Source organism: Aotus nancymaae, unplaced genomic scaffold (genome assembly GCF_030222135.1).
Source record: "Aotus nancymaae isolate 86718 unplaced genomic scaffold, 86718_ANA_hifiasm-v0.15.2.pri h1tg000010l, whole genome shotgun sequence".
NCBI classification, from domain to species: domain Eukaryota; kingdom Metazoa; phylum Chordata; class Mammalia; order Primates; family Aotidae; genus Aotus; species Aotus nancymaae.
Window position 1 is genome coordinate 68,256,014 of NW_026988421.1, and position 1,073,112 is coordinate 69,329,125.

The 1,073,112-nt window shown below is 42.7% G+C and overlaps 1 protein-coding gene across 23 annotated transcripts; it reads right to left on the reverse strand.

Annotated features, from left to right (window-relative positions):
- Positions 1-191,095: 191,095 nt before the first annotated feature.
- On the reverse strand, positions 191,096-952,950 carry KCNMA1 (potassium calcium-activated channel subfamily M alpha 1). Of its 23 annotated transcripts, XM_064374350.1 has the most exons (31): positions 952,419-952,950; positions 720,882-721,043; positions 567,837-567,898; positions 497,445-497,538; positions 496,210-496,321; positions 433,491-433,566; positions 424,812-424,887; positions 422,671-422,841; positions 420,997-421,088; positions 402,601-402,711; positions 398,622-398,727; positions 396,773-396,855; positions 391,045-391,114; positions 384,685-384,840; positions 352,641-352,750; positions 341,289-341,357; positions 331,871-331,957; positions 326,063-326,139; positions 291,623-291,718; positions 288,474-288,560; positions 283,957-284,050; positions 268,717-268,840; positions 264,450-264,674; positions 260,464-260,656; positions 231,077-231,190; positions 230,200-230,280; positions 226,124-226,254; positions 209,330-209,524; positions 207,297-207,415; positions 205,175-205,399; positions 195,672-195,786 (listed from the first exon to the last, which is right to left on the reverse strand). In XM_064374350.1, the coding sequence occupies exons 1-31, from the start codon at positions 952,785-952,787 to the stop codon at positions 195,762-195,764; spliced, it is 3,792 nt and encodes a 1,263-aa protein (XP_064230420.1). In that variant the 5' UTR covers positions 952,788-952,950; the 3' UTR covers positions 195,672-195,761. The 23 variants fall into 23 exon arrangements, with proteins under 23 accessions (XP_064230437.1, XP_064230438.1, XP_064230439.1 ...); XM_064374367.1 differs by lacking the exons at positions 288,474-288,560; positions 291,623-291,718 and adding an exon at positions 202,886-202,914 and having other exon boundaries at positions 191,096-195,783; XM_064374368.1 differs by lacking the exons at positions 230,200-230,280; positions 288,474-288,560; positions 291,623-291,718 and adding exons at positions 202,886-202,914; positions 315,614-315,787 and having other exon boundaries at positions 191,096-195,783.
- Between the last annotated feature and the right edge of the window lie 120,162 nt (positions 952,951-1,073,112).

Consider the following 1,073,112-nt stretch of genomic DNA (forward strand, 5'->3'; position numbering starts at 1 on the left):
TAGCTGGGACTACAGGCACGTGCCACCACGCGCAGCTAATTTTTTATATTTTGGTAGAGACGAGGTTTCACTATGTTGGCCAGAATAGTCTTGATCTCTCAACCTTGTGATCCGCCCGCCTCGGCCTCCCAAAGTGCTGGGATTACAGGCGTGAGCCATGGCACCCGGCCTCAACAAGCTGTTTTAATGGACATAGGCACAACTTTACATTCAACTATTAGATAATACCCATTCATCTTAAGTTCACAGAGACAATTACAGAAACTAATCACATACTTTGCCACAAATCAGATACCCACACATTTTCAAGAATGATAATATGTATATAATGTTTTCTGAGGATAATAAAATTATAGTAGAAATTAATACCAAAAATTGTTAAAAGTTCATATTTCTGGAAATTAAAAATATATACGTCTAACTATTGGATGGGGCGAAGAGGAAATTATGATGGAGATTTAAATATACTTAAAACTGAGGATTGTCTCAAAACTCATGGGATATAGCAGAAATAGAACTTTAAGGGAAATGTAGAGCCATTAATGTTTAAAGGAAGAAATTTATATAATTCGTGTTATAAACATTCTGGTTAAGATTTAGAAAACTATAGTTGTAATTATTCAACTTAAGAAGAAAAATAAGCTTGGCTGAGTGCAATGGCTCACACCTGTAATTCCAGTAGTTTGGGAGGCCAAGGCCAGCAGATCACTAGGTCAAGAGATTGAGACAATCCTGGCCAACATGGTAAAACCCTGTCTCTATTAAAAATACAAAAATTAGCTGGGTGTGGTGGTGTGCACCTGTAATCCCAGATACTTGGGAGGCTGAGGCAGGAGAATTGCTTGAACCCAGGAGGCAGAGGTTGCAGTGAGCTGAGATGCACCACTGCACTCAAGCCTGGAGGCAGAGCAAGACTCTGTCTCAAAAAAAAAAAAAAGAAAATAAGCTCAAATACAGTAGACGTAGGGAAATAAAGATAAAAGTAAAAATCTATGAAGTAGAAAAAAAGACCTGATACAGAATGAATAAAGCCAAAAGTTGGTGCTTTGAAAAGAGTAACAAAATAATCAAACTTTCAATGATTAGAACAAAAAGGGAATATAATTATAGATTCAGCATGTGATAAAACCTGACTACTGTGAACAAGCATATGCCAATTTAAAAAATTAGATGAAACAGATAAATTGTTTGAAAATATAATGTAACAAAGCCGACTCAAAAATGAAAATACTCATAGCCATTAAGATAGTTAATCAATCACCAAAAGAAAGTAAGACCCAAATGAGTATTACTAAATTTTCAAAAAATAGTTTTTTCCAGCACACAACACCTTCTTGAGAATAGAGAAAGATGTCAACATAAACTTGGAGTAAAACAGGATAAGGAAAATATAAGATAATTTGTAGGCAATTTTTAAATATTCTAAACAAAACTCTAATTTGAAGCCAGCAGTTTATAAAAAAGATAAATATCATGGTAAATTTTGGCTTATGGAAAGATGAAATAGAAGAATTGTTTAAAACCAAAGTACCTAAAATGTAATACCAAACATTAAGAAGATTAAATACACAATTATAAAAGGAAAAATTCATCTCAATAGTTACAGAAAAAATAATTTGATAAAACTCAACAACTATTAACCTAAAGGAAACAAAACATGACAAAATAAACAAAAAAATCTTAGGTATAGCAGTGTCCCTCCTTAACTTTCCAAAAGTTATTTAAGAAAAAACTACAGCAAATATACCACTTAATAGTAAAGTTAGTATTATTCCCTTATATGTCAGGGAGGAAAGAAGAGTCCCAGTATCACCACTTTTATTAAACATTGTAATTGAGAGTCTAGCTGGTACAACAGGAAAAGGGTAAAAAGTAAAAACTATTTTAAGTATGGCATGGAAGAAATCATAGACACAAATGGCATAATTACCTACATTGAAAACTCAAAAGGATCTAAATATAAATAAAAAAAATTAATGTGAGCTCTCCAAGGTGGCTGGATACAAGGTCAATACACAATAGTCAATTGCATCTCACTATATCAATAATAAATATTTAGAAGATCTAACTTAAATTAAAAGATATCTTTTATAATAACAAAAAATACTTGGGAATAATTTAACAAATGTGCAATTCCTTCATGGAGAACTGTCAACAACATGTATTGAAGATGTTAAAGAGATTTAAATAAATTAAGAGCATTTCTCAATAATAAGTTGAAAGACTCAAACTCTTAAAGACCAGTTCTCCTGAAACTGAATTGTAAATTCAATGCAATTCCAATTAAGTTTTTATGGAACTTGATAAACGAATTTTAAAATGTATCTATGAAAGAGCAAATGTCCCTAGTTAGCCAAGACACTCTTAAAGAAGATAAATAGGATGAGGGAACATTCCCTACTGGATAGCAAGACTTAATTTAAAGCCAAATCATTAAAATAATATCCCTCTTCTGCAGAAAAAGTTAATATGAACAAAATAAAAGTTCCAGACAGAATCCCGTACATTTATAAACACCTTATATGTGCCAGAGAAGAGTATGTAACATCATTGGAGTAAGTAAATGACAGGACAGTGGTTCTACTTATTAAATAAGTAAATAAATAAATTATATTAAATACCTACCACATACCACATATTTAATTTCAGATGAAGTAGTTAAATGTAAACATTAAATAATTGAAATGAGGAAGTATATATTAGAGAATACTTTGATTAAATTGAGCTAGAAAATTATAGCTTAAAACTAAAAAATTGCCAATTAAAAGAGCTAAATTCAAGTACATTAAAATAAGCATTTGCATCCCTCCAAGGACACCATAAAGTAAATGAAAGATAAGCCATATTATGTGAAAAGTTTTTGTGTTACATGCCACCAATAAAGAATTAGCAACTGAAAAATGTAATAAACTTCTCCAAAACAAGAAAAATATATAAATTTTTTAGAAGATGTAAAAGAAACCCTAAATATTAGCCTTGTACACACACACAGAGAAACTTGCTAGAACTAATGGACAAATTAAGCAAAGTTGCAGAATATAACATTTTTGTTCACTAACAATTCAAAAAGAAAATGAAGAAATTGATTCCATTTACAATAATATATAAAAAAATGAATACCTCAGAATAAACTTAACCAAGGAAGCAAAAGACTTGTACACTGAAAATTTCAACAACTTGATGAAAGCAATTAAAGAAGACACAAACAAATGTAAAGGTATCCTGTGTTCATGGATTAAATGGCTGAATATTTTGAGATGCAAATATTACCCATGATACATATTACCCATTAAATCCATAATTTAATGGTAAATATTTTCAGTAAATCCACAGATTTAATGCAATCCCAATCGAAACCCCAATGGCAGTTTTTGAAGAAACAAAAACATTCATGTTAAAATCTATACAGAATCTCAAGGGATCCCAAATGGCCAAAGCAATCCTGAAAAAAGAACAAAGTTGGAGTTCTCACAGTTTCTAATTTCAAAACTTGCAACAAAGCTACGGTAATCAAAACAGCATAGCACTAGCATAACGACAAATGTGTAGACCAATTAAACAGAATAGACAAGTCAGAAATAAATCTTCACTTAAAAGGTCAAATGGTTTTGTACAAGGATGCCAATACCAGTAAATGGAGAAAGAATAATCTCTTCAACAAATATTGGGAAAATTGGATATCCACATGTAAAAGAATGAATTTGTACCCTAACCTTATACCATGTACAAAATTAATTCAAAACAGGTCAAAAAAGACCTAAACATAAGACCTAAACTTATGCAACTTTGAGAAGAAAACTTCATGACATTGAACAATTTAGTGACAATGACACCAAAAGAATAGGCAACAAAAGTTAAAATAGATAAATTTGCATCAAAATTAAAAATTTCTGTGTGTCAAAGGACACAATTAAGTGAAAAGGCAACTTACAGAATGGGATATTTGCAAATCATGCATCTAATAAGGGGTTAATATTCAGCATATATAAACAACAACAAATAACCTGATTAAAAAATAAACAAAGGACTTATTGAATAGACATTTCTCTAAAGAATATATGCAGGTGGCCAACAGGCATATGAGAAGGTACTTAACATCACTAATCATTAGGTAAATCAAAGCACAATGAGATACAAACTCATACCCCTAGGATGGCTACTATCAAAAAACAAAAATAACAAGCGTTGGTGAGGATGTGGCACAATTGGAACCCTTGTCCCCTGTGGGCGGGAATACAAAATGGTGTAGCTACTACAGAAAGCAGTATTGTGAATCCACAAAAAATTCAAAGTAGAATTATCATATGATCTAGCATTTCCACTTTTGGTTATATATGCAAAGAATTAAAAGTAGAGTCTTAAAGAGATATTTGCTATTTGCATACCTATGTTTATAACAGCATTATTCACAATAGTCAAAATGTGGAGGCAACCCTATTGTCCATCAAAAAAGTAATGGACAAATAAACCATATTATTTTATATATATAATAAACCATTATATATGTTATATATATATATATAATGGTTTAATATTCAGCATTAAAAAGGAAGGAAATTCTGACACATGCTATAACATGGATGAACCATGAGAATATTATGTTAAAGTCAGTCACTAAGACAAATACTGTAAAATTCCACTTATATGACATACCTAGAGTAGCCAATTTCATAGAAATCATAGAATAATGGCTCTCAGAAGCTGGGAGGAAGGAAAAATGGGGAGTCATTATTTAATGGGTATAGAGTTTGAGTTTTGCAAGAAGAAAATGTTCTGGAGATGTGTTGCACAACAATGTGAATATACTTAATACTACTGTACTATATGGTTAAGATGGTAAATTTTATGCTATGTGTATTTTACCATGATTTTAAACAATGGTACAAGGACTTGAAAAGCATTTCACGGAAACATTATCATAATGGCAAATAAAAATATGAAAATAATTATCAAAGCAGGGTTATGCAAATTACTACTACAATAAGAAGTGATTTCAAGGCCGGGCGCGGTGGCTCACGCCTGTAATCCCAGCACGTTGGGAGGCCAAGACGGGTGGATCATGAGGTCAAGAGATTGAGACCATCCTGGTCAACATGGTGAAACCCCGTCTCTACTGAAAATACAAAAAATTAGCTGGGCACAGTGGCGCGTGCCTGTAATCCCAGCTACTCAGGAGGCTGAGGCAGGAGAATTGCTTGAACCCAGGAGGCGGAGGTTGCAGTGAGCCGAGTTCGCACCATTGCACTCCAGCCTGGGTAACAAGAGTGAAACTCCATCTCAAAAAAAAAAAAAAAAAAGTGAATTCATACCCAGTAGGTTGCAAACTTTAAGTCTGACAGTACTATACAGTGACGGCACTGTGGAATACTGGAAACTCATACATATGGTCACTGTGCAGGCCTCTCAGCAAATGCATTTTTCAGGGACTCTGTCCATAGAAACAATTAGAGCCACCCTACATAGCTTCTCAGCACTATTCTGGCAGCCCTATAACATGAAATCCTGCAAAAGGGATATTGCATCAGCCGGCAAGAACAATCTGTTAGCCAGTCCAATCTTGGGAACAGGGACCCCACGTTGGGGCCCCAGGACAACTCTGTAAGTGAGAGTGTGGGAGCTCCTCAGGACATTTGCTAAACCTGTGTGTGTGGTGAGGGGTAAAGGAGTTGGGAAGGGATTAAAGGATCAGAGAGTACCCCAAAGAGGAGAAATAAGGCCTAAAATGCCCTGTCCAGACAGTACTGGTCCCAGCCCATCTTAGGCTTAGGTAGAAGTCCTCTTGCCTGGGTCTAACAATAATACTGTTCTTATGTAATGCTGGCAGAGAATGTATCAATATAACCACCTCGTAAAACAACTTGCCTTTATTAATCACTTTGTAAAACAATTTGCCTTTATCTTGTAAATTTAAATATGCACATTACTGCTTATGATCCAGCATTTCTACTCCTAGATGTAAATGTTAGAGAATCTCTGGCATATTTGTCTTAGAGTCATTTATAAGACTATTTGCTCTAGCATTATTCACAATAGATAAAAATGGGAAACAGCTAAATGTCCATCAACAAATAGTACAGCTATAAATGTTAGGTTATTACACCATGGAACAGTAACAGTTCCATGATCTATAGTTATGTACAACATAGATAAATCTTGGACATATAATAATATGGAAAAAACAAGTTATTGGAGACTACTTAGAGTATAATTCAATTACTATAAAATTACAAAAAGCAAAATAATGTAGTTAATACATACATACATACATACATATAGTATGTGTGCATATATATGTATATATGTGGCAGTTGAGAGAAGGAAATGTTTACAAGCAGATTCAGAGATTACGAGTAATGTTCTCCCTTTTAAGTTAATTGGGGTTAGTGGATATTTTACTATGAAACTTCATAACTTATATGCCATATACTTTTTTTCTGTATCAAATAATACATATTTTACATAAGTTTTAAAAGCAAATAAATAACCTTTAAAATTTTTTCTTTAATGGAGAATTTCCCAAGCATGTTTGAAGACAGAACATTCTTTCTGTTGTACCTTTATTAACATGCAGAAATAGTGCCTTTGGAATGCTTTAAGTGCCTAATTTGGGAGTAAGCTGAGCTTTATTGATGTGGTTTCCCAACAGTATGGTCCAGGATGATGTGTGGCTTTCTGTCTTTTCATTTCAAAAGCAGTACCACCCAGAAGGGGACGATATTCAATCTCTCACCTCTCCTAAAATGGGAGAGAATAATATTTGAGATTCTGACAATTAATAATCCAAGTTTGATAGTTCTTAATAGTTAATTCCTTTGCTTTACCTTCCTGGAGAGTGTATATTATTTTTTATTCAGAGAAATATTAGTTCCTTAGTGGCTGTCTGCCTAAATATAATCCATGATGTTCTCACTCACAGGCTATCTCTTCTCTTAGAGCTAAACTGTGAGTGAGAAATTATCTGTGAATTGCCCACTATGCCTTCATGATGAGCAGTGCTAGAGTTTGAAGATCCAGTGATGTCAACCTAGTGCTCAGTAAGGAACTGTTTTGGCCCTTTGATCATAAATGAAACTTAAGAAACTAGTTACGCACAATCATTCTTTTCCCCCACATGCAGGAAGATGACCTCCAGGGAATGTGGATCTTGGCTAAACAGACTTTGAAATCTGGTTCTTGGCTGTGTAACCAATGCTTACTCATTCCTAATTCAAGTCAACAAATATTTATTGAGATTTACTGAGCGTTGGTTACAATTCTTGGACTGTATGGCTGAAGACAAAAGAGATACATTTGAAAGTATCCCCTATCTTCAAGGAGGAGGACCCATGAGAGACAGCATTGACAAGGAAAGAGGCCCAGATTCCCATGTCAGCTCTGCTGTTGACTTGCTGGGTGGGCCGAGACAAATCACTTTATCTGTCTGGGGCTCTGTTTTCTCTTTCACAAATTAAAGTGTTGGGGATGAATTGTTTTCAAAATTCCTTCCAAAGTAAAAAAAAAAAAAAGAAAAGTTATGTTTATATAAATCTGGATAAGCAGGTAAGACTCATCAGGGAATTTTATAACGATAAGCCATAAAGGCCATCTAGTGATCCAGTTCCTTAGGTTTGCAAACAAGGAAACCGAGGCCCAGAAAGATTATGAGTCTTACTCAAGGTCATACAGTTCCAATACAAGATAGTGCTGGGAGTTGAGTGTGGAAGGAGGGAGGATGTGTAACTGGGTGTTTTAGATACATTAGGTTGGAATGTAGACTATGGGATATATCAAATGCCCTGTAGGCAATGGAAAATTGACCTGACCCTTCTCCCTCAAGTATTTCTGCCATAGAAGCAGAAGGAAAATTGAACCCATAGGTGAGGGAGTTAATATGATGAATTGTGTCCAAAGAACCATGTTGCCAGAGGGAGTTAGCTTTTAATACACTGAAGAGTCCTAAGGAGAATTAATACATGGATAGGTAGACATCAAAGCATTTACTTTCTCATTAACCATAGGCTATGCTTCTGCCTCTCTTTTTGGCCTCAGTAACTCAATAGTACCTATACTCTATTATCTTCTCGCTTTCACCCTACTAATGTCCTCTCTTGATATTAACCTTAGTTAATAGAAGGCTTTATGTCTCATGAATCCTGTCTACAGTCATGTGTGAACAGTAGTTACTGGACATGGGGCAAAGTATGTCAGATGAGCTCACTATAAGTCACTGAGAGAACAATTCTGGAAGAAGGATTTATGTAAGATTTATGCACAGGGGACAGACATAGAAAAAGGTTGTCAAAGATTGGACTTGAGGACATGTCTGTAAGTAAATTTCCAGAGATTTCAGACCAGCTCAGGAATCTTTCTTCAAGAATTGGGATTTGGATCAGTTAGCCATTGCTGTGTAACAAGTGATCTCAAATTCAGTGGCTTAAAACAACAGTTATTTATTGTTATAGCGTGCATATCTGTGGATCAGCTTGGGAAAAAGTTGTCAAAGATTGGACTTGAGGACATGTCTGCAAGCAAATTTCCAGAGATTTTAGAACAGTTCAGGAATCTTTCTTCAAGAATTGGGATTTGGATCAGTTGTCTATAGCCGTGTAACAAGTTATCTTAAACTCAGTGGCTTAAAACAACATTTATTATTATAGTGTACATATATGTGGAACAGCTTGGCATTCCTAATAAAGATTGGTTTGATTGATTTCCATTGAGTTTACTCTTGTGTCTAAGGGTTGTGTCAGGGCTCCGCTCTGAGATGGGTTTAGTTGAGATATCTTGGTTGTAACAGCTCAGGATTCTCATCCTCCTGTTGATATCAGTATCTTAGCTTAGGCACATCTTTCCTATAGTGATGGCAAGAGCTAAAGAGACCAAGCAGAAACACATGACATCTCTCAAGGCCTAAGCTTGCAGCTGACATACTAAACCTCTTCCTCATTCAGTTAGAGTCACAGGGCCTATCCCAAATTCAAGGAGTTGGAACATAGACTCTGCTTCTTTAGCAGCATAAACCCCAAAATCAGGTGATGAAAGTGTGAATAGAAGGAAAGCTGAGGAATTTGAACCATTCATGTAATCTACTATAGGAGCTTAGAAAGACCAGTGGTTTTTAAACATTTAAAAATCAATAGACCATTTTGTGAGTTAAGTAAAAAAGAATGCAAACTCTTCTCACACAAATCCATGGTGTGAAAAACACTGTATATGTCTCTGGGGTTTACTAATTCTTTGAGATTTATCCATGGACCTCAAATTTTAAAATCTTGACTGAGAGGGTCAAGTTGGTGGACTAAGGAGTGACATTATATTTCCATATAGAGGGAGGGAAACCCTGAGAGCCCAGTTGGTCTTTTTGGTATGAGATGTGCTAATCTATTGAGAACAGAAATTTTTCTACCATGGAGTTAAAAGTATTGAGACTCTACAGTGTAAGATCCAGTACCAAAGTGTTTACAGAAAGAAGAGCTCTGCGAGGGTGGGTATTCTAGAAGGAACCACTTAAATCCTTTCTTGGCAGTATTTTCATTAAATACAATACTTTATAAATTCTAACTTTATTGCTTCATTAGCATAGTGACAGGAAGTTATATTTCAGTTTTCCAAATAAGATTATTTGTCTCTCTTTAATGGCCTACTGCTTCTGAAGAGGACTTAAGCAGTGAGAGGCAGCTGAGCCTGCAGAACAGATGGCAGAAGCTAGTTCTTAAGCAAATGGACTTCCCTAGGCAGAGGGTCACACACTCCCTCTTCTCCCTAAGTCCTACACCTCCACCTCATGCTGACCAGCCGAGGAAACCTTGTGTGGGTCCAGAGATCTGCCAGTGAGGGGCTACTGTTTACTTGACAAAGAAAACTTGAGCAAGTCCAGTGAAGCTGTAAGGATACCTGATAGATGAATAGCTCTCCATAAACACATTAGTTTGTCTACTTTCAGTGAATTGACCGCAAATTATATTCATTTGCTTTATGTACCTTCTTTCGGTTAAATTAAAACAGATGAATTGTTTATGAAGATGTCAGATTAAAAGGCAGAGAACCTCAATAAACTGACTTGGAAAAACAAAGTAGGGGTGGTTCAGTGACAATACTCAGTCATTTACCATCTGATATGGGAATTGCCTTATCTACAGAACCATAACTCAAGGTAGAAGCATTTGCTTCTTCCAGTGCTTGTTGTTTGCAATTCTTTCACGTCCGTGTTCTTCCCTAGATCATCTGTAGCACAGAGGGTTGAAACTGAAGCAGCTTTGATTTCCTGTAGTATTTCTAGCACCTAGAGCTCACAGTGGGTGCTCAATAAGTTTGTCAGATGAACAAAAAAAATTCTTTAAAAGCACTTGGGACAGTCCCTTCCCTGTACTAAGAATCTTATTGCATATAATCAATTTAAAACACTAATGAACTGGTATTTATATCTAAGATCACTCTCCCTGGCTTTTGCTGTATTTTCAGGATTCCTTGGGGAGGTATAGAAACTTAAAAATGGTGATAATTATGATAGCATAATTCCAAGTCAAAAATTTTATAATGAAACTGAATCTAACCAAGGATTTAAAATGTGAAATTTGAAAGCTGTTCTCCCACAGAAGCTTTATATGGTGAAAATATTTTTAAGTAACTTTATTCTTTTGACTCAGTGTTTAACCAGGAAATTCTAACATGTTCTACTTTACATAAAAAGTTGAGCTTACTATTAACAATAGGAATATTAATTGCTAGTCACTGTGAACTATAATGCTGTCTAGCCTTTGGGATGTACAATTAATTATCATCACTTTTTTGTTTTTATTTTAATTAAGCACTTATGCAGCACTTTACATATTTGATGTATTTTATAACCATTAACCACAGAATTAATGCACAAACATAAATTATACATGTTCAGAAAAAAAGAATCATCCTTAAATTATGAATAAAGAAGCCGTTAAGTTTGTGGAGTTTTTCTCTTTGGAGAGAAAACTTTGTTCCTATACAATAGGAGGCTCAAAAAATATTTCCCTGTTGAGAATGGCAGATCTGGTAAATGTTAACTAATAGTTTTATAAGAACTTGTGACAGATATTTAAAAATGGATATACATTTTTTAAAATTATACTTTAAGTTCTGGGGTACATGTGCAGATATTGCAGGATTGTTGCATAGGTACACACATGCCATGGTGGTCTACTGTCTCCATTCCCCTGTCACCTACATCAGGCATTTCTCTCAATGTTATCCCTTCCCAGCCTCCCCACCCCCTGCTGTCCCTCCCCTAACCCATGACCACCTAACAGACCCCAGTGTGTGAGGTTCCCATCCCTGTGCCTATGTGTTCTTATTGTTCAACACCCGCCTATGAGTGAGAACATGTGGTGTTTGATTTTCTGTTCTGGTGTCAGTTTGCTGAGAATGATGGTTTCCAGATTAATCAATGTCCCTACAAAGGACACAAACTCATCCTGTTTTATGGCTGCATAACATTCCATTGTGTATATGTGCCACATTTTCTTTGTCTAATCTATCATTGATGGGCATTTGGGTTGGTTCCAGGTCTTTGTTATTGTAAACAGTGCCACAATGCACATACATGTGCATGTGTCTTTATAATAGTTTATAATCATTTGGGTATATGGGATTGCTGGGTCAAATGGAATTTCTATTTCTAGGTCCTTGAGGAATCGCCATTCTGTCTTCCACAATGGTTGAACTAATTTACTTTCCCACCAACAGTGTAAAAGTGTTCCTATTTCTCCACATCCGCTCTAGCATCTGTTGTCTCCAGATTTTTTTAATGATTGCCATTCTAACTGGCATGAGATTGTATCTCAATGTGGTTTTGATTTGCATTTCTCTAATGACCAGTGAGGATGAGCATTTTTTCATATGTTTGTTGGCCTCGTAAATGTCTTCTTTTGAAAAGTGTCTGTTCATATCTTTCTCCCACTTTTGAATGGGTTAGTTTGTTTATTTTTCTTGTACATCTGCTTTAGTTCTTTGTTGATTCTGGATATTAGTCCTTTGTCAGATGAGTAGCTTGCAAAAATTTTTTCCCATTCTGTTGGTTGCCAGTTCACTCTGATGATTGTTTCTTTTGCTGTGCAGAAATTCTAAGTTTAATTAGAACTCATTTTTCTATTTTGGCTTTTGTTGCCAACGCTTTTGTTATTTTAGTCAAGAAGTCCTTGCCTATTCCTATGTCCTGAATGGTTTTGCCTAGGTTTTCTTCTAGTGTTTTTATGGTTTTAGGTCTTATGTTTAAATCTTTAATCCATCTGGAGTTAATTTTAGTGTAAGGTGTCAGGAAGGGGTCCAGTTTCAGCTTTTTGCACATGGCTAGCCAGTTTTCCCAACACCATTTATTAAACAGGGAATCCTTTTCCTATTTTTTGTTTTTGTCAGGTTCGTCAAAGATCAGATGGTTGTAGATGTATGGCATTGCCTCCAAGGCCTCTGTTCTGTTCCATTGGTCTATATCTCTGTTTTGGTACCAGTACCATGCTGTCTTGATTACTGTAGCCTTGTAGTATAATTTGAAGTCAGGTACTGTGATGCCTCTAGCTTTGTTCTTTTTGCTTAGGATTGTCTTGGCTATGCAAGCTCTCTTTTGGTTCCATATGAAGTTTAAAGTGTTTTTTTTCCAGTTCTGTGAAAAAGGTCAATGGTAGCTTGATGGGGATAGCATTGAATCTATAAATTACTTTGGGCAATATGGCCATTTTCACAATATTGATTCTTCCTAACCATGAGCATGGAATGTTTTTGTGTCCCTTTTTTTTTTTTTTTTTTTTTTGAGATGGAGTTTTGCTCTTGTTACCCAGGCTGGAGTGCAATGGCGTGATCTCGGGTCACCACAACCTCTGCCTCCTGGGTTCAAGCAATTCTCCTGCCTCAGCCTCCCGAGTAGCTGGGACTACAGGCATGCGACACCATGCTCGGCTAATTTTTTGTATGTTTAGTAGAGACGGAGTTTCATCATGTTGACCAGGATGGTCTGGATCTCTTGATGTCATGATCCACCTGCCTCGGCCTCCCAAAGTGCTGGGATTATAAGCGTGAACCACCACGCCCGGCCTTGTTTGTGTCCTTTCTTATTTACTTGAGCAGTGGTTTGTAGTTCTCCTTGAAGAGGTCCTTCACATCCTTTGTTAGTTGTATTCCTAGGTATTTTATTCTCTTTGTAGCTATTGTGAATGGGAGTTTGCTCATGATTTGGCTCTCTGTCTGCTATTGGTATATAGGAATGCTTGTGATTTCTGCATATTGATTTTGTATCCTGAGACTTTGCTGAAGTTGCTTATCATCTTAAGGAGATTTTGAGCTCAGACAATGGAGTCTTCTAAATATACAATCATGTCATCTGCAAATAGAGACAATTTGGCTACCTCTTTTCCTAATTGAAAACTCTTATTTCTTTTTCTTGCCTGATTGCTCTGGCTAAAATATCTGCTATTTTAAGGGACACAGGTTTTCAAAGTCTAAATGGTTCATAAATGGCTCAGCTCCCCTTGTAAAACAGAGGAACAACTGGATGTAGGATGCAGAGATGGGCTTTATAAGGGTTTTGAGTGTGAAACCCAGAGAGGCAGAGCTCAGGGTTACTGAGCTCTGAGCCCAGGCTGCCTGCTCTGTGGACTCGAGAAGGAAAAGCAAGTTCTCCAAAGCAACTGTGCTGTTAAAGTGGCTTTGTTGTCTGGGGCAAATACCCGGAATTCATTATCTTGTGCCAAGAAGATTTTGGACAAGGACACACATGAGGAGTGGGTTTAGAAGCAGAGGTTTAATGGGCAAAAGACAGAGAAAGGAGAACTGCTCTCTCTCTCTTGTGAGATAGAGGGGCATCTGAAAGGGAAAAGCTGACCTGTGGTGGACCCCAGCAGATTGTATAGGCAGGCTTGAGGAGGCAGTGTCTGATTTACTAGGGCCCACAGATTGGTTCAACCAGGTGTCACCTTTACATAGTAGGAAGGCTGGTGACCACACCCTAATCTTATTATGTAAATGGGCTTTCCACTTGGCCAGTGACATCTTATCTTCTCCTTAATGTAATCGTGGCTGTCAAAGAGAAGGGAAGATGGAGCCACCATTTTGATTATGCCTAGTCCCAGGTAGCCTTTTCCTATTGGCACAGCAGCCGGCATTCACCCGTGTAAGCTTCCAGCTTGTCTATGTCTGCAGCTCGATTTTACAGTCTGCTCTTTATTAGAAAAGAGAATGATTTGGGGCTGCTTTTCATTAAAAGGAAAACCTTACCAAGCACTTCCTTACCCTCAGTATCTGCCTAAATAATTTCTTTTTAACTCCTCTAACCCTGTGGGGGGACTGGCCTTGACTGGCTGACAACAGTTCTTGGAGCTACCTTCCTAAGCTAATAGAAACCATTGTGAGAGGTAAAATGTGGCCTTTGGAATCCAGGCCTGCCTGGGTTCAGTTATCTGAATGATGAAATAAGCTTATTAGCCTCTCAGAACCTCAGTTTCCTCATTTGTAAATTGGGAGTAATAGTTGTACATGCTTCATAGGGTTGATGTGAAGATGAAATGAATTAATTCATGTGACGCACTTTAAACAGTAGCCGATATATAGTAAATCATCAGTCAATGATAGTCTTAATTGTCACTGTTTCTGGCAAAACTAGGACATCATTTGGAGAGGATTGCATCTGAGGTTTCTGCCATTGGGGGCTTCCTTGAGGAGGAAGATGGTCCTGCTCTAGCACGGATCAGAGGCAGGTACCGAGTTAGTCTGCTGCAAACATGAAGTGTATGCGGAAGAGGAGACTCAATACAAGTAAAGCAATGGAAATGACCTCAATGAAAAGCTTTGAAGGAACTGGGGACATTGTGATCAGAGAATAACAAACTTCACAGGTTCATCTGGGCTGCCTCTAGAGATCTGAAGAAAATGGAGTTGTCACATGACCCCAGGAAGCCAAGAAGACTTATGCATATGGAATCATGCAGCCTGGTACTTGGGGCAGAGCACCCAATATATTTTTGTTGAAGGAGGAATTAATATATGAGTAAATAAATATGGATGAAAAAGAAATTCCCCACAGCACCAATGAAAAGTGTGAAGTTTGTCATGGACATGTGTCATATCATTTTTTGGTCATGGGCAAAATATAGTATAGGAGAGAGAGAACAGTGAGTAAGATTTGAACACTTTGAAGTCAGGCAAAGCTGGGTTAAAATTTGGCCACTTCCACTTAAAAGCTACTTGACCTTGGGAATCGCACCTAACCCTTCTCATGTAGAGCTTTCTACTCTCAAATGTTTATGTTAACTGTGCCAATCTATTTCTTTTCCTTCCTTCCTTCCTTCCTTTCCCTGCCTTCCTGCCATCCTCCTCTTTCTTTCTCCTTTCTCTTTTCTTTCTTTCCTTTCTTTCTTTTCTTTCTCTCTTTCTCTTTCTTTTTTCTTTCTTCTTTGTTTTTTGACAGTCTCACTCTGTTGCCAGGCTGGAGTGCAGTGGCACAGTCTTAGCTCACTGCAACCTCTGCCTCCTGGGTTCCAGCAATTCTCCTGCCTTAGCCTCCTGAGTAGCTGGGACTACAGGCACTCACCACCATGCCCAGCTAATTTTTGTATATTTAGTAGAGATAGGGTTTCACCATGTTGGCCAGGATGGTCTCGGTCTCTTGACCTCGTGATCCACCTGCCTTGGCTTACCCAAGTGCTGAGATTACAGGAGTGAGCCACTGCAACCAGCCAATCTGTGCCAATCTCATAGGGTGGCTGTGAAGATTACATGAGATAATGTATGCACCATATGAGTCAATACATGATCATTGTGAGAGCGGTGCCATCATTAGGTGGAGAAAATGCAGGTCAAAGATAATATAGATGCAGCATGGGAATCACACAAGAGACGGCACTGGAGAGCTTTCGTATTTCCTTTCAAATTATAAGTTCTGTGCTTCTATTCACCGTTAATTCTAAATTCTTTCTAAGAAACTTTTGAAAGTAGTATGTGTCTGTGTATTAAAGGAAGAGAGAATATCTTTTTGTTAATTAGGAATGCAGCCCTGGTCAGAAAAAAGAATGACAATCATAAGTGTGCCTAAGGAGGGATTATGTCTGAGACCTTGGTTTTATTGGCACTGTACTCTAACCACCAAGATAACCAGCCACAGACCCAACCAGTAGACACCAGAAGTTAAAAAGAAGTAAGCAAAGAGCAGTTTCATAGCATCCATGAGCTTACCTGGCAAGCTCTGGGGCACTCTAAACATGGTGGTTCTCCATGGTTTCCCTGTTTCTATCCCAGGTTCAATTTTCTAAAAGAAACCCCTGGCTGGGCACAGTGGCTCATGCCTGTAGTCTCAGCAATTTGGAAGGCTGAGATTGGTGGATCACTTGAGGTCAGGAGTTTGAGACCAGCCTGGGCAACATGGTGAAACCCCATCTCTACTAAAAATACAAAAACAAACAAACAAAAAATTAGCTGAGTGGTGGTGCATGCCTGTAATCTTAGCTACTCGGAAGGCTGAGGCATAAAAATTGCTTGAGCTTGGGAGGCAGAGGTTGCAGGGAGCCAAGACTGTACCACTGTACTTCAGCCTAGGTGACAGAGTGAGACTCTGTCTCAATAAAAAAAAAAAAGAAAGAAAGAAACTCTATTTTCTTATTGCTTTGCTGCCTCAGTTCTCCATGGTGCTAGGCTTCAAGCTGAAGCTTTTTATACTGCTTCCAATATTCCTAAGAAAAGAAATTCAACCTGTTCTAAGTTGTCCTAGCATGCAGGTCCAGCATGGCAGGGTACCAAGAGGCAGTGGAAGAAGAAACTTTCTCTTAGCCATGTCTGGGCCACCATGTTGCATAATTCTGGAGAGTGCCATTGCCATTGTCATTATTGCTGCAGCAGCCCTGGCCAGCAAGAATGCCTCCCAAGTAATTATATACCTTGTCGCCAGAGATGGCCCACTGGAGACTGGGCAACCTCCAAGGTAATGTGGCCTTGTTAATCATCATGATCAGTTATGATGATTACATAGATTGTTGGCTCTCCTCAAGCCAGAACTTTTATGGATGCTAAAACATTTTAAGACATAGCTTTTTCCTTCCTTCTGGGAACTTACATTCTCTCTAGGGAGAGGACTCAGTTAAGATGCAGTTATACAGGGAGTACATTAAGTATTATCTCAGGAAGTAAAGTGTACTTTCTTAATCTATCCAAGACAGAAAAGAGTATACCTATGATATTCAGCATATGTGAATAAATCTTATTCACGAAGAGCATCTTTTAACACAGTTGATAAGTCTTGAGCAAGTGCAGCCTGGTACACATAACTTCTTTGCAGAAGATAAGATGGCGAGTAAAACATGAGAGGTGAGTCAAGATGGATTTGTTCACTTTCACATGTTTTAACCTAGTGAGGTAGATTTGGGAGCCGACCCCCAATATTCAAGTGGGGAATTACTTGTAACACAGTGAAGTTATTTTGGGGGATACTTTGAGGATCTCAGTAAACTACAGACTCTTCTCCCCAGAAAAAAAAGTTACATGTGCATATGTTTGTGTATAAGTAATTATCTCACATGTACCTGTACATGCACATACAAGCGTTATTACACACAAAATCCTATTTCTAGACCCTGGGTTTCCAGGGATTTCACATACAGAGTCCATGTGCTATGTGTCCTTCATTACTTGGAAGTTAGTCGTCCTGCTGAGTTTTGGGTAAAGATTTTGCATCTGCAACTTGTTTGGAAGCTTCCCAAGAGTAGGAACCTCATTTTCCTTTCTAGCACATTGGCACCTGGTACAGTGCCGAATACAGGGGTGTTTAATAACTTTAAGCCAAATGAGTAAATGTCGTAAGGCTGAGTCACAAGTCACACCCAGAATAGCATTAATAAAAAATATGTTTTGATATGCTTTTCTCTTCTCATAGAAGGCACTCACTGGATGAGCAAGACCTTTCAGCAACTCTGCTTAAGGGAGGACAGAAATTTCCTCACTCTAAAAAAATCTAAAACCTGACTCAAAAAGCGATTTTCAAACCAGGGAGAAATAGTTCCAAACATTCAAACCAATGTCACGAAACATCAAGACAGAATGACTTTAAAGGACACAAGTGCCAAGAATGTTAAGCAGTTTGAGAAAGCCACCTCGGGAAGACCTTTGGGGGTCTCTCCCACTGAGGTCCCTGCAGTGCCCTGGTCACAGGGGCTGGACTTGGGCAATGTGTCTGCCTCCTTGTTCTTGGCCAATTATCCCCTCAGCCAAAACTAACTGGGACACAAAGAATGTGTTCTAAGGGAGGTGAATGTTATAACTGGCCCCTTTATGAGACTTCCTGGAAGCCTGGTGGTGCTCCAGTCCTAGGGCTGGGATACACAGGCTGGACAAGCCTTTGACATGAACCTGTAGGCTCTTCCAGGCTGTGGCTCAGCCCAGGGAAGTGGAAAATGCCTTTGAGACCATTAGGCACAGCTCCAAGAAGACAGGGTGGGAGTGCCGCAGAGGCTATATCCTTCTGATGAAGAACAGGCTTAGGGTCACTGATCTGGCATGAAATAAGAGAAAAGATGCCTACTGACTAGTTTAACCAAACAAAAATAGGCCTCTTGTGGTGGAGAGAAATGAGGAGAATTCAGCTTTCCAGCTGCCCAGATCTGCCCTTTTGGGTCTGGGCTGGGGAGGATTTAGCCACCCGGGGCAGAGATGCTGACTTACGTATCTGCATGTCTGCCAACACTGGGCTTTCAGTCAAACCCCTTGTAAGGCATAATTGTGATGATTTGACTTCTCAGAGTCTGGAAGACCAGAATTGTGTGGCTCATATTAAGTGTGAAGTCTTGGGCAAAGAATCTACTTCAGCAATATGGTTTATTCCCCATTTATGAATTCAATCATCATGTATTGAACATTGACTCTGAACAAAAGTGAATAAAATTCAGTTCTTTCCCTTTAGGCATGTACACTCTGGAGTAAGCATATGATCATGGGTCCAAGCAGCTGCAACTGGAGAACACGATGATGCTTCCATAAATGACAACGGAGGACACAGAGGAAAGGATGCACATTTTCATTATAAAAATCAGAAAGGCTTCATAGAGGAGGAGGTATTTGAACTAAAATTCAAATAGAAAAGTTTACAGGAAAACTGAAAGCATGTGCTCTACTCAACTTTCAGCAGCTCCAAGAATGAATATACAGGTGATTATGCAGTTACAGTCCTAAGATCTACTTGGAAGTAAAAAAAAAAAATTGCATTTAAGACCTCTGCCTTTGATATTGATTTAGTGTAATGGCAACATACTGATCAGAGTGCTTGTCTGATGCATCCTAATCATCTTGTGTTAGCCATTCATAAGGAGCCAACCAAGGCCTACAAACACTGTATTGTCCCCTTGAAGGGCAGGTATGAAGTGAGAGTTAAGGGGGTGACACTGTTTTGCCAACAGAAGTCTCCCACGGCCTTGCATCAAACTAATGTCTTCATCTTCAAGGCATAGTATTTTGCAGTGGCTGATCTGAGTTTGAATTCTGGTTCTGCCAATGCTACCTGTGTGAGCTGGGACAGGCTATTTAGATTCCCTGAATCAGTATTTGTTTAAGTAGGAGATGATAGCAGTGTTACCCACAACACAGAAGGCTGTGAGGAGTAAAAGCAGTGATGCTTGTAAAACCTCAGGCACTATGAAGCCCTTAGTACAGGTTAGCACTGCTCCTAATGCATTATAGAATTGTGACTACTGATAGACCTAATTCAAGATGTTCTTTGGCATCCCCAAACTATGATAATATTCTCTTACTTCCTACTTTGACTTCCATTTGTATAAACTGTAAACCAAACTTCATGAGCTTGCATAAGTTTCATGTAAATCTTAGCTTTATACCTAATTGAGTTACAAATGACCATGTGGAGGCTGCAGTGCCTGAGACCCTTAGCCTACTCCTCATTCTCTCCCCTGCCAATTTCCCACTGGGGTCTCTCCAAGTATTCTCTCCTGAAAAAGCTCTCATTTAGTCAATATAATACATTTTTACCACCCCTAGTCACCAGAATTTGGAAGTAAAGAGAGCCAGCTGTGGCCAAAGTTTTGATATTTATAGGACTAGATCAAGCTGTGGGACAGACAAGAATTTGTATGGTATCGGGAGAGGCTACTCCCTGAAAGTTGATCCCATTTTCAGAGTGACTGCATTTCCTGGCATCATCCTATTAATAAATTGGCTAGTGCAGACACTGCTTCCAGGAACGGGAACCTGCTGGAGATGCCCTGATAACGGGCATCCTTGATCCCTGAGCATCTTTTTATCTAGTATGAAGAATCTCTTGTGCTACTTGATAAAAAGCAGATTCATGAGCCTCGGTGCAGATGGAATGGACAGAGTGGGGGATTGGCATGCATGATTCTTCTCCAGGTGATTCTGGTTCCCAATTATTCTGGAATATACTCTTTAGATGGGTAAATAGGAATCATCCACCAGCATCAGGTAGTGGCCATCAATAGGGTGGTAACTGTGGAGTGAAGCCGTGGCTAGGAGAGCAGAGATTAGGGTGGAGAGCAGCTGAGGCCATGGGTAAGGAGAAGCCAGACTTATCGAAAAGGTGAGGAGTCTGGAGTGGGTTATGTTTGATGTCTAGGGGATGGCATACACCTAAGGTCAAAATGAGACAAGAGGTCGCAGTCATGCTGAGTAGATACAGTAAGGAAACAAAGAGCCAGAGCAAGCAGTGGTAAGAAGATAGGTGGCCAGACAAGAGCAAGGTACACACATGGTCATTTCTAGAGATGTCACGGCCCTAGGGGCATTCTCAAAGCAGCTTACCCCAGCTGCTGGAGGAGAGGAAAGCAAGCTAGCAGGTGCCTAGCCCGTGAAGAATAAGACCAGCCTTGGCACTTGTTTACAAAATTCTCCAAGCCATCCTGAATCCCATGGTCTAGCTCCTGACTGTCACCGCTGTCTGACTGTGGGACATTAAACAACCCCCACCTGTCACAATAGTGTGAGGAGCAGAGTCATGCACCAGAGTGTCCAGAACATTTTAGATATTAATCCTGACAGAAAAATCTTTAGCGTTGTATGGATTAGTCAATGTAAATTCATTAACTACTTGTCATGACTGTAATATAATCTGCCTTGACCGTAAAGACTCGACAGCACAGTGTTAACCAAATCGACACAGAAAACAACGCATTTTTGTTTAGACTCAACAACTGCTTTTCTTGCCAGATCAGAGGCTGCAGCTTCAAGGGGAAAAAACAAAGTGCTCTTTTGAGCATCCTTGGGAGGGGCCCTCCTGTCTTCAGAAGGGCATCCCAAGTCTCCAGCAGTGACAATTTGAAGATACCTTCCCTTTCCTGCAAATCACACACCCTCCACGTAATGGAAGCCCGTCAATCTCTAGTCTCCATCCGCGAGAAGGTCACAGATAATAAAGCAGAATGTATTCTGCAGGATTGAACATTTCCTCCCAGAATGAGTAATTACCAGGTTTTAATCATGCCCATTAGCCAGCCATTAGAGTGCTGTCCAGCTTTTCACCGCCAGACACAAGACTGGAGAATGATTGTGGTCGGGGGCTGCACCCGACCTGGTGAAATACTCAACCATCTGTTCCAAGTTGTAACCCACTCTGTGAAGCACCTTGGTTTATGGCCACAGCAGCCTTAGATCTCCAGCACTGCATCTACTTATGTGTCTAGGTCGAGCCAGGCCTGAGCCCACCAGAACTTGGAACAGTAAGAATTTAGCATTCACTAAAATCAGAGGTAAGCCAGCACCAACTTAGTAATCGTGAGTTCTCCACTTTAGCAGAAACATGCATTTTTTTTCTCCATAGCTTGGTATACTTAGAAGCCAGTAAAACCTGGCTTTGAAACAGATAAGTACAATGCAAATTACTATGAACTTGTTTCTTTTCTGTTCTCAAAGCAACTGCCATTGGCTAAAACAACATGGTTCTTGGGAATGCAGAAAGAGTGAATGTTTAAGATTTCAACATCATACCATTTGCTTGCCATTCTCTATCTATTCAGAATTGTACTTTATTTGTCTCTGATTGGGCTGTCCTGTGTTGTTTTCATACAAATCTAAGTCTTCTTTGAGAATAACTGACAGAGAGCTTCATATACAGTAGGTGTTTTATAATGTTTTGTTGAATAATGGAATGCCACACATGTATTTTCTTAGCTAAAAATTATAAATACAAGGTGATTTCATGTATTACCAACATGTAAGTTTTTCTTATTGTGCCTAGGTCTAGTGCCCCCAGATACTCTGCCTGTAGTGACCTATTACCTTACCTTAGACTTTTTATTTATAACCTGCTCATTTAGAGTTTATCCTGTACTGCAGAAGAGCCAAAACAACAACAATAATACTATTAATAATAACGCTTTCACTTTTCTTCCTTGTTGCAGTAGCCATTAAATCTCTCTTCTCACTTTTGTCTCTTATGTAGACCCAGATTCTGGTTCATTCTAATTTCAATGATGAGTTTTCCTACTGTTCCTTTTTGCTCTTCCCTTAAGGAATCTTCCGTGGTGCTCAACAAAGTACTATGGGGCAGCTGCATAAGCCCTTGACCTCTAACTTGATACCTTCATTTCAAATGTGCAAAGTCCAGGGAGGTGGTGAAACTGAGCATCCCAAACATCACGGTAATGGCATCAGAGGCGGTCCTGAGGAAAGCATGTATATTCCCATAGGTGAACAAGTGGAGGATGCTAATTGCAAGTAAAGGAAGGGTTAATCAATGAACCAGGTAAGTAGACACCCTGAGTGGCAAGTAGCCACAGGAATCTGTATCCTACACACAAGGCTGGGTGAATCCCAGAAAAACTAGGACATAGCTGCTGCTGTGGACTAAATTGTGTCCTGCAACATTCATAGTTGAAGAATAACCTACAATGTGACTACATTTGGAGATGATGTGTTTAAGTAATCAGAGATACATGAAGTTACAAGTGTGGGGCCCTAATCGGATACAATTGATGGCCCTTTGAAAAGAAAGAAAAGAGATCTCTGTCTGCAAGCACACATTGAGGAAAGACCATGTGAGGACCCAGCAAGATGGCATCAGGAAGAGAGTCCTCACTAGACACCAGCCATGCTGGCACATTGATTGTGGACTTCCAGCCTCCAGAATTGTGAGAAAATAAATTTCTGTTGTTTAAGCTAACTCGATGTATTTTGTTATGGCAGCCTGAGCCGACTAATACAGCTTCGCCAAAGTTCTAAAAGAGCATGGTACTAAAGCAAGATCCAGTCATTGGAACTAAGCATGTAGCCTCAGGAGAGAGGTAACTGGAAACAAAGGCCATACTCAGAGCCAGCATGTTCTCTGGGGACCAAATCTGGGCTACTTAATGACCTCCTGATCTGGGACAAGAGTGGGCTAAAGCCCAAGGTGGTAAGCAAATGGCCCCAACAGTGGAAAGAACCTAGCTGTGGCATCAAGCAGCAGGCAGGGTGGGGCAGGGCAGGATGACCCTGGCTGCTCATAACCCATTAACTGACTTACAACAAACTCAGCTGAGAAGGGCCAAGAGATTTGCCAATTGTGCTCTGTGAATGTGGGCTGCTTGGCCTTGGCCCGACAATTTCCCCCAGAGAATCATATTAGTGTTGAGATTCAAAATTGGATTACAAACAGCACTGGATTATAAGAGAGGAGCAATAATGCATTATAAATCAGCATTTAACTTCTATCTGTCAAGGAAGTGCCAATTATAAAGGACATTAAATGTGATTTACTCAAAAATGAATGTTGTGGGTCCCATTTGATTTAAATACTTCTCACCAAGGCGTTTGCTGCCGGCAGAATGATGATAGGACCTTCTACTACAGCCACCCTGCTCTACCCATGTATCAATCAGTAGGATTACTCTGCCCATTTCTACCCATTCTAACCCCCCAATCCACCCCACTTCTGATTGGTAGATACTGTCAAGGAGACCAAAGGAAGTGGCTTTTTTTATATGAGGCTGGGAAGGTCCCACAAACTCATACCTCCCCTAAGTTACCACCAAAGCACAAAGGTGGGCTGGGCCCTTAGCGTTTTTCACAGGCCCCTCAGGCCTGCTGGCTGGGGACTCCTTTATGCCTCCATATCTGATCTTAACATTCATTACAGGGTCAAGAGACCACAGGAAATGAGCCAATAAAGAGCTTCCACTCTGCGCCAGCTAGTGTGTTAGATATTTTATACCATGCAGCCACATTTAATTTTTCCATAAATTTCATGGTGTGTTATTAGGCTCATTTTACAGATGAGGAAACTGAGACTCAAATATGTTATATAAGTTGCCTTATGTCACACAGTTAATAAATGGCTGCCCTGAGATTTGAACCTAGCATTCTGGGGTTCCAAAACTAACAATATTTCCCTTTGGAAAAGCTGTAGTCCAGAAACAATATGCCAGGATATAAATATTAAAGGAGAGGCCATACCAATGTCCCCCTAATATGGCCATGATTGCTGTGAGTTCAGTGGGGTTACTTATTATTGGCACATAAATGTCCTCATTCCTACTTTTGGCCAAGATTTGCCCCATCCATAATTAACCCTATTTTTATCAGGAACAAAGTTCTTCCATATCTGCTTTTTCCCAATGCCTAAGAACTGGTAGACTGCTATGAGTGGCACAAAGTTTTGTTTTGCTTCAAAGATGGTGCTGTAATTTCCCGGGTAATTCTGGGTGCTCCATTAGTAGGAAAGACAGACAAGTAATTTCTTAAATAAGAGAAGCAATAGTCAAACCCCTCATCCCTACTTTTTCTCTCCCCTGACCCAGCAACCCAACAGCACTAAGAGAAAGAAGCCACAGGGGAAGGTTGTTCAAACCACTGGAGCATGGTAGATGTGATGGTTAATTTTAGGTGTCACCTTGACAGGATTAAGCAATACCTAGAGAACTGGTGCTTTATCAGCATTATTTCTGATGTGTCTGTGAGGGTTTTTGCCAAGGAAGTGGGCGTGTGAGCCAGTGGACTGAGTGGTGTGAACAGGTACCATCCAATTGACTGAGGCTTGGTTAGAAGAAACACGCTCCCTGGCCTTTGGACTCTAGGACTTACATCAGTGGCCCCCTGAGTCCTCAGGCCTTTAGTAATGGACTGAGAGTTACACCATTGGGTTCCTGGGTTCTGAGGTCTTTGGACTTGGACTGGGTCACATTATTGGTATCCTACTATCTCCAGCTTGCAGACAACACTAACATGGAACTTCTCGGGCTCCACAATCACATGAGCCATTTCCCTTAATAAATCTCCTCTCATCTATCTATCTATCTATCTATCTATCTATCTGTCTACATGTCTGTCTCTCTGTCTGTCTGTCTAATTGATCTCTCAGGTTGGTGCAAAATAATTGCAGTTTTCCCATTACTTTAATGCAAAAGTAATTGTGGTTTTGCCAATAAAGTGATGGTTGACACAACTACTTTTGCACCAACCTAATATCTACTTGTCTGTCTCTTATTTGTTGTGTCTCTTTGGAGAGCCCTAATACAGTGGACAAGAGAGAGGATATTCTGGCAATTCCAGATGGCACCTCTATGGTTTGGGGAGCTCTTGAGTCAGACCACGATGGGTTGGATCCTGTCTCTTTATTCACCAACTGGGTGACTTTTGTACATTCCTCCATAGTTTTAGGTCTCAGTTTTCCTATCTATAAAATGGGGGATAATAACAACAGTGTTGTTATGAGGATTAATGAAGTGATGAATGTAATGCATTCAGTCTAAAAACAGAACATAATTAGTCCTCAATTATTCTTAGCTCTCATTAGGATTATTATTTCTGTGATTCCTATATTAAAATCATTTATCTTTCCTTTGTTTAGTGGGAGGTGGAGAAGTGGCATATTGGAAAGGGATGAGCTCTTTTGGTATCAACAGGACTGGCAGCGGAGTCTTAGATTATTTTGGAAGCTATTGAGAGACATGGGGAGAAGCTATGGGGGATCATCCAATTTAGATATTGAATTCCTTAAGTGATATATGTATACATTTGCTGATGCTTCATTCACATTAGTGATGGAATTTCAGTGTTATTGAATGCTGAGCCCTTCCTTTTGCTCATAAGGAAACCAAGGCACAAAAAGAAGGGCCTTCTTGGAATTGTACAGAAAGTGAGAGATGGGATTAACACTGGAACTTGGCTCTTCTGGTTCCTGCTCTGAGCCCCTTCCGCAACTTTTTTGTAAGGTTTGCAGGCCTCAAGGGCAGTCCCAGGGAGGCACCTTATCTGAAGGGCCTAAAACAGCTCTGGGCCCTCAAAGACACTAGGTAAGAACCTGTCGGTGAATTGGATGTTTGACTGGGGCCTCTACAATTATGCTTTCCCATTTATCCTTCCTTCCTGTCCTAGACCAGGCAGCTCAAGAGGCCTACTCATCTCAGCTATGTAGCTTCCAATTCTGCAAAATCCTTGCTGCCATTGTAGACCTGGTCTCTCTTTGGGTGACTGCTTTCTCAAGCCTGTCATCCCCCCTTCACTAATTTCTGGGGTGTGGAAGCATCAGGTGGTGGCTAAGAGCTAGGACTTCAGATTAAGCCCACCTGGATTCAAATTCCATGCTCTAAGTCTGGGACCTCAGGCAAGTTATTAAACTGCTCCCAGTCTTGGTTTCCTCATCTGTAAAATGGGGATAATTTTAACAATCTGTTCATGGGGCAGTGGTGAGAATTGAGTTAGATGAAGTATTAAATTAAATACAAGTATCACCTGAATCATAATTCATGCACAAAATCCAAAGCTGTTAATTATATACTGCATCCACGTTAGAGGTGGAGATGGTAGGTGTCAGGATTCAGTGCCAAGAAGCTATAAGATGTGCCACTCTTTTTCTAATCATATTTTCTAAAATCTAGTACTCTACAATTTCTATCATATTTTCTAAAATTATTTTGAGCTCAGAGGTGGAAATTCAGCACTATCCTTCATTGAATCCACATTTGTTGAGCACCTGGCATATACATCAAACTGACAGACTAGACACCTACCACCAGCCTGCATCCTTTTCAAAGCTGGGGTTGCTGGATTGAGAGTAGTTGACTGATTCTATGACCTGTGTGTTTTAGGGGTGAGATATGACTTTTGTCAGTTATTTGGGAGGTACAGCCTCCAAGGACGGTCTCTGAAGACCTGCCCCCATGACCCCTTTAGGCTCCCTTTGTCTAGCTCTGGAAGGACCCTCAGTCCAAACAGCAATGTTTTCACACCTTAGTTACAGAGACTCTACACTCATAGCAAGAGTGAGGGAGGGACTTTTGTGGCAGAAGAGGAAAGCCCTCTAACTGCTGACCCTGCATTGCCATGGCAATATTCCCGTCCTTCCGTGGGTCATCTATGGCTTAGCCTTTTGAGCATCACTCCCATGCTCCATCTCGTCAGGCTGTAGGGCTGGGGTCTCTGTTTGCTGAAGAGCCTCAGTTGTCATGACAGAGCTAATCAGAATAGTTGAGAAGCATCACTTGGAAGAAAACAACATCACCAAACCCAGGAAATAAACTCATTCCAAACAATAGCAACTTTTGCCCATTCTGTAATTTTGCATTTTCACTAATAAAAAATGTGTACTCCAGGAGAACAGGGATGACCCCTGACTCGTATTGCATTCACATCTCCAGTGCCTCATAGTGTCTGGTAAAGTAGGCACTCAGTAAATATTTCTTGATTGAATGATTCTCATTGCCTAGAGGTAATCTTCCAAAAATAAAAGACATCCTAATGCTAGGTACTCCCCTACACACCTTGTACAAGTTAATCACTCTGTGCCTCAGCTTCCTTGTCTGTAAAGTGGACTTATTATTAGGAATAATAGTTAATGCCAGGTGATGAGTTCAGTAATTTGTCCAAACAAATGATGAATCCAAGGTTTGATCCCAGGCAATGTGGATCTTCAGTCTAGGGTCTTGTCTAGCAAGGTTGTAGAGGCATCTGAGTGAAGACGTGGGGTCTGGGCCAACTGCTCTCTTGGTGCGCATGTCTCCCAACTGTCACACAATGTGTTCAGATAAAATGACATTAAAGTAACTATTTTTGGTGGCTTGATGAACAAAAAATGCACACCAAATTGCAGGCTTGAATAAGGAAGTTAGTGCTAGCCTCTGCCATGTGGCAGTCCTATGGAATATTCTGGATTGAAGTATTCCAAGCTTCTTTCCTTTTCTCTCATTATCCCTATCACAAATGCAAGTCATGAGCTAGCCATGAGTTTTATGAAGACAAGGAAATGTTTGTGTCATTCATTCTGTAGCTTTGTTGCCTAGCACAGTGCATGACAATAGTAGGTGCTAAAAACAAACTCCTTGAATGAAAGAATGAATGAAGAGAGCACTGTGTGATGGGTGGAGATATTTTTAAAAGAAGAGCATTGAGGGTAACTGTCCAGGGTTCAGGAAGAAAAAGCCAATAGACATAGTTTTCTTTTTTGAGTATTCAAGTTTTGAATTAAATCCCAGAAAACAGATTCCAGAACAGACGACAAGAATAATTATTTTTAAAATTCATGCCGTGTGGTGTGACTTTTCTTTGGAAAATTTCAATACATAATTTTGAGGATGCCAGTTGGAAGGGAGAATTTTTTTTTTTTTCCTAATAAAATGGTACAGACCACTTCAATCATTCCTGGGAAAACGGACATTTTCTTTTTTCTCCTCCAGGCTTTCCCTGAACTCTGCCACCTGAGGAACTATGGGAAAGAACAAGATGTGCCTACCTCTTTTTTTTTGTCTCTAATAAAGTCTGTCATTTACTGAAAACTCAAATGCCACCCTCTTCCCCACATTATGAATGCCCAGCCAGCCTTTCCAAGCTCTAAACCACGGAGCCACCAGTGAGATATGGAACCCCCTCCCTTTCCTCCCCTAAGGGCATGCCACACACAGTCCATGTGCAACCAGGCACACACAATGTACTACATGTGTGCAAGTGCATGCATGCACACAAGACCACACACACATGCCCACACCCATCTGCTCTGTGCTTCTGTCAGCCTCAGTTAACACACTTAGGAGCATCTTTACTTCTTTGTCTCTTACAGGACCTGGGAGGTGGTGTTCTTGCTCTCTGCACATAGCAACAGCTGCAATCAAAGTTAGCTTTTCTCTTCTAGGGGGAGTCTGGAAACAGATAGAAGATGTCAGAGCTAGCTGTCTTGGCTGAAGTGGGCATGGACTTGCCTGAAGGAACATGGGATGGATGTTCTGTCTTCTTGCTGAAGCATGGGCAGTAGCCCTAGCATGCTATGAGCACATTGACTCCACAAAGGCAGGGTTCCATGTCTGTTTTATTCAGTGATGTGCTGTAAGTTTCCACAAGTATGCCTGGCACATAGTATGTGCTCAATAAATACATTTTTGAAAGAATAAATAACTCCGAATAGTTTTTATAAAAATACGTGGTCTTTCCTTGCATATACTGCCTGGAATACCCATCCCTTTCTTTCTCTTTCCCAAGGCAAATGTCCCATTTGTATTTTAAGGACCAGCATATTGTCACCTCCTTTTTGGTGCTTTAAAGTATGTATATATCACAGTTGTACATATTTGGGGGTAGATGTGATATTATGATACATGTACACATGTGTAATGATCAAATCAGGGTAATTGGAATGTCCATTACCCCAAACATTTGTGTTTTCTTGGTGTTGGGAACATTATAATTCTTCTAGCTACTTTGAAATATTCACTAAATTATTGTTAACTATAATTTCCCTACTGTGCTGTCTCAGGTATAATTTCTTCCTGTCCTGAGCTCTCATAACATTTTATGTGCTCTGTTTTTCTTAAAGAAATGGACATGCTGATACTGAAAAATGTAACGTGAAATTACTTTTTGATAAAGTCAGTCAGAATTAGATTTTCTATGACTGGTCACAGAAAGAATCCTAAAAAAGTTGATAAGCCTTTGTTGAATAAATGAATTAATTGTTGACAATGCCTCATGTTAGTTTATGGAGTTTTTAATTTTTTCCTTTAATCAAATAATAACTTTTATTACCTTTTGTGTGCTCTATATTTTGTTCTAGAAGAAAAAAATTTCTCATTGCAGGGGAGCCTACAAAACGGTGGCATATTGTAGAGAGAGTCATTCACCTAGTTAGTTTTACCAATAAGGTAGGCTCACTTTTGTGGGCATTCAGCAACATGGAACCTGAGATGTATTTGTACAGACATTCTAAGCATCTCAAAACACTTTCCTACCAGGAATATTTTAGCTCATTCAGTCAGAAGGGGCAGGTGTTTTAAACTTGGAGTTGCATAATATCTAGAGAGGAAATGATTAACATTACTACTTACAAGACTGTAATGAGTTTAAATGATGTTCCAAATTAAATGGTTATATGCTCATATATATATACATTAGAGGGAAGTTGAAGTATACCAGAATGAAACAAATATATGTTTTGTTTTTTATTCTAGGACTTTCAAAGTCCTTGATATGTCATTTCCAATAGGGGTTATAGAGAACAGATGATTATGAGCTAATTCTGAGATAACTTTTGTTTTCTCAGATTCTCACTAAATTCTGGCATTCCAAGGAACACAGTTTATGAAATAATGGGATTCTTAAGACAGATCTTGGAGGCAACTATAAACCTTTATTACATTTTTTCATACTTGCCTTTTTGAAAATCTCTTTTGTTTGTTTATTATTTTCTCCAGCCCATTAAGTTAAATTTCATAGTTTTCTTTGTTTTTTTATACATATTCTGCTTATGTAAAATTTCATAGTTTTCATATAAACACTCCACAAATGGTATCCATATGAGTTTGACCTCCCCAGATTCATTTGGAGGGAATAACTAGTATCTTCCTGGGTGGGATAATGTCTTTCATCTGCAGAATGTGAGACTCTATGATGTGTGGTCATATTGACATGCATTGAGCAAGATAAGTTCCTGCCACCAGAAGAAGTGCCTTTTCCTAATTCAGAGGGGCTCTAATTCTTTTTGACAGCCTCACAAGTGTTCTGTGTCTGGTATATATTTCCAAACTCTGGAAACTAGATCCAATCCTTCAGACTAGGGCATCCTTTTAAAGGCAACCTCATGAGCCAAAAAACAAATGATGGATATTTTCTCTACTTTGGTAACAATGTCGCTTTGCTAACACTCATTTGTTTTATTTCCTTAGTTATAGTGTGTTTGGATCTTGGACATTTTGTAATTGGTTATTCTAAGCAGAAAGGGGACCGAGGCAGCTCTAGAAATCCTGGCTTTCTCTCAGCTCTCTTCATTTCCCAATTAAGTGTCCTGAGACTTGCTACCCTTAAGCATTCTTCTCAAGAGGCTCCTCTATAATGTTGCAGTATATTGGAGTGCCTGTTGTAGAATATTTACTGTCTTCCAGAACTCAATACATTACAAATAACAGAACCATGCTAGACTGAGCATCTGCCCACTAATTTATAATTCTTTTGGTTCTGGGTTTCTGATGAAGGGAATATCACAAACACCAAGGAGAAATATTACCCATAAGAGAGATAACACAGAATGGCCACTATTCCAAATATCTCAATTTCAAAAGAAATTCATCCCAATAATACAGAGACCATTGGAAAAGAGAGATTTAAATACTTAGATTGTGTGTGCAATGGTAAAAGGACAAGGGGGTAAATAATGGGAGCAGAGAGGATTGATGTTTGGGCTCCAGCATTGCTTAAAGTATTTTTCAATTAATATGCATTCTGCAAAATATTAATAGTTATTACTTGACAGAGAGAGACTGTGTCAGCAGATGAATTTAGAAAACCTGTGGTTAAGAACTTTTTTTATTACAGGACTTATCAGAGCCCTTAATACATAAATGTGTTTTGTGTATCTCTGAAAGGGGGTAGAATTTGCTAATGTTTTGACCAATAAATTTTCTTTTCAAGAAGCACACCTTAGGACTGATGATTCCAATATTAAATATTAAATTCTAGAATAACATTTCCTAAAAGTGTTTTCTGAGATTCTGGCTTCAAGATGAAGAGTATTATACAAAAAGAAGGATAAGAAGATAGTTTAGCAAAGCAGTCAGATCACAGACTGGTGCTGAGAGTTACTAATGACATTTGGGCAAGAGGATAAGCTCAATGGTATGTGCCAGATAATGTTAGAGACATCTTACATGAATTACCTGATTGTGATAGTCACAGTTATTACCCACATTTTACAAATGAGAAAGTCAAGGCACAAAGATGAGATACTTCTTGTCCAGGGTCACTCAGCAAATAGGTGATGGAAACAGAAATAAACTCAGGCCACCTGACTGCATAACTTTTGCACTTACTATACTTCATCGACTTAAAAAAATATCAAGGAAAATGTGAATAGACCGTGGAATTCATTTCAGGGCAGTGGAATGGCAGTGCCCATAAAGTGGTTTTGCAACATGTTTACCATAGAGATTCTCCAATGTTAAGACTTTTATGCCACTTTATATGACAATCTTGTTCCTGACTCTTTCTAAATAACACCAGCTTTTCCCATTTTGTATTACACACTGAACGTGCCATGAATCACATACTGGAGGGTTCTTCAAAACATGGGGCCATGTCAGGTGGCTCTTCCATGACCTTGCAAATGCATATATTAGAAAAGAAGAAATATCAAACCAATAACCAAAGCTTCCACCTTAGCAAGTTATAAAAAGACAAATAAATTAAATCCAAAAAAAGCAGAATAAAAGAAATAATAAAAATTAGAGCAGAAATCAGTGAAATTAAAAATAGGAAATCTGTAGGGAAAATCAACAAAATCAAATGCTGGTTCTTCAAAAAAGTCAATATAATTAATAATCCTCTAGCTAGGCCTACTAAGAAAAAAAAGAATAAAAAAGAGAAGACCCAAATTGCTAATATTTCATTTCAGAAATAAAAGAGGTTGCCAACAGCACTAATCCCATGGATATTAAAAGAATAACAAAAGAATATTATTAACAACTCAGTGCCCATATATTTTATAACTTAGAAGAATGGACCAATTCCTTGAATAATAAAAATCTATCAAAACTCATACAAGGAAAAACAGATAACTCAAATAAGCCTATACTCATTAAAAAATTGAATCAATAATGAATAATCTCCTGAAACAGAAAGCATCTGACCCATATGGTTTTACTGATGAATTATATCAAACATTTGAGAACAAAATTATGCCAATTATTTACAATCTTGTTCAGAAATTAAAAGTAGAGGGAACACTTCCTATCACATTGTATGCAGCTAGCGTTACTCTAATACCAAAAGCAGGCACAGACATTATAAGAAAACTACAACCCAATATCTCTCATCAATAAAGATGTGAAAATATTCAATAGGCTATTAGCATACTGATTCCAACAATGTGGACAATTCCAACAATTCCAAAAGAATGATACACCATGACCAAGTGAGATTTATCCCAAATATTCAAGGATGTTTCAACATTCAGAAACCTAGTAATGAAACATGCTGTATCAACAGGCTAAAGAAGAAAACTTATTATAAATATGTGAGCGTATCAATAGATCTAGAAAATACATTTGACAAAATCTAACGTTCATCCATGATAGTTCAAATGTTTTAAAATTTATCTTGAGATATCTTCTCTGACTCATGTTATTTAGAAATGTGTTATTTAATCTCCAAGTATTTGGGGATTTTCCAGCTGTCTTTTTGTTATTGATGTCTAGTTAAATTCCACTGTGGTATGGAAAGAGATGTTATATAACATATTCTTTTCAATTTGTTATAGAATGTTGTATCTCACAAAATATTGTTTATCTTGGTGAATATTCCATGTGAGCTTCAGAAGAATATGTATCCTACTGGTTGTTAGATGAGGTATTATGTAAATGTCAACTACATTCAGTTGACTGATGATGCTGTTCTGTTCAACTATATATCCTTATATAGTTGACTGTTGGATCTGTCAATTGCTATTAGTGTCAAAATCTCAAATATAATAGCATATTTGTAGATTTCTCCTTGTTTTTCAATCTTTGCCTCCTCTCTTTTGAAGCCCTGTTGTTAGGCACATTCACATTAAGGGTTGTTAATCTTCTTGGAGAATTGACCCTTTTGTCATTATGTAATGCTTTTCTTGATCCCTGATAATTTTTCTTATTCCAAAGTCTGTTTTATCTGAAATTAGTGTAGCTTCTCCAGGTTTCTTTTGAATAGCGTTAGCATGGTATGCCTTTCTTCATTCTTTCATTTTCAATCTACCTATGTCTTTAAATTTAAAGTAGATTTCTTGTAGACAACATGTAGCTGGGTCTTGTTTTTTGTTTTTGTTTTTCAGTATACTCTGGCCATCTCTGTCTTTTGATCAGTGTATTTAAATGATTCATATTTAAAGTGGTTATTGATATAACTGGCCTAATATCTATCTTATTTGTAACTGTTTTCTATTTATTATTCTTGTTCTTTGTTTCTTTTTCTGTTTTCCACTCTTTTTCTGCCTTCTCTGCTTTAAACATTTTATATAATTCCATTTTTTTTCATCTCTTACCATATCAATTATACTTTTTAAAAAAAGATTATCAGTGGGTTTACTGGAGTTTGCAATGTACATTTACAACTAATGTAACCCACTTTCAAATAACATGTACTGCTTCCCAGATAGTAAAATCAACTTATGAAAACAGTTTTCCTGATTCCTCCTTTTTATCCCCTATAACATGGTTGTCACTCATTTCACATATCCATAAGCAATAATCACGGAATACACTGTTTCTATTGTTTTTAATTTAATGTATGTTAAATCAACTATAATTAGGAAAAATAAAAAGTTTATTTAATTTTGCCCTTATTTATTCCTTCTCTTAATGATCTTTACTTCTTTATGTAGATTTGAGTTTTTCATCTATATTTTTTCTCTAAATAATTTTTAAAACATTTCTTTCAAGGCAGACCTACTGAGAGAGTTTCCTCAATTTTTGTTTATCTTAGGAAAGTAAAGACTAAGAGAGTATTTTTCCTTCATTTTTGAAGGGTAATTATGCAGGATACAGAGTTTTAGGTTATTGTGATTTATATTTTCTCAACATTTTAAATATTTTACTCCCCTCCTTTTTTTTTTTTTTTTTTTTTTTTTGCTTGTGTAGTTTATAAAGAAAGATGCCATATAATTCTTAACTTTGTTCTCTTATGGGTCAGGTACTCTCCCCAACCCTTCTTTCAACATTTTCTCTATATCATTCATTGTCTGTAGTTTGAATGTGATATATCTAGATATAGGTTTCTTGATATTTACCCTGTCTGATTTTCTTTGAATTTTCTGGAACTGAGCATTGTTGTTTGTCACTAATTTTGGAAATCTATCAGTAATTATTACTTCAAATATTTCTTCTGCTCCTTTTTCACTTCCCTTCCTCCTAATATTTCCACTGTGTGCCTGTTTATACCTCTTGTAATTGTCCCATAGTTCTTGGATATTCTGCCAAGAATTTTTTTTTAATCTTAATTCCCTTTTCTCCTTGCTTTTCAGTTTTATAAATTTCTATAGAGTTATCTTCGGGATTCTTTCCTCAACTGTGTTCAATCTACTGACTTCCAAGTCTCAGGATGGAGTTAGCTGCACTCAAACTACTTGAGTTGTTTGGGTTCCAAAGAAAACTGGGGAGCTCCCTAAAGGGGAAATAAGTGCAAAACAGATAATAATGAGAGAAATCAACTGCAGATGCCTTAGAAAACCAGGAAAAGGACAGTTTATGAGGTAGGCATCAGAAAATGATAACTAGACTTCAGTGGAAGGAATTTAAAACAACATGGAGGAGTGCAAGATGGACAGAAACATGCAGGAAAGTCTGAAGCACGGAGTCAGGTAGCCCTTAGCAACATAGCTCAACACCAGTACTCTGAGAGCACGGTAAAATTCAGTGACTTGGCATTTATTGTAGTTTCTTATCTGTGCTTTCCATCACAGTAGTCACAGCCACTTGTGGCCATTTAAATTTAAATTCATTTTAATTAAATAAAATTAAAAATTTAGTTCCTCAGTTGCACTAGCCACATTTCAAGTACTCAGTAACCTTAACGTGTGGCTAACCGCTACTGTATTGCATAGCACAGAATAGAACAAAAGTTTCTTCACTGCAGAAAGTTCTATTAGGTAGCACTGGATTAAACTATCATTTTCATCATTTCAGTTATTTTTCCCAAGAAACATATATGTTCAGACATCATACTTTTATTTTGCTGGCCAATTTAAAATAATGAGGAAAAGAGGAGAGAATACTTTTGCTAAAAACAGATCTAATAAAGAATCTCCAATGAGAGGCTTAAGCTCAAACATGAAATTCAATTAAAAAACTTGACTATTTATCCATGACTACACCAATTCCCCTGTGTGCTCCCTTTTTCTCTTCCTCTAATTGTGTCCTATCGAATTGGAAAATAAGTTGTCATTCTTGGAAGCTGGTCAGGTTGAGTAACAGACACCAATTAAGTATCTACTGAAAGAAGAGAACATGATGCTGGTTAATCCTTGCTTTTGGACTCCATGACCCCCAGTTGGTGTTATACAAACCTCCCACAGGGATGTAGGAAACTGTTCTTCAATTGCTCTGTCAGCCACCCACTGGGTACCCTGGATGGTCCTGACAGCATCAAGGGGAGCCTGGAGCTCCAGGACTGCATATTCTTGTAATTGATGAAAAATATTTACAATTGCCACATCCCCAAATTGTAATAGATGTTTCCTATGTTAAGGGAAATGTCATGCTGCACAGATGCTATCCTTTGGGTTTTATGCACGTAGTAGATATGAATTTGGAGTCTGTTTGAACATCGGTTGTCAGAGAAAATGAGCAGAATGGATGGCAAACAATGTTTACTTAGCCACTGCTATGGCCAGACTCTGCCAGACATGACAACAAGGCATTTCATCTATATTTCACAAGAAACCTATGTGGTGTAGGGATTATACCTACTTTAATTAGTCAGAAAACTGAGGCTTACAAGGTCAAGCAAGTCTCTAAACATTTCAAATGTTGTCACTAAGTTAAGTGGCAGAGCTGGGATATAAATCCAGTTTTGTCTGATACCACTTTTGAGTTCTTTATCACCTGGTATTGCTGTAGTGTTTGATGAATGGATAGGGGAGTTTGGCCTTTGGTTGGGATCACTTCCTCTGCTTCATCAGAAATTTGTACTGACTTCAGTTACAAAGTCCTAAGACTTTGGGCAGTATAAAATTTAGAGGGTTTTTTGGTTGTTTGTTTGTTTGTTTGTTTTACCTTTGTCAGGGGTATATATGCAGGAATCCCAGCCACTTACTGAATGCATAAGTTCTAAATAATTGTAGACATTACTGTTGAGTTTTAATAACATATACATAAGCAGGAAATTAGTACATTTTTGTTATATGTTCTTTAAGAAACATTTTATTCTACACAGAAGTTAATCCAGAGAACTCCTAGTTATCCTGTCAGTCCTCCTCCTCCCATGCCTCCCACCACAAAAAAGACGACAGGGCTAAAGTTACTTTATGCTATTGTGACCAATATTTGTGTTCAAAATAAAAAACAGGGAAACAGTACCAACTACAAGTTGTAATTGTTTTGTAACAGATAAGGACAAATTTAATTCAAATATGACATATTTTGCAGATTTGAATAATACACTCCAAATTGACATTATTCTTCTTTTAAAATTGTGAATTATCCGTTTTCAAGCTAGTAAACAAATTAGGAAAATAATGTGTTATTAATTATTATGTGATTTCAACTGAAAATTGTTTCATCTTAGAGAGGAAGGTTAAAACAATCTTCTCTGGATGTCCAATGCACTAGGCCCAACACTGGCACTATGGGCTCAAAGCAAGGGGTCCCTGACACCTGTGAGCTTGGGAGAGCCTGATACATTCAAAGCACTCAGGATAGTGGTAACACACGGTATGGGTTAGAGAGTCCCGAGATAGCAAGAGCCAGGTAAGGAGGTCCAGGCATTTAGAAGATTTTGAAAAGGAGAGAGTCATGGTTAGGTTTGTGGATCACGAGGTCAAGAGATCAAGACCATCCTGGTCAACATGGTGAAACCCCGTCTCTACTAAAAATACAAAAAATTACCTGGGCATGGTGGCACATGCCTGTAATCCCAGCTACTCAGGAGACTGAGGCAGGAGAATTGCCTGAACCCAGGAGGCGGAGGTTGCAGTGAGCCGAGATCGCGCCATTGCACTCCAGCCTGGGTAACAAGAGCGAAACTCCATCTCAAAAATAAAAATAAAAAAAAAAAAAGAAAGTACATAGACAAGAAATATGACCTTGGCAGCAGGCTGTTGTCTTATGTTACCATTTTTTTTCAACTTTAAAATTTTTAACAATTTGTATCAGTTATGCTCCACATAACAATGTTTTGCTGTTTTGCTCAGTGACTGACTGAATTTATAAAGCTGATCCCATGAGACTATAATACTAAAATTTTACTCTACCTGTTTTAATTTTTAGACATGTTTATTAAGAAAATACCTGCCATTGTGTAACAATTGCCTACAGTATTCAGTATAGTAACATGCTGTCCAGATTTGCAGCCTAGGAGCAATAGACTGTCCCATATAGCCTTGGGGTGTAACAGGCTATACCATCTAGGTTTGTGTAAGGATTCTCTAAGATGTTCACATAGTGGTAAAATCACCTAACAATGCATTTTGCAGAACGTATCCCCATTGTTAAGTGAGGCAAGACTATATTTGAAAATAATTTCAGGTTTCAAAAAAATGCAAAAATAGTACTAACTGTTCTGTATCTTTCACCCAGAGTTGCCAAAGGTTAAATCTTAATATGATTGAAACAATATTATTGATATGCTACCATTATCTAATCTATAGACTTTATTCAAAGTTCTCCAATTGTCACACTAATGCTCATTTTGATCCAGGATTTAATACAGGTTATGATGCTGCATTTGGTTATTATGCATTTAGTTAATATATTTTCCAATCTGAAAAGTTTCTTAGTTTGTCCTTGTTTTTCATAACCTCAGTAGCTTTAAAGAATATCAGACATTTACTTTATAGACTGGCCCTCAATTTGAGTTTGTCTAATGTTTCCCTATGATTAAATTCTGTTTTACATTTTTGGCAAAAATACTGCAAAATTGATCTTGTGTTCCTCTCAAAATATATATCAAGAGGCACATGCTAATTTGTGCTATTACTGGTGACATTTATATCACTTAGTTAAGGGGATATATGGTAGGTGTCTTATTATGGTTATTTTTCTGTTTGTAATTAAGAAATAGTTTATGTAGAGTTATTTTGAAAACATATGAGTATCCTGTTTCTCACACTTTTGCCCACTAATTTTAGCATCCACTGATGATTCTTGTTTGAAACAATTAGTACTGTGATGTTTCTCAATAGTAATTTTCTATTTCTATTATTCCTTCTACATGCATTAGTTGAAGGACAAGCTGTCTCATTTACTCACTTATTCTTTCATTAATTCATTCACTGGTTATATCAGCATTGATCCATCATTTTTAGTTTTAATCTCTGACTTAATTTTTCCTATTATTTATTTTATTCCTTAAAAATTCCCAGACTTGGCCAATGGGAGCTTCTCATGTTGGCATATGTGTCTTTTTAACATGTCCTCAATTTTTCTTGCTCAAAAAAAAAAAAAAACTAATTTCAGTTTTATGTATATTTTGTTTTTCAAAAACAGAATTTTAAAATATTTTTTTCTTATTCTTGACATCATTAGATCATTTGGTATTGTTTCACAGCTCTAGGATGCTCCATTTTGTGCCATCCCTTAATCAGCTCCCACTCAGTTTTTTCCTTAGGCTTCAGTTGGGTAATTGCTATTGACCTATCTTCAAGTTCACTGATACTTTTTCCTCAGCTCTGTCGACTCTACTGATAAGCTCATCAAGGGAACACTTCATATTTGTTACTATGTATTTTTATTTTTAGTATTTCTGTATGGATTTTTTCTTAGAGCATCTTTCTTCCAAAACTTTCCATCTCTTTGTTGTTTATGAATGTCGTCCACTGTTTTCACTGGAACCTTTAACATATTAGTCATAGTTATGTTTAATTTCCTGTATGGTTCTAACATTTGGATCACCTCTGGGTCTGATTCTGCTGATTGCTTTGCCTCTTGACAGTGGATTGCATTTTCTTGCTTTTGAGTATCCTGTCATTTTTTATTGAGTGCCAGACATTCTATATAAACCAGTAGTGGCTGAGGTTAATAGCATTTATGCCTAAAAATAGGCATATATTTTCTGTTGGGTAATCAGTCAATCAAGTTAGGTATTAAGCTGGGTTTGGGTTTTACTGTTTCTATTACCTGCAGTTCACTCTAATTTTAAATTTCTTATCATTATCTTATTTTTAGATTGGGAGCCCTGGTACAGGAAAAGGCTTCTCGATGCTCATGGTCCACCCTCAGCTGTAAACTTTCCTGTACCTGTGTCACAAGAGCACTGTTTCTTACCTATTGTGTACATGAATATTATCGTTTTTTCAATTATCATTTTCTTCTTTAAGCATTTACAAAGTTTACTTTCTTCCATCTTTCTAAGACTTTTATTGAGCTGAATATTTAATTTTCTTTTATTTTTTCATCATATTTGCAAAAGTATTTATGGCCATTCTGTTTTCTTCAATTATTGTTTTAATGTATCCATATATATATATCCAAGTCTTACAACTTGGATATAAGTTCAGAATGGGTAAGAGAATAGAAAAACAGTGCTCTTGTGACACAGGTACAGTAGTATTACCATTATTATTATTATTATTTTTACAAATTCTATATTTTATATTTGTATTTTCATTTTACATGAAGTTGTATATAAATTCTAGCAAAAAGACATTTTGTGGTTTTAAAATGTTTTTCCTGATTACATCTGAGTGTTCTTGCATAGTGATCAGACTGTTGTTTTTAATATTTCTATTCTACAAAAGTTACTGCTGATTTCTTCGTTACCTAACTCATCTTAATATAGAATCAATGTTATGAAGGTCTCATGAGTGATCTGAAGATGGTATTTTCTGTTATCAGTGTATAGTCTGTACTGTGTGTATGTGTGTGCATGAATCTTGCTTTGTAAATTAAATTAAAAGTCTTTTTCAAATTTTGAGATACGTGTGATCTCATTAGCATAACAATATTTTGTAATTATGTGTATTATATTACCTTTGTTACTTTCTGTACCTGATGCATATTCTTTGATCTTTTATTTTTTTTTTTTTTAATATTTTGGGGTGTGGAGGAGAAGCAAGATGGTCAAATAGAGGTCTTCACTGATTGTTGTCCCTGCAGGAACACCAAATTGAACAACTATCTGCACAAAAAAGTACCTTCATAAGAATCAAAAATCAGGTGAGTGGTCACAGCATCTCATTTTAACTTCATATCACTGAAGGAGGCACTGAAGAGGGTAGGAAAGACATTCTTAAGTCGCCAGTGCCACCTCTCCCCAATCTCCCAGCAGCAGCCACATGGCAAAGAGTGCGAATCTGTGTGCTTGCTTCGGAGAAGGAGAGTTCAGTGATCATGAGATTTTTGCATTGGAGCTCAGTACTTCCCTGTCACAGCAGATAATAACACTGAGCAGAACTCAGCCAGTGTCTGTGGAGAGTACATTTAGATTAGCCCTAGCCAGAGGAAAATCACTTAACCCAGTGATCAGAACTTGAGTTTTTGCAACCCTTTCCACCATGAGCTAAAGGAGTCTGGGGTCCTAAATAAATTTAAAAGGCAGTCTAGACCACAATGACTGAAATTTCTGGGCAAGTCCTAGTGTTGTGCTTGGATCAGAGCCAGTGAACTTTAGGGGCAAACGACCCAGGGAGACACCAGCTTAGAGGACTAAGAAAGTGCTTGCACCACCCCTCCCCCAACTTCAGGTAGTACATCTAGCAGTTCCAGGAGAGACTCCATCCCTTCGCTTGAGGAGAGAAGAAGGAAGAGTAAAGACGACATTCTCTTGCAACTTGGATATCAGTTCGGCCACATCACTCATATAGCCTACCAGGCAGAATTGTGAGGTCCCCATTCCAGGCTCTAGCTCCTGGACAACATTTCTAGACACACACAGGGCCAGAAGAAAACCCACTACCTTGAAGGAAAGGATGCAGTCCTGAAAGAATTCATCATCTGATGACTAAAGAGCCCTTGGGCTCTGAATAATCAGTAGCAACAGCCAAGCAGTACTGACTGTGGGCCTTGGGTGAGACTCAGGGTTGTGCTGGCATCAGGCAAGACCCAGCACATTCTCAGCTAAGGTGACTACAGGGAGAGACTCTTGCTTGGGAAAAGAAGAAGAAAGAGTAAAGGGAACTTTTTTTGACAACTTAGATAGCAGCTCTAAGTGGGGCAGAGTACCAAGCAGGCTTTGTGGGTTCTTGATTCCAAAGTATTTTTGAACCTGCCCTGGGCCAAAGGGGAGTCCAATGCCCTGAGAGTCCCAGGCCTGGCAGGATTTACCACAAGCTGACTGAAGAGTCCTTGGGCCTCTAGCGAACATGGGCAATAGCTAAGCAGTACTTGCCTGGGCAGTGGCAGCCATGGGGAGAAATTCCTCTGCTTGTGGAAAGGGGAGGGAAGAGTGGAAAGGACTTTGTCTTGTAGCTTAATACCAGCTCAGTTGCAGTAGAATAGAGTACCAAGTAGATTCCTAAGGTTCCCAATTCCAGGCCCTGGCTTCTGGAAAGCATCTCTAGATCTGCCTGGAACTTGGAAGGGGGAGGAGGGTGTGTCTTGCTGCCCTGAAGGGAATGACACAATCCTGGCAGGCTATGCCAACCGCTGATTTTCAAATCCCAGGGCCTTGACTGAACATAGGTGGTAGCAAGGAGGTGGTTACCACAGGCCTTGGGTGAGAACCAGTGCTGTGTTGGCTTCAGCTCTAACCCAGTGCAATCATAATGGTAGTGGTCACAGGGTGCTTATATGACCCCTCCACAAGATTCAGGAAATTCAGAAAAGAGAGAGACTTTGTTCGTTTTGAAGAAAGTAAGAAAATAGAACAAGTGTCTCTGCCTGGTAATCCTAAGAATTATTCTGGATCTTATCTAAGATCATCAAGGCAGTATCTTTATGAGTCTGCAAGAGCCATAGCATCACTGGGCATGGGGTAGCCCCAAAAGCAGATACAGCTACTGTGACTAAAAACTTAGATCACAACATCCAAGTCCCTACAAATACCTGGAAAGCCTTTCTGAAAAGGATGGGTACAACAGGCCCAGACTGCAAAAACTACAATAAATACATCTTCAATGCCCAGACACTGAAGAACACCCACAAGCATCAAAACCATCCAGGAAAACATGACCTCAATAAATGATCTAAAAAAGGTACCAGGGACCAATCCTGAAGAGATAGAAATATGTGACCTTTTAGACAGAGGTTGCAAAATTACTGCTTTGAGGAAACTCAATAAAATTCAAGAAAACACATAAAAGAATGTAGAATTCTATAATATAAATTTAACAAAGTGATTGAAATAATTTTTCAAAATCAAGCAGAAATTCTGGAGTTAAAGAATGTGGTTGGCATACTGAAGAATGCATCAGAGTCTCTTACCAGCAGATTTGATGAAGCAGAGGAAATAGTTTAAACACAGGCTATTTGAAAATACACAGTCAGAGGGGAGAAGATAAAGAATTAAGCATATCCACAAGATTTAGAAAATAGCCTCAAAAGGCCAAATCTAAGAGTTATTGGCCTTAAAGAGGAGATAGAAAGGGATAGGAGTAGAAAATTTATTCAAAGGGATAACAGCATATAAATTCCCAAATCCAGAGAAATATATTAATATTTCCTGCTTATATCCTACAGAATGATTTCAAAACAGAAACTACAAACAGAGACAATAAAGTCATTTTATAATGATAAAGGGTCAATTTAGCATGATGCTATAACAATTTTCGATAAGTATGCACCCAATGTTGGAGCACACAGATATATAAAACAAATATCATTAGAGCTAAAGAGAGAGGTAGACCTCAATACAATTATAGCTGGAGATGTCAACTCCTCATTCTAAGCATTAGAGAGATCATTTAGAGAGAAAAATCAACAAAGAAGCCTTAATCTGTAACTATAGACCCAAGGGACCTAATATATATTTAAAGAACATTTCATCTAATAAATATACAATACACATTCTTTTCCATAACACATGGATTATTCTCAATAATAGATCATATGTTAGGTCACAAAACATATCATACAAACATTTAAAAATGAAACTTTATCAACTGTCTTCTCGACCACAATTAAATAAGACTAAAAATCAATAACACGAGGAATTTTGGAAACTATACAAACACATGAAAACTAAACGTTATGTTTCTGAATGACCAGTGGGACAATGAAGACATTAAGAAAATAATTATAAAATTTCTTGAAACAAATGACAATGGCAACATAACATACCAAAATCTGTGAGCGATAATGAAAGCAGTACTAAGAGGAAAGTTTAAAGCTAAAGCTACATCACAAAAGTAGAAAAACTTCAAATACACAACCTAATGATACATCTTAAAGAACTAGAAAATCAAGAGCACAACAAACCCAAAATTAATAGAAGAACAGATAGTATAAAAATCAGAGCAGAGATAAATAAAATTGAAACTAAGAAAACAACACAAAAGATCAATAAAAGAAAAAGTTGAGTTTTGAAAAGATAAGCAAAATAGACAAACTTTTAGCCAGACTAAGAGGAAAAGAGAGAAGACCTAAATAATTAAAATCAAAGATGGAGAAAGAATTTCCGATGCCACAGAAATTCAAAGGATCATTAGAACCTACTATGAGCAACTATATGCAATGATACTAGCAAACCTAGAAGAAATGGATAAATTCCGAAATATATACAACCTGCCAAGATTGAACCATAAGGAAATCCAAAACCTGAACAGACCAATAACAAGTTACAAGATCAAAGCTGTAATAAAATGTCTCCCAGCAAAGAAAAGCATGGGATTCAATGTCTTTATTGCTAAATTCTTCCAAATATTAAAAAAACTAATACCAACCCTACTAAAACTATTCCAAAAAATAGGAGGAGGAGGAGGAAATACTTTCAAACTCATGCTATGAGACCAGTATTACTGATACCAAACCCAGTTGAAGACACATCATAAAAAAAGAGAGAGAGAGAGAGAAAGAGAGAGAAAAGGAAAGAAAGAAAACTATAGGCCAATATCTCTGATAAATACTGACGCAAAAATCTTCAACAAAACATTAGCAAACCAAATTCAACAATACAGTAAAAAGATCATTCATTATGACCTAGTGGGATTTCTCCCAGGGATACAAGGATGGTTCAACATATGCAAATCAATCAATGTAATACATATATCAACAGAATGGAGGACAAAAACCATATGATCATTTCAACTGATACTTAAAAAGCACTTGATATAATTCAACCTCCCTTCATCATAAAAACCTAAAAAACCTGGGTATAGAAAGAACACACTGATCAAGATGGTGAAACCCAGTCTCCACCGAAAATACAAAAATTAAAGCTGGGCACAGTGGTAGGTGACTGTAATCCCAGCTATTAAGAAGGCTGAGGCAGGAGAATCACTTGAACCTGGGTGTTAGAGGTGGCAGTGAGCCAAGATCACACCACTGCACTCCAGCCTGGGCAACAGAGTGAGATTCTGCCTCAAAGTAAAAAAAACCTCAACACAGTAACAGACCCACAGCTATATTATATTGAGTGAGTCTGGAAGTCTTAGCTAGAGCAATCTGAAAATAGAAATAAAAGCTATGCAACCACAAAAGGACAAAGTCAAAATATCCTTGTTTGCAAGTGATATAATCTTATATTCAAAAAAAAAAAAAAAAACTAAAGACTTCACAAAGAACTATCAGGACTGATAAACAAATTCAATACAGTTGTAGGATACAATGTCATTGTACAAAAATCAGTAGCATTTCTATATGCTAACAGAAAACAATCTGAAAAAGAAATTGAGAAAGTAATCTCATTTACAATAGCTACAAATAAAATATCTAGGATTTAATTTAACCAAATAAGTGAAAGATCTCTACAATAAAAAACTACAAAATATTGGTGAAAAGAAGAGGACGCACACACACATACACAGAAAGATATTCCATGTTCATGGATTGGAAGAATCAATATTATTAAAATTTCCATATTAACTAAAGCAATCTACAGATTCAATGCACTTTCTATCAAAATATCAACAACAATCTTCACAGAAAGCAGAAAAAAATGATTCAAAAATTATATGGATCCCCAAAAGACACAGAATAGCCAAAGCTATCCTAAGGGAAAAAAAAACCCTAGAGGAATCACATTATTTGACTTCAAATTATACTACATAGCTATAGTAACCAAAATAGCATGGTTCTGGCATAAAAAGAGACACATAGACCAATGGAAGACAACAGACAACCCAGAAACAAATCCATACATCTACAGTAAACTCATTTTTGACAAAGTTGCCAATAGTATACTTTAGAGAAAGGACAATCTCTTAAATAAATGGTGCTTAGAAAACTAGATATCTATATGTAGAAGAATAAAGGTAGACCCATATTTCTCACCAGGTACAAAAATTAAATCAAAATGGACTAAAGACTTAAATCTAAGACCTCAAACTATGAAACTACTAAAACATTAGAGAAGCTCTCCAGCAAATTGGAGTTGGCAAAGATTTCTTGAGTAATACCCCACAAGCACAGGTAACCAAAACAAAAATGAACAAATGAGATCACATCAAGTTAAAAAACTTATGCACAGCAGCACACCTATTGGGACAGGCAGAGCAGTTTGTGGAGACTTGCATCATGAACTTTTGCTCCAGAACTACTGCAGAAATGAACCAGGAAAGCTGAGAGAATTCTTGAACCCTTTGAAGGAAACAGATTGCTCCTGCAGGACCTGGTAGACAGCCCAAATACTGTGAGTGCTCAAGCTGTGAAAGTGAGAAAGGGGGAGTGTCCACTGACAAACACATATTCACAATGGGGAACCTGAAGGTCTAGATCATGGGAAAAGGATCTGACCTTACCTGGAGCTGAGTCTATTTAGAAAGTCTAGTGAAATATAGGGGTAGAGGAATCAGAGGGAAAAGATCTATGGGCTCTGGGTCCCCTGGGAAGCTATTTCAGACTTGTCTCACACGGGTCCTTGAGGGAGAGCTGCCACAGGTACTGGGAAAAGGCCACAGGGAGAAGGAAGGCTCCAGCTGAACTTTGTAACAATTCCAACCAAATGCAAAGCCACCTAGCCAAAACTTGGGAGAGGGCGTGAATCCAGTTTGCAGAGACTCCACAGGTGGGTAGACACAAAAGCCCTGCTTGCTTTTGCAGCTGAGAGGCTGGTAGACTGGGACAAGTTCTTAGCCCTATTTGCCCACCACCTGGAAACAGAATCCGAGCTGTTAAGGGGGACATAGTGGGAGTGAGACTGGCCTTTTGGATAGTCTCACAGGAGACTCCTTTTGCATAGGAGCTGGGTGATGCCTGTGACTGCTGGGTTTCTTTCACTTTCCTGACAACCTGCTTGACACAGCAGAGGCAGTCATAATCCTCCTGGGAACATACCTCCATTGACCTGGAAACCACACTCCCATCCCCCATGGCAGCCACAGCAAGCCCTACCCAAGGCGAGTCTGAGCTCAGATATCCCTATCCCTACCCCACCTGATGTTTCTTCTCTATTCACCATGGTAACAGAAGACAAAGGGCATATACTCTTGGGAGTTCTATGGTCCACCTACCACCTGATCCTCCCTATACTACCACAGCTGATACTCTCTTGAAAGTGCCACCTCCTGAAAGGAGGCTATCCAGCACAAAAATAGTAAATTAAACAACCAAAACTAAGGACCTTCACAGAATCCATTTCCCCTCCATCACCTCCACGAGAGCAGGTGTTGGAATCTCTGAGAGACCTGCAGACAGCTCCCATCACAGGACTCTGCAGATGACCCCCAGCACCAGCCTGAAACCTGGTAGACCTGCTGGGTGGCTAGATCCAGAAGAGACATAACAATCACTATAGTTCGCCTCTCAGGAAGTAACATTCCCAAGAAAAGAGAGAGAGTAAAATCAAACACCGCATGTTCTCACTCATAGGCGGGTGTTGAACAATGGGAACACATGGACACAGGGAGGGGAGCACTACACACTGGGGTCTGTTGGAGGGAAATAGGGGAGGGACAGCAGGGGGTGGGAGGTTGGTGAGGGATAACATGGGGAGAAATGCCACATATAGGTGAAGGGGAGGAAGGCAGCAAATCACACTGCCATGTGTGCACCTATGCAACAATCTTGCATGTTCTTCATATGTACCCCAAAACCTAAAATGCAATAAAAAAAAAAGAGAGAGAGAGAGAGTATTACATCAAGGGAACACCCCATGGAACAAAAGAATCTGAACAGCAGCCATGAGACCTATTTCTTTCCAGTGATACAGCTTACCTAAATGAGAAGGAACCAGAAAAACAATTCTGGTAATATGACAAAACAAGGTTCTTTAACACCCTCCCAAAATCATACTAGCTTACTAGCAGTGGATCCAAACCAAGAAGCAATCTCTGATACCTGAAAAATAATTCAGAAGGTCAGTTATTAAGCTAATCAAGGAGGCACCAGAGAAAGGTGAAGTTCAATTTAAGGAAATTGAAAAAAATCATACAAGAAATGAAAGGAGAAATCTTCAGTGAAATAGATGGCATAAATAAAAAACAATTGCAACTTCAGGATATAAAGAATGCACTAAGAGAAATTCAAGCTGTTCTAGAAAGTCTCAGCAATAGGATCAAACAAGCAGAAGAAATTCACAGCTCAAAGATAAGGTTTCTGAATTAACACAATCCAACAAAGATAAAGAAAAAATAATAAGAAAAAAATGAACACAACCTCCAAGAAATTTGGGAATGTGTTAAGCAATCAAACCTAAGAATAATTTATGTTTCTGAGGAAGAAGAGAAATCTAAAAGTTTGGAAATCATATTTGGGAGAATAATCAAGGAAAACTTCCCTGGCCATGCTAGAAACCTAGACATCTAAATATAAGAAACTCAAAGAACATCTGGGAAATTCATCACAAAAAGATCGTCACCTAGGCACATTGTTATCAAGTTATCTAAAGTCAAGACAAAGGAAAAAAAGTCTTGAGAGCTGTGAGGCAAAAGCACCAAGTAATTTATAAAGGAAAACCTATCTGATTAACAGCAGATTTCTCTACAAGCTAGACGGGATTAAAGCCATATCTTCAGCCTACTTAAACAAAACAATTATCAATTAGGAATTTTATATCAGGCAAAACTAAGCTTCATGCATAAAGAAAAGATACTGTCTTTTTCAGATGAAGAAATGCTGAGAGAATTGCCACTATCAAGCCAGTACTATAAGAACTGCTAAAAGGAGTTCTAAATCTTGAGACAAATCCTGGAAACACATCAAAATATAAACTCTTTAAAGCATAAATATCATAGGACCTATAACACAAGACTACAATTAAAGGAACAAAGATATACAGGCAACAAATAGCACAATGAATGGAATAGTACCTCACATCTCAATACTAACATTGAATGCAAATACTTCAATACTTCACTAATAGCACTAGATAGGTCATCAAGACAGAAAGTCAACAAAGAAACAATGGACTTAAACTACACCTTTGAACAAATGGACTTAGCAGGTATTTACAGAACATTCTACTCAATAACTGTAGAGTATACATTTTATTCATCAACACATAGAACTTTCTTTAAGATAGACCATATGAGAGGCCACAAAACAAGTCTCAATAAATTTAAGAAAATTGAAATTATATCATGTACTCTCTCAGACCATAGTGGAATAAACTGGAAGTCAACTCCAAAAGTAACTTTCAAAACCATGCAAATACATGGAAATTAACTAACTTGCACCTGAATGATCATTGGGCCAACAATGAAATCAAGATGGAAATTAAAAAATTCTTTGAACTGGAGTAACAAAACCTATCAAAACCTCTGGGATGCAATAAGGGTGGTACTAAGAGGAAAGTTCATAGCCCTAAATGCCTGCATCAAAAAGTCTGAAAGAGTACAAATAGACAATCTACAGTTGCACCTCAAGGAACTAGAGAAACAGGAACGAACCACACGCAAACCCAGCAGAAGAAAGGAAATAACCAAGATCAGAGCAGAACTAAATGAAATGGAAACAAACAAACAAAAAAGATACAAAAGATAAATGAAACAAAAAGCTGGTTCTTTGAAAAGATCAATAAAATCGAAAGGCCATTAGCAAGATTAACTAAAAAAGAAGGGAGAAAATCCAAATAAGGTCAATTAGAAATGAAACGGGAGATATTACAACTGACACCATCATTTAAAGCTACTATGAACACCCTTACATGCATACCCAAAAAATCCTAGAGGAGATGGATAAATTCCTGGAAAGATACAACCCTCTTAGCTTAAATCAGGAAGAATTAGATACCCTGAGCAGACCAATAACCAGCAGTGAGATTGAAATGGTAATAAAATAATTCCAACAATAAAAAAAAGTCCAGGACCAGTCAGATTCACAGCTGAATTCTACTAGACAGACATTCAAAGAAGAATTGGTACAAACCCTATTGACACTATACCACAAGACAGAGAAAGACCGAATCCTTCCTAAATTATTCTATGAAGCCAGTATCACCAGACATAACAACAACAACAACAACAAATCTACAGGCCAATATCCCCGATGAACATAGATGCAAAAATTCTTAACAAAATACTAGCTAACAATCCAACAACATATCAAAAAGATAATCCATGATGATCAAGTGGGTTTCACAGCAGGGATGCAGGGATGGTTTAACATATGCAAGTTAATAAACACCACATAAACAAAATTAAAAACAAAAGTAATATGATTATCTCAACAGACTCGAAAAGGATTTGACAAAATTCAGCATCTCTTTATGATTAAAACCCTCAGCAGAACTGGCATATAAGGAACATACCTCAATGTAATAAAAACTATCTATGACAAACCTGCAGGCAATATAATACGAATGGGGAAAAGTTGAAAGCATTCTCTCTGACAGCTGGAACAAGACAAGGATGCTCACTCTCACCACTTCTATTAAACAAAGTACTGGAAGTCCTAGCCACAGCAATCAAACAAGAGAAAGAAATAAGGGCACCCAAACTGGTAAAGAGAAAGTCATACTGTCTCTGTTTGCTGATGATATGATTCTATCATATCATCAAAGAAAACCCTGAAGACTCCTCTAAAAAGTTCCTAGAACTGACAAATGAATTCAGCAGTTTCCAGATACAAAATTAATGTACACAAATCAGTAGCTCTTCTATACACAAAAAGCAGTCAAGCTGAGAATCAAATCAAGAACTCAAACGCTTTTACAATAGCTGCAAAAAAATAAAATTCTTAGGAATATACCTAACTAAGGAGATGAAAGACCTCTACAAGGAAAACTACAAAACACTGCTGAAAGAAATCATAGAGTACTATTTTAAAAAATGGAAACACATCACATGCTCATGGATGGGTAGAATCAATATTGTGAAAATAACTATACCACCAAAAGCAATCTACAATTCAATACCATTCCCATCAAAATACCACCATGATTCTTCACAGAACTAGAAAAAACCATCCTAAAATTCATATGGAATCAAAACAGAGCCCACACATCTAAAGCAAGACTAAGCAAAAAGAACAAATCTGGAGGCATCACGTTATCTGATTTCAAACCATACTCTAAAGCCATAGTCACAAAAACATCATGGTACTGGTATAAAAATAGGCACATAGATCAAAAGAACAGAATAGGGAACCCAGAAGTGAACGCAAATACTTACAGCCAACTGATCTTCAACAAAGCAAACAACAACATAAAGCAGAGGAAAGGATGCCCTATTCAACAAATGGTGCTGGGACAATTGGCAAGCCACATGTAGGAGAAAAAAACTGAATCCTCATATTTCACGTTATACAAAAATCAACTCAAGACAGATCAAGGATTAAATCTAAGATCTGAAACTGTAAACATTTTAGAAGATAACATTGGATAAACTCTTCTAGACATTGGCTTAGGCAAGGATTTCATGACCAAGAACCCAAAAGCAAATGCAATGAAAACAGATAAATAGGTGGGACTTAATTAAACTAAAAAGCTTTTGTGCAGTGAAAGGAACAGTCAGCAGAATTAACAGACAATCCACAGAGTGGAAGAAAATTTTCCCGATCTATACATCTGACAAAGGACTAATATCCAGAATCTACAACAAACTCAAACAAATTATCAGGAAAAAAGCAAACAATCCCATCAAAAAGTGGGCTAAGGATATGAATAGACAATTCTCAAAAGAAGATATACAAAATGGCCAACAAACATATGAAAAAATGCTCAATATCACTAATTATCATGAAAATGCAAACCAAAACCACAATGCAACACTATCTTACTCCTACAAGAAAGGCCATAATAAAAAATAAAAATAAAAAACTAACAGATGTTGGTGTGGACATGGTGAAAAGGGAACACTTCTACACTACTGGTGGGAATTTAAACCAGTACAAGCACTATGGAAAACAGTATGGAGATTCCTTAAATAACTGAAAGTAGAACCACAATTTGATCCAGCAATCCCACTACTGGTTATTTACCCAGAGGGAAAAAAGGCATTATAAAAAAGACACTTGCACACACGTTTATAGCAGCACATTTCACAATTGCAAAAATGTGGAACCAACCCAAATGCCCATCAATCAACTAGTGTATAAAGAAACTGTGGAATATATATATAATAGAATACTACTCAGCCATAAGAAGGAATGAATTAATGGGATTGGAGACTCTTATTTTAAGTGAAGTAACTCAAGAATGGAAAAGCAAGCACTGCTTGTTGTTCTCACTTCTAAGTGGGAGCTAAGCTATGAGGATGCAAAGGCAAAAGAATGACATAATGGACTTTGGGGACTCTGGGGGAAGGGTGGAAGTGGGATGAGGGATAAAATACTACAAATTGGGTTCAGTGTATACTGCTTGGGTGATGGATGTGCCAAAATCTCATAAATCACCACTAAAGAAATTACTCAAAGAACCAAATACCACCTCTTTGCCAAAAACCTATGGAAATTTAAGTCTATAAATGTAATTCACCACATAAGCAGAACCAAAGACAAAAACCACATGATTATCTCAATTGATGCAGAGAAGGCCTTCAACAAAATTCAACAGCGCTTTATGCTAAAAAACCCTCAATAAACTAGGTATTGACAGAACGTATCTCAAAATAATAAAAGCTACTTATGACAAAACAACAGCCAATATCATACTGAATGGGCAAAAACTGGAAGCATTCCCTTTGAAATCTGGCACTAGACAAGGATGCCCTGTCTTACCACTCCTATTCAATATAGTACTGGAAGTTCTAGCCAGAGCAACCAAGCAAGAAAGAGAAATAAAGGGTATTCAAATAGGAAAGGAGGAAGTCAAATTGTCTCTATTTGCAGAGGACATGATTATATATCTAGAAGACCCCATTGGTCTCAGCCCAAAATCTCCTGAAACTGATTGGCAACTTCAGCAAAGTTTCAGGATACAAAATCAATGTGCAAAAATCACAAGCATTCCTATATACCAATGACAGACTTAAGGAGAGCCAAATCAAGAATGAACTGCCATTCACAATTGCTACAAAGGGAATAAAATACCTGGGAATACAACTAATAAAGCATGTAAAGGACCTCTTCAAGAAGAACTACAAACCACTGCTTGATGAAATAAGAGATGGAGAACCATTCCATGTTTATGGTTAGGAAGTATCAATAACAGATGAAGAAACATTCCATGTTCATGATTAGGAAGTATCAATATTGTGAAAATGGCCATACTGCCCTAAGTAATTTACAGATTCGATGCTATCCCCATCAAGCTACCAATGACCTTCTTCACAGAACTGGAAAAAACCACCTTAAACTTCATATGGAACCAAAAGAGAGCCCGAATAGCCAAGTCAATTCTAAGCAAAAAAAACAAAGTGGGAGGCATCACACTACCAGACTTCAAACAATACTACAAGCCTACAGTAATCAAAACAGCATGGTACTGGTACCAAAACAGAGATATAGACCAATGGAACAGAACAGAGGCCTCAGAGACAACACCACACATCTACAACCATCTGATCTTTGACAAACCTGACAAAAACAAGAAATAGGAAAAGGAGTCCTTCTGTAATAGTGTTGGGAAAACTGGCTAGCCATGTGCAGAAAGCAGACACTGGACCCCTCCCTGACACTTTACACTAAAATTAACTCCAGATGGATTAAAGACTTAAACATAAGACGTAACACCATAAAAACCCTAGAAGAAGACCTAGACAATACCATTCAGGACATAGGCATAGGCAAGGACTTCATGACCAAAACACCAAAAGCATTGGCAACAAAAGCCAAAATAGACAAATGGGACCTAATCAAAGTCCACAGCTTCTGCACAGCAAAAGAAACAGTCATTAGAGTGAATTGGCAACCAACAGAATGGGAAAAAAAAATTGCTATCTACCCATCTGACAAAGGGCTGATATCCAGAATCTACAAAGAACTAAAACAGATTTACAAGAAAAAAAAAAAAACAAGCCCATTCAAAAGTGGGCAAAGGACATGAGCAGATACTTTACAAAAGAAGACATACATGAGGCCAACAAACATATGAAAAAATGCTCATCATCACTGGTCATTAGAGAAATGCAAATCAAAACTACATTGAGATACCATCTCACACCAGTTAGAATGGCAATCATTAAAAAATCTGGAGATAACAGATGCTGGAGAGGAGGTGAAGAAATAGGAACACTTTTACACTGTTGGTGTGAGTGTGAATTAGTTCAACCATTGTGGAAGACAGTGTGGCAATTCCTCAAGGACCTAGAAATAGAAATTCCATTTGACCCAGCAATCCCATTACTGGGTATATATCCAAAGGATTATAAATCGTTCTACTATAAGGACACATGCACACGAATGTTCATTGCAGCACTGTTTACAATAGCAAAGACCTGGAACCAACTCAAATGCCCATGGATGATAGACTAGACAGGGAAAATGTGGCACATATACACCATGGAATACTATGCAGCCATAAAAAATGATGAGTTCGTGTCCTTTGTAGGGACATGGATGAACCTGGAAACCATCATTCTCAGCAAACTGACACAAGAACAGGAAATCAAACACTGCATATTCTCACTCATAGATGGGTGTTGAGCAATGAGAACACATGGACACAGGGAAGGGAGCATCACACACTGGGGTCTGTCAGGGGGAAATAGGGGTGGGACAGTGGGGGATGGGGAGTTGTGGAGAGATAGCATGGAGAGAAATGCCAGACATAGGTGATGGGGAGGAAGGCAGCACATCACACTGCCATGTGTGTATCTATGCAACTTTTTTTTAATTTAATCTTGCATGTTCTTCACATGTACCCCAAAACCTAAAATGCAATAAAAATAAAAAATTAAATTAAAGTAGAAAAAAAATATTGACCTTGTTTAAAAAAAAAAAAAAATGAGCACATCAAAGTAAACAATGAACAAAGTGAAGAGACAACCCACAAAATGGGAGAAAATATTTGCAAACTACTCATTTGACAATGAATTAATAACCAGAATATAAAAGGAGCTCAAACAACTCTATAGGAAAAAATATATAATAATCCTACTTAAAAATGGGCAAAAGATATGACTAGACATTTCTCAAAAGAAGACATGCAGATCTCTTTAAAACTTAGGGTTGACTGAGCATGGTGGCTCATGCCTGTAATCCCAGCACTTTGGGAGGCCAAGGTGGGAGAATTGTTTGAGGCCAGGAGTTCGAAACCAGCCAGGACAACATAGTGAGACCACATTTCTACAAAAATTTTTAAAAATTAGCCAGGGAGAGACGATCCAAGATGGCCGCTTAGGAGGAAGTTGGGATTGCAGCTCCGAGAGAAGGTGCAGAGGGTGAGTGGACACCGCATTTCCAGACGGATTTTTACTGCCCACAGACCAAGAGATTCACAGGAGGAGAAGCCCCAGCGGCGTGGCCACTCAGCCTACGCCCTGGGGCGGGGGGCAGTGGCTTCTTATGCAGAGCGAGAGAGACAGAGTTCCCTCTGAGCCAGCAAGGGGAGCTGAAGCAGGGAGTCAAGCCAGGAGACCCCCGGGCAAGGGCGCGCCACGAATCTCAGAGCTGCTGCTTCGGCTGACGCAGCGGCACACAGGGCAGCAGATTTTAACTGCCCACAGACCAGGAGATTCACAGGCGGAGAAGCTCCACGGGTTCCGAGCGCCGCTGGTTGGACCGGAGCAGCCACTCGGCCTGCACTGGGGTCAGGGAGCAGTGACTCCTTGAGCAAAGTGAACGAGACTGTGTCCCCTCTGGGCCAGCAAGGGGAGCTGAGGCAAGGAGGCAAGCCAAGAGATTCCCGGGCAAAGAGGGCGCCACTGGAAACACGGCTGAACTCGGGAAGGTCCAGCACTGTGGGGGAGGGGCGTCCTCCATCAGGAAACACTTTGCAGTTCCTGGGGCAATTTGCTGTAACCAAGACAACCCGCCACTACAGAGACTCCGTCACTACAGGGGCGGGCCAGCATAGCGGAAGCAGTTCTAACTACACTCATATAAACAGGACTGCAGGGAAGCTCACACGGAAGCTGGGTGGAGCCCACAGCAGCTCAGCGAAGCCTCTGCAGGCTGAGTGTGACTAGACTGCCACCTTGTGGGCAGGGAAAACGGTAGCAACACAGCTGAAAAGCATAAAGCCCTAACTCCCTGGGCCAGAATACCTGGGGGGAAGAAAAGGGGGTTTATGAGTTCAGCTGCTGCAGACTTAAAATTACCAAAATCAGAAAGACAGCAACTACAAAGTCAATAGGCGGATAAATCCACAAAGATGGGAAGAAACCAGCGCAAAAAGGATGAAAACACCCAAAACCAGAACACCTCTCCTCCTACAAGGGAGCATAACTCCTCACCAGCACGGGAACAAGACTGGACGGAGAATTAGTGTGATGAAATGACAGAATCAGCTTTCAGAAAATGGATAATAAGAAACTTCCGTGAGCTAAAAGAACATGTTCTAACCCAATGCAAAGAAACTAAGAACCTTGAAAAAAGACTTGATGAAATGCTAACGAGAATGGACAACTTAGAGAGGAATATGAGTGAATTGATGGATCTGAAAAACACAACACGAGAACTTCACGAAGCATGCACAAGTTTCAACAGCCGAATTGACCAAGCAGAAGAAAGGATATCAGAAGTCGAAGATCAACTCAATGAAATAAAATGAGAAGGGAAGATTAGAGAAAACAAGGTAAAAAGGAATGAACAGAGTCAACAAGAAATATGGGACTACGTGAAAAGACCTAATCTACATTTGATAGGTGTACCTGAATGTGACAGAGAGAATGAATCCAAGCTGGAAAATACTCTTCAGGATATTATCCAGGAAAACTTCCCCAACCTAGCAAGGCAGGCCAATATTCAAGTCCAGGAAATACAGAAACACCACAAAGATATTCCTCTAGAAGAGCAACCCCAAGGCACATAATCATCAGATTCACCAGGGTTGAACTGAAGGAGAAAATACTAAGGGCAGGCAGAGAGAAAGGTCAGGTTACCCGCAAAGGGAAACCCATCAGACTCACAGCAGATCTCTCAGCAGAAACCCTACAGGCCAGAAGAGAGTGGGGGCTAATATTCAACATCCTTAAAGAAAAGAACTTTCAACCCAGAATTTCATATCCAGCCAAACTAAGCTTCATAAGTGAAGGAAAAATAAAATCCTTTGTGAACAAGCAAGTACTCACAGATTTCATCACCACCAGACCAACTTTACAAGAGCTCCTGAAGGAGACACTACACATAGAAAAAAACAACCAGCACCAGCCACTCCAAAAAAGCACAAAATGGTAAAGAGCAGCAACACAATGAAGACTCTGCATCAACCAATGGGCAAAACAGCCAGCTAGCATCAAAATGACAGGATCAAATTCACACATAACAATATTAACCCTAAATGTAAACGGACTAAATGCCCCAATCAAAAGACACGGACTGGCAAATTGGATAAAAAGCCAAAACCCATCAGTGTGCTGTGTCCAGGAAACCCACCTCACAAGCAAGGATACACAAAGGCTCAAAATAAAGGGATGGAGGAAGATTTACCAAGCAAATGGAGAGCAAAAAAAAGCAGGAGTTGCAATTCTCATCTCTGATAAAATAGACTTTAAAGCAACAAAGATCAAAAGAGACAAAGAAGGACATTACATAATGGTAAAAGGATCAATGCAACAAGAAGAGCTAACGATTCTAAATATATATGCACCTAATACAGGAGCACCCAGATACATAAGGCAAGTTCTTAAAGACTTGCAAAGAGACTTAGACTCCCACACATTAATAGTGGGAGACTTCAACACACCATTGTCAATATTAGACAGATCGACGAGACAGAAAATTAATAAGGATATCCAGGACTTGAACTCGGACCTGGAACAAGCAAACCTAATAGACATTTACAGAACTCTTCAGCCCAAATCCACAGGATATACATTCTTCTCAGCACCACATCACACCTACTCTAAAATTGACCACATAATTGGAAGTAAATCACTCCTCAGCAAACACAAAAGAACGGAAACCATAACAAACAGTCTCTCAGACCACAGTGCAATCAAGTTAGAACTCAGAATTCAGAAGCCAACCCAGAACCGCACAGCCTCATGGAAATTGAACAACTTTCTCCTGAATGTTGACTGGATAAACACTGAAATGAAGGCAGAAATAAAGATGTTCTTCGAAACCAACGAGAACAAAGACACCACATACCAGAATCTCTGGGACACATTTAAAGCAGTCTCTAGAGGAAAATATATAGCAATAAGTGCCCACATGAGAAGAAAGGAGAGAACTAAAATTGACACCCTATCATCAAAATTGAAAGAGCTAGAGGAGCAAGATCAAAAAAACTCAAAACCTAGCAGAAGACAAGAAATAACTAAGATCAAAGCAGAATTGAAGGAGATAGAGACACAAAAAACCCTACAAAAAATCAATAAATCCAGGAGCTGGTTTTTGGAAAGATCAACAAAATAGACTGACCACTATCCAGACTAATAAAAAAGAAAAGAGAGAATAACCAAATAGATGCAATAAAAAATGATAAAGGGGATATCACCACAGATGCCACAGAAACTCAAACCATCTTCAGAGATTATTACAAACAACTCTATGCACATAAATTAGAAAACCTGGAAGAAATGGATAAATTCCTGGACAGTAGCCTCCTCCCATGCCTAAACCAGGAAGAAGTCGAAACCCTGAATAGACCAATAACAAGGTCTGAAGTCGAGGCAGCAATTAAAAGCCTACCACCCAAAAAAAAGCCCAGGCCCAGATGGTTTCACAGCCGAATTCTACCAGACATACAAAGAGGAACTGGTACCATTCCTACTGAAACTATTCCAAATAATCCAAAAAGAGGGAATCCTTCCCAAATCATTTTATGAGACCAACATCATCCTGATACCAAAACCCGGCAGAGACTCAACAAGAAAAGAAAACTACAGGCCAATATCCATGATGAACATAGATGCAAAAATCTTCAATAAAATACTGGCAAGACGATTACAACAGCACATCAAAAAGCTTATCCACCATGATCAAGTAGGATTCATCCCGGGGATGCAAGTCTGGTTCAATATACACAAGTCTATAAATGTAATTCACCACATAAACAGAACCAAAAAACAAAAACCACATGATTATCTCAATTGATGCAGAGAAGGCCTTCAACAAAATTCAACAGCCCTTTATGCTAAAAACTCTCAATAAACTAGGTATCGATGGAACGTATCTCAAAATAATAAAAGCTATTTATGACAAACCGACAGCCAATATCATACTGAATGGGCAAAAACTGGAAGCATTCCCTTTGAAATCTGGCACTAGACAAGGATGTCCTCTCTCACCACTCCTATTCAATATAGTACTGGAAGTTCTAGCCAGAGCAATCAGGCAAGAAAAAGAAATAAAGGGTATTCAATTAGGAAAGGAGGAAGTCAAATTGTCTCTATTTGCAGACGACATGATTGTATATCTAGAAGACCCTATCACCTCAGCCCAAAATCTCCTGAAACTGATAAGCAACTTCAGCAAAGTTTCAGGATACAAAATCAATGTGCAAAAATCACAAGCATTCCTATACACCAATAACAGACTTAAAGAGAGCCAAATCAAGAATGAACTGCCATTCACAATTGCTACAAAGAGAATAAAATACCTAGGAATACAACTAACAAGGAACGTAAAAGACCTCTTCAAGGAGAACTACAAATCACTGCTCAACGAAGTAAGAGAGGACATAAACAGATGGAGAAACATTCCATGTTCATGGTTAGGAAGAATTAATATCGTGAAAATGGCCATACTGCCCAAAGTAATTTACAGATTCAACGCTACCCCCTTCAAGCTACCAATGACCTTCCTCACAGAACTGGAAAAAACCACCTTAAACTTCATATGGAACCAAAAGAGAGCCCGCATAGCCAAGTCAATTCTAAGCAAAAAGAACAAAGCGGGAGGCATCACACTACCGGACATCAAACTCTACTACAAGGCTACAGTAATCAAAACAGCATGGTACTGGTACCAAAACAGAGATATAGACCAATGGAACAGAATAGAGGCCTCGGAGGCAACACAACATATCTACAACCACCCGATCTTTGACAAACCTGAGAAAAACAAGCAATAGGGAAAGGATTCCCTGTTCAATAAGTGGTGTTGGGAAAACTGGCTAGCCATATGCAGAAAGCAGAAACTCGACCCCTTCCTGACACCTTACACTAAAATTGACTCCAGATGGATTAAAGACTTAAACATAAGATGTAACACCATAAAAACACCAGAAGGAAACCTAGGCAAAACCATTCAGGACATAGGCGTAGGCAAGGACTTTATGACCAAAACACCAAAAGCATTGGCAACAAAAGCCAAAATAGACAAATGGGACCTAATCAAACTTCACAGCTTCTGCACAGCAAAAGAAACAGTCAATAGAGTGAATTGGCAACCAACAGAATGGGAAAAAATTTTTGCAGCCTACCCGTCTGACAAAGGGCTGATATCCAGAATTTACAATGAGCTAAAAAAGATTTACAAGAAAAAAACAAACAAGCCCATTCAAAAATGGGCGAAGGATATGAACAGATACTTTACAAAAGAAGACATACATGAGGCCAACAAACATATGAAAAAATGCTCATCATCACTGGTCATTAGAGAAATGCAAATCAAAACTACATTGAGATACCATCTCACACCAGTTAGAATGGCAATCATTAAAAAATCTGGAGATAACAGATGCTGGAGAGGAGGTGAAGAAATAGGAACACTTTTACACTGTTGGTGGGAGTATAAATTAGTTCAACCACTGTGGAAAACAGTGTGGCGATTCCTCAAGGACCTAGAAATAGAAATTCCATTTGACCCAGCAATCCCATTACTGGGCATATATCCAAAGGATTATAAATCGTTCTACTATAAGGACACATGCACACGAATGTTCATTGCAGCACAGTTTACAATAGCAAAGACCTGGAACCAGCCCAAATGCCCATCGATGATAGACTGGACAGGAAAAATGTGGCACATGTACACCATGGAATATTATGCAGCCATTAAAAACGAGGAGTTCACGTCCTTTGTAGGGACATGGATGAACGTGGAAAACATCATTCTCAGCAAACTGACACAAGAACACAAAATCAAACACCACATGTTCTCACTCATAGGTGGGTGTTGAACAAGGAGAACACATGGACACAGGGAGGGGAGCACTATACACGGGGGTCTGTTGGGGGGGGAGGGGGGGACAGCAGGGGTTGGGGAGTTGGGGAGGGATAGCATGGGGAGAAATGCCAGATATAGGTGAAGGGGAGGGAGGCAGCAAATCATACTGCCACGTATGCACCTATGCAACAACCTTGCATGTTTTTCACATGTACCCCAAAACCTAAAATGCAATAAAAAAAAAAAAAATTAGCCAGGCATGGTGGTGCATGCTTGTGGTCCCAGCTGCTTGAGAGGCTGAGGAAGGAGGATCATATGAGCTCGGGTTTCAGGCTGCGGTGAGCTATGACCGTGCCATTGTACTCCAGCCCCTGTGACAGAGTGAGATCCTGTTTCTAAAAAACAAACAAAACAGAAAATTCAAGAAGTAACAATTTAAGCATGTTATTTAGAGACATAGAGATAAAAATCAAAGTATTAGCTAAAAGAAGAGAATGTGACTACCTTTAGAGTTAGAGATAGGGGTGGGGGTGGTCAGGGGACTCATATTTTTAGGAATAAAGCTTGAACTATTCAATTATTTAAATGATACATACATATAATTTCAATAAGGTTTTTATTTATTTATTTTTGAGACAAGAGTCATGCTCTATCACCCAGACTGGAGTTCAGTGGTGCAATCTCGGTTCACTGCAACTGCAACCTCCACTTCCTGGGTTCAAGTGATTCTTGTGCCTTGGCCTCCAGAGTAACTGGGATTGCAGGCAGGCACCACCAAACCCAGCTGATTTTTGTATTTTCAGTAGAGACAGGGTTATGCCAGTCTGGTTTTGAACTCCTGGCCTCAAGTGATCCACCCACCTCGGCCTCCCAAAGTGTTGGGATTACAGGCATGAGCCACTGCACCTGGCCAGTGGAAGTTTTTAAAATATATATATATTAGCACTATTTTCGTATCTCTCTCTTTTTTTATTTTTTTTTTTGAGACGGAGTTTCGCTCTTGTTACCCAGGCTGGAGTGCAATGGCGCGATCTCGGCTCACCGCAACCTCCGCCTCCTGGGTTCAGGCAATTCTCCTGCCTCAGCCTCCTGAGTAGCTGGGATTACAGGCACGTGCCACCATGCCCAGCTAATTTTTTGTATTTTTAGTAGAGACGGGGTTTCACCATGTTGACCAGGGTGGTCTCGATCTCTTGACCTTGTGATTCACCCACCTCGGCCTCCCAAAGTGCTGGGATTATAGGCATGAGCCACTGCACCTGGCTCGTATCTCTCTTTTTAAAAAAAAATTACTTCAGTTACTTTAGCATCCTTATTGCTGAGACTCGACTTCCTCATTTTCAATTACTTTTTTCTCCTTTTCATCTTAGTCACTCAACCACTTTGTTATACCCTATTTCTTGGCATTACCAATAATTGCACTAACTCCAAAATCTCACTTTAAAATATCCTATTGATTCATGTAACACATATATATTGAACCCTGAATATGGCCAGGCATTACAGAGATACAGCAATGAATAAAACAAACAAACAAACAAAAAAGAAGACATGCAAATGGCAAACAGATGTATGAAAAGATGCTCAACATCACTAATCATCAGAGAAATGCAAATCTAAGCTATAATGAGATATCATCTCATTTGTGCCTGTTACATAAAGAAAGGATAAATGCTTGAGGTAATGGATACCCCATTTATCCTGATGTGACTACTACACATTTTAATCCTATATCAAAGTATCTTATGAACCCCATAAATTCATACACCTACTATGTATCCATGAAAATCTAAAAAAAATAATAAGTTTTGGTATTTAAAGATGTATTTAGTTTTCATTTGTGACTATCTTTCCACTTATGTGTTTTTAATTCCCTTGATCACTAATTTTCTCATTTAATCTTTTAGCATTCTTATTTGTCATTTTTCTTATTTGTCAAAGTCCTTTAGCAAATACAATCTATGAAAAATTGAGTTTTATTCTACTTATTTCCCTCTCAGTTTTTTATCCTTTTCTTTAGGTATTATAATAGATATTTGAACATTTACCTTCTGTCCTCATCCACCTTTGCTGAAATCTTATATGTATAACTGCACTCTCTGTCTCTCTCATATAGTTACCAGCAGTCTTTTTTCACAAGTTTTTCAAGTTTCTCTTGGTCACATGAATATTTTCCTCTAGTAGATTTCTGAAGAGTGCTAATGGTTACAGAATTCACCAAGTTCTGGTATGTTTAAAATTGTCTTTTTAGAGTCCTTTACTTTTAAAAGATTGCTTGATTAGGAATAAAATACTTGGTCCACATTTCCCTTCATGAATTCTTTCTTCATTTAAAAAAATACTTATTCATTGTTGCATTGCTTCATATATTGTTTTGAGAAGCATAATGCCAGTCAATAGTTTTGCCCTTGTAAGTTGTTTATTTATTTATTTGCGTGGAGGCATGGAGGATTTTCCTTTTGTCTTTGAAGTCTAAGAGTTTTATAAGCTATGACTCAGTGTTGGTCATCCTGGGCTAATTTCTCAAGAACTGCCTAGGTCCTTTCAATATAAAAATTCATGTTTTCTTTTGTTTTTGGAAAATGGTATTTAATTACAGTTTTAAATATTAAATGTGTTTCATTATTTTACATTCTTTGGTCAAGAACTCCAATTATATGTATGCTATTTCTTCTCTGCCTGATTTTGTTGACACATTTTCTCTGACTTTTTTTCTTTATCTAATTTTCATTCTCTTTGTTGTTACTTTAATTATAAAATGGGAGAGTGCTGTTCTATGCTTCTTATTAAATTTGTTTGAATCCACTGTCCCCTGAACATCTTGTAATTTAGTCTTCATTTCTAAAACAATTTTGATTTTTAAATTTTTTCCTTTTTCTTTCCCTGGTTCAATCAACTCTTTACTTTTTTTATACTTTTTATCTATTTCTATTATTGTTTTTTAGATCTCTCATTCAAGGTGATTTTCCATATTCCAAATGCTAGCTTCAGTATATTTAATTAACGTCGCAGTTTTGTCTTTCAGGGTTTTTTCTGCCACATGGTTATTATTTGAGGGAGAATTTTTATCAGCCTGAAATGCATTGACTCTTGTTTTCTGATTTTTAAAATAACTTTAAGCATACTTTTTAGTTGTCTTCCATTTAAAGATTTGCTGCTATTTAGAATATTTCTATTGCTTGATATTGTGTCATTCAAAAAAGAATAAAATACATTCAATGTTGCCCTCTTCTGCCAGTGTAGAAAAGTCCAATTTCTTTAGTGGATTTTAAGTGTGTATGTGCACGTGTACATATGTAGGGGAGATGTCCTGTGTCCCCTATTTTTTGTTTTTGCTTGTTTGTTGTCTTGTGATACTCTAAAAGATTCCTCTTCACTTCTTTCCCTCATAACCACTCAGCTATCAATTGGCTCCTTCCCTTTCTTCTTTGCCTCTTTCTGTTCCTGAAACCATCTTTCAAAGACTGCCATTTCAAATCATATCTACCTTTAGAACTTTTCTTGTCATCAGTAATTAGATCTATCAATAGAAATTTCTAACAGTTTCACACTTAAGATAGACTCTCTCTTCCTGACTGTGGTTTCAGACAAGTTTATGTCCACCTTTGGTTCCCATCTTCTCCTTTTCTTCTAGTTTTTCTCAAGCTGTCCTTGCTCCTTCGAAAAGCTTATAGTGGGATCATGAATGACAGCTCACTGAGATTTGGCAATTTTTCTTTCTACAATTATTTTAAAGTTTGGTAATTCTGTCTTCTAGTTAGGTTGAGAGTATGGGGTTTGTGCAGTTGTTTTTGTTGTTATCGTACTTTATTGTTTTAAAAGAATATTTAGGAAGATGTACACTTAGATTCCTGCCATTTCTGCTATTACTTTTAGCTACCCAGAAGTCCCCACATATCATTTTAGAACAATCCTCTCTCATTTTATAGCATGAATAAGAGCTAGTATTAAAGATAAAAACTTTGATGCTCACGTACAAAGCAAGCACCTAGTCAGTGGTAGATGCTAAGAATAGCATATGTAGTGACTAAGATTTCAGACCATAGGATAAGATAAATCTGTTTCAAATATTGGTTTTCTAGCTATTATCATGGATAACTTAACTACTTTAACCCCTCATTATCTTTGTTTAACAAATAGTAATTATACTCATCTCATGATTCTTTTGTGACAATTAAATGAAATAAACTACAAGAAGTCTGTAATATATCCTCTAACATCATATATCTCAACAAATAGGAACCACTCTTCTCCAAAAATATATCCTTAAAGCTTTTTTACAGAATTATTTCCACAATATCCTGCTGCCTATGTAGTCAGAGCGTTGACCAACCCCGTCTTGGGTTACTACAAGGAAGAATAAAGGTTATCTTAGAATGTGAGTATCACACATAGCCATAGTTTGTTTTTTTTTTTTTAAGACATCAAAAGAAATATCTCAGCATCCAAAGAAAACTTGAGAATCTACTATCCTTTTGGAATGTTAAACCCCTCCACAATTTTCTAAGAAGTTGGTCATTTATCTCATTTAGTGGGTCTGTAATTACAAACAAACAAAGAAAAAAATCTCTGTTTACCAAGAAGCCTATGTTTTTACCTGTGGTATCTCTGGCTGTACAAATGCCCTTTCTTATGTAGACCTGACATCTCCCACCCTTCAACTTCCATCCATTGTTTCCAGTCCTGCCAATGAAAAGCCACTGCACTATGTCCCAGTGGTCTGATGGTCCCCCTGGAGTTATTTAAAACCAAGTGTTCCATTAAACCTTTCTTCCCAAACTGTGAAGCCTTCATTGTTTTGGAGATTGTTTCTGCTCTGTTTGTAGAAATAACTAGGCTTTCTGCATGATTGACCCTAAGATAGAGGTTAGAATATTTTTCCCTAACTGCAAAGTCTACCAGATCCCTCTCAGCAATGCTGCATTTTGATCTTCTCAAGAGTCCAGACCTTTCACACAGCAGAGCATCTGTGGTAATAATCTCTTCTTCTATATACTAAAGTGCATTGTCTAGTTATAGGAGTTAGATATGTGCCCAGTAGGGTTCAGAACCTTTAATAAAGGTTTTTATTTCTGATTTTATCTCATTCTTCCTCTTATTTTGTGATGGATTCTCTCACTCTTCCTCTCCCCTCCCCCATTCCTGCCAGCATTTTGTCATATTGGATTGAATAGGTCAGTAACATAAACTGAGGAGCTGCATAGAAACATGATGTAGATATAAAGGCATTCATCAAGTTTAGAATTGCCTCAAGTTTAAAAAATAATTATAAATAGACTTGTCATGAAACTCCATTTTAGCAGAGAGCATGACAACAAAATAGTCAGAATACTGTCTAATAGACTTAGGTTGCTGGCATAGCTACCATACCCTGTCTTTGATTTCAAATATAGTATTTTCTCCACTCCTGGACACATATCATATATTCTTTATTTATTCAACACAGTTACCAAATTCTTAAAGCAAATAGTATTCCTATTTCCCAGCCAAGTGATTATGACTAGCAAAATTGTGGTATTGTGAACAGTAGTAGAAGTAATAAAAGATAGCTTTTCTTGGGTAGAAAAGTGTCTACCTGGTTGAATGGTTTAATGTGAATGACATCACAACAGTCCTATAATAATCACTACAGTTCTAAAAGTCTTAAACGGCTATGCCTTTGCAAAAATATACTACAAAATAGCTCTTTTCATGAAACTCTACTTCATGACCTTCCTTTGTAGCCCCTTGTAATCTGGCTCCTGCTTCAACACTGTTGATATTCATCACCAATAGCCATCTTATTAATCAATTCCAAAGCTTCTCTTGTTTTCTTATCCTGTTGGGTCTTTTCTCCAGCATTTTATTTTACATTGTTGACTATTATCTCATTTATTAACTTTCCTATAATTATTACAACCCTTGTTTTATAGATGAAAAAGTTGAGTCTTTCATGGGTTAAATAACTTGTCCAGGGTTACACAGCTAGTAAGTGTAAAAGCCAAGTTTGACAACTCTAGTGTTCAGGTTTTTACCCCACTAAGCAGTCCCAAATCCCAAAACTCAAACTTCACAGTTGTTTAACCAACTCTACTCCAATGATATTCACCTCTACTTCACCTGGGCAAAGTCATCCCTGTGGCCATATTTTGTGGACTTGAAGTTCCAAGATCATAAACTAAAATTGTGATTTACTAATCACAACAGTTCACCTGTAATTATGTCTCCTTTTTATCATTTATTTTTGTTGTGTATATTTAAGGTGTATAACATGATGTTTTGATATACATATGCTCAGTGAAATAATTGCTACACTCAAGCAAATTAACTTATCCATTACTTACAGTTATTTTTAAATGCTAAGACCTTTCACACAGCAGAGCATCTGTGGTAATAATCTGAATTATTTGCCCCAACCAGCAGTTCATTCTTACCTCCATCTACAATCTACTCTCAGCAATTTTTCAGTATATAATACAATATCATTAACAGTAGTCCTCACGCTGTACATTAGATCTCTAGATTTATTCATCTTACTTAACTATAAATTTGTATCCTTTGCCATACATCTTATTCTGTCCCATTCCTGCCACCCAAGGTAATTACCATTTTGATCTCTGTTTCTATGTATTAGCCTCTATTTAGATTTAACATATAAGTGGGGTCAAACAGTATTTTTCTGTTTCTGACTTTATACTTAGAATAAGGATCTCTAAGTGATCTTTAGAATAAGGATCTCCAACTTTGTCCATATTATCATAAATGGCAGAATTAATTTCCTTATTTCCTTTTATTTAAGGCCGAATAGTATCCATATCTTGATCATTGTGACTAATGCTACAGTCAAAGTGGGAGTACTGACATCTTTATGAGGTGCTAATTTCATTTTTTTGACTATGTCCCCAGATGAAGAATTGCTAGATTATATGGTAAGTTCCATTTTTAATTTTTTTGAGCACCTCCATACTGTTTTAATTAACAGCTATATCAATTTATATTCCCACCATGTCTTCTTAAATGATTTTAGTACAACTCTATTCCATTTCAAGTCTCCTCTCACTGGGTAAACTGCTGCATTTGCCCTGCCAACCTGGCACTACATTCACCTACCTACTTTGTTTGTGAATAGATAGATGCTCGGTTGAAAAAAAGATATTGTGTCATGACATCCTTAGAGCTATTAAACCCCATATTCCTGTCCACTCCCTTTGCTCCTTTCCCTAAACCCACCACTCCACTGACGTCACTTTACTCCCAACAGGTGATTGTCTTTTCTCTCCAGCATAATAGAGGTCATGGAAGCATGGAACCACCATATTTTCCTCTCTTCTTCCTCCAAGCTTATTTTAACTCATCTTCATCTTCTCACATCTACATTTCAAACTTGGCTGTGCATTAGAATCCCCCATGAAAATGATACGATTCCCTACTCTCAGGCAGAACCCCAGTCCAATTAAATCAACATCTATGGGGCACAGGCACTGATACATTTTAAAGCTTCTCAGTTGATTTCAATGGGCAGTCAAGTTTGTGGACCACTGTTCTAATCTCAAACATCCCGAGAGCAATCTTTTAAACCTGCCTGATTATAAGAATCACCAGGTGTGCTTATTAAATGTTCAGATCCCCAGGGTGCTCTAGTGGAAACGTTAATTTGAAAGGTCTGGATTGGGGTCCAAGAATGTAGTTAACAAGTAGCTGCAGGTGATCATTGTTTTCCGGCTAATGTGCGAAGCACTATCCTAGACTTTCCTGTATCTCCTAATACTTTCACACTGTACTGGCTTTTCTTCTGACCTCAAATATTTCTAAATATTTCTCATTCTTAAATCATTTTCCTTCTGTTGTACATTTTCCTACAGTTAACACCATCTCTCTCTTCTCTTTTTATTATCAAAAGTCTTGACAATGCCTTCCATCCAGTCATTAACTCAGCTTGTTCTGGGTTTTATCCACACTACTCTTTTAACGCAAGATTTTCAACAAATAGCCAAAAGCCTTTTATGTTCTATTCTTTTTTCTGAATTCACTTCCCTGTAGCATTTGACCTCAACCATCTGCCCACTCTGAAAACATTATTCTCCCTTGGCTTTCTTCCTACTTCTCCAACCAACCTTTCTCTTTTAGTGAGTCAGCTCTTTCTACCTTCTCCTTAAGTGTTTTTCACAAGAATCTATCTTTCTCACTGTTCTCCACAGCCACATTCTTTTGTTATTCTCATCCAGTATTGTGGCTTCAACTAAAGCTACATACTCTCAGTCTCAACATTTTATCTCCAAATTTAAGCTCTACAGCTTTACATGCAACAAGTGCCATTAGCATGTAGGTGCTTCTGATTCATCACGCCCAAAAGTAAACTTATTATTGTTATGCCTACATCATTTTCTGTCTCAGCTACTTATGTTAAAATCACACTGCTTTGAATTGCTCAGGTAGAATTCCTGAAATAATTCCTAGTGCTACTGCTTGCATCTGAGTTTATATGAGCCCGTATATCATCAGATCTTTCCATGCTAGCACCACTTCAGAGTGAGGGATTATCTCCTGCTCATCTCAGTCCTGAATTATTTGCCCCAAACAGCAGTTCATTCTTACCTCCACCAAATCTCATGAGCTTCTTACTGCAGTGACCTGGGACCCCTCTTTTATCTTTGGATCATCTGCTATGCTTGGCTCCTGGAGACTGTTTCCATGGTGAGATTCTTGGCTCTCCTCTTAGACTACATTTCTCCCTCTACTGTGTTGCCTTAGTTAGCCTGCGCAGTTCTTAAAGTCCCACACGCCCCCAAGACCAGCTTTCTTGGAACACATGCTGTGGCAATCCGCCAGCTGTATTTGCCCTAACCCTATGAGCAAGCACTTGACAGATTTTATTTATAAAACATTTCTTGTATCTTTGTCCTTCTCTCTAGTCCCTGACCAACCCTAATCCAGGATTTTATTCTGTTTGCCTGGAACTATTATAGTAGTCTCTGCCTAGTCTCTTTCCTTGTCTCCACACAGCCCTCTGATTGCATAATTCCCCAGCTGAAAGTCATTAATTGCTCTTTATTGCCAATAGACTAACGAATTGGAATTTTCTTTGGCTTACCATACAGATTCCTTCAACTGACCCTAAAGTGCTGTCTAGTCTCTCCTCCAGCCACTTTGTCTCCCAAAGTTATCTGCCCTACTCCTTCTCTTTCTCATTTTACCCATCTTGTTTTTCTCTCTCAAACTATTGGGTTGTTTGGATAAAATTGCTGTGGAATTGTGGGCTTGGAAGATTTAAAAGAAAATAAAATATTTATTCAGGGAAATATATTAAAACTCAATGTATTTATGACTTTCCCCAGCCCAGATTCATAAGTCTAAAGCGAACAGCCAGTGCCACCAGGAAGAGTAGACTTCCCGACTGATGCAGGAGACATGTTCAGTGAATGCCTTCCATTCTCACACGCTGGTTCAGCAGGGTGTTAATGGGATTACCCACGCTTCATTTGGAGAAGGCTTAGCCCAGAATATATATCTGGATCCTACCTGAATATCCAAAGAGAGCTTTCTACATCATAAACATTTCTGAGCTCTTGCATAGATGTTAAAACCTTGGGTGCCTTTGTTGTGGTCCTTAATTCTGTTAATCGCCCTAGGTAAAGATTAGCTGCTCTTGTCAATTTAATTCAGCTTCAAACAAAGCAACAAGGTCACTATTTTTTTCCATTCTCTCTCTCCCTCTCCCTCTCTCTCTTTGCCAGCAAGCAGGATTGAGTTGTCATGTAGCTCTAATAGGCAGCGCGGGGAATCGTTAGTCCACCTCAACGCCCTGACTGATGGGCACTTCACTTCAATCATCTGCCTGAGCAGTGGTGGCCCAGTGCTATTGACACTGTGTCAGCTGCAAGAGAAGATGCCTTAATCGGCCCGGACACCCTCTGCATTGATTTGACAAGTTGCTGTAATGACCTTCTTGTTTTTCTGAAGGATTACCGTTTACTTGGAAGGTGCTGCTGACTAAATGTACTGCATTGTCATGGAAACGCTGCCTCCCCACCAGGCAGGGGTGGAGGGTGACATTGGGAGACTCTGAATATTTCAATAAACTGGTCTGTCCCAGGAGTACTAATTCCAGCCCATTAATCAGACCTACTCTGAAGAGCTAACCAGAATTAGAAACCAGCCTTGTCAGGTCCCTGTAAAAAGACAGTTTGCTACAAAACTCATTATATTTCCAAAATCCACGTTGGGGTTTCCTTATAGTAAGAAAGTGCTATTCCTGTGGCCACCTCCTGTGTGCACCTGGAACTGATTGCCATTTATCTATTATTGAAAGAGGCTGGCTCTTCCCGTGCAGTCAGGCCCTAGCATTAGAAAGACGGATACCAATGAAAGACAGAACACAACACTTTGAGTACCTGCCATGTAACTGATGAGTTGGGCACCATTACATATGTGAGTAAGAACTGCTCTATAAATATTAGCTATGATTATTATCCTATTTCATTGATTTTAAGATAAATGATTTCCCCATCCTAACATTTCAGAAATCTGGTACATCTTATAAATCAATCCCAGTTTGCATTTGTTGTCAGCCAGGTGGCAGCTGTGACATACCTGAGAGAAAAACTTCCATTGGCACTGTCTAGTACGAGTGAAAAAAAAAAAGGAAACACCATCGAAGTGTTTTAGATTCAGTATTGCACATTTTGCAGTAAATGTTTTAAATGGATCACTTTTTTAAATCCTTAAAAAACTTTATACAATTGCATATTGCATTTTTTTCTTACATAACAAGAAGTCCAGAAGGAAAAGTTTGCTGGGCATTATTTCAATTGCTTAAGGATGTCACAGCCAAAGTCTCAGCAATTTTCTTTGTCTGTTCCTCCTATATCCAAGATAGCTGCTGAGGATGAAGACATCACATCCTAATTACAGACAGAAAGATGAATAAAGGTCAAAGACTGTGGCTCTCAGCAATATCAGACCCCTTTAAAAGGATTCCTCTAGTTCATGCTTAACAATTTCCACCTGTATCTCATTAACCACTCCTATCTGTAAGGCAAGGTGGGCTTCAAAATATCATGGCATATTGCTGCCCCTACTAAAACTGGGATTATATTATTGAGAAGAACATAATGAATATTGAGTAGGCAACTTTAGTCTCTGCCTTACCCTAGGAGGAAGGCATTACTATATACATACTGTACGGATCATAAAATTGAAGCTTAAAGAGGCTAAAGATGACCCTTGCAACTGTCCCACAAAATAAATATTCTTATCCTTACACTACAGATAAAAGGTAAAGCAAGCCCACAGAGATTAGGTCACTTGCCCTCATTGTCACAAGTCTATCTTATCCTGGAATTCAAGCACCATGTACCATACCACAAGTCATTTTAGGAAGGGCTTATTTTCCATGGTTATAGATGAGATAATTTGGAGATGAAAGCAGGGAAACACCACTGACGTTATGGTTCTCTTCTTCCAGGGATCCATCCAGTGGTCATGAGCAGAACTCATCTTCGTGGGTGTCTGTTATTTGTTTGATGTTTATTAAGCATGTACAGAATGTCTGACTGCTTTTCCAAAACTCTTGAATAGAAACCACGTGCTCATCTTTTACTGCCTATTTTAAGGCTTACTGGCCATGCAAGAATTTTATTTCTTGGTCTCTTCTTGACTCATGATCTTCCTAGCAAAGTCCTAAGCAACTTCAGCTGTAATTTAGAGGATGCTTAGATATAAAAAGTTGACATGTGAGTGGTCCAGTAAGGAATTGGAGGACCCCAAGTGTGATAAAATAGGTACAGATGATTATCTGCATTATGGCACCTGGATAGGTAGGGTGGAGAAATGTTTTCTACTTCAAAATAGGGACAGTCGATTATCTGCATTATGGCAACTGGATAGGTAAAGTGGAGAAGTGATTTCTGCTTCTAGTCCCCTTTTCTATAGGCACTTCTTTCCCCACCCCACCCGCACAATGCAGACACCCCTGTAGTTCTGGTGGGGCTTTTATTCATGGATGCCCATTTAATCGTCTGACTCTAAGCTGGGCTCATGGCTCTATGGTAAACCCAAGCTGTAAAGAGGTCCAGTGATGATTCCAGGGTGGAGGGGTGTGACTCAAGTAGGGCCAGTTAGAAACCTGCCTTGAGATTCTACATACGGGCACTGAAAGGAGGAATGTTTCTCTCCCTAATTTTAGATCATAAACCACTAAGAGGAAGGCCTGGGGTTGCTAGTAGCCATCTTTTCCACACCCTGGAAAGAGCTTTTCTGAGAATGATGCAATTATACAGAGGAAGGAAGAATCCCCGGATGGCAAGGTAGCCAAAGTCCTGACAACACCATTTGAGCACCTGGATCCAGCAATGCCTAAAGCTGTATATCTCTTCATCCATTCAAATTAGGTTGAAAGACACCAACAGCAAGAAAACAACAGCAACAAAGAAATTCATTGTCTGATGTAACCATTCTCTATCACTTTCAATAAAAATTATTGTAATACTCTAGGAAAAAAAGCATTATTGCTAAATAAAGCCAAGACACAGCCAACTGAAAAGTGTAAAGGAATGTAAATGAGGTTGTTATCTTAGACTGTGATATGGTGTGGATCTGTGTTCCCACCAAAATCTCATGTTCATTTGTAATCCCCAGTGTTAGAGGTGGGGCCTGGTGGGAGGTGATTGGATCAAGGGCGGAGTGGGGTTCTAATGGTTTAGCACCATCTACCTAGTGCTGTTCTCATGATAAGTTCTCAGGAGCTCTGATTGTTTCAAAGTGTGTAGCACCTTTTCCCTCTCTCTCTTCCTCCTGCTCCAGCCACATAATACAAGCCTGCTCTCTCTTTGCTTTCTGCCATGATTATAAGTTTTCTGAGGCCTCCAGAGAAGCTGAGCAGATAGCCAGCATCATGCTTCCTATACAGCCTACAGAACCGTGAGCCAGTTAAACCTCTTCTCTTTATAAACTACCTGGTCTCAGGTTTCTTAGTAGTGATGTGAGAACAGACTAATAGAAACTGTTTGAAGGACAAGTATAAAATGAATTGAGAAGAATGATTCAAAACCAACATTGAGAACATGGAGAATGAGATGTAGGTTTCCTTCCCATAGTGTGTGTGTGTGTGTGTGTGTGTGTGTGTGTGTGTGTAGTGTGTGTGTACAGAAATCAACAGTATGTATACATGATCCTGGATATTTATGATGCATACACTTTATTTCATATATGTTTTTGTGCATGTGTGTATATTATATAGTTATTTTTAAATCTATGTAAGTGGTGTTCTGATCAATTTAGTAGTGCTTTTGGACAAATTTGAATTTTCTCAAAGGTTCTTTTTGTCATTTTCTCAAGTACCAAATTAAAAAATGTATATACTACCACAATCACTTAAATGTCAATGAAGTTTTTTTTTTTTTTTACCACCCACCCTGCCCTACCGTGGTCTAATAGCAAACTGAAAATTCTCTCCATCTTTTTCTTCCAGAAAGAGCTTCAGAAACACAAAAGCTAATGTAGTAATATCTTTCATTCTTAAAGCCACTTATTCAGACTGTTTCCTTTAATGAGTTTAAAAGTGCCATAACTGTGCATATTAGAACAAAATCAATTGTATTATCATTGTTCAATTTTTTTACTATTAACATCACATATTTATAAATATTTTCATGTGGCAGATGCATGCATGTTTCATATACTTTGCTAGATGTGTACACAGGATGTCAGGAAGCAAAACAGCGGCATGTATGTGATGTTCAACTAGACCACATGAGTCTCAGTTGAATGAATACTAAGATGACAGACTCTAACAGTGATTCATGGTAAAATTGCTAATAGACTTTACATTGTCTGTTATTCCCATATTCTGTTGCCACTGAGTCAAATTAAAGAATGAGAAAAGTTAGATTTGTGTGTCACTTTAAATTGAAGCATGCTTCAATGTGCTACTTGAGCATAATAGAAGAATACCTATATATGCTCATATGTTGGCATGGTGATGGATTAAGCCAAGATAAATGGGGCAGTCAGCTGAAGCAGCAACTAATGATGGCCAAATCAGCAGTTAACAAGCTGGGGGCCTGACATATATCAGGTTTTGAGGGAGAGAAAATATTAACAGTACTCCTATCAACATCCGATGAGGGTAAAAAGAAGTTCATTGGGTCTTACTAGCCCAAACCTTAAAAGACAAGTCTCTTTTTGTACTAGCAATTGTTGCAATGATCAGGATCATTAGAATGCTTTCTCCCCATCTCTCCTCATGCCCCTCCCACTATGTAATTCCAGATTAATTGCTGGATACCTTAGGGTACTCAATGAAGCATCCTCTTGCAGAAGAAAAGAAAAAAATCAAACTGTAAGTCATATTTCAGTACTTAAAAATAATTTTTTTCTTAATATTTTCATTTGATTTTTAGTTTCTATCTAGAAAAATTTGTGTTATGGCACCATCCTAACACAGAATGCTAGCTCATGAAGAGAGCAGGTTAAATCATGCCTCTGCTGGGCCCATGACTAAGCATGCAGATCTGTATAGATCAGCCCACCCCTTACCCACATAATCTTGGAACCACCATGCAACTGGTGGGAAGGAGTTTTGCATTTGGTACCCCAGTATTATTCTGCATTTATTCTCTTCTCTATCCCTTTTGTCCCATTTCACTCGATGTATACTCCACCCCTCTCTTTTTCCTTATTCTGTATTTACTTATTCCTACTGACCATCCATTTGGATATCCACTCTCACCTTCTACCCCTAAGATACATTTCCTAAAAATTTGTTGTTCCCTAGTGATTGGGGCCATAAAGCAATTCCAGAGGGAATGCACATGTCTGCCTATCTAAACTCCCAGGCAACTATCATATGAGCTGGAATAAACTGAACAATGGATATAAAATTGGATGTGTGTGCAGATGATCCTGGAAACAGTTGTATATGCACATCCATCACTGTTTAGTGGTCAGAAGGGCAGTAGCCTCTATGTGAGTGGAGCTACCCATCAAGAAATGCTGATACAGGTTCTCTGCTCCCTCAACTGTAGTCCAGGCCATGGATAACAACTAGACAATCTGATAAAATCCTAAAACTGTATTCATGAGGATTACAGTAGTAATAAATTACTTATCCCATTACACATTTGCATATTAATAGGAGTCCTATAGTGATTCACTAGCTTAATGTAAATGAATGCCTTCAATAGTGGAAACTGGGATCTCTTGAGCAGGCAGTAGAATGTTCCAGTTGTCAAAGTCCTCTGCAGAGAGAGCCATGCCTGTGATCTCCATAAAGAGCCGACTTGTAGACAAAGCCATGTCATCTACTTGTGTTTGTTTGATAGCCTCATGCAGCAACAGAAACATGAGATCACTCTAGCCTGAAGCAGATCTTCCAAGAGAAACCGGGGAAAGGACAGACAAGTGATTAGAAATCTGACTTGGCTTTTGTATCAAAAGGTGACTCCACATTTTGGGAACAGCAAACCCTGTGTAGTACCTCAGCAGGGTTTCAAGAGAGGGGTGACCCTCTCCTGGATGAGGTAAGAGCTCTGTTCAATTTATCAACCCCAGTGGCCTCTTCAGTACCATATCCTTTCACTCATTAGCTTTAAACTTGGTGTTCCAGCCTCTCAACATTATGTTCATTTCCCAAAGTGCCATCTCCTTGTCCCCTCCAGGCCTGGAGACATTCTTTTCTGCTGCCTCTTCTCCTGGAAACTTTTCAATCATAGTCTATCTCACTTTTTTTTTTGTTTTGTTTTTATTTTGTTTTTGTTTTTGTTTTGCTTAGAGCAATATCTCTAACACAGCAATCCTCAAAATATGATCCATCCTTAGACCAGCAACATTGGCATCATGTGTGAGTTTGTTAGAAATGTCTATCCTTATACCCTTGGCTTGCTTACCCCTCTCAGAAAAATGGAGAGAAATAACCAAGGAATTACCATCCACTGTTCCATCTCACCCATCGTAACAGTTGTCCAGAGCAGACAGTGTGCTCATTCCTGCTTGCATCCTTTTTGTCCAGATGGTGTTACTACGGGAAGCTTTGAGTTTGACTGACATGTAGTGAGGCCTCAATAAATACCAATTAAATAAATGAATGATTCCAAAGGAAATGAGAGGAAGAATTGTATGGTGGTCAAACACGCAGGCTCTAGATCCAGACTGCCTGAGAACAAATCCTAGCTCCTTGATATGATTTAGCTGTGTCCCCACCCAAATCTAACCTTGAGTTGTAGTCCCCATAATCCCCATGTGTGGTGGAAGGGATCTGGTGAGAGATAATTGAATCATGAGGGCAGTTTCCCCCATGCTATTTCCATGATAGTAAGTTCTCATGAGATCTTATGGCTTTATAAGTCACTTCCCCCTTTGCTTAGCTCTCATTCTTCTCTCTCCTGTTGCTATATGAAGAAGGACATGCTTGCTTCCCCTTTTGCCATGACTATAAGATTCCTGAGGCCTCCCCAGCCATGCAGAACTGTGAGTCAATTAAACTCTTTCCTTTATAATTTACCTACTCTTGGGTATGTCCTTATAGCAGCATGAGAATGGACTAAGTACACACTGACACTCCTGATCATGTGGCTGTAAACAGTCATTGAGCCTCTATGCTTCCTGGTAAAACAGATGGTAATGGCCTCAATTTTGTAGGCTTGTCATGTGGATTTGATACCTTCATACTGGTAAGGTACTTCAAACAACGCACAGACTCTAGTAAGTATCCAATATTAGTAGTATAGACAAGGGCTTTAATTCTTACATAAACATCTCTTTATTTCAGAGAGATTTCACTGGATTTCCCCAAATGATACTTGGAATCTGAATCTGAAATAAATATACATATATGTCCAGATTCAATTTCTTGGCACTTTTCAATAGTTCTAAAGAAGAGCTTCTTTTGGTGATGTTTTCCATCCAATTAACAGTGTTTATAAATTGGAAGCAGAGTTGATGAAAGCAGGGATTTTCTAAAGTCTCTCACTTCTCCCCTTCTCACCTTTCTTTTCTCCCAGCCCCCTTCTGTTTCCTCTCTCTCTCCATTTTTCCATTTTCTTCTTTCTCTTCTTTTCTTTTGTCTTTCTATCTATCTCTTTTATGTGCCCACCATTATTCTCCACTCCTGCCCTAATGACTTCCTTCCTTCTTTTTCTCTCTTCCCCAAATACCTCTGGAGCTATTACAGTTGGTTTCTGCCAAAACTTTTAAATACCACAAAGAGTCTGAGATATCCAAGAGTTATAAATCACTCTCAACCACCCACCGTTTTTAGCCCAAATGAACATGCTAGGAAAATGTCAAGGAAAAGAGAATTAATGCAAATGAAGCCCTCAAAGTTGTTTTGCTTGCCAAACCTAAAACTGAGTTTCCTTGCTGGTCTTTTGGCTGAGGCATCTTCTTACATAGCTGTGCATAAACTGAAGTCAGGATTGGGGGCTGCTTGTGGTCAGAGTGGGCGAAATGCCCATCTCACAAGGCACACAAAATGGACAGATTATGGTTAACTGAGCTCCTGACTCATGTCACTTGCTTCATCCACCCAGGTGGCATGGAGGGGTCTCTGCTGGAAAGAGCTGTCTTCAGAGATAGGGATTGTACTGAAGAATATGGCTGTGCCTAGATACGGGGACAACCTCCTCATGTGTGCTCAAGAGATGATCTGATGTTTGGTGAGAGGTTGAACAAGATGACTTCAGAATTTCCTTCAAAGTGGAGATTCTGTGATTGTGTGACTTCTTGATTCCAAACTCTTGTTGGAGGGACTGGAATCGTGCTGTGCACTGGGTGACCTCCTTACCCCTACCCAACCCCTATGACCAAGGGGGTCTTGCTTAATGGTCATCACCCTCTCAACCATCTGGCAAACAAAAAAATGCCTCCTTTAGGTTCCACCTTAGCCCTGGACTATTTCTAAAGTATAAACAATAAGCAAATACCTCCCTCAGAGGTGGCCAAGAAGATAGGGCCATGACCCACCTGAGCCAGGTGATGGCAGCTTACAAGCTCAGATGGAGGTATTGTGCTACAGAGAAGGGAAGTTATGGTGGCAATGGATCATGCCCTTCTTTGCCTCTCCTCCCAGCAGAGGACCCCTCTGCCACTCTCAGGAATGTGCCTTTCTTCTTTCTTAAAAGCTAAATAAAATTGCTGTCCCTATCCCCTGCCAGCCAAATAGGTGACACCTACCAGGGCAGACAGAGAAAAAAGGGCATTATCTGCTTCTACCTCTGGTTCCCCTTCATTTCATTGAGCTCACGCTTTCCCTCTTCATGTCACTGAAAATGTTATTTATTGATCCTGCTGACAGCAGCAGTAAATAGAGCCTGGGCTGTTTTACATCGCTGATGAGAAGGCAGGCTCCATAACTCATCAGGCCCAATCTGACTCCACATCAGTCCTCTTCCTCTTTTTCTCTTCTGTATCTCATTACAGAAACAGGAATTAATACACACGGACAGAAGAGAAATGAGTTCAGCTGCTTGCTGCTCTTAGAAGGCAAGCATCCTCAGCAGTTCTTTAAGAAAATTTGACGGATGGGCCAGGTTGCCATCTGTCAGCATGCGCTGGTGCAGGCCCCTTAGCTGTGCCCTAATGATAATCGACTGGGGGTCATCACACACTTGGGCTTGAGCTGAGGTTTGGGGAGTACCACAGAGAAAGAGAGTCCCTCTAACCATTCTTCCTAGTCTGAACTGCACAGCTATGGGCCATGGATATCCTGAACTGTAGGATAAACATAGTAGTTTCTTGGCATACCTATTTTACTTCCAGATTCAAGGGGCAAATATGCATTAAAATAAACATACATATACCTTGACATTGAATGTAAATGAACATGAAATTTAATGGGAAACCACAAAGAAATTTCGCTCTTGTGATGGGCCTCTAGGGTTATGCTTCACTCCTTCAGTGACAGACATTACTTCATTCCTGCTTTGGAACATTTTCAGATTAAATACTCAGCAACTAACCAAGCTATTCATCCCACTTTTTTGAAGGCACCATCCTAAATAGTGACCTTGCTTTGTGGAGTTTGACCTAAAACAATAGACGATGAGTCTAATTGAGAAAAAGAATGTTGAATGGAATACGTGCTAGACGTAAGATGGATGGCCTGAGATTATTTTCCAGCCTCAGTTAATTGCCAGTGACTTCAAGCCCATCACTTTATTTCCTCAAACACTCACTCTCCTCTCTATTTACTGGAGATGGTGGTACCTGTCTGCCTGGGTCCAGTGGGTATGGTATTATATCAACTGAAATAAAGTGGGGACCTTTGCTTGTCAACATTCTTACAAATGGGATTTACCTGCGATATTAAATCCCAGATCCTCACCAGTTTCCCAAGGCAGGTACATCATCATCAGTAGGGACATACAAAAAGACTGCACATCATAAATGGCTCCACCATGTAAAACACAATTTGAATCCTTACTAAGCACCTACTAGTTGAATTATGGCCAGGTGCTGGAGAACACAAAGTAGGACTAAAAGATGACTCGGATCTGAGGAAGTCAATGTCGCATGGAGAAGTTAGCCAAATGTCCCCAGTGTGCCACACCCAGAAAGCAATGGCAAGAATATCCAGGTGGGTTGTGTGTTCAGATGGTACAATAAACAAGAAAACCATAGCACTCTTTTATGTGGGTCTAGAATATGCCAGGCACTATTCTGAGATAACATATACTTAACACCTCTAAACCTTGTAACAAATGTGTACAATGTAGCTTTATTTTTTAAATGAAGAAGTTAAAAAGATAAAGAAATTATCTTCATATTATAATTGAAGAATTGAGGCTTAATGAGATAAAGAAGCTTGCCATCCACACCATCCTATAGTGTTGGGACCCATATTTGGTTGACTTCAAAGCCCGTGGCTACAGAATTTTCCTGGGGAGCAGTGGCCATGTGTGTGTGTGGAAGGCTGTTTATGGAAGGTACCCATTTTTCTTCATCTCTAATCCATTGACACACTGATCATGTTGGATCCCTCATTGTGCCACAGTTTCTTCATTTGCAAAATAAAGAAATTGATTTAGATCATATTAATTTTAAGATGCTGGATATACTTGTGAAAAAGGAAGCTAGGAAGAATTCAACCTTAAATCTGCAAAAGCTTCCGATAGGTTTTAAAATCTATTCTAACTAAAATGAAGAAGGGTACCATACAACCCTAAACTAGGCTTAATTTATCTCGCAGGGGATGTCTTTTATTTTGGAAAAATGAAGGTATGAAAAGAAACTTCACTATGCCTCCAGTTCTTTGAAATAAATTGTGAGGCTATATATATCTACATATATAAAATATATATATCTACATATATAAAACATATACATATTCATATAGTGTATCTAGTATACACATACATAAGCATATTTATAGTTATACAAATATTTCTCATTATTATTATTATTCTCACTATCATTATTATTATCAACCTGTTTGAATTTGAGGCTGACTCTTCCTCTCCTATACTCAGAGCTTGAAAATTCCCAGTTCTTACTCCTTTCTTTTCCGTCTTTAGAAGTTGCTGCTGCTTGTTTCCCAGCTATTTCTTGGTTCCTAACTTTGTTTAAAAGCATTTCTAATTCCACACATTGAAAAGTGGATTGCAAATGAAGTTTAATACAAAATGTTTTGTACCAAGAAAACTAATGCCCATTTTTCCCCCCTAATGAATGCCAAAGTCATCACAGACTCAAGGCTCATGAATAATGTATATCTTCCAATTAAGCTCAAATGCTGTTCAGTTCTTGCAACTGATATGTAATGCCTGCTCTGGCCTTAGAATGGGCACTGAGGCTTGGAGTAGAAGGAGGGGTTGGGGAGGGGTGTGTGTGTGTGTGTGTGTGTGTGTGTGCGTGCACGCATGCATGTATGTGTGTGTGTATCTGACAGCTAAGAAGCTCCCACAACCTGTAGCATGCTCATTACCTCCTGGGAGTTAAACTTCCCATGCTTGAGTCTCCAGAGACATGTGAGTTTTTTCAACCATAAATAAAATTTATTTTAAATTTCTAAATCTCCAAACCTGTTCCTTAATAGCCTGGAGTTCTTGCCGGTCACCCTACTGTCTGTTTCCAAACCATCAAGTCTAATTGGCTAGCAGGTACCCACCTCCCCTACTTTTCAGAAAGCTGGATGGTTTCAGAAGGGAAGCCTCTGGAGCCCTCCTCTCCAAGAAAGCTACAGTGGTGACTCTGTGAGTAGCTCATTTGCTTCCTTGAGCTTCTGATTGAGATGCCCTTCTTTACCAAGAGAGCCACACAAGACTTTTGAGACTGCTGAATTGGGTATGTTCCACTATCAAAACCACAGAGCCAGGAAGACCTGATTTCAAGTCATGACACACCTAGGAAGGGCGATCATTTCACATCTTTGAGCCTCAGTCCTCTCATTAGAAACAGAAGATGTTAAACAACAATTGTGCTACCCGGAGAGGGTTCATAGACCAAAAGCAATATTTTCTATACATGATGAAGCCCCTTGCAAACGTTAGGAATTACCCTCTTTGCTCTGAGTGTATAGACATCCTCACTTACAGCTTCATGACTGTACATGACAAAGCCCCAGGGCTTGGGCTGCTCTGAGCCTGATTAATGTTGTTCATAAAAATATTCATCCATCAGGCTTTCCATTTGTAGCATTCAGTTGTGCCAAATAACAGAGCCAGCCTGTGGTTTCTTAGAATTACGCCATCTAATAATAAATGCTAGAGACAGATTTTTTTTTTTTCAGCCTGAAATCTCTTCTTATAACTCAGGGCTGATGAGTGCTGCCCTACATTTCTCGATGGATCCAATTTAACACCAGACGAAGCAGTGACTCAGACTAACTAAAATATCTCAAGACGAGTTTCACCTTTTCCTCTGAGGCCGTATCAGTTCAATTGCATAAGTGCAAATTTATTGAAAGTGGTTTGGTGCTTAGCTTTTCTCTATTGGCAGTAATGGAGTTTAAATTTATAGCAGGCTGATGAATTTCAGATAAGAGAACCATTACCTTACAACAACATTAAGGAAAAATATATAACTCCGATTGCTGAACCTTGAATGTGTATTGTTTGAATGAGGGGAGATGGATGAGGTAGGCTGACATTTGCAAATGCAGTTCCTTTCCACCCTCTTGGTGCTAACCCAGGAGCCTGAAAGTAAGGCATAGTCCAGAAATGACCTGGGATAGCTATGCATTACAAGTCATTACAACCAAATAGCAGGAGTAGGCTACGATCTAAAGGAGAGAATTTTTCTTTCTCTTTAGTAATATAACTGGAAGTGTCTTTTGGCAATGTACCAAGGCTGTTAGAGGGCTTAGGCTGTTCCTTTGGTACTTGTCGTGTTCCTCTCCCATAGGTTATTTTCCTTTTACTACAAGGCTTTGTCTTCGCACAGGGTGGAACTCTGGCATTGCAGAGATTAAAATGAAGGATGCACGGTGCAAATGTGCAAGGCCTCAGAGAGGATGGAAGGGGCCTGGGCTTCTCCATTATCTTGAGCCTCCTGGTATATAGGAAAAAAAGGAGAAGAAATACTAAAACGGTGTTATAAAAATTGTGTTATTTTTAAGACAGTTACACTGAACAAATTAACTCTTTAAGTTAAAAATAATGTAGTATCAATATGCTGTGCATAAGATAATCACAGAACTGCTAAAATAGGAGTTATGGACAGTATTTTTCCATGGTGGAACACCAGTTTTGGGCTGTGTGATTAACTTTATTTTTCCCCCCGCATCTGTCATGCCTCTCAGCAATTGTGTGAATAACCTCATTTAAAGATAAAGTTGAAGTCTAAATGTGAGGTCCTCTGTGGGTTTGTGTGTCGAATACCCTTTCTGGGTCTTGTTCTCCTCATTCACAAAGTGCATATGTGTGTGAGGCAGGGGTGGAGTTGGGGGGTCTCAGAGCTTCAGGGGTGCAAGATGGGATCACAGTTCCAAAGGCAAGAGTCCATTCTCTCAGCATACAAGGAGTCATTCTTGCTGCTGTCAACACAGAAGACAGCTCCACTCAGGCCTCCAGAGCCCTGTGCTTGGAGTATTTTCCCTGTGGTCCTCTCTCTGTCCCAGGCCCCTTCTCTGTAGTTTGCGCTGTGGCGGGGGTGAACCAGCCACAACTCAACCTGAAGATGAGAAGAAATGGGAGGAAAGCATAGTTCGTTTCTATTCGTTCTCCTGAGCTTCCTGAGAAAGGATAGCTAAAGGATGAAACACTGAAACTCCCTCTGTCATTTTAGACGCCAGGACCCTTGGCGTTTCTCCCGGCACTGTGGACAGGGGTGGGAAGGACAGGATTTACCAAAGCCTCATGGATGGCCACTCTAACGGCACATGTGGGTCATTTCTGCATGACTTACACGCTCCTTTCTAGAGCACCAGAGGAAGCCAGGCACTGAAAATGCAGTTAACTTTAAGAGAGAAACCTCTGTTTTCTATTAATAACAACAGAGGGATTTGTGCTGAATGAGACATTCATTTTGTGTGTGTACACAAAGCAAATTTGAAAGAAAAGAGGCTACATTTGGTTGGCTAGTTATTTATTTGAAAATAATTGGCTATTAACTGAACTCAGCAAAGTGTGAGTGAGATTAAATAGGCACACAACTTGATGTTTTGCCAGCAATTTTCTTAGCCAGCAAATGGCTTTCGGTGTGGCCCAATCTTGGAACGGTTGATCCTGTCATTCTGGGCTGAAGCAATTGACCATGGATTCTTGTTATAATAGCCCAATAGAAGAGACCCAGACTGATGTGGCCTTTACTGGAAAGGAGTATTTCAAACACAAATTGCAGAACAGTGGTTAGTGCTGGTTTAAAGATGTCAATTACAATTTTAATATGGAGTCTGTGAGGCTCTATCAATAACCAGGAGTTTGGTTGTTTTAATGTGAAGACAGTTGGGCATACATCAAACTTATAAAAGTAAAAATAACATATTACTGTTTTTCATGGACTAACAATTTTTAAGGTAAAGGAAAAAGATTATTTAGTTTAATTATTAATTCAGTTTTCTTATTTTACAGATGAAGAAACTGAAGCCTGCAGAAATGAGTCTAATGTCTTTCCTGGGATACAGATATGAGCCCCATCTCCTCTTTTTAGTGTCTTGAGTTACAGAAATTGATATTGTGGAGCTTCTGAATTAAGAAGGACAGATTACTTTCTCTGGTCCCATTTTAATTTTTCTCAAAACTCATAAAATATGATTAGAGTGCTTTTTAATTTTTTCCGAAAAGCAGGAAATCGTAAGATTGATAAATAGTTTAATGTGAACCTGATGGCTTGATTAATTAATCACTAAGCTGAGGGACCACTACAATTCATATGTCAATTCAGACTATTTTCGGGAAATGATTTGAATCAATTGCTAATGAAATTGAGAAATTTAGGAGCCGCTTTCTGACTTCCAAATGACAGGGCTCATATTTAACTCAAGAGATGTGACAGTTAATGACAACATAAAAATGCCATGAATTATTTTCCAGATCATGGGAAAAATTACAGCACCTCTTCATTGAAACAGCTCTTAGCTCATCAGCATGAAAATAAACAGCCTTAATCACATGCTAAGAAATCTATGATGCTGTTTAAAAGCTAGGTTCTTTTTGAAATAAACAAAGGCCGTAATCCTCAGGAATAATTGTAATATTTCATAACCTCTTCCTTAATACAGAGTGATAGATGAACTTAGTGTGGCTGCTTTCACAACTGACATCTTATGGGGAAAAAACTGAATCATTATTCTTCTATCTAATTACTTTAAATCCTTAAAATAGGGAGAATTTAACTTCTATTTTCTGCTTCAATTCATAGGTGTGAGTTTTCTAGCCCCTTTTATGTTTAAAAGGGCTAGCTTTGCATATCTTTCCATAACTTCTCATTTCCAGCAGTACTTTTTAATTAATTTAAAGTTACATCTAGATATAACAAGACAGTTATTGTGTGTTAATGAAATACCAATGGAGAGTGCACTGATCAATATTTAATCTCATTAAGGTGTATACAACACAATATTACTATGTAATTAACTCAAAACAGTGTAAGTAATCTGTGCGTGTTTAAATTTTTATTAATATATTTGTTAAAAAATTTTAGATCATGCTGTTTTATGGGCTTACTTGAGAGATATAAAATTAAAATGTTTGTCAAGATGCGACTGCAGCAACTATTAAATGTGGCTCTTAATCATCTTAACAGTCCTTAAGGTTCCCATGTAGTTCTAATTGTCTCACTAAGGATGAAAGACGATTTTGCCACAAACAAGAGTCCATATGTAAAACCTTCCTGGAATGATTGTCTTTTGATTATTCTATTTTTAGTTCCCCTGTGGCTTTGCCCAGATATGACAGGGATGATGCATGCAAGACAATGTGAAATACATTTAATATTTTAGGAACATCCTTTAAAGAGCTACCTATTCCTGGAAGAAAAAATATATATATATTTGGAGTTAATATCACTGGATTACTCTAACCTGTCTAATGGGATTTTAACACCACAGCTTCACAAATTCCCTTGAAATTATAACTTGGGGGGTAAATTTTGGTGGGGTAGCTCTTATCTTAAACAAGGACCAGAATCTGTTGTCATTATCTCCAGAGGCTCAGATATACAGCATTACAACATGAGAAAACATTTGAATGAAGGTCCTATACTCAAATCCAGGAACAGGCCATTGTACAGAGAGTAACTTGGGTGGTGCCACAGAATTTGTGCTAAGTTAATATGAAGAATGTGAGCTCACAGGTACAAAGCCAAAGCTCTTTTATAGAGCTGTATTATATTTAGTAATATAAAACATAGTAATATTACTAATTTAATAGTAATATTAATTACTTTTACCAACTGATAGTTGCTCCAGTAGCATCTTGACATTTTAATTTTATATCTCTCAAGTAAGCCCATAAAACAGCATGATCTAAATATTTTTAACAAATATGTTAATAAAAATTTAAGCATGCATGGATTACTTATGCTGTTTTGAGTTAATTACATAGTAATACTGCCTTGTATATACGTTAATTAGGTTAAATATAAAGCTCTTTCGTAGAGCAGGGCTCAGAAAGTTTGCAATGTCTCACATTTCCCTAAATCCCTCAGGCAAATTCAGCTCTTGAACCAGGGAACAATTACTTGAATCGGCCCATTCCACGTGCAAGTAGATGTGTTTAGAGACTCTCTCTGTGCTCCCTAAGGCTGTTAGAACACACAACACATTGGGAAACTATTGTATACATGTAAATATGAAGATTGAAGTTGGTAGGATGGTGATTTTGTCCCAAAGGTTCGTGTTGCTTCCCTCAAGTCTACCATTTTATTGTAGAAAGAATATAGGAGTTACTGGGACAATTTATTGTTCTTCACCATTCTTGGTATGTATATCTTGCTTAAATGTTGGGATGGCAATTCTATGTTTTTATCTCCATGAATGAGGCGGTAAGGGATAACTCATGCCTTGTGATTCCCCGTCTCACCCATGAATGATGATGACAGCAGGGTTCAGTCATCATATATGATATATGCAGCATATTTCTCTTCCTCTCTCTTGAGATGGTCTGCAAATGCTGAAAATGACAGTTATAGAAGGTAAAATAAATAAATAAATAAAAGGTGTGGGATAACAATGTTCCAACAGAAGTAAACTTTTGAATACTTCTGTGTGCCTGTGTTGCTGACGAAGCCATTGAGACATGCATGAGCTAACACGAATGGCTGAAAAATGGTTACCTTCACCTCTGCTTTTCCATCCTGGCACTATCATAGTTAGAAATATCTTGAGTCCACAATTCCATTAATTCCACAGTTATAAATCTTTAGTAGCTAGATAGATTTCAGGTCTAAGTAAGCTGTGAAGACAAGTCAGGGAAAGATGCACAAAGTCCTTCATTCCTTGGGTTCATGTCTAAATTCAGTCAGGTAGATGTTTCTACAGTCAGTCCTGGAGTCCCAGGTAGCAGGCAGCTGTGTGGTGCAGGGGAAGGAGGACTTCACCACCATAGCCACAAACTGCCCCCATATACTGTCTCCTCATAGAGATGGAAAAATGAGAATACTAGAATTTGTTTATATGAAAACTGAGATTTCAAAGGTCCTTTGCCAATAAAGAAAAATTCTTTTTTTTTTTTTTTTTTTTGTTTTTTAGAGACAGGGTCTTACTATGTTGCCCAGGCTGGAATGCAGTGATACAATCGTAACTCACTGCAGCCTTGAACCCCTGCAATCCTCCCACTTCAGCCTCCTCAGTAGCTGGGACTATGGGCATGCACCACCATTCCCAGATATTTTATTATTTTTATTTTTAGAGATGGGGTCTTGATATATTTCCCAGGCTCATCTAGAACTCCTGGCTTCAGGTGATCCTTCTGCTTTGACCTCTCAAAACACTGGGATTACAGGGATTAACCACTGCACCTGGCCAAAAAATTAATTTTTAACCTCAAGAAAAAGGTAACCAAAGAAACCAGAAAATATATGAGTACTTTGGTCTGGAGCAAAGAACACAGCTAGACTATTCAGAAGAGTCTCCTAGTAGAGTGACTTCTGATTTTAATGTAACGAAATTATTTTAATTGATTTATTATATTACTTTTAGCTTTCTCCTCCAAAAAAAATGGCCTTGTATTTCTTTGCAGTCAACTCCACCCTCTCTATCCCGTTCCAGCCATGAGCAACCACTGAATTGCTTGCTGTCGTTACAGTTTTGCCTTTCTTGGAATCTGATTTCGATGGAATCATACAATATGTAATCTTTTGAATCAAGCTTCTTTTACTTAGCACAATGCTTTCAAGATTTGTCATGTCATTAATTACTTCAGTAGTTTGGGCTTTCATACTTCTGAGTAGTATCTTGTAAACTGATACGCTCTATGTGTTTATAAACTAACCAATTGATATATATCTGTTTTATCCAGTTTTTAGCTATTATAATAAAATGTATGTGAACATTTGGGCACAAGTCTTTTGACAGATATGTTTTCATTTCCCTTGAATACTCAGAGTGTAAACGCTGGATAGATGATGGTAAAAGTATGCTTCACTTTATTAGAAACTGTCATGTGTTTTGTAAAGTGGTTACATAACTTTTTGTTCATACCAGAAATTGTGTGAGAGGTCTGGCAACTTCACAACCTTGCCAATGCTTAGATTCTTGGTCTTTTTCTTTCAGCTGTTCTACTGGATATGTAATAGTATTTTACTCTGGTTTTAATTTGCATTTCTATTTTGTAGAAATGTTTAGCATCTTTTCATGTTCTTATTTAGCCATAAACACTCTTTGGTGAAGTAACTGTTCAAATCATTTGCCCTTTAAAAAAAATTTTTTACTTAATATTTTAAGAGCCCTTTTTTCTGAATACAAGTCCTTTATCTGATGTGTTTCACAAATTATTTCCCAGGGTATGATTTGCCTTTTCATTTTCAAAACACTCTATTCCTTAATTTTTATGAAGTCTACTTATAATTTTCTTCCTTATATGATTCATCCTTTTTTATGTGCTATAAAGAAAACTTGACAACACACAAAGATATCAAGGTCACAAAAATTATCTCCATTAAATTTTTCTATAAGTTTTACTGCTTCAGCTTGTAATTTTATTTCTATGATCCGTGATGATCTATGTATTATATATAGTGTGAGATAAGGATTGAGGTTCATTTTTTCCATAGGGATGTCCAGTTGTTTCAGCACCTTTTGTTGAAAAGAATTTTCTTTCCCTTATGGAATTACCTTGTCACACTTGTTGAAAATCAGTTAGCCATGTAGGTGTGAGACTGTATCTGGACTTTCTATTCTACCACATTAAACTATATGTCTATCACACTGTTTTAACTACTGTAGCTGAAAAGTAAATCTTGCCAACAGGTTATGTATTCCAATGACCATTATTTCCAAAATAGTCTTGATCAATCTGGCCTTCAAATTTCTATAAAATTTAGAATCAATTTGTCAATATCTTTTTTTTCCCTGCTGGTATTTTGATTGAGATTGAGATTGCATTATATCTATAAATTAATTTTGGAAAATTTGACATTACAATGCCATTCAGTCTCCAGATGCAATTCTCTCATAATATTTTGTAGTTTTCAATATGCAGCTCTTGTACAAATTGTCTTATATTTATTGATAAATAATTAATATTTATGATATTGCAAATGGTACCTTTATTTATTTATTTATTTTGAAACAGAGTCTCACTCTGTTGCCCAGACTGGAGTGCTGTGACATGATCTTGGTTCACTGCAACCTCCACCTCCTGGGTTCAAGTGATTCTTGTGCCTCAGCCTCCTGAGCAGCTGGGATTACAGGCATACACCACTATGCCAGGCTCATTTTTGTAGAGACAGGGTTTCACCATGTTAGCCAGGCTGGTCTCCAACTCCTGGCCTCAAGCAATCTGACTGCCTCAGCCTCTCAAAGTGCTGGGATTACAGGTGTGAGCCACTGCATCTGGCCAGTGCAATTATTTTTTTATATTGAGGTAATATTCTGCTATCTTATCAAAATCAATTATTAGTTCATATTAGCTTTTTGTAGATTTCTTGGATTTTCTACTTAGATGATCATGTTGTCTGCAAATAAATTCAGTCTTTCTTATTACTTTTCCATCTGTTCACTTCTACTTCTTCTCACTTTATCATACAATGTTAAAAATGGCAAAAGCAACATCCATGCATTCAGTCTTTCACCATTTTGGATGAAGTCACCTATAGGTTTTTCATCATGTTGAGGAATTTTCCTTCCTAAATTTGAGAGACATTTAAAGACAGAAGTAAATGAGGGCCGGGCACGGTGGCTCAAGCCTGTAATCCCAGCACTTTGGGAGGCCGAGGTGGGTGGATCACGAGGTCAAGAAATCGAGACCATCCTGGTCAACATGGTGAAACCCTGTCTCTACTAAAAATACAAAAAATTAGCTGGGCATGGTGGCGCCTGCCTGTAATCCCAGCTACTCAGGAGGCTGAGGCAGGAGAATTGCCTGAACCCAGGAGGCGGAGGTTGCGGTGAGCCGAGATCGCGCCATTGTACTCCAGCCTGGGTAACAAGAGTAAAACTCCGTCTCAAAAAAAAAAAAAAGACAGAAGTAAATGAAGAGGTGTACTTTACTCAGGGATCTGAAGACTCAATATCATTGGGATGTCAATTCTCCCCAAATTTAACTATATATTCTATGTAATTCCAATCAAATTTCCAGAAGTCTTTTTAGTAGAAATGGAAAGGCTATTTCTTTGCATTTCATAGAAATGCAAAGGACTTAGAATTGCTAAAACAACTTTGAAAAAAACAAAGTTGAAAAACTGTACAACTTGACTTCAAGATTTATTATAAAACTACAGAAATCAAAAAAGTTTGACATTGGAGTTAAAATAGTTGATTAACAGAATAGATAAACAAGAAATGGACTCCTATATATGTAATTAGTTGACTTTCAAAAAAGAAGAAAAAGCTATTTTGTGAGGGATAAACAGTCACTTCAACAAATGGTGCTAAAAAACAACTTTAACAAATGGTGCTAGAAAAAAGTATCAATATATTAAAAATGAATTTTGATTCATATCTTTCAAAAATTAACCCACAGTGAATTATAGTCCTAAATACAATGCCCAAACTATAAAATTCCTTGATAAAAATGTTGGAGAAAGGCTTTCTTTGATACAACAGTAAGGGGAGAAACCATTTAGAAATTGCTAAATTGGGCTTCATCACAATTAAGAACTCCTGCTCATTGGATAATTTTCTTAAAGCAAAAAAGAAAAAGCCCTAAAAATAAATAATGCTGTTAAGACAATGAAGAAAGAAGCCACAGACTGCAAATAACATATCTAATAAATGACTTGCATCCAGCATGCATCAAGATATCAAATATTTCATAAGAAAATAACCCAATTTTAAATATGCACAAACTATTATGAAGATAGAACCGCAGTCCCAACATATAGCTTTGAAAGAGAAAATAGAGAGGATGAAGAAAAAGTAATATTCCAAAAAAAGAAAGACTGATAATTCTAAGTACTAAAGAAATCCACACATCCTTAAATAGCAAGAGATGACAAAGCAGGACTAAATACACACAATAACACCATCAATGCTATATTGACATATTATAGATACACAGCATATCAACCAGAAAGAGAAAATTGTAACACATACCAAGAGGGGAAAAGGTAATATACTTTAGCAATTGTCATCAATTCTCTGCCATACTTGGTAGCCTTAAATGCAATGATTAGAAAACAACAATTGATGCCTCCCTAGAAGAAATCCTAAATCAATGGGTGAAAAAGAGTTGGAATGTAAACATTTCAGCTTCCTTATGTTTAGAGTGGAATAATTCTGAGGCAAAAATTCTACCTTGTTTCCTAGACCTGTTCAGGAGACTAAGTCCCATTTGCCCCAGTGGTAACCAGCTTGATCATTCACACCTTCTTGGGCCTCCTCCTCTTCCTTTCCTATCTTGATTTCTTATAAGGGTTTCCTGAGATCAGCTCCCAGATGAACTATTTATTCTCACATTTTTGCCTGAGAACCTGCTTCAAGAATTCAGATAGTGCTAGATTCATTATCATGAATCTAAGGGCAAAGCTGAGAAAAAGGAAAATGTGCTGTGATTTTTACATTGCTCTGGAAGAAATATAGTTAAAAATTAACAGATTCCAGACATTAAAAGAAATATAAACTATAACTAATTACAGAATTACCTCACATAGGCATTGCTTAGTTAATGATGTTTTGCCATAAAAGCTCTTGAAAACCCATACCATTTTCTGGACACAACTACTTTTCTTTTTTGGTATAATGACTTTTTTCACCTAAAAGAACACTAAGTTAATGTACTTTAAGATGTGGTATTTCTACATTACAGTTTCAAGCCAGAATACAGTCGCCAATTTGCTAGACATACTTTCTAGTCAGTGTATACCATATGGAACAACTTTAAATGCAGGTTATAGTTCCACAAACAAAAACATCTTATTTGTGAAAATATGCCAAGTAAGAAGGATAAAGAGGAGTTGCTTCTTCAACTCTTTAGCCTGTAGCGTGTCTACTCTTTCACTATGTGTTTCAAAGTGCTTTTGGAATTAGCACTAATTCTTTTAATATATATTTTTCTGTTCTTTGATTTTATTTGTAAGAGTTTGACCAACAAACACATGAGAAAATGCTCAACATGTGGAATATCCATCAAAATAGATAATATTCTGGGTCATAAAATATACCATACATTTTAAAAATAATGTAAATCATATAAAATATGTTCTCAGACTACAACAAAATTAAACTAGAAATCAGTAACAAAAAGATAGCTGGAAAATGCCAAAATACTTGGAGATTAAGCAACATGCTTCTAAATAATGGCTTGATCAAAAAGAAATATCAAAAGAAATTTTTAAATACTTTAAGTAAAAATAAAACTTATCAAAATGTGTGGGATGTAGCAAAAGCAGTGATTAGAGGGAAAGTTACAGCTTTAAATACATTTATTAAAAAAGAGAAAGATTTCGTTACCCACCTAAGGAAACTATAGGAAGAAGAACAAATTAAAGCAGAAGAAAGGAAATTATATTAAAAAAAAAAAAAAAAGAACAGAAATCAACAAGTTAAACCAGAAAAACAATAGAGAAAATAAAACCAAAAAGTGCTTCTTTGAAAAGATCAGTAAAAATTGGTAAGTCTCTAGACAGGCTAAACCTGAAAAAGAGAAAGATTCAAATTACCACTGTCAGGAGTAAGAAAGGGGTCATCACTGCTGCTCCCAAGGACATTAAAAGGATAACAAGGAAATACTGTTAACAACCCTATGCCCACTAATTTTATATAGATGAAATGAACCAATGTCTCAAATGACATGAACTATCATAACTCACTCAACAAGAAATAGATTATCTGATTAGTACCATAACTAGTAACAAAATTAAGTTCATAGTTTACAACATTCCAATAATAAACCACCAAATCCAGGTAGTTTTACTGGTGAATTCTACCAAATATTTAAGAAATAAATTATACAATTTATCCACAATCTCTTTAATAAAATAGACAAAAAGAACACGTCCCAACTCATTTTATCAAGCCAGTACAATCCTAATATAAAAATCAGATAAAGACATAATAAGAAAGAAAACTATAAGTGAATGTATCTCATAAGTTAGCCAAAAAATTTCTTTTACCAAAATCTTAAAAACAAATTTTTACCAAAATGTCCTGTACCCATTAAGCAGTAACAGCCAATTCCTTTCTTCCTCCAGCCACTGGTAACCACTGTCCTATTCTCTGTTTCTATGAATCTCACTTCTCTAGGTACCTCATATAAGTGGAATCATATAGTATTTGTTCTTTTGTGATTGGCTTATTTTACTTAGCATAATATCTTCAAGCTTCATTACGTTGTAGAATGTGCCAGAATATCCTTCTTTGTAAGACTAGATAATAGTCCATTAACAGACTGAATAAGAAAAATAACATTTTCATATCAATAGTGGAGAAACATATCAAATTTAACATTAATTTATGATTTACAAATAAAACCAGAATAAAGAGACTTCCTTATCCTAGTAAAAGATATGTTTTTAAAACAAAACAAAACAACAACAAAAAAAAACACCCTGTAGCTAAAGAAACTGAATACTTTCTTCATAAGTCTGGAAACATAGCAAGGATATACTCTCTCCAGATTTTTTTTCAAAATTACAATGGAAATCCTAGAGAGCAAAATAAGGCAAGAGTAGAAAAGTCATGCACATTGGAAAGAAAGAAATGGAAGAAATTCACAGATGACATGGTGTCTATGTAGAAAACCCTAAAGATTCTACAAAAAAAAACATACAAACAACAATGAAAAAAACCTCTTGTAACTAATTGGTGAGTAAAGCAAGGTCACAGGATACAAGTTCAACATACAAAAATAAGGTGCTTTCCTATATATCAGCAAATGAACAATTGAAATTTAAAATTTTACAAATAACATTTACAATATTACAAAAAACTGAAATATTTAGATATAAATCAACAAAGTATGTTCAGGATCCATATGCAGAACACTACAAGCACTGATAAAAGACATTTCTAAGAGATCTAAATAAATAGAAAGATATTATGTATTCATGCATTGGAAGAATTGTAATTGTTAATCATTTCTTCTCAACTTGATCTATAGAATCAACTCAACCCCAATCAAATTCCCAGCTAGCTTTTTTTTTGGTAACTGATTCTAAAATTCATACAAAAAGCAAAAGACCTAAACAGGCACACAATATGGAAAATCCAGAAGAAAAAAGTTGGAGGGTGCACATTATTCAATTTCAAAACATATTGTGCCTTACACTTCCATTAGAGAGCATGGTACTGGTGAAATAGACACAATGGAAAGGACAAAGATACCACATAAATATAGTCAGCTTATTTTTGACAAAGGTGCAAACATAATTCGATAGAGAAAAGGATAGTCTTTTCAACAAATGGTGCTGGAAAAATTGGGCATCCATATGCCAGTGTGTGTGTGTGTGTGTGTGTGTGTGTGTGTGTACATGTGTGTGTATACACAGACCTCACAACTTACACAAAAAATAACTCCAAATGAACATAGAACTAAATGCAAAATGCAAAATTTAAACTTCCAGAAGAAAATCTATCTAACACTGGTTTAGTGATGAATCGTTAGATACAAAACTGAAAGCATGATCCATGAAAGAAAAAATAGAGAAGTGTATGTTACTAAAATAAACAATTCTACTCTGAAATACACTATTACCAGAATTAAATGAAAAGCCACAAAGGAGAGGAAATATTTGCAAATCAAGTATCTGACAAAGGACTTGTATCCAGACTGTACAAAGAAATTTAAAACTCTGCAAGAAGAAAACAGCCTAACTGAAAAATGAGCAAAATATCTGTCAAACACATGACCAGTGGGGATGTACACATGGAAAATAAGCACATGAAATCATACTCAATGTCATATGCTATTAGAAAAATGCAAATTAAAACAACAATGCACTATAACTGCACACCTACCGGGATAGCTAAAACAACAACAAACTCACAATATCAAATGTGGTGAGGATATAGATCAACAGGAACCCTCATTCATGGCGGGTGGGAACACAAAATGGTACATCACTCTGGAGGACAACTTGGCAGCTTTTCAGTTTTTATTTTTTAGATGAGATATTTTTCAATTGTGTTAAAATCTACATAAAATAACACCATTTTTACTGTGTTTAAGAGTGCGTTTTAGTGACATTAAGAACATGTACATTATTGTGCAACCATCAACGCCGTCCACCTCTGAAACTTTTTTCATCTTCCTAATAATAAGTTCAAGCTTCATTTATGTTGTAGAATGTGTCAGAATGTCCTTTCTTTTAAAGACTAGATAATATTCCATTGAATGCATATATTAATACCACATTTTTAAAATGTATCTGCTGATGGACACTTAGGTTGTTTCCACTTTTCGGCTTCTGCTATTAATGCTGGTGTATGAGTTTTTGTTCAAGTTCTTGCTTTTCATTCCTTCATCATGGCTCTTTTTTACAAAGCTAAACATAGTCTGGCTATACAAACCATCAGTTGTTTTCCTATGTATCTATCCAGCTGATCTGAAAATTTATGTCCACACAAAACCCAGCCCACAGATGCTTATAGAAACTCTATTCAGAATTACTAAAACTGGAAGCAACCAAGATGTCCTTCAGAAAGTGAATGGTTAATGTTATATAAGTAATGTAAAATGTAATATGTCTATATAATAGAATACTACTCAGTGGTATATAAAGGAATGAATTTTCAATCCAAGAAAATACATAGATGAATCTTAAATGTGTATTGCTAAGTAAAAGAACCAGACTAAAAACAACACATATTATATGATTTCACTTACATAGTATTCTGGGAAAAGCAAAAATATAGAGACAGAAAACAGATCAGTGGTTGCTAGAGAACTGCAAGGTAGGTGGGTAGAATAAAATATGTGAAGTATGTGAGATTTCTTAGGGCGTTGAAACTATTCTCCATGATACTACTATGATGGATACATGGCACTATGAATTCGTCAAAACTCATGAAACATTACAGTACAAAAAGTGAACCTTAATGTATGTTTTATATGTACAAATTTCAAAAAATCAATTAGGAGGTTTGGAGATCCCAAAATTGGCACAGACTGTGTCAAATGAGTCTAACTGTATTACAAATATATGACATACCTCACTAAAGAAGAGGAAAAAAAGTACTGACCTAAGTAATTTTGAAAATGAATGGAGATTATAAGACTAAAGACAAGAGAAACTGTCTGTAAGCACTGTACTCTTGTTGGTAAAGTTATTTCTCATAGGAATACAGGTTGACAATTCAACACACTATGCATACATGATGAGACTGAATAAATAAGTAAATTGATGACAGCTCTTGGGAGCTAGGTTTCTTACTGTTGGATTTGGAGGTTACAAATGAGGAAAGAGAGAAAGAAGGCTAGAATGAATCATAGAATAGTAAATTAGAGTTGAAAATATCAGTGTGAACTTATCTTTAGATTAACTTAGATACAGATGGATTAATGTAAAAATAATTATAGATATGTCTGTCTACGCAGTTAATATATACATATATTTCTAACCTCATTCCACTGAAAGGGCCTAGAATCAATGATACTCCTTAGCAAAGAGCATGCCTAGCACCCAAACTTTGGTTTCAAATACCATCCTTGGATAAAAGAAACCAGGACTCCTGGGAGAAATGGCAGATTATAAGGCTGGAGCAAAAAATATACAAGATAATCCTAGAGCATCTTAGAAGGTCAGAAAGTAAGGAAGGACTAAAGAAAAAAACAAACAATGGGGTTATGTCAGAGCACACGGAAGCCAACAGAGCTCCCAATGGCCAAAGCTGGAACATTCTGAACAATAAAATAAATAAAATGTATTGAAATATAACCCAAAGCACAAAATAAACATATGTGAGTTCTTATTAATATAAACAATTTGTTAAACAAAATAAAAAATGAGAATAGACAATTCTGCCATAAAGAATTTCAAACAATATGTGTAGTTACTGTCTCCTCAAGAAGATGGAGCATAACTCCTCAGTCCCTTAAATGTGGGTTGCTCATGGCTTTCTTCCAAATAGTATAGTATAAAACATGGGCAGGGGAGGGGAGAGGAGAAGGGCAACTCTGTAGCGCAGAGACCTGACACTACCTCAGCCATGGGATCAAGTGATAAACATCAATGATATATCATATTGACAGTAGTACACTTGATATAATGTGATAAATATGACACATTACAAACTCTATGGTTTTCCAAGATCCCATACTTACCCATCTAATAATGAGAAAAAATATCAGAAAAACTCAAATTAAGAAACATGTTACCCAATAACTGACCAATATTCTTCTAAAGTGTCAAGGTCATAAAAGATAAGGAATATCAGCAAATGTCACAGTCAAGAGGGCTCTAAAGAGTCATGATGACCAAATGTAGCATTTCTTTTCATGTGGGATCTTGGAACAGAAAGAGAACATTAGGTAAAAACTGAGTAAATCCAAATGAAGTGTAGATTTTAGTTAACAATAACAAATTAATATTAATTAATTAGTTTTGACAAGTGTATCATACTGATTTAAGATGACTCTGTTTATCTCTGCTCTAGAACATGCATTATTTATTAATGTCCATAAAATCTATTAACATGAAGTCCCCATTTATAACCCCTCTGATATTTAATATATATAGTAAGCTATCAAAAATATGACCACTTTCTTATTTCAGAGTCCCATCTCTCATTTCCTTGTGGTCTAATTCTCATAGCCAGGAACATTCAAGGACATCCCAAACCTATAGTTATTTCTATTGTGACCTGGTTAAGCAGAACTATTGGTTCCTGGACAAATTCCTTATGCAGATCTTTTTGGAAGCTTGAGCAACAGGCTTTGTAGTATAGCTTCAATCCTTCACTATCTGTGTACCTTGCTCAATGAAGGAGATCCAGTCCTGGAGCCGATTCTTGAATTCATTTGAAATAGAAAGAAGAAAGTTTTTCAAACAGAGAGAAAATTACTCTAAGCAAAATGGCCCTGAGATTTCTTCAGGGCAAGCTCCTTAAAGAGGGGAAGGAAAGCTCATTCTCAAGAAGATATTTTTATCAAAGAAAGGAATCAGAGTTAATTGGAGTTGGAAAAAGCCATGGAGAAGATATTTGGATAAGGTGTGGAGAAGAAGCCTCAGAGAGATTAAATGACTCACCCATAGTCATAGTCTAGTTTGTTAGTATCAGAGAGGAAATAATGCATGGTTCTAAAGTAGCATGCCTGTCACATTTTAGCCTTTTACCTCTTTAGCAAATTTAACCTTTTCCATACAGCTGTTGAGATAACCTGCTGATCATACAAGCTAAATCAACATAAGGGACATATCTCAGAAAATGATCCCAAACTGCCCCCCTTTTCATTATTGAAAACCACGAGATGAAAGTCTTTAATAACTCACTGCACAAGAGGACCATTACTGTCAGCATATACCACTCAGACATATATTATAGCTTTTTACTTCTCCACACAAAATTGCTTTGAAATTTACATTTGCTATAAAGGATTCAAGTCCATCACTATTAATTTTCTTCTACAAATTATGTTTAATTATCACCTCTCTCCACCTAGGAAGAACCCCCTCTTGTATTCCTGTCTCTGTACAGCTCTCAAGAAGAGTTTCCCCAGCATGAATCTGTGATGGTGATTTTATATCCCTGACTTGCCCTTCCTCGTCAATCTCACCCAGGCTGCTTGGAAATATGGAAATGAATGGTTAGCTTGGCTCCACATTTCCTGCATACATATGAAATCTGGTCTCCCTGAGCAAGAGGAAAAAAGACAACATTTTCCAGCCTTAGCCTATGGACAATTAGGCTAGAAATATTCCACTTTAAGATTCAAAGCAGCTTTGAAAGCCCACCCATGATTGATTGTTTAACAGCTCATACACTATACTACATCTACTAATGAAACTTCTTGGAGATTCGCTTCAAGAATCATCTTTATTCTCTCAGTTTTGGAATTCTAGAGGAAACTAAAAGAAATGGAGATATCAATAAAGTATATTTTATTATTTTTAAATCTAGTTTCTATGTTTTCTTACTGCATGGAATAATATAAATTGCATGGTCTTTGAAGTCAGGTACATCAGTGGTCAAATTATAACTACTGGAAATGTATGCAACTTCAGGCAAGTTACTTATCTCTGAGCCCCAGATCGCTCAACCTTAAACATAAAGCTATTTTAACTTTAATTGTGATTGGCATGTATTATGCTTGGCAACTTCAAGGAATTCAAATGTTAATTTTCTTCCACTTCCAAATTCAATGAGGCAATATTTTTGTCTATAATTTTTGTTTGCAACTGATCAAATTTCAACTCAAACTAGCTTAAGCAAAGAGGAAGTTTACTGACTGACTCACGTAACCAGCAAGTTCAATATGTCTCTGACTTTAGACATAGCCAGATTAAAGTTTTCAAGCAATGTTGCCATGGCTTTTGATTCTGTTTATCTCTGCTTGGTGCTGTTCAGAACATAAGTACTGACCAGATGCCTGGCAAAATAACCCACGTAAGTTACATATCTTTAGCCTCAGTACATATTTTTAATACATATTTAACAGCATCACCATCCACTAAATTCACTCAACCTCCAAATTTAGAAGCCATCTTTGTTTCCTCCATTTTCTTTTCTTTTCTTTTCTTTTTTTTTTTTTTTTTTTTTGAGACAGAGTCTTGCTTTGTTGCCCAGGCTGGAGTGTAGTGGCACTGCAACCTCCCCTCCCAAGTTCAAGCAATTCTCCTACCTCACCCTCCCAGGGGATGAGATTACAGGTAGCTGGGATTACAGGCACGCACCACCATGTCTAACTTAATTTTCTGTGTGTGTGTATTTTTAGTAGAGGTGGAGTTTCACTATGTTGGCCAGGCTGGATTTCTTCCATTTTCTTGATACTTCACTTCATCTATAGTTTATCGAGTCTTCTTAGCTCTACCTTCAAAATATATCCTGAAAGACCCCTCTTTGTCTTTTAGCTTTTTCCCTAGTGCAAGCAAACATCATTCTTGCCTGGACTAACACAGTAGTTTTCTAACTCACATTCCTGCTTCCATGCTTACTCATATACATGCCATGATATCTTCAACAGCCAAGAGGTACCTTTTAAAAACAAGTGAGGTAATATTGCTCCTTCACCTAAAAGCTTCCAATGGCTTGTCAATTTTGCTTAGACTAAAATACGTCTTGTCATTGGGCTGCAGTCACCAGATGAACTGGTCCTTTCCTACCCTTCAATCACAATCAGATTCATTCTAACACTTTCATAACACTCCAGCTATGAAACTCTTCTTCGATTCGTAGAACGCACCATGCCCATGCTCATTCTCACTCACTCCAGGGCTTTTCCTCTCCCTCTCCGTGCCTGGAACTTTCTGCTCTCATCACCACATGGCTGGCTGATTTTGCCTGATGATTCAGGAATCAAGTCATAGGGTACCTCTTCATTGACTCAAAGTAAAGTATCCCCTTACCATCTATGCAATCTCTCGTACATCACTCTGCTTTATTACATTTATTGAATCTATTGTTCCCCATTCATTTCCTTTTTTTCATGTGTCTTGTTCTTTACTATATCCATGGTACATGATGCATGTTGGGACCACACGAGAGAATATATAAATACCTGCTATTGAATAAATACTTGCTATTGAATAAATTTTATAATTATTTATTCAATAAAGCATTAAATTTATTGAATAATAATTGAATTATTCAAATATTGAATTATTGAATAAATAATTATAAAATATATTTTCCCATAACTTTTGTAGATTATATGATGTTGTGGAATTGCACAGGACATTTTATTTTCTATCTGGCTATCCCACGCATTATGAGATTTACATATCTGTAAGTACTAAGTAATTGATATCTATAACCTTATTATTTATGAATTATCATCTACTCATTAATAGCCAGACATCTTAACATGGTCCAGGTGGTTACTGGAATTATATGATCACAATTATATGTGCCAGGTGAATGACTCTTTTAATGAGATGCAGCAATATAATATTCGTATCTTTCTTGTTTTTATAATCTTTGACTAATTTTTTTAGAATTAGTTTCAGCTCATCTACTTACTTCAATTACTGAAGAGTTCTTTGATATTGAGCCTTGTTTTTCCATTGATTGAAGTTAACAATGATTGGTTAAAGTAAATTTGAAACCAATATGTAATATGAGAATAAGAACCTATATGCTCTGTTTAAATAACTCAACAAAACTGTACATTTTGACCCAGAAGCTGTTTACTCAGGTAACCCAAATGAAAGTAACATCATTATCAACAGCATCATCATTAAAACATCAAATCCACCATCATTAAAACAGCAAGTCTCATGAGTTTTGAAAAGATTGTGAGAAAGGAGACATTCAGTGATTTTCTATTGCAGAACCTATGACATTTTAATTGACCCCGAATATAACTTTGGTGTATTGGGGTGTTAGTACTACTTAATATTAAGATTATATTTTTTATGAAGAATCTTTGCTGGTTCAGAGTTACTCTGAATATGCGTAAGTAGAAATCTTGCAGATTGAAACTATTACATTAATCCATACCTTTGAGTACAATCCTTCATCTAGGTACTTGTCACCTTACTGAGGGAGTGTCCCTCCTCAATATTTGTCCACAAAGAGATTTTGAAAACTTGGTCAAATGCCATGGGAAAATCCAGGTACAACATGTGCAAATTCTTAATCTACAAACAATACCAAGAACAGTAAATAGGGCTTGTCAGGCATGATTTTTTTCCTAATGACTCTATCTTGGGTCCTGGTGGGACTTGATTTTCCTCCTTGGTACTCATAAAATAGCTTGTATTATTCCACAGTGTAACACTGATAAAAAAGACAAAAAAAATCTTAGATGTATAGTTTGTCATACTTTTCCCTTTTGGAAAAACAAACGTGGTCCTGCTCTATTTATCATATGGCAATTTGCCTAATCTTAGGGATTTTATTTGGAAACTGTCTTGGGATATAAGTCCAGCCATTAAGGAGCTATTCCCTATTAGAACCACAACTTACTCTCTTACAATATTGCCAACCATCTAGGGTCTCAGTTGCCACACATTCAGTGCCACAGATTTCAGCCCAAAAAAAAAAATTACCTTTGACAAAAAAGACCAGAGGAAATGAGTGTATTTTGCACATTGTATCCATTGTTATGATAAAGAAGAGTCAGAGAAAGAGCTCTAGATATTCAGAAAAAATCTTAGCCTTGGCACCACATGGAATTTGCAGCATTTTTCTCCACCCTAGAATCTCACAAGGAGATTGCTATTCTGACATGAGCTGAGATCGACATGTCTACCATTCACTTATTGACTGTAGTCACAGCTTTAATTGTATGCTTTTCTGGAGCTTGACTTATCTGTGTGTGTTTCTTAGAAACACGTGACCAGGCTTGAGCAGAGAAGATGAGAAACCCTCAATAGATATTGAACATGGCTTCCACAAGTGGATCAAAAGCAAAATTGAGAATTTCTTGACAACTTTTTCATTTCACTTCCGCTTTTCCCTCCTTAAGCCCTCCCAAGGAGAGAAAAGCCCTTCTTTTCTCCCAAGGACTGAGTCATCTTGCTTCTCAGTGGTGGCCCTAATTTCCCACAGACACACTTCCAAACATCCCAAAACTTTGTATGTCTGATTTTTTTTTAATGATAGACTCTTAGAAAGGAACTACTCAGATATATTATAAAAACATTTTTAATATTTTTTCATCTGAAAACAGACCTCCTGCTGTCACAAAGTTGAATTCTCAGGACTGAGAATTGAAGCCAGCTATATCAATATAATTTTACTCTTTCTTCCAGGAAATTGTCACCCATTAAGATAAGGCTGTAAACCAATAAATAATTTCACTGGTAGCTTCAGAAAATTTCTAAGAACTAAGTGATACAAATAATTAATTTGTGCATATGGACAAACAGATCCCTTGTCAAAACAGTAGATTGAATTTGTGTGCAAATAGCTCGTGAATCAAACTACTTTTACTTGCCAAGACTTGCTTAAAGATCCTTGTCTCACTGTTTTATTTATTATCACCTATTTTAAACTATTACATCATAAGATTTAGTCACTCACTGTGAAATCCTTATACTGAAATACCTCCCTTAAATCACTGGAGCCCAGATCTCCACACCCTAAAGATGTCTACCCATGACCACTCTCTCTGAGACATAACTAAGACTTTGTTAAGTTGGCATTCTCCATTATGGCAGTAGGTTTAGTAAACTTAGCTTTGCTTAGGGGCAGTTTATTCCAGTGGCTTTTTGGAAAGTCAGCTGTCAGGATATCAACAAACATATATCAACTTACTTCCTGGTGCCTTGCTAGATACTGGGGATTCAGCAGTGGCTAAAAATGACATAGATCATGTAATCCTATGAGTGAGAAAAATGACAATCAAATAATTGTAAATACATAAGTTCCAATTGTGATTTGTGTTTCAAGAAAAAGTTACAAGGTGTTACAAGAGTAAATAACCAGATAATGTGACCTTTTTCAATTAAGGAGGCTATACTAAGTAGGTGATGTTTGATTTGCGATTCCAAGGGTAAGGCTTAACTAAGTGGCCTGCAGGAAATGACATGGAGGAAAGGGAAGAGGAGGAGGAAAAATAGAAGGGAGAAGAGGTATAAACATGGAGGAAGGGAAGGAGAAAGGAAATAGAAAAGGAGGAGAGAGGGGAAAGAGAAGAGGGGAGGTAAAAGAAAGAAATGAAAAGAAGGAGGATAAAGTCAGAGGGAGAGCAGAGGGGGAAGTCTGAGAGCTTTCAAGGAATATGGAAAATCTATATGACACCAACTTAAAAAATATTTCCTTACCCTGGAACAAAGAGCAAAGGAGAAAGCAATTCGAGATAAGACCAGAGAAAACCGTAGGAGCAACATGACATATAGACCAGAAAAGTTGTACAATTTAACCTTCGTCCATAAGTGTATGGGAGTGTCTGTTTTATCATATAATTGCTAACATTAAGTATTATCATATGTTCATCTTTGCTAATTTGGTAGATAAAAAATGGCCTCCCATTATCTCAATTTTTAGTCCTTTGTTTACTGGTGAACTTAAAAAGAAAAGTTAATTTAACATTTTTATTTCTTCCATTATAACTTATCTCTTCCTATCCTTGGCTTCAATTTATCCATTGAGCCTCCTGTTCCTCTTATCTATTTTAACAAGATTTTATATATTAAGTTAGATTAACCCTTAAGTATCTTTGTTGCAAATATTTCTTCTAGTCCGTGGTTGGCTTTTAATCTTTCTATTGTTTTGTACGTATAGAGAATTAACATAAATTCACGAATATTTTTATTTGTTCATTTTTCTTTGTGCTTCTTCTTAGAACCCTTTCTAATTCAAAGACTTAAATAATCAACTAAATGTTTTGAAAACTTTTTTTTTTTGAGACTGAGTTTTGCTCTTGTCTCCCAGGCTGGATTGCAGTGGCATCATCTCAGCTCACTGCAACCTCTGCCTCCTGGGTTCAAGCAATTCTTATGCCTCAGCCTCCCAAGTAGCTGGGCTTATAGGCATGCATGACCATGCCCAGCTACTTTTTGTATTTTTAGTAGAGAGGGGGTTTCACCATGTTGGTCAGACTGGTCTTGAACTCCTGACCTCAGGTGATCGACCCGCCTCAGCCTCCCAAAGTGCTGGGATTGCAGGCATGAGCCACTGCACCCGGCCTTGAAAACTTTTATAATTTGGATTTCTAACTGAAAACTTGAAATATTTGGTATTTATCTTGGAATCTGGCATCTGTTAAGGATCTAAATGTACTTTTTCTGCCTTAAGAATTATCCAATTGCCCCAGAGCCATTTGTTGATTAATCTTTCCCATCCTATCTCCTCAGGTTTTTCTTGCCTCCTTTATCATATTTTGTTTTCTCATATCCTGTAGTTTGTTACAAAGCCACCACCTATTCCACTTAATTTTTCAGCTTGCTTATCCCTGGGGCCACATTGATTTAATTATTGGAGCTTTACACTAAGTTTTAATATCTGGATACAGCCTGTCTCAGCTCTTACCTGGTTCCTCCACTGGAAGCACCTAAGAATAATAGTATAAAGTTCTAAAGAAATGACTCCTGAAGTGGAAATTTTCAGTGTAACAGATTCACCTTCTAACATGGAAATGCCATTCCAGACAACTCATAAAGTTCATATATAATATCTGGCCTGCTACTTCAGTCTTCCAGAGCAGTAACTGAAAATGCTAACATGCAAAGACCAGCATTGGAAGTCAGGTTTCACAGCTTTCAGAATCTATATGAGGGTGCCCTTTAATTTGTACTTTTTCATATATAAAATGGCAGTCCCTGTGCCTCTCACTAAGCTAAGGTGAGGATAAGATAATGTTTTACAAACCGTTGTTAGGACATACCAACTGGATGCAAGAGGCCAGAATTTGTTCAGAGTCTACAGCTAGACCAGGTCTTTCTGCTGGTGGCCTTGACTGGGCCAAGGTCACACCAGCTCCTCCAAGGAAAGTTACCATCCTTGCTCTCCACATTGAACCTGGCCTCTTCAGCCTATAACATCATAATTTTCAGGATCAAGTTTTGCAATTACTATTATAAAAGCAAATATTTGAATGCTGAAAGGGTATTGCAATTTAATCCTGTTATAAAAGGAGATGGGGTCTCAATCTGTCACCCAGGCTGGAGTGCAGAGGCGCGATCTAGCTCACTGCAACCTCTGCCTCCTGGGTGTTCGAGCAATTCTCCCACCTCAGCCTCCTGAGTAGCTGGGATTACAGGCATCTGCCACCATGCCCTGCTAATTTTTGTATTTTTAGTAGAGACAGGTTTTCACCATGTTGGACAGGCTGGTCTCAAACTCCTGACCTCAAGTAATCTACCTGTCTTGGCCTCCCAAAGAGCTGGGATTACAGGTGTCAGTCACTGCACCTGTCCGGATTTGGTGATATTGAATTCTCTTCAAGAGCAGAGGGAAGAAAGAAGAGGTTGGTTCCCTCCATGTTCATCTTATGTGAAGAAAGGAAGGGAGGAAGGGAAACATCTGTTACAAGATCAAACAAATGGCTAAGAGAAAAAGGAAAAGAGGAACAGAAGCATGGACCCTTTGAAATTTGTCCGGTCCCCTCACTTCTTGCAAGGTGGATTTCAGTGAGGAAAAATCCTGGAGTCTTCCAGGAGATCTCTTGCTCCAACCAGACAGCTGTTTGGCCAGGTCCAGCCTGATAGGAAAGGCAGATCCCAGTGAGGCCTCAGGAAGCCACAGACACCCTCCCATCCTCCGAGGCTGGCCCCAAGTTGTCACACACCCCAGCAAACCCGAACAAGTTAATTTGTAATCTTAGGGAGAAAATGATGGTCCGCGCTGTGTCTGTCACTGAGCGCTCTCCCTGCCAGTTTAAACAGCTGATTAGTTAGCGCCACTGGAATCGATCCACATCAGTTCCACCTGCATGCACCCACCAGGAACCACTTTATTGTAAATCAATCATTCTGAAAACATCTCACAAAGGGGCCAGGCTTTACTAACAAGCCGTCAATTCCTGCTGCCTGTTGGCAGAGTCCAGCAAATGAGGAGTGCAACCAACATTTATTCAAAAATGATCTCTTCAGGTTCTTTGGAGCCCGGGGAGGTGGTGGAGATTCGGAGATGAATTAGGGCTTCTTAACGCCTGCACATGCACACACACTCCCAAATCTATCTCCGCGGACAGCGAGCCAAGGTTTAACCGGGCTCTCGCTTTAAAACACGGTGGGGAGAGGGAGGAGGCAAAATATTTGAAGAGAAACTTTATAAAAGAAGATATATGGATGTCCATCAGCACATGAAAAAGTGCTCAACATCATTAGTACTCTTGGAAATGAAAATTAACACCTCCACGAGGTTCCTATACCACCACCAGAATTATTAAAAAGACTGAACATCCAAGAACCGTGAGGATGTGGAGCAAACTGAACTTTCAAACATTGTGCAAAATGATATCCCTTCTTTGACAAAAAGGTCTAGGAATTTCTTATAAACATGAACCTACCCTGTCATTAGTAATTCTACTCTTATGTGCTTACCCAAGGGAAATTACTTGCACATGAATATTCATAATAGCTTTATGCACAATACCCAAAATCTGGAAGCAGCCCAGGTGTTCATCAACAGGTAATGAATAAACGAATTGTGGTACATCCACACAAGCAAAGATACTACCCAGCAATCAAAAGGGATCAATGACTGATACACATAATGGCATGGATAAATCTCAAAATCATTGCACAGAGAGAGGAAACCTCATAGAAAAGAGTACCAACTGTATGTTTCCACTTATATGACACTCCAGAGCAAACAAAACTAATCTACGGGGCAGGGGGTAGGGGTGAAATAGTGGTTTCCCCTAGGGAGGTGGGATTGAAGACAGATTGGGAATTTACTGGACTGATAGTGGTGTTCGATGTCTTGAGAGGTTTTTGGATTACACAGATGTATGCATGTGTTAGAACTCAGTGAAGAGTCCACCTAACATTTCTATCTTATACTGTATGCAAATTTTGTCTCCAAACTAAAAAGTGAGAGAGAAGTACTTTTAAATACAGATAAATATCAATTTAATTAATAGTTTGTGTTTGGGGAAAAGTATCAAAGTCTGCAATTTATTTTATTTTATGTATTTATTTTTATTTTGAGACAGGGTCTTGTTTTGTTACCCAGACTATGGCAAGATCTCAGCTCACTGAAACTTCTGCCTCCCAGGCCCAGGCTGTCCTCTTGCTTCTGCTTTCCAAGTAGCTGGGACTATAGGCACTCCCCACCACACCTGGCTAATTTTGGATTTTTTATAGAAGCAGGGTCTCACTATGTTGCTCAGACTGGTCTTGAACTCCTGGACACAAGCAATCCTCCTACCTCTGCCTCCCAAAATGCTGGGATTACAGACATGAGCCACCACACCCAGCTGGAATTTATTTTAAAATGAGATGTGACAGAGGAGTGGACAGATGGATAGATATGACATAAAGCAAGTATAGTAAAACTTAAGTAGGGTGGGGTTGAATATGGATGTTCTCCGTAAAATCCTTTCAGCTTTTTTGTATATTGGTAATTTTTCATAATACAATGGTAGGGGGAAGAATTTTTCATAATGCAATGAGTTGGATGGTCTTTCCTTACCTACTCAGCATTCATAGGACACAAGGGCTTTGTGCCCTAATGATCCTATGGGTCTCTAAATCAATCTTTCCCTTATTCATTGACTAGAAGAAATGACTACATTTTAGCTTTGCAGAAGATACACTTGCCAGATAACACTAAGAATACACTCCTTGGTGAAAAGATGTGCAGATAACATTTTAATTGGTTTCCAAGAGCCTTCGACAAGACATACTCAACTCTCTTTAGTTAAAGAAATGGGACAAAGGCATTTTGTCTTGAGATGTTTTTTCCCTTCATTTGTGGCTTCTCTCTGAATCTCAGTATGTGAACAGGAAAGACTGAGAAAGCTCTGCTTCCATTCTGGGTAATGGAGAGCTCTACTGTCCTCTTTGGTTCGAAGGCATGATAGCACCAACATGATTTTGCCTAGTATGGTTCAGACAGCCCCATGCAGGAGCCACTTAGGTCTTTTGCTGACAGATAATTGCATTGTCAGCATGGCATGCCGGAGGGTAATTGTGTGATTATGATGCCCTTGTAAACCTTGCATCAGAAAGCAAAACTCTGGGAGTAGTTTGAGCAGTGGGGAGGAGTAAAACTGGACTGCAAGGGGGAGCAGCTGAATGCCTGTGGCCTATAACTTCAGTGGGGGTTTGTGGAGGCACAGATGGGAGAACCAGCTTAAAGCCACTTGGGAGACAGTTATGGTAATGAAACATCACAAGGTAATAATGGTTATGACATAACATAGTTAGAAGAAACCTTGGATTTATTGGGACTTGGCAGCTGAGGAGGAACAGGACTTAAAGAGGCATTAGACGTGTTGAAATTACTGGTACTGGTGCAGGAGTTAAGCAATCGGATTGCTAAATCTAGTTTGCCTGGGTCCAAATCCCAGCTGGCCACTTACTACCTGTGACCATGGGCAAATTACTCCAACTCTCTAGGCCTCTGTTTTGCCTTATCTGTAAAATGATTTAAATAATTATAGCCCTCATATGGATGCTGTGAGCATGGGTTGAGTGAAGTAAAAAAGCTGAAAATAATGCTGGGCATATGATCAGCATCATAGAAATATTCATTATGACTTTAGGCAAACTGCCCCTTCCTCTGGGTCTTGGATGGTCTCAAGTTACAGATATACAGTGTGAGGCTCCACATATTACTCTCTGTTGCTTGGCTACTCTCTGCCCTCCGTTCAGGTTGAATTTTTTTGTTCTGGGCATGGGCCATAACTCACCACAGTAAGCAGGATAAATGCAATGTGTGAGCAAGTCTGTTTTAAGCTGAGTAGATATTTTCAGGATTCCTTCAGAGAATTAAAGCACAGAGTCCCAACACTTCTGGGTGGTTATCTAACATCTCTAGGCCTTGATTTCTCTTCTTAAAATGGGGATACTCATGCCAGTTTTGCAGGTTATTATGAGGATGAGAATAATAAGGTAAAGCACTGATCACCACAAATAGCACATAATAGGTGCTCAATAAAAGACATATTGCCATATGTGTGTATACATATATACATAAATATACAACACAGATATACACACACATTTAGTTGTAGTAATAATGGTTATATATATGATTATAATAATAATTATTATTACTACAACCAAAAACTACAACCAGATAAATGAGGGTTGTAATTGAATATTTATTTAGACATATGAGCACTATTTTTTTTAGGCATAGGCTACTTGGAAAGCAAGAATTCAGCAAATGATCCATTCCACTGTGTTTTATACCTGATTCTATAGTCAAGCACTGTGGAACAATGTTTCAGTCAATGACGGACCACATGTGCAACAGTAGTTTCATAAGATTATAATGGAGCTGAAAAATTCCTGTTGCCTACTGATGGAACAGTGGTAACATAAAACAATGCATTACTCATGTAATTGTGGTGACTCTGGTATAAACAAACCTCCTGCAGTGCACGTTGTTTAAATGTATAGCACATACATTTATGTATAGTACATAAATAATTTTGAGACAAGGTCTCACTCTGTTAGCCAGGCTGGAGTGAAGTGGTGCAATCTCAGCTCACTGCAATCTCTGCCTCTGGGGTCAAGTGATCCTCTTACCTCAGTTCCCCGAAGTAACTGGGACCACAGGCGTGTGCCACCATGCCTGGCTAATTTTTTGTATTTTTAGTAGAGATGTGGTTTTGCCATGTTGCCCAGGCTGGTCTTGAACTCCTGAGTTCAAGAGATCCGCCCACCTTGGCCTCCCAAAGTGCAAGGATTATAGGCATGAGCCACTGCATCTGTCCCATAACACTTGATGATGATAATAAACCACTATGTTACTGGTTTATATATTTACTATACTATACTTTTTATTATTATATTATACTCCTAATACTACATTTTTAAAAAATTTAACTGCATAACAGCCTCAGACAGGTCCTTCAGGAGGTATCCCAGAAGAAAGCATTAGTATCATAGGAGAAGACAGCTCCATGTGTATTATTGATCCCAAAGACCTTTCAGTGCAAGATACGGAGTGGAAGTAGTGATATTGATGATCCTAACCCTGTGAAGGCCTAGTCTAATGTGTGTGTTTGTCTTCGTTTTTAAGAAAAATATTTCAGAAGCTTTTTAAAAAGTCAATAGAAAAAAGCTTATCAAATAAGGATATGAAGAAAGAAAATATATTTGCACAGCTGTGAGATCTATTTCCGTCTTAAGCTAAGCATTACTACACAACAGTCACAAAGTTTAAAAAAATTAAAAGTTTATAAAGTAAAAAGGTTACAGTAAATTAAGGTTAATTTATTATAAAAGAAAGAAAAATATTTTTTTTTGTAAATTTAGTATAACCTAAGTATACATGTTATAAAGTCTACAGTAGTGTATGGTAATGTCCTAGGCCTTCACATTCACCCATAGCTTCACCCAGAGCAACTTCCAGTCCTGCAAGCTCCATTCATGGTAAGTGTCCTGTATGGATGTACCATTTTCTATCTTTTACACTGTATTTTTACTCTTTCTTTTCTACCTTTAGATACACAAATAACATTGTGTTATCATCACCTACAGTTTTCAGTGCAGTGATATGCTGTGGAGGTCTGTAGCCTAGGAGCAATAGGCCATACCATATAACCTGGGTGTGTAGTAGGTTACACCATCCTGGTTTGTGTACATGCACTGTGCAATGTTTGCAACACCACATGATGGCCTAACATCACATTTCTTAGAACATATGCCAGTCTAAAACTATACTTATATATATATACTTACATATATATAAGTAAGAAAATGTAGGGGCTATATTTAATAGTGCCTTATAGAGCAAGGATTAGAAGAACTAATTCGCCATGGATCACTTATTAGTAGTAATAGAATGATAGTGGTAGTAGTGATGTTGATGGCAACACAAACTACATCCAGTGATTTCCACTTTATCAGGTTATGTTCATCCTAATACTCCTCCTTTCCAACACTTTAAAACCACCAAGCAAAATAACATTTAATCTTATGTCTAAGTATCATAGATGAGAAAATTGAGAATTTGAAAAAATACATAACTTGACTCTTTCTTTCATTAAATATATTTTCTAACTTGTCATGTACTCAGCGTAGCGCCATATGTTTTGACCACAGAGAAGACTAAGACATAACTGTGTACAGGGGATTCAAATGAGATAAAGCAATATTTTTCAAGGGGCCACCTGCTATCCTCTAACAATAGAAGTTTCTGGGTCAAAAATGTGTTAATTTCTACTTCCCACCTATTACCCTGATGGAGATCCACAATGCACATAGGCATATTCAATGCACTATGCAGTCCTAGAGAGACCTCACTATTTTACTCTGCATTTCAACGATTATTTGACCACAGACTTTCTTTGTTGGAAAGACATTTATTTATATCATTTGGGAAATCTGTAGTAGAAGGAAATGAACATATAAACATGTACACTGACCTGCGAAAAAGGCTGAGGCAGCTTGGTGGACTGAACAGCCAGGGAGCAAAGAGGGTAAAATGGTCTGATCTGCCTCTGCATGAACCAAGGCACCCGCCTTTGAGCCAAGGGAAGGCATCTTGGGATCATCCCAGAATGTTTTGACCTAAACTGCAGTGCTCCTAGCAAGAAGAGACAGACTTTCTGTGTTTACCCTTCCCACTCAACAGAGATGCTCCAAGGAGGGTGATGTCCTCAGGTTCTTGTTCTCTTTGGGAAGCTCAGCATTGGTTTTTCAATATGTGAAACAAGGAGATTGAATTTGGTAATTTCTAATAATATGCTGGTGTTCCATGATTTGCTCTTTAAGTACAGAGTCTGCACAACTCAATTAAGGGTTGATGTCATATAGGCCAACACAGCAGGCATTTCTGTTGGGGTATAAGGATGGCCCCAAATCCAGAGCCCATAAGCAAAGCACTTTATTAAGATGCTTATCTCATTAATGGTGAAATACACTGTTTTGGACCATTGAGGATCCAGGCCATATCATAACAGATGCCTTGAGAAAGAAGCTTCCAGGTTAGACTTGACTGGAACAGCAAGTTTTGGGGTGAAATCTCCACTTTTGAGGAACTTTATCACACCTACAGGTAGTTCTAGGTTCTGTCCAACAGAAATACAAAAAGAGGTGCACGTATGAACGAGTATCTGAAAATAAGGTAAGAAGGGTGGTAACCCCACATTTCTGTAAGTAGCCCTCCTATGCAACACCCCTCTTATTTTGTCTTCTTTGTGATTATAAACATGTATGAAACACGATGTTACTCAAACTAGGGACTCTAACCCCATGGGTCAGAATATATATGTTCTCAGGGGTTTGTACATTTGCCAGGGGAATATTTTTATTGAGGTAAAATGAACACAATATAAAATTTACTCTTTTAACATTTTTTAAGTACACATGTCAGTGGCATTGAGTACATTCACATTGCTGTGTCACCATTGCCACCATTTATCTTAAGAACTTTCCACACTGCCCAATTGAAACTCCATGCCCACTAAACAATAACTCCCCATGCCCCTTCTCCCCAGCTCATGGAGACCAACATTCTAACTTTGCTAACTTTGTTTCTATGATTTTGACTACTTTAGTTACCACATATGAGTGGAATCATACAGTATTTGTTTTGTAACTGGCTTATTTCACTTGGCATAATGTCCTCAAGGTTTATTCCTGTTGAAGAGGAAGGAGAATTTTTAAACATTGTGGTTTCATTACACACCCATATATTTATATACAGACATCCCATGCCATCTGGATGACCACATGGTAAGGATATCCACTTGCTTTTAGGGTCCATTTTATACAGTGTGTTTATGATATAATTTCAGGATAATGAAAACATATAGCATACCTGAGAACTGAAGGTTTTATAATCACTTAAGTAGAAAATAATGCTGAGAGAGTTGAGTTATCTCCAGAATCTGTGAATGTTACTTACGTGACAAAGGGACCTTACAGATGTAATTGAAGTCATAGACCTTGAGAAAAAGATATCCTGAATTTATTCTAGTGGGCCTGATTTAATCATGTAATCTCCTTAAAAGTGGAGAATTCAGTAACAAGAGCGAAACTCTGTCTCAAAAAAAAAAAAAGGTGGAGAATCCTTCTTGGCTGAAGTCACAAGGAGATACATGGCCAAATAAGGGTAAGAGAGAGGCACTGTAAGAGGCATTCAACTCACCATTGCTGTCTTTGAAGATGAAGGCATGAGGCCATGAGCCAAGAATGTGGGCAGCCTCTGGAAGCTAAAAAGTCAACGAAATTGAGTTTCCCTAGAGCCTCCAGAAAAGATTGCAGCCCTACTGACATCTTGATTTTACCTCAGTGAGACTCATGTTACATTTATGAATGACAGAACTGTAGGAGAATAAAGTTTGGTTGTTGTAACCTGCTAAATTTGTGATGATTTGATTCAGCAACCACATAAAACTAATACAATGTGTCAAAACAAAAAAACTGGCACCATGGCCCTAGATTCTGTATTCACATTTCAAAAAGATGTATTACCCAAACCCTATCTATATGGACCACTTGCAGAAGTACATTTTGGAGTTAATGCAGTTATAAATATATGATGAACTCTTCCGATCTGAATTCCATCAATAATGGATTTAGATTAAACATCTGTTAATCAAATATTCTAAAGTGCCTACTGTGTGCCAGGTATTGTGCTAGGTATTAGGTACTCATAGGTACATTAATCCACCCTGATGGCTGGGCTTAGGTTGCTGACATTCTCACAAAGGGAATGAAAAGTAAATAAGCAAATAAATAAGCCTATTGAAGCAGGAACTTTTCCTAACCCCTTCGTGGGCAGGAACATGGAATGCAGGGGCAAGCTCCGCTCACTCACTGCTCTACCCCTCATGGGATGGGGAGCACAGATAAGTGAGTGCAGGAGCTGGGGTGAGTGCAGGAGCTGGGGTGAGTGGGCACCAGCAAGAGCAAACTCTATACCAGCCCCTCAGTAGCATCTAGGGAAGGGTGCCCACAATCCCTGAAGCCCAGAGGAAGTGTTACAGTGCCCTTTAGTCATGCCATCTCTGGATGGCTTAAGTGTCAACAGCTCAGTGGAGGGTCAGTGTGAGAGAGAACCTTTTGCATCCACACTTGTGGCACCCAAGTTCTTGTCCAGCATCCAAGAGGAATGAAATCACATGAACAAATTAAAGGTGCTAAAGGCAGGGGACTTTATTGGTGACGAAAGTGGCTGTCAGATGGAAGAGGAGATAAAACAAAGACAGATTGGGAAGGTAATCTTCCCCTGGAGTTTGGCCTTCCCTGGCTGGTCTCCTCTCAGAAGTTATGCCATCAAACTGTCCTTCTGAAGTCAAGCCAATTTTCTCTGACATCTAACCGTAATTTCCAACATCCAGCTGCATCTCCTCTCTCTGCTGGCTGAGCCTGGGGTTTTTATGGGCATAGGATGGGGCAAGTGGAGCAGGAACATGAGAGGTTTTGGAAAAGGCAACACTTGAGTGGGAAAACAAGGATGTAAGTTCTCATTCTGGGCTGTGATATTAGGTCCTTTGGCTTGAGGGTGGTGCCCTTGCCAGGAATCCTCCCTCATTTGCCCAGAATTTTCCTGCCTCCTGTCCCTATCACTATGATTATAAATTGTGACACATGCTATAAAGGAAATGGATGTGGCATGATAGAGAGTAATGAACTGGGATCAGGGATAATGTCATTAGAAAGGCTTGAGAAGACCTCTCTGAGGAGATAGCTTTTACACTGACATCTGAAGGAGGAGAAAAAAACAGCCATGTGGAATGAACATTCCACAGAGAGAAGGACCATGGATCATGGATCAAAGCCCTCAAGGCCTGAAAAGTCTTGACTAGATGGGAAGGAAATTAATGCAAACCGTCATGGCTGGGGTAGTGAATGAGGGGGGATGGCTTCAGACAGGTTGGAGAGATGGGACATTACCAATAATGCTGGGCCCTGGAGGTAATCAGAGTTGAGTTTGGTCAGCAGAGTAACAGGATAATACTTATATTTTTAAAGTTAATGTAAACTTCTGTAAGGAAAAAAATTGGGTGCATGGGGGTAGAGGGGGAGGGTAGTTGGGAGGCTGGGCAGAAACCCAAAGAAATGATTGTTCAGCCTTTGATGGCAAAGTAGATAAGAAAAAGACAGAGTCACAAAATACTTGTCAAGATTTGCTTAGTTTAAGAATGGGAATAGAGAGGTCGAAATCATGAATGGCCTCCAAAGTTCTGACTTGAGCAACTTTGTGATTTAAAGAACAATTTCATGCAGGGTTCACTAATAGTGTAATGACAACATTTAATTAAAATTGGCATTCCAGGACTGCTCACTATCTGAGTGCTGATAAAGAATGAGGTCTGATTGTTCTGAAATAGTAAACAAGGTATTAAAGGTATTTGTAGCATTCTAAAAAGCTTACTATGCATGCACACAGACTTCCTCTACATTATTATTACTAGAGTCAAAATACAGAAGCAAATTCACTGTAGAACTAGATCTGAGTCTAAATCTTTATATAAACTAATGGCAACTTCTGTGATTTTTGTTTAAACAAAAACATGATTTGTCACATTGAATTAACACTGTAAATTTGAATTTTACTTGTTTCCTAGTTTTATTTTGCCTTAATTTTCAAATTATCTTGCCTTATAGCCAAGTAGTTTTCAAATTGTTTTTACAGCCAATTAAGAGCTATATGCATAAAGATTTCATTCCTAGTGTTACCTTATACATTTATAGAAAATCTTATTTAACACATATAGAACACCAATAAGATATCAGGAACCTGTTTTAAGTGCTTTGCAAATAATAACACATTTAATTTTCATAACGGTATTATAAATATAAGTATTGTTGTTATCCCCATTTTACAAATGAGGAGACTGAGGCAAAGAGAGATTTAATAATTTGACCAATGTCATAGAACTAGTAAATGGCAGATATGACATTCGAATCCAGGCAGTGTGGCTCTTAAGTCTATGCTCTTAAGTAATGTCAATCATTTAAGCCAACATAGGGGAGATCTGTGAATTTTTTTTTTTAATAAGTTCAAGAAGCCCTGTCATAGCCCATTTGATCCTTGAGTGGAAGATTCAGTCTAATAATCCTCTTTTTATCCAGGAGAAAACACATACCTGAAGGGGAGGAAGTGAGTAGTTTTGGGAATTATCCATTTGTTGACTTGTAATGTTATTCCACTTATTTCAGCTGTTTGATCTTCCTATCTAGATTGCAAAGAGACAGGGTTCGTGTCTCATCTATCTTCCAGGGACCCTCGGACAGCACTGCACACAAAATAAAGACCTACAAAATTCACCATGGCTCAGATAGGCTCAAGTGAGATTTAGGCCAGTTAGGGGCCTAATTGGCTGAGGATGTCTGGGACACATTTGTCTCCTCCCAAGTATCACAAAAGGTTCTTACTGTGAGATAGCACTGGCCTACACAGCCCACTGCGTTGACGTTTAAATATCTACCCTTATAAAATGCCCTGCCACTTCCTCATGCTTTCCCTTCCATTTTCTCAGTCTTCCCCTAGAAAATTCCTATTAAGACTGCAAGACCCAGTGCAAATACTGTCTCCCTTTTGATATTTTCTTTGACCCTGTCAAGCTGACTTGCTGATTTCACTTCCAAACCCTCAGTCTACCCAGTCACTGTCTGCCTCTATTGCTGCTCTTCTTACACTGCAGTCTAATTAACTTCATTTGTCTCAATGACTGCCTTTTGCCTCATTTAGTTTGTAGCCCTAGCACCTAATGTTACTGGGTGAACTATGTCCATCCAAAATTCATATGTTAAAGTCCTAACCCCAATACCTCAGAATAGAACTGCATTTGGAGATAAGGTCTTCAAAGAGATAATCAAGTTAAACTAAAGCCATTATCAGAAGAGGAAGAGACATCTAAGACCCGTGTGTACAGAGAAAAGGCAGCCATCATCATGGTACAGTGCAAAAGTGGCCATTAACAAGCCAAGGAGAAGAGCCTCAGAAGAAATCAAATCCAAAGATACCTTAATCGTGAACTTTCAGCCTCCAGAACGGGGAGAAAATATATGTCTATTGTTTAAGACACCTAGTCTGTAATATTTTGTTATGGCAGCCCTAGCAAATGAATACTCCTGGTTTTCACATATAGTTGGTGTTAAAGTTATAGATAGAAACCTATATGTATTTATAATTTTCTTTATGCATATGTTTACATTTTAAAATAAAAGTGACTTGCAAGGCCACAGAGCAAATTGGTGAAAGACTGTGATTAGAATAACAGCCCTCTATTTATTGAGACCTCAGTCCTGCTCTCTTCCCTAAATTTCTGTAGTTCAGGCTTCTTTATGTGACAACAGTCTAAGAGGTACAATGTGTTGGCTTTGACATCATAAACCACACCGCATAATCAAATTCTTACACTTTGGGAAGAGATATTGATTGCTTTAATTATATTAGGATCAACTGAAATAAAGAATAATACAACTAAAGTAATGTGTATGTGTGTGTGCACGTGCGCTTATGTGTGCACATTTATACACGTGTATTTTTATGCATACACACAATGCTACAGTTCTTTTTAGAACCATAATCTCATTTATATTTTTAGTATATCTCCCAAATAAATACCTGCACTTTAAGCAGCAACTGTAGATAGGAGGTGGACAACTATACCGTGATTTTTTTTTTTTTGAGACAGCCTCGGTCTGTAACCAGGCACCTGGCTGGAGTGCAGTGGCACGATCTCGGCTCACTGTACAGTGATTCTTTAGTGAGAGAATTAGAGATGGAAAAACATCAAAGACAGGCACATGAGTTCCCAGCTGGAGGCTAGAACAAGGACAACCAAATACCTGAGACTGGACTCATGAGGCAGACATGCAGAGAAGTATGTCAAGCATTATTGTGGAGCCTTCAAGGTGCCCTTAGGAATCTTCTCTAAGTGCCCATACATAGGTTCTCTGCTGCCCTTTCTCATGCTTCAAATGCATTCTGAGTCCTACTCTGCAAACACTGGAGGCTTCGTGTTTGTTGAATGGATGAATGAATCAAAGGGGCTGATTTAACTGGGAACACACTTCAATGTTGATCATAGAAAAGGGAGGTGGGTTCCCATACTAGCTCACAGTGAAGAAAGCAATTCAGTTACCAACACTAACAGACAATAAACTTGGGCTAAAACATGGCAATTTTATGAGAGACTTGGCTGCAGCAACTTTGCCTTTCTTTTCTTGGTTTCTCCTTTCCCTTTCCACCCCCTATTGACTATTTGTAAGCACCACAGCGTGGTATCCAGGCTTTTTATTTTTTCTCGTATATTCTCATCACTGTGTGGGCGATGGGAGGTCTAAGTTGGCTGTTTAGTCATTTGTGTTTCTTTTTTTCTTCTCATAGAGTTGAATAACTCATATGGTCTAAAGGCTGAGGAATTTGGCATATGCAAACACCACACACACAATGAATGGGAACCTTATTTGTTTCGAACTGGGAAATAGAGTTAAGAGAGGTTTTCGGCACTGAAAGAAAGGCACAGAATTTTGTCCTGACTCCCTGGTGGTGAAGTAGGTCAGGGAATAAAACGTAACCTTGAGATTTCTGGGTCCCTGAAAACTGGGAAAGGTATTCAGACCAGGGGATTAGCCAGTCGGTTAGTTAACACATGAAAATGCCCTCGCAGTTTTCCCGGCAGGAGGTTGTAGAAGGGGTAGGGAAGAGGGATTATAAGGAGGAAAAAGAACCATGAGGAAGGAAGGATGATGATTTTTGAAAGCAAAAAGAGAGGACAAAGTCAGACGCTCATTGGAACCTGTTTCTTGGATGACTGAGTATAGGATGGGGCTTTGATCTATATTTAGGCCCCAAAGCGCAGAGCTGCACAACAACCTTTGGGGATGCCAGAGAGACTCATGTTGGACATCAGAACAAGGGCAAGAGAGGACGGTGGGAGAGAAGAATTACAGAAGAGGAATGAGGGCGCATGAGGAGGGGTGCAGTGGGGGAAGGGAAGCGCTCTCTTCCCCTCCTTTGTGAATACACAGACAAGTCCATCAAAGCTGTGGCAGGCTGCAGTGATGAGAAAGATACATAATATGATAAAGCTTGGTAGCAGGCATGTGTGATTGAACAGACCAATGAAGAGATAACATTTGAAAGCTTTACTGCTTGGAAAGCTGTTAGCAAGCTGGTGTCCCCTTCATCATGTTTAATTTTACTTTTAGTACCCTTCATTTGCTTTGACGGGTTGATGTTGCCATGGTGCGGTTGGAATTCTCATAAAAGTGCTGTTACCCTTTCAAGATGACCATTTTTTTCTAGGGTTTATACCACATTTTATAGTTATGTCAGAAGGTTTACTTGGTTTATGAATTCTCCAAGCTCTAAGATTGCTCTCAAAAAACTCCAGGTTGCCTTCGGTTCTTGCCATTTAATTTGTGATCTTTTAACAGCAGTTGCATTATTGGATGATGTCCCCACATAATTAGAAATGCATCTTTGGGTCATTGCAAGTAAACAAAGGGCACACAGAGAAACAGAGCTTCTTTTTCCTAGGTTATAAGCCCCTGGATACATATGACTGCCTATATGCATTTAAATATTGTATTTTATGCAGATAATGGTAATAAATAAAATAACTATGACCAACTATGAAATCTAATGATTAATATATAAGGTGATGACTCTTTTATTTCCTCTCTAACAATTCAAGTCTGGTAAATTGTATAAGAGGAAAACACTGTTTATTAAATATCTACTGAAAATGTCCAGAATATAGGTTATGAATAAGCATTTAAATAAATCTTCAACTTCATCAATTATTACAGTGTGTTCACTGAACGAGACATTTAATTAATCACCATATCTATGTCTAATAATTTTCACTTTTAAGGACCCCTGTGATTACATTGAGCCCATGCAGATAATACAAGAAAATCTCTCTTTTAACATCAGTTGATTAGCAACCTTAATCTCATCTGCAGATTTAATTCATCTTTGCCATGTAAAATAACATATTTACTGCACTCCAGGATTAGAATGAAGATATCTTTGGAGTACCTTATTCTGTCTATCACACTGTCCACTGGAAGTAGCAGGCATATTGAAAGATGACTTTCATCAAAAGATGAAAGGGCAATATGGAGAAGGCTCTCACATTAAATTAGAGTTGAACTAAATGACCAGAGGTCACTTTTCAAGCTTAGAGATTATGACACTTTCACATTGTACAAGGAACCAAATTTCTCTGATTTTAGCTTTCTCACTGGTAAAATGGGCATAGTAACATTTTACTACCAACAAGCAAGAGTTTTAAAGCTGCAGACAACTTAAGTATATATACCTAAAGTGCTTATTTAACTTTTTTGCAACTATTTTACATTTTAATTGCTTTGAATTTTGCTATTAAAAATAACACCAGAGTATACGTCCCTGTATATCTCTGGTTGTTTTCCTATAGCAATTTCCAGCTTGTAGCTGCACTAGGTCCAACAGTGTGAATGTCTTTAGGGATCTTGTACTTTTCAAAAAAGCAGCATGGTGTGAGTGTATGTCCTGGAAGAAGCACAAAATAGGGCAGATAAGTCTGTTTCTGTTCAGTTCCACTCAGTTCCTGAGACCTGTCATAAAATGTTTAAAGATGCACATTTTTATACATCCTGGCCACTAAATGCAAAAGAAGTACATTTTATGGTGCTCAACCAAAGAAAGTTCAAAAGGAATCCTGTTGAAGTTATATTTTTAAAATGCTCTAAAATATCAGGATTAGTGTGACATACAAAGTTCTCTATGATATTTGTTACGTGGTAAATTTTGACACACGGCTCCCTGTTACAAATTGGCCCCATCATCTCAGCCTCAAAGCTTAAGCTGATAAGCAAGAACAGCAAAGTCTCAGAATACAAAACCAATGTGCAAAAATCACTAGCATTCCTGTACATCTGGAACAGTTAAGCCAAGAGCCAAAATACAAGCAAACTCCCATTCACGACTGGCACAAAAATAATAAAATACTAGGGATACAGCTAACTAGGGAGGTATAGATTTCTACAAGGAGAACTACAAACCACTGCTCAAAGAAATCAGAGATGACACAAGCAAATGGAAAAACATTCCATCCTCATGGATAGGAAGAATCAATATCATTAAAGTGACCATACTGCCCAAAGCAATTTGTAGATTCAGTGCTATTCCTGTTAAACTACCACTGACATTCTTACAGAACTAGAAAAAAAACTATTTTAAAATTCATATGGAATCAAAAAAGAGCCTGAATAGCTAAGGCAATCCTAATAAAAAAGAACAAAGCTAGAGGCATCGTGCTACCCAACTTAAAACCATACTACAGTGCTATAGTAACCAAAACAGCATGGTACTGGTACATAAACAGATGCATAAATAGAACAGAATAGAAAACCCAGAAATAAGACTGCACACCTCCAACTATCTGATCATCAGCAAAGGATTCCCTATTCAATATATGGTGCCTTATAACTGGCTGGCCATATGCAGAATATTGAAACTGGATCCTTTCTTACACCATATACAAAAATTAATTCAAGATGGATTAAAGACTTTAATGTAAAACCCAAAACTATAACAACCAGGAAGACAACCTAGGGAATACCATTCAGGAAAGAAAATTTATATCCAAAATAGGAAAGTAACTTGCCCATTTGCCACAAGGTTTTATTGGTCAATTTAAAACAGTTGTGTATGTGTAGGTTACATCAAAAGAAACTAAACTATAAGAGTTACTCTTGTAAATTATGTGAGAAATAATACAGCAGTCTAGTTTAGCTACCATAAAAGAAAAGATTCTATGTCTAAGTAGTAGCTGTGATGATCACACATGTGTAGGTCCTATTGGAAGTGGGAGGAAGGCACCTGTAACTGAAAAGTGTATTTTTCCTAGAATGATGATATTGCTATAAAAATTGGGCAGGAGGCTAATCTAATTGATTAGATCTTGGCCTCTATCATTTGGGGATGATCACTCTATTTGCTCTTGTGGTAGATGCCTTCTAAGACAACTCCCAATAGTCCCTACCTCCTGGTGTTCACATCCTTGTGAAATCTGCTCCCCTTGAGTGTCATCAGCTGACTGAACTAGTAACACTTCAAATCAAGAGAATATATAAAGTGATGTGATGTCAATTCTATGATTAGTTTACAAAAGATTGCAAGCAGACTCTTGTCTTCTTGGCCTTGATGAAAGAAGCTGCTATGAGGCCACATGGCAAGGAAATGGGGGTGGCCTCTAACCAGCAACCAGCAAGAATCTGAGACTCTTAGTGCAACTGGACCCCAGGCACTAAAGTTTGACAACAACCGCTGCATGAGCTAGTTAGCAAATACTACTTCAGTTGAACCTACTTGATTGCAACCTTGTGAGAGACCCTCAAGTCAATGGTCCAGGTAAGTCATGCCCCAATTCCTGACCACAAGTGAGATAATAATTATATATGGTCTTCATTAAGTCACTAAGTTCTATAGTATTTTTAATGTAATGATATATTGCTATTACACTCCTTGATGGGGCATATTTTGCCTTCTTGGAAGATTAAGGCTTTCTTATCATGGTTACATAAGAAGGTAATGTGGGCCATGGGTTTTGAACACGTTCAGGCTAATGGGCCCCGTGCAAAGCAGAAGGTCATGCATTTAATCCCTTAGGGCCAACCACCTCTAGAGTAGCTGAGAGTTGTGAAATGGGAAATCAGGAAGTACAACCTTTCCATTGCCCACATGCAGGGTTTATTACAGTGTAGCAGAAACTCCTGCAAGAAAGTAAAGTAAGAAACAAGTGGCACTAGTGGGAAAGAGAGTTTTCTGAGATATAGCTGGTCTCACTGGTGTCCCTTAATTGCACATTTTTATTTAGTTTTAGCCAGCTGGCAGTTATACACCATTTTAATTATGCTAGAACTGGAAAAAGAAGAGTATTTAGTTTGGGTTTCTTGTTCCAAGTTCCTTTCTTAATTGCCTTTTCATTCAAGCTGGAGACTTATGGTGGCAGCCACAGCACTGTCGAAAAACAATTCATTGTATCAGTGACTGGGACTCATAACAGAGCACCTTAATAAGACCAAGTTCTGTACTTCTTGACTCCTCAAGATGGATGATGCTCATAGTCCATTATTTGAACGAGGGTATCTGACTTATGGCAAATCTATCTGAAACAGCATTGTAGAATTGTATTTTATCTTTAAGAAATGTATTTTTATAAAAGTAAGATATTTACTTCTGTTGTAGGAAGGAACTTAAGCAGAAAAATTTCTCTCTAATGTTTGTTGACTCATACAAGAATGATGAGGGAGAACAGGATGATCCATCCACCAACTAACTTGAAAATCTCAGTTGTATTTTTATTTCAGAAAGAAAGGCTGAGCTAAAGGTGCCCTATGGTATTACACGAAATGCTTTTCTTCCTTTTCCAAGTCATGCATATCACCCAGGAATTCACAAGGGTAGCATCTCTGTTCTCTATTGCTTAAATTTGCACAAGCATGTGATCAATTTTTCTTTCCTTTCCTTCCTCTTTAGGGCCTGTAAAAAGGGTGAAAATTTACAGTCTTCAAGGATGGCTATCTTTGTTTGGAATCATAGTATATAAGAACCAGAAGGGACCTCTGAAATTACCTGGTTCGACCCTCTCATTTTACAAGTGAGGGAACCAAGGCCCTTTAGGGAAAGATCTTTTCTGCACTGGATGCTTTTAATGACACCTGGAGTCCTGAACCAGAAAAGGCCAAGCTCAGGATTCACAAAGAGCAAGGAAATCAGGCACATGGGTAAGGCATTTTCACTTGATGGTAGTTTATTGTTTTCTTATTATTTGAAGGAAGTTACATAAACAGTAGAAGGTCAAAGGTACCGTGGTGGCAGAACCCTGGTTTCAGCCTAGCTCTCTGATTCTCTGACTCTGTGATGTTGGAAAAGTTATTTAATCTCTTAATTTCCACTTTTGTAAACATGTAGAAAAATAATAGGACCAACCTCTCAGGTTAAAGTGAGGATGACATGAAAGACTGAATGTAAAGCTCTCTGCACAGGTCCTGACTTTTAGCAAGCGTTCATGAAATGTTGTGAACATTATTACTAGCTCCTGCTAATATGATATCTTCCCGACGCTCCCAATCTCTGCTAATAGCAACCTTTTGGGCTTCAGATTGGCCTATGCAAAATTAAGGCATCTTGCCTTTAGGACTACCTTGGTCTTAGGTCCCATACTCCTGCAATCTCAGTTTGGAAGGTATCTTCTTGAATGGCCTCCTTAGCTTTCCTCTGGCTGTCTCTGCGCTGCTGGACTGAAAGTACCTTGGGAGGGAAGCTCACAGTTGACCCTTCTTGCTATTCCCTGGAACCTATTAGACTTTGACTAATAGGTCTCCATATTAAATCAGTATTTTCCTATTGAATTTCCATTGCTCCTAGACACAAGGCAAGCTTGAAGCGTTCATGCAGAAGTAGAAGAGACGATCCTAGCTAAATAACAGCTGAGGATAATGTAGCATAAAGTTCTCCAGAGAGCTTGCGATGGGTGCTAGCAGCTCAGGGTGTACTGGCTATCAGTGCACATGAAGCTCTGGGAAAGCTGGCAGGAGGAATACAAAGCAAGCATTGGACAAAGACATCAAGGGAAGAGTGGGGGTTGAATTGGGAAATCAATTTTAATGGAAGGGGAGTCTAACTTGGGAGGTTAGGGTAGGTACAGTGGTAAAGAGAGATTCACAAATATTTATGAGTTATTTTTAGTCACTTATCCCTGAGGCAAAAGAAAGAAATGGAGCCTTCATTGATCTTTAAAACAAACTGGAATTGCAGTTTAAAGCATGAAACTCCTTAGTTACCAAGCATGGCGTGCTCTGGGGAGTGGCGCTTGTGATATTTTTCATCCTTCCCTTCTTTTCTGCCTTCCATGGAGCTTCAATGACAAGCAAAGGCTTTAGAAAAAGCAATGTGCAGCGCTTTGTCCACTCAAATGCACCATCCCCCTGTTGTCAAGGCTCACATTTTAAATCATTCTGGCTGCTCAGTGTGGAACCCAGCGAAGAACCTTTGTCACAGAAAGGTCATGTGCAGTTATTCACACAGAGTGACAACTGTACTTCAGAAAACAATTGCCCTCTCCCGTCGTCCCTGCCACCTCCACAGAAGTCCTTGCTGACAATCTCTTCATTTCTATTCTTTGTCAGCGAAATATTTTAACAATGCCTTGTCATCCATCTTGGCTCTCCCCGAAGTGTGACTGGGAGAATGCAGTACAGCTTGGGGACAAACAAGGAAAGAACGTTTCATCTCTGGCTGGGTCAATTCAATGCCACTTCAGTGAACATTTCACTTTTTTGTGGCTGGCAAGATGAGGTGACTCTGAGCCAACAATCATGGAATTTTAGAGCTGGAAAGAGTTCACCCACCCCTCCGGAGCCCCAGAGGATTCTAGGATTCTTCGGCTCTGTGGCCAGCATTGTGCTCTATTTGTGGTCCATTCATCATCATTTGATCTGCCTGAGGCCTCTGTCACTATAGGCAGCTCTTGGTTTCTGGTGACCTTGGGCCAGGTCAACCCATGTGCTGCTGTGATTTCTCGACACTTTGCATGATGCCATCACTGCTTGGTGTTCTCTACCGTCACAAGGGTCAGTTGCACCGATTCTGAGTGGATACATGAATGCATTTCTCCGGACTTGCAGAAATGGGTCAAAATGAGCAAAGCTGAGAGGAGATTTTGTTTTACAGATGATGTGGAAGTGACAGAGTTAACCTCACTTGAACAATCTAAGAGAAAGGCAATAATGCAAAATCCTGCAGCCTTCTACAATTGTAAGAGTTATCTATCTGGATCTAGCTAAGCAGGAATTTCAAAAACAGACTGGCAAACTGTATTGACACTCTTCCTTCTAAGTATATGTCCGTGTGTGTGTGTGTGTGTGTGTGTGTTGGTGGTGGTGGTGTATGCACACATGTGTAAGAGCACACTCATGGTTCCAAAGCCTGTCATAGCTATGTGTACAGATGGATGAACAAGACAGCAAACAGTATAAGGAACATGGGCTGCAGGCAGCCCATATTGTTTTGCCCAAGTACTCAAGACAGGTAGTCATCATGAATTCTCAATTGTTGGTCTACATGCTGGTGTGTTTCTCTCTGTTTTCATAGTAGTAGCACTGTGCTGCTACTATGGACTGCTGTGCCAAGACAGTCTTATCCTAGATAGATTTTGCTACAGCGCTCCTTCCCCAGAATGGCGATGCCTGTGGATGGAGGGGAAGCTGCTCTGGAGAGCATGTTGACTGAGAGAAGCCGTGACATGTGATGAAAAGATGAGCTCCCTGGGGAAATCTCCACAGCTTGGCACTGGCTCTGTGATTAGTCTTGTACTCATTGGGGGATGCATGGTGCTTTTTTCCAACCTCTTGGAAGAAATAATATACGATTCGGATATCGCTTTGCTATTGACATACTGGCATTTCTGCTTTAACAATTTTAAAGAAACAAGTAGGAGTTTACAGTCCTGGGTACTTAATAATCCTGGAAGACAGCTGAAAGTGGCTTGCATGAATGCTTATTACATTTTGTTCTGGGCTTCTTTAAGTCATTAGACATAACCCAAGTACCAAGTGGGGAAATGTGCACCCAACTGATGCTCAGAAAATAATTGCTGATTATGTGGATTTTCAATAGACAGGGTTACAAATTTTAAAATTCCTAAAATCCTTCCTCTCCAATTTCCTCCTAAAGATTAGGACTTTATAATTTCTTGAGTTTGTACTCAGTGGTTCAGTGTCAAGGATCATAATTTAAGCTGAGTTTTCTCTAGATCTGTACAATCATAATTTTTACAAAAAGTGGGTTCACTCTAATGTAACAATTTGAGTTTAGACACAGACACCACAGATAAAGCAAATAGTTTTTAAATTACATTTTGGAGATGGCTTCGGTTCTCACCTCTAATAATGTGCTCTTTCTTTGACTGAGTCTGTATCCCTTCGGGTCACATGACATGAATTAGTTTTTTTAATTACCCATAAGGGGGAAAGGAGGTGATCAGTGGAAAAGGAAAACACTAAATCAAAAGAGAATAGAAAAATTCACAGTTAGATGCAAAGAAAGATTTTCTTTTTTACAGCATTTTAGGTACGATGAGATCATTTTTAATTTGATTCTTTAAAAAACACTTATCCATGTTTATAGATTCTTTCTTCCTGCACACTAATTATTATTTGTTTGCTTTTTAAAGGCAGAAATACTGCAATGAAAGAAAACCTAACAAGAAAAACCACATAAGATAGAAAACATGGAGCAAGCCAACAGTATGATCCATGTGTACATGTGGCATAGTTGCTTTTTGTGGGGCTCAGTTTGAGGTGATATAAAATTGTTGTTTCAAAGGAAAAGTGTTCTCAAATTCCTAGGGGGTACCCACTCATGGGACAGAGGTGTTTGGAGTAGCACAGGTGGAGAAAGGGATGAGATGCTCACAGGTGATGCCCATGTGTATGTGATTTAACTTTCCAGGAGAAAGACACAGGACAAGGTTGAGCTGATAAATTTGCATCAAGGCTGAGACCCTGTAAGGGAAAGGAGAAGATGAGAAGATGGAAAAATACTGTGTACACACACGCACACACACACACACACACAGTTTTTTTTCAACTTTTATTTTAAGTTCTGGGGTACATATACAAGATGTGCAGGTTTGTTACATAGATAAATGTGTGCCTTGCTGGTTTGCTGCACAGATGAACCCATCACCTAGGTATTAAGCCCAACCTCCATTAGCTATTCCCCCTGATGCTCTCCTTCCCTTCCAACCCCAAGCAGGCCCCAGTGTGTGTTGTTCCCCCTCCATGTGTCTGTGTGTTCTCATTGTTCAGCTCCCACTTATAAGTGAGAACATGCAGTGTTTGGTTTTCTGTTCCTGTGTTAGTTTGCTGAGGATAACAGCTTCCAGTTCCATCCATGTTCCTGCAAAGGACATGATCTCATTTCTTTTTATGGCTGTATAGTATTCCACAATCTATATATACCAGATTTTCTTTATCTACTCTATCATTGATGGGCATTTGGATTGACTCCATGACTTTGCTATTTTGAATAGTGCTGCAATGAACACACATGTGTGTGTATCTTTATAATAGAATGATTTATATTCCTTTGGGTATATACTCAGTAATGAGATTGCTGGGTCAAAGGGTATTTCTGGTTCTAGAGCCTTGAGGAAGCACCACATTGTCTTCCACAATAGTTGAACTAATTTACACTCCCACCAACAGTATAAAAGTGTTCCTATTTCTCCACATCCTCTCCAGCATCTGTTGTCTCCAGATTTTTTAATGATCACCATTCTAACTGGCATGAGAAGGTATCTGAATGTAGTTTTGATTTGTATTTCTCTAATGACCAGTGATGATGAGCATTTTTTCATATGTTTATTGGCCCCATATATGTCTTCTTTTGTAAAGTGTCTGTTCATATCCTTCACCCACTTTTGAATGGGCTTGTCTGTTTTTTTCTTGTAAATCTTTTTTAGTTCTTTGTAGATTCTGGATATCAGCCCTTTGTCAGATGGGAAGATTGCAAAATTTTTTTCCCATTCTGTCGGTTGCTGATTCACTCTAATGATTGTTTCTTTTGCTGTGCAGAAGCTCTGGAGTTTAATTAGGTCCCATTTGTCTATTTTGACTTTTGTTGCCAATGCTTTTGGTGTTTTAGTAATGAAATCCTTGCCTATGCCTATGTCCTGAATGCTTTTGCCTAGATTTTCTTCTAGGGTTTTTATGGTGTTAGGTCTTATGTTTAAGTCTTTAATCCATCTGGAGTCAATTTTAGTGTAAGGTGTCAGGAAGGGGCCCAGTTTCTGCTTTCTGTACATGGCTAGCCAGTTTTCCCAACATCATTTATTAAACAGAGAATTCTTTCCCCATTGCTTGTTTTGTCAGGTTTGTGAAAGATCAGATGGTTGTAGATGTGAGGCGTTGCCTCTGAGGCCTCTGTTCTGTTCCATTGGTCTATATCTCTGTTTTGATACCAGTACTATGCTGTTTTGATTACTGTAGCCTTGTAGTAGAGTTTGAAGTCAGTTAGTGTGATGCCTCCAGCTTTGTTCTTTTTGCTTAGAATTGACTTGGCTATGCAGGCTCTCTTTTGGTTCCATATGAAGTTTAAGGTGGTTTTTTCCAGTTCTGTGAAGAAGGTCATTGGTAGCTTGATGGGGATAGTGTTAAATCTATAAATTACTTTGGGCAGTATGGCCATTTTCATAATATTGATTCTTCCTAACCATGAGCATGGAATGTTTCTCCATCTGTTTGTGTCCTCTCTTATTTCACTGAGCAGTGGTTTGTAGTTCTCCTTGAAGAGGTCCTTTATATCCTTTGTTAGTTGTATTGCTAGGTATTTTAGTCTCTTTATAGCAATTGTGAATGGCTGTTCATTCTTGATTTGGCTCTCTTTAAGTCTGTTATTGGTATATAGAAATGCTTGTGATTTTTGTACATTGATTTTGTATCCTGAGACTTTGCTGAAGTTGCCTATCAGTTTCAGGAGATTTTGGGCTAAGATGATGGAGTCATCTAAATATACAATCATGTCATCTGCAAATAGAGACAATTTGACTTCCTCCTTTCCTATTTGAATACCCTTTATTTCCTTTTCTTGCCTGATTGCTCTGGCTAGAACTTCCAATACTATATTGCATAGGAGTGGTGAGAGAAGGCATCCTTGTCTAGTGCCAGATTTCAAAGGGAATGCTTCCAGTTTTTGCCCATTCAGTATGATATTGGCTATTGTTTTGTCGTAAATAGCTTTTATTATTTTGAGATACGTTCCGTCAACACCTAGTTTATTGAGAGTTGTTAGCATAAAGGGCTGTTGAATTTTGTTGAAGGCCTTCTCTGCATCTATGTGTGGCTAGCAGCACATCCTCAATGTGACTATCACTAACCCAGTAGCTCTGAGAAAGTGCACAGTTGTGGGTGCTGTCAAATCTGAAAAATATTAAACTCTTGCTGCATCACCATTGCTTTATACCTGGGGATGTTACTGTAACCACAGAACCAGTTGTAACTGGCCCTCCCCTTTCTTGTAACTGGGGGCACAATTCTAACTAGCTCTACTCTGTTGATAACAGGATGCCAGATTACTTAACAGACACAGAGTCAAGAAGTTGCAAGTCTTGCAGCTGGAGCACATGCAGGATGAAGACCAACCTCAAATAACAACCAGAACTAGAGTCTCAGCCACCACCCCATGGAACCAAAAGATGAAGACATGCCAAGAATGCAAACACTGGAATAGTTTCAAAAGAGAGGGGTTAGACCCCTTTCCACGCCTTACCATAAATTTTCTTGTTTGAAGTCCTTTCAATCAAAGCCTGACTTGTCAATGCTTCCACATACCAATCTGTCCCCCCAACCCACAAAACTTGGCCAAACCCCAACTTAGGAAGACAGATTTGAACAGTGTCTCCTGTCTCCCTTATCATTGGACCTCCCAATAAAGCCTTTGTTTTCTATAAAACAAACAAAACAGTGCCATAGTTTTGGCTTCTATGCACATTGGGAAGGAAGCCCATTGCTTGGTGGTAACATTTTCACATGTCATGAAAATTCGATGCTTCTTTCCAGAAAAGTGTTTGTAAAAACTGGTCTATTTTTGTACTTGAAAATAAATTTACAGCAAGCATTCTTGATTATTTTATTTGCTATCTGTTTTCCAGAATCAATGGGAGTTCTTTTTCCTCACACATGATCAAGGAAACTACATGTAATAGATACATAAATTTAGAGAAAAAGAAAAAGTTAAGGATATTGAAACTTTTCATCAATATGCATGTTTCTACTTATTTAGACTTTTTTTTTTACATTTACCACTAAAATTTATTTTATTCGTGATATTTTAAGAGCTCTTTTGTTGTGGAAAATTAAATTTTTTAAATTACATTTTGAATTGTTATTGTTAGCATATAGAAATATTGCAAATTTTTGTATGCTGATCTTCTATCTAGTAATCTTATTGTTTCTAACACTTTGCAGATTCTCTTGGATTTCTTAATATACAAAATAACATTCTTACAAAAGAGTTTGGCTCCTTTCTTTCCAACACTTGTTGTTTTTATTTTTGTTTCCTTACGGCATTCGTTAGGAGCTCCAATAAAATGTTAAATAGAAGCAGTATAGCAGGAATATTCATTGTGCGCCAAACTTTAAAGGTTTCAAAAGTCTCTTAAATTTCACCACTAAGTATGCTGTATTCAGTCAGGTTTTGAGAAATACTATTTTATCAGGTTAAGGAAAGTTTCCTTCATTTTTATTTTTATTTAATTTTATTTTATTGAGACAGTGTCTTGCTCTTTGCCCAGGCTGGAGTGCAGTGGCATGATCATGGCTCACTACAACCTTAAACTCCTGGACCCAAGTGATTCTCCCACCACAGCCTTGTAAGGAGCTGGAACTATAGGTACATGACAACATAGCCAGCTTTTTTCTTTTTTTAATTTTTTTGTAGAGATGAGGACACACTTTGTTGCTTAGGCTAGTCTAGAACTCTTGGCCTCAAGCAATCCTCCCACCTCAGCCTCCCAAAGTGTGGGATTACAGGTCTGAGCCACTGAGCCCAACTCCTTCATTTGGCAAAGATCTTTGATAAGATCTTTACCTTTTGTAAATTCCACAGTGAGTGTTACATTGCATTAAATTCCTTTTCTATGTTTATTAAAATGCCCATATTTCCTTCTTTACTCCTCTATTCTCATGGTTTATATAAGTGGATTTTCTGATATTAAATCATCCTTGCTTGGTTTAATACACATATAGAATAAATACATATTAATCAACATTTTAATATTTAACATATTTATAGATATTATTTAACATATATTAAAATATATATTAAATATGTAATCCATAAATATAACATTTATCTAATATATTCCATAGTAATACAATGTTACCATATTAGCATATGTGAAATACATAATTTTGTTTCATAATAAACTATGCTAGCACAGTTTTCACAAGTAAATAAGCATATAAACCATATGCATCTACATGTATAGATTTTCTATATATAGATTCATACTATTACATTTACTATTTTAGTAAGTACTTAATACAGTGCTGACCTACAATTAATAATATTATATATAGAATTCTTGAATCTATGTTTACAGGTAAAAGTGATCTATAATTTTATTTACTTGTTAGAGTATATTGTCAAAGTTATACTAATTTAAGACAGTGAGCTGGACAGTGTTCCAACTTCTCTGAAACAATTTGTAACATATATATTTCTGGAAGCAGAACAAACTTTCCTATAAAATTATTTTGTTGTTTTTTGGAAAAGAGAGACTTTTACAACTGATTTTTAATGGTTTGTTTACCCAAGTCTTCAAGTTGTTTTGTAAGCAATCAGTAGTTTTCTAAACTATTGTCCACTTCATCTAATTCTTCCAAATTTGTCATCATAACTATTCATAGCCTTTTAAACAATTTTTTACTTGCAGAGTGTCTATATATTTGTCTTCTTTTCCATTACTAATATTGTTTATTTAATTTCTGTCTTCCTGATCTATGTAATGTAAGACACAAATATATTTTATCGATCTTTTTTCCCTTAAAAAGCTTTTCAATTTATTGTATGCATTGTCATCCTTTTGTTTTTTCACTTGTTTTTTGTTTTTTTGTTTTCATTTTCTGCTTCTGGTTTTATTTTGCCCTTCATTTAACTTACTTCAATGTACACCTGTATTTTGTTTTGTTTTGTCTTTCCTTACATAATTGTAAGAATAAATCTTTTATTTTCAGTTATCATTTTAAATATGTTTATAAAAGATAAATTGGACATAAATTTACCCTGAGTAATACATTAGCTACATCTTAGAAGCTTTTACAATATTACCATTGCAATACTGTTCTACTTTTGTGTATATTTTATTGTAGCTTTTCCTCTAATCCAAGTATTAAAGGCCTGAGTGCTCATTTTCAAATTTGTATTTGTTCTTTACTGTCTTTAATTTTTTATTTCCAATTTTATTTTATGGTTGTTAGAAAAGTTAGTCTGCATAACATATTAATAAATAATTTTAAGTCTGTTGGGTTTTCTTTTGTGTGTTTTAAGTTAGATTAGATCAAACTAAGGGCTTGAAAAGAGGTGGTTAGGTAAATAAATGTGTTATTGGTAGTTAAAGCATGATTATTAATTTCTATATTCAGGAAATAATATAAAAATAATTTTAGAATTATATTTCCACTCCTAAAATGTTAAAAAATATACTTAATTATAATTCTTCAGTAGTGCATTATTTTCAGTAAGGAAAGAGGGACTGACAGAGGGCAGGGAAAAAGGTAAACAAGGCAAAACGAAGAAAGATCAAAAAAAGAAAGGCAAAATAAGATAGCAAAAAAGTCCTAACACCTCAGGAGTCAAAATAAGTACAGACAGATTAAGCGTATTTAATAAAAACAGGTACTATCTAACTGAATGGAGGGGGGACCTAATCCAATTATAAGCTGACACAAAAAAAGATACCAAAAACTTAAATATAACAATTTTGGGGAAAAAAAAGACAGGCAAATATTACCAGAAGGAAACTAGTGTGGCCTTGTAAACATCAATGACATAAAATTTGATACAGAAATTACAGATAGAAATATAAAGGACTACAGATAAAAGCAGAATTTTATCAAGAACGTATAAAAATCATGAACTAATATGTATCCAACTACAGCAACACACTCTATCATAGTGATAGATTTTACACAATTTTCTCAGAAATAATCAGAAATCATTGGTTTTTAAGCCAGTAGAAGTTCTTCTAGGCTCCTGTGTGCACCATTCCCAAACCTGCCTCTACTGTACCTCTTTTCATTGAAGACCATGGGTCTGGGGCTTGACTGAGGACAAGGAGATGCAGGAGGGAAGACAGGTATCTGTGGGACAGGCATAACAATGACCTCTCCCACCATGTTCCTAATCCCAGGACTCTGTGAATATGTTACATTACACAGCAAAAGGAAATCAAAGCAGCAGACAGGATAAGGAATGATAATAAACTGATGTTATGATAGAGTTTATCCTTGCAGTAGAGTTAATGTAGAAAGAGGGACACTGAAGGTAGGGAAGGGAGCGTTAAAGTAGTAAGATGGAATAAGAACTTGACACACGACCGCTGACGCACAAGCCAAGAACATGGGCAGCCTCTAGAAGCTGGAAAAGGCAAGGAAACAGAATTTCCCAGGGCCTCCAGAAACAAACACAGACCTGCTGACTGCTTGATTTTGACCCACCGAGACCCATTTCAAACTTCTGACCTCCAGAACAGCAAGATAACAAATTTGTGTTGTTTTAAGCTACTAAAGTTGGGGTAATTTGTTAGAGCAGGAATGGGAAAGCAATACACTATGTATGGTAAGGTAACATAATCCCTGAGATGCCCCTGCGCACTGAATCTGCCAGTAAACAAGCCTCCAGGCCAAGACTAGATCCCCACGGGGAACATGGATGGGTTGTTCTGCCTCTTCTCTGATACAGGAGGAAGTAAGTTGTCTATCTCTGATGACCCTATTTATAAGAATTACCCATTCAGATCCAGAAAGTGAGCTCAAGCACTAACCACCCTAACCTGTCTTCAGCAACAGGCAATAGGGGAGGAGGCCTGGACTCAGGGTGTTAGAGGTTGTCCCCATGAGCTGTTGTCACATCAGGTCTCCATCTGTCATTGACTGATCTCTTAAGGACTTGTAGTTGAGACGTAGGCCGGCTTGCATGTAATAGACAACACTCAGGGCTCATATGCATATGAGGTTCCAAATAAATTAAACTCTAATTATGTTTGTTAAAAGAAAAAAGAAAAAAAATTATTGCTTTTTAAAGGAAACAAAAAAATGTAAGGTACCATGAACATTTTCTTATGTCATTTAGGTCTTCAATTTTATTTTTAAGGTCTTTATAGGTTTTTTCTTGAATACATGTATGATAAAATTAAATGACAAAACAGGTGGGCATTTAGCATGTTTCCAATATTTTGCTTTTTCAAAGAGCACTACAATAGATATACATATTGTGTTACTTTTTAAATTTAAAACAAGGATTTTAAATAAAAAACTAGTTATTTCTTATAGATCCCTCTAAGTGTGAGATTCTATCTGGTAACACTTTTCTTTAGTCTGAAGAACATCCTTCAGCATTTCTTACAGTGAATATTTGCTATTGACAAATTCTTTTAGATTTTGTTTAACCAACAATTTAATCCTCAATTTAAAGTGTATTTTCATTAGACATATACTTTATTCTAATATCTTCTGGTTTTCACTGAAATTAATATTGTATTTCTCCTGTTTACAAAGTATGTTTTTCTCTGGATGCTTTCAATGCTTTCTCTTGAAAATCTTTGGTTTTCAGCTATCATACTGCATTGTAAGGGATTTGTATGTGTTTATCCTGTTTTGGGTTTTCCGAGCTTCTTGAATCTGTAAATGTGTGGGGTTTTTTTAAACGATCAAATTTGGGACATTTGGGCTATTAACCCTTCAAAACCTTTTCCTGTCTCATCATCACTCTTTCCTATTCCTGAGATTTGTATTATACCCATTTTGGGCGGTTTAAGACTGTCCCACAGGTACCTGATGCACTGCTTACAGTTCCCCCATTTTTGTCTCTGTTTTTAAGTTTGGATAATTTCTATCTATCTATATGCATTGTTGCTTTCTTCTAATACCTCCCTTTTGCTGCCAGACACATCTGTTGTTCCTTCCATTTCAGTATTCTTTTTCAGATCTAAAATTTTTGTTTTTTTCCTTACGGCTTCCATTTCTCTGACTAGTATTCTTATCTGTTCATTTACCAAGAGTGTATTTTTAAATTTTATTTCCTTGAGCATATATTATTTTAGATCTTTGAATTTATTTTTAATAACTGCTTTGTAGTTTCTGTGTGTTAAATCTAACATCTGGGGCAATATGGGTCTGCATCCATTGACTAGTTTTCCTTGATTATGCGTCACAGTTTTTTTACGTTTTTCAAATTCTAGTGTGTTTTTATTCTCTAGTGAATAGTTGATGATACATTGTAGAGATTGTAGATTTTATTATATTCTTCTGAGGATAGTTTATTTTTGTTCAAGTAAATGGTTCAATTATGAATTAATCAACTTAAATTTATATAGGCTTATTTTCCCACTTGGTGGACCAGACCTGTGAAAATTCTGAAATTTTTTCTAAACTTTCTTTTTAACTTGGAAATACTTCTCTTCCAAACTGTCCTTTCTATGAATTTTGTCAGATTTTGGTTTTAGACTGTATTAGGGAGGTTCTAGAATAGACTTTCTAGAGTAGGTCCTTATTCTTAAGATATAGCCTTTTTAGTATCTTACCTGGATGCTTAGGATGACAATAAGGAGTTACTGGGACCTCTTCATTACAGCTGGGCAAGACTTACACTGTTCTCTGTCACTGCTTGACCTCTACTTTCTCTGTTCTGCTCTCATATCTGTAGAGCTTGCTCTTTGGAAATCTCAGATGATCTTGTCCTGTACAAGTAATGCCCAGCCTGTAGTCACAGACTTCCAGAGAACTGTGACCTCATGTACTTCCACATGTGCTTCTGGATCTCCTCTTTGCATAACTTCTTCCTTTCTCATGTCCCATCCTCAGACTCCAGACTCCTACCTGCCCCACACTCTGATCTCTGCCTTCTCAGTTCAGCAAGAGTGCTCAACTCTGCTTGCACTTCACCATAATCTGAAAATTATCTCTCAGCAGAGATCTAGGACAATCATTATTGAATGGGGTCCTTCAGTTTCTCTTCTTCAGAGACCACAGACCTGTGTTCCCTGCTGTCTAAGGCTTGATAAACTCTTGTGTTTTATATTTATTAATAATGGCAGGTCTAGTTCAGTACGTTTCTTCATCATAGCTAATAATTGAATCCAGATATTGCATTATTTAATTCTAGAAATTGTATTTGATTTTTAAAACATATTCTATTTATCTAGCAAAATTCTGTATCTAATTTATTTCATCCATCTTTATCTCTGTTGTCCTGACTAAATTAATCACAGTTATCTTAAAGCCTTTGTCAGCCAAATCACAATATATCTATTTTCTGTGTGATTTTAATCTTAGTTTTTGGCTGTGTAGTCCTGTCTTCTTGTGTGAATAGTATTTTTAAAATCAAGATTTAACACATACAATGAAATGCAAACATCTGAAGTTTACAGTCTGATGAATTATAACATATGTATGATGACTGTGTGACAACCTCCTAGATCAAAGATACAGAATATTTCAGAATCCCAGCAGGCTTGCTTCCAGTCCTTTTCAGTCACTAGACCCCTAGGGAGAGCCACTATTCAGATTATCTATCTCTACAGATGTTTTTAAATATCATATAAATGAAATAACATTTTATATGCTCTTGTGTCTAACTTCATTCATTTTACAATGTCTTTAAATATATCCATGTTGTCCTGTGTATCAGTAATCCATGAGAATATTTTTTCCATTGTGTGCATTATTCCATTGTCTAAATTTACTGCCTTTTATTTACTATTCTACTTTTCTTGGACACAGAAATTGCTTCCAGTTTGAAGGTATTATCAATATAGCTGCTATAATCACGTTTGATATGAATTTCCATAGATATTAGCTTTCATTTCTATTGGGTATATATCAAAGAGTGGAATTACTAGCTTATAGTGTGTATGCATATTTAGCTGTAGTGGATATTTCCAAATATTTTTTCAAATGTTCTGTTCTCCTCTCCATAGAACCTACTTTTTGGAACTCCTCAAATAATCTTTTCCTGTGCAAGCATAGCCCAAACCTTAGTCAAAGACTTTCAAGGAAGCCCCAGATATAAGATATTTCAGTTGTTTTATATCCTCTCCAACATCTGATCAGGTCAGCTCTTTTTTTTTAAATTTTAGCCATTCTCAGTATCTCAAGATGGCTTTATTTTGGATCTCTCCGATGACAAAGTTTGAGTACCTATTTATACATTCTTTGGTTTTAACAATATATTTTATTTTATAAATATATAATAAAAACATAGAGATGCAAGTTAATGCTAACTTCTGCAGAAGAATTCCTCTCCCTTTGCAGAGAAAATGGAGTGAAAGCTGATCCCCGTGATCTAATCCATGTCCTGAGTCTAAGATGGGTGGAAGCCCTGGTAAGACACAGACTATATCTGGTTCGCTCCTGAGGTTTCATTGTTTTCAACCAAGAGCCTACGTTCTTCCCACTGGTATATCCTGAACTCTGATCATTGTCTCACAATAGTGCTAAGAATTATCTTCTCCCTTTCAAAGAGTTGTCACTTAAGCTTTTAGCCTCTACCCTGCACAGCTCCAAGATTCAGCAAATGTCCTGAGAGGAAACCAGTTGAGGTCTTGAGACTCCCTCCCTTCCTTCTACCTAACCTATTTTCCTGTCCAAAGCCCTGCAGTTGTCTCTGTCCCTCCATTGTTGCTCTGCTCAGCTTTGCCCCAGTATTTGCACTGGTTTCTCAGTCTCCCACTCTGAGCTGCACTGGTAAATGCCTTCCCTCCTCCTCCTCACCACTCCCAATGTAAAATCAGCTGCCTTTTTCCTTAATTTATTAAACAAGGCAAAATTTTCCCTGCCACTAGATAAAATACAACAGCCTTCTCTGCTTTTAGGTCATTGAAGAATGTATGGTCACTGTAGCTTTCAAATACAGTCTCTATTAGATAATTATATCTCCTCAGCTTCACTGGGCAGCCAGAGGACAGAAAACTCACTGGGAAGGCAGTTGTGGTTGACATGTTCACTCTTTTCTGTTTACTTCCTCTCCTACTCACTAGTTCCATTTCAGGTGGAAGCAGGAAAGGGAAAAGAGAGGACTGTTGTTTGAAGGGCACTATTATAATATGTGTTGTATCTGTCTCGCTAGTGTTTAAAGTGATGGTTAAAATGTTTGAGGTGTTTTTGGGGCTCCTCTGACTGTAATCCTGTGTATGAGAAGTGCAACTTTTCCTTCAGGCCTCTCTTGGGCCCTAATTTGTTGGAGGACTGCTCCTTACAAGTGTCTCTCTGTTGGAGTCCCATTGCCCCTCCAGGTAATACTCAGTGGTAGACTTAACGGCCCAAGGCTCACCCTCTTTTTCCACTATGGTCTAGCATAGACCATAGGAAATACCCAATGTTCTTTTCAAATGCAAACCTCTTCCTTTGGCTGTGATGCTGATGCCAGTAGCCATAGCCCTTTGCTCTGAGATTCCTTGGATACGGTCCTCATGGTGGCCAAACTCCAGGGGACATATGTCAGTTCCCCAAGTGGTTCCCCGAAAGACATAAAGTGAGGTGATTGGTACTTCCTCTCCTTTCTCCTGGAGAAGAGCTCATAACCCAGTTTTTACCAAAGAATTCCTCCTCCCAAAATCCACTCAACCATTTTATGCCCTCACTGTGGATGAGGGATTTCAAGAGTCATGAAATTGGGCTGGGCTATTTATTTTGAAAATTTCCATTTTGGTGTGTCAACTCACTTGGAAATTTTATACCTGTGGTATTGGGGCTGGTTGAATGTTGTGCTGCAAATATGTCCACATCCTAGTTCCAGGAATTTGTATATACATGATCTCACATAATAAAAGGGCCTCTGCCAATGTGATTAAGGATCTTGAGATGGGGAGATGATCCTGGATTATCTGGGTGTGCCCAGTGTAACCACCAGGGTCCTTACAAGAAGGAGCCAGAATGATCAGAGACAGAAGTAGAAGTGAGATAGAAGCAAGAAACTAGAGTGATGCGAGGAAGAAGCCATGAGCCAAGAAATGCAGGTGGCCTCTGGAAACTGAAAAAGGCAAGGAAACAGATTCTCTCCTGGGGCCACCTGTTGGCAGGGTTGTCAGCCCTGCCAGCACCTTCACTGCAGCCCAGTGAGGCAGACTGTGGATCTCTCATCTCCAAAATTGTACCATAATAAATGTGATGTTGTAGGCCACACATTTTGTGGCAATTTGTTATCATAGTAACAGGAAACTAATATGAGCAGCATGGGCCTCAGGCAAATTTTTAAATTTTGTTTCTAGTAACCTTGCCACAAAATCCTCTTCAGTAAGTGAGTTATTTTAATAGCTGGGATAATAGCGCATGATGCCTCTAACTACAGGACAGACTTAAAATACTAGAGAGGCCTCCTAAGGTCTGTTCCCCATGAATGGTGCTGAAACATTGCATAATGATTCAGTATCACTTTCATGTCATTCATAGCTGCAAATACTGGCTCTCCCATTTGTATTATTACAGCTAAGTGACTTTGGGGAACTTGCCCTACCTATTTTTACTTGTTTATCTACAAAATGGGATAATATTATCTACTTTTGAGATTTGTCTGAGGGTTAAATGAAATCACCTAAAATTGGCAAACCCTTTATTCAGTACCTACCATGTAACAAGTGATTGAAAATGTATAGTCATCAGAAAATGAATGGTTAAATACTTGATAAAAATGGTGACATGTAGATTCGTAGTGAAACCAATTTGTAAATGTTTACTGATGTTTAACTCAGTGTTCAAGCAATCTTAGGTGCTGTGGTGGGTTAAAAATATTTGCCCTTGAGAAGGGTATAGAGGTACTGTCTTACAGTTTCCATGATAAGCACAGGATTGGTCAGTTCCAGCTCAGTCCGGTGAGATGCCTCCCTGATTTCAGGAGGCAGAGTGTCCTGATGGAAGGTAGTTAGCTTTGAAATGTCAGTTTCTCTGCCTGGTGGAAATAAGTGTTTGCAGCATATAAAACATATTTAGTAGTGCTATTGATGGATAAATCATGAAAGATACACACATGAAAGGTTAATATTGACATCCTGTAAGACATAACTTTATATGCAGCACAACTATTGATCAAACTGTGGTGATGGGCTAGAAAATGCTAGTGTGGATCATTTACAGGAGGAGCAATGTGAGTGCTCAGAAGGGCTCAAAAAATATTGTACAAAAATAAGACTTTCTTTAAACACATTTTACAATTTCCAATCCAGCCCATGAGCTGATACCAGTTTATCCCTTGCAACAACAACAAAAAATAACACCCTGAATCCAAGAAGAAACATTTTCTGATCATATACATTTGGTTAATTATGATTTTTCCATCTGCCCAAATCAAGGGGTCAACAGGAATTTCCCAGGTACCTGAACAACATTTTTGAAGGGAACTATGTGTTTGCCTTGGTCAATTCACACACACACACATACACACACACCCCCCACAAAGAAAATCTTTTGGTGATATCTTGAGCCCTTACTAATTTATTCTAGCTAATGAACAATAATGAGTGTACTATTTAAGGAAAAGAAAAAAAGATTCTCCAGTTAAAAAAAGTTTTTACTTCATATTTAAATTGGGAATGGGGAAAAAATCCTGGGATTTCAGTAGCATTTTTAATAACCATTAATGTGAAACAGTTCCTCAGTCTTTGTCTGTCTTGACTTGACAGATTTAAAGAGTACTGGCCAACTATTTTATAAAATATCTCTCAATTTGAGTTTACCTAATATTTCTTTCTGACTAAACTAGTGTTTTACATTTTCTATTAAGAATATAGCAAAAGTGATACTGTCTCTTTCTCAGTACATAATTCAGAAGTTTTACTTCTTCCTTGCCCATTCTTATTGGCCAGTTTGTCCCATGACTGGCAATGCCAACTTCAATCATTTTGTTAAGGTAACTTTGCCAGTTATCTAGACTTGTTCTTTCCCTTTGCACCTTATGAAAAGTTACTTTGAGACTACCTGAGAATCCTGTTTCTCATCACACTTTTGTTCCCCCTCCAGTTGTAGAATTCATTGATGATAAATACCTGAAGTAAGAATTACTGTGGTGGTTTTTTATTTCTATCATTCCTTCTACGTTTACTTCTTGACATTCAACTATAAGACAGCATTTCTTTCTTCCTTGTTTTTAAATTTATTCAATTAATTATTTATAATAGTATGAGTTCATGAATTCCTACTTTATTCTTCAAGTTATAAACCAGTTTCTGGTTTCCTTCTACAGCTTCCTGTGTCTAACATGTATATTTTGTTATTTTCTCTATTTCACATGCAAAAAATAGAATATAGAAATTCTTTAGATCCAAATCTTTGACACATATAAACTCTTTAGAGTTTGTTCTTGTGTGTGGTGTGAGGTGGGGCTCTGAGTTGATTTTTTTTTTAATTGGCTGCTCAGTTGTGCTAGAACCATTTATTAAAAAGTCCATCTTGACCCGTAAGCCCCTTGGTTTGAAATATCTTTATCGTATACTAAATGTCTCTATGTTCTTGGTCTATTTTTAGATTTTCTATTCTAGTTCACTGGTCTGTTTGCCTATTCATGAGCCTACCTAGCACTCTTAGTTATAAAGCTGTTATGGCATGTTTTAACGGCTGGTAGAAAAGTTACCACCTATATTCCACATACATATTTTATACTTGTTTTCTTGACTCTTTTATCGGCTGATTTTTCAAATAAATATTAGAATGAACTGGTCTAGCTTCATGTAAAACTTGTGCTGTTAACTGGGATTGAAGTAAACATACAAGTTAGTTTGGGGTACTGACATATGTATCAAGTTGGGTCTTCTATCCAAGAGGAAGGAATGTCTTTCCATTTGTTCAAGTTTACTTTATGTCTTCAGAAGTTTTTAAAAAAGTCTTTTTTCATAGAGATGTGGCACATTTCTTGTTAAGCTTATTCTTAACTATTTAATTTTCTTTGTTGCTATTATAAATGGAGTTTCTCTACCATTATGGCTTCTAACTGGTTGTTGTTCATGCATATAAAGGCTATTGATTTCTAGATATTAATTTTATATCCTGTTACCCTGCTGAATTCTTTTGTTTCTTAAGTTAGTTTTATCATTGATTGCCTGGGGCTTTACCCTTTCTTTACCATCATTGTATCTAATTGATTTATCTTGTTTTATGGCACTAGCAAATACCTGTAATAAAATATTGAAGTAGTAGAGATAGATTCCTTCCCTTGTTCCAATGGTGTCATATTATCTGCAGATAGAGAAACTTTACCCTTTCTTTATCATTATTATTCCTCCAATTGATTGATGTTATTGTAAATGCCTCGTGTGTTTCCCAATAAGAAGGATGCTAGCTTTATGATGAGGGTTTATATATTTTTTCTGATAAGAAAGTATCAATCAGTTTGTATGTTCTTAACTGATTTATTAAAGAATAAGTGATGAATTTTCCCAAAGGATTTTTCTGCATTTATGGAGGTTTGGTGCATTTCTGAGATGTATTAATATAGTTTGTTACATGAATACAATTCCTAATATTGTCAACTTTGCACACCTAGAATAAATGATACTTGTTTATGGTCTTTATTTTCATAATGCAATAAAGTGTTGGAGTATATTTGCTAATATTTAGTTTAATTATTTTGCATCAACGTTTAAAAGTGGTATTGGTCTATAGTTTTATTGTACTCTCTATCATGTTTAGGCAACAATGTTACACTTGCATCATGTAAGTAATTAACAAGTTTTTCTTCCTTTTCAATGCTCTGGAACAATATATGGAGCATTGGAACTATCCAGTCTTTGAAGGTTTTATGAAGTTTGCCTGTGATAGCATCTGTCACACTATTAATATCTATGACACCATCTGGGTCTAATTCTGTCTTATGGGATAGTTTCTTCACGACTTGTTTCTATTTCTTTTATGGAAGTTGGTTTGTTTAAGTGTTCTATCCCTAATGGTGTTGATTTTATTAACTTTATTTCCCTAGGAAATTTTCCATTTCACCTATGTTTTCAAAGTTATTTATTTAGAGATTTTTCTTTCTTTCCTTTTCTTGATTAAGTTAGCTTGCAGTTTGTCTATTCTGTTAATTTTTCAACAGAACAGGATTTTGATCTGTTAATTAGATTTACCATTTTTCTATTCTTAACATCATTTTTTTAAGTTCTTACTTTGAAATTATTTATTCATACTTTGGTTTTTTCTTTTTTTGAACTTAGAATTTAATTCATTTGTGTTCATTTTTTCCCATAATTCCTCTTTCAACCAAGAGGTTTTATAATGGAAGGTTTATAAAAGGTGGTGAGAGAACATACCAGGTACTTTATTAACCCACTTTTTTTGTTTGCATTTTATTAACATTTTTTTCTTTTTCCTTTTTTTGTTACTATATTGACATTTTCTTATTTAACTGTATTTTGATCAGACTGTTGCATGTAACACTGCTAATGTATGGGATTCACTGATGTTTCCTTTTGATGTGTGTGTGTGTGTGTGTGTGTGTGTGTGGTTATATGAGCCTTTGAAAAACTGTATTTTCTCTGAGTAGAGTGTGTATTCATTTTCTAATGCTGCTGTAACAAAGAACCACAAACTGGTTGCCTTAAAACAGTAGAAATGTATCGTTTCACAGTCCCAGAGAGGAGAAGTCAGACATCAAGATGTTAGCATGGCCATGCTCTTTCTGAGGTCCGTAAGGGAGACCTTTCTTGTCTTTTCTAGCTCTGGTGTTTGCTGACAATCCTTGGCAGTCCTGGGCTGGTAGGTACATCACACCAATCTCTGTCTTCATCATCACATAGCTATCTTCTCCCATGTGTCTCTGTCTCTATGTCTCTTCTCTTTTTCTTATAAAGATACCAGTCACATTTGATTTAGGTCTCACTCTACTCCAATGTAACTTCATCTGAACTAATTACATCCACAACAATCCTGTTTACAATAAGGTCACAGTCTACGGCACGAGGAGTCAGGACTTCAGTTTATCATTTTGGGAGACATAATTCAACTTATAATAATCTGTAAAATTCAATACAAGGCTGGGCGCAGTGGCTCATGCCTGTAATCCCAGCACTTTGGGAGGCCGAGGCAGGTGGATCACAAGGTCAAGAGATCGAGACCATCCTGTCTCTACTAAAAATACAAAAATTAGCTGGGCATGGTGGCGCATGCCTGTAGTCCCAGCTACTTGGGAGGCTGAGGCAGGAGAACTGCTTGAACCTAGAAGGTGGAGGTTGTGGTGAGCCGAGATCACGCCATTGCACTCCAGCCTGGGTAACAAGAGTGAAACTCCGTCTCAAAAAAAAAAAAAAAAAAAATCAATACATATTCATAAGATCTACCTTTTTCTGGTGTATTTTTAGGTCTTCCATATTCTTATGCATTTTTATCTACTTGATAATTCTTGTACTAAGACGAGTGCATTAAATTTCCCTGTTGTTAAAGTGTCTCCTATAAGTTTTGCTTATTAAAGGTGACAGCGGCCGGGTGCAGTGGCTCACGCCTGTAATCTCAGCACTTTAGGAGGCCAAGACAGGCAAATTACAAGGTCAGGAGTTCAAGACCAGCCTGGCCAACATGGTGAAACCCTGTCTCTACTAAAAATACAAAAAATTTGCTGGGCATAATGGCGAGTGCCTGTAATCCCAGCTACTCTGGAGGCTGAGGCAGGAGAATCACTTGAACCCAGGAGGCAGAGGTTGCAGTGAGCTGAGATCACGCCACTGCACTCCAGCCTTGGTAACAGAGTGAGACTCTGTCTCAAAAAAAAAAAAAAGGTGATTGCTACATTATTTGGTGCATAGACATCTATATATAGCTTTATTGTGAATCATGGCTTTTAGCCTTTAAAAATTTTCCACATTTCATGGAACCAACCCAAATGTCCATCAAAGATAGACTGGATAAAGAAAATGTGGCAGATATACACCATGGAAGACTATGCAGTCATAAAAAAGAATGAGTTCATGTCCTTTGCTGGGACATGGATGAATCTGGAAATTATCATTCTCAGCAAACTGACACAAGAACAGAAAACCAAACACTGCACGTTCTCACTCACAAGTGGGTGTTGAACAATGAGAACACATGGACACAGGGAGGGGAACATCACACACTGGGGTCTGTTGAGGGGTGGAGGGCTAGGGGAAGGATAGCAGGGAGTGGGGATATTAGAGAGGGATAACATTAGAAGAGGTGACGGGTGGATGGAAGCAGCAAAACACCATGGCATGTGTATACCTATGTAACAGTCCTTCAAGATCTGCGCATGTACCCCAGAACTTAAAGTAAAATAATACAAGAGAATACAACACATAAATAAACTGTCACATATATGGTTATATAAAGAGCTATTTGCATACCTAAAAAAATATGTATTTCATGTAATTTTTTGGTTTGAATTCTTTTTTGCCTATTATAAGGATATTTTCCTTTTATGTACTTTATTTTTAATTCGAATTATCTCAATTACTTAGTACAACCTTGTCCACCCATACCTTTTTTCCAAACATTTCAATCATTTTAACTTAGGTATATCTCTTATATACAACATATCCCTGGGTCTTATTTTGTGTGAATTTCAAATGTTTTTCTTTTATTAAGTGGGTAACGCCCATTCTAATTTATTGATGTGACTATGTATTTATTTCCAACTCTGGCAAAATAATTTTTAATTGCATTCTATTTGCTATTTTTTATTTGATGTGTATGTTTAATTTTTTCTTTTCTACTTTTATTTCTTAATATGTTAGAAGGCTTATATTATTGTTCTGTTGGTTACTTTTGCACTTATACTTTACTGAATACCCCTAGTCCAGTGTTTCCACATGTAACCTTTTGCCATGTGACTTGTCAGTTTTCATAGTACCTGTTAACTTCTAACCATTGCCTACACTATAAGCTGATTCTTCTCTTGAGGTTTTTTGACTGCCCCAGCTGACCTCAAATTCGGGAGTATAAAAGTTTGCTCAAACTGTATCACATAGCTAGAAAAACTTTTTTGAACTTTTCCTGACCTCATCAAAACTTCAGTCCAATTAATTAATCCAACCACTCTCCTACAAGCCTTCGTTTTCCCTGTCTTGCCATTTTCCCCGCATTCAGTTAAGAGTCCATCATCTATTACCACAATCCAATGCTTGCAATCTCACAAGCTTACGGGGCCAGGCAGGAAACATAAATGAATAAAGCAGGCAAGAGAGAACACAGCAAGAACTTGTCCAGTTGGGTTGAACTAAATTGATTGTGCTCTATCTAAAAACATTGAAATGCATAATTTTAATACAATGAGTGAGCCAAACAAAATCTGTCTCCAGGCTAAATTTTTCATGTCACCTCTTACCTTATTTCCATTCATTATTATCTTCTAAAACCTCACTTTTTATTGAACTCCCTGTTTTTCCCTATCTCTGCATCCATGTTGCTTCACATTGAAGCAGAGAAAAATCATACAATCAGGCTGATCAGCTTCATGTTCAACTCAGTATCATGCTGCACATGGCACTTGCCCTGAGCCACCATCCTCCCATACCTTCTAGGAAGCTTTCTGTCCTCTCTCAAGAGATGACAATTTACTTCTCCTTCCCAGATACCTTCTTATGAGAATGCTTTTAGCTGCAGTAATAGAGTTTTCAACTAAAATGACTTCTACTTATAAGAAACCCTCTCTGTAACCTCAGTTATCCTGTTTATTTCATTCATAGCAATCATTACACTCTACAATCATTCTGGGTTTTGCTTACTGCTTTAGTTTATTTTTTTTATTTTACACATTCTGTGAAGACAAAGATGGTTGTCTCTTATTTGCCAGGTAGCTTTTGGGTCTATAACTACTACTGCCACATATTAGGAACACAATAAGCACATGTTAAATAAAGGATTAATCATAACAAACATATCACATGTTTGAATTCCAAGAAACACGGGATAAAGAGTTCTCACTCCAGAAAAGGGATTGGCACATCTTTTTTGTAAAGGACCAGATAATAAATATTTTCAGCTTTGCAGGCCATATGATCTCTGTCATGAGTATTTAACTCTGCTATTGCAGCATGAAAGCAATCATGGATAATATATAACAAACGGGAGTGGCCGCATTTGGACTGCAGTCATATTTTGTGGACCTCTGGTCTAGATGAAGTCTTTGCAAAAAAAGAAACCCTGGACTCATGCTGCCACTTGCACATGCTCAATAAACGACATATGTATGTATATATTTACATCTACCCTGTGTGCTACAAAGCAGGGTATGGACTCTTGCACCATATTGCTCAGTCCAAGTCCTGGTCTGTCACTTATGTCCTTTGCGACCATGGACAATTAACTATCCTCTCTGCATTTCAGTTTCCTCCCCTAAAATAGGAATAATAGCAGTATCTATGCCATAAGGAAAAATGAGGATTAAATGAGACAATTTTTGGAAATGCTTAGAGCTGTTTAGCACATAGAAAGTGCTCCATGTATGTGTTAAATAAATATTGAAAGGGTCCTTGCTAGGCACTTTGCACCTCATTTTCTTCTTATGGAAGCCCAATGCCTCTGTGAGATATTAGTATTATCTCCATTTTGAAGACATGTAAACTTTGACTCAGGGAAACTAGGCACAATTTCTATGGTTATATGCCCAGCAAGTGATAGTTTTATGGCCAGATAAATGCATTTACAGATATTCTCTGGAAAGACAGTGGAATACATTTTTTCTTATCCAGTGCCCATTCAAGATAAAGGTAACCAACATAGATTGGCCCCTGCACTGGTTTTAAAACACGGCTGCACATTGTTTGGTACACCTCCTATTGAAAGGAATCCATTCCTCTTGAATCTAGGTGGACTTGAGACTGCTTCAACCAATAGAGTATGATAAAAGAGGCACTCTGTGACTGCCAAGGCTAGACCATAAAGGGTCATTCAGTTTTGCTTTCTTTGCTGGAATACATTATCTTCAAATTCTGGGCAGCCACGTAAAAAGTCCAATTAACCTGAGGTCACCATGTTGTGAGAAAGCCCAAGCCATGTGGAAAGGTCATGCATGAGTGCTTAAGTCAAGGGTTCCATCAGATCCCAGACTTGGAGTCATCCAAGACCGGGAGTCAGATGTGAGTGAAAGTCTTCAGATGATTCCAGCCCCCAGCTGGCAGCCCACAGCCATTTAACTCTTCCCAACTGAAGCCCCAGACATCACGGAGCAGACAAACTATCATCCCCACTGTGATGTGTCTGAGTTCCTGAACCACAGAACTTATAAGCATAATAAAACTGTTGGTGTTTTATACAATTAAGTTTTGGGGTACATTGTTGGCACATTACATAGCAGTTTCTTTCCAGATTTTCCTAAACTATAGTTATAGTTAAGCTTATCAATGCTGAACTTCATTTCCCAATCACCTTGCTTTCCTGCTACTTCTACAGTCTTTTTAGCTATTCAGCATTAGAAGGATCTGAGATTTGAACTCAAGAATTGTTTCTGACTCCCACATTCTATCTTTGCATCAGTTTTCTCTTCTAAAAGGATGAGCAAAGCCTATTTTACAAGATTCCTATGAGAATCAAATAATACCATGGATGCAAAACTACTTTAATGGAATTTAGACTCCAGATTTTTGGCAAGATCTGGGACAGAGGGCAGTTTTAATCTTCCTTGAGTTCCAGTCTTGCAAAAAACATGTTTGTCCAAACAAACCAATAGTGTTGATGCTGGAACCATCGGAAGAGCAAGCACACTTCTTACCATACACTAGGGGCTTCTAAAGGGGGGGTGTGTGTGTGTGTATGTGTGTGTGTGTGTGTGTTTATGTGTATGTGTATGTAATTTAATAGTGGGCCAGCCTCGTGATTTTGAAACAACTCAAGTGTCTGACATGAAAGCGAGTGACAGTACTTGGAACGAGGGCCATGAAATGCAAGTACATTGCAAATCACTCAGTCGTGCTGTCAAGGGAATCATAGTCACTATATATATATTCATAAATGTAGTTTCCCAGCAACCCTTTCATAAAATTCATAACTATGGCTGACCTCTGCTACATACTTGCCACCACAGCTTTCTCTTCCACTCTCAAATATAACCCATGCTTGTAAGGCACTTGTGGCAAACACTGTTGATTAGACAATCATTCCCAACCTGCTTCCCCCTTTCTGTCTCCTTCTATAGAATTTAGAAATTCTATAGAAAGCTGCCATCTCAGCTTCCTCTGCATCTAAGGGTGGTCAGAGTCCATGAGGAAGAAGCAAAAGCCTTCAGGAAGAGGATTTTTGTAAAATATTTCTCTTTCCTGATATAAGGGCACATAATGTTGACACAGTCTTTCCCACTTACTCTTTCTACTGCCTTGAAAGCATAAGGGATGGAGCTGCAGCAGCTATCTTGTGACAATGAGTAAAACTCCAAGGGTAGCATATGCTCTGATATCTTTGACCCAACTGCTTTTCACTCTGTATGAAAAAGTCTATTTGTGTAAACCACTGTAGTTGCATTTTCTAGTGCATATGCAGAATATTGTAACTGATATGAAATTGCAGAAAATGAGGTGTGTGATTGACAAGTGGACCCTTCTGTAAGTGAGCGGGTAAATGTTACTTCCCTGACCTTTATGAGGATGGCAGAAGCAAAAACCCTTGAGTATAAAATCATTTAGAGCTCGTGTATGTCACTCTCCCTCTAGATTACAAAAAAAAAGTGACTTCATAGAAACTCCCTTTGTTTCTCCCTGTAGCTTTGCCACTCTGCTGGCTCAGTGCATGATATTCTCCTGTCCCAACCACTGCCAGAGCCTCCCTAGTTACCTTCCTCTGCATTGTGGGGCCCTCCCAGTCATTCTCTACCCTGCAGCCATAGAGGTTTTCCTAGAAGCAAATGTTATCCATATTCTCTAGTATTCCAATGTGCCTTCATGAAAGCCTGCTCTCTGCTGGGAAGGCTTTTCAAGATTTGGCCTCTATAGTTCTCTTCAGCTTCTCCTCCAGCCAGTTCATTTGTCCTGACACCTCTCTATGATGTTTTCAAACTTCTTAAGCTCTCAGCTTCAGCCACCCTGAATTTTAAAATCCCCTCTCTCACCATTCTAACCCCTCTGCTTGTCTATTTTCCTCTCACATACCTCAAATTTTTCTGATGTACGTACACACATGCCCACATACGCACATGCACACACACGCACACATGCACGCACGCACACACACACACACACACACTGCTCTAGATTTTTTGCTCCTCACATGTGCCCTCCAGTATTTGAAGAAGAAAATAGACAATATAGACAGATACCTTTCTGACTAGGTGGTAAGCTACCTGAAGGTAGGGCTTGAGTATGTCTCGTTCACTGTTGTAATGCCAGTGCCCAGGGAAGTGCCTGGCATGCAGTATTAGAAGGAAAGAAGAAAGGAAGGAAAAAAGAGAGAAGTCACGGAAGTAACAACGAAAAGAAGAGAGGGAGAGAGGGAGATAGGAGAGTAGTCTGATCACTTTCTATTCACCTCTTTGTTGTGGGAGGGATCCTCTGCCCTAAATAATGTGAGATGGCTGAACACACATCTGACACCATACAGATGAGACAAACAGCAGCTTCTTAGTCATATATACTCACAGCCCAGAGGAGGAGAACACCACAAGCCCTGCAGGACCACTCAATAATTGCTTGGGAGCAGAGAGAACCAGCAGGAGTTGTAGCAGGCAGGCTTTGTAGTGACACGGGGGTGGGATGACGCTTCGTTCACTTAGGAAGGTGTGATTGGCTTGTTTGAATAATTTTGTGGTCTGGCAGGGAGGTGACTAGATTAAGCTCAGGTTGACTTTTCTGGTACCACTAGGCGTACTCAATATTCATTGGCTGATCCAGTCCCTGTTTCCAACCTCCTTATCCTTATCTACTTTCCATCCAGGCCCGATCATGTGTCATAGTGTTGGCCAATGGGACATAAACAGAATTGTCTGTGGAATTTCTGGAGAAATTCCAGAGAAAGCTTTTGCTTTCCTCATTAAGGCAATATTATCCTCTCCTTATTTTTCCCTCTTTGTTCCCACTGGAATGCACACCTGATGGCTAGAACTGCAGCCGGCATCTTGTAACCACTGGAGCTAGCCAAGACAGTCATAAAGATTTGGAACATCTGGAAAAATTTAACTCTTATTCACCACTTCTCAGGAAGCTATTGTGGAATTGAGTTTACTTTTTTAACATAGGATTTAATTATACATATTTTCATACAACATTAAATATTCTTTGTAAGTCTCAATTTACATCATCCACATACCATCACATTGAATGGCTATACCACAGTACATCTTTCTTACTATTTTCCTATTGTTGCGAATATGGTGGGTTTTTTTCATTTTCTGTATTATTCAAATTTGAGGGATTAAGAGTTAGTTACAGATAGCTGTGCACTGTGGTGGGCTGTCATTGGGGTTAGTCTTTGACTGGACACTGATTTGAATGCCCTCTGGATTTCAGAGGCCATGATGAGTGGGTCTGGGGCTTGAAAGGCGTGGAAGGCATCTATGTAGTGGTCATATATTCTAAAGCATGGTAGATACCCACATCTTTCCTGTAAAATCCAGGTCCCAGTAAGCACAGTGGACATGCCACCTATGTGCTGATCTAGCCCCAAGTGAGCTCAGTGGACATTCCACCTGTATGCTGGAGAGATCGGGGACTGCACTGAATTGGAAAAGTGTTGCCTTAGAGGCACTAAACTTAGTGTGGGGAAACAGAATCACCTTTGAAGAGAGACAAGGTAATTTTCAGAAAGTTATAAAATTCTATGGGCATAGCAAGAATGAAAATAAGAAAATGAGAAACGGCATCATAATGGGAAAATCCAGAAAATATGAAGTATGTCATGTGGTTGCAGTGAAGGGCTGAGGTCACTGACACCAGGTAGACAATGGGTGGCCTGTTACAAATGACTGGATGCTAGGGTGGAGGTGCATGCAAGGGCAAAAAGGAGCCATATCGGCCATGTAATTCTGCTCTTTATTTTTTCCTATTTTTCCAAATTTTTAAAAAGTAAAAACTTTTTTGAATATAAAAATAATTTTTTAAAATTTATTTATTTTACTTTAAGTTCTGGGGTGCATGTGCAGAACATGCAGGTTTGTTACATAGGTATACACATGCCATGGTAGTTTGCTGCAACCACCATCCCGTCATCTACATTAGGTATTTCTCCTAATGCTATCCCTCCCTAATCTCCCCATCCCCTGCTATCCCTCCCCTAGCCCTCCAGACCCCAAAAGACCCCAGTGTGTGATGTTCTCCTCCCTGTGTCCACGTGTTCTCATTGTTCAACACCCATTATGAGTGAGAACATGTGGTATTTGGTTTTCTTTTCTTGTGTCAGTTTTCTGAGAATGATGGTTTCCAGCTTTATCCATGTCCCAGCAAAGGACATGAACTCAACCTTTCTATGGCTGCATAGTATTCCATGGTATATATCTGCCACATTTTCTTTATCCAGTCTACTTTTGATGGGCATTTAGGTTGGTTCTAAGTCTTTGCTATTGTGAACAGTGCCACAATAAATATACGGTACATGAGTCTTTATAATAGAATGATTTATAATCCTTTGGGATTAATTCCAGTAATTGGATTGCTGGGTAAAATGGTATTTCTATTTCTAGATCCTTGAGGAATCACCACACTGTCTTCCACAATGGTTGAACTAATTTACAATCCCACCAACATTGTAAAAGCATTCCTGTTTCTCCACATCTTCTCCAGCATCTGATGTCTGGAGGTCCTGATCCTATATTCTCTGACCTCCTGTTCTACTACCCACTGTGTCAGCCTCTGGGAATGTTCAGTGGGTATCAAGGGACCATATACCATCCCATGACAGTCCTCTGAGCAAAGCAGGACAGGGACAATTTTCAGTTCTCTTTCAGAATATAATGAAATCTACTAAAAAACCTTAGGAAAAATTTCCATGTGCACACATATATAAAATGTTGCTCACAAAGTTAAGAACTCCACTTTATGAACAAGAAATCCAGGGGCCATAACTGCCCCTTTCTCACTTCTTTGCTATTTATCATTTCATTCTTTAGAATTATCTTCTTGAATCCCAGCCTGTGACCATACATTCAGATGTGCCAAAAGGCTCAGGAGGCACATAGGTAAAGTCACTATGGGAAACTCTCTTCTATGAAACTAAAGTTGCTTACACCCAACAAGAATTAAAGAGCAGAGATGAAGAAATAGGGTAAACACAACTGTTGATGATCCCCGAATGATACTGAGTGCTTCAAAATCCATGTGGAAAATCTTCTGTTCCTTCATCCAGGTGCTGTGAACCTCTATCCTCAACAACTTCTGCCACTAAATCCCTGTGCTCTAGGGGACTTCTCACATGACAGAATATGCCCCACTTTCTTTGAGATGACCACTAGGTACTTATCCATTATTCCCCTCCTTTCTTAGTTCGATCCCCTACAGGGACTCTATCCATCCTCCCTTAAGCTTCACTCTACCTTTAAGAAGGTGAACTTTTACCTGCCTTGATCCTCATCTTGACTCAGTACACTGCTTCTAATTTGCTCCTAACCTGGGCTTCTTAGCAATTGTGTTTGTCCATGGGAAAAACCAAAGCTTTGTCCACAGGTTTATTCATGGAATAATAGGCCAGAGAAGAAAGCCTACCAAATGAAGCAAAAAGTCAGGAACTAAACCTAAAGAACAAATAACAAACACTAACTGGGCTCAAGGAAGACAATTCACACGGGCTGTGAAAGCCAAGGGAGGCTTCACAGTCATGCCTGGATTTAGGCAGGGACTTGAGGCTACTACATTTATGAAGCTCACCATGTGCAGAGTTCTGTGCTAAGTATCTCACTATGCAAGCGCTCTTAGTCTTCACATTAACTCAAGGTAGGCATTATGATTATCTTCATTTTGCAGAGCAGAAACTGCAGCTCAAAGACATTAAGGAACTTAATAACATCAATATTATCAGAATTTGGACTCAGACCCATCCGATGCCAAAGCTTTTACCGGACTCCAAGCCACTGATTCACATAGTGCCCAGCACATAGCAACTGCTCGATCAATATTTGTTAAATGAATGAATGAAAGAAAAAATGCAGCAGTAATTTGAGAATGAGAGGGCTTATATATCTTGTGGATTATACATCCATGGTGGAGGGGAGAAGCTTAAATGGAGAAAGTGATTATGCAGCTACAGAATTATTGATGTTTATCTCTGCTAGGCTATGGGCTAAGTGCTTTAACACTTCAGGACAATCCTCTTGAAGCCAGTAGAAATATACAGAGTACTAGACCCTCTGGCTGGCCCTGTATTGGGCCCTCAGGATGGTGAATTACACTCAAGCATTCACAGCAGAAATACAGAAGAAAGACCTGTAATGTACTCACACAATGGACAGGGAAATCTAGGGGTTTAATTTACCTACTCTCCACTCACCCTCTACAACCATGATCAATCCATCACAACTTAGATTTCTTTGGCCCTGGGGATTTTGGAGTGATCGATGGGCTCTGGCTATGGTAAGAATCTACCGCCCCTCTTCCCAGTTCTCACGAACTCCCCATAATAGACTCCCATATAGTGTGAGCAATTTACAGTATAATGAATTTGTTTTATTCTGGTTCAGTCTGGGCATTGTGGTTCCTGCCTGCCTTCCTGTTGTTTTATTTACTCCTCAGCCATTCTCATTTTTGTAGCTATTCCCTTTAGCTCTCCTTTTCTGTAAGGTCATTCTAAGGACAGGATGTTGCAATGGCCAAGATGAATTGTGAACAAGTGCAAGCCAGGTGTGTGTTGGTGATTCTGCCTCTCTTGCTCTTCTTTGGACTCTCTGAAGTCTGGCCCATAAAGAAAAATATCCCACACTCAAGATTTAGAGCCCAAATTCCGATTTTGAGGTCAGTGTCATTCAGATGAATGCCCCTGAGCCAGGCACAACAGAGCAGTTACTGGGCGAGATAAGGTGATTCAGTGTCATACCTCCGAGAGTTGTAACTCACCAGAGGTGGGGGGAGACATTTTTGTAACCACTAAAATGTGTAAGGCCAGCCTCAGCCCTATATATTGCTGTTTTCCACAATGGCTGTTTCCTAGAAAATCCATCTCTTTCACCACGGGGTGCTAGGGGCATTGAAAATTAGTCAGTTTGCTATACTGGTCTTGTTAATACTTGTGGCAGGACATTAATACAGGATAATAGTAATCACATTGGTGCTAAATATTTACAGTGTTAGGGCAATAGCTTTGAATCTCAACCTACTACATTTGATTAATAGTGATGTTAATGGTGGCACTAAGGAAGATGGACTTCCCAGGCTTCTTCTCCAGACAGTATAAACGCTCTAGTGCTAAATGCTTCTTTTATATGTGAATACAATTAAGAGTAACTTCTAATTATTTCTGGCACACGCTCTTTAATGCCAGAGCCTTCAAGTCACAGTGGTCAAAGGGTAATGCATCATAACAGGTTACAACATCCCCATGGATTTCTTGATTGACATAAAAATGGTTTTCTCCCCCAATTGATTGACACTATGGCAGGTGGAAAGTAATGGCCAAGCTTCTAGCTGTCCATTAGAAGATCTTCAATCAAGAATGATATGGCTTTAATAATCAGCTTCCATATTTGGGGGTTGAGATCAGCTGGATTGTGGATGGCACTCTTTTGGGGACTGAGGCACCTTGGGGATAGTACAACTTTTCAGATGAGTCTCTCAGAACAAATAACTCTAGAAACTGGTGTCTAAAATTTCCAGAGTGTTGTTTTTTTCCCCTGAAGGGGCATAATTGAAACCAAAGGTTTACAGAGAAGCAACAGGGTGAACTCTAGCTATAGGCAGGAAATTTGCCAATGAGAAGTGTTTATTTTGCCTTTGCAGAAGACAGATGGGGACATGTATTTACCTTCAAAAATTGGATCATATGTTTCAACTTTCATTGGAAGAAATCGCGGGCATTGTCTTTCAAGAACTGCAGTATGCTGTAACCAAACGGGTACACCTGAAAAGAGCTGCAGAATGGGCATCGCACTATATGCTGAATAAAGCTCTGTGTGCCAGGAAGACAAGGTTTTTTTGGCCTTCCGTGACTAATCTCCCATTCTTCTGCTACTAGCTCTATATCTTGGCTCTGGTTTGGACAGAGGGTCTTCTATGCATGTTTGTTCACTGGAGTGTTGGAAGTTTGGGGGGTAAGAAATCCATGGATTTATGGTCTTCCATCCCCTGAGAAATCCCTGGACAACAAGGACCTGGATTTTCCCTGAGACTAGGACAAACAAACAAACAGAAGAAATAAAGTATATTTTAAGGTAAAGACAATTCTACCATCCCAGAAAGGTCATTTATCACGTTTCTGCTTAACAATAAGACCCAGACGTACCTCTTTCAATGTATGTGGCTGGGCTAACACTTCTTAGTTTTCTTGCCTTCAACTTGTCACCCAACTTAACCAGACAAAAATTCAGAGAGTGCCACTCTGAGTGCTGATACTAGGAACAAAAGAACAAGATAGGCTCTTCAAGGAACTCACTTTGTATCAGAATAATAAGATGTAATACATATACCAAATAACGATGTGTAGCTCTGAAGCACTTGGAAACTGTATTCCCCAAGTGGTATGGAAGTACAAACAAGGAAAAGATTAGTATCTTTGGGAAAGTAGGAATGATCTACAGTGTCAATGAAGGCTCAACAGAGGAGCTGATATTTCAGCTGAACTTGAAAAGTGAGTGTAGTTGTGCCAGGTGGACAACAGAGGCTTGTGTGTCAAAAGGACCTTCCCAGCAGTGTTGTACCTAAGAGCATGGTGTCATGTATTCATCACCCACCTTGGTGTCCCAGCAAGGTGGAGAGGATACAGCAGTAAAACCTCCAAGGGTGCATTCATTTACTCAGAGACTGTTTTTAAGTATCTTCTGTGTCCACTATGCAATAAACCTTATGATTATGTGGTTAGGGTATTGACACCTCACTTTTCTTTTTTTCTCCCTCCTTTTCTCGTGTTTTCTTTCCTCCATGAATGTGACATTATTAAAGGAGCTCACTTTATAAGCATACACATGTCCAAACCTGCAATTTTATAATAGTAACAAAGTTCTTGTGTCACATCACAGTTGACCATGCCCTCAAATTTATCTTTATAATACCACCGCTGTGCACTGCCTTGAGATGTGGGTGAAGGACAGAGGAGGAGAAGAAGAAAGAAAGAGAGATGGATTGGAATATTTGCACTAGAAAGCCAAGGTCTTTCAGTACCATTACCTGCAGGGAACAAAGAACCATAGCAAATACTTAAGTTGGGAAGGCAACATAACCACGTCTAAGTTTTAGAAAAAGCATAACGTTAGTAGATGACTAGAGAATTGCCAGAAATAGGAAGAACAGGGGATTAGTTAGGAGGATAAGATATGAAGTATGATGTGCTGAGAAACAGCTACATAAGTGGTTGTGAAAATAAACAGGAGGGGTCAGATTGAAGAAATATTCGCTGAGGACTCATTCACTGTGGGAGGTGATGGTGTGTAAGTCAGATATCAAGACTGATGTTGATGTTTCTCCTTTGAGCAAAGTTGTGAATGTTGTGTTATTTCTGACATAGAAAATCCCAAAAAGGAATAGATTTGGGGAATAGCATGGGTGCAGTTCTCGACAGGATGAATGTGAGGTGTCTGTGAGGTGTTCAGGAGGACTGTAAAAATGTTTTCAGAGATGAATGCTTAACACTTAAGGAACCACTAGATTTAAAGAGAAGGGAGGGAAAGGGTAAGAGAAGAAAAGTCATTGAGTAAAAGACAAAGCGGTCAGAAAGGTAGGAGAAACTAAAGGAAGGAGAATTATATTTACCTAGTATTTATTTAAAATCAAAGAACTTAACCTGGTCTATGCCATTTAATCTTCACAGTAAGCTTAAAAATGATTTTATCCCACTTTACACATGTGATTGGAAGGTTTCAAAATATTAACTGACATTTCCTTGCAATTTATTTGTACCCATAGCCCTTTTCCCATGCGGCATCCATTGGCTCATAGAACAGATGTTACAAGAGAAAGTAGGAGAAACAGACTTTTTATTTAAAGAGCCTAGGCTTTTAATGTTCAAAAATAAATAGATTTAGGAAATTTGAAAGGAGAGAGATTTGTGTCTCTGGTTCTTAGTGCTCTGAGAAGCAGAAAGGCCTGGGACCATGGTGTGTCCCAGGCTGATGGGTCATGGGCTGCCTTACAGGGTTTCTCATGTCCCAGCAAGTTACAAGAGGAGAAGGATTCAAGGCAAGAGGGTGTGGGAGTGAGGAAGGTCTTTAAAAACCCACTGAGCTTCTTACTGTGCTATAACGCTGTGTAGCAGTGGACTGCCTCTTGTACACTCAAGAAAGGCATGAACTAGCTCAGATGGGGTAAGCCTGAGGAGGCCTTGTGTTCAGGAATGAGCAACCTTCATAGACTGAAGCAACCTTCACGGACTGACAACAAAAGACCAGATGGGAATAGACATCTTGGCAAATGTCAGTGTGGGTGGATCCTGATTAACCCAGGATCAGAAATCCTCAACTCAAACCTTTGAACTGTCTGAGTCCCTGAGAACAAAGGAAGAGCCTTGGAGGGACAGTGGGGGAAAGGAAACCCTGAAAAGATTAAGGTTGTGTATTTGCCTGCCAATAGAATGGGAGCTTAAAATATTGAAGAAAAAAAGAAGGCAACCCCCTTTTTTGCACTGCTAAATTTACAGTCAAAGATTTGTGCCTGTAATCATCAATAAAACATGATTATCTCAGTTGATGCAGAGAAGGCCTTCAACAAAATTCAACAGCCCATTATGCTAAAAACCCTCAATAAACTAGGTATCGACGGAACATATCTCAAAATAATAAAAGCTATTTATGACAAACCGACAGCCAATATCATACTGAATGGGCAAAAACTGGAAGCATTCCCTTTGAAATCTGGCACTAGACAAGGATGCCCTCTCTCACCATTCCTATTCAATATAGTATTGGAAGTTCTAGCCAGAGCAATCAGGCAAGAAAAAGAAATAAAGGGTATTCAATTAGGAAAGGAGGAAGTCAAATTGTCTCTATCTGCAGACGACATGATTGTATATCTAGAAGACCCCATCATCTCAGCCCCAAATCTCCTGAAACTGATAGGCAACTTCAGCAAAGTCTCAGGATACAAAATCAATGTGCAAAAATCCGGCATTCCTATACACCAATAACAGACTTAAAGAGAGCCAAATCAAGAATGAACTGTCATTCACAATTGCTACAAAGAGAATAAAATACCTAGGAATACAACTAACAAGGAAAGTAAAGGACCTCTTCAAGGAGAACTACAAACCACTGCTCAACAAAATAAGAGAGGACACAAACGGATGGAGAAACATTCCATGTTCATGGTTAGGAAGAATCAGTATCATGAAAATGGCCATACTGCCCAAAGTAATTTACAGATTCAACGCTATCTCCATCAAGCTACAAATGACCTTCTTCACAGAACTGGAGAAACCCACCTTAAACTTCATATGTAACCAAAAGAGAGCCTGCATAGCCAAGTCAATTCTAAGCAAAAAGAACAAAGCGGGAGGCATCACACTACCGGACATCAAACTATACTACAAGGCTACAGTAATCAAAACAGCATGGTACTGGTACCAAAACAGAGATATAGACCAATGGAACAGAACAGAGGTGTCAGAGGCAACACAACATATCTACAACCATCTGATCTTTGACAAACCTGATAAAAACAAGCAATGGGGAAAGGATTCCCTGGTTAATAAGTGGTGTTGGGAAAACTGGCTAGCCATAAGCAGAAAGCAGAAACTGGACCGCTTTCTGACACCTTACACTAAAATTGACTCCAGATGGATTAAAGACTTAAACATAAGACCTAACACCATAAAAACCCTAGAAGAAAACCTAGGCAAAACCATTCAGGACATAGGCGTAGGCAAGGACTTCATGACCAAAACACCAAAAGCATTGGCAACAAAAGCCAAAATAGACAAATGGGACCTAATCAAACTCCACAGCTTCTGCACAGCAAAAGAAACAGTCAGTAGAGTGAATCGGCAACCAACAGAATTGGAAAAAATTTTTGCAGCCTACCCATCTGACAAAGGGCTGATATCCAGAATTTACAATGAACTAAAACAGATTTACAAGAGAAAAACAAACAAGCCCATTCAAAAATGGGCGAAGGATATGAACAGATACTTTACAAAAGAAGACATACATGAGGCCAACAAGCATATGAAAAAATGCTCATCATCACTGGTCATTAGAGAAATGCAAATCAAAACTACATTGAGATACCATCTCATGCCAGTTAGAACGGCAATCATTAAAAAATCTAGAGACAACAGATGCTGGAGAGGATGTGGAGAAATAGGAACACTTTTACACTGTTGGTGGGAGTGTAAATTAGTTCAACCATTGTGGAAGACAGTGTGACAATTCCTCAATGACCTAGAAATAGAAATTCCATTTGACCCAGCAATCCCATTACTGGGTATATATCCAAAGGATTATAAATCGTTCTACTATAAGGACACATGCACACGAATGTTCATTGCAGCACAGTTTACAATAGCAAAGACCTGGAACCAACCCAAATGCCCATCAATGATAGACTGGACAGGGAAAATGTGGCACATATACACCATGGAATATTATGCAGCCATCAAAAACGATGAGTTTGCATTCTTTGTAGGGACATGGATGAACCTGGAAACCATCATTCTCAGCAAACTGACACAAGAACACAAAATCAAACATCGCATGTTCTCACTCATAGATGGGTGTTGAGCAATTGGAACACATGGACACAGGGAGGGGAGCACTATACACTGGGGTCTGTTGTGGGGGAGTGGGGGTGACAGCGGGGGGTGGGGAGTTGGGGAGAGATAACATGGGGAGAAATGTCACATATAGGTGAAGGGAAGGAAGGCAGCAAATCACACTGCCACATAAGCACCTATGCAACAATCTTGCATGTTTTTCACATGTACCCCCAAACCTAAAATGTAATAAAAAAAAAAAAAAAAACTTCATCTAGGGGAGGTCATTAAGTGGATTTCCAAAGGCTGTGCAGCTGAACAGTGATGGGGCTTGTATATAAGCTTAGATCTTTCTGGGTCCAGAATCTTTGCTCATGCTGCTATTCCATTTGGATTGCACATTCCTGTTTTCTAGAGTCAAAGGAATGTGGTCAGCTGTGTCATGCTTTCAGGTCTGCCCAGGAGGGTGTTCCTAATCTTTCTTGCTTCTGTTTCTCTGCAGTGCTAAGGGCAGATGACAGAGTAAATCAGCTGAAGGCCTGTCCCAAGCCTTCCTCTAGAAACTCCACATTGCTCCCATCTTGATGTGGTTTGGATGTGTGTTGCCTCCAAATCTCATGTTGAGATATGATCTTCAATGATGGAGATGGGGTCTAGGGGAGGTATTGGATCATAGGTGTGGATCCCTCAAGAATGGCTTAGTGCCATCCCCTTGTTGATGAGTGAGTTCTTGCTTAGTTTGTTCATGTGAGATCTGTTTGTTTGAAAGTCTGAGACCTCTCCTTTCTCTCTCTTGCTTCCCCTCTCCCTGTGTGATATGTCAAGCCCTTCTTTACCTTCTGCCATGACTGTAAGCTTCCTGAGACCTCACCAGAAGCTGGGCAGATGCTGGTGCCATGCCTGTACATCTTGCAGAACCATAAGACAAATAAACCTCTATTTTAAATAAATTACCCAGCCTCAAGTGTTTCTTTATGTCAAAGCAAAACAAACTAACACACATTCCATGCTTTTAATAAGTAGCAGTCCAGTCATTACTTCTTCTGCCATAGGAAGAGAAAATTTAGGGATGGATAAAAACAAGTTGAAGGAGGAAAGAAGGTAAGTTTTAAAAGCTTATATTTTAAAGCAATTTTTTTGTCATTGCCAAGTAAAAGAGGTCTGTTGAAGTAGCAAAAAAAAAAGGATTAAAGTCTTTTAAAATAATTATTTAATATAAATTTACTATAAGCTGGGAGTTTAATATTAGTGCTACTGAAAGTGTGGCTCATGGACCAATATGGTTAATATCATTTGGAAGCTTGTTACAGATTCTTGCCTATGAATTCTTAGGCTCCATTCCAGACCTACAGAATCAGAATCTCTTGAAATGGGGCCCAGAAATGTGTGTTTTAATAAGCTTCTCAATTGGCTATTATGCACTTTAAACTTGCTGAAGTGATGCTATAGAGATATGAAAAGCAATTGACCAGAGATGACGAAATGGATTATGGAGAATTATGGGTCCAGGTGAAGTTGGAAATTATAACATGCAAAGTAGCTCATCATCATGGCCATAGGATTCTCAAAGTGAGCTCTTGGAAACAAGCTTAGAGATAGATGCCAAGATAAGTGAGGGGTATGCTGATCTAAGTTTCATGAAATCAGCAGGACACGTGAGCAAAAGGTCAAGAAGATGAAACTGAGGAGTTTGAGAAGCAACTGCTAAGAAAGTGTCCTTGATTTGATTAAACCATATTAACCACACAGGCATAGGGTAGAAACAATCCCAGGATGGAGGGAGGGGATGAGGAGCCTTATCTGAGGCTAAGAGACTTAAAGATACAATGATATCTAAGGGTCAGTTTCCCGCAGTGAATAACAGAAGAGGTGGAAGTTGAGAGGGTCAGGTAAAGATCTGATGGTACAAGTCGGTTCTTGAAGTGGCATGAGGGTGAGAGACAGCAGATGTCTCTTGCCTTCTTAATCACAATTGAATTCATATTTTTTCTGATATCACAAAGAGATGTGGTCACTGCCAATATGGGAACAAATTATTAGGAAACCCAGCAAGAGAATCCCATTTCTGTAATCTCTTTATTGGCATTACACTTCTCTGCCCCACCTCCTGCGCCCCTGCCCATCTCAGATTCTACTGTTTCCTGAAGGTGACTAAACCTAAAATCCACTTCCATCTCCCAACTTGCAAATTAAAGTCGAGTGTCAGGATCTGCACACAAACCTCACTTCTCCATGAGTTGTTTGTATTTTTTTTATTTTGTCTATCTAGAGAAATCACTTGACTTCTGTGTGTTGCACTAGGCCACTGTCATTAAGAACAGTGGTGTCATTTTGATGTGCTCTGTGAGGCAGTGGGCACTTTGAAGTTGAAGGATAGAGCAGACATGGATAAATGGTACTCCAAGCAGGCTGCTATTGCACCATTATTGCCAGCAATCATTTCACCAAGTGACACATCAGATAAAAAGTCAGCCACCTTCCTCCAGGAAGCCTCTTGGTAGCTACAACTAGACTTCTGTCTGATTTCTTTTCCTTAAATGGACAGAAGCTTGTTATTTCTCTCACTGGAGTCTTCTGCCTCCCTCTCCATTGTCTTCATTGTTGTAAGAAGAGTCGAGGTTTTAGATGCTGGCTTTATGGGAGCTTGCATGGGTTTGATGCTGACTGTTTCCTGGGATGAGCTATGCAGTAGCCTTTTCATTACTCCTTTCCGGGTTTCCTTTTTGCTCAATTCCTCTTCAGCCTGTCATTATCCTTGACAGTTTTCCTTTTCTGGCTTTGGGAATGCAGATTAGAAACTGAACAGCTATATCTCAAGAAGACAGCATTTGATGGGCTCTTATTTTGATCAACACACACACAGCACTATGTGCAAGGCATTGTCTTAAGCATAGCAACCAATATTAACTCACCCAATCTTCATAATAATTATTGTAGGTGCCATTATTATCATCCCCATTTTTTTCAAACAGGGAAACTGAAGAACAGGGGTAAAACAGAGGCTGCACAGCTAATAGTTAACACAACAGGATTCAAACAGGCAATTTGGCCAGAGAGATTACCTGACTGCCTTCCTGACTGTGCTGTGCTACAGGAAGGATGTGGCCAGGCATTAGCACTGGGAGGCAGAAGTGGGATATCTATAAGATCATTCTCCTTTTTCTATATTCTGGAATAACTTGCATTATACTGAAATAATTTATTCCTCAAATGTAGATACTCCCACAAAGAAAACTCTAAACGCGAATAGATTCACCAGAGAGTCTACTAGTTAAATTAATTGTTTTATCTCTATTTGACTTTCCTCTTATTTCTTAAACCAAGTTTCATATGCTTTATTTTTTATTACAATTTTAACTGAAGAGCCACAGAGGGGATGGAGCAAGGAAGTGGAATAGAAGGCTGAATCTTTCATCCCCCCAGGAGGAACACCAAACCTACAAACGTTTACACAAAAAAGCACCTTCTTAAGAAGCAAAAATCAGATGAGCACTTAAAGTACTTTGTTTTAATTTCATATTCCTGAAAGAGGCACTGGAAAGGGCATATAAAATGGTCTTGAATTGCCAATGCCATTCCCTCCTCCTGGCAGCTGCTGTGTGGCACAAAGAATCTGTGTCTTTAGCCAGGGAGAATGCAATTGCATTCAATTATTTCATTGAACTCAGTGCTGCCCTGGCAAAGCAGAAAGCAGAACTAGGCTGTACTCAGTTGATGCCCGCTCATGGAGGGAGCATTTGGACTGGCCCTAGCCAGGAAGAGAATAACCCATCCCAGCAGTTGTGGGTTCTAGCAAGCCTCACCACTGCAGGCTGGTGTGCTCTGGGACCCTAAATAAACTTGAAAAGCAGTTTAGGTTACAAGTACTGTAACTTCTAGGCAAGTCCTAGTGCTGAGCTGGGCTCAGAACCAGTGGACTAAATAGTGCTAAAATTTTAGCTCCAGGGTGGCTAAAATAGTGTTTGTGCCACCCATCCCTGAACCCCAGGCTGCACAGCTCATAGCTCCAAAAGAGGAGAGAAGAAAGAGTAATGAGGACTTTTGTCTTACATCTTGAATAGCAGCTTAGCCACAGGAGGATAGAGCACTGTTCAGAGTCTTGAGTACTCCATTGCAGTTCCTGCATCCTGGATGACATTTCTAGACATATCCCAGGCCATAAGAGAATCTACTGCCTCGAAAGGAAGGACTCAGTTATAGCAGGCCCCATTACCTGCAGTGACACCCATGAGGTATGTCATAACAAAAGCCCTATGTGACAGACACACAGTTGATATCATACTGAATGGGAAATACTGAGTGCCCTTTCTCTAAGATCTGGAAAACCACAAGGATGCCCACTACCACCACTGTTACTCAACATAGTACTGGAAGCCCTAGCTAGAGGGTGAGATTCTGAGATGTATTGGCTTCAGGTGAAACAGCACTATGTTCCCAGCTGTGGTGGCTATGGTTTGAGAAAAGCAGATGGAAAAGTAAAGGAGGCTTTGTCTTGCACCTTGGATGCCTGCTTGGCCACAGGGATTTAGAGCGCCAGGCATGCTCTTAGGTCCCTGATTCTACACATTGGCTTTTGGATTGCATTTCTGAACCTGCTCTGAGCTAGACAGGAGCCCATCGCCCTGAAGGGTGACTCCCAGGCCTAGCAACTTTCACCACAAGCTGACTGAAGAGCCCTTAGAACATTTGTGGAAGCCTGACAGTACTCCTTGTGGGACTGTGGTTGTGGTGGCCACGTGGTGAGGCTCCTCTGCCTGTGGAAAGGGGAGGGAAGAATAGGAAAGACTTTGTCTCGTGGTTTGAGAGCCAGCTCAGCAGCAGTACAATTGAACACTGGTAGATTTTTACCTCTTATCCCTGGTTTCTGTATGGCCTCTCTGGACCCACCCTGGGCCTGGGGGACTTCACACTCTGAAGGAAAGAACACAAGCCTGTCTGGCTTCACCACCTGCTGGTTGTCCAGCCCTAGGGTCTTGAGCAAACATAGACAGTAGATAGATAGAGGTTACAGCAAGCCTTGGGCAGGACCCAGTGGTCTGCTGATTTCAGGTCTGACCCAGCGCAGTCTCAGTGGTGGTGGTCACAGAGGTGCTTGTGTCATCCTACTTGAGCTCCAGGTAGTTCAACATGGAAAGAGAGAGAGACTGTTTGTTTTGGAGAAGTTAAGGAAATAGAATGAGAGTTTTTACTTGGTATTCCAGAGAATTCTTCTGGATTTTATTTAAGACCACTAAGGTGGTACCTCCATAAATCTGCAAGAACCACAGCATTACTGGGTCATAGGTCCCCTGATGCAGACACAGCTTAGATCATAACACCCAAGTTCTTTGAGTTCCTAGAAATCCTTCCCAAGCAGGATGGGTACGAATAAGCCCAGACTTGGAAGACTACAATAAATACCTAACTCTTCAATATCCAGACACTGATGAATATCTACAAGCATCAACACCATCCAGGAAAACATGAACTTAACAAAGTGAAGAAGGCACCAATTCTGGAGAGATGAAGACAGGTGACTTTTCAGGCAGATAATTCAAAATAACCACTTTGAGGAAACTCAAAGAAATTACAGATAACACCAAGAAGGAATTCAGAATTCTATCACATAATTTTAACAAAGAGATTGAAAAAATTTAAAAGAATCAAGCAGCAATTCTGGACTTGAAAAATACAATTGACATACTTAAGAATGCATTAGAGTCTTTTAATACCAGAATTAATCATGCAGAAGAAAGAACTGGTGAGCTTGAAGGCAGGTTTTTTGAAAATACACAGAGGAGACAAAAGAAAAAAAGAACTGAAAAGCATGACACTCACCTACAAGATCTACAAAATGGCCTCAAAAGGGGAAATATAAGAGTTATTGGCCCTAAAGAGGAGGTAAAGAAAGCGGTAAGTGTAGAAGGTTTATTCAAAGGGATAATAACAGAGAATGTTCCAAACCTAGAGAAAGATATCAATATCTAAGAATAAGAAGGTTATAGAACACTAGGGAGATTTAACCTAAAGAAGACTACCTCAAGGCAGTTAATAATCTAACTCCCAAAGGTCAAGGATAAAGAACTTAAAGTATAATTTAAAAAAAATTTTAAGGAAAGATACTAAAAACAGCCAGAGTAAAGAAACAAATAGTATACAATGGACCTCCAATATGTCTGGCAACAGATATATAAGGTTTTTAGTGGAAACCTTGTATGTCAGGAGAGAGTAGCATGACATATTTAAAGTGTTGAAGGAAAAAAAAAACTTTTGCCCTAGAATAGTATACCCAATAAAAATATTCTTCAAAGATGAAGGATAAATAAGCACTTTTCCAGACAAACAAAAGCTGAAGAACATAATCAACATGAGACCTGTCCTACAAAAAATGCTAAAGGGAGTATTTTGACCAGAAATAGGACATTAATGAGCAATAAGAAATCATCTGAAGGTACAGAACTTACTGGAATTAGTAGGTAAATAGAAAAACACAGTATTATAACATCATAACTGTTATGTAAAATACTCCTAAGTACAAAGAATAAAAGATGAGCCAATAAAAATAACAACTATGATAACTTTTCAAGACATGACAGTACAAGGTATAAACTGAAAAACAAAATTTAAAAAGTGGGGGATGAAATTAAGGTGTAGAGTTTTTATTATTAGTTTTCTTGTTATTTGTTTATGCAAACAATGTTATTATCAGCTTAAAATAATGAGTATAGGATAGTATTTGTAAGCTTCATGGTAACATGAAATCAAAAAACATACAACTGATACACAAATAACAAAAAACAAGAAATTAAATTATACCATCAGAGAAAATCACCTTCACTAAAACAAAGATAGGAAGGAAGGAAAGAAGGAAGAGAGAGCAACAAAACAACCAGAAAACAAATAACAATACGGCAGAACTAAGTCCTTACTTGTCAATAATAACACTGAATATAGATAGACTAAACTCTCTAATCAAAAGAAATAGAGCGGCTGAATGGATTTTTCAAAATAAGACCAAATGATATGCTGCCTACAAGAAACACACTTCACCTACACATAGATTGAAAACAAAGGGATAGAAAAAAATATTCCATACCCATGGGAACCAATAAAGAGAAGGAGTAGCTATACTTATATAAGACCAAATAGATTTCAAGACAAAAACCAGAAGGAGATAAAAAAAGGTTGCTATAATGATAAAGGGGTCAAAAGGGGTTATTATAAAAAGGCTATTAAAATGGGTTATTATAAAGGAGATGTATTAGTTAAAACTATAGTTGCACCCAACACTGGAGCATCCATATAAAGCAAACATTATTAGAGCTAAAGAGAGAGACAGACCTGAATACAATAATAGCTGTAGACTTCAACATCCCACTTTCAGCACTGGACAGACCTTCCAGGAAAAAAAAAAAAGATCATTCCAATCGACGAGGAAAAAACATCTGATAAAATTTAACATCATTTCATGATTAGAAAAATTCTTAAAAAGCTGAGTATAGAAGGAACATACCTCAACATAACAAAAGCCCTATGTGACAGACACACAGTTGATATCATACTGAATGGGAAAATACTGAGTGCCCTTTCTCTAAGATCTGGAAAACCACAAGGATGCCCACTGCCACCACTGTTACTCAACATAGTACTGGAAGCCCTAGCTAGACCAATCCAACAGGAGAAGAAGAATAAAGGTCATCCCAATTCTAAAGAGAAGAAGTTACATTATCCTTATTTGCAGATGATATAATCCTATATTTAAAAAAATGTAAAGACCTTTCTAAAAAACAATTATGACTGATAACAAGTTCATTAAAGTTGTAGTATATGAAATCAACATATAAAAATCAGTAGCATTTCTAGATGCCAACAGCAAACACTCTGGAAAATAAATCAAGAAAGCAATTCTATTTACAACAGTTACAAATAAAATAAACTATCTAGGAATTGACCAAAACAGTGAAATATTTCTACAATGAAAAGTATAAAACATTGGTGCAATACATTTAAAAGAATATACAAAAAATGACAAGACATTCAATATTCATAAATTAGAAGAATCAATACTAACCAAAGTAATCTACAGATTTAATGCAATACTACCAAAATATCAATGACATTCTTCACAGAAGTAGAAAAAACAACCCTAAAATTTATATAGACTTACAAAAGACCCAGAATAGCCAAAGCTATTCTAAAGAAAAACAACAAAACTGGGGGAAATCACATTACCTGACTTCAAATTATGATAGATTTACAGTAACCAAAACAGCATGTTACTGTCATAAAAAATATCAGACATGTAAGCCAGTGGAGGAGAGTCGAGAAATATTTCCATACATCTACAGTGAACTCATTGTTTACAAAGCTTCCAAGAATGTACATTGAGGAAAGGAAAGTCTGTTTAATAAATGGTGCTGGGAAAACTAGATATTCATATGCAGAAGAATGAAATTAGACCCCTGTACCTCACCATATACAAAATCAAATCAACATAGATTAAAGACTTAAATCTAAGACCTCAAGCAATGAAATTACCACAAGAAAACATTGGGGAAACTCTCCAAGACATTGTAGTGGGCAAAGAATTCTTGAGCAATACCCCATAAGCAGAGCAATAACCCACAAGCAGAGGTAACCATAGCAAAAATGGACAAATGGTATCACACGAAGTCAAAAGTTTCTAAACAAAAAGGAAATAATGAACAAAGTGAGAATGGGAGAAAATATTTGCAAACTACCCACCTGACAAAGGATTAACAACCAGAATATATATGAGACTCAAATAATTCTGCATAAAAAAGAATCCAGTAATCTCATTAAAAAATGGGCAAATAATTTGAATAGACATTTTTTTAAAAGAAGACATACAAATGACAGATATATGAGAAGGTGCTTAACATAACTGATCATCAGGAAAATACAAATCAAAACTACAATGAGATATCATTCGACTCCAGTTAAAATGACTTTTATTCAACAGGTAAGCAAAACAAATGCTAACAAGGATGTGGAGAAAAGGGAACCCTTGTACACTTTTTGTTGGCATGTAAGTTAATACAACTGCTATGGAGACCAGTTTGAAGATTCCTCAAAAAACTAAAAGTACAGCTATCATATGATCCAGCAATCCCACCCCTACGCATATTTGCAAAAGAAAATAAATCAGTATATTGAAAAGATATCTGCATTCCTGTGTTTATTGCAGCACTATTCACAATAGCCAAGATTTGGAAGCAACCTAAGCATCCATCAACAGATGAATGGAAACAGAAAAATGTCATACATATACACAGTGGAATACTATTCAGCCATAAAAAAGAGATCCTGTCACTCACAACATGGATAGAACAGGAGATCATCATGCTAAGTGAAATAAACAAGGCACAAAGAGATGAACATTGTGTTTTCTCACCTATCTGTGGGAGCTAAAAATTAAAATAATTGAACTCATGGAGATAGAGAGTAAAAGTATGGTTATCAGAAGCTAGGTAGGGTAGTGGATGGAGAGTGGGAAGTAGGGAATGTTAATGGGTACAAAAAATAGAATGTATAAGGCCTAGTATTTGCTAGTGCAACAGGGCGACTATAGTAAAAAGTAATTTAATTGTGCAATTTAAGATAATTAAAAGAATATAATCAGATTGTTTGAAACAGAAAGGATAAATGCTTGAGGAGATAGATACACCATTTATCCTGATGTGATTAGTAAATCTTTCATGTTTGTACCAAAATACTTCAAGTAACCCATAAATATATGTACCTACTATGTATCAAAGAAAATTTAAAAAATTTTAACTAAATAAAAATTAACTTTATTTTTTGTATAAATTTATTAGCATAAATGATTTATATTTATTTTTATTTTAGATCTATCTCTAGCTATGCCCATTCTACATATCTAATATAATTTTTTGTATCCTTTGTCATTATTATTTTACTTTTTACTAATCTTTGACTTCTCAAAGAAACAATTCTTAGCTTTAAAGCTTATGCATTCTATTATATCTTCATTTTTATAGGTTTCTATACTTTAATTATTTCCTTCTTTTTATTTTCTTAATATTAATTCTGTTGGCTTTCTCTTTTTTTAGTTTTTAACAGAAATGCTGAACTCATCAATTGAAGCCTTTTTCATCTCTAATTTAGGTATGTGTGGTTTTAAATTTCCCTTTAAGTACCACTTTATCTGCACCTCATAAATTTTCATGTGTAGACTATTCATTAATGTTCAGGTACAAAGATTTTCTAATTTCCCAAATGATTCGTTCTTTTATTTAAGACTATTTCTTTAAAGTTTACTGAGGCTTGCTTTACTGATTAGTTACATGGTTGTTTTTTCCTAAGTATTTCCTGTGTACTTAAGAATAATGAGTTCTTGGAATGTTGAACACAGTATTCTATATATGCCAGTTCAATAAACTTCTTAGTTTTTAAATACATACTTATTGGAAACTGTCTCTAATCTTATTTAATTTTTGTCTCATGATTTATTTTACATTGAAATAGAGTATTTTATTGATTATGGTGGTGTTTAATATTTCCTAGTTGTAAGAGTTACTACTTTAAAAAATATTTTGAGGTCAGATATCAAGTTATTGGGTGCCTATGAGTTTAGAATTGTATATGCTTTGGGCAAATTATCCACATTCACACTCAACATATCTATTGTAAAGCTGTTTTTTGTCATTCTCATATGTTTTCTCATATTAGTCTAGTTATTTTATTTATTTATTTGAGACAGAGTCTCACTCTGTCCCCCAGGCTAGAGTGGAGCAGCACAATCACAGCTCACTGCAACCTCTGCCTCCCTGGTTCAAGTGATTCTCCTGTCTCAACCTCTGAGTAGCTGGGGACTACAGGCACACGCCGCCACTCCTGGCTAACTTTTGTATTTTTTGGTGGAGACAGGGTTTTACCATGTTGCCCAGGCTGATCTCCTGACCTCAAGTGATCCACCCGACTAAGCCTCCAGAGTGCTGGGATTACAAACATGAACCACTGCATTATAATTATTATTTACATTTCAGACTCCCTCAGGGTCCATAAGTATTTGCTTTTGGTACTCAGACCAGATGTTTTAGAAATGAGTATCAATAATTTAGTAATCTCTAATCAGTCAGAAAGTAGCTATAGTGGTCCAACTTGCCCTTGGCTGTCTCTGGAAGTTTCACACTTGATCTTAGCCTTACGGCCAAGAAGTGATGGAAGTTCCATAAACAATGTTTTTACTAATTTTTAATTAAAGGATTTGGTTCACTCATGTCTATTTACATATCTTTTTATGTTTACTTCTACCACCTTAATTGCACTGATTGTTTGATGCTTCTTTTTAAAATTTTTGTGGCTTATTTTAGATGGATTTTTTGGTTGCATTTTCTCCTGTACTGATTTGGAAGTTTTAAACTCTATTTCTTCCTTTTGATGGTTACTTTTAAATTTTAACATTGCACAATAAACTTAATGATATATATTTTAAAAATAAACAAACAAACAACAACAACAACAACAAAAAAAAACAGTGGCCAGGCACAGTGGCTCACATCTGTGATCTCAGCACTTTGGGAGGCTGAGGTGGGTGGATCACCTGAGGTCCAGAGTTCAAGACTAGCCTGGTTGACAAGCTGAAACGCTGTCTCTGCTAAAAATACAAATATTAGCCTGGTGTGGTGGTGCCTGCCTATAATCCCAGCTACTCAAGAGGCTGAGGCAGGAGAATCGCTTGAACCCAGGAAGTGGAGGTTGCAGTGAGTTGAGATCCCACCACTTCACTCCAGCCTGAGTGACAGAGTGAGACTCTGTCTCAAACACACACACACACACACACACACACACACACACACACACACACAAAATAGCTCTGATCTTCTGAGCAATTCATAGAATATAGACTGTTTTAACTCTGATTATCACTGTATATCCACCCCTCTTATATTGTTAAATTGTTTTTCCTTAGCTCATATTTATTGCTTTTCATTTTGACAGTCATTGTGTTCTTGTTACCCACATGCTAACTAATTTATTTGCTCACTCTTCATTCTGGATGTCACACTTTACTTCTAGAACATTTTCCTTATTCCATTTTAAAAGTTGATTCTCTGAAAAACTAATAAACTAATAAGATTAATTTTTTAGAAAAAGAAAAGACGTCACAAATTATTAATAACGATTATAATAAAGAGGACATATCCATAGATTCTCCCAATATAAATGATGTTATGAACAACTTTATTCTAAAAATTTTGAAAATTTACATGAAATAGACAAGTTCTATTTCGTGAAGCCACAAAACAGCAAAGACTGCGAAAGTAACTTGTATATAGCCAGAAAGAAGAGAGAAATTAACTTAAAAGGAAAGATTATTATATGGACACTGCCTAAACTACACTAGAATTATATTTCCTTACTAAATTATCATTTAAGGGAGGTATATAACAAAGATACTTCCAGATAATCAAAAATAGTAAGAGAGTTCATCACAAATGTTCTGCCTAAAGGAAGTTAAAAGGAGATTTACATCAGAAAAATGAAAGGTACAAATTACCAATAACATAAAAAAGGACAGATGTTTCTGGTATTACAAAGATAATAAAAATATTTTATAAACAATATTATACTAAAATTTTTGAAAATTTACATGAAATAGACAAATCCTAAACAAACACAATTCATAAAAACCAATCAAAAAGGAGAAAGAAAATCTAAATAGTTCTACATCTATTGAGTATATTGAATCTGTAATGAATCTTGTGAGATTACTTCTCACAAAGTAATCTCCAAGTACAGACAGCTTCATCAGTGAATTTTTCCAAAGACTATGGGGAAAAAAGCACTAATTTTTTATAAACTCTCTCAGAGAATTGAAAAAGTGGAAACATTTTTTAGTTCATTGTATTAGGCCAGTATAATCTTGATGCCAACATTTCATGATGAATGAAAAACTTTTCCATACACTGAAAAACAAGCTCTCTCTATGACATGGATTTTAAAAATCTCTCAAAACTTAGCAAATCAAATGAAGAGCTATACATATTTTATTCTTTTTATATGAATACTTTTTAAATGATTTAGTTGTTTACAACAATGTTCCAGTTTTTAGCTTTTGAATATTGCATCATTGTTATAATACCTTTCCCAATCTAAGACTTACTTTTCATGTCTAGCATGTTTTCTTTTATCACTTTTTCTTTTTAATCTCCTCAGTTATTTATTTTTTGCATAAGGAGTTATTTTGGACTTATATTAGTTTCCTAAGCCATAACAAAGTACTACAACTGGAATGAATGAGTTAAAACAACATAAATGTGTTCTCTCACAGTTATTAAGGTGAGAAGTTCTAAATCTAGTTATCAGCAGAGCCATGCTGTCTCTGAGACCCTGTGATGGATTCTTCTTGCCTCTCCCTGGCTTCTGGTGGTAGCTAGCAATCCTTGGTGTTCTTTGGCTTATAAATGTATCACTCCAATCTCTTCCTCTATCATCACATGGCTAACTTTCATCTGTGTCCGTGTCTCCTCATAAGAATACCAGTCATATCAGATTATGGGCTCACTGAGTAAAGTGTGACCTTATCTTTACTAATTACATCTGCAATGACACTATTCCCAAATAAGGCCACATTCTGAGATACTGTCAGTTAAAACCTCAACGTATCTTTTTGGGTGACAGAATTCAACCCATAACAGGCATAAAATTTTACCTTTTATACATGACTACTCTATGTTGATATCATTTGAATTACCCACCTCTCCTTCACTACTAAGTAATGCCATCTTTCTCATATGCTAACTGATTAGATATATGGGAAAAAAAATCTTGTCTGTCTACTCTCTCTCTCTAATCTGTCAAGTCAAGCATCAGTGCTACAAAATTTTGATTATTGTCACTTTATAATTTGTCATTGTTTTTTTCAGGCAACTCTTTTGAGGTATAGTTTACATACAATGAAATGCAATGATTTTAACTGCACGTTTCATTAATTATGACAAATTTATACAGGCATATAACAACCATCCCAATAAAGATACAGAAAATTTCTATGACCCCTCCCAAATTTCAATCATATCATATCCTAATCAGTCTTCTCTTTTGCCTTTTCCCAAGCAACCACATATCTGCTTCCTCTCACTATAGAGGTTTCTCTAGAGTTTTGTATAAATGAAATCATACAGCATGTATCTCTTTTGTTTTGCTTATCTGGTCAACATAATATTTTTGAAATTTATTCATATTCTTGAACGGATCACTAATTCATTTCTTTTCTTTGTTGTATAGTATTTCATAGCATAAATATATTATAATTTGTTTATACATTCACCTGTTGATAAGCTTTGAATTGTTTCCACTTTAGGGTTATTATAAATAAATCTGCTGTGAATATCTGCTTTTTTACTATAAGTGGAATTGTCTCTTTTTAATGAAAAGTACATTTGTAACCTTTACTAGGCATTACTAAACTGTTTTCCAAAGTGGCATTACCACTAGCAATGTATGGGACTTTTAGTTGCTTCACATCCTCATGGCCCTTGGTATTGCCAGTCTTTTAAAATAGCCATCCTAGTGTACATGAAGTTGTTTCTCGTTGTAGTTTTAATTTATATTTCCATGATGACTAATAATATTGAGTATTTTTTCATTAAATATTTCTTTTCAAGCTCATTACTATTTCATTTTTAATTGTTTGATGCAAATTTATTCTTAATAGTTTTACATTATATTTTTATATTTCATAATTGGACTTAAGAAGACTATCTTCTTTTGTAGTTCAGTTTTTTTACCCAATTGACTTATTTGATTCTTGTATAATTTGTTAGTGATTTCCAGTTGATTTTCTTAGATTTTTCTTTTTTTGTTTCTGGTATGTGTTTATTAAATTTTTAAATTTTAAAGCTAGTTATTGGATCATCATTGGACTTACGAGAATGTATTAAAAACATGGTTACAAAATTCAATGACTATTTGATTTTGGGGGACCTGAATATTTAATAAACATTTGTACATCAAGTTTTAAAAGATTTGCCAATCATATCTACTTTATCTTATTGGTTAAAACTTACACAGATTATATTTTTTAAAAAGTTGAAATCTCTATAACTCATTTCAGTTTCTGAAAAAGAATCAGCTCTTGGGTCTCTAAAATCATTATTTTGGAGGCTCTTTTTAAAATTATTATTATTATACTTTAAGTTCTGGGATACATGTGCAGAACATATAGGTTCGTTACATAGGTATACATGTGTCATGGTGGTTTGCTGCATCCATCAAAACATCATCTGCATTAGAAATTTCTCCTAATACTATCCCTCTCCTAGCTCCCCACCTGTGACAGGTCCTGGTGTGTGATGTTCCTTTCCCTGTGTCCATGTGTTCCCATTGTTCAACTTCCACTGATGAGTGAGAACATGTGATGTTTGATTTTCTGTTCTTGTGTTAGTTTGCTGAAATGACAGTTAACAGCTTCATCCATGTCCCTGCAAAGGACATGAACTCATCCCTTATATGGCTGCATATTATTCCATGGTGTATATGTGCCACATTTTCTTTCTCTAGTTTATAATTGGTGGGCATTTGCGTTGGTTCCAAGTCTTTGCTATTATGAATGGTGCCACAAGAAACATATGTGTGCATGTGTCAAATGGTATTTCTGGTTCTAGATCCTTCAGGAATTGCCGCACTGTATTCCACAACGGTTGAACTAATTTACACTCCCACCAACAGTGTAAAAGTGTTTCTATGTCTCCACATCCTCTCCAGCATCTGTTGCTTCCCAACTTTTTAATGATCGCCATTCTAACTGGCATGAGATGGTATCTCATGGTGATTTTGATTTGCATTTCTCTAATGACCAGTGATGATGAGCTTTTTTTTCATATGTTGGTTGGCTGCATAAATGTCTTCTTTTGAGAAATGTCTGTTCATATTTTTTGCCCACTTTTTGATGTAGTTGTTTATTTTTTTCTTGGAAATTTGTTTAAGTTCTTTGTAGATTCTGGATATTAGCCCTGTGTCAGATGGATAGATTGCAAAAATGTTCTCCCATTCTGTAGATTGCCTGTTCACTCTGATGATAGTTTCTTTTGCTGAGCAGAAGCTCTTTAGTTTAATTAGATCCCATTTGTCAATTTTGGCTTTTGTTGCCATTGCTTTTTAGTCATGAAGGCTTTGCCCATGCCTATTTCCTGAATGGTATTGCCTAGGTTTTCTTCTAGGGTTTTAATGGTTTTAGGTCTTACGTTTAAGTTTTTAATTTATCTGCAAATAATAAAAAGTTTGCCTCCATTCCAATTTTTAAAGACATCTCACTTTTTATATTGTCTAATAGAATAAGCTAGACATAATAAACAAAGCTGAATTTCTTAAACTTTCTTTCTGGGATCATTATTGGAATGGGAAGAGTTCTGGAGTTCTTTCATTATATCTGATGCTTATTTTGAAATACAAATTGTTTATGATGTTATGAAAATTACCTACTTTATTATGATTTTTGATCAAGGTGTTAGATTTCATTAAATCACTTTCACCATATGGAAATTACAATATGATTTTCACCTCAGATCTATTAGTATGGTAAATTACACTGTAATAATTACTAATATTGAAACATGTATTTTATATACATGTTGCAAGCTGTTCTTTAAATTTTGGGTGGAACTCACCCATAAAATTATTAGGCCTAACACATGTTTTATTAGTGGTGTTTATGCTTCAACAATGGTTTCTGTTTTTTGCAGGACAACAGGCTAATTTCTGTTTATCTCTCTTCTAAGCACCAGTTTACATTTTCCTAAGATTTTCATTTCATTTAAATTTTTAAATTTACTTTTACAGAGTTAAACAGACTTGAGATTCATATTATTTGTTTTTATAGTTATTTACCATTTAAATTTTTGTAAATTTGCACTTTCTCCTATGCAGCCCTTAGAAAGATTAATGGATAGACAAAAGAAATCTACACATTATATTGTTTTAAAAAGATATAGAGAGTGTGTTTAGAGTGTTATAAAGTATATAGCATGCTACGTTTGGGTTATGATTGTATATGCAAAGACTTTCTGGAAGGAAGAAGAAGCAACTGTTAAACATAATTGTCTTAGGGAGGGGAGCTGGATGTCTAAGACTGAAATGGGAGGGAGATTTATTTTCATTGTTTATTGTATACCTTTAAAATATGTGCCAAAAGTATGCATAATCTATTATGCTTAATTTTGTTTTAATTAATTAATACACAAAAAATTCTTGGAGGGCATATCCTTTCTTGGGAAGATGCCTTGGTAAAAAAAGGACTGCACAAAATAGCATGAGGTTTGGGACCCAGTGCAGAGCTGTCAAGTTGAGCCCTGAGGATGAATGTAGCCAAAGCCTTGGAGTTAGGTAGCTCAGTCCTGCAGCCTCCTTCTGTAGGCAGGTAGAGTTCTCCTGCTACTGCATTGGTACTGGGGATGCAATTACGGAAGAACAGTTTGTTGGGGAATAAGACTCATGCTTGCTAGACTGGCAGGTCCAGAGCTCAACAACTGTGGCAAAGCAGCAAACTCAGAGTACTGGATAAACTGTCACTATGTCTCACACTTTCCTGCCATATACAGGCCACTTGGAAACAATTAGCTATGAGACGCAGAGCTCTGGAATGGTCTTTGGAGTCAGCAGAACTGTGTTCTCATCCTGGTAATGCCACTTACACCTAGGGTGACCTTAAGCTCTTATTTATTATATATGTATTTAATTAGTTAATTAAACTTATTAATTTTCCTAAAAGAATAATCTTTAAGGAGAGAGATCCAAGATGACCCATTAGGAGCAGCTCAGGATTGCACAGAGCTGCTCCCAGTGAAAGCACAGAGAGTGAGTGGACACCGCATTTCCAGACGGATTTTTGTTACTCACAGGCCAGGAGATTCCCAGGCGATTCCCAGGTGGAAGAGCCCCACGGGTCACCAGCGCGACTCTTTTGGCCAGCACGGCAGTTCTCAGTGCAGAATATATGGTACTGGGTGCCCTTTCAGTTGGCGTTTTGAGCTCCGGGAAGGCAGAGTCGCCCATTTAGCTGATTGAAGAGGGGACTGAAACAGGGAGCCAGGCCGGAAGATTCCCAGGCACAAAGCGCCAGGAATCTCAATGCCACTGTTTCAGCGAGCGCAGTGGGTTGCTGCATGGGAAATCACACAGATCCTGGTGCCTTTCCAACAGGATTCCTAACTAGGATTCCTGGGAGAGAATCGACTGACTAAAACAAAAAAAAAGGCTCTGAGGCAGGGAGCCAGGTGATCAGGCTCCGCTGGTACCACCCCCACAAAAAAACAGCAATTGGAAACGCTGTGGGTTGAGAGTTTCACAGTAAGCACAGCTGAACCAGGGAAGGTCCAGCTCTGTGGGGGAGGAGCGTCTGCCGAAGGAAAACTAAGAAACAGAAATAACTTCATCACCAACAAACTGGACGTCCACTCAGAGACCCAATCTGAAAGTCAGCAACTACAAAGACAACAGGTGGATAAATCCACAAAGATGGGAAGAAACCAACGCAAAAAGACTGAAAATACCCGAAATCAGAATGCCTCTCCATCTACAAGGGATCACAACTCCTCACCAGCAAGGGAACAAGGCCTGATGGAGAACAACTGTGATAAATTGACAGAATCAGGCTTCAGAAGGTGGATAATAAGAAACTTCTGTGAGCTAAAAGAACATATTCTAACCCAATGCAAAGAAACTAAGAACCTTGAAAAAAGATTTGACGAAATGCTAAAAAGAATAGACAATTTAGAGAGGAATATAAGTGAATTGATGGAGCTGAAAAATACAACACGAGAACTTCGCAAAGTATGTACAAGTTTTAACAGTCGAATTGACCAAGCAGAAGAAAGGATATCAGAGGTCGAAGATCAACTCAATGAAATAAAAGAAGAAGACAAGATTAGAGAAGAAAGGGTAAAAAGGAATGAGCAAAGTCTCCAAGAAATATGGGACTATGTGAAAAGACCTTATCTACGTTTGATAGGTGTACCTGAATGTGACGAAGAAAATGAATCCAAGTTGGAAAATACTCTTCAGGATATTATCCAGGAAAACTTTCCCAACCTAGCAAGGCAGGCCAATATTCAACTCCAGGTAATACAGAGAACACCACAAAGATACTCCTCAAGAAGAGCAACCCCAAGGCACATAATTGTCAGATTCACCAGGGTTGAAATGAAGGAGAAAATGCTGAGGGCAGCCAGAGAGAAAGGTCAGGTTACCCACAAAGGGAAGCCCATCAGACTCACAGCAGATCTCTCAGCAGAAACCCTACAAGCCAGAAGAGAGTGGGGGCCAATATTCAACATCCTTAAAGAAAATAACTTTGAACCCAGAATTTCATATCCAGCCAAACTAAGCTTCATAAGTGAAGGAAAAATAAAATCTTTTGTGAACAAGCAAGTACTCAGAGATTTCATTACCACCAGGCCTGCTTTACAAGAGCTTCTGAAAGAAGCATTACACATAGAAAGGAACAACCAATATCAGCCATTCCAAAAACATACCAAAAGGTAAACAGCATTACCATAATGAAGAATATACATCAACTAATGGGCAAAACAGTCAGCTAGTATTAAATGGCAGTATTAAATTCACACATATCAATATTAACCCTAAATTTAAATGGACTAAATGCCCCAATCAAAAGACACAGAGAGGCAAATTGGATAAAAAGTCAAAACCCATCGGTATGCTGTATCCAGACCCATCACACATGCAAGGATACACAAAGGCTCAAAATAAAGGGTTGGAGGAAGATTTACCAACCAAATGGAGAGCAAAAAAAAAGCAGGAGGTGCAATTCTCATCTCTGATAAAATAGACTTTAAAACAACAAAGATCAAAAGAGACATAGAAGAACATTACATAATGGTAAAAGGATCAATGCAACAAGAAGAGCTAATGATCCTAAATATATATGCACCCAATACAGGAGCACCCAGATACATAGGCAAGTTCTTAGTGACTTACAAAGAGACTTAGACTCCCACACAATAATAGTGGGAGACTTTAACACCCCATTGTCAATATTAGACAGATCAACGAGACAGAAAATTAACGAGGATATCCAGGACTTGAACTCAGACCTGGACCAAGCAAATCTAATAGACATTTACAGAACTCTCCACCCCAAATTGACAGAATATACATTCTTCTCACTACCACATCACACCTACTTTATAAGTGACCACATAATTGGAAGTAAATCACTCCTCAGTAAATGCACAGCATTTCACAGGTTTAAATGAAATATTGGTTGGTTGGTTGTTTATTTTCTTCCTCCCTTATTCCTTCCTGTCTCCATTGTCAAGCACAATTATTGGCATAAAAGAGGTTTTTAATACCCATTTTTAGAGTGCATTCTCGCCTGGGCAATAGAGCAAGACTCTCGTTCACTCTCCTTCTTTCTCTTCCTCTTTCATTCTCTCTTTCCTTTCTTTCTTTATTTCCTTCCTTCTTTCCTTTCTTTCTAAAAAAAAATAGGCATACTGTTTCATTTACACAAGCTGAACAAGTTCTATAGATCTGCTCTACAACATTGTGCCTATAGTTAACAATACTGCATTGTGCATTCAAAAATTTTGAGTGTATATCTCACATTAAGTGTTCTTACCACAAAAATCAGCCCAAGCACACAAATAAGCAAGCAAAATAGAACAAACAAAAAACTCACAAAAGCGCATGAGGAAACACTTGGAAGTGATATGTGTATTTATTACTTTAATTGTCATGATGGGTTCACAGGTATATGCATATGTCCAAACTCATCACAGTATATGCATTAAATATGCACAGTTTTTAAATGTATCAATTACACTTCAATAAAGCTGTTTTTTTAAAGGGAGAAAAAAAGAATTATCTTTAACATTTTTCAGATGGTAAAAATTATGCATGTTTGATCTACATAAACCTAAATAAAAACAGAAATGTATAAAGTGAAAAGCAGAATTCCTTCCTGTCTCTTAATTTTTCCCTTCTGTTTCCTTCTACTCTGATAATCACTGCTTATGACTTGACCTTATTTCCTTTCCAATTTTAATGAATGAATAAATAGACCTAATTGTTGAACACAAATGGGATTCTACTATACATTTTATTTTCTCCCATATGCAAAATAGACCAAGAATCAGCACATTTTTGTGTGTGAAAAGTAAGATGGTAAATATTTAAGCTTTGTGAACCTTATCCTTTGTCCCAGATACTGAACTCTGCTGTTGTATTAGAAAATCAGCTATAGATGTAAATGAGTGGGCATAGCCGTGTTTCAATAAAACTTTAGAAAACAAGTGGCAGGCTACATTTTCCTTCAAGACATAGTTCACCAACCCCTAATATATAATAATTAAGTCTACCTCACATCTTTTTTACTGGCACTCTATTGAGTGGATGAACAAATTCACTTCAATAGTCATCCATATATAGATATTAAAAGTCATTTCCCTTAAAAGCTCTCTTAAATAAGCACCAGCTATCCACTAGCTGGATTAGCTGACATCTGTCTCCTTTCTCCTGTGAACAAGTTAATGGCTTTCCGTGGTGTACTGAAATTGTGTGCCTTGCACAGAACTCTTTACCTATATCCTTGCGACTTCACCAGCTGAACTGACCAGCGATCTGAAGCTTATTTAAGCATCTGTACTTGTTACCATAGTATGCAATTGAATTAACTAGTATATTAACCAGAGAAATAGAAGTGAAAGAAGGAGATTGTTGACTCCAGAAAAATGAAGTTGATTATTTCTGGAAACACCTAATTAAAGTTCTTTTTCAAAAAAACTGCCAAATTAGGTATAGGTTGAGGTTATTACAATAGACCAAAAACCAGCAGGCATGTGGTGGGCTTTGAAAGACCCATAGCATCAGCTCCTTGAAAAAGAAGGCCAAGTAGCCAGGCTGAATCTGGGCTCAGGTTCAGCCCCGGTCCCTCTTTGATTTTCAGAAGTTTGACTGGGATGGGGAATCTGCCTTCTGCCTGATGAAGCCCCAGGCTCCCACCTTGTCCAGTCATCTTTTCTGGGTCTTGGGGGACCTCATGTCTCTGACTTTTAGCCTACGTTTTTATACTCTCTGAATGTGAGAGGTTAGTGGGCATGAGATTCTGTTTCTCCTCTCAAAGTCTGGTTCAGTAACATTTAAAATAACTTTAAGTCCATATTTACATTTTGATGTCACTCATGTTGTATTGCCTTAGCAGACTGTATTCTGTTCCACCCATGTTTTTCTCCCAAGCAGAATCTCTTATCTGACATTGCAAAGCACTTAACGTTGATTCTGGTGAGTGGTCTACTTTGATTTTTGCTACAGGGAGATTTTAGTACAAATTCACATATATTGTTTTCTCAACAAATGGAAAATTATATTTCACATTCATTGTGCTGGGTTTGTCGAGCCTGCTATTTTGTAACTCACTGTCTCATCTCTTTTATTTGCCTTCTCTGTCACTGTCGATGTTTTCCTAATACTTCATCCTTTATGCAGACTCCTTCCTTGGAGCTGAATTTGGCAGTGGAGTTTGCCTAACTAATGGGGACCATATGCTCTGCAATTACATTCCCCAACAATGTTCAGATTTGTTAGCAAATATTGGAGAAGGCAAGTTGAGAAACTGGAGTGCAAAGGACTGTCAGGAACTAGCATATTCTGACAGGTAAACCTGCATTTGCTGACCACTGGGAATAAGTTCCAGTTGAGGCTTATATTGGCTTAGGTAGAAGGGGAATTTGTTTTTTAAAATATCTGTCAATTGGTATACTCCTCTTCGAATAGCTAAGTGCCCCTCTGATGTGTTCCCAGTGGCATACTGTACTTTCCTCTAGAGATCAGTTTTTAATACATGACTATCACTTGCTTATTTGCTGATCCCATCCCTCCCCCAGACTGGAGAACTGGAATCATAGAATTCCTCACTGTTGTTTTCCCAGCTCCCAGCAGAGGACTGTTGACATAATAGCTCTTCGGTAAATATTTGGCTAATGAGCAAATGAGACAATCTCTAGAATACATTAAATCTCAAGACATTCTGCACGTTACATCTATATATACCTTGGATGGCTTTTTCCCATTCTCCAGATCCTTTCCTTTCTCTAGGCTGGACCAGCTTTGCCCTTGCAAGTCCAGGCCCCTAAAAAGAGTTCAAACTCTGAAGGCTCTGAAGAAAGTTTAAAGTATGGCCTAACATGGCACATGGCAGCATTAGTTTTTAAGGGCTTTTTTTTTTTTTTTTTTTTTTTTTGCTTTTAAAAGTTCCATCTGTTGCCCTCTTGGAGATGAGTGTGAAGTAGCATGAGTCAAACCTTTAGCAGATTGTCCTGGGTTTTGATAAGCTAAATGCAGGGGAAAAAACACCATTTCTCTGTGCAAATGGCAGGGAATGGTAACTAGCTTGAGAGTGGGTGGCTGAGCAAAGAAATGCTTTAGCTAGCTTTCCAAGGACCTATTGAATGCTGTGCATTTCTTTAGTGGCCTGCTTGCTGGAGCCTTCTGCAGGAGCACGTGTCCCTCTGGCACTGGCTGGAGAACTGGAATCATAGAATTCCTCACTGTTGTTTTCCCAGCTCCCAGTAGAGGACTGTTCAGCCCATAACAGCTATTCAGTAAACATAATCAGCCCATAGGGCTCTCAGGCACCACATTTAATGACAGCAGCTCTTCCCGTCCACCATGCCTATTGCAGTCTGGGGCAGCACCCACTGGCCAGCTCCTTGAAGACCGTGGAGGTGGGGATGTCTGTTTGCCCTCAAAGCTGCAAAGGGAAACCCATGGTTTCAATTAATCCACAACTTTGCCTTCATGGAGGAGGATGTAGGGAAGAAACAAAGCAGCCTAATTGGAACTCAGGGACCTCGCCACCCCCAGCCCACCTCTCATCTCCATGACATGTGACTGCTAAAAGACACAAGAAACACTCCTTGTTTTAGAACACAAATACATAAATTTTTAATCTGCGAAAAATACAAAATGAAACCATGTACAAGTTATGTACAAACCCTTTTTACAAGACAAGAGAGTTATCACTGGTTGTTACAGATGACAGAGTTGGGTAGATCATTTCAAAGCACCAGCATATATTCTCTTCTTCAATTCCTGTCAGGTCGGAGTAATTAATCATAATCATAATGCCAACAATCAAAAGATTGAAAGATGAATAAGCCACGCTCTTTTTCCTTAATGAACATGTAGGCTGAACTCTGCGTGTGTGTACTTTTTTTTTTCTTTGTCCCCCTAAAGAAACCTTGAAGTGCAGGTTTTGGTGTTAAGTAGAGGAAGGTTTCTTTTCAACATCTGGGTGGTGGGATGTGGGCCAGAAGTTTTAGGCAGGATGTGATTGTGCCACCTGGGAATGGAACGTTTTTAATTAGGATTTCCCAACAGATCTGGGTTTATGTTTGAAATGTTGCAGTTCTGGTCATAAGTGTGTCAGGCTGTTTTCAGCGGAAGGAAGGGGAGGAGAGTGAGCCACTCTGGGACGGACGGGACTCTGGTTTTGTATGGAACTGAGGTTCGGTCCACATCGTGGGCGGGGCTCCCATCCCTGCTAGCTGGCTTCCCATGCTGACCCTGAATCCCATGGGAGGGGAGTGCTGGGTTGCTCTGGCAGGTGTGTGTCAGTGCCTTGTGTACATTTCCAGCTAAGATTCTAATCAGTGGGGCCTGGTAGTGCTTCCCAAGGCAGGCATGGCGGAGAGCATTGGTGTCACTTTCGCCCCTGTTCTGTTGAATAGCAACACAGGAGTCCTCAAGGGATAAGCAAAGGAAACCTTTCTAAACTGAAAAACCTACCTAGGGATAAAGTACACTTTCACCTGGCCAAAACATCTCTACTTACACTGCCTGTTCAGAAAAGCCACCAAAGCAAGGTGGCTGTAACGTTTGTTTTCACACCCCTGAAACCAAGGCTGCAGTGCGTGTGCTGTTCAGGAAGGGAAGAAAAACAGTGCAGTGACATGGACAGGAAGGTGAAAGGAGATGCTCATCTCAAGACCCCTCCCTTGTGAGTCCTCCAGAAAGACTGCCAATCACCACATCAGCTTCCATCCACTGTGGCAGCCACAGTGACACTTAGTGGCTGAGTGACTGGGTCCACGTGCACCAGGCCTCAGGACAAGCTCTGGGAATATGGACAAAGAAGCAGCGTTCCTGCATTTCGAATGAGTCCTTTGACTTCTGCATCACCATCTCCAACATCTTTCATCTCTAACCTCACAGATGATTGGTCCTCTCTTTCTTAAAATTCCCCTCTTATTTCTCATTTTCCTGGTTCTGGTGTACTCTATATCTTCTGTCCCAAGAGGGTCTACTTATTTTGCTCCTTTTTAGTACCAAAAAACATGATTGTAGCCCACAAACACATCTGCCAGCTGACCTGAACCTACACTTTCTCCCTAAGAGAATTCATCCAGGATCCTCACTTGCTAAGTACCTCTGTGGGCCTGGCTTCCACATCTGCAGGGCCTGTTGTAACCCACTCATTCAGTCCCCTGTCCCACTCCTCTTGCCTGTGGGTCCTTCCCTCGCCTATAGCTCTCAGCTTTTTCTGCTCTGGATGAACCAATATAACATTTCTTAGCTGCTCCACTCACTGCCTCCCCTTCCTGCCTGCTTCTCTTGCTTTCCTATTCCTCCACATGGTTCTGTCCTTGAGGACAGATTAGGTGTATATTCACTGCACAAAGAACATCTTCTAGACCCACAGCCATTGCCCCACACCCAGCCCCTACAATCCCAAATAATTTTCTACAACTATTACAATCCATAATATTTATTTGCTATTCAGTGTTCACATGTATTCAAAAATTCTTTATTGAACACCTGTTTTGTACAACATAATCTTTCCAATATATGTGTGGCTTGTGTTCCATTTAGGCAGGCAGGCTGTCTTCCTCTAATGGTCTTACAGTCATGAGCACACAGCGGCTACTCAGTAAATACCCATTAGCAGTTACTGATTAACATCACCCACCCTGCCGCATGCCAGATAATCCTGCCTTCATACCTAGAATACTGACCCTCTACTTATCCAACTCCTAAAACCCCCTTTCTCTAGAAATCCTACCTTGCTGAATCACTTGAAACTACAGCATTTCTCCCTTGTTTCAACTCCTGCCATATTGAATGGCGAAACTATGTTGTTAGTGTTTACCCTTTCTCTAGTGGCGCTTTGGGCATATTTTCGTTCTTTAGTTATATTATAAACTAATTGATGTCAGGACCTAGATTGTGCTCATTTCTCCCCCACCTGCTCCTTTTACAAATATTTAATGAGTGCTAACTGGTTTCTAAGTAAGGGCTACCTGATTAGCTACAAGGATGTTTTCATAATGGGAATTCCTATTTGGCAGTTCTGAACTATTAATTATTCTCTACAATTTGTGAATGTCCTGCCGCATGTTCTTATTATATAACTGTCTAGAAAATAGTATGATTGGCAGGTTTTAAAAATTTACACGTCTATTCCTACCCTCTAATCTACTTTGTGAGTTTATTGCTGACATTTTAGTAATTCAGTAGAGTCAGGACGTTGTTTTTGATGATCCTGTGACAGAAAGCAAAGCAAAATGTGTGAGGAAGGGAGGTGTTGCACACGGTTAGTCACTCCACGCTGCTAGGAAAATGTTCAGTTTTGTGTGCATTCTCATGATATCCTCCGGGAAGAACTGGCATCTCACTACCTTCAACCTGAAAAATGCACAGCCATTGCTGCCCCATCACTCTTTGCTTAAAATTCTTACTGGCCTTCCATGACTTTCTAAATCAAGTTTCAAACTTTTATCTTGACCCTTAGACTGTACTCTGTAGCCCTTTCCATGAGGTCTCATCTCAGTTTTCCTCATTTCCCCTACACAAACTTATCACAGTAGACAAAATAGTCAATCTATTGAAATCACATTTCTACAAATATATCATGGCCCATTAAGTCCTGTCTCCCTGGAAAACCCTCATATTCCACATCTTTCCAGACCTGTCACTGATTTACTATTGAAATGCTTCCAAAGCCCATCCAGCATTAAATGCCTCTGCATTCTTGCAGCCCATGCAGTTCAATGCAACGTCTTCTTTCTTTCAACACAAAGAACTACTCTTTGTACCATATGCACGCCCATAACTCATGGTACTTTAAAATACTGCTTATTATATCTTTTTTCTTTTTTTCTTTCTTCCCAGATTCTTAATGTATACCATGAATTTGGCTTATCTTCAGATAAGGAGTCTCAGGTCCTTATTATGATAAAAAAAAAAAATGGCAAAAGGTCTGCTACAGGTGGTCTAAGTCAGAATTCTTTCTCCAGTCTATCCATGTGGGGCTGTGATATCAAGGAGCTTCCAGCTATTGTAGGGCTACAGGTGCCTCTGCCTTTGGGCACATAGGCTTCTTTTTATTTGTGTTTTAAGGAACCTTAACATAAAAATGGAAAATTAGGCTCTGTGGTCCCTTAAGAAATAAAATTTAAAATATTTTCCAAGTTGCCTTATTTTAATGGAAATCTTGAAATTATTCACAATAGACACTTTATGGAAAACAACCAATCAGAAGAGACTCCACTTAAACAACCAATATGATCAAACTAGTACAAACTGCTAGGAATCATTCCTAATTACTACTCTCTCATAAATAAATCCAAATAGCATCATCACCTCCTCAATTGATTATGGGATTTATATGCTAAATCATCCGCACTGAATACCAGAAAAAAAAATAAAAACGCCTTTTGGGAATAAGGAGAGTAGCAGAAAGGTAATTTACGAGAAGATTTTAAGTAAATTCTGTTTCTTTTGCTTTTTAAAGAGGATGAATCAAGTCCTAATTAATGAAGGTCCTTCCTTCAGTAAGGTTCTCTTTGCCAATAAAATTCAATAGATTAAAATTACATTTATGTATGTAAGTAGTTAAGAGATGGCTAATTTAGTAACGAAAGAAAACAACCAAATAAACAGAGAACAGGAAATGACGTGGGAAGTAAGACTGGTTACTTCCTGAAGGCCAGATGCACATGGGGAAAATGGCAGGAATTTGGGGTTTCTTGAACTCCTAATTACATACTAGGAATTGGAGACATGGAATAGAGATGAAGGAATTAACCGAAGCTGGGCCTTGAATAAAAAAAAAAAAAAAAAAAGTGAAGGTGGTGTTGAAATTGAGAAGAAAATCCTAGAAACAGACAGTGAAATTTGACCAACATGATTCAGGTGTGTCTGAATTGAGAAATTTGCATCTTGAACCTAAAGGGACTCTAACGTGAAAAGCACAGGAATGAACATAACTATTCTATGTCCAGAGCAGAAAATAAATGTTCACTACTCCTGAATAAGGCCAGGAGTTTTGCCTGGGTGATGCAGCAAAAAGGACCATTATTCCAGCCCTGGACACAATAGTCTCCAAGGCCTTCACCAAGGAGAGGCAGCCACTCCCATGTTCCCACTCCTAACTTACTTAGATCATGTCCCCTGGGACCTGAAAGGGACTTTAGAGTTATCTGAATGAGTCACTCTCATTTACAAATAAAGTCACCAAGACTCAGAGGGTTTTAAAAGCCTTTTCAAAGTTCATAGTTGTTTGTAAATGTGGCTCTTGCACCCTCATATTAAATGGTAACTAGGGAACTTGTGCCTTTTCTCCTTTCAACATGAAAATATCCCAAATTTCTTATGCTTTCTCACTTTTCCTTTATCCAACCCTAACAAACGCTTCTAATTTCCTATTTAAAGTCTTCAATTAATTTTTTTACAAAGTACATAATAAGGTGCCAGAACACTTGGGAGGAAAGAGTTTTGGAATGTTCTCCAATGTGCCTTAGTCACAGTCACTTTTATTTAAGGTGTTTTTTTAATAGTTCAAGATGATATTCTAAAATATAAATTTGCTTAGACAAAAATATAAGTTTTCTCAAGGAGAAGGGTGATGATGGTGATGACATTTTCTGCTTTTTAAACACCCTGTTGGTGAGTCTTTGATTCCCACAGCACCCAAGAATCATTAGTTTGGGAACATGGCTTTTCTGGAGCCCTAAACTGGGATGGGAAATCAGAGCCTCATAATATGGACTGTGCCAAGGAAGACCCTCCTTGGTCTCAGGTAGATGGAGGCCGCAAGACAGACTGTCGCAGTGGAGATGGAGGGGACTCAGGGCCAAAGTGCTCAACGAATAGGAACAAGTTAGGAAGAAGCTCTGGCATGTGCTTGAGCCCTCCAGTGATTTCACAAATCTTATTTATGTTTCCATTTCGATTTCTACTTACCAGGCATCAGCTTTTGTCAAAGGGCCCACCAACCAGTCATTTTCCTACCTCCTTAACAAAATGCCTCATTTTGCTTTCTAGTCCAGAACAATTTATTATTACAAAGGCAACACAGTATGAACTTATTGCTCTACTTAAAAGAAAATGAATTTCTACCAATTTTTTTGGGGGGGTGCTTATGAATCAAGGAGCCCTTTACTGTAGGAAATGATCCTACCTATTATGATTTAAAAAAATGTTTAAATTCAAATCTCTAGCCACAAATGCATTAATGGATGTGTGATGGGGTTGGAGTTTACATTTCTGCTTCCAGACTGCTTTGGTAGGGGAGACACAAGGAAGAGAGGATACTGGGAATGGGGCTTTGTGTCTTATGTCCCTCTAAGGGAAGATTCCTTATGTGGCCACCACAGCCTGCCAGAGGAGACCAAATCACTCAAACAAATTCAAAGGTGGTTATTAGGAACAGGAGTGAAGAGCCCATTATGGTTCATGAAGGAAAGAAGAGCGTGGATTGATGTGAATATACTAAGGTGATCCCAATGCAAAATCATTATGTAAAAGAAGGCCTAGCTTTCAGGAAAGTTGTCAAAATCCTAGCAAGAGGTTCTCCCCACAAACACATTTGACTTCTGTTGGAAACCAAGAAATGTTTATAAGCCCGAATATAGACTGTTGACGTCATTTTAGTCTGCTGAGTAGGCTAGTGATTAATTATAAGTAGTTTTTAAACAATCCAATTGGACTTACATTATATTCACAATACTTTTATAGAACTAATTCTACAAAATGTGACGACAGAGTAACCACAGTCCGACAAGTCACTGCAGGACAATGCCTACGAGGTGGAAGCACAACTATATTGGCTCTGCAGGGAGTGGACAGAGGTGGAAGCTCATTTTGCCTACCTTGGTAATTGGAGTACTTAGTGGACGTATGTCTTCATGATGATCTCATTGCTTTGCTCTGATCTGATTTGCACTACCTTAACTAGGTACCACAGGTCATGGCCCAAAGAGTTAATGGACTAGATATCATGAAACTTTCGGGGGATACTTTGGTTAGCTTGGATCCTTTAAGCGTCCACAGTTTACATTTTTGAAGAAAATAGAAATCACTATCACATCCATGCTTCTCCAGAGACCTTGATGATCATATCAAAGACTGAGAATTTTAAAGTTGAAAGACTTGCTAAGTTGATTGGAACAAAACAGTTGCCAGGAGACTGTACACCGAGCATGCAAGTGACAGCAGAGCTCTGAGACACAGTAATTGCATCGGATGGCTAGAAAAATCTTTTCACCCCAGTTTAAAGTGGCTGATATATTTGATTTCACTGCTGGTAATTTTCAAAGGCCTTTTCTAACAGTCTATATGAAGTGCATTCATTGCTTTCCTTTCGTTATTTTTTTTTTAATTGTTGTAACAAGTTCATGTGTTTGGCCCCAGCAATTAAATAAAGGAGAGCATGCAAATTAAAATCTGTCTCCATGAGTATAGAAATGTCCTGGCTTTTAAACGAAAACTCAGTGAGAAGAATGAATGCCCTCTCATATCCTATGGTAAAGTAAAAACTATGGATCCGTTTTATAAACTTCCAGGCTAAAAGCTCTGAGACTTGGGGAGTGGGGAGAAAGTCCACCAGACCCTCCTGAAGTTGACATTACTCACTCAGGTGGCTTGGAAATATGAAATGAGAAGCATAACAGCATGTAGAGTCCCCACCACTAGAACGGAAAACAGAGCAATGCCTTGTGTGCATCTGGTCCTCAGCTTCCACATCCCAGGTGCGCCCACAACCCTCCTGGTGTCCTTAGTTGGCCAAACAAGCCTGATCTGCCAATTGTAGAAAAGCAGCAAGAAGGACTTCCCTTTAAAACTATGAACAAAGGGGTGAGAACTACAGAATGAAAACTAAAACTACAAAAATATGACTTTCAACTGTGAAAATAAGTAAGTTTCCATTTATTAAGAGCTGGTGTAAATGTAGATCAAAATACACACCCATCCAGGCGAGGAGCAGGTATTCACCTGACCCCTTAGCCTTCCTTTCTGGATTTACTAAAATACATGTATACATCATTGGCCATTTTAAAATTGTCTTAATAATTCATTTCCTGTAATTACAATTAATTGTGGTGGTGACCATCATTCTCCTCAAAGAAAAAGAGAGAAAGAAGAGAAAAACGCATTAAGGAGTCTGGCCACTTACTCATTTAGATTTTGCATTGTTTAGATATAGGGAAGCTATTTGACAATGAAAAGAAAGGAAAAATATATTTTCTTTCTAATAAATAAAAATAATTTAAAATGCTAGAGGCTATACATGACTATTTTAGTATGTTCATTTATAAATGAAATCATTTTCTTTTCCAAAATACATGGAAGCAATATTCAAGGCAGACAAAGAGAAAGATCTGTCTACTTTATTTTCTGGCAATTCTTGCTTATCCTAACGTTTCCACCAGTGATTCAGCATGTAAGAAGAAAAGTCACGTCACCATTTATGAAGTTTGTCAGGCTTTAAAAAAATAGTTCTGGTCTCCTGGGAGTCAACATTCATCTTCAACTTCTCTGATTGGTGGAATCAAGCTGCTTGTGGATTTATATTGGTTGATCTGGTTAGCCATGTGGGTACTCATGGGCTTGATTTGAATGTTTCTGGGATAGGCATTATCCGGTTCATCTGTAAACCATTTCTTTTCTGCTAAAGGGCAAAATGGATAGAGAACAAGAAGGAGAAATGAGAAGTTTAATTAGTCCTAGGGTAAAGCCTTTGGAAAGTTCATTGAAAAATGCAAAAAGGTAATCGATAGAAACTGACAGTGAGTAATTGCTAAGAGAGACAGTGCAGTGTAAGGAGGACCCCAGAACCTGAAACATACCTCTGCTTCCTGTAGCAAAAGTGATGAACAAAATGTGCTGGGACTCAGAGGCACCATGGGTGGACCTCAGAGGCTAAGGAGGGATTGGAGAATGGACTCTGGCAATGTTCCTTGGAGTTAATTTCGTGGCCAGAAAAGGTTTGGTGGGGAGGGGATGTTGCATGTATCAGCTATTGGGTAGAGACATTGTACCTGAGGAGAGATGGGTTCGTCCATTGCTTTGAGTGGAACATGAAAGGGCATCACCACCCTTGCTGCAGAGGGAGTGATCTAGAATCTCATGCAGAATCACCACCTCCCAGCCTTTTCTTGGCTTTGCTTGTAACACACACACTTAAAGCCACGTCTCAACTATACCACGCTCCTGTTTCATTTGTAGCCACTTTAGGGGGTCTTAAACCCATAGATTTTGCTGGCCAAAAATCTATGAAAATCAGAATAGTGACCAAGACCAGTGTTTTAAAGAGGATTTTGAGGTGGCTTTTATTTCAAGAAAGAAAACTCTGTGTTGGTATAAAGTTATGAATAGAGTTCCAAGTGGCAATATCTTAACTGACTATAATAACTCAAGCTGTCGACAAGGGAGCTCAATGAAGTCTTGGCATTTCATTTTCACCCTAAATACAGAAATGGCTGAGAGAGAATGCTGAGTCAGGGCGTTCGGGGGCTGGGGCAAGAATGAGAATGGTCTAGCATCTTCTTAGCAGTGCAGAGCTATTTTACAAGACTCAACCCTCATCCCCGCCTCTTTCTAGGGATTGAAATTTTCTGGGAAATTGGCCATGTGTATAGATAGGAAAGGACTGGGCAAATAGGACATTCTAACTTGGGAACCATACACCTCACTTTAGTGGCTTAGGGAAAGAAAAGAAAAAGAAAAAGGGTAAAAGCTATCAAGCACGTCCACTGCTATAGAGACAATGGCCTCTCTAGCTGTTTTTTCTGCTCACCAGAACAATTCGTAATTGCCTTGTCAGTGGTCCTGGATGGACACATCAGTGAAGACTGCTCACCTGGTTTGATAGGGGGAACGGGGGGTTATGTGCATGTTTGGCTAATGATTTATAAATTAAGCATCTATGATCAGCTCATGACCACTCTGCTTGTTTCTCCTCAGTTCCTACTTCTGCCCTTTCAAGTGCTCTGAGCTGTCAGTGTCAAGGAGGGTTGTTGCTGGAGCTGGGATGTGACTGAGTCAAAGCCTCGCCCCCACCGTTTATACAGCAGCTCAGTTTACCCTACAGGAAACTTGCTACCTCTTGCCTCGTTCTCCCCACCCCCCTTCTGCTCTGGCTCGCTCACCTATTATAATTAAGTTCACTTTGATTTGAACAGATTGGACGATAGGAATTCATAATGCTACATCCTCACAGTGAAGCTAACTGATTAAGTGCTTTAAATTATTCCCCCTGACAGAATGATAAAGTTACAATCTGTTCTGAGATGATCTACAGCTTGCCAGACTCCTACAGCTTCTTTCTACATTCATTTATCTTTTTGTCAAGCAGAGTTTTTTTTTTCCCTAAGCTTCAATTCCATAGATCTTTTAAAGTCATCAGCACATCTGAATTATTAATGAGGCTTTAGAGGCAAGGTTCCTGATGGGCTGGTTAAAAAAGGTTGTATAGAAATCTGGGACTGTGTACACATCAAAATAATTTCAGCTCCATTTAAAAAACCATTTAGTTCAAGTGTGACATAGATGAACCATTATGCATTTGTGGAAACCAATTTTTTGTGATCTACGATTAAACTAACCTTTCAGAGAGGAGTAAAGTGTGATGGTTATCATGTTTTAAAAGCATTGCCAGGCCGCTGAAACAATTTCAAACTACTACTTTTTCCAGCGGTTTATGTGTAAAGATGATTTTCAGAGAGGTTGAGCCTGGTGTTTGTGCTCTGGTTGCCTGAGCTGCCCTCGGTTTTGGCCATGCTGTTATGCAGACCAATTTTGCAAAGGGATTTAGTGCTAGGTTGGACATGCCAGGTTGGAAGAGTGAACTCAGCTGATGGAAATGAGTAGGTCTTTTAGGTGAAAGACCTAAGACAGCTGCAATTTACTGAAATTTTTACAACTGCTGCAGAGAATAATTGTTCAGAATTTAGTCTTTACAGTTCAATTCAAAGTTGGCATTTTGACCTTTCACGGCAGAGAGAATATCAATTTCCTTCTGCTGTCTGTAAGAAAGAGAGCATTATTTCCCCATTTAAGCTCCTCTCTTTCCTTTTAAATTTCTTGCCATTAAAAAAAAGATCTAAGCAGAGTAGCCGTGTTTTGGCCACGCTGCTTCAACACAAGGAGCCAGCTGTGTTAAAACACACTGTGGTGAGGGGTTGAGGTCTTCCTTATGCCTGAGAAACAGCTGTTTGATTCGGGTGCCTCCTAAGATATAAATGTGTGTGTTCTTGGAGACTCGGTTACATAGGATGTTCAGGAAATGGAAATATACGAATGCTCTGGGTGTTTTACTAAAATGTCTGGTGGCAAAGGTATTTACAAAGAGATTCTCCCAACATGATTCCGAGGAAGACACGTTTCCATGATCACCAGCCATTTGGCATCCAAGGAGAGTGCTTCAAGCAGGACAATGACAATCTGATGTATTGAATCTTGCCTTTCAAGGAAGAAACAATGCCAATAGGTGGCTACAAAATTGACCACGAGGAAGAGGACTCAGGGAAGCAGTACTAATGAATGCTGCCTGGTCAAGGATAAATCCAAATCCCTGAGTTTATCTCCACTCCCTGTTTCATCTCACACGCCAGAAAGATTTCCAGGGGCTTTATTTTCATCTCTAAGATGAGAAGGGCAATTGATAGGGCTGGGAGGGCTTCCTCACTGCCAGAGAAAAATAGCCTCATTTGTTAATCAGCTTCTTAAGAATGAAATGCCTGTTGTCAGCAGTCTGAGTACAATGTGTGAAGTCCCAGGAGTTCGTGAAGTTAGGAAAGAAGAGGCATTTCAGTCTGTGGCTGGGAGGGGGCTAGTGGGACAAGATAAAAATCTGGGAAACAGCTGCAGAGAGATGCTAGTAGAACAACTGCCACTGCCACTGGGAGATGTCACCTATCAAGACCAGCCATGCTATGAGCTGTCCACCGGGAAGAGGCAAGGGGATGTGGGCTAAGGAGACAGTGCAGGGCAGGAGGTTAAAGTCAAGCAGACCTGGCTCACATACCAGTTGTGTGGCTCTGAACAAGTTATTACCGAATTTGTCTTAGCTTCATTCCTCTTCTGTAAAATACGGCTGATGATACAAACTTCCTAATAGTGTTGTTTAGATAGATGGAGCTAGTGTCCTTGAAACACACACGTCCAGATACATGGCAAGTAAATGTGAATAAATAAGGTTATTAGTATTATTAATAATATCAGCGGGCATTATACCATAGTAGCTAACTTCACAGACTAGTGTCTCTCAGATTCTGAATCTTTCAAATAGACACGCAGCATCTCCATCTGAAACACTTGTGAGGATTGAATTTGTATAGGTAACTAAAAAGTGCTCAGGAGAGTGCCTGGCCTAAGGCAGTTGCTGAAGTGTTAGCTTTTAGAATAAGTTTAGTACTAGCCTGAGTACTATCAGTACTAAAGGATGATGTACGCATGAGTGGTACCTCTTGAAAGTGATGATAAATGATGCCCTTCAGCAGAGATGCTGGGGGTAGAGAACAGGAATGTGGATATCAGGGTGTATCCTGAAGAGCACGGACTGTGGCAACAGAGGTGACAGAGAGGGATTTGGTTGGTCATCTTCATTTGGAAGGTAAAGGAGAAGAAGAGGTAACCCAGTGTTATGTCTGGGGAGCTGAGGGTTCCTCCCTTCCCAGGGTGCCTCTGTGTCTCTGAAATACTGGCTTTCTCTCACCAGGCATCTTATCCCATCTGAGAACCATCTGTTTCTTGCATTTCTAGTTTCATCACTGAGATCACAGAGTTTAAAATAAGGATCAAAACCTCCTGCAGCCACAGGGCTACAGGTCACCCTGGAGGAGTGGGCTCTTGCAGGGAAGGCCCCCAGAGCTGGGCTGACTGAGCTGCCACCAGCAGAAGAAGAAACAGGCCGCACTGTGAGAATTAAGCTTCTCTGTTGGCTCTGTGGGTTGTCAGTGCTGTGGGAATTAGCCTTTTCACAGAACTACTCCCTAGAGAAGATCGCAGAAAAGGGGAGACAATGATACAGCAAAAGCATTTGGATAATTGGCCCTCTTCTCGCTACACCACAAGCTGAGGTTGAGAGAGAAGGGGCTCAAAAGAAAAGATTCTGTTTCAAGAGAGACAACCATGGAGAACAGTAAGGGCTAACAGGGGGCTCCGACCTTCAAGGGTAATAGCTGTGTGGTTTCTTGTCCCACATTTCTGATAGGCAGCCTGGCATACTTCCTCTGCTGGGCAAACCCTGATGCCCCCACCATTCCCACCCACCACCCACACATACCACCTCCTTTACTGTGAGCAAAGTATGCCTATTTCTCAGAGAAAAAAATTATTTGTGCCAGAACAAAAGCAGTTTCTGTTTAAGAAAAATATTCTTACTTCTTTGCATGACTCCGTCTTTTAACTGAAAGTCTGATGCTGCTATTCTTGTAGCAGAACGAACTGCTCTCCCAGCTCTCCTCTGTGGCCCTTGGTCTAGCCAGCATCCTGAGGACAGACTCTTCACTAATCCTGGTGGCAGGGGATAATCCCTCTCACCTCCAGTGGTTGCAATGGGCATGCAATCTTGCATGGGAGACAGTCAGCCAGTGTAGTGACAGGTGCCCACAGCTACTTCTTTATCGTATTGTGACAAAGCAGGGATGGGCTGAAAGAAGCTGATTGAGAAATTGATTTTTACCCTGTCTTGACTTCCACAGGCCCTGGAGTTTCTGTACTCTCCTCTTTCTCCTTCAAGGAGTCTGTTGCTATAGGAACCTGGCAGGTTGATTTAATTGTCTCTATCGGGATGCAGACACCTTTAGGCTTTTGCCATGCTGCAGAAGAGCCAGGCAAAAGGTTTTTCTGGTCATCTGGGATCTTGACGATGCTGCGAAGAGGCACAGTCAGTCTCTCTACTCATTGAGCTTACAGGGCTATTCCCCTTTCTCGGAAGCTGTGTGACCAGCATGAGAAAGTGCCACCAGCACAGCAGCATCATGAGGCACGTAAAGGCACTCATCGTTTTAAAAAAATAAACCAAGGGAACAAGGGTAATATAGAAAATGATTAAAGGCATAAAAATATGTAAAGTCAATTCGTATCAAATACTTATTGAGCACCCATGGTAAGGTTCTGGGTCATAACCTTTAATATTCTGAACAGAATTTGAAACCTCTCCCAATTGCAGCAAAAGTTTAACTGTATATATAAAAGTCTAGCTTTCTCTATCCATTTGAACTGGCTTTGGGAAGAACCCTGGGTAGCAGTATTTAGGGACATTCATGAGTCCATGATCATCCTAGTGTTGAGACTGAGAAGGCTTCACTGTGCCTTCTGGTTTACCAGGCAACTTACTGTTCACCCCTTTCAAAGCCCAAAGTAAGCTAGACTAAATGGCTTACAAATGGCTTCTCTTCTAGAATGGTGCAGATAATGGAGTTCCTACCTTTTAAAATGCATATACTTTCTTTTCAAAGAACTCTTTCACTTTCCACCCTTACCTCCTTTTTTCTTTCTTTTTTTTTTTTTTTTTTTTTTTGGCAGGGGGCAGTGAAGGCGAAGAGATATAATAATGAGAAACTTCTATGACTCCTTTCTAAGCAAGCAGATGTTCTACCGAAAGAGGAAGGGAAAGCTTGGAGTCAAATAGAAAACAATGGAGGAGATTCTTCAATCTATTAAGGAAAGTATAATACAGCTGTTTTGGCAAATACAATCAAAGTAATGATGATCCTTCTCCATCATCAAATTTATCATTACTCAAGTATGGTCAATTCTCAATTATCTACCAGTGGGGCATAACTGTGTGCCAAAGTCCAGAAAACCTCAAAATTCCATCTCTTGTCATAGTCTGTTCCCATTCCATTCCCATCACAGTATCCTCATTGGAGTTGCAAACAGATTCTCTGTAAAGTGCACTTCTGATTTACTTCTCTCTATCTGCCCAATCTCTGGTTGGGATTTAACAAATGTCTGAAAGGCAAGTGGCAGGAGAGATTTGGGTAGTACAGTGACTAAACCATCAGCTCCCAGATAACTGGGTGTGGGCTACTGAGTTGATATACACAACAGAACAGTTTTAATTTGGGTCATACTGATCAAGCATAAAGAATACCAATGCTTTTGCCATTAAGAACCCTCCTGGTTTAAATAAAAGGAGGACAAAATATTGACAGAGAAGCAGGTTTGCCAAATGGAATTGCTGCAAATGTTTTCCAGAAAAGTTTATCAACTGGCATCATCACTTGATTGAGTAGATCTTGCCAAGATGAACACAGAGCTGTGAACAGACCGATGGGGGAACTGGGGTTGGGGGTGGCAATGGGGGAAGTGAAGGAAGCTGGGTTTCTTGATGGGAAAATGCTTTCGGACTTGGAGCAAGGTACCAGGGTGGGCAGCGAGGCCACGTGCAGATTAAAAGGCAAGCCAGATGGAGAGAAATTCCCCCCAAATTACCCAACCCCACACCCAAGAACACCAAAACAAACTCTAAGGAATCTAGCAATAGCAGCAGCACAGCCTCATTGCGCTGAGCAATTTAGAAAGTGGAAGAAGGAAGGAAGAGAAGAAGGAAGGGAAAAGGGAGGAAAAGGGGAGGAGGAAAAGCAAAACAAAATAAATAAAATCACAAACAGAACAATATAAATAAAAATAAACCAATAACAGAATAAAATTTGTAACTCCTTTTTTTTTTTAATTTCACAAAAGTTTTCACAAGGACAACGTTATAGAAGAAAACCCCCAGCAGTGGCTAGGTCATGCAGAACCATTAATTGTCATACCTTGGCCCATTCTATTCATCCTTGTTGCACTTTAGAGAGAGAAGTAAGCTATGTGAGTTTTACAATGCTTTTAAACTGTCATATTTCCTGTTGAGCACTTTAACTGGCACATTCTTATAGTTATAAATGTTCTGAGGGTGTAACTTTATAACCTCCTTTGCAAAGAATGCATGAAGAGCTCTTCATGATCCAATACTAGGGGATACATATATATAGTTATATATATATATATATAGTTATATATATATAGTTATATATATATAGTTTTATATAAAGAGATAGTTATACATAATATAAATCAATATATAGAGAGACAAAAATAATTTGAAAAAATTCTTCCACTCATAGGGCTTGTTAATTTACATTTATACAATTATTCCCCACCGCAATACTGGTTTGAAAACTACACTGCCCCTGTCTTTGGTGTGGGGGAGGGTGGAGGTTCTGACTGAGCCTCACCATTTTGTCAGTAAAAGTGCTTGTCAATTCACACAGCAAGCAAATCTCCAAAACTATCATGCTTGAGGGGATGGGGGATCCGAAATCTAAATCCAAAACATTCACCATAAAAACACCTTTTTAGAGATGGTACAGCTGTGACATGTTTTCCTCCTCCCTTTTACACCTATTCTATTCGATGGAATTCTTTAAACATTTCAAATATGTATATACCAGCCCAGTGCTAGTCCATCCATAAGAGAAATTGGTTATGGTGAATTGGCCAATTTTTAAGAACTATAGCACTGCCTAAAGCATGATTTGCATGCACAAAGCATCTGGCAACTATATGTTGAAAAAGGGGCATTTTTCTACCTCTCCTCTCATGCTTACTAACTGTTCAGAAAGAAAGAAAGAAAACAAAAGAAAAAAATAACTATACCAAAATGTGTTTGGCTCACTGTTGCACTCTTCTTATCCCACATCTCATAATGACAAGAAGCAGCTCTCTACTGTCGTCATTACTCTGCCTAAATTGACTATGTTAAAGAAAGTGATGATGAGGAATTCTTTCCCACCAGCTTTCTGCACTGGGACAGCCAGCATTGTGCAGCTGCGCCAGCAGTTGAAGGTGGTGGCTGGCTTTTGTCTTTGTTGAGTCAACTGTGGCTGATCCTCCTACATTCTAATTTATTTAGCATGTCAGCTCCCAGAAAAACATGATCTGCAGATGGGTTTGTCTTCCTCTGGCTCTACCATTGCCCCAGCCCTTCCTCCTACCTGGCATTGGGGCCCTAACTAATCAAACAAAGGGGAGTAAAAAGATCCCCTAGAATGCATGGAAAAATACTTGCTCTTTCCTGAGCATTATTTATTCTGTACATAAGGTAAGTAATTCACCTTTTAAAAGATGTAAAAGTCCCAGGAAGGCAGTTTTTAATGACTTACATCTGATATTTATGATACATATGGCTTTTCATCCCAAATGTCAAAAGTGAAAGAAAAAATAGCTATTCATATGGCAACATAAGGAGACAGAATAACAATTTAATATGCAATCAAACCTCTTTTCACTTAAACAAAATGACTAGAATTTGATACATCCATGAATTGAATACTATTCTTTCCTCTATATTAAGGTGAGAAATGTTCATATGAACTCCCAGAGGAAACTGGCTCTGGGACAAAAGGCCTTGGTGAGTAACTAAAAAAAAAAAAATCTCTGATGTTCGCTTGCAACTAGCAGGTCCTTCATAATCATCGACACAAATCGTGAAAGCCTTTCAAATGCTTCGCGATACTTCGGCCCAGAGAGTAGAAACAATCAGTATGTTTTCATTGCCATTTGGTTGCTCGTTTCAAATAAACGTGCCAACTTACTGTGTGTGTAAAAAAAAGAAAGGAAAACAACAACAAAAAAATCAAAACCCAAAGCACCCTGATAATTCTGATAAATCAGAATCAACTTTTCTTTTACATTAAATAAACTTGCTTTGCCTAACTGACATTGATCACAAGTGCTCCCTTCTAATCTGTGAACTCGTTCCTGCAGAGAGCTATTTATGTCTGGAGCATGCCTTTGGGTTATTTTTCCCCTAGAATCATAAATAACTTTTGGTCCTTCTGCTTATTTGCTGTTGTGCTCAAGGGTTTTATGGTGGTGAAATAAAAATGACAACCACATGCACACTATCATACATATGCAAATATGTGTAAAAAAAAAAGGGGGACTACAGGGGAAAACAGGGAAAGTTACTTTGTTGGAAACGCCAACTGGGGAAATGAGTGGCAGATACAGTTTCACACAGTGGCGGTGGATACACATATCAAAGCCGCTCTTCCTGCACGTACTTCTGTTTGTCCCGGGACTCCCTGGACTTGGGCCGGTTCTGTCTGTTTGCCGTGGACGGGATGGAGTGAACAGAGGAGCTCTTCTTGCTGGAGGACTGCGAGGAGTGGGAGGAATGGGACAGGCTGGCCCGGGACTGGCCGGCGTTGTGGTCAAACTGCATTAAGCAGAAGATCAGGTCCGTCGGCACGAGCTCAAACTCGTAGGGGGGGTTGGTGATTACATACCTAGACAGGGAAAGCAGAGATGTCAACGCCTGAAAATAACTAAGTGAAGAATTCAACACTCCCTGAACCAAAAGCCATGGCTTTTTGCTCAGCTCTTTCAGAGGATCTGAAAGAAGAACTTCTAGCTGGTCCAAGGCCTTAAACATTCTTTTCCTCGTTAAATGGAAACTTCCTCTGTTTAACTCAACAAAGAGAGCCAGCCAGGAGCCCAGGCAGAGATGCAGAATTAGTGCCAGTGATGGAAGAACCAATCTTCGCTTCTCCTGGTCTACATGTACCTTTCCATACAAGGTCAAAATCACTTCCAAGTAGCCCATCCACAGGAGTTTTCATGGACTGCGATGCAATTTTTATTCCAGAATTTTCTGACAATCCCAGATATACATTACAGGATCTTTGTTTACCATGACAGACTGTCCCCTTAGACTAACCTTGCTTTTAAAAATCCACTTTGGTGGGAGAATTTGGAATTTGGAATTCACCACATGGGAGAATCTAAAACTCTTCCCCGCACTACTTCATTGTTCTTCACAATTAGTTGGCGCTTTCTCTGGTCAACAGCAGATGTGACTAAGATAATCATCCTGTTTCACTTACAGCAGTGGAGTGCGGCTCTCTGCATCACCTACCTAGGAACTAGGAAATGCAACTTCTTAGGTAACCCCAGCCAGACCTACTGAATCAGAAGTGCTGAGGATATGGTCCACCAATCTGCAGTTGAACGAGCTCTGCAGGTGATTCTCATGCTGGCTAAATTTTGAGAACCTACTGTTCTACAGCAATTGTTCTCACTTCTGGCTATACACTATAATCCCTGGGTATTATATATAAAATTGTTACATATTTTAAAATATACATATATTATTTTTTCTTCCTTCCAGACCAATTAAATTACAGTAATCAGAATACTTTTTAAAAGCTCCCAGGTGATTCTACTATGCAAGCAGGGAGGAGAAACACTTGTCTCTGCAGCATTATTGCCTAGGGTATATTATGCAAACTCACTGATCTTGGTAATTCTAGGATGTACTTTTAATTTTTGCCTGCTATGAATTTATTTTAATGCATATGAGAAAAATATAATTAGCACATCTAAACTGTTATTTTTCTCCTTAAGGTGATAATATATAATTGCCTCAAAAATATATAAAAGTTAAAAAGTGAGTTGATTTAAAATATATGAAGTAAAAATACAGGACTGTAAAATATGGCAGAAAAACCACTTATTTTAGGGCTGGGTGTGGTGGCTCATGCCTGTAAGCCCAGCACTTTGGGAGGCTGAAGTGGGTGGATCACTTGAGGTCAGGAGTTCGAGACCAGCCTGGCCAACATGGTGAAATCTTGTCTCTACTAAAAATACAACAATTAGCTGGGCATGGTGGCACACACTTAGTAATCTCCACTACTAGAGAGGTCAAGGCACGAGAATCACTTGAACCCAGGAGGCAGAGGTTGCAGTGAGGCAAGGTTGTGCCACCACACTCCAGCCGCCTGGGCAACAGAGCAAGACTCCATCTAAAAAGAAACAAAAAAAACACAAAAACTTATCTTAAACACTAGCAATGTGAAATATCTCTATATTAGGTACCAACCGAAATTATCCCAGTAGCTGGAGTTTGGGAGAGATGCTTCTATTCAGACTTTTTTGTAATTGGGTGATGGCATTATTCTATTAACACAAAACTTGAATCCTTACCAAAATGTCTTTATATCTACTACTAGTAATTATAGAAAAAATGTTTCCCATCACCTCCAAAGTCAGTGTTGGATTTAATATGAGCAGGGTAATTTGTGTTGAAGGGACGTATACAGACCTTTGCCTTTACAGAAGGGGACAGGAGAGGACATTAATGTTTCTGTGGTTAGTTGGGAGGGCAGAGTTGGAACAAATACTCACCTCTTTGTGCACTGACTGGGAGTGCTGAGGTGGGCATCTCTCAGCCGGTAAATTCCAAAACAAAGCATATTATATGTTTTCAGAGCTTTGCAGAACAGATCACCATAACAACCACCATCCTGGGAGACAGCAAAAGAACAGAGAGAAACTTCCTTTTTATTTGCCTGAAAATCAAGGGCCAGCAGGGAAAAGGGTCTTTTCATCAAAGCTTGTCTTGCTGTCTCCCGAGCTGGAGAGTCCACGTGCCAAGGGATGACAGTGAAAGAAGTCAACATGGTTAATGGCCTACATGGGTGATTTTTAGGAATCGGGTAACGATGGGGTTTCCCTCTGGTGTCTCTCCAGTTTTCCACCTGTAGCAATGGGGTTTGAAAACTCTAAGGAGATTATGCTTCTCCCTCACTTTAAGTGAAGGTGTAAAGCTTGACGGTCTCAGATGTATGCTCAGCTGAGGAGACGAACCCTTTTCTGCAAAATGGTGATTATGTTCAGCTCCTGCTTAGCCGTAACTGCTGTGATAGGATCGTGTTGTCAAAACTGCCTGAGTGATAATGAAAACCACTGCAAAGAGGAGGACCCCACCAGGTCCTATGGTGACAGACTCTTTCAGGTAAGGACCGTGTGAAAAGCATAATTTACAGACCTCAGAGATGGCAAGGGTGGAAGAGAACGTGTTTCCCTAGGAGCCAGGGGTCTGCAGGCTGAATAACTGGGATTCGCAGTTCTAATCAGTTCACAGCCACCTTCCCAGGGACTGGGGCCTGATGCATAAAGTGAAAGCAAATGCATCCACTTGGAAATGCTGGCTTCAGCCGCCAGGTGGCTTCAGGTAGATGTTACCTGTATTATATGAAGGGCACTGGGCACAGTGGGACGGCTTCACTGGGAATAGAATGACTGTCTTTGTCCTTCCAATTGTTGGAATTCTCACATGGGCCTCAGATTAGAGAACAAAGACGGGGCCAAATCTTACCATTATCTAAAGTCTTTATCCTAATCAAGTGGATCAATAAGCAAATGATAGGTATAAAGAACCACGAGCTATGAAAATTCCCTTTCAAAAAAAGCCTAGTCTAACATAGGTTGCAGTCCATGATCGAACTAAAAAATGGGGCAAGTACACATCAGTGTTTCAGAAAAAAACAGAGACAGACCCTTTCCTTGGCTCCTTTTCCACTATTTAGTCTTTCTGGGCAACACTATCATTTGTGCAACAGATTTATCGGTTTCTATGACTTATGGCTGCACCTCTTGAATGCATCTGCGGGGTTGGGCTGGGAGTAAGGGCAAAGACTGCACACTTCTGTCACAGTGCCTACACCAGGCAGGTGCATGAAATCAGAAGGGAGATGCTGGTCACTTCTGTCACAGGGAGGGCCTGAGGGAACGTGACTTACAATCTCCAATCTCAGAAATTATAAGGTCTAGGTTTTGAATTACAGGCATTAAAGTATCCACATGAGATTCTATTTGACTGGTGGTTCTGGATACACCTGACTACTGACTACCCTGGTGCTTTGAAAACCACCAGTTCCTGGGTCATACTCACATATAAAAACTAAGAAACCTGCAGGCTGAGGCTGACCACTTCCATGTGTTATTAATGTATAGTTGGGTTGTGTAGCCCTAAGCTATGCTAAGAGCCTGTGGAAATAGTTCCCAACCTTGGCTGCATGCTGGCATCACCTTGTGCAGATGATATGTGAAGAAAATGCCAAGGAGTGAGAAAGCCCACAGGCTCTGAAGCCAGGATACCTTCCTGCAAATTCCCGATAGGTCCAGTCCTCATTCTCTCTGGGCCTCAGTTGACTTAGAAGTTGTGATACTAGAACTTTATATCAAAGAGTTGCCATGAAGATTAAAATGAATGACTATGCATAGAGCAAAGAGTAAACCATAAATATTACCTCTTCTAGTTATCTACAATAGGAAGGAGAAAAGACAGATGCCTAGATTGTCACATCTGACACCACGTTCTTTGTGATCAAGCTTTTCCCAAACAAACTCAGGTGACCTCGGTGCTGTGGACTCACCCCTAAATCCGCAAATGGCCCATCAAGCAGAGCTAACTGGGCCACACGGCAGCGGTCCCTATTGGCCAGTGTCTGCGGGGTGCTGTAGCCACCTCGAAGGGCATTCTCCTCAGCAATCAGAGCCTCTAGCTCCGGTGTGGCTCCTCCGGTCACTAGGGTCCGTATCAGGGTGAGGATATTGTCATTGAAGTATGTCTGCAGAAAGAGAGAAAGTGGGGAAAATGTCTTTTAAGCAAACACCCTAAAGTCATGACAGCCGACATCCAAATTACAACTTTTCTTGGTATCTCCTGTTTAAAGTTCTGGCCTGTCTCTTCAAATAATTTTATGTGGGAAGTGAAAAGACAGCAGCCTCCAATTATTCCATTATTTTCTCTCTTGCTTGGCTCTGCCATGAGAGCCTGACTTTGAAAAACCAGTTGAGGGGATTTTTATTAAAGGACTCAAATCTGAATAATGAGTATTTACCATAATTGGTGTTAGTTGGGATACAAATATTGCCTCCCCATCCTCAAGTCTACACGTCTACTATGAGACTCTGGACACATGTAAGAAAATGCTGCTAAATGCCCCACCTGCTAACCCAAGCAGCATTGTCTGTGAGGCCCTGTCACCCACGTGCCAGGAAGCTTCCTCCCCATGACAATGGCAAAACCTTTCATTAATGCCACACGCTCAACAATTTATCGCATGCGTTGATAACTGTCTAACCCAGAATTCTCAATCAATTAAACATGCCAGATAAATTTATGACAAGGTGAATGCCCTGGTTAAGTGTCCTTTGGCTTTTGTTTTCTAAAATAACCTCAGTAGTCTGAGGCAAATATCACTTATTAAAGAAGTTTTCCTCTAAGTGTACATTTGTGTCACATCTGAAACATAACAGATCTGTCAGGAACAAAACAATGGGAGTTTAAAAAAAATTAATAGGATGTCAAATAAAGGAGCTTTAAAAGGCATTTGTCACCAGCCTAATTTGAGAAATTCTCAGGTAAGGGTGTGCATTCTATTTTCCTATGTAAGTAGAAATCAAGCAGGTTAAAAAATTCAAATCAAAGTTTGCCTGAGGCTTTTGAAGATGTACTTTGGAAAGAGGTAAGGAACAGTAGCTTCTTTGAGAGTTTACCTGGCAAGGCACAATACGGAACAAACCAAGTAAGGGTGAGCTCAGGTTCTCATCCCAGCTTTCCTAACTAGTTCTATATCTTGGAGACATAGAACTTTTATTTTTCTCATCTGTAAAATAAGCATGGGTCATTAAGACCAAATTTATATTCAAAGAATTCCATGAGGACTTCTGAATTAAGATGACAGTTATTGAATTCACATTCCTCATTGAAATACTTACAAAAACACCTAATGTGATACAAAATTCCAACTGCAAAAGAAACTACGAATGTTGTCCATAGCCTGCCAGACTCTAAGGGAAATTTATGTTCAGAGTGAATATTTGCCTTGAGGCACAGAAGCAGAAAAAGGATACTTAAACTAGGTTAGATTGCTGGAGAGATTACAGGATCCAGGAACCCAGAGTAGGGCTAAAGGTTTAATGCTGACTTCACCTCTCAGAAGCTGTGTGACCTTGTAAAGTTGTTTAACATTTTTGTGCCTCTGTTTCATGATCTGTAAAATGTAATAATACAGTGCTGTGGGGCTCTATTCCCTACCTATGAAGCACTTAGAAACATGCTTAGTGCACAGAAAGCACTGATAAACAGTTTGGCCTTATATCAGAGACATGAGGCCTTTGCCAATGAGAGGAACGGTGAGCCCCATTCCCAACCTTCCTTTGAACTTTTAAGCTTTTTTTTTTTTGAGGGACGAGGAACTCAGGGTTTTAAAAGCCAAACAAGGGATTTTAAACTTGATGTGGTAGAAAATAGGAAGTCAGCCAAGTGTGGTGGTACACACCTGAAATCCCAGAACTTTGGGAGGCCAAGGTGGGTGGATTACTTGAGGTCAGGAGTTTGGGACCAGGCTGGCCAACATGGTGAAACCTAGTCTGTACTAAAAATACAAAACTTAGCTGGGCATGGTGGCGGGCACCTACAATTCCAGATCCTCAGGAGGCTGAGACAGAAGAATTGATTGAACCTGGGTGGCAGAGGTTGCAGTGAGCTGAGATCATGCCACTGCACCCAAGCCTGGGTGACAGAGTGAGATTCTGTCTCAGAAAAATAATGAATAAAATACTTAGAAATAAATATACCCAAGGAGGAATAAGACTGGCATACTGAAAACTACAAAACATTACTGAAAGAAATTAAAGAAGACCTAAATAAATGGAAAGACATCCCATGTTCATGGATTGGAAGATTTGATTTATTAAGATGGAATACTACCCCAATTTTCAGATTTTGTGTAATACCTATCAAAATCACAAAGTCCATGTTTTGATAAAAATGGAAAATTGACTCTAAAATTGCAACAGACTCAAAATAGCCAAAGGAATCTTACAGTCTTATAAAAGAAAGACAAAGATGGAAGTTTCAAACTTCCTGGTTTCAAAACATACTATAAGACTACAGTAATCAAGATAGATAGTCATGGCAATAGCATAGACATATAGACCAATGGAAAAGAATTTAAAATCCAGAAATAAACTCATTCAGTTATGGTCAATTAATTTTCAGTGAAGGTGCCAAGACCATTCAATGGAGAAATAATATAGTCTCTTAAACAAATGGCATAGCAACAACTGGGTATCCACATGCAGAAGAATAAAGTGGGACCTATACCTCATACCATATGCAAAAATTAACTCAAAGGAGGTCAAAGATCTAAATGTAAAAGTTAAAACTGAAAAATGCTTAGAAAAAAATATAGGAGTAAATCTTTATGAACTTTGATTTGGCAATAGTTTGTTAGACATGATACAAAAAGCATAAACTACAAAAAGAACAAAAATATTGAACTTCACAAAAATTCTAAAAATGTTTGTGCTTTGAAGGACACTATCCAAAAAGTGAAAAAAAAAAACCTACAAAATGAGAGAACATGTTTGAAAATCATATATCTGATAAGGGTCTAGTATTCAGTATTAAAAAGGCTTTTAAAATTCAACAAAAAAGATAACCCAATTTTTAAATGAGCAAATGACTTAAACATTTCTCCAAAAAGATATAAAAATGGTTAATAAACTTATGCGAAGAGGTTCAACAGCACTAGTAATCAGAGAAATGCAAATCGAAACCACAATGAGATATCATTTTACACCTACTACAATAGCTGTAATTAAAAAGACAGATGATGATAACAAGAATTGCTGAGAATAAGGAGAAACTGGAACTCTCACACAGTGCTGGTGGAAGTGTAAAGATGTAAAGTGGTGAAGTCACTTGGAAAACAGCTAGGCAGTTTGTAATAATGATTAGATTAGTGGTGGCTTAGGGCTGGTGGGGTGGTGGGTAGAGTTGTAGGAGAGGGGAGTATAGCTAAAATACAAAGTTACTTTTTGATGTCATGAAAATGTTCCAAAATTGACTGTGGTGATGGCTATATGTGTCCGTGAATATGCTATAAAAAAAACCCCACTGAATCATACACTTTAAATGGATGAGTTGCATGGTATGTTAGTTGTGTCTCATATTTTAAAAAGAAATAGTTAAAAGATAACTAAATTTGCAATGGCCAACGTTTAATCTAAGAAGCCATAGTATTAGAACTGAAAATCACACACACACATACACACACACACACACATACACACACACACACACACAGAATTAGTGATACGGAAGTAAAACTAGGAAGTTCTAAGCTAAACAGAGAAAGGTATACCGATTTTTGTTTGTTTAATAAGAATGCTTGTCGATATTGAGAAAAATACAACAGAGGTCAAGTGATAAATAGTAAGTATTCACAAATCAAAGTTGTAAACAACTTAGTCTAAAATGAGGCTAGCCTGAAGCTTCTCTAGAAAGTATAAGAGGAATAGCAGAGGAATTTTGACAGGATACATTTGTTCCAAGAATTCTACATACAGCTAAATCGCCAATAATTTGTGAAGGCAATTGAAATATTTTTTGACTCTTTGCATACATAACAGCTTATTGATAATTTTTTTAATTACTCAGAAACAAAAATTAGCTTCCTTAAAGATAATTTTAAACTTTCATTAACTAAAATATGAGCAAATTTGGTTTACTGGTAAAATATATTTAAAACAGAATTGTAAAAGATTGTTGTATATATTGTTACGAAATGGAATGCAAATTATGAAATGGAATGCAAATGTCAAAACTGATTATTAAAAAATACATGACAAAAACTAGCTATTAATATAGTACTGCTGAAATTATGCTTTAAAGTCAGAAATACAAGATGAGATAGAGATGATGATGGAACCAAAGGCATGGAAATTGCCTGATCTTATACAAAGAGGAATCAAGAGATACTAAATTTTTCTAGACAATAATACTTAGAAAATACATCTATAGAATGGCTGGTAACAACTAACTAGAGTTAAAAATAGAATGGAAAGTTTACACTAGAGAAATAAGCATACAAAATGTCCATATACTGAAAGATGGATTATAAAAGACATAATTATGATACAAGCATGTAAAAACATATTGCAAGACTATAGCATCTTATGTTATAAAACTAAATATAAATGAGCTAAATGATTCTATAAAATGGCAAAGGCTCTTAGACTTGCTCAAATGCCAAAATCAAAATCAAACTCTGATATCTTTATAAGTGACCAAGGGAAGAAAAAAAAGTATATTTCAAAGAAAAATTTTAAACTATTAAATTAGATAAGTTAATTTTATATTCATAGTTAACATTCCAACAAAGCTATAACTTTTTATAGGTAAAATATTATAACAAATATAGAAAGCAACACTAATTAGAATTATACGAAAATACATTTGGACTGAGGGTAATATGTGGAACATTCCCATTATCACTGTTTTTAGCTTTTACACGTCAAATACATTAAAATATAAGAAAATTGAGGATATAATCTAAACTTTGTAACAGCAATTAAAAAAAAAAAAAGATCAATGGCCAAAACCATCAAATCTAAATACACATAACAAAGTATAAGCTGCATAACCTACATTTAAAAAATTAAATACAATGTAATAGAGGCAAAAGTAAATATCCCAGAACTTCAAAACAAATTGTTAAGTATCCTATAACTGCTAGATCAAGATGAAAATCAAACTTATAATATCAAATATTTAAAAATTAAAGAATATTTGAGAAGGCCATATAAAAATATCATGGCTTGAGGCCAAAGCTATAGAGACAAATTCAGAGCCTTTAATGCTGTTATTAAATACAACAGAATTATAATAAGTAAAATTAAGTATTCAAAGAATCATTTTTTTAAAAAAAGCAGGATAAAATAATAAAGCAACAGTTAATGAAATAGCAAGAGGATATTCTGTGAATTGACAAATTCAAGAAATAATTCCTTAAAAGAATAAAAAAACCTATGACAAATATAACTGAGAAAACACAAATAAAGTTAGAAATAAGGAGAATAAAATGTCAGCTACATAAGAGAATTAACACTACTATTCCAGATACTCTCTTTAATATCAATCGCTGGACATGAATAAAAATAGCTATTGTTTTTAAGCAAAAAGCAAAGTAGTAATTATCTATGAAGAGACAGAGGAGAGTATTAGGGAAAAAAGGAAAAGTCCATGTTCCTTAACATGTAAATGGGCCATTTACTATCATTTCTTTCTAGTAAAATTGTTGTTTGACATCTGCCTAATTATAGATTTCAATTAGACTTTTTTAAACTTGATCAAATTATGCTAAATTGTCTCTGGAAAGCATCGTACAAAAATTGTCCTCTCAGGTAGTATAGTAAATTTTAAAGACTTCCTAACCAAATATTGTAGACAATTTGAAAAATTGGAAGATCAACCAGAATGGATTTATAAAAAACATAGCTTAGTAGTTATCAGACTTTAATACAGGAGTTGGCAAATCGGCCTCTTGGGCCAAATCTTGTTCTGTCATCCATTATTTTTTTAAATAAGGTTTTGTTGGGACCCAGCATGTCCATTTGTTTATGTATTGTCTAGGGCTGCTTTGGTGCTAAGAAACTCAGACTTGAGTAGTTGTGACAAAGACTATGTGGCCCTCAAAGGCTGAATATATTTACCATCTGGCTCTTTACAAGAAGTTTGCTGAACCGTTCCTTAGTATGATAAGGAAAGCATCACATACCATGGGAAAAGGATTTTACTCAATGAATGATTTGGGGTAAACTGACTCTCTGATAAAAATTTTTCAACAATATGATAATGATTAAGCAATGATTCCTTGACATGACTCACATAGTACAGACATGAATATCATGCTTTCAGATAATATTTAATGGCATGGTAATAATTATATAATATAAAAATGTTTTTTAAAAGTAGAATCCCCAAAAACCTTGATTCACAATTCATGTCAAAAAAATGCATACCTGCAAAACTATTGGATAGGGCAAGTAACTCTTCGTGTATTAAAAATTTAATTTTAAGAATACCCACTTTTAAATATTGAACCTTTATGGTACTGTGTTTTAAGATTTAATATTATTTTTAATTGGCTTTTTTGTACTAATGATTCCTTTTAATGTTTTCAATTATCAAATGTTTATAAAATATAGAGATCATTTTTATTATTAAACTTTATAATATACACTGTTTCATAACATAACAAATCATGCACTTATTACTTTTTTTTTTTTAGACAGTCTTGTTCTATCGCCAGGCACCAGGCTGGAGTGCAGTGGTGCAAGCTCACCTCACTGCAACCTTCGCCTCCTGGGTTCAAGCAATGCTCCTGCCTCAGCCTCCCAAGTAGGTGGAACTACAGGCATGCGCCACCATGCCCAGCTGATTTTTGTATTTTTTGGTAGAGACAGGGTTTCACCATGTTGGCCAGGATGGTCTCGATCTCTTGACCTCGTGATCTGCCCACCTCGGCCTCCCAAAGTGCTGGGATTACAGGCGTGAGCCACTGCGCCTGGCCATACTTATTACTTTTTAAATTGCAATTTTTTAAATATAATACTTCAACGTTTAATGGAAAACTATCGAAAAAATGATATCCTGTTTATTATGGTCACTCATTTTTATTTCTACTATGAAGTGTTATGAAAAGTACATAATGATCTGATTTGGCGAATTCCAGAGGGGAAAATAATAAATAATGCATACCTGAACTGATAGACATATTTATGTGAAAGTAACTGTAAGTAATACACAACAATTCTACTTAGTAGTTAACTCTTGGTGATGGAATTTTGGTGTTTTTTCCTGTAATTTTATTTTATATATTTTCTACTGTGAAAATATATTTATTTTAAATTTCTGTAAAAAAGAAAGTAAATGTTACAAAATAGTTAAAGGCAAAAAATGTAGCCACAGACAACTTCATAAAAATCTAGCAAAATGTTTAATCTCAAGATGCTTGATAGTTCTCATGTTCAGCATGTACTTTTTAAGCATAAAAACTATGAATTCACAATATAAAATATGCATTACATCATTGCATACAAATTAAAATCTGATATACTTCAAAACTATCATAAACACAATTAAAGGAAAAATGACAATCTGCATTTGTCATAGTGCATGAGATGGCACTTACACAGTAATAATGAGAGTGTGGATTGGTAAAATCGTTTCTTGGAGATTTCATGACAATATGTATAAAGAACTTTGAAAATGTCCATATTTGTTAAAAACTCAGTATGTTTGCCTCAATGCAATAAGTTGCTACTTGTTCAAAGATTTATGAACAATAATTTTTATTACAGTGTTAATTATTACTATAACAAAATTTTAAAAAATCTAAATAGCCAACAATTTGGTGATAGTTAAATAGATTCTGGAACATTCATAGAATGGAGTTTCATAAAGTCCTATGGAGGCTCTGCAAATCATAACACCTAAGAATATAAAAAAATACTCTGGATAAAGTATTAACTGAAAATGAAAAAAAAAAAACAACCTATAAAATGGGATAATTCTGTATTTATCTATCTATTTAGAAGGAAATACATAAAAAATATTAACCATGCTTATCCTTGGTGTTGGAAACATAGGTCATTTATATTTTCTTTTTTATATGTTTTCTTTTAACTTTTATATGTTTCTTCTTTACAAGTCTTCTTTTATATGTTTCTGTGCTTTCCACGTTTTCTTCAAGAAGCAGGAATAACTGTTCTAATGAAAACACAGTCAATGTTTTTTTAAACAAAGGACACTATAGGTTATCCATTGCAATGAGAAGTCTAGAAGCTCAACTTGGGAGGTTATTGTTTTGCCAGATCTGTGGGATTTGACCCTAACTTGGTCCCACTTCTGTGTTGAAATCCATTATGCTCAATTTTTTTTTTATCAGTCACTGACATTTATTGAGCACCTACTAATCCTTGGGCCTTGGTTTTGCCTGAAATTGTGTGCAAGTCAAAGAGTGCATCACTTTTAGAATTGCTCATCCACAGGTACAATTTCAAAGTCAGTCCCAGGGTTTCACATGTGCCTGAACAACTCTGGGACTGCTCACATCTCTGAGCTGGCACTGCATCCCAGATGGCTCTCCTTGATTTTTTCCTTGCAGGCATCCAGGAGCAGAGCTGTGGGGCAGCAGAATCTGGGATGACAGAGAAGAATGATGTATTTTTGCCAGCAGATGCTCTTGCTCCTGTTTTGATACCCCAATATTCAGATGCAGAGAAGGACTCAGCATTGCTGATGGGTGTACTCTGCACATGTATCTCTTTGGGATCTAAATAATTCTGTGGAAAGATAATGCCTTCCCGGGAAAAGGGTGTCAAGTCAGCCATATTGGAGGGTGCAAATTTTTTTACATGATGGGAGTGAGGGTTGGCGGAGGGCGCTTCACGGAGCATTCAGCAGTCTGCAATTAAGAGTCACTCCAAGGCTTTCTACAGAGGTGGTAGCTATTTCTGCATCATGGGGCAAACCAGGTATAGGACTTCAAATACCAATTACCAAAAGTGCTTCCTGTGGAGGAAGCCTCTCTACAACTCACCTGACCCAGAAGGCACATGTTTTTTTCTGGGTTAACATAAATGCTAGAATTGAAGAAATACAAAATTCTAAAGGCAGGATTGTAACATGTAAATGAGATCCTTTGCCTGCTAAGCTTTTGTCCTGCCAGACTTTTCTGTGCCTTACCATGATACCTGTGCTAGAAGCCTTCTGGGAAGCTCTTGTATAGAACCTCCAACTCTGGCAGGATTAGTCTTCAGGGATGTTTCAGGCAGAGACCTTCTCAATGGCTAACCCTGTGTCACATGGGCATTGGGGAGCATAAGAGAGCTGAGCTAGGGTCCTGTTCAGAGCCTGGGATCAGGCGACCTGTATAGTCTAAGGAATACGGGAGTCCCTCTTCCCACTGCCAAGGGCAAGGTTCCAAACCTGAGTGGCAAAGCCCTAAAACAACATGGCTTTCTGGTTATGAGTATAGACTTCCAAATCCAATTAGTGTGGCTTTTAATACCTGCTTTGCTATCCAATAGCCACAACAATGAGAAAGTTGCCTAACTTTTCTCTGCCTCAAATTCCTCATCCATATAACAGAGATGAAAAAACAAAACACAAAAAAACAATTTACAGACTAGTGTTAAATGAGAGTATGTGTGAAACTTCTGATAGAAAAAGCATACACAAAAAAATGGGAGTTTATAAAAAGAACCATCAACTAACAATGCAACCAATGTAGACAATTCCCTCTCCCCATGTTCTGATTCTAATCTCTGAGAGCTGGCTCAGAACACATGGGTGGTCCACTTGGCCTCTAAAAAAGTTTGATGATCCTCAGGTCCTATAAAAGAGACACTGAGGAAACCATCAAATGCCAGGGGAGGAACCCAGGCACGGCAACAGGGAACCCTGAGCCCACAGCGCCATCTAGCCCACTCTGCCCATGCCCCACTGCGCCTGCGTCTGCAACCCGCCAGAACATCGTCCTCTTTTTATTTTTTTAAAGTATAATTACCGGAGCTTATGTTTCACAGTTAATGCTGTCAAGCCTTTTAAACTAATTGGTCTTTTATAGAAAATTTAACTGAAAATTAACACATCTTTTAATAACATTGCCTTAACTTTAATGGCTCTCTGCCTTTCGTTTATAATTGCTCTAAAATTGTCATTTTCCATGTCATAGCTGCCATTTTTTATATTTGCTAGTTTTCATGGTGTAGATTTTTATTTTTAGTATTTTTCTTTCATGAGAGATGAAAATGATTGGATTTTTTTTTTTCCCTATCCCAGGGCTGCCTGGCCTGATGTGACAGCAATGGTCTGTTCTGAGTCTAGCAGGACATGTCACCATGTGGCCCATTGACACCACTGCTAGCTCCTCTGCCTCGGGACAGCCATGGGCCCTCTGTCTCCATGTGGACAGTCAAAATGGAGGCTCCTGAGTGGAGTGTAAGAAATAGGCTCATGGAGCAATAAATTATTTATGTACTTGAAATTACCTGGCACTAGGTTAGCTTGACTGATAGAGAACTCAGGCCTCTCCATAACACCAGGTTCAAGGGTTTGGCCCTTAGTGAAAGTACAGATAAGACAGTAAATCATGTGGACCCACATTCCAGATGGTCACACCCTCCAGTCTTACTAAGTTCATTTCTGGCAGAGGCCAGCTCTCTGATATGAAAGATGAGAACACTGAACCATATCTTCTGGGTACCCAGTGTTCATGAAAGAGAGAGAGAAAGAGACAGAGAGACAGCGAGGATAAGTACACACAAGTATATAGATATATATTTGTATATCTACATGATATATACCGAAAAGAATCTGCTTCTTTGTAATTACATGTGATCTTAAGAAATATGTATCTGCTCTGTGAAAGATTTTCATATGCCTTTGCTGTTCTCTGATTAGCCGAAAGTCATAAGGGATAACATCATTCCCATTTAACAGCTGGACCCAGCTGAGCCCCAGACACTAGAAAAGATGTGCAAGGGCTGCCAGTGAGCCAGGACCAGAAGCTACAAGTCCTAATTCAGGGCCCAGTTTCCCTCCTCCCAGTCACTGCCTTTGTTCTGAAAATATGAATGCACTGAACATGCAAACTCCTTTCCTGGGCATTGTGGTGCAGTGGGCAGAGCAAAGATACACTGAGCATAATTGGATCACGTTGAAATTTCTCTCTGGCTCCCGGGGGGATCCTGCAGCAGGGGTCTCTCCATAGGCTGCCATTCTCCATTGTTCCCCTACACTTTTCAGATGTACACTAGCAAAGGGAGCCTCTGCTTTTCCCTGCTCTTTCTCTTAACATTGTTAAAATATGCATTTTCTTTATTTTTCCAGATTAGGTAGGCCCTACAAACCTATAGCTTCATGAAATCTTACTTTCTATAAAAAATGACAACACTCCAAACTTGTGTGCATTGGAACTCACTAGCTCTTATAGTTGGGTTCCCCTTTTTCTCCTCAGAAGGGGGTGGCTCCTCACTGCTCCTTCAATAATGATGGTTCAGTGTGGTTGGTATCTGTTTAGAAAAGGTCCAAGGCTCAAGAAAAATGGACATCATGTGCACGATCTCCTAACTCAGAGGACAAGTGAATGGTCAGGAGGCCGAGGATGCTGTCTGACTGCAGACATTGTGATGCAGGCACATAAGATTAGAAGCAAAAGGCAGGAGGCTGGTAAGGGTGGGACAGTGGGATGAACCAAGCAGGGAAGGGACATGAATGAAACAGGCCTGGTGGAATGCAACAGAGGATAGTGTGGACTGTGGCTAAAGGAAGCAGCTCTCAGCTCAAGCCAATAGCTAGCTACTTTATGGGAATCTGGGACTCTGCCTTCTGACTCTAATCTAAAGAAGGCAGGAACCCAGATTGTATATAAAATCTTATAATTTTAAAATATTGGCAACAAATTCAATTTAAAAATAAAAACGAGAAATGCAGAAGTTGTCTGTGGGGTGGATGTAGTCTACAGCGTGCCATTTTGAGACTTCTATTTCTGAACTTTTATTAGAAACAAGATATCAAGCCAAGTACTATGCCAATATATTGTGCTATTTCTTCTTCCCAAATGAGTGCATGAAGATGGGCAAAAAATAATCAGGGGTTACACTTGGACAAAAAATATTTGTTGGACAAAAAATAAGCAGGGGTTCCACTTCAGAAATCACTTCAGGGCTCGCTGTCCTAGCCAGCATATCCAGAAACGGTGGCATTAGAAGGATGCTGGTGGTTTTCAGAAGAAGTTGCATCTTCTCACCAAGTCTGAACTGTCTCATCCCAGACTTAGAACTTGGCCAGATGTGGTCTATTGTACTCAGAACACTCAGTGTGGCCAGCAGCCTTGCCTTCGTGACTGCTCTCTCCTGTCTACCACATTCCAACCACAATGGCCTCCAACTGCTTCCTCTGACAAACCAAACCCAGCTTGTCACCACTTTACAGCTTTGGCCTTTGCGGTGTTCTCGCCTGGTTTTTCAATGGCAGCTTCAATGATACCTCCTAGGATAGTTTTACTCAGACCACTGAGGGTAAAACAGGTCTCCACACCCATTCAAGCTAGTTCATGCTCTTCAGATCGATTATCCTTATGCAACACTATTCGTTTATTCACTTACCTATTTACTCTTAACCCACTAGAATGAAAGTTTAAATAACATGAGGGCAAGGTCTTCATCTTTCTTTTTTAGGACTGAATCCCCAGCATGCGGAATCATGCCTGGCATCCAGTAAGTGCTCAGTAAATGTACTGATTATAAACACTATCAACAATAACTACATATAGAGCTTGTCATGTGCTAAGCACTGCTCTAATCCCTTTACAACCTTTACCCATTTACTCATCTCCACAACCCTGTGACATAGTACTATTATCAGACTCATTTTAAAGATGAGAAAACTGAGACACAGAGAGGTTAAGGTTACGCAGCCAGTAAATAGCAGTTCTGGAATCCAGATCCAAGCCATCTGGCTCTTGAGTCCAACGCCAGTGTTCACTTTCTAGGGTCCAAGTGGATGATCTTAAACTGGGGCTGGAGTTGGGAGGAAGTGACAGCTGGATGAAAAAGAAATCTGAATACTCATATGCGAGTTTCATCCCTAAAAACAGAGAAGATTCCTTTCATCTGGTGTGACTGTGTGCAGCAAGATGGAATCATTCTGAAAAATACATTTCTAAGTTGTAATCTTCTTAAAGACATATATCCATAAGCCCTAATTATTCCCTCTCATCCTGTGTTTCTGTTGTGCTGATTTGCGAGATAAAGCCACAGGGCCATGTCTGTAACATCCTGATCTGTTCCAGGAATGCCTGTGATGAATCAAAATATTATTCTTTTAACAAATGAAGCAGTAAGCAGCAGGAGTTGAGTTATGAAGGACAACATTCAGAGAATGTTTAGACACATGATTAAATGACAATTTGGGGAGGAGCGCTAGAAAAAGGAGATTGTCGACATCTGAAGAGATTTGTATGTGGAGGTTGTGATGTTGCTTGTGAGTGAATGCCTGTGATGGAAGTTTACCTCTGTCTCCTGCTGTTTGGAGGAGTCTCACTTTCTCAATTTATATTCCTGACAGCCCTTTTTGTTCCTTCTAGTTACTGCCTTGGCACTTGACTAATCTACTTTTTCATACATTAGGATTGCGGTAGAATGCAAAAAAATCACAGGTAACATTTTATCAAAATGTCTAGATCCAATTGGGTTTGTGGAATCAGATCCTATTCAAGATCTCCTTATGAAGCTTGTTCATCATAGACAATGAAAACAAGACCTGGAATAATTTGATCGGCATTTTGATTAATGACTTGAAAAGTCACTATCAGTGGTTTACTTAAATATGTCTCGCTTCAACACTTAAACCAGGAGTATTCATATTATTGTCCAAAAGATCAGATAGTGTGGCCAAAGTGCCTCACATAGTTCTGGGCCCTTAGTAACTGACACTGCTGATGATAAATACAACGACAGTTACCAGATTCTTAACACTCTTTTATCCCAGGTTAGAATGCAGAAGACATGCTGCTCTCATACTATTGCATCCAGATAGGCCTTAGCCCCACACTCTCCCAAACACTGTTTGCATTTCAAAGGAGATGGGAGATGGCTTGCTTAACAATTTTAAATCAATTCACTTTGAATTCTCCTTTGAATTTCCAAGAACTGACTACCTACTGATGATACAGATACTTGTGCAACTCAAATCCAGATGGGCCCCCACCTCCACCCATGGCTACCATATACCCCCTTGGCTGTGCTGAGAAGAAGTTCTCTGGTGCTCAAACCAATTTTATTCCCTGGAACCAGGGCTGGTTTCATGGGTGTTCAGCCTATGTAGTTGCACAGGGTCTGTACTCAAGACATGTCTCTGTTGTTTTATTTTATTTTATTTTTTGAGACAGGGTCTCACTCTATCACTCAGGCTGGAGTTCAGTGGTGCTATCTCAGTTCACTGCAACCTCCACCTCCCAGGCTCAAGTGATTCTCATGCCTCAGCCTCCCGAGTAGCTGGGATTACAGGGTGGGCATCACCACACCCAGCTAATTTTTTTGCATTTTTAGTCGATATGGGGTTTCACCATGTTGCCCAGGCTAGTCTCAAACTCCTGGGCTCAAGTGATCTGGCCACCTCAGCCTTCTAAAGTGCTGCGAATACCAGCATGAACCACCGCGCCCAGCCCCAAGTCTCTTTTATTTTAATACTCTGCTGTCACTACTTTGAAATTCTTAATAATTCATGAAAAATGACCTAGCAAATTATGTAGCCAGTCCTGCTAGAAACATACTGAATACCTGATATGTAGAAACATAAACAATTTTATAAATTTGGAATTTTTTAAATGTTATCAAAGTATTTTGTAGTTCTGAAAAAGCAAAGTTCCACTGTAAATAGTTTAACCAGCTCTTAGAACAGTCTTCTGAAATCTCTGTAATTAGCATCAGAACTAAAATAAAATTTCTAATGAGATGAATTACCAAAATCCATTTGAAACTTGATTTGCAGAAGATGAGGCCTATGACAGAGAATATGGTGTTCTTAGGAACACATCTTACAGCATCTATCATTCCTTCTGGCCTACTCGAGGAGTTTGCCCAAAAGGAGACAAACATCAATAGCAGAAAGAGAGGTTAGCTTTGGTATCATCAGGACATAAGAAAGATCACGAGCCCCAGAAAGCCAAGGGGGCCCTTCTCCAAAGACCATGATATTTCCTTGTTGGCTTAGAAAGCCATGGCATGGCATGAAGCCCAGTCAACCTTACTTCAGATGATTGTCATGTCATAATCATTTTTAAATCCGAAATTCTGATTTTTAAGTAAGATATGCTTGCAGTTAGACAATGTTCAGGCATACAGAATAACCCAAATTAGTCTTAAAAAGCTTTATGTTTTTTTCTTTCCTCAAATAGAGGTCCTCCTGGGATTAGCATTATTTAGTGAACAGATGAGAATGATGCACGATTAGCATATCCATTGTTTAGCACATTCAGGAGAATAACCTTAAGCACTTTAAGAAATATATGTGTGTAAAAACTCTCAGTTCTGTTTATGGTTTTAATGTGTTCAGAAAAGCTCTTTTTCATGGATTCTCCAAAGATCAGTTTTTGTTCAGCCTATGTCTGCATTTTCACAAATTGAGAATTTGAGAACTCCAAAATAAAGAGGCTTTTCTATATAATGAATAAAGATGCTCAGTGGGAAGACTTCATAATACCCAGGTTATAACTCATTCTAAATGTCTGCTTTTGCCTTTTGCAGTGAAAGATGGATCCATTAAGTTGGAACCTATTTTTTAATTATTTGTTTTTCGGTCGCAAAAGTGAAAAAACAAATGCCTGATTGTTAGATGCACATCAAGTTATAAAAGAAACCAAAGCTGTGTTTGATCCCTTGGCCAACCCATCAGCAGTTCTGAGACCTGCTGCTGATGGGTGCCCTCCTCTCTCTGCCACTAACTCTGTTCCTCCCTGCAGCAGATACCCAGCCAGGCCTTGCCCCCATGCCTGGTTCTCTCCCAAGGACTTCAGTCTCAGTGACAGGCCTGGAAGTCACCTTTGACCCACTGTCCTCTCCACCTTCTGTTCATGTCAATCTTTTCCCAAGTCCTATTAATTTTACTGCCCAATACCACTCCCCTGATCCCTACCAGCTCAGTCCTAGTCCAAGCCGTGACAACCTCTTACTCAGACCTCCTGCCACCATCTTGTACCTCTGAATCATCCTCCACACAATAGCCAAGGCAATTAAAACATGAACCTGATTGTGCCACTCTCCAACTAAAATCCTTCAGTGCTTCCTCTTCACTGTTAAGAAAAAGACCAAAACCATGTAAATGGGGTTCAAGGTCCTGCAGGTTGAACCTTGGCCATCCTCCTGCACCCTTGTCTCACCATGGACCAGCCTCACAGGGTTGCTTTGCCTTCTTTGAGAGCGTCAGGTCCCTGCCATCACCAGGTTTTGCATTTGCTCTCCCTTTTCAGAGAATGCTCTTCCCCCAAGATCTCCCCTTTATGACTCAAATCTTGGCATAAAATGCACTACTTCCTTGGAGAATCTTTCTAGGATTCCCAAGACCAGGCCAAGTGCTCACCCACATTTCCTCCCAGCCTGCCTGGCCTTCCTTGCACTTGAGGAATTTATAATCAAACATTTACTTGTGTGATGGTTTTATAATGTGGATCTCCCCTTCTAGAGTGTGAGCTTCCAGGACTCTTGCTCTCCACTGTGGCTCTAGTGCAGCCCAGGGCCTCAAAGGTTGAAGGTGCTCCATTGGCACATCCTCCACCCTTGAGTGAGGAGGAGGGAAAGGGATAACTCACCGCGCTCATGAGCGAGTCCAGGACACTGACGGCAAACGCTGTCCCACAGGCAAAGGGCTGCGTGAGGTACAGTTCTGTGTCGGGGTCATCATCATCGTCTTGGTCCAAAAACTGAACATTAGTATCGTTCACTAGAAAAAGCGTAAAATAAGAATTAGCTCTGAAGACCACACACAGGCAGCAAAGCCAGAGAAAGACCAGGCCACTGGTTTAGAAACACTGAAGTCACTGAGAAGGAAACAAAAGCATGGAAGAAGCTGTAGATGGATCTTTGGGTGAGGGGGGCAGTGGGACTCAATGGACTGTTCCTGTGTCACTGTTTAAGCGTCTGAGACCTGGAGAGCAATGAGTTCGAGCAGGCTTGCTCCACAGCAGGCCGCTGGAGGACCAGTAGACTGTGCTGGCCAGTCCTCTGGCATAGTTTTAGGACCATGACCCAAAAACACCTTCCAGTGTATTTTGGTAACCAAGTCCTTTGAGACATGGACATATTTCAATGATGAGCAGCCATGCTGGGATAATCATTTTAGCCACAAAGAAAAGAAAGCAGCTTATTGGGAGTAAAGAGCGCCGGAAGGGGAGCACAGCAAAGACAGAGAGCAAGGAATTCACCCGCAGGCATAACCCACAGCTTACCCATTGGGATTGGCCTGGGTAGTTCCCAGGGTCCCAGGCCCTGAATCTAGGTCCACACCCAACAGGCCCTGTTTAATACACAGGAAACCCCAGGTGGGACAGATGCCTGGCTGTCTTCTGCTGCTTGCTGACAAGGACTTGCTCTGACTTTTGAGTTGCATGGGGATGCCCACATTCTCCCTTTCCCCTTCTAAACAGCTCAGTCTTTAAGTGCTTGCATTCAAGCAGACGCAGGGTTAGATGCTGTATTTCATTTCCATCTGAGGATTCCTCAAGGACTCCTCCCGCACGCACGTGCAGACTGATTAGTTGTGTCACTCAGATGTCTTTAACTTATTAAAAATTAAATGACAAATTAATTTCCATTCCCATCTTGGCTTCGGAAATTATCAGTTTTGCAGAGCAAGTAATAGGAGAAAAGTCAGTGGGGGGATGGAACAAGAGGGGACTCACAGTTTCTGGAATAATTATTGGGCTTTTAGGAAGAGAACTGATGAGGTTTCCTTTCCCTGATTCCTTTCTAAATGTATCAGCAGCTAATTCTCTTTTCTAGAGTTATTGTTTTAATTTTTTAAGCAACTTTCTTGATAACTCTTCTTTTAAAAAAAAACTTTTGTTTATTGTATGAAGCAGAATAAATGATACTAGCATGAAAGGCTAGGCATGGAATTAGTATTTTTAAATGACACCATTTTGTTTCCCTAGACAAAGATTGTAATGGGGAAAATCTTTGCTCTGTTCTTCCAAAATTGGTCATATTTGGGCCCCCATTGTTTCAGCAGCAATTGAATTGTAGTCTGGTGGTGAAAGTCCAAAATCCAGGCTCTGACAACTGGGCTTCAGTCTAGCCACTGCTGCCAACTTCCTTGGGCAAAGCAATTTCATCATTCTACACCTTAATTTCTCTCTCTGTAAAATGGGGGAGTTATAGGAGCTCTCTCATGAAGCTGTCAGAAGGCTCATATGAACGGGATTGTGCCCAGTAAGCCTGGCCCAGCGCCTGGATCATGCCATGACTTGATAAATGCTAGCTGCTGTCATGACCTCCCTTCTGACATTAAATTTCTGTCCACCCATTATAACATGAAAATGCCCAGCTTCTCTCTGCCCCTCTTGGAAATACTGAATGTCTTGCTCAGGGGTCTTTCAAGAGGATTTTCAAGAGCTTTTCCTCACCTCCCTTCCCTTGTCCAAGGGGATTTTGTAGGCCACTATTTAGTCTTTCTGATTTGTGAATCAGAAAATGTAAACTGGAGACCACATATGGAAGAATGTGGTTTTAGTTACTTGTAATAGCCACCAATGGCGTGTAGAGCAATGCTCCAAAAAGCACATCGTCTGTTACCTCTTATCAGGAAGATGGGGAAGGGTTGGCACCAGACATGGAGGTGAAGCGACTCCAAGTAGAGAGAGGGGACTCCAGATTGTCAGTGAGCTAGACATTTGGGGCCATGGGAAATGCACTCCAAGAGACTAGCCAGGGTCCAGTGAATACCCTGTATATTGTTCTGAAATACCCAGTCTCAGAAGGAGAGCAAGCAGTGCTACCCAAAGTCTATTTCATAGAACAGTAATTATGTGGGTACTAGGAGGTACCCACATAATCACCCCAAGGCACATGTGGCCAAATACAATTGAAATAGTCAGGTGAAACAGCTTTAACACAGTCCTTTCTTGTGAGACTCTGAGGAGTCTTTGCTAACATCAACTGAGAGTCTCCAAGTAGAGAAGAGTGGAACATACTACATAGCCTCAAAAGCTTGTGTGGCCTTGGTGCCTTCTGTGTCTCTTAAAATTCATTTTACTGGTCTGGTATAATGCAGAACACATCTCAGAACATGTAGGTAAATAGTATTTGTGGGTGATGTGGGAGGTGAAGTGGTCAGAGGAGGGTGGTTCGGCAGCTAAAGAAGTAGGTCTCAGGGCAGAAGATAGGGTGGTGTGAGCACCTGCAAGATTCTCTGAACACAAGAAAGAAATCTGGTGTGGGACAAAGCCTTCAGGAGAGTCAATGATGCTAATCAAATGCCAGAATTCTTGCCTTAGATTTGGGGCACCAAGCTTCTCCTTTTCTCTTCTACTAATGACAAATTAAGATAACCTGGTTAGCAGCACGTGAATTCCAAATAGAAAACGAAATTCCTGGCAGTGATGACTCTGAAATGCTCCTGTAGGTTTGTGAGATGGAGATGTTTAGATTAATTTTCCAACCAGAGGTGTGGACCACATGAGCCCTGGGTCTCTTATGGTCTTCCAGTTCTGAGGAGAGCAATCCAGAAACCTAGGGTTTTTAAACAACTACACTGAACATGAAAAAGACACCCTTTCTATGGTTGGAAACAGAAGATAGTGTGATACTCCTTGACCTGAGTGAATTTGTCCTGATAAATAGCTATATCTACAATAATGCAGTGCTGAGTGGTGGACAATTTATTTCTTAGTTTCTAGACACCTCACAAGCAAGATTACTGTGTTGAAAGCCTGCTCCCTTATTTTGAAATATATTTTTGGGCCAAGAAAATGGAGTGTTCGTTTCATTTGTGAGTCATGTGAAGGCAGGTGCTCCCACCTCTCTATCTACTCCTTTGCTGAGCAGCACTTTTGCTGTCTCTATTTAGAAGATCAATCCCCAGTTCTGAGACCTGCTGCTGATGGGTGCCCTTCACGGAGTTATTAATCAAGTCATGGGGAAGCGGGGAGGAGCCTTACAAACACACTCATGACCACGGGCCTTTATCTTCCACATGAGTCCATTGTGAATCTCCCAGAGAGGGTTTTGAGATGGGAGTGGGAGCCAGAGTGCAGGGCTGCACTTGGGTGGCTGCTAACCTTATCCTCTGCACCCTTCTTAAAATCTGCCTTTAGGAAAAAAAGGTTCCCCAGGGACCAGGTGTTTTTATGGCTTCAGAACCAAAGCTTCTGAGAAAGGCCCCAGTAGGGGAAAAAAAGGCAAATAAAGTCAGAATAAAGGAAAATAAACAGCTGGAGGGAAGGCACCATCTTAGGTTTCTTATCTTAAAATTTTGATATTCTCCTTTGACTTCCTCTGAAAGCTGTGAAGACATGTCATTCAAACTGACAGCGTGTTGGAAGAGGAGTAGAAGGGAGAAGGCGGGAGAGCAGGGTGACAAAAAAGAAGTGGAGAAAAAAGACTCAGGCCAGAGAAAATGAATTAGAGCAAAGATGCTTTGGAAACAACTGCCAGGTCAGATGGGTGTGATCAAAGGTTTACTGATGCTGTGTGGGGAAAAAATCATTAAGAAAGGCCAGAACAAGACAGTCAATTCCAACCAGAGCCACAAATAAAACACATTCAAAGCAGTGCCATGGGGTAGCCTTTCTGTTACAGCCGGTGAAATAAAAACAAGCCGATGATAGTTGGAAACACCAACAGCAGAACAAAAGGAGATACTGATGTGAAGGAAAACAGTGCTTCTTACCCAGTTCAGTTATCATTAGAATGTGCGTCCCACTGTTTTTTTCCTGATTGACTGAAACCAAAGGCAACTTGCCCGGTTTAGCTAATTGGATACAGCATTTAAGGGTTGGGGAAAGGGAGTGGAGGAAAGTACAGAAAAAGAAGAGAGTGAGGGAATAACAGAGGAAACATTCTCAAGTCAAGGGACCCCGGACCATAGGTAGTTTGTATTTTTCTCAGGGGAAGAGGCCACTCTACAGTTTTGCAAACTCATTCATGGTAACAGGGAGTGCCATGGCCAGGTTAGAAGTTAGATTCTATCTTCCAACCAACATGGCCCTCAAAACCCCATCATCTGGGGGGCCAGAATGGCATTTGCTGAAAATGGCTTTTGGCTGAGATATTCAACTACGATAGGTTCAATGTGGAGTTATTACACATTGGCCCAGGGTGTCTACTTCATTCTCAAGATGGGTTTGGCTTAGATCCAAGGCTTTGCATATCAGTGGAGGGCTCAGATTGTAGGAGCTGTCCAGACAGAATGCTAGAAAGAGGTTCTTCCAGTAAAAATCACCAGAAAGAATCCATGAACTAAGCCATCCTCCTTTCCTCCCCATTCCCGACTGTATGTCCCAATCGCAAATCCATCATCTCATGCTCCTTTGAAAACAGTGACCAGCATGAAGGAAACTGTCTATTCATCTCAGAAGAAAGATAGATCAGTTTTCCCTTCCAGTAATCAGCCATATTTCTACTCATACCTTGCTCCCAGCTCCCTCAAAACAAACCCCATAGCACCTACAAGGTTGAAAGGGCTAAGAAAAAACCAACCTCCTCATATCCTGTATGGTTTGAAAGAGAGAACAAAAATTCCCTCCAAAGCTGACATTGACCCCTACCTAGTTCAGTGATGATGGGGATGTTGACCCCAGTTGTGATGGACGGTTGACGTAACATCCCGTGCACTGGGCTATTATCTGGAGAGGATCTATCCATTCCTGGAGGTGTGAACCCTAGTGGGAGGGAAGCAGAGGAAAAAGAAAAATCAAAGAAGTAGAACATTAGGAAATAATGAGAGTACAGTATATACACACAACCCCAAAAATGTAGCTTATGCATTATTCACAGGTCAGCAATTACTACTCCCAGGATAAACTCTAATGAGTTATTCTTTAAAAGGACAAGGTAGGATACCATTATAAATAATTGTAACTCACTTTATAGTTCCCTTAAAAAAATCCAGACTCCACACAAATTATTTATTCTGCTCAGATTTTGGCTCCCTTCTCTTTCCAGGGACACAGAAGAATTATCCCCTGTGCCCCCTTGACGTTACATATGGCTATGTGACACATGAAATGCTCTGTCCTATGAAAAGTGAGCAGACCGACGCATATCACTGCTGGTACAGGGATTGGACAGCCGTCTCTCTCTTCCCAGGCCATGGCAACTGTGAGGACACAGGTTACTATGGAAATGAAGGCTGGACAGCAGCCCTGGACAGTTGCCCAGACCCACAAAGCATTCTGAGTGAGTGAAAAGTAAAGCTGCGTTGCCTTAAGCCACTGAAATTTGTTTGTTTGTTTGTTGTTACCACAATATAACCTAACTCAGCCTGACTGTCACCATAAACCAATCAATTGCTTATCCTCTTGCTAGTGAGTGACTCAGGCCTCAGTTTTCACAGAGTTCTGGCCAATCAGAAGTGTTAGTAAATCTTCCCGGGGCTTTCAGGAAGTGTTTCCTTGCTCTTAAAAAGAAACATATAGGACGAGATTCTTTTTTAATTTACTATGCAGTGTTTTATATGCCTGTAGTGTCAGGAACTGAGGCACCAGCTGAGGGCGTAACTAACTAAACTGTTAGTAATATTGGCTGAATTGAATGACAGGAAGAACTGTCCTGGAGTTCTTAGGGAAAGCAGCCTGGAGCCATCTCACCTCAGGACTTCTCCCTACATGAGATTTTATTCACACACACACACACACACACACAGACACAAATGTATTTATACATATACATACACATAATATAATGAGATGTACATATTTTTTTATTTCTGTTTAAGCTAAATGGAGAAGGAGTTCACTTGCACCTAAATCCTCCTGACTGATGTATATGCCACCTGCTTATGGTTGATCCCTTGAACTTCCTAGGGTGCCCAGCACAGACCACATAAGGTATATGTGGGCATAGGAAAATTGGAAAGCAACCTGCTTGGTCTCTGATTTTGCAGTTTGGGCTTCTTTGGGTCTCAGGTCCAAGTCCAGAGTGCATACCGGGATGAGCTTGGACCAAACTGTAACTATCAGTTTACTCAGAGTGAGAAATATCCTGGCTAGGCATAATGACTGCCTCTTTAAGGTTTTGCATGGACACATATCAATATTAGAAACCTATTTACCTCCTACATTCATCTGGTGAAAATTACGTTTTCTAATGAACCATATGGCAACTCTATGCAAGTGGCAGGACCCAATGCGCTTACATTTAGATGACAGGCAAGCATTCACATTCACTTTGGTTTCTCATTTTTGCCCTAGGTGGAATGCTACATGGACTTATCAATGAATTAGAGACTTTTAGGAACAAAGTCACTTGCTAAATTTCCAAGGACAAAACTCCAAATAGATTACTCTGTGACCAGATTCCTGACTCACTCACTCCCCAGCAATGTGACAAGACTGTGTTGAGTCTGGCATTTTGGCTAGGTGTGAGTCAGGAATGAAATACAGGAGCTCAATAATTGCCTATTGTTTTGGAGGTGCATAATGCATAAAATGCCAGGGAAATATAAAAGGGTTTTCTTACTTTCTGCTCTCCTCTGTATACATTTCTTATCATTAAGTGCCATACTTTCAAAAAGAAAAACAAAGTTTTACTTAATACCCATTCCCTGACGGCACTTAATTTGATTCTTTATATTAATATACTGTGAAAAGGGGGAGTCATTTTGAATGACATTGTAGTGTCCATCTTTTCAAACTTTGGAATATGTGTTTTTCAGCCAACCACATAACCAAAAACATGCATTTTTAAATGCTAGCTGTTTTCTTCCTCTAGGATGGTGAAGGGGAAAACTAAACTGTTTTCATCAGAAGTTTCGATTCAAAAGCATGAAAAACTGCAAGTGACAGCTGTGCAGATTCAGTGGATGTGACGTTTTTGAATTTCTTCAACTTGACAAGTAAACACCTTAAATCGGTAATGCTATATGCATAATACATGGCCTGTATTTTGACATCCATCATCAAATGCTGACTTGAGAAAATACGGGTTTGTACGTCAAGGAATAGCACCCATAAAGCAGGGAGAAATGCAGGTCACACGGTATTAGGAAAACTGTATTTCATTACAGAACCCGCAACAAGCCACGGCATCCTTTTATTTTATCTTATTTAAAGATTCCATTTTCAGCTGTGAAAAGACTCAATTCCTTTGCATGAAACCTTCATTTAGAAATGACATGCTTGCTTCATAGGCTTCTTTCATTTTGCTTTCATATTCCATTTTCCCCTTCAGTCACCAGGCCTGGTTCCATTAGCATCTGCAACTGACAAACTATGGTGGGTGTCCAAAGACATCTCTCCGTTGAAGGCCTGACTCTCCCCGATGCATGACTCCCCAAAAAAGTGTGCTTTTCTTGGCAAGAAAACTTCATGCCTCTTTTTATTTCCCTACTCTTCTAGTCACACATTTTTAAAAGCAAAAGGCAGCAACAATGACAAAATTGGTTTCCTCTTTTTCCCTGGTGTAAAGTTATGCTAAAGATGAACATAATTTATTAGCATTGTTTCTTTCTTAGGGGTCCTGATATGGGACAATTATGGTCAGAAATGGCAGGGCTGCCCCAGATTCCCTAAATGGGCTTGGAGAGAAGTTCAGGCATCTTCTATAAAGGGATGAGGCAATCTGGCCCTTGATGCCACAGGATGGTGTCCACCCCATTCATCATAGCTACATTTGGTAAGAGGACAGGTCTAAATTGTGACCCAGTCTCTAACCGTCTTGCTCCCCTCCCCATTATTTCTTGCAGCCATGGCTGTATCATGGGTAGCAGCCAAAGTCTCTCCACATAAAACAGCGCCCTAGTTCTGCATGTGAAAGCACTGGCACATGGAATATACTACAGGGATCTAAGGCTAGGGAGCAGTGAAACTGGGAAACGCTCCCTTTATTAGTTAAACTAACACTTGGGAAATAAATTTTAGAAACAACCACTTATTTTGCCAGAAAAGATGACTAAGAATATCAGCATTAGAGACATTGAATGAGAAGTCCTCAATCAGGAAGACTCACGTTTAAATCATCCACAGCCGAAGCTACCACCAGATGGGCTCCTGATTCTTTAGCTATGTCTCCATAGCACTTTGTTGATCATGGCCATGAGAGGCAAGTTTTGTGCTAAAAATGACTTCCATATGTTTTTTGGCCATTTGTTTTAATATCACTAATGATCAGGGAAACGCAAATCAAAACCACAATGCAATACCACCTTACTCCTGCAAGAACTGCTATAATCAAAAAATCAAAAAACAGTCGATGTTGGCATGGATGCAGTGAACAGGGAACACTTCTACCCTGCTGGTGGAAATGTAAACTAGTACAGCCACTGTGAAAACAGTGCGGAGATTCCTTAAAGAACTAAAAGTAGAACTACCATTTGATCCAGCATTCTCACTACTGGATATCTACCCAGAAGAAAAGAAGTCATTATTCGAAAAGGATACTTGCACACACATGTTTATAGCAGCACAATTTGCAATTGCACACTTGTGGAACAAACCCAAATGCCCATTAATCAATAAGTGGATAAAGAAACTGTGATATATATATCATACATGTGATATATATCATATATATATATATGAGATGGAATACTACACAGTCATACAACCATACAAAGAAATGAATTAACAGCAATTTTCAGTGACCTGGATGAGACTGGAGACTATTATTCTAAGTGATATAACTCAGGAATGGAAAACCAAACATCACATGTTCTCACTGATATGTGGGAGCGAAGCTACGAAGATGCAAAGGCATAAGAATGATACAATGGAGATTAGAGACTATTATTCTAAGTGATGTAACTCAACAATGGAAAACCAAATATCATATGTTCTCACTGATATGTAGGAACGAAGCTATGAAGATGCAAAGGCATAAGAATGATACAATGGACTTTGGGGACTTGGGGAGAAGAGTAGGAGGGGGAAAAGGGATAAAAGACTATAAACATGGTGCAGTGTATACTGCTCAGGTGATGGGTGCACCAAAATCTCACAAATCACCACTAAATGTGGTATTTGGTTTACCACTAAGGTACAGGTGGTATTTGGTTTACTCATGCAACCAAATACCACCTGTACCTCAGTTACCCCAATAACTTATGAAAAAAATTAAAAGAAAAGAAATAACTTTGAGAGACCACCTGATCTCCTTACACTGAAGTTTTTTCCCCACTCCAATCTTCAGTGGCTGATGTGGCAGTCTTTTGTTATCTGTTTTATTCATTTGGCATGAGGCATAAATGCCTTGACCAACTTTATCTCATGACAGGTATTCCCATTCCATATACTGTATAAGAACTTTAGGTCAGAGACTGGATTTTCCTTTATTTGAACTTCCCAGATTATCTACACAATGTCCAGCACATAGAAAAGAAATAGAATGGAATCGCTAAGAGCATGGGCTGTGAAGTCAGGTGTCCTGGATTCAAATTCTGGCACCTCCACTTATGAGCCATGGCACTATAAGCATTGTGCAGACGCTCTCCAAGTCTCTTTCTTCATCCATAAACCAGAAATACCTCCTGCACAGGACCATTGTAAGGATAAAATAAAATAACGTATTCAAAACATTTAGGACAATACCTGGTATGAAGCAAGTACTCAAAAATGCTTGCTACCAATATTAATATTTTATTAGGTATACAATAAGTATTTGTGGATCACTTCCCTTTCCCTAGGGATAAAGAACTGAAGAAGTATTTAGTAGGTTCTTAAAAAAGAATTTTCACACAGAGAAAATCCTAGAAAATTAATGAGACGGCAATGAGCAGTGTGTGTGTGTGTGTGTGTGTGTGCGCGCGCGTGCGCGCGCGCGTATGGAAATAATCAGATCAGTCTTGTGATAGAAATACAGCCCAAAATAACTAAGAAAGAGGAATCTGAATATGGGGATAGCTGGGATTTTCTTTAGGTATGTCAATAAGCCATTGGCCAGTCTTCATCTAGGAAAGGTTCTTCATTTCTTATGCCAACTGCAGAATCTCTGGAGCCTTCCGTTTTCTATACCCAATCTCTCACTTTCCTTAATTATTTAGAGAACTTCGGAAATGGTTTTCACTACTCTCTATTCTTAACACTTGACCATAAGCACCCCTGTTGGGTTCAGCTGAACAAAATCAGCAGTGTCTGAGGTCCTTTTCATGATACTGTAATTCCAGGGTTTGGTAGCAATGGGCCTCTGCCAGGGAGGTTATGGGAAGAAGGTTAAGTGTTCTTTAGTGAAATGTTCAGACTACTTTCAGTGGATGGCTTTTAATTAAAGAATTTAACACAAACACTTTGCCTATTCCTAAAAAGTGCAAAGGATAACAAGGAGGTCACCAAAGTTTCCTTTCTTGAATTAATTGTTTCTGGATACTTGCTATATGCATGCATGCAGCATCTACAAAGCATCACGTGATTATAAAGAAAGAAGGGCTATGGCTCGGACAAGCTATACACAGGGAATGGGTAGAAAAGGGTTCCAGGACAACGTAAACCCAAGTGCATTAGAAAATGAGAAAGGCTCAGTGGCATCATTTTTATGAGACTCAAAGCAAAGGCAAGAACGCTCTAGATCTAAACTGGTTAATAACTGAGGATGAAGAAGAGAGGGGGGAAGGCTGAAATAGAGCCCCAAGAAGAAAAATAATAGCTAACTTTTATTGAGTGCTTACTATGCACTAAATTTTGCTCATGTAATAACTTCAGTTCTCAGAACCATCCTATGTAGATACTATTGTTTTTTAGAGGAGGAAACTAAAGCACAGAGAAGGTAAGCAACTTGCCCCAGGACATACATCTAGGAATTAGCAGATCTCAGAATGGAACCCAGCTAAACAAGTCCCAGTGTCTCCTCTAAGCCACCATGCCATATTGCTTCTTATATGACAGACTGGGCTAAGGGTTTTTTCATGGGCCACCTTGTTTATTCCTCATAACAGTCTCTGTGTGTTTAAGGACTGATAATATTTCTATCCTGTAAAAGAGGAAAATAAGATTCAGAGCAGTGGCGTAACTGGTTCAAGTATACCCCATTGGCAAGTGGATCTGGGAGCTGCAACCAGGCAGTCTGACCTCAGACTCCTGACACCTGTACGCTGTGCCGCATGCTTGACTTGTGTGCTGGCCTCTCCTACTCAGGTACTATCCCTGGCAGGCAAGTCTGAGACCTGAGTCAGTCTTACTTTTTATCGTTTTCACTTTTAAACAATAGCAGATAACAACTGGGACCCATTGCAGTTATGCTTAACTTGCTTTGGTATGGCAGCATGTGGTACTCAGTACATATAATAAATGCTTTATTACAGTACTTTTCCGTGGGGGAAACACAAAGTACTTTCTAAATCTTCCCTAGTTAAATCCCCAAGCCTTTCCAGGGAGAGAGGGAGATGGAAATTCTTATCAATCACCTCCCCTAGAATAGATGGAGAAATGAAGGTAAGTGCTTCCCCCACCCCCATAGACTTAACATAAAGGAATTGGTTCAAATGGTGGGCCAAATTATCTTTTATTGTGTGCATATAAATGATGGTTAGAAATCCATATGCTACGTTAAACTAGGGAAATAAATTAGGCCGAGTCATCTAGGTTTGCTGAGACAGGTATTCAATATGAAGTTGTAAAAGGGAAAGATCACCTTTAAAAATGATCTATAAAGACATGTTAAAATCAAGAGAAACATCTCATATTACATCATCTATGAGATGAATTAAATTTCTTGTTAATACCAGGAAGAAAAAATCTCAAAGGCAAATGTCAGATGAAGTGCAGATCAATAAAAATATTTTGATAAGTAAATGCAACAATGCTATTTAACACATGATTGGCAACTGCTGAAACATAAATTATCCAAATTTCTCATTGCTGCTTATGGGAAAATTATGCAGATTAGAACTTGATTAGGCTTATATCATGAGACTCAATTTGGACTTTTAATCTATTAAGCTCCAATAAATGAGGCATCTGAATAGCTCCCCTGAGCAACTACAGTAATAGCCACAGCAGTCATTTTTGCAGTATGTATTCCAACAAATTCTTCAGCAGCTGAAGTAAAGAAAATTCCATGTATAGAAGCACAATTGCTTTCTAACTTGTAGGGGAAGAAAATCCATGCACACAAGGTTGATTTGGGAAATAGATTTTTGGAAAAGACTGCAAGAAAAATTCAGTCAAAGGAGAAACCTCAGTTTAACCTTGTAATATTTTTTTCACAGTAGTTTTCAGTGGCTTCCCATGAAGCTAGAATCCAGAGTCAGGAAGGCCAGGCAGCTGACCATGTTTACTCAATCAAAAAAAGATTATTTACCAAGGCAGCAGTTTCTCCTGAAACTCCCCAAAGGCTACCCCAACAGGGTAGAGGTAGCCCCCACCAAGGTGCTGGAGGTCAATGTCAAGGAGGGAAGTGGGGAAATTCCCCTGCCAATGTGTGACTCCCCTGCACAAAACCTAATGACAGAGCTTGGAAACTGCCATATCAACAGACAGTTCTGTGAATCCTAAGCCACACTGTTAGGTGTCTTTTGCCTCTTCAGCAATCATTCTATGCTAGAGACACAAGAGCTCTGAAAATCCTCTAATCAGTTCCTCCATTCTACAGATGAAGAAACTGAGGCTTAGAGTGGAGAAGTTATTATATCCAACGTCGCAGAACCAGTTAGCAGCAGAACCAGGATAGCTGATATCTGGTGTTTTCTGTTTGTTTTTAACTCCTTCTATGCATAAGGAACCTATTCCACAGTGTTAGCTGAGAGTGCAGGGAAGCAACTCTGTCCCCACCCTGGAAACAGGAGTAGCAACCTGAGGCCAGGCATGTTGACTTCACAGGGCCACAGATGGTCCTGCATCATCCTGGCCCCATCATCGGTTTAGAAATGAGTCTGCCCCGCTCAAGCTAGGACCAGTCCATGTTCTCACCGGGACCTTATGTAAAAGAGAGTAAAGGTGCTGTGGTTGCAAAGTCAGGAGCCTGTAGGTGTGTGGCTGCTGGCAAGCAGTTAGCCCACCATAGGGTGAATGAAAACAGGGCAAATGAACCAAAAGGTGGAGAGACTGAGACAGAGCTCTGTCATTGTTCAAGTTCCTGCACCTAAATGTGCCTAAAGCCAGCGGCATCCCAGTTTGACTCTGTTTCTACTTAAGCTTTTTTGCATTGGCTTTCACTTGCACCAAAATGTTCCAACTAGTAAAATAACAGAAAAATCTCCATTCTCTTCATGGTGAAATGATTCATGCAGGCCTGATTTTCTACTGAAACAAATGATTGCATCCTAATTTAAGGTTTCCTGCTTGTTTCCAGTGACCAGTGACAAGACCTGGCTTAATACTCTTCTCATTTCTTTCTATTTACAGTAAGTAACAATGACATTTTTAGCGGCACATTTTTTTAGAGACTGTCTTTGATTAGCGCCTTTGGAAGCTGACTCCACCCACTGCATAAAGTGCCCGATCCTTTTAGCATTTGCATTTTGGGTCCAACTCAAACCAAAGCAAATTAAACCAACCAAATAAACAAAACCTCTCTATAGTTAGTTGCCCATTAAGCTTCATAAAATATATTCAGCTCTTAGACAAGTCTCACACACATGAAACAAATTCATGGAGTTGTCTCTCCAAGCAGACAATCTCTTTCCTTAGAATTAGCTTAAAAATCTTACTGTGTAAGGTGTTTCTCTAAAGGGTTGGTTAAGGAGAGAAAGGAAAAAAGGGAAGAAAAGGACAAAGCTAGCAACAACTTGAACACACCTAAATCTACAGATTTGGAGAGAAATCTAATATTCATCTGATATAATGTCTCCGTTTACCCAACAGCTCATGATGTCAGTGCATTTTCTACAACATCTCAACTTCTCAGTTTTGCCTTCTCCTAATTCATCTTACAATTTAAAACTAAGGCAGGCTAGGTGCAGTGGCTCATGCCTGTAATCCCAGCACTTTGGGAGGCCAATGTGAGTGGATTGCTTGAGCTCAGGAGTTCAAGACCAGCCTGACCAACATGGTAAAACCTCGTCTCTACTAAAAAAAAAAAACAAAAATTAGCTGGGTGTGGTGGAGTGTGCCTGTAGTCTCAACTACTTGGGAGGCTAAGATGAGAGGATTGCTTGAGCCAGAGAGGCAGAGGTTGCAGTGAGCCAAGATTATGACACTGTACTCCAGCCTGGGTGACAAACTGAGACTCTGTCTCAAAAAATAATATAAAAATAAGACATATTTACTTGGTCAGTATGGATCAAATTACTTAGAATTTTACCTATACGTTGGTCTAAGCAATTGTACTTCTAAAAATATGTGTACAGCTATAATTTCCTTATATTAAAAATTTGGCCACCATGGTCTTCATTCATAGGTATTAAGTGACAACATTTGAATGAAAACAACATGAATGTCCAATTTTAGGGGAATTGGTTAAGTCTGCATTCACTAAAAATAATGCAGGAAAACATTTCATGACATAGAAAAAATAGCCATGATAAAATCTTTGTGAAAAACCACAGATAACATACTAACATATATGATCCATTTTTTGAGGGCAAAAGTATTTAAATCTATAGAAATAAGACTAATATGTCAACTTTCTTATGTTTGAGCAGTAAAATTACAGGGAATGTGCATTTTTTGTTTCTATATTGCTAAATTTTCTAAAATAAACATGTTTATGCAATGAGAAAAAATTTGAAAATTATAAATTGATTTTAAAGACCTTGAAATCTCGAAACCTCACGTGATTCTCTATAGGCTGAGAGCAGCTGATTAACCTGATGGATGGACACGGCTGGTTCATCTGTAAGGGTCTGAAAGGGCTTTGAGCATCCTCTTAATTTGGCAGTTGAGGATACTGAAGTTCTAAGATGGAAGTGATCGGGCCAAGGTTACAGAGCAAAGGGGCTTTAGAAGAACAGGGCCCAGAGAGAGTTTTCAGGTTTTCTAGTTCTCTATTAGTTCATCCTTCCACCATCTTGTAAGAGTCACTCAATGTCAGAGCAGAGGCCACTTACATAAAGCGTACGTGGACTGTGAAGAGCCTGAGAAACCCACAATGCCCCATGCACACAGGGGAAGGGAGGAGCAGTCAGGGCTGGTTTCCAACACAGATGGAAAGTGGCACCTGCTGATTCTCATCCCTGCTTCCACCAGTCTTACTCACTTCAGAAACTGTTCCCCTTCTTCCCTCCCAACCCAGCTCCTGCCCCTTCTTCACCTCTTCCAGGAAGCCTGCCTTGACTAACTTCTCACATTTAGTTACTTTATGAAGATGCTTCCCTTTGCCTTTTTTCCATTCCCTTTATTCATTAATTTAAAATGTATGAATTACTACTAAATATGCACTAATTACTACATATTAATGTTTAAATGTTTTTAAGCATTTTTAATTCTCTGTTTTATCTTCATATACCCACAGGACTCCCCAATTTCAATATGGCATAGCTTATGCTAGCTTTTTCTTTATTATTATTATTTGTTCTTAATTCCTGTCCTGAGACTCTCCCTCTTTGCTTCCACCACAAGAGGACAAAGGCCATTTTGCCACTAACATGGGATCTCCTCTTTCATGATGGATCACATTTCTAGTAAACTAGAGGCTTACTATGCCAGGGAAAAGGCAGATATATATATTACAAGACAGTGATATCAAGGGGATACTAATAAAACACACAGACATCCCCTCCCATTCTGCCAAGACTGTATACCATTTTGTTTCCATTACATCAATTTTTTTCTCTTCTTTTGTGAGCATTAATCAAAGAAATTCAAAGAGCTCATTAAAGTGATAGATTGACTGAAAATGTAACCACCTTTTCATTATAAACAGTTTCTTTATGTTCTTGGTGCTGTGGGCTTTGTTTTTTAGCATTTGTCATGTAGTTCAAATGTCCTTTAACATTTAAAATACCAAATGCCAAATGGGCCCCAGTTGTTTGGTTTAGTATGAATCGAGGGCCAGCACAGCAGAAACCAGAACTCTAAAATCACAAGCAAAGTAAAGCATCCATATCATAAGCACATAGAAAATTAAGTAGCTGCAAAAGATGGGTGCGCCAAGTGATCCAAGGCGTTTGCCATGAAATTCAGGAAAGCAGAATTGCATCACCAACAACTTTCAGCCAGCTGTCTCTGCATGCTTCTAGAGACAAGACGCCTGGCCTGAGATAGCGCCAAGGTTCCAAACGTTTGATAGTTCTTTAAAAGAAAGAATTTTATTTTATTTTTCCTTAAGTGTTGAAGTGTTTCCTGTATATATTGTTTATGCTGGCAGGTGAATATGTAACCGAGATCTTGGATCTTGGGGTCAGACATTCCCACACACATACACACACGAATCTTCACTAGATGAGGGTTTGGCGCTGGTATGTCTCTGAGCATTTCCCTGTACAGTGGGGTCATTCATGGGATTGTCATTTTAAGGAACTGGAGGACAGGAGCCCTCTCTTCCAGTATCCTATCCCATGTCTTTATCAACAAGCATATCGAAATTTCATAGAAGACACACACACCAAATACATTAAACCCCAACAACTGTGCAGCTTGCACATCACAACTCCAGGAACGATGTCATATCCTCTCTCAGGAGTAGCCCCTAAGGCATGATCGTTCCCCCAGGAGCCCTGAACCCTCTCTGTTTGCTAACAGTCAAAACATTCATTTGCTGCTATGCGATCACAGTCTTGGCAATAGCTCTGGCCCTCAGTGTGTTCATCTGTAAAATGGGAATGACTCTAAAGCCCTCTCAGCTCTGAGGTTTATGTCTCTTTCATGACCCCAAATTTAAAAGTGACTTCCAACAGAATAAGCTAGCAAAGAGAATCCAGAGGATCTCCTTTCAGACTCCTTCACAAGCTCTCGCACAGATCCTGCCTTTTGATTCAGTTTTATACCTTTGCTCAGAGGATGAAACTTCACTTCCCAAACCAAGGAGAAGGATGTACTTTCTCCAAAGTTGCTCTAATGGCTGAGAAGGCCATAAATAACCATTTATTAAACAAACACTATGGGCTAAAGGAAGAGAAACCACCACAATTAGGCCCCTGAGGCCTGCAGGCGCAGTACATAAGGATGGGACTCTCATAATCCAGACAATATATAACCAGTTGTTCCATTTTCTTGAAGTTATCTTCATAATCAAGATGCTATCCCAGCCATTGTGGGCTTTAGAACTATTTTTAATTTTAATTTAAAGAGCAATTAAAGAAAGACAATGGATATGCAGGATAATAAAGTAAGTGATTAGCAGCATGCAAATGACAGAGGCTTAATGATAATATGGTTGTAGTCTCCAAATGGCTTGTCGAGAGAAAGCCCTTTCTACATGTGGTTGTTCAGCTAATGTGTCTCAACCCACAATTACAACATTGCTGACACCATTAACCAGTGAAACAACATCACTTGGTGAAATCCTTGTTGTCTCATTAAAAAGGAAAGGGTCAGGTAATTTACCAACGTTGTATGTCTAGTTTTGTTGTTGGTAATTAGCAAACATTACCCAGCATAGACTCCCACTGGGAACTGGGAAACTTTGTGAAATATTAAAGAGGAAAGCCTTTATATTTCACTGGAAAATTGAAAAGAGGTGCAGTAATATTCTCCCTGTTACCCTTTTGCATTTAGGAAAAGGAAGATGCAACTTGGAACTCTTTAATTTCAGGAGAAATATTCAAAATGTGTTGGGAAGTCACTATCCACTTTAAGACCCTGGATCACCGTCGTATACTGGTAAACTGGATCTGCATCCCTCTTCACAAAGGGAGTTGGAGATGGGAGGAAAACTGCAAACTTCATCTTTATTGTTCTTACTTATGTTTTTAAGATTAATCTCCTTGAAATAGAGGAAAGGGGCTATAAAATTTTTCTTTCTGAAATGCTGCAGGACTTAAATAAGCACCAGCATTGTTTATTCAAAAGATTACACACACACACACACACACACACACACACACACACGTATATATATTTAGACCTAAAGATAGAGGAAATATATTCCAGGGACAGGACTTCCTGCCTCCCTGCTTCCTAATGGAATCTTCCCCACATTGGAACTCAGACCCTGCCCCCCAACACCGGCTAATGCTTGGTGTATTGTCAGGGAGCAGAATGGTATCTTAGTCTTTAAATGGAACTTTTGGAACATAAAACACATTCCAATAAATGTGAGCAGAAAATTATGAATTCATTAAACTACTTTGGTATCTTGTGCTATATATAATATTTATATTCCGACTACTGTAAAATATGCTTTAATATCTTTAGGCAACTATAAGGACTTAAATATTTATAAAATGGCTAAAGATAAAGTATGGCCCTCTTATTCCTACATACAGATGATGTAAGGCATGCAATCAAAGACAATAACACTCTCTGCCCATTTGTCATCTTAAAGGAGCCGATCAACGCGCCATCCCTCGTGTACCATCTACATAAGAGTTGTTGCCAACACAGGCAACTCCAGAGGAGTTTGCGCCTTAAAAACTACCTAGAGTACTATACTTCATAGAAAACAGGGCTTTCTGAAAATGGAGACAAAACAATAAATTTGCAGGCAAAACAGCTCCAAGAGGGGCTTCAAAATACTGCTGTATTTATCTCTGGGACATATGGGAACAGGAAGCATTTTGATTTAATATTTCATAACATAGAGACAATTGCTTCCTTGCATGGTATATAATTAATGCTCATAGAAATGAGGGTTTTTTTAAAAAAAAATTTCAATATCTTAAATGCAAATAAATAAGGAGACACACCTGCGTAATAGGAAGGGCTTCCTTTAAAAATGTGGAATAGACCCATATAATCCCAATAAAGAGAAAGCCACCATGAATTTATAATCACCTAGGGGCCTATTAAAAGTAGTTTTATAGATTAAGTGTGAAACCTCAACCCTGATGTTCTTATTATTTACCTTCCTTGCTTGCCTTTAGGCCCATGGCCTGACTGATTTTCAAAATTCTTCCATTTCCTATGCCGATTAGGTATTCAAAGAATTGTTTGTGCCCACCTGCCTTGACCTCTCAAATGGACACCCCCTGGTTTATTTTCCCAGCTCCCACTAGCTCCCTGCTGGGAACCATGTGGAAGCTGGTGAATTTCTCATATATCCTGCACTTTATAATGTCCATTATATGCTCTCCAAACCTCCTAGCAATCATACCGTGGAAAATGATTTATTCTATATATAAATTTCTAAGATAAATTTCTATGGAAATGTAAGCTTTAGTAAATCAGCTGCCCGGATACAAGAATCAGAGATGGTTTCCTTGAGTAAGTAACGGACTAAACCTGTGTTTCTCAACTCGGGCTGCACGATGGAATCACTGATGCATACTTGCATCAGTGTCTAATTTAATTGCTCTGGAGTACGGCCTGAGCATTTCAAGAATGTTAGAAGTTCCCCAGGTGAGTGCAATGTGCAGCTAAGGTTGAAAACCAGTGGGCTAGTTCAGAAATAAATCCACCCATTTATGGTCAACTAATCATTGACAAAAATGCCAAGAACACACAGTGGGGAAAGGATAGTCTATTCAATAAATAATGTTCAGAAAACAATATTTACATGCAAAAGAATAAAACTGAACACTTCTCTTACACCAAAATCAAAAATCAAATGGACTAAAGACTTGAATGTAAAATCTGAAACTGTAAAATTCCTAGGAGAAAAAATAGGGGAAAAGCTCCTTGACAATGGTCTGGGCAATGATTTCTTGGATATGACACCAAAAGCACAGGCCAAAAAAGCAAAAATAAACAAGTGGGACTACATCAAACTAAAAATCTGCACAGCAAGGAAAACAATCCACAAAGTGAGAAGCCAACCTAAAAATGGGAGAAAATATTTTAAAACCACAAATCCAATAAAGGATTAATATCCCAACTATATAAAGAACTCATATACTCAATAGCAAGAAAGTAACCTGATTAAGAAATGGGCAAAGAAACCTAATAGACATTTTTATAAAGAAGATATACAAATGGCCAAGAAGTAGATATGAAAAGGTGCTCAATATCATTAGTCAGAAAAAGATGCAAATCAAACAAGATAAATTTCCCTGGAAATGTAAGCTTTAGTAAATCAGCTGCCTGGATACAAGGATCAGAGATGGTTTCCTTGGGTAAGTAAGGGGTAAACCTGTGTTACTCAACTCGGGCTGCACATTGGAATCACCAATGCATTCCTGCATCAGTGTCTAATTTAACTGTTCTGGAGTAATAAGATATCAATAAAATATCACCTCACACCTGTTAATATTGCTATTATTAAAAAGACAAGTGATAACATGTGTTGGTGAGGGTGTGGCGAAAAGAGAATCCTTGTACATTGCTGGTGGGAATGTAAATTGGTACAGCCCTATAGAAAACAGTATGAAGTTTCTATAAAAAATTAAAAATAGAACCATCACATGATTCAGCAATCCCACTTCTGGGTATATATCCAATGGAAATGAAATCGGTATCTCAAAGAGACATCTGCACCTCCATGTTTACTGCAGCACTATTTACAATAGCCAAGATATAGAAACCACTGGTGTCCATTGATGGATGAGTAGATAAAGAAAATATGATCTGTGTGTGTATGTACCTACACACACACACACATATATATATATATAGAAATATTATTCAGCCATAAATAAGACAGAAATCCTGCCATTCAACAACATAGATGAACTGGAGAACATAATGCTACGTGAAATAAGCCAGTTATAGAAGGACAAATACTGTATGAACTCACTTATATGTGGAATCTAAAAAGTTGAACTCAGAGAAGCAAAGAGTGAACAGTGATTGCCAGGGACTGGGGTGGGGTGGGGGGATGGGGAGATGTTGGTCAAAGGGTACAAACTTCCTGTTATAAGATGAATAAATTCTGGGGCTGTGATGTACAGTATGGTGGCTATAGTTGATAGTACTGTGTAATACACTTGAAGCTTGCGAAGAGAATAGATCTTAAGTGTCCTCACGACACACACCTGGGCGCACACACACACATACACACACATACACACAATACAATACAATAGTATCTATGTGAGATGATTGATGTCTTCATTAATTTGATTTTGGTAATCATCTCACAATGTATATGTTTATCAAATCATCATGTTGTAAACCTTAAATATATACAACTTTTATTTGTTAATTGTATGTCAATAAACCTGGAAGGGAAGAAAATCATTAGAGTAGTAAACCTCTTAAATTTGTACGTAAATATTTATGTGTCTGTGAGGAGGCAGAAGGAGGATCATAGAGAAGATCTGTCACTGTATTAGCTATTTAAAGGGGTACAAGACCGCTTCCCCAATTGAGAACTAATATGCTATAGGTTTCCTGGCTGAGAGCCAAAATTACTGTTTTCAAGGAAAAAAGAGGCAAAGAAGGGAAACTAAGTGCCACCTGTCTACTGGGTGGAGAAGCATGGGTCCTGCTCTGCCAGTAGCAGCTCTGCAATGGCGTCACTTCACGAACATCAGGGATCCTGCCATAAACAAACCCCTGAGATTGGAAGTGTATGAGGTTTTCTGTCAGCAAGCTGTCCCAACCTAGCCTCTGCTTCAGAGAGCAGCTCCACTGTTTGGTGCCATGCTAGCCTATCTACTGAGGGGAGGATCCCCAAGCTAGCTGTTCATCAGCCCTAGTTCTTCCTCAACTCCTCTCTAGGCTTTTATAAGTCTACCTTACCTGGGCTGCTCACCTTCCAAAGGTGACTTGGTTTCTGTCATCATCTATTTTCTATGCATATTTACAGACAAACAGATCAACAATAATTCTGGCTGCTAGACACAAGTGGATAACCCTAACTTGTTAGTATTTGTTAATCTGGGAGTAGGAGGAGATGAAATAAAATAGTAAAATTGTCCAGTAATAACAATAACAAAAATAGCTAACACTGCTTGATTTCTCCAATTTTCCTAGGTAGGAAGTGCTTTTATAACCATTCACTCAGGGCTGCCATGTATGGTTGTGAAGGTTGGGCACTGCACAGTAGCTAATCTAAGTGAGTACCACTCATATCAATGGGCACTGCATATTTGCATCTTTATGACAATATTTTTTCCTAGAAGATGGCAGAAAAGTGTATCATTCAAACATGTTAATACATTGTCACTATTTTTTTCAGATGAAAATAAGGTGTCTTGAGAAAAGAGTGACTTTTTCTGGCTTACTTAAAGTTACTGTATGGATGATAGAAAGCCCTGTAACTCACTGAATTTTCATAGCCATTTTATAAGCCAGGTGCATTTAGTATTCTTAGTGAGAAAACTGAGATACAAAGAGGTTAAGTAATTTTCCCAGGCCTAGTAAGTGGCAAATCTGGGATTCAAACTCAAGCTGTCATTCCAAACCCCACATATGCAAAGTGCTATTTCTACAGCCCTTGATGTTTTATAACACTTTTCTGCAGCCATCATGTCTTTGTATTCACACACTGATCCCTCGGTGTTTTGGGTAGATTCACTTTAACAAACTCATCTTCTTAGATGAGGAAATAAAATCTGGATCAGTGTATTCACATCCTGATGCCTCTGTGCCTTGGGGTGGGGTCACTTTAACAAAGTCATCTTATAGATGAGGAAATGAAATCTATTGTGTTTATCACGCCAAAGTGCACTTGATGGACAGAACCAGGATTTAAAACCTGTTCCTCAACCCTCCATGACTGCATCATTACTCTGACAGCCATGTTTGTGATTCACCATCATGAACTAGAACAACAAAACTCTTCTTCCAAATTCCTCCTGCTCCAGTCAACTGCTGAGAGGAATGTCCATTTCTACATGGCCAGAGAGGCTCCTAGGAAACATTCACGGCTCCCTGGAGCAGAAAGCAAAGATATTTTCTGCCCTTTGTTGAACTTAGGAGGTCTCAGTCCTATAGCCTCGGGCCTTGGACTGGTAGTGTGTAATAGTACATCCAGCAAGGCTAGTCAAAGGTTGAGGGCCAGAAGCTATTAGTAAAGGTTAAGGGAATAGGATAGTTTATACTAGAGACAACCTGGCCATCTGATAAAGGCTCCTACATACAAGTGCAACATCTTTGATCTCTGCAACCCTTGTCCAGTGCCCACTTGTCAACTGAAGGAAGGCTGAAGCCTGGAGGGAAAACGTAGGTTTCTAATACAGGTATTTGGCTGCTTTATCTCATTTGAGGCATGCTAAGAGAGAACAGGCTGCAAACAACAGATAGCAGGATTAAATCATTTATTCATGTATTCATCCCCTCCACAAACCTCTACTAAGTGTCTACTAGGTATGAGGTGCTGTGCTAAGCATTTAAAAAGATTTCTGGCAGTTGGTGAGCGTGAGGAGGTCAGGGGCACTTATTTGGAGGATCTATTCAGGTTAACAGTGGGCCCACCTACAAGCATTTCCTTTGACATAGTGAGCCCTTTAAGTCCCTTGGTGATACCATTAGTACACAAATAGCCACAGGTGACCCTCTGTGAAATGCTCTTGGCCTTTCCCGTTCCTGTGCCTTCTATTACTCAGCTTCAGCCCTTTCCACATGCCTGTTGGCACCTTTACTTGTGATAATCACACTTATTTTCAAATTTCAGTCCATTTACTCTGGAGTCTTTCCCAACTACCATAGTCCAAAGCCACCTCTGCCTTCTCATAACACATCACGTGGCAGCATTCATGGGGCACTGAAAACATCTGGTAGAAAATCTCTCCTGGAGATCTGTAACAAGATGCTCAGGACTATCCTGATTTTCTAGAATTCAGAAAATAATGTTCTTTCAGAACAGTCCATGAAATATAATTCAAGCATTTAAGGACTAGCTATATCCTTAAATGTTCAATAAATCCAGAACTAAAGTCATTTATAAATCAGTTGACTTCTTTGCAGGGCCACTTTTTTTGGTGGTTTGTTTTTGTTTTTGAGATGGAGTCTCACTTTGTCACCCAGGCTGGAGTGCAGTGGCACACTCTCAGCTCACTGCAATCTCCACCTCCCGGGTTCAAGTGATTCTCCTGCCTCAGCCTCCCGAGTAGCTGGGACTACAGATGTGTGTTGCACCACCACACCTGGCTTATTTTTGTACTTTTAATAGAAATGGGGTTTCACCATGTTGGCCAGGCTGGTCTTGAACTCCCAACCTCAGGTGATCTATCTGCCTTGGCCTCCCAAAGAGTTGGAATTACAGGCATGAGCCACTACGCCTGGCCTCAGGGCCACTTTTTTACCTTTTTTTTTTTTTTTTTTGAGATGGAGTTTCGCTCTTGTCGCTTTTAAGAAAAGAAATAAAATTTTTAAGACTGCACATGAGATTCTGCCTATAAAAGAGTGGGTGAAGACAAAAATGCGCTAAAAGGCTGGCTAGACTTATCTGACAGCTTGAGGCATGTGTGCTTGAATGAAATGGCCCACACTATGAACAAAGAATACAATGGAATGTTCCAAACCCTCTATCGTTAAGTATGCGTGTCAAAGTTGTTCCATACAACTTATTTTATGTTTCTCTCTTTTGCCTGTAGATCCCATTACCTCCACACCAGCATAAACCATGGGGAGAACAGGGGCACTAATCTCAGGCATAAGACGCAAACCAAACTGACACTCAGGATAGGGTAGTTACCTATCTTTATCCAGAATTTAACAAGGGGTCTGAGAGAGTCCATGGGATTACAAGATTTCCTTTACTTTTCTCTGATTGTACAGCTGTGCTTTCCCCCCATAAGACAATTTCTCTGGACCATTTTCTGAACCTCGGCTTTGGGCGATGCAGTGGTCTCTTCATTCTCATTTGCTGCCTACCATGGAAACTTCCACTTGAGCATGGAAGGAGTAAATAAAACCTGAAAATATTCTGTAAGTCTCTTCACAAAGAAAGTAACGGCTGGGTCTCAAATACTCCACCCTTTCCTGAAAACTCCAAAGTCCGATCTATATTAACAAGGAAAACAGAAAAGAAAGGCTCCAGCAGTCATACTGGCCACAGAGACAGGCTAAGCAGAATGCTTACCTTCCCCCCGTCCCTCCACCTCCCGATTTACACATTTGTCCAGTGGTTCTAGCAAGGAAGACTCAAGCCAACAGAATCCTAGTATCTCTCATTGTTGGAACAGCTAGGGTCAAGGACTCAAAAAATGGGGATTCATGGAGACAAGAACCATTGAAAACAAACTTCAGGCCCTTGGGTGCAAGGACCAGTTATAGGAGTGAGGCTGGCACACCTTGAGCACTTTAATTCCCTTGAATGTTTGTCCTGTGGGTGCCCCCGGGACCCTTGAAAGCATATGTATAGCTTCAGGCCCATTCTCATCAGGATAACACTTGCCTTTTATGAGACAGGCTGATGTGCTGGGAAAAGCATGGACTTTGAAATCAGACAGTTTGGAGATCAACTCCATGTGCCCTTGAGTAGCTAGGAGGCTATGGGAAAGGTGTCCAATTTTCCTGAGTCTCTGTTTTCTCATCTGTAAAACGGAGGTGGTAACTCTCCCTCAGCAGGTTGTCAGGGAGATTAAATAAGATATTATATAGGAACGTGCCTGGTGTATGGCTCACCTGAAAAAAACATTACAATTATTTTAAAAGAGGCATTCACCAGGCACACAAATTTTGAGGAGTAAACTGGCACGTGAGAGCCAGATGCTGAAACGGTAAGTTCAGTCCAACCCCAACACCACCCCACATCTGCTTTCTGTCTCTGAAGCTAAGATTTCCCTTCACTGAAGTTGTCCCAAGCTGGGCACAGCCTGAGTGGGGACGTGGATCTGCTCTGCATGCAGTTGCAAGGAAAAGATTATTTTGTCTGTTTTTACTTTTTCTTCTGCACATCCACTCCCCAAGGAAGTCCTTCATGTATGGAGGGCATAAAACCCTCCATAAAATGAGTTCAGAAAATAGTCCAAGTCTCTCAGTTTCCTGTTACAGCTGCTGCTGTTGTTTTTCCTTGTTTCTTTTGCTAGGAATACATTACCAGAATGGTAAATGGCAGGGTTAAAGAGTATCTCTCATGTGATGAAATATGCTGTATAGGAAAAATTCTCCTAAGTTGAAGTCATTTAGAAAACAGCTGCAATTGCTGCTTTGCTGAAATACATCTGCACCTGAGATTCTTGTGATGAGATTCATCTTGTGATGTCCACAGAAGAAATGTAACAGGGCAGGCCCCTTTCTGTACTTGAGACCTGCTCAGAGCCCTACGCCAGATTTTCTTTATTGTTTAGTAAGCTCTTTTAATGAAATGTACTACTCTTATTATAGAGGACTCAAAATAAGATCTAAATCACAAACCAATAAAAGAAAATTATTGGGTTGGGTATCTAAAGTTACTACCTAGAGGCTACTCCAGTGTGGTATTTATAAATCTCTAAACAGTTAAGTATAATTGTCTTTCTGGTTTTTGGGACGGAAGCCAAGAGCAGTTTCAGTTACAACGGAAGAAAAATATTTTAGCGCTGAGCTTTGTTCGTTCAGTGGGTATAAAGAGAAATGGCCTCTCCCCTACCACCATTTCAGAATTGAGAGAGAATATTGTGGTAATGAAATGTTATATGGGAGCAGCTGAAAAAAGGCTTCTCTGATTTCAAGGAGGGGGAATGTATGTGAGGACACATGTATAGGTGTGTCTGCAAGAAAGTGTGAGCAGCCCAGGGGGCGGGAAAGCCAGGCTTGTAGAAGTGGGAGAAGGCAGAGCCCTGAGAAAAAAAGGCAGGTGTGGAAGGGTGGCGTGGAAGTTGAAGATGGGGTGGTCTGTCCAATTAATGGAAAAGCCAGATGTGCAGCTGCTCACCCCAATGCCGTCCACTCCCCGTCTTTAAACACAAAGACAGTGCTGTTCAGGAAGGACATGAACACTTCTAGTAAAAGAGCCATGACCCCAATCCTGCCAAACACCATAGCTCTTCCTCTGGAGTTATAGATCATATAAAGCACAGATCCCTATGTAATAAAAATCAAGAACATGCTGGATACCCTTAGTTATAGAGGACCACAGAACTCATCTCTACCAATCTCCCTCCCTTCATAAAGAGCATGTCAGTAACTCTCCTTTGGCAAAGGGACAGTCAGGGACAGGAGGCTCACTGCCTTTTCAGGCGGTCCATTCTGCTCTGGAAATGTCTTCCTTATGTTAGGCTAAAATCCTGTCCTCCTTAATTATTAACCATTGGCCCTGGTTTTTGTCCAATGGAGCAGAAGATTAAATGGCCCTTTAAGCTGCTGGCCTCGTTCTCTTAACCACTTGGCAAGTGACGTGTTGTCCAGGCACTACCCCATTCTGGTTGTCCTCTTTACAACATTCTTTTATTTCTCAAATTTCTCCTTCAAATCTTCATAGCTCTTGACACATTCCCTCCTATCCCAACAAGGATGAAACAATCACTGCTCAAAAGAAATGGTGCTTTTATCACCAAGGTTTATCTTGTCTGTCTTTACTGATCATTTGAAAATTAACATGCAGAGGTCCTCAATGCATTCTATCCTGTGAATTGGATCCTAGAGTTCCACTTTAGGTAGATCCTTTTAGTTCTGCTTTTTGCCATCCAGTAATTTAGAGATACTAATCCACATTGTCTCACACAAAGATAAAAGAGAAATCGCATTTTCTTCTCTGGAACAGTAAAAGACATTTCAGACTTTAGGATAGGGAAGGTGTACCCTATGCCCCCAATTAATGCTATCTCTCCAAGGACGGCTGCCATACTTCCAAAGAAAAATGTCATTCGCTACTTCAGGCTCTTAACCTTTGCTGAAATGCAGAGAAGGGAGAGTGCCCGCTTATATGTGGATGTTCATTTAGTGTAACTATAGCTTCAGGTCAGGGAGGGCGGGAGGGAAGCTGTGTGTGTGTGTGTGCGCGCGTGTGTGCGTGTGTATGTGTGCATCTATAAAAAGGCACAGAACATGGAAAAAAGGCAAAAGGAATGAGGAAGTGGATATATGTCTTGGGTTTGACATCTTGGCTCCTCCTTCTCCTGGGACGTTTGAGATAGGCTCAGCTTCTGGTTCTCTGGCTTCTACCAAAGGTTCCATCTACCCTCTCTCTAAGATGGTCCTTATACTTCTGTCCTGCAATTCTCTTGCCTCCCTCCCTCTCCCTGAGGCTCTTCTTTGCTCCTAGAGCATGAACAATGGGCCAGATCTCTAGAAGCAAACTTTTCCTGAATTAAGGACTTCATTTCCACCCTTCAGCTTTTCATGCCCATCTGGACTTTCCAGTAAGTCCCCATGGAAATAAACCATGACTAAAACCTAATCCTCCCAGCACTGCTTTCCCCTGCAGTCTGTCCCTCCCCTCTACCATCTCTGACCCATGGAAGGAAGCATACATCCATACAGACTGTTTTCTATCTACAGTGACTCCTGCTAGAACCTCTCATTCTTTTTCCAGTCCAAGGTTCAGGCTTCCATCTGGATAGCCACTGTTCCTAACCAGAGTCCCTGCATCCTCTTCCTTTCCATCCCAAACAATGCTTCATGGGGCTCCCAGATCCATCTCCCTAAAGCTCAGGTCCAATACCATCACTCTCTTGCTTTGAAACCTTCTGTAGCTCCCCAGTGCCTACTGAATTATTTACAGCCTCCTAACTCATAAACACATAAAAAATTATTTATAGCTTCCTAACTCAAGAAAGAAAAGAAATTCCTCAATGCCCAACCCACATTTCAACCTCATCTCTCCCTGCTGCCTTACATGTACCCTGTATTGGAGACAAATTGTACTTGTCCCTGTCCCTCTAACACATCCCCAGGGACCTTCCCCCTCTCTTCCATTCACTGTGACTCAAGCCAGCTCGCTTTGCCTCCACCTGTTATCTTTTCCAAGCATGGACTTAATTAGCCTTTTCCCATAAATCTTTGACGACTCCCCCAAATGCAAACCCTTTGCAAGACAAGTCTACGCTCTAAGACTCCATCATCCAATATGGTAGCCACTGGCTACATGTCACTTTAAATTTTTATATTTCTTAAAATTAAATATAAGGAAAAATTTAATTTCTAAACACATTTCAAGTGCTCCATGGCCACATGTATTCAAGTCATCCACAGATGCTACCCCTGCTTGAAAGCCTTCTCTATTCCTCGAAATACATAAACCGAGGAGCCCTTTGTATTCCCCTATTTCTAGCCTCATCCTTGTCTCCTTGCACTGTCACTGTTTATGGGGATACCTCCTCCAGTCACCTGAGTCCTGCAAGCATTGTAAGTGGCTGAATCCAAGCAACCTTTGGTCACCTTTGTGTTCTGGGCCTTTAGAGAGCCTGATGCATGAAGAACAGCCATTTATTCCTTTTTCTTTTCCTTAGGAGTTACCCTTCCTGGAAGGGTAAGCAGGAAAAAACTACAAGATCCTCATTTCCAAATGATATGACAGCAGAATGGGAAATGCCATTGCATGCTCCCTCTTTTCAGGTATGAACGGAAGCAGCTTTGAGAGTGGACCCTGCTTCCCTCTGCTCACCCTTTCTTCCAAGATCAGACTCAGTTCTTGTCTTTTCGAACCACAGGGAAACAGTCTGGCAAGAGCCACTGTTGTACCAACTGATTTAAATTGAAATGTTTTCCCCAGATAAATGCGTGCTAAATAATACACCAGCTCTCCAGCCAAAGGGAAGTGACAGGCACTCTGTAAATAAAGGCACTTAGTTGCTGGTAAAGAGCTGTAAAGTGGTTCTGAGCTGATGTTTGCTGACCAGCAAGAAGCAGCTTCATCTGCTTTATGTAATTGTCACTGCAGTTTTGCCTGCTGTATATTAAAACTGCATCTCATAGACCCGACTGTCACATCGGATATACCATCCGGCTTGGGGTATGCCACCTTCTTCTGTAATTGTTTTTGACAACAAGCCATCACATCTTGGATCTTTTCAGAAAGTGCCTGGTCCAGAATCCCTAGGCTGGGTCAGTTCTGACACCATGTGGGCTAGAAAAGTGACATCAAAAGGGAATGTGAAAAGATAACAGAAGAGAAAAGAGAGGCTTTGTTAGTCTAGGAGCCCTAATAACATGCAGTGGCAGCTGTCCAAGGAAGGCTCTACTTTCTCAATGTGAGGGCACATTTTTCATGTTAAATTATATCATGTTAGGAAATCTTTCCATAAAGTTGCATGCATATTTTGACTCAAGAGCATGACATTTGTCCTGAGTCCACATTTCTACCCAGCTACATTTTAGAGACATGGAAACAGTTATCCAAACAAAGCCTAGCATGGGGTTCCATAAAGGACCACAGAACACTTAAGAATGAAAGCAAGGGTGTCAGTGGCCAAAAGTCTATGCAGTTATCACTCAGAGGAAGTTAGATTTGTTTCCCAAAATGGTAAGTGTAACATGAAATTCCCAGCACATTGGGAGGCCAAGGCGAGTGGATCACCTGAGGTCAGGAGTTTGAGACCAGACTGGCCAACATAGTGAAAGCTTGTCTCCACTAAAAATACAAAAATTAGCCAGGCGTGGTGGTGTGCACCTGTAATCCCAGCTACTCAGGAGGCTGAGGCAGGAGAATCACTTGAACCTGGGAGATGGAGGTTGCAGTGATCTGAGATCATGCCATGGCACTCCAGCCTGGGCAACAGAGTAAGACGCCACCAAAAAAAAAAAAAAAAAGAAAGAAGAGTAACATGAAATCCTTTTTGTTCCCCATAATTCCTATCCCCTTGGAGCTTGATCATGCTAAATACCCCGATGAAGAATGACAAACATATCTCAGGCCAGTAGGCACTCCAGTTAGTCAAAAGGGTCGCAGATACAGAGAGGCAGGGAAACTCAGCTCACAGACTCAGTTCACAGGCTGGGAGGAGCCCACGGAGCAGGGTGCTGGGTCTGTGGCCAGAGAAGTGAGCACTGGGGAAGGAGTGACTTCTCTGTGTTGATGGCTCCCACTGGACCACTGCCTTTGCAAGGCTAAAGTGTCACCGGAGAACAGTATCCAAAAATGAGAGGAGCAGACAGATAAGAAACCAATGGGACATAAGGGCTTAGTGGGCCTAGAGCTTTGACACTCTTTCCTAGGGAGCAGAACAGACTGCTAGCTAGTGAGAGACAGATGTTCTCTTCCACTGCTGACCAGGGGTCTATGAGAATCACTGCTAAGCATAGAAACACATCCTCTGCCTTCTGTTATGTGTGCAGTCTTAGTCAATTTGGACCACTGTAATGAACACCATAAACTGGGTGACTGATAGACAACAGAAATTTATTTCCCACAATGCTGGAGGATGGAAAGTGTAAGATCAAAGCCCTGACACATTCAGTCTGTGGTGAGGACTTTCTCACAGTGTCCTCACATGACTAAAGGGGTGAGGGGTCTTTCTCAGGCTTCTTTTCTTTTATTTATTTATTTTTTTAGATGGAGTCTTGCTCTGTTGCCCAGGCTGGAGTGCAGTGGCATGATCTCAACTCACTGCAACCTCTGCCTCCTGGGTTCAAGTGATTCTCCTGCCTCAGCCTCCCGAGTAGCTGGGATTATAGGCGCCTGCCACCACACCCAGCTAATTTCTTTGTATTTTTAGTAGAGATGGGGTTTTGCCATGTTGGCCAAGTGGTCTCAAACTCCTGACCTCAGGTGATCCACCTGCCTTGGACTCCCAAGGCATGAGCCACCATGCCCGGCCTCGCTTCTTTTATAAGACACCAGTCCCATTCATGAGGGCTCCACCCTCACTACCTAAACACCTCCCAAAGGTCCTACCACCTAATACCGTCACCTTAAGGATTAGGATTTCAGTGTATGCATTTGGCAGGGAGTAGGTGGAAGGGACAAAAACATTCAGACCATAGCTGTGTGCATGTGTGTGTACAAAAGAAAGAGTGCCTTTTGTTTTTTCTTTAGAGGAAAAATGAGCTCTCTTTCTTTTTCCTCCATATCTCCTGCCAAAACCTATTTTTCTTGCTTATCTTTTGCTAAAAGAATTGTTACCAGTTTGGCCTTTATATAGGATCTAAGAGGCTGGGATAAGGTTTAAGAGAGCTGGAAGGAACACCTACATCAGATGCATGTGTAACTAAATTATACACTGAGATTCTAATCTATGGCCCTGGAAAATCGTGATGATTGAGTTAGGAGGAAACAGGCATGCTGGGGAAAAGGAGAGTTTTTCTGCCTTCTCCTGCTGGCTTCTGTCTCTACTTAAAGGGAGAATCACTGCTTCTACTTTTTTCCATTCCCCTTGATGGTTCACTGCTCCCCAGGAAAGGAGCATCTAACAAGGGTTAGTCACGTCCTGTTCATGTGAAGGTTCACTGTGCTTTAGAGGGGTGCATTTGAGTTGCCTGGGGATCTTGTTGGAATGCAGATTCTGACCCAGCAGATCTGGGGTGAACCATGAGATTCTACAGTTTTAACAGGCTTCCCCAATAGATACCTGTACTGGCGCAGGGCAGAGAAGACACATATTGAAGGTCAAGGGTTTAAAGGCAGGAGCCAAATGCCAGCTTGCCTCTTTTACCTCCTAGAAGGTCAGCTTACTGTCTTCTCACTTCCTTTCTCACCTGTGCTGCCGGGGCAGGAGGGGGGCTCTGCCTCTGCAGGATGTAGCTGGGAGTAAGAGTGCAGGGCCTCTCTTAGGCCTTGACATGTTCTGTCCTGCGGGCACAGCTGAGCAGGTGGATACCAAGATTGAGATTTGGGTGTGGTAGGGAGGATGGTGGCATGGAGAGGTCAAAATCAGGCTTCAGGCTGTATTGGATGATGTCAGAAGGACAGAAGCCACTTCACATCCAACACAAAAGTAGAAGGTTCCCTTAAGCTTGACCAGAAGGTGCTGTGAACCTCAAGACTCCCAGAGAAGCCCCAACCCCTCTCTCAGTTCCCAGCAGTGAAGATACTTGCTCCCAGAAAGCTCCTCTGAGAGATGATTTGAACCTGGGTCTGCTAAGGTCTGGCTCCAGCTGCCTCCAAAGAATCAAAGCCTCTCTTTCTCCTCCACTTTCCAAATCTCATCCCAATGCCCCTCTCCCACCAGCTGACTCTAGCCCAGAGCCATGCAGGGAAGAGGATTCTAGGAATGATTGTTCCTGGATTTTCTGCAATGCTAAGCAAATGGTAGAAGGTGGTGGTGGTGATGTCAAGTTGACAAAAGATAATGTAGCTCACAGATCTTGGATGCATGATCCAGCTGAGCTTCTAGAAAGCCTGGCATGACGTGGAGGAGGTCAGACACTTGCCCAGCTATCAATAAGGTGGTGCTTCATATGCCAGTAGCCATAGTGCTCAAGGACTGTGCTCCTACAGCCTTCCATCCTGGACTGATAGGATTCAGGTCCTCATCAGGCAGCCCATTCCACCCGCTGGTAGCCCTTATGTAACAATGATCCTCCAGTTTATGGCAAGACTACACGGAGGTATCACTCAAAGGAAAATGCTCTGCATCCTATCCTGCCAGATGCTGATTATGGAGGTCGTTTGTTATGAAGGTTTTGCTGCGTTTCCTTTCTGAGACTCCTAGACATCTTTACTTGTAACCCCCTGCCCAGGATCCCAAAACAAATGACAGGAAAGAGTGGGGCCAGAGTAGGAAGGCAGATGTGTGTCACTTAAGGTTGCTTTGCCTCCTATAGGAAAATGTGTGGTCTGACAAGTGTCACCTCTTGCTAAATGACTTTTAGTGTCCATAGAGTTGCCACTCTCTGGAGAGCACCATCCTTCAGTCAGCAGAGTCCTAGAGGCAGCTCTAACAATAGCAAAGCTTAACACTCTCATCCCAGCTCAATGGCAAAAATATATACTGGAAGGAAACGGTCGGAATTGTGCAGCCAGCATCTTTTCAGTGCTCTGACATTTAGCTGACACTGCTCATGAAGACACTCTTTGGGAAAGCTGAGGGGGTGGCCATTTAAAGCCTTGTTTATCCTCTGGAAAGGCAACCTAGTCTGTGTGTGGGTGACCAGGTCTCAAGCCTGTACCCCAGAATGGAAAGAAGAGGCAGCAGATGCCCCTTTGAAAGCCATCCCGGCGACCGCAGGTTTCACTGCCAGGCAGGCTGATGTGAGCCTCTTTGAATTACTGAGTGAAGGATATCCCTCTTGCCAGCTGCTGTCCCCCGTAGGCACAGCAAAGAAGTATTACAGGCTGTCCTTACCTTGGGAATTAGCCTGCAAGACCCCGATGCTGTCATCAAACTGCATAGATTTGATGTTGAGTGACGCCAAGATGCATTCCTTGTCCTGCAGCGAAGTATCATCAATATTATTCTGATTGGCTGACAGGATAACGCACATGTCACAGAGGTTGATGTTGACAGCCCTTAAATCAGCCCGACTTAATGGCGTACCCTTTGGCATAGAGGAAAGAAAAAAAAAAAAAACAAAGAGAGAGAAAAGAACAAAAGTGAGAGGAGAGGGAAAGAGGAAAAAAATAAAAACAAATTAAAGATTGAGTCAGAGCTTTGGGAAATTATTTAACAAGTATCTTTTTTATGCCTTGACATTAAGCTGGCCTAACTACATTCAAGGGAATAGGAGCTGTGTGCTAATCTAAAGGGTAGTTGGTGCTGATGGCAGCATTTTAAGCTTGCTCTCAATACTCAATCAAGCTATTACTAACAAACGCAGGAGAGGAATAATGCCGGGGTTCAACATCTTCTTCCTGCCTGGAAATTGTCTTGATTTAAGTAACTGTCCTGTGGCAACCTCTGGCTTTCAGAATGTAACGAGGGAGTGGGTTTCAAGTGCCTGTTTATTTAATAGCAGGTCGCTTCTGTCTCAGGCAAAAGACAGCAGTTCCAACGCAGCCAAGAGGAAACGGCCAGTGAGTATGGAGTGATGAGGTGGGCCTGGACGTGCGGCTCAATTTGGAGGCTATGGATGGAGTGGAATTAATGTGTGCAATGCAAAAGGGATACGGAAAGGAGTTAAGCTCCAGGTCATATAATTTTATTGCATATTTCTGCAAGAAAAAAATACACAAGGTAGTGGCCTGATCGTCCAACAACATAGGAATGGTGAAATATACTTTTGGACATTCACACAGTGGAAATGTATGCAGGAGGTAAAGAGGCAGAGCTAGCTCTCCATGCAGGCATCAGCTTAGAAGGCTCTCTAAGATAGAGGGGAAGTGAAAAAAAAGTTCTAGGGTAATTAAAAATGTAGTTTCATTTATGTTAAAAAAAAAAAACCTGACAAAATAAAACTACATATATATAAATGTATGTAAGTTTGGAAAGAAAGTGCAGGAAAAAATATCCATTACACTAATAATGGTAATTCCCTCTGGGAAGGGAAATAGGATTGGTGGGGGTGAGGGGAAATTTTGCTTTTGACTTTATATACTTCTATATTGTTTGAATATTTTATAACAAGAACATATTTGTATATTATGGGTGCATTTAAAAATAAATAAGCCAGTAAACAGATTTTTAACATAAAAAATAATAAAAGACGGTGGAAAAATCCCAGATCCAGGAGCTAACAACAGAGTCCAGGAATACAAGCACAGGTAAAATGGAAGGGTTAGAATTGAAGGGCAGGACCGTGACCTCCATATGCTCTGTCTTCAGCTGGAGCCACAGCAAAATAATCAGGCCACCCCATGTCATAGCTCCCCAGTGGCCATGCAGCATCATTTTGGGGCTCCCGTCTGGCCACCAGCTTCACTGGTCCTCTAGCCTGACTCTAGCTTCCTCTTGGCCTGCCTGGTGACCTCAGTTACCTTCAACTCTCTGATTGTATAGAGCGAGGGTTTACCAACTTCCACATATCTGTGAATATCTTCCTCTCATCTGCCTTTCTGGAGAAGTGGCTTCAAGAAGAAGGAACTTGGCTGCAGAGATGAAGCCTATCTACCCTCTTTTATGATTCAGTGGTAGTCATGATTCTATTCTCAGCCCCTAATATATTGTTGCAAAGTGCAACTATGGAGGAAGGGGCATTTAGCACTGTGGGTGCTGCTAAGACATGACTAGTTCCAAGCCCTGAAGCAGCATCTCTTGAAAAAAGTAGAATGCCCCCTTCTCCTGTGACCTCTTGGTACAAAACAGGTCTGATCAACTTCCTGAGTCATTTTGCCAGTGCATAATCTTCAATTGCCTGCATCCATATTCTTTTAATTTTCACTTGTAGAGAAGCCAGCTGTAATTGTGATATAAGATGATCCCTGTGCAATTGTACACACATGATTCCAAACCACAAGAAATACAAATGACATACATAGAAATTGCTTATGTTTCCATGGGCTGGTCCTACAGGCAGAGTACTGCTTAAACAATAAACTCTGTGAAGACATAGATGAAGGCCCATTTTGTGAAAATCTATTGTGCTTCAGTAGTTTACATTTTGGAGGGTTTGAAAAGGACTTGCAAATATGAGAGCTCATTCATATACATGAAGACAGACAAGTGAACGTATACAAGGGCACACAGAAGGAAACACACACACACAAATACCAAATGTCACACATATACCCAACTCTACACACACATATACACGCAGACTCAGGTATCCTAGCAAAATAATAAACTCTTTACCAAGACACTTTTAGAGGTCAGGGGACTATGTGGAAGAACACATGTAGAAAGATAACTATGGGATCATGTGATTAAATCAACCATATTTCTGGGATTAGCAAAGTATTTATATGCTTATGCTCTCCTTTATGTATGACTGTTGGTCTATAGATGACTATTTTCAATCACCTGTGTTCACTAAGTCAGTGGGTTTTTGGCCTAGCATCCAAAGTATAACTGTCTGATATTTTTCTCACTCCTTTAAATATTTATTGAGCCCTATTTTGCCAGGCATTATGTAAAGACACATGGTGGCAACTGATGAGTAATGAGTACTACTTGTGGATAGATTCCTATGTGTTCTTTAATGAATTATATTACTTGGCTCTTTTTTTCCACATTTCTGAGGTTTGGGAAACTTGATAGAAATAACAGATTTTAGCTCTGTAAGTGGGGAAAAAACCAGACCTCTTGACATACAAAGAAATTCACGTTCCTCTGTTTTTGTCTTTGTTTTCTCTTTTGTTTGAGACAGGGTCTTGTTCTGTTGCCCAGGCTAGAGTGCAGTGGTGCTTACATAGCTCACTGTAGCCTTGACCTACCAGCCTCAAGTGATCCTCCCAACTCAGCCTCTCAAGTAGCTGGAACTACAGGCATGCGCCACCACATCTGACTAATTTTTTAAACTTTTTGTAGATGAGAGATCTCACCATGTTGCCCAGGCTGCTCTCAAACTCCTGAGCTCAAGCGGTCCTCCCGCCTTGGCCTCCCAAAGTGCAGGGATTACAGGGATTAGCCACCGTACCCGGCCGCTGTTTCTGTTTTAGAGACATGAGCTTATGAGAAAAATGTTGGAGGATAAATGAGGATAAATGTTTGCATGAATTTGTGATGTGGATAACTATATCAAATGTTGAAATGCATAATTCTTTGCAATTTTTGGAAAGTTTGTGGACTATGCATTGATTATGATTATGAAGTAGCTAATTGCGTGACTCCTAAATCCCATATTCTCACACTAAATTGTGGAGTCCCAGATTGTTTTTTCTGACTGGAGTCCTAATGTTTTGCAGTCAAGAATATCATGTGCACACACACACACAAACACAATCGTGAACATGTTTCTGTATTTCTAAATGAACAGGGTAGGGCTGAGCTACAGAAAGAGTTGGCCTTCTGTACAGCAGAAATAAAGAACTCTGTTATTTGCATTTATTTAGTTAAAAACAGAAGGTGGCACAGATCAGGTTTCTCCAAGCATTAAAAATGCCATAAGTATAATGCTATAGTTTTGTAAGCAAATAAACATCACAATGTAACAATGCTCTAGGTTTTGTATAGGCAGGAGCAAGAAAGTGTTTAGACACGGATATGGTTAATATACTTGATACAAGCTAAACTTCATCCCTGATGAGTGACCGAACTTGGCTGCAAATTCCTTTTAATAAGGTCTCCCAGGGTTTGGATTTTCCTTGACAGAGCATAGGGGAAGTGCTGAGTCCTCAGGCCCATACCCAGATGAAGAAGCACAGGCATGATCAAAGCTACAACTATTACATCCATCTGGGATTCTCTTTTGTGAATGAAAAGAAGAAAAGGCATCAATAATGTGACCTTGGACTTACAGGCAATATGGACACTTTGGGGAAGTTATGAAGCGTCTCCCATTCCCGCTTGAGGTACTCAATAGAGCCCACAAACACAATGTGCTTGAGCTCATGGTAATGAAAGTTGCTGGCACGGAGCGGCATCACCAGGTTCCGGAGGCCGATCAGGGCTGAGCTGACATCACCAAAGATACAGACCACGACATGGCCACTCAGGACAGTCATAGCAGCCTCACTTCGAGTCTGCAACAGGAAGATGTGTGTAAGTATCAGAGAGAAGACTGCATAGGGCTGTCGTGAGGAGTGAAAATCATTTGTGCAAAGAATCAAGTAAACATTTGCTGAGAGCTTACTATGTGCTATTATTTTTATTTCATCAATGTTATATACATGCCATACAGAGCTATAATTTGAGCATGTGTATATGTATTATATTTATGTAATAAATCTATCTAAATGTATATCCATACACATTGTTACTTTCTTTGGCAAAAGATTTTAAAAAGATATGCCATAAATATGTGTGAGCAGATCTTCATAATCATTTTCAGGAGGTAAAATAAGAGAGAAAACGAATATTTATGCTATTTGGAAAGAGAAGTCTTAGTTTCCATGAAACTGTTGATTAAATGAGTTGCCTTTTCTGGCTCACTTGCTGAGATGATGATAAAATGGTCAGATCCCTACATTGAGCTCAGTTTGAGAAATTCGAGTTTGGAATTCCAGATTTATCAGTGAGATGTCAGTGCATCATTGCATCAGCAGGTGGAACATGCTACCTAAAGCCAGGGGTGGAAAACTATGACCCACAGGCCAAATCTGGCCCATTATGTTCTTTTGTATGTCCAGTGAGCTAAAAATGGTTTCTGTGCTTCAAAATGGTTGGAAAAAAATCAAAAGAAGACTATGTCATAATCTGTGAAAATTGAAGTTCAAATTCCCATAAAGTTGTATTGGAACGCAGCCATGTTTATACATTTAGGTATTGCCTATGGCTGCTTTTATGCTACAACAGCAGAGCTGATCAGTAGCAACAGAGACCTTATACCCTGAAAAATCTAAATTATTCATTATATGACTTATTACAGAAAACATTTGCCCACCCCGTGTTCAATGCTGTCTTGGATTTTCCTAGGACATTTCTGGAGGGGCCTGCTTTGCTTAAGTCATTCGGAGAAAAGATCTTCCCAAATAATCATTACAAGGGGCAAGATAGAGGTCAATAAGAGCAACAGGCCAGTGTCTTCCTCCAACTCCAAACCTCTATCTATAAAGGAGACAAATGAAAGGAGAGGAGAACCCCAACTTCCCAGGAAATACAAATGCTTAGTCACTGCTGGTCCTTTGATTCACTAAGCTAGTGAAGGCAGGAGGCCAGCTGTGGACCTTTCTCTGCCTCTCCTTCTGGACTGATGCCTCCCATCCCTGTCTACCCACTTCACGCCTGGATGGCTCCATGTGGCTTACAATGCTTTCAGTGAGGCATATTAACGTCCACTGTACATATCAAACTCTGCTTGATTTAATCTCTAGAATTGATCACTGCATTGATTGTATAAATGCCAATATAGCAAATCACGACAATGTCAGGGTTATTACAATAACCCCCAAGGAGAGGAGGAAGCTAGCCTTCACTACTCGATCGTTAGAATAAAGCAGGGGCTGTCACCATTATTGGTTTCCCTCTGTAACAGTCCAAGGAAACCAGAGACACAAGCTGTAAGAAATGTCTTATAAACTGTGACCAAGGAAGACCCACTGGGGAGCTCACATCACATATTCCCACTTCCTGCAGAAGACCTGGAGTTAGTTTTCTGGGCCACATGAAAATGCGAGCGCCTGGGTGCCACCAGCGGACACCCAACCAATCTATAACGCACTGTTATGTGATGGGGCTCCTAATTATTTTTAATTGGCCAGGTCACCTGGGAGCCTAGCTCCCTTCAACAAACTGGAGGAATACAAACTGGGCCCAGGGTGGAAGTGAATTCTAGAATTGAGAGGTGGGGAAGGTACAGATAGCAGAGTGGCTGAGGCACAGATGCTGACCCCAGGAACTTCGATCTGTGGTCAAAACACCCATCTTCAGATTGGCCACAGCTACATCACCTGGAGAATCTTATAAAAGTCCTAATTCTAGAGCCTCACCTCTTGTGTGTCTGATTCTGCTAGGTTTAAGACACACTGGAGAAACTGATCATTTGTTTCTCTATGTATCTGGAATTCCTACGCATCCTTCCAGGCCCAACCCAAGCACAACCTGTGTTTATCTGATGGGCCTTGTCTGGCCATTTAAACATATACTAGTCCTTCTCCCCTACATTTCAATAGCACTTTGTGCCTCTTACCACTTAGCTTTAAATACACTATTTCATGGCTACATTTTATTCACAATTGAGACTATCTCTTATATTTTCGAATCCCCAAAGTAGTTAGTTTCCTATGTCCAGTAGATATACAGCCTCAAAGCATCCTCATGTAGCTGGCCTTACCTATCATTCTCATCTCTAGCCCAGTGTTACGTTAGAGAGGGCTTCTTGGATAAAACTTTCCAAACAGTACCTCCCAGTCTCTTTCTAGCCTATGACGCTGCTTTATTTTTTTTCAAAGCACCCTATAAATATCTGAAATGTTATTACATATTCATTTGTCTACCTGGAGATAACTCCTCTTCCCCCCGGCCACATCCCACTAGAATACGAGCTCTATGAGAGTGTTGTTGTCAAGCATTACATCTCCAGCAACTAGAACAGTGTGTGGCACATAGTAGGCCTCTTGTAGATGTTTTGTTAAACGATGTTATTTTTCATAGGATAGAAGTAGTAACTCACCTTCCTTAACTTTTTTGTGCTGGCAGGAGATCTTGATTGAGTATCAGTTGGCATGCATACTTCAGCAATATCTAGGCAAGTCATTAAAACCCTAGGTCCCAGATAGGGCATCCAGCCTATGACCTGCCACAAGTGGCCACATCAGGCAAAGTTTAGACCACCAGAGCAGAAGTGCCATGAATACATCAGAATGTACATACATGAAGCAGCTTTGTGGGTAGAACCATTTGTACTCCTAGTCAGTTGGATAATGGCTGTTTACTGAGAATTCTGACTTTCTGTGTTCTTCCCTGCAACTTTCCCCCTCTGAGACAGCCTCCAGCTTGATGCTTTATTGACTCTTAATGCTCGTTTATAATTAAATTGAGACCCCTCCTCTCCAACACACATAGATAAAGCATAGGAAAAAGTCCAGTATGTTAGAGTACAAAGCCATTCTGAGGATCCAGAACAGTCCTTGTTTAGGAAGGGTGGTCCTGACATCAGGAATGATAGGATTTTCCTGGCTGACAGAAAGGAACAGACCCAAACCAATCTGGGGATTAGAGGCCCAAGGGAGAAAGAACCCTTCCATCTGACTTTCCTGATTATTAATCCATTTTGCGTGGATTAGCAAGACAATAAACTGTAGGAAAGCCAATGTAGGCATTAAGACCCAAAGATGCTAATAGAACAAGGGCAGAGAGTAGAATGGATTGTTATCTACACTGACATCCCTGGGACAGACTGAGAGAGCCCACTGCTGCTATGAAGATATTCACAAGCCATCCACGAAATAGGGCTCTGAGCCCTAGCCTCCCCAAGGGGACTCAAGTTCATTATTGTCATCATTACATCATGCATCATCATGCATTTGCCTGCCTATGACATGTGCTAAGAAGAATCACAGATACACAAGGGTATCCTCTATAAGAATATAAAACACTGCGATAAACCAATAACAATACAGCAGCATTCAGCTTTCCTCACAGCATTTAATAAGAAGAATAAGAGGTAACTTTATTGGGTCATATGTTGGGTTTTAATCTTCACTACAGCCCCATGAATTAGGGTCATCCTCATCTCATCTTTCTACAGATAAGAAAACTGAAGTGCAAAAAGTCAAGGGAATTACCCAAGCTATGCAGCTAATAAATGGTACAAGCAGGCTCTGACACCAGTGCCAGGGCCACAGGAATTACGTTCATACCACCTCCCGCCATGCCTTTTTCCCACAGCACATGACCAACCACTCTTATGAGGAGCCAATATATTCAGAGATCGAAAATTCTGAATATTGTTCATGTTCTGATCAGAGTTGTAGCTGGTTCAATCTATGCTCAGGATTTCAATTATCAAAAATAATTAGGACCAAGGACTGTATTATCCTACTGTCCCATTAGAGAAACCCCATTCCTAGCAAATGTGGTTCGGGGCAGAAGCAGACGACATCAGATCCCCAGTCCCTCACTCACCAGGATGACTTTCTCTATATCCTTGGGCGCACACCAATGAAACATCCCAGTAGAGTCGTACTTCTTCACATTGGAGTCCATGTTGTCAATCTGATCATTGCCAGGAATTAACAAGGGGTCATGCCTGGGGAGAAAAGGACAAGAAAACCTAAGTGGAAAATGTGATAAATTATAAATGGAAAGTGCCCCCGAATTACATCTCAGAAGAGATGAAAGAGGCAGAGGAAGTGGTTGTCAGTGAAGGCCATTCTTCTGCTTACAGTATCCATCCTTTGAGACAACTACCCCAAACCACCACACCCCATTTGGAAGTGCAGCTGACCTTTGTCAGGGAGCATTTCTGCCTTTCCCCAGCTCCTCTTTTCCTAAATGGTCTTCCTACCATTATGTGGATTCAGCCTGCCTTCTTAAGGCTACCTCACTCCTCTTCCTCTCATTTTACCAGCTTTTCGATCTCCCCAGCGCGCACACACACACACACACACACACACCCCAAAAGGTTGCTATTAGCATCGGCAATGAAGAGGAAGGAATAGGAATAGAGCCTCATGCTGACTGACTGGCATGAGGATGGAAAGCCAATTACTCGCTCTTTCTGACTACAACTTCTGACGTGATGCTCTTCGCAGTAAAAGCTTTAACAGGCTGCACTTTAAATATTTTAGCAATTTGCCCAATCAGATTTTGCTCTCCCCGGCTGAAGCCCTTTAAAGATTCAGCAGCGTGTCACTTCAGAGCAGATTGACTACCAAATGCCCACATCTGGAATACATGATTTCAGTACTAAACAACACCCTTTCTCCTTGCCTTGACAACTGTATATGCACTAACCATCCAGTGATGCCCCCCTCCTTTACCTCCCAACTGCTGCATTCCTTAGATGAGAGCCTCAAGCTCAGATGCATCTTAATAAACTTGTTTCATATTCTCAGGGCAACATTCACCCTCTCTTGCCTTGTTTATAGGTGGAAAAGGAAGATGCTTCCATAAAGTCTAGTGGGTTGGCAGAGACTCACTGACAACCTTTAGAATTGCAATAGAATCAGGCAGGTCTAACAAGCTTACAGCACAACAAATAAGCTCCTGCACCTTGGGTCACAGTCACTGTCCATGATTTTATCTCTGATAGTGATTCAAACCTCAGGTTTGAGAAGTCATTGTTCCTTCCTGCAAAACTGGCCATACAATTAGGACACTGCCCCAGCTATACTTAACCATTCTTGCAATGGAGCTGTCTTTTCTGAGTAATATTGTTGACACAAGACAGAAAATATACATAGGGTCAAATTCCATAAATTTATTATAAAGTGATTTTACCTTTTTAAATTATATATTTTAACATCAGAGGGTATCTTTTATTTCGTTTCTACTATTTCTCCCTCTGAAATGTCTCTGATACTTCCCACTTATACATCAAGTGTACAGAGTGGGACAGCAATCTCTTTTCCATGGGCCAAAAAACTAGGATTAAGCTTTTGAATATCTACCATCTCCAACATGCTCCCCACTCCCACATAAGATGAGAAAACTCTCTCTCTGCACTTATTTATGCCTGGGAATTTGTTTTTAGACTACACCAAACGACAAATACCATGTGAAGCAAATTGCAAAGTTATCTTCAATGAATAGGCCAGATTACTAAAGGAACTGTCATATCTGATCTTAAAAGAAGAACAATCCCACTCCAAGTAGCCTCTCAGTATCTGGATTGTTGAGAGGTCTTGAGGTATGTAAACCACCATCTTCCAAATACTGAACTTAGTCAAAGATGTTAAAATAAAAAGGCAGTTGCTGATAAGAACTGTTTACAGATCAGGGTGAGAGCAAATTCTGAGGAATGTTTTTGTCCTTGAAGAATCTTTAACAGTTGCATAGATATCTATTAATATTTTCTGGAATAGGTTGGTAGACAAAAGCCATCATGGAGAAGAGGTTTGAGGAAATGAACAAAACAAACTCTTTCCAGCCCCTGAAGAACGTATTTCAGTTGTAAGAGGATCTTAATAGACTTTCCCCAAAGATATAGAGTCAGGTTCAAATTCCCTTGCCCTGGTTACTGGTTGGAGAGAAAGTGTTATCTCAGGATGACTGGAGTCCTGCCCCCAGTGCATTTAGGATTTAAAAGATACTTAGAACTATGTTCTCATAATATCAGCAAGCAAGCAAATGAAACAGCAAGCTGGCAAAAAACAAATACTTTTAGAAAATATGTGCCTTGGGGAAGAGGAGATACATTTTCGTTTGGTATATTTGATTCTTTCTGGAAAAGAGTAAGACGTTGGTAACAGTGGCCTGCAACTTTCATCCAGAAAAGTAAATAAGCAAACCTGATGATCAATTGCCCTTCAATAAACAGAAAAAAGACAGCTAATGTCAAGCTTCATTAACTGGGGTAGAGGTTTGCAGAAACCAGGCATAATTTGACACTAGAGCTACAAGCCATGATTTGCACTGGAACATCCAGAGGCATCCAGGAGGTCTTAGAGGTATGCCATGCTACACTTTACTCCCCACAAATCTCTCAGCGTGGCCTGGACTATTTAAATATTAAACATCTAGGATTTCCCCCAAACAGACTGACCAGAGGAACATCAAAAACCTCCTGGAACAAAGACACTTCCCTTTCTGACCAGCATGGTACCTGGAATTCTAACTTTAGTTTATTCAATCAGTAAAGCAACCAATTGAATCAGTAAAGCAACCAAATTAGAATCCCCTATTCTGAGCCTGGAATGGAGGATACAGTAATGATTAAGACAAAGTCCCTAGTCAAAGAGAGGTCCACAAGATAGCAGAAGAAAAGATATATATATAGATACAGATATAGATATAGATACACACACACACATACACACAGATATAGATATAGATACACACACACACACACATATATAAACCAATAGTTCGATAGGTACAGTACCTTTTGGAAAGTATTAAAGCAAAGTACAAGGTAGTATGAGAATACCAAGAAAAAAGCTGTTCATATCCTGGTATTTGGTTAGCAGTCAGGAAGGCTTTGCAAAGAAAGTAGCATCTGATCTGAGTCATGAAAAATGAAGAGGAATCCCAGCATGTAGCAGTGTTGATCCACTAATAGCCAGTAGGACCCACTCAGAGAATTGAGGCCCAAACAAAAAGGTCCAAATAACGGCACCTGAAACCCCGGTTGAAGATGTTGGGTACCATATTGCCTAATCTAAGGTACAGAAGACTCAGACCAGGCCTTCCAGCTGTCTCCAGATGTGCAATGGCAGTCAAGTAGGAGATGGTTTAAACTGAGTATGATCAACTGACAGCAGTCTAAGAATGATGCGTGAGATTTGGAGAGAACAAAAATCACATTTCCAAAAAAGGAAGAGTGTTATAAAAATTGGAAGTAATTCAAAAATGAAATGAGTTGTTGCCCAAGATAGCGGGTTTCCTATTATTGAGACATTCCAGAAGAGCAAGGGATACAGAGAGTATTTGTGAGCCTAGAGGATCTTGAAGGTTTGAAGCACTGTGCTGTCACTGGGGAGAGACACAGCCAGAAGAATTTTCAAAGTACTAGAGCATTGTTGGCTATCAGAAGGCTGGAGAGCCCTGAGTAGGTGAAGAAAGGTTGCTAGAGTGAAGATGAGAGGTAAGCAGCATGGGAGAGGGATTAATTCATGGCTCCATTAAGGACCAGTACCGTTACACACTCACTGGATTTCAGAGCCTGGGAGCAAGCTGGGAACACAATTCATTCCAGCAACAATAGTCTGTAACTGTTTCTGGCCAGATGGGATACATTTCTTTACCATGTCTGTTCCTGTACTAATTTCAAGTGCTTTAGGCTGGTTTATGCTGCAGAGAGATCTCTCTGGAATGGGTGGAGAGTAGACAGTCAGTTGTCCACAGGTACTTCTGCTTCTAAATCAAAGATTCTGAAGCTTCTATTACTAGAAGAAAGTCCAAGCATTTGCCATTGAGCACACCAACCAACACTGCTGTGATCCAGGGAGACCCAGAGGAATTGGGCAGTTTGTTGTATGGATAGGAGGATCATGAGAAATCTCCTCGAACAAGGGATCCCAACGTCTTCAGTTTGCAAGGTGATAGAGACGCACTTTCAAAGGCTCTCCTGCAACTCCTCAAAGCCCAGTTAGTTGGAAACAAGGACCAGGATTAGATATCGTCTTTCACATTATAATGACATTACCTAAGTCTTCCACTCACAAAGTAATTTTCGACTTCCCTAAAAGACACCGTAATTAATTCAAGGCTCACTTGTCACTTGCTACTTAGCCAATGAACGTGCCTTATTTTAGGATAATAGAAATTCTATGAGGTGAGGTATATCTGGAGTTTCATTTTTATAGGCTGAACTGTATTCTCCCTCAAATTTTTATGTGAAGTCTTAACCCCCGGTACCTCAGAATATGACTGTATTTTGACATATGGTCTTTAAATTAATTAATTAAGTTAATTAGTTAACTTAATTAAATTTTTAATTAAGTTAGAATTAGGACATTGGGGTAAGTTTTGAACCAATAGGACTGGTGTCCTTACAAGATGGGGAAATTTCAGCCAGCTTTTCTGCAGGAGGGAAGATCATGTGAAGACAGAGGGAAAACACAGAGACCGGCAAGCCAAGAAGAGAGGCCTGGAACAGATCCTTCCCTCAAGACCCTCGGGAGGAATCAACCCTCTGAGACTTTAGTCTCAGACTTCTAGCTTCCAGAACTGTGAGAAGCTCTGTTGTTTAAGACACTGTGTCTGTAATACTTGATTACAGCATTCCTAGAAAATCAACACAATAGTCCACCTTGAAGAAAAGCAGGCACAATATATCAGATATCCCTTAGCTGAAGGACCCCAGCTGCCCTTCTTGAATCTTAGGTTTTTCTTGTCCATTTAAGGGGGAAAAAAAAGCATCCTGCCATTATTTCAGGAATACATAGAAATACATATGTAATACCCAATATCTTCTCTAAAGGTTTTGGGCCAATATCCCTCCCCTCTCCAGCCACCTCCTCTACCCCATCACCAACATACAAGCATGTTAGATCTGCTTTGCCATAGTGGTAACTTCTCTCCATCTTTAACTTACACATGAACTCGAGGATCAATGCCAAAGATAGCCCAACCTAAAGCAAAGAGGAAGCCTGAACACTATCCAGCCAATTTGGTCAGCCTAATTTACAGAGTCCATCTCCAAATGAAGTGTTCAGGGGTTGATACCACTAAGGGCAGGAAACCACCTATTTCCTTAGTGACAACGTGCCCAAAGTCAAATAAGGAATATAGGCATGGCCAGGTATGGTGGTTCATGCCTGTAATCCCAGCAATCTGGAGGGCTGAGGTGGGTAGATCACCTGAGCTCAGGGGTCTGAGACCAGCCTGGGCAACATGGCAAAACACCATCTCTACAAAACAAACAAACAAACAAACAAACAAACAAAAATTAGCCAGGCAGGTGGTGCACACCTGTAGTCCCAGGTACTCAGGAGGCTGAGGCATGAGAATTGCTTGAATCCAGGGGGTCAAAGCTGCCAGTGAACCAAGATCATACCACTTCACTCCAGTCTGGCAATAGAGCCAGACCCTGCCTCAAATAAATAAAAAAGAAAAGAAAAAAGAAAAAATATAGGCATACTTCATTTTATTGCACTTTGCAGATATTATGTGTTTTTTTTTTTTTTTTAACAAATTAAAGGTTTATTTTTCCATCGCTAGAGCACAGGCAGAGTAGATTTCACATAATTCTTAAGGCCACTAGAATTTTCATAATTGTAAATGAGCTTTGACTTCAACTTAAAGTCACCAGCTGAATTAGCTCCAAACAAGAATCAGCCTGTCCTTTGAAGCTTTGAAGCCAGGCATTTACATCTGCCCACAGCATGATATATTGAATATTTTAATCCTGCTGTTGAGACCTACTCCTCAGTAGAAAAGATTTCTTTTGAGATATTACTGCTCATTGATAATGCACCTAATTATTCAAGAGCTCTGATGGAGATGTATAAGGAGATGAATGCTGTTTCCATATCTGCTAGAACAACCACCATTCTGCAGCCCATGGATCAAGGAGTAATTTTGACTCGCAAGACTTATTATTTAAGAAATATATTTAATAAGGCTATCACTGCCATAGTGATTCCTTTGATGAATCTGGGCAAAATAAATTGAAAACCTTCTGAAAAAGAATCGCCATTCTAGATGCTAATAAGAACATTCGTGACTTACGGGAGGAGGTCAAAATATCAACAGGAGTTTGGAAGAAGTGAATTCCAACCTGCATGGATGACTTTGAGGACTTTAAGACTTCAGTGGAGGAAGTAACAGCAGATGTGGCGGAAATAGCAAGAGAACTAGAATTAGAAGTAGAACCTGAACATGTGACTGAATTGCTGCAATCTCATAAAACTTGAATGGATGAGAAGTTGTTTCTTGCTGGTTAGCAAAGAAAATGGTCTCTTGAGGTGGAAGCTACTCCTGGTTAAAATTCTGTGAGCATTGCTGAAATGACAACAAAGGATTTAGAATAGTACATAAACTTATTTGATGAAACAGCAGCAGAGTATGAAAGGATTGATTCCAATTCCGAAAGAAGTTCTACTCTGGGTAAAATGCTATTCAACAGCATCACATGCTACAGAGGAATCTTTTGTCTTTTTTTTTTTTTTTGAGATGGAGTTTCACTCTTGTTACCCAGGCTGGAGTGCAATGGTGTAATCTCGGCTCACCGCAACCTCCACCTCCTGGATTCAAGCGATTCTCCTGCCTCAGCCTCCCGAGTAGCTGGGACTACAGGTGTGCGCCACCATGCCCAGCTAATTTTTGTATTTTTAGTAGAGGCGGGGTTTCACCTTGTTGACCAGGATGGTCTCGATCTCTTGACCTTGTGATCCACCTGCCTCAGCCTCCCAAAGTGCTGGGATTATAGGCATGAGCCACCGCGCCCGGCCAGAATCTTTTGTCAAAAGAAGAGTCAGTCAATACAGCAATATTCATTGTTGTCTTATTTTAAGAAATTGCCACAGTCATCACAATCTTCAGCTACCAGCACCCTGATCAGACAGCAGCCATCAATGCTGAGGCAAGACCCTCTACCAGCAAGAAGATTAAGACTCACTGATGGCTCAGGTGATTACTAGCATTTTTTAGGAATAAAGTATTTTAATTAAAGTAGGTACACACTTAATAGACTAGAGTGGAGTGTAAACCTAACTTTTATATGCCCTAGAAAAAAAAATGTGTGTTACCTACTTAATTGTGATATTCACTTTGTTGTGGTGGTCTGGAACTGAGCCTGCAATATCTCTGAGGTATGCCTGCAAAACATCTTGTTTTGAGGATTTGCAGAGCAAGAAATGCCACTTGCCATCAATTAATCTCAGGAAGTGAACTAAATGCCCCGCTACAACAGAAACACAAAAAGCTTGCCTTGAAGACAACAGCCTAAAGCAAAACCACAAATCCCTTTTCTAGCAAACCTGCTGTGAGGAAACTGGTATTATATTTTAAAGTGCACAATTTCCCTTACAGGCAAAGACAGCAAATCCCAGTTCGTTCTGTGGCACTGGGTTCAGTGCTAGACTTCAGAAATTTACATTAAAGTACAAATAACCAACCAAACAGACAAAAATGTTATGAAAAAGGAAAGTTACAAAATGGCTGGGAAATTGCATTCTTTTCTCTGTTTGATTTTCAAGAACTCATGTCCTATCATATGATAAGGCCTTTTCTGTCATTATGAGCATCCCATCTAAATTAAGGACACCCTACAGTGGTCTCCCTGGGAGATGGAAGGCTTGATTAAAAGGAGATGAATTTCTCATCTCTCTGCAGGCCTATTATCCAAGCTGCAAATACTGACTTTATTGAGCATCTATTATGTAAGGCACCATGATGGTGCTAACAGGACATTTCTCAGGCTTCACAGTTTGGCTCAAATGTTCCTCATACAGCCATCATCCTGAACAACCAGAAAGGCTGAAGTTATTTTCCCTTCCTAGAAACTTCTAGAGATGCTCCTTTGGTGATAATAATTTCCATGTCTGTTTTATTCATTAGATGGCGAACTCATTAGGGACAGGGATCTATTTTGCTCTTCCATTTATTTCCAGAATCCAGCAGAGGATGCAAGCAAACTAACAAAAGGAACTGATGAATCATCTCTAGTCCCTGAATACTCTTTAAGCAGTCAGCAGAGACTCAGCATACCTTTCGTATGCAGTGAGAACCCATTTACCTTTGATATCTTGCAACAATTTGTTTTTCAACAGTAAGGGTTCTTGTTTCATTTTTCACGTAAAGGGACTATGTATGAATTAGGACACGGATGATTTGCTATAAAAAGGGCATTGTGATGTGAAGGACAACTCTAAATTATGTCTCTAACCAGTCAAGGCTGCCTGGAGTTCGCCTGGAGCCAGCTGCTGTAACTAATCAGCAGGGAGGACTCTTGTGATGTCAACAGTGGTCGAGACAGATGTTCTTAATTAAGCAACTATTTAGTTCTCCAGTGCAATGTCTGAGCACTTCTAAGAGATGGGCCCCTATCACTTCAAGCTCCTCTCACTGCTCTGATTTGTAAAAAGAGTGGTTCTCAAACTGTGGCCCAGACCAGCCACATCAGCATCACCTGGAAGTTTGATAGAAATACAAATTTCCAATCCCCAGGCCAGATCTGCTGAATTAGACTGTTTAAGGCTGTGGCCCAGCAAGCTGTATTTTAATAAAGCCCTCCAGGTGATTCTGACACCTGCTAAAGTATGAGAACCACCGCTATAAAGTTTTGGCCAGGTGGAGAATCTATATGTCTTGTGTATATCCTACCCAAGGTAGCAGTTGTCAACACACAGATTATGAGGGCGTAGTTCTATTCAGCAAAACCGGGACTAGAGAGAGGCAAAGGAGGTACTTAGGGTGCAAAATTGAAGGATGCACCTCATATTCTGGGTGCCTACCCTGATTCTCTGCGACTCTGTGGAACTCGAGACATTATGTCAACACTTGATTCTTGACGGGGATTTACTGACTAGATGTTGCACTAATGACACTCTCTTGCTGACTTCTCTTCCCATGAGATAATCAGCAAATAAATTTCAACAAGCAAATTAAATACTAGTTCTTGCAAAGTGTGATACTTACAACTCAGTGTTCTACCCTTCTTTAACAACATGGTATCTAGTTGCTAAGAGGCTGAGCACAGTGTTGGAATGTCAGGCCACACAGGTGTGTTTCGGCTTGTATCAGACACAGGAGGCTGGATTAGGTCTCAGGTGGTCTCCTCAAAAGGGCTCATATTTGAGTGTTCAGGACCATAAATGGTTCCAGCTGGATCTGCCTCATTCTTGGGTGCCCTGGCTTCTAGGTGATTACTATTTCCTGATACTTTTCGAGAATCCTGACTTTTTGGACTCTGGCTCCAGCCTTAACTCATCCTTCAATAGGACTTCCATTCTCCTGATAAGGATCACCACCCCTGTGACACTACTGCCACCATCCTGCCCCCATCTCCTACCTGATGGCCATCCCTGGACCCACACTGACAAAACTCTCAGGCCAGGCTCTAGCCAACCTGGCAGAACTAGGGTCCTTTTCGATTTCTCTGCATCTGTCTACTTGCATTATTTTCCCTGCTGCCAGCTAAGATGTCATCTCATGTTAAGCAGCTATCATTCTGAGAAGGAGGAAATTTTTGCCTTTATGTTTGGGAGACAGCCTGGAGAACCAACATGTTTATCAGTCCTAGGGAAGGTTGTACAAGATATTCTTGAAACGAGAGGACAAGGTCATGACCATATGCTGAGCATGAACTTGTCCAGGGACGTGTGTGGTCCACCCAAGCCTCGGTACCATGACACCAACTATTTCTTTCTCCTCCAGTCCTGGGGGAAGCCTGTCATAGGCTATCAGTTCGTGCATTAAGAGGTGAATTTATGTAGCTAAGCGGTCCCTGCCTTCCTTCTTTCTTTTGCCCAGTGGAAGGAATTGTGAGGGTGGCATTCTGCCCCCATCTCTGACGTGGCTCAGGCCATTTTGCCATTTTCTATTACTAGAATCTTTCATACTGGCAGGCTCTGATGTGGGAAGTCCTACCAAAATGACCCCATGAAAGGTTTGAATCAAAAGAGAGGCGATGAGACTTAACAAGCATATGAGTTTATTTCACTTAATGACCAAGAGATGGCCAAGAGAATAATCTGTTTTCCTCAAATCATATTTTGCCTCCCATTCAGGAAACTAATGTCTAATATTTTCTGGGTCTCTTGACATGAAACTCTCCTCAAAATGTTCAATTTCTCTGTTTTGGGCATTGTCAATTATCCTTGCTAGCCCGGCTGGGCGCTATCTGTGTAAATTGTCCACCTGATATGATACAACCTACATAAATCCTCATGGTCTGTGCTACTCTATCTCACTCCAGGTCTCAGGACTGATATCAGAAATGATGTGTGTCCTTGGAAAAACTGTCTATTCCAGTCCTGATCTACTATTCTACTGCAAACCCTGAATGGCTTAGCACCCAAATGGCCTTGGCAGAGGCTGGGGTTGGATGGGCCTTCTATTTCACACCTCTGTGCTTATGTAGTATGTGTCTCAGAAATATCCTGATGGAGGACTCCAAACCCTCTCCTCTCCTGCCACCAATGATTCTCCCAAAATACAAGTTAGGTTATCACCTCCTAAAAAACCATAAAGGATTCCCCAATGCCTATGACAAGCAAAGCCTTCATGATTGGGTGACAGAATACTCTTACATTCTCCACTCCATCTAGGCCACTCCAAAGATCCCTGTCTTCAGCCACACCCAGGCATTTACTGTAGTCTGAGCACTGTCCCTATTTCCTCCATCTTCCTAATTAGGTAAAACTTACCTAGATTTACCAGACTTTACATCTCTGTGCCTCAATATCCTCACCTGTAAAATGGGGGCAAGAGCAATACCTACTTACAGAGTTGTAGTTAGGATTCAGTGAGTCACAGGCATACACAGTCTCAGAATAATGCCTGGCATCTGGTACACCTAAAGAGGTAATACTCTTAGTAGAGCATTCTCCTCATTGTATGGAACTAGGTTCAATAAGACCTCCTCCTAAACCAGGCTCAGCCTCCCAAAGCAGAGGTAATAACAGCTCTTTCTGTTCTCACGGCCCATGCCAGTGGAACCCCCAACTTGTTCTTACTCAGTTCTGTGTTGTATGTGCTTGTCTTCTCCTCTGCCGAACTATAAGCATTTTGAAGACAGGGATCTCGTCTAATCTATTAGACTGTGTGGAAGTTCTTTAAGGGATCTAAAGTGTACTAGACTTTAGATCCCTTAAAGAACTTCCACAACAACTTGCACATAGTAGGCTCTCACTGAATATTTGCTGGATGGGAATTAATTTGAGAAAAGGATTAAAAGCAGGCAGATGAAGTGCACAGACTATTTGGATTCCGTGTGAGCACTCAGTGTGAGAACGCAGGCATTTACTCTGTACCGCCTACCCACTGGAGAAATCTCATCACCCAAAACGCATTTGTAAATGCAACTACTTGAAGGTGGCTTTGGAATAAACTGAACGTGATTGTAACCAGGGATCTTGAATGGAGATTTCAGGAATCCATGAAAATCTGCTTAACTGTAGTCAAAACGGGATACAGTGTACTTTTATTTTTTTCCTTGAGAGACTTCCTAGAAAGTTTTCATTGAAGGTTCATAGGTTTGGGAAGTCCCCCAAATTAAGAACTCTTGACTTAGGCATTTAGAGACAAAGCGTGTGCCTCCCCTAAGGCTTTACAAATGAGGAATGATGTAGCTATCCTTACAAGGCACCACCCCACCAAGAAGGGAGAACTGGGCAATGGGTGCTTGATGATTTTAGAGGAATCTAGGGGAAGCTCCTTCAATAATTCCACATTAAGAGACCAGCAAGGAAAGGAAACAACAGGCAGAGGGAGTCGGGGACTCGGGAGCCTCCATGGCTCACTCCTCCTCGGCAGGTGTGGAGCCAACATTTATCCATCATTACATGCGTATCCTCAGCTTGGGGCCCAGACACTCACCATTCGGCTCTGTCTGGATGTGAAGGTTGTTTTCTGTCGAGGTGACTCAAAAACAAACTACCTCAGGATCCAGACATACAAACGAGGCTGTTCACCTAATGATCGTGCAGAGAGTTAAGTGACACTAAAACGCTAGCGGAAGCCTGATACCAGAGCAAAGGGGAGACAAAGTCCATTAGGGCAGAGTCCCCGTTGCATCTCCTGCTGGCAGATGATTTGGAAGGAGACTTCACACAGGAGCCTGTTTTATTTGCAGAAGCCACAGTGGTAAATTAAAGCCCATCCTAGCCCATTCTGGGCTCTCCAGTTCCTCTTGGAGCTATTCCTATTGCTGCCCAAAGGCCACTAAAACCCGCCCACATTCAGAATGATTGATTCACTCAAACTGCAAGTCACAAACTCATGTCGAAAAATCCACTTCAAATAAGTCATTAGCTTCCTTCATGGATTTTTCAGGTCATGAGGAATAGGACCTGAAAGTCCCATCTATCGGAGAGCAGAAAGCAGGTGGTGGAAGAGGTGGGGGCAACTGGAAAAGCCACAGGGAGCTGGGGGAGCCCTTGTTTTCTGCCAGTCGACAAAAGGGATTTAGTAAAAATGGACCCATGACTTCATTGCCAGTACCAGATATTCAAATGCAAACCAAAGGGCCCTGGGGTATTTCTGTACATTGGAAGTAAAGGGAAATGGAGAGAGGGCTCAGCAGGGGCCCATCTTTGCTCCCAGATCAGATAGAGGATGTGGAGCACCTGGGACATAAAGAGACATGGTAAAGGAGAGTGTCTAAGACTTTCTCACTTGTGATGGGTGCGAGGGAGACCATGGTGGGCTGGTGGGATAAGGCATCCCAGCAACAGGAACTGAGGCCTTAGCAGCAGCCCAAAGGCAACCAACATGAGAAGCCCGAGTTCTGTAGCTTGGCAAGTTTCCGCTCGCCATCTGACCCACGTTTAGCAATTCTGATGTACCATGAAGCAGACAGCTCCAGCCCAGGATGACTGCCTCCCTCAGCCCCTCTCCGGCAGGGAATGAAAGCAAGATCCACTTTGAAAATTCTCCCCCATCATGCAAACTGACATAGGCATGCTTTTCAAAAACCCACAGCCAATCTGTTGATCATTACTTATTTACAAAGGCCTTCGGGCAGAAAGTCCTGTAAAAACCATACTTGATACGATATACACTAGCTTTTTCTGCTTGTGGAAAAAAAGTCCCCCCAAGGCTACCTCAAACCATCACTTTCTATTGCACATAAAATGTAGCGTGTAACACTAAAGTATTTAATATATATGGTATAATACATCTACAGGAAAGGCATTTGTGTAGAAGTATGTTACCCTGGATTTGGTAATTTGATGTTTTGCTGAAGGCTACGACTTAAAAAAGCCTCCACCTTATACAGAAGACCTGTCATCTTGGTACCCAAGAGCCAACAGAATAAAGAAGTACCCTTAAGCAGCAAAACTTTGACACAGCTTTGAAGCATATGAAAACAGTATAACTCCTCAGAATTATTATTACTCAAGATCAAAGAAATGAGCCATACTTTACATAGCAAACAGGGACAGGGAATTTGGCTCCAAAGGTTTCAGATTTTTCAGACTTCTTTTTATTTATTTATTTGCTTCTCTAAATTTAGGCAAAGGAAAGTGCCTGGGCTTTTCTCTACTTGAAATGGGAATAACTATTAGCATTAGATAAGGTGATTACCTAAAGGTGAGTAAATAGGAAATGAATGCTGGCATGACAACTGGCATCATAAAAACAAAAAGCTTGGCAGTTGGCACATTTTATTCCTCCTCATAAACTGTAAACAAGCATGTAAATCAGCAACACCCAAGGAAGGCTGAGTGAACAGTGAACGGGGAGGCAGAGAACTTTTAAGGTAACATTTAACAGGAATAGATGGTGATGTGGAAAAGGAGATAGGCGGGGTGAGTCTTCCACTGAGAACCCACGCTTTCAACCACATGAACAAAGACTGTCCTTGCCTATTTTCCAGAAAGGTGGATGTGGAGGGCCAGTGACATGCAAACGTGATTGAAGTGGGGAATGGAAATCACTATCATATTTCAAAAATCAAAGGGAGGAGAGTGGCCAGTGGTCATGAAAAGAGAAAAGTAATGTCAAGATGGCAGGCATTTCCACGGCAGTAATCACATAGGGTGACGGTGCAAATCTGAAATCGCTCCTAGTTTATTTGGGTGGTAGAGAGTCAAGGATGTTGGAGGAAATAAATGCTGGGATTGGCAGATCAATTGAAGACAAAAAAGGGAGATAAAAGATGGATAGTCCAAGAACAGAAAAGTGAAGAACACTGGTAAAATCTGATTTCACTTGCTCTTTACTAGAGGAAGTCATAGTCAAGAAATAAGTAAGGAAGAAAGAGAGAGAAGAAAGGGAGGGAGGAAGAGGGGAAGAAGAGAAGGAGGGGGGAGGAGGGAGGGAGGGAAGGAAGGAAGGAAGGAAAGAAGGAAGGGAAGGGAGGAGGGAAAGAAGGAAGAAAGGAAGGAAGAAGGGAAGGGAGGAAGGAAAGAAGGAAAGAGGGAAGGGAAGGAAGGAAGGAATGGAGGGAACATGCACATGCATGCTGTATTTCATAATTAATATTGCTTTTAGCCTGAGCACAACTGGATTACTTTTGAACTTTGCTTTGGCAAGTCCACAGATTATTAGACTTTTTTTTTTTATCAGTCAAAATCAATTAACATAAATTTGATTTCAATCGACAGGATAAAAGGAAGGTAATCTTCAGGTTCATTTTTGATTGTGATGATACATCTCACATATGGCCTTAAGTACAGAAAACAGTCCTCGGAGGGACTCCGGCAGAAAGAGACTGCCGCAGGCAAACTAACCACATGAGTTCCTCTGATTGGTTACCGCCATCATTAGTGCCACTGCTGTTTAGGAACTACACACAGACAGGACATGGTGACAGCTAAGACTTTAAAGCCTATGTATTTTTCAAACAGCTTTTCAAACTGTTTTTCATGACAGAATTTTTTCAGCTCTATCATTAACTGCTGACAAGCTGACAGAATAAATACTCCAGCCTTTAAGAAGCCATCTAACGATCGCGCTCCCCTCCCCCCATCTGGGCTTGCTGGGGAGGGGAGGCTCTGGGCCTGGCAGGGTGAGGAGGGGGCGAGGGGAGGAAGAGAAGGGACTAAGAGGGAAACCGTGTGCAAACCATGTGCAACTAGCCCCTTTCCTTACCTCATCAGCTTAGGCGAGGTGTTGGGTGAGTTTCGCATGCCTCCGTTCCGTTGCTTTTTTTTTGGTGATAGTGTTGACGGCTGCTCATCTTCAACTGGAAATACAGGCAGCTCATGAGATTATGAACAGTTTGAGGGCAGACTGTGAAATACAGGCAAAATATCAAAGGACACACACTCAAGGCTCAGTCACTCACTAGAAATTCATGGCTGTCTTTTAGGACCCAATGACAAAGACCAAATGTGTTAGTCAAAGAGGCCGGCTTAGAGAAGGTGAAGGCATCACCTCTTTACACTCCAGCCTTTGAACATGCACTTTAAATAGACTAAAACAGTTTGTAAATACCCTGCCATAAGAAAAAAAGAAAAGAAAAAGAAATCATGATTTATCTGTATACCAAAAAAAAAAAAAAAACTTATCAACAATCATTATTCTTAGAGTTAATTTTGGTTACTTTGCTTTGCCCAGTAATCGAGTGCCATTTTGTTGTAACCAAAATCAGAAATAAAGTTGTATCTGAAATATCAGCATAACTGCCAGCCTGCTGCTTCTCCAGATGAACCAACTTAGCTGGTTCCTAATCCCTGCATGCCAGAGAAAGAGCACTGAAAAGAGGCAAGGATCCAAGGCCTTGACAACCAATGTTTCAGTCAGGTCAGGGCACATTGGCACATGCTGGCTCAAGAATCCCCAGCCCAACTCAGCTCTTATCCCTCCAACCGCCAGGAGTGAGGACTCGTGGGGCTGTGCCAATGGGGTCCTTTCTCAACCCATGAAGACAGGAGCACTGGGGCTGGTGAGGTTGGAGGAGAGCCCCAGAATGAAGGAGGAGGTTGCCATTGAATGAAATCTCTGATGATGCGGCAGGCAGCACAGGGGATTGGAAACCAAAAGCTGTTTTCCAAATGTCTAAACCACATAGATCGCTAAGCAATGTGAAGCTTCACTCAGAAACACCACAGCACACTCTACTGCTTTTGCCCAAAGACACCCACTAATAAGCTTTGCAGATGTATTAGCCTGCATCATGCTTCTTTTTAAGAGAACTGCTTGATAATTAGCAGATGCAAACCCAGCCCATCACCCAAGGGCATCAGCGGCAAAATTCTAGTCCTCCTCTCCCCACACCTACAATTCAGGCTAAAGCTGTAATTTCAAGAAGGAAAAATAAGATCTTCAGATTCTCATAGTTGACTGCAACACAGACTAGGAGGAAAGCACTACTGAAACGTGGAATGCACGGCAGTTACCTTAAAGCTAAGAAGAGAAATATTAGCAGTGATGACATCAAAAGAAGCTTGATATATGTTAATGGTGTAGGAGTCTTAGAAGGGGGAGAAAATGCCATGTCAGCTACTTGGTATTATCCAGGAAGACCCATATTAGAGCATGCATTATATAGTACTTCCCTGAAAACCCTAAATAAATTTAGTAGGTTATGATACATGGTTCTAAAGGGATTTTAATAATCCAACTACCCTCCAAACCTGCTTCAAAGTATTACACATTTTACACTCTCCTATTCTACTGTCAGTCTGGTCTTGTCTAAATTCTGGCTGACGCAGAAAAAGGGAATGACTATGGTGTGAGGTGAGAGTGAGACCAGAAGAAACGAAGGCAAGAAAGCACCTGCAAACGCCCACAGCCCACCCCCTGTACCACCTGCTCCCTCTGACACCCACCAGGGCCCACTCTCAGGCTGCGACCATATCAGTCACTTAGAGCTCCAGGCAGAGACTATGTGGCTGGGATTATATCGCATCTTATCAGAAATGAGTATCCAAAGCAAATCACACAGAGACTAAACAGCACTTAAAAGATTAAAGGAAATAAATACGAGCCACATAAATGGTATTGAAAAAAATCACTTAGAGTTGATATGCATCTCTCGGCAAGCAAACAGGCACTCTGAGCTTGACCTGAATTCATCTTCCTTTCACGGGATAGGGGACCAGGCATCCGAGGCAATAATGGGGTAGAAAGGGCGCTGTGTGTGTGTGTGTGTATGTGTGTGTGTACTTTCGTCCTTTCCCCATCTTAGAATGAAGTAGAAAGTCTTGCACTGCCTAGACCTATAAGACAAGGTCATCTTTTAATATGGGCCACTTGCAATTGGTGTATTGTGTTCAGGGTGACCTAGATTGGTTGTGTAGCATGCTAGACCAAATAGCATGTGTGTGTTTGTGTGTGTGCATGTGAGTTGCTCTAGTTAGAGTGCAAGTTCTGTTTTTCTCATCTTAAGGTTATAATTCAGTTAGCCTTCTTAAGGTTATAATCCCATATCCAAAGGTCTTTTATCTAACCTAGTCTATCATGGCTAGCTTTTTTCAAGGTCACCAGATGTTACCATGGTTGTGTCCAGTTACACAATGAATCTAGATGAGTTAAGACCTGAACAAAAGTCATCCTCCCTAGCTTGTCTGTGGGATTCTTTTGCTTAGCCTTTGCTTCCCTGTTTGCACTGGGCCTATAACAAATAATCCTCTTTGGTTAAGTGGCCATTATCTTTACACCTTGTTGCTAGCTGTTTACCTACACTGATCTTCAGATGGAAGAGTTGCAAGTTAATACCTGTTAGCCAGCTCCAGGGAGACACCTCATTCTGGTAGAAAAGTTGTGCCTCTTCTATGTAAAGAAACTATTTGTTTTCATTGCAACTCAGAAAGATCATCCATCATGATCATACTGCATTTAAACTGGGATTCGTTCTTCAAAATGAAACTTGTGTTTAAAGGTTTCCTCCTGCACTCACAGCCTGAAAATGCAGATCTGTTCCCTGAAGAGACGGGGGAAAACGTCTCCGGCTTAAATATATGAACGCTATGTAATGGAGACCATTACATATGGCTTAGGTCCTCAAGAGAAGCAGTGATAACTTCTTTCTCATAAGTAGGATATAAACTATATTTAATTATTAGCCTTTATGTGGATCCTATCAATTTCTGCATATTTAAAGAAAGCAGATCTAGGAAAACTTTTAGTTAAGCTATAAAATATAATTTTCATTTCATGGCTTCTGTGACTACATGAGAGGAATAAAAATGGAATTAAAAGGGAGACCTAAATTTACTCACTTTCATGAAAGACAAATGTGTTGAAGTAATGGGCCACTACTTCATGATAATGCGCATTTACAAGCTCTTATTTAACCCACATTTCGGATAATTACAATACACCTCCATCTCTGGCACTCTCACTTGCCTTCGTGCTGTGGAAGCCACATAAAGATACGATCCTTTAGAGAAACCTGACTTCTTTAGAACACAAACAAGTTCAGGAATCTAACGTGGAATTTTTATAGGAGCTGAACTCCATCCAGTCTCCAAGTACTCATAAAATTCAAGGGCTTGTTTTTGCACATCCCTAAGTATAACACTTAATGTGCTGTTGTAACTTCCCAGCGCTCCCTTGTCTAATAGGCACTGAATCTAACAGTTTTACAGTTTGGGAAGACTCAGTGCTAGAAAAATGTCAGGCAAGTCTAATGAGGCTTCAGATCCCCTGGTTTGTGCTAGAGTTTAATTTAAAGTTACAATGATGTTTTAACATGTTTGCTTATACTTGACTAAAGAGGATACGTTATTTCAATGACATAACCTCCAGACAATGTTCTGGGAATTGATTTAAGATGTGGTGGTAATTCCAACAGCCTTAATGCAGAGTTGAACATCTGTAACAACATTTTACTTGACTTTTCATCAGCTTTCTGTTTTCAAGCAAAAGCAAGGCAACGTCTTCCAGAAACCCTGGCCAGAACTCTGGGCTTACTTCAAAATGATCATATATTTTACTAGATTTTTTTTAAAGAAATATCTTCCTTTATCAGCCTCGCCAGATTGCAAACACTGCGTCAGGGTTTACCAAAGCCTCTTTATGATCCTTGGAGTGAAATGGGGCAATGATTGCAACTCCCAGTCTTCCCTAATTCAGTCTAATGCCTACATAAGATGGGCCTGATGCTCAGCTCTAGCCTGGGGCACATTCTCTCTTCCCTGTTTCCTCAGTGAGATTTAAGGGGATGATGCCCTTTAAGGCTTAAAGGTGAGTTTGTTGGCTGGAGTTAAACAGTTCAAAGCAAATAAACTTGGAAACGTAATAAAAGGCAAACAACTCATAAACATGAGTCAACCGCTATCTCCATTATGTTATTAATCACCACATCTGGAGAAAGCCACATCTGAACACACTTAGCAGGTCATTAGTAATGTCATATTCACACTGGAGTCACTCAGAGTAAGAGTCATGCAAAGTGGTTTGAACACAAAGGCATCTAGCTAACAGGGCTTCCGACTAATGTCTTGCGCAAGCTGCCAGTTTGGGGGTGGGGCCGTTTTAATTATCATTAATTGTTTTTATGGTTTTCCCTTTTGGTGTTTTGCTGCCCAGCAAGCTAAATGCAAGCTGAAATCCACAGGAGTGCATCTCTCTTCTTCAACTGAGCTTAGCACGGTAAAGTAAAACGTTATGGGGTACAGGGCAGTGATTAAAAATGGGGATGGTTCCCAGTCCTCCTTCACCTGGCTCGGTCACAAGCCGAGAATTGGGAGTTTCCTTCTTGAACTCAAATGGGTCTTTGGGATAGCGTGATCTAGCTGCAACCTTGACTGCCAAACAATAAGGAGAAAAGAAAACGGAAATTAATTCTTAGTGAAATTTTTTTAGAAAAGTTCCAAACCAATTTTAACATTGAATAGCTTTGAATCAAAATGGAAGTTTCTCCTTCACAGCTAAATTGCCTTTTTTTTTCTTTTCTTTTACCTGGATGACTTCCTGCAATTCTTTTTGCTTTTTTATTGTAATGGATGTCAGTAGGGATAATACTTCTGGAAATTCAGAAGACAATCTTCTTGGTATAACTTCCAAAAATATAGAGAGTTCCCCGTCAGCCCACAACATGCTCAGACACAGAAAACTCAGTTTAGCAGCAGGATCAGACTGATTCTCTCCTGAAGTCTGCTAAAAGCAATTCTTCTGAATAATCACTATATTCCAAGTCATCACTCCTAGGTGTTAAACTTTTGCTGTCTGTCTCAAACCGCTGGCATGGTCAGCCCCCTTGGTTGTGATATCAGTGCCTAACATTAAATGCTGTGAGTCTGCCACTCCTCAGAAAGAGTGATGCACAGCATTTCCTTCTGCCATCAGTGACACCAATGAAAAGTGGGTGTTTCAAATGTTGTTTTATGAAAATTAAGGGTAGGGAATGAGGGTAAAATTCCTGGAATTTTGCAATAGCCATGTTGCAAAATATAATTCACCATGGACAAAACTCCAAAGCTGACCTAACCTCTCTCTGATATGACTGTCTAAGACTTTCACCAGAAAGTCTGGGCAAGTTAACTCTCAAGGTCTTACCTTGTGGCCACAAGAGTGCAATCTTTGGATTGCAGGAGGAAATGGTGCCTGGCTGTTTCTCACACAAAGTAGACTAGTGAGAGGGTGTGGTGGTTTCCTTAAGCTATGATGGGAAAACAACAAAAATGATAACGCATTGGTGGTGAACAACCTATACTGGGAATTTGGTAGTGTGATTGCTGTAAAGGAGCACTTGACGGCTATTTCAGGATGAACCCCACAGTGGGAAATGCCACGTGTCCATCAGCGAGGCTGAGCTGCTAAGGACAGCTAGGATCAGGTAACCCAGGCAATGGAGCCAAGTTCTACTAGGCCTAGAGAGCAGTGGGCAGTACCCGGGTGCAGAGGAGTTAAAGTGGGTAATGTCCTTGGAATGAGAGCTTCTCGTCTGACAACCTTGGGATAGCATATATCACCAAGAAGTCTGATGAGCACTGAAGTATTCTTAATAAAAATCAACTATAAATCTATTTTTTGAAAGATCGTGACTAATATATATATTTTTTCTGAGACAAGGTCTTTGTTGCCTAGGCTGGTGTGCAGTGGCACTATCTTGGTTCACTGCAACCTCTGAGATCATGGTTAATATTAATCAACAGACTAGGAGAAAAGGAAAGATGCTGACCCTCAAAAGCAACCCCAACAATCATAAATATCTCAAACATATAAACCCCTCTAAAATTAAACAACCACATTATCATAGACATTATCCTGGCACGATAATTTCACAACTTCTAGCTGGGAAATAGGAAATACATTTACTTGAAAAACCTAATGGGTATCAGTTTTCTTTTTAAAAATAATCCTGTCATTATGAAGAATAAGAATTTTTAAAAATCCTAAGCAACGTGTACCACCCTAGGACAGGCATAGGGAGTGCCCACCTCATGGTAGGCTGCCAGGGCAGGAAAGGGGGGCTTGTTGGAGCTTCTGCATTTCTGGCTTTTGTGGAGCTAATAAGAGAATGGGGAGAGAGACTTTAAGGAACAATAGGTTATGTAGAAGTTAATCACAGGGTATATTTCTGGCTCTATTCACTGCCTAGGAAACCTGAATTATGTAAGTTTGAGTCCATCAACACAGAGTAATGAAAGAATTCAGCTCCTACATTGGAGAGAGAAAAAAACACTATATAAATATATTAACAGAATCCACAGGACCCTGAATGCAATGTTCTCTACAAAATACTATGGGCCTAATGGATCTCTAGAATCCAATTGGGTAAATTAGATGGTCCCCATGGTACCCACGCCATGGGCCCCCAACCCCAATCTCAAACTATGTTCTGTATGCATCCCGAGAGGAGCCCAGCATGCACCAAAGCCCCCATATCTAGAACTGCACCTCACATATGCACCAAAACCCCCCCATCTAGCATCGCACCTCATATATGCACCAAAACCCCCATAGCCAGAATCGCAGCTCATATATCTTCACTACAGACCTGACCTGTTAGAATCATTGCCCAGAACTCTGCCCTGCTCAGTATTCAGTAGAAAATACTTCTGGAATTTTCTGGTTGCCTTTAGCCCTTTTCTTTTTCCCTGGAATAGACTCTATTGCCTCAAGGGCAAAGAAAAGTCTCAAGCAAAGATCACTAGGTGTTAGTTTCCTAGAGATGAGACACAGAGATGAACAAGGGAATTCTAAGAGGAAACGCACAACGGAAAAGAGAAATGCAAGAACATCCCTGAATTTTTGCAATGGGAGTTTGGAGAACGGGAAGGTACTAGGAGATGGGAGATCATTTTTACTTTGCATCCAACTAGGAGGGGTGGGGCATGTAGAGAAGTCCAATACAAACAGCTCCTTTCCAACTTTCCTTTCCTTCTCTCCCTACTCCCTACTCCCAAGACCAACCAGATAGTAAAGGCTTTGGGACCAAAAGTTAAACCTGACTCCTTTAGGTTGCCCTAGTACGTGCAGTCCATGTTTGTGGGGGGCAACATTTAGAGTAGAGATATGACCAGCCATGTCCCCAGGCACCAACAGCTGCTTCCGTCTCATCTTTCTCAAGTTCAGGGGTCAGCAAACTGTAGCCTGCCACCTGTTTTTCTACATCCCATGAGCTAAGAGTGTATTTACATTTTTAAGTTATTGGGGAAAAAAATCCAGGAATAATAATATTTTATAACCCATTAAAATGATATGAAATTCAAATTTTGGTGACTATAAATAAAATTTTATCAGACCATGGCCACAGTTGTTGGTTTACCTGCAATCCCTGGCTGCTTCCATCTATAATGACAAAGTTGAGGACTTGCCATAGAGACCATATGGCTTGCAAAGACTAAGATATTAACTCGCTGACCTTTGACAGAGAAAGTTTGCTGACCCCTGCAGAGGTTTAATCTTCTCACGTTTCCCTTGCTTTCCGGTTTCCGCAAAGAACAATGTTCTTCCCAACCTGCCAAGACAGCCAAATAACAAAAGAAATACACATGGAGCTCACCTGAAGTGCACAGATCTGGGGATGTTGGAAGGAACAGAGGTAGTTTGGCGACTCTAATGTCCCTACCACCCAACCCACTATTAGCCCTGCTGGTCTCCTTGTGTTTGAGGTCATGAGTCAGGTGAGTTTCACATTTTCCAGCTCAAGCTAAGTTAGATTCATCCACCCAGTACTTTGGAAAGCAAAGCAAACCACATCTACTGTGAGCAATTCCTCGAAGCTGTCAGCGTGTGCTGCCAGTCCACCCTGCGAGAGCCCCATACAAGACAACAGATTAACCATTAGACTAGATATGTTGAAAATATACAGCTTCAACCTTTCCCCAGCTAGCTCAGAGCGATATATAGATGATTATTTCAACCGTCAGCTGCCGCATAGATTTAAACCCCTGCACAATAACTCCTGGATTCATCTGCCCCTTGTCAAACTTGCACAGCTTTAGTTGGAGGATACATGGTGTGGCAGTTTCACTGTGAATCCAGAATGATCCAGACGGCTGCTGTCTCTTTGTTAACAGGAAGCCAAACTGATGAGTTTGTAATGCATTTCTTATCAAAGGTAGTTTCAGAAAAGAAAATGTGCCCCATCAGTTTGGCTAGAATTTCATATATACTCGATTATGGGCTTAATCAGAACATCTCTGTTATTTTCTTGAAGAAATAGATCATTCCACATCCATTCCATTAAATCATTTTATGCCAATGAATTACATATTTATGAATTTATAATTATCGTTGATTTTTCTTCCCTTTTTGCAGTTTACTTAATAAAATCATTAGCTGGAGCCTACAAAGCAATGGTGCTTAATAGATACAAGCATGCTAATATATTTTTTAAGTGAATGCTGATCTCTTTGAGCTGTGTGTCTAAAATCATCATTGTGAATAAAAGAATTGTAATTTCCAACTCTTACATTTAACGAAGACGAAATGGACTGTAATGGAATTTATGGAGCCTGTAAAGGAACTCTTTTTCTAAGATGGTTTATAATCAAATAGATTTGGATTTACCGTAGGTCAAATCATGTCCCCCAGTGTGTACCAAGGGAAAATGCCTGTAAGATACCAAACACTGCTCCTGGCACCCTGGAAGGGCTCACACCCATGGCTGCAGCTGCTAGTTTCCTGGTGTCCTCACTGTTTCCACCCCTAGTGAATTCAGGACTTAAATGCCAGCTTTGAAATCAGTATTTATCCTGTCTTTACTTAAAATTATAACATTTTATTCATCCTGGATTTTTTTTATTTTGATATTTTAGAAAGATTTTATTGTGATATTTTGAAAATACTGCACAAAACTATCATTTATCTTGATTCCTGAGGTTTTGGGTCTCCTCTTACATTTGGTGCCCAAGGCAAAAGCTTCTCTCACCTCACCCTATTTCCAGCCCTGAACATCATTTCTCAAAGGTGTTCGAGGTACTGGCTCTGCCACCCCGCAGAACTGGACAAGGCAAATCTAAGACAAGAGTTATTTCTTGCGATCACTTCATGCTGTTTGCATGAGATTGTTAAGGAAGGCCCTTGCAACAAATGCTTCCTTGTGGATTTACAAATTGTCAGGCATCCAAAGGAGTGGAGAAAAGATCATGCTGCCTCAGGAATCTGAGATTTGCCACCTGCCCAGGGTGAGAAACAGAAAAGAGAGCTGGGGTCAAGTCTCTGGTGAACTTTCTTTCACATCCCACATCACATTCTCCTGGTTAACACAGTGTTGATTTACATTTTCGCTTTGGGGTGAAAGTTTTTATTTACCTACATATTTTGACACCAATGTTATTTTTTTCTTTTTTTGCTCCTCCCAAACAGCTTCAAATAACCACGACTGGCAGAAGATGTCAATCATATTTCATTTCTATTTTCACTTTGCTGTTTACATTTTTTAAATTAATGCTTGCCCCAATGATTCTGATATTTAAAGACCAGCCTAGAATCTAATTGTATATATGTGAAACTGTTTTCTGAACCATAAGATGTTATATAAATATGAGCCACTATTATTATTAACATTATTACTATTGGCTCATCCAGAAATACCATATCTTCCATTGAGCCGATGGTGTCAAGAGCCCCCTAGAATTCTAATATATATTCCAGATGGGGGCACTGATACTTTCTCTGAAACTCAGATAAAGGTAAAATGCATGGGTTTTTAGTGCAACCCGGGTGCCCGATGAAGAATGTTCTGCCAGAACACTTTAGAAATACAGTATGCTTTTAACCTTGGGAGGTACAGACCAGTCTGAATTGTGACTTTACACTAAACACAGCATTTAGTATATTTCATAAGGGCATAATCACCCTCTATGGCTGTTCCTGAACTATAAAATCATTATCTGTATGCTATTATAATTTATCCTCAGATACATCTTGTGCAACATTTTATAATGCTAGTGTATGGTGGGGCCTTTTCTGGTGAACACATTAGAGAACAAGGTGTGGAATGCAACAGAAGGGTTGGAAGGGGCTTGGGGATGCTCTTGCCTCACCCTCTTTTGCCTTAAAGCCGCACTCACACGCAGACCCCTGACCCAGGACCCAAGTCGGCTGACTTCTAATTCAGATCATTTGCCACCAGAATTCTGCCCGTGAGAACAGTGTGAGGATACGAGCTTCTAGAGTCAGGCTACCTGCACAAGTCGCAGCTCTGACCCTCTTGAGAATTCTGATCTCGGTTACTCCATACCTCGACATCCTATGATCTCCTGTGATCCCTATTGCACCAAGAAGGATGCCAAGTTTGGGAGATGCTTTGGGATTACACGACATAACCAGGGGCTGCAGGCTGACAGCCTGAGGACCAACTACTGTCCCCAGTGTGCTGAGCTTGGCAACACCCTGCTGATACACAGGGCTTCACATGTGCGATAATCTTTAAGTCTGAGGACTGTCCATAAAAACATGGATTTCTAACTTCTAATTAAAAATCTTGCAGAGGATTGAGTCTTTATTCCAAGAGGGTGCCTTTCTCCTGGGGCAGGAGCTTATCAGTTGCTCAAATGCCCACTGCTGACCACTGTACCCCCAGGTATATAAAGTAGGCACCCCATGTTTGCATTTCTAGTCCTGGAACTAGTGATACTCAAGTGTACCATCCCTGAGATAAAGATTTTAAGGCGTGGGATATCCCTCCACAAATGCCAACTCATATTGAGGGATAGAGGGGTAAGAGGTACACAGGTCTTGAAGTCACACTGCTGGGTCTGAACCTAGGTATTTGGCAAATTATCTAACTTTAGTTTTCTCACCAATAAAATGAGAATTGGAGTACCTATCTAATAGAGTTGTTGTGGGAATGGACTGAAAATATGAAAAGCACTTAAAAGAATTCCTGGTGAGCTCTTTCTAATGCTATCCATGACTATTGCCTTGGCTTTGAAGAGTCAGAGTAATGAGAGTTCTCTGCTGCCGGGTCCCAGTCCTACTCCACACCAGTCTGCCATCTTTGGACACGGTGTAACTCACATGGGTCCAAACTCTCTCTCCTGCCCTAAGCCATTGATCCAGTAACCAACACTTAGAATGGAGTGAGCATTCCCACCCCCACCTACCCCCCTCCTTGCATTGCATTCGACTATCACCTTTGTCCCATGTTTCATATGGCCCCAATGAACTGCTCAGGTCAAATAATTAGGTTTTGCCAAATGTCATAAAAACAAGAAAAACCAGAAAACGTTTAAACGGACCTCAATTGGAGAAGGCTGGAACTATTCAGGGCAAGAACAAATGAAAGACAGATGGGAACAGAAGAACCCCACTGTTCCCTCTAAATTACAGGAAATTCATGCCGCCTGATTGTGAGGGCCTCTTTCCCTTGAATTTCTGCTGGGAGGTCATGGGATTGATCGGCGTACGCACAAACATGGGAGACAGAAGAAGGGGTAGGGGCATGGTTGGGTAGGGAGGCAGTGACTCCTTCACCAGCCCTGCCCACCATGTCTTGCTGTCACCTGACTACTTGACCACCCTTGAAGGGACAGGCTAGGCTGCCTCCTCCAGGGGGCCTTCCCAGATGACTATGACAAGATCAATTCTCTGCTTTCTTTAAAAATCACCTGGCACTTCTGATCTCATGCCTTGTATTATTATAATTTATTTTCAATTCTTACGTGTTCTACTCCACCTACTAGACTTATAAGTTGGAGTTTATATATCTCTGAGTCTCTCACAATGCTGAGCCCTGAAAAGTTCCTAATAAATAGCTCCTAGCAGCTACAGAGGCAACGTTGCAAAGGGGAGAAGCACAGCTTAGTGATCAGGAGTCCTGGGTTCTAGGCCTGCCTTGAATCAACTGTGTAGCGTTGGCACCCTTTCCTGAGGGGGGATGAGCATTAGTTAAGTATGAGAACTTTCTGGCTCTGATTTGTAAAGACACTGGGTATTGCTTTTTCTTGTTCTTTTCTTTAAACTCTTTTTGAAGATGTACAATAAGAGAGAACCACAAGCCTAGCCAGAGAAATTAGATAATTGCATCAAATACAAATATACGAATTCACAAGTTATCTAAAAGCAACATTACAAAAGATGTTGCATGACAATGTCAACAGAGGGCTACATGAAACGTCTTAGACAATTAGTAAGTCCTAGAGAAAGAACTGTTCAGGGAAAAAAAAAAGAAAGAAAGAAAAAGAAGAAGACTTGAAGCAAGAACAGGATAAAGAAAGAGGTCAGCCTTATTTACTGCATATCCCCAGATCGGGCACAGGGCCTGGCACTCAGGGGGCACTTGACCCATGATGCTGAACAGATGAAGGAGTGACAATCGAGGGTGGGAAGGGCATGCCAGGTGGTGGACACAGCCTGAACCAAGGCAAGGAGGTTGGAAAATACTAAATGAGAGAACCCTAAGAAAGTCAGTTTGGCTAGAGCAGGAAAATGCATTTGAGGGCACAGCTGGAGGTATAAAGGGCAGAGAGTATAAGGCTTTACAATCCAAATGATAGAATTTGGACAATATTTGGTAACAATCTGAATCCTCTAGGAAAGTTATTTTTCCTTCGATTTAAATACTGAAGTTCAAAAAGGATAGTGGGTGGGGCTTGCATCTTGGAAAAGTCTGTCAAAAACTGCCTAGCTTGCTCAGCCCACTTTCTCTTCCAAGATAAGAAACACACATTCGTGCATAGAACTGAAGCAGGGAGGCCACTGGCAACAATCCAGTTCCATTGGAGGTCTCATTTTTTTTTTTCTTCTGGAAAGCTTATTCAACAGGAAAATAGTTATTTAATGCCTCAGAAAGGGGTCCCATGAAACTCACACAGCCTATTCCTCACAGCCCAGCCAAGTAAATCTTACCCTGATTTCAGGATGGCTATTTCCTGTCTTCAACTACTCCAGCTGATCCCATTCCCTCTAAAGAGAACTGGAAGGAAACCCATCAGGGTTTGACTTTTACATGAAAACTGACTGCAATCCATATTTTCAAGAAACATTTTCAACAAAACCAGTGCTTTAAAGTAGATTCACTGTGAAGGAAATGTTTCCCCAGTCCTCTCCTCCTTGGTTTTGTTGAATCGATAACACTCAGGATGTTCCCCGTGAAAATCACATGGGTGAATAAAATAAGAATGTACATTATATGATCTAGACCCTCAACTTGCAGCCCTTAGCCCAGCATGCCTGAGAAAAGTTTAAAACTCAAAAGAGAGAATTCCTATTAAAGGAGCAAAATACTGCCTATGCTTCCAAAGTTCTTTCTGAGCATGGTGGCTGACATCTGTAATCCCAGCATTTTGGGAGGCTGAGGCAGGTGGATCTCTTGAGGTCAGGAGTTCAAGACCAGCCTGGCCAATATGGCGAAACCCTGTCTCTAAAAATACAACAATTAGCTGGGCGTGGTGGCATATGCCTGTAGTCCCCGGCTACTTGGTAGGCTGAGGCAGGAGAATCACCTGAACCCGGGAGGCAGAGGTTGCAGTGAGCTGAGATCATGTAACTGCACTCCAGCCTGGATGACACAGTAAGACACTGTTTAAAAAAAAAAAAAGAAAATTCAATAATGAAGAAAATAAACAAATGAGTCATCCTGAGACATATTTCAATTCTCCTTTTCCATAACCTCAATAAATTCATTTTCTCCTACATAAGCTAATGTTTACATTCAAACATCTTGTACAAAGGACTACCACAGACTATTAAAAAAACAGTAAAAAGATATTGCTGTGTCTTTTTAAAAAGTGGTTGAAAAATTGGTTATGTGTGAACAAAATAATTTTTAAAAATAGTTTTGCTTGCACGTTCGATTTTTGTCTTCATTTATGATGCCCAAGTTGATGATCAACTTTTCTGTGAAAAGCCTTCTTAACAAACAAAACAGAGCATAACAAAAACTCTGATCTGGTTTGTCAACATTTAGTTCTGGCCCTGAGAGAAAAGCAACATTCTCTGGTTGACTTGGATTCTAGAGTAACTCTTTTTTATTATTATTTAGTTTTATTTTTTGAGGCTGAGTCTCACTCTGTCACCCAGGCTGGAGTGCAGTAGCACAATCTCAGCTCACTGCAACCTCTGCCTCTCAGGTTCAAGCAATTCTAGTGTCTCAGCCTCCAAAGGAGCTGAGATTACAGGTGCCTGGCTAATTTTTGTAATTTTCGTAGAGACGGGGTTTCACTATGTTGACCAGGCTGATCTCAAACTCGTGACCTCAAGTGATCCATCCGCCTCAGCCTCGAAAGTTCTGGGATTACAAGCATGAGCCACTGCACCCAGCCTGGATTCTAGAGTAACTCTTGATGAAAAGAGCACCATACTAAGGTGATTTTTACATAAAACATTAATTCAGTATATCAATCAGTCACTTTTGTAAAAATGCCCCTTGTTATCCTGGAGTGAATAGAAGCCTATGGGATTAATTTGTGTAAATAGATAGGAGATTGAAATGGGGACTTGCCACATAACAATAATCAGACAGCACAGGTAATCCAGTTTCACTGTTGAATCCTGTATTGTGTAGTTACCTTTTAAAAACAATAACACGTATTTAACTGGGACTTGCTTCAAGTAAGCACTGCATCAGGCAAGTTGGATTTCAAATAAACCTTAGCAATTGAGAGGCATTGTCTTAGTGGCAGTATGTCTCTTCAGACAACAACAACAGTCTTAGATATTTATTTTAGAGAAATAAAGGAGACAGTCTGCAAGAGAAAAGGCAGAAAGTGAAGAGGAGGAGGAGAGTACCTAGAATCCAGGTAGAGGGTTTCATTTCTAGAAAAGCAGCGCCACCTGCTGGTGGACCCACATGTCAGGCCCCTCTGCGGTTTGCAGGCCATATACCTTGCAATCTATGCATAAATATACAGCAGTATTTCTCAGCTGCTGTTATACATAAGAATTTTATTACCAGTAGGCAGATTTCTAACACACTGGTTACAGTTTAATAATCCTCTATTACCTGAAGTATGGGTTATATAAAAACCTAGAATGTTAATTGTTGACAAACCAATTCTAATATGTAAAACACTGTAAGTCACTCAATAAATATACAAATAAATCAAAAGGGATAGCTCTTTTTGCTCTAACAACGTGTTATTAAAAACCGTGACTTAATCATTTACATAAAAATAATGTTCATGCATTTCGATGTACTAAGAAATCAGGAAAATGCATTATAATCTTACCAACAGAGCCTTTCCTTCACTTACAATTTAGAGGAAACTATTTTGCAAGAGTAGTTTTCCCTTTCTTTAAAAAATGTACCTAAACCAACATGTCATTTAGGAAATTTGTTCATATAACAAAACCTAAGTTATAAACAACTAAGATTACATCTATAAAATGTTATATTTTTAAAATAGCAATAGAAAAGTCATGGGAAATATGTCACTGATACAGTGAGCAGAGAAACACTACCTGTCATTTTTCAGAAAAAGATCACACGGACGCGATAGCAAAGGAACACAATAAAAAGCAGAAACACGAATGTGATAGGTGACTCTGATTGTATCTGCAAAGGAAACTGTGAAATAAATTAACACCCAAGTACCCAAGAAAGGCATATTGTGGCTTCACTGAAAGTGATCATTATGCAACAGAGAAGGTTGGTGATTTTGTAAGAACAGAAATAAAGCGTAGCCTGTGAAATCTAGTGGTGATAACTAATAACCATACTACTTACAACTCTGATTTGATCTCTAATATCAAAAAACAAAATTAAAAAGTACCCTAACGAATAGATGTATGCAGTAGCGATTGTATTTTTCACTTGAAACAAATAAACCTCAAATGGGATCAAAGGGCCCCAGTAAATAAAAATTGACAGTTCCTATGTTGCCCTGATTTGATCTCAAGCAAAACTACCATGCTGACAACATTGAGGGGCTATGAGGAAGGCAGTGGAATTCTTGGATTGCTCTACAAAGGAGGTGAGTGTGTAGCCCATTCAGCTGATGGGAAGCCCACTCTAATTCCAAAAATTATTGAGATTTAATCTCTAACGAGAACAACAACAACAAAAATAACTCATGCGGCAACCAAAAGGGTATCCTTTAAAAACACACATACACAATTTTGTTATTTCCAATACACTCAGTAGAATCTCTTTACATTCAGTTCTTCCATCTGTCTAAGCTGGGTAAGGCACATGTGTGAAGACAACCAAATGTCACAATGCTTGTTTTGAGCCCAAAGTGTCTCCAGTTATCCAGACAGGGAGCTTGACTAGGAGGGTCTCAGGCATAGGCCACGGGCATCCCATCTCCCACCTCAGCTGGCTACCACTTGCTCTGGAGAGACAGGGTTTCCAGGAGCAATTTCAGACAGATGCGAAGGGTGAAGGGGAATCTGGTGGGGTTCAGGGCTGTCAAGATTTGAGTTGGGGACTTACCCTGCCTAGACATAACTCCTAGTGTTAGCTTGTGTATTAGTCCAGTGAGAGAAGGTCTAGACCACTGGCAAGAGTCTGAACGATTAAAGGTGCTTGTCCTGCCTTAAGAGCATTTGGGATAAATTCAAATCAATGAGGAATCATAGGTGGATGAGCAGAAGCAATGGGTTTGCCCTGGCTTCCTACCCGACTGAAATACACAATGACATATGGAAGGAGAAAACATCAGCACCCCCAGATCCACTATGGAGCTCAACAGGTGCTGTCAGCAGAAACAATAGAAGAAATGTGTTACCTTCAGAAGAAGCAGTAATCAATTCTAGATCAATCTATTCAAGAGTTGTCCAACAGTCAAAGGAATTGGCTGTTGGCTGTTCAGAAACAGAGGTTCTGTTCAAGAGAGTTTAAGGAACAAGAAGGAAGATCTCTAGCCTTGAGACCTTTTTTTTTTTGCCTGTGGTTCAAGTTCTCATGAAAGACCTTTTCTCTTGAGACACATGCCTAATAAACTATGGAAACGTATTCTCAACAGAATTTGTCAATCAGCAATTTGTTGAATTCTCACTGTGTGCCTTGGTTACTGTCTGCAATATGCTAAGAATTCAAAGACCAGTGAGATGTGGTATTTGTTGTTGAATTCTACAAAAAACTCAACACAAAAACTGCTCTAAAGGGGGTTTACATGAAATGTTACAGGCTTACAGAAAAGAGATTCACTTTTTCTAAATTGTGGTCAGGGTGGGCTAGTCAAGAAGGCTTCACAGAGATGGCAGCATTTGATCTGTACCTTCAAAGCAGAGGTTGGCCAACTTTTTCCCTAAAAGGCCAGATAGTAAACATTTGGGGCTTTCTGGGTCATACCCTCTTTGTTACAGTTACTCGGCTTTGCATCTGTAGCCTGAAAGCAGCCACAGATGCTGAGTAAAGGAATGGGTGTGACTATGTTACAAGGAAACTTTATTTACTACAACAGGCGGTAGGCTAGACCAGACCCATGGACAGTGTGCTGGCCCCTGCTTTGAAGGATGGGTAAGTTTCAATCTGCTGGAAGGGGAGAGGAAAAGAATCACGGTCTCAGGAAAAGGTTCCACAAATGTGTCAAGTAACAAGAATAAGACACTTTTAAAGAAGGCTTAGATGATGGATGCTTATGTGGAGAACAGAACAAGGAAAACTGGCTGAGGCAAACTGTGAAGGGCTTTGAATGCCATTTTAGTAGCAGAAAATTGGAAATTATCCTCTTAAAAATCAAGGAACCATCAAAAGGCCTCCTCTCCCTTTAAAATGGGATAACATAATAAAGTCTGTGCTTAGAATAGTAAAGTTAGTGGTGGTTTGGGGGCAAGAGGAACTAATTGAAAGGTGGAAGAGCAACAATGGCAGGCCAGCTGAAGAAGAAATGAGCATGTGAGCTTGGCAGTGCCACTGGGAATGGTGAGAAAAGGTTCAAAATGTAATCTGGAGGCCAAATCAGAGAAGTCAGCCATCAGTAGGAAGAAAGAGTGGCACAGTATAACACTTAGAATTTCCAATGTGTATATTGATACTCACTCCACCCATCCCCAGACCTGTCCATGCATCAGGTCTGCTCAGAGAAAGGGATAATGGTAAGGCATGTGCAAAAAACCTGGGCTTGGTCTTGGCTTTGCTCCAAGCACTCATGTAGTTAATGACAAAATCAACAAGAAGCAGAGCCCAGCTACTAATAAAGCAAGGTAGGAAAGGTGATGATGTGAAGTCTCAACACCAACCAGACCTCAAAGACAGGTTAAGAGCCTGACATGGTGGGGCCTGCCTGTAGTCACAGATGCTCGAGAGGCTGAGGTGAAAGGATTGCTTGAATCTAAAAGTTCAAGGCTGCAGTGAGCTATGATCACACCACTGCACTCCAGCCTGGGTGACAGAACGAGATCCCATCTCAAAAAACAGTAACAACAGAAAAAGATGAGTTGAGATCAAGACCATCATCAAAAAAAGAAATTTTGATGGAATTTGAAAGGACAGAAATGTCTTCTTTCCCCATCTGTTCTCCCTTTTTTTGTGTGTTCCAACTTTCCCTCCATCTCCCAAAAACACATTGAATTTGCTGACGATCTCCAGGCCTATTTTAGAAATGGACAAGTCATAAAGGAGGGGTTTCAGGAGGATGAAAAATGATGAGGCCCCAAGTCAGTTTTCTGAAGATCCCAGGACCTACGACCTCATAAGGATTCTGACAGCTGGGCTAAAATCTAAGACACACATTTGGTTTCATCCATCAAATCTGTAATATTCCAACTAGGAAGCCTCTTTTGCCTGGAGATGGTGTCCCCGTTTGGCCCTATATGCATCCTGCTACACAAGTTCATTCCTAGAGACCTGACAATAACAAAACAAGGTGGAACAAACATGACCAGGAGGCCCTTTGGGGAGGTCAACGGTTAGCATTCATTAGGGGAGGGCTGGGGCCCTTTGTAGAGACACTGCACATGAACTGGTCTGGGATAGCTTCTGTAGCTGACAATGCTCTGATTATTGATAATGTCCAAGTCACTGGAGCTTAGATAATACCAGGATCCCAGGTAGGGGAGAGGGCCTTTTTCTGTGCTTTCCTTGAGAAAAAAATAAAAGACAACTTGGAAGAAAACAAGCTGATAATACAGTAGAAACCTGTAAGAATCTTCTGGGCTCTTTCTATGTGTCCTTATGTGTCCAGTTGCTGCCCTAGAAGCTGCAAACTCACAGACAAAAGAATAACACTGATAAACTACAAGGTTTCTATACTCATAATTTTTCCTTGCAGGACCTACCACAGTGTTGGGTAATAGACATCAGTATTTTAGAAGGATTTATAACAGTAAGGGTTAAAACAAAAAGGACTTTTAGGCCTGTTTCAATCAAAAGAATGAAGATAATCATAGTCTCAGAGTTTAAAGGAAACTTAGAAAGATGACCTTCTAATTTCCTTATTTTACATGCAAATTTTGCAATGCCTGCTGGGTAGTCAAGATGGAAACCAATGTTCTGGGGAGATATTAGCTGTCTCTTGGTATTTTTGTTGGCTTATTTCTGTTGAGACTATTATTCCATAATCTAGAAATTAAACAAATTGACTCCATTTTAATTTTATAGTCTGTTAAACTAAGCTGTTCAACTCTCGGCCACTATCCATGGGCTTCTCTGCCTGTAGCTGATATGCCCTATTATAAGGTTAGCTTGATGACAGTCATTTGAAAAACAACAAAAAAAACACTGGTTATGGTTAAAGTGGCTTATCATTATTTTATCCATCAATACTATGGGAGATATCAGGCTTCTGACCTAGGAATCTACTCATCCGCTACGTGATCTTGGTCAAGTTCATCTCTGTTTTTGTGTTAATTTCATGTGTTAATGAATGATGATAATAATAATTCAACATGTGCCAGGCAATCTTTATATATATTCACTCACTGAATTCGTGCAACCACTCTGTGAAATAGGTCCTTATTATCTCCAGTTTATAGATGGCAAAGCTAAAAAATAGAGAAGTTCTGGAACTTACTCAAAGTCACATGGCAGTAAGACATGATGTCTATGCTGGGGACACACAGATGAAATGAGATGATGTTGGTGCCTTGAGAAGTACAAAGACTCAAACACACATAAGACATTACTCTTACTATGGACATGAACATCCATTTGGTGAACATGTCAAAGCATGATTTCACCAGGACTTACTTCCAAAGTTTCCAGGAAACTCACAGATCTCACCCTTGTATCTGCCTGCTCTGACGTTCCCTAGAATTTCAGGCTGTAATTGCCAACAAGATCTCTTAGTTCACTGTACAGTGAGGGGAACAGCTTCGGAATCCCCTCATATAGAGAGGAGAAAAGACAGGAGATGTCTGCCTGTTTCCCATCTTCATCTTAACAGAAGATATTTATGAAGGAGCAGTGCTTCTGGCAACCAGCCCCTTGCAAATTTCATATTCATGCCCCAACTTCCAGACCCTGTGACATGACCTGAGCCCCTTCTTCCCTGTCCTCATTCCTAGCACAGTTGTGGCTTGTATTTTCACCTAGCATCTCTCTTCTCTGTAGGTCACTGTGCCTCCTTTCTCAGTAACACCTGTTTAGGGCTTTGGTTTTAAAGCATCCCTGCTGGATGTGTTCTCTCAGTTGGATACGTTACAGGCCATATGTGGAAATTTACTCATCTGCACTGAAGAAATGGCCAGATCAACCTTGACAAAATGCCGAGAGGATTTCAGAACCATTCAAAGGTAAGGGAATGCTTCGTGCAGCCTGAGAGAGCTTTGAGAACAATCAGGAAAGCTCTTCCTTGGCTTGAGCAGAACAAACAGAATAATGGCTCTTGATAGGAAATAGCCAAGAGACATTCAGCTTTTTAACACCTACAAGTGGGAGGAATCATCATTTGGGTGCTGCTGTTGGATTGAAGCTGCCTACCTCGAGTCAGAGTCACTTACCCTGATGGTCATAAGGGACCTTGAATGTTTCTCTACCTTTGCACAAGCTGATGTGCCCACCTGCAGACGGTGACAACTCTCTACAACAGGCCACTTTCCTCACAGTGGCCCTGCCCAATGCACTGGTTTTATGCCACCCTGACTCACAGCAAAATAATCATGTTTGCTGAAATTAATAAAACTGAAAGTGAATGCCATAGGTCCTTGATTTTCTAGAGCAAATGCTCTACATGTGGCGGTACCCCTGCCTCTCATTTGAAGCATTGGTGGATTTTTGCCTGTTTTTTTTTTCAGTACTTTGTTTCCAGATCTTCTTCCCCATAATTCATTCTTCACAAAGAATATCAATTGCACCTACCAGCTGATCATTTTCTGGTTCCTTTAGTCATGTCCCCGTTTTCTCTTACTACATTTTTTCCCTCTTAATCTTCCTGTACATCCCAGTTTTTTTATGTTTACATACATATACTATACAGTAAGCTGCTGCTTCAAAAGTTTTGGGAAACTTCATGGATCTGGGGCGATCTGGCTTCTAGCACATCACCAATTCCTTTAAGGGTTGAGAACCCCTTCATTTATTCATTCTTTTACTCATCAAATATTTACTGAACTGGAATCCTTCAGGCCATTTCCTATTCAAGTATTCTTGCCAATACAGCAAGCCCAGCCAAGGATGTCAGCATGTTACATTTTTGACCTTGGAGGGAAGGAAGGCAGCCCCTGGGTCCTTTCTTGACTGAGTGTGATCCAACGGGCTCCAGCCCAGAAAGCTGACATTGGCCAAAATGAAGATCATTTTAATGCAAGCAGTCAGCTCCCTTCCCAGAAGATAGCCCATGCTCTATGGTGTGCAGATGCCCATCTATACACTGTCGATACATCTGGTGCAGTGTGAGCTCTGGGGCTGGACTCTTTCTCACTTCATTTATAAGTCTCTCAGTGCAGTTGATCATCCCTAATGCAGATCTGCCTCAAAAGATTCCACTTTCAGTTTGCATAAGGTTTTCTTCACAGCTCTAGGAACATTTGGTGAGACTTGCTGTATTGAAGGGGCTAGAATGAAAGCTTTCAGATTTACTAGAAAAGGCTGGGAAGTTTTTTCTTGCTGTTTCCCTTGAATATGAGAGACTAGCTCCTCCTGAGGATGACCAAATGAGATGGTCAGAGAAGAAAGGCCACTTTTGTTCGTCCTGCTCAACTGAGCTGGACATCAGAAGAATGTCTCCTCAGAAGAAAAATCTGTGGGCATGTGTAGTGATCCTTCTCCAAAGCAGGCACTATCTAGCAATTTACAGAAAGGTCTTTGCAATTCCCTCTGAGATTGCAAATGCAAGGGTCTGACAATGCTAGATTTAGCTCTGTCCATTTAGATTCCCTTTGGGAAAAAAGGTCAGCTGGGGAAGCAGAGCCCCTGTAAGCAGACGTGGCAATGGAGGGTCCCCTGACTATCCAGATAATTCAACACGCTGGTTTGGGAGAAAGCCCCAGAGAGAGAAGGACAACACACAGCTGGTTGGCTGGGTGCATTTTGCCACATTGTGCTTTCAGAAGTTGGCATTCTCAGCATGCACAACCTACCACCGTGAGGGAACCCAGGACTCAAGTGCTTTTCCATGCAGTTTTAATGACCCTCTGAGGTCCATGGTGTGCACAAATGCCACAGTCACGTTTGGTGACATAAGAAAGAACACAGACAAAGGTCTTATGCACAAAGCAGTAAAACCGAAAAGAAAATTGTGCACAGTACTTAGAAATGCCACAACTTCTTTAGGACTTTATGTGGCAGTACTTCACAGGAAATGCGTTTTGTATTTCCACTCAAGAAGGTTAAGTGGTTGAAAACTACAGTGGATTTTCAGTGAATGGGATGTGAAGCACTTCATTATTTTTTTTTTCTCCATCAATGTAAAGAGACCTGCTGACTTCCTGAGAAAGAAGGAGAAAAGTCTCCTTGCCACATACAGGTATTTAAAGAATAATTCCCATGAGCTCTAACTGAAGCTACCACCTACAGCAAGAACCGAGAGCCTCAGGGCTGGTCAGGTGGTCCCACTGGTGGCTCCCACTTGCTTTGTGTTTGCTGCTCTGCCTGAGCCAATACTTCACACCAGCAGGTGAGAGCTGCCTGTCACCTTCAACACACTCAAGATATGAGACATATTTGAACTGGGGAGGATGGTGAGAAAGGAGGAAGAAATACGGGTTAGGAAAAGGAAACAGAAGGAGTAGATCCCCAAGGCCGGGGTAGTGGATGCAGTCGGGTGGATCTCCTAGTCCTAGGCCAGAGGTCAGGAAATCCTCCTCCAATAAGAAGGAAATTCTAGTGAACCCAGCTAGGAATCACAATGGCTGCCAGATCAGCTGGGGAGAATTAGGCTCATGGAATTCAACTGCTCCAGAGCCACTAATTAAACTGTCTTTTAAAAGGCTGTAAGTTCTTGGATTCGCATTTGGGTAATGTGCTTCAGCTGCAGGGTCCTGTAGACTATAGATCACGCCTTCCTTCCGAAGGCTTCTCAGAGTAGCTGGGCGCCCGCCCTCCCACCACAGGCTCCTCTTTGTCTCCTCCCTGAGAGTGGGGCTTCCAGCTACCCCCTAGCCAGTCCCTTCCTCCTCTGCAGCCACAGCAGCCCCCCCAAAACAAAGCCTCTGTTGGGCCATTTCCCTGATCAAACACCAATATGATGGTGTCACATTGTCAAAGGACTTTTTATCATATTGCAGACTAAGAACAAAACCTTTGGCCTGGCCCCTGCCAGGAATGGGGCCCCATTTTACCCTTCAGGGGGCTCTACTCCCTGCACGCTGAGCAAGTCTTAAACTCCAGCCAAACTGGGTGACCAGCTGCTGCGCAGGAGGCCCCCTAGCACCCTCCACACTGTCCCAAGTTTGTATTACCGAAATCCTCACCTTTTTCTCCTCCCTTGGAGAATAAGTGACTTATCCATCTCATTCAACTGCAAGAGTAACTAAGCAATTCCACTGACTCCACACACTGTGGAGCCACAAGGCCTGTGTTCAAATCCCAGCTCCACCAATCACTGGCTATGAGACCCTTGGCAAGTCATGCAACCTCTGTGCCTTAGTTGCCTCATCTGTAAATGGGGCATGTTGCAGATGTCTCAGTTTACAGTTGCCTCAACTGTAAACAACAGGTACTTCATAAGGATTAAATTAATTAATATTTGTAGTAATAGTGTCTGTAATGTAGCAAATGCTATATAAGTGTTAAATTTAACAACAACAAAAACACACACACACATCCTCCCTGAGTTCTCAGAGTAGCTTGCACACAGTAGAGTAGATACTACACTGGCCAGGCACGGTGGCTCATGCCTGTAATCTCAGCACTTTGGGAGACCAGGGCGGGTGAATCATGAGGTCAGGAGTTCGAGACCAGCCTGGCCAACATGGTGAAACCCCATCTCTACTAAAAATACAAAAAAAAAAAAAAAAAAAATTAGCTGGGCGTGGTGGCGGGCACCTGTAATCTCAGCTACTTGGGAGGCTGAGGCAGGAGAATCACTTGAACCTGGGAGGCAGAGGTGAGCCAAGATCGCACCACTGCACTCCAGCCCAGGTGGCAGTGGGAGACTCTGTCTCAAACAAACAAACAAAAAAAGAGTAGAGACTACACTAAGCCTAGACTTAACATGAATCCAAGTCAACCAACTAGCCATTCCCTACTACTGCTGTGTCAACAAGCCTCACTCCCTCGGCGATGCAGTACACATAGAATACAGATCTCTATGCGTAGTGACCCCATGCTAAGACTAAAGCATGACCCTAGCCTCAAAAGAGAAATACAGTTTTTCAGCAAATATTGGTAGTATGCCTCCCTCTGTCTCTCCTCACCCATGATCATGACCTGCTTATAATTTCTACATCCATTCCATTCTGGTTTCCATTTTCAGCTGCTCTGTGCTTGTGGCTTCTAGGCTTCACTGAGAGTCAAAGATCCCAAATTTTAAGATCTTTCCGAGAAGCATGCTGGCAAATGTCCTAAATGTACTGGGCCAGATGACAAGCAACCATCTCCGATGGAGGAAATATCCAACCGAGATGATGGGCACCATATGAGAAGAAGACTCAGAAGGCATGACACAGACCAGAGGTGCTGTAGACCCACTGTCTGTTTCCATCCGGGTGGGAAAGGAAGGCAGGGTGCAGGGAAGCCTGTGCCACTGCCCCCCAAGCCTCTCTAGAGTGCCTTCACACCATTATTGGTCTGATACTAATTTGAGACAATGCCCAATCACATCACAACAAATTAGCCACAGACATGTGATAGCCATCAACTCAGGGGGCAATCCTGAATGTGGGCTGGGGGATTCCCCAGCTCCGTGCGCTGCATGCTCCCACAGATGTTTCTAAAAGCCTCTTCCCAGAGGCCCATTTAGAGAGAAATTAAATGCAACTTTGACTTAATTAACGTTTTAAATGATAATGAATACAATGTAGATTCATAGGAGGCATTTACATTGTGTTGTAAAATTGATAAAAATTTAATAACTCTTTGTTAATAAGTTATGTCTCCCCAGACCCATAAAGCCTAAGGCACTGCAAACTCCAGACTGGGTCTAATCGAGGCTCCTGGTGCAGGTGGAGGAAGGAGGCAGAGATGGACTTGACATTTGCTCCAAGCCCGCTCTAATTCAAACCTCTGCTTGTTCATCAGTACTTTATTTCATACAGTAAAGGTCAGGATTTGGGCTCAAGGCAGAGCCTTGACAAGAAAGCTCAAGTGGAAGGCTGGCTGGCCCTGGCATCTGTCGCCTGAGATAGCGGAGGAGGACGGAAGATGAAGAGCTAACTGGCCACATCTGCCCTCCACCATGGAGGTAAGAGGAAGCATCCACCGCCTGGTGGTAGAGGCTGTCAGGGTGAGTATTCTGACAACTGGCCACTGTCCTGAAGTAAAAAAGCAAACATAATTTCTATGTCACCTTGCATAAGGGCCTCTTCTGGGCTTACGTGTGGCATGCCAATGTCTTTTCTAGTTTGTCCTTAAAGAGCCGAGTCACTTATTACAGTGTGATGTCCCATGATGGGGTATACACAGAGGACCCTGTCATCTTCCCTCATTCTGACCTTTCTCCTTCTTGTTTCCCAATCCTGTTTCAAAGAATTTCTTTTGAGAAGTTGGCTGCCTTTTGCCTACTGTTCCTGTCTCCTTTCATTTACCTGCAGTACATCTTCATAGTGTATTCATCTTCAGGTATTCAATCATACTCTTTTTTTTTTTGAAGGTGGTAGAAGCACAACAAGGTCCCCAAATCCAAGCCAGTGACTTTACTAGACACTCAACTGAAACAACCAGCTATTTATTCGGGAGGAGAACCTGGTGTGTTGGGAGCTCTTGAGAGACAAGCGACGTAAAGGATCCTTCTCAAAGGCAATTTTGCCTGAGCATGATTTCTGCCTTACAACACTGATTGAAGAAGCTGCCTGCTGCACAGACTGAGCTAAGGTCCACAGGAAGGCATATTTCCAGTCAACCCGTGACTCAGTGTAGCTACCACAAAATCAAGCAAGAAGCACTAGCTTCTGTAGCCTTGCCTGCTACCAACAAGAGTGCCCTAAGAAGCCCCTTCCAGGCCCCTTCTAGGCAGCCACTGAGCCATCCCCTGTGACTAGGACCTCTTAGGCCGATCTGCCAGTCTGTTTTTACTTCTTGCAAAGAAGCACAAAGGGTCAAATCAGGACACATGGGCCGGAGTAGCTAAAGAGCCAGAGGAGTAGCTAAAGAGCCAGGGGAGAAGCCAAAGGCTCTGGTAGTGCTTGGTGTGCACATGTGTAATGGATAGTGAGAGAGAGAGACAGAGAGAGAAACAGAGAGCACTCACACCAGCATAGCAAGCATGGGAATACAGAAAAATGGAGGCCAGATGAACGAGCTTTAAAAAGAATACATGAAAAACTGTGATTAAATTGATTTCTGCTTAGTATCCTTGGCTCTCCTTTTTCTGTCTTTTTCTCACTGGTAGTGGTGGTGGAAAGAGGGGAGTCATTGATTTTAGGGCCCAGAAGTGAAATAAGCAAATAGAATTTAGGATTGGGGAGTTTGAGGAAGTCACCCAAAACTGCACATAAAGGGACTGAGATAATTATAGGCTGTTGATTTTTAAATGCAGCTTATTAAATTAACTCTCCCTTTAACAGGTGTGGGGGACTGTCAGGATAGGGTGTGTCCTATTACAGACATTTTCCTAGAGCTGTTTCCACCCCCTGCCCTTGTATCTGATTTTATGTACTTCAAAATGCCATTAGTTCACTCAAGTGACTTTAGTTCTATTGACAATGTTAATTCTCTGCCTGTACAAACCAAAGGCTACTCGGGATAAGCTGATTTTTGTTTATTATCTGACAAGACTTGAGATTACACTAAACTGATTTTGGTATGTCTCCCTTCAACCTAATCATATTGGACTTCTCTCAGCTTAATCATCGGAGTTGAATGCCTTCTTGTATTATATTTATACCCGAAATAAAAGTCATGTATAATTTAAAATTAGCTACAGTAGTTTGCAAAAGGATGCATGTAATTGTGCAGGTTTAAACTATTAGTAAATTGAAAGGTCAGTGTGAGTGATCACACATGTACTTTAGCTAAAGCTGGTTCCAAGTGCAAGTCTAAAGGTCTGCTTCTCTTCTACCACATGATTAATTTGTTTGTGCCAGAGTTACTGGTGCTTTGTGACCAGAATCATGTCAGGCAGGTCTCAGCAGGTTTGAATCAATATGGTCCTACGTTGTCACTGCATCATAATTTTAATTGTCCCTTTCTATTACACTTAGCAATCAGATAGCAGGCAAGACTGAAACACCAAGAAAAAACTTCTAAAGAGACAGAAAGGTTTATTTTACAAAATTATAGTGGGAAGAAATCGTCCTGATTGGAATCTACTACTAAATTCATGTGTGTGTGTGTATGTTGCTAGATACACATTTTTTACATTTAATAGTACTAGAACACAGCTACTTGTGAAAAAGCCTAGGCCCATACCATCCTGGTGTCTTTTGAGAGAGCTGGGACTCTTGCCCAGGACCATATGAAGTGGAACCAAAACCAAGATGATCAGCAAATGACATTCTATGCACTGATTCTAGACTACTATATCGAACACTTCAGTCTTGCCAGAAATAAAATCCCTTTGTGATGAATCCTTCTCAGTCTCAATTTGCCTTATTTTTCTGACACTTTTCTTTTTTTTTCTCTTTCCTAATCTAGTCCTTCCCCTCTGATGGTCTTTTTGTCAACAGTCTGGCCTTCCATCTCCTCCTGAGTTCAACAGGAGACAACTATCGTAATAGCACGTGACTTAACAACCAAACCACGGTAATAGGCCACACCTCCAAAGAGGGGTGCAGCCAGCAGGCAGCCCCTGCTGTTAGCAGGCAGGTTTTCAGAACTGTGTGAACACTTTTAATATATTACCATTCCTCTGGGAACCAGCTACTTCTCTTCCCACTTCAGAAAACACATAATGAGACTTTGTGTTTCAATTTAACGTCCCTTGAAAACGGAAATCTTTCCCCTTATAAGAAAAATAATATAGTAAAGAGGGAGACGAAAGGCAAGAGAGAAATGAATTAGGCAGTCTCCAAAGCACACTGGTTCAACTGGGAAACTGCGACCAAAGCAGCTCCGTAATAGTATAATGACCTTTAATGAGTGTCTTGGGAAACAATACAGCCCTCGCATAAAAGACAAAGGGCAAAACACATCATGGCTCTGCTGACACTAATTCAAAATGATTTTCAGAACAACTAAAGAATGTAAGAGAAGTAATCTGATCCGCCCATCTGACCTCACTTTGATTCAAGGGCCCTTCTCCTGCCATTTCTAATTGTCAAACCCTCTACATTTCACATCTGTTCATATTTAATGAAAAGCCCACTCTCACTGCTGCTCTTGAGTCAACTTGCTCTGTCAAATGGGCACCACCCAACTCCACCACCAGTGAGGGATGCCTGGGGATTGCTATTGGAGCGCTGCCAGTGGAATTCCACGTGGAGACAAACATTTTTTTAATTGGAGAAGAAGAGCTTATGTGGGCCCAAGAAGGGGCTCAAATTGGAAAGGATTTTTCTAACTTATTAATAATGGTCAAAGGTGAGTGGTCTCACACAGGGATGGATGAAATTTGCTTTTGTTTGATGGAGTGGTGACGGCAGGATGACTGATGAAACAGAGAAGGCAAACCGCCCCCTGAGCTGTCAATACCAGTTAAGGCCTCAACATGCAGCCCAAAGCTCTACGTGTTCCCTGGTGGGGGCTGATTTTGGAGGCACAGGAGGGACAACATGCCATTCAGAGAATGTTTCTTAGAGGATGGGACAATCCCACCCCAAGTTTTTCTTCTCCCTGGCCTCTGTCAATGCTTGGATTAAGTTGCACAGCTGAGAAATCCCTCTAATTATGGTTTCTCTTGGATATAATGAAAATTACACACTCTGGGCACCATGGGGTCTATGCGGGGGACATAGAGTTTGCTATGATTGGCATTGTTGGCCAGTGCCAGGACATGTCCACGGGGCCCTAGCTCAGAGCCAGAGTGGCTCCTTTCTTTTCTCCACTGAATCTAGGCCAAGGTTTTAGAGCCTCGTGTTTATTTAAGAACAGAAGTTGTGCATTAGGCAGAGGGTAACCCGGGTGGCTTATGGTTACTTTCACCACCATCAATCAAAAAGATGTGACCAAATTGTGCCACCTCAGGCCCTCCTCTGCTCTTCCTCCCCAGCACCTGTCTTTGAATTTGGTGTCTTACTGCACATAGTAGACAGATGAGTTCCCTGTAGTGGCATACAAACCACAAAGAGCTCTTGAGGGGTGAATAAAGTGATAAGGATTCATATGGCAGCATCCAAGGATTTTAACAGAAACCTTTCCAAGATTTTAGGCCCATGTGGCAGTCCATAATCCCTCTCAATGCAACCTCCTTTAGGTATTACTTTGAAGTGAATCCTGTCCCTTGGCACTGCTCTGGAGGAAAAGGAAATCGTGAATCGGAGAGGATGACTCTCCGGTCCTAGATCAAAGCTTTCCAAACGCCTCTAACACAGCTCGATGCACAGATCATGCTTCACACTTGAACTTCAGGCCCAAACATCAGCACCCGGCATGGCACACAGTGAAGTCCCAGCTCCCTCAGCCCTAGAGGCCTCATGGATCCCTGCCACACAGGCGCACTATACTGAAACCAGCCTCAACACCGGCACAGGGGAGTCAAGCCAGTTCATTTTCCATGGGAATAAATGCTTAAGAGGTCAATGCTCTTCTTTCTCCTGCTGGGGGGAACTTACTCAGTGTACACTTACTCCTGCTGGGGAAAGTTTAGCTCGACCAGCTCTGAGCACTTGGAAGGTGAGAGGACAGACAGCAAGAGGTTAGCAATCAATCTGTTGGGTGCTTTAAAGAGGAAAGGATGAAGTGCAGAAACGAGAACCATCTCCTACCTTCTATGCTACCAAAATGTAAAAACACAGTTACAGTTATACTTCAAGTAAAGCCCTGCAGTGGAACCACAGCCTCTTCTGCCCTTGGACCAAGACCCACAGTCCCAGGGTCTCAAACTGGCACTTCCAGGAACTTCACTGATGAACTGTATCAGCAAAACAGCAAAGTCTACAGTGAAGGCAAGGATAAGGGAGGTCTCAGGAAACTGGCACATCTCAGCCTTGCCAGCTACTAGCTGCATAACCTTGACAGGTTCTTTAACATCTCTGAGCTTGTGGATACAAAGAAGACCGACATCAGAGGCCTTTGCCATGGAAATCACAGAGGTTTCTGACTTACAGTTTTTGTTGGTATTTGGAATCACAATTGCTACAAGACACCTTAGTTATACAAGGACTATACTGTTGGACAAATAAAAGAGATTAATAAAACAGTCCTTTAAAATAGTCATCTTTCTGAGAAAAAACTCTGGAATCCACCAGCCCATGCAGGCTGACAGACACAGAATACTCTTTCCCAGAACAAAAGACAAAATCTGGCACTGGAGGAATGAGGCACAAGTTAGAGAGACACAGTAAAAAGAAAAAAAATTACATATATTAATATATATATAGCCATCTGCATCAAAACTCTGTTGCATTTTGGGAACGATCTAATAAACTATCTAAGCTCACTAAAAGCAATTTAATGCTAGAGCTGGCTTGTTCTCTCTACACCTTTTCCTTCCTCCCTTTGATACAATTCAATTTACAGCCATTCCCAAAATATTAAGATGTACACTTCCACATATCTCTGTATTAATACAGTAGGTGATATGCTGTCACTTTAATTTCCATTTATATTTATTTAAAGGAGAGAGAGGAAAGATATCACCAGACGGTAATATCACAGTCCTGTAGGCTATTACGAGAAGCACAAGTTAAGAAAATCAGAAGGGAGTCCTTCCTCAGCACGTCCACAGAGACACAGGCAGCTGGGGTAACATGTCACCACACAGGAATTCACACTGGGAGGAAGACATCAGCCCGACTAACTCACAACCACAGGGCACAGCACAAGACAGGGATGATACCACAGACAGCACAAACACGGAACGGCGTGTGTCGAGGTTAAACTTACAGGCACGGAAACTGGTGGAGCAATCATTAACAGAGACAGAAGAAAGTGGGAAGGCTCTCTCAAGGGTGTCCACGTTACCACGCACACGGCCTGACATGCACGAGCAGTCACGCTCAGAACGTCCGCAATCAAAACAACATGCCCGTCTCATTCTCTTGTAGATGGACATCTTGGCTATAAACCGTGGGGTTGGATGGAGGAGAGGAAGAGCGGCAGTTAATGGCAAGGTCACACACAGCAAGGCAGCTGGAAGGGAGCTGAAGGGATTTAACACAGGTCTTAGTTCACTTTAACAGTCTTGACCCAGAAAAAAATGCAGAGTGATTGTTGGTAACAGTTTGGTTGTACATCAAAAAAGCAGCGAAAATATAAATTGCCTTTATCATCCCCCAAGGCTGTTGTACATGATTTTTCTTCCCTAAGTAAAGCGGTGACCACAGGAAAAGGGCATGGCTGAATACACTCGGGTTCTTGAATGGAAAGAAGAGCAAATTACAGACAGCAAAAAATGTAACAACACTTTTCCCCTGATACGATTAATACAGGAGGATAAAATATACACACTGCCAATCAATTAAATTAATTGCTTATTTGGCACAATAAATGGTTTTTGCAAGATGCAAAAACATCTAATATGTAGGCTTTCTAATTTCCATCCATTTCTGGGCATTAGGCAGAGGCTGGGACAAGCTTTCATCAAATTAGATGGGAAACGATTACATGTTAATATAGAATCTGAGGATGCCTTTGCTGAACTTCCTGAGAGTGAGTTTACATGATGGCTACAGGAATTTAAATTTACTCTTGACAGAACAAATATCCAAATCTGTCCATATAAGAAATGCAGCTACTCAAGACTAATGTTGCAGATTTGACATTAAAGGCAGCCCACAAATAAGAAATCACCAAAAGCATATGAGATGTTGCTCTATTGGAATGCATTTAGCTACTCATGGGTGTATTTTTCTGCTTAAAGCTGAGAGGATCTGAAGATCGCATCTGCCTTTCTCTCCCCACCCAATAGAAATTCAGAAAGCAATCAGGCTAGTGGATGATCATATTCTTTTTTTTTACATATACAGAAAATATTGGCCAAAATCAATTAAAAATGACAGAAGATGAAATAAAAGAATAGGTTTCATGTGAAATATCTTAATACAATTTGCATGCAGCACTGATAGCTCTTCTAAAGTTGGTATGGTAGGTTCGCACTGCCTGGGGATCCAAACTGAGTGGTAACCTATAAAAGTTGCTGGGAGTCAGCATCGTAGTTTCCAATGCCCTTCCCCTTTGCCATTCAAGCCAATTTATATTTCAGTACAAGAGAAGGTTTTTGTACCTCATTTTGATGCTACAACAGGCAAACATGTTTGCTTATCACTTAGCATGAACTGGCCTGCTTCTCTCACAAGGTGGGAGAAGAATTCACATTTATTCTAAGCATGACCGCCAAACAGTGAAACTAAACTGAGGAGGTGTTTTTCCCTGCATCCACACCTTCCATTTTGAAAAGTCGTTTCCCCCCGCCTCTTTCTCTTTCTTTGTAGAGAATGGTTGCACTCTTATTTTAAAATATGGCTTGTGGTTTTGCCCTCTTTGAATGTTACAGTCACCAGGAAGAGGGGTTTTAAATCTCTCAAATGGGTCAAGTCCTGTTCTAAGACCTTTATGACTTGCCATACAGTATATTTGTCAAGCAAGGGTAACGTTATGATTGTGAAGAACAGGCACTGGGGGAGATGAATGAGAGATCTCTTCAGCAGCAACTCCGTTCTTGTAAACTTGGCTCACATTTTTAGTGACATGTTCTTTTAGTGTCCTAGCTAGTCTGTTGTTCAGATCATCATGCAGCCCCAGCCCTGTTCAATGGTGGTATATCATTCCTTTGAGCTTTAGCTTTTACCAAAAAAAAAAAAAAGTTCCACTATAGCATTTGAATCAGAGGAATTTAGAAGGCATGGTGTGAATGCCCAGACATCCCAAACAAATAGCAATGGCTAAAGTCAAGAAAGGGAAAAAAGTCTTCAATTAAAATCATGAACATAAATTTATCTTAAATGCATCCGGATCTGGTATACAACCTGCAGACATTCCCTTGTTTTCTCCTTCTTAGTTCTTTTACTGGAAATATTGATTTGTTATTTACACAGAAGAGGAAAACAAGAATGATTTTTTGTTTCGCCGCAGATAAATTGTTTTGAAAAACAATTTTTTTAATCAAATGCTGTAGCAGAAGAGAAGCCCATCAAACTCTGGAATGCTATGCTTCTCATTAGCAACAGTCCCTGGTTTTCATTTCCATAGTGCCATTTTGGGTTTATATACAATAATAGAATCTGACACATTTATGGGGAAAGAAAGATCTTATAAATATACCATCTATGAGGATAAGGGGAGGGATGATGGGGATGAAATAACTTTTGAAACTATTTTTTTCAGAGGCAAATGGATCAGAATAGGTGACGTAAACCTCCTACTTGAAAGTTCAGGAGGAAACACAGCGACAAACCAGTGGCTCTCAGGGACTGTTTGCAACTGTTATTTCTGGTGACCATGCATTGTTCTAAAATTTCTTATTGTTAACATGCAGGAACAGGCTGAAACTGGTCATCGAAGCAGCAAAAACCATTTGCTATAAGAAGATTAACTGTTAATTATAAACAGTCACATTCGAAAGCAGCATATGCATAAAAAAGAAAACATGCTATTACTTGTCATTCCTTCCCAGTCATTTTTACACTCACACCAAATGTAAAACATAAATCTCAAAAGGCAAACAAGTACCACCACACACAAAAAAAAATCAGCAAGAATGATCAATGAGAGGCTCAAAGACAAGACAGAAATAGCTAAAAACGAATAAGCCCCACACGTTGACAAACCTTCATGAATCAGAATGTCTAGATCAAGGTGCCACCAACCGGGAGGGTGGCTCTTTTTCGCTACTGCTGGCATAGTCCATTTCCATTGACTCCCTGTCAGGTGTCTTCACCTAGAGACTTCTGGGTCCACTTTCTTTAAAGGTAAGACCTCCCATCTGGTGGAATGATTGATTCATCAGGCTTGAAGGATATGAGTACTGGCCAGGAAGAGATCTCCTCTGGGCCATTATACAAATCATGAAAAAGCTCTTTAACTAAAAGCTGATCAGGAGTTGTCTCCCTCGTGGTTAGATGTTCCAGAAGAATTGAACACTCTCTGTGTAAAATTATACTCTCAAGTTGTAAAACTAAATTATATATAAATTAAGTTGTGGACCTCCTAATTTGGAAATTACCACCCCTCATCTCTCTCCAGCTTCCTAATCCTTCAGTTTTGTTTCAGAGAGTCATGGATATGCAGAACCACTGGTGTTTTGTTTCCATTTCTCAATGATTGTTTCCTTTTCTAGAACTGATTTAGGTTAGAAGGTTAATTTTAGATACAAAGAGTTCCACTTTAAGTTCCCAAGGTTAGGTCTCAAAGTGCGACTTTGAAAGTTTCAGGATTTATTTAAAACGGAAGTAAGTTTCTTATCTACTCCCTGGCCACACAAAACGTCCTCTCTTCTTTGGTGTTTGCTAATTTTCTTTCTTACATAGTCACCCATTGTTCCCTTCCCAAATTCCAATTCTCAAACAAGGTTTTCCCCAGGAAGTCAATGGTAATACAAAGTAGATCTATGAGGACATCTAGTGGATCGATGTGGAAGAGCAGCTAGTTCACAGACAATTGGAACTAGCCTTTCTCCAAAAGGAGCAGAAAGAGGGCCCTGCTGTCTCTAAGAATTGAAATATGTGCAGTGTCATTTCAATTCAATGGCTTCTCACGATCCACAGCAGATGATTAGGGGTAGGGGAAATGAAAGGGTGAGAGGTCCTAGGAGATGAGCCTAGGGTCTGCAGCCACAGCGAGCACAGTGGGACTATTTCAGTGGCAACAGACAGGGTCTCCTTAAAGCCCTGCTGCAGCTTTCTCAGACTGGGAGCAGACAAGAGTGTGTCTCTGGCAAGTGTGAACACCGAAGCTACTTGTCATTCCATCTTAGGGCTCTTGAAACTTCATGCTCAATTAATTGTCCCCATAAGCAAATTTAACTCTAGGAAAGCAGAAATACAAGGCTCTAGGGACTCAGTTTACCCTCTGGCCACATCATAAGGTTCTTGTTATTGGACCAGGGCACAGAGTCCATGAGGTTATGTGGTTGCTAAGAATTTGACCCTGGGTCTCACCTTCCCCAAAGACCTAGGTCCTAGAAGTTTCACAATTTGAGAAAAAGCTTTTATGTGCTTTTCTTCACCACAATGAAGTGGATATCCAACCAATATTTCCATTATGACTTACTAGTACTATTTACAGAGATAAAATAAAAGTATTTTCCTAATGGACATCATCAAAACTATGTTTACTCCTGAGTGTTTAAAACAAAAAGATTTCTCAGAGGTGTTCTTGGACAACTTTTCCTGTATTCTCAAAGGCTGCTGTGAGAATGAGACCAGAAACCTGTTGGAAAGGGGCTGCTGAAGATGCAGCTCAGTTACTGCTCTTTCCTTGAGTCAAATGGATAATTGGCTGTCAAACTCAGGTTCTCTGCTGGCTGGCCTTTCTGAGCCAAGCCTGGAATGGAAGGAAGAATTGGATTCCATCCTATCCTCAGCACCATCTGCCTCCTGCATCAGCAACCAAATTGTCAGCCAATTTCCAATTGCAGAATCTTAATTTCCAGGATGGATTGGAAGGGGCAGGAAAAAGCAGTGCTGGATTGAGGAGCCCAGGTGGAGTATTCCAACTGCTGGGGAAAAATATTTTAGATTTCAAATGGAGTAAATTCAAGGGAAGACTGGGATGGAAGAAAAAAACATCTGCCATTCAACTAATAGATACTTTTCAGGTCACAACCTCACTTTCAAAATCAGTCCAATGAAGGAGGGATTATTTCCAAGCACAAACCCTGGAGCTACTCTTCATGTGCTCTGAAGCAACTAACATTACTAATACAAAAATCCACGGAAGAAAAAGTCCACCAGGATTTAAGGTGAGGCCTTTGATGTGGCACGGGGAATCAGAGAATCTTCTTTCAAGTCCTATAAATGAGGATCGACATCTTCACTTAGCAAAATTCCTCCCATTACCTTCTGGAGTAAGAAGGAAGGTCTTCTAGGTGGTTTTCCAAAAACAGAGGAGAAAGAAAAAGCTAGTTAATGTTGGCAGCACAGAGCACACTGAGCTAGTTGATTCTGCCCCCAATGACCATATTGTGTCTGAGGAAGGCAGAAGTATTTGGCACTAGAGTTGTTGGTTGATTGACATCATGTTTTCTCTCCAATTCTGAAGGAATGTTCAATTTAGTAGGCAACTCTGCAGGTGTGAAAGTGGGCCATGCCCTCGAGACGTGTGTTAAAGGATTCTGTCAATGAAGAAAGCCACAGAGTCAATTTTGGCAAGATTGCGCATTGAATTGAAGAAGATCATCATTGTTGTGTTTTGTTTTTGAAGTGAGCAATCTATACCATGCAAACACTGATGATTAACCCAAATCAGATGATCAACTTGCCTCTTTTTCTGCAAAGGAATGAGAGGACTGAATTTGAAACATCTTCTCCAAATTCCAGAGTCATTGGACTGAACTGTGCCACAGACTGGGTCTCCTTTTCAGTAGAGTCTTACAAACATGAGTAAAGACCCAAAGCTCAATGCTGACCTTAAAAGCTCCTCCTCAATGGCCACATTTTGTTGAGTGAGAGGGCATCCTATTCCTTGAGTAACTTAGAGGCTCAGACACTTACATTGACTTGTTCAGACTTAGACATAGCTCATTGCTGAAATGGAATGTTCACCTCAGTCAGCTTTTCTGCCTTAAACAGGTAGATGTATCTTCCAAGATGTCTAACACTCATAAAGGAACTAGGTGTATCCTACTGAGTACTGACTAAAAGAAAAACTTTATTGTAAAGCAAGGGAACTTCATAGACTGCAGAAAATAATTACCACTGTGCAAATACTTGTCTCCAGTAAGACAACTGAGATACTTATGGTCCCAAAGTTGAGTAACCAATTAATTATCTAGCAAGCACTTCTCATACAGAGAGGCATATACTGCAATAAATACATCACTCTATGGGATCTCTCTACTCTTATATGTAAAAATATGCATTTTTACATCATGGTACATATTGTGTATACATATATGTATGACAACATGGGAATATATATGCGGCAAATGTGTTTCCTTTAGGAAAGGAATTCAAGCTTAATAGCAAAGGAGACCAAGTATAATTTATCAAAGGCAAGCATGACAATTACCCCAGCTGATGAAGCATCTAGAGCTACAGTGGTAATTACTTCAGTCTAATCAGTGTCCCTTAAAAGTCCTGAGACAAGGCCTTCAAGAGAAACACACTGTTGTCAAGGTCTTATTTTCAAATGGAAAAATAAGACAGTGCCCGAAGCTGACCAGAGCCTGGGGACTGGGGTAGATGGATGGAGAGCAGGCTCCCTGTGAACTCTCCGGCTCCAGGCTACTCTGTAGACTGCATTAGGAGATGAAGGAGTTGTGGCATGATATCACTACTACATGCAACATAAATACCAAAAGTAAAAAGGAAACTAAAACTGTACAGAAAATTAAAAGAGTATCTCTTCTAGAGAAAGACAGGGGGAACTGGACTCTGGGCTGCTGGGAACCCGTTTTACTCACAATATATCACTACCAGTGTGCAGTTAAAATAGAGTAGGGGCCGTATTCCAAGGCAGCAAAGAGAAAAGAAATAAATCAAAGATACGTCAATGATTTGAAGTCAAAGAAAATTCCTTCTAACACATCAAAGTAGACATGACTTGTCCCCTAGGAGTCCACACTTTGGCAAACTTTTAGAAGCTGGGGGAAAAAATGTAAATCATTAGAAGGTTTATTATACAGAAAAAGAAAATGGGTAAATAGTAGACCCTGAGAACGTTCTCCTTGGCCAGATAGCTGAATTTGACTCTTTTTCTTGATAGAGAGCTATGAAGAAATGGAAAGAAACGCAAACGTTAAGCTATATGATCACAGGATTTCCAGAAATGGAATGTCCGCACCTGATATTTCTCCGGATGAGATGATGTGAAATGTTGACGGTTACTGAATGAAAGTGAAATGGGGAGGTTGGGGTGGAAGTGAAAGGGGAAGACTGGGTTGGGGAAGAAGGGTTAGGAAGCTGTGGGGAAGGGCCAGTGATCGTCATGAGCTCTGCCCTCACAGAATCTATCATTCCAGGGTGAATTATTAATTCCTTCGACTAACAGGTTTGGACAGATGAGTATGTGGGTCAGCTGTCTTCTCCAACTTACACAGGCAAACAAGCAATGTCTGTTTGAAGACATGGGAGTCCCCCCAGTGTGTTATTAATAATCCTAGTTTCTTCTAATTAAAGTTCATTTGCAACCAAAACGTATCTTCTCCAATTTCCTCACTTGCCTGACTTACATGGGCAGGTTTATTTTCAATAATTCATTCTATTCTAATCACCCCCTCACCCCCCAACACACATCTACATCCTGCCCTCTGTTCTATGGCCTTTTAATTAAGAAGAACAATATTTGGGCAATTCTGATTGTCACATAGCCAAGAGCCTTTGTGAGATGAAGAAGCCGAGGTTGGGGGAAGAGGAAAGAGGATGTACAGAGAAGGAAGTGAGGCCTGTCACACTGGCGTGGCTTTGTAGAGGCAGGCCTTTTGCAGCAATTGGTGCAGTGCATATGGGAGATTACATACCATACTAGCTTCACCGACTTTAAGGGAAATAAAGAGAATAAAATTATTTCAAACAATTATGTGCCTCTCTCTCCAGGATGAAGCTAAGGTCTGCTGCTGTGTATTTGTCTGGAACCAAGGTGGAAAAATAGCCTAGAGGCCAAATCCTTATTTCTTGTTTCTAGGGACAATTTAGTCTGCTGTGTTCCGCTATGGTGTCCTATGAGGGACATTCCAATGTCAGAGCAAGAGCAAGAGTCAGAGAAGTTCTCACTCCATCCTTCCACTTCCACTCTTTCCTCCTGAGAATGCTCTCCATCCAAACACCACAGAACATCTTTTAAACTAAGAACTAATGATGACATTTCCCCACTTAAAATCTTCCAATGGCTTCCTAATATAGGACTAAAACCCACACTTCTTACCATGGCACCACCCTCCCTCTCTAATCTCATCTCATACTATTATCTTCCCAATGCCACTGGCCTTTCTTCCGTCCTTCAAACACTACAAACTCATTCCTGCCTCCTGATCTTGGCCTTTGCTCTTCTCCTTATCTGGATTGTGTCTTGGCCTTCCTGACATCACCCCCAACTGAGGCCTTCCTGACCTTCCAAGCTATAAATTAGCACCACTGCAGTATTCCTCAACCCTCGAGCAGTCTCTTCTCTCTTCGTAGCACTGGCTGTCTCCGAATTTATTTACATGATCATGGTTTGTCTCCATTCACTGGAGTGAAGGTTTCAGGAGGGCATGGAATTTACCTTGTTCACCACTCCATTCCTGGAACCAAAAATAGGACCTCATACAAAGAAGATACTCAAAAATATGTGAACAGTCAACCAATATGTGAATCACAGTCTTACTATCTCCTTGATATTCTGTGGGATGAGGGTCTGACAAATATTCTGTCATGGGTTATTGGCCTCACTTTCCTCCCTTTCCCAACCCCTCACTACTTTAGTATCTTTACAGAAGAGTTCACCTCTTGTATTTGTTGTTCTCTCTCATTTGCCTCAACCCTCAGACTGTTGTGTACCTTCTGATTGAAATGATCTAGGAGATGTCCAGTCAACTCTGCTGTGTTGCTGTGTCTGCAACCAACTGAGCATGGCTGGGATGGACTGCCTGGTGAAGAAAGTCTTCTGATTCATGGAGTCTATGGGGGTTGAATGGGGAGTGAGGTTTGTTCTATGCCTTGTTCTCTCTTAGATGCTCTCCTTGGTAGGTTGTCAGAATCAGAGAATTCTTAGGTCCCAAGAAATTAGAGGCTCTTGTTTTGAGACATCAATAAACACTCATCTTGGTAAGAGTCTGGGGAAAGGGGACCAGGTGTGTTAAGTCAGTGGAAAGCAGGGGAGAAAACCCATGGGCCTAAGCTGCCCCATCCTGAGGGGATTTCTGCAGAAATTTCTCTAGACCAACGGGGCACCCCAGTGGAATTTTCCTCGTGGATTGAGGAACTTCCTTATGCTCCAGCTGAGGGATATTTATAGATGACTGGTTCTACATTTTCTGAACCCCCCTCTAGGAATACAGTGAAAAAGGTCCTTCCTTCAGTGGCATACCTCTTCTGTCTGACTTCTGCTTATGAAAAAGTATTTTATGGGATGATCTTTCATAACTGTTCTTATTCATCAGACCTAAGACTGCCCATCTTGCCTCTCCCTCCTGAAAAAATTGTGAGAGCACCCAGAGAATCAAGAGAGCCCTTCGGGTGTGCCCAAATCCCTGTATGTTGGCTGTGTGACTGTCTGCAATCTCATCCTCTCAAACCTGGAAGCTTAGTTCCTTCTTTTTGTAAAATGGGATTAATACCTCCTGCCAATTACATGGGGTTTGGGTGAGAATCAAAGCAATGATCATACGAAGCTTTTAAAACACACTCACCATAGGAAGGATGGCACTAGTATCTTTTGTTGTTTTTCGAGGGTTGAGAACAATTTCTATTAGACAATACAGCATAATTACTGCAAAAGGCACAACCTTCTCAAAGCAAAGGCCACTTAAGTCATGGTATCTTAGGAGCTCACAATTCCATGTTCTGGACTTACCCTATTTTTCTCAAGAGGCCCCAGCAGCAAACTGCTTTAGAAGGGACTTGAGACAGGATATGCCAGAAACAACTGAGCTGGGTCCAGTCTACCCCAAAGAGCGATGGTGATCGAGGTCGACCTCTGGGACAATGGCAATATAAGCCCTTTGACAATGGAAAGTTCATTTCTTGGGGGCAGTCTGAGGATATCACAGTTGCAAACTTTAGCCTGTGGTATTAAAACTGGCAGGAATTCCAAATGGAAGGAGTCAACTCCCACTTTGGAGATCAAGGCCTCAGATTTAGTTTCTCTCTCAACCCTACATAGTCGGGGGTCCCCAATCCACTGGAAATCACTATACAAAAACACTTTGTTCTCTATGGCTTAATTCTCCTCCTTATTATCCACCGTGCTTGTCTCTGTTACACTAGACGCACCTACTGAGTCACCTCTAGGGTGAAGAAGCAGGGACTAGGCATGGGGTTCATTCCCAGGTGTTGACGGTGGTGATTTTTCATCCCCTGCTCTAACAAAGCGAGGACAGGTATTTATTTCCTATTTCTTTAAACCGCTGGGTGAAACATAAACATATTCAAGAAAACTCTTGATGTTTAGTTTTTCTCTAATAAGGAAAGGGAAGGAAAAGGAATTTGGGGAATAGGAATGAGAGAGGGAGGGGACCGGGAGAGAAGCATTACTTACGCCGTTTGCAGCCACATTTTTTTATTCTTTTGGGATCTGTGATGTCATCATGACAGGCCTTGCAGTAAAAAAATGCCCTGGAGAAAGAGAATGGAAAAACTGACACGTTTCATAATCCACCCAAATGAAATGAGTCCCACATTTCCTCCATGGTGGTGCCAAATTAATGAAACACGCCAGCATTAATTTCCTTTCATCTTTTGAAAGGTTTAGACATTTGCAGATGGAAATGTTTGTTGCAAGACCATTTATTTCAAACATAGGATTCTGTGATTTGAGTTAGTGCTCCTTTTCATAAACTTCCATTTGCAAAGGAACTGGGAAAAAAGTTGCTGATGTGACGCACTGCGTCTCCTCACTCGTCTTTCATTTTTGAAAACAGCCTTTGATGCTGCTCGTGGGAACATGTGGGCAATGAGTCCTGGGCCCTTGGTGGGGAAGTTAGATGTAACACCAAAAGTCCCACAGTTTGGTCAGATACATATTAGAGGGAGCAGAAGTGTGTTGTTTTCTCAGTCAAATAAAAATATCAACCTTGTCACTCTGAAAGCACCTTTTCTTGTCAGCCGAAGTGAGAGAGAGTTGAGGAGGGCAGGGAGGGAAAAACGAAAGACATGAGTCAGAGGGTTCCTCTGTCAAACCTCCTCCGGAGGTTCATAACTTATTTAACTCCAAAGCTCGCTGGACCAATTCCCATGCTATCCAGCCCTGAGAGCATGCACTAAATGAGGGTTTTCTTCTCACTGTTGGAGCAAAGCTCAGCTGACCACTGGAAGCGGGTGAGTAGAGGTTATTGAAGGAATAGGTGGGTAGAAGGAGAATGAGATGAAGCAATAAAAAGAAAATCCCCTAATCTGACTTAAATGTCTATGGGTGATTCCACAGTGCATTGGCTGTGTCAAAAATATTCTGGATAAGAAAAAAGATCATTCAAGCACTATTTGAAATCACAGTGCCTAGAACAGCACCAGAGGCCTGTGCCCTTTCAGTACCGGTAGGAGGTGATAAAATTCACTGGAACAACTGTACAACCTTCTGGATCCAAGAACTAACAAAATCCCTGGCTTGGTGCCTTTACCACTCCCAACAGGAGATTGAATGCCAGATATAAACATGACCTTTTCTTGACCAGGGCTGCAGAAATAAACACAATTCTTGACCATTTGATTCCTAGGTTCCTTTTTATGTTTTCACAGGACTTGGATTTATAATTGGCACCCACTGGAAACCAATGTTAAGACTTTTGGACCTCATAAGCCAAAATCTCTGGGACTCAGTGTCCTCATCTGTAAACTAAAGAGGTTGTCGTGGACTGCCCAGTCATTCCATGCTGGGGCTCAGCCAGCCCCAGGACTTCTGAATCCAAGTATAATGCTTGCTCTATCCTAGCAACCTCTCCACTATTTCTTTAAATGCCAGCTGTCATCTATGTCACAAAAAAATAAAGAGAAAAATAAATCCTAGCTGACTGTTGACCTTGAGAGGCAATGTGGCTAAGAACCCAATCAGTCTACCTTGGCACAGGAAGAATGGGAAAGGAGAAAGCGTCCAAGTTGGGGAAAGTAACCTGCCTCCACTTCCTTTGGCCATTTTCGCTCCCTCTTTGGTGCTCTTAACACATAATGATAATAATGGTAACAATCACATAGCTAACGTTTATACAGCACAGACTACAAGTCAGGTGCGGTATTTTATAAGCATTAAACGTATTTGATCCTCAAACAACCCTTTGAAGGAGATATCATTATTATTTCTGTTTTACAGGTAAGGAAACTGAAGCACAGAGAAGTTAAGTGACCTGCCCAAGGCCAGACCACTGAGAGTACCAAAGCCGAGATTGAATTCACATAGCCTGGCATCAGAGCCCAAGGTCTATACTACAGAGATGATGAAATGATGATGAGCCTGAATAGACTTGTGAAAAGATAAAGTGTGCTTACCTCATGAACGAAGGTTGGATTCTTTTTAACTGTTAGTTTTTAATTGACAAATAATAATTGGATATATGTGTAGTATTCAACGTGTTGAAATTTGTATACAATGTGGAATAGCTGAATCAAGCTAATTAACATTACTTGATATATACATTATTTCACATACTTTTCACCTTTTGTGGTACCAACACTTAAAATCTACTGTCTTGGTCGGGTGTGGTGTCTGACACATGTAATCCTAGCACTTTGGGAAGCCGAGGTGGATGGATCATGACGTCAGGAGTTCAAGACCAGCCTGGCCAAGATGGTGAAACCCTGTCTCTACTAAAAATACAAAAACTAGCAGGGCATGGTGGCGTGCACCTGTAATCCCAGCTACTCAGGAGGCTGAGGCACGAGAATCAGTTGAACCCAGGAGGCAGAGGTTGCAGTGAGCTGAGATTGTGCCATTGCACTACAGTCTGGGAGCCTGGGTGATAGAGCGAGATACTGTCTCAAAAACAAACAAAACAAAACAAAACAAAAAACCTGTCTTTGCAATTTTCAGGTATACAATTCATTTTTAACTATAGTCACCACATTGAACAATAGATTTCTTGAACTTATTCCAGCTGTCTAACTGAAATTTTATCTTTTTGGTGGACATTTCCCCAATCCCTCCGACTCCCAGCTCCTGGCAACCACCATTCCATTTTCTGCTTCTCTAAGTTTAACTTCTGTAGGTTCTACATGTAAATAAGACTATGTGATGTTTGCCTTTCCATGCTAGGCTTATTTAACTAAGCATAATGTCCTCCAGGGCCAGGTAAGTAAGGTTAATGAGTGAAATGAGGCCAGGGCCGGGGGGTGTCCATGGCGAGCCATCTATGACTTCCATTTTATAACAGATCCAACCTCTTTATAAAGTGCCTTAGGAGCCAGTCAGCCTCTGCCTCTCTCTAACCTCATCTCATACCACTCTCCCCACAACTATTCCCTAGCCACACTTTCCTTCTTGGGGTCCCTAGCCACACTTTCCTTCTTGGGGTCCCTAGCCACAATGAACTTCTTCCCAGCCCATCTTCTCTTCCCATCTGATTCCTGCCTGATGGATTCTTTCCCCTCATCTCAATCTCTGCTTAAATGCCATCCCCTCTGAGAAGCTTTCCCTTATAACCCAAATCAGTGACCCAGTTGCATTAATTCTTTTACCATTAATTTTAAAAATAGTGTAATTCTTTCCTGTCTTGAATGTGAGCCCTGTGAGAGTTGGGACTTCTCCCCATTTTTCACCACTGTTTCCCTGGCGCCTTGTATAGAGCCTTCTAAATGTAAATGACTTACAGACATTTGATGGGTGAATTAATGAGTGAGTTTGAGAATGCTTCCCAGTATTGTTGGGTCTGCCAATTTTTTCAAGAGAAACCAATAATAAGGATTTTTATATAAAAGCTCATAACTTTTTTTCACCTTGGCAACTCATTTATTTTTTAAAATTGTGACTCAAAAGAATCATATGTGCAAGCCAAATTGAGTCACTGAGCCACTGTTTTGTGACTCCTATATTAAAGGATATGTTCCAAGGTTATTTAAAAAGGAAAATATTTGGTGGCAAGGAGGAAAGAGCAAGTGCCCAAATGTCCATCCTCAAGTGACCTTCTTAAGACTGCAGTGGGATGGTTTCACTCATCATTGTCTAAAACACTGCATCTGAAAGTTTCTATGAGCTAGAATTCATTAACTTCTTTTGTTGCTTTTTTGCAGTGGAGGGTGCAAACTAAATACTAGATCATCATAATCCACTTTTCCATTTTTACAAAACTTGTTCAGTTTCATCCAAATCTCCAATGTCCTTTCTGTGGTTTTCTGCAGTCTTCATCTATTTGAAATCCCCTAACTGACAGCGTTTGCTCTGACACATCACACACCATGGAAAATTACAGGCTGGTGTTGTAGCTGATTGTGTCAGCATGTATTTGTGAATACCATAAAGCACTGAAATGAGACATATTGCACTCCCTAATATAGGAGGTAATTTGTTTTTTGGACGGCCTGGTATTTGTGACATTCATTAGTGAGAGATGCAATAGGAAATAGAATTACACAAATGGGAGTTTCACGTTATATTTGCTATCTGGGAGGTATACATGATATATAGTGCTCCTGTGCTCCCCAGCCTCCTGTACTTGGTGCTGAGATGCTGTTTCAAGCTTTTGTGTCTCACAGTCTGGACAAGGGCACAGGCTTCTTCTCCAGGAGACATGACTGGAGCAGGGAAAGAGGGAAGGTTCAGTCTAATTTCCCTTCTCAGGTACATCCAGTTCTCAGGACACACTTGGAGAACAGGGAGATTCCATGAACTGAGTAGGGAGATATTTTTCTCCAACTGAATCATGGCAATCTTTCCCCAATTTGCAGAAGTAAATTCAAGTTATTGGAGAGCTCAGTTTTAAGAATTCTTTTTTCTTTCATCAGCCCATATTTTCTTTTTCCTGAAAGCTTCTGTGGCCAGTATAGCTTAGTTTGCTAGAGCGGGTAGGGAGGAAGAGGACCGTAAGTATCTGTGGTCACATGTCATCATTCTGTGCTCAGCGTGTCAGGTTCACCCTAGGCAAATAATTAAGAGTGCAAGCTCTGGAATCAAACTTCCTGGCTTTATTACTCACTGGCAGCGTGGTCTTGGGCAAGTTAGTTAGTCAAGTTGTACCTCAGTTTCCTCATATGTAAAGTGGGAAATAGTAATGCTACCTATCTCATGGGGTTGCTGTGAGATTTTAATGAGTTTTAGATACAGAGAGCCTGGTACCTAGAATACTGCTGTCGTGTAATAAACCCTCCTATGTAAGAATGTGTTAGTATTATTAAATTTGTCAGAAAGAGAGTGGGTTTTAGAAAAGGAAAGACCAGTTCCAATCTGGGCTCTGCCACTTATTTCTGTACCTCATGGCCTTGGACAAATCACTTATTTCGATTTACAGATGAGGAAACCAAAGCTCTGTGTGTTTAAGAAGACTTACCTTCCAGGGTTATTTTAAAGAGCAGCAATAAAGAATGCAGCACACTTAGCACAGGCCTGGCTTTGACTAGGAACTCATTCAACGAAGACAATAGGCTTATATAAATAATGATAGACCTTCACAATTAATAATGTATTTAAAATATTTTATGGAATGTTATCGTTGAACTGAATGACCTGTCTGACCATTTGCATCACATTTTCTGCTAGAAAATTTCTTCAAGTTCATAGGATAGAACCAAATACAACAATAATCCATGTTGTGCTGCAAAGGACCCTGTGAATTTCTAGGCTGCTTAAACAGGTTTAAGGAGATGAATAAAAATGTCATGACACATGCAGGCCGATGAAATCCTGTGCTGCACCTACAGTGGCATGACAATTGAAGCTGACAACTTCGGCCACTTACCCAGGAGGCCACAGATAGAAATAGAGCCAGTTTCACATTCCATCTGAAATTAATCCAAACCTCTTGAAAGTCTATTTGGCAGGGACAGTAGAAAACTGATAATTCTCAAGTAAATTTCTCATATAATACAAAGAGCACTCAACAAGGAGCCAATTGTCTTGTTATGTTATTCTGGGTCATCAGAAATCAGGATGACCTTGAGCAGTCATTCAATTCTCTGAGCCCCCATTTTCTCCCCCATAAAATGAATGAGAAGATAACTAGGCTCCTTAGTTCTAAAATTTTATTATTCTCATTCAAAGATATGGAATTGACTACACGAACAGGAGTCCATGGAAGTTTTTGTTACACCAATCGATGCCCATAGACAATGTTAAGGAGTTTTGGGGTTATGGAAGTCTGCCTACTTCTGTGGGTCAAGGGGTCTATGGTTGGGCCAGAGAGAAAGCCAGATAAAAATAAATTCTTACCTTTTAACTTCTTTGGCATCACTTGCGATGAAAAATCCTAAAGTACCTTCTTGGATCTTAAGATGATTTCCAGGATTAATTAATATACTGCTCAGTAAAAAAAAAAAAAACAAACAAAACAAAAAAAAAAAAACAGAGAAGACACATTTGTGAGGTCATGTTCTGAATAAAAAATTTGAGGCTACACCATACTGTTGTGTTTATAGGGGGCCCACTAGTCTAGTGCTTTCCCCAAAGATTTTTGTCCAAAGCCCGATGTCCACTGCCCCCACACATTTAGTTGGATAATGCCATCATTAAGCACTACAGCTTAATTCCCAGGTTGGCATGCTCCCAGTTGAGGAAATCAAAGCAAATCAAGGTTTTAGGACCAGGTTTATATAATGGGGCAGTCTAGCTGACATCATGGGCATATGATTTATAGCAAAGTCCATCAGGATAAATTCCTTTTAAAACTACTACTGGTGATCAACACAGAAGCATTACTGGCCTGATGAAGCTACTGCTATACCAGTTTTCCATTAGATGACAGAGCATTAATGGGACCCCTATATGTATACATAAACATACATGTACACACACCACATATTACCCCAGGGAATGGTACAAGACACCCATAACCAGTGTGGAAGCAAACTGAACATCTTCATGACACTGATAAGGACATGGAAATTGATTCCATGTACAGCCTTTATAGGAAGAACTGAATTTACCCAAACGGTTTTTTTTTTTAAGTCAGCAGTTGGATATACTTTACGATTCCAGTCTGCTGTTTACAAAAACATACAGGGTGTTTGAATAAGATGTGTGTCTAGCATGTCCTAATTGAGGCAAATTGAGAAAACAAATGCAAACCGCCCCTAAAGAAAACTTGCCCTACAGAGAAGTGGGAACCTAAATATACATTGTCCTATTTCAAAGTGGCGTAAATAGATTCACTGACCACGTTGTGCTGGGACTCACAGAAGAGACAAATGTATCCTAATCTAATAAATGGATGAAACAAACAAGTTTACTTTTCTGCAGATCAAAAGCAGAATACAAGAACATCTTATGCAGAGACTGAGAAGAGAATTTAGGCTTAATGAATACTGAACTTAGGGACTCTGAGTGAAGCAACAGACACAACAGAGGTATTCCTTGTTCTGAAAAGATGTTGCTTAATAAGGTAATAGATATTTGGAATCAGTCTAAAGGAAGTTCTCAGCTACCCCAAACAATCAAAATATAAAGGATGGTAATTAACACCATGTAATCTTTTTTTTCTACTGGTAAACCATTCCAGAAAAGTGCTGTGATCAACAAAGTGACACGTCTGTAGTCATACAGGAAGGACCCAGGTGAACCTTTGTTCATCTGGTTGGGAGACCTCTGAGCAGACTATTATTGCAAAATAATTGTCTGTGGTCACAAGAACATCTACCATTACCTATAACAAGACCTGACAGGAGGAAACTGTATTTGTGTCATGGCTATTATTAACACTCAATAATAGCAAAAGGCTATGAAGACTTGACTGTTCTGCCCTACAACCACAGGGAGCAATGAGATTCCTCCCAAATCAGAGAGCAGCAGTCCACACTAATAGCATGGCCTGCACTGAGCAGCAGCTCTCCATAGGCACCTCCTAATCACCCCTCCGCCAACTCTTCACATGACTATAACGAGCTCTCTGACTTCATGCAATCAGGAGGGCGAAGTGTCAGAGCGCATACAGTTTAGATGAATCTATTTTTCAAAGCCAATTCAATATGATGTTTTAGAAAGGCAGCATTCTAAATTTTGCACATCTTCTTACCTCCTTTCCTGCAAGGCAGTTTTTACATGTCCTGGCTCTGCAATCAGAATTTGGGTCCAAATTCCAGCACTACCACTTAATAGCTGTTGGACTTTGGGCCGTTATTAAATCTCCCTAGAACTCAATTTTCTTACCTACAAGAGGTGGATAATGGTAATAACAGTCTTTGTTCGGAAAATTAAGTGAGATAATGTATAGAAGGCTCAATGCATGTGGGTTATTGTTCCTTTAATTCTTAATAAAAAAAATCCAAAGTGTATTTCATTTTCAACAAAGTTATCAGAAATTTTCTTTAGCTGACCCCATGGAATATAATACAGGCTCCTTATCAAATTACCTTGCTCATTAATGAGATGAAGTTATAGGGTAAAGAACTGTACACTCCAGAATAATGTATAAGGACATACACAAAAAATTCCATGCACTTCTGGAGCCTAAAGGAGCTAGTTTCTTAAAGCTATAAAAGCCTACATTTTGACATGCATTCATATAAAAATGCAAGAAAAATTTCTGAGTGGAAAAAAGTCCTATCGTGATTTGAACAACAGAATTCAAAAGGAAAAGTTTGACTCACATCAACATCTTGGTAACATATATGAAAAAAACAAGCATCATACAGAATGCTGTTTCCTTTTTTCACATTATATGCTACATTATTCTTTATCAACAATGAATAAGAATTGGAGAATAGGCCTACAGTGAACATTTAGAATTGGCATTATAGAGAGTGCAGGTTAAGATAATTTATTACAGATTTTGAGATTTGCTTTAGTCTGGTTAGTGAGGCAGAGAAGAAAGATTTGGGGCTCTGATGTAAAGCACATTGGTGTCCCAGGTTTGCTCCTGATGTTGGTTAAGTGCTCAGGCACGTGAATCAGGTCTCAGCTATTTGGGTCCTGGCTTTGTAAATGCAGGTAAGCCTTACACTTCTCATCTGTAAAATGGGTGAATAATTGCTAGCTTACAATGTCTCTAAGAGAGTTAAAGTATGCACTATGTGCTAAGTGACTGAGACACAGAAGGTCTTAAATTCATAGCTGCTACTCTGAGTGAGCTAGGTGATTATAAAACTGAGAGGTAAATAAATGCTCACAGCACCACCACTCTCCACTTTATCCCTGCCGCTAATAAATGACCCAGGAGGTGCCCGATTGGCATTGAAAGACCTTTCCACTGATGCAGAAAATCCAAAACATCATATCCCTGCACAATATCTGGTGATGGGCTAATTTAGACTGACTTTTGTCTACACAGTGAAGTATCGTCTGTTTCTTAAATCTATGGCTGATTGTGTAAGGAACCAAAAGCATCTCTAGTTACCTCACAGACCATGTGGATTCCAGGATGCCCTCTTGTTCCCTGTGTGGACAGGGGTGGTGAGGGGGTGTAAATCATCCCCATGTGACGTGTCAGGCAGCACCATTTGCAGATACTGAGCTAAGGCTAAGGCAGCCTTCTAGATGGGAATCTAAAGAATGGACCCAGCCCTTGAAATAAGGAAAGAAAGAAATCTAGATACATAAAGATGCTCTTGGTGCTGAAGCACCAGGAACTACATTACTGGTTGTTTTTGTTTTTATTTTTTTGATATTTTAGACATTAATTCTTCTATAAACATTCCAAATATAGAAAGGTTAAATAAAAAGCTATCACCCTCTTCTTCAAAATATAAAAAGACAAGCACTCTAGATAGCCATAACTTTCTCCCTTTTTGCCTACTATCTTTAGAATGTGTCATTGATCTCCTAATAGGAATACATATATTTTTCCAAGGATCTCTGATCTCTTTAGGAGAGTATCCAGTGTTAAGTTTGTTTTGTTCTAATGATTGCCAAAATTCTCCCTCCCTGTGCGCCGCTCTAAATCAGGTCTCTGGCTCCAACTTGATGTAATTCATTAGCTTATCAGAGATAAACTTCAACATGTGTCATGTGAAGAATCATGAAAATCTCCAAAAGAAAAAGCCCATATATCCCTTGACAGAATTCCAACAAGGACATCTTGGCAGAGGTGGACTTTCTCTCATTTCGAGGAACATATAAATTATCCTTTCTTCTTTGACCTTACTGGTTTCACCAGAAAACATCCAGTGACAGCCGAAAGCACAGGGCTGGTGTGGTCCCTTCTTCAAGGATACTTGCTCTCTCTGTTTCTTTTGCTCTCAGACTAGTTTTACATCTTGACTTATTCTTTGTTTACTCACTTCCTATATGGAGCAAATACGTTTTGTTTTTGTTTTTGTTTTTCCCGAGACGGAGTCGTGCTCTGTTGCCCAGGCTGGAGTGCGGTGGCGCGATCTCAGCTCACTGCAACCTTCGCCTCCCAGGTTGAAGCAATTCTCCTGCCTCAACCACGAGGTCAGGAGTTCAAGTACAGCCTGGCCAACATAGTGAAATACGTATTTTCTGTAAGGAACCCACGGTTAAGTAGAAGGGTATAAAACATGATTGTATTGTTTACTTTTGAATTTCTTGGAGTAGCTAAGAGCCTTGCATGCAACAGGCACATTTCAACTATTTGTTGAATAAATAAATTTTTTAAAAAAGATAAGTTTTTAAGCCTCAGTTCCAAGAATTTCCCATTTCTTCATAAATAAGTGGAAAGAAAGTCACAGTTTTCTTTCAAAGAACAAGCTGCAATTCTCATCAGTCAGGCCAATCAAAGGAGTGACCACACCTCTGCTAGGGCTAGGGGATCGGCCAATGAACTAGCAATCTCTCAGATGCGTTAAGTAGGAATATGTAAATATACCAATATGTAAACAGTGTGCCACTTGTGAAGTTGGAGCAATTGATTTCAACATTGAAAGCAAAACTTCAAAGAGAAATATGTGTTCCTAAACACAAAACACATCTACATAGAATTGGCTAGCAGGGCTCAGTCCCACAGGGAAATGTCTCTATCAGGTTCCTCCATGACAGGAGCACCACTTCTCAAGTTGTATCACATTTCATTGGGTATCTCTCAATCCCTCACTAAACACTGGTCAGGTTGGAAGACTGCAGCTTGGTGGAGGAAGGTGATGTATTCCTTTCTCCACCACTTGTGCATAATGGGAAGACATCTAGATTTGCCTTCAATCATTGTAAACTTGTTTCCTGTTTCTGGAGACAATCAATGATTGGTAATTCAATTGAAACAGATATTCCTTAAGGAAACTTCTATCCATTATGGGTAAATACGATGGATACATATTTCTCTTCTCTCCCTTCCATTTTTGGTAGGTGTAATGTACCATTCCTCAGGCAATTTTTAAAAAATAGCATGACTCATATGAGAACACAGTTTGTACTTAATAACATGGTAATTACATTTGTGCCTAGTAAGCTAATGGGACTTCATTAACTAAAGCAAGCAAATAAGAACCATTTAGGGTTTCCGTTCATGCTATGTCCAGATGAATCATGCCATTGAGAAGAGGCTTCTTTGATCACACAAGTTTGTATACAATGATTCTGAGTTGGAACTTTGTTTGAACCAATTGTGTCCCCTCTCAGGGAGTATGTAGTTTGTAGGCCATGTACAGGCACAGCTCGGAGAAACCCCACATCTCAAATCTTATCACTTTACTGGAACTTTTCATTTTTTCTGGGCTTTAAAATATAGGCTGCTGGAGTCCCACCCAACTAGACACACACACTTTTACTTTAGAATACCGTTGGAGACACAGTTGTGTATTTCATACATCAAGATACTTAAGCCCAGTTCACTTACACACAGACAGCATGATAAAGATTGCTCCCAGTTGCTCAGACTCAAATAACTGCCACTGTGGTCCACCAGAAATATTGGTGAGGACTTACTTAGCCTGTATCCATCTCAATAACTTTGGAAATGGCATTTTCAAATGTATTTTGCACATACAGAAAATATTACCCATATGGGATGGGGAAAAGAGAGGTAATGTAGAAAGGATAACACTGGATATTTGGTTCTGGGAGCAAGCCAAATCATTTTCTGATATATTTAGGACAAGTCATGCCTACATCACAACATGCCTTCACCACAAGATAAAAGGACTCAAAGGCCAAAAGCCAACAGCAGAGGTGCAAACACTGTGGACCTTTAAGATGCAAAGTGTTGCAGTAACTTCTTGCAGTTGGATCACATCATTAATACCAAACTGACAGGAAGTCACCTCTATTTGTTCACATGTACTCAAACAATCACAGAAGAATTGGACTTTGGAAAGAGATCCAGACAAATACACAGATACACACACACACACACAGAATTACAAACACAAACACATGATAGTGATTACAATCACAGAGAAAAGTAACTCTTGAAAAGATGAACAAGTAGGCATCTCAATAGTATGTTTTCAACAATATTGTCTTGGAGAACACATTATTGAAAAGCTATGCCAGAACTAATAACCCACAAGTTTTTTTAAAATGCCATTGATGATGATTTAGTCATGCTTCATGCAATGTAAAACAGCAGCACAACAGGGTGAAATCACATGGTGAAAATTGAGAAAGTTCATATTAAGAAATATGCCCAAAAATACACTATGATTATAAAAAAAAAAAAGCCATGAGTTTGTCTCAATAAACAATACTAACTCAGCAAATCAAGTGTGATAATCTGGCAATTTAATAGCAGTGTTCTAAAGTCTATACAGAGCACTGCCCAAGGAATAAAATATTCAAAATGTTATCACCAAAATAAATGTAAGGCAAAAATAGAAGTGTAAGGGCTTGGTCTCTGTTTTGTGGATAAAAGGACACGAACTCTGCTCTATAGACCAGAAACTCGACACAGGGAGGAGGAGGTCACTGGGAATGTGGATGTGGCATGTAGACAAAAATGGCACCAGAGTCCAATGGACACCAAGACACAACAGGACAATACAGAAACCGACACAAAGGGCTGGAGAGAAGCGTCCTCCTTTTCAGCTTTAATAGTATTTGTTCCCATTATTAGTGCCATGACTGAAAACAGGAGTGTGCCTTTCCTTTTTTTAGGTTTCCTGCAAAGAAGTTAGTGCGTCATCCAAAAGAACCAACAAATCATACAAGAACAGAAATAGGCTACTTCCAATTTATGCACTCTAGTTGGAGAGGGGTGTATATATATATATATATATATATACACACACACATATATATACACTCATATATATATAATATATATACACTGGACAAGGGAATGAGATTATATATACATATATATAATCTCTCTCTTCTTGAATTCTTGGCAAATGGTTAGTCCTGTGGTTAGGAGTGAAGATAGAGGGTGGAGGTTGGAAGAAAAGTTAACGAAGAGCATACCGCTTTCGGCTTCTGCAAAACGACAAGAAAAGAATTTAAAATCAAACAATTTGATAATAAATTGACTGACACCAGAAGGAAAGAAGGAATAAAACCTTTGTTTCAAATCACTTGAAGGATGCATGTGAAAACAAGGTTTTTCAGCAAAGCATGAAAACAGTATCATGGGGTGAAACCAACAACAAAGGAGGCTGTTAAACACAGGTTAAAGAAGGTGGGAAGGAGAAGCAGGTCCTTGGAATTTTCACACCCAGTCAGTTAGAAAACGTGAGCGGAAAAGAAGTGGGACATTTTTAAATAAAGAAAAAAATGAAAATTATTCTCAGGGAAGATAAAAAAATGTTTATCTTTAACGTGGATATTGTTTGTTAAGTCCTGTGTTTTCTCAGAGGCATGATCCACATTCCCTCAAACACACCTTTTTCCACAAGAACCAATGTGCTTCCACACTGAGACCAAGCCACATTTGAGAATTAAAGCTGGTGACTGCACATAGAAAGCCCAAACAAAGCCAAACAAGTCCTTTTTGCCCTGTTCTGAAAAAGAAAAATACTAAAAACTATATCTATAAACATGGCTTTGTTGAAAACCTCTCAGAATTGTGACTCAAATGAAAGATCTATTGAAGAAAAGTTTCATCTTCAGCTCTGAGTTTGCTTTCTTAGAATGGTGACATTGGGTTCACAATGCACCGTTAACAGCATTTTACTCTTTCTCTCTCCTTGGGATCAAAAGGAAATGAGTTAGAGACAAGTGCTCAAGGTTCAGGGTGCAACGTCCAGCAGTCAGATTATTCCAGAATGGTCAAAAAACACTATTCAGCATCAGCATCACCCACATCATGACATTTTTTTTGAAAAATACACAAAAGTAAATAGAGAACATTGAGGTACACAAAGATTTGCTGACTTGGCAACATGGAGAATATCATTTGCAAAAATCCAGAATACACACAGTTCCCCTACACAGGTACAAGTGAATATTGGCAAAAACATGGGCAAACAGTAATTCCAGAAAATTCTGCCTCATCTGCTGAACAGCAAATAACCAGGACTCTCAGTTTTTACAAACAATATTCTTCACTTTGCCAACATGAAAAAGAAAATATTTATCTATCTACATATTTGTTAACCGCTACAGCCATGTTCTACATAGGGCCACCAAATCTACCATTTTTTCTTCCTTTTGGTTGATTTGGATTTTCAAAATAGCTTAACATTTGATCAGATTGACTTTGTGAGCAATCTGATCTGGTAGTTAAGGTAACAGAAAACATTGGACTGATCTGCTGACAATCCAGTATTTTCTTTTCTTTTGTCTTGTCATAGATACAGGCTGTACATTTGAAAGTCTGGTTGTATTGGGTCATTCACCCAGATAAGGAAAACTTAAATGATGATAACAGGAAACTTCTAGTCTTGCCCTGTACTCTGCTCAGTTATTAAGGTGTTTGTTGGAGGGGATCTGCACTCTACATTTGAGCATCTGTAGGATCAAAAAAAAAAAAATGTACTACAGAAGAATAGACTATGGTATCATTTCAGAAAACAAAAGCTTGAGCATTTCTCAATGAGCTCTGTTTCTTCCAAAACTATTGACAAGAATTAAGGAACAAAAAAAATCATCTCTATTGTATCTGTAATGCATACAGTACTCTATCAGCAAAATTTCTTGTTAGCACGATGCTTCCCTCCTCCAGCGTAAACTCATATATTGACTGGGATGTTATCTATTTCAACCAGACCCAGTCCCTCATCAGTCTGATTTGCACATAATTAAGTGTAAAATAAATAAATAAAGAGAGCTCCTGCCTCTGAGCCCCACTCTCCTGGCTCATTTACATGAAGCTGATATTCTGCCACCTGGATTTTGGTTGCACCGGGAGAAGCACATATGGTACACAATAGGTTGCTTGTAATTTGGCTATCAAGAGAGCTGGTGTCTCCCCTCACAGCTCTATCTCAAGGCTGCTGTAAAGGAGGCCAGAGTCCACCTGCTTTTTTGCTCACCACAGTGAAAAGGGGTTTTAAGGTCTAGTTTAACACTTAGAAGGTGAAAAGTCCAGGTCGGCATGATCAGGTGGAGATATTTGGAGGACTCATCCTTCTCCCCTGGAGAAACACTCTCTTAATGCCCGGCAGGGCTTTGGATGCCAGGCTGGTCTGGCATAAAAGCTGCAGTGTCTGATGGGGCATCCCTCAAAATGTGCTCTAGGGTCAGAGAAGTGTTACATCTGGTTCCATGCAGATAAATAATGCACAAAAAAGCAGAAGTGAACCGACCGTTCTCAGAATGCACTCTCACCACCAAAAGTCAGCTGGCCACTGGGTTGCTGCAAACTTACCGGCTCTCTCGGTTGGCAGACTTGTATTCAATGGCTATCATTAGGAGCTTGAGCTTCACAAAACACAACCTGCAATGAGATGGAGAAGCCTCCCAATCAGTGCTTCTGAATGACCAGAGACACATAACAAACACTATTATGATTTTCCAGTCTCCTAATGCAGTCATTATGTGAGGGGATCCTCATTCCACCAGCTCTGTGCCAAAGGGAGGGGGTGGAAGCAACACCTCCCCATCTTCCCCATTAAACCCGATTTCTTGCAAGTGATAAGGTGCTGAATGCTCAAAGTGCAAATTGCACTCCAGTCTGGCTGTCTAGACACAGAGCCCAAGCAGGGATTTGTGCCTTGGGATTTTCACTGGACCAGATTCATTAGTTACTCAGTCGGGTAGTAAAATGTTAACTACAGGGGGAGGGAAAGATTTGGACCAGCTGGACCTGCTATTTGGATTCCATTTCGGTCTTTTGTACAAATGGCTTATATTGTTGTTCCGAGCAGACCCCTGTGTGCTTGGAATGATGATAATAATACTTCGCCTCTGTGTAAGTGCCCAGCACATGACGATGGCATTGTCACTCCTGGCTCCATCCAAGCTGTCTCACCTCATCTGCCCGATGCTCTCGACTGCAGGGCTGACTGCTTTGAGGCTGGCTTGTTCCTGTTTCCATCACTTCCCTTGTGCGTCCCCAACTCCCAATGCCTTCTCTCTTCCCAACCCATCCTCCCATGCCACATCAACTCTAATCTTCCAACTAGTAGGTCTTCTCCAGCAACTGCTACCCTGTGATTTTCTATGCTCAAAACTCTCCCAGCACCTTGTCTGCAACCAAATCACTGAGCTTTCAGTCAATGTTATACTGGCTATGGTCACTCCCTATTGTTTCATGTGTCTGAACTTTGTCTCCTCAACCAGGGAAACTTCCTTAAGACAGTTGGACTTATTTGGAATTCTCCTTAGCACATAGTGAATAGACCCACCAATACAGAGAAGTTAAACAAATGGTTTCCACTTACTGGGTTTCAGTTCTAAGAAAATAACAAAAGGTGCAGTAAAATATTTATGCTTAAAGATGTTCAGAGTAAGTATTATTTATACAGAGTAGAAAAATTGAAAGCAACCTAAATGTCCAATAATAAGGCAATAAAGTATAGTGCAATATGGTATTAGACAGCATTCCAAATGGCTTTTCAAAGAATATTTCAAGATATAAAATGAACAAATAATATTATATAAAGACATGAACATGTAAATAGAACAAATATATAAAAAGACATGAACATGTAAATAGTACAATACAATTAGTTGAAACTATACACTTACATACTTGTAGAAATGAAAGCTCACATAAACAAAATAATTATATACATAATGTATGACAAGTTTCTACAGTGAGCATTACCGTTTTTGAATAAAAAAACATTGATTAACTGATAGATTGAATAATGAATTGATGCTTGTTTAGCTCCAGCATTGTAAGTGGGATAAGGTGCTGGGTCACAGTGGGGACAGAACCTCCTGATGGTTCAATTTAACCCCCTCAATATCCCTAAGAGGAAGTTACCACCCCTATGATTCAGACTTCTATTGATAGCTCCATTTTACAGGTGATGAAACCAAGGGTCAGAAAGTCCATGTAACTTGCCTAAGGCCTCTGGCTAATACCTGGCAGGAGACACTACCTCTTGACCTCCAGTGAAGCCTATTTTGTATTGGGAGAGACAGAAAATAAGCAAATATACAAGTGAGTAAATAATAAATTTCTAGATGATGACAAGTTCTATCTGAAAATAAAACAACCTAAGAAGCTAAAGAGTAACTCAGAAGGGGTATATCATCTGTGGTGGTTCCGCTGGACCATTCTGAGGATGCAAGGAGCACAACAGCATGATGAAAAGATATGGGGAAAGAGCTTTCTAGGAAGTAGAAACAGCAGGCACAAAGGCCCTGAGGCAGGGAAGAGCTCTGGGTGTTTGAAGATCAGCAATAAATCCAGTAAGACTGCAGCTGAGTGAGCAAAGTCAAGCGTGACAGTGATTAGGTCAGGAAATGAGGTGGAAGCAAGATGGTAAGGTCTTTGCTCTCCAGAGCAAGGAGTCTGCAGCTTATTATAAGTGGAATGGGGGATTTCAGTTGGTTTAAAATAGAAAAGTGACATAACCAGATGTGCTGGATATGGGGATGTGTTGCTTTCAAGGAAAGTGCTGGCGAAGGCCTCATGCTCTCCAGAGAGTGAGACCAAATTGCTCATTCCTACATGTGAGGCTGTGGTCCCCAGCACTGCCTTCAGCAGACAGTCAGATGTCAAAGGACCACTTCTATCCAGGCATATCTGGGATCTCCTGGTGATTTGCAGGTTTTCTGATTCCTGCCAGCACTCTAATGACCTGGGCTTTGTGCTGATTATGCAGCTTGCTGAAACACCAACACACATATCCAACTACAGCTGGAAAATGCCCTCCTTAATTTATGTCCCAAAGAGCACTGCTAACACGAACCCTTTATGGGACTGTTACTTCTGGAGCTTACGTTGTTTAAAAAAAAAAATCAGATAGCTTATGCAATGTTTATTAAACCAAATTACCACCTTAAATAACCACTCTCTAATATAAATAGTAGCTAAATGCCAAAACATCAGGAGAAGGCTGATCTTAACTTGGTATGGATCATGCAAAGGTTAATTTGCTGATATCCTATGAGCAATGACCAGTCCAATTTGGGACTCTGGTAGTTCATAGGATCAAAGATCTTCAATGCTTTTATAAACCTAATCCCACTGGTAAGAAGGGAAGAAACAGTTCATAGTAATGGTGAATTATGTCTTCCTAGCTACTACTGCAGGAAAGTTCATAAAATCTATGTGGTGTTGTACTCATTCCTTAACCTTATAGGGGATGGACCTGCAGATCTAAGTCCTCCTCCAGTTTTAATTCCTTAAATTCAAATCCATACCTAAGATAATTCTACAATGCCTTATAGAAGCCCCTTTTTAAGAAGTCCTTTGACTCAAAACAAGCTGTTGCCCTTTGGCTAAAGGAAAGGAGAGGGTAGGATGATGTGAACAGAGAGAACATAGGCAAGCCACACCACAACACAGATTTGCAGATCAGCCCTTCATAACTGGCCGATCCTGCTCTTCCTATGCAGATGACAAACTGAGGTCCAAACAGGGGAAAGCAATTGGGTCAAGGTCAAATAACTTTTATGTAAAAAGCCGAAAGTGGAAATTGAGTCTTTGAGGCAGTGTGCTGCACAGATGCTTCTCATCAGAACAGAGGAAATGAAGTGGCAGTCACAAGCCCAACAGGCAGACACATTCTGTTTGGTGAGTACAGTGTTTTTTAAAAACTGTAAATAGATGTCAACAAGTGAATTCAAATAAAAACTGGCTTTTCAGCTTTCCTTGAGAAATCAGATATGGCTACATTGGCTCCACATTCCACATGGCTAAAACAGAGTGCAGCTACAAAGCACTTATCCCTCTGGATGAGATGTTTGTTCTCCAAGGTGCCACAGTCCCCACCACTCTCCATTGTCTCAGACCACCTGACTCTTCGTTCTTTGTTGGTAACTGCCTGACTCCTACAGGTATCTAAGTTTTTAATCCCTACTGTAATAGGTATCCTCTGGATATTGGCAAAATACAAATCATGCATAATCAACCATGATTTACACTGGAAACAGAGCTGTGGCTCCCTCTGTGAGTGTTCAAGTCACACTTTTTTGTTAAATCCTGCCACAGATAGTTGGCCAATATCAGGGTCCTGGGCTTAAGGACTCCATCCTGTTGCAGAGATGCAGCCTCTGTTGGAGATGTCCAGTGGGAAAAAGCAGAACAAAGTGAGTAAACAGGGGAGCTGGTGTGGTAATCACTTGTTTAATTATCTTTCCCCTCTAGACTGAGTTTTTCCTGTACAGAATGTATGCTTTGCCTCACTAGCATTTTGCAAAGTTCAAAGAGTAAGCTTCAGTAAAGGTTGGATAAATAAACGCACGTATGAAAGGGGAGAAGAATCTCATGATTGGCTGAAGTGATGGAGAAAAGACAAAGTGGCAAACTAGGAAAGTCTATGCGGAGAAAGCTTGGAAGTGAGTACAGCATCATGAAACAAGCTGCTTCTTAGCTTGTCTTATTTGTTAGAAGCAGACAGATGGGAAAGGAAAGATACAGAAGGAAAAAAAGCAGTGATATGCTCTGGGAATCTAATTTTTGCCTTCAATCCACAATGCCAAGATGCAAGTCCAATTCTAAAATACAACCATTTGTCCTTGGGACCTTCTATAGACCCTCCTATACCCTTACGTACCCCCTACGATCCCAAGAATATATATACTTTCAGTCTACCCAGAACTGATGTTCTCTGGTTAAACATTGACTTGCAACATTCAACACCATTTTTTGGTAAAGAAGAATGGGCATTAGGCATCTAATCCTTATTCTAATTCTGCCTTTACTCAGCCTACAGTGTTTCAATGTATACAGAACTGGTGTGGAATCAGGAAGCAGGATGAGGTGAGGTAAGGGGCAAAAAAGGAAGCAAGAATGCCTTCACAATGTGAAAAATGGGATCAAATCAGCCATAAGCTAGCAATAATTTAATTCTTGCTTTCTAAAATAAAATGCCCCAATATGTCCAAGGCAGGAAGTTGTTGCTGGTTGCAAAAATAATTACAGGGGAATAGAAATGACTTCTTTTTTGAGAAAAAAAATGCCACTTGTCACCAAAGGTCTTAAACCAGCAATCTGCAATAAAAATGTTATAATAACAAGTTAGATTGCTTTCTTGGTAATTATTAAGTAGAGGTCTACCAAATTTGACAACGACATTATACAAAGCCCTTTTTTTTTTTTTACTGCCAACATCATCTGTTAACTACAGTAGTTTCAACCCAGATGTTCCTGAACAAAGGCTCTTAAGAATTAGAGTCCAACTGTTTCTACCTACCCAGAGGGAAATAAATTGTTCTTGCCATTAAATCAGCCCCCTTGACTGGAAAGATTACTTGCTGGTGTGAATTAAACATGGAAACCTGTCATAGAGTTTGCACCTTCAGGAAGAGCATATAAAGAGGAGGTTTGGAGGAGCTCTGTTGAAGAGGACTCACTTGATGAATCAGGTGAGGGAGGACAAAAGAAGCAGCTGTCATCATCCCCCTAAACCCAGCCCCACCCAAAGCACCAATCCCTCTGCAGTGATCCAGAGGGCCCCTGGGAATATCAGGTTGGCACATGCAATTGGAGTAGATGCAGATACAAACACTGCATGTTGGGAAGCCAGGTCTTCTGGATCAATGGGCTACAACGGAAAAGATTCACATTCAGTAGCTTTAATTTAAAATGACAGGTCCTAGAAATCGAAATATCTAGGTAAAGAAACTGAAACATCAGGATTTCCAAGACTCAGCACCAAGAAAATAGAAGTGATTTAAAATGTTCATGGAAATGTTAAGACTCTATTGTTCTATGAAGCTTTGCTAGGAGTAGAGTGTAACAGTTTCAGAATATCTTCACCCTTTCTCCCACTCTCTTATTCTCTCTCTCTCTCTCTCTCTCTCTCACACACACACACACACACCCCATCTCCACTAGCACACCTAAGACACTAGAATTTAATAATAATTATATTACTTGATATAGGCAATAAAGTTTTGCCTAAAGTGTGAACAACTGCATTTTTAGAGAACCTTGCTATTATTATTAATGAGAAACATAAAATGAAAGGAAGAACTGTGTTTGCTACAAGAGCCCAGCATTGAGTCAAAGCCCAAGCATCCACCCCATTTACAACAGAACTGACCCCTCTGTACTCTGGACCCACCACTGCCTCAGTAGCCTGTTATTAAGGATTTTAATAGACTTTAGAGTCACCAGTTTATTCACTAGCACATAGAAGGTCACCTCTTGGGTCGCTGTAGTAGAAATAACCACCAGTACTGTATTCAGATCTGTATTCATATATGTTCAACCCTAATTACAATACTCCCCAAACAAGTGGATGAATAGGGCCAGTTCTATGAGGGGAAAAAAAAAAATTTTTTTAAATGAGATCTAAGCCTCTCCATAAATTCACTTAAGATGCCCATTTTTGCAGCCAGACTAAAGAAATCTATCATATAACAATTGGGTCTGCCTGGTTTCTTTCTGCTCCATGTTCAAATTTGGATGTCTTTCTCTAAAAATTAACGACTTCACAGAACTCAAGTTAAACTAGCTACAGTTTTCATTGGGCAAGAGGCCCAGCTTTTCTCTGGGCGGTCTTAAATTTTGAATTTCCCCAAGCGGCTTCTTTTTAAAGATCTGTCTGCGCAAAACAACACAGGTTGAGAGCATGATTTTCTGAATTTGGGAGGGGAGCACTGAGTGCAGGGAGGTAGAAGAGGGAATGGAGAATCCCCCCTGCACTCTTAAACCAGCACAGTAGCATCCATACTTGCCCCTGGGCTTGGGGACCAAACTCCTGCCCTTCAGCACAGCTGAAGAAGATCTGATCAGAGTTCCCCAAGTTACCCAGGCATTAAATACTCCACATCAAATCTGAATTTTAACTGCTCCATCAGCTGCAGAGGGACAGAGAGAGACACACACCATATTTTAAATACATCTTTTGTCCTAATCCCCTCTGAGCTGTAAAACCAGATACAATTAAGCTTTTATATTTTGCAAATGATGAATGACTGACTAACAGGCTTACTGTGAGATTCAGAACCTAGAACACAAGTGTTCTTGAGGCAGCCCAGCTGCCGAACCTGTGGTTTTCTGCAGCTCCTCCTTGTCCAGCCCCTCCTCTCCACTCTGCCCTCCCTGGGGATAGGGGAGTGCATCCTCACTTTTCCAAGTGCTCACAAAAAAAAAACCTGTTATCAATTCCACCCCCCAAAATCACAAGTCAAAATAAATCTGATGCATCTCCTTCTCTCATCTAAAGAGGAAAGCAATTTGCTCTAACTGGAAAATCTCAGAGACCTAGGTGCTGAGAGAGATCCCTATGGTACTATGTGGTCCAGACTCCACTTAGAACACGCTCTTCCTCCTTTATTCGCCCATCTGAATCCACACTCCCAACAAGGCACAGCTCAAATGTCATCTCTTCCAGGAAGCACCCCCTGGTCTCCCCAGCCTACAGGGAGATGTCCCTATAACTCTAGCATCTGTACTCCAGCTGTGTGCATCTACCAAAGCACTTATCAGTCAGCGCCTATGTCGCTCTGAGGATGCGTACTATTTTCCCTCACCAAACTATAAATTCTGGAGGCAGCCACCCTAGGGAAACTGAATATTTTACTTGGCATTTGTAAGTATTGCTATTGATCTTTTCATGCACATATATTTGATCAAATCTAGCTGCAGGTTTCTCTAGAATTGGCACCAAGCCTGGCACAATGGTGTGCATATCTCAATTCATTAAATATCTGGTTAATTGGTGATTAACCAGTAAGAGAATTTCCTAAAGGTTAAAAGTAAATATAACTTGGATACACATATAGCTCACAATGTGTTTCTTTCTTCCTAAGTGCTTCTATTATATTCAATGAGAAAGATAAATGGTAGAGGAAAAAGGAGAGGAGGGAGGAGGGAGGGGGGGAAAAGACATTAACCAGTACTGACAGATAAATCATAGTACTTCTATTTCAGAGAAGGAAATTGAGGGTAAGCACCTATGATGGTTAATATTGAGTGTCAACTTGATTGGACTGAAGGATGCAAAGTATTGTTCCTGGGTGTATCTGTGAGGGTGCTACCAAAGGAGATTAACATCTGAGTCTGTGGACTAGGAGAATCTCAATCTTGGTGGGCACTATCTAACCAGTTGCCAGCATGGCTGGATAATACAAGCAGAAGAACGTGGAAGGACTAGACTTGCTGAGTCTTCCAGCCTTCGTCTTTCTCCAGTGCTGGATGCTTCCTGCCCTTGAACATCAGACTCCAAGTTCTTCAGCTTTTGGACTCTTGGACTTACACCAGTGCTTTGCCAGGGGCTCTTGGGCCTTCAAGCACAGACTAAAGGCTACACTGAGAATCTCTTGGCTTGAAATATTGATAGAGATAGCTTTTGGGGTGGCAGAACTTTCTGCCCCCACTGCCTCTTTGGCTCCTCTTCCTGTTCTCTTGGGAAACAACCCCAAATTTCACCCCTACAGCCTGCTCCCTTATCTTTTCATAGAATGACTCTCCTAGCTTCCGAGAAAACTCCAAGCTCTCGCAATCCCACTCTGCAAGGGGACATTTTGCCAGCACAGAGAAAAAGCAAATTTATTTCTTTCCATGCTTTAAGATGTTATTGGCTGCATATTGTTTTAGTGCAGCGCATAATTACAGAAACTGCTCTGAAAATCTGTATATTTTATCTGTGCTTTATGATACTCAGACTATTCCCCAATTCTTTTTCTTCTCCATGAACCAGCTTAAAATATATTTTGGCGTCCTTTATGTCATTTTGAAATTGAATAGCCAATTCTTACTGTAATGAAAATACTTACGTGCCAGCCCGGTGATATACAACACTACCCTCTAATTACGGCTGTGCTTTAATTAACCTGAATTGAAGAGTGTTATCATTAAACTGCTGGTAACTTTGAGTTATGGCTTTTCTTTAATTTAAAGTAGAAAACACAGATAATTAAGCCTCCAGATAATCAAATGCTTGAGGAGAGCTTCAATGTTTTGGGATGTTCCTAAATCTCATTAAATGTCCTTCCTTTATTGATCATTCCTACCTCTGCTGTATCACTGTATTAAACGAATAATAGCACTAACTCGTACACATTCTCACTCACATCAGAAGTGGGAGATATATATATCAGAAGCTTTACCTAGCAAATACTAAATTCTCTGACAACAATCTGTCTCCTCCTTGGGACACGTTCTAAATATGAAAATCAATCAAAGGAAATATTCATAGAGCTACTAGTGCCAGCTCTTGAGCTGGCTAAAGGCCAGTGAAGTTCCACGCCACCCAGTGGGTCAGGGTTGGCAAACTCACAGATCCACAGGGCCAGGCCTGAGATTTATGTGCAAATCTGGCCTGCTTTAAGATATCAGGGAGGAGTGACTATATGACTATACTAACCCCTTTGCTACATCAAACTGGAGCCAGTTAGCATTCAGAGGAAATGCAGGTCTTGCATTGTCACATTAGATTCTCTAAAGAAGCCAGAAATCTAGTTTTTATGTGAAATACCACTATTTTGAAATATCAGCAACTAGTTTTTATGAAATTAGACACTATGTTAGGCAACTATGTGAGTTGAACATACCTTGTGAGTATCGCAGTTAGAGCCTATAGTGGGAGCAGTCCTAACCCTGCAAGTTAACACCTGTAAGAAGAACCAACTCAGTTCCCAAGAGCAGAATAAGAGAAGAGTGGGAAAGCAAGAAGGGCTGGGAGAGTTTGGAGATAGCATGCCTGTAAGACACAAACACCAGTCAGGCCAGGGAAACCACACAGCCAAGGAAGGGGGCTTCACGACACCCCTGCAGATGCCCTCACCAGCATGACTCCCTGCAGGCACTAGCACCTCTGCTATGTGCTCAGACCACTACCACATTAGACAGACAAGGCTTCACTTGCTTCCTTTAAAAAGCCTGCTTTCCCACAGGGCTTTCTATCCTAGGCAGTCCAAGCTCCAAGAAAGAGGAGATCCCCTGGGACAGCCTCAGTGTTCCAGAACCCAATGCTTCTGAATGGTTAACTCCTCTTGGTGGCAGAAAGAGAAATCACTCTCAGAGAAAGGCTCACATGGGAGTCACAATAGGGCATCCATTTTCAGAAAATAACTCCTTCCGAATCAATTACCTATTCACTTTTCCAGTCCATTTAGCATTTAAACTTTCGCTTAGAGACAGGGTGAGAAATTTCAGTAAACAGCCAAACCATTTTGGATTGCTTAGGGTCTGGGCCCAGGGACTGACAGAGTGCACCTGCTGTGTTCAGTGACAAGAGGCTCCAGGTAAACAGGAAGCCACCAAATGGTCCGCTTCCCTCCCTCCTGCATACAGAAAGAAAACCGCGATACAGAGGAGGCCAAGGGCACCCAGGACTGTCCTCTCCTTCATGGTAAAGCCTGATCAGTTTTCTTTCGATGTCTTCAGACCTCTCTTTCAGGAAGGTGCTTTGGTTTGTAAGTAGGCAGGAAGTGCAAGCAAATGGTTTTTCTTCCTCAGCCCAATGAGCTCCCAGATCCCCCTGATTCTTCCCAGTGAGAAGCATTCTTGTCAAATCCTTCGTGAAGGTGTCAAGAGATCAGGCTTAATGTTTCACCATTCTCAGGGAATTTGTGTTTTCAGAGGGCACAAAGCCCCCATTCATCTTAAACTCAACATCTGAGATTCTTTTTTTTAATTTTAGAGACATAGTCTCACTGTTGCCCAGGCTGGAGTGCAGTGATGTAATCATAGCTCATTGCAGCCTCAACCTCCTGGGCTCAAGCAATCCTCCTTCCTTGGCCTCTAGAGTAGTTAGGACCATACGTGTGTGCCGCCACATTAGGCTAATTTTCCTTATATTTGTAGAGCTAGAGTCTCACTGTGTTTCCCAGGCTAGTCTTGAATTCCTGGCCTCAAGCTATCCCTCTCCTCAGCTTCCAAAAGTCCTGGGATTGCAGATATGAGGATTCTAAGTGGGGAATCTGAGGCACCGTCATGCCTCATGGCAGATGCCTGGAACTCTTGAGGTCACCCCCCCAGGTGACCTCTATTCTACCTGCAGTGGCCATGGTGGGTGGCTTTGATCCATCCTGCCAAGCCAGTGGAAAGAGAAGTTAAGATTATTATATTATAACATGACAGTTGTCCATGTGGGGGCTCAACGCCTCCTGTACATTTGGTTCCACATTTCCTCAGCAAAGGGTGAAAACACTTCGAATTATTGCATTCTCTTCTAATTAGTGCAGCCTTCTAAGTAGCCTTCTAAGTAGCTTTATTTCAGTAGGTTCTCTGTTGGCTCTATGATTAGACTTGATTGTAAGACAGATTAAAATTCCTTTCATCCAGGGAATGGCAAGATTTGTTTTGCCCTATTAGAATCAGAAAGATAGGGCTTCATGCCACTCTTCATAAATGGGTCTACATCACAGGAGGCATACAGGATAACTGCAGTTCATAAGTTAGCATAAACAATGCATCCAAGTCCAAGACTATCAGGCCTGTTGAGAAAAGTAGGGCCAGTGGAAATCCCCCAGGCAGAGACCATGCAATGACCCACCTTCCTGTTCATCACATGGGGCCAAGCACATGGGACACCCTCGGCAATTGTTGAGTGCTCCAACTGTGCTGAGCAGAGGTGTGAGGCTTTCTTTCAAGAGGCACATTCAATATCCCTGAGAGCCAAAGAGCATCCAGTTAATGGTCACTTACTCACAAACAGTAGGGAAGGACAGACCCACGAAGGCACTGGAGAGATATTCTGTGTACATTTCATTTGAGACTCCTTCCAAGTAGTATTTCTGCCACGTGTCTTCCTCAATCTAAAGGAAAGGAACACATGCGGAGAGTTTAAAATATGATGGTGGTCTATAAAAGGGAAACCTGAGTTATACTCTCAGGCAAACAAATGAATGCACTAATTAGAAGACAGTGACATTTTCAGCAGTCAGGAACACCTCTGCACCCACAAAAAGCCTTTGATGACCTTAAACTCATAAAGTGTGTGCCCTCTGAAACGTCACTTCTTTTTTTAACCTGCATGATTTCTTTCATTTTATTTATTTATTTATTCATTTATTTATTTAGACAGAGTCTTACTGTCACTCAGTCTGGAGTGTAGTGGATCATAGCTCACTGCAGCCTTGGACTCCTGGACTAAGGCAATCCTCCTGCCTCAGCCTCTGGAGTAGCTGGGACCATAGGTGTGCATCACCATTTCTAGCCTTTTTTTTTTTTTTTTTTTTTTAAGAGACAGGGTCTTGTCATGTTGCCCAGGCTTGTCTCGAACTCCTGAGCTCAAGTGATGCTCCTGCCGCTTCTTCCCAAAATCCTGGGATTGCATGTGTGAGCCACTGTACCCAGTTTTAATCTGTATGACTTCTAATGGTGTGGAGACATGGGCACTCACCCACAATATTAGTGGGCAAGGAAATTGATACAACCGTTTTAAATTATCAAATTATTTGTAATTATTATCAAAATTACGAAAGTACATACTCCTTTACACAACAATTCCATTTTAAGTATTCATAGCAAAGAAACAAGAAAACAGAGGTAAAAGAACATACAAGAACATCCTTCTATTCATGAAAAAATGGAAATAACCATAAATGGTATACATACAATGAATACTAAGAAGCAATTAAAAATTATAATGAAAATGTATACCTGTTCATATAGAAATTCTGTAAAAAGGCACATTATAAAATAGTGTGTATAATCTGATTCTATTTTTTTAAATGCCCTAGAGTTATCTGAATGTTTTTAAACTCATAAAAAAGATCTAGAAAGCTTTATATCAAAATACTAACAGTTGTTCCCTTTGAGCGGTAAAAACGATACTTTTTTTTCTCTATAGATTCCTCTCTTGTCTGAAGGCTTTTATAATGAACATGTATATATGATAATGAAACATGTACATATTATAATATTTCTACTTTGCACAAAACGAGATTTGTCTGACCCCACAAGGAATATGACCAAAAGTAAAATGTAGTAGTTTCAGAGAGATCTTGCTCCAAATTTCACTAAAGAATGCATTTTTTTCTAAGTAGTAAAGGTTAGTCGGTTTTCCCAGCAACCCTCTTCACTCTAAACATCTCTGGAAGGATTTTACAATGGAGTCAATCTTTTTTTTTTTTTGAGACAGAGTCTTGCTCTGCCACCCAGGCTGGAGTGCAGTGGTAGGATCTCAGCTCACTGCAATCTCTGTCTCCTGGGTTCAAGAGATTCTTTTGCCTCAGCCTTCTAAGTAGCTGGAATCACAGGTGTGCACCACCATGCCCAACTAATTCTTGTATTTTTGGTAGAGAGAGGGTTTCACTATGTTGATCAAACTGGTCTTGAACTCCTGACCTCACATGATCCAGCCTTGGCCTGCCAAAATGCTGGGATTACAGGCATGTGCATGCCACCTCGGACAGCTTACAATGGAGTCAATCTTTAGAAACTGGTGAATTATAAGGAGAACACTGAGCTTCTTTGGGAGCTTAGGGATCTTGCAGGCCTCCCTGAGGGGAGGAGGGCAAGCTGTGTCTTTGGCTGCAGCCTTTCAGGCTTCCCTTCCAGTGGGGGCTTGGGTAAGAGGAAGATGAGAGGCGCCACCCCACCAACAGGAAGTGACTCTTTAGAACGTCTTGTGCTGTTCTTATATTAAAAGGCATCTTGCCTGCGGCCAGTCAGTTAACTGCGAGAAATGCAACACGTGGATCAGAAGGAGACCTAGAAACAGTGGGAAAAGGACACCCTATCATCTACTTGGTGATGCTCTGGCATACAAAAGCCAGAAAAAAATTAGAAATAAACTGAACACTTTCTGGCTCTGTGCTTTTTGTCTGTTTTTTTTTTGCTCAGTCTGGGTGATTAGATTATGTAGGTTAACCTCATTAGTTTGAGCTGCTTCCAGCCTACTCCCACAGGTTAGGCATTAGCTAGGCAGTGCTGCTGGGTATGAGCTGTGTTTATCTACAAACTGGCCTTCCCTAGAATGGGGTCTTTAAAATAAGTAACTCAACCATTTCTATTGCTAAATGGTATGATTTTAAAATTAACTGCAATGTGTTTAGCTGAGCATGAATTTTTAATTTCTCCAAATCATAATATCTCAATAATTTTTTTTCAAATAAAAGATATGCTTGACTTATAAGCAAAGGTCACTAATTCTAACTAATTTGAAGAAAGCCTAGTCCGCCTTAATAAAAAATGTTGGAATATAGAATATTTGGGGAAGAGTATTAGCATAATTTGTTTTATTAATTAATGGGATACTATACGAGGTATCACTAATTATAAATCTTCATACTAGAGCCTTATGGGCAAATGGTATTCCTGAAGTAAAAGAATCCAGCCTATTCTTTTTACATGTGTTCTTTTATAATGTGTTGTTTATGATTTAATTTAAATACAACAACTGGCGATCAAAAATAATGAAAATATAAAGCTTTATTATTGATCGTTGGTGGTACTCCTCAATTAATATGGTTTTAACAAGGTTCTTTTACTTTTGGTCAGAATTTTCATGCCTTTATGTCTGAATGAAGCTATTCTTTAGACCAAATTTTTTTGTACGTAAATCACTAAACTTTTTAAATAAGATGGAACACCTTCTTTGTAGGATAACAATATTATTCGTGTTTGTTTTGAATTTAGCAAAAATTGTTTTATGGTTTCATTAACATTCACTCAGTAAATATTGATTGTGCATATTTTTCATCTTAAGATCTGTTCTAGTTTCTGATTAAATCAACACTAGTATTTACTTTCCCGTATTTTTCTCTTTGCTGGAGGAAGCACCAGATGTATCTGACCATGTATGATATATCTGGCCACATATGTCTTTTACAGATTTTCCATATCTTTTTTCCTGCAAGTTTGCCTTTGTGGCTAATCTGAAGTGCTTGAGGACTGAAAGTCAAATAACTGAAAAACAGTATAGAATGTTCTAGAAAGCAAAATGCCTCTTCTATATCCTTGTGTTGACCTGCAGATAGTCTCTATACACTAGACCTGGTAGCATAGAATCAACTGAGTAAATGCTGGGGAGTTTAGATCCATTGCCATAGCCATCTGTTTAAGATTTCCACATCTTTAACACTATTTCCATATGGATAGTCAATATGTTTTTGAGGTTTCTGGTCAAGGAATTTCACTTTAAAAAGAGTCTAAAATTGCTAACTGAATTACACTGTCATCTTTTCAAGCAATGTATGTAGTTGGTGGGAATGTAAAGTGACATAGCCCCTGTGGAAAACAGTATGGTGGTTCCTCAAAAAATTAAACACAGAATTACCATAGGATTCATAATTCCACTTCTAGGCATATATCCAAAGGAATTGGAAGAAGGATCTCAAAGAGATATTTGTACACGCATGCTCACAGCAGCATTACTCCTAATATCCAAGAGGTGGAAGAACCCCAAGTGTCCATGGACAGATGACTAGATAATCAAACTGTGGTATATTTACAATGGAATACTATTCAGTCTTAAAAAAGAAGAAAATTCTGACACATGCTACAACATGGATGACCCTTGAAGGCATTATGCTAACTGAAATAACCCAATTACAAAAAGGGCAATGATGTTATGATTTCACTTATATGAGGTACCTAGAGTCCTCAAATGCATAGAAACAGAAAGTAGAATGGTGGCTGCCAGGGTTTGGAGGGAGAGGGAATGGGGAGTCACCGTTTAATGAGACAGAGTGCCAGTTTTGCAAGATAAAGAGTTCTGGAGATGGATGGTAGTGATGGTCACACAACCATGTGAAAGTATCACTGAACTATATGCTTAAAAATGATTAAGATAGTACATTTTATGTGTGTATTTTACCACAACTAAAAGAATTTTTTAAACCCTTATGTATAACATAAGAGCAGGAGAATCAGTAACTATAATTAATACTAGGACCAGTTAATCCTTAAGTCATGCCAGAACAAGGACAGGAATAGGTGGATCACATCAGATGAGACAGGAGTGAGAACCCAGCGTCATGACATCTAGCGCATCACACACTCAGCAACACAACTTCGATCTTCATACCTACTCAAGGGCTGAAATTATAACCTCCTATCAATGTTACTTTTCTAAGTCTCGAGTGTGGTATCTTTGACTTTCTTTGGAAAAGCAAAACCAAAAGTGTACATTTCTCATACAAAGTATTCTTAAGACAGAAAAAAAAATCAGTGTAAAATACATTTAATATAAATCCTTGGCCACACCTGTAATCCCAGCACTTTGGAAGGCTGAGGCAGGAAGTTTGAGGCTAGACGTCTGAGACCAGCCTGGCAACATAGCAAGACCCTGTCTCTACAAAAAAATTAAAAATTTGTTAAGTATGTTAGCACACCCCTGTAGTCTCAGCTACTCAGGAGGCTGAGGCAGCAGGATAGCTTGAGCCCAGGAGTTCAAGGCTACAGTGAGCTATGATTGCACCACTGCACTCTAGCCTAGGCAACAGAGAGATCCTGTCTCTAAAATAAACAGATAAACAAATAAAACCTTGTGTTTAATACCAAGAAAATGAAAGTGAACAAAGAAATCTGGACAAGGCGAAGAGGGTTATTGTCATTATGAATTCCCCTTTTATACATGATAAAACTGAGGCACAGAGAGGTTAAGAAAGCTGCTGACGCTCACAAAGTGAATATGTGGTACAAACAGGATTCAGAGTTCACACTCTTAACCAACCACCACAAAGACAGAGGTGTAGGGAAGTTGTGGTGTTAGGATTTGGGGAGATGGGACGGATTTCCTGTGTACAAATCCCTAAGACAGAAATATCAAAACCAAAGCCCATCAAGGACTCAAAAGCCCAAAGTCTGTAGCCCATGACTTTACGAGACATCTAGCAAGGAGTAACAATCCATTTTGGCTCCAGCTGAAGGGGTAGTTCAAGCCTCCTCTCAGGGCATAAAAGTATGGTTTCTGTTATATAAAATAGAACCTTCCTAGCCTACAACTTCTTTCCTAAAATAGTGCATGCTGTTCCCCACACTTGTGTTGTCAATGTATTTTTAACTGTAATGTGAAGACACACTTCTCAGCAGAAAAATGAAGGAATGGGACCAAAATGACTTAGGGAAAGGTGCCAGAATTAATTTGCCAGCCATTCAGCAATCAGTCAAAGGCAGAGCATTTCCTGAGGCAGCAATTTATCCTTTGGCTGTCACATCAAACCCCAGCTGTTTCAGAAGAGCGCCTAGCAAAGATGAGCAGGTGATGCTCTGTGGGTCCTTATTCATCAAATACACAGGGGATCGTCAGTGAGAACAGGGGATTGAGCCAATGAACTAGCTTGCCTACACCTCTCACTGTCTTATTTATCTACTCTTCATTATCTAATTTTTCAACCAGTCTAGTTGAACCTCCCAAGCAAATGGTTTCACACCAATCCATGGGCAGACAGCTCCCCCATCAAATGTAGCTTCCAACTGGAAACCTCAGCCTTGGCTCCACGGGAAGTCACACCTTCCTGATCCCAGGTTCCGCATGTGTCACTAATGGTGGGTCGGTAATGATGCCTTTTATTTTTTATGCTTCCTTTGATTAGAGTGAAACTGTGTTTCTCTAATGCTAACAGTCCGGTGAATGTGAAAAATTCAGCTCTCCTGGCTGGGGGTATGTTATAGCATCATGATTTCTGTTCCCAGTAAAGAGTCTGAATTACTGTGTTGATTACAACCAAATAATTTTGCAAAAGTCCATCCCTCCCCCTGAAGTCATGTAAATAATTCCAAAGATTGTCATATACCAGTTCTCATTTAATTGAAAACAGGCATACTCTTTTAATGCAAATATACATTATATTATGCACATCAAAAATAAAGAACTAAAAGGAAATTATAAAAACCAATGACCATTATGTTAATAGCTGCAATAAGAAGAGATGAGTCGTAACATATACACACTGACACTGCCCAAAATGGGTAGTAGAAGGTTAGTGTATTCACAATAATTTACCACATTTACTATTTTTAAAAAGTCTATGTAAATTTTCAGTGCATACTCTTCCTGTAAAGGATCCAGTTTTAAATCTTAGAAGTGCTTAATAAGAATTAGTCACATTTGAATGAATATTTATATACATAAACTATGCAATACATTGTCACTGTCCCTTGTAATGAGATTGTCTGAAACAGAATGTAGTCATATGAACTGACTGGCATATCTTAGATGCCATTAAAAGGTATTTATCCTGATCTCCCCCTACATACCCCAGAAAATGTGTCAAGTCCTTGCCTACAATAGCAAACATGAAATCAAAATTGATGGATTCTAAGTTGATGAATGTTTGAGCTGGTTACTAAAATGAGTGGGGGGTCATTTGTATCCATTCCTCAACAGCATGCTCTGTCAAGGGGAAAAGTTTAATTGAATGTTGCATTTTCTCACTTTTTGTAGGAAAGTAAGATGTTAAGGCCAACAAGGTATTAAGAAGACTTCATCTTGGGACTTCTCAGATTCTCTCCTCCTCTATTTCCCTCTATGTTCCAATGTCAACAAACTTGCCTCAGTTTTTATCAAAGGGCATGTGGCTATCTCCTTCTCCACCCCTTCTTAGCCTCTCCTTTTTCAGTATAATTGCAAATTCTAAAAGCAATTAATAGAATAAACAAAATGAAATGTTTGAGTCTTGCTAGCTGAGGTCCAAATGGTGCCAGCACAGAGAATGCCTCGCTGCACAGCTTTCTGTGGTGGAGCGAACTAGTGACAAAGTTGAAACCAAAGGGAGAAAGCAGAAGAGAACAGTGATTTACACCTTTTCAGAATGTATTTCTTCTCTGTGCCAAACTGCATCTCAACACTGAACTTCCTGGATGTGAACTCAGTTCAGCTGCCTTTCTGAAAGTTGCTTGGATTTCAGGGACTCCATAACAATTTGGCATTCCACAATTATGGCCTACTTCAGAGAGCATTGTCCAGAATGTGTGAATAGGACAAAAAGATCTCAGATTTTTCCAAAGGCTTAGGGACAATGTCAATTAAAACAATTTTGGGAGGATTTGATGAAATGCCAGATAACTGGCTGCTTCAGCCATGAACAAATAAATTAACAACTCCAAAGATTAATTTCGGGGTGGACTGGAGCCAAATCTCTTACTCCCAGACAAGTGGGCTGCAGACTATCAAACGAGATTTCTTCCATCAGGCACTATGAAAAAAGAATCAGCCCACATGAGGTGTTCAGAGAGAGATCAACAGACCATACCACATGCAAAAGCGTCAGAATACATGGCATTTCCTCCAAATCCATTATCCCAAACAGGATTATTTCTGGAAAGACAGAGTGCCAGAGGAACTGAAGGTAAAGGAAGGGTTAACAGCAAGAGTGATAGAACTTTTTAAAAGAATAATTACTGAGAAATGATTTTTTCAAGTGTTATGTATATGGCAAGAAACTGGTACTTTTTTTTAGTATGTAGAAGGTTTTGCCACTATCTCTTTAATTTTCTCTTCTGTGTAAAAAAGGTGTTTACGCTTAAGAGACCTCTTTAAAGATTGGCCTATTTACTCTCTGTCCAGATAGGAATTTGGTTTTGCAACCTTGCTAATAGTAAAGAATATCTTTATATGTCCTTCAAATAATATGGCTTTTTAAAAATACCACTAAAAATAATTCTAATTTGGGTAAATTGAGCAGGAAGTAAATGTTTTCAGGCAGATGACTGCCAAACTAACCTTAGGATAGTTCAGCTTCATATGCAGGGTTTTCCAAGGCAGCCCTTCTCACCCCATCTGAGGTGAGGGAACAGGATTTAGCTTGTATTTCTAATAGTCATTCTTTTGCAAAATTTAATTAAAATGAATTACTGGCCAGGCACTGGCTCACGCCTGTAATCCCAGCACTTTGGGAGGCCAAGGCAGGAGGATCGCTTGAGCAGAGGAATTCGAGACCAATCTGGGCAACATGGTGAGACCATAAATAAATACATAAAAATAAAAGATAAATAAAAATGAATTTCAAAAAAAAATGAAATGGAAAGACGATATGCAAAGTACAAATCCAAAATTTTTAGCATAGATTCACAATCATTATAAAATTAATCCATCAAATTGCTTGGAAAGTTTCTAAGCACTTACTCTCATCTTCTGTACTTAACTCATCACAGATGAGTATCAAACAGCTTACAGTCCCCATCCACAGACCATGGACCACACATGGAATTGTGCTGGTCCACAACATGGCACCACTCTGTTTTAAAAATCTTACTTCCCACAATTTCCCATTTCAGAAAAGTAGAATTATTCTCAACTAATACATCACAGAATAAACCCGACAGAACTTAACAGCAGGTGTTATCTGAAACAAAGGAGAATGGGAGGAGATTCCATGGTGGCCCCCACTAAAATGTAGGAAACGTTGAAGGCACAGATTTTTACCCAAATCTCCACTGCCTGGACTGTGCATGGTACATAGTTATAGCTCAATACTAGTTTCTGAATGAATGAAATAAACTTGAGAAGCACAGAATTTAACAAAGCCAACTTGTTTCATTTAATTTTATTATTTTGTTATTAATGCAACGCTCCTTAGAGTATTTAACATGTTAAGAGGAATTGTAAATCTTCAAGGGGGGAACATGATATTTAGCTGCAGAATCCTTTATTTCAATGAGCAGCTCAAGGAGATGGGAAATGCTAATCTAAAAACTTCCTCTCCTGACTTCCCACCCTGAAATCTGTTTCCCTTGACCCTTCTAACACAAATATGTCTCTCTATGACTGTTGTCAGTTGTCAAACTTCAATGCTTCCTGTAACTTTCAAGTCATAAACTACCTCCTCTCTGAGGCTTTTCCTCATTTCACCAATGTGCTGTGCTGTCCCTGCCTTAATGGGAATAGTAACTGCATGCATCTCTCAGGAGGCCATGAGGGCTGAATGAGATGATCAGTACAGAGTGCTTAGAACAGTACCCTGCACTTAGTAAGTGCTCCATGTGTGGTGATAAGCATTAAGTACCATCATACATTAGCATCCTCTAACATCTGAAGAGAACTACATTGAAGTGGAATTCCACTTCCATATTCGACTGTAAGCTCCTTAAAGGAAGGGCTGTCTTACTCAGCTCTGTATCTTCTAGAATGAGCAGCATAGTACCTTGTAAATAAGAGGTGCTGAGTTAATATCTGCTGAGTTGAACTAAGCAAGATAAAACTGGAGAAAGAGACCTAAAGAAACAAGAACAACTTTTCTAGGCATCTGATCATAAGTAAGCATAAATAACTTCATAGCATTCACTGTCGGGGCATGAAATAAACCAATTCTGCTTCTGAGCGTGGAAAAAAATTCTGCACTCTTAGGATCTTCCCGGGAGGATGTATAATTGGGTCATTTTTACACTTCCCAAAAAACTTCTCACTATGAGCAATATTTTCTGGGAAATTTTTCATTACACATCTTGGGCTTCTTAGCAAGTGGCTTATGGTTTTCTAAATTCTAAATCCAATAACTTGAAGGCTTGAATTTGAAAGACAAAACTCTCAAAAAAAAAAAAAAAAAGAAAGAAAGAAAGACAAAACTCTCAAGAACTGGTATATTGCCACCAATCTAACTGGAGTTATTCCTACTAGCTAGGAGTCCTGCCTGCATCCTCTGGGGGAGGAAGCTCTGTTCCCTGCCCCATCTCATGCGTATTCTATCTTCCCCATGTGACTCAGCCCACCTTGTCTTCTCCTTGTCTTCATTTTTTTTGGATTCCAAAGTAAAGTCAAACAATTCAACAGGAAGTAGACTGAGCCCAGGGAAGGTAATATTTGGCAAGTTCATTACTCCAGAATTCCAATATTGAGGCCAAAACTGAGAGAAGAAGAAACAGGTTAGAAAGAATATTTGAATCCATATAGGAATGAGGAGCTTACTTTCGATAACATAAAAAACTAGAGAGCTGCCTGTGCCTTCGAAAGATCTTTACTATTTTAGACAATTTGGTGAGAATCCCACCATTCACTGCTGTTAACAAGTGACAAGGTCTCACCAGTGGATGTGTCTGAGGGCTTACTTAATAAAAGTCCTCGGAAACATGGAGTCCAGTGCTTTCTATACTCTGATATGCATGTATATCACCCAAGGCTCTTGGTAAAATCCGGTTTGTCATGCCTCAGTCCTGGGGTGGGATCTAGTCTGAGTCTGCATTTCTAAGAAGCTCGCAGATGATACTGATGCTTCCCATATAGGGACCAAACTTTGAGTAGCAAGGAGCTGTTCCCAATGACTGTGAAGAATATGAGACAAGTATTCTCTATGATGCCTTGAGGATCAGAGATTCAGAAGAATCAATTACAGCCTAAAGGATTTGAACCAGACATGAAAAAGAATGCTTTCCGTGAAGTATTGCTAGATATTGGAGCCAGTAACAGAGAAAGCTTCTAGATAATTAAGCACAAGATGTGTATCCAAGTGTTTGGGCTGTTGCGATAATTAGCCCAAACAATATTTCAGGGGTCCAGATTTATCTACTTAGTCTTTCTCCATTGATCCAGTGACCCCAATAATAGCTTAATCTCCACTGGAATGTGGGTTGTGTAGATACAGAAGCAATGACATGACTATATTGAATTCAATTAAAAATAAAGTTTCAGAAAATGGCCCTGATTTGCATCCCTAATTTCTATTCAACTTTCCCATTTTAGGACACAGTATTGAGTGTGAGGAGGAAAACGCTCGCCAACCCAGTCCCGTTTTAGTGACAGCAGATTCTGGGTACTTATGTCTCCTATCGCCGTACAATATGGCCTAATAAAGTCGCGCCAAAGAGACTGGATTTCATTTCAGAGCAAAGGGTTCGGTCATAAACTTTTGCTTTCTGGCTGAACAGAGCCATTCCAGCCGCGAGCGTAAATTCTGCTAGTTTTAGGTATCAGAGTGATTGGGAAGCCAAATGGGTTATTTGTGAGCCAGGTAGCAAAGGCAGAAGCACCAGCTTTATTGTGTATTCACTGTTATCTGGACAATCTCTTGCCAGTTAGAGAATATTTTCACAAGAAGTTAGAACTGATTTCAGAAATTCCCCTCTGCGGTTTCCTAGAGTGGATTTTAGGCCTCATCAAAAAGACATTTGGGTTCAGAGATTGAAAGTGGGCAGCCTATAAATTGCTGAGGTATTTAGCTGGGCTTAGCAGTTTTCCTCTGAGGAGAAACCCATGATCCTGAGTGCTCATTGAGTACAGTAGGGAAGTGCCTAAGCTCAAGCAGCTTCAAAAAATCCCAGCCTCATCATGTGCTCCTGAGTCAAGGTGCATAACCTCTCCAGGCCTTAATTCCCTTCCCCTGCAAAATGAGAGCAACATTAGTACCTACCTCCTAGGAAGGCACTGAAATGAGGTGGTGCATGTAAAGTGCTTAGCAGAGTGCCTGGCAAATAGCTAACATTAGTGGAGTACTTTCACAGGTCAGGTGAGCATGTGTTCTAATCATACTAAAAGGTGGCATTTATTGAGTGTGTACCTTGTAGACAGTCTGTAAATGTCAGCTGTCCTTATAAGTAATGAGTGATACATGATGACGCTGATGATGGTGATGACAGACAAGTTAACTCTACCATTCAGACAAAGGAACTTAGCCAATTAGATGTGAGGCTTAGGTTCATGGCTTCCTATTGCTTAGCTGCTGCTAGAAAAGGCTGGGATACCAGTGATCATCCAATGGTTCTCTGAATTGAAGAGAAACATTAAGCAGTCTGAGTTTGTTTCCAAAAGATAGCAATATTCTCCGGAGGTCCTCCCTACCATCCGTGGACTTTCCTAATGGCCAATAAGTTAACTCTGGATAAATATGATGACAAGGGAGAAGTTGATATTTGGAGGAGACATGATGGTCTCCCAAAATAGAAAATGTATCATGTGTGGGTAGCACCATTAAGGTGATGCAGGATCACCCAGCCCGGCCTTCTGAAAGGAGCTCTGGGCAAGCAGGACCCTGAAGACCAGAACGAATTAGCTCCTGGTAGCTCCTGCACTGGACGCTTGCCCACATCTCTCCATTAGTGTTCCCTACACACTGTTTGTATCTCTCATTCTCCTTCCTATCAAATGGCTTTGCTACTCACTTCCAGTCTTGCCTTCTGATTTTGAATGGATACCTGGCATATCCTTGGTCCACAGGATGAGTGTGCCAAAAAAAAAAAAAAAGAGTTCTTATGCAAAATATTATTTTTAAAAATACTTTTCCAGCTTGTATCTGGAGGAGATGCTGAGTACTAGGCAGGGTGATAAGAGAGAGGAATGATCCCTGGTCAGAGCCCTCTGCCTCTACTGCCCCTAGTAATTCAATCTGGAGCCCAATTTTGCATACTCAGCAAAAGAAAAGTTTTGCAGTCAAGCAGACCCATGCTTTTTAGAAAGCAAGTTAGGAAATATCTGTCATTACTTGAACACGTCATTTGGGAGGAAGGGACTCATCCCTTCTAGCCCAAATACCTTATCAAAATATTCCCCCAAATACCTTATTAAAGTATTCAAAGTAATCACAAACTTTCTGCCTCCTGAGAAGAGTTCTGGGAAGCACACTTTTCTATTTCTTGTTGCATTCCTAGGAATGTTTTATCACTGTAGTTCAGCAACCTCAGAAAACTGCCAGGCAGGCCATCACCCTGCAGTTGGTATAAGATGGGAAGAGAGAGAGGATTTGCTATGATCCTGTTTGGGCAAAGAGACCCCTCCCTGTCCCCATGCTCACTTGTCCCATGAGCAAGTTCAAGTCGATAATATATGTCTATCTATTGAGGTAACTCATTCCAGCACACAGCTGTTCTCCTTCCAGTCACCACCACTGCAGAACTCTCCCTGGGCAAAGCTGCACTTGCTGGACGGGTTTTCATTAACATATGGGAAAGAACAGTCAGCAAATCTTCCCTGTTGCAGAGGACTGGGAAAAACCAGACAGATGCACCTAGTTCTCACCTATCCACGCAAACAAAATCATCTAGCCTTAGGGAGTGGAGGGTGGATTGCCAGAGAGGCTGAGGGGGTTGGGAAAACCAGTGTCATTTAGGTTGATGAACAATGCTGCCGCCCTAAAAAATGTGTTCAGTCAGAAAATTCTGCTGACTCCATATTTCACCACAAAGAGCTCCAGGGACCTTCCCCTACATCAGTCATTTACAAAAGTGTTGGCAACACAAAATTGTAAGCACTGTAGGTAGGGATGCCTTTATGCCACCTTAGAGGGTGGTTTTATATCAGGCTTATTCCTCTGTCTTTTCCCATCAGTGATCCAATTCTGACCCAGTCTCAAGTCTCATCACAAATAGAAAGCCAAACAGTACCTACCTCCATCTCCTAGGAAAGTTGAAGGAGAGAATTTATAGACTGAGGGGTGAGTGCTTTCATATATAGATAATCTTTCAAAAATACCATGAGCTCTGCCATTTTTTATAGCAGGTAAATAGGGAGCTCAGAGCGGTTGAGTAATCTTCCCCAGGTCTTACAGCAAATCATGTCCTAATCAGAGGCTTGTAATTCTCACCCTGTCCCATCCTCCTGCCTACGGCACCCCCACATCCCTGCTCACACTTCACAAGCCAAGGAAAACAGGAGGAGTGAGGGCTGTGGTAGCAAATTTGAATAATACAGTGGTCCATGGGTACATATGGCAGAGAAACACTATCTGAGATCTTCAGATGATCAATTTAATCCCAGTTAGACTTGGATACCCAATCCCAATTCTGAAGGGGCACCAAATATTCCTCTTTCCCTGGTTCTTGCCTCTCTAGTCTATTCAAGGAGAAGAGAAAAATACTCAACCACAGATGGAAATGTCCTTATTGCCAAATTTTCACCAAAACAAGAAATCAACAGAAGCTTCTTAAGAAATTATACCCATTTTGTCCCAGTCTAGAAAAAGGAGAGGATGGATAGAATCTGTCATTCGAAAAAGCAATGCCACAGGTATGGGGGCTAGGAATAAACAGACTTCTGCACCCAGACTGACAACAAAGAGCTTCTGCACACCCACATCAGTAGGCACAGAGATATACGTTACTTCTCAGTGGGCAGAGATACCCTATCTACTTACAGGGTGTGGAAAAAAGAGAGGAAGTGATGTCTCTCTCTCACAGACATCAATTAGTTCCATCCACTTCCCATCCTCCAGTGCATACAGAGTCCAGTCATCAAGACAAGACCCCTGTATTTCTCTGAACATGAAACCCTCATCAGTGGGACCGCATCACTCTTGTTACCAGGAAATACATGTGGTAGTTAATGAAAAAAACTACAAAAATTATACTCAGCTGAAAGGTTTTATTGCATGCCATTTTTCCTGATGGCAGATGGCTGCCTAAATTGATCTCAGTGCCATGTTACAGGTGCCCCTAAGTTTCTCTAAATCAGCCAAATGAGTTTGAAGTTGAAACGGCCACCTCACATTGTTCTACCAGGAGACGCACTGGATGGCACTGTAATGTAGTTTGCTGAATTACAGTATTCATAGCCTCTGATTGAAAAAAAAAAAAAAAAAAAGGTGAACTACCTCAAACTTGCACCACAGAGAATAATTACTGAATATGCTAAAAAGCCATGATGCTGAAGACCCTGATTTAAAGGCAATATTCTCCCTGTTCTGGCTGTAAATAGCAAACATAGAATATGGTGGCTAAAGGGATATCTGAGTTTCTGGTTCTGGGTAAGATGGAGTAATCATAGTTCATCCTGTCTCTCCCACTGAATGCAGTTCTAAGACCGGGACAGAATGCATGGAGCAGCTATTTGAAGACACTGAGAATAAACAATGGCAGGTAGACTGAGGAAGAAGACCCGAATTAGAAGTACCACCAAATCAGCAGTCAGTTCACCATTGTTTTCCTCTGGTATCCTCTGACCTGACCTCAGATCATCAGGATGCGGACAATAGAAAAGCTCTAGGAGAAGCTCTCATTCTCAGAGAGTAGAACTAACTAATGAGAAGTAACTCTTAGAGAAATGGAGGAAATCACTGTTTTTCCCTCCCTCCCTCCTTTCCTTCCTCTCTTACTTCTTCCCTCCCTCTCTCCCTCCCTTCCTTCCTTATTTCCCTCCTTCCTTTCCTTCCCTCCCTCCCTCTTTTCCTTCCTTCTCTTCCTTCCTTCCCTCCCTTCCTTCCTCCCTTCCTTCCTCTTCCTCCTCTTTCTTCCTTCCCTCCCTCCCTTCCTCCCTTCCTCTCTTCCTTCTTTCTCTTCCTTCTTTCCCTCCCTTCCTCCCTCCCTCCCTTCCTTCCTTCTTCCTTCTTTCCTTTCCTTCCCTCCCTCCCTCCTTTCCTTCCTTCTTCCTTCCTTCCTCCCTCCCTTCCTCCCTCCCTTCCTTCCTTCCTCCCTTCTTTCCTCCTTTCCTTCCTTCTCTCCCTTCCTTCCTCCCTTCCTCCCTTCCTTCTTCCTTCCTTCCCTCCCTCCCTCTTTTCCTTCCTTTTTCCTTCCTTCGCTTCCTTCCTTCCTCCCTCCCTTCCTCCTTTCCTTCTTTTCCTTCTCTTCCTTCCTCTCCTCCTTCCTCTCTTCCTTCTTTTCTTCCTTCCTTTCTTTTTCTCTCCTCCTGTGCCCCACCCCCAAGTCATCTAGCAGTGGCAGTAGCAGTAGTGACAATGCAAACTAGAAAAAGATTAAAAGAGGTAAGAGACTTTTCCTCTCTGGCTGGAGAAACTGTGGTCCCAAGAGAATGAAAACAAAACCCTATTGCTTTTGTCTCTCTCTGCCTTTCCACCAGTTGGCCCCAGATGTGAACACAATCACAGAAAATATACAGAAAGCCAGATAACGACAGCTTCAGCAGACCTTCCATCGAAAGATCAAAAAGGAAGGCCCCAGGAAACCTGAAAGTACTGCAGAGATCGCAAAGAAAGAGGACATGGGGAAGTAGTCACTACAACTGTTTATAAGCTCTGGGGCTCATACTAAGCTGTGCAGGGATGAAACTGACCCTACACAGCATATTTACACTCTGAGAACTAAACTACAATATAGACGACCACCCAGTCTGAGGGCATTATTGGACAGATTCAAATAGCACTGCCAACGCTTTGAAAACTCGACTAACATTGAAATCACAACCCACAGAAGCCTCATAAGAACCTGCAGCCTAAAATCAAGCAGGTCAGGCTGGGTACAGTGGCTCACATCTGTAATCCCAGGACTTTGAGAGGCCGAGGCGGGCGATCACCTGAGGCCAAGAGTTCAAGACCAGGCACACCAACATGGCAAAACCCTGTTTCTACTAAAAATACAAAAATTAGCCAGGCATGGTAGTGGGTGCCTGTAATCCCAGCTACTCGGGAGGCTGAACCCAGGAGGCAGAGATTACAATGAGCCAAGATCACGCCACTGCACTACAACTTGGTTGACAGAGTAAGACTTCATCTCAAAAAATAATTATAATAATAAAATAAAATAAAGCAGATCATTATCTGCCAAAATAAAATTATCAACATTCTTATAACATTTAAACATGAATCAGAGTTTCATGATAAAAAAATTAAAATATTCAAGACACAATAAAAAATTATTTGCCATAAGAGTAACCAGGAAAATCTCAACTTGCATGGAAAAAGACAATCAGCAGACGCCAATGCCCAAATGACACCAATGTTGGAATAATCTGACAAAAACCGTAAGTCAACTACTATTTCCCAATATAAGAAAGAACACATTTGTAAAGAAGTAAAAGCAGAATGCATAATTTAAAAATCAAAATTTTAAACATCAATTAAATACTACAATTAAAAAATATAATAACTAAAACACTCACTGAATGGGCTCAACAGCAGAACAAAGATGATGGAGGGAAGAGTCAGTGAACTTGAAGATAGATCAATATAAATTGTGCAATTTGAACAAGAGAGAGAAAAAAGTATTTAAAAGTTTCACACACAGCCTTAGGATCCTATGATATATTAGGAAAAGATTTAGCATTTGCATTATAGGAATCCCAGAAAGAAAGCAGAAATAATATGGTGCAGAAAAAAAAATTTTTTTGAGTAAACAACAAGTGAAAACTTCTCAAATTTCCCCAGAGACAAACGTAGCAGTTGAAGAATCTCAATGAACTCCAACAGGATAAACCTAAAAGAATAATGCCTAGACACATTGTAATCAAACAACAGAAAACTAAAGACAAAGAGAAAATCTCAAAAGCAATTGGAGAAAAGTGATTCATTACTTACAGGTAACAACAATGCAAATAACTGTAGATTTCTAATGAGAAACAATGGACGCAAGAAGAAAGTAGAACAACACTTTTAAAATGTTGAATCCTGAATTCTATATCCACCAAAAATGTCCTTAAGTAATGAAAGTAAAATAAAGACATTTTCGGATGACAGAAAACAGTGTTTGTTGCCAGAGCATGGCTCTGAAGGAACTGCTAATATAAGTTGGACAAACAGAACAGAAATGATAGCAAAAGGACGGAAACAAAGAGAAAACAACAACGTTGATAAATATTTGAATAATATAAAAGACTGTACTTCCCTTGAGTTCTTTAAAATAGATGGATTGGAGAAAACCAAAAATTATAACATTGATAGAGTTTGCAACAACTGTAACACATAATACAACTATAACATAAAATGGGGAGGGTAAAGAAACCTATAGCTTGGTAAGGGTTTTACGTTTCACTTAAAGAGGCAAATCATTGAATCCAAGTAGATTTAAAAAGTTAAGTATGTATGTTACAATCCCATGAGCATTCAGGTTTTTTAAAACTATATAAAGAAGTATAATAAGAAACACCACAGACAAAATAAAATTCTAAAAATGTTCAAAAGAATTCAAAAGAAGAAAGAAGAGAGTTCAAAGTTTTTGAAAAATTAATCAAATTTTCAAAACTAAAACAGAGGAAAAAACAGAAAGCAAATAAAATATTAGGCCTAAATCCAAACATATCAATAATAATATTATAAATTTTCTAATATAACCAATTAAGAAAGAGATTCATAGAATGGGTTTTTTTAAATCACCCAACTATAAACTGTCTACAAGAAGATCACCTAAGTTTTAAAGATATGGTTAGGTTCAAACAAAAAAGAATAAGAAAAGATAGACTTTTTTCCACCGAAACACCCATCAAAAAAGAAAGCTTGAGTGGCTATATTAATATCAGATAAAGTAGACTTCAGAACAAAGAAAATTACAAGAACGTAGAGACAACATATAATGATAAAAAGGTCAATTCACCAAGAAAACATAACAATCCAAAGTATATGCACTTAACAGACTTTAAAAACATACAAAGCAAAACCTGATGGAACTAAAATAGACAAATACACAGCCATAATTGGAGACTTCAGCATCCTTTTCGTAGTAAGATGCAGAACTAGTAGACAGGTAATCAGCAAGGGTATAGAAGAAATGAACAACACCATTAGCCGACTAGTGCTAATTGACATTTATAGAACACGCTGCCCAACAACAGCAGAATATACATTCTTTTTAAGCTCACCTGGAACATTCACCAAGACAGATTACATGCTGGGCCATAAAATGCACCTTAACAAATTTAAACGAATTGAAATCATGCCAAGTAAGTTCTTAACCATAATGGAATCAGACTACAAATCAATAATAGAAAGATAAGAGGGATATCTCCAAATACTTGGAAATTAGGCAATATATTTCTAAATAATTCATGGATCAAAGAAGTTTCATGTGAAATTAGAAAATATTGTTAACTGAGCAAAAGTGAAAATACAACATATCAAAATTTGTGAAATGCAGCTAAAGCGGGCCCAGAAAGAAATATATAGCATGAAATGCTCACACTAAAAAAGAAGAGTCTCAAATCCAAAATATAAGCTTCATCTTAAGAAGAAACTAGAGAAGAGGAGCAAAGTAAACCTAAAACAAGCAGACAGGAAACAAACAACAACAAAACACAGGAACTAATCAAACCAAAGCCAATTCTTTAACAAACATCAGCAAACTTTGTATCTGGTAAGAGTGACAAATAAGAGAAAAGACACAAATTACAAACTCAAGAATGAAAGAATGGTCATCACTACCAACACTGCTCACATTAAAAGAACAATAATGGGATACTGTGAATAACTCTACATACATAAATCGAAAAGCTCAGATAAATTAGACTAATTTTTCAAAAATTTTGAACTGTCACAACTCACCCAAGATTAACTATGTAACCTGAATAGTCCTATAACCATTAAAGACACTGAATTTGTATTTTAAAACTTTCAGAAAAAAAAAAAAAAATCTAGGCCCAAAGTCTCGCTCATATCTGACATTAGGACTTACGAGTTGATGATCTTCAGCTCTGATTTTGGACTTGAATTATTTTGCAGGGTTGAGACTTTTAGGGATGGAGGGGTAAGGTGAACATATATTGCATGTGGGATGAATGTAGATTTTTGCAGAAGTTATTAACGATTTTGTGATAGGAAAGTCATCTGAGTGGGCTCTAAATGTAATCTCTAGTGTCTTCATAAAGGAGGTTTGACTAAAGAAGAAGAAATAAAAGATGTGACGATGAAAGCACAGTGTTGGAGTGATGCGATGATAGGGTCATAAGCCAAGGAATGTGGGTGGCCGATAGGGTCATAAGCCAAGGAATGTGGGTGGCCTCCAGAAGATAGAAAATGCAAGGAAACGGATTCTCCTCAAGAGCCCCAGAAGAAACTCGCCCTGCCGCCATGTTGACTCTAACTCCACTGAAACTCAATTTCCAAATTTTGGCCTCCAGAAAAAGAAGAAAAAAAATTGTGATACTTAAGCAACTAAGTTTGTAGTAATTTATTACAGTAGCCACAGGAAGCTAATATAGAGAGTTTGATTTATCTTGGGTAGATATCTAGGAGTGGTATTTCTGAGTCATATGGGAACTCAATCTTTAACCTTTTAAGAAAAATTCCAAATATTTCAACTTAAAAACTTCTTTCTGGGAAAGAAAGTTTAAGTTAAGAAAATGAAAACATGAGCTACAGATTAGGGGCAAATATTTATAAATTGTATATCCAACAAGATATCCAAAATATAAAAGGAATTCTTAAACAGTAAAAAACAAAAATAAAACTCAATTAAAATGGGCCAAGTACTTCACCAAAAAGCATATACAGATGACAAACAAGCACTGGGAAGATGTTCAACATTGGTAGGGAAATAATATGAAAACCACAATGAGATACCACTGTCCACCTACTAGACTGACTAAAATAAAACGTACTGACAATACCAAGTGGTTGTAAGGATGCAGAACTACAGAAACTCCTGCATTGCTTGCTGATGGGAATGATAAATGGTACAGCCCTTCTGGAAAACACTTGGCAGTTTCTGTTAAAGTTAAATATAAACGTACCCTATAATCCAGCAATCCTAATTCAAGATACTTACCCTAGAGAAATTAAAACTTATATCCACACAAACTTCCATTCAAATGGTTATGTCAACTGTATTCATGATCGCCCCAAACTGGAAGCAACCTTAATGCTGTTCGATGGATGGATGGATAAACAAACTGGTCCTCCGTATAAGATGCCATACTATTCAGCAACAGAAAGGAAGGAATATTGATACGCGTGACAACCTGGATGGATGTCAAGGGAACTATGCCAAATGAAAAAAGCCGATCTCAAAAGGTTCCATCATGCCTTTACATGACAGACTTGAAAAGACAAAACTGTAATGACAGAGAACAGAAAATAGATCCGTGGTTGCCAGGGCCTAGGAGTGATGGGAGCGTGTGACTCTGCAACATGACAGCATGAGGGAAACCGGGGGTATGGAAACTATCCTGTACCTGATTGTGGTGGTGGCTGCATGACTACACATACACAAAATCAAGTTTACTCTATGTTAATTTAAAAAATAAAATGAAAGAGACATCTGGAAAATCATTTCTGAATCTTATTGGGACAATGTACCTTCAGCATTTTCCTATAATACAAATGGATTATTCTGCTAATAACCTTGAGGACTTATCAGTACAAAGCCCCAACACCTCCATTCAAATTGCTTGACTTACTTTAATATTTTTGTTATGATCAGAAGGAGTCTGCAAACATTAGGGTTAGCTATTTTTTTTTTCCTCCAAGATATTTTTCTTTCTTCCTTTTATTAGCTCTACCTAACCCGTCTGGATCTCACTCCCTCTTTACAGACACATTTCACACATGGGAAGTCTATCATACTGCACTCTGATCTACTGATTCTTCTTTCGAATGGTTGAGACTAAACTTTATAGCTTTCTTACATCTCCCTCAACAAATCAGTCATCATCTCCCTTCCGTACTCAGTTGCATCCCTTGACTTAAGCAATATATCCTCCCACTACAAGGCATTATGGTTTAGCCAAGACAGCACTTGCCTGGGTCTTTTCCAGACTAAGCTGCCACCAAGGGAATGGGGCAAACATATATATCTCCTACCTTGGAAAATAGCTTACTTTTTATATCATATAGTTCTGCATGGTTGAGGGGAAACCTAAGATACTCCTTTTACAAATGTTACAAAGTGGTTTCTATTCTTAGAAGTTATTTATTTGAATATAAAACAAAGCAGTGTTTACATTCAAGACGTTTCTCTTGGAGAAGCAATGTGGAACAGTGGGGACAGCAATGATGTTGTAACATTCTGGCTGAAGCTCTACCGTTCCTCAAGCAGCCTTGCAACCAAAGTCATCTTCTGATCTCCTCCTCCTAGAGAGCTATGGTAATGGCTTATGATTCTACAGTTGAAGAAGGGTCAGAGATGTTAGGTTTTTTGCATTTGGCATGTTTTCCATATGATCTTCAACAAAATCCTTGTGTATCTGGTCAAATAACAAAGAATTTAAGTAAAAATGTATATCTCGGCCAGGCACAGTGGCTCATGCCTATAATCTCACCACTTTGGGAGGCTGAGGTGGACAGATCACTTGAGGTCAGGAGTTTGAGACCAGCCTGGCCAACATGGTGAAATCTCATCTCTACTAAAAATAGAAAAATTAGCCAGGTGTAGTGGCTCATGCCTGTAATCCCAGCTACTTGGGAGGCTGAGGCAGGAGAATCACTTGTACCTGGGGACTGCAGGGGCAGGGGAAGGTGGGCTGAGGTTACAGTGGGCTGAGATTGTACCACCACACTCCAGACTGGGTAACAGAGAGAGATCTCCAACTAAAAAAAAAAAGTATATCATGTAAACCGAAAAGTGCTGTGCAAATGTAAAATACTACTATAATTCCAAAATTCTTAACAGAACACTCACAGCATTAAATCAATGGTGCTTCCTTGTTTTGGACGCCCTAGATGTATAAAATAGTTGCCTCAGAGTTCCAAATTCCTCATCATTGCTCTGGACATAGATTCGCACTTAGTATCACTTTAGGGCAGTAATAACCAATAGACTTAATAAGGAAATCTGAGATTTTATTCCTTATGGCTTACATAGGATTTTGCGATTTTCACTTAACAATCACTAACAGTGGATGGTACTCAAAAAACCAAAGTTAAAAAGTTGGAAGAGTGGGGAGGCAGAGTGGACCCAGCCCATGGATGCCCAGGTGGACTCAGGAATACATGCAATTAATTAAAGGCCAATTACCACTGAAAGAGCTCAGACTGATACTTGGCCAGAGGCTTGTTCAACAAGATGGCTCATATTTCACATCAGTGACAATACCCTGCCAGCCGAGAAGGGCCAGGGTAACTGTCAGCTTCTCCTGAATTTTTGCATTAAGTCCTGACCATTGCCACTTCTCAGGTTCCATCCTCGCTGAGCACCAGGCTCTGTGTATATGCTATGTAATCTTTCTGTGCTGCCTTTCCCTTTGTTCAGTCCATGCCAAGAGCCAAATAAAAGAATCCATATGTGATTACAGCTATAAAATCAAAAGGAAAATATTAGATGAAAATATAACATTTTGGGGTTTCTAAGTTTGCTTTACCTTTAATGCTAGGCAGACAGTTTACACAAATCATTTTGCTGCAAAGTAAAGAATAATGAGTTAAATGTGTTCCCTGTCACCATCAATCATGTACGTTTGCCTTTGATTCACCAAACATATAAGACACATGAAATGACTTTCTAATCATGTTAGGGGGAAGGAGGAAGAAGGGGAGAAGATGGGGAAAGGAGTTTCAACTTCTTTTATTTTATTCAGAAGTTCCATTGACATTTTCTGGCAATCTTCTAACATGCTGTAAGGGCTTCTTTTGCTAATAATGTTTGCCTTGAGAATTTGTAAAGGTCTGAGAACTCTTTAATTCAATGTTCTAGAAATTACCAGGGCCATAGGGGAACCGAATCCCTGTTAATAGCTCACAGATTACTCCGCTCTTTATTGGAAATAGTTTTCACAGAAGTTATTCTACTTTCAGGTGGGCGTTAGTGGTCTTAGTCAGACTGAGTGGCATTCGGGGAGGCAGCATCTTGCATGGAAGCCTCTGATCTAGTGGGGTCCAAGTAGGGTGAAAAGTGGGTACATAATGATGCTGACCCAAATGGGATACCGAGGTTTAGCAAATTCATTTCAATTAATGGGTGTTTATTTTGGATTTGTGAAATTAAATAACACACTGACTGGATTTTCTGGCAGTCAAAGTGGTTTATAACCAAATCTAACCAGCCTCCATGCAATCCTCACCAAGGATTATGGAGTTTTGCACTTCACATTTCTTCATTGAATCAAAGCTCTATAATTTGGCAAGGGAATCATGTACAGTAGCAAAGGAAGAAGTTTCCCGCACCAAAATCACACGAAATTACAAGTCCTTGCTGGTCCTGGCCCCACCCAGCTATCTGTAACACAGGCTGGCCAGGCTAGGTTGACGCCAACTGATACATTCATTTACTCAACAAACATGTATTGAGTACCTATGATGAGCCAGGCACTGTTCTAGGCACTGAGGATTCAGCAAGTAGCCCCAGCTTCAAAGTGCTCACATTGTCCCAGAGAAAAGAGGCAATAAACACCAAACAGTGCCATGGGAAAAAACAAAGCCAAGAGAGTAAATAAGGATGTAGATGAATGGTGTGTGGAGAGGGATGGGGGTGCAAATTTCTAAAATGCAATTCTGATGTTTTTTCCACATAGAAAATGTATCCCCTCATGAAGCTGAGAAGAACAGCTATGTACTTCCTGGAGAGTATGAAGTGGGACATCTACTCTCTCTAGAGACCCTCAGCAGCCCCAGAGAACTTGAATGAGTTTACTTTCTTCTTGATTTTCTTGTATTTGCCAGGGAAATTGTTGAATCATAAAGTACCCCTTTATAAAAGATATACCATATTCATAGATTGGAGAACTCAGTATTGTGGAGATGTCAATTCTCCCAAGAGAATCCAGAAACAGACCCAATCATGTACTGTCATCTGACTTATTTTAAAAAACAAGGGGTTCTGGGATATTTATAATGTACTATTTCTTAATCTAGGTCCTGGTTACATGACAGTACTGAGAGTGTAAGTATTTAACAGGCTGTGCATTTATTATACACACGCTTTTATTATACTTCAATTAAAAGTTCACTTTTAATCCCTTTTAAAAATGTAGTTCTAATGTCTCAGAGGACAGACTCAACTAAGAAATAAGTATTCAGCAAAGACAAGAAGAGTTGGACAGAGGGAAGCCAAGCAGCTACTCAGGGGAGGAATATCCAACCAGAGGGAACAACAAGTAAAAATCCCTAGAGCAGCCCAAGGGAGTGTGGCTAACATGAGAACACTTAGGACTTAGGCCAATGAGGTCCCAGAAACCTAACTGCTTAGGACCTGCAGGCCATTGAAGAGACTTCAGATGAGATGGGACATCATGGAGAGACTTATGTAGAGGAGTGACAGGATCCGATTCATGTTTGAGAAGCTTGTTCTGGATGCTTTATTGAAAATAGATTGGAGCAGGGGGTGGTAAGGGTAGAGCAGAAAGACCAGTTAGGAGGCTGGTACAATACTCTAGGAGAGGCATGTTTGTGGTTTGGAGTTAGTAGTAAGAGTGCAGGTGGTGAGAAATGCTCCAATTCTGGGAATATTTTGAAACTTGAACCAACAGGATGTCCTGCTGTATTGAATGTGGTGTTTGAGGGCAAATAAATAAATTTTTAAAAATGAGTCAAGGGTGACTCCGGAATTTTTAGTTTCAGCCATGGGAAGGATGGCACTGCCAATTGTGAAATGAGAGAAGAACAGGTTTGTGGACAAAGAAAGGAATTCGATTGCGAATATGTTAAGTCTGAGAGGAGATGGGATATTCAAATGTAGACATTGATCAGCAGTTGAATAGATGATGCTGGGTTCAGGGGAGAGGCTCTGTATGGAAATATAAATATAGAAGTCATCTATGTATCTAAAAGCAATGAGAAGAATTGAGATTACCAAGGAAGTGAGTATAATTGTATTGGGAGCTGCTCTCCACTCGTGAGGAATATGTGCAGAAGTCTGTTGTCATAATGCCATCTGTGGTTAGGGTGATATTGTCCACTGGTAAAGGAGTAAGCAACATCTTGCATCTCCCTATCTAATTTCCACCATGTGGGTTTACTTTGCCAGACAAACTCTCTACTCTGGTGCCACTAGTTGTTCTTTCCTATGTAGAGAGCCAGCTCCATCCCAGCCTTATCGGTTGCAGCCCTGGCCCCATTTCAGAGATCTTGTCAACCCGAACCCTGCCATGCAAGGTTGAGTTCTGCTGCTGGTATGCCTCCTTCAACCTGGTTAGCAGAGCTTACACCTACCAGACAGTAAGAATTGCTTGCTGTGATGATTAATGTTAACTTGACTGGTTCATGATGTACCCAGATATTTGGTTAAACATTATTCTAGGTGTGTCTGTGAGGGTGGAGGGTGTTTCTGCATGAGATTAACATTTGAATTGGTAGACTGAGTAAAGCAGATTGCCCACGACACCCTCAACCCACCCCATATGGGTAAGCTTCATCCAATCCACTGAAGGCCTGCCTGAATAGAATAAAAAAGAGGAGTAAGGGAGAATTTGCTCCCTCTGCCTGATGGTCAGTCTTAAGCTGGGACATCAGTCTCCTCCTGCCTTCAGATCTAGACTGAAACTTATACCATTGACTTTCCTGGTTCTCAGGTGTTCAGATCCAGACAGAGACTATACTATCTTCTTTCCTGGGTCCCCAGTTTATAGTGCTTGGGATTTCCCAGCCACCATTACCATGTGGGTCAATTCCTTATAATGAGCATCTCTCTCTCTCTCTCTCTCTCTCACACGTGCGCACGCACACACACACACACACACACACACACAGTTGCGCTGTTTCTGTGCAGAACCCTAATACACTTACTTTCTCCCAGAAGCACCTACCTAATCATCCCCAGCCCTTCAGACCCACTAGGTTTAGACTCTAATTAGTTTCACATCCTCAACAGAGCAGTGTGTAATGTCAGTCCCTTCTTGGGAACCTAGTTCATTCCTTACCCTGACTCAGCCCAACCTAGGCTACCTGTTATGATTCAGTGACCTCTGCCTTTGCAGAGCTGGCCAGAGAGAAGGGTAAAGAAGATGCACAGAATGGAGCTATGCAAATATGTGCCCACACATCCAAGTCAGAACAGAAGCGTTCTGAAGCTTACCAGAGCCTCCTAGCAATAAGGGTGCTGATGGGATTAGCGCACTGTCTGGAATACGGTAGGTGCCCGGGGCATTTCTATTGCATCAATAGTTTATATAGAATGAACTAAAGAAAGCTAAGATTTGTGCTAAGATGATGGCACTAGCTAAAGTTTTCTCTTCTTGTTTCTCACAGTTCCTTTCAGCATACTCAAAAGGGCAAACCTGGAACCAGTTTGTTTGGGTTTGAACCCCTGAGTTTGTCAATTCCAAACTATACGTCCTCAAGCAGGTTGCTGAACTTCTCTTAACCCACAGTGTCTGCCATTGTAAAATTAGAATAATAGTAGTGACAAGTTTGGGTAGGGTCATTGTGAGAATTAAATGTGATATTGCAGCTAACGCACTTAATACAGGAATTAGCACATAGGAATCAGTATTTTTTAGCTATTATTAAAAGTTCTTGATTTACATTTTTAGCTCCTAAACCAGACTAATCCTATACATACATGTGTACAAGCACATATATACACATAAATATAACCCAGACTAAAAATATTTAAGTGATTCCCTTGGCTATGGTTAGCGCTAGGACTATGGGACTATGTTTGCTGAAAGTTTATCTCAATACAGTCGCAGGGACAATGAACAAAAAACTTTGTGTGTCCAGCCATATCCACTTAAGCCAAGATACAATCTGAATAGCACGCTTCTGATTCCTCTAGTGCTTTCTCATTCAGAAACTGAAAACGTGACAGAGGAGGGTGTGCTGTTATCGATATTAAGTAATATTTCACCCGCAAATTCCAAGTCTTGTGGCATAGGGAAAAAAACACAAGAAATGCATAACATATTTTCTTCATTCTCAAAACTGATTTATTCAACAAAGAAATAGTCATGGAGAGCATACCATGTTCCAGGTTGTGTGTGTGTGTGTGTGTGTGTGTGTGTGTGTGTGTGTGTGTGTATAAAATGATAGATTAACAGAGTTAAAATAGTTGGCAATTCTGAGAACTATTTAAATGTGCTAAATTAGAAGTCTCGATATAGATTGAAAAACAATTTTAAGAGTTAATCACCCTCTAAACACACACACACACACACACACATACAATTTGTCATGTGCAAAGACAGCTAATCCTAGTAAGAATAATAGCACAATTCATAAAGATGGCAAGCCAAGCCCCAACTTGAAACCTCATATGCTGCAGAGAAAGCTAAGTATGCTTATTGAGACTCAAAAACAAAAACAAACAAACAAAAAAAATCAATGGAGATCTTAAATTACATCCAAGTGAGGAAGTCAAGTAAAGAGTAAGTGTGGCCACTTATTCAGGGCTGAGGCAATGGCAGATAGACTAAGTAAGTTCATTGCCTGGGTCTTTACAGAAGATATGAGGGAGATTCTTCCTGGAACCTGACAGGCCAGGGTAGGAGACAGGACAGTGGCAAATGGAAAAGATGTTCCAGGGCTGGCTGATAATGTTGATGCAGATAAGTCACAGGCACCAGGACATTCATGTGAACTCCTTAAAGGAACTCAAGGGTTCAAACAAGACCCCATTGCACAAAATGTTTAACCTGTCCCTAACAACAGCTGCTGAGCTGGAGGACCCCTGGATTCCCAACTTGAGTCTCTTTCCTAAAAATATTAGCTGTAAAATTAGCGTAGATTTGTTAAATCCTAGCACAGCAAAAGCTGCAGAGGGCCTGCCTTGAAGTTTAAGTGGAGTAAATGAAGGACAAAGAGCCAGAAACAAAAAATCTTTAACAGTAGTTAGCAAACTTAAGAAATTCATTACTCCCAAAGATATGGGCTAAAAATATAAAAAGATTCCTAAAACGTTTAGATCAATTCAGAGATATATCCACACAGGAGCAAGGTTTTCAGGGGCAATGACTTGGAGTCCTAGGATTGGTATCTTTGAGAGTGGCATTGGCGGGGAGATAAAGAAGCATTGCCCCATATTTCTTGGTACTTCCAGGCTGGGCCTCTTTTGTAATTCCTGTATATCAGTATTCCCTCTTTCTCTCTCTCTCTCTTTTTTTTTTTTTTTTGAGATGAAGTCTTGCTCTGTTGCCCAGGCTGGAGTGCAGTGGCACAGTCTCGGCTCACTGCAACCTCTGCCTCCTGGATTCAAGCGATTCCCCTGCTTCAGCCTCCTGAGTAGCTGGAACTATAGGCATGCACCACCATGCCCAGCTAATTTTTGTGTTTTTAGTAGAGAATGAGTTTCACCATATTGGTCAGGCTGATCTCGAACTCCTGACCTCAGGTGATTTACCTGCCTCGGCCTCCCAAAGTGCTGGTATTACAGGTGTGAGCCACCACTCCTGGCCAGTAGTCCCTCTTTCTTTTATTAAACATGTCACCTCACTTTCAGTCTTGGCATTTGGTCTCATGCATGATAAAAAGCCCAGTGTCAGTGGCTCACACCTATATAATCCCAGCAATTTGGGAGGCTGAGGCAGGAGGATCACCTGAATCCAGGAGTTTGAGACAAACCTGGGCAACATAGGGAGACTGATCTCTATAAAAATTAAAATAAAATTAAAAAGCCCAGTGGATAGTCACTGTGATTCTGCCTGTGCTACACGTTCACTGTTACAGTCTTGTTTCTCTTATTTTAGCAGGGGTTCTGCAGCACCAAGAGACAGATATGACCGGCCCAGGGCAAGGGAGAGGTTGAGTTCACACTTTACCTTTGGCTTCCAGAAACGCTAAAGGTTCCCAAAGGATCAAGTGCTGCCAAAGCCTCATCCCTTCTCCATCCATCCTAATAGGCCTGCTTGTCCCCATGGAAATATTAATGAATTCTCCGTCACAGGATACAGAGGTCACTGGAGAAGGAGGCAATTTCTATAAACGATAATCTATTTGTAGATTTACTTTTCCACCTGCCCCAAGCCCAACAAGAATATGTGAGGGCTTTGTGATCCCTGGAATGGGAGATAATACATAAAACATGCCAAGGAGAGCACCATGACCTAAAAGAGACAAAGATCTGGGATTTGGAGGTAAGTACACAAATATAGCAATATAGAGTAGGGAGCACATGAATAAGGCATCTCTATTTTCAGTGAGAAAAATATACGAAGGGAAGCCTCGTGATTTCCAGGTCATGCACCTCAGTGAATTCCAACACAAAGACCATCTCAGTGTCAAAAGGCCATATTCAGAGAGCTACTTCCAAACAGGCGGGAGTTGGCCCTATACAGAAATAATGTGGTAACACAACCCCCGGAGGAAAAATGTGTTTTTAGTTACACCAGAGCCAGGCCCAGCCTTTCCCACAGGCTCTTCCTAAATAGGAACTTGGCAATGGGATTAGCTGAGCTGGAGGGGACGCCCTTGGCTTTAGAGGTGAGTCCCATCAGGGTCCCAAGGAAAGTTGGGCAGAGGTTTTCCCTGCTGCTAATAGCACTGAAGAATCAGCATCACATCCATTTTATTAATTTCCTTGACAGACAGCTCTAGTTACCATGCAGGCACCACAAAATCAAAACATACGCATGTCAGGGGGCCCCATCTGTGGTGGGGCCCTGCCAAGGCCTATGTTACATTAACACAAGGAAGCAGAGCACAGCTCCACATACCACGTGCTTGGTCCCATGGGCCATTCCCTGGAAGAAAACCACCAAAGCTTGATTGAAAGAGCCAGAGAAGTTCTCTTGGTGACAGTCCTTTATCCTGAGTCTGGGCTTCTCACGCTGAACATAAGAGCCCTGGGAGACACGTGGCTACATCTGGCTTCAGGGTCTTGTCTCTAAACACAGCTACACAGACCTCCCTGCCACCTCCATTCAGTTCCGCCCATGCAGGACAAGAGCAGCCTGGATTAAAGAAGACACTTAAAGGAATGCAACGTCTTTATTTGTAAGCTGGATCTGAGCTTGGAGTTCTGTTGAGCTGAGACCTTTGGCTGCGTAATGAGCACAGGAGGATTTTTTAAATCAAGGTATCCCTTGCTATGAGTGTTGCTAAAGTGATTGAAGGAGCTCCAAAGCAATTTGTTCTTTGATGTAGAGCAATGTTAACTATCAGTTGGCTACATAATGCCAATTTGGCAGGTACAGTGGGTAAGGACCTAAAAAAAACTCTTGCTCTAAATAATATCACTCATAGGTACCCATGGTGAGCACTAACACGTCTGTATCCTCATGCTTCCCATCCACCCCTCTTAATGCAACCACGGCCATTTACTCAATACCATCAAGAAACTTGGCAGTGGATTAGGCAGCCATGCAGCAAAAGGCAGGAGGTCTTACACCTTTGATTGTAGAGCTTCTGGCCTCCTTTACGGACCTCGTGCTGACTCATGAACTTTCTAAGGATGTAATTTCCCACCTTGCCTGCTATTAATTCTGCTCCTTCCATAACAAGAGGAAGGATATAAGCCCAGATCCAGAGCTAACTGCCTCCCATGCCATATCAGAAAGGCTCTGGCTAGACCTGTTTTACACACTGGTATGTCACCTTAACTGCCTAATCTAAGAACAGTCTAAGGATAAGAACTGAAATGACTGTTATCCTAGGCTCCAGAGGCCTCCTTGGTAGGGACTGGATGCTCAATGCAAGGCCCAAGAAACACACTCCTAACCTGGCCCACCCTGTGAGGACAGAGTTGGTTTTTTTCTCTCCTTGCCTGCACTGGTGCAGCAGGTATGGCCAACTTGGGGATTTTGGAGTGGCTGCCCAGCCAGCTCTGACAAGGACATGAACACATTCAGACTGCCTGTCTCTCGGTGCAAAGGGCGCTGCTGCCGAGGACTCGGTACATTGTTTCGCTCTCCATTCAAACAACCGCGGCGTGTCAGTCCTGCTGGCCTCCTTGATTGTGCAGAAATAAATAAATGAATTATGTTGTTGGGGTTTGGGCTTCAGCACCAACACATGGTCTGCATTTATCCACACAGCGAGAGGTCCACTAGCCACTTGATATAAAAGAGCAAAATGATAATTCTTTTCTTTAGGCGCTCTGTTGCCATATGGAATGTATATAAATCATATTTTTGTTTTAACAGCAGAGGCTTTGTTGATAGATAAACATGTGGTTTATCTAAAAAAAAGAGGGGATTGTGCTTTGAACAATCATTTAATGGCCATGGATGTGCCAAATAAAAATAAAAACATAATTTTGAAAAAAGCTGGCTTCATGCCCAAATCCGTAACAAGGAATTTCTCCTTAACCCAAGTGGTTAGAGTCCGTCGATCTGTTTTGAGTTTAAGCTGTGCTCTCTACTCAACCCCACGACAAATGGAATCCTGAGCTAATGTGCTCTAATAAGACGAGACATTACCTTTATGAATGACCTCATGGAGAAGAGGTTGGCAAGCATGGTGGAGAGGCCTTGAGCCAGGCAGCTCTGGGCTATGAAGCCCAACTTCAGCTCTGCGAGGCAGATTGCATCATCACCTTCCTTCCAATTCCAGCTCGGGATGTTTAGCAGATGGGCCTGGGAAAACAAAAGCAGGTATGAGACCTTGCTCTGTTAAATGCTCAACTGTGTAAAACGTCTTCTGGGATATGCAGCATGGCCCAACCATGCAGGGCCATTCAGACTCGCGCTTCTTTTCCCTTGCTGGGGTCTGATGTTTGCTGTTTTATGCAACTCTTCTGCTCATCACACTTCAGTCTCTCTGGATTGTTGTCTCTGTACCTACTATGCTTAAGTCTTCCCATGGATTTGTCATTTGGCCAAATAGAGCCCAGAGGGAATTTCCCCTTGTAACAGATACATCAGCCCAGGTTACTAAGATGTCTAGCTAAATTGTTAGGTTGAGTCCTCAAATGGACCATAAGATTGGCAAATGCCTGTATATTTTCCGTTTCTTTTTTACCTGCCTTTCCAATACTCCAGATCAGTGACCCCCAGGCATTAGGAGCAGGCATCAGAATCACCTGTACAGTTTGTGAAAGCACAGATTGCTGACCACTCAACCCCCACTGCTGGCATTTCTGATCCAGTAGTCTGGGGTAAGGCTGGAGAATTTGGCATTTCTAACATGTTGGAGGTGATGCTAATGCTGCTGATCTAGGGGCCACACTTTGAGAACCACTGCCCTAAAACATCAGGTAAATCACAATGTTGACGTTTCCAATCTCTTGCGAATGGACTGGTCCTATTCAACCCTTCTCAGGCCCTGAGACAAGGACCCAGAGGCATGCTCATCCAATTATTTTTAAGTGGCATGAAGCAGAGAGTCATAGAAAATACATTGGATGAAAGAATCAAAGTTCAAAAGGTTCTCCAGAGTTGGAAAACGCGGCAAAAGACCAAAGTAAAAAGATTTACAAGGCTTTCATGTCAAGTACAGCATTTAGGTTAAAACAAATCAACTTTATAAATTCAAAATGAGAAGACCTAGCTTGGCAGCAGGCAGGAGAGAAATAAAACAAAACAAAGCGCACAAAGCTAAATTTAAGTGTGTGGGTAACTAAAACCTCAAATTTTAGGCCAGCCATGTGACATTACAGAGAAAGCCAGTGTTTACTTGTTAGAAATGCTCTCCAGATCAAGGGAAATGAACATTTCATTCTGTCGTAAACTGGTCAGACTAGTTCCAGAGTATTTGATCCAGTTTTCAGTCAGATTTAAAGAGGGAAAATGATCAATTGAGTAACTTCCAGAGAAAAGTGACAAAGACAAGAAGAGGTAGCATCTGGAAAAGATCTTTTGAGGAACAGTTAAGAGAGCCAGTAATATTTGGCCTGGAGAAGGCTCTTGTCCTCACAGAGACAGGATGGTTACATCTGAATACTTCAGGTACTGCTGTGTCCAAGATTAGGTTTGTCCTGCTTTGTTCTAGAAGCCAGAATTAAGACTAGTATATATTCCAAAAAAGCAGATTTTTGTCTTGTTTTATAAATGAACTTCCTAAGGATGTAATTTGTCTGCCAAATGGAGAGGGTTACCTTAACAATTGCAAGGTCTTTGTCCCTAAGACCCGGTAAGTATTTCTCCAAGTTACTATGGAAAGAACATTTGCTCTGTACTAGGAGGTGGAATCAGAGAGCTCATCTAAGTCTCTGCTAATCCCAAGGCTCTATGGCTTTGAAATTATTACTTCTCTGCACATCTCAGCAAACACAAGGAACACCAAGGGAGCCTTCCCTTCACTTTCAGAACAACATACAATAATTGAACTAGAAGGATGGAAGACTCCACTACAAAAACAAAGAGCAAATCCAAGGGCTCCACACTCTGCTTTCAAAAATACCACTTTTGTGAAATTCCTTCTTGCAAAATCCACTTCTATGACAATGTTGTGCATCCTAAGCCAAAAGTGGTTACCCCAGGGAGAGATGACTGTGCCCTCTCTGACGAGAGCATGGTTAAAAATAGTCTCATGGAGAAACCACAGCAAGTAGTAATTGCCATCAAGCTATCAAAGGACCTTCCCCACATTGCAGACTCAGTTCCAACAACTAGCCCTTCCCTTTATCCCTTCCTCTCCCTACTCTCCACTGGCTTCAGATGGCCACTTTCCCTTTTATTTCCCAGGCATAGAGAGCACATCAGTTTAACTGGAGAAATACTCATTTGTAGTAATATCATCTGAGAATCTGGGAACAATGAGGAGAAATTTAAGTTTAAGTAATGAACAAGTCAAGCATTGTGTATGAAAGGAGATTTTTTTTTGGTCTAAGCCCTAAAGAGACACCTCTGAATCTTCATGGTACCTTCAAACAAACAAGCAAAATCTTTCAAAGAAAGTCTCTCCTAACCCCATGTGCTATCTAGGATATGAGGCCCAGGCATTACATCCTTGGGTCCCATGTGGCCCTGTCTGGCTTAAGTTCTGTAGGTACATTTTGAGCTTTCTTTCTCACTGTCCACCTTGACACTTGGGCATGTGATTACAAAGAAAAATTGAGTTTAGAGCCAGGTGTGGTGACTCATGCCTGTAATCACAACACTTTGGGAGGCTGAGGCAGGCAGATCACAAGGTCAAAAGATTGAGACCATCTTGGCCAACATGGTGAAACCCTGTCTCTACTAAAAATACAAAAATTAGCTGGGCGTGGTGATGCACACCTGTAGTCCCAGCTACTTGGGAGGCTGAAGCAGGAAAATCACTTGAACCTGGGAGGTGGAGGTTGCAGTGAGCCAAGATCGCGCCACCGCACTTCAGCTTGGGGATAGAGCAAGACTCCATCTCAAAACAAAAAAAAAAGAAAAGAAAAGAAAAGGAAAGTTGAGTTTGTTCCGTATCTCAGGCTTCTGGCCCACCTTTTTTGGACATTATATTTTCTCCAATACAGGGAAGGAGTGAGGGTGACTTGCTGAATGCTGGGAGGGAAATCTCTGTGCATGAAACAAAGAGAGGAGACCGACCCAGGAACGCAAATCCTTTGTTTCTGGCAACTTTGTCATTTTCCATTTGAAGTAATCTGAGTCTGATGGTAAGTGCCCAGAAGTCTGGAGGCAAATCCTCTCTCCCTAACATGGAGAATATAAAGAGCAGACCTGGCAGATCTGGCTGTCCTTCATTTCTGCTACTTCACCACCCCTCCCTCATCTCATGGAGAAGCAACGTGGAAACAGGCTGTCCTGAGAAACCAGGAGAGATGAATTCCAGTCCCAGTTCCATCTCTCACTACATACAATTTGCGGAAGCCACCATGAGGAACAAAGGTGGCCATGAAAGAGGAAACGCCTTAATACGACCGCCCAAGTGTCAGGTGGACAGGGAGAAAGCAAGTTCAAAGAACTTGCCTCTGTCTGCACTGGGCTCATGGGACTTGGCTTCCAAAGATAAAGACCTCTTTCACTAGAGTCTTCCGGAAAAATAAAAAATCCACTGATAGGTAAATCATCAGGAGTGACTTTCCCAAGAAGTTATAAACCAATCTGTCCTTGAAGAGCTTCGAGGCATTTACACTCAAATCAGAAGATGCCCTGCATTGTCTTTCTTCTGTGTTCAAAGATGGCCAACATGAAAGTGTTTCTCTCCAAGGAGTCTAGTCATATTAAAAGATACACTTTGGAGAGCATCAGCCCTTCTATAAGGCCTACTCTAGGGAACCACAGTTTGGTTCAGTGGGCTGTGGCTCCATTTAAAGAGTCGGTGGCAGTCAGCTGTTCTGTCTCCCCAATCATTGGCTGCAGAGTGGTGGCCGTGATTTGTGCCCAGCAGAGTTGCGCTGTCTGTCAGAGCTTAGACGCCCTGCTCTGAAGTTACCCTGGGATGCTAAAATGCACAGATGGTCCAATGAGTACTAAAGAAGATAATGGATGTCACAGCTCTCTTTTAAAACCATAAAATATGACACAAATGTCTACAATTATGATGATGACAAACTCAGGGCCAGTTTTACATGGAGAGGAAGTAGGCAGCTTCTCTATATCCCTCTAGGCCCTAGAAAATTCCTATTACTAGATCATAGGGGACTGAAATGCTTCATATTTCAAGTCTGTTGTCCAATTATAAAATCAACTATCTCATGGAATATGTTTATAGTGACCTAACTTTGCAGGCACATACCAGATCCTTTCTCAAAATCAAGTTGTAAGGCATGGAGATCTCGAAGCATCTAGGATTCTAGGATGGGTGCAGCAAAAGGTGCCAAGAGAGAAAGAAAAAAAATGTTGAAAGGGAAGTGGAAGAAAACATATTGAAAGAGTGGGAAGCATCTCAGGAAACAGAGCAAAACTGTGAAGCAGGGTGAAGAGTATCTATTTGCAATTCTACAAGGAATGAAAGATAAAAAATGATGAGTAGATGTTTTGTTCTTTCTCCAGAAGAGATAAATAAAAGGACAAAAAAGAAAATGTCCTGTGTCAAAGTCACTCCATTCCTTGTGTCCTTACCAATCATCTGAGGATCAGTGATTCTGCCCAACCCTAAAACTCAAATAGTTTGGGATGGTTCTAAACAAAATGTGTTCTAAGCAAATAATCATGAATTGGTTGATATCTTTCTCATAGTTTCTGAATAATTACAATGCAGAAGTTTGCCAAAGACATTCAGGTTGCTATGATCATGTGATTACTGACCAGGGACTGTCTGGAATCCAAGGCCAGCTGAGCTTCTTTGAGTTTGAAAAGAACTGCAGTACTAAAATCCTCCTTAATTTCTTGAAGATGCTGCATCAGCACTCATTGGAAAGAGAAAAAAAGGAACTGACAGCCCCTTCTAAACATACAACATTAATTTTCCTATTCAGTCTAAATTCAGCCAAAATTCTAAACAACAGCTTAAAGCACTCCCACACTAAATGAAATTTCAGATCACAAATGAAAGAAGGAGAGCTCCTTGCTGCAGGAGCTGTCACCAGTCACAACCTTGCTAATAAAATTCACCTCCACCTACGAGGACTGCCATCAAAAACTTCTCCAGCTTGACGCCTGCGTGTTACTGATATCCTCACTTTATCTCTTCAGTGTCTTTGGGTTTTACAGAGACAAACAGGTGAATGTGACCTTGGGTGCCCACCACCAAATCCACTGGCTGGAGAATAACACGTTCTGCAAGGGAGCCACCTGCTGAGGGCTGGGCAGTGGTTGGCAGCAGGCAGGCATTCCGGGTGGTGGGCCAGTCACCGACAGCAGGCTCCACTCAGTGACAGCCTCTGATGGGCCTCCACACAGTAAAATGGGCCAGCACTTGCCAGCAATTAAGAAATAATGGCATGGTGCTGGTGCATTTGGCAGAACGGGGTTTTCTCTGGGTCACCTGGCTGCCTATTTCGTAGGGAATATGGCCCATAAGAGGGGGTACGCTGTCACTCATAACCCAGCAGGGAGTTATTCTGTGCAGACAGGACACCTGGCTCCAGGTACTGGGCAGTCTCTGGTTTCTAGGCTTCATTAAGGACATAACTGGTACCGGGTGCCACCTTCCCTCCCCTAAAGCTGTTTTCTTGGAAGTTTACTGACTGGCCGAGAGAAGGAGCATTGCCTTTGAATGAGAGACTGGACTCTGGTTTACTGAGAAGTAATCAAAGGGAAACAACATAGACTCTGACATTTGTCTTCTTTCCAATCAATCCCCCAATGTAAGCTATAACGCAAGGAAAATTCCTTTCTGTTTAATCTCTGGATAGCTTACTAATTTCCTGATTCAACTCTGTAAATTCTCATCTTGACTCTGGGAATGTGTTCCACATTACACTCTTACAGAGAGCATTATGCACTCACCTGTTCACCTGGTCTCAAACAGAGAAATCTTATTATTGCTCACTTGCTTGGAGCATTCTACACCTTACGGCTAAAACCCCGAAGACACAAAATGGGCTTTTCCTTCACTGATATTCCTGCCAGTGTCAGGGAGAGTGATAATCTCACAGTAGGTATTCAATACATATTTACCAAATAAATACATGACTACAGCACATAAAAATGAAAATTGTTGTAATCTAAGTATGGATGGGATCTAACAGTACATCAATAGTTCTGAATCTCGGGTTCCAATAGACACTTCCTGAATGAATCAGTACAAGAAGGAGCATCCTTCCAGTGACCAAATGCAAACATGTTGTTTGAACTAAAGAAATGTGCCAGGGAGATTTTTAACCATCACACCTCTTTACCCAGGTCTTTGAGTTGCACACATGTGGGCATGTGAGTGTGTGTGTGTGAGGCTGTATAATGAGAAAGAAGAGGCTGGACCTGTGGATGTGTCTTCAGACCTGGAGTAGGCTCTCACATTCCTACCTTGTTGTGATACTGCAGCATTTGAGTGATGATTCTTATCTTCGGATGGTAGTTCTTTATGGAGATTACTCTGAAAAAGAAAGAACCAGCACTGAGACTGGTCTGCCTTATGCATGATGTATGACCAAAAGATCAATTTTATTGTCTTCAAATGGAATGCCCATGGGACTGAGGTAGGAGGCAGGACTTGATTCCAGAGGCAGGGCTCAGATACTACACACAATTGAGGACTAGCTGAAACGGGGATGGAGCAGAAGCAACCTTCCATTGGACACGCCCAGCAGTGTGGTGTATCAGTTTCCCATTGCCATGGCCACACCTGGGAGCTTCCCTGTGTCCTCTAGGCCCCAGAACATTAATATTACTAGATCTTAGGGGATTGAAATGCTTCATATGTCAAGCCTGTTGTCCAATTATGAAATCAACTATCTCTTAGAATATGTTCATAGTGACCTAACTTTACAGGCACACACTAGGTCCTTTCCTGAAAGCAATTGCAATGCATGGATGAATTCCAGTCCTAGTTCCATCTCTCACTACATACAATTTTGGGGAGGCACCATGAGGAAAAAAGAAGGCCATGAAAGAGGAAGCACTTTAATATGATTGATACCCAGGTGTCAGGGTAGACAGTGAGAAAGAAAGCTCAAGAACTTGCCTCTATCTGTACTGGGCTCATGGGACTTGCCTTTCTATGGCAACGACCCAGTGACTGAGAAGTTACTACCCCTTCACTAGAAATTTCTGCATAAACTGCCCCTTAATCTGCATGCAATTAAAAGTAGGTATAAATATGACAGCAGAACTGCCCAGAGCTGCTACTCTCTGCCTACGGTGTAGCCCTGCTCTGCAGAAACAGTCACGGAGCTGTAATACTGCTGCTTCAATAAAGCTGTTTCTGTCTGCCCTACCACCAGCCTGCCCTTGAATTCTTTCCTGGGGGAAGCTAAAAACCCTCATGGGTTAAGCCCCAATTTGGGGCTCACCTGTCCTGCATCAGGACCAGCAGCCAGGGCTATCCTGAGGAGTTGCAGACACTAAGTTAAGCAGTGTTCCCACCATACCTCTTGGTAGTGTGAAAATAAAATCACAAAACAGCCACAGTCTGTGTCCTGGGCATGAACAATTTGAGGGCCCCCTGGGATGCACTGGGGATAGGATGTATGCAAGTGTGTACTGACTGGGGAATGGGAGGCCTGGAGCAGGGGCTGCCAGCTTATTGCCTATGCAGACATGAAAACAAGCCCAAATTATGGGGCCTCCAGAGGTTTGCAATCTCCCACACCCCAGGGACCAGCTCAGACACAATCTGCTGAGTACAATTCTCCAAGTCAACAACCTTAGACAACAATGACCAATCAAACAAGCAGGATGACAAAACAGTTCTAATTGTGACACACGCTTGTCCACTATCACAAAATACGATTTCTAAGCAGGGCTCTTAGGATGAGATCAAGGACTCAGCCTTCCACAGCTAATAGAGAAAATGATGACTTAAACTCCGGTTAAAAGTAAGTGCCAAGGTGTTGCGGGGGTCACCAGATCGTGGTGGAAAATTGTCTCCTACCTGCCCTCAGTCCAAACTCAGTGTTAGGCATGGCCTGCACCCACCCCAGCCCTCACGTGTCCTCCCCACATCAATCATGGTGCTAAAGGGAGTGGCAGAGTGCAGATGAATGGAAACACCTGGGTTCCAGTCACAGCTATTGTACTAATGAACTGCTCCACCTTTAGGAAAACCCTAGGCTCTCTGTTCCCGTTTCCTCATCTGGACACTCGGGGCAACAGTACCTGCTTTATTTACTTCACAGGCTTGGTATGAGCAGCAAATGGGAGACCAGATGTGAAAATGCTTTGAAATCATTAGTTCTCTCCACGTGTAAGTTATGGTTTTTGTCATTACCAAGTCTGTCAGAAGTGATATTGTACATTTCCTTCTGTGACAAGGAGAGCTAAAGAATGGAATTCCACAGAAAGGCCCACCTCCTAAGCCTAATCAGAAATGCAAGTGCATTTATTATGACCGCCCCCGCAAACTTCCCACCCAGCAGCGCCTCCACCCCCAACCCCTTTTAGTGCAGACATGGAGAGAAGGCAGCCAGGGAGCAGCTTTATCTGAAAAGCTCCAACTTGTGAATGTAGGAAATGGATCACGTGAAAGCCTCTCCCAGCACAAATTCACCCTGGGTTTTTGCACTTGAAGGATTTCGTTTTATTTTTGAAAAAGTGTTGTGTTGGCCCATGCTTATAACTCAAGGACTTTGAGCCTCTGTCCGCCCTGCCTTGCAGTTCACAGTTTCAGCCAGTTTTCTGCATTAGCTCATTTCAAATGGATCTTTGACATTTTAATTTCAAAGGAGGCAGATTGGTCTCATTAAACTGAGGAGGAAGGAGGATTATACAAATAAGAGAAAGACAAAGACCATTTTTAACCCTGAACTTCCCACTTCTTTTTGCTGCCAGGGCCTCATTCTGGCTCTACTTAATTACATTTCTGATACTACCTTTGACCAGTAATTTCTATGCCTCCTCATCCTGCCAATCACCCTGGTACCTGTGTGTCTTCATATTAACCCTACCACAGTTATGATTTAAATAAAATACTGCAATTAAGAGAAACACCCATTTCAAAGCTATTACTCAGGTAGCCCCAAACATCTCTGTGGGGTCAAAACATTAAGTTTCATCTTCTTTTGGTTTTCCATTGGTGTAGGGGGGAGACCCCATAAGTGCCAAGGCAGAAGCCCGAAGCCTCAGCCTATTTCCATATAAATAATGAAGAAGAAAGTAACTAGAAATATAACTGTAGTAGTTATTAGTTATTCATAGGTGATCTTAGTTATTCATAGGTGATCTTAATTCTTTTACTAATACCTCTCAGGTCAGAAGTGTGAACCCCGGAGACACTGTGAAAGGAATCAACCTAAGGCAAGACGCTTTAAGCCCTGTCACCGTGTAAGGGCTGCTGGAGGGCACCTCGGCTGTGCAGCAGCGCTAGCGTTGGGAAAGCCCCCGCCATTTAGCCAGCTAGGGAAGGAGAGGTCCAAGATGGCCAATCCCCCTCCCCGGAGGAGTTAGGAGAAAACTCCACTCCTCCAAGTTCTTGCGGTAAGCCTGATGGCTGTCAGGTAGGCCCACAGACGTCTGGAGGCTTAACTGTCTCTATGTGATGCTGTGGGGCTTCAGGGGTCACGTTCCATGTCTACTCTCATGTTCCGCTTCTGCACCTGGGTCCCTTTTTCTCAGAAGAGATAATCAGTAAAAGTGACGTAAATCTTAATGTCTTTGTTCTTTCTTGACAAGTATGGAAAAAGTGCTGACGCATTATTCTCCTTACCTCATCTCCTCTACCTGAAAGTCCTGGGCCCCTACCTATATGACACGTGATGTACTTGACCCTATCACTGACTACCAATGCCACGCCCTACCTACCCTGCCCCTAGTTTTGTACGCATTAAAAGTCAGAGCGTCCAGGCACTCAGGGCCACTGCCGGACTCCAAGCTTCGGTTGGCAGCGGACCCCTGGGCCCAAACTCTCTTTTCTCTAGCTCTGTGTCTTGTGTCTTTTATTTCTACAGTTTCTCATCTCCATACCAAAGGAAAGGGGCTCACAGGACCCTGTAGAGCTGGACCCTATAATTGGGAATTCTGAAGAGAGTGAAGCCAGGTTCCTTAAAGAGTTACTTTTTTTTTTTAATCATTTCTAATGACAGAAAAATGTGTCAAAAGTTGAAGATCCTTCTTACTTCAAAGAAAGGAACAAGTGACACACCCAAACCTGAGGCTGGTATAGCCACCGTGCAGCTGCAACTGATTAGGGAATGGGCCCAGGTGTGAAGCCAGATTCTGTTCCACCCTCTTTCTGCATCCTGGCAAGCCCAATGCTTAGAAAACTTGATGCATCAACTTCCTTAAAATGACCTCACTAAGTGTATTGCCAAAGAAAAGTGAGTGGCAAGAGAAGATGGTGCCAGATGTTGCCTGCCAGATACAAGGACCAGAGGCTTAGGGGAGGACTGGCTCCTCTGAAATGCACTGGAGGAATTCCCCCACCTCGCTAATGGGGAAGCTCCCGTCACTTGGGGCCACTGATGGAAAGCAAAGACAAAGGAGGTGCCAACATTGTCATGACACAAGGGTAACTTCCTGACCTTCAACCTCAGGTAAGTTCTCAGGAGGCATTAAACCAAGCCACAGGGAGAGGGGAAACCTTTGGCCCTGAAAGAGGCTGTTCACAGTTAGGCAAGAGTTCCTGGGAGTGCAGTGAGACTGAAATCTCCCTGAATTTAGTTCATCTCTCCAGAAGCTTCCCTCGATCATTTTCTCTCAGTCCTCTTAACTCTTCTGCAATTATGATAGAGAAAAGACAAATTCCAAAGGGCCTCTAACTACCTGGAGCTAAATGCCTTGACTTTTTAGTCATTTCATTGTCACACGCCATGACTATTGGCTTTATGCAAGGAACAAAAACGGAACAATTGCTTTTTTCTGAATTAAGAAAAGAATAAGGTATTGAAGTTGGAGCCAAGATGAGCAGTTGACAGGCCTAACCCATGTGCACAAAAAGCACTGTGCTGTGTTTCCCAGCGTAACCTCCTCTAGAAGATGTTCTGGGAAAAAAAAAAAAAAAGCGGGGGCAGGGGGAGGGTAGTGCAGGGCCATTGGGATGCCCAGGTGGGAGGATCATTTGAGGTTAGGAGTTCATCAAGACCAGCCTGGGGAACATAGCAAGACTCTGTCCCTTCTAAAAAAAAAATTAAACTTGGCCGTGTATGGTGGCACATTCCTATAGTCCCAGCTACTCAGGAGGCTGAGGTGAGAGGATCACTTGGGCTCAGGAGTTCAAGGTTACGATAAGCTATGATTGCATCCCTGCACTCCACCCTGGGTGATGGTGCGAGACTCTGTCTCTACAAAAAAAAAAAAAAAAAGAAGGAGAAGAAGAAAAACCAGGGAGGAGGTGGGAGAGGAGCAGAGGCTTGTAGTCAAATAGATTTGGAAAGTGTTCTATAGTACATTATCTCAGAGATTCATATTAGTATTAAAAGCACTGAAAAGGCTTTTAAGAAAGAACACTAATTTTGGGAAACTGGATTAAAGCAGCCTAACTGGTCACTAAACTCCTCTTTGGGGTGATGGGAATCAATATGCTGTAGACACACTTGGAAAGCCCTAATAAGGGGTCTGTCAGCCTTGACACTATTAACGTTCTAGGCCAGATAATTCTCTGTTGTGGGGGCTGTGCTGTGCATTGCAGGGTGGTTAGCAGTGTCCCTGAGCTCTACTCACCAGATGCCAGCAGCACCAGATGTTATGACAACCAAAAACATCTCCAGACAATGCAAAATGTCACCTGGGAGCATCTGCCTTTAGTTAAGATATCTCAGGCCCACTTACCTTAGGAAACATGGTACCTTAATTCAGGTCAGCATCCATCTCAATCTATTTCCTAGTTCTGTCTCAAGGAATCTCAAACCCAAGGCCAGCTGTAAGCCCTGGAGCTGCCACCTGCTGAGGGTGAGCTTCCTGTTGGCAACACCCTGTGTGCCACTGCCTCAAACCACACACACAGCCTTGAATCCCCCGGGCCTATGCAGGTGGCGAGTTGTGGGGTGGCTTGTGGGGCAAAAAGGCCTCACAGAGAGAGTCCTCTGCAGAAGACCCAAAAAGGCTATGAATGGCCACAGACCGCCAAGCCCAGGGCCTTCCCCAACACCCTAAGACTTACCTCATGATGTTCGAGGCATCCTCCGCATCCGGGTCAGCGCAGTATTTGTTGGCAAGGATCAGGCATGCATCTGCTGACTCTATCTAAGACACCGAAAGGAAAAATCACAGAACACAAACATATAAATAGCCACGCTCAACTGTAGTATCTCTCTTTTGACAGCTCTTGGGGAAGCTGGTGCTTTGCAAGGGGAGAAAAAAAAAACCAATCCTGAGAGCCTGAGAGATTATAGTTTTTGTCAAAAGTGTAGGCTGCAAGTTCTTGTTATGGTATAAACATTTCATCTTGTTGCTGTTGGAGGGTACATGTACCTTGGTAATTATACTTTTCATTTGGCATCGTTGCTTACATGTAGGATTTGCAGATTTCTTTAAATAACAATTAATTAAGCCTTTCAGTCTCCTCCCCACCTCCTTTCCAAACCATCTGCACCATCATCCTAATTATTCCCATCAGGAATTGGAGGTGGGTGGGTTAAACCCCTTCTCTCTGGTTAGCAAGTTAACTGAGTATTGGGGATTCAGAAATGTACACTCTGAAATCCTTCATCTGACCTTTTTCATATCTTCATTTTCTATGGACTGACAGGAGATCAGGGTTCTAAATCAGATAATATCACCGTATTGCTTAGTATTCAATTAGTATTCAGATATTCAAAAGACAACAAATCTATGTATGAAATGATGTGTTACAGATGAACTCAAAATACACCTACTGACTTATCCAAACACGAATCCACCGGGGTTTATTCCTTAGAGGGGACCATGAGTTTGATGTGCTAATAATTGCTTGCATTTAAATTAGGTCCACGAACAATAACAATTGTCCCTACATTCTCATAAGATTTCACATAAGCCATAACTTGGGTTATGTCTGGATAATATTAAGATTAACCAGACTCTGTAAGCATAAGAAACCTTATGCTGGCTCAGGTCTGCAATCTGCCCTACTTGGTATGTTGTGCTTAATAGATCATTCCTGGACTTTGAGTGAGGGCATAATATCCTCCATGGTATGTCACAAATTGTCTCTAATTTCTTTAATGATGCAAAGAATTTATCAAAATCCTTTTGGATTACTCATCTTGGCCAATTATATTATTTACAGAATTATGTGGTGATTACAGCATTTAGACTTCAGTGGATTCACAATATTAATTTACACTCACTGGCATGCAAATATTGAACATGGTTACAAAATCTATATTACATAGGTGAAGTAACAGATGCCATTTTGCCTTGTACCTGTCCCTTCTAAGCCTCAGGTGTGCTTTATGAGAAGATTCTAACTTACCAGATTCTGGAAAAAAGATTCGCCCATTATCAATGACATCAGATAACTGTATATTTAGATTTACACCCTGAGTCTTAGGTGGGGAAAAAAGAAAGCTCAAATGTTTTATAGCTTAGTAAAATTTTATTTTATACTTTAGCTTAATGTTTCTTTCAAATGTAAATAATAGATGTCAGAGCTATACTGAGTCCAACTTAAGTGTTCAACATGGGAATTACTTGATTATTACATTGTATAAAGACTACTGGGTCCATACAACTGGTCTGTTTCCTTGAGAAGTAGCTGATATTGAGGAAACCAGCAAAGTAAGTTTCATGTATGACCAGTCCAAGTATGGTATGCTTAAAGGTAGTCTTGCATATGCCAGCAGAAGGAGGTCCTGTGACCAGTGGAAGGGTGACATCAAGCTTGCTGGTATCTTACTAATTTCATTAGGGGTTTAGGAGATGACTCGTGGCCATCCCAGAAGGTGTGTTCCCTCACCACAGAGTCAGGAATCCTCCCCCCGACCCCCACCAAGATGGAATAAAAGCAGAAGTCACCTCTTCTTCCTTACCTTGACTCTTGCAAGGTCATGTGGATTGAGAACCGAACCCTGATAAAATTCCACCTGAGTAAAATGTCGTTTGAACAGAGCTTCAAGCTCCAGGTTGGGGGAGATGCTACACAGGGAGAGAAGAAACCGCTATTAATATAATGAACTCAGGGGTTTTGGCGTCCATGGGTTCCTCCCTCTAATTTCCACAGGAAGCCCTGGGAGAGGCTGTGACCTTCAAAGTCACCCTTTTGCTTGCCATAAAGAAAAGACTCACCCTCAAGGGAAGTAAAACCCCAGCCCAACTGAAAACCAAACTAGTACCACGGTAAAAGAATGAGGTTCTTCGGCTTTAGGAAGGCCAAGACCTCAGGGCAAAATGTCTTGTCTTCAGTATAAATGGAATTCCTATCTTATAAATAGGGAAGCTGAGTTGTGCCACTAGTGGGCTGGTTCATTTAACGTGTACTGTGCCACAGGATGCCCACATCCAATGTGATTTCTGGGTGTGTCTGGGAGTATCTCTGGATGAGACTGGCATTTGAATCTGTGAATTCAGTAGACTGCCCTTCTCTGTGGGAGTGGTCATCATCCAGTCCTTTGAGGGTCTGAAGAGAACAATAAAGCAGAGGACAAAGGCGTTTGTCCCTTTTGCTTCTTGCCTGCCGGCTTAAGCTGGGCATCTTTTGTCATTCTCCTACCCTTGGACTGGGGATGACATTGGCTCCATGACTCTCTGGCCTTCAGACTCAAACTGAATTATACCACCAGCTTTCCTGGGTCTCCAGCTTGCCGGTGACAGACCGTGGGACTTCCCAGTCTCTGTATTTAAGTGAGCCAATTCTTCCCAATAAATCTCTCTAGAGATAGATAGATAGATACAGATATAGACAGATACAGATATAGATAGATATATCAATATATAGATACCTATCTATACCTGTATTAGATATATTGATATATAGATCTATCAGATAGATAGATAGATAGATAGATAGATAGATAGATAGATAGATAGATAGATAGATAGATAGATAGATATGTCTCCTATTGACTCTGTTTCATTGGAGAACCCTGACTAATACAATCAAGGATTAGCCAAAGGTTCCCCTGGGAGAGCCATCCTGCTGTTCCCTCCATCACGAACCTTTCTGCTCTGTGCTGCATGGACTTCTCATTCCCCAAGGCCTGTATCAAAAAGTGTCACTCTGAGCAGCCACAGACAGACTTAATTTACTCTTGGTATTTTTCTTGATTCACATACATGTATGTGACTCATCACATTTCTTGGTGCCGAACTGTACTGACACCTTTCTCTTTGGAGGACAAGGATTAAACAATGGACCTATTTATTCATTTGTTAATTGTGCAGAGATGAAAAAGACTGTCTATAAGGTACACTGCTAGGCAATGGGAGATGATATTTAGTTAGAACTTACTATATGCCACGGACTGTGCTAAGTCAACATTTGCCTAACATTTGTGAAGTCAATAATAATAATAATAATAATATTTTCTAACATTTACTATATGGCAGACATTTAAATAAATAATAGTAAAATACAATTATACATAAATAAATAATAAATAATATTTATTTTATTTTATTGAGATAGAGTCTGTTTCTGTCACACAGGCTGGAGTGCAGGGACAGGATCTCAGCTCACTGCAACCACCCAGGTTCAAGCAATTTTCATGCCTCAGCCTCTGGAGTAGCTGGGATTATAGGTGTGTGCCACCACTCCTGGCTAATTTTTGTATTTTTAGTAGAGACAGGGTTTTGCCATGTTGGCCAGCCTGGTTTTAAACTCCTGGCCTCAAGTGATCCACCCACCGTGGCCTCCCAAAGTGCTGAGATTACAGGCGTGAGCCACCGTGCCTGGCCTTGATGAGTATTAACTCAGTTAAATCTGAAAACAACCCTATAGGAAGGTATGTCATTAACCCAGAGCTTCAAGAGGTTAATTAATTAACTGGGCCACCTACTATAAATCTGACATTGATAGATGTTAGGGACACAAAGGTGAATCTTAGCAATAGAAGCATTAGCAGCCAGCTTTTTTTTTTTTTTTTTTTTTTTTTTCCCCCCCAGACAGGGGCTGGAGTGCAGTGGTGCAATCTTGACTCAACTGCAACCTCTGCCTCTCAGGCTCAAGCTATCCTCCCACCATAGCCTCCAGAGTAGCTAGGACTACAGGCATGTGCCACCATGAATGGCTAGTTTTTATATTTTTTGTACAGATGGGGACTGTGTTGCCCAAGCTGGTCTTGAACTCCTGAGCTCAAGTGATCTGCCCGCCTTGGCCTCCCAAAGTGCTGGGATTACAGGCATGAGCAACCATGCCTGACCAGCTTGTTTATTCAAACTAAAGGAGTGGATGAAAGAAAAGTGGCTCCCTATGTGAATCTGAGCAGTCTTTCAGACCCATGACAAGTCACATCTTTTTCAGAAGCCCGCCCGGTAATGCCACAGACTAATGCTCTTTGAAAGAGATGTCCCCAGTCACTTCTGCCACCTGATCAAAATGACTTAAGCATTCCTTGGATAACACAGGGTTGATGTTGTCTCTAATAATTATGCGTGTGTTCATCCTAAAATGCCCAACCCATGAGGGGGCCCAGCCCACACATTATACCTCTCCTGAACCTTCCAAAATGCTCAGCAGAGGATGGGCCACACAGCGGGTAATTGGTGGCTAAACACTGAATGGAACCTGTGGGTACTTGCCCCTGTGCTACCATAGCCTGGTCTGCCTTTTCAAAGTTTGGAGAAATCATGCAGAAAAGAAAAATGCTAGTGCCCCAACATGGTGACAAGTCAGAAGTCTAGCATTCTGTGAGCAAATGCCAGAGGATGGCGATCCAAAAAACAGGGAGTTTCTAGGGAAGCTGACCTCAGTGGAACCTCAGAGTAGGGCTGAGTGCTGAGTGGTCAACAGCACGTCGAGCCAAGACAAACATGTGAGCTTTGTCCTGAACTTTTGCAATGTGGTGCCAGGACTAGCTCCATCTCCATAAAACAAGACGACCATGGTACCACACATGTCACCATAGTGGAGCCCCCTAATTCTCTCCATTCCTGAGGCAGACTACCTTTTACCTAAAAAGAGGATTAGGCAAAGCTGAAAACCTAAAACTGGGTAGAAGGGAGACACCTTGCTTTCCTCCCCCGTAAAACACACAAGATAAGACCTACCTCCTAAGTGGATTATACAGCCAAATATATTTATTTTACATGCTAATAGCTAACACTTATTGAAGCCCTACTGGATGCCTGACTCTGCTCTGCACACTTCATATAGAATACTTCATTTCATTCTCACGACAGCCCAACTAGGTAGAAACTGCTATCATCTCCATGATTTATGGATGAGGAAACTGAGTCACAAGGAGGTGAAGTAACTTGCTCAGCCAGTAATTGCTTGAGTCGGGATTCAGATCAGGGAATCTGAGTCCAGAGTATGTACTTTTGCTCTGTCTGTAGCATAAATGAGAGCCTGTATGTACAGTGACTGGCTAGGGTACCACGCTGGGGGTTCCTAGGAGTGGCAGTTGTTATTACTATTACCTTACATCCTGCTTCCTCTTAAGTTGGTGTCTTGCTTGGTCACCAACTCACTCCTGCACTCCTAATGTATCCACACCATATAGCTAATCATCCCACGCTGTGGACACACCAGATTGCTAAGGGGACAATGATGATGACTTGGACCCACAATGAGCTCCACTGTTATTTCTTCCAGAGATAAACTCGGATGTGGTCCTAGAATCATCTCCACAGAGGCAGGCTCTGCTCTCATCATTGAACCAGTGTGTTGCTTCCCTTGCCATTGGTTCTCTAACATCTTCTCCAATGATGCCAACAGGGATCATGGCTTATCCAACTCTGGTCCTATCCGCAGTGCTATTCCCCATAACCTCCACTCTTACAGACATTCAAGAAGTCCTCCACAGGGTGCGTGGTTGGGCGGAGGGTCTGACAGCAACAGGAGCCTCTTACTTGTGAAGAAAAACGATCTCCACATTGACGTCGTCCCGGTCCTTGTGCAGAAAGTCCTTCAGGAAGTTGGAAACACTCTCCAGAGTGATGTGTCCGCAAACCACAATGTGCCTGAACGGGAAAGGCCAGTTAGATCAGGCCAGGCCCCACGACAGGACCCCACATCCCACCCCCTGGCAAGACAGCAGAAGCCAGGCATCTGCAGGAGAAGCATTCACCTCCTCCCTCCGCCTTCATAAAAGCCCAGCTCCCATCCCCAGAGGGCTATGAGGCAAAGCAGCAGTGCTAGCAGGTGCTCAGAGACTCCTAGACAGAAAAGGCATATGGCTTCTCACCTGATGCTGCACAAAATCCTATTAAAAGCCCAACCGTTTGGCCAAGTGGTTTTATGCATTTAACAATAAGTGACATTATGCTTGCGCTTAAATGCTGCATTATCAAGTCCCTTGCAGATTCATATCTCTCCCTTTCTGCCCACAAAGCGTCCTCCGGGGAGATTTACTGTATGAGTCTTGGTTTATGACATAGAGCTTATCAGGTAATGAGATAACAAATCTTGCTGAAACGATGATTTTGTGTGTAAGAAAGCAGACTTTTATCAGGGTGGCTAATGTGCGGCCTGACATGTTATAGGCTCTGCTGGCCATAAGCAGTAAAAAGGAAATTTTGCATTTTTCTACCATAACTCCTCTGACAATGGGGGCATGTAACACTTTACAGTAAGTGAGCATTACTCAGGGCTAAATGGGGATGGGACATCTATGGAATGGAAGATCATGCTGGCTGGCTGTGCGTCCCCAGAGGGCTGCTTCCTTAGGGTGCCTGGGATTTCCAGGAGAGCCAAAGGAATTTACCTCAAGATGGGGAGATGCCGGGAAGGGATGAGGCTGGAATTGCTCGCCTTGTTTGAGGGTGGTTTGGACTTCTGTTTCTGGAAGTAGTTTCTCTCACATGGAAGAGATGAGTCCCTCTTCCAGAACTGTTGAGACTGACAGTCCTTCCAACAGCTCTGGGCTCCTGGACCAATCTGACTTTGATACCAGGCTATGCCGTGGCCACTTATATTTGCTACGTGATGCCCAATCAGGAGTAAGCACTTTGATGCAAGATTCAGCCGCAAGACAAAAAGGCCGGGACTGGCTGTGGAGATAAAACCACTGGATTCTAGTGAAGAGACTGTATGTAGCAAGAGGCTCAGCTCCTGTCCCTGTGCCCCCCAGGCTGACGTGACAGAGGCTGAATCTCTACCTGCGCTTTGAGACTTGGGCAGGTGGTGAACATGCAGCATGGTAATTTCCTGGGTAAAATTTAGAATGGCCAGGTCCCTTGCACTTCATAATTGCTCTGTGCACATTCCAGTAAGGCAGAAAGCTCATTGGCTGGAGGTGGCTCATAATAGGAGGCAGTGATGATGGCTTATGCAATGTTCCATTAGATGCTATTATAAGAGCCTGCCCTTTCGTTGTAATTTGGTGCTTGACTAAGTATGTGAGAATAATGCAGTAAACTCATTGGTGAAAGGATAATGATGCAGAACAAAGAGTAAATCAATAATATGCACGATGCAGTTAATAATATCACCATTATAGACTGTTATTGTTACGGTGGTGCACTTAGCAATCAGTCACGCAGCAGCCACCAAGGGGAGGGAAGAGCATCAATGAGCTTCTTCAAAAGAGACAACTTAACATGATCACTTTGCTTTCCTGATAGTTTGAGGGAGCTCCCTTAGCCCCCCATCCAAATTTTATGCGCAAAGCCCATATGACTAACCCCCTCGTTAGTATACAGTGAGTAGTGTGAGGCTGATATAGCATAACACACAGTATATCAGAATACACAATATAAATTGAACATTTGGATGATATGCATTTTATCATATATTTTTAAATGTTTCTTGTGGCACATGTGCATTTACAAGGACAAAATACTTCAAATAAACTTGCATGTTCTGAATAAGATTTCAGACTTTGAATTCACCAAATGTGTTTGAAGTGAATGAGAAACAGAATTTCCCTAGCGACCTAACTTCCTTGCAACTGACAATAGGGCTACTTTGCCATTCTAATACCTTCTGCACATAGATTTCCAAGATTAGGAGCAAGGCCAACATGAATCCAATGCGTGGGTGTCTCCACAGGACAGATATGTGGTCTAGGCCATTCTCATCACTTGGATGTGAAAGTAAGCCAGATGTGATTCCCTGCTCTGCGACCAAGGGTGTATGTCAGCCTGGGTGAGGTACTTATTCCCATTCAACACAGAAGGAAGCTGAGAGGTTAATATCACCCAGCCAGCCTCCTGTACCAGGCATTGTAAAGTTCAAAGTTCTATACCAGCATAAGCCTGGTTATTACTCAAAGCTAGACTCAAATCAATACAGGTCTGGGGAAATGCCTGAACATTCATCCTTCCTACCCAGGATGCAAAGAACTGAATGAACATCAGCCAGCATCCCCTCCTCCTCTCCTGAAATCATTCTTCCCTAGGAAAGATGTGTGAGAAGTACAAGGGGAAAAGATGAGTTCCCCCCTCTCACCCTTGAATCAAAAGCTCAGCTGGCTGATTTATTCAGCCTTAGAAAAAGTCAGGGTTCTCTTCCTTGAAAGTGTGCCGGGTACATATAAAATATATTCCAATGCAATCAATATTATCCCTTAAGCCTTTAATTAACTTTCACTTCTCTTAAGAAGTAGACAAATGCTAGCAAGAGTGAGGAGAGAAAAAGGATTGACTTTTTTCATTTGGTGCTAGCTATCCAATACCATTCTAGACAATTGAAAATATATATCTTTTAACTACAGCATGATTTCTGGGTGGAGAGCAGTCTTTATCAAAAAAGGAAGAAAAAAATCTTCCTTCAAAGTAATTGGTATTTTTGCTCAGAAAAAAGGGAGACTGATTGAAAGCAGATTGCCTTTTTGCCCAAGGAGAGTTATTAGGTACATTATCATGGCAACCTTGGAGAACCCATATTGTTCCAATCCGTCCTATATCCGATGTGAAGATTTATGGCTTCCCCCTTTTGTGCCAATAATCATTTCCCTCCATTTTGTTTTCCATACAGTGAAAGTTATCAAGGAGCCCACATATTGAAAATGTTTGAACGCAGTTAGAATTGATGGATGGGGAGAAGCTGCCTCTAACTCAGCAATCGGTATTAGGAGATCTGCTTCCACCAGCCTGTGTCTGAGGAGGGTCCTGCAGAAGCATGAGGGATGGATGGTGAATGGGAAACATTTATTTACCGGAAATATTTTCAAGACTTTTGAAGATTCCAGGGCCATAGTTTGGGGAACGATATTATTACAGAAAGAAGAGAACTAGAATTTATTGCATCCCCAATTATGAGAGATATCATCAAAAATATTCTAAGATAGAGAGCAGGGTGTGACCTCATTGGAGGCAGAGTAATGGTTGTTCACAGGGCATGATTTGAAGAATGCCAAAAAAAGACAATCATCCAAAGTTATTGCTGTTGGGTTCCATGACACCTACATATCTACCATGTGAGATTCATACTCTGATAGCCCTAACTCAGACAGTAAACAACTAAATAGTCTTGGACAATGTACCAAGTTTGCATTTTACAATTAAAAAGCCAGAGCCTTTGAGGGGCCAGAGCTAGTGCCTGATTCGTGAAGTTATCCTGATATTTAAGGAGATGATACATGAAAGGGCCAAGTAACCTGGCCCATGGTAAGCACTATCAATTGGTTAAGTGCCTATGATATCTGTAAATAAGGATGTAACCAATATAACGTGTTCTGTGGCCTGTATAATCTCACCTAATCCTTCAACAACCCCAGATTCTCACTACCTGAATCTTTTCAGATAACCTCTCTGAAACTCTTTCCTTAAGTCATATGCCTGGCATCCCACAGCAAATAAAAGTAATTTGTCCAGGATGTGATCTGAGTCTCCTGCTTCAGTTCCCACTAAGATGAAGGGATGGTAGCTTGTCCTTCAGGTCAGGCAGAGATGGACCCAGAGAGGTCCTCCTGGATATGTGGTGGAGTGGGTATTGGAAGGATCCTCCACTGGCCAAGGGAGAGGTTTAGTCTGGGGATTGGAGTGGATAAACCATGAGAGTTTTGTAATCACTGGAGTCTTGCTGGATACGCAGTATCATCATAGTCTCAACAAAGTCTGATTACAGGCAGAAATCATAAGTCCTACTGGTCAGGAACTCTAGGCCAAACTTAACTGAAGCCATATGATTGGGGCAGCCAAGAGGCTGCAAAGTGATGGAGATGTCCATTTTATTTTATTTTATTTTTAGAGACAGGATATTTCTCTGTTGCCCGGCTGGAGTACACTGGTTCAATCATAGGTAATTGCAGCCCTGAATTCCTGGGCTCAAGCGATCCTCCTGTCTTAACTTCCTGGGTAGCTGGGACTATGGATGCATGCCACTATAGCTGGCTAATTTTCTTTTTTTTTTTTGTAGAGATAAGGTCTTGCTATGTTGCCCAGACTGGTCATGAACTCTCAGCCTCAAGTGATCTGCTCACCTTGGCCCACAAAGTGCTGAGATTACAGGCATGAACCACAGTGCCCTACCCCAAATGTCTATTCTAGACATGTCATGTACAGCTTAGGACTTCCTCACCAGCCCAGAATCTAGAAGATAACAAGAATCTTAATGATCCATTTACAATGGGGAATATTTAGGAAAGTTCAGCTGTGAGAGTAGCTAAATCTCTTCCCATCTGTGGCTCTGGATCTGAATGTTTTTAGACTACTAGCAATTGTCATGACCAATGATCTATAGAGCCTGATCGCTCAGTTTGTGAAGATGACCAGCAGACTTCAGTCAGTAACCATTTCTGATCTGAGGAACTTTTTGGTTTTTAATGCTTTGTCTAGATCTGTAAACAAATATTTCTTGGGCAAAGATAACATAAACTAAACATAAGCTAACAGGTCCTAGCTTAGAATAAAAGATCCACCTCAGACACACAAGGAAGCTTCTTTGATGCCAAAATAGTATCCAATGGCACTTTCTGGAGAGGAATTACTCATCCAGTGTGAGCAAGTAGTGCCTGGTACCAGGTCAGGGCTCCGTAAACATGGGCTGGGTTAACTGAAAAGGGCAGTACTGGTGGGTCATGGCATTGGAGGGGTAAGAATGACTTCATGAGAAGAATGTCTGATGATTATGAATGCTAGTGAGGGTCACCATAAATTTGCCAGTTGCTTATTTTATGGGCATATCTTCACTAAATGTACATGAGTGTGCTTTTAAGTGTCGCAATGAAATCCCACACACTCTCCTCAATCCCTCTACTCTCTTTGTAGTGGTGGGCCAGGAAAGCCTGCCAAGCTGAGCCAGAACTTCAGTTTCAGAGCTCAACTCCACGGGTACACAGGACAACCTAGGGGAAGTGACTTAAGGCAGAAGGCAGAAGAGGACAGGAGGGCGGTGAATGAAGCACCCAGAGAGTCACTGAAGATGACTTTAGGTCTATGACAAGGTAAATCTAAATACTTTTCACAAGCCTCAGATACTGGTTCTTAGAGTCAGTAGCCTTTGAAAAGGGAAACTGTGACAGTGAGACAGTCACAGATGGGCCCCCTCCCACATTCTTATGTTTATCTCAGCATCTGAATGAGTGGCCCTTCGCAATTGTCCAGCACCTTTCTTCCCTTTGATATGGAAACAGGTTGCAAGATGAATGCCAGACCCAGGGCACAACACCTCCCTCAGTTTCATGCCTTCTGATGAAAGAAAGCAGTTGATACCAGGAAAAACCCCTAAACTGGGAATTGAGAGACTGGGGGGCAAGTCCTCCATGATCTGGGGCCAGTCACTGTAAAATGAAGAGGCCCAGGCTGACTGGGCTGCACCCACCAGACACTGACGAATCCTCGCACAGGGCTCCAGTGCTCTGCCCCCACCCTAGTTCACGCCATCATCATACCTTGTCTAGACGTCTGCCATTGCTTCCTAATCGATTTCCCTATTTACTCTCCCTGCTGCCCCCAACCACTCCCACACTCCCTCAGAAAAGCTGAAGAGAAAGGACGGCAGCAAATCCTACGGCGATCAGGTTCTGCAAGGGTGGGGAGGCCTTAGATCTTTCTTTAGCGGAGCCTCGCTCTAGGAAGACAATGTAAAATGCACAGCTCTGGGCTGTTTATTTTTAAAGATACTATATCCATTTTTACTGGAACAAGTATAAAGAACTTAAAAAACCCAGAGCTATCCTGTCACAATAAATCAGACAGAGTAAATTGAAAATCCTATACAGCTTTCCCTGAATCCATTGTGCTCACTTTGTCAAAGAGGTAGATGAAATGTGGCACATATTGATCTAGATGTCTCTGTAAAACTATAATATTTATATCAAATACATATGCTGGGCGCTCTCTGTCTTTCTGCTGAGCCTTCTAATCATGCTTTCCTTGTCCTGCCCCTCCCAAAATGCATCTCACCATTGGTAGCCCCTGACATGATGGGAATGGATTTTAACAAGTACTTCTCAAGGGAACCAGCAGCATTGTATCATAAAGGAAGCAAGGTGTGGGGGGTTAGAGACCCAACGACCCAAACCACACAGCGGTCAGCACCCAAGCTTCACGTTTGCCCTCCTAGGTTGACCTTGAACCCTCAGTGTCCATATCACCACCTCTCCGTGACACTCTTGCAAGCTGGGCTTTCCTTTCCTTCTCACGTGGTAGTGCTTTTCTTGGCTACTTTGTCTTAATGCAGCTTTCCCTGATTTGGGGTATGTCCCTCAGGGTTACTGTTCCCCAGATTTTCCCTTGAGGCTCAATCTCCCCTGCCAAAAAACAGGACTAACCCAACTCCTACCCTCCCACTTCCTCCTTTACTCAATGTCTCAAAGGGACTGACTTCAGTAAAGATGGGAGAGACATCATGGGCATATGAAGCCTAACTCCAGGGTGCACTGCCTCGTCCTTCTACCCTACCTACCCCAGGACCCGGCTTGGAACCCCCGAAACTTGCTGGGCTTTCAAGAAGTATTTGCTGACCGATGGACTGGTTGACAAAGAATGCATATTGAAGACTCTATGCCATGGTAAGCGAGGGAGAAAATTAACAGGTAGTTCACTGCAAGTCTGTTAGACCATATAGGCTTATTTCACCACCCTGAATCTACTAGCATATTTCAGGTCTGTAAGGAAGCTGTACACATGAAGAGAAAAGTAACAAAACAAATGAGAGTGTGTATCAATCCCACAACCCCAAACCCTGACTATCACCACTTCCTGTTAAAATATTTTTTTTTAAAAAAAGGAGGTTCAGCAGTAAGATAATTTCCTACCCATAGACACATCTAGTACTTTGCTAATCACAAAGGAAGGAAATACATTCTCCGTCCTAGTGAGGACGTGAATAAGGTAATCATCTTCTCCAGCTGTCAATGGAGCTGTTCTGGATGTGGCAGGCTGCGCTGCTGTTTCCCTAAATGGGGGCAGAAGTCTGAGCAAATAGATCCCAACAGTGCAGCAAAGGCACCTCTAAAGCAGAGCGCCAAGGTCAGGGGACAGACAACTGGCAGCCCCAGTAGGGAATACCAGAATGTCCTACCTGGGCCAGAACTTTGTGTCTTACTACACACAGATGGCCAGAACCTCAGCTACCCTAGACAGATCTGTGTCTTCACCTCTACCCTCCCAAATCACAGTTAGTCCTCCATAATAAGACTATGGATGAGAAATGATCACACATATTTTGTAGCTTATAGCCTACATGGAGCCTCAGTCCAAGTCTTTAAATTCTGAGAACCTCAGTGTGAGGGACATTGGTTGTTTTTGCCTGTCCCGCATACACCCTTCCTTCTGTGGACAGTACCTTATTTTAATTTGGGGAACTGCTACTCCCCAAATTAAATACAGTCTCCCAATTACATAGTCTTGGGACCTTTACTCAAGGATTCAGGTCCAAGTGAGGCCAATCAGTACTTTTAAATCTTGGAAGGATTGACACTAATCACAGTGGGAGTCGATTCAACCTGATTACAAAACCCTGTTAACGACTGCCCCCAAGTTTCTGCTTCCTCAATGTCAGAACTACATCTCTGGCTCTCTTCTGTCCTTTCTGGGATCTTGCTCTTCAGCTTTTCACTGGAATTTCTAAGGTACTATAACCTGAAAAAATAATCCTTTTCTGCTTAAGTCAGCATAAATCAGTTTCTGTTGCCTGCAACCAGAGAATCCTAACTGGTGACTTGTTTACCTTCACTTTGGTTTCTCACCTAATTCTCGCTGTTACCTAGTATGCAGGTATCATCACCAACATTTGGTTTCTTTCTGTATTTCCTTTCTTTCCTTCCTTCCTCCCTGGAAGAGGAATTCTGCAGCCTTCTTCAGTCAGCAATTCCACAGTTGCTGAACCCTCACAAACTGCACGGTTTCTTTCTATGTCTCCCTCCCTAAACCCTCACCCCTCTGCATCTTATTCATCCCCTTACTTTGGGCTCGGTGGCCTTTGGCCATTTTTAAATACGTAAATCTTCCTTTGACCTGACTCTCTCAATCCTAGATGGTTCTCTGCTCTTACAGAGAAATCAGGGAGCTGAATGGCACTTTCTTTTTTCAAATCAAAGCAGATTTGCCTGTCTTCACTTGATAATGCCGCTTCTTTACAAGCAGAGACTGAAAGAAGACTAAGGCAGGCAAAGGTCAGCCTCACTCTTCAGGGATGAAGGTGGAATAGAGGGAGAATGAGTCCAAGCAAAGAAATTGTTCTCAATTTTGCCAGTGAGAGGGTTTTGATTTGCAAAGCGAGTCCCACCTCATTCCCTAACACCACTGGTGAATCATGCATCATGGTCCTTGAGCACATACTGTTGGGACTGATCCTCCCATAGTGACAATCAACTGGACATATCTTTGCCTTGTTCTCCACCCACACCCAAGGGTATTGCCACAGCTACCATAAGCTGCTAGCCATTCACTCTGTAGACCCAACATACTTGCATAGGCCCCAGCAGACCTCCAGCATCTGTTAGTCACCCAGGGACTGGGAGGTGCTATGGGTTAGAAGGCATGACAGGCCACAGCAGAACCTCTGTGGGATCTGGAAAGGAGTGGACCTCAGGGTTGCATCAGCAGATTCCCTACTCTCCAAATCTTTCTGAACCACTCTTGTACTGGTTCTGTAAGCTTTTAGGTGAACAAGGCACTCTGCTGTTACCTATGCCCTCCATTGTTCCAATGGGTATGTTCAACAATGTGAATCATCAAATGCTTTTGGGAGGCTTCCCTCTAATGTCTCCTGCTTTCATGTTTATTTTATACTTCCATGATTTTATTGAATAAAATATCTGAAAAACAGCATTTCACTGGGAAGATGCTCCTGCATACTCAAGCTTCTGTGTCACTGCCACTGCTTCCTTGGGTGGTTCTGATTGGTCAGAATCTCAGGTAAGCTCCAGGAGAGCAAGAATCACATTTTACCCACAGCACCCAGCACAGAGCCTGGCACGTGCTAGGGATTCAAATTATTGTTTGTTGAGCCAATATGTTAGAATGGGAGCCTTCCTAAAGCTGATCTATACACTAACTGACATTTGCCTTTGGAGTCAATGGCTAAGGTCACATAAGCTGTCACTGAGACGGGCACATTATCTACCTCTGAACTGCCCCCCTGTCCTCTTATTAGAAAGGTACAAAGAGGGGAGATAGAGATTGCTTTTACTGCAGCTGGTACCCACATTCAGAGCAGTCCCTGTGGTTCTGGGGGTGAGAGAGACCATTGTGATGCAACACCAGTACTGGCTGTGGAGACTGGAACCCTCAGGACAACAGAATCAGATTTCCATGACTTTCACACTGTATTGGCCTTACAATGTTTTAATAAAAAGAGACACTGGACTTGGCCAGTTAGAAAGTTTCCTGGTTTATTTTCATAGTATGATGACAGCAGCATGGAAGAAACCCCAATTCTACCAGGAACCATTTTGCACAGCTCTGGAAAGAAATCTAGCAGAGTGAATGACATGGCGCAAGGACAGAAAACACGGGCAACCTAGTCTGGGATGGTTGCACTTGTTCCTGAGATTCTGAATCTACCCGGCAAGGATTCACCCAATCAAAGAAGCCATTGCACAGACTCTTCAGCAATTATAATTTGAAAAGTCATATTCAGAATTATTTTTTAATGGAAGAGAGAATATTTGAGAGTGAAAGCCTAGGCTTGAATATGACTTTTTTTTTTAAGGTACACAGTTCATCTCCCACCTACATTTCTATTCTTGTTTTCAGAACAATAGCTGGAACATTTTGCTAAGTGTGTGGAAGGGAAGAGTGACAGCAGGAAAGGAGGGGGCTTCATTCTATCAGAATTATCAGGAAATTGATTTAATATGCTTCCAAGTCTCTTTAAATAGAGCTTCAAGTTTGAAAGGGACTGAAGATATGGCTTAGAGGAATCCAAAACAGATGCCAAGATAGAAGTGCCCACGTCCCACGCCCACCAAGGCCCCTCTCATCAGGAAGGGATGCCTGGCACATCACATCAGACGATAAGGCATCCAATGACAAGTGCTTTGGGCATCTATGCCTCGGCACTGCATTTCAGACGTAGTCAAGAGGTCATTTTTCCAAAGTATTAGGGCAAGCTCATTTTTCGTTTTCTCTGTTCCCAAGAAGTTTAATGTTAATCAAAGCAGAATGCCTAATCAGTCCAAGATGGTCTGTCAACTTGAATTATCTATTTGTCTTCTTATTTACTGTATCTGTCTGTCTACAGTTCTTCATATCTTTGTGAAGATCGGTTATTGGGGCCCGTGTTTCCTTCTGACTAGAATAGCTACCAGATGATCCTTCCTGGTGATATGTTGATGATTTGCTAATTTATGGCTTTTAAAATCTAGGAATCCAAAGACATTGCAGAGGGGCTCAGTCTGGGGAAGTCACGTGGGTCACGCAACAAGGGCTGAATGGCTACTTGATGAGCCATCTAAGTCTGCATAGGATGCAAAGCTTCAGTCACATTTCGACCAGAGCCACGTCTGCAATAGAGAAATCGTAAATGACATTTTATAGGAAACACCCTTCACGAGAACAGTCCGCCCTTTGCAGGCGAGGAGAAGTGAGAGTGAGTGTTCCCCAAGACACAAGTAAACAGGAAAGGAAAGGTCTGTGGATCAGGCCAAGTCAATATCACATGAAATTGTTTCGAATCCTATTCCCAAATGCTAGAGGCCATGCCTTCCCAGAAAGAATAGAGAGGGAAATGGTATTGTAGGAAGACTCTCTGAGAACCAAGAGAAGAGGTTTCAATAAGCTCTGAGATTGGACTTCCCAACCACTTAGGTGACCAAATAGTACGACGTGTAGCTTGGAAGAGCTGTGGCATATTTGGAGATTTTTATGGATGCGTAGAAACGTATCTGTCCCCAGTGCCTCGTGTGTAGCTAGCCCTCAGTAAACACACGTGGAATGGATGAACATGAAGCCACGATTCATGTTAATTAAGTGGGGTGGACTGGGGATGGTAGATTAAATGAGTCTTTGTAAAGAACTAATCCATGCTCTGGCACAGTAAACAATTTCAAATTCCTTTAAAATCCTTTAAAAATCCTTCGAAATCCCTTAAAATCAGTCTAGAACCCTGATGGACGAGACCGGAGTGTGGCGGAGGAAATGGGAGTGGAGTTCCATGTTGATACAAGACGGCCAGGCAGGAGAGAATAGTGTGTGGTCTCAGGATGGAACAAAGGGGCTGAGTAAGAAGGAGAGCCTAATTCTGATACGAGGAAAGACACAGAGTTTAAAAAGAACCTAATAATCAGGAAGCAGGGAAGATACGCAGGATGCCCTTTCCTGATAAGTGGAGAAAGCACTGCTCAGGCAGGTTAGGGCCTGTGTGAGCAATCAGTTTTTAAGACTTCCTCTAGCGGAGGGAGAACTGAAGACCTATGTTTGCATGTGGGGCTTGCATAACCTAGATTTTTTTTTTTTTTTTTTTTTTTTTGAGACAGAGTCTCACACTGTCACCCAGGCTGGAATGCAATGGTGCAATCTCGGCTCACTGCAACCTCCACATCCCAGGTTCAAGGGATTTTCCTGCCTCAGCCTCCCAAGCAACTGGGATTACAGGGGCCCGCCACCACCCCTGGCTAATTTTTTGTATTTTAAGTAGAGACGAGGTTTTACTATATTGGCCAGGCTGGTCTCAAACTCCTGACCTCGTGATCTACCCACCTCAGCCTCCCAAAGTGCTGGGATTACAGGCCACCGCACCTGGCCATAACCTAGATTTTAAAAGCAAGAGCATTAGCTTCCCCAGCCTGGCGGGTAACGCAAGCTGGGTCAAGGTCATTGAACAAGCGTTAACATCTCCTCTGAGGTGTCACTTCCTTGGACTACTTTATCCGTGTAAATAATCTGTTTTTCTCAGTTGCAGAATTTTAGTCTTTTTTTGGTTTTGGTTTGACAGTACATGTTAAAATGTGTAACTGGCATTTGGTTTAGCTGTACCCTTGCTCAGTGCTTGCAGCCTTCTTGAGACTGTAAACTCCATGAAGACAGGCTCCAGGGGTGGCCTGTTCACCACCGAGCCCTGAGCACCCAACGCAAGCCAGCATCGTGCCTGGTGTGTAACACAGAGAATGTCTGCCTGCTGAGTGAGTGAATGGACCAATGGAGACAACGGGCCACAGGGGTGGACAGTGAGGCAGGTCACTAACCGTGCTGGGCTGTTTTTAGTTCTTGAAATTTTGTTCTCAACTATTGAATACTCAATCATTTCTTCTAAATTATGGAGTCCTCCTTAAAATATGAACACTTTCAATAAAGAATATATTAAGTAGGCCGGGCGCGGTGGCTCACGCCTGTAATCCCAGCACTTTGGGAGGCCGAGGCGGGTGGATCACGAGGTCAAGAGATTGAGATCATCCTGGTCAACATGGTGAAACCCCGTCTCTACTAAAAATACAAAAAATTAGCTGGGCATGGTGGCGCATGCCTGTAATCCCAACTACTCAGGAGGTTGAGGCAGGAGAATTGCCTGAACCCAGGAGGCGGAGGTTGCGGTGAGCCGAGATCACGCCATTGCACTCCAGCCTGGGTAACAAGAGCGAAACTCCGTCTCCAAAAAAAAAAAAAGAATATATTAAGTACTCTATTTTCATGTTTAAATAGCAAAGCATGATAAACTGTCCCCATCTCTGTGATTTCAAGGCTCTTTCCAATGTGGAGAACACTCCTGAGGTTGAGTGTAGACAGCCCTAACTCCCTCCAGTGGGATACAGCCTCCTGAGGGTGAATATTCCAAGTCAAAGCTATGAAATGAACACACAGAATGTACCCTCCAGAACTTTTCACGTGGGGCTCTGTCTACTGTGCCTCTCACTGATGAGCAAGAAACCACACGAGAGAACTGCTCTGTGCTGTGCAGTAGATCAACCAAGAAGTGTAAGGGAACAGTGGTTCCAACTGCACGGGCATAGAAGGCTCTGCAGGTGAGATCTGCCCAGCAGGGAAATCCAAGTTTAGCAGATCACTACAATTCTCCATGAAACTACCTTTAAAGGATGGAGCCAGGAAGGGGAAGAAAATATTGAAATCCACAAAACAGGCACAAATCTCACTTTGGGTGTGTTTCATCTGTCCACCCTTGAGAGCCTCTCATTGCTAGAAGTATTCAAAAGAGAATTTGAATTTTAGTCTAACTAAATGAGGAAAATGAAGGAAGAAAAGGTTTTGTCCCCTCTTCATCTTTTTCCTCTCAATCCTGGGGCCAGGACCCTTAGGGGTAGTGAGTGGGTAGGAGGGGAGAGGAGACGTCCCCAAAATGAAGCTCATGGCTCATGCCTTTCTCTTCTTCTCCATCATGGGCACAGTGTTCTGGCTCCACTTACAGGGAGAGGTGGAGGAAGACACACAGAAATAGGAGATCACTGAGTTTAGAGCAGAAAGGGGTCTCAAGAGATGACATGGAGAGGCAGCGGGACACAGGGAAGCAGGCTGTCCAGGATCAAACCCCAGCCCCACTCTTTACTAGCTGGGTGATGTCAGGCAAGTATTTAACCTCCCTGTTCCTCAGTTTCGTCACCCATTCCAAATGGAGATGATGATAATACCCTTCTCCCAGGATCACTATGAGAATTCTGAAATATGCAAATATTTGTAGGTATTACTATTGTCAGAGGAGGCAGTCCTGGGGCTTTAGGCTGCACTGATTCACACTCTCATATCAGGAAGTGTGTGGCGCTCTGTCTTTATAGGGAAGTGTTCCAAGAGAAGCCACAGCATTTAAGTTTCACAGACAGCTTTCCTGAATTGGAGTAAGAGATGGGTTGGTCCGTGACAACTATTCCCCGAACCAAAATGGCAGCTCAGCAGCTTCATCCTGGAGATCTTCCTCCAAGTTCATTACATTCACTTTCCTCTCCCATCTTGGCTACTTCTAGTCTTTCATGACTCATTACCCTCTCGTGTGTCCTCTCAGCATTTGGCTACCAGGAATCAGTAGAATAATCCAAACCCATCCCATTCTCTCTGTCCCAACACCTGGCCTAAGATTGCCTCAAACTTGAGTCACTCAAATCTCAAAATGGGAAACATGAGGTCTGGGTGGCTCCCCAGCTGGGCTCCCTCTAACAAGGGGGTTACAGCAGATGGATTCCTCTCTGTGACCGATTATTTTCCATGGCCTTTGGCCATGTGACCTCGGACCATGATCTTGTCAGTTCTCATAAACTAACCAGGAGTGGAATGAATCACACTCAGAGAGGAAACCTCTCGGGGAAACTGCAAGGGGCTGTGAGAGGGAGGAGAGAGCCGGGGATCCCAAAGGCCATGGGAGCCTCACCACCCCTCATGCCTTCCCTGTCTCTAAGCCGCTTTGACCTTACACAAAGGGAAGGGGGAGGAGGCAGTGGCCATGGGAGGCAGGCTGGACTGTAGGAGGGCTACTCTTCTGAATAAGATTTAGGGTCTCAACCCAAGAGCCCAATTGTCCCTACTCCCGTCAACTCAGAGAAATTACTGGCCTCAGCTGCTCACTTGGTTGTGGACACCCAAACCCCTATTCTTAGGCACCCCAATCCACCATAACATACATGAAATAGCCAACAACACACACACACGTGTGCACGAGTACCCACCCCTACTCCGAGGACTGGGTATCCTGCAGGAGGTGATGAAAACGTTGGGTAAGGCACTCTAGGCCCTTGACATCGTGTTGATGGTGAAGAGGTTTTGAGAATGCTGCTTGAAGTGTTTACATTATGCCAAACACATTGATTAAAATTGAAAATGAAATGGCAGTGAAATCTTCACATTCTCCAATATCCCAAATTTGGGTGTTGTGTGCACAAAACACGGATCTTCTCTGCCTACATTTTTTTTGCTTTAAATAATCTTTGAATTTCAAAGTTTTGTGTCTCTGTAGCTTTAGATCATGAGTTTCCTTGAGTTCTCTGACAAGTGAATATATTGTTAGAGAAATCATTTCTGAATAAAATATGCACATGTAAACAAATCCCTTAACTATGTATACATTCTAATTACATTCTGGGCATTCATTTGATTGGGTCCTGGGGAGAGAGAACAAGTCCGTGTGTCCGTGGACAGAGCACATGAATTTATGCATACACAGCAACTCAGAGCACAGCACGCTGTTTTAAGAGTCCGAACTTTATCTTTCAACAAGGTTTAGCTGCTTTCCTTTTGCAAATGCATTTAATTTTATCTGGAAACTTTCTGACGTTAGAAATAGAACAACTGTAGTTTCTCATTATGTTTGCTGCCAGAATCCATGCTTGGTTGCTCAACTAAAGACCTTATATTGCTAATTACTACCACATGCCCATATCCCAAGCGAAAGAAAACTTATTGATTCTGACAGCCCATTCTCTCAACACTGAATTCCAAATGAAAACTCAAAATTTGGCCAAACATAACATTTCATCAATCTTGTTTTACTGACTGGAAAAACAACATCAAACAAAGGGTGCTAATGGCCCTTCATTACCGTGCCTTTCCCAAGCTTATATTTTCTGATGAAAGATCTAAGTGACCAAAGGGCTTCTTTAAACTACTTAGTAATTAGCTTTTGAACCAGGAAACAATGCGTAAAGTAAAGTGAACAGGCCCGGTGCTGATGACAGGACGGACTCTGTGTCTGCTGAGTCGGGAACGGTGGGGACCCAGAAAGAACATTAAAAGCAAAGTGCATTTTCATAAAGGGAAAAGAAAAAAGAGAGAGAGAGAAAGAGAACACCAGGCTAAAAGTGGTGATAAAAGATTACAGAGCCAGAACAGAATGGCAGGAAGTCTGTGATCTGAAGTCATCAGCACCTGAAAGTTTGAGTGGAACTGCCAGGGTGAAAGATGACAGGATCGGACTGCGGGCAGTGAGGGAGTGCTGGGCTGAGGGCCCCATCTGGGTCACCCGGCACCAAAAGCTGCCGGCCTCCAGCCCACCCACCAGCCCACCCACATTTGACTAGGAAAACTATTTCATTAAAAAAAAAAACAAAATTACCTGGAATGAGAGTCAAGAAATATTTTCAACCTAGCCTTCAGGGCAATTGATTTTATTGACTTCTTCAGAGGCAGTGATTGGGAAATGCTGGCGGAGACAGTGGGAGACAGGGAGGCCATAAAGAGCCCCCCAGGCCCTCACGGTACCTTCTGCTTTATGGAGACCTGTCCACACCTTCAAGGCAAAATGAATGAGAGGCTGTTTTCCTCTTGGCATGGGATACATGACCAATGGGAATCTCTGGACTTATTTGGCCTTTTGGATCCAACCAATGGCCCAGAAATCAGAACAGCTTGGTTCCAACCTCATCCAGGGCTGTTAAGATAATAGTGAGGGGAGGACTCCATTAAAGGGAAGATGGAGGGATGTGCTGCCTCTGTGAAAAGACGCCAACTGGCCTCCTCTCATCCACTGTCCTTCGTGCCTTTCAAAGGAAACTGGTGTCCTGTGGGTAGTTCAAGAAAATGAGCCCTTTTGTCCACCTCCTGATTTCCTGTGCAGAGGCCTGGACACCTGAGCTCAGGAAGCATTGGACTCACTGACCAAAGGGGAGGGTCCGCTCCATCCGACACTGCTGACTGTCAAAACCAGGAAGAGGCAGCAGTGGAGGGGAAAACAACACTCCTGGTCTGATTTTATTTCCTCTTAAAAAAAAACAAAGAAGCTCTTTAAGAGTTCATTTGAAAATGAACAAGAAGGAAAACAAAACAAAACAGTTCCATGACAGGAACTTCCGTGACTGGGAAGAGGCAGGAGAGATGAAGGTTTTCTGTGTCTTGATCCATATGGTAGGATGGTAGTTCCTGAGTGTGTACATAGGTACAAGTTCCTCACTCTGTATGTTAAAGATGTGTACATTTAACTCTCTGTAACTTATGCCTCAAACCAAAACAAACAAAGGTGACTGCCCCAGAAAAAGCTTTAAACAATAAATAAAGGATGGCTGCTGCCAGCCACCTCTCCCCCACAGCCTTCCTATCTTGAGATGGTAAGGTGCTCCCCCTTACTTAGGAGAAAACCTTGGGGTCTCTATTGAACCTGCACATTGATACTGAGAGTGATGAAGTGATCTGAGCACACAGTGAAATAGTTCCCAAGAAGAAACCATTCACGTTTGAGAAGCCAAACAGAAGATTCATCAGGAATAGCATGGAGTACCCTAAAATACCAGAACTATAGTATTTCTTGCCCAGAAGGAATGTCAGCTGAGTAATGAGTCCCTTTGAGGATAAGATAGGTGCCTCCTGGACTAAGAGGAGAACTGGGTTCCCAGTGGCCACAGTGCCTTTGCGGTCGGCCAGATGACCTGGATCCGCCACCCAAGGACTTCCCTGCCAGAGTCCTATCCGGCGTTCTTGCTACACACACACCATCATAGGAGGGCATCACACTAGTTTGAAGGACCAGAATTTTATAATGTAGCCAGATGATGTGAAGAATGAATGAGTTTTGTCTAGTTGTTAGGGGTCAGAGCAGAAAATATGGGCCCAGTTATAAATGCACTCCTTTCAGGGCAAATCCATTACAGCTCTTGGAGTCTGTGAATGGGAGTTGGTCCAAGCGTGGCAACGTCCTGGGGTCACCTCTGACATCACGCCCCATGCAGAAGGTGGGCCTTCCCTCATAGAAGCACCCACTGGAGTGGGGGATGGGGTGGGATTCAGCTGGCACCTCCACAGGGGACTCCTGAAAATCACTCAACCACGTCCCTTCTGATGCAACTGACTTACTTTCTGCCTCCATGTTTGTTAAAACTCCCGCCGAATTTATTCCGATTCAGGATGAGAGCAGCAATTTCGGGCACGTAGCGGGCAAACATTGCCTACATGCATGAAACAGAGAAACAAGAGCCAAAAAAAAAAAAAAAGAATGGCATGCAGAGAGGATTCTACCGCAGCGGAGGCAGCAAAACCTCTTGTCATACTTACTTTCTTCCACTAACCGCACTATAGGAGCCCCCGTATTTCTTGCGGTTTCCTATTAACTCTATGATTTCAGGGACGTAGCTGGCAAACATGGCCTGAGAAGATAGGAGACAGAAGAGAGACTAAAAAAGACAGGCCGAGGAAAAGGGAGGGACCTGCTCAGAGAGGGGGTGACTAAGATCTGAAAACACAAAAGGATTAGGGCTGCGAAGGTATATGTTGACACGTTGGGTCAAAAAGAAAATGCACAAAGAGAGCAAGCTCCTGGAAACACATGAGACAAACAAACATTAGTTAACCCTGACAAGTAAACAACAAAAACATCGCAGTCAAGAAAAATACAAAGGACACAGGAACGAATAAGGTGATATCTAGTTCTTCTTGTTGGAGAAAAATAAGCAAAAGGTGCGCATGCTACGGAAATTAAACACACACAGACACGTGCGCACGCACAGACACACACACACAATTTTGCAAGAGAAGATCTTTCCTTCTCATTAAAATTCAGAGGAGAAACAACGCTCTTATGAGTGACAAAAGAAAATAAACACCAAAAGGTTAAAAACTAAATTTTTCTATTAAAAAAAAAATACTAAAAAGCACAAAAGGGAAATTTAGGAAATCACCTGGGAGAAGATAGCAAGGAGAAACACAAATCTGCCATGTTTTGTCCAACAAACATCTTGCCTGTGGCTGGCTGGATGGGTCTTGTTATACCTATGGGCCCCTCGCAGATGCTGCAGAAATGCTTGCTTGAATGTACACGTGCACATGCACATTTCTATACATTTTTTAAATGTATATGCCCTATGCATACAGAACAGAGAGATGTGTATGCATCACTAAATATAAATGTGAGCACCGTGTACATACATGAAAGCTGTGTATAGATTAGGATTTTAATCACTCACTTCATAAATGGTAAAAAAAATCTAAACTTAAAACGAGCTACTTTGAAAGACAAAATGCAGCAACTGCCAACGTGTGGCCAGAAATCCCCTCGATGTACATTGTAAGGGATGGTTTAGTGCAACAGAAAGAGCTGCCTAGACTTTTAAAAAGCAAGCAGTGAAACTTTCTTTCAAGAAAGGAGGAAAAATATCCCACGTGTCCACCGCAGAATGGAGTGAGCTGTTGGCAAAACTGCACTCTGCTCATGTGGGGACATCCACCTGGACGAGACCAAGGTGCTGTCTGTCCTTTGATGTAGGGACCCTTCTCTTTAGGGCAGGTTCCAGCCACAGTGTTTGTTGGAAGTTTGGGGAGGAACAAAGGGGAAGGGGCAGCTCTTGAAACCGCAAATTGTCTACAAAGTATCGACAGCTTCTACCAGGTGACAGCCACTGTCCTTGCAGCATACCAGATGCTGAATTACATCGCTAAGGGGTAGACACTATCCCTCATTAACAGCATCACTTTCTTAAGACGATTAGGTTTGCTCCTGGCTATATGGCTGTCCCTGACAAGGGCAATGTGCCTGGATCTATGGGACAAGTAGAATACACCAAGAATTATGCAGAAAAATCACCCTCCTGTTTGGATTTACTTAGCCTGATTGTAACATTAAGGCTTGTTTCTCGTGCAGAACACAGTCTAAAATATGAAGCTTTAAGGAACTGTATCGTTGAAAACATTAATCATCCAAATCAACCTCATAATAAAGATTTTTTTTTTTACCAGTCCCCCGAGGATGAAGAAGACCATGAAGAGGCGGCCAAGCGTGGTTTTTGCATAAACATCCCCATAGCCAACGGTGGACATTGTGACCATGAGTAAATAGACACATTCCCAGTAGGTGAGAGCCTGGTTGTTTTGGAAATTTTCCCATGGGTCCCCTGAATTCTCCACCTAAAGCAAATGGGACAGGGGAGAAAAAAGGAAAACATGCTATTGAAGCATATACAGACAATCAACCCGGAAGCTCGGCACCCGCAGGCCACTTATTAACACACATGTGGTTCCCGGGCTGAGTTCTCTGAGTCAGGATGCGGAGCTCCTGAGCAGGACACAGAGAAAGTGGAGAAGCAGCAGCAGAAAATGTCTTCCTGGCTGATTGGGACGGAGTGGGAAAGCAAGAAGGGAAATATCTCTAGGCCATTTTTCTTCTTCTGGTAAAATGTCTGAAGCCAGCTAGTACTCAGGGCACTGCCTGTGGCCAGGTTTTACAGCACTCCAGAGAGCCCTTCCCTGACCTTCTTCAACGGGTTTCTAAGGCCCAGATGGCTTGGCCCTGCCTCTCCCGCAGAATCCTAAACCCTTCCACAGGGGGCTGCCTCCTTCCCTCAGTTAGACCAAAGAGGTGCCTGATGGGCCCTGCTTCTTCAGATTCAAACAGCATCTCTGGGATCTGGCCCTGCTCTCCCTCCTTTGCAAATTGCCAATGGTGGTCCTAGCCTTGAGGCTGCCGGAATCTTCCCAGGGCATGGAAACTGAGCTCATGGGAACAGCTTGCACTGGCACAGCCCGATAGACCAAGAGCTGGCAAACGTTTTCAGCTTCGTGGGCCATACAGGTCCTGGTCAACTCTGCAGAGGCAAAACTTCAAAAAATGGGTGTGGCTGGATTTGGAGAGTGGAGAGCTTTGGCCCGGGATTGGTTTGCCCACTTTCCTGTCCTCCCATCATATTTGACCTGCCAACAAGGCTAGGAGGTAGGCAGGAAAGGTATTTTAGATACTCTCAGGAGAGAGGGAGCTGCGGGTCAATTCTACTCAAATGTGCCGGTGATCCACCTTCAGGGCCTGTAGACAGCAGCCCCCAAGCCTCCAGCTCCGCCTCTGCAAAATGTTTCCAGGGACTTGGCCCCCTTCACACATCAGTTTATCCTGAATGTGCCATTTTCACAAAAGTTTCCTGGTGAATCAGAAGGGACTTCACTAATATTAATAGTAAGGTGGGGTCATCGTCTTATTAAAGACAACTGTCTCCTCCACGTAAGTGATTTGGGTGCTGGTTGCTTGGTTACAGCAAGAATTAGGGTGATTAAGGGTGATTTTGGCCAAGAATCCCAACAGCATAAAGGGCTGAGTAGGAGACCCTAGATCTGGTGACTACATGAGCCCCGGCCTCCCACCCGCTGCCATCCCAGGCCTGTCTTCCTTTGGGTGATAATTACCTAAATCCCAAGTGTGGGTAGTTAAACGCATCCTTCAATCCCTTATGCAAATAGAGGCTCAGCTACCAGTGGTCAACTTTATCCAAAGTCTCATAGCTAGATGAGGCTCCTTCTAGTTGGAACAGTCTAGGTTTGTATAAACACACTTCCCTCAATGGCTGTGCTCTCTAAAAGCAAGGGACAAGTCTGCCTTGATGGGGTGCGAGAGGCTTGACTTAATATAAAGTTTTCAAAGAGTCATTCACAAAGAATTAACATTTTTGAGGTACGAAATAAACTGACAAGTAATCAGGCAAAAGACTCAAAGGTGGCTTTTTGTAAGGGGGAAGCGGAGAGAAATCGAGGGATGAATTCGTTGTTTACCAAAAGGTATGGGTCAAACTTAAAACCTTGTCCCCAGCTCTTTTCCAGGTGTTTGCTTAGGAAGCACTGCCATCGTGTGGCCTATTGTAGTTATTGCAGACAGAAAGAAAATCTACCAAAGCCCCCACTGCAATACCAATAAGCAATGAGTGGAAAAATGCAGGTTAATAGTGCAAACATTACTCACCATTTGGAACTAGTTTGGGGTAAAAAGGTTGGAAACCCAGACAATTGTGTGGTTGCTTCCCATTTTCCTGTCTACAACCGAGGTGAAGTTTCTTTCCAGCAACATAAATTGTAGGTAATAAAATGACTCAGAGAGGGTCTTCGAGGTTACTCACCAAATGGATGAATCCGGCTGCAGTCAGCCACGTGCTGATAAATATGGAGAGTAGATTCACCAGCTTGATGGAATTACTGTGCAAGAGACAACAAGCAAAATCCCAGGTTACCAAGGGAAGGCCCTGCTGGGGCTGTGTTACAGGGTAACAGCACCCGCTTGGGGGAAGAGGCCGCTGCATCTAACTCCCAACCATTTCTCCATGATAAGGGAATTCTGGATGGTGGCGGAAGTGGCTGGGATGAAGGTCCGGACAGAGCCTATAGGAATGAATTTAACTTTGGTAAAAATTAACTTTTAGTTTAAAAACTCTTCAAAGCTACAGAAAAGTAGAAAGAACAGTATAATGAACACTTGCATGCTCTTCATTTAGACTGACTCATCATTAACATTTCACCACAGGTGTTTTATCACCCTACACACTCTTTCTCTTATCCCCCTGCCTTTTACCTTCTCTTCTTCGTGTGTGTGTGTGTGTGTGTGTGTGTGTGTGTATTTTTTTTTTTTTTTTTTGGCTAAACCATTTACCAATAAATCAGAGACACCATGACACAAGCCCTAAATATTTAGCACTCAACTCCTAAGAAGGGCATTGCACAGCACAATCGCAAAACCATTTCACACCTGAGAAAATTAAAATGTAAAAATTCAGTAATGCTATTTAGTATGCAGACCTTATTTAACTGTCTTCACTTGCCCCAAAATTATGTTTATTGATTTTTTCCCCCCAGATGCAGTTTTCATGCATTGCATTTGGCTGTTAGGTGGCTTAAATCTGAGGAAACAAGGACAGAGAGTCAATATTTTGGGCTTTACCGGCCATATAGACATTGTCACAAATACTCAACTCTGCCACTGTGGCTTCAGAGCAGCTTTTGGACAACAAGTACAAGAATAGATATGGCTTTGTTCCAATAAAACTTTATTTACAGAAACAGGCAGCAGGCATGGGCTACAGTTTGCCAATCCCAGCTTCAGTCTCTTTCAATGTATAAACGACACCACTCCTTTGCCCATTTTTGTTTTTAATGACATTAAATTTTGTGTAAACCCAGGTTGTCTTCTAAAATGTCCCATATTCTGGATCCTGTTTAATTTTTTTGAGATGGAGTCTTGCTCTGTCACCCAGGCTGGAGTGCAGTGGCAGGGTGGCTCACTGCAACCTCCATCTCCCCAGTTCAAGCCGTTCTCCTGCCTCACCCTCCCTAGTAGCTGGGATTACAGGTGCCCGCCATCACGCCCGGCTAATGTTTGTATGTTTAGTAGATACGAGGTTTTTCACCATGTTGGTCAGGCTGATCTCGAAATCCTGACCTCAGGTGATCTGCCTGCCTCAGCCTCCCAAAGTGCTGAGATTATAGGCGTCATCCTCCGTGCCCAGCCCTGTTTATTTTTTAAATAAATGTTATGGTGTATGTTTGAGATTTACAACATGATGTTATCTACCATCTTACATAGTTACGTTTTTGTGTGACAAGAGCAGCTAAAATCTACATATTTAACAAAAATTCCAAATACCATACAATTTTATTAGCAATAGTCCTCATGTTGTCTATCAGACCTCTAGACCTGATCATCCTACATAGCTCCCTACTTAAGTATTTCTGTTAAGAATCTCTGCAGAGATGGCATCACATCCGGATATGCCAGCCCATTGATGCTAGGTCCATTCGCGTGGCTAAGGCGGAAATGCTAATCTCTCCACTGAGAGATGCCTATTTCCCTTTGTAATGAATGTGCCACCTTGAGTGATGCCCTGAGACCGCAGGCGTATCCTGCTCCTCAACAACCTTATACCTAATAGTTTTAGCATCCACTGGTGTCCTTGAGTGGATCAAGTGGAACTCATGACATTGTGAGCTCCCTGAAAGCTGGGGCCTTGTCTGTCTGGATTCCAGGAGCCCTGGGTCCCTGGCACATAGCAGGCCCCTGTGACTGTGCACTGGTGTCTGCCCCTGCTCTCTTCCTACACTGCAACCTGTTCACTCCCACTGGGATATACCTTGAATGCTGCTGTCGGCAGGTCACTTCACTGTCCAGAGACTTCATGTTGACTAAAAGATGACACTCAAACTCTCTCCTTCCGTTGTCAATACCTTGTGAAGTCCCAGGTCTCCCACCATCACTCTGTCACATAAACTCACAAAAGTGCCATCCCAGCTAAACCTATTTATTATAGCTATGTTTACACTATTTACTCAACTCGAAAGCCCTTCCCATCTAGCCAAATATTCCCCATTCTTCAAAGCCCAGTTCAATCCCCCTACTGCTTGTTTAAAGTCATTCCACCCACTTTGTAAGACAAAGTGACTTTCCCTGGCTCTCACCTCCAGCCATTCATTGGTAATTGATCCTACTGACTTAAGATGTCTTTTGTAAAGTTTTAGGTTGCTATTTGACTCTTGGGTTCCTTGCTGCATCTTGCAGAAAAGAACTGTTTTCTATCTCTTGCATTTTCCCAGTAGTGGCTTAATGCAGCCTACAGGGTTGCCCAACCCATTGGTTTAGGTCAATTCATCTCTGTTATGACTGTCCTCTCTTACCTCTCTCTTTTGGAGAGCCAGTGATTTAAATTCTAGGAGTTTAAGATCGCAGTAATAGTATCAGCTAGGAGGTTTACAGCTCTTTCCCAGTGCTCAGCGCATGCGCCACCATCCTAAGTGCTTTATGTATACTAACTCATTTAATGCTCATAACGACAATCTTTCTTCTATGGAACAGCACAGAGGAAACCATGGTCTTAGTTTTTCCAGAGTTGATGCTGACAGTTCGTGGAAAGAATAAGCAGATATTTTCCATTTTCTGGGTGAGATTGATCTTTTGAGATGTGTAGAATAACTTTCTTCTGGTTCAAAAACTTGGAAAAACAATCAAAATGTCCATTCTGTCTCTCTTGGTAATTTCTAGAGTTGCCAAGTGATAATAATTGCCAATATTTATTGAGCCCTTATTATATGCTAGATATTGTGTTGAGCAGAATTCTCTCCTGCCTCTACCTTGTAAGTCCTCTAAGGTGTGCTCCAGCACTTGAGGGTAAGAAACGGATGAAGTACAGGTAGCCAGCAGCAAAGGGAGGGCTCTTAGGGAGGTGTGTGTTGTTCATTTTCTCAGGGGATTGTTAAATACCAAGTGACTTCACTTGCATACTCCTGGATCCTCAGGACCCGAACACAGCGGTGTCCCACCAGCAACTATGTGGAGTCCTCTTGAGATATTAAACTTATTTGGAGGCTGAGCCTCTTGGCGCATTGGGAAAATGACCTAAATATGATGATGATTAAACTCTAAATGATGATTACAGTGATATTAATAGTGCTTTAGGGCACTGTTGCTATATGCAGAACATTTCATCACTGTTGCTAAAACAGTACAGGTTTCGCTCTGAAATCGGATTATTTTTATGACATCGGCATTATCACAGATCCCTAGGTTTAGGAATTTGCTTTCTAAATGAAACTCTACGTCCAGGCATCTGAAAGCGACAAGCAAAAGATGCAAGGTTAAGCCTTGGTGGACATTCTCCATACTCTGAAATGTGAACCTTGCCTGGTTGAGCAGGGCTCCTTTGGAAGAGAGGGTGGGGGTTTCCAGAAGCAGGGCTGTGTGCTCTGCACAGCAAAGGTTGTGTATCTCTGCATGGAGATAGTCACAGCCTTCCTAACCAAGCCCAGGGATCTGGGCCAGACATGAAACTACCAATAGTTACAATGATTCACACTGTTCAGATTCCAGCCCCCTTCCTATGCCTTCAGGGAGATTATGATCTTATCATGAAAACCTGACCCATATAAAGTTAATCATTCTCATTTCTAGTACAATTCCTGAGTCCCCATCCCATGAGTTCTAATTCACATCGATGGACACAGTGAATCATTATAGGACAGGCACAGGATTCTTGTAGATCAGAGACCTCTTCCAAGAAACTGTGGATGCTGCAAGAGAAGATCTGGCTCCAGAGATTACAGCTGTAAACCCAGAGCTTCTGGGGCCTTCTTTGTCCTCTATATGTTTAACAAGACATGTTTCGGTTAGCACAGAAAATGCCGTGGACTTGGTACACAGCAGTGCAAATCTGTCCCTGTTCTGCTTGTCTCTAATTTTCCTCTTTGTTTCTGGCACTACCAGGTGTTGCTGGCCTTGTTTTGTTTTACTGCTCTCTTTGCCGGACAGATGTAAAATACCCACCCCCTAAAAAGTTAACTGGACTGCACCACACCAACATAAATGGTCTGAACTATGACATGAGTAAAGCAAAGTGAAATTCTGCCAGTTCTATCCATTAGTTATCTCTAGATCCCTTCTCCTCTCTCTGCCCCACTTTGCACCACCTCAGCCATGCCCTATTACCTCTTCCCTGGACTACTGCCTCCTAATTGGTCTTATGGTCTATGAGTTCTTTGACGCTTCAATCTCATTCTCTATACCACCGTTGGAATTGTGGATCTTTCTAAAATGTTAATCTAACCACATTTCCTCTCATGATTAAAATCCTTCAACAGCTCTCCTTTGTTCTCAGTAAAGCCCATGAATCTAAGAACCTGCAGGATTTGGCCTCTCCCTGAACATCCCTTGCAATCTCCATAGAGAATACTCTTCTTTACAAACTTTACCTTGGAGCCATTTCTAAGGTCATGTAAGTTTTAGTTTCAAAAATGCCTCCCAAAAACATATCGGTTAGGTATATGATGATTCATGCATATAATGGAACGCTATGTGAGAAATCAAAGGTGGCAGAGTCGATGTAATTGTTATCTCAAACAGTGTGGTGTGGAGGCAATTTTATTCGTCCTTTATGATTCTGTATGTTGTTGCAATGCTTACAATGAACAGATTTTAAAATTAGAGGAAACGAGCCAGGCGCAGTGGCTCATACCTGTAATCCCAGCACTTTGGGAGGCCAAGGCAGGCAGATCACCTGAGGTCAGGAGTTTGAGACCAGCCTGGCCAACATGGTGAAACCCCGTCTCTGCTAAAAATATAAAAATTAGCCAGGCATGGTGGCCAGTGCCTGTAATCCCAGCTACTTGGGAGGCTGAGGCAGGGAGAATCACTTGAACCTGAGAGATGGAGGTTGCAGTGAGCCAAGATCTTGCCACTGCATTCCAGCCTGAGCAACAAAGTGAGACTCAGAGAGAGAGAGAGGAGGAGGTGGGAGAAGGAGAAGGAGAAAGAGAAGCAGAGAAGGATGAGGAAGAGGAGGAAGAGGGGGATGAGGAGGTGGGGAGGAGGGAGGGAGGGAGGGAAGCAAGGAAGGAAGGAAGCAAGGAAGGAAGGAAGGAAGGAAAAAAGCAAAAGAGAAAATAGCAAGGCAATTCCTATTTTGAAAAAATTTGCTGAGTGATCCATGTTTTACTCATCAATATCTACCGCGGTCAATGAGATGGGGAATGATAGCCTTTAAACACAGCTGCTGACTTTCCTCTGATAGTAGAATAAGTGTTCTATCACCTGTGTGTTAGATCTCCAGTTGAGGAACTGCCAAAACCTCTGATGGTGAGAGGGAGTCTCCTTGCCTCCCCTTTAATTGGCCTGTTTCAGGCTATGGAGTATTCCAGGCCCCCTGTGGGCTTGCAGTTTGGGAAAGGGTCCTGATGCTGGTCATATACTGTGATTGGCCCATTTCATCCCATGCACTTTAATTTTCCTTCTGCTGCCTTCTCAATTCTGTATCAATCTTTCTGCCCACCTTATGCTTCTCTGCCCTGTTTCTTCCAGCTCTTGGCCCAGTGAGGCAGCCAAAGGACTGAAGATGAAATACCAACTCCAAATCATGATTTCGAATCACATCACAAAGCCTCCATCACTACCTAATGCCATGGATTGGCAGGGATTCACTGCCAAGGAGAGCCAGACAAAACCTCCCTAAAGATGATCACATGGGTCCCCCAACCCACCCTCCTGGAAGGACTGCTATGAAGGCAGCAGAGTAAAGAAGAGTCACAGGAGAATTGCTAAAAGTCCAAAGTCCTACAAAAGCCAAGGCTGCACTTTCTCTGGAAAAAGGAGAGCTTTGGGATCCACACTTGGGGATGCCCAAAAAGAAGGAGCCAAGATTAGCTGGGCCGGCACCTGGAGAGAGAATGGGCTCAGAGAGTCATCATAGAGCTTCTAGAGTTCTTACAATTACATGACGTTTGCTTCTGTCCCTGGTGATCTGGTCTTTCCTACCATCTTAACCTCATCCTCCTCTTTCCACCACAGAACCCTTAATGTCCAGGAGTACAGAATTACCCAGTTTCCCCAAGTGCCATGCTCTCACACCAGTGTGATGTTTGCAGCTTCCTTGATTAGAAGACAAACCCATTCCTCCCACCGTCACATGCCCAGCCCCCCGAGGATGATACTTAGTTTTCTACCAGGCTTACCCAAAGCACCCCTTTCTCCTCAAAAAGATCCTTGACTGCCCCACAATCATGCCAAGCCCAGCTTAGTTGCTCCCCTCCCCTCTCAACCCCTGGGCATACTGACATCAGCATTAACCACACCGTCAGACGGCCTGGCCCCCACCTAGCAAGGTCTCTGCCAGCAGGACTCTGTCCTAGCACCCACCTTGCTGCTGACACCAATGGGTGCTCATTCCAGGCTTGCTGAATTACCTCAACCACCTGGTTATGACCATAAGTGACGAGAACTCTGAAAACCCATGTTGTGGGGTTGTGGCAAAAAGTACCCTCGGACAGGAGTTTCATATAGTGGGAAGTGAGATGCTGGAGAAATGCTGTTTTGGGGCCCGGATGGCAGATGCCCAGCCACACTTCCACCCCGTGACTCTTCCCTAGGGCCATTTTCTCCCTCGTACCCTGGCTGGCTGCTTCAGCTTCCCCGGCTCTGCACTGAGAGGAGGAAGCACCCATAACTGTGCAGTTGGTGGGTAAGCTGACCACCAGGGAGTCGACAGCCACTTCCCATATCCAAAGGAAAGAGAGGTGAGTGTCCTAGCAGAGGGTCAGAAAAAGATATTCAGATGGTCCATCACTCTCTCAAGTCCTAAAAGGGTCCAGGGAGTAGACAATATTCCCCAGAGCAATGGAACCTTCTCAAAATGCTGGCATCAAAGATTAAAAATCCCCCTAACATATGATGTAATTGTGAAACAGGGAGAGACAGATAATACCTGATGCTAGAGAGTATCACAAAACATGATCCCTACCAGAAAAATGAGTATCTCTTAAGGACAAGGCTCTATGCTTGGTGCTGGGTACTCATACATTCCACTTATAAAAACGCAGTCTAGTGGAGCAAATCCAATGTAGGTAAATATTGGAGAGATGCTAGCTTCATTGATCATGTACATTTCAAAAGTAATATGTTTCTAGTACGTAGAATAATCATTAAAAGGCAGAAATCAAGCTTATTGTCACTCAGAAAAATATGAAGAAAAACAATATTCACTGTATATGAATAATATTACATTATTGCAAATAAATAGAGAACTCATGAATTCTTATCTCAGGATGATGAACAGTAAAAGGTGGGAGGACATACTTTTAAAGACTTCGGTGCCGTCGGATTCTCTTTTTCTTTTCAACTTGGCTAATAGAAAGTGAATTTGATCTCACAGTCACACAGATGAACAGTCAGAGGAAACCGATTTGGAATTAAACCAAAACAAAATAAACAAGCAAAAAAACACAAACGACCAAGGAGCAAAGCCAATCATAGGCTGAATTTGTCGGCTGTGTCAGGTTCATTCAGGAAGCTGGGTCCCAGCCTGTGTTACCAGGAAAATGATGCCGAATCTACTCCTCAAAACTGCAGCTATATTAATTACAAATCACAAAATATGGAGGTGTCCTGTTTTTATTCATTTATCAAATGCATGAAGGGCAACCAAAGAGGAAATGGAACATTAGAAGTGAGCTTCTTAGAGTGTAATTTCCTAGAAGAGAAATTTATGGCCTGTACTTATTCTCCATTAGAGCACGTCTAACCTCTTTTATTAGTTTATTTATCAAGACAGCCCTGGTTTCAGGGCAGCTCTGCAAGCCGGCAGGTCATCAGGAAAGGGATCCTCTGGGGGCTTTTCCTCCTGGTCCAGTTGTGTTTTCCAGATCATAACGCAGTTAACAGAAGTATTCATGGTGCATTCGTCAGGAGGTTTGTAGGTTTTCCCCCAAAAGGCAATTCACAGAGCAAGCCCCCAGGGCTATATGGATATAAAGTGAACATCTAAAATGTGCTTTGAAATGAAATGATTTTCTGTTTGCCGTATGAGGTTTGTGATTGCCTCTCACAGCATTGCTTCTATTGCCTTTATGACTGGGTTCAATTTCTTATTTAGTGATGTAATAAAGGGGCGATTTAGAATCTGGCAGCAAGGACTTCCCAATCAATGAGCAAATCTATCCCTCATTTGCTGTGCACCTCTCCCTTTGACACCATGGCTTATATCTGGGCAACCCCACTAGGCACCCAGATATCAGCCATGTGTCCCTAAAATTGTCCCTACTCCCCTGCCTGCACGGCTATTTCTCTCTTTTCACCACATAGTTCCCTGGCCCTGCAGAAGACAGCAACCCAAACCCTACTCTGGGTTTTCTCTCCCTCTCTGTGTTAGCTCACTCTTTCTGTAAATCATATAACATTAATAATGTCATTGTGATGAAAGCAAGCACACTTGATATTTGCAACTTGGCATAGGGGACTGGAATGAAAAAAAATAAGACAAAGAACATCTTACCTTGTTTTAAGAATATTCAGAAACTGCAAAATTTCTGAAAACTGTATCAGTCTCAGAGCTCTTAAAAATCTCAAACCTGGAAAGAAGAGTGAAAGAGAGATGCATTATTTTCAATGCGTGGTTTTAATGTTCACAGTCTGCCATTTGATTTACAGTTCCCAAGGGTCGAAGGGATGGGAAATTCTTGCAGAAGATAAATCAACTGGTACCTTGGACATATTCCCTCATTCTGATTCTTGACTGCTTTAATCTTGGCTGGTAAATGGACTTTCTCCTTATAAAGGCAGCCTGTTTGGAACCTCTTTAGGGGAAGGGCTCGTGGGGAGGAGCCAGGTTAATAAGACTTTTCATTTGGTGATCTCTGATTGAAAGCATGGTTTTCTAAGTTACCTAGCTGTCTGGCAGGATTTTGTCTCTGAAAAATCCTTGGAATTGTGATAACTCAGGGTAACCCTTGCGCTAAGAGCAGATTGAGACTAAATCGGATAACCTTATGTCTTTGATGGATTTTATTTTTTATCTTTATCTTCAGCCCTGATAAAATGAAGAGTACAGCCCACAGTGTTATCTGTTTCCTACAAACTTCTACATCTTCCTCCAAATTAAAAAAAAAAAGATCAGTAAGATATCACACCCCACAACTTGAGGATTCAAAATTTATAAAGTTCCCCTTTTATTAAGAGTTAAGATAAATGGTTTGTCCTTTCTAAATCAACGACCTCTCTTGAATGAAAAAGAAACATCAATGTTTAGGTGGCAGAAGAGAGATGAAGAAGGAAAACACATCAAGAACCCTTTAAAAATGCAAATTATTATGTTTTAGTAGCTAAGAGTAAATTATATTTCTGTTGAGGTGAAATTCATGAGTTAGAACATTCACAGTCAGTCTTGGGCTATAACACTTTGGCTATCATGCAAGGATATGACTTACAAAATGCTGGTTTGTCACAGCTTTGAGACACATTGAATGTCACACCCACTCCCAAGGGGATTTTCTTTTGCAGATTTTCTAGAAGCATTTTATTAAGTACCACCATGTGCCAAAGGCAGTGTGAAGCCCTCCAGTGCACTGAGTTGACAGACAGCTCCATGCCCGTGGGTGGGGCTTTGTTCTCCCACACCTGTGAGGCAGTAAAAAGGCAGCCTAGGGCACAGCAGTGGGAAGGAATCCTTACTACCTTCTCCTTGAAGTAAGAGTACGCTAACTGCACCCAACATGGAGCTGAGCTGTTTAGGTAATAAGGGAAAATTAACTTAAAGCTCATGGTGTGGAGGAAAATCTGACTCTACAAAGAAAGAGAGAGAAAAGGATTGGCTCAAAAAATAATTTCTCATCTGAAAAAAATTTACCATCACAAACAGAAGACATTTTTAAGAAAACATTCTCCTTCTATGCTAAATAATATTTATACAATTTTTTATTAAATAATTGCAGAGATGAGACGGGATGTTGATGAAATAGAAGGGCTCACGGCCAAAAGCAGAGTCATAACTGAGCTGATGAAAGCCTGACTTAGCACTGCTGAAAACCGACCATGGTGTGGAGTACAAAACTAAGAAATCATCCCAGAAAGCAGAGAAAATAAGGGAAAGGGAGAGAAAAAAGATGAAACTTCAGAAAGTGGACACAGAGTAGAGATCACAGAGATCCAACCCGTGAATAAAATGTGTTCCAAAGGGAAGTCCGAACAGCACATTAATCATAAGCAAAGGCCAGGACATCACAGAAAAGAACTTTTGAGATACGAAAAAATGACTGGAGACTAAAACGTAAAAAGAAAGATCAGCTCTTAGAGACCAGAGCCAAGAAGCATCTGGCTTTTCACGTTCATGTTTCAAGTATTAAAATCAAGCAATAAAAATGAAGCATCAGTGCTGATGGGGTTATTTACCATTAAAGTAACAAAGATAATTATATATGAGTGTTAAATGGTGATTAGGAAATTCTCATGATTTTTAGACAAATAGAATCTGACCCAAGATTTTTATACCCAGTTCAAGAATAAAAGTGACAACAAAATTTTAAATTCTAAGGTCTCAAAACAATATATTGTTTGCTCAGTATGTGCATAAAGCTTTCAAGGGGGTTCATAAGACTTGCTAAATCAGAATGGGAGGGGCAAGGGCTGGAAATTAAATTTATAACAGACTCTACTGCTGGTTCTAACTTCCAGCCCAGTCTAGACTGTTATCTCATACCAGCATCACTGCTGCATATTACTGAGCTAAAATAAATTTAGAAACTTTAGAGTAGAAGGCCACTGGTAATTAGCACTGAAACCATCAAAGATACAACACCCTCCCATGTTCCTCCAGGGATACGCTCCAAGACTTCCTAGTGAATGTCTGAAACCTCAAACAGTACCAAATCCTATATGTATTACATACACACACCTATGGTAAAGTTTAATTTATAAGTTAGGGACAGGAAGGGATTAACAATGAGAATAAGGGCCAGGAACAGTGGCTAACATCTGTAATCCCAGCACTTTGGAAGGCTGAGGCAGGCAGATCATGAGTTTGAGACCAGCCTGGCCAACATGGTAAAACCCCATCTCTACTAAAAACACAAAAATTAGCCAGGTGCTGTGGCACACAGCTGTAATCCCAGCTACTCAGGAGGCTGAGGCAGGAGAATTGCTTGAACCCAGGGAGGTGAAGATTGCAGTGAGCTAAGATTGTACCACTTCATGTCAGCCTGGGCAACAGAACAAGACTCTGTCTCGGAGAAAACAAACAAACAAGCAATGGCAATAATAAAGTAGAACAATTATGACTGTATGCACCAGCATCACTATTCTTGCACTTTGAGGTCACTATTAAGTAAAATAAGGGTTACTTGAACACAGGCACTGTGGCAGCAAGACATGGGTGTGCCCACTGAGTGGCACTGAGAGACTAATGGGTCGGGAGTGCAGATGGCGCGGATGTGCCGGACAAAGGGAGGATTCTTGTCTCAGATGGGGCCAAGCAGGACAGCATGCAACTTAAAACTTATGAATTGTTAATTTCTAAAATTTTCTATTTAATATTTTCAGACTACAGTTGACGGGGGGTAACTGAAACCTTAGGAAGCAAAACCGTAAATAAGAGGCACTCCGGTAGAAACACACACACTAACAGTGTATTAGCCGCTTGGGGCTTAATTGTGAAAATACTGTGTGTGCATAGATATTTGGAACTTGTATTTATGGAACTAAAAATAGAATACAAACAACCTAAACTTCAAACTGGATTCCTTCTTTTAATCTTTAAACGATGCCATTTGTATTGTATATCAGTTGCTAATCTACAGCTTGCCACATTTGAGTGAGCCACAAAAACATATTAGAATAAAAGCTTTTCTTTTAATTAAGGTGTATGAAAGTAAGGGGAGGAAAGAAATGAATGCAGAGTCCACAGGGTCCTGTCCTCTTGCTAGAGACAAACTGCAGATCTAGCTCTGAGCACCTTCTTAACAAAAGCAAGCAAGGAGACAGGATAAGATTAATAGTGTATACATAAGAGAGAAAAACAAACTGGCTTGCAGGAGAATCATTTATTTTTCTCAACACAGAGACCAGAGGGAAATGTCTCCCTGCAAAAGGGACCCAGGGTGTTGCAGAAGCAAGACCCCTTGGGCTGAACAAAGGTGCCTTTGCCTATTTGACTGGCACTGAATTTCATTAATGCAAATGAGTCACTGAAGTTCTCCATAGGTTTAAAAAGTCAGTCTACATTTTATCCTCAGATCAAGCCAGACTATCTGGAGAAATGATTGATCTAAAGCATGTGTCTTTCAGGAATCATTCACAATACCTCTGTATTAGTCCATCCTCACTCTGCTAATAAAGACATACCTGAGACTGGACAATTTATAAAGGAAAGAGGTTTAATTGACTCACAGTTCTGCGGGGTGGGAGAAACCTCAGTAAACTTACAGTCATGGCAGAAGGGGAAGCAAACACATCCTTCTTCACATGGTGGTGAGAAGGAGAAGTGCCAAGCAAAGAGGGAAAAGCCCCTAATAAAACCATCAGATCTCATGAGAACTCACTATCAGGAGAACAGCAGCATGGGGGTAACTGCCCCCATGATTCAATTACCTTCCACCAGGTCCCTCCCACAACATGTGAGTATTATGGGAACTACAATTCAAGATGAGATTTGGGTGGGGACACAGCCAAACCATATCAGCTTCCTGACTGCTTTCTGTCCTGGACCCCTTGTGGTCTCTGCTCAGAAGCTTTCAATGCCCTCCTTCAATGCCCTCATTTTACACAGAGTAAAAGTCAAAGTCCTTCAAAGGCCTAAAGCGATACCACCCACCACCAGCACTATCCCCTTTTGGATCTGATGGCTTCCTATTGCCACTCCTACTGTGAATGATTCCTGAAAGACTCGCTGATCTGGCAGATGTCTTCAGTGACCCTTGAACACACAGGCATGTTACTGCCCCAGGGCCTCTGCATGTGCGGCCTCTCTGCCTGGAATGCTGTTCCCCAGATGCGCACATGGCACACTTTCTCACCTCCTTTAGGTTCTCACTCAGTGTCCCGTGATCAGTGTGACCTTCCCTGGCTACCCAGCCTAAACATGCAACTCCTCCCACACCACCCCTGAAACGCCCTACCCTCTTTCCTGCTTCACTTTTCTCCTCAGCATGACGTACCGGCACCTCGGTTATGTGGTTACTTTCTGTCTCCCTCTCTGTAGCATCAGCTCTACGAGGGGAGGGGCTGATGTCTGCTTTGTTCAGGGCTATATTTTCCAACACTGAACATAGTGTCTGACGTAAGGTGAAGGCTCAATAAATCCTTGTTTGAATAAATGAATGAATCAGAGTTTTGAGAAAGAATTAGGTGGCGGAATTAAAGGTTAGATAATCCACATTCAGAATTCTGAGACTCTGTGTCGCCTACTAAAGGGAAAAGCCACAGCCCTGAGGGGTCCCCTGACAGAGGTCAGGGCTGCACTCTTAGGAAGTAGAAAGTAGCCTAATTGGGGAAAAGCCTTAACCAATGGCCACTCCTGCTATAACCAGAAAGAGTCCAGAGGACTACAGACAGCGATGTCTGGCTAAGAGAGGAGGCCAAGAAAAGAGAGCGGAGAAGGAGACACCTCTCTTTGGTGACAATTATTCATCTTCTCTATTTTATAATACCTCTTGTTATTCTTTATTCTATAAAATCTCTGAAATAAACGATTTTCTAAGGCAATACAAAATATCTATAACACAGTTGTGAAGAAGAAAATGTGTATGTAGCAAAAGCCAGAAATTACATGCCCTCCCCAAAATGTACCAGGTTCAGAGAGTTCTACAAGTGAGTTTTTTACACTTTCAAGAAATAGTAAACTTCTCTATCTATATTATATGACCAAGACTTAACAATGGACTTATTTGTGTTTTTCCGTGCTCTGTATTAGTTTAGAAAGTTGGCATTACCTGGACACAGGTTCCTCATGCATTTTTTTTAAATAGCAAGCTTATCACACCAATGACTAACAATAATCCTAAAGAAACTACTAGGGTATCATATCCAGGGCTGCATTAAATAAATAAAAGACATGAGCTATATTGGATGCTATAGGGTGCAACCCAGATCCCCTCTTCAGAGATCTTATTTGTCCTGAGCTCTTCAAGAGTGACCTGCTGAAGGCTCACAGCTGGTCCCTCCATGACAATTGCCCTCTGCCACAAGGAGCTGCCTCACCTGAGGCTATAATCCCCTGGTGCCTCCGCAATGGCTGGCTGATGTGGGAACAAAGGTCAGCTGCCTTGCCTCAATTTGGGATAACTCTGAAGGGCCATCTGGTGGCACTGTTCCCTGTGGGATGGACTGAAGCTTCCCAGGCAGCTGCACCCAGCCTGAGTTCTCCATCCTTATTCCCTCACAGGAATGGGCATTAAATCCTACGCTGGTGATCTGCATACCGGAAGACCAAGCATCCTCAGAGTCTACATGGGCATACCAGAGGCACTCAATAAATGGTAATTTCATCATATGATGGTAGAGAATTACAAGAGCATGGGAGTGCACACACTCCACAGAAAAGTCATGAAGATGGACTAGAAAGCCCAGAAAGACACACACACACGCACGCACACACACACACACACACACACAGTACATATAGTGTTACTGTTATTTTAAATTACTGGTTAAATGATTATGTTGACAATGACATCAATCTATTATTATAGATGATCTAGTATATTTAATTACTTACTACACACCAAAACCTCTATCTTGTTTTAAATGTTCTTACAACAGAAGAAAATAGCTAAAAAGAAACAAATGAGATAGTGTATCCAGTATAGCTTGTAAGCGACAGAGCCAGGTTTCATCCCAAATGTGTCATACTCTACAAAGCCCAAGCTTGTAGCCACTGCTCTGGACAGACCAGCCCAGCAGTTCCAGTTCAGACATGAGGACTCAAGCAAGCATTTTCAAGACTTCGATACATCTTGTCAACTTGTCCTCACAATTTGCATTCCCTTCAGTATGCAAATGCTCTTTTGCTTGTATCCCCATTGGATTGAGTACTGTGATAGAGAAAATTGGAAGGAAGGCAGCAAGGGAGGGAGGGAGGGAAGGAAAATAAGAATCCCAATTTGAGGCCAGGCATGGTGACTCACACCTGTAATCCCAACACTTTGGGAGGCTGAGGTGGATGGATCACTTGAGGTCAGGAATTCGAGACCAGCCTGGCCAACATGGTGAAACCCCATCTCTACTGAAAATACAAAAAATTAATCAGGTATGATGGTATGTCTCTGTAATCCCAGCTACTCTGGAGGCTGAGGCAAGAGAATCGCTTGAACCTTGAGGTGGCGGCTGCAGTGAGCCTAGATCTCACCACTGTACTCCAGCCTGGGCAGCGCAGCAAGACTCCGTCTCAAAAAAATAAAAAATTAAAAACATTTTTAAAAAGAATCTCAATTTGATAGGGCCCAAATAAGAGCTCATGGCTGTTTTATTTTGCTTTTCTAGCTTAACAAATGAAGTTAATTATTTTTCAAAAAATTATTAGTCATTTTATTTTCTTCTCTAAAATGCTTTAGAGTGGCCTTTGCCAGTCTGCCTGTGCATTTATCTTATCTGTAGTAATATACTTGCATTATTTTATAAAGAAGATATTCTGTATCATATTATCTCCCACAGTTCATCAGTATTCTCAATTTGGCTTATTTTTCTTACATCAAATTTTACTTAAGAAGAGTTTCTTGACCGTGCGTGGTGGCTCATGCCTGTAATCCCAGCACTTTGGTAGGCGAGGTGGGTGGATCGAGAGATCCACCACTCGATCGAGGTGGTCAAGAGATCGAGACCATCCTGGCCAACATGGTGAAACACCATCTCTACAAAAAATACAAAAATTAGCTGAGTGTGGTGGAGCGCGCCTGTAGTCCCAGCTACTCGGAAGGCTGAGGCAGGAGATTTGCTTGAACCCAGGAGGTGGAGGTTGCAGTCAGCTGAGATCACATCATGGCACTCGAGCCTGGTGCCTGGCGACAGAGCAAGACTCAGTCTCAAAAAAAAAAAAAAAAAAAAGTTTCTTTCCCCCTGAATTCTAAAATTTGTTATATGGTCAAACATATCAATCTTTCCATCATGTTTCCTTTTTTTAATATCCAAAAAAAGTCATCCCATCCATCATATAGATAATTTATTTATTTCCTGCTTCTATATTTTTTTCTTTGTACTTTCAGGGCACTGGTTTTGAACTTTGACTGTACATTTAAATCACCTGGGAAGCACCCCTCACCACATTCTGATTTAATGGGCTTGGGGTACAGCCAGGCAGAGGGAGTTTTAAGGCTCTCGAATGATTCTAATGAGCCATCCAGGTTGAGAAGCATTGCAAAGTTTTCTGTAAATAAACATATAGTAAATATTAATAAATATTTCAGATTCTGTCTCAACTACTCAATTTTGCTGTAAATAATAGGGAAACAAATAGATGTGACCATATTCCAGTAAAATATTACTCGTATAAATAGGCCATGGGCACTAATTTGCTACACGTGCTTTGGAGGTATGGGATTCAAATCCACTGCACACATGAATCACCTGGCATTTGTAAACATTCAGATTCTGACTCAGTGGGTCTCAGATGGGGCCTGATAGTCTGCCTTTCTAACAAGCTCTAAGCCATTGTCAATGCTGTTGGTCAGAAGACCACACTTTGGGAAAACAAGGCTGCAGGGCAGTGGTCCTCAGATTTCTCTGCCATTGCAATCCCCTGAGGATTTTAAAGCACTACTGAGGCCTGCCTCCCACCAGGTTCAACTAGTCTGTGGTACAACCTGGGCATCAGAATTTTTGTAAATTTGGATTCAAATTTGCAGCCAAGTTTGGAAACCACTGGCTTAGAATATATTTTCTTTTCTCTAACCTTTAACTTGTTAATCCATTTTGATGTATTTATTTATTTTGCTTAACGGTGTGCCAAAAGGACCAAGCTTTATTTTTCTAATCAAGATGATTCTAATGTGCAGCCAGATGATTGATGATGATGGGTCCAGGGAACAGCCAAGTTTGGGAATCACTGGTTTAGAATATCTTTTATTTTCTTTTTTTACCCTCTAACTTGTTAATCCATCTTGATGTATTTATTTATTTTGGCTAGTAGTATGCCAAAAGGAGAACGCTTTATTTTTTCTCCAAATAGCAAATTTCCCTTAACTGGAGTAATCACTTGAGTAATTTAAAACCAGTAATCTACCCACTAAGCACACTACCAGTCTATTTAAATCAATTTTAAAGAACATACTGGCTAACTAGATGTTAAATCAATAATACACTAAGAGATTATTTATAAAACAAAACATTCAGCTTAAGATTTTGGGGGGAAAATAGTCGAGAATAGGAGAAAGCTGATATTTTAGTGTTTAGGACTAAATAACCAGAAAACTAATAAATATGAAAAATAATTTTTAAAATTCTGTAGAATTTGATGGGAGCAAACAATAGCAACAAGAAAACAAACAAAATTAAGTCCTGGCTGATCCAATAAAAAAAGAAAAAAAATTATGCACAATGATATATTAACAAATCTGTGAAAACCTCAGTGAGAGGGGTGGCTTTCTGAAAAATATAAACTTTGAAACTTGATACATACAAAAAAGAAATTCATTATAGGATAACATTTGAGATATAAATTGAAATATATATTAACAGCTTCCATCAAAGACTCTGCACCCATAATTTATGATTATTGTACACACATTTTATTAAAATTATAAAATGCTCCACAATACAAAAGGAGATGGAAAGCTACTAACTTATATTACAAAATAAATATAAACTGGAGACCAGAAACTGACTCTCAAAGCACAAAAATAAAATACAGATGGTCCCCAACTTACAACAGTTCAACTTACGATTTTTTGACTTTCAATGGTGCAAAAATGATACCCATTCACTAGAAACCATACACACACGACCGTTCTGTTTTTCACTTTCAGTACAGTATTCAATAAATTACACAAAATTTTTAACACTTTATTATTAAATAGGCCTCGTGTTAGATGATTTTGCCCAACTGTAGATAATGTAAGTGTTCTCAGCATGTTTAAGATAGGATAGGCTCAGCTATGATGTTTGGTAGGTGATGGGTACTAAATGCATTCTCAAACTTAAAATGTTTATGATGGGTTTGTGAGGACATAACCCCATGGTTAAGTTGATTCTAATATCTGTATTCTAATATCACGAAGATCATAGATGCCAAAATTCTATTACCAACATAGGCCAGGAGTGATGGCTCACGACTGTAATCCCAGCACTTTGAGAGGCCGAGGAAGGTGGATCACAAGGTCAAGAGATCAAGACCATCCTGGCCAACATGGTGAAACCCCATCTCTACTAAAAATACAAAAATTAGCCAGGCATGGTGGCGTATGCCTGTAGTCCCAGCTACTCTAGAAGCTGAGGAAGGAGAATCACTTGAACCCAGGGGGCAGAGGTTGCAGTGAGCCGAGATAGCGCCACTGCACTCCAGCCTGGTGACAGAGCAAGACTCTGTCTCAAAAATAGAAAAATTAAATAAATACCAACATAAATAAATTCATCAATGAATTAAAATGATAATCCAGAGCATTCAAGTTAAACGTAGCAGATGGATCACAGTGGTTTATCTCTGCCCCTTCTCAAAACTTTACTGAAGTAATACAAAGGTTGGGGGGTAGGAAACAGCAAAATCCCATAAGAACAAAAAGAATGGAAGAGGAGATTACAACATGTAAGAGACAAAGACAAAATGTTGGTAGATACTCTGTTAGAAACTAACTTGGCATATATGTATATATATATATATGCCATATATATACACACACACACATACACACATATATTTTCCATAAATACATATTTCCATAATGAGAAAGAAAGATATGCACACACATACGCATATATATCTCTCCACAATGATAATCAGAATATTAAAAATGTCTTTGGTCAATACATAAAGACTGAGGTTGGTTGGGGGCAGTGTAGAGATCACAGTGAAGAATGAAACAACTATCTGAACGGTAAAATGATGTGGCTCACCCTGGGAAGAGAGAGGCTGTGACAATGACACTGATTGAGTGGAGTGCCAAACAGGAGTAGTCAGTACATGGCAGCAAGTGCTTACACTTGAGGTGTTAAAATAGAGCAACATCTTGAGTAAACTGTAACTCTTAGAAGAAACACACTGTCTCCACAGCTGGAAGACCAGTTACTGGACAGAAACACACTGTAGTATACCTCCGTACTCCCCAGACAAACTGCAACACACAAAGACAGAATTCACATATAGGCTAACAGAAAATCTCAAATGTAAAGATAAGCACAAAACAGGCTGGGTGCGGTGGCTCACGCCTGGAATCTCAGAACTTTGGGAGACCGAGGCGGGTGGATTACTTAAGGTCAGGAGTTTGAGATCAGCCTGGTCAACATGGTGAAACCCTGTGTATACTAAAATACAAAAAATGTGTACTGGCAGCATGCATGCGCCTGTAATCCCAGCTACTCGGGAGGCTGAGGCAGGAGAATCGCTAGAACCGGGAGGCGGATGTTGCGGTGGGCCAAGATTGAGACACTGCACTCCAGCCTGGGTGACAGAGCAAGACTCTGTTTCCAAAACAAACAAACAAACAAAAACCAAAAAACAGGAAGTTAACACTGCCAAGTACACCTACATATAACATTGAGAGAATGAGGCCTGACACTGAGAATCATTCTGTAAGAGCCAGTTATACGAAGTTCAAAACCAGGCTAAACTGATAGATGGCTGGGAAAGTGGTTACCTTTGTGGGGTATGGTGATTGGAATGTTTCCAGGAGAAGGGACTGGGAATGGGCAATAATGTCTATTTCTTGAGCTAAGTGTTGGCTTCACAGGTGCATTCTCTTCGTGAAAATTCATCCAGCTGTTGCTAGGTGCAATGGCTTATGCCTGTAATCCAGCACTTTGGGAGGCTAAGGCAGACAGATCACTTGAGGTAGGGAGTTCAAGACCAGCCTGGCCAACATGATGAAACGTCATCTCTACTAAAAGTACAAAATTAGCCAGGCATGGTGGCAGGCACCTGTAATCCCAGCTACGTGGGAGGCTGAGGCAGGAGAATCACTTGAACCCGGGAGGCAGAGGTTGCAGTGAGCCAAGACCACACCACTGCACTCCAGCCTGGGCAACAGAGTGAGACTGGTCTCAAAAAAATAAGAAAAGAAAAGAAACAAAGATAAGCACAAAATAAAGAATTGCCAAACATTTGAGGAAAGGCAACTTTCCTTCAAGAAATGTAAGAAATAACACCTCAGGCAAACTGATACTTAAGGACACAATATTAACAAAGTATTAAACAAAAACTGCTTTAGAAAAAGTTTGAAAAATATAAAGAGTTGTGAAAAAAATATCTCAACTCAAAAGATCAACTAAATATCTTAGCAATTAAAATTTTGAACATCAAAATCTTAAAAGGCCAACTTAATGTAAGAATGAACATAGCCACACAGCAAAATACAGGGCTGGACTATCACACAGGCATCTTCATACAAAGAGACACAGGAAAGAAAAGTGCACAAGAAAAACTAAGAGACCCAGAAAACAAATAAAGTTTTCCACATCCAAAATGAAGGAAATAGAGAGCAGGAAATATTTAAAATAACATTAGAATAAAGTTTCCTACACAGAAAGAATGACCTGTATCCTCAGACTGGAAAGGTCTTTTACGTGTCCAGCAGGTTAAATTGTAAAAGACCTAAATCCAAGCATATTGCGGAGAAATTTTATAACTTCAATGTGAAGAAATAAATCCCTTCAAAGCAACAAGAGTCAAATTATTGTCACAATTCTCTTGGCTTCACCGGTTACAAGAAAACTAGGAAGGATATCTTTACAATTCTCAGGACAGATTAATTTGAACCAAGTAATATATACTTAGCCAGCTGAAAGAAAAACAAATCCAAAAGAAGTGAGTACAAGAAGCAATGTGGAAAAAGATAAAAGTAATGGATTTGTTTGTGTTGACTGAGTATGTTTTAAATGAGTAAATAATAACAATGATCTAAAATTAAAATCTCTGGAAATACACAGAAGATGGAGGTGTGAAGGAGAGAGGGCAATGGGAAAAAGAAAGGTGTGCAGAATTTTTGTCTTGATAGGATACAATCGATAATATATATTAACAGAAAAAAAATAAGTTTAAGTATGTGTACTAAAACCTTAAGGATATATTTGGAATTATAAATTCCATAGCCTAGAAGAAAAAAAGAACAAAGGAATTTAATCAATGGAAGAAAAGGAATAAAAGAACAAACACTTTAACCCATCGAATGAAAAGGAGAAAAATAAATAAAAGATATATTAATCAGAAAACACAGTTACAATAGCAAAAGAGCCCAAACATATTTGTAATCATAATAAAATTAAATTAAAATTACTTTCACCTATGAAAAGACAGATATTCAGATGATATAAAAACAACAAGAACAAATTCCAGACACATGCTATTTAAAAGAGATACATTGTAAACGAACACACAGAAAAGTTAGAAATGAAAGAGTAGAAATTATGTGGCTGGAGATGCTGACAATAGAGAAACAAATAAAGCAATGATTATATCATATAAAGTGGCAGCTACTGCAAAAAATTACATACAAAATTACATTTAAAAAGAATAAAAAGTAATACCTCATATTGATAAAAGGAACAATCCACCAAGAATAGGTAACTAAAAAAAAACTTTATATACCTAAAAATATTCCTTTGAGATAAATAAAACAAGTATGACAAAAATGCACAAATATAGGATACTTAAGTAGCATTTAATCCCTTAGGATATATTTGTATCTATATGCATCTGAATGGATAGGCAGAAAGACACACACGTATATTTGTAAACTAGGAACACACATTCTTCAATAACAGCCATAAGCAGTCTCAAAAATTGAGACTGCCACGTATTAGGTCACAAACACATTTCATCAAAATCTAAAATGCAAAAATCATCTAAGCCACATTTACCACAAAGCAATAGAATAAGAAAATACTAAAAGGATGGCAACAATGACTAAGTAGTATAGAAACAGACTCTATTGTAAATCAAAAGGAAGACAGGCATCATGCAGTGATGGATCTCATATCATAATGGAAGTAAGTTTGAGATGAATTAAAAATTAAATATAGATAATAAGGGATAAAAAAATTGAAGAAAATGTAGGTATATATTTTTAACCCTCTGAAAAGAAGAATTTCCGATTTCAAATGTAAAAGGAGTCATACAGTTTTTGAAATATAGGCTCTGCCACCATAAAAACATCAAAATTCTACATGTTTAAAATCATAATAAAAACAATACCCAATGAAAAAATAACCAAATATGATACAATAAGGATAACTTCCTTGTCATGTCAAAAGCATGTATGTAAAATATATCATTAGTTGAAAAGTAGGCAAACAATCACAAGCAGGTACCTCATGAAGGAGAAAATATAACTAGTAAATAATCATTAAATAAATTAATTAAATAAAACCATTTTGTCTTAACTTGGTTCAAGTAAAAGAAATGCACACTATATACAAAACCCAACTCATGACGAATTAATGACTGAAGATCCAAAACTGTGAAACTACTAGAAGAAAACATTGAAAAAGAACCCCATGACAAGGGTCTGGGCAAGAATTTTTTGAATATGATCCCTAAAACATAGGCAATAAAAGCAAAAATTGACAAACAGGATTATATCAAACTAAAAAGCTTGGCCCGACAAAAAAAAGAATCAATGGAGTGAAGAGACAGCCTATAGAATGGGAGAAAAATATTATACATCTGATAGGGAGTTAATATCCAAAATACATAGAGAACACAACACAATAGCAAGAAAGCAAATAACCCAATTAAGAAATGGTCAAAGGACCTGGATAGACATTTCTCAAAAGAAGACATGCAAATAGCCAACAGTACTTGTTTAAAATGTTTGGCATCACTATTCATCAGGGAAGTGCAAATCAAAACTACAATGAGCTATCACTTCACACCTGTTAGAAGGGTTATTATCGAAAAGACAAAAGTTAGGTGTTGATGAGGATGTGGAAAAAAAGGAACGCTTGCACACTGTTGATGGGAAGGTAAATCAGTACTATTTTCCATTATGGAAAATAGTAAAAGGTTCCACAAAAACCCAAAAATAGAACTACCACACAATCAAGCAACCCCACTACTGGGTATATATTCAAAGGAAATGAAATCAACATGCTAGAGAGATGTCTGCACTCTCATGTTCTTTATAGCACTATTCATAATAGCCAAGGTATGAAATCAACCTCAGTGTCCATCAACAGATGAATGAAGAAAATGTGATACACACACACACACACGATGGCATACTATTCAGCCATAAAAAGAATAAATTCTTTCATTTGCAACCACATGGATGAACATAGAATTTATATTAAGTTAAATAAGCCATGCACAGAAAGACAAATACCACATGATCTCACTCATATAAAAAAGTTGATCTCATAGAAACAGGGGCTGAGGTAGTTGGAGGGAAGGGTGGTTGGGTAGATATTGGTCAAAGGATACAAAATTTCAGTTAAATAAGAGAAATAAGTTATCTACTGTATACCATGGTGATTATAGATAATAACCACATATTATTCTTGAAAAATGCTTAAAAATTAAAAATTAACTAAATGCAAATTAAACAAAAATAAATAAGCATTGTATTTATTCTACTTAATAGCAATATATTTGAGTTTCACCTAGTGGAGATGACTGCAATGAAAGAGTCTTTAATTCAATTTATAAACTGATAAAACCTTTTCAGAAAGTAATTCAGCATTATTAATCAGAGTAATTCCATTTCTGGGAATACAGCCTAAGAAAATTTAACAAAATATGGAAATATGCTATAGAAACAAAGATGCTCATTGCAAAATTATTCATTAGGCAAGAAAAATAGAAGGCAGCTTAAAATCCAAAAATGGGTCTTAAGTCCGGTACATCTTCTTTATAAGATGTATATGTTCAAAAATTATAACAAAAAAATTTGATATAATGTTAAGTTAAAAAAGTAGAATATAGAAATTTAAATGGCGATTACCAGGAGCTTGGTGGGAAGAAAAAGTAAGTATTCAGTGGGTGTAGAGTTTCAGGTTTGCAAGATGAAAAAGTTCTGGAGCTCTGTTTTGCAACAATGAGAATATACTTAACATGACTGAACTGTACACTTAAAAAATGGTTAAAATGGAAAATTTTTTGTCATGTGTTCTTAACCACAATTTTTTAAAAAATAGCAAACTGGAAATGCTGGGAAAAAAAAAGAAGTAAAAGATAACGCGCATGTTCCCTATGATAAAACCATGAAAACTACAGATACACGTAAAATGAAAAAGTAGAAGAAAAGCGTAAACTGATGACAGAGGTCATGCTACAAAGGCAGACATTTTGGATTTCTTTATTATTCTTGAGGTTTTTTTGTAATATTTATATAAAAATTTTTATTTTTATGCATAATTACTTATTGCTGTAGTCAAAAGTCAGTGGCAAGTCAGGACTGGATTATAGGTTTTTCTGACTCCAAGCCCTGTACTCACATGCAAGATTCGGTCACGTGAGACCATTGGCTCCAGGTGAGGAGGACCATCTGCCAAGGCTGTCCCTTCAGAGGGTCAAACTTGGTGCCCACGGCTTGAACAACCACGTTAGGGTCCTCCTGAGACCTAGTGCCATGGAATTTCAGCAATGACCAACCAGACAGATTAAGGGATCTTGAACTCCTGTCTCAGGTAAAAGCAGAATTGCTGTACTGACAGAAATTGAGGGATAAACAGGTAAATGATAACTCATTCACTGTTCAGGGTTCTTGTGATCATCAGACAGAAAGACTCTGGAGATTCACGCATGTGAGGTCCCAAGAGAGGACAAGACAGAAAACACAACAGCAAACACATCCCAGCCCATCACGGAAAGCCTGCCAGGGTTTTCCAATTTGCTATTTTCCACTGCCTTTCACTCCTTAATCTTTAAATCCAAAAACCTGAAAGGTTCCAATAAACCTCTGTCGTTTTCAATCCTTGCAGCCCCACACAAATCCTGAAGAGCAATTATTTTTGTGGTGTCTGACAAGGTCATTGTTATCTGGCCTTGCAGCTCAGAGGGATCAAACCCAGGGCAAGCATATCAGGGTAAACAAAAGATGTACAGGAGCCTGGGGAGGCTTCTTCGGGATGGTCCCCTGCACCCTGCTGCCATAGGTCCCACTTCCCATCTCCGGCTTGGTCTCTGTGGGGACCACCTGCTTCTTAGCCCCAGCAGAGTGAATCTGAGCTTCTCCTTCCCAGCTGGAGAAAGAGGACTGTCTCGCTTCCTCTCAAATGCCCCTGAGCTTTGTTCCTGTAGTCAGAACGTGTGTTCTATAAACAGTTCTTGCTTGTCTGACCTTTTCTTTTCACCATCTTTTCCTTTGGTAATTGTTCAGGCTGTTTTGCTCCCTCCTTTTTTTTTTTTTTGAGACAGGCTCTCACTTTGTCACCCATGCTGGAGTGCAGTGGCACAATCATAGCTCACTGCAGCCTTGACCTCTTGGGCTCAAGCGATCCTCATGCCTCAGCCCCCCAAGTAGCCAGCCACCATGCCTGGCTAATTTTTTCTATGTTTTCTAGAGACAGAGTTTCGCCATGTTGCCAATGCTGGCTCCCTGCCTTAACCCAGTTCTGGTTCCTGTTCTGACAGATGCTCAACATCAGTTGATATTCAGACTGGGATTGTCACCCATTCATTCATTCATCCCACACACAGGCACAGAGTGCCTGCTTTCGCCGCCCCTTGTGGTTCCAGATGCTATAGCACAGGGGTGAGGCTCCTGTTTCCGGCTCTTCTATTTGCATAGAGGAGCCAGTAAGTAGAGAAACACATTTTTTACAAGTAAACAAATAGGACGTATTGACTTTACCTCTTCATTTTGTTTTAATTTTTTTTTTTTTAAGAGACAGGGTTGCAATGTTACCCAGGCTGGGGTGCATAATCATAGCTCACTGCAGCCTTGAACTCCTGGGTTCAAATGATCCTCCCACCTCAGCCTCCCAACATGCTGGGGTTACAGGCATGAGCCACCTTGCCCAGCCTGACTTTATATCTTAAATATATGCGAAATAACTTGTCTTTTCCCTCTCCACTGCCAGAACAATAGTCTGCACTGCTGTTGCCTCCATCTGGACCAAGAGCCCCACACTGGTCTTCCTGCTTCACTTCTCTACCCCAGCCCCCCAGGCCCTACTAGCATTCACCAGAAAGCAGCCAGCATGGTCTTTTCAAATATCTATCAGATTACACTGCTTTTGCTAAAGACTTTCACATGATGTCCATCTCACTAAAATTACATTTCAGATTCTTTAACTCGCTCTGGAAGGCTTTCCATGGTCTCTGTTCATTTTATCACCACTGCCCATGTCCTCACGCCCTGCACATAGTGTCTCTGCTCCACGAACATCTCCCAGTTCCTCCTCAGCTCTGAGTCTTCCCTCTTGTTTCTTATCTCAGGAATGTTCTTCTCCCAGATCACTGCAAGCCTGGCTCATGGAGGTCTTCTCTGACCACCAATCTGGAGTCCAGTCCTTCGCCGCCATTACCGTTCCTCAGCAGAATATCTGCTCCAGTGGGGCAGGTGTCTCACTCACCATTCACCACCCTCTTCTAGAGCAGTGATGACTGGCACATAGTGAGTGCTCTCTACCGAAAATGAATAAATGCATTAATCCTTTCAAAGGAAAAGTAAGAAGGGTATTGGACACTAAGTTCAACAGCATGGTTTTACTCCATTATTCAACTTTCTCTCAGGAAATAGTGTATTTGCTCTTAGCATAATAATTCCATCATTTGGTCTCTTCTCTATAGTGGCTTTAATCCTGATTCTCTCCAAGGCCAGATGTTACAGCACAGAGCAGTTCTTCTCTGTGATGAAGGGAGAGGGAATCTAACAATCTGGCCAGCTGATTCTAGGGTTATAGACACAGAGGCATGAATATTTAGATTCCAGATATTTCAGGTGACAGAAACTTTTTTAAGTCAGTTCTAATGAAAAGGATTGACTAGGTCTCACCTATGGCTTGCTAATTAGAATTTAGCTAGGCATAATTACATAATGCAAAAGTATGTGAACTATGTCCACCCACATTAGAATCCTAAACTAGGTTTCAAAGGAACTACATTCCATTTTAAAGAAATTCCTAGTACTGTTAACCTTCCTGGAAATAAAAGCTATCCCTCCCTAAAACTGATCTTTTTTTTATGACCAGAAATATACATTTTTAAAGCCATTTATTTTAAACCCCTATATATTGTGGATGTCTAAATAAAGCCAAATGCCTGTCAGAATGCAGCTGAGAAAAGAAAATCTTCCTAGAAAACTGTTCTTACGATCTCTGCTGGGTAAGAATAATAAAGTACCACCAAAGACAGGCAAGACCACAGTCCCGTGGTCAAATGTAAGGACAGAAAAAAAATTAGCCACAACTCACATTGTAGCCCCTGAAAAAAAATATTATTGATAGCTCCAAATGCCTCTTCTGAAAATGCTGACTCACTGAAAATTATTGCCATTTAATAAATAGGTAGCAAGCTATTACATCATTTGCCAAACTTTCTTCAACATTTCTGAAATATATTCTTTAATAACTTAGTAACATTCAGGAGCACTAGAGGCCAGTTAAATTCATCTAAAAAGGAAGGACAAGATTTCTGCCTCCCCCAGCACATCTGTGTTCTGTGGGTATGCCAAGGAAACAGAAATGAAGGTGGCCATCACCTCTCCACTGGACAGTTCCCCAAATCTAGCCTGCAGGGAAAGCACTTTTTTTCCCAGGCAGCCTCCAGGAATACAGAATACTTTTGGGAGGAGAAGAGCCATGGACGGAGGAGTCCTTACCCCAGGATGCACAAACCCCACAGCAAGACACCAATGACTGCCAGAAGTTCGGTGGTTCCTCCTTCTCGGGAGCAGCAGGCCCAGACTTCACCCGGTAGCCATTATGGAACAGGTCCCCCAGTGACTTCCTGCGGCGCCTGCTGGGTTTGTAAACCTCTGTGCTGGTTCTGCTGGATGGGTGGTGGTATACCAGAATCTTACTGGGGATCATGGTAGAAGGAGGCAAATGGGATAGGCTTTCGCCTCCCTTCAGTTCACTCCTTGCAGGAGCTGATGCTGTGGAAAGACCTGGAGGAGCCTGTGTTCCTCTGACCCGTGCTGCAAACAGGTCCTCCTGCCCAGCACAGTGTGGGTCACCAGCATCTATGTCCTGGTGGAGCCAATAGACACTCTCTCCCTCACCCTCCAGTCCCTCTTGCAAGAACCCCGGCATGCTCTGGGCATTGGATGCATGCAGCCACATCAGAAAGGCGGTTAAGAGGGGCGGGGGAAGTGCTCTGATCCACGACGTCCTGCGAGCTGATCAATCAGCTTCACTCCAGAAATAACCATGTAAGCTCCTTTCGACATGGTTTAGGGGGATAGAACGAGAAAAGGCTATTAATTCCTCAAATCAAGTAGTACAGAATAAAGTGTGAGAGAGGCTGCAGTTTGGGGCCCATTAAGTTCTTTTATTTTAGTAATCCTGCTAGACAACTGAGGACTCACAAGGAGGACTCCCTTAGAGGATGTGATGCCCAACAAGAGAGAAAAACTGAATGGCCTCACCCCTCCCGTCCCACCTCCCACCACTAACATAACCCAAATACACAAATCCTCTGCTAATCCTATATGTAGGACTGAGGAAGAAGAGGAATTCTGGGCTTTCCAGAGGAAAATGGGAGTAGACACTCATTAGAGCTCCTTAGCCCACCCCCTATTTCTTTGTCCCATTGTTTTAAGCATCTTCTCTTATTAATCCCAGACCCCTTTTAAGTCTCTGTTACAGGCTAAATTATGGACCTTCTACCTCTGCCAAATTCACATGTTGAAGCCCAAACCCCAGTGTGATGGTATTTGGAGACGAGCCTTTAGGGAGTGATTAGGTTTAGACAAAGTCATGAGGCTAGGGACCACATGATGAGATTAGTGCCATCATAAGAAGAGAGACTAGAGAGTTTGCTCTTTCTCTCTTTCTGCCATGTCAGGATACAGTGAGAGGGCAGCCACCTGCAAGCTGGAAAGAGAGCCCTCACCAGAACCTGACTATGCTGGGACCCTGATTTCAGATGTCCAGCCTTCAAAACTGTGAGAAAATAAATCTCTGTCGTTTCAGCCACCCAGTTTTTGATATCTTGTTAAGGCAGCTCAGAGTGACTATGACAATCTCTATTCCCAGGGTACTAAGTATAAACAAAAATATAACACAGAGAGAGAGGGGAAACATTAAAAATATAAACAGGGAAATATCTGCATTCTCTAAGTTGTTAGTTGAGGCTCCCCATAATTTAATCACCACCTATTTTTTCAGACCTCCAGCAAGGCTAAAATTATTGGTGAAATTTTCAGAGAATAACATTTCTTCTCAATGTGGATTAGTTCATTCACCCGACCATAATGTCTTGAGCCTCTATGATATGCCAAGCATTTTACTGGGTACTGGGTATTTGCTGATTAACAGGAACAATGCACAAGTCCAGCCTTGATGGAGTTTATAGTATAATTGGGGGTGAAACAGTATATCACAACTGTAATTAACAATTTGGATAAAGTGCTGCAAAGAAAAGGCCTAAGTAGTTATCTGAGTATGTGTATATGTATGTTACACAAATGTATATCTGAGTGTGAATGTGCATGGAAAATGTAACATGCATAAGAAAAGGGCTTCATAATAATTCTATATCCTAATGGTATAGTGGCAGATGGCGAGGTGAAAAGACTGTGGTGATGGCAGTTTTTTTTATGCTGAGGGAAGAGCATGACAAATATCCTGAAGAGGGAAGTAGATAGCTTGGTCCTGACTTGAAAGAAACTCAATGTGTTTAAAAATAAATTGGTGGGCAACTAACTTTCAACACCTAAAGTTGTCTGGAAATGATGGACATAAGTACAGGTCCTACAGACACTAAGAGGATAATTTTAAAGTATTAAAAATAATCCTATGTCTCTAAAACTTGACAACCTAATGAAATAAAAAAATTTCTTTAAAAATACAATTTTCTCAAACTGATACAAGAAAAAATAGAAAATTTAAACAACCATATATCTGTTAAATAAATTGGAACTTCAAATAAAAACATTCCCACAAAGAAAATTTCAGATTCAGGCAATTTCTACTGGAGAATTCTATCAAACATCTATGGTGGAAATAATACCAATTGTACACACTCTTTCAGAGACTGAAGGAAAAGAGAACTGAACTTGTTTTATAATTCCAGAATACTCATGACATCAAAACCTAATAAGAGCATTACAAAAAGAAAAAAAATTACAGACCAATATATCTCATCAACATACACACAACAATCCTTAAATAAATACTAGATGAATGAATCCAGCAGTATATGAAAAGAATAATACCTCATAATCAAGTAAATAGAGTTTATCCCAAGAGTAAAAGATTGATTTAACAAATTAAAATCAATTAATGTAATTCACCACATTGAAAAATTAAAAGAAAAATCATATGATCATTTTAATAGGCATCAAAAAAATGACAAACTACAACATCTACTTTATGATAAAAATTATGAAACTATGGTGTGTTGAGATAATTTGTTGTGCCCTCCACAAAATATGAGTTGATTAATAAAACAGAGTCCAGAAATAGACCTACATATATAAACACAGTCAATTGATTTACAACAAAAGCACCGATACAATTCAATGAGAAAAAAGAAAGTCATCTCCACAAACAGAGGAAAAGCTGGATATCTAAAAGGAAAAGAAATGAGTCTCAACTCTTACCTAACACACTACATAAAATTAGTTTGAGATGGATCACAGACTTCAACGTAAAAGTGAAATCTGAAGCCTCTACAAAGAAACACAGCAGAGTATCTTGAGGACACTTGGATAGGCAAAGATTTCTTAGATAGGACACAAAAAGCACTCACTTTTTTAAAAGATTGATAAATTAAATATCAGTAAAATAAAAAAACTTCTCATTAAAAGACATTTAATAAAATTAAAAGATAAGCCACAAAATGAGGGAAAATACTTGCAATACATTTACATGACAACTTACAGAAATAAAAATTAAAGTTACAACAAGATGCCACCACAACTCCATTAGAATGGCTAAAATTTAAAAGTTGACATTACCAAGTGTTGGTGAAGAAACAAAGCAGCTGGCACCCTCACATGTTGCTGGTAGAAGTGTAAAATGGTATATCTTCTTTGGAAAACTGGCAGTTTCTTATAATGTTAAACATGCATCTATCCTATGACCCAGAGACTCAATTTCTAAGTATTTACCCAAGAAAAATAAAAATATATGTCCACAAAATCACATATACAAGGATGTTCATAACAGTTTTATTGAGAATAAGCCAAAGTTGGAAATGACCTAATAACTATACACAGGCAGTCTGATAAACAAATCATGGTATATCCCTATAATGGAATATTATCACAATAAAAAGGAAGAAACTATTAATATATGTAACAATATATACAAATCTCAAACACCTTATTTTGAATGAAAGGAGATAATTAGAAAAGAGAATATCATGCATGATTCCATTTATACAAAAATCGAGAGCAGACAAGACTAATCTATAGTGATTGAAACCAAGATAGTGATTTTTATACGTCCAAGGGTGGAGAGCAGATATTGACAGAAACTGGCATAAAGAAACGTTCTAGGGGGCCGGGCGCGGTGGCTCACGCCTGTAATCCCAGCACTTTGGGAGGCCGAGGCGGGTGGATCACGAGGTCAAGATATCAAGACCATCCTGGTCAGCATGGTGAAACCCCGTCTCTACTAAAAATACAAAAAATTAGCTGGGCATGGTGGCGCGTGCCTGTAGTCCCAGCTACTCAGGAGGCTGAGGCAGGAGAATTGCCTGAACCCAGGAGGCGGAGGTTGCGGTGAGCCGAGATCACGCCATTGCACTCCAGCCTGGGTAACAAGAGCGAAACTCCGTCTCAAAAAAAAAAAAAAAGAAAGAAACGTTCTAGGATAATGAAAATGTTTTCTATGTTGATATGGATGACAGACCATTTTACAGTGGTGAGTAGATCTGTCAGAACTCACTGAATGTACCCTCAGGATCTACGCATTTTATTGCATATATAATATACTTACTAAAAACATTGAGATGGGCTGCCATGTTAGATGGTGATCTCCCGCCAACAGAGATCCTCAAACAGAGCCTCTTGTACCAATTTAGGGAACATTAAAGTGCCACTTGATGCCTAAACAGAGATCATCTGCTGTAACCCTATAAATTCCCTCCCAACTTCGAGTGGGCAGTATGGCATGAAGCCCCAGCAACTCAGAGATGGCTGGTTTAATTGAAGGAGTGAAGGATTTGTATTCAGGCTCTGTCACCAGCATCTGCACAGCTTAACAAGTTATGTAACCCCTAGCCTCATTTCCTCATCTCCGAAATGGAGATTATGATATCTACTTCACAGATGAACTATCCAGATTAAAGAAAATGATGTTTGCAAAGCTCTGCACAGGGCCTGACACTAGCAAATTCTCCAAAAATCTGCCAAAGCACTAGGGCCCACCCAAACTGGTCTATAGTCTGTCACCAAATGCCCCTTCATCACTGGGCAATCTGGTCTCCTATTATAAATAAAAACCCCTCCTGTCCCCTTGGGGCACGTCTACCAGCCTCCTCCTAGGACCCTATAGGTGTGGTAATAAATGTGGTCCCTGGAACCAGCTGCAGATTTGGATCCTGGCATCCCCACATATGAGCCACATGCTCTTGGAAGTTATTTCAACCCTGCCTCAAGTCTCTGACTCTTAAAATGGGAAATACTTTTCAAGATAAATCTGTTCATCACAAAAAAGGGTTTCTTATAAATTTAAAATATTTAAAAGATAATTCTATTTTTAAAAATTTTTTTTTTGAGATGGAGTCTCACCCTTGCTGCCCAGGCTAGAGTGCAATGGCACCATCTTGGCTAACTGCAACCTCCACCTCCTGGGTTCAAGCCATTCTCTGGCCTCAGTCTCCTGAGTAGCTGGGACTACAAGTGTCTGCCACCACACCCAGCTAATTTTTGTATTTTTAGTAGAGACGGGGTTTCACCATGTTGGCCAGGCTGGTCTCGAACTCCTGACCTCAAATGACTTGCCCTCCTTGGTCTCCCAAAGTGCTGGCATTACAGGTGTGAGCCACCACGCCCGGCCTTAAAAGAGATGCCTATGCAAACATATACACATATACAAGTGAATGTGGGTCCATTTCCTGAACATGTGGTTATTCCAAAAAAACTGTCATAAACTGTATCCTCATTTTGCACTCCTCCCACCAGTAGGTCCCACGGTGCCACCCAGTATTGTCTGCCTAAAAGAATCCTAGGAGGGCTTCATTTCTCTCTGAAGTCATTGATCTTCATCTACCATCACTGGGAAAACTCCCTTGCTCATCATCCTCTGCATTAGGAATGTTTTTCTGACACAGAAGTGGTCAGAGAAAAAGGACACTGGAATTCATTCTTTCATTTAAAAATATTGACCAAGAAATGAACTCAGATGAAATTAATCTCTTCAGTGAAGTCATATCTAATTCCCTCAACCCTGTACAAAGTAATAGTACATTTATTCAACCACAGATTTTCATGGAGTACCTATTTAGAAAAGAGACAGGATCTGGACCCAAAGTTAAGGGATTCAAATGTCAGCTCTGCCATTAACTGGGAGTGAGTATTAGCAAGTTCCTTCAACTCAAAGTGTCTCAGTTTCCCCAACTATAACTATAAAACTGGAACAGTAACAGTAACCTACCTCATGGGCTTGTTTTCAGGAATGAATTAATATCTATAACAGTTAAAATTGTCCTTGGCACATAGCAAATGTTCGATAAGTGCTTGCTATGATTATTATTGGGAGCCAGATACTGGGCTAACCATACTGGGGATACAAATGTGATTTGCTCTAAATCTATCCTCAAAAAACTTACAGTCTTGAGGAGCTGCTTATAATCTACAATGGTGTTTAGCTAAGATAGGAAAGATGACCACATAACTTTAGGGGGAAATCTCCCCCCACAAAAATTAGCTTTCTGCTCTTTCTTGTTTATTGATGCCAAAATTCCCCCATAAGATAGCAACATTACCCAGTAAGAAAGAATTGTGCTTCTGGAGTCAAATGGATGTAAGTTTGGACCCTGGCTCTGCTCCTGATGCACTGGGAAAACTTGGCTGCTTACATGAAACCTGAAAGCCTGTGACTGCATAGGGCCGGGTGTGGTGGCTCACACCTGTAATCCCAGCACTTTGGGAGGCTGAGGTGGGCAGATAGGCTGAGGCCAGGAGTTTGAGACCAGCCTGGCCAACATGGTGAAACCTCATCTCTACTAAAAAATACAAAAATTAGCCAGGCATGGTGGCCCACACCTGTAGTCCCAGCTACTAGGGAGGTTGAGGCAGGAGAATTTCTTGAACCCAGGAGGTGGAGGTTGTAATGAGCTGAGACAGTGCTACTGCACTCCAGCCTGGGTGACAGGGCAAGACTCCATCTCAAAAAAAAAAAAAAAAAAGAAGAAGAAGAAAGAAAAAATATGAGAATGATGCCTCTAAGGGGCTGTGACAATACATTGATCTACATGTGTTTTAAAATGACTTTCACATGGAATATGCCACATAAACACTCATTCCTGGTCTCCTCCAGAAGTCCCTGTACTTGGCTCCTCTCCCTCAGCTATAATGGACTGGTCCTCAATGAAATACATTTCCTCCTGAGAGTCATTAATCCCTCAGTTAGAAAGAAGTATTGACCATGGGGAAGGGGAACTGTGAAGCCACCTGAGCATGGCAGAGGGGCCTAGGCACAGAGGAGGGAGCATAAAATAACCAATGGTGAAGCGAATAGAGAAATAAAACCTAACTCTACCTGCAGGCTAGTGATGACCCTATTTTTAGCTGATAAATGAGTCGCCTGATGTGTGTAATTTGAAACAGGGAACACAAATGTCAAGGCTGAATCTATGACCAGGCACATATAACTTGTACTATAACTTATTCCCAGAATTCTAGACTGTTTGAATTAAGTGCCTCCAGGTCACCTCTCCACACTTAATCTTATTAAGTTTGGGAACTAGAAGCCTGTGTCATTTGCCCCTCAAGTTACAGGGGGAAAAGATGCTTTGCTTTGGTCTCTGGTTTAACTATGCCAAAGAAGCTTTCCTAACCTCCAGTTAATCTTCCTCTCCCATTCCACCGGCACCCCTTCCTCCTTCCCTTGCTTCTTTCCTTCCCCTTGAAAGCTAACCATTAGAGTGGAGAAGTCTCTAATTCAGCCCACTCTTCCCTCATCCCCTTCTCTGTCAACGTCAGCTAGCAGTGAAAGTCACCATCCTCTTGGTCCTCCCACTTCGGAGTCAAGGTCTGTCCTGGAACCCCATGCGGGATGTTGGAGACAAGTGAATCTAACCTTGTCCAATCTCCCTCTTTTTCCCCAAGATAAAGCTCAGAAAAGAGAACTGGAATAATCCTCCTTAATCCCACTTCCCATGGTGAGCCCCAGCTGGGATGCTGACGCATGGCTCCAAACTTCCCTCCTGCCTGACATCTGGACCCACAAGGGACAGATGGTGGTCTGTGGTCACTGAAGCACCCACAGGTTTGATTTTTGAGATTTTTATCTCTGTTGACTACAGGCAGGACCTGAATCAGTTTACATGGTTAAAATGAAAAAGCCATATACAAGGATAAAGCAGGACAGCGCCCCATCCATCTAAAAGTAGAAGAGATGGGGACTGCCAGGCGGCACCAGCCAGCACCAGGAAAAGACTGAGAAAAGGACACTTCAGGCACAGCATGTAGGGAGGTGCCTTTTTTAGGTCTGCCCCTGCCTTTGCACAGTCCTGGGAGTGAGTGCCACCCTCACATTTACATCCAGGCCTCTCTCTTGCCTCATCCCGCACTTGCCATGAGTTTACTACTGAGCTCACCTCTGAAATTGGCTCTGCATTTCTTTCCTTCTTTTTTTTTTTTTTTTTTTTTTGAGACAGTCTTGCTCTGTCTCCAGGTACTAGGCTGGAGTGCAGTGGCACAATCTCGGCTCACTGCAACCTCTGCCTCCTGGGTTCAAGCAATTCTCCTGCCTCAGCCTCCCGAGTAGCTGGGACTACAGGCGCGCGCCACCACACCCAGCTAATTTTTGTATTTGCAGTAGAGACAGGGTTTCACCATGTTGGCCAGGATGGTCTCGATCTCTTGACCTTGTGATCCGCCCGCCTCAGCCTCCCAAAGTGCTGGGATTACAGGCATGAGCCACCGTGACCGGCCTGGCTCTGCATTTCTCGTCACCTACGACAAGAGAGAAACAACTAGGGTATGATTATTGTGAACTGAGAAAATCTATAAAGCCAATTCAGAGATCAACTTTATCCTAAAATTAAATTCAAGCAGAATTTTTGTGCGAGCAGCTTTGAATAAAGACTGAAGAACACAGTGAGTTATATCTTCAATTACAGTTTACAAAGAACAGAGGCACTCCTTCCAAAAGGGGACTCTTGATTTAGCTCTCTATAAGGGCAGAAAGCATAACACTGAATCTCGGGTCAGCAAAAACATTTTCACAAGGGCCTCAGGTATCATGGGATTTAGCTCTGTTTAATTCTCATGCTCAACAATAATTTAAGGTAAACGTGGTAAAGGAAAATGAAGTGCTTGTTATGGGGGGGATTAATTTGCTACCAGGCACACCTCAGTTGTGTTTTGTTCTGAGGCTCTAAATTAACACCTGGATTAACCTGGCTAATCTAACTCAGGGACTGGCAAATGTTTCCTGTAAAGGGCCAGATCATAAATATTTCCGGCTCTGTGAGCTGCACAATCTCTGTTGCAAGTGCTCAGTGCAGCCATTGGAGCAGGAAAACTAGCCACAGACAATACAAAAATGAATGTGCTTGGCTTCACCCCAATAAAACCTTCCTTCCAAAAATAAGTGATGGGCCAGATATAGCCTGTAGGCCATAGTTTGTGAACCTCTAATGTAGCTGACATTTGAAATGAGGAAGGAATGTTCAGTTTGAGAACAGGTACTTCTACCTTTCACAAGGTAGGTGTCTGTAAACAGCAACATTTGCAAGTTCCTTCTTATTTCCTGCAACATTCACATTAGTACCTAGTATCATGCCATTTTTATTGCTCTGGCTTAATTCAGTTACAGTGAAATCATTTCTATTCAAATAGACAACGAACTTCTTAAGGTCAAGGTCTCTGTCCAATTTCTTTGTGCATAATCCATCGTGCCTAGCACAGCAGGGAACTTTGCGCTTGCTTGAAACGCTTTCTTCCCTTTCTGAAGGAGAGTAATTCACATATCTGCTTTTGACATGCAGGGACTTGGTGATCTATTTAACCTAAGGGGAGAAAGAGTCCCTTTCAAAGGATAGACTGTCATTTCCTTCTCCCTGCCCCTGCCAAGTGCATTATGCTTCTAATCAGTCTGGAATAAAGCGATGTCATGGCATAAACTAATTTCTTCCAACTCGAAACAAGTTATCAAGTCTCATTTTGTAATTCCAAAGTCTTCAGCTCATATGTTTATTTCAACATTTTATCCTATACATAAATGGCTGTGTGACTTCTGTCTCCTTCTCTGTCTTCATATCATAATGTCCAGTGTAGAGTAGCCTTCACTCAATATGTGTAGAAGGAATGAGGAAATGAATGTAAGATGGGCTTAGCTCATAAACTCTTTGTTTTGTTAAAGGCCTTTGCCAATTCCTTTAGGCGGTTACAATATTCTGTTGAGCAAGACCTTGTGCTAAAAACCCACTGCCTAGTGAAAGAACCCATCTCCAATCTCAGCCTGCATCCTAACCCCAATTTGTCCCTGAGTACAAGGTCACCGATCTGAATTGGAATGCCAAGCTTTGTTAACCTACCAACTCTGTTTGGCTCACCCATTTCTGCACACTACTCGTGAGTGACAGAGGATGGACACTGAAATCTCCATCTTTTCATAGAACCCGTGTAAGAGGCACAAAACCATCTGCTTAGTGGTCATGTGGCAGCAGACAGTATCTCAGAAGTCCCTGCAGCATATGACTTCGCTGATGAAGACAGACTACACTTGAGCAGGGATTCTTGATCTCTGCAAAACAGCTCATACAGAACAGGAACAATCTCACGGATAAGAAAAACTCCAGCAAGTTGGTCTCGGACTATGGAAATGTCTGCCACGACATGATTTATGTGAAAATAAATAAAGTGGGTCTACGACTTTATCATTAGCAATAAGTGGATTCTTCCTCCCTGCCACAGACAAACTGAAGATGTAAATGAACACCATACTCGCACTGTTGCTAATGCTGTTTTTCTTCACCCACTGCCTGAGGTGAAGGTTTGCAAATAAAATCAAACCATCATTATTCTGGACTGATTATCCAATTAGAGGTTAAAAGAGGCCAGCCCTGTCTTCCTTCTTCTTCCATCAAATGTCGTTCTTATAGCCATTTCACTGACAACATAAGGGGCCAACAGAAGAAATAAACGGGCATAAATTTCAAACCCAATGAGCAAAGAGAAACAATCCAGATATATAAAATGAATTAATCAGCAATAAGTCACCGCATCCCTATTACATGTTCTTTTCTGGGAGCTGTTAGGGCCAGAAAAGGACTGTAAGACACAGTCCCTGCTTTAAAGAAGTAAAAACAATCACCAAAAATAAAAGCAAAACAGCAAATAAATAATCATAATCATTTATGAGAACCAACTATGAACAATGGATAGTTTTAGAGTGCCGAGAGCATAGCCCACATGGCAGAAGTGCATAAATAATGCAAAACTTTACATGGGTTGACAATTTAAACCTCATTTCATGATCATTCTTCTACCAGAACCACTAAGAAAGATAAAGAAGACAATAATAACAAAAGAACTTCAGGTTTCTGGTGGTTCTAAGTAGGTTCTAGTTTCAGGAGTGTTCCAACACACTATGTTACCTTAGACAGGTCATGTTCCCTCTTTGTGATTAGGTTTCTCATCCAAAGGAAGGAAAGAAGGAAGGGAGGGAGGGAGAAGGGACTGGGAGTGTTGGTAATAGATAACCCCTAATATCCCTTTCAGATCAAATTTCTATAATTATAATGTGGCTCCCTGCTTCTGGAGGTTACTCATCAACAGAGAAATGTAAGTTTAAAAATAGCCAAAGTGGGAAAAATAATCATTCTCATAAATCTGCAGCTTCTATAGCTACTTTGCTACCATGAGCAAATGCGAGTGTACACAGAAGACTCTCTCCCTCCTGTAAACTTCCTCTAGAAGAGGAAGTCTGGTCTACAGACCAGACTCTGGTCTCCCAGCTGGGCCAGATGCATTTGAATGCCGGAGCACTTGGCTGATTAAGATACCTAATTTCTGAATGATCCCATTCACACCAGGAGGACCATGTTTGGAGCAAGATGTTACATCTCGGTGCACTCACCTTGTAGAATGATTTCTTTTTATAAATGCTAATGGCAACTCACTAATTAAGAGAGACATTACACTGTTCAGGAAAATCAAGTCAGGAAATCTTGCAATTTTCTCCAGCATATTTCATGAATCAAAACTGTGATCTGAAGCAGTTTTTTCATGTCCTAGAGGGCAGAAAAGGAGCTGAATACCACAGCTTCTCATCATAAGTCTGGTATGGAAATGGACTTCCAGTTTAAAAGGGGGTCAAATGTCCATCATGGGAGAATTAGCAGAGTATTGTGGTTAAGGGCAGAGGCTTGAAGACAGGCCTGGACTAACTTATTTTTGCCTATTGTTCAGGACAGAGGGGCCAAGACTGTCTTTTTCATCTTGTCACTTCAGCATTTTGGACAGCAAGGGGCATATGGCAGGTGCTAAATAAATGTGTTGTGAAATTTAAGTCCTGGTTCTACTGTGCATAAGCTGTGTCCTAGCAAACCTTCCATAACCTTTTGGAGACTCTGTTTTTGTTTTTTTGTTTGTGTGTGTGTATGTGTGTGCACATGTGTATATGTTGTTGCTGTTGTCATTATTTTGTAAAATGGGATGTCTCAGTTAGGATTCCTCTGCAGCAGAACCTGAGAAAAGGATTTGATTACAAATAGTTTACTTGGGAGGTGATCACAGGAAACACCAGTAAGGGAACAGGGAAATGAGAGGGAGATGGGAAAGCATCTATAAAGAGTTTGTTATCAAGCACTTATCGCTGTAGACAACTAAAGAAAAATCTCACTAGGTTACTCTGGCAGCCAGGGTCTACACATGGCTTTATGTGTAAAAGAAGAGCCTTCCCACTGAGGGTTGAGGGAGCTGGAGTATTGATCCATCACCTCCTGTTGGTCATTGGTTCAGGAGGCATTAACTCCCTAGCACTTACGACCTGTAGGCAGGCCCACAAGCAAGCTTCAGTGACTGGAGAAAGTCCTCCAGCAAAGAAATGCAGATGCTGGCAATTCAAAATCCAGCCACCTGCTCTATAGGTAAGAGCAAGAGGGTCTGGGTTGGAAGAAGAGGCACCAACAGGGCCAGCCTCCCAGGAATAATAAAAATTATGTCTTAGGGTGATGTGAGGCTTAAGTGAAGCGGCGGATGGAAAGGACTGATTATGACCCTGCACACTGTACCTCCATCCACTGAGGGCTTCCTGCTGTCACGAGAACATGGAAAGCATGGAGCTCCCCGACTAAGGCCCCTGGAGCCGTGCGTCAGGTAGAATACAGTCTCAAGGGTGTCTTAAAACCTTATAGGTCCAGAAAAATGGTACTTCCTAGCCTTGGAAACTGATGATGTACACCAGCATTAGAAAGGCTTTGAGGATTCTTATAGTTAAGAAACTCTTTAATTAAATGAGGCTTTCCAAAAGTTACTTGAGCACAGAGTTCTCTTTCCAAATAATGCATACCAACTTTCAGTGTAATCCTGCATTCCATGAAGCACATTTTGGGAAAAGGAGGCCTGAGACTGGTGAATTTTACCCAAAAAAGCATTCCATAATTTGCAGCTCACCCCCAAAATTCTGCTGACACATATGTTTCCTCAACTATACCCAAATCTTCTGATTTCATCTCCTTTTTTTTCTTTTTGTTTTTGTTTTTTTGAGACAAGTTCTGGCCCTATTGCCCAGGCTGGAATGCAGTGGCACCATCTCAGCTCACTGCAATCTCAGCCTCCTGGGTTCAAGGGATCTTTCCACCTCAGCCTCCTGAGTAGCTGAGACTACAGGCATGCACCACTACATCCAGCTAATTTTTGTATTTTTTCTAGAGATGGGTTTCACCATGTTGCCCAAGCTGGTCTTGAACTCACCACTGTGTTGCCTAGGCTGGTCTCGAACTCACAAGCTCAAGCACCTCAGCCTTCTAAAGTGCTAGATTACAAGCATGAGCCACCAGCCCAGCCTCACCTCCTTTTTTGATGAACCCAAACCCATTCTGATGATTCTTTTATTCTTCGTTTCTCAGGTTCATACTGGTTTTCACATGTGATTTGAAATTATTTATGGAACACGCATGAGCAGCTTACATCTCCAGAGAAGGAGCTTACAGGTATTTGCAATCTACCTGAAGTCACTGAGTGCTCACCAAGTCCTGCTTCTCTCAGAGGTGGCATTACCTAATGGGTGGGAGTCTCCAGGCCCAGCTCTGTCACTTATTAACTTTCCCAATGCATTTGTAAAATGAGAAAATGTCTCTTGTTCACAGGTGATATGCTTAGGCTCTGTGTCCCCATCCAAAATCTCATCTTGTATTGTAATTTCCATAATCTCCACATGTCAAGGGGGCCCAGATGGAGGTAACTGGATCATGGGGGCATTTTTCCGCTTGCTGTTCTCGTGATAGTGAGTACATATCAAGAGAGCTGCTGGGTTTACAAGCATCTGGCATTTCCCCTGCTGGCACTCACTCTTTCCCACCGCCCTGTGAAGAAGGTGCCTTCTTCTCCTTTGCCTTCCACCATGATTGTAAGTTTCCTGAGGCCTCCTCAGCGATGCGGAACTGTGAGTCAATTAAAGCTCTTTCCTTTATAAATTACCCCATCAAGTATTTCTTCATAGCAGTGTGAGAATGGACTAATACCACAGATTACTATAGAGACTGAATGAATTACAGTACAAAACATCCAGCGCCATGCATCCACCAACTGATGATCAAGGAATGTCACCTGCCTTTCAAATCGCTTCCTCTAACCACCCCAGTCCTGATTCCAATTCTTAATTACTTAGATAATTGTCATGTAAAAAGAAAATGGAATGATGAAAGGGAAAGACTGTGCCTGAATAATTCGGGCCACTTCGTTAGTATCTATATCTGTATAGATAGCTGTATAGCTACCTCTCTACAGATAGGCACCTTAATAGGCAATGTCCATCTATATTTATATAGAGTGATACAGATCTATAGAGACAGAGATATTTCATGCAATAAATATTTATTGGGTGCCTGCTGGTGCCAGGCATTGCTCTGTGCTGGAAGACAACACTGATTAAGACAGACGTGATCCCAGCCCACAAGCAGGTTACAGCCTAGCAATGCAGACAGGCCACATCAAGAAACAACTGAACAACTAAGCAAACAAATAAATAATTACAAATTGCTACAAGCAAATGCTTGTGTAAATTGCTGCAAAGCAAACTCCAGTGAGGGATACTTTAGACTGTGTGGCTACTACAGACCTTTCTAATGAGGTGACAGATCAGTGGAGAGCTGGAGGGTGAGAGTGGGCCATCCAGGGGACGCAGGGACAAGTGCCATCCAATGGAGTGGGTTGCTGCCTGCCATTGCTGAGGCAGGGAGAAGAATCCCGGGGGGTGCAGGAGAAAGCAGAAGCTCTAAAGCCACGGCAGGCTTTATGAGCCATAGGAGGTCTTAGTTTCCATCTAAGAAGACGGAAAAAGTTTAAAGATGTGGATCACACAAGCAGATCGAAAAGGAGTTGACATTTTAAAAGATCCCTGCAAACAACTAAAGAAAGGAGATGAGTGTGAGATTCTCAGAGAATTCTTTCCTGCCTGCTATTGATCTCCAAAAAGTGTGATTCTATAACAAGAGCACACATTGATAGTGAGTCAGATATCTCTTTAATTGATAGTGAGTCAGATATCTCTCTAATCATTTTTAAATCATTCATGTTATTCCCACAACACCTTACATGCTGTGGCCGTGGTTGTCCCCATTTTACAGATGTGGCAGTTGAGGCACAGAGAGCTTAAACAGCTTGCACAAAATGATCCAGCGATGAGATGATGGAGCTGGGGTTGAAAGGCAGTGGAACTCCAGATGTGTGCCCACCCTGCCCTGTTCTGCCTCCCCTGAAGCATGCTCGGTCATGGCTCCAGCTGCCTCTCCCATGCTGCCCCGAGATTTTATTCCCTGTATGCCTAAACCTCAACCCAAGTGTCTTCCTTCTCAGTCTCGTGGAGATGGTTCCTCCACCATTATGATCTGAACTAAAACAGTAAGAAGATGCTGTGCGAAAAAAAAGAACCTGGGTGAGTACTGAACACTTTAAAGTGCAATACTTAGCTAAGACTACATAGAATTGAAACCTATAGCCCCAGAAGAGAATGTCACAAAACCCTGACAAAGTGAAACAATAACATTACTAAGAAGTGAGGGGAAAGGATGGGGGAGAAAATGTAAATGTTATCGTGTTCTCTTCTTTCACAGCAGAAAGTTAATCTGTTTTACACCAAATTAAAAAACAAAGTTAAATGAAAACATGACTTTACCTTCATCTTTTTTTTCTAATCACTTTCTCAGAATCATACCAGCATGTCTTAGGAACTAAAAGTTACAAAGTTTAGCAGTTCCTTCATTTTTCTGCAATTTTTCTACATTCAAGTGAAATCAGCTTTGCAAAATTATGACAGTAAGAGAAACCTGACAGAGCTGACTCCATCTTGCTTCTAACTTCCAAGCTGTCCTTAGTCATTCCTGGGCATAGGCCAAGCTAACTTGGGGAGTAATTTAGTTTATAGTTTAACCTTTAAGCAAGGATGGCAATAGCCCTTCCCAAAACTAAACTGCCTTTATAAAACTAATGAAAGGCCATAAGGTTAGGGTTATAAGAGGGGCCTGACTTCTGCTGAGACATAAGCATAAACGATAACCAGCCATTGTTCTGGATGTCACAGATTTGTAACTTCCCCCAGTTACTCCTGTAAATGACATCACTACTGCAGAACTTAAGACTGACCTTGGGAGGTGTTTTTTAAACATCTAGCATTTCTGGTGAGTGACTGACCCCGCCTGGACTCATGACTCAGCCTGTCTGTGGTCCCCACTCAGAGGACCCAACACAGGAGGCCCCCAGACCCTTGTGGTTTTACCTTCAAACAATCAACATTCTCTGTTCCCTAGTCCCCTACCCACCAAACTATCCTTCAAAATCCTAACCTCTAGCCTATGGGGAGACTGATTTGAATGATAACTCTAGTCCTCCTACATGGCCAGACTCACAGTAATTAAACTCTTTCTTCACTGAAATACTGCCATCTCACTGAATCAGTTTTGTCTGTGCAGCTGACAGGGAAATCCCACTGGGTAAATACACAAATAAGCTTACATTTAACAGTTTTATTTTTTTTAAAGCATGTCTAATACAAATTAATTTTCTATAAATTTCTGTTTGTCCCACTTATCTACTGCACAGAAAGGTATCTAAAATGATCTTTATCCAATGTGATCTAATGATTTATGTTGTTTTGATTTGTTGGACACATTCTTCTTGGTATATTCTGTGTTGCTTCCATTTCTCTTAAATGAGTATGTTGAGTTTTTAAATAATAAAATAATTATTTTAAAAATACATAATGAAGATGTCCAGACTTGCTTTACTTGATCCTGTGAAATAAAAGCCTTTTCATGTTGGGACAGAATAAGAGCACTCTTATCTTGAGGGTTTTGGAAGCATTTCTATGGTTTCTGAGATGCAATGTTTCAGCCCGAAAATAAGCCCCTTATCCTGCCGTCATCAAGGTGAGCCCTACAGCAGCGACCAATGTCTAGGAGGCCTGAGCACGAGGCCGCAGTGTCTCCAAGCTCCATTGCCTTTAATGTGAACAGCGTCCTGGCACCCTCACCAGGATCACAGCAGTCAGCTCTGTCCTCTGATCACCTGCACCACAAACGCCCTGACAAGGTCCTCCTCCTCCTTAGCGATGGGCTGTCTCCTTTCCCATGGCTTCTGGTGCCCCATGGGTGGGGGACAGGCAGGGAATGAGCAAAGAATTAAGACTCAGATCCAGAGAAGCATGCAGTCATATCAAAGGAGTGTAAATAGCTCCTATACAATGAGGCGATCAGATCTCTGCAAGTCTCAGGGAAACTAATCAGCAATAATTGGAAAGACAGGAAAAAAAACTGAACGAAAGAAAACACTTTTAGGGAGAAGGAAATCTGAGGCAGGTCATCATCCTCAAGAATCTTCTTTGAGGCGAAAGAGCTGTATGCCATTAGGAGAAAATGAAACAGGCAGAACAAGAGAAAAATAATGACCTAGTCATTGGCTCAGGATTAAAAGATATAATAGACCCTTTGATCCTCACAGTAACTCCCTTAGGTAGTGAAGGCAAGGGCTCTCCTTATCATAGGCGAGGGTGATAGGATCCATAGCTTGTTGCTCAAGGTCAAGTAGACTGGTGCAGGTGCAGCCCGGACCACAAGGAGGTCTCTGGACCTGATCACTCTGCCATGGGGGTAACCTCTCTCTCCCCTTCCCCCTTCTCATGGAAGTAAGTGTTGTATGAATCTGATATTCCCTGTAGTTCCCCTCCACGAGTCCTAATTTGCTCCCAGCTCCTTTCCTCTCTAGCTCCATAACTGGGGTCAAAGCCAGAAGATGGGTAGCAGTCTCATTTTTGGCTTGCTAAGAAGTTGTCCTGAGACCCTCTGGTTTCCTAGGGAAAAAGGTTTCACAGAAGAGGCTAAGTTTTGTGCTCAGGTTTAAGGCATGAGTCAAGGTCAAGCTTTGGTAGTTGCCCAGGTTTTATTTCAAGGGAAGAAGGAGTTCAAGGTGACAGCTCTCTTTGGGGGAGGAAGGAAGGGAGGACTTTGTGTTGTGGATATGGTAGCCTGGCCAGCCAATGTGTAAGTGTAATAAATAATTCTCACATTCTCACCCCACACTGCAAGAACTGTGGTAATAACCTTGACCAACAGTACACCTTTCCTCCTAATAATACAGCTTTAGACTAAAGACATTATACATTAAAAATAACAGCACTTTATAAACTTTGTGTTGCGTGAGTTTTTTTCCCATTCTTTTCCAAAGCAACTGGCTTGGTATATAAATTACATTGTGTGCTACAGAATATATGACATGGCTGTGAATTACAAGGTCATAATTTTACCAGCAATTTTAGATGCTGCCATAAACCTTCCAAGGTCTGAGAGTGCTCTAATACATTTTGATTTTTTTCCTAAGCCCCCAGAATGGCATTCTAGGCCAGCTCTGAAGAGATGCTTCATTTCTTGCTTTTGTTTTAGGAAAATAATAGCCCAGTAACATCATCGGCTCCTTTCTTCGTTTTCTTCCACACAGTATCATTGCCTTTTCTCTTTCTTGTTAAATTACTAGGCATCTATCTTAGCTAGATGTTCTCTCAGTCTTCTTACGAGAAAGACGGGCTTAGTTTAGGGCTTTGAGTAAGAAAAGTTCCCAGAGCCATACCATTTTGGCCCAGGGGTTGCCTAAGGACATGAACAAATGACCTTCGACCAGGTAGTTCTGTTTGGTCTGAGGTGGAAATGTTTTCCCTAATCTTCTGTCCTTACCTTTTTTCCCACTTCAACTTAAGTTACACCTACATCTTTGCTTTTCCCCTGATTTTCAGGCCTCTGTTCATCTGTAAACACTTGCCCTCAGTTTGACCTGCATATTCCCCCATTCTCTAGCTAGCAAATGTCTGCTTCAGACTCCAGGAACCAGTCAAAACACCACCTCCTTTTGGAAAGCCTTCCCTGGGACACTTCAGGCTATCTCTTTTCTGCCTGTTCCTCTAGCACTGCCCTGCCATACTCAGTGTAATGCACTGGAATTCTTTACTTCCTTCCTTCTCCCCCCATGAATGAGCTCACCAGCCCTTGTCCCTTTTCTTTTCTTCATTCATTCATTCATGTCTGAATTCACAAAACATTCACTGAGGGTTTCTTTTAGTAATTTCACTAAGACTTGACAGTGCCTGGAACACGGTAATGTGAATGTCTGTTGAATGAAACAAAATGAGCTAAAAAGAAGGAACGGGTGGATGAAGGTGGATGAATTCCACCTACTGTGCATCTGCAGGACAGGGTCAAAGAGAAGGTCCCTAAAAGGGTAACAGGGAAGGCTCTCCTCCAGTTCCCCCACTCTTCTCCAAGGGTGTCAATGGGGTAAGTCCTGCCCCAGAGTAAATCCACTCCACTTACTATAATCACCCACTGATGATCCCTCAGCTGCCTCCCTGTACAATCACTCTGAAATATTCACACCAGTCAACTTCCTGGCTCCCCAATGCAAGATACAAATTCCTCCCCCTGCTCACCTTTTTCTCTTGTCTGGAATGGTCTTGGTCCTCCACTCCAATTAGTCAAGGCTTTTCCATGTCCCAAGGCTCAATTCAAGTCTAGCTCTCCCAGCAAGTCCCCATGGCCACAGGCACATGTGCCTGCTTGTAACTTATAGCATATACTACATGTGGCTCCCAATGAGATCATAGCTCACCCTATCTGAATGCAGGTCTAAACTAATTGGCGTGCACTGAGCGAGCAGGGGCAGGCCATAGCTCTCACTGCCTGGGGGAACGTGACTGGTTAAAAGACCTCTCTAGCCCCGGCTATGCTATTTACTACTTGTGTGACACTGCAGACCTCTTGGCACATCCTTGCCCATATCTGCCAATTCAGAGATAACAATAACATGCATCTCACAGAGTTTATCAAATACAGCAACACAAAAGGTTTTCACATAGTTGAGCAGCTGTGGAAATGTCGTGTCTTATAAATGCACCTGAGTCAACTCAGGCAGTCCTGATAGGGCCTGATTTTGTTAGTCACTGAGGCTACTCCTTCCATATGTTATATTCCCTTAGCACTGAGCTTCCTTTCAAATTAAGAATTGAATTGATTCATGCAGGTGACTCAACAACTCATAATTTAGATCTGCTTTCACTCTCACCATGAAATACACACAGGCAGCTGACATCATGCTCTTGACTTATGAGCCTATTTTTCTAAAAGGCTCAGTCCCTCCAGAGCTCTTTCATCCACTCAATATGGTCAGCCACAGGCTTGGTTTGAACTGCCTGTTGATGGAAACATTGTCTGTCGGATCCATGGTCCTTGCCCACATGACAGTCTTCAAAGACAGAAGTGGGATAAGGAAATAAATAACAGCTGTTAATTACTGACACTTGTACTCATTCATTCAGGTCAAGGTGAACAGGGCAGGTAGGATTCTTCATATGGACTCACTGGTATATCCTAGTGAGTTTTGTTTAAGAAATGGGGTCTCTGTGTTTGTCACCCAGGCTGGAGTATAGTGGCATGATTAAGGCTCATGGCAGTCTCAATCTCTTGGTCCCAAGCAATCCTCCTGCCTCAGCTTCCCAAGTAGTTAGGACTACAGGCATGAGCCACCACGCCCAACTACTTTTTTTTGTAGGGACAGGGTCTTACTATGTTGCCCAGGCTGGTCTTGAATCCCTGGGCTCAAGCAATCTTCCTGCCCTGGTCTCCCAAACTGCTGGGATTACAGGTGTGAGCCACCATGCCTGACTGAGTTTTAATATTAGTTACTGCATTGCACCAGCTAGATATCTGATCTGAGAAAATTCAGGCACACTAAGTTCCATCATTCAATTGCTGTCCTACTAAGTGGAATTCAGTTATGAGTGTGTTTAGATACATGCATGTACCATGTAATCAATGCATGGATAACATGTGAATTCTATCCAAAGCAGTAAGTGCTTTTGCATACATTTAAATTCATATCTTCTCACATTTACTCGTCTATAGGATTATTTAACTGCTTATTCATCTTTTGTTATATTCACTTATCAAAGACTTTTAACTCTCATTGTAGATAAGGTATTTGGAATTCCCATATCCATAACTAGATTAAGCTACTTTAGGCTGAAATTGTGTCTTACATTTCACAGTACACCATGCACAACAAGCACAGTGCTATGATCAATATATATATCTATTGAATCATTTATTAATCTCAAATTACATCCCCCAATCCTATTCTTTCCTCCCTTTGCCTTTTTCTTTCTACATATCAAGAAGTACACTGATTCGAGTTAAATAGTTATTACTTTGAGCTCAGTTAAAGGTACTCAAAATTGGCACTCTTGGTGGCCCCATTCCAAGCATCTTTTTATGTAAAAAGAACTGTAATCTTATGAGCAAGGAACTGTAAAACTGACTTCAGCTAAGGGAATTATTCCCCCATGCAGATAATGCTGTGGACCAAACAGTTCTAATAAGCAAACAAAATCTCTCCAACAATTAGGTTCTTGTTTAAGGCCATTTGCCCTGGAATTCTCAAAAGGATTCTGGAGGATTGCAAATTTGTTGGGGATGGAGGAAGACACTACTAGCTGGAGTTTAATAGATGATTGGGTTGAGACAGGCCAGAAACAGTCAAACAAGAAAAGTATGATGCAAAACCTTCTAAGGTTCTAATCTCACCTTACTTCTATTTTTATTAGTATTTCCTGGGCAACTTTCCATCTTCAGGAAATAAAAAAAAAGACGGGTTTTTTTGTTGTTCTCTGACTACAATCCAGATATAACATATTTCCCTTTAGTTTTCATCAAGATAAAGACTTGGAAGACCCATGCCAGATGGAAGGAGCTAGAAATTTTTTTAAATCTTTCTTTCTGATCTTTAAGAACGTTATCTGAAAACCCACTGGTACTCTCCAACGGGTAAAGAATGAGATAGAAGTAGCAGAAAGTGCTTAAGCATTAGACAGGCAAATTAACTTAAGAGATAGTGGGAGACTCATTCCATCTCCATTGATTTTCCAGTCTGTAAATATGAAATGCTGGAAGGATGCCTGTGACATTTGGAAAGTTTTATGTAGATATCTCCAATTAATTTTAGAGCACGTAGCATACATCAATTAAACAGACTGTGGGGTTCATATTTCCTACACAGTCGTGACTCATCCTTAGAAAATCTGACCCATCAAGGATAATGATTTCATCTTGATACTGGTGTGACTAACCATATTTCTGTTTGTATGTCCAGTGCCTGGTACAGAGCCTGACATACAGCAAGTGAATGCTCGAGCATATGGATAAATGAATCAATTAAAAACCTCATAAAACCTTTACCCTATTCATCTTCCTCCTATAGCAGGGGTTGGTAAACTATAGCCTGTGAGACAAATCTGGCCCACCACCAGTATCTTGCACAGGACACCAGCAAAGAATGCTTTTCCCCAAAATTTTAAAATAGCTGAAAAACATTAGAATATTTTATGGAATGTGAAAACTGTATGAAACTCAAATTTCAGTGTCCTGAGTAATGTTTTCCTGGGATACAGCCATGTCCACTGTTTTACATATTGCTATGGTTGCTTTCATGCCACAGAGGCAGAGTTGAATGGTGGTGGCGATCGTACAGCCCCTGAAGCCAAAAACATTGACTATCAGGCCCTTTACAGAAGAATTTTGCTGACCTTTATTCTCTACAATGGAACTTGGGTACCCTTATTATTTGTCATTCATTCCATTGTTCACTCAGTGGCTATTTACTGAGTATCTTCCATGTGTGCAGTGTTCTGTCCAGTTCTGGGAATAAAACAAAGAGCTGAGAAAGATCCCTGCCTTGATGGAACTCACAGTCTGGGTCTGGAGCAGCAGAAAGAGATTCATCAAGTAATCTTCCAAGCACCTTTGCAATCACAACAGTGATGAGAACTAAGAAATGCTACATGGGGTAAGCTTCCATGATGCACTGATGGTTAGCTAATTACTAAAGACTGTCAAATCAGGACCCAAAATATCTAGTGCTAAGGTGGATATCTTTGCTCCTTCCTTTTCCTACCCTGAGACACTCTTCATTCTCAGTGGGTTTTCCCTTTTAGAATGACCTGTGACATGTGTCTTCTCCTCATGTGACACTCTTCCTCTTTCCAACCCCAGCACCTAGAACAAAGCCTGACACATGGGAGACACTCAGGGCATCACTGTTGAACAAATAAATTAATTAATTCATTAGGAGAAGAAATGTGAACAAACCTCTGGGCATCCCCAGGCCCCAGTTTTCTCATTAGTAGAATAAGAAGGGTATGATACACTCAAGCCCTCCCAGCTCAGCATTCTGCAATTTGTCATGTCCTGAGAGCTGGCCCCATCTGGCTTTCTGAGTCACTCCTCTCCATGGACATAAGACAGACTCCCTCTGACTCAGCAGCCTGATGGATCTTCCCCTGAGTGACACATGAACTCTGCCCAAGGCAAGGCAGCCCACCTCAATCCATCCCACAGATCACAGCTGACAACGAACGGGAGTACACCTGGGGGTTTTAGCCAAGGTCTGCTCAAGGTCTTTGGCATAAAGGCTGGCCAGGTTGAACACACACCAGCAGGAAGAGAGATGACACTGACTTCATACATTGGCCATAAATTAGAGCTAAGAATCAGGAAGATTCTCCTTCCACGCACATTTCTAAATGGCAGTTTCAAGGCGAGTGGCTATTTTAAAACACACACACAAACTCATAACTCACCCTCCTTGTTCCCCACCCTCCCACATGCCATTGATTTTTTTTTTTAAGATCCTGAAATATGATCTTTAAGGAAAAAAAAAAAAAACCCAACTCCAGGATCACTTCCTAGCTCTTCCTCCTCCAGAAGCCACCATCTATCTTTGCTATCTAGATCCCAGGGAAATGTCTTTGACGAAAGCACATTTGCACCCATGGGTTATTTGGTTTTCTTGCCCTGTTAGCTTCCTGGCTGTGCAGCACCCAGAACCAGGTGATGGAGGTGCTCCTTCACCAGCCACAGCTACTGTGTCAGGATCCCTCTTAGTCCGGAGGGAACAGAACCAACCCTAGGAAATCCTGAACTTTCCATATGGCAATAGGGGACCTGGAGCTGTGTTTCTGCTTGTATTAGGGATTTTTTTCCCTCTTTCAGTTTCTTCCCATCTTTTTTCCCCATCTAAAATATGTTTTTTCCACTTTGCTGAGATGAAGACCAGCCAGAGAGTCAAAGGAAATGACAGACATGCCGTAACAGAAAGAAAAAATACAGACTTTCTGAAGAATGAGTTGATACATGCCATGAAAACTCAGGATAAAAATATTCACTACTTTTTTGGCCACTCGTCATATTGTGCTGCCTCTGCTCTGCAGCTGAAAGCATCTCATATGTAAAGCTCTATTATCTTCCACAGAAATGACCTTTGGGACCCACCCAACAGTAGTCAGTGGTAATATTATACTAACTTGGTCCTCAAGAGGGAAGAATAAAATAATAACACTTAGGCCAGGCACAGTGGCTCACACCTGTAATCCCAGCACTTTGGGAGGCCAAGATGGGCAGATCACAAGGTCAGGAGATCGAGACCAACCTGGCCAACATAGGGAAACCTTGTCTCTACTAAAATACAAAAAAATAAATTAGCCAGGTGTGGTGACAGATGCCCATAATCCCAGCTACTCCGGAGGCTGAGGCAGGAGAATTGCTTGAACCCAGGAGGCAGAGTTTGTAGAGAGCCAAGATCGTGCTACTGCACTCCAGTCTGGGCAACAGGGCGAGACGCCGTCTCAAAAAAAAAAAAGAAATAATAACACTTAAAATACAAATGCAGAGAAGTCCTCACTTAAACACTGTACTTCTGGTCATAAATCAGTTCTGATATATTAAAGTACACATATGATGATTAGGCTCAAGTTTATTAATAAATTTTCTATTTCATTTTAGGTTTGAGAAATATACCTATTCAGAATTCATGCATTTGTTCCTTTTTTTGAAACTGACAGCTTGATAGACAAAAAGTAAAGTGACAGATCATTCAATATTTCTTTTAAATTCAAAACCAATTCAGTCAAAAGACTGAAGGAAAATATTCTACAGAGATAAAATGATAGTACAAACAATCGAAGACAGTCCTTTATTTGAGTGAAAACAGGTAATGTCTATATTCTGGAGTCAGGCTGAATTCCTCCTCTTAACCCACCCTGCAAGTCCAATTAGATTGGTTTTTATGGGGAGTTGTTTTCTGTTTATACTTAGCCTGAACACATATACCTACTTTTCAAACTCGTAGCTATTCGCTTGACATTTGTCTTTTTCAGTCTTCACTAAATAGCCTTTTGTCCCTTTGAGAGTCTTACAAGTTATTTTCTGAAAATTAAAAACTTAGGCCCTTATTTCAGCAGAGGTTAACTAAACTAGGCTTCAAAGAGAATTCTGAAGGCGACAGCCACTATAATGTCCATTCCTACTTTCTTTCACTAGGTGGCAGCACGTCACAACACATTTTTCAGAACAGTCATGGGGAAAATGCGGTTGAGAAGCGAGGTTGGGGAGAGCCTCTGCGGGCTATGGGAGGAAGATGCATCAGGGCTGTCAGTGCATGGAAAAGCTGGGGACATTTGTGTTTCCTATAGGTACCCTTGTGTTCTCGGTGGAGCTGGGGCCCCTCGTCTACCAAACGAGAAGTACTTGTACTAATGGAGGGAGGCTATTCATTGCGTAAAATAAATACAAACAAGAAAATGCAAATAAGAAGTCCTCTGACCATGTGCACTTTGCTCCAGACACCAAAACATGAGAAAGAATTTCTAACCCAGTTTGTAAATTCGAGTTATAGTGTTTTAGTTTTACTAAAATATTCACCTACCACAGTAAGAATTTTTGTTTGTTTATCTGATGCACTGTTTGGTGTTACAGGCAGATGCTAAGCTATAGGCTCTGTAATGGCTACTGGACAACAGATGTGGTAAGAAGGGGAGCAGCCTAAGAAGATCATTTCCTACAGAGAAACACCAGAGTTTCCCGTCTCAAGCAGAGAAATAATAATCCTGCAACACATACTAGTTTGCAAACGGCAAGTCATTATGGCCAAAAACGATTAATTCAGAAAAGGGGGAGGGAAGGAGGAAGACAGAGAAGAGGAGGGGAGGGACATGGAGGGGGGGGAAGAAAAGAAGGAGGGAGAGGGGAGAGAGAAGGAGGAAGAGGAGGAAGAAAAGAAGGAGGGGAAGAGGAGTTTTAACTGAATACTGTATTTTTGCCCTAATGTAGGAAAGATGAAGGGGAGGAGGAGGTAACTGCTAGTGGACATTGAGAAGCTGTCAACACAGCAAGATTCTGCCAAAGGTTAATCAGGGTTAATTTTTGAAAGTTTCTCTTTTAAAAATTAATACATATTAGATGGACATCTTTTAGTGTCCTTGTGATAATTTGATATGTCCATATTGTCAAACTAGGGTAACTGGGACATCCATCACCTTAAATATTTATATTTTCTATATTCTAGGAACATTGACATTATTCTCTTGTAGCTACTTTGAAATGTACAGTTGATAAATGTTAACTTGTCACCCTAATGTTAACTGGTTACCCTACTGATTTATCGAACACCAAGTATTATTTCTTCTATCTAAGTGTATTTTTATTCCCACTAATCAACCTCTCTTCATCCTCCCCTCCCTCCTCCCCTTCCTGGCCTCTGATAACTACCAATCTGTTAGGGTCACAGCAAGGCAAGCACATAGACCCTCCCTATTCTCCCCTGCTAAGCCAAGCTCATAACAAAAACAGCCTCAAGCCTTGTAAACAGGACACCTAGGTTCCAGGATGTGGTCGCACCCGGCTCTCAAACCCAGGATATTGACCCAATTAAGCAGAGTGTCAGCCCCTGAGAACCAAGATGTGGTTTTTCTTAGAATAGCACCCGACTACCTGCAAACCCCCTATATAACTCCCATAGTCTGTAAGCCAGCCTGCTGCTGCCTTCACTGCCTATGGTGAGGCAGTCAGCCTGGCAGGTTGAAATAAACTTGCTAAACCTGACCCTGGGTCTGCCTCTCCATCCTTTCGGTCAACCTTACATAATCTACTCTCTATCTTCATGAGATCTACCTTTTTTTTAAGCTCCCACATGTAATGAGAACATGCAATATTTGTCTTTCTGTGCTTGGCTTATTTCACTTAACACAATGACCTCCAGTTCCATCCATGGTGCTGCAAATGACAGGGTTTCATTATTTTTCACGGAACAGCCTTCCTCTGAAGAGGACATTCACTCTCCTGCTAGAGACAGCCTCTCCCTGGCCTGCTTCACCCATTTGTTATCTTCTTGTCCCTGTAAGCATTTGTGTTTGCAATCTGGGGTTTATACATTCATCTTTCCTACAGTAGGGCTAAAATATCTTCTTCAGTTTAAACTCCAAGCCCAGCACAACAGCTGGCACATGACACTTGTTTTAAAGTTTGTTGAGTGAATGATGATAATAATGAAGAGATAATAGTGAAACTGGCAACATTTATGGAGTTTCTTAACCAGGCCAGAGACTAGGGCAAGACAGTGGTACATCCAGAGGACAAAATTGAAAGGTGCCCTCTCTTTCTTTTCTTTTTCCACTTTGAGGCAGGGGCTCAGTCTGTCCCCAGGCTGGAGTGCAGTGGCATGATCTTGGCTCACTGCAGCCTCAACCTCCTTGAGTAATCCTCCCACCTCAGCCCCCAAATAGCTGGAACTACAAGCACGCACCACCATGTCTGGCTAAATTTTGTATATTTTGCAGAGCTAGGTCTCACCGTGTTGCCCAGGCTGATCTCGAACTCCAGGACTCAAGTGATCCTGCCACCTTGGCTTCCCAAAATACGGGGATTACAGGTGTGAGCTGCTGCGCCCAGCCTAGGCCCTCGCTTTCAGGGTCACTTGCTTCATCTTGGTCCTGGCCTGTTTATAATATAGGCCAGTTTTGTTTACATGACTTATTGATAGAACTTTTAAACACTTCTGTCTCTCATCACATGTATGGGCTACTACTAAACAAACAGTCAGTATATAGTAGTAATTAAAAGCTCAGGTGCTGAGTTACAAAGACTTGAGTTAAAATTCTTACTGTATCACTTCCTGAGGTTATATCACTAGTAAGACAGGTCACCTCTCCAAGTTCCAAGTTCTTTTACCTGTGTGTTAGGACTAAATGAGATAAGCCGATAAAGAGCTTTGTCCAATACCTGCCACAAAATATAGTCATGTATTGCTTAATGACAGGGATGTGCCTTAGGCAATTTCATCATTGAGCAAACATCATAAACTGCACTTAGACAAACCTAGATCGTACAGCCCACCACACACCTGGGCTATATGGCATAGCCTATTGATCTTAGGCTACAAATTTGTGCAGCATTGCTGTACTGAATACTGTAAGCAACTGTAACATAATGGTAAGCTTCACATATCTAAACATATAAAAGATACAGTAAAAAATACTTATTATAATCTTATGGGACCACCATTGCATATGGGAATGGTTGTTGATAGAAACATTATGTAGCAGGACTGTATATAGCAGCTATAATAATAAACAGCAAAAATAACTTATTTTATTCCTATTATAAGGATTTCAGAGGAAAGCTCATGTCCAGGTCACCAAAATTGATCAGTAACTATTATATGCAAAACATAGTACCAGACATTTAGAGGAATATAAAATAATATATAACATAGTTGCAAATCTAGACCGGGGATCAGCAAACTTTCTCTAAAGAGCAAAATAGTAACGTTTTAAGACCTTGTGGGCCCTATCTTCTTCATGACATTGCCACAAACAGTATGTGAATGAATGAACATGGCTGTGTTCCAATAAAACTTTATTTACAAAAACAGGCAGTAGGCCATACTGGCCAACTCCTGATGTAGTTGAGGAGTCAGGACATGTATATGTTACTTACAAAAACACAGCCACATCAGAAGACTGCCCATGATCAAAAGAGTAGCTCAGGTTAAAGTGGCTTTAGAACAGATAAGGGAACAGGATAATAACTGGTTGAGCACGGGTAAGCAGAGAAGACAGGCAAGCAACTGCTAGACAAGAAACTACCAAAATCACGGAGATGAAATGTATCTGAGACTGGGTAGGAGTGGTTGGTAAGTAGGGTAGACTCAAAAGGGGAGAAATTCACAAAAATGCAGACAACAGGGCTGGAGAGGAAGGCTGGGTGAGAATATAAAGGAGGAAGACCACGAGACTGAGGTTGTTTGTTTGTTTAATTTTGTTTTTTGGTTTTTTTAAGATGGAATTTCACTGTATTGCCCAGGCTGGAGTACAGTGGCACGATCATGGCTCAATGCAGCCTCAGCCTCCAAGACTCAAGCAATACTCCCACCTCAGCCTCCTAAGTAGCTGGGACCACAGGTATGCACCACTATGCTGGGCTAATTTTTTAAAAAGTTTTTTGTAGAGACGAGGTCTCACTATGTTGCCCAGGCTGGCCTTAAACTCCTGGCCTCAAACAATCCTCCCTCCTTGGCCTCCCAAAGTGCTGGGATTACGGGAGTGAGCCACCATACTCAGCCAAGTTTTTACAAAAACGAAGTATCTGCCCTGCCCCCAACCTGGCCAGCAAGGTTTGCAATCCACTCAGGAAATAACAACCTAATGGTACCCTTTATGAGCTGCGTTGCTAAATTCCCATCTGGCCTTAAAGAAGGAAGTTGAATTCAGTGATTGTGATATGGGAGCCAAGTGGCACCACATTAGTGTTTGGTATTTATTTTGAGTGATACAATGTGTCTTATGAAAAATGGGGCTGGGCGCAGTGGCTCACACCTGTAATCCCAGCACTTTGGGAGGCTGAGGCAGGAAGATCACTTGAGGTCAGGAGTTCAAGACCAGTCTGACCAACATGGTGAAACCCCGTCTCTACTAAAAATACAAAAATTAGCTGGGCATGGTGGCTCATGCCTGTAGTCCCAGCTACTCGGGAGGCTGAGACAGGAGAATCGCTTGAACCCAGGAGGTGGAGGTTGCAGTGAGCCAAGGTTGTGCCACTGCACTCCAGCCTGGGTGACAGAGCAAGACCCCATCTCAACAGACAATAAGGAAAATAAATTAAAAAAAAAAAAAAGAAAAATGGAGATCTGCTCACTACCCATCATCTGTTCTTACTCTCATGAGCAGGCTTGTGCTGAGGCCTGGGGATCTCAGTGTCTGTAAGTGAGATGACTGGGAAAGATTTGTTAAAATAAGTAACCCTGATGATGGAGAGAGGCTGGACCTTAAGAGAACCCTTCCCTCGAGGAGCAGCTGAGAGACTATCCCTGAGAGAAGGTAGGAGGTGAGGCTCTATGCTTGGGAGAAGGTAGGAGCTAAAACTCTTGGGACAGAATAGAAATTTGGCCTGGGACCTCCCTCTGACCCTCTCCCAGCTGACCCTAGCCCAATTTCAGAGACTTCAGAAAGCAATGTCAACCAAATTGGCTTTATGGAAAATATTAGTGACTAATAAAGTCAAGCAAAGGTGCTTATTCTTACTAGTAACCAAAGATTTGGAATACCTTAGAAGGACATTACAAATGGAAAATCAAAAGCTATCTAAAAAGGGTTCTGCTGTTCAAGTTGAAATTATGATATGGAATATCATATGATGAGCATATCTCAAAATATAAATGACTTAGATTTTAATCTCAAAAGCATATGATATAAAGGACATTAATAAGAATACTGATATTTAGGAGCATACAAATAGCAAGGTTTACAGGAATATCAGAATCCTGGAAACTTGCATAGCAGCTACAACTAGAATTCAAGTTCAGTCCCACCCTGGGCTAGACCAGCAGATCTCAAAGTGTGGCCTCCAGATCAGCAGCAGCTGCATCACCTGGGAATGTGTTACCCATGCAAATCCTCAGCCCCCACCCCAGATGTACTGAATCTGAAACTCTAAGGATGGAACCCCCAAATCTGTATTTTACCAGACCTCTGGGTGATTCTGGTGCACCCAAAGTTTGAGTCTCTCTAGCTAATGGTCTATCTAGAATACATAGTATCCTTGTTCCAAAGCAATTGTCCTTACCATGACCCAAAGAGCCTCGCTCAATAGCTCAATAGATTCGTGTGTGTGTGTGTGTGTGTGTGTGTGTGTGTGTGTGTGTGTGTGTGTTGAAGTTTCTCAGGTATTCAGGTATGTTCCTCTGGTTTAAGAACAACCACTGTGCCAGGCCTCTCAAAACTGGCTGCACAGTGAAAGTGTTCAGAGAACTTTAAAATATTCTGGTGGCTGAGTTCATCCCCAATTCTCATATGCTTGGTTGGAAATACAGTGGGCCAGGAGAACGTGTCAGAGTTCCTGGTGACTCTAATACACTGCCAAGATCATTTAACCTGTAGAAGAATCACGTGGAGAATTTGTTAAAACAGATTCCTCAGCCCGACCTTCCAGAGATTCTCCAGGTTTAGGGTTGAACACCAATATTTTCATTTCTATTCAGCTCCCAGGCCATGTGCTGGCCTGCAGACCACATCTTGAGTAGTCTTGCTCTAGGAGGAATATATTTACATTTTAGATACCTGAAATCAACTTTGAATTGGGATGGCCAACTTTCCTCCATCTGTTCCTCCTCTAAATTCCTATAAACTTACTATTCTTCCTAGTGGATCCTCCAATTAAGTTATTAACATCTTACAGAGGCAAGATCTATGTTTTCCCCATCTTTGGGTCATTCCTAGCACCAAGGGATTTACGTAGAGTAGTAGGTGTTCAGTTGAATGATACAGTAGAATCCCTGAGCTGCTCTCGGGTGTTCATTTGCTCCCTACCTGATCTGCTATCCAGGTCAATCTGTTATGGCACTGATCTCATGGAAAAGAATCAAGGCATCTATTTTTTAAAGATGACGTGAAGGTAAATATATGTCCAGTCCTAGAGATTTAGGTTGCTGAGGAGGCTGTTCCAATAATACCCCAGATGAAGTACAGCCACCTGGAGAGGTTTTGGCATCCATGCAAACCTACTGCTGAATTCTTTCCTTGAAGACATTCATTTTAGGATGGTATTTCCAATTTGGCATATAAAAGAGCCATGCAAGTCAATGAGGATTTAGAATCTCTGCTACGTATGGAGGGCATCTTATTTAAAGCCTGTCCCTGACAAAGCAATATCCAGAGAACACAGTTAGAAATCTCTTGCAGAGGAGTAATTTCTCTAGAAGCAGTTTTAGCTATAGCAGCGACCGGAACGGCAATGAGCTCCCTGAAATACATCCAAATGTTTAGCATTCCACTTTGCTGGGCTGCCTTCTTCAGAGCCCAATCATAGGGATGGAACTTAATAATGAGTTCATTTTTCTTGCCACACTAGGGCAATTCAGTTGCAATGCTATTTCCAAGATGCATAGTGCCATTGAGTTCCTTCTCCTTTATTTTTTTTTTTAAAGCTCGAGCCAAGAGTAGAGCCCCATGTCAGTCTATATGGGCTGCTATAACAAGATCCCTTAGACTGGGTAATTTACACAACAGCAATTGATTGCTCACAGTTCTAGAGGCTGGGATGTCCCAGATCAAGGTGCCAACAGACTCAGTATCTGGGGAGCGCTTTTTCTCTGCTCCATGGATGGCACCTTCTTGTTTCCCTGCATGGTGGCAGGGATAAACAGGTTCCCAAGGGCTTCTTTCATAAGGGCACTGATATCACTCCTGAGGGCTCCACCCTCATGATGTAATCATCTCCCAGAGGCCCCACCTCCAACACCAGTTCACTGGGATTTCATTTCAACACACAAATTTCGGGCAGAAGCAAACATTCAGACCATAGCAGCCCATAATATCTAGCATGATACTATTTCAACATGGACTAATGGTAAAAATATGGATTGTTTTTATTTATTTGACTACTTGTATTGAATGGGCCAAGAAGCTCAGAAGAGGGGACTGGTGAACAGGGAAATAAAAAGTAGTTTGGAGGCTACTAAGTTATAAAAAATGTATTAACTTGGTTTTTTTAATGAAATGAGTTAATTTTCTGAATCACCTTTCTCATCTGGAAGTACCAGGGAAATTCTGTCAAGGAGTCTCTTGGTCTTTTGTCAGGGGACTGGACAAGAAGAAACTGCATTTAGTATTTTATCTGATCAGACAATACTATCAGAATTATCTTGTTAAGTGTAAATATAATGGCTAGATAAGTGTGTAGCTTGAGAGACAGCACAGTATCATATTGAGGAACATGGACTTTAGAGGTAGATTGCCTGGGATCGAAGCTGGGCTCTACCATTTATTCATTAGGTGACTCTCAGCAAGTAATTTAACCTTTCCAAGACTCAGTTTCCCCATCTGTACCATGGGCCTCAAAATGACACCTATTTCATAGTACTATTTGGAAGAGTACCTGAGACAATTATATACTATATGTACATACACATATATACACATATAGTCATATGTATAATATGAACACATCTAACTTTATTCTGGTTATAAAAGCACTTTTATTTTGGATTTCTCTCTCTCAAACCCACAACCCCTGCTTTCCTGAGGACATCTGGCCCAGAAAGGGAAATCACACTTTTTCTTTATTTATTATCTAAAGAAACCCACAGACTACAGACAGCAGTTTACTTAGAAGGCTCTGGGCTTTAGGGAATCTAGATATCCGAGTTGAAAGTCAGCTTCCTGAAACATGGAGTGGGTGACCTCTAGGGACACTCAGGGGCCCTTCCTTCCAGACCTTGGGCACTGTCACTGAGAAGCAACCCCTTGGGGAAGGGGGACTGTTGATCATAGTGGTTGGGTCAAGTTATCAGATGCCAAATAGCTCATCAGAGTTTAAAGTGAGCCTGTCTCCACCACTGCTAACCACAAACTGCCCATCTGAGCATGAGCCAATTGGCCCCCCTCCCCTCTCCCCTGGCTACTTAATTGCTCACAAATCCAGCAAATTGCAGAACCAGCCTCTAGGGGGCACCAGAGACCTTTCCATTCAGAACCCAAAATGCCACTCCAGTGGCAGCAGAGAGTAGGGCATCCTGCAGCTGGAGCATGGTCCAGTGTCTCTTGTGCTTTTTTTGCCTACTGAGGCCTGAAGCGTATTTGATTTAATTTGGGTAGGGTGGTAGAGGGTTCCTTTTAACAGTGTTTTTACTGTGATTTCTGTAGCATCTGCTCAAGAAAGTTATTTATTTCTTTTAGATATAGAATTTTTATCATTGGCCCATTTACTCAAAATCACTTCAAAAAACATTTGCTACACTTCCACTGTGTGCAAGAGTGTCCTGGGCATACAAAAAATAAAAAGTCATGGTGTGTGCTGTCACAGACTCATTCTAGAGCAGTGTGGTCCCACAGAACTTTCTACGATGATGGAATGTTCCACATTTGTGCGGTCCGATGTTGCAGCCATTGAGCCACAGGGGGCTCTTGAGTACCTGAAAAACAGCTGGTAGGATGCAGGAACTGAACTTTTAACTTGAATTACTTTGGATTCGTCTAAGTTTAAATAGGCAAATGTGGCTGGAGCTTCCATACCGGACAGCACAATGTATTAGTTTGGAGCAAAAGTATTTGTTGTTTTGGCCATTTTTAAGTAGACTGGAAACCCTGGCTACTTAAAGTGTGACCCACAGAGCAGAAGCATCACTACACCTGAAAGCTGGTGGAAATGTAGATCTCTGACCTTAGCATAGGCTTCCTAAATCAGAAACTGCATTCTAACGGGATCTCCTGGTGCTCCCCATGCACAGTCAAGTTTAGGAAGTTAGGAGATGTATACAAGTGGTTCTCATCCTGACTGCACTTCAGACACAACTGAGGAACATTAAAAGATGCTGAGTCTAGGTCACACCCTCCACTCAGAGATTCTTAGGTTAACGGTTTAAAGGCTTGGCCTGAACGTGGAGAGTTTTAAAAGCACTCTGGGGATCCTAACAATTTGAGAACCATCCCAGCATCACTGAGTACGGTGGCTCCAAAACTGGAGGTCACCAGGGGTGCTTGTTAAAACAGATTGCTGGTTCGAACTCGCAGTTTCTGATCCATGGGTCTCGGCTGAGCTCTAAGAATCCTCGTGTGTAACAAGTCACCAGTAACGCTGATGCTGCTAATCCAGAAGCCACACTTTGAGAACCACTGGTCTAATCATTTTAAAAGATGGGCTCCAGAATTGAACTAACCTAAGATGAGTCTTGGACCTGCCACATACTTAGACCCTGAACCTCAGCTTCCCAAACTGTAAAGTTGGGCTGTGAATATTTACTCACTGAGTTACTGTGACTATTAACTCAGAGAATGACTATGAGATGCTGGGCACAGTGCCTACTTTCAATAAGCAATCAATAACAGTTCATTACTATCATGATCCTAAGAAGACTCACTCATTCTTTCATTCAGCAAGTATGAACTGTGTGTCCGGCACTGTTCCAGGTACTGGGGACATAGCCAAAAACAAGGTGGCTACAGTCCCTGCCACACTGCTATTATGGAACCTGCATTCCTACCTGCCAGTATGAAGCAGGAAGTATATGCTGCTTCTATAGCACGAATCCTAAAAGCAAAGTAAAAAGGTCAGAGAGAAATTCATTCCAATGGATGAGAACTAGAAAGCTGCAAACAGGAGGTAGAGTCAGAGCTGTGCCCTAATGGAGAGAAGGATTAAAACCCGCGGGGGTGGCGGGGCAGGAACTTACTCATGACAGGCACAGGGCAGTGACAGCAAGAAGATGCAGCTAGCAGTCTAGTGGACCTGGAGCAGGAAGTGCAGGAAAAGGGGAGGCAGGGTTGTGCATCCGGAGATGCCAACCAGGGTCTACCTCCACCCTCTGGCCGAACCATACTATTTGTGTTTGTTTAAATCCCAAACAGTGAAAATTACTGATGTCAGGAAGTTGAAACCAGGCCACAGCTTTCATTCTAGATTATTCTGACCAAATGCAGAGGCCAGTCAACAGAAGGTCCAGGGATTCATGGATCATCCTGACCCTGCCTGAAGGTGGGGCTCTTCAGCCAAGCAGGTGGCCTTGGGACCAGATGCTCCATTGAAGCAGAAGAACAGAGAGATGCCTGAGCCTTCAGCTGAGCCTGGGGAGGGTGACCATTAAAAGGAAGAATGGCGTGCTGACCCCATCCACCCCTTCCTTTAGGAAACCAGTGACCTACCATCAATTCTTTGACCTCATTTGGGTTTCTCTGTAAACTCCAGAAAGCAGTAAAGCATGATTCCTGAAAAAGAGGGCTTGTAGGTGGAGGTTATGCAGACCTAGCCTGTTCCCCTCATTCGCTGCAGCCGCACAGGATGGGGCACCCAAACCTCAGGGCAAGTTACGTAAGAACAACAGGTAACAGGAAGTCTGCCTAGCAACTCACCTGTTCCCATGAAAAGAAAAAATATAATGTCACTCCATGGAAGTGAGGGGTATGGGAGGGTCTTGGGTTTCAATAAGGCTTTCCCCAAGGGTCTCCTCCCATAACAGGCTGGAAAATGCCATGAAGCAGGGCCCTGGAGGCTTTTGAATGACCCCTGGAGCAAAGGACTCCAAAAGGTTCTGCAGAGTTTTTGGCAGATCTAAACAGGAGCCCAGATCCCAGCGTTCCCTCTTCTGGGCTCTAGGATTTCAGCAAGTTATTCAGCCCCTCAGAACCTCAGATTCCTCTTTGGAAATAATAATGGGAATAACAATATGCCCCTTTTGGTAGGCAGAACGGTGACCCCCAAAGATGTCCATGTTAATCTTGGAACCTGTGAATATGGTCATTGACATATCAGGAGGAAATGAAGGCAGCTGGCAAATTAAGGTTGCTGATGGGCTGAACTGGAGATGGGAAGAGTATCCTGGAGTACCCAGGTGGGCCCAGTGTAATCACAAAAGTCCTTAAAAGTAGCAAAGGGAGGCAAAGAAGAGATGGCAGGAAGCAAGATCAGGATGATGCAAGGTGGGGATGCACCCTCAGTTGCTGGCTGTAAAGGTGGAGGAAGGGGCCATGAGCCAAGGGGTGTAGGCGGCCCCTAGAAGCTGGAAAAGACAAGGACATAGACTCTTCCCTAGAGCCTCCAGAGAAACCCATATTGGACTTCTCACCCACAGAACTGCTTGGAAATAGAAACTACTACACCAGATTGCAGGGATGTGAGGCTGATGCTCGGCACACTCAAGTCTGTCTTTCTTTATTTCCTTTTTCTTTCCTTCCTTCCTTCCTTTTTCTCTTTCCTTTCTTTCCTTCCTCTCCTTTTCTTCCTTTCCTTTCTTTCCTTCCTTTCCCTCCCTCCCTTTCTTTATTCTTTCTTTTCTTTCCTTCTCCCCTCCCTCCCTCCCTCCCTCCCTTCCTTCCTTAAATCCATCCATTCATCCATCCATACTTTTTAAGCAGGGCCTTACTATGCTGCCCAGGTTGGTCTCAAATGCCTGGGGTCAGGGATCCTCCTGCCTCGGTCCCCCAAGTAGCAAGGCCACTTTCTTCTCTAGGCTGGTATTAGCTTCTGCTCCACACACATTAGGCTTCATTCTCCCTGTCTTAGCTCATCATTGCAGCCTCCACTGAGCCCCTGCCTCTCGCAGAAGCCTATCCTCATTCTCCCACCCACGTGAGCTCTAGCTCCTCTGAACTCCCACAGCCTTTACAGCTTGTACCTCGCAATTATGGACTTAATTATATAGTGGGTAGTGTTACCTGCTCTCACTGCATGTGTGTTTATTTTGGTTCCAAAATGAGATTGAAACCTTAGTCTCAAACAGGAAGACTGTTTTGTCCTTTTGCTGTTGTTGTTTTTAAGCACCTGTGCTTTTTTATATAATCCTGTTTTTATTGCTTTCTGACACAGAAAAGGACTGCCTGGGCATATATTTATAAGCAGATAACCTACATCATTGCAGTTGCCCTGTGATTGGGCATTAACTCATTTTTCTATTTCCTAGCAGAGTTTCTATTTTCTAGCAGAGTTTACTGAAGGTTTTAAGGTTCAAGGTCTAAGGCCAGTTCTGATACAGACAATAGAATCAAGTCTATGGTTTTCCAATGATGGTTCCAATGACCGTGGCCCCTTATCATACCCCGATTTCATCAAAGAAAGGGATGGTGTTGGAAATCACAGTACCACTAGGATACGGGGTGGCCCCCCATGTGTTCCTCTCATCCCAGTGCTGAGTGCACGGTAGGTAATAAAAATGGCCTAGAAAACTGGCTGGTGAGTGCATCATCACTTTCTTCCTACTCCCTTCTTTTAATACCACAAGATCACTTTCAACAAAAACATACACACGGGCAAGCAGCGGTGGCTCATGCCTGTAATCCCAGCACTTTGGAAGGCCAAGGTGGGTGGATCACTTGAGGTTAGAAGTTTGAGACCAACCTGGCCAACATGGCAACCCCAGCTCTACTAAAAATACAAAAATTGGCCGGGCATGGTGATGTGTGCCTGTAATTCCAGGTACTGGGGAGGCTGAGACAGGAGAATCACTTGAACCCAGGAGACGGAGGTTGCAGTGAGCTAAGATGGCGCCACTGCACGCAAGCCTGGGCAATAAGAGCAAAACTCCATCTCAAAAAACAAAAACAAACAAAAAAACATACGCAGAAACAGAGGCAGCACAGCCCATGACCTACCTTGGGGATACACTTGCAAAAGAGAATGAGACAGACCAACAAATAAGTTCTCCTTGGAGCATGTTATTCAAATCTCAAAATAAGATACAGCTCTCATTTCAAGGTGCATTTATTTTAGTGAGGTTAGGATTTGTAAGGGAAACAAAATGAATACGTTGCTGTGTGGGGACAGGAATTAAAATAAGCAGCGACCTGCTGCCTGCCGACATGAATATCCTCACATCCGCTGCCTTATTTTTTATTCTGTTCTGGTTTGTTTTCTCTTGTGGTGCTTTAAAATATGATAGCTAAGTTAGAAAGAGAGGCCAGGGTAATCCTGGCTTCTGTTCATTAATCTTATATGACATATGTGCTGTTTTACTCACATTACCTCAGTGAATCCCTATGAAGTGGTGCTATAATTAGCCCCACTGTACAGGTGAGACAACTGAGCCTGAGACAGATAAAATGTTCATGCTGAGTGACCCATCAGCAAGTGCTTGAGCCAAGATGTGGACTGAGTTGGTGGAGCTCAGAGCTGAGCTCGAATCTACTCTGCTCTAATATCTAGGGATGTGTGTAAGCCCCAGTCTTTCCATCCCAGATGGAGCAGGTCGGATCTCCAAGCTGCTGAGGGGTACTGGGACTCAGGAGACACCAGGCTAGTTCTGCATCCTTCTGGTCTTCCTGGCATCTCTAGAAACTGGAGGTGGGCAAGGAGGAGGGAGAAAGAGGAGCCAGGAAAACACGCAGTCTTAAGTAAGATCTCTTCCCTCTCTTCCTGCCTGGAGTGAAGCCCCTTATGAGTAAGCACCAATGGAAGGATACCAACACAACGCAGCGAAGCCAGCCCCGTCATTCCCTACCCAGGCCTCTCAACCCCCAATCATCAAGGGTAAGGACAGAGACAGAAGAGCAGAGGAAGAGTGTGGACATGAAATCAGACCACGTCTTGGGGAATACGCCCCTCCCGCCACTCCCAGGCGATGTGACCTTGGACGAGATAGTTAATCTCTCTGAGCCTCAATTTCCTCATCTGTAAATGGGGAAATGACAAGTCCTACTTCATAGGTTTGCTCTGAGGATTGAGTGAGTCCATGTATGTATGTGAGGGGCTTCTCAGAGTGCCCATCACATTGTAGAAGCTGAATACATATTAGTGTCTCTATAAGTACACTGCTATATGCTCTAGGATGATCTGTGCAATAACTATATTCTATACTATGTAACATGCAATCATATGCTGACAACTGAAAACTAAACATGGCGTAGGGAGCGTTCTGGGAAAGGTAAGGTCAGGGACCCTGCATTCACTCTGTTTTTTATCTCCCACAGGGCCAGCTACTGCACAGTCCTGTACCCTCAGCAGGGCCGGGAAAGTTTGTGCAGGAGGTCTGGGATAGACTTCAGTTTCCTGCATCATATCCCAAACCTTAGCCAGAAAAGGCAGCACCCTTCCACTTTCCGGGAGAAAGGCAGCCATGCCTGAAACACCCTTATTTAATGGGATTATTTCTTCTCCTTCCTAAGTCATATCTCATGGCAATGTTCATTTTCTCTCTGGCAGCTCATCAGCTCATCAGTACAATAATTGTTTCACAAGTAATAACCCATGTATTAAATCAGATGAGAACCTCCTTGAAATATTATTGTACTGAACTCTTCCATCACAGGGAGATCAGTTTTAGATCTCACCCAAGGAGATTTTGTTACCAAAGAACCAAAAGCATTTCATTAAAGGTGCTTTCTCCTACAAGAAGAGAGAGGTTATTTTTTATTTTTCTTATTATTTCATAGCCCAAAAGGTGACTGTTCTACGAGTTCAATTTCAATAGCACTTACGCGGTTCCTGACCATACCGTTATCATTTACTTCCTTATTAGATTCAGTGTTTCCTGCTATAGGACTCTATTTCTTCACTGTTGTTTCCCAGTCATCAGGAATGGTGCCTGACATATAGTAGATGCTCACTAAACACGAATATACAAATGGAAGCACATTTAGAGCACCTTTCTTTTGGAAAGCAACCACAGTCGATACAAAGATGTATCTCATTAGAAATCATTTCAACCTCTTTTATTTCCTGTTCAATTATTTTTCCCCCATTCTCTGTTTGTGCCAATAGATTTTTTTTATGAGATCAGAATGTATCTCCAAAAGTCAAAATTAAATAATCCACAAGAAGGCCACAGATTTCAAAGCATACCAGAACTCCTGGCCTTAAAATGCTTTAGGGAACATGGCAGTCACAACAAGGAGGCTCAGCTCCAATAACTTTCCTGGGGCATGTTCTGCTCACTGTAGGGGAGGATGTCTCCATCACAGTCACAAGGGAGCCCTTCCACCACTCAGGCCCACGGGGGACCAAGAGAGAATGGACACAGGCAGAGAGTGCAGATTAATGAAGTGTGAGGACAGAAGGTAATTTCATTTAAACTCCCATTCGTCAGATGGGAAAACTGAGGATCCAGAAAAGCAAAGGGGTTGTTCGAGTGCACAGGGTAATTAAGCACTGCCAGGTGAAGAAGGCAGATCCCACCTCTCCCCTTCTCCACTGATTTCCCTGTGTGTGCATGGATATACGTTTGAACTCGCAGCAATAGGATGTTTTAAAAGGAGTCCCAGTTAACAGCTTATCCATAATTTTGACTCAGGGATGCTGCTGATAGAATTTTACTAGCTTCCCTGTCCACCCCAATGATCAAGATCCCAAATTTCCCATTAATGACTCAAGAGCCTTAAAGACTTTCTGAGCTAAAATATTCTTAGAGATCATCTATCCAAATATTTATCTTATAGATGAAAAACAAGGGGCTGAGTGAAGAAAAGTGAGCTCCCAGGTCACAAAGCCAGTTAACAGTGAAGCTGCAGTGGCTGGGACCGCTGGCACCCAGGCACATGTAAGTTACACTGAGGACACTTCTCAGCTTTGCAGTGTGGCTCTACTAGCCTCATCAGGATAAGGAGAAAATAAGGAGGAATCAGGATACAGTAAGCAAAAACCCAGTCTAAACAAGCATATCTCAGGTCCAGAATGAAAACTTTTCCTTAAAGCAAGAGAATATAATTCTAATGAGAAAAATAGTAGCAAAAGAAACATTTTTAGGATATGGACACATACACACATGTATGCATGCAGACGTGTGCATATGCATATAATACAGAGATTACCACACATACTATTTTCAGAAGATGCTTATTTTTTTTAAATACTTGATAGTAGGTATATAATAAATTTACAGTGCTAGTAATGGCATCAAAATGGATTACTAGTAGAAGCTTATCATGACATAACATTTTTTAAAGTTATCCATCAATGTCTGCACAAAAGAAAATACACATATTCTTTCAACCAGCAATTCCTCTTCCAGGAACACGGAACTATTGATAGATATAGAACTACACAAATATATGGATAACAGTGTTTATTAAACCATTGTTTCTAGCAGCAATAAAAGGAAAAGGAAAACATTCAGGTGGTCTATCATTAGGGATATACACTGAATAGACTGTGATACAAACAAATTATTGAATTTTATGCAACTGTTATAAAATGAGCTATCACAGAGCTGAAGGGATGTCCATCATGATGAGTTAGAAAGCCAAATTGCTGTGCAGTATCATTATTTGATACAATTTCTTATACAAACACCACCATCTCTAAAACACTATTATGCATGCACATCCATGTATGTTTGTGGTGGAATGAGCATGAAAAGAAGATGTGAAGGCCTGGGAACCCTTGGTGTCTAAAGGAGTGATGGATGCAAGGGGAAAAAATGATGAATGGGTTCTTCACACATCTTTGCTTTCACTGATTACAATGCATGCATATGACTTTTTAAATAATTAACCTAAGCCAAAAATCCTAAAAATAAGGACAGAAGAAACCCACAGATTGTCCTCCAGGTTCTATTTCAGCCACCCTTGTTCCCTAGTAGATCCAATAACAGCAGGAATACTCTGAATTAAGAGAAAAAAAATGAAATCAACACAGCAATGAGAAACTTGAAGTTGTCTCTCTAAGCCCTGGGCTGCCATGACTATCTGGTCAAGTTACTTTCCCCACTAAAGTGTTCTAATCCTGGTCTGGGAAGTGCCCTGTACAGCACAGCCCAGCAACACTCTCCCCTTAACACAGAAAGGACCTCGATCTCCTGTAAGGTGAGAGATGACTCAAGAAGCTTCATCACTCCCTGCCCTCCAAAGAACCTTGTACCTATAAATAGACCATGCAGAACCCACTTTTCAGAAGCAGACCGAAGCTAACTTTGGCAGGCAGGCCTCTGGGTGCCTGAGCCAGCCACTTGGAATGTTGGCCTTACCCTCATGGGCTTCTTAATCCAGTCCTGACTCTAAGGTCCTGAATGAAAAGTGACAGAACCATGATCGTAAAGGCCCTGGCTGTGACAGTGATGACCACTGGGCTTTGACGATGATAAAACTGTTATTACCTGAAGCATGAACTGTGCAAACCCTTCGGGGCTAGTGCTCCAAAGAGAGCTGCCACCATCAAACTTCTAAAACTCCAAGAGCGTTGTTCACATTAATATATACAACGTTCTTTGTAAGGAGACAGCCCTCTGGTCCACTGCATATTCTGTCCTTCAGCCATGACTCAGGAACCAGGAAGGAGATGGAAAGAGAGGCTGACTTACCAAGCCAACTCCTGTTTAAGTACACAGACACAAACACAGGGGGCACTGTGAAGAAATCCACTACAGAATTCACCTCCAGCCAGAACCACAGCTTATCGTTGGCTGCAATAAACTGGGGGAAAGAAGAAACAAGAAAGAGAGAAAAAAAACATGAGAAGCATGGTGCCAGCATTCAATGTACACTCTTGTCAAAGGGTAAGTTGTGAGTTTTCATGGGGGTCTGGAGGGACAGGTTATGTCCTTCTCACATCTATACAAAGCACATGCTTTTATGGTCAGATACACAAGTTTTCTAGTGCCCCAGACAGAGCTCTATATAGACTAACTATATGTTATGTTAGTCTTAGAGAAGGATCAGGCAATATATTTTTCTGTGGTTTCCAACCACTTCATAGGGAAGACTGGGTGATTTTACTTTTATTAGACTCATTCATGTAAATATAACTGTAAATAAAGCACATATGTATGCATTTACACACACACATGCGTGCACGCAATTCTATCTACTCTTCTCACCCTTTTCATTCACACTTACAACTACTCTCTCAGGGCTCAGCTAAGTGAACACTGCTAAACATAATTTTAAGAGCTGAAGAGGTTTTTTTCTATTTAATTTTGTTGTTTTGTTTTGTTTTATTTTTTTGAGATGGAGTCTCACTCTGTGGCCCAGGCTGGAGTGCAATGGCACGATCTCAACTCACTGCAACCTCTGCCTCCTGGGTTCAAGCAGTTCGCCTGCCTCAGCTTCCTGAGTAGTTGGGATTACAGGCACGCACCTCCATGCCCAGCTAATTTTTGTATTTTTAGTAGAGATGGGATTTCAACATGTTAGTCAGGCTGGACTCAAACTCCTGACCTCAGGTGATCTACCCACCTCAGCCTCCCAAACTGTTGGGATGACAGGCATGAGCCACTGTGCCCAGCCTATTTCTATTTAATTTTTAAGGGAACACGGCATTGTGTGAATAGAGAGATGAGAAACAATCTACCAGTAGATACATCACCATTTTTTTTCAATCCCAATTTCTCCCCCTTGAAACAAAACTGTTGTGAATTCCAGAAAATGCTTAGCTAAGGAGAGGGTCTCTCCCAGACTGAAAATCAGAATGCAGGTGTGCTGTCTCTCCTGGAAACACTGAGTTTTATCTTGACTGTGAGAGCAGATGCTGATGGGGATGATCCCTGGGTCCCAGACTGAAACACCCCACGTGATACTGAAAAATGTACAAACTTACCCGCAAGCCAAAGTAGAGAAGGAAGAACACGTTGAAAGCCATGTCGATCTGTAATGTGAAATCTTTGTAGAAATTCTGGCAGGATTCTATTGGGCTATTAGACAGGAAAAAGAAAAAGCAAGTGGTAAATGACAAGCAGTATCATCCAGTTTCCCACGATGCTGAGAAGTGGCAGTGCTCAGGGTAGACGATGAAATGAATATTCATAAAAGGAAACATTTGGTCTTTCTGCCTCCTGAGATCATCAAGCAAGCATTGCCAAGGGGTCTTTCCATTCAACCATTCAAGAACTACTGTTCTTTTATTTGTAGTTTTTGGAATTATTATATATCTATCATTTTTTATCATCATTCAGCAGTTGAACTAAGACTCTAAAGAGGATCATGCAGATACCGTGGAGGAAGGACAAGCAGGAGAGGCCTCCAAATTCCTCAATTTCATATTAACCCTTAAAGAACTGATTTCTTTCTTTGAGAGGATCCATACCAAAGCTAACACACAGTTCCTCATGCCCTCCAACACATCGGAAGTGGGGCCCGTTTTCAATTAAACACAGTGGTTGTATTTTGGACCTTACAAAAACATTAGTTGATTAATAAATACAGGACCCAGGAGCATTGCAAAAAAGCTAAAGAGGAGAGGGTCCTGCGTGATGTTCTGGTTAGATTAAGCATGGACTTTCTGTGCAGGACTCGGATCTGGGAAAAGCAGCATTGTCCAAAGGGTCAAATTCAGACCCTCAAACCAAAATGTTGAAGCAGTACTCTAAGGGTTAATTTTTTTTTTTTTTTTTTGCATGCATGGTAATTGACTTGGTGTATGTGTGTTGAGCAGCCAATGCGAATCCCCAGCACACTCGACTTCAAGAGTCACCAGTTCAAAAGGGTACTACTATACAAACTGGTACAAGACTTCTGTGTGCTTTCCTGTGTCAAATTGATCAGAGGATCAGTGCGTGGAAAGTCCCAAGGTTTGGGCTGGGTGGGAAGCAGGAAAGCTTCATAAACATCTCAAAGCTGTGAATGGAAATCCATATCGTATACTGTGATCAGTAGGTAAATAGTAACACCCAAGCCAGGAACGTGAAGGTGAAGTGAGGAAAAGGAGATAGAATACCAAGAAAAGCAGAACACTTTCCCCAAAGGGAAGCGACATAGACCTCCTCCCTCCGGCAGAGGGCCAGCTTGAGAAATGCAAGATGAAGGGATTTCCGTGTAGTGCCACTTTGGAAATCACTGATGCAATACCAGTTAGTATAGTTGCACTTCTGCAAGGACAATGCTTGGCTGTTCAACAGGCAAGAATCTGCACAGTAGAGAAACTCAGGGCCCACTTGGAGGCAGGGTGAGTCAGTCTGTGGGAATCTCCGATCATGTTCCATGCACTGGATTTACCCATTCTTCATCCCTACTACAAGTCAAACATGCCTGTGTCATCTCCCAAATCCGTGGAAAAGTCTCCAGACAAGCATTAAGAGTAACCTATATTTGCATTCACAAACTAGGCAAACTGAATAAAAAATAACACTGAAAAAGTTCTTTTTTAAAAATAAAAATGACAATTGCCAGGTTTTCACTAAGGTAGGGAAGTGGGTAGACAGGCAGCATGGAATTTGGTTAGTCCAATGCTGAAAGGAGACACAAGCAAGGAAGCCAAACATCACAGCCTGCCCTAGGCCTCCTCTCCTACACAGGTACTAATTTAGATGCAAAAGGGAAAATCCAGGCTACAGTGAATCGGTGACACTTCTGCAATTCTCAGATCAAGCAAAGACCCAAAGGTCCATGGGTGTCAGAGTTCCCAGCCACTCTAGTTGCAGTGAAAAATGTACATGAACTAGGTTGACCAGAAATCCTATAGATTCCAGGTTGAAGAGACAATGCATCTCCATGCTACACAAGCCACAGGCAGGATACGTTACTAAAGAATAAATGTGTGTGTGTGTGCGTGTGTGTGTGTGCGTGCATGTGTGTGTGTAAGAGAATAAACAGCGAGGATGGGGAGATCTGTAGGTAACTGCTGTACTCAGGTGCTCATTTGTGCCAGCGGGGACTCACTTAGCTGTGATTTATAAATTCATATTCATCAAGATTGATGTATACACAGTCAAGGGGAGAGAAAAAAGCACTTGGTTCCCAAGACTATCGTGGAAAACTTACTATTGCTTCACCAAGGCCAAAACCTTACTGTTGCCCTCACAGTCATTATGGTGGAGTTATTGGTGGCATATCTGGGGCCATCATGAGTTCCCTAGCTCCTACTAATCCTGTGGTTTCTGTGGTTAATTTGGTGGTAACCTAGAAATACATCTAATTGGAAAAGCATTTGTTAGGCCGTGGTAGAAAATGGAATAGTTGGGGCAGGGATGTGAGTTGAATGCTACAGAGGACATTAGGATTCAACATAAATGGAAACAGGCATTGAGAAGAGCATAAGGAATCGGCTGCAGCGACTTCTCCACTGTTTCTTGCCTTCCTGGTTGTCCCTTCTCATATTGCTCATGTTCAATGGCAATAATGAGAGGGCTTGAAGCTAGAGGATGTGGTGTTGAAAAATGCACCTTAACGACACCCCTGGTTTACAGAAAACCATGTTGAAGCCATACAGGACCTTTTCTCCAGTCCTTACAAAAAATTTAGAACTGATTTCATTATTGTTTCATGATTATTCCTTGAGTACTAAACTTAGAGCTGAAATACTAAAGGAAGTAAATGATGCTGCTGGTGTGGGTGGCTTTTCCTCTGGCTGAAGCTGGCAGGTAATATGAGCACACCCCAGAAATATGAGGGGGCAGGGGACGGGCAGAGAAGCAGGAAACTCTGGGACAAAAAACCCAGGTAGGATGAGTGATGGGGCAATGTATTTTCTATCCCTTTTAGCTATTTCCTGCTTGCCACTAGAGCCCCAGGAGAAATGTTCTGCCTGATTTTTTTCAAGTGGCAGCAGAACTGTTTATCAGATCCCCTCTGAGATAAGTCCTCTGAGTGCCTATAGTTCACAGACTCGCACAATCAGACACCACAGAGTGGAGATTCCAAAGCACCATTATTTCATTCCCCAAATGGAAACAACCCATGGAGAAGTTCATTGAACCTTTAAAAAGAGAATACATAATTCAACAACAAAAGAGTTGGCCATATCTACCAGGATTTATTTTCCTCCCAAAGGGACTTTATCTTAATGATTAATGCTCGTTGCGGGACGGAGAATGAAATACAAATGTGTCTCCCTTCTTGTGTAAAGTAGGAGGAGTTTCCTTGTCTAGATACACAGAAATTTCAAAAGCTTGCAAAGAAATTGGGCAAAAAACAAAAACAAAAGTACACAGGAAAGTGACTCTGGATCACACACAAACTTAGATTTCCAGTCTGATGAGGCACATCCACTTTAGAAGGCTTTGCATGGGCATATGTTGCCAACAGAAAAAAAGTGGAGTCTGACGAACTGAAATAACACTACTTCTGCCTCCGGTAGTAGAAAACTGACTTACCCTAAACTGCTATGGGTTAACTAACCACTTAATAATTAGAGGATTCGAGATACTTGGTAAGTGGCAGACTTTTCATTCCTAGGCTCCATAGTCCATGAAACAAGTGTGATACTAAAACTATACGTAAATTTAGCATTTTGACCAGGACTCCATGATGGGGCACCTTCAAAAGAGCCTCAGTAAAGAGAAGCTTCTTATGGGGTATGGGTTCAGTTGTAGGATAGAGGTTGAAATACAAACTCCTGTTTCCTCTTGGCCATCAAGTAAGTATATCCTCAGCATCTAGATGTCTCTATGGAGGAAAATGAGACTCACCCAAAGTGGGAAATGCTTCTCTTTCCTCATCTACTTAGTAATAGAATTTTCAAAAAGACCCTTGAGCAGGAAGATCCAACAGACCTTCCTGAAGACTGACTTCAGAACTTGTCTTTCCAGAGCACAAGGCAAGTGAGGGCTATCCAGGATTTCTTTCAGAGGGCAGGAGCTCACAACATAAAATCTCACTGCTAGCAGTTGTTGCTCTGGGCAACTGCCTCATCTCCAAGAGGGAAGGATTGCCCCTCCCTGCAGCCTCTAAACTTCCCTGGGTTTTCTGCAGTCTGTTTTCTGACCTCCCTGAGTCTGGCTGCCGAACCCTCTGAAGCTATTTCTCCAGGGTAATGGTTCTCAAACTTTGGCATGTGGTTGGAGGGCTTGTTAGAATCTTGCTGGGCTCCATCCCCAGTTTCAGATTTAGTAGGTTTGGTGTAGGAGCCCTAGATTTTGCATTTCTTACAATTTCCCAGCTCAGGCAGATGCTGCTCATCTGAGAATGCCACTCTGAGACCCGCCACTCCCAAAAAACTTTCTTGCAACTACACACTAATTATAAGTATTGCTGCTGGAGAAGATTCCCATTCAGACCTGAACAGAGATGATTCAGTATTTCAGCCTGACCCCAGATAACTAGCTGCATACCATTTAACTAATTGCTGGGATCAAGAGGTTGAACAGAAATTTTCTGTTTCAGATGTGAACAAAGGGGTAAAAAAATTAAAAAGATACAGGAAAGTAATTGCAATGCCACTGTGCAAGCTTCACCAGTGGACATTCCAATTAACAATCAGAGGGTACCTGCTGAGCACATTTTAGATTAAGATTAAAAGGAAAAATGATGAAGTACAGACGGGGAGGGGTTACAGAGACCATCATTAAGAAGGGATAAAGAAATAGTAAGTAGCTTAAGAATAACAACAACAACAACACACACCCAAGATGATTTAACAGGGAAGGGACTGGCTGAGGAACAAAATAGCATTTTGAAATAATTTCCAACATTCAAATTCTCCTCACTTTTGTGGCTAGTCCCTTTTAAAATTGAATGGGGCCCTCTCAATTCCCACCAGGATTATGGACAGGCAGAGTTCAGGCCCACAGTGCCACAGACATGAGTCAATGCAATAAGCCTAATGATTCTAGACTCTTCTAGTCTCACCTCTATAATGTTGCCAGATTAATTTAATTAAAAGATGTTATTCATCCACCATCACGGTCCCCTCGTGTCTCATACATTAGCTCTAAGCCTGGCTAAGAAGAACTTCCAAAACCTAAACTCATCCTACATCTTCTACTTTATTTGCTGCTGTTTAGTCCAAACCCTTGCCTTCATTATTTCATGAATGTGACCCATGTATTCCCAAATTTTAAATCTATGCTTTCTCTGTGCCCTCTTCAGATACTCTTTACTCTTTGTGTTCAAACCTTGGGCAGTCTATGAGGCCAGCCTCAAGGCTTGATTCAGAAAACTACCTGTGCCCTCATTGACCTCTCCCATCTCTGAATTCCCATGCTACTGGGACCAAGGAATTCTAAACTCTCTCATTATGTTCATATTCAATTATTCTTCAATTCAGTGTAATAAAACCTTACAATCATATAAAATTTACATATGCAGTTGCATTTGGTCCTCACAAAATGGCAAAATAAAGGTGCTGTAACCCCCATTTTACAGACAGAGAAGCAGAGGCTCAGACATCTACCCAAGACCATGCAGCTAAGTGTTAGGATAGACACCCATTAGCCTTATGCCATACCACTTCCTCTCCAGATGGAGTACGACCTTCTTAGAGAGGAAGAGGAAGCATAAGACACAGAGTCTGCTATCTACACAGCCTTACCTGGAGCTCATGCAAAAATGATGAGGGTTGACTGATTTATGAAGGAGGTCAAACTGCCCTAGAAAAAAATTCATGTGTCTGTTGGGTGGTCTAGGAAAATGCAGAGGAAGCAGATGTATTCAGTCTGTACCTAACCCCAACCCTGCTCTGTTTAGACTGTCATGTGGGACACTAATAAGCCCCAGAAGTCCACTTTGGGACCCTGTGTGGGGCAGTGGTATCATGAAGACTGATCCCATTGGCTGAGGGGAAGTTCTTCTGCTTATAGAGGAATAACTCTTAGTTATCCGTCTGATTAAAGATGAATGACCCTCCAAGTGGCCCAATTTTCTCTCACCCTCTCCTATTCTAGGAGAATGAGGATGAAGATAATAAAAGCTAATAATACTTAGATACTCTGAACTCCTTTACTTATTAACTAGATGATTAATAAGTTTTGCATCTCATTAGATCCAATCAAAATAAATAAAAAAGATGGCATCATATAGAGATGGATTTGATGGAACCTATCTATAACCTAGAAGAAGTAGGTCTAAGTGATCTGGAGTTTTCCTGGCTACATCTAGATATACTGGATAAACTAAGTGCTCAGTTTTCCTGACTACAGAACTGGAATAAAAACATCTAGCTAGCCAGAATATTATGAGACACACTAATTTTAAAAGAGCGACAAGTCTTTACAGTGTACTTCAAACTAGAAACTGATATTATTCATAAAATGTAAGATCTCAGAAAAATATTTTGTGAGCTAATAACAATAATGGATTTAGTGTGAATGACATAATGCTAATTCATCGTCAAGAAAGCAATAATATTTATATAGAACATTTTTCTCCTGAACTGGACGGCACCCCAGGATTGCTATGATCCTGACTGGATCCAAGCTGAAAGCCTTGTATTCTTTTGTTTTTCTGCATGCTACCATTTTAATTATCTTGTCAGAGCTGTGTACCTAAGAGTTTATCTTTCTAATATTGATTCTTCTCATGTTTACACTGGATGGGGCATGTATTCAACAAGTTGTGTAGTTTTTAGTTTTACCAAATAGAATAAAGCCTCTTAACTTTATCCCAGAACATCATGGAGTAGTTATCTTCTAAGATGTGGTTATCTTTGATGGGTCAGTTTGTGGTCAATCATTAATCAATAGTAATAATAACAACATCAAAATGGGCCCTGTTTTTTTATCTTAAAACATTTTTCTTAGACCTTGAAATGGTTCTAATTTAAATAGAAAACAGTTTTTGTTACTCTACAGTATTGATCGATTGATCCCATACCAGCTGGTTGTTAAACTGGCTTTATTGGGAAGTCATCAGTTACAGGTTTGTATCAACAGGACTATGAATCCTTTGATGGCAGCAGTCTTCTAATTATAGTTCTGCTCAGTTGAAGAGATGTGATCCAATAGCCACAAACATATGCATTCCATGTTGAGATGAACTGGAGTACACCAGGAAGTAGTATTAAAATCCCTTGCAACTCTTTAGAATCCTTATATGCTCTGTATTCTTGAGCTTTGTAATATGGAAAACCCTGAAACAATGATAGCAGTTGACTTCAGAGCAGTTGTAAGGCTCAGGATGTCTACCTGAATAATTATTCCTAAGAATAAAACATTCTTCTAGGAGACAAAGAAAATAACATAGATTGCTGATGCAGAGAATGGAATAGGTCAATTCCTTACAAATTTCTCAATAAAACACATACAGATCATTTGTTTTCATGAAACTCAGGTTGTAAGAACCCTGTTGCTTTCCTATGAAACTCTTTTAAATTTACCTAATAAGATTTCAATATCATATCTGAACTAAGAATCCCCTTTCTCATCTTCATTACATATTTTTTATCCACAATGGACACAGATAGGTATATGAAGAGCAGAATATGGGCATTACAAGTTGACCTCAAAAGTGGTTGGCAGCTAGGTAATTTTGAATCAATGGAAGAGTTAAAGTTCCAGCTCTATCATTTACTGGCTATAGAATCTTAAGCAAATAATCTGACTTCTTCAAACCTTTGTTTTCTATTCTGTAAACTGGGGATAAGGTTACAAACTCCCAGGGTTGTTCTAAGAATGAATCAGATGACTCAGCACTTAAAAGTGATAGTAATTTTTTAAACTAAGGTAATAACAATAGTGATAGTAGTAACTGTTTGCAGAAAATGCCCCCCAAAAGGCAATCATCCAACTGAACAAAAACTGATAGGATAAATTATTTATATTCTTTTCATCTATTTTTTCATTTTTATCTGCTTTATTGCCTCTTTATCTGGTGTTGCATTGTAATCCAAATGCCCAGCAGGCTGTGCATTCAGCTATTGTGAGATTTCACAAACACCTAGTATAATTCTATAGAGTATTAAAGAAGAAATAGTGAAAACTATATTTCCATGAAGGTAGCCACATAGCCTCATAAATGCTAAATAATTAACCAAGATTTCTTGACAGAGAAAGCCATGAGTCACTTTAATGAGTGGCCACAGGAGTTTGTGTATTCTCCTTTTCCTGGTCTTTTGCAGAGATGAGAGCTTTCCTTGTCTGGTTGGCTTAGCGCGGATCTACATAAGAGGCAGAGATCTGAACCAGTCATATGTCTTATAAATGTCTCTTGTAAGTTTTCTTCTGTAAGAGCATGTACTTTTTCACTGTTATACTCTTGGAATGATATTCAAGACAACCTACTAACTAACGCTTATTTTCTCCAGCTTATCTGCAGACTACAATTATTTCAATCACAGTTGTTCCAGAGTAGAATTAGTGTTCATATTTGCCAGCAACTTTTATGTAATAAATCAGAGTTAAGCTACTACGTAAAACAGAGTCTTGCCAAATAAGCATTGCTTGATTTTAGTTTTCACTAAACTGAGGAATCATGACAGACCAATGCTATTCACTCATTCCCCTACCTCCACTGATTCTAGCCAACCCTTTTTTAGGAAACTCTTACCTATCTAGAAGAGGAATGAGATGGAGTAGATGATTCACATGGCAGTAAATGCATATGCACTAATGCACATAAACCAGAAGACAGAGTGAAAGTTCTTTGAAGGCTGGGTCAGTGAGTCATGTATAGGTATAGAGTGGTTCATGTGGGTGGGCACCCACACAACATGTACACACACAAACGTCCTCAGCCTCCCAGCACAAATATGTGCTCTCCACCCAACCCCAACCCCACCCTGGGACCATCCACAAAACAGGACAGCATAGATGAGGTGATTAGAAATGGGGGAGAGGAAGAAGAAGAGAAGTCCCAGATCTGAATGGAGAGCTGAGAAACTAGACACAAAGCCTGGCATGTGGAATGGAACCTCTGACCCCTGGATCCATACTCTTCTCACACCTACAGGAATTTAGACCTAGGGAAGCAAGAACAGACTATTCACGTGATCATTACCTTCTGCTTTTTACACCTTTTTTCCTGGATGTTAAATATTGCCACCTATGTACTAGGAGGCTGATAAATGATCATCTATAACCACGGATAGCCAACAACCCCTAGCCATTGGGAAACCAATGGCCTGGTGCCCACATTTCTGAAGGAGAGAGCATCCTAGAGAAAGTAGCTCTGGATACAGTTTCAAGGCACTTCATATCAAGGCTTCCCAAATAAGAAGCCCTCATAATTGTATAGGGGATGGCAGAGGCTCCTAAGAGAATGAAAGAGCTCTCTATTTGCCAAAGGCTGGCCAATCAGGGCATGGTTGGGCAGGTAAGTTGGTACTCCCATAGCATAACAGACTTTCAAATCACTGTGGGACTCCTTTGGGCTATTACTAGTGCAGACTTCAAAATTCTCTCTGAGCCTTCTCCAGTTGTTTGCCTTGGACTCTCTGGGCGTCCCCTAGTCATCTCACCAGTTCCCAACTTAGCTTATGCCTTAAACGCCCTTCTCTTGCCCTCCTTCCTGACTTTGACACAGTCCTAACATACTGGATGGCATGACCCTGGCAATGCCACCTTGCTATGGGTCTACCTGCAAGCATTTGGAGTGGAGAAACTAAAACGATTGAATCCACAGCTAGAACCAGTCTGTCCTGGGTTCTGGACTGGCAACTTAATCAAATGGGGATAATGAGATGCCTGAGATGTATCTCTTTCTTATTCTGAACCTTAGTATTTCAGCCAGTAGCCTAAGAAGTCTATTACAGTTCCAACTCTTGTATCTCTCGACCACATCTGCACTCAAGCAGAATGGCACATAAGCCCCTCAGCAGGGCACTCAAGGTCTACACTAAGAAACAGTACTAACACTGAAGACCTGCTGATACTGAATGGAGGAAGCCTGAGAACATCTGGGAAAAAAATAATTATGTAAAAAACAGTTGCTCCATTTATCTGCTGCTTCACTTTGACGAACAAAAAACAATGTCACATAACATATATAGTCACCAGAAGGAGACCAGCTTGTTTAAAGTTACACATGAATTTATATGTGATGCTGAAGGATAATTATAATAGCTTAGTTTCTAACATCTTGAAGTTTTGTTGCTGTTGTTACTGTTGAGGATTTTTTTTAAGAAGACACAGGGAAAGACTTGGTACAAGTCTTTCTGACATCTGGCATAGAAAACAATTATACCTTTATTGCACAAGGAAATAAAATAGCTGTGTCTTAGCTCTGTCTTTGGCTGACAGCTAAGGCCTGGAAGTTTTGTAAGTTTTCCTATTTAGGAGTTTTGTTGAGAGCCTAGCAGCCTCACAGCCAAAACGGAGTGTCTGAGATGTTGCTGATTAGAAGTCATCGGTCTGCTGAGTACAAGGCTGGAGTCACTCCTTAAGAATGTCATAAGAGACCTGGGCAGTAGAAACCAACACCACCATGGAAAATCAGACACGATGAGTTACCTTTAAAACAAACTGTCATCATTAATGGGGAAAATGGCAATGACTTATTAACCCCTATGATTATACAATCATATCTTCAAGTATGAACACTTTTCACTTCCTTCTTAACAACTTCATGAAAGTAATGTCTCATCTCCCAGAACATTTCTTTTCCTTTATTTTTTTCTTTCCCTCTTTCTTCTGGTTAACATTGAAAAGCATTTATTTATCAAAATCAGGTTTCTCCTGCTCATGTTTCAGAAATAATAAATAGCTGGCTGAGTGTGGTGGCTCATGCCTGTAATCCCAGCACTTTGGGAGGCCAAGGCAGGTGGATCACTTGAGGTCAGGAGTTCGAGACCAGCCTGGCCAACATGGTGAAACCCCATCTCTATGAAAATACAAAAATTAGCTGGGAGTGGTGGCGAACACCTGTGGTCCCAGATACTCAGGAGGCTGAGGCAGGAGAATTGTTTGAACCCAGTAGGTGGAGGTTGCAGTAAGCCAAGATTGCACTACTGCACTCCAGCCTGGGCAACAGAGTGAGACTCTGTGTCAAACAAAGAAAAGAAATAATAAATAGCTATTTCCACCAGATCAATGACATCCACTAGACTTTTGGATCTGGAAAGAAATATGATGAACTACATGCTCAGTGGAGTGAAGTATCTTTCTCCTTGCTTCCTACTACAGGTCCTTCTTCTAATTTTATTGTCCTATCTTTGAACTTCTCTAGAGATGTTTCTCCTATGATTGTAAAAACAGCTCTGTGAGAGACCTAGGATGCTCCCAGGAAACTGATTTCTTAGGATTTTCTCTTCTGTCTCCGTGAATGGATCTCTGTATCCTCACTTTCTTTTGGGCTTCAGAAATCCTTTCATTTTATGAGAAATCACTGTGTTTTTCTGGGAAAGAGGAACGGCTCTCTTTACTGAAAAGTCTCACAAAAGAGAATCAGATGTTTCCTTTGCCAAGCCCCCAGATGAAAACGTTCATAAAGTGAGACTATTTCAACATGCTGGGCAGAATCGCCTGCCTGCACAGGTCTGTACTTTAACTCCATTTAAGCTCTTTTCAGAAAAGAAAATGGTCCCATTCAAAGCATCTTTTTACTGGTTACCAAAGAAACATGTTAGGAAATTCTAAGCAAAGTCCATTTCAATAGAAGACACAGGATATGTTTAATAGAATAGGGGAAAAAGGGAATGTGGGAAGAGCTTCAATCCGTGAAGCCCTCAGATAGTAGAAAATCAGAATTCATGAAGGAGGCATACAAATGAGACAAGAAGCATTCAGCTTTGTTTCATTCCAACTGCTTAGTGCCTAGTCTTGGGCTAAGGGATACTGACAAGCTAGTGTCATCAAGAATTCTCTAGGAACTGTTATTCCTACCCTAGGATTATCACAGCTTGGAATGCCTCATCTTTCATTTTTCTCAGTTTACAACCAAGGCAGGTCTAAAATATAAAGCATGTATTTGAAATGACAAAAGAAAAAAATCCAATGAGAAAACAGATCCTGACAATTGTATTTTATAAAAGTCATTCTGAGAATACAAGAAAGAAGTATACGAGTTTAAAAATAATAAGGAAAAGAAAGCACTTTTAAAGTAAGTCATTAGCCCTAAGCCAAAAAATACATCCCAAGGAGTGAAAATGATCACAATTTACTAATCAATGGTATTGAATGCAGTGCCAACATGCTTCAACAAATGCAATATTTCTTTATAGTAGTACCATTTTACATCTTTTAAAGTTGAATTAATGGCTTTCCTAAACACAATATACTATGAGAAAGATCAAAATTGCATTTCCTGAGGCATTTAGCCCAAGAGGTATTTTTAAAAGGTATATCTATTTAGTTAGATATTTATTAGATCTAAGCAAAATCAGATCAGGTAACATTCAGAAAGACATGAAAGGGTATCATCATCCTAGTCACTTGGTGCACACCTGTATGGAGTCGGGAACGCATAGGACTGATGGTCAGGTAGGTTGTTACTCGGAAAACTAGCCCTAGCTTCTAATTCTTTGTCATTAGCTTTTGCTCAGCATAAACCTAAAAATGGGAGATTTATTTCTCTCTTTCTCCATGTCCTAGTCTTGAATTTTCAAGGGACAGAGTGGCCTTTGTGATATCACAGCAAACTGAGGGCCCACAGGGATGCTCCAGGAGAAGTCTCAGGCCCAGAGCTTCAGTGTATTGGAATGCTCGCTGCTTTAATTCATGCATACATCAAATGCTCACCACATTCAGGGCCATCAGGGAAAGCATGTCAACATGCATGGGCAGTGCAGGAAAAGAATCTGGTTAACCTGGAGGCGACAACCGCAAGGGTGAGGTTGCATCATGCAATGAAAACCACAGCTTGGCCTTAGCTGCCATGCAGAAAGGACCTACATCAAAGAGTCTGCAGTGCGGCTCCTGGGTAAGAGTCGATATGAGAGAGGTGGGTTACTTCAGCAATGAGACACGGGCAGAAAAATGTTCAAACCACTCTAAACAGAACACTGTACAGAGCGCTAGCATTACACGTGAGAAGAGGCAGCTTTGGGGACGAGGAGGGGCGAGACAGAGGGAAGGTGAGGACAGAACTGGTCATTACTCAATGAAATGGCTTCCCTGGCCATCCTTTTATATGCATGTATTTTTAGAATGTATTTCACTTCAACAAATAACCTCATGAGAGTTTTCAACATCAACCATAATTATTAAGATGTCTTGAAAATTCAGGAGAAGCAAGGCATCGGTTACATAAAGATACACACCATGGTTTCTCGTAGTTACAGTTCATTATAGAAGCAGAGCTGAAGCTGGTCAGATAAATAAGAGACAGTTAAGTGGCAACATCCTTAACACTTTGGTTACAGAGCTCATGATGACTCTCAAGGTGTAACATAGTGTTGAAGGAACCCAACAGTCATGAAAGTTTGGGTGGTGCAAGGGTAGGGACTCTATGCATCTATGCCCCTGAAAGCCATTTATAACCCTGAAGTTAACCACACTCTGGAGTGGAGCCATCTTTTCTTCATCTCAGCATATATGACAGGTGAACAGTGTGCTCACCCCATACATACTGACCATTTAGCGGAACCCTAGTTACAGGTTAAGATTCCCAAAGGTATTCTTATCAAAATCAATTCATCAGCAAAAAGCATATATATGTGATATATATATTTCTTAACATTTTTCATAAAGGAGTAAAAATATTGCTTTAAATTCAGTAGGGATTCATCAAGCTTCGCTCTAATGTCAAGGTTACACTGGATATCTGAAAACTACTTTCCTGTAAACTCCCTGCTTCGTATAAGGCCTGTTACCATTTTTCTTGCCTCTTCTGCCTTTTGAAACCTCTGGTACATTAAACACAACTCAAAAAATGGTACGATCTAGTCCTAACTCACAACTCCTGCCTCCTCGTTCTGATAGGGGAAGGGCAAGTCTCATGCTTATAAATTACTCCTTCTAAAATGTTCTCCAGGAGCTCAGCCTTCTGATTCCCTGTGTGTACGATGGAAGCCTTGAAAGGGAACTTATGTCCAGTGTGAATGAGCAGTTCACTACCTCCACCTTCTACCCTTGGCAAGAGCAGAACACCCAGTGAAACTTAAGCACCAGGCAGAACACGCGGATGAATGCAGGTAGAAGCGAAACACAGGATTCCTCCTGACACTATCTTCCTCATTCCTTGAGATGCAGCTGTTCCCTCTTGATCACAATTTTTTCTCTCTTCTAGATTAAAAACTCAAAGGCTAAGTTGAATGACATCTTTTCGAAAGGATTATCTTTTTGAACAAAAACATAATAGTCTGTACATTCATTCAACAAATGTCTCTGAGATTTTTTCTTTGGTGACAGGCACTATGCTGGTTTTGGAGACATATAATTCAATAAAACATGATTCTTGCTCTTGAGTAGTTTTCCATTTAGTAGAGAAGTCTATCCAGATTTTAATTTCTGGCAGCAGATATGCAAGAGCAGCTTATTTAAAAATTCTACTGACTACCTTGTATGACCTTGGACAAGATACTTAATCGTGCTGTGCCTCAGTGTCCTCACTTATAAAAATGCAAATAATACCTACCTCCTGAGGTTGTTGAGAGAAATAAATGAGTTAGTAAACGTGAATTGCTTTGTTAGTGGCCACTATGTCAGTGGTAGCTATTATGATCACTAGTACTCAAATACAAGTAAGAAGCAAAGGGCTCTGGAAGCAGAAGATCACCTCTGCCTAACTTCTGTGGTAGTCATTGAGTGAGGAGTGGAAACTTATCAGGGTGAGAAGGCAGGGGTAGGGATGGAAGCAGAGGGCTAAGCTTGGGCAGAGAGATATAAGCACAGAGAACACAGTGCATTCTGGGAGTGGAAGGACACCTCATATAGAGCCTAAGTAGATTGTAAGATTGGCAAGAAATGAGGCCCAGAAAGGAGACTGTGAAGCATCTGTGTGCCCTGGAAATATGTCTGGTCTTTATCCTACAGGAAATAGGGAGGTGATAGAAGTTTATTTATTTTTTATTTTTATTTATTTATTTTGTGAGACAGAGTCTCGCTCTGTCACCCAGGCTGGAGTGCAGTGGTGCAACCTTGGCTCTCTGCAACCTCTGCCTCTCAGGTTCAAGCAATTCTCCTTTCCCAGCCTCCCAAGTAGCTGAGATTATAGGCACATGCCATCATGCCAGCTAATTTTTGTATTTTTGGTAGAGATGGGGGTTTCACCACGTTGGCAAGGCTGGTCTTGAACTCCTGACCTCAAGTGATTGGCCTGCCTTGGCCTCTCGAAATGCTGGGATTACAGGTGTGAGCCACCATGCCCAGCCTAATAGATATAGTATGCACCTAAAGTAAAATAAATAAATTTTAAAAAAAGAGAAATTTAAATGCTGGAGAGTGGTACCATTATCTTGTTTTGTAGCAAGTTAATTCTGGGGACAATACAGAGAAGGAATTGAATTCTGGGGACAATACAGAGAAGGAATTGGAAGCAGAAGGATGTAAAGACAGAGGTCAATTAGTCAAATTAAATCCCCAAGGAAAAAAGTAACCTATGCACATACTAAGATGAGCATCATTGTTGCCATATAATTACAGTATCTTAATCTCCTGTTAAATGCTCCTTCTTCAGGGTCTGCTACTGTCAGGGTTCTTTAGGGAGAGGGGATTAGACCCACAGTATCGCTGAAGCAATTTCCTAAACCACATGGTTCTCTCACCTACCATGACCCCCATGTCTATTGCAGGAATCTGTGTCACAAAGACACGACAGCACATGTCTCTTTATCTTTTGAAAAAAAACCCCACCCTAGTAAGAAGCTGTTCTTTCTGCTATTTGGAGAGCAGTCTCTAAATTATAGTTAGACTCTACATAAAATGAACATATTTCAGTACCTCAAATGGGGTACCTGGACATATTAGACACATGCCAACAATTACAAATTATAGATAACAAATTATAGACAAATTATATACATGTGATCACACGTAGGCACATAGAAAAATTAGAGCGAACATTCCTACTGCATCCACTATTGATTACCTAAAGAACTTGGTTAGTCATACCATCAAGCCATCATACTTAACTGCCTTTTAAGTGTCCATCCAACTCTGTGCACAGTTAGGATTTCATGAGCATGTTGGACTGGTGTTCTCTAACAGAATCCTGACCTTTAGACTTAGATGTCCTTAGTTTCCAGAGGGTTGCCTGAAAATATGAATTCCAGGAGGGTGAGGCTTTCTTTTGGCAGGAGTTGACAAGAGGAAAGATGCCATTTCAGATAATGTGCTTTCTCTTTAAGAAGTGATCAAGTGTATTTTGTGCTCACTTAGCTCAATTTTAACTGTGGTGGGAGCTCTGTACGCTATGTTGGTGAATCAGAAACAGGAAAGTTCTGTTTGTACATTGCTGTGACCATGTGGTCATACTTGTTTGGTGGATTTCCAGTTGTTCCAAGCCCATTCTAGTTTGGAGTTTCCATGAAGTCAGGCCAAGTGTACAAATGCTAACATGGGGAAAATGAACCCTCTACACATGGACTTATGGAGAAGACAATACACTGAACTCAGAAAAGAAGTATAGGCTGAGATTCCCTAAGGTGACAGCCACCTTGCTGCTTAGCAGACACTCAGGGAGATGCTCCAGGCAGCGATCGCTCAGAAGGAAGGCATGCTGGAGAAGGACCTCATTTCAAAGAAGAGTAGAACAGCTCTAAGTGCTGGGATTACAGGCATGAGGCACCGCACCCAGCCTGAAATTAGTATTATTTTAAAGTTCATGCATGTGACCTTATAAAAATGTTGGTGTTTATTTTTCAGTTGTTTCTTTTTCTTTTTAAAATTCAGTTTCTCACAAGCGATTTTCATTGTGCTGATGGAAGAGTTCTGTACACTGAGTGGACAGGTAATAAAACAAATGTACGTGGGATAAAATGCCTTCGATCCATACAGAAAAAAAAAAGAAACAACCAAAATGTGCTGATAAAAACTGTCAAAACATCTGTACTTGAGTTTACAGCAATGTGCCAATGTCAATATCCTAGTTTTGACAATATACCATGGCTATGTAGCATACAGCATTATCAAGCTTGGGAAGGATACAGAAACTCAGTCCTGTTTTTGCAACTTCTTGTGAATCTTAAACTATTTTAAAATAAGTTCTCATTTTTAAAAAATCAGTTATTCTCCTGTTTGGTTTTACTGTAGGTTATTCTCCTGTTTGGTTTTCAAATGTCAGGCTGGTGATCTATTTCTAGTGATATGAGCCTCTAAATATCTACAGACTGATTTCTTTAACAAACATTTACTCAGCACCTGTTATAGGTATAATACTGTGTTCAATTCCAAAAGATATAAAAGAGGGATAAGAAACCGCAGTGATACAAATCAATATCAACTATCTTATTTTCTTTCTCAAAGGAGAGCTAATTGAGGCAAAGACATCATTTACCTACCGCACAAATTCTCAGAGAAAATCCCCCAAGATAATCAGCTGTCAATAAATGTAGGTCGTTAATGTAATAAGCAAGCTTCTAGAATTAACCCACAGTAATCTCTTCAGGTAAGCAGATGTCAGGTAACAAGCTGTGCTGAATAATGCAACTGAACTGATAATGACTCTCTTCCTTCACATACAGTTGGTGCAGGCTAAGCCATCCTTTTCCTTAGTTTTTCAGTCCATCCCTTTCCCTTCTCAGAACTCAGTGCTCACCACACTGAGAAGCCAATAACTGATACCTGCTAAAGAAGGGACAAGGTGACAAGGTGACACTAAGAACTACTAAGATTTTAAGAAACAACTGAAAAGGCTTTAAGAATGAATGTCTAATTGTGGAATTTCAGGTACATTGCAAGTTAGCAAAGATGTTTTGGAGTATAGGAGTATTTACAGGGCCCTCAAACTCACCCAAGGATGGCCATCTACTACTCTCTTTTACTAAAATAAGTTGTCATGGGCAATTATATTGGAAGTAAAGTCAAGGCCAAAATGAGGCAGTAAGGATGGATCCTTAGAATGCCAAAGACTTTGCAAGGAACATATCAACAGTTTTTATCATTCTGAGAAGCTGCCTCTAACAGAAACAAAAGGAAAACAGAGAAATGTGCAAAGAATAAAATCTCCTGGAATTCAAGCCTCAGCAAATGAACAACCAGGAAGAGCCAATTCAATCCTTCCTGAAATAGAAGATGTGTCACTGCTGTTAACCTGACACCATCATTACCCACAGGTGGCTTGGGCTTTTAAGAAGTCTGGAAGTCCCACCTTTTTCTTGCTGTTTAAAGGATAAACAACTAGGACAGCTCAATCTGGGAATGAATGAATTTTTCAAAGCATTCCCCAAAGAGCTGGGAAACTTCTACTATGAAGAAGAGTTTTATCCTAATTACAATAATTTTTAAAGAAGTTTTTTAACAGTGGAAGACAGAAGACTCCTAGAAATATTTGACATCTGTAAGAATGAACAGTAGCTAAGAATGAATGGGCTACTGCATTCATTCCTCTGTTTTACATCCATGCTGTTCCCTTGCAAGCTCTTACTCATCCACCTTTGAATACTCAATTCAGTGGCTGCCTCCTCCAGAAAGCCTTCCCTGATCCTCCTCCCACCCAGAGGTAACTGAGCCTTTATCTAGGCTTTTCTTCCTGGGTGCTTCTTTTGTGGCACTTGTCACTCATGAAATGGTAATTTATTTGTTTGTGTATCCGTCTCCCTTCCCTGCTAGACTGTGAGCTCCTTGAGGGAGAGCCTTGATGTTTTGCGTCTGGATTCCCACCATCATGGTACCTGCAAAATAGGCCCTTAATACATATTTAAAGGAGAGGAGAAAAATAAGTGAATGGAGGGAGAAAATAGAAAAATCTGGAGGAAACTGACTGTAATTCAACAGTACCAAGATACTAGGGAAGTCCCATCTCCCAACATCGTTTCAAATGTCCCAATAATCCTGTACCAAATTCAGAATTTAAATTAGGCAGGGCATGGTGGTTCAGGCCTGTAATCCCAGTAATTTGAGAGGCGGAGGAGGGCGGATCACTTGAGGTCAGGAATTCAAGACCACCCTGGCCAACATGGTGAAACCCTGTCTCTGCTAAAATACAAAAATTAGCTGGGCATGGTGGCAGGCACCTGTAATCCCAGCTACTTGGGAGGCTGAGGCAGGAGAATCGCTTGAACCCAGGAGGCAGAAGTTGCAGTGAGCAGAGATCACGCCACTGTACTCCAGCCTGGGGGACACAGTGAGACCCCTCTCAAAAAAAAAAAAAAAAAACTTAAATTATATAACAATTATGTCAGTTACACTATTACTACAATCCCTAGAGGATGAAGTGCATTCAAAGGACTGATTTTATGGACTCCTCTCTTGTTCCAGAAGAGTTTCAGGTTATCTCACCTCATGTCAAAAAAGAATGGGAATGACCTTGGAGGTGACAAGATTCACCACTCAGCAAAGCCATTTGACCTTATTAGCCATGAGAGATCCAAGCCCTGAGAAGGCTGTGGGAGAGTTAAAATTCCACAGGAGAGTCTCCCTGAGGGCATTCGACTACTATGTCATTAGGTATCACAAAACTAAATGCCTAAAACGAACTCAAAAGTCATTCCTCTAAAACTGATGAGTATGCATTTTCTCCTTCTATGAGGGTTATCTTCTATAACTGAGAAGCCAAGATGGAAATGAAGTTGCCCCTATAAATGTTATACAATTAATCAGGGAAGAAGAAAGGGAAAAAAAAAAAAAAAAAAAAAGAAACCAAGCTTGCAACACCTTCAGCATTAATCATGAGGTTAGCTCACTCTCCCGACCTGCTTCATAGTGTGGTTTGATGCCCATTGTCCTAGAATCATGTAGACCCTGTTACAAGATGCTCCCCTTAAATGTTCTATAGATAACAATTTGAACATTACAAGTTTTCCCTTTGAAATAGTCTTTCAGGTCCTGCATACCAGTGAAACTACTACGTCGACCGATCTGAACGAAGGACCCCACTGATGACCCCAAGAAGTTGAGGAACACCACAAGAAGCTGACTCACCAGAGAACACAATTTCTACATCCTGATGATTTCATCCCCCTCCCCCTGATCAGTCAACAACCCTAATTTTCCAGCCCATCACCTTCCATGATCCTCTTAAAAACTACAGCCCAGAACTCCTCAGAAAGATGAATTTGAGGCTCTCCTCCCATATCCTCGCTGGGTGCCCAGAGATTGTTAAACTCTTTCTCTGCTACAAACCTGCTGCCTCAGAGTAATGGATCTGTAACTATGTAGTGGACATGAGAACTTGTTGGTTCCTTGTCAGAAATAATACACAGAGATGACTAAAACCCCAATTCCTTCTTCTCTCTTTTCTTCAAATGATAGATATTTTGAGCTCTAGCTCAGGAAGCTGGACCCAAACTTGACACAAACTTGATACTAGGAGCAAAGCTAAAAATCTAGAGGTGTGTGCATATCAGATGGGAGGAAGTCAGCTCAGGTTTCTCTTGCTCATCCATTTCTCCAGGAAGTCGACCCAAGGAATCAGGCATCAAAGCAACAATGGAAAGAAATGAATTAAAATGTCCACATAAGAGCGTATGGATGAAGAGGAGTGTGGGTGAGGATTTTAACCCAAAGGGTCTCCCTGGAGAGTAACTCATCTTACTGGATATAAATCAACGTGCTCTAATTTTTCAAGCAAAACTAAATATCTTTTAACCTTCAAAAAATACAGTAATTTTAATGCAGTCTTAGATTGATGAAGGTGGTTCTTACAGCTTTTATTCCTTACTGCACATATGATGAAGAGTCCATTAGGGACTCCATCTCAACCAAGCATTTAAATCACTTAACATCGACTTTCCTTTGAATTTGTCCTCTCAAATTGGCATCGATTTTGATAACCTGTTCCCTAAATATAAAATCACTCTCCCTAAATATAAAATCACTCTCTCTAAATATAAAATTATTTTTTAAAAAATCAGGATGATTTTTTAAAAGTCTCTGAAATTATAAAAATTTTTAGAGTTATCTCTAGCTTCTGAAGTGACATGCTCTGTGTAGGCAATTCTAAAAAGACTATTTGTAACTATGTGAGCTAATAGTATAGAAGCAAAGATATAAAACTATAATATTTGTTTTTTAATGAGCAACAGAAAAATGGAATGAATCAATGCACCACTGTTGCTCGAATAAATCTATGGACAACATGACATTGCGGTGTGAACAGAACAAAATAAAACTATTGAGTGGGCCCATTTGCAAATGAGCCCATTTCCCCATAAGGTAGGAGAACATTCATTTAATTTAAAGCTTAAAAACAACCTCTTGTGCATGCAAAATACTTTTTCTCAGTTAAAAACTTCTAAGTGCTAAGACTATTAATACAGCATCACCATTGTTTGAAGCTGAAAAAAAGGTTTAATTAATCTCATTGTGTCCTAACTCACTGCTAACTCAATAAAAGAGTTTGAAAAATTGTCAACCTGTCATTGGGTTAATTGTTTTTCTATGTAATAGAGATTTTTAAGAATTCATTGAGTGGAGTTGCGGAGTTTAAATGAGTTAACACAGGACAAGGGCTTAGACAGTCACTGACCCCGATTAAGGGCTCATTAAGTGTTACCTGTTGTTGTTAAATGTAAAGCCATGCACCAAGCTTCTAACTGCCCTTGGGGTTTGGTCTAACTGCGAACTGGACCTCTTTTGTCTCTATGTAAGTTTCCTACCACCCGTATCGCTCTCTCCTTTCCCCACTGAGCTCTAACCACACTCATCTTCTTTCTGTTCCTTCAACTCTCCAAGGTTTTGGCCATCTCCACTGGAATGCAAGGCCCATAGAAGCAGAAAACTGTCTTTTGTTCATTGTTTCACCAAAACCTACACTAGTGCCTAACACAGAGTAAGTACTCAATAAACTTTGGTAAACAAGTAAATAAATAAATGGAGAGCCAAAGGAAGGAGTAAAGGAAGGGAGGGAGGGAGGGAGGTCTTAGTTCAATCCCGCTAAGATTAAGTCTCTGGTCAATACTGGTTTGCTAGTGCTTCCCTTATCAATCCATGCTTGTTACTAGCACATGTCTGCTCCCACTTCACTTCCTAGGCATACTTAATTTTTTGTACTCACAGAAAGGATTTTCCTCTCTTGCATTCCAACACAAGGAGTCCCTTGATAATTTAATGTTACATAATATATGCACCTGGAAAGACGTTTGACATCTAATTTTTGATTTACACTTAACCACATACTTTCGTTTTCACTTAAAGGCAAAAGGAAACATTTCCTTGTCAATTTTTTTTCCTAGATTACGTGAAGAAGAAATTGATATTCTTGTCCCATGCTAATCCAAAGCTCTTCTTATTACATAAATTCAATAGAGGACTGTCCGTAAACAAACTTTAATTCCACACATTTATAGTAACATTTACAATGACAAAATTGTTCTGTGTTCTATAGGTAACGGAATATAACACTTTGCATAATTTCGAGGTTAAGAAAATGGACTCTGGATTCTAACCGAGGGTTCAGACTTTAGTTCCTGTTACTAACGATGTGGCACTTTGCACACAGTAAGTACTCAGTAATTATAGAAACTACTTGTAGACCAAGAGAGAGCAAACTAGAACTAAGGTCAGAATCTAGAATCCCCTAATGATAGCCAGGCAAGTCAGTGCCTGACCTAGTGAACATCTGGTAGAGATCCACTGAATGAGTGGCTGCTACTGGTGACTGGCTGTGTGACAGCCTTTTCCTTTCTTCCTTGCTAATGTCTGTTCAGGTCGTGTGACCCTTCCTACACTGATGTGATGTATTTTGTAGAATCCCTTTCCTTGAGTCTGTGAGAGTCAAAACTGTATGCATAACATAAATGTTTAATTAGGTAAATGCCTTTGTAAGACTCTGATGTTAGTTCCTGCTTACACCTTTCTATCTCACTACAATCCACTTTAATCTTTGCATTGGCATTTCTGTTTAGAAGAGCAAACCAGGAATGATGGCTCTGGGCTGGGAATCTGGAATACAGATAACTCTTCAGCAACTTCGCTTGCTTTGTGTAAACTGGCTACATTTCTTTTGCCCTCATTTGGAAAATAGCTTTGGCTGCTTGATGTCGCCACCTCTTCCATTTTACACATTCTCAGTGTCTGATAAGAAAAATAGAGAGTGGAATGCCATGCTGTTGCAAACCTGCTCATAAGCATCAACTTAAACTTATTTGTTCTGGTGGATTTTTATAGATTTGGGGCAGCAAACTTCCAGCTCGATTCCCTTCTCTTATTTTCAATTTCCCAGGATTTGTTTGCTCAAATGTCCAATGTAACGGTACTACTGTATTTTAGGGGCCACCTTCCACTGCTGTGGGTTGACCTCAACAGGTATAAACCTGCATCCAGAGCCAGGCGTGGTGGTGCATGCTTATAATCCAGGCTATTTGGGAAGCTGAGGTGGGAGAATCACTTGAGCCCAGAAGTTTGAGACTGCAGTAAGTTATGATCACACAACTCTAGCCTGGGCAACAGAGCATGACCTTGTCTCTAAAAATAAATAATAAGTAAATAAAACATTTTAAACACCTGCATGCAGAAATGAAAGCCCATGATAGAAGAGCAAAGAAATCAAATGCAATCCTGGAGCTATGTAGAAACCAAAGGACAGATGAATATGTCTAATTAAAGTTCTTCAGCATCTACTGTCCATCTTATGGGATTCCACAGACAAACATGCAGTAGAAAAGCCCAAAATAAAATGGCTCTATTTTATATTTAAACTACATTTTTTTCTTATTTGTGTTATTGCAGTTATGTAGATTATTAGTTTTCAATGCACAGTCAAAAGCTAACCAAGTACACTGATCCTCCAATGTGACCCTCAATAGCATCAAGACCTATTTTTATAGCAGTGTAAGTACATGCCCAACTATTATGTGTTCTTATGAAGTAATCTGCATCCTGTCAACTGCTGTAAGATCCTGGGGAAGATGCTGAGCAATGCGGGTGTTCTATGGTTATGCAGTACTTGGCCAAGCTCAGTGGGTAATTTCTCATAAGTATATGTATGCTTAAATGGCACCTACCAATTATCTCTCTTTGGAAGAGTGCAAGTGTGGCATGCCCACTCTCCCAGATGTGTGCACATTCCCGCCTCCAGAGCTGTCTCTTTGCCTCTCCTCTCTAGAAGCTCTGAGTTAGTTTTTTCTCTAGGCACAGAAGCAGTTGAGTGAACTCTGTGCCTAGGGCAGCTGTCACTGTTCTTTTCCTACCTCTGGGATTTATAAGAGAGAAAACCTATTCTCCAGAAAAGAACATCCTCTACAATGTCTTCATAGTTAAAAAAAAAAAAAGGGGGGTGTCACACCTGTGACACAGCCCCAAGTTTTTGAATTTTTATAGGCACTTCAGATCAAAACTACCCAATAACCTGAGATAATGCAAAAGAAAAACAATAGAGTATGGCATTTATTCATGTACCAAATTCTTGGTTTCTCATCAACTAATTTTTGGTCTCACACATTTTACTGGAACAGAACATAATAGAGTACTGGCTCTAAAGTTCTAGAATCAGATAACAAACTCAAAAGGGGCTTAGGAAACTAGTGCAAGACAGAATCATAAGTTTGAACCTTCACATGGATTCTGTGCTGCATATTAAAATATATTGGACCACTTTTTTCATACAAAAGATCAATGGAACCAAGAGTTGGCTCTTCAAAAGAATATACACGAATGCTAGACAGCTGGCCAGATTAACAAAAAAAGAGAGAAGATTCAAATAAGTGCGATCAGAAATGACACTAATGACATTATAACTGATCCTACAGAATTACAAAAGATTCTCAGAGACTATTATGAATACCTCTATGCACACAAATTAGAAAATCTAGAGGAAATGGAATAAATTCCTGGAAACACACAACCTCCAAAGATTGAATCAAGAAGAAAGTGAAAACTTGAACAGGCCAATAACAAGCTCTGAAATAGAATCAGTAATAATAATAATAATAAAAAAACCTACCAACCAAAAAAAAAAATGCCCTGGACCAGATGGATTCATAGCCAAATTCTACCAGATGTACAAGGAACTGGTATCAATCCTACTGAAACTATGCCAAAAAGTTGAAGAGGAAGGGCTTTTCCCTAATGCATTCTATGAAGCCGGCATCATACCAAAAGATGGCAGAGACACAACAAAAAAAGAAAGAAATTAGGCCAATATCCCTGATGAACATAGACGCAAAAATCCTCAACAAAATACTGGCAAATCAAATCCAGTGGCACATTAAAAAGTTAATTCACCACAATCAAGTAGGCTTTATCCCTGGGATGCAAGGTTGGTTCAGTATATGCAAATCAATAAATGTGATTCACCTTATAAACAGAATTAAAAGCAAAAACACATGATCATCTCAACAGACTCAGAAAAAGATTTTGATTAAATCTAACATCCCTTCATGATAGAAAGTCTGAAAAAACTAAGCATCAAAAAACATACCTCAAAATAATAAGAGCCATCTGTAACAAACACACAACCAACATTATACTGAATTGACAAAGCTACAAGCATTCCCCTTCAGAACAGGAACAAAACAAAGACTCCCATTCTCATTACTCCTATTCAATATAGTACTGCAAGTCCTAGCCAGAGCAATCAGGCAAGAAATAGAATTAAAAGGCATTCAAATAGGAAAAGAAGTCAAACTATCTCAACTATCTCTCTTCACTGATGATATTATTCTTTTTTTTAAGAGTAAAATACTCTAGTATATTTACCATTGTAGCATTTTTTTGTGGTAAAATATATATATAATTTTAAATAATATACATTTTTTTAAATTGTACTTTGGGCTCTGGGGTACATGTGCACATCCTGCATCCTGCAGGATTGTTGCATAGGTTCATACATACCATGGTGGTTTGCTGTCTCCATCCCCCAGCCCCATCACCTATATCAGGCATTTCTCCCAGTGTTAGGTGTAATCCTTTCCCATCCTCCCCATCCCCCTGCCCTCCCTCCCCTCCACCCCTGCACCTAGCCCAGTGAGTGTTGTTCTCTTTCCTGTGCCCAAGTGTTCCCATTGTTCATCACCCACCTATGAGTGAAAACATGGAGTGTTTGGCTTTCTGTTCTTTTGTCAGTTTGCTGAGAATGAAGTTTTCTAGATTCATCCATGTCTCTACAAAGGACATGGACTCATCATTTTTTATGGCTGCATAGTATTCCATGGTGTATATGTGCCACATTTTCTTTGTCCAGTCTATCATTGATGGGCATTTGGGTTGGTTCCAGATCTTTGCTGTTGTAAACAGCACTGCAATGAACATACATGTGCATGTGTCTTTATAATAGAACAATTTATAATCCTTTGGGTATATACCCAGTAATGGGATTGCTGGGTCAAATGGAATTTCTATTTCTAGGTCCTTGAGGATTTACCACACTGTCTTCCATAATGATTGAACTAATTTACATTCCTACCAACAGTGTAAAAGTGTTCCTTTTTCTCCACATCCTCTGCAGCATCTGTTGTCTCCAGATTTTTTAATGATTGCCATTCTAACTGTAGTGAGATGGTATCTCAGTGTGGTTTTGATTTGCATTTCTCTAATGACCAATGATGATGAACATTTTTCATGTTTCTTGGCCACATATACATCTTCTTTTGAAAAGTGTCTATATCCTTCACCTACTTTTGAATGAGTTTGTTTCTTTCTTTCTTGTAAATCTGCTTTAGTTCTTTGTAGATTCTAGATATTAGCCCTTTGTCAGACGGGTAGATTGCAAAAATTTTGCCCCATTCTGTTGGTTGACGATTCACTCTAATGATTGTTTCTTTTGCTGTGCAGAAACTCAAGCTTAATTAGATCCCATTTGTCTATTTCGGCTTTTGTTGCCATTGCTTTTGGTGTTTTAGTCATGAAGTCCTTGCCTGTGCCTATGTCCTGAATAGTGTTGCCCAGGTTTTCTTCTAGGGTTTTTATAGTGTTAATTCTTATGTTTAAATCTTAATCCATCTGGAGTTAATTTTTGTGTAAGGTGTTAGGAAGGGGTCCAGTTTCAGCTTTTTGCACATGGCTAGCCAGTTTTCCCAACACCATTTATTAAACAGGGAATCCTTTCTCCATTGTTTGTTTTTGTCTGGTTTGTCAAAGATCAGATGGTTGTAGATGTGTGGCGTTGTTTCTGAGGCCTCTGTTCTGTTTCATTGGTCTATATCTCTGTTTTGGTACCATGCTGTTTTGATTACTGTAGCCTTGTAGTATAGTTTGAAGTCAGGTAGAGCTAGAGAAGCAAGGTTAAAAAAAAACTCAAAAGCAAACAGAAGACAAGAAATAACTAAGATCAGAGCAGAACTGAAGGAGATAGAGACAAAAAAAAACCCTTCAAAAAATTAGTAAATCCAGGAGCTTGTTTTTTGAAAAGATCAACAAAATAGACAGAATGCTAGCTAGACTAATAAAAAAGAAAAGAGAGAAAAATCGAATAGATGCATTAAAAAATGATAAAGGGGAGATCACCACCGATTCCTTGGAAATACAAACTACCATCAGAGATTACTATAAACAGCTCTATGTACATAAACCAGTATATCTGGAAGAAATGGATAAATTCCTGGACACTTGCACACTCCCAGGACTAAGCCAGGAAGAAGCTGAAACCCTGAATAGACCAATAACAAGGTCTGAAGTCAAGGCAGCTATTAATAGCCTACCAACCAAAAAAAAGTCCAGGTCCAAACAGGTTCACAGCCGAATTCTACCAGTCATACAAAGAGGAGCTGGTACCATTCCTGTTGAAACTATTCCAAACAATACAAAAAGAGGGAATCCTCCCTAACTCTTTCTATGAGACCAACATCATCCTGATACCAAAACCTGGCAGAGAAACAACTAAAAAAGAAAACTACAGGCCAATATCCATGATGAACATAGATACAAAAATCTTCAATAAAATACTGGCAAACTGAATCCAACAGCACATCAAAAAGCTTATCCATCATGATCAAGTCAGCTTCATCCTGGCGATGCAAGTCTGGTTCAACATACACAAATCTATAAATGTACTCCACCACATAAACAGAACCAAAGACAGAAACCACATGACTATCTCAAAAGATGCAGAGAAGGTCTTCAACAAAATTCAACAGCACTTTATGCTAAAAACTCTCAATAAACTACGTATTGATGGAATGTATCTCAAAATAATAAAAGCTATTTATGACAAACCCACAGCCAATATCATACTGAATGGGCAAAAACTAGAAGCATTCCCTTTAAAAACTGGCCCTAGACAAGGATGCCCTCTCTCCCCACTCCTATTCAATATAGTATTAGAAGTTCTAGCCTGAGCAATTAGGCAAGAAAAAGAAATAAAGGGCATTCAATTAGGAAAAGAAGAAGTCAACTTGTCCCTGTTTGCAGACGACATGATCATATATTTAGAAGACCCCATTGTCTTAGCCCAAAACCTCCTCAAGCTGATAAGCAACTTTGGCAAAGTCTCAGGATACAAAATCAATGTGCAGAAATCACAAGCATTCCTATACACCAACAACAGACAAACAGAGAGCCAAATTATGAGCAAACTCCCATTTACAATTGCTGCAAACAGAATAAAATACCTAGGAATACAACTAACAAAGTATGTAAAAGATCTCTTCAAGGACAACTACAAACTACCGATCAAGGAAATAAGAGAGGATACAAACAGATGGAAAAACATTCCATGCTCATGGTTAGGGAATAATTAATATTGTACAAATGGCCATACTGCCCAAAGTAATTTATAGATTCAATGCTATCCCCATCAAACTACCATTGACCTTCCTCACAGAACTGGGAAAAACCACTTTAAACTTCACATGGAACCAAAAGAGAGCCTACATAGCCAAGACAATGATAATATTATTCTTTACTCAGAAAACCCTAAAGACTCTTACAAAAGGCTACTATAGCTGTAAGCAAGGTTTCAGGATACAAAATCAATGTACAAAAACCAGTAGCATTTCTACACACCAATAACATCCATAGTGAGAGTCAAATCAAGAACACAGTCCCATTGACAATAGCCACAAAAAAACAAAGTAAAATACCTAGGAATACAGCTAAAAAAAGAAGTGGAAAAAATCTCTAAAAGGAGAACTACAAAACACTGCTAAAAGAAGTCAGAGACAACACAAATAAATGGAAAAACATTTCATGCTAATAGATAGGAAGACTAAACATTGTTAAAATGGCCATACTACCTAAAGCAACTTACAGATTCAACACTATTCCTGTCAAACTACCAATGCCATTCTTACAGAATTAGAAAAAACTATTCTAAAGTTCATATGACCCCATAAAAGAGCCTGAGTAGCCAAAGCAATTCTAAACAACAACACCAAAAAAAAAAAAAAAAAAGCTGGAGACATCACACTACCTTGTGCAGTGTGTGTGTGTGTGTGTGTGTGTGAGTGTGAGTGTGTGTAGTGTAATTTGTAGTTGACTATCATTTATTTGGGCAATTGGTGTAATTAAATCTAATTACGTAAGTTCCAGTACCATGCTGTTTTGGTTACTGTAGCCTTATAGTATAGTTTGAAGTCAGGTAGTGTGATGCCTCCAGTGGAACTGAACAGAGAACACAGAAATAAAGCCACATACTTACACCCATCTGATCCTCAACAAGGCTGAAAAAAGCAAGCAGTGGGGAAGGGACTCTCTATTAAAAGAACTCTTACCTTTCACCATGCACAAAAATTAACTCACAATGGATTAATGACGTAAATATAAGACCTCAAACTATAAAGTCCTGGAATAAAACCTAGGAAATACCCATCTCAACATCAGCCTTGGCAAATAATTTTTTACTAAGTCCCTAAAAGCAACTAACAAAAACAAAACTTGACGAGTAGGACCTAATTAAGCTAAAGAGCTTCTGCACAGTAAAAGAAACTATCAACAAAGTAAAAAGACAACCTATAGAATGGGAGAAAATATTCACAAACTACTGCATCTGACAAAGGTCTAATAACCAGAATCTATAAGGAACTTAAAAAAAATGACAAGCAAAAAGCAAATCCCACTAAAAAATGAACAAAAGACATGAACTGATACTTCTCACAAACAGAAATGCAAGTGGCTAATAAACATGAAAAACTGCTCATCATCACTAATCATCCGAGAAATGCAAATTTAAACCACAATGACATGCCATCTCACACCAGTTATAAGGGCTATTATTAAAAAGTCAAAAAACAACAGATACTGTCAATGCTGCAGAGAAAAGGGAACGTTTATACCATGTTAGTGGGAATGTAAATTTGTTCAACCAATGTAGAAAGTAGTTTGGAAATTTCTCGAAACACTTAAATCAGAGTCACTATTCAACCCAACAATCCCTCTATTGGGTATAAACTCAAAGGAACTAGATCTTTATACAAAAAAAAAGACACAGGTGCCCATCAATGCTAGACTGAGTAAAGAAAATGTGGTACACAGACAAAAAAAAGAGTGAAATCGTATCTTGTTCACAACATGAATGGAGCTAGAGGCCATAATCCTAAGCAAATTAATACAGAAACAGAAAACCAAATACTACATGTTCTCACTTATAAGTAGGAGCCAAGCACTGAGCACACATGGACATAAACATGGGGACAATATATATTATGGAATACTAGAGAGGAGAGGGAAGGGACCGTGGGTTGAGAAACTACCTACTGGGTACCATGCTCACTACCTGGGTGCAATCTAGTCACATAACAAATCTGCACATGTACCCCCTGTATCTAAAATAAAAGTTGAAGTTAAAAATATATATTTTTAAAAGTAGTAAATGTATACTACTTTTAATTATGAAATACCAACTTGTGTTCTCTCTTTCCTCCTCTCCCTCTCCTGCTCAGTATCTCTTGCTCTTTTCTCTCTTGCTGTCTTCTCTTCCCCCTTCCTCATTAAGCTGTATGGTTAAGGAAATGAGAGCAATCTCCCCTTCGGGCACAGCCAAGAGGAATCAGTCGTCATGACTTTGACATCTTCAATTCCTACTACCACACTTCGTCAGAGGAAAAAATGACAGGAAACTTCCAGACAAGATGATTCCCTGCCATTATCCTTAAAGATCTATCCAAATCACGTCATTTCTTTCACTTGCTAATTGGTTTCATAAGCCTTCTTCCTTTCCTTATATTTTCTATTCTTGTTTTCGGGGCAATTGCCGACGTAAGCAGAGTTCTGGATTTTATTTTAAGTAATTTGTAGTTGACTATCGTTTATTTGTGCAATTGGTGTAATTAAATCTAATTACATAATTGGTGAAAGACTGAGTAATTACATAATTAGAATGTGCAATAATAACAGTTAAAATCCTATTGTTATGACGTGTAATGATACAATCATGATGTGTAACATTCACAGGGTACTCAGCAAAGAGCAAAAACAGCTCTAACCCTGCCTGCATGAAGCACAGCTAAGGTTGGAGACCTGGAATGTAGCTTTCAGCACCTAGACTTGGACTTGCTAATCATCTTTATCCCCCTAATATAACCTTTAACTTTTATGCTCCACGGGAATCAAAAGCAGTAGGGGAGGCCTAAGGAAGGTCCTCATGAGGGCAGGAGAACCCACATCTCCAACAACCAAATCACCAATACAACCAACCCTTAGACAGAAAGAACCAGCAAGAGATGGACTCACATTTCTGAAAGTCATTCCTGCATGTCAGTTTTAAATTTGAAATTGTAATCAGGGCACAAAAAGATAGGGTTGGAAAATGTCTTGTGATCACACACACCAGATCCTATTGTTTTTATTTTAAGTAATATTGAAGCCCACTTCGATCAGGCCCTCCTTCCACTCGATAGGTCTTCTCTGCCAAAGAAATCAGTAACATCCCTGCTTGCAAACTCCACAGAAGACCCTGGACCCTTACCTTCCCTCTGTCTCAACAGTGCTTGGTAATTGGCCACTCCCTCTGCCCAAAACCCTCTCCTCCCTAGGCTTCTGCCATCTCCTTGCCCTGAGTGTGCCCTTCCTCAGTTTCCCATACACAATTGCAAATTGGCCTAGCGATTATGGCCCGGGACATAGCTCTCAGCTTGCAGTCTGGCCTCTCCGCCCCAACTTCAGTCATCTTAATCACCGGGACATAGACCAACCACCAGAAATGCTGGCCTCCCCGTTCCTTGGTCTGCTGATTGTCGGTGACCCTTTCCCTTCCTTTCCTGCAAGCCACACACCCACTCCTATGATCTTGCTTTGGACCTGATGAAAGCAGCAACTACAATGTTTCTGATATCTTAGCCTCAAACACCCATTCTTCAATAGCAACCGCTCATCCTTGTGCTTGCCTATTCATTTGCTCCCCATCGGCACCTTTCCTCAGCCTCAGAGAAATCTCCAAATTCTGGATATCTCCCCCGACATCCCGCCCCTGGCTAGCCATCTGCCCCCTGCCCAGCCTCGCAACCCTCCTTGTCCAGTCTAATTCTTATAGTCCACCATTGCCATAACTCCTGGGCAGCACCCTCCCTTCCTAACAGAAGCCCTCAGCCCTGCTTCGCACCAGCCCTGGAAAGCTGAAAGTTCCTGAATAAAACCACACAAGGAAAATAACTAGTTTGGCTTTAAATTCATGATCCCAAACTGCAAATTGACACTCCATACTGACTGGCAAACTGCTACTTTTCTTGAATTGGTTTGCTTTCCAATTTTCCAAGGTCTCTATTTCACAGTTTTTCTTCTCTCCTCCAAACTCCTATGTTCTTTTCTGCACCACCAAGCTCAGTGGATGGCCTCGCCTCACCATGTCATTAAAAGTCACATAAAAGAATCAGGCTGGTTACACTTTTTTTCCTCCCAGCAGCTCTCCAACACTGCACTCACGGGTGCCCAGCACATCCTCTGCCTCTTCATTCATAACACACCATGCCCTTCACAGACAGTCTTTCCACCCTGTACTGTCTAACAATACAATATTCCGCCCTGTGTTGCTATAGCAAGCTCTTCCTTGCTTCTGGAGGTCTGCTGCCAAAATAGAGGCTTGCTCTACTGTCCTCCGTAGCCAACCACATTTCTAGAGACTGCTCCAGGCTCCATCTTTTAGTCCACTTCCATCAGGCCCTCCCTCCACTCGTTAGGTGTTCACTGTCAAAGAAACCAGCAACATCCCTGTCGCAAACTCCACAGATGACCCTGGACCCTTACCTTCCCTCTGTTTCAGCAGCACTTGGCAATTGGCCACCCCCTCTGCCTGAAACCCTCTCCTTAGGCTTCTGCCATCCCCTCGCCCTGGGTGTGCCCTTCCTTAGTTTCCCATCCAGCCTCCTCCTGCTTTACTCACCCTGTAAATGTTGGGCATCCTCTTGCCTTCACCCTGGGCACCTTCTCTCCTCTCCCTACACTCTTTCCCCAGATGGCACCATCAACTCGCAGGCACTCAAAGTCATCTTTGTAATTTCTAAATGTAATATGATTCCTCTTGTCTGACTTCCAGACTCAATTATCTCCCTTGGTATTTGACATCTTCTCTTTCAGGTGTCACAAACTTTTTAAACTGAACATATCCAAGATGGAAATCCTGATTTCTCCCCAATGCAGTTCTTATTCCCCAATGCAGCCCCTCCCTTCCCAGTAAATGCCACCACCAGCGACCTGTCATTGAAGCCAAACACTAGAAGGTGAGAAGGACCCTGATTCCTCCTTCCATTTACTCCGCATCCAATCCATCAGGGAGTCCTGTCCAAATGTCTTTCTCCTCTTTAATTTCCCTACTTCACTACCCTACTAGGTCAAGACAATACCATCTTCTGTTTAGATGGTCTTTTCTTTTATCTTCTGAGTATGACTGCAGATTGCACTTGTTTTGTCTTTTATTTTTGCTTTTATTTTTTTTTTTTGCCTGTCTCTCCCTCTAGACTATAAGTGTTCCCTGATTATGTTTACTGTTTTACTTATTTACAGTATCCAGCATAGATCAGGTAATTAGCTTTCATTAGATAAATAAACACATAAATAAATAAATGACTATCTATGGTGCTGGCATCTGTAATATACAGACCATGAGCCTCATGGTAAACTTATAAGGATCATGATGTAAGCCAGGGCCAGAGCAGAGATAATAAAATAAGCTAAAAGCTACTCAAAAAGTTAAACACTCAGATACCATATGCTATGAATTGGACTGCATTACCCCAAAATTTATATGTTGAAACCCCAACCCTCAGTGTTATTTGCAGGTGGGGCCTTTGGGAGATAATTAGGTCTAATGAGCTTATAAGAGTGGGGCCTTATGCTGGGATTAATGCCCTTATAAGAACAGACACCAGTGAGCAGTGAGCTTGCCCTCTCCCCACCCACCCACTCCCCTCGCTCTCTCTCTCTCTCGCTCGCTCGCTCGCTCTCTCTCTCGCTCTCCCTGCTAGAAGGTGGCCATCTGCAAGTGTGGAAGAGAGCCTTCATCAGAAATTGACCATGCTGTTGCCTTGATTTTAGATTTCTTTGCTTCTATTTCTATCTTGGAAACATTATGCTAATTGAAAGCAAGAAGTCACAAAAAGCCACATATCATAAAATTCCATTTATATGAAATGTCTAGAACAGGCATCTTTATAGAGACGGAAAGTAGATGAGCAGTTGCCTAGGGCTGAGAAGACTGGGGTAGTGGGAGAATGGGGAATGAGTCCCAATTAATATAGAGTTTCTTTCTGGGGTGTTGAAAATGTTCTAGTATTAGATTGTGGTGACAGTTGCACAACTCTGTGATTATACGAGGAAACATTTTAAATGGGTGAATTCTATGGTATATGAAATATATTTCAATAAAACTATGAAGAAGGGGAGAGGAGGAGAAGTTGAAAGGAAGGGTGAGAGAAGGGGGAGAAAGAGAAGGCGAACAGCAGCAGCTAAAGTTAGCCTAGCTGAGTTAGTCTATGGCATCTAAATTGCCACCGACAAAAAAGTAAACCACTGTTTTATGTGCCACCAAGAAAGAAAATATTTACCGATTATAGCCATAAGAAGTCATGAATGATAAGACACTTTCTGATTTTGGAGATTTTGAACTGTGAAAAAAAAATCGTATCTTAGAATTAGTAAAACATGGTACAAGTAGCTGTTGTCATATCTAGGTACCAGCTTCTGAAGCCTTCTAAATAAGAATTACTTCTTTAGAGAGAATTTATGAACCATGAACTCATTCATTCATAAGAAAAAAAATTTATCAAATGAGCACTGTAAGCTGATATTGGCTTTATATATGACTTCATTTAATCATCAACAAATACCCTTAAAGATAAGCATCATATTCCTCATTTTACAGACAAGGGTGTGGGCTACAGAAAGGTCCCATAGTTGTTAAGTGTCAGAGCCAATATCCTAAGCTATGCCTCCAGGTCTCCGCTCTGTCCCTGTGTTATGAATGAACAGTTCAGATGCAGAAAGCTTGTGAGCAAAAACTGAATTTTTGGCCGGGTGCAGTGGCTCATGCCTGTAATCCCAGCACTTTGGGAGGCCGAGGTGGGCAGATCACGTGAAGTCAGGAGATTGAGACCAGCTTGGCCAACATGGTGAAAACTAGCCAGGTTTGGTGGTGTATGCCTGTGGTCCCAGCTACTCGGGAGGCTGAGGCAGGAGAATCACTTGAACCCGAGAGGTGGAGACTGTAGTGAGCTGAGGTCGTGCCATTGCACTCCAACCTGGGTGACAGAGCAAGACTCCGTCTCAAAAAAAAACAAAAACTTTTTTTTCTAAGCCAAATTTTTCCTCTGTCAGCTTTAGAGATGTAGATGCCTATCAGTCTCATCATCTCATGACTTCCTGTGGCCACCTCCTCCCAACATCAACTGGTATATATTAAAGGAATAGGAATTCCAATTCATTTGTGGAGAATACTTTGGGCCATCCTTGAATTTTCTGTGTTCCAGTATATTGGCTTGCTAAAAAGTCTCCAGGAACTGCTGAATGAAAACATAGAGATGTTTATAGATGACACAGACAGAACAAAGTGGAAAACAAGAAACAAAAGGAGAAAAAAGTGTTATGAAGTGCAGGTGCACCTCAATTTATGCTGCAGATGCTTTCTTGAGAATTATGTATAGATCAAATTGATTTACGCAGTAAACCCTATAGTAAATTCAGCAAGAACCTTCTGATGGAATCTTGTGATAGAAACTTTTATAATGAGAAAAATGTATTTGTGCTGAGAATAGTTGACTCTCAGCCCCTCTTTTGAATTTACTTGTTATTCTTCTCAAGGGAAGCCTACCTGCACATAAAAGTTTGGTAAACTCCCCTGGGATTCTTGATGTGCAGGAATGTCATGAGACCAAAATGCTTTACAGAGGCTTAAAAGTATAAACTACCTATGCCATTTATAATGGCCATTTCAATAATACTTTAAATATATATCTCAATACAATGGGAGGGCTGAGAGGATGCTTCTCAGGAATGGAGTGCGAGGATCACTACTGAAGGACATTATTTGACGGGGTTAGGAAGCTCAGAGGAGAAAAGTATCTCCCTTGGGTAACCAAAAGCCCTGAACCTTTCTCTCTTGACAGTTGAGAGGGAGGGAGAAGTTGAAGGGGTCCAGCACTCCATTCCCAAATAACCCCCATGGCCTCCTTGCAAATTACAATGTCACTCGCTCCCTGGTCTTCTATAGCCAAAGGTTGCAAATCATACAAGTTTTAAAAATCAAAAATGTTATTTTTTTTAATGGATTTGCAGAATTACTTGAATGAATAAAAGATCTGCAAGACATGTTCCATGTTCTCACTGGGAAATAACCCACTGGGGTTGGGCAGATGCTCCTGAAGACATGTCTCCTGGTCCCCACTACTTCTTAAGCCTTGCATCCAGCCTGGCTCCTGAAGGCATTTTCACTTGCACCCCAGTAGAAGTCCCCACTGAGCTAAGCGTCACACCACATGACTCATCCAATCCAATGTAGAGCCCACAAATATCCATGATCTCAACAACATCCTTTCTTTAATGCAGTCTCATTTCAAAATACATACGAATGTTTCTTATTTATTTATTTAATTTATTTTTTGGGACAGAGTCTCACTCCATGCCCAGGCTGGAGTGCAATCCTGGCTCACTGCAACCTCCACTTCCTGGGTTCAAGTGATTCTTGTGCCTCAGCCTCGCAAGTAGCTGGGATCACAGGTGGATGCCACCATATCCAGCTAATTTTTGTATTTTTGGGTAGAGATGGGATTTCATCATGTTGGTCAGGCTGGTCTCAAACTCTAGGCCTCATGTGGTTTGCCCACCTTGGCCTCCCAAAGTGCTGGGATTACAGGCATAAGCCACCACACCCAGCCTTATTTTTTTAATTTAATAAATTTTTTAGAGCTATCCCAAATTATTTCAGATCCTCTGTTCTTGAAGTGCCCTCCTGGTTCTTTTCATCTAGTGGCAAATATGACTCCATATCACCACCTTCCCAGAGAATCAGCACTGCAGCCATGCCCCCAGAGCTTTTGCTTCACAGATAGGCTTAATAAATTCACTTCACCCTTTTAGACTACAGGGTCTATAAAGGAACATTGTTTTTGTTTGTGTTGTTGTGCTGCTTTCCATCAGCTTAATATAATCGTGACATTATGCTTCTAAGAAGGACCCTAAGACATTTGTTTCATTGTAGTACTATTACCAGTGAGCTGACAACAGAAAGTTAATAGACATAGGACTCAGGCACTCAGGCTCACTCTACTTAAACTAGTGGAGTGGGGGCAGAAGAGAGAGGTGTATATTCCATATCCATGCCAGCCTCTGGGGTGTTGGGTTCTAAGAGGTGTGGTTGCTTTGGCCTGAGCCCTAAACCCAGCAGCTGCAGTCAGTGTCAAAACTTATGAGGGCACAGAAAGTAAAGAAAGATCAGTGTTTTAAAGTCTCCAGCCACTATATGATTTCTCAGCAACCTCATCTCTCTCAACTCTATTTTTTTCTTTTTTTGAGATGGAGTCTCACTCTGTGGCACAGAGCTGGAGTGCAATGGCATAATATTGGCTCACTGCAAGCTCCACCTCCCAAGTTCAAGTAATTCTCCTGCCTCAGCCTCCTGTGGAGCTGGGACTATAGGGGCACCACCACACCTGGCTAATTTAGTAGCCTGAGTTCTTAATCCATATGGGAACTGTTGTCAACCCACAGGCCCTGACCAAGCAACAGATGAACAAATGCACTCAGATACAGATATCCTGTGAAACAGCAGGCTAGGGGTCTGGGCCACTCACAGATACCAAGGAGGGTGCTGTAAAGAGTTCAACAGCCATGGCTCACACAAGCTGGTTCTGTGGGTATTTATTCAGTACAGATTTCATGACAAAGGCTTTGAGTCAACGCACTTGTGGATAATTAACGTGGTCGCCCTCCCCGGAGAGGAGGGTCTTACAGATGATTGAAGGCCAGGTTCCGAGGCCTAAGTAAACTAACTTATCTAGATCAGTTTCTTTACATCCCCTAGTTATCTAACTTCAGCTTTCAGGCACCAGATTAAGAGAATCTGGCTGCCTTCAGCCAATTCCTATTCCAAGGCTTTTGCAAGACTCTCCAGCCTTCCAAGAAGGTTTGCATCTATTTTACAATTTTTCTTACCACCCTGACTGAACTCCTATGAACTGTCAGAAGACCCCTGGTCTGTTTCTCATCACTCACATGGTAGCCCGTGATTGCTGAACACTGGCTGAGCAGCCATGCTCTGCCCAGCAGCATTGTTTTCTAAGCACTTACGTGTATCTTCTCATTATCCTCACAAAAACCCTGTTATCAACTCCATTCTACAAGTGGAGACCTTGAAACTTGAGAGAGTGTAAATAATAATAATCACTAAAATTCATGCAGGGTGCCCTTCTAGCCTCTACACGTGTCAGCCACTATTCTGAGTGCTTTTATATGTTGACTCAATTAATTCTTATAACACCCTTTTATTGTTACTATTTATGTTGTCTTCATATTACAAATGAGGAAACTGAGGCACAGGAAAGTGGTGAAATAAGGTCACTTAGCTGATGAGTAATAATTAGACAGAACTTGAACTTGGGTACCTTGACACCAAAGCTGTGCTTTTACTGCTAGCTGATTTGCTCAAAGTCATAGCACTGGTTAAGACTGGGGTTTTAGTCTACTCCATTTAGTCAGAATCTAGAGCCACAAGGGCAGCCATGTACTCTGTGGCCCTCTTAGATGTCTAAGGGGTCAGATTTCCTCTGCAGTGGCTGCAACGGCTGGCAGCAGGCTGTGGGAAGGATATACTGCCTTTCTTAGAGCTAGGCTGGGAAAAATGTCTCCTTGTCATTCATTTTTGAAATGTCAAGAGATTTTAAAACTTCTAGGAGAAGAGATAAGTGATGTGAAGAAAATCTGAGTGATTTTTGTGCATACAAAGGGGTCATTCTAATAGTGATCTCAAGGGGTCTTTTCTAGACACAAGGAGAGGAGACTGTATTAGTAGCCCTCTCTTCCCTTCCTGGGGAGTTTGAAACTGTATCTAGTTTTGAAATCTAAAAATCCTCAAGCTATTAGATCTGGTCCTTTTTACCCCCTTGGCCATATATTCCAGTTTCTGCTAAAAAGTCTGCCTCAAGATATAAGTGACACCCAACTCTTGGGGCCACCCGTTTTCTCTTTTCATAGAAACCAGAGAATCTAGGACTCTGAGAAGTCTCTAGCGGTCACTGACCTAACCACTAGCACCAAGTTCTACAAATAATGCTCCTGGGGAACTCAATAAAATGATCAATTGCTCGCCCCCACAGATCTTAATAAAGAGTGGATAGGTGGAAGGTTTATAAATCTGGATGAGTCATTTGATTTACCAATGGAAAAGATAAATAAACCTACACTCCAATTAATTTTAACCTGAAAAGAAACTGCTTAGGGATAGTGCTTTAGCCAAGTCCGTAGGGTGTGAACAACCTTAATTATTTACAAATGCAAATTGCTTTTACTCCTTGCTAGATAATTTCTTCATGCCTTCCATCCAGTTCCTCTTACCCTCACCATCTTCCTCTCTCCTCACCCAGTCTCTTCATTCCTGAAGAGTCAAAACGAAATTTCTGGAAATGGCCTTCTAATCATTCAAGCTTTTTCTTTAAAAAAATTTAATGAAATTTCCCAAGACACTAATTAGCTTAACCTGAGATTCAGGGACTGCCCTAGGTCTAAATAATCCATAATGGGCTTCAGGGACCCCATTAGCTAGCTGAAATTATATGCAAAATTGTGGGGGTGGGAGCAAAAAAATTATCAGAAAAAATGAATAAGACCTAGAAGCACAAGAGGGTGACTATAGTCAATTATTAAGCTCATTGTATATTTTAAACAACCAGAAGAGTGTAATTGGATTGTTTTAACACAAAGGATAAATACTCTAGAGGATGGATACCCCATTCTCCATGATGTGATTATTACACATTGAGTGCTTGTATCAAAACAGGTCATGTACTCCATAAATATACACACTTGCTATATACCCACAAAAATTTAAAAATTAAAAACAAACAAAAAATTGTGAGAGTAAGGTGCTTCCTGACTCCTTGCCCACCCAGAGGGCCAATTTTCATCAAATTCACAGGAATGTCTATGTTATCCTCAACCCCAAAACACAGCATTAAGCATTAAAGGACTAGTCTGTACCTATCTAAACATTGCATCACCAGGAACATTTATGATGCAGTGTGAGAGAGCCTAGGCTTTGGAGCCAGATAGATGCAGGTTCAAAGCCCAGCTCTGTCACTTACGAGCTATATGAATTCAGACAAGTGTCAACTTCTCTGAGCCTGTTTCATCATCTGTAAAATGGTGATCATAGTAACTCCTTCATCACAGGATTATTGGGTGACTACGCAACATCACACAAGAAAGAACATAGGATTTGTATACAGAAAGGGCAAAATAAAAATCCTCTCTACAACAGAGAGAAAAAAAGCAGATCTAGGCTCAGGAACAGAGATATTGCTCTCTCATCTTTGGGAAGCGCCTTTCTGGCTTTGCTAATGATGAAGGTCACTGTGCTACAAAGACAATCAGATTGGGATCACCCCTGGGAAATCCATAAGAATCAGATTGGAAGAGCACTCTTTATGAGCATCATATTAGATTATAAACCTTTTCATAGATCTTATAGTGACTGGCCCAATCTGATTTAAAATAAACCTCTAACCCTCTATTCTCCTACTGTGTCTACCTACTACTCCCAACATAATGTGATAAGCAAAGTCTAAACATTTCAATCATGTACAATGTGAAGTTGCACCACAGTGAGGGTACTGAAATGACCCCAGGGAGCCTGCACAGCCAGATGCCAGCAGTCCTTCTGTGAGATCTAAATATTTTCAGGTTCTACCTGGGTCAGTTGGCTGCTCTGGGGTAAATATCAGTTCGATGCTTTTAGATCCTTTGGCTGTTAGGACTTCTAGAACAGCATCAATGACTTCAAAAACATCCTGAAGTTGATTAATATGCTTCTGTTGTATGGGCTAGATTCCTGATTCCAGAGAACAGGCCAACAGAAGACAGGCCAAGAGAACCCTGCATTTGCATCTTTATTTCTCATGGCAAAGTCGCCTCACTCCTAGAAAAAAAGAACTTTAGCCTTATATTCTAAGACAGGCAGAGGATTAAAGCTGATTGCCATTCTCTATATATCTGATTTTATATTATGATTGGATTGTGGGGAGTGCTATTACAGGGTTTAACTGCATTGAAATAATTATATCATTTCTCTTTGGCTATAAAGTAATTTTAATTTGTGGCTGGGTGCAGTGCCTCACACCTATAATCCCAGCACTTTGGGAGGCTGAAGCAGGCAGATCATGAGGTCAGGAGTTCGAGACCAGCCTGGCCAACATGGCAAAACCCCATCTCTACTAAAATATACAAAATAATTAGCCGGGCATGATGCTCTTCAGGTCTTTCAATAGTTCCCATATGGATTAAGAGTTGAGGTTGCTAAATTAGCTGGGCATGGTGGCATGTGCCTGTAATCCCAGCTACTTGGGAGACTGAGGCAGGAGAGTCACTTGAACCTGGGAGGCAGAGGTTGCAGTGAGCTGAGATCCCACCATTGCACTCCAGCTCTGGGTGACAGAGCAAGACTCCATCTCGGGAAAAAAAAAAAATTAACTCAGAAGCCATTCATAGTGGTTATAATTTTTTCTCAGACCATGTGGTGACACACAGTGTATTGGCTTTTGATGACTTATCCCAGCCCCCTGCTCATCTTGGTGCTGCTCAGTTAACACCTGCCCATCTGTATTTTTTTCCTTAAAGTCCTTATTATCAGTCTCACTCCCCAGCTATGAAAGTTGTTTGTCCCCTAAACAAGTTGAAAAGAAAGTGCAGAATAATCAGAGTGAGTCTAGAATGAATAAAAAATGAGAATCCCACAACATCCAAGACAGGATACAGTCTTGATTGGACATATAAACATGATGACAGAAAACTCAGAAGCCAAGAGGGTTAGAGTGATGGAGCTTACTAGAACACAAGTTCATTTCCTCAAATGTGAGTGTTCCGCCCTCTCTGACTGGCATGCCTCCTTTCCTTCCTCAGTTGTGGAGTGCTGTCACCTAACCATAGATGACTTCTTTACGCCACATGGTTGCAGACAGCATAGTTTCAAGGAGAGTTTGCTTAGATGTGGTGGAGGTCACGGATGAAGTGAAGAGGGAAGTGAAATCTTGGTGGTGATGGTTCATGCAAAGAATCAAACAGCCCAGTGAGTCAGAGATCTGGGAAGAATGTGGAAGTCCTCATGACTTAAAATATCCAACTCCCATGAGAGAAGTTCCAGAACAGAGGAGCCTCTTCTAGTACGGACCCAGAAGCTACAGAAGGGCTCAGATCGCTTGCTCTGCCATGCCTCTGCTATCTGCCCACTGCTGAAGTCAGGCCCAGGGAAGGGGTGCTGCCCATGATTCAGCCATTCTCAACCTCTGCTTCTGCCTCTCACTTTGCCATATTTGCTCCCTGTCTGGGATGCTGCAGTTCCACAAACTCAGATACACCTGGGGTTCAGCAGACCTAATTAGCCTATGTGTGTCTGCTCCCAAAATAGAGAGTCATTTATTCTAGTACCTGCCCTGACCAGCAAGGTATGACCTAGGTCCATGGCCCATAGCCCCAGACTGGGAGTGAAGACACATTCCTTCTGAACAGTTCCTAAAAAACTTTTAGTCCCAAACGAGTGACCTTAGAAGTAGAGTTTTGAGGATGGAGCTGAGCACAAGGATTTCACATCTTCTCCTCTTTTCAGTATAGCTCGCAAGCCCCTGGATCCAAAGACAGGACGCTGATGAACTTGCCTTTTCTATGACAATCTACACTACAAGAAAGGGGCTGCAGGACAATCCCTGCTCCCAAAGACCCAGCCCAGAGTTCAGGAAAGCCAGAATGCTTCTCACCAAAACTGAAAACCAGGACACCCTGGGAACACTCAGGACCCCACTCAAGCACCAACTCCCTCCGACAGCTCTTCTGTACCCCCCTGAAGTGCTGACCATCTCTCCCTTTGACGCACTTCCATTGCAGCGCTAACTCAGAGAACCTATCCTCAAAGCCAGAGTTTCTGGGATTCAGATCTTGGAGGTGTCACCCATTCCCTATGTGACTCTGTGGGAGCTACTTAGCTTATCTGCACCCTAATGTCCTCACCTATCAAATGTCGATGATGACAGCACCCATCTCACAGTCTTTGGTAAGGCTCAGAACGTGGACTAGAATAGTAAGCACTCAACATACTTCCCGTGCTGTTGTTGACACTGCTGCTCCCACTTGTCAGATACTATGTAAGGCCGTGAGCCCCTTGAAGGTGGGAAACTTTTTTGGTTTACTTCTATGGTCCCAGCACCCAGCATAGAGCATGGTGTATAGAAGGCTCAAAATGTTTAATGAGTGAATAAAGCGAATCCAGTTGGCAGTGCTGGACTATATATGCTCAGATTGACTTGGTGATGGTTGCCTTACAGAGAGTCCTCCCCTGCAGTGTCCTGAAAAAGGAAAGAATGTCAACAGGCAGTCACACTGGCCAGAGAGAAACTGAGCAATGTGAGAATGGGCAGAGGAGAATGGGCATTACAGCAAAGAAGACTGGCATTGAAGCTGACCAACTGGGCTGTCTTGAGCACACTCATTTCCTCCTGGCTTCAGTCTGGTCATCTGTGTGTCTAAACAAAGACAGGAACTACTAGAAGGATGGGATATCATTTCAGAAAGAACAGGTGGAAAGGTGGAACATGACCCATCTTTCCCCACTGCCCCAGGGGACAGCCCCACAGTCAGGTAAAAACAGAAGCTCTAAACAGGCCCTGCTTCTGAAGTCACAGCAAAAGCCATGTCTAGTGTCCCCAGTAATCCTCCAGAATTCTCCCACCTGAGAGCCTCCTCCTCCCCACACAGGCCAGTGGAGTGCAGTGGACAAACCTCACCTCTCTCTGAACCACACAGCAGGAAGCATGGGAACCTCCTGCAGCTGCTGTGGGTGCCCAGGCTGCTGGCCACTGTGCCACCACAACTGAAAAGGCCTTTGTGGCCTTCTTCCTGTGGCCCCAGGAGGAGACAGGAACTGGGAGCTAGCCAGCATCAAGGCACCACGGAGGCCACATGCCAAATGGAGGAGTGTGGCAACCTTCTTTGAAACCAGAACTGCCAAGGTTTGTCTGTAGCTCAGACAGTGCTGTGGGCCCCTCTTACAGGCCAGTTGTCTCAACTGAACCCTGGACGCTGAGTAGTAGCATCAAGTCCAGCCAATACTGACCAGTAGCCTCAAGCCCAGCCAGTGATGCTACCCACAAAGGCTGCAGATTCTAGCTTAAGCGGCATCTTCCCATGAATGTCCTGGGGGCCCCTTTTGCCAAGTGACATGTGACTGCCATTGCAGAAGGCCCTATTCTCCCAGAATCTAGGGGAGGAAGGGGGACTCTATGCAGCTGGAAAAGGCAAACTCTATCAGTCCTCCGTGATTTTAGACATGGTATTTAATCTCTCCCGAAATGCCAAATAATATTAAAAGAGGGCATGCTGTTTTTAAGATTTTTCAGGAAGGGTCATGGAATAATAGCAGGTTGCGAACATTGGAACATTGCCGGGGGGGGTGGTTCTTGCCCCCCTGTATGTACGTATTGCTGTTCTATTTATGACCAACGTGGAAACAAGGTAATAATCAGAACTAAGAGATCCTTTTAGCCTACCTATTTTTCTTGGATCTGGAATAGTCTGGGCCCCAGACTGGGAGTGGAGCCTCACTTGCTGATTTTTAGCAGCAGCTGAAAGGACCTGACCAAATGGATGTTGCCGAGACGACATTCCTGTCTCTTTCTGTCTTCACAGGGAGACATCCTATTTGAGTCATCCTGGTTTGAGATCCTAGCCTCCCACCCCACAAGCATGAGACAGCCCCGAGAAGGCCCCCTGCAGCCACAAACATTTGTCAGAGTGATTTGGTGAAGTTCAGCACTGAAAGCAATTTCTTACTCGGAAAATCATTTATCATGGACAGTCTGTCGAAAACAATCTCATTTCAAGTCCTTCCCAGGGAGAAAAGAACTGACAACTGGCACTAAGTAATCTACGACAGAGCCACTGGGAGTCATTCATCTTTCCTTTGCCCAGCCCAGGACTTGACGCTTTCAGAAGAGTAGAATCAATCACAACTGCTTTGAGGGGTTTCAGGTAAAAGAGGAGGGGGCTACTGGGACAGCCGCATACTCCTGAGTGTACAATGAGAGATTTTTCGTAGTCTCCATTTTACTAATAGCCAAAATCCAGAACAGCAGTCATAGGGGTCTTTGAGGCAGGTGTGCCTCCCTCATTACAAAATATGCTCTTTTTGTACTTTAGCTCATCTTAAATGCCAGAATCCTCCTTCTTAGGGAGCAATTAAAGAAAAGTTTATCACTTTTTTATATAAGCTGACTTCCCTTTGGGGCAGTCTTTTCTTTTCCAGACCATAGCATGGAGTTTGTGGCATAGTAGATAAGGATTTCTGTGCATGCCATTTCCACTGACGTCAACACCCTGGAAGCAGAGTATCTAGCAATTTGAGGTTCATGGAGAAAAGCAGAAGAGGGAAAAATTTTCCCCACTAAGTTTCCTGCCTTTAAAAATATATATACAATCAGTTACAGATAGGAAAAGCGATTGATCACTTTCCTTAATGAATGTGATTAAACCCAGGTTCTGGTTTTGAGGTTCACCAAGCCCCAGAAGAAGCTAATGAATTTCAGGGTTCCATCATTCTAATGTTTTGGCATTAACCAGTGACTCAGAAGGTACTGCCAGATGCAAGTTATGACATAAATGCTATACTTCCTGGGAACCAAATGAAACAGAACCACCTTTGTAAATGGGTAGCTCTCACTAGTTCCCAGAAAGATTTATATTATGGATATTTTTACTTCATATTATACCAATCTTTTTTATTTGTACTTCAGGTTCTGGGGTACATGTGCAGATCATGCAGGATTGTTGCATAGGTACATGCATGGGAATGTGGTTTGCTGCCTCCATCCCCCTGTCACCTATGTCTGGCATTTCTCCCTATGTTATCTCTCCCCAACCTCCCCACCCACCGCTGCCCCTCCCCTAGCCCCTATAACAGACCCTAGTGTGTGATGCTCCCCTTGCTGTGTCCATGTGTTCTTGTTGTTCAACACCTGCCTATGAGTGAGAACTTGCGGTGTTTGGTTTTCTGTTCTTGTGTCAGTTTGCTGAGAATGATGGTTTTCAGATTCATCCATTTCCCTACAAAGGACATGAACTCATCATTTTTTATGGCTGCATAGTATTCCATGGTGTATATGTGCCTCATTTTCCTTGTCCAGTCTATCATCGATGGGCATTTGGGTTGGTTCCAGGTCTTTGCTATTGTACAGTGCCGCAATGAACATATGTGTGCATGTGTCTTTATAATAGAATGATTTATAATCCTTTGGGTATACACCCAGTAATGGCATAGCTGGGTCAAATGGAATTTCTATTTCTAGATCCTTGAGGATTCCCCACACTGTCTTCCACAATGGTTGAACTAATTTACACTCCCACCAACAGTGTAAAAGTATTCCTTTTTCTCCACATCCTCTCCAGCATCTGTTGTCTCCAGATTTTTTAATGATCGCCATTCTAAGTGGCATGAGATGGTATCTCAATGTGGTTTTGATTTGCACTTTTCTAATAATCAGTGATGATGAGCATTTTTTCATATATTTGTTGGCATCATATATGTCATCTTTTGTAAAGTGCCTGTTCATATCCTTTGCCCACTTTTGAATGGGTATACCAATCTTAACTCAGAAATAAATCACCAGGTTTAGCACATATCATGCTTTAAGATGAAACTGTCCTCAAACTGATTTCATTTCTCTGTCATTATCAGGGGTCTGAAATGCTGACTGTTTTGGAAAGAAGTATTATGCTATTTTCCCCAAGCTAATTTGCCATTTGGGAGTACTTCTGTCACTTCCTAGCTGTCACTTTAAGACACTTTAGCCTCTCTGTGCCTTGGTCTTCTCATCTGTAAAATGGGGATACTACTACTATCTACCTTATAAGATGTCATGAGGATTAAATGAGGTGATACTTACAAAGGCCACAGGGTTTGCCAAAAAGCAAGCATTTAATTTAAAATATGTTTTAGAAAACTCTCAGCCAGAGATGAATCAGAGGGTAAATCAACCACTTGGCTTCCTGGCAGCCAATCTATAAAGTCCCCAGGAGATCACTGGAAAAGTAACAAGATGGAAAAATGGGATTTTCAGGGTGAGCACTCACTACACACGATCAAGAAGAGCACTGTAAAAAGCCATGTGTGAGGAGGTAAGGCCTCCCTAAGGACAAGATCAGAGATAAACAAAGAGTCTCTGAACTGCTAACGAGGCTGGCCAGGGTCCCTGAGGCACCCCTACAACAGTTTTCTTCCTCCTCCTGCTCCTTCCCTCTCCCAGCATGAAGCTTAGTTTCTCTGCTAAATAATATTTAATAACTATGTAACAAATATCAATGTGAAAGCACATAAAATTATGAGCCTGCCCAAGCATCCTCTTGGCCTACTATGCTCTGAGCTAACTGGGGGACTGAGTGTAAACACTTTCCCCGCTCTTGCTTTGCCCTTTCCCTCCCTCATTATTCACGACCTTCAGTGATCAGAAATTCCAACCTGGGGCACCTGCCATTATGTGGCATCGGCCCAAAGCCCTCACTAGCACAGGCGCCAAGCCTAAGGGGAGGTATCCTCAGCACTCACTAGGAGACAACCTACTTTGCTTGGGACCAAGAAAAGAATAATTCACCATGAATATGACATCACTGGGACTTGTCAGTGAGTGCTATTTGGAAGATGTGGATGAAAGTTTTATTTATGTAGGGGTGTGTGCTTCCATCACAAGTAGCACAGTGTTAACTCTTACAAAGCTAACAAAGCAGTTTGTGGCCAAGAGTTTTTGTGTCCTAGGGTGAATAAGAAGGCCATGTTCTTGAAGGAACTTGAGGAACAATGACTACTTCAAGTTTTTCCTGAAATATGGACATGACGGAAAAGCACACAAAGGTGGGTCATCCACCTAAGAATCTCTAGTTCAATAGTTAGCTCAGTAAATCTTCCCAATTTACCATGCAGATTTATCTCCTTCACCCCCATGAACTGGTTTAGAGAACAAACATATCAAAATTTTAGTACTAATTTAACTAGGCATGATTTTGCAGAGAAGCCCAAAGCAGAAAGTCATTTCTATAATAAGGTCCAATACCAAAAATAGTAATAAGAATAATTTAAAAACAGATTGCTTAAAATCCATCTCTTTCTCTCTGTTGCTATCCACAATTGAGGAGGAAGAGCATTTGTCAGCCTACTATCTGCCAGGCATGTGCTAGGAGCTTCACTCATCTCTTCACCCCAATATATCATTGCCATTGTACAGATGGTGAGACCAAGACTTGCAGAGATTATCATCTGCCCAAGGCTACCTTCCTAGGAAGAGATACGCCTGGATTTGAACCCCACCTCCGTCTGAGTCCAAAGCCTATGCTCTTCCCACATTGCCCTGCTGGCCGTCCCTGAAGCTACCACTGTAGGTGGAGCAAACCCCCTGAGATGAACCAAGGGAGTAGCGGATACACACATACACACACACACACACACACACACACACGAAGCAAACAAACAAAAACAAAATTAGTTGGCAAGGATGTGGACAAACTGCGACCCCCACATGTTGTTGTTGGAAATGTAAAATGGTACTGCCATTGTGGAAAATAGTTTAGTGATTCATTAAAAGCTAAACATGGAATTTCTAAATGACCCTGCAATTCTACTGCTATGCATGTAAGAACTGAAAACAGGAATTCAAACAGATACTTGTGCACAAATGCTTACGGGGGCATTATTCACAATAGCCAAAAGATAGAAACAACCCACATGTTCATCATCAACCAATGAATGAACAAACAAAATGTGTGACAGCCATACAATGGAATATTATTCAGCCATAAAAGGGAATTAAGTACTAATACATGCTACAATATGGATGAACCTCAAAAGCATTATGTCAATGAAAAAAAAAACTAGACAAAAGGTCACATATATATAATTCCATTTAGATGAAACATCTAGAAGAGGTAAATCCAGAGACAGAAAGCAGATCAGTGGTTTCCAGGGGCTAGGAAGACAGAGAAATGGGGAGTGGCTCCTTGATGAGTATGGGGTTTCCTTTTGGGGTAACAAAAATGTCTTGGAACCAAATAGAGGTGATGGTTGCATAACGCTGTGAAGGTACGAATTACCACTGAATTGTACACATTAAAATGGTTAATATGCTCTGTGAATTTCACCAGGATTAAGAAAACCAAAGAGTGGTAAAGTTAGAAGATATTTCACAAGTTCTCTATTGCACTGCATTCTTTGTGGATGAGGAAAGTGAGCCCTGTCAGTCTGTCCGGGGTGGAATCACATAGCTAAAGCTTGTCAGTGAGGTTGGGGTTAGAAATCAACCCTCTGCCAATTAATTTATCAGAGCTTGAGCCCAGGCTCACACTGGGGCACTGGAGGAAAAGAAGAACAATATTGAGAGAAATAATTCTTTCTCAAGCATAACTGAGAGCCTCCCTGTTCCTGCCTCTTTGGCTCAAAGCTCAGATTCCTGGGAAGTCATCCCTCCATCCTACTCCAGGGAAAATGGCTTCCTAATTTTATGTGAAAAGGAGCCACAAAGAATTCAGCATCATGAAACAACGTTAATTCTATCAACAGAGAAATTTCTGTCTTCAGGGGAGGTCCGTTTGATTTGCTTCTGCTTGAAGTGAAGCAGATAACCTCAATTAACATCTGATTACTTCTTTAATTTCCAGAGCTTGCTTATTACCGAAGCCACACTGTCTCTAGAGAAGGACCTGGGGTAACTCAGATTTTAAGACTCCTGGGCTGACAAGTTACTTAGCCAGGGCTTTAATTGAGAAATCAGTTATTTTATCCATTATTTTGCTAACATTATCAAAATCCTATAATACTCAAAGCCCTGAAAGGACATTTGCTGCTATCATTTGTGCATGTGACTAGGAGAAAATTATGTGTGATGGACATGTTGAAGATACATACGTTCTTGAAGAGATTCTTTCCTACTTGCTCTAATCATTGATCCATTTCCACTGAACAAATTAAGCATCGGCATGAGAAGTCATGAGGCACGGGGTTCATTCTTTCTCCCCTGTCTTGGCTTTCTAAAGTGTATGACTTTTATATTGTTGCTTTGCAAGCATGTGAAGATGTGTGTAAATTTGTGTGCATGTATGATGAATATTTTTCCCTGCTAAAAGGTACAATGAAATTGATAGTGACACTTTGCAAACCAACTCACCAATAAACTTCTAGTGATTTTTTAGGTTTGCTACTAGTCCTCCCAGCATTTCTGCAGATTGTAACTGAAGCTCAGCTTTTCTAGGAGGAAAATACCTGTTATTAAGGTCAGCAACCTGAGTCACTCTTGATTCCTCTCCATTTTCAACTAAACAGCTGTTCTGTCTGTGAGGCCTCCAGCATGTGCTCACACCCCAACTGCCTCCATCCTCTTCCAAGGCAGCATCCTCTCAGTGGAGACATAATAAAACTGCCTTCCAAATATTCTCCTTGCCTTTATCTTTCCTTAAACTCTATTCTCCACATCACGGTCAGAATGACTTTATTTGTTAATGGCTTTATTGAGTTATAATTTCTATACCATACAATTCACCCATTTGAGGTTTAAAATTCAATGGTACAATCAATTTTAGAACACTTTCATCATCTCAGAAAGAAGCCCTGTACCCTTCAGCTATCAACTCCCAATCTTCGCACAAGCAAGCAGTCAGTAATCTATTCCCTGACTCTATACATTTGCCTATTCTTGACATTTTATATGAATGAAGTCATATACTGTGTGATCTTTTGTGGCTGGTTTCTTCCACGTAGCATAATGTTTTCAAGGTACATATACGTTGCGGCATGTTTCAGTTCTCCATTCCTTTTTATAGCCAAATGATATTCCACTGCAGAGACACATCACATTTTGTTAATCCAGTCATCTGTTGATGGGCGTTGAGATTGTTTCCACCTTTTAGCTATGATGAATAATGCTGTTATGAACATTCAGGTGCAAGGTTTTTGTGGACATGTATTTTCATTTCTGTTGGGTAAATACCTAAGAGTGGAATGGACATGTTATGGTAACTCTGTGCTTAAGCTTTTCAGGAATTGCCAAGCTGTTTTCCAAAGCTACAGCACCATTTTACATCATCCCCACCAGAAGCAAAAAGGGTTGCAATTTATCCACATCCTTGTCAACACATGTTATGATCTGTCTTTTTGAGTATAGCCATCCTAATGGGTGTAAAGTGGTATCTCATTGTGGTTTTGATTTGCATTTCTCTGATGACTAAGGTGTTGAACATCTCTTCATGTGCTTCCTGACTATTTGTATATCTTCTTCAGAGGGAGATGTATTCATAACTTTTGACTGTTTTTAAATTGGACTGTCATTGTACTTTCTTTGTAATGTCCTTCCATTGAAAAACAAATGTTTTTAATTTTGATGAGGTCCAATTTATCTACTTTTTCCTTTGTTGCTTGTGTTTGGTATCATATTTAAGCATTTATGGTTAAATCCCATGTCACAAAGGTTTACCCCTCTCTTTTCTCCTAAAAGTTTAAAAGTTTTTGCTCTTACATGTAGATCTTTGATCTATTTTGAGTTAATTGATGTGAAGAGTCCAATTTTATTCTTTTGCATGTAGCTATTTAGTTTTTCCAGCACCATTTTTTTTAAGACAGGATCTCATTCTGTCACCCAGACTGGTGTGCAGTGGCACAATCACAGCTCACTTCAGCCTCCACCTCCCAGACTCACGTGATCCTCTTATTCAGCCTCCCAAGTATCTGGGGCACAAGCATGCATCACCACACGTGGCTAATGTTTAAAAAAACATCTGTAGAGACAAGATCTTGCTAAGTTGCCCACATCGGACAGCAACATTAATTGGAAAGACTATTCTTTCCTCATTAAATGATCTTGGCATTATTCTCAAAAATTAGTTGACTACATAAAAATGGATTTATTTCTGGACTCTCAATTTTATTCCATTGATCTGTATGTCCAGAATTACTGTCTAAAAGCAGAAATTGCATTATTACTTTTTCTAAAGTAATAGCCTAATGTCCAGTACAAGTCATTCTCTAACCCAAGATTCTTCACCTGGGGCCACATGCTTCCAAGAGGTCCTTGGGTAGTACTTAGGAAGTCCATGATTTGGACCAAAAAAATTACATCTTTATTTTTATTAACCTCTAATTCAAATTTGGCATTTCCTTTAATTATGAATGTAGGCCATAAATTAGAATAGTATTAATGATACTTGTAACTTAGCAACAGAAATCTCAGATATTTACATATAAGATTACAATTGTTATAGATATCTCAAAGTATTATTTACATTAATCCTACCTTAAAATGATGGTGGCATATTAGAATTGTTGCTGGAGCTTGATAAAAAAATGCCATAATCAAGAAGCAAGCATACTTTTTCATAATTTGTTTTTTATAATCTGATAACTGATTTTAATATAATTGGTTTTCTTATGATCCAAATGTTTTTATGCTATGCCTTTATAAATAATACTTTTCTGAGAAAGAGATCATAGTCTTCACCAGACTGCCAAAGAAGTCCTTAGCACAAAATATTAAGAAACCCTGCTTTTTCCATTACCACTTTTATTTTCTTCCCAGCACGTGGCATCAACTGAAATTATCTTATTTACTTGTCAACTTGTTTATGGTCTGTCTCTTTCTGATACTGTAATGTGTTTAGGGCTTAAAACAGCACCAGGCACATAATAGCCATTCAGTAAATATTTATTGAGTTAATTACTGAATCATCATGAAAATAAAGACTACTGATGCCAAATTAGTGACATGTAATCCATACTGAAAATTATTTTACATTTATGCCATCATCGTCATTAGATTTAACAAATGCCAGCATGTCCTATATGCTGTATTAAGTGCTTGATGCACAGTATCTCATTCACTTTTCTCCATACTAATGACTAAGAATATTATTATTCATATTTACAGTTGAGGGAACTAAGCCTCAGAGAGGTTCATTTCTCACTCAAGGTCACATAGCTAATAAATGACAGAGTTGGGATTCATAACCAGGCCTACCTGCCTTCAGAGTATCGATTTTTAACTACAATACAACACTTCTAAGAGAAGAGGAATTTTCTTCCTGTTCAATTGAGAAAGCTAAGATCCTGTGAAGTTAAGAAATGTGCCTCAGAACGCAGAGTTCAGTAGAGATTTCCAATAAAATGTTCTTTCCACTCTTCTGTTTATGAGGCACAGCAGGAAAACCCCTTAGCAAAAATATAGCAGAACTGGGTGCTAACAGGTTGCCTCCTATGAGAAGATGAATTTTGGAAAAGATTTACTTTGCAAGCGTAATTAATACTAGCAGGCATTAGCTGAAGCCTGTTCTTTTCTTTCCTGGAGTCCAGTCTGCTTCTCTAAATATTAGGGCTCGGCCTCATTCAGGGCATTAAGCACTTCATTAGGCTGAAATCCAAGTTAATTTGATTGCACAATTATAAACTGTCCCTGGCTGGAGGTTGTCTCATTTGTCAGGTTGCAAGGGGGCAGCATGGCCGGATGACATGCTTTTGATCCCCAGCTTGAAGTTTCAGTGCTTTCTGGCTTTGACCTCATCAAGTTTTACAGAAGAGAAGTTAAATTGGAGCAGGGAGACAGATATTCTCCTTACTAAAGCTGTCAAGGACACCAGGAGGACCATTTATCAGGTCTGCAAAGAAATAAGGCACAGGAAAAGTCCTGGTCACCTGGAGGTGGCAGCAAATGGGATCTCACCAAAGGTCCATTATGCCCAGGGTCACTCACCCACATGGGAAGCATGCATCCAGGCTGACCCCTTTCCTTTTTCCTGTGCCCTATCTTCCCCTTACTGGCTAACAGGTTATTCAGCCTGGGTATACAGAGGAGCCAAGGGAAGGAATAAATTGCATTGTTTTCAACAGGGATTTTGCTGACATTAATAGAATCTGGAAGCACCGAAGTTCATGGAGTAGGATTTTCCTCTCCTCTGCTATTCATGTAAGTAATCAAAGGACCCACTTCCAGCCTTCCTCAAGAGAGGCCTCTCCTCCAGCCAATAAAGTCCCTTCACTGACTATTTTTGTAAAGACATTAACTTTGCCCAAAGAGAAGGCTGGTCTTTGCCCTCAGCTTCTGGGAGGCAATCCCTAAGCCCTTGGAGTGTCATGCCTGGTAAAAGTATCTTTTCCTGGGGTCTTGGGCTGGCCAGATAGTAACAGTGTTATTTTGGGTAGGGGCTGACCATGCCAGAAAGTCTAACAATGTCATTTATGGTGGAGGCTTTGGGTCACATGGTATCCATTCATCTCCAGAGGAGCAGGGAACTGAGGCTGACCATGAAGGCAGTCATCCAAGTTTACAAGATCCAGTCCCAGTAAAAACTTTGAACTCTGAGGCTCAGGTGAGCTTCCTTGATTGACAATACTCCTTGCATGTAGTCATACATTGATGCTGGGAGGTAACATGACCCATGACTCCACATAGTGGAGACAATGAAAGCATTGTATTTGGATCTTTCCCAGACTCTGGCCTATGTACCTTGTCCTTTGGCTAATTTTAATTTGCATCTTTTCCCTGTAATAAATTGTAACCGTGAGTATAGTAGCCTTCAGTGAGTTCTGCAGTCCTTCTATGCATTATCGAACCTGAAGGTGACTTGGAGAATGTGCCAAACCTGCAGTTGATATCAGAGTGAGGATGATCTTTGAGACTGCTCACCCCATGCCCTTCTGTACCATCCAAATTCTACCCATGCCTTGGGACCCAACTCTAGCCTGTCTTCCTCCCTTAAAGTTCCCTGGATTACTGTACCCAGTGAGCATGCTGGCTTCTACAGTAAAAGCTAGTGTTTCTCAAACTACATTTTAGCAAATTCCACAGTAAGAAACAGAATTTACATCACAAATCAGTATACACATACGTTTACGCAGGACATAGCTCTATATATGTAATGGAAACAAAAGTCTCATGCAATCAAACTGAACTTCTCCAGCTATATTTCTATCTTGGGCTGATCAATCTCGTGATTTATTTATTTATTTATTTATTTACTTTTAAAGGGAAGATCTCACTCTGTTTTCCAGGCTGGTCTCAAACTCTTGGCCTCAAGTCATACTCGACTCAGCCCCCTGAGTAGCTGGGATTATGGGCACAAGCCACCAAGTCCTGCTATGTCATCTTTTTTAAATGCTTGTTTTACCTTTCACAAACCATGAATGAGTTGGTATTGCAGTTTTCAGAAGCCCAGGTCTTGTCCGTTATCCTGATAATTGATCTCTTTACTGCCTCACAATATATCTTATTTTGTTTCTTAATTTCACTGTGTTTATAATCTTGTGTCTCTCAAGACCTGATTAAAAGCTTCAAAACAAACCTCAAAAAGAACAATACCAATAATATCTGATACTTTTTTTGGTCATGTTCAAGCTGGGCACTGTGCTAAGAGCCTTTCCATGGAGGGTTCAATTGCTTCCACACACTACTATCAGGTAAGTACTATCCACCATGAGATCTCTCGTCACCACCTTCACCCCATTTTATAAAGGAAAGACTTCATTTCCTGAACTCTTTTCAAGCAAAGCTCTGTGACTCCTGGGCTCAAGTGATCCTCTCACCTTGGAAAGGTTAGCTGGCTTGCCCAACACAGCTGCAAAGTAGTAGAGCCAAGTAAGCCAAGAAGGTTTGGTCTGATTCCAAACCCTGCTGTTCACCACTAGACTTTTTCCTCCCTACTTTCCTTTATCAAAATTATTTTTTTAAAGATAGGGTCTCACTCTTTCACTCAGCTAAAACACAGTGGTGCAATCAGGGCTCACTTCTGCCTTCAACTCCTGTGCTGAAGCCACTCTCCCACCTCAGTCTCTTGAGTAGCTGAAACTATAGGCATACCACCATGACCAGGTAATCAAGAAGCTGAGGCAGGAGAATCACATGAACCCAGGAGGTGGAGGTTGCAGTGAACTGAGATCGTGCCATTGCACTCCAGCCTGGGCGACAGAGAGAGACTCGGTCTCAAAAAAAAATTTTTTTTTCTTCAGAGATAAGGCCTCACTATGTTGCCCAGGCTGGTCTCAAACTCCTGGGCTCAAGTGATCCTCTCACCTCATGTGAGCCACCATACCCAGCTACCTTCCCACACATTTTTATTCCCTGCCAGAGCTGCCCAGCAGACATCTTTGCCCCTGAGTGGAAAGGTCACAGATGACAAATATGAATATGCAACTCTGGCCCAATGGGCTCAAAGAGGAGGGAATTGGCAATGTTTCTTCTCCGTGCCTTCTCAGGCCTGTGTGTTACGGTTCCCCTCACTCATGTCAGGAGAGTCTCCTTCCAGAATGCCAGGCACCCCTGCCTGCCTCCCCACTGCCTTGCCTTCCCTGCACCAATTAAACTGTCACAGTCGGCTGGCTTGGAGACAGGTGAGGTCAGGAAGAAATCTGAAGGAATTCAGATGAGATGAGGCCTCCTCATGCTGAAGACCCTCTTCTCTTTTCTGTCAAACTGGTCTGAAGACTGATTGGATGAGCCCATAGAGATTCCTGGCAACTCTCTACACTCACCTCTTCCTCTCTAGTGGAGGATAATAAATACAACCTTGTACAGAAGTGGCAGCTGTTTGCATCTCTTTGGGCCCCCGGTGGTGCCTAGTTTCTGGGTGCAACAGCAGTGAGTCTTGTGCATCTTGTCTTACCTACCCCTTTTAGCATTGCCTGGTATTGGAGGAAGAAGTAGGAAGCCTAGAGCCTCCCTCCCAGAGTTTCCTTAGTATTGCCTGTCATTGTTGAGATTTTGAATGCACTGCGGGTTAAGGGACACTTAATCAAGAAGGGAAAACACTGCAGAGACTTTCACTTAGACAGGTTTTATATGCCATGAGGGGAAGAGTTCCCAGTCAATCTCTGCTTAACCTTCGGGTTTGAAGACGGCCCTCTGTCAGCCATGTGATCTTCACGGCAGAAGAAACAGGAGTGAGTGAGCAGATGAATTAATCTTAAGAGAACAGAAATCCTTAGTTTGGGTTTTATGGATCAATTTTAGGGTACCTGGCAGGCAAAATTTTTGTAGCTTTCATCCAATTCCCAAGTGGGTGTTTGACCCACAAAAGAACCACTGCCAGTCTACATGGTAATCTACATACATTGCCTTCTATAATTTTAGTTGCTGTAGCTGCCAAATCTTACTCATTCATGCTTCCTCCAAGCATAGCACATGCGTGCACACAAACACACAGCCACCACCAAATGTACCCTCCTTGTCTACTCCTCAGTCTCACCTTGTACCTGATAACAGATTGTGCTCAAAGGTACTGGAAGACTGCATGGCTGCCTGGAGCACATTTCAATTATTAATGCTGCTCTTTACAGGCCTTGCCTTATTATTTCTATTCATGCTATTATGAAGAGGGCAAACTCCTTAATGCACTCCTCGGCCACTTCCTCCCACTGCTAGAGGACAAGCACATGCTAGGTAGAGCCATCTAATAGCATCTACGTTATTTTCACCTTCTCCGTGTACTGTCCCTGTAGTTTCCTCTAGGGCCTCAAGATCAATTGTATCTCAACCTGGGCCATGGGTTCATTTTCTGCATTTTCTGGCATGGAGTGAGCGTAGTGGGGTATATGGAAATACCAGCTCTCAAATTACAAGACGGCAGGTCTCTGCATGAGTGTGATTAGTAACATGAGATAGAGTATCCTTGTTAAGGACAAACTGCCTTCCAGTAGATTCCAGCATCAGAGGTCCTGGAGTCCTACCTACAGTTTACTCCTGAGAGTGTCCTGACAGGTTAAAGGTGGTGTAAGTATCTTCCATGATAAAAACAGACTGATGAGGCAGCTCTACTGAAATGGCAGTTGATATTAATGGGGCCATCTATTTCCTACTTCTGAAAATATCTGAGCTGTAGGCACAGATGCTACCTATCATTAACTGCCAAATTTCCATGAAAAAGTGTAAGGTCAGTGATGAAGTTGTAGCCTAGATGTGGGACTGTGTCTCAGGGGAAAAGTCTAGGTATGTCTCCGATTTTGTTTTGGAAGGGACCATACCATAAGAATGTCATCAGTAAATATTAAATACAATGCTCAGCAAATTGTGAACTTTAGGGTTCATGAAAACTACAGCCAGGATTTATCCATGTCAACCTGTACCTTCTACCCACATATGCTAGAAACTAAATCAAGTCCCATAGAACATGCCCATTTAGCTAAGTAAGTCAGAGGATACTTTCCAATAATTACTAACACTTACATAGTTAGTATAATCAACTCTGCTTTGGTCAAGTTAATATCCTGGCAGAACAGACAGATTTGGGCTTCTCTTCTTATTAAAAAAAAAGAATCTGACAATTTAAGGGGCATATGTTCACTTCCATTTATGTCCTGGAAAATATGCCCTGTGACTTAGCAACCATGTTTTAAAAGCTCTTGCAGTTCTTAAACAAACAGAGTGTATGTTTATGAGGTTCTAACGACGTTATTTTCAGAGATGATGTAGAGTTCGTGATATGTAGCTCTGGGGCTTACAGTAAGTTGTGGATGATTTATTGGTGTGGCATACAGTATTTGCCTCGAGAAAAGTGGAAAATTAATTAAGCAGTGTTTGAAAATGTGTTAGATGACAAACAACCCGGAGCACCCTGAGACCAAAGGCCTCCCATCTTAAGAGAGAAAAGGGGTCCTTTTTGGGAGATGGAGGAGCAAGGGTTAAGAACGTTTCCTGGCATTCAGAGAGCACAGCCAATTCAAGACCAGAAAGAGAGACAGTTTAGAATAGAGGCTGAAAACGGGAGGCCCAAATCTGGCCTGCAGAGGTATTTTGCTTGGCCTGCAAGTACTTTAAGAGTTTCGGATTTGAGGTCAATATTTTTAAATTGGAGATTCAATATAAAATCCAGTATTCTCTCTCCTCTTTACAACATAGGAAGATCTGGCCACAAGAGTCTGCATTTCTGCATAGGAACGGTCACCTGGACCTGGGAAGCCACTTTAGGTGAGGTTTCAGACCTCATTGCAGCCCTCACCAGATCCTCACTCATTTCCAGCGTCTTCGCTCCCCGTCCAGCTGAATTTGCAAATTTCTGATGAAGAAAATGTTATTTTGTACTGTTGCACTCTCAGCAAACAGATCTCCTAAACCAGCAATACTTATTGTCAGATAAAAGAATGGAAAAGGCACATGCTTTTCCAAAACTCAGGAGAAGAGCAAGATTATTAAGCTGTCTTAAAATTTTTGTTGTATCCATTGTTTTGAATGCTGGGTTGCTTAAGTTTGTATTTCCCAAAGCCAAGTTATCAGACGGGGCTTAAAATAAAATGTTTATTTTTATTTTGTCATTTGAAACAATTAGACCACATTGAAGGGGTGTAGTATAAGGCATCTGTCTCTGAGCATATTTTCTTATCTGTGAAAATTTCCAGAAGGATGAGGCTGTCAGAAAGAAAGAAATAGAGCCAATTTCTCCAGCAGGCCCGGCAGGCATAGTGCCTGGGGCCCCTGTACTTATGGGGAACACACAAAAAAATCTAAATTTTAACTTCTTTAAAATCAGAAAAAAATATATATAATAATAAATAATGAATAATAATAATGAATCCAGGCTGGGCACAGTGGCTTACACCTGCAATCTCAACACTTTGGGATACTGAGGTGGGAGGATTGCTTGAGCACAGGAGCTTGAAACCAGTCTGGGCAACACAGTGAGACCCCATCTCTATAAGAAAATTTTTTTTTAATTAGCTGGGCATGATGGTGCCCACCTGTAGTCCCAGCTACTCTGAAAGCTGAAGCAGGAAGATTACTTGAGCCCTGTAGCCAGAAGTTGCTGTGAGCCATGATTGCACTCCAATCTGGGCAACAGAGTAAGACCCTTTCTCAAAAAAAAAGAAAAAAGAAAAAAAAAAGCCAGCCATGGTGGTGCATTCCTGTAATCCCAACTACTCAGGAGGCTGAGACCAAAAGATAGCTTGAGCCAAGGAGGTCAAGGTTAGAGTGAGCTATGATCATGCCAGTTACACTACAGCCTGAGTGACAGAGACTGTGCCTCTAAAAACAATAATAAATCCGGCCTGGTTTATATTCATCCTTAGATGAATGTAGACACAAAATAAAACTTTTAATATTCTTAGGGAAGAATTGGATCAACAAGGCCTACATACCTAGAGCCCATGGAAATCGCAACACGGAGCTGGGGGCAAACGCTGGTCTTCAGACCAACATCCATGTCCATGCTGTGGCCTGTTTGTGAGTAGCACAAGCTCATTTTACTGCCAACTTTCCTCCCCATCACATCCTTGTGATGCTACGCACGTGGCAAGTTCATAACAAGGCCCCTATAAAGCACATCACACACTGACCTGTTTCAAGAAGATGGTATCGATGCCTTTCAGATACTTCTGGAAGTTTCCAAATAAAAATTTCCAAACGTTTTAATTATCTACAATTGGACAACAGGTATTATCGCCACTGGATAGAGTCTGCTTCTCTGATTATTTTATGCCACCCCTGAAGCATTCTCAATCCCTAATCTCAGTGACTGATTTCAAGGCAAGGTTTTGCTTGACTTAGCATATACAGAAAATCGCAAAGCCCGAGTGCAGGCCACAATGAGAGTCTCCTCTTGTGGACTCCTAGAGTTGGGGGCAGATTGAGTGTTCTGCCTATTCAACTCAAAATCTCCCCTAGAGCCAAAACATTTTATAGTATCCAGCTATCTTTTCAACCCCTCAACCTTCAGCACTTATGGTTTGCAATGCTCATATTAGTAATTGATATACTGCTTAGTGATGCTTTACTTGTTCTTGTTTTGTTATCTTATTTTTCTTGTATATATGGCTGGAGTTCCTGCCTTTTGTAAAAATATGTATAATTAAAATATCTTAATGGAAAAGATCTAACATTATACGTAAGTACTCAAAAACCCCCAGTACCTAGCAAAATGCCTTATACACAGTTGGTACTCAGTGGAGAGCTATTACCTGATTGGTACCTTCAAGGCCACAGGTACAGACAGCTGTCAGTCTCATCTCTGTTACTGTGATGAGCCTGGTGGCCAATTCCCCCATGGTCTGCTTCACCACTTAATTTCTTGGCAGGACATGATGTTTCCTACACACACACACTCGCTGGCTCTCCTCCCTCCCTCTCTCCCTCCCTCCCTCTCTCTCTCTCTCTCCTCCCCACCCCCCTCCAAATTCTATGAACAAAGATGTATGCATCAAAAAGTCCCAAGGGCATCATTGCTTTGAGAGTTCTATTTTTAAGCCACAAATGACTCATCACCAACCAGGGTCTCCCGAAAGTTACAAGTGTCAGGCTGTCAGGTCAAAAGACAAGGGGTAAAAGACAAGGAAGAGGTCACATCTCCTCCAGCCCATGAATTCCATGATAAAGCTGTAAAAGCTGCCACTGCTCCACACACCACCCCCCTGCCCCTGCCACAGTTGTGTTAGGCACAAGCACTGCCCTTGTGTTTGGATTAAACTGTTCTGAGCTATAACATTTCGCTCCAGCTGGCTCCTATCCTCCTGATCTCTCAGCAGTCTCTGAATGCATATCTGCCTGTGACTTTAGGGAGAGGACTGGTGCCATGTGACAGGGAGAAGATGCAGCCCTCTGGTGGTATAAACTCAGGCTTGTTGCAGAGGACAGAAGTAAGTAGTACGTCTGAAAGGGAATGCATTTTCTTCATTTGCCCTGAAACAATTAATCTTTTAAAAAGAGCAAGAGAGGGCTAAGAGAGTACAAGATTGTCCAAAGCATTCTTTTTAACTTCTGGAGAGTGGCACGAAGGGAATAAATATTTCATTCTAATTTTGGAGAGCAGAGTAGATAGAGATGTATAGAAATAGTTATCAGATAGTGTTTCCACAGGGGAAACAAATGAGCAGTTGGGTAAAATGTCCTCAGAAGTTATGCATAACGAATTCCAAACAGGCCAAAACAATGTGTTCAGCCCTGTGTTACCCTTCCATAATGGAGCTGAACTCTTAACGCATACCCATCCCCATCTCCATGCTGAAATAGCACAGAAAAAGAGAGTGAGACTGTGGGGATGGAGAGAGAGAGAGAGAGAGACAGAGAGAGAGAGAGAGAGAAGTAGTAGGATCATGAAATCAAGGAATTCAAAGTCTCTTACCAATGAGGATGAAAAAAACTAATCCCATGCAGCCACCTGGCTAGATTTGATCTTTTCCACCTGGGATTATGTTTGTTCTTTCCCATGGCCCTAAAGTTTGCCCCATGACAAGGGCCTGGAAGTGCAGAATTGGCATAAAAAGACAATATATTCTTTGCTATTCAATGAGTAGGTTATCATGTCTTTGTTCATATTTGTACTTAGTAGAAAGAACCCAGGAGATCAAGTAGAAAAGGACTGGGAGAGAAGAGCTCTGTCTTCTGGCTCAAGCTCTGCCCCCCAGCTTGTCAGGTGACCTTGAAAAGCTCCCTCACCCTCATTCCTCAGGAAAGGATGCTAAGACACAGGAACGGTGGCACCAGTTGGGCTCCAAGGCCTCTTTCACTCTAACATTGTATTCTACGGTTGTCTTTTGTAGCAGATCTGAAAGGTTCAGCCCAGTCCTTCCTCCCTCTCCCAGCATAGTCCTTGATTTGCCCAATGAAATGCCAAAGATAAGGAGTTCCCTTAATGCTTCTAGATGCCGTTGCCCACAATACCTAGGTACCCCTTGTGCAATGAGAAATAAGCAAGGACACAAGGTTTCCTCACCAACGTAGAAGGGAGAAGGAGGAAGGGAAGGGCGCTAACGCTCTGAACTTTGACATAAATAAAACCAATCTGTTTGACAACCAAAGAACAGATCCTGTCCCCAAAATCTACCCATATGGAGACAAGGACATATATAGAAGTTGACTCTCTTCCTTGGCATACTCTCCACCTGTCTTCTCCACCAGGCTTTCACTCGATTCATGAACAAATGGCAATGAGGAAGGCTAGATGATCTAGGAAGACTAGAGTTACTCCCATATCAGAGAACCAAGTGTTGCTATTAAAGGGTAAAATCTGAAGGGGGACAAGGACTTCCCACTGGAGTTATTTATAGCCTCTTTGCCCTGAAGGCGTCTCCTCTCCCACCATCCCTCAGTGGGCTCGGCTCCTCCACCATCTGACATTCCATTCTTTCAACAGCTGCTGGCTCTCCTGTCGTGTTCCCTTCACAGATGTGCAGTGCCGTTCTGAACATCCTGACCTTGAACTTTCCCTACCCATAATTTTCCAAACCAAAGCCTGGCAATAAAAATGTCAGTGAGGGATGGAGAAAATTGGGGGGAGTATTTTAAAAGGAAAAAAAAAAAAAACAGGGAGATGCTTTGCGCACACAGTGATTTGTGTTGACTTCTTCAACAAAGGTTAAATGCAAGCCGTGACTTCTCAAAAAGGGCACGAAGGCGGAGAGCTGGAGCTAATTTTCCAGAACACTACCTAGAAAGGCTGTGTTCCATAAAGGAATTGGTTACAGAGTATACTGGTGAGCTTCCTTCTCTATGTCATGGGCTGTCCATCTGGTCGTGCTGCAGGATGGGCTGTGCTAAAGGGGATAGGGAAAGCTGGTATGCATAGTCCTTTACAATTAAAAATGCACTGTCATGAATGGGAAGGGATCTGTGCTGTCCTCACAGTTCTCCCAGGTGTCTGTCTTGGGGCTGAGCACGGGAGAGGCAGTGGGTCTACACCTGTGCCCAGTCAGTTAAAACAATGTTGGAGAAGGAAGCCAGACACTTTATGTCATTTCAAAAACCTCCATCCTATGTGGCCTCCATTCTTTGGGGCCAAACTTTCCTGAAGTCCCTTAGTTTGATAATAGCAACTCTCTAGCATATAAATATTGTGTAACATAATGCAAAACTATAAGCAATCAACTAATTCTGCAACTCTCTAAAAGAGATAAAAGAATGTATCTCATGCGAAACAACATTTTTCATATCTATTTCAGTATGCCAAATCACAGGGACAGACTAGGTAAGGGGAGGAAGACCAAAGAGTCTTTGGACACCCCTAGGTGGTAGAAGCTCATGACAAACAATCAACTGTCCTTGTCCTTTGTTCCCTTGATCCTATCCCATTGCAAAATGCTGCCACTCCACCGAGATAAAAGAGAAGTATGTATTATTAAGTCATTATGAGGGAGGACTGAATCAACGCCCAAGCAGACATCAGACAGTACCTGACCCAGGGCAGTGTCTTATGTGGAAGGCCTGTGATAGGAGCCTCCTATATACCCACAACTGCACTCTTGATTCTCAGGGTGAGAAATGGGGAAAAGAAGAATGAAAGCGAAAACAAGACCAATGCGTTGGCAGGATGAGGTGATGCAACTTCCCATTCTTGCAACATCTCATTAAACCCCGTCAGTTACTTCCAAAATCTAGAAATTTACTTCTTGACACTTAGAAGAGAGATGGCTTTAGAATGAGCCATACTGGAATCAAATCCTGGCCGTACTGCTTACTAGCTATATGGCTTGGGCTATGTCTGCAGCTTCGGCCTCTTCATCTGTAAAGTGGGAATAGTAACACCTTATCCTAAGAAGTTGTGAGGGGAATTCAACGAGGTTGCGTGTGCTATTTATGGTAAGGTGCCTAGCCCTGTAGCTCACAGACAGCACATAATCAGTGAATGTTAGTTCCCTCCAATCATTTGCCCTCTCTTCCCTTTTGAAAGAGAATTTCTAGGCCAAGGGATGAGAGGCCAGGCTATGTGAAGACTGGAGTGGGAGAAACTATTGGGCGACTAACCAGTTCTGCTAAAGCTCTGGGCATCCCCATTACATCAACGGTGCCAGTTTTATTTTCAGAGACTGAAAACAATCTGGTCAATTTCTATCGCAGTCTTAAAGATAGTTTTCCTTAACCATAAGCAATTTTACTGCCTGGAAAATGTTCAGCATTATCGCATTTGAAGATGTTACAAACTAATAAATGAATACAAAATGAATAAATGGGGAGAAGATGCCATTTTCCAATCGTAACCCCACTGTTGCCTTGGCAATTGGGCCCTTGGGTGAGATGCTCTACAAAATTTGCTGCTCTTCCCTCCTCCTTCCTAACGTCCACATCCCTAAAACAGCAGTGCTGATATCGGAAGCCAAGAGCAAAGATTGGCAAAATCAGCAAGCGCCCCCACTGTGTGCCAGCCATTTTAGAGCAGATAAAGTCATTAAGGAAAAATTTAACAACGTATAACCTTTCAGCTTTACTCTGCGAACAGCAGGTAGCTTCCCTTTCAGAGACAAGAGCCTGCATTGAAGTCACCAGTAAGCAGGACTTGACCTTCATTTTCAGTATACGCAGTATTAAATATTCATAATCCACGTAACGATAGCATAAGAAGTAGCAGCGTTTAAACATGAATCAAAGGAATAAATATCTTCACACATGTGAGTCATCCTTTCCCAGAATGCCCCTGGTAAAAATGCAAATACCCAGAGCTCTGGGCCTCTGTCTCTTCCAACTTTCTCTTGAAATTCTGAAAGCAACAGGGACTGCTGCATTATGCAATCCACGAATCTCGCTCTCATGCTGACACTGGTGGGTCTTTGTTTTTTTTCCCTTATCTGTTAGATAAGAATTGCTGTTCTTGTGTCAAAGGGAGGAAATAGACAAGGATGGAAGCAGCAATGGTGACATTAGCACCCACAGGGCGTCTACAGGCACTCTTGACTTGGTTGTACAGTTTCTAAAAAATCTTTGCTTCACAAGGATCAGAATGTGTGGGAGGACAGGGATGGCGTAGGTGTCGGAAGACATCAGAACTAGGAGCTAAAGTGACGTGTGACATAAATTGGGCAGGAGTCCTTTTAAAAAGAATGAAAAAGAAAGGGAGCTTTTTGTACACAATCCATCTTGTGTGGCTAATTGGAGATCTTTGGGGAGATGGTGTGTGCAGGGCTCAATGCTTGTCTGTGCTTGTTAAGGCACTGATGTGATGTCTGACCAAAGACTTGGTCCAGAGACATCTTCCTCTTTTGGGGTGTTTCTAGAGAGTCTACTGCTGGGATGAGAAAGCATAATTTTAATAAGGTTTGATGTAATTCTCTTTGGTTTTCAAATCCAGGAGCTCTGAGGACAATCTGTCTTAACTAGACAGTAATCACTTGAGGATACACAAATGAGTCTTCCCTTGCAATCACCCTAGGATCATTAAGACCACACCCAAGGAAAATGCCCTATGCTGGGATCTATCTTTGCCTAATGGCCAAAATCAAAAGGTGTGCAGCTGTCTTTGGAAGTGATTTATCCATCACCTCTGGATAGTAAGAAGAGCTTTGAAAGGTTAAAAATATCATATACCCACCAATGATGACATTTCTCTAAACTACAATACTCATCTGCTGATGGACAGATGTAAAATAACCACCTAGCCTGCTTGTCCACTTGCACAACTGGAGCTGGCCTGCCTTGAGACATATCTGGTCCAGCAGACCACAGGAGGCTGTTTTATAAATTAATCAGCATTCCTCGCACTTTTTAAAGGGCTGGGTGCAGAGAGCCTGGAATCTCAAACTTGTACTACAGGATAGTCCTCACAATTCTGCAGGGCAGGGGGCAGGCAGCTGTAGCTAAAACTCACCAAGACAAGCTATTTCACACATGTCTGTTGGATTAGATTCACTTGTGGGAAAGCCTATATATTGTCCCTGATTTATTTATTTGAAGGGTGTAAATACTAACTACAATTTATCTGGAGAATTCTGAGTGCGTTTTTTCCAGGGTGATGATTTAGTATAACTTCCATGAGAAGTTTAAAGCTGTCTTTCCAAAATGCCCAGATGGCCAGCCAAACCATGAATGTGTAAAACTGGTAACAGTTTTGAATGAAAGACATGGATTTTAAGAATTTACATTCTACTTTCTCACTTTCTTTCCATTTGCATCTTATATGTGGCTGGAACTTCATTTTTTTCTCATTCACTAAGCTTGATTATAATTTTTTAATAGATTTCACTGTGTTTTATTCCTGTAAATCTATGGACTTACCATAGAGATGGCTTTAGATATTCTACAGCAATTCTCCCCCCAAACTTAAACTGAGCTTGCTTGCTATCTTTACCCAGGAAGATGGAAAAATCCCTTGTGCCAACTCCACTGATGGGGCCTGCCACAGGACAGAATCTTCGGATATGGTCTCATGACCAAATGACATCATGAAAATGAAAAGTGTCGACACATGCACACATATGTTCATTGTGGCCCTGTGTACAATAGTAAAGACCTGGAACCAACCCAAATGCCCATCAATGATAGACTGGACAAAGAAAATGTGGTACATATACACCATGGAATACTACACAGTCATAAAAAAACAATGAGTTCGTGTCCTTTGTAGGGACTTGGCAGAATCTGGAAACCATCATTCTCAGCAAACTGACACAAGAACAGAAAGCCAAATACTGCATGCCCTCACTCATAGGTGGGTGTTGAACAATGAGAACACGTGGACTCAGGGAGAGGAGCATCACACACTGGGGGCAGTTGGGCGGGGGGGTAGGGGAGAGACAGCAGGGAGTGGGGAGGGAGGGGAGGGTGGGGAGGGATAACATGGGGAGAAATGACAGATATAGTATGCACCTAAAGTAAAATAAATAAATTAAAAAAAAAAAAAGAAAATGAAATGTGTCTACATAAATAACCAGAAGGTCTTATAAACAAAGCCTTGCTATGCCAAATCATACAGTTTAGCAACAGAGAAGAAAGGCTAAAGCTGGGATGAGGCTAGGACAGTCCTCAAGCAGAATGCGAATAGCCTTGTTTGTAACCTTACTGGCATTTTTGCTAGGAAAGATAAGGACAGGATTGAGGTTACATCTTTGGGATAGACTATTTGCAAGTCCATAAAAGAAACTGGAATCAGAGGAGACTTCCAATGCTGTCTTCCCCAAAGCTAAGAAGAATCATAATTAAAGCCAAAGAACATAGAGACAGTGTAGGACATTAGTGAAAGAGGGTACGCATTGGGGAATTTCATTCCTTTTCATCTCCTCACATGGAAACGGAGAACACCAGGATCTATGGAACAAAAGACTGCCTCATAGTAGACTGTAAAAAACGACACAATCCAAATCCATCTAAAGAGCATTTTATTTCTGAGAAAAACAGGACAAAGGTTAAAAAAATTAAAGAACAAAAAGGGAAGGTAAGTGCTGGCCGAGGCATCTGTACTTCGAACCCATCACCACACTCACCTTCATATCAGGGTTTTTTCTCTGTGAGGCATATAGGCCACAAACCCAAACCTCTTTCCTGAGCCCCAGCATGGAAGTTGGCAGGGTCTGCACCCCACGACATGTGAGAACACCCCTGGAGAGAGATTGGAGAAACAAGACCAGGGGCTTTAGAGGATCTCCAGTTCAATTCTAATAGGGTCCAGAATCATTAAGAGTAAATATTTAAAAGGGGGCTTACCTTCAATGACATGTCAATGGAAGTCTTCCAAACTTAAACAAGCTCTTCTCTTTCTTGGCTCAGGAGAGCTGATGGAGGGAGCCTGTGGAATCTTGCCTCCTGACAGCGTTTAAAGGACTTTCCATCTGAGATGGGTGATGGCAGCCCAGCCTCGCATGAGGGGATGGGCTGAAGGACCTCTGATAGGCTTAGACTTGGATGATTCCCAGAGACACATTATTAAAGGAGATATTTTCTTTATTTTCCCTGACTGACATTTTGGCCACTGCACCCAAATGCACAAAATTCTTGGCTGGTGACCAGATGGCTCTGGGAAATTCCGAGTTTAGGTGTGCATGAAATTATCACCATCCCGAGCCACAGGAAAGGAGCAATAAGCTCAGAATTCAGGCACACCAGGATCTGAGCCACCAGGAACACCAAGCAGGTTTCCTAGTATCAAAGTCTAGTATCCAACCACACCAGGGATAGAGTTAAAGTTCAAAACACTCGCACAGTGGACAATAAGGGCAACACACTCAAGGCCACTGTCACTAGAGTCGCCAAGTTCACACCACAACAGAAAATGAGTTAGACTCCAGCTCGTTTCCTAGATACCGTCAACTTCACGATTGCAATAGTACAGTTGGAACAAATTATGCCCTCAGGGTTGGCACCTGCAGGAATCAGGGCAGAACTGGCTACAACCTTGTAGTTCTAATCCATGCCTCTTCATCCTTCTGCAAGGTCTTTATCATCTGTCACCCAGGCTCACTCTGGAGCACCAGTCCATTCGACTGGTACCCAAGGAGTCTGCATGAGTGTCCACTCTAGAATTTCTCAAATGGTCATGGGCCTCCACCTCTGGGAGTCATCATGAACTCCTCCATCCATCTCCTTACCTTCCCATGTCAAGAAGCACCAGTGTGCAATGCTTCAGCTGAATACCTGGTTAGCAGGTGAAAGGATAGCACCATGATTTCTAATCTGACCTCCAGTAAGATCAAAGCATTGGAAACCCAATTGAGAAAAGGATCCAACAACCATGGCAAGAATGGCTCAGATTCTATCTGTGGGAAACCGTCACCCTCCCAGAAGTTGCAAATTCCCATCAAGTCATCTTAACTACTTGACATCTTCATTGTAAATACATCATCAGGAAACAGCTCTTTAAAAATAAATAATACCTAGAAAGAGGGCTTGACCTCAGATACCTGTCCCTCCTATGTCAGCAGAATCAAAGTAGCCTTCTTTCTGAGAACTTTCTTTCCCACTTATAAAATCAGTACAGAACAGCCCCGGCTTACTCCAAAAGTATTCTGCACTCAGAAGGCTCTTGCAAAAGTTGGTGTTAAGGTAACTAAATGGATCAACATAAAAGCTCATGACTGTTTATGAAACGAGGGCAAGAAAGTATATTTGAATACTCACTTTGACGAATCTATGAAGTATATTACAAGTGCACCGATGCTGAGAGCAAAGACTAAGACAACCTGCAAAAGAAGAGGAGAGTGCCATCACTTAAGAGCTGGACCACAGGATGTTTGGTTTTTTTGACACATGCAGCAGCAGCTTTGGAATATGGTGCCCATTGCTCTTGGGAACCTGCTTGGAAATCTCACCCCCTCCCCCAGCCCACCATACTCCCTCCAGATTGGCTCCTCAGCAACCTCACTCCTTGCCAATAGGGGTCAGGGTAGCCATTTATATCTCAGAGCATTGGATTTTTTTTTTTTTTTTTTTAATCTGGCCCTGTTATCTCAAAGTCCAGCTTCTCTGCAATTGAAATTGATAAACTTCAGTGGGAAAAGAGCAGGTGAAAATTTAGGGTGATACAATTTTTCATATTACATGTAGTGCAGGATCTGCAGGAACTCTAATAAAGAAATATCAACTTCAACAGCCTCATTGAGGCATAATTTACATACCACAATATTCACCCATTTTAAAAGTACGATTCATCAATGACTTTAGTAAATCTACTAAGTTATGCAACCATCACTGTAATCCAGTTTCAGAACATTTTCATCGTCTCAGTAAGATCCTTCATGCCTGTTAAATCAATCCCCTTCCCCACTTCCCAGCCCCAGAGCACACTAATATACTTTTTGCCTCTATACAAGAGATATCAATTTGAAGAGCACAAATTTGCTCGTACAAATGTGTGTATGTGTGCACATACATAAAGATATATTCATTGCATGTGTGATCTATGTGTTTATAACACTTCTGAAATAGTCATGAAAACAGTTTGGTTAAGGAAGTCAATTAGGCAATCCATTAGGCCAGTTATATGACAATCCTTGTCCTACTCTACACTCTTCAATCAAAATGAATCTCCATTGATGGAAGACAGTTTTGGCATCTCCTTCAGTGGATACCTGTCATGCTAAGGTCCATCAAATGAATGTGTAGCCGATTAGGCTGACACTGACACCTCTGTCCTCACTACACATTCTGCTTTCTTTAATCTTTCAGAGAGGAGACTATTAATGCGAATGAAGAATAGTCAGAAATAAAGAAGATGTTTTCAGCCAACAATTAAGACTGAGAACAAAAAGTAGGCACCACCATTACACACAACACCTGGCTTCTAGGTCAACCTTTCAGGTATGCTGATATCCTGAAGAGACTGCAGGCTGAAGGGCACTGGAAGTCAGTCTCCTCAGTGCCCACCTATTAACATCTCTCAGGCTTTAACTGGTGGGTAGAGAGGAATCCCAATGTATGTAAATCCCAATGTATCATCCCAAAGCATGATCAAGCTGCATCTGTGTGTGTGTGTGTATGTGTGTGTGTGAAAGAGAGAGATTCTGTCTCTCATACACACACACCATACATCTGTATTTTGTATGTATGCCAAAGTGGCTGACAGAAAATGAAATCTGCATGAGATACTCATTTAAAGCACTGCAAAACTCCATGGAGCTCCTGGGGCAGAATGGTGGCTTGCACAGTCCAGAAAATGACCATTAAAAACACCGGACACTGTAAAAGGAATGTGCAGTTTCATAGCAACCGATAAAATCTCCACATAAACGGAGGTGTTAAAACAATACATCACTGAGGTTTATTTCGTTCTGCCATTTTCTTTTAAAAACTAAAACATGCTCCAATTGAATGCTGCAATCTATCAGTAATTATCATCTGCCCAGCACTAATCCCTCTTGGCTGCTTCACCTCAGCCCCTCCTCTCACACACATTCATTCATATGTTCCTTTCAAAGGTACACACAAAAACAAGCAAACAAAAACATGAGCAGACCTCTGATTTTTCCTCTATTATCTAAAGGAGGCAGCAAAACAAAGAGCTTAAGATTAATTTTGATCTGTGCTGCTATTTCTGAGGCATAAGCAGTTAGACCCTGGCCCTGACCTCATTCTCAAAAAGCTGCAAAGAGAAGGGGTGTGGCCAGAACCCAGGAGAAGGGCCTCTTCTCCATTCATAAACAGCTGATTTAAGACTAATCCCTGTCCATTTGGCTCCCTGTGTGTGTATCTGGGAATGCTGAGCATCTGTCAGAGCTGGCTAAAGCCACTGTTGCAGAAAAGGATAGGAAAGAAGTTCTTGCAAATGGCATCTACATCATTCTGTAAGGAACTCGAAATCTAAGACCCCTGCAATGGCAGTGATCTCCCAGCATCCAATGGGCAACATAGCTGATACTAATTTGCTCCAGCTGCCTCCACTTGGAGTCTGTTATGGGGACTAATGCATTCCTTATTTAAGCAAATAAGCCAGTGACAGGAAGAGGGCAGGAATCTTGCTGCCCTCTGAAGATGAAAACTCAAATATCAGCATCTCTCTGATAGGGTAAGAGAGGGAAGAAACCCAGGAGGGAAATGACCTCCACAGCTCCCTGGCACTGAAGATTTTGTTGAATGGACCTGCACTTGGGTCCACATGTTCAGCTGGAAGGCCTCCTCTCAATGAGGTACAGGATAGGCAAACTGCCTTACAATGCACTGTGAAACACTCCCTGGGGAGATGATCTGCCGCTCAGTGTTAAGGTAACTGTATATTTAGTCTTGCAACTTGCTAAATGCCTCTTTATCGTGTCAGGCTCGATCACATTGTCAGCCCAGATCCAGGTGCTGCAGAAAACACATCAACCCTTTGGATGTGGTCATGAAAATAGAATTTCCATCAGAGACTTGTCTTCTCTAGGCCCCTAGCAAAGTCACCTTAGAAGTGTCAGTTTATTCTCTTTCTCTATCTCTCTAACAAATCCCCATTGTCTGAGAACTCAAAGTCTGAAAAAAACAAAATGGTTAGATTTTAGTCTATCTGGTAATGGTAGTATTATAGAGTGCCCCAAATAGTAATCTAAGTGTTTGGCATATGCTATATATAAGACCCAAGAAAAACAGAAGATGGAAGGCTACTCAGAGTCATGAAATACTTTTTTTTTTTTTTTTTTTGAGACGGAGTTTCGCTCTTGTTACCCAGGCTGGAGTGCAATGGCGCGATCTCGGCTCACCGCAACCTCCGCCTCCTGGGTTCAGGCAATTCTCCTGCCTCAGCCTCCTGAGTAGCTGGGATTACAGGCACGCGCCACCACGCCCAGCTAATTTTTGCATTTTTAGTAGAGACAGGGTTTCACCTTGTTGACCGGGATGGTCTTGATCTCTTGACCTCGTGATCCACCCGCCTCGGCCTCCCAAAGTGCTGGGATTACAGGCGTGAGCCACCGCGCCCGGCCACTTTTTTTTTTTTTTTTTAAGACAAGAGTCTTATTCTGTCACCCAGGCTCAACTGCAGTGGCACAATCTCAGCTCACTGCAACCACTGCCTCCCAGGTTCAAGCAATTCTCCTGCCTCAGCCTCCTGAGTAGCTGGGACTACAGGTGCCTGCCACCACACCTGGCTAATTTTTTGTATTATTAGTAGAGACGGGGTTTCACCATGTTGGCCAGGCTGGTCTCAAACTCCTGACCTCAAGTGAACTGCCTGCCCCAGCCTCCCCAAGTGTTGGGATTACAGGCGTGAACCACTGTATCTGGCTAAATATACTCTTTTTTTATAGTGATTCATACGTAGATTAATCCCATGCTATTATGCAATTAGTGATAAATCATATAGTACAGGTTTAGCCAATATAAAATGAACTATTGCCTAGATGGATCATTAGTAACTGGGTAAGGGTAGGAAAAGCAGGTGTCTTGTCTCAATAGCCTCTCCTTTCCCAAAATGTCCTTCCTTTCTACATAGTACGGCTACTCCAATATCCCTCCAGGAAGGGGTGGGGCCACTGGGAATCCTTTTGCAAGCTTCTGTAGTTTCAGGGACAAGGAGGACAGAAGCCCAAGGGACATGGTAAAATTAGGCCAAGGAAAGCACAGTACCCTAGAAAGCAAAGCATCCCCCCGCCTCCAGCAGCTGAGTTGTTAGAATAAGACAATAACCAAGCATGTAACAAAGCACTGGCCCACACAAGGGCTTGGGGGCAGCAGTCTGATACACAGATAATTTGAGCATTGCCTCTCAGGGCACTTCCGCTAACTTGCTCGAGAGCCTGTCCTGCTTACTGAACTTGCCATCTGTCCAAGCTCAACGAATCACCTCAGCAACCTTGGAAGGTATGAACTGCCACCTTCTCAGATTTACTGAAAACACCCATATGCTGTGTGGTGATATCGAGTACTCCGTGTACCAGATTCCTAAAAACAAAAGCAATTTGATAAATGTCATTGGAACAATGGTGCTTTGAGTCATCTATTTTCAAAACTCCAAGATCAAATAAGACATGTGTTTGCATAAAAGAATGCCAGGAACACACATACGTGGTTAATTTTTTAAAGGGCAGGGCACAGTGGCTCACGTCTGTAATTTGAGCACTTTGGGAGGCCATGGCAGGTGGATCACTTAAAGCCAGGAGTTTGAGACCAGACTGTCCAAAACAGTGAAACCTTGGCTCTAACAAAAAATACAAAAATTAGCATTTGTGGTGATTTGAGCCTGTGGTGGTTTGTAGTCCCAGCTACTTGGGAAGTTGAGGCAGGAAAATTGCTTGAACCCTGAAGGCAGAGGTTGCAGTGAGCCAAGAGCGTGACACTGCATCCCAGCCTAGGCAACAGAGTGAGACTCTATCTCAAAAAAAAAAAAAAAAAAAAAGTCTGTCCAACACCTGATGCAAAGAAGGAGCCTAGTGCTAAATGGGGAGGAGAGAGGGGAAGTCCATAGTCATTTCCCTAGATGAAAATCCCGGCGGGCCCTGAAGATCTTTCAAATGTCTGACAAAGTTCATGAACATGGAAAATAGTACAGTCAACATAGAATAGTCCCCCTCAGGTGATGTAGCACTTCAGAAAAAAGGCAGATTCGGTGATGTGAGTATAGAGGTGACTGAGTCAGGAAAGCTGGCTCTCAGAGATGTTCCCTGTTCTAGAGCCTGGATTAGAGTCACTGGGATTAAGCCTATGTGCTTTCAGGGGGTGTGTGAGGCTTCATGGCCTTGGGAGACAGATTCAGAGTGGAGGCTCACAAAGGTGGCTCCCACCAGAATCCAGTCACTTGAGGAGCTTTCCTTCCAAAGCAGAGACCGCTCTCATCCTACCCTGGGACCAGTGAATCATGAGCTGGGGGAGGGGAAGACTGGGCACCTCTTTTTAACAAGCTCCTCCAGTAAATCTGACGTGTGGCCAAGAATGGGAGTCACTGAATTAAAGCCATTAGGAGAAACCACTTAGCTCAAGTCAGAGATTAATTTACAAATGTCACCTTAACAATTAGCCCATTAGAACATATGTACGAAGCCTGCAGGCTTAGAGAATCGTGCTAGGAGTACTAGAAAAAGTACAGAGAGAAGGATGAATTAATCCTCTCCTGAGCAGGTTTTACACATTCTTCTCAACTCACAGCAGAACAAATGACCCTAATTAATGATTTTGCATGTTTGATCAGGGTTTAGCCGGGTACTGACAGCAGAGACCCTTCTCAGAAAATGGACAATTTTCTATATATGATCCCAAAGACATATGACTTTTTAAATTGAAGCATATAATTTATATATAATAAAATCCGCTATATTAAAAAATACACTTTGGGAGGCCAAGGCAGGAAAATCGCTTGAGCCCAGGAGTTCAAGACCAACCTGGGCAACATAGCGAGACCCTATTTCTACCAAAAACTTAAAAAAGAAAAATTAGCCAGGCATGCTAGCACATGCCTATATTCAAGCCACTACAGAGGCTGAGGAAGGAGGATCGCTTGAGCGTGGGAGGTTGAAGCTGCAGTTAAGCTGTGATCAAACCACTGCACTCAACCTGGGTGACAAAGCAAGATCTTGTCTCACAGACACACAAAAAGAAAAAAATAGATGCAAGAACTTCCAAGGCAAAACAATCCAGTGACATTTTGTTTTTGAGAGATAACATCATTCCAACATCTAAATTATAATGTTTCTGGCCTGGTGAATTTATTAATAACATGCCAACACACATTTATTGAACGCCTATGAACAAGGGTGTTCAATAAATGCACTCTCGCAGAGTGAGACAGAGAATGCAAAGCTAAAACAGCTAAGTCAGGCCTGCCCTTTGCCCTCAAGGAACATGGAACCTAGAAGTTTAAATTACTCAGGAGTCCCTTCTGAATGTAAGAAATGCTACACATATCAAAAGTCACCTCCAGGATGTCAAGGAAAGATCAGATCAGGCAGAGAAGCAACCCCACTCTCATTTCAGACTCCCAAAGTGGAAGGGGGAGAGAAAGGGAGAAATGGAAAACCAAGGAAGAAGAAAGAAGAATTTTTGACATTCTAAGTCCATCTGGCTGTTCGAGGAAAGGACAGACACCAGTGATAAAGTTTGGCTGAGTCCCCACCCAAATCTCATCTTGAATTATAGCTCTCACAATTCCCATGTGTTGCTGGGGGGACTTGGTGGGAAGTAATTGAATCATGGGGGCGGGTCTTTCCCATGATGTTCTTGTGATAGTGAATAAGTCTCACAAGATCCAATGGTTTTATAAAGGAGACTTTCCCTGCACAAGCTCTCTCTTCCTGCCACCATGTAAGATGTGACTTGCTCCTCCTTGCTTTCCACCATGATTGTGAGGCCTCCCCAGCCCCATGGAACTGTGAGTCCATTAAACTTCTTTTTCTTTAAAAATTACACAGTATTGGGTATGTCTTTATCAGCAGTGTGAAAACGGACTGATACAACCAGGCACACAGGATGATGGGGAAGGAAGAGTACAGGACTACAGAAGACCTGGGTGTGAATCTCCACTCTGTCCCTATAAGCAACATGCTCTTAAGCATGTCACTTAATCCCTCTGGGACTCAGTTTCCCAATCTGTGAAATAATGAGATTGAAACAGATGATTATTAGATGGAGGACCTTGGTAGAAACTACAAACTTCTGGCTCGAAAAGGTAGCCCTCATTCATGCTAACCGTAAACCACGGATGCATAAGTCTAATTCAACATGCTGACAATATGCCTGTCCCTAAATCTGTATACAAGAGGCTTGTTTCATAAGATCACAAGAGTAAACTCCGTGGACACTCAGATTCATAGTTTGTGTTTCCAAAAGCACAACTGCTCATGTGGAATGTCATCCCACAAAACTACATGAACAAGACATAGAAGGGCCACCAATCAGCTCTCTCCTGAGTCTGAGTCTCATTTCTGCCATCACTACAGAATATTGAGTGGTGGTCTGACCCATTCCCTCCCTTTCCTTGCCTCTGTGAGTCTTTGAAAAGCCCATGCTTTTGCAGGCTTTACCCCTCCAGAAGCTCAGACTGAGTTTCAGTGTTTTCCTATGGAAAAAAGAAAAGGATTGTTTTCTCTTTACAGTTTAGCAAGTATAGTCGATATTTTGTCATTCCTAAGTCATGAACAGTTCTCAATAGAAGAAGATATAGGCCAAGTGCAGTGGCTCATGCCTGTAATCCTAGCACTTTGTGAGTCAAGGTGGGTGGATCACTTGAGGTCAGGAGTTCAAGACCAGCCTGGCCAATATGGTGAAGCCCCATCTCTACTAAAAATATAAAAATTAGCCAGGTGTGGTGGCATATGCCTATAATCCCAGCTACTTGGTTGGCTGAGGCAGAATAATCGCTTGAACCCAGGAAGCGGAGGTTGCAGCTAGCCGAGATAGCATCACTGCACTCCAGCCTGGGCAACAGAGTGAGATTCTGTCTCAAAAACAAAACAAAACAAAACAAAAACATATACTTTTTCCCACCAAAACAGGATTTTTTGTTATCACACATTTAAAAAGATCTGTAATACTCTGCATAGCCATTTAATCATTCACAGGTTCCCTAAATTCCCAACCTAGCGTTCTGAAACATTACATTTGACTCATGGAAGCACATGCACAAAAATGCTGTAAATTGATTCACTGGAAACCAAGACTCCAAACAACGGATTAAGTAGAGATGTATTCAAGATGAAAGAAAGGAAGAAGAAAGAGGGGATTTGTAGTTGGTATTGGAATTATAGCATTAAAATAAAATGTATGGGATTGCCAGATAAGAGTAAAACTGTTTTGTTCACATGTAAGGAAGCCTAGTAAAAATGTCTATGGTTTTATAGGTATTAGGATCTGCTGCTTCCAAAAATGCAATACAATGAAGCCATACTCAGTGTGCAATGGATTGAATTCTTAGGACACACATGTCAGTTGAAGAGGGTCCCTCCTTAAATCACCTCAGATGACTTCCATAGCTTTTGGTATGAAGAAAAACAATCCCTGACAGAGTCTACAAGGCTCTGGCCTTTTCCTTCTCTCTGGCTTTATCTCACATGCTTCCCCATCTAGCCTCCAGGTACCTAACTTGCAGTTCTTCTCATTCACCATTTGCCTCCTCCCACCCCAACCACCACAGAGCCTTCCCACAAGCACGTCCCTCCTCCCAGAAGCCTCACCTCCTCCTGTAGGATGCCTATTCTCCAGAAATCAGCTCTACTGTCACTTCTCTGCCCATAGTTATATTCTGTTTTTTACAGCAGTTAGCAAAGCAGCAATTTTACATTTCTTTGTGCATCATTTTGATCAATGGCTCTGCTCTTTCCTTTGCTGGATGGCAAGTTCTATGAAGGCAGGGTGTGTGTCCATTTTTAGTTATCACTAAATTCCAAGAAGCTAGCAAAGTGTCTCCATCAGTATTTTTTAAATGAATAAATATGTAGAGAAAAGGCTGGAGAATGAGTTTGAAGACTGAGTGCAGTGGAAGCAAAAGAGAGGTGTGAGAACATGTATTACCCTCATTGAGTGAAACCCTGAAGTTTATAACCTGGAATAAAGGTGAGATGCAGTTCCAGGTGATGGCAGGATCCAGGGAACCCCCGGGGAAAGTGGAGTGGGAAGAAGAGCGTCATGGTGGTCAAGGTTGAGAGTCTGAGACACAGACAGGGAGAGCAATGACAGTCCTGCACATAGACTCAAAGGGGATGGTGGGAGCCGAGGTTGAGGTCAGAACCATCACTGAATAGGGGGAGGGGCCTGGAGCTAGGTGGGTGACAGCATCAAGAAGGACAGACAGAGGAAGGATTTAGTCGGACGGCAGAAGTCTGCAGAAATCAGGTTTCTACAAGAACAGAAGGACAGTGAAGGGCCAGAGTGTCCAACACTCCTGGGTTATAAAGATGGTTGGGCACGGTGGCTCACACCTATAATCCCAACACTTTGGGAAGCCAAGGCAGGTGAATCACCTGAGGTCAGGAGTTCAAGACCATCCTGGGCAACATGGTGAAAACCCATTTCTACTAAAAGTATAACGATTATCTGGGTGTGGTGCTTCACACCTCTAGTCCCAGCTACTGGGAAGGCTGAGGCAGGAGAATCTCTTGAACCCCAGTGGTGGAGGTGACAGAGAGCCACTGCACTGCAGCCTGGGCAACAGAGTGAGATCCTGATTCAAAAAAAAAAAAAAAAAAAACAGAAAAGAACAAAGAAACAGCAACCTCAAGAGAGACAGAGAGAGAAGTGAGGGAAACAACTATGTCTCTAGGAAAAACAGATTCAACCGAGGTGGCAAATATAGGGAGCATTATGTGAAGAATTAGAGAATTCAGATTTGAATCAGGACTAGGAATCTGGGAAAACAGATATCATGAGAAAGCGAGATGGAGAGGTACAAAATAATGCAAATACCAACATATCAATAATAAATGAATATATTTGTGTGGATGTGTATGCACACAGGCAAACACACAGCAAGGGGCACAGAGACACACTGTGACTCCTCTAATCACAAAGACCAGGTCTCTATCAGTATTTATTAACCACCTGTGGGTCTCTATCAGTATTTATTAACCACCTGCGGGTCTCTATCAGTATTTATTAACCACCTGCATGCCCCCCAGCAGTTTATCTCTGTGCATTTTCAAATCAGGTCACTTCAAAATGACTATAAACACAAATGAAGCCCTGGAAAACAACAGGACTCCCTCTTACTATAAGTTTACTATAATTCATGCATCCACCAGTATACAGACAAAATTAAGTGCAATCGTGGACTTTTTTTGAGAGGGCAGAAGAAAATTTTACTCGTGCAGATAGACACAGAGGATCTGAATTCTCATTTTTTAATGCTCCCTAAAGGAGAATCTGGAACACAATTACTACAAGCCAATTGCCCAATCTCTTCCCTTCTGAGGGCTTCCTGTGACATAACTATAGGGCCAGAGTCATGTGAACTTCTAGAGGTTCGTGTTCCCCAAACATTGCAGAGGTGGTGGTGTCCTACATCTTGGATTTTGTCGATGATGCTCATCTCATTTCACCCAAATTAAAAAATACAGAAAAGTTCAAATTGCTCCTCCTAAGGTGTAATTTATTGTAACTGAAATGAGGGAAAGCAATTGTAATAGGAAGTCAGAAAACTTTCCCTAAAACCTGTGTCCTTCCTGAGTGTCAAGGTTTAATGACACTGAAACCTTACATCATTGCATCATAAAACTTAAAAGGTTGCTTTTTGCATAATTTTACCAATGACATTAAAACCGATGCACTGGCAAGCATGATAAAATCTTCCATTTGAGGTCTAAAGTTTGAAAGATCTTTCCTGTCCAATTATTGAAAAACCTAGGGGGAGAAGTTCCATCCGCTGTGGAGCGCTCAAGTTTGCAGATAATGAGCTTTTTAAGAAATTGTCTGGCTTAAGTGCATGTGGGTTTGGCCAACTGGATTTTTAATTTAATTAGGTTTATGAGATGAGCAATCTTCTGTAGTGTACTCAGGTCAGAAGTTGCCACTCACTGTCACCGAGGGCTGAATTTGTGGCCATCTTTGCCCTAATTCTCAAACCTTGCCAGTTCTTAAATTATATTAAAGGCAAAACAGGAATTTAAAGGTGGGGCTCAAACAAACACTTATATACCCATGTTCATATAAGTATTGCTTCCAGCCAAAAGGTGGAAGCAACCCAAGTGTCCATGGACAAATGAATGGATAAACAGAATGTGGTCTCTCCATAAAACAGAATATTATTCAGCCTTAATAAAGAAGGAAATTCTGGTCCATGCTCCAACAGGAACGGACCTTGAAGACATTATGCTAAGTGAAATAAGCTATACACAAAAGGACAAATATTATGTGAATCTACCTATATGAGGTACCTAGAGTAGTCATATTCATTGAGACAGGAAGTAGAATGATGGTTCCTTGGAAGTGGGGGAGAGGGAGAAATGGAGAATTATTGTTTAATGGGTACAGAGTTTCTGTTTTGTAAGATGAAAAGAGTTCTGGTGATGTGGTTTGAATGTTTTGTCTCCTCCAAATATCCTGTTGAAACATGACCCCTAGTGTTGGAGGTGAGCCCTGGTGGGAGATGTTTGGGTCATGGGAGTGGATCCCTCATGAATGGCTTGGTGCCCTTTCAGTGGTAATGAGTTAGTGAGAGAGATGATTGTTTAAAAGAGTCTGGGACTCCTTACTTCTTTCTTGTCCCCTTGCTCTTGCTCCCTCTCTTGCTATGTGATACACCAGCTCCCCCTTTTCCTTCCACCATGATTGTAAGCTTCCTGAAGTCCTCACCAGAAGCCAAGCAGATGTGGGTGCCATACTTGCACAGCCTGCAGAACCATGAACCAAGATAAACCTCTTATCTTTATAAATTTCCCAGCCTCAGATATTCCTTTATGGCAATGCAAATAACTAGCACAGACAGTGATGATGACTGCACAACAATGTGACTGTACTGCCACTGAATTGCACCCTTACAAATGGCTGAAATGGAAAAACTTTTATATATTTTACCGCAATTTACAAAATGGAAGGAAAATTCTGAGAACCCACAAGTAGAATTCAGAAGCATATGTACCTTTAAAAACTCAAACATCATAACCGTCCCACAGGAGTACTGACATCTCTCAGTTCAATGGCAGTGGGTATCTCCAAGAAACTTGTATCACATGCAAGTGTCTCTTGCCTCTCTAGATCATTGATTTTACCCCTTAGAAAGTTGGAATTCCTCCTTTTATTTCCAGAATCTACCCCCACGTAGCCACAAAGATGTTATGTGTGTCCCACCTTTCCCTTGCACTGCAATCTCGTCTACAACCGATGCCCAAAGCTGGCTATGAATTTCTTAGAGATCTTATTTTGTCTTTTGGTAACTGTAGCTAAAGTCAAACATATAATTAGGAACTTTAAAGAGTGTTCTCTTGATCCTATGACCACTTTACAAACACTCAACAATTTCCTCTGGAAGACAATGAAACAGACAGAGGGCATCTGGTCTCCAAGTCTAAACCTCAAGGCCAAGTTTGTTCATAGCTCTTCAGTGGGTTAATGGAACACCGAAAGCACCCCTAGAAATAACATAAAATTTTCATCTTCTACAGCAAGGATTTTGCCACCAAGGTCTTGCTTTTTAAAAGGATTATTAGTACACCCCAGAAAGCAATGCCATCAAAGTTCCTTAGTGGTCAAAATTGCTAAATAACCATTCAGCTGATAATATGACACCAACATCAGCTATGCAGGTGCATGTTCACATTCCAGGCACCAAACATGTCACACTCCATTTTCTCCTCCACAGAACTGACTCTGACCATAACAATGGGCTGCGCTTGCTAAGAATGATACTAGTATGCCTCTTTGTTAAGATTTGCAGTGGACTGAAATCCAGGTCTCCAAAGAGAAAGCCATAACCTGTCTATTTCTGACATCTCTCCTTCCTGCCCTTACCTCAGAAAAAAATAAAACTGGTATTTTTGTATTTACAATTGAATTCTTACAGACAAACTACCTTTCCTGAATGAAGTAGAAAGTTTCACAAGATAGCATACCTCATGCTCATAAATTCCCACTCCTACAATCTGGAAAATAGGAAGGCAGAGTCAGTAGCATAAACCTCTGCATGTGTATTTGTGCTAGTTTTGAAAGCCTGGCCCAGAGTCCCTGAATCCACCTTGCTTCCTGCAATGGTCTCACAATTCTCTCTCTCACCCAGTGAGGACCTGGTGATAATAATGCTTCTGTGCCCCCTCCAGCACAGGGGACATGGAGCTCTGGCTCACTGGAGATAGGCAGTCAGAAAACCACATTCTCCACATGTGTGGGACATTTGTTTGAGGGTCAGGGGATGTGAATGTGGTCAGATAACCCAAGATTTCCTTCCCCTTTCAGCCTCACACTTACTTTGCAAACAAAAGAGAAGTGGAGTCTGTCTGTGGAATGTCACTTGTTATCTTCTCAAGGTCATTTTTAAAAAGGAAGAGCATGTGTATGATGTTCAGATATGTTTCATACTTCAGCAGACCAGGCACACCAGGCACACAGTGAAAATATTGGCAAGACAAGGGCCAGAAAATGCATGAAGATCCTTTACTGCACAGTTTTAAGAGCTCTGACATAGTTGTCAAGAAGAAATCAGAATTGAGGTGGGCTTCCTTAAGCTTATTGCATGGTCTTTCCATGTGGTCAAATTTTTATGTGAAGAGGACCTTCATCCTTTCAGGGCTTAGGGACTCTTGTCATAACCTGCCTGCATATTTCAGCACAGCCCCAGCCTGATCACCAAATTCTATCCCTCATCCACTCCATCACAAGATCTTTATGTGCAAGAATAAACTTCTCTGAACCTCCCACACCAGCCTTCATTCATTCACTCATTCATTCATTCAGTGCACACAGTTACTGAGTATGCACTATAGGTTCAGAGTTGACATGGCAGGGGACAAAAAGCTGAAGAAGAATCCACTATTTTATGGAACTTGAACTCTAATTTTCATTCTTGAGCAAAGCAGGATGCTAGAAGCCAGATGATATGCATATCATCAAAAGGTTTTTGTTTTTGTTTTCTGAGATTGTGCGCTCTGTTGCCCAGGCTGCAGTGCACAATATCATCTCACTGCAACCTCCACCTCCCAGGTTCAGGTGATTCTCCCATCTCAGCCTCCTGAGTACCTGGGATTACAGGTGTGCACCACCATGCCCAGCTAATATTTGTATTTTTAGTAGAGACCATGTTGGCCAGGTTGGTCTTGAACTCTTGACCTCAGATGATCCACCTGCCTCAGCCTCCCAAGGTGCTGGGATTACAGGCATGAGCCACTGTGCCCTGCCAGAATTTGCATTTCTAACAAGTTCCAGGTGATGCTGCTGCTGCTGGTTCAGAGACCACATATTGAAAATCACTGCTTTTAACCTTATTTATAAAAGAAGTTTACTCTTTCAAGATATTCTTTTTCTTTGAACATGGATATAAAAATATTTTAAACTGTTTAGGTTTAGGTATGTGCCATTTGGACAAAATCTCTTTAATGTATCTATAAAAATATACTTTGATGACTTCCAAAGGGAAGAAAACTGGCTGGAACTCTTTATCTTGAATTATTATTCAAAATCATTTTCAGTGTCTAGTTCGATAGGCTGGAATATGCCAGCAAGGTGTTTTGTTTTTAATTAATTAAAGTTGAAATATTGTTTCCATTGAAAGGTACCTCATTTAACCATGATGCCATGGCTGTTTAAAAAAAAAAAAAAAAAAAACACTTAAAACCTTCACTTCAAATACATACGATTAGTCTGGGCGCTGTGGCTCACGCCTGTAATCCCAGCACTTTGGGAGGCCAAGACCAGAGGTTCAGTTGAGCTTGGGAATACAACACCAGCCTGGGCAACATGGCAAAACCCCGTCTCTACAAAAAATACAAAAATTAGCCAGGGGTAGTGGTGTGTGCCTGTAATCTCTGCCAGTCAGAAGGCTGAGGCAAGAGAATCGCTTGAGCCCAGAAGGCGGAGGTTGCAGTGAGCTGAGATCGTACCATTGCACTCCAGCCTGAGCAATGGGAGTAAAATTCTGTCTTAAAAAAAAAAATACTCATAGACTTAGATTTCTGAAGACATGCTTCCACAAAGAATCATAAAACTTGTAAAGGTGTGGCTGAAGAGGCTTTGGTTTCCAAAGAAAGCATTCAGAGAGCACCGCAAATGAAAAATGGGAATTCATCAATATACTGTTTCCTTTATGATTAGAAAGAAACAGTGCTAAAAAAGAAGAATGTCCACATGACTTCCAAAACCAAAGGAACCAAGGGTCATGAGTCTGTCTGTTTTTCCCAGCCATATTTAACAACTCCCTTTGTTCAGGCTCCACCCTCTGAAAGAACTTTTTGGCAATAATATGACTTCTCTTGTGTGCTGTGTGCCAGTCACACTTCACAAGAATGCTGGTCAGCTTGGCACACCCTCTCCAGCATCACCTATGTTTGTCGTTTGAAGTTGCCATGCTAGATTTTAAATGACATTTCAAGTGCATAGGGTGGCTGAGTAGGTTTAAGTCTTGGTTGTTTCTTTCTTTTCTTTTCTTTTCTTTTCTTCTATTGAATAATCAATCCATTCAGGCACAGAAAGGTCAACTTAGCCCTCCCTAATTACCCTGAATTTGCTACTCTGCCCAGGAACCTCTTGAAAGACCCCAAGGATACTTTAAACAAAGCACTTATTCTTTATTATAGTTGTGAGTTTTCTTCTGAGTTTCTTGCCTGTGATCTCCTCCTTGAGAATGGGAAGGGTAGCAATCATGGCTGTGTCCCCACCATTCACTCATACATTCATTCACTCATTCAACATACATTTAGTAAATGACTGCTGTATACCAAGCTTTGTGCTAGGCCTGAATATACAGCAGAGAACAAAAGAGCCATAGCCCTTGCCTTCATGAACCTTACAGTCTGAAGTAGGGACGGACACTCAACAAATGACCCCACTAGTGAGCAAAAATTGCACATGAATAGTTAGACTCTGCAGAGAAGGGGCAATGAGCTTTACAGGCTGTGGGGTCTAGGGGTGTCCCATGGAAGAAGGATGAGAAGGAGTGAAGAAGATGAAGACTAGCATTGCTCTCACAGAACCCAGTGCATCTAAAGCTCCGTAATGCTTCCCCCATGGATGCTTGTTGAGTGACTCAATGGACCTAGGCAGTGTTTTGCATTCAACATGACAGACTGGGGAGGAACTCTGTGTGGAGCAAGCTATGAAGTCCCACTGAATTCAATCGAAGGAGGGCCCACTGTCTTCAAAAAAGGAAGAAATAGCTCAATTCTAAAGGTGGAGCAACTGAGGCCCAGAGAGCTTAAATGCCCTGTATAAGAGGCAGAGCTTAGTCTCAAATCCAGGTCCAACTCCCTGCCTTTGTTCTTTTAATCCATGACCCCAAAGCTCCTTCCTGAATTGGTGGGTATAAGCCTCCCATCTCTCAGAAACTTCTACTATACTTTCCTTTGTGAAACTCTGTGGCATCTCACCAGCTTTCCCAAGTTCTTAGGTGAAATGGCATCAAGGCAGGAAGATTTTCTTGGCTGGCTGTGATGGCTGCACCCCCCAGAAATGGGTTCACAACAGGTAAGCATTGGCCCCACTCATTTTCCCAAACCATAGTAACTCTCTCTTTCAAGAAAATTTTAAGTTGCCTGCATCACTGTACACGTTATTAGCATATTTTCCAATCTCATATCAGAAAAGTCTGCTAATGAATCCCAATGTAACATGAAAATCATCCAACAACAGAACGAGCTGCTGCATGTGGCATTGAGCTTTCAGTCCCTGGGGACATTTAAGTCGACACAGGAGATCACCTGCCAAGAATACCATAAAAGGAATTCCCTGTTATATCAGAATGCTGACCTATTTCTGATGGCATTTTAATAAGCCAAGAATAGACGCTTCTTGACAGTAGACGGTGCCAAGTCAATATGCCTAAGGAGACTTTACTTCCCAGTTTGCTTGATGTCCTGGAATAATTATTAAGAGCACCTCCTTTTCACTCTCAAAAGTGCCCTAAGTAGATGCTGAAGAATATGGTCATACAATTTAAGTTGCACTTGGGCTCTTGGAGAGAGGCCTAACATATCCTGACACACTGGCTGCCAACCATTAAGGAGAAAATGGGGAACCACAGTTGAGAATCTGCAGTGCTCCTGTGGCCACTCTGAGAGTTTCTAGTTCTCTGTTTAATAACCTCATATATCTGATATACCAGCAGGTGAAAGACAACGTCTAACCCCTCCATAGTTCTGTGCCTACACACAGGCACATCCATACTAAAACACATACACACACGCGCACACACACACACAGAGACACTCATGCTGTTCACATAGTATAGGAGATTCTCCGAGAAGCCAGTAGCCTTTCCATGCTGCTAGTGGTCCGCTGATGAATGAGTGCTGTTTTAAGGCCTTTTCTGGCATTGAACATGATTAATAAATTGCTGGAGATGATGGGGACTGATGTACTGTGATTGAGTTACTGGAGGCTGACAAGGATGAAAACAGGGCTCTCTAGATTTCAGATCAAAAGCAGTCTATGAAATCCAGCTCCTCAGACCATGGGAAGCGGCATCCACAGGCTTCAGGTGCAATCGAACACAATCTTCTCAAGATCACTTCCTGGTAAAAAGAGTAGCCCAGCCTCTGATCCCACACTGAACTCTAACTCGTGGGGTTTGAGTGTGTCATATGCTCTCTGTAACTCAAATAATAAAGCAGGGAGCAGTGGGAGCCCATCGCTATGGGTACTTTTCTAATGCAGAATAGGCTGGCTTTATTTTGGCAGACAGGGTGGCTCTGCACTGCTACCTGAGAGTCCACAGTGATTTAATGAACACACGCTTCAGTAGTGACTGAACAAAAGCAGTCTTGAGAAGACACCGCACCAATGCAAAGAAACACAATCCAAGCATCTTATGGCAAAAGTCCCAGCAGTCCCCAGCCTGGGAAGGCCTGGCCAAGCCTTGATATAAGCTGCTTTCCCACTGCAGAGGGGCAGAGTCCCCATCCCGGATGACTAAGTGAAACACTGCCCCAGTTCTGGCTTGAGGAGTTGGTGGTAACTCCTTGTCATCACTTCAGGGGCTTATCCCCAAAAGCGCTCCCTAAGAGTCGGAAATTTCACCATTAGAGATTACTTCCTTTCAATTTTACCTTAACTCTCTTTCTTGGCCTTCTTAAAAAAACACAAGCAATAAGGAGCAAATCCTTACTAAGTTGTTAATGATTTTACAGGGTGATGTTGAAATGGCAGCCTACCGAATGTCCACTTGGGCTGTTGGTTACAAGTGTATTTCCAAATATTCTGATTCCAAAGGTCTGATGAACACCTTAGAACTCTGCATTTTCGACAAGCACCTTGCTCTGTTGAGAATGAGGTTCCAATTCTCATTCTGCTATTCCAGGCTAGGGATGCTCAGAAGTGTCCTGAGTGACATGGATGCTCCCTCCTCTCATGGAAAAGAAGCACAAGAGTTAAGGGTTAGGAAGGCATAACCAGAACACTTCATAGACACGTGGTCTTGAGCAGATCACTCTCTAAGGCTCAGTTCCTGCCTCCAACAGAGGAGCTGAAGACAAACATCTACCACAAAGAGTTGTAAGGATTCAGTAAGTTAATATATTTGCACAGCACTCAAAACAATGCCTAGCACATAGCAAGCGCTCTAGAAGTAAGTGGTAAAGAAATCCCCAGCTCAATGGCTGCCGATTGGGCACTGGACACTCTGATTAATGGAAGATGCAAAAAACATCTCTCGCTGTGAACAGCTACCAGCCTTCTGGCTGCCAATATTCTGTATTGATTCACCTGAGCCTTACCTGATGCAAAACACCACAGCCCCACACCCTGGGAGAAGAAAGAACTCAGATAGTCTGAAATAGTCTAGATGTCTGTCCCTTTCCTACCCTCCAAACCATATCTGCCTGGTCCTCCAAGGCGAGGACAGAATGCCTTGTGCAGGTTCTTTCTCCTTATTCAGGTCTGAGTCCAGGCCAGCTCTTCCTACAAGGCCGTTCCAGACTATCCTTTCTAAAGCCATGACTGAGTTGTGAGTGTGTATATGCAGTTAGGTGCACATAGCACTGGCCTGTCCCCTCATACTGTTTCATCTCCTTCATTGCTTATCATTCCCTGAAATCACATTGTTGACTTACTTCTTTCTTGTCTATGCTTGCCTAACCTCAAAAGAAGATAAAATCTGTAAGGACAGAGACCTGGTCTGTTTGGTCCTTGCTGTATCTCCAGCACCCAGTTGAGTACTTAGAATACAGTACATGCTTTATAGACAATTGTTGCATGAATGAATGAATGAACACCCTCCTTAAAGTATAGGTTCCTATGCCCCTCTGCTTGATATTCCAAAGCACTTCCCATCTTTCATATTTTAAAGGCACTCAATTCCATAATACTTGATACATACAGTGAACTATTTTTGTGTATATGTCTTATCTCCCCAACCAGACAATAAGCCCCTTGATGGTGTGTCTTGAACATATGTCCCTCCTGTGGTCCTCTTGTATCCTCAATGAATACTTGTTGATGAATGACTGGGAAGAATAAAGCACAAATCCTAAATTAATTTTCTTTGTCACACATAGTAGACTATTTCCACAAATAATAATTTTTTTAATGAAGTAAATATATATATATACATGAATCTATATGTGTTGTTATGTTTTTCATCCTAATTAAATGAAGCTATTTTTGCAACTTTTTTCCAGTCAAAGAGTAAAAGTGTAAAGAATAATGCTAAATGTTAGATCGTTAAGTTGGTTTTCTTTAATTACATGGCAGTGTTTCAAAGAGGCTTTGAGTCATCTTTAAGATTCCGTGCCAGGGGTACGGCACACTACATTTAAAATGGCACTTATCTTAGTAAACACATTTCTATTGCAAATGATTTGTTACAATAAAGCAATCCCTTGGCAAAGAGCTGCCATTTCTTCTAAATCCCCTACCAAGACATGGAAATATTATAACCACCAGAGAAGAGAAAGCTTAAAAAGCTTCCTTTATCAGAAGTTACCAGGATACAGTCCCTAAAGCAGAAGCATCTATTCATCTACCCTTTTCTCTGATTTCAAAAACTGTAGCACTTACTTTTTGTAAATATCTTCTATAAAGTAGCTGTAAACAAGTCCTCAAATCTTATTGTAAAGTAAGCTATAGAGGTAAATATACATTAATCTTTCTCTCTCTCTCTCTCTCTCCCCCCCCATTCTCTTTCCTCCTGCCTCTCTCTTATTCTCCCTTTGTTTCTGTATTTCGAAAACTAAAATCAGTAGGTTGGTCACAAGCAAATACAAATTCAGTTTCTACCAGAAAGCTGAGTTCTTGAGCTTAAGCATACAGACCAATCATTTGAAGGCAAAAAAAAAAAAAAAAAATCCAGTAAAGGCTAAATTATTTTCTGAAGTACTTATTACATTACATGAAGAGCTTACTATGATAAGCTATTATACTTGCAAGATGAATTGAATACACATTCAGCCAACTCATCTATTCCTAGAGAAACACAGATAAAAATTTTATAGCAACCTGAAAAGGTTTGTGGAATGGATATAAGAGAGATCAATACTATAAGATTTTCATGTCAAATTGAAACAAGAGAAAATATAGTCCAAAACAAGGTCTCAATTTTCAATGAAAAGGAAAAGAAGAGATCATTGGTGAGCAGAGGAGAGGACAATCCTTCAGGCGGGAGTGGCTGCGGAAGGAGCTGGTAGAAGAGTAGTTAAGCTGGAAAGGAACCATGGATAGAAATTGGAGGGTGGAAAGCAGTCCACCTGTAATTTCATTTATTCCACACATTTGTTGATCTCTTACCATATGCTGCGCACCATTCCCAGCACAAGGGATATCACAGAGAACACGTGACAAAGACCCCTTATTCAGCTGATATTCTAGTGTGGAAGGCACCACTTCTAGAAATTCGTTATGAAAGAGTAGGCGCCCTTTTATGTGTACATGCACATACACAGAAGAGAGGGATTCATGTTTTTGCTTTCTACTACCCTTCTCTTAAGCCTGGAAGGTTTTCCTTTGTGCTAATGGCTAGCACTCCTCTTAGCTTTGTGGAGACTGGCCTTGCAAACAGGAGTTTCGTCTCTTCCCTCCTGCCATTGTTTACCATGGAGATGCAGTTAAGGACCATGACAAATCATAAAAGATTTCTCCTAACTCCTTCAAGTGTGACTATCCTGAGTATAGCCTGCAGGTATGGCCAGCCAGAACCACACACTATTTATAGACTTAACACACAGGCGAAATTAGTTATGTGTGATACATGAATAAAATGCAAGCCTCCTCCAGACCTCAGATCCTAAATAAATCCCCTCTCCTTCCTCAAACCCTCCAAAGAAGGGCAGCAAGGATGCCCCACCCTGTTCTTCCTACAGAGGTGTTTACTTAGGATCCTCCCCATCCCCTAAACAAGGAAACTACACAACAACTGAGCTAATCATCTAAATGGTGCTACTGAGAAACAAAGCCATTTTCCTTGTTAAAAATGTGCTTGCCACCCTATCCATTTATCTATTTCCTTGGCAGTGCTTGGTGTTAATTTATTGCCCAATAAAGCGCAGACACTAGTGGAGCTGCGGAACCATGCCTCACGGAAGCCCCACCATTTCATCCCAGCAAAGGGCAACTGACAAACCCAAAGCACAAACGCAAGCGCATTGGACACCACAAAGCCGGGCTGGCTAACCCCAACTCTGTTTGTTGTCTCAGAGACACAGAAGGGAGGCAGGTTTACAGCCTTCTGGAGAATGTAGGTGATTAATAATTAGCAATTGTCAGAGGAAATGGAGTCAGTTTGGTCAGTTATCCATCCACCATGGGGTTTCTTTCTATTGGATGGTAAACCTCACCGCCGCAGAACCCATCTCATGGTGAGCTTTGGAGGGAGAGAAACTGAGAAAGGAAGTGATGAAACTGAGATGGGGCAGCCTTGGCTGGTCATGGTGTCCACCGTTCCAGCAGATGGCCTCCTGTTGCCTCCTGTAGCTAACACAGAGTGATCACTTGTAACGTCCCAGGCAGATGTGTGCTTTCAGTGCAAAACCTTGACAATGATTATCTTGAGTGTAGAGGGGCTTTTCATCTCAGAATCTCTCTCATGGGCAATGGGATCAACCACACAGAAGGCAGATCCTTCTTATTTGGACAACTTAGACCTCAGAAAGCCTATGCCAACTGATTATTTGTGAGCTAGTATCTGAAAGCATAACCCTGAGCTTCAGGATTCTCTTTTTGATGTCTTGACTAGCTCCAGTCTGCCTGGAGGTTCAAAGGAGAATGTACCCAGAAAACCTGGGCTCTTACTCCAGTATCTGTCTAACACAGGAGGAAGAATTCTTCTCAAAGCCACAGGAATAGAACACCAAGAGTGTTTCCAAAGATTGGGTTCAAAAAAGTCATTGAATATTACTCTGAGAAGGAATCAAGATCACCTAGTCGTGAGCCTGTATTTTAGGGGAGAAAACTGGGATCCAGTGAGGAATTAACTTGTCCAAGGCCCTACTATAAGTCAGGGACAGAAGCAAAATTAAAAGGATGAGGGAAAAGAAGGAAGTTCCAAAAGCCCAGAGGGCCTGCCTTCCATTGCCAAAGTCACAGTGGTTGCTCCCTTAGTAAGGGCAGAGCTAGTCTAACCACTCACAGGCAAAAGACATAAAACTACAACAAACCCCACAAAACACATGTGCACCATTTCACTTCTGCAGGAAGTTTTGCACCAGGAGACAAGGATGGCAAAGGAGGCCCAGTCCCAGCCAAGGCCCAGCCCATTTATGCAATCCACCCTGGGAGGTTATGCCTGCTGCTTTCCATTCACTGATTTTGCAGAATGGATCTTCACTAGGAAGAGTGGGGAAACGTCCCAGAGGGAACCCTCACCAGCCCTGTCCCATGTCAAGTTCTTTATACCTCCGAACCTTCCTCAAATGGTGCCCCCTCTTTCCTGCCCTTGCTTCTCCTCTCCACATTTACAGGGCGTCTTACTTCCCTGAGCTGAGACAACATGAGTACCACAATCCTCCCTGGTTAACCAGGCTTCTGTACCTCAGAGTGAGCCTCGCAGACATGCAGAGAATCAGCACCTGCTGGGCATTTTCATGTAATTTGATGCTCACCTCTGTAATAAGACTCCTCAGGAGCTGAGACCATCCTTCATCTACCTTCTATCATTGTGTTTCCATTGGGCCATTGAGGCTATCTGCTCTGGAAGTTCCTGCGGGGGCCTGCTAACATGCAGATGCCCAGGCCTAACTCCTGACTTGCAAACTCAGAATCTTGAGCCAGTTCAGGAATAACTGCCCAGAGTGCCTCCCACAGCACAGGGCATACCACAGACATCAGCAAACACTCGCTGATCACAGAGAGGGGACTCGGCTTGGCGTCAGGGGACCTGATTTTAACCTTGCTGTGTGACCCTGAGGAAGTTACTTAACCCCCTGGTCTTCCATTTCTTTACCTCTAAAATAAATGCCACACGTTTGTGGATCATGGGTGTCAAGTTTCCAACACAGATCCAGGCTCAGTAGGTACTCAATTCAAGATGTCTGTATTATGTGTGAGGTTTGTTCATACACAGATTGATCCAGTAAGATCCCCAGGGAGTGGGTTTCAAAAGGCGAAGACTGGGCCTGGCTTGAGAATATACTAATCACGCAATACATATATCATAGCCAAATACACTATATAACCTACCATATTATAAATGAACAATATAATAAAATATTAATAGCAAGCAAAATATGGTACATATTTTGTGCCAGGCACTATTCTAAATATTTTACTTATATTTCCCCATTTAATCCCCACAAAAAATTCAGAAGATAGTTCTATTATTATTATCCCCACTTTATAGCTGAGGAAACTGAGGCCAAGGGCTGTTAGGTAATTTTCCCAATGTCCTACAGCCAGTAAATGACACACAGCTGGGATTCTTCAAACTCCCACATCTTTCTGAGATGTGAGCCGGCTGTATATGGTTCATGCCTTCTCTTCATTGTCTCTACCCTGGGTCTGCTGAGATGTGCTCAGCAAGTAGTCCTTGCCTTAATAGAGCTTTGCCTTCCCAGCAAGGTTAGGGGAAGCCCTCCCTCCTCCAGGGGAGGAGAGGATGGAGTGAGGAGCCACTAACAGGGCCCACTTGCAAAGTTTTCAGGACCATACCTCCAGGTCAAACTCTAATGAGAAGAAGCATTCCTGGACCTCAGCTCCCTGGGGTTCCAACTTGGCTCCTTACCATAAAGAGGTCAACTAATGCAAAATGCAGAGGCTGCACCATGATAGCTTTTTCACAATGTGGCTGGGCCAGGATAGAGGGCACTGTCCAGCAAGCTAATGCATTTTTAAAACTTCTGAATCATTGATACCACCTCCCTGGGGAAAGGAAGACCTCAGCAATTTCTCCAACACCCAATCCACATGCCAACCTGCAGAGAAGCTGGGACAGACCACAGCAAAGACACCGGCACCCAAGCTCTGCTGCAGACAACTGACTTAAGGACATGAAGGACCTCCACACTGACAATGACATTCCACAGGGGACTCAGTCTCTGGACTTCTGGAATCACCAATCACTTCTCCATGTAACTGGCTCTACTATCAAAGTCAATCCAACAGATCACACTTCTCACCATTCCCACTGCCCCAAACTGGATGCAAGGTACCATGGTCTTTCACCAGATTATTACAATACCATCCTAAGTGGTCTCCCTGCTTCTACACTTGACCCCAAGTAACACAGTTGGAGAGTGCTGATTTCCAAAGCAGCCTAGGAAGTCTGCAGTTACGCCTTTAGATGTGGTCTGTTGAGACTTTTTAGTTTCTAAGAGTCTAAGGAAAAAAGAATGCTAGAGATGTTTCCTTTCCATCCAAACAATTAAAGGCTTGTATCTTTCCACTAATCAATACTAAGAGCTGTTCATGCAGCTAAAATCCAAAACTGAGCATGCTGAGTTTCTCAAGTCTGTCCTCTGATGATACGTACATAATCAGCATGCTCTGTCGTAGACCTCTGTGGCAATCTATGTCACTTAGTACAAGTTTACCCAATGTCATTTGCATTTAGGCAAATGGAAAAGAATTTTCTCAGACCCTACTGTGACTCTGGCCACCTGCTAGGTGCTAGTAGACGACAAAAGAGAAATATAAATTATGATTCTCTCCTTTAAGAAATGTATTTTTCTGATGGGAAGACAAAATAAATACCCAACAGACAGACAAACAACCATATCAGGCTGTGTATGGTTAAAGGGAAAAATCAGTAGGAGAGACATTAAACGCCTTAGGAATTGAGAAGCAGATGATCAGTTTGGATAGAATGGCTGGGAAAATAATCTATCAAACGTAAGTAAAGTGATAAATGTGTGACATGAAAATGAGCTGTAGTATTGCATCCCCAAAGGCAACAAATATTTCGTGCACTGGACTGAACTGCTGCTACTACTACTTTCCTCTCTCCTGCCTTTGGAAAAGAACAAGATGGTTTCCAAAATCCAGCCTCAACCCAGGACCATGGAAATCTGTAATGACAGTGAAGACAAAAATGATTTTCTCTGCCATATGGGGTCACCCAAAGCAACGCAAAAATTAAAGCAAGGTATATAGGATTTGGTGTGGTAAACGTGAAGAATCACATGATGATTTGTTAAAGAATATTACCTCCACCCAGGGGGACAACTGAAGGATAGCAAAGTCATTAAAGCGTCACAGCTAAAAGGATAAATAAGTCTTTCAGCTACTGTTATCCACCCCTCTGCTATTCAGTTTCATGAAGTGAAGCTACTGGAGTAGACGCTGTATTACATCACAAATCTGATACAGACATTCCTGTAAAAGTGGCTTTTTCTTCAAAGACTGAAAATACACCTGAAGATCCCCTCATGATGAATAGGAATAGTCCATTTTAGACCAGTAGATCTCGGAAGTGTTTCCACACTTTTTGTTGTTTTTAGGTTTTTGGGGGGTTTTGTTGTTTTTAGAAGCTCCAGCATTTTCCTCTTCACCACCTGCAGCACTGGGACAGCAAAGCTGAAGAATCTCATTAAAGCTTCAACAAGCCCAATTTTTTATTTTTAGCCAGTCTTTTAAGACAATGTGAACTCTACTACATTTAGAATCATTATTCCATCAACTATTTACTTAAACATTTTAAAGGAAAGGAAAGAAACTGGGAGAAGTTTAAGGCTTTTTATAACAGATTGTTTCAAGGATAAATAGCAAAATCCAAAGGCAGCCACTGAAAACATAAGCCCATGGCGGGGTGCCCACCTGCTGCAGTGGAAGTGAATGGTGAGACGAGATGAAAGATATGGGAAACAAATGTAGCCAGGGCATCCAAATCCCAGCAGGAGGACAAAGGGTAGATTATTATCACCACTTTGCAGTTAACTGGTACCTTTCATCAGGGAACCTCAACGCACTTTACAAATAACACTTATTTTCCTGTCTCACAGAGGCCGGGAGATAAATGGCAAGCCCAAAGGTCTCACAGGAAGTGTGTGGCGATTTTAAGAATAAAATCCAGACCTTATTTCCCAGCTGCTGGCCTACCAGGTATCTTGATATGGTTTGGCTGTGTCCCCACCCACATCTCATCTTGAATTATAGCTCCCACAATTCCCACATGTCATGGGAGGAACCCAGTAGGAGGTAACTGAATCACGGGGGCAGGTCTTTCCCGTGCCATTCTCATGATAGTAATAAGTCTCATGAGATGCGATGGTTTTATAAGGGGTGGGAGTTTCCCTGCACAAGTTCTCTCTTGCCTGCTGCCATGTAAGACATGCCTTTTGCCTTCTGCCGTGATTGTGAGGCCTCCCTAGCCACGCAGAACTGTGAGTCTGTTAAACCTCTTTTTCTTTATAAATCACTCATTCTCTGGTATGTCTTTTTCAGCAGCATGAAAACAGACTAATACATGCCTCCCTTTGAGCTCACAGTACATCCTCACCATTTGCTCTTTCCATAAACCAGTTGCCTTTAAAAGTTTCCAGATCCTTCCTCCTCTAATAGAGAACACCAACATACCAAAGACTACTTGGGACATGAACGAAATGGTGTGCTCATCTTGACATCTCAAATGGAATGATAAAAACTTACCTAGGTTCATCCAGTGCTAGAAACACCACAGATTACCAGTACAGGGGAAATGATGTATGCTTCCCTAAGGGATGCACTGACAGACTCCAGAGAGCACTACTCTGGGTAAACTGATTCTGACTACATAGAAGTTATTTTATAATTCTGTAAATTGTAAATAATTGACAGCAATGCAAATAATTCCTGCCCACAGACATGCAAATTCTGTCCTGTCCAAGAGAGGTTCCATTGATCTCTCTTCTCCCTCTGTGGAAAAAAAGTTTTGCCTCCATTTGCACGTTCATTTAAATATTCCTGATCTATAAAACGTCTGTTCTTTTCTTTTTTGTTTATGTTTGTGTGCTTGATTGTTCAACACAGGGTCTTGCTCTCTTGCCCAGACTAGAGTGCAGTGGCACAATCATGGCTCACTGCAGTCTCTACCTCCTAGGCTCAAGGGATCCTCCCACCTCAGCCTCCTGAGTAGCTGGGGCTCAGACAGGCATCACCATGCCTGGCTTTTTTTTTTTTTTTCAGGTGGAGACAGAGTCTATGTTGCCCAGGCTGGTCTCGAACTGCTGGGCTGAAATGATCCTTTCACCTTGGGCTCCCAAAGTGCTGGGATTACAGATGTGAGCCACCATGTCCTGCCTGTTCTTTTCAACTGGTTATAACATCTGCCTGGTCCCCTCATTGAATAGGAGTAGGATAAAATCTTTAACACATATTCGTTTTGACATCTGAAAGTAAAGATTTTTTCTTCTTTTGTGAAAACTAATTTTGAATACCAATTCAATCTCAGAAATGCTCAACCTCAAAGTTAGAAACACAGATGGGAACAGCAAGAGATGTTAGAATTCACAAGATAACTGATGGAGAAAATAGGGGTATAGATCTCTGAACACAAAGTAGAAAAGATGTTCTTACAAGAACAAATCCATAAATTAAAAAATATCTGTAATTTTATTCTCTATCTTCCTACCACTTCAGTCTTGTTAACTCAAATATAAATCATGTTAACTGGATCCAGGACCTGAGGCCTGACAAGTGCCACGGACAGCAGCATGCCATCCAAAGAACCGCCCTTAGGAAGCCTTGAATGCATTAGAAAAAAAACACCCTCCCCTCTGGCAGACACAGCACCATTCTGGAGCCCCTGGCTTGGCAAAAGGGGTGCAGATTGCATTTGAGTGCTTTCTTGTACCTTCTTCAGCTGGGCACCTTTGTGCAGTACTCAACCTATACAACTGTACAGGATCACTCATAGCCCAGGACCCAGAACCATAACAAGGATACGTAACTAAAGAACAGCTGCTGCTAAGCAGAGCATGAGAGAAACTGAGAGGCTGACTTAATCTAGACCACTGAGATCCAACATAATTGAGGAAAATCATGAACTCTATGGCACCCTACTCCAGTCATACCTGGGAACTTGTGACTGCCTCATGATGGGATGCTCTTTTCAGGAAGTCAAGAAGTGCCTGACTGATAATAAAAAGGAATGAACTACTGATGCCTGCTACAACATGGAGGAACCTTAAAATCATTATGCTGTATACAAAAAAGCCAGACACAAAAGATGACATACTGTATGAGTTAATTTGTATTAAATGTCCAGAATAGGAAAATCTATAGAAACCTAAAAATAGTTTCATATAAAGTAGATTAGTGGTTGCCTAGGGCTTGGGTGGTGGAGGAGGGGATTAAAAGGATTTCCCCAGACACTCCAGTCCATCCATGTGTCTAGGTGTTATGATAATGATGATAGTAAAAGTCAGGGAAACCTCAGTTTAGGTTAACAGGGACGTTAACCTCATTGTCATGCTTTATTTTTCTAACCCTTATTACTGACTGGTTCTGCCACAATCCTTAAAACATGCTCTTAGCAACTTTTATTTTTAATAACTATCACTTAGTCTCTCTCCTCAACTTTTTCCCACTTTCCTCCTATCCCTTAGATCCTATCTCTCACATCTGTATGTTTTACCCAACAGAATAACTAGACAACAATGTGGCGGGGTGGCGGGGGAAGTGGGGGCGGGCAGCAGATTTGGTCCCTGTCGTGGCCTTGACCTCTGGCATCAGGCTTCCTCTCCCTAAACACCCCAGCCAGGCAGCACTTTCCTCCATGACTCAGGCGGACCTTCCTCTGTGCAGCCACATAGCCTTTGCAAATGTTGTTTCTCCTATCTGGAACATTCTCTCTCATCCTCCTCCCGCCAGTCTTCTTTCATCATGGATGAAGGATGACTCTTACTTGTCCTTCCAATCTCAAGCCAAGCATTCTTCTTGGAAGCCTTTGCTGATCTTTAATCCCTTGGCTCTCACAGCAGAGTATCTCACATGTGTGCAGGCCAGGCATATTTGAATTTCTGTTAAGTTAAAGTCATAAATCGTGGGACTTTGTTTGCTAGGTGACATCAGGGGAAACAGAGGACAGGCTTCTTCTGTGGAGTAACTGTGCATCCTTCCTGCCCTTCCTCAGGTCCTGACTATCTCCCCAGGCCCCAACCTCCCAGGCTCCAATCTGCAACAACAAAGCGACAGAACATCTGATAGAAACATAAGTGGCTGGGCAGGTGGTGTGCTCTGTAGTTCCAGCTACTCACACAGACCCCCTTGTGCCCAGGAGTTCAAATTCAGCTGGGGCAACACAGCAAGACCCCATCTCTAAAACAAACAATCAAAGCAGAATTTTTTGCTAATTACTTTTGACCTAAAAAAAAAACAAAAGAAAGAAACACACGTGATTGTAACGCCAGGACTCCTGAAGCCAGCCAAATACATTCCTGCCTCTGGTAAACACTCTCTACTTTTGAGTCAGATCAGTGAGGGCCAACCTTCATTTTACGAAGTTGTGGTGCCAACATAAGCTTTGGAGCCAAACAGACCTAGTTTAACTACCAGCGCTTTACCTAGTTTTTGGTGCTCCCATTGACTAGTCTGTGGCAACAGATGAGTTAAAGGAGATGATGGGTGTGTATGCTAACACACTGCAAAGGCTGTTGCAGAACAGTCAGTAAATGTCCATCTTCTTTCTTCACCCACAACTTCTTCTTTCTGCACCAATAATTTCAGTAAGGACTTTCGATTTTCTCTTTTGCCAATCTCAGAACTGTATAGATAGAAGTTAAAACCACCTCACTCTGGCTCCAGGAGGAGGAAGGAGGGGGCAGCTTTCATTTCTAGATCAGTCAGCCCACTGCAGCTGGTTGTCCTGCAGCTCCAGGAGAAACCCCAATGGTCCCACAGCTAAATGAGATGGTGCCCATCTGGCACGACAGCTTGACAGGGACAGCCGCATTCCCTGTCAGATTCTTGATAAAGTCCAGCACATGCCAGGAACTCTGTGGGCCCTTCAGGCAACTGTGCTGTTGATACCCCTATTGCTCAAAATCAGAAGCCATCTCTGTGAATTTGACGAGGGCAGTAGAGTTGGATCCTTTGGCATTGAGAGAAGCATGGCAGAACTTAGGTGTTTACAAACACTTCCGTCCACTTTTGTATACCACATACCTAATGAAGTGTTCATCCTGTGCTGGGATAGAACTGAGACAAAAACCAGATAGTAGCTGCTTTCAGGGAACTTAACAATGTCATTTAATGGGGGAGATAGATATTTTCATTCAATCATCACCCCCAGTGCATGTGAACCCAAAAATGAATTAAGAGTATGGAAGAACAGAACACAATTCTGGGAGAACTGCTCACAAAGGAACAAGGTGAAAGGAAGTTTCTTGAGAACGTCGCACTGGAGCTGGCATCTGAAGAATGAATAGGTGCTATTTGGGTGAAAGATGTGTGCTGTGGTGGAAGGGATGGGAAGAAGAGGAGAAAGAGGGAACAGCATGTACAAACAGAAGGAATAGCACGTGCAAAGCCCAGTGGCAACAGGCTATGGTGTGGTAAAAAAAACTGGGCTAAAGACAACATGACCAGGCCTAGACACTAAGGGAGATAGTGAAATGCAGGATTAGGGAAGAGGAGGTCAATTCCTAATGGTTTAGGAAAGGTGACTGTGTTATAGGCACGACCAGAAGAAGAGAGGTTTCCTGTAAAACTCTGTACTGGAAATACAGCCACCACAATAAGCAACAAGAACTAAGGTACCTGGAACAAAATGCTCTGTCAGTTTGTTCCCTGGGAGAATAGATAATGCAGTTGAATAGAGGTTGAGACTGTATATTGATAATTTAAAGAAAAGAATTTTAATGGGCTAGGTCATCATACAGGCATATGAAAACGTAAAACTTACAGCAGAACCAAATCAAATTTCTCTTTGACAGGCTTGTCCTGGTTTTATGATCCTCTTTCAGGGGAGACTCTGTTGTTGTAGTTGTTGTTGTTCTTCTTCTTCTTATTATTATTATTATTGAGACAGAGTTCTCTCTGTCACCCAGGCTGGAGTGTAACGGCACAATATTGGCTCACTGCAGCCTCCGCCTCCTGGGTTCAAGCAACTCTCCTGCCTCAGCCTCCTGAGTAGCCAGGATTACAGGCATGCACCACCACACCTGGCTAATTTTTTATTTTTAGTGGAGACGGAGTTTCGCCATGTTGGCCAGGCTGGTCTTGAACTCCTGACCTCAGGTGATCCACCTGCCTCGGCCTCCCAAAGTGCTAGGATTACAGGTGTGAGCCACCACATCCTGAGAGACTCTGTTAAGCTGAAAACATTGAACTAAATGCCAGTGTTAGTATTCTGTAAATATATATAATTGCCTTTTAAAGAATTCTCAAATTACGGTTATAACAGCTAGTGATAAACATTCATTCATTTCTCACGATATTATAATAGAGAAGAGGACCAGCATTAAAAAACTGCCTTTTCCTGTTCTCACAAAACAGTATTAAGTGATCTCATTTATCATGAATTTCTGTAAGCATTAACAATTTGTAAAATGAGTTAATTACGGTTTTGGAGGTTTAATAAAACCTACCCACTTAAGTAATATCCTGATGCTCTTGAAATTTACCCAGAAAACTTTTAAAAAAGAAATAAATGCATTCAACTGAGCAGAACATCATGTATATTTTTAGAAAGCATATCTCACAATACTTATGCTAAATATGTAAGAAAATTGCTGATAGACTCTAAATCAAGTCTAGTTGTAAAAGGATCTCTTCTTTAAAGATTTTTTTTAAAAAAACTTCCTACCAATGTATAAATATTGGCATCTATGCAAGCCAAATATATTCCAAATCCAAAAGCTTTGATAATCCAGACCTTGAGAGAAAGAATAATAAAATCTAACCTTTAATGAGAAAAGTAGGAATTTTAATAACATGCATCTATTTTCAACAGGCAGTGGTATGAGAGAAATAGAACAGACACTGAGACAGGTGAAAATTACGATGTGACATAGGGATTGCATATGGGACTCACTAAGTTTAGGGTGGTGTTTTGCCCTTGTTTAAAATGTGATTTTCTTTTCCCTCATCATAAACTCAATTTGCCAACAGGCAGTAAAACTGAAATCACTGGAATTTTCTCCTATTAGATTTCTCTGGGGCTGTTATTGGGTGTTATCAACATGGCATAGGGGTGAGGTGCCAGACTCTGGAGTCAAATTGCCTGTGATCAAATGCTGCTTCTGCCCCTGACTAGCCATGTATTTTTGGAAAAGTCAGTTACTATCTCTAAGTTCCAGCTTCCTCATTTTAAAGGAAGAGGTTTGTTATAATGCACACCTCATGGGGTTGTTCCATTAATTAAATGAGATGTGTGCAAAGTACTTACTTAGCATGGTGCCTCTGTAAAGGCCAGTGATCAGCACTCCCCTGACGGAAATAGTGGCCAGGTTTACAAGATGAAAGGACGAACCAGTCCTTACTGCCTCCCTGTGTAATCAAAGTAGTCATTATCTCCTATTGCCAGGTTCTCCTTATCTCTATCACTCATGCCCTGTCCCAACAACATATTTATAATGGAACTCCACCTACATAATTAATTGCATAACATTTTTTTCTTTAAACTGCATTCTTTAAAATTAATTTTTAAATGGAACTTTATTTTACTACCAGAAATGGAAAGCCCATCTCATTTGCTATAACTAGAAGGTATTTCTAAACACGCAGCAAAAAAGAAAACCCAGATCACTTAAATTCCACCTTGATATTGTCACCCCAGTATTCAGAGCCTGAGAGCAGAGGCTGATTGCCAAAGTTCAGAAAGGTGTTAAAGACCTGGTAGAACCTCAGAAAGACGTCCTCCCTGTGTTAAAGAGAATGTAAAAGAAAACATAACCCTCACCCCATTGGAGTCTGTGTCCTCTGATGCTGGGCCAGGTCACCACCTAAAATTACGCCATACGCCCCTGGTAGTACCCATCTCTCATGATGTTATCTAGAGTGATTTCCATAGAAGTTTGTGGGGTTTTATGTATAAACAGTATTCTGTGATACCTAGGAATACTTCCAAAATTCCCTTGGAAGAAGGATCCCAATTAATTCTAGTCCATTCATTTTTAAAATTGTAGAGTGATACATTAGAATTCATAGACTTTGCAGACCTGTGAATTCCCCTAGCAAACAGCAATGTTATTAGCATATCTGTACGTCTTTGCAAATTCGACGAGGGACAGTGTATGTGCGTATGTGCGTGTGTGCGTGTGTGCGCGTGTGTGTGTGTGTATGGGAGGTTCCATCCTTACTTTATGCATCCTCACTTATACAACCCCCTCCCTTTTGAGGTTGAGTTTCTAAACTGATAGATCATACCTTCCATCTCTGTCTATAAATGCCTTTGACCCAAATATCATGCAAGTCCAGTGGTACACATGTCCTCTAAAACACCCTAAGTGGAAACCATTGCCTGTCGAGGATTAAAGTAGACATGTAATCACGTTTCATAGTGAGCTATGGCCTTCATCCAATATAAATGCCACATTCACTTAGGAAGGGTGTCTAAACATGGGCAACAGCAGGGGAATCGAGGACAATTTCCTGAATCAGCCTGCTCAGCAAATCTAAACTCATTCAGCCACAGACCCACTTCATTCATGCATCAGGATTTGCACTGCTCTAATAAGATGAATGGAAATGCACCGACAATATGTGGAGGGAGCCCTCTCTGTGCACTCAGATCCTTCCCTGAACCTACAAGCAACTGCTGCTGCCTCACTCTCAAAGAGGAAAATATTTTGCATGGATAATTCAGAAGCAGCATGTTACTGCCCCATAAACAATCCTCATGTTAAGGCACTCTGCATCAGGAAAGCACAGACTATCTACCTACACAGAGAGGCAGGCACCTGTCGATGCAAATTCCTCCTCTCCTTCCTGTCGCATTCGCTTTAGCAATGTTGTTGGACTAGAAGACACTGTCTAGTCCAGAAACTTGCTCAGAGACAAGAGAAGACAATTTGGGATCCTAAATTTGACTATAGAGCATTCATATGGACAATTGGGAATTACCTGATTTGTGGACTGAGCAAAAGCCAAAACTCTATAAACCTTCTGAGCGTCTATGAAAAAGTATTTCCAAATCACAAGCATTTATTTTTTTAGATTGGAGTTGGCACGAGGACCTCCTGCAAAGAGAGAGAGGTTACCTGGCATGGTGTGGAGAATGCTGAGCACCGAGACACATGTGCAAGCTGAAAGCACACCAAGTGCTCTTCTCTGCCCCCAGCACCACACACACATTAACTCAAAGGGCTGACAAGTCCCTGGATCACTCAGCAGGCAGGCAGCAAACTGTCAGGGCAAAGGGAGCTACTGCTGCCTTACCTTGAGTTCCACTATTAACAGACTTGTCACCACTAAGCCAGGTTGTTAGTCTCTGGAACAATTTGATGGAAAGGGCAAACACCAGAGAGAAACAAGTTGACCCAGATGGGCCGGCAGAGGGAATCAAGGGGCAATAAACTCTGTTATCACTCTTGATTGGCAAACAAAAAGCTCTGCCTAAGCATGCATTCCAGGTAACTATGGACTTCCCCTCATACATGCATGGAAGGCCATTATGCAGAGAAGTGAGCATAGCGAAAACAACCTAAACACTGAAACTCTGCTGAAGTGACTCCAGTGACTTGGAGTTGTTGATCTAAAATTTGTTTATGATTGCCTTGACAATAAAATCAGAGTCCACGTTAATAAAGATTTCTAGTTAGCAAAGTGTCCAAGAGAAAACAGTTTACTCAGATCACCAGCTTTCTGCTTTGCAGGGTGAAGAAGAGATGAAGGGTCCAGGGACACCTCTAGTTGTGGTTCCGCCTGGGTACGTCGCTAAGCCTTTGTAGACCTCAGCTTTATTCCCTGTGAGACTATTAGACTGAGCAGCAGTTCTCAGTCTGAACGTGATGACACAGTAGCAGAGATGGTCGAATACAGAATCCTCAAAATTAACTTAAAACCAAAGGCTGGTATCTGTCTATAAACAGATATATAAACCATGTATTGACTATAAACTTGTGAAGGAGGTACTATTATCGTCCCTCTTTTACCAGCAGGGTAACCAAGGCTCAGAAACGCTGACAACGGGCAAGGGTCACCCAGCCATCCAGGTGCAGAGGTGAGACTTGGAACCATGTGGTCTGTCTCCAGAAATCCTGCTTTTAACTACTCAATTCTTGATAATCTAGTGCCTCTCAATAATAGTTAATAACAGCTATCAGTAAGGCCAATTGGTTGCCTAATTAGAGATCTGAGGCTTGAAATAAAAGGCTACTTGTACTTTCATTTTAACAGGCTTTTTTTTTTTTTTTTTTGAGAGACAAAGTGAAGTTTCATAATATAACCTTGAGTTTGTGTCTCAAAAATGAACACCATCCAATGGCCAGGCAAGAAGAAAGGTTGGCACTGGCTAACCATACAGTGTGGTTGGTTCCACTTCACTTAGACATGGAGTCTATGATTCCTCGGTGCTGTGAGAAAGAATGCTGCAACCTGCTCACTTTCCTTTTGGGAGGACCAAAGCCCTGCCTCACAGCAGTGACAATCCTGGCCCTAACACAGCTGGGAGCCTCTTGACATGCTTATCTCCTCCAGCTCCCTGGGAAGTCTCCCGTTGGCTGTCAGATCAAGATCACCAAACCCATTCTTCCCATTAGCTCCTTGGCAGGTGAATTCCATGGGAGCAGCTCCCTTTCCACCTTGAACCAAGCAGATAGTCTCACTCCCCAGCATCAGCCAGCCCCAAAAGGCACAGGGCTCCCCTACAACCTGCATGCCCTAAGCATCTGAGAGGACCCCATGACTCCAGCATGTGTCAGCTAGCCCCCAAAGGCACAGGGCTCCCCTACGACCTGCATGCCCTAAGCATCTGAGAGGACCCCATGACTCCAGCAACTGTCACTAAGTCCCTAACATTCCAATCATCAGCAGGCATCTGGAACTCCAGTCAGCATCCCTCCAGACACAAGGCTGCCATCTGCACTTAAGTAAGGGCAGCAGAAGTTACCAAGGGCCTACTAGGTGTCAGCATCTGGGACAGAAATGAAAGTCCCTCCCCATCACCAACTTCTTTTTTAAAAAACCACTCAAACCCTGCCAAGCTCTTACAAGAGGAGTAAATAACAAAATGACACAGACGACCCGCAAAGGATATATATTTGCTTTGCTTAAATGAAATAACAGAGTACTTAACAAGTGCCCGGTCCATATAAGAGTTTTGTGTTGTTTTAATGGCTATTTCAATATAACACTAATTTAATAGATATAGTTTAAATACAAGGGACTGTGAATAGAGCCTTCAAAATAGTACATCGAAAATTTCCTTCCTGATGAAACAGATGGCCTACTGTGGTAATCCAGACTTACCTTGCACATTTCTACCTGTGGATATTGTTTGGCAAATAGGCAAGTTCAGTGGATTGTTTATTTTAAATAAAAGTTCTAACTGAGAAAAAAAAAAAATAAGTCCATAAAAGAAACCAGTCTCAAAAGGCCACATACTGTGGGTTCTCCTTATCTGACATTCTTGAAAAGATAAAACCATAGCAATGGAAAACAGAACCCTGGCTGCCAGGGCTTAGGGATGGAGGGAGGCAGTTCAATAGGGTAAAGGAACAGTTTTTACTGATTATGGTGGTGGTTACCTGCCTCAATACATGTGTGGAAATTCATAAACCTAATTTTTTTAAAAAGTTAATTCATATACCAAATTTTTTTAAAAAGTCAATTTTACTGTATGATCATCTAAAAGATAAAAATGTTTAAAAGGCCCATGGATTGGGTTGTCTCTAAAAGATGACTTTTCTTCGTATTTTTTCCAAATTGGATCATATTTAGAACACTACTGATTAATAAAAATTTTAAATGGACATAGTTGCGGAGATTAAATAAAATAACATATTAAAGTGCTTTTAAAATAAAAAGGGCATGGAGGATGTACTAGGAGTAGCGGTACTTGCAGAAAGAAGTCAAATCAGGCTTTATAACCTCCCACTAAATGAGGGATTGAAAGCCTGAATTCCCCACCACTCCTGCCCGTGCCCTTCGGACTCCACTTTCCTTATGCGTGAAAAGGGGCACCTAGGGAAGGGTTGTATCTTCAAGCACTTTAATCCCATTACCAATTATTTACGTGCACAGACCCACAATTGGGAGTTAGATGTTTTCCCTCAGTGCTGAAAATATGGCAAGTTTGTCCTTCAAAACTGAAAGTACAAGGTCACAAATGAAGGCTGAAGAAATTCTGATCTCACAGGAAATTCTACTTTCTGACAATCCTGATGGTACCTCTGAAAAAAACAAACACAATGATTCTGCTTTTGAAGGGCAGGAGATAAAAAGACTTAACCAGTACTTTTCAGAGGGAGGCAAATTCTGTGTCATTGTAAGCTTGACTAAACCCAGTGCTGTGAATTGCCAGAGAAGAGGTTAACTGTTTCGAAAGCTGGGGCGTCTCTCTCATCGGTGTCTCACGAGGCTGGCCAGGAGGGGCAGTGGAAAGAAGGCTCAGAGATTTGATATTCAGGAAGTCCACCAGACATGCAGCATTCTTCAAAAGATGCCTTTCACCTAATGTCATATTAGCAATTCGGACAGAAACCCAGGAAAGTTAGCAAACACATGCCCCACGCTACACATGAACCCTCCTCCCAAACCGCAGCTTCCCTTGCCTCTCTTCCTGGTGAATTCAGTGCCAGCCTCCAAGGGTTTCTGCCTTCCTTTCTGCAAGTCAGTTGAAGTAACTTCCAGAAATGCCTTAATTATAGGCCAGTATCATTGTCATTAGAGGTTTAAATAAAAAGTCCCTGGATTCTAACCTGCTGAGCTTTCCTGTATGAAAGGTACTTATAGACATTTGATAAAGTACCAGTCAACTCTAACATTTAAATAGGAAAAACTGTTGCAGCTCAAAATTCAATTCTCACGCAAAACTCCAGGGACAAGTCAGCAAAGGTACCACCTTAGCAAGAAGAAGAAGAGAGAAAAAAGAAAAACATGCGCTTCATAAATTACCCACATAAATCAGTTTAGGCAGACTACAATGTTTTTTTTTAACACAGAAAATGCTTAAAGGAAAATTCACAGAAAATCCACAATTACTCCTTTAGCAAGGCAAAATGTCCCAATGAGAAAAAGATATATTAATGGGTGGCCAACCACTTCTTTTGCTCCAACCATCTTCCATGGAGAATAATCAGCAGATGGAATCCTAAAAATCAACATAGAGAAGCTGGGGTGAGCTGCTTCGTGGGTCCTGGGATGGGGGTACCTGAACTGTTTCCCAGTGTCTGGGGGAAAGAAATGCATATTTTCAAGTGCCTCATATGTGCTGCTGCTTTACTTGTGTTGTTTATTTCATTTTTTCATGTTCCCTTCAAGGTGTTCTTAATTCTGCCTTACAGACCAGCAGAGGCTCCAGTATGTTAAATAAATTCCCCAGGAGCATCAGTTAAGGATCACTAGGAATGTGGAGCTCACCTCCAACTCAGCTCTGCCCTAACACCCTGATGCCAGGAGTAAATCCAGGGCTCTGGGAAGGGTCCCAAATGTTACAAACTTTAAAGCTGAACAAAGGGATGAAAGTTTAAAATTGTATTCAAGGGAATCCCTCAAGTAACATAATGCTGCATATAGCAAAGTGTCAGTGGGTTCAGATTAAAAGGTTCATGAAAGAGTGTTAGTTGCAGAAATAAGAATCCTTCACCGTCTTCTGGGCAGGGCAGCAGAGATAGAAGACACAGCAGGCTGAGACCCTGCCCGGCCTCAGGAAGTCTCCAACTGTTAAGCCCAGCCTGCAGAGCTTCTCCCTCTTAGGCTCTGGCATTTTAATGTCAAGATCCACTCCGTTAGAGTTGATCTGAAAGCTGACTCCTTTGGAGCGGTGTGTTCTATTTATTCATCCATTCAATAATTGCTTGCTGAGAACCTACTAAGTGTCAAGACAGCTGGAGATAGAGCAAGGCACCAGTCATTTCAGTGTTTTCAGATGAATTCCCCACCTATTGCCTGCCCTATTCTTCATTACAGGGGGAACCCCCACTATTTCTGGCACCTTTGCCAACTGGATCATACTGGAGTTGGCCAATGGAAGCACTGGACAAATCCCAGAGGGTGGAAGGAAGGGAAGAGTTGGAAGCTGTCCCTCTCCTCTCTGTTCTTCAGCCTTGATTAGGTCTCCTCCATGACACCACCTCCTCTTTTTGCCCTTCCAGGCCCCAGCTCCTTTCTCTGGTCCACCTCTGGGTTGCCCTACAGTGACCGACTTAGCCATTCCACTCTCCCGACACTAGGGTACTAGTTCCCTACATTGAATACCCTCTCTTGAACCACTTTGTTTTCCCGGCTGAGCTCTGATCTCTACAAGCATTGAATGTGACTAACCAGATCCCTATCTTCTTAGAACTTACATTCCAGTGGGCAGAAAGACAAGAAGCTAGTAAGCAATCAAATACACAAATAAGAACAGTTCTTGATCATGTTAACATTATGAGGGAAATTAGCAGCAAGGTGGCAGGAGTGGTGGGTGGGAGGCTATGTCAGCTGGTGAGGGGATACCTCTGCTGAGATCTGAAGAATGCAATGGATCTACCTATGAAAGGCCAGGGTAAGAGCATGCCAGGCAGAGGGAACAGCAGGTCAGAGGTTCCCTGGCAAGAACTAGTTTGGTGTGCTTCAAGAGCCTCCAGAAGCCAATGTGGCCAGTGCATCTGAGCAATGGGGCATGTGTCAAGGTCCAACGCCATGGGAAGGAGTTTGGAACTTACAACTGATTCCACTTACATTTAAAAAGATCACTTTGGCCAATGTATAGGAAATGTTCCTCACAGTCTATAGAGAGAGATCCTTAATCACCTCACTCTGTCCAGGCATATCCCCATCTTGAAGGTCTAAGAGAGAACTACTCCTCTTAATGAATTTGCACAAAGAAGAATGGGGGGACAGCCATAGCTCCTAAAGCATGGTTCTAAGGGAGAAATGTTGGTTCCTTTGGGTCAGCTCTAACATGTTCTGAGGCCGTGGCAGAAAAGAGGTAACCATTCAGGAGTATGACAGCCCTGACTCTCAGGAGCATTGTGGATTCCTTTCTTAACCATTCTGGAAGGTTTCTGGTGGAAGGATTGTGCACATTCGCATAGCCTTGCATTCCAAGGTGATCCACTGGACTGTCTAGACTTTTATCTCTGGCCCCTGGGGGTTGCATACTCTCTATCAGAACCTCCAACCTGTCCCCTTGGACTGCCAGAAAGCTGAAAGTTTCCATGCCCTTCTGCTTTCCAGCTCTTTCTCTGCTACATCAGAGAGCCCCTTTCTCATGTCCTCAAAGTGACAAATGTATACTGCCAACCAAGGCTGAGAGAAAGAATAAAATAGAAATGCAGTCCCCATCGTGCATTCTTACCTGAAATGCTACTAATCTGGCATTTAGGTTGTTTGCACCTTTACTCAGAATGCCATTAAGAAATCTCTGCCGAGTTTCTGTACACAGTTTTTCTCTAATGAAGCATCAAATCTCTTTCACAAACAATAGCTGTGTCACATCCAAGCACTCTGGCCCCAGCCGGTGTGGCTGCAATCTCTGATAAATGTGGTGCCTCTTTCAGGTCTGCTCCTCCCAGAATAGCCCGCCACTGTGGTACTCAAATCAAAGTCTCGACACTGTCTAGCTCCAGCGACACAGAGAGACAAAAGAAATCAGAGGTTTTCCAGGAGACATAGTGCTGTGTCCCTAGAACTTGACAGAATAGCTTGGAATATGGTGTCTAATGAATAGCCTTTTGAGTGAACTTGTTTGTCCTGGTTTCAACTCTGGGCCCAGGTTTGCAGTGGCTCACCCAATGGGTGTACTTGTCATCCTTGACTTAACCCCCAACTAGTGAGCTACTCCCTGGAGGGTGGACATTGTCAAAGACAGAACTATGAGATGTCCCCAGAGCTATTAGTGAGTAACAGAGCAGAGCCCTGATGAACATAGCATTTGACCAGGCCCAGGAGCCATGGTCTCTAAGTGTATGTTCATATATACATCTTGGAAGGCAATATAGCAACAACTATCATTATTTAAGGTGTACACAACCTGGGACCCAAAAATGCCGCTTATAGGAGTTTACCCCATAGATACACTGGCATGTGTGCAAGACGAATTTAAGAAGGCATTCACTGTTACATTGTTTATTACAGCACAAGATTAAAAACAATGTTACAATCAGGACCAGGCACATTGGCTCACACTTGTAATCCCAGCACTTTGGGAGGCTGAGGTGAGTGGATCATCAGAGGTCAGGAGTTTGAGACCAGCCTGGCCAACATGGTGAAACCTTGTCACTACCAAAAATACAAAAATAGCCAGGCGTGGTGACACATGGCTGTAATCCCAGTGACTCAGGAGGCTGAGGCAGGAGAATCGCTTGAACCCGGGAGGTGGAGGTTGCAGTCAGCCAAGATCGTGCCACTGCACTCCAGTCTGGGCAACAAAGCAAGACTCTGTCTCAAAAACAAAAGAAAGAAAAGAAAAGGGGAAGGGAAGGAAAAGAGAAGGGGAAGGGAAGGGGAAGAGGAAGGGGTAGGAAAGGGAAAAACAATCCATTGATAAGGGGCTCCCAGTTACAGATATTTGGGTACACCAATGCAATGTAAAACTATGTAGCTGTTTTAAAAAGCAGGTGCATGGTCTTCATATGAATAGATCATTAAGAAATAGTGTGAGGCCAGGCGTGATGTCTCTCTCCTGTAATCCCAACACTTTGGGAAGCCAAGTTGAGCAAATCACCTGAAGTCAGGAGTTTGAGACCTGCCTGGCCAACATAGTGAAACCTCATCTCTACTAAAAATACAAAAATTAGCCAGTTTGATGGTGCATGCCTATAATCCCAGCTACTCGGGAGGCTGAAGCAGAAGAATCACTTGAACCCCAGAGGCAGAAGTTGCAGTGGGTTGAGATCGTGGCACTGTATTCCAGCCTGGGCGACAAGAGTGAAACTCCATCTCAAAGTAAAAAAAAAAGAGAGAGAGAGAGAGATAGGGTAGTGTGAAAGTGCACTATCATTCTTTTAAACTGGAAAGTTATACATAGACACGCATATATGTGTGCACATATGCATGTATGTGCATAGACTCTCACTGAATGTGTACACTAGAAATTGTTAGTAAACACAGTTTTCGGCTCTGGGAAGAGGGAAATGGAGCACTAAAAACTGGGGATGAAGAGATATTTTAAAGTCTATGCTTTCAAACAAATTAACTTTTTCATTTTTGCAAGTACATACTTAATCTCCTTAAAAGTAATTTTGTAAAAGGGCAAATGCAATGCTCCCTGAGGCTCTGGTAAATGAACCGAGAAATCAGTGACTGGAAGTTGTGGTAGACAAAATAATGACCCCCAAAGATGCCAGTATCTTAAGAACCCATGTATGTGACTTTACATGTCAAAGGGGCTTTGCTGATGTGATTAAGGATCTTGAAATGGGGAGATTATCCTTGATTATCCAGGTGTGCCCACTGTAATCACAGAGGTCTATGATAAAAGAGAGGTAGAGGTCAGAACCAAAGATGTGCCAACAGAAGCAGAGGCCGGAAGTGATGTGAGGAAGGGGCCATGGACCAAGAGGCGTAGGCAGCCTCTAGAGGCTAGAAAAGGAAAGGAAGCAGAGTCTCCCCAGATCCAGCCTCCAGTCCCGCTGACACATTGACTTTAACCCAGTGGGACTGACTTGGGACTTTGACCCCCCAAATCTGTAAGACAATAAATTTGTATTGTCACAGCCACTAAGTTTGTGGTAATTTGTTACAGCAGCAACAGGGAACTAATACAGAGGTGAACCTTTTAAAACCAGCTAAGTCATGCGTCAGAAGGGGGACTATTAGCCACATTTGCCCCAAGTGGTGGCTCATCAGCCCTGATTGATCATTCTGTAGGGGACAGGACAGATTTTCTATAACACTATCAGCTCCAACGAAGGCAGATGCATGAGAAACATCTCCCATAGTTGGTCTGATGATAGCAGACTCCTGGATAGAGCCGCCATCCCAGCCCCACAGTGGGGTGGGCCTGGCAGCCATCTGCCCTCATCACTACTGTCTTCGTAGAATGCTGTCTCCACTCTAGCATGTGTCTGTCTCATTTGTCAAGCTGACGACATGGCGGTATGAAGAAAACAGATGAGAGGGCCTACCTGCCAATCTGCTTCAAGGAGATTATAAAATCTAAGAGGAATGCTCGGGTGTGTGTGGAGAGTGGGGGAATGTAGAGAAGAACAAAGTTCTTTCTGGAGCTTTGGGAAAGCTGTTTGTGAGCCTAGACTTCCCCGTGCCTTTGAATGATTCACCTGGTTGCACCCAAGACATCCAACAGAATATATAGACTTGCCTCATTACTCCAGAAGCTGAGACCGCCCCTGACTTGTAAGGACTGAGGTCCTACCCCCTCTGAAGAAGGCTGAGACACAGAGAAAACTCAGAGATTAAGTTTATAATCATAACCTTCCTCTGGCTTCCAGAGAACTGCAAAATGAGAACACACTCCCACTGTCTCTTGTCCCAAGAGTAGAGCCAATCCAAGTGGCCTCACCACCCCCAACATCATGCAACTTGAAGCCCAATCAGTTGGCTCCACCCATGTCTCATCTACAGGGCATTGTCAAGCTTCTTAGGTGTCTTCAATATGAGATGTTTAAAAAGCCAAACAGAAAAAGCCTCGATGGAAATTTTACTGCTATTTTCTTTGGCGGCTCGGGAACACAAACCTTTATCATTTTCTTTCATTCAAGTGACAGCTTCGCCCTAGCTCCATGGTTGTCATGCGTGGTCCATGGTGCTGCTTTGATGATTTATAACCAGTTATCATCTCATTAAGGTAAAAGAGATTAGTATGTGAACCTGTTTTGTTAACTGTAAGGCACTACACACGTCTGGTGGCAAAGCTTTGGTAAAGCTCTAAATACACACATAATTAATGTGACTGCTCTCTAAGACAGATGGCATAAAGGAGATGGCCTCTACCTATGAGAGGAAGGGGAGAAGAAAAGATCAAAACTACTTCCTTCTCCAGCCAAGCTATGTCTGCTCTCCCATTCCTCTCCTCACTCCCAAGATCCGAACATGACAGGAGAGGAGAAGGGAAGAGGTCTTTTATTTCCTGGTTAACATCTCCTGCCTGGATTCCAAGAGGAAGACCCAAATGAAGACCTGTGTATTAACTGGTCCTCAAATGAGCGCACACGGTAGACCCAGGAGCAACACCAAATGCTGCTGACTAAACCTGGGGACAGCAATTGGTATCCATGCCTCAGGCCTTTATTTTGCCTTTTCCTCACCAGTCAGGCCCTTGAAGTTGTCAAGAAACTGGCAACCTATACTTTTGTATGCAAACCAGATCCAAGAATTGTATCATAACTCAGAACTTAAAGACCACCTTCTAGGCAATATTCTGGCCCGGGATAAGATTAGGAATTGGACAATAAAAGAAAAGAAGCTATGCCTACCAAGGCTGTGCCAACCTGCTGCAGAAGCAAGGGTTATAGCAGCTACGCTTCATTAATTAGGAGGACTTCTATTCTATCCCTTTCCTCTTGCAACTCTATATGGAAAATAAAAACAAACAAACAAACAAAAAAAGAATGGAACGATAATTGAACCTAGTATCCCCTGCTAAACCAGAGAGAGCTTGTCAACAAAAAAGACTGAGAGAAGAATCCTGGGGAAGGGGCTGATGAGAAAGGCTACCTGAACCTTCAGAAATACCTGGGGAGCTTATTTTATTTATTTATTGTTTGAGATGGAGTTTTGCTCTTGTCGCCTCTGCAGTGCAATAATGTGATCTTGGCTCACTGCAACCTCCGCCTCCCAGGTTCAAACGATTCTCCTACCTCAGCTTTCCAAGTAGCCGGGACTACAGGCATGCACCATCATGCTCAGCTAATTTTTGTATTTTTAGTAAAGACAGGGTTTCATCATGTCGGCCAGGCTGGTCTCAAACTCCTGACCTCAGGTGATTCACCTGTCTCGGCCTCCCAAATGCTGGCATTCTAGGTGTGAGCCACCGCAACTGGCCAAGGAGCTTATTTTAAATGGGTGTCTGGGCTGCACTGCAGATCTATGGTGAGATGGCAGGAAGGGGGCACCCTAACTGAAAAAAAAAAAATCTCCAGATGTTTCCAATATCCAGCTGAGTTTAGGTCCTACCACATCAGGTGACCTCCCAAATATCCCTCATTTGAGGTTCCCTCCCACTTCCGCCCTGAGTACCCTGAGCACCAGCAAGTCTAGGGAGAAATGTCCCTCAGCACCCAGCAGAGTTCTTTCAAGTGCCCACCAGAGTGATGGCCACCAAACCTTCCTCCTGATGGCTCCCATTGTATGCAGGGCAGGCAGGACAGTCTGTAAGAGATCATCACTTTGGACAATTGGGGAAGGAACTGACCTGGGCAGAGACTGCCCTGAACACTCAAGGTACCTGCGCCCCAGAGCATCAGATGGGCCTCCCTGTTGAAGACATAATAAGTATGTCTTTTGAACAACTGATTTTGTTGTTATTGTTGTCTCTCCACACACATATGTTCACCTATGCTGGTTTCATAGTAGCTCAGTCTTACTGCACAGGTGAGCTAGGGGGGTTCTTAAAAGCCAGAAGATTATTTAAATTTAGATTGCAAACTGAAATGGAGAACTTTTGGCGTGTGATAAAGATGGAGAAAGTTGAAGACCACACCCTGCAACACCCTCCCTGACTTACTGCTACCACCAATCATCTCCCATTAAAAAACAAAACAAAACAAAACATCATTCTAATGCCAGTTAAATGTTGCATGTATTGATTAAGCCTTCCCTCCCATCTGAAATTCTCCTTAAGGAGCAACATTTTAAAGCCTGCAGTGAGGGTCCTAAGGAAGCTGCTGCTTTGACAGCCTGAATGAGTAGCAGAAGGGACCCTGCTCCCCAGGCCGGCGTCTGGATTTCCCATCTGGCCCACGCCTGCAGCTGCGTAATCCTCTGGCCCCCCTCCAGCGAGCCTCAAATGTTATTTCACATTTTGGGTCCAAATGGACACTTTCTGAGAAGTCGGCGTAACCCATCAAGCTTTGGAAACAAGTTTAAGTTGTTTTTGTACTTTCCATTACCCAGGTTGTTCTGGAATGCAGCTCTAAGAGGTTCAGTTTGCCTTCACGTCAAAGAGTTGGAGAAAAGGGAAAAACAAAGAGGGAGAAAGCCTGCGCAAGGAAACCGGGGGTCAGGAATTCAGAAGCTGGTGTTTTCCAAAGGTCCTGTTCAGCCCGCACTCCTCTTTTCCATTTCCACCATGCTGTTGGGGCAAACTGTCATGGAAAGTGGGGTCTTTTGTCCTAAACGCACAGCATCGAGGTCCCCAGAGCTACAAGGATCTCCAATTCCTTCTCCCTGATCCCGTGTCATCAGACAGACCCACTAGAGTGATTCTTCAAGGCACTGTGCCTAGAAAGGTGAAAGAACCACCAGGCATGGTACGGAGGCTGTGTCCACTATTCAGCCCAGTAAGTGTGGCTTCTCTCTCTCGGCTGGACTCCATCAGCTCATGCTGAGCCTCTGTGGCATTCGAAGAAATAATCCCTTGGGCTCAGGGCCTGGTAAGTGACCTCAAGTCAGATTTCATTCCCACTCATTTCCTAATCCAGGTACCCTGTGCAGGGCATAATGAGAGCCAACTGACAGGATGCCCCTGCACTTGGGAGATTCGGGACCCTGATGCAGGGAAAGCCACCTCCCTGGCTCTGGGGAATATAAGAGACCTGAGAAAATAACAGCCTTGGATCTCACTACATTTTCTGGGCTACCTCTGAAAACCACACTTTGAATTCCAGTCCCATCACTGACCAGCTCTGGACTCCCTGTGACTTTGAATAGGCTATTCAACCACTCTCTGTTCCTCAACTCACTCCCCCATACAATAGGGAGGATGGCAGCATCTGTCTCATAAGCAGAGTTGTTGTGAGGATTAGGCGGAGTAATCCATGTAAGGCACTCTATCATTATGTTGTTAGATCAATTTCAAGAAGCACGTTTTCCAACATAAAATGATTTGTGAAACTGAGATCTATCTTACAATCAGTGCATATTTTAAAACATACTTAATGGAGTTTTCTCCCACCCCGTCCTCCAAAAAAGCAGGTATTAAGTCAATGGTGCATCTTTCTAATCAACGTACTTAAGGAAATATGATCTTTTAATTACCATTTCATGCATAGTAATGGCTGCAATGTTAAAGACTCACTTCTTGGGTAATTTTGCAGCATAGTCTCTACCAGCACCCCTGGGGATGTAGGTGCCTACTAAACCACCATCTCCTTTCTTCCCCAGCCCCTCTAGACTCCTTCAGGTGCTCTTAAATCTAAACTCATAAAATCCTTGCCAGATCCTTAGGGAGCATCCAACCCAGGGGTTCTGAGCCCTGGTGCTCACAGGAATCCTAGAGAGCTCGCTGGCCCCACAGGTTCTGATTCTATTAGTGGAAGTAAAGCCTGGGTATCAGCATTTTTAAAGCTGATTGCAACATGCAGCCAGAATTGAGAACTCTGGTTCCAGTCTGTCTCCTCTTCCATCTGATGCCTGAAATCCCCTCAATCCCTGCAGTTAACGAGTAGCTGGCCAGCCTCTTCCAGGAGAATCAAAACTTCACTGATTCAGGGTGCAGAACACTGTAACAAAGGAGAGGTTCTTCCTCAGGCAGTGTCTTTGTTGTTTCAAGATAGGGAAAAGACCTTGAAAGCAACTCTACGCTGGGAAATGAGAAAGGCTGCCTCAAATTGAGTCCTTCCCAACCACCTAAGCTCAGATACCTGGAATTTATGTATTTGAATTTTGTAGAAATCTTTTGACTTACAAATGACCTAATTCTCTAAACCAGCCATGCTGAGAATGCAAGGTAACTTTTATGCTTGCTTGATTCCATAAGAAATAATGACTCATAAAGATCATCATCAGAAACAAATTTCTCAGAACTTTTAAGTAAATCTGTTTCTAGGTAAGCTTGATGCAAGTTTGAAGGATTATATTTGCCTCTTCTTTTTCCTCTGGCATCCATGCCAAGCTCTTCTCTTTATGGCAGACCTTGTTTCCTCTGCATTTTCTACTTTCATAGATACACTCCGACAAATCATACACATGGCTCATTTCACCAACCACAAAGATTCTACCACGTGCTGGAGAATTAGTGAGTTGGCTTCAACTGTACTTTAACTGACCCCCTAGAGGCGGGTAAGCATACATTTCCACATGTATGCAGATAGAAAAACATCTGATTGGGCACTAAATGTTTAATTCTCTGAGAAACTGGCAATCCAGTGAGAAAGCCACACTAGGAATCCCGATGCTTTTAAATCACAGTAATGGGAGCATCACACAATAGCTTAATGTTTTCAACCCATCAGAAACCAGAGTCCCAGTGAGCCTAGGGGGACTGTAAACAAACCCAATTAAAGCCAGGGGGAGTGACCTGTCATCTCAGATGCCAAGGCTTGGGAGCAGGAATGGGCAAAGTGGAGAAGAGCCACTGAATATTAGGGACACACCAAGTCCTAGGTGTTGGATGGGTCCTTTACACATGCCATGTCTTTTAACTTCCCTCTCACAGTAAGTGGGGAGGCAGGGATTAGAGTCAGGCTCCCATAAAGTCACAAAGATAATAAACAGCAGACCTAGGACTCAGTCCTCGTCCCTTTGATTTCCAAGCTTCCTTCCACCAAATGGTGGAGCAACTTGCTCCCAATCCGTGTATCCAGACCTGGGGAAGGGGCTACTTCTCTGAGCTGTAGCAGCTCTTGGTTGAGAATCCTCTCTTTTTTGCATCCCTGGGTTGCTGCCACCCCACCCCCCAATACTGCTCCTTAAGCACTTAATTAATGCTGTCCTGTGGCCAGTCCCGATGATGCAGGATTTTTCTCAGTCACTCTGTGGGCCAAAGACTTCCAGCTGGTGATTCCCCCCACTATCATTGTTCGGGTCCAGGCCCACTGTAGGATACACCCTGACTACTCTGGCACAGATCCCACAGCTACCATTGTGTGCTCAGCTCCTGCATTCGCCAGGTCCCAATTTCTTGTCCGACATTCAGAAAATGAGGTTATGCTGACAGCCAGTGGGTGAGCAAGGTGAAAAGTTTTACTGAGTGATGGAACAGCTCTCAGCAGAAAGGGGCTATGAGGATGGTCCACCACCCAAAGTCAGGTGGTCTCTGTGTCCCAGTGTGGCTGAGTCCAGGGTTTTTATGGGCTCAGAATGGGGGGTGCATACTGATTGGTCTGTGAGTGTAAAAACCAATTGGGGAAGGGCAGGTATAGGTGAAGAGGTAGGGGTTAATCAGAGGAAAAAGCATGCCAAATGGGAAGAGAGGTTCTCAATCCAGTCTGTGGATTTATCCATGACTTGTAGCTTGGCTTGCAGACTTTAAACTGTCTTGGGTTTGAAGGTAGGGTTTTACCAGGGACCTACCTGTGTTTGCCTAGGGATTTGTCTACCTCCTGCTGTTTTACTGAGTTCAAATCCCCATTCTACCACTTGCAAGCTGTGTAGCCTTGGGGAACCTCTCTGGTCTCAGTTTCTCCATATTTGAGTTGGAAATAATAATACCCACTCTGCTCTGAATAATAAATGAGCTCATTTATGATGGTGTTTAGAAGAGTGGACAGAAGCAACTGTTCCTTCTCCCATTATTCATATTGACTCCAACAGCACTGTCTCACAGGGTCACTGTATCAAGGCATCCATCTTTCCACCGGTACATGTCTTGTGTAGTCTTTAGGGGTGGGTCTTGTTCTTCTCTCCTCTCCTCAGGGTCCACTCACTGATGCATTATCTCATAAAGGATACCGAAGCCCATTGAGGGTATTTTCCAATCTGAAAGGGCCTCTGATAGACTTCTACTACTTAATTCTTCCATCACTTTCTGACCCTTAACCTCCATTCTAGAAAAACTCATAAACAGAGTATACCTGATTTTCTAATACCCATAGAATATTTTATATTTGTTTTTATACTTTGCAATTAAGAATGCTTCAGTAAATTTTCCTAAAAGAAACAGAAAACTCATAGATGATATAAGTAAGTCATGTCACTCCTGGGCTTCCTCCAACTCCCACTGTAGACCACAGGCAGCAGAGTCCCTCCCATGCTATTCTCTGACATTGCTTGACCTTGCTACCTGAGTGTGACCTGCAGACCAGCAGCATCAGCCAGTTAGAAATGCAAATTCTTGGGCCACAGTCTTAAAGACTCAGAATTTGAGCCCATGGATTCTTGTTTAAGGATCTGTGCTCTTCACCACCACACTACACTGTTTCTCTTTATCAGCAATGAAATTGAGAACAGATTCATTGCAATCTACTCATTTCCAGCTCCAGTCCTCTACTGACTTCAAAACATTATTGGCTTTTCACATTAAATTAGTTTATCACCCTTCTCAGATACTATTTTTGATATCAGAGATAAGACTGGGATTTTTGACAGCTGTCTTCATGCCTTAAACCACAAAAGTAACAAACATGAATATTGCAGGCCAACACTAAGGATTTGTGTTGATGGGCCATAGGACCACAATGGGTCCCTTAAACCACACCTCAGCAACCCAATTTCCTGCACAAGGGGCTGGAAATATAAGAAGGGGAAAATAGTAGAAGGGAAAATGAGAACGAGAAAGAACGAGACACCCTTCAGGTGTCTTCCCCTACTAGGGAGGTACCTGAGAAATGACTGAATGTTTTTAGCAAAAGATTGGGAAAATAATATTATCTTGCCATCTGTTATTGCTTATGGAGAGCCATTAAGTGTATCTTAGAGACTCTGAGTTCCAGGGATGATCCCACTCAGGTCCCCCAACCCATTGTGAGTCACACCTCCTGTTTTCACCCCCACAGCAGAGGGGCCCCTAGCCCCAGGGTTTCCACGCCTTCTGCAAGCTGGTCTTTCAGATCTCAGCAGCAGTCAGTCCTGAGGCCCTGGAACAGGGAATGATAAATGACAGCCTCCTGGAGGAGGACCCTCTTCTTGTTTGCTTGGTTCTAGGGAATGCATCTTCTAGGCAGGGTCAACATGTGCTATGATGGTAAAATAATTTGGGGAAAGCATTTTGGAAGGAATGGCAAATATATGTGCTTTTGCCTTAACTCTAGCAAAAGTGGATCACAAGTTGAACGCTGCCTGATCTTAGTCATTTGAAGCTGGTGAGTGACACAATATTTGAACTCAGTACAGCCCTGAGCAACCAGTTAATATTTGCCCAATGGGCAGGATTGACTTCAGTTACCTAAAGATGTTACTCCTGCTCTTTTGGTTGCCCAGAGATTCCCACACCCTGTGTGCAGCACAGATGCAGCAGAGACTCCTTCTAGCCAAAGGCCATTGTGGTCCAAGACCCCAAAGAGGAAGGCTCCAGAGGTGACTGTTGCTTGGGAGGTCAACCTCAGACATGAATGCCAGAACAAAGGCAATGCTTCTCAGACTTCACTATGCCCACCAGACACCTGGAGAGCTTATTAAAATGTTGACTGCTGGGCCAGGGGGGCTGGGGCCGAACCTGAGAATCTACATTTCTAACAAGTCTCCAGATCCATGGCGGTCCACACTGAGGAGCACCAAGTCTGAAAATCGTTTGAGCCAAACATTTTATTTCACCAATGCAGAATTTGGGATCAGAGAGGCTAACTAGTAGGCGCAAAATCACTCAGCACATCCGTGACAGGGTTGAGACCAGTGTCCTGACTCCTAGTTTCTACTGTGTTCCCACTCTACCAGTTTACCTTAAAACAGCAATCATCATAGTCGTTTTATGAACTATAACTCATTTTGAGTACCAAGAGCTTTTCCTATTTCCTCTCCTTTACCTTTACATTCACGCTTTGAGGCTGGGGACATGAGTCTCAATTTATAGAGGAAGAAAGGGAGGTTCAAAAAAGTAACAACAACAATAAAAATTGGCTCAAGATCACAAGCCAAGGCATGGAGCTGGATTCCACCCAGTTCTGTCTGACCTTGCACTGTTCCTCCTTACGTCTCTTCAAGTTCTCAGAAGGGAGCTCTCTCTAACAAGAATTGAATGCAAAACTCACATAGTCACCTAGCTTTGAGAAAGGACAGGCCTGAAGACTAAGGTAAAATTAAGATGACAAAACAGTGAACAAATATTTTAAAAATTATGTACAGGAGGAAAGCTGGAGGAAAGACCCCTAAGCCCCAGCTGCTTCAAAGGCTGCTTGTCATTCCCTTTCCAAAACCTTTCAGGGGTTTAAGGCCTAGATCCACGTGTCTGACACCACAGCCCTGTAAATTCTGTCCCCAAGAGTCCTGAGGCTCTGCGCAAACAAAATTAATAGCCTGCAAACTCTAAATGGGTGATTACAATCTATAAAGCAGCCCATAAAATGACATCATGGGGATTCATATTTATTCTCTCCCACTGATTTCCACTATAAATTTGCTTGGTTCATGAGTAGAAACAGTTTCCTCTGCTACGCGCTTGGGCATAAAGCTCACCTAAAGATGGAAACATCTTGCTGAGTTGGCTGGGGCTCACTTCACCCCTAGTGGTTCTCTGGTCAGCGGGACAAGTAGAAGAAACCTGCCAAGGAAGCTCTGGAAACTCCAGAGCACCCACTGCCTCTACAAATGTATCCTGAGAGCCTGCTGGGCTGCCAGTTTCTGTGCTAGGTCTTGAGCAGTAGCCAAAAAAAATGGGGGTGGTCTCTGCCCTCAGGGACCTTGTAAGTAGTTGGAAAGGAGAGACAGACACTAAACAGAAAACTACATGAATAACACATGGGGGTTCATTAAGGAATACAGAGGGAAAGTACGGCAAGCTGTGAGCTGTGGAACAGGAGCAGCCAGCGTGGTCTGGTAGGGGTGATGCCCAAGGAGGATGAGTAAGTGGAGGCTAAGCAAAAGGTGGGCAAAGGGAGGAGAGACATTCCAAGTAGAGGGATCCACGTGGGTAGAGTCCAGCTGTTTGCTGCTGTTGCAGTTAAGCCACATAATGAGTATTACATAAAGAAGGACAAAAATTCAGGGTCAGACAACCCATATAGGACATAATAAGATTGAGTTTTCTTCCAAGTGCAATGGGAATAAATGAAGAGTTTTAAAGAAAGAATTAACATGGTCAGAAAACAATTTCAGAAAGAATCTGCCAGCCACAGTTAGAAGAATGGACTTGATGGAGAGGGGATGTGTAGGAGGGAATATCAGCAGATTTGTAGGGCACTGCTGCAGTTGCCTACAAAAGAAGTGATGGTAGCCTGAACTAGATAAGAATAAATGGGCCACAGTGCTATCTAGGAGGTAGGAATGATTAGGGCTGTCAGACCCAGCGTATGCAAAAAGGTCAGGGCATTTAGGAGGTGCATAGTAGATAATGGTGATCACGGACTTACTGGCACTGGCAAAATGCTTTGAATCCAGTCTCATTAGCCAAGGTCATACCGGGAAACCACTCAGAAGCCAGTGTTGGTACTAGTTCAAGTGACCACCTCACCAGGGCAACATGGCACATGCAGCACAAGTCATTCTCTGGCCAGTTGACACTCTCAGTTTGCAAAAGAACACATGAGGCAGGATCCTTTACTTCTGTTTAACTCAGGCTCTACTACTGCCTCAGATCAAAGGTCATCAATTGCAGGGTCAGCAGAAAGGGCATGGATCCCTGAATCCCAACACGGTTACAAGGGTTTTGGTTTTACATAACTCATCCAAAGCCAGTCTCTTCTGGCCTTCATAAATTTCTCCCTCTTCCAAGCTCCAAGGGCATTTATATCAGACCTGTACATAGTCCCCAACAGCCCTGTACATAGTCCCCAACTTACAATGGCTCAACTTACAATTTTTTGGCTTTACAATACCGCAAAAGCAATGGGTATTTAGAAGAAGCTGTACTTCAAGTACCCATACAACCATTTTGTTTCCTACATTAAGCACAATATTCAGTAAATTACATGTAATGCTCAACACTTAGACAAAATAGGTGTTGGGTTAGATAAGTTTGCCCAACTATGAGCTAACATAAGTGTTCTAAGCACATTTAAGGTTTAAGGCTAGGCTAAGTCGTGATGTTCGGTAGGTTTGATGTATTAAACACATTTTTAACTTACGATATCTTCAACTTATGATGGGCTATCAGAATATAATCCTATTGTATGTTGAGGAGCATCTCATTCTACCTTGCTTAGATTCAATTTATAATCACAACTTACTTTGTCATTGTTGTCTAATAATTGCATGTTCATTAACTTGTTTTCCAAAAAGACTTTAAGCCACCTTAAGATAGGCACAGCACACCCAGAGACAAGGTGCTGTAAATGAGCACCTACTAAATATCAGAGAACGAAGTCAGTTGACTGGGCTCAAAAGAGAGGAAGATGCTGGTCTGGTGATGCCAGACCAACAGGGAGGAGTGAGTGGGAAGACAGGATCAGCATTGAGCTATCCAGAGTTGCTCTCAAGTCCTAGCCAAGATTGCTCTCACTCCCCAGGTGCCTAAAGATGGTGGCTTCCTTGAGCAATTGATCTGAAAATAGGTCCCTCAAGCAGATCTGATCACTGAAGTTCACACACTGCCCAAGCTGAGAGCCATGCTAAGCACAGCCCAGATGAAATGATTGCTCATCTTTACGGCAACATCCCAGACAAACCAGTCCCTTTTATGTCTCACTCACTATGGAGAGAAAGCCCCTGCTCTCTTGCCCTCAAACATTAGACAGGCTTACAGAAATGCATTCCCATTTCATAATGCCTGCTGTGATTCCAGGTAATTCCTCTAAGTGCACTATTAAATCCCAGCAGCTGTTACAGATAACAGCAAAGTCGACAATTCCAGCTGCTGCCTTGTCAGGAAACGAAGCAAAGCAGCTGCAAGTTTCCTAACACTAAGATGTGGCCAAAATGGCATCACAAGGGGTCACTCATGTGCAGGTTTCTCTGCTGCCATACAGATCATGTGTGTCCACCATCATACATACATTACCTGCCCTAAGTCTACTCTGATGTCTGAGGCTGGAGGACTCAAAACCATGGGCCATATTCCCCTGAGATACCCAGCTACAGTTATCTTTGAGATCCTCATGAGAAAGAATCCCAAATCAACATTAAGCCCCTATCCACAAAGCATGCTGAAGGTGCTGGAGAGTTGCTTAAGGCCACACAGCTAAAACGGCAGCCAAATCAGCACTTGAACTCTGATCCTGTGAGCTTCAAAGCACAAGTCTGCTCTATCCTTCACTGTTCCCTACTGCTCTTAAAGGCCCGTATTTCCCTTACCCAAAAGATCCTGGCCATCTCAACAGTATTTTCCCCATCTGGGCCAACCACATGCTGACAGAGTACATAAATACTAATTTTTATGACCAAAACTGTGTTTTCTCAGTTGATCCAACATCAGCATCTTTGCACCTGCAACTTTCCATAAGAAGAATTTTTCCATGATGTGATGACAGAATTTGCAGCCAGCAAAGGGGATCATAGACATACATGTACACACAAGCCCACAACCATCTATTTCAAAGCCTCTCAGCCTGAAACACGCTCTCCAGATGTTTCTATAAACCAGGTGCTTCGAGGCTGGCCAGCATCTCCCTGACAGCAAAACAAGTTGGTATAAGGAATTTCCATTTAAAATCCAAGTTCCACAAAAGCTAAGCCAAGCAAGGTATCTAATAAGCAGTAAAACTGCCACTGTCGTGACACATGGCTTAAAGTCGGTCACTCACCTAGGTGGGTCAGAAAGACACCAGTGTTTTTAATTTTCCCCAGCACCTCAACCCTGGTGAGTGCTAGGGTGAGATCCCTGGTGGGAGACTCCACCCACACTGACCCTGGCTAGGTACATTTTTCCAGACTAGTATGTTCTCCAGGCAAATGTATATTTTCCCCCTACCCACCTCCCTCCGTGTGACTCAGCAAGCAAGGGCTGGGTGGGAGGAGTGCTGATAGGGTGGGGGAGGACTCTGTTCTCATTCCAGGCTCAAGGAACAGCCTCAGTCATAAACCAGAAGTCTAGGGAGAGAATCAGGAGACCAAGATTCTAGACCTGTTCTCAATGACTAAGACAGCCTGGGGTGAGTCCTTTGGTCTCAGTTCTTCATCTATAATTTGCATGTTGAATGATACCTGAGGCTCTGTAATTGCTTGAGTCAGCCAACAACTCAATCAGCCACAAAGAAACCACCTTTCCTCTTCTTTCTTCCAGCCTGGATAAAGCTTGTGGGGCATGAGATTTATGGGTTTGGTGCTGAATTGCATCATGTATGAGGCCATATTTGAGTTGGATTTTCATGGGTGGGGAGGATTTGTAAAGGCATTGAAAGCATGGGGGGATGTGAGTGGCATAAACAAAGAAGTGGAGTCAGGAATGTGCTTAGTATCTTTTAAGAAACCACTAGGGGTGATAATTTAGACGGTGCACAATAGTATAACTAACCGGTCTCTCAAATATTGAAACCTTTTGTACTGGTTGGTAAACAGCCAATGGCCTCGACTCAAGAGTGCCCCCTCAGCTGCCCCTGCTGCTGCAGCGCCCATCCCCGCTCCCAAACCCATGATCCAACAACCGAAGTGTTAAAGTCTGAGATCTCAATCCAAAGGGTGCCCATACCATGGAGACCCTAGGTCAACCCAAAGCCACACCACACATCTATCAAGCATCCTTGCATGCCGGATACCATCTTAGGCACATTTACATATGTTACTTCCTCTCCCCTTCACACTACCCTCTTCAGATTAAGGAACTGAGGCTTGGAGCCGTTATGTGACTTGCTCAAGGACAGAATAACAGTATTTGAACAAAGACCGTTAAATCCAAGTCCAGAGCTCACTTCATAAAACCCCAGCTGCCTCTGAGCAGCCTTGGCCCACAGACAGATGAGCTTTGGAGGCAGTAGGAGGACTTTTGCCCTGCTACAAAGATTGTTTTAAGATCATGAATTGTTAGTGGAACAAGTTATCATGTGAGCTTATGAAATCACCTTCTTCTGCAATTTTTTTAAATAAGAGGGATTCAGATAGGCTCAGAGACAGAGGGATAGATGAAATGACTTAATAAAACCCTTTCCCACCCTGGAACACTCCGTTCCCACATGAACAGGAAAGTCTATTTATTTTCAAAGCCCCCTTTTAACTCCTGAAGGACTTAGGAGACTTAAATATGTCTCAAGGCAAAGCAAGGTTCCTCTTTTTCCTCTTTTTCTACCACTCCAACTCTTCATTACAGATTTTCTTCCTGCAGGTCTGACATTTTTGCCCACAGCTGCTGTCAGCTCAAAAGTTTGGTTCTGGGATCTGAAAACCAAAGTCTGTCCAAGGCTGATCACTTTGAGAGAAAGACTCTTCAATTCTATTGGAAGTCTCCAGCAGAGGAGAAACTGGTTTTAAAAAGCAAAAAGAATCACCACAATGCATGCCCACTCCACTTTACCAAGCCTGCACAATTCATGTTAGGAGATGTCTACTGCTCCTCCAGCTTTCTCCTCTGGCAAATACAGAGGTGGTCCCTGAGTCCCCATTAGGGCCCAGCAGCAGGACCAGGAGCAGCCCCTGTCAGAGAAACCAAAGCCAGTCAGGGAGAGTGAACTCATACTATAGGCTGGTTTTCATGGCAACGGATGCTCCGTCCTCCCTACTTCTGGGCTCCAGGGAAGGACAAGGAAACCCACAAGAAGACAGAGGCAACTAGAGGGAGGAGGAATGGCAGCAAGTCCCCTTTCTTTGAAACCCAGGCAGCTGCTGCCTCACATGTTGATGGTTACAGCTGAGTGACCTTGGACAAGTTATGCCCCAGCTCTGAACTTTGGTTTTATCATTTTTTTTTTTTAAAAAAAAAAAGAGGGCTAGGCCAGAGATGATCCGGTAAAGCTGTTTCAGCTCTCATGTTCCAGAATCCAATGATTTGTCTAACTTGGCCAGTGATTTGGGAGTGAGTTCACCTCTTCTTGCAGCCCTCTGTAAGAGCATGACATTCTGCAAGGCTGGAATGGATTGGCCTCACTCAGGGACCCCAGCCTTATCCATGCGTCCATTCCCCCAGTCATGCTGTCTCCCTCACAATGGTCTGCTCTCATTTATCTGAAGTCATCTCAGAGATCTATCTCACGCATTCCTGAGGGTGCATGGGTTTCCTGGGCCTCATACAAGCCATGCCAACATGACAGGTGAGCCAGAATGTCATGGCACCCCACCCAGCCACTTGCCCCCCACCTCACTGATGTTGCATTCAACCTACAATTCAGATGCACACAGCCCACTAGGTGCCAGGCTGCTATGACTGTGCAAGTAAAGGAACTCCAGGGAGAACATCCAGAAAGGTCATTTTGTTTGGTGTGAAGAATGCTAGGGTGAGTGAGGGGCAGAGAGTGGGACGGAAGCTTCCCGGGCAAAAGGGAAACCATGCACAGCAGCCGGGAACTGTGGACTCCAACACCCCCCAGGGTTTGGAAAAGTACTCGTAATTTTGGCTGATTGATCAAAAGTGGAAAGAGGAGGGTAGCATAAGAGATGGGAAGAGAGAAAGGACAGAAAAGTGGACAAAGAATTCCAGGAGGTGGCCGTCTGTGGTGGTTCATGCCTGTAATCCCAGCACTTTGGGAGGCCAAGGTGGGTGGATCATTTGAGGTCAGGAATTTGAGACCAGCCTGGCCAATATGGTGAAACTCCATTACTACTAAAGATACAAAAATTAGCTGGGCATGGTAATGCACGCCTGTAATCCCAGCTACTTGGGAGGCTGAGAGGAGATGATTTGAACCTGGGAGGCGGAGGTTGCAGTGAGCCGAGATCATGCCACTGCACTCCATCCTAAGCAACAGAGCAAGATTCTATCTCAAAAAAAAAAAAAAAGGAATGCCAAGAGGCATAACAAATGGCAGGGCCGGGCGCGGTGGCTCACACCTGTAATCCCAGCACTTTGGGAGGCCGAGACGGGTGGATCACGAAGTCAAGAGATCGAGACCATCCTGGTCAACATGGTGAAACCCTGTCTCTACTAAAAATACAAAAAAATTAGCTGGGCATGGTGGCGCGTGCCTGTAATCCCAGCTACTCAGGAGGCTGAGGCAGGAGAATTGCCTGAACCCAGGAGGTGGAGGTTGCGGTGAGCCGAGATCGCGCCATTGCACTCCAGCTTGGGTAACAAGAGCGAAACTCCATCTCGAAAAAAAAAAAAAAAAAAACATGGCAATGCTTCCAGGGCTGGATTTAGGGGAGAAAAGGGAGTTCCTATTATTGGAGGTACAAGCCATATGCCCAGTGCTAGCTTTTATGGGAGTAGCAGGGGGACAGTTGAGGGCCAGGTTAGTCACCGAGCCCTCCACATGAGCCTGCTGGAGGTGTACTTGTTTCCATTGTACACATGAAGAAGCGGCAACTCAGAACTACAGCATGATTTCACCTAGTAGGTCAGCTACCCCTTTCCTGGAGCATATAATCTTGCTGGGGGACAAAATAAACAATCATGGAAAAATGACCACATGATTTAAAATCTGACATGGTCACTCTCACAACCATCCTCAGAAATCCAGAAGTTCAAGGAGGAACAATATCAAATAGGACTTCTGAGGACATCCTACTGCCAGTGGACCTTAAGAAATGTTCAGCCTCTCCAGCAAGATTCACCCATAAGCCATCAGACTCCGTGTTGGTCTGTGGTGGCTCATCTCTGGCTGGGAAATGGTTAAATAGATCATTTCAGTGCTTGAATCAGGAGCTTCCTTAAACCCTAGCAGAAAGCTGGTCTACACATAAGAAATTTGATTAGCTCCTACATTGGGCAATCCCAGTTATTAGTCCCTGCAAGTTGGTCTGCAGGATTAGTGGTCTGTGGAAGAAACGAATCAATATACAACAGTAATTAGGGCTCCTGATGCCGGTGAGAGAAGCACTTACCCTTAAGCCACTTGCAACAGGGTCCATGAGTGGACAGGGCCTTCACAGCACTCCCAGTCTCTGTTTTCTAGTATATGTTCATTTTGACTTTGGTTTTTATTTACTGTAGGATGTGAAATTCTCTGCCACTGGGCCAAGACTTTAGGATTACATATAGCACCCAAGAACAGCGAGGGGGATATGTCATGGGACCTTCCTTCCAAGGGAACTCGGGGAAAGCAGATACTGGGATCTTGGCAATCCCAGGAAACCTAATCAGTGTTCCTGTAACCAAGAGGTCTTTGAGGTCAGGGACTGTGTCTTATTTACCTTACGTCTGTGTGGCCTAGCACAGTACCTGGCATATGGTAAGCAATGAATGGGATGGATGAGGGAGTGAATCAACGAGGAAGTGAATTCATAACACATGGTTTTCTGTTCATCAAAAACTTTATCTGGGAGCCTGCTGTGCACAGAATTTTGTACCCTACTATTGTAGTAGCAATTTACACTGAACTCACAGGATTTGGGGGTTAAAGGGAATTTGAATATAACCCAGTCTGGTATTTTTAAAATCACAGGTTGCAACCCATTAGTGGACCATGAGGTCAGTTTCATGAGTCCTGACCATCATTTCACAAATGAAATGGGGATGGAATGAAATGAAGTGGAGTGGAGTGGGATGGAACAAGATGGAACTAGCAGAACAGGATAGAATGTTCCGGAATAGAAACTATCAAAGTGCATTGCCTGTAGTAAAGGTGAGTACAGGAAAATCAGGTTTGTACTTGCGGGGCATGAGTGTGTGTCTATCGGGTGCACAGCGTCTTAATAAGGCCAAAAGCCACTGATGAATCTAACCATTCATCCAGTGATTTTCACTGCCCTCAGAGGCCACATCAGGGACAAGTAATTTTCCGTTTTGGTCCCCTCTTGTTACAGGAAATGAATTTCATCCAGAAGCAGCCTGTTTCACTTACAGACTGGCTGGCTGCAAGAATTAGGGCAAATCAGAGACACTATAGAAAGAAAAAGAAAATGTTTCCTAGATCAAAACAAACATCTAAGTGCTGGGATCACAGAGATGAGATTGATTCTATTTTCCACATGACAAACATTCAAAGATTTTAGAATGTCAATTGTGCCCCCGCTGAATGGCTTGGAGAAGAGCAGGAATAGTTCTAGTTCTCCCAACAATTGCTCCTAAGAGATTGCTTTGCACCTGCTCCTTATCCATCACAGTTGTGTTTATGCAAGTTCCAGCCCATTGATGACCCATGGCATGTGGCACGAAGACTATATGACATTCGAGTCTGGTCTGAAGCTTGTCTGGGTGATGGCTGAGGTTAACCCATGCTGGCTCCCGGTGCTCACCAACTCTCTTCCTAAAAGCTTTCACATCATCTGTTCAAAAGTCTGCATCTACAAAGCAGGGTGATGCCATCATTACTGCTCTCTTGTCTGTGGATAAACAGCTTGAACTAAGAGTAGTTTTCAAATGTTTTTGACCACAACCCTCAGGAAGAAATGTATTTTACAACATGGTTCAGAACACACCAGCACCCCCCAACACACACACACACACACACACACACACACACACACACACACACACGAAGCAATGCTTACCTATACTATATATAATGGGATGTAGTATGATATTTTGTTCTGTACTACTTCATTTTTATGATGTTGGTGATGACCCATTAAATTGATTTCACAAGCTACTGATGCACCATGACCCACAGTGACACTGAACTAGATAGTGCCTAATAGTCTGAAAAGGCAGGAAAGAACCTTGGGGAAGAATTTCACACTGAGCCCATGTCTTTTCATTATGTTTATTTAGCTGTGTGCCTACGTTTGGTTGTGTGTAAAGGAAGATAATGGATTAGTGAGCTGCAGCCAGGCTGTTTTGGGGACTCACAAAGGAACAGTCACAGTTTCCTACCTGCCTCTTATTGCCCCCCTAGGCAAACTCATTGAGAAAAGACAGTGTGAGTCTTGTACAGAGCATGCTGACAGCTATCACAGATACATGATTATTCTCCGTTCTCTTGCTGATAACAACGTAGCTGCCATCTTGTTTGTTTCCTCTTAGGATTCAAAAGCAAAAACAACTTAAAGATTAAAAGTCAGAAGCAAAGTTTGAATGGTGATTTTCTTCCCCCCAACCCAACTTGGAAGAATTCGTCCTTGGAGAACCAACCTAATCAAATAAAGTAGAATCAATTTACTGGAGACATAATCCAACTTGCATAATTGTCCTGGCTGGTTTACACCACAGCTGTTCATACGACATGGTTCATTAAATAATGAAGTCTTCATCAGGCACTCCTGCACTGGGCTACAATTCTTTTCCCCCACACCACCAAAAAGTGCTGCCTTTATTAGAATGCAGTGCCACCCATTGACAATGGGATAATCAGGGTATTTTTTTTTTATGTTTCATTCTATTAGCCAGACATCATAAACTGCACCAACTAAAAGCCACTGCATTTTCCCCAATGGAGGATCCCATCACCAGATAATCATTCTAGACTATGGGTTCCCTGTGGGCAGGGACCACATCCCTTCATCTTTATGTTCCCAATGCTAAGCAAAGTACTCAGTGTTTGGTGAGTACAAGATAAATATCTGTTGAATTAAGAGGAAAATATCAGTGTGGGATTTCTCATGGTTTCAGAAGGGCAATGCTTAGAAATCTGGAGGCTCCCTGGTTGCAAGAAGCATTTGGTGTCTTGAATACTATGTCCCTTTCCTTTCTGGTTTGTTAATTTTCCACTTGACTGGACCAAATTTTCCAAGTCCACATGATAGCAGACAGCACTCTCAAAATCCCCTCTGGCCAACAACACCCATTTTTCTGTCGTCAAGCTCAGAAGCCCCGCTGGGTGACAGGGAACCTGTGTCAATCTCAGTCTTCCTAAAGAATCCCACAGTTAAAAGAGGCCACCTGAAAATGGGCTGCTGAGAGGTGGCAATGACCTTGGAAATTTCCTCAGGTGTGGGAAGTCAGCAATTTGATTTACAAAGCATGAAAAGGAAGACTTGTAAAAGAGGAAGATTTATAAGCTAAAGTAGTTTAGGCCAACTCAAACTTGAGCTTGAGCCTACATGGGACTCTCCTGGAGGGCTTATTCAAACACAGAGGGTTGGCTTCACCTTCAAAGTTTCTGATTCAGGTGTCTGCACCTCTAAGATCCAGGTCACACTGCTCCTCCAGGCACCCCACTTTGAGAAGCATTGGTTTAGCCTGCTTATTACAAGCAAGACTCTAGAGCTGACTGTCTAGGCTGGAACCCTGAATCCGTCACTTCAGTCAATAATTTTAGGCATTTAAATTTTCCCATCCCCATGATGCAACTGTCAAACCAAGGCACCAAGAGCATCTTTCTCAAGAGATTGTTACAAAGGTCAAAGGAGGACATCCACTGCTTAGGGGTGTGCTTGGCAGTTAGAGCTTGATTCAAGTTAACCACGTAAAGAAAGGTAGGGACATGGTCTGGGGGAAAAACTGCATTCTAGCTCTAGCCCTGCCACTCTGACTTGCCATGTGACCCTGGGCAAGTGACTTCTTTCTGGGTCATGTCCTCATTAGTAAAATGGGGACACTGGACATTCTATAATGGACTGAAGGGGCCTTGGAGCTAGAAGCTTCCAAAGCTTCTTGCTCTTGATCCTATCATATAGCGTCACATATCAGTACAGCCTTCCCAAACCCCCTAGCACTCACACTGCCGACTGCCAGGCCCCAGCAGGATAACTCAAGAATGCCTCGAAGACATTGTCTGGTTCCTTTGCCCTGAAGGGTCTTTCCACTTGGCTGCAGGTGCCCACCTGACTCAGCGAATGTAGTCTAAGGAACCCACTTCCACCTGGGAAGCGCAACCTGAGATCCTTCTTGCTGAGACCCTATCGCCCTCCACCAAGATTTTTTTCTCCTTTTACTTGTAGTCAGCTCCACTCACGCCTCTCATTGATATTCTTTTGTGGTTGCATTCTAGACTGGAAGATAAGTGGAATTCATTGAAGTGTTTAGAAGGGACAAGTGTGGTTTTATCGGGAGTGTTATGCTCAGATGAGTGTTGGAGGATTAGTCGGGGAGAGAATCCACACTCTCAGAGGGAGAGGAGGTTCTGAAATTTATTATCATAACCTGGTTGTGGGGAGAGGAGCCTCAGGAGGAGGGTTGGAAGCCCAAATTCCTAACTGAAGATGCGAAGCCCATATTTATCTTATATTCTTATTAGCCCCATTGCAGCCCACTGCACTGGCTTTCTGCTAGCAGCCGATGACAGGGAGAGGACTCTCGTTGGCACAAGGCTGCTGTACATTTCATTTTTATCAGATGCTGGCAAAGTTTCTTCATCAGGGAAGACAAATTTGAGGTGATATTAATAAACTTCTGAATGCAGCAATCAGATCTGGCTGGCACTCTTAATGATCCCACCGGCAGTGAGCCATTTCCAGCCTGAGGAGCTTAGAAATTCATGGTTTTGTTTAAGGCATCCCAAAAACTAGAAATTCTTTGCTTGACTCCTGGGTTGAGACCACATCTCAAACCCAGACACTCCCAGGTGCTCCAAGTAAGACAGTAAAGATGGAAGAGAGGCATTTACCAAAAAAAAGTCTTGGGTAAATGTTACTCACTATTGTTTTGTACCACAGAAGTGCTAAGTGTCTCACACTGTCTCACTTAGTTACCATAGACTCAATGATGGAGGTACTATTTTTAGGTAAGGACACTCCAACTTAGAGAGGTCATCATTAATAATATCGGCATCATCATATTGCAATACTGACTGACACTAAGTGCTTTCTATGTGACTGAGCTTAGGATTTTACTTGCTTGTGGGTAAATCACTTTTCATTTGCACAACAAGCTATCAAGTAAGCATTGTGATCACCGTTTTACAGAGTTGAAAACAAAGGCTTAGAGAGGTTAAGCGTGAGACTCAAGATCAGACACAAGATGCATAGCCAGTGTTGGAATCCACATCTATTGGATTCTGCAGCTCATGCCGCCATGGACTGTGCTTGTTACAGCTCATGCCACCATGGACTCTGCCGTGGAGGCACAACCAGAGGACCCCGTGGCTCTATGCTTGTAGAAAGTGGCTCACCTATCATCCTACCTTCCAGTATGAAAGCAGCTTGCACTCATGGGCCACATCTTACAGAAGGGTGCAGCCCCAGCTCTTGGCATAGAACCAGGCACCTGATAGGCACCCTTTACATGTTTGATAAATAAATGAATTGATGGTCAGTCCCTACTCACGTCCTAGAAGATTAATGAAAGTGCTTCACTCCGCCCTCCTTCAGGACAGTTGAAATTAGTCTCCTATGCTGCTGTCCACCTCTTGGTATCTTGGTGGACCCATTCTCCAAGGGCCAACTGTCCATAAGCACAGGTGAGAAGAGTTGAGGAAGGTTTTTGTATCCTACTCTGAGAGCAGTTGGAGACTTCATTCCTTGGCTTAGAAGTCAAGATTGGATGCAGAACCAGGCAAGTTGCTTTTCTGAGCAAAGAGAGTGCTGGCCCACCCCACATCCTCCCCTGGCTGCTGGCCTGCTGCAAGGCTTGGCACACCAGCGAAGGAGGCAGAAGCACATTTGCTCGTTTATTCATTCACCCACAAACATGCCTCAAGCAATTGAGCACCTACTGAGGCCAGAGTAGTTTTGGGCTGTGCAGGGAACATACATATAAATAAGAAACCATCCTTGACCTTGAGGAATTTATGAGCTAGGAGGAAAAATAACAGGTACATTAAGTCAGGTGTCAGCTGTCTCTGGCTTCTCTAGTGCCTAAGCCCATGAATACAGCACCTTGTTTTGCCCTGAATAACTTGTATCCTGAAGGTTATACTTTTTTGAGCTTCTCCCTCTTGTCTCATCCCACCCCATCACCACCCCATCTCACTGCTCCTGATATAAGCAAAAAGGAACAACACAGATTGTTGAAGATTTCACAGGTAAGGCAGAAAAGGAATTTAAATTACACATCTCATGGCAAATGACTCTAATAGATTTTCAGTTCACCTTAGTTCCTTCCAGGCCAAAGCACAACCAAAGATTCCTTCCCTGATTTTTCCCCACAGAGCTCCCTGAGGTAGAGAGTGGCTCCAAGAAGCTCAAGTCCTTCGCTCGCCCTCCAAAAGCTTCACCTTTTCACTAGAGCAGTCTTCACCCCTTGTAGAAGTCATTACGGATATTCACAAATATTCCTATTGCTTCCTCTTTCTGGGCAATTGTTGGATTGCACTTTCTAGGCTCCTAAAGTTAAGTGTGGCTCAGTGCTGAGTGGTTTGCTCCAGCCAATGTAACATAAGCCCCATGATACATGACACTTCTGGATGGAAGGTCTTAGCCAGAGCGGTTCACCACTGCCTTCTGCCAGGATGGTGCTGGAAGCAAACGCCAAGAGGAAGTTTCCATCAATCTGGTTTGCTGAGTGACTCTAATGAAGAGCCTCCACCCTCCTCCTGGTCCCCTGCCTTCATGACTGATATATACTGTATTGAGCAAGAAATAAACCTTTCTTGTGTTATGCCACTGTGGGGGTTGTCTGTTACTGTAGCAGAGCATGGCCTCACTTGACTAAAACTGCCCTCTTCAATGCAGAAAAATTCTGCTCTGTTCTGACCTACAGTCAAACTTTCACACTAAACCAAGGTGGGCAAATAAAAGATTCTCCAGATAACACAATCTACACTCTGTAAATGGAAAGTTATGGCATCTTTTGACAGCGGAGCATTTTCCTTGAGGCCTTAACCCTTGCCCCATGAGACTCATCAACATATTTTTTCTAAACAAAATGGTGGAGACCCCAAGAAGAATGCTGGGGAAAGAGTGTCTGGCATAAAAGAAATACGCTCTGGGAAGTACATGATAAAGGTGAGTGTCAAAACAGTGGGGACACAGAAAACAGTCTGGTTAATTTGGACATAAGATGTCTTCAAGAAGAAGGTGAAGTCCCCTAAACTTTAATGCAGGTTTCTCTGCAAGGAAGGAAGGGGATACTCCCCTAAGAATCTAATGCAATGTGGCTCTGGGTGCCAAAGCTGAGGCTGAGACCCCAAGCACACTCCAAGAAGGAAGAGGGAGCTTCTGCGGCTCTCAGCGCTCTGCTTCTGGGTCAAACCCTTCTTGACATACAGGAGTGGGAGCCTCAGCAGGCCAGCCCACTACTGCTCTCCTTCCAGCCCACTCCCTGGGCCAGCATACACACAGGTAGATAGATATTCCACAATCTGAGCCCTGCCTCACTTTTTCCTCCTTTTTACCTGCCAGCACCACCACACTTGAGAACAGCAGACACATTGAACTAAGTATGATATGATGTAACTCTAGCCTAGGAGTTACAGAAAAAAAAAAAAAAAAAAAAAAAAAACCCAAGCACACTTCTAAAATATTCAAGAATCCTGTGTTGAATGTGAAAGAAACCAATCCCATAGGATCTTTATAACACACCAAGGCAGGCACTCACGGACTGTCCTGAACAAATCCAAATCTTTTATCCCTGGAACTCATGTCATTGCCCGCCTCCAGGAATCTGTGCTGTTGAGCTGATGGCTCCTGTGCTATAATGCTCTGCTCCTGCAAGACTCTGTCCTCAGTGGTTCATCTCTCTCATTCACGTCCCCCATCAAAATGTGTCTTATTTGTAGCCTATTATTTCAGGGCCTTTCTAAGGAAATTCTAAATGTGTGTCTCTAAAAGCTTAATATTTTGCCTTCCCTAGGCAAGATGTTTATATTTAATCAAACGACTTCTGGGAAAGATATACGTTTAGTGTAAAGATATGCATTACTCAGAGTGGAAATTTTCAGTATGCAATAGATCATAATGGACAGAAGGCCCTTTGTGGAGTCCCTGGCTTCACCCTATATGCCATTCTATAATATATACCACATGTGCCAAATAAACCTCCTAAACACACCTCCTTTCCAATCACCATGAAAGGCCAAGGGAAAGCCCAGAGGAGAAAGCATCAGATTAGATAACTTTGCTTAGTGGGAACATTCTCTAAAGAGGAAATCACTTTTCCCACTGACAAAAGCATGGCTCCAGGAAGCCCAAGTCCTGAGGATGTTGTCAGTAAACACATACACACAGGTCACAGCTTGTCATTAATCAATTAATTCTCAGCTCGCTTTGTCGCAAGTCATCCAGCAGACAGAATAAGAAGAGATTTACAAGTTGTGTGCATTTAAATTGATATTTTTAAATGGCATGAGTGTACAATTAATACTTTTGAAGAACATGTCCACACCAGATCAGGCAGTATTGTTGGCTTTTTTTCCTCTGTCCATATGACTCTATTTTTAATTCTTTTCTTGGGAGAATACAACAATCCTAAATTTGTTTTGTTTTGGGTTTTCCTTCTGAGGCTCAAAATAACCATGTTCTTTCTGCTTCAGTAAATCATTACTGCAGCTTGAAAGGGTTCCTAGAAAGTTCGAGTTCCATTCAGTTTTTAGGAAGAGAACCAACCTATACATGCCAAGAACTAGAAGCTTCATGCACAAGGAAGTATGCTTCAGGATGATACCAACTGCATTAATCAGGATAGACAAGGTTATGCTGCAGTAACAACTAAAACCTAAAATTCCAATGTCTTAACATTGAAACATTTATTTCTTACTCAGGAAAAGTCACTTTGGGTCTGGTGACTCTACAACACATTTTCTTTGAAAGAGATGACTCAGGGATTCAAGCTGATTTTATCTTGTGGTCTATGATCTCAATGCATAGCCTCTGCAATCACCATGAAAGGCTGAGGGAGAGCATGGAGAAGCAGGCAGAGGCATCTTATTGACTTGGACTAAGAGGGACACATATCATTTCTGTGCACAGTCACTCAATGGCAAGGGGCCTTGGAAGCATGGGAGGGTCCACAAGTATTTGATGGTTATTAAATATCTCTTTACACTGGTTATCTCATAGTGATGTCAAGAAACTTCATGATGTTGTTACTTTACTTAGTAACTCTTGGATTCCAGCCCTTGAAGACCATGCTCAAAGTTCACCATCAAATCCTCATCAGAAGAGACAAGAGGATACAGAACACAGGGCAGCTCAAAAGATGTGTGGTACAGATGTGTTTATCAGAACTCAAAATTTTCCTCTCTTCTCCTCTTTTCTCTCTTCTCCTGACTATTCCAGGAGTGCCAGACAGAACTACTTCCTATGCTCTGAAAAGAGTAGACCAGAGGTGGGTCACTTTGATCTTTTGGTAAGAGTCCTGCTCCTTAGAAACAGAATGAAAGTTGTCAATGAGGGGAAGGAAGTGAGAACTGGCCAAGAGTAGCCATGCTGGGAAGATTTCATTGTAAATTTTCCCCCATCTGGGAACTGGTAATAAACCAGCTCTTGTTCCCTAACACTGGAAGGAGGACTGACTATTACAAAAACATACAGATACTAATAAGTTCCAACTCTCTCAGTCTATGGTAGTACCTTAGACTTATTAGCAAGCATCCCCAGGCAATCCAATGCACAGTCATATTTTGCAGTCATTGTACTAGAGGAATATCCAAGGTCCCCACCAACAGGAGGATTTCAAAATTTATGAGCATTTTGAAATAATTTATCCCTGGGATTGACTTATTTGGCACTGAAATGAGAACTAAGACCACATAATTGATTTGTGGTCTTAGTTCACATAAATGCCAACCAAGATCAGAATTCATAACCTCACAGCTGTTCTTCATGTCAGCTCTTTCTATTCTAACACACTGCCATCCTCTATTTTTTTTTAATTATACTTTAGGTTCTGGGGTACATGTGCAGATCATGCAGGATTGTTGCATAGGTGCATACATAACTAGGTGGTTTGCTGCCTCCATTCCCCCTTCATCTATATCCAGCATTTCTCCCCACGTTATCCCTCCCCTCCCTCCCCACCTCCACTGTCCCTCCCCAAGCCCCCCCACCAACTGACCCCAGTGTGTGATGCTCCTCTCCCTGAGTCCACGTGTTTTCACTGTTCAACACCCACCTATATGAGTGAGAACATGCGGTGTTTGGTTTTCTGTTCTTGTGTCAGTTTACTGAGAATGATGGTTTCCAGATTCATCCAAGTCCCTACGAAGGACATGAACTCATCATTTTTTATGGCTGTGTAGTATTCCATGGTGTATATGTGCCACATTTTCTTTGTCCAGTCTATCATAGATGGGCATTTGGGTTGGTTCCAGGTCTTTGCTATTGTACACAGCACTGCAATGAACATACATGTGCATGTGTCTTTATAATAGAATGATTTATAATACTTTGGGTATATATCCAGTATTGGGATTGCTGGGTCAAGTGGAATTTCTATTTCTAGATCCTTGAGGAATCTCCACACTGTCTTCCACAACGGTTGAACTAATTTACACTCCCGCCAACAGTGTTTTTAAAAAAGGGAATGTGGCCTTGACATTCCCATAAATTGCTGGATGCATACTTGCTCATCACCTCCCAGTAGGGACAAAGCCATTCTATTAGCTCAGCAGATAACTGGGCTCCCATCCACATCTAATAGAGGCAAAGGAGCTGAAGCTGGTTTCCATGCTGAGGACAGACTGGTACATCAAAGGAACAATAGGTCCCCTCATTTGGAAACAAAGACTCTCAGGAGTTGAATCTTTCCTTTAGTGACAAGTGGAACTTCATGGAAGAATATTTATAGGCATGGAAGAGTGGATTTGAGGTGGAGGACAAATTCCAAAGAGCAAAGAGTTTGCCAGTGGTAAGCTTTGGCCTTTCTATCCATGCCAGCTCGAGAACTCAGTTGAGACCCAGAGAGGCACGCCAATGGGGTCTACAGGAGCAGGACTTAGATTTGGATCTAAGATTTCCTCTGTCCCCATCCCAACTGTGCTCAGGCTCATCACTTTACAGGAGCATAATTTTATGGCAAGAGGTTCACCACATACTTACTGAGCTGCAAGAGGGATGATACCAGTGACACACAGGTAGGGAGAGCAAGGAGTGCTAACTGAAGATAACTTACATTGTATGTATCACTATAAACCTTAGCAGTCGAGTTCCATGTTAGGCCTGTTGGATAGTTCTCCTGCCATAGAGGGAGGGACCTGGGGGAAGGGGAGGGGTTCAGGAATAAGAGTGTTCCAGAGTTTGAACTGTGTGTAAACATAGAGCCATCCACTGGCCAAGGTTGTCATAGGGAATTCCTTCCTGAAGGCAACTTCTAGAGAACATTCTGTGAGCTTCTAAATGATCCTGAGGTCAGTATTCAGATGCTGATTTACCAGATCCAATTTGGGAAAAAGAAGAGGGTAAGAAGTAATATCTTCTGTGGGAATTCAGGTGGTAGGGATGGGCATAGAAGCAAAAGAGTGTTTTCTCCTTCTCCAGAACATCCTGCTGCATCACAAGCCACTGCAGGCTACTGGAGTAGATGGAGACCAGAGAGTATGGCACCAACTGGACACTGTGCCCACTCTCCAGATGTGTCCATGCCACCCACAGTAGTGGAATGGTCACTTCATGGTCAGGTAGATATGGCTACCTTTCCAGCTCTGTCAATTCCCAGCTGAAAACATTCTTAAACTTTTCCAGTGTCCTGTAAAATGGGAAAACTACACCTGTCCCATTGTATCCCAGTGAGAATTACATGATGTCATGCCATTAAAGTACCCAGTACCAAGCATGGCACATTATAAACATCCAAGAGCCTAGGTCTTAGCTTCTTCAGCTAGCATGACAACTCTCCCACCCAGCTCACTGTACCACTGTGAGATGATAAAAGTGTATAAGCCCTGTCAAAGCTAAAGTATTTATGAAGCTATATATAATAATTTTTTAAAAATTTTCATCCTGAATGCCTATTTTTTTCTTTTGTATAGAGACATGGTCTCGCTATGCTGCCCAGACTAGACTCAAACTCCCGTGATCCTCCCACCTTAGCCTCCAGAGTAGCTGGGTGCCACCATGCCCGGTTTGTGTAAGAGCTTTTTTTGTCACATTCTCAGCATTCCTAGATGTACACATCAGGAGTTCAATTCATGCTTCTTCCTGCCTACAAGTGGGTTCTGTTGGTAGCTGGAAAGCGGGGCTATGGTGGAGGTGACAGAAGGAATACAGGAATCCCCTTAAAACAGGCTTTTCCAAATCACCAAGTTATCTGGGTTGGGGCTACTACAATTTTAAGAGTATCAAGGAAGGAGCTAGAGAGAGGAACTTCTGAACACTCAGTATAGCTCTAGAGACGTGTGTGTGTGTGTGTGTGTGTGTGTGTGTGTGTGTGTGTGTCAGAGAGAGAGAGAGAGATTGATTTTTTATTTTGAACTGACTAGGTACCACCCCTTCATTACCATGTTGATTTAAACTGTCAAGACCACAGCCTTGCCTGACCACTGAGGATCAAAGACAATAGGAAAACAGAAGGCAACTCAGGATGCAAATGCCTCATTGTTAAAGCACAATAAACAGATTCACTTTTTTGCTAAATATCAAGTTAATATTTCACTTCGCACCAGCTGTGCTTCTCTTCCCTGCCACAGTGAGTCCAGGCTCCCAGAAGTCTGCCCTTCATCAGCCACCCAGGCTCAACACTGGGAGGTGAGGAGAGCAGGCATGGGTGGCACAGTAAGTGCAAACACAACCAGTCCAATCACAGACGGGAATCAGCCTTTGCATGGAGTGATATCCCAGGAAAGTCCCAGGCTCTGAATTTGGGGAGCTCTGGGCTTTGGGCTGCAGCTTGGGCAGCTGACAGTCAGAGGATGGCACTAACAGAAGTTCTCTGTGTACTTACTCACAAGCCAAGAACACATAGGCAAGGAGGGAGGACAACCTTCAAGGACAGTTATCAAGAAGCTCCAAATGCATTTCCCATGGATGTCCATTGGGCCTATCCCCACTCCTTCCTCCACCAAGTCCCTATCCATTCGAACTTCTCATAATAGTTCCTTTCTGCCTTATCTCTGCATTGACACTAGCACTGCTGTTGCTGGGGGGCTTTGCTGTGCTTGCCTGAGCTGCCCCAACAAGTCTCCCTGTCTCTAGGCCATTCTCCACAGTATCTGCAGAGTCTCTTAAATTGGATGATCTGGCCAGGTCACTCCTTAACTCAGAATCCTTCTGTAGCTCCCCCTGGCTTTTAATGTAAAGCCAAACCCTTAGCAAGCCACTGAGGAATAAGTTTGACCCCATTCCTCTGAACTCACATGGTCCCTTGAGTTTACTCTTTGCCCAATCCTTATTATCCAGGATGGGGGTTGTATACTTTGGGGTCTTCTCCCCTATTCCTAAGGACAGGAACCATGCCTCTCACCTCTGCATGCCCAGTGCCTTACATGGGGTCTGGAAGAGGACATGTGCTCAGTAGTGATTGGAAGCCATTCATTCCTTACTCAGATCTCTCTACAAATTGTCCGAGTCTAACTCACAACATCCATCACTGCAAAAATCCTGCAGGTTGCTCCTAACAGGACTGTCTTCCTCATGACATGTGTTTTCTCTGTCCTAATCCCTCTTTGGAGCTCAGCTCAGGTTCCCCCACAAGGTCTCACTGCCATGAAGCCTCTACACCGTTCTGTCTTCTCTAACTGCATCCCCCATGTGGAACTTCATAACAGAAGACTTTGTAATAGTTACTTCACACCTTTGAACCCCATGTGCAAGCATGGTTCATAACAGACTTGCCATAAATTTTAAATTATGAGATAACATAAATAAAGCACATAGCACAGAGCCTGGCACAAAGTAAGTGCTAAAAATAGGTTTGTCTGATGATGAGGGCGAGGGTGGCGGTGGTGGTGATGGTGATGGTGATATCTCTGTGTTATGTTGCAAGACCCAGAATGTCAATTCCCTCTTTGAGGGAAAGGACCACTGCTTATAGTGGTCTTGATAAATTTCAAAACATATGGCCCAATGCTGTACCTCTAGTGGAAGCTTTACTGATCTTATCAACACTATTTATAATGTTTTCATGTTACTGGTATTAATTACATTAGCAGGGAAAGAGCATTGGATTTGAAGTCAAACACAGACTTCCTGTCCTGTTTTTCCACTCTGAGCCTCAGCTTCCTTAGCTATAAATCAATGAATTTTCCAGAATGATCTATAGTTCCTTCTAGCAATGACAATTATGTGGTTATTAGTGAGACTTGTCCACACCAAAGTGAGCCTACAGTCTATCCACATGGGTCATCCCTCCTCAGTCTGCCAGGGCCCAAAAATGCAAGCAGACCAATGGGGAAAAGGCAGAAATTGGGACTTACGTCATCCAACCAACAGAACGCCAGTCCTCACTTCAACACAAATGTTTTCTGTTTTAAAGTCTATTTCAGCAGGATTACAATTGACGTTCCCTCTCCCAGCAGTGGGTTAGCAACAGATGTTGCAGCAAAATGATCCAGACTGGAGGTGCTTAATAACCCTTCTGCACAGCACACCCATTTTTGCTTCTGGGCCCACACTTTGACACCTAAGACAATTTTACCTGCCATCCCTGTCATCGAGAGCATCACTACCTTCTTGTCTGGACAAGCTTGGATGCTAAGCAGAAGAGGAGACTGAACGTGAAATATTTGTTTTTGTTTTTGTTGTTGTTTGAGATGGGGTCTCACTCTGTTGCACCCAGGCTGGAGTACAGCGGCGCAATCTCGGCTCACTGCAACCTCTGCCCTCTTGGGTTCAAGGGATTCTCCTGCCTCAGCCTCCTGGGTAGCTAGGATTACAGGCACCCACCACCATGTCCTACCAATTTTTTATATCTTTAGTAGAGAAGGGATTTCACCATATTGGCCAGGCTAGTCTCAAACTCCCAACCTCAGGTGATCCACCCAAAGTGCTAGGATTACAGGCATGAGTCACTGCACCTGGCCAGTATCAAATCTGATCAAGTATAAACCACATCCTCCTATAAGGTGAGAAAACAGACCCCACTGTAAGGTAGGACTGTCTACAATGGCATAAAGAGCCAACTGGGAAATAAACAGTAAATATTCCACTGCAAAAAAAAGGTTCAAGACAGACAGACCTGGCTTCTCTATGTAGTCTGTGCAATCTTAGGTAAGCCACTTAAATGCTCTCTCTCAGTTTCCTCTACTATAAAGTGGGGATTCTCATCTCAACACAACCCCAGAAGATAGGCATTGAGTATAATGAGATTCACAAAGCACACAAATAGGCACTCTGAAGAGGTCAGCCCCTCCCTTTCCACCCTGAGGACCTTGTGGGGATGCACACAGAGTGAACTCAAGGTAAAGCAGGACTCTGCTCCACTGTTCATGACATAACTGGGTTATCTTGCACATTTTTAAATATCTCTCTGTGTCTCACTCTCTTCATCTAAAATTATTCATATCCCCAAGGATTGTTGTGGGAATTAAACAAAGCAATACATGCAAACACCGCTTGGCACACAGTAAGCACTCAATAAATGTGTAATTGGCATCATCCATGTTATCATCATCATTTAATGATATTGAAGAACAAATAAGTGTTTATCACTTCCTTTAAATCTTGGCCCCAACCACACTAAAATCTGAGGCAGGTAGGTCATACTGCAAGGCAGAGGGCCAGTACTGTCAAGTCCCAAGGAGGCAACAAGACCAGTTACCCATTTTGCAGATTATCCTTGGAAAATGTTTAAAGCATCATCCACTCTGATGTCAGCAGGTGTGTGCTCAGGCAGTGCTGCTGTGATATCCAACAAAAGTCAGGGGAAAAAAAATGCCTCAAAGAAGAAAAACTGAGCCAAGAACACAGGCATAGCTTAATTAAAATGTTTGTCTACGCAGACACCTTGGCCCTGTCCATGGTCCTGAAAGAGATAAGTAAACAGACTGACGGGTGGTCATGACTTTTCTTTTTCCCTTTTGCAAATAGTTGAAGACTTTTACTGATGCAAATGGTATCAACAAAAGATAACAGAAGAAAACACATATGGGGGGGGTCATGACGTCTGAGACATTTCCAAGGAGAAAACAGAAAGACTCTTTGGCATCAAGTTCAAATAAACAAAATTATTAAGAAAAAAATAAAATTATATTAGTAATCCCACCACTGATGCCCCTGACTCTAGAATCATCAAAAAACCTTTCATAATGTATACCAGAAATAACACAAATCACTTGTGTGATCTTTGGCTCCTGCTGTGGTCTGAATCTTTTTGTCCCCTCAAAATCCATATGTTGAAACCCTGTCATCAAATGTGATAACATTAGGAGGCAAAGCCTCTAGGAGATAATTAGGTCATGAGAAGGAGCCCTCATGAATGACATTAGTGTCTTTAAAAAAGAGATTCCAGAGAGCCCTCTTGTTTCTTCTGCCATGTGAGGACACAGCCAGAGGACAACCACCTATGAACCGGAATGCAGGCCGTCACCAGTCATGGCATCTGCCAGCACCTTGATCTTGGACTACTCAGTCTGCAGAACTGTAAAAAATATTTTTGTTTCAACCACACAGTCTAGGTGTTTTTTGTTATAGCAGCTCAAATGAACTAAAACATCTCCCCTCTGTTGATTTGGAGATTAAGGAATTGAACAATATGAATCTCCTATCCTGAAATGAATTTAATTCTTCTATTCCCTCATTTATTGCAAAGACATGGTAGAAAATATTTAGTAAGAGCAAGACTCTGATATTTCAGTCCTAACCTCTGGATTCCAATCCTAAATCCATCACTAATCAGGATGAGACCTTGGGCAAATTCCTTCACCTCTTTGTGCCTCAGTTTATTCATCTATAAAAATTATAATAAAAATAATAGTTCATAAGGTTATTATAAAAATTAGATAAGATAATGCACCTGAATAGCTTAGAAAGTGCTTGGCACATTGTACAACCGCAGTAAGGATAAACATTATTAACATTATAATTACTTTTATTGTTATTATTGCTGTTGTTCCAAGTTAGATGTAACCACATATTGGTTTGTACGGATGCCCTTTCCTTGTACGGTTTCTAAGATTTAACCCCCTCTGTCCTCTGTCTGAGAGAGCTGTGGACATATCAAGTAAGAGCTGAGGAAAGTTTGTTCACTCACCCACCCACCCACCCACTGAGTTCACCATAAAAATAACTCAGAAATTTCTTGAAATGGGAGACAGTAAAAACAATGGCCACAATTCAGAGCTCACACACCCTCAGTCCACATCACAACAGAGCCACTCTCCATCCCCTTACCCAGCCATGCTTGGGGCCACCCCTACTCACTTCCCCAGCATTCTGTCAGCTTTTAGAGGAGCCCGTGGGGCTCACACAAGCTGTGCAGATTACCAAGGTCAGTATCTCCATTGCTTTGCTCCTTGGAAGAATGTTCAATATTAGCTCAGCATTCCTAGCCCACAACCTAAAGCCTCCAGTAGTCAGAATGAAATACAAACAATATCAGGCATGGTAGCTCGCGCCTGTAATCCTAGCACTTTGGGAGGCTGAGGTAAGTGGATCACCTGAGGTTGGGAGTTTGAGACCGGCCTGATCAACAGGGAGAAACCTCATCTCTACTAAAAATACAAAATTAGCCAGGCATGATGGTGCATGCCCATAATCCCAGCTACTCAGGAGCCTGAGGCAGGAGAATCACTTGAACCTGGGAGGCGGAGGTTGTGGTGAGCCAACATTGTGCCATTGCACTCCAGCCTGTGCAACAAGAGCAAAACTCTGTCTCAAAAAATAAAATAAAATAAAATACAAACAATGGCAATGACCTCTCCTTATCACAATAGTTTCCTAAATATTGTTATGCACCCTGATTCCTTCAATCTTCCTAACATCCATCCGAAGCAAGCAGTGAGTAACCTCGCCAATATACAGAAAGGTAGCTGAGGCCCAGATACTGATAAGACTTGCTAAAAGTCACACAGCTATCAGTGAATGGCAAAATCAGAACAGCCCAGGATGACTCTTCAGGCAGTGAGGTTTAGTGGGAAAAGCAGCAAGGGAGACCTCTACTTCAATCTTACTGCTTACTACCTGTATGACTTTGATAAATTCACTTAACCTATGAGGACTCAGTTTCTTCATGTGTAAAATGGAAATAGTATTTTCCAGTCAGGATGCTGGGGGGTGCAATAATGTGGGAGAGCACTGAGCCTAGTGTTTGGCACAGAGATGGGATTAAACAGGAGAATACTATTATTATTACTATTGTTGGGGAGCCCCACTCCCTTTCCAATGTACAGAGCCACATGGAATCTAGACTAAGGAGGTCATGAAACACACTGGCTCCAACCAACTCCAGTGTCTTTCTCCCCACCCTCCATGTACCTGCCAGCCACGTGCCTGAACAGCAGAGAGCTCAATCATCACATGTGGCTTATCTAGAGAACTTGTGCCTGAACAGCAGAGAGCTCAATCATCACATGTGGTTTATCTAGAGAACTTTTAAATCCCACACTAGCCTGGCTCACCCCAGCTGGCATACTCTCAAGCCTCTGACACTGGAAGTAGGTCTGAGCATAAGGAATACAGTATCTAATCTGAGCAATAACTTGCTTATCCTCATATTTAATTTATACAAAAGTGCTTTATGATATATGACATCATGGCAACAATCGGTCAGTGAAACATATAAATTTCCATTAAACATATTTATTTCCATAAACAACCATTCCTGTCATGACTAGGTAGAGGTAGTGAGGATGAAATGATGCTGAAGAGGAAGGCAGTGAAGGGTATTTTATAAATGTCAATATTCAAATACCACTTACATCCTCATATATACATAATAAATATGGCAATGGCCAGGCACAGTGGCTCACACCTGTAATCCCAGAACTTTAGAAGGCCAAGGCAAGAGGATCACTTGAACCCAGAAGGTCGAGGCTGCAGGGTGCTATGATTGCACCTCTATACTCCAGCATGAGCAACAGAGTCAGACCTCATCTCTAATACATGTATATATAAAAAAAATAGGTAACTTGGCCCCTGTCCCAAATTGCCCTGGGGAGAACTGCAAAGCCTTAAAGAAATATATTCAGGATTATCTGTTTGCCTGGCTTATCCAAGTTGCTACTTCCTTTTTGTCTATAATAAATGAAATTAGACCATGCACATAGATGGGATCCACTCAAGTCTACGAATACTGTTAGCTCTAGATACATCTTTCAAGGCCCTGAAAATGCAATGAGGAACAAGACCCAGTCCCTGTTGTCAAGAAAGGCACAGCTCAGTGTGGGAAACGTTACAGAGCATTTACAGTGTGATGGGCTGAGTACTCAGGGGAAGGGGAACACAGAGGAGAAACACATTTCCTGAATTTGGCGCTTAAAGCTGAGACCTAAAGGGTGCACAGGAGTTGGCCAGGGAATAAAAGGAAGAAAAGAAGAGACAGTTGCTCTGAGTTAAGGAAACACTTGGGCAAAAACCCATTTGTAAACAGAGCTTAGGGACCTTAGTGCTGCCACTGAGTGACAATTCATAAATGCAGCAACTCTCAGCCACCCACCCAACATTATTCTGTGCTTGATCAAGAGCTGAAGCAGCCTCCAGCTGCTGCCACCTTCTGCCAGGAGCGTTAATTCCAGGAGGGCTGTTCTGCCCAGGGACCACTGATGATCTGCCGTCCCCTGCACACACAGCCCAGAAACCCCACCTCCCCACCTGCTGCTGTTACCCTAGCTGACCTCCCTGGGTGGCAGAATGGACAGCCCTGCCATCTGTTTCCCTCCCCAGAGCACCAAGCATGGAACACTGGGGATTTATGGGGTCACCAGGCAGAGCTAGGAGAGTTTTGCAGTGGCAGGGAACTAACACACTTGAACACATCCATGGGATCACAGCAAGGAGGCCAGAGGAGATAGGATAGGGATTCAAAGGAGAAAAACAAAAACCACAGAAATACACAGTTCTCAGAACAAAGCCACTTAATCAGCTTTAACTCACTTTCCAAAATTCAGACTAAAGCAGAGAAATACTGGACTCATTTAGCAGTATCTATAATACACATACTCATGCACCTGTGTGTTAATCTAGCTAAAGACAACTTTTCTAGTTCTAAAGGTGAAATGCACAAAAAGCAGGTTCTTAGGTTCTTTAAGCAAGGAGGACCCTTACATCCAACACTTGCAACAGCTATGAAGTAAAACAAACACATGTTCATTCTGCTTCCTGCCTGGAGCTCCAGAATGGCCTCATCTGGTCAGGGAAGGTCTCAATTCTGCCAGCCAATTCCAGAAGGCAAATAGCATTGGCATAGAGCAGGATGTTAGTTCTATACCTTGGATTGCCCTGGACAGAGGGCCTGTTGTCTCCTCTCTTTATGGACCAAATGGGTGAGACATAGCTTGTATCAAGAATGGCCTGGCACATGCCTGTAAGTCCAGCACTTTGGGAGGCTTGAACCCAGGAGTCTGAGACCAGCCTGTGCAACATAAAGAGACCCATATCTACCAAAAAAAAAAAAAAAAAGAAAGAAAAAGAAAAGAAAAAGAAAGAAAGAAAAGAAAAGGAAAAGGAAAAGAATGGCCTGGCAAATAACCACAGTCCTCTCAAAGCCACATCACTATAAACGAGTCACATTCTTATAATTCAAAAATAACTTTTGTGCCTAAATTCAAACTAACACATTATAATGGAATGGCAACGTTTTTAGGCCTCAACTCATTCTGGGCTCAAAATAATAACTAGAACTGCATAACACTTGCTTGTGGAACCCATATTCCTTGGGTGGTATCTCCCTAGGCAACAGCTCCAGTATATGCTGCATTAGAGGATATTTCAGACGAGATGCACTTGTGTCGCCTCCGACTACTACGGAGTGACTCCACAGCTGCTGAAGTGTTGCCTAATTGAGGATATACTTTAGGGAGGATGTGAGTGTGATGGATAATTGGCACATCTTCCTGTTTCTGAGAGTAAGCTGTGAGTTCCTTGGGAGGTGAAACCCACTTCCTGGTCTCACCATGGCTTGGAGCACATAATAGGATTTCAGTACATGCATTTGTTGAGTGAATAAATGAATAAAAAAACATATTAGGTGAATTACTGAAACAGCAAGATCAAGTAAGCCCCCATAGATTTGTTCACCTTCTTTGCATGCCGCCCACCTGCCCCAACCACACCTCCCTCTTTTGCCTTGATTTTCCAGAAGGCTGTTTATTATGCCATCTGACATGTAAGCACTTTACTTGGAAATGTGTTTCTTTTCACATTCTGTGTAAGGTCCAAAGGACATGGATTTTTATCTCATTCGCTCACTGCTCTACTCCCACCACCAAGAACCGGCCCCTAGCAAGAGTTCACTGAGCATTTTAGGGTGGTTTCATTTTAGGACTCTTTAAGAATCACTCTATCTCTAAATAGAAATTATGGAAGACGTTTTTGTTCTGTGTACTAAGGATCTTTATATATGAAATTAAGGTATATTTGAGGATACTTGTTCTTAAAAATGTAACCGTTCCATCTTGCATTGTTTTCTTGCATAAATTTTTGTATTTTGGCCCCAACATACCATTTGAGCTTTATTACACCATCATCTTCTTCATTATCACAATCATCACTAACATCACCGTTATCATCCACAGTTACAGAAAACATTTACCAACTGCCTGTGGTGTACAAGGCACTTTGAAAATAGGTGTTTGGGGGACAGAAAATGAATGGGATGCTGAGGTCTCTGTTCTGAAACTGCCCATCTAATGCAAGTGTTGAGACATACTTACACATGAAACATACACTCAGTGCCAAGCAACAGGTTAAACCAGTGCTGTCCAACAGAAATATAATAATGAGAGCTATATAGCTAATTTAACTTTGTCTATTACTCATATTAAAAAATGAAAAACAGGTAAAGTTAATTTTAATATTTTGCATAACCCAATATATCTAATATATTATAATTTTAACATGTATCCAATATCTTTAAAGTTTTATTAATAAGATATTATTTTTCTTACCTAGTTTTGGAATGTGTATGACATCACCCATCTCAATTCAGGCTAGCCATATTCAAGTGTCTAATAGCCATATGTCACTACTGGACACATATTGGACCCTACTGAACAGCTCAGGGTTAGACTAAAGGACTTTCAGAGTACAGAGGAGGGGAATACCTCAGCAGGCAGAGGAGTGTGGAGATGGCCCCATGAGAGAAGCCCCTCTCCTTCCCTCCTTTTCCTCCTCTTTCCTTCCCCATCTTCCTCCTCCTCCCGTCGTCATCCTTATGGAAGCAGTGGTATGGTCACAGAGATACATAGGTGTCCCAAGATGAAAACAAAGGGAAAACCTGGGCCTACCCACCAAGAGTCCCTGTTCCATACCCTCTCTTCTTCTCTTTCTCCTAGGCACAGTTAAGAAACGTCAAATCCCATTCCATCACTAATGAGGCATCTGGGTCTTTGCCCACAAGCACTAAAATAAGATTCCTCTGATCTTAAAAGAAAAGTGTATTTGGGCTTTAGGCAATCCTAGGGACTCAGAGTTGTTCTCAACCCGTGCATGCATCGAATTCATCTAGAGAAAATTTTAAAAGTAAAGGTTCCACAAGTATACACTCCCAGATTCTGATTTAATTGGTCTAAAGTGAGGCCTGGGGACATCTGCACTTTTTTTTTAAAGGCTCCTAGGTGACTCTGATGTGTACCTAGACCTGAGAACTGCTGGGCCTGGGTGTAGAAAATGCAGGGTGGAGGAGAGGAAAGAGTGGCCAGTTGGCTGTGATGCCATTAATCACAGCACTCAGCATCACACTTTATGTATCATTTCTCGTTGGATGTATACTATAACCTTGTGTGACAGGCAATACTAACCTCATTTTACAGGTGAGAAAACCAAGCTCTAAGAGGTTAAGTAACTTTCCCCGGGTCACATAGTTAGCAATTGGCAATGCAAGAAATTCAAGCCTGGTCAGGTCTGACTCCAAGACTCATGCTCCTCTCTTTGTATCACCCATTGTCCCTCCTCTTCATCAACCCAGCCCTCCATCTCCACTCCACCAATCTTGGTTCAAGGTGAGAAACTGGGATGGGAATGAGAGGATGAAGAAAACTAGTGAGATACATAGAGAGTTTGGAAGAAAATAGTAATGGATACAGCAGCAAGGGAGAGGCATCCTTCAGAGATGGCCAGCATCTCCCAGAGATTTTTTTAAGTACTAGAGAGATTAAGTATTGAAAGGACACATCCTGGGGAGGGTGCTGATATTAACTGCGAGACTTATTTAGCATCATGACAAGGAGGAAGTGATGAGAAAATGTGTCCCAGAAAATTAACCATTACCTAGCTTCCACAGGGGATGCTGCCTTCACTAATACATAGGGTAGAAAGAAGTATACAGAACAGAAGACAAAGAATAAAAGAGCTGTATGCAAAGATATGTTCCTTTTCTGAGGTTTCATACCCTGTGAAATCTCCAAGTAGTAAAAAATTAACTCAGTGCTTTAAAAAAAGGGGAAGATGAATGCAAAGAAAGAAAAAAAAAAAGAAAATCTGGTAATATTGGAAGAGAAATCGGTCTTGCCTGACAGTATTTAAATTGAATGTCTGTGAGCATGGCCCACAATTTTTAGTGAAAGTAGAAGCTATTAAAAAGTCGATGTACAAGATTAAAATTTAGAATGCTATTTTAATAATACCAAATTCTACTCAATTTCAAATGGCTGTCATTTTTAAGCTCCACCAATTTGAGAACACTTGACTGATGGCATTGGGAGCTAAGGGATGGGAAGACTGAATTTGGCGGGTCCAGCTCAGCTAACACAGCCAGAGAGATGAACACTCATCCTCAAAGAACTAAGCCGACCAGACTGATGGACCTCTTAGAATCTGTTTCCCCACCTGTAAAACGGAACTAACGGTATCTGCCTTACTGAAAGGAACAAGTGTGATGGAGGATGAATGAACCATTGTCAAAAGCACTGTGAAAGTCAAGAATGCATATGCTCCTGCAATGGGCAGGGCCTGTACTAGGTCACAGGTCATTTCTTTCTGGAAGCTCCCCATGCCTCTCAATTCTAACTTAGAGAATCAACAAGTAGTTGGAGTAGTCAGTGCTGGGATGAGAACGTGCTCAGCATGTTCCAGAACTCAGGGACAAGTCATCTGTCATGTTATTAGACCTACCACCTTATAGGACTAGAAGTTTGCTCTGTGTACCTAGCACTGTGTCTGGTATACAGTGAGTGGATTCTCAATAAGTATTTGTAGTTTCCTCATTCAACAAAATCTTGTCCCTAATGCTTTGACTTTAGTTAGGATGACAAATATTTACAAAGCATTATATAAGTAACGAGAGATCATCAGAGTGTTACAGAGGAAGAAGAAACACTAGGCCCAGAGTGGTGGCTCATGCCTGTAATCCCAGCACTTGGGAGGCCAAGGCAGGTGGGTCCAGACCAGCCTGGGCAACATCGTGAAACCTCATCTCTACTAAAAATACAAAAATTAGCTAGGTGTAGTGCACACCTGTAATCCCAGCTACTTGGGAGGCTGAGGCAGGAGAATGGCTTGAGCCTGAGAGGAGGAGGTTGCAATGAGCCAAGATCACACCAGTGTACTCCAGCCTGGGTGACAAAGTGAGACTCTGTGTCAAAAAGAAGGATGGACAGAAGGAAGGAAGGAAGAAGGGAGGGAGGGAAGGATGGAGGGAGGAAGGGAGTGGAAAAGAAAAGAAACAAAAAAATTATTTCAACTGGATATTGAAAGCTCATTTATTATAATCACTGTGATCATCTTTAATGCTATTGACAATATTTTCTGCTCTTCACATCCTGGGCATGCAGCAGGATATTTCCCTGCACCCTCTGAAGTTAGCTAAGCCATGGGTCCTGCACTGGCCAATGAAACATCAGTAGCAGTGGCATATGTCCCATTTTGGCAGTAACTTTAAGAGCTGTGCACAATTCTCTATGTTTTCTTCTTGCAGTATAGCAAGTGGAAGTACATGTCAAAATGAAGACTCCTGTGGGAGAAATGGCTCCAGAAGCAGGGGTTTCAGTACAACCTATACAGAACATGAAGCATGAGCAAGAAATACACCTTTGTGGCAGAATCCTCCTGAGATTTGGGGGCCATTAGTTATTGGTGCCTCTACTAACACAATCATGTCAGGAAGAGCTCCAGCAAAGCATCTGTAAGGGAAGGGGTGAGTAAGCCTGAAGGCTCTTGAGAGTGAAAAGTAAACAGGACTTGAGCCTCTCTGTGGTCACAGCCTCAGCTACCTTCTTTCAGAGATTTCCTCCACAGGGATATGCTGAAAATGCCACTCAGGTTTCAGAAGCCTCTGAGTGAGGAGACCCAGACTTCTGCCTTTTATATCACTATCTCCCGCCCTCGTGCCTTCTGGAAATGGTGCTAAGTATAGCTAGGCTAGATCCCTAGCTCAGTACTACAGCACAACCAGAGCCTGGAGAATAAACAGGCCAGGGTGGGGCTTTTTCTCTTTGCCCGGATAGCTCTGCCTCCATCTCTTTCTGCTCTCAGCAAAAATCCTCCCATGCACCCAGAGGCCCTTGTAGTCCCTAAGCCTCTGCTCCTGCCCTTCCCCAGCAGGTGATACCTCCCTGTCTCACCTCTGCATCGGTCTCTCCTGCAGAGCTCAGTTCACACCCCATCTTCTCTAGGGAGGATCACTACAGACTCCAGTCTATTCTATGCTCATCCTATGAGCTTTGGACCCATCTGACACTCAACCATGCCCTGTCATCAGAATAGCGTTAGTTTATTCATCTGCGCAGGGTGGATCTCTCCAAAGGAGCAGAAAACCTCTAAATCTTGATAATGTCATTTGGGAAATGAGGCCCCTGCTCTGACCATTCAGAGCTGCTACTGGGCATCACATGAGTTGGCAGACCTAAAGCCCTTGTCTTGGTGCTGAGTACATAACAGGTGTTCAAGAAACGTAAGACTCTTCTCAGTTCCCTTTGTCTACAAGACAGTTTGACGAGGTGAGGCCAGCTCTTCTCCTCCCCCAGTAAGCCCAGATGTGTCTCTAAAGATGTGTCTCGTGCATGTATTCTCAATCGGGGCAATCTCCTCCAGGAGGGCAAACACTGAAAAGTGAGAAAACATCTTACTGCCTTCATGTATAAACACAGATACATATATAGTACACACACAGATATACGATGTATCTGTGGTATTAAAATCTCATAGGGGATGGTAAGGAAATCTCATGGGGGATGGATGATTTTTTAATGCTTAGTTCCATAGGTGAGCAATAATGGGGAAAAAAAGGTTGAGAAACACTGGCCTAATGACAACTCCAATAAAAAAAAAAAGGCAGACTCTTCCATACCCATCTCGGCTCAGCCTCTTATCACTCATCCCTTGTATTTCCTCTCCTGTGTCTCTTCCAAATCAATAAAATGATACTTTAGAAAATTCTGCCAAACCCACATTCCTCCCTCCGCCACCACATTCCCAGCCTCTCTGCTCCTGTGCTCATCTAATCTGCTGCCTTTCCTCGGATGTGAGCCTTGTGATTGGCTACAGGGAAAGCAGGCACTGGAGAGCTGAGAGACTCCAGTCCTAGTTTTCCAGACACAGCAGACGTGATTGTATTTACACCCATCCCCAGCAACACCAGGGCAAGGCAGAGCTAGGCACCCTTACCTCTCCCCACCTCCCCACCACCCAGATTGACTCAGAATGGTGCCTTGAGTCAAAGACCTGCCTGCAACTTCCAAGAGAACTAAATATTTTCCTCCATGAGGGGAGGGCTACTGGTGAGTCTGGGCTTAGGCTGGCTTGTTGGAAGGCAACAGACACTGCAGTTTGGCTCATCCAAAGTGGAGTCCAATCCTGCCTGTTCTCAAAGATGAAAAGCTGAATAATCACCTTCCAGCCTCCCTTGCAGCTATGGGTGGCCATGTCACATATTCTGCAGGGGAGGATGTCTGATAAGAAAAAGAAGAGAACAGCTTAACCTGATGTTGCCCCCTCTCCTTTCTCTTTCTACCTTGAAATGGACCCAAAGTCTGAAGCTGCCCATCTGTCTTGTAGCCATGAGTGAAAAGCGAAGAGAATCCTGTCATCCTACAGATGCTAACCTTGACGTGGTGTAGCAGCAGCACTACTGCCAGCAACCCCTACATCTAAACTTCTATTTGTGGGGAAAAAAATGCTTTTCTCTCTGTTACATGCAGCCCAAGGAATCCTAACCAACACAGAAGTCAAGAGCGAGAGGTATAATCCCTACCCATATGACTTCTCTGAAGTGTCTTTATAAACACATCTGTACTACAAAACAGAGGGCTAGTGCTTTTCAATGTCCAGGGTGCAGGGAGACTCAAAGATGCTCTGCCAAGCTTTAGGCCCCAGGGTCATGGCCTCTCTGCAGAAGGTTAAGTACATGGGCTTTGCTCAAATTGACCTGGATTCTAGTCCTAACTCCTCCACAAAAGCTGTGTGATCTTAGATAACATGGGGAGAAACGCCAGATATAGGTGATTGGGAGGAAGGCAGCAAACTACAATGCCATGTGTGCACCTATGCAACAATCTTACATGTTCTTCACATGTACCCCAAAACCTAAAATGCAATAAAAAAAAAAATTAAAAATAAAAAAAAATGAAATTTTTTTAAAAAAGACACTTCACCTTTCTGTATGTTTGTTGTTTTCACTGTAAAATGAAGTTGACAGCAGCACTTATCTCAAGCTTTGCACTTTAATGCGAAGATTAAATGAGATATGTCAAGCGCTAATCTCAGTGCCTGCCACATACTACATTCTCAGTAGGTGTTAGCTGTTACTACGGTTTTCTACATTCCCTTTCTGGGTCTAAGTCCTTCTGTGAGCTTCTCTGTCTCATTTCCCAATTCCTTCTCAATGTTTTCTCATTTCCTTGTCTCTCTAGCTCTTTCATTCTCCTTTCTCTGTTTCTCCGTCTCTCTGCATGTGTCTACATCTTTGTCTGGCTTTTTTGCCCTCATTCCCATTCATGTTTACAGTAGAGAAACACAGCAATTTGCCTAGTTTTCCCAAGTTTCTGAAGACCACATCTCTGGCAGGCACAGCACCAGGTACCAGCACAGGGAAGGGTCAGGCTCTTTTGGGAACACAGGCTCTTGCAGTAGCCACTGGGTTGGGCTGAGACTGTGGGCTCCGGGGGCCGAGTGGGACCCTTTAATCTTGGTCCTCAAACCTCAACAAGGCTGGAGTGGACTCCTTTGAGGATGGAGGTTCCTAGGTGTGTCCTGTGTCCGAGAAGGCCCAGCAAGAGCAGCCAGGAAGGGCAGGAAAGGGTCCAGAGGTTCCAACCTGCTCAGCCTCTGAGTCTCCTCAGATCAGATTAAAAGGCCAGAGCTTTCTGGAATCTCACTACCCCATTGCCCCATCAGTACAGGGCTCTCTTGAGCAAGCTGACATTGCCATTGGGAATTAATTAGGGACAAGAAATGTGTGAGCTCTGAAAATGAAACAACAAATAACTCCAAGAAAATGGTTGAGGAAAGGTTGGTTGGCTTGTTTTCAGAAGAGGTGCTGATGGAATCCTATCTTCTCCCAGGTCAAGAGAAAGCCTTCCCCAGGCTCTGAGTCACAGTTCCTTGGACATGAGTCTCCCAGATCCCCTCATGTTCTGAAGTGCCTGTGATGGGAAGGGGAGGGGAGGGCAACGTGGCCTCCTGCCAGGAAAAGTTGCTGAAGGTTGGGCTGGTGAAGAGGGGTGGGTTAGTGAGAGAGGGATGCCCCGCATCAGGAATTACGTCCACTTCATTCCTTGGTAGAACTTGGTACAGTCAGGGATAATCTCTTCTCTCAATGCTTACTGTCCCAAATGGAAAGTAAGACCTGTGTGCATAATCCTAACCCACCATGGACAGACACCTCTGCCTCCACAGTACCCAACTGCCTCTCTGGTGAGGGAGGCAAGTCACCAACAATAACCAACAACGGCCACACTTGCCCTGCACTGATGTTGCTTCAAATGCCTTTCCTGTGCCAACTCACTGACATCCTTGAAGCTGCACTGAGGGAGACTCCTCTTTCCCCATTTTACAAATGTCATGGCACAAGGGGTTTAAGTGATATGTTCAAGGTCACACAGCTATAAATGGCAAAGACATGTTCCAATCTAAGCAATAACAATAGCAATAATAACCGCAATAGCAAAAACAATATTAAGATAAATTTGATAACATGATGTAGCATTTATTATATGCCAGGTACATATAAGGGCTTTGCATCTATTAGCTCATTACACCTACCCTGTAAGATAACTACTGTCATTGTCCCCATTTTACAAGTGGAAGGGAAGGTCAAGGGAAAGTCAATCATTTGCCCAAGGCCTCAAGACCGTAAGAGTGTAGATTCAGGGATGTGCATGCTGCAGTGACTAAGACCCTTGACCTTATGGGAGAGCTGACCACCCAGCCCCCAACCAGATTCCTATGAGCTCCAGGGGCAAGCACTCCTATGAAGAATCGGCTCAAGCTCACCTCCAGGCTGAGACAAAGGGTCACCCAGGACTGGCCACCACACAAATGCTTCCTCCTTGGTCTTACAAAACATGAAAGATGCTATTATCAGAAGCCAAGCCTGCTTGCAAACTACAGAGGTGACACAAGGTAAATTCATTTCCTTCTTGTCAAGAGAAACTCAACAAGGGTATAATCAGAAGCTAATGTGTGTGCTGTGATTGGGCCCATCACGGGGTGGCACATAATTGAACAAGTTCTCCATGCCTGGAGGAGCAGAGCTGAACCCCATCGCCGGGAAGTGTCATTTATCTGGCCAGCACACATTGGTTTTTAATAACATTATGGAAATAATGCTGCAGGGCTGTGGAAAGGACAGAAGCTTGAGGGGCAGGGCCTCACCAGGTCTCCGAGAGCTTCGACCTTGAGAAAGAACCTTCTGGCCCCATCCAGAATAGCTACTTTGCTCTAGGGATCTCTCTTTTAGGCTTTATGGGTTTATGTCTCCTGGGCTTAAGGAACAGGGCTTGGTGTGGCTGAACCTTCTTACTGAATGGATCCCAGGGGACCCCAGGTGAACATCAAGGTCAGTTTCTCAAGAGACTAAAGGGGGTGGGGGATTACCAGAGGACAGGCCCTTTGCTTCCCCAATAACTGTTGACAATGGTAATACCTACTCTTACTATGAGTCAGACAATTTTCTGAGGACTTTATGTGTATTAACTCATTTAATCTGAAAAACAATCCTATGTAATAGGTATTGCCATTGTCCTGATTGTATAGATAAAGAAACTGAGGCACAGAGAGGTGAATTTATCTAAGATCACACAGGTGGAAAGTTGTGTTTGAGCACTAGCAGTCTATCATCCTAACCATACTTCCTACTGCCTCAATGAGCTGACACAGCCCAGCCCTGAAGAAGGGGGTGGCAGCGGGGAGTAGGGGGTGAGGTGGCTTCCCGGCTATTGGCATTCATTTCATTCACATTTTTATCAGGCACCTCTTTTTATAGATACTGCTCTAGGCACTGAGGATACAGTGGAGTATAAACAGATAAGACTTATATTCTGCAAGGAGACACAAATCCCATATAAATGTACAAATCAGACAATTTCAGAGAATGGCAAATACAATCAAGAAAATAAAACCAGGAGGTCATAGTGACTATGTCAGGAAAAGGTAAGGAAATTATCTTAGAGAGGAGGAAATGGTAAATTTAAGAACCAGAGACAACTGTTTAGGAGAAGGCCTAGCCAAGACTGAATAATTTATGTGTTAAGAGGTTTTCAATCACCCACAAAATACAGGAAGGAACCAGTTATTGAGGCTCTTGAGAAGTCGAGAAGTTAGAGACCCATGAAGACAAAGGCAGCCTGGGCTCTGCTCTACCTGCCCACTCGTGGGCCTAGGTGTCAGAAGCTCTGCCATCTTACACTGCACCACTGGAAGCCACTGTCTCTTCACAGCCATCAGAGAAGACAGCGACTGAATCACCACACATGGGCATCCCCTGCCTCAGCCTAGAAGTGACGCACATCTCTTAGCTTCCCGTGTCCTGCCTAACAGTGGAAGCTGGAAATTTACAGGAGCAACTGGAATATTCGTAAACCTAACGGCCTCGGCCACCAGCCCGCTAAGGACAGTGATGGAGACGGCAGAGTTGTGTGAGGGCTCATGAGCTAAGAGGTGGAACCCAGCCAGGCTGAGTAGAAAGTAAGCCGTCGACAAGCAGGGAGCTAATAGGTTTTTCCAAATGAATGGCCCTTAATTTCACTTCATTGAGAGGTGAGGGATCAGGTGAAGGAAGCAAGGTGAAAAGGAGGATTAATCCATCCATCAAAGACCTTGGGTACTGAAAACAGGAAAAGATGATTTCATTTGTGAGCCATAATGATTCACTACCATGAGAAATAATTATCCTGAAGCTTATTTGGTCCCAGAATCAATCTTTATTTAACCGTACTTATTTTTGGCTGCTCATCCTGCTTGCCTCTCTTGGAAACTCAAGAAATGCTTTCTATTTTTTTTTTTTTTTTTTGTAAATTCCAAAGACTTGCTTATTTCATATTTTTCAACAGAGTGATCTTTGTGTGGACTGCCTGTCTTCCCTGTTTGCTAGTCCTTTCTATCATGGGACCTCACCCATAGTCATCACTCACTCTACAATCATTGTCCCTCGCTTCCTGCAGAGACTCATCACTACTTTAGGTATTATTTTCTTTTTAATAATCTGGCTCTTCCACTGGAATATAAGGTGAGTAAAGGCAGGGACCTTGCCTGTCTCCATTGGCCATATCCCCAACACTACACCAATCAAGCAACAGACTAAGCCACAGTTAAATAAATGAACAAAAAGAAACACCATTAACAATCTCACGTGGCCCTGTCTCTCTTAGTCTTCATAACAATCTCTATTTATTCTTTTTGATTATTCCCATTTTACGCATGAATAAATGGAGGCACAGAGAATAATTAAGTAACTTGCTCAAGGTTATACGGATATTGTAAAACACCCAGGATTTGAATCCAGGAAGTTTGTCTAGAGGTTCCGTGCTTTTTTAACATACATGTATAAGAAATATTTGTTGATTAAATAAATAACAAATAAATGAATGGCTGCCTTGGGTTTCCTGCCTTCTCTCCCAGGGTTATTTGCTTTCAACCTTTACTGGCCCCACTATGTGTCAGGCATGGTCTTTAAATTCTCTTCACACATTATTCAGTTGAGGGTAGTCCCATCTACCATCTCTCCATGGCATCGGTCCGAAGACTGGTACTTAGAACCGCACCATATTGTCCAGCTCCCCCTTTGCCAGCTGGTGCCTCCCTAATCTGGAATCATGGACTGAGTACCTTCAAAAGAAAAATGAAACCAAAGATCAGGTGGAGATGTTTCTGACTTAGTGGGTCTAGAAAAGCCCGGCCTCCCTCGCCCACTCTGCCCAGAAACTGAATCACAGAGAGAAGAAGTGATGGGTTTCAAATCTGTGTCCACCCTTGAACCCAAGAAACAAATGCCAACATGGGATGGCAGAGAGGGAACGAAGAAAGTGTTTTTCCTACTTAATTGGCTCTAAAAGTGGAGACGTATCAAGTTGGGTTTTTATAGAAGCATCATCATCATCCAACACAGGTCTTCAACTGCCATGCAAATACCCCCTACTCTGTACCATGTAGCTCCGTGGCTCACTCTGTTGTGATGTAACTGTGCATGTTTCTACTTGAATCCACTGAATACAGCTTTGTGCTGGGACTTTGAATAATTTCTGGCACACAGTTGGTGCTCAATAAATAATGATGGGATAAATGAATGAGGGATCCCCATTTTTCTACCTACCTTGGCCTTGGCTTCATCTCTCACTTTTGTGACTGCCAGATAACCCCTAGCTCCATCCCCTTGAAACTTCCAAGTCTCAGACACATTCATGTACTGACTGATCTTGAATACATACTCCCTCCCCAAAAGGGATGCTCGCCAGGACCCTGCATCACAGAATATAGGAATATCAAGGGAAACGTTGCTTTAATTGGACAGCAGAATCTATGCTAGATTTCATGACAAACCTTGAAACACAAGAGTGCTGCAGTAACCATTCTTCCTGAATTGTGGAACTTCACAGACTCAGGTTAGCCCCAAGTGATGCTCTGCTCAGCAATTTAAAACCCAATCATGCAAAGCCAAGTGCTTTCAAGTCTGAGAAACAAAAACATTTCAACTGCTCAGCACATCCAAATTATCACTTCCTTAACAACCCACCTTGTTCCTCCCCTTGATTCTGAAAGCCAATTTAGTAAGAAAAGCATATTAATAATCTTGCCCTCTCACTGGCCTTCCATCCCTGCCTCCTATTTCAGTATCTTGCAGCTGGTACCTCGGGTCATTTGTTTTGTTCTCGTCCCTTAGGCTGAAGGGCGTTTTTGAAATTGCTAACTAGAGTTTATTTGGCAAATTCAGATTAGGAACAAATTCAAATGCACTCTCTCATTTTCCTGTAATGCACTGGGTTTCTCCCCCCAGTCAACTGGAAGACTGGTTGGGTACCTCCTCATTGTACCCTGTAAGAAAGTGTCTCTTCTGGGCACCTTGACTGTTAAATAAGTAAACAGACTCATTGGAGTTGCTGTGTCCTGTGACATTGGCAAAGACTCTGACCCTAGCCAAGCATGCACATATCAATGGACCACCAACTGTGGTAGAATTACTGGACCCAAGACTGAATTTGATGCATCTGTTCTGGTGAAATAGCATTATACTTCTGCCATATTCTTCTGGTTCAAGAACATTGTTCCCAAGCCCAAGGGACAGCCCTGTCCAGCATAAACATGATTAAAATGCCCATTGCCTGACTGCCCTCTTGAACAAGAAATATGGCCATGCACAGAGTCTGCACGCATCCTGCATGTTGCTCTAAAGAAGAGTAAGAGGGGAAGTGTTTCCAGAGAATAAGGTTGCCAGGGTTTGAATCTCAATGTCGCAATCTGGCTTTATGACTTTGAGTAAGTTGCTTCATCCCACAGATCCTCAGTTTCCCCATCTGTACCAATGTCTTGGTGTGGTGTGTTTAAGGATTACATGAGATCATGTGCATAAAGCACCCTAGCAGAAAGCCTGACACAGTGTCATTGGGAGCTAAGATTTACCAGCACTCATCATATACCAGGCCTTGTGCTTGAACCCCACCTATGTTACGTCATTAAGCCTCACTGCATGCATAAGAAATGGGTGTTACCATCCCTATGTTATAACAGAGAAGACTGATGACCAGAAAAGTTAAGTAACCTGCATAAAGGCAAGGAGGTAGAGATCAGATGAGTGAAATTAGGATTAAAACTCAGGATTCTCTTAACCACATGAAGAGAATCCATGTGGAAAGTGTCTCCTACCAACACTGAGATGAGGCTCGTGTCTGTGGGCCTCTGTCTGGGGCTGGTTGACAGGCAGCTCCAGAGAGATGCTTGAGGATGGTGGACTTGGAGCCAGAGGCCAGGGTTTGACTCTCGTATGTGCTGTGTGACCCCAAGGCCTTTTTACCACTTAGATGTGCTTCACTTCCTTCCTCTAAAAGACACAGGGCTTTGTAAACTTTGACCTAAAGTAGGATTCTTATACTACCGCATGCTCGATGACATGATGAGAAGACAGTAACAACACTCAGCAGGGCATTAAAAGCTTTCAGTAAATAATAATGGATACTAATATAATAATAGTTACCACATATAGAATACATTATATTTCAGAAACTGTACTAACAGCTTCATTAAAGCACTTAGTCCTCAATGCAACCTTATGAAGTAGATGCTTTTTATTAGCCCCTTTTATAGATGAGGAAACTGAGGCATGTAATGGTTAGGTGACTTGCTCAAGGTCACAAAACTAAATGCTGAAAACTTGGGATTCAGGTGGTTGCATTGAAACTTTATTGAAAGGATTGGTCAATCCAAGTGAACAACACATCTGGACTGTGCTCCACAGAAACAAGCATTTTAATTTCACTAGAATCACTGGGATAAGCAGAAGCAAGCAAACCCCTTTTCTACAGGACTTGATATGTAAATATGAATGGAAACCATCAAGAGGGAGATAGAGTATGCAGCCTTCCCTGAGCTTTGAGGGGCAACGGTGTGCCCTGACATCCAATTCGAGTTGTACCAGATCTGAGTCATTTACTCTAAATAGAATAGCCTCCCATTGGCTGTTGGAAGCACAAAGTAAAAATCAAAAGAAGAGAGAAAGGAAAAGTGAAGAGCCCATTGTTCTCCATCCCATATCTTCTGTCCTCTGATTCAGATCAGGAGAGGTGTGTCTGCCTGCAGAACTGGACACCCACAAGCCACATGCTGAATGAAGGCCCACGGATGTCCCAAAAAGAGATGAAACCAGGGAAAGGAGGTCAGCCTGGAGCAGTCCTGGGAAGCTGAGGCCCAGCCCAGAACCTGCTGGAATCAATACTCTTTAACACAAATGTGACATTCACTTGGGCTGCTGGGATCCATCTGGAAAGAAGAAGGCTTGTATATTTCTGCTCTTATTCTCTACAGGCTCCAGAAATATATTCCTGTAATTCTTTTAGCCGATAAGTATGAAAAACAGAATTTTAAATATTCCAGTAGGGATCTGACAGAAGAGGGCCACATTCGTTAGCTGCTGAATTTCCCAATGACTCCTAGAAATTGACACAATTAGACAAAATTAAGTGCCTCTGTCCTGAGGATAGGCTGCCACTGTTCTTTAGGGCATATCTTTGCAAAGGAAGGTGCTGGAATTCCACACAAAAGCCACATCCCTCTCCCTCTCATGCTCTCTCTCTGAGCAAATCTAAAATCTAGTGCCAAATTCCTTGGAGCTAATTCTAAAACCAGGAAAGCTTTTCGTAAGATTATAAAGATTGTATTGGCCTTTGAAGATGAGTTCCTTTGTTCTGCAACTTACTTTCTTAATGCAATCCTTGAATTCTCCTTGCTATGGTCTGAATGTTTGAGCCTGCCCACCCCCAATTCATATGTTGAAACCTACCCACCAATGTAATTATATGATCAGATGTAGCCTTTGGGATGTGATAAGGTCATAAGACAGAAGTCTCATAGATGAGATTCACGCCCTTATAAAAGGGGCTCCAGAGAGCTGCCTTGCCCCCTCCATGATGTGAGGACACAGTGAGAAAGTGCCATCTATGAACCAGACCGCAGACCCTCCCCATACATCAAATCTGCTGGTGTCTTGACCTTGAAATTTTCAGCCTCCTGAAGTGTGAGAAATAAAAGTGCTTATAAGCCCCCCACGTTTATGGTATCTTGTTATAGCAGGCCAAACAGACTAAGACATTCCTCCATTCTCCCATTGACTGGGCAAAAGGATAGCATCACTTCCATTTCTATAGCAGTTATGGAAACTCTGGGACCCAGCAAGTTGCTCCCAACCCACTGAGTGAGTAAGCAGGGAAACTGAGGTTAGGAAATGAACTCAGTTCCTTTTCTCCCCGCCATCTTTTTTCCCCATGAGAAACTTATCAGCAGTTCTTTTGCATCTAGAGTCAATTGGAAAATAATTAGTTAAGGTCAGACAAGAAACCACAGCTTTGGTTTCTTTGATTTCAAGCTTAGAATAAGAGCAATGTAACTTTAAAGAGCATGGACAGCAGTAACTGTCTCTGAGAGGCCAGCCACTCAGACTGTCCAGGCCCAGAATCAACACTTATTTGGCAAAACTTGTTGTTGTCAATTTTTTTTAAACAGCTCTAAACTTTCAGTGAGTCTTATGTAGATTTATTTATATGTCCATTTTTTTTTTTTCTTGAGATTGAATCTCACTCTGTCGCCCAGGCTGGAGTACAGTGGTGTGATCTCGGCTCACTACAACCTCTGCCTCCTGAGGCAAGCGATTCTCCTGCCTCAGCCTCCTGAATAGCTGGGACTACAGGTACCCACTGCCACACCCAGCTAATTATTGTATTTTTAATAGAGATGAGGTTGCACCATATTGGCTAGACTGGTCTCAAACTCCTAACCTCAGGTGATCCACCGGCCATAACCTCCCAAAGTCCTGGGATTACAATCATGACCCACCGTGCCCGGCCTCTATATCCTTTCATAGGCAAGAATAGTGATGTAGAGGGCATACCACACTTTACAGACACAAGTATGAACAAGTCTTTGGAAGGTAACTGTTTGTTTCTTGAGCAAGAATCAAATGCGCCTGCTGACACTTCTAGTTTTATCTCTGGTGACAGCATGAGTGGCTGAGTGAGCAGGATGAATATTGAGCCTGGGGTGTAGACCAGAGAAGGGGCTTCCAGAGCAGGGGCTTCCATACACCTCTGGAAAGCAAGAGGAACTGGAACAACTTGGAGTTCAGAATAGGCTAAAAAATCTCCTGTGGGTCTTCACAGCAGAATCTCTGAGTGGAGCACACGGTCATTTTGAAGTTGGCCTACATGGATGCCAGTGCTCAAAAATTCTAATGTTGCCAAAGAAACCTTCAGAGAACTACAGCAAATTCAACTGAGTAATTTGCTCCACTCTAGAGAAGACACTGCCAAAATTCTAGTCCCTACCTACCAGGGACCTCGGACGAGTCCCTTCCCCTGCATGTGTTGTCATCACAGACCATCCTTGTATGGGGGGTCTCTCTCCCCTCTTCAGCTGCCTGCCTACCTCCAGGGGCAGCACCAAGTCACCGTGATGACCTCACAATCACGCCTGGTGATTATGAGAACTTAGTGGGATGATGCTCCAGGCAACCATGGGGATTGCTCACCGGTGACTCAGTGGTTGACTCAAAGGCTAGGGGGTGGTTTGGGGGTGGAGGCAGAAGTCCAGTGAGCTGGACTCCACCCTTTCTCTCCCTTCAGTCACAGCTCCATTTTTATCTGTGCTATATGTTGGAGTCTAGCCAAGATGTTATTTGAACAAAGATTCTGAAAGATCAAAGAAAAAAGTTTGAAAAGCACTGGGACAATGCTTTCAGGGGACTTTATCTAAAAGGCTGCAACAATGTAAAGAGATATTATTGCTTTTTATTACTGTGATATTTTTAGAGTATTGTAAATTTTTTAAGAGTTCCATGACACTAGTGAAGAAATGCTCATTTTAATGTGACCAGTCAACTCTGAGAAGACTAACATTGTGTCTCAAAGGCCAAGATGCAATGAAAACATGACTCTTACCAAGGACAGAAACTCCCAGGAAGCCACAATTAACTCAAGACTACCAGGACATTTGGAGAAGATTATCCTTCTGGAAGACCAGAAGTCCTGATCTGTGGAAAATTCTATAGATATTCTCTGCCAGATTCCAGCCTCTTTGGTAAGCTGGCCACAGATGATTGAGAGGACAATGACCCTGATACTCACTAGAGCTCTGAGTGAGGCCAGATAAGCCCATTTCAGCAGGCATGTCAGCCCTTCCCTGAACTAGGCTCTGTCACTCAGATCTCAGATGTTAGGGTAGCTGTAGTGCACCCCTTGCTTTCTTGTTACCCAGATAGTCAATGTTATCCTCTGTTTTTCCTTCCTTCTAGGGAGAAAAGAATTCAGAACCCTAGTCTGAGTATATGAATTAGAATGCAAACTGTTTATATGAGTCATTCTCAAAACTAGGTCTGAAGGGTCCCCAAGAGATCCACGGATTTCTTGCAATATTCATGTAACAATGTTCATCTCTTTAGATCTATTACCATTGAGTAAATCGGTTGATATTTAATAACAAAATAACAGCAAGCACCAACCTGATAGCTTCAAAAGCAACTCTCTTCTTCTAGTCATTTCTAGGGCATACTCTTTGAAGCTGAACTAGTAGACTGGCCCACCAAAGTTGTCCACAACAAGAACATTTCAAGTTCAGATTGCATAGCAATATTTATGAGGGTTTGACCAGACTTGTCAGACAATGTGCCTGAATAGTCTTCCTGAACTCCCCTCTTTAACACAAACAAGATCCTATGCTGGCTTTCTGGCCACACTTGTGCCAGCCACCAATGGGCTAAAACACATGAACTATGCTTTCCAAGTGCAGGGTTCAAGTTAGGTAACAAAATATGCATTGACGGTTCCCCATAAAATGAAAAATATCCTATTTTCATTGCATGCTAGTGTTGGATCAGAAAACCATAGTCTCTTATTTCTCCTGGTTAGTGGTCCTTTGGAAATCACAGAGGAAATACATGCACACAGTTAAGAGGACCACTTCACATCTGCTGGTCCGTGACGCTACTTAACTGAACACTACACTGATGTGCCCATTCCTGCTCCCTTTCTCCTTTATGCTAAATGCTCTCCCATATGGCTTTCTGCATTGAGGGAAATGTTCTCTATCTGTGCTGCCCAATATGGTAGCCACTAGCCACACATAACCACACATAGGCATTGAGTGCTCAAAATGTGGCTAATGCAAATGAGAAACTGAACCTGTAATTTCATTTAAACAACCACATTAACTTGTATCTAGTGGCTACCATATTAAACAGCGAAGTAGGTCTAAAATTTAGGACCTTGGAGTATGGCGCGCGCGCACGCGTGTGTGTGTGTGTGTGTGTACACAAAACAAACACTGCTCCTTCTGTAGTGAGTGCTGGCCTTTGGTCAGGGTCTCAGGATTATGCAAAAGGAAGTGATTGGAAGCTCTAGGCTTTTAAGGACTTATCAAAAGAAATTTCTTACCACTCTCTCTGGGCAGTACTGTAGAACATCTACTAGGAATAGGAGGATATGAAGATAGAGAAGCAAGAAAAGGTACAGACTCATTAGAGGCAAAATAGAGATGCCACCTTGTAAGCTGGTTGATAATTCAGAAAGTGACAGCTCTCCCCGACTTAGCTGGAAAGCCAAAGGCCAAATGGGAAACATCAGTCTCTTCACGTCCATGGAGGACAATCCCCTGAATGCAAAATTAGAACTTGGTGACTGTTTCTTGATCCAGGCCTTTGTATTTTTCATGAAGCTTAAAGGAGATTAATGGGACAATCAGGATATTATAGATGAGAAGCACAGGCAGTTCAAATGAGGCTGTGACAAATGGCTGGGCGGCCTTTAGAATGGGGGAAGAGAGGACATGGAACAAGCCCCGGACTGGGAAGCTCCTTACCATGGTTCACACCCTGGTCCAGCTAATGACCACCTGGCCAGGAGACCCTGGAAAGGCATCCAGCCCTTCCCTGAGAGCCACTGGACACAGGATTAGGAGCTCCATCATTGAGTGGTTGTAGGGCTCAAGACGGATCATATTGGCAGCAAGCACTCCAGAAACTATAAAGTTCTATTTTGATGAATCACATTATTATTAAGCAGTTCAATCAACATAATAATTATTAATAATGGCTAAGATTTATCAAGTGTCTGCTATTACCAGACAATATATATGCAAAATCTCTAGGGCTTACAGAAACCCCACAAGATATATCTATTTATCCACATTGTTAGTGCGTACTAGATGCTGTTACAAGTGTCTTCCTTATATACGAAAGTGTATATATATATATTATACATAAAATTTGTAAATGAGTTAAATGAGGATTAATCCTTACAACGACCTACAATGTGAACATTATTTATATCAGTATTTTACAGATGAAACAATTGAGGCCAAAGAGGTAAAGTGACAGCTGCCATCATCCCAACTAAGTTGGAAGGCCAAATGACAAAATGAAACATAAGAACACAATTACCTGAATGACAGATGAGATCTCAGTGACTATTTCTTGATCTAGGTTTCGTCAATGGAAGACCTGGGACATGAACCCAAGCACAGTTAGTGAACAGTAAAGCCAAGATTCAGACTCAGGCAGTCTGGCCACAGGACTTGTTTTCTTCACCTCCATGGCATCCTGCCTCTTTTTTTCTTTCTTTATTTTTTTTAATTTTTTATGTTTTTTGAGACAGAGTCTTGCTCTGTCACCAGGCTGGAGTACAGTGACATGATCTCAGCTCACTGCAACTTCCGCCTCATGGGTTGAAGCACTTCTCCTGCCTCAGCCTCCCGAGTAGCTGGGCCTACAGGCATGCGCCACCATGCCCAGGTGATTTTTGTATTTTTAGTATAGACGGGGTTTCAGCATGTTGGCCAGGATGGTCTCCATCTCTTGACCTCGTGATCTGCCTGCCTTGGTCTCCCAAAGTGCTAAAAGTGACAGAACCAGGATTCGAAACTCAGGCCTGCCTGCCTGTCTCCAGCCACTCAATCTTTTCTCTAGTCACCGGAGAATGATACAGGATGCCATGTAGGTGAAGACAGGTCCTGTGGCCAGACTACCTGAGTCTGAATCTTGGCTCTACTGTTCACCAGCTGTGTCTGTGTTCATATCCCAGTTCTTCCATTGACTAAGCCTAGATCAAGAAATAGTCACTGAGATCTAATCTGTCATTCAGGTAATTGTGTTCTTATGTTTCATTTGAGCATAACACTGGAGAAAAGACTGAGCGGTTGGAGACAGACAGCAGGTGTGTTATAATCCACAAACTATTTGTCACCACTGGCTTTGAATAGTTCTACCTCCTATCAGTGTGAGACATCTGGGGAAGCCCCCCTCAGCTTTCTTTCTTTCTTTCTTTCTTTCTTTTTTTTTTTTTTTTTTTTAACCATTTCAGGACTGAAAGTAAATTTATCTTCCTCAGCAGGAAGAAAAGAGAGGCTGTGGAGGTCGGGAAGAGCTTTAGAAAATGTGGCATCAAGTCTGTTGCCCTCTTTGAAGAAAGTAGCTCTGGAAAAGGCCTAGAACATTAGTTGCTATAAAGTTCTAGATCATTCTGTGTGGTGCCATAATGCCAACAGCACCTTGTCTGTCCAGAAAATTCATCATATACTAATAAAGAATGGGTGTCTTTGGACAAAGTCCAAGAAAGTTTGTCCAGAGTACTAACTTAGAAGAGACTACAGACAGAAGCAAAAGGGTAGTTCAATGGCTGAATTACCCAAGGAAAAGCCTAGAGTTTGAGTTATCACAGATTAAGCATCAAAGATTATGTCTTAGAGCTATATAGAACCTTTACTGGCCAAAAAAGAGAGACTATGCAAACTTCAGTGCTCTGGTAAGCGTTTCTTTGATGCCTTACCATAACAAATGCCTTCCGAGCATCTGATACGGTTTGGCTCTGCGTCGCCACCCAAATCTCATCTTGAATTGTACTCCCATAATTCCCATGTATTGTGGGAGAGACCTAGTGGGAGATAATTTGAATCATGGGGGTGGTTCCCCCATACTGTTCTCATGGTAGTGAATAAGTCTCATAAGATCTGATGATTTTATCAAGGGTTTCCACTTTTGCATCTTCCTCATTTTTCTCTTGCTGCTGCCATGTAAAGAAGTGCCTTTCACCTTCTGCCATGATTCTGAGGCCTCCCCAAGCCATGTGGAACTGTAAGCACAATAAACCTCTTTTTCTTTGCAGTCTCGGGCATGTCTTTATCAGCAGTGTGAAAACAGACTAATACAGTACATTGTCCACTTCTTCCTTCCATCAGTCCCCAAAATTCCATTTGGGGATCCACGTGTCTTCAGGGAAATCAACTTCTTCAATGTTCTCTGCAGCAGTGATGGGTTCAGGAATGGGGAGGTGACCTAAGCCAGTCCAATCAGAGCGACTCTCAGGTCTTGCTGGGAGTGCTGGAAAAAGACGCCATTTTTTTCTTGTTGGGCATGAAGAAGGAGACATCTAGCCCCAGGATCTCCATGGGTCATACTAGGGCCTAAAAGGTGCCAGCCTTTGATAAAGACACCAAAGGATATGAAAGACAGCATAAGACAGAACAGAGAGATGGAAAGAAGCCAGATCCTTGGTGGTATTGTTGAGCCAATACATCAAGCTTGGCCTTAAGTCAGCCCAAATTCTGTGCTTTTCAATTCCATAAGACAAAATATCTCCTTTATTATTTAAGCCAGTTTGTGTTAGGGGTTCTAGCCTTTGCAAATGAAAGCATCTAAATTAATACAAAGGTAGATCTCTGTGACCATCCCTCTGGTAAAAGGAGAAAGCAGAGTCAAAGGCAACATTACATTTCCTGAAGCTGAAAGCTCCATCTCATAGAAAACTCATGCATTACTCAGTGAAAAAACAGATTCCCTGTACATAATATCCACGCGGGAAACTCCTACTCACTCATCAAGACCCAGCTCTAATGTCCCTTTCTGTCTCCTAGACTACATTTACGTAAAATTAATCACTTCCCTCTGTTTTATTCCCATAGAGGCTATTACTCATTCTTTTATATAACTATAAACACAGAGCAATTGCTTACAGCTCAAAGGCAGAGAATGTCTTATTCATCCCTATATGCATCAAACCCAGCACAAGCACATAGATGCTGGATTCTCCAGGTTGCATGGCCTTTGACAAGTCCTCTACCATTCTGACTCTGTTTCCTCTCCTGTAAAATAGGGCTAATTGTGTATCTCAGGATTGTTGTGAAAAATATCAATAACAGGCAGCTACAGGAATTTCATTAAAATGTGTTTAATTATAGTAATATTAAATTGCTAAGTAATTTTCTAAATCTTCAATAGTCTTCAGCTCAATATTGATAGCCAAAAATTAAGCCAGTTAAATGATGTAAATCTTCAGTTAGAAATAACTTCTTAACTTTATAGTTGGAAAAATGTGGGCACAGAGTTTGTCTTTGCCTTCTAGATCAGGTCTGTGTTGGTAAATTAGACACTGTGCGACCTTTCAACATCCAGGAGCAAGATGGCAGGAGGATCATGCCACCAACTGAGGTAACTTGCATGAAATCAAACAGGAAGAAATCCCCTAACAGGATTAGCTGGGCAAACATGGGTCACCCCAGGTCCGGTCCTTCAGCTACCCAACCAAACCATATCATAGTGGATAACTATTATCTTTACCTGACTAGGATCCTTTGCTTCTTCTGGTATGTCCTATACCCTACTCTCAATTCCTCTAGTTCAAGAATGGCCCCACCTACACCCTCCGTCTCCAGGAGTAATATCCATCCAGGTTTGCTCAGTAAGACTACCAGACCTTGCCGGGCGCGGTGGCTCAAGCCTGTAATCCCAGCACTTTGGGAGGCTGAGGCAGGTGGATCACAAGGTCAAGAGATCGAGACCATCCTGGTCAACATGGTGAAACCCCGTCTCTACTAATAGAAAAAATTAGCTGGGCACTGTGGCGCGTGCCTGTGATCCCAGCTTCTCAGGAGACTGAGGCAGGAGAATTGCCTGAACCCAGGAGGCAGAGGTTGCGGTGAGCCGAGATCACGCCATTGCACTCCAGCCTGGGTAACAAGAGTGAAACTCCGTCTCAAAAAAAAAAAAAAAAAAGAAGAAGACTACCAGACCTATCTTCCTGGCCATGGTGATTGGTTCAGAAGCAACATGCCAACCAACCTGATCCAATGAGAGTGAGTTCTAGGACTTTTGCTGGAACTACTGTATGTCTATATGTGAAAGATAATCTATCTTTCTATTGAGAGCCAAGGATAAGAAGCCAATACAATATGCATTTGATTCTGTTATGGAAATCCACATAGAAGGCTGTCCAAGTATAAAACCAACACTGAAGAAAGCAGAGATAAGAGATGGAAGAAGTGAAGTGAACCAGTGACAGCAAGAGACTCAAAGACATCATTTGAGTGCCTGGAATCAGCTAAGTCTGAAGAAAAGCCTAATCCTAGGCTTTTCAGTTACCCAAACCATCAAATTCCCATCCCCATTTTTTTGGTTCTTAAGCAGCTTGAACCATAGTTCTCTCGCTTGTATGTAAGAGATCCCTGAAGATGCATGCACTCCCTCAGGTGAATATTTCCATCATTTGGCAGATCCTGACACTCATGGACCCTGGGACAGTCATTCTGGTAGCATCTTCCAGTAGAGAAAAACAGAGTCAAATCTGACAGTCAGAGAAGATCTGCCTGCCTCTGTTTAGATATAGCCAACTAGAAAGGAGAGATGATTAATTAAGCTTTGATTTCAAAACCTTGTCTTGTATATTTCATTCAGAACTTTTTATCTTCCTGTATTCCCCTGGTTCCTCTCTAGCTGAATAAAGAACCATTTTTAAAGCAAACATCCTCACTGTTCATCTAGAAAGCTTTCTGCTTTATTGGAATATGTGATTTATTTAAAAAATTAAATTTCCCGGCCGGGCGCGGTGGCTCAAGCCTGTAATCCCAGCACTTTGGGAGGCCGAGGCGGGTGGATCACGAGGTCAAGAGATCGAGACCATCCTGGTCAACATGGTGAAACCCCGTCTCTACTAATACAAAAAATTAGCTGGGCACGGTGGCGCGTGCCTGTAATCCCAGCTACTCAGGAGGCTGAGGCAGGAGAATTGCCTGAACCCAGGAGGCGGAGGTTGCGGTGAGCCGAGATCGCGCCATTGCACTCCAGCCTGGGTATCAAGAGCGAAACTCCGTCTCAAAAAAAAAAAAAAAAAAAATTAAATTTCCCATGAGATACAATAATTTAAATTAAGAGAAAAGCTCGTCTTTCTTAAACTTCAGTTTCTGTATACAAATTGATGTTTTATAGATTCCAGAAACTTTCACTGTTATGAAGGTGGCTCTCAGTTTTCCTGCTGGATTCAGATTCTCTTCATGACTTAAAACAACATGAAGAGGATGAGTCACAACTGTAAGCTGGTGAAATGCAGAAAGAACCACCTAAGAATTCAAATGTCAGCTTAAGAAAGACAGAAGAGCTTAAAAATCAAAAGCAAGATGAGATGAAGTGGACTGGGGGTCTCAAGGACACCAAGTCACGAAATGAGCTTAGAATCAGAGGGAACTTGCAAATGATCTGATTCAAGATACAAAAGAAAGGCTTTGGTTCTTGAGGGCTTTTTCCGAATAAACATTTGAGCTAAAGCACAATATAAGAAAAATATACAAGTGGAACAGCTCCTTCAAGCAGTGGGGGATGTTAAGGAAAATCAGGGAAAATCAGCTGAGAATCTCCCACCCTGCCCCCAGGACTCCTGCAACCTGGCTGAGAGCCACAGAACTGGTCCTCTCTCTCTGGTTGTTCTCCAACATCCCAGAGCCTCAGGTGGGATGTCCTAAGAGGAAGTCCTCCAAGAAAACTCTCCAGATTAGACCAGCCTTTTCCTGCTAGTGGTCTTTGAGAGCATACATGGTAAAGAGTGGGATTCACTAACTTGTCTGTAGGAGATATGATTAAATATGTCTCAAAGCATCTCCCCACCTTCTCACACCCACCCATTAGAACAGGATGTTATCTATAGGCTGACACCTCCCCACTCCCTCCACCTCCCTTCTAAGGCATGGCACCAAGACATTGCCTAGGACCTAACAAGTGATTGCCCTCTCCCTCCCCATCTCTTCCATCTTCTCTTTTAAGCCCAGAGGACCTGACCCTCTAACGCCTTTCCCAGGCCACTCTCTCCCTCCAGGAACCTGCCAAGTTGGACACAAAGTCCTACCACCCCTGCCCTCAATACAGACTTCTCCAAAACAAGTCCACAAACACCATTCAGGATGATTCCTGCTAAGACCCACAGGGTGGGAGTGATAAAATTTCCAGTAACATCTACCATGATGTTACTTACAATCCCAAAAGAGGAAATGTTCTATATTATATAAAATATGTCCAAGGTCCTCCTACAAGTACGAGTGAATCCGTGCCCGGTTCTTGTCTTCTGATCCTGCCACCTCATCCTTATCGTCATCTGTCTCAGTTTTGCTTTAGAAGCCGCCCTCGGTCAAACCTTCACTCTCTTACACAATGAGCTGGGTATCCTCAGTTTCCCCTTCATGCTAAAAGTAAGCCCCATGCAGTATGCAGGTGCATACACCATTTCCTCAAGTTCTTGCTCCTGAGGGTAACAGGGGCTGGGTGAGGCACTTCCTGCAGAGACCATAGGAGACTTGTTCACACCCAGGAGGAGGAATATTCTGCCTGTTCTACCCCATTTAACCCTGTCCCAACCTGGAGGTATGTTCACTGTCCAGCAGTGCTTCAGGCCTGCAGTTCCGCCATTGGACCCTCTTTTGAATCTCGCAGGCATAGAAGCATGGATTGGCAGGGAGGGGCAGGAAGGTTTTCCCTCCAGGAAGAAGAAACGAGTGTGTTGGTGTGTGTGTGAGTGCCACAATGACAGTGCTGCCGCCACTGCTGCTGCATGTGCTGGGTCTTTGAACGTGGCATCTGTCAGGGCTCAGTGAGGATGACAGATGTCTCTCTGCTTTAAGAACAAACAACACAGCCCTGTGGGGTGACAAAAAACAGCCTCAGCCCAACCAGAGTGCAGAGGTGCAGTTCTCTGGGAATAATCAGAAGACAGCAGCGTAGGAGTCCAGAGTCTACCACACACCTGCTCCCCTAAAAAAGCATGTTCTCATGAAACCTTAGAAGGCAACTCCCACGCCAGGGACAAGTGTGCGGGAGCCTGTGTGGCCTCATTCATTACCAGATGAACCGTTCATTCAAGAAAGTCTTGAAGCATGTCCAGGAAAGGACCCCCCAACAAAGACTCAGTTAATCCACAGGGTGAGTGCCCATGGGGATGGCAGCTCTGGGGGTGACACTGTTGAGTCAGTGGATCTAGTTTCACCCCGAGTCAAGCCTAATTCTATGCTTTTCATATAGATGAGCCAATCCATTTTCCTGTTCATTTCTGTATCCCCAGCACCTAGAACAGTGCCTGGCACACAGTAGGTGCCCAGTGGACATTAGTTGAAAGAACAAATGAATGCCAAGGCAGAAAAGGGGGATGGGAGACAAAGATGTAAAAAAAAAAAAAAGAACAACTAAGCAGAGCAAAATGATAAGAAGAATATTAATAACATGAACTACAAAGACAGAAATGTCATCTGATCTCAATGCACAAGAGTATAAACTCATTATGGATGCTGAATTATGCTACTGATAGTTTAAGTATTTCTTGGAACTGAATATGCACCAAAGAGGCCATCCCAGCCTTAAATGAGTGCACATTCTTGTCTTGGAGAAAAGGAAGAAAAATATATAAAGCAATAGGTACAATAAAATGCAATAGATGTTCTAGAACAAAGGCCTGGAGCTATGATTCTGGAGCAGCCGGCAAAGATCTCCCAGTGGAGCTGACAATTAGCAGGCCTTTAAGCAAGGATGGAACCCTGGCAAGAGGCAAGTCAGTCATCACAGGCAGAGATGACCACTTCTAAGAACTGTGCCTCTGTGGGCCCAGGGGCCAGAGAGCTGCTGGACTTCCTAATTTGTCCAGGCTATGGCCAAACTGATGAAGCCATCCTTGTTTCAGTCTCTGAGTCCTTCAGAAAAGAAGAAAGAGTCAAGTCTAGTGGAATCTCACTCTGCCTGGACCCCTCCAGTGCCAGGAGAGCACTCCCTCTGAAGTCTACTGTAAACAGAAATACTCCCTGGGGCACCTGGGGAGACAGGCATCCTCTGCACTTCCAAGGTCGTCACTCTTCCCAATTTTCCTTACTTTTTCTCATTTTCCCATTCACTTCCCAGATGTGTTTCTCAGGTCTCCAAAGAGAAACTCATGGGAGAAACTGAGTCAAGCTACTTTGAGTCTCCTTTCCTACATGGCCCTGTCCATAGCACTTGGCCCAGAAGAGGTGCTCTGGGTGGTGAAACGAAGCAGCAGTCGGAATCTCTGCAGGCCACAGGGAGGGAGGGAGGGAGGGAAGGGTAGAGCTGAGGAATGGAGCACTAGCATGCAGGCCTGAGCCTCCTCACTGCCAGGATGAGGGAGCTGAAATGATCTGAGGTCCTGCCAGCTCTGGGTGCCTCCGAATAAGTGACCCCAGGGCTCTCTGAAGTACTGGGTCAAAGCGCCCTGGTGGACAGAGCTGGGCTTAGTCATCAAGACATAGGTACAAACCTCAGCTCAGTCACCTTCCAGCTGTTTGATTCTGAGAAAGTCACTTAACCTCTCTAAGCATTTGTGTTCCCATCTATGAAAGGACTATAATGCTTGTCTCGCAGGGATGTTGTTAGAGCTAGATGCGATGAGGTCTAAATTGCTTCTAGTACAGAATAGGCCATTGTAAATGGTAGCTCTTTTAACTACTATTAGTGTAGTATTTTCATGATTGTCATCGTCTTCATCATTAGCAGCAGCAGACAAATTCTCAGAGCAGGTCTGAGAATTCCCAGCTCTGAATTCAGAGCCGTTTGCTCCAGCAGACAGAAATGAGAAGGTAAGGCCTAAATAAAGCAGGACTAGAGGAGCCCCTGAACTGTGCTGTGTACCCTAACATGAGACTCCCTCCCAGGGAGGTCTCTGTGCCACCTGCCTGGGGTTTCATCATCACTGCCAGCAACAGGGTAAATGGCTGCCCCCTGGATTTGCTGCAAGCAAAGAACAGGAAGGCAGAGCAGGAAAGCATAGGAATTAATGAGATTCAAAGAACTTGAAGATTAGAGGTGTGCAAAAGGAGTTTCCGCCTAATTGCTTTGACACCTCCCACTCCCACTGCAGAGTCACTGCAAGGAGGAGGCAAGTGCCGGAGCAAGAGGGGATCTGCAGGGCTGCTGGTCCAGGTCACTGCTCTCTCCAGGAGCACTGGCTCCAGTTGGGAGTGGCCCAAGGTCTTTCTGAGGCCTGGCAGGACAGGGTGGCCACTGCCCATGGCTGGCCCAGCAGAGTCCACTTGTGAGTCAAGAGCTGCCCAGGCTGATCTGTGCCTTAAGAAACAAGGATGAAAGCCCGGCAGTGCAAATGGGAGCTGGTGACGTGGGCTCAGGAATCACCATTTCTGACCCAGCCCAGGCAAATGTGGCCCGATTCTCTGTTCTCTTGGAGCTGAGCCCATTTGTAGCCGTGCCAAGCCCAGGGTCTCCCTCAGTGGCTGCTGGAAGTTGTTCACAGCTGCCCTTAGAGCCTCAGCTGCCTCTCCTACACTGTGTCCTCCCTAAGGAGCTTTCAGATCAGTTATCTCACGCAAGACTCCCAGCAGGCTGCAGTAGGGCAGACTGGCATGGCGGCCACACTGCCCCTGCATCACAGAAGAGAAGAGGGCGGCCCACTGACAGGCCAGAGAAAAATTGAGACCCTCCTGATCCACTGTCCCTTCCCTGCACCCCCAAGGACAATGACTTAGCACCAGGATACATCCTTCCTTGGGAAGAGGGCAACACACACACACACACACACACACACACACACACACACACACACACACGATGCTGGAATAGGCTGTGAGACAATGTAGAAACAGCCAGAAAGATTGGCCTTCAAATCCAGGTTCTACCACTGCCTGCCCCTATGCCTTTGGGTGCTTAATATAATCCTTCTGAGCCTCAACTGCTCCATCCATAAAATGGAGTATGGCTGGGATGGATGAATGGAGTGACAAGAGGAAAACACAATGCCCAGAGGACAGCAGACTCTCAATAAATGTGAGATGCTCTCAGCATGGCCCTGCCTGACGTCCTGCCTTGGACCCGGCCATCCAGCTCACAGGACTAGCCACAGCCTTGTAGGACACTTGAGCTGCTGCCAGTCTGCCTTGAGTTCCCTTTCTTGGTTAGAAGGGACTCTCCCCTGGACTATCAGCTTATAAGAGGATATGATATGCATCCATCATATGGGCCTCTGAGAAATCTCTTCATGGACCACTTGCTTACATCAAGAGGCAGAACATTTAGAAAAGATGTAGTGCCTGCTGCTTTCTAGGCCAAGCCATCCCACAAGCATGCTGAAGTGTGAGAGAGGCAGATACGTTTCCTTTCAAAGTGTCTACGGTCCCCTGGTCCATAATCTAACAGGAGAGATGCACAGCTGGCTTAGCTTGTGCTATCTCCCAGTGGAGACAGGCACCCGGGAGAGCCAAGATCATCAGGCCTCCAGGCAAACAATTCAAGTCCTTATGCTGTCAAGGTGACTCACAATATTGAGAGTAGTTTGAGATTGTTAAGAATTATTTTCTTCTGAAAAATACACAGTGAGCTTTCTCAATTCCAGTTTATTCCAGCTAACACCACAGCTTCACTGTTCCTCTTCCAATCGATATTGGAATGAAATGATCCAGTAGGAATTCCAGTTCAGGCCACAGAGCTGACATCTTCTGAACTGCCACTTCTGGGGATTCTCAGACCCAAAGGCAAAATGGGCCCTGGTCATGGGAAAGTCCGTGGCTTTAGATGGACAGAATCTCCAGCCACTGAGGCTGCAGCATCTATGAGCCTGTCCCCAGCTCCACAGCAGGCACCAAAGCCAGGAAGAGCCAAGGACACCCAATGCCACTCCTGCCTTATGCCAGCCCTTAGGGTGAGTGCATAAGTTCTTCCCATAAAAATGGCATTTGTACCCTTGGTAACCTTTTATTCAATTCAACTTCATCTACTCCTAATAAATAGAATTACATTACTTCCTTGCTGAAAGCCCTTCCTTGGTGCCTGTGTGAAAATGTAAAATACTTCCTCTGGCACACAAAGCCCCATGTTCTTGCCCTCCCCTTCAGCCTCCTTCCTGCCAGGCACTGGCTTGGCCATCCAATTCAGCCTCCCTGGCTTTACTTCTTTCTTGACTGTGTATAGCTCTTTCTTGCTTCACAGTTAGACATAGACTCTTCCTCTTCTTTGTCCAGCTAATTCCTGCTCCCCTCTCTGGTCTCAGCTCAAACGTTGCCTCCTCATGAAAAACTCTCCTGACTGCTTCCTAGTATAAGCTATTCCCACCTGACCCCCACCCTCGCTTCTCTCCTATAGTTGCCTGTTCTTTGTAAAATGAATTTGTCAATATGCACGATTATATATTTTTGTGTTTATTGTCCTCGCTCTCCGAACATGTAAACTCTATGAAGCCAGAGAGAATATCTTATTCTCTCTACCAGGTTGCACAATGCCTGATACCTAGCAGATCCTCAACAATCTTTGTCGAATATATGTGTCCATTTATTCATTCAGTTCTCCAATGTCTGACTTCATTCAATCACTTATAATTAAAATGCCAATTTTTATAATTTCCATGAACCACAAATTAAGAAACTACCGTGTGGCCAGGCATAGTGGCTCACATCTTTACAGTGTACACCTTTACACCTCCCAGAACTTTGGGAGGCCAAGGTGGGTGGATCACCTGAGGTCAAGAGTTCAACACTAGATGGGCCAACATGGCAAAACACTGTCTCTACTAAAAATACAAAAATTAGCTAGGCGTGGTGAAGTATGCCTGTAATCTTAGCTTCTTGGGAGGCTGAGGTAGGAGAATCACTTGAATCTCAGAGGCAGAGGCTACAGTAAGCCGAGATAGTGCCACTGCACTCCAGCTTGGATGAGAGAGCAAGGCTCCATCTCAAAAAAAAGGAAAAGAAAAAGAAAAAAGAAACCACTTTTTCTTTGTCCAAGGAAAATGTGGCACATATACACCATGGAATACTATGCAGCCATAAAAACTGATGAGTTCATGCCCTTTGTAGGGACATGGATGAATCTGGAAACCATCATTCTCAGCAAACTAACACATGAACAGAAAATCAAACACCGCATGTTCTCACTCATAGGTGAGTGTTGAACAATGAGAACACATGGACACAGGGAGGGGAGCATCACACACTGGGGTCTGTTGTAGGGGAGGACTAGGGGAAGGACAGTGGTGGGTAGGGAGGCTGGGGAGGGATAACATGGGGAGAAATGCCAGATATAGGTGATGGGGGCAGCAAACCACATTGCCATGTATGTACCTATGCAACAATCCTGCATGTTCTATACATGTACCCCAGAACCTGAAGTACAATAAAATATATATATAAAAGAAACCACTGTCTGCCAAGCCTTGACTGGAGGCTTACATTAACTTATTTATATTTGTAGTTAGAAACATCACCATTTTAAAATGAGTGAATCCTGACCCTAAAAAGCTAAATAATCTCCATAAGTCATGGAGTCAGTAAGTGGCAAAACCAAAACTAAAACCTCTGGCTGATAACTTCTTACTTTTCTTACCAAACAACACAAGTGGCTACAGCCTGAGTGGCCAGGCCCGAATGAGTAGCAAGCCTTGAACCATGTTGGTCCCCAGCCCACAGCACCTGGGACAAGACCCTGAGTAGCGTCCTCTTCCACCACAGCAGAGGAGACTACTTAGGCAATGAGATGGAACTGGCATGTTTACCTGCCTCCGATTAAACAGAGTTTTTACTTGACAGCAGTTGTTGAAATAACTTGGGCTATAAATAAATAGGAACTGGGCTAGAATCTGAACCTGCTTACAAAGCCAGTCCTTTTCCATCTGAGCCATAACAAATCCAATCCACTGGGGGAAAAATAGGGAACAAGGGGGAAAAGCTTTCAGTTTCTGTAGCATTTTAATGAAGGATTGATTGAGGTTTTATGCAGCAGGAAGGGCAGAGCTGGGGAGTAATTGCCTAGAAAATTGAGGTGCAAGAGCCATTTACATAGAAGAATCAACTAAGTTTCCTCACTGGTGCTCAGTTGAAAGTGGTGGTAGCAATTGGACCAAATGACAAGCATCACAATCTCACCCCCTAGCACCCCAACCTAGGAATCAGAGCCACCTTGTCATTGCCTCCTTCAAAGGTACCACAACCCACCCCAAGGCAGGCAATGGCAATTCATGTGTATCCTCCACTCCCAAACCATCAGCAACCCAGACACCCTTTCTAGGGAGCTTCTGAAGAAGAGGCTTTAGCCAACTTGTTCAAGATCACTTAACACCACACACGATGGCTAAAGCAGGACTGAATCCCAGATGTTATGACCCTAGAGAACCTCTCAATCAATGGTAGAACTCTCATGCACAATCTTCTTTGGTTGAGGGCAGAGGAGGGATAACAGAGCGGGTGATAGTGTGGCTTCCCACAGGTTAGCCACTTTACAAGGATTCACCTCTGTCCCTTTACTACACTTTATGGCCACATTTTATTTTTTCTTTTCTTCCTCTTCCTCTTTATTGTACCTCCATCCATCCTTTTATAGTGCCGTTTTCACCCTGGTGTGTGAACTTGCAGCTCACTTCCCAAGTGAATTCTGAGAACCAGTTTCCTGTGCTTCTTGCTCTGTGATGGTTCAAGCCACTCATCACACCTCTCATGGGGATCTCTGGCACTGTGGTGGGACCTGCTTAGAAAACATCTTCCTCTTTGATCCTTCGCTAACAAGTTCTATAATCTTTACCTCCCAGGGTCTCAGTTATACTACCTGCAAGATAGGCAGAATTCCTGCCTAGAGCCTACCATAAATGTAGGAAATCCAAAGATAATAATATATAAGGCCTTAAAGAAAAGAATAAGACTCAAGACTGTAGTGAGGTGAATAATTCAGTGCATCCTCCTTATGCAGCTAGAGTTAATTCCAAGGAAGCATTTTGCAAATTCTCAGGCACTATGCATGTGCTTTATTTTTTATTTTTGAGATGGCGTTTCTGTCTTGTCATCCAGACTGGAGGGCAATGCGCGATCTCAGCTCACTCCCACCCCTACCTCCCAGGTTCAAGTGATTTTCCTGTCTCAGTCTCCCGGGTAGTTGAGATTATGGGTGCCCGCCACCATGCCCAGCTAATTTTTGTAATTTTAGTAGAGACAAGGTTTCACCATGTTGGCCAGGCTGATCTCAAATTCCTGACCTTAGGGGATCTGCCCCCTTCAGCTTCCCAAAGTGCTGGGATTACAGGCATGAGCCACTGCACCTGCCGCATGTGCTTTTTAACATTTTTATTATTTCATTTTGGAATCATTATTATTTTTGAGACATCACACGAATTGCAGTAACCTTAAGAGATTGAGATGATATGACTGATGATGATGATATGAGGTTGGTGGTGGTGATGACAGTGATGATGATGATGATGATGAGAATGTTGTTGATGGTACATAGTGGTAATGGTGAAGATGGTGGTGATACTGGGGAGATGATAGCAATGGTGGTGGTGATTGACGTGATGCCCATATTCCAGGCCCACTCTACACACCCATGTTCTTTACAAATGTGAATGGATCCTATCTCCTGCATGGAGTGGGCAGCACAGCTTGTGAAGGGAGCTCTTTTCCTTCCCTGGCATCTTCTGGTTTTGGAAATCAATGAATGTCCTTCATTCTTTTCCCCATAGTTCCTAATAGGATACTTTCCTGCTTCCGAAACATTCACTATTTCTATAGTCAGTTTGTCTTCAGTCTGTAAGCTCCCCAGCAACCCTCACTATTTCCCATGATGCTAGGGACTGGGCCTTAAGACATGGATCCTGCCCTTGAACTGCCGTGATCCTGCCTGTGTTGCTAGAGGAAGAAACATCTGAAAAGTGAAAGAAAATATGAGAGCAGAATAGCATGCACACTGCACCAGAAGGTGCACCCTGATTCCGCACAGTGGTGTCAGGGACTGGCAGGGTCGGGGATGGCTTCCCTGGGAAGGTGCCTTTCAAGCTCACCAGTGACAAAGGGGCCATCCCATCCCATCCTCCAGGGAATGGGTGGATAGAGAGCACCCTAGGCCACAAACAAAACAGAGAATATACACTACGTTACTGCAGGCTATGGTCTGAGAGATATGGGAGATTTCAGGAAAAAGGGCTTACATTGAGTTTTTGAAGTAATAATGTATTTGAATTTTATCTTGGAAGAACTGTGGATCCATTAAAGGTCTTTCAGCAGAGGAATGAAATGAGATGAAGCTGGGTGTTACAATGTTTCCTCTATAGAGCCTAACCCCCTCCACTTTTGTTCTCAACAACCCCAGCATCCCCTAGGAGCTTATAAGAAATGCAAAGTCCCAGGCACCATTGCTACACCTCTTGAATAAGAATCTGCACTTTTCAAAAGTTTCATTTTCCAAATTACTATACAGTAAATTTAACTTTTTTATTTTTGATGTAAAGTTCTATGAATGTTAGCATGTATGTCAATTTGTATAGCCACAACCATAATCAAGATACAGAACAACTCTGCCACCAAAACTATCTTGCATTATCCTTTATGATCACACCTACCACCCCTACCCACTGGTAACCTACAGTTTTACCTTTCCAAGGAAGTCACATGAATGGAATTCATATAATACGTAACCTATTAACAGTGTCTTTTTTAACTGAGCAAAATGTTTTTGAGATTCATTCAAGTTGCTGCTTGTACTAATTGTTCATTCTTTTTCATTACTGCATAGTATTCATTGTAAGGATATACCACAGTTGTTTTAGCCATTCACCTACTGAGGTTCTTCCCAGTTTGGGGTAATGATGAATAGAGATGCTATAAACATGTATATGAATGTTTTTGTGTAAACTTAAGTTTTCATTTCCCTAGGGTAAATACCTAGACACTGAATTTCTGGTCATATTTTAAGTATATGCTTAATTTTATAAGAAAACTTCTAAACTGTTTTCCTGAATAGCTACGTTATTTTGCTTTCCCACCAGTAACGTCTGAGAGTTTCAGTTGCTCCACATCCTCACTACTACTTGGTATTATTATTTTATTTCAGTCATTATAATAGGTCTGTTTGTATCTCATAATTGCTTATACTTGTATTTCCCTAATAGCTAAAGATGATGATGTTCTTTTTCTGTGCTTATTTGCCATCCAGATATCCTCTTTGATCATGTATCTGTTCAAATCTTTTGCCCATTTTCCAGTTGGGTAGCTTGTTCTCTTCCTGTTGAATTTTGAGATTTCTTTATATATCCTGGCTATATAAAGCCTTCTGTGATATATGTGATTTTTCAGTATTCTCTCCCATTATGTAGCTTATCTTTCCATTCTCATAATAGTGTCTTTAACAGAATAATAGTTTTTAATTTTGACAGTGTCCAAGTGATCCATTTTTCTTTTGTGAATCATCTTTTTGGGGCCATGTCTAACTTACCTAACTTTGGGTCAAAAATATTTTCTCCTACATGTTTTTATCAAAGTTTTATAGTTTTATATTTGCATCTACTTTGAGTCCATTTTGTATAAGGCATGAAGTTTAGGTTGAGCTTTTGGTTTTGTTTGCCTTTGGATGTCCAATTCTTTCAACACCATTTGTAGAAAAGACTTTCCTTCTTCACTGAATTTCCTTTGTATCTCTGTCAAAGCAATTGACCCTATTTGTTGTAGGTCTATTTTTGGACTCTATTCTGCTCCCCTGAACTATGCGTCTATCCCTTTGCCAATACGACATTGTCTTGATTACTATAGCTTTATAATAAGTATCAAAATCAGGTAGGATGATTGGTGACTGCTTCAAAGGTACACTTCTTTTTCAAAATTATTTTAACTATTCTAAGTTACTTTGCCTTTCCACATAAATTTCAAAAATCGGTTTGTTTATATCCACAAAAAGTCCTTCTTAGATTTTGGTTGGAATTACATTAAATCTACACAGACATTTGGGGGTGAGCTGGCACCATTACTAGGATGAGTCTTCCAATCCATGAACATGGTATGTCTTGCCATTTCTCTAGGTCCTCAGAATCTGCATCTTAACAAGAACCCCAGGCAATCTCCCTGTACATTAAAGTCTTGGAAGCACAGCTCTAGAGTGGAAATGACAGTGAAGTCATCTGGGAGGATTTACAAAATATGGAAGCCTAGACCTCACTCAGACCAACTGAATAAGAATCTCTGAGGAGGGGGGCCTATGTGCTGGAATTTTTCTAAGTCCTGCAGGTGATTCTAACTGGCAGCCATGTGTGAACCTCTACTGTATACCCAGACAAGAGGTTACCCAGTCTGGGCTCCTGTGGCTCTGGCCCTATGCTCAGTAAATCAGTCTGATTAAGGCCATCAGTTTATTCCTTTTCAACCTTAGATGTATATTGGAATCCTTTGAGGATAGAGGTTACCTCAATGAGAATTTTCAAGAAACAATTCTAGTTGACAGATTCACCAAACTTCCTCTGAGGGCCCACCTATATTTGAGGATTGCCTTTCCCTGCCCAACCCCAGAAGCTAGAGCAACATTCCAGAAGTTTTAACTCTCAACTCTAAAAACCTACTGTCTTTTTGGAAGTCTCTCTGGAAGTTACTGAGGCAGCAGGAGATAGAGAAGAGAGAGAACATGTGTGCACACGAGAGAGCATGTGTTCACACAAGAGAAATGTCCAACTGAATACGTCTGATCAATAAGATCTATGAACCAAAAATACTTGCTTCGTGGCAAGGGAACATCTTTTGCTTTCATATCCATCTTGCATATCTGCTGAGTCAAGGAAACTGCTTCATATTTAGGAGAAAATCCTTCCTCTAATCTCTAAATGCAATAAAAGGTTTTCTGTGTCTTTTTCTGTGGCCCCTTGGAAATGTTAAATGCATGTCTCAGCTACAGCAAGGTGGGACATGACATATTGGCCCCCAAAATATGAACCAATTGAATGTTGTCTGAAAACAGCTGTGTTTCTGTTATCTTTTAATGGATTTTAGGTAAAGAGTGTTGATGTAGATAAAATACATATAAAACCAAATTCTTCCACTTTGGATGTGTACCAACCCCAGCAGGCTAAAAATAGATTCAACTGCATCAGTGATATTTTTCTTTAAAGTTGCAGGTCCTTTGGGGGGTTTGGAAACATTCAGAGAGGATATAAGGGGAGAAAGATATGAAAACAGTAAAAGCTACAGTCTAAGTCTCCAAGTGGGGGCCTCAGGGGCAGCCATGCTGGAGTGCCTGATTTTCAGATGTGCAAGTACCTATTTCCTACAAAAAAAGCCCTTCTACATATGATAAGAACACATCTTTTCTTGCAGGGCTGCCAAGTTCATTTCTAAACACCCCTGACACTGCCTGAGATTGATGCATCTCCAATCCCTAGCCCTTTGTTTGAAACTAAACATCCAAAGACCTTTAGAATCACAAAATGTCAACATACAAATGAGTTGCATCTCAACATGTATCTCAACTGCAGAACCACAGCACGTTGCGATTGGACCAAGCAAACCCTGAGGAATTTTCCTCTCTTGCTCCTCTGTGGAAGATGACCTACCCAAGTTCACAAAACAGGTGACATGGAGCATGTGGAGAGACTCAGCATGGGCCAGTGCAGTAGTGGTGTCTACTGGAAAACACGTAGCCTTTGAAGTCTCATTCCAATCCCAGCCTTGCATTGACCAGCTCTGTGACCTTAACCTTGAAAACGCAGAGTCACATTGCCCTCTACTTCACAGGGCAGTTTGGAGAATCAGTGAAAATATGCACAAAATACCTGATAAACAGTAAGGTACTCAGTTAACACCAGTCATTTCTGTAATTCAGATCTTCCAACTTCTGGTCCAGTGCTCTTTGCACAATACCACCACATGAAGACCCTGAGCCACCCAATAAGTGCATATGAACTACAGGTTAAATCCCCCTGCTCTCCTCATAAATACAGGCCAACATTGCCCAGCCTTCTTTAAAGACAGCAAGGAAAAGAAAGCAATTTCATACTACTACTTACCTGAACTACTTACTACTTACTACATACTACTTCTTACCCTGAACGAGACACGCTGGCTCCCTTTCCTTAATTTCCTTTTTATTTGTCCTGGATTTGTGGTTCTTGGACAAGGTGAGCTCTGCTCAGTATGATATGTGACCCTGACCACAGTTTCATATGGCCCTGTCTTAGTTGCCGCCTGCTCCTTACTTGGTACTACAGGTCCACAGTCCTTTCCTGTGCCATGTTCCTCTATGGCACCCATGTGTAGGAATCTTCAACAGCTGCACTGCTTATAGAGAAGTCACAGGCTGGAGCCCCACAAGTTTCACCCTAGACCCCATGCATAGGTCAGCAGTCTTGACCCATAGACTGATATTAATTTTTTAATTAAATTGATAACATGTAAAAAATATGGAGATTTCACTAAAATGCAGATTTGTGACTTGTTTTGACAAATTACAAACTGGCCAAATGTCCACAGTTGGCCAGAGCTCTGAGGCAGCTGCTCCCTTCATCTGGTAAGATTCTTGCTCCACTGGTCAAGGTCCCCACTGGTCCCCTCATTGCAACCTCCCCATTCCCTATCAGCCTCTGAGTTTTCCACCCCTGTTATGATATACATTTCCAGTTATCCAGCTGGACACTCAAGGTACATCACCACATGGCCCACTGCACCTATTCAATCTCTTCTCCTGGGAAGCCCCGAAAATCTCTGCTTCTAGGCTCTGCTTGGGAGCAATTCCCCGGACTACAATGTCCTCCTTGCTCTTTTATTTGCCCAAACCAATCAAGAATTTCTCTTCTCAAGAAATTATTGCTGACCACCCAAGCCACAAAAAGTTCTCCTTTCCTCAAAGTATGGAGTCAACAGTTATCTTACCCACCTTCATATAGTTGGCTGTTCCTGTTTGCACATCCTGTTTCCCTAGCTAAATTGTAAACTTCTTGAGGAGTTCACACTTGTTTGCCTTCCCCAGAAGGCAGCCACAGACTTTGAAAAGAGAAAGTTCTGAACAAAGATTAAGTGTTTGGTCAGGAGTTATCAACCATATCATCACTCAGTGCAAGATCAGGCTCTCCAGCCTCTTTTGCCTCCACTCCTCTCCCCACCTCCCTTGCTCCCCTCTCAAATCTTCCCAAACCCCCAGCCTCCTGGGATCACTCCAAAAGGACTAGAATTTGTTTCCTGTTTTGCTGATGATTTTTCCCATCGCAACCACTCCCTAGGGCTAAACACAGAACCTGGCACCTAACAAAAGCTTAGCATATGCCCATTAAATAGAAAGTGCCTTACTTTTTAGTCCCTCCATCTTAACATCTGCTGTTCACCTGGCTGTCCATGCCCTTCTCCTTTTTCACCAACCGATCTATGGGTCTTGGAAATCCCAGTTAGGTGTTCCCCTCTTAGTCTTTTTCTCTTCCTTTACTCAGCCAAGTCGCTCCTCTCTCTAGGCTGCTACAGTACTTTGCTCTTGCCTCCCACAGCCATTGCCAAATGGTGGTGCAATTGTTTGCCCACACCTGTTTTTCCTCGGATGCCAAGCTCTTCCAGGTCCAGGACTGTGTGACCTTCTTCCACGGGCTTGCCTGGTTCCCCAAGTCATAACTGGGCATAATCAGTCTGGTGGAGAAGGCACATATTATGGCCTCATTTTACCAGTGAGGAAATGGAAGCAAGGCACCAGGCTGCCTGCATGCATGGGAGAGAAAAAAGAGGAAGAGAGGAGTGGCTTGGGTCAGAAGACTTAGTTCTGTTAGCAAGGGTCAGGCAATGGAAGTGTGTCATGTCCTTTCAAGGTCATCTTTGGAGCAATGTTTAACAGCCTGCCCAAAAAATATTTATTTATCTAGGGGAAAGTAAGTACCTGTGTTTACTTGATATTTGCTACCAATTAAAGACCCAGATTCTGTGAAGTTGCACATTAATGTGTAGGATTTTGCCTAGTAGAAATATAAACGTTTTCTGTTCAGAAGAAAAGTTAATCTCAAAGTTTATGAATTGACTGCCCTGTAGGACATTAACTGGATTTGTTTCTAATCTAGCAACTCATTCCAACACTCCTCCTCCAGTACCTATGTAAACCCATGCTGCCATCTTGTTGGTTCCCTCATTAAGGAGCTAAATGCATTTTTGACATGTGCACATTAGACTCTAGATTTGCATGAGTCACAACTTTGACTTTTTGAAAATTATACTTTTCCACCCAGCCGCCACCAACTCTGCGAGTGAGAGCACGTCCCTCCCTCTCCTCTTCTGGACTCAGTTTCTTCAACAGTAACATGATGGTGTATGACTGCATGGGAAACTACAAGCTCCAGGAATCTTTGATTTTAAGCCTGAATCTTAAAAATAATAATTTCCTTATAGGGTTGAACATCTTACAGTTATTTTCTAAAATAACAACAATAATGAGATAGTGCTATATCCCTAGGGCTAGGTGTTTTAATTCTCACATAATGAGGTGGGGCTATTATTTCTAGCTCTATTACAGGTGAGGTTAAGAAAGCTAAAACAGTATTTTTTTTAACCAGGAGACACTACATTTCTCCTTCTACTCATGTTTCCTTCCATTCCTCTTTTCATCTGTCTGCTCATCCGTGTTTCCAGCCATCCATCCAACTGATGCAAAAAGAAGGTGGTTTCTACTTTCACTCTGGATCTATCTAATTGACTATCTAATTGATGTGGTATTTAGTAAAGGCAGTGATTGCTTCCAGTTGGTGGGCCCAGGAAGACTGTGAAAAAGGTGCCACTTTGAGTTTGACCCTGAAGGTTCAAGCAGGACTATTTAGGGACAGGTTGAACAAGCATCTTTGCCTGAAGGAACCATGGCAGAGACGCCAGGAGGGAAAGGAGGGAGACATGCACAGTGACCAGTGGGTCATGGCTTTGGGAAGGGTGGATAATGGGAGATGAGATGAAAAGACTGATTGGTCCTGGCATATGTCAATGGCTGATTGAGAATCTTAAGTTTCCATGATCTGAAGGCCTGTCTACAATAACCCAGACTTTGAGTACTTCATGTGGTGATAAGAGGCAGAGACAAACTCTTCCCTAGGTGCCCTGATCGGCCAAGCCTGGGTGTTCTGACTACCCGAATCCTGAACTCTTAGAAGGTAGAGTTGCAAACAACCATGGCGGGAATCTCCTCCAGCCTTCCTTCCCGAACATGTGGGCCTGAGCTAATTTAAGCTAGTCTGAGCTCACTTTACAGGCAGTTGTCACAAGGCGCTACCTCAAAGGACTCCCAAGGCCCAAATATTTAACAAGCAGAACACTCCCTCCATCCATCAGTTTGGTAATTCTATCCACACAAAAAAACTATTGGGGTTTCATTTCTGGCCTGCTCATTTCTTATAAACATGCCAGGGCCATTTACAGCTCACAACTCACTGCTCTCTAAACATTTACACATTTCTCCCTCTTAACATATCCTTGGCCATCTGATTAAGTGGTAGATAACAGGGGAGGGAAGGCAAGGCCTCAGCATCTTTGGGTTTTCCCCAAACCTGTCTTGACACAGGTTCAATGCCAGCCTCCCTTTCCAGTAAGCACAAGGGCTAGTGCACTCCTGGGCACAGACTTGGTGATGCCTTGGTCTTCTCTATCCTTCCTCTTGCAGTTCTTTGAGGTAGGAGGGAATACAAACCCGAAGAACAAACAGACATGAGGTCATTTTATAAGCTGGGCTTACTGGGAAAGCTGGTCCCCATGACCCCTAGGGCTGAGTGAGTGCCCACATTTCACAACACCCTAATTCCAGACGGGAAGCTTGGAGAAGTGTCTGTATTTTGGGGGAAGGACACAGTTTTCTGGACTGTTAGCAGAAGAATCTCACACAAGGCCTAAATCAACTTCCATACAACTTCCTTGCCCTTTGGGAAGGTGCAGTCTCACAGGACTGGTGGGACTTGCCCAACGCAGTCATCCAAAAACCGAGTTATGGCTAACACATAAGTGCTGAGAAAAGTCAAGAAGAAGCGGAAGCCCTAAGGGCTGAGAAAGTGGTGAAGGCTTCATGGAAGAGACATGGAGCTATGGCACCATTGACAGGGAACAGCTGGAGGCCAGGCACCGAGCTAAATGGGTATGAGCAGGGGTAGGAGAGGAGACAGTGCCGAACATCTACAATGGTCCTGCTCCTGTTGGCTCCGCCTTCAATCTCAAAGGCAATTATGAATAAAGGAAAGCATGTTGCCTTGAGTCTTACCTAAGTTTGAATCCTGGCATCTTTCCCAGCTGATCATATGACCCCTAGGAGCTACTCAACACCTCAAAGCCTCACTTTGTTCTGCACCAAAACAGCTATGCTGGTATATATCTCCTAGGAGTGATAAGGGGATTCAGGAGGCTGTTGATAAGCCGGTACCTGCCTGGAGCCACCACAGGCAGGTGGTGGTTCCATAACAGTATCCACCACACTGCAGATGGGGCAACAGCACCGCAAGCACATCATAGATAGAGACCAAGCTTTCCAACTTGATCTGCAGTGCTTCAACACAGTGCCTCAGCCATTGGGAAAACCCTGTGGGCCGGGTCCGGTGGCTCATGCCTGTAATCCCAGCACTTTGGGAGACCAAGGCGGGCGGATCACCTGAGGTCAGAAGTTCAAGACCAGCCTGGTCAACATGGTGAAACCCCGTCTCTACTAAAAATACAAAAAATTAGCTGGGCATGGTGGTGGGCACCTGCAATCCCAGCTATGCAGGAGGCTGTGGCAGGACAATTGCCTGAACCCAGGAGGCAGAGGTGGCAGTGAGGCAAAATCATGCCATTGCACTCCAATATGGGCAACAAGAGTGAAACTCCATCTCAAAAAAAAAGAAAAAACAGCAAAAGAAAATTCTGTGACAGACACAGTCCCCCTTCAAGAAGGATTTGCTGCTCAGCTGCTGAGAGGGTTGTCAGCAGCTTCTTCAGGGCTTGCTCAGTTGCAGAGAGCTACCTGGCCCGAGGTCACACCTTTCAGGGGCAGCCCACCTCCTCTGAGTGATTGGAGTGATGGAATAAAGGCCCACGTCAGCCCATCCCAGGACCCAACCCAGCACAATGCTGGCAGGCCATCTTGATGCTCTCCATGAGGCTGGCTGTGGCTGCATCCGGCCTGTATCACAACTTAACCTCTGCACAATCCTGCTCCCTTGGGTATGAGCATCTAGCACACTCAACTTCATGTCAGAGTTTACTTTCCAAGAACTCTACTTGCAATGAACTTGGTATTTGTTGATAAGTAAAGGCCTGAATCAAGATCTCCAGTCTTCAAAATCCAGAGTTAAAACTCAGACCAGTCATGGTCCTTGGTCATTCTAGGTCCAAGAGGCTCTTGCTGCTGGCATGGCCAAGAGATGCAGGTAAGTAAAACAGCACACTGTGGTGCTAAGACCGCCCAGGGGGCCGCAATGCCCCACCCAGGAAAATCAGGTACTTGGTTGGCTTCCAACAGAGGCTGGGAAAATTTCAAGTTGAGGTTATGCTCTGTAGACCTTCTCCATCACTAAAGCCCCCATGTTTATAATTTCCTGGGAGACTAGTTCCTGGAGGAAGAAGGTGAGACAAGAAAACAATGGAACACACCAAGAGGAAATCATGTAATGGAGCAGTACTCACTAATGTTTATTTTTTATCTTATTTACTTATTTATGTATTTATTTTTTAAGGCAAAGTCTCACTCTGTCACACAGGCTGGAGTGCAGTGGCATGATCTCGGCTCAGTGCAACCCCTGCCTCCTAGGTTTAAGCAATTCTCCTGCCTCAGCCTCCTGAGTAGCTGGGACTACAGGCAGTATGTAGCTAATCTTTTGTATTTTTAGTAGAAACAGTGTTTCACTGTGTTAGCCAGGATGGTCTTGATCTTCTGACCACGTGAGCCACCCACCTCAGCCTCCCAAAGCGACTAATGTTTATTTTATCCCAGGAGTCCAAAGGGCTTGCAATGGATGAGATGGAGATAAAGACGGAAGGGCAGTACCCTCAGGGTGTTATCCGAAAAGTCACTGTGGAAGAGGAAGAAGTTTCTACCAATATCAGAAGAGCAAGAAACCTTTTTTTTTTCCTAAAAGATAAGTGGCTAATATCAAAATAATTATTTTATCAACTACCACATAAGTTTTTTTTTTTTAATTCATTAAAAAAAAAATGAAGACAGGCACAGTGGCTCATGCTTGTAATCCCAGCATTTTGGGAGGCCAAGGTAGGTGGATCACCTGAGGTCAGGTGTTTAAGACCAGCTTGACCAACATGGCAAAATCTTATCTCTACTAAAAATATAAAAATTAGCCAGGAGTAGTGACTCATGCCTGTAATCCCAGCTACTTGGGAGGCTGAGGTGGGAGAATCCCTTGAACCCAGGAGGCGGAGGGTGTAGTAAGCCGAGATCACACCACTGCACTCCAGCCTGGGAGACAGAGCAAGACTCCCTCTCAAAAAATAAAATATAAAGTAAAATAAATGTTTCACTTTTCAAATGAGGAGTGGGAACACTTAGATTACACATGCCGTTGAGTTCCTTTTGACTGTGAGGTAAGGAGGAGAGCCTGCGCCTAGGCGACCTCAGCCTGGTCAGAGATGCTGGCACAGCCTGGACATGGGGAAGAAGGGATCTCTGCAGGTCTATCCACAGCACATTCCAGGGCAGTTTCCTCTCAGGCTGCTTCTGTGCCAGAACTTGTTGGCCTCAGGAGCCCCAGCTCACCTTTCACTGAACTTCAGCCCACAGTACCTCCCCCACCTGTTGACAAGGCCTCCTCTCTTTCCCATGCCAAGGACAAAGATGACGTCTCGGGGATTCCTTTTGGCTGGCTCATAAAAGGAAGAGAGATGGGCCAAGGAGAAAGAGCTGCTGGGTCCTTCCCCACCTAGAAAATGGGAAATGATGATTTTCCAGTAGGGAAGTGGTGGCCTGGTAGGCAGAAATTGACTAGATGGGTCCCTCCGGGGTGTGGTGGAAATGACCTCCACTTCAAAGAGACAGACTTCCAGAGAAGGCTGGCATTAGCATCCTGATCTGCTCTACTGAAAATCCCAGGGGTTTCACAGAACTCTTGCTGGGCAATGAGGGGCATGGTCTCCTCCTGACCTCAATCCTTTAACCAAAGCAGCTAGGTTTTTGTTAGTGTACATAGAGCTTCAGGCCTCTAAGTGTGTAAAAGCCACTGCCTCTGAAAATATCCCTTGCTGGAGGTCCTAGAAAATAGAGGCCATGGAGTCAGACCACTTAGCAGCTGTGCAACACTCAGCAAGTCATTCATCTACTCTGAGCCCAGGTTCCTTCTTGTGTAAAACAGCAATTATTACAGTGCCTAGCTCCTAGTCTGGGTATGAGAGTTCAAGGTGTGGCCGACCAGGGGGTGCCTGGCTCATAGTGAGTCTTCAATAAATGTAAGCTATTTTCTTTCAATGAATATTTGCCCTTTTCAGCACCACGAATACATGAGCTTCCAATTCTAGAGATACAAAGACAGAGGGGCTTTATTTCTTTCAGTGAGTTCAGAGAAGTCCCCAGCATTTAAACTGCTATAAACTGAGAAAGTAAGGCATAGTTCTGAAAATGCTCTCTGTGCTCATTCACCTGAAGCAGCACTGGGGGTCACCGCAGCCTCAGGTGCCACCAAGCCACCAGGCCATGGAAAGAATACCCACCGACTCACTCCTCTGGGTGAAATGGTTTCACAGGGACCCAGGTGAGTTGGTGAGGTTGCTGCTTTTCTATGCATTGACTTTTCTGCCTCCTCATTGTCCCACTTCCATCACAAAAGTGGCTGCGTTCTGGAGCAAAGGCTTAGCCAGAAAAAGTATCAGATATTTTCTTTTGTCTTTTCAACCCTTCAGGGAGAGGAAGGAAAATCTGTCTCTTGCTGGGGTGAGGGCCACCAAGCTGGTTAGCTCACTCTGCCACGTTCTGCATTTTCCACCTTCAACACAATGGATAGTGGGCTGTCTCTCTCTTGCCATATGCATTCAGGAGAAAAGCCCTGTTTTGGTTGGGACTCTGGTTTGGGTGGTGTCTGCATTGGGTCTACAGCCAAGAGCAACTTGCTGTAGTCAAGGCAAATGACATAAGCTCTCTGATCCTCAGCTTTCTCATTGTATAGAGAGCTCTCTCCAGGTTTCATTACTTTCAGGGTAATTAGGATGTTCAGATGCCAAATAAGATAGCAAAAGGCAGAGCACCTTGACAAGTATAAAGCACTGTATGCAAACATAAAGCACCATTATCATCATTATAAACCGACAAATTTATGGTTGGAAGGGTGGAATTTCAAGACAGAACTATCATTCGTTGTAAGATGACTTATATAATACTGTGAATGACTGCCCTTCGCCCCATCCTCTGATTCAAATTAAAACTCTCATTCCATGGCCCCTACACGTTCATTTTCACTGTTCAATTACAAACCCAGGATGAGACGTTTTGACGTCTTTGGCAATTGCCTGGTTTCTGTTCAGAAGTTCTTGGTTCACAAGCATTACCATGTATTTCATTTGATGTTTGGCACCATAGAAAACAGTGTATGTTTAATGATTTCTGTATTAAATTGAGTAATGAATAAACAGGAAAGATAACAGACCAAATGGCAACTTCCTGACACACCTGCTTGATGGAATTCTGAGCCTTTTTCCCACTCCATCAAGGACAACTTAATGCAGAATCAGAATATTTTCCTAATACAAATAAAGTAAAAATGCAATGTAATTATCTTTTAAGGATAGAAATATTATTAAATCATCAACCATTTTTAAATTAAAGTATAACACTATCTTCTACCCAATAAGCAATAAGAACTCACTTGAATTACTTTTCATGGGCATTTAAGGGATACTAATAGGTACAGACAGAAGAGGGAAAAGCACAGGAAAAAAAAAAAAACATAAATATAGAGGAGCAGAAAAGAAGAGTGACAGAAGAGGAGCAGAAGAGACTATGGGAGGGCATCTAGGATGCAGCTGCAAAGAGAAAATCAGACATAGGTAGGCAGAAAAGAAAACAAACAACAATAACAATAATAAAATGAGAAATAAAGAGAAACTTTCATAAAGGAACCCATAATTTTGGAAGCTTATCAGTAGATTTTAAAACTAGATTACAGATTTATGACTCCAGGAGTAAAGGGTATGTACTCTTAGTAGTTGTTTCCTTAATGACATAAAATCACATCAAGACTATATCCAGCTTGTGGGCTAGCAGCTCCCACCCCTGCCCCATAATGCTGCACTGTGTTATTTTTCAACATAAAACATTTGGTATCCACTTGGGTCAGCACCTCCAACAGATTGCCAGCCCTAAGGGAGGTGAGCCAGCCTCCCACATCAGTTTCCTCCCCATGGGCTCCACTGAATGGGGATGAATGTGGTACCTATAGTAGGGATGTGAGGATTCACGAGGTGATATAGAAAAAGCACCTGGTATTATAGGTGGCATTTAGTAAATCCTTAACATACATTAGCATTTATTATTAGCTGAGGTTGTAAACCGTTACTCTCAGAGGGGGAAAAAAGAATAAAAGTGGGTGAAAGTTTAAACAAAATATTTTGGAAGTTTTGTGTTGTCGTTTCAAAGTTCTTTCATATTTGTTTGAGGGCATCATACTCACTGTCACCCTCTTCATATGGTGGGTATCAACATAAAGAACATTCTTCAATTTCTGCCAAAGACTTGACTGCTACATCTCATTCCTGTCTTTAGGTTTCTACTGAGCCCTCCGGCTCAGGGGGCCTCCCTCCCCATTAGTCTTCCTTAGGAAGCCCAGCCTATGCCTTTAATTTTGAGAAGCATCTCTCTTATTTCAGGTCTTCATTCAGCCAGTGGTTCAACCACTGAATCACTTCAGTTTCCTTCCTTCATTTTATTCACAAAGGAATCCTTTCATCTACAGTCCCTAGCTGGGCTCCTTTGAAGAAACTTTTTATATTACTTTTTTGCTCAGCTTTCCTTAGGAAAGAATTAAGGCACATTTCAGGAAACAAGCAGAAAATGCTAATCCTTTTCTCCCTCACTGTCCTACTCATAAATCCTTACTCTCTCAAATGTACCCATAAATAAGCTGTAGATCCACATCTAGTTCTGAGCCCAGCACATAGTAGGAGCTCAGATGAATGATCATGCCTACCTTCCCAGCCTTGCTTCTGCCATCCCTTCACCTGGAAAACCTACTCCTCTCTTCTTAACCTGATAGAACCCGCATGAAAGCTGTTGTCCCTTTTGAAGGAATGACGCCCCAGGCATCCACCCTGTCTACTGTTTACTTCATGCACCCTAGCGGATGTGGTGAAATGAAATGACTTTTCCATTTCAAAAGAGAAAGCACATATTTTGTTATGCCAGCCAAAAAGAAAAAAAAGAGAGAAAAAACACAAAGACTCCAAACTTATGACCTCTTTCTCAGAATGCCAATATTTATAGCTTAGCCCTGGGCAACCCTGTGCTTTTCTGACCTTAGATTCCCATTTGGAGTGGAAATGCCTTTTCTATTTCTCCCCAAGGTTCTCTGAATTAGATGACCAAAGGAGAACTTAATTCTACTAAGATGGATCTATGAGACCCATTCAGGCTCTCTCCATTCATTCAACAGATTCACTCCTTTAGCCCCTACTGTGTTCCGGGAAATAGATGCCAACCATACAGGAGTGACCCAAACAGACAAAGAAAAAAAACAAAAACCCTGCTTTTATGGAGCTACTTTGGATTTTAGTGAAGACAGGGAAAGATAAATGATAATTAAAATAAAGTATATAGAGTATGTTAGAGAATTATAAGGTTTATAAAGAAAAAATTAAAGATATACCAGTGGTAGGGAATGGGAATAATTTAAAATAGGGGGAAATTTATAAACATAATGGAAAATATGCATGTAAGTAAAATTCCTTCCAAAAAATGGGACATTTGACACTAACTTGCATTGTAAACACGGACACATTACGGGCTCCCTCCAAGCCTCGGTTTCCTTCTCGGCAGTATAAGGTGGAAATACAAGGTCTCTCTGTAGTACTTTCTGGCGCTGCAATTCTCTTTCTCTATGCAATAGATAGCAAATTCTCTTTTTCTACGCATTAGATAGCAACACGGGAGCCTGTTGGAAGCCAGTGATTGTGGTCTAGGTTTCAATGACATCTTTTTAAATCCCTACATTCCTTAGGGCTCCCAGCAATGCCTCCATGTGTGTTGCTGGTCCAAATTAATTGTGAGAGCAACCACGAATTCCCTTGTTGTTTTATTTTTTTGGATTGTTAATTTAGAATCAATTTTAAATCCGAGCCCTTCTTTCCCACAGATACTCTCAAAACACCGTCTTGATAGGCACTAACCCCTAAAAGGGTCATAAAGTGGGACTCTGAGAGCAAGGATGCTGGGCAACCTGGCTTCCAATGCCACTTATCCTAGCCACATGAGTACTCACAGCAGGCTTAAGGTCAATTAAATCAGACCGGCCCTGAGAGGTAGCACCCAACAAAGAGTTTCTTCTTCATGGACTTCTTGTTCCCTCTTTATTTATTTTCCACTGAGCTACGACAAGTCTCAGGAGGAGGCCCTTCATCTAGGAAAAGTCATCTTGGGACCATCCAGGGAGGGAAAAGCATCCATCAGGCACTCATCAGCGACCTCTGATGAAAAGCTCCCTTCGGGGTAATTTCTCTGCATCACAGAGTCAGCCTTCTGCCTGCTGGAGGAGCTGTGGTGAGCATGTGAAGTGAGGTTCTGAAGGCTCCAGCAGCAGCCACCGGTCCCCCTGCAGTCCCTAATAAGAGGTGATCCTTCTTCAGCTCCTACTATGTGCTAGACACATTCTAAGTGCTTTACATGTATTAACAAACAAGCATATGAAGCAGGTGTTACCATTATTCCCATTTTACAGGTGAAGCAACTGAGATGCAGTGAAGCAGCTTGCCCAAGGTCACAGGTATGTAAGCGTTTAACCACTGATGCTACAGAGTATCACTGTCCAAAAGAAACGTAAGACAAGTCACATAGGTCATTCTAAATTTTCTAGAAGGCACATTTCTTTGACACTTATTTTATTAACAACTCTGCAAATTCAAAGACAAATAATATTCCAAGTGGGGTGGGGCATGGTGGCTCACACCTGTAATCTCAACACTTTGGGAGACTGAGACGGGTGGATCACCTGGGGTCAGGAGTTCAAGACCAGCCTGGTCAACATGGCGAAATCCTGTCTCTACTAAAAATACAAAAATTAGCCGGGCGTGGTGTCAGGTTTCTGTAATCCCAGCTACTCAGGAGGCTGAGGCAGGAGAATCAGCTAAACCCAGAGGGCAGAGGTTGCAGTAAGCTGAGATGGCACCATTGCACTACAGCCTGGGCGACAAGAGCAAAACTCTGTCTCAATATAGAGATAGAGATAGAGATAGAGATAGAGATAGAGATAGAGATAGAGATAGAGATAGAGATAGAGATAGAGATAGAGATAGAGACAGAGATAGAGACAGAGACAGAGACAGAGACAGAGATAGAGATAGAGATAGAGAGATGAGATATGGATAGAGATATTTCAAGTAGAGGAAGGAAGTCTTCAGATTGCTCTCACCTGTAACTCCCATATATTAATTTTTGCATACATTTTTCTTTAAGATTACAGTGTTCATTGCCACCTAACAGTCAGTTCTATTCCCCTCCCTTGTTCAGACAACCCTGATTTTATTCAGGGGTGCAAGTATCTCACCAAAACCGACCCTGGCCCCACTCCTGGGCAGACCTCAGTTAGTCTGAGCCAGCCCTGGTGCTCTCATTCTTATGCCAACAATTGGTTTAGGACCAACCTATGACTGGTTCTTCTTGACCTGTGAAATAAATGTGCAGGTGTGCTGGGGGCTTCTAGAAATATGAGCCGGACTCCTGAGAAAGTGGCCTAGAGAGATGGTTCCTTATCTTCTGGACATTTTTTTCTTTTATGCTTTCTTTTTAGTATGCTAAAATATACATAAGATAAAATTTACCATTTAAATAATTGTTAAGTGGAATTAAGTACATTCACATTGTTGCACAGCCATCACCATTAACCCTCTAGGAGGAACATTTTTTAAAAGTAAAAAGAAAACAGTGAAATTAATTTTAATAATGGAGTTTCTTTATCCAAAATATTACCAAGAAGTAATCAATATAAAAATTATAAATAAGGTATTTTGCACTCTTTTCTTTGTACTAAGTTTTTACTTAGAGCATTTTTTTTTTTTTTTTTTTTTTTAGTGACAAGGTCTCTCTGGAGTGCAGCGGCATGATCATAGCTTACGGCATAGTCCTTGAACTCCTGACCTCAAGAAGTTCTCCTGCCTCAGCCTCCAAAATAGTTGGGACTACAGGTGCATACTACCACACCCAGCTTTACAGCACATCTCAAGTCATATTTCAGATGCTCACTGACCACCAGTGTTGGACAGCCCAGGTTTAGAGTTTCTCAGGTTTGTGCATGCTCAGCCGGCTTGTGGGCACCCTCAGGAGATAGCAGCATGCTGTATGTTTACGAAAGATCTGTGCGTCACCATCAGCTCTCTGGGGCAGCTTGTGATTCACTGCAGGACACTAGATGGTGTCTGATTCTAATGGTTCTAGATCAGCCTCTCTAACCCCCTGGAGATCACTGTCATCATGTTGACAGACAACACAAGATCTGGAGTCTAAATGAGAGCTTTTCCTGGTGGAGCAAATATCGTGCCTTCATCACCCATCTCCCAACTGATAACATGATCTCAATGGCAGAGATAAGGGCAATGCCTACGTAGCCACACAGGCACTCCTAGGTTGGGCCAATAATAAATAAACACATTCCTACTTGGAAAGAGGGCAGCATGTGTGCAGGGTTGAGGCAAGCTGCAGTTGCCATGGAAACCAGCCAGCCTCACTTCAGACTTTTTCCCTGGTGCCTGGATCATTTGGTGGCTGACAAAGCCCAATGGAGAGGCACTGTTCCTGTACCTATGGAAACCTTCCAAATAGGCCCGTTATGATGAAAGCAGATCAAAGAGGGAATGATGACGTACCTTTACCATCCACTGTCACATCCACTGTTTGTCCTGGGTAATACCCAAAGGAGAAGAAAATAAAGCCACCCATGTCACACAGGGAAATAACTGGAGAGCACTGAGGTATGACACTAGGGGTAGTAAGATGGTCCCCAAAAGGGAGGCAATGAAACGGCCCCATCTCACCATCATAGTAAATGCTTGACTGGACAAATGGTTATGGCTTCAGGGTTTTGCTACCTGCCCAAGCTGACTTACAACTCACCTTCCATGGCAAGCCTCTGGTTTGCTCTCTTTCTGGAGCCATGCATGTTTGAGATCTTCCCATTCATTCTTTCCTATGCTCATTCATTCCTTCACTTATTCTTGAATGAGGAGCAGTATGGTTACATGGAAAGAGCCTGGGTCATCGAGTCACGAGAACCCAGATTTAAAACCCAGCTCAGATGCTTATTACATGTGTGATCTCACCTAAGTTATTAAAAACTCTCTGAGCCTTGGTTTTCTCATCTGTAACATGAGGACGAGAGCAAAATAACGTTTGCCACTTGTCTTCTACACAGTCGTATTCAACGTATTTAGACATGACTTATATCTCATTCCATTTCGATCAACAATTGCTGACTGAACAGAGAGCCTGGTGCCTCCAGATACTTAATAAGATCAGTTGAATAAAGATATGACAATGCACTTTCACATGTATTTTCTTTCTCTCTCTCTTCAAATTTCATTTTCACAGCAATCTAGTTCAGGGTTATTTCAGCCCAGCACAAGACAAAGGGGATTATAAAATTAAAATACATGTTTCTGACTCTCAATGTACTTATACTTTACTATGTTTGATTAACCATCTATATAATACTTAGTCTGTCCCGGCTACTGTTCTAAGCACTTTATAAATATTAGGTCATGTAATCTTCATAATAACCCTATGAGGTAAGTACTATGTGTCTTCTGTCGCTGGCTCAGGGTCACACTAGTACTCGGCAGAACAAAGGTCAAACCCAGCCAATCTGGCTCTATAGTCTGTGCTCTTAATGATTCAGCCACATTGCCTTTAGAGTGGATAAGTCACATGCACAAGTCTATGTGAATAGCGTACAAGACTGGTGGATTTCAGAGGAGGGACAACCATGCACTGCATCTTAAAGATGAGGTAGGATTTGAACACATGGAGTACATGGAGGAGAGCTGACGAAGGACAGATTGGAAAGAGGATGAGGGCCCTGATCATTTGCATGAAGCATTTGGGCTTTAGACTTTGGAAAGCTACTAGAGGTCTCTGAGACACGGGGAAACCCAAACAAAGCTGGCTTTGGAGAAAATTCATCTGGCAATAGCAGGCAAGATGGACTGAAGCAGGGAGATGAGACAAATGAGGAGAGTGACATGTGGCTGCTATAATGAGGGAAGGAAGGGTCACAGGGCTTAAGCCAGGACAATGGGAAAAGAAGCATCAAGAGCAAATCCACAGGACATGCCTCCTACCAGGATGTAATATGTCTCTCTGAGTTTCCCACCAACCCATTCACATCAGAAACAAGTCCCAGGGAGTACTCGCTGGGCACTTTCCTGGCCACCCAGAGTGGCACATGGGTGCTCTATAACACTGATTTCCTCAAAGGAAACATGGGACCATCTTGAGCAGCTGGAAACATGAGCTGAGCCTTTTCCAGTTGCATGCAGCCAATTACTGAAGCCAAGGGGGCAATATCCAATCCTGATAAGAATCCTGGCCACCTCAAACGTGAAAGATAGTCAAGTATATCGAATCGTAGTCCTATTTGTTATAATGCCCTATAAATCACAGCCTAGGACTAACAGTTAATGGTGCTTTCTACTCCAATTCCCATTATGCTGGAAGGGGAGGAGCAAGAATTGAGGAACAAATGAGGAATTTGAGAATGAGTTACAGCCCAAGAATATGACTTGTCAGCCTTCTTCCAAGCTCTACCAATTGCCTGAAATTCTCTATCCAGTCCTAGTTTTGCGTAAATTCCCAGAGAAGGCTCTGTCTGATACCACAACGAAATGGATGCCAGGGTGCGAGCACAACAGGTAGACTTATAAAACTATTGAAGAGAACTTTGCTATGACAAAGGCTGGAGTTTTCCTTGTTATTTATCTTTCCTATTTGAAGCCTTGAAATCCCATTTTCATCTTGATGGAGAAGATAAACTCTTAGAAAACTTTTATGGCTCCCAGGACAAAACTGAGGACTCTGCCTCTGCTTCCCTATGCAATTCTGGCAGACTTTTAAATTCAAGTCAGGGCAGAAACTGCTTTTGGTCAGAGGCAAAATGTATTTATCTCTGTAAGCATAGCCATTAAGATGTGAGTGAGCATGAATAGCTAAGAGAAAGAATATTAAGGGAGAAACAGGAAGAAATAGGAGGTGAGGCTATGATGGAAGGAAATGATGACGCATCAACCCCCACCAAAAGCTTTTTACAGTGCCGGGGGAGTGGGGCACAGGGAAAGGCATCCGCAGAGATTGGGAGAAAGAACCTGGGAGTGGGCTGAGGGGAAGGCTTTCCAGTGGGAGGGCTGTGATCAGTGTGTGCTTCATGCAAAGAGAATTTTGAGAGTGGACATAACAAACAGGAAAATTGTGCTTGCATCTCTGTTTGTCTGTAGAATTACTGTGGCTCTGAAATCCACCCCCTCTGCTTCTCCAAACACTAAAGAAAGTCTCCAGATGGAAAAATCTGAAGTCGGCCTGTATTATGAAAAAAGAAAGAAAAGAAAAGGCTAATATAGGAAGCTGGCAAATTTGCTGCTTCTCTGAGGTCTAACCTATGAAGCTGGGGTATCAAATACTAGGCAGGGTCAGGACATATGATGCCTGAAACTGACCAAATGACCTTGAGCAAGCCCCACTTTGCTCACACATAATGTAAACTTCAGGGAATATGACCTAGAACAGGTAGCTAAGGCACAAATTATACTGGCACCACCACCCTCCAAGCTGGCACTCATGGCAGACATCATTAATCAATAACAGAATTCTTTTTTTTTTTTCCAATGGAATCTTACTCTGTCACCCAGGTTGGAGTGCAGTAGCATGATCTCGGCTCACTGCAACCTCTGACCCCCAGGTTCAAGCAATTCTCCTGCCTCAGCCTCCCAAGTAGCTGGAGCTACAGTTGCCCACCAGCATGCCCAGATAATTTTTGTATTTTGAGTAGAGAGAGGGCTTTACCATGTTGGTCAGGCTGGTCTTGAACTCCTGACCTCAAGTGATCCACCTGCTTCGGCCTCCCAAAGTGCTGGGATTATAAGCATGAGCCACCACACCTGGTCCCTGGAATTCTTTTAGAGCAGTCATGATGACTCTTTGCTGCTGAGCCTTGAATCGTTGGCCAAATATTCTCTGTAGCCACTACTGATCAATCAGAATGAACCCAGGAGATGAAAGTTGACGAAAGATGATGAAAGTTCACCTTTGCTAGACTTGATCTCTTATAATTCTTAAACACTAGAGCCAGAAAAGGTGGCATGTCATGTGTAATCTCATTATAGACATCCTTAACTAAGTCCTGCCTTGGTTTTCTTTTCTCTTTGGCCTATAGATTAACCATCTATATAATACTTAGTCTGTCCCAGCTACTGTTCTAAGCACTTTATAAATATTAGGTCATGTAATCTGCATAATAACCCTACAAGGTAAGTACTATGTGTCTTCTGTCTCTGGCTCAGGGTCACACTAGTACATGGCCCTCCAAGTCTTGCAGCCAAGGCTGTACAATGAAAAGTGTTATGAAGGCTCTTCACTCAGCTTCACGTCCGAAGCTCTGGAAGTGACCTTGTGCACTTTCCTTAGCCTCTTTACCTTAAGTTCCCCCATTCTGCCACAAAGCCCCTGGTGGGCCTGGTGTTTCCTCTACCTTCCTAAGGATTGCATCAAGGTAAAAAATTCTATTCCTTTTCAAATGCTTTGCGATCATGGGATAGAAGACAGCCCAGGGAAGTTCAAAGACATTTAATAATGAACCTCAGTTCTTCTGAAAATTATTAAAGAGCCCAGAATTAGAAATTCAGATTTCCTCCAGATCCCTGAGAACAAACAGCTCTCTTGTAAATGGCTTAATGTGTCTGTTTAATGTACACAAAATTATCTTTCAGGAAAGTAGATTGATTTTCCATATCATTTTGCATCTCTAAAATATACCACCTATGGCAAAAGGATTGGGATTCAAAGTCTGACAAAATCTACAGCAGGAATAATTAGCACTAGAGGCTGTTTCTGAGAGTTAAATGAAAGAGAAACTGGTTATTTATTTCTGTTCTCTCTATCTAGATCTCCCTATCTCAGGCCAGGGAAGAGGAATTGTGTCTCTCGGCGCTGTAAGGGTGGCTTGCCGAATCGCCTTTACAAGGTTTGTTCTGTAAGACAACACTGAGCCCCCCAACACACAACTCCCTCTGGGCCAGAGTGCTATGGAAACGACTGCAGTGCTCCAGCTCTGGGGGAAACAACCAGATAAACCCACTGGTTTGCAAAGTAGGCATAAGGGCAGAGGAAGAGTGATGTTTTCCAGTTTAGCATCCAGGGAGGCAATGGAGACTCTCTGCTTAAATCATGTTAATGAAATTGGAAACACTTGAAATCGAGGGTCTGTTGCCCCTGTTTTTTCAAGTTCAGCTAAAAGTTAACCTACAATGAATTTTCACTTGGAGAATTTCTGCAATGTCAACTGCACTGATCACCCACAGTGTTTAACACCCTTGTTGTAAATTTGGGGGTTAGCCTGGCAGCTCCTGCCACCACCCTGAGTCTGCTACCTTGCTCCAGAAATAAAAAATGACTTTTGCCACAGTAATGTTTCCTCCATCCTCCCCCCAACATCCTGGGTGCCTCTGGCAGTCATTATCTTAAATAAGCATGACTTTTATCGTTTTCAGATGCATAGAGATGGAAGCGCTTCTACCTCTGGAGAAGCAATGGACTTTCAGGGGCACCATGACTTGTAGCAGTTCAGTCAAAAGCAATATAAATAGCAAAGGATGAAAGCTGTTATCTCACCCACAAGCTCCTCAAGCAGAGGATGCTCAATTGGAAAGAAGGTTCTTCCAGTCAAATTTGGGGCTAATGGGGTTACCACATTTGATACCAAATAGGAACAAGATCCCCTTAGAGGCTTCCAAATGGGGAGGTCTCCAAAAGAGAGCTCCATGGCTGAAATGATTCAAAGGAAGTCAACTCCCAATTCCTCAAGGATCTAGAAATAGAAATACCATTTGATCCAGCAATTCCATTACCGGGTATATACACAAAGGATTACAAATCATTCTGTTATAAAGACACATGCACACATATGTTTATTGCAGCACTGTTCACAATAGCAAAGACTTGGAACCAACCCAAATGCCCATCAGTGATAGACTGGATAAAGAAAATGTTGCACATATATACCATGGAATATTATGCAGCCATAAAAAAGGATGAGTTCATGTCTTTGCAGGGACACTGACACAGGAACAAAAAACCAAACACCACACATTCTCACTCGTAAGTGGTTGCTGAACAATGAGAACACATAGACACAGGGAGGGGAACATCACATATCGGGGCCTGGCGGGTAGGGGCCTAGGGGAGGAATAGCAGGGGTGGGGAGATTGAGAAGGACAGCATTAGGAGAAATACCTAATGTAGATGATGGGGCGATGGATGCAGCAAACCACCACCATGGCACGTGTATACCTTTGTAACAAACTTGCACGATCTGCACATATACCTCAGAACTTAAAGTATAATAAATAAATTTTTAAAAAAGAATACTACTCAGCCATAAAAAAAATGAAGCCAACTCCTTCTCATGGAGCTGGCCCTTTGGGATATGGCCTCTCCTCCCACAGCACCCTTCACCACCCCTCCCCACCTCTGTCCCCACCACCAGCACCTCAGGCCCATCCAGATGCTTCTACCTACAGGCTTTGCTTCTTCTCTAGAAAGGAGTGAAGAAGGAAGAGAATCACTGGAGGTGAGTCAGAAGCAGGAGCCATATCTCATGGGTCCTTGTGAGCCAGGAAAACAGTTTGAGATTTTACTATAAATGGAGGCAAAACCAGGGGAAGGCCATGCAGGGACACTCCTTGATTAGCTCTGCTTCACTCCAATCACTCTGGCAGCTAAGAAAAGTGCATTCTCTCTCCTTTTGCAGTTCTCCCAGTGCCTAACACAGGGCCAAGTGCACGGTAGATATCAGGCTAACCCTTGTGGCCTTCACTGATAAAGGACAGTGAAGCAGATAAGAAAACATAGAGACATTCTGGGCTGCAAGGGAATAAACTACTGAAAAACGACTACAGCCCCCTCTCTTTATCCATGGAGATGCTGAGGGCTTGGAGATGGGACTGATGTGTCCAAGGTCAACCAGAAAGGTGATGGCAGAGCCAGGATCAGAATCCAGGTTTCTGCTGATTGAGGCTCCTTAGATAAAAGTAAGTGACTTGCTTCTCTACTCCCATATCCAGAATTGATCTCAAACACTGTCATGAATCCCCAAGGGCCAGAGAGACACACAGCAGAGACCAAGGTGAGCAAACTGTTTCTCTCCTTCTGATGATCCTAGCTTTTTCCTGGAAAGATCTGAGGTGGCCAAGAAACCAAGCTGACCACCTCATGGTTCAGAGGGAACAATAACCTTATAGCAGCTTTCCCCAGAGCCCTTGCAGGTGCCTCTGGGATTAAACAGCTCCTGAGAACAACGCCTTTCCTTTGCAGGAAGTTATTTTCCACCCCTGAGGCGTGACACCAGGCAGAGGGCTCTATGAGTACCTGCTGGTATAATTAGCTCTGGACAGACTCTCCAACCAAAGCAGACACAACCAGGCCCTTGCTCTAGGAACAAAAAGAATGTTCTGGACCTCTCCCAGTACACTTCCAAAACCCACGCCTTCCTGGGCAAGTTGGGGCTCAGAGGCCAAAAAACCCAACAGGCTTCTGCAGCAGCCAGGGAGCTAACAGCCTCTGTCCCCTGAAATACCACCTTTTTGTGATTCAGCCTCTGTTTCAAGCTCTTTTTAGTGCAAGCAAAGGCTGCATTTGAGGGAAGGTGGTACGAGAAAGGGGTCTTGACGTTCTCTCTCCTTTTCATTGAACCGTTCCGTTTCCCTTAGGACAGTCAACAGCCACAAAAGGTGGGAGGAGAAAGGATTAAAAAGAAAAATGGGAAAAAGATCAAAATTCAGCCTCTTTGCTGAAAGTCTGGGAACACTTATAGGAAGGTGATGGTTTCTCAATCCTTCAGATTAGCCTGCTAAATCCTGGGCTGCTCCTGCCAGTGGGGAACCAATGCCCAGTCCATCTACTTTCTGGATTAAGCAACATCTGGTAAATAAGGAAGGCCCCAAAGTTTGCCTTCCCAGGGACGTGGCACAAACAGGTTTAACAGTCCCCTTTGATGACCCAGGGAAGGATGTGTGTCCTTGGAGCTTGTGAACGGAGAACCAAGCTTCCACTCACAGAGGCCTCTGGCTTCCAACCCTCACTCTGTCTCCATCATGTCAGCACAAGGCCAATTTTATGAACCAAAATTAAATGGATGAGCAAAAAGATAGCCCTGGTGCTTAAGAGGTTTGGGTACATTTAATTGAGTTTCCGAGTGCCCTAATTCCTGAAGAAAGGCAGAGAAGCCACTGTCATGTCCTAGATCCCTCACTACTCAAACAGGAGAGAATCGTTTTTACAATAAAATGTTAGGGCAAATGGTGGCTTTCTGTTGCTGTCATTTCCCTGAAGTAGTTTTTTTTTTTTTTTTTTTTGGTTGTTTTTTATCTTTTCTGGAAAAAGCCTCACTCTGGACCCAGAGTCTAAAAATGAGGCTTCTAGTGCACCAAATTGGGCTGTTTGGGGCCCGTAGGCACGAGTCAGTCTGCCTCCTCCTAAACATAGCCTCGTAAACTAAACTTGGAAGCATCAGCTTGCGTGTGGTCCCGAGTGTGACTTTCCAAGCATACGCTCCCCTGCAACGATAAAGGCTGATGACTTTGTCATCATCATCGTCTCTATTTTTGAGTCTCCCTGCTAAACAAACTTTCTTGCAGCTGAAATGGAGGCTCTAAGGATATTTTTCTGACAAAAATGGACTGCTAAACCATCAGCACCCTCTGAAAGCCTTGGGGGAAAGGCTGGGTAAGAAAAGCCCAACGTGGTAGCCGCAAATACAGACATTTCATTTCCTGAAATGCCTCCAGGGGGCGCCAGCTTTTACAGGTTGGGAAGGAAAGCACCAGCTTTTACAGGTTGGGATTGAAGCAAGGAAGGGAGGGAGGAGGGGGAAGGGAGGGAGGAGGGGGAAGGGAGGGAGGAGGGAGGGAAGGAAGGAAGGAAAGAGGGAGGGAGGGAAGGAGGGAGGGAAGGAGGGAGGGAAGGAAGGAGGGAGAGAAGGAGGCCATTACTCATATATTTGCTCAGGCCCCTGGGATTCAGCTGCAGAGCTGCACAGGGTGTGCAATCAGGACTAGAATAGTTGAGCTCCCAGGTCTGTCCAAGGGACTGACAGATGGGTCACAGGTTCTGACTTAGCACCAAACTCTGCTTCAGAAACCTTGCCACCTCAAATCATTCTAGAAAATGCAAGCATCACATTTCTACCTTCAACACTTTGGATGACTGCACTTTGCAGATTTTGCTGAATGAATCCACATGTGTCCAGCACCTTGAACAGCATCTGACCCCAAGTAGGTTCTCCCGAATGTTTGAAGGAATGGATGAAGGGATGGAGGAACAGCTCAGAGGAGCTGCATCGCATGTGCAATAGAATCTGGGTCTTTATCCTCTGGTGACCTCACATACTTTCCCATCTCCTTTCAATGGATGTGTGGTCACTACCTGCCAAAATGGACATCAAACATACCTCCCTAAATACTGGTGCGGATGTGCCCTCTAAAACCAGCCTGTCCCTACCCCGTCAGCCTTGCCCCACCTCCAGGGAGAAGTGGACATGGAGACCACAGTAAGTGCATTTGACCCTCTTTCCATAAGACTCATCTGTCATCCTGCCAAAGTATTTCCTGTGACACATGTGCCCACAATGTACAGCTCCAGGGAGAGTGCCGCCCGTTCTCCAGCCCCCAGCCAGCTCAGGGAGGCTATATGAAGTGAGAATTTCCTGGCCGACTTGACAATGGTGAGTCAGAATGGCATGAGCCAGCTGCAAAGAGGACGCAGCCTACACAAACCTGAATTAAGTGTGTGCACAAAGCAAACATCATCATCTGGATGGTGGACCCAAACCAGAGCCCTGCACCCAAACCAGGGCTTGCCTGGAGCATTCAGAGCCTTTCAGATGCCCCTACCCAGAGCTGCTCAGCACTCTTGGAGGATTTCTGGGTTTGGTGAGGCTTGCAGGTTGTTCTACTCCTGCCCCAGAAAAGGATTTGTTCTCCATCCCCTGACCCATCTGTCTCCATAGCAGCCCATTTCCTCTATGACGTGGTGACTGGGCTCACACACACAATAACAAAAATAGTAATAACCATGTTTATCAAGCACCATGTCAGAGGCACTGTTCTAAACATTTTACATGTATAAACCCATTAAGAGGTAGGGACTATTATTGTCCCCATCTTGCAGTTGAGGAAACTGAGGTATGAAACAATGAAGCAACTCACCCAGGGTAAAAGCCCCTGAGACAGATGGATCTGGGAGTCAGGAGGCTGCAGAGGCGGGCTCCCAACTGCCCAGCTGCACCACACACAGCAGCTCCTTCCCAAGGATGGTGTCCCAGGGAGAGAGGAAAGGCAGGAGCTGGAGTTTGGAGGCTGCTATGGGCTCCACCTATCCTCCTTTTTGGTTCCAATCAAGTGACAAAGAGACACAAGGAGCCAGGTGAAGGTCGAAGAGTAGGAGCTCTAGTTCAGACCACGACGCGTTGACAAAGGGGCAGGGCTCCTTACTCCCAGGCCCCAACAGAGAGACGGAAACAGAGAGGACAGAGACAAAGCAGGACCGGCAGAGGGAGGCTGGCCTGTCTGCTGACTGCACAGAGGATGCAAGTGCTCTGCTTGCTTACCAGGCCCCCACTGGCTTGTGGTACGATCAGTTCCATATACTAGGGAACACCAATCAGTGTCTGTGATGGCACAGGTGGATGAATGGACATAGATGGACAGGCGGACAGACGATGAGATGGAAGGCCAAAGCAGGCATCCATGTGTACCCAGAAACTTCAGAGGAGAGGGGAAACAGCCACATAAGCACTTGCCATCAGAGCCCAGAGAGCCTGGGAGCCAGAGATGAGTGGCCAGGATCAAGTGGGCTGCTCCTGGACCAGGAGACTCTTCCTCACTCCAGGGCTGGCTGAGGGTTGATTTCTGAAACTCTCCTTCATTTTCACAGCAGCCCTGGGAAGGGCAGAGGAGCCAACACACCAGCTAGTAAAATTAACAGCTGCTCTTTACAGGGCGTGCCGGAGAGCCCAGCACATGGCGCGGGGCCTACAGACCAGCAGCTGCTGCAAGCTGAGGTGTCTGGCCTGCAGGCCCTGATCAGGGGTCCTCCTGGGGGTAAGGCTTAGACTCAGAGCTGCCAGCAGGGCCTGGGGTGTGGGGGCTGCTGAAGAGGCGGGCAGGTGGACGGAGAGATTCAAGGAATGATGCTGCTACCAAATTCTCAGACACATTCTCCTGACCTTGTGAAGTGGAAATCCATATGTTCACCCTAGCTGGGTACCTGCTATGGAACTTGGGGGCCCACCTGACTCTGGCCTCTCCATCTCTAATGCAGTATTTAGTTGAGCTTGGGGAAGTGAATGTAGACATGTCCTCATGAGAAGCAGACAGATGTTACATCTTATCTATTACCTGGGTAACTTACGGAGGTAACTTACCGAGCAAGTCCTGTAGGCCACTTAAGGAGGAATATTGACAGGCGTACAGGGAGAGGCAATTGTTTCTTTGCAGGGACAGATGGTAATTATTTTAGTCTAGTGGGTGTTTTGGACTCCGGATACTACTTAACTCTGCCTTTGTAGCTTGTTACGGAAGCAGCCACAGATGACACGTAAATGAGTGAGCATGGCTATATTCCAATGAAACTGAAATCAGAACTTCATACAGCTTTCACATGTCATAAAATAAACTTATTTTGATTTTCAAAAAATAACCATTTAGGCCAGGTACAGTGGCTCACATCTGTAATCCGAGCACTTTGGGAGGCTAAGGTAAGAGGATCGCCTGAGCCCAGAGGTTCAAGACTAGCCTGGGAAACATAACAGAACCCCATCAGTAAAAAAAATTGTTTTAAAAATAGCAGGTCATAGTGGCATGCACCTGTAATCCCAGCTACCCAGGGATGCTGAGGCAGAAGGATCGCTTGAGCCCAGGAGTTTGAGGCTGCAGGGAGCTAAGATTGCACCAATACACTCCAGCCTGAGCAATAGCGAGAAACCCTGTCTCAAAAAAAAAAAATTAAAAATGTAAAAACCATCTTTAGCTTATGAACTATACAAAACAGGCAGTGAGCCAGACTGTCCCACAGGCTATAACTAACTAATCCCTGGGCTGATTGAATGTTTCCCAAAGTGAGTGCTATGTGATGCCCACAGGTATTGCATGGGGAAAGGATTCCACAGGGAAATGAAAATGGGAAATGCTGGGTGAAACACAAACTTTCTGCTTTCTGACTGCAGGACTTCTGTAAGTATTTATATGCTGATATGCATTGACAATCTCGAAGAGGGGGATGAGAAATGAAGTCTGTCCAAGTTCCCAGGGAATCATTTTTATCTGGGAACAATTCGTGGGTCTAGTGTTCTGTGGAACCTAATTAAAACAATGAGGATAAAGTCTAACCAACTGTCAGCAACAGCACCACGAACTGCGATCCTGCTTGCTCCTTGAATATTTCTAGTAACAGGTAGCTTACTACCTGTCGGGGGAGACTGCTCAATTCAATCACTTCTCTGACTCATGTTTTCCCATCTGGGTAAATGATGTTGAGTCACAAATAACAAACCTAGTGCAAATCTAGCGTGTCTTTCATTAGATAAAGACAAAATTTCATGTTTAATGATAAAAAGAGAATGTCTCTTCTTTGACTTTTTGACTGATACCCATTATGTGAATTCTGTATCTATCCACGGGATAAAACAAAGAACCATTATTAAGTCCCGGAAGGAATTATCTTGTGGCTCCTTCAAGCAGAGGCCTCCCTTAGGAGTGTTTAAACAATGCAAATAAAACTTCAACTTACTCCCAATAGCAGAGAGAAGGACATCCTTTGTTCACTATGGGGGCATTCTTACTAAAAGTACAGTCCTGTGAAACCTCTAGCCTTTCTGCTACACAAAGCATTGGCTAATGATATAAGAATTTTATGTATACTTGCCTAAAATATAATAAAAGCTGGGGCATAGATGAGAGGGGGAGAGAGAGAAACAGAGAGGAGGGTGTGTAAATTTTCCACCACGCACCACTGAAAAAGAAAAGTAGAGGATACTGATGGGAAATGTCACAAGCTCCATAGGGCACCTAACAGAAGTGAATGCAACGAATGTGATATATTTGATTATGTGTGTGCCCATGTGTACTCCCACTGGGTTCAACCAGTCTAATTTCATATGCAAACAGCACAGCAGTGAACGTACATATATTTAACTCTATTAAACCAACAGGATTATTCCTACTTGAAAGGTGTATTTGACACATATTTTCTTTTGGGCCCTCAGAGATAAGGATAAAATGATCCAGGCCATGTATACAACATGAATGTAAAATGCCGCACATGCAACGTATTTAGAGGGATAAAGGGAGAGGCTGGTATTTTTCTTCCTTCTTACATCGATAAATCATCCCCTACACATTCAAGCAAGTAGCATATGCTTTCAGTTCATAGAATTAGCCGTGTAAGCCTCCCGGGGCAATACTCTAGGAATATGGGGAAAGTAACTACAAAGAGTGATTCTAAGGGACTCTCCAGTTTTGCTCAGGAGCTGGTAGCTTTTTTGGCAAGACCAGTCTTTGAAGAGACACACAAAACATTGAATCTGTCAGGGGGTTGAGGTAAAGTCCAGGCAGTGTAGATGCCGCTCACACGTTAAGGTGAGGCTGTCCTTGGCCACAGGACATGGTTTCCCTAGGGAGACAGTTGCTCTGAGATCAATCATGGAAATATGAACATGCAGAAACTAAGTGATGATGTGGATAGTGAGAGTATGTGTATGTGCCTGTATTTATCTTTGTGTGTGTATCACTGAGTCTGTAACACTCACCCTTACAAAGAGTGTGACACCCGTGCTACTCGACCTCAGAGAATCTCTTCGCCTCCAGCCCCAGCCTTTCAGTTTCTTTATATATAAAACAAGGGGATAAATTAAACTGAGTCAGCGAACTATGGTGTGTGAAACAAATCTGGCCCACCACCTGTTTTCTTTTTTTAAAAAATTTTGTATTGACATATAATAGTGTACATATTTTGTGGGTGCATGCGATATTTGGGTACATGTATAATGATTAGATCAGGGTAACAGACAACCATCACCTCAAACATTTATCTTTGTGCTGGGAACATTCTAATTCTTGTCTAGCTATTTTGATATGTGCAATAAATTACTGTTAACTATAATCTCCCCTATGCTGGAACTTATTCTTTCAGTTCAATCACTTTTTCTATCCCCTATTTCTATAAATACAGTTTACTTGTATAAATGTAAGGGGTACAAATGCAGTTTTGTTACCTGGATATTTTGCACAGTGGTGAAGTCTGCACTTTTACTGTAACCATCATCCACATAGTGTGCATTGCAACCATTAATTAATTTCTCATCAGTCACCCCAGCCTCCCACACTTCCACCATTCTGAGTCTCCAGTGACTACTATTCCACTCTCTGTCCAAGTGTACACACTATTTAGCTTCTACTCATCAGTGAGAACATGTGGTATTTGACTTTGTCTCTGAGTTGTTCCACTTAAGATAATGGCCTCTAGTTCCATCCAGGTTGCTGTGAAAGACATGATTTCATTCTTTTTTAAGGCTGAAGAGTATTTTATTGTGTGTATATGTGTGTGTGTGTATAAATGTAAATATATACATTTACAACGTGATATATTCATGTGTGTGTGTATATATATATATGTATTTATATAAATGTTTTCTTTATTTAATCATCTATTGATGGACCCTTAGGTTGATTCCATAGCTTTGCTATTGTAAGTAGTGTTGTGATAAACATAGAAGTTCGGGTATCTTTTTTATATACAATTTCTTTTCATATGGGTAGATACCAACTAGTAAAATTGCTGGATCAAATGGAACTTCTGTTTTTAGTTCTTTGAGAAATTTCTGTACTCTTTTTCATAGAGATTGTACTAATTTCCATTTCCACCAACAGCGTATAAGTGATCTCTTTTCTCCATAGCCTCCCAACATCTGGGTTTTTTTTTTAACTTTTTAATAATAGCCATGGTGACTTGTATGAGATGATATCTAATTGTGGTTTTAATTTGCATTCCTCTGATGATTAGTGATGTTGAGTATTTTTTCATATGCTTCTTGGCCATTTGTATGTCTTCTTTTGAAAAATGACTATTCATATCTTTTGCCCACTTTAAAATGAGGTTGTGACTTTTGTTGTTAAGTTCCTGGTGAATTCTGGATATCAGGCCCTTGTTGAATGCATTGTTTGCAAACATTTTCCCCCATTCTATAAAGAAAGTTTTATTGGAACAAAGTCATATCAAGGCTGTTAGTGGCTGCTTTCAAACTACTGTGGCAGAGTTGAGCAGTGGAGCCCACATGGCCTATAAGCCTAGAATATTTACTATTTGGCCTTTTACAGAAAAACTTACTGACCCTGAACTTGACTATCGCTATTGATTTTGGCTTATGATTCTATACAGTACAATGAAACTATACTAAACCCTACTTCACGTGTTTCTTGCCCTCTTTATTTAGAAACCACCTTATTCTTTTTTTTTTATTGCATTTTAGGTTTTGGGGTACATGTGAAGAACATGCAAGATTGTTGCATAGGTACACACATGGCAGCGTGATTTGCTGCCTTCCTCCCCTTCACCTATATCTGGCATTTCTCCCCATGCTCTCTCTCCCCAACTCCCCACCCTTATTCTTAAAAGGATTTAATTTACCCTACAAAAATGTATGGAGCACACAACTGCATACATGTAAATTTCAAATAGGAGTAAGAAAAGTAGGACAAAGGGAAAATGAGAAGAGAGATGATGAAGACAAGTCAGGGGAGGGGTGCAAAGGCACAGAGTGCAAACCTGAGACGCTCTGTATTTTCCATAAGCCACCAAGTCGGCTCTGAGCAGCCACCCCTGAGAGACATGAGCCCTTTCTCGACTTAGCATGTTCAGTGGATGTTCACCAGGAAAACCACAATAATCTCTGGTGCAAAACAACTATTTATCCCATAAGTCTGTGCATAAAGCGGGTAACACGAGATGCAGTGAACAAAGTCCTCAACGACACCCAAATGGTTGAGAGAAATCCTGACGATATTGACTACTGTATCCGAATTTCCCTCTGCAGGAGCCAACTCCAAATCCCAAAGTGGAATTTATCAGCGCTTCTTCCAGTATGTTTCAAATTTTTTAAAAAAGCAAACATATATTACATTCATAATCAGAAGATAAACATTTGTTTATTAAGAAAAAAATTAAAGGAAGCAGTACCCTTGACAGCCTGGTATTCACTTTAATGCAGAATCCCTCTGCCACATGCTCCAAGAGAAGGCTCGGTCCTGTCCTACTGTTTTTGGGCAGTTGAGCCTGAGTGCCAGGGTGAGAGAGGAGGCAAAGACAGGCTGTTCTGAGATCTGGAGCCGAGGGGTCAAGGAATTTTTATCATGTGGGTGATCGGGCTCCAGGCACTGACTATAAAAAGCACCGGTGAATGGCAATTATCACTAGTCATTTCTTAACTTGAGCTCTGCACCCTTATATCTAGTTTATCAATATAAATAATTCATACTAGGGAGCTCTGTTGCTCACTGTGTTATTCTCAGTACCTTGAACAGTGTAAGGTACAGGTGAGAAATAAGCACTTAGTGAATAACAGATGTGCTCGTCTGAGAGATCCTACAGACATTCTGAGATTGTCTTGGCAAATCTTTCCCCAGCTGGACCAGCTTCGAGATTCATGATGTCCCAGCTTCAAGATTCTCACCTGTGACAATTAGGCAGGTGAGATAGAGGCCCAGATGTGGAGGCCAAGCTCCTGAGCATGCATCAAGGAAAACAAATTAAAAATTGAAAAGGGAAACCGAATAGCCGGGTACCTGGTCTTGCTTTGGTCCCCCTGTTGCAGGGATAAACATTGGGACGGCTCAAGACAAACACAGCTTTGGGTTCTGAACAGGCCGAGCTGCTTTCTCTTGCATGCCATGACTTCATTATGAAATCTGTTCTTTGCTCAGTGCAGAGACCTGCCTGCTCCCCAAGGACAGGCCTGTTCTCAGGATACCTCCTAGAGCTCTGAGATGCCTGCTGTCTGCAGTGGGTCCCACTTTGCTCTGGGTGGCCCCAGCAGCCTTGGCAGGATTTTCTCCAAGGAGACCTTCAGAGAGCAGCTGGCACCTTGGGCAGGCTTAGGCAAAGAGCCCTGCGTGGACCATGCTTCAGCATGCACATGTTAAACAAGCCAGCCAAGCATCCTCAGGACCAAAGTGGCTAGAAGATGGTAATGTCAAAATGTCACAGACAAAGCGACAGCTCGCAGGGGCTTAGAAAAGAAAAGGCATTATCTTTGACTGGGAAGTAATGACACAAAAGAAACACCAGACTGGGAGACAGGGAGCTGGCAGGTAGTAGCCTGGCTCTGTCACTCAAAGCTGAATGTTTCTAGACAACTCACTGGCCTTGCTATGTCTTGATTTTTCTCAACTATAAAACAGAGATGAATTCACTGATAAGATTGGCTTGTTTTCTTCTAATGAACCCCGACAACACAACAGCAGTAAGGAGATACGGAAGAAATATGACATTGTCCCTGCCCTTCAAATTGATCACAACATATAAGGCCTAGCACAGTGACTGGCTCCCAAGAGGCTTTCAACAGTGTGATTGCCAGGAGAGGATCAAGGTGGCCGCTGGGTGTGCTCGGCCCAATGAGTTTTGCTTCCACAATATTACCCACGTCTACCACCTGCATCTTCCGCTTAGTGCCACTGCAGACTGTGCCTCACCAGGACTACGGCAGGAATCTGCTCCCAAGTCATCACTAAGGCAGTAGCTCACTGCCCTAACTTGTCCTATAGCCTCCAAGCTCCAGCTTCACCCATTCAGTCTCCACTTGTCCCCTAGCTCTCTCTGTACAACACCCCCTGCCTCAAAATCTCCTTGTTCTACAACTCCAAAAATTCTTTAGCTTGGCCTTTAAAGCCCCATCAGGCTGTCTCCAGGATACTCCCCTAGACTTTGGGGTCAGCACCCCCCATTCCCCAGGATACCAGGCTCCTTCTCTGCTTTTCCTGCTCCTCACTTTGAAGGCTTTCCTCTCCTTTGACTCTCAAGATCCTAACTCACACTGCAAAGCTCACTGCAAATGCATTCTGTCTTATTAGGTATTCTTCATAGATTCTGGCCCACCTAGTGGTCACTTTCTTGTGTTTAGGCTTAGATATGTTTTTATTTTTGATATCTTCCTGCCATAAAGCACATGCTCAGTTCATCTTGAAATGGGAGCTTTAGTTCAAAGACTTTCCTCCCTATGAAGGCTTTTCTGATCAGCCCTTCTTTTGCCCACAGCCCCTCTTCACATCCACACACGTGCACACTGTGTTTATACTCATAGCACCTATCATCCATACATTCCTTCAATAACTTCCCTACATGGCACAATAGAATCAGGATCCTTCCTTGTTTTCCACAGAGCTGAAAAAACAAATACACTTGGCCCAGAATTCATGTTCAGTAACTCTTGGCAATGCTGATGAAGAAAATTAGACCTGTCTATAATGGCCACATGGAAGGAACAAGTGTCACATTTGTACAAACAAACTGTCTCCTGCTCCCCATTCATTATCACCACCATACATGTAGAATACATCCATTGTGTCCCCACGAATACCCAGACCCAGAATTTAACCTCTGTAACTTTCCAATGCAGAATCTGCTCTTCTTTAAGCATGAAAGAGCAATGGAGACTTCACTGAAGAGGCAGGAAGAGATACAGAAGGGCTGTTACATAGCACAGCCAAGAGCAAGGCACTTCCAAGTCCCCACTACACACCGTCCCTCCTGGGTCACACCAGACTAGATTGTCTCCCTCCTGTGCCTTCCTCCAAGCAGCCACTGACCTCATCAGTTTCTCTCTCCTCCTCCAAAACTCCAACTTTAAATGTCCCGTCTTTCCATTTTGCTATCAATTGACATCAGCCACAGTTTCATATCCAGTCTCTTCAGCACACAGCTCAAGACAGATCCCTTGGTGAGCAGAACCCGTCCTTCTTAAAGGCTGTATGGCTGGCACCTTTGATTACTTAAGCACTACGTTCAGTCTCTCAGTCCTTCCCTCAAGAAGTGTGTGTGATATTGATCCCAGACCTAATATTGAGTTCTTTCCAAGAAGGATTCTGAGAAGTGAACTTCTCACCACCTTCCTCCATCTACAATCACCTCCTCGCTGAATTTTTGCTGTGAAACTCAGAGATAATGACCGTTTCCCAGTTTCCCTGCCTGGTCTTTGAGCCACGCAGGCCTCAGGATAGGGCCACACACGCCCTACTCCTTCCATCTATGAGCCAAATGACTCTTGACTGAGCCCTAGCTTCAAGCCAAGACAGGAGGCCCAAACAAAACAGCTTCCAGAAACACAATGAGAAATCACTCCAAATGCAACATCCTTCTTAGAGAAACTCCTGACCTAGAGCAGACCCAAGAAAGCCATAGGGCAGGGCTTTCCCAGAGTATGGACCTGGCTATGGTGACCAATTCATCCCTGTGTGCCCAGGACCATCCCACTTTTTGCACTGAAAGACTCATGTCCCATGTACCCCTCAGTCCCAGGCAAACTGGGATTGTTGGTCACCACAGGCCTGTCCCACTAATGATCCTTGACAAAAACCAAGGGCTCATGAGGCCAGCCAGTGAAGCCAAGTTTCATATAAGCAGATCAGAGAGATGCTGGAAACGTACAGAGTAGGGGCAGGATCAGCCCTGGCTGCAGGTGGGCCTGGGAGATGACCTCACCAGAAAAGGGCACACAAGGGAGCTTCAGGCACACAGACCAGGCAGCTTCAGGTGGGCTGCTGATATGTCCACCATCAGCATGACTGATTCTCGCCATGCACAGGGCCCAGCTCACTGCAGAAAATCTGGAAACTGCTCCAAGCAGAGGTCCCTACAGGCTAAGAGAAGACAACGAGAACATCCCCTGAAAGCCACCACACACACACACACATACACACACACACACAAACACACACTCTCTCTCTCTCTCTCTCTCTCTCTCTCTCTCTCCCCCTCTCTCAGCACTCCTGAGGATCCCAGCATTTGTGGCCCCTCCATAAGTTTCTGGTATGTTTCCTTGACCCTCTTCCCCTCTCCAAGATGATGGAGAGTGTGTGTGTGTGCGCTCACGTGTGCATGTGCATGTGTGAGCACTTATTAGCAGAGGAAACGTGCCACATCTTCCCAAAAACCCCTCTCTACTGCAAACCCCACTCCCTGAAAATCCCTCCACAAACCACTGTACGCAAAGAACAGAGCCTCTCCTTCATGACCACGTGGGAGCTCTTGCTGCTCACCCCCACCTCCCAATAGCCAGCTTCCGGCAGAAGACCCTGGGGCACATCACGTCTCATAAGCAAAGCCATCTTGGCCCACACAGCAAGGCCTCCTGGTGTGAGAAGGGGGTGGAGACTCACCAGGACTCTGCCAGTCAGTGTCTGGGCGGATATCATCACCCCCGCCCAGTCCTTCACAGAGGTCATCCAGCCGACCTCGGCGGCCACTGCCTCCTCTTTTTCATCCACTGGTTTGAGAGTGCCATCCGCCTGGCTTGAGCCATTGTTAATCTTCTGGGCCTCCTGGCAACAGAAAAAGCAAGAGTTGAGATATAGGGAACCACTGGATTTAAATAACATACACTACCCATAAAGAACCAGAGACCGAAGGGGTCCCCAGCTCAGGCAGAAACTGGCTTAAATGTACAGGAGTAAAACAGAAGGGGTAAATTATGCCTTTGAATTAAAAAAAAAATCTTTATTTAAAAAAGAATGTTTTCTTTATTTCCTCTTAAAATATCTTATTGAAAGTAAGAAGGATGGTATTTTTCTCTTTTTTATTTTATTTTATTTTTTGAGATGAAGTCTCACTCTTTCGCCCAGGCTGGAATACAGTGGTGCAATCTCAGCTCTGCAACCTCTACTCCCCAGGTGCAAGCAATTCTCATGCCTCAGCCTCCCCAAGTAGCTGGGATTACAGGTGTGCACCACCATGCTCAGCTAATTTTTGTATTTTTAGTAGAGATAGGGTTTCACCATGTTGGCCAGGCTGGTCTCGAACTCCTGACCTCAAGTGATCCTCCCACCTTGGCCTCCCAAAGTGTTGGTCTCCTCCCATTTTAAAGAGAAAAAAAAAACCACCAAAGCAGAAGAAAACGCAACCGGTCTAAGATTAGGGCATACTGAGGAGGGAGGAGGAAAGTGTGGGAGGGATGTCGTGGTCTTTGCCTGCCCATCCTCTATGCCCCTTCTCACAGCAGCACCCCCACTTTCCTTTAAGAAAATTATCTCTTCATCTCAGTCTTTGTGGTTCAAACGGAAAAGATGGCCTCCATTGGCTCCAACGGTGGAAACTAATCAATCAGTCCTTTCTACCCCCTGCCAACAGCAATTGGGCCATGAATAGTCACACGATCCACGCCAACCCAATAAGATTAAAGTGTAAAACATTTGCAGGAAAGAATAGGAAAAGTCATTCTTCCCTGGGAATGAAATCACCGCAGAGAAAAGTAAACATGATAGAATACTGATGTCATCATTTGAACACCAGGATCCAGCTGTGCCTGAAATCCACACCAGACCCTTTCAGTTATAGAAGACAATAAATTCACCTTGAGGCTTAAAATGTGCTTGAGGAAACAAGGCTGATCTCATTAGATAACTGAGCCCCACATAGAGGTCTAAATTGTAAACTTTTGCACACAGTGAGTTTTCTGCCTAGAATACTCTTCTCCCACAGAGACTTATGGCCTGCTCCCTTGTCTTTGCTCAGTAAAGTCTTCCCTGGCTACCTGTTTAAATTTGCAACACTTTCTTTCCAACAGCACTTCTCTGCTTTGTTTTTCTCCATAGCACTCAAAACCTCTATATACTTAATAAATCATTTATTTCTTTCACTTACGTCTGCCTTCCCCACTGCTGCAGCCTTGGTGCCTAACAGAGTGCCTGGCACAGAGTTGGCTCAATAAACATGAATGAATGACTAGAAAGGGCTGTGAGTATCGGCCCTCATTGGCCACAGAGGCTGGCTTTAGTGTTGCCAGATAAAATACAGGATACCCAGTAAAATTTAAATTTCAGATAAATAACAATAACTTTTTAGTGTAAGTATATTCTCCAAATACTACCTGGAACATACTTATACTAAAAGCGTATTCATTATTTATCTAAAAATGTACATTTAACTGGACCCCAACACAAATACCCACTGCAATTATTACTGCAAATGAAGATGTTTAAAAAGATGCCAGCAAATTTAGTTCATAATTTAAAACTCTGGAATTAATTCCCAAGGCAAAGCCACACGGGGGAATCATTGTGATCTGGAGTAAGGAGAAGAACCAAAGACGGTGGTGAAAAGCTTTGTCTGCAGTGACACAGCGGGTGAGGCAGAGGGAGGCCAGGCACGTGGGAGGCAGGTGGTGAGGGCACACTGGTGAGTCACCCTCTTGGGGACTTGGCCACGGCAGACAGGAAGCTGCTCTCAATTTCCACTTCTCTTCCTCTGGCTGCCTGTAGCTCAGGGAAGCTGGGGAAGACAGAAGTCGCATCTGCAGCCCTGGATGGTAATATTTCATTTCCAAGTGTGGTATGCCCCACAGAGCTAGAATGATCCAAGAGGAGGCCTGGGAGGGGGAGGCCACAGGGGCTGCCTGCTGACAAGTGTGGGACCTGCTGCCCAAGCCTCCTAGGCCAGTCTCAGATAGGACCTGTTAGGTCTTGCCCTGGGCCCTGAGTCTCTGCCCTATGAGACTCTGAACAGGAGAGTATTTAGGAGGAGGGGGAGGCCCTGATACAGGGGCAGCCATGGTAACTAAATGTGTAGATTCGGGGGGAAATCTAGCTCTCCCACCGCTGTAGGACCTCTTCCACAAGACGGGGACAGTACTCCCAGCCCCTCAGGCATTGTCAGGATTAAACAGTGCCCAACACTACAAAATACGGGTTCCAGTAATCATCCCAGCACCCCTTGCTGCTTCTCGTGCCACTGGCACCATAAAGCAGTGGTGCTCACAAATGAGAGGGCATCATAAGCGCGCCGGAGGGCTTGTGGAAACAGTGTGCTGGGCCCCTCCCAGAACCTACATTTGCACCAAGTTGTCAGGCAATGCTGATGCTCCCGGCCTTGGGAGCCCACTTTGGGGACCACAGCTGCTGACCACCCTGATATGGCTCAGTGACTGCTGAAATGGGACATGGATCTTCACTCCCAGTTCTCCAAGGACAGAACTATTTCCTTCTTTCAAAATTGGACATCAGTGGAGGGGTGGGGAAAAGAAGAGGGCAGGGAGATGGTCCTTAAATCTGAGGCTCTACTGTTTCCTTCTGAGTCAAGCCTCCCAGGATGTTTCCCAACTGGTCCCAGGCCACGATGTGGGGGCCTAGAAGGCTAGCTCCCTGCTCCTCAGTCCTGGGGACCCAGGTTCCACAGCCCCTTGGTAGACCCTGGAGAGGAAAAATCAACGTGAAAAAGGCTGGGAGGCAGGGGGGCCCTCCAGTCACAGTGGTTAACTGCATCAGAAATTCACAGCACAAGAGGTATGTGGCAGATAATGCTATTTCACCAGCCCTCTTACCTATTGTTTTACAAGGCATTCATTATTTTAATTACTTTATGATAGGCAAGGAAAAACACAGACTAAAGGGAGATAATGCCCTTGTTATTATTTGCTTACACTAAATGTTGTGAGCTTAATTACCCATGTGTGGGAAGCTGGCCTGGGAGGAGTGATGCGGAGCTATTTAAAGCCTGATGCCAGCCAGCCAGGCCAGCCACTAGGCTAGCCACAGATCCTGTGCATGGAGAGAGGCCCCTCTCTCCACCACTGACCTCACTCTGGCCAAAGCACCCCTTATGGGGAACAGGCACTCTAACTCCATGCTCCAAAGAAAAAGGAGCAGAGAAGGTTCAGTAAGCCTTGCTGGGGACATGCAGGGGCAGAGTCCATTATAAGAGTGTTGGCCACCATTGAACAAGCTAGAACTAGATGCCAGCAACTAAGAATTAAGTGTTCTCTATGCATTATCTTTCTTAAACCTTCTAATACATCCAACAGGCAAGTGGAATTATTTCCGTTTTACAGACAGGGTGACTAAGAGCAGGTATCTCTCAGAAAAAGGTGCAGAGCCTGAGAGCTCAGGCTGGAAGCAGAGAGCCCACCTGGGCTTGTGCCTGCTCCAGAACTTCCAAGCTGAGGGCTGTGGCCCATCAACCCCTGAGCCTCAGCCTCCTCCATGTACGATGGGGACAAGCATGCTGCCTCATTGAGGTGGTGCAGAAGCTGAAGCTTGGCACAGTCCTGGGCACAAAGCAGTTACAGCTACCCTGTTGAAGCACCCGCTGGTGGGGCTGGGGCCTCCAAGCATAATCAGTTGAAGATGCATTGCTTTCACCAACCAGCAGCCCTGGGAAGCACACTGGCCAGAGTGAGCCTTTAATAAATAATTACAGAATGGAGGATAAGGTAGAGCAGGTTCTAAGGCTACCCTCCAATGAGCAACGAGCCCCTAGAAGGTAAGGTGCAAGGCTCCTGCAAAGCTTCTAGTAGGAGCTGTGTGACTGCCACCCAGGACAGCTGGGGCAGAGGTTCCCACACAGGGTGGACCCTAGACTGAATGACATCGCAGATCCCTTCTGACTTGAAACCCCATTAGATCAACCTCCCATTTTTAAGATGAGGCTGAGAACCAGGGAGAGGCTGCCTCCTGAGTCCCAGAATTCTGCTCTTGCTCCTGTGCCCACAGGACACTGCCTCACAGAGGAACAAACGGTTTGTTCTGAACAGCAAAGGGGGCAGCCAGCCGTTGGCACCCACCCCAAACCTTAAGACCCAGTCCCTGTGCAGGAAGCACTTCCAAGTAGGGGCAGCCTGATGTCGGTCAGGAAATCACTGTGTGCGTGTGCTCACACATGTGTGTGTGAGTGTGTGAGAGTGTGTGTGTGTGTGTGTGTAAGGGAGAGAAACCCCACTAGCTGCAGCCTCCGGGTACCCCAGCTTCAGGAGGACAGGCCACCAGATCTTTGAAAATGGAAGATAAGAAAAGAGAGGAACATGGAGAGAAGGACAAGGAAAAAAATAAGAGGTGGGCCCATTGGGTGGGGAGACTATCTCAGAAAGAAGAGGTCCTGCAGGAGCCCTCCCCCTGCCCTTGGCAGCTCCCTGAGAAAGGGATTTGGCCTCGCATTGGAGGCCACTCTGCTCCTCTGCCTCCAACCCTGCCCTCTCTCCCCACCAGAGTCTTGTGTAAAGCAGGCCACAGCTGCTTCTCAGTGGCAACAGTGACATCTAATCTCAGTGCCCACACCAGAGGGTAGGGAGGGCTTCAGAGCAAAGGTGCAGGCACAGGAGGCAGGGGAGAGCAGTGGCTGCAGTCCCCTCCTGACACCCACCCTACCAGGCAACCTCTCATGGGGCTGTGCCAGCCTTACACCCTCACCCATGCCTTCTCCCCATTCCCTTTAGTGGTGTTCCCCACGATGACTTTCTGTTGACGCAATGATTGCAGAGGGCCTCACCCCTCCTATGTCACCTGGAGCCAAAGGCCTGACTGGACCCATCATCTGGTGCTCAAGATACAAACCTCAACTGATAGGTTTGGGCATTTCCTGCTGATTCGCAAGATCAAAGACCAAAGCTTGAGAAGGGACCTTAGCAATTCCTGAGGATCACCACCACCACCTAACTACCACACACACAGTGTATAGATGAGAAAACTGAGGGCCTGGAGGGAAAGCCACAAGCTCAGGGCTACCCAGCCTAGCCAGATGACCACTGAGCTGGGAAGCAAACCCCAGCTGACAGTTTCTCTTCTCTCGTTGCCTCCCCGATAAGACAATTGCTCCAAATCTAGCCCAAGTGACACAGTCACTCTGCTGCCCCAGCCTGCAACCTGGAGTTCCGGATGCTCCTAGGACAAGCAGAAGGCTCCACCTGGCCTGGTGCTGGGTTCAGGTGTGAGGGCCACGACAAGGACCAATCCTGCTTGTCTTCAAAGGGCCCAGCCTTCCCCAGCCATGACAGCTGCTCTGGTCTCGCACAGGAGAACAAGCTCGTGCTAATCCTAGGACCCCACAGCCCCGACCCTCAGACCTGGTTGTATGCATCTATCATCCTTGCTGAATTAGACCCAGAAACTGGGACTTTCAGGTCTGTGATGTGGCAGGAAGAGCTGTGAAAATCAAAAGATACTCTAGACCAAGTCCAGCTTTTCTGGGTGGCCTCCAGCGAGTTATGTCATTTCTCAAACCCTCCATATTGTCTTCTATGAACAGGGATGAATCCTGCCTTGTCACCCTGCCTGATCCTTGCAGGAACCCTAATCTGGTAACATAGAGCATGGCCCTTTCTGAAAGCAACTGCTTTACCAAGGGCAGGCAATTGGAGTCACTGTCCTCTGGTTCTGGGCAGGAAGCAGGGCTGCTCTAGAGAAAGAAGTCCTGTGCCACAAAGCCAGAGGCCTCACAGAACACGGAGCTCAACACTCAGATTCCCACCTAGCTGTAACTTGCAGGGCAGGGCCCCCCTTGTCACCCTGCACCCCAACAGGATATAAAATTGCCAAGTCTCACCAGGTGGCCTGCCGTGCTGGGCACACCCTCCCTGATAGGGTGAGCTGTGGCCACACCTGCTCTCCCCGGGTTGGACTCGCTTACCCCCAGGCACACTCCTGACACCTGTCAAGCTGAATCAGGCACTAAGGTCACTGCAGGCACCACACCTGCTAGATGACTGTCTCAGGCATGAGAAGCTGGCTGGGCCTGCCTTGGGGGCGCCCCTCCCTGCTGCCTGCCGAGGGCCAGGCTTTGAAGCTCCAAGTCTGTCTTGGGTTTAACTACGTGTCAGTTCTTTGGACACTGGTTTCTCATCCAGGATCTGCGAAGTCATTTAGGCAAAGGCCATCTGGGAAGAAAAGTACTTCTTCAAAAATGTAACCAAAATCATATCATTGCTGTACCTGACACCCTCTTGTGGCTTTTTGGCCCACTCAGAGGACAAGTGACAGTCTTCACACCCAATTGGCCCTACTCCTGCCTGTCATCCTCCGAGCCTGCCACTCACTACCGCTCACTAGCTCCGCTCCAGAGGCAATGGCCTCCGCGTGCTGCCAGGACATTCCAGGCTCTCTCCCGTCTCGGGGCTGTCCGCACTGGCCTCTCCCTCTGCTCCAGAGATCCCCGTGGCTGCATCTTCATTTCTCTCCGGTCCTGGTTCGCATCTCACCTTGTCAGTGAGCTCTTCCTTGACCACCCTACTGAAAATGACACCCCACCTCATCCCAACCTCTCCCTGTCTTTCCTCTCTCCTCTGGAGCATGTATGCTGCCTGCTCCTTTCACTTCTTCCTTGTGTACTGTCTGCAAGCTGCATGAGGGAAAGAATATTTGTCTGTTTCTTCTTTTTTTTTAGACAGAGTCTCACTCTGTCACCAGGCTGGAGTGCAATGGCACAATCTCAGCTCACTGCAACCTCTGCCTCCTGGGTTCAAGCAATTCTCCTGCCTCAGCCTCCTGAGTAGTTGTTGGGACTACAGGCGTACACCACCACACCCGGCTAGTTTTTATATTTTTAGTAGGAGTTTCACCATGTCTGTTTCGTTCATGGCTGTATCTTCGACATTGAAACCCTGTGGCCTCAGAGTGAGCACCTGACACATCTTGGTGGGTAGGAGGGAAGGAAGGAACGGGGTAAGAGGGGAGGAGGGAGGAGAGCTACAGCAAATGGAAAGTCCACTCTTGCCATGTCCAATCTAGAATAGATAGTATTACTAATAAGTAGTACTACTACTAATAATTATACTATTGACTACTGTTTTTTAGCATGACCATAGTAACTCTATGAGGTTGGTACTAATGTCCTCCATTGACAGATGAGAGGTTAGTAGCTGGCCCAGGAAGACACAGTACAAATTTAAATCCAGCTGTCTGATGCCAAAAAGGGACGCGTACCCGTCCTGCTGTCCTCCCGGGAACAGTGTGAGGAGCAGATGGGAGTGCATGTGCAAGGATTATCATCTGCCGCAAAGTGCCCATGAAGGGTTTATTAACATGAAGAGCACTCAATTCATCCCACTTCTGGGTACTGCTTGTACCACCACAACCCCTCTTCCAGGGCCCTGTGCCTACGGAGGACAGTTCCATCAAGGACAGAGGAATACGGTTCCTTCCTCTGCCAAGGACCAGCCCACAACCATAAATCACCCTTCATGGAGCAGATCATCACGTCGGAAATGAGCATGGCTAAGCTGATGGACTGTGAAGCCCCCCTGCTAAGAACCATGGTCCTCTATGCAGATGCTGCTGAAGGAAGATTTGGCTTCCTCCCTTACCATGCGTATCCTTGGAGTCCTTAGCACACTCTGCACAGCAGTCTCTGGCACTAAGGGGCTGAGCTCTGCAGGGCCTGATGCACCTGAGTGGGAGGTGGAGTGGCCAGGTTAGCACAAAACCATCTCCCCTAACACTTCTGGCATCAAAGTAGGGGCCAGGAAGCCCTTCCCATCCATGGAAGCTGGATGCTCTGCCCAAGACCCTGGCACAATGGATAGTCCCAGGATGCTTGACCCCCAGAGGGCTTTGGGAGAAGGAAGGGCCTTGTGCCTCACAGCCCCTTTGTCCTCAAATTTTCCCAGTCGACATCAGAAAGCCATTTCCCCTGAGCCTGCATTGATGGACTGTGCTCTGAGTTACTCATTCCATCTGCCGGGAACCCCACCCACCCTCTCCCTGGCCAATCCATTGCCCCGTCCCCTCTCGTCTGTCAGAACTGACCAGGCAGCCCCACACGCAGCTGGGCACAAAGCAGAAGGGCTCTTTCTCTCCTGCCAGAAGGTTGGGGGCAAGGGGAAGCCTTCTGGATCAGAAGTTATGAAGCCTACATTCTCTCTCCAGCTCTGCCAGGAAGAGGCTGTGTGGCCTGGGCCAGTCACCTAACCTTCCGAGAAGAGTCCCTATCTGGGGGATGAGAGGGGGTGGTGAGTTAAATTCACAGCTTTCTGTACCTTGGAGCCCAGCCTTGTGAGGTGCCCTGGGGGGCTGGTTACCAAGGAAGGGCATAGGAGGCAGGACCACAGACCCCATGGAAATAAAAGCATCTCTGCATTGAGCAGTTTCACCTATTGTTGTTCTGTGCTTGACTGCATCTGAGTGAAGGGATTTACTCAGGAAAATCATTAGAAATCCCCTGAGTAAAAGTGCAAATGTTAGCTTTTTTTATTTTGAGGAGTCTCACTCTGTTGCCCAGGCTGGAGTACAGTGGCATGATCTCAGCTCACTGCAACCTCTGCTTCCTGGGTTCAAGTGGTTCTCGTGCCTCAGCCTCCCTAGTAGCTGGGATTCCAGGCACATGCCATTATGCCTGGATAATTTTTGTATTTTTAGTACAAACAGGTTTCACCATGTTGGCCAGGCTGGTCTCAAACTTCTGACCTCGAGTGATCTACCTACCTCAGCCTCCCAAAGGGCTAGGATTACAAGCATGAGCCACCATGCCCAGCCCCATGTTACCTGTTTAAAAATGCTTTATTTCATGACAATATCTATGACATCCTGTGGCACAGTTTGGCCTAAGATCCAGAAGTGTCTGAACCTCAATACCTTAGGAAGCCCTGGGGCTGCTGCTCCCTCCCCACAGGCTACTCTCCTCTCCTTCACCTCTGGTTTTCACCAGGCCTGAATGCTGGGTGAAAAAGACAAAGAGGAAATCCGCCATGCCAAACAGACAAGGAGGAAATCCACCCAGCAGCCTCTTTCACCTCCTGGGTGGATGTCCCAGCCATGGGCATTCTCCCAGGTACCAATAATCCTGCATATTAGAGTATTAGGCAGATTACCCAAAGCAGCTCAAGCAAATCAAGCATAACGTGGGCACCACCAGCTGGGGTTTTCATCACAAGAGTTCTGCAAAGGGAGAGGATGGAGGAGGTGGTTACCCTGAGACTCAGGGGCCAGAGAAATAGGGCAACAGGGGACCCAGGTCTTTCCTGGAGCTGGTGCCAGGAGTGGCAGAGTTCACTTCTGCCCCTGGGAAGTTCCAGAGTCCACTTCTGCCCCTGGGAAGTTCCAGAGTCCAACCTCTCCCTGGCTGCCCCTCTGCACCCCAGGGACTCTATTCCAGCAGGGCTTAAGATATTTGCACCAATGAGTTCACCTAGCAGCTACTGTGTTTGCTAACTGTGGGCCACACCTTTGGGGTACACAGATTCAGGCAACAAATATGGTGTTTTGTTTTACAAGCATATGTAAAAATATATAAAATATGTAAAAATGTGTAAAAAGATATGGCGTTTTATTTTACAAGCATTTTATTTTACAATAAAACACTGTATTTGTTAAATAACAATCTCCTTCTCCTTCAATTAGCTTAATAAAATGGGAAAATATAAGTGACAGTCCAGAGTCCAGTATCAGAGCCATAGAGACTTTTAATTGGATTAGTAGAGTCCTCAGCCAGGATGATCCTGGCTGGGTCCAAGACAGCCTGCTCTCTAGCAAAGACTGGGAAACTTAAACTAAGTTTAAAAATACTTTAAAAGAAACTTCAACTAAGTTTAAGAAAACTTAAAAAGAAGATCTGCCTGCCTCAGCCTCCCAAAGTGCTGGGATTACAAGCGTGAGCCATCACACCTGGCTGCAAGGTGAGTACTGTCATGAGGCTCAGAGAGGTTGGGTAATTTTCCAAGATTACTCAACCTTTTAAGTGATAGAGCTGAAATTCCAATCCAAACCGATTGCCCTGAGCTGTCAGTAAGCCCTGTGAGTTTACTGGGTGTCTCAGCTGAACCTACAATGCTCCACCATCGAGGCATTTTTAGCTATTGCTTTCTGGGTGCACTATCCAGATCCTTGCTCTTAGAAACACCCCTGCAATGGGTGTGAACAACTACTCCTTACAAGTCTTCATGGCAGAAAAAGGCTAGGTGACCTTTAACAAGTCCTTACCATCTGTGCCTCAAGTCTCCTTGTCTCAAGTACAGGGTGCTGTGCAAATGCTCCCCAAGGTCTGTCCAGCTCTAAACTCCCTGACCCAGAGGCCTGGATCATTAAGTCCCTTGCTCTGCATGCACTGTTTCAGCTCTGTAACCCTGGGCAAGTCAGTCAGGCACCATTTCCCTCCCCTGGAAAATGCTGCAGGAGGACAGGTTCCTTTTCAGCTCTTCTCAGAGGCAGGTTCAAAGCTGCTCTCCCATCCCCTGAGGACCAAGGGGGTCAACTGGCCCTCAGAAAATCACTGATTCCCTCTCACATCTACTGTGCTCTGTCCTTGGTGATTTTATACTAACCAACTTAATCTTGACATCAAGTCTGTAAGATAGGAATTTTTTTTGTTTTTGCTTTTTTTGTTTGTTTGTTTGTTTTTTGAGATGGAGTCTCGCACTGTCTCCCAGGCTAGAGTGCAGTGGCGCGATCTCGGCTCACTGCAACCTCCGCCTCCCGAGTTTAAGTGATTCTCCTGCCTCAGCCTCCCAAGTAGCTGGGATTACAGATGCCCACCACCACGCCTGGCTAATTTTTTTTTTTTTTTTTTGCATTTTTAGTAGAGATGGGATTTCACCACATTGGATAAGCTGATCTTGAACTCTTAACCTCAAGTGATTCACCTGCCTCAGCCTCCCAACGTGCTGGGATTACAGGCGTGAGCCACCACACCTGGCTGCAAGGTAGGAATGACATGAGGCTCAGAGAGGTTGGGTAATTTTCCAAGATTACTCATCTTGTAAGTGAAGAACTGAAATTTCAATCCAGTCCATTCTGTCTGAAAGCCATATTTTTCTTTCTATTCCACACTGCCTTAGGATAGGTCCAATGTACAAAAACAGAAATGGGATCTCTTTATAAAATTCTGTTTATTACTACTACTGAAACAACCATCTCATACCCTATGGCTTCTAAATAACAAAATCCTGTAGTACAGACATCTAAATTGCATTATAATCTGCTATGTATGGACAGAGAGTTAGAGAAATGGGCTAGGGGAAGGTGCTCCAACGTGGGAATACAATGGCCCATTAGACATTAGATATGTTCTCAAATGGTCACATATGCTGCCTAAGATTAGTTAGGCAACCTTCAAACTTTCAGGGCTAATACATACCTCCTGGCCAATACACCATATTTGTAAAATAACAATCTCCTTCTTCAATCAGCATAATAAAATGGGAAAATATAAGTGACCGTCCAGAGTCCACTATCAGAGCCATAGAGACTTTGAATTGGATTAGTAGAGTCCTCAGCCAGGATGATCCTGGCTGGGTCCAAGACAGCCTGCTCTCCAGCAGAGACTCAGGGACTCAGCTGCCAGTCTGCAGGGCAGCCCATCCTGCCCCAGAAACTCATCTCCAGAACTGCCCAGACAAGAAAACTGTAGCAGAGGCCCAGCTGGAAGGCAAAAATTACATTTGTTTCTCATCAGGACAGACTGGGATAGAGATAACCAAGACACACAGGAAATCCTAAACTCTCATGTTCATAAAAGAAGGCAGAAATATTCATGCCAAGTTAACTTTTACTGGAGGGAGCCCATTGCCATTCTGTAGACTAGGAGGAGGATCCAGCCCCCAAGGAGCCTCATTCTCCACAGCAAAGGCTCCTGCAGGCTGCTCACAGGTGCTCTGTTCCCAGGGGTCCCACATGGCCACAGAGCAGTGCTGCCCCCCATGCGGTATGGAATGAAAGGCCTCAGTACAGTGTGCTGTGTGTGTCAGGGAAAGATGGCTGATGACGAGCCTCTCCCGGGAAGAACTGTCCTTCTCTTTAACATTATGTCATCACGCCTTTGTTGGGTATTAGTGTGCCCTTTTAATGAAATGACAGTGGTGGCAGAGCTGGCATTTGACAGTTTCTTTTGTGTGTTCTTGCTTGTCACAATAAAAAGCTGGTGGCCTTGTGATATTCTGTTTCATAAAGATTAGTGGACTATCCCACAAAAAGTCTAGAAACCACTTCCCTCATCCAAATGCCTCATTCTACAGGCAGGAAATTTAAGGCCCCAATACTCCACACTCACAGTGGTCAGGTCCCCCTCCAAAAATATGGCCTTCAGACTTCAGGGGCCCAGGGTGTGTCTGACACACTAGCCAGAGACAGCCTCGGAGCCAGGAAAGGTAGGGCCTGATGGACAGAGGCATGGTCGCTCCGGGCTGGAGAAGCACCGTGAGCTGCTGGCCCACACAACAGGGGAAAGGGGAATGCAGTATTTTCAGAGCTCAGGGCCACACCAACCGCCAGAGCTCCTGGCATCTGATGCCCTCAATACCACTACAGCAGGAAATGCACAGAACTACAACAGCCTCCCCGGAAATACTACAAGTGTTGCCACGGCCCCAGGCCACCACCCAAGAGGCAACTGGGAAGAAACAATTCACCTGCAGATAGCAGATAGGATGAATTGTTTATGGTTGAATACTCCCTTCAGAGTCAACAGAGGACTCCAAGCAATCTGGAGTAAAAAGATGAGTAACCCCAGAGCGATCTAAGTCACAAGCCAGTGCCCCACATGGAAGGGAACATGCTCGTCCCCTTGGCTGCTGTTCTTTGCTTCCTAGCGCCCACTATGGCCTTCATCACACACGTGTGCTTATTCTCTAGCAGTCAGGGCAGAGTCTGCCTGATTTGCCCGCTCCATATCCTCAGAGCCTGAACAGCACCTAGCACACCGTGAGCACATCACAGGGCGCTGAAAGAATAAATGAACAAATCCTGTTTTTTGTTCTGTACTGCTTTGTTTTTACTTTTTGCTCATGTCTTCTGGAATCTCAACATTCTGCCAAGTCCACACTGCCCAAAGCACATAAGTCAAACTCCTCAAGTCCTGATCTTTAAGGCCTGCAGCTGAGACTGCTGGCTGCCCTCCCCACTCCTCACTGATCCACTTTCCCACCTGACCTCTGGGCTATGACTTTGTCCTCCTGACTGCCATACCTCTGTGCTGGCTATCGCCATTCCTGGGATTCCCTCCCCATTGCTCCCCCCCCATCCTCATCGTCCCTGATCAAATCCCAGAGGTGCAGTGAAGTTCTTCTTTCTGGCTAGATCTCCCCGAAGCTCTCCTTATCCTGTCTCCGGTGCCCACATCTGCTCCCCTAATCCCACATGGGACAGGTACTTAGTTGTCTTTTGATCCATGCATGTTGCATTGCCCCAGTTAACCTGGATGATCCTTGAAGGCAAGGCCTATATACCTTTTAGACCCAAAGTGTTTGGCATGCAGCAAAGTGCTTAGTAGACACGTATCGACTGAGTAAATTAAATCTCTGCTCAGTGGACACTGGAAAAGCAAGAGCTTTCCCAGGCATCACTGACATCCGGGGTAAACCAGGCCAGTTTCCATGACTTGAAGCTTAAACTGGGGGTTGGCTCCTAACTGCTATTCCTCAGGGCAGCTACATTTTCAAATACAAACACCAAATCCCAAATGAGATCAGATGACATGGAGCTTCTGAGAGGCACATGCTCCACCAGGCATGTCAGTCAAAAGAAAGATGAATGTTCTTGTTTACAAAAGGATTTGTCCCATGCCAGGAAAATTTCCACCATGATTTAGGACCTAATCCAGTCTGTGCCTATAGACTTCACCAACTGAATATGTTTCTGCTTATTCCATTTGCTGAACTTGGATGGGATCTGGCTTCAGGTCAAAAGAGCTGTCGCAATTAGATTGTCAGACAGCCTTTCCCAACACATAACATGACCCCCATTCAGGAAACCAATGGCTAGCAAGACAGACAGACTTCAGGAGGCAGAAAGATTGGCCAGGTTACCAGGCATACAGTGGCACTCAGGGCCCACCACTCCGAGCACAGCCCAGCCTGAATGAGGGACCAGGCTCTCGGAGCTGCCCAGCTCCCTAGACTCTGACCTCATCCCTTGGAAGAACTGGCTGGGTTCCAAAACCCCAGCCTCTATGTCTCCCTGGGTTCCCACACACCCAGTTTGGATCTAGGTCTCCAACACAGCAGCCAAACACAAGAGAGTCCAGGGCAGTTGCTAATGTGAAATAAAAACAATAATTCAAAAGCCCAGGGAAAGGAGACAGGACTTCTTTTTCCATTGGATTCAGAGAACTCCTTCTCCTCTTTCTTCTCGATCCCTAATGGGAGTTAGGCAGGGCAAGCGCCCGGCCCTGCAAAGCCTCAACTCTCTACTTGGCTCCCTCCAACCCATCAATCTTCTCTCATGGCCTGGGACCCCTCCAACCCTGGATGTCGGGAGGGGACAGGCTCAGCAGCTGTGAGAACCTTCTTTCTCAAAGAAGGTTTTTCCAAAATTATATCAGGTTTCCTTCTACCCCAGCTTGTCAGTGGGGGATTCTTTTGCCTAACATGGTTGAGGAATGTCTTAGAAACTGGTGTGATTCAATCTGGCTTCTGATGAGGTTTTCCACCCAGACAGAGCTCACCGAGTGTCTGGAAGCGTCAGTTCCTACACCCAGGGGCACCCACGTGCTGTCCCCATCCCCAGACCTCAGTGAGGAGGATACCCTTGACGAAGTGGCTGGTCCAGCCCTACGATGAAGCCAGATCCAGAAAAAAAGCCAAGAGGAAGCCAAAAGGACTTGCCCACACACTTCATACACAGGGACCTTCTTCCTACCATGTCCCTTCTTCCCCGCAACTTTCTAAATTGGTGAAGCTATTTGCAACACACCCAGTATAAATAATTGAACAGCTCCTGATGGAAGTGACTCAACTGAAATCTCAAAAGGCACACAACTTTCTTTTAGAAGAGAGGGTCCCCCCTTTCAGACTTCTCCAGTGGAAGTCGCTTCTCCCCTCATTCCTGTTCAGACTGGCCTCCTTCTACAAAGACAGATTTTAACCAGAGGGTAATTTTTAGAAAGTGCAGTCTGCAAAAATGTCAGTAACCCAAATGCCAAGTTTACTAATGAACCGTGACTAGGCTCTTGTTAGTGCCACCCACACTCTCACTTGAGGACCCACAATCTCCCCTGGAGAGAGGGTAACAGGCTGACCCTCTGTTATTGCTCAGCTATGACACTGAGGTGAGGCAGCACCATGGGGACTGGCATGAAGGTCACAAGAGAGGGGGACCTCCTTTTATATCTTAGAAGTCTCTTATTATAAGAATCTGCCAACTGCAAGGAGAGAAGAGCCCTGCAGAGCAGGGGGCCAGGCCTGAGCACTGCGGGTATCATCTTTGCTGGCATCTTGGAAAGACGCCCCATGTCTCCATAACAACTGTCCGTCCAGCCCTTAGCACTGACGGGGATGGGGACCTATTTTGTGGGGGCAGCTCCGGAAGAAAGGTCAGGTGGTTGCCTGAATCCCAAGTCTCTGGGGTTTTTTAAAATCTTCTTTTGCAGCTGTTTTTCCTACTGGAGCTAGGCAGAAAGAGTTGTTACTAAGATTTCTTGAACTTGAGGCATCAAAGGGGAGACACAAGCCTAGGAGAAGGGATGATCAGGAAAGCTTCTGGGGATACCATCAGTGTTTTATTTTTTGAACACTGGTAGTAACACAAATCTTCTATAATTATTCACTATTTTATAATTCTGCATTTTATAGTGTTTTTGCATTTTATAGTAATTTGCAGTTTTCTGTGCATCTGCTTCATTTTACTATTTTTAAAAAGTCTTTAAAAAATAAATTGGGCAAAGTGCTCTTTAGGGACCCATCATCATTCCCGGCGTTTAGTAAGTATCTTCTGGCACAGGACAAAAGGATCAGTCTGCAAATCACCCTGTGTCATAGCCCTGGACAACAGGACTGAGAACCAGAAAACTTCAGTGTAAGTCATTGGTCCCAGGGGTCAAAGTAACAAACTGAAGGAGAAGGTGAAGAGGTCAGAGCCAATCACAACTGGTCATAGGATCAATGGGTTAGAAACCCCAGAGGACTTGCTGACGCAACAGTTTGCTGTTATCTCAGCTTTAGAGCTATGCCTATTAAAAAAGTCACAGAGAGGGGAATGCGATTCATGCTTTGTACCTGCCTTGGAAGGGCATGAAGTGAAATGGGGTATGCAGGGCCCTGGCCATCAGAGAAAGAGTGAGCCTTCCGCTGCCCTACTGATCCATTGCTGAGGGTAACTCATGGTCCCAGCACAGCCTGCATTGAAGTATCAGGAACACGAAGCAATCAGGAGTCTAGATTGAGTTTCCAAAACAGGAGCACCTCTTTGCTCTCTATAAGCCTCCGCTGATGGCTCAGGCCAGCCACATGGCTCCCCTAGCCTCCCCTGCGCCCACCAGAGGCTGTAACAGACCTGTCATTTTGCTCATGTTGATTAATTACCACTCTCCTCCTTCCCAAATCCTACACATTCTTCAAGAGGAAGCCTAAAAGCTGCCTCTGCCATGAAGCCTCTCCAGACCTCTTCAGTAGAGTTAACATCTCCAGGGCTGTTTACTCAACACTTCCTTTCTGTCCGCTCAGTATCACTTGCTTCTCTGCTTATCAGTCCTCATTACATTCTAGTCCAGTGGCTACATCCATCAGTCTCCCAGCTAAGAACCTGAGGTCAGGAGCCAGGGCTTATTAATCCTTATACTTCATGTGTTTAGCACTAGGCCTAGTGGATTTGTAGCAGGTATGCAACAAGGAATCAATGTTTATTAATATATCATGACCAAGAGCACAGATCCAGTGACTGGGAAGGAAGGTTCTTTAGGTTGTCAAAGAACACAAAGAGCCAGGCAGGAGGGAGGCCAAGCATCACAGAGAACCTTCACCTCTCAAATCCACCCACTTCTCTCCATCTCAGCTTCTCTCCCCTGACGGACTCCTAAGCTTCATAATCATTTGCATTGTACCATGCAATGGTACAATTCCCACTTAGTTCCCCCACTTCATTCTTCACACTGAAGCCAGAGAGATACCACAAGGTTTCCATCAATCACATCATGCCTGTGTTTAAACTCTTCAAGGACTCCCCACTGCTCTTAAGCAAAAGTTAACACCCTCAGCATGGCCTTCAAAGATGCTGTGGCACATCTGGCCTTTTTCGGGCATCTGGCCAAGATACCGAACTCCTCTTGGCCTCGCCTCCCTCAGTCCACAGCAATACTGGATTTTCTTGCATTCCTTCAATCAGCAGTCCTCTTTTCTGATTCACGGATCTGCATGTACTAGGTTTCCTTTGCCTGTAACAACCTTCTTCACATAGCCATATTCCAGACTTCCTACTCATATTTAAGCTCTGTCCCAAGAAAGCCTTTCCTAACTCACCCTCCACCCCCACTCCACCACCACCATCGCTATCAGTCAAGTAAACCTTCCAGTCATGTGGTCTTTGTATTGCTCCTTCATAACACTCAAGGCACCTGCAAGTACTTGTTCAGTGCCTCTTTGCTCCTCTAGACCACAGGTGGGCAAATTGTTTCTGTAAAGGGCCAGATAGGAAATATTTTAGGCTTTGTGCAGCATACGTCTCTGCTGCAACTATTCAACTCTGTTGTTGGGGGGCAAAAGTGGCCATAGACAATATATAAACAAATGAGTGTGGCTATACTGCAATGGAATTTTATTTAGAGACACTGGAATCTGAATTTCATACCATTTCATGTTTCATGAAATATCCTTCATTTAAAATTTGTCTTCAACTATCTAAAAATGTAAAAACCATTCTTAGCTCATAGGCCATACAAAAACAGATGGCAGGCCAGACTTGGCCCACAGCCTGAAGTGTGCCAGCTCCTGCACTAGACATCAGTTTCCTAGAGACAGAAGCCATGTCTTGTTCACGGATGTATCTCTCCAGCACAGCACCTGGTTCTTACTAGGCGATTCATAAAAATTCTCTGAATGCCTTGGTTTATGGACTACAGCAGTGTTTCCCAATGTGAGTTCATGGAACACCAGTCTGATGGGATACTCCACATAAAAGGGACACTTCGCTTTTCAGTGAAATCCAGAAATGCCATCGTTCCCCTTCTAAGAAGTGTTCCGTGCTCACCGCATACAGCATAGCAAAAGCTCAGAGCCAGCCTTTAGTCAAGGAACTTGTTCGACACAGACCAACACAATGCTGCCCACACTCATTTGACCGAAGGACTTTCTTCTCTAACCCAAAACATCTGCCAGCCTCCAAGGGCAGCCCCACTGAAAAATGGTACAACGAGGGGAGAAGGCAGAACTTAGAGAAGGAGGTCGCAACCTTTAGTGTGCATCAGAGTCGCCAGAAAGCTTATTAAAGTAAGAAACTGCCCCAGCCCAGGGTTTCCAATTCAGTAGGCCTAGGGTGGAGCCTACGAATTTACATGCTTTACATGTTTCCCAGCTGCTGCTAATGCTGCTGGCTACAGGAACCCCGTTTTGAGAAACACTGATCTGCAGAATAAACGGTTTCAAGGCTTCAGTCCTCCAGCTGAAGTTTGCTCCTCCATCCAAGGATCTTATTCCCAGGAGAACCCCAATTTGTCCACTTCCTCACACTGCAGACGCAGCCCTGACCCATCTTTCCATTCCTAGGCACTTGTCATGGGTTGCAGTGTTTTTCTGCAAAAGATTTGTTTCAGTAGCAATCCCCAGTTCCTGTGAAGGTAAACCTTATTTGGAAAAGAAGGTCTTTGCAGATGTAATCAAGTTCAAATGAGGTCATACTAGAGTGGGGTGAGCTCCTAATCCAGTATGACTGGTATCCCTAGGAGAGGAGAAGGGGAGAATGCCCCGTGACCACAGAAGCAGACTGGAGTGGGGGCTGCAAGTCTAGGAATGCCACCAGCAGAAACACGGAAGACACAAGGAAGGAGAAACCCTACAGGCTTCAAGGGAGGCTGGCCCTGCTGACACCTTGATTTCAGGCTTCCAGCCTTCTGAACTGTGAGACAATAAATTCACGTTGTTTTAAGCCACCCCCCTTTGTTATGGCATCCCTAAGAAACATTCTAGTCCAAGGACAGATAAAGCTGTGGCCAAGATAAGCTCTCTCTTATTCTTGGTAGGTGTCCACATGAACTTTGAAGGAGGAAGCCACGACTCAGCTATCTGATCCCTTTGTCATCACTGCTAGACAGTGGGTGTCTGCACTGGGGTCTGTCTTTGGAAATTAGATTACCTAATTAATGTGATGTTTTGTTGGATCCATGCCTTAAGGCTGGCTTTGACAAAAAGCACGTTATTATTTTTTACTGTTAAAAAAAAAAAAGTCAATAAATAAGATAAGGAGACCTGGCTTTGTCCTATCTTGGGCTCCGCAGGTCCTATTTTTCACTAGGAGGCCCTGGCAAGGAGCTTCTCATTGACAAGGAAATGGTTTCTTCTCCTCTAGGTCTGAGCTATAAACGCCTTCTCTAATCAACATAGAAACGGCTAAGCAATAGATATTTTCACAGTCAGAGCACCCCGGTTTTAGTTACAAATTATATGCCTCTCCTTTCAGAAATATAAGGGGTATAATTTTTATCCTTGGGCAGACATAGTCCTGTGTCCAATACCTTGGGAAGGAGCCAAAAAGAAAATGTGGACACAGCTTGTCATGGTGGATGGAGAGGAAGGAGACACCAGTGGAGGGACTCTATTCTCAAGCTCTCATGCCACAGAATGAAAAATCAGAGCCAAGTGAATGCCTTCTCTGCCTCTCCAATCCATGCCAACTCAGGGCTCATATGGGGCCTACATGGGGTTTACTCAAACTGGAAAATCTCCAGATGTTTTATAGGTGGGAAAAAGTCACATTTTCTGCTGCAACAGATCACGAGACCTCTAGGATGCCCACCCCAAAGGCCCTAGAGAGGAGTCTGATTCTTTGAGATGGGTAAGGCAGAGGCACCCCATGGAAGTCAAGCATTCCTTCTCTCATCCCTCCCCAGGCCAGCATTTAAGGTCAAATGTCCAGTCCATCCACAAACAATATGTTGGTCTTTGGCCAGGAAGTAGGCTTGCAAAACACCAACATCTCAGCTTCAGTCTACAGAGTGGAGAATTCAGCTCGGCAGGGGAATGGGACACTGTCAAGGAAGACAAGCTTTTGGAGTCAGACAATCCCAGATTTGCAGTTGGCCTTGTTTTGTTTGTTTGTTTTGCTTTGTATTAAAATTTAATTTACTCTGCAAGCTACAGCAAGTTAGTAAATCCTTTGAAACCTCAGGTTTCTGAGCTATAATACAGGAATAATTATAAATGCTTTGCAGCAGATTTGTGAGGATTTTGAGAGATGTTAGATGTGTCTGGCACATTCCTTCTAACTTATAAAGCACTATATGCCAAGTATGAATCTAAGTAATGCACACGCCCTAATCCTTTCCATCCTTACAACTATTTATAGCATTCCCCCCATATGGCAAATGAAGGCTCAGAGAGGTCAAGGCACCTGCCCACAGTCACACAGTCAGTAAACAGCTGATTCTGGAGCTGATGCTCTCATCACAGGGACTGCTACATGCCCATAGCAGGTGCCTGGGTCTAGGAATGAAGACCTGTGTTCATTCATTCATTCATTCATTCAGCACTTCACCTGGGTATCTCTGAGAGAGGATTATTCATAGTAGGTTCTCAGACACACAAACAAAAAAACTACAATCTCTCCTTCCAGGAGTTGAAGATCTATCAGGGGAAGTAGACAAGTACCCAAAATTAAATCAAGGTATAATATGACACCAGGGAGGAAGAGAGTGTGGCAGACGGCCTGTTAAATGGCAGAAACTGACTGATTTAATGAAGGTGGTGGTATTTCTGCCAAGTCTCAAAGGATGGGCATGATTTTGACAGATGCATGCAGCCTGGTTCAGTCTAAATTAGGGCCCCCTTGTTCTTTCTCATCGCAACCCATTCATTTCCTTTGTTGGACCCACTGAGATTTAAATTTCACAGCTATTTGCTGATTTATTTGTTCAATGCTGGTCTCCCTCACTAGACCATGAGCTCAGAAGGACAGGCAGCATGCAACTGTGATCACTGTCTACACAGGGCCCAGCATCGGGCCTGAGCCAGGGAAGGCACCTGTGAGGTACATGTTGAATGAATAGATGGATGGATGGATGGATGGATGGATGGATGGATGGATGGATGATTGGATAAGTGGGTGGGTGGGTGGGTGGATGGATGGATGGATGGATGGATGGATGGATGAATGGGGATATAAGTATGGGCAGGCTGGTGGTAGCTTGCAGAAGGGGAGCACATTATCTGTAAACACACTGCCCAGATTTATCTAACATGGTAGTCACTGCAAATCTTGGTTACCCTCACCTGAGTCTTCTCTTTTGGGGGAAGTTTTACACAACCACCCCAGTTTCCCTAAATGCCCCCTCCCTGGATTCCTGCAGCACTGGGGTTTAGGCTCCTGAGCACTGGCATCTCTCCAAATAGAGCAGACTCCCCATGTGGGCAACAGCCCTGCCTTCTCCTTCACATTTGTCCACAGTGCTTGGGTGACACCTGGATGCGTAGCCCACACTTGGTTCAAACCTGTCCATGGCATGCAGCTGAGAGGCCCTGCCTTCTCCTTGTCTTCATTTATTCCTGTCAGTTGACTGCCAATCATCCCACACCTACCCTAGAGGCACTGGTCCTGGGTTCTCCCGGTTTGACAGTGTGGGCTGCCCTCCCAGCCTTGCCCAGGTGGCAGGACTTCTGCTGCTTAGAACAGGGCTGTGATCCTCAGCTCCCCAGGGCTGAACTGAATAACTAAGAGCCCTAATGATCCTGGTATTTTTCAAGACCTGTCTCCAAAGGCAGGAGAACATTTTAAAATGCGTGGGTCTTTGCTAGGTGACACAGCCTGCTTGGGAGTCTGCTGGCCTCCAGTCTGGGACAACAGAGCACTTCAAATAGGGGCCTGTGTTCATCACAGGACTCTCTGTCCACACAGGGCCTTGGCTGCTGAGGCTGAGAGACGATAAGCTAAGCATGGGGCAGAACAGGCCGCCGACCGTCTGCAGACCCCAGCACAACCAGGCGGCAGGCCAAAGACAGAACGTGTCATCTGATTCAAGAGTAGAGGCTACAGAGCCAGACCAACCGGCGACTGGCATGGACTCTCTGTAAACATTCATTCCCCATCTCTAAAATGGGCATATGATTCCCACTTCACTGGACTGTAGGTCTTATGTGAAGGACTCTGCAGTGTCTGGAACGTATTTATGGCTCCCAAAATAAATAGTTATTGATGACAGTTGAGAAGAAGAAGATGCAAGAGAGTAATCTTCAAGGTCTGCTTCAAGTCTTGCCTTGGTAAAGCTTTCTATTGGGCTCAAATAAAGCTTATACGATGCATTTTTTAGATAACAAACATGTATATATGATGACCGTATGCTGAGTATTGTTCTGAGCATTCCCTCAATAGAAATTCATTGAATCCTCATAACAACTTTATGTAATATATACTATTTTTGTGCCCATTTTACAGATGAGGAAACTGAGGCATGGGGGGTTATGTGAATGACCCCAGGTCACACAGCTATAAGAGGTTGAGCTGGGATATAAACCCAGACAGTCTGCACTAGAGTTCATGTCAGTTAAAGGACGATACAGTGGGCTGCTGTTATTATGCTTGTAGATGTTGACTGTTATAGTCTCTTGTCTTGTGCAGCAAAGCTAGTCTCTCCCACTTTCTTGATGAACGGTAGGAGCCTCCCCTGTAACATCTCTGAAGCCCCTGCAGCACTTGATAGAGCCAGCCAGAGTGAGCTTGCCAGGATTTGCTGTGCCCTCTGCCTTCTTCAAGGCATCCCCCAGCAGAGCCTTAAAGGGCAAAGCCAGCACGCCTCCCTCTGCAGCACTGCTGCATGCCCCACCTCCCTCCAGGGCCACGCTTTCCAGCTTGTAACCTGAACCTAGAGTAAGAAATATGTTTTACATCGTGACCCATACATACCTACTATATAAGTAATGGCAACACAGGATTCATGAAACAATACCTAACACTATTACAAGAGATGTACTTTGATAACTTGTATTTTTTTAACATTGATTGCAACTTAATAATCCACTTAGAAAATTGTTAGGGGAGTTCAGCTCCAACATCTAGCACATGCAATTTCTAAGCTTGGTGCATAGCAGTGCTTCCCAAAGGAAGCCCTGCCTGGTGCATATCAGCATCATGGTGCTGTCCCAGCCCAGATGGTCACTCAGATCCTCCCCAGAGCCCCAAGCCTGGCTAGAGCACCTAGGCAGTGGAAAGTCAGTACAGGCTGGGAGTCAAAGACCCATTCAAGGCAGTGCTCACAGTAGACACAGAGTGAAGAGCCTTGCTTTAGGGTCTGAGGGAACTGAGTTCAAATCTCACCTTTGCTAGTTACTAACTCAGGTGTTCTTGGATGGGTTCTTAATCTCTCTGAGCCTCAGTGTCCTCCCCTGGAAGGGGGCACTATTAATAAGCACCACAGAGGGTGTTAGCTAAGATGTGGAGATGACTCGGCATAGCACCCAGATGCATGATACTGAATCGGTGCCAGTCAGTGGTGCTGGGAGGTCTTTGCTGGGCCCTCTAAACCTAACCCAAAACCTCACAAGGGCCTTCCCCCCTCTCTCTTTTTGTCTCCATATTTACAGATTCAACAACCTGCAGAAGAAATAGCAGTACTTCCTAGCACACAGGTAACACTCAACAAATGTCTGAACCAATTAAGCAAGGGCCCAGGCTTTTCCCCAATAAGTCATCCATTCCTGAGCATCCTTTTGAAAGAAGATTTTGTTTTTATAATCTCCTCCAAGTTCAGTGACCAATAAAGTCTGCTCCATGAATTTCACTCATTCAATCACAGCTGATATCTCTAGATCCAGGATAATGCCCCTGTCTACAGGTGGGAAGAGAGAACCGGGAGGTCCCAATGTAGCTTCCCCAAGGCCCTCCCAAGTTACTGTCAGTGCAGAGCTGGGGTGACAGAGACCCTGCTCATCACTGCATATGTTGCCTTCCAAGAGAAAAGCAAGTTGCTCAGTAAATAGCTCATTGCCCTGAAGACAACGAGGGCCCCTCTGATGAGACTAAGCACAGGACTGAGGGGGTGAAGAGCAAGCAGAAAATGGATTTCCACATGGGTTAGACTGTTCACGTGGCCCAGTGGTGGAGAGAATCCTTAGGGAAAGCCTAACTCCGAAGCCCAGAGAAGGAAGGGAAACTAAGGAGTGTGTTTTGCAGGCTGAGTTTTCTGAAGTTATTTATAGGAAAATTCATTTCTGTGAGAGGCTAATTAGTCATGACAGTGCTTTGCTCCAGATATAATTGCACTGGTCCCATTCCATCTCTGTGGGTCAGCCTGTATCGGAATTTCCATTACCTATTGTGTTTTGGCTACTGGAGAAAAATGTGTGTTTGGGGAAGAAAGAGGGGTCAAGAGAAAATATGAAAGGCTGGAATACCTTGAATATCCATAAAAACCATCTGTGATTTTAAAACTTCATAAAGATGATGAATCTCTGAGAGCCAGAGAGTGTTCTTGGAATCTCAGCTCTGTCTGCGGGAACTGCTCCTGGCAGGCAGTGGGCTTTGAAATCCAAGTTTCTCAGGCAACAGAGCAAAGCGAGCTCCCCCAGCTTGGCCACTAGGGGTGGAAACAAGACCCAGGAAAGGGGGACTAATTGTTCTTCTTACCTAGCCACCAGTCCTCAAGCTACCAGGATTGCCGGGCTATGGTAACTGAATATATAGATATATAGACATATGGGTCTGACGCCAGAAATGTGCAAGCCTGCATGGATGAGTACGAATGGCCTCACCTCTCCTGCCTTCTAGAGAATAATATACAGTTCAAGAGCCAAAGATGTCTCAGGGTGAACTGGTATACCAAGTTGGGAAGGGTCACCAAACCGCCCAATCCCCCAGGTGTTAGAGCCAGGAGCAGAAGGGGGTTTTAAGGACTATCTAGTTCAGGGTTTCTCAACCTCAGCACAATTGTCACTTTGGCTGGATGGATAAACTTTTTATTGTGGGAGGCTCCTGTACATGCAGCATCCCTGGCATCTATACAGTAGCTATCCTCCTCTAGTCCACCCCTATTTTTAGTTGTGACAACTAAAATGTCTCCCAACATAGCCAAATGTTCCCTAGAGGGCAAAATCACCACCATTCAAACATCGCTGGTCTAGCCTTACAATTCCCAAAGTAGAATTCCAAGGAATATTAATTTCATAAGATTCTCCCTAACACAGGTATTCCATGGTCAACTAAGTTTGAGAATCACTGCATATTGTACTCTCTTTTGGAAATTCTCCACAGCAGTATATTAAAGATCCTCAAAAGTTCTGCAATAAGAAGAAAACCATTTAATTATTTTGTTTGACCTAGCATTTTCTAAGCTTTCTCAAACAAAACCCCTTTATTCCCGTATTTGCGTCTTTCAGAGTTCATGTTCCAAAGCATATGTTGTGATTTCTATGTCAATGTGTATATATCATATATACATATACATATATGTATGTGTGTGTGTATGTATGATATATCAGGCAACCCAACCTCCCACTGAACAGAGGAACTGAAGCAGTAAGCAAGTCAGGATTCTAAATCCCACTAACAGATGAGTGTCAGAGCCACGTACAGAAGCTGAAGTCCTGATTCCCAGTCAACCTCTCCTCTTACACAAATGATTTCGATGCAATCCTCAAGAAGATACAAGATACAAGAAACCATCCTTTCACAGCCATGTCGCAAGTTGGTTTGTGAAGGGAAAGTAAAATCTTGGGACCCCCAACTCACTATGCCAAAAGGAAGAGTGAACTTTGTCACGCAAAGACTGCTTTCTCTTTGTCCCTAAACAGATTGCTGCAAAAGATAAGGCCACCTATCTCCTCAGGTAGCCTCTCTCACCCGAGACTGTAAATTAACAGCTTATCTTCATGGGTAAGGAACAAAGACAAGACTAGAAATCATCCCTCTGCCCACCCCAAGACAAATCCAGATCTGACTTCTTCCTCTATCCTATGTTTACTTTATCTTATGTAAAATACAGATTTACTGAGTAGGAATCCAATGCATTATTGACTGTCCCTCTTTTCGCTCCTTCCCACTCTCCCCACTTAACATATTGAAGTTCTCAAAACCCTCTTTGGAAAAAGCACAGGCCACAGAGTCTACTGTAGCCTTTAGCTCTTTTTCATGGGTGCATCCTCAACCTCAGCAAAATGAACCTCTAAATGGATTGAGAACTCTTTCAGACATGCTTTGGTTTACAGGCTCCACCATCACCATGCAGAATACTCACCTGAGAACAACGCCTAGTGAAACATCAGCATTTATGTTCCCCAGGAGAACAGACAAAGGAGGCACTTCTGCCGACATAGTTGAGAAGGACCTCACAATAGTGATAACAAGAGAGGGTGCAAGGAGGCACCATCCACTCACATCACGCCCATGCACCTGCCAATCTATTATAAGTACAAGTCCCCTGAGAATCACTAAACCCAATTCATCTTTGTATCAATGCAATACACCTTTGCATTGTGGCGAGCACAGAGTGGGCCTCCATCAAGTTAGGTGGAAGGTATAAACTGACAGGCAACACATGCCAAGGCCTTGTCCATGAACATTGTCATTTAAAACAAGGCCTTGATTATAATTCACAGATCGTCACTAACACAGTAAAGCCTCCCCATTCTTCTCTGTCCTCTTCACGATTTTCTTGGGACATATTCTACCCTGGCCTTTCCAAGTTGCAGAGAACTACTCTTTGTAGGATGGCAGCTCCCTGCTCCCCTGACACATCTACTGTCATCTCTTCACTTGCACCAGTTCAAAAAGATGAAAGATCAATTTCCAGCTCAGATCAGCTGGCCCAATATCCCTCCTGAAGAAAGCACATCAAGGGACCATTTTCCTGTCACTCTAGGCTAGAAAACATGCAGTGACTGGTCATTCAGTCTCTTGATGGTCTCTATTGCCAAAACCAGGCACTGGAGAGGCCACAGATTAGCTCCCATTCTCAGATTGCAAAACAATAGATATAATATTGACAGAGAAACTGGATGGTATGACATTCTACAATTTTCATCGGGACTAAAATATAACCATGCCTTGAGGCCTCTGGTATCTCAGGAACCCTCTTTCAGCCCTGGGAACAGGAAAGAGATTGCTGTAATCCTTTTGTGACATTCTAAGCAGAGTGTAAGGATGCAGGAATGGCCAAAGGTCTCAGCCAGACGGCAGACCTGGGGCCCCCTCTTGGTTTACCTTGGCTCCAGCCAGTCCGAAGAATACACAGGCGGCCTACAGGCCACTGATCCAAGACTAAGGGCTTAGCCCTAAGACAGCTGCAACACAAATGCAGCAGCAACTGCTGGATACTTGCTGCTTCCCCATGAAGTCTGCTCTGTTTAAAAAAAAAACAACTCACAGCAAAAGCCACGGAGGTTGGGATGCTCAGCTGCGGGGCAGGAGAATCACACAGCAAGCCTCTCACACCTGGAGGACTCCAGGCTCAGAGCCACGGCTTCACTCTACCTCTCTCCCTTCCTTTCCCCTCTGAGCCCCATCAGGTTACTGGGATAAAGTAGTGCTTAAAGAGAGGCCAAAGGGACTTTGCCCTGGTGAGACCTTCTTATTGCTTTGCACAAAACTCATACAATCACCTTATGTTCCTTCACTTAATCAGTCACCTATGGGCACTATTCTAGGCACTGCATGAGACAGGGAAGGCCCTGCTCACCTGTTGCTCTTACTCTGTTATGCTTGTCATAAAATCCATCAAAAACAAGCAGTCATCCTGCTTTTCGTCTTCCCCCATTTCACAACTGTGGAAGTCATGCACAGCCGTCCAGTGTCAGACTCATGAACTTCAGGAGCAGAAGAAGCCTGAAGATGAGCTTTGGAGTCACGGTCATAGCAACAAGCAAAATGGCATGTAGAAATGAAGACACTCAAATGAGGGGCCCAAATCCCTTCTATGGTCAATGAGAAATAGAGGCCCATGAAAGGGAAAGACAAGATACATCCTCACACAGGGAAGTAGGGGCAGAGCCAGGCCCAGACGGCAGAGATCTCAAAGGTCCCCATATTCAATTTTGTGTTTCCCCCATACTGTCGCTTCACTGGGGCCATTTAAGGCTGGGACATTCTGGTCCCCCTCAAAACAACAACAACAACAGCAAATCATTAAACTTTCAAATTTTAAAACATCAGGCAGGTTGCAAAACAGACTTTCCTATCCTATACCTGGGCAAGAGACTTACAGAGGAGGAAGGGACAGGGTGGGGGAAAGTGGAGGGTCATGAATGGTATGGGCAAGGACTCAGGGAGGATGGGAGTGGTCATGGTTGGGGTGGAGTAGAGATTAGGGAGACATGAACCTCAGATAGAGGTGAGAAAAGATCATGGATACCTGTTCATGAATTAATAAGACTCCATGACTTCATATTCAGAGAGGAGTAGGACTCAGGAATCAGGCAACAGTTATGAGGTAAGGTTTTTAAAACAGGTGATTTCTTTTGTAAAATTTTCTTAACTATTTATTTGTCAGGAGAAGTTTTCTTTCTTTTTTTTTTGAGACAGAGTCTCACTCTGTCGCCCAGGCTGGAGTGCAGTGATGTGATCTCCGCTCACTGTAACTTCTGCCTTTCAGGTTCAAGCAATTCTTGTGCCTCAGCTTCCCGAGTAGCTGGGATTACAGGTACACATCAGGCTAATTTTTGTATTTTTAGTGGAGACGGGGTTTCACCATGTTGGCCAGCTGGTCTCGAACTTTTGGCCTCCCAAAGTGCTGGGATTACAGGCTTGAGCCACGGTGCCCAGCCTTAAGAGAAACTATTTCTTAACCCACATATTCATGTTTCATAGTTCAAGAGCACAGCAGGTGAGTGACAAACCTCTAGGTAATTCAACCCAAAGGAATACCTAATATTCCAATATCACTTTGCACTCTGAAAGAGACCTCATCTCCTCAAAATCTTTCACAGAATCATAATTTCTGTAGAATCTGTGTATGCCATCTTTTTTAGTTCAGCCACAGAAAACTTACAGAGAGTTGCAACCCCCAGGGAAATAATGAATGCACCAACAATATGAAATTGCAGATGCTCAGCCTGAAGGCCATATATCTGAGGTTTTGTCAAAGCACCAGAAGCCATGGTAGTTATTATGCTCAATAGGTATGTCAGCTTCAACACCAGCATCTTTCCTGGCTGATCAATTTCATTGTTTTTTTTTTTTTGAGACAGAGTCTCAGGCACCAGGCTGGAGTGCAGTGGCGCAACCTTGGCTCACAGCAACCTCCGCCTCCCGGGTTCAAGCGATTCTCCTGCCTCAGCCTCCCGAGTAGCTGGGACTACAGGCGTGCGCCACCACGCCCAGCTAATTTTTTGGTATTTTTAATAGAGACGGGGTTTCACCATGTTGGGCAGAATGGTCTCGATCTCTTGACCTCATGATTTGCCCGCCTCGGCCTCCCAAAGCGCTGGGATTACAGGCATGAGCCATCGCGCCCAGCCCAATTTCATTTTTTGACAGATGATTTTGACATCACCAATCCAATCAGTGGCGCCAAGGGACTGTAGCACAATATCCTAATGGTCCCAAGGCTGAGTCCCAGGCCACAAGGGTAACTGCAATTCCATCGAGCCATAGCCAGTTACAGAATGCTTCCCCTTTAGGAAGCTCAGTTAAACTTTTTATGTCACCAACACGCCCCAGCCTAGAGTTGTCCCTTCCTCACTCAACACACAGGACATTTATCTTCACCGTCACCATCTAGCTTCAAGCTTCCTTCGGCTTTCCCAACCACGGCCCCCACTAACTACATGCTCAGGCCTGCAGTAGAGCCTGCTGACCACTGGCAAGGGGCCTTGGCACATCTAGACATCTGCAGCAAGGCCTGCCTTTCACCTTCCAGGCTATTTTCTTTGTGAAAGAACAAGCTGCTGGGAAATCAGACTGCACCGGAACAGGTATTCTTCCTGCTGCTGTGGATGTATGTCTCGATCCTATGGAAAGGAAGTGTCTTGTTCTGGACAGTGTAGGGTAGAGCAGCTGGCGGTCAGAACAGGAAAGCATCATGTTCAGGAGAAACACCATTCGTGACAACCATTCTCCCCACACACATCTCGAGGCCAGCCTGCACCAGGCTCAACCCTCTCCTACGCGAGAGGCTGCCCTATCTGTGTGATGTATGTTTTGAACCATTATGGACTGAGTGTACATTCTTTCGTATGAAGACATTCAATGCTGCACAATGGCATCTCTCACTACTGGACCCCAAAGCCCAGAATGCAGTTGCTGAGGAACGGGTGCTCCATCAATACAGGTGAAATAGATGAATAATAACACGTCCAGGTGCCTGTGTCGAGTGCCAGAAAGACAAGGAAGAAAAAGACACCACCCCTGCCTCCAAGGATCTTTTTGACTAGTGGAAGTTTCTCCCTTGTTATTTGTCACTGGTGGGGTCAGAAATGGCATCAAGGTCAGTGGGTTTTGGACTATTCTAGAAGAAGGACTGGATCAGTGTTTCTTAAATGTGTTATTAACATACCCCCATCACATCTTCTGCCCTATCTGCATGACTCCTATGCTATTCACTAAACTTTTTTCTTTTAATGGAGTCAATTTTTTTAACTAAATAAAGGTATCTTTTTGAGGGGGACAGTCTCACTCTGCGTCTTAGGATGGAGGGCAGTGGTATGATCATAGCTCACTGCAGGCTCAACCTCCCACCTCAGCCTCCCGAGAAGCTGGGACTACAGGCATGTGCCACCACATCTGGTTATATATTTTTTTAATTTTTTTGTAGAGATGGGGTCTCTCTCTGTTGCCCAGGCTGGCCTCAAACTCCTAGGCTCAAGCGATCTTCCTGCCTCAGCCTCCCAAAGTGCTGAGATTATAGGAATGAGCCACTGCAGCTAGCTTAAATAAATGTATCTTAACAATACTCTGTAACATGACCATATGTGAAAAACTGGTATTATCAGTGAAGAAATAGAAGACAACCTTCAAAATAAACAAAATAGAAGAAAGCTTTCTAAATAAATGCAAAGCAAAATCAGGTTAGGAAATTCTAGGTGGATGCCTCCGTTTGTAGGTAGTCTCAATGGTGGCTGTTCTGCCTTTGCTCAAAAGGGAGACAGGCAAGGGTTAAGAGATGTTCAAACAGCAAACTGAGACTTTCTCCCTGAGATGAGTAGAAGGACTGGAAGAAAACTGGAAATGAACTAAATTACTCTTTGGTGACTCAAGGTCCTGTCCCCATATCACTAGAAGTTACCTGCCACACCACCCATGGTGTGGGAAAACCATAAAGCCAAAATAAGCCTTAACATTTCTTTCACTGTCCAGGTCCTACAACACTGTAAGCAGATTACTTAATGTCACAGAAATCAAGCACATGGAAGACAGACAGCACCTAAACAACACAGGTCTATTGACTGAATTTGATTTCTACAGTTTCCGGCCCCTCACAGGTTCAGAATATCCTATGGTCTTCAGGTTACAAATGAGGACAGAAAAGCCCACAGAGAGGAGGGGACGTGCCCAGCCCATCTGCCTGGCAGTGACAGAGCTCAGAAATCTTCATTTTGGATGAACCATGGGACCCAGACTCCTATAAAAGGGGAGGGCTTGTAATATCCTTTTATTCCCGATCTTAGACTACCTGTGTGTGCAATATGTGTTTCCACCACTTAGTGAAGTTCAGTCAAATGGCCCATATGAAATGAAGGCGATGACTAGGTCAAGGCCCTGCAGGGAGAGAACATCAGAATTGTGAAAGACTGAATTGGATCTCCAGGTGTTCCTAAGATGGGCTGGGGGAAAGTTGCACACGTCTGGTCCAAAACCTGTTCGTAAGGAAATCAGTGAAGACCATGGCAAAGCTGGCCTTCGCAGGCCACATACCCAGGCCCTGCTCTCAAGCAACATCCGACTTGGATAGATTTTTCCAGAACCCCAAATAGAGCTGGGCTAATTTAACATGTTAAACTCGAGGCATACCAAACTTTAAAACTTCAAACCTGGTGGACAGCAGGTGTGAAAGGAGTTGGAGTTGACTACAAGAAGATTCTTCACTCTCCGAAAGCAATCCTTTGTAGTCTGAGCTCCCCTAAACACTTAAGTGTTTGTTAACAGATTATTAACCATTTGGCAGGAGGGCAAGCACTAAAGAAAACAGAGAGAAAGGAAGCGGAGGGAACTGGAATCTCTGCACCACTGGTTTGCCAAGCTTTGTGCTACATGCTTCTCTTACGTAGTATCTCATTTAACTAATCCTCCCAGCAGGGTTAAGACTCTCCATTATACAGAAAAGGAAACTGAGCACAGAGAAGTGAAGCAACTTGGCCAAGGTCACACAGCTACTACAGCACTAGAAGCAGGGGCTGTTCCCAGTGGCACATGGCATGGCCTTCCTAAGGAAGTGCAATTTGCATTTTGTTATCACCATGTACTAAAACATACCCCTCTGGCACACAGCGTAATAACAGTTTATTGACATGAGTATACACAAATGCTAAGAATGCCATACACAGTAAAGAGGACCATTATGGAGCTTAAAAATTATTACAGGTCAGAGGCATCAAAAGAAAATTATCTGAATATGCCAGGCTAGCAAGTTTGGGAATTTCTGATGCCTAAAGCCCTACTATGCCAGTCTGTTTTCTTTACACACACACACACACACACACACACACACACATAATCCTTCAGTCAAAATGTTCCACTTGAGTGGATGGAAAAGAACCTGGAGGCATATATCTAGCTTATTGTTGATGCCTGGCATTCCCCACTCTGCCCTCATAGGATCTGGGATTCATCTTGACCACCAAACAGCAATGCACAGAGCTCCATTATCTAGGGTGGGCCAGGGCTGCTACAGAGCAGCATTGTGTGGCTGTACCCTCCAGAAACTCTGGATATAGGGTGGAAGGATTGTGGTACTGGTGGACAGCAGGTGTGAAAGGATAGAGGGAAAAGAAAAAACAAGACAGGGAGAAAAAGGAAGGGGAGAGAGGGAGGATGGGAGGCAGGAAGTTTGGTTAAAATATACTGTCAGTGGCACTGGATAAAAATAATAGTCTTTTCTGTGACTGAAAGCATTTCTAAAAATCAAAGATAGGAACAGCTGCTGTGCTATGGTGGTGGGATTATGACTACTTTTATAAATGTCTTTTAATGTTCTCATATAGGTTTAGAGCAGGTAAAATTTTGGAGCAGAAAGATATAAAAACATTCATGGATAGAAAATTCAGAAGTCACCAAGGGGAACTTGGTTTGTGATCATTTTATAAAACAGTGTTACATACGTTCCTACCCAGACCTAACCAAGACCCCCTGAGAACCACAGCCAAGGCCCATTGGGCCAGGCTTCTGGATTTCACAGAGCTTAATGGGGCTTCTGGGGGCAGGGGCTAGTCACCCACAAAGAGAGGCCACGGCATACAGAGGCAGGAGGCCTGCACCCAGGCCAGGACCATGCTCTGTGGACAAAATAGGTGACCTCAGGCAAATCCCTTACCTGGCTGACTCGGGTCCTCTTCCTTAAAGTAAGAGGCTGCCTATGATCAGAAGTGACAAATTCAAGTGCTTTAAGGAGTTAGGCTGGGAACACAGAACTGAATGGGCCATCGGGGACTATGTGGCCTGGAAATCACACACCCAGGGGCCAAGGGTGCAGCTGCTACTCAGACCCTAGTAAGCGCTGGGCCCCATGCTGCCTGCCAGTGTAGAGAGGTTGGGAAGCCATACTTTTTTAAATGTTTGGTTTAATTATTATTATTATTATTATTATTATTTTTAGAGATGGGATCCCACTCTGTTGTCTAGGGTGCAGTGGTGCAATCACAGCTCACTGCAGCTTCAAACTCCTGAACTCAAATGATCCTCCCACCTCAGCCTCCCATGTTGCTAGGACTAGAAGCATAGGCCACTACACCAGGAGAAATCTAGACTTTCATGTGGGCTCTAATTTTTCTGTTGGCATCTAGTTTCTAAAACATGTAGGGCCAACCACAGTGCCTGCACCTGTAATTCCAACACTTTGGAGGCCAAGGCAGGAGGATCACTTAAACATAGGAGGTCAAGACCACTCTGGGCAACATAGCGAGACCCCATCTCTACAAAAAACAAAAAAATTAGCTGGGTATGGTGGCGCATGCCTGTATACCTAGCTATTTCGGAGGCTGAAAAAGGAGGATCCCTTGAGCCCAGGAGTTTAAGGCTGCAATGAGCTATGATCACACCATACTGTGCTCCAGCCTGGACAGCAGAGTGAGACCTTGTCTCTAAAATATTAATTAAATTTTTAAAAATATTTTAAAATTCAAACACCCTAAAGACAACACCAAACGTGGATGTGTTCTCTGGGTTAGATGTTCCAGAAATTTCCTAAGCATGCTACATCAAGCCAGCTGCTGTGTGCCCTGCTTTATTATTGCATGGGGTTGGTATCGCTGACCCTTTGGCTCCCCCAAGACACCACTTTGGTCAGAAGAGATTGGCAAGAAAGTGGCAAGAAGTAGAGCAAGCCCAGCTTCCGGGTGGGACTAACCAGATCTGTTCTTAGATTACGGAGGAAACCAGGTAGGGCCCCATCTGAGATTTCTTGGGCCCAGGGAAAGGCGACAAAGTGCTCTGCAGAAGCACTGGACTCAGTGCCTCCTGACTCAGACTTTCAGACTGGGCATCTGAGACTCTTGCAGTCCTGGAATCCACTGTGGATCCCAGCACAAAGCTTCTCTAACTTTGACATTCACAAGAGTTCTGCATTCTAACAAGCTGCCAGGTGATGGGGCTGCTGCTGGGCCACGGACCACACTTGGAGGAGCAAGGCAGCACACTTACAAGGCACCCTCCCTTTCTCCTTTTCTCTCTCTCTACCTGTGGCCCACAAACAAGTCTCCTTTATCCCCTGAAACCCCCCTCCCTCTCATGCTCTCATCCCGGTTCTTGCCTATTTCCAACAAAACTTCTGAAAGTGCAGCCTATGCCTGCTGCCTCACGTCTCCACCCAACCTCCTCTCTGTTTAAACTCCATCATCTGGCTTCTACTCTATACTCCACCATTCTCCTAGAATTATTCCTTCAGGCTGGTAATAACCTTCTAATCACCTAATGCAATGGCCTCTTCTAAGATCCTTTCCAAACAAAGCACTCTATTTTATGATAATCATAATAACAGCTAATACCTACCAGTTGGATATTAAACGCACCAGACACTGTCCCAAGTCTTTACCTCAGAAGTACTTCAAATGTATTATCTTATAAATGTATTATTATCTTGAAAGGCAACCTAGAAAGCACTTTAGAGGCGGAGCTCAGATGTTGTCATTTCTGAATTAGAAATAATTTGGCCTCTTCTGAAATCCACTCATGCCATTCCCTCTGTGACTGGGGAGTGTCGGGGAGTGGGGGAGCAGGCAGGAAGGAGAGTGTTGATCCCAGAACATCTGCACACATCATCACAACACACATCCCAACCAGCTCTGATTTCTCCCCTGGCACAAAGCAGGAAGAGACAGGTATTTGGGAAAAGCTCACCACCCCAAAATATCTCCCTAAACCCTGAAGGCTAAGTCAGCCCCTGGGCTCTCTGAAAGTAGCCAGGGGGCAGCAGGAGAGGCAGTACTTGGGAAAGGGCAGCACTGCTTATCTTCAGAGCCCTTCCACCTGCTCCAGTGGGGTTTTATTGATACCCTGTGGCCCAGATGCCTCCTGTGCCTTTTAGCTGCATTCATGGGATGGGAGGGTTGTCAGGGAGATTTCCCACGTGGGGCCTCTTCATACACCTCAAGGCGATACCATGGCCATAGAATGCAATGTGAATGGTTCCCTTGGAGTCCCGCAGAGTGGTGGCAATCTTCAAGTCCATCTGATTCATACAAAAGTTGTTTGACCATAAATAGCAGCTTTCTCCAGTGCCCCACGCACAGTAAAGACCCTGCAATGGGGCTGTCCATGAAAGGCCTTGGGGCCAGGGCCAGGGCAGGAGTGCTGGACTCCCAATCCTGACACCATAGCTTCTCCACCTCTTCTTGTTGTGTGACCTAGAGAAACCCTCCTATCCTCTCTGGGTCAGAGCTTTACGAATGACGCCACACCAAAGGGAAAAAACAAGCAAATTCTGGTCGTCTCCTGTGTTCAAGGCAGTGGGCCAGGTGCTGGGTGGAGTGTAAAGAGACATACTAAGGAGCTCAGCAGATACCTCAGAGCCCTGGTCTAAGCCCTTTGCACTTTTTTAATTCTGATATCAACGCTACAAAGTGGGCGTGACTTTTATCCACATTGTATAGATGAGAAAACTCAGGCCTAGAGAAGTTAAAACTTTCCTAAGGTCACAGGGTTAAGTAAGAGGCAGAGCAAGGGTGAAACATGGGCAACAGCTTCGGAAGCCTGCACAGGTGAGCACCACAAAACATGCTTGCTAGAGAAGCCCAAGACCCCCTCTCTGCCCTCCAGGAAGACTCGGTCCAGGGGAGGGAGCAAGACAAATGTGAAGATTTAAATGCAGATAAAATATTTAAACAACTATTTGAGATAATAGTGGTAAAGATGCTGCCAGGGAGAACATATATGCCAAATGAAAGTGTTCAGAATCTCTAAAGGTCCAGAAAAGTGGGGAAAAATCTCTACTGTGAGCTCATTCTGAGTTGGAGGAAGCCTGGGAGGTTAAATGTTACTGCTTTTGCAGGGTGAGCAGGATTTGATCAGGAAAGAGTAGGGGAGAAAGCATTTCAGCAAGAATCAAAATGCAAAGGGGGTAGCTCTCATGTTGGAAAGGGGGTGAGGAAGGAGACCCAGGCATCTGGGATCACCTTCCCCTTGACCTCCACACTGTGTTTCAATAAAAGAAAAAGCGGGCCGACTGGTGCCTCCTGAATCACCTTCCTGTAAATAGCATGCTTGGTATTGGGGAAACTCTCCGGAAGACACTGTTTTTACTTAAACAAGATCAAACCCCCACCCCACTCCTCCATCCGGAGACCAGAAACCTTTCAGATGTAGTTCCTAAAGCTGTAAACCCAAAACCCTTTCATATGTGATTTCTAAAACTGTAAACCCAAAACACTTTCATGTGTAATATCTAGAGTGTAAGCCTATATAAAGGCAGAGCCTCTCTTTGTTAGATGAGCTGGGTCATTTAAACAAATCATTGCCCAGCTCCCTGCCATAATAAGCCTTTTCCTTCCCAGTTCGGTGTTCGAAAGATCTGTTTCTCGCAGCCACTCCTGCTACAGTGAAGGGCCCTGAATGACAGAAGATGGCTGAGGGGAGCAGGAAGGGGGAGCTGAGGCCGGGTCTGAATTTTGCCCTATAAGTAATAGGGAGTCACAGAGGAATTTCAGTAGAATAGAGGAGCATCATGACCAACATGTCTGCTGATGACACACTGGATACACTAGGGGTACAGGGGAGAAAATTAATAAGTTCCCCAAAGTGTTGGCCACAAAGTCCTTGGGTCTTGACAAAGGAAAGCAAGAAGTTAAGGTCCTGATACTCCTCAGAGACTGACCAGAGAAAGGGGATACTCCAGTTGGAAGTCTTCAGTTGGGTTTCTTCCTAAGAACTGTTTAGAATTTGGCACTCTGTGTCAGAGAAGCAAGCAAATAAGATCCAAAGTCCCCCCACCCCCTCACAGGGTTATATCCAGAGAACAGAAGTTTTTAATGCTATTTTTAATCTTTCTGTTGACCAAAAACACACTGAGAAGAAATGAAGCATGAACATCAACAAGAGGCTCTATACACTCCCCTCTCTTCCCTCCTATTAACCACTCTGCGACCCGGCAGACTCACCATATGGTCCACCAGCTAGGCGGCCCCTTCTGAGCCTGGATGGGTTGATCTGCTTAATTATTTGGCAGCTATAAATAGAAGCATTGGACAATAGCCTGAGTGGTTTGTGTTTTTTTTTTTTTTTTTTCTTTTTTTGGTCTTGCAAACAAAGACAGGGTCCCTAGTTGGCAGGACTGAAGAGTAGGATTTCACTCCCTCCCTCCAGGTCATTGTCTTCCACCTCAGCCTCAGGATGGCTTCAGAACTGTCCTGGATCTGCTAGGGACAGCCCCATCCCAACTGAGCCAGCAAGGAGATGTGCTGGGGTCACTCACAGTTCTTAGAGTGGGGGCAAGTTTCAGGAAAGAGATCACCCAGGAGACTCGAAAGGTTCACTTGCTTCAGGCATGTCCTTGCCTATGGGGCCAAGACCTCACTCTAGTCACCCACAGCTTTTCCTACCTTACCACTCATTGCACCCATGTTGAGCCTTCACTCTCACCCCGACCCGGCTCTCAGGCAAGAACAGCCACCCTGAGAAATGGATGCCTCTGGATCCAGAGCCAGGAGGTGAGCAGAGTGAATGTTCCCAGTGCCTACAGGAAGAAGCCTGGCACCCAGGGTTCCCCTCACCACCTGGACCCCGCCACCTCCCCATCCAGGATGGGCTTTCTGTACTCCACATATAAGCCCTCTCCTGCCCCAGCTCCTAAGCTGTTCTCCCTACCCCTAATCCTAGCAGGGACTTGGCATGGAAGTCAGATGAGCCTGGGTTGGCCTCTTGAGTCTGCTTCTTTACTAGTTGTAAGATCATGGGCAAGAGGTTTCATTGCTCAGTGCCTCATCCACCCCCCCGCCCCTGTACAATGGGCACAATAACGACACTGACCTCCAGAGACTACTTATGAAGACCTATCAAGACAGAGCAGGTAAAGGTTGTCATCTAGAGCCTGATACACAGCAAGTGCTTGCTAAGGAGTTATAGGCAGCTATTCTCCGAGTCCAACTCCCATCGCCTATATGCACGGACTCGGCACACAGTTGCTAAGTCACTGGTTTCTCCCCTCCTCCTCCTTCACACCCAAGAGAAACAGCCAGGTGACCACAGGAGTCAGCCTGTTTGACTTTGGTACCTGGGGCTCGTGACCCACTCAGTGTGAATCCGAACACATTTCCCTGAGTGTCTGACACCTGCTGTTTAATCTCCGTCACCTTCCCTTCTCCTACCTGGCTCAGGGTCCCTCACTCCACACAGGTAGCCAAGGTGGAGGGGAGAGCCCTCCTTCCTAATGCTCATTTGTTTTTCCGCTCATGTGTTTGCTCAGAGACAGTATACAATGGTGACACCCGGGATCGGGATGGCTGGGTGCACACACATAGGGAAACCAGGGGAAAGAAAAAGCCCCTGGGGGGCCACCATTCTCCCATGAGGGGCCAGACTGGCTCCCAAAAGAGGAGGAAAGGCTGTCTCTCCTAGAAGCTCATATATGTTTTCCCAAAGCAAAGTCTCTGTGGTCCCAGCAGGCTTCCAAGACACTCCCGCAGGCCAGGGACTGGTTTCTGTTTGTCTTGAAGCCCTGCATTCATGGTCTACCATAGCCACCAACCTCCTTCAGATCAATCACTATGCCCCCATCATGGGCATCTGCAGAGTTATTCGTGGGTTGTAGTCATGACTTGGAAAATTCTTCTGAGGGGAATATAGTTAGGCTAGGCTTCACAGAGAACAAGAAGGGCAGGGTGACATGCTGCCAGTCAGAGAGAATGGCAGTTTAGAGACCCCAGCACATGAGGAATCAGCCTTGCATGGCATTGCATTGGCTGTCAAGTAGAACACAGAGGGAGTGGGCTTTGGAATCAGAGGCCAGGGATCAATTCCCAGCTGTGCCACTTCCTAGCGAGGTCAATTCTGCTGCTTGCTTTAACCTTTCTGAGCCTCAATTTCCTCATGTGAGAAATAAAAATAAAAATATCTTTGCAGAAATAAGACCTAGTTTTTGACAGATCAGTAGGGTGACGATATTTAAGAAAATTATTATATATCTTGAAGCAGCTAGAAGAGTAATTCAAATGTTTCTAGCATACAGGCAAATATTTAATGTGATAGATATCTTAATAACACTCATTTGACCTTTACAAATTATATTAATATATTAAATATCACATGTACATATGTGTATTTATTATCAATAAAAATAAAATTAAAATTATAAAAGAGAGACTTCCTGCATATGAAATAGAGGTTACAAATCCTTTCTAAGTACACACGGGATACTGACCTGTGTGCTAAGTCATTAAAAAAAGAAATCCTTGTGCAAAGGACTGTTTTGAGACTATGAGGCTTTAATTTAAAAAGGTGACAAGCACATAGCAGGACCTTACTTAACAGGGCTGAGGCTTGCCAGCATACAAACTTACTTCAATGACTTGTTCAGACTCCTTCTGTGCTGGGAAAAGACAGAGTCCTGAGGCTTTCCCAATGTTTCACCACAGTAAATTCTCCAAGGATGAAGAAAGGAGGAGGAGAAAAAAGCACTTTTCTCTCTCTTCTTCAAAAGCCATAGCAGCCAGATGAAGCATGGCGTAGGTGGCCAAGCAGCGAGATCCTTAAATAGCAACTAATGACTTTGACTGAAATTAATAATGAAACGACACCTGTTAGCTCACTTGGAGCCACTTTAATTTGCCACATGGCAATTATATTCACTATTCTATCAGCTGGCCCATGAGCTGTAAAATGCTATAATGCCCTGCCATATGCCTCTCTTGTCTCCCATGTTGACAGACCGAGGCTGTCCTCAGGGTGGTTATAAATTCCAGGGCTCCCAACCACTCTGGAGGTTTCCTGGGAGCTTCCCAGGCATTCAAAAAGACTTGGGAACCCCCAGCCCCAGTGAGCCCTGCTGAGTCCCGGGGAGCAGCTGGGCAGCCTCTCTGAAGGTGAATGTTCCCCACCGAGCAAGGGGAAAAACACGCCCAAAAGTTATTGACTCCCTTCTGTGGTTGGGTCCTTGAAAAGCCTTGCTGGATGACACAGGGAATTCCCCACTTGAGCAATGAACTACAGTGTCACCATCCACATTATCTCCCCAGACAGAGGGAGGACATAAGGAACTAAACAGGCCCCCAGCAGGCCATGAGATTTGGTTTCTATAGCAACTCAACTGAGGTTGGATGAGTGCCAATGAGATACCCAAGCCTCACCCCAGACAGAGCTAGAATTCCGGAATCCCAATGGCAAGGACCACCCAGCAGCATTTAGAGATGGAAAGCAAGCTTTGTTCATGTTCAGAAAAACTCAGGGAAGCCACAGGAAAGAAAATGGGACTAGGATCCCCACTTTCTATAAGGCAAGCTCCAAGACTACCTGGTTGCCCAGAGCTGGTGTGCAGAGCTGAGATGGGTCCATGGATCAGCACACTAAGGATGTTAACAGAAAATAATCCATCACCCACCTCTGCAACTTCCATATCCCCTCCCTCTCTCTCTCTCTCTCTCTCTCACACTCACACACACACACACACGTACACAGACACATGCGCACATATGCATATATATGAAGAAACAAAAAAGATCTTGCAATTATTCAAAAGAAACTCTAATTGATTTGTTGATCAGAAAAACATCAATGAATGACCAATTGCAACAAGGTTCTTTAATGAAAGTTTCTAATTAGCTCTACCTTTGAACACTTCTATTACGCTGCCTGTAGAGTAATTGTTATTTTAGCTATGTGATGTTTCCTAATAAGACCGAGCATTAGTAGAGAGGGAGGAAGGAAGGGACCTGAAACCCAAACCCAGTCCCAGGTACAAGCTAGCACGACTAGCAGCCAGCATACTGGCTTCTCGAATGCTGATATTAACTCAGGAAACTCAATCACACCAGGGACCTGCTTACTGTCCACAGATGTCATCGCAGTCATTGGTCAAGGCTGAGAGAGGCTAGCACAAACAGGCAACGGGCCATTCTATCTCTCCTCCTTCGTCAAATCCCAAAATACCACGACAACACCCAAGCCAGGGCCTCTGAGGACACATGAGAAGAAATCCAACTTCATGCAACAGGGACTCAAGTTATGGCCCTTTTGCCCAAAAGGCAGCGTGGGCTGGAGAGAGAGATAAACGCAAGAGGCTGGAGACATGGACAGGGTGAGTGGGAAAGCTTAGAAGGCATGGAGCAGGTAAGGCTGGCATTGGGAGGGAGCTAGCTGAACCCGGGAAACCTGCCTCCATGAGACAAAGCCTCTGTTTCTGTGTCCCGCTCTTACAGCTCCTGATTCCCCCAGGGCCTAGCTAAGGAGACCGTTGGACCACCAGTGAAGCTGAACAGAATCACTACCTGCGAAGTCCCTTCAGCTCTGGAGCTGTCCAAGGAAACAGATATGTCTTCCAGGCCAAATACCAGCCTTTCACCATCTGAGGGGCTATTAGATGCCCAGCAAATATGGGTTGCCTGGCTGGTGGCTTCTGGCCCAGATGCCAGTCCAAGAGCTAGAGTGGCCTCTCCAAGCTTGGGAGTTAGGAAAGCTCTACCCAGATCCTTGGCACCCACCTCAAAAGAGCCCATGAAGAGAAATGAATGAGAGGGCCCAGGGAGGTTCTCAAGGCCCCGGTCAGCTGCCCTAGAAGTCACCTCGATCTTAGTCAAGGATGAGCTGAGGCTTGAAAATCCAGACTCTGCGTGAGAAGAAGCAGATAATCTCAGTTGTCCAAGGCAATAACCTAGAGGACAACCAACAAAAGCCAACGGGGGTCACTTGGGAAGACACACCCCCAAGTTGGCCTGACTTCCTTAGAGCGGGCGGGAGAAACAGGCTTCGGAGGATAGCTAGAAAGCAACAACAGAGAAGGTCACACCAGAGGTGGCCCTTGGCCATTTCTCAAGGTGACAGCCTCCCTGCCCAGGGGTCCACACTGCAATGTTTTTCATATTGGCTCTTCCTCACAACGTCCTCTGTTTCTGCCGCCATACCTTTGCTCACACTGTTTCGCTTAGCTGGCAAGTTCTTCCTGCTCCTTTCTGCCTACCAAAGCCCGACTTGCCCCTCAGGGTAAGGCCCAACTCAAGCTCCTCATCAAGCTATGCACGCCATGGTGATGTGCTGTCCCCAACCGCACTTCAAAGAAGGACTTGAGACTCAGCTTCAGGGAGCTGGCTTAGCAAACAGCCCCAGGTGTCAGTTCCTTCAGGGTCAGCCTCAGCCAAGGTCAATCTTCCTGGGAGAGCCTGCATCTGGCAACGGAGTGCAGTAGGGTACAGAAGTACAGCAATTTGGACCCAAAAGGATGACCTCGTTGGATAAATCCACTCCAGAGCTGTCTCTGGGTTGGCTGAGGTTTTGTGGAAGCTGCATCAACCCTCAACTTGTCCCTCTTGTCACTCCCACCTCTGCCTCTCCCTTCTCAGCATGGATTCCTCATAAATGTAGTGAGCTCAAACTGGTCTCCATCAGTGCCCATCCCCCTCCACAAATTCAATCAATGGTCATTATTATTAGAGCCCATGTTTCTGCCACAAAAGGTGCTCAATAAACTTTTAATAAACACACGGGATAATTTAACGTTTTTACTTGCTGACTGAGCTCTTGCAGAGCCTGCCGCTCTTTCAGGCACACTCATAGCAGCTGCTGATCAGGTAGACCAAACGACATGAGGCCAATGATATAAGTATGCCATCACAAGAGCATGGCTTCCTCTGGCTCCCCGGGAATCACACAGCATGCTGGCTCCTGAAGACCACACAGGGAGATGCCTCGCCTGAGAGGCTTTGGATCCTGGGATCAAGAACAGTGGCTCATTGGTACCTCTGCATCCATCCTAAGTGATGGCTCACTTAGGAAGTGATGGAAGGTCAGCTTTAGTGACACCTTCTCATCAACAGCGCTGTCACTAGGCGCCAACAGCATTGCTCACCACGGCACTTTAATCAGGATGGCATGACACCACCGTAAATATTAAAAAGGTTATAATTAGAGATGCAGTTAAAACAACTGAGAGTTTAGTGTTACTAAAGATATTTGCAGAATTTAGTGCAATATAAATAGCAGGGTTTATGGTGTCATGCCTAAAATTTTGAGCAGGCGGATGTTCCAAGGGGACATTCAGAGAATGTCCATCCAAGGTGGGATTTCTCTCACCTGATTCTTCTCTCCCCAATGTCAGAGTTCTCAGAAATAGATATCTTTGGATAGAAGTTTCAGGGACTAGGGTGGGTGGGGTGGGGTGGGCAGAAAACTTTTACTTTTCATTTTATATCTTTATAAGTTATTTCAATGTTTACCATATGTTACTTTTATTGCATTTTGCTTTTTCAATTATTTATTTATTTATTTATTTATTTATTTTGAGATGGAGTTTCACTCTTGTTACCCAGGCTGGAGTGCAATGGCGCGATCTCAGCTCACCGCAACCTCTGCCTCCTGGGTTCAGGCAATTCTCCTGCCTCAGCCTCTTGAGTAGTTGGGATTACAGGCACGCACCACCATGCCCAGCTAATTTTTTGTATTTTTAGTAGAGACGGGGTTTCACCATGTTGACCAGGATGGTCTCGATCTTCTCCTCACCTCATGATCCACCCGCCTCGGCCTCCCAAGTGCTGGGATTACAGGCGTGAGCCACCGCGCCTGGCCCTATTTATTTATTTTTAATTTAAAATAGAGAATATGTCTCACTCTGTCACCTAGGCTGGAGTGCAGTGGTGCAATCATAGCTCACTGCAGCCTCCAACTCCTGGGCTCAAGCTGTGTTCCACCATGCCTGGATTGCTTGCTTTCTTTCTCTTTCTCTCTTTTCTTTCTTTTTCTTTTTTCTTTTCTTTCTTTCCTTCCTTCTTTCTCTTTCTTTCCCCTTCCTTCCTTCTTTCCTTCTTTCTTTCGAGACAGAGTGCAGTGACATGATCTCGGCTCACTGCAACCTTTGTCTCCCTGGTTCAAGTGATTCTCCTCCTTCAGCCTCCCAGGTAGCTGGGATAACAGGTGCCCACCACCACGTCTCGCTAATTGTTGTATTTTTAGTAGAGATGGGGTATTGCTATATTTTCCAGGCTGGTCTTGAACTCTTGCCCTGAGGTGATCTGCCTATCTTGGCCTCCCAAAGTGCTGGGATTACAGGTGTGAGCCACTGTACCAGACTTATTTTTATAATAAGTATATTCTAAAGCTTTATGTATATTATGTATATTAACCAATATACATATTAACATTTATGTATATTAAGCAATCTATGTTTTCAGAATAACATTTCATCTTATAATAAAAAAATACACCCAAATATATTTTCTGCATTGCAGAATTACAGACATTGCTTTCTCTTTATAATTTTTCTGTATTTGACAAGTTTTCTACCATAAACACATAATTTTATTATCATAAAAAGCCTCCTTTTAAAAACTTTAAGGTATATCATTAGTAAGAGGATATACTTTCTCTAATAAGAGTTTGGGTTTCACCACCAGTCATGTCCTGCCTTAGACCCACTCAAAGAGTCATACTGTCATGAGCACAGGGGATAGAAGGGCCCCATAAGACTCATTACAAGAGGTTACCAAAAGAGTAGACCTGATAAGGTTTGACTCTATGTCTCCACCCAAATCTCACCTTGAATTGTAATAATCCCCATGTGTTGTAGGAGGGACCCGGTAGGAGGTAACCGAATGATGGGGGTGGATCTTCCCCACGCTGTTCTTACATAGTAAATAAGTCTCATGAGATCTGATGGTTTCATAAAAAGGAGTTCCCCTGCACATACCCTCTTGACTGCTGCCATGTAACACATGACTTTGCTCCTCATTTACCTACTGCCATGATTGTGAGGCCTCCCCAGCCAGGTGGAACTGTGAGTCCATTAGACCCTTTTCCTTTCTTTGTAAACTACCCAGTCTCAAGTATGTCTTTATTAGAAGCATGAGAACAGACTAATACAAGACCCAAACCCTACTGGCTTAGCCAAGAGGCTCAGCTGAAGCCACAGCCCACAGCCCTAGACCCCTGAGATACAAGGGGCCCCAACCAGTCACATCCCAGAATTAAACAGGGGGAGAATCTCCCTGTCACCCTGAGCAATACACTAGACAGAGGCTATCAGGTAGATAAAAAGAGGAACTCTGCACCCCTGAAGTTGATCTGACCACCAGCGAGAGGTCACATCTGATATGTGCAATGCCCTGCAGGTGTCGCAAAGATGACTTCGACCTGGACCCTGTCTTCACAAGAGAGTGCAGTCCAGGTGAGTAGGTGAGAAGGCATGCATGTACCAACTCAAATCCCAGGCAGAAAGTGACCAGAGCCCTAACAACAGCAGTATGGATATAGGGCAGCTGAAGTTCAGAGGACGGGAGCTCACTTCCAGCCTAGGATGCAAGGACAGCTTCCAAAAGAGGTGATGCACAAACTGGGTTTGAAGTCTAGGTGCATTCAAATACAGGCCAAGTGTGCCCCTGCCCAGAAGTAGACAGTCTATGCAACATGTGAGCCACATGTTCGAACACCTGCCCTACCTGCTTTATGGGCAAGGCTGCCAGCTACAGTCATATCAGGGCATCTGTGTTTCTAAGGACCTGGGTGCCTGGAAGTCTTTTCTCCCCAAGGCATGTATCTCAATTACAAACCTGCAGGAAACAAAAGTGTGTGGAGAGTCACAAAACGTATTTGAAATTTATAAGACTTTCACCACAGGAAACTAGGCCTAACAAGTATTTTCCTGTGGAACACCCCTGGCTTTGATTAAACTCCCCACTCAATGTCTCTTTCTTCCTGCAAACTTTGCTAATAGCAGTGAAAATAAAAGCACAGATCCTGTATTTACTTAATGATCTTGGCCACTTTAGACATGAGATGGCATTCCAAGACAGCAAAGTGCTTTTTAACAAAATTCAACAAGACCCTGCCCTTTCCCCCACCCTCCCACCAGAAGGAAGTTCTCATTCTCTGATCTTCTCGCCTGCCACAACCCCGAGGGCAATCCAGGCAGTAAGACTGGCCATGCCTCCTGGTCATGTCCCAGACCTCATGTCCTCATGTGAGACCCTAGATGGGGGAGATGATCACATCTGAGTTATATTTGACAGGGAGAGTCAGGTGGGGGCCCGAAACATGGCTGACATCCAACCAGCATTCTTTGCTAGATGGAGTAGGGGAGGCGGGGTTAACTTTTGCAAAAGTTTATTAGAGAATAAAGTAAGTGTGTTAATTAAATTGGAGCGTAAAAGACATTTGGGTGGTGATGAGGAGGCGAGGTGATGATTTATTTATAATTGACAAGGTTGTATCTAGCTACCGGGATAGTAGTTATATACTTTATAAATGTGCAAAAAAAAAATCCTTTCAAACAACAGGAGTTTAAGGGAAAATCCTGTTAGGGAAGTTTCTGTCTGCCCATGAACATGACACCACCCCAAGAGCTGCTGGCCACTTGGCTTCTGTCAATCACAGCTGTAAGTTGGGGACTGAATAATCTCTAAATACCCTTCTAAAAATGAGGCCTTTTTCGGGAATAAGTACTTAGTCTCCATCTGCTTCTGATGATGTTTTCTTATCTCAATTCAGGGACAGGAGGGATCCTTCATCTTGTGTCTGATTCACTGTTTTTGTTTTACTGATTCATATTTAAGTTCCAGCTCTTGGATCCTCCCTAATCAAGATGCTGAGAAAGATGCTGCACAACGCAGCATCTCAATTAAGGGTGGGCAGATGTGAATTCAGATCCTAAATTTGGGAAAGTTCCTTCATCTCATCTGGAAAACAGGGATGGGGGCACCTAGTTGACGGGGTTGCTGTAAGGACAGAACCTGGTGCAAAGGCAAGCCTGGTACCCAGTTAACACTCATTATCATACACCTTAGGTTAAGTCATAGTAAAGGAAACCTTCCAGGTTAACTTCAGGCCCTTGATAATTGGGGATTCCAGCCTGACCTGTTTGCATAGAGTCTAGCTTGGCCCCTGTGACCAGCGTTTGCCTCTTTAAGAGCTCCTAAGCACTCAGTTTAACAATCCCAATCCAATCAAGGTTATTTCCAGAGATAAACCACGACATCATTAGAATACAGATTCCAGAATCCATCTTCTAACACCCACTGAGAAATTCTAACAAGTACAAGAAGTTCCAGAATGCTAGATGAAAAAAAAAAAAAAATCTTATCTCACCATTCAAAGATTCTCCAAAGGAAGTAGCATGGACTAGATCTCTCCTCCCACCTGAAACAACTAAAAATTCAGACAAGACGTTTGGGACAACAAAAGGATTTTCAGACACTGGAACTCAGTCAGAGAAGGACAGCAATCCCTGAGAGTGGAGAAACCAAGTGAGCCCTACAGTAGTCTCAACTTCTGTCAAGAGTGTCCAAGCCACAGCAGAAAGAAGGGGGACTCCGGCAGGGCCAAGATGTCTCCCTGAGTTGAGGAGATGAAGTTTGAATTCCAGGGAGGCCAAGGAGGCTGGAATTCACAGGCCACGGCACCAGAAAGGAAAGAGCTGCGCAGTGAATACTTGAGATCACCAGAGGGACCCCCTGAGTATTGGCTGACACAGGCATGTGTGAAAGCTATCCAAGGCTGGGGAGAGAAATACCGTAAAGGAGCAGACAGAACACTTCTCAAAGCTCATACAGGGCTGCGAACAGTTTATGTTCCCACCAACCAGAGTGGAAACCTCAAGTTCACGGAGCACCTGGTAGAGTACTCAGAATAGCAACGTCTCTGTAGTGGGAAAAAAATTAGCCCTAGATTAAGGAAGCTCTGGTCCCATCTAATAAAACTCAAAGGCAAGACCCCAAAAAAGATCAAACTGTTTCCATACAACTTAATCATGTCCTAGAAAATAAGCCCAAGAATGTTTTATGGGAGTACTAAGATATCCAGCAACCAACAAGATAAAATTCACAATGTCTGGCATCCAATCAAAAACTACAGGCATTCAAAGAAGCAGAAAAATTGAACCCACAATGAAAAAGAAAAAAAAGTCAATCAGAAGACTCCTCGATTCTGCAATCACATCTACAGTGTATTTCAGGACCCAGCCATAGAGCCCATCTGGTCCTAAGAGATGCATTTCAAAGTGCCTCTCTAGTTCCCTGCAAGAACTCTTTTTGTCTCTTTTTCATTCTAAAGACAGCAATCCTAGATGGAGATAACAGAGAAAAAATAAATAAAACAGAAATGCTCACTTTCTCGTTAGTTTTTCTGTTAACTGTGTCACATTTCCCAAGCAGTGATACTCTCCCATCTCGTTCATCTTCCAGTTCTCTGCCTATAATTTTACAAAGGTTTGTGGCTGTCTTTAGCAGTTTTCACCAGTTTTGTGTTTCAGCCTTCCTGAACCTCTTTCCTTCTACCCTAAGTTAGATGACTCTTCATTCCTCATTCATAACGTTCTGTCTGTTAAACCCAGAGTTGGTCAGCGATCACTATACATGAACATTCTCTCTTCTTCTGGTGCCCTTTTATTTTCCTTCTTTACTTGGGGATTCACAATTCAATATTTAATTAGTGGAGCATACTCAAAATGCCACGGTTGCAGCCCCCTCCATCACTCTTGAGCTATATTCTCTCTTAAGGTCTTCATATGAACTGCTGTCTAAAACAATCTAGAAGATCGAGAAATCCAAGATTGGGCCCAAGTATACTAGGGTTGTGGATCCAAGGCATCCAACCTATGTGAACTGGATAAACTGCAATCTGTCTGCACCACTGATCTTTCTGAAATTAGGGCACCTAGTTGGCCAGGCCACTAGGACGATGGACCCCACCACAGGTACCCTGTGGCAGTTGGCTTTCACTTCCTCCCTATCACTGCCATATTAATCTTCATTCCCTATAGTCATAAAGTTCTAGAATAATATATCAGCTTTGATCTCCTTCAGTTATTCATGCATTCTTTCATTTTAGCAAACAGATATTTACTGAGTACCTATGTGCTTGGCAATACTTTCCAACCTTCCGAACCAAGCTCTCACACCAAGCCCAAGAGATAGCACAGGCAGGTATCCTCACTCCCACTTGAAAGGTAAAGAGGCTGAGGCTTCTAAAATAAAAAAGACTAAGTCCAGCTCGGGGTCAAATAGTTAATGGAACTCGAACCCAGGACTCCTAGACCCAAGCCTCTCCTGACCAAGTCTCGCTCACAGCAATCACAGGTCCAGCCTGGTCACAGTGATGAGTGGCACTGTCCCCTGCCCTCCCTGACCAGCCCATTCTAGACTTCCTCAGAATTTCCTAATTTGAGTGTTCCTTTGCCATCTGAGGCTCAGTGATTTCCTTCTCCCAGTTCATTCACATTTGATGGGTTCCCATGAAATGTAGGTGAGCTTCACCTGAATCTGCACCTGTCCTCATTGCTAAGGTGATGAGCTCGTGTCAAGCAAGCCTGAAGGATCCGAGGATGAACTTAGGTAGGGCTTGAGGCCACTACTCCCGGCTCCCCTCCTCTCCTCTCCATGAATCACCTTCAAGGACACTTCTGTCAAGCCTGACTCACACAGAAGGCTCAGCCCCGTGAAATGACCAGCCCCTGGGCCAGAGCAGAGAGCCAGAAGGCAATTCCCTCCCACATCACTGCCACACGGGGTGGAAACTGGGTCAGAGCTGGCCAGCCCATTCATTTAATCCAAATGCCCCCTTTCCATTCAGCTTTTATTCTTCAGAGCTTTCAGTCCAAGGAAGCACTATTTCCTCTGCAAAATAAACAAAACAAATTAAGCCCATGCTCTTTGATCTCAGGGCTTTTGTGTGGCTGATGAACTGAACAGAAATGATTGGCCATCTTCCTGGCATCTCAAAGACACTGCAAAAAATCAGCTGTGGTTTCCAGCCACCTGCCAGGTACCGTGCTGACACAGGAGCACAGCTAAGGAAGGCACTCTTTGCCGCCCATTCACCCAGAGAAGCAAGGAGAGTCTGAGGGAGGCATGACAGGGGCAGTCACAAGAGTCAAAGACTGTGAGGCAGGATTCGTCTTTGGCCACACAGGCATGGATTCTTCTTCCTCTACTCATTCCCACCCCAGGGACTTTGCACTGGCTGTTGTCCCCCATCTGGCATACTTTCTCTGGAGATCTTGGAAAGCTTCTTCTCATCCTTCTCATCTCAGCTTACACAGGACCTCCAGAGAGAAAACTTCCCCCATCAAAAGTAGCCCCCAGACTCCACCCACATCGCTCTCTCCCGGCACCCTGCTCTATTATCATCTCCGCAGTTATCATAATCAGAAATGATCTGGTTGCTGCATTTGTTCTCTGGTTTGTGTTCTGTTTCCACTTCCACCTCCATGACAGCGGCAACATCATCTATCTTGATCAGTGCCGTATTCCCAGCAGTTACCAAAACGTCTGGCATATGGCATGAGCAAGGCAAATGTTTGCTGAAGGAGGGAGGCTGCATGGAGGAGACTGGGTTCTCTTTCCAGTGCCAGCTCTGCCTGCATCGAGCACAATGTGGTGCATCTAGACCAGGATCCACATCCATGGTATGGTTTCCCTGGGCTGCAGAAGTGCAGACCTGCACTGTGGGAGCAGGTCTGTGTACTCGAGATCAGGGAAAGCTGCCCGGAAAGATGAGACACAGTCGACACTGGAGAGGCAGAGAACAGATAGGGGACTTTCCCAACAGGCTGGCTCTTCCAGGACAGTTGAAGGACAATAGCCATTAGGACCCTAGACCAAGGGTATAGACACTCTTACTACGGGTGTTTCTCTGAGCCCTCAGACTCCCCATGTTTAAGATGAGGTGGTTGGATTATTGGTTATGGATTATGCTGAATCCTTTGGCGGCACAGACCCACTTGATAATCTGAAGATACCAACTTTCTTTCCAGAGAAATGCATGTGCTTACATAGAGACAAAATATTCCTGCAGTTCCTAGAAGGGTAAGGACCCTTTGAAGCTCATTCACAGCCCCAGGATGAGAGCATCTCACTTAAACGTTCTTGGGCCGCCCTGCTGGTCATTGGCCTGCTTGCTCTAAGACCCAGTCTTTACCCCTCCTCTGTGGACTGTGGACTACACTCTCCGGGCTCCCTCGCTCTTTCTCCTAGGGAAGTCTGTTCTGTTCAGCAGAAATGCAGGCAGAATTCTGCAGGGTGGGGGGCAGGCAGAAACCAGGACGTTTCTCCCTCTCTCTGTATTTAGTGGCATCTCAGATAGAGAACATTTCCATCATTACATCTATGACCTCTAGGTGTCCTGCCCTCACCAGAGCTCTTTCCTCTGTGGTCCTGCCCAGCCCAGCAGGCCTTCTAGGTTCCAGCATCCAACAGGTGCTGCTGGATCCTGAGTTCTAGAAAACCAGCTCCTCCCTTCCCGCTCTAGCCCTAGGGATGCTGGCAGCTTCCTGCCATTGCTCTTCTCTGGGCCGCCTCTCCATTTTTTGCTTGACTTTTAATCTCCTTGGACACGTTTATAACTAGTTCCCCATATAAACTCCTTCTACTAGATATTTTGGCATGAACTCTGGGTTTCCTCTGGGGTCCCTGGTGGGATCAATGTCCCTCCAGCACAGGGATTCTGGGAGCCCGGTAGCTTCTTGGAAAGGCCAATCTGAGCTGAATTCACAAATCCCCAGGAAGGTCAAGAAGATGGAGAGGCTGGGAGAACCCATGTTGCCCACAAGGGCAGTGCCCCCATCCTGTCTGGTTCCGTTCCAGGAAAAAAAGCTAAATATGAAAAGACTCACAATCACAAGGTAGTTAAACTGTTTACTGCCTTTTTGTAAATGAGGGAAACAAAGGTAAGGCCCTGAGCAGCCTCTCATCAAATCGTGCTCCTGCTCAGATCAAACAGCAGCCCAAGTGAATGTTCCTAGAGTTCCTGTTTGGGGGGTCATGCTAGCTACTAAGTCCTCCCTGCCAAAAAGACCCAATTATACAAAGTGGGGCAGCAGGAAAGCCAGTCCTATGGCATCAAAGGAACACGCTGTCTGAATTCCATCAGCCACAAGCAGGCATCCTCCACCCAGGGAGAATGTGGCCAGGGCACTGTGCCCTAGAATGACCCCATGCAGGAGAACACCTTACCTCCTCACTGTGCAGGCTTATTTTAACAAATAGCCCTATCTATGAGCTTCTTTGTTCCTTCCAGCCATTCTAAAGATAGAGCAGGCACCAAGCCCAGGGGTACAGGCAGATCCTCCTCCCTGAGGACTAAGGCACAGAGAGGTTCCAAGGCCACACAGCCACTTGGACGCAGAGCTGGGATTAGAATCTCGCCTGGACAGGGAATGACTTCAACTTACACACATGAACAAACACAAATCTCAACACCCCATTATAGTGGGGTTCTCCAGACACAGATGCCTGGTAGATATTTCAGTGCAAATTTAATCATTTGAAAATACTGACACTCAACCATTTTTTTAAAATGTCAATTTCACATGGCTTATGTGAATAATTCATTTGGGTAGTGATCCCAGGGAGAACCAGTCAGGGACTGGGGAAATAAAATGGGAAGGTGAAAGGGCGGGGTTTGTTAATGGTCAGGACACTGCTGCAGACAACTAAGGCTCAGATCCACTGGGGACCTCCGGGAGATGGGGGAGAACCACACTGTCCAACATGGAAGGCACCAGCCACGTTGAGCTATCTACATTTAAATTACTTGGATTGAAAAACTTAGTTCCTCAGTCCCACTAGCCACATTCCAAAAGCTCAATAACCACAGATGGCTGGTGGCTATCACAGTGAACAGCACACATAAAGAACATTTCCATCACTGCACAGGGGCAGCACTTGGATAGCACATGCCTCAGAGCTGTGCCATTCAAGGGGTGGAATCTGAGGTATTTATACTCCCATCAGGGTCTATCATTGGCAAGGGCTGCACCTGGGAGTATATGGTCCAGGCACTCCTAGATGTCTTGGCTCACACTGGCAAGGGGAGGGAAGGCACTGGCAGTAGGGGCATTTGAGTGGGATAGGAATAGAGTGGGCTGGGGGCATGGGCAGGGTATTGACAGCCTCTGCCACAATCACCAGCCCCTCCTGCACATCATCTCTGCTCTTGTCGAAGCACCTCTGGACACAGGCATTTTGACAGCTCCTTCCCAATGGGAATGGGGCCCCAGAATGCTCTGACCTAATGAGAAGCCACTCTCCCTGGGGACAACACACAGAGAAAGACACAATCCAGGCCTCCCAAGCATTTGCGATCTACAGCAGGCAGCTAAGACACAGACCACAGCACGCGGCAAACACTGACTAATAAGCTAAAACAGGAAATCTTTATGGAGAAATCCTTGTGAGCAGTGCCTGGCTAACAGCATGTAGGTGTTGCCTCAAGAACTGTCTAGCATTTGAGAGACACAGTTAGAGACTGAGCATCCCCATTAAGCAGGCTGGTTCCTGAATAACCACATTATTGCGGTAACCAAAACAGTTTTGAGACATCACTGCACTGATCACAAACCTGTCAAGGTCAAGGAAGTGAAGACCAGCACCCAAAATCTTCTCGGCTTAGCCCTCCTCCCAAGGGCCTGCTCTTGGCACAGTACAGTGGCCAGAACACAGACTCTCTGGAGTCTACTGCCTGAGTTCATGTTTCATCTCCTACTTCCTTACTGCACGGCTGTAGGCACACTATTTGATCTCTCTGAGCCTGTGTTTCCTCATCTATAAAGTGGGCACAATACAATAACTTTCCAATATGGTTGTCAAGAAAATTAAATGAGTCCATGCTTTTAAAGATCTTATAACAGGGATGGCGAACTTTGTCTGTAAAGAGCCAGATAGTAAATACTCTAGGGCATTGCAGGCCACACAGTCTGTCATGACCTCTCACTTCGATCTTTGTAGCAACAAACCAGCCATAGGCAATACGTAAACACATATGCCAGTGAAATTTTATTTATACAATCAGATAGTAAGCTGGATTTGCCCTGCAGGCCGTGGTTTGCTAACCCCTATGTTAGAATGATTCTTGCTCTATAGTGACTGCTATATGAATGTTTGTTAATAAAGTCTGCTGGGCTCTCCCACCTCTCAGATTCTTCTTGTATTAATTTTCTCTGCCTCATTCTCCACCCATTCTTCAAGACCAAGCTCAAGAAGCCTTCCTGAAATAGTGTGAAAATTCCTCAAAGGGCTCAAAATAGAACTACCATTCAATCTAGCAACCCCACTACTGAGTATCTACCCAAAGGAAAAGAAATCATTAGCCCAAAAAAACAACTGCACTCATAGGTTGAGTGCAGCAGTATTCACAATAGCAAAGTCGTGGAATCAACCTAAGTGTCCATCAATGGATGGCTGGATAAAGAAAATGTGATACACACACACACACACACACACACACCCCAAAGAATATTACTCAGCCTTAGAAAAAAATGAAATCATATCTTTTTCAGCATCATAAAGGGAACTGGAGGCTGTTATCCTGAGTGAACTAACTCAGAAACAAAGTCAGACAGAAAGTGATGGGTACACTAAACACCCATGTTCTCACTTACAAGCAGGAGCTAAACTGGGTACACGTGGACATACAGCATGGAATAATAACACTGGAGACTCCAAAAAGTGGGACGGTGAGTGGGTGTGAGATAAAAATTACCTATTCGGTGGGGCCTGTACTCCCAGCCCTCTGGGAGGCCAAGGTGGGCGGATCACCTGAGTTCAGGGGTTCAAGACCAGCCTGGCCAACATGGTGAAGCCCCGTCTCTACTAAAAATACAATAATTATCTGGGCGTGGCGGTGTGCCCCTGTAATCCCAGCTCCTTGGGAGGCTGAGGCAGGAGAATCGCTTGAATCTGGGAGGCAGTGGTTGCAGTGAGCGAAGATCATGCCATTGCACTCCAACCTGGGCAACAAGAGCAAAACTCTGTCTCAAGAAAACAAAAATTACCTACTGGGTACAATGTACACTATTTGAGTGATGGGTGCACTAAAAGCCCAGACTTTACCACTACACAATATATCCATGTAACAAAACCGCACTTGTACTTCCTGATCTCTTTTTCTTTTCAAAAAAGAGGCTTCTGTGGACCCTCCCTCTTTTCTTAGCCACATCCTTAGAGAAATTCCAAGTTGCTCTTCTCTGGTGACACTTGTCCCACCCTGCTATTTGTGGGGCAACGTGTTTGCTGCAGAATTTTATTGTTCCTATAAAATGAAGAGATGATCCAATGTCTTCATTTCACAGGAAGGGAAGTAAGGCCCAGAGAAGCCAAGTGACTGATTCAAGGTCACACAGTGAGGCAGAGTCAGGACCAGACATGGATGTGTCTTGATTCATGATTCAGTACAGTCTTGGGCTTAATGAGATTTCAATACTGAGGAGAGTGGGTCACAGATCACTTGGCCTTCTATCCTTGATTTAGGGCTGGACTAGGTTGCCCCTCCACAGAGGTTCTTTACTTCCTGCATCAGCACCCCTCCAGGCAGAGCACTTATGGGGCTTGTCGCCCCAACTAGACAGGTCTGGCTCATTTCTGAGTCTATCACATACCCAGCATGGGCCCAGGCACGCTCCAGATGTAGTAGTGTTGGTCCTGTGTGCTTTGTCTTCCTCTTCCTCCCCTGTGAGTCTGCCCATTGCCCAGGGGACGCCTAGGATAGACTCACAGACCTTCCCCCAGGGAACAAGTCCTGTTCATGCCTATCTAAGTCATAAAGGCAAATTTCAGAGCAGCCTGCAGCTGGGACTATGTGGGGACTCCCACTGATTAGGGGGCTTCACAGAGGCACAGTCCAAAGTACCATGCTCACAAACACACAAATTCAGACACACACACATGCACACATACACAAGCAGACACATGCACACACTAGCATAAACACACATAGGCACATATACACAGATGTACGCACAAGCAGACACACACAGAAGCATGTAGACACTAACATAAACACGTACATGCATGCACACAATGAAACAGGAACACTGACACATGCACACACTAACATAAACACACATGGCACACACACTCAGACAGATGCACACACCTAAACACAAATATACACATGTATACCCACACTGATACTGACACATACACATGAGCACACACATAGACATACACAGACGTATGGATATGCCGACACATGAATGTGCACACACATACCCACAAACATATATATACTTAAATACATATATGCATGGGGAAACATAACTGCATACATGTGCGCACACACACTTAGAAATAAAAACACATATTTACACACATGAACACAAATATATGCACTCAGACACAAACACATGCACACACACACACATGTAAACATACACACATACCTATAGACACTAATGCGCTCAGAGGGACCCTCATATACCTATGCACACATGCACACAGGAACAAACACATTTTCACACATGCACTTACACACTGTGTGATATTTTTAGCTTTTACCTTTACAGATAGACATGGGAGCTTTCCCAGGAAGATATAAGGTCCCTGGGAAAGGGACTGTGTCCTGTGCTCCCCGCCAGGCCCCGTCCACCCACAGCATCTGCCTGGTGTCTTTAACACAGCTGGTGCTCACGTTTCCTCAATGAGGGATGAATGAAGTCGCCCCATGCCTGGGCCTTGGGTCCATGAGCGGAGCTTGGCTCAGGGAGCCAGTGCTATCTCTATCACCTCTGAGTTTCCAAGCCACACTCTGTTACCCCATTCCGGCTTGGGAACCAGCCAGCTTCTTTTGCTGGCCTCTGGCAGAGTGTTGCTGACCCACACCTCTGCCAGAGGTGGGAGGAACCCCGATGAAGCTCAAACCAAGTCTTGACTTATCTGGGGATAGCTGAAGGTCCTCCTGGGGTGGGGAGAGAGTGGAAGAAACCATTGTCTAAAGTGGTCCTGGTTCCATTCTCCCAGCATGTAGGTTTTTGGGCTGGACTTTATAAGTAAAAACCACAGCCAGAACTCACTTCTACCAGAGGTGACACAGGACATGGCCCCCACCTGCTTCCTGTCATGACACTATCTTGCAAAACTGGCTCAGTGAGAGTCCTGCTTCTTGGCACCATCACACCGTACTGTCCCGTCACCCCATCTGGACCTCGGTGCTTCCTCTGCTTCTATAAAACAGGGTGAATAATGTCTGCATCCTAAATACCAAGGATACAGCATCAAGGAGAAAGGACTCTGACCTCACAGCAGGTGGGACCAAGGAGAGGGGCAACTCACAAAAGCCTGAGGAAGAATATTCTTTGGTGGCACCTCCCCGATGAGCAGAGAGAAGCCGCTCTGCAAGTTAAGTAATTCATGAAGCACACACTAAAAATACAAACTAGGTTAGCACTCAGGGTGGTTTATTGCTCCAAGAGGGAGTTAATTCAGGCACTCAACCTCCATGGAACAGGGACTGTGAGCCCAGAGCAGCAGGCTCCTAAGCCAGGAGGCCTCATGGAACCCAGCTGAGAAGGGCTGTTTACTTAAAGGCTGAGCAAGACTGAAACAGAGAAAATGAGCTGGGGAAGTATAAGGTGTAGCAGAGAAGGGAGCGCCCAGGCCTTAGGGGCATGACGGAAAGAAAGGAGGTAATATGCAAATTAGTTACAGGAAGTGGGACAGGTGACAAGAGCCGGAAGGGCTACTCCCTCCTAGATTGGGCTGCAAAGACCCCAGCCTCCCAGCTTCATGGAGCCCCTTGCTATTCCAAGTAAGCTCCCAAGACCAGTGGCATCTGCATCACCAGAGCTCTCATCAGAAAAACAGAATCTCAGACCCCACCCCAGACCACCTGAATCTGCACTGCCACAGATCCTCAGATTTCCTGTGCACACTAAAGTTTGAGAAGCATGAGATCAGGAGTCAAAATCCCTGAGTTCTGGTCCAGCCATTGCCATCAAATTGCTGTGTGGTTTTGTGAGACTTGTTTGACCTCTCTGGGTGCTACGATTTCTTCATCTGGGCTATGGGATGAGTGAACCTTGTTTCTTTCTCCTGGGTTCTGAGAGGCTCAAGTCAGACACTTCATCTGCAGCCCTCAGAAGGGTGGGAGGGCCTTTACAAATAAATGGTTCCATTTTCTAACAGGCTGCCCGCGTCTCCTTTCTTGGAGTCATTAGTAGTACACAGAGAGGCAGATGGGGAGATGATCCTTGAAGGACACACTGCTGTCAGGAAGAAGTCTTCTTAATGTCATTTTAAGCCTTGATATCTCTCCATTAAAAAAAAAAAAAAGACTCTAAAGAAGCAGCCTCTTCCTAATGGGGGAAGCAGCGGATCTGAGTCATGCTAAGTAAGCCAGAGCATTTCATCTAGAAATCCCCAGTCTGGTGTTACCCATTGCCTTTGAGCAATTCAATATCACTACTGCACTTGAGAAATGAGGCTTCCGGGGCTCAGAGAGGTTACGTGAGTGGATCAGAGTCACACAGCCAGTGAGAGGCAGGGCCAGGATGGGAAGCCAGGCTCCTGGCCTTCTAAGAGAAACTCTTTTAAGTACCTCGGGGTGCCTGCGTCCTTGAGAGCTGACCCAGACTGGTATGAGGACAGGAAGGGAAAAGACATTCTGACTATTGCCTGAGTTGGACAGAGTTAAGAGGATAAATCTTCCATGGGAGGAAATGATATCATAAGGGTTTAGATAGAAAGTTTCTAAATTATTGCTTAACTTGTTTTATTGAATGCATTGCTTTCTTCCATTAGCTCAGGGCTGAAGTGGCCAATTACCTGCCTTCTGCTCAGGACGGCGGCTGTGTGTAAATCAGCTTGGATAGGTAACAAAGGAATAGCAAAAATTCTAAAACTGATGACTTAAACACATCCCAAAATAAAACACACACACACTCAAGTATTAACTAATTCGAATATTAAGTTCTGACATGGCCAGGCCTGAGTCCCTCTCGGCCTCCACTCAGAGACAAAACACACAGTCTCTGATGATGCTGAGCTTGGCAGTGAGGACTCTGCATAAGCCAGGATCCCTGCCCACAGCTGGTTTCCAAGACAGCTGACAGCAAACTTCATTGCCTTCCCTGGGCTTTGGGAAGGACCCTTAGGGTAGGAGATTCAGCTAAGTGCAAAGCTGGTACCTGCAGACCCAGAGGCACCAGTCAGTCTACAGCTATGGAGGGCGTTTTGATGCAAATGGTAAGGCAACTTTGCTGGGCCCTCCCATCTGGCTCCAGGATGGCACCTCCTGGGGCTGCTTGGCCTTTCCCAGGTCTTGAAAGGCATTTTGGTATTATAGAAATACTAAGAGTTTTGGAGTTATAACAGCCTGAGTTTGATTCTGGATGCTGCCACTCACTAGCTCTGTCTGCCTTGCTTGAGCCATTTAAACACACTGGACCTCAGCTTTCTCATCAGTAAAATGGGGATAATAGCAATGCCAGTGTCAGAGGGCTATTGAGAGGATTCAAAAAGGTAACATATACCTTATTGGCACCTGATTGGCACTTGGCAAACAGCAGGCATCTAATGAGTGTGGGCTCCCTACAACATAGACCAGAAAAACTGGTCCAGTGGTAGCCTCTCCCTAGGAATATTCACTCTCTTCATACACTACATTAAGAGGGTGAACCAGTCCAAGCCAGATTCCCAATTCCATCCTTCAGTCCCAGGCTGCTCCAGAAGGCACTCCCCATATGGTGGTCTAGATGTGTGATGCCTCCCGGGGCTGGGCAGTCCACAACCTGCCTCAGTCTATGGAGACGCCCATGGGATGCTAAGAGGGAAAGAACAGATCCAAATCCACCCTGGCAGAAAATGGGACCATACCAACAAAGTGTTCCTGGCAGGAGCTCAGCGAGCAGGAGGTAGGACGTCCAGCAAGGGCGCACCCTTGGCAGGAGCATCAGGAACTGAGGCAAGGACAGACCATGAGGTCCAGGGCTGCACCCACCTCTCCCTGGCCCAGACCTCTCTGTCCCTCTGAAGCCTGACTGTTCTCACTCCTCGATCCTCAGTGCCTAGCATGGACTCCCCACACCCAGTCTCCCTCACTTTGCCTGGTCTCCCTAACTAGATAGCAAGCTCCCCGTGGGCAGGGGAATGATTGATATCACAGTCCTCTTGAGCCGAACACACCGTACTAAGAAAGACCAGGTCTGAGTCATCTGCTGGCTAGCTGCTGCTTCATATCCAAAGCCCGACTGACACAGCCACCCATCTACCTCAGAGGGTAGTTAGAGAGCCCAAATGATGCTTACTAATGCTGTCAACAAACATGTGTTGAGAACCTACTGCATGAGCTCTGGAGTGCAACAGTGAAATAGGCAGACAGGATTCCTGTCCTCAAAGAGCTTATACTCTAGTGAGAGACAAAGGCCAATCAAGAACACAAACAAATACTACATATCATGTATGTGTTAAATTGTGATCAATTACAAGAAACAAGTTCACTGCATTTTATAATCAACCACTGAAGGCTTCAACAGTCACAGAAAGAGTGATGCAAGACAGGTTGAATCTAGCTCTAGCAAGATAGTAAGGGGCCAGAAAGGCAAGGAGGGGAGAATATGAGCAAACAAAGTCTCCCCTGCAGGGCACTTCTGTCTGCTGTGATGCCCGTTCACAGAACTGAGGGCTTGCCTGTTCTGTCACGTGGGATGCTGATGCCCATGAGGGAGGCAGGTTATCACCTTCCATTTGAAGCCCTAGAGAAAGTGAGCCTGCAATCACATAGACAGGACCTGAAAGAAAGAAACAAGAGAAGGAGGGAAGAAAGGGAGAAGAAAGCTTTCAGGACCTGAAAGAAGAAACAAGGGAAGGAGAGAAAAAGGAAGAAGAGAAGGAAAAAAAGAAAAAGTAGAGAAGAGAAAAAAGAAAGTTAGAACCCTGTGCTAGGAAAAATCCAGCTAGAAGAACATAGAGCCTATCCTGTGATTTTGAGGTGACTTCTAGGCCAGACTGAGAAGGGCAGCATGTTGTAAAGCCACTGCCACCTCCATTTGACGGGTACCATCACCTCTCCCAGTTCTTGGCCTTATATATTCACCTGTTTTTTAAAAACTCTTATATTGCAGCTGCTTCTGAGAGGCTGAGACTCAATGAGTGTGTCAGTTTTCATCTTAATTCACCGCTGTATCGCTGCACCATTGGCAGGACAGGCTTCACGCCAAATAACTACACTTTAATCAACCTCTCTGTTGGTTGCATTTTTTGATGATGGAAAGTCCGTCTCCAAAGCCATCGTCTGCACTAATGTTGGCTGAGCACTGCACAGCCGATGTAATGCTGAGCAAATAGAAGATCCCAAGGGACTCCAGGGTGCCAGTGCAACGATCCCACAGGGTTCCAGACATGGCAATTTAGTTGGACTTCATCCTCAGTCATAGAATCCAGTGGCAGAACTCGATGTCACAGCATCAGAGCTGCGTGGACACACAGAGTCGCCAGAGCCTATAAAGGCCTCCTTTTCCTCCAGCGCCTGCATTTGCCCATAGGGAAAGCCAACCCAAGGTGAAGGCTAGTTCCCAGGTTTCCAGACTTGGGAGAGGACGGTGGTCAGAGAGTCCAGAAGTTTCAGAAAGGCAGCCCCATAAGGGCAGGGAGACACAGCAGGGCCACTTGGCCACTCACTGAGTTCTATATTCACAGGGACTAGGAATTTTGACCTTGAAGCTATTCCAGATGAGGTTATGTACACATTCCTGGAGATGTGTTCATGGAAGGAAATAATACGGCATGGACCATCGGATTAAACTTTTATACTGTTACCAGTCTCATTCTGAGACTACGCTAGGGATTAATATTAAGTTTACAAATTAAGTATCATCGTTTGAATAGAACAATCATATTGTTTAATTGCTTTTATTTTTATTTTATTTTATTTTTGAGACAGAGTCTCACTCGGTCACCCAGGCTGGAGTTCAGTGCTGCAATCTCAGCTCACTGCAGACTCCACCTCCTGGGTTCCAGCAATTCTCGTGCCTCAGCCTCCCAAGTAACTGGGACTACAGATGTGCATAACCACGCCTGGCTAATTTTTGAATTTTTGGTAGAGACAGGGTTTCACCACACTGGCCAGGCTTCTCCTTGGTTTATAAGTATTAGACAGCTTAGGATGCAGTTAAATATCCACAGGCCATAAATGTCCCCAAATTACAGAACTCCTGACCTCAGGTGATCCACCCGCCTCAGCCTCCTAAAGTGCTGGGATTACAGGTATGAGCCACTGCGCTGGTCTCATTGTTTTTATTTTTAAAAGCACTCATTTATTTAACTCATGCAAACATTTTTAAACAGATCACCATTTGCATAAACCTGCTTTGACGTGTCTTCTTTTTTTCCCTATACTGTCAGAACCAGGGGATTCTGGAGTCAGAATGCCTGCCATCTTCTATGGCTGTGTGTCTACAAGCAAGTTACTTAGCCTCTCTGTGCCTATTACAGGCTGATTTATGTTCTCCACCCAAAATTCACATTGAAGTCCTAACACCCAATACCTCAGAATGGGATGTATTCAGAGACAGGATATTTAAAGATGTGACAAAGTTAAAATGAGGTCATTAGGGTGCATGCTAATGCAATACGTCTGGTGTCCTTAGAAGAAGGGGAAACTAGGACACAGACATATATAGAAGGGAGATGATGTATATACAGGGAGAAGAAGGCAGTCTTCCACAAGCCAATGAGAGAGGCCTGGAACCGACCCTTCCTTCACAGCCCAGAGAAGGAGCCAACCCTACCAACATCTTGATCTCAGACTTCTGGCCTCTAGAACTGTAAGAAAATTAATTTCTGGCCAGGCACAGTGGCTCATGCATATAATCCCAGCACTTTGGGAGGCCGAGGCGGGTGGATCACGAGGTCAAGAGATCGAGACCATCCTGGTCAACATGGTGAAACCCCGTCTTTACTAAAAATACAAAAATTAGTTGGGCATGGTGGCACATGCCTGTAGTCCCAGCTACTGGGGAGGCTAAGGCAGGAGAATTGCTTGAACCCAGGAGGCGGAGGTTGTGGTGAGCCAAGATCGCGCCGTTGCACTCCAGAGTGGGTAACAAGAGCAAAACTCCGTCTCAAAAAAAAAAAAGAAAGAAAATTAATTTCTGTTGTGTAAGCCACCTGGCCTGTGGCACTCTGTCACAGCAGGCCTAGCAAACTAATACAGTGCCTCTCTTTCCTCATCAAGAAAATGGAAATAACAGTCCCTTCCTCACAGAGATGTGCTGAGTACCCAGTTCCCAGCACTCAGTAGGTGCCCAGCAAATGTTTCCTGCAATACTTATCATCAGTATAGAGTCTTAATCCAACCTGGTCTCCTCATGCTGGTTTATCTGACTCTTCTGTGTGAGAAAAGAGGCTTATGAGAAAGCAGAGAACAGTAAATTCTGCAGGCAAGCCACACACTTCACGATCTCCACCATCCTCCCTGACCCCCTTACCCCAAGTCCCTTAAGGTCGAATGGTTTAAGTCCCAAATCCACACTTGCACAAAGTTTCTTTTGCTCTAGTTATGCACTTTGCTGACTGTTGTAGGACCTGCCTGCCCATCCTGTGTTCTTTCTACCCAATGCCTTCAAAGGCCCAAACAGGAACCCTGCTTTCCCTTGGTTTATCAGTACTAGGCAACTTAGGATGCAGTTAAAGATCCACAGGCAGGCTGGGTGTGGTGGCTCACACCTGTAATCCCAGAACTTTGGGAGGCCAAGGTGGGTGGATCACCTGAGGTCAGGAGTTTGAGACCAGCCTGGCCAACATGGTGAAACCCCCATCTCTACTAAAAATACAAAAATTAGCCGGGTGTGGTGGCGAGTACCTATAATCTCAGCTGCTTGGGAGGCTGAGGTAAGGAGAATTGCTTGAACTCAGAAGGCAGAGGTTGCAGTGAGCCGAGATCGTGCCGCTTCACTCCAGCCTGAGCAAGAGCAAACTCCACATCAAAAAAAAAAAAAAAAGAAAATTATGGAAGATCCACAGGCTATCCAAGTCCTCAAATTACAGAAATTAGAAGCCTCTCCTTTCAGTTTATTGGAGAAGGAAGATTTCTGGTCAAGACATCCTCCTTTGAGATGAGGTGAAGAGCTGATACAGCTCTGCATAGGTTCCCTGGCCACCTAAGGAAAACATAGCGTTTTGGGGGCAGCATCAGAACTGGGTCTTCTCAAGAAATTTGTCTTGATAAGGGTCCCTGAATATAACTGTTGCCAGAGGGGACTCCTTGAGGCCTACAAGCTTACTGGGGGTCCTAGAAAAGTTCTCAGAGGTGTGTGAACTCACTAGCAGCTGACTGAGAAACTGGGAGTGGCACAAAGACCTTTAGAAACCACTAAGGAGTTCCGAGGTATCAACAGTGAGCCCAGAAGTGTGGCCAAACTGAAAACCCCAGCTCTTTGCTGCCTCAGCAAGGAGCCAGGGATTCAGCGATGGTGTCTTAATCCAAACCTGTATGGCCATGGTAATTAAAATCAAGGTCATTTAGAACCCAGAAACCAAAGCCATTCTGACTGTAGAGGGAATTTTAATTTGTTAATGGATCTTCCGCTGATGGCTGAGGGGAAAGATAGCAATTCACAATGGGTTTGAGGCCAAAAACAGCACTACAGCGGCCAGAAAGCCGCTGATAGATCCTCAGTCACTCTTCAAATGCAGCAAGGAACAGTCTGGGCTACCCAGGGATACGGATTTTTTTTTTTAACTTTTTAATCAGCTAATAGCAGATGAAGACCTAACACTGCTGCCAAGATTCTGCTCCTTCTGTCAGCCGTGGTGAGAGAGAGGCCAGGGTCAGATGCTTCTGGCTCCCTTTGCTCTCTGAGATTCTTTTGGAGGGATGTAGGAATTTGGGGCTGAGGAAGAAACCCCAGGGCCACCTTCTCCACTGGTCACCAACTGCAGGGATCCAGGAAAGGCAAATAGGTGGAATTCTCAGTTCCCTGTGCCAATCCTGGAGAGGGCCTGAGACATGTACTGTATTAATTTACCTCATATATGATTATAGGCTGCGTAAACGGTGCAGCAGATGCGATGGAGACTCAGCACACTGAGGAGGTGATGCCCAGAATCGTGTCACTGAAGCTGCTCAGTGTGTGCTGCAAAGGGAAGACTTGGGGTGGCCTCAGATGGAGGAAGGGCAGGGTGGCAAAAGAGCTTCACCCCAGAAATATAAACCAAAGGCCCAGCACCTATCCAGAACATCCAGCACTGCCGGAAGAGCCTGTCCCCACACGAGGGCTCTGGGCAGGGAATCTCCTCCTAACCAGTGCCAGCTGTCACAGAGGGCACTCTTCAGTGGAGAAGAAAAAGAAGCATCTAATTCCTGAATTTTATTTTTAGCTGCAAGTTAGGCAGAAGAGCAGAAAGAAGGCACTTGACCATAATCCTGATCATACTGAATGAGTAATTTAATCATTTTTAAAGCCTGTGCGCAGGATCTGCCATCTAACTGGGGTCTAACTTGGGAAACTCTCACCTCATTTCAAGCAACCAGAGTTTCTCTACAAGAGCCACCAAAAGCTACTTCTCAAGAAGCACAATTTCTAGGCATCTGTTTTGTCGAAAAACTTGGATTCTCTTGCTTTGTTCCTTGAGCTAAGTCAAGCACAACTATGCCAGCTGAGGTGGTGAGAAGGAAACTGAGGTGGGGAGTTGGGGAGGCAACAGGGCCTCCTGCCCTCAGAGAGGCAACCAGGCTCATCCAGTGGCTGCCAAGACACACAGCACGCACATACCACACACCACACATGTAACACAACTCACCTACACACACAACTCATACTACACACACACCATATGCACAACTCATACTACACACACACCATATGCACACAACACACATGACACATGACACAACTGACACTACACACTGTACATCACACACATAACACAACTCACACTACACACATGCCCCACATACAACATCCAATAACACAACACACCTACACACCACACCACACAGGTAATAAGATACTACACATACCACAACACACACATAACACAATTCATACTACACACACAACACACACTACACACCACACACATAATACAACTCACACTACACATACACCACACACAATACACACCACACATGTAACACAACACACACTACATACCACACATAACACAACTCATACTACACATACAATACACACTACGCGACACACACATAACACAACTCATACTACAGTTCACTACAGACACATCACACGCACAACACACAATATACACCACACATGTAACATACACTACATGACACACAACACAACTCACACTACACACACGCCCCACACACAACATGCAAGAACACAATATGTGTAACACTCCACACACATAACACAACTCATATTACACACACAACACAATACACACCACACATGTAACACAACTCACTACACACAACTCACACTACACACACAATACACACCACACATATAACAACACATACTATACAACACACAACTCACACTACACACACCCCACACACATGCAATAACACAACAAACATGTAACACAACACACATTATACACCACGCACACACCACACATGTAACACAACTCATACTACACACCACACACATAACAAAACTCACACTACACACACAACACACAATACACACATGTGACACAACACACTACACACCACACACCACACACATAACACAACTCACACTACACACACCATGCACAGGCTATAACAACACACATAACACAACATACACAACACACACATAACTTACACTAACACAACACACAACATGCAATAACACACACAACACACTACACACACCATATACAACACATACAACACACATGTAAATACACTACACACCACACATGTAACACAACACACAATACACAGCAACTCATAACACAATACATGCTACATACACACTTCACACCATACACATACATACAACATACACTACACACATCCCACACCACACAAATGCATGCCACACACACACTATACATATACATACATAATACACATCCCAACACATATATACACATCACACCTTACACAAACCACACACACCACACACACTATACACACATACAGATATATACACATATCACACATATACACACAATACACATCATCACAAACTATACACCATCCACATACATACTACACATATACACGCACCCAACAAATATACATGCAGCACACATATTATGTACACATTATATAATACACACACATGTACACATTGTACAAACATCACACATATCTACACTACACACACATGCACATGGTATACACACACTACACACACACCATATATACACACCACATATACCATACAGACACCACACATACACACACCATACACACACCACACACATATACATATATGTGCCACATACACACATGCACTATACCATACACATATATGCCATACACACATACCACATACATGCCCACACACCACGCACTCTGCACAAATACACCACATACCACACCCTGTATTTTTCTGTATAGACATTAAGTTGTGGAAATTAAAATGTAATAATTATTAGTAATAGTGCCCCATATCACTCATATATACACACTACACACATACACACCACACACACACATATACTACATATACACACATTATATATACATCACATATCCACAGACACATACACACACCACACATAGCACACCTAGGCACACTCTGCACATGTCTCACACACACATCACACACACCACACACCCATCACACACACACAGAGCATACATAGTAAACACACATCACACATACACACACACTGTTTATTTCCTTGCCTTTAGTTTAAAAAAGAGAGAATTTTAAAAGGAAGCAGCGGAAAATAGACATTTGGACAATTAGCTCCATCCTACCATGATAGCTCCTATAAAACATCTTCTAGAGTCTGATTTTCTCACATCTAAAAATGATTTCTTTTTATTCTGTTGTTGTTTGGCACTAAAATATGAATATCTGTACATGCAGAAGCAGCTTTTAATCTTTTGTCTGTGATATCTGTGGAGAGTGCTGGGGTTTGTGTTTATTCATAGGCATCAGTCCATTCCATCCTTCAAACAACAAGGGAGGCAGGTGGAACCCAGGGATTGGAGGCGTGAAGACACTTGCTCAGGGTCTCAGGATGGGCTCCAGGTGCACTTACTCTCTGCCATCTGACATTCATGGTGTGCTCATACTAGGGCTGGGCAGGGTGAGGTTGGTAAACCAAAACCCAAAAGCCCATTTCCCAGCAGGGCCATGCACCAGGGTGCTGTACCCTAACCCTCCACAGCTGTGGCCTGCCCTGGGTCCCGTCATGGCCTGTTCTGTGTCCCCTCATGCTACCTTTCACATGAGGAAAACCCTTCTGTCAGTACCCAGCCTCCATCTTTCTCCTCCCCAATTCCAAAGTGCAGGTGCCTGCTGACTGAGTTCTTTTTAGATGAAGGCAGTTTTCACCATAGGCCCTCAACCAAAGGCCAGTTGACTTCAACTGGCCAACTTTCATCTCAACCCAATATTACAGCTATCCCCAGGAGGCAGGCATTGGAGGAGTTGCTGGACCGCAGAACTGAACACTCACATCCCCCAAGAAATGGGGTGGTGAAGTTCTTGCAAATACCTCTTGAGGGGGGCTGATGAAGTGGGGTCCTCAGCCTGGAGCGGTGGAGGCCAAGAAGAGCTTTAGCCCTGTCTACAAGGGCCTGAAGAGTGCGGCCCAGTGGTCAGATGTATCCTGTCCATCTCCAAGAGGAGACCAGAACCAGCACACAAAAGATTTAGAGAGAAAGCTCTCTTGCTTTTCAGCAAAGCCTGACTTTCACAGGATAGGAGGGGCCTCCGTGAAGGGAAACAGGCTTCCTGGCACAGGCGGCATTTAAGAAGAGGTGGATGGCCCCTCAGTGAGACACTGGAGCAGGGTGGCCAACATCAGGGGGAAGAGTGGGAAGGCTCGACCTTTCCAATTGCCTCCCACCTTGAGAATCCCTGACTTGACAGAGTGAACACACAGCCATCCGAGACCTCCTGGTCATCTGCCTGCAGGGCTCTCTTCTGGGCCTAAAAATAAGATTCCCAGAGTCCTGATCCAAATTAGATCCTTAGTAACGTGTCACCATGGCTATAAATACGTCCCTTTGAGGGCCAGCTAATATAATTATTTTAATCAGCTATGCTCCCTAGAAGGACTGCCAGCTAGCTCCCCGCGCATTCTGAACAGGTGCGCTCCTCCTCAGCCTCACCCAGGGCCTGTCCTTGGAGCAGTAGTGAGGATGAAGGGTAGGTGGGAAAAGCAGTCTCTCTGCTTCCTTCTCTTATAGTCCCTGAGACACTCCTTTCATTCTGGGGCCTACATTCTCCCTTAATCATTCACTAGGACTTCCAACAGTAAGATGGGGTGAAAACGCAAATGTCTATAAGAGCCAGACAAACAGCAAAAACACGTAAATCACATGTGGCATAAGGTGAGGAGTGTTACTACGTACTGAATTGTGTTCCCTGCAAATCCACATATTCAGGTCCTAATCCCCGGAACCTCAGAATACGATTGTGTTTGGAGACAGAGTCTTCGAAGAGGTGATTATGAGATCACCAGGGTGGACCTTAATCCAACAGGACTGATGTCCTTATGAGAACAGATTAGGGGGCCAGGCACGGTGGCTCATGCCTGTAATCCCAGTAGTTTGGGAGGCCAAGGCAGGTGGATCACGAGGTCAGGAGATCCAGGCTATCCTGGCTAATACGGTCAAACCCCGCCTCTACTAAAAATACAAAAAATTAGCTGGGCGTGGTGGCTCGCACCTGTAGTCCCAGCTACTCGGGAGGCTGAGACAGGAGAATCATTTGAACCCGGGAGGCAAAGGCTGCAGTGAGCTGAGATTGTACCACTGTACTCCAGCCTGGGCAACAGAGAGAGACTCCGTCTCAAAAAAAAAAGAAAAAAAGAACAGGAAATTAGAACACAGACATGCACAGAGAAAAGACCATGTGGAGATACAAGGAAAACAAGGCAGCCATCTACAAGCCAAGAAGAGAGGCCTCGGAAGGAACCCATCCTGCTGGCACCTTGACCTTGGACTTACAGCCTCTAGCAGGTGAGAAGGTAGCTGTCTGCTGTGTGAGCCACCCCGGCAGTGATCCTGTGTTACAGCACCTGAGCAAACTCACACAGGGCGCGGTAGTGTGTGTCCTGCCTAGAGGTTCCACATTCTTTTTCTCTCTCTCTCCTAAAGACTGGACAGCCAAACAAAATAGAGCCTTGGACTTCTCTGTCACTGTAGATGACTCCCTGAGAGAATGTAAGGAAAGAAGAGCAATAGGGTGTCAGAGAAAGGACATTGGCCTGGCTGGGAGAGCTGCTGTGTTCAGCCCAGGCTACCTTAGCAAGCTGCTCAGTCTTGGGAACTACTCCATCATGTTGCCCCCCACCCTATCATCAGCTAACTGAAACACCTGGCCCAAATGACCTCTAAGGAGCCTTCCAGGACTAACATTTTTGCCCATGGGTAGCAAGGGGCAGCCTCGGAGCATGAGCCCAGAAGGGAGATACTTTGGAGGACAGAGTGGGATGACCGCAGGAGAAGCACACAGAGGTGTAAGTGATGTCAGGAGGCTGCTTGACTCTTTCTTGGAGCTAGGAGCTTTCGTTCCTGTCCCAACTCCTCTATTTGCTAAGTGCCTGGCCTTCTCCCCATCCCTGGGCATCTGTAAATGAGATAATATGAGTGCATGTGTTATGTACCAGTGAAACAGCCTACACTATGCCAAGCATGCTCATCATTACAAAAGAGGACAAGAAGGACGGTGGGTGCCCAGTGGCTTCTCAGGACTGACATCTACATCTATCACATTCCCCAAGGGGCAACTCCCTGGGCAAGGCAGGGTGAGTCTTCAGAGTTGGAGCTGGAGTGCCTGTCTTCCCACCACAAACGTAAGTGCCACATTACTACACAATCTAAAGAAACTTTAGAATTGTGGTTTTGTGCTGAAGGAGGCAGGGAAGAAATTGTAGCTTGCCTCTCCCAAGGCTAGATGTGAAATTAAGATCTTTATGCATATTTAGTGGTTTGCATTTTATATAGAGTTTTTACCAATGCAGTCTCCCAGGTATTTCATTCCCATTTTACAGATGAAGAAACCAAGGTGAGGGGAGATTAAGGAAGAAAATATGGCAGTGTAGAAAAAAAGCACAAGGCTTGGGTTCTTACTTTGACCTTTAACAAAGTCACTTAATATGTTGTTATCACATTGCCTGCAAATAAAGTCCTGTAGCTAGTACAGGGTCAAAACACGACCTGAGGACTTCGACCTAGAACACACACCATAAGTACATTTCACAGATTCAGATAATCTCAGAACTGGAAGGGCCCTTGGCAATCACAGATCTGATTCCTTTGGATTTATGCCAAGGAAACTGAGGTCTAAAGAGCTCCTTGTTCAGGGTCTCACACTGAGGGTCTGGCTAAACTAAAATCAGAGTCCAAGCTTCTTTTCCAAAGACCACCATGCCCTGTCGATTTGACTTCAAAATCTTCCTCTTCAGCACAAACCACAACTACAAAGAGAAAGGTCTTCTGGGATATCTGTATTGGATTGCAGAAAGAAGTTCCACCCACCCCCAAACCTGGATCCTTCCTCCAAGGTCTCATGCTGCTGGCCTCCTGCAGTGACTTTGAGCAGGAGAGCAAATGAGTCAAGCTCCTCTCACAGGATAAGGCTGCTGGGAGCAGCTCAGAGGACTGGAATTAGAAATTCTAATTATTAGAACTCTCGGAATGCACCAAAGGACAACTTATAATTAGCACATGTCAAAAGGCCATCCCCAAAGGGGACACATTATAAATCAGAAAACAAAGATGGCCCCAGAAAGCGATTAGGGAGCTGAGTTATTTGGCCTCCCACCCCTCCTGATGGCCCTAAATCCAATCCACCTCCCACTCCTGTGAGCCCCCCTCCCTCCCGTGCCAGCCTCTCTCCTGCTGCTTTGCCCTTTGCAAGCCCAGCATGGGGGCTTCCAGCTCCCTAAGCCCTCCTCCCTTCTGTCCTGGAAGGCTCAGCACAGGGATCCCTCTCTTCAGGGTTCATGAAGCTCTAACCCCAGGTCCTGAGCTGGTCAGAGGCTTTTGGCTCCTGCTGTCATAAGCTGCAAATAAGGATTTAATGACTAGCCTTTTTATGAGGAAGAAAATGTCTCCAGCAGACTGATAATGTCATCGTCCGCTGCTCAGGTGCGTGTGCCCAGGGCAGCCTCACAGCCAGAGCCCTGCTTTTATGAGGAAAGCTCAGGGCACAGTCCCAGTGCAGACTGGGAAAGGCCAGCATGCAAAAGACGTGGGGGCATCTCTTTGTTTCTTCCTTAAATGAATGAATGAATGAATGGGCCTTCTACTGACTAATATGCCATAAATATTTTCTTGAGTACTTCCTGTGTGTTAGTCACAGCACTTGAGATTGGAGAGGAAAAGCAGTTAAAGACACAGAAGTAAATAAGACATGACCCTACTCTCCCAGAATTCACAGTAGCACATACCTGACAGGTGAAAACATTTTTAGAAAAACAAAACCGAAAACCAGCAAGAGAACTGGCATCTGGAGGCAGGACACCTGGATTCCAGGAAAAGCTCTTTGCTGCACGACTTGCCTCCTGCAGGTTGTTTGTCTTCCTTGGGCCTCCATCATCTGTGCCATGGAGATAATACCAAACTCGTGGATCCCGCAGGGGTTGCCATGGAAAATGCGATAACACACAGGAACAGACCCTCGGGAAATGTCTGCAGTGTAACTCCTTATCATAACACGAACCACTGAAGATTCTGGTGGCTGATAGGAATAAGAATTCTGTTTTCCCACACTCACCAGTCTAATTCAAGATGGTACCTAGTTCCTTGGACAAAGATCTCCAGTGTAGAGAAAGGCAATTTACCAGGCCAGCATATGTCTGTGCTTACCAAGGAACCTTCTAGATGGCAACATTTTCTCATACGGTGTGGCTCACAGGGGAAAGACTGCATCTATGTCTAGGGATGACAAGGTTTTATTCTGGAAGCAAATAAACCCCATGTGTTTGGTAGTGGCTGCCTGTGTTAAAAGGGATCCTGAGGTTGTATCTTGGCTTGGCCAGAAAGAACATCTTGGTAGATTACAAATGTCTGTTATGAGTAAGGAGTGGGGTAGTGGCACTTTGTCACTTGTGACCTAGGAGGAGGGATACTTACTATAAAAAAGAGCATCACCAAACTGCACATGTGAAGTATTTCATTTATGTCCCTTTTTGCGATTTCAGATGGTTTCCTCTCAGAACTAAAAGCACATTGCATTGCACATTGCAGATATTCAAAGTTTGTTAAATAAGTGAACCAATGAGGTAAGGTACATAACTGACGCCCACTCGACCACACTCCTTGGTGGTTAGAGCTGTGTCCTCTGCTCATGCAAAGGTGAGCTGAGTATTGGCCAATGCCCTGAACACTATTCCTTCTGTATGAATTGTTAATATTAAGTTATTTGTGCCAGGAAAGTCTAAGACATATCCCCAGCAAGAAACTGCTATTTTTAGGAAATTAGCTGGTCCTTCAGACCCTGGTTAAATGTGCTAGGTGGTCTCAATTGTGTTATTTATAAACTGAGAACAATGCCTCACAAAGTTGGGTGTCATTAGGGTCTGAGGATCCCTGGCACTGCCACACAAAATCACCTGGTTCAAATACCCTGCAGGTACCACATAATACCTTCTGGCCTTTAATTCTATGCCATTTTGTTGAGGTCTATTCCACCTTCTTCTTTTACCACTTCTAAGGACAATGTGTTCTCTGAGTTTATTATGAGCTTTATGCTGTATGAATTCTTCCCGTTTTTCTAAGATTCACTGTGCTTGAGTATTAATGGGGACCTCTCTCTTAGCATGTCAGGATGTGGCAAAGAGTCTGTACTGGCTTAGTTGCTCTGCTTAAAAGTCTATTATGTCTATGCTAATTCCCAACAGAGCTGGGCTGCAGTCAACCCCTGAACTACTTATTAAAAAGAAGCACTGAACAGATGAATGCGCTGCTCATGACTGAGAGGGGAAGAGAACAGACTGTGTCCAAGCCCATCAACACATCATCTGTGCACCAGGAATGCTCCAAACACAAACAGCCCTAGTGAGTCACAGGATAGATGGATGCTACGGTGATTCTTGTATTTGCAGTCGGGACCACAGAGTGCTGGAGACAAGTGGCAGCTTAGAAACCATCCAGTGACTAGAGATGTGGAAATTCAGGCCCAGAACCATTTACCTGCCCACAGTCGTACTCCAAGCCAGGGATACTTACTACAAAAAAAGAATATCACAAAACTGTACCTGTGAAGTATTTCATTTATGTCCCTTTTTGCTATTTCAGATGATTTCATCTCAGAACTTAAAGCACATTGTCTTGCACATTGCAGATACTCAAAGTTTGTTAAATAAATGAACCAGTGAGGTAATGTACATAATTCTGCAGAAGGATTTCAGTGCAATGCTATTTATAATAACAAAAAAGAGGAAAAGCTAAAGAGCAAACATAAGGAAAAGGAGTGAGCATCCATATAAGATGCAGTCATTTAAAATATGTTTATAGAGTCCCAATGTCACTTGGAAATGCTGATAACATAACGTTAAGAAGAAAAGCAGAACACTAAATTGCACACCCTCCAGTATCTCGGCATTATGAAGAAAAACGCACAGTAATATATTTGGGAGAAAATACAACATGAACAGTAGATGTTTCTGTTGTGATTATGGGAGGGTTTATTTCTGCTTCTTTGCCCTCTGCTGTTTTTTGCAGATAATTTACAATGTGCCCATAGGATTTTCATAAGCAGTGGGAGGGTATTAAGAAACAGAAAAGAATATCCACAGATATTATTCAGCCTTGTTGGGATTTAGAAAGAGACAGAGATCATTTATCTCTTTTCGCATAAAGAAGCTGATGAAACAAAGAGACGGAGACACTACTGACAAAGGCAGGCATTAGCTGTCTGTTGCGGGGGGCCATCCAATGCCAAGCAAACAACAGATATGGGATAAAATCCACTCAAACCACAGTGGGAGGGGGCAGGAGGTGTCCAGTCTTCCTCTTTACAAAGGTTCCATCCTTACCTTATCCAAAAGATGGTCAATACAAGGCTAGGCTCAGCCTTTACCCCCAGAGCCTCCCCAAAGACTCTCTGGCCTCTGCAGCCAGCAACAATAAATTAACTATCACAGTCAGGTTCTTCCCCTTCATCAGGCAATGTACTGTGTCCTTTATATACACTGTCCCATTAAATCCTCCCAATGTCTCTGAGGTAGGTCTTACTGTGCCCATTCATTCATTCCTCCGGATCTTTGCAGCACTAAGAAGATGCTGCCTGGTGACATTTCCTGAATTGCTTCCCACAGGTCCTGTGTTTCAGGCTAGGACAAGTTGCTTAACCTTTCAGGTGCATCTGTCTCTCTTGCTTCCCTCAATTGCATTGTTAGCTCCCAAAGGGGAGGAGGGGGTCCTGCCTTATCATTCCTTGTGTGTCCCACAGAGCCAAGCCTGGTGATGTCTTTAATACTTGACACTTCAGATCTCAGAAAATACCTGCTCATCGATTGTTGGATTGAATAGGTTAAGGACGACAACGGTCTCATGGGCAGACCTGGCCTGCAACCAAGACAGAAGCTGGAGGCGCCTCCCTCAGGACTCGTGACCCCGCCAACTAGGACACCCATGTATGTCAGCTGTGGCATTGGTGTTTGTCCTCCGCACCCCTAAGCCACCAGCCAATAAATTGCAGGGCACTCAGACATCAGGATGTGTCCCTCACTTGCCACCAGACCTGGGCTGGCTACAGGCCAATGACAACATAGGGCTGGCCCTGCCCGTCTCCCATCTGGCAGCAAGGATCCAGTTCCAGATTGCGACCTGCGGTTGAGTCTGGCACAGTGACCCAGGGCTCTGGCAGGCAAATCCCAGTCATAAAACTCTGGTCTAAACCAGCCATGTGATGGACCCCTGCTATCTCTTCCTAAATTGCAGCAGAGCTGATCTTCTTCCAGCTGAGTCAAGGGCCATCGGATAGGGGCATATTTACTTTTACTATCTTATTAAAGCATCCCAGAAAAAAAGGAACAGTCCCCCTGTCCTAGAGCAATAAATAAGCAAATCATTATTTACAATGATATCCTTTAAGTTTAAGTCTAAGCTTGCCCAGAAGGTGCTGCCCATTTGGAGACCAGGCTATGGCTCCCCTCTCTGAATTCTTTTGAAACCACAGGAACTGCTGCAGGCTCCTCCAAGGCTCTGGATCCATAGCTTGCCTAGCACAGATTTCCCCGTCCCGGCAAAGTCCTCCCTGACAACCCTACCCATAGTAATCTCGACATTCATGAACCTTTTCTCTCCCCGTAGGGTGAATACATAAAGACACACATGTGCGGCCAGGTGCACTGGCTCACACCTGTAATCCCAGTACTTTGGGAGGCCAAGGCAGGCAGATCACCTGAGGTCAGGAGTTTGAGACCAGCCTGGCCAACATGGTGAAACTCCGTCTCTACTAAAAATCAAAAAAAAAAAAAAAAAAAAAAAAAAAAGGCAGGCATGGTGGCAGGCACCTGTAATCCCAGCAACTGGAGAGACTGAAACGGGAGAATCACTTGAACCCGGGAGGCAGAAGTTCCAGTGAGCTGAGATGGTGCCACTGCACTCCAGCCTGGGCAACAGAGTGAGACTCCAACTCAAAAAAAAAAAAAAAAAAAAAAGACACACATGTGCATACACACACACACACAGCACATACGTTATTTCTCCAATGAAAGCGTATTTTCCTTAACAAATAGGACCAGTCACTTATCTTTCCTGCATCTAACTTAAAAATGGACCCAACATCCTTGAATTAATAAATAAATGAGCAAATAAATTTGTTGATGGACTGGTCAGCTGATAATGTCAAGGAACTCTTTGCACCAGCCTATACAGTTTCACCCTTCTCTAAAATCATGACTTTCCAAGTCCAAGGAAATGCTCAATTCAATCATGCTGTTTTGGAAATAAAGTAATGAATGATATTAACGATTGTTTAGAAACTTCCAGGTGCCAGGTACTAGGCTTTTGATATAAATCTCACACATTAATCTTGTAAGTGAGGTAGTATTATCATTATTATTCCCATTTTACAGGTAAGAAGGATGAAGACCAGAGGGCTATCCACTGAAGTATAGACAATGGGTGAGGAAATGTGAACCAAATGGTTCTTCCAGACTCAGGGCCAGATCCCTGGCACAAAGTGACAACCCTGCATCGTCTTCAGCTAATGTGCCGGGCAGACAGTGCCCATCCTTCAATTTTACTTAATCAAAGCAAAGAATTCATAAGAATCTGCATGCGTTCATTATTCAAGCAGATTAAATATTTGATAGCCCTGCAGTTTAATTTTTTATGGCTCAGAGATTGGAGTGAAGTGCTCCCTGGGATGCCACCTGTCCCTGGTACAGGGCAGCAGCTGGTCAAGGAGGCCAGAGGCCAAGGCTCCACAAGGCTCTGCTCAGCACCCACATGCATCTGTCCTGATTCCAGTAAGCTGCTCGTGCTGGGTCCCAGGGCCAAAGGTTACAGATGCTTTCCAAGTTTGTACAGAGAATCTTCAAAAAGGAAAGAAGGGCTGTAGGGACAGCAAACTTAGGGCATCACAAAATCAGGAAGGAACCCAGATGACCCAAAACATCTAGGTCCCAGGAAGGGGAGGCAGCCCCCTCCTTCTGTCTCTGACCACACAGCAGGAACAAAAGTTTTGGACCAATGTATGACACGGCATAAGGGCAAGATCATCCTGTCCATCTCTCTGCTAACTAAAGCACCACAGGGCCATTTGGGACCTTTTGCCTGCCCCTTCCAACAACATGTACCCCTCACAGCCACAATGTTTTCCTCCCAGTTCACTGTCTCCCTGCAGAGGCTTGGGAGTCCACAGAAAACAAGAAGAGCTGGGGCCAAGAGTCCTTCACAGTCTCAATCTGTTCTCCTCTGGCCTAGAGAAGCTCTCTTTCCTAGTCCTTTTCTTATCTTCAAAATGAAATTCCAGCAGTTTTTGTCTTTGCTACCCCCAAAATGCTCAAATGTCATGCAGCATGATTTCAATCCCTGAACTGCTCCAACCGACCCCAAGCCCCCAAGTCTCTCTATTGTTCTCCTTCCCTCCTTTCCTCCTTCCCTTTTTCCTTCCTTCCCTCCCCTATCTTTCCTCGCTCTCTCTCTCTCTCACACACATACACACACACACACACTCACACCTTGTTCTTCTGTGCCTACCATGGAAGAAGACCTAATATCTAAGAATTTCACTGGGACCCAGTCAACATCCAACCAATTAATGTTTTCAAGGGTTTAGAGGGGCCAAGAGAGGAGACTTTTTTATCCAGCAGCCCACGGAGATTTCTGTTTTAATTTCTTTTTAATTGGCAGCACCACTAACAGCATATCAGAAATCTCTCTGCTCCGACCCTTCTCTCCTCTGTTCCCTTCAACTCTTACAAGGGAAGGACATGTGACAGTTTTCCGGAAAAGTAAAGAAGTGTCACAGCAGAGCCCAGCTCCTTTTTCCTGCCATCCCTATTCATCACCAGCCTGATGAGGAGCCAGAGAGGTAACGCAAGCTCTCAATTCATCCATGTGGGGCTCATCGGGGCAGGCAACAAGGAGAAAGGCATGTGCCACTCTTGCCAGACACAGGGGCTGTTGCCTCCTGGTAAAACCGGGCTGGAGGGCTCTCTTCCCCAATCAGCCAGCTCTATTTCTGCTCTGCAGACACCTCCCTGGGCCCTCAGTACTCTCATGGGAAGAGAGCGGACTTCCAGCCGCCCCTGCCAGCTGCCCCAGGCCTCTCTGGTAATGGGTGTGTTGCCACTGGACACTGTCACGGAAATAAAGGGAGTGTGTGGGTAGGGGAGAACTGTTTGACTATTTTCCACATTTAAGAACCTGGTAACATGATGAGTAAGGATTATCTTCACACTGGAACCATTCATGTTGCAAAAACAGCACTGAGATATTGAAGGGGAGGAGGAAATTTATTTGCTGTTTTGACACTGCCACCGAAGCAATTCTTATCATGACAAAAGAACACTCTGGACAGTCACTGCCCCTCCTCTTTCAGGAAATCACACCAAGTTTTCATGACTTGCAGGTGACATGTTAATAAGGGATCAACATGGAGCCACAGGGGAAGTAAGCCTAGGCCAGTATCTAGGAGGACTAGGGTGAGGGGCCAAAAATGGCATGCAGAGGAAACAGTCACCCGGAGTGCAAAGGCTCTTTGTGCCTGCAGGTCTGGCACCGTGGGATTTCTGGCTTTTTCCTTCTGTCTCATTTACTATTTGGGCGGAAGGGAAGTATTTTCCAGAAAGGACAAAGTAGGAGTGGCCTTAGTAAAGAACTCTCTAGAAACTTCTCCTATTTGGCTTGTGTTTCACAAAGTAAAAAGCACTGTAGGCATCTTCGCTGACTTATCCTGTTACGTGGGTGTTGTTATCTACATCTTATAGGCAAGGAAACTGACATGCCCAAGGTCACAGAGCTACTGCAGGAAGGAATAGGAAATCAGACATTTCTGTGCTGCCTCCTTATAGAAGTTGCCACCCCCCATCATAATCCAATTATTGGTAAAAATCACAACTGAGGCTAGATATGCAGTACCTCCTATGTGTTCTCACAGTGCTAAGCACTTTACATCAGTTGTCTCCTATTTTAATCCTCATACTAATGCTGGGAGAGAGGTGTTATAACGCTCATTTGTCAGATCGGGAAATCCTGGTTCTGCCCCTGATGCTTCTGTGGTCTGGGACAAGTGACTGGGCCATCAGTCACTTGTCCCAGGCCACAGAAGCATCAGGGGCAGAACCAGGATTCAAACTGTGTGCCGCTGCTCGTGTATCTCAGTGGCTCTCCATCTTGCCTATCATCAGCATCACCTGGACGAATGGTCCAAACAAGGCAAGCTGGGTCCCACCCAAAGAGTTGCTGAGTCAGTGGGGCTGAAAGCAAGCCTAAGAATCTGCATCGCCAACAAGTTCCCAAGAGAGGCGCTTGCTGCTGATAGGAGAACTCCACTTTGAAAACCTCTGCTCTGTCTAACTGGCCTCTTGTCATCCACTAGCTAATGTGAGCATCCTGTTAGGTAATGGAACAAGATATGCAAAATGTGGCTGCAGGAAGTTCACTTCCTGATTCACAAAATCACTCCCCCAAAGAAATCACACACCATCCACAGACACCTAAGCATCACCTGCATTAAACATCAACTAAGGGATGTTCTAAGCCAATTTACACTAAGACTCACTGTCTCCTTCTGAACCTCCCCTGCTGAAAGTGACCATCTTCCAGCCAGCCCACCTCATTATCATTAAAATACTGCTGCGGAGACATAGGGGGCACTTCTGAATGAGCAATCCCCATCAGCGTACGTATTCCCCCACACGCGTATTTGTATGCCCACCACGCGCCATACTGTGCTCATATTCCATACACAATAAAGTGCACACAGATGTAATCATTTTAAAGAGTGATAAATATAAATAGAAATAGATATCTTCACATTTTCTTCCCTTATTCCAAAGGATAGTTTTGTGCATCCCTCTTTGGAGGCTGCTGGTCTAGAATTCAGTGTTCCCATTTCTAATTTCTGATGATTGAGAATTTGCCAACCGCCCCCTACCCCTGCAGGCTGACTGAGCATGTCTGAAGAGTAGCTGTGCTCTCTGGCTCGAGGAAAAGCCATTTCCTTTCTGTTAACAACAAGCCCCTAGAGGGCACACGCAGACCCTCCAAGGCTTGTCCAGCATAAGCCCTGTAAGTAAGGATCGCTCAGCCAAAGCTTCTTGATTATGGGGGTCTTTTCTCCAAACGAGAATGAGAAGCACCAAGGAGCCTATAGAGAAGACAGTGGCTGTCTCTAAAAGCCTTTGACCTAACAAGCAAGAGTAGGAGACTAAGCCCTCACTTTTAAAGCAGCGGGAGGAGAGGGCACTTGATCAGGGTCAGAGAACAGGTCCTGGGATTAGCCTCCACGAATAACCATGGGTGAAACTGGGACCACACTGTGTCCCCCAAGGACCAATGTCCTTGCATGTCAAATGAGGTATAGGGTGACCAACCAGTATTGCGGGGACTCCCAGGATGTCAGATTTTAGTGCTGAAACCAAAACACATGAATACTTAGTCACCCTAGCAGTGGACCAGGTACCAGGCTCTGGGCAACTCTAAGTGTTTATCGGCCCTACCCTGACCTCTGCTGTAAGGTATCCTAGGAGAGCCGGAGGGAGCTGGAGGCCATTACCTGCTCACTAGGGTGTTTCAGTCCTACCAAGATAGAGATTATGATAAGCCATGCCAAGTCAAATGTCAATATCAGGTCAAAACAAAACAGAAGCTAGAAAGAGGACATAGGCTGCAGTGGCTGAGACAGACCTTCAGGAGGAGGTCAGGGTGCAGGAAGAGGCTGATTAAGCACACATTGAAGTGTCCTTTCCTCAACCTCACCTCATCTCCGGCCCTCCCTCCCTTCCCTCCCTTCCCCACCACCAAGTAGAGCAGGACCGCAGAGAATGAACTCAGGCTCTGGAGTCTTCCCATTTGATTCCAAATCTGGTGCTACCCTTTTCCTTTTGGAGTGATCTTGGGACCAGTTACTCAAACTGCATAGCTGAGGTATTGTTTTCTTTAAAATGGAGCCAATTATACCCTACCTCACAGGGTTATTCTGAAGATTCAATGAAGTCATGCACGCAGAACGCTTTGAAACTGTGGCTGAGAGCACAAGCTCTATAAATATTGGCTGTTCTTAACCTCTCTCAACCCTTTTCAATCTGTTCGTGAATCTAAGGTATTTCCAAAGAACAGTGAGCTCTCTATGAGAATGAGCTATCCTGAATGTTTCTGTTACTAATGATGGGTACAGCCAGCTTAGTTCTGCTCCTGTCACTCCTGAAGCCAGGGAGGATGAGAGGGTGTGTGATGAAAAAGTCTCAGGGAAGCCAGCCCTGGCCCCGGGCAAAGCCCAAGGGTTTCTCTTGGCCCTGTGCAGAACAAGAAGCAGCTTCCTCTGTCTCCATTTCCATCTCACAGTCCCAAGCAGTCAAGTCATGGAGGGGTTTCCCTTCCTCCCTAGTCCCCCAGGTTCCAAAGAAAGAAAGGTTCAGAGGCCTCCTCCCGCTCAGGGAGGGTATGTCACCTCAGGTCGTGATAAGTCCCCAGCTAAGCATCAGCTCGGGACCACTTAAAGCTCTTGAAAATGAGCTGTCTTAGCTCATGGCAGGTTTCAAGAATCCCTGCAGGTGAAATACCAGCAGGGCTCCCCATAAACTCAGGCAGCGATGTTAATGGTAGGAACCAGGAAAGGTACCCTCCTGTTTAACTTTGTCTTCATCTAGCTCAGCCCGAGAACTAAACACATATAGTAGAATCCAGATCCGTAAACCCCCACACAGACATGGCCCTGAAATTCTATCATTAGGCATTCACTTCGATAGTAACTTCTTTTTTTTAGGCAATACGTTTTTTTTGATTGCCTGCTATGTCGACTGGAACACACTTAAATAAAGAAGACCAAGATTCATCTCAGCCTCTGCCCTTAGAAATCTGACAAGTCAACTGGGAAACAAGCCACACGCAAGTGCAATACACAAAAAGAAGTGTATATATCTCCAAAAAGTGTATACCTTTGGTGCAATACACACACACACACAGAGAGAGAGAGAGAGAGAGAGAAAGTGCAATACAAAAGAGAGAGAGACACTATCATACTCGCCTTCAAAGTGGTACCCTCAACAACATTGCATATTCCCCCTCCCACACCCCCACTGCACCTTCAACACAATATCCCCATAAATCATTAGATTAAATGGCCATTGTTTTTCAACAGGAAGAAACACCACCGAGCTGTGGCTATGGTCAGCTGACTGCCCTTTAGGAGGGGCTGTGAGGAGATTTCCTAGCAGGAAGCTGCTCTGGGGAGGGAGTGGGGGGTGGCATCCTGACCCCTGGAAGCCACAGTGTGGACCATGGATTGGGAGGTGGAGGGAATGGGGCAGGGCAGTGGGCCACCTACCTTGTGTCATTGGCTGTCAGGGGACCTGAGAACTGACTGGTTTGGAGTCTGATGTCTGGGCTGGTAAAGAAGCAATGGTGGAAGGGGTGCATGATAGGGCGAGGGATGGGAATGGCTGAGCCAGCATCCCCTTCTGATCTGCTGATGGGCTCCACATCTAGGTCTCTTCTAAACCAAAAGGCTGAGCTGCCAGCTTGGTAGCAGCTCTGTGGGTGCGCAGCCCTGCCCCATCATTTCCCCGTATTAGAAGAGGCTGCTGAACTCTGGCACCTGAAGCAGGCCCAGAGCCCAGGGGCCATGAGGAGACAACACCTCAGCCCTGGAAGGTGCCATGTCCAAGCAATCCTCAGCCAGGGCAGCCGTGTTCTCTGGAAGTCAGTGAAAGTGGAGAGGACGCTCTGTTCCCCATTCAGGGGCAAAGTTGCCACACCTTCTCCAGACTTGGTTTTCCAGGGCCACAGGTCACCTGCTGACGCTTCACTTGAACCATTCTCCAATTATAAAAAGGGACACTTTGGCCAACCTCTCAGCTTACAGGCCCTTTAGCCCAGTGTGGCTAGGCAGCTCTTCCCAGGCACCCACAGGTCAAGAGCTAGGGTGCTCCACTCAGGGCCCACCAGCCCCTTTCCAGCTTCCCCCTCTAGGCAAAGGGGTCATGAGTGATGCAGGAGCCTCATGCAGCGGTGGATGACCCCAAGGCCTCCCTGTAATCTCAGGGCGATGGGTGGAGATCACAGGGTTGACAGACAAAAGATAGGGTGCCAGTTACATTTGAAATTCAGCATAAACAAGAAACAATTTTTTAGCATAAGTATGTTCCAAATATTGCATAGGACATACTTAAACTAAAAACTAAAAACCAAAAACCTATCTTGCTTACCTGAAATTCAAATGTAACCAGACAACCTTATTTTCATTTGCTGAATCTACCAACCTTACTCTATCAGCAAGCCCAGAACAGGGAAATCTGGTTTTCCCAAAGCAGAACTTAATATTACAAGAGAAACAGGCTTCAAAATTATATAGAGTAAGGCCTCATTCACACGGGTGAGGTAGATCATTTACTTCACATGGGACATGACGTTACCAAGGTTCCATTGGGCCTTTGGCCTCTGGTCAATTGATTCAAATTTTGGATCCCGGCTCTGGCTCAGAGGTGCTGACTGACCTCGGCAAGTCACTCCCCCTTACTGGTGGTCAGTTCTCTCACCTTCAGGTTAGGACATTTCTCAGCCCGGCACTATCAACATTTTGGTCCAGATTACTCTTTATTGAGAAGGGTTATCCCGTGTATTATAAGGTGTAGAGCAGCGTCCCTGGCCGCTACCCACCAGATGCCAGCAGCACCCACCCCGACTGGATTGTGCCAATGTCTCATAGAGGGGCAAAATCATACTTGGTTAAGAACCATGGGGTTAAATGACCCTATATCCTAATGTCTAACGCTCCCACTACTTGTAACAGTCAACAATTATTGGGTTTACACATGTATTTGTGCCAAAGATTCCTCTTAAATATCCAGCTCCCACAATGAATCTAACAGGAGATGTGAATGACCAGGGTTAGATTATATGTAAACTTTTAACACTATATCCCCTACCTCACTCCCCTGAACCTCATTCCAGCATTCAGAAATTGACCTAGCCCAATTTCAGTAAGTGGCTCCAGCTCTTGGATGACCTTACAGACAGCAACGACTTAATAATACTAAAAAATGAAATTATCATCACCCTGAGTGAAGGCAATGATTTCCTGGAACTTCCCGGGCAAACAGTTTTATTTTAATATTAATGACTACTACTAATGATAGTCAGAGTGCGTAGAGTGCCTACAACATGCTAGGACCATGCTGGGTTATGTCATTTAATCTTCACAATAGCCCGTAGGAGTTGGTGCTGTGCTAATTCACATTTAGCGGTTGAAAAAACAGGTTCAGAGAAGTTAAGCAATTTGCCTAAAGTCACAGAGTCTGATCTGCCTGACTCCAGAACCTGTGCTCTTTCCACCACAGAAAAATCCATCCACATACAGCGCTCACGAGGAGTAGAGAAACTCATTCTCCCTGGGCCTCCCTCCCAGGTAAACACTCACAGTCTTTCATCTCCAGGACCCAAATCTCTAGGACCACACAGAACCCCAGTCCTTACGGGGCTGCCACATGTAGGCAACACACTGGCTTGTAAATGTATCTTGACCTTGCTTTTACCTTGAACCACTGTAACTCCAGTGCCTACTGTAGAGCCAGGCCCACAGCAGGCACTCACTCAATAAATGGTTGCTAAAACACTGAATGTCCCCCCATTTCAAAGATGGAGACACTGAGGCCACCTCTTTTCATGCAAGTCATTATCTAAGGGAAAACCAACGCTGGCCCTCAGGTTTTGTTTGTCTGCATCCAAAATTCCCCACAGTACTGATTCACTTTGTTTTTTAACTTGCTCTTAAGATCCCACATTTCCTGTTGTATGATTAGTGGATGGAGAGTTGATTGGATGAGTCACCTGGTTGCCTGGTGGCCCAAAAGACTGGCCCAGGAGACCACTGAAGAGTTCCAGAGCCTGGGTCCGGACCTGGGGCCTGGAAAATCGTGTATCCGTGCCCTCAGTTACTAGGTCACCTTGAGTGGGGCTGCCACACTGTTCCGTGGCCCAGTTTCCCCTGGACAGCACGCTGAGTGAGATTCCCCCCACAGCGTGCTATTATTACCTGGCACACCAAGGAATGAGGTCACTGCTACAATGAGGCCACCCCGCCTCCAAGTTTCTTCAAAATTCTGCTCCTTAGAGCAGGACAACAGGGCAATGTAGGGCAGTGGCTCCAATTTGCTGAGGACTGGAGGATGAAAGAGGGCATCTTGGGGTGACCCGGTAAACACTGCACTGAGACACCCAGCAATGACAGAAGGGACCACAGAACAAAAGGGTAAAAACTGTGGGCCTTACCCTGGGGGGAAATGGGTTTAAAAGTCATACATACACACATACCCCACATACACCACCAGGGAGTCTAATTTTAGTAGCCATTCGCCCCGCAAAGCACTTTGCAAGTAGTTATTTTGAGAAATGGTATTAGCCATCGGGTTATTTTTAATGCCCCTTGTGTGACAGGCATTTGCGACATAAACAGCAGCTGAAAGACCATAAACCCATAGCCCTAGATGTGTCCAGGGCCCAGGCAGCAGCCCCTTGGGATGTCCTAAGCTGAATTCTAATGGAGGGAATGGGTGAGCATCTCGTATGCCCTGCCAGTCCCTCCTCACTGCCTACTGCTTCATTCACTGGGGATGGGCAGCAGGATTTGAATGAACAAGAAGCCCCTCTGGTCTGTGACAGCCAATGTGCTAATGACAACCTTCAGTGCTTGCTGACAGACTGCAGGTGAAAATCCACATTGCTAATGAAGGTCCCTCGTGGGCTGTTCCCAACCCAGTGTTCTCAGGCTCTGCTCCCAACACATGGCCTCCTCACTCTCTGCCTTCCCACCTCCTCCCCTCTGCTCAAGCTGACCCCTCACTTGGATCAGCCCACTCCTCATCTCTCATAACCCAGCCCCTGCTGAGCTGTATGCTCTGAGTCCCTGTAATGAAAGGGCTGGATTACCTCCTTGGCCGTCCGCATCTAACAGCTTGTATTGTTGGTCACCTGTGTACTTGTATTTCTTACTGAAACCACTGCATTTTCTGTATACTGAGGATGCACCAGGCATCATTCTAAGTCCTTAATGAAGTTCAGGGAACTTTCCTGAGGATCCTTGCTGGTATCCTCATCATCCAGATTTTAGAGATGAGGAAACGGAAGTATAGAAAAGTTAACCAAGTCTTCTTTGCAGGTAGTGCTCTAAGCAAGACCTCAGATGCAAGAGCCTAACCGTCTGGGTCAAACCCTGGTTCTGCACCTTGGAACCATGGACAAGTTCCTTGTAACCGGTCTGTGCCTCAGTCTTTCCCTGGGTTCCTCTAAAGATTAAATGAGTGAATGCATATATGGTCCCTTTATAGATGTCTGGCACATGGCAGGCACTGTCTAGGAGTCCTCTCTTATTATGGGAGTGGAGAGGAGAGTCCAGAGTATTTTAAGGTAAGATCTATTAGTGCCTACAATGTGTCATGCAATGCACTAAAACATTCTACATCTATTATCTTATTTGATGCTCACAAAACCTTGTGAAAATTTACAAAGAAATTAAACCTAGAGAAGTGAAATCATTCTCCTGTGGTCAAAGCTATTAAGTGGGGATTTGAACCAGGTAGTTGAACATAAGTTTAAGTTTATTAACGCAAATCCTCTGCTGGTTGTCTTGACTCTCTGGAAACTAATCATGCCTTCAGATTTCCCACAGTTCCTGGCACTAGATTGAGCCCTTTAAACAGATTCCATGCCAACTGCTGGCTTCTGGCAAGGCTTCCTCAATGCAGAGCCCTGGCTGCAGATCAGGAGCCCCTGGCCCCTCCCAGGACACCCAGCTAATCAGCCTCTTCTTGACTCCAACCCAGGACAAGCACGGTGCTTCGAAAGCAGAAGTAAAGCAGCGGAATACTCAGAGAAGCCTCACTGAGGGCCAGGACCTGGTGGTTCAGATGGCAGCAAGCTGCCCCCAGGGACCCAAAACCCAAAGGTCAGGAATTTCGTACTGGCCAGCCAAGGCAGGCACTGCTGTGTGGTAGAGAAGAAGTCCAGAATTGTGAGGCATCAAGCGTGAGCTGGAGGCAGGATGGCAGAGAGAACACAAGCCCAACAGAGCGAGTGCATGTGAGTGAATTATGTGTGTGGTTCAATTTTAGGCACGGGCAGATTTGCAAAGCTCATCACCCTCCTAGAATTGCCTGCAAAAGGCCACATGTTTAACACCATGTCAATCAATCAACACAGGTGCACTGGGTGGGGAGCATGTGGCCAACCCAGCACAGGGAGTCCAGGGGCTGCAGGGAAGAGGGAGCATCTCTGTCCCCGGTGGCTCATGGTCATAGCTGAGGACACAAGACTGGCACCTATGGGAACATTGAGGGGACTGTTAAACGCTGACCTTCAATGTGTTGCCGGTCGAATTACCATATGACTTGTGAACCTCCAAAGCACTGGAGGACTTGTGTGTCTCGCTCAGCTGCAGGTGAAACATACAGCCAATCACTCCACCCTGAAGTCTTGGTTTCCTCCCCTGCACAATGAGAGTGATGCTGCTAAGACATGGCACGCAGAGGCTGAAATTCCTACCTGTGTGAATTTCGGATGCCCCATGCCAGGATGAACAAGACAGGGCCTTTTCTTTCTAAAGACTGATGAGTAATATGAAGGGGATAGAATCAAACATTCAAAAGACAATGAATGCAACACAGGGTGAACAAATACACAACTGGATACTCAGAATGGGATAACCATGGTAGAGAGCTTTTAATGCCAAACTCACCACGCTGCAGTTGACTTTGAAACGTGGACTGTGCTCAGTCTGGTATTTCACCAATTGGACCATGAGCAATGGGGTCCCAGTCCTCATAACCCAGTGCCTCCTTAGCTTCAGGCCAGGGCTGGATAGGTGCTTAGGACATTCTTAAGAAGGGATGTGCAGGAGGAGGCTAGCCCATCTGCCTGGCTGACCTCAGCACACACATTCCCTGGCAGGGCAGCCTCGCTTGCTGCCAGACTCCACAGAGGTTTCTGCAGGGGCTGGTCAGGCGGGCACATGGGGATGAAAAGGCTAGAGTCCCCAGAGTCAGGCAATGAACTGGCAGCCTCTGCGCACAGAGGTGCTTGGACTCTTGACAGCCCAGAGAGCACCTTTCACCACCCAGATGGGGAGGCCTTGTCACCCAGAACCCCTCAGGGAAGTCATACGCGTGATCCTCAGACACCAGTGGGAGCAATTTTCCAGAGATTGAAGAAATGGGATCTGGGAAACTTGGTGAATTCGTCTGTTGGGGCTGCTGTCATAAAGGATCACAAACTGAGTTGGATTAAATAATCGAAATGTATCGTCTGACAGTTCTGGAGGCCAGAAGTCCGAGATGGGAATGTCGCTGAGGTTGGTTCCTTCCGAAGGCTGTGCGGGCACACGCGTTCCAGGTCTCTCTCCTAGTTTCCTTGTCCTTCCTGGGCTTACAGATTCATCACACCAATCTCTGCCTTCATCTTTACAGGCATTCCCCCCATGTACGTGTCTGTCTCTGTGTCCAAAGTTCTCCTTTTTATAAATATGACACCACTCATTTTGGGTTACAGCCCACGCTAATGATCTCATCTTAACTTGATCATCTGCAAAGACCTTATTTCCAAATAAGGTCACAGTCACAGGTACTGAGGGCTAGGACTTCATTATCTTTTGGGGAGACACAATTCAACCAATAATATTTGCATTCCTCAAAGGAAAAACAACTCCAAAAAAGAAAAAGCCAAATTGAAATTCTTAACGTTACTAATACACTGGAACAGAGTCCCAAGTAGTAGGCTTAACGTGTGAAAGAGCTTCCTGGTTCCGGCCCCTGCGTTACCCCAGCCCAGGCCTTTGTGACCTTCCGCCTGCATTGCTCTGTCATGGGCCCCTTGCTGGCTGCCTTGACTTGGCCTGTCTCCCCTCGGCTACCCCAGCATCAGGCTGCCACACCTTGCGCCTTACCACCAGGTCCCACCTCGGTCACACCACCGTCCTGGTCTAAAGCCCCCAATGGCCGTCAACCACCCAGAGGGCTGACTGTGGCCTGCTCCTCTTGACTTCAGCACCCTTGGTGATCGCACCAACGAGAACATCAGCCAATAAGTGCCCGTGATTTCTCTGCCCGTTTTCTCATTCATGAAAGGGAGAAAAAGCGAACTCTCCATGCATCTACTCCCAGCACATTCCCCTGAGAAACCTGTGGGGAAGCTCCCTGGGAGCCCACACCAAGGCTACCACCTCGGGGGGCTGGTGTGTGCACAGATAGGCACGGCCTGCCCTGCTGGGCCACCATCCTGGTGACTGGCTGTGCTCTGGCCCAGCCCAAGGGGTGGGCAAAGGAGGAAAGTCAGCCTCCACGCTGAGCAGAAGACGAGGAAGAGACCCCATACCAGGGATGGACCCCTCCATTCCCTCAGAGGAAGCAGAGTCTACTGAGCCACCGCTGCCCCAGAAGTTCTTCCCTGTGGTCACTCATGGAAAGCTGCCAGGCTCTGGAAGTCTTCCTGCCTGAAAGCTCACTGGCACCAAGGCAGGCTGAGCCCCTCTGCCACAGGTTCTGGGTGGGCATCAGTCTGATAAAGACACAGAGTCCTCCTTGGAGGCCTGGAAGCCCCAACCCTAGAAGGTGGTCCTTGAGAACTCTCTCACTCATTTCTTCCCCAGAGCCCCTGAAGCATCCTCCATGCAGCTGTGCCCACCTGAGTGTACAGCCTAGCCCTCCCTTAGCAGCGCCCTGGGCTCCAGACCCATTCCTACCACCTCCTTGACAACAAAATTCTGTCACCCTCCTAAGGGCGGGTCTTCAAGGTAAGAGAGCACCTCGTGCATGTTACAAGGAACGCTCTAGAAGGAGCACCATTCAAGAAAGAGAGGACAGGTTGAGCGCCCTGTCAGACCAGTGGACCCCCAAAGCTATATACCATGTTTGTTTACCTACTTGATTTCCCAACATCACTGTGAGGGAACTGTGAACATCTGCATCTTACAGATAAGGTAACTGAAGTTCAAATAGGTTAAGTGCGTTGCCCAGGACACAGTGCTAGCAAGAGCCAGAGGACACCTGGCACCTGCTGTCACCTGGCTATCTTCACCTGGTGTCCCACGAGTACTGCAAACTCTGCTCTCCGAAGCTCTGCTCATTGTCCTCCCCTCCTCAGGCTTGCTGCTCCCCATACTTACCAGCCCCCACCCACCTGACTTTGCTCTTCCGTATCCTTTGTCCTCATTATAGCACCAACATCTACTCTGCTGGCCAGGCGAACAAAAGGACCAGTGTCCCCCAAAGCCTCTGCAGAGGCCTATGCATGCATCTCAGAGAGCAAACTAACTGTGAGAGTTCAGCGCAGATTCTATTGTGTCCTTCCGCTGGATTTCTGTCTGAGCTCCCACTGGAAAAACCCTGATTCTTGCTTGATGAATGTTCAAAAGCAGCCAAGGCTTTAGTATCAACGGTCTTTTATGAATAATCAAAGTCCAATGGGGACTCCCTAATTACCCTGGGCATGAAGGCCATGTGCATAACATATTGAACACCTCTGGAGTGTCAGGTATCTCAGTAGAAATGATGGTCCATCCACTAAACCTCAGGATATGACCAAGACGCACTTGAAGGTGATGCGCTGGAAGTCGATGCCTCTCGAGGGTGGGCGAGCTCACAGTCTATTCCTGACACTGCTGCTCTCACCTCGCGACAAAGAATCAATGCTGCTTTCTGGCATCCACCCCGAGTTCCACAACCTCCGCAGACAGATTTCCAAAAACCATGTCCTCAAAACTAAGACTGCGTGACATGTAAGAAGAACTGGCAGGGGACCCAACCTTTATTATAAAGCCTCTTGATCTCCTAAAAGAGAGCTGAGTTTAACCTAACTTAGACCACCAGGATGGATGCTATTACAGAATCTTAGACTCTGAGGCTGCAATGGTCCACTCCAATTCAATATCAAATCCAGAGGCCCAGTCCTCTTCTAGGACTTCATATTTGAGGTGGGGAGTAAGGGAGAAAGTGGAAGATGTGACTAACTTGTAGGTGAGTAGAGGAGAAGTCAGGAAGAAGTAGTGACTTTCCCCCTGATCCCCACACTCAGGAGCATGGTCAGTGGAGGGAGAAAGATGCTGCCACTGGCTTCATTTACATTTGTCCATTTACAAATACCATGGCAACAGGAGCACAGGCATGCAATGCCCTCCTGCCCAGATTCCTGCTCTCATAACCAAACAAATCCAGCATGCCTGGAAAACCTGCAACAGCTCAAGAAACTAGGAACAGGTGCCATCCATGTGCCAAAAACCTAAAGGAATCTGAAAAACAAATCAGTGATGCAAAAAAAGAGAAGGCAGGGAGGCCCCCTTGGGCAGCCTTGCTCCCTGAGAAGCAGCAAGATGGTTGTGAAACAAGGAGTGAGGCCCTTGAAAAACCTCACATCAGCGCTGCCTCCATCAGTAGGGCTGAACAGGAAGGTGAGCCAAGCAGCAGGCACTGGGACTCCCTGGTTACTACAGATCACAGCAGCGTTCAGCAGCAGCAGCTCTGAGAAGCCCTGGGAATCACAGGGCAGGTACATCCAGAAGAAAACTGGCCAGGGCAGGGGCTTGTCCCTGGCACAGCAGGTGGCAGCTCCAGGAAGGAGGACAAGTCCAAGCACAGTTTGTACCTGGCATGTTGGCCAGGTTAAACAGCAAGTGAGATGCAAACAATTGGCACATGGTGCAGTGGCTTTACCAAACACAGAGGAGAAATATCACATGATTAAGTTCCCCTTCTGGAATTATGCATGGTTCCAGCTCACTCACCCAGCCTCACAGGTCTCTGCAAGGCTTCACTTCATCATCCAGAGCTCTGGTGCAAGATCCGAGAGAAGCATTCTATCAGCAATGAGGTGCACAGCAGAGGGGCCCAAGAGAATTGATCCTCTCTATTTACAGGCAAACACTGACTGCATGCATGGACGCAAAACACAAAAACCTCACACTAGACCTGTGAAAACATTCTTAACCATAAAAGGCAGAGAATGCAGCACTCAAAATAAAGAAATTTGAAAAAGAAGGACTGGGTCAGAACGTGCCATGTCATCATGGCCAAGAGCACAGGCCCTGCTGTGAAACTGGCAGGATCTGAATCCTGGCCCCCACTCAGTACCCAGATGAGGCTAAGTAGGGCTCAACCCTCTGGGCATGCGTTGCCCCAGTCTATATAATGAGGACAATCACAGCACATGCCCCTCAGGGTTGCTCTGAGGATTATAGAAGGTAATGCATACAAGATGCTTACCACAGTGCACAGAGGACAGTCTGTGCTCAGTAAACATCTTGTATGATATTCTGATAATTGAACATGGAGAAACCATCTATTCTATGTCTGCAGTAAAAGTCAAGAAAACTTATCTCTAAAATAAGACATGTTGTGAAGGACACATTTAGGAAGCACTCTCAAAATGAAGAGGAAAAAACACAGAAGCAGAAATACTGTGAGGTCTAAGACAGATTATACAAAAAGATGACAGATATAGAGGACAGGCAGCCAATTCAGAATAAACTGAATGGAAAAGACAAAAAAAAAAAAAAAAAAAAAAGCTTCCCAACACAGCAGACAGACCAAAGTCTGAAGGTCAAAATGCTCAACAGGCATATATATATGGTGAAGAATTTCATGGTGAAGAATTATCAGCATCCAAACAGAAGATATCAGATTATCTATGAAAAAAAATCAAGCTCGTATCCAATATCTGATGTCTCCTCTGCAAAACTCCACAGCAGGGACAAGTTGTCATTTATATTAAAAGAAACAAAGTGCAAAGTGCAACAAAGCAGAATACATTGTTCAAGAAGTTTGAACAGGTGTTAAGTTTCTCATATTTGTGATTAAGACATTAATCAAAACAAGGAATTCAACAACAGGAGATGTCCATGGTAATAAAGATCTGGCAATGAACCCTAAGATCCATTAGGTTTAAATAATTGTTACAACTGTGATTATAAATCAAAATGAAAATCAAAATGATAATTTATTTAAAGAGAAGATAAAAATGTACAAAAAGTAATAATAAGCAGAAGTTCAAAATATCAGATTATACCATAAAAGCATGAATGTAATATAATGGAATGGGGGAATAAAAAGAAGAAAAATTATTTATCTTACATGGCAAGGAGTAAGAGGCTATTTCACTCTTCATTAACCATTGGCAAAATATGGTTGAAGAATATTTTTAAATACTTGAGAAGCAGCACAGGTAGTCTAACATTCCAATTTAATAAAGTATAAAATAAAAGTAGACAAAAGAGATTACAAGAAACATTTAAAAAAAAAAAAAAAACAGAAGGGCCAAAACATATTAATTAAAATAAAAATGTATGGTACACATTATATATACTGTAAACTGTATGCAATATATGATAAATATATAAAATGATATACCGTTTATACGAAATATACTCTAAACCAAGTGATAAAATAAGGTTAAAAGTAAAAGAATAAACCAGAATATGTCAAGCAAAAATCAAGTGAGGCTCACGCTTGTAATCCCAGTATTTTGGGAGGCCAAGGTGGGAGGACTGCTTGAGGCCAGGAGTTTGAAACCATACAGGGCAATACAGCAAGACTCCATCTCTACAAAAATGTGAAAAGCAAGCTAAGGAGTGATGCCAAGTTAAACGCAATGGTATCCAATCAAGTGAAATTCAAGGCAAAAGACATTAAATAAGGCAACACAGGAGATTTCACATTGATGAAGAAAATCCAAAGTGAATATCTAAAAATCAATGACTTTTGTGCACAAAGGAAGCCTCACAACACATAACAGCAAATCGTCAAAAATAAGAGACAAGTGACAGAAACCCAGTAGTGGTAGGAGAGTTTGCCAAAGTACCATTGCTGTCTCATATATTAAGTTGGCCAAAACTAAACATAATTATGGGTGATTAGAAGGACAGAATTTCTGGTTTAACTGGTCAATTGAAGAGAACTGGTAGGACACTCAACCGTCTGGTTTCAGAGGTTGGAAACTGAGACTGGGTGATGAATAAGTACAGTACAGAACAGTGTGGTCCCTGGACTACAGCATTACCATTAAATGGAAACGTATTAAAAACACACATTCTCACACCCATCGCAGACCTGACCGGAATCAGAAACTCTGGGGTGGGGACCAGCCCTCTGGTCCTTGAGTTCTGATGCAGGCTCAAGGCTGAGATCCACCAAGGCAATGATTAAGCCTATAGGCTCTGGAGGGCCAGGGCCAAATCCTGCCCCATTTCAGCATTGCTGGGTGACATTAAACAAGTTGCTTAACCTCTCTATGCCTCCATTATCATCATCCATAACCTGAGAAGAGGAAGAATAGTGCCTCCTCTTGGCATGGCCCTGAGGACAAGATGAGATTACGTGGACACGGGGCCAAGTTGTCATTTATATTAAAAGAAACAAAGTGCAAAGTGCAACAAAGCAGAACACATTGTTCAAGAAGGTTAAACAGGTGTTAAGTTTTTCATATTTGTGATTAAGACATTAATCAAAACAAGGAATTCAACAACAGGAGAGGCTCACAGTGCCTGCACAGTGTGAGCACTCACTGATGGCTCGCTCCAGTTCAGGAATGCTTGGCAGAGCTGTGCCTCCAGCACCACTGCTCCCCTGCCTCCCCAAACAGTGAACTCCTCTGTGCCCACTCTGTGCCTGTGCCTGAGGAGGACGGCCTGCCCCCTGACAACAGATGGATGCCACCTCCTGGCTGATCCCTGCTGCATGAGGCAGTGCCATAAACTCCTCCCTGAGCTCTCTGGCTGGAGCAGCTGGCTGAGTGACTCATGGAGCTTGTCATCTCAGGGCCTCCTTCCCCAATGCACACAGTCCTCCATCCCTGCCCGCCCCGGCCCAATTCCTCATCCTGCTGGCAAGACTGATCCTGCTGGGCAGTGGCTGACTGGACCCAGACCCCTCATCTCTGCAGAAGAGGGAAAGCCAGCACACATGGTACTCCCAGGCAAGTTCCAGGATGCTGTCTTCAAGTACCACGTGGCCCCTGCTACCCATGAGGGCGTAGGAGCAGGGGCAGGCAGAGGCCTTGGGCCACAGAGCAAATTCTGTGTGTCTGTGAGCAGACCAGGGACAGGTGTGTCCTAGTCAAATAAAAATGTCCTGTGGGACAGGAAACAATTTTTCCACTCATAAAGGTGCAGTTCAAATTTGAGATGTGTCAGGGATTTCACCGTGGCTGACTGTGTGTCATCATGATTAAATCATACAGCATTTTAGAGCTGCAAGTCCCTATGGACATCACCCTGTGTATCCCCCTCCTCTGCTAGGTGAGACCCATGAAGGACAGAGAGAGAGGTTCTAAGGCAGCCTCGAGGTCACACAACATAAAAATCTAACAGCAAGAACTGGAAAAAAAAAAAAAACTGCCTTCTACTACGTCGGGTTGCCATGAAACCTAACAGCTGGGGCGCCTGGGAAGAGAGAAAAAGTCACGAAGTTTCCTCCTGACACTCCCACTGACAATCGTGATTCTGATACCAGAAATGCCTTTTCTTCATAGCACTTTCCTTACATGGAGAAATACACCTCTTGTATTGCTTCATTCACAGTTAATGCCTAGGGAGATAAGGAGGTAGAGGCCCATGCTCTTGAGCCATCAGCCTCTGAATACACCTGCCTCTGAATCTACCGAAATGCCTGCCCCTCCTATTTGCCTGAATGCTCCCGTGTTTCAGAGCTGTCTCCTCCAGGAAGCCCTCCCTGCATACTTCATTTTACCATCCCCTTTTCCATCCTGGATCCCCTGGAGAAATCAGAGCTCAGATTGAAGGTGAGTCTTCAGACTTCCAGCTGTGTCTGATTTGGAAAGAGAAAGAAGAGCCCCCACATCTCTGGCACCCCCATGGACACCAAGAGAAGAACTTCAGTCCATCTGACAGCAAAGCCAGAACTCTTTCTTCTCTAACTTCAAATTTTGCCTCTACCACTCACCCACCCTTTGGCACTGGGCAAGCCACTTAAAACTCTATGAGCCTCAGCTGGGCACAGTGGCTCCTGCCTGTAATCCCAGCACTTTGGGAGGCCAAGGTGGGCAGATCACAAGGTCAAGAGCTCGAGACCATCCCAGCCAACATGGTGAAACCCCATCCCTACTAAAAATACAAAAATTAGCTGGGTGTAGTGGCACGTGCCTGTAGTCCCGTCTACTTGGGAGGCTGAGGCAGAAGAATCACTTGAACCCAGGAGGCAGAGGTTGCAGTGAGCCAAGATTGCAGCCACTGCATTCCAGCCTGGCAACAGAGCGAGACTCCATCTCAAAAAAAAAAAAAAAAAAAAACCACTTTGAGCCTCAATTTTCCACCTGGAAAAGGGCAAAAATAATATCTTCCTCGTAGGTTGGTGTGAGGATTAAATGAGATTTCATGTGTAAAAGCTCCCAGAACCCATGATAGATACTGAAGTGGAAGTCACTATAATAAAACTGATAATGAAGATGATGGTGATAAATATCATTAGTGTATAATCCATACTTGGACCAATTTGGGTTTTTTGTTCAAGACTCAGCTTGGTGAGCTGAGTGTGGTGGCACATGCCTGTAATCCTAGCTACTTGAGAGGCTGATGCTAGAAGACTGCTTGAGCCCAGAAGTTTGAGACCATCCCGGGCAATAGTTAGAACTTCTCTTTTAAAAGAAAAACAAAACAAAGCAAAGACCACTTGGCAACTCTATCAAAAAAAATGTAAACACGTAAGAACCTTTTTTGTTAAAATGTTGCAGAGATCTGAACTCCAAACCCTCTAGACCAGGGAAGGAGAATGGAAGTGGTAAGAGGCTTCCTAGTTTAAAATATAACAATAGAATCCATCATCCAAATAAAAACTGACCTTATACACATTTTGGAGTTTTTTTTATTTCTTCCAAAGCTCTGAGAGTTAGTTGAATTCTTTAAAAAGAGCATGCTCACCTCTTCTCCTTAGCACCAATGATTTGGAGAAGCAGATCACTTCACTTCTGACATTCTAGACACATCTGCATGTGGGGATTCTCCATCCACCAAGCTAGGGCATTCTGTGAGGCCAAGAGTTTAGTTCTAGGCTCCCAAAGGAAGCTCTATTTTGAAAAGCCGAGTGTCTTTATTTCAAATTGAAGAGGTCATTAAATTCACAATGTTTTACCAAATGAATTTCTCAGTGATCCTGAGCAAATCCTCTGGAGTCAGCTGTCCTTGTGCAGTCACGGGTCCAGCACAGAGCAGGTGTACGTACGAAGCACCTGTTTCAGCAGGTAGAGACAGTGTAGTGAATCGGGCAAGCCTCTGCCCTCTTGGATCCGGCATTCCTTAAACCATTTCTGAAGAAGCCCAGGGGAGCCAATGACTGGTGCGTTCTCTGTTTGAGCTGCCACAGGTGCTGTGGGATTTTTCAGTGCCGGAAGGGGTCCCCACCATGTTAGCTACAAGATATCAAGTGCCAAACACTGTGCAACATCTTACCTAAGTTTTCACTGGGCGTTTTCTGTTCAGTAAATCAGGTCCTGAGGGAGGGAACATGTGATGTGTCCAATGTTCAACTGGGCTAAGAGGTGAAGAGGGAGTGCAGTGGGGGCAGGGCACAGGTGGCTGGGATGTGGCACTGGAGGGTCTCTCCCCATGGGGATACAATTGGGTAGCATCATCAGCTGAAGTGCTCCCAACTGTCCTTTCTTGGTTATTTGCCTGCCTGGCAAGAATGTGTTTCTTACACTGCCACCATCGGCTTACACTTCACTCACTATATAATTCATTCCATGCACTTTTCACAGTGATAGCAGGTTGCTCACATGGCTTTATCTCTTCTGGAAAGGCAGGCTGAGCACGTCCCTTGCCCCATCACCCTGCAGATACAGTGTCTGTGCAGCCGGCAGGATTGAACCCAGTTCTGTCCACTCTTCAAGTGTAACCTTTGTCACAGTCTATACCCTACTGTGGGGCGGCCATGGAGTGGGGAGGCAGTGATGGGAAACTGAGCAACCGAGGTGGGTGCCAACTAGCCCAGATCCTTGCAAACTTTCCCTTCACAGCCCTGAAGGCAGAAAAGAAGAAACTCCTACCTCCTATCTCAGGGAGTCTGGATTAGAATTTGAAGCAAATCTTCCAGAAGCAGAAAGTTTCTTTATATATATTTTATCTTTATATCTCTGTTGCCCATGCTGGAGTGCATTATTGCATTAGTGCAATCATAGCTCATTGCACTATAATGCAATCAATTCCTTGGCTCAAGCAATTCTCCTGCCTCGGCCTCCCAAAGCACTGGGTATTACAGGCATGAGTCACCATGTCCAGCCAGGAAGCTTCTTTAAATTGTTTCATTTTATCTTTTAAAATATGTATGCATATTTTATTCCTACTCATGACAAATGTGATTGAATACTAGATAATATTCATTCCCAAACCTTTAAGAACTGGTTCTTCAGGAAAATGTGCCACATTTATACTGCAGCTTCTAGCATTCCCTGTGAGGCCCTGGGCCATGCCCCTCTAATGCTGGAAAGTACAAATCCAGGAGACTTGGGTCTCCTGAGATTCCTTGGCCATCTGTTCATTCATGCCATCCACTCATTGATTCAGGGCCCAGAGGAATGCCAGGTTAACCACTGGCAGCTGAGTCAGCAGCTCTCAAGGCAATCGCCTTTTCCACCTACTCATGAATCACTAACCTGCTGCCCCCTTGCTACGTGCCTGGAAATGGATAAATGTGCTTAAAATAAGTGGTACCTGAGCAGCAAGTTTCTCACCAGCAGGAACCAGTACAAGTGAATACAGGGCAAATAGTGGTGTGGAGTGAAAATAAAGGCTGACTACCGCTGGCCACTTTTGGTCACTCTTCACTTACTCATCCAACATTGGTGAGTATTTGCCCTATGCAAGGCTCCATGCCCTGGCAATGAGGGGCACTTGAAGGCAAGTAAGAGTTTTACAAGGCTGGAGGAGATGTAACCAGTATTGCAAAAACTCTTAACAGAAGATACAGAAGGTTAGTGCCTTTAGAGAGGAAACGAGGTAGAAGCTTTGGTGGGGAGTGGGGAGCTCATTAGTTAGAGGAGAGAGATGTTAATTCTAACGTGGAACATCAAAAACAGAAGCTTCCTGGCTTTAGCCCCAGGCCATGAAGAATGAGTGGAATTTCAGGGTACACAGACAAGAAAGCAGAAAAGATAAAACGAACTCCCACGTAAGGCAGGAAATAGGGGTGAGTAGTTATGTGGGCTGCAGCCCAGGAACACAGGGAGGAATGATGGAGATCTTTCAACACCAAGAAGAGAAGTTTGGACTTTCTGTTTTCCTTTGGTTGGTTAATGAGGAACCATGAAAGAGTATTTGTTGAGGAAAGTGAAGTAATTAACTAACATTTAGAAAGTTTAAGTGGGTAGTAAGTTGTATGACTAATCAGAAATGACAGAGTCATGAGACCAGCTGGAAGACTACTGCGACAGTCCAAGCAAGCAGCAATGGAATCCTGAGCTAGGTAAGAGACAGCCGCAGTGGAGAAGAGTTGAGCCACTAGGATATGGCAACTGACTAGAGAAGGCGCCAGGAGAAGCCAGTCCCTAAAAACTATGCTGCTTAAGAGAGACCAACTGTTTCTCTCATTTCCTCTTAAGAAATTCTAAGAGGAATTGCCTATCACCATTTAAATTTACCCCAACACTCTTTGGTGAATTTAACCCCTCTGGCTCCTGTGTAGAGCTGATTGCAGTTTCTTCTGGAATATCTGAAACCACCAACAGTGAGACTCCTCAGATGACCCTGATGGGCAGGTCCATGATTCAGCCTGTTTCTTCCACCATCTCCCCATTGACTGCAGCAAATCTAGGGGTACAGCTCAAGGGAGCCCCCCTACTCTGAGTATGGTTAGAGGTCCTTTCAAGATCATTCTAAAATCAAAAGAGGGAATCTTCAAGGAGTCTTGTTGGCTTCTTAACACTTAGAGAGAAAGAACACAGTCAGAGTTGATGTTCTTAAGTACAAAATGTGTATGTATCTATGTGAGAGCAAGAGAAAGAGAGAGAGAGAGAATGTGTGTGTGTGTATGTGTGTGTGTGTAGCCCTTCCTGCTGCCCATGGCAAAACCTCCTTCCAGAGGAGCAGGCCATACATCCCAGACCCACGTGTATGCTCTCAGCTAAGAATGAGAGCAGTACTCTGTTTCCAAAATGGGTGGGAGAAGCAAACTTTTGTCTCCATAATCTACAAAACATTATTTTTCATTTAAAAACAAAATGCTTTGCAGCCTCTGAATTATTATTTTTCATTAAAAATATAAATGGCTATATGGAACACCATGGGAAAATGAATAATCTTGCAGCTTCATTTGGCTCCCTGTTAAATAAAGAATGTTCATGAGGAAGCAGGCACTGTCTGCTCATTCCTTAAAATGCTGGATCGCGTATAATGGAGAAGAGCAATGTGGAGATAGCTGCCTTTCTAATGTGTTCTCCTGAAATGACACAGGACCAAATCAGGAAGCTCAGCCTGACCAGCTCAGCAGGCTAACCCCACTGCCCCATCCTAGAGCTGAACTTGCAATCAGCTCTGATAAAAATCTCTGGACTAGAACCAGAGCACCAATATCAAGGGATTATCCCTGAACTGATTGTTCTTTCCTGCAGGCAGGCTCCACGTTCCTGGGTGGCCAGAGTGCCAATCAGCCCTGCCTCAGTGCTCTAATGAGGCGCTCACTCACTGCCCAAGAGACAACATGCCCAAGCCATGACCCAACTCCAAGATCTGAAAGGACCAGGTTGCCTTCCTGTCTTTCTCTGCATCCCCTGAGCTCCCTCTTGAAAAGGGGTGGAAAGCTAACAGAAAAGACACTTTCTCACACACTTTTGGTGAGATTTCATGAAAGCTGTGTGACCTTTCTGGAAAGCAACTTGGCAATGTATAGAGAATCTTAAAAACGTGCATCCTTTGGACCAGTAATTCTGCTTCTAGGAATCTATCCTAAAGAAACAGCCTGTGATGTGAATAAAAATGGACATATTCAGTTCTTGACTGCAGCGCAACCTGAAACACTGAAGAACTGAAAATAACTTAGAGAACCAACAATAGGGAGATGGTTAAATAAAATGCAGTGCATCCATCTGAGAAACTAATATGCATCATTTGAAAGCATAGCTTCAAAGAACTGTTGATAAAACAGGAAGATATTTATGTATGCATCTAAATGCATAGAGAAAAGAGTGACATAAAACGTCCGAATATGAACAGCAATCATCTCTAGGATTTAATTGTTGCTTTCATTTTTATTTGATTTTATTTTGAGACGGTATTATTGTGTCACCCAGCCTGGAGTGCAGTGGCACAATCTCAGCTCCCTGTTTCAAGCAATCCTCCCACCTCAGCGTCCTAAGTAGCTGGGACTACAGATATGCACCACCATGCCTGGCTTTTTTTTTTTTTTTTTTTTCTCTAATTTTTGTAGAGATGGGGTTTCATCACGTTACCCTGAGTGGTTTCAAACTTCTAGGCTCAAGCAATCCACTCACCTCAGCCTCCCAAAATTCTAGGATTACAGGTGCAAGTCACCGCACACAGCCTACTTTGACTTTTATGCTTTTTATTATTGTAGCAAAATAAATATCACATAACCTTTGCCATTGGAACTATTTTTTTTTTTGTAAAGGCATACTCTTTTTCTTTTTTTTTTTTTTGGTAGAGGCATGATCTCACTATGTTGCCTAGGCTGGTATTGAACTAAGTGTCTAATTCTATGGCATGAAGTACAGTTGCATTGTGGTGCACCTATCATCACCATCCATGTGCAGAATTTTTTTCCTCGTCCCATGGTGAAACTCTGTAGTCAACAACATCTCCCTATTCCCTCTGCCTCCAGCCTCTGGCAACCACCATTCACTTTGTGTCTCTGTGAATTTGCCTACTCTAAGTATGTCATATAAGTGGACTCACACAGTGTGTGTTTTGTCTTTTTGTGACTGGCTTTTTCACTTAGCATAACGTCCTCAAGGTGTGTTCATCCATGTTGTAGCATGTGGCAGGATTACCTTCCTTTTCAAGGTGGAACAATCACTGTATGTCTATACCACACTGAACTGACACTTCAGAGGATTCTACCTCTTGGTTGTTTTTTGTTGTTGTTTTGTTTTGTTTTAGACAGAGTCTTGCTCTGTCACCCTGGCTGGAGTGCAGTGGTGCGATCTCAGTTCAGTGTTACCTCCGCCTCCCAGGTTCCAATGATTCTCCTGCCTCACCTTCCTGAGTAGCTGGGGTTACAGGTGCTCACCACCATGCCCTGCTAATTTTTGTATTTTTAGTAGAGATGGGGTTTCACCATGTTAGCTAGGCTGGTCTTGAACTCGTGACCTCAGCGATCTGCCTCTCTCAGCTTCCCAATGCACCCCCCCCCAGGCGTGAACCACCGCACCTGGCGCTACCTCTTGGTTACTGTAAATAACGCTATTATGAAGATGGGTTTGCAAATCATTTTGAGTCCCTGCATTCATATCTTTTGGTTATATACCCCAAAGTGGAACTGCTGGGTCATGGTAATTCTATGTGTCGTATTATGAGGAACTGCCATACTCTTTTCCACAGTGAATGCATCATTTTACATTCCCACCAGCAATGGACAAGGGTTCCAATTTCTCTACATCCTGCCAAGACTTGTTTTCTGACATTTTTGTTAATAGCCATCCTAATGGGTATGCATTTTAATACTTTTATGTATTTTCAGAATTTCCTTCGAGAAGCATGTGGTATGTTTATAATAAGAAAAACAAAAATTAATGTTATGTTTTAAAACTGTGCTAGGGAATGGCTCATTGGATGTTACCCACCTCACTTCTCAGTGCTGCGGGGCTAACAGTCCTCCCACCCTCAGCAAGGCTCAGCTAAGTTCTAGGGATCATTATTTGTCAAACACCAACTCCATGGCGAGTGGAGTACACGACCCTACACCCTTAAGGGGCTGATACTATCACCCAATTAACATGATCCCACAGCTGCCACTTGGAGGCCTGGTTCACCTTCCATGAGCGTTGCTCCTTTCCCTCCACTCCAAGCTCTCAGAGATGACAGGAGTATAGAAAGGAAAGAAAAGAGTTTTGGGGACTCACACAGCCCTGGGGTACAGTTGCAGCTCCACAGTTGCTTAGTGATAAGACAAGCAACGTCACCTTCCTGCACCTCAGTTTTCTCATCTGCTAATGGGGTGATGGTATCAGCTCCTTAAGGTTGTAGGGGTTTGCACTCTGCTTGCCATAGAGTCGGTATTTGACAAATAAGGATCCTTATTCATTTCTGGAATTGTCCATAGATTCTACCACAGGAAGAAATATAGCATACCTACTAGTAAATACCACTTAATTGACTGATTGAAAGCAACGCGTCACTGTGAGGATCCCACTTCAATTATTTATGTCCTCTCCAGGAAGCCTCTATCGAGTGCAGGTTTCTCAAACATAGTCCTGTTCGCTTCTCCTCAAACAAAGGATGTCATGATCAAATAAGCCTGGGAAACACAAAGATTGGTATCTTCAAAAACAGCAAAAGAATAATAATTAACATATGAAAGGTCTGCCACCAAGAAACCTATGTTTATCTGGCGAGACCCCATCTCTACAAAAAAAAAATTAGCTGGGCATGGGGGCACTTGCCTGTAGTCCCAGCTACTTAGAGTCTGAGGTAGGAGGACAGAGTCTGAGGTAGGAGGAACAGTTGAGCCCAGGAGTTCCAGGCTGCACTGAGCTATGACAATGCCACTGCACTCCAGCCTGAGCAACAGAGCAAGACCTTGTTTCTTTAATTAAAAAAAAAAAAGGTGAAACCTACGTTTCTCAAACATACTGACCACTGAACACCTTTTTGGCATAATGCTGATAACAACACATGGAGATAAATTTGAGTGGTGCTGCTCCACTTCTCATCCCACCTGAAACCTGAAGTCTGATTCCTCAAGGACATCCAGCCTCAAATTTCCACATGCAAACACCTGTAAGTACGTTGGGGCTGCTGCGGATCAGCAGTCTCAAAATCCACAGAGCATGAGACTCACCCAGAAGGCTTGTTAAACCAGCGTCCTGGGCCCCAGCCTCAGTTTCTGATTCAGCCGTTCTGGACTGGGCAAGAATGTGCATTTCTAACAAATTCCCAGGTGCTGCTGCTACTGCTGATCTAGGGACCCCATTTGAGAACCATTGACACAGACAGTCAAAAACCCCTCACGTACAAGTTTAACACAGGAGCGTACAAGAAATCTGCCTACTTTCTGCAATGCCAAAGAAATCAAGTATAATCCAGAATTTGACACATCCATTCTCTTCTGGGACAAGTTCTTAAAGGAAACATTTCATAGTAGTTAGAAAAATGGACTCTGGAGTCAGAAAAGAGCACGATTGCAAGTCCCAGATCTCCCGGCACCTGGCCTCGTGCAGCAAGTTATTAAAACTTTCCAAGCCACAGAGTCTTCTCTAAAGGAGAGATAATCATGGTAATGCCTAATTCGTAGAATTTCTGTGATGTAGAAATTAAGCTCAATAAAAATTGGTTATTCTTTTTAACAACTTTGTTATTTAATCATCTTATCTGGTAAACAGCTCGCCTGTGTACTGTCAGCCAAGCTCAGCGTGTGACCATACAGTAGTCCCTGTCCTGGGCGAATGAAGGCTGATGGTGCAGAGGTAAAAGAATTTACCAAGACAATCACAGGTCAAGAAAGGCAGATTTATTACAGAAAGTGGGAAAATACTTTGTCGGAGAGACAATGGGCAATTCAGCATGAGAGAAGCTAAATGCCAGAAGACAAAAGCTTGCTGCAGATTTTAGAGAATGGAACTTGGGCTGATTGATAATGCCAAGGCAGCAGGGAGCATAACTTGCATTCCAGTGTCAGCCTGGATGTTTGATAAATTGAGGTGTTTGATGGTGAGCAGGAAGCCAGGAGCTATGTATGTTATCTGGGCAAGAAGGCCAAATGTCTTGGGCCATATATCCTGGCCCACAAAGAAAGGCAGACCTGTAACTTATCTGCCTTCTTTTTTGTTTAAATTCTCTGGACATGAAGAAAGGCAGATTTATAGCTTATCTGCTTTATCTCTTTGCTTTCCCTGATCCCACCGGCCTGACTCCTTTTCCCTAATTAGGACTCCACAGTCCCCGCTTATCCACAGTTTCATTTTCCATTTTTTCAGTTACCCCCAGTACAGTACAATAAGGAATCTTGAGAGACAGAGCACAGTCACATGACTTTTACTACCGTAGATTGTTACAACTGTTCTATTTTATTACTAGTTACTGTTGTTCCTCTGTCACTGTACCTAATTCGTAGATTAAACTTTATTGTAGGTATGCCTATATAGGAGGAAACATAGTACATACAGGTATCAGTACTATCCATCTGCAGTTCCAGGCGTCCACTGGGGTCTTCAAATGTAACCCCTAAAGATAAGGGTGTCTACTGTATTTGGAGATAGGGTATTTAAAGAAGTAATTAAGTTAAAATGAGGTCATCAGGGTGGGCTTAATCCAATATAACTGAAGCCCTTATAAGAAAAGGAGATTAGGGCACAGACACACACAGGAAAGACATCACGAAGACGCGGGGAGAAGACGGCCAACTACAAGCTAGGCAGAGAGGCCCGTGATGAACCCAACCCTGCCAACACCATGATCTTGGATTTCCAGCCTCTAGAACTATGAGAAAATAAAAGTCTGCTGTTGAAGGCATCCAGTCTGGGCTACTTTGCTATGGGAGCCCTGGCAGCCCTAGCAAACTCATACAGGGGTTCACAGTGATTGTTCTCAGCCAACAACCCAGTACCATCTCTTATATGACAGAGGCAGGACGGCCTCCTGAGACAAGACGACTGAGGCCAGGAGAGTGTGTGTATCCTTAAACTGAGACTCTGGTTACAATTTTTAGCTGCTTCCTCGCTGTGAACCTCTTTGAACCTCTGTTTCTTCCTCCCTCTAATGGGGCTGCTATAAGGATTAAGATTGTAAGGACGGAGATGGTATATCCAACTTGAGCCTTAAGTCCAAGCCACTGTTCCACTATTAACTCCCACCAAGACAAGTGCAGTGGCCTAAGGAGACCTTCTGCTTCCACTCCTGCCCATACTCCCTGGCCTCACTGTTACAAGAGTGAACTTCACCAATGTTAATCAGATCACATGCATTGCTACTTAGATTCCTCCAATAATGCTACCTAATACTGAGAAGGAAATCCAAGCTCCTCACCATGGCCAACAAAGCCCTGAAAAATGGCCCCTGCCTGCCTCCTCCCATCACCTCCCCACCCCCAACCACCTCATGCCCTAAACTCCATTCAGAATGGCTTTTTTGCTGTTTCTGAAACAAGCAAGCTAATCTCTGCCACCAGGCCTTTGCACTAGCTGTTGCTACTGCCTGGAACACTCTTCCCCCAAATTTCCTCCTGGCTGGCCTCCTCTGAGGTCAAACGTCTTCTCCTCGGAGAGGCTTTTCCCATCCATCATAAAGAAACCCTCGGCATCATCTCACACTATTGTCATCCTACAAGTTAGCAATAGCTTATCACTGTCTCCCTGAGAGCGGCCACAGCAGCTGTCAAATACACTGCTGCATCTCGGGATCCTAGCACTTAGTCCAAGGCCTTAAAGCTCAGTAAATACATGTTCCCTGGATAATGTATGTGAAAGAGCTTTGCAAACTGTAAAGTGCTGCATAAATGTAAGATAATGTCACAAATACCCAAAAGAGCCAGCCAAATAATTCAAAGAAAATAGGGGGGAAGAAAAGGAGAAGAAGACAGATGAGCAATTCAGAATAAAATTGAGAGGTTTCAAGTGATAATTCAAGAAATAAGCCAAGCAACCAATTTTGTTAAATATGTGAGGCCACAGGGCGAGGGAATTACAAAACACTCCAATGATCCATTCAGGCAGTGTCTGCTCCACCCAGCCATAGGAACTGCAATAATCACAGACGGCTGCAGTTTTCCTGGAGCCAGGCAGCAGAACACCCTCCTTGGGGCTGTCCTGGGAGGGGGATCCTGGCCTGGCAAGCAGGGCTGACTCAGGCTCATTGCATTAGCCCTCCCCTCCTGCCTCTGGGCCCCTCTCAATGGCAGCGCTGCCCGCCGGGGCCTGAACTCCACCAGCAGGGGGGCCTGTGACTCACAGATGGTCTGTCATTCCCGGTGCCAGCACAGAGCACCACCTGTGCCTATCTTTAGAAGTTCCACAGGCTGAAAAATCAATTTGCCTGCCTAGCACCCGGGTCTGAGGCCTCCCTGCTAACATCGGTGGCCGGCGGCATGTGGCCTCCCCTCTGCCTCTCCTGATGCATCAGAACTTACTCAGGGTCCCAAGGGTCTGGCAGTGCGGCCCAACAGACTCCTATGAGCTGCAGCACCCACAGGGGTGCTGGTATTCCCCTCAATGCTAGCCAGGCCTCACCAGAAGCTTCAGGCAAACACCAGGCCCTAGAAAATACTGGCATGGGGGAAGCAAATCACTTTGCATCCTGGCTGCCTGACTGGCACAGTCCCCAGGTGGTCATCTGGCACCGATTACATGTGTGGTCACAGCAAACTGGCTTTCCCAGGTGGTACAAGTTCAGTCTCTTCCTCCAAGCAGGGACCAGAGGTAAGAGAACAGCACACAACTCCCCACCTTAATACAAAGGCCCAGGAGGCAGATTCCCAATGCAGTGCCGACTCCCGGCTGGCCCCCAGGCTTCTCACCTACTGAAAATGGCCACATGTGAATCCCACAAGCCAAAGGGACCCCGTATTACTGGGTATGTGGAGACAGAACTATCTCAGACACTTCACCATATTAATAATCTCTCAATAAAGACTCACTGAGCACCTGGCAGGGTGGGTGGAATAGGATAAAAATAAGCTGAGAAGCAAGAGAAAGGAAATCTCTGGCCCTGACCTTGTGCTTTCTCCTTGCACCTGTGCATGCTCTGTGAGGTTTCCAAAACACCTCTGACCTTGTGCCTCTTCACCCACATCTAGACACCATTTTTACAGAAATCAGGAGCTGCTGCCTGTTTTTATTTTTTTCTATAATACAGCCTACAGCCCTGCCCACCCCACCTCTTTTTCTTTGTAAGATACAGTGAAGTCCAGCTGTCCTGCAGCAAATGAAAACAGAGAGGGCTCCCACCTGCCAGCTTCTAGTTGAGAAATGAGAATGACCCAGAAGAGCTTAAGGGCTCAAGAACCAACTCTGAGAATTTGCAGAACCACAATCCTACATGTTTGCTGCCTTAATCCAAAACAGGGGTCCAAGCTCATGTGTCCACAGGAGCCAGCCTGTTACGGTAAGTGAGGGGTGCTGCATTCGGTGGGGGAGAAGGACAGTGGGCAATGGCTCCACCCAAACCGATCGTCACCATGAGCAGCCATAGGCACACCAAGGTACATTTTCAATCTTTTTTCCAAGAAAATCTAGCAATCCAGATTTTTATACAAAATCTCCTGCTTTGTAAATATAGGCAATTGATGAAAAAAAATTTAAAAAACAATGAAGCCACATGGGCCAAACCAAACACATGTGCTGACTGCCAGTTTGTCCCCCCAATAGGTAGGGTGGGGGGACTGGATTCTGGGGGGCATGTTTAGAGGTCACTATCCTTCTCTGCTTCTCCTTGGGGAGGTCTTCCTTGGCTTCCTCTCAGACAAACAGCACCAGCCAGAGGGCAAGGACCAATGGATAACCAGGAAGTGTGGCTCCCATCACTATGAGAAGAGAATCAGGAACTGTTTGGAAGCCCCCACTGTACACCTTGCTGGTATCATTTCCCAAATATTTGTGGTTCACCCCTCAGCTTGCAGTGTCTCTTTCCTTCCCACCTCCTTACCCAGAGCTAACTCCTCTCCCTCCTGAAGACTCTGTTCAAGTATCAATTCCTTCAAAGAGCTGCCCACTAAGCAGTGCCCTCCCGCCAGCCCCTGGGCTGGGAGGTTTCTTGGAACCAGGCATGTCATATACTCTGCATGCCCACACACAACTTCCAGGCACTTGGCTGACCCTCACTAGGAGGGAGCTTCTCAAGGGAAGGGCTGGTTCTCTTCCATCCCTGTTATCCCCACAGCCAGTGCAGATCTCAGGACACAGAAGCAGCTCTACACAGAATTGAACCAGCAACTTCTTGAGGAGCAAGTGTCTTCCAAGCACTGGCCTGTACCAGGTGCATGTGAAGGGTACATAAAGCCACTGAGATGAGCTTGACATATCCAGGGGCTGCAGGGGATCACAGTCTTTTGGGGGTGACAGATGTCTAAGAAATCCCCAACATGGAGACTACCCGCAGCCCACCCCCTACTCTGCCCCGCCACAGCCACCCTCCTCCCGACCTTCCCGGGTCTCGGCCACTCTTGTTCTTCCTTCTGCCTGCAACATGGCTCTTTCCTGAAATCTGCCCCAAACTCCCCTTAACAAAGAGCTTTCTCACATGCACCCTCCATAGCACTATTTTTCCCATTCCCTGTTTTATTTGTGCTTGTGCACTCATGGCCACCTGGCTTCTCCTATTCCCCTATTTGTCCTGTCTGTGATCTGTCTGCAGTACTAGACCTAACCCCATGAGGGCAGGGCCTGCGTCTGCTTTGTTTTCTGCCATATGCCCAGTGCGGAGGACAGCACCTGACCCATGGTAGGTGCACAGTAAACAGTGGCTACATGAACAAATTAGGAATAAGAAAGCAAGATCTGTTCAAAAAGCTCTGCGTGATACAAAGACCTCTGAGCCTCTGTATGCTGAAAGGCAGCCAGACCTCCACCACCTCCTCCTCCTCCTCCTCTTCTGCACGGCGGGCAGAACATCTGCAGAACTTTCCGCTTCTCACGTCTCATCACGTGTCTGGGCTCTGGTGCTGCAAAGCAGGTGAAGAACCCTCTGTGCAGGTGTAAGAGGCTAAAATGGGGGTGCCCATGTGAGCAGCTGGTGTGGGGTGAGCACCTGCCTGTGTATGGGGGACCGAAGGATAGAGAGGGCCGCCCATGCAGGCATGTGTGTGCAACTGCAGGTGTGTGAGCCAATGTGCATCACTGGGGAACAGGTGTGTGTGGATGAGGGAGGAAGTGAGGGAGAGGGTGCTTGTGGACATGGGGATGTGTGTTTTAAAAAACAGGCGAGGGGAAGCCAGCCTGCATATGTGTGCGTGCATGTGCACATGCGTGTGTGAATGTGGGGAAGGGTGCGTTGGTGGAGAAGGTGCTGGTACTTTTTCTCCCTGATGCAAACTCAGGCTGGAGAGACTGGGACTATGCAGACCCTGCCCTTGGCGCTCCAGGAAGAGATCCCCCGTCTCTGGAGAGCTGCCTGACCTCGCTCAAGGTGTACAGAAAGGAAGCAGTGTCACCAGAACCCAGGCCTCCGCCATTAACGGGCCAGAGTCAATTCCACATCAGTAACTGGGCAGGCAAAACCACCCCTGGAAAACACAAGCCACCACCAAGGATGAGCCCCTCAGGCCTCCTGGGCATGAGGTCCCTGGACTCCCTCTGTCCCTGGCCTCGCATGATTTTGCACCAGGGCTGAACACACAGATTTGAGGCTCCAGTGCAGTGCGGGACACAGGCACTTTGTCACCAGCTCCATGGTTAAAGAGAGTTGCAGCTGCCAGGAGCAGTCAGGCTGAGGATGCTAAGACCTGCTGGGTGGTTCTGCTGAGTTGAGGCTCATGGGCCAAGAAGGCCTGTTTCCTGTCAGCCCCTCCAGCAGCAGTGAAACAAGGACACAGACACTGAAGGGCCCATGTTCTCAGCCTCTCCCTGTCCGACTCCTGCCCACTTCCTGGTCACATCTCCCACCATCTGCCTTGCTTGCTAAGTTCATGCATTTGTTCATTTCCCCATTCAACAAGGAGGTATCGAGCACCACTGCTTCCCAGGCACTTTCCTAGGGTGTAGAACCGAACAGCACAGGCCAAGTACTGCCTCCATGCAACAGACTTTGTAGCTGAGGAAACAGGCAATAAACCACACCGATAAGAAAAATATAAGGTGTGTTAAGACAAATATAAGACGGTGATAAATGCCCCAGAGAAAATAATAAAACAGGGAAGGGAGGCAGAAGGAGGGGCCGTTAATCAGGGTAGCCAAGGGAGCTCTCCAGCAGCCAGGCTTGTTCCTCCCCAGAGGCTTCACAGCTGCTGTTCCACACACCTGAAGTGCTGTTCCCTCAGACATCCCCCAGTTTCCTTTTCCAGGCACGTTGATCTTGTTCCACTCATTGGTCACTTCCTTACAGAGACCTTCCCTGGCCAGTTACATAAAACAGATGGCCCAATGCACTCACATCACTGTCCCCCGCTTAGCCTGCCTCATGCTAAAACCAGTTCTCACTATCTGAAGTTAGCTTATTATTTATTTACTATGTTTCTGCCTCCCCCAGTAAAATATGAGGTCTCAAAGGAGAGAGGATTTGTGTCTTGCTGACCACTGTATCTTCAGCACCTAGAACAGGTCCACACGTGGCAGGCCCCGGGGCTGAAATTTCATAGTCCACTTCTTGTTCCTTTGGGTTAAGCAATGCCCTCCCCCAGCATCCTTTTAAAAATACTCCCAGACAAGTGACACACGAAGTCATGAACACTCTAGTATGAATCCGTCACTTCTCTCCATGAGCTGCTGAGAAATCTTGGACCACGTGTTAGTTTTGAGGGAAGGGGACAGAACTGAAGGAAGAAGCCCACAGGCTGCCTACCCAAGCACAGGACTGGAAGGGAGGAGGCCTGGGTGCTGGTGCCAGCTCTGTCCCCGGCTTCTGGGTAACCTCTCTAGCATCTGATTCTTCATGACTTAGAGCTGAGAGGGAGCTCTGTGGTCACCTATGCTTTGGGGACTTCAGCGGGGAGGAAATGAGTCGATTAGGAGAAGACAAACTTGACTGCCTCCCCACTTTGCCATTAAGGACAATAGGTCTGTGTTCTGATCCCTGCATCAGACAAAATGGAGAAACCCCAATGATGGTGGGAAGCCACCTGCACTGTATGAATGCATCCTGGGAGAAGCCGGTCTCCCCGCTGCCCAGCACCCACTGTCCACACATGGTTACTATGAGAAAGTTAATCATGGAAAATGCTGAGGTCTCTTTCCCCAGCCCTGCACCTCTCAGCTCCACACTACAATTTCATCTTCCATATAGTGTTACCGGACAGTGCCATTGCCTCCGTCCACTCCCTTGTCCCAGGCCTTTATGACCTTTCCATTCCATTCAAGTCACACACCACGTCTGCTCCACGGAGCTGTAAGACACACTGGCTTCAGCCCACCTGGCCTGGGCCGGCACGCTGACATTTTCCATGAGTCCACACCAGCCAGCAAAATGCTCGGGGGGGATTAAGGCAACCTTCTCCATCACCCCCGATTGCTGCAGGAAAGGCAATAATAGCACTCGCCCCTCTGTTGGCAGCTGGTGATATCCACACACCATCTCTCTCCAGATATGAAAGGTAGGAGCACAGGCTGCTTCTCCACCCTTGACTTGCAAAATAGGGATTACTTGGCACCTCATGTTTTCTGAAATATCACCAGAGTCACAGTCGTGTTTGAAGGCCAGTCTCATAAAAGGCTTAGGACCTATGTGTCAGTCAACACGCTGTTGAGCAGATAATTGATTTCTTTGTTTTATGATTATTTGCAGGCACTGGTTCCCTTTCCATTAGCCTGGATAATCAAGGCAAGACTGTAAAAGAGTATTAATATCATGGCCAAGGTCACTCAGCTGGCTTCTGTTACCGTTCCAAAGGCAGAATTACTACAGTTTTTCTTAATAATAACAAGAACAATAAATAACATGAGTGATTATAAAGCAAGGGAATTCTGTGATTACCTCAACAGTTAACATGTCCCATTGTGAAACACAGAACAGAAAAAAATTTTCAAAGATTCAAGCTAGAAAACATCTGCAATATAAGGGCCTTCTGTTTGGTGCAAGTGAATCAGAAAAGGGCCTTGTTTGAGGGTGTGCAGTGTGAGGGTGTGCAGTGTGAGGGTGTGCAGTGTGAGGGTGTGCAGCGTGAGGGTGTGCAGCGTGAGGGTGTGCAGCGTGCGGGTGTGCAGCGTGAGGGTGTGCAGTGTGAGGGTGTGCAGTGTGAGGTCTCGGGTATGCAGTGTGAGGGTATGCAGTGTGAGGTATGCAATGTGAAGTCTGGGACTGGCTCCAGTTAGTTTCCAGCTTCACCAGGTGTGTGGCCCAGGTGAGTCACTTCATCTGAGCAGGTTCCTGCACATGGGGGCTGGTGAGGACTCAAGGATAAGGTGCACGAAAGGGCTTGGCACAGTGCCCAGCAGGTAGCAGCACTCTCTAAGTATCAGCTGTCATTATTGTCTTTATAGTAATGTAATTATATCTTAAGTAGGAATGATGGGATCTCATTTGGCCCCCACACCAATCCAGGAATTGAGATGAGGAGAAGGGATTGCCCTTCAACATCCATCAGCCAGTGTCCAGCAGCCATCCTAGGGGAGGCCACTGGTCATCCCACGCTATATACAGTTCACTGCCCCCAGTTGCCAGGTTCACCCCAAGTCTGTTCCCTCGTCCTCACCCGCATCCTCAACCGAGAGGCAAGTCCACCGCTGTCCCTATTTTAAAGAGGCAGCCTGTGGTATCCAAAAGACCTTCCAGCCTCAGGGAAAGGCATGGACAAGAGCTCCAGCTGGGTCTTTACAGATGAAGCCCCATGTTGGCACCTCTTCTCCTAACAAGCCTAGCCTTTGGAAGACATCAAAATTCCAAAGGCTCAGCTGCAGAAAGATCTTCCAAACTTCTCATTATAGTGATTCCCTGAAAGGCCAAGAGCTTTACTCTTCATCCATTTACTCAACAAATTTTCATGGAGCAACTGCTAGGACGTGTCAGCTTCTGCAGGAGGCAGCTTTAAACTAAGACATGACAAATGAGAAGGAACCATAACACACAAAGTAGGGGGAACAGTGATTCCACCCAAAAAGAACAGCACATGCAAAGGCCTTGCACACAATCTTGGCATGTTCTCTGTGGACAGGGTTCTAAAAAACGTTCAGGACAGGTGGACAACTTTGTGTCACCCACATCTGAAAGCAACCTTTAAGAAGCCACAGGACAGACTGTCTTCAACTCAGAAAACCTGCCTGAGACCCATCTCCCATCCTCCACCTCCACATTCTCACTCATGTCTGCTTTCCTCAGTTTCCATCCCGGTGCCTAATTTCTGGTGGCAGCAAAGTACAAGATTAGAGGCCCACACACTAGTGCCCAGAAGCCTGGGTTTCAATCCCAGATCTGCCACTTACTGCTTCAGTGATTTGTGGCAAGTGATTTAATCGCCTCTCTGTGCCTCAGTTTCCTCATCTATAAACCATGGATAACAGAGAACCTCTTCTGAGATCTGCTGTAAGGATCGGACAAGTAAAAAGAAGTGAGGCTCTTGGATAAATAAATATGTAAGGCACATAGAAGGTGCCTGAAAATCTGAGCATTATCAATATTTAGTTTAAGTATCATCATTTTTCTTATTATATTCCCCTTCTCCATCTGGTCCCTTGGGAATGATGACTCTGTTGAATGAATGACACTCACCCCAATTTCTCACCCCATCTCCCAAACACCAGGATCCTCTTGCCTAGTGGGTGGTTATCATTTAGACATGCCCATCCCAAAACCTCACTCGGTATAGTGATTTCTGGAGACCCTAAGAGGACTTGGGGACTGGGCATGGTGGCTCATGACTGTAATCCCAGCACTTTGGGAGGCCAAGGTGGGCAGATCACCTGAGGTCAGGAGTATAAGACCAGCCTGGCAAACATGGCAAAACTCTATCTCTACTACAAATACAAAAAGTAGCCAGCTGTGGTGGCAGGCACCTATAATCCCAGCTACTCAGGAGGCTGAGGCAGGAGAATCACTTGAACCCAGAAGGCAGAGGATGCAGTGAGCCAAGATTCCATCACTGCACTCCAGCCAGGGTGACAGAGAAAGACCCCATCTCAAAAAAAAAAAAAAAAAAAAAAAAAGGACTCTGGGCTTCCTGCACATTCCCATGAACCATGAGCCATTTTAACACCATGGGGCAGAGTGGGGGACTCTGTGTCCTGCAATGGGGCCTGAGACGTGCCTTCTCCCAGGTGACACTCTTTTCCTTATTTAACATTTTCAAAAACAACCCCAAATGTTTTGCCTTTCATTCGCCTCTCCTCCTCCTTAACACTCTCCACCTGCCCCAAAATCCCCAGTAGTTTCAAAATTGAATAACTGTCGAGAACAGCATTTAAAGATGCTAATTTGAACACACACGTCAGAAAAGGCAAGCTGGAGCCCTACTCCTAGCAGTAGCCCCTCACCCACACCTCACAGCTGTCACTGCCCAGGAGCAGGGCTTGCTGTAGTGAGCTGGCAGCACGGCCTGATACCAGGAGGCAGAGTTGTAGAGCCTGCTTCCAGTCCTTCCCCTTGGAGGGCAGTCTTCAAAGGTGCAAACTCTGCCAAGCTGCCAATTCCACAAGAAAGGGGTCTCAGGGCAACCAACAGTTTAAGTAAACCCACTGTATCACATTTTGAACATACAGAATGGCTAACACAGAGACCTCTAATTTCCTTTTATAAACCCAAACTCTTCCATTTGAGTAAGCTTCATGCATTCAATAGCAGCACCTACTATTAAAGCATAACAAGTCTCCTTTCCATTTTTCATATCATAAATTAAGTTCGGGTCTCATCAAGGGGCAGATTCCTCTAAGTGCCAATGTAAAGTGCCCCCTCCTCCATTCAGTCCTCCTGAATGCCCCTCCCCACCCACAGATGGGAGGGGTCTTTTCCTCCCCTGAACTCTCTCATGCTCTTCCCAGGTATTTCTTATTGTAGCAAGGTCTTGGTCAAGCTCTCGCATAGCTTACCTCCCTTTCTAGACTGAGACATCCTTGAGAACAGAAGCTATGTCTTACTCAACCTTGGACATGCCCCAACCCCCGTACTCACACACACAGAACCACATAGTAGGTGCTTAATAAATAGTTATAAATTATTAACATTAGTCACCTTGGAGCTCACCAATTTAAAGGAACAGTTTTATTTTAAACAAAAGATATTAAATAGACACTGCCCCAGTTGGTCTCATTGGTAAATATGGCTTTTCACGTGTTGGGTTTGCTTGAAATGGAGGTATACAAACACACAGAAAGACCAAGAGGGAAGCTAAAACAGGAAATGCAAGCCAGGTAACCTCCACAGGGGAGAGAAGTTTGCCCAACTGGGCAATGTGCAGGCAAGACTGATGTCAAGGGCAGATGCTGGAGAGGAGAAATGCTACTGAAAGAACACACGAGTGCCTTGCATCTCCAGGTAAGTGCTTATTTCAAGAAGCTGTAAAGCAGCTATGTTTCCTGATTTGGGTGTTGGTTCCATGGGTGTGTTCAGTTTTGAAGATGTATACACTTTGTGGTGTGTTCAAGTTTTAGTATATTGTACAGTTCAACTGGAAAAGTAAAAAAAACGTGTGGGATCTAAAATCAAATCAATTGAACTCACAGACATAGGGAGTGGAAGGAGGGTTATCATAAGCTGGAAAGGAAAGTTGGGGAGGGGCGTTGAGTGAGCGGCAGGGATGGTTAATGGATACAAAAAACTATAAAGAATAGGTCTTATTCATAATAGGGTGACTATAGTCAATAATAAATTAATTGTATATTTTTAAATAACTTAAAGAATGTAACTGGACTGTCAGTAACTCAAAGGATAAATGCTTGAGGAGATGAATATTCCTTCTCCATGACGTCCTTACCTCACATTGCATGCCTGTATCAAAACATCTCATGTGCTCCATAAATCTATACACCTACTATGTAACCCGCAAAGTTTTTCAAATAATTTAAAACCTTTTTAAAAATAAATGATTAAACAATATTTCTTGCTGGGAACTTATCTTCAATGCAAGTGAAGTTATTGTGAGAATAGGATTTGTGGTGCAAAAACTCACTCTCTAGAGAACACAGCTGTTACCACCTACAAAGAATGCGAGGTCTCCACTCCCAAAGGAAAGCAGCAGGAGTATGTGAGATGTTGAAGGGGAACGTGGAATGCCTAAGTAATAAAACAGACACAGAAAACTTTCCATCCACATGATAAGAGAAGCTTTGGTGCAGTTTGCTTCTCAGCCTCAGACCAATGGAGCTCCAGCATCCAAATGTTGAGAAAGCCAAAAATGTGCAAACTACGTTCTCTCTGAATAATAAGAAGGCTATTCCCTTCTCCTCTGGGACACTTCAAATGTTTTGAAGTTTCTGACACTCTCAGAATCACGTAGAAACTGTGGCCTGAATTTAGAAACCTCAAATGGTGATATGTGTGGTATTCTGAGTTCCAAATTTTTGACAGCCCTAGAAACCTGTTTCTAGAGGAGACATGAAAATACCAGGCACACTGATGCAGCTTGTGGGTTACTTTATTGCTTTATTTAGGGTGGTACCCAGGGGCTAAGGGGCCTGGGTCTTATTATCTATGAGCTACCTCCCCACTCACATTCCCTGCAATTGACATCATGCACAGCCAGAGCCACCTAGCTAGTAAGAAAAGGCTGCAGGAGGGAAGAGGAGGAGATGATGTGAGTCCACACACTTCCTCTAAACACTAGGGTCGCGGTCTATCACAGATCACCTGCACGGATATGATCCCCAGCCTCCCTCAGCACCAGCAGGCTGAGCTGCTGTCCACTGCCTGACTCCCTAACCCAGTCAATATACAACCATCAAGATCACAGTCCCCAAATGAGCTCACTTTCAGGAAGACATGGTGTCTATTTTTCTCTGGACAATGTTGTCTAGACAATATCTACCATGACTTAATTTTGTAGTCAATGTGTACACATTAAAGTAAGATGAAAACAACACTTTCTGGGCTTCATGCAGTTCTAATTCATATAATTCTACATGGATTTATGGATACCAGTTGTGTTCTAGACACCATTGTAAGTCCTTGGAATTGGGCAGTGAGAATATAAAAAGTGAGACTAAAATGAGAATTGTCTCCAGAAGAGAACACACACCCAGCCTGGGATACGTCCTTACAGGTTGGAACCCATTCACTTCCAGATGCCTTGAGGCTTCCTTAACTTTATATTTTCTCATAACCACCCAGAAAGTGCAGGGTTGGAGACTCAATGGCTGATCGATAAATTTACTGAATGAAAATGACAGGCCATACAAATAGTTTCCGGAAGCCCTGCCAACATTCTCCTGGCCCTGGGTTCTGGTACTGCTCCCTGGCTGTCTGGCATTGGCTGGAGCGCCCCAGTGGCCCACTAGCACCACACAGCTGGTGCCTGGGGTCCAGGGTGGATCAGTGAGTTTGAGCAAGTTCCCCCCATTCCTGGGGCTGAGTTTCTTCATGTGTAAAATGAAAGGACTGAAGAAGACTGTCTCTAATTTCCCTTCCAAGATCTAGCATTCTGTGACATCGTATGCAGTTCAGTTAAGTAAGAACTGCCCTTTGCTATTCATGGAGGCAAAAGATGTCACCCTCCTGCTCTTTTCCAGCATGGCCCCCTCTTGTCCAGGTTCCCACTCCTTCTCCACCCTATCTTGCAGCTCAGAGAAACTGACCCCATTCCCTCACCAGCTGGTGGGTCCTGTCTAGTTTACAACAATCAGGACATTCTCATTCTATTTACACTCACTGACTTGGAGCTGGCAAGCGCCCTACTTTTGGTCAATGAGAAAAATAGGAGAAGTACGGGGGGCTTTGGAGAAAGTTTTTCTCAGTATATAAAGTCCCCATCAGAAGAGATGGTCCCTACCTTGACTCCGGACATTGCCACATCCAGATGTGATGTCCGGAACCACTGCAGCTATCTTGCAGCCATGAGAGAAATCAGACTTGGGATGAAGCTGTCACCAAGGACAGCAGAGTGGAGAAAAGAAAGGGCCCAAGGCCTCAACCACATCACTGATCCACTGATCCATCCACAGTGAAGCCTCTCCTCCCCCAGCTCTGTTCTCTTATGGGAGGTCCATTTCTTTACCATCTAAGCCAATTTGAGTCAGTGTTCTTGATCATTTGTAATCAGAAGCATCTAACCAATGCAGTGGACCACCAATTTGGAAAAAATAAAAGTATTCTGAAACACTCTTAACACTAAAACTACTGTACACAGTTGAATCTTTCTGATGTCTAAGAAAATGCTCTACAACACCATCTGGATGGAGGTTACCCTTTCAAATAAACACCTGACATCCTTTCTTTCTCAGAAGCCAATAGCATCCAGATATTTGCACTTTTCAGTTGCTTGGTTTCTAAACAAATGTTAGTGGCCCGATCATTCCTACAAGAAACAGCGCTGACCTTCCCTTCTCCATAAAGACAATGAACACAGCCATGAACTCAATTCAAAGAGCAGAAAAGTCCAAAGTGGCACCTCGAAACTGAATTCTATGTTGTGTTGATTCTGAGCTTTCAAAGTGTTATTCACTTTGTTCTATCTGTGGATGAGTCCTTGATTTCTCAATCTGCCTGCTAGCTGAGATTGATTTCAGCAAAATAACAGTAGACATGGGTTTCCTTCTCCTCTCTCTCTTCCCCCACTCCAACTTCCCATCCTCCCCTCTCTCTCTCCCCTTCTCTCATTCACCAAGGCAACAAAAGAAACAATAATTAAGTCAATGAGCATGCTCCCATGTGCAATAAAAAATACCTCTCTTATTACATTGCCATTTCCTTTTTAAATCCTTCAGGGGCATTGTGTACAAATATAGTAAACAGCATTAGAGGGAAATAATGCCGACACATACTTCTGGGAGCTCGTCATGTCCCTTTAAGACAAGGCCCACTGTTCAGTTCCATTCTAGGCCACAGCTCAGGTTTCAAGTCTGAGGTCCCCTTACTGCCTCATGCAGTATTAATATGACCCTGGAAGGCTCCCAAATTTACATTGTGAACCATAATCTGGGCCACCTCCCGCAGGATGAGCTGGCTTGGGGCTCCCTCTTCATTACCCCAGTGGGCCTTCTTCCCCTCTATAGCCTTCCCCAGGGATCCCCACCTTCAGCCTCAGCCAGGGAAATACACAAGGGATCTTCAACAAGCAGTTAATGCCTCAGCATGGAGTATGATCTGTGGAGCCTGCTTACACAATAGTAGAGAAATTGCACTGTCCCGCAGGCAGTCACAGGGGGAAGAGGGGAAGAAGGTGCCCTCAGACATCAGAGCCAGAGCACAACTCAGGGTCACTTCTGTGGCAGGCCTGGAAGCACCACCAGGATGTCCAGGCTGGGAGGTCCCATGGGTGCACCCAGATCTGCTGAAAGAGGCCTCTCTCTCTCTGTTCTGTGTCTCTTTATCTCTCTCCCCTGAGTTATAACCAGAAGGCAGGTGCAATTTCCAAAAGGGCCCATAAACCATTTCCATTTATTAAGAGGTGAGGCTGGTGGGGAGTAATGAGGAGGCACCAGAAGGAGTACACAGGGGAGGCAAGGCAAGGAAAGAACAAAGGATGGAGGGTGGCCGAGTGGGCCCTGGCGCAATCCTCAACCCCCAGGGGCCGGCTCGGGCTCCATGCTGTGCGCACAGCCTCCCACTGCCATCAGGAGGCTACAGGCTCCATCCAGGATATTGTCTGTGGGACTCCTGTCTCTGAGGTACCATGGGGTATGTTGGGGAGAGACTGGGCTCTGGACAGCCTGTCTGGGTTCAAATCCAAGACAATCTATTCGCAAGCTGTGAGCCCTTGGGTATGATGCTTAACCACTCTGTGCCTCCTTCTCCTCGTCTGAAAGCCAGGACCAAAAGAGTGCCCACCACCTGGGGTTGCTTGTGAGGATGGAAAACAGGGCCTGGCGCAAGGTGCGTGTTAGTCCATGCCTCAGAGATTGCACCCAACAGAGCAAGTAACAAGGTCGGGGCTCCAAACAGAGGGTGGACCTGAAACACATCCTCAAGAATCCAGCAATTTCCTCAATAAGTTAAACACAGCATTACCATAGGATCTAGCAATCCCACTCCTAGGCATATACCCCAAATCAAAAATAGGCCTGGCACAGTGACTCGTGCCTGTAATCCCAGCACTTTAGGAGGCTGAGGCAGGCAGATCACCTGAGGTCAGGAGTTCAAGACCAACATGGTGAAACCCTATCTCTACTAAAAATACAAAATGTAGCCGAGAGTGATGGCATGTGCTTCTAATCTCAGCTACTCGGGAGGCTGAGGCAGGAGAATCACGTGAACCAGGAAGCAGAGGTTGCAGTGAGCTGAGATTATGTCACTGCACTTCAGCCTGGGCAACAGAGCAAGACTCCATCTAAAAAAAAAAAAAAAAGCTTGTACACAATATTCATAGCGGCACTATTCACAGTAGCCAAAGGTGAAAACAGTACCCATCAGCTGATGTACGAATAAGGAAAATGTGGTGTGGCCATGCAAGGGATTCACGGAATGGAGCACCGCCACATGCCACAACACAGGTGAGCCTCAACAACATTATGCAAAGTGGAAGAAGCCAGACACAGAGGCCACATATCCTATCATTCTACTCATAGAGGCAGCAAGCAGATCACAGGTGCTCAGGCTGGGTGGAGGAGAGAGTGGGAGCAACTGCCCATGGGTACAGGGTTTCCATCTGGGGTGCTGGGCGGTGCTGAAAGTAAGTAGCAGAGGTGGTTCAACAGAATTCTGATTGTATACTTAAAATGGTCACAATGGTCAACTTTATAGTGTGTATATTTTAGCATAATAATAATAAACAAGAACTCAGAAAGGGCACAGCACTCAGACTCTTCTCCCCCGAGTCCTCTCACGTGGTGAAGAGCCAGGAGGCTGGAGAGGCCAGGAACGAGGGTGGAGGGCATTGCTGTTATACACTAAGATGCATCCCTGTGCTCCTGATTGCCCCTCTTGTTCCCTGCACCACTCTGCCTGTAGTTTTCCAGCTATGCCATGCTGTTTGCCACCTCTGGGTCTTTCCCATGCTATTCCTTCCACCAGGAGTGTACCCTCTGCCACCCCAGTACCCTCCCACTTTGGCCAGCCCAACTCTTCTCAGCCCTCCAGACCCAGCTCAGCCCCTGCCTGCTGTGGAAGTCTTTCCCTTGTTAAGGCCTCCTTCTCGAGGCTCCCAACTTGCTCCCCTACACCTACCCTTTGTCAAAGCACCATGTTCTGTGCTTGCTAGATAGAGCTCCTCACCTCAACTGTATGCTTCTTCCATGCAAGGGCCAGATCTCATTTGCTCTTATACCCTTAGAGCCAAGCACGTGGAAATGATATAAATAACAAATGAGTTAAAATTACAGACTATTATCTAGAAGTCATGAGACAGGGAAGAAAAATTAGTTATGAAGAAGGGAGTCTCAATTCCTAGATAACCTAACTCCATTCCCACCCCAATCCCAGAATCTCCCCAAGGAAAAGAACCAGGATACCCCAAGCAGACAGTGACCAGGCCAAGCCAGAGCCCCCATGTGGGCCTCTATCAGGAAGGTCAGGGGCTGAAGAACCATGAGGTCCTAATCCTAGTTTGGAGTGGACAGCCTGGCCTCGGATTCAATCTCCACTACTTTCTTCAAGGGAGCCAAGCACTAGGCCCTCCCCACCTCTTACCTCATTCAAACCTGCAGAGGTAAAACCCATCTTATAGAGGAGGAAACTGAGACTCCAGGAGGTCAGGGGCATGCCCTGATGACAAAGCTAATGTTCAACAACACAGGCATCTGAAGCCAAAACTTGTGACTTTTAAATGTGTTTCCCCTTCCTCCAGCAGTGTCTACATGGTTGCCCCCTCAATCTTCACCAACACGAGAAGGCCAGAGAAGCAGGCAATGCTGAAGGACAGATCCTCGTGGTGCGGGACTAACCCACCGAGTGCAGGTGATTCTAAAAACTCACTTCAAACAATAATTCTCTTGACCAGGATGGGCAGCCGGACAAGGAAACAGAGATCCTTGGGGAAAGACACAAACGATTCTCAGCCACGGTACCCAACTGTTCACATGGCTTTGAGTAAGTCCAGATCTCTCTGGGGCTTTTTAATTTTTCCCATTTGTAAAAAATCATCTAAGTCTAACATAAGCAGATCATCTCCAAGGTCTCTTCTAGCTCTAAGGTTCTAATGCTATTACAACTAACATCTGCCCCAGAAGGATCTAGAAAAGTGGGGGAAGTCACGCCTGGAGCAGACAGCGTCGCAGGTGAGGGTGATGTGCGTGCAAAGTTGAGTCACTGTCACCTTTTCTCTGAGAGCTTCTTGCACGAGTGCCCTACACATTCCCTGTACCAGGACAGACACAAAGAGAAAGACGCATTGATTCTGCTCCCACCACATGTTCTATAGGAGATCTGTAGTGTAAGGCAGCTCAGTGGTACCCCAAATTCTGTCATTTTCTCCCACTTTCCTGATTTCTGCCCCACCTGCATGCCCTGCACTAATATTCAGTACACATATCCTCGAAATCAACTTGAAATTGTCTCAATTTTTTCAAATTAGCATTGTCCTGGGCAATAATATCTGTGAAATCACGAGCTCTGATGTGCTAGTTCTATTTTCTCACAAGCGTATTCAAATACACAACTATAATAAGAAATTCGTCTGTGTCCCTCCTCAAAGCATCTTGCATCCCACCAGTGTTGAGGTGTGGCAAAACACAGCAGTAGCTCACTTAGGCTCCACCAGCAAACCTCTTAGGCCAAACAAAGCTGTTTCCTACCATTTTAGAAAAACCGAGACTTGGGGAAGTTAGCATTCAAGGTGACGCAGCCAGAAAGCACCGCTGCGGAGCTTCAAACTCGGGTGTGCCTGATTCCAAGTCCCAAGTCTTTGCTGCTCTTGCAAGCATCCAGCTTGTCTACAAGAGATGGGGGTGAATGAAAGTCAAGAGATTGTAAATAACGCCAACGACCTTTATCACCTATTCTACTTAATCCTGTCCTAAGAACTTGACAGCAAGATTTTCCATGATAATCTGAAATGAGAGTAATTCATCTATGCATAAGCAAAGCTGACAGCCAGCATACCAAAATGGACAGAAGGAGAGCACTGTACGAGTCCAGACCAGTTAGTTCCATGGGCAGGTGCCCCTCACCCATGCCAGCAAGGTCAAAGCTTATTCCCCCTCCGGGCAACGCTGGGTTCAAGCTGTCCCAGCTCAGAGGCTGCACCACCGGTCCTGCCAGCCCTCCTGAAAATGCACAGCTTGGTCACAAGGGACTCTGGCTATGCATGTTTGTGACTCAGCACACATCCATCAGTCCTCCAAGGAACACAATGATGAGAGCATGTGGGGTCAGCAGTGTCATCCGTGAACACAGGAACACCCGCCCTTAACGCATAAAGCCACCAAAGAAGAAAAGGGCTTCCAACCTAACCTGGAAAATTCAAGAACTGGAAGGGCTGGTGCTCAAGGTCATTTGGTTCGACCTCTCACAAGACAGCAAGGAAAAACCAGAACCAGGAAAGTGGCAATGAGGGACTTGCCCAAGGGCACTCAGCTGTGTCAGTCCAGGGCTGAAAGGAAGTGCCCGTACAGCTTCCAACAGAGTCCGCAGCCCCAGGCACAGTACTTCTCTCTGCTCACGTGGCACTGAGGAAATTGCCAATTACAGAGCTATGCCCTAAATTCAGGAATCAATAAAGTATAAGTGGAGAGCCCAGTTACCCATATGAATTCAACAACACAGAAAAATGAAGAGGAAACTACCCAGCTCATTATCCCACTGAAGTGTTTTCCAGTAACAAGTCAATATGCATCAGAAATAATCTCCTACAAGAAGTAGCAACTGGGGAAAAATGCACTGAATCGTGCTTGGAGAAAGAAGAGGCTGGCCATGCATTTCAGCAGGATGAGAATCCCCCCATGTGTCACGCAATATGCCAACTGCAGAAGGATCCCCCAAGCAGGCATGTGCTAACACGTCATTTGACTCCAACGAGAGATGACTTTGAGTTCCCAATGATGTGTGCAAAAGGGACAGATTCTCCCCTGCAGCACAGTAGGCTCTCTGGACCGTCTGACCAAGCCAGGAAAGGAAGAGGCTGGCAGCAGATGAGGGACTGACTGGCAAATGGAAACATGGCGATGTCGGATGCAAAGGACACTCCTTGTGTGGGCAGGAGGCAGGGTTCATTTATTTTTTCCCAGACTTTTTTACTCATTTAAGTCTGGAGAATGACTCCCTCCAAATTTTATCTAAGAACCAGTCAATAGCCAAACTCTGCTCAAAAGAGAAAACATGAACACTAAAATATTCCATGTACTGAATATTTTTAAAGCAAAGTTACGATTTCTTAGGTTTGTTTCCATGGGGGAAGAGGGTGGTAATTAAATGATTTACAGCAGAATTTTACAACCTCTTCATTTTACAGATAAAGCAAGTAATAAGAAGCAAATGACGTTTTCAAAGTAACCCTGATAGTCAATAGCAGAACCAAAACCAGGGTCCAGGTGAAAAAAATCCAGATTTGCCAAAACCTTCCTACTGGCTCTATGAGACCCTGACTTCCAGCCCAGGCTATCCTGATGATACTGAAAGGTGTCCCCCAAAAGCTATCATGACTCTCTGAGTATGTTTTCTTGGCAACCTGAAATCACTCTCTTCCTTGGCTCTTCTACCATCTGTAATAAATTATTCTATAACTTTTATTGAAGACTTTCACCCCTGCAATACTAAAAGCTCTACTATCATGCTGGAGATATAATAAGTGTTTGAAAATATTTATAGAGTGAATGCACATGTATTTCCAACATATGAACACTCAGGCATTCAACAAACCAGGGCTGACCATCTATGGCACAACAGTGCTTTCATCACTTAGTGTTGCTAAGGTGCCCATGGTGTCCCAACAAGGTCATACCACACATGCGCGGGATTCAACAAGGTCAGACACAACCAGAGCCCCAAGGAGCAGAGTCTGCTAGGCAGACTAGCCAACACACAGAAGAGCCTGCATGACATGGTCCAAAGGGCACCCGTGCAGGTGGAGCCCCGCTTCTAGTTTCCCATCCCTGGTCAATGGTTACATGACTTAGGACAAATCATTTAACTTCTCTATAACTTGGCTGCTTCATTTGCAAACACAAGCCAAACAAGAGGAAGGCAGGCATCCCGGGAGGAGGGACACTAAATGCTGGAAGTAAAAACCCTAAGGATCCTAATCTCCTTGAGTACAGGAACCAGTCTTTCTTCCCATATACCACCACTCTTCTCCCGCTTTGTGTACCAGGCTCTGCCCCTCCCCTACTCCCATCACTGCCCGGCAAGAGTCACCAAACTCTATGACGGCGTCATTCTTCCAACCATTGACCTCCAAATATCCCTCTGATAAAGTCAAGTCCTAACAAAGGAGGATGAATTGTCCCCTGCTTAGGCTTTGTGGGAGAGAATTGCCAGTTGCTCATTGATAACTCAGGGCAGAAATACCAGAGGGATGAACTGTGGAGAGGCTATAAATGTGTGACTGTTCCTTACCACCTCATGGCCACCTCTACTGTCTCTATACAGCCAAAGCTCTAAAAGGTACTCATTTGTCTTAGCTCCGTGCCTGAATGCTCTACTCCTGAGAACCCTTCCCTCTCTTGCTCCATCTATGCCAAAGCTGGCCCACTATGCTGCCTGGTGCTGGCCTCTGGACCAGCAGCCCCTGCCAAGGGCATACTTGAGCCAGTCAGCCAGGTAACTCCAGGCTGGGCTTCCCCATCACGGAGTTACCAGGCTCCTCCCCAGCTTCTCCCTAGCCTGGCAAATACCCAGCCTGATACTCACCCCAGAAACCTAAGGAGAAAATCATTGGGAAAACTTCTAGCTCAGAGATAATTATTGCTATGTTATTTATAATAGCCAAACAGCATACACGGCCTAAATATCCTACACTAGAGAAATTATGGTGCAGCCACACCAAATAGAATGCAATCATAAAAAGGGTTTACATAGGAGATGTTTGTTATAGTAACTGAGAGGCAGAAGGCGGCATACAAAATTGGATAGAGGGTACAGTCAGAGCTAAAGAAGTTGAAAAATTAAAAAATCTGTACAAGGAGGCTTAAAGAAAATGCATCGAAAGATAGCCAACTGGAGTCCCCAGGAAGAAACTAGATACAAGGTCCTTTCGCTATCCACGTTTATGTATATTTATTACAGCAAAGCATAAACATTACCGCTGAAAAGCATCTCATTTTTCCAGAAGGAACCTAATATGCTCAGGAAGATCAGGGATTTGGGCATCAAATCCCTGGGTTCTGGTTCAAGTCCAGATCTATCTGTACAATGGGCACAAAAATACAGGTAGACAGAAGGAATAAGATCTAGTGCTCAGCAGCACAATAGAATGACTACAGTTAACAATAATTTACTCTAGATTTCAAAATAGCTAAAAGAGAATATTTGAGATGTTCCCAAAACAAAGAAGTAACAAATGTCTAATCAATATTCTTTCTTTTCTCACCTACAGTCTATACCTACAAGCCACAACCTACAACCCATACCTACCATTTATAGCTGCAACCTACGGCATACGCCTACAAACTAAAACCTACATCCTGTACCTCCAACTTATACCCTGCAAGCTACAACTGCAATTTATACCACATACCTACAACCTATAACCCACAATCTACAATCTATATCTACAACCACACCTACAAACTACCGGTAACCACACCTACAAACTACCCATAAGGGTCGTGGGGATCACCAAGTGCCAATCTTTATATTAATATGTTAAATGAAGGTGAGGCATGAAATTATAATTTCTTAAATTCTACACACATGCACACACTCAGTAGCAACCTCAAACCTCACATTAGTTACTAAGCACATCGTAATTCCAGAAGAAAACACTAACATCCCAAAATACTCCTACCAGGGCTCAAAAGTCAAAAGATCCCACCATTGACTCCTATTCATCTACCCATATATCTCAGGGCCTATCAGATTTGGTCTAAGAAGTTTATTACTCTCCTTCCAAAAAATACGGATAGAAGTAGCTTTAATTCAGTTTTTAAAAAGACAGCTATTATCCAAAAGTCTTAAAATAACAAATGCTGGCAAGGATGTAGAGAACAGGGAACATTCATACACTGTTAGTGGGAATGTAAATTGGTACAGCCACTATGGAAAACAGTATGAAGGTTCCTCAAAAAACTACAAATAGAATTACCATATGATCCAGCAATTCCACTGCTAGGTATATACCCAAAACAAAAGCAATCACATGAAAAGATCTCTTCCCTCCTGTATTTATTGCAGCACTCTTTACAATAGCCAATATACGGAATCAAGCTAAACATTCATCAGTGAACAAATGGATAAAGAAAATGTGGTACATAGACACAATGGAATGTTGTTCAGCCATACAAAAGAATGGAATTCTGCCCTTTGCAGTAACATGGATGGAACTAGAGAACATTACGTTAAGTGAAATAAGCCAGGCACAGAAAGACAAATATTGCATGTCCTCACTCATGTGGAAGCTAAGAAACTGATCTCATGGAGCAAGAGAGTAGAATGGTAGTTACCAGAAGCTGGGAAGGGTAGTGGGGAGGGGAAGTTAAAAGGGACTGGTTGATAGGTACAAAAATACAGGTAGATAGAAGGAATAAGATCTGGTGTTCAGTAGCATAACGGGATGACTAGAGTTAACAAGGATTTATTCTATATTTCAAAATAGCTAGAAGAGAATATTTGGGATGCTCCCAACACAAAGAAATGATAAATGTTTGAGGTGATGGTATCCTAATTGCTCAGATTTGATCATTACACATTGTGTGCTAGCAGCAAACTATCACATGGGCCTCATAAATATGTAAAACTATTATGTGTCCATAAAAAAATGTTAAGACCAAGAAACGAAAATGCACTGGCATGTGTATTTTGCGGAATGGTTTGGTTTGGCAACTACTCTTTGTCTAGAGATGGACTTTAGAATTGCCCCTCAGGTGAGGTCACAGTTCCTGGCATCTCGGAGCAGGAGGACGCCAGCATCCTCCTTGTTAGAATCAGAGAGCACGTGCTTTCCCAGAGCTTACTTCCTGCTGTGGTCTTTCTTTCCAGTGTTGGGAGGATCATGGGGGAATTCCCTCATTTCACTGATCTTCGATATCCTCATTAATGACAGTAATCCAATATTTTTATCATTAGAATGTGCTAGATACAAAGCTAAGGGCTTCGTACCTATGAACTCATCTCTTCTTTGCAACAGCCGTATTACGAGAATAGCACTAGGTATGATGCCTCCCTCCCCCAGGTAGAGATGAGGAAGTAGAGGCACAGAGAGGTGAGTAACTTGCTCGGGGTCCTACAGCTTGCGGGCAGGACGTTGGGGTTGGAACTGGGTGCTCTGTCTCCCACACTCCAATATGTCTGTCAGCTGAAGGCAAAAAGGCCAACTTCAGAGGTCATTGTCTAATTTTAAAAGCCAGTGATCTAAACACCATAGTGGACTCTCAATTGGTGTCATCACTGGTTTCCTCCCCAGAGCAGCCAACGTCCATGCCTTTCTCTCAAAAGCTGTTTGAACACAGGGAGCACTCATGATTCCCCACAGCCAATAACTGGGAAAAACCAAACACAAGACTCACTGCATGGAGTGTGACGTCCTGTGTCCCACTCATTTCCCAGTGACTTGCAAGACCTTGCATGGTGCCTGGGGAAAATATATATTGACTCTAGTTCATTTCCTTCATAGGTCCAGCCTTTTATTATTTTATGTTAATGTATCTTTTCCAGAGATAGCCCTAAATATTGGACATCACCAATTCCAATAAAATCTCCAGGGGAAATACACAGAGCGCCAGGGCAGGGAGGGACCATGTCACCTAACCCAACACTCCCGAGACCTCTGAATGTTCCTAGAAACAAACTCCTCTTCTGCTCCATTGCCTCCCCTCTACCACTTGCTCCTTTCATTTCAATGACAGAAATGCCTTCTGTTTGGTCCATCCTGTGCCATGCCTTACTGTGCCAACGCAGTGGACACATTCTTTGGCCACGAGAGCACCTCCCCAGCAGAACCACGTTGAGTCTGCAGTGCTCCTGGAGAAGTTGCATCCTCGCCACCACCCAGGGCCTGCCTTTCCCAAACCATGGACAAATGCCAGAACCAGGCCTGAGAAGGGCTCTTTCGGAATCCAAGACACATGAGCTTGCTTGAAAAGCGTCTTCCCTATGGAGACTCCCCCATGACTGCAGAAAAATTAAAATCACTCCAAATTCTGTCTTTTTTCTGACTTAAGAGTTTTAGAATTGACTTAAGGATACCTAAAATCTCAACCTCACCAACTCTCCATCTCCTTCTCTCCCTCTAAAGAAAGAAGAAAAATCTTAAAGAATGGACCTAGCACTGAGAAACAGGGAACAATCTATTATTATGACTATAACAACTCCTAAGGGGCTATTAGAGTCTCTGTGACACCGGTGGCCACACCGTCACTCAAATCATCACACTGGGCGTTAGGACCACAACACGCTGCCTGCTCCTCCCAGCGCGTATTCCTCCTGGCTCTCCCTCGCTGATTTTCTGGCAGGGCTCAGCAGGAATGGAATGGGCTTCCATGCCCATGATGATGATGGATGGGCAGGCTGCTGGGAGGCGCTGTACACACACACACACTCTCACACACACACACTCTCTCACACACACACACTCAGATACTCTCATATTCACATATTCTATATGCACACTCACATTCTCTCACATTCGTATACTCTACACACACACGCACATACTCTCACATTTGTCTACTCTATACACAGTCACCCATGCTCATGTTCACATACTCTGCACACACACACACTCACACATAATCACATTCACATACTACACACACACACACCTCTATACATACTCTAAACACACACATATACTCTATACAAACTCATACTCACACACTCATACTATACACATATATACACACTCACACATACATACTCCACACACACATTCACACATATACTCTTAATATTCACATACTCTACACTCACACTCACATATACTGTCACACTCACACACTCTACACTCGCATTGCATACATGTGCTATACCCTATACCCTACACCCTACACATTCACACTCAAACTCTTGGCCAGCAGCACCCAGGTGAATCCATGTGGTCTTATGAGCCAGGATCCTCCCCAAGATCCTTGGCCACTGAAGTAGCCCCAAACCTGCTTTGTCTGGGTCTCTTCCAACTCTAGAGCCTTCATTGCCATCATTACCCCCAGCTGGACTTCTGAGTCAACCAGATCTGAGTTGGAATCCCAACTCCACAGCTTACTAGCTGTGTGGCCTTGGCAAGGTCACTTAACTTCCCTGAACCTCAGTTTCTTCAGGTGTGTCTTGGAGAATGCCAGTACTAAACTTCTAGGCTGATATGGCTAATACAGAGTCCTCAACAGCCCAGCTAGATGGTAAGTCCCATCTGTGACCCACCAAGAGCCCCCCAACCTTAGTCCCTCCACAACAGACTCCCTGGATCTCCTTAAAACCTAAGGATTACAGGGTTAAAATCTGACCCAACAGAAGGCCTCTAGGAACATGTTCTTGTGCCACAAAAGGCATCTAATCCCATTGCTCCCTGCCTGTGAGGGGCTGGTTGTCAAGACACTGATTCAGGGGACGGTGCATGTGGAGTGGTTAGCACAGGGCTCAGCATGAAGGCTCTGCGTAGTAACAGCTGTCTCTGAGGCTAGGATGCCCTGTACACAGGTCCCTCCTCCTGCTGAGCAGTACCCTGTCTCCTTCATCCCACCACCCGTGGTTCTGCATCTGCCTAAGAGGCTGAACACACTCCATTACAGGCTGGTTGGTCCAGGAGGACCCTAGGGAAGAAGCTGGGAACTCTGAGTCTTACACCATCCATAAGCCAGCTCCCCCATCCTAGGAAAGAGCATATGTCTCTGAGAAATACTCTTTTCTCTTTTCTATACCTTGAGGGCCTGTAAGGCCATTTTCTCATTTGCTTTTCCCAACTTCCCCATGAGCTAGCATGGCAGGTACCATGATTCTGCATTTTATAGGTGACCAAGCACCTAAGTCAGGTTGCATGTCCAAGATAATGCAGAGATGGAGATGGAATCAAAACCTATGTCTCATCTCCCTACAACTTATCCACTAAAATACCTGCAATTCTAGTTTTATAGGTAAGAGAATAGACATGGGTGGGATAAGTGAGTGGCCTGGGGCCACCAAGATAATGGAGCATGGAGGTGAGGCAGACCTGAGCTTGGGGACCAAAACTCTGTCCTCTCAAATGGCAGACTTGGGAGACATTCCCTCAAGAATGAACCCAGCTCTGGCAGAGCCCCTCATCCCCGGATGTCCCCACCCTATTCCTGGGCCCTGCTATTTGGGGAGTCTATCAGAGATGGGCAACCCAGGCAGTGAGGAGTGATTTATGGGTGAATTCTCAGTCCTAATTTTCTGTTCTGTGCTCAGTCTGTGGGCCCTGGGCATGGGTATCACCCTCTCTCTGCAGAGTGTCTGCACCACCCACCAATGCAAATGCTGTGGCCACTGGGAGAAAGCAAAGCAAAACTCGCTGCCAGCCTGGCTCTGCTTCGTAATCTGCCCTTTGCATTGCCGGGGAAGCAGTGGGAATACAGTTGCAGTACCTGATGGTACATCTAAAAAAATAACCAGATAAAGGGGCCGGCAGACTCCCACCTGTCCTCTCCTACCCACCACTCTGGGAGAGAAGCATGGAGCTGCTGTTTCTTTTTTCTCCCACCCCAAGGAGATCAATATGTTGTGCAAAAACAACTCCTTCCAGCAAAACTCCACTTTACACCTACCTCCATCTGGACCATCCCTTGGAGCATTTCCCTAATTCACCAGTAATCCCTCCCAGAATCATCATGATTGATTTCACATACCTGGGTTGCCTGCTGTCCTGCTGTGTCCCAGCCAGGTAGAGCAGAGCAGTCACATCCTCACTCAGTTCCCGAAAGCTTTCATCAAGGGTCATAGCCAGAGAGACACATGCCCAGAACTGGTTTTCAGAGCGGTAAGGCAAGGCTGGGGTATTCAGAAAGGGAAGTCCAGGTTGGTGTCCATACAAAGGCTAACAGTGATTGAGCACCTACTGTGGACTAAGCACTTTGCAGAATTTATCTCACTGAATATTCAGTATAACATTTTACAAATGAGTAAACCCCTTTGGGAAAAACTGGCACTGTTAAGACTACAATTTATTCTGGATAACTCATCTTCTTAATATCATACTTATGGATAAAGGGTAAAAATTATAATATTAATTGTAGTGTTGGCAGTAGTAAGACTAGCACTAGCAAATGGAATTTATTATGCATTGTAATGACTGTCAGGCATTGTGCTGGATATTTTGAATACATTATTTGAGTATAAGTACTGTTATCACTTTCAGTGTTCCTAGAATTATGAGTACGTATGTCAAAAATTTAAGAGTAATCGCTAGGAGAACAGAATACAATCTATAGCTTATGAACCAACAAAGTAAAAAAAAAGAGAAAATATGGAACTATTTCTTTAACATAAGAAAGAGGAAAAGAGGAGCAAAGAAATCCAAAATAAAATGGCAGAAAGAGCTCACATATTGTATCAGTGAGTGTAGTAAGTATAAATGAATTAAATGTACCTGTTAAAAGACAGAGATTATCAAACCAGATGAGAACATTAAACAAAACTAAATTATTTGATTATAGTAAGACATATATCTAAAGGTCTTACTAACAGATTGACAATAAAGAGACAAAAATACTGTGTCAGGAAAACACTACCCACAATAAAAGTGTAACATATAATTAATATCATATAAAACTAATTTTGGTCCTCAAAACAATGCAAGGTAGATTTGAAATCCCTATTTTGCATAAGGAGACTGTGAAACAGAGCAGTTACGTTACTTGCTTAAGCTTACACAAGCAGCAGGGGCAGAAAAAGGACCCACACTCAGATTTCTATTACTCCAAAGTCCATTCTTGCAACCACATGACTCTATTGTTCTAAGTAACAGTACCTTAGAAAACATTCAGTGGGTTCTAAGTAACATTACCTTAGAAAACATTCAGTACCTTAGAAAGTACATGTCCCAAAAACAAGGCTTGTAATAGGAGTAAGGAAAATGGAAAACAGATCATGAGTCACTAAAAAAATAAGAAAGAACCACCTCCTGGTTCTCAGTCTCAGAAACACACTAGATAGAACACCTAGAGAACTCAAAGAAAAGGCCAATGATTTGACCCTACCACAGACCAATTAACTCCACATGCCTAAGGGTAAGGCCCAGGCATCAATATTTTAAAAGCTTCCAAAGTGATTTTAATGTGCAGCTGATGTTGAGAACAACTTATCCATTCATGAACTCAAGGGCAAATTTGCTAAAACCTGGAGGGTATCTTTAGGTCATTGTGACAAAGAAAAATGAGAAGATCCTCCAACCTTATCCCTTTACTACGGTTTGAATATTTGTGTCCCTCCACCAAAATTTATATGTGGAAATCTCAACCTTTATAAGTGGGATTACTGTCCTATAAAAGAGGCCCCAGAGAGCTGCCTGGTCCCTTTTACCATGTGAGGACACAGAAGGCTCCATGTATGAAACAGGAAGTGGGCTCTTACCAAAACCATAACCACCTTGATCTTGGACTTTCCATCCTCCAGAATTGTGAGAAATACATTTCTACTGTTTGTAAATCATCCAGTCCAAGGCATTTTTATTACAGCAACCGAAATGGACCAAGACAAAAGGGAGAATTGACATAAGGGGAGATGTAAGCTCTTCCTCTGCATAGTGAGAGGATGCCATGCCTGAGAATATGACAGAATCTCTGTGCTAAGCTAACAACCCCTCCCTCCTTCTTAAAGAGATGCAATGAACCACAGAATCTCAGCACTGGAAACAATCTTAGGGGAAATTTAAAATGGATCCCAGACTTGGTTGACTGTTAGAACTGCCTTGGAAGTTTTATAAAAATATAGATTTCTGTGGCCCTCCTCTAAGGGAATCTAATTCTATAGCTCTGTGTTGAGCCTAGGAAATTGTGTTTTTTTAAAAGATATGCAGGGAGGCTTTTGGAGAAAGATGGCAGAGTGTCCCAATACGTAATTAGACAAAACAAAGCAAAAACCAGAAAATGAAGGAGGAAAGCAAGCAGCAATCAAACAAGGAACTGGCACATGCTCATGCCATCTACATCTGAAAGACCTCGGGTGAGGGTGGGGGACAGGAACAGGATTTGGCAGGAGTGGTCAGCTTGTCCCACCCCATGCCCCAGAAGCATTACTGATGAGGCCAAAATCTTTAGACTTCTCACTAATTACTACATATTTGGAGAGAAACAGACTGTGGGTATGTCATTATTTCTTCCCCTTTTCTGACTTGATAGGGAGAGAGTTGGGGGGACAAATGGAAAACTATTAGAAAACGAGCTATAAAACAGCAGCACGAACAATCAGGATTGCCTCTCTCTCTCTCTCTCTCTCTCTGTCTCTCTCCCTTTTTCTTTCTTTTCTTTCTCTCTCTCTCTCTCATAGAAACATAGGCTCCAGAGCTCAATGCTTAATTGAGGGGATCATCTAAATGGCAAAGACATCCCCTCCTGTATCCCCCCGTTAGCAGAATGAACCCTGGAACAGGACATTTAACAAAGTCACATAAGAGCTAAGTGTGGTCCTACCTGAAGGAGCACATAGCTCTGAGTCTGACCTCCCTCATCTCCCATGTTCCCCTACAATGCTCCCAGGCATCAGAAAGCATCTCAAACTGGAGCTCAGACACCACGGCAGAGGTTTCAGATAAGTCACAAAAGGAGGCCTAAAGTATCTGCCCACAGTATCAGAGTGATTAGAAAAAGTGGACAGAGCTACCCAAGTTAAACATATCTAAGATAAAAAAAATATGGCACTTGTGAACACACACTACAGGGGGAAAATAAGGAGCATAATAGCATATTGTGCTATGATGATGAAAAACCCTCTCTAGAAGAAAACATAACCAAGGAAACAAAAGAAATTCCCTGCAAGTGTTTAATGCTATAGAAATTAACAAGAACATATATTCAACGAATGCAGAAGAGTTAGAGAGCAGGTCAAAGAAAACAAAGACCCAAATAATCACATTTTAGATTGTCAAGTACATTAGAACAGAAAGAATACAACTGGAAACGGAATTCCTACATAGGGGAAATGCTTGATACTAAACAATTCAGAGACTTGTTAGATACTATCAACCTTAACAATGTAAAAGTAATGCTATTAAAATAAGAAAGGGAGTAGGAGGAAGCAGGTGATTGCTAATTTTTTCATCATTTATAACGTGGGCTCAAAAGTCTAAAATTGAAACTAGGTATTAACAGATAGCAATGACTACATCTTCTTAAAGTTTTTTGTAACCTTAATGAGCTCTTCTAAAAAATATCATTTCAATGAAGAAATATTTATCCAGAACTCAGAACTTTCTTTAGATGTACTTGTTTCCTCTTAGAAATTTAAGCAACCTACGTTAATACTCTTTGTTAAAATTGGGATGTAGAGTATGATTCCATTACCCTAAAATTATTCCTGTCAATCTGTGATCTACATATCCTTCCAGCTGTGTATATGTGTATGTGTGTGTGTGTGTGTGTGTGTGTGTGTGTGTGTGTGTGTTGATAGATTGAGTTTCCTCTAATGTTCATGATGGTTATGTCTAGGAGGTGATATTTTTGAGTAATTTTTAGATTTCTTCTCTGAACTTTGCTGTTGCTTAAATTACTTATGGTGAATATTTTCAAAAACAATTGTTGTAATTGTTTAAAGGGAAAAAATCCCAAATGGTTGAGATGGTCAGTTAAATTTGAAGACCACGGAATCTAGCCCAGGAATCTGAATCTCTGTAAATCACTCCTGAGAAGAAGCCACACACCAAGCTGCTGTCGAAATCTCCAGTGATGATGAAGCACTCACTATCCTCATATACCCCATCTAACTGCAAGGCAACTTCAATTTCACAGGACCACAAATCTTCTCTCTACTGCTACCCTATCTTCTAGTAACAATATCCACCTTTCATTGAATTTCCCTAACTGTGAGCTAAGCATATTCTTCTTTAAATCTTCAGAGCAACCCTATGAGGTTATGAGGTTTCATTACAGTTTTGCCCATCTTCCTGTTGAAGAGACTGAAGCACAGAGAAGTAAATTTCCCAAAGTCCTCCAGCTAGTAGTTGGCAGAGCTGGGCTTCAGTTTTCATTGTGGTCAAATCCAAAGCCTGTTTTTTTGTTTTTATCAAATTTTTCTGCTAGAAAGTATTGCATTGTATTGACCCCAAATCCACCTTTCTATAACTTCTAACCAATGACACCTACTCTGCTTTCTGGGGACATAGCAGAAAGTCGAATCCCCTTCTATAAGCATCGTCTTCCAACATAGGAAGACAAAATCATGTGATCCTCATCCACCCTGCCTTCTTTCTCCCTGAGTGATCCTTCTGCAGATGCAAAATGTACAGAGAGCTTATTTTTTTTCTGAACCATGATGAAGTCACTGAATGATTCAATGGAATCATGAAGTTTCTAATATGCACTTAACTATATGCTATCATTTAAGTTCTTCTTTTAAAATGTTCCCAATAGTTGGGTTCCTCTGGAAAATCTCCTAAGAGGGTTTCATCCCACAGATAACTCCCAACTCTCCAGGTTAATGGAGGGGTGCAGTGGCATGGATAAAGTAATTTATGTCTGGCATGGAAATGTGTTATATGCATTTTTCAATTTATCCTAATTGTATTTTTTCATAGACTCCTATTTAAATGAGTTTCCACTCCCCTAACACATGAGGACTGAACGTGAGTGGAGGGAAAATAGGATAAAAATGTTAAGTAGATTTTCCACCAAGTGTGAATCCTCCACACACGAATCACTGAGGGAATCGCTGGCACTCTGTAGGCTGGGTGGGGGGGTTCTCTTTGGTTTATAATCTCCCCAGAATCTAATTTTCACATGCAGACATGACACCCTGTCCAGCCAGCAGAGTATATATACTGCCCAGTACCTCCTGTGCCAGGATCCACAAAGCAGTGGGTTATGGAGGTGCCCTCTGGGCCCTCCCTGAAATATATTCTCCCAGGACTTTGAGCTTCCTGGCAGGGTCATGTTCCAGGAGCCCCGATTCCAGGGAAATGTTGTGCTGCCTTGGTTTCACTCAGAGGGCGGTAAGCCTCCACCAAAATGCACACCTGTGTTGGCAGCAAGGCCGTGGACCGCGGCCTGGAAAACATGGCCTCACGCCTGGGAGAGCACGCCTCAGCATAGGAACAGAGACCCAATATAGCTCAGCTCGGACTGAGTCAGGCACTGACCCCACTACCCTGTCCCTAAATCCCCCCTGCAGTGTCCTTGATGTCACCTCCTTGATGTCCTAAAATCCAAGCCCTCCAGCCCCCTGGGGCACAGGTATGGCTCTTCACTCCTTCCCTCCCCATGGCCATTCCCCCTACCATCTAAACTCACTCATCTCAGGCCCAGGCCTGGCTGTCCCTTGGAGGGGAGGAGAGACACCCAACACCACAGCCCAGAAGGAATCTCTACAGGGAGTCAGTCAAAAGCCAGACACTAAAATTACATTTTCTCACTATCTTCTCATTTGGAGGAAAGTCTGTGTGGGGCCGGCTGTGATCACACACTTTCTGTGTAAGTGAGAGAACTATCTCAACTGCCTCCTCCTCTTCCTTCTCATCCTCCTCCTATTCCCTCTCCCCTCTCCACTGAATTCCCAGCTCATTGCCTCCCACTAGTTCACAGTGTGCTAGGGCCCCCCCAGCCCCACTGAGGAGCCACAGGAAGCTCTGGTCCACCCCACAGGGAAAAAGGGAGCAGAACCACCACCCAGCACAGTCATAGGGGCACAGGAAGCAGGGAAGTGGACCATGCTGGATGGGAGATGCCTTGTGTAGGGGACCAGCCAGGGAGCCTCTCTGCCTTGAAGAATCCAAGTCACCAGGACAAGCACAAGGGCAAAGCAGGTAGCCCGAGCTATCCAGGTCCCAGGCCACTGCTGGCCTGTTCTGAAAAACTTCACACAAGAAGGTTATCCCCAAGATTCCCAGACATGTGTCCCTTTCCCAGTGCTGTGTGGCTCCCACACTGGCTGAGTGTCTCCAGTAGGAGAGGAAGGGACAGACCGACTCTCAGGAACGGCCATTCACTGTGTGGTAGCATGTCCCTTCAGGCCTCCTTTCCCATCTTCAAATGCGAATCCTGGGTAGTTCCTTGTCAAGGAAGCACACAGACAACCCAGCCCCAAAGATGGCAGGACAGGTCTGGGTATTAGCAACTGGAGTTCTGTCTTCCCTTCTAGGGCACCTACTATGTGTTGGGCTCTGCACTCGGTGCTTTGTAAACCCATTAGCATTCGTCCCTCAGCAACAGTGAGGCCTGAAGCTCAGAGAAGTCAAAGACCTTGCCTGAGAATCTTACCTGCAATTAATAGCACATAGTCAAGACACAAATCTTATTCCAGAAACCAGGATCTTTCTACCACACCAGATGTTCCCCTGAAGAGAGCCCATAACTCCACACAGGAACCCAGCCCAGCCTGGATAATCCATCAGAACAGAGGAAGAAAACCTCTCTGTCAAAATGAAAGATGCTAATAGCAAGGGTGTTTACTAGCAGTGTTCAAATTTCCATTAAAACCTCCTTGTGCAGAGATGAACTACAAAAATCTCCTTCTTGGAAGCTTGTACCTCTTGGAATCCAGACATCTACTTTCAAGCTGCTGAAGGCTCCCACTGCCTCCCCACAGGGCTGCAACCCTGACCATGGATTATTAAGGAGCCCACAGGCTTGGCTCAATGAACAGAACAGCTCCATTATATTTCACCCTACCCACTAAGACTTAAATGTCACATCCTAGTTCAGACAGCCCTTGCCTTTCATTTTTCTTGGCTTCAGGAAGGCAGGGAGGACATACAGAGCCAAGAACCCAAGTGTCTGAGCATTTCCAGTAACCCAGACTCATCAAGACAGGCCGCCCATCCGGGCCCACCTGTGTGTGGCTTCTCCAGATCAATTGAAATTTTGAGTGAAAGCCTCCCTTTCTCCATGCAGTAGGCATGTGCATGAAAGGCACATGTTTCTAGGACCTTCCAAGCTCCTTCTTGAATTAATATTCTGTTCAAAAAAGTTTTGAAGCAGAGGCTAACGAGAGGATTCAACATGGAATTTTATTTCTCTTGGATTATCTGACTCAAGCAGCACCCAAGACTAGCAAGACTAAAGGAAATGGGCTGATCCCAAAGATAATCATTTAGAGCATGAGTCAGCAAACCAACAGCCTATGGGCTAAATCCCGCCTGATGCCTATTTTTGTAAATAAAGTTTTATTGGCACACAGCCAAGCTCATCTGTTCTGGGTGTCTGTGGCTGATTTCATACTACAAAGGCACGACTGAGTGGCTGCAACAGCATGGCCCGTGAAGCCTACAATCTTTATTATCTGGCCTTTTACAGATTAAAAAGAATTGCCAACCCTTGATTTAGAGAAACTTTCAGATATAGTTAGGTCTACTTCTTGAGCCTTTTTAAGAGCAAATAACATCTCTAGAATATATCTGGTATAGTCTTATATGGAGGGAAAAGGATGAAAAAAAAATGGCCCCTGAGTTTTCTTCCAACTCCACAGGAAGCCAAAAAAGGAATGAGGTGCCTGGTACAAATGCCTCAGGTGGCAGACATCCTATTTACAGAATGGCAATCTGTGCACCACCTCAGGGAGGCCAAACCAACATGCCTGGTGCAATCATGCAGCCTTACCCTGCACCCACATTCAACACTTGGAAGCCTAAGGTGGACAACACCTGGTTCAAGAGGACATGTGGTCATATGTTCCACTCCCACTTAGCTAAGGGGCACACAGAAGACTTCTCCAAAGCTGCTCCTTGGCAAGATTTCGTGCAGCAGATGCAACTAGTCTACAGGCTCTAGGGCTTGTGACTCTCAGCATGCACATATGTAGGTGTGCACAGAGGCCCAGAACAGCAGGGTCGATGGAATCCATGAAGCTGACCTGATGGCAGCTCAGCGTTTAGCTCCTGCTTCCAGCCTACCAGCAGGCACAACTCTTGATAGATGCAACAGCACACTGGGGCAGAAGCACTGCACCAGGACTTAGGAGACTCAAGGACTTACCCCAGCTCGGTAGCTGACTCCTGATGCAAACTTACAAGAGTCATGTCTCTGGGTCTTACCTTCTTCTTCTGTTAAATGGGTTAATACTACCTGCTCCATCTAACTTAACTCACAGAACTTAGTCATGCAACAAGTAATTATTGGGCATCTACTATGAGTCAGATATTGTGCTAAGTACTTGGGATATAGTGGCAATCAAGACGAACCAATTCCCTGACCTCATGGAGCTTACAATCTGGGTTTGGTATAGAAACTAATAAGAGAAGCATAGATGAATACTTTGAAAAATCATGATGTGCTTCACTTGAGTCATGGATGGTGATGTTATCTTCCCACTCTGGGCCATTCATGGACGAGACTCACACACTGAGCAGACCTGCTGGGAATACATCACTGATAAAAGTCATTGACTGGGAACTATTCTAAATGCCTTGTGTGTATTAACCTCACCATCACAGACAGCCCTCAACACTGAAGTAGGCACTCTAAATATGCATACTTCACAAACAAGGAAGCTGAGTCCTGGAGCACTGGAGCTACAAAGGAAATAAGTGTCCTGTCCCTTATGGTATCTCCCATACTGGCTGGCGGTGTTGAATTTACCGTGTCAAATTCTTTCTTCATTATCTTGAGGAGTAAGGCCATGACCCCTCAGATGGGGAGGAAGTGTCTCTCCCTAGATAGGGAAAGGAAGTTCTCCTTCCCTAGTTCGATCATCACGGAAGAGGAAGGCATCTAACAGGAAAGTAGCACCCAGAAGAGAGGCCTTAAACTCCCTGGAAGAGGTCATCCTCCCATCTGCCTCTGGGATGAACTCTCCTAGCTGGGGATTTTTAGGAGGGCAGATCACTAGTAGTGGGCTGCAATGAGAAGAGCGAAACCCACCCATGAAGAAGGCCAAAAAAAATGAGGACTCTAGCAGGGTCTGTGAGCTAAAGTGAGCTACGCCCTAGAGGGCAGTTATCTAGCTCTGTCAGCCTCCATTCATTTTCTTTTTTCTATCTCCATATTTTCAGTTAAGTCCTGTCTAAATGTCCCAGCCAGACTCTCAACACAACCACAGAAAATTAGGGAAAGGTTAGAAAGTCATGCACCCAAGCATGGCCCACCACGGTTAGAGAAAAACGGCACCACCTTAAAACTAGTATGTGGGTGTTCATACTAAATACTTGAGAAATTCCCCCAGAGGAAGGTAAAGCTGAAGAGAGTCAGGGTCATCCAACTACTTTTTGCCCTCCCAGAGCATTTTCCTCCATTGCCAATGCTGGACAATGAAAGCGCTAGTTTACTCAGGAAGATCACAGCTTCCTTTCAGAAGAGCAGGATACAAAGAAGGGAGCAAGGATAAGGGGAAAACCAATGGTGTAAGATTCAGCACTGTGCATGAATCCCCAGCCCAGCCACCCAAGAGATTCTCCCAAGCCAGGCAGTGATGCTCATATCTGGTCCTTCACCACCAGGAGCAAGTCAGAGCAAAGGAGAAAAGAAGAGAAGGGAGAGACAGAATTACAGGGATGGGAAAGTGAAGGGTTGGAGAAGAGAGGACTCCCAGCCTACTCCCATGCCCAGTGGGATCATCTTCCCCTAGAAACTCCCATCTGCTATTGGCTCTGTTTGGGGCTGCCTCTCCCCTGGCACCTGCTGGGTAGACTTTCCCATGTTTGGTCCTGGGAGGTGCTGTAGCAGCTGGAGCTGTCCTCCTTCTGCTGCTGGAAGCAACTAGAAGTCCTAGGGGTCCTGGTGCTTCCTCTGGGATCTCGCCCTGTTCATTCCTGTCTCGCTTTCTCTTTTATCTCCCGGATTAACATACTGTTGTGCCATCCACCCAGTTGTCAGCATGCCTGTCTCAGCTTTGTGGCCTCACGTAGATCCACAGAACCTAAGAGCTGGAAAGGGCCCTGGAAACATTCCGGAGTAGGCATCTCAGCAGACTCCGGCATGCCTCTCCCCAGGGAACCAGGCTGCGTCTGGGCAGAAGCAAAGCTGCGGGGAGTGGCGAGGACTGTGTGTACTCCCTCAAAGCCCATCTTCAGAAATGGAGCATTTTCAACGTAACATGTTGACATAATCGTTAGGATCATAAAGGCAGATGCTAGAAGCAGTGTGAAAATAAGACTCTGAGGTTGTCCAGGTGGGGTACTATTTTTATGTACTGCTCCCCACAACCCAAGCAGTACATAGGCCCTATCCCTCAAGCTTCACCTCCCAGATGTAAGACTCCAACCAAGATTTTGGTGTCAGAGGCATACAAAGCCCACTCAGGGGACACATTCATGGAGTATGTGACTGATTCAAAGATATGGGAAGAACACTCTTCCTATTTATTTTTTTGTAGAGACAGGGTCTTGCTATGTTGTCCAGGTTGCTGTCAAACTCCTGGGCTCAAGTGATCCTCCCATCTCATCCCCCCAAGTAGCTGGGACTACAGGAGCATGCCACCACACCCGGCTAACACTATTTTTATATTAAATAAAACATATATCATGGAGTGACAGAAAAAAGCTGTGCAAGTCTATTAAGTAAATATTGTGCTTAGAGTGGGTGACTTTGAATTATGCTCTTATATGTACAGGGGAAGGATGGAGGAAGGGCTCATTCACCTTTATTCTTCTCTCTCCCTAAAAAATTCTGTGTATCTAAATTTAAAAATTCATCATATGTCACAGACAGAAAAACAGACTCCCCTGAGCATGGTGGGCAAATACTCCTGGACGAATGTATATCCAGCAAAAAACTCAAAGCTCCAAGTCTCTAATGCCTTCATTTTAAAGATGAGAAAACTCAGACCCATAGAAAGAAGAGCAGAAACAGACTGGATCCCAAACCCCTGCACCCCACGATTAATGCTCTTTCCACCTCCAGCCTGAGACACCTTTCTCCAAGTGGCCAGGAACTGTTTCCAACTAAACTGGTCCTGCCTGGGCCCTGAAACAACACATCATTAATATGCAGCCTTAGTTAAATATTTCTGATGAGTACAATGATGCTTCTAGATTCTAGGTAGGGTTTGACTGATGCTGCAGCCTGGAGCCATCAGGGAAGGTCCTCTTTCCCCTAAGCATGGTGTGTGTGGAGCCCACCAGGAGGACTGAGACCCAATCCAGCCTGGCCGGCAGATCTACTTGAGCCATCAGCCACAGGACAGATGTAGAAGTCACCTTCTCCTTCCAGGCACCACTCTTGGAAGCAGATTTCCACAAAGGGGACACTACAGTTCTAAGCTTATAGATTGTTAGAACAGACCAGCTCCACTGGAAGGCCAGAAGTGGTAAGGAGGAGGTTAAATGTCAGTGACAGAGAGGCTCAGATCTCCCTGAACCATGGTAGGAAAAATCTCCATGGACAAATCTGCAATTTCCAGGCATTTCTGAAACCCCAGACCAGTAAGGAAAGGATTTGGTTGCAGAAGGCTGGGAAGCTAGATTGTAGACCAAGAGATGGAAAAAACTCTTCAAGAGGAGAGCCCAGCCACTACAAAGCAGCCCAGCACGAGGTGTGCTGGAGGTATCCTGAGGGCTGTTGCTGCCTGACCAACTCATCCTCTACTTCAGGAAAAGGCAACTCAGTGCCTGGGGTTAAACCATTGGCTCTGGAGGATGCCTGCTTGCCTGGTTTGAATCCTAATTTCTCCATTTCCCAGCTGTGTGACCTCAATAAGATTATTTCATCCACTGGGTCTGCTTCCTCATATGGAAACAGGAACAATAACTACACAGATACATTTCAGGGATGTAGGGAGGACTAAAAGGGTTAATATAGGACAAGCACTTGGCACAGTGCCTGGCACAGAGCAGCACTATCTAGGCCATAGCTACCACAAATACCCAATGGAGGCACTCAACTACCAGGTGGACAAGCAACCAATATACATATATGCTGCTCTCTGCTCCCCTTTGGATGTTTGGAATTTCAAGTACTGGGATCTAACACTCCAGAGGGCAGTGTTTTGTTTTTCCTGCCTTTGATATCATGTTTATGATCATCTGTTGCTGTGAACACTCCAGACCTGGGGATAAGCAGTGGCCTGGCTTCCTGAAGCAGCCCATAAACACATTTAAGAATTCAAAAGGTTAGCCGGGTGCGGTGGCTCACACCTGTAATCCCAGCACTTTGGGAGGCTGAAGCAGGCCAATCACTTGAGGTCAGGGGTTCGAGACCCACCTGGCCAACATGGTGAAATCCCATCTCCACTAAATATACAAAAATTAGCCGGGCATGGTGGCGCAGCCCTGTAGTTTCAGCTACTTGGGAGGCTGGGACATGAGAATCACTTGAACCTGTGAGGCAGAGGTTGCAGTGGGGTCAGAGTGAAGAGATGATCTTGGAAGTGTCGGACAGCTCAAGTTTCATTATGAACGTTCTTCTGAGAAGAGAAGTCACTTTCATATGACAAGAGAAGTTAGGAAGAGGTCAATGCCAACCCACACCCCTCTGTGGTTGGCTCTCCTTTCACCTTCCTTGTGCAATGTTGCCCCCTTTCCCTAAGACCCCAAGATGAGAAGACTCAGACCCATAGAAAGAAGAGCACCACTGTACCCCAGCCCAGGCGACAGAGCAAGACCCTGTCTCAAAAAAAAGGCAGGGAGAAAGCTCCCTCTGCATTGCAACATTTTTCTCAGTATCACTCCTTTATGAGTGAAATCTGAAATATACCTTTTTTTTTTCTTTTTTTACCCCCTCGGGACTCCATAAAACAATTTTTGTTGTAAATGTTTTAAAAGGCAGCCTGTCAATATTTTAAATGTTCCTGAATTGGAGCTCATGGGTAAATGGCTCTTCCCCATTGGCCAAGTCTCCTCTCCTGCTACAGCAAGGAAAGGGGCACTTGGGAGCTGAGAGGACAGGGACCAGGCAGGCACTCTTCTAGTGAGATGAATGCTCCCTCCACTGGGCCTGAAGCGAGCACCAGCCCAAGAAGTGCCCTCGCCCCCCTCGCGCTGGGCAGTCACCAGGCAACCCTGCAGGTGGTGCACCAAGCTGCTCCTCCCTAATGCACACCCAGCCAGGGCCTGGGCACCTCTGTGGGTCAGGGAAGGCTACTGAGTTACTCAGCAGCAAGCCCACCTGCTATGTCTCAGGGGCATCCCGTTCCCAGAAAGCCACTTCTACTTCAAGCCTGCTCCCAGGGGATGCCCCACCAGGGACTAGAGGGTTCTGCTGAACCCACCCCAGGGTTCAAGGTTAGCAGCAGGCTGTTTCACTGGGAAGGCCAGGAGCTATGCTCTAGGGAACCAAAAGGACAGAAGGCCCCACCTAAGTGTCATCTTGCCCCTCCTCCCACCTTCCTCACTGGCTAGCAAATGAATAAACAGACATGGTTCTCAAACCTAGCAGAGCATCAGAACTCCCTGTGGATCTGAGTTCAATAACACAGATTTGATATTCCACTCCTGGATATTCCAATTTTGTAGGTGTTGAGCAGGGATTGATTTCTTTTTTTTTTTTAGGTTCCAACAGGTGATATTGTGGCCATGATGAGCAGCTCTGATCTAGGCCAGTGGTAACAGAGAGTGGAAGGAAAAGCCCGCAGGGCTCCTCGCTAGGTGACACAAGCTCTTCAAAGCCGGCTGAGCAAACTGCTTGGTAACAAGCCAAGCCAGACTGCCCACACCTGTGGGCAGGTCTGTTGTGTCTTTCCCATGCTGAAAGCCCAGGTTGCAGCCCAGGGAACCGCAGAGACACGATCAAAGGCTCCCTGAGGACAGTCTCTGGCAACAAAATAGCAGCTCCTCTCTGATGAGATGAAGAAGAGTCCAAACAAATCACTTTTGGGCTAGATGTGGTGGCTCACACCTGTAATCCCAGCACTTTGGGAGGCCGAGGCAGGCAGATCACTTGAGGTCAGGAGTTCGAGACCAGCCTGGCCGACATGGTAAACCCCATCTCTACTAAAATAAAAAAAAATTAGCTGGGCATGGTGGTGGGTGCTGGTAATCCCAGCTACTCAGGAGGCTGAGGCAGGAGAATCACTTGAACCTGGGAGGTGAAGGTTGCAGTAAGCTGAGATAGCCCCGCTGCACTCCCAGCCTGGGTGACAGAGTGAGACTCCATCTAAAAAGAAAAAAAAAGGGGAGGGGAGGGGAGGGGAGGGGAGGGGGAAGAAATTTGGAAATGAGGAAGAAAGAGTCCAAAAGAACTTTTGTTTCTGCCCAAGGAGCCCACACACTCTCCAAGGCCTTCCTATTCCTGGAAATGGCACCATCTCCAAAGACTCCTCTGCACATGGAAGAGCCTGACCTCTCAGGCACAAACAGTCAACCATTACTGCCCATTTTCTTGAACTAGGCTCTTCCTGAGGGTTTAGGGAAAAGGGGCAACATTACACAAGGAAGGTGAAGGAATAGCCAATCACAGAGGGGTGTGGGTTAGCATTGACCTCTTCCTAACTTCTCTTCTCAGAAGAACTGTTGATAATGAAACTCAAGCTGCCCCACTCTTCCCTGATCATCTCTTCACTCTGACTCCCCCTCCAGACACACATGTGCACACCACAGGAAGACGTATCAGATGAAGAACTCCCCCAGTCCAGTGCAGATTTCAGGAAGAGGACACTGACACTAGGGAGGTGGGCAGGGGGGCTGGGGAGGAAGCAGACAACCAAGGGCATGTGACTGATCTACTTCAGGGCAGTGGTGGGGAGTCAGCACAGCCCCCTCCCAGGCCAGGGTGACATGTGACAAAGTCATAAGGCCCTGTGGTATTTCTTGAAACTTGATTTCAGCCCAACCCAAACTCAATGGATCAAGGGTCATTTCTGGCTATTATAGGATGAGAGTATCCAGGACCAAAGACCTCATGGGACAGAAAGAAAAGAAAACAGAAAGGTAGCTCTTGGAGAAATAATCTAAAGGTTAGAAGCAAGGAATCAAGGAAGAGCCAACCTCCCTTCTAACAGGAAAAAAAAAATTACTAAAATGACACTTCAGCATCACCTATGTTTTCAGGCTTGTCTTTCTGAACGGAACTTAAAAAACAGTTGTAAAACCGTTTTACTAGTTCAGCCAACTTAGGAAAGAAAAAGAGCTTCTCACAGCTTTAAACAGAGTCCTGTGCTGAAGGGTTCCAACACTCCAGCCCCACTCTGGGGTTAAGAATGACGTATGATGCAATATAAAAACATCATTTTCCACTGGGCACAGAGAACATGGTACAATACTTTGGAGGTTAAACTAAACAGATGAGAAGGAAACCATACAGAGACCCAAACTTAGCTCCTCCACGCCTCTAGCACACACATATGCCGCATGGAAGGCATCTGGAGAGGAGGTTAGAGCTAGAGACGCCAGAAATCTTGTTTGTGTTTAGGAGCCTCTGGTTCTGTGCCGGAATTAACTAGGTAAACCCTGGACGCACTGTTAACGTCTTTGATCATCTCTACCTAAGAATTAACTTAGACAAACATTGACACCCTATAAAGCAGCAATTGCACAGTGTGGGTTTTCAAAAGCACTCTGAGTTCTTTTCAAAGAGGATGGCACAAGAATTGACACAGCTGACATATGGTGTAGACAGAAAGAAATAGCTTGGACTTTGATTTCTGGTCAGTTCCCCTTTCTGCCAGTTACCATCAGAGGAACTTTTGGCAAATTACCCAATCTCTCTGAGCTTGTGTTTTCACCTTTAAAAATAAAATTGTAGTCCTCAAAGTAATTGAGAGGAATTAAAAGTCAATTCAGGGCCAGGCACAGTGGCTTATGCCTGTAATCGCAGCACTTTGAGAGGCCGAGGCAAGTCAATCATTTGAAGTCAGGAGTTCAAGCCCAGCCAGGCCATAAAACCCCATCTCTACTAAAAATACAAAAATCCGCCAGGCATAGTGGCAAGCACCTGTAATCCTAGCTACTCGGGAGGCTGAGGAAGGAGAATCGCTTGAGCCTGGTAGGTGGAGGTTGCAGTGAGCCAAGATCACACCACTGCACTCCAGCCTGGGTAACAGAGCAAGACTCTGTCTCAAAAAAAAAAAAAAAAGTGAATTTTATCCCCTCTAAAGTGCTGTCTATGGAAGTGATGATGATAAAGACCAGGATACAGTACAATAAGGACTCCCTATGCTCTCAAAGCCATGACCATGCTGCATCAGGTGGAAGCCAGGACCTTGGAAATATGGCCCAGACACACCCAGAACTGAGGATCAAGATAAGCATGGATCCCTGGGTCATGAGCATCCCAACCGAGTGCCTGATGTCCAACTCCAGGGAGCCACCTTCCCACCACACCCAATAGTCATTCTGTGATGGTGCACACCTCTGAGCCAAAAACACCCTAAGAAAATATAATCCCTGGGGCATTTCCCCAGCTCCAGCCTCCCGCCCATCAATCGCAAGCACAATTAACTGCAATGCCTCAAACCAATCTCCTAGGTCCCCTGCCAGGGCCGAGACTGAAAGTCACCGAGGCAATAGAACATGTATTATATTGATGGTCCTCTAGCTGCAAGAGCTGGTTGGTTTGAGACTAATATAAATAACTCCCTCAGATAATGCTGGCAATTAATTCTGGCAAAAGAGCAAAAGATGGATGTGACATCCATGGAAGACAGAGCTGCACAAAAGGCAGGTTTCTGGAAGGTAGGAAGAACGCAAGGAAATTAACTCCAGAGTGGTTTGCAGGGAATGGGGGCTCCAGGCTCATTGTTTCAATCTTGAAAGCCGTCATTCACTGTCAAAAGGCAGTTTAATCTTGCCCTGAAGCTTTCAAGAACACTATGAATCCAGGCCTACAATTAGCAGTCCAATGTTGGGCTGATGAGTTATGGGCATTTTCCAGCTGGGAGGGCACAAGCTTCTCCTATCCAGAGCACGCCCTGGGCATAAAAGATATGTAGACAAACACAAACACCTGCCAGCCAGAGGTGACAGAAACAGGCCTGTAATTTTCACCCAACTGGGTTTATGAGACAAGCGTGCAGCTCAATACTGTTTATACAGTTCATGAGAGAATCTTGGGCAGTGACAGAAAATATAGCTCTCATCCTCCTTAGGGCTTCCAGAAATGAACACGGGATATTTTTAAAAAGGTAGATCCTCCACATTTTCAATAGTTTTTAAGCTATCTGGGGCAGGTTAAGAAATTCAGACTGCCCAGGAAAATTTTTGCTCTTGTTGCCTAGGTTGGAATGAAATGGTACAATCTCAGCTCACTGCAACCTCCACCTTCTGGGTTCAAGCAATTCTCCTGCCTCAGCCTCCCAAGTAGCTGGGATTATAGGTGTCCGCCACCATGTCTGGCTAATTTTTGTATTTTTAGTAGAGACAGGGTTTCACCATGTTGGCCAGGCTAGTCTTGAACTCCTGACCTCAGGTGATCTGCCCGACTTTGGTTCCTGTCTTTACGCCATTCTCTAAGCAAATAAGCTAACATCCCAGAATGTAATTGTAGAAAGATTGCACCAGTCAAATAAGGCACTTGAGTATACATATTCTAAGAAACAGTAAATAATAACAATATGAATTAATAATAAGAAATTACTTTCTTTCACCTTGAACTGAAGGATTTGCAAATTGTTCTCAAGTTCTCTATTTTCATTTGACCTTCACAACAAACCTGTAAAGTTTCTTACCCCCCATGAATGGTTAAGTAAAAGACTCAGAAAGTGGGTTCTTGCTTCTCCAGATCCCAGATGACTCCTGAAATGTTTGTAATTCTGATCTCAAAAAATAATAATAATACAGATGGTAGGACATGCCTCATAAATCAGGTAATACCCTGGCAGCATCTCCCTTAGAGCGTAGAATTCCAGAGGCAGGGATGTGCTCAACACCCCTACATGCCAAGCTGGATGAAGCAGCTTCATCACATCCATTGGATCACAATGATCCTGGTACAGGGAGAGGGGACAGTGGAACAACCAAGGCCCTGGAAGACAGCAACTGAAAACTCTGACCTATGGTTCACCAACTTGAATCTAGCACTGGAATGTCAGGGGTGGGGTGTTCCAGGGGAAAAAAAGACCATGGCTTCTGGATGGTTCCGAGAAGATAGATTCCCTCATTAAAAATGGTATCAACCAACACTCTTGTGCACAGACCTCTGTGGTGGGTGTCAAGGGGAAAGAAACAGATGGTCCCAGGATAGGTAACACGAATGCCCAGTCCCTGCCCCTGGAAAGGCTGCCCCTGCCAGTTGGGCATACTGCTGCATTTCGTCTCAAGAGAAACCTACACGGCAGTCCTGGAATTCCAAATCAGATGGAAGAAGGCAGATGGCACAAAATAAACTCAAGAACAGACAGTGGGAAGTAAGCACTGAGCCAGGTACCGTGATACAGAACCTCTGGCATGGTCCCCATCAGCTGGCCTGTTGGCCTCCCCAAACAATGCCTCTTTCTAATGAGTCTTTCTTTAAAGTGGTCACAGCCTATATACCTTGGTGTAGAGCTGCTGATACAACTTCCTTGTAACACAGCACATGCAGTGAAGCTCCAGGGCTATGCTGGGAGCATGAGTGACTGGCTCAGCCCCAGAGGGCAAGTCACTCTCCATGCCCTTGGTCGGCCCAGCCCCTGTTACCTGGCAACATGGGATTGCATTCAGATGTCTCCCACCTGTCCATAAGAGGTGAGGTCTAATGGTGGCTTCTTTGGGACAACCTTAGGGCAATCAGGCATATGTCCAAGACTGGGGCTGAGAAGCACACACTGGTGCAGCCCTACCAGGGTGAAAATATTGAAATCCTTTTCACATGTTAGTAGCAGCTTATCAATTCCTGCATGCCTACTACCACCACCCAGCCTCCACACTGGGACCCCAGGCCTCTCCATGATCCAGTGACTGAAGGGTTGAACCTGGGACAGTTGACACTGCTCTAGGACTCTGTTGGTGCCCAGGCAGCTGTGTAATTGTGAAATGCTTTGAATAGCCTCCCCACATGGGCCCAGTCAATGGTGCTGCACCTTAACCCAGACACCCCACTAGTGGAAAGGCTGAGGAACTCACCATGCTAAGAAGCTGTTGAGGTCACACCAACTGTCCCCCCAGTGGGCAAGAAGGTGTCACCCTCTGCTCTCCTCTCTAGCTAGGGATCCTCCATTCTTGCTAAGAGGGTCAATCCTGGGAAAGGAACTATAGTCCTTCAGACACTGTATCCATATCTCTGAGTCTATGTGTTTATGCAAATTTTACCCACTTGTTTTTGAGAGGAAAAAAAAAAGGTTTCTGGCTTCACCTCTAGAACTAAAAGTCTGGTTGCTATGATATGCTAGACATTTCAGCAATCTCTGGCTCAACAGAGAGGAGGGAGCTGCTGTTCTCAGGCATAGCTGAATCACAGCATCACAGCGTTCAAGCACCCTCAACTATATTCAGCCCGATGTGTTTAAAACTGCAGGTTATGACCCATCAGCAGGTCACAGAATCAATTGAATCATTCCAGGATTGTGTCCATGAGCAGCAATTTTCAACTGAAATAACAGCATAGAAAACAGAGTACTGCATATTGAAAGGGTGGCTGCATGGAACTTTTGTTTAATTACATACATGGATGTACGTATTGGGTTGAGAAATAAAAGGTATTTCTTATTGTGGGTTTCAGGAGAAAATGCTTTTGAAAGTCCCTGATCTAGCTTACTCCACCCTATCATTGATGAGGAAACTGAGACTCAGAGAAGCATCATGGTAAAGGCCACTCAGAGAATGTGCAGCCACGCGAGGTGGTTCTCAGTCCATGCAGCCTGCAGCCTTTGCTTTTCTTCTAAGCAGCTCTGGCTCTGGCCACGGGCATCATAATTCTGGGATGCTAAGTAGCTGACTCCTCAGTCCCTAAGAGCTGCGCTGATGTGGTCTCTAGTGCCACTGAGATTTTCCCCAACAGAGTAATCTTTAGCACCAGACCTCTTGAGGCTGGCCAGGGCCATTCGCACAGCCTGGTAGCACATTTGGACCCAGCTTCCACCTCGTTCCCTCTTTATAAAGTCTCAAGCAGACTAGGGCTGGGACTTTATAAACTCGGAGTCTTCTTCAAGCTGAGGCTCCAGCAAACAACGAGATCTTTCTGAGCAGATAATTCTGCTGTTTAGCCAGACTTCCTGTCTCTATAGGCGGTCTAGCCCTGGGACTATTGGAAAAATGAGAGAGTGAGGGTGTGCTTTGTGAGAGACTGGGACAGGGGAACGGCTCCTCCTGATGATGTACGGAAACGCTTTTTTTTGTTTGTTTCCATTAAAAATAGCATAGATCACAGATGAGAAACAAACTCGAACTACATAAAAATATAACTATTTTTTTTCCAATGAGACCTGTTTAGATAGAAGCTAAGATTCCCTGAAAACTATTTGTCAAGCATTGTGCTAGGGGCTTCACACACATTATCACCCTGGATGGGATAGTAGTCATCTCACATGCCATAAAATAAAGTTCAGTGATACAGGTGCATGTATTAATAACATACACAGAGCTCTCACTTCTACAATGCTTATTCTATTCTAAGAATTTTGTGTGTTATTTGATCTCATCATCAGCTCAATATGGTTGGTGCTATTATCATCCCCATTTTTGCGGATTATGAAATGAGGTAAGAAAGCTTACATGACTTACCCACATTCACACAGATACTAAGGGGTGGGGCCAGGGCTTGAACCCAGATGGCCCAAGCTCTGAACCCTCCTAAGTACCTCCATTATATTGGTTATGATTCTTTTCACTTTCAGGTACAGAAGCAGAGACTTGGGAAAGTTAAATCATTTGTGTCCACTCCACCCAGAAGCTCTCCCCATACACCAGAGGGATAGTAAACATATTTAACAATGGGTAAAACGGGTCCACGACCTTCAGAAGGGGCACCATAGGTTAGGCTGGAGATCCCCTACTATGCTGGAAACGGAGCCATTTTAAGGGCTGCTTCCAGGGGAAGTCCAGAGGCTTTCAGAGAAAGAATAAGGTAGCAGGGACACTCACAGCACTTAGAACAATGTCTAACAATTTTAATCAGTAGGGAATTTTTTCAATACATCATCAGTTTTGGCCACTACAAACAGCCCAGATAAGACAATTAAAACTCTTAGTCAAAACTGAATTTCTGCATGTTGCGGGGCTGGAAAGAACTCTAGAGCCATATAGAATTCAACAGCCTCATTTACCAATGAAGAAACCCAGGCTGCTACGAGAAGCATGGTACCCAAGGTCACAGAGCTAGTACATGACAGAGTCAAAATAAAAATCCAGGGCACTCAGACACCCAGATTGGTGCTTAGGGCATTTGTTGGTGGTGCTTTGTTTCTTCCCTATCTGTGCTGATTATGTTAATGCACAGATGCTGATGTGCATGTGTAGGACTCAGCCCACAGCTGCTGTGACACGCCGCAACAACCCCAGGATCCTGAGAGAGGCCCAGCTGCCCAAATTTCCACCAGGGATTGTACTAGCCTCATGGGTATTCAGATTTTTTTTTTTTAGTAAGCACCTGAATTTTGTGTAACTGATTTCTGCACCCATTGAAGGCGGCTTCTAAATTTAGAATTAACATCCGAGGCAGTCTGTTGCACAAACGTATACTTCCTCGCGAGCTGTTGTCAGAAACAGCAAAATTGACATCCATAAAACAGTTTCTTCATACCTTAATAATATTGAACCATAAAAATAGAGGATCTCAAACAAACAAAGCTGTAACCATTATACCCTTTACAAAGTTTACTACAACAGTTAAGTACTGCCCAGATTTCTTTTTAAATGAAAATATAAAGGTGTCCCCATCCTTATTCTCGCATGACGATGCAATTCCCTTGACCCGGCATTCTCACTAGACACTTGTCACTGCCCAGAGCTTTAGTGTTTGATCACTTAGGGTGCTAAACTGCACCTTATACAATAAAGCCACCTTTGCAGAAGCTGCAACTTCATTTTCATCACCTCCTCCTTTGCCTGTTCCAATTAGTTGCTTAGATTCAGTTATACACGTCTCCCCATACCAAGCACATTCAGTTGTGGCAGGAGGATAGAGGGAGCCTTTCTTTTAAGACATGCAACAAAGTAGACATTGCAATGCAATTAAGTAGTAAGACTCATGGTTAATGCTTACACACAGTCTTCCATCAAAACGCTTTATCGTCCCTTGCCCAGAACAGATAGGGAAAAAATTACGCTACGCCCTGAAATTTTCCATTCTTGATCTCAGCCCAAAGGTGACTTTTTTATTTTTAAACTTGAGCAAAAGAAAAAAAAAAGTTCAACTATTTTTGATTCATGCCCAGGCTAAAGAAACACATGGCAAGATCCTTTTTTTTCCAAACACATAGGTAGCTCAAACAGCTGAGCTTCAAAAGCTCAAGCTTTCTAACCAGCACTAATAGTGTTCACAGAGGCAGCACCTCTGCAGTAATTGCAAGGCCAAAAATCAATAGCCAGGGTGAGAAGGAGCTGGGATTCCACTTTCTGTACACATTGTCCCCAGCACCTCTAAATACTTAAAAGAACCGCATAGAATTCTCAAATGCTTAAGCAGGATGGTTGGGCCTGAAGCTTTTCCTCCCTCTGGGTGATAAGGAAACCCATCCTCATCACCATTTTTTCATTACCCATCCTTTGATGCACTTCAGTCCTCTCGAGAGTCCAGGTTACACAGGGAGAATTAACAGGTCACCTGACTGCCCTCTGTTCCCAGAACTTGCTCTCTTCTCCCCCATCCCTTCCAGCCCTAGCCCCAACACTCACCCCTCTACTCCTTCTACCCTCCCTCCATCCTGCTATCCCCAGTCTCCATAAAGGAAAAAAGGAGTGTCACGCTTAGATGAAAATAGCTGGGGTTCAAGTGACCCCATATATCTCCCTGGTTCCTAATGAACCTCCTGAATTTTAGCCATGAGATCCCCCTCTTGCCCTCTCATCCTCCCCTAACACATCCCTAAACATCGCAGGCCCAGGGAGGAGTCCACGCAACGGAACTGCATGCATCCATCCTTCTGTGGGGCTGCGTGGCATACCCACTCCAAGACTCCAGTCCCTGGTGTCACCTCTGCCACTTATGAACTGTGTCCCCATAAGCAAGTTGCCTCCTACTCTACAGACTGGGGTTTATCACATTTGTCCCACCTGTCCCAGAGAGCTGTTACACAAAGCAAAGGGAATCACAGATGCAAGCAGGCTTTGGAATCGGAGCTCAATACAAGGTACCTCCTTATTATTAGTCACATGGCGCAGTGCCAGGCAGTGTGGTATGTTCCTTGGGGCTAAAGTCCAAGAGATACTGGCAGTAAAAGAAAGTGAATTATACCAGGCAGAAAACAAGGAACAAAAAGAGAAGAACAGAGATGAGGATCCACCGGGCTGCAGAGAAGAGTGAATGCACAGTGACAGAGTAATTGATAAAGGCTTCCTGCAAGAGGAAGGCTTTGTATGCAGCCTGAAGTGGCTCTCACCGCACTGATCAAAGGTGATTTCATGGCCAGGCACGGTGTCTCATGCCTGTAACACCAGCACTTTGGGAGGCCGAGGCAGGCAGATCACTTGTGGTCAGGAGTTCAAGACAAGCCTGGGCAACATGGTGAAACCCCATCTCTACTAAAAATACAAAAATTAGCCAGGCGTGGTGGCGCACATCTGTGATTCCAACTACTCAAGAGGCTGAGACAGGAGAATTGCTTGAACCCAGGAGGCAGTGGTTGCTGTGAGCCAAGATCACGCCACTGTACTCCAGTCTGGGCAACAGAGCAAGACTCCATCTCAAAAAATATATATAAAATTTAAATTTTAATTTTAAAAAAGGTGATTTCATGCATGCCCCTTCCTTAGACCAAGAGCTCTTTGAGGGCAGGTGACATGTCTTTATGTCTTGGCCTTTGCAGCCTCCTCGTGACATATAGGTGAACAAAAGAATGAATGGAGCCCTGAACTAACCAGGAATTCAACTCGATTAAGTGGAAAGGAGGAGAGACTCCCAGATGGCGGAGGGAAGACAAGCTGGTGTCAAAGGCTGGAGGCTTTGGCTTAGGAGTAGAAGAGTTCAGGAATTCAAGCTTCTGATCACAGAGGGAGATAAAGGGAGTTCAGAGGAGTGAGTGACATCATGAAATCAGTATTTGGGGAGCTTAATCGGGCAACTGCATGCAGGACAGCCTGCAGCAGGGGGTGAAGGAAAGCTGGCAGAGCCGCCAGGAGACAAGGGCAGTCAGGCAGACTGTCAGGTTTAGGAAGCCACTGTCTCTCGGCCAAATCGCCCTCTGGAAATACCCATCTCTGTCCCAGTGGGAGCCACATCAAGAGCCACCCTCCACAACTGTCCTCCTTAGGCTGGACCTCAAGTGTCCCCTAGTCCTCCTGCCCTGCACTCAGCACTGGCCTCCTGCAAGTGGTTACCTTTGCCTTGTGAATCCCTCCAGGCTCAGGGAGTCCAGGGATTCCCTCCATTCCCGTGTTAGAGGACAACACCAATGGCAAGTACTCCCTTAAAGGAGACAAACTGTGATGTGGCAGTGGGCAGGCAAACAGGGAGAGAGCTTTTACTTCTGAACACACCTTCCCAAATTGCTATCTTTTCAACACTTTTATAAGGTAATATGTTAACATGACAGTTAAGATGATGATAAAAAGAAGGTAGAGGGAAAAAAACGTGGAAGATGGGACCAGTGCATTCGACCCACAGCCCAGACACGGCTGAGAAGCAGATCCTGGTGCTGAAGAGCTGAGGGCAGGAGCCTGGTGCAGGTGGCCTCGCCTCCAGGGCAGGCCCTGCCACCAATGCACTGTGTGACCTTAAGCAGCTGTGCTCTTCCCAGTCACTCTCCTCCACCTGTAAGATGATGTTTAGTAATAGTTCCCACCCAAGAGAGTAGCTAGTTGTATGATTTGACCTGGTACAGCCCTTAGTACCTGACACAAGATAAGGGGTTAGTAACTGGTATATGTGATGGGCACCAGGCTAGCGGTTACTGTCTCTAACATCCAGAGGCGCAAACCCGTCTCTAACATCCAGAGGCGCAAACCCTAGCACTGTGGCTGTCCCACAGGAGGTGTTGAATGTGAGCCTCCCACCCCACTCCATGGAATCCGCAGATAAATGCACCTCCCCACAGCCCTGACGCTCTCACCAGGGACACACAGAACAAGCCAATGCCTCTTCACCTTACAGACCATCAGACACGTGAAGGCAGTTGCTGTTCCTCCACGGAATACTCTCTCCCCTAAAATCTTCGTGTTTTTCTCTCTCATTTCTCTTCTATTCATCTACTGCACAAACAAGATTAGGCAGCAGTGACAGGCAAGAAAAGATGAAAATATTTTTTAAATGGAATAGGAAAAATAGGCTTTGGAAATTAATGCCTAGAAATATACCCCGTGGGCTCTCTGGAGACCAACCCCAATGAAATCCCATTGACAGAAAGCTGCAGCCCTCTGGGGAACATTCCCCTCATCCCATCCTCTAGGATCCCTGGTCCAGGAAAGATGGAAGTTGGCTTCTGATCTCCCTGGTCTCCCAGGGAACCTGCTCGGGGCACCACCTGAAAAGTCCCTCAGCAGAAGCACTTTCTCGCCATGCATGAATGCCGTGGGAAGCATCTGAACATGAAGTTTCTAGTTACTGCTGGCATTTCTGGAGTGTCCTGATGCTGGCTGCAGCTGTCCCACAGAAGGTCAGTGATGTCATCAGCAGGCCTGACCACACTGAGTTCCAAGGCTGGGTTGGGCAGAAAGGTCCCCCGCAGGCTGAGCCCCATCACTGGGGAGGGAGGAACCTGCTCTTCCCCGTTCCCACCCCCTGCACCATGGTGGGCACTACTCGGGTTTGCTGCTTCCTTTCCTGGGTACAATTCCATTGCCATAACTTAGACTCACACCAGGAAAGGTTCAGAAGCTGCACCAATGTCCAGGACGATTCCATCTGACTGCTTCTGAAAACTTACTATGTGTCAAGTGTTGTTCTGGGTGGAGGCAAGCCCAGGTGATACCTACTTTCCAAATGTTCATGTACTCACTTTGTGGCATGGAAAAAAAAAAAAAAAAGGTCTTGCATTCCTTGGCTATAGAGAGACAATAAGGGAGGTAAAAAGGTAAAGAGAGAAACAGAAAAAGCAAAAGAAGAAAAGGGTGGGGGCCGGGCGCAGTGGCTCACACCTATAATCCCAGCACTTTGGGAGGCCGAGGCAGGCGGATCACGAGGTCAAGAGATGGAGACCATCCTGGCTAACATGGTGAAACCTCGTCTCTACTACAAATACAAAAATCAGCTGGGCGTGATAGTGTACATCTATAGTCCCAGCTACTCGGGAGGCTGAGGCAGAAGAACTGCTTGAACCCGGGAGGTGGAGGTTGCAGTGAGCCAAGATTGCGCCACTGCACTCCAGCCTGGTGACAGAGTGAGACTTTGTCTCAAAGGAAAAAAAAAAAGGAAGAAAAAGGTGGGAAGGAAATGAAAAGAAAGAGGGGAAGGGAAGGAAGGAGGGAGAAAGGTAAAAAAGGAGGGAAGAAGTTTTGGGCCTGTGTCTAGTTTTACCTTGAACATCCCTACTCAAAACCTTCCCAGTTCCTCTCTCCTCCTCTCCCTTGCTCAGGGAGCTCAGGCCCTGGGGCAGCCCTGGCAGATACTGTCCTCTAGAAGAGCTGACCAAGGAGACAGGGCACTGGATGCCTGCAGAGCGATGTAACAAATTGGGCCCTGAGCCCTACAGTAGAGTTCAAGCTCCACGCAATGTTCAGATTTCCCAAGGGGGGGATTAGATTAATTGGAATTTGCAGGCTGTGCCCAACCAAGATCCGTATCTGTCACCATGTTAACCACATTCAGGCCCCTCTTAAAATCAGAACTCCGCCATCCATCACCACCCGGTGGAGAGGTGTGGCCAGAGCCTCACTGTCCAAGACTGGCCTTCTGGCTGGCGGCCTACCTTTCAGTCGCCAGCCTCCTCCATGGGCTTCCAGATAAGTGTGTGTAACTCTTGAGCAAATCCTAGTCCCTGGAGGAACTACCAGCAATTATGAACACAGTCCCTTTGTTCATCTCAGGAGCTGATTTAATTAAATGAGAAACTGTAGGACCCTTCCTAAGGGAGAAACTATTTAGTCTCCAGAACCAAGGAAAGTGAAGGGAAAAGGAAAATCCAGACTCTTTCAAAAACTATCTAATTGGACCCTGGGAGCGACACCGTGCAGTCATATTACACAAGAGGATCCAAGCGGCTGCAGTCTAACCTAAGGTGACAAAGCCATTAAATGGAACACTTAGGTCTGAGCTAGGGTGCCCTTTCCAATACATTGACACATTTAGTCCTGAAAAACTGTGTAAATTACTTTAAAAATACTGTCTTGGGCCAGGCTCTGTGCAATCCCAGCATTTTGGGAGGCCGAGGTAATTGGATTACTTGAACCCAGGAGACCAAGACTAGCCTGGCCAACATGGTGAAACCCTGTCTCTACAAGAAGTACAAAAATTAGCCAGGCATGGTAGCGCTACCTGCAGTACCAGCTACTCTGGAGGCTGAGACAGGAGGATCACTGGAGCCCGATAGGTGGAGGCTACAGTGAGACAGGATCATACCACTGCACTACAGCCTGGGCAACAGAACCACACTCTGTTTCAAAAAAAATACTGTCTTTGACATATCCTTATTGAGAATTGCTGTCTTAATGTTGCTCACAAAAATAACCTACAAAAATGTTTGCCAATTGCTGAAGATCTTATCTTCCATTTCAGTTATTCTATTTTTTATTTCTGGAAGTCCTATTTGTATTTCTTCAAATCTCCATGGATTTAAAAAATTAATCTAGTGTTTCTTCCTCATTTGTTTCAAACATTTAAAATACATTATCTATTCCATCGAAACCATATCTGAAACCCTGGAATCTGATTCTTCTGTCTGCTGTTTCTATGACTTTCACTCATGATGACTTGTTTCCTCATCTGTTTTGGATTCCAAGAGTGAAGCTCATGCTTGAATAGCTGGGTTTTACCCACAGGAATCCATCAAGGCTTGAGCTACAAATATGTCCCTCCAGAGAGAATGTGCATTTGATTCTGACAGGCACTCTGGAGCGACCAACCCCAAACTACCTCCAGTTAATTTTGCAGCATGGAGTTTCCTGGGTCACCCAGGCTGTATACATTCAAACCCAAAACTGCATGAAGGCAGACCTATAATTACAAATTACAAACAGAAAACACTGTTCCATCCTTCTACCCTCAAGCCAAAGCCAAAACAGATAAGGGCCCCTGTCTTCTCCCTTTGCCCCACTGCAGATGTCTGCTGGACCATCTGTCCCCTAGGGATATGCTCCTCCTGTAGGGGAAAGCTTCAGACAGGAATCTCATTTCCAACTCCCCACCTGGCAAGGGTCTGGTTCCCTGGGTATTCTAAAGGCCATGCTTTCAATCCTGGCTTAAAGCCCAACATGCCCTCAATCTGATTTATTGTAGACATAGCGAAGTCTTTCTTAGAGCCTAGATCTGTGCTTTTTCCATACCTAATTGAAAGCTAGTACACCTTTCTTTGGTCTTTGGAGCCCAGAGTTCCCAGGGCCTTCTAAGGCAGAGGCTTTCAAAACTTTGAAATATAGAAGTCTTTATAGGGAAAGGAAAGCAGCAGCACAAGGTTTTAATGACCTACAAGGCTAATGGAAGGGAGGAAAAAACACACACGCCTGTGTAGTCAGCAACTCTGATTAAGGAGCATCTGAAATGCTGTAAGAAGGAAGAACAAAGAGGGAAATATTAGAACAGAGCAGAGTGGAAGGGGAAAAAATCTACAAAGACTACAGAGACATTTCTCTCTGTCTCCGTATTTTTCTGGGTTATTCTTCATCTGCAGGATGGCAACATAAGAGGTATATTTCACCCTACACACACATGATATGGGACAAAAGTTGAAAATGAGTGTAGAATTAGAAACTACAATTCAGAATTTTAAAAAGAAACCAGACCGGGCCAGGCACAGTGGCTCATACCTGTAATCCCAGTAACTTTGGGAGATCGAGGCAGGTGGATCACGAGGTCAGGAGTTCAAGACCAGCCTGGCTAAAATGGTGAAACCCTGTCTCTACTAAAAATACAAAAAATTAGCCAGCCAGATGACACACGCCTATAATCTCAGCTACTCAGGAGGCTGATGCAAAGAATTGCTTAAACCTGGGAGGCGGAGTTGCCGTGAGCCAAGACCACGCCACTGCACTCCAGCCTGGGTGACAGAGCAAAACTCTGTCTCAAAAAACAAACAAAAAAAAAAAAAGAAAGAAAAGAAAAAGACAAGCAAACAAAAGAAACCACACTATATCCAACACCTTATCCAGGTACAGTTTCCAACCAGCTTCATAGCCATCACTCAGTTCTTCCTCACAAAAGCTCTCAGAGGTGCATTTTATAACCATTAATAGCCAAACTTCTGATAAGCAGTCTACTGCACTTTCTCACATCTATCACTACTTATCAAAGATAATTCACTGATTAATCAATAATACATTCGGGAGGCTGAGATGGGTGGATCATTTGAGCCGAGGAGTTTGAGGCAGCCTGGGCAACATGGCAAAACTCCATCACTCAGAAAAAAAAAAAAAAAAAAAAAATTAGCTGGGCATGTTGGCATGCGCCTATCATCCCAGCTACTCAGGAGGCTGAGGCGGGAGAATCACTTGAGCTCCAGAGGTCAAGTCTGCAGCGAGCCATGATCATGCCACTGTGCTCCAGCCTGGGCAACACAGTGAGATCTTGTATCAAAAAAAAAAAAAAAAAATCAATAACATGGACACACGACAAATATATCTCCAGGTCTACAATTCCTCACTCAAAATCTTCAAAACCAGATGTGTTTTAGAGTTCCAGCTGTTTTGGGCTTTAGGAAGTTATTAAGGTAAATCTCTGAGGTTTGGGCTACACATCACAATCATACACACTAACATTTCTTCAATGACACTTACAATGATTCAGACTAAGCTGGATGAATGAAGACCATAAGCTGCCTCACAGTTCAGAGCAGCTTCCACTCACCACCACCCCCTCCATGAATTAGGTAAAAACACTCCCTTTTCAGAGTTTGGGGGATTTCAGAACTGGGAATGAGGTGGTATAGAACCGGATACATAAGTCATCTCTCAGAATACCTTACATTTAAATCTATCAGCTTAAAAGTCTTTGGCACTGAGTCTCAAAATCTACACTCTGGTTCTCAGAAGGGGCAGAAAAGAACAGTGACCAGAAGAGCAGAGGAACATGAAACAGGTGCCAGAGAGAGCCCAGTGGGCCTGCCCAGGAGCCACGGTGTGCAGCGTGTGCATGGGCGGAGGGGAGGTATTGGCATAAAACCACAGAACAGGTCAGACATGGCCCAGGAAGATGTTTAGCAAAGCCTCAAGTGTAACAACAGAGGTGGGGCGGGGCAGGAGTGGCCCTCAGTACAGTTGCATTTGGCCTCAGATGTGTGACTAAGAGATGTGTAATATGAGGCAAAACCTCAGCATCCTCCTCTACAGCAGGAGAGCTGGACCACAGCAATAGCTCAGATGGCAGGACCCAGCCCTGTGGTTGACATCTATTCAACAGGTTATGAGCAATATTTTTTAAGAAAATGGAATAGAAGACTCCGTAACTCGCTCAACAGGGACAGAAGCTCCTGTACTCAGGACCCTTCCAGACTCACCCTGTATACTTCTCCACCTGCCTGTTCACTTACACTCTTTTTTTCTCTGAGACAGGGTCTCACTCTGTCACCCCGGCTGGAGTGCAGTGGTAAAATCTCAGCTCACTGCAACCTCTGCCTCCCGAACTCAAGCAGTTCTCCCACTTCAGTCCCGAGTAGCTAGGACTATAGGCATCTGTCACCATACCCAGCTAATTTTTGTATTTTCAGTAGAGACAAGGTTTCACCGTGTTGGCCAGGCTGGTCTCAAACTCCTGGCCTGAAGTGATCCATCCATCTCGGTCTTCCAAAGTGCTGGGATTACAGGCATGAGCCACTGCACCCAGCCCTATCCTTTATAACATTCTTTATAATAAGCTGATAATGATTATTTTAAAAGGAAAAGACTATGTCAAGCTGCATCTCATGTGGTAAGAACAGCCACTGTTTCAGGAACTTCTATTTCTATAAGACATATATATATTAATATCTACATTGGGTGCATGTGTACACATATAATCTAGCAGAATGTATGCACATGTATATATAATATACAGATATAATACACATGTATATACACAATGTATGCTTTGCACACACAATGTGCACTTTACACTTTACACTGTGGGATGTAGTCTAAAAACTTTAGGATTTACTAAGCTAGTTGACTGCCTCTGAATCCTTTTAGCACGAACATCCTGTGAATTGTTTTTTTCTGGTGTTACTGAATCCAGACATTTTGTATTAACATCATCCCAGACTGAAAATCAAAAAGAAGTCTCACTAAATTCTGTTTTTCAGGATGTACTTCAGCCACTGGGACCTGACTTCTAAGGTCTCTCCTACTCACTCATTATGATCACTAAGGCATCTACCTAATCACTGGGCCTTTAGTTCCTTATTTCTGAAATGCATAGTCTTGCCATCACAGACCTCTGAAGAGCAACTGCTCACGTAAGATTGGAGAAATGACAACTCCTAGCTCATAGGGTGGTCGTGAGGATCACACGAGGTCATACTTCAAATGGTGCACCCAATACACTGTAAGTGCCATATAATTTTGTCTCTAGGGAGAGAGATCCAAGATGGCTGATGATTAGCAGCTCGGGCACGTACCTCCCAGTGAAAGCGCAAAGAACGAGAGGACGCCACACTTTCAGACGATTATTAGTTGCTCACGGACCAGGAGATTCCCAGTGGAGGAGTTCCACGGGTCGCCAGGGCGACTCTTGTGGCCGGCGTGGCGGTTTTGCTGGTGCCTTAGCACGCCAGTTCTTGGTGCAGAGTCCGGAGATTCCCGGGCAGAAAAGCACCATCAATCTTAACACCGCTGTTTTGGCCGGCTCAGTGGATTGCTCAGATTTCGGCGCAGGGAATCAACAAGTTGGACGTCAGAGACCCAGTTAGAAAGTCGGTAATTATAAAGACGACAGACAGACAAATATATAATGAAGGGAAGAAACCAGCGTAAAAAGGTAGAGAATACTCAAAATCAGAATGCCTCTCCCTCTACAGGGGATTGCAATTCCTCATCAGTAACGGAACAAGGCTTAATAGATTACACGTGTGTTCCAATAACAGAAGCAGGTTTCAAAACGTGGGTGATAAGAAACTTCTGTGAATTAAAAGAACTTGTTCTAACCCAATGCAAAGAAACTAAGAACCTTGAAAAAAGGTTTGACGAAATGTTAACGAGAATGGACAATTTAGAGAAGAATATAAGTGAATTGATGGAGCTGAAAAACACAACACGAGAACTTCGCGAAGCATGCACAAGTTTAAGCAGTCAAATTGATCAAGCAGAAAGAAGGATATCAGAAGTCGAGGACCAGCTCAGTGAAATGAAATGAGAAGACAAGAATGCAGAAAAAAGGATGAAAAGGAATGAGCAAAGTCTCCAGGAAATATGGGACTATGTGAAAAGACCTAATTTACGTTTGATAGGTGTACCTGAATGTGATGAAGAGAATGAATCCAAGTTGGAAAATACTCTTCAGGATATCATTCAGGAAAATTTTCCCAACCTGGCAAGGCAGGGTAATATTCAACTCCAGGTAATACAGAGAACACCACAAAGATATTCTTCAAGAAGACCAACCCCAAGGCACATAATCGCCAGATTTATTAGGGTTGAAATGAAGGAGAAAATACTAAGGGCAGCCAGAGAGAAAGGTCAGGTTACCCATAAAGGGAAACCTATCAGACTTACAGCAGATCTCTCAGCAGAAACCCTACAAGCCAGAAAAGAGTGGGGACCAATATTTAACATCCTTAAAGAAAAGAACTTTCAACCCAGAATTTCCTATCCAGCCAAACTAAGCTTTATGAGCGAAGGAAAAATTAAATCTTTTGCGAACAAACAAGTACTTAGAGAGTTCACCACCACCAGGCCTGCTTTACAAGAGCTTCTGAAAGAAGCACTATACATATAAAGGAACAACCAATATCAGCCTTTCCAAAAATATATCAAAAAGCAAAGAACTTTAACACAATAAAAAATTTATATCAACTAATGGGCAAAACAGCCAGCTAGCATCAAACGCCGGTATTAAACTTATATATATTTTAATTGGATAAAAAGCCAAAACCCATCGGTATGCTGCATCCGGGCCCATCTTACATGCAACAATACACAAAGACTCAGAGAGAAGGAGGAAGATTTACCAATCAAACAGAGAGTAAAAATAAACAAATAAACAAAAAGCAGGAGATGCAATTCTCGCCTCTGATAAAGTAGACTTTAAAGCAACAAAGATCAAAAGAGGCGAGGAATGACATAACATAATGGCAAAAGATCAATGCAACAAGAAGAGCTAACGATTCTATAGATCAACGAGATAGAAAATTAACAAGGATATTCAGAACTTGAACTCAGACCCGGAACAAGTAAACTTAATAAACATTTATAGAACTCTCCACTTCAAATACACAAAACATACATTACCACCTCACACCTATTCCAAAGGTGACTATATAATTGGAAGTAAATCACTCCTCAGTAATCGCATAGCATTTCATAGGTTTAAATTAAATATTGGTTGGCTGTTTGTTTGTTATCTTCTTCCCTTATTCCTTCCTGACTACATCATTAAGTATAATTATCAGTATAAAAGAGGTTTTCAATACCCATTACTAAATTGCATTCTAGCCTGGGCAAGAAAGCAATACTCCCATTCTCTCTCCCTCTTTCTTTTCTTTCTCCCTCCTCCCCATTCTCTCTCTCTCTTTCTCTTCCTTTTTCCTTCTTCCTATTCTCTTTCTCTTTAAAAAAATAAAAAATAAAAAAAAAATAATTTTGTCTCTAACACAAGACTATGAATGCTTTCCATGTCTGGTGCATCATGATGCTTTTGAATCCAGTATTCATGATGCACATGCAGCCTGCATGGAGTGGGAACTGATGGCTTTCAGGAAGCCCCAGGGCCTGGCCACTGCAGGGGGCTGGGACTGCAGATGGGACCACCACCCTTTGCTCCTCCTCCAAGCCATTGGGAGGTGAAGTTTGTCCCCTCAATAAATGATAACCAGAACTCTGTGTTTGTTGCCCAGCCTCCTGGGAGATGGGCAGTGGCATAGCAAAGGGATTACTTTAGGTAAATATTTCTCTAAACCTCATTCTTGCCACCACCAGTGCCCAGAACGAGCGGGCCAGCTCCCCAGCAGCCCCACCATTCTAATCCTGGGACAGTGCTGACAGCATCAGCTCTCTCAATACAGGACAAATGACCTCACTAAAGGTAAACCCTAGAAGTAAACAGTGGTGGTAGAGGCTGGGAAGCACAAGACGGGGAGAATGAACTGGGCTCTCAAGGCACTAGAGATTTCCTTTTCCAGAGCAGGTTATTGCCTTTACAGCACTTAGTACTTGGACCCACCAGCCACCACATTGCAATTCCACCTGAGGCTATAGCAGGCATCCAATCCTACCTCCTCTAACACAGGAATCTTGGCTGCACCTTTCTGGACAGATGGAAGCCCACTTTCAGGTGTGCATACCCAGAACCCAGGGAGCTAAGCGGTAATGCTCCCCAAGGCACTTTCCCATAACTGGCAGGCAAACAGGGGTTAGTCTACCCAGCTGACAACACTGAGATTGAGTTCATGGGCCTAAAGTGCTGGCTCGCAATCTTAGCTGCACATTAGGATCACCTGGGGAGCATCTGAAGTTTCCAGAGTCCCTGAAGTTCCCAGAGGGAAGCCTGCAGCCCACCCATGAGGGAAGACTCTGACTTGAAAATCTGGTGTAACCTCTCAGGCTGCTGGTGCTGTGAGCCTAGGAGAAGAGAAGTGAAAACCTCCCACCACCTCCTGGAGCCGGAAGAGGACACAGAGATCTCATCTTCCCTCTCGCTCCACAGTATTCAGCCGCCTAGGGCTCTGCCTCACTCAGGACTCAGATGTCACCTCCTCAGAGGCCTTCCTGGGTTCCTTATCTAGAAAACCCACCTGCCACACCCAGATGCTGTTGGATTTGTTCCAGGCATTTGCTTGCTCTCCCCAGGAGATTCCAACATGCAAGTGCTCTGGCTCCTGGTTATCGATCTCGCTGGTGCCTCAGACCCAACTGGAAGGCCAGTTAAAATAGAGCCGTGGGCCCCACCCCTAGAGGGAATTCACGGACTTGAGGGTGGGGCCTATGAATTTCCATTTCCAACAAGCTCCCAGGTGAGACTGATGCTGCTAGTCTAAGAAGAAAACCAGAACTTTGAGAACCAGTGCTAAGGCGCGTGTTTCTCGCCGTAGGCTTCTCAGCTGTAGGTTGGGTAGAACAGCTCCTGGTTTGAGAAGCTGTGGTCTAGACTAGCACTCCTCAGTCTTCTGTGTGCACACCCAGACGCATTTAGATTCATGCTCAGTAGGTTTGGGTGGGACCTGTGCTGCTGATCCTCTAACCACACTCTGAGGAACAAAGCCCTAGACTAGCAGGCCTGACTGCCAAATCTACTTTCTTCCCACTTCAAGCAGGTCTAGGGCCAGGCAACTTGCCCTTCCTCAACAGACATCTCCCTCCTTGAAACTTCCACTCTCAGAGACTTGCTCTGAGCCACAGGACAAAGGAAATGCCTCCCTCTCCCAGGAAGGTGCCCAGGTATCCTGTCCCCACCTCTACCTCTTGGCCTCTTTTTCTCCCTACAATAAAAACATCTCCGATCCTTTAACTTCCCTTGCTGTCACAACAAACAAAACCTGGATCTTGGAAGCAGGCTGAGTCGCAGCCTCTCCCAGCACTTGATGGGGCAGTACTACATGAAGTTAAGTCCCCTCCACTGGAGATGTGCTTCCTAAGTGTTCACCACATGCTGCATATGGTCCTCGGGGCTTGGGACCCAGCTGGGGCACAATGATAGAAACACAGGAAGCACACAGCCTTGTAAGGAAGGTCACCATGGAATCCTAAGGGAGTGGTGCTAACAGCTGGAACAAGACTGAAAAACAAGAAGACCTAGTTTCCATTTGCAGGCCAGGGTCTCAGGACTGCCAGCCTTCTGCCATCCAAGCCATTGGTCCCATTCTCTAGGCTAGAGAATTAAAGGGTGTCAAGCCTCAAGATGTTGGTGACCTGTCCAAGTCATTTAACAGGAGGAGGAAGGACAATAATGGCTTACACTGTTACCCACGCACCATGTGTTAGGCACTGTGAGAAGGGTTCTGCAGGTATTATTTCATTCAATCCTCACTGAAGTCCCATGAAATGCTCGTTATGGCACCACAGTTTAACAGGGAAGAATGGAGAATTACAGATGTGAAGTAGCACGCCAAACAGGAAGTCACAGCTGTAACTGACCCCAGGTTGACGAGCCTACACTCCTAACTGCCAGGTGGTTAAGGCAGTTAACTTCACTTAACTGCCTAAAGATGAAGCACTTAACTTGCCTCATCAAGGACCGAGAGAGACCGAGACTCAGCCCCCTTCCAAGATCCAGGTTTCTATGCAGGATGGTGCTGTTATTTATTACCATTTCATATGGTAATAAATAACAGCAAGCAATATCATTATGCTTAATACACCAGGCAACTCTAAATTACGTGTGTATATACATACACACACTTAAATTATGTCTACATAAAACATACACTCATTCCATCCTCACGACAGCCTTATTTGTAAATATGTAGCTCTCCGTTGTACAGATGGGAAAACTGAAGGACAAAGAGCTTGGGTAACTAGGGTCTCCCAGCTAGTTGGTGGTGAAGCCAGAATTTGAACTCTGACCATCTGGTTTCCAGGTCATGCTGGTGACATCCTCCTGCCCCCTCCACAGTTCACATTGGCTTTGGTGCCTAAACTGAAGAAAGAGCACAGTTCAAGGTCCTTTCTGTGCCCACACTGTGCCCAGCCCAGTGGCCAAATCCTTTGCAGGTACCTTGATAAACGCCCAGTAAGGACCAAACAGGTGCCTCCTGCCCTATTTATAGCTCCCAGCATGGCCAGCTAGCTATAATTAGCAAACCTCCCCCAGGACTGGAGCTAAATTAAACCAGTGGGATTAGAGGCCAGCAGCTTCGGACGGTGCCTCTGGACACCTCCGGCAATGTGGCACTGGTGATACTAAGAGAAGCTTCTTCAAAGAAGTAGCTCGGCCTCACCAGTGGGCCTTTCTCCTGCATGGTGTGTGGACTCAAGTGGTTCATTTAACGGCCTCCTCCCAATTCTAGTGGCTGATCTGTCCTGACATCCCCCAATTAAATCAAAAGATGAGTGATCCCATGCTCTGCGGGTCAGAAGGCCAGAATTCTGATCCCGGCTGTGCATCTGATCAGCCCAGTGGCCAAGGGACTCAACTGCTCTGGGTTTCAGCTTTACCTCTTGAGATGAAGACAGGCCTATCGCTGAAATCCTTCTCAGCTCGAAAATCCCAGCCATCTCACAGATCTCAAAAAGGGGCTTCCAGTTAAGTCCTGTGGTTGGGATCAAACGCCCTCTAGAGAAGCGTCCAAGGGAAGCCTGCAGCTCACCCACGAAAGTCAAGTGTAACCTCTCAGGCTGCTGGTGCTGTGGGCCTGGGAGAAGAGACGTGACAACCTCCCACCACCTCCTGGAGCCTGAAGAGAACATAGAGATCTCATCTTTCATCTTCCCTCTTGCTCCAGAGCATCTGGCCGCCTAGGGCTCTGCCTCACTCAGGACTCAGAAGTTACCATCTGAGGCCTTCCTAGGTTCCTTATTTAGAAAACCCACCCACCACCACTTCCCAGATGCTGGCTAGGGCACTTCCAAGATAGGGACTCTCATCCCCTATATATTTGTTAAAAAGTGCATTAACTGTCTATATCCCCCACTGGGATACGAGCCCCACAGGCAGGGCCTGCATATGTACTCTTCACTTCTAGAGCACCTGGCATGTACCAGGCACCAGGTCTGCTGACTCAGTGAGCCATTTTAGCACCAGGCCTCCTTCCTCTGTGCTGAGCGCCCAGCTGCCAACCTCCTGGAGTTGTTAGGCTTCTCCCTGTTTTTCCTATCCAGAGAGGGAGCCACTAAACCAAACAGGATGAGAGAGAAAGAGGGGAGGTCAGGAAGGTTTCCTGGAGGAGGTGATTTCCTCAGGGATGAGTCATTGATGTCTAGCCAAGGAAGCAGCAAGGATGGAGAGAAGAGAAGGAACAAAGCACAGAGGTGGAAATGGCCCATCCAGGGCATCTGCCGGCAGCTGGGGGATGCTAAGAGCATGGAAGATAATCAAGGCAGAAGGGATCAGGGAGACAGGGGCGTCAGTGAAAAATGGCTACACGTGCATGCCAAGAAGCCTGAATTTTATCCTACAGCTCAGGTGTGGGTAAACTTCTCTGTAACAAGCTGTCAATCTGTCATAGTTACTCAACTCTGCTGCAGCAGCGTGAAAGCAGTTGTAAAAGATATATCACTGAATGCAGATGGCTCTGTCCCAATAAAACTTTATTTACAGATACTGGAATCTGAATATCTTATATTCATATGTCAAAAATATAATGTTCTATTGGGTTTTTTTCCAACCATTTAAAGATATAGAACCCATCCTTAGCTCACAGACTATACAAAAAGAAGTGGCCGGTAGACTCCTGCTGTGGGCAATGGAGAGGTTTTGGGAAGTTTTAAGTAAAAGAAAGACAAGGTCCAGGTTACATTTTCAAGAGGCCTCTCTGGTGGCCAGTAAAGAACGAACCAGTGAAGGTGTTATTCCAGAGGCTGGGAGACCCTCAGGAGGTCCTTGAGATGGTTTAGGTGGAAGACAGAAGAGACCCCTGCAAAGGAAATGAGTCACAGAGGCTCCCTGCAGAAAATGATTTCCATCTGACCCATCAGGACAGCGAGGCAGGTGTTCCCAGATGTTTCTTCCATGAACAGCAATTAAATATAAACAAGCATGCTGAGTTTGAATTTGGATAATAGCCCTTCATCCTAGCAAACCAAATTACCACTAATCACTTTCCCTACCCATACATATCCAGCAAACTTTCCATAAAATGCTATCTTTAATAAAACCAGAAAAGAAACAAAACCCTCAATGTCTACAATAAGATTATAGTGCCTATATAAGAAACTGTCCTTATTTTCAGAAATGCCTACTAAAATCTCCAGGGATGAAATCCTATGATGTAGGTAACTGACTTTTAACATATTTCAGCACATAAAAAAAATGAATGCAGCAAAAAAAGCTCTGATCTCTACTGTCCTCCTCTTGGTCCATGACTTGGAAAACACAGGGCAGGGTCAGCCTGCCCTGGGATCCCACACACACTTCCTGGAGGTAGATGTCTCTGGACCCATGTGGCCTATGCATGTGGTGAGGGACCTCTTGCTCCTCCAGAAGAGTCATCCGTGCTTTGCAAAAGAGGTCAGAGTCCCAAGCCATAGCGGGCAAGGGCAGAGACCAAAGTCCAGACCTATTCCTGAAGCTGAACCACTGTTGCAGGTACCTTTGCTCTCCATGATCTTTTGCTAATGGCCCAAAAAGAAGCTGTGAATTTCTGACCCTGCACTCACAAATAATGGTGTTCATCAAACCCTTTTCATGTGGCCCAATACTTTATTTGCATTATCTTTCTTAAACTTCCCAACAAGCCTATGAGAGATATACTACTGTTTCCTCCATTTTGAAGATGAGGAAACTGAGGCTTAGAGTGCAGCCTGTGCAATCATACAGGTCCTACACCTGGGAAGGACCCATGCTTGGCTTAATGCTCTGCTATCACCATCATAAAATTCTTCATACGGTTTTTGTTGTTGTTGTTTTGTTTTGTTTTTGAGACAGAGTCTCGCTCTGTCAGTGGCACAATCTCCACCTTCCAGGTTCAAGCTACTCTCCTGCCACAGCCTCCCAAGTAGCTAGGACTACAGACACATGCCACCACGCCCAGCTAATTTTTGTATTTTTTTTTTTTTTTTTTTTTTTGAGGCGGAGTTTCGCTCGTTACCCAGGCTGGAGTGCAATGGCGCGATCACGGCTCACTGCAACCTCCGCCTCCTGGGTTCAGGCAATTCTCCTGCCTCAGCCTCCTGAGTAGCTGGGATTACAGGCACATGCCACCATGCCCAGCTAATTTTTTTTGTATTAGTAGAGACGGGGTTTCACCATGTTGACCAGGACGGTCTCGATCTCCTGACCTCATGATCCACCCGCCTCGGCCTCCCAAAGTGCTGGGATTACAGGCATGAGACACGGCACCTGGCATAATTCTTCATACATTTTATAGGAACCCTACATTTGCACTCTGCACAGGACCCTGCAAGTTATATAGCCAATCTCACTCAGGTCACACAGCTCACTGGTGGTGGGATCAGGGGTAATGCGGTCAGTAGGACTCCAGCACCTGCCTGCCATCCATAACAGGGTTAGAAATTTCATGGCAGTGCCTATTTGATTCCAGGCTTATAAAAGTCAAAGCCAGGACAGACACCAGGCTCTGTTTGACACCATTCTGGACTCTTACCCCAGGCAGGACAAAGAGTTGGTGGCCTAGGCCTATCCAGCTGCCGTGCTCAGCTCCCTTCCTCCCTCTACTCTCTGCCTCCTTGAGAAGCACTCCTCCTCTCCCTGCCACTTCTGTTTCCTCCACAGTGACCTTGGAATGGTGACTAGAAGTGCTGCAGGAAGGTGGCCTTAGAAGGACACCTGCCCAGCCCAGCCCTACTCTCTGGCTCTCACTGCAGAAGCACATGCTCCTAAAAAGGAAGAAAGCTTCAAAGAGCATCTAAGTTTTAGGAAGGGTAGGAGAGAGCTGGAAGAGAGGCTAATTCTGCCAGTCGTCATTGGTCTCGGATCTCCTGGAGAGAAAGCCTGCCGAAGAGTAAAACCTCTATTTAAAAATTCAGCAAACCAAGAGACATACCCTCAGGGTGTAGCTCTGAGGTTCCACTGTACATATTTTCCAAGGATTGAGATGACTGGAAATTTCTCCAGCAAGATCAAATGAAATGCATCTCAACCCAGACCCAGCAGGGCAAAAGCAGAGTCCATCCTCCAAGGTCACCGACGTCATCACTGACATTGAGTCTAGCTCAGGCTCTGGAGCTAGTCAGCCTGGGCTTGAATCCTAGTTCTGATGCTCACTAGCTGATTGGCCTTGGCAAGTTATTTAACCTCTTGTACCTTCACTTCCTCCTCTGACAAACAGAAATAATGATGCCTGCCTCAGGGTTATCATAAGGCATAAATAATATATGTGGAAGAGGAGCTTAATAATTGCTAGTAATTAATATCAATATGATCATTTTCAAGTTCTGCTTAGGGACCCGAGGAAATGCTCATTCCCTACCTAATACATGTGGGGCTTAAAACCTAGATGGCAGGTTGATAGGTGCAGCAAACCACCATGGCACATGTATACCTATGTAACAAGCCTGCACGTTCTGCACATGTATCCCGGAACTTAGAGTAAAATTAGAAAAAAAGAAAAGAAATGCTCATTCCCCAGGAAGTAGCCCCCACCTTGCCATGCCCTAAATCCACTTCTCTAGAATCCCTAAGACAAGCAAGAAGTATTGCTTCTTCTTGACCAACTGCAATGAAGCGCCTGTTTCTCCAGGACACCTACAGGGGCAGCTCACAGAGCCATGCCCCTCAGGGGACTTCTTGACCTTGGTGGTTGAGGCCTTGGCAGAGACACTCAGGTGTTTGGTTCCATATTAGCTTCCAGATGAGACTTTTTAATAGACATGCAACTGCTTAGCTATGGGCACCACCCCAAAGCATGGGGCAAGCCACCAGCCAGGGAAGCCCCAGTTCCTCTGATTCATCTGCACCCATGATGGGCCACCAGACCCATCTGCCAATGGCAAGGCAAAGCTGTTTCAGGCAATGTGAGACTACGCGAGCATCTCCCCTCCTGCTTCAGTCCATGGCAACCTGAGCCTCCAACCTTCTTTCGGCTACAAACATCACTCACAGGTCCAGGATTATCATGGTGCCTCTGTGCTAGACTCATGAGCAGGGCTGCTCTTGCCAATCTCTGACTGCTCAGAGCCTGGCCCTTGTAGCTCTACTTGCTCTTCCCTGGTCCTGAGCCTTGCTTCTGCTCCTTAGACTCCCAGGCAGGGCTTCTTCCTGGTCACCCTTACGCTAGTCTGACCACAGCTGGTCCCACTATGAAGCCCATCAGAAATGAGGTCAATGCATCACTGTCCCAGTTTCACAGAAAGATGGATGGGGAACAAATGGCTGCTGAAATCCAGGTCCTGGTAAATAGAGACTTGATAGAGTGTGGGTGGATACCCTCATATAGGGACACAAGTTCAGAAGGCGTATGGCATCTCTGAGTACTGGATGTCATACCAGGAGTGTCTCATCTCAAGAGGAGGCAATGATCATGTGTTTGGCCTTCAGAGCTCATGCTGCTATAATTTTCTAAGATCTGAAATCTGAGTAATACAACAGAAGTCAGCTTCATGACCAAGAGCCTATCCTTGAGGGAAATTGACTCATCCTCCTGACTGACTTGACTTTCCAGGCAAGCAGAGCAGGATTGAGCTTATTCCTGGGTCTCAGGGTTGCCTTCTTGGCCTGGGACAGAGCAAGTAGAGAAGAAATGGTGTTGATTCTTGGTGGTTTGGGGGCTTCAACCTTGTCACCTTGTCACCTAACTTTCAGGCCTAGCCTCAACAGGAGAGGACAACAGGGGAGGTTCAATAGGACAGGCCAACACACCCAAGCCCACTTCCTAAAGGCCTTGGTGCCCAACCCCAAGTCCTGATCACTACTCAGGTAGGAAATACAAGGAAATACCTTTCTCAGGTAGGAAAGGAGGTGTAACCCTAAGTACATTAAAAAAGAACCTCCCATTTCTGTAAATTGAAGTCTTACACAAGAGACAGATTACAGGGGGCTGGATTTATGGGGTAAGACAATTAACTTCTGTGTCCTCTTTCATATGTCATGCTTGAGCATGCATGACTAAGGATCTGATTTGGTGGCAATTTGTTGATTTCTTCGATTCTAAGCTGGTTTACAAAAACCCCACAAGCAGGACTTGGGTCCCTGCCAGTCAGCTTTTTAGGGTCAGAGAAACACCATTAGTCCACAGTGCTTTATAACTATTCGACCACCTTGGACAAGGCCTTGGTCCTCACTACCCACTAGTTCTCCCGCAGCAACAAGCACCAACAATACAACATATACATAGGACCTATGGGAAGCCCTTATTTGTCTTTATAGCCACAGAATGTGGTACACTTAAGTTTTTCCATAAATGTTTTTAAAAGAAGAACATGCTCCCTGAAATCCAGTCCATGGGCCATTCAGTCTCTGACTCTGTCTCTGACAGATACACCCAAGAGTGAGCTGGGAGAGGGCCTGGCGGTCTGACATCACCTAGGAGGCCGAGGTCTGACACACTCCTCCAGACCCTAAGAAGTCTCGCAGAGAACCCAGCACTCGGCTTCACTTAAGGCTTCCACAGCATGCATTTCCAGCATCACCCCCAGCTCCCTACCGGCAGCCCACACACCTGGCCAAGGGACACTGGAAGCATGCACACCCTGCACTCCCTCTCACTCATGCTGGCCTTTTACTCCTGTTCTCCTCTTACCCCAGAACAACCTCCCTAGCCTTCTCCAAGCTGTCCCTCAAAACCCAGCTTGATCACTTAAGAATCTCCACAGCAGATCTTTTGTAGTTGGCATACTGAACTCTGACCACATGCTGGGCAGTCTGCTGGACAACAAGAGTACCAGGAGGACGAAAACACATGCCTGCTCTCAGGCCACTCACACTGTTGGGGGAGGGGAGCAGAGAAACAAATGGCTGCAACTAGCTGCACAGTCAGACTGACTGGGGTGAGTCTCAGCTCCACGACACACTAGCCGAGTGACCTGAAGCAAGTCACTTAACTTAAAGTGTCTGTTTCCTCTTCCATAGTATGAGGACAAGCGTGGTGCTGATTTCATCAGGCTGTTGTCACAGTTGTATGAATTAATATAATTAAAGACAACATTTATTGTACTCAAAAATTACTGCAGGAAGAGGAGTGACAGTAACGCACAAGGTATATTACTTGGTTTTTGTACCAAGCTCTTAACTGATTTCTTTCACTAGATTGGTGCACAGAGCACATGGCAGGCCCTCAAGAAATGTTTGTTACCCTGCCTTGAACATGCTCAGCACATTACTAAGCTTTTCTGTTCTCGTCACCTCTTCAACACTGTTTGTATAAAAATTAAATATTCTTCAAGGATGAGATCAGACGCCACCTCCCCTAAGTAGTTTTACACGCTTCATGATTACCAGACCAACACCTTCCCTGTCCTGTTTTTGGATTTCTCAGGCATCTAAGAACAGGTCCTGACCACCTGTAGTTATAGCCATCCATATAGGTATACTGTATGCCCCTATCAGACCACAACTCCTTGAAGACAAAGTCTGAGACTCATCCTTTGTTCTTTGAGGCCAAGCCTCTAGTGACAGAACAATTAAAAAGCAGTCCTATTTCTTTAGGAGAGCACTCCAAAATTCCTTTCTGAAACCTCTTTCTCATAAGCGCATGAGCCAGAATGGCTTTTCAGAACCTCATTTTTATCAAAAATAGAAACCAATCTGATCACGCACACTTTACATCACAGTGAAATTGAACATCCCAAACTTTTATCAAAATGCCTTTTCTTCTCTTTTTTTATCTTTTAAAAAGTACACATTCTATTTATTTTAATTGTTTTATTTCTTTTTTTATTTTTTTAATTATTTTATTGCATTTTAGGTTTTGGGGTACATGTGAAGAACATGCAAGATTGTTGCATAGATACACACATGGCAGTGTGATTTGCTGCCTTCCTCCCCATCACCTATATCTGGCATTTCTCCCCATGCTATCTCTCCCCAACTCCCCACCCCCCACTGTCCCTCCCTTGTTTCCCCTCAACAGACCCTAGTGTGTGATGCTCCCCTCCCTGTGTCCATGTGTTCTCATTGTTCAACACCCACCTATGAGTGAGAACATGCGGTGTTTGATTTTCTGTTCTTGTGTCAGTTTGCTGAGAATGATGGTTTCCAGGTTCATCCATGTCCCTACAAATGACACAAATTCATCATTTTTGATGGCTGCATAGTATTCCATGGTGTATATGTGCCACATTTTCCCTGTCCAGTCTATCATCGATGGGCATTTGGGTTGGTTCCAGGTCTTTGCTATTGTAAACTGTGCTGCAATGAACATTCGTGTGCATGTGTCCTTATAGTAGAACGATTTATAATCCTTTGGATATATACCCAGTAATGGGATTGCTGGGTCAAATGGAATTTCTATTTCTAGGTCCTTGAGGAATCGCCACACTGTCTGCCACAATGGTTGAACTAATTTACACTCACACCAACAGTGTAAAAGTGTTCCTATTTCTCCACATCCTCTCCAGCATTTGTTGTCTCCAGATTTTTTAATGGTTGCCATTCTAACTGGCGTGAAATGGTATCTCAATGTAGTTTTGATTTGCATTTCTCTAATGACCAGTGATGATGAGCATTTTCTCATATGTTTGTTGGCCTCATGTATGTATTCTTTTGTAAAGTGTCTGTTCATATCCTTCACCCACTTTTGAATGGGCTTGTTTGTTTTTTTCTTGTAAATCTGCTTTAGTTCTTTGTAGATTCTGGATATCAGCCCTTTGTCAGATGGGTAGACTGCAAAAATTTTTTCCCATTCTGTTGGTTGCCGATTCACTCTAATGACTGTTTCTTCTTCTGTGCAGAAGCTGTGGAGTTTAATTAGGTCCCATTTGTCTATTTGGGCTTTTGTTGCCAATGCTTTTGGTGTTTTAGTCATGAAGTCCTTGCCTATGTCTATGTCCTGAATGGTTTTGCCTAGATTTTCTTCTGGGTTTTTGTGGTGTTAGGTCTTATGTTTAAGTCTTTAATCCATCTGGAGTTAATTTTAGTGTAAGGTGTCAGGAAGGGGTCCAGTTTCTGCTTTCTGCACATGGCTAGCCAGTTTTCCCAATACCATTTATTAAACAGGGAATCCTTTCCCCATTGCTTTTTTTTGTCAGGTATGTCAAAGATCAGATGGTTGTAGATATGTGGTGTTGCCTCCAAGGCCTCTGTTCTGTTCCATTGGTCTGTATCTGTTTTGGTACCAGTACTATGCTGTTTTGATTACTGTAGCCTTGTAGTATAGTTTGAAGTCTGGTAGTGTGATGCCTCCCGCTTTGCTCTTTTTGCTTGGAATTGACTTGGCTATGCGGGCTCTCTTTTGGTTCCATATGAAGTTTAAGGTGGTTTTCAACATGCATTTTCCATCCCCTTTATGTAATAAAGGCTCCCAATGTTCATCTAACATTTTTCTGAAATCAGTATATAACACTCTTCACTTCTGAATCTGATGGGACATCAGTCAGTTTCATAGTCATCACTGGAGAGAGACTGTGCCAGATTTTGACTTCATTTGTAACACAGGATCACATGGTCACTCTACTCAGCTATTCCCACCCACGCTCTTAGTTCTGCCGATGATGAACGGATTAAAAAAAATGGCTCTGGCACCTGGACGCAGACCATTGCATGTTTGACATCCTTTTCTGTGCTCCATATGAAATGTCCCAGATCCTTCATGGGCAACCCTCCACTGTCTGATTTCATAGGAGCATAGAAAACAAGTCCAGTTTCAGGTAGGTAGTAGTTTCTGTTCTATTTCATGAACAAAATAGAGATGCAGCAATGAATCACATGATTTGAGCCCTCATTAGTAGATAGTAAATGTCATTGTTTATTAAAAAGCTAATAATCCATTCAATTTTTTAAATTACACAATAAGACTCTAATATAATAAGTTTGAATAATTAAGCCTAATCTTAATGGAGTGAAATCATGAGGGAAGAAAGGAATTCTAAAATCTTTATTTTTCCCTCCACATAAAACATGTTGATAAGGATCCCACAGGTGAAAGAAGTTTCCATGTGCATACCAGTGGAGTACTTACTTGTCAAAGCAAGAGCTCACACATAGGCTTAGATGGCTGGAAATCTCTAGGGAAGAACAAAGAACTCTCCTAACTAAACCCTCGCTACTGACTCCTAGCTCTATTTTTACTTGATCTGTTTTTATTGCTGGACTCCACTCTCTTTCCATTACATACAGCCTAAGGATTTTCTACTCCAGAGCTCTGACCAGGACCCAAGTTCATGACCAGGATGGTTGGTCTGTACATCCTGTCTTCTCCCTGTTCAATAAAAGGAGAGCATCCTTGTGTTAGAAATAGCTATACCACCCTGGATGCACGTGATCTTGTCTGATCTTGGAAGGGAAGCAGGTGGGCCCGGTTAATACTTGGATGGAAGAAATAACTTTGCACAACAGTTCTAAAGAAACCACAGTTTGAACTCATGCTTCCTGCCACACAGCCTTCCTGCCATGTGAGGCCTTAGCATCATCTCTGCTTGGAAACTCCACAGCAAGGTTGCACCATCATGCCCTGAAGAAGGCAAGAAGCCTTTTCTCAGGCCACTGAGTACCGGCTTATGTAAACGGGCAGTATAACACAGTAGACAGATATGAAACATTTGCACTTCTCTCCAAGCATTTTAAATGGGAAAGCAAAACTCATTATACAAGCTAAACCCTCTTCTACATTCTTAAGTGTCCAAACAAACTTATCCCCAGCAGCCTGCACTTCTATGGCTTTGCATTATTGGGATAAGCCAAGAGGGAGGGAAGAGGAGCTTTTCCTCCTAAGCTCAGAGAGATCAAAGTCAAGAGAACAAAGCTAGAGAGTGTGAGGGATTCTGCTTGGTGAGCATTTCTCAGCAGGGTGGACTTTCTGTATCTGGGCTGCAGGCCCCTGAGTGTCTGGTGCTCTGAGGACGCCTTCAGCAGAATCTGTAGAAGGTACATGTCAGATCCGCTCCCAATAATAATGCCCTGCTTTGCAAAAGCTGTTTTGCTTTCCCAGACACTTTCATATCTTGTATTGATCAACAAGCAAACACTTACTGAGCACCTATCAGATGCAGGCCCCAGGTGGAGATCATCTCACCGATAGCTCATCTCACGGCCCCAGTCTTCAGATGTATATTCTACTCTAAAAACAAAATAAGGCCCAGATCTGCCTTTAAGATGTTTAAAATTTATTTGGAGACACAAGCAAAGAGTCCCACAGAAAGACAAATAATACCGCAAAGCACTATTTTAAGTTAGTCTTCCTCACACTTTGATCAGACTCATAACCACATTAGGAGCTTATTGAAAATCAGAGGGGCCTGGATCACATCTTTGGAGATTCTAATTCCATGGGAATGAAGTCTAGGTCCCTGCATTTTTAACAAGCAGCCACAAGGATTAAAAATTTAAAACATAAGACAGTGCATAAGTTGCAAATGAGACAGTCACTCGTACTGGCCAGGGTCAAAGGGCTCCAGCAAGGTCAGACATAAAAGAGACCCGCAAGGGCAGAGAGGAGGCAAAGGGCAAAAAAGCAGAAAGGGGAAAGGCAGGGGATTGACAGGGAGAGGGGGATAGCATCCCAAGAAAAAGTGCAATACTCATGTAGGGGACAGCATGCAGAAAACTCTGGATGTAGGAGAAGGCTGCCCTGGAGGATTGAGAGATCAAGACAGACAGGTAGGTCTGGAGTCTGGGCCCTTATATTTTATCATATCAAAATAAGGAGGGTCATGAATGACAGGTGTTTACTTTAGCCTGGAGACAAAGGGTGCCTCATGAACCGCAGGGCCGCAAGAGCAGAGAGTTTCAGACAGAGAAGTCCAGTGCTAGGGCTAGGTTGAAACCATCAGGAAGACTGGAAGCTGGGCCCAAGGTTCTGGCAAGATATTTTAATATCCTGTTCTACCCACACTGCAGATTAACGAACTCAGCAAGATAGATAATATTATCTCATTTCTGTAGAGAGAAAACTAAGCACAAAGTGGCCAAACAGCAAGAGGAAAGCTAGGGAAGTCACAACAGCCATGTGTCTGCACTCATCTTTGACAAATCAATCCACTGCATTTCAAACCTGTTCAACATACATTTATTGAGTGCCTACTATCAGCAAAAAATAAGAAGCAACAAGATAAATGGAGTGCCATTCCTGCCCTCAGGGAGCTCATCTCCCAGTAGAGGAGCTGGCAGACCTTTTCTGTAAAGAACCAGATGGTGACTATTTCAGGCTGTGCAGGCCAGTCAGTTTCTGCAGCAAATGCTCACCTCTGGCATTATAGCACAAAAGTGGCCATGCACAATACATGAACAAATGAGCATATTTGCGTTCCAATAAAACTTTATTTACAAAACAGGCAGTGGGCCAGATTCGACCTGTAATGTGCTGATTGCTTATCTAGTGGGTAAAACAAACTTCTGCATGACTACTTATAAAACAGAGAGGTATGCTATAAATAAAATGACTTTGCAGCCCAAAGGACAGAGAGAGTAATTTAGTCTGGCCATGGAAGACTGGGGAGGTAGCACTGGAGTAGGACAAGTCACTTAGTTTTCTAAGTCTCAGTTAAAACAGTGGGGCTGAATCAGAAGCACGTGGAAGGCCCCTCTTGTTTCAGTGTTCACCGACTTGAATAGTAATGCTGCTTTCCTGCCCAGAGTCTTCCAACTGCACAAACAACATGCCTCTCCCAAGCTTCCTGGACCTCTCCTCCCTTCTACCATCAAGTTTTGAATGGCACTTACGGAATAAAAATTCGTTAACGATCCTGGTAGGCTAAACACACACACACACACACACACGCACACGCACACACGCATGCACGTACTCACGCACTCACTCACACACACACAGTGTGTGTACACATCCTACCACCGCCTGATGCTAAGTCTAAATTTATTTAACTTTCTAAAGGTTTTCTCCCTCCTTCCCAGAACCTTTCCCTCCCAAAAAGAATCCAGCTGCTTCTGTACCAGACATTCTAGCAAGACTCAAATATTCTCCCTGAGCAAATGCCCACCTCAAAAAGAAACTGGAGCCAGGAAGAAAGCAAGAGTGGCCACACACCTCATCTGCCCCACTGTGCTGGTGCCAGACGAGAAAACAGAAATAGAGCCACGGAGCCCAACAGCAACACCTCACATGGTGCCAGCAGGCAGCGAGTAAGGCCCAAGAAAATAAACACATTAGGGCAGGCTGTGCAGTGCAGGACACATCCAGGCCTTAGAGCGACTTCATCCAAGCCAGCCAAGGTCAACTCCAGTCTAAGGCTTAGTCAGCCTCCTCTTCCGGGGGCTCAGACTCCTCTGGCCAAGATCACTTATGTACCAAGAGGATTGGACAAGGCCATGAGTGAGGCCAGATGCCAGCAGGGTAAAGGCAAGCAAAAGGCACCACAGATCACATGAGGTGGCAGCAAGCCAGCTGTGTATAGATTCAAGCCTCAGACCCACCTGAGAAAATCCTACCCCACTCAAGCCTGACCACCTCCTCCAGGAAGCCCTCCTGTCCCTTGCTAATTACCAGCAACCTGTGTCTTCTCTGAACATCTAGAGCAATGCTTTTAAACACAGGGTTGTGAGACTAGCATCATCAATGAGTATCGCCTGGGAAGTTGCTGGAACTGTCGTTGGAAGTTCTCAGGCCACACCCTAGACCAAGCAACAGAAACTCTGAAGATGGGACCCATTAATTGCTGTTTTAACAATGCCCTCCTTCGTGATTCTAAGGCAGGCTGTGGTTTAAGAGCCACTAATCCAGAGTCTAGATTCTAAACCACTAACTGGACACGGGTGTTTCCCATGCATTCCCTGTGCTCCTGGCTTCCCTGGGAATGTGAATGCATTTCAGAGCCTGGAGCTCACATGCCCATCAATCCCCCACCTTGCCCCAGCCCAGGGGGCCACAGCAAGTACTCCTCAGCTAACATCTGTGGAATTTAATTAGCTTGAGCTCAGAACCACCATCAGTTTACAAAATCACAGAACCTGAATGCTGAAAGAGGCTTTAGTGCCCATCCAGCCCAGCTGCCCATCAAGGTTCTGCTAGGACCCAGCTTCTCTGTGTTTCCCTCAGGTCAGGTCAGACGCTCCACTAATGCCCGGGAGTTCACAGCCCCATTCATTCGCCCAGCAAATATTGACTGAGCATGGGTGCCAGGCACACACAGATGTTCCTGTACACAACTGAACCAGACCAACGAGGATCCTTGCTCGGAGGGAGCAGATATTCCAGTGCCAGGAAGGACCCACTAAATGGTAATAAATAAATAAAACAAAAAAACCATATGCATTAACCATTAAAAAACATCAGACACACCCAAATATAGGAACCTCCTATGAAAATAAACAGCACTCTTCACCAATGTCAAGGTCATAAAAGATAAGGAAAGACAAGTCACAAATTACAGCACATGAAGGAGACATGGTGGGTACATGCAATGTGGGACCCTAGACTGGGTCCTGGAAAATAAAAACAGCATCAGTGCGAAAACTGGTGATATTTGAGGAAGGTTTACAGTTTAACACGCAGTTTTAGACCAACATGAAACTTGTTCTATTCTGTAGTGCTGTAAGATGTAAACATTACGGGAAGCTGGCTAACAGGTACACATAACTTCTCTGTACTAATTTGCAAATTTTCTGTATAATAATTTGATGGCGAATCCAGTTGAGAAAGATTGGCCAAATAAGAGGCGGGGTGCAGGTTGCCTGCTTAAATAGAGGGGTGACATGTGGACAAGATGACATTTGGACAAGACCCAGAGGCAGGAAAGGGGCCAGCCAGTGGCACCGTCAATGACATGAGGCAAACCCAGTCTTGCCAAGATGTTTACCCACTTGTGCTGTTCTTTTATCCAGACAATTTCTGGCCATGCTTTGAATACTTACGACAATCCCAGGGGCCCCTCACTCATCTCTTTGGAGGAGGCCTCACAGTCCACAGCTGTGCCCATTGAGGGTACCCTGGTGGCCTGAGGCCCTGGAGCGGACAGTGAGAGAGAGCACACAAAGGCAGTGGGTTCTTATAAGGACCAAGGTTGAGACCAGGGGCACCTCACTTTCTTTGTTCTGGAATTGCCCTGGTCTCCTTTTCTTGCCAGCAAACCACTTTAGTTCCTACTTCCTCCTCTCTTCGGCCCTGTGCCCAAGCTTCTTAGCATGCGAGCTTCTCCTCTAAGCACTGTCTACATGTGCCCAGAACCTTGAGCAGTGGAGCTCAGAGCAGGGTCGACTGAGTAAGCAGACATGAGTCAGGCGGGACTCCACCTAATGACTAAGGATCAATGTCCCGCCCAACGTTCCCCTGTCTAGCCCTTCAGAAAGGACAGGGAATCATAATCCAAAGCAAAACAGCCCACTCCCTAGGAATGACGGCCTGCAGTCCTAAGTTCTAGGGACCTCAAACAAGTCTTTCCCCTCCGGGTGCCAGGTCACCATCTCTAAAGTGATACAGTTGGATTAGTTAATCCCCAAGATGCTTTCCAGTTCTAACACTGCATGATCAGTAATGTATCAAATGAAATTGTGTAAGGTAATTGCAGCTTTGAAGTACAATGTGGGGTAGTAATGGTAGCAGTGATGAAATCTATGGTATCCTACCCCAAGTGAATCACTAGAATTGCAAATGGTAATTGTTACTATTAATATAATAATGTCTTAAATTGCAGAGTGCTTTTCCATTTACAAAGCATTTTTATACACATTATCTTGTGTGATCCTCATAAGAACCCAGTGAGAATAGTAGAAAAATGTTATTTCTTTTGCATAGATGAGGAAACAAAAGTTCAGTGGCCATTCAATTAGGAGTGACGGTGCTCAGCCCCGAGCTTAAGACTCAATGCCTCATCTTCTTTCTGCTGCTTGGTGATGTCTTTGCTGCTCCAACAACCTGTGCAACCATCTGTGATTTTGTGTCTCTAGACTTTGACCAGGTTAGTTCAAGGCATCTGCACGATAAGGAAACCCAGGCATTCCCCTGGAGGGGAGGGGGAAGGAAGGCATCCAAAGTGTGCCCAGAGCTGCCTTGGCTCAGTCCATCCAATGGGCTCCTGGGAGCACGATCCTCACCGAGAGGGGAGGCAGCAGTATTCCCCATTCATCTCCCTGCCACTCAAAATAGAACAGACGAGATATCACAGCTGATCTCACTGCAGCATCAGATGTTTTAAAATAATTAAATAAAGAGAAATGAGAGTGTGAAGAAAAAAGCCCCAATTTGTCAATGTTAGTGTCCCATGCCAGTGATAGAACGGGACAATGGTCAAAGTCAAGGTGAGGGGGCAGCTCCCCCAGAGATGCCAGGTTTACAGCCATTCTGTCCCCGCCATCCAAGTCTTCCTACCAGTAGCAATACAGTCACCCCTCACCATTCAGCTGCAATTTACAAAAGGCAAGAGACAACTTCCTCTCTTGCCACACTCCAAGATAGAAGAAGCACTCCAGCCAGCCACCAATTTCCCCTCACTAAGCAGCCCTGTTCTCCCACGCCCACCACATGCAGAGGGTGATCCAGGCACACCCAGAGTGGGTGCTCTTGTGCCCTGTCGGATGGGGCTGGACAGCATAAGAGCTCTTTGCTCAAGCCCCATCTCCATACCCTTTGTGTCCGTACCTAACTGCCTACCCTTGCCTACATTTATCTCCTTAGATCTCAGTCTCCATGGTTCTGAACTGGGAGTTGGAAGCACTTATCTTACTTCCTCATAGGTTGTCAGTGCTCTGAGGATAGAGGAGACCATACTTGAGAAGACACTTCAAAAACTCACAGGTCCTACAGGGCACTAAGAGATCATGGCTTACCAAGCACCTGGTCAGGACTGATGACAATGGCACATGGTTGGCCTTTCCCAGCCTCCCTCTGGTTAGAAGGACTGGAAGACCAAGTTCTGGCCTGCAGAATGTGGGCAGAGGATCTAGTCTATAAAGCTTTCCCATACATGGTCCTCTTCTCTCTTTTTCTCCTCCGTCAGCTGAAGACCCAGAGGAGGACTCTGGGGACCCAGAAAGGGCAGCGCTACAGACACACCCTTTGATTGTGTTACGCAGCTGGAGTTGGGGGTTGCCTGCTACAGCAGCCAGGCCACCTGGACTAGCATAATGTCCTAGTGGAGTAGCTGCCTAGAAAATCTCACAATGAGGTTGTAAATAAAAGTGAATGGAGAAAAAGGTTTTAGTGGCCAGGCAGTGGCTCACGCCTGTAATCCCAGGACTTTGGGAGGCCAAGGTGGGCGAATCACCTGAGGTCAGGAGTTCGAGACCAGCTTGGCCAACATAGTGAAACCCCATCTCTACTACAAATACAAAAATCAGCCGGGCATGGTGATGGGCACCTGTAGTCCCAGATACTTAGGAGGCTGAGGGAGGGGAATCACTTGAACTTGGGAGGCAGAGGTTGCAGAGAGCCGAGATCGCAGTGAGCCGAGATCATGCCACTGCACTAAGCCTGGGCAACAGAGCAAGACTCCATTTCAAAAAAAAAAAAAAGTTTTAGTAGCAAACAGCCAAGTTTCCTGATAATTTCTCTACCCAGTAATAGGATAAAAATAAAACCATATAAAACATGTACCCCAGCAGACGGATTCCGGGGCCCCACAGTTCTGTGATGTCTGTATTCACCCTATTTGAGGAATAGTCAGGACAGCACACACCAAAATGCAGCACCCATCTAGTGTTTTGCTGAGGTGCACTTCCTTTTCTCAAACACCTATTAATAGATTTTCACTCCTGACAATAAAGATGTGTGGATCAACCTCTAACTAGCCAGACAAGTTAGTTTATCCAATCACAGTATCAAATGCCCTCCTAATGCGGACAGGCCACACTGGAAGGGGCCACATCAGAGACTAACAAGCCACCAGAAAAAAAGTGGGGGACAAAGGACCTGAAAGACAATTCACAAACATAAAACAAATAGCTCCTGAACATATAACGTTCACCCTTACTCATACAAAATAAATCACATCTCACCCATTAGGCTGGCAAAAATCAAAAAGGGTGGCAAGACTTTGAATTGCAGATGAAGTGGGGAAAAGGCACTCACTCGTACTATCTGTGGTTCCTCTCTGGAGATCAATTTCATAATGTCTATCAACTTGTAAAAGGCAAGTCCTTTTTTTTTTTTTTTTGAGACAGAGTCTGGCTCTGTGGCCAGGCTGCAGTGCAATGGCATGATCTTGGCTCACTGTAACCTCCACCTCCTGGGTTCAAGCAATTATCCTCCCTCAGCCTCCCGAGTAGCTGGGATTACAGGCACCCACAACCACACCCAGCTAATTTTTGTATTTTTAGTAGAGACAAGGTTTCACCATCTTGGCCAAGATGGTCTCTATCTCTTGATCTCGTGATCCGCCTGCCTCAGCCTCTCAAAGTGCTGGGATTACAGGCGTGAGCCACCGCACCTGGCCGCAAGTCCCTTTTAATTCAGCAATTCTACTTCTATAAATCTACACAGCAGAAATCCTCATACATGCACAGAAAGACTCATACGCAAGATTATTCATTATTTCAAGTGCAACAGATGGGACGTGGCCTAAATGTCCAACAGTAAAAATCACAGAAATATATTTGACTACTAAACAGATGAAAAGCCTACTTTAAAGTTTAGAAGATCCTGCTCCGTAACATCCCAGAGGTCAGGGGGTGGGGGAACTGGCAAGCAAGTGCATACCCACCGAGGTTGTATCAGCGTTTACATGAGCACAAGAAGGGATGCCATGGGGAAGCGTTATACTTTAGATGCTACAGGAGCACAATTCAATGTTCGACAAGGTGCGAATCTGTTTCCATGTGGTTCCTTGGTGGTGTGCTTATTTTAAACATATGGAAAATTAGCCATAATGCAAAGAACACAGCAACAGCTGTGTTTTCATCTTCTTGGCTATTTTGACGTCACATCCATCAAATATGAGCTCCAGAAAAGAGCAAATGATATTGTTCCCAGCAGCACATGCCAAAAGGCCACACACCTTCCCACGGGATGAAGGATTCCAGGGACATCTCCTTCTGTAGGTGTGACTTCCCCTCTTTGCAGAGTAGCTATTTAGCAACTAGGGGGCAAAGCCAGGAAACTGAGACTTAGGAACAGAATTATATCGGAGAAATCGGCAACAATCTTTCTGGAGAGAAATCTAACAGTGTCTATTAAAATCATGTATAGATACACACCTTTTGACCTAGGAATCCCGCGCTCTCAACACCAGCATGAAAGGCACCATATATGAGATGTAGTGGAGAAAGAAACAGTACCCTGAAAACAACCTGAAAGTCCATCAAAAGAGAATGATTGGGCCGGGCGCGGTGGCTCAAGCCTGTAATCCCAGCACTTTGGGAGGCCGAGGCGGGTGGATCACGAGGTCGAGAGATCGAGACCATCCTGGTCAACATTGTGAAACCCCGTCTCTATTAATACAAAAAAAATTAGCTGGGCACGGTGGCGCGTGCCTGTAATCCCAGCTACTCAGGAGGCTGAGGCAGGAGAATTGCCTGAACCCAGGAGGCGGAGGTTGCGGTGAGCCGAGATCGCGCCATTGCACTCCAGTCTGGGTAACAAGAGCGAGACTCCGTCTCAAAAAAAAAAAAAAAAAAAAAAAAAAAGAGAATGATTGAATAAATTATGGTACATCTATACTGTGAATACTCTGTTATTATATTCTAAAATGAGATCTATATCTACAGATGGGAAGAGATGTTCAGGATGAAAAGCATAGTTAGCAACAATGTCTTATATATTTCAAGATAGCTAGAAGAGAGAGTTTGAGATGTTTCCAACACATAGAAATGATAAATACTCAAGGTGATGGATATCCCAAAGTCCCTGACTTGATCATTATACATTCCGCACACGTAATAAATATCACATGTATCCCATCAATAGGTAAAATATTATATATCAATAAATAAATTGAAATTTAAAAACAAGAAAAGCAAGTGGCAGGGACAAGTATAGAATAAGATTTCATTTTCATTAAACAACTGAAAAGCCTATACAAGGCCTACAAGCCCCTACCCAATCTGCCCTCCTCCAATTCCTTCCCCTCCTTCTGTGACTTCATTTCTTGCCTTTCTTCCTGTCACACAGTCTGCTCTGTCCCATTGACAGGACACATTTCCAGGCACATCCTGCCCCAGGGCCTTTGCACTTACCCTCAGCCTCAGTGCTCCTTCCCCAGAGAGCTGCATGGCTTTCTCCCACGGTCCTTTTGGTCTCTGTGCAAAACTCACCTTCTCAGTGAATTCTACCCTCCTTTAAAATTTCAAAACAGGGATGGAGGAGCTTTTTCCTGTTTTATTTTTCTCCATAGCACTTATCATCGACTGCATTCACTTCACTGTAAGATTTGTTTGTTTTATTTTCGTTTTTATTGAGACGAGTCTCGTTCTGTCTCCCAGGCTGGAGTGCAGTGGCGTGATCTCAGCTCACTGCAACCTCCACCTCCTGGTTTCAAGTGATTCTCCTTCCTCAGCCTCCTAAGTAGCTGGATTACAGGCATGTGCCACCATCCCTGGCTAATTTTTGTATTTTTAGTGGAGATGGGTTTCACCATGTTGGCCAGGCTGGTCTCGAACTCATGACTTCAAGTGATCTGTCCACCTTGGCCTCCCAAAGTGTTGGGATTACAGGTGAGAGCCACCACACCCAGCCCACTGTAAGATATTTTAATCCCCGGACCGTCAGCCCCCAGAGGGCAAGGGTTTTTTTCTGTCTTGTTCCCTGTGGCATCCCCAGCACTGAGCTCACAGTAATCATCCAGCAAATTCTTGCTGAATGAATGGAAAACCTGTTTGCACATCTTGACCCGAGCCTGGGGAAATAAGAAGAAAGGTCTACCCTAGACTTTCAGCACTGGCCGAAGATGCTGCAGGAGAGGAATGTGTGGCATCCGACAGCCATCAAAGAGGAAATAAGAAAGACTTTCTTTTTTTCCATATTATGATTCCACCAGTTGCTGTGAACATATGCTATTTTTGTAACTTTTGAAGAAGCATTAAATAAAATAAGAAAGCAAATATGTAAGCCAGACTCAGAGGAGTAGTGTGGAGAGGAGGGGAGACAACGCAAAGAGAGAGGGACTCAGGCCACGCCCAACAACTGCCTGGCTCTCTCCTCCCTCAGAAGAACCCAACCCTGCCCAGCATCCAGTGCACCAAGTGTTCTGGGAAGGTCAGGCTGTGGCTAATGAAAGACACCATAGGGTAGATGCTAACCCAAATCCCAACGCTCCCAGGCTCTCCCTCCCACCAAGCTCGGCTGGTACTATAGGCAGACAATAAAGAACTGGCAGAACAAGACAAACGGTGGAGATGGTAAGGTCTGAAGAAGGCAAGGTGGGTAGAAAGCAGTAAAAAGGAAGGAGGGTTGGTCCAGGGGGCTAGGCCCCAGCTCAGCCTCCTAGTCACTGAATCACCTTGGGCAAGGGTGTTCTGACCTCTGAGCCTCAGGTTCTTCCTCCCTGAAAGACAAAATAAAGGTATCTGCCCCATTGGGCTGGACGTATGCGACACTGCTTGATCACGCTGTACAAACATCATTTGGAAGAGAATCCACGGCATGGATGCCTCACTGGATAATGCAAAACCCACCCCACACAGAGCCTTGGTTTCCTCTATTGTGTTTTCCAATTACTTGCTGTTGGTCTATCAAAAAGTCGTGCATTTTAATATCTGAACTTTGGCCGCCTGGCTCAACTCTATTGCTTCTAATAATTTATAGATTCGGAGTGTAGGATTTCCTCCAGCCAGATGATCACCATATCAGAAAATAATGATGCCTTCATCACTTCCTTTCCAAGACTTATGTCTCTACTGGTTTTCTCTTGTGATATTGCACTGGCTTTGACCTACGGTGCAAGGTTGAATAAGAGAGATGATAGTGGGCATTCTTGTCTTCTTCACCTGAAGGGATTGCATCTCATGTCTTTTTACCAGGAATAAGGTTTGCTAGAGATTTTAGTAGCTATCTGTCATCAGATTAAGTAAGTTCCCACTGCGCAGGGTGGGTGATGTGTGATCATGAAGCACCTACTGGAGCATATTGAATGTCGTTTCAGCAATTAGAGAGATCATTACACGATTGTTCTCCTTTGTTATAATAGAGGTCTGCAAAACACAGGGATGCTTCTAACCCAAAACTCCCTCTTGGGGGCAGGAGGAACAAGGCCTGAGACCCTGAAGATAAGGACACCACTCCCACCTCAGCCGCCAGCCTGAGTCCCTGATGGTCCTCCTGAGTGCCAACCCTCCTCTCCTCAACTCCGCAGCTCTCTGGGCCAGTCTCCTTCACCTCCATCTCGAACTCTCAACAGAGTTTCCCCTGTATGAAGTCACAAGAGAAAGCTCATTGCCCACCATCTCCATGTCATGAGAAGTCACCCTGAGTGTGCGCTGTGGGAAACAGGCTGATCATACCATTTTCTCAGATGAGGCAATTCAGGATTTTGATGTAAAGACTTCACATCCACCTTGGTGTATTCTAAGATTCACATGAAGCTATTCCAAAATGGAACAGGATACCTGGGAGGCAGTGAGCTCCCCACTACCAGAGATGGGAATGTCCCCACAACGTTTGTTACAGAGATATGTCTACAAAAGATGAAGAGTGACCCAGAGTCTCCTCATCTATAAAATGAAGGTAACGAGATCCATCAAAAGGCGACAGAGGAGGAGGAGGTGGTAGCCTAGTGGGAAGAGCAGGAGGTGGGACGGACTGACATTCCAAGCACCTGACACGCACCCTCCTCACTTAGTCCTCGCAGCCCCTGTAGCTATCAGGACATAGAGAAACCACTACAAAACACACTCGCATGTGCACACACACACATGCACACACACACCCCTTGTTCAAGGTCACATAGTCAGTAGGTGACAGCGCCCAGGCATGCACCGAGGGCCTCTGCTCCAGTCTTAGCTCACTCCACTCCACCACTCCGCCTCCCGGGCTACAGGGCATGTTCTTGTCAAACTGCCTAACACAGTGACAGCCACATAATGGGCACTTAATGATTCTCCCTAGATTCAGATGGTCAGAGGTCCCTCCCGCTGAGCAAAGGCAATTTTCTCATGTGAGAAGCAAAGAAGAGACTTCATCTTGGCCCTTCACCAGCAGGAAGGTCTGACTGCCTGGATTTTATGGTCAGCCCTTGCCACCTTTTCAAAATGTATTCAGAAACGTGATCTCATTTGAGCTTCACACCTCTAAGAGCCAGGATCTTGGCAGAGAAGGTCACTGGGGCTCACGTGTGAAAGTTCTGCCTGAGGTTCCATGCTGAACCAGCACACTCACATCCAGGGACATCAGCCACCTTTACTATCTCCACCCCAAAGCCTCATGAGTGAAAGGAAAAGATGATCTCTAAGATGTCATGAAAATGCAGAGATACAATTGAACCTATCTTCCAATCCAAATGTATGCCATTGACTAGTGTGTGATGCCCACTCTCTAAATGCTTGGTGAAGTGATGAAGCAGTCAGCATAAGATTCCACCAATCAAGCACAAATAACACCATCGCCTCAGACTCGGACCATTTGATGACCTTTATACCCGTGGATTACACATTGGCTCTCCTTTCATAATCTAGGCACCAAAATATCTACTGGTAGCTTATTCCCATCTGCCGCAGGACAAAGTAGCTTCTGCATCTGATTCCAAGACAGGAGTCAGCAGAACACTGGAGGCCACAGTCCAATCCCAATGGTCTGTTTATTGTCTGAGGTCATCACCATGGTGTCTCCCTTCCCCACGGGCCCTGGTAAGCACCAAGGCCACTTTATTTGTCAGTGACTCAACCAGAAACCACATGGACTTCAAAGCAACCTCCTGGCCCTCAAGGACACAGAGTAGCTAAGCAAGGGGTGTAGCAAATTATTTGGACCAGGTGGCACAGACTCTGCTAATGTTCAGGTCCAGGCAGTGCTGAGTTCTGAGCAAGGAATGTAGCGGGAGTCCAGCCCCCGCTCCCTTGATTCCGAGAAGAGCCACACCACCTAAGAAACTCGCCTTGCTCCTCATCAAAACTGCCCTGTTCTAAACGGCACAGAGAATGAGACCGTCGTTTATACTTTTCAGCATCCCAGTTGGTGGGAGGGGTCTCTTGAATGTATTCCCACTTGTGAGAGACACAAAACTCACCAATGCTTGACAGCAAAATCTGGGGGCAGACTTCCCAGGTCTCCCATCTCTGCCCTGGCACGGAAGCCCGGTTTGGGAGAGACGGGGATGCACTTGTGATGACGCCAGCTCTTCAGGTTCTGAGCACTCTCATGTCTGTCATGGAACAGGGTAGGGGTTCACTACTGTAGCATGACACGGGCTCAGAGAGGCCACCTATTGTATGAGCGCATTTAGACAGAATGGCCCGAAGGGGCAAATCTGTACAGACAGACAGCAGTTTAGTAGTATCTGGGGCTGGGGAAGGAGGGGGTGGGGAGTGACTGCTCATGTATATGGGGTTTGTTTCTTTTGGGGTGATGAAAATGTTCTGGAATTAAATAATGGCAACGATTGCACAACTCTCTGTACATACTAAAAACCACTTCAAAGGAGTGAATTTTATAGCATGTGAGTGATACCTCAATGAAGCTCGGTTTTTTTTAATTTGATGGTGGGGAAGAATATGGAGGTAGCACACTAGGAGGTGCTTCCCTGCCCCACAACCTGTCATTTGTCACCTGTGCATTGGGCACGTATCAGTCCTACCTAGAAGCCCTCGCAATCCTACCGTGGGGGACCAGCACCCCACATGGGCATTTGTTCAGCCCTCCAGCAGCCCCTCCTGCCAGTCGAATGCCCTCATCCCTCCCGTGGGTTCCGGGGTTCTGAGCAACCAAGACAGGCATGGGAACATTCTCAGAACATGCCCAGGGGTCACCTCCAGGAATATACATTCATCTCGGAGGGGAGCTGAGGGCTTATTTGACAAGCACAATGTAACCAAACTGAGGATGGGGAAGGGTATGAAAGAGGAGAGGCAGCCCCCTTCCTTCTCAGGGAGGCCAGGGCTGGCAAGAACAGGGACTGCAAGTCCAACAGCTGACACCATCATCTGTGTTCCTCTGACCTCTGTGCAAGGAACAGTACAGTCTGAGGCTGTAGGCATGAGAGACTTCAGAGGGAAACAAATCAGGCATAAAAACTGCTAGAGGTTCCATTAGCAAGACAGAGCAAAAAATAGGATTCCCACATCCCCCTGGTGCCCTTAGGGCCCATCATACCACTAAAAATAAAGCAACAGGCAATGGCAGTGTTCTCAGGACTCCCTGCAGAGTCAGGCTTGCTCGGCTTCCTGTGGTACCCCACCCATCTCCACCCTCTCAGTCATGGATTTCTGCAGTACCCAGGGCCAGCAAGGAACCAGGACTGAATGAGACACGTCCATGGATCATGAGGCTGGGATAGATTTCCTTCTGCCGTCCCACTTCCAAGGATGCGGTCTGGGGCTTGCAATCCAAACAGGGAGACAGGTTCTGTGTCCCTTCAGGAGGACAAGGTCTGAGACTTTGTGTCATAAGCAGGGAAGGAGAGGGACTTCAGATCCAGTCCATGATTGGACACGCCACCCTCTATCCTCTGGCATCCTGGCAGGCATCTAAGAGGAGGAGTTAGAAGAGGAAACAGCTGGGGCCATAAGTCAGGCGAGCTCACACCCAACCACCTGCTCCATTATACAGCAGAAAATACCCCCTCACTATTCCACAGCCCACACCCCACAATCCCACCCCTAGGGCTGCCCAGTACTAGCTCTTGACAGAGGACTGTAGTCTCTCAGATCAAGAACAGCCTCAGGAAGTCAATATGGCTCTCGGTGATTCTAAGTGCAGACGCCGGCATTGGGCTGCCTGGTTCAAATCCCACCTCGGCCACTTACTACACGTGTGGCCTTGGACAAGTTGCTTAACCTCAGTTCCCCCACCTGCAACATGAGATTAATGACATTTCCTACCTCCGTGACTAATGTGAATTGCTCACAATGGTGCCTGACACATAAAGGTGTGTGATAAATGCCAGATATTACTGGGAATCCACTAACACTGTCTCTCCGGGGAGACACTGGCATCTCAGGCCAGCAGCCATCTCTTGATTCCCCAGGCTGCCCTGTGAATGGCTGGATGCCAACTCGTCCTGGCCCCTGGGAAGTGAATGCTAGGAGTTACTCCTCTAGTCTAGGTGACAATCCGATCAGTTCAGTGGTGGGAACAGGATTAAAACCAAGATTTGTCTGACCCTAAGCCCATGGCTTTCACTACCATTCTATACTAAACTATCACCTGCAAAATCCAGTGGGCACAAAAAGCCTCTTTTGTCCAGGACACTCTGAGACACAGAAACAGAAACTGAAAGAAAAGAAAAAAAGAAGTCTCTTAAGAAAAACAATCAGCAGGTATTATGTTTATTAGTTTTTAAAAGCTGTTGGCCAGGCACAGTGGCTCACTCCTATAATCCCAGTACTTTGGGAGGCTGAGGTAGGAGGATTACTTGAGGCCAGGAGTTCAAGACCAGTCTGGGCAACAGAATGAGACCTCATTTCCACTCCCCAAAACGATGTATTTAATTAAAAAAAAATTATCCAAGCATGGTGGTATGCACCTATATCCCTTGAACTGAGGAGGTAGAGGCTGCAGTGAGCTATGATTGCACCACTGAATCCCAGCCTGGACAAGGAGCAAAACCCCATCTCAAAAAAAAAAAAAAAAAAGAGAGAGAGAGAGAGTTGCCTAATTCTTCTTCTCAGGTCCCTTGAGGAAACTTATGTGATATCCCATAAGCTAGGCTATCATTCCCTTCCTAAAGATTAGCAGACCTAAGTAGGCAACTAAAAAACCAACATATCCCTCTAAGGCCTCAGGATCACCTGGAAATGCAGGTCCTGGCCTTCCTGCCTGTGCCCTCCCCTACCACTTCCCTGTCCGGCAGCTCAGCCTGCCCACCATATGCCACTGCAGCCCATAAAGACTCTGGGACATCTCAAAGGCCTCAGGCCCCATCTGAGGTGTGGCTCCAAGAACACAGGGCCCCCTATAAAAGGCTGGGCTCAAGGGAATAGCCATAAAACCTGCAGTCCTAACAGCAGACACCCAGTGGCCAGAGCAAAGCAGCCAGCTGCCGGCCTTTCCAGGAACCATGGAGTGACATCCCTCCCAAGGACCCCGCCCAGCCGCAGCCCAGGGGGACACAGCTGCAAGGTCCTCAGAGGCTACCTGGCAAGAAGGGCCCTGTGCTGGGTGCTCGCTAGCTGCCAGGGACTGTCCCAGATGCTCTCCTTGAAGAGGGTCAAGTAGGTAACGCAGGAAAGAGCTGGCACCATGCCTGTAGCTAGAAGGGCCTCTAAAAGAGATCCTTCATCTTTCCTGAGCTTCAAAGCACCCAGCAAGTGGGATGTGATTCCCATCTTTCAGATGTCAAAACTGAGGCTCTGAGGAGTTACACAACCAGGACATGAGCTTCAAGCCAGGTTTGTCTGTTCATCTCACGCTTTCTCACAGGCTCCTGGAGAGGTCAAGTGATGGGCTGTCATTGCTCAAAGGGGCCTGGAGACTTCCCAACCCTCTGCCGGGTACCCTCCCTACACAGGGCAGCCAGGCTTCCAAGGCAGCCTCCCTTCTCTGCTGGGACAGTCACCAGGGGTATCTCAGAGGAAGCAAGCCCTGAGCAGCCTCCCCACACTCCGGCCCGGCTGGGGGAGGTGGCAGGGCACCATCTCCTACTCCCTTTCTGAAAAGCTTTCCCATGTCCCAGGCCAGACCCTGCAGGCCCTTAGGCTGGCGGACACATGGCAACGACAATAGAAACGGCTCACACTTGCCATTGCTTCCTAACCACCATGTCCTTTACACGCACCTGCACAAACGCTCTACCACAGAGGCACCCATGTTATAGAAAACTGGGACTTAGGAGGACGTGGGACTTGCTCAAGGTCACGCAGCTATCAACAGCCATGCTGGAACTGAACCCACAGTCCGCACCATGCCACGCTACCCTGCTTCTGCCTGAAAGCAAGCGGGTGCAGATAAGCTGCCACATCCATGACTGTGCCCACATGCTGCCATCTTCCCAGCCACGTGGCAGTGCTGTAGCCTGGACCAGGCTCTGTCATCCACCCTTGGTGCAGACCTCTGGCCTCCCGACCCCCCTGCCTCAGCCTCTCTCTAGGTAACACATAATGCTGCTGAAAGGCCAGGCTGGCTCTAAGTATGGGGTCCCACTGTCTTCTTTCTTTCTTTTTATTGTTGAGACAGAGTCTTGCTCTGTTGCCCAGGCTGGAGTGCAATAACACAATCTCGGCTCACTGCAACCTCTACCTCCCAGGTTCAATTCTCCTGCCTCAGCCTCCCAAGTAGCTGGGATTACAGATGCCCGCCCGCCACACTCGGCTAATTTTGTATTTTTAGTAGAGACGGGGTTTCTCCATGTTAGTCAGGCTGACCTCAAACTCCTGACCTCAAGTGATCTGCCCACCTCAGCCTCCCAAAGTGCTGGGGTTACAGGCATGAGCCACCACACCCGGCTGTCCCACTCTGACTTGTAGGACTAAAAGGAGGGATGGGACAGTCATTGCTATACAAGCAGCTCCTCCAGAGAAATGCCCAGACCCAGAGCAGCAACCCCCAATGGCCCTCAGAAAGGCACTCTTGGCCAGGCACAGTGGCTCACACCTGTAATCCCAGTGCTTTGGGGGGCCAAGAGGAGAGGATCACTTGAGGATACGAGTTCAAGATTACAAAAGAATAAAAAAATTAAGTCAGCCAGGTGTGGTGGCTCATGTCTGTAATCCCAGCACTTCGGGAGGCCAAGGTGGGCACATCACGAGGTCAAGAGATCAAGACCATCCTGGCCAACATGGTGAAACCCCATCTCTACTAAAAATACAAAAATTTGCTGGGCATAGTGGCACACACCTGTAGTCCCAGCTACTCGGGAGGCTGAGGCAGGAGAATCGCTTGAACCCAGGAGGTGGAGGTTGCAGTGAGCTGAGATTGCACGACTGCACTCCACCCTGGTGACAGAGTGAGACTCCATCTCAAAAAAAAAAAAAAGTAATGCACACCTGTAGTCCTAGCTACTTGGGAGGCTGATGTGGGAGGATCACTTGAGCCCAGTGGGAGGATCACTTGAGCCCAGGAGTTCAAGGATGCAGTAAGTTATGACCATGCCACTGCACTCCAGCCTGAGCAACAGAGTGAGGCTGTCTCTTAAAGAAAAGAAAAAAGGCATCCCTTCCTAGAGTCCAGAAAGACATTTGCATCTGCCAGTGCTCTTCTTCCTAAGTCCTTTCTGAGGGTCCTTGAGCTGAGGGGAGCTGAGCACACAGCATCACTCCATCACTGGTTGGTCTCCTCTGGGAACCTGGAGTCCTCCCTTCCTGCAGCAGGAAGAGCCACGAAGAGTTTATCACGTTCAGTCCTCTTAGTCACCTGATGCCCACAGACACCATACAAAGACCTCTGGGGAAGCTGACTACCCCAAGACCCTTCTAACTCTTTCACCCTGCCAGCCCTTGGCAGTGGCCTTGCTGAATTCTCCCTCTCCAGGACTCAGTTTGCCTCCAGTAAGCCCTGGGGCCTCAAGTTCAGACTCACCCAACCAGACAGATCAGAAGTGAGCTTCTGCCCTAACATCTTTAGGCACCCTTTTGTCAACTACTTACAAGGATTTATCAGATAGAAAGAGAAAAGGACAGAAGGAAGGCTCTCAGTGTCAGAGAAGGGTCTGAGTAGAATGCTTTGAGACTGAAGAAACTATGTGGTATCACTTAGGAGCAAGAAAGGAAAGATGAGGGCAGGCGAGGAGGATGATGGACAGCGGAGCCTGGCCAGTGCCAGCGGAAGGAATGAACCAATCTTCCCTACCTCTGCTTGCAAGGCACTGCTTCCTGCTTAGCACGCCTCGCTGATTCCCATAAAAATGCCATCCATCTACACGCTGAGGCGGGCTGAATCATGGCTCTAGAAGATGTCCATGTCCTCATCCCTGGAACCTGTGAATGTGACCTTAACTGGCACAAGGGACTCCACAGATGTAATTGAATTAAGGACCTTGAGATGAAGAGATTATCCTGGATCATCCAAGTGGGCCCTAAATGCAATCATAAAGGCCCTTGTAAGAGGGAGGCAGAGGGAGATTTGACACAGAAGAGGAAGTAAGAGATGTGATGATGGAAGCTGAGATTGGAGCAACGTGCTTTGAATATGGAGGAAAGAACCACAAGACTAGATATGTAGGTGGCTCCTGGAAGCTGCAAAAGGGAAGAAAAACGACTTGCCCCTCAGAGCCTCCAGAAGGAACCAGCCCTGAAGACACTTTGACTTTAGCCCAGTAAAACTGATTTCAGACTTCTTTCCTTCAGAACTATAGGAGTATATTTGTGCTATCTTAAGGCACTAAGTTTGTGGTCGTTACAGCAGCAAGGGAAACTGACACATACACTCAGCCCCTCGAGAAGTCCCTTCTTATGATGAACACTGCTAGCCATTAGGAGTTGAGCGATTCACAAAAGAGACCCATCCCTGCCTTCCTGTAACGTATTGCCATCCTTTTCCTCCCTCTTCTCTCCTAGGCGTCCTGTGGCCTGGACTATGCTGCTTTCTGCCTAAGTCCTCCCCATCCTTCCAGCTCTCATTCCCTCCATGAAGCTTTGTTCCAGCCTCAGAGTCTTCAAAGACACCATCCATCTGCACGTCCCCCTGCACCCATCCCTGGCTAATGCCTCTTCATCCTGCAGGTCTCATTTCTTCTCTTTTTTGGAGACAGGGTCTCGCTCTGTTGCCCAGGCTGGAGTACAATGATATGATCTCGGCTCATTGCAACCACCACCTCCCAGGCTTAAGCAATCATCCCACCTCAGCCTCAAGACTAGCTGAGATAACAGGCATGTGCCACGAGGCCTGGCTAATTTTTTGTATTTTTAGTGGAGATGGAGTTTCACCATGTTGTCCAGGCTGGTCTCAAACTCTTGGGCTCAAGCAGTGCACCCACCTTGATCTCTGAAAGTGCTGGGATTCCAGGCCTGAGTCACCATGCCTGGCCTGTAGGTCTTACTTCTGCAGGGAAGCCTTTCCTGAACCCCAGTCAAGGAGAGGATGCACCCCACATACACATTATAGTCCATAGCCTCTCATCACACTCTAGACTGGAGTGTGCATATGCATGTGTAAGGGGATTATCTGTTTAATCCAGTCACTGATAATGAACCTCTGAGGGCAGGGACCTTGGCTGTCCTGTTCACCAGTGAATCCACTCTCAGCCTGTGGTAGACACTTGCGTTGATCTCCTTCTGCCCAGAACTGCTTTATTTAACATCTTCATCAAAAAGAACCACTGCATAGACATTTTTCCAAGGAAGGCACACAAATGGCTAACAGGTACATAAAAAGGTGCTCAACATCACTAATCATCAGGGTACACAATCAAAGCCACGATGAGCTATAAACTCACACCTGTTAAAATGGCTATTATCAAAAAGAGAGAGAGAGAGAAAACAAATGCTGGTGTGGGTATAAAGAAAAGGGAACCCTGTTACACCGTTGGTGGGAATGTAAATTGATACAGTCATTATGGAAAACAGTATGGACGTTCCTCAAAAAAATCAAAAATAGAACTACCATATGATCCAACAATCTCACTACTGGGTATATATCCAAAGGAAATAAAATCAGTATGTCAAAGAGATGTCTGCATTCCAATGTTCACTGCAGCATTATTCACGATAGCCCAGAAATGGAATCTACCTAAGTGCCCATCAACAGATGACACATAAAGAAATTATGGTACATGTACACAATGGAACACTAGTCAGCCTTTAAAAAAGAAGGAAATCCTGCCGTTTGCAGCAAGATGGATGAACCTAGAGGACAGTATGTTAAGTGAAATGAGCCAGGGATAGGAAGACAAATACCACATGATCTCATTTATATGTGGACTCTTAAAAAGTTGGGCTGGGCGCGGTGGCTCAAGCCTGTAATCCCAGCACTTTGGGAGGCCGAGGCGGGCGAATCACAAGGTCAAGAGATCAAGACCATCCTCACCATGATGAAACCCCATCTCTACTAAAAATACAAAAATTAGCCAGGTGTGGTGGCAGGCGCCTGTAGTCCCAGCTACTCGGGAGGCTGAGGTGGAAGAATCGCTTGAACCCAGGAGGTGGACGTTGCAGTGAGATGAGACTGCGCCACTGCACTCAAGCCTGGTGACAGAGCAAGACTCTGTCTCAAAAAAAAAAAAAAGTTGGGCTCATAGGAGCAGAGAGTAAAACAGTGGTTACCAGGGGCTGGGATAGAAGGGGGATGTTGGTCAAAGAGTACAAACTTTCCATTGAGAGGAATAAATTCAAGACATCTGTTATTGTACAACATGGTGACTACCATTAATAACAATGTATTATATTCTTGAAAATTGCTAAGAAAATAGATTTTAAGTGTTCTCATCACAAAAAATAAATATGTGAGATAATGCATACGATAATTAGCTCAATTTAGCCATTCCACAATGTATACCTATTTCAAAACAACATGTTGTATACAATAAACAAGTATAATTTTTATTCATCAAGAGAAAATTTTAATAACGAGTGTTCATTTAAAAAATACAGCTGACTGGCACCCTCAGTCCTGCGGCAGTAACAAGAGGAAGTCAGGGCTCAAGTTTCAAAAACACAGACTGAAAATAAAGCCCCAAACAGACTCAAGGATGGAACTCCCCACAGCCTATCAGCAGTGGACAAAACCTTCCACAGCAGAGGCTGCAAGTAAAAGGTGTCTGCCTGAGAGGAACCACTTAGAAAAAGCAGAAACAAGGCAGTGAAAACAGAAATAAGGCGGCCAGTTACCCGCCATCCCCAATTCACCCGAAGGCCAGGTCACCCTGTTCCCACCCTGAACCAGCTGCTCCTCTGCCTGAGGCTTTCTGGCCCAAATCCTGTAAGGCCCCCTCTTTCTTCTCAGTCCCGTCTCTGCCAGGTGACCACTTCCTCCTACAAAGAGCCTTCTCTGGCTACCCACCAAAGCGGCCCCTCTGACACACACAATTCCACCCCTCGTTCAGCGGTCTCATTGTGCCACTATAAATTATCTCATTCATCGATTTACTGATGTGTTGATTATTTGCGCCCCCCACCACCACATACTCAACCCCAACCCAGCCCTTTCTGTTGCAGTTTCCCAGGGCTTCAGATAGTCTCTGACACATAGTGGGTGCTGGAGAATGCAGAATGACCCTCACTGTGCGTATCCACACAGCACTGGGTGTAGAGACAAAGGCATAGCTGCCCTCACTGAGCTGCAGCCTCTGGCTACCCTGAAAGGCAAGCAGGAAGCACATGGGTAGAGGCTCTCTCACTCTTTTCTCTCTCTCTTTAGCACAGAATCTCTGGATTCTTCCAGAGTTGGCCAGCAGTACTGTCTCTTTCCTGCTGAGAACGATAGGAATGGAGAATCTTTGAGGTCAGACACTGTAGATCCCAGTCAGAGATCCATAAGGTTTTATCCCATTTAAGATCCATAAGCTTCTGAAGATACTGACAATAATCCCTGGCTTCAGCCAGTTCAGTCAGAGCAACCCTCAGACCCTGTGCCGGGAATGCTGGTGCAAAGGTGCTTATTTCCTGACAAGGTTGAGCAGATCAGTATGTGGCCTCCAGAGCTGCAGCAGCCACGTGGGAAGCCAGAGGCAAACTAGCCTCACGACGTTGCCAACTATAAGGAAAGCAGATTAGAGTGACAGAAAGAAACTGTGTCCATGGAGTCACTGGATCAAGATTCACCTGAAGTCATCCACCTTTCCAATTATATGAGTCAATGGAGTCCCTTTAATGTTAAACCCACTGAAGTGAGCATTTCTGCAACATGCAATCGAAAGCATTATCGCTGATTCAGCTACGTAAAGTCCTTCACACCCAGCCTGGCACATAGCGAGTCCTCCATTAAGTGTGAGTTATGATTTTTTCCCAAGCTTCTCTGCTGTTCTCCAAGGCCAGTGTTCACCCAGATGTCTAGAGACAGAAACTGTTCTACTGGCTTATAACTAGATCCAATCCCATGTCCCTGTAATGGCAAGCCACAGACAACTTTACCGAAGACCCTTGCTCTGTACAAAATCAGTGCACACAGCAAGCATTTGTGGAGTGATGTACTGTGTGCTCAGACAAGACTAGGTATGCACGGGACAGCACATCAGAGAAGGACAAGGTACTGTGACCATAAGCCTGAAGAGGAATTTATCACCTAATCAGCAAGGCAAGATCAAGGTCCACAAACAGTGAAGTATATATTTCACTAGTGGCATGATTTAAGAAATTTAACAGTACAAGCTAAAGGAGTCCAGAGAAGAAAGAGCTGGGAATCCTGATGACATTCTGGTTTTTCCTGGCTCCCAATGCTCCCAACACATGGACCTATCCAGATCCAGAAACATTCCCCCAAGAACATATGGAGGTCACAGGATATCAGAGCCCAGCACCAGGCCTTGATCCTGCAAACTCCAAAGATAATGTGCACATTTCATGGACATGGCCGAAGACCCAGACACATTCTAGGTCATCATCACGAAACTGGCTGAACTAGTCAAGAAGGCTTGTCATCTTCTCCCAATTTATTTCCTTCTTCCCTCTTGTTCTCCCAATGCAGTAAAAATATGATGCATGAAACAATTATTCTTCAGAACTCAGGGGCAGGTGGGGAGCCTCAAATCCACAGAAAGCAAAATGTAAATGATGCAAAAAGAGATCAAGATCCATGAATATTCATCTTCCTCTCCCTTCTGGTGGAAAGCAGATTTGGAGGGGTTCATTGAGCTCCATTTCCTCTGAATTCCTAGGAGCGCTGTGGTCGGCATCTCCTTATTCTGCCTGAACACAGCATGCAACCCAGGGTTCTTGCCTCCAAGAACAGGCAGCTGCACAGGCACATACATTATAAAAATGCACCAACCTGTACATCAAACATCTGTGCATGCCCTATGTGTATATTAGACTTCAATTGAAAAAAATGAAAGTCAAAAGACTGGTCGGTTCCTTCTGGTCCTCAAGGCTTATTTCAAATGTGGGGGCACCTTGCTCTTTTCGCTTCACGGTGGAGAATGATTCTCTACCCTACCTCCTCACCTCCCTGACACAGCTCCTTGGCCCAAAACAAAACAATGAAAATGAAGAATCCCCTCTAAGCCATTTGCTTATGGAAGACAAAGCTGGAGCTGACTCCTTTCTGGATTCTCTCCCCTTACTCCCCCAATCCCCACTCCCACCCCCACTGAGCACAGGCATGCAATAGATACCCAAAAACTGTTTATTTTAGAAATAAATTACAAATGGTATGGAACTATCTCACATGCAATAAGTGTGTAAGTTCCTGGATGTCAGGGCTTGTCTTCTACATCTTGGGATGCCTGTGTGACCCTCCTCCACCCCTCATCACCAGCTGATTTCTTAACCTCTAATGAGTCTCAGCTCCTGAACCACACTGGTCCTTCAGGATCACTATGAGAATTTTACCAGCTAAGATGCAAAGGGGCCAGCTCAGAATGTGATATATTGTAAGCTGTCGATAAATAGTAGCTCCCTGGCCTCAACCTTCCCCTAGTTGCAGCGCAGGGTTTAACACCTCCCAGGAGCCCCATAAACTCTGGCAGACCAGGACTGACCAGAGCTTCAGCTCTGGGTGTTCTGTGCCTCTCTCCAATACACACAGTGCCTCATTAAAGAACTCAAAGTTTATCTGGCCCAAAAGCAATGCTTTTATCTAAAATCAGATCCCATGGGCAACAAGGGAAGCAGGAAGCCTATCGAGGCATTTGGGCCAACTGGTTTTGGCTGCCAAGGGAGCCCTCCTTATAGGAGGTGGTTCAGGCTGCAGGCTGGCTCACACACAACGCCAGTGTACACGGAGGGTTAATTAGCAGTAAACAGATGCCACGATTCACCTCTGTGCTGGTATTTCCCCATGCACAGCAAAAACTATAATCGCTCTGTTCTCCTACAGGATGTTTGCGTTCAAGCTAAAACTGTCTCCTCCATCCAACTAGCTGCAATCCAGTTCAGCACAGGGCAATGAGGAACTTGGCTCCTCTCATGATAGCTGGTGGCCAGCCTGACAAGAGGCCCGCCTGACAAGAGGCCCCTTCAGACATCTCCTTCTTTCAGGGAAGGAAAAAAGGAGATGGGTGGGGTGAGGAAGAAAAAAATGAATTTGTCATTTTATCAAACACAGGTGAAGGCTGTCTGCTGGTGGGAACTGCCACTCAACACTAGCACCCACAGAGCTCACAAAATACCCTTTCTTCTGAGGCAGTCAGGCATGAGAGGCTTCATGAGCCCTGTGCCAAGTCTCTGGCATTAAGAAGTAGGGGCGAATTTGCAGGCCAACCCCTGGGTCACGCCCTCCCTACCACTGCCCAGGCCTGGGCGGGTGTCTCATCTACTTGGAGCCAGGACCTGATGAAGGTGGCCTGAAAGGTTCAACCCCAGTTTCCGGAAATAATTAAATACCCTCAGAGTGCCAGACAACAAAGAGATTCAGTGCCCAAAATATAAATGTAACCAGCGTGGAGTATTAGTCAATTCATCAGCAAGAGGTTACTGAATACCCATTTTGTTTATTCATTCACCCACCATCTACCAAATGCCCACCAGAGACATGCCACATGTTTGGTGCTGGGTATACAGAGATAAATGAAGAAGATGCATGTCCTGCAGCAGTAGCCCACAGCCCAGAGTGTGCCAGATTCTGAAGGATCCAGAATTAGGAGCTTACAATCTAGCTAGAGAGCTGAAGAAGGGAAGCCATGTGGAATTCTCCGGGTCACATCCCCATCCCTCACCTAACCAGCACTTTGTGTAAGATGGACTCAAATAAATTGATTCAAGCTCACCTTTGAGTCCATCTTACACAATGAGCTTCTGCTAAATGCCATTATTCTGCCTGGATACATCACAAAAATGGGAGCCATTACCTACTGAATATTTTTGATGTGCTAGGTAGAACTTTCTCTGTGGTCTTCACCCTACATGTAATGGAAACTGAGGCATGAGGAGAGGTAGACAACTTGCCCAAGACCACACAGGGGAGGCAAGAGTGGAACACAGGTCCTTGCATCCCAGGCCCGTGCCCTTTCCACCTCACTGCACCACCAGAGAAGGAGCCCCCACGTCCGTTCCTCACCCAGCCCCAGCTCAGCTTGGGTGCCCCCAAGCAAGCACCACATGACTGACACTCTTGGAATCCTCTTCATAACCTGGCCCAAGTATGGGACAAGTTGCCAGTGAGCAAAATGTTTGCTTAACCGAAAGCCTGTGGCAGTAAACTTGAGATAAGAGGGAGTGGGAAGTGGACAGAAAGAAGACCCGGAAGTCTTCCTGAAGGAACCAGGTGTACAGAAAGATGTTCTGGGTGCCTCAGAACACATAATCCCTGATAGAGGAAAGAGTGTGGAGACAAATACCAGATGTTAAGCAACCTTAACATGGGTGCCCAGCCTGCCTCAGAGAATCAGAGTAGCACGGGTTCCTAAATAGGGGAAAGTGCCAACTAAAAAGCCCACCAGGCAGGAAGGCTGGGGCTGGAGCCTGGCCCTTCTTGGCTCAAAGCCCAAAAGGTGCCTCTGGTCCATTCACCACTCACCAGGCCCCTGAGCAGCCCCAGGATCAACAGATGGGTCCACCAGGTCCATCCTGCTCCAACTACCTGGGCCTCTTTACAGACCCTCAGCCTTCTGGGAGAAGCCCTTCTGCACCCTCCAGCACTTTCCACCATTCTGTCCCTTATGACTCCGTCTCCCTCTGCCTGAGGCGGCAGAAAGTGGACAGAACAGGCAGAGCACAATTCTTACAAAAATGCAAGGGACTGCTGGAGCCACCAGGGACCCTCAGAATCCGATCCTCTGTTTTACAGGTGGCAAACTGAGGCCCCGCCCCCTGTTAACCCTTTCAATGCCAGACGTCTCATACTCCAAAATTCTTCCTTTCCTCTCTCTCCATTCCCCTCTCCCTCGTCCTTCCTATGGGGGACATGCGGTGGGCAATGAGAGGCATAGAGGAAAGGGAGCATTTCTCACCCCATTTTTCTCCCACGCTGCATTCTGCCTCCATCTTTAGCACCACCTCACTGTTTGTCTTGGTGCTCACTGTTGGCCCCTGGCTACCCTGCCCCCTCCAGTGGCCTCCTCTCCCTCAGTTCAGTGCCATACTGGTATGGACAAAGGAGAGGGATCTAAAATAACAGTCAACTTCATCATAACAGAGCCATTTATCAAGCACTTACAAGATGATAAATGCTCACTTTTACACTCACAAAACCTCTACGTGGCTGGTATTTTTAGTATTCGCAGTTTACCAATGAAGAAAGTAAGCTTGACAAGGTTCAGTAAATTGGCCACAACCACTGAGCTAGTGCAAGGTAGACCTTGCACTAATAAGGTTGGGCAAAGGTGGATTAAAATCCACCTTTGCCCAACTCTAAGCTAGGCTAAGAGGCTCACAAGACTGAACTTAACAGATCAAAATTAACATTCAAAATGAGTGCTGCTCTTTTGCACTTGGGGGTGGGTGGAGATCATACACTAATTCCAGTGCTTCCAGAACTCAAAGAATCTCTGGAACTTTTCTTTGGAAATAGCCAACAGAGCTCATTTAAAAGCCACCCAGAACCTTCAGATTCAATACTTCATCATTATGCATTTGAGGGACCAGGAATCACTTGCCCATGTTGGCTTCTTCTCCTGTTCATTATACTTGCTCACAAACTACCTTAGACAGTCTCTTAATATTAAACTGACCTTCAAATGCTGAGCGATGTCACCCCAGACAACATCAAAAGACAGCATCGATGCTATCAAGGGTGCTCCCAGGAAGAGACCCTCATTTTTCAGGAAAGGATGAAACCACTCTTTTGGTCCTGCATTTAGTAAAAAGCATTTGGTGATGCTAGACACTGCTGTAGGTTGCTCAGAAAACAGAGATGAGCATAACAAGTTTCTTATCTTTAATGCCCTCAACATGGGGATAACATTTCAGGTAACCCGGGTAGGGGACCCCAAATGCCCCAAGCACTGCAGTAGGCGCTGTGGATGCAAAGATGGAAGGCATGCAGTCCTAGGCTTCAGAGATGCTACGTTCTACATTCCAGCAGGGGTGTACATTCCACTGGCATGCAATCCAATCTGGATGGACTAAAGTGGAGACTTACAGAAACAGAGTGACCAAATGACCTGAGAGGTTATTGTCAATGTCCACATTAGGGAAAAAGTCACAGTCTCCCAAAGGTGACCAAACTGAAGTAACAATAATCACTAACACTTTCCTAGCCCTGGGTACGTAGCACCCTCAGCATTTAACACATTACCCTCCCAACCACCCCAGGCAGTAGGAGGATAATGTGGGTGACATCTTCCAGCATTTGAAAGTCAATTTGAAGGCCAGGTGCAGTGGCTCACACCTGTAATCCCAGCACTTTGGGAGGCCGAGGCAGGTGGATCGCTTGAGATCAGGAGTTTGAGTCCAGCCTGGCCAACATGGTGAAACCCTGTGTTCACTAAAAATACAGAAATAAGCTGGGCATGGTGGTGCGTGCCTAAAATCTCAGCTAATTGGGAGGCTGAGGCAAGAGAATCACTTGAAGCTGAGAGGCGGAGGTTGCAGTGAGCTGAGATTGTACCACTGCATGCCAGTTTGGGCACCAGATTGAGACTCCATCTCAGATAAAAAAGAAAAAAGAAAAGAAAAAGAAAGTCAATTTGATATTAGGAAACTGTTTGAGGGAGTTTTCAGTATTAGTCCATTTTCCAAGTGAGTGAACTGAGGCACGGAGAGGTGAAGTGGCTTGCCCAAGGCCCAAAGGTCAGCAAGTAACTCAACTATGATTTAAGCCCGGGTAGGCTGGCTCCAGAGGGCATGCTCCTGATGACCACACTGGACTATCTAGAATGAGATATCGTACTCATTGAGACAATACAGTTCTAGTCCATTGGATTTTAGAAAGGCAACCTTATTATACTCATGTTATTCCTCACGTTTGAGCCCCTGTTTTCTCAGCAGTGAACTGTTGAACTTACTTTGCTGAGACATAAAATTGGACCTGGGTAGAAGGGGCTACAGTGAAGAGCATTTCCAAGGTGAAGCACATCACCCAGGAGCGAGACAAGAAACTTGGGAAGCCGCCTCTGTCATCCATGAGCCTTCTGCTCTCAATGCTCCAGGCAAGAAACCATGCCAGGTAAGATTCAAAGTGGGAGAGGGTAGACTGGGAAATGACGCATTCCAATCATCAGGGCAGGCTCAAGAAACTGCTGTCAATTCACTATCCCTGAATTAAGGCCAGCATTACCCAGCGACAGGCTCTTTGAAACATGAAGTGGGGAGGCAGTTATGTCCCTTAGTCCCTTTATCCTGAAGGTGTTTAAGAAGCTGAGTGGCTTTCAAGTTTCAGGCAGGGATAAGAAGAGGCAGAGCTGAAGGAACTCCAGAGCAGCATAGGAGGAGGCTAAGAGTTAACAATCTGAAGACAGAAAACCCTGGGTTCTAACGCCAGTACTGCCTCTTATTAAGGATGCCTCTTGGGCATGTGATATCATGTAGCCATTGCAAGCCCCAGTTTTTGTTCATCTGTAAAATGGGAATAATATAGTATGTATAGCATAAGCTGATTTAGAGGACTGAGATAATGCATATAAAGTGCTTGACACCGTGTCTGACAGCTAGCAAACGCCCAGTAAACATCAGTTTTCTCACTGGGTCATGATAATGATTCTGGCAGAGCCAGCTATGGATAGCAGAAGCCCTCAGTGTGGGACTCAGGAGTCCCTTCTGTAGTCCAGGTGTCCTCCAAATCCATTTCAATCTCCTGGGTGCAGTGCTACATTTCCCAGGATCCCTTGTAGTTAAAGTACCATGTGACCAAGTTCTGGCCAATGAACTGTATGGGTGATGTGAATGACTTCTAGAACTACCCCCACAAAACTACCCCTCATGATCCTTATTTCTCATCTCCTATCATCCAGACAGATGCAGAGGGTCCAGCAGAGACCTTCAGGGGCCCTTAGAACATAGGTGAAAGGAGCCAGGGTCCTTAATGACTGCCTGAAGTGTGTCCTCACTGCACCCTCCACACACACCATCAGTGGTACTTTATATGAGCAATATGTGAACTTCTGCTGTATTAACTCATTGACATGTTGACCTCTTGTGGTGGCCTAGCTGACTAATACACAGTTAATCAAACCTCAAAATGGACTCACAGGTCCCTGTTGCCTCAGTGATTCCATCATCACTGCACACACCAGAGTTCAGATACCATAAGATGGTCCAGGAGAGAAACCAGCAGCTGCAACTGGCCAGGTGTGATAAGTATAAGGTAAAGCCTGCAGCAGCTCAAGAAATGCAAAGGGAAGACCATTCATCTAGAAGAAACAGGATGGCCCAGCACCAATATTATGTGTGCTGACAGCTACCAGCTCTTCAGGAGAACAGTGTGGTGCAGTAGAAAGAGCATGGTCTCAGAGGCCAAGCATATCAGAGGCCATATCTGCCTGGGATCTGCCCAGAAAAGTGACTGAACTCCTCCGAGCTTCAGTTTCCACATCTGTCAATCATGGATAACAATACCCACCTCTGTGTCCTATGACATCACACTGGTATCTTCGAACCAGCCAGGGTAGGGATATTTATACCATGGGAATTGAACACTGTACATTGGGCTTTCTTCTCCAGAAATCCAGTTGCTAATCATTTGCCAGCACATCCCTGGATAAACAGGAGTCAGCTAAGTGGAAGGGGAGAAGGACAAGGAAAGAGAAGTCCAGCAGTGTGGACTGAATGTGTGAAGGCCCAGAGGTAAAAAACAAAAGGTTGAATGAAACAAAGGAAGTCCTAAGTGGCTGGCTGTGGAGAGCTTGGGAAGATGTTAGGAAGAACCTAGAGGGAGGGCAGGAGCTGGATCTTGTGAAAGAACCCCACTAAATAGTAATTTTTTGTTCCAGTTATCCATGGCTGTGTAACAAATTACCCCAAAGTGTAGCGGCTTAAAACAATGGTTTTATTTTGTTCATGACTTTTAAGTCAGGAATTCATAGAGGGATCAGCTGGTGGGTTCATCTCCGATCTGTGTCAGCTATGGCTGGAGGACCCACTTCCATGATGGTGTCTTCAAACATGCGTGGGGCCTCAGTGCTCTTTGGACAGTCTCTCCTCTTCCTCTCTCTCTCTCTCTCTCTCTCTAGCTTGCTCTTGCTCTTCTCCCTATAGTGGCCAACTTCCCTAAGAATTAGCTTTCCCAGACAACAAATGAACTGCCAGCGTTCTTCCAACATAGCCTCAGAAGTCACATAGCATCACTTCCACCACAATCCATGGGTTACAAGCAAGTCACAGGGCCAGCCATGACCCAAAGGGGATAACCCAAGAGGATGAACACGAGGAGTCGTGGTTCACTGAGGGCCTGCTTTGAAGACAAGCCACCGTACTGAGTGACCTCCAGTCACCATCCTCCGGGACCATCTGCCAGGCACAGAAACAGAAAGAAAAACCACCAGCCCTGTCCACAAGGAGCTGTCTGCAGAGGAAATAGGATGCCTACATAGAAAACAGAGGTGCAGTATCAGATGGCTGTTCCCCACCCAGGATGGAAGGACAAACAGAAAGGAAGCAACAGGGGAGGGAGAGGCAGAAAAAGCTGAACAGGTGGTGGAGAAGGCTTCCAATGAAGGCGGCATCCCAGCAAGGTGAGCTAAGCCATGAAGGACGGAGGAGGTGGCGGGTTGGAAGGGAAGGAGTAGGCCATCTCTGGGGGCACCCCCAGCCTTCTGTCACATTTGGTCACCATAGACCACGCCAGGTCATCTCCACATTTCCCAGCAGGGATGTTGATCAGACTGGGCACTCTGCAGCGATGATCAGCAGCTCAAGAGCAAGGGCGGCTCCTGACTGTGAGGGTCATGACCAGGCCCACAAGCCTGTCTGTTGCACCAGTGCCAGGGAGGGGCTGTGGACTGTGGACCTGTTTTCTCTGGCTCGACCTCATCACCCAGAACCAGCAGCAGAAAGGCCAGTTATGCAACCACCCTCACCGCAGCCTGCCAGCCTCAGAGGCTGGGCCTGATCGTCAGGCCTAGTAAGGAGACGGCTGTGGCCTGCACAGCACAAGACAGGCCTGGGCCCCGACTGCCACTTTCCATGCAGGTGCAGCATGCTCTGCTGACAAACACCTGGGGACAGCAGGGGCCATAGGAGGAAGCTAAAAATAGCACACCTAAAAACAGAGAAGGCTTTTCTAAGTCCTCAGGGTCCTATTATTCCTTGTCCATAGGATACACACGAGCTGGCACCCAGCATTCTCTCTTTTCCAAGGCTCATGCTTAGAACAGGCACAGGAGCCTGGGAGGCCTCTTATATCATGTCAGGAGCTGCACAGTGGTCAGAAGTTAGGGAGACTGCCTGTTACAGAGGCTGGGCTTGGAGGACAGGCTGGGGCTGCCGTCACAACCCCACATCCCCAGTGGGCTCTCTCTGGCCACTCCCTCTAGGGCCAGTTCTGTTTTCTCCCCCTTTCCTGAATCCCAAATTCTTAATGTTTCTGTTATTCACATTGCCATTAAGAATTATGGGCCTTGCACTGTGTTTTTAATTTGTTGTGTAAGGGTTTTATACCAATACAGCTAGAAGCCTAGAAAAGACAACACGTACGGACATGCAGGCACTGCACAACTCCAGAGGGCATCATTCATGACCAGGATGTGAGTGGCGCCCTGGAATCATGCAGTGTGGCTACTGGTGTCGCCAGAGAGGAAATGATGTCTCACATGACCCCATATCCCTAGGAAAATAACAGCCATGCTACTAAAGATTTGCGAACTAACCAATTTGTCTCCTGCTTCCAAATATTCTATGCACGGGGTTTGGCAGGCACAAGGCTGCAATGCCCAATGGTCTAGAAAGAGAGAGATATTGAGACACAATAATGTATTTCCAGGCCGTGGAGGTGGAGAGGCACAAGGAATTGAGCTTTCTAAGGCAAGGAAGAGTCATAACCACTGAATGAGTTAACTCTTATGAGAGGGCAAATCAAATTCTGTCTGTCGCACCAATATCCAAATGCACTAAATTTTAACAGATCTGGAATTCGGATATACTTATTTCTCTTTCACAGAATTCCCATTCTTTTACGAACACAGTTTCAGAGTTTGTGAAATGAGCAGACAGTGTGTAGGGATAATAAGGCATCATTTCGCAACAGGATGTATAGGCCCATGGTTTAATGATGAGACTTTGCTGGTGGGTGTCAAACTTTGCTGGTCCCCCAGGCTCTCTTGGATCTGTGTGCATCTCACACATATGTATGCACACACATCTCTCTCAAGTTTTCAGAAACCTACTCAAATTCTGCATCCTACCTCCAATATACTCTGTGTATAGTGTACATGTTAATATCAAAAATAGTTTTTTTCTGCTGGACCCAGTGGCCCACGCCTGTAATTCCAGCACTTTGGAGGCCGAAGCAGGTGGATCACTTGACCTCGAGTTAGAGACCACCCTGGGCAAGATGGCGAAACTCTGTCTCCACCAAAAATATAAAAAAATCACACGCCTGCAGTTTCAGCTACTTGGAAGGCTGAGGTGGGAGGTTGCTTGAGCCCAGGAAGTAGAGGCTTTGGAGAAAAATAGTGGGTTTTTTTTCCCAAAACTTCAAGGAAGACCGTTGACACTCAGAAAAATGACCCAATATTGATTCTGTGCCTCCACATACACCCCAGCACAGGGATATGGCACATGTGCTGTGTTCATAAAGTACAATTATATATGATCTGATGTGAATCTCACAGCAGTCCTGGGGTTATACAGTGAGCAACCTGCATGACTGTACACAGCCCACTGCCTGTCAGGTAGAGAAATGGCAATTATCCCATTTTCCAGCAAGAAAAACTAAGACTCAGCAAATTTAATAGGAGTAGACAACATTTAAGGTTCCTTCTCATCCTGGAAATTAACAGACCTGAGAATGCAATAGTATGGAACACAACCTGTCAAGGGACCTCACATCTCATCCAGGAACAACACATCACTCCTCTTTTCAGTCCTGTCTATGTCATCAGAGTTTCTCCCACACTGTGGCCAGGATGAGATAAGGAGGTATAAATGAGGTATACAATGCAGGGTTAGATCCATAGGATCCACTGACCACCTGCCTGGATTTAAGCTGGCTCTGCCCCTCACCAGTGTGTGACCCTGGACAGTTACTCAACCTCTATGTGCCTCAGTTTCCTACTCCATAAATAAGGATAATAGTATCACTGAAGTCACCGGGTTGTGGTGAGGATTATATAATACATATAGTTTAGAAACAACCACCACACAGTAATCACTTAAAGTTTGTTATCCAGAAAATCATTTTCATTCTCTATGCATCTGTTTTCTATTCTATAAAATGGGAATTACACAAGTGCCTATATCACAGGATTGTTTTGAGGATTAAATAATAGAATAAACATAAGGAGCTTAAAAAATGCTTAATGCATAGAAACCTCGAACAAGTTTGTTCTACTATTTTTCTCTAAGAAAATAATAACTCTAATTCCCATAGAAAGACTTCCCAAAAACAAAAGTGCCAGTGAAATAAATGCAGGACCAGAGAAGAAATAATTGCTGTTTTCTAAAACCAGTGAAAGACAGCCAAGCTTAGAGACTGGAGGTTCTTGTTTTACATTCATTCTTTCTGAGGTCAAGAAGTAAAGAGGATCATGGGTGAACAGACACTGGTGAGATGGGAAAGAAAGAACAGGAACATCTCAGTTGCTAGTTTCTGTTTTCACCATGAAAATCATTTTAAAGCTCTGCCTAGAATTTAAATAGCATCATCCCTGGAGATAGCTGTTTCAGTTTCATTACAGTCTGTGTTCATAGAGTACAAATAGAAACCTTTGTGATTTTATTAGTTTCCATGCAACTCAGGAGAGATTTGCATGATAACATTTCAGCTCCTGACTTTAAAAAGGGACCAATTAAAAATATAGCACTTGCATTGCCTGTCACTGGAAAACGAAAAGGTTTCCAGAGTTTTTAAAATCTCTGTCATATTTGGTTCATGGCCATAAATCAAGCATTCAGTTTGACAGTGGCAATCACTATTGTCTAAACCTTCAGTTTATTTTGTAGGAAATACTTGGAGCAGCTGGGTGCGGTGGCTTACCTGTAATCCCAGCACTTTGGGAGGCCGAGGCCAGTGGATCACTTTAGGTCAGGAGTTCAAGACCAGCCTGGCCAACATGGTAAAACTCCATCTCTACTAAAAATACAAAAAAAAAAAAAAAAAATTAGCCAGTCATGGTGACATGTGCCTGTAGTCCCAGTTACTTGGGAGGCTGAGGCAGAAGAATTGCTTGAACTCAGGAGGCGAAGGTTGCAGTGAGCCGAGATCATGCCACTGCACTCTAGCCTGGATGACAGAGCAAGACTCCATCTAAGAAAAAAAAAAAAGAAAGAAAGAATACTTGAAGGATGTTTGCACCCCAATAAGAGTTAAACTATAGTACAGAAGAAACAAAATGTACAACTAAGTATTTTTGCCTGGATTGTAGCAAGTCCTACACAATTACCAACACCCCAGAGCTACCTGGTACTCTGTGGATCTGTGAAGTGTTAATGTAATGTATCTGTGACAAGTTAAAATTTAATGCATGGTTCCAGTAGCGTAATCGAATTGATGTTACATAACCTAAGAGAACTATTCCAGTAAGTTCCGATGTGCTGGCTGCTTATGGTTCAGGGGGAGTTTTTTTTGGAGGTTATTGAGTATTTGGGAATCATTCCTTTAGACACGTGCTCTTTTGCCAGAGAAGCTGTGGTAATCTTATTTCCACTTTCAGCAGCTGTAATGCTCCAGGGAACCACAGGGCTGAGATGAATATTCTGGCTCCAGGGCTGCCTTTGGGGGCAAGTTAACGAAAAGGATCAAAGTAAGTTGATTTGCATGACCTTCTCTTTAATCAGATGTTTCTTTTTATGCTCAACCTCAACAAAGCTGGCACACTATTTATAGTCTACAAGCTAAGATGTTCTGAACCATTCTCCCGCACCAAAAATTAAAGTGAAAACCTCAGTAGTGGTGTGGCTGTATCATTAGAAGTAATAGCAGAGTCACAAAAACCTATTTCTGAGACTTTTTTAAAATGACAGTTTTGATGGTATTTCCAGTGGGGCCTGTGTCCCCAGATTGTAATTCTTAAATATGTCATCAAAGTCAATATTGAAGTTCTGGAGACATGTCAATTAAATTTCACTCTCATGTTTTACAGTAGAACAAGAACTTCTCCCTGGATTCACTGTCCTGAATAACTTAATCTTTGGTTCTTTATCAGGTAAAAATGATAGTTTTAAAATCTGACTTAAGAAATGGCTTTATATTGAAATCATGACATCAGAGAACTTGTAATATGCATGGGAAAACTAAGGCCCAGAACCAATGACTTATCTAAGACACTGTAGTTAGTCACTTGTCACATGTCAAAATCAAAAATCCAGCACTCCCTTAACTTCACTCTAACCAGATCCCACAGGCAGAAAGAGGGCTGTTCTCTTCATTTATCTGCTCTCAAAGTGGACACCGCCTAAATCAAAGTCAGCCTGGGTACTTCTAGAGGGGTTGCAAGCTTTAGAGGAAGAATATTAGCTGCCTACCAACAAAACGAGAGTTCCACAGTAAAGAACATATCAAGGAAGGAAATATGCCCAAAGATAATGGTGGTCATCTCCTGGAGGGGGAATTTGGAGGAATTTTTTCCCTTTTCTCAAATTTTTATTTGTAATTGTTGTAAAATACACTGAAGATAAAAATGTACCATCTTACCCATTTTTAAGTGTGCAGTACTTCACACTTAAAAATGTGCATATTTCACCGAGTGCAGTGGCTCATGCCTGTAATCCCTGCACTTTGGGAGGCGGAGGCAGGTGGATTACAAGGTCAGGAGTTCTAGACCAGCCTGGCCAAGATGGTGAAGCCCTGTCTCTACTAAAATACAAAAATTAGTTCGGTGTGGTGGCAGGCACTTTTAATCCCAGCTGCTTGGCAGGCTGAGGCAGAGAATCGCTTGATCTTGGGAGGCGGAGGTTGCAGTGAGCCGAGATCGCGCCAGTGCACTCCAGCCTGGGTGAAGAATTGAGACTCTGTCTCAAGGAAGAAAAAACAAATGTGCATATTTCACACTGTTGTGCGACCCATCTCCAGAAATTTTTCATCCTATAAAACTGAAACCCTATACCCATTAAACACTTCCCCCCCTCTGGCCCCTGGAAACTATCATTCTACTTTCTGAGTTTGGCAACTCTAGGTACCTCTCGTAAGTGGAACTTATCCTTTTGCGGCTGGCTTATTTCATTTGGCCTGATGTCCTCAATATTCATCCATGTGGTAGCATGTGTCAGAATTTCCTTCCTTTTTAAAGTTGAATAATATGCTGCTGTATGTACCTACCACAATTTGCTAATCTATTCATCCATGAATGAACCCTTGAGTTGCTCCCGCCTTTGGCCATTGCGAATAATGCTGCTGTGAACATAGGTGTACAAATATCTCCTTAAGACCCTGCTTTTGCATTTTTTGGATATCTAACCAGAACTGAGATTGCTGGATCATGATAATTCAGTGATTAATTTGTTTTGGAAATTTGTCATGGAACTGCCATGCTGCTTTCCTCACTCTGCACCATTTGGCATTCCCACCAACACTGCACCAGGGTTCCAGTTTCTCCACATCCTCACCAACACTGGTGATTTTCTATTTTTTTTGACAGTAGCCATCCTAACAGGTCTGACTGTGTCCTTTTTGTTTAATGCCCCTGTATGGCCCATGTTTTCTACAATGAACATGTAGCGCATTAAAGACAAAATGTAAAACACTGAAGTTAAAAAGTAAATCCTATGGGGAAAACAAGAGTTGTGAAAGAACTTAAGAAATGATTGGATTTTTTTTAGACCGAGGCAGACTGTTGAGCTCTCTTGTGGGCTCAGCTAGAGACATCATTCCTATACTCTTCAAGAATCTATCACCTGATCGGCATTGGCTGCGGCTGCCACAATCCACGGGAGAAATGGCCATAATTCATGGGCAGCTAAAATAATTCCTCTAGGCACTGGGAGGAAACTGCTCCCAGATGCATGTCGGAGAACAACAATGTGTATTAAGCTCTTGCCTGCTAATATTGGTCATAAAAATCCCTAGCACTTGGGTAAGGCCTTTCATCTTCCAAATCTTTCCTCCAAGCATTAGAACCTCATCTCTGAGTTATCCAGTTGAATAACTGGAGGCCCACTTTTTCCCCTTCCAGAGCCACGAAGGGTCCACTTTCCAAAACCACATAAAGAGAAAACAACATGAATATGACAACTTTTCCCAAAGAGGATCGGAATTCTCCTCTTGGTTAACAAGCACACAAACAAGATTCCCCACGAAGCCTTCCAACGCTTCACCTGCGGGCCACAGGGCCACACAGGCCACATACTATCAGTTCATTAGAAAGAACGTCTCATTTGAAAAGCTAAAATTTTCCAAAAGTGAACTCATTCTACCCACCAGTCTTTATATAATGCTTTACTCCTTGGAGGTGAGGTCATTTGATGTGATTTATTCATTAAGACAAAGGTGAAAGAATTAAAATGAAAATCCATCCAATTAGCTATTTATCCAACCTCTAACTCTCAGAGGAGAAATTCTGTTTCCCTTGGTGTGAACCTCTCCCTCTACCCTCTGCCCTCCCTCACCTTCTTCCCTTGTGTGTTTTGCTCTCTTTTCTTTTCTGGTTTCTTTCTGTTGAGCAAAAGAGGGGAAATAACAACAGAGATAAAAGGAGTCCCAGCGGAAAGGAGACCCAATGAGCAGGTGGGGAAGAGACAGCCTCCTATTCTAAGGAGCAGCTGTATTCAAGTGATGCAAAAAGAGGTTCAAGAGCACTGTCTGTCTCCCTAAATGAAAAACAGTCGACATCTAGAAAACAGAATCCAACTCAGGTTTCCTAACAAAGGCTCCATACCCTACATCTGGATTTTTGTCAGGGCCCCAAAATTATAAGCCCCGCATGAAACTGAGAAGGGGGCTAAACCTTGGAGATACAGGGCAGGTGACATTGACAAGGAGGTGACTTCATGGCCTAGTGACAGCCAAAAGCCTCCAGCCACAGCTGCTGACAAGACCGAAAAGACCTCAGAGGGCAAACTTCAAGAAACAACAACCAGAATGAGTCGTTTTCCGAACTCTGGGCAAAGAGGCAAAGGGAAACCTCACTGTCTCAGGAGGAGAAGGAGCCTGGGGAAGCCATGAGGGAGGAAAAGAAAGTGGCCTTCACAGAGGAAACACAAGTTAAGGTTAAGGTCATTCTACGTCTCAACAACACTGCAGACGTGGAAACACCACCCAGCTCTGTCCCTTGCTGGACTAGATTTAGAATTTGAAATCTACCATCCACCAAGGCTTGTTCTGAGTGTCCCAGACACAGACCAGAAGCAAAGAGGGACTAGTACAAACTGAAAGATCTTCCCAAGTTCATTGTAAGGTGGGTGTGTCCCCAGTGGAACGGTGGCCTCAGGAGATCATATTTACCCTGGTAGGGTGGACTTCCAGCACTGGTGAGGAAGCGCATAGGGCCTGAAGCCTCAAAGCGTCCTTCTACAGCTATGAGTTTATAGTTCCAAACTATAAACCTTAAATAAGGTCGCTATGTGTTGTCCACTAACCTACAAACTTGAAGTACCCAACCTGCAGAGGCCACTCTCAATCCCAGCCCCCACCCCCAGTTCACTCCCAAAGATGAAGACAGAGAGGAATGCCCAGTCTCTAAAAGCGATGAAGGAACAAGAACAAGACATGGAACAGGAAAATAAAATAAATACTCATCTTATACTTCCAACTTGAAATCCACATACAGGCAGCCCAGCCGCCTGTAGATAATTTGGCTTACAATGATGTGCAAAGATGCAGACCCATTTTGGATGAACAGTTAAGTACAGTTAGAAGTGACCCGGGAAAGAACATTACTGACAATCTTGCCTTAAAAATTCTTTTGCAAAAGACTTCACGCTCCCAGACTTCAGCAGCTAACAGATGGAAATTAATTTAACTTCAAGTCAAAAATCTAAAATCCGGCCAGGCGCAGTGGCTCACGCCTGTAATCCCAGCATTTTGGGAGGCCGAGGCAGGCAGATCACTTGAGGTCAGGAGTTTGAGACCAGCCTGACCAACATGGTGAAACCCTGTCACCATTAAAAATATAAAAATGTGCCAAGCGTGGGGGCACATACCTGTCATCCCAGATACTCGAGAGGCTGAGACAAGAGAACTCTAGAGGCGGAGGTTACAGTGAGCTGAGATCATGCCACTGCACTTCAGTCTGCCAGTCCGGGCAGCACAGTGAGATTCTGCCTCAAAAAAAAAAACTACAATCCTAATTTTTCTTTTTAAAAAACATCCTTCTCCCAAATAAAAGTCAACTCTGATAATGGGTATATTGACATAATGCTTACTTTAATTACTTCTTCCCCAAATGGAAGTATTCCTACCTATTGTGCTAGAAACCAAAATCAAACAGCACCAAGTTTCCACAGAAACCCTCGGGAATTAGAACCACTAAGAAAGAAGGATGTAAAAGAAAGGATGGAGAGAGAGGAGGAGGGGAAGAAGGCTGGAATTCAGGCTTTCCTGTGAATTTGTCTTGAAATGCCCAGAGTCACCGGATCTGAGTCCCCAAGAAAATCTGGTAGAGAACCCAGTGAAACAGCATAAAGAATAGAAAATAAATGAGATGTGTTAAATAATTTTGATTTTGGCCACATGAAGAAACATTAGTCAAACAGGTAACGAGATCTTATAGGGAGATGATTCCAAGGCTCGGCTTGACAACGTTAAGTATATCCATTTTGGGCCTGGAGTGCCAATTACATTTCCAAATTGGCAATTAGACATAATGTCCCAAGACAATCACCAAATAATGCCAAAAACAAAGCAAGTTCCAACTTAAGGCAGCCATTCTTTTGAACTGTCCTTCCCTCCCCTGCCTGACTCATCCACCTCACAAACAACTGCTCGTTGTGAGCTAAATCCTTGTTAGTTGCTGATCAAGAGAGACCAGGAGGGCATGAATAATTAAAATCCACGAATGACTCAGGCACCATGTTGTCAGCAAACCAAGCCCACCCCTTTCACCAGGAGTTTCTCCATAGCATCTAACAAATTACCCAAAAAAAGCACCAAAATATATTTGCACCCCCCTACTGCATTCTCGTTCAGCCCCCAGCTAACTGGAAAAGATGTTGGAAACAGCCTTCCAACATCTATGTGTGTTTACATTTGTATGACTCAGTTCCTGCCCTCAAGGAGTGTGCAGGCAATTCAGACATCAGATGTTCATATTCCATGAGAAGATAACTGTTCTTTCCCCTGCTCAGCCAGTCAAGTGCTAATAAAAGTTTTAAGGAGAAGGGAGTCAGAACTGGATCTTAATTATTTTTTTCCCCAGCACCTAGTTTGGTTTCTGGCACATCGGATGCACTTAATATGCAACAAAAGCAAAAACAACCGCAATAATAATAACCAAAAGACTTCTTTGAAGGCCTACTGTGTGCAGGCCATGACGCCAAGTCCTTCATTTGGCCTGCTGCAGACACTCGTGGTTCCCCCTCTGACAATGAAACAACATAAAAAGTACATCTCATGGAAAAAGTCCCTGACAGCGTGAGCTGTGAACAACCCTGGTATGGTAAGAAAAGCAGCTACTTTCACTTTCATCTGCTGGAATTCTTAAGAAGTACATTGGAGGGCCGCACAGCACGGTGCCACGCATGTCCCCCAGTCACTCCACGGGCAGCTCTCCAGCCTATCCTTTGAAGTTGAGCTCTCCATTTGGGAAGGCACACCCAGGCCCCTACAGAAAATCAGGCTGGCAGTCTTGATGTCCACTGATTTCAAACACTCCAGAGGGAGTGGCCCCCAGCCAGCCTGGAGCATCACCACAGTACAGCCCTGGCGACACCAGCAGCCTTTCATTTTGCAAGGAGGTGGTTTGGCTGGGTTGGCCTCCTGGACTTCAGGAAGCCACACCCCTTGCAGAATGACCAACTGGCATGAGGGAGAGCCCACACTTTGGTGGGTGACACGCAGACCACACCCTGTAAACACTGCTCTGGCCGCCACAACCCAACCCTAAATCCACAGCGCTGATGGTTTCCTTAGGACAGGCACCTGGACCATTAGCTTTAGCAAACAAGAGCCCAGCCTGAACCACAGCTACCCAGCCCTGAAGGGAGTTTTCTCCACCCAACGGGCTGGCACAGCAAACCTTCTGCTTCTCATCCCCTCCCCCTTGAAGAGCTGGGAATTTCCATATTTAAAAATAAGCCTGTCTTCAGGGATAGACTGCCCAGAGTCTGAGGGATGGACCAGATCCTTGCTACTCAAATGTGGTCTGCAAAGCATCAGTACAGCCTGTGTCTCGCCAGATCAGCAGAATCTCCGGCTCCACAATGGACCTTCTGAATCGGAACCTGCATTTTAACAGCTCCCGGTGATTCCTGAGCATATTAAAGTTTGAGTTGGCCAGGAACAGTGGCTCACACCTGTAATCCCAACACTTTGGGAGCCCAAGATGGGAAAATCACTTGAACCCAGGAGTTCAAGACCAGCTTGGGCAACATAGGGAGGCCCCATCTCTATAAAAAAACTAGCCAGGCATGGTGGCACACACCCATAGTCTCAGCTACTTGGGGGGCTGAGGCAGAAGGATCACTTGAGCCTGGGAGGTTGAAGCTGCAGTGAATAGTGATCGTGCCACTGCATTCCAGCCAGCCTGGGCAACAGAGTGAGACTCTGTATAAAAAAAAGTTTGAGAAGCCCAGACCTGGACACACTCTGCAGTTCTTGGAGATGGAGATCTGATATCCCCACTGAACATTCCCCCGGCCTACTGTCCACCATGCTAGAACAGCCCTGCCTCTGAGGGTGGAATCTCTGACTTTCCTTTTCTAGGTGCCTAGCCCAGGTGGTCCCACCCACCAGAGACACAGTTCTAAAAGAGACACCATTGGTCTGCTCCCTCACTGTGCACAGAAAGGCTTGGCCTTGCCTGAACCCCAGGACTGTCTCCAAGGGACCCAGTGTTCCCCACAGGACCTAGGGCCCAGTGCCCGGCATCACAGCACAAAGAGCCCTTTCACCAGAAACACAGAGGTGACCCTCCAGGGGATCTTCAGCTGGGGAAGGTGGCATTGGCTGCTGGGATTCACAGATTAGCACGGTCACTGCCGGTGTGAGCCGGGACACCCACTTTGGGAAGGAGATCCTGGCATTGTAATCTAATGCCAATGTGACCGTTTCTGCACCAGGTCTCTCATGCCCTGATGAGAGGGCAAGCCCCAAAGCAAGCACTTAATCCTGGCTAGCAGCTACCCAATGAATGTCCCTATCCAGGGAACAAAATAGTCACAAGGCAAAGAGAAGACCCATTTGGCCTTGCCTTTGGAATCCTTTATCCCCCAGGCCAAATGGCAGGGGGCAGGCAGCTCTTCCTTTCCTCCTGATGTATGTTTTGGTCGAGTCTCCTGGGCACCTGGAAGCAGGCGTAGCCCAAAACTTCCAAAGGGAGGTCATAGGTCCCCAGTGACCTCCTAGGAAATGCTATAAAGTGAGGCTGGTGAAAAAAACCCACCCCATGAGGCTGTGCTCTGTTACAGCCCTCAATTTGCATATGAGGAAACTGAGGCACAAAACAGTGATGTCTTTGCCCAAGATCACAGCCTGACCTTGGGCATTACACAGCAGACTTGACACCGGAGCAAGACTGCTCACAGGTAGCATATCTGAAGGCATTTTAACCAATTTCTCTACCAGCAGGATGCCTCCAAGCCTGTGATGTGACCCTCTAAGGGGGAAGCTCAGCCACACCATACCTGCTGATTTTTTTTTTCACAAGGTAATTTCAAAGGCAAGTGTGCCACAGAGCACACTTTGGGAAACAATGGCCTAGGGGATGTCTTGGAAAAGCTGGTCTGGGTAGTCAGTGAGTGCCCTGGCCAAGAGACTGTGACATCACTTGGAGGACAGGTCTGTGAGTTCTGGACTTGGGATAACAGAGATGGAATTTGTCCCTCCTCAAGGGTACAATGCTGGACAACCACACCTGCCCACCAAACACCACACTGTTTCCCTTCTGCCAGCCCTGCAGTTCCTGGTCCCCCACACTGTCAATGTTTGTCCACTGATACCCCCACCATCAAAACAGTAACCATCCTGCCAGGCCCCCATCTATGGAGCCTACCTCTGCCGCCCCACCCTAACCTTCCAGCCTCGCAACAGCCAAGAGCCATAAGCCCAAGTCTCAGTCTGACTCTAACTGGTTGTTTGACCTATGACAGTACACTCCAGGATATAAAGGCTCCTTTTGGCTCAAAAATTTTGTTTGTTATAGTCTGCACCCTTCAGGGGCTATAAGTTCAATGAATCGAAGGGAAAATAAACTCAGCACTTCGTGAAGCTGTGATAGCTACCATTTACAAGAAGCCTGCTAAGTGCCTGGTGTTTGCAGGGTGCTATACGCCCATTATTTCCACTCCCTATAAGAACTACAAAGTAAGCAACAGTATGCTCTTGGTATAGGGGAAGAAATCAAAGCTCAACCTGGTTGGCAGTCCAAGATGCCCTGCTAATAAATGTGAGATCCATGATTTGAACTTGGGTTTGTCTGATTACAGAGTCTGTACTAAAGTATGCCTCCCCATAAAGACAGCCAGGGGCCAGGCATGGTGGCTCACACCTGTAATCCCAGCACTCTGGGAGGCCGAGGCTGGCAGATCATGAGGTCAGATCAAAACCATCCTGGCTGACATGGTGAAACCCCATTTCTACTAAAAATACAAAAATTAGCCGGGCATGGCGGCATGCACCTGTAGTCCCAGCTACTCAGGAGGCTGAAGCAGGAAAATTGCTTGAACCCATGAGACAGAGGCTTCAGTGAGCCAAGAACGCACCACTGCACTCCAATCTGGGTGACAGAGCAAGACTCTGTCTCAAAAAGAGAGACAGAGAGAGAGAAAGAGCCAGGAATGAGAAGCACAAGCTCTCTGTACAAGGGCAGGTCAGCAGAAGCTCCCCTGTGACTGGGATCCAAGAACTCCTCCTAAGTCACCCCAAGTGATCTGCTCAAAAAGGAATATCTGAAGGTCATCCGGTGCAGCCGATCCCCAGGACAGGATGAAATGAGGTACCAGGGCCAATCTGGAATCAAGAGCTCCATGGCACTGAAGCTCCAGCCCTGATTGAATGCGTCAGGCCAGACCCTGGGTAATTACCAAGCTGTAATGGGATCTGATATTTATATTAGTCACGAGCCTGACAGAGAAAACGTGTTGTTTTCTCAGGCACAGCCATGGAGACAACATCTCGATAATTCATTACACGCAGACCATCTTTGATCAAGCCCAGGCTTCTACAAGGACAACAGCTCAAATTGAGAATAGAAATAACTCTATTCTCAGCCACACTCAGGTCCTTCAGCAAAGCACAGCTCCATCAGGAAGCTGGCCTCGGTTTCCCCAGATATTTAATGAGAAGTGGACCATATGCTAGAAGACGAGCAGAAGGTGGAAATAAAGATACGTAACTGTTCCAAGTCTGAATTCCTAGAGGAATTGCTGGGGAATTGCAAAACACATTCTGAGCTAGAGACTTTAACCCTCATTCCTCAACTCCTCTCCCTCTCCTATATCGAATCACAGAGCAGGAAAGGACATTAGAACTCACAAAATTCAATTCCCACATTTTATATACAAGGAAAGAGAGACACCAGAGAGGTTAAATAACTTCTTCAAAGTCATGGCTTTATTCAGGCTACCAGAGGACCTCCCTATTCAATATAGTCTACGTCAGATTGAACTTCACAACGTCACAGCCAAGTGAATAGAGAGCTCTGACAAAATCCAACAAACTAAAAAACAATAATGCAAAAAGTTACAGCAAAGAACACTGGAATGACTGTGACCAATTTCCCAACAGGAGGAAAAAAAGTACTGAAATGACTGTGACCAAGTTCCCAACAGGAGGAAATTGTCATGTTTTCTTCTTCACTTTCTGAAAAAGTGCACATGCCACTCTTTTCAAAAGAATAAAGTCATTTCCTATTTGAGATCCAGAGGCCAAAGGTACTAAGGAAGAGATGTCCCACTATGCACGTTCACAGTCTTGAGTTCCTTTGATCAAAAAGGTTGGTGCAATTCCAGAGACCAAACGCTCATCAAATTGGAGTTCCTTGCTGAATTTTATCTCCCACAGAACTTCAGATGCTACAAAAGACCTCCTTTCCTCTGTACTCTGGCTTTTGATCAAACCATCTTGGGGCTGAAGGAGGGTGAGGGTGAACCCATCTGAGGGCTGGTAGAATTTTCTAGAAAAGCAGCCTATGTTTTTCTTGGGAAATCTAGCACAAAAGTTATTATTCTAAACTTAAGCCAAATACATGCCTGTGTATCAAGTCTTGAGAAAACTACCAAATACTTGGAAAGCAAAAAGAACAAAAGAAAAAAATACAATTGCAATAAAAATACAGACCTCAAGGGTAGAAAGATAAGCTTTTAAAATGCCTGACTTACCATTATTGCTTAGAATGAGCTGGCTACCTATGCTTTAAGTGAGCAAATCTAGGGGCAGTTATTAAGAGACTCTGGGCATGCTTTAAAACGGACTCATGGTATCAAAAGGAACCTGTACTCATTCGAAACTGGCCTCACATCTTCTGAACCAACCACCATCACCTCTCATCCCTGACAAATTTCTTACAGCAACTAACTTCCAGTTATGTCCACTCAGCAGGTCTTGGAGCTACAAAATATAGCCAAATATTTACGGATTGTTTTTTCTAATCATTGCCAAAAACCTATTTTCTTGAGTAAACTGACAGAAGTTATGCTTGCTCATCATTTAGGAGATCCTTTGTGTGTGCGATGGGATTAGCATTTCATTACAGGCACTGCAATCGCATTTCTGTACCCACTAGCGTAAAAAGATCTTGGAAGCTGTGTTTAAGACCCCAGGATCACAAAAACACCACGAGTTATTTTGAATCATTGAAAAAGTTTTCGTTGTGATCAAAATTGCCCACTGCCTGAAAAAAAGCAAGCTGTTAAAAAGTTCACCCAGATCACTCCATCTAGGGAACATTTTAGATCTTTCCCCTAAAGACAGTTGCTGAATCTCAGTAAATGGGGGAACAAAATTTCTGAGACTGTTGGGGGAGGTGGAGGAGAGGGATGGAGAGAGGGAATGTGGGAATTTGAAGGCTCCAGGAATAAGCTGTCTCAGGGTCTCAGCAGGAGGGTTAGGCAGGGATCTGGTGTACAGGGCTTTGCTTAACCTGAGGGTTTCTCTGGAAAGTGGCAGGTTTTCCTCATTAACAAATAAAAAGGAACTTCTCCGGCTGAGAAGGTAATTCCAAAGAAAGCTCTCTGGCCAACACCTGCAGGCCTCCGAGAAGCCAGAGAATGAGGATAAGAATGATGGTTTTCATATTTCTCCCTTTGTTCCAATACACCGGTATTTTCCAAAACACAAATGTGCTGCCACAAAACACAGCTGAGCTCCAGCACCCAACAGGATGTATAAGTAATGATCAGGAGAGAGAGCCTCGGTTCCCCCTGGTGTTTTCATAACCAGCCTTCACCCATAGACCCTGGCTTCCCTACTTCTCTCAGCCCCCAAGGAGGCTTCTACAAGTTGCTGTGCCCTATGGAAGTTTGAGGGGGTCCTCGGATTAACTTTACTAGAAAAGATGTGAACATGTGGGGACTTCGATGTGTATCCACCTTGCACTATTCACCTGGATATCCCTTCCCTCCAAAACGGTTAGTGCTGTTAAGTCCCCTCGGATGGGAATTCCTCAGAAAGAAGGCAGCTGGGTCACTCTCTTTTTTCCAGTTCTTTCTTCTTTATTCTGCAATTTTCTATCAAACACCATCGGGTCCCCCATTCCAGCCAGCGGCTACGGGGAAGGGAGGACATCTCTAGGGACACGAGCACAGACCAGGCAGTAAGCCTAGCAACCATACATCGAAGGTGTCGCCAGCCTCAGTGCTGGTGGGCGTCTGCGCCAGGAATAGCTAAAGCCGACGACATCTAGCCACCTCGAGCGCCAGGGAAGAAGCTCCGCGTAAAACCGCGGCCTCAGGCGGACCCCTGGCTCCAGCTTCGCGCTGTTGGGCATTTCCGGGGACCCAAAGTGGGTGGCCAGGGGGCAAAGGAACAGAGGCCGGAAGAACTTGGGGTATGTTCCACTAGAACACCTAAGGGACGGAGTGGGAGGTGACATCGGATTTGCGACCTCAACACGTTCTGAATGTGGCAGCCCCGTGGGCTGCCCCCAATACTGGGATGGATCTCCCCAACTTCTCTCGCCCCTCGAAGTCCCCCCACTACCTCGGGCCATGCTCCTCCCCCGGGATTCCCTTGTGTAAAATTATTCTCTCCCTTGCCCAAAGAATTTTCTCTTCTATCTGACCCCACGAACTCATTTCCCCAACAGGTTCCTAAAGTATGGGCGGATGTGCTCCCTCTCGCCCACCGACAGGAGCCGTGCCCCGACAGGTGAGCGGTGCAGAACACGCACCCAGCGGCCCCCAGCTTCCTCAGTCCAAGCGGGGTTGGCTCTCCCCACCCCGCACCACGGCACCCGAGCCCGTGCGTCCCCCACCCCGGCCCCAGCCGCAGCCAACAACCCTACAATAAACAAGAAGACAGGATTGGGCATCCGCGTCCGGGAGCGCACTGGCTGGGGGCAACTCCTCACCCTCGGCGCGCCGCCCGCTACCCGGATTCGAGAGCACCGGGAGAGCGGAGGAAAGGGAAGGCGGCGAGGGGAAGGCAGGCGGGATGAAGGGAGGCACGGCGCGGCACGGAGCGAGGAGGTGGGCTGCAGGGGACGCCGAGAAGCGGCGGGGCTGGCGCAGAGGGTGGGCGCCCGGGGCGCGCGTTACCTTCGTCTTGCCCCCGCAGTGGCAGCACACGGTCCACAGGTACTTGAGCGTCCGCCAGAGCAAGATGATAAAAAGGCCCCCGAAGAAAGTCACCATGGAGGAGGCCAGGAAAGCCCACCACATGCGTTGGCCCCGGCTGTCGCACGGCACCTCCATGGTCACCGGGATGATGAGCGCATCCATCTTGGGCTCGTGGACCGAGGACGAGGAGGAAGAGGAGGAGGAAGAAGAAGAGGAAGAGGAGGAGGAGGAGGACGCGTCTAGGCTGAGATGGTTCGCGTGGATATTGCTACTCATTCTAAGACTGCTGCCTCCGCCGCCGCCGCCGTCGCCGCTGCTGCCGCCGCCGCCGCCGCCACCATTTGCCATAGCTAGCAACGGGCAGCCGGCGCAGGGGCTCGGGGGAGCTCCTCCCGCCGCCAGCGCCACCCCGAACACCCATCAACAGCCATATTGCTGCTACTGCTGCCGCCGCTGCCGCCGAGAAGCGCGGGAGGGGGGCGGGGAGGCGCCTGGGCTCGGGGCGCTGTGCGCGACCTGGCGGGGTGCGCCGAGATATATACAGAGAGCCGCCGCCGCCCGCCCTCCCCCCGGCCGCCGGCCCGCCCGGGGGGGAGGGGGATGGAGCGCGCGGGCAGCTCCCCCTCCCCGGCCTGCGCCCCGCTAGCCCCGGGCTGCTCTGGCCCCTAGCACCAAGAGCCAGGGGGCGCCGCGGGCCGCCCGCGCCCGGGGTCTGCGCCGCCCCTGGGCCCGCCCTGGCTTCTCGCGCGGGCCCGGGTGTCCTCGGCGCCGCGCCGCCTGCCGTGCGCCACTGGTGTGCGCTGCGCTCCGGCCGGGGACCCCCCTTCCCCGCGCGCCTCCCGCGCGGCTAACGAGCCGCTCTAGGCTTATTAGGCGGCAACTCGTTAATAATGGATAATCGGCCCCCTCAGCCCGGGCGCCCCCGCGCCAGCCCTCCTCCCCCGGGCTGCGCTTGGCTCCGGCTCGCCGCCCTAGTGCGCGCCCGGCCGCGGCAGGTTCACCGCGTCCGGCCGCCGGGCCGTGGCCGCCTGCTAGCCCATGCTCCCGGGACCCCCGAGTCCTGTCGCCACGCCGCTAAGCGTCCTCGGCCTCCGCTCGCTCTTCCTCCTCGCCGCCTCCGACTCCTCCTCGTCCCCGTCCTCGCCTCCAGAGCCTCTTCGGCGCGCGCCCCGCGCTCCCCTCAGCCGCCAGCAGCTGTAGCTGCAGCAACCGGAGCCGGCGCGAGCTCTGGACGCCCGAGGCGGGAGGGGAAGAGGCTCGCCGCGCTAGTTCGCCTGGGCTCCGGGCTGGGCAGGGGCGGGCAGGGCCCCTCGGCGGCGGCCCGACACGCTCCCCAGACTCCCAGGGCGCAAGGTAGAGCGCCCCCAGCCCAGTTGCAGGGCCAGACGCCTCTCCTCAAAGTGCTGCGCCCCCAACCGAGCGCGGTGGGGTACCCCGGGAGGATGGCGGGGAGCCCTGGGCAGGCCGTTTTTTCCCAAAGACCCCCCGTGGGGAGGGAAGGAGTGGCCGTATGTCAACTAGATTCCACCGGCTGAGCACCCCAGGACCCTCGGGTTTCGGGAGTGAGGAGGACCCTACGCCAGGATACACACAGCTACCCAACCCTACTTCGCTCTTCTCCCTGCTTCCTCTGTGCCCAGTGTCCCGCGTGTGGTTGGAGGGCAGGGTCAGGAAGGCCGGCGGGTGGTCTGTGGCCTCTGACAGCAGCAGGTGGTTTTCTCCTTTTCCCTTATTAGCGACAGAGGCTGCCCAATAGAGAGTAGGCAGAGATCATCAGAGCGAGCTGGCTGGGGGAGTGCAGGCCGGATAGACAATAGAGTTCCCTAAAGGGTTGCTTTCCTCTTGTATAGTCCCGGACTTCATCCATCCTGTGAGGAGGACAGATGGGGGAAGGGGGGCTTCAGGCTTCATTCCGGCTCACCGCTCCCTATTTAGGGTCTTCCCTTTTCCCACTTAAGATGAAGAAGTCCGTGTTTGTTCCTCAGCCTCTCTCCGTACACCACCCGGGAATCCCGTTTCCGACACTTGCAGAAACTTTGCGCCCCCTGGACACTGTCCCTCTTCGTGCTACCAGCTGGACCACAAGTTTTTCCAGCGCTGATTAAATCGAAGATGATCATGCTCTCCCCTCATTGCTGCAGTGGTTTCCCCAAAGTTTCCAGCTCATTAGTTTAGGCCTAACTGGAATTCTCAGGTTCCTTTCAGCTCTTCCCGTGGAAAAGGCCCAAGTTAGCATCCTTAGCTTTACACTTGGCGGCTGCCTCCTCGGGAGTCAGATCAGCCCTGCCCTTGTCCTTGGAGGTCTCTGGAAGGAAGAGTGGCAAGGGAGGCTGAGCTGGGCAAAGAGGCTGAAGACGATGTTTGAAGCCGCACTCTTGCTTAATTCAGAATGCATCCATTGGGTTTAGGGTACACTTCCACTAAGAAAGAGTCAAGGCTCAAGTCAAAGGAGAAAATGGAATGAGGTAAGAGTTCTTGAGTATTTAGTTCTCAAAAAGCAGTGTGTATGTAGGAGGGAGCTGCAGAGAGTGTTCTCCACAAAATGGAATTGTGTGAGCCTCCTCTCTATACCGTCCCATAGTACCTCCAACCTTGGCCTCTGTGTTCAGCCACTCTGAATGCATCCCTGCCACACCAGTCCCAAGCATGCAAAGGTCCTGGGGCTGGGGGAGCTGGACCCAGGAGTGCTGTGGGGATGCAGGGGAAGGTGACTGTGGCATTGAGGTTCCTTTATTTATTAGCCTTCGCAGTGGCTGTACTTTGCTGTCTTTGTGCCATAGCATATGCCAAGAAAGTTAAGGACATTCCTTAAATCAAGGCCAAGATTTGAAATTTAAAAATAAGACACCCAGAACATACAAAGAGTAGCAAAGGATAGGGCTGTCTCCCCAGTGGGATATGAAACCTCCAGAATGGATTCCCTCACCCACACAAATGAAATTTTGCAAACCAGCAGATGTGGGGCCTTCTCAGACATCCCCTACAGCCTGGATTCCCCTGAAATGCTAGTCTGTGGCTCCTGGTAAGCAGCTGATGGCTTTGACTTCTGTCACCCCAGCTGCAGAATCCATAGCTTTTTCTCCTCCTTCATCACCTTCATCACCTCAGCATCTTTGGATAGGGTGTTGGGAGGCCCCTCAGATGCCAGCTCCTTCTGCTCTCTTCATCACTCTTAGCAACTTCTACACTATCCAAGATCTCGGCTCAGGATTCATCAGAGACCTTCAGTGTTGAAGTCAATGTTTTCCGCCTTCCTACAATCCCCAGTCTCTCACCACCTCCCTGAATGGCCTAGCTGGTAGGCACTGAGAGAGTGCCACCATCCACCAGAAATAGACATTGCCAGACCTTTGCCCAGTTCTCTCTGGCCATTTCCACATTGTTCACAAACTTTTGCACCACTTCCAGAAAACTTGGCACCTGGCATTACCAATTGAGGAAAAGGCTCTGCACAGACAAAATGGAATCTCAAACTTAAAGGAAGCTTAGGTATCTGTGATATGATGTGTTTCTTCATTTATGCAATCAAAATAAAACCAGAAACTGCCCTGCCTACCTCTAAGGGTTATGTGTGAGGATGAAAAAAGAAGGCTGGGCGTGGTGGATAACCTGAGGTCAGGAGTTTGAAACCAACCTGGCCAAAAGGGTGAAACCCCATCTCTGCTAATAAAACAAAAATTAACTGGGCATGGTGTCACATGCCTGTAATCCCAGCTACTTGGGAGGCTGAGGCATGAGAATCGCTTTAACCTAGGAGGCAAAGGTTGCAGTGAGCAGCACTGCACTCCAGCCTGGGTGACAGAGTGAAACTCTGTCTCAAAAAAAAAAAAGAAAGAAAGAAAACATCATACAGATCTTGACTGTCATTACTATAACCCAAAAAATGGACAGCCAAAGTCTAACTAGATCTTCTGACCCCTGAGCTCATACTTGCATGCACACATGCCCCCATGCCATGCTGTCCACAGCATGTCCACAGCCAGGCCGTGGCCAGAGTCCAGGGCACAGCAGAGCACCTCCAGCCTGAATGGGCTCTCTGACTACCCAACACCCATGCCCACTCCTTGTCTTGCCAGTCCCTGGACAGCCTTGGAAATGGGAAAGACGTAGAGAAGCACTATAAGCCCAGCACATCCTCCCCTGATGTGGGTGTGTCTGCAGGCTGGAAATTGATGTCCATTGCACAAGAACTGAAAGCCTCAACAAAAGTAGAAACTTCACCCTCTGTTCTGAAAACACGGTGAGCCACTTATTTTTATTTCTAAATGCATTTAAAAGCTTCTCAGAGAGAAAGGCAACCTGTGTACCATGTGCATGTGTGTCTATGGCAGCTCTCAAAGCAAATCAGAGGTTTCAAGTTTAAGTATTCTGATCTGAACAATCCTAATTTAAAAGAAATAAAAGGAAGTGCGTAAACACACATACTAAAAAAGCAGAGTGACTAAAGTAAAAGCCAAGGAGAACAAGAAAGGTTATTTACTGAAAAGTTGGCCCAGCCTCACAATTAATGTGCAATGGATTTTCTTTTCCTCCAACCTGGACCCAGTTCCGATACTCTGACATCAATCTTGGTGATTTTGCGATGGAGAAGCCAGGTGGTGACTCTTTAAATGATATATCGCCCCCTGGTGGATTTTCCTGGCCCATGACATTATTTCATGAATGTCCAAAAAAGGGGCTTAGTTTAACAGTCTGAAATATAAGATATGAAAATTCCAAAGAGGAAAACCCTGCTGGAAAAAGCTACAGGGATTAGGGAGGCGGCATGGATCAGGAAGATGCTGGTCAAAGAATACAAAATTTCAGTTAGGAGGATCAAGAGATCTAATTGTGCAACATGGTGACTACTGTGGATAGCAATGTTTTGTATACTTGAAAACCGCTGAGAGAGTTTAAGTCTTCTCACCACAGATAAATGATAAGTATGTGAGGTAATACATATGTTAATTTATTTGTTTATTTTATTTAGTCCGCCCACAATGTATATGTATTTTGAAACATCATATACACCATAAACACGTTTTGTCCATGTTTTTAAAAATAAAGAAAAAAATAAGGAAAAAATGACGAACAACAGCAACAAAACCCTACAGCTTCAGCAGAATGAATTAACTAGTTACCAGTTCTACCAGCATATAAACTGTTTTGGATAAAGGCAGCTGACAAAGTTCACATTATTACCATGACTTGATGACAGATCTCAACTGTTACTGCCCCCAGTAACCCTGACCTGCCTTGAATCACCACTGTGTTTTCTTTTAACGTCAGCAGTATCCCTTTATCTAATCACCCTTGGTCTTCACAGTCTCTTTGTGAAGTAAAAAAGGGCAGTAGCAGCCAGGTGTGGTGGCTCACACCTGTAATCCCAGCACTTTGGGAGGCCAAGGCGGGTGGATCACCTGATGTCAGGAGTTTGAGACTAGCCGGGCCAACATGAGGAAACCCCATCTCCACTAAAAATACAAAAATTAGCCAGTCATGGTGGTGCACATCTGTAATCTCGGCACACTCGGGAGGCTGAGGCAGGAGAATTGCTTGAACCAGGGAGATGGAGCTTGCAGTAAGTCAAGATCACTCCAACTGGCGACAGAGCAAGATTCCATCTCAAAAAAAAAGTGGGGGCAACAGCTATTTTCCCACTTTACAGGTAAGAAAACAGAGGCTTAGATCTGTCAGGTTACTTGGCGCAACAAGGAAGGTCTGTTACCTCTCAAGTGATTTGTCTCTTTGTAATTTATAACAGTGGAGAGTGGGACTTAGAGAACAAGCTTTCAGGTGCTTGTATTTTTATAGATATTTATATTTATTTCTGCTTATAAGAATAATTCATATGTATTATAAACTTTGGAATATAAAAGTTTCATATACACTTCAAGTCAGTGACAAGAAAAAAGAATATGTCGCCTAGAATCTTACCACCCAAAATAGCTATTATTAATATTTTTACATATTTCTCTCACATCTTTTTCTTGGGTGTGTATTTTTGCAAAATTAGGGTTAGATTGAACATCTAACTTTTATCCTCTTTTCCCTTAACATGAAATTGTTAGCATTTTCTTTATGTCATTAAATAGCATGGAAAACAGTATTTTAAAAAATAATAGTGGAATAACATTCCAGTAGATGGCATACTCCTGGCATTTAAATGATTCCAAAGTTTAATATGTGTTAAAATAAATTCTACAACTGTGTGCAAATGACTTCTAGTTGTCAAAAAGATGTCCAGAAGATTTCCACTGATATGCTTCCATCCTGTCTCCAGCGTCTTGGGTTAGTAGGTGTGTGTAGGAAAGAGACACCTGTGACAGACAGTCTAGCCATGGGATACTTCCCAGCCCTGCCCCAGATCACTGGCCTCAGATCAGCCAATTGTGATAAAGAAGTTTTGAGCCAGGACATGGTACCAACAAAGTAACTCTCTTCTTTTCTAACACATCAAATCCAGTGTGTTTGGAGAAAATAATGCTGTGGTCTCATCGTATCCTCCTCAATCATTGTGCCACCTGCCTGCCAAGATACATCATCTTCATTCCCCAAATGACATCGATGGCTAGGTCAAAGAAGGCACAGCTCATGAACAATGCCCTGCCTAGAATTCACCTTTCACTGACACTCTGCAGGACTTCCAGAATGATGATTCTGCAGATTCCTGTCTCCCTTTCCTCTCTGTGATCAGTGTCACCCAGCATAACACCACTATTATGGGCCTTGCCTCTGGGAGGTAGGCAGGGTAAAAATTAATTCACCCATTTTCTCTCGTGGGAAAAGAAGGCACCAAAGGGAAAACGATCCTCCTCAGTGCTACACAACTTGTCTTCCTGGCTGACAGACCAAAAAGCTTTCTAATCCTTTTCTTAGAGTATTCCTGATTTAATCTTTGCAAGCTCTAGTTCAATGTCTGGGTAGTCCCAGACTTCTTATTCCTAGTGCTCCAAAATAATCCAATGACCACAACCTAAGGGACTGTGCAGATGAAACAAGGGACTTACTCCTGCCTCTGCCCGGTAGCTTTTGCAACATTTGCAAGTAAGAACAAAAACTCTCTTGGGAATAAGGAGAGAAGTCAAGAAATGCAACATCTCTAAGAGTTTTATTTATTTCCAATTCTGACTTGCTCTCATGGTGTCTGCTTTTGTCATAATGTTCTCCAAAACAAGGTCCCTTTGCTTCAGGAAAATAAGTCATTCTACCAAAAAGACGCATGCACTTGTATGTTCATCACAGCACTATTCACAATAGCAAAGACATGGAATAAACCTAAATGTCTGTCAGTGGTAGATTGGATAAAGAAAATGTGGTACGTGTACACCATGGAATACTATGCAACCAGAAAAAAAAAAACACGTCCTCTGCAGCAACATGGTTACAGCTAAAGGCTGTTATCCTAAGTGAATTAACACAGAAAAGGAAAACCAAATATCACATGTTCTCACTTATAAGTGGGAACCAACTCTCAGGTTCACATGGACATAAAGATGAGAACAATAGACTCACACTGGGGACTCCAAAAGGAGGAAGGGAGGAAGGGGAGAAAGGGCTGAAAAGCTACCTCTTGGGCACTGTGTTCACTATCTGGATGGCAGGATGAATAGATGCACCAACCTCAGCATTACACAGTATACCCTTGTAACAAGCTGGTACATGCACCCTCGAATGGAAAATAAAAATGGAATTAAAAAAAAAACCCTTTGTAGCTGGGCACGGTGGCTCATGCCTGTAATCCCAGCACTTTGGAAGCCAAGGTGGGCAGATCACAAGGTCAAGAGATCAAGACCATCCTGGCCAACATAGTAAAACCACGTCTCTATTAAAAATACAAAAATTAGTTGAGCATGGTGGCACGCACCTGTAGTCCCAACTACTCGGGAGGCTGAGGCAGAAGAATCGCTTGAACTGTGGAGGCAGAGGTTGCAGTGAGCTGAGATTGCCCCACTGCACTCCAGCCTGGTGACAGAGTGAGACTCCGTCTTAAAAAAAATTTAAAAGCCCTTTGTTTCACAGTGGCCTCCCTGGAAAATGCATCCATCCCTTCTTCAGCCATGGTATTCCACAGTTGCTAAGAACCCTGCTTCCCAAAGATGAGCTGATCATTTGATGGTTTAAAAAATTATAAACCATGATGCTTCTTATGAGAGGTAAGGCTCTTTCTGTGAAACCAGGAAATTCTGCTTTTGCTATATTTTTGCGAAGACAATTTTTTTTTTCAGAGTAGGAGTGAAAATTTATTTAAAAGCTTTAGAACTTAAGGAAAGGAAAGGAAAGAAGGAGAGTACAACTTGGAAGAGGGTCAAGTGGGCAGCTTAGGAAACCAAGTACACAGCTTGACCTTTTGACTTGGGGTTTGATATGCTTTGGCTGTGTCCCCACCCAAATCTCCTTTTGGATTGTAGCTTCCTCCCATAATTCCCACATGTTGTGGGAGGGTCCCAGTGGGAGGTTATTGAGTCACGGGGGCGGGTCTTTCCCATGCTGTTCTCATGACAGTAAGTCTCATGAGATCTGATAGTTTTATAAAGGGGAGTTCCCCTACACAAGCCCTCTTGCCTGCTGCCATGTAAGACATGACCTTGCTCCTCGTTCACCTTCCACCATGATTGTGAGCCCCCTTCCCCGACCAGCCATGTGGAACTATGAGTTAATTCAACCTCTTTCCTTTATAAATTATCCAGTCTCAGGTATGTCTGTATTAACAGCATGAGAACAAACTAATACAGGGTTTTATACGTTGGCCTGCTTCCAAGATCTTGCCTTACTCCTCTCCACTCCTGAGAGCTTATTGGGAAGCTGCTGATCAGTTTCAGCTGTTTTCTATCTATTAGGAGAGTGCTGTTCCCTGGCACTGGCTGTGACCAATTATTACTTTAGAGAAATAGTTAACCCCCTGACCATCACCTGATGATCACTCAACACTCCTGATGTGTTGTGGGGAGCCCTCTCCTGCCTTGCTCATACCTGACTGGCTACTTACTGTAACACCTTCCCCTCTAAGAGTCCAAGATTCTAAATCTCTGGGGGAAAATGGATGAAGGTCAGTCTTCTCCAACTTCTTGCTGCTGACAGAGGGGCGGTGGTGGTTCTGTGGGTCTTGGCCTCTTCCTAGCTGTCAGGGCTGACTTGGCTCCATAAGTTGGTGAAAGCAGTGTCTAGCCAGGTCTCAGGGAGACAGGAGCAAGATTTTACCTCTGTCCCACTGATGGACAATCTAGAGGTCCCCTATAAAAGGGTGACTTGAATATTGAGAGGACAGTATCCCTCACTGAGGATTATCTGGAGCTTAATGGCCTTTGCACTTAAAGAGGAACCTCATATCTTCCAGGGCCTTGCAAGTATATCAGGAGCTGAGGGTGTTTCTTCCAGCTCTGGTGCCCTGGAGCCTTTTCACGGCTTCACTCGGGTGTGATATATCCAGCTGGCAATCTCTGGTACTTTAATGGCTGTGGGGGTAGATAATAAAACAGTGAAGGGGTCCTTCCAGAACAAAAACCCAATCTAGCAGTGTCCTGCAAAAAGATAAGCCATAAATACAGACCAATAAACTGGTTTCTGGATCCTAGAGGGAAGTTCAGGAAAGGTCCCAGTAGAAGGCACTTGCCATGTTTCAGCAGAATGCTGTAAGAGTTCCAGAATATAAGAAACCCCATTCTAGGAATGCTGCCTGGAGCCAGGAAGAGGAGGTAGATCCTCACCTTTGGCTACGACCTGAGTCCTTGAATCTCCCACTAGGGAGATTCCCCAGGGGACTTTGCATGGCTGCCTGACTAATCCTGAAAGACAGCTGAAGGTGGGAGAGACCCTGCCATCTGCCTGGCCATTCTAGGAAGTCCAAACACAAAGAGAAATGACCTCCGGTTTCTCTGGGCACTGCAGCCACTACAATTTGGTAGCATCCACAGAGTGCCTTGCCAGCTCTTTTTCCCTGAGGACCTCTGACATGGGCTTATTTAAGCATAAACTTTAGATGCTTCCAGAAAGATGGCTTGCCTATAGCACTATGCAGTTGGAACAGGGAGACTGTGAGAGGCAGACAATGCCCAGCAAGTGGCTCAGACCTCCCTTCAGAAAAAAGCCTCTGTGACCACCAGGACATTGTGCTAAATGCATTTTCTGCAAGATGCTACCCTGAATTGAAGGTGTGCAAAAGCATCCTTTTGGTTATCTATCAATCTCATCTTGTTCTTCTCTCCTAATAACAAAACTGAAAGCTGTAAGTTGAACAAAGCAACCCACAAACTGCTCTAGCAGCCCTGGGAACTCCCTGGGTGATATATGGTCATGGGCTTAGAGCTTTTCATTTGACTTGTTCTTGGCTCTTCTATCAAGATCTGTCTTAGTGACACTCTACTGAGATAGATTGGTTGGTATGCATAAGTGGCTTTTATTTCGGAAGGTAATACATATTCTATTTAAAGTACAATGGCCCATAAGGGGATTCCAGCCCATTTATCATTAGTGTAGAAATTCAATGGTTCATCATCTGGTAGCTCATTGAAATGACTTTTCATTAAATTCAATGGTTCATCATGTGGTGGCCCATTGGAATGGCGTTCCATTGTCAGTGGGGGATATTATTTGAGTCAGAACCAATCTACAGGCTAAACAGAATGCATGAGAGGGCTCCTGCTGCTCTCTCTTCCCTGGATCTTCCATGAAGACTGGTGAAATCAGTATTGCCTGGGAGCTGAGGTGGTAGGCAGAGAAGAAGCATGTAGGCAGGACATGCCCTTCCTTCTAGGGGAATAATAGTTGAGGCCAGAGAATATCATGAGTACTTTTCATGTCCCAAAATGCAATGCACACATTTCCCTAATTCTTAGACCACATCCACAATCTTGGCCATATCATCACACAGCCTTTTCAATTGCTTGCTAATCTTTGTCTTCAATAGACTACCTTTATTTACCTAAATTTATTTCAAAAGGAAATTCTACACCACCATCTTCATGGAAAACCAGCATCACTATAAATAGCAGGTAAATAAATACAGTTTCTCCTTTATCTGCATGGCATACGTTCCAAGAACCCTCGTGGATGCCTTAAACTGCAGATGGCGCCGAACTCTACACAGAGTATATACTAGTTTTTCTGTCTGATAACAGAGAACACTGCTAAGGGACTAACAGGCAGGTAGTGGGTGCTGCATACACTGGACAAAGGAATGATTTATGTCCCAGGCAGGCAGAGAAGCTGGCGAGAGATTTCATCACACTACTCGGAGTTACAGCAGTTTAAAACTTACGAATTGTTTATTTCTGGAACTTTTCATTGAATATTTTTGGACTGCGGTTGACCACAGGTAACTGAAACTGCAGAAAGCAAAACCTCAGATAAGTGGGGGAGAGGCTACTGTAATAATAACTAAAATAAAATAACTAAAATCAAAATATAAATATATTCAAAATAAGTAGAAGGCAAGTATAAATGTAAACATAATAAATGCAAACAATGCTGTAAACTCAGAGCTTGCTGTTGTCAGGTGAAAGTCCTCCATCTGAAGCCTAAACTCCCTTTGCTAAAAGGAGAAATTGGTAAGTGCTGTAGAGATGTTCCAGGCACACCAACCATCTCCGTGGCAATCAGGTTAGAGAGAGAATTGAACCAGAGTATAAGCTCAAATCATCCTTTGTACTGCCTGGGGTCAAGCAGCCTGCCTTATGGAAAGCACTGCTCTCCTACTTGTTTTAATTCTTACATGAGGCCGGGCACAGTGGCTCATGCCTGTAATCCCAGCACTTTGGGAGGCCGAGGTGGGTGGATCACCTGAGGTCAGGAGTTCATGACCAGCCTGGCCAGCATGGTGAAATCCCATCTCTACTAAAAAACTACAAAAATTAGCTGGGTGTGATGTGGGCACCTGTAATCCCAGCTACTCAAGAGGCTGAGGCAGGAGAATTGCTTGAACCTGGGAGATGGAGGTTGCAGTGAGCCAAGATCATGCCACTGCACTCCAGCCAGGGCAAAAGAGCAAGACTCTGTATCAAAAAAAAAAAAAATTCCATAAAGTATCACCCCCACTATACAGATGTGAAAACCGAGCCTCAAGTAAGTTAAGTAAGCACCTTGTCCAAAGTCACACACAGAGCTGGCATTTGTTCCAAAGCCTGTCCTCAAAGTCAGTGCACAGTGTTCTCAGGGTTTACCCAGCCCTCTGACCCCACCGTCACTTGGGCCCTCATAATTCTAGAAGGAAAAGCACTTTACAGACTTTGTCTGACTTTCTCTTTTTAGTGAGAAAAGTGCAGCCTAGAGGTGTTTAATAGCCTAACCATAGCCTCTTTGCTCCCCAGTGACTGAGCTGAGGTTAGAATCCTTATCTGGTGCTCTTTTTGTCCTCTCAAAGGCCACCTGGTCAGCAGATGAGCCTGTTGGGAGCCAGGCAGGTGGTAAGTTTCCTCACTATCCTCCTTTCTTCTCCCAGCAGGCCTAGGAAATCGTTTCTTGCTGACCTTTCTTTCAAATGCTAATCGGGCCCTCTGAGGCTCACAGGGCTTTTTCCCCCATTGGGAGCCCTACTGCCAGGTAAGCCCATGACTGTGAGTCAGCACAGAGAGCCTCAAAAGTCCCTCACTGATGGGGGGCATGCAAAGAGTTTGCCCCATGTCATCTGGACCTTTGCACCCTGTTAGCCTAGGAGATATCCCCAGCAGGAGGCTTAAACTCAGCAGGTGCACCTCACAGCTCCTCAGTCTCAGACACAGCCTGAGGCCAAGACAGAAGCTGGGAAGAAGCTCTGTGGGGTCAACCTGGGGCTGCAGGCAAGCCAGGACCTTTGGAGACCCCAGGAGACTGGCAAGGGTGAGGGAGAATGGCAGGTGCAGGTGCCGTACTGCACCTTTGGGAAGAGCAAAGGCGGTGGGGTGGGTGGGTCTAGGGATGGGAAAGTTTACAGAAACAAAGGAGGGAGCATGAGAGAGGAACTGGGATGGCAGAGAAAGAGAAGGAAGAAAAGAAGTAAAAAAAAAAAAAAAAGAGTGAGGAAAAGAAAGAAGGAAGGAAGGAGGGAGGGAAGGAGGGATGCAGGGAGGGAGAGAGGCAGGGAGGCAAGAAAGAAGGAAATATGGAGAGCCAAGGAACAAGGCAGAGAAATGGACATCACCTGCCCAAGCCAGTGGCCTCTTCTGGGTTGCTCCACTTCCCTAGCAAAGCACAGAGAGATTATGCCTGTAATATAAGGGGGTCCAAAGTTCCAACAGTAAGAAACAAGTATGCTCCCATTAAAGGAAGGATCCTGGTGGCAAATTTCTGACAAGTGAGCACCCCAACCCCAACACAGGTGCACGCACGTGCGCGCGCGCACACACACACACACACACACAATTTGGACTGTCTCCTTTCCCAGGGGAATATGTGCTTAAGATGCTGGGTGTACGTGCAAAGCACAGTCCTGGGAAGTGCCTCCAACGTGGATGGTCCTGTCTTACAAATGTCAGGTTTTGTGCCAGCTGGATGGGAGCCTGGATTTCTGTGTAGGAGGTGGGGGCAAGGGAGGAATCCCCTTCATTGTGTATTCTCTTCTCGTCATCCAGAAGAGGATTAATCATATTAGGACTCAGCAGAAACAAACGAGAAGAAGCTCCACATGGCCAGGCAGTGCCTCCCATCCCCATTAGTGGCCTGTGGGTGGCACTTTCCATGGGAATCCCACTCAGCCCAGCCTCTTTGCACAGCGAGGGTCCAGGACACTGGGTCTCTCCAACTGACTGAGCAGGGCTTTAAAGACAAGAATGAGGCAGGGGAGGAGAGGGTCTCAGTGTAACATGTTCTATTCCACTCTCCAGGGTTCAGTTCCTCAATTCTACAAAGGAAAAAATATTAGGCTTTTATTAGGTAAATATTTATTAAGCACCTACCATGTGCTTTGTGCTATTGGTGATTTCTATAAACAGGGTTTTCCCATCCACAGCAACTCTCCCCACAGCATGAGAGGGTCCCCAGAGGAGCAACCACATGAATTAAATATTTCACACCATGGGTCAATGGAAGTGCTATCTCAGCCCTCGAGTGGCTGCATGATCCCACTCTGGAGTGCCACAGAGCTGGGTTCCAATTTCAGCTCTGCTCCTCAGGCTGCAGGGTGTGGGTCAGGTTTCTTAGCCTCTTGAATTTCAATGTCCCCATCTATATAGTAGGGAGAATAGCAGTGCCTTCTCAGTGAGTTGTTATGAACGGAATGGAATTGAATGCTATTGAATGGAAGAATCCAGGTAAAGCTCTTAGCACAGTGCCTGGCACATGATGTCCTTTCATTGGCCTTTGCTACTATTAATGAAGGCACAAACATGGTTATATAAACCTATACCCACTTTCTCTGAGTCTCCATCCTCTGATGCATACCATGAGGTACCCCCTCCAACCCTTTTAGTTCAAAGCCATGCTATTCATGTCTTTGCTGCCCTATCTCAACCCAGGGATGGTGATATTCTTGTTTACTCACCTGTTTTCTGTTCAGTGCCATCTCTGTCTCCTGTGATGGAAGGATTGTTCTGTCCTTTTCCCCTTTCCAGAACCTGTTCTCATTTCCCTTCTTCCAAGGCCAGCTACAGCCTCTTGTCTCAAAAATGCATATCTTAACAATAATGAAAATACAGACTCATAAGCAAAACATCTTGGAGAGGACATCTTAGAGAAATTGGGTGCCTTTCCAATAAAAGGAATGAGGATATTTAGTGTCTTTTTGTGGGTTTTCCATATCATCAACAAATACAAGTGTTCGTTAAGTATCTATCACACACACACACACACACACACACACGCACACACACACGAATATTAATTACCATAAATTAAAAAGGGAGAAGATACAAATTCTCAACTCTAGATGAAAAAGATTCCCAAAGATAAAGGCTCTTGAATATGAATTCACAATCCAAAATTTCAAAACCCATGAAGAAACAGTCACATTATCAGCAAATGTCAATAAATAGAAAAAAAGCAAAATCAGATAAGACTGCCAAGAACTTGAAGTAAATGAATAATATGATAGAGACCACAAAACTAGTAAGTGTAAATTTATTAGACAAAAAGGAAGGAATATAAAATTTAGAAATGTAAAAAGTACAACAGAAAAAAAAAACAGATTTGGAAAAGAACCAAAGAGAACTTGTGAAAATTTTTTTTTTGGCCACAGAAATTTTAAAACTCAGCAAGTAGGATAAATAGCAGATCAGACTCACTTGGACTATAACAATTAGGCAAATAAAAAGAGACCTGAGAAATATAATCAGAATGTAGTATATAGAAAGAAAATGATAGAAATAAGAGCACATGCATGGCTCTTATTTCTATCAGAGAATAGAATAAAAATAGGGCTGGGCACAGTGGCTCACACCTGTAATGCCAGCACTTTGGGAGGCTCAGGCAGGCAGATCACTTGAGGTCAGTCTGGCCAACATGGTGAAGCCCTTTCTCTACTAAGAGTACAAAAATTAGCCAGGTATGGTGGCAGGCACCTGTAATTCCTGCTACTCAGGAGGCTGAGGCAGGAGAATTGCTTGAACCTGGGAGGCAGAGGTTGCAGTGAGCTGAGATCGTATCCACCGAACTCCAGTCTGGGTGACAGAGCAAGATTCCATCTCAAAAAAAAAGAAAATAGAATGAGAAAATCCACTGTACACCTAATGAGAGCTCCAGATGAAGATGATAAAGACTAGGGAGAAGCAACAATCAAAGAGATAATAGCTGAGAAGTAAAAAACAAGAATTCATAGATTCAGGATGCCACAAGTTCTAAGCAAAATAAATAAAAGCCTACTTTTACATGCCTTATAGAGAAATCATAATTCACCAGACTTAAAGAATAAAATATTTAAAGTAACAAGAGAGAAAAAAGAAACTACCTACAGAGGAATGGCAAGTAGACAGCTGACTTCTCAATAGAAACAACTGAAACAAGCAACAATGGAACAAACAAGATCTTCAAAGGGCTAAGTGAAAATTACTGTCAACCTAGAATTCTAAGCTGAGCACAAAAATATTTTAGACAAATAAAAACTAACAGAGAGCCTGTCACCAATAGACTCTCCCTGAAAGAATTTCTAAAGGATAAAGTTCAGGAGAAAAGAAACTGAACCCAGAAGAGAGTAAGAAAGAAGCAATAAAGAGCAAAGATGTTGATTACCATATAGATAATACTAAACAAGCATTGATTTCTAAAACAGCAAAAATATTAATGATGGTAATTTTGATCAGTACCAAAATAAAATGGAGCTAAAATATTAGATAGCAATAACGTGCTAGACAGGTCCTATTACATCAGGGTTAAAGCATATCAAGATTCCTAGATTGTTTGCAAGGCAATAGAGGTATGAGTTAACTTGATATTGTTAAGTCAAATACACATTAAAATTTTAGGGGCAACAACTGAAAGAATAAAAATGAAATATATAGCTTCCAAACCAGGGAGGGATGGAAAGGGAAATAAAGACAGAAAAGAGTCAGCCAGGCATGCTGACTCATGCCTGTAATCCCAGCCCTTTGGGAGGCCAAGGCAGGTGGATCACCTGAGGTCGGGAGTTTGAGACCAGCCTGGCTATCATGGAGAAACCTCGTCTCTACTAAAAATACAGAAGTAGCCAGGTGTGGTGGTGGCCGCCTGTAATCCCAGCTACTCAGGAGGCTGAGGTAGGAGAATCACTTGAACCTGGGAGTCAGAGGTTGCAGTGAGCTGAGATCGCACCATTACACTCCAGCCTGGTCAACAAGAGTGAAACGCCATCTAAAAAAGCCACGAAGGACTGCTCCTCCAAAAGAAGGGACTGACAAAAACAATCAATTCCACAAGAGTAAATTGTATTATCCTCAGTTTATCAATGAGGTCTCAGACTCAGAGGCCAAGTGACTTGTCCAAAGCCCCAAGCACCTACACCGCAGAGCTGATGGGAAACCAGGCTTTTTCCTCTAAAAGCCTGAACTTTTTCTTCAAGCAATGAATGTAGAACTTCACATAGAGTTAAGTTCTCAAGATATATGCTAATTCATTGTTTTAAAGGACCTATAGAACATAAAGACAATTGATCACTTTCTTTACAATCATTAAAAGATTTGGAACAAGGAATTTTTTCTTGAGCTAACAACCCTACAGCATATGGGCCCTCCCAGGGACCCTTCACAGACACCAATGAACTTGGCATCACAGATCCTCCTGCTTAGAACTCCTTTGCATTGATAATTTGTACTGTGCAGTTCAGCCCTAAAACCATCTTTCTTTCATAGCTTGTCCAGGTCTAGCACCTCCCTGTTTCCTCCACAACACCCAAATGAGCCACCAGTAGATGTTTAAATGATTGGTTCCAACACCTTCTAACTCATGAACCCATTTGGAAAACTGATGAAACCCATGGGCTCCCACCCCTAGGAAAAGAGGGAATCAATGCCTGTTTGCACATATATACACACTTGCAGCAACTTTGCAGTCCCCTGAAATATATCCAGGAATCCCTGGGAGTTAAGAACTGCCTCAGCAAGAAGGGCGTAGAACTTAGCGCCCCCAAGAAATAGCATTGGGAGGCTATTTAATCAACTCAGAAAGATTGGGGCCAATCCATGTGTGACTATCTTAAATGGCCAAGAAGGGCTAAACCATAAAAGAGAGCACATTTCCAAGTTAGCTGTTGACTACATGGATCCCATTCAGTTCCAACTATAAAATACCAGCAGAGTGCCACTATGTGTCAGGTACCCTGCTGGATACAAACTAGAGTAGGATCCTGTCTTGGATCCCTAGGAGCTCAAGACAGATGCACAAGCAACAACTTCACTTCAACATGGTGAGTGCTAAGCTAAAATCCTACGGGACACTGGCAGGAGGTGGAAAGTAAGGGAAGGTTCAAGGAGAGGAAGCTCTTGGATAGCAGACTTCAGAGAGAGCAGGTTGTAAATGGTTTCTTATCAGACTTAAAAGGTTGTCTGGCTCTTAGTTGATTATCTCCGGGATCTGGGAAGGAAGGGAGGAAAACAAAGGGGAAAAAGGATTCTTATAATGTGGCTTTTTCCCACAAGAGAATTTGCAGGGCGATTTCAAGGTATGGCAAGGAAATATATTTCGGGGTAAAATATTTTGATTTTCTTCCTTGTTATACCAGAGTTAGATTGGAAAGTAAGTCACAATATACAGGGTTCAATAAAACCCATCTGATGAGAATTTATGGTTTGTAGGGCATGACTCCCCAAACCCCTTAGATAGGAATCCACATAGTCACAGGGGCCAGCATCTTGCTGTGGGGTTTGCAGAGGGTTATCACAGGAAAGAGAAACCACCCACAGCAGAGGGGCAGCAGGAGCAACCACTACCAGATAAAAAAACAGAGCTTAGTCCTCATCCCCAATGTGATGGTTTTAGGAGATCGGTAGGGCCTTTGGGAGGTGAATGGGATTAGTGCCCTTATAAAAGAGTCCTCAGAGAGACTCCTTGCCCCTTCTACCACGCGAGGACACAGCAAGAAGGAACATGGATGAGCCAGGAAGCAGGCCCTCACCACACACTGAATCTGCTAGCACCTTGGCCTTGGACTTTCCCAGCCTCCCTATCTGTGAGAGAAAAAAAAAACCTCTGTGGTTTATAAGTCACCTAGTCTGGTATTTTGTTAAATCAGCCCAAGCAAACGAAGACATGGCCCCAACTGAAAGTAACCTTGAGTCATGTCAGAGATGACTTGTGTGAACCCCAAACATTTGAGACAGGTCTCAGTTAATTTAGAAAGTTTATTTTGCCAAGATTGAGAAGTGAGCCCCTGACACAGCCTCAGAAAGGGGTGTGCGTTCTCAACCTTGTACCCAAGGTGGTTGGAGCACAGCTTGGTTTTATACATTTTAGGGAGATATGAGACATCAATGAATATATGTAAGAAGTATGTTGATTCTGCCCAGCAAGGTGGGGACAACTTGAAGCAAGGAGGGGGGCTTCCCAGTCACAGGTAGATAAGAGACAAATGGTTGCATTCTTTTGAGTTTCTGATAAGCCTTTCTAAAGGAGGCAATCGGATTATGCATCTATCTCAGTGAGGGATGACTCTGAATAGAAGGGGAGGCAGACTTGACCTGAGCAGTTCCCAGCTTGAATTTTCCCTTTACCTTAGTGATTTTGGGGGCCCAAGATATTTTCCTTTCACAATTGCATACCCATCTTCGGGAGCAGCAAGTAACCCAGGTTATTCACGGTATTTGGTTTGCCTGGTTAGCCCACAGTGGGACACAGGAAAGAGAATCCAGAGCTGTTACCAAATGCTACCTGAGATCACACACAGTCACCAAGGACTGGCGAATTCTCTCTGCAAACCTCCAGATGTAACTGTGTCTCTACAGTAACTTCCTGACACTAGGAACATCACAACAAGTTCCTTAAGAGAACTTTCAGAAAACAGCCTGGGAACTTTGTAATCAGGGTCAAGAATCCACACAGTCACAGGCACAGCATCTTGCTGAGAGGTTTGCAGAGGGTTACCACAGCAAAGAGAAACCACCTACTGCAGAGAGGCAGCAGGAGCAACCACCACCAAGTGGGTCACTAGCCGTGAGAGCCTCTGAGTCCTGTTGACAGCGGTTGGCTGGAGCAGCAACCGAGACCTGCACAGGAGCCAGGGCTTCCAATGCTTGTGATGAAAACTCCCACTGAGATGGTCAGACAGAGAGTCTAGTTACAGGAACTTACTTAGAGTTCTCTCTCCCCATCCTGGCATGTGTTACTGTAATATTGTGATTTTTTTTTTTTTTTTGAGGCAGAGTCTTGCTCTGTTGCCTAGGCTGGAGTGCAGTGGTGTAATCTCACTGCAACCTCTGCCTCCCAGGTTCAAGTGATTCCTATGGCCTCAGCCTCCGAGTAGCTGGGACCACAGGCATGCGCCACCACACCTGCTAATTTTTTTGTATTTTCAGCACAGATGGGGTTTTTGCTATGTTCGGCGGCTGGCAAAACCTGGCCTCAAGTGACCTGCCCACCTTGGCCCTTCAAAGTGCTGAGATACAAGCGTGAGTCACCACATTCAGTAGATATTATGATTTTTAATAAGAAATATATCTTTGGTCTTCATCCAAGCATAAGTGCTAGAAAACTAGGAGGTTTTCTAGCACACACCTCCTAAAACCCTTAAACTAGCTTAAGTGATTTGTCCTTTTGTATGCTAATGGTTGACTGTTGGCTGGGGGGATCCCTGAATAGCCTCAGGATGGGGGCTGATTACCAGAGGAACCAACCCTGTGATTGGAGGATTGGGATATTCAACTCTACTCCCTGACCTCCAGAGAAGGGGAGGGACTGAAGGTTGAGGTGATCACCAATGGCCAATGATATAATCAATTGTGCCTACATAAACAAGACTCTATAAAAATCCAAAAGGCTGGGAAGGAGGAAGCTTCCGGATTGCTGAAGACATGGAGGAACTGGGAGAGTGGCATGCCCCTAGAGGGAAGCTCTGTACCCCTTCCTTTATACCTTGCCCTGTCTGTCTCTTCAAGCTGTACCTGAGTTGCATCCTTTTATAATGAATGGATAAAAGTAAGTCAAGTATTTCCCTGAGGTCTGGGAGCAATCCTACCTCATAACCAACCAAGAAGAGCGGGTCATGGAAACCTCCAATTTACGGCCACCTGGTCAGAAGCACAGGTCACAGCCTGAGATTTGCGATTGGCATCTGAATGGGGGCAGTCTTGCAGTCTTGTGGGAATGAACGTTTAATCTGTGAGATCTGACTCTAACTCCAGATAGATAGTGTCAGGATTGAATTGTATTAGAGGCCACCCAACTGGTATCAAAGATCTGGTCAGCATAAGAAAAAATAACCCACACACATTTTGTTGACCAGAGGTGAAGTATTCTGTGTTGAGTGTGAAGGTAAAAGGAAAAACTGCTCTTTTTTTCCTATGATACAGTCATCCTTAACATCTTTGTAGAAAGCATCATTGATTTTCAACATACTCATCACTGAAAGGAAAAGCCCGCTCCCCACCAGCAAACCTCACCAGGAAAAGGTCTAGACACCCCTTAATAGGGAACTTAATTCACTGTAACTAGTACTCAGATCCTGGGGGCACGATATGGCTTGGGGAATGATGATATACAGGTATACTTTAGCTGCTGACCACAACAAAAACAAACCCTGAATACTACACCCAAACATGCTAGGCTGCTTGTGGGAAATCGGCTGAGATAAGGCAAACAGGACACAATGAGGCCATTTATCCTGAAACAAACTGGTCCTTCAGTTTCCGAGAGGCACCTATAACTCAGCCCTCCAGGAAGAACTTACACGTCAGTTGCCTCATTCTCTGGACACAGAGTACCATTAACTTTAAAAATATATCAACGGCTGTGTGAAAGACAAGTCATCAAGCATGGTGCTGGGAAAAGGGCGGTTTGGGCTCCATTTAAGGAAAAGCGCTGGGCGCCTGCAGGCCACAGACTTTGCCAACGGAATCTTTTGAAAAAGTTTCTCCTTCCATCTGGTGATCCCATCAGCAGCAGGCCTGTGCCCTAGGACAGGTAGCCTGGAATTTAAATCCCCCAGGTATCAGCCCTTCTGCTTCTCAACTTGCTCTCAACTCGGGGTCCCTTCACTAAAGTCAAAGAAGGATGAAGTCTGTGCCTCTACTTCTGGACCCAACTTTTATAAATATCCTGCGATCTAATTATTTTTATGACCAATTTTTCTTTTGACTGTTAGGCCTCCTCTGGGACCGTGTAATTACCCCAGCCCTATTTGCAAGTTTAAGTGCGTGGCTCTGCGGTCGTCTGAACACAGGAAAAAGCTTTGCTGTGCATCTGTACGCATATTGCCTTCATAGCCAAGCTATTCCTAAATCGTTCACGAGTTTAAAGACGTGTCCCATAAAAACCTTCTTCTGGGCTCCATCCAAAGTGGTGGAGCCAGCATGGCCCTGGATTGGATATTTCAGGGAGGCTGCGAGCGACCGCAAGGAAGCATTATGCCTAATCATGGCACTTGCCCGGATATCGTAGGAAAATTATGACCAAAAATACCTCCTGAAGACAGAATGACCACATGGCCTGCGGCAGACTGGCGGTGTCAAGGTGTTCGGCTTTTTCCAAGAATGGCACAGAGAAGAAGACCACAGAAGAGCTGAGCTTCTTGGAATAGGGGTGTGTTGTGCTAGGGAAAGTGCTGGCAGCATAGGAAATAAAGAAAGCTCCCCACGTAAGCCATCTAGCACAAGGGAATGTATGGCAGAGAGTCAACAGCCACGTCTTGGCAGCGAAGGATCTAGGTTCAAATGGCAGCTCTGCAACTTTCTAGAAATATGACCTTGAACAACTTAGTTACCTACTCTGATTGCCAGATTCCTCATCTCTAGTACTGAAAATCATTGTGTCCATAGGTTGTGTAAGGATCAAAGAAGATAACAGACATAAAGTATTTAGCATTGGACCTGGCAATTAGTAAATATTTCAGAAATGAGAGTACTGAGAGTATTGTTACTCTCAATGGTCATTATCATTATTAATAAGAGGATTATTATTTTCTCATTATTCACTCCTTATAGCTGCACGGTGTTTTAGAATTTGCAACGGGCTGCTCTATTCATCCCTTTTTTGTTTGAGAAAAATCTGACTAGGTAATGTATTCATTCATACAATTAAAAAATACAAATGATATACAAGTATATGATGAAAGCCTAGCTCCCACCCTATCTCTATCCACCTTCTCCCCTCCTCCACAGCTTCCCTTGAAGGTAACTAATTTCCTTAACTCCTGCGTATGCACCAGTGTTTCTTTCTACAAATACATGTATTCAGCTTTCCCCCTATTTTTTACACAAAGGTAGCATTCTATTTATACTATTCTGCTATTTGCTATTTTTACGTTATATTAATAAATCTTACTATGGAGAGATTCTACTGGAGACCTTGCCATATTAGTATACAGGAAGCTTGCTGGATCTCTTTCTCTTTCACACACACACACACACACACACACACACAAATACACACACACACAGAGTTACATTGTCTATCTTTACATAGCTCTCTCACAGTTTATTTAACCAGCTCCCTCTGGATGGACACCTGGGCTGTTTCCAGTTCCAATCTTGTGCTGCTCCTGACTCTGCCACAGTGAGGCCCCTTGTTTAGCATCATCTTGTACAAGTGCAGGCACATCCTTAGAATGAATCCCCAGCAGTGAGATCATTGGTCAAAGGGCACGAGCATCTGATTGTGGCTGGTTATTGCTGACGGCTCCCCATTGGGATTATGCCATTTTGCATCTCCCCAAGCAATGTAGAAGAGGGAGCAATCCTTTTAACTCTTCATTGTTTCTTCTGCTAGCTGCCCCCATGTCTCCAAATGTTATGCTCAGCCAGTTTCTTTCCTTCTCTCCTTTTTTTACCCATCTTAACCATATTTAAGCATCCAATTAAATGGCAGTAAGTGCATAATGTTGTGTAAGCATCAGCAGAACATTCAACCCAAATTGAAACTCCGTACCCATTAACAATACCCTCCACCCATTCCCTAATCCATTCTTGTTTATGCTGGCACTTGCCCATATAGCATAGTTGGAGGGGGATCAAGCTTCCTGACAAATCCCCCAAAACGCTCACATTTGCTCTCTGAACCATAGTACTCGTTTAATAATAGGGGAACAAAGGCTTTTATTGTATGATGAGAGATTAGCCTTGTAGAAAAAATTCTCCTGGAAGAAGAAACCAAAGTCTTTAAATTTCACATAAACTTGTGAATGCCTCCTTTCTATATGCAGCTCTCTGAGTGGGTCGGGTAGAGGATGCTGGAAAGGGCAGTGGGGATGGTATATCTCATGGTGTGTGGGGTCAGGGAACTCAGAAAAAGAATTCTATATTTTATCTACTTCTTAGTCTAAGGACTAAATTGCCTATTGTCAGGCAAAGGAGAGTGGAATTGGTTTTGCACCCAGCAAGCACTTGGTTTTCTAAGACCTGCAGTTCTGTGGGCGCCTCCCTAATGCCATGGCCCTCTCCCTAGATTTCCCAGCCATGTCAAGATTCCTCTTCCCAAGCTCCAAGCCCCCTGAGGACCACATGCCAGGGGCATTGAGGGATGGGGAGGATGAGCCTGAGAGAGTAAAGGAAGTGACAGTAAGTAGAAGGGATGCTGCACATAAAGTGACAAGCTATGTGCACAAGACGATGTATGTAAAGTGCTTAGCAGGGGACCTGAATCCAGTGACTGTTCAGTGAATGGTGATGATGATGCAGATAACTGAAGATGATGATCATGATGATAAATTCCCCAAGAATCAGCTGCCTGAGTGGTGGCTTAGCTCCTAAATATTGGAGTAGCTGACCTCCTTATACTGATCTGAAATCCAATCCCTCCAACTTCCAATGGGTCTTAATTCTGCATTGCACTTCCAAATACACACACGTCAGTGGATTAAAGACAGCAATGGTTCCTCCTGGTGTCTCCTCTTCTTCAATCTGAATATCTCATCATTCTTCAAGCATCCTTCAGAAACCTTGGTTTCTAGACCCTCATGGAGCATTTTGACAGATTGAAGCAAGGGAATCATGGGGAGAAAAGCTCCATCCCATGAAAGTGAGATGGACCACAGATGAGGGGGAGGTAGAATTTGAGACCCAGGGACTGAGGAAACAGGATGAGAAAGGAGTGACTCCTTGGGTCAGAGGACCAAAGAAGTGATTCTTCAGGCCTTAGTTCAGAACAACGATCGTGAGAGCACCAATACTGGACTATCAGCCGGGTTAGCCCTGGGCCAAGGAATGCCAGGACTTGATAGGGCTCCATGACTGAGTCCCTGGGAATTCTGCTATTTAATTACTAAATCTCCGAGGTTCACCTCCATATGAGCCCGTCTAAGTAGGGCATTAAGAAGGTTTCATACCATCCTCCCAAAGTCACTCTCTCCATCTTTAGGTGGAAAGTTAATCTATGCTATGAAAACCTTGACCTCCACATTCCAGGTGCCAAGTCCCACCCTTGAACAGAAACAGTCTCCCCCATTTCCCTGTGATAACTTGGTGGCATTGAAGGACAGAGTAGAGGGGCAATGTATGGTAGAACAGGCAGAGGATACCGAGTGGTTTTGCTTCCCTCCCTGAAAATGTCTGTCAACCCCAAAGACTGTAAAGGAGCGGTGGCATTATCATCGAGGTCTACTAATTGATAGTGGTTAATAGTGATAATCTGATTAATCTATTAAACTAGTTAATAGGTCGGCAGATCCCTGGCATTGACTCCAATTAGATTGTATGCATTTGCACATTTTTGTAGTCCTATGTGATTTTTTTCATCTCAAATTATCCAAGTACTTGTTCACTGCTGCAACACAATGGCTTATTTTCCTAAACATTCATTCATCATTTTCCATTGAGAAAATCTCCATCCATCATTCTTCCTCCTTACATCACTCTTCACTTCGAAAAACCTCCCCAGTGCAAATACCACATAAATGCCCTCTTTTATTTATTTATTACACTTTAAGTTCTGGGATACATGTGCACTCATGTATGGGTGGTTTGCTGCACTCATCAACCCATCATCTACATTAGGTATTTCTCCTAATCTATCCCTCTCCTAGTCCCCCAATCGCAACAAGCCCCAGTGTGTGATGTTCCCCTCTCTGTGTTCATGTGTTCATTGTTCAACTCCCACTTACATGTGAAAACATACATCAACACCCCTTTTACTAAGCCCCGCAGCATTCCAAGAAGGAAGGTGGTTGTAGCCTAATCTTTCATACAAAGAATAAAGCACTGAGAAAGAAAGTTCATGCCCAACTGGTGTCCTCTCTTAAGGAAGCCATCACCACAACAGTGAGCAGGACGGCAATCATTGGCTCCCTACTTCTCCCAGCTCACTGGACTCAGGGCCACATAGCCAAGTACAAGATGCCTGGTTGGTATAAAAGTTCCCAATTATATCACCAGGCCTGGTTATTTCTGCATGCTAGGACAGATCCAGGTGGCCCATAATGGGGAGTCTGGGGGCTACCTTCATTCTTGGATTCACCTTCACAGTGCATGGATGTGAAGTTCAAGTTCAGCCTCTGTTCCTGCCATGGTCCCAGTGAAAGGACATGTGCAGCGGCACGTAACCACCGTTGCTACCTCCCAGGTTGTGGCTACGAGTTCTTCCCGGCAAAGTCCATCTTCACTGATGCGCTCCAATTTCCCTCCCCACCCACCGTCTCTTTTCTTTTTTGGATGATAGTGACTGCCTGAGTTAGCTCTTATGAGTCAATTCCACCTACTTTTGGTCAAACTCCACTCCTGGCTTGGTCCCCTTCCAAGACAAATGCAGAAGCCACAGGGGGCTGGAGAGTTGCCGTGGCAGAGAGTTGCCCAACAGCACTTCAGTTAATTTCCCAGGTTGCCATCAGAACCTCCAACATGGGAGTGGAGCTCAGCGTCCAAGCGTGGCAGGGAACTTGGCTGGCATTTGAGGAAGACATTTAGGATGTTGGGGCCTCCTTACTTATGCCTTTCAATATGAGCACCAGTTCCTGACTCCAATGCTCTCCCAAACACAATGGGGCCAAATATTTGAATTCCATGTATTTTCTAAATTCAAAAGTCAGAACGAAGGAGAGGTGGAGAAAGGCAGTGACACCAACGAAGACACAGAAGAAGAGAGAAAGCTGAGACAGGCAGACCGCAGGGACACAGGGAGCCTCGTTCCAAGTTGCCCAGCCCATTTCTCACACTCAGACACTTAACTGTCCTCACCCCTCATCTTCAAACCCATGCCCCTCTGGTGCCCTGGCACCTCCAGTGGGTCTAGAATTTTTTTGTAAGAAGTTGACCATCTGGTTGGAAGAGAGGCTAAGGAATTAGCTTTGAGGCTGCCTTTGCATACTGGGCACAGTTTTGGTTTTGACTAAATGCTTACTTGGTGTGGCTAATGGGAACTGTCGGGGGTTCCCACTGCCCAGCACAATTTCTGTTCCATCAGTCCTGCCACGTGGTCCAGTCATTCTCTTGATCCTCAGCTCATGATGTCCAGGCTCATCTGCCTAGTTCTGCTCATTTCACTTCCTTCCCTTTACCCAGACTCTGCACAGACCTTCCCAGGCTCCATGTCTCAATGAGACCCAATTAAATACCATGTTGCTCACTTATGTGGCAGCTGGGTATGGTGTCTGACAGGATGCCAGGGACTGCCTACAAACCTTGCGTCTGTACAGGATTTTGCAGTCTGCAATGTGCTTTTGCATCCAGCATCTTACCCAACTCTCACAACAACCTTATATGGTAGCCAGGAGAGTAAGGGTCATTGTTTCGTCTTCAAGAATGGCAGCAGGCACAGCAACTTTAGGCACACAGAACCACATGGAAACCCCACCTCTGATGTCTATTGCTTTGTGTGAGCTGGGACAGTTCTGAGTCTCAGTTTTCTCATCTCTAAAATGGGCCCATAGTTACCTACCTTGCAAAATGTTGTTAGATCTAGATCTTGAGAGAACGTATTTAAGGAGCCTAGCAAAGTACATGGAATAGGGTATAAGCTCCTAAATGGTAGCAATTTTGATGAGGAGGAGGAGGAGGAGGATGATGATAGTGGTGGAAGTGGTGATGATAGCGACTGTACTAACCCAGATGTTAGTAGTGGTTTTATTGTTTGCCTATACTTTCTATCTTTTCTATAGTTAATCATGACTAGCATGATTTATTTTTTAAAAAATGGTTCAAGTCTTTTTTTTTTTGAGACAGAATCTCACTCCATCACCCAGGCTGGAGTGCAGTGGCATGATCTTGGCTCACTGGAACCTCCATCTCTCAGGTTCAAGTGATACTCATGCCTCAGCCATCCAAGTAGCTGGGATTACAGGTGTGCATCACCACACCCCGCTAATTTTTTTGTATTTTTACTGGAGATGGGGTTTTACCATGTTGGCCATGCTGGTCTCTAACTCCTGACCTCAAGTGATCCACTTGCTTCAGCCTCCCAAAGTGTTGGACTTACATGTGTGAGCCACCGCGCCCAGCCAGTCTTTCAAGTATTCCTGATAAACACTTTATTCTTCTGCTCCAGAGCAACATGCTAGTTCTGCAGAAACTCCACTAGGAAGCTGGCAGCCCTGGGCAGGTGCTGTCTGAATGCCTGGCCAAAGCCTCATTCCCCACAATCGGTCTCACTCACCACATATTCGAGTCCAGGTAATTGTGCCCAGCAGCTACCAGTTCCCATGTAATTGTCCCCAAATTGCTCTGGGTGGCCTTTCCAGGCAGGAGCTCTTCACAATCAGTCCTTTCATCAAGATGTTGAAGGACAAGTGATTATTTTGGGGAATTGCATGTCAGCAAGAAGATGCAGCTCTAATAGGGCATAATAGGGGCCTCGTGTTAATTACAATCTGGAAGATGCTATCACATCATTTCTTCATCCACAGCTCATTAGGTATTCCAGCCTCGGTTCCCTGACATGACTGGGTTTGTTACACTGTGTGAAAAAAAAAAAGCATCTCAAATGAGGACAATTTAAGGACTCTGTGGATGCACCCATATACAGGTGATCACCAAACATCCTAATATGCTTAATCTTGCCTTGGATTCAAAGTAACATATGTATGAGAGCAAGCATATCCATGCATACAACACACACACACACACACACACACACACACACACACACACATGCAGCACCCAGAACATCTTGAGGCCAGGCACGGTGGCTCACACCTATAATTCTAGAACTTTGGGAGGCCGAGGTGGGTGGATCACCTGAGGTCGGGAGTTCGAGACTAGCCTGACCAATACGGAGAAACCCCATCTCTACCAAAAATACAAAATCAGCCTGGCGTGGTGACGCATGCTGCTTGGGATGCTGAGGCAGGAGAATGGTTTGAACCCAGGAGATGGAGGTTGCGATGAGCTGAGATTGTGCCATTGCACTCCTGCCCAGTCGACAAGAGTGAAACTCCATCTCAAAAAAAAGAAAAAAAGAACATCTTGCAAAAAAAATATCTAAATGCTTCCTGATTACATTTCTTCTGCTTCACTTTCTTGAGCTTTTTTTAAGCAATGAGGAGATATTTTTTGAAATAGGAAACCAAAATCCTCAATTAAGTATTCAGTATTTCTTGAGAGCCTACATATGGCCAAGTCTGGCATGGGTACTCCAGGGGATAACAGAGAAAAACACATGTCCTCATGGAGTTTATAATCTCATTAGGGAGAAAGAATCAGTGCCCACAAAACGAGGCACTAAAGAAAAAACGACCTGGTGCAGTGGCTCATGCCTGTAATCCTAGCAATCTGGGAGGCCGAGGTGGGCTGATGACTTGAGGTCAAGAGTTCAAGACAAGCCTGGCCAACATGGTGAAACTCCATCTCTAATAAAAATACAAAAATTAGCTGGGTGTGGTGGCACACCTGTAATCCCAGCTATTCGGGAGGCTGAGGCAGGAGAATTGCTTGAACCCAGCAGGTGGAAGTTGCAGTGAGCCAAGATCGTGCCACTGTACTCCAGCCTGGTGACAGAGTGAGACACTGCCTCAAAGAAAAAAAAAAAAAAGAAAAGAAAAGAAAGAATGACAGCAGGGGAAAAGAAGGGCATTGTCATTTTTTAAATGCCTCTGGCACTCTGAGAGAAAGATCTGGGCATAAGAGATCAAAGCTTAGCTGGGATGAGTTAGATTGCACAGACATGAAACAAACATACAGAATAGTGTTTCTTGAGGAGAAGGAAAGTGAAGGGATAGAAGGAGGGAGACAGTGAGATAGAGAAAAAAAGAGAAAATGAGAGAGGGAAGGGGAGAGAGGGAGGGAGACAATGAGAGAGGGTGAGGAAGAGAGAATGAGAGAAGGGAGAGAGAAAGGAAGAGAGAGAAAAGAAAGAGACAGACTAGGGGACAGAAAGAAAAAGAGGGAGGCGAATATGAGGAGCAGTGGGGAGAGAAGGGGAACTGAGAGAATGAGGGGGAGACAGGCAGACTGGCAGAGACAGGGAGAGAGTGACGGGGGAGACAGGAAGAGAAGGGAGAGAGCACAGGGAGAGAGAGGGACAGGGAAAGAGAAAGAGACACAGGGAGAGACAGAAAGAGAGAGGGGAGAGAGACAGGGAGAGACAGAGATAAAAAGAGACAGACTTGGGGGAGACAAAGAGGAAGAGAAATGTGAAAGAAGGAGTGAGTAGAGATGGGGAGGGGAGGACAGGAGACACAATGGTGGGGGAGAGGGGAGAAAGAGAGATAGAGACGGACAGTGGGGGAGAGGAGAGAGAGAATGAGGGCCTGAGGGAATGGGAGAGGGAGGGAAGGAGGGAGTGACAGCACACAAACACGTGAAGGGGAGGAGGGAAATTGCAAGGCAATGGAGACCTCGAGAGTGATCCTGAATAGAAGACAGAAGGCTGGGTGAGCGAACTGAGCACTGTTTCACGTTCTTAGGCAGAGCATAAGGTGGTAACAGAAGTGAGCTAAGTATTTGTGAAGGTCACTGAGGGCGCTTTGTCCAGATCTTTGGAACCCTGTTCTTTTTTTTTTTAAGACAGAGTTTCGCTCTTGTTACCCAGGCTGGAGTGCAATGGTGTGATCTTGGCTCACTGCAACCTCCGCCTCCTGGGTTCAGGCAGTTCTCCTGCCTCAGCCTCCTGAGTAGCTGGGATTACAGGCACGTGCCACCATGCCCAGCTAATTTTTTGTATTTTTAGTAGAGACGGGGTTTCACCATGTTGACCAGGATGGTCTCGATCTCTTGACCTCTTGATCCACCCACCTCGGCCTCCCAAAGTGCTGGGATTACAGGCGTGAGCCACCACGCCCAGCGGAACCCTGTTCTTTTGGAGGAGCTTCATGGAGCTAGCTGAGCTCGCCAAGCCTCTCAGGTAGTCAATTTCTCTTAGAAGTAAAAGAGTATTGGCTGGGGAAGTGAGAAGCAGGGGGTGTGTGTGTGTGTGTGTGTGTGTGTGTGTGTGTGTCCAAGTGCGCTACATGCTGCCTTGATGAGACCATCTGATAGGTCCCTGTCGTGCCAACCTGGCGCTCTTGTTCTTTGGGGGCAGATGAAAGCACTGGGATGAAACCTACTGGGATTAGGGGGTTAATGAAGTGCTTGGACTCAGGAAAGTTTGAGGGGACCTGGCTTCCTCAACCTTGTTACATAATTTATAACCCCGTCTTCCAACTCGGCAGGCCCTTCTTCCATATCAGTATTATTCTTGACTAAGAATTGTTGCTGCTTGCTGAGGGTATGCCTATTTGTGGATCGCTTGTCACCTCCAATTGAAGGGGACTCAAATTCCTAAAGGGCAGTGGCCTCAGATTTAGTCCATTTTTGTCCAGCCTAAGTATGAGCTGCCATGTTCATTTTTCCCTACCACTCAAGCCAAGTTGTTTCAGGGTCTAGCCGCAGGAGGCCAGTGCTGGGTCAGCTTTGAGCCACAGCAGGAGGTTTACAGGGATTAAGACAAGGCGAGGGACACCAGATTTGGTTTCAAAGTGATATTCACCAGGATATTGGATTGCGTTTTAAGGAGCTACTAATGGAGATGTGGGTGGGTGGGGGCCAGCCCCTGAAGATTTTCCATTCCGATAGTGAAATCGAGTCGCCCAGTGCAGGCTGTCTGTCATATGGGGCTGCTGCTCTACTTCGCTTGTTTAGAGGGGAGTCAATGACGCTGGAAAGCCTTGTACCAGGGTCAGGGATGGGAAAAGCCACCACCAGGACTCCCTCTGTGTCCTTCTGAACCTGTGGACCACCAGTGTGGGCTCGGGAGTAGATAGAGACAATGATGGGTGTTGGGAGATGCTCCTACCAGAATGTCCCCATTCATGACTCCTCTGCAGACAGCCAGAAAGGCACTGGGGTCTCTGAAAATCCCTTACATAGAATCAATAATCACAGAGGCACAGGAGGGGGAACCTGACATGGTGTGGGGGTAGAATAGGAGAAGGGATGAGGGGCAAAGAGTGGACCTGTAGCTGAATACAAAGCCTCATAGGATCAGAATTCAGTCTGGGCTCTGGGAGGGGGTAAAACAGCAGCTAAATGTTACTGACATCACTATTTCGCCAAGGTCAGCCTTCAGGGGCACATGGTCTTCAGTGTTGCTGACTCAGAAGTTACCCTTTAATGCAAAGCCTACGCTTAATCCCTCTCATCTCCCCTTACTGCCAGGCCAAACTGTTTACCCATCCCTCTTGGAGCCTCTCCGGCCTCCCTGCCTTTCCCAGTGGCCAGCCACAGCACCTCCTCCAAGTCACCTTCAAGGCACTGTGGAAGAAGCTTGAGCACAGGGGTCCCCAGGGCTGGAATTCCAGCAGTGACACTGGTGGGGGTTGGACCTTGTGACCTTTCACATCTCTGAGAGTCAATTCAAGGATGTCATTATAGCTAACTCTTGAGTCATAGTGCAGATTATAGGAAATAATAAATGCATGTGAAGTGGGGCAAGCAGCAGGCCTGGCACACAGTGAGCACTAAATTATTTATCTCCCTTCAGAACTGAATCCCTGAGGATAAGGACTGGGTGCTCTTGTTCTGTGCTTTGGGCCATCTCAAAGTGGCTAGAAAGGAGTGGTATGTGCAGAGAGGGCCACCAAGTAGCCAGTGGTCAAGGCCCCAGAGCTCTGAGGCACCCTCCACAGGGTCGCCAAATAAGAGGTCTAGAGGTCTAGCCTCAGCCTCTAGACCAAAGTTGAGTGACTGTTCCAGTGGCTCCAAGAAGCAGCAACCAAGGTCTGTGGATCTGGATAGAGTTGAGAATGCCCAGGTCACTGCACATTCTGCTCCTCCCTCACTGTCACCCTCCCCACCCCCAACCCTGCCCCACCCTCCCAGACTTCTGCCCCACCTTTCAACTGTTTTGCCCTTTGCTGGCAGGTGCAAAATCAATCGCACCTTCCAGGGGACAAAATTCTCCCATTCACTCTCTTCTTCTCCTTCAGCTAGCAGCTAAAAAAAGTCACATTTTATTATCAAGATGGAAGATCTTAAGGATATTCAATGAAGAAGCAGCACAGCCCAACAGAAAGAACCAGAAGACTACAACATCATCCTGCTCTGCATTTATAAGCTGGGCAATCTTGAGCCAGTTGCTGAACCTCTCTGAACCTCCTTTTCTATATCTGTGAAATGACAATGAAAAAGGAAACCTCTGCAGGGCTTTTGTTGAGAAGGGAAAGCAAGACAGTGTATATGAAAAGGCTTTGTTAACAGGAAGTGCTGTGAAATTGTGAGGCGGTTATCAGAAAGAACGTGTGGTGCGTGAGGTCGACTAAGGCTATCTGTGATTGTGTCACCTTCTAGAACACATCTCGATTTCGGTGTTTGTTTCCTGTGTGACAGGCAGGGTCCTAGGCTGGAGGGAAACTGCAGTGAACAAAAGGCCACATCTCTGCCCTGGAAGAGCTTTCATTCTAGTGGGGGAAACAGACAGTGAATGAATCGCATGACATAGCATAGCTTTATGGGCAGGAGATAAGCAGGTGAGGCTCAGGAAGTGTGGAGCGGCCAGGGTCACTATTGTAAAGAGAGGGGTCAGGGAGGAACCTTCTAACGAGGGTCACTGCCTCTCCTAAGAGGCCTCTCATAGCAAACTCCCCCTCCTTCCTCTGAGAGGGTCTGATGGCAGGCAACAGATGACTTAGGACGCCTCTAATGGTCTTTAGGAACAGGAAGGCACCACCAACATTATCATGCAACATTGTTCTGGAAGTGCAAGCCAATGCAATTAGAGAAGGAGAAAAATAAGAGGTAAATGTATTAGAAAGGAGGAAGCCAATTTAATATGATTTGCAGATGATATGATTATATATCTAGATCAACTAAAAAACTTTAGAAACAAAAAGAGAATTGACTTGGGTGGCTTCTTCTTATACAAACAACCACCAGTTAAGAGAATATAGTGGAAGAAAAAGTGCCACTTACAGTATGAAGAAAAAGAAAAAACACCCAAGAATAAATTTCACAAGAATTATGTAGAATCTCTGTAAAAAAAAAAACTTTAAACGGCCACTTAGGAATTTTAATCATACTTGAATAAAAGACATATTCTTGAATACAAAATTTCAGTGTTGTAGAAATTTTGGTTTTCCTCATTCAAAGCAATCCCTGTTAAAGTATCAGCATAATTTCTTTTGGCTAAACAAATTTATTCTAAAGTTTATCTGGAAGAGCAAATATATGAGAATAACTAGGAAAAGTGATGTAGAAAAATGAAAGTGGGCAGATGGACTTCCTCATCAGATATGTAAATGTATTTATTATAAATCTAAAATAACCAAAACAATTTGTTACAGTGCAATTTGGCACAGACAGATTCACAAAACAAGACAGAGTCCAGATATAAGCCCAAATGCATATTGGAATTGGGTATACCATAAAGGTATAACTCAAATCAGTAATAAAAAATAAATTATTCAATTAATAAAATGGGAAGAACTGCTCAACCATTGGAGGTGGGAAAGAATTAAGCTGGAAATCCATTTCACACTTTACACTAAAAAAAATTACAGATGAAGCAAAAATTTTAATGTAAAATGTAAACCTTAAAAGTTCCAGAAAGATGCACAGATGACTTTAAAAATAATCTTAGGCTAGAGAGAGTCTCTGTATGCATAATGCAAAACCCAAAAGTCATTAAAAATATTGACCATGTAAAGTTTTGTAAGTCTGTAGGTTTAAAAAATATATCATGTAAAATGTCAAAAAATAAATACTAAACGTATTTAGCATATAAGTTAGAATAGACTATTTCTTGGGTATTTTGCGTACTAGTTAGGGTAGGGGAACTACTATTACATTAAAAAAAAAAAAAGACCTAAAGTACATGATGGTTCAAGTCCAGTGGTTTCAGTTAACTACAGAACAGGGAACTCTCTCCTCCAAATTATTCAAAGACCAGGCTGACAAGAGGTCTTACCAGCTTTAACCGTCGGTGTCATGGAAGTGAGTTGGTGGGAAGTTCCTATAGGCTAGGCTTGGCAGTAGCATAGTCATCTGTGCTCGCAGTGCCTTGGCCAAAACTCATTCACATGTCCATGTCTACCCTAAACAGGGCTGGGAAATGTAGTCCCTCACTAGTTGCCTCTTCCCAGGGACAATTCTACACACCAGAAAGCAGAGTACACATTTCTGATGAGCAGTTAGCCATCTCAGCCATATCATGCATGCATGTCACACATAGAAAGGCAGAGGGCAAATATTGTTAAGTTAAACAGAATTCCAGAAATCTATTCAAAAAGACATGCAGAGCAGAGGCTATGAATTCACAGTTCATACAACAGGAAATGCAAATGCTTATTAAGCAAATGAAAAATCCTAAAACTTGTCATAATTAAGCACATTAAAATAAAAGCAATAGGAAGATATCACTTTTTATTTATCAGACTGGTAAAGATGAAAAAGTTTGGTAAGAGTTGGTAAGCGTGTATGCCATACACACCTTCAGATACTGTTGGTGGGAGTCTACATTAGTGCAACACTTTTGGAGAACAATTTGATAACATCAACAATAATTTAAATACATATATCTTTTGTTTAACCCAACAATTCCCCACTAATAAATGTGTCCTATACTGGTTAAAGTACACCAAGGGATATGAATAAGGAAGCTCATTGATGCATTGTATATATTAGTAAAAAAGTAAAGTGAACAGACAAAAACTAGGAACAAGTTGTGTGTCTACCAGTAAGAAACATATGGATTAAGTGACATATGATATGTCTACATAATGGATGCAGTGTACTCTATTAAGAGAATAATGCAGATCCATCTGTCCTAATAGAAAGATCTCCAAAATATCCAGAAGATGCTCACTTAATCCGTCTTCACTTAACAGATTTACCACATGCTGTGATGCTTAGTCTGTCCATAAAATACACCACATGATGAGCACGGCCCACTCTCTGGCGTTCCAGGACCCTTCTCCTACAAGTTGAGTGGGGGGCTTAGCAGGAGGCAATTGTGTTTGTCACAGGATCTGGTTACGCCAGTCACACTTGTTACTTTTTATTCATAACTAAACTATGGAAGAACTAATTGAGTATCAGTACAAAATAAGAGTCTGAAAGCTAAGGCAAATGCTTTGGAAATACTCAATATAAGTGAGTTTTTACCAAAAAACCAAAATGATGTCAAAATAGATGCGAGGCGATTGTGAAAGATGGCAGGTGGGAGTGATCTGGGGAGGTTTCTACTCTCAGATATCTTGCAAAGTATCTTTAAATTCTCATTCCAAGTTTGGGAAAGAAATGTAAATCGCAAATTGTAGATCATACATTACAGGTAGGGTTTTGACTGAAAGTAATATAGGACTCCAATTAATTGATGCACCCTCAAAAAAGAAGAGCCTTAGTACCACATTAAAAGTTCATCCACCGATACCTATGAGATTAAAGATTCAGTGATGCAATAATATAGTCACTACATTTATTTGTTTGAAAGAATTTTTACCTTTTAGAGATGCAGGCTGAAATATTAAAGAATGAGTAAAATTACATCTGAGACTGACTTCAAAGTGGTAACAGAGGCCAGGTGCTGTGGCTCACTCCTGCAATCTAAGCACTTTGGGAGGCCAAGGTGGGTGGATCACTTGAGTTCAGGAGTTCAAGACTGGCCTGACCTACATGATGAAACCCCTCTCTACTAAAAAAAAAAAAAAAAAAAAAAAAAAACAATATTAGCCAGGTGTGGTGATGCACACCTGTAATCCCAGCTACTCAGGAGGCTGAGGCAGGTGAATCGCTTGAACCTGGGAGGTAAAGGTTGCAGTGAGCCAAGATCACACCACTGCACTCCAGCCTGGGTAACAAGAGCAGAGCTCCATCTCAAAAAAAAAAGAAAGAAAGAAAAGGAAAACCAAAGTGATAACAGGTCAAAGCAGATACAGATGAAACAAGCTTGGCTGTGATTTGGTAATTTTTGAAACTGAATGATGGGGGTTTATTATACTATTCCGCTTAATTTTTATATATGTTTAAGATTTTCCATAATAAAAAGTAGAAAAAAAGTCAGATTAATTTGTGTTTATAATTATAAATTAGAATAAAATGTTTAAAATATGAATATATAATTTTTATAACTATTCTCTTAACCTGCTCTTTAAAATTAACCAGTAGTGACAGCATCAGATAAAAGGGCTTTGGCTAAATCATCGTGTTTTTTTTTTTAACAAAAAGGATATAGATACAGTACGATTATATTATAGTTAAATATACTGGGAGATGTATCTGTAGTGATTTCAGTTTTACCCCAACACAAGAAACATCACAGTACTTTTCTAAAATCAAATTTAATGTACTCTGTGTCCCCATCCCACCAGTGATAAAAATGTTCAAGTATTCCAGGGTTTCTTCTCACTCCATCTACTGGACATTATCATTGCTGTCTTCCTCTTCCTCCTCCTCCTCTTCCTGGTCAAGATAGTAAGAAAACAACAAAACTCTGCCATAGAAACAGACCCCATTCCTTCATCCTGGTGCCAGAAGTCACCACCGCCCTTCCACAACTCAAGCTCCCAAATAACTGCCTCCCTGTCCCCTTCTCTGTCCCCAGCTTTCACACAGGGCCCACCCAGGGGTATAACTGGGCTCCATGAGGCTGACAAAGGCAGATCAGGGCATTCTGTCCAGGCACTGCACAAGAGGCCAGTCCTTAATCTCCCTGTACAAGAGGCCAGCCCTGCCCTGCCACAGAGAGAAGCAGAGGACAGCCCACCCTCTTCTGTTCTGAAAAAAGATGCAGCAACTAAATTTGCCTTTACATCCATCCTGGCTGGATGGTACACCTTCTCCAACACCCTGCTGGCATGGTGTGGCTTTGTGTCACCACCCAAATCTCATGTCACGCTGTAATCCCTGCATGTTGGAGGAGGGACCTGGTAGGAGGTGATTGGATCATGGGGTTGGATTTCTGCCTTGCTGTTCTCATGATAGTGAGTTCTTATAAGATCTGGTTGTTTGAAAGTGTGTAGCACATCCCCCTTCACTCTCTCTCTCTCTCTCCTGCTGCCACGTGAAGACGTGCTTGCTTCCCCTTTGCCCTTCTGCCGTGATTGTGAGTTTCCTGAGGCCTTCCCAGCCATGCCTCCTGTACAGCCTGTGGAACTGTGAGTCAACTAAAGCTCTTTTCTTTATAAGTTACTCAGTCTCAGATAAGTTCTGTATAGCAGTGTGAGAATGGACTAATACACCTGCCTCATCCCAAGTTTGCCCTTCTCCAGAAAAGGTGGCTGATTCAGAAAGGTCTTTTCACTTTGAAGTAAGTGAAACTCTTCCATTTCTGGAGTCTTGAAGCCCCTCCCTTCCAAAAGCTTGTCTGTCCCTAAGCATCTCTCCTAATTACTTTTTTTTTAGTCAAATGTTATTGTTATTGTTTTTTTTTTTAAATCATCGATAGTTTAGAGATATTCCTTTCAGCTTCACAATTTATTATCGGTAATATCATGCACATCTCAGAATGTCAGAAGCATCTGAACCAGAGTGACTCCACCTTGAATAAGGACTGGGTAAAGTGAGGCTGAGACCTGCTGGGTTGCAATCCCCAGAGATTAGACATTCTAAGCCACAAGATGACATCGGAGGTCAGCACAAGATAGGTCATAAACATCCTGCTGACAAAACAGGATGCAACAAAGAAGCCACCCAAAACCTACGGGATCCAAGATGATGATCAAAGTGACCTCTGGTTGTCCCTGGTATATGCTAATTTTAATGCATTAGCATACCAAAAGACACTCCCACCAGTGCCATAACAGTTTACAAATGCCTTGGCAATGTCAGAGAGTTAGCCTATATGGTCTAAAAAAAGGACCTTGGGTTCCATTAATTGCCTGCCCCTTTCCTGGAAAATTCATGAATAATCCACTCCTTGTTTAGCATATGATCAAGAAATAACCATAAAAATAGCCATCCAGTAGCCCTCGGGGCTGCTCTGCCTATAAAGTAACTACTCTTCTGTTTCTTTACTTTTTTAATAAATTTGCTTTCATTTTACTCTATGAACTCGCCCCAAGTTCTTTCTTGTGTGGTATCCAAGAACCTTCTCTTGGAGTCTGGATCGAGACTCCTTTCCAGTAACAAGAATTGTTAGTAAATGTGGGAAAACTTCTATTCAGATTCTTTCATATATCAGAAGAAAAATGTCAGGACATTCCAATTTTTCGTAAGTGTACCATTCAGTGGTTTTTATTATATTCCCTAATTACCTTTGAAATGCATTTCTTTGAGGCTTTGGGCTATCATTTCCTAGACTCATCAATTAAATTGCTGATTCCCTGAGAGAAGAAGATGCAAGGCCATCATCTTTTTTGGAAGTAGACATTGGTTTGGGGAGTGGAGACAGAAAGGGAACTCACATGTGCTGAATGTCTGCTGTGTGCCATGCTAAGGAGACCCTTTTATCACATTTCAATTAACTACAGACCACGGCACTCTCCTCCTCTAAATCATTCAAAGATCAGGCTGACAGAGACCTTATCTGCTTTAACCCTGGGTGTTATGGAGGTGGGTCGGTGGGAGGTTCCCATGGGTGGGTTATAGTGCTGGGCGGTAGTTCTTGCTTATCCACCTGGCTTGGAGTATGAGAGGAAGCAACTTAGTTGCACGTGGTGTGGCTGTACAGGTCAGGTATTCCCTTTCATGGGAAGCTCTCTGAGGACACCAGCTTGTGCTGTGGCTGCAGGCCCCAGGACCACGGATAGCCCACAATTCAGACAGCAGGAGCCTTACTAGCCTCTGCTAGGCTGAGCACTAGCTTTGCTCTGCACAGCTGAGGTTCCTGGACCTACTCATATATTTTTTAAAATTCTATTTAGAAAGTAGCAGGCCGGGTGCAGTGGCTCACACCTGTAATCCCAGCATTTTAGGAGGCCAAGGTGAGTGGATCACTTGAGGTCAGGAGTTCGAAACCAGCCTGGCCAATATGGTAAAACCTCATCTCTACTAAAAATAAAAATAAAAAAATTAGCCATGAGTGGCAGGTACCTGTAATCCCAGCTACTTGGGAGGCTAAGGCAGGAGAATCGCTTGAACTCTGGAGGCGAAGGTTGCAGTAAGCTGAGATTGCACCACTGCACTCCAGCCTGGGCGTCAGAGTGAGACTCTGTCTAAAGAAAGAAAAGAAAAAAAAAAAGGAAAGAAAAGAAAAAAAAGAAAGTTCCCCTATTTGCTTTGTTTAAAGCAGTACCCAGGACCATCTGATCATAGACAATCGTATATCTTAAGAATGATGAAGAACCAAACATATTACAATGAATCCAGGAAGGGGAGGTTGCAGTGAGCCGAGATCACACCACTGCACTCCAGTCCTGGCAACAGAGGCTGATACAAGGAAAGAGGCTTATCTGCAGCACTTGGCTAAAAGTAGGTCCTCAATAAATCATAGCCATTACTTTTACTGCTGTCATTCCCCTTTTTCCACTCCTCTTCCTTCCCCTCCTCTCATGAAAGCCCTTTGAACTGCAAAGGTGAACTGGCTCCTCTCTGCCTCCTCACTATTCATTTGGGCTGCAAATTAGCAGATGTTCCTGGAGATCAAGGGTGGCGACAGGGCTTTGAGCATGGACACCAGCAGGAGAGGCATCCCGCAGACCTCCACCGCCTGGGGCCACCACCTGGTGCCTCGGAAAGAACCATGCTTTTAAAGCGCACAGCGGTGGCCTGGCCTGGTTCTCTGGTTCTCCTATTTATTGTCTATAAATACTAGCTTAGCCGAGTCACTTCCCCTTGCTGGGTTTCAGTTTCTCCTTCCCAGAAAAGAAGAAGACTGGACTAGATAGGATTTACTTTTCAGGCTTTTCATTCAGCAGGTATTTTGTGAGGGCCTGTCATGTGCACAGCTCCTGTCTAGGCAGTAGGTGGGGTAGAGCTGTGAGTGAGGCACACCAAGTCTTATCAGCTTTCTGATTAGCAGAACATTCTAGCAGCCTAGGTTCTTGGATTCTGAGGGTCCTTGGTGCAATTCTCTGGCTCCTGAGGCCTCACTCCTTGTTCCTGCTTGGGGACACTTCCAGGTTCTGAGCCAAAGATGCCGAGACAAGCCTTGGGTACGCCACCCTGCCCTTTGCAAAGAAACTCAAAGGACATTCACAGCTCACCAGGGTCGGTAGGGGGAAATGTGACCAAACCCCAGTCACTCACCGCCTGCTCCCTCTCTGCCTCACAGTTGGGATGCTGCAGGGGCTGAGCACAATGTAGTGAATTCTTACAATTTATGCTGCCTCGGGATCCGTTTTGCTTTTTATGGTTTTTGTTTGTTTGGGTTGTTTGTTTGTTTGTTTTTCAGATGGAGTCTTGCTCTGTCACCCAGGCTAGAGTACAGTGGTGTGATCTCAGCTCACTGCAACATCTGCTTCCTGGGTTCAAGCAATTCTCCTGCCTCAGCCTCAAGAGTAGCTGGGATTACAGGCGCCCATCACCACGACCAGCTAATATTTGTATTTTTAGTAAAGATGGGGTTTCGCCATGTTGCCCAGGCTGGTCTCAAACTCCTGACCTCAAGTTATCTGCCCTCAGCATCTTGCCTGGGTTCAGCATCCGTTTTAAGTGTAAGATTACCTTTCTCACACCAGAAGCAGGGCTCAGTCATCCTTGACATAGTCTCTCCTGCTACACCCGCTCCCGTTCTTCAATGCCACACACAGAGGCTCCCTGGTGCCCACCTCCCCACTGGACGGCTAGAAACAATCTATTCTGTCCGCTAACTCTCACGCCCCACATAGACAGCAGATATGCCACAGTGACCACCCCTCAGCCACAGCGTGACCTCCTGGAACTCATGCCTGCTTTCTCTTTTGCATTTAAACCCACCAATTAAAATTCCCTATGGGAAATGTGTATGGATAACAACCTGGGCCTCAAGAAAGGCCGTGACCTATAGGTGCCCCCACTTCCTCTTTCTTCATGCGTCCCAATCGTTCCCTCTGCGTGTATGTGAGGGGGGCCCTCTAGGCATGCCGTGAACTCCCCAAGACCAGTAAGTAATAAAACCTTTATTTCCATCTTGTGTCTCTCCTAATCATTGAAGAGGCACCCTCTATCATAAAGACCTGAAATTAAAGCACGTGGGAAGCAGTGGCTCTGAGCTTGGGGAGCCAGGTTCCTGACTCTCAAACCCCTGCCACAGCCAAGAGGTTGCTCAGGGGCTGCCAGGGGTGGGTGCAGGTTCCCACAAAGTCACCTAGGAGAAGGGCATCAAGAGGGCTAGAAGGGAGTGTACTACAGGAAGGCCAGCTTCAAGGGCATGAGGTCTTGAGCCACCCAAGCGAGGACAGCCCTATGGGGACAGACAGATGGCAGAGTGGGTCCTGAAAAACTGTTCTTATATCCACTCTAATGGCCTGGCTAGCTTGTGACCAACCCAAATTTCTCAGGCATGAGCCAAGAAGAATGGACCCAATGAATAAAAGCTGTGGCAGTCGGGCCTCAGAGCACAAAAATCCAACTCATGACAAATTCACATCCACTGTCCATTGAGAAGGACCATAGCACTGCAGTCAAGATCATAAGCACTGCAGCCACTTGCCTGGGTTCAGATCCTGGCTTTCCCGCCTGCTTGCTGTGTGATTCTGGACAAGTTACTTAACCTCTCTGTGCCTCAGTTTTCCCATCTACAAAATAGAGATAATAATACTCCCACCTATAGGGTTGTGGGGAGAGATAAATTGCTATTGTATTGTATTAGAACAGTGAACTGCCACCACATAAGTGGTGTTGCTACTTCTTTGTGACAATCATCCCTTATTTTATATAGCACATAAAGCTTACAAATTCCCTCCAAATTCATTGTTTAAGACACAAACTTGTTGACTTTGTTCATTCATCCACTAGATTGTAAGTGTTATGCAGGTAGGGAATTTTTAGTTGTTTATTCACTACTGTGTTCTTGAAGCCCATGACAGTACCTGGCACAAAGTAGTTGCTCAATACATATTTGTTGACTGGATGGATAGACAGATGGGTGGATGAATTCAACAAACATTTATTGAAAACCTATTATATGCCAGGCACTGAGGATTCGAAGGTTAGAAACCATGGTATTTGCCCTTTGAAAAAGACTTGAATTGACTGGTAATTCACTTCTATAATGATGAAATGCATTACTCTGGAATTGTCAGCCATGAGAGCAGTGGTGGTCAGCGCCGATTTTGCCCTCATATCCCTGAGGGACCAGACACAACTTAAGCAGGGATAGTGGCCCTAGATCAGTGAGCCTTCCCCGCAAGGGCTGGAGGGAGGGAGTGGCAGGCACGTGTCCTGAAAATCACCGTGCTTGTTGGCTCTGTTGGCAATATGAATGTCTATCATCTAGCTGGGACTATAATGGGTTTTGTTTTTCACTGCTGCATCTTAAATGAACTGGTTTCACATTTCCATGTCAGCTTCTCTGCCCTCACCTTTTAAAGTCTATTTTGACCTGAGCTTTTCGTATCATCTATAACAGACTGTCCCGTACTCACGTTATGTCCAACAGGGATTTCTGACAACAAATCTGAACAAATCCCTCTCCCCTAGACACAGAGGAGGGAATGGTAGAAGATTCCCTTTCCCCACATCATCGCTCCTCTTCTTTGTGCTTTGGCATTGTGGGTAAAGCAGGGACTTGGGAATGGAGACTTGAGCTTGAATTCCAGCTGTACATTAGGGAAGTAAAAATCAAAACCATGAGGAGATACCATTTCACGGTCTCTAGGATGACTAAAACAAAAAGACGATGAGGAGGGTTCGCAAGGAGGTGGAGAAGCTGGAACCCTCAGACATTGCTTGTGGTAATGTATCACGCTACAGCTGCGTGGAAACTGTCAGACAGTTTCTTAAACAGTTAAACGTGGAGTTACCATAGGATCCAGGTATATACCGCTCCTAGGTATGTACCCAAGAGAAATAAAAACATGTATTTCCACACGGAAATGTATACACAAATGTTCATAGCAGTGTTATTCATAACAGCCATAGAGTGGAAACAACCCAAATGTCAATCCGTTGAGGAGTGGATGATTAAAACTTGGTATAGCCATACAATAGAAGATGATCATCCATCCATAAAAGGGAATGAAGTTCTGATACATGGATTGACCTTGAAAATATTGCACTAAGTGAAAGAAGCCAGATGCAAAAGGCCACATGTGATTCCATTTCTATGCAATACCCAGAATAGGCCGATCCACAGAGACAGAAAGAAGATTAGTGGTTTCCAGGAGGAAAGCCATCCCCAAAATGCATCTGGTTTAAATATGGTCATCTTATTAAGTTCTTACCATAGCCTGGAAAAAATGGAATTTTATTTAAAACTCACCAGGGATTGCCTGGTTAAAGGATTCATTATAGAAACTCTTCCTGTGTTAAGGGCATAATTACCTACTAATTTACCTTTCACGCCTCCGGCCTAATTTTCCCATCATGAACTTGCCTCAAGCCAGCTGTTGCTGTATGCTGGCATAGGTGCTGTGCTTAGTATGAGTGGGCATCATGCTGCTGACCGCCTGCTGGTGAAAACGTTTCAAAGCACTCTGCCAAGTTTCAAATAAAGTCGCAAATGAAACCTGCTTCTATGACTGTCTCACTCTCCGTGATAAATTGGCTTCCTCTACCTCTACCCCACCTTCTTTTAAAGGTGTCCCTGAAAGAAATGAAATAATAACAGACTCCATCTCAAAGGCCTGAGTAAGGAGGCAAACGATAATCTTTTATCAGAATCCTATTTTTCAAATCGGCATTTAGCCTGCATGAAGCTCTCAATGGGGCAAGACCCGGAAGCGAGGTGATGGGGAGAAGAACAAGGCCCCTAGGATGGTTTGGAGACAGAAGCTCAATAGTAGAGTGTGCTCTGCCTGCCAGGCCAACAGGTGCTTCCCGTGGAAGAAGCTGATGCCTCTGGACAATGGCTGGTGAAAAGTGACCCCTGAGAAATCCTCCAGGAATAGAAGAATCCTGTAGGGGCCAATGGATTGAATGGAAGTAAAGCTAGAGCACCAAGGATCCTAGCTTTTGTTCTCTGACCAAAAATGTTGTTTTACAAATTGAGGAACAGCATTTGCGATGGGAAGAGGGAAAGTCTTCCCCCCAGGCCATAGCAGGCAGCAGCCAAGAAACAGTCAAGAGATAGGTGGCCTGTGGGGATTTGTAGTGCTGCCCACAAGGGCCATCGGATGAGAAAACACACAGCGGGAGGCTGTTCACCTCTCAGTTCATCCCCAAGCCTTCTGATTGTCGTAAAGAAAAGCCTTATCTGGAGGTGGTCTCTCTTTAGCATTGAACATTTGCTCTCTCAATTTTGACCTGGATGACCGACACTGACAGTAGTTCCAAGCTAGGAGGAACACTGGTTCAGTTTGCTGTGGTGGGCGTGGTGATCGTAAGGGTTATCCTCTATTTATTGCGCACAATTATTCTTTCTTTCTCTTACGGTATTGATTTCACATTTTCCTTAATCATATATTTATTTGTGTCCAAAACGTGGTCACAGATAGATCAAAATCTGAAAGGGGAGTGAGAAACACTAATCTAGTCAAATCCTATGCTAATTGTGTGAATTGCCACTTCATTCCTCTTTTGAATCTCTCTCTCTCTCTCTCTCCCCCCCTCCCCCCCATCCTGAGCCTGCTTCCTCCCCATCAGCTTCAGGGATCCTGCTCCTTCCAGCAACTCCGGGGGGCAGCTCCCAGATGCATCCTTCCTGAGTCCCTGCCTCCCAGCTGCGGTGTCCTTATCTGCCTGCTCTCCCGCTTCCTGGGATCCAGGTCACGAGGCCCTTTGCTTTCATCCAGGTTTAGCTGCCTATCTGTACACACTGGAGTGAGCATGACCAGCAGGCAGTGGGGAGTGATAGTTCCCTGGCTGTGCAGACAAGTCCCCTCCTGCTGGGCAATGGTGCCATCCCCCACTTTTCGAAGGCTCAGGAAGACTCCAGCACTGTACTGTGACATTTATCCCTCTGCTCCTTCCTCCCACCTCACTCCAGTAGGGCCCTTTCTTCACCCAGGAAAAGTCAGTTCGGGTCCTTCCCTGCCAGCTGCAAGTCCCTAGAATCGCAGTTCCTGTCCTCCTGGTTGGGTCTCAGCACACGGATGCCTTCTCTGGCCACCCCCAGGGACGGCAGAACTGGGAGGGACTGGCCTGGGGGCAGGCTGGGAGCACTTGGGAATCTTCCAAGCTTTGGTGTAGCATCTCTGCAAACAGGTGGGTTGGGTTTTTCCTTCTAGAGAATTTTTTTATCTCCACTGACGCATAAAGGTAAAATGTGATTCTTTACCCCCTTCCAGAATTTTAAGCCAAAAGCTCAGAGTTCTCACTTTGCAGCTTAAATTTGATTCAAATCCTGCAATCGCCACTCCAGGATCAGGGCCACCAGTCACCAAGTGGCCTGGGTGCATATGGCCTTAGGCCGTGTCCTCAGGGCCAACCCTGGCTCGCAGGACAGTCCTTAGAAGGTGGCAGCCTCTAGCCATCTGCAGAAAGCTGAAACTGGGCCCATTCCTTATACCATACACTAAAATTAACTCCAGATGGATTACAGATCTAAACATAAAATGTAACACCATAAAATCCTAGAAGAAAACCTAAGCAAAACCATTCAGGACATAGACATAGGCAAGGACTTCACGACTAAAACACCAAAAGCAATGGCAACAAAAGCCAAAATAGACAAATGGGATCTAATTAAACTTAAGAGCTTCTGCACAACAAAAGAAACAATCATTAAAGTGGACCGGCAACCAACAGAATGGGAAAAAATTTTTGCAATCTACCCATCTGACAAAGGCCTAGTAGCCAGAATCTACAAAGAACTAAAGCAGATCTACAAGAAAAAAACAAACAAACCCATTCAAAAGTGGGCGAAAGATATGAACAGACACTTTTCAAAAGAAGACATTTATGAGGCCAACAAACATATGAAAAAATGTTCATCAGCACCGGTCATCAGAGAAATGCAAATCAAAACCACATTGAGATACCATCTCATGCCAGTTAGAATAGTGATCATTAAAAAATCAGGAGACAACGGATGCTGGGGAGGATGTGGAGAAAAAGGAACACTTTTACACGGTTGGTGGGAGTATAAATTAGTTCAACCATCATGGAAGACACTGTGGTGTTTCCTCAAGGACCTAGAAATAGAAATTTCATTTGACCCAGCAATTCCATTACTGGATATATACCCAAAGGATTATAAATTGTTCTATTATAAAGACACATGCATGCGTATGTTCATTGCAGCACCGTTTACAATAGCAAAGACCTGGAACCAACCCAAATGCCCATCAATGATAGACTGGACAAAGAAAATGTGGCACACATACACCATGGAATACTATGCAGCCATAAAAAATGATGAGTTTATGTCCTTTGTAGGGACATGGATGAATCTGGAAACCATCATTCTCAGCAAACTGACACAAGAACAGAAAACCAAATACTGCATGCTCTCGTTCATAAGTGGATGTTAAACAATGAGAACACATGAGCACAGGGAGGGGAATATCACACACTGGGGTCTGTTGGGGGTGGGGCTAAGGGAGGGACAGCAGGGGTGGGTAGGGAGGTTGGAAAGAGATAACAGGGGGAGAAATGCCAGATATAGGTGATGGGGGGATGGAGGCGGCAAACCATCTTGCCGTGTATGTACCTGTGCAACAATCCTGCATGATCTGCACATGTACCCCAGAACCTAAAGTACAATGTAAAAAAAGAAGAAGAAAGTGGCAGCCTCTCTCTCTCTCCTGTCCACTCCCATCCACCTGGCTACCCTGCAAACAGTGGCAGAAAGTCTGCATTGGGAATGCCAGTCAGACACTCCTAGAAAGGGACACAGCGGGGACTATGGCCTGAATGTCTGTATCCCTCTAAAATTCACATGTTGAAACCTAATTACCAAAGTGATGGTATTAGTATTAGAACATAGGGCTTGGGGGAGGTGACTAGGTCATGAGGGCTTTACCTTTATGAATGGAATTAATGACCTTATAAAAGAGGTTCAAGGAGGTTGTCCAGCCCTTTGCATTTTGCCCTTTTGCCTTGGGCAGACACAGCAAGAGGGAAACAGGGAGCGGCCCTCGCCAGACACCTAATCTGCCGGGTCCCTGATCTTGGACTTGGCAGCCTCTTAGAACTATGAGAAATAAATTTCTGTGTTTTATAAATTACCCAGTCTCAGACATTTTGTTATTTTGTTATAGCAGCAGGAACAGACTAAGACAGAGAGAAAAATGTCTAGCTCTTTCCCAAGGGGTCAGATCTAAACAGAGGAAACTGGAATCATGTAGAGGAAAGTGGCTCCCCAAAGGCAAGCCATCTTCAAGTCCCAAAGACTGGCTGGAGTCCGGGTTTTTTAGATGTAGGAACACCCAGTGAACTGAAGAGAAAGGGTAGAAATTGTTATTCCCAAGACTCCCTGGTGAAAAATGGTACAAGCTTTCAGGGGACCCTTAGAAATGCCAATCAAAGTCTTTCACATACAGGGAAAGCTAATTTATGGCTAAAAGAGTGACCAAAACAGCAGTTGCCTCTGGAAATGGGGGTGAAGATTGAATTAGAATGAGACATGAGAGAACCTTCCAGGGTGATGGCAAGATTCTGTACCTTAATTTGTGTGTTGCATTGTAAGTTTTATCTCAAAAGAAAAAAATCCTGTAAACAAATATTAAACTCTAGAGCAGTGCAGTCTAATAGAATGTTTTGCAGCAATGAAAATGTTTCTACGTCTGTGTTGTCCAAAGGCTAGCCTCTAGCCACCTCTGCCCATGGAGCACTGGAAATCTGGCAACTTAATTCGGTACTATCACACACTGACACTCACGCTATGGCTTGGGCAGGGCCATGGTGATTTCTCATAAATACAAAGGGGCACTCTTGGGCATACAGTGGTTAAGGGACTCACCCAAAGTCACACACAGCAGCAAGATGTCCAAAGGTGGAAGTCTCTGAACCTCCCAGTTCTCAGGAGCAAGCTTGTTCCCCTCACCTCCCAGGGAGAGACACCTTAGAACTGGAGTTAGGAGAGCTCACTGAAGGGTAAGAAAGCCCGAGAGCCAGATGCCAGAGATCCCGTACCCTCGCCTCAGAGAGGGCACACTTCCCAAGGACAGCTTTGGTCTAACAATGATACGCTAGTCCGTTTTTATACTTTATATTTTAGAAAGCTCTTTCACACGCCCACAGTCTCTCACTTCATCAGCACAGCCTGGAAGAAATCTTCCTTTCCTCCCTTCCTGTCTCTCTCCCCCTCTCCCTCCTTTCTTCCAAGTGATGGGCAACAAGCAAGGACTAAGGGTAAAACGTTTAGGCGTCGGAGTTGGACATCCAGGACTTGAACTCTGATTTCCCAAGCATATGCCTTTATAAAATGGTGCATTTTAACCTTTCTGTGCCTCTGTTTATCAACTTGCAAAATAGGAATAGTAATAGTATTTGCCTTGCTGGGATGGCAAGAGAATTAAACAAAACAATCCACACCAAACCCTCTATAATCAGCAGCAGCAGCAAATTATTTATTGAGCTATGTACACGACAAAGCTGGAGGCAGGAGTTGAGGCCAGGGGCCAATTCAGAAGCCCACAGGAGGGCAGAGTCCTGATGAACTGAACTGAGCTGGGGTGGCCGAGACTCCACACTAAGGGATGGCGGGTTGCCAACACGCTCTCCCCGAAGCCAGAGCAAGCACCTCAGCTCCATTCTTCACTCAGCTGCAAAGTGTTTGCCCTCAAAGAGGGATTGCCTTTTGCTCACAAATCTCTCACTTGCAAAAGGTCCGCTTCCTGAGCCAACTGGAAGATGAATCACTAGGATCATCATCATCTTTCACGATCCATCTCCTGTTGCCCAGCAAGCCCCACGATGGCCTCTTCTCTTTAGAGGCTGCAGCCGAGAGAGAAGGGAGATGCACAGGATCAAATTAATGTCGGGGAAAAAAGACTTCTGGCCCTCCTGTTTTCCACCAGCCTAGTAAATTAAGAGATGGAAAAAACAAAACTCTTGTCTGTGTGTGTTTGTATGTGTGTGTGTGTGTGTGTGTGTGTGAGAGAGAGACAGAGAGAGAGAGAGACACACAGAGAAAGAGAGCACATTTACATTTGCAGAGCATTATGCTTGCAAGATAAATTGATCCTTATAAATGCCTAGAAAGGCAGGTATTTTTCATTACAATTTTTTGAAATGAAGAATTGAGCTGGAGAGGCACTAAACAGTCTACCCAGGAGCAGCTGTTAAAGCTTGTTGTGAGTTTGCATCATCCCATCAATTATTAGATGTCCGAAATGTTCCTTGGAAAGAAAGCACCACCTTTGATCAGGAAGGTCAGTCCTGAAGTCACAGCCAGGCATCTGTCCAACAGGGCCCCACTGGCCTCATTTTCCTTGATCCCATCTTCAGGCATCGCCGATATGCCATCCCTTCTAGAAAAACCCTCCTCCTGAGTTGATGCACGGCATATTCAGTGCTGGTGGGCAGACCATTAGGTAGAACCCACTGTGCTGAGCACTGAGCCTGAGGCAGGATAGCAGCGGGCTGAGAAGGGTGGGAGTGGGGAGAATTCGGAGCCACATAAAATGCAGACGCTGGCTGTGAAGGTAGGAGGCATCTGTGAGCTCAGATACGATACCAGGGCTCCAGTCTCAACCACCATTCAGGTCCACAGCTGGGAAGAACCATGTGTTCATACTTTGGCTGCCAAAGATATTGCTTTTTAAGTTTAAGTGAGACTTTGTGCCTTAATTATGATAATAGCTACGATCACGGAGCTCCTCTTGTTTGCCAGGCCCTGTGCTAAGTACCCTGTCTAGCTTAGATTCTGTTGAGCCCCATCTCAATTGATAGATACCTTGTGAGATAGACACCACTCTCAGCACCATCTTGCACATGAGGAAGCTGAAGCTTGCCAGAAAGCCACCCAGCTTCTGGTGTAGAGATGTAGCCAGAATTTGAACCCAAGCAGTTTCCAGAGCCTCCTGCTGAACAGTCTCGCAACACAAAAGACACTTTCCTGAGCCTGGGTACATCTAACATAGACGTGGAAATTTAGATGCATTTTCCGAGGCACTGCACAACAAGTGGAACAACTCACTTAAAACCTGTATGATTCATTTTAGCCACAGAGGTGCAAACAAAGCTTTTCTTCATTTAGACTGCCCCTGCTCACCTCTAATTGAAGACTTTGGTCACATTTCTGTCCATAATATTGATGTAAATCAAATAAAGCAAATTCTTATTTATCTGAACTTACAGAAATCACAGGCTGACTTCTGAGTGTTGAACTTCACTGTTGCATTTTGTGGCACTTCAGAGGCTGAACATCACACCATGCTAGGGACACATTTCCCAGGGTAGAGGCCACTATGCTTAAATAAAGGGCTCTGTCCTTTTAGCAGCCACGTGTCCTAAGGTAGTAGCTTCACCTCTTGCAGCCCAGTCTCCTGGTCTTGCCTGCCCAGAGCAGCCTCACCCACAGTGTGCCAGGCACCTGCCCTGCCTTATCTAATTTGACCCACATAACAACTGTTTAAGGTAGGTGCTAATTACAACTTGCATTTTACAGATGAGGATGCAGAGGCTCTGTATTAGTTTATTCTTATGCTGCTATAAAGAACTGCCTGAAACTGGGTAAATTATGAAGAAAAGATTCACAGTTCTGCAGGGCTGGAGAAGTCTCAGGAAACTTACAATCATGGTGGAAGGGGAAGCAAACACATACTTCTTCATGTGGCAGCAGGTGGGAGAAGAATGACAGCTGAGTGAAGGGGAAGCCCCTTATAAAACCATCAGGTCTTGTGAGAACTTACTATTATGAAACTAAGATGGGGGAAACCACACCCATGATTCAATTACATCTCCCACACATGGGAGGTAATTGAATGGTCCCTCCCAGGACATGTGGGGATTATGGGAACTACAACTCAAGATGAGATTTGGGTGGGGACACAGCCAAAACCTATCAGGCTCAAAGGGAAGAATGTTTTGTCCAGGGTTAGATGGCTACTCAGTGATGTGGCCATGTTCATTGTATACAAGCTCTGTCCTTGAACTACGGTCATGCCTGTGGGTATTCTACAAATGGAGGAGCTCTGCAGAAGGTAAGGGCCCAGCAGAGGAGTGTAAGCAAGTCCCAGCTCCAAGCACTCGACCTCACTGAGCTGCCTGGGTTCCTGCCTAATCTTATTCTCTTGGTCTACTGGTCTAATTGTCTAATAAGTACCGAAGAAATAAGAGCTGGTGTTCAATAGAGCAGGAGAGTGACTACATTTTACAATAATCTATTGTGCATTTCAAAATAGCTAGAAGGGAACAATCTGAATATTTCTAGCATAAAGAAAAGACAAATATTTTAGGTGATGGACATCTCACATATGTGGATTTGGTCTTTAAAAATGATATGAATGTATTAAATTATCACATGTACCTCCTCCAAAAAACAAAAATTTTTAAATTAATTTAAAAATAATTTTTAAAGAAGCATAGAAGGATCCATCTCCTCTGGCTTTAACAGCCCACTTCTCCCTGACGGTGGTGCTGGTCTGGAAACACATACTTTCCCGATTCATCAGGAAGCTGCATGCAGCCCTCAATACAGGGCAGGGGTTTGATGAATGTTCATTCAGGAACTTACCAATGCTCCATGCCTACAAAGGTAGAGTCCTGTAGCTGGCAATGTACAGAGGCTTGGATCATCGGCGGCTGTCTAGACACCCAGGCAGAATGTTTCTGCATTCCCAGCCCACTCTGGCAGATCCATGTAACTGCCCAGAATAAAGCAAGTCCTGAATCACATCAGATAGTCCCATTGTTGAGCTACCACGGATAGGAGCTCACTGAGGACTTGCCTCTTCCAGGACTGTCAGAGAGCCCTTCCTCACAGGCCTCAGCCCATCTCATCTTCTGTTAACCACTGTCACCCCCTAATACCCTTATAAATGCACTTACATGGTGCTAGGCCCCATCCTAAATGCTTGATGTGTGTTAATCCATTAATCCTAATGACCCTTACCTGCTGTGCTAGGTTTACTGGGAAAAGCTCTGGTTTATATATTGAATTAGATTCTATCACATCACATTGTTTGAATTGGTAATACAATTGCATGGTGAAAAATACAAAAAGGATAAAAGAATATAATATCAGCCCATATCCAGGTGGGCCATTCTGCCATGGCTTTAAATGGAGACCCAAAGGGGCTCCTCCTTTCTTCCTTCAGTCCAGCCAGTTCTGCACTGACTTTCTGTCAGAGCTGAAGACTCTCAGCCCTTGGGATAGGACAGTGGAGCCTGCGCTAAATTGGTATTTTCCAAAGTTGGGTCTTTTGAGGACCTCTGTCTCCATTTTTATGCTATCCACATAGTACCTTTACTTTTTATTTTTTAGTTAAGAATTAGCTTTAGGCTGGGTGTGGTGGCTCACACCTATAATCCCAACACTTTGGGAAGCTGAGGCAGGAGGATCGCTCGAGACCAGGAGTTTGAGACCAACTTGGGTAACACAGCAAGACTCTGTCTCTAGAAAAAAAATTTTTTTTAATTAGTTGGGCATAGTGTCTCACACTTGTAATCCCAGTTACTTGGGAGGCTGAAATGGAAGGGTCACTTGAGCCCAGGAGTTTGAGACCAACCTCAGCAACATCCCTACCAAAAAACAAAGAAATGATTCACAACACTGCTTGGTACTTGGTAAGTGTTAGCTACTACGTATGGCATATCCCTTGTCATAAGTAGGAGATAACTGGAAAAAAAAAAAACACAATGAAAACCAAACAATTAGTTAAAAGTTAACTAAACACTACCTGCCTGAAGACAAGTTTTCTCCTTGTTAAAAATCAAGATGAACCAAGGTTAGAGAAGGCATCAGCAGTGGTGAGGAGAACTGAAAGGAGAACAGGGATCTTGCTTTATGATACAATCTTACTCACTGCCCTTCCTGCCTTCCATCTAGATCCACCTTTCACGGCATTTGTGCCCCTTGGTCCACACTCTGGGGAATGCTGGGCCAAGCAGTAGTTTCATGGGAGATGAAGGAAGAACCAACTCTCCAAGGAGAAGGTTGTTGACTCCACAAGGGGCTTTTACAAACTAGCTGTGCTAGCTCCTTGCCCACCTCTCCCCCATTTTTCTATGTCTGTCTTCCTTGCATGGGAATTATAGTGTCTAATGAGAGCCGTTATTTATGGGAGAGTGTTCTCATGTCAAGAGTGTAGAGGCAGAAAAGGGGTTGAGACCAGTGAATGAAGAGGAACTTTGGCCCATAGGGATTGAGATGGCATCTAAAGAGTTTATTTTAAGTCTGGAAACTGGACTTTGAAAAAAAAAAATTTGGCAGTGGAAGTTTCCTTGCATATTCTGCAGTATTTCAGAGAGATTTCATGTTCACTTTCTTGTTAAGTTCTTGACCAACCCAGTGAAAAATTTGGGCAGACGATGATGAAACCAAGACCCAAGATGTCACAGCTTTCAAAGGCTGAGCTGAGGCAAGAATCCAAGTTTCACCACCTTCTGTTCTTTGTTCCAAACTACAAAGTCCCCTCTTGAACACTAGTTCAGTGATAAAGGCCAGTATACCATAAAACACCTTGTGAATTCCTTTTATGCAATAAATATTTGAATGAATGAATGTATTCATTCAGTTGGTGATGGTCATAAGTGATGATCAATAAGTAGCTTATTATTGTGTTTTTATTATATGCCAAGTAATGGTTGCTAAGGAACTTACATACATTATCTCACTAAACCCACACAACAATCCTATAACATGGAGATTATAGTTTATCATTTAGGAATCTTGTTCAGCTGATGGTGTATGAAGTAGACTCCAATGACTTCAAACAATGGTTTTATTAGGGTATTTGTATCCCTGGATCTTTGAGCACTTTCCAAAAGAATTCAGCCAAAATGGATCTAAGAGAATCAGTTTCCAGAACTAAACTTCCATATTTACTCTTTCCTAATAGCTAGTTCTCCTTTCCTATGTCTCCTTTAACAGTTGCCCTTCTCCTATTTTACAAAAGGAAGGTGTATCTCTCACCTGTCTTGAATCATAGAATGGTGCACTGCTCGTGAATGTCAAACAAAGGAACTATTCAAAATCTTAGTGTCACAAAGCCTCCCTTAATCAAGGTACCATAAATCAGTGCTCTCATTCCTACCAAATAGCTCATTATTTTTCCCTACCTTAAACACATTTCAGTTAAGGGTGAAACATGCCATTAGAAACAGGGTATTTTGGACTATAATGGGATGTTTTGAATTCAGATATATTGTAGAGTGAGGTTTAGGAGTGATGACTATTTTTATTTAATGATCTCTCGCCTCTTCCAAACTCTAAGTGTTGTCAAAGATTGCTTCCAAAGGAAAGTTCCATGAGTAAAGGGGGAAAAAAATCTGTCAGTGAAAAATACTGAATGATGCAGCATCTCATGTCATTTGGTGGCACATTCATGGGACCTTATCGTTTTTCCTTGGAACTAAAATTCAGAAGTGAGGTTTGCATGGGATTGTATATTAATACAGCTACTTGAGATGATAATAAGGGATTACATGTGTGTATAAATATGGAAAAATGTATTGAATTATGCCCTTAGTATTTTTGTATTTTATGTATATAAATTAGACTTCGATTTAGAATACAAATTAACTCTGGTGCTAATGGCAAATTGAGAATATTTAACCAATCTATTAAGGATGGCTTAATTGAAATAGAAAATGGGGACACAGTATTTTTAAAATCCTCTTTAAGCCATAGGAGAGCTACTAAAATAGTTAGAAACAAAAAACAAGTAAACAAAAAAGCTAGCCAAGATCTAGGACGAGACAGAAATCCAGAGACGTAACTGGTACCATAGAGGTTGGTCTGCTTTTCTTCTGGGGATGTTTGATGATTCCACCTGGAAGAGCCAACTGTGAGAATGAGAGAAGAGGCTGAAGAGTGCTTCTATTACTTCACAGGACAAAGGGGACAGAAGACGGATACCAAGGTCCACCATAGCAGTGGTACCTAGGAGTAAGAGAAAAATAAAATAGTTCCCAAAGCAGCATAAAACTAGCTTTTTCATTGAGACAGAGTCTCACTCTGTTGCCCAGGCAAGAGGGCAGTGGTGTGATCTTGGCTCACTGCAACCCTCTGCCAGTCAGATTCAAGCGACTCTCATGCCTCAGCCTCCCGAGAAGCTGGGACTATAGGTGTGTGTCATCACGCCCAGCCAATTTTTATTAGCAGTAGAAACAGGGTTTCACCATGTTGGCCAACCTGGTCTTGAACGCATGGCTTCAAATGATTCAGCCATCTCAGCCTCCCAAAGTACTGGAATTGCAGGCATGAGCCTAGCCTAAACCAGCTTTAACTAATTTCAGTCTTTACATCTGGAATAATGTGTGCAGGATAGCTAGTGCCCCCAAACATCTGGCAGAAGCAAAAACAAATCCTCTCTAGAAAAAGAAAACATCCTCCTAGATTAAACATTATTTTTTTAAAAACAACTTTTCAAATACAATTCAAGCACACAATAAAAGATAACCAACCACATAAGACAAGACAATATGAAAGAAAAGAAGCAGAAACAGGCCAGGTCCAGTGGCTCAGCCTGTAATCCCAGCATTTTGGGAGGCTGAGGCAAACATCACTTGAGGTCAGGAGTTTGAGACCAGCCTGGCCAACATGGTGAAACCCCCATCTCTACTAAAAATACAAAAAGTAGCCGGGCATGGTGGTGGGTACCTGTAATCCCAGTTACTCAGGAGGCCGAGGAAGGAGAATAACTTGAACCCAGGAGATAAAAGTAGCAGTGAGCTGAGATCGTGCCACTGCACTCCAGGCTGGGTGACAGAGCAAGACTCTGTCTCAACAACAACAACAAAGAAAAAAAGAAGCAGCGGCAGCAGAAACAATAAACACTAGAAACAGACCCACAGGGGCTCCTGATACTGGCATTATCACATACAGACTTTAAAACAACTACACTGTTGAAGGAGAATTGTGCCACAATGACCAAATACAATGTGTAGACCTTGTCTGGAGCCCAGGTTGAAAAAAACTGAAATTGTTCAAGAGCTGTAAAGCTAATCTGAGAATACTGAAAATTGAAGGTGAACAAGGTAGTAGATGACATTAAGGAATCAGCATTAATATCTCTAAGTGTGATTTTCTGGTTTTTCATATATATATATTATGTATTATATATAATATCTTAAATATACATACATACATATAAATATTTTTGAGACAGAGTCTTATTCTGTTGCTCAGACTAGAATGTAGTGGTGCAATCTTGGCTCACTGCAACCTCCACCTCCTGGGTTCAAGCGATTCTCCTGTCTCACCCTCCCAAGTGGCTGGGATTACAGGCATGTGCCACCACACCTGGCAAATTTTTGTATGTTTAGTAAAGACGGGGTTTCACCATGTTGGCCAGGCTGGTCTTGAATGCCTGACTTCGAATTATCCACCCACCTCGGCCTCCCAAAGTGCTGGAATTATAGGTGTGAGCCACTGTGCCTGGCCGGTTACGTATATTTTTTAAAGTCCATATCAGTTAAAGAAATATGCTAACATCTTGGGTTTGTTTTTTATTATTATATATATTTTTAGAGATGAGGTCTCACTATGTTGCCAGGGCTGGACTCAAACTCCTAGATTCAAGTGATCTTCCCATCTCAGCCTCCCAAGTAGCTAGAACTACAAGCATACACCACCATGCCTGGCTCTTTGAATTTGCTTTAAATTACAATTTAAATTTAAAACTTTAAATTGCTTTAAAGTGAAGAAGGAAACAGAAGTGAAAGAGGAAGAAGAAAAGGAAGAAGAGAAAGATGATGATGGAGGCGGAGGAGGAGGGGAGCATCAGCAGTAGCAATGGAGGAGGGAGAGGGGAATACACTTTGTAAAAGAATTAAAGAATATTGATCATTACTGAAGCAGAGTAATGAATACATAGAAATTCATTATACTATTTTTTCCACCTGTGCATATTTAATACACAGATCCATACACAAATGTTCATAATTAAGTTTTTAAAATTCTATGCTTCCTGTGTATAAGCAGATAAAAGGGAAAAAAAACAATGTCAGCAAAAATTGAAAAACTATACAAAAAGACATACCAGATTTGGAATAAAAAATGGGAATTCTAGAACTGAAAAACACAGTAACTAAAAGTTTCTCAAAGTTGTGTCCATTGAGCTTCTAAAAGATAATATGGGAAACTATCTTCATAGCCCCAGTGTAGGGAAAAACTTCCTCATCAGGACACAAAAAGAACTGCCAATGAGGAAAAGCTTGTTATTCAGGCTCCATTAAAAAAAGAAGGTCTTGTTCATCAAAAACAACCATTTAAAAGTTAAAAAGACAAATCACAGAGTGGGAGAAGACACTGCAATACATATAGCATTAATGGGATCATATTCAAAATATTAAAAGGAAATCCTACAAAACAGCAAGAAATAAAGATTGCAATAGAAAAATGGCAGTCTAAACAAGCAACTCACAGGAGGAACTAAGTCTCATTCATTATCAGAGAAATACAAATTAAAACCATAGTGAGCTACCACCACGTGCCCTCCAGAAGGTACATGAAGTGCAAAGGTATAAAGACTGACAAATATGCAGGAGTTACAAAGAATGCACAAATGCATGGTCTTTGAGCTGATGAACATAAATGTGAGTGAGGACGAGAAGTTACAAGCGCTCTCCTACGAGTAGGAGTGTAATTTTGGTACAACCACTTTGAAAAAACACTGGCACTCTATACTATAATTGAAGACAGACATGTTCTAGAATTCAACAATTCTACTTCTAGGTAGAAGAGAAATGCATATTCATAGCAGCATGATTCACTGTAGTACCAAACTGAAAATAACCTAAATGCCCATTAATAGCAGAATGGATAAATTTATTGTACTAATTTTATGCAATGGACAACTACACCAAAATGAAAACGAAGACACTACTGATCATGTAAGTATACGTATGAATTTCTCAAACACAATGTTGCAACACAAAAGGAAATACACAGTAAGATTTCCATTTAGAAAATATTCAATACAAAGTACAGGTACAATTTTAAAGAAGAAAAGTATGCTTACCATCAAGTCAGGATAGTGGTATTCTCTAGCAGGAAGGGAGGGAGGTGTGAGTGGGAAAGGAGAGAAGTTGGGGTTTCTAGGATGCCAGAAAAGAGTGACAGCCACATGGATGTTGGCATTTGATTATTTATTGACTTGTAAAATTTGCTTAGTGCAATTTTTGGGATGTGTGTCATATTTCAAAATAAATAATCTTCACTAATTGGTTTGGCAATAAGAACGCACTTTGCCATCTAGGATATTTGGTGGACATTTTCCAAGGTTTGGATGAAAATATGTTTAAAGCTGGCACTCAGACAAGAGCATTTCATCAAAAATATTAGGCTGTTGAAGGTAAATTGAAATTTATGTTTGAATATCTCCCAACACTTTTTGTGAACATCAGTTTAAACAAGTGCCCCTGTGTAAAGGAATAAGAAGGTAATTAATAGTCATTTGATAGGTCTTGGTGCATAGCCTTTTTGATACCATTCCCAGAAACTGAGAACGTGAATTATTCTAATGATGGGTTGCAAGTCCTATGAAGTCAATGATTTCTAATTCCTTGCTTTCAACAAAAAGGAAGGCTTAATCAAACTATTAGCTGATAGAATATTAAAAATGGTTTTGATGAAATATAATTATGTCATTTTAGCATGAAATCCGTAAAAAGTTCAAAGAATTATGACAATGCTAGAATAAAACATGTTCCATTTTTACTTATTTATGTGAACAAGCTTTGAGTGCTAACTTCTACAAAAACAATAGGAAGACTAGCTGAACCCTGTTTCATTCTAGTAATAAGTAATATTCAACCATGAATGAGTGAACCAATTAGTTGAAAAAAATACTCCATTCCTCTTAAAAAAATGCATCTCCCAATTTATTTATGTTTATTATTTATAAAATTTTAAAATATGCTTACATTTTTGCTCAATTGTATATTCATTAAAATTGTAATGTACCTCAATTCCGGACAAAATTTTAATCATCAGAGATGTATGGTCACAAGAAATGAAAAAGGATTTTAATGTATGTGTTCATGTGTGTATAATTTCATTGCAGAAACATTGACTAATGTAATCTATAAAAGACTGTGAAGGATAGAAGTGTTAGGATGAATTCCTATCAAACACACTTCACTTTCATTTTAATAAGAGTTCAAGCAGAAAAATAAATGATCTAAAATTAGATCCTCCTGTTAAAGGAGGTTTTGTTCATGTATTTTTAAGTAGATGATAGTGAATATGAGATTACTATAAAATTTACATTTCTTTGACTACACTTTGTGTTTTGAGACAGGGTCTCACTCTGTCACCCTAGAGTGCAGTGGTGCAATCAGGGCTTACTGCAGCCTCGAGCTCCTGGGCTCAAGCAATCCTGCCATCTCAGCCTCCCAAGTAGCTGGAACTACAGGCGTAAGACACCATACCCAGTTAATTCTTGTGTTTTTTGGTAGAGATGAGGTTGTCCATGTTGCCTACGCTAGTCTTGAACTCCTGGGCCCAAGCAATCCTCCCATCTTGGCCTCCCAAGCGCTGGGATTACAGACATGAGCCACTGTACCCAGCCTACTCTGAATGCACTTTAAAGAATGATGTGACAGTTTTAGAATGCTAACAGTTTCAGTAAGTCAGAATTACATTATTTGTAACTATTTAAACTTACTAAGAATTTTATATTTCAATTTTAAAGTGTGCACAATGTACATAGTTTTTAAAGTCTAATGGCTGAAATAGACTAATGGGTTATTCTCTGACATAAAAGAAGTTGGAGACAGACAGGTTATGCTCATGTGGCAGCTCCTTGAAACCATCAGAGGCTCAGGATCCTTCAGTCCTTCTATTCTGCCATCCTTAGAAGGTGGCTTCCACCCTGAAGGCTACATTGTAGCTACTGGAGCTTCAGCCATCATGCCATGTCTGGGAATCCCAGAGAAGGGACACAATAGCTTTTACCAGGACTCCTACCAAGCCACATCCCACTCCTATCTGTCAGGGAGCCTAGAAAAGAACTTTTCTACTGGGCATGTGGCCAAAAGCCCTGTTACCACAGGGGAAGATGAGAATATACACTTGGCAGGCGATTCACAGTCTTAGTCACGAAGAGCATGGCTCCATTTTTATTAAGTTGTACACATCCATGTGTTTTTATGCAGTGCTACATTTGGAAGGACATTTACCAATGTATTCATGGTTTATCATTGGATAGGAGATCTCAATTGACTTTTACTTACTTCTCTGAACTTTTCTACATTGAAATTTTTTAATAGATAGGGTCATCCTTTTTTTCTTTAACCTTAAACAACATAGGTTTGAACATGGTCAGTCTTACAAAGTCATTACAGATATTCTAATATGTTAAAAAGAGGCAAACTGGGGAAAAGAAAACTTAGAGACTTTAGAGTCAACAAGCTGAGTTTAAATTCCACTCTGCAATATAATTTAGGCATGTATCTTAATGTCTATGGACCTTAATTTCCATTGTATAACTAAATTATAACCTCCAACAGTGTTAGAAGTAGTGGTAATATTTTCTTCTTTTGTTTTATATATCAAAATGTAGAAGTCCTACTTACTGGGAGTTTCTTCAGAGAATACAACAGATATATGACCCAGTTCGGGCCGTGAGACACAAGGGCAGGTTTGGTGGATGCTCTGGGGAAATTGTTCCTCCTTCTCAAGAGTCTCTCTTACTGAGGTTCTTGTGAGAACCTGTGAATCCTGAAGCCACCACAGCTCAAGCCTCAGGAGGAAGCCAGGACCAGGGGGAGGACAGAGCTGAGAGACGCATGGAGAAATCGAAATCATGGTGTCAATGTGTGCCCAGTCTCTGGACTTTTCACTTACAGGACCCAGTAAATCTCCTTTATTATTTAAGCCAGTGCTACGATTTGAACGTTTGTTTCCTCCAAAATGCATGTTGAAATTTAATTGTAACGGTATTAAGAGGTGAGGCCTTTGAGAGGTGATTAGGCCGTGAGGGCTCTGCCCTCATGGGTTGAATTAATGTCATTATGACAGGGCATATTTGGCCCCCTTTGTGTTTCTCTCTTGCCCTCTCTTTGTCCTCCCACCTTCTGCCAAGTGGTCACACAGCAAGTAGGTGCTCGTCAGATGCCAGCGCCTTAATCCTAGACTTCCTGGCCATCAGAACTGTGAGCCGATAAATTTCTGTTCATTATAAATTATCCAGTCTCAGATATTCTATTATAGCAGTGTAAAACACATTAAGACAGCCAGTCTTAATTTTGTTTTATTTTGCCTGTTTGCTGAAAGCATTCTAATCACCATTCAGCTTAGTTATTTAACATTACTTTCATTTATATTATCCTATTTGATCCTGACAAAAACATCTCGAAGTGGTCAAGAGTTATAATAGCTGAGAAAATTGTGAGCCAGGAATGTAAAGTGACTTGCTCAACATCACATGATAGAAAAATGGTGACAAGGATGGAATTCAAATGCAAGTTTCCTTGATTTGAGCTCAGTTTGCTTCTCAGTGGGCCAAAATGCCTACAAGGATAGCAAGCAGAAGGTGTTCTGATGACTGAAGAGTTGTCCACACTATGGATGCACCATGGTCTGAATGTTTGTATCCTCCCCAAATCCATATGCTGAAACTAATCCCTAATGTGGTGGTATGTGGTGATGGGGCCTTAGGGAGGTGGTTAGGTCATGAGGGTGGAGCCCTTCCAAATGGGATTAGTGCCCTTATAAAAGAGACCCTGGAAAGACCTCTTGCACCTTCCACCATATGAGGACACAGCCAGAAGGTGCCATCTATAAACCAGGAAGCAGGTCCTCACCAGATACCATATCTGCCAGTGCCTTGATCTTAGTCTTCCCAACCTCCAGAACTGTGAGGAATAAATGTATGCTGTTTATAAGCCACTCAGTTCATGGTATTTTGTTGCATCAGTCTAAAGCCACCCTGGGGTATAATCAAAGCTTTAGGGCTGACATCAAAGAGGGTGGTGCCCATGGCCTCCTGAAATCATACCATGGGCTTACTGGGCTAGTGGCACTCAAAACTGAGCACCCAACAGTGGGGTTTTTGTGGGCATCCCACTTGCTAATAGGGAGACACCTGGAGGAACCCAATGAGGTGTTTTGAGAGTCCATAGACCAAGGAGTGAGTCTGGTGGAAACCCATTGAACATGGGCCTGAAGCTTGGTATTTGTAAATAAAACATAAAAGCTTAAAAAAAAAAGTGGAGAATATTTTGTGACTACCAGCAGCATCAGCATCCAACCTAGGATACCCTTTCCCCAAGCCACTAACTGACATTTGAAGTTCCAGAAGTAAAGATAATTCCTTCAACTTTACAATTAAGAGGCAACTCCTATCTCATCCCTCACCACCCCTGGGGAGCAGGGAGCTACTCAACATTGATAGTCATTTATTCTTCATTGTGACTGAGTTGCTCCTTTCCTGGAAGACAGGGAAGTAAGATTATTGTGGGTGGGGGGCAGTGGGCAAGACAGGAAGGCTCCCCAAAAGAAAGGGTGTCGTCACCATGGCATTGGGAACACCTGTTCCCTGGATGTCCTTGGGCTTCCCTCTTGGATGACCTGACACAGGGCAATCACCATTGGACCGAAGAAGTGGTAAAGAAGCCCACTAAACTAGTCTGATGCTAGAAGGAATGAATCCTTCACCTCCCGCCATTCCTCCCTAAGGCCCACCACCCAGAAAATAAATGCCAAAAGAAAGAAATATTTCCATTTCCATCTATTTACCTCAAAGCCTCTTCCACCCCAATGTTTTAATGTCAGTGCCTGTAGGTGGGCTGACCCTGAGCCAAAAGTGGAGGCCACAGCAGTTGACTTGCCTACAGCATTCTTGGGGATACTTAGGTTTCCCAGTGTTTATTAGGTGGAAGGACAGGGAGAACAAACACAGACTGGCCAGCCTTTTGGGGAGAACATTATGTTCAACCTAAAGTCACGTGAACAATCCTTGCCATATCAGGTCAATATAAGGAACAATAAAAAAACAAAAAATGTCTTCTTACTTTGTGGAACACAATTCAGTGGAGTGTAACAGACCTGGTTTTGAATCAGGCTCTGGATGTGACCTAACAATGTAACCTCAGACAAGATACTTATGTTCTCTGTATACCAGATTCCTCATCTCTAAAGAGGAGGTGATGATACCAAATGGGGAGAAACCGAAAGCCTTTCCTCTAAGATCTGTAACAAGACAAAGATGCCCACTTTCACCACTGTTACTCAACACAGTACTGGAAGTCTTAGCTAGAGCAATCAGACAAGAGAAAGAAAAAAAAGGGCAGCCAAATTGGAAAAGAAGAAGTAAAATAATCCTTGTTTGCAGAGGACATGATCTTATAGTCAGAAAAATCTAAAGACTCCACCAAAAAAATGATTACAACTGATAAGCAAATTCAGTAAAGTTGCAGGATACAAAATCAACATGCGAAACTCAGTAACGTTTCTATGTGCCAACAGCAAACGATCTGAAAAAGAAGTTAAGAAAATAATCCCATTTACAATAGCTACAAATAATTAACCAAAGAAATAAAAGATCTGTACAGTGAAAACTATAAAACACCGATTAAAGAAATTGAAGAGGACACAAAAAATGGAAAAATATTCCATGTTCATACTACCAAAAGAAGCCTACAGATTCAAGGCAACCCCTATCAAAATACCAATGACATTCTTCACAGAAATAGAAAAACAATCTTAAAATTTACTTGGAACAACAAAAAACCTAAAACAGCCAAAGTTATCCTAAGCAAAAAGAAGAAAACTGGAGGAATCACATTACATGACTTCAAATTTTACTACAGAGCTATAGTAACCAAAATGGCATGGTACTGGCATCAAAACAGACACATAAGCCAGTAGAACAGAACAGAGAAGCCAGAAATAAATTCACATATCTACAGTGAACTCATTTTTGACAAAAGTGCCAGGAATATACATTGAGGAAAGGGCAGTCTCTTCAATTAGTGCTGGGAAAGGTGGATATCCACATGCAGAAGAATGAAACTGGACCTCTACCTCAAACATCATACACAAAAATCAAATCAAAATGAATCAAAAACTTAAATCTTAAGACCTCAAACTATGAAACTACTAAGGGAAAACACTGGGGAAACTCTCCTGGACATTGGAGTGGGCAAATAATTTCTTGAGCAATACCCCACAAGCACAGGTAACCAAAGCAAAACGGACAAATGAGATCCCATCAAGTTAGAAAGATTCTGAGCAGCAAAAGAAGCAATCAGCAAAGTGAAGAGACATCACACAGAATGGGAGAAAATATTTGCAAACTGCTCATCTGATAAGAGATTAGTAACCAAAATACATAAGGAGCTCAAACAACTTTATAGGGAAAAAAAATCCAATTTAAAAATGGGCAAAAGATCTAAATAGACATTTTTCAAATGAAGACATGCAAATGGCAAACAGGCATATGAAAAGGTGCTCAGCATCACTGATCATCAGAGAAATGCAAATCAAAACTATAATGAAATATCATCTCACCCCTGTTAAAATGGCTTTTATCCAAAAGACAGACAATAACAAATGCTGGCGAGGATGTGGAGAAAAGGGAACCCTTATCCACTGTTGGTGGAAATGTAAATTAGTACAACCACTATGGAGAACAGTATGGAGGTTCCTCAAAAAACTAAAAATAGAGCTACCATACAACCCAGCAATCCCACTCCTAGGCATTTACCCCAAAGAAAGGAAATCTGTATATCAAAGAGATATCTGCACTCCCATGTTTATTGCAGCACTGTTTACAACAGTCAAAATTTGGAAGCAGCCTAAGTGTCCATCAAAAGATGAATGGATGAAGAAAATGCACAGATACACAATGGAGTACCATACAGCTACAAAAAAGAATGAGATCCTAGCATTTGCAACAACATGGATGGAACTGAAGTGGTCATTAGGTTAAGTCAAATAAGCCAGGCACAGAAAGACAAACATGTTCTACTTACGTGTGGGAGCTAAAAATTAAAACAATGCAACTCATGAACATAGAGAGTGGAAGGATAGTTACTAGAGGCTGAGAAGGGTGGTACAGGTGTGGGGGGAAGTGGGGATGGTTAATAGACCTGAAAATATGATTAGAATGAATAAGACATAGTATTTGCTAGCACAACATGGTGACCATAGTCAAAAATAATTTAATTATACATTTAAAAATAACTAAAAGTGTATAATTGGATTGTAACACAAAGGATAAATGCTTGAGGTTATGAATACCCCGTTCTCCATGCTGTGATTAGTATTGATTGCATGCCTATATCAAAATATCTTATGTAACCCATAAATACATAGACTTGCTATGTACCCACAAAAATCAAAAATTAAAAAATAAATTACAAAGAAGTGATTATAATGATGCTAACTCACAGAAATCTTAAATGAAATAATGCACATAAAGCACTTAACAGAGGGCCTGACACACAGTACATTTTGTTAGTCTGTTTTCACACTGCTATAAAGAAATACTGGAGACTGAGTAATTTATAAAAGAAAGAGGCTTAGCTGACTCACAGTTCCATGGCTGGGGAGGCCTCAGGAAACTTACAATCATGGTGGAAGGGGAAGGGGAAGGAAGGTCCTTCTTCACATGGCAGCAGGAGAGAGAAGAGTGAGTCAAGGGGGAAGCATCCCTTATAACATTATCAGATCTCATGAGAACTCATTCGCTATCCCTAGAATAGCATGGAGGAAACCAACCCATGATCCAATCACTTCCCACCAGGTCTCTACCTAGACATGAGGGAATTATGGGGATTACAATTCAAGAAAACATTTGGGTAGGGACACAGCCAAACCACATTATACACGTTCATTAAATGGTGGCTCTTATTTTTACTTGTATTGGGTCAGAGAGAATGGAGGCAGATGGAAAATACTGCACAGAGAATAATAATATAAATTGCCGGGGGCAATGGGGATTGCACTGGCTTTTTTTTTTTTTTAACATTAATAATAACATTGCAAACACAGTTAATGGTCACCAGACCTAAATTTGCACAGGCAAGGTGTTTAATAAGGCTTGTTGATTGGACTTATGGGTCCTTTTGGGCCTTTCACGGAGCTTGGGCCTAATTTCTACCTTTATTGTTTCTGATGCCTAAGGCTGACTCACCAAGGCAGCTTGACTTCCCACAGGGACGTCTCATTCACCAAAAAGTCTCAGTGATTCTGTTTTACCTGTCTTTTTCACTTTTATTATTATTATTCATTTTTTTAGAGACAAGATCTCACTCTGTTGCCCAAGCTGGAGTACGGTGGCATGATCATAGCTCAAAGCAACCTCAAACTCCTAGGCTCAAAGGATCCTCCTGTCTCAGCCTCTGAGAAGCTGAGACTACAGGCGCACACCACTACATCTGGCTAATTTTTAAATTTCTTGTAGAAATGGAGTCTCATGATGTTGCCCAGGCTGGTCTCTGACTCCTACGTTCAAGCAACCCTCCCACCTTGGTCTCCCACAGTGCTGGGATGACAAAGCCTCCATGCCCCGCCTTCTCGATGATTCTGAATCACCTCCAGTAAGGGGCATCCTCTTCTTAGGGCTGAGAGTAACCACCAATGAGGAACCATGGATTTGAGGGCCCTTCGAGGATCAGATCTTGTTTCTAACAGGTCGCCATCCTGGCCTGTCATCAATAACCAGCCCCTTGGTCTCTTTGTCCCCTGCCTTCAGCATCCCTGGCAGGTTCCTGATGGTGACTCTCCCAAGGCCACTTCATGGGATGGACCCTTACAGGTCATCTGGGCCAATATCCTCCATAATAAAGCATGAGCACCAGAGAGGAGGCAGACTTGTCTAGGCTGTACAGGCCTGGGGTTGCTGTGGGGCTCATCCAGGTCTAGGGAGCCCAGGACAGCATTCATCACCACCCCACTCCCAGCAACATTGTGCTCTTCAGCATGTAGACAGCTCATACCTATGCCCTGTGCATGATTCACAAATGTAAAGACCCACGCACGGGAGCTGCCTTCGCAAACATTGATAAGCAGCAGTCTTGGTTATCATTATTGTCACTGTCCTTGTACTTCATAGCTTCATACCATGAGTAAGTCACCATGGGGTGGACATCTTTGTTTTATAATAGGAAACCAAGTTTCACACCTTAACCTGCAGGACTTTTTAAGAACCCTGCAGTGGGTAAAGAGCCCAAAAAGGCCAGCTTCTCAGCCTCTCGCTCCTAACCCCCAAGCCCTTTCTCTTCCAGGGTGCTGCCTCCCACCCTCCTCTGGTCAGGGACATAGGCCCCCAGAGGAGGAGTACTGGCCTGGTAGGGAGCACTGGCAGTCTCGGCCTTTCACCAAAGAGCAGGGGAAAGACAGCAAGCCCCGTCCCCCAGTGGCCCCAAGATGTGGGTGCTGGGAACCTGTCATTCAGAGACCCTGAATGAAGAAAGCAAGGAGGCCAGCCCACCCAGGCACAGCTCACCCACCCTGCTGGCAAAACCCATCGTGTTTCACCAGGCATCCTGAGGTGCTGTTATGCGCCAAGAATGACACTTGTCTCTCACCACCAAAACCAGAAGGGTATCCTAAGAAGAGTAGGCTCGCCCTGCAGAGCCACACTAGGCAGGAGCAAGGCGAGAAGCCTGGGCAGAGCCCACCCCCTGCACCTCCCTCCCCACAGCCTGTGTAGGCAGGAGCAAGGCGAGAAGCCTGGGCAGAGCCCACCCCCCTGCACCTCCCTCCCCACAGCCTGTGGAGACACACAGGTTGGCAGAGCCACTGGGGCAGCAGGTGGGACAGTGGTTCAGGAAGGCAGGTGCTTACCACAGGCGAGCATGGCCTATTCAGCCTGACCCTCGGGTTCTCACCATGGGCTCCACTGGGCATCCACAGGACAATGCAGTTATGGGCAAAACCGGGGAGTCTCATACAAACATTGTTTTCCTGGGGAGAAAGAAAATCCGATTCCATCAAAGTCCTAATCCTACACCATGCACATGGACAGATGGAAATAGGCTTCCTCCCGCCCCAGATCATGGGTCCCTGCACTCTGAGTGACAAAAATGGGAGAGCACAGAGCCAGCTCCCCACGTCCTCTGAAAAAACAAGGAGTCTCTGAGGCACCATGTCCAATCCCACCCCGACTCACCTCTTCAAGCCCTGCAAACTCTTTCTCCCCTTCAGCCATCAGCTTAGGTCCCTCTTCCTCCAGGAAGCTCGCCTTGATCTTTCTGGGCGGGTTAAGGGCACTTCCCGAGCTATTGTGCTCAATTCCCTGTGTCCCCCACTAAAGCTCAGATCCCACAGGGGCAGTGGCAGAATCTGCCACGTTCTCACTGTCTTCTGCCCTTGTAAGGTGCCTGGCATACCATGCTCTCCATCCCAAATGAGTGAATGAACAAATGAATGAATGAATAGTAGCCCCAGATCAGGTTGCTCTCACATAATCCATATGACTGAGGCGAGGTCTACATTTTATTAAGAAGATAGAGCTCGAGGGGACCTTGAAGTCACACCGTAGGCTGCTGAGCCTACGGACAGCTGGCACCCCCAGGAGGACCCATCCCAGCGAGCCAGGGCCTGGGTTTCCTTCCGCAGAGGGTGGAGGGGCCGGAGGGGGCGCGGGCACCCCTGGGCTCTGAGGGGGGCGCCCTGCAGGGCTGCAGACTTCAGGGCCATCTTGGCTGTCCCCAGAAAGCAGGAGCCCGAACCGCGGGGCTCAAGAATGCCCACATTCTCTGCTACAGCCTCGCCACTCCCCTGGACCTCTCCCCTTGCCCCCTGCCTCACAGGTAATGCCCAGAACGGGTGCTTCTCCAGGTGGGGCCTTGAGGAGCCTGGCAGGGCTGCAGCTGCTGAGCTGCGATAGCCACGCGGAGCCCGGCCTGGACCGCACACTGGCGCCACCGCCTGGCGGGGAGCGGGACTGACGCGCTCTTCTCATGCCTTTCCTCCAGCCCAGATCACCAAGGCCGCAGCTTCGTCCCCTCCCCTGGGCGAGGGGTGTGAGGGGGACAAAGACTTTGGGCACAACACTCACCACATACAACCTATTCTCGAGTTGGGAAACAAGTCGAGGCAAAGGCACACTGAGTCAAAGTCAGGTATGAGCAAACGAAACACCAGCCAGCAGAGGTTAAACTTCGTTACCTGACTCAGGGAGCAGAGGAGACTGAGGCAGATGAGAAGCCCCCGTCGAGGCCACCAGGTTGCCCAGGCCTTGGGGCTCCAGGAAACGTGGTTTCCACTCTCAATCTCGGCTCTGCCTTCCCCAGAAGATGCCTCTAGCTGGACCGAGCTGGCTTTTAATCATGCCGCCTTCATAAGCCAGGTGTATGATCCCGGGCTGGTTAACTACAGGTGCATTTCCTTAACCAATTTTTAAAAAGCGGGGTGGGGTTAGGAACTCTTACCTGGCTGTGTTGTTGTGACAATTAAATCATGAATGTGGAGCATTTGACACAGTGCTCAGAATAGAAGCTATTCTTAAAAGCAATCCATACATAATAGGGAACGAAGGTTCTAGAATGGTTACTTTTTAAAACTATAAAGCAGAACAGATTCAACATAAGGACATCACTCTCAATTCTTACTTGCTTCCATTCTGGAGTAGCAGAGACAGAAGCAGAGGGGCCACTGGCCGTGGAGGGAATGGCCCAGAGCTCACAGCCTGTCCTGGGTTAGTGGCAGCCATGGGGAAGCCCTAGAGAAATATCACCCAGAACTGCAAAGATAGCAAGGAGTAGATGCTAGCAGTGATTGCTTGCCAGATGCCATTCAGTGTCCTACATTCTTCACGGGCATTGACTCATTTGCTCCTCACGCCACCCTGACAAGTAGGTGTCATTAGGATCATCCCCATTATTCTAGAGATGAGAAAGCTGGGACATTCACGGATTGGGGAACCAGGCCAAAGTCACACTGCTTCTAAGCAGCAAAACTGAAATGGTAGCCAGGTGTTGTGGCTCCAGAGCCTCTGCTCCCAACCACCAGGCAATCCCTGCCTCTCTGACCTGGGAGCTACATTCGTTCCCACTTCTCAGGTGAGAAAACTGCTGTTCAGAGTGATGGAATTGAACCAGATCCCTTCTAGTTTGAACTCTGAGAGAAAGTCGAGTGAAGTCAAATTGTCACAACAACACAGCCAGGCAAGAGTTCCTAACCCCACCCAGCTTTTTAAAAATTGGTTAAGGAAATGCACCTGCAGTTAACCAGCCAGGGATCATGCACCTGGCTTATGAAGGCGGCATGATTAAAACCCATCTTGGTCCAGCTAGAGGCATCTTCTGGGGAAGACTGAGCCAAGGTTGAGCGTGGAGACCACGTTTCCTGGAGCCCCGAGGCCTGGGCATCCTGGTGGCCTCGGCGGGGGCTTCTCATCCTCCTCAGTCTCCCCTGTTCCCTGAGTCAGGCAGGCCTGTTTGCATAGAAGTTTAACCTCTGCTGGCTGGTGTTTCGTTTGCTCACACCCTGACTTTCACTCCGTGTGCCTTTGCCTTGACTTGTTTCCTAACTAGAGAATAGGTTCTATGTGGTGGGTATGAGGGAATGTATTCTCTTCCCGGGTCCACAAGGGGCATGGTTTCAAAGGCAAGAACTTCCCAGCACCATACCTCCACCTACCTCTCCATCCGGGAGACTAGAGGTCTTTGTTTAACCTTCTCGTGCACGGGAAGTAGACTGCCCAGGTGAGCTTCCTTTGTCTAGAAAGCCCACGAGAAGCTATGGGAGGACTGTGGGCCAAACAACAAATCAGCTGTCAGAAATCAAAGATTAATCACTCCAGTGGAAGTTTAAATGAACTCCCTTCATAGGACAAAAAACTTGAATAGGGCAGGAATACCTCCCAGGTTAAAAGTCCCCTTCTCCCACATCTGTGCAGACTCCATTTCTGGATCCCTTCTCATGACAACATGGGAGCTCATTCTCTCTCTTTTCTCCTTTTTCTCTCTCTCTGCCTAAATAAATCACTTTCTGCAAAACTCTTTGGGGTCCAAAATTTACTTAAATGAGCTCACTGCGCCCAGTGGGGTCCTCTCCCCCATTCTTGGGTGAGTGAGAGACCAAGGCCCTGGAGGAACACATCCTATCAGGGAGTGACCTGAGCCCATTGTCTGCAGTTCAGTCACAGGTACACAGGTGGTCATTGGCAGAGCTGTGATTTTTAGTCTTGAGCTTTCTCCCTAATTCAACTTGGGATAGAGAAAGTGAAAGCCAGCCCCTCTCCCACAGTCAGAATCACCCAAAAGGCAAACTAGGGTACTGTTGGCAACCACATTTCCCACTGTGTAGCAGAAACTGGTCTATGGGAAGAGACGGTGAAACCACCACACAGAGAGAAGCAAAGACGAGGCTCTGGCAGCAGAGTTCAAGTCTCGGTTCCAGTCATTCCTGAGCTCCAACTGCAGCCTTCCCTTTCTAAGACTTGGTTGTTCAATTGACTCCAGGAGCCAATAAAGCTCCACTGTGTCCCCAAGCTGTTACAAGTTGGGGAAAAGTCATTTGCAACCAAAATGAGCTCTGCCACAGAAGGCGACATGTGGAAACAAGAGGCAGAAACCCAGAAGGTCAGGAGATCTGGCAAAATGAGACGAAAGAGAAGCCGAGAACAGCAGAAAGAACAAAGAGTGCAAAGCCAGAAAGAGCCTTTTGCTCATCCTGCCAAACCACCAGCTCTCTCTCTTGTCCCTGAGCTTGCTTCTTCTGCCCACAGACTGCTTCCCAAATAGCTATGAAAATCTCGTGAACTGGTGCTTTGAACATTTCCTCTTCCAAATGCATGCAAGTTTCGGAGCCCCGTGTCCCACACGTAGACACTCACCAATTCCTCCTTCGGATAAATCTTCATGCCAGCTAGAATAACTCCCCATCCTTCAGATGTCCCCACACTACGTAGTCTCCCTAAGTGTGTGTTCTTCCTGCCCCCCACTCCCCCACAATGCCCCAGCAGGGTGCTTCTAGAAAGGCAGATGGCATGAGCAGAGAGCTGACCCCCAGCTCAGTCCTCAGGAAGGCAGGGGTGTTGATGAGTCAGCGGGGTCTGTACTGAAGCATCTGGCTCAAATTACCAGGATGAAGACTTCTTTGGCAAATTGCTCACAGCCCAACAGGCAGCACTCCACACAGACCACCCCAGCGCTGCTGTTAGTCACGCGTGCATTTTAATTTAGCTACAGAAGAGGAAGGAGCAAAGAGCACAGATTAATCCTCTCCTTAGAGAAGAAAATGGGACCTTGGGAGCTTGCATGACTTCCCTCAGCAAAGAAGCAAAGAAGTGCTCAGCAGGGGCGAACTTCCTGAGTATGTCCTAATCTTGGTCCACACAGACCTCTGGTCATTCTGGGATCAGCATCGGCAGTGGTCACATTCCTGACCTTCCCCCTGCCTCCCACCACCTTCACTTGACTTTCTCTTAAAGAAAACTCAAACTAGAAGGGATCTGGTTCAATTCCATCAGCGATTCATTCATTCACTCATACATTCAAAGTGGCGAGGCTGGAAGGGGTCTTAGGGCTCATCTGATCAAATCCTTCCCATCCGGTGTTTACTGGGCTCTTTGACTCTAAGTGACAGACGTTGACTCTAGCTAACTTGAAGAAAAAGAAAACTCAGAATTTATTTAAAGTAAAAGAAGGAGCTCAAAGAATTGAAAAAAAAGAAAAAAAAAGCTGAAGACTTGTGTCCCAATAGGACAGGTCCCAGGGACCTTAACAGCATGAATTTCATGATCTATAGAGAGCATCTTCTAGCACTTTTCCATTGGTATCTCTTGAGTGGGCTCGTTCACGAGCAAAATGTGTTCCCCTTTCTCTCTCTCCCTTGCCTCAGCCATGGCTACCTCCGGGTGGTGTAGCAGGCAGGGAATGGGCAGGGAATGTAAGATAAAATCCATGGCCTCTCGAGGGCCCATGTGGACAGATTGCTGGAGCCCACAGAGTTCCCGATTCTGGGGTAGAACTCCAGAATTGCGCATTTTAAACAAGTTTCCAGGCAAGGTTGAGGTCGCTGTGCTGGGCACCAGACTTTGAGAATCAGCACTCTACGGAAACCTCACTTAGGGCCTGCGTCACGCTTAGCTGGGGAGCATGGGGCATGCTGAGAACCAGTCCCCACCACAGCTGTCCTCAGTGGCATCACCAAGTCCCACAAGGCGGAAATCAATGGGATTTTCAAAACCAAAACAGGATACTATGACTGCAAGGGGGGATAGATTTAGCTCAGCAGGAAAAAACACAGACATACACTGTGCCCTCCCCAGGTGACGTTTGAATGTTTGTGACAACATCCCCACCAGGTGGGCCCTAGCTTAGGCTTGAGTGCCCCCAGTGACTGAAGGCTCACCATTCCACCATACCCAATCCATCTGTGGATGGCTCTGATAAAGAGCAGGTTCTGAGTCATGTGATACAAGACTCAGAGTTAAATTCCCCTCTATGTAGCAACTCTTCAAATATCTGGGGGTAACTCTCAGGCTTCCCGGGGTCAGTGGGTTAAATCTCTCCAGCTACTTCTGCAGCTCTTCGTGAGACATGCGGAGGAGCATCCTTGCAATCTTGAAGGAGCCCAAGATCTCTCTCTGTTGGGCAGGTGACATGTTTATTGCAAGCCTCATGTCTGACAGGCCCAGTGCTTTTTCTGGCAATACAGTAGCAAAAAAGACAAACACTGTGCCTACTCTCATGGAGCATTAGTGAGTAATCAAAATGGAACTTAGTTCTACAGATGAGTTCTCTTCAGCATGCAACAGCGAGGCCATCACCTCCCTCATTCTAATTAACATGCTTTTATTAATGCAACCTGAGATGACATGAGGTTTCTCAGCAGTCACCTCCTACCATTGACTTCTTACCATTCTTCAGAAATCTTTAGGAACATTTACAGTGCGCCCAGCCCTGTGCTGGATGTCACAGGAATGCAAGAGAAGCAACAGGCCTGGTCTCAGCCTCTTAGAAGCCACTGTTAGTCTCACTGAAACGCTAGTTAACTGGCAACTGGACAAGGTCTTCAGATCCCAAAGGAGACCCTCAAAGAGTCATCGTCACTGATTCCAGATCCAGGGTCTCATTAGGAGCACATGGACCCACTGCATCAGAAGAGCCCCTGTTGGGGGCCAGGCCCCCAGGCTGAGAAGTCTGGCCATTGTATGTCTTGAACCTCCCCTAAATGCAGCAGATGGGGGCTCCTCATGCCCCTGCCTCTAAGGGGTTTCCTGAATGGTCAGCTCTGAGGCAGGAGCCGGGAGAGAAGCCGAGAAGCATCAAAGAATAATGAGCTGGAAGGAGCCTTCTCCTTCCACAGAAGGCCTGGGCCCCAAGAAGCAAAGGGGTGGTGCACACTATTGACAGCTGAATCCTAGGATCCAGCTCCTCTCTTGCCATTAAACCCCATTCCCCGCCTGCCACGCCACCCAGAAGCAGCTGTGGGTGAGGCAAGGGAGAGACAGAAAAGCAGACACATTTTGCTCATGAACAAGCCCACTCAGGAGACACGGATGGAAGAGTGCTAGAAGATGCACTCTACAGATCGTTAATCAATTGATGCAACGCAAGCAACATATCAGGAAAAAAACCTTCGTTGCCAATAACCAAGGCGCCTAAGACAGACAGAACATTCTTCAGTGCCGGCTGGGCAACAGAAACAGCAGGTGGCCATAACTCAAAGCTCAGAAAGCTTTTGTTTTTAAACTTGCAATGCCGAGGAGGTGAGACAAGGGAGCTAATTCTCAGGGAGACAGGCCATGGGGAGCCAAATGCATTCAGGTGATATACTGGTCAGACGGTCCAGATTCAGTCACTCTCAGAGGAACGATGGCTCTTTAACGAGCCCAGCTGTTGACCACAGCTCTGCAGGAGAAGGGAAATGAGGACTGCTTGTTTTCAAAACCAGAGCTACACTGGATGTGACTCAAGAACTAGACATGCGTGAGCGTAGAGCATCGGCGTGAGTAGAAGGAAACAAGACCCTTCTCTCCCAGACATCCTGATGCTGTGAGTTAGCCTGCATTAGCATTGGACTGCTTCCTGGCTGGGTGACATCATGAGCTAACATGTGTGTGCTGCCTACTACTTGCAAGACACTGTCTGCCAGAGTTGGGATGTTTGTGCTCCAAATTGCATGTTGAAATTCGATCCCAGGGCTGGTGGTGGGGCCTGATGGAAGGTGTTTGGAACTTGGGAGTGGATCCCTTATGAATAGATTAATGCCCTCCGTGTGGACGGTGGAGAGATAAGTGAGTTCTCACTCTGTTCTCACAAGAGCTTTTTGTTTAGAGGAGCGTGGCACCTCCTCCCTCCTCTCTCTTCCTCTCACCATGCGATCTCGGCACACATCAGCTCCCTTTCACCTTCTACCACGGGCGGAAGCAGCCTGGAGCTCTCACCAGGAGCAGATGCTGGCGCCATGTTTCCTGCACAGCTTGCCAAACCGTGAGCTAAATAAACCTCTTTTCTTTATAAGTTATCTAGCCTTGGGCTTTCCTTTATAGCCACAGAAATGGACTAAAAATGCCAAGCACTTTGTAAATATTAACTCCTCACAATAACACTGGGTGTGGTACGACTACCCCATTTAAATATGAGTCAACAGAGAGGCTGAGGAGCTTGTCCAAGGTCACACAGCTAGTTGCACAGCTAAGTTAGGATTGAATCCAGGTAGTTCAGTTAGGAACGCCTGACTTCTCCATTGTACCGCTCACAGCCAGAATGAGGAGTTGCTGCTGATGCTCCCAGCATGTTTCATGAATCTGCAGACTACTCCAGTACTCTGGTCTCTAACCTGACATTTGGGACCTGCCTAGGCTTTCCAATTTGAGCTGTTGTTCTCTGATATCACAAGAAAGTACCTCTATAAATTCTGGCCGTGATAATATGTTTTCTTTTGCTTGTTGATTACAGAGCCTCTGATGTATCGCCAAACTGCATTAGTTGAGGTTTCCTAGCATATATTGAATTGACACATTGATATAACATATAATGGCCATTTACTTTTTTCCCATTTTTTTTTACTTCCCAATAATACAAGGAAGAGTTGTATTTGATCCTAAATTCGAGTGGCCGCCTCTGTACCCTAAATGAGTCCCAAGGATAATCGGCCTCATTCATCAACACTTCCTAGTTTACACCATGTTAGTGACTAAGGGGACACCGGGGGCACAGATATGATCTCTACCGGCAATGAATTCAGTCTCCTGGGAAGATTCGGTGCAAACGAGAGTTGCACTAAAACATGGCCAGTGCTACTGTAGGAATGTGTCCAAATGCTTCAGGAACAAAAAGAAAGAGAACCCAGCTCTTGAGAGAGCAGCCGGAAAAGAGGTTCAGCAGGGAGACGGGGTCAGATTGAGCCCAGCTAAGGAGGCTGGGCAGTGTTACAGGACAGCGAGGAGGTCTCTGGAAGGCTCTGGGTAGGGGGACATTTTAGTTCGGAATACCACCCCAGCCTTCTATATGCATAGAGGGCAGGCTAGAGGGCAGCAGTACTGGGAGAAAGAAAACTAAGTAGAGGATCACGGGGCCGGGCGCGGTGGTTCACGCCTACAATCCCAACACTTTGGGAGGCCGAGGCAGGTGGACCACCTGAAGTCAGGAGTTTGAGACCAGTCTGGCCAACATGTCGAAACCCTGTCACTACTAAATATACAAAATACTAGCCGGGCATGGTGGCAGGCGCCTGTAATCCAAGCCACTCTGGAGGCTGAAGGGGGACAATCGCTTGAACCTGGGAGGTGGAGGTTGAGCCAAGACCGTGCCACTGCACTCCAGCCTGGGCAACAAGAGCGAAACTCTGTCTCAAAATAATAATAATAATGATAATTAGAAGATGACGCATAGTCCAGGCAGGAGATGAGAGTTAAATCAGGCAGAAGCACTGAAGATGGAATGAGGAAATGGATTCAAGAAAAAGAAGTAAGGTTTTTTTCCCTTGTGTGGTTCACTTGGACTACAGATTCATTTGGCATAAAATGTTGCATCTGACCCTAATCCTGACTGAAGCATCGTGGAGATCTGGTGTTTAGGTTAAGTTCAAACTTCTGGGAAACACAAGTCAGACCAGAAGACACAAGTTTAAGTGCAAATATGATCTCTGCAGGCAATAAATTCAGTTTCTGGGAAAGATTCGGTGCGATCAGACTTGTTTGCTTTTGAGCAAATTATTTGCATTTTCTGAAACTCAGTCTCATCATTTTTCAAGTGAGAATTATGATAGCTACCTCTGCATCTTATGGTATAAGCTAACTTGGGTGCCAATATTATCTCAGCCCTTTTAATCTTTTCTAATAATAATGATAACAACAATAGCAACCTCCATTTACTGGGCACCTAATATGTGCCAGGCACTATTCAACATGCACTAACTCATTTGATCCTCACAAACACCTTAGGGGATAGGTTCTATTATTGTCACCATTCTGCAAATAAAGAGACGGAGGCAGAAAGAGATGCACTGACTTGCCAACTCCTCAGGCTGTGGCAGAGCAAAGATGTGAGCTTGTTTTTCTCATCACTGCCTGAGCACCCGCCTACTCTGACACACAGCAAATCCAGCGCCTCCTTCCTGGGCCCTCCCTCCTCCCCTGTATTGTCCAAGAATCCTGCTTCTTCCATCCTGCTCCCTGCCACAGGATGGACAAAGAACCACCCCAGGCCTATGGTGCCATTGCTGGATGCTGCCACACGGTGTCGCTATTGAAGGCCAATCCTGTGAGGTTGGCTAGGGGGGTCTATTTATGGGATAGTCTTGCTGGTTCAGGTTCCTTTCCAAGCTACAATGGGGGTCCCAAGCAGAGGCTCTCAGGCTTCACTTCCCTTTTTTTTTGAGATGGAGTCTCACTTTGTCACCCAAGCTGGAGTGCAGTGGTGCCATCTCTGCTCACTGCAACCTCTGCCTCCCAAATTGAAGCAACTCTCCTGCCTCAGTCTCCCAAGTAGCTAGGATTACAGGCATGCACCACTACGCCTGGCTAATTTTTTTGTATTTTTAGTGGAGATAGGGTTTGCCATGTTGCCTAGGCTAGTCTTGAACTCATAGGCTCAAGTGATCCTCCCTCCTTGGCCTTACAAGCATCACAGACCTTGAAAGATAGTAAAAAGTTATCTGGCTAAGTTCAAAAAGAGGCCCAGAATCTAGAGAGGTTATTAAAACACTTGGGCCTCTATTGCTCCAAGTTTAGCTGTGCTTCTGGGCTTTGGTAGCCTCAAGATACTATGGGGGAAAAGTTGACATCCAGGGCCCACCAAGTGTCAGACCCAATATATGATCTGGCTTTGGGATGTGACCCCAAAATGCTGCACACTTGAGTAAGAATAACCAAAAATAAACCAGTCCTTGCATAGATGAAAATATGGTTCAAAAATTTGAGTGGTGGAGAAAATAACAAGACCTGAACTTGAATTAGGGTAATCCTTTGTTGGCAGTGCTCCCAGTCACCTGGCAAAAGGAATAAAAAACCTACTTTTAGAAGACAAGGACACAGCATAGGTCTTTAATTATGCTTTCCAAGCACAATGTCCAACAGAGTCAGGGATAACCAAGTACACATGAAGATAAAATGCTATGGATGGGGCCGGGCGCTGTGGCTCACGCCTATAATCCTAGCACTTTGGGAGGATGAGTTGGCCAGATGAGGTCAGGAGTTCGAGACCAGCCTGGCCAACATGGCAAAACCCCGTCTCTACTAAAAATACAAAAATTAGCTGAGAGTGGTGGTGGGCCCCTATAGTCCTAGCTACTCAGGAAGCTGAGGTAGGAGAATTGCTTGAACCCAGCAGGTGAAGGTTGCATGGGCCGAGATCACACCACTACACTCCAGCCTGGGCAACAGAGTGAAACGTTGTCTCAAAAAAAAGAAAAAAAAAGAAAAGAAAAGAAATGCTATGGATGAGAATGAACAGAAATAACAAACAGACCCACCCACAGGAACTGCAAATAATGGAATCATCAGCAGGTACATCAGCAGATGAAAGAAATAGGTCTACTATGTTCAAGGAGATAAAAGTTTGTTTAAATCTTTTTGGCAGAAAACTAGAAATCATAAAAAGTGACATAACATATGTGTAAGGAAACTGTGAACCCTGAACATCTGAGACAGGTCTCAATTAATTTAGAAAGTTTATGTTGCCAAGATTGAGGACACACGCCTGTGACACAGCCTCAGGAGGACCTGACAACATGTGCCCACGGTGGTCAGAGCCCAGCTTGGGTTTATACATTCTAGGGAGACATGAGACATCAATCAACATATGCAAGATGAACATAGGTTTGCTCTGGAAAGGCGGGACCACTCGAAGCAAAGGTGGGAAGACAGGATGTGGGCAGGGCTTCCAGGTCATAGCTAAATGAAAGACAAATGGTTGCACTCTTTTGAGTTTCTGATCAGCTTCTCCAAAGTAGGCGATCAGACATGCATTTACCTCAGTGAGCAGACGGGTGACTTTGGGCAGAATGGGAGGCAGGTTGACTCTAAGCAGTTCCCAGCTTGATGTGTCCCTTTAGCCTGATAGGAGTCCCTTTAGCCTGATAGCTCCAAGATTTATTTTCCTTTTACAAAACTAAATAGATTTTTTAGAATTTAAAAATACAGTACTATTAAAATTAAAAATTCAGTAACTTTTTTTCTGCCTGATTTTATCTTTTTGAGGCATGGTTTACATACAATAAAATCCACCTATTTAAAGTGCATAGTTTCATGAGCTTGCCTATGCAGAGGACTTTTTGCACTATAGGAGAGAAATTATGAAATGACAAATCTAACAGTTTAAATTATGAACCTAATTCATATGGACTACACCATTCCCAGCTACAATCCTCTCTTTCAGAGAGAGAAACACCTTTGCTCTCCAGTCATTTACAATCCTTTGGAATAGAAGCAACTAGGTCCCTGGTTCCAGGTTTTATTCCCCTTTGAAATGTAAATTAATTGTTCCAGAAAGAAAAATGGGAATGTCTCTACTACAGAATGCAAGCATTTGGCCTGAGGTTGCGTGGGTGGGAGTTAGAAGAGGATAAATCTTATTGCCCTTTGAATGGGAGCAGATGGCTTTAGTCCTAACACCCTCTAACTTTCTTTAACTCAGATATCAATATCATTTGCTCAGAAAGTCCTAATTGTGAAAAGACATGAAAATAATTGCTTCTTGACAGATCGTGATGCAGAGGATATGGTGAGACAGTCTAACACATATGTTTTATTGGTGTCGCTAAAGAAAAAACAATGAGAACAGAGGCAAATGTAAAGAAAGTGTTACTAAACATTGTCCAAAACAAATAAAAGACCAGGCATGGTGGCTCACGCCTGTAATCCCAGCACTTTGGGAGGTTGAGCCCGGTGGATCATAAGGTCAGGAGTTCAAGACCAGCTTGGTTAACATGGTGAAACCCCGTCTCTACTAAAAATATAAAAATGAGCCAGACGTGGCAGCACGTACCTGTAATCCCAGCTACTTGGGAGGCTGAGGCAGGAGAATTGCTTGAACGTGGAAGTTGGAGGTTGCAGTGAGCAGAGACCGCACCACTGCACTCCAGCCTGGATAACAGTACGAGACTCTGTCTCAGGAAAAAAAAAAACAAAACACCTAATAAAAGACACCAAACCACGTGTTTAAGAAGCCCAATAAATCTCAAGGCAGAACATTTTAAAAATAAATCAACATGTAGATACATTATAGTGAAACTGCAAAAAAACAAAGGCAAAGAGAAACCTTGAAAGATGTCTTTAGAGAGGCGACAGCAGTTAGAGTAACAGCTAAATTCTCAAAAGAAACAATGGAAGCCAGAAGACAATAGAATGACCATCTCGATGCACTGAAAGAAAATAACTGATAATATAGTTTGGATATTTGTCCCACCCAAATCTCACATTAAATTGTGATCTCCAGTGATGGAGGTGGGGCCTGGTGGGAGGTGTTTGGGTCGTGGAGGCAGATCCCTCATGGCTTGGTGTTGTCTTCATGAGAGTGAGTTCTCACAAGATCTGGTCATTTAAAAGTGTGTGGCACTTCTCCCCAACTCTCTCTCTTGCTCCTGCTTTTACTCTGTGAAGTGCCTGCTCCTGCTTCGCCTTCCGCCATCAGTAAAAGCTCCCTGAGGCCTCCCGAGAAGCAGATGCCAGTACTATGCTTCCTGTACAGCCTGAAGAATGATGAGCCAATTAAACCTTTTCCTTATAAATACCTAGTCTCAAGTATTTCTTCACAGGAGTGCAAAAACAGCCAAATATAGAAAATTGGTACCTAGCATGGGGCATAGCTATAAAGCTACTATGTGAAATGTGAAAGCAACTTTGGAATTGGGTAATGCGCAGAGGTTGGAAGAGTCTGGAGTGCTCAGAAGAAGGCAGGAAGATGAGGGAAAGTTAAATAGTTGTGACCAAAATGCTGATAGTGATAATGGACAGTGAAGTCCAGGCTGATGAGGTCTCAGATGGAAATCAGAAACTTATTGGGAACTGGAGCAAAGGTCTCCCTTGTTACACTTTAGCAAAGATCGTGGCTGCATTCTGCTCTTGCCCTAGAGATCTGTGGAAATTTGAACTTCAAAGTGATGATTTACAGTATCTGGTGGAAGAAATTTCTAAGCAGCAAAGTGTTCAAGATATGGCCTGGTTGCTTCTAACTATCCACATTCAGATGCAGGAGCAAAGAAATGACTTAAAGTTGGAATTTATATATAAACAGGAAGCAGAACTTAAAAGTTTGGGAAATTTACAGCCTGACCATGTGGCAAAGAAAGAAAAAGCTTTTTTGGGAGAGAAATTCAAGCAGTCTGTGGAATAACCACTTGTAAGAGATATTTGTATAATTAAATGGAGCCAAGTGCTCTTATCTAAGACATTAAGAAAAGGACACGAAGACATTTGAAGACAACCTTCATGCCTGCCCCTCCCATCCCAGGTCCAAAGGCTTAGAAGGAAAGAATGGTTTCATGGGCCAGGCCCAGAGCCCAGTGGCCATGCACAGCTTCAGGACACTGCTCCCCACATCCCAGCTACTCCAGCTCCGAGTGTGGCTCAAAGGGGCCCAGGTACAGCTCGGGCTGCCACTTTGGAGAATGCAAGCCATAAGCCTTGGCAGCTTTCATGTGATGTTAAACTGTAGATGTGCAGAATGCAAGAGTGAAGAATGCTAGGCAGCCTCTGCCTAGATTTCAGAGGCTGTATGAGAAAGCCTAGATGCCCATGAAGAAGACTGATTCAGGGACAGAGCCCTTACAGAGAACCTCTACTAGAAAAGTACCAAGGGGAAATGTGAGGTTGGAGCCTCCACACAGAGTCCTCACCGGGCCACAGCTTAGCGGAGCTGTGAGGAGGAGGCCACCTTTCTCCAGACCCTAGAATGGTAGATCCACTGGCAGCTTGTATCCTGCACCTGGAAAAGCCACAAACACTCAACTGTGAGAGCAGCCACGGGGAATGTACCCTCCAAAGCCGCAGAGATGGAGCTGCCCGAGGCCTAGGGAGCCCACCCCTTGCACCCGTGTGCCCTTGTTGTAGGACATGGAATCAAAAAAGGTTATTTTGGAGCTTTAAGATTTAATGACTGCCCTGCTGGGTTTCAAACATGCATGGAGTCTGTGACCCTTTTCTTTTGGAATGGGAATGCTTACCCAATGCCTATACCCTCATTGTATTTTGGAGGTAAGTAACTTGTTTTTTTATTTTACAGGATCATAGGTAGAAGGGATTTGCTTCATTTCAAATGAGACTTTGGACTTTTGACCTGATGCTGGAGTGAGTTAAGACTCTGAGGGACTGATGGGAAGGCATGATTATATTTTGCAATGTGAAAAGGACATGAGGTTTAGGAGGGGCTAGGGGTGGAATGATATAGTTTGGATATCTGTCCCTACCCAAATCATGTTGAATTATGATACCCAAAGCTAGAGGTGAGCCTGGTGGAAGACGCTTGGATCATGGGGGTGTTTCCCTCATGGCTTGGTGCTGTCTTCGTGATAGTGAGTTCTCACAAAACCTGGTCATGTAAAAGGTGTGGCACCTTGCCGGGCACAGTGGCTCACACCTATAATCCCAGCACTTCGGAAGACCAAGGTGGGCTGATCACCTGAGGTCAAGAGTTTGAGACCAGCCTGGCCAACCTGGTGAAACATGTCTCTATTAAAAATACAAAATTAGCTACTCAGGAGGCTGAGGCAGGACAATCACTTGAACCCGGGAGGCGGAGGTTGCAGTGAGCCTAGATCATGCCATTGCACACCAGTCAGAGCAAAAAGAGAAAACTCCATCTCAAAAAAAAAAAAAAAAGTGTGTGGCACCCCTGCGCATTTCCCATCTCTTGCTCCTTCTTTCACCATATGAAGTACCTGCTCCTGCTTCGCATTCTACCATGAGTAAAAGCTTCCTGAGGCCTCCCTAGAAGCAGATGCCTCTATGCTTCCTATACAGCCTGAAGAACACTGAGCCGACTGAGCTTCTTTTCTTAGAAATTACTCAGCCTCAGGTATTTCTTCTTCACTTCTGTGGCCAATCTGAGAGGTCTACCTATACACCTCTTCCTCAGAATACCTTGTGACCAATTTTCCAATTGTGTCCCTTCCAAGACCAGCCAGCTAAACCATTAGCCATTGCCCATGAATCAGTGTAGATCCACATCTCTCATCACCTCTTCTTTCAGGGAAATAAACAGTCAGGGGCACTGCTTAAAATTATGCCCAGTAGGAGTATTTTCCTTCACTACTGTCCTTCAGGGTCACACCAGAAAGTCCTTCTGTTTAAATCTCAACACAAACAAACCAACTGTAAAAAACATTGACTGAAATGTTTTTGTTTGCAATTGGAATGTGTATTGATATTAGATCTTATTAAGCAGTATTGTTAATTTTTTGGATGTGATAATAACGTTGTGGTCATGTATTTTTAATCCTGACTTATTAGAAAGATATCCTGAAGCATTTGAGGATAAAAAGATGTGATGTATGGGGATTTTCTTTAACATTCTTTCAGGCAGGGAAAAGTCAGGGAATAGATTAAGCAAGAATGGAAGAATGATCAGAATTGTTGAAGCTGGGAGATGGGTACATGCAAGTTCATCAAACTGTTTTCTCTATTTTTATATTTGTTAAAATTTTCACATAATAAAAAGTCTTTAAAAAACTGATGAAAGCTATAGGCAATCTCCCTTCATAAATTTACTTAAGAATGCATTCTAACCATCACCTGGCCTCATGAGCTTATGATTTCAAAATACAGTCCTATTTCTATTTAGACCCAATTTAGAATGACTGTAAGCACCACCCCCGTCTGCCACCTCCCCAAGCAGGGTCATATTGTCACCCTCTCCAGACTTCATTATTCCAAGAAGCCCACATAGGGGTTCTGTGTACTAGACCACAAACTATGCAGAAGCTGACAGCCATCCCTATCATTTTCTATCCTCTGGCTTTCCTAACCCAGCTCCCACTTGTCTACATTGACTGCCTGAGAAGTCACTTAAAGAGGCTTAATCATTGCTGCTATTGACAAAAAGAAAGACAAAGAAAGTCCTGGAAACCATTCCAAATTAAAAGAGAGTGAGATACAAGACAGCTAAGTGCAATATGCAATCCTGGGTTGGGTTTTTGTTATGGTTGAAATGTTTGTGCCCCTGCAGTGACCAACAACCCCTCATCAGATGTTGAAATCCTAACCCCTAAAGTGATGATATTAGAAGGCAGACTTTTTAGGAGGTTATTAGTTCATGAAGGTAAGTCCTCATGAATGGGATTAGTGCTCTTATAAAAGAGGCCGAGAGGCCCCTCACCCTTTACCATGTGAGGACATAGCAAGAAGGTACCATCTATAAGCCAGAAAGCAAGTCCCTCACCGGACATGGAATCTGCCAGCACCTGGCTCTTGGACTTCCCAGTGTCCAGAACTGTGAGAAATAAATTTCTGTTGTTCATAAGACACCTAGTCTATGGTATTTTGTTATAGTAGCCTGGATGAACTAAGACAGATTAGACTGGGGGAAAAAATGGCTATAAATTCATGATCAAGACAACTGAAATTTCAATATGGACTGTAGATTACAGTATATTCATGTTAAACTTCCAAACTTGGATCATTGTATAGTGGTTATGTAAGAGAAGGTCCTCACACTTAGGGAATACACACTGATAAAGTTAGTGGTATAAATTACACACTGAAAAATTTCCCCCTCAACCCAGCCTTTCAGCCACAGCATTTCCCTCCCTCCCAACGGGCAACAAATGTTATCTCATTCTTGAATATATCCTCAGAGAGGTATTTCATGCTTTTACAACCAATACATGTCCTAACATCTCTTTTATAACAAAAGTGAGATCATTCTCTATAGTCTATTCTGCATTTGGCTGTCTTAATACCATCATGCATCGATTAATGATAGGGATATGGCCTTAGGCAATTTTGTCTGTTGTTGTGTGAACACCGTAGAGTACTTATACTAACCTAGATGGTACAGCCTACTACACACCTAGGCTATGTGGTCTCCACATGCACTCCAGCTAACAAAGCAAGATCCTGTCTCAAAAAAAAAAAAAAAGAAAGAACAAGAAAAAAAAAAGCAAACAGAAGGAAGAAAAAAATGACAACAGCACAAGTAAATGAAACTGAAAAAATATATAGTAAATTAATGAAGCAAACACTGGTTCTTCCAAAAGATCTGTGAAATTGACAAACTTCTATTGAGGCATGTGGCTCACTTGAGGCCTGGAATTCAAGACCAACCTGGCCAATGTTGTGAAACCCTGTCTCTACTAAAAATATAAAAATTAGCCAGGCATGATGGTGCACACCTGTGGTCCTAGCTGCTCTGGAGACTGAAGCACAAGAATTGCTTGAACCCAAGAGGCAGAGGTTGCAGTTAGAGCTGAGATCACGCCACTGTACTCCAGTGTGGGCAATGGAGAGAAAGAAAGAAAGAGAGAAAGAGAGAGAGAGAGGGAAGGAGGGGGAAGGAGGGAGGGAGGGAGACTGTAAAAGACTGACATGGAAAAGAGAGAAAATACAGTATCAGGAATGAAACAAGAGATATCATTATAGACCCTGCAGACATCAAAAGGATAATAAAGGAATACTACAACTTTACACACATAAATCTGACAATTTTGATAAAATGAATCAAATCCTTGAAACCCACATATGACCACAAGTCAACTAATATGGTATAAAAAGTTTGAACAGCCATATAACTATTGAGAACATTAAACTCATAATTCTAAAACTCCCCCCATCAACCAAATCTCCAGGCACAGATGCCTTCACCACTGAATTATGCCCAACTTTTAAAGACAAATTAACACCAATGCTACACAATCTCTTCCAGATATAGAAAATGAAGAAATACATCCCAATTTATTTTATAAAGTTAAAATTACCCTGATGCTAAAACCAAATACATTATGAAAAAGAGAAAATGACATTTCAACAGTCCTGATGAATATAGATAAAAACCCTTATTAAAATATAGCAGAGAATGCAATAATATACAAAAAGAATTATACATCACCATCAAGTAGGGGTTATTTCAGGAATGCCAAGCTGGTTCAATATTTGAAAATCAATCAAGGTAATCTACCATATTGACATGCTACAGGAGAAAAATCACATGATTATGTCAAATGATTCAAAAAAAAAAGAATTCAGAAAATTTGACACTTATTTATAATAAAAATCTCAAAATACTTAGAGGGAAACTTACTCAATAAACAACAGCTACAAAAAGAAACCTACAGCTAATATCATATATAATGGTAAAAGATGGAACACTTTCTCCCTAAGATCAGATACAAGACAAGGATGTCTCTTATCACTTCTAGTACTGGAAGGGCTATCCAGCACAACAATATAGAAAAGGAAAATAAAGGCCAGTCATGGTGGATCATGCCTGTAATCCCAGCACTTTAGGAGGCTGAGGCAGGCAGATCACCTGAGGTCAGGAATTCAAGACCAGCTTGGCCAATGTGGCGAAACCCTGTCTCTACTAAAAATACAAAAATTAGTCAGTTGTGGTGGCTTGCACCTGTAGTCCCAGCTACTTGGATAGCTTAGGCAGGAGAATCGCTTGAACTCAGAAGGCAGAGGTTGCAGTGAGCTGAGATCGCACCACTGTACTCCAGCCTGGGTAACAGAGCAAGACTCTGTCAACAAAAAGAAAAAAAAAAAAAAAGAAGGAAACAAAATGAATAAAAATCAGAAAGAAAACGTTGTCCTGTTTGCAGATCATATGATCATCTATAAATCCCCAGGGAATATACCTAAACAAAATAAACAAACAAACAAAATGATCCAACTCCTAGGAACTATGGTAAGACTGAAAGATACAAGTTCAACATACAAAAACAAAACAAAACAAAAAAAACACTTGTATTATTACTATATATCCATGGCAACTGAAATTTAAAATAACATTTACAACCGTTACAAAAGTTTCCACTACCTAGATGTGAATATAGCAAAACCTATACAGGAATGAATGCATAACATGACAAAATGCTGATAAAAAATAAAAGATTAAAATAAATAAAGAGAAATAGAGAGACATAGGATGCTCATGGGTTAGAACACCCACTATAATGTTAACATGTGCTTTTGCTACAATTTCTATAAAAATCCCAGCAAGCTGTTTTACAGATATACACAAGAATATTTGAAAATTTATATGGGAGGGTAAAGGAACTTGAAAAGCTAAAACAATTTTGAAAATGAAGACTAAGGTAGGAGGAATAATTTAACCTAATTTTAAGATATTTCGTAGCTACAGTGATCAAGACTTTGTGATATTGGTGGAGTAATAAGACATATAGATCAACGGACTAGAAAATCCCAAAATAACCCTGTACAGGTACAACCTACTTATTTTTTTAAGATGTGAAAGTAATCGCATGCAGGAAGAATGGTCTTTTCAACAAATGGTATTTGACCGAGTAGATATCCATAGGCCAAAAATGAACCTCAACCAAACCTCACAACTTATGTGAAAATCAACTTAAAATATTTGCAAACTACTCATCTGATAAAGGACTAATATCCAAAATATACAAGGAACTCAAACATCTCAACAGCAAAAAAAAAAAAAAAAAAAGAAAAAAAAAATTTTCAATTAAAAATTGGCTATAAAGTTAAATATAAAACCATAAAACTTCTAGAAGAAAACATGGGAGAAAATCTTTAGGACCTAGGGCTTGGTGAAGAGTTTCTGGTCACGGTATTAAAAACACAATTCATAAAAGAAAAAAATGGGTAAGTAGTACATCATCAAAATTTAAAACTAAAAGAAAGAAGGCCCAAGTAAATAAACTGAACTACAAAAAAATGAGACATCACAAAGGATAGCACAGAAATACAAAGGATCATTACAGACTATTATGAAAACCTATATGCCAATAAATTCAAAGACCTAGATGAAATATTCAAATTCCTGAACATGTACAACCCAGCAAGGCTGAAGCCAGAATTAAAAAAAAAAAAAAAAACTAAACAGAATAGTAACAAGTAATGAGATTGAATCAGTAATAAAAAGTCTTCCAACAAAGAAAAGCCTAAGACCAGAGGGCTTCATCACCGAATTATACTGAACTTTTAAAGAAGAATTAATATTAATTCTTCTTAACCTATTCCCAAAAATTGAAGCAAAGTGTACTCTTACTAACTCAGTTTACAAGGCCAGCATAACCCTGATACTGAAACCAGACAAGAACACAATGAAAAAAGAAAACTTACAGGCTAATATCTCCAAAGAACATTAATGCAAAATCTCTCAACAAAATACTAGCAAACTTAATTCAACAACACATCGAAAAGAAAATACACCAAGCTCAAGAGGGATTTATTCCAGGAATGCAAGGATGTTTCAGCAAGTTTATACAAATTAATAAACGTCATACATCACATCAATAAAATGAAGGACAAAAACCATATGATCATCTCAATAGACATAGAAACAGCTTTTGATATAATTTAACATCTGTTCATGATTAAAACTCTTTAATTAGGTATAGAAGGAAAGAACCTCAACATAATAAAGGCCATAATGACAAACTCAAAGATAACATTCAACTAAATGGGGAAAAGCTGAAATCTTTTCTTCCAAGAACTGAAACAAGACAAGGATGCTCACTCTTACCACTCTTATTCAAAGTAATACTGAAGTCCTAACCAGAGCAATTGGACAAGACAAAGAAATAAAGGACATCCAAATGGGAAAGGAAGCAAAATTGTTCCTGTTTGCAGATAACATAATCTTGTATATAGAAAAACCTAAGTACTCTACCAAAAAAAGAAAAGAAAAAAAAACTTGATAAACAATTTCACTAAAGTCACAGGATATAAAATATACAAAATTTGTAGTGTTTATATGTATGAACAATGAACTAGCTAAAAAGAAATCAAGAAGGCAATTTCATTTACAATAGCTACCAAACAAATAAAACACCTAAAATAAATTTAACCAAGGAGGTGAAAAACCTCAACAAGGAAATCTCCAAAACAGTGATTAAAAAAACTGAAAAAGATGCAAATGGAAAGACATTCCATGCTCATGGATCAGAAGGATTCATATCGTTAAAATGACAATACTACTTAAAGCAATCTATAGATTCAATGCAATCTCTACCAAAATACCAATGACATTCTTCACAGAAATAGGAAAAAAATCCTAAAAGTTGTATGAAACTACAAAGACTCCAAATAGCCAAAGCAATACTGAGCACAAAGAACAAAGAAAAAAGCTGGAAGTATCATACTACCAGACCTCAAAATATTCTACAAAACTCTAATAACCAAAACAGTATGGTACTGGCATAAAAACACATAGACCAATAGAACAGAATTGAGAATGCAGAAATTAGTCTACATGTCTACAGTCAACTCGATTTTTTTTGTTTGTTTTTTTAAGTTCCAGTATACATGTGCAGGATATGCAGGCTTGTTGCATAGGTAAACATGTGCCATGGTGGTTTGCTGCACCTATCAGCCCATCACCTAGGTATTAAGCCCAGCATGCATTAGCTAGTCATCCTGATGCTCTCTCTCCCCCTGCCCACCCCCTGATAGGCCCCAATATGTATTGTTCCCCTCCCTGTCTTTATGTGTTCTCATTGTTCGGCTCCCACTTATAAGTGAGAACATGTGGTGTTTAGTTTTCTGTTCCTGCATCAGTTTGCTGAGGATAATGGTTTCCAGCTTCATCCATGTCCCTGCAGAGGACATGATCTCATACCTATTTATGGCTGCATAGTAGTCCATGGTGTATATGTACCATATTTTCTGTATCCAGTCTATCATTGATGGGCATTTGAGTTGATTTCATATCTTTACTACTGTGAATAGTGTACAGTCAACTGATTTTTGACAAAGGTGCCAAGAACACTCTTTGGGGAAAGGACAGTCTCTTCAACAAATGGCACTAGGAAAATTTGGATATCCATATGAATAAGAATGAAACTAGAACCTCACCTCTTATCCTATACAAAAATCAATTCAAGGCCGGGCACGGCTCATGCCTGTAATCCCAGCACTTTGGGAGGCCGAGGCGGGTGGATCACGAGGTCAAGAGATCGAGACCATCCTGGTCAACATGCTGAAATCCCGTCTCTACTAAAAATACAAAAATTAGCTGGGCATGGTGGCGCGTGCCTGTAATCCCAGCTACTCAAAAGGCTGAGGCAGGAGAATTGCCTGAACCCAGGAGGCGGAGGTTGCAGTGAGCCGAGATCGCGCCATTGCACTCCAGCCTGGGTAACAAGAGCGAAACTCCAGCTCAAAAAAAAAAAAAATCAATTCAAAATGGATCAAAGTCCTAAATGCAAGACAAAAAGTAATAAAACTTATGGAAGAAAACAGGGAACACACTTTAGGACATTGATCTGGGAAAAGATTTTATGAATAAGACTGCAAAAGTACAGGAAACAAAAGGAAAAATAAACCAGTAGGAATATATGGAGCTACAGATCTTCCGCACAGCAAACAAGCAATCAACAAAGTGAAAAGACAAATCTACAGAATGGGAGAAAATATTTGCAAACTATTCATCTGATAGGGAATTAATATCCAGAATATACAAGGAAATCAAACATCTCAACAGAAAAAAAATCCATTAAAAAAATGGGCAAGTAATCTCAACAGATATTTCTCAAAAGAAGACATACAAATGGCCAATAAATACATTAAAAATTCTCAACATCACTTATTATCATGGAAATGCAAATCGAAACCACAATGAAGTATCATCTCACACCAGTTAACATGGCTATTATCTAAATAAATAAACGCTGGCAGGGATGCAGAGAAAAGGAAACACTTATACACTATTGATGGGGATGTAATCTAGTACAGTCACTAGGGAGAACAGTATGAGGTCCCTCAAAAAGCTGCAAATAGAACTACCATATGATCCCGCAACCCCACTACTAAGAATTTATCCAAGCAAAGGGAAAATCATTATTTTGGACAGACATCATATACCTCCATCTTTATTGCAGCACTAATCACAATAGCTAAAATATGGAATCAACCTAGGTGTCTAAAAATAATGAATAAATGAAAATGTGGTATGTATATACCATGGAATACTATTCACCCATAAAAAAGGATGAAATCCTGTCATTCATGGCAACATGGATGGAACTGGAGGACATTATCTTAGCTGAAATAAACCCGGAACAGAAAGTTAGACACTAAGTTTTCAGTCATATGTAGAAGCCAAAAAAATACTTTAAAAAAAAGATTTCATAGGAGTAAAAAGTAGAACAGAGGTTACTAGAGGCTGGGAAAAGCAGGGGAAAGAGAGGGTTAAGAATAGATTTGCTAAAAGATACAAAATTACAGTCAGATAGGAGAAATCAGTTCTAGTGTTCTAGATAGAAACTTCTGATTCCAAAATGGCAGCATAGAAGCAAGCTGACTTCACTCTACCCGACAGAAAACCAGGAGCAAATACACAGCACAGAGATTTTCATCAGCCACAACCCAGAATTCAAGTACACAGATGAGAGTTTTCAGGGCCACAGAGAATCGCAAAAACTTCAGACAGGAGAAGAGACTTCCACATCTGCGAAGTTCCTCCCCTCATTCTGCCCAGCACCGACCACATAAAAAATCTCCCCAACTCACGGTCTCAACACTGAAAAAAGTAAAATTGAGGTGGTCAAGCAGGTTCCCTACCTTATTTCGTTCCCTAGTAGAGGCCTGTCCTTGCCTAATCCACAGGAAGCATTGTGACTGCCGTGAAAGGAGAAATATCTCTGAGGACAGGCAGAGACAAAGGGGGATTGTGGAACTACCATCCCCAGCCCTGGAAACTGCTTTGTAACTTAGTCAAAGGAGACACAAAATCAGAGTGGCTGTTCAATAGCACCACACCGTAGGAGGTACATTCCACAGACCCCCGACTCCCCAGCACAAACCCCAGCCAGCCGTCCCACACTGCCTGGACAATTGCTTCGGGACCTCCCTGATTTGGCTCTGACCATTTACTAGAGCCAAGGTGAACTTGGGCTTAAAGCGCCATCTACAGCTGAAAAGGAGGCAGCGGCCTACTAGCAAAGATTTGCTAAGCTAATATATTCAATAAAAAAACAAAAATGGAGAAAATTGGAATAAATAATCCTTCGATGCAAAGACGTCGATGGATACTCACAAGAAACAACAAACAAGGAACCATGACCTCCCCAAAAGGAGCTCATGAGACAGGTAAGTTCATACTTATCACTAATAGCACTGGGAGTAAATGGTCTCAGTTCTCTAGTACCAAGGCATAGAATGGCTGATACAGTTGAATATTTGTCCCCTCCAAATCTCATGTTGGAATCTGATCTCCAACACTGGAGGTGGAGCCTAATGGGAAGTGTTTACATCACAGGGGTGGATCCCTCATGAATGGCTTGGTGTCATCCCCTTGGTGACGACTGAGTTCTCACTCTGTTCATGCAAGAGTTGGTCGTTTAAAAAGAATCTGCACTTCCTTTCTCTCTCTTGCTCCCTCTTTTGCCATGTGACATGTCTGCTCCCTCTCTGCTTTCTGCCGTGGATGGAAGCAGTCTGAGGCCTTCACCAGAAGCAGACACTGGTGCCTTGCTTCTTGTATAGTCTACAGAACTGTAAGCCAAACAAACTCCTTTTCTTTATAAGTTACCCAGTCTCAGGTATTTCTTTGTATTACCAGGGTGTCTAATCTTCTGGCTTCCCTGGGCCATACTGGAAGAAGAATTGTCTTCAGCCACACATAAAATATACTAGCACTAATGATAGCTGATGAACTTTTAAAGATAGCAGAAAAATCTCATCATGTTCTACGAAAGTTTATGAATTTGTGTTGGGCTGCATTTAAAGCTGTCCTGGGCTGCACGCTTCATAACAAATGCAAAACAAACCTAACACAGTGGCTGAATGGATAAAGAAACAAGACCCAACTATATGCCACCTTCAAGAAATCCATTTCACCTGTGAAGACACACACAGACTGAAAGGGAAGGGGTAGAAAAATATATACCATGCAACTGGAAATGAGAAAAGACCAGGAGTAGCTATAATTATATCAGATAAAATAGACTACAAATCAAAGACTGTAAAAAAAAAAAAAAAGACAAAGAAGGTCACTATATAATAATAAAGGGGTCAATTCTTCAGGAGTTTATCACAATTATAAATATCTATGCAGCTAACATTAGAACTCCCAAGTAAAGCAAATCTTAATAAATCTAAAGGGAGAGATAGACTGCAATACAGTAATAGTAAGAGACTTTAACACCCCAGTCTCAGTAACAGATAGGTTGTCCAGACAGAAAGTCAACAAAGACATAGTGGAGTTAAACTATTACATACTAGCCAGCCTGACTAACATGGTGAAACCCCATCTCTACTATAAATACAAAAATTAGATGTGGTTGTGGGTGCCTGTAATCCCACCTACTTGGGAGGCTGAGGCAGGAGAATCGCTTGAACGTGGGAGGCGGAGGTTGCAGTGAGCCAAGATTGCGCCATTGCCCTCTAGCCTGAGTAACAAAAGCAAAACTCTTGTCTCAAAAAAAATAAATATACAAATAAATAAAACTACATACTAGGACCTAACTGACATTTAAAGACCATTTCATCAGCTGCTGCAGAATACACATTCTTTTGATCAGCACATGGAATATTCTTCAGAATAGATCATATCCCAGGCCAAAAAACAAGTCTGAACAAACTCTAAAAATAGAAATCACATCAAGTATCTTTTCTGATCAAAATGGAACAAAACTATTAACAAAAGGAATGTCAGAGAACACACAAACTCATGGAAATTAAACAACATGCTCCCGAATGACCATTGGGTCAATGAATGAATATTAAGAAGAAAATTAAAAATTTTTTTGAAACAAACAAAAATGGAAATACCACATACCAAAATCTATGGGATATGGTAAAAGTAGTACTCACAGGAAAGTATATGGCAATAAGTGCCTATGTCAAAAAAGTGGAAAGACTTCAAATAACCTAACGATGCACCTCAAGGAACAAGAAAGGCAAGAATAAACCAAACCCAAATTAATAGAAGGAAAGCCAGAACTAAGATCAGAGCAGAAATAAAGGAAATTGAGACTAAAAACTGCACATCAGCAAAATGAAAAGCTGTTGTTTTGAAAAGATAAACAAAATCGACAAGCCTTTAGCTGGACTAAGAAAAAAAGGGAGAAGACGCAAATAAATAAATTTGGAAATGAAAAAGGAGACATAACAACTGAAATCTCAGAAATATGAAGAATCATTAGAGACTATCATGAAAACTGTACACCAACACATTAAATCAGGAAGTTAACATAGATTCAACACTGTAATGAATCTATAAGCCTTATTCAAATTTCACCAGTGCCTCTTTATTTAATGTTATTTTTCTGGCCCAGGATCCAGTCAAGATCCCCACATTGCATTTAGTTGTCTCATGTCCTTAGTCTCTTCCGATTTGAGACAGCTCCTAATTTTGACACTTTTTGTAAAACATTACTTTGTACAATGTTTGTCAACTTATGTCTGATATTTTCTCATCATTATGTTGTAGTTATGCAGTTTGGGCATGAACACTACAGAAACCATGTTGTGCCCTTCTCAGTGCATCTTATCAAGAGGTACAAGATGCCAATATGTCTTATGACTCGTTGTGTTAATTTTTAGCATTTGGCTAAGGTGATGCCTGTCACATTTATTAACTGTAAAGTTACTATTCCCCCTTTACAATTAGTATCTTCTGGAGACATATTTTGAAACCAATCAAATCTCTTCTTTTTCATTCTATTTTTGCCCACTAATTTTAGCATTTATTAACCCCATTCCTCTTTAGAAAATTAAGAAGAGCAGCTCGCTGCCAGCCCTTATTTAATTTTACCCAAACATGCTCTTTGAGTTTGGAGGAAATCTGCCTGAGTCTCAATGTGAAAATAAATTATAGCTGGGTGGCAGTGGCCCATACCTATGATCCCAGCACTTTGAGAGGCTGAGGCAGGTGGATTACCTGAGGTCAGGAGTTCAAGACCAGCCTGGCCAACATGGTGAAACCATGTTAGTCTCTACTAAAAGTACAAAAATTAGCTGGGCATGGTGGTAGATGCCTGTAGTCCCAGCTACTCGGGAGGTTGAGGCAGAAGAATCACTTGAACATGGGAGGTGGAGGTTGCAGTGAGCCAAGATGACTCCATTGCACTCTAGCCTGGACAACAGAGCGAGACTTTGTCTCAAAAAAAAAAAAAAAAAAAAAGAAAGAAAGAAAAGAAAAGAAAAGAATAAAAGTGAGCTATTTCACGGTAAAGTTATCTCAGGGTACACTGCAGCATCAAGCACTGCTGGTGGGTATTCTCAGGCAAGTGGGAAAGGGGTTAAAGATTCTTGCCAGCAATAATTATTACCACGGTGCTCCTCAAATGGCAATTTTTAGTTCCATAATTTATTCTACCTTTATTCATTGGACTTTTAATGAGAGGAAGAGAAATCCTTTCTCCTCTATTTATTTATATCTGTGTGGACTCATAGATATTTATTCTATGTGTTGTAATTCACTATTATCATCATATTTTCTTGTTTAAATTGTCCTAAACTTGGTCATTGAGTGTTCCTTCAAGTTGGCTCTTGTATGCTACCCATCATCTATGTAATTTTTTTTCGAATAACTATGTTTTCTCCTGGCATGGGGTAACACTTTCTTGCTACTTCATATGCCTAGTGATTTTTTTATTTTTCATGACATCTGATGGTTTTGTAATGCCTAGTAATTTTTAATTGAGGAAATGGCATTTGTATATTATATTTGGCAGTACCGTATTGTGCTACATTGCTTTAAAGAGTGTTTGGATTTGTTCTGACAAGTATTTAAGACATTTTTAAGCCTGTTTAGGGCAGGCCTAGATCATCCTGTACTCTAGGGCTATTTCATCCATACGATGATTACCCTTCCAGAGTTTGTGCTAAACCCTCCGTGTATTCAACAATGTCTCTCCACTCTGGCTTGTAGGAATTAAAATGGTTCCCAGTTTTGTGTGAGTTCTGAGAACTGTTTAGGATAGAGCTCCCTAGAAATTTTTCTCTCCTTAGTAGTTCTTGTCCAGCCTTCTTCAGGTTTACTCTGTGACTGCACAGATTCATATTCAGCCAGATTCAACCATACTCATATGCAGATTTCTTGAGCTCTTTCTTTGTATAATTTTCTTTTCTACAGTACCCTGCCTCAAGAATTCCAACTGCCTTAGACTACCCATGTAGTGCTACCTCATTTTGTTAATTTGTATTGCTCTGATGGCTAATGATGTTGAGCTTGAGAATTCTTTATGTATTCGAGATATGAGTCCTTTGTCAGTGACTTGAAATTATTTTCTTCTAGTATGTAGCTCACCTTTTCATCTTTGTAAAGAGCAAAAGACTTTTACAGAGCAAAGCCTTTTAATTTTTTTTTTTTAATTGAGATGGATCCTCGCTCTCTCACCCAGGCTGGAGTGCAGTGGTGCGATCTCTGCTCACTGCAACCTCTGCCTCCCAGGTTCAAGCGATTCCCCTGCCTCATCCTCCCGAGTAGCTGGGATTACAGGCATGCACCACCAGCTAATTTTTTGAGATGGAATCTCGCTCTGTAGCCCAGGCTGGAGTGCAGTGGTGCAATCTCGGCTCACTGCAACCTCTGCCTCCTGGGTCCCGGTTCAAGCAATTCTTCTGCCTCAGCCTCTCGAGTAGCTGAGATTACAGGCACCCACCACCATGCCCAGCTAATTTTTGTATTTTTAATAGAAGCAGAGTTTTACCATGTTGGCCAGGCTGGTCTTGAACTCCTGACCTTGTGATCCACCCACCTCAGCCTCCCAAAGTGCTGGGATTACAGGCGTGAGCCACCATACTTGACCTAAGCCTTTTAATTTTTCAAAAAATGTTTTTCCAGAGTGATCATTTCCTTTCTTTTAATTTGCATTATTTTTAATGTTCACAGAAGCTTTATTCATTTCATTTTTTGATTGACAAATAATAATTGTACATATTCATTGGGGTACATAGTGATGTTTTGATATATATAAAAATGTTATCATGATTAGATCAGGATGATTAGTATATCTATCAGTTCAAACACATCATTTCTTTGTGTTGGGAATATTCAATATCCCTCCCTAGCTATTTGAAACTATATATTGTTATTGACTATAATCTTCCTACAGTGGTATAGAAGACTGTAACTTTTTAAAAATTTACCTTTGGCGGGGCATGGTGGCTCACACCTGTAATCACAGCACTTTGAGAGGCAGAAGCCAGCGGATCATGAAGTCAGGAGTTCGAGACCAGCCTAGCCAACATGGTGAAACGCTGACTCTACTAAAAATACAAAAATTAGTTGGGCATGGTGGCAGGTGCCTGTAGTCCCAGCTACTCAGGAGGCTGAGGCAGGAGAATTATTTGAACCTGGGAGGCAGAGGTTGCAGTGAACCAAGATCGCGCCACTGCACTCCAGCCTGGATGACAGAGCAAGACCCCATCTCAAAAAAAGAAAAATTTTACCACGTGTATTTTTAACTGAGATAAAATATACACATATAATTTAACATTTTTACCATTTTTAAATGTACAGTTTAGTGGTAATGAAGGTGTTTATTTATCCCCCCTCCTTCCTCCCCTTCCCAGTCTCTGGTAACCACCAATCTACTGTCGATGAGATGAAAAGGAAAAAGGTAAAATAGTTTACACGTATTTTCTTCCATTCTACAGGTTGTCTCTTCACTTCGTTGATTGTTTTCCTTGCTGTGCAGAAGCTTTTTTAGTTTGATGTAATCCAAAGTATCATTTTGGGGGCCAGGCATGGAGCTCACGCCTGTCATCTCAGCAATTTAGGAGGCTGAGGCAGGCAGATCACATGAGGACAGGAGTTTGAGACCAGGCTGGCCAACATGGTGAAACCCTGCTCTACTAAAAATACAAAAGTTAGCTGGGTGTGGTGGTGCGCACCTGTAAGCCCAGCTACTCGGGAGGCTGAGGCTCAAGAATCACTTGAACCCAGGAGGTAGAGGCTGCAGTGAGCCGAGATTGCGCCACTACACTCGGGCCTGGGTAACAAGAGTGAGACTCTGTCTCAAAAAAATAAGAAAAGAAAAAAGGCAGCAGAGGTGCAGTGAGCCGAGATTATGCCATTGCACTCCAGCCTGGGTGACAAGAGCAAAACTCTGTCTCAAAATATATATATATATTATTTTTGCTTTGGTTCTCTTTGCTTTTCATGTCTTACAAAAAAAGTATCTTTGCTCAGACCAATGTCCTGGAGCATTTCCCCAATGTTTTCTTCTAGTAGTTTCATCGTTTCAGGTCTTGGATTTAAGTCTCTAATCCATTTTGATGTGGCTTTTGTGTGTGGTGGGAGACAGGGGCCTAGTGTCCTTCTTTCCAGGCCTATCCCCAGGAGATTTGGTAAGGACTGGGGCCTGGGACTCAGCATTTGAAACAAATATCCTAGACAATTCTGATTCAAGTGTCCTCTGACCACATTTTGGAAAACTTGCCCTAGGTGAAGTTCGGCATTAAATTTCTCCCCTGGATCAGATTCCAGCCATGTTTCACCATCTGATAGGGATTTTGGAATGCCCCCAAGCCTAGCATTCCCATTATAAGGCTGGAGATGACATTGGAGCCATTGATGACAAAGAGGGTGATGTGGAAGATCACAAATGGATCAGAGAGAGGATACTTGGGTTTTAGTCCCAGACTAGAAGACTCTGACCAAGCCTTGCCTTGCATTTGTAAAATACAGTTAAACAGTCGCTGCCCCATCAACCTCAGCAAGCAGGCAACCACCAACTGAAACTTCCTGAATAACGGTCATGGGCAGTTGGGAGGCTTAGCCCCACCCGTGTTGCCAGGGCAACCAGACCTCCTGAGCCGGGCCCAGCCTCTCAGACTCAGTGGCCAGTGTGACTGGATCCAGAAGAGAGGAAACCTGGAGAAAGAGCTACTGAAGAAGCCTGCAGTAGTGCTGCTCCTGGCCCTTGAAGATGAAGAGAAAGGGAGATGGGTAGTCCCTTCAGGACTTAGGGAAGCAGGCCCTAACAGAAGTCCAATCAATGCAGGTCTTTTTGAAGACCTGAAGCTGTCTTTCAGAAACTGGTTCTGAAGAGGAGGCCTCACTGCTGTTGCCAGGCCTGGGAGAGCTGCCTTCAGAGGCCGCTGCTGGACAGAAAGTCCTTCTGCTCTGTACTGAAGGGGAGAAGGCCATGTCGCCATAGGTCTCCTGCCGGGGTTGGGCTAGGATTCTCAGCAAGAAGGTAGAGATGACCAGGGCAATGATGAAATGGGGATTCACACTGACCTATGAAAATATATCAAGATACAGTCGGACCAAAGCTCATTAACACAGAATAAACAGCGAAACTAAAAAGTAGTGGAGAGGGAATAGACAAATATAATCCCAAAGAAAATGCCTCCAAACGCTGGAGTAACTGTACACAAAATGTAGCACTGAGCTGGGCAGCCAAAGCAAAGAAGGAAGCAGATGAGTGACTTTAGACTCTGACCAGTAGAAGGAGGCATCAGGATCCATTTTTTAGAGAAGAAATTGCTTTCCTGACTTCTAAGCAAGGCAGAAAACCATAGGTGCTTCTCGTATTTCTTTACGCCTAAACCAGGGAGTCTGCATTCATAGCAAAGGAAGTCTTATCCCAGAGAGAGGCTAGTGAGAGATACCACCAAATCAAAGAAGAGTTTATTTAGGTCAAAAGGAAGAACAAGGCTGAAAAGCGAATGAAGCTTGGCTTCCGGATCGCACAGTTGCAGGCCCTTCCCTCACATTCTCTCCCCTTTCTCTGTCCACCAGGGCAAACTAGAGATTTAAGTTTTTGCTTTTGCTGGCTTTACAAATTCAGCTCATGGGTACAGATGGGGATTTGAAAACAAAAACAAGGACCTGGAGCAGTGGCTCATAAGCCTATCAGCACTTTAGGAGCTGAGGCAGGAGGATGAACTGAGGCCAGGAGTTCAAGACCAGCCTGGGCAACATAATGAAATCTCATCTCTACAAAAATTTTAAAAAATAATAACCAGGCATGGTGGCACATGCCTATAGTCCCAGCTACTCAGGAGGCTGAGGCAGGAGGAGTGTTTGATCCCAGGAGGTTGATGTTGCAGTGTGCTATGATTGTACTACTGAAGTCTAATCTAGGGTGACAGAGCAAGACCTTGTTTTACACACACACACACACACACACGCACACAAAGCAAAAGCTGTAAGTGCTCTTCTAAAAGCATTGCATGTTGGAAAATTAGACTAGGAGGCACTTTGACATCTCTTTAGACCACAAATTTCTGGGGAAGCCAGAAAAGAGCTGGGGTGGCAAAACTCGGAGCACAAGGAATGCCTCATAGCTGTGCTGGGGGGCCAAGGGTGTGGAGAATAAGCCAGGGACCAGGAAAAGGCTCAGCCTCCCATTCCCTATTACTGTCAATCTCGAGGTATGGCTGCCATTCTCTCACATACCCAGTACTCCTTGCTGGGATGTTGGGATCCCAGGGGTAAATGCCAAACCTAGCTTCATCTCTTCTTTAACCCCCTACAGTACTTTGTATTTTTCTTAGGGTACTCTTGTTGCCCGCCTCCCTTTAAAGATGCTTGTATTTAATCCTTCCAAAAACATGTGCCCTGATGCCAAGGGCAAGACCTTCCCTGCTTCTGCATCCAGCAGCTCTTAAGTCTATACAAATTGAAATACACATTCAACATACCCTTGGAGATTTGATCCAAATGAAAAGCAAAGAAATAGGCAACTCAGTGTGAGCTCTGAGCATGTGTTCAGGCTTACTGTAATGAGACACTGTAAGTAGATCTACCCCTGCTGATCAGTTAAACTGCAGCTGAAAGCTGCAGATGATCAGAAGGGTGGGTGCCAGTTTATGTGGGGTTGAAGTTCATAATATTGAAATAACTTCTTTAAAATATATCTCATATATATGTAATTACAAATGTAAGATATGGTCCAAGGCTTGGAGGTGGGAGGCCCTGAAGTTGAAATTTCAAGAACTTCAAGGGTAAATAGCCTATGGTCTTTGCAAGTGGCTGGCAAAGGTGTCAAAGAAATGGGACTCACCCTTGACTGAGCCTTGAAGAATGGGCAGAATTTGGAAGTACCAAATAAAAAGGGCCATGTGGCAGGATGAACAAAGACATTTAATACTGCCAGAGGCCTGCTTGGAGAGCCTGTGAGCAACCCAGTCCAGTTGGACAGAAACGTTGCAAAGTACATGTGGAAAGAGGAAGGCCTGAAAGTCAGCTGAAGTCAGTTGCGGGGGCGGGGGTGGGCCTTGAGTGTAGGCTGACACCTCTGAATCGTATTTCGCTAGTTATAGGAGCCACGGATGTTTATTTTTTAAATGCAGTTCATTTACTTGAAGAAAACAAATGTTTTAGGAAGATTAGCACAGCTTTATTGTTCAAGGCAATGAAGAAGGAGGCACTTACAGAAGTCCAGGCTTGGGTGCTAAGGGCCTATGAGAATGAAAAGGAAATGCCTAATTCAATGGATTTTGGTGATTTTTAGGGACCAAGAAGAGAAGAATTCCAAGATGATTGAGGTTTCTGTTGAGTATTAAACTGTATCATTAAGAGATATGAGAAGGTTAAAGAGGGACAGATTTGAAGGAGAAAATAGAAGAGGAAGATTTTAGACATTTCAGACTAGAGGTGATGGGAGAACTATGAATTCTGAGATGGCAATAGGGAATTGACGGCTGGAGACTGATTTGGTAATCAGAAGCACCCATTTATCCATTCATGCCATAGGAATTTGGTTGGCAACCTCTGGAAAAACCAGCCCTGTGTTGCATGTCAAAAGGGATGTAAAAGATGAAGAGGTCCCTCCCTTCCGTGAATTAAATTTAGGACTTCAAGAGAGAAGAGATGGAGGTGAAATGAGTGAAGTGAGGCATGGTCTGTTGTGTACAAGAATGAGCCACCTCAATGTGGGGGAAAAAGTTGGCGGTGGCATCCGTCACCCACTGGTTTGCAAAGAGTATTAGACTCAGCTGACTCACCATGTGGTAGCCCCCATCCACTGTGTCCCTCCCCAAATGACAGGCTTGTCTGCAGAGAACAGTGTCCATAGAGGTTACAACTCTCCTCTGCTCCCTGAGTAAAATGAGTTGTTACAATACATATGATGCCATTCATGAAATGGAGAGATAGTTGGGGGAAAATTCCTGGATCCTGGAGGAGGGAGAACTGTATCTGAACATGGAAGAGAAAGCTGACTTCCCAAAGGCAGCTACATTAAAATAGGGAGGATGTCTCCTAGGAGGTGAAGATGTAACTCCATGGGGAAGTTCAACTGACTTTTCTCATGCTGTTCCCTCTGTTGAGAATGGCTGAAGCCGAGAAGCCAGTGTCAGAAACTAAACAAAGGGAAACAGTAAGACTCAAGGTGGAGGATAAGGGTACAGGGTTGAGAAGAGGAATGGACAACAACTCCACGATTTTCAAGTGAAGCTGAACCCCCAGCTTCTAACTTACTGTTTATGTAGCAGTGAACCGCCTAGAGCTTTTGCAGAATCTTATAGAGGTGACCTCATCCATGTTTCTTTCTTTCTTTTCTTTTTTTTTTTTAATGAATGAGAGGTTCTCATATTGCCCAGCTTGGCATTGAACTCATAGCCTCGCCTCCTCAAGCGCCAGGACATCTGGCCGGAGCCACCGTGGCTCCCCATCCATGTTTCTTTAACTTCTATTGCTGAAGTGTGTTTCAATTTCCTTGCTTCATGATACCCTTCCTTAAACTTACATGAATATGTATAATACATAAATTTTAATGTGGCATACATTAATTTTAGGCATGTCAGAGTAAAACAGCCACTATCAAGGGAAATCTGAACTCTGCAGGGTTTGATCTTCCTCTCAATAATTTGACATTAACCGGTGTGTCCCATCCTTTTAAGAAAAAACTGCCTGCGGTATATCCGCAAACCATACTTGGGAGATGGTAGCTGTTCCAAAGATGCTGTTTCTGAATCTACCTGACTCTCAAACTCCTTGGCTGCCATTTTTTTTTTCCCTTGCTTTACTTATGTGAATAAAGTGAAGACAGGGAGGACCAGAATAAAGAAAGAAGGAGCAATCAAATTAATTTTGCTGCTTATTCCTGCTTGGCCACCAAGATACAATAGATGTTAAGGCTGTGAGTAGGATAAGGATTTGTAGTCATTACCGTAAATGGTGACACTCCATATTAATGGACAGATGGCCCGTGTGCCAAGAGAGCTGGTTGGTCAATGAAACAGGACTTCCTGTGCTCAGTGCTGAATAAGCTCACCAGCATCCAGCCTGAGATGATGGGGGGAAGTGCAAGGGGCTTTGTCTGTCACTTGCAATTACCAGGATCAGCCAAACTAAGCTCCTTGTCCTGACTGCCAAAAAGTTCTCACCCCAAAGAATTCTACCTTCCCCGATGCATGATGGAAATTTGCTCAGACGTTTGAAGCTATTCTCAACGAGAAACAAAAAAAGGATGAGAAATTAAAAAAAAAAAAACAGATACAAAGTGGGATCCTTCGGTTTATTGTAAACTATTTCCACAAACTGAGCAATCCGGAGACTTGAGTATCCATACGCTGTGTGTGTAGCTCTGGCAAATCCTACCAGTTTACTCTCCTGGCTCGGATTCCTTTGTAAAAAGTCAGATGTTGCTGATGTTCATGAGGCTTCCCTTCGGGCACCAGGGTAGACAAGATAACCTGAATTTCTGCAACAAAATGCCTGGGAAATGTTGGGTACAACTTATAAAACATAATTTTAATGCACAGCTGAGCTCACAGGAGGGTAATAGAAACCCCCAGGAGTCAGAATGCCAAGGGGACAGACCTCTGGAGAATGAAGCCCAAGTGGCTGCTGGAGCCGCCTGGAAGGTAGAAGGGTGTGGTAGGATGGGGCTGCTTTAAGAAACGTGGCTTTGAATGCCCACACAGGAAAAAGTGACAGAAACCTTTGGCCTTGCCTACGGGTTGTTGGAACTAAGAAAACCCTCACACAGATATATAAATTTGGGACTCTCTAGGAGCAATGCAGCACCTTGGGAGACTGAGACAGGAGGATTGCTTGAGGCTAGGAGCTCAAGACCAGCCTGGGCAACATAGCAAAACCCTATCTTTACAATAAAAAATTTTTAAAAATTAGCCAGGCATGGTGTCACACACTACTTGTGTAGTTCCAGCTACCTGAGAGGCTGACGTGGGAGGATTAATCAATATCTAGGACTCACAGAGGTTTTGAAGTTTAAATTTAAATATATACTACCCTTATATTTTGGGAATTCAAAATATTGCCTCTAAACCTAAAGTATCTCTGGGTGACCTTGTACAAGCAAATCACAAATGTCTACAGGACCTATCCACAAGCCAGGCCTCACAGGAGTCCCACAGATGAGCGCACAGTCCAAGAATTCATCCATTTAAACAATCTACCCCTCAGCCTACATTTTCTCCTCGCTCCTTCCAGCTACAAGTTACCCCACTCTGTGATACAAACTGCTCCTCTCATGCTGCAGAATTAGATCCAAAGAACTGCTGTCCCTTCCTGTATCCTATTCCTTGCCTCCTTGAGAGCAGCCACTAAGTTCCTTAGAGCTCCCATGCATTGCTTATACTTAAAATACACCCCGTGCTCCCACAAATAATACAGGCTGGTTTACAACCTCAGACGATGGGAATGATACCCATGACAAAAGCCTGAGAGCCAGCTCACGTCAGAATCAAGACTAGGGGACAAGTCCTCGGGCTCCTGGCTCCAACTCTTTCCACTTCACTATTCTGCTGCTCTCTTTCTTGCCGTCAGTATTGGCACTTGTAAGATGAGTTCCACTTCTCTGATAATTCCCAACCACATTGGAGAGAAACGATCTGAGAAGGCAGTTGAAACAACACAACAAAAACGAATTCCCTAGACAGATGTTCTGCCAATGGGTAATTGGCATTTGATTGTGTATTAGAGCCATGGCTCTTGTAAGGGGCTGGGGAGGGGGTCTGTCGGGGTTACCTTTTGAAGGGCCATTCAGAGGGGAAAAGCTACCTGTGCTCAAAATCAACCAATGAGGATCTCCTGAATCACCAGGAAGCCGAAAAGCCCAGGGATGGGGGGGCATGGTGAAAGGTTGGGGGAGTGGGGGACAACGGCATAAAGGGCTCTGTTTTGCTAGGAGCCCATCGCTAAACAAAGTGCACACTCCACACTCCCTGCAGAGGCTGTGCTGCCCTCTGCTGTGAGTGAAGGTGACAGCCTACCCCACTAGCACCAGCACCACTACATGGCTGTCAGCATCTCGAGGGGGCAAGGCCCGTGTCTGATTCAATAACCTGTATTCTGAGCACTCAGAAGAGAGCTTGGCACACTGTCAATGCTCCCTCGAGATGTTAAACGGATGCTGCAGCCCAGGGCAGCCCAGCTGGGTCGGTCCAGAGGCAAGGGAGTGACACCCGCTCCCCGATGCAATATATCCTGTACACCACAGCTCTGCAAGTCCACATTCAACTCAGGCAGGAGTGGGGAGGGGACAAGAGAGACTTGAGATGGGGCACCTCTGAGTGATCCCCCCACAGCCCAAAGTGCTGGCAGCCCCCTAGGAGACCCTGGAATGGACTCGCTGACAGCAGCCACCTACCTGATGGCTCACACGTCCCCGCCCTTTGGCTTATGTTTCCCCTCTGCTCTTTCCTGCTAAAGTGACCCCTGCTGAATGCCACCAGCCACGGGGTCATGCAGCTTCCCTCCCGAGCCTGATCCACTGAGGTTTCCACATGTGTAGTCATGAGCTTTGCCATGACTGAGCTGAGGATGCCTTCTTCCGTTTGAAACCAGAAAGAGAAAGCCCACAGGAGCTGAAGGGCATCTGGGCAGCGCTGTCAACGTGTGGACGGCAGAGGCCCGGTCCTGGCCAGTGCCGGCTGCCCTAGCCAGGGAGGTCACCACAAACCCATGTCTTCCGCAGTTATCCTGCCTTGCCTGCTGCTGAGTCTCTGAGGTGACGCTCCTCCTGTCTTTGGCTCAGCCCTCCAACCCAGACTACACACTGTGGCCTCTCAAAGCAATGTCTTCCAATAAGTTGGCCAGAAACAGAAGGGAGGAGAATGGGGAGGAGAGGGGTGGAGGCGACAGCAGAACTTCCTTCCAGATTCTCTATATTCTTCTGTGTTGTTTGAACACATAAGCATATACTATCTCTGTGATTTAAATTCAAATGTCAATGAGAAAAGTCAAAGCTCAGGCCATACTACTGTGAGTTCAGAGAGGTTTGACTCAAAGCATATCATGGGGCAGGAAGAATTTTTTGCTGGTCAGTATAACCAGGGCAGAGAAAGGTTTTTATTTCTTAAAAATGTTTTCTACATCTTAAAAAAGAAAAAAAAGTCCAGGAGTCAAAACTAGACCCTCCTTCGGTCCAATGGACATAGCTAGCAGAGCCAGGGGCCCAGCCCTTGTGCCAGGAGGTGCTGGGGAGAGGCAGGGGAGCCTCGGGTGCTGCTGCTATGCTCCCCAGCCGAGTACAGGGCCCAGGAGGAAAGCCTAGCCCCGTCGGGGTACAGCAGCTGCAGACACACCCTACTCTTTGTGGTCAGGCCACACCCTGAGACACAAAGCTCAGCCTCTGAACAACTTTCCCTGGCAGCCAAACTCAACCCATCCCAGTCCTGGCCAAGAGGTGTCACCATCACCACACTGAGGGCCAGCCGCCCCATCACAGGGCAAGCCGCCTCGACCCAGGAGGCAACCAGAAGAAGCTTTGCTCCCCTAGAAGCAGACTCCACGAGAGGCTCACTGCCCTCCTAGGGGATCTCCATGTGTTCCCTTCCCCCATCCCAAGGGAAGGGCTCCAAGCCTTGTTTATACAGAAGGGAACACTGAGATCCAGAGAACCGGGGTGACTCTGGCCAGGTCACAGAGACATAGCCAGAACACTTTTAACACCAACCCCTTTGAAAAAGACATTTCTGGCACCTAGAAGAGATTTCTGTGTCCAGAGCCATAACTTCACTCTTCATACAATAAAGAAATTTCAGTTTACTCAGTATACTCACCCAAAGTGAGGTCAGAATTCCCTCTGATTTCATACCAGTAGTTTCTTAAGGAAGCCAGGCCACGAGTTGTCATTCTGAGGCTCTCAAAAAGGCAGTCCCAGTAGAAACACACTAATGCTTTTTGCTGATATTTCTCTTGTTTCAAGTAGCTTCATTAAGAAATGAAAATTAATTAGGACCTTATTAAAAAGAGCTTTTGTTTGTGATGGTTAAGAAGAAGGTACTGATTGGCTATTCTGGGTGGAGTCCTCAGCGTCCTCCCAGCTGAAGCAGTCTTCATGGACAGGGTCATACATTCCCAGGAGCCAATGAAGAGAAAGAACTTGAACTCTGCCTTTTCCTGGGTTCCCTTCTCAGGAAGTAATCCTGCCCTGGGGTGGGGCGTGGCTGGGGGCAGCAAGACTGCAGGGCAAAAAGAGTAGGGGAAGAACCTCACATCCAGGATGAGGGGCTATCTACCTCGAAAGAGCCAGCAAGGAACATGTGGGGCAGGAGCCCAGAGGCCCTTTGTGACGTCCCCAGATTAGTTCCGTGTGTAGGTGGAGCTCCAACCTGAAAACCCAGCAAGGAAGTGGACTGGAGCCAGGAGGCAGTAGCAGGGAGCTGTGGCCCAGCCAATTCATGGACCAGCCTCACCCGGCCTGGGGTCTGCTTGCACCATGGAATGCATGCAGTGACAGGGAAGCTGTTCTCCATAATGATCAGAAATACTGACACCTCCTGGAATGTCTTTCTTTGGGCCTGCTTCTGATGGCTGTCTAGATATTTGAAGCCAGTGACACTGTCCACCTAAAACGTCTCTGGATTCACCATCAGGGTTTGCTGCAGGCTTCGTTTTGAAACTTGGCCTGTGACCTGTCCTCCAAAGGACAGCGTCAGGAACACAGGGAATCTGATCGCCTGCTTCCTACCTCTCTGTGAGCAGAGGACTTGCTTTTTGAGGTCAGGGTGATAATGCATTTTCTATTTCATTGAAATAGACTCTTGGCCTTCTTTCCAGATTAGTAGCAGGCCCAGGGTCTCTTCTGGGAACACCCTAGTCCCCTTGAGTTGTCCCAAGAATCGCTAGAGGTGGCTCGGTCCTGTTTCTCCTGGGGAAAGATCAGATCTCTCCAGTCTCTGGGTGAGAGTTAACCAGCTGCAGTTGTTTGCTTCCACTGCTTCTGCTGCTTCCATAGGGTGTTGCTGCCGACCCACTGATCCCAAATGGAGACAGGCACTCTTGCCCACAAATAGGATGGTGTTCTTGATGGTTCAGATCCCCACTGAGGTCGTGGATGCACATCGAGCTACTCTAACTGATCTCGTCTTTTAGGCTCATCTATGGGGCCATCCAGAGCCCTGCCACCACGTCTTCTCCCTGGATCACCTTTCAGGGGCCTTCGCCTGTAAAAGCCTAAGAACAAATCCAGAGGAAGCTGGCCTGGAGGAATGCACACAGAATCACCCTGTCTCCTAGGAGCTTGGAGTTTTCATTTTGTCCAAGCTTGCAGGGCCAGGCTGCCCACTCATCTTGCGGAGGTACACAGCTAAGAGGGACTTCTCTGGAGGTTCTCCTCCAAGCAAAGATCCTGGTTTGGGCTCTTTACATAGAAGTAGCATGACCCTGCAGCTTTGTTGACAAAACATTTGAAAAATACACCCAGGCCACTAGCAACCTGCCTATGTTTATTTCTAGCAATCATTCCTGGTTGAATTAAAAAAAAATTCTTGAAAATAAAAAACGATGTTTAAAAAGTCTACATCTCTCACAGTCAATGGTACCCACTTTGGAAATGGGTCACCTCCCCTTCCTAACTGCCCTGGGGAACGAGGGTAAGGGATGATAGGGCCCCTTGTGAGATGACATTTGAAGTATTTGTGTCAATGTCCTAACAGAACAGATGCCTGTCTGCAGGACACTCATGCATGCGTTCACAGTGTGGTTCACGCACACACCTTATCTGGTTCTTCCGTAATGGCTGCTGCAACCCTGCCAGCCTGCTGGCATGGCATTAGCCAGGCTGGCTCTCTCAGGCTTCTAGTCATGGCATTAGCCAGTCAGCACAGACACAGCCCCAAGTGTCCACATGCCCTCTAGGCAGACATAAGGTGGCTGGAAACGCAGCTGCCCCTGCACTAAGGACTGTTAGTCCAACTGCACCATTTTGTAAACCACCCCCGACACCACCATCCCCGCCCGCCCCCCGCCGTCATTTCACAGATCTTGATCAAAGTAAAATGTTCCATGGGGGTTTGGACCATGAGAAACAGCCTGCCCGACTTTCTTACGTTCTGCTGCACAGAGAACATCACATTCATCCAGAACATGGGCCAAACCGTCTCATCGTGGGAACATGTTGACAACATTTTCCCAGGCGACATGCCCCCAGATCCCTCCCGCCCTGGGCTATAATTGCCCCAGCCTGTAAGCAGCAGTGAGCACTTAAGCATTAAGCAGGTCCCCAACCTCTGCAGGTGTTATGCTGAACATAGAACCTGCATTGCTGTAGAGCCACCAACTCCTTCTTTCTTTAACCCTCGCCTTCCCTTTTAAAATCTAACAAGGATGTCTCACAGCTAAACCTTCGAAACCATGACCTTCACTGAAACTGGCCGAGTTTAAGGAGAGGCTCTTAGTTATGGTCAGTTTCCCTTCTCCTCTGGCTTCCACCTGCCTTAACCATGCTGTGTCCCTTGGGGGATGAGCACACCTGGCTGCTTCTCCAGACACTAGTCCCCTCCCATTTCCAGCTGTGGGCTGGGCTGGCCACCTTCTCAACCATTCTGAATGCCTCCTTCATGGTTTCTTTAAGAATAGAATAATATAATGCTTTTAACAGTGGAAAGACTATTAAAAAATGAAGTTATCCATACTCAAAAAGTGACTACATTTTCCCAAATACTGTGTGTTGCCATAAAAAACAGTGAGGCATGATCTGCTATAGAAAAATCTCCATGGCATTGGGTAGGGAAAAAATCTAGTAGGTGGATTATAATTATGTTTAGGAAAAAATATAAAAGGGGAACACAAGACTATTTTTTGCTCGTATTGACATTAAACTGCAACAGTCATTACTAAGTAGAATTTAAGACAGAGCACGATAGACTTTTTTCTGAACGTGATTATAAAAAGGACAAACATAGACTAGTCTGTTTTCCTGTCATGAAAACTCATGTACTCACCTCTTAGATCTAAAACTACATTTCACCATACTGCATCATCTATACATTTTTTTACTGAACCATTTCAGAGGAAATTACCTTAGCTGGTGCATCTTTAAAATGTTGAGTTTGCATTGCTTCCACATATTCCCCTACACAATGCCATTAACACCCTAACACAATAAGTGATTCCCCAGTACCATACAATTGAGTCCATATGAAAATTTCGGTTGTTTCCCAAATGTTGTTGCTGATCACCACGAGCTTGGTCTAGGTCCTGTTGCTCGCCACACAGCAAGTCAATCACTGTGGCAACAAGTATTGCCAGGGAAGAAGATTTTATTTGGGTGATATCAGTCTCAAATATGTCCCTTCCCAGCAACTCAAGGGTTTACATAGTGGAAGGTGAAAACAGGAGGGGCCGGGACAAGGAGTTGGTCAATAGGCAGCAGGCAATAGCATAAGAGGGTCCAGCATCTCACTGTAACCACATGTGGGAAAACAGGAATGAGGCAGGAGTAAGAAGTTGGTCAAGAAGCAGCAGGTGCACCTCATTGTCCAGTAGCAGTAATCTGGAAAGCCTCCGTTCCCAGTACCATTTAGGAGGCCTGATGGATGGCTTGTTTGCTGAGAAAGGAACTTAGATAAGACAAATGTAAGTTTTTCAAGCTTCAGGGGTTTGTTGTTGTCGTTGTTGTTTGAGACAACAGTTTCACTCTTTCACCCAGGCTGGAGTGAAGTGGCACCATCTTGGCTCACTGCAACCTCCACCTCCCAAGTTCATTCTCCTGCCTTAGCCTCCCGAGTAGTTGGGATTATAGGCACCCACCACCAAGCCTGGCTAATTTTTGTAATTTTAGTAGAGACAGGGTTTCACCATGTTGGCCAGGCTGCTCTTGAACTACTGACCTCAGGTGATCCACTCGCCTCGGCCTTCCAAAGTGCTAGGATTACACACGTGAGCCACCGCACCCAGCCCAAGCTTAAGTTTTATGAGAAAACTGGGCCAGTTTCAATGTTTATTTTATTTGGTTATTCAAGTCTCTTAATGTTTTTTAAATCTAAAACAGTCCTCCCACCAGCCCCCCTTCCCTGGACCCTCTTAAATCCATAGCATTAAAGAGATCAAGTCATTGTCTTATAGAATATCCCTCATCTTAGATTTGCCTGATTGTGTCTTCATTCCCTAACTTGCTATAAACCAGCAGTTGGATTTAAAGGCTTGATAAGACCCAGGTGGAGGATTTTTGGCACCAACGCATCCCAGTTGACGCTGTGTACTTACTTCATGTTGTAACTCATCATATCTGCTGGTGTCATTATGGGATCTACTAGAATATATAGACAATGGCCAGATCGTACATAAAAATAGAACTCTGACCCACAGTCTGCAGCAACCAGTCCAGGAAGCCAAACAACCCCTATAACCTTTGGTCCCAAATGGCCAGGACTTGATCAATGCCTGCCAGCTTCCCTAATTCTTGCCTCTGCTTTGAAAGTCCTTTAGTAGGACCAACCAGAAAAGCCAAATGTGCTTCCCTAACCAATCAGATAGGATACCCTGCTTCTAGTGAGCTCACCCACAGCTTCCAGATGTGGAAAGCCTTTGATCAGGGCTCACCTGAAGCCTCCCCTTTTCCCACCATAAAGCTTTCTTACTCCCCTGACTGCCTTTGAGGGTCTGCAAAGGCAAGTGACTGTGGCTGACTCTCTGGCTATATACCAAACTGAGAATAAGTAGCTTTTGCTCGTTCTCATTTGGGTGGTCTACAGTTTTACTGAAGTGAAGTGTGATCACAGTGAAGGTAGTAATAGACCCCTTACACTGTCAATGGCAATGGACTCAGATGTTTTACTTCATGCCTTTCTTACACGGCTTGGATGTTTTCCATGTGCCTATATTCATATTTACAATAAAAGCATGATTTAGATTTTCGCTTAGAATTTATCTTAAATAAATGCATAGAATATGCAATTTTAAGTCAAGTTGTACATATTTTGCTCAATATATCAAAATAATGTTCTGTGGTTTTAAAATGACAAGGTTTATCCCTCTTTTTATTAGACATGTAGTTAATTACATTGATCTCATAAAAAATAAGTTTAATTTGAATAAAAGAATGCCACAATGAAATACTGACCATTAAAAAAATGAAAGACCTTAATCCTGGGAGAACATATAAAAGCATATGAAAGTCACCCAGTTTGATGTCTGACATACAGTGGGTGTTCTGCAAATATCAGAGCCCCTTCCCATGGTGCTGCACACTGCACAAGGCGGCAGGGGTTCACCCCTTTTATCTTTCTGCTCCCATCCAGTCATCACCCATAGTGAATCCCGAAGGCAGCATCTCCACCCACGGTGCTAGAGGACCACCGACTCCTCCTAGTCCTCAGGGGAAACCTCCCTGCCATCTTCTTCTTGGTGGCAGCCAACATACACTTCTTTCTTCACTTCCCAGGACGTTTGAAGTACTTGGTGCCCCTCCCTCCAAACTCCTCCCTTCCCTTCAGGTCTCAAGGTCTCATTCAACAATTCAGGCTCAAAATACGACAGACGCCTCAAGGGGGTGAGCCCAGAAAGGCACTCTTCCTTGTCCAATTCCGGAAGAAAACGTCTATCTTCTCTAACCCCAGGATACACAGTGGCTGTTCTACACTCAGGAATCACTACATGTGATTCCCAGGGTAGGAGGCTGCAACTCTCCTAAGAGCTCACATAGCCCCCAGGCTCCCCTACCCCCACCCCATCCACACACACCCCTCTCCCGTCTTCTCTGGCCTTCTCGAGGGCTGGCTAGCATTCTGGTAGCACCTTTGCCAGGGAAGCAAGCTCCCCGGGATGTGCTTCGCTTAGAGTCCTTGCCCTACTGACTCAGACTTGCGTTCACCTGCCTCTGGTCTCCTCACCTGGCAGCTTTGCATTTTCAGATTCAGCTTCTCCAATGAGTCCATTTGCCACCACAGCAGTGATTGCAATAGAGTGACATCACGTGTTTTCTGTATTATGTGGTAAAAATTTAAGATACAGAACATTTACGTATGCATCTTCTGGATGAGAAGGAGGGAACAGGAATTCACATTTGATTTAGCTGGTATCTGCAGAAAGCAGCAGTAGGGATTAAGAAATGGATAAAAACAGTTACTTTTTGGGATGAAGAGTGGCATGAAACTGAGATCTCAAGAAAAAGCAAAAAAATTTAAAAAATAAAAAAAAAAGAAACTGAGATCTCAGTGTATCTATTTTTATATCCCTTCTATCTGAGGGGGAAAAGTATACTCCAGGAAGGTCTGATCACCAAATCCTTCCAGAGATCGGTCTTCCAAGCCAAGGAGACTTTCAGTCCCACCCACTGAAATCATCCAGTCCTTTATTCACCTGTGTCAACCCCGCACAGAGGTGTGGCCTGCGATGTCCTTCATGCAATCAAGAAGTCGGGCCTCCATCTGGTCCTGGGGGTCATCTGAGGCCCGCAGCCTTGGCAGAGGAATGTTTTCTGCCAGCAATTCCCACAGATGGGTTGGCTCCCCCCAGTGGGCATGTGCACGATGCCCAGTGTGGGCCTCTGTTTTTCATCCCTGAATCTATCCCCCACAGAATGGTTCAGTTGCCACACCTAGCTATCTAATAAGCTTGAGGGCACTGTGTCCCCTGGGGGATGTCGCCATGTTGGAGCCCACATGCTTGACCATGCAGGCTGATGCAGTGACAAGTACAAGTATGGCGATTACAGTTCCTGCTCTCCTTTCCAGGGCTTTGAGCCCAGCACATGATGTTGTGCGTTTCTTGTTCCCTCAATTAGCTGCTGTGGAATGACTAGGAAACCTCTTGGATGAGAGTTAAATCCCCGTAGGATGCCAGGTGGCACCTGGGCACAGGTCAAACTTTCCGAGAGCATTTTAAACCTCTTTCGCTGCAGCCAGGAATAGCTGGATCTCTGCTGCTGCTGCTGCTTGCAGGGATTACGACTGTCCCATCCATACCTTGGTCTGTGGTGGCCGTTGTCTGTCACCTGGGCATGTGTGGCCACCACCTTGACTGCTCAGCTAGTTCCTTCCCTGGGTTCTAGAATGCTGTCATAATGATGCCCATTATGACAGATCAGCCCGAGTGACAGATCACACTGACCCAACCAATCAACAGGTGGGGCAGAGCTGTGATTAAGAGACTGAGTCAGTCAATTCCCAATTGTGAACAGACGGTATGAAGGCTTTAAATCTCTCTGAACCTGATGGGCATTGGCGATGATCTTCTGCAGATCCAACTACGGCACAGAAGAGTGTGTATCATCAGGAACACATTTGGATATCGACACAACTTCATTTGCAGTCAGCTTGTCATCCTGAGCTCCCTTCCCAAGCAGCATGGATATTGCACTGGATTTTGCTGACTAGGGAGCTGGGTTATAAGGCGTAACTCTTGGCCTCTTGTTAATACTAGCAACATTGACAGTACCATATCCATCTATGACACCGCACAGGGAAATCGAGTCCAGTGTTACAGGACAGGAGACCTGACGGCAGCCAGGATCAGGCATTGCTTTGGCATTGTTCCCCCATACCTGGGCCTTTCTTCTCTGATTGTTGGGGTAACTGGAGTGAGGAGCCTGAGGGGACCCAACGATGTTCTCCTGGGAGAATTCCCTCCCATGGTCTTCTCCATTTGTACACATTTTTATTGGTTCTAAGGACCAATCATCTGTGCTTTAACCTGAAATAAGGAACCTGCCTTCTGATCTTCAAGAATACATGGACACGCACCTTTCAGATTCAACTCTGAGATTTTTGGTTTTAAACGAACAATTGTGTTCATCACAAATCAAGGTTCCCTCAAGCAGCAGCCTCCTGGAATCACCTGCTGAGTCCAAATCTTGTACCCCTTAAAAATACTTACTTAGTATTTACAAGTAATAAGTATTTAGGGTGTTATGAAAAATGCAATTTGAAAAAGTACATTGTTTTTTAAGAACAAGAGGAACTGTTTAGAAATTATACAATGTATTAACAAAAGTACTGAATATATCTCAAACACAAAAATGTAAAAACCAGTTACCAAACCTCAAGAAAAACTTAAACTTGTAAAATGCAAAGGTTAAAAGTATTTCATCTTCATTCTATTGTTGGCAGATAACCTTAATAAAAATGAGCTGTTATTTCCAGCAAAATGGCATGTAATTTTAGACGTACCACTTTTTATTTCCATGGAAAAGCAACACCGGCATGTATTGTTGCTGAAGGTGAGGCAGCTTTTTGATTCTCTTCTGTTCGACTCTGTGTTCCGAGATGCATGTTACACACTGGCCACATAGCCCAGCTATGCTCAGGGCACAGCCCGGCCCCACAGAGCACTCCTGTCTGCAGGTGGGCGCCTAAGGCCCTGCCATTCCCACTTCTTATCGTCATATTTACTTAGTTCTCAGAACCTCTGCGCATCTTTAAATGACGTAAGAGTAGATTAAAGTAGTTTAGATGTTTCTAAGCTTCCTCAGAGCACATAGCATCTGTAACAGTAATTCAGAAAAAGGACAAAATTTATTTTACTCTTAATGGTACACAGCATAGGAAAACAGCTTAGGCAGTTTACTGTAACTGATGGCCCTGATGTCCTTATCTATAAACTCCCCACAGAAGCTTCTGTAAGTATAATGTTAAATAAGTCTATAAACACAAATAACAGCAACAAGAAGAAGAATGTAATCCAAATGCCCAGTTACAGGAAACTGGTGAAGAAATTTACTGGTAAACCCACTGTGATGGGGAGTGTGTGTGTGTCAACTTGGCTCAGTGACAGTCCCTAGTTATTCAAGCTAGGTGCTGCTGTGAAGGTATTTTGCAGATGTGATGGATATTAAGAAAGTATCCTAAAGATCTGGGTGAGCCCGATTCAATCAGTTGAAAAGCTTTAAAAGCAGAAGCCTAAAAAGGCCTTAAAAGCTGAAGCTTCCCTGAAAAAAGAAATTGCACCCATGAGCAGTGGCGTCTGCTGTACCTGTGCCTGCGAGTTCCATGCTGCTCATTCTCTTCCCTTTCTGATTGCCCAGAGACAATAGTTGCGGTCTCTGCCCGTGACCTCCTGATTCTGGACTTGCTTAGCAGCACCTGCAATCTTGTAAGCCAAGTCCTTTAACAAATTTGCATATACATAAAAACACTGGTTCTTCCTCTCTAATTAAAGCCTAATCAACAGCCCACAAATTAGAAGGGGATGCTGCTGTTAGAAGGAATAAGGTATACATTTTAGTCCCTTCAAGACCCGATAAATGATGGTAAAATAATAGCAAAGAAAAAAACCTTACTTTGGGGTTAAGAAAGCAGATTGATACATAAAGTTAATTTTGCTCCTCTCTTAAAATCCTACTACAAAATAATAAATATAGTAAAATTCTTTTAAAAAGACATAAATTTAGAAATACAGAGAAAGCAGAGAGGCAACAACCACAAAATCATTTTAGACATTGAAAAGCAGAGAGATCAGAGGCAAATTCCTTAGCAGACCTGAGAATACCACATCCAAAACCAGCAGAGGAAAATGCTAAGAATCTTTAAATGTACACAACTGTGGCATTGTTACCCCATAGAAGTTGGGGTACAGGGGAGGCTTAAGTATGGAATGGGTGAAAGCTGGGTGAGAAACCAATTTCAAGTTTCCAAGCTACAGAGATACAGCTTTTTCCTCAACATGGCCAAAGCAAGGTTTATTCTCTAGAGAGTATAAGAGCGGTGTGGAACTAGGGATGCCAGCACAGATCCGGAGAATGGGCATCACACTGAAAACAAAAGGATGAAGTGACCATATGCTGTCATGCTGGATGCTGAGTGCGAAGAGCCCCAGCCTTCTTCCCCCACGGGGCTCAGAGAGGTGGCCAGGCCGATCCTTCCCATCACATAGGAAGGGCTCCTTGGGGGAATCTGGCAAATTCCTGAAGACCTAAAGAGACCACTGCTCCGCTTCCCCAGTGAACAGCCCAGCCATACCATCCTACAGTGAAACTCAAAAGACCGTACTCTTACCCATTTGTTCTAGACTTTTACATTTCCTTCATTAGTCAACACCCAACGGTTATTTGACACCTGAGGTTAAAGCCTCTAATGTGCAAAACCAAGACCAAGGCAAATAAAATCAAGAAGAAAAAAAAACTTTAGAGGAATTGGAACGATGTGGGATGAAGAAAAAAATACTATCCTCAGATAAGATACTGTATTCATGAAACAAGTACAGGAAGATATAAAAGAGTTCTTGGAAATTGAAAACATGTTAGCAAAACTGAAAACTCAACAGAAGAGACTGAAGGATGAAAGTTGACTGAATTGCCACAAAATAAGAGCAAAATGACAAACGACACTAGAGCGACCAAAATATGAGGAAACTGGCCAGACTCGGGGGCTTACACCTGTAATCCCAGCACTCTGGGAGCCCAAGGTGGGAAGATGATGAGGCCAGGAGTTTGAGACCAGCCTCCTGGTCTCAAAGGTAGTGAGACCCATTTCTACCAAAAAATTTAAAAATTGGCTGGGGGTGGTGTCGTGTACCCATAGTCCTAGCTAGTTGGGAGACTGGTATCGGGGGAGTGCTTGAGCCCAGGAGTTGGAGCCTACAGTGAGCTATGATTGCACCACTGCACTCCATTCAGGGTGACAGAATGAGACCCTGTCTTTAAAAAAACAGAAAAGAAATGAGGAAACTATTCAGGATGCTGGACACATAAATAACTGAAGCTCCGGAAAGAAGAGGGAAACGGCCCCACAGTAGGTGCTCACAGCCGTTGCTGTTTTGGCTCTTGGGATCTGCATGTCCACCCCAGCCTCCAGTCTCCCAACTCAGACGCAGCAATCCACATACAAGGATGAACACAGACTTTGCTAGTTTTCACTGCATCCAGCCCTGTTCTAGAAGATGATACTAGGAGAAGGTAAACCCAGTGACCCTCTTGTGGAGAAAGAATTCAGATTCGAGGCTAAGCCTTTCTCCTCAAGGGTTTCCTCAGAGGAAACAGATCCCTCAAAGGAGAGGAGGACAGAAAAAGGAAGAAGTCAACATTCCCAGGAGATTCTCGGCAAAATGGAGGACAGGTGTCAAGACAAGAGCTGGCCCCAGACTCCAAGGGCAGTGAGTCCAGCCTGGAGCAGGGATTCAGGACAGACATGTCAGGAGCCGTCAGCACCAAGATCCCCGTGGGCTTTCCACAGCTCAGCTGAGGACAGGTCACCCGGGTGATCCCATCCACATTCTTTCTACTCGGCTTGGCACGATAGAGGAGCTTCCTGCCTTCCAGATCAGCTGCAGAACCTCACTCCAACCCACAGCAGTGCTCAGCTTTGACTTCCTCCCAAAATCGAGAGGTCAGCTGTGGGGACTGCAAAAAAACAGAACTCGGCAGCAGGCGACCTCCATCCACATTCTTGCCTGATGATCAGAACCTGGTCCATGGATAGTGCAGTCACAGGCCCTGATGGTGGCAGCCCCGGTAGCCCAGGACTCATTCAAGCCTTGCTGCTCCCTGGCTTTCCCAGAAGGGGCCCTCGTAAATTCTTGGGGAAGAGGTCCACTCTGACCTTGAGATGACATTATGTTCTCCAGCAGACGTCATCCAACAGCGGAAACACTGTGCTTTCCCCACACAGTTAATCTGTGCTTGATGCTCAATGTTTTCAAAACTGAACAATATGTGAAGAGCAAGGAAATTATTAACTATAGGTCAGGCTAACACTTACTTTGGTGGAGAAGGTGGGTAGTGGTAGTGTTCTGTTCCTTAAAGATGTTAACGCTATCCATTTAACTCTTTAAACTATACATTTATGGCCAAGCACAGTGGCTCATGTCTGTAATCCCGGCACTTGGTGAGGCTAAGGTGGGAGGATTGCTTGAGCCCAGAAGTTCAAGACCAGCCTGGGCAATATAGCAAGATCCCATCTCTACTTAAAAACAAAACAAAACTATGCGTTTATATTGGATATGCTCTATGTATGAGATGTATTGGATATCTTCTCTATGTATGACATCTTTCACAGTTGGGGAAAAAAGATAAAAACACGTAGTAATAGGGAGAACAAAAGGGGAACCATCAAAGGGAGAGCAAATGAAAGGGTATGAACAGCCAGGAGAAGGGTGAGGGAACCCACAGGCCAGAAAAGTAGCAGAAGCGG

Excerpts from the sequence above, each read along its gene's own strand:
- KCNMA1 (XM_064374368.1), bottom strand. The coding sequence starts at position 952,787 with ATGGCAAATGGTGGCGGCGGCGGCGGCGGCAGCAGCGGCGACGGCGGC. Across the intron at positions 497,539-567,836 it reads TACTTCATAGATTCGTCAAA|CCCAATAGAATCCTGCCAGA; the intron begins GTGAGTATTCAA and ends CCTGTCTAATAG. Across the intron at positions 264,675-268,716 it reads ATATAGAGAAAGTCATCCTG|ACTCGAAGTGAGGCTGCTAT; the intron begins GTGAGTGAGGGA and ends TTCCTGTTGCAG.